Here is a 1,153,433-nt window from a genome sequence, read left to right as displayed (position 1 = left end):
CAAACAATAAGACTTCCAACTAGCAGACACTTAATAAATAGACTTTCATTTCTCATGGGCTCAAGATTCCCAACCAACAAGGCTATATAGGTCAGTACTTGATGTTAGTGCTGGCCACATCCAAATCACAGGTTAAGTCATTACAAACTCCATTAACATGAGAAAAACATTGTGTTTATCAATTACAGCAGAGAATATAGTTTTGTCTTACCCAAACAACATTTAAGAATTTGATTGAGCAGCAGGGATCTTACAGCTTGTCCCAACTGCCTTTTCCAGGCCCTTAAAATACCATTGTCTCTGATGTTTCTTAGTAGGGTCACTGCCACAGGTTTCTTCTATGCAGCCAGATTCATTGCCATCAGGCCGGACAGAAAGCCCTGAAGAACTGCAAAAGTCCATTGTTGACCTTTTTACACAGTTTTTGCACTTTTTATATTCATTCAGGCTTGTTTTACTTTTACAAAACACATTATCTCACTGAATACTACCACAATACTTTTACAACTTGCTATATGCATACTAGTTCTGTTCCGCACATCTCCATTTCTGATTTTATAAAACTAATCATTTTATTTTAGGACAAATATACCTTATTAAATTTCAGTTAGCATTCCCATAAACTTTTAAACTTTTTCAATATTCGCTTAACTTTTACATCTTTCATTTTATCCTATGAAGAAAAATAAATTATTCATTTCAACTTAAGCAAGAACTATTTTTATGAAGATACTTACAGTAATTCTATTAATCAAGATTAACAATTTTTATTATTATAGAGATCTCATTAACATTTTAAACTTAGATAATAATATAAGCACTTGTTTAATTTTTGGCCATTTGAATAGAGCTCTTTCAGAACTTTTTATTTATCAAATTATGTCACCATCCAGAGGTATCAAAACATACACTGACAATGAACAATCACAAAAACAATTACAACACACACTGAAACAATTACAACACACACACTGACATTGAACAAATGGACAAACACAAAAGCAGTTCCAAATCTGCTACCTAGAATTAATTTCTTCATTGGTTTTAATTTGACTTTTTATATGCTCTCAAGCTACCCTGTCTTCTGCCTTTTCTGTTTCTTTTCTCTAACATTCTTCTTGTTAATTCTTCTTCTTGCTTTCTTTTATAATCCCACATTTCTTTTCCAGTTTTCCTCCTCTCAACTTCCTTCTTAATCTTTTTCTATCCCCAAGCCATACTTGCTTTATGATGCCATGCTTGAGCAAATTCTGTAGCTTAGACACTTTGATGTAAAGCTATTCTAGTCTTCAGAATGAGACCCAGCCGTGCAGTTTCCAGTGTCCGTCTCTCCATCTGCACGACCGGAGGTTCTGAGTTCCACAGGAACTTTCGTCATCTCTTGGCATCCATGGTACGGCTCAATCCATTGAGGTGACACCCACACAGGACGTTCTCTGTCGCCTGGGGAAAAAATAAGCAAACCCTCGAGGACTTCGAGGGCTTTCCAAACCACTCAGGGCTCTGCGCCATTACACCCACTTCGGTTTTGCTCGAAGTGATCCTTCTTCCCTTCGGGTCCCTGTTTGGGCACCAGTTGCTGTGAGCCTTCTTCCCTTCAAGCTCTAAGTTGGGTGCCAGTTGCTGAGATCAGCACAGTGATAGGTTGGCTCGAAGGGAAGGCAATGCAGAACTTTATGAAATAAAAGGACAGAGAGAAAGACACAAGAGAGGAAATAAAGATGGGGCCAGGGGACTCACAGCTTCTGCAACTGAGAGCCTCGTCCCTAGTTTCCACATTGTGTTTATGGGAAACTACCAAGCACTTTGCAGTTTGCTGTCAGAACTGCAACATCATCTACAATAATAGGGAACAACTGCAACATCTACAATAAGGAACAGGTCATACAAAGTTCAAAAATAATCTAAACTTTTTCCCACATTCAGGAAGATGCCTGGAAGCATCACATCTGATTAGTATATGTTGGAGTATTTCTGTTAAGATTTATTCTGTTTGGAGTATGCTATGCTTCCTTGACATGCATATCCATGTCTGTCATAGAGTTGCAACATTTTGAGTAATTTTTGTCTCAAACACTCCTTCTGCCCTTTTCCCTTCTCTTCTTCTGGGACACCCATGACATATATGTTTGTGTGCTTCATATTGTCATTCAGTTCCCTGAGACCCTGCTCATTTTTTTTTTTTCAGTTTTTTTCTCTATCTGTTCTATTTGTGCAATTTCAGAGGTCTTATCTTCTAATTCATTGATCCTCTCTCCTTCCGGTTCAAATCTGCTGTCGTATGCCTCTAGTATATTTTTAATCTCTTCTACTATTTCATTACCATAAGTTCTGTTATTTTTCTTTTCATGGTTTCAAATTTTTCTTTATGCTCAACCAGTGTCGTCTTAATATACTTTATCTCTTCCTTCATCCCCTTGAATTAATTTAGGAGATCTATTTAAACATTTTTGATTAGTTGATCCAAATTCTTGTCTCCTCTGGCTTTTTAATTTGTTCCTTTGACTGAGCCATATATTCCTGTTTCTTGGTATGACTTGTAATTTTTTTTTTTTGAGGTACCAGTGCTGGGCATTGAACCCAGTACCTCATATATGGGAAGCTGGCACTCAACCACTGAGCTATATCAGCTCCCTGCTGATATTTAGGCATCTGATTATCTTTATTTTTTATTATTTCTTTTTTTCTTTGCATCTGATTATCTTGAGTTTATTCTGATGGTCAGTTTCTCTCTCTTGACTAGGGTTTTATTGTTGATTGGCTTTGCATTAAGTCTCTTCTCTGACACTTTTGGCTTAACTTTTTCTAAATCTTGACAGTTACCCATGCTTAACTAATCAAAAGCAGGCCAGGGGCCTATGAAGGGGGTGCAGGCCAGTTCCAAACGGCCTTGGGGAGATGGGAAAGACTCTAATTGCCTCCTGCCCCCTGCCTTTTTTTTTTGGTTTTGAGTGCTTTCCTGGACTGCCCAGGAGATGGTGCTCTTTGGCCAGTTTTTCACCTCAACTCTAGGGAGGGGAATGTTTTTCCCCCTCCACAGACTCTACCTCTATTGGGGGGTGGTGTCGAAACAATGGGCTGGAGCAGCTCTGAACCAGCATCTGGAAATTCAATTTGGCCAGGACCCAATGATCCAAATTCTCTGATCAGGAGGATTTCTTGGCCCTCAGCCCTGCCCCCACCACATCCCATTCTCTGGCAGGAAGGCTCCTCCACCCCTGTCCACCCAGGGCAACCAGCCAGCCACAATCTGTGTGCAAAGCTGTGTGGGTGCGGGCACTGCCACAGACTAATTGACTCACAATTCTTCTGCTGTAGCTCCTCAGTCTCCCTATTCTGCTCCTTCCTGGATGCTGTTCCCATGGTCTCCTGGCTTCCAGAGTCCAAGCACTGCCTTCTCAGACAGTTTCTGCCTGTCTTCTTTCCATTTCTGAAGGAGGCATGTGTCCTGCTGATCCCTATTCCACTATCATTGATCTCTCTTGTTCAGATTTTAGAAGGGGAAAGGACAAAAAAAAAAAAAAAAAGGATTTAAAAGTTTAGAACAACATATTTAACAGATTTGACCTAATTAACATTTATTATTATTTTTTAAAGATTTATTTTTATTTATTTAATTCCCCTCCTCTCTCCCAGTTGTCTGTTCTCTGTGTGTATTTGTTGCGTCTTGTTTCTTTGTCCGCTTCTGTTGTCGTCAGTGGCAGGGGAAGTGTGGGCGGCGCCATTCCTGGGCAGGCTGCACTTTTCTTCGCGCTGGGCGGCTCTCCTTATGGGTGCACTCCTTGCGCGTGGGGCTCCCTTACGCGGGGGACACCCCTGTGTGGCAGGGCACTCCTTGCACACATCAGCACTGTGCATGGGCCAGCTCCACACGGGTCAAGGGACTGCGGACCTCCCATGTGGTAGACGGACGCCCTAACCACTGGGCCAAAGTCCGTTTCCCTAATTAACATTTATAGAACACTGTACCTAACAACTGTAAAATTGTTTTCAGATGCACATGAAACATTACTAAAATAGACCATGTGCTAGGCCAGAAAATACATTTCAACAAATTTCAAAAGACTGAAATCATTCCAAGTATGTTGTCTGACCACCTTTGAATTAAGTTAGAAAGTTATAACAAAGATAACTAGCAAAATCCTAAGTTTTTGGAAATTATGTAATGCATTACTGAGTAACCCATGGGTAAAAGAAGAAATCACAATAGAAATCAGAAAATATTTTGAACTAAAGGATAAAGAAAATATGACATGTCACAATTTTGGGAGAAATTACTGCTTCCACAGAGATCACATTCATAAAAAAATTGGGGGCAGGGTGAGAGTTCTGAAAAAGTGTTCCTTGTGGTATAGGCTTTGGGGAGATGAGCAGCACACTTTCCTGGAACCTTCTTCTTTATCTCTCTTATTGAAAAAAAAAAAAAACACACCTTAAATTGCTGGGGGAAGGGCAGTAAACCCTCACTGCAACTCAGTGAAGGGAACAGAAAAAACCTCTGTTCCTGGAGAGAAGGCAGTAATACATCCTGTGCCCAGACCTATAGCTGAGATTATCACAGAGAAAGTTGAGACCGAGGGACCCAGTGTCTGCATAAGATTAACCAAAACAGAGAATGCTCCATTCTACCCCCATTACCACCCTCACCACCAGACTAATAAACATAGTGTAGCCAGATTTGTCTAGGTTCTTGGCTAAGCTACAAGAAATGAGTTTCAAGAGCCCGCCAGGTTAGTTAGGCCAGTAATTTATTAAGGTAGGGAGGGAAGAGAAATGGGAGAAAATAAAGGTCATGGGTCCCAGGCAGAGAGGAAAGGGCTGAAAAGTGATAAAGAGGGCTGATTTATAGAATACAGTTCCCCATTATAGATTATAAATGCCCAGGTTTTACTTGCATGTTGTTCATCATGGCAAGGTGAAAAACAGTGAGAGCAGGGTGCAGAAGGCAGGAACAGGCACATGGGCTGGCACCAGGACGGGCACCAAGACAGGGCAAAGGCCTTTGTGCTTGTTTTTTCAACCATTAATTATTCTGCCCCTTTGCCGATGGCATAGGAGGAGTCCCAGCTGTTTGCTGTTTTGATTGATTACCCCACTCATCAATTCCCCTGGAGGCCCAATGATAAGGTCCCTGGAGAATATCTGGGGCTTCTGGCTTCCAGGGGAAATCTCATTCCTAATGAGATTTCTTGTGGTGGTCTTCCAGCAGCCATCTTGGAGGTATTGATATCCACATGTTAATGGTGGTGATTTTTCTGCCAGGTTCCAGATCTGTCTACTGATTCCCTAAATTGGCTGCTTCAATAGTATGATAGATAACAGCACTGTGCTCTGGGTGAGGGGCAAGAACATGGGGAGAGACCACTGAGGTACAGTGCAAAACCTGAGGGTGGAGCAGACATGGAAAAACCCTCTGTGAAATCTGCTCGCACCATAGCACAAAGTAATGCTAGGGGAATTTGAAACCTGTGGTGCCATGATAATCATAGCTATGATAAAATTCAAACCCAGCTTAATTCCTGACTAGACAGACTGAATTCCTCACACTAAAGTCTAGCAGAAAGAAAAGCCTGCCCATTTCTAGGCACAAAAACATTTCACTCATTCTCTACTGTTCTACACAGTTGTTTGGCTTTCAACAAAAAACTTATGAGACATATAAAGAAGAAAATATAAAATGAATATCCTAAAAAATATTGAATTGGTGAATTAGATGGTATGTGAATTATATCTCATTAATGCTGTTTAAAAAGAAAATATAATACATTGTCAAGATACAAAGCAACCAACAGAACCAGATCTAGATATGATACTTGTTTTAGTCTGCTAGGCTGGAAATGCAATATACCAGAAATGGGTTGGCTTTTACAATGGGTATTTATTAACTTATAAACTTACAGTTCTGAGGCCTTGAAAGTGTCCAAATCAAGGCATCTTTGAGTAATACTTTCTCCCTGAAGACCAGCTGCTGGTGATCCTGGACTCCTCTATCATATGGTAAGGTCCATGGTAGTGTCTGGTGGTCTCTCCCTTCTATCTAGGTTTTGTTGCACACAGCTTCTTGGTTCTGGCTTTCTCTGTCTCTCTTTCCATATTCATCCCATTTAAACAGGACTCCAGTGAGAGAACTAAGACCCACCCTTACCGAAGTAACCTAATCAAAAGATCCTACCTACAATAGGTTTACACTCACAGGAATAGGTTAAGTCTATGAACATAATTTTCTGGGGTCCATCCAGCAGCAAACTGTCACAATACTAATGTTGGAACTATCAGATAGGGAATTTAATCTAAATATGATAAAAATGCTGAAGGCTCTAATAATAAGATTGAAAACGTGTGATTGGATAGGCAATTTCAGCAAAGAGATGGAAACTGCAGGAAAGAATCAAATGGATACAGGGTTTTTTTGGAGGGAAGTAATGGAAATTGATTGTATTATTGTTGCACATCTCTATGAATATACTAAAAATTACTGAAATATACACCTTAAATAGGCGAATAGTGTGGAAGTGAGTTATATCTCATTATAGCTGTTATAAAAAAGAGAATGATTAGCTTTGTGCAGTGGCAGTATTGAAGCCAATGAGGTTTATCTGAGGCGCAATTATTGCTAATTGAAAAAAGAGAATGAGGGAAGCAGACGTGGCTCAAGCAGTTGGGCACCTGCCTACCACACAGGAGGTCCTGGATTCGGTTCTCAGTGCCTCCTAAAGAAGATGAGCAAGACAGTGAGCTGATGTAATGGGCTGGTGTGGTGAACTGATGCAACAAGATAACACAATGAGGAAACACAATGAGAGACACAACAAGTGGAAAGTGGAGGTGGCACAAGCGATTGGGTGCCTCCCTCCCACATGGGAGGTCCTGGGTTCAGTTCCTGGTGTGTCCTAAAAAGAAGATGAGCACACAATGAACAGACACAGAGAGCAGACAACAAGCACAAATGAAGGAGGGATAAATAAATCTTTAAAAAAAGAGAGAATGAAATGGAAATTATAAAAATGAGAAACAGTAACAGACATAAACAGCCTTTGATGGGCTAATCAATAGACTTAACAGAAGACACAAATGATAAATAATAGGAATAAAAGACAGAACATGACTACATTCTCTATAGATATTTTTAAAACACCAAAGTAATACTAAAAACAACTGTATGTCCATTAATTTGGCAACCTAGATGGAATGGACAAATTCCTTGAAGGACAAAAACTGTCAAAGCTCATTCAAGAATAAATAGATAACCGAAATACTACTATATACAAACAAATTGAATTTGTAGGTAAAAACTTTCTAGGCTATTCAACTCAAGACCGAGATAATTTTCCTGGTGAATTCTTCCAAACATTTAAGTAAGCAATATTACCAATTCTACACAAAACCTTCCAAAATGTAGACTAGGAGGGAATAGTTCCTAATTCATTTTGTAAGATCAGAATTACCCTGATCTAAAAGCCAAATAACATTACAAGAAAATAAAACAACAAACCATTATTCCTTATGAACATAGAAACAAAAAGTCTCAACAAAATACTAGTAAATTAATAACATATAAAAACAAGTGCAGTTTATTCCAGCTGGTCAACATTAAAAAAAAAATCAAACAATTATTTACACATAATTTCTACAATTCAGATGAAAAGCTCCAATTCCTTGAAAACTCCAATCAAAATAACCCTAGGTAAAATTGGTAATCCCAATAGTTCTATCACTACTAAAGAAATTGAATGCATAATGAAAACTCTTTCAAAAGAATCTCCAGATATAGATGGTTTCACCAGAAACAAACTTTTAAAGAATAAGTAACACCAGTACTACAAAATACCTTCTAGAAAATAGAAGAGGAAGGAACACTTTCCAACTCATTTTATGAAGCTGGCATTACATTGATACAAAACCCAAAGACAGAAAGCAAAAAGAAAATGACACACAGTATCTCTTATGACCATAGATGCAAAATCCTCAAAAATAATTTTTAGCAAGTCAGATCCAATATGTAAGATTTTAGCAAGTTGAATCTAATGTATAAAAATAATTATAAGATGAAATTAGATTAGTAGTTATGTAGAACTGAGGAAGGAATGCTAAGGGGTGTGGAGTATTTCTTTTTGGGGTAATGAAATTGTTCTAAAATTTTTGAGATGATGAATGTACAACATTGTGATTATACAAAAAGCCATTGATTATGCACTTTGGATAGATTATACAGTATGTGAATATATCTCAATAAAACTGCTTAATTTAAAAAAAGCTTAACACCTCCCATCTCTATGGTGACTGCTCTGGCCCACCTAAACTGTTTGAGTCAAGTGAATTAATCCACATGCCCTTGACAATTTTGAATAGGTAAACTTGCCCCTATACATTTCTTTGTATTTCTGTTTGAAGTTTTTCATCATATGCTTTTTAATTATTCCTTTTATAATTACTAACTTGCATATTATTTTTGTAAATTAGGAAAGAAATAGTCATTGTAAAATATTTTAAAAAGTCCTGTATGATGATATAAATGTTTGTTTTGTAAGTTCACAACTTTTACTATAAACTTATTGTTTATGTATGTCCATGTATGAATGATAAACCTCAATAAAAAGTTAAATGTAAAAAAAAAAAAAATTATACACCACAACCAGGGCAGGATTTTTTCCAGGAATGCAGGCCTGGTTCAATATCTAAAAATCAACCATTGTAATCCACCATATTTAGAGGCCAAAGAAAATGAACCACATGATATATCAATTGATGCCTGAAGGATATTTTTGCTTGGTGTAGGATCATGAGTTCCCAGTTCTTTTCTTTTAGCACTTGAAAAATATTGTACTACTTCTTTCTGAACTCCATGGTTTCTGATGGGAAATCATTCTGATTTAAATTGTTTTTTCTCTCTAAGTAAAGCTTCATTTTTCTCTGGTTGCTTTCAAATTTTCTTTTGTTTTGTTTTGTTTTTCAGTTCTCCAATTATATGTTTTTATGTGGATTTCTTTGAGTTTATCCTGTTTCAGTTTTGCTAATATTTTTGGAACTGTAGGTTTATATCTCTTGCCAAATTTGGGAAGTTTTCAGTCAATATTTCCTCAAGTACTTTTCAGTCTTGCCCTCTTTCTGCTCACCTTCCAAGACTCTGAAGACGTGAATATTAGACCTTTTTTTTTTAAGTATATGTGCTGCCAAAGCAAGCACTTATTATAGTTCCATGGGTGAAGCTCTGTTCAGTTTTTAAGTCTACTTTCCCTCTGTTGTTTCAGATAGGGTAATTTATATTATCATTTGGTTCACTGATTCTTTCCTCTGTCCTTTCCATTCTGCTATTGAGCCCATCCACCGAACTTTTCATTTTGGTAATTATATTTTTCAGTTCTAAAATTTCCATTTTGTTCTACTTTATATCTTCTATTTCTTTGTGGAGACTTTTCTATTCTTTTCTGAGGCTTTCTATTTTTTCATTTGTTTCAAGCATGTTTGTAATAGCTCACTGAAACATTTTTTATCATGGCTGTTTAAAAATCTTTGACAGATATTCTAAACATATCTGAGATATTTTTTGAAAGCATTTAAAGGCAAGTGGATTAGCTGCTGCAACCTGGGGCAAAAGATAACAGTAGAGGTAGACAATATACTGAAAAACCTGGAAAGAAGAGGTTGCAGAAGACAATATTTGGGAAATGAGGGCTTTCAAAATTCCTGCATAGTCCAGGAATATGTGTCCTGGGTATGGACACATTCTCAGAAAAGATCTGAGAAGGCCATAGGTTCTCATCTCTGACTGACCTTCAGGCTCTACACAAGCAGAAAGGGAAGGTTAAGGCCAGTTGTAAACTACATGGCTAAGTACTGAAGGAGTGTCCCAATACAAAACCAATCTGAAACAATTGAGAGAGGGTTTGGGGTTTTTTTAAGTTCCAGAATGTATTAGTCAGCCAAAAGGGTGCTGATGCAAAATACCAGAAATTGGTTGGTTTTTATGAAGGGTATTTATTTGGGGTAGGAGCTTACAGATACCAGGCCATAAAGCATAAGTTACTTCCCTCACCAAAGTCTATTTTCATGTGTTGGAGCAAGATGGTTGCCAATGTCTGTGAGGGTTCAGGCTTCCTGGGTTCAGCTCCTCTGTTTTCTCCACAAGGTCAGCTGTGGACTATGAGGCTCTCTAGACTATGTCTCTCTCCACAAGGTCATCTGTAGACTATCAGGTGAACAGCTCTGTCTCTCTCCCTGGGGTTTCTGCCATGTCTAAGGAGCCATCCCTGTTCCTCTGTGTTCTTCTCCTGTCTCAGGTCCTCTCTTCCCAGGTCTTGCTTCTCTTTCCTCTGCATGCTGACTTCCTGGGGCTCCAGCTTAAGACTTCAGCATCCAACTCCAACACCAAAACTCCAACATCAGAAACCCTCACATCAAAAGCTCCAACTCTGTCCTTTACCATGCCTTTTATGGTATGGTACCCTAATGACGTGGCCCAATCAAAGCCCTAATAATAACTCAATCATGCCCAGGAACAGACCAGATTACAAACATAATCCAATATCTATTTTTGAAATTCATAATCATATCAAACTGCTGCACAGAAATTTAAGAAAATCTCTGTCAAACCACTAGCTGACCACTAAGCTAATATAACAGAGGCCTCAGTCACCATACATAACAAAGAATACTGACTTTACAAAACCAGTTCAGAAAAGTCATTAAGGAAATAAACAGCAATGACTATAACAGGCAGAAGCAACAAGCTCTGGGGAAGAGGAAGAATCTGACATCCAGAGTTGCCACGTTGCAATAGTCAAAACATTCCATTTTCAACAAAAATTCATGAGGCATGAAATGAAAGAAAAAGTATAACTCATTCACAGGAAATGAAATTAAAAGAAACTATCCCTGAGGAACCCCAGACATTGAATTTACTAGACAAAGATTTTAAATCAACTGTTTTAAAATTTTTCAAAGAGATAAAGGGAGCCATGGGGGAAAAACTAAAGAAAACCAGGAGAATGTCTTCTCATACATATAATATCAATAAAGTGAAAGAAATTATAAAATTGAATCAAGTAAAAATTCTGTTTTTGAAAAGTACAATAGCTGAAATTTAAAAGTTCACTAATGGGGTTCACCAGTACATTTGAGTAGGTGGAAGAAAAAATTCAGAGAACTTGAAGATAAGTCAACTAGGACTACCCAGTCTATGGTAAAGAAAGGGAAAAAATTAAGAAAAATAAACACAGCTCAAGAGCCCCATGGGATACCATCAAGTGTGTCAATACACACAAAATGGAAGACCCAGAAAGAGAGGAGAGAGGGAAAATGTCAGAAAGAATATTTGGAGAAATAATGGCCAAAAACTTCCCAAGTTTGATGAAAGATATAAATTTACACATCCAGGAATCTCAACGAACTCAACGAAGTAGGATAAGCTCAAATAAATCCATACCAAGACAGATTATAACTGAATTGTTGAAAGACAATAACAGAGAGAATCTTGAAAGCAGAAACTATCCCAATAGGATGTTTATAATAAAATAAATGGAAAATAAGTGTTGGGGAGATTATGGAGAAATTGGAACCCACATACATTGTGGTGGGAACATAAAATAGTGCAGCCACTGTGGAAAAACAGTTTGGTGGTTCCTTAAAAGTTAAACATAGAACTACCATATGACCAAGCAATTTCATTCTTAGGTATACCCTAAAGAAATGAAAACAGGCATTCAAACAAAAACGTTTATCTGAATGTTCATAGCTGCACTATCCTTAACAGCCTGACATACATAAGGTACTCAATAAATATTTGTTAAATGTCAGCTGAGAAGGCTCTTAAATATACTTTTTATGGTCCTTATTGCACTTAACCTTTTTCAGCATTTGTCACTATTAACCATTTCTTTTTTCAAAAATCCTTGTTCATTCATTCAGTGATATTCTTGGAGCTGAGCATGGAGATACACTGGTGAACAAAACAACTACAGTCTTTCCCTTCATATGTTCTAGGGAAGGAGATGGACATTAACCAAATAGCTGCACAAATAAGTAGCCACACAAAGCAGACATACATGGTGCTATGTTTTCCCTGAGCTACTAAAGCAAGCTCAGATCTCTACAGACCCAGACCAGGTCCTCAAGGGGTTTGGTTCTTCTAACACCACCACATCACCCCCTCTGAGAATTCATTTCCCATAAGAGCTCTTACCCTTCTTCATATTGGTCCTATGATTAGTGCTCCAGCAGTGTATTTTCCCCAAGACAGTCTCTTCACAATTATGTGCATCTGATGAAACAGCTCACATACTTTTTAATAACTCCCATTGCTCCTTTGATCTCAGCAGCCTGGGCCCAACTTCATTTCATGAATTAAGCCTAATTTTGTCCTCTCAGCAATGTCCCTTCCTTTAAGGCCAATCTAATATGTGCTGCTAGACTGAGAAAGGACAGGAGAAAGATGGAGCTGCAGGAGAAGGGAGGCCTTGAAGATGGGATATCCTAAGTCCCCTTGCTTCTTTAGCCTGGAGGTGGGTTATGGCTCCAGCAATCTCTCCCTGGACAGTTCAGCACTAAGAAGGTCCCTGCCAAAGCCTATTTTGGGGCAAGGATGGGGTGGGAGGAAGGTATGAAGAAGTCATTGGGCAAGAATGCCGGTGGGGGTGGGATTTCAGGACAGTTGATTTTATGTGAAATAAGACTTTTGTCTTTACTGGCATATGGGTTGGATGGAATGTACGAAAAGTGTTGGGTGGAAGGGAGAACAGAACATAGACACACATTGGACTTTCTCCCCCACTTCCTACACACTCACTACAGCTTCTTCCCATACCTGGGAGAAAACACAATCAGGTCTTTTACTCAAGTCTTCCATTCTCTAATGTTTCCTTTTTAATCCTTTTCTCTTCATCTTCTGACTCCTGCCTGCTGCCTCTTCCACTCACTTCAGGATTTCATTCTTTCTCTATTGCTTTTCCTCCATCTTTTCCTCCCTTCTATTAATTCTTGTGTTTAATAAAACTTGTTAATGTTCCCAGGATTACTACAGACTAGATCCACCCCTGTTTTTGGAATCTGCTTATACCTCCTCCCCTCCTCTTAGTTTTGTGTGGACTGATTTCCTTAGAACATGGGGGCCAAGATTGAGTAACAACAGACAAGGATCAAGAAAACTCCCCTTACCCCATATATCCTTCCTCCTCTGATATGTCTATTTTCTTTCCCATTTGGAAGTACCCTCCAATCTATTTTCTATGCATTTAGTTACAAGAAAATATTTCCAATGATGCCTAGGAGGTTGTGGAAAGATTGCTAATATGATGTTTCTAGGCTGGTAAATTTAGCAGTGCAGGGAATTAGGATTCTTAGGTCTCCTTCAAGGTCCCTTAAACTGCATTCCTTTATCCAGTGCTACTCTTTCTCTTCTGGCCCCTCAATGGTCTAGCCAGCCCCAGTCACCATCGGACAATCAAACATTATTTTGAGAACCATCTGTGAGAAGGATTCTGTATGCCCTAAGCACCATGTGATACGTTATGTATTAGGCTTCCATTGAAATTACAAAATCATGAGAGCAGGTAGAGCCATCCTTGTGGAAAATACCAAATACATGGCAACATTATGGAGGAGGTGATTATTTTGAACCTTGGGGGGGGGGGGGAGAATTCAGATAGGTGAACAGGGGTAGAAGGCAATATGGGGGGCAGGGTGGGGGGAGCACTGACTTGATGAAAGGCCCTGGGACCTGAGGATGCAATGAGAAGTTTAGTTTTGTTGAAGTCAAAGAATCTTATAGGGGAGCAAATAAGAGAATAGTAGTTTGGAGTAGGGATTGTAGTGTTAATGAGACCTGGTGCAGAATCCCATCCCTTTCATTCATTCTCTGTGTGACCTGGTGTAGCAGTCTGATATTACTGATGTAATAAAAAAAGAAATATTGGGTTATGTTTGTAAACTGGTCTTTTCCTCTGGGCATATTGGAGAGTATTGGATTCAGAGATTTTACTTTTACTTGATTAAATCATGATTAAGACTTTGATTGGGCCTCCTCAGTAGAAGGTTGAGTTCCGCCCACCAAGGGGCACCCCCATTTGGTGGGGACTCACAGAGAAACTGTGCCACAGAGAAGGGAGAATGGAGTCTTGACCTGGAGCCCCTGGAAGAAAGGACACAAAGGAGCTTGGTTGTGAGGAAAGAGGAGCAAGACCCAGGAAGAGAGGAACTCTGAGCCTGGAGAGAAATAAACTCCAGGAGAGAGGAACCCAGGAAGCCTGAATCCTGGCAGATGTTGGCAGCCATCTTGCTCCAACACGTGGCAAAAGACTTTGTGAGGGAAGTAACTTATGTTTTATGGCCTGGGAACTGTAAGCTTCTACCCCAAATAAATATCCTTTATAAAAAACAACCAATTTCTGGTATTTTACATCAGCACCACTTTGGCTGACTAATACACCTGGGGCAAATTATTGATCCTCTTTAAACCTCAATTTACCTGTCTGTAAAGTTAGGCTAGATAATAATATTATGGATATTTTATAAGCATTACAATAATATGTGAGAATTAAACAAGATAATGCTTATTATAAGCATAGTAAACATAGCTCCTAGCACATAGTAAACACTTAATAAATGTTTACTACTGCTGCTACTACTAGTATTATTGCAATGAAAGTTTACCACTACAATCATGATTACTATTGCTACTAGTAAGTGGCAGATGGTCCTGGAAGGGAAGATAGGGACCAGTTTGTATGGAAGACCCTGAAAACCCATCTAAGGATGAATTTTCTCCTGTAGAAAATGAAGAACCATGGAAAGAAAGAATTTGAAAATATTTTGAATTAGAGGGAGGAAATGACTTTTAGGAAACCGATACTTGTACTATGTTGCACAGTATGAATTAAAATGGGGCAGAGCCTGGAGGCAGGAGACCACTTGGAAGCTCAAAAATAAGTCAGGTAGGAGGAATGATTTGGTAGTAACTTTAAAAGAAGAACTCTGGTTCTTAGTGACAATAGATGTGAAGTACAAGGGAGAAAAATTCTAGCTGGGTGAGGGTATAATTAGACAGAAACTGGGGTTTTGAGAAAGGAATCTGGATTTGAAGAAAAGAAGGAATAAGAATGATTACAGAATAATAATGACAGGTGGTATGGTAGTTTGAGACTGTGTGCATCCCAGAAAATCATGTTCTTAAAGCTGGTCCATTCCTGTGGGTATGAACCTATCGTAGGTGGGATCTTTAGATTAGGTTACTTCAATTAAGGCATGACCCAGGGTGGGTCTTAATTATCTTACTGGAGACCTTTATAAATGGGATGAATATGGAGAAAGAGACAGAACCACAGGAGCAGGAAGCTGAAGGCAAGAAAGACTAGAGGAAAAGGGAGAGACCAGCAGACACCATCATGTGCCTTGGCATGTGACAGAGGAGTCCAGGATCACTGGCAGCTGATCTTCAGGGAGAAAGCATCACCTAATGATGCCTTTATTTGGACATTTTTCTCAGCCTTGGAACTGTAAGCTTGTAAGCTGATTAATCCCTGCTGTAAAAGCCAACCCATTTCTGGTATATTGCATTTTGGCAGCCTAATAGACTAAAACAGGTTTAACAGTGTCATTTGGAATAGGGTATGGAGGAGAAAGGACCATTTGGGATTTGGTCATTTCAGCAACTCGGTAAGTCATGGAAGAGAGAGTTTTTTCAGGAAGGGAGAAGCAGATAGCTTTTCCATGGTCCTGAGACCACCACCTACTAACCCCACCCTGGGTCATTCTGCTAGCAGAACAAGAAGTACGTGCAATAGAAAACACCTCTTGCTGCACTTGGGTAAATACGTCAAACTAGATTGAATTAGATATTCAAAAGCTCTATAATCAAACAACTTCATTATAAAATATTAATAATCCATCTCATAAACCTTATGGGAGTCCAGTAAAAACTACCTACCCAAGCTTTCTTGGCTTCTGCCATTTCTAAGTCCAATAATAACCATAATATTGATTTTTATATTCAGACCTCTAATATTCAACCTAATAGTTTCCTTTGTTTCCAAAAGATTACACACCAGTGAACTATTCTTCTCAGTAGCATCTATCAGAAGTCAAGAATATAATAATGTGGACTTATATTACAGCCAGATATCCTCCAACTTGGAACCAAAGAATATCTTCAGCTTCAAGCAAAACAGGTTTCATTTCTTAAACCCCAACCAAACCCCATGCCAACTGGAAAAAGCTAGAGTGGTCATTGCCCCTAGACCCTCAAAGATTGAGGAATGTTACCAAAGAGGGGGGAGGGGACTAAAACTGCCACTTAATAACCCACTTTCTATCAAAATAGCCTCTTCCTTACTAGCTTGCAGAAGTTTTCATTTCCCTTTCTTTCAGAGCTCCCCGTCTCCTAATGTTTATTCTAAGAGGTTTGCTTCACTGCAAGATAAGTTTCTATTTCCTGTCCCACTGCAGTATCTACTAAAGCTGGTTCTGACCAAGTCAAGCCACAAGGACATGCAGTCAGATGAAGCCCTGATCTAAAGTTACCTTTGCCTAATTTTAATAGTAAAAATCACACCCAACGATCTTGCTAAGATGCATTTTTTATCATGTGACATATGAAGCAGCATGATTTGAAACTGCTTGTGCTCCACCTAAACCTGCCTCTTAATCCATGTAATCTCACCCCATCCTGTGATACTCCCTTAAGCTCTCCTACCATTAAATGTACAAAATTCTCTAACTCCTTCAGCTTGGAGAGACAGATCTGAGGCTTGTCTCCTGTCTCCTTGCTGGGCTGCCTTGCAATAAACTCTTTCTTTTCTCAAAATCCCAGTGTCACAGTATTGACTTCTGCATACACTGGGCAATAAGTCTTGGGTGGTAACAGTCCTGGGAATCTCTGTTTTCTCTTCTCTTCTCTTGTTCATGGGAAATCTCCCTCTTTCCACCACTTGTGTCTCTCCTTTCCTCCTCTTCTCTCTCTCTCCCTTTCCCTAAATGTTCCCTGAATTCTTCCCCTTATATACCAGGACCATCTATAACTCATGGCAAGGCTGAAGCTGAGCCAACAACAAGAAGTTTGTCAGCTCTTGTCTTTTCTTATTTTTTGTTTTATTATAATACTTTTGTATTTTTATTAAAATTTGGTGTTTATAAAATTTAGGAAATTCAAAAATTTATAGAGAAGAAAAAATAATCCCAAAGATAACCATTGGTAATATTGTTGACATTTGGATATATAGAGCCATTTCATCTTGAATTGTATAACAAATTAACAAAATGTTTTGTAATTCCCTCTTTAAAATAACAACACTACATAGTAAAATAAAATATAATTAAACATTCTTTTAGGATATGAATCTTTATGAAATTTATTATGAAATTCATATCCTATAAGATATATGATAGGATATAGAATTTATCCATAAGATATATGAAGATATCATATAAGATATCATATCTTATAGGATATGAATTTATTGCTTTTAGGATATGAACATCATAAGCATCCATCTTTTAAAATAAGGCAAATTTCTAAAAGAATTATTAACATAAACAATTATGGATGTCATACATATTTTCAAATTATCTTCCACAAAGGTTATACCACAGAGGTGTATCTATTTCCCTGAACTCTCAATAGTGCTGAGTATTATAAGTTTTAATAGTCTGTGTTAATATGATAATTTTAAAAAGGAATTTCCCTTATTAATTTTAACTTTTTGGATGATTGGTGAATGCAGATAAGTTTGGATTATTTTTCCATAGGCAATAAGAAACCATGAATGTATTTTAAAGATAAATTTTGTATCAACCAACTTTTCAAATGTTTGGTGGCATCTTCCATCATTATTGCCTTTCCCTCCTCCTTCAGGGTTTGATACTTATCAAATCTCTCTTACTCATAACTGGCTTTCAGGTAAGGATGGAATTTCATTTGCACTAACAGGCAAATTGCTAATAGTAGTTAAGAGTGTTACTTGGTAGCTGGGATTGGGATGATGGCGATGATGGTATGCTTTTTCATTTGTGAATAATTTTCTTGTAAGATTTTATATTTGGGGGCAGTGGACTTGGCCCAGTGGTTAGGGCGTCTGTCTACCACATGGGAGGCCCGCGGTTCAAACCCTGGGCCTCCTTGACCAGTGTGCAGCTGGTCCATGCGCAGTGCTGATGCATGCAAGGAGTGCCCTGCCATGCAGAGGTGTCCCCCGCATAGGGGAGCCCCACGCGCAAGGAGTGTGCCCCGTAAGGAGAGGCGCCCAGCGCGAAAGAAAGTGCAGCCTGCCCAGGAATGGTGCTGCACACACGGAGAGCTGACACAAGATAACGCAACAAAAAGTAACAGATTCCCGTGCTGCTGACAACAACAGAAGCGAACAAAGAAAACGAAGCAGCAAATAGACACAGAGAACAGACAACTGGGGGGGAAGGGGAGAGAAAAACAAATAAATAAACCTTTTTTTAAAAAAGATTTAATATTTGGTATATTGTAAATATATTTTCTAATTAATATTTTATGTACAGTAGTAAGAACTACAAAATATCTGTTTCTAAATGATGGGATTTCCTAGCATGTTATTTTATTTTCAAATTCCTTCCTTCCATCATCATTTATGCAGAGTTCATTCAAGGTAAAAATACTAAACACAGAGATGTCAAGATCAAAACTAGGTTACTCTAGTGTAATACTATTACTATAATGAACCTTAACATATTCATCATCCTTCTTCAGCAATCACCAACAGTTTGTCAATCTTGCTTCATATATACCTCTCACCTTTAAGGCAAGTCCAAGACATCATATCCTCTCATCCTTGCAGCTATCAGTGTGTATCTCTAACTGATACAGGTATTTGAAAGCATGTGATGGCTGTAATCTCTTTTTTAAAAAGATTTATTATTTATTTATTTCTCTCCCCTTCCCCCCACCCCACTGTCTGCTCTGTGTTTTCTTCTGTGTCTGCTTGTATTCTTGTCGGTGGCACCAGGAATCTGTGTCTCTTTTTGTTGTGTCATCTTGCTGTGTCAGCTCTCCATGTGTGCCGTGCCACTCCTGGGCAGGCTGCACTTTTTTCACGCAGGGCGGCTCTCCTTGCAGGGCGCACTCCTTGTGCACGGGGCTTCCCTATGTGGGGGACACCCCTGCATGGCATGGTACTCCTTGTGCGCTTCAGCACTGCGCATGGGCCAGCTCACCACAAGGGTCAGGAGGCCCTGGGTTTGAGCCTTGGACCTCCCACGTGGTAGGTGAACACTCTATCAGTTGAGCCAAATCTGCTTCCCTGTAATCTGAATAGGGATAAAGGCCTTAAGATAAAAGAGTGAAGCTATGGTGTTGACATTTTAGGAATCAGAGATTAAATGGGAGGGTTGGGATTGGGAGTGAAGCATCAGGGGCCCTTTCTCAGAAGCCAAAACCATGCCATTTGGACTGTTGCCCACCCATTTTAACCTGGAAACCGTGTGATAGAGCAAGAACACAAAGCCAGAGGCGGTAGGCGGACGCTGTCTCAGTTGAGCCACATCTACTTCCCGCATCTCTTCCTCGAGCACACCCGCACTCATGTCCTTAAGTGTGTACTTTGTCCTCGTTAAATTCTTTTTTAGCTTTCTTATAACTGTGGTGAGTCTCTGAATTCTTTCTTATGATGTGACCAAGAACCTGGAAATCAGCTCCAACAACAGTAGCTAGATTAAACATGAACCAAAGCTCTAAATATGTCGAAAAATTCATGTTTTAAAAATCTCTTGTTTTTTTTAATGTAATTAAAAAATAATAATAATAAATAAATATTAAAAAAAAATCTCTTGTAAGTCTAAGATTGTGTTTTTATTTGCTTGAGACACTTTATTTTGCCAAGTATAAATATTTGCAATGAAAGAATTCAGATCAACCTGGAATCCCCATGTAGATTAATGAACTCTAAGAAACTACAGTTTTAATAGTACGTCAAAGTTTAACATCAGCTAATTCTAGTTTTGATCAGTTCCTCCTAATAAAAATATATGGGCTCCCTGTATCAATCATGTATTAAGGGGAGTTAATAACTCACATATAAAGAATGCTAGCACTTTACAGACAGTGTGAGTTAGAATTGGATATGGGTAGGAATCAACCTTGAGGTCTGTTGGCTTTTGCCAACACGGTTTACAAAGTATTCAGTTTGCAATGGAGTATACAAACATTTTCCCACCTATGACTTTGCCTGAGGAAAGATTATTTCAGTGAAGGAAGGAAGGGAGGAAGAGAGAGAAAGGGAGGGAGGAAGAGAGGAAGGTCGAAGCAGTTGTCTTGTTGACACTTAAAATCAGTGGTTCTCATGTGGTCCCTGCAGCATCAGCATCAGCATTTTCTGAGAACTTGTTAGAAATGCAAATTCTTGTTCTTACCCCTGACCTTCTGAATCAGAAAAGTCTGAGACTGGGTTCAGCAAGCTGCCTTTTAACAAGCCCTCTTGTGTGAGAAACACTTCTCTAAGACACATGTTCTTCTAAAACTCCCAGAGAGCCTCTTTCTTCTGAAGAGACTCTTGTCTATTTGGATCTTGGCCTGCTAATCCTACGTTCTATGAATTTCTAAAATTTCCAAAGTCCTTGGTGTTTTTGGCTCCCAAGGCAGACCTATCAAAGGTTATGTGTTTTTGAAACATTTAAGTACTTTTTAACAACTCCCATTGCTCCCTTGCCTCCAGCGGCAAAAGCCCAGCTCTGCTTCCTGAGCCCAGTCCAATAGTTGGTCCCAAAGGATGTTCCTTCTTTTCCAGGGCAGCACATGCTATGGCCTACGAGAGGTACAGGCAGGGGCTGGGACAAGGTGAAGCTGCACGGAAAGGAGCGCCAAGAAGATACAAGCCCAACCTGGGCTCAAGGAAGGTGATACTGAGGGTTTTCTCATCTGCAGGGAGGTGAGCATTAAGAAGGATCTTGCGAAACTTGGTGGAGCAGGGGTCAGAATAAACACATGACGTAGACTTGATGGTAGTAAGCCGAAAGTGTGAGGAGAGCATTGACGAGTGATGCAGAGAGAGAAATATGCTGTTGAAAACAGCTGCCTCAGGTTACATGTAGAAACGCAGGCTTTGAACAACCAAGCATGGAAATGGCCCTATGATTGAGAGCAAAGGATAAGGAGAATCACTTAAAAAGTCTCCACATGGTGAAGACTACATAATTGTCTACTTATGCATTAAACTGGTAAACATTTTTTAATACACTTTTAAATCAGAGTAGCTATCCTAGATGTTGGGGCTACTAAATTATTGAATTTACACTAAGGAGAGAGGTAACAGAAAAATACGAATGATAAATGCTATAGGAGAGGTATTTATAAGTGTTACAGAAACCCAGAGAAATGAGGAATTAATTCTTCATGGGAGAAATGGGCAAGGAGTCACAGAGGAGGCATCTAGGTGCTTCTCCAGGTGTGGAAGTGAAAGGTATTTCAAGAGAGAATTAATTACCAAAGATATGGAAATAACCGAATATACAGCATGTGTGAGAAGCTATAAATTCCTTGAACAGCAATTGGTTCTTGGGTGGCAGGAATACTGATAGCAAAGATAGATGGAGACAACATTTTATAGCCTTGTAAGACATGGGGGGGGGGGGCGGATTACATGCACATAGGTAAGTATGGTTTTTGTTTGTTTGTTTTTTACTTTTTTGGTTTTCTTTCACTCTGAATTGATCCATAAATTATTTCAGGTGACTTCTTAAGAATTTGAGTTTTATCTGTGGGCACTGGACAGTCACTAAAAGGTTGCAGGAGAGGGAGAAACATGATGACCTGAGTTCAGGAAGGTCACTTTGAGCGCTGAGGAGAACAGGGACTAGAGTGAAGCAAAGGGAAGCAGAAGAAGGATGTCAGAATGCTCTCTGGGAGATACAAGATGGGAATAGTCCATGGATGGGAAGATAGGAGCGTCAGTCAGGACAGGGGCAGTGGGGAGGCCACCTGACCCCTCACCCTGTCCCTCTCTCTCTTCCTCTCCATCTCTTTCTCCACCTTTGGTCCCATTCCCACCCACCCTCCACCTTCCCATTTCCCCTTCCTTCACTCATTCTATTCTTCCACCTCCCTTGCTTTTTTTTTTAAATTATATTACATATTTATTAAGGCAAGGAACCATATAGGAAAAGACATTTGTTCTGCTTAAGGCATACTTGGGAATAAATCATTGTACAAGTGATTGCCCACCTGAAACCAGAGTGCTTAAATAGACTGCATAGCAAGTGCTGAAGTAAACCACCACCTCCCTTCCTTTTAACCCCCTTTATTCCTTCATCTATTTCCAACTCTTTTCCTTCAACATCTTCCTTCCTTTTGCACCTTGGATTCAGTAATGCCTTTGAAAGTTGCCTGCCTGTTCAGAAAAGCCCTTGAGTCCCCTTCATACAATATTCATCATCTGTTTCTTAACCTAACCAATCTCCTCTGCTCTCCCTCTGTCTCCACACACATACCCCATAAGATCTGGCCTCATCCCCTGAGGGGCCAGTAACTGGGTGACCCAGTGTCCACCTGTGTCCAGAGGCTGCCTGGCATGGGTAGCACAGCCTCCAGCTAGTCACTGCCCACCAGTCAACACCAGACACCTCCTGATACCGACTATGGGCAAGGATGGCCACTGTGGGACACAGGTAAACAGGAAGATCCACACCTGTGCCTCTAGCAGCTGATGACAGGATCGTGGAGGAGAAAGGCACAGGCACATGCAAACTTCAGTAACATCGTGCTGGGTAAATGTTGTGTGAAAAATTGTTGGTACAAACAAGTTTTGGAGCCTGGAGGAAGGGAGGGTGGCTTTAGAGTAGAAGGCTCCAGAAAGGAGGGAGGGTGGTTGCCATTATGGATCCAGACACTGATTTAGAAACTTTGTGTGTCATTCTATTTAAGCCCAGGGACAATTCTATGAAGGAGGCATTTTTATTCCCACTTGACAGGCATAGAAACGGAGACCCAGAGAGATTAAGTAACATACCCAAGATGAAATTGCAGGGAATCAAGGACCTGAGATTTGAGCCGAGGTCTGCCTGCCTCCAAGCGTCTTTCCACGAGTATATTGCACTGAACCTCTGGAAAGCAGGCTGCAGCTACTTCTGGATGGCTCTAAATAGCTCATGAATTGTACTCCAGCACCCAACTTGTAAATTTCCCAAGGTCAGGGTCATGCATCAGCACGTAGTATTATGGTCTGCACATGAGATGTCCAGCCTCACCTGGACAAGTTGGCTGCACATCCCTGAGCACCAGAGGCACAGGTAGAGACTTCATGCCCCTGTGTCTGTGGTTTCTTCTCTTAAGGCATATGGAGAAGACACCATGCAGCCGGGGAACCTCACATGGGTATCAGAATTTGTCTTCCTGGGACTTTCACGGTCTCGGGAGCTCCAGCTCTTCCTGTTCCTGGTGTTCCTGTTTGTCTATGCCACCACTGTCGTGGGAAACCTCCTCATTGTGGTCACCGTGACTTCTGACTCACGGCTCCACACACCCATGTACTTTCTGCTACGAAACTTGGCTGTCTTAGACCTCTGCTTCTCCTCTGTCACTGCCCCAAGGATGCTGGTGGACTTCCTCTCTGAGAACAAGACCATCTCCTACCAGGGCTGCATGGCCCAGCTCTTCTTCTTCCACTTCCTTGGAGGCGCCATGATCTTCTTCCTCTCAGTGATGGCCTATGACCGCCTTGTTGCCATCTCCCGGCCCCTGCACTATGTCACCATCATGAATACTCAGCTCTGTGTGGGGCTGGTGGTGACTGCCTGGATAGTAGGTTTCACCCATTCCATTTCCCAGCTGGCTCTGATGCTCCCACTGCCTTTCTGTGGCCCCAACATTCTGGATAACTTCTACTGTGATATTCCACAAGTACTGAGTCTTGCCTGCACTGACACCTCCCTGCTGGAGCTCCTCATGATCTTCAACAGTGGGATGCTGGATGTCATCTGGTTCTTTCTTCTCTTGATCTCCTACCTGGTTATCCTGGTGATGCTGAGGACCCATCCGGGGGAGGCAAGGAGGAAGGCAGCATCCACCTGCACCACCCACATCATCGTGGTGTCTATGATCTTCATCCCAAGCATTTACCTCTATGCTCGGCCCTTCACCGCCTTCCCCATGGACAAGGCTGTGTCCATCAGTCACACAGTCATGACCCCCATGCTCAATCCCATGATCTACACCCTGAGGAACCAGGAAATGCAGGCAGCAGTGAAGAGATTAGGGAGGCGCTAGATGGTATGTAAAAAGGACTGACAGTGGGTGGGTAGGTACCTCTCTTTGTCTTTGTTTTCCCATTTGCAAAGTGTACAGGGACATGCAGCATCTGCTTTCTTCATAGCTTCTGGATGTATTGTGAGAGTGGCAGAGAAAGTGAATGAGTTTTGAAATTATGGAACAATAATTTTTTTAAAGGAAAAATGAAAACATTCTTTGTGTGTGTGTGTGTGATAGACAGGTCTAACACTCCTGCAGCAATGAGAAATGGTCCCATGTTCCCTGGAAAGCCATGCCCTACTCCCCCCCGCCCTTTCTGGTGGACTGTTTCCTCTGATGGTGAGGGCTTTTTCCTATAAGAGCATTTCTATCTTCTATAGTCTTACTTCTGTTTCCAATACCACCCCTCCTTTGGTGTAAATCTGGAGTATTGGAGAAAGCACAGGATTAGGCGTCTTAGCCCTAAAGGATCCTTGACCCTATAATAAGGGAGGTGCCTTATTATACAAGCCGCTTATTATTCTGGCCTCATAGCTTCTTCCTCACCAAAGTGATTTAAAATAATATCTGCCCCAACTTTCTCACAGGTTTGTTGCAAGATTCAAATTTTGAAAGTGTGAGAAGTCATTGAGTAAACTACATAATATAGAATTTCTTCCAGTGAATTTTCAATGTTTTTCTGTTAAAATTTGGAATTATTATAAATGTTCATCTTTCCTCTTTGCATTTTAAATATAATTGTTACAAGCAAAATAATATATGCAAAATCCATGTAAGTTATAAAATATTATATTATGTATGAAATTTCGTACATACCACCCAATTCAAGAACGATAAGTTACCAATAACTTACATTCACCTGTTTGATCCATCTCATCCACCGTGACTCCTCCCCAGAGGAAATAATTTTCTTAAACTTTACGTTTAGCATTCCATGGCTTATAAAAAATGGCTTTGTCGCATTTGTACATAAATAATATATTGTTTAGTTTTGCTTGTTTTAATCTTTATAAAAATAGCATACTGTATATAATATTCTGGGATTTTCTTTTTTCACTTAACATTAAATTTCTAATTTTCACATATCACTCTGTTTTGCTGTAGTTTGTTCATTTCACTGCTTTATAAGATTCCATTATATGAATAAATTTGCTTGGGTTGCTTCTAGTTTTTTGCCATTGCAAACAGTGTTTCTGTGAATATTCTTATGCTTATCTGCAGGTGTCATTTGCAAGAGCTCTGGTTCATGTACCTAGAAGTGGAATTGCTAAGTCATGAGTTCTCCAAAGATTGAACCTGATAAGACAGTGCCAAGTTGTTTTCCAAACGTTGTTGCTCAGTTACTCTTTCAACATCCGATACTTGATATTAGCAGACTTTAAAATTTTTCCAATCAAGTGGTTAAAAAATTTTTCATTGTAGTCTTAATTTATATTTCTCTGTTCCCTAATATTTCTTTCCAGATTTTTTTTATATCCAGGTTTACCATGAAATGCCTGTTCAAATCTTTTGCTCATTTTTCTATTGACTTTTTCTAATTGATCTAGAAGTTTTTCTATAATTTGATTAACTCATCTATTGTTAGTTATATGTGCTACAAGCATCTTTTCCCAGTTTCTGGTTTGCCTTCTCTCTCTTTAAAAAAAAAAAAAGATTTATTTATTTATTTCTCCCCACCCACTTGTTGTTTGCACTTGCTGTGTCTGTTCATTTTCCTTGTTTCCTTAGGAGGCACTGGGAACTGAACCTGGGACCTCTGATGTGGGAGGGAGGTGCCTAAACACTTGAGCCACCTCTGTTCCCTGCTTTGTTGCATTTCTCATTATGTTTTTCTTCTTGTGTCTCTTGTTGCATCATCTTGTTGCATCAGCTTGCCTCACCTGACTGTTGCACCAGCTCGCTGTCTTCTTTAGGAGGCACTGGGAACTGAACCAGGGACCTCCCATATGGTTTGTAGAAGCTGAATCCCTTGAGCCACATCTGCTTCCCTGCCTTCTCTTTATGGTGTTAATTTTGACATAGATACATCTCTCTTGTTTTATTATAAACTCTTTTTGGATTCTAATTTTTTTAAAAAAATTTCTTACCCAGAGGACAAAATAGTCTCTCCTGTGTAATTCTTTTTTCAACTTTTTTTTGGAAACAATTTCAGTTATAAAAAAGTGGCAAGTATAGTATAAGAACATTTTTCTTGAATTTAGAGGATATATTGCTGACCTGATGCATCACTACTCCTCAATACTTAAATATACATTTTCTACAAGGGTTTTTTCCTACATAACTGCAACATTAATGTGCATTTTTTACAAAGACATTTTCCTACATTATTGTAATACAGTTATCAAAATTGAGATATCAATATATTAATTGTTGCCATCCAATCCTCAGACCCTACTTAAGTTTTGTCAAATGTCCCAATAATGTATTTTATATAAAGAAAATCTCATTCAGAATTACACATTCATTTGGTTGTCATGTTTCTTTAGACTCCTTCAGTCATGAATACTTCTCCTGGATGACCTTGGCACATTCGAAGGTTCCAGGTCAATTATTTTGTAGAGTGTCTCCCAATTTGGGTTTGTCTGATGTTTCATGATTAGTTTTGAGGAAGAGAAAGCCATTACCACCTCAAGGGAGGAGTTCTACAGCATACAGGATAACAAAGAGATATCAGCCCACTCCGTATAGGTTTCAATGTCACCAAATTAAGCCACAACTCACACAGGTACTGGATGGAATATTTTACTCACATAGAGAAGAGACAGAGCAAGGTCAATTTCAATAGTGGGTATCAGGCCCTCATGGCCAATGAGTCTTGAGCACAGCCAACAGAGGGAGATGATCTATGCATATCCTTTTGTGCCACAGTTGAAGGACCTCTCCATTCCTCCCTCCCTACCAGCTACAGCTATAGCAGTGGGGTTGAGCTGCATGCCATAAAATATGCATACTTTAGCCTAGCATTCTCTTGTGAATGTTTATATATATACCCTGGACAAAAAAAGAAGGAATGTGCCAGCAGGCATTCAAGAAAGGAGTCAGTCTACATTCATCATCTGACCTAGGTACCAGGCCTACAGATCTGTCCTGAGCATGAGGTTTATTTGTGGGTCACAGAGAAAAGCAGCAGACCACACTTAGACTAGTCTCCTTCCACAGTTAGATTTCAGGTGATGCATCTTTGTCAGAGATAACACCAAAGTCATGCCTTGTTTTTCTCATTACATTGTCCCATTACTGATGGTGTTTACTTTCATTTCTTGACAAAGATGGTATTTGTCAGGCCCTCCCCTGTTAAGTTTTTCTTTTTCCTTTTAAAATTAGTAAATGTTTTGTGGGGGTGTACTTTGAAACTATGTCAGTATCTGTGTTCCTTATCAAACTTTCAATTTACTCATTTATTTATATCTGCTCACTCATATTTTCCTCTTCTATTCATTGAGTTACAATCCATTACCATCATTATTTACTTTGATGCTCAATTTGTCCCAGATTTGGCTAGTGAGAGTCTTTCAATCTAGCTTCTGTATTCTTTTCATTTCTTGAACCCTTCCTTACTTCCTGACATTCTAAGATGTTCTAGGCTTATCTTCTACTTTCCCTGCTCCAGCTCTGGAATTGACCAAAGAGCCCTGGTTCCTAGAGAAACAGGAACCTGGTTCCTGGAGAATGGTATTTAGAAGCCAATATCTGAGTACTAGGTGTGCTCATTGTTGTTAGGGGTTGCCACTCCCAGTATACATATGTGTGTGCATGAATAAATGTATATGTATATCTGTACATACATACACACAAATACTTGAAAACACATTAACACTTTAAATCCATATTTATTTCTCTGTCTATATATAATGAGTTCACACTGATGCCTTCAATTTCAGTCCAACACCACAGAGTTCATTCTAGTTTCCACTTTCCACACTTGTAACCCCTTCCTCTGACAGTGAGGAATCTGACTCCCACTATCCCCATATATTCACTTATTTAATTTGTCTCCCTCTATGCAACCAATCTTCCATAGCAACTCCATAGCTCTCTCCATTCCCTCCCCTGATGCCCTTCTCACATGCTCTGACTTTGATGTCCCACTCTGGGCCACACCACTGCTCAGCCACCTTTCTTACCCCACTCACATTTCAACACCCCCACATCAGCACATCCCCCCATGTGAATACCCTCCTTACCTTGCTTGCACTCCAACACCCCATGCCACCCTCTTGAATTCTGACCCTCATACTGAGTCACCCTCATATGCAGATACTCTCCTCACCTTGCTCTAATACCCACAATGGGCAGATTCCAGCAGGGGACACCCAGACTCCAATAACCCTTGCTGGGCCCCTATCCTGCAGACACCCTCCTTATACTATGTTTTCATTCGACATTCAGAGGAGATTTCCCCAACTCTATCTTTCAACTTCTCTACTAGTTTTTGTTTCTGTAAACATATTTTATTACCTAGAACTCTTTTTTTATTCTCTGCTTTTTTTTTTTATACCATCCTGTTCTTTATTATGGATATTATATTTTCTTGCTTCTTTCAAAGGATACTAATTATATGGACTAGGGATTTTTAAAAAGTTCTCTTCTGTTTCTTGTGTCTCATTCATTTTTTCTTTATTGTGGTAAGATTCATGTAAAAATTTACTATTTTAAAGTGTACAGTTCAGAGATATTTAAGTTATTCATAATGTTATACAGCCATCACCATTGCCTAATTCCAGAATTTATCACCCCAAGGAGAAACCCTGTACCCATTAATCAGTTGCTCCCCATTTCTCCCTCTCCCAAGATCCTGGCAACCATAAATATGCATTCTGTCTCCATGGATTTTTGTTTTCTGGAAAATTCATATAAAAAGAATCATACTATATGTGGCCTTTTGAGTCTGGCTTCTTTCACTTAGTATAAATGTTTTAAAAATTCATCCATGTTGTATCATATATTATTCCTTTTTATGGATGAATAGTATTCCATTGTATGGATATTACACAGTTTAGACATTCATCTGTTAATGGGTTGTTTCCATCTTTCAGCTACTGTGAATAATGCTGCTATAAATATTTGGTACCAGTTTTTGTTCAGACCCCTGCTGTATTAGTCAGCCAAAGGGATCCTAATGCAAAATACCAGAAATCAGTTGTTTTTTTTAAAAGGCATTTATTTGGGATAGAAGCTTACAGCTACCAGGCCATAAAGCATAAGTAACTTCCTGTAGCAGTTTGATATTATTGATAAGTTCCAAAAAGAAATATTGGATTGTTTGTAAACTTATCTTTTCCTCTGGGCATATGAGATTATATTGGATTCAGAGGTTTCCTTGATTACTTAACCAAGTAAACCTCTTGTGTCAGTAGTACCTGCCCCTTGGTGGGTGGGGACTCACAGATTAAAGGCATGGCAAAGGACAGAGTTGAGGGTTTTTGATGTTGGAGTTTTGATGTTGGAGTTTGATGCTGAGTCTTAAGCTGGAGTCCCAGGAAGTAATCTCACAGAGGAAAGAGAAGCAAGTCCCAGGAAGAAGGGAACACTGAGCCAGGAAGAAGCAAGCCCTGGGAAGAGAGGAACCCTGAACCCAGAGAGAAGCAAAATCCTGGAAGAGAGGAACCAAGGAAGCCTGATCCCTCGCAGACGTTGGCAGCTATCTTGCTCCAACATGTGAAAATAGACTTTGGTGAGGGAAGTAACTTATGCTTTATGGCCTGGTATCTGTAAGTTCCTACCCCTAATAAACACCCTTTATAAAAACCAACCAATTTCTGGTATTTTGCATTAGCACCCCTTTGGCTGACTAATATCCCTCACCAAAGTCTTTTGCCACGTGTTGGACAAAATGGCTGCTGAAGTCTGCCAGGGTTCAGGCTTCCTGGATTCCTCTCTTCCCAGGGTTTCCTTCTCTTTCCTCCAACCAAGCTCTTCTGTGTGCTTACTTCCCTGGACTCCAGCTCAAGACTCCAGTATCAAATCTCCAACGTCAAAAACTCCAGCATCAAAGCTCCAACTCTGTCCTTTACCATGTTTTTTTACTGACATGGCCCAATCAAAGCCCTAATCATAATTTTTATCATGTCCAGGTACAGACCAGTTTACAATCATAATCCAATATCTATTTTTGGAATTCATGAACTATAACAAACTGATATACCTGCTTTCAACTCTTTTGAGTATATATGCAGGGATGGAATTGCTCAGACACATGGCAATTCTATGCTTAACTTTTTGAGGAACTCAGAATTGTTTTTCCCAGTAGTTGCACCATTTTACATCCTCACTAGCAATACATGAGGGTTCCAATTTCTTCACATTCTTGCCAACTTGTTATTTTCCATTTTTTAAAATGGTGATCCTAGTGAATATAAAGTAGTATCATTCTTGTTTTGATTTGCATTTCTCTAATGATTAATGATGTTGAGCATCTTTTCATGTGCTTATTGGACATTTGCATATCTTCTTTGGATAAATGTCTATTCAAGTCTTTTGCCAATTTAAAAATTGCTTCTCTTTGCTGTTATGTTTTAAGAGTTCTTTATATATTCTGGATACTAGACTTTCATCAAATATGTGATTTGCAAATATTTTCTCCCATTCCATGGGTCATCTTTTCACTGTCTTGATAATGTCCTTTGATGCACAAAAATACAAAGTTTTAATTCTGATGCATCATAATTTACCTAGTTTTGCTTTTATTGCTTGTATTTTTGGTAGTATATTTAAGAAACCATTGCCAAATCAAGGCCATGAAGTTTTGCCCCTATGCTTTCTTTTAAGAGTTTTAAGAGTTTGGACTCTTTTATTTAGGTCTTTGATCCATTTTGAGTTATTTATACCATTCATTTTTCTATCAATTTTGTTTTTGCTCTTTCATGTTAGAGGCGTTGCTCAAATGCCTGGTGTTGTAAGAGTAAGAGGAATGCCCAAGAATGCTGACTGGAACCTATATATGTGGGTGTAAGGGTTAGGCTATTGTGTCAATTCAGCAAGGTAACTGTGCCCACTTGTTTGGTCAAGCAAGCACTGGGCTAACTGTAATACAAAGGCATTTATGGACTTTAGTCACCATTGACTTTACTGCAGTGGTAAATCATAGATAGCTGGTTATAATTAACATCAATCAGGGAGATTGCCATCAGCAGTGAGTGACACTTAACCCAATCAGCTGAATCCCTTAAAAGGGGAAGTGATTCCAGCATTGAGAGAGATTTTCCCAGCTCATCTTTGGATGGCCATCGTCTCCCAGAACTCGTCAAGAATCTTCACTGGACTGGACTTTCGTCGGAGCTCCTGATTGCAGCCTGCCTGCGGAACCTGGACTTGTGCATTCCCACGGCTGCATGAGAGACTCTGATAAATCTCTTACTCTCTAAAGCTATCCCTTGTTGATTCTGTTTCCCTAGAGAACCCTGACTAATACAGTGGGCAAAGCTTTTAGACTGCTGGGCTTCACGTTAGGGGATCATGTGCAAATGAGCTATTTACCAGAGGACCCACAAGTGCCAGTAAATGGAAGGCTATTTTTCTGGAGTTGCTGTTTCTTCAAAGAAAAATCTTGAGAGCCTGTGTTTGAGTTAGATGCTAGAGTCTTGTAATGGGGTGAGGAGAACAATGATACCCTGTCCCTCTCTAGATAGGGAAGTTCTTACCTGACCTCCCCACTTCTCTCATTGACACAACCCACATTTGAGTTCATGATCTTTGGTACTACAAGAGTTTTCCTGTACAAGAAAGACTTTGCATCTTTGACAAAATACTGTTGTCTGGTCCGTCATGTTCGTTCCTGTTGCCAGGTGCTTTACAAGAATATGGCAGGTACTGCTGGTTGCCTACTCACCAGCCATTCCTAGCCCCTTCTTCCTTGCTCTGCCATGTGTTCACTTTCCCAGAACACATAGAAGCTAGGAGCGGTCATGGGGACATAGGACCCAGCAATGACAAATACAACAAAAAGGGTGTTTTCTGGGGAAATTTGGGGAAAGATTTCTCTTCTATGGTCAAAGGAAAGAGATGCAGGAGGAGAAAGACACTGCCTCACACCCTGCTCCTCACTTCAAGCCTTTGAATAAAATTGTGTGAGGACAGGCACGGTGGTTGAAGCATGGAAGCCATTTTGGAAAGATAAGGGAAAGGCCAAGAGCATCACGGTATCATCGAGCCCCGGGGGCACAGCTGGCTCTCTGGCTTGGATCACCTGATCTTCCCTAAGTACTTTTTATCCTCATCCCACTTTCCTTATCTCCCTTTTCCTTTTCCCTTTCTCCTTTCTTCTCTTCTCCATCCTTCACATCTTTAAGGGAACTGAAGCTGGGACAGGATGAGGCAAAGTTATAAGCCCTAAACTGCCCTCAAGTCTTTTCTGAAACAAAATGAGGTACAAAGAAACAAACAAGCTGCTCCCCATGTCTCAGTTTCAACTCTCCTATCTCCCCTCCTTCCTGCTGCCAGTGTGACCTTGATCTGTCGGTCTTCCTTTTGCATAATGTCCTCCACTGCTTTTCCATGTTCTAAGGATAAAACCTAAATTCATTACCCTGATCCCTCAAAGCTACTCAGAGTCTGCTCCCTGCCTCCTCTCTACCCTCATCTCCTTCCACTTTCCTTGTGCTTGCATCTTGCTAGGGGACTCGGGGTTCCTGGAGGGTATGCTGTGCCACATCATCTCGACGAGACTCTGCTCTCCCAGCTAGAAGCACTTCTCCCTCCATTGTCTGCCTAACACACCTGAACTATCCTTTTGTTCAAGGGTCACCTCCTCTAGGAAGCCTCCCCTCCCAGGAATGCTAAGTTGCTCCGTCCTTTGACCTTTGAGCATTTCTCTGGTAGAGCTGTTTTCTCTCTGTGATGAATTTATTTGCTGTTTCCCCTGCCAGACTGTGAGAGCAGAATGTATGTCTTATTTTTGTTTCTCTAGCGTGAAGAATAGAGGTATACCCTGCCGTGCCTCTTGATGTTCTCTAACTCTTCAAGAAGGATAACTTTCATTTGCGTTAAATTTTATTTGTTATTTATTCATTCAAGCATTAATGAACATTAACTGAACTTCTGTAGTGGGCCAGGTAAGATACTTTGAGACAATTAACCACATTGTAATCAATTTGTAAAACAGATAAGTCATTCACAATCTCACATTTCTTAACACATTTATGGTTAAGATTGGAGAAATCAACCCTGGGGCTGAGATGAACTTTAGTAGACATTTAAAAGTCCCCATGTGCATTGATAGGGGAAATAACTAAACAGGAACATACAAGGTCTTTTTGAGTTATTTCAGAATCATAACGAAATCATCCAGGCAACTCAAAATCACCCATCTGATAATTAATGAGATTGATAAGGCCTGCTCTTTCCCAGAAGCAACCCAGACTACTTTTCCAAGTGGCCTGATTCTAAAATAGCCCTACATATTGAAATAAATTCATATTTTAAATCTATATCCTTTGAGTGGAGGAACCCTAGCTTCACATTGTGTTTTTGTCTGCCAGAGGCACTTTATTTCCCCAAGTACATATATTTGCAATGAAATAACGCAGACCAACCCAGGCCCTATTTATTTATTTATTTATTTTTTAAATGTTACATTAAAAAAATATGAGGTCCCTATATACCTCCTCCCCCCTCACCTCACTCCTCCCCCCATAACAACAGCCTACTCCATCATCAAGAGACATTCATTGCCTTTGGTGAATACATCTCTGAGCACCGCTGCACCTCATGGTCAATGGTCCGCACCATAGCCAACACTCTCCCACAGTCCACCCAGTGGGCCATGGGAGGACATACAATGTCCGGTAACTGTCCCTGCAGCACGACCCAGGACAACTCCAAGTCCCGAAAATGCCCCCACATCACATCTCTTTCAGGCCTTATTTAGATCAAAGAGCTCTAAGAAACCACACAGCTTTTTACAGCACAAGATCACAAAGCCAGTTTGTTTCCGTTTTGATCAGTTCCTCCTAATGTGAAAATATATAGGTTCCATGTACCAGGCCTTACACAATGGGAAACCTTACTGAGTAATAGTTCACCTCTAAAGAGTGCTAGCATTTTATAGATGGCACTGGATAGGGAATCAACTTTGGAGTCTGATTGGAAAAATAAAGAACAGGGTTTACAGGGTATTCGACTTCCAAAGTAACATACATTTTCCCACCTACAAGTTTGTACAAGTAGGTATCAATTCCGTTTACAAAAACAGAAATGAAACCAGTTACCTTGATGACCCCATGAGAAAAAACTGAGTGTGGTGTTGAGGAGCGAACGGAACAGTAAGTCAGGGCTTCTCCAACCGTGGGCCCAGCACGAGCAGCGGCAGCATGGCCTGGCAACTTTTTAGAACTGCAAATTCTCAGACTCCTTCCAAGACCTACTACCTCAGAAAGGATGGGCTGAATTTCTGACTTTAATAGAGCCTCCAGGTGATTCTGTGCACGATCAAGGGTGAGGACCCTGCTCAATTAAATGGGTCCTTCTGGAGCTTCTTTGAGGAGACTTGTTCTTTCTCAGCTGGGCTTGCTAATCCCATAGTCCATGAATCTCTACAATTTCCGATGTCCTTGTGCCTTTTGCCCCAAAGGCAGACCTCTCAGATAGTAAGTGTTTTAGAAACTTTTTAACAACCCCCATTGCTCCTTAGCTCCAGTGGGAATCAGCCTGGCTCTGCTTCCTGAGCCCAGTACAATAGTTTCCCCCGAGAATCTTCCCTCTTCCCCAGGGTCATGCTATGAATAGTATACGTGAGGTTTGGGCAGGGGCCAGGAGACTGTGAAGCTGCATGGAGAGGACCCTTGGAAAATGTACGGCCTCCAGGCTCCCTTCCCATTCTGGGCTGGCAGAGGCTGAGAGACAGGGCTTGCCCACCTGCAGACAGTTCAGCATTAAGAAGGACATTGCAGAGGTCTGCTGAGGGGCAGGAGCAGGAGCGCAACACAGACATAGCGGTAATAGGTCTAAAGCGTGAGGAGCTTCGGGAAGTCAGGCAGGGGGAATGTGATGTTGAAAACAACTGCCTCGAGTTGCTTGAGGAAAGCTAGGCTTTTAACAACCAAGCGTGGAGCTGTCGTTAAGATTTAGGGGGAATGGGATTAGTAAAGCCACTAAAAATATTCTCCGCCTGGTGAGGATCACATCATCAATTACCTACTTAATACATTGATTTGACAAACATTTATTGAGCATATGCTATGTCAAAGTTGCTGTTCTAGGTTCTGGGATTACAAAGAAATCAAAATGGTTGGGTAAGGGAAGAAGCTGGAATAAATAATTGATATTACATGATAGATCCTACAACAGATGTATAACAGAGAAATGGCAAATTCATTCTGTGTGGGAGAAATAGTGAAAGGAGTCACAGAGAGGGTGACATGCCAGTGGGTTGTTCTAGATGAATATCGTAAATAGAAATTTCAAGAGACAAACATGGAAATAAACCCATATATGGCATGTTAAGAAACTATAATTCATTAAAGAGCTGTGATTCCTAGAATGCATCTCCTAGGAAGGTGGATGAAGGCTACAGTTTATAGCCTTGTATGACATGCTAAGGGAGTTGCAGTCATATATGTAAGTATTTATTTCTACCCTGGCTTCATATGGAAAGAATTTAATGTGGCTCCTAAGGAACACCAGTGACAGTCACTGAAAGGTTGCAGGTGAGGGAGAAACATGATGATCTGAGTTCAGGAAGGTCACTTTGAGAGCTGAGGAGAACAGGGACTAGAGTGGAAGCAAAGGGAAGCAGAAGAAGGATGTCAGAATGCTCTCTGGGAGATACAGGATGGGAATAGTCCATGGATGCAAGATAGCAGCTTCAGTCAGGACAGGGGCAGTGGGGAGGCCACCTGACCCCTCACCCTGTCCCTCTCTCTCTTCCTCTCCATCTCTTTCTCCACCTTTGGTCCCATTCCCACCCACCCTCCACCTTCCCAATTCCCCTCCCTTCACTCATTCTATTCTTCCACCTCCCTTGCTTTTTTTTTTTAATTACATATTTACTAAGGCAAGGAACCATATAGGAAAAGACATTTGTTCTGCTTAAGGCATACTTGGGAATAAACCATTGTACAAGCGATTGCCCACCTGAAACCAGAGTGCTTAAATAGACTGTCTGCATAGCAAGTGCTGAAGTAAACCACCACCTCCCTTCCTTTTAACTCCCTTTATTCCTTCATCTATTTCCACCTCTTTTCCTTCAACATCTTCCTTCCTTTTGCACCTTGGATTCAGTAATGCCTTTGAAAGTTGCCTGCCTGTTCAGAAAAGCCCTTGAGTCCCCTTCATACAATATTCATCATCTGTTTCTTAACCTAACCAATCTCTGCTCTCCCTCTGTCTCCACACACATACCCCATAAGATCTGGCCTCATCCCCTGAGGGGCCAGTAACTGGGTGACCCAGTGTCCACCTGTGTCCAGAGGCTGCCTGGCATGGGTAGCACAGCCTCCAGCTAGTCACTGCCCACCAGTCAACACCAGACACCTCCTGATACCGACTATGGGCAAGGATGGCCACTGTGGGACACAGGTAAACAGGAAGATCCACACCTGTGCCTCTAGCAGCTGATGACAGGATCGTGGAGGAGAAAGGCACAGGCACATGCAAACTTCAGTAACATCGTGCTGGGTAAATGTTGTGTGAAAAACTGTTGGTACAAACAAGTTTTGGAGCCTGGAGGAAGGGAGGGTGGCTTTAGAGTAGAAGGCTCCAGAAAGGAGGGAGGGTGGTTGCCATTATAGATCCAGACACTGATTTAGAAACTTTGTGTGTCATTCTGTTTAAGCCCAGAGACAATTCTATAAAGGAGGCATTTTTATTCCCACTTGACAGGCATAGAAACGGAGACCCAGAGAGATTAAGTAACATACCCAAGATGAAATTGCAGGGAATCAAAGACCTGAGATTTGAGCCGAGGTCTGCCTGCCTCCAAGCGTCTTTCCACGAGTATATTGCACTGAACCTCTGGAAAGCAGGCTGCAGCTACTTCTGGATGGCTCTAAATAGCTCATGAATGTGTACTCCAGCACCCAACTTGTAAATTTCCCAAGGTCAGGGTCATGCATCAGCACCTAGTATTATGGTCTGCACATGAGATGTCCAGCCTCACCTGGACAAGTTGGCTACACACCCCTGAGCACCAGAGGCACAGGTAGAGACTTCATGTCCCTGTGTCTGTGGTTTCTTCTCTTAAGGCATATGGAGAAGACACCATGCAGCCAGGGAACCTCACATGGGTATCAGAATTTGTCTTCCTGGGACTTTCACGGTCTCGGGAGCTCCAGCTCTTCCTGTTCCTGGTGTTCCTGTTTGTCTATGCCACCACTGTCGTGGGAAACCTCCTCATTGTGGTCACCGTGACTTCTGACTCACGGCTCCACACACCCATGTACTTTCTGCTACGAAACTTGGCTGTCTTAGACCTCTGCTTCTCCTCTGTCACTGCCCCAAGGATGCTGGTGGACTTCCTCTCTGAGAACAAGACCATCTCCTACCAGGGCTGCATGGCCCAGCTCTTCTTCTTCCACTTCCTTGGAGGCGCCATGATCTTCTTCCTCTCAGTGATGGCCTATGACCGCCTTGTTGCCATCTCCCGGCCCCTGCACTATGTCACCATCATGAATACTCAGCTCTGTGTGGGGTTGGTGGTGACTGCCTGGGTGGGGGGCTTTGTTCATTCCATTTCCCAGCTGGCTCTGATGCTCCCACTGCCTTTCTGTGGCCCCAACATTCTGGATAACTTCTACTGTGATATTCCACAAGTACTGAGTCTTGCCTGCACTGACACCTCCCTGCTGGAGCTCCTCATGATCTTCAACAGTGGGATGCTGGATGTCATCTGGTTCTTTCTTCTTCTGATCTCCTACCTGGTTATCCTGGTGATGCTGAGGTCCCATCCGGGGGAGGCAAGGAGGAAGGCAGCATCCACCTGCACCACCCACATCATCGTGGTGTCTATGATCTTCATCCCAAGCATTTACCTCTATGCTCGGCCCTTCACCCCCTTCCCCGTGGACAAGGCTGTGTCCATCAGTCACACAGTCGTGACCCCCATGCTCAATCCCATGATCTACACCCTGAGGAACCAGGAAATGCAGGCAGCAGTGAAGAGATTAGGGAGGCGCTAGCTGGTATGTAAAAAGGACTGACAGTATGTGGGTAGGTCACCTCTCTTTGTCATTGCTTTCCCATTTGTAAAGTGGAGAGAGAGCTGCTATATCTGCTTTCTTCATAGCTTCTGGGTGTGTTGTGAGAGTGGCAGGGAAAGTGAATGAGTTTTGAGACTAAGCAATTTACTCAGTATTTTAGAAAAAGGAAGAAGTACTCATTAGTAGTAAGGTTTGTGATGAAGGGTTCTTACACTCCTGCAACAATGAGAAATGTTGATATGTTCCCTAGAAAGCCACACCCTCCTTTCTCTGTTTCTGGTGGACAGTTTCCCCTTATGATAAGAACATTTCCTCAGGGTTTTGCAGAAAGCATAGGATTTGGGGTTTTAAGCCTAAACTGGAGACCCTTGACCTATCACTGGTCGAATTGGTGATCCTGGATGAACCACCTAATTTCTCTTGGTCTTATGGCTTTTCCTGTCCAAAGTGGCATAAAATATTATCTGTCCCGAATATCTCACAGGTTTGTTACAAGATTCAAAGAAAAAACATGTGATAAAATATTTTGTAAACCATAGAATCTATGTAAGGGTTATGGCTAATGATATTTTTATTTTTATCCCTGACATTTATTCTCCCATCAGTTGCATAATATTTTGGAAGGAGGTCAGAAAGTTCTATGTGAAGAGAGGGAGGCATAGAAAGAGTGAGGCTGAAGTCCAGAGAGACCATTAACATGCCCAAGGGTGACAAAAATAACAGAGAGTGGGTAAATCCAGAGCTATGCCCCAGAGAGCCTGATTTTGGCTCTATCCCCAGCCCGCCCCTAATTTCAGACTCAGCTCTTCCTGCCAATGGGAAGCAGAAGAATCATTCACTCTCTCATTCATTCATTCTTTCATATTTGTTAATATGCATTATCCAGAGAAAGTACTCTAAAGATTTCTTGACTCTTTTTCTATACACCTTCCTCCTTCTCACTCTGCCTACATGGATTTCTTTACATCTATCTGAGCCTCTTTTTTTTCTTTTTTAGTTTTTATCTATAATCATTCTAGACCCACCAAGTGCAGGTGAAAACTCCTCCGCCATCACCTGGTAGTCTTAATCTACTCTAATCACCCTCTGTGTTTATGAATTAGCTACTTCTAGGTATCTCATGTACGTGACATCATACAATATTTGTCCTTTTGTGGCTGGCTTGTTTCACTGAGCATACTGTTTTCAAGTTTTATCTATGTTGCAACATGTCTTAGAACTTCATTCTTTCTAATGGCTGAATAATATTCCATTGTGTGTATGTCCCACATTTTGTTTATCTTCTTCATCTGTTGGTGGATGCTTGGGTTGTTTCCACCTTTTGGTTATTGTGAATAATGCTGTAATGAACACTGGTGTGCAAGCGTCTCTTTGAAACCCTGTTTACACTTTCTTTGGGTATATATCAAGAGTAGAATTGACATGTCATGTGATATTTCTATATTTAACTTTTTGTGGAACCACCATACTGTTTCCACAGTGGCTGCACCATTTTACATTCCTACTAACAATGTATTAGAGTTCCAATTTTCCTGCATCCTCTCCAAAACTTGTTATTTTCTGTTTTTTGGGTTTTTTTTTTTTTTAATAATAGCTATCTTTGTGATGTGGTATCTCATTGTGGTTTTAACTTACATTTCCCTAATGACTAATGATGTTGACATGCAGGGGCACACTAGGGCAGGGTGAGGGGTCCCTGTGCAGGCAATAAGGGTGCTCTTTTTCTGTGGAGAACTTAAAACCAATAATATGACTGACTAAGAGTTGACCTACTTTTTATTATCACCATGCCCAGTCAATGCTGAATAAAGTCAAAATGATGTTTTCCTCCCTGCTAGGTAGACTGCTCCAACTGCCCTGCTCTTCTCAAGCCTTCCTGTATGTGTGTGATACCAGTGGGCACCCTGAGCAATGGGGGAAAGAATCAGAACTGAAGAGGAGAGACTAGGGGGGTTATGGGAGAGAGAGGTGGGAGGGATGGGAGAGAGGGACCTCGTGCTTTCTCCAACCCTGCACAATGTCAGTCAAGCATCGAGGCTGTGGGGCTACCGCTAGGGTGGAGGCTGAGGTGGGAGGAGAGGGTTGAGCTAGAGCTGGGTCTCCTCTGACAGAGATTGTGCAGGTGGACGCCCCATACTGCTCTCCAAAGAACTTGGAATTGGAGCCCACAAGCTTTTGGGCCTGCTCTACAGTCAGTGAGAAATGACAGATGCCACAAAGACCAGGCAGCCTGCTACCTTGCAGATTCAAAGGAAAAAAACATGAAAAATATTTTGTAAACTGAAGATCTATGTAGGGATTATGGTTGATATTATTTTAATTTTTATCCTTGATATTAATTCTTCCTCCCAGCTTCACTGGGTAGGCTCCCCCTACCCTGATCTCATGCCTTGGCCCTCCCCTTTCACAGGTGTCCATCTTTCCCTACCTATTTCTGCTCACTGTCCTCTTTCTTCTTCACAGGCATTACCCTGTTCTCACTCTGTCTTGGCATCTGAATAGACACAATCCTGTTTTCTCCCAGGGCCACACCTCCTACTACAGAGTCTTACTTCACATTCTCATAAGTGAGCTCCATGGCCAACCCCTGGTGCTGACCCAGTCACAGCCATCACCACTGCCTCAGCTGCCACCCACCTGTATGTTAATTCTCTATACATTATTTGAGCTCTTACTACATGCCAGGCACTACACTAAATACTGGAGACACAGCATTAAACAAAGCAGACGAAGTCTCAACCTTCATAAAGCATATATTCTAATGCAGGATACAGACAAGTAACAAATGCATGCATGCATGAATGAATGAATGAATGAACAAACAAATGAATGAATGAAATAATTTCACATAGTAAGAACTATGAGGAAATGCACAGAGCAATGTGACTGGGAGAATGGTGATCAGGGAAGATCTCTCTGATGAGGGAATATCTGAGAAAATACTTGGATAATGAGAAACCAGTCATGCAAAGATCTGGGTGAAGAGTGAACATGCCAGATGAAGGAAAGAGCTGGGCAGAGGCCCTGAGGTAAGGATGAGCTTGGTGGCCAAAGGAAAGAGAAAGCAAGCCAGTGTGACATGATGATCAAAGAGGATCCTGGAAGGAGATGAGGTCTAGGACATTGCATTACGTATCGATTATTGCATAACAAATCACTCCAGAACTCAGAGACTTGAAATAACAATAATCATTTATTATCTCTCACAGATTCCATGGTCCAGGAATTCACACAAGATGCAGTGGAGACAGCTTGTCTCTGCTCCAGGAGGTCTTGGGCTTCAGCTGAAAGTCTTCAAGGCCAGGGGCTGGAATCACCTGCAGATCCGTTCATTCACCTGTCTGGCTGTTGACATTGGTGTCAGCTGGGGGCCAGCTGGTGCTGCTGGCTGGTCTCTCCATGTGGGCTGGGCTTCCTCACAACGCATTGTCTGGGTTGCAAGGACAAGCATCCTGAGAGAGGGAGCCTGGTGGAAGCTGTATCCTTCCTACGACCCAACCTCAGAAGCATTCTATTAGATAGAAACGAGTCACCAAGTACAACCTACCTTCAAGGGAGAGGAATTAGGCTCCACCTTTAGAAATGAGGAGTGTCAAAGAATTTGTGGATATATTGTCAAATTACCACTGATGAAGAGAAGAATCAAGTCAATAAAGAGTTTTAATTTTATTCTAAGTGTATGGAAAGTCATTGAAGAGTTTGGATAGGGGGTGAGTGTGATAACATGAACTAATATATGCTTTTAAAAGGTCACTTTGGCTGCTGGGAGAACAGTCATAGTGGTCAGTAGAGTGGGTTAAGAACCTGACTTGAAACAAGGAGACCAAATTCAAGTTCAAGTTCCTGCACTGAATAGCCAGGTTATCTTGGGCAAGTCCCGTAAGACTGGAGGGTATAGAAGTGCCCTCTTATATTCATACAAGGATTGATCTCCCTGGATCTTCAGGGGAGCATTTGTTTCAAGTTGCTCATTGAGTACATGCTTGCTTTTGTTCACCACCATATCCTGAGCTCCCAGCAGGGGCCCTGGCACGTGGATGGCTCTCCACATACATGTGTTGAAAGAATAAGCAGATAGTATTGTCCCCCCACCTTAGTCCATGAAGACAGCTACCTCTGACCTTTCAGGTCTGGAGTATGCCCATCAACCCAACAAGTCTGGTAACTGGGCAGAGTTGGGGAGGACCATTGTGGGGGCGCTTGGCTCCAACTCTTCAGAAATAATCTGTGCCCCACTTCAGGACTCAAGTCTGGAAGGCTGAGTCCATTCAGAACCTTCACCACTTGTGTCACTGGACACCAAGCCCTTTCTTGCCCAGAGCCCAGCAGGGGTGACAGACCCAGGGCAGCCTACACTGGCAGATATAGGTGGCATTGAGTGGGAGTGCATTTATTGCTGGTTAATGTGCCTTCCAGGAACAGTGGCAGGAGCAGAGAGGAGCCCTCGCCACCTAGCAGAAGACTACACTGTGGGAACAGGACAGGAAGAGTAGGGCCTGGGGCTTGTGGGCTTCCCCCACCTGACACTGGGCACTGGCTCCAGCCCCCTCAAATGCTGCCAAGTGGCTGAGACCACCACCATCACCACCCCCATGCTCACCAGAACCAACACAAAGATGCTGGAGAGGCTGGGTCTGGGGGGTGGGGGCCTGCACAATCTTTTAAATAGTTGTTCTACCTTTTTTAACCTTCTAGATTGTAGTGCCCCAGGCCAAGAGACTGTTTCATTCGATGGGATGTCTAAATCTCTACAACCTGCAGCATTCCTTCTTTCTGGGTGTACTGAGATGCCAGGATGCAAAAAATCAGCGTGGGCCCTTTCTTGTGGCTAGACTGTGTTGGGAGTGTGCAGCCTTCCCTTCTGAGCCCTTGGACCACCTTCACCTGCCAGGTCCGACCCCTGCCCCACTCCAGAGTGGCTTCCATCCCCCGGTGCTGTGGCAGCCCACCCACTGGAGACTCCCTCAGGACGGAGTCCTGGGGGCACCCAGCTCGGCCCGTCAGGCTCTCCCTCTGGAGCCCACCGGGGGGCACCAGGCCCGCCTTGCTGCCCAGGCCTGATGCGACTCCCCAGCCTGTGAGAGGAGCCTTCTTTCCCCTCGGCCACTTCGCAGCCTTGGAAGCCCGAGGGGGAAGGGACCGGCGTGAGAAATCAGAGCCCCTGCCTGCCTCTGAGGCCACCGCACGGTGTTTTCTCCGTATCTTGACAACGGAACAGGACACGGTCAGTAGCACCCGCCTCACAGGCTGTTGTGAGAATGCAGGCAAGTGAGTAAAGTGCACAGCATTGTCCCTGGCATTTGGCAAGGGTGAGAATCACCCCAAGTCACCACAGGCCCCCTAGTGCCAGCCAGGCAGCCTCTGCTCTGCAAATGGCAAGCGGCCTGGAGAGGCCTCGGCCTGCCGCCTGGGCTCCTCCCAGCCCTCAAGCTCTGCGTGCCCTCTCGCTCGGCATGCCTGCCTCGTCCGCAAGCCCTCAGTCCCTCCCTGCCCTGGGAGTTCCCAGTATGAAGGAGCAGGCATGGCACAAGTTCCCACGTTAAAGCCAAGGCCTCAGCTGGCCCCCCAGCCGGGACCTCTCAAGTGCTTTCAGATATCCCTCCTTCCTCCTGCCCTTTGCTGACTATCGCCAAATCAGAGAGGTCAAGCCTTTGCACCAGGCCACACAGTCATTTGGTGGTGATGTGGACTCCAAGCCTTTCCAAAGACAGAGGTGGCTGAGCTGCCGCCCTCAGGAGGAGAGTCCTCAGCTCGGCGCACTCCCGTGCACACATAGCCATACACACGCACACACATCCACATGCTTCTGGCCAGCCCCCAGCACAGCATGGGGCCACCCCAGCTTGAGCCAAGCCCCTTTTCCCTGCAGACCTCAGTGTTCTCATCCTCAGAACAGGACCAGAGACCCCATTCCCAGGCACCCCAAGGGCAGGAGCAGGGTCCCCAGGCCCTGGCCCTGCTCCACCCCAGCTGTCTCAATGGGGCCGTTGGAGCCGCGCAGATAAAGAGATCCAATCAGGGCTGTGGCCGGCAGCAACACCATGACTGGCAGACGGTTCTTGTGAAAGTGGTTGCAGAAGCTTGCGGCTTCCAGATGGCCAGAGGTGGCCAGGCGGGAAAGCTGTTGGGTATTGCAGCTGAAAGATGCCGGGGAGGGAAGCCACCTCGTGGTCCAGAGGCTATGTCCACCGTCCCAGGCCTGGCTGGCTCAGGAGAACAATGCCCACGACCAAGCGCGCCGGGCCTGACACATGGACAGGCACACACTGATGCGGATCCAGGGGACCAGCCAGGCCAGGCACGTGGGGCCATCCATTCCACTAAAACCTACGAAGTCCCTGCCAGGTCATGTGCTAGGCACCGAGGCTATAGTGGACAGCACAAGAGACACACACCTTCCCTGTCTGGTGCTCACAGACCTGCAGGGAGCAGGGGAAGCTCAATCACAGAAACATGTGTTTAATCACCCGCACATTAAGTCCTGGGAGCAGAGCTCTCAGAGCAAGGAACCCAAGACCCCATTGATGGGGTCCTGGCTGGTGGGGGTGGGCCAGGCAAGGATACTCTGTGATTGGGACCAGGAGGACTGGGGGCAGGCGGCCGGGATGGGGAAAGCCTTCTTTGGTTGAGACAGAGAGCAGGAAGGCGACAGGCCCGTTCCGGGAGGTGAAAGCCAGTGGTGCAGAGGGCAGAGGAGTGGGGGAAGCCACCCTGCAAGGCTCTGGGGCGTCCTCTCCTTAGCAGCTTATCAGAGCCTGCAAAGGGCACAGATGCCACTGGCCCCCAGCGAGGGAATAGAGCCCCTGAGAAGCTGACCTGGGGGCCCTGACCCCAAGGCACCCCCACCGTGCTCCCAGGCGCCTGATTCCCAGAACGCAGGCCCCCTCCCCCGCCTGTCCCCCAAGGCCGGCCTCATTACTAACCCTTTCCATCCCGGGAGGCTCAGTCTTGGACTTTTATCTAGGCCACGTCCCCTTTTGGAGTTTTAACTTGTGTTTAACATTTAAAACAGTGGAAACAGTGCCAACTGCAAGGTGTAATATTTTTGTTTGCTAAGAAAATCTTAGTTCATCCATAAAATATTTTACTGGATTTGAATAGCTCTGAAATTGAAATTTATTCTTTTAAAATTGCTATTTATTTTAAAGCTTAAGGGTGAATCAATAAAACAGAAACCATCATGATAAACGTAGTGTTCAACAACCAATAGGAAGGTAGTTTTTTCATTTAGATAAAATACAGTCATGTAATTAAAAATTATTAGTCCAGTACTCTTTTCCTTTTTATACCATAATATTAATTTTCTTTTTATTTCTTTCTGGCCTGATTATATAGACAAAGTTCAGTGAAAGAGAACCTTCTGGGGGCCTTATTATTACTCACTTCCTTCAGTGATTATTAGTGAAAACAATGTTGTATAGAGGAGGGGGTATCAAAAAATAAATATCGTAGGTTGCCGCTGGGCAACACTAAGGCCCAAGGAGAGCGTCTCCAGTGAGGTCACAGCGGGCGTCACGAAAAGCCATGGGGATACTCGAGGCCCTTGCCCCAACCCTCAGGTCACTTCTGGTCCCTGGGTGGGGGTGGCCCTGACTTCAGTCCTGGTGTGGTCCCTGCACGTCCGGGCCCCACCCTGGGGTGGAGGCACAGCTGGAGGGGAGGGCAGGTGCCCGGCTGAAGAGCTCCTGGGGGCGGCCCCCCTCATCTCGGCCACTTCACTCTGTTTCCGGTGGGCACGCTCACCATGGCCTGAGCAGGGGCTCAGGGAGCTGGGGTCTGAGCAGCCCGACTTAGGCGCCTTCTTCCTGGGCGCCTGCCCCGGATGGTCTGCAGGGCCCTTGTACTTGCCGCCCCACCACCCCGAGGCCTGATGGCCGTCATGCCGTGAGGGGCACTCCCGAGGGAGCCCAATCAATCGAGGAGGCAACAACACAGCAAACAACAAGGGTTATTTGAGAAACGTTGAGTGCGTGTCGTGCGCCAGGCACCGCGGCAGCATTTTATTAATACGTGTTCTGGTGACTCCACAAGATGGGCCCAGCAACAGCTTCCATCTGATGGTGAGGAGGGAAGCCCCGAGAGGCGCTTGCCCCAGTGGGTGGTGGTGCCCGGGACCAGAAGCCCGGGCAGCCTCCCCCACGGCCTCAGCTCTTGGGCCCCCATCTGTACTGCGCTGGGTGAGCGCCTGGGTGCTGAGGGCTGCGGCTGGGCTGCTTCGCCCAGAGCATGGGGTGGGTCTGGGATGGCTTCCCCAGAGGCATGCGGGAGGGGAAGGGAGCTCCCTGCAGAGGCCAGACAAGAGGGCAGGGCTTGGGTGGAGGGCGGCAGGGAGGTGGAGTACAGGGACAGCCGAGGCAGGCTCTGCACCACACTCCCATGCGGACAGCCAGCCCAGGTGGCCAGGGGCCCCGCTCCGTCATCTGGCTGGACAGGATCAGGGTGTCCAGCCGCCCCAGGCCCTCATGGCCCCCTTCCCACATGCTCACCCCCTCACCACCACCCCGAGTGGTCAGTAGGCCCAAATCCCCAAGACAGTGGCCCCCGTGGCAGGGCCACCCAGGGCTCAGGGTTCTCTGCCTTGGGCTTGTCTCAGCTGCGGGAAACCCTTGCCCCACTCACTTCCTGCTGAGGAATCAGTCCTTTGTGGAGAGAGCAGAGCTCGCTGCATATCAGGGGCTCTGGAAGGAGAGCAACCTCGGATGCCCCCTCCAGCCTACATGGCTTCCAACTCTGGGAGCATATTTGAAAAGCACTTCACCGTTTAAAAAAGCTCTCCCCTTTATTGGGGTCACCATCCCCATTCACAGGCTTGGAAACTGAGGTCCAGGGGGGTGGTGTGATTTACCCAAAGTCATACCGTGGGTCCCCAACAAGGAACCCGGGGCTCTTTCAGCGACTGCACAGCAACTCGCCATGCCAGGCCCCCCTTGCTCAGGAGCGGGGCCTCTGCTGAAGATGGGGAGATAAGAGCAAGGGGGGCCCAGGCCGTCAGCTGGAGCTTGTGAAAGGATTACCGAAGCCGCTATTTCGAGAGCAACTGTTGGGCTGGTGGTGGTGGTGTGGGAGGAGGGGGCTGGGAGGGCGTGGGGGCAGGGTTTAGGAGCAGGTGGGGCTGCAGGGCAGTGGACGAGGACACTTGGGGCATCTGGAGGAGGTCTAGGGTCTGCACTGAGGACAGAATGGACGGGTCCTCCAGAGGAAGGGTGAGGGCTGGTAGGCTGCAGGGTGGTGGTGAGTCTTGAGACACGTGTAGGTGTTTTCCAGGCAGACTGGGATGGGGTCAGGGGCCAAGGGACAGGAGTCATGCTCATCCAGTGGTGGAAACTGCAGGAACTTCAAGGAGGGGTGAGAGAGCATGGGCCCTGGGGAGGACCGACTAGGGCACGTTGTAGTCTTAGGAAGCAGGAATGGAGGCTCACCAAGGTCCCAGGGCAAATGATGGAACTGGATTCAATTCCAGGTCAGTCTGCCCCACTGCACCAAGCTACCCTAAGTGTAAGCTAAGCAAGCCCAGGAGGAACTGGGAGCTTAAGCCTCCCATGCATCGAGCAAACACATCAAAAAGAGGGGTGCTCTGATGGGGACTTCCCCAAGATCTCTCAGCATCCCCCAGATGGCCCTGGAAGGAAGCCCCTTCGTTTTCACTGCCAAGCCCTGCCTAAGCCATCGCCCACTCTCCCCCTGGCACATTGGAGAGCTCTGGTAGTGCTGGAGGATCTTTGCTCTTATGTCATCTGTTCGCTCAGCATACAGTTATTGAGTGCCTACTGAATGCCAGGCCTTGAGCTGGGCACGGGGGGCTACAACAGTAGGATGGACATGGTCTCTGCCCTGTTGGGGAGCAGAGGAGCCTTTCCAGTCACCTGGCCCAATTCCCCATTCTAGCAATGCAGAAACTGAGTCTCAGAGAGGGGAAGTCGTTGCCCCAGGCTGGGCAGCTAGCTAGTGGCAGGGCCACTCACCCTCCCCTGCACACACTGCTCCACAGCCATCCAGCCAATGTGCCCCTGAGCGGTGTCTGCCGCCCAGGCCCTGCTCCCCGCCCTGGGGAAAGACATCCGGGAACTTCATCGCAAGGGCCCCACCCTGGCCCCTAAGTTCTCTCATATTCTAGAAGGTGATGGTGCCAGAGGGGAAAAAAAGATAAAGGAGAGCAGGGTAAGGGGGTGAAGAGTGGGGGAGTTAGGGGCTAAGGGAGAAATGGAATAGGTTGGGGGGGCAGTGCTCCCAGGCGACAGTTACCAGCATTTGCACTTCCGTGAACAGTTTGCAAAGTTTTACACCCATTCCAGCCCTGGGCTTCTGCAGAGGGGCAGCCGCCCCAGTTCACTGATGAACAAACTGAGGGTCCTTCCACAGCCAGGTCCCAGGGACTCCGTCGTCCCCTAAATCCTCGTGCCTGTTACACAGCCTGAGGCTGGGGTGGAACAAAGGGGGTGGGAGGGAAGATGCCCACAGGCTGGCAAAGGGGTGGGCGTTCAGCCGCACAACTGCCCCGAAAACGAGAGGGAAGTGCCGGGGCCCCTCCTCAAGAGGCTGGGCTTCTGGGCCGCGAGCTGCCGCTGCCCCACTCAGGGTGGGATATAAAAGTCCCTCCCAGGCTTCTTCCAGAGAAGAGCAGGAGGTGGGAGGTCCTCTTGGGAGGCTCGGGAGGGAAAAGGGACGGCGCCCAGCTCCGGATGTGGGTGCCGCGTGCTTGCCCCGCTGGGGCGGGGGGTCTCACGGCAGAGATGAAGCTGCTCCTGGCCCTGGCAGGGGTCCTTGCCACGCTCGAGCTCCCCCAGCGCTGTGGGGGGCACTGCCCCCAGGTAACAGCCCCCTGGACAGGGCCGGCGGGTGGTCGGAGAGGGAGGGAGTGGAGGCGGAAGCGCCCGGGTCTGGGGAGTGCCGTGGCCCCCCTGGACCCGGAGCCCTCCTCCCTCCGCACAGCCTCCCCCCCGGGCAGTGGAGACCTCCGTCCTGCGGGGCTGCATAGCCGAGGCCAAGTTCCTGGTGGACGCCGCCTACAACCGGACCCGGAGGAGGTGGGCCTGGGTCTGGGGGGCCCCAGCCACGGTCCCCCGCAGCCACCGCCCGGGCCCTGGCACCTTCCGTAGAGAGCCTGCCCCTCCACCCCGCCCCCCCCCCCCCCCCCCCCGGCGTCCACTCTCCCGGTGGTCCCCCGCGCAGGGTGGGGACTGCTGGGTGGGGCTGCACCTTCTCCAGCCCCCGTTCCTCCCTCTTCTGGGCAGCTTCAAGCAGCGGCTTCGCAGCGGCTTGGCCAGCCCCACGGACCTCCTGTCCCTACTTCAAGCAACCGGTAGCGGCCACCAGGACACTCGTTCAGGCCGCAGATTATATGCACGTTGCCTTGGGGCTGCTGGAGGAGAAGTTACAACCCCATTCCAGGCCCTTCAATGTCACCGGTACTGTGCTCCCCACGAAGGCCCCAGAGCGTCGCCCCGGCCTGAAGGGAATCCGGGGGAGGGGGGCAGGGCGCTGAGTGTTGGGGTGTTGGGAGGAGAGAGGGGGAAGGGATAGCAGGTTAGGAAGGAGTCGGGGCTGCAGGCGCTCTGAGCCCAGGACGCTGCCCCCTGCCCACTCCCAGATGCGCTAACAGAACGCCAGCTGCGGCTGCTATCCCAGGCCAGTGGCTGTGCCCCCCCAGAAGCAGGAGGAGAAGTGCAGCAACAAGTACCGCACCATCACCGGGAGATGCAATAACAAGTGGGTGCCAGGGCCTGCCCGCCCCCACGACACCTCCCTTCCCTCCCCCACTGCCTCCTGCAGGCTGAGCCTGCCCCAGGCCCTGACCTGCTAACCCTGGCCCACCCTCTGCCACAGGAAGATACCCTGGCTGGGGGCGTCAAACCTGGCCCTGGCCCGCTGGCTGCCAGCCCAGTATGAGGACGGGCTGTCCCTCCCCTACGGCTGGACCCCCGGCAGGAGGATCAACGGCTTCCGCCTCCCTCTTGTGAGTGGGATGGAGGGCCTGGGGGATGCTGGGCTCTAACCCAGGGACAAAAGCACAGCCCGCTCGAGCAGACAGGGCTCGGCCGCTGACCGGCGGGGTGACTTTGGGGAGCTGGTACAGCTGTCTGAGCGTGGTTTCCTCACCTACCACATAGAGCTGGCGTGAGCATTAAATAAAACACCCGGTATAAGCAGCCACATGGGACGTGATTGGCTGATGCTAGCCATCACAGTATTATTATTTTTCTGGAAGAGTTCATGTCAAAGTGTCTTGCTAAATAGAGTTATACATCTTTTCTAGCTCCAGCTGTTGAACTATATGCTTTCACATTTCCCAATCTGATTTTCTATTGATATATCACTGTCACAATCTACCCGACTCTCAGCATCTGTATGTTACTTCTTCCATTGATCCGTCTATCCAGCCAAGTCTCTGGATATCTGTCATCCATCACCTAGCAATCATTGCATGCATTTATCAATTCGATCATCTAGTTACCTCTTAGTCTATAAATTGGCTTGTCAAGTTCATCTATTTTTCTCTCTGCTGGAGCCGGGGCCAGCCAACCGGGTCCCGCCCCATCTCTTTGCTCCTGGAGTCCTCAGGACCCAGCCCTGGCAGCCGCAGCTCCGCCTCCAAAGGAAGATGGGGTGGGGAAGGCAGGAGCCCCGGGTGCAAGCCCCAGCAGGGGAGCCGCGTCCCCGTCCAGATGGTCTCTGACACCTTCCCTCTGGTCCTTCTCTGTCCGGGACTCCTTGCCTCCAGGTGCGGGCCGTCTCCAACCAGATCGTGCGCTTCCCCAGCGAGAGGCTGGCCTCCGACCGGCAACGGGCCCTCATGTTCACGCAGTGGGGCCAGTTCATTGACCACGACCTGGACTTCTCCCCCGAGTCCCCAGCCAGAGTGACCTTCGCGGGGGGCGTCGACTGTGAGAAGACGTGTGCCCAGCTGCCCCCCTGCTTCCCCATCAAGGTACCCTCAGTCACTCTCCCAGGCCCCTGCGGTGGGCCCCACCCTGGGCAGAGGTGGGGGTGGGATCCCGGGAACCGAAGAGCCATCCTGGAGGAGCTCCCCGTGGAGCCGGGCTCTAGACCAGAGACGAGAAGCAAGGCGCCCCGTATCCCGAGGCTGCCCTGAATCCAGGCGGTGCCATGAGGGTCTGTCTGTGCGTGCTCGAGGGCAGGGGCTGGGGCAACCCCCAGGAGCTTCGGCGCAGGCTTCCCGGAGGGGCAAGCGATTGAGCCAGGCCTTGGCTCCCGGATCTGACCCCGGCAGGGGGAGCCTCTGGGTGCCCCCTTTGGAAGCCTTGACGGTCTCTTAGCTCCTGCCCTCCGCTCCTCTCCTTCCTGGGAGGGTCCGTGGGCCCCCACCACTCCCATCAGCTCCTGGGGGTGGGTGGGGAGCAGAGTCCTCTCCCTCTGGCTGGGGCTCGGGCGTGGCATGGAGCACTAGGGTGGAAAGAGCAGAGGCCAGGGCCCGAGGACGCAGGACACCGCGCCGCCGCCCCACGCCAACTTACAGGTGGGCAGCATGCAGGAGGAACGGCGTGTGCGGGCCCCTGGCCCTCCTCCCTGGGAAAAACTAGCCGTCCCTCAAGCCTTGGCTCGGGGGCACCCCCTCTAGTGCGCCTCCCAGATCTCCTCACTACCCCGTTGGCCGTTTGATATCAAGCACAGCAAATGCCATTTTTAAGTGAGAGCTATGTGGCTGTGCGTGTGTGTCTGTTTTCACTGAACTGCACTTCCTGCAACCTGGATTGGGTTTTGTTGACCTTCATAGTCTCCAGGGCACCTGCACAGGAAGGTACTTGGGACATTCTGTCGGGCTGATTTAAATTAAAGGAGCCCAGGCCTAAATGCCAGGAGAGCTGGGTTCTAGTCTCACCTCTCCCGCTTAACTGGTTGTCCCTTTTCCTCTCTGAGCCTCAGTTTCCCCCTCTGTAAAATGAGGCTCTAGTTCGACTCACAGGCCTCATCCAGCTCTAAATTGCCATGCTCTCCTGTACCAAGGGTTGGGGGCGCTCAGACAGAGAGAGTTTGGGCACCCATCAAGGAAGGCTTTCTGGAGGAGGGGAGTTTTGAGCAAGGCTTTGTGGCAGATGAAGGCGACTTGGAGGAGGAAGCCCGCTGTCCAGCCCCCGTGTCACCGGCTTCTTTCCCACTGCAGATCCCGCCCAATGACCCCCGCATCACAAACCAGCGGGACTGCATCCCCTTCTTCCGCTCGGCACCTGCATGCCCCCAAAACAGGCAAAAAGTCCGCAACCAGATCAACGCGCTCACCTCCTTCGTGGACGCCAGCATGGTGTACGGCAGCGAGGTCGCCCTTGCCCAGAGGCTGCGCAACCGCACCAACTACCTGGGGCTGCTGGCCGTCAACGATCGCTTCCGGGACAACGGCCGGGACCTGCTGCCCTTCGACAACCTGCACGAAGACCCCTGTCTCCTCACCAACCGCTCCGCGCGCATCCGCTGCTTCCTGGCAGGTCAGCCCGGGGGGAGCTGGTGCCTTCCCGGGAGGCAGCCAGTCCCAGGGCTCCAGGGCGGGAGGCCAAGGTGGGATGAGGTGGGGAAACAGGGCTTTGGACCTCAAGAAGAGGCAGACCTACCATGGGCAAAGATCTGGCAGGTGCTCATAGAATCAGTTAGTTGGAAGAAGTTCCTTTAGGAACCCCCCATGTGTGGCCAGCTATGCCTGCTTGCATACCTCACGTGTTGAGGGCTCACCACCTCTATGGCGTAGTACGCTAGTGCATCCCTATTAGAACGGTTTCCCTCCTTTGGACCCAGTGTCCCCCTAAACGTTGGTTTTGGTCATGCTTTGGGGACCTCAGGAAAGAACTGTCTCTTGTTTACACACCAACAGCCCCTTGAATTATCTGAAAGTAGCTCTTACTTCCACCTAAAATCGTCTTCTCCGGGCTAAACTTCCTCAGTTGTTTTCCCCCTGACTGCTGCCTGATACTATTTTACCTGGACACCTTCCTCTGGGTGCATAATTTGAACTCTCCTCAGGGTCCCCGCCCCCATGTGCATGGTTGTAATGATAATGGTAATAGTTTTTGGTTATTTAAGATATGTAAATATGCTACCTCTAATCCTTAACAACAGCTCATTCTATAGATGAGAAACTGAGGCTCAAGAAGAAGAGTGTGCTCGAGAGCACAGTTTTAAGTGGCAAAGCATGCATTTGGAGCTGAAGTCAGTGTAGTCCCCAAGTCTGTGCTCTTCCCACTCCACCCCACTGCTTTCCTCACCAGAAATCTGCCCAGGTATCCTGTTCTAAGGACTGTGTGTTTGCGCATGCGTGCTGGGAAGAGCAGCCTGCACCTTCGCCCGTCGTCTGCTTAAGAGTAGCTCACTGGTTAATGATAACAATGCATTGTAAAACCTTCAGAAGGAAAAGAATGTTTTGTGGACCGTTTGTTTTTGTGTGGCAGTTTTGAGTTATTAGTTTTTAAAATCAGTACTTTTTAAATGGAAACAACTTGACCAAAAATCTGTCACAGAATTTTGAGACCCATTAAAACAAAGTTTAATGAGAAAAAAACAAACAGTGACTTATATAAGACCTCTTGTGAAAGGGCTTGGCTAAAAGAAACCAAATGACTGTGTGTGAGGCCCACCTTCTGGAATTTACTCTTTCCTTTCCTGGTGTCAGGAGAGGGTCTGGATACAGCACAGGGCTCTGCCCAGCCCTCCCTCTCTGTCTCTTTCCCTCTGGCGCCCGTGGGAGAGCAGCATGAGACGGAGCACAAAGATGGGAAAAGGCATAGATAGTCACAGTTGAGAACACGTGCCCAGTTGCAGCTCATGGTCCCAAAAGTCAAGGTTTCCAGGGTCACCCAGGTTCCTCCTCCGCCACAGCTGCTCCTCTGGTCAGCCCGGACCTGCTCCAGCCTGTCAGGGAACCAAGACCCCCCTGACCTCCCGCTCCCAGCCCTCCTGTCGGCGGCAGGGCGGTGGAGGTCAGGAGGAGCCTGGTGGCACGGCGGAGGAGATGCAGGTCCAACGACGGCCAGGAGGCTGCCCCGGGCCATCAAGTCCCATGCAGCTCTGCGGTCCTTAGAGCTCTGTCTGCCCTAGCAGAAGGAAATTTCTCTGGGAAGGGCTGATTCTGAATCTGCGGTTTTCAAGGTGACTCCCGCTCCTCCGAAACCCCCCATGTTGGCGGCCATGCACACCCTCTTTATGCGCGAGCACAACCGGCTGGCCACCGAGCTGAGACGCCTGAATCCCCGGTGGACCGGAGACAAGCTGTACCAGGAGGCTCGGAAGATCGTGGGGGCCATGGTCCAGGTGGGGCGCCCTGGGTCCCAGCTTCCCCAGGGGACACCCCGGGATGAGAAGCAATCCAAGGGGGTGGTGACTGGGGGTGTACCTGAGCTCCGACCTGCATGCCCTGGTGCCAGGAACTCACTGTGTGGCCCTATCCATGTCACTCAGACTCTCTGGGCTTCAGTATCTCCATAAGCCAATGAGAAACTGACACAGGTGACATGATGACAGCAAAGAATTAATATGCCTGAGCTGCCCTTGAAAAGGTCACTCCAAAGGCAAGGGAGTGGGGAGGGCGGCCACTAAGGTACTTTTCCTCCTGTGCCTTCTTTTCCAGATCATCACCTACAGAGACTTTCTGCCCCTGGTGCTGGGCAAGGCCCGGGCCAGGAGAACCCTGGGGCCCTACCGGGGCTATTGCTCCAATGTGGATCCCCGTGTGTCCAACGTCTTCACCCTGGCCTTCCGCTTTGGCCACACCATGCTCCAGCCTTTCATGTTCCGCCTGGACAGCCGGTACCGTGCCGCAGCCCCCAACTCCCGCGTCCCGCTCAGTTCTGCCTTCTTTGCCAGCTGGCGAATCGTGTATGAAGGTGACCAATTTTCCCAGAGGCAGATGGGGGTGAGGGTGGGGAACACACCCAGTGAGCCAAGCTCACTGCCAGGAGGCTAGGCTGCTGCCTGGGTGCCTGCTAATCACCTTCCTGGGGTGGTGAAACAAGGCAGGCGCCACCAAGACCCTCAGTCATGAGCCTGCCAGCCCCTCAGGGATGAGAGGAGTTCCACAAGAGGGGGACGGATGTCATACAGAAGGCTGTGCATACAGAAGGAATTTTCCTTCTACTCTTACCCTAAGAAGCGGGGGTGACCCCTTTCCCTCCCAGCTCCAGCTCCCTTCATGCCCACCCAGGTTCTGGTCCTGACTCAACATAAAATATGAGCAACTGGCTTGTCCAGATGACCTAGCGTAGCACCATCTGATGGGGGCTGGCCCTGTCTGTGCTGCTCACGTGCCCTGCCTCCAGGTGGCATCGACCCCATCCTCCGAGGCCTCGTGGCCACCCCTGCCAAGCTGAACCACCAAGACTCCATGCTGGTGGACGAGCTCCGGGACCGGCTGTTTCAACAAGTGAGGAGGATTGGGCTGGACCTGGCGGCTCTCAACATGCAACGCAGCAGGGACCACGGCCTCCCAGGTGAGGGAGCTGCCCCCTCCTCCCAGGCTTAGCTGGGGCTGGGGCTGCTCTGGGCTCAAAGACCCTTGGGGCCTTCTGACTGGGACTGTCTACAGGATGTGCAGGAATTCCCGGGCAGGCAAGGCCAAGGCCAAGGCCGATGCAGAAAAGCCTCCCCAGGAACACCTGTTTGCTGTCCTGGCAAGGCTTCCTATTCCTGTAGGTTCTTCAGCTGCAGGCTTACCAAAGGACCAGGCTTTGGTCACAGGGGCTAAAAACAGGAGAGCAGGACTTTCCAAGTAGAAACCGTAGATTTAAACGGCAGGGAAGAACAGCTCCATTCCCTGTGCCTCCTGGCAAGTTCCAAGGAGGAACTCTAAAGAAACTGGCTCCTTGCTCTAAGGAGAAAGGGACAAAGCCTTAGAGGTAGGGAGCAGATAGGGCAAACATAAGGCTGCACCGTTGGTGAGGTTGCAAAAATCTTTATCCCAGAAAAGGAAAAGCAAGTGTATTTGTTAAGCATCTTCTATGCACTTTGCTAGACACTTCCATGAATAGTAACTCAACAGATCCTCCCAATGACCACGAGAAGCAGCTACTACACTCATTTTTATAGATGAAGAAATGAGATCAGAGACATCTAGCAACTTGCCCAAGGATCGCCTAACTAGGAAGTAGTAAAAAATTGACTTTAAATGCAAGATTTCTCCGTTCTTCTTACTGTTTAATACACTGTTAGAGGGAAAGCTTGGCCACTGCCTCGCTCTTCTCGTCCCCTCTGCTCCTCCTGCTTTCCTGGCTAGATAGAACCTGAAGCCCTGGCTGCTTCATCTGGTCTTGAGCCAGGTCTAAAGCAGTAGCAGCATTTTCTACTGCACCTAACAGCATCTGGCAGGCGCCCAGCGGGTACTCAGTAAACCAGCTTCCTTCCTTCCCTACACCTGGGTGCCCCCTGCTGGACAACTGAGATCACGAGTCACCCAAGTTGCAGCAGTTTGGGCACACACACTCCCAATACCTGTTCCCTCGAAGCGTCCCAGAAATATTTATCCTGATACCAGCTCTTGCAAATCTCTTCCAATCCATTCTCATTGGAACTCCACTTAGTGGAACGACCTTACAAAAGTCACGGTTGTTCAACCCCAGCAAATATCTATTCATAAAAAGAGGATAAAAAAGTGCATCTCAAAGGTATTGTGAAGATCCTGCAATACACAGGGAGCAGTGCTTAGTAATGGGGCAACGTTAGCTGGTGTTCCTTTGTTCGGCTGGGAAATGGTGTTTGTGAGTTGCAGTGCAAAGAATGATGTTAGGCTGGTGTTTCTTCAGGTCATGGCAAAGCTCTCTCCTACCTAGGATGTCCTCACCACATCACTTGGCTTGACCCGGGTGTGCCTGAAAGCTGAGAAATCAGTGTGGCTTGTCTTAAAAACAACTTTATTGACATATAATTACCATATCAAGAAAGTCACCTGCTTGATGTGTACAACTCAGTGGTTTTTAGTATATTTACAGTTGTACAACCATCACCATAATCTAATGTTAGATTTTCATTCACCCCCAAAATAAACCTCATAAATCACTCCCCATCCTCACCCTATCCTAGGAAACTACTAATCTATTTTATGTTTCTATAAATTTACCTACTCAGATCTTTCATGTAAGTGAAATATAATGTGGTCCTTTCTGAGCAGATGAACTTTATCCCATGCTCTTCATTTATTGGCTTGTTCACTCACTTTTTCATTTGTTTATTCATTCATTCTACCAACCTTGATTGAGATTCTTTTATGTTCCAGGTACTGTCATATTTGTGCCTACTTAATACACGTGAGCCCGATAGTTTCATTAAATGTCAGAATTGAGGTTGCAAGTTCTGGTTTACAACAACAGCTTTTTCACATTAGGGCCCACTCTTCAGTTTGATGCACACAAAGCATGGTTGTCCACTCACATTTGAAATTACTGGACTGTGGTTTGGTCTTTGAACAGTCAGGACCTTTTCTGCCCCCAGGATCTTCTTGCTCCTACCCAACATTGACTGACCACAGAACTTTCTCTCAGGGGAACTTTTGGAGTGAAGCGGAAGCTAAACTGGTTCTTTAACCTCTTCTCTTCAGGGTATAATGCTTGGAGGCGCTTCTGTGGGCTATCCCAGCCCCGGAATTTGGCACAACTTAGCAGGGTGCTGAAAAACCGGAACTTAGCAAGGAAGTTCCTGAATCTGTATGGAACACCTGACAACATTGACATCTGGATCGGGGCCATTGCAGAGCCTCTTTTGCCAGGGGCCCGAGTGGGGCCTCTTCTGGCTTGTCTTTTTGAGAACCAGTTTAGAAGAGCACGAGCTGGAGACAGGTAAGTGGCCCTATCTTAAAGGAGATTAGCACCAGAGGTATGGCTGAAAACCAATAGAATTCCAAGAGTTTTCCCACTGGGGAAAACTGCTCTTTTTAGTTTCACTTCATTCAAGTTCATACAATCTGAGACCAGGAGACTCTCTGCAAAGCTTGGTAACTGGGAAGGGTACGACTGACCGAGGCAGCCTGATATGGACAGAGTTGGAGCTACCTTTAACCCAGGAGAAAGACTTGTCACCCTAGCCATTCCAGGCTAGTGGATTCCAGAAAACATGGACAGAAAGGGTTTAAATCTGGGTTCCCTTCAATAAGCTTATGGTTTAAGACCATATTCCTTATGGATTTGGCATTAACCTGGGTTCAAATTCAGCCCTGGCCACTTAAATACTGTGCAGTATTTGAGCAACTTACTTAACCATTGAGGCTATTTTTTTCATTTATAAAATGAGAATAATACCTAGTTTGCAGGAATCTGGGGAGATTTGAGTGAAATAAAGCATGTAAAGTATCTGGCACTCTTTAGAAGTTAATGCTCCTTCCCCCCCCCCAACTTGTCTTGGTAGGTTCTGGTGGCAGAAACGGGGTGTTTTCACCAAGAGACAGCGCAAGGCTCTGCGCCGGATTTCCTTGTCTCGAATTATATGTGACAATACTGGTATCACCACCATTTCGAGGAACATCTTCAGGGCCAACACCTACCCGCGGGGCTTTGTGAGCTGCAGTCGCATCCGCAGATTGAACCTGTCAGCCTGGCGAGGCAGATGAGGGCCCTGCAGGTAAGGGGAGGCCTCCCCCTACAGCCCTGGCAGGTTCAGGCCCTACATCCTTGGGGATGGCCTCTGAGCAGAGACAAGAGAACCTGCCATTAGGGACGGCGTATGCTTTCCTAGTGGCTTCTCAGTGTGCTGATTCTGGGCTGACAGATACTTCATCCCAGACATAGGACTTTGGGAGATGATTTGGAAGTATCCAATAAGCCTCAGGTTGGTCACCAACACACTAAAACAGCTCCATTTCTGGGCTCCCTGCGAGTTCCTCACTTAACATCCAGTTCTGTTTCCACAGGAGTCCATCTCAAGCCTCCAACCCTTGGAGACAAGGGAGCTTGGGAAAGACCACAAGCTCTCTCCCTGGAGCAACCAAGTTCTGCTGATGCTTTTGCTGGCTATGGCTCAGAGTCGGGCTCTTTGGCTTCAAGTGACAGCTGGAGCTTCTAACACCAAAGGACACACCTTCCTTGGGAGCCTCTTAGGTGTTAGGTTATTAATCAGCTCCAGATGCAAGGGCTTGTAAGCCAAGCAAGGAAGCCCTGAGACTCGGGCAGTCAGTTGGAGATTTCTAGGCACTTTCCCACCCCCCGTGACTGAGAGACTACACAGCCCCAGCCTGCTGTCCTCCCCCCCACACCCCCGAGCCTACTGACTGGAAGTATGCTCTGCTTCTACCAATAAAGCACTGCTGCGATCAGGGGCTGCCTTGCTCTGTGTTGGGCTGGGCAGCATACGGCCCCGGCCTCATGCTCTGCTCCAGGTGTTTAAAAGGAGTGCTGCTAAGACACAGCTGGCACTCCCTCCAAACCTCTCCTTGGGACTGAGTTAAGAGCTGAAAGAAATACTCTGGAGAAGTAAAAGGCAGAGAAGGTGGAGGGCAGAGGCGTGCGGGGGCCCTATGATAAGAACACCTCAGCTGTGCCAGTGACCTGAGAACAAAAACAGCCAAAGAATGTCCAGCACCATAAAAACAATTTTTATGTACAAAAACAAACAAAAAAATGCCACCTGGAAAAGAGCAGGCATTGCCTTCAGCCTTCAGTTACTCCAGAAATAAGTTGTGTCTCAAACTCAGTAAGTCCCAACTATGCAAGGAGGCAATCCTGGAAAAAGCAGGCTGAGACTCACAGGCATGAACTTAAGATTTTCCTCACCTTCGTTCTTCTTTCTTGGGCCTCCTTTTTATTTTTTTATGTATTTTTATTTATTTCTCTCCCCTTCCCCCTGTCCCCCCATTTTATGTTCTCTGTGCCCATTCGCTGTGTTCTTCTGTGGCCACCTGCATTATCCAGTGGCACTGGGAAACTGCGTCTCTTTTTTGCTGCATCATCTTGCTATGTCAGCTCTCCGTGTGGGCAGCGCCACTCCTGGGCAGGCTGCACCATTTTCCCCTGGGGCAACTCTTCTTGTGGGGCACACTCCTTGCACGTGGGACACCCCTATGTGGGGGCGCCCCTTCACGGCATGGTACTCCCTGCACGCAGCAGCCCTGCGCGCGGGCGAGCTCACCACACGGGTCAGAAGGCCCTGGGGATAGAATCCTGAACCCTCCATATGGTAGGCGGATGCTCTATCAGTTGAACAATATCTGCTTCCCTCCATTTTTTAAAAAATAAAATATTATTGAAGTATATCATTCCTATATGAACATACATAAACAGTAAGTAGATAGGATAAGTTGCAAACTTACAAAACAAACATGCACATCATCATACAGGCTTCCACACATCACCCCACCACCACCACCTTGCACTGTTGCGAAACATTTGTTACGAACTGTGAAGGAACATCATCAAAATATTGCTAACTATAGCACATATCTTACGTTTAGTGTATTTTCCCCCAACCTACCTGATTACTAACATTATGATTAATGTTAATAGTATTAGATATATGTTACAGTTCATGAAAGTACTTTCTCATATTCTGTTAACCACAGATCATCTTCCCCCACTGGATTCCCTGTTATACAGCCCCATGCTTTGTACAATCCATTCAAAGTGTGTACTCAGTGGCTCTCATTTTCATCACAGAGTTGGGCTGTCATCACCTCAGCTAATTTTAGAATGTTTTCATTACTGTAAAGGAAAAATCCCATGCTCCCTTATATTCCCATTGTTGTCCCTTAGAAATAATACCTTTTTTGCCATTGCTGCAAAAATATTACAATATTACTGTTAACTATGGCTCTTGGGCCTCCATTTTTAAAGAAGGTTGTGGAGCAGGAAATACCTGTAGTACTCTGCTACTGGAACTGTGAGACAAACCAGAGAAGAGACTGTTTCAACAACAGAACTAAATATGGGGTCATCCCAAACTCGTGATTCCCATTTCACATCTGAACTATGAAGAGGAGGGGACCACATGGGGGCCACAGGGTGTCTGGCTTTGTTTCCACACGGCAGGGAGAAGACCCTGCTGAAGTCTAGGCCAGCACTGGGGTTTTTCCCAGCTCTTTTGGTTCTTGGCAGGTAAAGGTGATTTCTAAAGGGCAAGACAAAGAGGCTGGAGAGCACCAGCCTTAGCTATCACTAGTCTTCTCTAGCACGGAGGGCCAGGTTGCAGTGAGCTAGGAGACTGTGGTTCCAGAGGGGCTCACGAGGTCCTGGGGAAGGCTTTCTCGGGCCTCCTGCATGCGGCGCCGTGCTCGATGGAAGGCCTCTGCGAGGGAAGCAGATCCAGGAGTCAGCTGCCATGGTGAGGAAGGAACAGGGCCAAGGCTGACCCTGGGTGGTCAGCAGGTGGGAGAGGGGCACCTACCCAACACATTGTGAATGGAGCTCTGCTGGCTGAAGCCTTCCAGACGGTCCAGCACACTTTGCATCTTTTTCCGGAGGGAGCTCGATTCCAGGAAGGCCCTGCAGGGGAGCCCACCACTCGGTCACTGCTGTTGCCAGCCCTCAGGGATAAGGAGTGCTAAGGCAGTGGGCAGGGTCACTTGCCTGGACTGCTGCAGACAGTGGAAGCGGAAGGTGACACTGCCTGTGGTCTCTGTGCAGAATCCAAAGCGGCTCAGACGCTCCCCCTGGGGGATATAGATGAGATAGCAACAGGCTTCTACAGTCTAGACCCCAGGCGCCATGAGGGCTCACTCTCACTCTTACTCGTAGTCTTGGGGAGAAAAGCTCAGTTGGGGAAATCTCCTTCCATCACCCAGACCCCATCACCTCAAGGGTAAAACTGGGCTCCTGACTGTAAAGAGGGAACAACCCAGTCTCTTCTGGAATAAGCAGTCACACCTGTGTCCTGCCAAGCCTACCCACCCGATTACCAAGGCCTTCACTGATGAGGTGGAAGGAGTATGTGGCTCTGACCAGGCCAGAGGGAATTTCTGAGTAGACTATTGTCCAGGGACCCCCTAGGAGGGCAGTATAGATATCTGTGTCTAGGTCAAAAAGCCAGCCACAGGAAGGAAGGGGAGGAATAACCCTGAAAAATGAACAACTCAGAGGCCTTAGCCCACATCCCACCTTCTATGAACAGAACGATGGGAGCATACGTTCCGAGCATGAACTTTCCCCAGGGACAAAAGTCACCTTGAAGGTTCCTGGTATCCGCACGTAGGAAAGATCCTCCAGTTCCAAAGACCCGCCAATGAAGAACCTCCTCAGCTCAGCCACGGTGCCGAGTTCCATGGGTCTCCACGTGGAGACTGTCAGGGTGTGTGAGCCTACGCAAGGGAACACAATGGGACTCCTGGTCCCGAACCTACTCCCCAGCAACGCCACAGGCAGAGATGCCACTAAAATACCTGACGTCTGGTGAAGGTTAGCATGGAGGTAAAGAGCAGCCATCTCGAAATCAATCAGACATAAACTCACATCTCTGCTCTGCCAGTTACTATTTGTGTACCCAGAACAAGTTTCTTAACCTGACTGCATCTCATTTTCCTCATCCAGGAAAATGGAAATAACACCATCTACAACTTACAGAGTGGCTGGGAGCATTAAATAAGAAGCACTTAGCACCTGTTTGGCATCCAATAAAAGATAGTCACCATTATTTCAAAGTGAATGCTCACCATTCAGTATATATATATATATATGGCAAGAGCCTATTTTGTCAGGAAGCTTCTCCCTCAGGCCATAAATCAAATCAGAGGAACTTGGAGCAAACAAGAGAGACCCTCAGGTTCCTCACCCTCAGAAGTCACCTCCAATTTCCCTTAGTTGTCTCTAATGGCGGCAAAAAATTCCTCAAAGAAGTCATGAATCTTGCAAGTTAAACGTTTCTAACTTCTAATTATCCCTATTTCTCACCTGAAGCCATCGAATCTTGTTCCTAGGACTAGGGCATGGACCACAGGAAGGGCGGGGACAAGGGGTTACCTGGGGTGCCAGGCAGCACCACGGCCCCGTAGCCTTCCACACGATACCTCTGCCAGAAGTCCAGAGAGAGAACCTCAAAGTAGAGCACAGGCCACTCGGGGACAGCATCTGGAAACAAGTGCAAGAAACGGCCAGATCACGGAAGGCCCTCAGCAAGAGGGGTCACCAGCTGAGGGGACCCAAGGCCTAGGACCAACTGCTGACCTACTCACCAGCAGATTCGTCCTCATAGAGGAAGGAGGCCTCCAATGTGAATGGGTAGGAGAAGTAGGCCACCTTGTCCTTAAAAAAAAGGAGCATTATTTCATACTCAGCCTCACAGGATGCGCAAGGCCTCACTTAGAATGAGGTCTCCCTGCGGCCAGTTATAAGAGAAAAAGGAAAATGGGGCACTTCCTTCTCAGGTAAGGGATAAGAGGATAAGAGGGGAAGGAAGACCCAAGTACCGCTGCTGTCATTCTCAAAAAGACCTAGAGAAGACCGCTGGACCAGGCAGCACGGCTCTGCAGAGCCCATCCAGGAGGACCCAACTCTGCACTCCCCCCTAGAGTTCCTGGCTATTGGCCTAGCAAAGCTTCAGATGCCACCCAGAAGCAGATTTCTGTTCCCTTCCAGAGACCCCCCAATCCTCCATACCATTCCCAGATATTTGGTGGCACAGGTCTGTGTTACTCCTGAGAGCTGCTGGAATGCTGGACTTGACCAGTCTGAAAGCCAAAGTCATATATAATAAGTTCACATGGGAGGAGGGCAAGTAGTTGAGAAAAAAGCAAAATTCCTTTATTCATTCATTCAATCAACCCATCATTCTTTCACCTATTCAATCATTCATTCATTCATTGAGCATTTATTGAGTGTCTACTATGTGCAACATGCTGGCAATGGGGATACCTTAGTGACCACATAGAAAAGATTGCTCTCCCTCAAGGAGCTAATATGCTAATGTGGGGATCCAGACAGCAAACCACCCAACAAGACAATATCAGGTAGTGACAAACACTAGACTAAAAATAAAACAGGGTGAAGGGACTGGGGAACTTGGAGGCTCATTTACATTGGGTGGTTAGAGAGAGGTGACACTTACACTGAGACCTAAACATCAAGAAGAACCAGCCATGCAAATATATGACAGAAAAGGGTTTCAGGCAGGAAAGAGTCCTCCCCAGGCCCTAAGCTAGGAATGAACTTGGCAGGATGAAGAACAGAAAAGAAAGTATGACTGTTACATTGTAAGGGGGAGAGAGGCAGAAGCCAGCTCATCCAGAGTCAGGAGCTTAGATTTTACTCTAAGTGGAAGGAAAGCTGTTGGGGTTAGGTTTTAAGTCCAAGAGAGACACAACTGGTTTACTTTTTTAAAAGGTCAATTTGGCTACAGTGTGTGTTCCAGATGCATAGTAAAAGGAAGTAGAAAGGAAGCAAGACAATAAGTAAAAAATAGATTGCACTAGACAAGAGATGATGGTGGCTTGGTCTAGGGTTATAGAGAGAACAGACAAACTCAGGATATCTTTGGAAGATAAAGCTGACAGGAATTCTTGACGGACTGAATGGCTGTGGGGAGCTAAAGAAAGTGAGGAATCAAGGATGTTTCCTAGGTTTTTGGTATCAACAACTAAGTGGATATGACACTGCTGTTCTGCTAAGATGGGGAATATCGGAGAGGGCAGATTTAAGAGAGGAGAAGGAATCAAGAGTTCTTTTTGGTCATGGTTAAGCGGAAATGACAAAGCAGAAACTGGATTTGAGTATGGAGGTCAAGGAAGAGGTCACTGCTAAAGATAGACATCTGGGAGTCAGAGACATATAAGTGGTATTCAAAGCCATGGAACTGGATGAAATCACCTAGGAAGACTATAGATAGAGTAACAGAAAGCCATATGCTACTAATGAGATAAGAAGAAGAGTCAGAAGCCAAGAGAAAAGTTTCAAAGAAGAAAAGTCAACTTGTCAAATGCTTCTGAGAGATCAAGGAAAGTGAAATCAGAGAAATCACGACCTGATCTGGCAACATGAAAGTGATTTGTGACCTAGAAAAGAACAGTAAGAGTACCAATGAGGAATGGGGGCTGACTGAATGCCTTTAGAAAACTGTCAGAACGGGTACAAAAACTGAGGCTTAGGACTATTACTTACTGGTAGTCGGCAATTCCACAAAGAAGTGAACGTAGAGATTGTCATACTCATAGCCTTGAGCTGAAACTTAAAGAGAGAACAAGAAATGATTTCAGCTTGTTCTCCTACCACCTTAGCACCCAACCCAGCACCAATGGGCCTACACTTTTCTAGAATCAAGTCCCTCGAGGGTTCTGTGTTTCCAGGAGAGAATAATGCTGAGTTTCCCAAGTACTGCAGATAACCCAAGGCCTCCACCAGGGTGGGTAGATTCCTTCTCAGCTCCATTTGAGTACTTGCCCAACCATCAGGAGACCTGTCAAGCCACTTACCTACCTCTCCATTTACAAAGAGCCGGAGGGCACCCGGGACAGTCTAAGGTGGAGAGAAGTGGGAAAGGATCAGGAGGCCTGAAGGGAATCAGCTTTTCTCCTCCAGCCCTGTCCACAGAGCTGAAGACCTGACCTGATTTCAGACCCTGGCACATTACTACTGTACTTCCTTCCCCATTCTGCCACTTCTCCACAAATCTCTTTCCTTCATTTCTAAAATTCATAAAGTAGGGAAAAAAGCACATAAGTTCACTGGCAGGGAGGGCAATGTGGTATGGACAATTTATAAGAACAGCCAAGGGAAGTAACAACTGCCCTTTCAGTACAGCGGAAAGCTCAAGACCCCTGTTGCCTTTCGATGGCTGAGGTCAAGAAACGAGCGGGCTTTTCTTTTTAAATTATTTATGTGTTGTATCTACTTTTTAATATTGAACCCCTTGTTTATGCCATACAAAAATAACAAAAGTGTTGTTTTTTTTAAGAGAAAGGGAGACCCATGGGTGATTCTATCCTTGCTTCCAGATCTGTAAATGGAACCTCTGGAATGAGGGCAGACAAAGAACAGGATCACAGAATAACAGGCCTAAACTGTTGTTGCTGCTTTTTGGTTTTTTGTGCTTTTTTAAGAGCATAATTATTTGGCAAACAGAAATTACACTTCTTCCTTTTCTATAGGGTACCTAGGAAAAATATCCACATGTAGGGTGAAGAAGGTGTTTTTCTCTTTGTATTTTTTTTATTTTATTTTTTATTTTTTCTAAGATTTATTTATTTATTTATTTATTTCTCTCCCCTTCCCTGTCTGTTCTCTGTGTCTATTTGCTGCGTGTTTTTCTTTGTCCGCTTCTATCCTTATCAGTGGCACTGGGAATCTGTGTTTCTTTTTGTTGCATCATCTTGCTGTGTCAGCTCTCGGTGTCTGCGGCGCCATTCCTGGGCAAGCTACACTTCCTTTTGCGCTAAGTGGCTCTCCGTATGGGGTGCACTCCTTGCACATGGGGCTCCCCTCCACTGGGAACACCCCTGCGTGGCACGGCACTCCTTGCGTGCGTCAGCACTGCAGATGGGCCAGCTCCACACGGGTCAAGGAGGCCCGGGGTTTGAACCACGGACCTCCCATGTAGTAGATGGATGCCCTAACCACTGGGCCAAGTCAGCTTCCCTATATTTTTTATTAATTATAAAATAATACATGAATGTATTATCACTTCTGAAAAAATTCAAAACTATCTGGGTATAGCGAATTCAAAAATCCACTACAAATCCCTCTCACCACCTGGCACCCATTTCCGAATACCACCCCACCTCAGAGAAAGCCACCATTAGCATGTGTGTATCCTTTCATACTTTTTTCTATGCAATCACAGTTCTACATCAATATGTAATTTTTTAAACACATAAGGACTATCCTCTATACCTGATTCTTTGACTTCCCTTTTCCACTGATGAGTATGTCTTGGGGTCCTTTAAGAGAGGCACCATTACTCATGTGTGGTCAGAAGGCTCTGGCTAAACACAACTCCCAGTGCTGCAGGAAGTCGAGCTACTCACCATCTCGAAGTCAGTGCCCACAAGGCTGTTGAGATACTCCTTGTGCCGACCATAAAGCTGAAGAATCAAACCAAACCAAAACTCAGGATGCAAGCCAAAACATCCCAGGGTTCAGTTCTGAATGAGATGGCTAAAAGGAGCAATGGTGGGAAATGCCAAAGAGAGCTGGACAGCTAAGCATCCCAGCCACTGCCATTTTTAAAGTGAAGGACAGAGGCTCTGGAGTCAACTAACCTGGGACCAAATCCTGGCTCCAGCACTTACTTACAAGCTATGTGATCTTGGGCAGACTGCTTAGATTCTCAATCTCAGTATCCTCATTTATAAAATGGTAATAAATAATAGCATCTACCCCACAGGATTGTTGTAAGGTCTAAATGAAACAAGGTATGTGAAGTGCCTAGCACAGAGCATGGTAAGTGCTCAAATAAATGGCAACCATTATTATGTTACAAAACGAACAAAAGAGGCTATGATATGTCAGCAATGCTTTTGGGTCAGGAGAGGGCGCCTAAGAGCAAGGCTTTTCCCTAGCAACTGCTGACATCAACCTAAGACTCAGCTCCCAGGCACAGAGACTCATCCCCCAGTACTTGGAATGAATTAGCTCTTACATCCTTGAACACACGCTGTTCCCGCTCCTCCTCCTCTGGCTGTGCAAGGGAGGACACGTTGTCAATCGTATACTTCCACAGCTCCTGCTTCTCCCCCTCTGTCTCAATTCTGTAAGTTCAAAGCCACAAAAAGGACCAACTCAGGTAATAAGAAATAGCACTCTCCAGACCTAGTCCATGGATGCGCCATCACTCGTCACACACCTCATTAGAAATACGTGATGATGGAAATGGCCATGATGATGACCAGGAGAGGGAAACAAAATGGTAAAGCAGAGAGCAGATTCTGGACCCAGAATCTCTAAGCAACTCTAAGCAACATCTCTGGAGGCCCACTTCTCTCACCTGAAAAATGGACAGGTTGGTCTAGACGATTTCAAATGTACAATTCTGTTATTCTAACACAGGGACGAGGACCAGCCAGCATAAAGAAAAAGCCCTGGCTTGAGCTCAGCTCACACTGTCTGGTCAGTCCTTGTATTCAACAGCCCAAAGAACTATTTTCACTTAAATAGGACTACTGAAGTTACCACTTTCAAATTGGTACAATTGTTCACTTTCTAAGAAAGGGCCTGCAATTTCTTAAGGGCCTATGACCCAGAATAGAATATGGACCCTTGTCTGGGAATTTAAAAATTAAAACAGATAAAGGGCTTTCTGAGCATCTCATCAACTAGAGGCAAGAAATGATGCCAAGGGAAGGAATTTCAGCATCCACTACCCTTTTCTAGGGGCCCTTCCTCTTCTCCTCACCTGTAGGGTCCTTTGAGTCCAGTGAAGTCAGGTTTCACGGTGATGACACCATTGCTGTCCACCTTCAGAGCACAGAGGACCTGTTCATACTTCTTATAGCCAAGCCTAGGAACCAGGAAATCAACACCAAGGTTCAGGATCCCAGGACCCACCTCCAAGGAAAGAGGAAGAGGCAGTCAGCCCACTTCAAGGGAGAGGACCGAGGCTGGAGTGAGAATTACAGTGGGCAAAATGCTGTCTTCCAAGTACAAGTAAGGAGAAAAAGAAGAAAAAGTCCTCCATCCCAAGTACCCAGGGATGACTACAACAGGAAGGTGCTGGTTAGTCAGAGAAGAAAAGAACAAGGACCTGAGCTGGGCCAGGAGAAGCGTCACTCACTTTCCATAGGGCCCCAGGTCTGCCATGATGTACATCGTCTGAAGAGGCGTGTTGATGACATGGTTGTTCCTGACGAACTCTTCTGAGGGCTCCCAGGTGATGAGGCGTGACTTGAGGATGCCACCCTCCCTGAGAGGCACAAGAAGGGTCACTTCCCCAGAACCCTCTAAAGAGTCCGAGGGAGCAACACGGGAGCACACCCCAGTGGAGTCCTTTCCAGAAAGGGAAGCTCCAGCAGCAGACAGACTGGGAACTCTAGTGTGGAAGGACAACGCACTTGCACTTACATCCCTCGCCGGTCCTGCCGCCGCCGCCTGACATTGGCCATTCGCTCGACCAAGAATGATGGCACCTCACTGGCTGCGGTGGTCATTTTCTGACAGTGCTGGAAATAGAGAGTAGCCCTATGAAACCCACCTGATCAGGGCCACACAGGCCAAGTACCTGGGGCAGGCTTCCTTCTGAAACCTCCTCTGGGACCTCAGCCTAATGAGTATAGTCACCTCATTATTATACATGCTAATGGAGGAAAGCAGAGGCACCAATGACCCAAAGAAAATTCCTACCAGGCCACGGTTTGCCTAAGATTTTGGCAGTATTTTGTCCTTCAGAAATGAGTTTATTTATGCTAATATTAAAATCAGTCTACACTCTCTGAGCACATACCAACAAAAACTTGAGTGAATTTGCCTTATAGATGTGGTGGGAAGGTGCCAAATGGGGATAAAAGTATTTTATGGGAAAGCCTCACAGGGGCAAATGAGCACAAACTTCTTTTTTATTTGCTTTTCAAAAACAGACCAATCTTTATATGCTACCAGCCCACACTTCTTCTCCTAAAAGGAGGCCAATCTTTCAAAAACATTCATGTAACCCCTGCTCCTCACAGAGAACTACAAGGTCAGAGTGAAAAAGCGGAAAATACAGGCTCTAACCTCAGGGAGTTTACAATCTCACTGACAAGACAGAATAGTGACTGAAGAAAATGTTAAACAAATCCACAGGATATTCTGGCACAAACAAATCGAGGCCATTCCCCATGGCTGTCCAGAATTCCTCTTCAAACCCATGCACTCAGAGTCTTGGCTGAACTTTATCTAGATTATTCCAAACCCTACCTGTTCTGTCTCACCTCGGGATGCATGAAAGAAGTCAGATTCAGTGACTGTTTCTTCCCATTTGCAATGTGCAAGTCTATCACTAGAGAGGCTGGTTCCCACCAGCTCCCACAGACCCTCCAACAGGCAAGAAGGGAGCGGAAGTCATGCCACCAGTAGACTGTGCCCACTCTACTCCAGCTTGGCTGCCAGTAGCACACAGCAGTTTCTGGACAGGCTACCTATCTCCCCATAACAGCTTCTGATTTAATACTCAAACCCAGTGAGGCCAGGAACCTAGGGGCGGCAAAGGAGAAGGAAGCTATAAGACCTTGGAAAGAACAATACCTCCTCCAAGTTGGTGTACCTATCAGAATCAGTATAGGTAAAGATTCGTCGGTTTCTCCTGCCACCTGAGTTCTCCAGATGCAGGATTTCTTGGCGGTACTGATGATCCAAAGGGCTCTGACAGGCTGCTTCATTTTGGTACAGGTCTACCTCAAACTGAGGTCATCATAAGAAAACAGAGATTTACTGAGAACACTTCAAACTCTGGTTCCTATCACTTTCTAATTAAATCAGTTCTATAGAACAGATGCTACTTGACATGTTTTCATAATCTACTCTCATTTATCCAGGCTAAGAGAGAACAGGAGATCCAAAGAATGTTTGAGCTAAAAGGAACCAGAGTGATGGTCTAATCCAACTCTCCGGTTATAGAGTATATGTGGTCCAGACATGAAAAGTGCTTTATCCAAGAGCATAAAACTGGCAAGTTGCTGTCAGGATTTGACACCAAGTCTACCTGAACCCAAAAGCTGGGCTTGCTTTTCACTATGTTACACTGCCCCTGAAAATGTAACAAGGCAAAGTATAAATGGTTGCAACCTTTCTGGGAATCAGTTTGGCAATATGTACCAAGAATCTTGAAACTAATATTTTAATCTAGTATTCTACTTCTAAGACTCTAATTTGATAAAATAATCTGAGAGCAAAACAAGGTCTAATACAAAGATATTCACTGAAACTATTTAAAATTAGTGACATGGGTATGGGGCGCCTTGCCAGCAGCCCTCTCTTTCAAAGTGGGGAGTCCTTCCCTGCTGCTAGCCAGGTGGAGGTGGACTAAGTGGAGGTAAATGGAGTAGACAAGTCACACTGGCTCACCTGGCTAAAGAGCTTCTCCTGCCACCCAACCACAACCTCCTCCTCTTCATCTTCCTCTGGGCGGTGTCCACCTTCAAAGATGACAGAATGTGTCAATTGCTTGAGCTAAGCCAAGACCACTTCTTACTCCCTGCTTGGTTATAACTAAAGTTCCTGCCCTTTCATTTGCCACAAAACCAGTCGAAGTTCAAGAATTTATTACATACTCACTCTAGAAGAGTCTAGAGAGGCTGGGCATGTACTCTGGTTAGTAGGTACAAAACCTAAGATTAGAAACCCAAGAAATCTTAACCACTATTCTAATTTAAACTAAAGGTGGTCCTGCCTTCCAGGACTTATTTAATCTAACTCAGTATCAGGGGCTGAAATTTAGATATAGGTCGACAGCCCTTCCTTAATCCTAACTGTGTGCATTCACTAGAAATGAACCCTGAAGCTAAATATCTAGAAGCACAAAATTTTTAAAAGATTAAAATCTAATCGACTCCTGGCTAAGTATACCTTTTTCAGAGATACATGCTTCACAAACCACCAGCCCATACACTTCTTCAGGAAAATTTTTGAACAGACACAGAAACATGATAAAATCAGAGAGAATGGTGACCTAACACAAGCATACAGTGCTCTCTTCCTTACTCTTCTGGCTTCCCAGATAAGGAAAAGTGCAATGGCACTGCTGATACTAATATGTATATTTTTCAAGCAGTCCCCAACTTTAAAATGGTCTAGAAAGGCATTTACATTTTTATTTAGAGCTTGGAACATATTTTTTCTTAGGAAAGAAAAAAAAGGCCACAAATGGTATTTAAGTTGCCAGGCAACTCTAACATTTATAAAGTATGGCTTTGTTATTTTACTACATATAACCACAATTCAGATCAGTATCTTGATGGCAGGAATCACGTCTGATTCAATTTTCATACACAAAGTAGTGTAGTAGTTAAAAGTGTCTGGGTTTAAATCCTGGCTCCAAAATTTACCAGCTTTGTGATCTTGGGCAAGGAACCCAACATCTCTGTGCAGTAGTTGCCTAGTCTGTAAAAAAAAAAAAAAAAGTGCAGATTTCTCACAGACCACAGACCTGTGGGTCTACTCTGTCTTAAAAGGTAAGTCTACCACACCAGGCCCTTCGCGAGACCCCGGGGAGACCGCATGATCACCAAAACACTCACTGGCGCTGGGGTGGGGTCGAAAAGTGGCCAAATTTATGAGGTCCTTCCCGGGCTGGGCAGCAGGCTGGTACTGGAGAAAGGTGTTTGATGTGATTCTTTGCAGATGGACTCTGTCAAGAAAAGAAAAGCCCAAAATATGCGTTACAAGACACATAACCAGGAACTGAACACAGCAAGGATGGAAAAAACAAATCACAGGAAGGAAGGGCTGCCAAGGTGTGCTGGGTGCAGGAGACTGACAGGAATTGAGTAGGGAAAAGACTGCGAGGAAGCTGGGTGAGACAGGAGCCTGAAAGGAGGTAGGTGGGTCTGGAAGGTTTGCTGGGAGGCTCGAAGCAGAGAGGCGTCCGGGTAATGCAGAGATGTAAAGAGACCAAGGAGGACTTGGTCAGGACTGCAGACGGCAGTGGGGGGCCTCGGAACACCGAGAAGTTCACTTCAGGCTCGAATTCTCTAAGGAGATAAAAGCACGGAGTCCCCATGCTACAGCCGTGCGACTACCGGAGGCGCAAGTTGCGCACGGGGTCCCGGGAGCGATACACGGCCTCCGAGCTGTCAGTACTCCAGACGGTTTCCGCCATGACAGCAGCATCGCGCCGCGACTGCGCCGGAAAGCGCGCCGTCCGCGTTCCCCTAGCAACTGAGACGCCGTGTTCGGGCGGTGGGGGGGGGGGGGGGGGGCTGCGCGCGCAACTCGCGGTTCCCGCCGCGGCCGCGCTGCCTGCCAGCCCGCCTGTGCTCTCCAAGCCCCATTCCAGTGCCTAAGCGCGCTCAGGGCAGCGTTCCCCCGGGTCACCGGTACCACCTGTGTGAACGAAGCTAGCTCACATCCAAGGCCGAACTTGCTGTATTTACAAATGAGGAAACAGACTCAGCCATCAGCCCACTTCCTACAAGTGGAGAACCGTGATGGGTTCTGGACCCAGGTGGCCTGCGTCCTTGCCAGCTACTCTTCATCAGGCCACACCGCCTTCCACAGAACATGAAAACTTTGGTCTGAAAATTGATGAACGCTGGTAAAGAATGCACCCATTCTTTCCAAAGGAGTCAGGGAAGGTGATGGCACTTGCCCAGACACGAAACTATATTCTTGGAGAGGGAAATTCATTAGTCCTTGTGTTGGTATTCACCAAACGAGAGAAAGAAAAAACAAGGAAGTAAGCAAGGGGAAAATGTCATTACTAAACCGATTCTTCTGCCGTGTGTGTTAGTACTGGATTATTAAGCCACCTTAGAAACTGCACTGGCCTCCTGAAAGACTAACAAAGTGCCATTCAGAAGCCGTGCTTCGCTGAACTGTCATAGGCAGTACAAACCATAACTTTGAGCCGCTCCCTGGCACCCTGGGGATGTCAACATTTATCAGCCTTTGACATCTACTTTCCCAACAGAGTAAGCAATTGTCCCCCTGATCTCAGATCTCATGCCATTTGATTTATGGCATTGGGAACCCTGGGACACCATAACCCCTATTGTGTCACACCAAGGATTAACCATAATAACAGCACCATTTGTTTAGGTTCTAATACAGCCAGGGCACTTTGCATTTTCACTAATCCTCAAAGAAATTCTTCAAGTACATATTGTTATTCCCATTTAACAGGTGAAGTTAGTGAAGTCCAGGGGGTTCAAGGTCTTGGTACTACTAGAAAATGGTGAAGGAGCTGCAATTGCCGCCCAAGTTTATCTTTTTCTGAAGCCTGAACACCTTACACAGCCTCATACCTACCAGTTTATGGGAAACAGTTTTCAACCTGGTAAGTAACGATTTCAACAGATGAAACCATGGAGGAAGAATACTAGCTCTTATGTTGAGTTCACTCAAACTTTTCCTTTTACACTTGTGAATAGACAATTTAATGTTATAACCATATCAATCTGACATAGTTATATGCAAAGTAGTTACATACTACATGGTATGGAACTGTAAGCTATTTATAGTAGTCAGCAAAATCAGTATTTTCCTTATATAGATAACCTAGGTTTTTCAAGTTTTGTCTTTGTTCACTGGTATCTATAAATCTAGGATTCTTAAAATGAGTGGCCATAAGTGGAGTTCAAGGAGTCTATGGACCCCTTTCCTAGAACTGGGTGTGGGGGGGGCATTTTCTGGAAAGAGTTCATGACTTTTACCAGATTCTGGAAGGAGTTCATACCCTGATATTAAAAATGGTCCTACTACACTCATATTCTAACATCTTGTTCAATATCAAAGGTTTAGATTATATAGTTCAAAGGCCAAAATCCCATGTGCTATCACCAACAGCCCCCCACAACCCCATCATGGTCAAGTCTACTCTGTGTTGTCCCTAAAATAACACCAGCATTTGTATATTTTTTTAAGTTTAGAAAACACTTGCACATATCCTATTTCATTTGATCTTTACGGATCATATTTATAGGTATTATTGTCTTCCTTTTACATGTTTGTAAACCAAGTCATTAATTGAATTTCCCACAGCCACATGACTAGGGAGCATAGAGTCTGGACTTACCTCTAAGATGTTCTGACTCAAATCTATGGGCTCTCCTTTGAACAGTGCTGCCTCTTTAAATGCACTCCCATCCCCAACCCCTCCCCCAATTTTTCCTTTCCTGAGCCACATCAGAACCCCCACTATCTGATTTCTAGACTTAATATAAAAATATGGTAATCACTACCATGTGGTATTGGCATAAAGATAGACATAAAGACCGATGGAACAGAATAGAAGGTCCAAAATAAATCCATACATATAGGGTCAATTGATTTTTTTTTTTAAGGTGGTATCAGGGATTGAACCCGGGACCTCCTACATGGGAAACAGGTGCTCAACCAATGAGCTACATCCACTCCCTTCAATTGATTTTTTTTAAAAAAACCTTTTTTGGTATCACTTTATTTTCATTGTTGTTGTTTTCGTTTTTTTTTTTTAGGAGATACTAGGGATCAAACCCAGGACCACATACGTGGGAGGCAGGCGGCCAACCACTGAGCTACATCCACTCCCCCTCAACTGATTTTTGACAAAGATCGCAAAGTAATTCAATGAAGAAAGGACAGTCTTTTCAACAAATAATCCTGAGACAATTGGACATCCAGACAGTAGGGAAACACATATATACACACACACACAAACACAAAACACAGAAACCCTCAACCCCTTACCTTGAAAATTTAATAAATTAAAGCAAAATGGATCATAGACCTAAAAGTAAGAGCTAAAACTATGAAATGTCTAGGCAAAAACATCAGGGAAATCTTTGAGACTCTGGCTGGATAAATATTTCTTGCATAGAATTCAGAAAGAACAAACTATAGAAGAAAAGATTGATAAATTGGTTTTCATTAATATTAAAAATATCTGTTCTTTGAAATCACTGTTAAGAAAAGGAAAATACAAGAAACAGTCTGCGAAAAATATTTGCAAAACATATATTTGATAAAGGACTTATATCAGAATATATAAAGTACTCTTAAAACTCTGTAGTAATAAGACAGTCTTATTATTTCAATGGCCAAAAGATCTGTTTTTTGGGAGGTACTGTGGATTGAACCCAGGACCTCATATATGGGAAGCAGATGCTTAACCACTTGAGCCACATCTGCTCCCCGACCAAAAGATTTTAATACTTCATCAAAGAGACATATGAATAGCCAATAAGTCCATGAAAAAATGCTCTACATTATTAGTCATCAGGGAAATGCAAATGAAAACCACAATGGGATATCACTACACACCTATTGACTGGCTAAAATTAAAAAGATGGACAATACCTGTTCTTCATGACATTGCTATGATGGATACAGGCCATTATACATTTTGTCAAAACCTATAAGATTGTGCAGTGCAAAGTGTAAACCATAATGTAAGCTATCGACCATGGTTAGTAGCAATTTTCAGCATGTATTCATCAATTGTAATAAATGTACCATACTAAAAAAAAAAGGTCCACTATGAGGATAATTTATACATTTAAGCAAATCAACATGATTTACATATTTAGAGAAGTGAAATTGTTCTGTATGAAATTGCAAGGACAGACACATAATGTTATACATTTGTCAAAGCTTATAAAACTGTGCAGCACAAAGTGTAAACCATAATGTAAACTCTAGACTTTGGTTAGTAGCAATGCTTCAATATTGGTTCATCATTGTAACAAAAGGTACCACCCTAACATAAGATGTTAATAGTAGGGGAAACTATGTGTATGGACGTGGGAGGGTTGTATGGGAATTCCCTGTACTTTAGGTATAATTTTCTGTAAATCTAAAACTTCTCTAAAAATAAAGTTTATTATTACAAAAAAGAAAAAGACGGACAATACAGGGTTGGTGAGGATGTGGAGTAACTAGAACTTTCATACCTTGTTGATCAGAAGACAAAACAGTACAGCCATTTAGGAAAATGGATATTTCTTATAAAGTTAAACATTTATCCACCATCTGATCCAGCAGTCCCAATCCTAAGTATTTACTCAAGAGAAATGACAATAAATGTTCACGTAAAGCCCTGTATGTAAACTTTATTCATAATAGTAATAATGGGAAACAGCCCAAATGTACACCAATGTGTAAATGTCAAAACAAAGTATGTAATATCCACATAATGGACTATGCTCTGCAATAGAGACAAAAGAACTACTGAGAGCTACATAAAGCAACATGGATGAATCCCAGAATCATTATGCTAAGTGAAAGAAGATAGACTCAAAAAGGTAAATAGTATGATTTCTTTCATATGACATTCTAGAAAGGGAAAAACTATAGAGATGGAAAACAGATCAGTGGTTGCTAGGGTTTGGGTTTAGGGATAGGGGTTCACTGTAAAGGACCAGTAAGGGAATTGGGGGAGTGAGGGAACTGTTCTAAATGGAAATGTGGTGATGGATACGCAACTCATTGCATTTGTCAAAACCCACTGAACTGTGTATCACAATGAATGGATTTTACGCTGTGTCAATTTTTAAATGATTTTCCAAGTTGTGGGACCTACCCATAGTAGAATTGGAACTGTGGTAAATGAATCTATCTGTGTCACAAGTGAATCCCATAACCACGCTGAAGGGGATGGTGATGAAAGGAGCCTACCTAAGGAACTTTGGAAACATCGTTGTTTTGTTTTTTACTGGAAACTGAAGACCAAAGACAACAAGAACTGTCTACAAACACTGTTCTGCAGTTGGTAAATTTGCTTCTCATAGGGATATGGGTTAGTGATTCTGAAAATAGTTTATATGTATACTGGGGTTGAAAACCTAAGTGAATATGTTATATATAATGAGAGCCATATTTCTTGCTGTCAGAGAAAGAAGTTACAAAAAGAAAAGGGGAGAAACTTAGAATGAACCCTGTGGTGCTGGGCTGGAGGTGGAGTTAGCAGTATCATGGGTATTAAATATAGACAGAATCAGAAATAAATATAGATAGGTATAAAGGTATGCATAAGTTAGTCTCCACACATATTCCTAGCTCTGTCCACTGAGAGAGCCTAGAATGAGTGATTCCCCAGTAGAAATGAGCACACCTAGAAACCAATAAAAAGAAAACATCCACTTGAGGAAGTGGCTGATTCTTGGCGAAAGAGCAGAATGAAACCTCCTAGGCACCTCTGGGCAAGGTAACTCCCAAAGCCAAGGGCAGTCCTGAGAAGGGAGTAGGTATGAGCTGTTAGCAGTCAACACCCTCAGCAGCAGGTAAAGGAGACCTGGGTAGGACACCAAGAGCATCTGCGATAAGCACGCTTTGGGGAAGTGATCCCAGGAAATGCTGGCTTGGGAGTGGGGAAGTGAGAAGTTAAGGGAATGAAAACTAAAGCATGCATTATCAAACAAGTTCCACTGAGGGCACCTAGAGCTTAATCACTTTGAGGAACTCTGGCATGTGGTGTAGACTAGAGGTTCTCAGAGTGTACTCATGGGTGAGGAGCTATGGGCAGGGCACCGACATTATCTGCCACAAATATATCAACAGATTATTTTACCATAAGATGGATGCGTTCTGGGTCACTTGAGTCCATTCTCTAGACTCCCTGTTTTACTCCCACCTTTGGACTATGGTAAAGACAGAAAAACCCAGGCCAATTTAGGGCAGCAGGACAGTGAGTATCCCACATTTTCCCAGGCCCCTTCCAGGCGGTGTGCCAACAGGTAGAACAGGTGAGACACATGGGCATTACCACACAGACGTTACCTGAGTCAGTAGGGGAACAAAATAGGTCAACAGTCCCCAGAAGCTTAGCCTCTGAAGCAGTTTAGTCATATATCCCAGTAAGGTCTCAAATGCTTTTTCCCAGGATACATACTAAGCGTCTGATACTTAATTGCTTTTATCTTAGGCAGATCAATTTTTCTCTACAGTGTGTTCCAACAGGTTAGCCCAGGTCTCCAATGGCATGTCAAGACGTGGGACAGTAGGAGTGTTCTAGATAGCAGGACGCTGATGATATTAGTTCCTATGGGCTCTTCTCTCTCCAAAAAGAGGTTTCCATTTTTTAGAAATACGGGACCTTTAAAATTCACCATCCATCACCCTCCCTTTCTTGGTATTCTCCTGGGAATCACACAGAAATTTTTCTCTGAAAAGTCCCAAGAAGTCAGTAGTCTCTCCTGTTTCCAGGACTTCTTTTCAATTGTAGGATTTTTTTTTCAATTTCTCTTTACTATATAGTCCACTGACTTTCCCAAGGTAGCAGTGATCTTTTAAAGTTCAATAATTTTGAGTTAAGGTTTTGGCTATTGTCTCGAAAGAATCATTTGGCTCCAGCTATTGGAGATAAAAATCTGTGGTGATGCAAATTACTTTATGTAAAGGATTCTCAGCAATACTATATGAGCCCTTAAGTTGAGATGGTTATGAGTTAATTAATTCCATTCATTCAACAAATATTTGTTGATGGTTGTTTTTGTTTGCTCAATGCTGCCAAAGCAATATACCAGAAATGAGTTGGCTTCTAGGTGGAATTTATTAGATTGAAATCTTACAGTTCTGAGGCCGTGAAAGTGTCCAACTCAAGGCACCATCAGGGATGCTTTCTCTCCAAGCGCAGCTTTGGGTGATCAGTCACATGGCGGTGTCCATTCAACTCTCCCCTCTCCTCCCAGCCTCGCTCCTTTCAGCTTCTGGCTAAAGTGGTTTCCTCAGCTCCCAGGGGCCTTCCCTTTCAGCTTCTGAGTGCGTCTCTGTCCTGTAGCTTTTTTTAATTTTTTAAAATTTTTTTGCGTTTGTGGCATTTAATCCTCTGTTTATAAAGGACTCCGAGAGTAAGAGGATTAAGACTCACCCTTGGTCAGATGATCTAGTCAAAAGCCCTTAACAGAGGTAGTTTACTCAAAAGGTCCCACCTACAATAGGTTTTACATGCACAGGAATGGATTAGCTTTTAGAACAGAATTTTCTGGAGTCCACAAAAGATTCAAACCAGCACAATGGTCTTCTACATGCCAGGTACAGCAGTAAGCTCTGGGGATATGCAGTACACTAAACAATCCCTGAGCTCATGGAATTTACGTGAGACTGACAACAAACAGAAAAGTAAAATGTATAGTACAAGGCATGGTGGTAAGTTCCATGAAGAAAAATAAAGCAAAGAGGGATGATAAGAATTGTGAGTGGGGAGGGGAGCAGATGTGGATCAAGCAGTTGAGTGCCCGCCTCCCATATGGGAGGTCCTGGGTTCAGTTTCTTTAGTGCCTCCTAAAGAAAACAAATGAGCAAACAACGAGCAAACAATGAGCAGACAGACAAGGGAGCCAACTTGGGGGAGCCTATGTGGCTTAGTGGTGGAGTGCCAGCCTCCTACATATGAGGTCCTGGGTTCAATCCCTGGTCCTGGTACCTAAAAAAAAAGAAAGAAAGAAAAAAGAATTTGTGGGAGAAGCCTTTTTAAAAGGGAACTCAGGAAATGTTCACTAACACTGATGTTTAAGCCTATCCTTGAAGACGGGGGGAGTGAGCCATGTGGAAATTTGGGGAGAGAGCATCAGGCAGAGAAAACCGCAAAGGCAAAGCTGGGTGATGGGGACACGAGTGTACATTATATTACTTATCAAATATATTATAATCCTATGTAGACAATTATTATAATATATATTATTAATTTAAATCTGGTTATAAGCACCCACTCAGCAAAGCTGGTGAGATGTCCATTGTCAGTCATTACTGGCAGTGCTTCCCACTTCTTGGACTCATTGTAGAGTCCCTATGCCCTGGAAAAGGGCCTTCAACCCATTGTGGTCATGCTAGGATGGTCATGGCCCAAGTCCACAGCTGCTCTTTGCTCACTGCCACCATTTTCCACATGACTAACTTGGCCCCTGACACCACAGCCTTAGCAGCCAGGCATCAGCCTTAGCAGCCAGGCGTCAGTCCCACCAGAGGTCCACCCCCTGCACAGGAGCCCAGTGAAGGTCCCCACTTCTGGGTCATGCACCTCAAAGGTAACTAGCAACCCCTCCATCCCCACAGCTCGAGGAATCCATCTAGTCCTCTCTCCATTCTCCCTGCCTCCTCCCAGTACCTTCATGGAGCTCAGTAGGCAGGCCCTGGGAGCTAGATTTGCTTGTCAATTGTGTCTTTTTGTTCTTAGTTGGTTGCTTGGTTTATTGTTTTTTTGCTTGTTTGTTTAGAACAGAGTCTTGTGGGAGTGGATGTCTGCTTCCACGTGGGAGGTCCTGGGTTCCTGGGTGTGGTTCTTGGTGCCTCCTAAAACAAAAACAAAAACAAACACCAAGCAAAACAAATGAAAAAACCAACTCCAAGAGCCGGTGTGGCTCAGTGGTTGAGCGCCCAGCTTCCCACACAGGAGGTCACATAGAGGTCCCGTGTTCAATCTCTGCCCCTCCCCGACCTAAAAAATAAAAAATAAAAACAACGACTAAAAACTCAGGGCTTGTTAATCTTCTGTGAGGCAGGAAAAATTCACCCCTCCAGGACACAAAGGTTTGATTGCTTTCTTGAGGGAGGGGGTAGATGGAAAACTACTTTCATCCTTTCAACAGAAGAAAATAGATCTCAATCAGGTTAACTCCCACATAAACATCTCTAGAATACTTTCTTGGCTCTCTACCTCCAGTCCCTATCTCACTCTAGGTTACCAGTAGTTCTTGCCTAGATGATTGTAGCAAGTTCCCACTTGACCGCTCTGTCTCCAGTTTTGTCCTTTCCAATTCATCCCCATTTTGAAGCCAAAGGGACTTTTCTAAACCAATAATCTGATAAGACTTAATGTCTTGGCAATTAAGGAACTGCCATGTGACCTAGTTCAGGCCTGTGAGATGTGAGAAAAAGTTTGCCTAGGTGTCTGGGAAAGTTATTCCTTGTCTCTATGAGATCCCCTGCCTTCCTCTGGACATGGATGTGTGCCATCTTGCCTCCAAAGGAAAGATGGAGTCGAAGCTTGAGGAGGCAAAGCTAGGAGAACTCAGGGTAAAGGAAGTCAGGCTCAGGAATTAAGTAAGTCAACCTTGAAGTCTGCCCTATCTCTGGACTTTTTGTTAGAGGTGTTTTTATTATTGTTTGTTTTTTGCAGGGACAGGGGATATTAGAGATGAAAAAAAATATGAAACAAATAGTATAATGACCCTCGATGTGCCTGGCATCCAACTTGAAAATTTCCTCATTAGGAAAACCAATTAGTAAAGATTTTTGGTGATTTGTAGCCATAAACACTTGCTAAGTGATGCAGAATTTAGTGCCAGAAAGTAGGAATACTACAATGAACATTTCTTAAGCTTGATGAAAATGGCCGAATTGAAGAGAAAGGACTAGACCCTTGGCTGGGAAATTAGCAGTCCTATAAAGGTGCTTGTGAAATTGCTGGTTTTGCTGCAAGAAATCACCTGGGGGATCTTACTCAATGCCAGATTCTACTTCAGTAGGTCTAGGATGGCAACCGAGATTCCACATGCCTAACAAGTCCACGGGCGACGCCGAGGCTGCTGATCCCTCTGCGTAGCAAGGAGTTAAACTGCAGCAGCCTGGAGCAGAGACCACGTGACCCGCAGGCCGGACATTAGGAAGCTGGTGGAGAAAATTCACGACATTGGATTGTGTTCTCAACATCTTGTAGCCCTCGGTGAGGTTCTGTAAGAAAGAAATATGGTTAGCCTCACACTGGCCCAGGTGAAAACAGAAAGGAGAAAACACTTCTCTTTAAGAGAGCTTTTCTCTGCCTGTGGACTGCAACACAGTGGCTGAAATGTGATAATGTGCTTATGTCTATCTGGTCACTTTTTAATCCAGAGTCCACCCGTATACGCAGAATGAATGCGTGGATGAAAACGTGAACTCCGTATAAGAAAGAGCTGCTTGATAATTACAGCCACCCAGCAATGAAGCGGATTGCCTTGTAAAGTGATGAGCACCCCAATTCAGGAAGTGTCTAAGCAGCTATTGATGACCATCCATCAAGGATGAAGTAGAGTCGTGCTTCTCCAACTTTAATGTGCATAGGTATTACCTGGGGCTCTTGTGAAAATGCAGAGTCTGATTCAGTAGATCTAGGTTTGGGCATGAGATTCTGCATTTCTATAAAGCTCCCAGGAGCTTCTGATGCTGCGGGTCCTTGGACCACCCTTTGGGTGGCAAGGATGTAGTCGGAAGTTCTACAAGATGTAGACAGTTCAATTGGAGTAGTCGTTTCCAAATTTGCCTCCATGTTAGACTCACCCAGGAAATTTATCCAAAATAAAGATTTTTCAGCTCAATAACAGAGATTCTAATTCTGTAGATCTGGAGCAGGACCTGGGCATCTGCATTTTTAACAAGCTTTCCCATCGATTCAGACAATTTTTTGAGCATTGAACCAGAGGCTTCCTAAATTTATTTCAAATGCTAAGCTTCCTTTTCTCAAGAATCGGACAAATATAAATCAGGATGGGGGCAAGGCAATGCTAGGGCTAAGAGTTCCCCACCATATTTACATACTGAATAGCACTGGGGTGAAAATACTTCCTTGTTATTTATGAGTCCCAGATCCACGCTTGCTCCCTTTCATGGGAATTTAGCATTTCTGTCCTTTTGCAAAATAGATTTATCTTGTGCTCTCAAAATATCTCAGTTAATGATTTCTTCAGATCCACTGACCCATGGTGATACAACATAATTACATTAAATGGAGGTACTTCCAAATTGGGTTTCTTGGAGAATTTTTCAGAAGACAAGATAAAAATAGCAAGGAAATCTAGGGTTTTGTGACACATTGAAAATATGTCACAAATAAGAATTACCCTAAATGAGCTCATTTAAGCCATGGTCTTTTGCTCCAGATGCAGAGTTGAGTAGAAAATCACAATCCCTATCTGAGGCCATACATTTTTATTATTGTGGTAAGCTCCAGAAGGGCAGATGCTCATTGAGGTTTGAGCAATTCCAAAGAATGGGGCCATGCACTGTATTCTTATCTAGATGAAATGTCCTAACTACAGCATCACACTGGCTAGTCTTTCCTGATATCTTTCCTGTTTCTCTTACCCACTTATCATTATTCTCTCTTGTGACATAACCACATATGGAAGGTTCCTGGGAGCAGGCAGGGGCCTTGTTCTAGAACTCGGAGTCAGAGCTGGAGGCTGGGCTTCCAACCAACTGGAAGGTTCAGGAGAAAGGACAGTGGAGGAGAGAGGATGTGGAATCCAGGGGAGACCGTGCTGGGCTGCAGGTGGCAACCGGGAAAGACACGACTTAGGGAAGGCCTGGAAGATGTGCCCTGGCGGGTGTCCTGACAGGCAGGCCCAGGCCTGGGGCAAGAACATGGACAGGCACATAGGAGGTGCCTCTGGGTGATCTGATTGCCCCTCCAGTGTCCTCCCAACACACCAAGGGTACTCTCTATCCCAATGTGAGCACATCTGTCCCTTCAACCTGATAGTCTTCCTTCCCTCCTCTATTCTCTTAAACTCTACTCACCCTTCATTCTCAACTCAAACTACCCTTGTTCAAGGAAGCATCCTCCCACCCCCTACTGGGTTAGGTCCCCTGTTATATGCCCTCACATCAGTCTGTAACCTATTTCCTTGCATTACTGCCATTTGTAGTTGTACAACTAATTGTGTGAGTTTTATCATTATTATTATTATTATTGTTACTGTCAACTCTAAGCTCCATAAAGGCAGAAATGACATCTATCTTGATCCCCAGGACATCTCCAGAACCTAAGCGCCCGCGGGCTCTTGTTCAATAAATGGTTGTATTTTATATGTCTTTCTGCCCCACTAACAAGTGAGCTTCCTAAGAGGCTTAATTTACCTTTGTATCTTCAGGTAACCCAAACAATTGCACAATAAGTAATTATGCTAATTGTAATGGGAACTTAATTAAATAATCAGGAATACCAGTGCCCCATGCACTGGGCTAGAATTCAGGGCAAAATTCCAGACTTTGGAAAGAGGAAGCTAAGAGTGAGGCCAACTTAGTGGGTCCAGATACTAAGATTAAGATGAGCCTCCTAAAGTCTTCAGCAAGAAAGGAAAAAAGAGAAGGTGGCTAAGGCAAGACAGGGTGGTTTTAAGATGTAAGACTAGAAAGTTCTGCGAGGCACTTTTCAGGGAACCGGGCACCATCCCCAGGCAGTAGCCAGGCCCACGGGGACGTGTGAGAGGTGGGAGCAGCTAGCCTGGGTTACTAAATTCTAGAGCAGAAAATCTGCCTGGGCCAGCTGCTGCCCTTAGGCTGGAGATGATGTTTCACATCCAGGTCCCAGGAAAGAGAAAACCCTTGGGGAGCATGAGGCCCTTTCCTTTCTCTCCATCAGACAGCACCACCCCAGGGGGGAGCCACATGGCTACCAGGACAGACAGGAAGTCTTCATATGGGTCCAGCAGCAGAAGCCGAGACTCAAAACTTCAGTTCTCTCTCCCCTGTGAGAGACCCCTGTGACACACAGCCCAGAAATGAGAACTAGAGGTTTAAGAAGGCTCGTCTCCTGGTTTAGCTTCTGACCCTCCTTAGGACTATAGCTGGAAATTCAGATGAGGCTTGGAGAGCAGCAAAAACATGTGACATCGCCAGAACAAGCTCATGCTGAAGCAGCTGCTTACCTCCTATGACTAAGAAGAAATCTGGGTGGTGATGGTGTATGCGGGAATTGTACTTTACATATCTGCATATATTATCATAGTTGTGATGTGTTATTCCCATTTGCCAGAGGGGGAAGCTAAGGTTCAGGGACAGAGTGACTCTCCTGGGGTTACACAGCTACTAAGCAGGTTGTAGGGACCCGGTGGGATCTTCTGACCCCACCCCAAGCCCACTCTGAGAGACTCATGTTTCCCGTGCTGGTTGGACACTTCTCCAAAGGCACATGGTCCTGGCCGGGAGACCGTGGAGCCCAGGCTAGCCACGGCTCACATTCCCGGAGTGTCCCTTTTAGCTTGATGTTAAGCAAGCCAAATGTTTTTATATAAAAAAACGCAGGTATCTTCTGGAGTAGGACACAAAAACATGGCTTTTTTAGTTAAAATGTGAGATATCAAAAAATTTTAGACTTTCAGTTACCTCCAGGAGACCTGGCCACACTCCTCTTTTGTGAGAGGCACGTCAGAGGCAGTGTGTAAGAAGCAGTGCTTACAGAGTGGGACAACATTCAACACCCCAAGTGTGCAGTGTCTTGAAAAACCTGTGTTTGCTAAGAGAAGAACAAGCAAGCAGGGGGCTAAATACTCTCCCCTTCCCCTCCCCTGACCTCTGTCCCCTTCTTAGCACTGTGAGAAAAGTGAGAGGCAAATAACCACTTAGTGCCCTCCAGGCTCCCCCCAGAGTAGAAAGATTCTGCTACAGAGGGAGTCTGCTTGAGTACCTCACCCCACTCCAGCCTCCACCCCCAATCTCCCACAGCATCTGTTGCCCTCTCGCACCCAAAATCATCTGGGTGGAGCCCCCAAGAGGGGAGTAGTGGGAACTCACTCATTTCCAGAGAGCCCCAATGAGCACGCACCCTGGTGCCCAGCAGGCCCTCCAGCTCAGGGGTTAGCCAGAGGGGAAGGAGCTTCCCAGGATGTCTTCTCGGGGCTGCTGGCTCGTGACTCCAGCCTCCATCTGGGACAGCAACCCAAGGATGCAATTTCACAAGACTGGGGTACAATGGGCTCTGTTCCTTCTGAAAGAGTCTTCAGTCATCGGGGAAGCAGGTGCTGAAGGTCCACCTTAGTAGGCATAAAGGGGGCTCAAGCTGCTGTCTTCTCTCAACTGTAAATGGACTAAGGTTCCAATATCCCCCGTATCTCCTGTCTCTCTCTCTGTTTCTGTGTAGCTTCTGATGGGCAGTGGTACTCTAAGGGAAAATGAACAAGAGAAGAAAAATATCCCCTCTAGCTATACTTTAAATAGAGACAGTATTTCAATCAGCTAGAAAATGGTTTCCAGAAAACACTTTCGAATTGACAATCAAGAACTTGGCTTTGAATGATTAAATTAAGCCAAGGTAATTTTCACACTGGTGTCATTATCTTTATCATCAAACAAATCCTATTGGTTGGCCAATATAATTTAGAGCTCTTAAGTTTACCATCTAACTTGGACAACAGGAAATATGCATAAAGAGATGATAAACAGGAAGGCAGAAAGGAGAAAAAAAGAACTAATGTACAACATCTTTTGGAACTTGGCAGACAGTTCAGGCTTCGTGGAGAAGATGGGCTTGAGTGAGATGTTGGACAAGGAAGGAGAAGACTAGCTAGGCATGGAGGATGGCAGGCAGAAAGGCATAGAAACAGAAATGTGCACGGTATATTGGCGGGGGGAGATGAATAGGGCACTTTAGCTGGAATGAAGAGTTTGAGTAGAGAAGTGATGTACAAAAGAGAGAAAGGAGAGCAGGCAGTGTAGAACCTCGGCTAAAACTTGAAACTATGTCCTGTGGGTGGTGGGGAGTTCTATATTGAAAACTGCAGTGCAGAGGAGGGATGGGGTGGAACGAGGTGGTGACAGTGAAAAGAATATGGCATTAGAGAGGAGCTGAGATGCTTCAGGGCAGAACCAGAACACGGGAAGGGCAAGGAAGTGGCAGGCGCAAGAAATGTAGGAAGAACGGTGCTGGGACATGGTGACTGGCTGGAAGTGAGGCCAGAGGGAGAGAAAAGCACCCACGATGACTCCCCGGCCTCCAACTTAAGTTACTGAGCGAATCATCACCCCCCACCTCCAAGAGGATTTTTTCTCCCCTTTCTCAGCTAGCTTCCTTCCACTTTCTTGGTTCTGGTTGTCCCTCGGAACTAAGGAAAACAGCCTTTGGGGTAGCTCTCTAATAGCACAGGAGCCCAATCCCCGGGTTATATAAAAATAACCTGAGGATGTATGATCTGTGTAAGACTGTGTAATGGGACAGAATCACACCCGTACTACTTGATTTGATGAGTCAGCAGAATCCTAAACAAACAAAAAAAAGCATCCTAAACATCACAGCCCAAGGGGACTACTGCTATTATTTAGTGGACCCACCTCTCTTTACAGATAAAGAAACTGAGGCCTCCAGATGAACAGTGACTTGCCCAAGGTCATGTGGCCAGTGAGTAGCAGGCTAGGACTGGAACCCAGTTTGCTGAGTCTTAATCCAGTGCCCGGGAAGCGGATTTGACTCAACTGATAGAATGTCCACACTCTATCCCATGGGAAGTCCAGGGTTCAAACCCAGGGCCTCCTGACCCCTGTGACGAGCTGGCCCACGCACAGTGCTGACATACACAAGGAGTGTCGTGCCACACAGGGGTGTCCCCCATGTAGGGGAGCTCCACGCATAAGGTGTGCGCCCTGTAAGAAAAGCCGCTCCATGCAAAAAATGTGCAGCCTGCCCGGAGAGGTGCTGCACACCTGGAGAGCAGACACAGTAAGATGATGTGACAAAAAAGAGATGAAATTTCCCAGTGCCGGTGACAAAAATACAAGTGGACACAGAAGAACACAAAGTGAATGGACACAGAGAGCAGACAACTGGAGTGGGGGGGAGAGAGAAATAAAAATAAATAAACAAATAAACAAACAAATAAATAAATCTTTTTTAAAAAATGCCATTTAAAAAATCCAGTGCCCCTTGCATTTCTACTTGTTACTTAAAGTTATATCTGTGTGTATCCACATGCACATGCCTGCTTGCTTGAGAAACAGGAGGCTTTTATTGGAACAATATCTTTCCTATGGATTCACCACAACACAAACCTTATTGTTCGTTTTGTATAAAATCCTATGTTGGCTTGTGACTTATATGGATAATTGACATATCTCCCACTCCCATCTCTACCCCTGGTCATCTCTGGGTTTCTTTGGGGTCAAATTGTCTTGGTTGAGCTCTGAGACCTATCTCCTTTCCCAGCCCTATCCATACATTACTCTGCCAAGGCGGGGAACAGATATAAGTTTTTTTAAGCAAATTTATCAAAACTTATGCTGTGTAAGCTAATTAGGAAGAGAGAGGCTTGGGAGTAAGAAAGGGAAAAAATAGGAAGCACACAAGACTAGGTGCCCAGTGAATATTTGAGAGAGAGAAGGAAAGATGGAAGGAGATGAAAGGAAAGATGAACCTTGATGGGAAATGAGAGAATGACCTTGCCCAAAGAAAGGGCTTTCCATTTAATGAAGATAGGGGAGGGACAGCTTCCTCCCCACCCCACCAGGGTGGTGCCTGGGGAGGACCTGAACAAGACACAGCCCCTCTGATCCCAACATTCTGTGGCTAATTGGAGAAAACTCATCAACACTAGGTCTGCCATTCAGAACTCGTCATTACCACCTCAGAAGCTGCCAAACAACTGATGAATCCTCTCACTACGAAACTTAGAGGAGGGAAGTGGATGTGGCTCAACTGACAGAGCATCTGTCAACCATATTGAGGGTCTAGGGTTTGAACCCCAGGACCTCCTGACCTGTGTGGTGAGCTGGCCCACGGGCAGTGCTGCGCACACAAGGAGTGCTGCGCCACACAGGGGCACCCCCACGTACTGGTGCCCCACACTCAAGGAGTGCACCCTGCAAGGAGAGCCACCCCACTTGAAAAAAGCACAGCCCACCCAGGAGTGGTGCTACATGCACGGAGAGCTGACACAGCAAGATGACGCAACAAAAAAGAGACACAGTTTCCTGGGGCCTCTGGGTAATGCAAGAGGATGCAGAAGAACATACAGCAAAGGGACACAGAGAGCAGAAAACAGGGGGGAAAGGTAGAGAAATAAATAAAATAAATCTTAAAAAAAAAAAAACTTAGAGGAGACAGCTAAGCCTCTTCCCGTCTGCTGAAGGAGACACACAAACCACACCAGACATTTATTTAGCTCCTCCACAAATCCTCCCTCCCTCTGAAGGGCACTTCCTGGCATTGTTCCCATCCAACAAAGGGCCTGTGCCACTCAGGGAAGCCATTCGGAGAAGTGCTGTCATCATCACATCCCTCCAGAGGCCAGGGGTGGCTTTCACCCAAGCGTTCTATTCCTCCCTCCCTTCTCTGGGGTAGAACAAGTGGATCAGTCCCCAAGGGCATAAACATTGACATATGGAGCCATCCTTGGACAAGAAGACAAATCGTTTGGTGCTTTGGGCAAGTCACAAAATCATATTAATCATCCAAATCAACCATTGATTTTACCACTAGAAAATTTGAGAAACCCAAAGGTGGGGTGGTTTGCCCAAAGCCATAGCGTGGGTTAGCAACAAAGGCAGGGACTTTGTTGCTAGTCCAGGTCTCTTTTCACCTTTCTGGTGGCCAAAAAAAATACAGCACTTTGAAATTTTTAGGGGGAAAAATGAGCATTTTTAAGTCTTTTTAAAGACAAGGGAGGAATCAGAAGGCAGGGAATAAATGAATGGGGAAGAGAGGCCATTTAATTGTTCCTAATTTTAAGAGCCATTCAGATTCCATAAGGGGCTTGGGAGAACAAGTGTTCTCTGGACTTGGAATTTTGCCTCCCTTGACTAGAATAAGATGGCATATTTAACCTGAAAAATGGGAAGAAGGAGGGTTGTTCCACCCAGAGTCACTGATATTGCATCAACCGATCCCTGCCATTCTGCAGTTTCCTCGTGCGTCTGCCCAGAGTCACTGGGTGTTTCCTGCTTAACCTGAGTGTCTCCTCCAAGCTACCTCAGCCCCTCAAAGGCTTTACTTCTTGGCCTTTCCCAGAATTAATTATTGCCAGAAGGTATAAAAGACTTGCTCCTCCAAGCAGAACAACTCCTCTGGCTGCCACAGGAGGCCACAACACCTGGCAGGTAAGACACGTCGATGTTCGTCTTTCCTGGTTTCTGCGATGTTGATGATAAATTTCCTAAAAGCTTCTCAGAAATCCCAGTACTGGATCTGGACTTGTCTTCATCAGGCATGTTCTGGTGCCAGATTTGGCTGCCACCATAGCAGGTTCATCCCTGTTCTGTGTAAGAGAGAATATGATTAAAATCATCGCGAGGCAAGAAGGCTTTTCTGCACCTAAAAACTGAGTCATAGTATCATAGACTTTTGGGCTGCAAAGTACCACAGACATCTCTTATCCAACGTTTGGAAACTAAGGCCTAGGGCAGAGATACCACGTGGTCAGTGTCCCAAAGAAAGTCAGGGACGGTAGTAACTTTTGGGTCTCCGTGTGGTTTTGAGACTGCTGTGCTATCACATAATCTCTCCACGAGGGTGGAACTTCTATAGTGTTTAGGGGTTCCCTAAGCCAGGGCTCTCAGATCATCATCTCATTTCCAAAGTTTCCTCCTGCCTTCTATCTGCAGCAGATTTGAATATTTAGTTAGCCCTGAATGTGTCTCTCCTGTGTCTTAAAAGGACACCAGTTCCCAGACAGGTATATGAATTGCACAGTACTGTATGAGTTTCATTTGGGAAGAATGGAGTGGTTGAACCATATAGTTTTTGTTTGTTTGTTTGTTTTAATATAGAACGCTTCATGAATATTCGTGTCATCTTTGCACAGGGGCCATGCTAATCTATTCTGTATCATTCCTGTTTTAGCATATGTGGTGCCAAAGCAAGCACTCACATTGTTTTTTAAAATCCCAAACACTGTGTCTAAGATAGAAATTGGTTTCTGCAATAGAGACCTTAAAAAGAGCCATTTCATCTCCATTCTCCTCTTGATCCTGGAGCTGCTCAAGAGATCAAATAGATTGTTCTTGGTGGTGACAGGGTGTTTGTTGGCTCTGCTGTTTGCTCATCCCACCATTCTCAGCCAAGCTCTCTCCATTCATGGCAAAGAATCCTGCTGGCTCCTTCCCTTCCCCCGCCTTCCTCCAGCCTCCCTGGTGACTGCTCAGGCAAGACTGAGAGTCAAGCCCGGGAAGGCTTTAGGAGCCTGTGTGGTCTGCAGAGCAGGAGCAGGAGCAGCACCTGCGGGCTTGTTGGAAATGCAGAGTCTTAGGCGCTACTCTAGACCTACAGAGTCAGAATCTGCATTTAACAAGAGCCCCAGGTGGTTAGCAGGCACATTAAAGTGTGAGAAGCCTGCTAAAGGATCATCACTGACTTCTCCCTCTGCCGACTTCCAAATGCTGTATGTCTCTCTGCAAGGAGTCCTAGTCACTCAGCACCAACACCTGTTATAGACCAGCCTTATGCTTGGGTGCTGGGAAAATGGAAAAAAGTAAGACACAGTCCTTGAAGAGCTCAGGGTCTGAGAGGGAAAATGGACATGGAAACAGTAATATGAGATATGAACAAAGTACTGTGAGAGGACAGAAAAAAGGAGTGACCTAACTTCCTGGGAAAATCTGGTAAACGCCACAGAGGAGGTAGCATTTGGCCTGGGTTTTGAAGGATGAGTAGGAGTTTATCAAGCAGAGTCTTCTCAGGCATCAGGAAGAACCTGAGTTAGAGGCATGGGATTGTGGAACAGCCTGGCATTTGAGGAACAGTAGTTCTGTCTCTCGACAGTGCTTCATGTCCTAGGGAAAGCTCCAGGCTTGGGGAAATGGTTTCTGCACTGACCATGATGATAAGACTGTAGGTAATTATCTAAACATCACAGAGGCTTCTTGTCCTCCTACACTCTGAAGCCCCATGTCCTCTGCCCTTTTCCCTGCCTGGCTCTGGCTGCAGACAGTGTCCCTCCAGGATTTTTTGAACACCCTCTTCCAGTGGCATGACCCCGTGTTTGCCTGGCACTGCGTTCTGCTCACACCCTTCTTTCACGCGTGTCGGGAAGTCAGTCAAGACATAGTAAATAATTCGGCTTCAGCCTTGAGCTCTGCCCGCTCCTCCACCTCCCAGTGAGAAAAACATGAAGGTGCTCCCAAGGGAGAGGAGAAGATAAACAAGTAGCTAAGCACTGTTTCCTGTTTCCATTTTTTAACGTTCACGTCTTTGTGATTTGTTTTTTCCCTCAGTCTCAGATGATGCCTTTTTTTCACAGACCAACATTTCCCATTTTATTTTTAATTCATGAATACATTAGTCATTCAAAGAATAATATCACGAATATTGTGGGCCCACCACCCCTCTTTAAAAAAATCAGTGGTACATTTTACTCCAAAATCCTTGTTTGCCTGAAAGGGCAGGCTTCGGTGGCCTCAGTGGACCTGGTAACATGTCTCCTGGAGTCACAAAGAAAGGGGGGCGGGGTGGGGACAGGGGTGATCACATAATGATTTCTTCCTACGTGGGGTCATAGAGGTATAGGAACAGGCCCCCACAGAGCGGCCAAAACATTTTAGATTTCCTCTTGGAACAAAGAGTACCAGAGGGAATCCTGGCCAGAGAGGTTTTTATTTATACCAGACCTTTTTTTCTAGTCAGCTTACAAAAAGTATGTTGAGTAAGATAAAAATTATTGGTGAGATCATAAAAGGGCAGAGGAGAAACTGGGCTGTGCGGGGGAGCCCGATCCATACTTCATCCGTCTGACCGACACGCAAAGCCCTGAAGTCCTTCCTCAGAAAACAAAGCTGCTGAGCTTTAGTCTGGATAATTTAGGTGCAGAGTTAAAGCTCGTGATGAAGGGGTTGCTTGAACAGCTGGGATCTCTCCAGACAGCTGAGGGCGCAGGAGAGCTCTGGCGTCATGACCTCCAATCGCGCATTTCCGAGCAAACTGGGGAGGGGAAGCCCCTGCTGATTTCTGAAGGGAGGGGCTGAGTATCTGCCACTTCCCTGGGACTGGGCCTGAGGAGGCTGACTGGCAGGGAGCGACACACCCTGAGGGGAAGAGGGAGGGGTCCGCCAAAGACAAGTTCCAGGTTTGGTAACCCCATTTCTCAAACCTGTGACAAGGCAAGAATAGGAGCTCAAAATCACAGGAAGTCAGAATTGGACGGCAGGATCATTTGATCCAAGTCTCTAAGCAGGCAAGTGGCCCAGAGAGGTTAAGGAACCTGCCCAAGGTCACAAAGCTAGTTAGAGCAAACGCGGAACTAGACCCAGGGCCTCCTGATTTCAAAGTCTGCATTTCCTCCTTCCTCCACTGCCTCGTCACGTCTCTCCCAATACCTGGCACAGGCCTGGCACACAGCAGTTACTTGGTTTGTGTAGTTTCGCCTTCTCTGTTCCAACATTAGGGTGCTCCCTGGGCTTTCTCTACTTTACCATCCCCTTTCTGTGGTTCCGTCTTTCCGCTGGGGCTCAAGCAAGGCTGCCAAATATGATCCTGGGTCTCGTTTCAGCGATGAGGGTCCTTCTCCATCTCCCAGCCCTGCTGGCATCCCTGACCTTGCTCCGGTCTGCTGAGTCTGCCACATGCGGTGAGTGTCTCCCTGCCTTAGTTTCCTACGGCAGCTGTAACAGATTGGCAGAAGCTTAAAACAACAAAAAATATCTTCTCTCATGGTTCAGGGGCCAGAAGTCCAAAATCAAGGCGTCGGCAGGGCCATTCCCCCCCCGAAGGCTCTAGGGGAGACCTTCCCTGCCTGCTCCTCGGGGCCCCCTGGTGCTCCTCAGCTCCACCGCACCCTCCAGCTCCGCCTGTCTTCACCGCCCCCCCCTTGTGTCTGTGTCCTCTCCTCCTCCTGTCAGGACACCAGTCACTGGACTGAGGTCCACCCTAATCCAGTAGGACCTCGTCTGCAACCTCCTCATCAATAACATGAATGGCCATGAATTTGGGGGGCCACCGTCCCGCCCATTTCGCTCCCCGTGTCCAGAGCATGCACGCACCTACGCTCCAGACCGCGATGTGTGTGGAAACTGGAACCCCCCTCTCCTCGCGCCATCCCCTTCCCGACGTCAGGGCTCTGGGGCTCAGCTAAGTTCTTGAAGGCCTTGCTTACGGGGCTCGTGGGGCCATCTCGCCAGGAACGGCCTCAGCCCGGTAGCCGGGCCAGCCTGAAGGGGCGCACTCTTCCCTGACCCCGTCACTGGATATCCCAGTAGAACTGTGAAGAGCAACTTTGACATCTACGTGAGGATCAGACATTCTCCGTTCTGTGCTTTCTGCCTCTTGAACATTGGGACTCTTGTGAAAGTTTCCTAATCCTTCTCAGCCGTCAGGGGTGGGGGGCATGGAGACAGAGGCAGAGGGCATCTCGAAGGTGGCGTGTCTGATACCCTGCTCCCTGCTTCTCCCCCTCCAAGCACAGACCACCAGAGCTGCTGCCATCTCCGACACTGTGAGTCAAGTCAAGGTCCAAGTCAACAAGGCCTTCCTGGATTCCCGAACCAGGTGCGTGAGGCACACACACAAATTCTCTTCGCGGGGTTCCTGTTAACAACAAGCATGACTAGACCAGCCCTGACAAAACCAGTGAGCCAAAGCAGTGAGTTGCCCTTCCACCTCCAGAGAGGTGGCAAGCAGGAGCAGTAGCCCAAACTTCTAAAATCCTCCGCCCGTGAATTACCTTGAGAGGACATCTAATCTAACTGGGCAGGCAGGACTTCCTTCCTCAGGGCCAAATGCTCCCTTGGGTCATGAATCCTGGAATCTCAGAAAGCCTCTCCCGGGAAGCTCTTCATTCATTCACCTGCTACTGACTGACCACTGACATAGGTTCCTGAGTCCTGGATTCTTAGGTGGGTGAGTTTCTCAGGAAAGCTCGAATGGAGTGAGGCAAAAGGAGAGGTCAAAGGAAGAAGCAAGCAAGGATGTGGTGGGAGGAGAATTCTAGCCTCAGCCTGACCTCGCAGGGAGATCTGAGCATAAGTTACATCCCAGAGTCTGTCCTGCCTCGGGAGCAACGTCAGTCTGCCTCAGCTGCAGGGCTGGTGAGGGCGGGTGTCACGTGCCTGTGTCACTCCCAGGCACTTCCAGGCAAAGCAGCTCCAATTGCCTAAAATCAGTTACCCAAGAAGTTTGCAGGCGGGAGCGGTAGCATTCGCTCAGGCAGCAGCTGGCGGATGGGCACGCCAGCCCTATGAAAGGGACCCAAGAGGCCCCAGGACCCTGGCTGGGCCCCAGCAGAGTCAGCCATCCCCCAGCCAGGGCAGGTGCTGGGATTCCTGCAAAAAAACGAGACAGGCTGGGTCCCCGCCCTCGGGAAGCCCACAGCCTGGTGAGAGAGGCAGGCCGGGGACACGGGGGAACCCGCGTACTGAGCAGAAAGCCCCTCGTTCTTCCCTCTCACTATCTCTTTACACCAGACCTGCGGCGTCATTGCTCCTTGGCCCTTGAACCAACTCTAAGCGGTTCATTCAAGATCCTTTTAGAAGAAAAGATGAGCTCGGGCCCCTCCTGTCATTTGGGGACTCAGAGCGTCAGCGCCGGGACTCAGGACTCAAAGCGGCTCAGAACTTGAGGCCGGGAGCGGGAGCATCCCCTGCTTCTCTCCTTCCTGGGCCTCCTCCTGCTGCCCCAGCCCAAGTGGCTGACCCTTTGGGGTTCAGCTGGAGACAGGGGGAGAGCCAGGAGAGGGCAAGGTCTGGCCCACCTGGCAACCCAGTCCTGCAGGGCCCACACGTTGTCTCTCTCCTTGGAGGCTTTTCTGGCCTCTCAGAGATTCCGCTGCCAACCCCGTGCCAGTGGCTTATGGCTCCAACCCTCACCCCTCTCGACACCCTCTTGGGCCAAGTTCCTTTTAAGAGCTGCCCGTGGCGCTCCTCTGCTGCTAGGTACACAGCTGCGGCCACCACCTCGCTCCTTTAGGCTTCCAGGCAGGTACTGGACACCAGCCAAGCCTCCAGGACACAGCCGGGCCCGCCTCTGAAGGGATCTTCTCATGGCCTTTGTCCCCAGAATCAGTGCCAAGGGGAAGCCCCATGGTGAGGGGTGGGAAAATGCCCAGTATTTCAGCAACCACCTCTCCTCCTTAACGTCTCTCTCCCTAACTTCAGTCCTTTTAGACCTCCAAGGTGCGGGCAGAATAGAAGCCACAAAATCGGCATTCATTCGCCCTCTTTGCAAGTCCAGCCCAGCTGGCCAGCATCCTGCTTTAGAATGTGGGGGGTACTTGTCCCCACTCTTTAGTTCTTGAACTTAGAGGCCTCATCGAGACATAAAAGTCACATTTAAGCATCTTGTTACAAAAGTACACAAATGACTGGGGATAAGGACAGTGAAGAAAATAAACAGAGCAAGGGGTACCACTCCAGACACGGAGGCGGGACATGAGGAGAAGCCAGCCAAGCAATATGCAAAGAGCCAGGGGTCAGCATAGCTGGCTCCAGGAACAGCCAAGGCCCTGAGGCAAGAAAGAGCTGGGGGGCGGGGAGGGGGGGGCCCTCAGGAAAAGAGGAGGATGCCAAGGCTGTGGGGAGGGGACAGAGGAGGAGTGCCGGGAGCAGAGAGGTGGCCAGAGGGCCACAGTAAGCAGCTTTAACCAGGGGAACGGCATGGTCTGATTTTCATTCTAAAAAGGTCACCCCGGCAGCTGTGTGGAGAATGGATGGGAGGGGGCAGGCGAGCAGGCAGGGAGCCCACCTAGGAGGCTGCTGCTGTCATCCAGGTGGGGGAGGATGGCGGCTTGGACTTGGGTGGAGGCAATGGCGACAGAAAGACCTGTCGCTCCAGGAGTGCCCATCCCTGATGCAAAGCAGGCGAGTCAGCAGGCCACCTTCCTTAGTTCGGGTGGATGGGGGCAGCGCTCTAAAATACTTTGCGCCAGGCCCTTTGGGATGTGGTGGTTGATCAAGATGCTAACGTGTGTTTGCTCTATGCCAGATACAGCCTGGGTGCTGCTCATTCATTCCTCCCAACCTTCCTATGAAGTATTAGAGTGAACCCTATAAAATAGCACTTTTGAGGTAAAAAATGAACAAATATCACAGTTCAGTCTAAGTTACTATCATTACACTCATTTTAGGGATAAGGAAAGAGGGGGAAAAGAGCAGTCGAGTAACTTGCCCAAAGGCACGCAGTTAGTAAGTGGAGGGCAGGAGTCAAACCCAGCCGGTGTGTTCCAAGGTCCACACGCTGGGTCTCTGACTTAGTAATATTACGATTCCCAGTTCATAGATGAGGGCCAGGCCACTCCGAAGTCATAGAATTAAACCCATGCTGGTGGAACCAGGATGCAGACTGGGTCTGTGTGTCAGAACCATACCTAACAGAGCCTAAAGACACCGTAGCTTCTTCTTCACTGAAGAGATTTCCAGGGACCTTAAAACAGAAACGGGGGAAAGGTCCGGAGAGCACAGGAAGTGCTCGTCTCCTTCGTGTGGCCCACCCGCCCGGCTCCTACCTACAGGCACCACCTTGCTCCCCTCGGGGGGCCACACCCTCTTCTGGGGGGCTCGCATGACTTCCCCATTGCTCCTCTTTGTAGGCTGAAGATGGCCATGGGCCCCGAGGCGCCCTCCAGCCGGCAGCTGTCGGCATACCTCAAGCACGCCAAAGGCCGGGCCCGCGAGGCCATCCGTTCAGGGCAGGTGTGGGAGGAGGCCTTAAAGAGACTGAGGTGGAGCATGTCCTTGACCAATGTCACAGGTAGGGAAACCCACAATGTCACACTGCGAACTCCTCAGGAGGGGACATCAGTGCTCTTTGTATGTTACCAACAGTCAGGTCACTGCAAGGAGGAAGCGCTAAAGTCAATAAACATGGGCTCCCTGTCTCAAACCACGGTGCTGCCACTTCCGTCAGCAGAGGGGACAGCTAAGCCACCTGTGTCAGGGGGATTTACTGGGATTAGGTAACAGGAAATGAGGTTTCCATCCTGTTCTGAGTATCTCAGCTGAAACAATGAACTGATGGTTTGGCCGTGACCTCTTCCACCCTCTCCCACCCCAACCAAATGCCGTGGTTCCTGGAGCAGGGGGCCTCACGACGGAAGGCATTTGGTCCTGCCAGGAGGAAGAGGCTGTAGGTTCTCCCTGGAAACACATCAAGTGGGGAGAAGATACCTGGTCTCAGCTTGAGCAAATTCCTAACCTCGAAAAGAAGGAAGCTGGACGTGGTAGGGAGAAGGAGGGAGCACATTGGGCTCTGAGACTCAGGAGTCTCAGGGGGAGACATTCTGGGCCCTGCCAACTTTCACAGGGGGGTCCCCCCAAGAATCCCCCACTGAGCCAAATCCCCTCGCCCTCCCTCCACTGCAGGCCCCAGGCTGGAGCATGAGCTGCATGAAGGTTGGCCGTTCTCTCCGCTCTGTGCGCACATCACACCCTCCATGCCTAAAGCCCCCCACACACTGTTACTGCTCCCAAGACCACCCTGCCCCTCACCCATCACTTCCCAACAGCTTTCCCGTATGGATTCCTGCTTCCTCAGTACTTTAGATGTCAGTGAAGCCTAGGAAAAAGGCAATTTCATCAACTAACTCATACTAACTAAAAATGTGCTGAACCCCTCCCAAGGGTATTTTAATCCAAAAGAGAAAGTTGCTCAAATTAATCTTGACCCGTAGGCAAAGAATCACTGGCAATTCTGGGAACACTGCAGTTGCTGACTAGTTGTGTGGTCTTGGGGCAATTCTCTTGAGCACTGGAGTCTCAGTTTCTTCTCTGTAAAATGGGAATAAAAATGCTTAGCTTACTGAGTTGTCAGGATGCAATGAAAAACAGCTGAGACATGCTTACTTAGAACACAGAAAGTTTTCCAAAAAAACGTAAAGTAACCCCTGGGTTCAATTTCCTGCAGACCCCCAGAACTCAGCCCCTGTGGGGTCCGTTCTCTTTCAGACCCCAGCCTGGACCTGACTTCACTCTCTCGCGAGGCGGGCTGTGGCGTCACCCCTGCTGTGGTGAACTGCCACTGGAAGAGCCAGTACCGCACCATTACGGGGGACTGTAACAACAGGTGCGTGGGCAGGGGGGACCGGAGCAGCCCGCCCACGCAGCAGGCCCAGCCCACCTGCCCGGGCCAGCCGGCCACTTGGCCTCTTGGGCTTTCCAGGCAGAGCGCCCACCCCCTTCTCCTGGACTCGAGTCCCACCCCTCCCCATCTTCCCCACCAGCTTTCTAAAGATTACTGGCTCCAGCCTCCCGAGAGACCAGTGTCTCTCGCTGGAAGCAGCCCCGGGGGTAATTCAGAAACCCGCGCTCGAGCGGCACCTCGCCCGTCCCCTTTCCCTGGGCGGAGAAGCGCGGAGATCCCCCTTGGCGTGGGATCCTGCGCTCTGCAGCCCGGGGACCTGGCGGGCCCCGGCGGAGCAGCAGAGCCCGCGGCGGGCGCGCGCAGGCTGAGGGGTCTTGCTGGGTTTCAGGAGGATCCCCGCGCTGGGCGCCGCCAACAGGGCGCTGGCGCGCTGGCTGCCCGCCGAGTACGAGGACGGGCTCTCCCTCCCCTTCGGGTGGACGCCCGGGAAGACGCGCAACGGCTTCGCTCTCCCGCTGGTGAGCGCGCGACGGGGGCGAGCCCTCGAGCATGGGGGTGAAGGATGGGAGTCGGAGGGAAGGCAAGGCACTCCCCAGACACACCCGGAAAGGGAGAAGAAATAGGTGAGAGGACAGAGGGGTGGGCGAAGGAGCAGCTCCACGAGAGAGGGAGAGTCCAACTTGCTCCCGGGCCGTGGTCCCCCACGCGCCACCAGAGGGCAGCAGAGCTCTGAGCCTGGCGCCCAGCCACGTGGTGGTCGCGTCGCAGCTGCCGGCAGGCCAGATATCCTGGGGTCCCAGGCAGATGGCTTCCCTGCTCCATCCTGCTCTACTTACCCTGCCCCGGCCCCTGGAGTGTGTCAGCTGCTGTCTACCTGGAGGTCCTATGTGTTGGCCTCATCTGAGTTGGCAGCCCCTATCCAGAGCCCTGCTTTTCTTGGACCCCTGGCACCCCTTGGCACTCTTCAGGGGAAGCCTGTCTTTGTTTTCCCTCTCCATTGTGAAAAGGGCACTGGCCTTGGAAGTCATACAGAGCTGGGTTCAACCCCACCTCTGCCCCCTTGTGGCTGCCAGACCTTCCCCGCGCCAGGACCCAGACTCCTCATTTACAAAATGGGGGTCATGCCACCCGCTCCACCAGCTTGTCCTGGGGATTCAATGTACCTGCTACATCGTAGGTCCTCAGTAAACTAGCTGAATCTGAATCCGCAGAGCACCTTTCCCTCCAGTTAACCCCTGTCTCCACCTGTAGGCTCGAGAGGTATCCAACCAGGTTGTCGGCTATCTGAACGAGGAGGGTGTCCTGGACCAAAACACGTCCCTGCTCTTCATGCAATGGGGTCAAATTGTGGATCACGACATGGACTTTGCCCCCGACACTGAGCTGGGGAGTAGCGAGTACTCCAAAGCCCAGTGTGATGAGCACTGTATCCAAGGAGACAACTGTTTTCCCATCATGGTAGGCTTTGGCGGGATGTCCCTGGATGAGCCCCTTGCCCACCCTGATGTAGTGGACGTTCCAAGCTCCCCAGCCAGGGCCGCTTGGTAGATTTTGAATGCCCCCCAGGTCTAGGATGTCCGTCTAATCACTCATGCATTTATTCAGGGCCAGGCAGTACACTAAGCACTGGCCACCCAACGGTGAGTAAGACACTGTTCCTGGCGTCAAGGACGCAGGGCCCATGTGGGGAGGGACTAGTATATCACTAATGAGAAAATCGGGGGTGCTCTGGGAGGGGTGTGGAAGTCCCCAGCCATGGGCATCGGCATCTCTGGGAGCTTACTAGAAATGCCAAATCTCTAGCCCCACCCCAGACATTTGGAAACAGAATCTACAATTTACCAAGATCTCTGGGAGATTCATCTGACACAGTAAAGTTGGTGGAACTTTGATCTAAGTCATCCTGGGGTCTGAGAAGCTACTCCCAGGCCTATCTGAACCTGAATCCCACAACCTTGCTTCCTAGTTTCTAAGACCTTGGGCAAGTTACTCAACCTTTCTGGGCCTCAGTTTTCTCACCTGTAAAATGGGATCAAATTGTCTACCTTGCAGGGTTTTGAGAGGACCAAAGTGAGATAAAGTATGCATAATACCTGGCACCTAGTATATCCAAAATCAGTAAATGGTGGCTGGTAGTAATAGTGATGATTAGCAAATCCTTTCTCATCTCATCTCCTGCTTCCCTGACCAGGAATTTCAGGAGTTCCTCCCCACCAAAAATTCAGAGCCCTCACAATGATTGACTGAATGATTCTCCTCAGCCCTCGTGCAGAGCAGGATACAATGAACTTCAGGGTGCTGTGGGCATGGGCTATATGGCATCAGCAGCAGGCATCTGGGGCTGGTGCCAGGGCCCCCGGAGGGTTCCATCGGCATCTTTGCCCGCTGCAGCCAAAGTTGACCCAGGGATTGGTTTTCAGGGCACTGTTACCCAGCCCCACTCTCTCTGCAGCTCCCACCCACTGACCCCAAGGTGAAGACTCAAGGGAAATGCATGCCTTTCTTCCGAGCCGGGTTCGTCTGCCCCACTCCACCCTTCCAGTCCCTGGCCCGGGAGCAGATCAACGCTCTGACCTCCTTCCTGGACGCCAACTTCGTGTACGGCTCCGAGCCCAGCCTGGCCGCCCGCCTCCGCAACCTCAGCAGCCCCCTGGGCCTCTTGGCTGTCAACCAGGAGGTCTCGGACCACGGGCTGCCCCTCCTGCCCTTTGACAGCAAGAAGCCGAGTCCCTGCGAGTTCATCAACACCACTGCCCACGTGCCCTGCTTCCTGGCAGGTGAGTCTAGGCCCGGAATGGACGGTCCCTAGCACAGGGCGTTATCCTGGGCACTGAGAGCCAGGGCAGGCCAGGAGAAGCTTCACAAGGCAGCTTCCAGGGAGGCTTTACCGCTGCTCCTTTCTCAGCGTCTTTCTGTAAATATGCTCACCAAGCTACCACTGCCCCTGGCGCTGGCCCAGGGCTGGCAGAAGGGCCTGGATGAACCCAGAATCTATGAACATGTGTTCACTGCAGAAAAATTAGGGAAGTCCAGAAAGGCACAAAGAAAATGAAAATAAAAGCCACACACAATTCCACCACCCAGATAATCACTGTTAACATTTTAATATGTATCTTTTCAGTATTTTTCTATCCTCCAGTTCTAAGTTTTTTTTACATAATTGGAATCCTACTATAAATAACATTCTATAACTTGATGTTTTTATTTATATCCCATATCATTAAATATTCCTTCATAGTATTCCATGTTGTACTACCATAATTTATTTTATCAACCCTATTTGGAGACATTTAGGTTAATTGTAATTTTTCCGCTTTTTTTTTTTGAAGTGGTAAACATCCTTGTCTATAAATCTTTGTGCTCATTTTTAATGAACATATTAAGATAATTTCCTAAAGGAGGAATTTCTAGATTAAGAGGAATGTATATTGCTACAGCTTTTCATAAACTTGGCACAAAGCTCCAACTTCACACAGCCATGGATGACCAAAGGTACCCAGCTCTGTCCATTTCAGGGGTTCCCCCCCCAACCCTCTCTGACTTTGACTTCTGGACACCGTCCCTCCTCCCAAACCCCACTCACCCTGGACAAGCCCCCTGCATGCCCCGACACGGCAGAAGCCAGCGGTAGGCTGGGACCTCTTGGATTCCGTGTCCATGCATGTCTCCCATCAATCCAGACACCAGCCCTTCCCTGTTTTTCACAAAAATCTCCACTAAGGCCAAACATTTTGTGCATTTAGTAGACTTTCCTGAAAGTTAGTGGACACAGGGAGAAGTCGCCTTGTGAAATACCCAGTCTTCACCATCTCACTGGTTCCCCTCCCCCATCCTTGCTTCTCTCCCCCTCCCAGTCCGTCCCCCATTTCTGGATTCTTCTCCCTTTTTTACACAGAGCAATTCAGCCTTACCCAGGCTCCTACTCTCAAGCCTGCATTCCTAAAACCTTCAAATTTGCTTGATAAAATGAAGAGCCCCTCATTTATTTGTACTGCTCTCCTCAGAAGGCAGTTAGGGTTATAATTAGCAAACTTTTGTTTTTTAACATGTCACCGGTAACCCTTACCACGACGTGTGAGGTAGGCCTTCTTATCCCCATTTTCACAAATCAAGAGATGGGCTCAGAAAGGTTAAGGAGCATGCCCCAGGCCACAGAACTAAAAAGTGGTAGCGCTGGGATCCAACCCTACGATCCCCACCACCTCGCCCCACCGCCTCTCCAGGTCCACTCACTCCTTTTAAGTAACTGGAAGGCAGGGCTTAGAGAAGAGTCCCCTTGAGGCACCGTCATCCTTCTGCAGGCTGCTGCAAGGAGCATCCTCCTCTTGCCTCCTGGGCTTTCAGGTGATTCCCGAGCCTCCGAGCACCTCCTGCTGGCCACTTCCCACACCCTCTTTCTCCGAGAGCACAACCGACTGGCCAGAAAACTAAAGAAACTCAATCCTCAGTGGGATGGAGAAAAGCTCTACCAGGAAGCCCGAAAAATCCTGGGAGCCTTTGTGCAGGTACAGAGGGACAGGAGCCCTGTCTCACCTCCCCACCTGGCTCCTGCTCCCCGCTCAGCCCTCGCGGCCACAGCTCCAGCTGCCTCCTCTGTTTTCCATGCCTTCACCCCCTCTCCCTGCTGCTTCTCTCCCATCGTCTCGTTCTTTTGTGGGTGTGGTTTTTTTGTATGTTTGTTTTTAAGATTTATTTTATCTATTTATCTCTCCCCACCCTCTTGTGGTTTGCAGTTGCTGTATCTGTGTCTTCCTTGTTTCTTTAGGAGGTATCAGAAGCCGAACCCAGGACCTCTGATGTGGGAGGGAGGTGCCTAATCACTTGAGCCACCTCCGCTCCCTGCTTTATTGGAGGTTTTCCTCCCGCGTCTCTTGTTGCATCATCTTGTTGTGTCAGCTTGCCGCCCCTGCCCGTTGCATCAGCTCTCTGTCTTCTTTAGGAGGCACTGGGAACCTCCGCTTCCTGCTTTGTTGGGCCTCTCATTATGGTTTTTTTTCTTCTTCTTGTGTCTCTTGTTGTGTCAGCTTGCCACACCTGCCAGTCATGCCAGCTCAGTATCTTCTTTAGGAGGCACCAGGATCCAAACCAGCAACCTCCCAAATGGTAGGCGGGAACCCAGTCTCCTGAGCTGCATCCACTTCCTGGTGGTGGTGTTTTTTCCAGCTTTTCTGTCTCCAAACAAATCCCTGGATTCAAAGCCTTGGAGAGGCATTAATGTGTTGGTCACTTTATTGTGCCTGCTCTGGTCCTGGTCCCATCACTGCAACCCTAACCTTAGGCTCTGCCATTCCTGGGACAGTCACATAGCATTATTTTGATTATTTTTATTTGATTATCTTTCTCTGTAGTTCTCTACATCTAAGCCACATGTCATGGGCAGACTCAATTGATGTTGTTGGTTGACTAATTAACTAGATGAGAATTGGAAAGGTTTGATATGTTGATATTAACTATACACATATTTTTAAGCATTTTAAATGTACAGAGAGTCCCCTTGTGCCCTTCACCCAGTCCCCTCCAGTGCTAGTATCTTGCATGACTATAGTACAATAGCAAAACCAGGAAATTAACATTGATACAAGCTATAGAGCTTATCGCATTTCTCTAATAGCTAATGATGTCAAACATATTTCCATGAGCTTATTTGTCATCTGTATATTCTCTCAATGAAATATCTGTTCATATCTTTTGCTCATTTTCAAATCAGACTGATTTTTAATGTTGATTTTTGAGAACTCTTTATATATTGTATACACAAGACCTTTGTTGGATATGTGATTTGCAAATATTTTCTTCCAATCTGTAATTTGTCTCTTTGTACTCTTTACAGGGTCTTTCACAGAACAAGAGTTTTTAACTTTGATGAGGTCCTATTTATCAGTTTTTCCTTTCATGAACTATGCTTTTGGTGTCAAGTTGCAGAACTCTTTGCTAAGTCCTAGGTCCCAGTGATTTCCTGTTTTTCTTTTTCCTACGTTATCTAGATTTATGTTGTACACTTAAGTCCATGGTCCACTTTGAGTGAATTTCTGTATAAAGTGTGAGGTTCAAGTTGAGGTTCTTTGGTGTGTGTGTGCCTATGAAAATGCACTTGCTCTAGCACCCTTTGTTGAAAAGGCTATCCCTCCTTCATTGAATTGTTTTTGCTTCTTTGTCAAAAAAAATTAAAAATTGGGCATGTTTCTGGGTTATCTATTCTATTCCACTGGTGTCTGTGTCTCTTCTTCCACCAGTACCAGTGTTTGAGTACTGTAGCTATAAAGTACGCCTTAGTGTCAGGAAGTGTGATTCTTTCCACTTTGTCTTTTTCAAAATTGCTTTGGCCCTTGACCTTTCTATATTTTTTAGTAAGCTTGCCTATGTATACAAAAAACCTTGCTGAGATTTTGATAAGAATTGCTACCCATTTGCCATCCTGGATTTGTGACTGCTCATGCCTCTTGGCCGCAGCTCCTCCCTGGGCTCCTTCTGCAGAAGTTTAAGCCTTCTCATACCCTTTCCCCACCACTCGTGTCTCCCTCCAGATTATCACCTTTAGAGACTACCTGCCTATTGTGCTGGGTGATGAGCTGCAGAAGTGGATCCCTCCATACCAAGGCTACAGTGAATCTGTGGATCCCCGAATTTCCAACGTCTTTACCTTTGCCTTACGTTTCGGCCACTTAGAGGTCCCCTCCACCATGTTCCGCCTGGATAGGAACTACCAGCCGTGGGGTGCAGAACCAGAACTCCCCCTGCATACCCTCTTCTTCAACACCTGGAGGATGGTCAAAGATGGTATGTCCTTTCGGGGAAGCACCGTCACCTGGCTGTCCCACTCAGCAGCCTGCTTGTAGGAAAGCTGGTCTGACCCCACGCACTTCCTATGAGAACCTGAGCAAGTGAATTCACCTCCGTGAGCCTCCGCTTCCTCATCTGTAGACAGGGACAGTAATAGTACCTATCTCATTGGCTGTCCCCAAATTAAGGGAGATACACATGTGGAGCACCTGACAGTTCCTGACACAGGAAGTGGTCAATAAATATTAGTTATTTTATTTCTTTCCTCCTCATTTCTAAGGTGCCTGGGATTTCCCGACCTCTTTTCCATGCCCTAGGCTTCTCTGATGCTTATAGAAAGAGCTCATGGGTTTAGAAAATAAATTGCTCTTTTCTATTCTGCTCTAGGGCCTTCTGCCTCCATTAGGTGCCAGAGGGTGGACTCTATGCTGTGTTGTGTTATACTGCAACTGGCTTTTCGTAAGGTCTGACAAGTCAGGGCCATTTCCTAAAGATTGGTGCTACCTCTTCCTCATGCTGTGGTACTCCTCAGGGGAACATGTGGAAGGAGAAGGAACTGACTCCATGAACCAGAACTAGAAGCTTATATTCCCTGAAGCTTATATTCATACCATCATCCCATGAATGCTCCTTTCTGCCACCCACAAGGCAGGTGGCTGGCCTGCTCTCTCCCCCTGAGCACACTCTGCAGGCTACATTGTGCTTTTCCCTCCCTGCACCCACCCTGGGACGTTCACTTGGCTCCAGAAAACAGCAGAAGAGGTCCCCACCCTATCCCAGTCCCCAAGATGGCCTCTGGGTCTCCCTTGCAGGTGGAATTGATCCTCTGGTGCGAGGTCTGCTGGCCAAGAAGTCCAAGCTGATGAATCAGAATAAAATGATGACGGGAGAGCTGCGCAACAAGCTCTTCCAGCCAACTCACAAGATCCACGGCTTTGACCTGGCTGCCATCAACATACAGCGGAACAGGGACCACGGGCAGCCTGGTGAGTGGGCCTGAAGTCGGGCCTGGTCTGGCGTGGGGGACTTTTAGCTCCTTTCTGGGGGCTCCTGGAGACTCTGCTGTAACCCTGAGGATGTGATCAGTTCTCAAACAGAAGGCAGAGAGGCCGATTTGTAAAACTCACTTTGCTCATCTGTGAAGTGGAATCGTCCCTTCTCCTTGCAGGTCCCAGATGTGCCTTTTGCTAGTTAGCTAACCTCAGGCAACGTACTTAGCACCTCTGATGTGCAGTTTACAGTATTTGTACAGTACTTAGAATAGTGCCTGGACCCATAGTCAGCCCCACAATACTTAGCCCTCTTGAGACTGAAGTGCCAAAGCCATAGAACAGTGGGTCACTACCTCCCCTGCCCCAAAGGCCAGGAGCCCAGACTTTCTGGGGCTGACGGAGCAAGAGTGGGTATGTCCCCAGTGAGGATTGTGGGCAGGAAGCCCCTGGGATGAGACAGCCTCGGCCTTCTGACCCTAGGGTACAACTCCTGGAGAGGCTTCTGTGACCTCTCGCAGCCCCAGACAAAGGAGGAGCTGGAAGCTGTGCTGGGGAACACAAAGCTGGCCGAGAAGTTAATGGCGCTCTACGGGACCCCTGACAACATCGACATCTGGATGGGGGCCGTTGCTGAGCCCCTGGTAGCAGGGGGCCGGGTGGGCTCTCTCCTGGCCTGCCTCCTGGGGAAGCAGTTCCAGCAGACCCGTGATGGAGACAGGCAAGTATAACCTCAGCAGGGAGGGCAGGAGGGAGCCGTCCTCCAGAGGGGGGTTCCAAGGGCCTGCAGGAGGGCTAGCTCCAGACACCAGCAGGGCTGGGGCTTCTCCATGCTCCCAGTGGCCTCCTTCCTCACGGGCCTCAACCTGTCTTTAGTCTGCTAACCCCTCTGACCTGCCGAGACTGGGACCACAGCCATCCCCTGCCGGTTTGTCATCACCAGTCTCCCCAACAAGCAGCCACAGGGTGAAAGCCAGGCCACCTCCTTCAGTGCAACAAGAGGCCCTGGAAGGACATTTCCCTCCCCTTAGGCAGGCTGGAGAGAGGCCAGCAGCTGGGCTGTTTGGAGACACCCTGCTTCTGTCTCTACAGGTTCTGGTGGGAGAACCCTGGGGTCTTCACCGAGAAGCAGCGAGACTCTCTGAAGAAAATGTCCTTCTCACGCCTCGTCTGTGACAACACCCACATTACCAGGGTCCCCCGGAACCCATTCCAGGCCAACAGCTACCCCCAAGACTTTGTGGATTGCTCAGCCATTGATGAGCTGGACCTCTCACCCTGGGTCTCAGTGGAGAATTAGCCTGGGCCCCACAGCCTCCCCCACTGCCAAGTCCCTTTGGTCCATGATACCATTTCAAGCAAGTTCAATAACCCGGTCCCTTAGCGTACCCCACCCCAGTGCAGGCCCTTCTTTTCAGCAGGCTCTCTCTATCCTTGCCACATAACACCTCACGGAAGTGCAAGGCCAAGTGCAGCCACCTCAGCCTTTCCAGCTGTGCAACTCACTCCCACTGCCCCCAGCTCCATCTCCTCTGCCTGTGGAGTTCCCTCTCTTTGGCAAGACTCTGGCTCCCTGAGCTGCCTGCTTTACTTTGCTAAAGCCGCTGAGAACAAAATACCAGAAATGGTTGGCTTTTATAATAGGAATTTATTAGGGTAAAAGCTTACAGTTCCAAGGCTGTGAAAATGTCCAAATCAAGGCAATATTAGAGCTGCTGTCTCACCAAGGTCGGCTGCTAGTGATCCTGGAATCCTGCCACATGGCAAAGCACCATGGAGGCAGGTCCTGCCCACCTCCCTGCCTTCCTCTCCAGGCTCATTTTCTCCCTGAGCTGTGGGCGATAGGCACATGGCTCGGGTCTCCCTTCTGACGTGCAGCTGCTCCACTGATTGCAGCCTCTGACCTCTCTCTCAGCCTCTCTCTCAGCCTTTCAGGGTTTCTTTGTCTTCCTGCAGCTGTAAGGAATCCTGGACTCCTTTCTCACATGGAGGGTAAAAATAGCAGCTGCCTTTCTCTGTGTACCTCTGCTTTCAGGTCTCAGTTTATATAAGACTCCAGCACAAGCACAGAGACCTAACCTGGGCCGCACCTCACTTTCCAATCAAAGATCCTAAAGCAATCTAATAAAAAGCAATCTAATCAAAAGTTCCCTTAATTGAATCTAATGTAGTCAAAGGGTCCCACACTCACAGGGATGGATTAGTTCAAAGAGCACCATCTTTTCTGGGATTCACAAAACTTCAAACTGTCACACTGTGCTTCCAGTCTAGCTTGCTGGATGAAGCCCCTTCTGTCCCCTGTGCAAGCCTTGCCTGGGAAGGTCACCTTTGCACCCTTCTCTTCTCTTCTGTCCTTTCACACTAGATTGTGAGCTCCTTGAGCCAGGGACTTTTCAGCATGGTTATCCGCACATAGTAAGTGCTCAATAAACATTTGCTGCTTGACTGAAAGATGCTGGCAACAACACTGCTCCTTTTTGGAAGTCAGTAACCAGATGCTTATAGTCCAGAAGATGTCGTGTGCATGGGATCTATGGGGAACAGCGGGGGGAGGTCGTAGTTCATATATAATTTCAAAGAAAGGAAGAAGGCAAGGGGCTCCTGGGAAAAGAAGCAACGGCTTTGGAGAAACAAGAGGGGATTTCAGATGGGATTACAGATAGGGTTGCCCAAGGATAAGACAGGAAGGAAAATTTACCCTGGAATTCCTTATAGCTAAAATTAATCTCCCTTCTAGTCACCCTTCTGAGAAACTCCCTCTTCTTCTAGTGTGGTCCATAGAACCACCAAAGCCCCTGAAGCGGCAGCTCCAGAATATTCCTTCTGTTGATGTCCAATACATAGTCATGCATTTTTCTTTTAAAATGACTGGGTGAGCCGGGAGGGTTGGGGATCTCTGGATCCCTTGACTGTCAAGGTGGGGGTGGGAGCCATCCTGGGAAGAGCTTGTCTGCGCCCTGGCCCCGGCACCCACTTCTTCCTGGCCTCGCAGGAGCCCCTTACCCTCCTTGAGCACCCTCTCTTCATCAGTGCAGCGGGGTCAAGCTGCATCTACCCGGTGCTCACCATGGGGAGCCCCTGTGGCCCATCAGAACCATCATCCTGCACCCCTGCAGGCTGCCAGCCCTGGGTGCCCATCCCCACACATGCAAAGAAGGGAGGGGTGGAAGGAAGGAGCCCACCAGTCAGACACAGGGCAAGCTCCAGGCAAGACTGTTAGGGAAGTAACCGTCCCCTTCCTCCATGCCCTCGGGCCCTGCTGAACCGCTGCTCCAGGCTGCCTTGAGGCAGGGCCCAGGGGCCCCATTCTCTGGGAAGGGCTTGCCTTCCCACCACACCCCCGCTCTTTTTCTCCCCTGCACTGTGAGCCTCTCGAGGGCAGAGATGGTGTTTTGTCCCTGCTGGTTCCCGGCACATGGCCCCGGTCTGACATGCAGTGAGCATGTAGCAAATATGTGCTAGAGTAAGGAACGCATGCAGGGGCTTGGCGCTCACGATTCCTCTTCTCCTGGGCGGCGTGGGTGGAAGGGCAGGGAGAAGGGCCTGCTCAGCCTGGCCCCTAGGCTTCTAGGAACTGGCTGCCTGCTGCCTGTGGCTCCACCAAAGGAGAGGCCCATCTGAGGTAACTCACCCCCATCTGAGGAACTCACCCCCATCTGAGGTAACTCACCCCCATCTGAGGTAACTCACCCCCATCTGAGGTAACTCACCCCCATCTGAGGTAACCCCCATCTGAGGTAACTCAGAGCCCCTGAGGCAGGGACCACGCAGGCTCAAGGTGCAGAGCCCTGTGATGCTCAGCCCCACTGCAGACACAGAGCAGAGACCTCCAGCAGCGGTGCTTTATTATCATAAATACCAGTACAAACAAACGGGACAGAAGGGCTGGCGTCCCAGTTCCTCTTCAGGCCGGCTTCTGTGAGGAAGCGAGAGAACACGGTGAGGGAGAGGAAGCAGCAGCCGTGGACGCAGCCACACCTGCACCGCGCTCACAGACCACCAGCTCACCACTCGCGCCTCCTGGGCCCCCTTGGTCACCTCTCCTCAGCGGGACACGGCCAGGGCGTAAGCGCCGCGAGGCCACAGGCAGTGTCTGGCTGTCTCACCTCTGTGCCTAGCACAGTGCGCGGCGCATAGTAGGTGCTCAATAAATGAAGAAGTAAGGCTGCAAACAGGCCCTCTAAGAAGCCATAGCAGCTGCTTTTTTTTTTTTTTAAAGTACGGGGCTGGGCATCATCGAGCCCAGACCTCATATGTGGGAAGAAGGCGCTCAACAACTTGCGCTACATCTGCTCCCCAACAGCGCTTTTTACAAGGAAGAAAACCGGGGCTTAGCAAGCCTACGTCATTTGCCTAAGGCCACGCAGCTTGGCCCCAGAACCAGGATGGGAAGGCGGCAGTGGTCCCTGAGCCTCCTGCCTTCTGCGGACTCCGTGTTCACAGAAGCTGCACGGCACACTCCCTCCAGCTACACACGTACACGGCCCGCAGTTTACACACATCACGCACAGCACGCGCCTAGTCAGCTCCTCCTTCTCCGTCGGCCCCAGGCGGAGATGGGCTCTGCCTTGGAGAGGGGAGACCAGCCGGGCCAGGTCTGCCCACCCCTCCCTGCAGCCCCCTTACCCAGGCCCTAGGCCCTGTTCCTCCAGGGAGTCAGGTCCAAGGCGGGCAGCGTACTGCAGTTGACAAAGTCCCGGGGGAACGTATTGGACATGAAGATGTTGTTCTTGGACACGGTGGTGATGCCGGTGTTGTCGCAGATGATGCGGGGCAAGGAGATCCGGGCCAGGGCCTGCCGCTGCTGCGCGCTGAACACGCCGTTGTTCTCCCACCAAAACCTGCGTGGGACACACCGGCACCACCCCTGAGGCTACCTGGGCCAGGTGGGTGTCCACCACCCTGAGGCTACCTGGGCCAGGTGGGTGTCCACCACCCTGAGGCTACCTGGGCCGGGTGGGTGTCCACCACCCTGAGGCTACCTGGGCCAGGTGGGTGTCCACCACCCCTGAAGCTATCCTGGGCCGGGTGGGTGTCCATCACCCTGAGGCTATCCTGGGCCGGTGGGTGTCCACCACCCCTGAAGCTATCCTGGGCCGGGTGGGTGTCCACCACCCTGAGGCTATCCTGGGCCAGGTGGGTGTCCACCACCCTGAGGCTATCCTGGGCCGGTGGGTGTCCACCACCCTGAGGCTATCCTGGGCCAGGTGGGTGTCCACCACCCTGAGGCTACCTGGGCCAGGTGGGTGTCCACCACCCTGAGGCTATCCTGGGCCGGTGGGTGTCCACCACCCTGAGGCTACCTGGGCCGGGTGGGTGTCCACCACCCTGAGGCTATCCTGGGCCGGTGGGTGTCCACCACCCTGAGGCTACCTGGGCCGGGTGGGTGTCCATCACCCTGAGGCTACCTGGGCCGGGTGGGTGTCCACCACCCTGAGGCTATCCTGGGCCGGGTGGGTGTCCACCACCCTGAGGCTACCTGGGCCGGGTGGGTGTCCACCACCCTGAGGCTACCTGGGCCGGGTGGGTGTCCACCACCCTAAGGCTACCTGGGCCGGGTGGGTGTCCACCACCCTGAGGCTACCTGGGCCGGGTGGGTGTCCATCACCCTGAGGCTACCTGGGCCGGGTGGGTGTCCATCACCCTGAGGCTACCTGGGCCAGGTGGGTGTCCATCACCCTGAGGCTACCTGGGCCAGGTGGGTGTCCACCACCCCTGAAGCTATCCTGGGCCGGGTGGGTGTCCACCACCCTGAGGCTACCTGGGCCGGTGGGTGTCCACCACCCTGAGGCTACCTGGGCCGGTGGGTGTCCACCACCCCTGAAGCTATCCTGGGCCGGGTGGGTGTCCACCACCCTGAGGCTACCTGGGCCGGTGGGTGTCCACCACCCTGAGGCTACCTGGGCCGGTGGGTGTCCACCACCCCTGAAGCTATCCTGGGCCGGGTGGGTGTCCACCACCCTGAGGCTACCTGGGCCAGGTGGGTGTCCACCACCCTGAGGCTACCTGGGCCGGTGGGTGTCCACCACCCCTGAAGCTATCCTGGGCCGGGTGGGTGTCCACCACCCTGAGGCTATCCTGGGCCGGGTGGGTGTCCACCACCCCTGAAGCTATCCTGGGCCGGGTGGGTGTCCATCACTCTGAGGCTATCCTGGGCCGGGTGGGTGTCCACCACCCCTGAAACTATCCTGGGCCGGGTGGGTGTCCATCACCCTGAGGCTACCTGGGCCAGGTGGGTGTCCACCACCCCTGAAGCTATCCTGGGCCGGGTGGGTGTCCACCACCCTGAGGCTACCTGGGCCGGGTGGGTGTCCACCACCCTGAGGCTATCCTGGGCCGGGTGGGTGTCCACCACCCCTGAAGCTATCCTGGGCCGGGTGGGTGTCCATCACTCTGAGGCTATCCTGGGCCGGGTGGGTGTCCACCACCCCTGAAACTATCCTGGGCCGGGTGGGTGTCCATCACCCTGAGGCTACCTGGGCCAGGTGGGTGTCCACCACCCCTGAAGCTATCCTGGGCCGGGTGGGTGTCCACCACCCCTGAAGCTATCCTGGGCCAGGTGGGTGTCCACCACCCTGAGGCTATCCTGGGCCGGGTGGGTGTCAATTGGCCGGAGCTGCTCCCTAGATGCAGGAGGGTCATGGCCAGACCAGCACCACCCTGGGACCAGCAGCCTGGGAGGGCTCCAGGCAAACGGAGCCCACTCATAGCAGAATAAAGCACCAGCTGTCCAGCTGCCTCCCCTGGCCCCACCCCAGCGACCACAGGGCACCACTGAGAGAGAAGAGGAGCAGTGCCCACACTTGCTCCCCAAGACTGTGCCTGACCTGGGACTCCACGGTGGGGGTGGTGGGGGGTGGATCTTGGGGGTGTTTATAATTTGTCTGTCTAAAGAGGGACGCCTTTTCCCTGAAGGCACAATACCAGTGCTCTAGATGAGAACTAGGCATGATGAAATGACACCAAGGGAAGGCTGTTCAACAGCAACTGACACATCCACGGCTATACCATGAAACCTAGAGAAGAAGGCCGTTAGGAGAGGTGGTGTCTCCTCTGTCCTCCTCCTTCCAAGCATTGGTCTAGGTTGCTCACCCCCAAAAGGTTCAGAGCACATTAGGGATGACCTTAGAACACACTAGAAAATCACTGATTCCTCCCAGCCCGGTGGTCTCACCAGAGCTTTCGGGGCACGCCCACAGCCCCCCGGCCCGCCTCCTCACCGGTCACCGTCCCGGAGCTTCCTGAACTGGGTCCCGATGAGGCAGGCGAGGAGCCGGCCCACGCGGCCGCCGGGCTCCAGGGGCTCGGCCACGCCGCCCATCCAGATGTCGATGTTGTTGGGCGTCCCGTACTGCGCCATCAGCTTCTGCGCCAGGTCGCGGTTCTTCATCACCGTGCTCAGTTCGCCCAGCGAGCTGGGCTGCGGGAGCCCGCAGAAGCGCCTCCAGGCGTTGTACCCTGGGGTGGGAGAGGGACAGGGCAGGCTGCGGGGTGGGGAGGACACTGGGGCCACAGGAGGGGATTCACAGCTACTCCTTCAGCCCTGAGCGCCCACCTTCCCAACACTCCACAGCTGCGTACAGAGGCACATGGGGCCGCGGGACACAGAGGCGCATGGGGCCGCGGGACACAGAGGCGCATGGGGCCGCGGGACACAGAGGCGCATGGGGCCGCGGGACACAGAGGGGCATGGGGCCGCGGGACACAGAGGGGCATGGGGCCGCGGGACACAGAGGCGCATGGGGCCGCGCGACACAGAGGCGCATGGGGCCGAGCGACACAGGGGCGCATGGGGCCGCGGGACACAGGGGCGCATGGGGCCGCGGGACACAGGGGGGCAGAGTCCAGGCCATACAGCCCTAGAGAACCCTGGGAAATGGCCAGGCCAAGGGGGACAGGGGCCTCTCCCAGACCCTCTCTGTCTTCCCGCCCACCTTAAAGCAAACCCTAACTCCTGCCAAGTCCAAGGCAACAGTCTGTCTGTCTCAGACCCAGGAGGGTAAAGTGTGTCTAGAATCTCCGCATCGCTGGCCATCCCATAAGGTGGGTACAGGCTTCAGATTGGTTCACATCCCAGCTCTGCCACTGACTTGGGCAGGTTCTGAATCTCTCCGAGCCTCAGCAGTAAAATGGAGGTGATAGTAGTATCTTCCCTTGAGGGGTCAGGTACAACCAAGCAAAAGGAAAGGCTGGTGGCGACAGGGTTTGAGACTGGGGAAAGCACACTTGTTACGCTGCTGCTGCCGCTCCAAGTCGGGGGTGGTGACCACAATGCAAAGGAGCCCGGGAGCAGCTGAAACCGACCAGCCCTGACTCTGGGGACCTGACTCTGCCGGCTTCCTGCGAGCAAGGTGAGGGGTGGGGGAAAGCTAGGGCAGCCAGGGGCACGGAGCGGGGAGTGGTGGGAGCAGGAGCCCTAGGGTGGAGAGGCGGGTGGGGCCCTGGACTCCCGCAGCCCCCACCTGGGAGGCCGTGGTCCCGGCTGCGCTGCATGTTCAGAGCTGGCAAGTCCAGCCCGATCCTCATCACCTGCTCGAACAACCGCTCCCGGATCTCATCCACCGCTATTTGGTTCTGGCGATTCAGCTTGGCAGGAGTGGCCATGAGGCCCCGGAGGATGGGGTCAATGCCACCTGGGGGAAAGAGGGGTGAGCTGGGCGGAACAGTCTGGGTTCATTATCGGAGATGAGGGTGGAATCAGGGGCAAGACCAGGGTGGGGTGGGGGCACTGGGGAAGAGGGCTGGACTCCTGAAGCTGCTGGTGTCAAGGAGGTCCCAGTGGGTGGGTCCTTACGGGGGACCACTCAACCCCCGGGGTATGGGAGTCTCAGGGGATTTTGCCATTCAGACTTGAAAGGCTGGGATTCTCCAGTCCCTGCCAGACCTGCAGAGCCACCGAGAGTCACATCACATGGGAAGGAGATGGCTCCCTGCAACAGCCGTCTCCATCCCTGCCCTCAAAGAGGCTCCTTAGTAGGTAAGCGCAGAGTTTAGAGAACTAAGACAGAAAAGTCGGGTCAGATGGCTAAAGACAGGAGCAAAGAGGACTCCCTCCCCGCTCTCAGCTGCCGGCTCACTCGCTCCTGGCCCAGGCTGGCTCACCTTCCAGCACCACCCTCCAGGTGGCAAAAAAGACCCTGCTGAGTGGGACACGGGGGTTGGGCCCCGTGGGCCGGTACTGATTGTCCAGGCGGAACATGAATGGTTGGATGAGGGTGTGGCCATAGCGGAAGGCATTGGTGAAGACGTTGGCGATGCGCGGGTCCACCGAGTCATTGTAGCCTTTGTACCTGGGCAGGTACTTCTTCAGGGCCTCTGGCCCCAGCACCAGGGGCAGGTAGTCCCGGTACGTGATGATCTATAAAAGAGACCCTTAGAGTGGCCTCTCCACTCACTCCTCCCTGCAGAGTGTCCACCTGCTCCTGGCTTGGGGGTCAGAGAACTGCATCCCACAGCACTGAACCTGGGCCTAACAGGGGCATCGTGTGGCATAAACAGAGCTCTACTGCTCACTGGCTGTGTAGCCTTGAGCCAGTTATCAACCTTTCTGAGCCTCAGTTCCTCAAATGTAAGTGAAGGGTAAGTATACTGCCCTCTGCCTTCCAGAGTTCAATAACAAGGTGTTTTGCCAGTCATTGCAAGAGCTCCCTTGTCCTTGAGCCATTAATATCTCATTTTCTCCAAACTTCCTAGTTCCTTAGGGGATTCATCTTGAAGTTACTCACAGCGCCCAGCAAGTGCCTGGTTCCCAGTCAGGCTCAGGTTGTGGGAGGAGGGGAGGCAGGAAGGGCCGCCCTGGCAGGGATTTCCTCTGAAGGTGCTGAAGTTCTTAGCACAGACCAAAACCTCACCTTAGCACCCGCACCTCCCCTCCTCCACAGTCTAGGAGGGCATGTGTGTGTGCGTGCTGGCGTGGGCTTCTTGGAGAGAAGATGTGGGGAGAGCGAAGCAGGAGAACTGCCCGAGGATAAGTGAGCCTAAGGAGACTGGACAGGCTACAGCAGAGCCCAAAGCAAGAGGCGAGCAGGCAACGGAGCCAAGACTGACTCTGAGATGGAGAAAGGGAGAAACGTCAACTGAGCAGCTACTCTGCATCAGGCCCTTGTCACCCACCTCCGCCAACACTAATCTCAACCCACAGGAAAGCAGAAGAGGAGCAAGCCAGGGAAGGAGGACCGGCAGGGAGTGGAAGCCCTAAATGTCTGCCAAGGATTTTCTTCTATGTCCTTCAATCCTAACAGCTTCATGGATGAAGAAACAGGCTCAGGAGAGGTAATCACCTTGTCTGAGGTCACACTGTTGGGATGCAGGAGAGTCGGGTCTGGCTCCCAAGTCTGTGCAACCCCTGGCATCAGGGACCCTTGGGACCGCCTACCTGGACCATGGCTCCCACGATCTTCCGGGCTTCCTGATAGAGCCTCTCTCCATTCCAGCGGGGGTTCAGGCGCTTGAGTTGGGTGGCCAGCCGGTTGTGCTCCCGCAAAAAGAGGGTGTGCATGGAGGTGAGCTCCGGCATCTCACTTGCACGCGTGTCCCCTTGGGGAAGCAAAAGCCACCATCATTCCCAAGTCATCCCTCCCAGAAAGGACTTGCTCCAGTGAAACTCCCTCTGCCACCAGGACCCTAGCCAGCCCTCCTCCCCATCCACTTCCCCACACCAGGAGGAGTTTACGCCTCCTCTGGGAGGCCTCCCCTGATGGCCCCATCCGCCACAACAGCTTCTTCCTCTGCTGAGGGGCACTGCTGGTTGGAAGTGCTCATTTGATAAGCATGAGAGCTGGCACAGGACTTGCCATCTCCCCACACCTGAGCCTGGGAGCTCCTTCAAGGACCATGGCAGTGCCTTTTTGTATCTGATCCGCCCTCCCAGCACACAGCACCTGCTGCAAAGTAAGAGCTCTGTGAATACCGCCTGGGTGACTGATTCTCTTGCTTTGGGGAAGGACAAAAAGCAGCATGCATGTTGACACGCCCTACTTCCGTGCCTTGGTCAGACACGGTGATGGAGCTCAGCACTCTCTCCTGCTAAAATTGGATACAACTTCAGTAGGCTTCTCAGCACAGGACTCCAGAAAATCACTGGTCAGAGCTGCCATCCCTACCCTTACTTCGTGTTAAAGGTGCAGCCTGCTCTCAGGGAGGGGGCTAGGACACGGGACTTTTGGAGTCCACATCTGAAGCTCTGTGCAAAAAAAACTGAGATCCCCCCCCCCGTCTGTAGAGGGGTCAGAGGGCTGGGCCAGGCCCATTGCAGCAGGACACCAGGTTCAGTCCTCATCGCTCTAGAGGCTGGTGGGAAGGAATCCTCCAAAAGCATGTTTTCCACCCCATGAGCAGACGAGGTTCAATCCAGGCCTGGGGCATGTGGCTCATCCACATCAGGCTGGAGGCAGCTGTGACTGGCTGGGGGGTCTCCAGCCCAGGGGAGTTCGGGCCCCTTCCCCAAGAAGTGCATACTGGCGCTGACTTCAATTCTCCTCCCTGGGGAGAGGCCACTGGAAGAGGGGTGGGGGCCAGGGGGAAGGGATGGAGGCCCCTTCTTGGATTTACATTAAAAAACATTAGAAAATTTCAGGGCACAACCACCATCACCGTCCCAGTCACAGGCCGGGGGTACCAGCTGTTAAAGTCCCACCCTCTCATATTACAGGTAGCCAAGGTGGGCAGAAGGTGAAATTCTAGAACAGTGCTGTCTGAGAGATTGTTCTGTGCCAATGAAAATTCTAAACCTGCCCTGACCAGCATGGGTGCCACTAGCCACATGAGGCTACTGAGTACTTGAAATGTGGCTGGGGCAACTGAGGAATTGAATTTTTTTTTTCATTTCCTTTCATGTAAATTCATTAAAACTTAAAACTTTAATAACTGCATATGGCTATCGGCTACCATATCAGACCGCCCTGCTCTAGAGGTTGAGGGCGCTACCTTGCTCTCTGTCCCTTTGGCTCCCTGTTCCTGAGGGCTCCACTCTCTTCCAGAGATCAGGAAGGAGGAGAAAGGAAGAGAAAGGGATGGCCAGAGACTCCTCAGCCATCCCTTTCTCCATCTTGGGTTTTGGGTTTTGTTTGTTTGTTTTTGCCTCTCTGGTTCCAAGTCACCAAGGCAAACTGGGTTAATCCAGAGTCTCTCTAAACGCAAACCCACTGGCCTCTCACCAACTGGCCTGCTGTGCCTCCTACAAGGCCGACCCCAGGCGCCGCCCCAGGCCCCGCCCCGGGCTGACCTGCCAGGAAGCAGCGGATGCGCGCCGAGCGGTTGGTGAGGAGACAGGGGTCGTCGTGCAGGTTGTCGAAGGGCAACAGGTCCCGGCCGTTGTCCCGGAAGCGATCGTTGACGGCCAGCAGCCCCAGCTGGTTGGTGCGATTGCGCAGGTCCCTGGCCACAGGGTCCTCGCTGCCGTACACCATGCTGGCGTCCACGAAGGAGGTGAGCGCGTTGATCTGGTTGCGGATGGTGATGTTGTTCCCGGGGCAGGCCGGGCAGGAGCGGAAGAAGGGGATGCAGTCGCTCTGGTTCTTGATGCGGGGGTCGTTGGGAGGGATCTGCAGCCCAGAGAAAGGCTGGGGGGGCTCGCCAAGGGCAGGGGCGTGGGGGCTCTCCTGCCCCTCTCCCTGCAGGCCATGAGCCCACCTGGGAAACAGCCCTGGGGTCTAGAACCAGAGGAGACCCAGGCCCCACAATGGGGGCCCCTCAGGAGCACTGGGCCCCACATGATCACAGCCGGGGGCTTCAGCAGCGGAACCCCTCTGAGCTTCGGGGGAGAGCACTGAACTGGGGAGGGTGGGGAGCGGTGGCCCGGGCAGCCTCCTGACCCCTCCCCACTAAACCTTCCTCCTTCTCTCTCTCCTTCTCTCCTTTGTCTGATCCTCCCTACCCTTCTTTGGGTTTGGTCTCTTTGCCTTCTCACTCTGCCTCGTCCTTCTCTTTCCTTTTCTTCCCTGTTCTGTCCCTCTTCTCTGGGATGTCTCCCTCTTTTCACTCTGGCCCCGTCTCTTTCTCCCTCCAGCCCCCGCCCCCAGCATGTGCCTCAGGCCAACCAGTCCACTCGCAGCCCTGCTGCAACCCCACAACCCAGACATCTGGGCTCCCTCTCTGTGTAATGTGGGGCAGGGGGAAACACCCCACTGTGGGGAGGAGATGGGACCGGCACCCGAGGACCTACACCCAGAGGTGTGAGGGGCTCTGGGAAGCTCCCCCCACCAGGAGCTCTCTCGACTGCCTCACGAAGAGCCCACACCTCCAATAGGAAATCCCTTGGCGGGGCCTGGGGGACGTTGGTGGACAAATGGAATCTCCTGGCTGCCAGCGTCTACGAGGCTGCCTTTGAGGAGAGACACAGGCCAGAGCCGCCGCAGCGCACCGACTGGGCATGACCAGTGGGTGGGCAGGACCAGCCTTACCCAGGGGCTGGGGCGGGAACCGGGCACAGAGGGAGGTGGCCACTCCCAGGAACTGGCCCCACCCAGCAGGCAGTGGGTGGGAGGGAAGGACGCTGGCACCTTGAGAGGGAAGCAGGGCAGCTGCTGCAGGCAGCTGGTCTCGCAATTGAGGCCGGAGAGGAAGGCGACCCGGGCGGCTGGCTCGGGGGTGAAGTCGAGGTCATGGTCGATCAGCTGGCCCCACTGCATGAACAGGAGCGAGCGATCCTGGTCTCGGGTCAGCTGGTCGGTGGGGAAGCGCACGATCGCGTTGGAGACGGCGCGAGCCTGCGGGAGGCGGGGCGTCAGGAGGCGGCCCCCGGGCCGCGCGTTGGGGGCATCGGGACCGGCCTGGTCCCCTCTGCCCGCCCCTGCTCACCAGGGGCACCGCGAAGCCGCCGCGCTTGACCCCGGGCGTCCAGCCGTAGGGCAGCGAGAAGCCGTCCTCGTACTCCGCGGGCAGCCAGCGCGCGAAGGCGCGGTTGGAGGCCCCCAGCGTGGGGCTGCGCCTGCGGGGGCAGGGCGAGCGCTGGGCACAAGGGGGCGCCGCGGCTCGGACCCGGGGACCCGGGGACCCGGGGACCCGGGGACCCGGGGACCCGCGGCCCGGGACGCCTCCCCGAGCCGCCGCCCCTCGGCACCCAGCCGGCGCGCACTTGTTGTTGCACATCCCGGTGATGGTGCGGTACTTGTCTCCCTCCGGGCACGTTATTCCCAGGTCCTGGTAAGCGCAGCCGCTCGACTTGGACAGCAGGTTCAGCTGGGCGGGCGTCAGCACGTCTGCGGGGTCACCGTGGAGGGCAAGGGGGTGTGGAGGAGCCGAACCCCTTCCCCCACTGCCTATCCCCGGAGACCCTGGGTGGGCGCGCAGTCTGGGGACTTGGAGGAGCTGCTCGGAAGCCTCTGAGACTCCCGGAAGGAAGGAATGGGGGCATCACTGCCGGGGCTCTAGTGAAGCAGGGGGCTGGAGTGGAAGGGGCAAGGCTACCAGTGACGTTGAAGGGTCGGGACCACTGGGGTCTCAGCTTCCCCTCCAGCAGGCCTAGGGCCACGTGCAGGTAGTCAGCGGCCCTCACGGCTGTTCTGGTGGCTGCCACCGGCTGCTTGAAGTAGGACAGGAGTTCCATGGGGGTGGCCGAGCCACTGTGAAGCCGCTGCTTGATGCTGTTTGGAGAGGGGAGGGGTGAGGGCTGGAGAAGGGGTGCAGACACACTAGGCAGAGCCCCTGCCCAGGGGGCAAACACACAGCAGAGTGTAGGAGGCCCCCCGCACAGGAAGAGGGTTTCTCCTTATTAACAGGATATGGACTTGGGTGTCCAGAGAGAGGCATGGCCGTGGGAGGCGTGGCTCTGTCCTCACACCCAGAGACGCAAGGACTGACAGAGGGTCCCCTAAGCCAGCTCTGGCCCAGCCTCCCTTCATACACCCCCACTTCCACCTCCCAGACTCCCCACTGCCTGCTCCTTCTCTGGAAGAACAGAGCTGGCCGGTGCCCGGCGCCTCCACCTTTCCCGCCGCTCCTTGTAGGCCTTGTCCACCAGCTGCTTGGCCTCCTCCATGCAGTTCAGCACCACCGAGGTCTCCACCTCCATCAGGACAGCTGGCCAGAGCAGGGCTCATGAGATCAGGCTTGGGCCAGAGTCCCCCACCCAGACCCCAGAGCCAGAGAGGCCTGCATTGAGGAAGGAGCCCCTGGGGCTCCAACCCCCCCCCCCCCCCCCCGCATTACCCCACCTTCCCTCCCTTCTGAGCTGGTACCTGGAGCAGCGCCCTCAGAGGGCCGGGGCATGGCCAGAATGACCAGGAGCCCTGCTAGGGCCAGGAACAGCTTCATTTCTGCAATGAAACCCCCAAGCCAGTAAATGCCCCAAGCCCACCATCCCAACCCCTCCCAGGCCACTGACACCCAGTGCCCCCCTCGGTGGACCCTGACTATGGATGGCGTCCGGGCCTCCTGGAGGGAGCAGCCCACACCAGCTCCCAGCCTGCCCTCGCAGCTCACCTGGCATGGGTAATACCTCTCAACTGAGCCTGGGCTTTTATGTTCTCCAAGCTGGAGAGCAGGGGAGGGGCAGGGGGAGGCCCACCTCGGGAGATTGAACTCTTTCTCCACCCCTACTGGGGTTAGGGGTGCACAGAGAGGGGCCTCTGAGGTGGGAGGTGGGGCAAGAAAGGAGGGGCCAGAATTGTCCCCAGACTTTGAACTTAGCACCCTCACCCCAGAATTTCTCAACTCCCCATTGTGTGCTTAGATCAGTGCTGTCCCCAGGGGTATAAAGACAACTAATCCCGCCCTCAAATTCTGATTACCCAGGGTTCCTTTGAAGACAAGTCAGGAATTTACAGCCTAAGGAATTATGGGGAATAGAATGGCCCCAGGGGAGAAGGGAGGGTGAAGGGAGACTTGGGTGATGCTGAGCTAATGAGCCTCAGAAGACCACCCACTATCCCCCAACAGTAGCCTGGTCCCTTCGGCCACCCAGGCAAGTAGCCCTGGTTCTTGGCAAGGACCAAGGAGGCAGGAAATCTGGCTGGAGACGGTTGGGCTTCACAGGAAGGAGGACCTCAGGGCCTGGGAGCTCAGGACCAGGGTAACTTCCTCTCTCCCTCTCCACCCTCCCCTTCTCCTTGCCTTTGGTCGGGGGCCTTCTCTGACACTCCCTGCCATCTGCTCCTGGATTTCAGGAAACAAGAGATAACAGAGCTGGTTGTGGTTAGTGGTCAGTTGGGTGACGCAGCACCGGGCCTCCCTGGGACAAGATCAGGGCAGTTGGGAGGGTTTGGGCTAAGCTTTAGTATCATTCTGAAATAGAAGAGGGGGGAAGCTTCGCTCCTGAGGAAGACTGGCAAAGGGGTTGCCCTGCTCAGGCAGGAAAGGTACCTGATGACTTATGACTTGTCCACCTCCCTGGGCTCTTGACAAGCTGGGCACAGGCCAACTGCGCTCCCACATCCTGTCTAGCCACACCTCCTACCTCCAGCCACCGTCCTGCCACTCCCTCTCGCCTCTTATGCCCAGACCACAACTTGGCCAAGGAACCAGGGAGAGCAGCACACCTAGGATATCTTCCCAATGCACCCAGAGATCCTGTCACCTGCTGAGAAGTGGAGCCCAAGAGCCCATGAGAGAGGTGGCCCTTTTTCCGGCCTAGCTCCGCCAGCGACTTGCTGTGCGTGATCTTGGACAAGTGACCCTCTGTGAATTAGGTTCTAGACTTTCATAGTCCTTTGAAAATACTTTTTTAACCCTACAAGAAATATGTATTCATTGATGAAAAGTTAGAAAACACAAATAAACAAAAATAAAAGTAAGTGAAGTTGTGGACAATTTTTTTCTTTCAAGGTTTGTCCTTGTTTTTCACATAATAAATAAGCAGGAAGGAAAATAATTTCCTATGATCCCACCACTCACCAATAACCTCATTTAATAATTTGATATCCTATGTGTAAGTATAATATGTATTTTTAAACAGCTATAAGACCATACTTTAAATATTGTTTCACAATCTACTTTTAGTACCTAACAATTTATTCTGGACATCCTTCTCTGTCAATAAATATACATTTAGTCCATTTTGATATCTGCATCATATTTTGTATGAAGTACAATGATTTACTAATTAATCCCCTCATGAGATACTTGAGTTGTTTCCTATTTTCACTATTATATACAGTACTAGGACAAACATTTGTATAGTTAAATCTCTAGTCACATCTTCAATTAGTTCCTTAGATAGGAAGTCCTAGAAGTAATATTGCATGTTTGGGAATGCATATTTTTTAAACTTTATTGTATTTATCGTACCTTTTTTATTTTATTGTACCCTACCCTGCCATTAGCCATGTGTGAAAGCACCTGTCTTCCATCATCCTCTTAACTTTATTAGTGTCCTTTTACTCTTTTAAGGGAACTGTTAAGACTCAAGAGGGAAGGGGCATTTAATATGAGCTCTTCATAGGACAGATGAAAAAGAGGGAATCCAGGGAAGGAAATGACTTTGCCAAGGGCATACAGTGTGGCAGTATTCGGAATAATCTCGCAGTCATGTATCTTGAGTTCCGAACAAGTGCTCTTTACCCAGGGGCCTCTGCACACTTATTCCTGACTTTCATTCAATCATTGATTCAATTAGTATGTATCGAGCCCTTGCAGGTACCAGGTACTGTGCTGGGCATTGGGCCCTCTTGGCAAAGCACAGGCCTGTCCTCAAGGTACTCACAGGGGAAGCAGAAAGGCAGACCAAGGGCCCAGGCAGCCTTACCCCACATTCTTAGGAAGCATCAAAGAGCAGCACTTGGCTTATCCAGGGGAACAGCGTTTCTGAAGGGACTGATGCTTGACTGTCTTGGAGAATGTTTAGAAGTTGACCTCGTGGATGCAGGAAGGGAGAGCATTCTCGGCCCAGAGAAGGACATATGCAAAGGCCTTGACAAAAGTGGGCTGCATTCAGATCGTTCCAATGGCAGGGGCGGGGGTGGAAGGGGGACAGAATGAGGCTGGTGAGGCCGGAAGAGGCCCAGGATCCTCCGGTCTTGCTGACCCTACTGAGAAGCCATTGTCCTGCAGAGTGCCCTTACTTATCCACCCGAGAGGAAACGGGAGACTTCTCAAGGTGCGTAACACCCAGATCACCTGCCTTTGGCTCAGGCTAGGGGTGGTGACCTACATTTACGTGTAAGGGCTGACAGGCTCTGTGACTTCACAACGTTTCCGACCAATGATGCCCCATCTGGGGTAAGTGCAAGGCTACTGGACTCCCCATTATGTACCTCTGTGGATCTCTGCTCTAGGCTGGATTTGGCTGGTCTGGGGGTACTCAGTTTGCAGAGTACCCACAAGGGGAATATGACTCCGTGGGGAGAGGGTCCAAACAAAGCTTGTCCCATAAGTTACGCTCCGCTCCCCATCCTGGGAGGAGGCCTCTGGAGGGCCCTACTAGGACTGCTACGTCTTAAAACCATAGGCAGTTGAGAGACAGCACACACACACACACACACACACACACACACACACACACACTGCCCTCCCTTGTCCTCACTTACCCTTCCCAAATATCCCCAAATCTGGGTGAAGCCCAACTGCCTGTGGGATAACGGGCCCTGTCTGCTAGTGATTGCAAAACAGCTTGTTCTTTCTTAATGCTGTTTAGGAAACAATGCAGTTGGGATTACAGATTTCCTGTGTGTGGTTGGACAAAGGCGGCACCCCCAGAGGCTTTGAAAGCTGGGAAGGGGGTAGAGGCAATGGCTCCTCAGATGTGCCAACTGCATCCAGTTCTTTCTCTTTCAATGATGTTTGAATCATATAGGTAAATACCTAGATATATTCTGAATAAAACTGAAATATAACAGATTAGGTCATAGCTCACTTTAGATTAGGTTATAGCACCATCCCCAATCCCATTTCCTTCCTCCACTCTTTAGACATAGGCACTATTTTCATTTTTGTTTGTCCATCAACACCTTTTACTTTACATTCATTCACATATGTGGATCCATGGGAAACATGTCATTTTCTTTTTCCTTTTTCTTTTTCCTTACATAGGATCAGACGATCCATCTTCTTTTGCAATGTGCTTCTTTCAACGTGTCTTGGGGATGTACTCACGTCCTATTAGGAAAACTAGCTCACTCTTTTTAACTGTTACATCGTATTCCTTGTCTGGCTTTATGTTTGCAATGTTGTGCTACCATCCCCACCATCCATTACCAAAACACTGCAATCAACTCAAATAGAAACTCTGTACAATTTAAACATTAACTCCCCATTCCCTACTGCCACCGTGGCCCCTGGTAACCTGTGTTCCAGTTTCTGACTGTATGAATTTGCTTGTTCCAATTATTCCTACTGGTGAAATCATACAATATTTGTCCTTTTGTGTCTGGCTTATTTCACACAACATGATGTCTTCAAGGTTCACTCACATTGTCACATGGAACAGAACTTCATTTCTTTTAAAGGCTGAGTAATATTCCATTACCCTTGCTTTTTAAAAAAAATATTTTTTATTGAAGTATATCATTCATATATGAACATGCATAAACAATAAGTGTGTAGGGAAGCAGATGTGGCTCAACCGATAGAGCGTCTGCCTACCATATGGAGGGTCCAGGATTCAATCCCCAGGGCCTTCTGACCTGTGTGGTGAGTTGGCCCACGCGTAGTGCTGCTGCACACAAGGAGTGCCATGTCACGCACACAGGGTGCCCCCGTGTAGGGAAGCCCCACATGCAAGGAGTGTGCCTTGCAAGGAGAGCTGCCTCACTTGAAGAAAGTACAGCCTGCCCAGGAGTGGCATCACACACACAGAGAACTGATGCAGCAAGATGCTGCAACAAAAAAGAGACACAGATTCCCAGTGCCGCCTGATAATCAAGCAGATGCCGAACACACAGCAAATGGACACAGAGCAGACAATTGGGGGGGGGGGGGTGGCGGGATGGGGAGAGAAATAAAATTTAAAAATTTAAAAATTTAAAAACAATAATTGTATAATAAAGATTGTGAACTTTCAAAATAAACATGCATAAAATCATGCAGGAGTCTCATATATCATCCCTCCAACAAAACTTTGCATTGTTGTGAAACATTTGTTTACAAACTATGCAAGAGCATCCTGAAAATATTACTACTAACTGTAGTCCCTATCTTATATTTGGTGTATTTTTCCCCCAACCCACCCTATTTTTTAGATTTTTTCTTTTTTCTCTCCCCTTCCCCGCCCCACCTCCCCCCAGTTGTCTGCTCTCTGTGTCCATTTGCTGCGTGTTCTTCTGTGACTACTTTCATCCTTATCAGCAGCACGGGGAATCTACATTTCTTTTTGACACGTCATCTTGCTGTGTCAGTTCTCCGTGTGTGTGGTGCCGTTCTTGGGCAGGCTGCACTTTCTTTCGCACTGGATGGCTCTCCTTACAGGGTGCACTCCTTGTGTGTGTGGCTCCCCTACCCAGAGACACCACTGTGTGGCACAGCACTCCTTGCGCGCATCAGCACTGCACATGGGCCAGCTCCACATGGGTCAAGGAGACCCTGGGTTTGAACCTTGGACCTCCCATGTGGTAGGCAGACGCCCTATCCATTGTGCCAAGTCTGCATCCCCTATTTTTTAAAAACATATTTTTATTACAGAGGTTTGAACTTACAAAACAATCATACACATGTGTAGAATTCCCATAAATACCCCTTCACCAACACACCACCACACTAGGGTGAAACATTTGTTACAGATTATGAGATAATATTGTCAGACTATTACCACCAACCATGGTTCATAGTGTACATTTGGCACACTTTTTCCATACACCTCCATTGTCTACACAGTACATCTTTGACAATCGATGTAAGAATATTATAGTACTGCTGTTAACCACAGTCTATAGGTCACACCAATTCCCATGTTTCTCCACATTCCCACCACCCTGCAATAGTGATGCACACCTGCTCTAGCTCACAGAAGGACACACTTGCATTTGTACCCTCAACCACAATTCTCATCCACCTCTGGGTTCACTGTGTTATTCAGTCCCTAGATTATTCATTAGCTTTCTTTCAATTGACATTTACTTCCCCCGAGTGCCCTTTTCAGCCACAATCCCATTTATAAACCAGTTGCTACTGACTATAATGTGTTACATTATGTCTATCCATTTCCACACTTTTACAATCAAGTTAATTAAAACTTCTGCATACATTAAGCATCAATAGTTCTTCTCAACTCTCCTCTTACCTCCTAGTAATCTATACTCTAGGTTTTAACTCCATGCGTTTATTCTTCATATTTAGTTCATATTAATGAGACACTCTACTGAAATTGTTTATTAGCTCTATCAGCTTTGTTGGAGATTTTTGGGGACTTTCTAGATACAGGATCATATCATCTGTGAATAATGAAAGTTTTACTTCTTCCTTTCTGATTTGGATTCCTTTTATTTCTTTTTCTTGCCTGATTGCTCTAGCAAAAACATCTAGCACTATTTTGAACAACAGTGGTGACAATGGGCATCCTTGTCTTATCCTTGATCTTAACAGGAAAGCTTTCCCCATTAGTACAATGTTGGCTGTGGGTTTTTCATATATGGCCTTTATCATATTGAGAAAGTTTCCTTCAATTCCTGTCTTTTGTAGTATTTTTATCAAGAAAGGTGCTGTATTTTGTAAAATGCCTTTTCTGCGTCAATCAATAAGATGATGCGATTTTTCTTCTTTGATTTATTAATGTGGTGTATTATGCTGATTGATTTTCTTGTGTTGAACCACCCTTGCATGCCTGGTATAAAACCCACTTGGTCATGATGAATAATTCTTTTAATGTGTTGTTGGACCATTGCTTTTTATTATTATTATATTTTGATTTCTAATAAGATATTTCCTTCCTCATTCTTCTATTTCAAAAGAATCTTTCACATTCTAACATATTTTTTCTTATAAATTTTAGAAAGTCTGTCTAGGTCTGTGAGAAATCCTATTAAGATTTTTATTGATACTGCTTTCAATTTATACATACATCTGGTGGCAATTGCCATCTTTATGATATTAAGTCTTTGCATTTGCATTCATGTATATTCATTCATCCAACATACATTTACTAAGATCCTTCTATGTGTCAGCACTGCTCTGGGTACAGGGGATACGGCAGTTAACAAATTACTTGCTCAAATGGAGTTTATATTCTTGAATAAGAAGTTTTATCATTCCATTTACTTAAGCCTTCTTTTATATCCTTCGTTGAAATGTTACTGCTTTACCCATGAAGGACTTGCCCATTTCTTGTTATGTTTGTTCCAACTACACATATTTGTGTGTGTGTGTCACTAAGTTTCTCCACAGAACTTGTAAAATCTCATTAGAATTTTCTTTTCCTTAAAACCATTTGAAGTGTTTTTTAAGATAAAATTTTTTAGTATGCTTCTTTTTTTAATAATTCTCTTTAGAAGGTAGATTTGAAAAAGAGTGGACATTTTAATCTACCAATCTGCAAAAGTTGCACTCTCTATTTAATGAAGAAGATATAATTTTTTAAATGATTGAATAGTCAAGTTTTTGATAAATTCAAATAGTGGTTCCCAAATTTGTTTTAGGTAGTATTATAAAAGTTAAGTTAAATTCCATGATTATTCGATTACTTAATGGTTATTCAGTCAGGTCCTTTTACATTCGTGGTTATTGGGGTAAAAATAGTAAGCTTCCATGAATGAAAATTCTACAAAAGACACTAAATTAAGAAGCATTAAACTCACATTAAAAGAAATCAAGAGATTGTAACATGGTAGAACCTTGAAGGCATGATGTTATGTGAAATAAGTCATACACAGAAAGACAAATATCGTTTGATCTGGCTTACATGAAATACCTAGACAAACCTAACTTCATAGAGACAGGCGGTGGTTTATAGGTTACCAGGGCCAGCAAAGGGAGGATGGGAAGAGGGAGTTAGAGTTTAATGTGTGAGTAGTTTCTGTTTGAGGTGATGAAAAAGGAGGAATAATGGATGTAGATGATGTTAGGACAATATTGCGAATATAATTAATGCTACTGAATTGCACACATGAATGTGGTTAAAAAGGGAATTTTTGCTTTTTGTTTTTTTGGGTTTTTTACAGATTCACTCCACTTTATTCAGAGATGTATATTACAGAAAATACAACTCACAAATATACCAGAGGAAACTGAAAACTAAAGCTATTCTGTGAATTATTTTTAAAATTTGGTCTTTTAGACATAACGCTTTTTTTTTTTAAGATTTATTTATTTTATTTATTTCTCTCTCCTCCCCCTCCCCACCCCAGTTGTCTGTTCTCTTGTCTATTTGCAGCATCTTCTACTTTGTCTGCTTCTATTGTTGTGAGTGGCATGGGAATCTGTGTTTCTTTTTGTTGCGTCATCTTGCTGCATCAGCTCTCTGTGTGTGCGGCACCATTCCTGGGCAGGCTGCATTCTTTCGCGCTGGGCGGCTCTCCTTACGGGGTGCACTCCTTGCGCGTGGGGCTCCCCTATGCAGGGGACACCCCTGCGTGGCAGGGCACTCCTTGCGTGCATCAGCACTGCGCATGGGCCAGCACCACACAGTCAAGGAGGCCCGGGGTTTGAACCGCGGACCTCCCATGTGGTAGACGGATGCCCTAACCACTGGGCCAAGTCTGCCACCCTACACATAATGCTTTTTAAAAAGTGAATTACCAAAACCAAGATTCTCTTCTGAAATAAAAAATTTTTAAAAAAATCCTACCTAAATCAAAGCAACAAAGAAAAGTCAAACATAAAATCTGTTTTTTGTGGTTTTTTTAAAGGTGTAGTATTTCTTGCCCTTTTAGTACATCAACAAAATGCCCATTGTGCTTAACAGAATTCCCATGAGCAATTCAAAATACTCCAGGAATAATGGAGGAAAAAAAAAAGAGAATTCAACAGCATCTTTTACCAGTTGGGTTGGTTAAAATTAAAAGAACTAATAAAACCCAGTATGTGGAAAAAATAAGTGTAGATTGGCCCCATACCATGTGTGGTGGTTTGAAACTGTACTTACTGCAGAAAAATCATGTTCTTAAAGGTAATCCATTCCTGTGGGTGTAAACTTATTGTAAGGAGGACCTTTTGATGAGGTTACTTCTGTTAAGGTGTGACCCAGGGAGGGTCTTGACCTTCTTACTCTTGTCCTTTATAAGAGAATGAATTTCAGATGAAGAGAAAGCCCGCAGAAGAAGCCGAAAGCAACGAAACCTGGAAAAGAAGGGAAAGACCAGCAGATGCCACCATGTGCCTTGCTATGTGACAGAGGAGCCAAGGATCACCAGCAGCCTATCTTTCTTTGGGAAGAAAACATACTCTTCATGAAGCCTTGATTTGACATTCTCACAGCTTCAAACTGTAAGCTAATAAATTCCCATTGTTAAAGGTCAAGCCATTTCATGGTATCTTCCTTGAGCAGCCTTGCAAACTAAAACACCACAGGATGGCAATTTGGCAATGTTAGTAAAAATCTAAAAGGTACATTTTCTCTGACTCAACAGTTCTTCTTCCACTTAGAAATTTATCCTTTAGAAGCATTTTAGGAAAGCTAAAGTTACATGCACAAGAGTGTTCATTGTAACCTCATTTGCAACAACTACCGAGAGACTGGAAACCAACCAAATATCCATCAGAAAAAAGTCTTATCATATTGTGGTAGACTCACATAATGGTATTTTATCAACTTTTTTTTTTAATAATTATTTATTTCTCCCACTCCCCCCATTGTCTACTCTCTGTGTCCCTTTGCTGTGTGTTCTTCTGTGTCTGCTTGTATTCTCATTAGGCGGCTCTGAGAACCAATCCTGGGACCTTCCGGAGTAGGAGAGAGGCAATCATTCTCTTGCACCTCCTCAGTTCCCTGGTCTGCTGTGCCTCCCATTGTCTCGCCTCTCTGTCTCTTTTTGTTGCATCATCTTGCTGCATCAGCTGTCCGCGTGGGTCAGCATTCCTGCATGGGGCAGCACTCCTGCATGGCAGCACTCTGCATGGGCCAGCTCACCACATGGGCCAGCTCACCTTCACCAGGAGGCCCTGGGTATTAAACCCTGGACCTCCTATATGGTAGACAGAAGCCCAATTGCTTGAGCCACATCCACTGTCCTATTTTATCAATTTTTAAAACTAATAAGATACATTTATATGTACCAATATGGAAAGATATGTTGCCAAAAGAAAAAAGCTAGATCCAATTTATGCAAAACACACACACACACAATACATTTTATATGCATAGAAAATGCTGGAGAAGACACAAACAACAATTAACAGTGGTTATCTCTGGGGAATGGAACTGAAAAGGCTGAGGAGGAGGAGGATTTACTTTATACCAAGTTCCCTCTCTTTGAAAGTTTTACAATAGAAATATAATAATGTTATTATGAAAGAAGTGATAATCTCATCTTTCACCCTGACCCCCCAAATGAGCTACATTTGGTCCATTTTACTCATTCTGTGGTTTTGGAGTGCATTTGCATTGGTTTCTTAATATGAAGTCAGATGCTACCAAAGATTGAAATGATAGAATTGGCATATGTGACATTTTGGAATGTGTTTTGGCTGTTGGATGGTTAATACTGTGACCGATAATTTGGCTAAGTATAGAAAGCAAGTTTAAATTACTTTCCCTGCAGCACTTGGAAGATATTGCTCCACTGTCTTTGTGCATCTAGTATAGTTTTGCCAAGTTCTCTGCTACAGGGAGTGTTGCAGTTCCTGAAATAGAGATCTTCATCCCTATTTCAGGCAAACCAGAATTAACATGGATTGCAGGATCCATCTGCCAAACCTCACCCAGAAGTGAGAGTGAAATTATTAGATAATTAATTTATGATTTAATAATATAATTATTAACATAAGCATTTAATGCTATAATTTTCCTTCTAAGCATTTGTTGAGTTTTGTTTTATGGCCCAGAATAGGCTTTATTTTGATGAATGTTTCATGTTCAGTTGAAAACAATGTTTATTCTATTATTGGGTAAAATCTTATAAATATAAATAAAAGTATAAATATAAATATAAATAATTTTACAACCATGAATAGCTGTTTCAACTATCAAATGCTGTTTCTACATCTTTGGAAGCTTACATATGGGTTTTTTCCTAACTAGGTTTTCTAATGGAAAAATTTTTTTGTTTTAAAAAAACAAAACATCTTTTTTTTAATTGGGATTAAACCCTACTATAGTCAAAGATCCTGGATTCCTCTAGCTTCTTGGCTATGTTGCATAAAATAATTTAAGAACATGCCAATTTAGTTAGGCCAGTAAAAAGAGTTTATTGAGAAACGAGAGAAAAGAGAAAAGTACACACCCAAGCCCTAGATGAGGGCTACCTCCAGGCAAGATGAGCACCTGGGGTCGGGTTTGCCTTCGTTCAGGTAGTTCTTCACTCCTCCCCTTTCCTAATGTTGGGGGGGGGGGTGCCCAGCTGTTTGCTGTTCTGATTGGTTGCCTTTTGAGCCCCACCTGTTAACTCTCAGGGAACCAATGATGAGGCCATTTGTTTGGAGTTATATGGGACCAATGGGGAGGCTTGTTTGGGGTTATCTGGGGCTTCCTCTTGATCCCAGGGTCTCGTCAGGGTCTTTCTGGCTTTATTCTTAGTCGTGGCCTTCCCTCAGGGGGTTTCCAGGCAGTCTCTGGGCCATGTTCTCTGCCAGGTCCCAGCTGTGACTCATCGACCCTCTTTCCCTATACTAACCGGCCTCACTAGTAATCATGATATATATTTAATTTGCTAATGTTATATTTAGGATATTTACTCTGTATTAATACATGATGTAGGTCTTATAATTTTCTTGTTCTATTGCTTTCTTGCCCTGTCCATGTCCAGTTTTGGCAACAGGATTATATTAGCACAATAAAATGAACTGGGTTGCTTCTAGTATTTTCCATTTATAAAATGTATTTATCTAGTTTAACACTCAGTGAGCCCTTCGTATATACATGTACAAAGATATAATTTATAACAAGTACAAAAAAGGTGGTGTGACATAATGGTATAGGAACAGTGTATGCATATGGTTTTGAAGATAAGTTAGTATAAAACTAAATATGAAAAACAAAAATAAAAAAAAAATTAAATATGATTGTTTCATATTTAGGATAAGCCCCCTCTCAATTTAGAGGTGGAGTGGACATTGCCATCCCAGGGTCCTCAGGATGGAGGAATAAAATATGGGTTAGAATGGACTTACTGGTATTCTAATATAGAATTATTGTGACTCCAGCAATGGAAGAAAGTATATCATTGATGTGGAGACAGCAGCTGCAGGAGTTGCTAAAGGCAGGGAGAGGGAAAAAGAGGTGTGGTATTTGGGCATTTTTGGAACTTAGCATTTTCCTGAATGATATTGCAGGGACAGATGCAGGACATTATTTATCCTGCCATAACCCACTGAATGGACTGGGAGAGCACGTAAACTACAACATAAACTATAATCCCATGCTGCGTAGCAATGCTCCAAAATGTGTTCATCAAAAGCAATGAATATACCACACTAATGAAAGAAGCTGTCAGTGTGGGAGGAGTGGGGGGAGGGTAGAGAGTGGGGTATATGGGAACCTCTTATATTTTTTATTGTAACATTGTGTGTGATTTATGTATCTTTTTAAAAAAGATAATAAAAAAATTGTAACCCATGATAACTCCAATAAAATTCATGAAAACTATATTTAGAAAGATGTGAGAAGGGCCTCAAAATGATATAATACACAAAATGAATTTAAAAATATGGAGGTGGGTATTAATGAAAGAATTGAAGATCAAAAAGGTGGGAGACTTACAAAGACAAAATAGCAAAATGGCAGACGATAGTACTGTTACTTTAAATGTAAATGGGTTAAACTCACCAGTCCAAAGGCAGGGATTGGCAGAACGGATAAGAAAGCATGACCCAAAAATATGCTGTTTACAAGAGACTCACCTAAAATTCAAAAACAAAGTGAAAGGATGGAGAAAAATATATACCATGCAAGTTGTGACCAAAAGAGAGCTGAGTTAGCTCTACTAATATCAGATAACTTAGACTTTAAGTCAAAAACTGTTATGAGGGACAAAATAGTAGTGCTGATAAGGGGGGGGTCAATGCAATAAGAAGACATAATGATTATAAATATATATGCACCTAACGGCAGAGAAACAAAATGTATGAAGCAAATATTGACAGATTTGAAGGGAGAAATAGATGACTCTACATTAATAGTAGGAGATTTCAATACGCCACTTTCAATAATGGATAGATCATTTAGACAGACGATCAGTAAGGAAATAGAAGACTTGAGTGATAATCTAGACAAGCTGGACCTAACAGACATATATAGAACACTTCACCCAACAGCAGGCTAATACACATGCTTCACTAGTGCACAAGGATCATTCTCCAAGATGGACCATATGTTAGGTCACAAAATTAGTCTCAATAAAATAAAAAATATTGATATCATACAATGTATCTTCTCTGACCATCATGAATGAAGCCAGAAATTAATAACTGATGGAGAATGGAAAATTTCAAAAAAATATGTGGAAATGAAACAACATACTCTTAAATAACCCATGAGTCAAAGAATAAATCACAAGGCAAATTAGAACTATCTTTGAGGTGAATGAAAATGAAAATACAACATACCAAAACATATGGGATGTAGCAAAGGCAGTGCTGAGAGAGAAATTTATAGTTGTAAATGCTTACATTAAAAAAAGATAGTTGTCCTGAGTGGTGCTGCAGGGACAATTGCCGGACATTGTATGTCCTCCCATGGCCCACTGGATGGAACGTGGGAGAGTGTAGGCTATGGTGTGGACCACAGGCCATGGGGTGCAGCGATGCCCAGAGATGTACTTACCAGATGCAATGGATGTGTCATGATGATGGGGGAGAGTGTTACTGTGGGGGGAGTGGTGGGGTGGGGGTGGTGGGGGTGAATGGGGACCTCATATTTTTTGAATGTAATATTTTTAAAAAGATGAATAAATAAAATAAAATTTAAAAAAAAAGAACATAGGCGGTACCTGATAAAAAGAAAACAGACCAATATATCAAACCCTCAAAGTTATTGCAAGTAAATATGAATCTTATTCTTCAAAATTTGAAAGTTAATCCAAGGAAGGGGAGAGGGAAGTATAGAATAGATGGAACATAGGGTATTGTTAGGGCATTAGAATTGTTCTGAACGATGTTGCAATAATAGATAAAGGGCATTTTAAATTTCATCAAAACCTATAAAAAAAGTGTATGGTGCAAAATGTAAACCATAATGTAAAACATTGACCATGGTTAGTAGCAATTTGTACATTAATTGTAACAAATGTACCATCTTCTCATAAAATGTTATTAATAGGGGAGAGTGGAAAAGTGGGAGGACATGGGGTTAAGTGGGAATACCCTATAATTTCTATTGATTTTTCTGTAACATAATCCTTCTTTGAAAATAAAATGGAAAAAAATAAGACACTGGGGAAATATAAAAAAAAAAGAAGAAGAAGAAGAATGCTCTCAAATCATAGACCTCACCTCAAAACTGGAGGATTTAGAAAAAGAACAAACTGAAAACCAAAGAAAGCATAAGGAAGGAAATACAAAGATTAGAGTGAAGTTAAATGACATAGAGAATAAAAAGACAATAGAGAGAATCAATGAAAAACAAAAATTAGTTCTTTGAAAAGATCAACAAAATTGACAAACCTTTAGCTAGATAGACAAGGGAAAAAAAACAGAGAGAACACAAATAACCAAGATCAGAAATTTAAAAGGCGACTTTACTACCAACCCCACAGGAAAAAAAAAAAAAAAAGACTATAGGAGCATTCTATGAAAACTCTGTGCCAGCAAATTAGATAACATAGATGAAATGAACAAATTACTAGAAAGACACAAACTACCTACACTCAAATCAAGGAAAAATGAAGATCTCAATAGACCAACAACTGGTAAAGAGATTGAATTAGGAATCAAAAATCTCTCAACAAAGAAAAGGTCAGGACCAGATGGCTTCACAGGTGAATTTTGCCAAACATTCCAAAATTTAACACCAATCCTGTTCAAACTCTTCCTCCAAAAAATTGAAGAGTAAGAAATATTCCCTAACTAAGTCTATGAGGCCAACATCACACGTATACCAAAGCCAGGAAAAGATAACAAAAGTAAAGAAAACTACAGACCAATATCCCTTATATAGATGCAAAAGTTCTCAACTAGAAAACTAAATCCAACAGCACATGAAAAGAATTGTACACCCTAATCAATTGGGGTTTATCCTGGGTATACAAAGGTGGAACAACATAAGAAAATCAATAAATGTAATATACTACATTAACAGAACAGAAAAACAAAAATCACATAATCATCTCAACTGATGCAGAAAAAGTATTTGACAAAATCCAGCACTGCTTTTTAATAAAAATACTTTAATTAAAAATAGAAGGAAACTATTTATTAATGGACATATATGAATAACCCATAGCTAACATCATCATCAATGGTGAAACACTGAAATCTTTCCCTCTAAGATCAGGACCAAAACAAAGATACTGTCACCATTGTTATTCAACATTGTACTGGACGTTCTAGCCAGAGCAATTATACAGAGAAAGAAATAGCACCCAAATGCAAAGGGAAGAAGTGAAACTTTCCTATTGTAGATGACGTGCTCTTATATACAGAAAAATCCACAACAAAGCTACTTGAATTAATAAATACAGCAAAGTGGTAGGGTACAAGAGCAACATGAAAAAAATCAGCAGTGTTGCTATACACCATTAATGAACAATCTGAAGAAAAAATCAAGAAAAAAATTCCATTTATTTACAATAGCAACTAAAAGAATTAAATATCTAGGAAAAGATCTAACCAAAGATGTAAAATACTCGTACACAGAAAAATACAAAACATTGTTAAAAGAAATCAAAGTAGACTAAATAAATAGTAGAACATTCTGTGTTCATGGACTAGATGGAAAAAAATTATATTTTCAGATGTCAGTTCTACCCAAAGTGATTTAAGATGCCATGCAATCCCAATCAAAATTCCAATAGCTTTCTTTGCAGAAATGGAAAAGCCAATCATCTAATATATGAGGAAGGGTAAGTGATGCCAAATAGACAAAGCCATCTTGAAAAAGAACAAAGTTGGAGGACTCACACTTCCTGATTTTAAAATTTATTACAAAGCCACAGTAATCAAAACTGCATGGTACTGACACAAGGACAGATATAAAGACCAATGTAATCAAATTGAGAGTTCAGAAATCAACTCTCACATATATAGCTAATTGATTTTTGACAAAGTTTTCAAGTCTACTCAATTGGGAAAGAATAGTCTCTTCAACAGATGGTGCTGGGAAAACTGGATGTCTGTGTGCAAAAGAATGAAGGTGGACACTTACCTCACACCATATAGAACAATCAAATCAAAATGGATAAAAGAGCAATAAAACTCCTAGAAGAATGCATTGGGAAGCATCTTCAGGACCTTGTGTTAGGCAATGGTTTTTCAGATGTATACACAAAGCACAAGCAACAAAAGAGAAAATAGGTAAGTGGGTCCTCATAGAAATTTTAAAACTCTTGTGCATCAAAGAACTTTTTTCTGAAAGTAAAAAGACAATCTACAGAATAGAGAATACATTTCAAAACCACATATCCAGTAAGGGTTTATCATCCAGAATATATAAAGAAATCCTACAACTCAACAAAAAAAAGACAACACAATTAAAAGATGGCCAAAAGACTTGAAAGAAGAAATAAGAAGGCCAAATGCACATGAAATAAAAATGCTCAACGTTATTAGCTATTAGGAAAATGCATGTCAAAACAAAAATGAGATACCATTTCACACTCACTAGAATGGCTACTATTTTTTTTAAAATGAAAAGTTACAAGTGTTGGAGAGAATGTGGAAAATTAGGAACACTCATTCATTGTTGGTGGGAATGTAAAATGGTGCAGCTACTGTGGAAGACAGTTTGCCAGTTCCTTGGCAAGTGAAATACAGAATTACCATATGACCCAGCAATCCCATAGCTAGGTATATATGCAAAAGAATTGAAAGCAGGGACTGGAACAGTTATTTACATACAGATGATCATAATATCATTATTATTCAAAATTGCCAAAAGATGGAAGCAACCCAAGTGTCCGTCAACTGATGAATGATAAATAAAATGTGCTATATACACACAATGAAATATTAGCCATAAAAAGGAACAAAGTTCTCATACCTGCAACATGGATGAACCTTGAAGACATCACTTTGAGTGATATGAGTCAAACACAAAAGGACAGATATTGTATGATCTCACTGACATGAAATAATTAGAATTAGTAAATTCATAGAGTCAGAAACTAGAATATGGGTTACCAGGTGCTGGCATGTGGGCAGGGAATGAGGAGTTCATGCTTATAGTGCACAGAGTTTCTATTTGGGTTGATGGAAAAGTTTTGGTAATGGATGGTGGTGATGCTAGCACACTGTGGTTGTAATTAACAACATTGAATTACATATTTGAATGTGGTTAAAAGGGGGGAAATTTTAGGGTGAATATGTTTCTAGAATAAAAATTTAAAAGAAACAACACATAGGACTATACAATACAGTGAACCCAATGGACTAAAGTTTACAGTACAATGACTAAAATGTTCCTTCATGAATTATAACAAATTATCACACAAGGTCTTAATAAAGGGTGGTATTTGGGTACTCTGTATTTTATGTGCTATTTTTCTACAACTTCTCTAATAAAAAAAGAATGTAGCAGATTTCTTCCACCTGGACCCAGCTCTGAGATTTCTGAATATGATCTCCCATCTGTGTTGTCTTTTCCAGAGTCCTGTTGTTTCTAGCCTGTTGTGAGTCTCCCATCTTGTTCTCATGTGGAACTGTATGGTGTGTGTTTGCTTCTTTGTTCTTCTATTTCTTACGTCTGTTATTTCTATGGACTTGATATAGGAGGGAAAGATTGCAGTTTGTGTTCAAGCTTTCTCTCTTCATTTTTTCTTTCACCTTTCCCAGCGCTCTGTCTTTCTCCACTACCTTGCCCCAATTCCAAGCACCTTGCCCCAACTCCAAGCACATAGAACTCAGGAAGCTGCTTAACCTTCTTTGGAAAAGGAACTCAAGAGCTGCTTTGCCCTCTTGGTGTTGGTTAGTTTTGGCCCCAGTAGATTTTGGAAATAACCTTGGGGTCCCAGGGTCAAGTGCAAAGCCCAATTGACCCACCCCTCTGAGGAGCCCTGTGACCTCAGTAGACTCCAGCATAGATTTTGTGAAAATAGACTTTATTATAATAAAATGTCTTTTTAAACAAATGCCCCCACCATTCCACACCCCTGGAAAGACTTGAGACCAAAGTGAGGGTGGGGTGCAGTCAAACAGCCTCCCACCACAGCAAAGGAAACATGCAAAGAGACACTCATCCAGCCACGGCGTGGGGGATGGGGAATGTATGAAAATAGCTGCATAAGTCTGTCCTTTCCCACAGTCCCTGGACTCCGACAGAGGCCAGAGGAAAACAACGCAAAAGAGAAATTGAATCCGATGAGCAAAATAAGGCAAACCCAACTCTCCTGCGTTCTGCCCGCTGGCCCCCCGGCCTTTGGGGGTGGGACACACGGGAGGGGGCCTGGAGGCCAGGCTGGCAGGGCTGGGTGGAGCATGGTGGGGCGGGGTCAGGCCCGCTTTGGCATGGCCTTTCTCCTTCCTGGTTCTGTGCAGTGGAAGCGAGATGGAGGGAGCTGGACTGAGGCACTGAGTATGTACATATATACATAGCCCCAGGTTCCTGCCCCGGTGGGAAGGCGGGGCTCAGGGCAATCCAGTGTGAGCTGTCCTCCTGGGGAGGGAAGACTTGAGCCGGGCAGCCAGTGCGGCCCACGGAAACCACCTGTTTCTCCCGCCAGGGTTCTGGGAGTGGGGAGGTCCGAGGAAGGGGCCAGCATAGTACAGTGGGAAAAGCCCTAGACCAGGAGTCCAGGGCTCTGGGTCCAGTCCTGGCTCTGTGGTGGCGGTGCCAGGAGATCCTGGCCAGGGTTCTTCCTCTCGATGGGCCTCAGTTTCCCCTCCTGGAAGAGGAAGGTACCCATCTAGAGGATCCATCCTTAAGATTCATCTAGCTTTGATCGTAACCAAGTCTCTTGGATTTCCATCCAAGTGCCACAGTGTTAACTCAGCAGGGGAGGCCGGGACCCCAGTCTGGGGTCTCCCCTGCCCAGCCAGGGCGGTGACGTGGGGGCCTCGGGGGCTGCTTCCGCCTACTGCTGGGCCAAGCTTCACTCCTTCTTCGCAGAGCCCAGTTTCCTGAGGAGCTGCTTTCCCTTGGAGAGGAGACAACGCACCTTCTCACTTGTGCCCTGTGCGTCCCCCAGTTGCGCCCCGGAGGGGCTGCCAGGGCCGGGGGCACAGCGCCTGCCTTGGGGCGCCGGGGGCCCTTGTGCTCTGCTGGCCCCGTCCTGTAAGGAGAGGAAAGGGGCAAGGTCAGGGCCTGACTCCCCACCCCGCCCCACCCCCAGGACTTTCTCCACCACAGGGAGCCTGTAGCTCCTGGGACCGCGGTGGAGAACCAGGGCTCCAGGACGGCGCCACTGCCCGGGACACACAGAGCACAGGGGGTGTGGGGGGCTGATGCCGAGGGAGCACCGAGCGGGGAGTCTGACCAGGCATCCCCCGTGACCCTAAGCAAGCCCTTCCCTTCTCCGGGTCTCACTAGGGTGCTGGGCCCGCACAGCTCGGTTCTCAGCACCTGACGCTGGCAGGGGGTGCTTCCCACTGCCCACAGGCCACACCCTCCCAGCGAAGAGGGACAAGGACAAGGACAGCTTAGGGGCAGCCGTGCTCTCCAGGGAAGGCAGTTCAGTTCCTGTAGCACCTCAGACAGGCCAAAGAGCAGCCCCACCCACCCTCACCAGCACCCTCGGGCGGGGCCTTCAGAGAGCGGGGCCAGGGCCCCCACCCTGGGAAGGAGAGAGGATGCTGAGGCTCCTGGGAGCCCCCCGAGAGCGGGGCCAGCGGCTTCGCCCCCGCACCAGCTCTGGAGGCCGCCCCGCCGGCTCCTCCTGCTGCGTCTCCTCCTGGATCCTCTGGCAGCCCAGGGCCACTCCCTGTGCCTCCCAAACGCGCTGGGTGGGGGCCTGAGCACTGCCAGGGAGCCCCCCATCCCATTCGCACAGCCCAGCCAGGCTCTCTCCTGTCCTCTCCCCACTCCCCTCTTCACATGCCCGTTTGCTGCCCAGAGCCTGGCAGCCTCCTGGCTAGAGCCCACCGCAAGGCCGAGACCAGAGGCAGGGGAAAGGGTGCCGAGCCCGGGCGCCGCCCGCCCCCCAACACGGCCCGGTGATGTGGCCCGCTCAGACCCAGGGGCCGCAGTCTCCTGCCAGCCAGCCAGGCCCTTCGCACGCCTCTCAAGGGTCCTTCCACAGCTTCCCAGGAGGGAGCAGTTGTTGGAGAAACCAAAGGAAGGGATCTGAACTCCAGAGAAGAATGGTGTGAGTTTGTCTATGGATTCCAATTATTTGAGCTCCCTCTTTGATCCCCAGATGCAGAGGAAATTGAGAGTGGAAGTAAACACATGCATCTGATTGCCCTAACAGACAAGGGCAGGGAGATTATTACTGGTGACACTACAGTGTCATCCTTCTAATTGCCCCAATAATAATCACAGTATTATAAGACTGTAGTCAAATAATACCATAAGACCACTGATGAGCCAGAGGATGGGAGTCACGTGATACTCTGTAAGCCACATGTTACAGAACGTGAGGCATCAGCTAGGATGGGACCTCATATACTGAGATGACTTAAGCATTCCTGTGACAGCTGGGACTGCCCAGGGTAAAGGCAAGGCAGTGGGGGCAAAGCGGGAAGGGTGAGTACCCCCATATCTGGCTCATGGGTAGCTCTCCCTCCCCCATTCCCTGGTAGGAAGTGGAAAAGCCAGGTCAGCTCCTGTCCTGGAGACAAAGGAGCACCGTCCAGTTATGGTGAAGCGGGGAGTGGGGTGTCCCATGGGACTTGGGGGGCCGGCCCCCCACTTACATGTTGCTTTCTCTACAAATATCTATGTCCATCTAGCACTGGACTCTCCTCCTTCTCGTTCTCTGAAGAACAGGGAACAAAGAGAGGAGACCGGTTACTGACAGACCGACCTGCCCTCCAGCCCCGCCCCCAGGCCCTGGGGCCACAGGCTCCTGTCCTGCCTGACAGAGCCTTGGCACTCGGAACGATTACAGATGGCAGTTGGGACTCCCAGTGAGGGCCTGGCCTCCGCACCCTCTCCCTGCCCTCTGCTCCCCACTCGCCCCAAGGAGAGGCAAGCTCTATGGAGGAGAGCCCAGGTGGTGTTACATAGCCTTGCTGGGCCGCAGGCCTTCAAACGCAGGTGCGCAGTGGGGAGGGGCCCCCGGGAGGCGGGAGACATGCAGGGTGGTCAGTCCCTGAAACCGGAGCTGTGACAGGCTCGGGCTGTGGGGTCCGGGGGAGACTGTCCCACAGGGCCCCTTCTCTGCTTTGGCCCCAGGTACGGGCTGCTGGGTCAGATGGCCTGAGGGTCAGAGAGGGGCCCAGGGCCCACCTCTGGGCCGCGGGCTCCACTCTGTTGGTAACGAGCGACCTCCCCCGGAGGCAGTGCTAGGCCTGTGCGATGTCCCCAGCCGCTGCCCTTCCCCCACCGTCCTGGTGCCCCACGCACACCAGCAGGGTAGGGACCCAACGGCTGACCTGGATCCCAGCCCCGCACTGACCTGACTCCCAGCCTGGGGCGTCGCAGGCTCCCTCTCGGGGCTGCCTGCCTCGGGCCCAAGGCCCTCCAGGAAGTTGGACGGGACAAGACCCCTTTGTCCATTCAGTTCCCCCTGGGGAGGAGAGGCTGGTGAGACGGAGACCAGAAGAGAGGCTGGACTCTGTCCTCCTGAGCCGCCCCCTTAGTCAGGAGCCCTTGCCCATGTCCTCCCCAGCTCTGGAAGAGCCCCCTCTGGGGGGCTGGTGAGATGGGGCCTGCTGCACACCCTCCCCCCGCCGTGTTCTCACATAGTAGAAACCATCATCATCCATGCCCCCAAACACAGTGATGACGTCCCCTGCCCGGAAGGGCAGCTCCGCCTGCAGAGAGACAGAGGCTGGCGTCAGCCCCGGGAGGCCTGCCCGCCCCCCTTCCCGGGGGCTCTGCCTGAGGGTCCTCACCTCCACGTCCACGTTGGGCGAGTTCTCCCGGGGGTTGTAGTCGAACACGGCCACCATGGAATGGGGAGCCTTCAGGTCCACAGAAGAGCCTGGCTTGGAGGGGCCTGCGGGGAGAGGGAGAGAAGCCTCAGGCCTCTCTCTGGACCCCCCACCCCCGGCTATCCTCTGCCCTGGAGGCGTGCTGACCCCCATTCACCACCTCCCCACTAGCTGTATCCCTGGGGAGAAACCTCCTCTCCCCCCATCTCCCTTGACCAGGGATGGCCCCTCCCTGGACTGGGCGGGGCCTTCCTGCTCTGCTGTGGAAAGTGTGCCAGTGGCCCCGCCCCCCACTCCCCCCTCCCCGGCTGGGGGTGGCACAGGGCGGGCAGGATGCTTGCCCTCCCACAAAAGACACCAGGGGAAGGATGCTTAGGGACACCATTATCCCAGTCTTTTGGTTTAAGTAGTGAACTAAAGCCCAGAGAGGGTAAGTGACATGCTCCAGGTTGCACAGAATTCAGTCTGGAGTGCCTTGGAGCAGAGGTCCTGGCAAACCACCCCCATCCTCGCCAGAACAAAGCCCCCAGCTGCTGGGGGTGGATGTGTGTGAAGGTCTGCCCTGCTCAAAAGCCTGCAGGGTTCCACAGAGAGACAAGCAGCGCACCCCCATCACCATCACCCAGCACATGCAACCTCCTAGACTCCAAGGGGGCACAGATTGTCACTCACCTTTCTTGGAGCGGCGGGGCTTGGGGGGAGGACCCATCGTGTGGTTTGTGGGGTACACAAAGGGACCATTCCCTGATCCAGGAAGGCAAATAGATGTAAAAGAGAAACTGAGGCAGGGAAAGCAGGGAGGGGGCTCAGAATAGTGACTCTGGGAGGTCAGGACTGTGCCAGGATTCCTAAGATCAAGCTTTTAAAGAGCACTCATTTCCCATCCCTCACTTCGAGCCCCATCCCAACCTCCAAAATCCATGGCACATCAGAGTATTCCCCTAAACAGGGCCATGCCCCCTGCAACAGAGTCCCACTCCACGTGGCGACCCCAGCACCATGGCCACCCTTGCCTTAGTCTCCAAAGGCCCGAGTGGCTCTGCCAGGCTCTGGAGAGGAAGCCCCAGCCACTGCAGACATGCCAAGCCTTCAGCCTCAGGCCGGGCTGGCTCAGGACTGCAGTGCGGTGACGCGGGGAGGGACGGCATCAGGTCATACCTGGGCCCTCATGGAGCACATCCAGGGACAAGTAACCCCGCTGAAGCAGCTGCTGTCTCCCCACGGGGCTGTCCACGGCCACCTCGGCCACCATGTTGCAGGGGATGTAGCCTGTCCGGCCCCCACCTTCGCCCCGGTAGAAGCCGTCGGCATCTTTATCACCGAACACCTGAGGGCAAAGACCGGTTGTCTCAGGAAGCCAGTTTGGCGTCCTCCTGTGGCCCCTGGCCCCAGGTCCCAGCAGCACCACACCTGGGACTGCAGAAGGATGCTCCCCCTTTTGTGGGCCGTGGAACAGAAAGTGGAACTTCAAAGAAAAAGGATCAGAGGGGAAGGGGAAAAACAGCCTTTCCATATCATCATCTTCGTCATGTCCATTCTCTGAGCCCACCCCACACTGGATCTCTGCAACCCCAGAGCAATACCAAAAGCCTTCCAAAAATGCTTGGAGGAAGGCTAAGAAGAATAATGTGAACAGCAGCCAACGGTTATGTACTGTGCTCAGTGACAGGCTTTATGTATAACTGAATCATTTAATTCTCCAACAACCCTGTGAGGAAGGCACTAATATTACCCCCATTTTACCAATGAGGGAACTGAGGCACAGAGGGGTTAGGTAACCTACCCAAGGTTACACAGCCAGAAGCCAAACCCCCATCATTTGGCTCCAGTAGCTGCGCCCTCAACCTTGACTCCATGGTCCCTCCGTGGCAGGGAGGGAAGATGGAGGACCCCTGGCTGGAGGTTGGCGCTCTGAGCCCAGATGGTACATCGGTACCTTCAGAATCTGCCCCTCTCGGAAGGGGAGCTCCTCTTCGCCGGCGTCAGCGTTGGGGGACATTGTCACGGGGTCGTAATCAAACAGAGCCACAAAGACCCTGATGGGTCTGTCTTGGCACGCGGGAGCCTCTTCCAGGGGGCTCCTCAGAGGGGCTGTGGAGAGAGCTGGAGAGGGTGTGGGCTCAGCCAGCTGTGGCCATGGGGTCAGGAAAGGCCCCTAGGCCTGGCCCAGCCCCCACGGGGTGCTCACCCAGGTCGCAGGAGCCTGGTCTGGGGGGCCGGCCCCCTCTCCGCAGGGCACCCCTCCGCCCAGAACCGTCCTGCCCTCTGGGCTCCCCAGTTTCTGTGGCCTGCAAAGACAAGGCAAAGGAGGGCAAAAGTGAGGGGCTGTCCCTCTGGTGGGCACGTCAGCAGAGGCAGGACCCCGCAGGCGCGCCCCCAGCTCTGCCCCTCTGGCATAAGCAGCACAGCAGAGCCGGGACACAACATTCTTCTCCTGGGGCCAGCATCCCAGGAGACTTGAGACACCCCCAAGGGGGGTGGCCGGGCAGGAGGGGCGGCCCCCGCCCTGGCCCCTGTAGCAGTGAGTGCAGTCGAGGGGGCTGAGGTGAGGTTAGAGTTGGCCGAGGAGCACTTGAGGGGAGCAGGAGAGCCTCCTCTCTGCTCAGGCTGGGTGCCGTGGGAATCGGCCTCGCAGTCAGTGTCCTGAAGACATAGCTAGCTAAGCAGAGGCAAGGGCCACCCAGAGCAAAGGCAGGGGCTGGCTGGCGGCAAGTGGCACCTAGTGGTAACAATGTCGTGCATCCCAGTTCCGTTCGGCAGAAGCAGCGAAGCAGTGGGATGTGGGTGGGAGGAGGCAGGTGAAGGAGCCCAGAGGCCCAGCCCCACCTCTACGGATGGAGGCGGCAGCGTGGAATGGGAGCGGCTGGTGGGTAGCAAGCAGGGCCACCAGGTGGCAGCAGGCAGGGGGCTGCCCAGGGTTGGGAGGGGGCACGGACCCGGGAGGGCGGCTCCTTGGCTCGGCCAGTCGCACTGCGGCCTCTCCGCTCTGGCTCCCCTCTCTCCCAGGCCGGGGGGCGTGAGTAGGGGTTGGGGCCTGAATTGGCCTTCAGAGGTCCCCAGGGCCTTCCCAGGGGTGCCGCGCCCCGGGGCTCCCCGTCTTCGGGGTGGCAGGAGCTGGTGACGGCGCCACCCCCGCCGCCCGCCTCCTGCTCGTCCTCAGAATCGTATTCGATACTGATCTCCAAGCACTTGGGGGAGAGGCAGCTGGCTAGGCCAGGTTCCGGGGCCTGGCCGCGGGGGCCCCTCCGGGAAGCGGCTGGCCGCCCTCTCCCACCAGCCTCCGGTCCTGCCCGGGGCCCCTCGCCCGCAGCGGGGCCGCCCCTCTCCCGCGTGGCGCCTGCTCGCGCAGAGGCCTGGGGCCCGCCGGTGCCGAGGAGTCGGCTGCAGTGTTCACGGGGGTCGAGGGGCCGCCTGCGGTTTGGGGGCTTCTCGGGGGAGCCACCTCCTCTCCTCCGGCTGCTTCCACCAACTAGTGCAGGCACGTCCTCCGGGCGGTCCCCGGCCCTGCAGGGCTCGGGAGACAAGGGGCTCGGGCCGGGTCGTCGGGGCTGGCTGCTGTCACAGCCCGGGCCCAGCAACGCAGGCTCAGGCGGGCAAGGGTCTCGGGGGGAGAGGCCTGACCCTGGCTTCTCCTCCTCGGCCTCGTCCTGGTCGTCTTCGTCCTCCTCCTCCTCCTCCTCCTCCTCCTCCTCCTCAGGGATGCTAAAGAGCTTCTTGCTGCAGAACGGCTGGAGGGGCAGCTCCAGGAGCTGCTCCAAGATTTCCTCGTCGCTGTCAGTCTCACACCAGGAGTCGGGCTGGGGCTGGGGGTGGGAGTGGGGAGCAGCAGGGAAGAGAGGTCCGTGGGGGAGAGGAGAGAGGTGTGACCTTTGCTCTCGGACGAGGGTGGGGGTTGCGGGCAGCCCAGGGCCCTCCCCCAGCTTCCGCCAAGGTGACCTTCCCAGGTCCTCCTCTCTCCATGACTGGGAAAGAACCAGAGGGAGAATTAGGGATCACACCCAGGGAACAGGCTGCCCCGAGCCTCTGTGCCCCAAGGGGGGGACCCCTTGGGAGAAGGCCAAGCCTATAGCAGCAAAGAGGCCTCTCCAGCCCTTCCCGATGGCCCCAGGAGCTCCCACGCCAGGACCCGGGGAGCACTGGCTTTGCCTGGCCAGGATGCAGCCTCCGGGGCTGAACCAGGCGGGAGGAAAAGGGCTCCTCCTCCCCCGTCTTCCCAGGAGGCCAAAGATGGGGTCCTGGGCCACTTCCTAGCTGCCGCTCAGGACAGGGCCCGGGCCACACACCTAGAATGTCGCTGGAGCTCAGTGGCGGCGGGAGCAGCTGCTGACACACGCGGCGCAGAGCCGCTGAGGGCTGAGGCCTGGGGCTGGCCAGCGCCTCCCCGCCCGGTTACCTTGGCCCTGCTCTCCCTGATGCTGTTGCCAGCAACTTGCTTCTGGAAAGAGGCATGCCTGGTACCCAGCTCCTCCTCCTCCTCCTCCTCCTCCTCCTCTCCCTCCTCCTCCTCCTCCTGGATGTCTGACAGGTCTGAGTTGCGGCCGTGCTCCACAAGGGAGCTCGCCAGACGGGCCCCCAGCTCTGCCGTGTCCTCCCTCTGCAAGACGCAAGACAAGGGAGGAGAGAAGGAGGCCAGTGAGCGGCCGCCGGGGGGGGTCAGTGCCAGTTAGCAGGAAAGGGGTCACTTGGCAGGGGGAGAGAGGGCCGTGCCCAGAACAGGGGTTCCTGAATCTTGAGGCAGGAGAGAGAGACCAAGAGAAGGGGATGGGGACCGAAAGGGAGAGAAATGTGGGAAGAAAGCAGCGATGGAGAAGCAGACAGAAGTCTCTGAGGAGTCAGAGCCGGGCCAGGGTGGAGGGCAGTGAAAGGGGCAACCAGGGGAGCGGGCAGGAGGCAGGGAGGCAGGCCCTGATTCCCTGAGGCGGCACAGGGTGTTCCCAGCCCCGTACCTCAGCCTTGGCCCGCAGCCCCGATCCCTGGTCTCCGCTGAGGCAGGCTTCGGGACACGGCGTCCTCGGGGCCAGCGCCCCCTGGGCGGAGCCGGGCAACGGGCGGTCCTCTGCCAGGGCCCACGCGCCCCGCTCCTGGGCGACGGAGGGAGCCGCAGGGCCGGGGCCTCTCTCGCCCGGGCTTGGCTCGTTGGCGCTCCTCTCCACCGACGTGCCCAGCACAGCTGCCCCGGCCTCCTCCTGCAACGCGAGGCCCTGAGCAGGCGGCGCAGGCCCGGCCCCTCTCCCAGCCCCTCGTGCTCCTCTCTTGCCTCCGGCGGGCTACCTGCAAGCAAGGCGCTGGAGGCCCCTCTCGGGATCCTCGTGATGTCTCCCGTGGAGGGCTTGCTGGGGGGCCCCCTGGGGGCTCTCGAGTGCCACGGGGGGTGGGACGCCGGAGGGGAGAGCTGGGGTCTTCGGGTTCCGGGGAGGCTGGAGTAGCCGGTGGTCTGGCCTCCGGGCCCGATCGAGGGGAGGAGGAGACCCTGGCTGGCAGGAAGGCCTGGGCCAGGGCTGGGGCAACGGGGGCCGGGATGGAGTCGGCCGACTCGCCGTGGGGCGACATGGTGCGCACGGCCACGTGGCGGCACACCCGCAGCAGCTGCAGCTGGGACAGCTCCACCAGCACGCTGCCGGCGGTGGGCGAGGCCACCTCCATGATCTGTGGGGCGGAGGGAGCACAGGACTGAGAAGGCGGCCACGGTAGCCAAGCGGGAGGACGGCCTGGGCCACGGCAGCCACGGCCGCCAACCCTGTGCCAGGCACTGGGCTGAGCCTTTGGCTAGCCTCATCTCACTGAGCCCTCCTGACCCCTGCGCGACAGTGGTGGAGCGGTTTTCAAATGCCGGTCATCTGAGGCCAAAGCCCGTGCCCTTGGCTAATCTGCCGCCCACTGCCCAAACGCCAGGGCTGGGCATCTCTGTGCCAAGCCTCTGAGCATGGCAATGAGGGAGTCATATCCTGCTCCCAGGGTACAGGTGGGATGGAGTCCCCAGGCCCTACCTTCTGCCCGTCAGCGTAGATGGCGTAGCCTGTGACCCGGACGCCGTTGGAGGAGCCGGCAGCATCGATGGTGACCGGGAGCCAGCTGATGATCAAGATCCCAGGGGAGGGCCCCGGCTCAACCTGCACATCCAGCGGGGCATCAGGGGGGCCTGGGGGCGGAGGGAGTACAAGGCCCAGTGATCCAGGGGTTTACTGCTACGGGCGCCGGCCCAATTTGCTCTTTCCCTTCACAGTCTCCCCTTCTACCGCCACCCATGGCCTGGCACCCTCCGCCCCGCTCCTCGGGGCCCAAGCCTGCATACCTGCCGGCAGCGTGCTGAACTGCACCGTGGCAGTCCGCTGCTCCGGCCTCTCCCAGCCTGGTTCCCAGGTCCCTTGGGGTGGAAGCTGAGCCTCCACTCGGGCCTGGTAGAGTGTGTCGGGCCGCAGGTGGCAGAAGGTGGCCCAGTAGGTGCTGGGGCGGGCGGGTGGGCATTCTTCTCCATTGAGGTAGATGGCATGGGCCAAGTTGCTATTGCCGGGCACCCAGGTGATCTCGGCGGATGTGGCCGTCAGGCGACAGACCCGCAGCTGGCTCGGCACCGCCCCAGCCCGGGCGCCCACAGCCAGGCAACAGCGCAGGGGGTCGGAGCTGCCTTGGCCGGTCAGGGCCTGGACCGAAACATGGAGGGGCCTGGCCTGCAGGTCCAGGTTCTCGAGCACAGCCTTGGGGGGCGCCCCGGGCTCCAGGGCCTGACGCAGCTCCCCGTTCACGCAGATGTGGTAGCCATGTAGCTCCACGCGCTCAGGAGGCGGCTCCCAGGCCAGCACCACGCTGTGGGCCAGCTGCTTGAGGACCGCCAGGTGGCGGGGGTAAGGCACAGCGGGAGTCTCACCCAGGCCCTCCGGCGGGGGGCTCAGGCTGAGCTCGTCCACTGCATCCTCCTCCTCCTCGGGTCTGGGCTGGCTGCGTCCCCCGCAGCTCTGACCCCCAGTGCTGCTGCCACCCCCACCTCCGCTCAGGAAACTGAGGTCGGGGCCCGAGCTGTGGGACAAATCTGCCAGCTCTGGAGGGAGGGAGGTCAGGAGGTCTTCATCAGACACGCGCTCTACAAAATTGGAGGGGACCAGGCCCCTTCGGCCATCCATGAGCTCCCCTGGCAGAGGGAGGGCAGAGAAGGACAGGGAAGGGAGAGACAGAAAAGAAAGGAGGGGAGCAGATGTGGCTCAGGCAGTCGAGCTCCTGCTTCCCACATGGGAGGTCCCGGGGTCAGTCCCCCGTGCCTCCTAAAAAGAAAAACAACAAGCAAACGAGAAAACCAACTCAGGGAGCCTATCTGGCTAGGTGATTGAGCACCAGCTTCCCACATACAAGGTCCCAGGTTTGATGCTTGGCCCCGGCCCCTCAAAAAAAAAAAAAAAAAAAAAGTAGAGAGGCAGTAGGGAAAAACCAGTCCAAGAAATGAATTTTAGCAGGGGTTGATATTCAGTATGTGATTCAAATCAATGTTTACCTGTCAGCCTCTTTAAAAAACAAGAGCCATCAAGATCTCAAGTGGGAAGTCCTATTTTTGTTTTTGTTTTTGATTTTTAGTTTTCGTAGGTATGATAATGGAGTGTGAGAATAATTTTGTTAAATAAGACAGTGCTTCTTAAATTTTAATGTGCATATGAATCACCTAAAGGGTAGGTCTGGGTGGGGCTGAGATTCTGCATTTCTAACAGCCTTTCAGGTGGTGCTGCTGCTGCAAGGGAAGAGCAGAAAGTCCCTGTTCTAAGGAGACGCAAGTTGAAGTATTTCTAGGTTAAATGTCATGGTGTCTGCAACTTGGTTTCAAATCATTTATTAAGCCTACATGTGGATGAAGCAAGTGTGACAAAATGTTGACAACTGTTGTCTCTAGGTAATGATCTACAGTCCATAATGTATCCTTTAATTTTTCTGTATGTTGGAACACTTTCATATTGAAATGCTGGGGGGATGAGGAGGTCAAGATGAGAAAACAGATTCTACAGACTGGAAAGCTGCAATGTGGGCTTCACACAGGCCCGGGGAATGGAGGAGGGGGTGCCCCACAACTTCCTTTGTGGAAAGTAGACAACTGCTAAGGGTTAGGGTGGCAACTGCCTGGCTAGGGCGGGGAGAGAAAGCTTTAGATGCACGTGGCAGAGAAGAGTCCCGTGTGGGATCTAGAAGGACTCTAGAAGGAGTGAGAGACCTGGCAGCCAGCCCAGGTTGCAACCAATGGTAAGTTTTGTCACCACTGGTCAGTTTCCCTCAAGAGTTGGCAATGCAATATTCTAGAGCATTTGTTATTGTTGCTTATGTGACGGATGTCAAGGGGGGAGGAAGCAGAGCACACGTGGCATCACATCACAGCCAATTTGGGGGAAGGGAAAAAGTTCCCAGGGACCAGACAAGCTGGTGGCCGCTGTGGCCCATCGGGAGAAAGGGAGGAGGCGTGAGCTCAGGGCCGAAGTGAATCTGGGGAGCTCTTAGCTGCAAGGGTGTCTGGGAGATGCCCCAATAGTAATTTCGTTGGATTCCCCACCCCCCTCACTGTTACGCCAGGAGAAATAGAAGAAAGCTTTTGAAAGATAGGGACTTCCAAAAACTCAGATAACATAAGCACTGAAGAGCTTGAAATTAAAGGTAGGAGGAAGTGATGTGTAAAATCCTTGACACTCAGCTGATCTATAGCCCTGCCCAAGACTGAATTCTGGATCAGAACCAGGCCCGAGTTCCAGAAGCTGGTGCTGCTAAGAACAGGCCAGGTGGGGCCAGAGATGGAACAGTCACTTAAAGTGTGACAAGGAATATGGTTAACTATTAATACACTCAACTATCTATGTTTCCTTAACTCTAGCCCGGATTGAACAGTCCGTTCTAGCGATTTGGGGTTATTGTTTATGCTTTCGCTGCCTCCCTCGAAAGTGTTTTTTATTGTTTCATTTAAAACAACAAGGACAAAAACCATGGTTTTCCTGGGAGCTACCTAACGCCGCTCTCCATAACCACCACTACGGGGAGCTTGGCTGCTTAGGTCATAAAGCCAGGATGGCTACTCAAATAACAGGCAGAGGTTCCAGGTTCAGCGGAGAGGATGAGGAGGCTCTGAAGGCCTGGCCTTACCAACCCGCAGCTTCACAGACTCCGACCCAAGCCCTTCCCCGCATCCCTCCACACAGCTGCACCCTGTCAGCCTTTCTCCCCTCCAGCCCTCGTCCTGCCCCACCCACACCTCATCCCAATCTCTACACAGTGCCGGCCTCCCTGACCTTGGTGCCCAGGCCAGAGCGTCTGGCGGGGGAGGTCACTGCTCCCGCGGCCCTGCTCTGCTGCCCAGTCTCCCTAACGGGCTGCCTCTGCTGCCTGCTGAGGCTCTGGCCCCCATGGGAACTGGAGGAAGCCCTGAAGCTTACTCCCTGCCTGGGCCCTGGCAACTGCTAACCGCTCACTAACACCCTTTCCTGGGAGATGGATGCTGATTCCTCTTTCCCACCCCTGACCGGAATCAGCATCAAATCCATGCTACAAGCCTGACTTCTGGGTGTCACTAGTGCTATGCACTGCTGGGCCTGCCTGCCGGCACCAAAATGAATTCTGCCAAAATTCTCTGAGACCCTTTGTCCATCATCTGGTGAGTCTGCCCTGTTCTGCCCAGCCTGGGGCTAGAATACGGTCAGGCCCTATGGGCTGCCTTTTAGCTGAATCTGAAACCTTATGGTGGGCTGAGCATGCTGGGAGAGGGGGGTGGATGGATGGAGGGCTTTAGAAACAGGGGCTTAAAAGCAGGGGGATGTACAGAATGACCCCCATACCTCCCTACCTTCAAAAAAGCCATCCTCGTCCATGTTGCCATAGACGTAGATGTACTCGCCAGCGGTCAGCGGAAGCTCTGCCTCTGGGTTCTCATTGGGGCCCTCAAAGGGGTTGTAGCTGTTGGGGAGGTGCCAGGGAGGAAGACAGGGGCTGGCTTCCGCCTCCACGTCCTGCTTCCTCCCCCGAGTGCCTCGGGCCACCATGGAAGCTTGGCAGACCCCCTCCGCAAAGCAGGACGCTCACTGCACCCACCTTGACTTAGCCCACCGAGGATCCCCTTAGCCACCCCACCGTCTCCAGAGGCCTCCATCTTCACCCAGCCCCCTCCCCCAAGCACCCAGTTGCTAGGGGGACTGGTGGGAGGAAGGCGAGGGGCCCACCTATAGCGTGCTAGGAAGACCTGGATCCTGGCACCTCCCTGGGTGCCCTTGGGTGCTGCTGGCAGCAGGGAGACACTGTCCACCTCCAGCTCCTCCACCTCACTGGCTGTGTCCACCTAGGGCCAAGCAGAAAGGGCTGAGTCCGCTCCAGGGCGCAGGGCTAAGGGCAAAGCAGGCATGTTTCCAGGCTGAGCCAGAGGGGAGCCCCGAGGTTTTGGAGGAGGGAAGCAGCGAGGAGCATGGTATGTTTTCTAAACCAGCATCTGAGCCAGCAGGTCCCGGCAGAGCTCAGCTGTGTGCCGGAGGGAGGGAAAGTGGGATAACCTGTGGCCCCCCCTCCCACCCCCGCCAAGCCCTGGCCTCTACTGCCCCAGGCCAGCAAGTGAGGCCACTTGCCCCATCCGAAAGGGGCCAGGCCATGGCTGGTGTGGGGAGTGGGTGTCCAACGGGGGTTTGACTCCTTAAGGTGAAAATGCAGTAAAGCACCCAGTCATAAGGAGCTGGAGGAGAGGAAGCGAAGGGGGCTGCAGGAGGCAGAAGGGGGCAGCAGATGTCCCTGCTTCTAGCCCTGGGCAGTGCTTCTGTGGTTTAGGCCTGCAACTGAGAACTTCCTGCCCACTTGCCTGGTCCACTTGCAGGGGCACCTCTGCTTCTGTACCCTCAGACTGCTGGGGTCAGGCTGAGGAGCACTCTTCTCTGCTAAAGCTTGGGCAGAGGGTTACAGTGCAGCCAGAGCCTGCACCACCATTCTGTCCCACAGGGGGGCAGTAGAGGCCTGGGGCTGGCTTCTACCACCTTCTGAAGCCTGGGACAGAAGGGCTGCTCCTGGCTTGCTCGCCCCCACTCTCTGGGGTTTGAGAGGCAGAGAGAGGGACAAGGTGGTCAGAACAGTGAGTGATAGCCTCGAAGTTATTAACAGTAATAGCTGTCACATTTGCTGTATCAGGCACTTTCCTTCTTTTATTTTTTTTTTTCATGTTATCTTCACGACAGTCTTACAAAGCAGGTTCTATTAACCCCAATATTCAGATAAGGAAACTGAAGCCCAGAAAGGGGCACATAAAGCTGGGATTTGAATTCCAGAACCTGTGCTCCTTCTCGCACAACCACCTGCTTCTACCACGGCACTCTTATGAAGTCATTATGTGGCTCCTGGCGCCAAACTGTCTCCTTTCATCCAGCCCAGAACCCTAGGGTCTCCCTGGGCCCCAGAGGGGTGGGGCCGCATGGCCCCAAGGTGGGACTTGCAGGCAGGCCCTGGAGAGCAGGGACTTGCACCTTCTAAGCTTCTCTCCCACAAGGAGGAATCCACAGTCCTTCTTCCCCCAGGAATGCACTTTCCACCTCCCCACTGGAGATCCTGCAGGGGCCAGTGGCCACCCTGTTCCTAGGGACTCCAGAGGCCGTCAGGGCAGACCTCCCCTCTCCCTTCGTCCCTTCCCCAAAGCAGAGCCAGAGCCCCAGGCTCCCTCCCAGGACTGACCTCAGGGGTAGGGCATGACTTGGGGCTGTTGTGGATGGACTCAGAGCGAGAGGAGTTGGAGAGAGACTCTGCCTTCTTGGTTGTCCTTCGAGAGATCCCAGCAAGGGTAGCAGGGGCAGGTTCAGAAGACTTTGGGGTGCAGCGCCCTGGGGAGCCCGGCGGGAGGTCAAGGTCTAAAGAGAAGATGGCACGAGGGCTTGGGGTCCACAGCCAGAGAAGGGACCAGGGAGATAGGGAGCAGCTTCTTGGATATGGGAGCCAGGCCCTTCATAGTCAGGTTTCTTTGCAAGATGAGAAATAGTTGGAGGAAACTTACTAAGTGCTAGAGATAGGTGGTTTCCATACTGTATTTCCCATGACCCTTAGAGCAGCTTGGTGAGGTGCATTTCATTATTCCCGTCTTACAGCTTAGGCCAGCAACTCACCCAAAGTCACACAGCAAGTCAGAGCTGCACCTGACTAGAACCAGACTCTGAGGGGAGAAAACAGAGCCCATGGGAGCAGCTGCCCCAGAGTCATCTCAGGCCACTGTTCCTCTCCCTCCAATACAATCTCTAAAGTCACAGCGAGAGGTGGGTACTTGGAGACAGCAGCAGGCTTCTCTAAGCCAGAACACACAGCTCTATACAATGGGTGCCTACTTTCCCGAAAGTCCCAGGCCTGGGGATTCCCAGCCAATGTCACTGAGGTCCTCCTTACCTTTGGGGCCACGCCCCCGGCAGGGCTGGGAGGTGGAGCAGCAGCAAGGAGGTGGTGGGTGTTCCCCGAGAGCACTGCAGCCCAGGGCAGAGGTGAGCAGATCCAAGGGGCCTGGGTGCAGACGGAAGGCCTGGAGCTCCTGCGCCAGGAGGCTGAAGCGCTCAGTTTGGCTGCGGCATTGCTCCTCGAGTTCCCGAACCCGGGCCTGGGCCAAGACCCGCGGTGAGCCCCAGGTCCGGCCTGTGCCATCTCCACACAGGTGTCCACCCAGCTCCCAGACCTGGCACCAATCGTTGGCATGGCTGCCCACTGCCGTTAGTGGCATCTGAGCTGAGGGTCCATGGGGCCTCGTCACCCCAACCGTCCTTCAGAGTTAAGGTGGGGCCTGCTTGACGCTCACCACACACCACCCCCCTGCCCAGGCAGGGCGCACTTTCTGCTTCTGGTCATTTTCTAGGCCAAAAGGATGGCTCCCACCACCACTACCACCACCAAAACCAGTATCACTCTGGAGGTTTCTCAGCTCCATTGTTTGTCACATTCTCACTGTCAGGGACCCCAATCCCTGCCCGCAGAGAGGTGGGGCAAGAGACTCCACAGGTTGCTAGGGACATCTGTGAGACAGGAACAAGCCAGTTCTCAAGGATTTTTCTCAAGTATCAGGAGAACCCCAATACCCGGGGCTCTGCCTGGGCCATTATCAGGAGGATTACAGGTTACATCAGGATGAACTTGCCCAAGGTCTGAGTGGCCAGCTTTTAGAGAGAAAACCCAGCGGCAGATTTGGGGATGAGGGAATGGCCTACATGTGCTGTGGGAGTTCAAGCCCATCTAAAGACTCTCAGGTCTGCCATCAGCAGCACCCCTCTTTTGAACATGAGAGTTGGGGCTGCTTGGTTTCTGAGGGAGAAGGTGTGGCTCAGCCAGGCTGCAGAGGTGTGGAGGAAGGGATAACCCTGGGAAGAGGGGGGCAGAGCCTAAGGAGGCTGTACCTGCATGGAATCCAAGGTAGACTGAGGCAGGAGAGAAAGCACAGAGAAGAGGTTAGAGCCCTCAGCCCTGGAGGTTGTTCACTCAGAGGGAACGGGGAGGGGGGACGTAAGTGGACCCCCTCCCCACCCAGTGGGCTCTCTTGACTGACCAAGCAGTTTTAAATGGAAGGCTATTTCAGGGTGAAGGCAGCCTCCAGGGCATGGGTAGCAAGGGGAGACTGCCACCAGACTCAGGAAACCCCTGCCCCAGCCGTGCCCCAGCTGCGCCCCAGCCATGCCTTAACCTGAGAAACAGGTCAGTGGTGGAGGGTATTTGCCCAGGTCCTGGGGAGCCGAAAGGTCCCTCCTGCACCCCCCCCCCAGCCCATGCCCAGTCCCTCCCAGCTCTATCTGAAGCCCCCCCAGCCAATGGAGCTCATGGCCATCCCCAGGACCCTACCTCCAGCAGCTGCACGGCCCCTTCATGTTCCCTCGTGGCTTCTGCCTGGGCCTGTAGGCAGGAGGAGGCAGAATGCTGGGGAGAAGGACTGGGGACGGTGGTGGGTGAAGGAAGGTGCACGGGAGGAAGGGGAGGAAGGGCCCGTCTCAAGGCACTCCGCAAGCCACCCTGCACAGTGCCACCATGGGAGCCTCTAAAAGGACTAATCAGATCATGCTGCGTCCCTGCGTAGGACCTTTCCACAGCTTCTGACTGCTCATAAAACAAATCACCCCAGCTCTTCCTGTGGCAGTTAGGACCTGACATGATCGGGCTCCTGCCTCCTCCTGCTCTCCTGTCCATCCTTTCCCATATTCTAGCCACACTGGTTTCAGACACCACACGCTCTTTCCTGCCACAGGCCATGTGCACTTCTGTTCCGTCTCCTGGAGTGCTCTTCCTCTGGCTCTCCTTCTCACCCTTCAGGGATTAGCTCAACTGGCACCAGAGAGGGGCCTTCCCTGACCACCCCTCTCAAGTGGCACCCCGTCACCGTGCTCGCTTCCTCCACGGTACTCGCTAGTGTCGGAAATCATTGTTCAGGGATCTGTTCACTCGCTGACGGGTCAGGAACCCTGTCTTTGTTCACCACTGTCTTCCCAGAGCCTCGCAGAGTCTGGCACAGGGTGGCGCTCCGTAAATGCTGCTTTCCCTCGCTCCTGCCCTGGGAGAGCCTGCCCCCACCTGCTGCAGCCTGCGGACCTCCTCCTGCTTCTCCTTCAGACTGAGCCGAGCCTGCTCGTGCTCCACCTCCAACTGCTGCCGCCGCTGGGCCACCTCCCGCATGTGCTGAAATGCAAGACCCTGGGTCAAGGCCAGAGCCCTAGGCCGCCACGCCCATACTCCAAAATGAGGCGCCCCAGGCCTCGCTCCATTTCAGATTCCCTTCGTACAAAAAAGGAAACCGAGGCTTGAGAAGGAAAGAGACTCCCCAAGATCCCACAGCCAGTGAGTGGGGAGCCAGCACTGAGCCTCAGGCCTTGTAGCAGTTTGATATTGTTTATGAACTCCAAAAGTAGACACTGGATTATGTTTGTAAACTGATCTGTCTGAAGTTTCACTTGTACTTAATTAAATTATGAGTGGGGCTTTAATTGGGCCACATCAATAGGGTGTTTAGTCTCTGCCCCTTGGTGGGTGGGGGCTCACAAGAAAAGACATGGCAAAGGACAGAGTTGGGAGTTTTGAGCTGGAGCCTGGGAAGTAAGCACACAGAGGAGCAGAGCAGCTGAGCCTAGAGAGAATCGAGCACGGGGCAAAGAGGAACCCAGGAAGCCTGAACCCTGGCAGACGTCAGGAGCCATCTCGCTCCAACATGTGGTAACAGCCTTTGGTGAGGGAAGTAACATATGCTTTATGGCCTGGTGTCTATAAGCTCCTACCCCACATAAATACCCTTTATAAAAATCAACTGATTTCTGGCATTCTGCATCAGCACCCCTTTGGTTAATACATACCTCATGCCCATAAAGCATATATTCTGCTCTCCCACTTTCTCCCTGGCTCCAGACCAAGTGCACTCCACAACCCTGCCGCCCCCACACGCACACACGCACGCACAGCTCCTCACCTTCAGCACCTGCTCCAGGCTCTCCAGCTTGCTCTGCAGGCCCTGGCTCTGGCAAAGGGCTAAATCTCTCTCCTCTGTCACCCCCAGGAGCTGGCCCCTCAGCTCCGCATTCTCCCACTCCACCTGGAGACGGGAATGGCAGGGAGACAGGCGGGTGAGCCTTGTCCCACCAGCTCCCTCACTGGTGCCCTTCAGGGTCCTCCCTGCCCCAGTGCAGTGCAGGGTGTGGAGGAGAGAGCCTCTTGCCTGGGGTGGGGGTGGGGGCTGTCAGGAGCCGGGACCTCCACAGCACCTGGGGCCCCGCCGGTACCTGCTCCTTCTCAGTGGCTCTCCCACTGAGCCGAGAGTTCTCCTCCACCAGGCGGGCATTCTCACTCTGGGCCTCTCTCAGCTGCAGTTCCTGAGGGGGCAGAGGGTTCTGGGAGTGGGCCCAGAACACACGTTCCTCCTCTCCCCACCCAAAGAATCCTGCCTTCCCAGGCGAGGCCTGGCCTCCTGGCTCCCCTGGCCAGAACCCTCATCGGCCAGGTCAGGAGAGCCCTGCAGGAGAGGGCAAGTGTTTTCTTGAGGGCAGAGGCATGAGCGCAGAGTTGGGGGCGCCCAGCCCCTGACGGGCCCGGGGGAAGGGAGGCGCTCACCAGCTCCTCACAGCGCCTCTGCTTCTTCCGGCCTTCCTGCTCCAGGCTCTCGCATTTCTTCCGCTTCTTGCTGAGCTCCGACTCCTGGGGGGTGAGAACCCAGGGTTCCTCCCGTGGGAGGGCAGTTCTGCCCACACCGAGGCCCCTCCAGCCCTCGACCTGAGAATTTACCAGCTGCTGCACCCGCTGCTGTTTTTCTGGCTCCCCTACGACCACCTGTGGGTTGTCCACATCCTCCTGGGGAGAGACCTGGAAATGCGTGGGGCAGGGGGCTGGCGACGGATTACAGGGTCCCAGGGCAGCCTGCCCCAGCCCAGCCTGTTCCTGGGAGGTTCCCACCCCATCTTCCAGTTAGCCATGCCATGCCTGGCCAGGAGGGGTGGGGGCGGGGGAGCCGGCCCATCCCCTCCCACCATCCCCAGCTGACTTGAAGTGCAGAGGTTGGACCCGTGTCTCCAGGCAGTAAGTGCTTTGAGATCCTGGGGCCCACGTGTGCCCTGGGAGACAGGTCCTTTATCCAGGCCAAAGCTTTCCCTTTTTAGCTTCCAACGGGCAGCCCTGCTCTGTACTCAATAATTGTCCTGGTGTCCTTCAGTGACTGGCAGGGAATTAGGAGGCTGCCGGGACCGCAGGGATGTGAATGTGCTCCATGAGTCAGGGCTTCAGGATCACCCAAATCTGGGCCTGGCCTACAGCAGCACAGGCCCCTCCCGGCTGCCACCCACCTCCCATTTATCGGTGCAAACTTTGGGGAAAGGACAGGTCTTGACGCGAGGTGCAAGGCCGGGCAGAGGGACAGAATGGGCGCAAGGAGCAGCCCACGGCCCGAGGCCCTGGTCGCTAAGGAGTCCCTCCTCCCCTCCCCTTCTTCCCAGAAGGGGGCGGGCCTAGGAGCTGCCCAGCACCCAGGCCCGAGGGGAGCCAGACCCCGGGGGTCCGGAGTGGGGTCCCCGGACCTCGGGACAGGGGCTGCCTGAGCCCCACACTCAGTGAGGGTTGCTCATACCTGCAGCCAGGGCGCACTCACCGCCGCCCCGAGGTGGCGGGGGCTGGGCCTGGCCGGCCCGGCGGGCGCTGAAGGGGGCGTCCCCGCGCTCAGGCGGCGGCGGCGGGAGGAGGCGGTGCGGGCTGGGCCCCGGGCGGCTGCCAGGGCAACCGGGGATTTGCGGCCGGGCAGTACCACTGGCTGCGCGGTAGGGGCGGCGGGGCGGGCCCGGCGGGGCGCGGGCCCGCGGAGGGCGGAACGGGTAACCCCCAGGGCGGGAGCGGCGCAGGGACGGGCTGAGGAAGGGATGGAGGGGCCCCCGCCTCCGGGGTCGGGAAGGCTCCCCCAGTCCGCTGGGGTGTGCACGCCACCCCCACCCCCCCACCCCACCCCCGTGCTCAGGACTCTGAGTGCGGTGCAGGGGGATCCATCGACGCACACCCGCACACCTGCCGGCGCGCCGGCGCTCACCTCTCCTGGGGCCCCGGGGGCGGGAGCCCCTGCTCTGGCCCGGGCAGCGCGGCCGGGGGCCCGGGGCGGCGGGGACGGCTCCTGCTGGTTGCGCAGGGCGATCTGCCTCTGCAGCCGCAACACCTCCCGTTGGGACTCGCGCAGAAGCCGGTCGAAGTCCCGCACGTGGAGCCACTGGGGGCCCTCCTGGGGTGGGAGCGTGGGGAAGGGAGTGAGGCCTAACCCCTGCCCGCCCCTCGCCTTCCCCAGGAGAGCCGCGCGCCACCTTGCTGGAGGGGCTCGGGTGCGGGGAACGAGCGCATCCTCCCGGGCATCCAGGCCCGGTCATTTGTGCAGGCGTCTAGAGCCGCAGGCGTCCGCGGCCCGTGGGCAGACATCTACAGGGACAGTCACTCATTTCTGTGAGCGCTCCCAATGTGCCCGGCACTGAACATCCTTTCACACAAGAGTGTGGTGTGCGGCTTCACACACGCAGACCCACCGCACACAGTGCCTCCAGCCTGCAGCTCAGTGATTCCCAGTTCGGGCACTCATAGCTCCACCCCCTTCAGTTCTGGCTGCTTCTCCCCGGCTCCCACCTGGGTCATCGGCAGGGGAACCTACTCCCCAGCAGCCTCCACCTTCCCTCTTCATTTGCATCTCATTAACATCTCGTCCACGTCCCACTTGTCAGAGAGGAGTGGGATGGAGCTGGAAGGGGTGGCCAGGACCCCCGTACCTTGCCGACCAGGGTGAGCCTGGCCTGCAGCTCCCTGCACTCGTGCTGCAGAGCAGCGATCTGCTTGTCCTTGGCCAGCAGGACGCTGGCCGTCTCACTGAGGTCCCGGGCTCGCTGGCGGGCCAAGGCCTTCCGGCACAACTCCAAGCTGGCCCCTGGACGGGGCATGGGGGCGCTCACCTGGCCAGAGGAGGGATAAGACCAACGGTCATCCCGAGAGGCCTGGGGCCCTTCCACCACTCCTCAGCTTCTCCCAAAGGAAAGGATGGAATGGAAACCTGGAAGCATGGTCCCCTGCTCCTACATGTCTGGGGTGTCAGAGGACCCGTGGCCTCGGTCCCCCCCAGCCCAGCAGCCCCCAAGCAGGGTTGAAAGGGTTAACTCCACATCCCTGAGGATGCTGCTAATTCAGGGCTGCCGCTGTGATGGGTCTTCACCCCCACCCCCACTAGCTCTGCACCCTGAGATGAGCTCAGCGGGAGGCTGCAGCCAGCTCCAGCACGTGGTAATCCGGAATCCTGCTCCTGCCTGCTCCAAAGCCTCCCCACCCAGCCCTTCCCTCCCTCCTGTAGCCCTAGGAACCCTCTGCCTCCTGGCCTGGCCAGCGTTTGCCCTTCCTACACCTCAGCCCCTGGGTTCCTGATTTCCTGGGTCCTGAGGTTTCACCACCCTCAAACCCCAGCCCTTCAGGCAGCCCCTAGGTGCCCTCCTCCCTGGCCACCCAGCCTCCTCCGGCAGCCTCCAGCGGCCTCCTGTCCTCACCACCCTCAGGTTAGTCTCCTGCAGCTTCCGGGCCCTCTCCTCCAGGCGCTTGGCAATGACCGCCAGCTCGGCGTTCTTCCGCTTCAGCCGCCGCACCTTCTCCTCCGTCTCGGGGAAGCTGCTCTTTCTCTGCCGAGAGGTCAGCCAGAATGGGGGCATGTGAGGAGCATCCCACGGAGCTGATCCTGACTGCCCTGGCCTTGGGCTAGAGCAACTCTAGGCAGGGTCTTGGGATGATGCCACCCCCTCGTAGCACCCAGGTGGAGGGATGTTCATGGGGTAGGGAAGGCACTAAGGCAGAGGGCCAGGGAGGACTCAGGCGTCCCCTGCTGTCCAAGCCTCACCAGCATCTGGTTTTCCTCCTTAAGGACAGCACAGCGCAGCTGCAGCTCCCCCAGGGCCCTCAGCAGCTCCAGATTGGGCCTGTCCCCAAAGCCCATGTTCAGCTTGGCCTGGCGCAGGAGCAGAGGGGGCACATGGCTCAGGAACCAGCCTCACCCAGCCAGGGCCTCCCTCTGGCACGATCCTCCCTCCACGATCCAAGGAGACCCTGAGGTGAGAAGGTTCTCCCTCATGTCCCCACATTCCGGAGGGGGCCCAAAGAAGCTTGGAAGGGGCTGCTTGGTCTTTGCTGCCCACCCTGGCATACTCCCCCGACCCTGCCACCCCCACTCTTCTCTGATTTTTCCCATCCCTGACTGTCTTCTTCTGGGAAATACCAGCTCCAACTCCCACCCCTCCTTGTGGTCCCTGAGTCCTTTTCCTTCCCCCATCTCTCTTCCAAAGTCCTGGTCCTTCTGCCTTCTGCAGGAGACTGCCCACCTCTGCCCCCAAACCTTGCCATCCCTTGCTCAAACCTTGCTTAGCCTAGCCATGAGTCCTCTCCCCTAAATGTACTTCCTCTGGACTGTGGTTCCACCATACACCTCCACAGGACCCCAGTATCCTCCAGTCCCCAAGGACAGGCAGACAGAGACTTGCAGAGAAGACAGACAGACAGACAGTCAGAGAGAGACACACAGACGGAGGAGGCAGGGGCAGGGCCAGATGTAGACCGATAAGCAGAGCGTATCAGAAGGAGACACAGATGGCGAAAAATGGAGACAGTGAGACTCCTGCCCAAAGAAGAGGAAACAGACAGTCACAGAGACAGACCCACAGACAGAGGCAGAGGTGGTAGGAGAGGTGGGCAACAGGCTTGCGTATCCTATGGCTGTGTGCCCAGGCTGGAAGGCAGGGTGAGAGCCCCCCACCGGGCAGCCCCCAGCCCCCACGGCTCCCTTACCTGAGGGAAAGCCTCCACCTCCTCATCCCCCAGCCTGGGGCAGCCGGCTCCAGGGCTCTCTGCTTGCCACCCTGGCATGGGCAGTCCAGCCTCTGCCCCTTCGGAATCGATACCCCCCATAGGCCCTGGGCTCCGGGCTCCCTCAGGCTCTGAGCTCGCCTCTGAGCTCGCCTCTGGCCTTGATTCTCCAACCTGCAGAGCTGCCGGCGTCTCAGCAATGCTTGGGGCTGTGCCGCGGGGTTCACTCTCCTGGCCTGGAGTCCAGCTCTGCCAGGCGGGCCGTGCCCATGGCTCCATGGCTCCGGGGTCTCCAGGCCGTGGGAGGGGTGTCAGTTGCTCCATGGTACCGCCAAGGGGCCCCAGGACCCGGGCCAGAGGACATCACCCAGCCAAGAGGAGGGGCTGCCGAGGGTCATGCTAGGCCAGACTCTTTCCCCTCCGGGCTCTTGGCTTCACCGAGGCTCCATCCGAGGTTGGCTGAGCTCTTCCCCGCCCACGACGGAGGCTGCAGAAGGAGTCCAGGCTGCGGGAGCTGGAGCTGTGGGATGGGAGCTGTGCTTGCTCGTGGCTGTGTGTGTGCGTGCGTGAATGTGTGGCGAGACGAGGATGTCCCCGTGGCGGTGGGGAGGCTGTGCAGTGGCCCCCGCGGCAGTGCCTGGCTGAGGGTGTGTGGATGAGCCTCTAGATCTGGCTGGTGGGAGGCAGCGCTGTCAGTGTGCGCTGGCAGATGAGTGCCTGCCTTGTGTGTGTTGTGGGGGGTGTCTCCGTGTCACTGTCTGTGCCTATGTCAGAGTTACCAGTTGTTTCTGGGGGTGGGGTGTCGGCTGTATTGCAGGGCTGTAGTGGTGTGTGATGTTGTCACTGGTTGTAGAGCTGAGCGTGTCAGCGTTGTGCAGCTGTGTGCCTGGGTGTCATTGTGTGTCCGTCAGCATCTGTGGGTCGCGGCTCCTCAGCCTCCTGGGGGGGATGGCCAGTGGTCTGCCGTGGTCCTTCCTCTCCCGCTCCTCTCCCCGCTGCTGGCTGGCTGGGCAGCCGGGCGGTCTAAGGAGGCCTGGGTCGATGGGCCGCTTGCCTCATCGTCTCTGCCCTGGCTGGACTCGGCTCCGGAGACCGCAGGAGTCTCCTCCAGCCCCGGCACCCCGAGACGGTGGGGGCGGAGGAGGGCTGAGCCTCAGAATGGGGTGGGGGGTGAGCTGGGAAAAGCCAGCCCTCCCTTCCCCCTCCTCTCCTGCCCACCAATAGGAAGTCAGCTGCTGGTTTCCATGGCGATGGCGCGGGACTGGTGGGCTGGACCGGCTGGCAGAGTCGGGACAGAGGAAGAGCAGGTTCCTCGCAGGATCCCGGCCCAGCATCTCCCGCGTGTGGCCTCCCAGCCCTCACCCCCATGTGCCCAGCACCTGCTGGGGTCCAGAGGCCGGGCGGCTGCAGGCGGTCCTCCCTCATCTCAGGTACAGCCCGAGATCGGGAGCTATGGAGACGGGGATGGCGTGACTGACAGAGAGCTAGCTGTGGAGGACAGGAATGGGAAAAGTGGGATTCAAGATGAGACAAAGAGAGAGACGGAGACAGAGAAATTAAGATGAGAACAGGGAAATAGCAGCAAAGAGACAAAGAGGTAAAAATAGGCTGACCTGCTTCAGCCTGCTCTTGGCAGACCGCATTTTGGGGACAACCTGGCGGCCAACACCAGTCAGCAGGAGACTACATGGCCTGTTTGGGGGGGCCCTGCTCTGGTGGCAAGTTCATCTTCATTCTCCCCTTAGGCTTTCTTGCTGTAGGGAATGGCTGTGGGGGACAAGGACGTGAAGTCCCCTGCCCACAAGCCGGCCTGTTTGCGGTGAAAAGGGCCTGGGTGGATTCCCCGGGGGTGTTGGAAGAGGCTATGAGGAGGCAGCGCCTCTCCCCTGTGAATCTAGCACTGGGTCCCTGAGCAGACAAACCAGTCTCGGCCAAGGGCGGGGGCCCCCGTGTGGCCTCTCTGGGGAATAGCAGCCCTGACCCACGGGCCCCTGATTGGCTCCACCTGGGTAGGAGGGGACCGAACTCCCGATTTCTGATTTCATCAATATTGTGTGTGTTTTAAATAGAGAGTCTGGTTCTTTCCATGTTATATTTTTCTGTGTTGTACTGGCCCCAGGAAGGGGAATTACCGGGATTGGGAGGTGGCATCCTCACTTACCTAAAGGGATGTATAGATCAGTAGGCACACCATTACATGATACGTGTTGCTGTTTATGTCAGGACATAGGTGCATGACATATTATATATAAAGTATGCATATACATACATAGAATAGACATACTTTATATTTAATTTTGTATATGTAGGGGGCATTGTGCATACAGGTGCTATTATGGGTCTGCGGACCTCATCAAGTGTTATGTATGCAAGTTTCTGTGTGTGTCATCACATATGTGCCTACTTGCCATTTTCTGTGTGTATGCTGTATGTTTATAAATTGCGGCATGTCATGATATATGCATATGGAAGCCATTATATGTTTGTGTCTTTGTATATTACCTATTTACATGACTGCATGAGTGTATTGTTATGTATTGGGTATCCTTGTGTGGACATATATATATCACTACCTATTTTTATATATATATATATATATATATATATATATCATCTTTTGTGCCTGTGTCACTGTTTATTTGTTGTGTGACTGTCACTATGTACATATGTGGATGCTCCATTGTATGTGCCATCCTGTGTGTTAGATCATTGCATGTGTATGTCCCATGAGGGGGGATATACCCGAGTCATTGTGTATATGTCACTGGACATGTGTACTAATGGCGTGCATGCACGGGACCTGTACCTGCATACGTGCCGGTGTGTGTGTGTCCTTTGTGTATTAGTATCTGTGCCCTTGTCTATGTGTAAGGTGCTTCGTGTATGTGCTCTGGTGTGTTTGTGCCCAATTCTTATACCACCGATGACCCCTAGACTTTCTGTCTAAAATTGGAAGTAGGTGGCCTTTAGTTTGGGAGGGGTACACGGGGAGTGGAGAGCAGGGCAGGGCCAAAGCTGGGGGGAAGGCGGGAGGCCCCCTCCTGCCAATCCTGCCCCCTGTGCTCTTTGTCAGGATGAGGCGCCCCCTCTCCCCGCTCTGCGGCCTGGCCAGGCCCACAGCCCTCTTCTGGTCTCACAAGCAGGGCCAAACGCTTTGCTCTGGAAAGGGTAGACATGATTCTACCTCGTGGCCCCTCTGTGCCCCCCACCCTGTCCATGTGCCTGCTACCCCATCAGCCCCCTCCCCGCCCAGCCACAGAGTCTCAGACAAAGGAGAAGCAGAGTCCATTCTTTATTAGTGTGCACCCCCTGGCACCAACCCCCTTCCCCAGCTACCCTCCTGGCCAGGCTCGTCCTCGTCCTGGCCTCTGTCCACGCAGCTGGGCCCCCCTCCAGGGCCTCTCCACAGCTGCATCAGGGGTCCAAACGTCCAGCCCTCCCACCCCCTCCTGGAATTCAGGACCGCAGAGGAGCTGCCATGACATTTTCCTGGTGGCTGGGAACGGCGAGGACAGCAGCAGGGGGCCCAGTGGAGGCCATCGGGGGTCCGGGCGGGGTGGGGAGGAGCGCTGAGGTGCTCACCTGTCACACTCGGTCCTGAGCGTCGAGGAGCACGGCGGTGGGAGGCGGTGGCGGCGGCGTCTCCGAAGCCCACAGTACACTCATCCATAAAGTAGGAAACACTACACCCTCCAGTGCTGTTAGTAGTGCTTTCTACTTTATGGGTGACTGCACTGTCTGTCTGTCCGTATGCGGGTGCTCTTCAGGCGACGGCTCTTCCTCCTGACTCCAGCTCCGAGAGGCCCCCAAGCCCATCCCGCACCCACCTAAGAGCCTACCACCCAGTCCCGCGGCCCCCCAGAGCGCCCGCCGGGGCGGTGACTCAGCATGGCGCCAGACCTTGCCTCCTCTACCTCCCTTCCCCCACTTCCTCTTTGGTTCCCTCTTCCCTTCCCCTTAAGGTTCCACCCCACCCCCTACTTTCGGGGACACTCAGGTAGAGACCACGGCTCTCCTGGAGGCCTCACCCCAGTCCCCAGCTGGGCGACCCCCTGGATGACCCCTCCCCACCACATTGCCCACCCTCCAGAGTTCAGCTGAGGCCACCCCAGCCGCTCCACCAGTGCAAGGCTGCGACTCCCTCACTGCCCGGCTGCGCCCCGGGCAGGACCTCGAGGGCGACGGGAATGGTGGCCACGCTGGGCAGAGAGAGACTTTAGCTCCTCTCGCTGACCCCGGCTCCCACTCTTCAGCCTCTGCAAAGGGTGCCCTGGGTGCCCACCCACCGTGCTACTCACCAGCCCTGCTCCCATGGAGCCTTGGGCCCCACTTTCTTCACCTGGGGGCCAAAGCCTTTCACTTTGCTTGCTAAAGGGGAGTCAAGGCCCAGGATTTTGAAGAGCCATCCCACCACGACAGCAGGTAGGTCTGGGAGTTACTCCGCCTTCCTGCGTCGAGCTTTGTTAGTGAGCCTTGGCACCAGGCTCCTACCCCCTCTCCCCAAAGCCTCTCCACCCAGGACCTGCAACCCGAGCCCCTCATCTCCCCTTCAGGCCCATCTCCAAGGAGCCTGGTTGAGGCTGAAGTGAAGGTCCTGACCCTTACCTGATGCTGCAGGGCTGAGGGGAGCAAGCCCTGGGCTCCAGGCTCCGAAATGGGGTCCCCTCCAGGGCGGGCAGGGTTTATAACGCCGAGGCCACGTGGGCCAGATCTCAGGGCGCCCAACGGTCGTGGAGCCCGCCTCCACACCGCAGTGGAGATTAGTCGCCCCTCCCCTCCCTGGGGAGGAGGACAGACTGACAGGAAACCAGAGGCAGGGCTGGGTATTGGCGGGAGGGGGGCTGAAGAGACCACCTCACACCGCCTGGGCAGGTGGCTTCCTGCCCTTCCCCCAAAGGCACCAGCGCCAGGGGATGGTTGGGGAGTGTGGGAGCAAAACAGGGCACGGTGGGGGGTGGGGGGTAGGGGGTAGCGACCCCAGGAGACCAGGCCTCCTTGCAGGGCCTTCCGTGAGTGCTCGAAACATGGAGTCCTGAACTCCAGCCGCAGAAAAGTCCTTCTTTCTGAGCCTCACCTCCACTGACCCAGCCCGGAAAACACCCTTCCCTTCTGGACAGCAGGGGTATTCAGACCAGGCCATGGCTCCCCTCTCTGTGCTGCTGGGAGAGCCCACGGAGGGGCAGGTGCACGCAGGGGCCTCCTGGCCAGCACCCCACACCCTCCCCATAGTCACTGCCCTCAGCACCCCAGAAACCAGGACGCCTTGGCAAATGTGGGGTCATGCTCAGGCCGGGTAGGCCTGTAGGGACAGCAGGGAGGACACAGCAGTGGTGAGCACCGGGATCTAAGGCAGGTGACACGGGGCCGGGGGAACGGGGGCCTGGAGGAGTGGAGGGAAAGAAGCGCTGAGGGGAGGTTCTGGCGGCCGCAGGATGTGGGTTCGGGGCCCGCCCACCTGCATGCCACCTCCGCTTTCCCCATGGGGAAGGCAGGAAGCTGCCAGCCCAGGGCCCCCGGGCTGGGGGCAGGGGGCAGGGTGTGGGTCTGGGCAAGGGGGCTGGAGTGGGCTGGGCCGGAGCTGCAACTTTTCCCCAGGGTTCTCCAAGCCCTTCCGTGGGCTCGGATCCAGAGGAATGGGCTCCTGGAAGCCTGGGGAGGTCGGGCAGGTAGGAGTGGGTAAGAATCACCCAGGGGCTCCTTCCCAAAAAGCCATGGGCCCTCTCCTCAGGGACGGGCCCACACAGACTTCAGGGAGCTCTCAGATTCAGGACCCAGAAGAGGATTCATGGGGAGCAGCAGTGAGGGAGATTGCCCCCAAAACCGTCCCCTCCGAGAGGGCTGGCCCTCAACCTGTACAACTGTTATCCATCCTTGGCCTCTAAAAGGAGACAGAGACAGGGGAAACACGGCCCTCTACTCCTCAGGGTGTGGAGAGAGAGTGAAAAGTAGGGCTGCCTTGCAGGGCGAGTGGCCAGAAATGGGACAATGCTCCTTTAAGAGACCACCCCGCCTCAGACCCTGGGTGGAGGGGAAGTGGCTGCCCTGGGCGATAAGAGGATAAGAATATCAAAGTTGTGCAGTAACCTGGGTTCCTGGACCCCCACCCTGCAGGGCCCCTCCTCCCTCGAGGGCATCCTGACCTTCTACCCTCTGCTTGGGGCACCCCTACAGCCATTGCCGCAGAGGTGGTCTGCCCCAGTAAAGAGTCCCAGACGGGGCGGTCGTGGGCCTTCTGCACAGACGCTCTCAGCGTGGGACCCGGGGCAAGTCAGATCCGGGGTTTCGGAGGACACCCTCATATTCCAGCAGTCTCTCTCCCAGCCGCTCTCCTGTCCTGAGCTGGGCAGGAAGTGTCCCTGATGCCTCCCCCCACCCAAGGAGAAAGACTGAGGCCCAGCCTCTCCATCCATAGAGCTTCTGGAGTCAAGAGGGTTCTGGAGGGGCTGGTGCTTTGCTAAGGCCAATGTTAAGAGGGATGGAACTGAGGGCGTCCCTGCCCCCTGGACTTCGCCCCAGGGCAAGAGATGACTCCTGGCCTCAAAGCCAGAAAGATGGATGCAGGGACAAAATCAAGGACAGGAGAGGGGGGAGGTCTGAGACAAGGAGACAGCGACAGGGAGTCCATCCAGAGCCCAGCTTTGTAAGAATGGGTGTGTAAGGTGTGGGGTGGTGTGCACACCTGGGAGCTGGAACCAGGAAGCTGGACTCTAAGCCCTGCTCCAGCAGGCACGACCCACACTTGAGGCTGACCAGCAGGTGCCTGAGGGCTGAAGCAGTGGGTGTCCACGTTACGCGCACACAGGCACAACCTAAGGGCTTCCTTTCCAGAGAGGCCCCACAGGCCCAGAGCCACACAGACACCCTGTGGGTGACAAGCCCAGCTCAGGCCTGTGGATATACCTACAGGAAGACATACTGCACGCTCCTGGACAAAAGGCCTCCTCTCAGGAAAGACAGAGGGGGCCTCACTTGGAAATCTGGGGCTGGCGCTTGGGAGAGCAACTGAAAAGGAGTTGGGGTTGGGTTCGGAACAGGCTCCTCAGTGGGAGAGGCCTGGCTGCTACTTCTACCCCAAAATTTTGCCTGGGTTCCCTGGAGAGAGAACAACTAACCCTTGACAGTGGCTGAGAAAGGAGGTCTTGGTACCTCTCTCTGTGGAAGAGAGAAGAGTTCAAGTGGACATTTCAGACCCCATTCCTGTGGGCAATCTTGGCTCACTGGGACTCTGTACAATGTCCTCCAAGGTCCTCTTCAGCTCTGACATTCAGATCTGATTCCCGTTCAGAGATGCAAAAGGGTAATGGGGTAGGGACCAGAATAAGGAGTAGGGGTGGGGCAGCTGGCCATGGGAAGCAGGTGGAAGAGCCTTTTGCCAGGTAAGAGAGGCAAGGCCACTGGGTTTGGGCTAAGGACCACAGAGGGCTCCATTCCTCACTCCCACCCTCACCTCACTAATATCAGCGGCAGCCAACTTTGTGTGTCAGGTAAAGGTGAAGTAAGGAGAAAAGGACCCAGGGCCTGTCCTCCAGGCACTCCCAGGCTGATAGGCGAGAGGTAGATAGGCCATGTGGGAGAGGTTTGTGTGTCAGGGTGAGGGAGTGGTTTGTACCTAAAGCTGGGGCAGAGCTTCAGGTCTGATGGGAACATTTGGCTTCAATCTGGAGCAAGCTCTGAGCCTGAAGGGGCAAAGCAGAACACACATATATACCTACACGTGTACCTACGTCTCACAGAGTTGTAGTAACAAGCATAGACTAGTCCCCAGTGTGGGCTGACAGGGCCCATGGGACTGGACTGACGGATGCTACAGCGGCAACCACACAGGGGCCCATCAGAGAAGGCTTCCTGGAGGAAAGGAGTACAAGTGAAGAGGATTTGGAAGGACAGGGTCATAGCTAAGTGGACAAGGAGGAGAAACATGGAGAAAATGGTCTTTGAAGGCAAGGGAGAGCAGACGCAGAGGGTAGGAGAGGTGCCGTGGCTGTTGTCTGCGCATGAAGGCAGAGAAGAAAACCAAGGCTTCCCCTCCAGCTGCACGGGCCTGGGGCGGGGGGCAGGCAGAGATGGCAGCCCAGATAACCTGCTCAGTGAGGAGACAGCAAGAGAGCAGCCGCTCAGCCTAACCACTCACAAACAGGAAGGCGAGAAGGTGGAGCAGGCCAGCCCTCTAGGGAGCTGGGGCTGGGGGTTGGGGGTAAACCTGGCCACAAAGGAGGGAAACTGGGCCTTCAGCATTGCAAGATGGGCTGAAGCCAATGCGGGCCAACACTCCCAAATGTTGAGAACTTTCCCTCCCCTCCCCGAAGGGGCAGCAAAGGGAAGCAGGTACAGACAGGAAGAGGTACCTCAAGAGGCCTAAACAGCCCATGTCCCCTGCAGAGGTTATCTGAGTACCTAAGCAGATCCCCCTGACTCATCACGGGGTCTTGGGGAGTATGAGGAATTCCGAGAGGCCTCTGGGCAAGGAGAGTGGACGAGTGCTTGCCCCCTAGCCCCTGCTTGCTCTACCCAGAAGTCTTCCAGGTTTAAATCATATTCTTCTGCACTACTGTGGCAGGGGCTAACTCCAGTGTGCAGCAGCCCACCTTGGAGGCCAGCTCTGGTCTGGGACAGGTTCTAGCTCAGATCTGCAGAGATCATAATTATCCAAGAACTTTTAAGCAGCAAAGTCAGGCAACATTTTGTCAGGCCCTGAGTCAGGAAACTGAGTTGTAAGCCCAAAGATTGGCAGAAGGCAGCCTGAGGTCACGAAGCAATTCAGGGCCAAGTTCAGGGCTCTTTCCACAGCATTTGGGAAGAGGCAAGATAGGCTGGGCAGGTAGGGCATTGTGGGTGTGAGGAAGAAGGCCACCCTGACCACTGCTACGGGAGTGGCCAGTGGAGCCAGAAACATCCCAGGGGACCCTAGGATCTAGGAATAGGCACAAGGAAATGAGAGAAAGCCCTTCCCATCTCCCTCCACACAGGTGCCTGGTTTGACTCACATAGCTGCACCTGAACCACTTTAAACTGCTACAAATAGACTGTATGTGCATCCTGAGAGCTGGGGCCCAGTAGATTTCTCATCAGTCAACTCCCTACTTCCAGTATCAGGACCACCAAACAGAGGACAAAACTAAGAGACAAGAGATGAGGGTCTAGTCCCCACCATGTGGCTATTGCAGTCTCGCTCTGGACCAGGTTTTGTTTTTTCATCTATAAAATTGGGGGGTTGACCAAAGGGGCAGTTTGTGTTCCAGGAACAAGAATGGTGGGGCACCTGCCCAGGGACCTGGGAGGAGGAAGCAGCAGGGCCTGTGTTCCAAGGCCTGCCCAGCCCCTGGGCAGCCCATGAATTTTTCTAACTGGCTCAAAGGCAGACATCCCATAGTTCAGAGAAGGCAGGGTGGCTGGAAAGGGATCCTTTGCAGAATCTTCCCCCTTACATTGTCAGGGAACAAAGGGCAAGGGGCTAGTTGACACCTTTTCCATCTACTCCCTCCCAGGAGCAGCTGGAAAAACAGAGGGTGAGGGATGGAAAGAAAACAGAGGTCTGAACTCCTCCATGACCTGCTCTGGGCTCATTTCTTCATTCACCCCATCCACTTCCATGTTGTGTATACGGAGTGGCCGCAGGGAGGGTGGCAGCCAAAGCATCTAGAAAATGTTATAAAACGTTCACATCTGAATCTCATTCAATCATTTGCTGACCCAGTGAGGTAAACGGTGGTATGTCTATCTCAGAGATGAGGAACCGGAAACTCAGCGAGGTTAAGTTTCACCTTCCTGAAAATCGGACCAACAATCTGCATCCTGTTGCTGTATCCCCAAGGGAGCGCGATTCAAAGTACCCCAAAAAAGGACCTGCAGACCACAGAGGAGCTACTCCACAGATAGTGGAGATCTAGCCTGTCTCCTCACAAACCTAGTCAGAGGAGGGTTTGGAAAAAGTGAAAGGGACTCAGGGCAGACTTCTGCCTCCAGCCGGGTGGTAGGGCAAGTCGAGGGGGGTCGCAATGGGTGACCAAGTGGTCTGCAGAATCTCCCCAGCAGCTAATGGCCATCCCAGCCTTTCTGTGGAGCCTCTTATCAGTCAGATGGGGCAGGGTGGGCTACGAAGGCTGGGGCCCCCAGAAGCAGCAGCTCACAAAACTGGAGCCGTTAAAAAGTGACTCAACCAGAAAGTGCATTTGAAGTGATGCCTGCCCAGGCCCCAGAGCCAAACCTCAAAAAGATGAAGTGAGAGAGCCAGCCCTGTGGGGGCTGGGCCAGGGGCGGGAGGTCCGGCCTGGAGCTGGCCTGGCCAAATAAGGGCAAATGCTCCCAGGCTGGCCAATGGGGCGCCGTGTCCGCGTCATGGGGCTGTGGCTCCGGGGGAGGGAGGTGAGGGACCTGGAGCAAAATGGGGTGGGGTGGTGGAGGGGCAGACGGAGGCCTCCGCGGTGGGTGCGAAGCTGGGTGAGCACAAGAGGTGCTGAAAGAGACCGTCCTGAGGTCAGGGGACTTGCACGCCCAGGAGCCCCACCTGCAGGCTGGGGCCCAAAGGGGCCAGAAGGAAGACTCTCACCCCAGTCGGGTAGGTGGCCCCAGGTCCCCATCTGCCAGAGCAGAACAGAAGGACTGGAGTCCCAGGGCAGTCCCTGCCTGGCCACCGACCCTGGACGAGTTATGCAAATGGAACTCAGTTTTCTCATCTGTGGCAGGGGAACAGTAATGTCTCCCAGGGCTGACTCTGAAGATCAAATGCAATAATGAGGCAGCCAGTTTTGCACCCGGAAAAAGCCATCCTGATGTAAAGAGAGTATTACAGCAGAACAAGCTCGAGGATGGCTTCTCATATTCCTGCCTCCCAGTTGCTGTGAAAAACCCCAAATGGTTCCCAATTCTGGCCTCTGGTCTATAATGGGAGCAGGTGCAGTGTCAGAGGGATCTTCCCAATCCAACCTTAGTCCCTCCTGCTGCAGAAGCAGAACAGACTGATACCTGCCTTCTTCAAGCTCTTTACCCAGAGACGTGTCCCCCTCTTCTTTCCAGGGCTGGCTTTGCCCTTTGCTATGCTCCAGACCATGCCCCACCTCCCTGCCGGAGACTCCGCCCTCCATCTCCATGCTCCCCTGGGGTGCAGGGCTCAGGGCTGAGTCTAATCAGCTCCCCAGAGAAAATGCCTCAGCTGCCTGCCCTGGGTGGGGGTGGCTGCTGGCTTCTCCCAGGGCCTGTGGTAGCTCCCTTGCCTCTGGTGTGCCCACTTCATATCCGGACCACAGACCCGGGGGCGGAAGGCTGGGCCAGGGCTGCCACCCCTTCCTTTCTGCGGAGTTCTTCTCCCTCCCAAGTGTGGATTTGCATTTCCCCCTCTGCCTTCAGCTACTCAAGCCCCCAGGGATGAGGTGACAGTTAAAGCCTCACTTCTGCCTAGCGGCTCCAGAGTGCTCACTTCCTTCCACATATTTTCCGGGATGGGGGAGGGGTTAAAAGGGTGGCTGTTTCTGGGTTTGGGGAAAAAGGAATGAGGAATCCATTCTGGAGAGAAGCTGGAGTCCCCCTACCCTGGTGTCTGAATCTGTTCCTTACCTTTCCCTCAAGCTCTCTCTGTGGCACACGTACTCAGTTTGCAGGAAGGAGAGTGCACAGGCAGGAAGCAGCATATATGAGCTCTCAAAATGGGCCTGCCAGCTCCCTGACTTGGCCCAGGGAAGCCCATTGCTGGGGATGGATTTCCCAAGGAAGTTTCCTTGGGCTTCAAATCATGTCTGTGACACCACAGTGCCTGCCCTCTACCCCGAAGGGAAGTGTTGAGAATGGGGAGTGCTGAGGTCTTGAGGAGAGATATTTCCATCATCTGTCTCAGAGGATCTGACATCGTGGTGCCAACAGTGTGGGGCAGAGTTTTCTGTGTCCTTTGTTCCTGCTTCCTAGTATCTTAAGGCTAGTAGAAACACAAGCATCTTTGGGCAGCAGGTGCTAAGCACTGCGGAACACATGAAGTAGCAGTGACCCCCTGTTGAGATCAGGCTGACCCTGACACCAAACTCTCTGGGGCTTAGTCCTCTCACCCATGAAGGGAGGCGCTGGCCCGAGTCATGACTCTCCCGGCCCTGTGCTCTGTGGTCTGCCTTCGCCCTCTCTTCAGCCTCAGCGCTCTGGATCTCACCTCCCACTGGCAAAGTCCTCTAGCCCCGAGGTGCAGGCAGAGAGCCATGTGCTTTTCTCCTTAATGAGTATGGTTGTTTTCCTAGCTCAAAGGAGGCTGGAAGGGGGACAGCCACACATGAGGAGCAGAAGTGACAGCTGACAGGCTACCTAAAAGGTAGAAAAATAATTAGTCCCACAACCACTTCACCACAAGATACAAAAAATGGAGGTTTATAATGATGACTTAGCACCAACAAAAAATCAAATCAATTTCAGAATCCTGTGTCCAAATAGCAAAATATATAAAACATAAATTTTATCACACATAAACGGGAACAAAATAAAGCCTTGGTACTTGAAAGAAAATGTTTGCTTTGATGTATTTACATATTGGGAACATCTACTGGCTAACAATGCTAGAGAGATGATATTCTTCCCACACTCCTGGAACTTATCTAGAGCTGGACAACCATGGAAATATTAATGGCAATCCCTTACATATACTTAAGTAGCTTATAGCTCTCAAATTGCTTTTACCTAAATGTATTTGATTCTCATGCAAATCACATTTTAAAGCGTTTAATTTGAAGTATAACATGCAAACAGAAAAGAGAACAAAGCATGAGTGTATAATAATTAACTTTCAGAAAGTGAACTGGCTTGTGTAATTAGCATCCAGATGAAGAAACACTCTAACTAGCACCCTAGGGACCCCTCACACCCTCTTGCACCCCCTTCCAAGGGTAACCACTGTCCTGATGTCTAACCAAATTTTTGTCCACTGCATTTTAGAGAGGAAATTTAGAGAAATAAAGTGACTTGGAAAAGTCACAGGGCTAGTAGGTGATGGAGACAAGGCTGGGAGGCAAGGCCTCTGTCCCTAGAAGAACACGTGTCATCACACTACACATACACACATACATACATACACCCAAGTCTCAGTGTGTCCCCATCTAGTGGGGTGTGAAGGCCACCAACAGATTACAGGTGGAAGGGGGAAAGAGGAAAGGAATAAAAAAGGAGATGAAATACGAAAGATTGGGGGGTGTGGGGCACAGGTCAGTGGGTGGCAAAAAGCTGTTGGAATGGAACAGAAAATGCAGCCCAGTGAGAACTAGAAAGGGTCTGGACTGGTTTCCCAATTCTCTGCACCAGGACCCTTGAGTAAATCCCAAGCATCTTCTCCCTGGGCCATTTCCATATTCTATCTCCCTCTCTCAAGCTAATTTTAATTTTAGACTTGGGGGCTAAGATGTGGGTGGTAGGAGTAGGGACATGTAACTTTCACTTAACAATAAGCTAACGCCTTGCATTGTTCCTGTGGAACACCCACGAAGGGAGCAAACCTGCTACATTTGCGAATGACAATGTCAGAGAGTTCAGCAGCCCTAAGTAGGATGTGGGCACTATTTCTTGAGCTAGGGCTACTTGATTATGGCCAAATCACTTTAACTCTTTGTGCCTGTCTCCTAGTTGCTAAATAAGAATGTTAACTATGATAAAGGAGTTTTTTAAGGATCCAATGAGGTAATGGATGTGTAAGCCCTTTGTCAAGTGCAAAATGCTACCTACATGAAAGGCTTCACTGATACTAAACATTAACCTGACTTCCCAAGTAAGACATTTTTCATCTGTTCTTAAATATTACCCCTCTTTCACACACACACCACGAAATGTCAGGGAGGGGGCTTGAGAGGGAAGCAGATTATAGAAAGGCTCTAAAAAGGTAGTGGCCATGCCAAGAGCAAGGTCTCAGTCCCCAAACCGGGCAAGCTCCAAGTCCTGCCCAAGTTTGGGCCCTTATCAGCTCAACCCCATCATTCTTGGGAAGACTGCTCCCCACTAAGCCCAGAACACCCTGACCCTGGCTCTATCAGCTACCAATCCCTGCCTTGGGCTAGGGGCTGCTTTCATTCACTTAAGGCCCACTTACCTCCGCCTTCAGTTTCTGGGAAAGAGGCACTCGCCCCACAGAGTGTGGGTGGGGAGCGCAGAACTGAGAAATAGGAAGGCAAGGGGAAAGCAGCCAGGCTTCAGCTACACTGTTCCTAGTCTCCGCCTGACTTGAATCTGTCTGTTTTGAACTGGGGAGACTTGCTCTATCAAAGCCTAACTATTGAGCAAGAAAGGAAAAACCAGAAGATCTTGGGCAAATTCTGAACCCACGGCAGTCAGAATGGGGCCAAGCCTTTGACAGGCAGAGCTGGCAGGATAAAGTCCTTAGGGCAGCAGTACCAGCACCTGAAATCCCCTCACTACAGCATGACTCACTCCCAGGGATATCTTACCAATGGGCTCTGCCTCAGCTTCTTTGGGTTCTCAAATAGGGATTCTTGTACCTTATTAACATTGCCTCCGTCTGGGCTGCTGAGAGGCACCATGAGGAGGTTCAAGACAGGGGAGGCAAGAAAGCTAATTCAGGAGCAGCTCCCAGGCAGAGAGCCCTTTTGGCTCTGAGTCCGTGGAATCTAGAAGTCATTGCAACAGGCTGCCCCTCCCCCCACCCCACAAGTGCCTGTGTCTTTCGCTTCCTGTAAGGCTGACAGTTAGGGCCCCAGTTCAGTGTGAGGCTCTGAGACAGCCCCAGTGTGGTTATTTGTGCACGTCTCCTCTTGCCTCCCCTCCCCACAATTGTTTCCATTCTCACCAAGCAGCCGTGCCTGGGTAAAATACACAGGACAGCAGCTGGGGCTTTCCAAGGGACTTTCTGAGACAGCTAGTGAAAGTTGAGTGTTGCTGTACAGCCTAGGCGTTTTTGCTGAAACCCAATTCTTCCCTCCAGGATGTAGGTTCTGGCCTGTAGGGCTGCGTCCCAAGGCTCCCTACAGATTGAAATTTAAACCTGCCTGATTTTCAACAAGAATCACCACCTAGGAAGCTCTTTCAGTTAGCTATGGTTGGGAAATACTCAGAAAGCTCAACTTGAATGGGGGTTAACAGACCATTCCCTCAGAGTTTCAAGACACCAGAGAAAAATGGTGCTGGTTTGAGAACCCGAGTAGCAGCACAAGCAGCCTGGGACAACTCAGCTTCCATCCCATGAGTCTCTGAAAGAACTGGGGCGGGGGGAAGCACTAAAGAGTGCTTTTCTCTCTCCTTCCCACATTCCAGGACACAGGTAACAAGAGAAATTGACTCACTAGCAACACCAGGTGGCTAACAGAACACAACACCCTAGTGCAGGGACCTCTGCTAATGCGTCAGAGCTCACACCCTGCAGTTGTGGTTCTACCTTCCCAACCACCCCCATTTTGGTTCATTGTGCATACCCTGTATATATTGAAGAATGGTTAAGAAAAGCAGAACAAAAGAATTTTACCTTTTATAAGACTTAAATTATAGCATTTACACACTACTTCATTTTTATCACAACAATCCTGAGGTCAATAGGCAGGGTATATTCATCCCCATTTTACACACGGAAAAAAGAAACTGAAGAAAATCAAAATGGGGATATTAATAGGATTTTTGGTTTTAAATAAATGATTTTTTTAAGGTACCCAGGACCAGGGATTGAACCTAGGACTTCATATGTGGGAAGCCGGTGTTCAACCACCGAGCTACATTGGCTTCCCTCAGTTTTTTTTTTTTCCCATTTGTTTTTTCGCTTGTTGCCTGTTTTTATTTTTTCAGGAGGCATCAGGAACCAAATCTGGGACTTCCCACGTAGTAAGCGGGCACTCAACTGCTTGAGCCACATCCACTCCCTAAATAAATGAGAATTTATGTTGAAGTTTTTATTTGAAAACAAATAATTCACCTTGGCCAAAAACATCACATCACCCAAGGCCCCTACTAAGGCAGAGAAAGGAGAGACCTACCTCCTAGGGAGGCACAAACAAGTCAGGCCAAGACCCAGAAGTCAACTAAGACCTGAGACTGTCCAGTTAGGAGACATATAGGAAAAGTAAAAAGAAGAAAACAAGGAAAGAGAAAAAATTAAACATAGTTAAGGGGCAAAGGGCACTAAAAAGCCTCAGGGTTTCTTCAATGGACACCTGCTGTGCTACAAGTTCTGGAGGGCAAAACGATGCAAGGGCCAGACATCAGGATCACCAGGCTAGTGGAGTTACCTAAGGACAGCAGACCTTCCAATGAAGCACAATAGAGAGGTTGCAACCCTGGAGACTCAAAGATTGGCAACAGGGAGCCAAAGAGCCTCTGTTACTCTGGGAAGGTGCTTACAAGGCAAATGACCTCTGATTGTGCCCAGATAAGAGAAAGGGAAAGGGAAGCAAGACATGTATCACAGGCTTAAGAACTTTCCTAGGGGTTCATGTTTATTGGTATTCGGCCCAGAGTCCTGCCCATGGGCAAAGGAGTAGTCCTGCTGTGGGTAGGAAAACCAGCCTCCCACTCTCCCCTTAGTTCAGTCTGTGTTAGTCCACCAACACAAATTCCTTCCACCCCCACGAGTAGTCCAAAGAAGGTAAAATCACCCGGGGATGTCCCACTGTGCCGCTCTCTCAATAGCCTGCTGAGTCTCTGAGCTGGTGTGTGTGTGTGCATGTGTCAAGTTCTGCCTGTTTAGTTCCACAACCAAAAAAACAGGCAGAGGCAGGAGGTGGGGAGCAAAGATGCTGGCAGCCCTGTATCTTGCTAGGTCTTTATAGCTGTGTCTCTGGATTTGTAGGCCACTCCTCGACTCTTCAGCTCTCGTACAATTCCTGTGGCAGGAAAAGAAACATCTTCATGAGGGAAAAGGTTCAGCAGGATAAGAAGGGGCCCTCAGTTGCCACACTGGGGAGGGGGTAGGGAAGAAGAGGGGGGCTATAAGCAAACTGGAACTCCTAGACTACTCATCAACAGTCCTACTTGGTTGGCTTGATACCACTGAAGATCCAGGCAAGTGCTTAGTAAATAGGGACTTCATAAAAAATGAGAAGAAAAGGAGGAAACATTGTAGTCATCAAAACCAAGGGTTTCGAAGCCAGAATGCCCGAGTTCAAATTCTGGCCTCTTGCTTACTAGCTTGGAAACCTTGGGCACATTATTTAACCTCTCTGTACCTCGATTCCCTCCTTGAAGAACCCCATGAAGTCTGAGGAATAGCATCAATTCAGATAAAGGGCTTCCACAGCGCTTAGTACAATATGTGAACTTTGGCTGTTGTTATAATAATTATTATTACCTTGGGGCAGACGACCAGTGACTGACACAGCATACACACCTGGCTTAAAGTTACCTGAGAAAGAAAAAAAGGAGATTGCAGTGGGTATGGGTTAAGACTAAAGACCAAATAGAGGCTTAAGCTAAAACAAATGAAATGCTGCCTCAACAAGAGAATGAGTACCTCTTTTGTTTACATGGTTAAATGACAGGGCACAGAACATTACTTGTCTCTCATACATTCCCCTCTTTCCAACCTGAGGCCACTAATCCCACTGTATTAAAAGTCCCCCACTGGATCTGAGAAATGCCAAAAGTACAACTAGGTCAGGATAAGGAGAAATACTTACTGACTCGCTGCCATTTGGAGACCCAGCTGTCCTCTGGACTCATCATCGCAATGATTCTAGGAAGGGAAAAGAAACGAGAGTCAATTTGAGCCACTCCCAGCTAGAAAGGAGGCAGGCTGAAGGAGTTGCCCTCTTTACCCTCTTCCTAGTCAGTGAAACAATTCTGGGAAAGGAAACCTAGGAAAATGCCAAGTATCACAGAGTCTCTACTAGAAAGCAGGAGAAACTGAGTTTGAAAGTTGGGAAGGAGCTGACTCAAAGCTAGTACTGACAAAGGTCCTTTGTTCTGATGTCCCTGGCTCAACACCCCCAAAAGACTAACGCACCAGACTCAAAAATAACTTTAGTCCAGATTCCCTGGGAAACAGACAGCTTTAGAAATAGATGACCAGTGTTACTGATTACAACTATAGGACCAGAAGGGCTCTGGGGCCTAGTGCTAAGGGGAGGTTGAGTCAAGATGATGGGTCTTCCTATCAGAAATGAGTGAGACCTGGCCAAGCTCTGCCTCTAATAAGCTATGCAGTCTGAAGCACATATGGAGACCTCCTCTCAGAATTTAAACAGTAAGATGAGACTAAAAGACTATGATAATACATGAAAAACATCTAGTACAAAGCCTGGCACAGCGTATGTGCTAAATTAAGTGTTAGCTCTTCGTATAGCCCTAATAGTCCCTCCAAGGGTAGTGCTGATCCCAAACACTGGCAAGAGAAAGCCTCCTCAAGAGCTAGAAACCCACAACTTGCGCAAGACAGATAAACATCAAATGCTTTCAGAAGCTACAGAGGTCACTTTTGTCATTCATTCATGCAATCAAATACTTACTGACTGCTTACTGGCCATCAGATATGTTTCAGGCATGACATTTGTTAACTTTCTCCCTCCTTAATAACCTTTCCCTCTTCTCCTAGGAACAATCCTAGATTCTTATTTCGGGGGCCCCCACTCTATCCAAATTCTACATTGATGCCAACTCCAGGGGTGGCAAGGAAGGTAACACCAGCCCCCTAGCTCTGAAGACTGACCTGGCATAGGTATATATGGAGATTATCCTCCTGGGTACAAGTATATTCTCCTCTGTTCGTCACAATGTATCTTTCTAGACTTATGGCCCCTTTTACCCAATATTATGATTTAACTTAACCAGAATTTCTACTGTTCTCCAAACACACTCTAGTTTTTCCCACCACATACCTTTGCATGAGTCATTCCTTTTGTTTGGAATGCTCTTTCTACTACCTGCTCATCAGAACTTCCTCAAAAATCTTGTTTAAATGCTACCTCTTCCACTTCTGGCTGAGGTCATCTAACCCTCCTCTGATCTCCTATAGCACTTGATTTGTCCACTTCTAAAAACATAATCTGCAAAGCTTCACACTCTGTCTTGCTTACTAGTAAGAATCTCATTGTGTAAGAGGTCACATCTCTCACAGCACCTAACATAGCATTTTACCCACAGATGGGAGGCAGTATTATAGAGTGATTTAAAGTGGGGCCTCTAAAGTCAAGCCACTTGGGTATAAATCCCAGATGTACCAGATGTGACCTTGAGTAAATCATAATTTCCCTGGACCTCAGTTCTGTCACTAATTAAGTGTGGTTCTGTAAATAGTAAACTAGATAATACACATTAACCACTTAGCACAGTGCCTTCCAGAGTAAGTTCTATAAATATTAGCAACTGTTATTAACATCTGAGTTCTAACTTCTGCTGTCACTGCCTGACTCTGAAGAAGTCAGAACTGCTGTAGGACTTTATTGCCTAGTTGTTAAATAAAAAGGTTGGTCTGGCTCTCTAATTTTCTATGACAGTATGACTCTTAGTACTTCCTGTATAACCTAGCCATCCATTCACCCACCATTATTTATTAATTACTATTATGTGCCAGGTACCAGATATAATGATAAACAAGACAGAAACATTTCTAAACATCAAGAAGCTCAATTTAGACAGGTTCCCAAACCCATGTAGGTCAAGCAGAGGACAGATAATGGGAAACTGTTAAATAAATGACTTTCATGAAAAGGACAGTAAGAACACTACTACACCACTCAAAGCTAATAAACAAAGGGATTTGGAGTATCTGAGAGTATATATGCACGTGTAGTAAATAAAAGATTCCATGTTAACTCTTTTTTGCCCAATTAGTTATTCCTACCTAAAGGATATCAAAGAAGGAATGGAGTTGGCCCACCTTGAAAGAACTTTAGCAAGTACTGGGGTTAAATCCAGTTTGTATGTAATCCCCTAACTGACCTAGAAGCCAAAAGAAACTTTCTAGTATCTAACCCTTGTCACCCCCAGTCCCACTCCCACCCCCTCAATACTGCCTTCTGGTTCCTACTCTAGAGAAGGAGAAGTGAGACCTGGCCACTTACATCTCCCCTGTTTTCCCTCTCCCAACTGGGCAATCTCATCTAAGGAAAACTTTTTGTATAAGGTCTCTAGCAGATAACTAAAAACATCAGCTCTTTGGGACAATAATTTATCATAACTAGACCTTAGCTTTCCCTCATTTTCAAAAAGAATCTTTACACACTCATCAAAGATTTGCTAAGCATCTACCCCCTTCCAGACCATGTGCTAAGTAGTGGTGCACAAGATAAACACAGTTCCTATCAAGGAGCTGACAGTCTAGTGAAGCACTGTTCAACAGAAATGTAATGAAAGCCACACATCATTTTATATTTTCTAGTACCACATTCAAAAATGAAAAAAAAAGTGAGGTTAACTTTATTAAAATATTTCATTTAATCCCACAGGTCCAAACTATTATCATTTCAACATGTAATGTAATTAATATAAAAAATTAGGGAAGCAGATGTGGCTCAACTGATAGAGCGTCTGCCTACCATATGGAGGGGCCAGGGTTCGACACCCAGGGCCTCCTGACCCATGTGGTGAGTTAGCCTACACGCAGTCCTGCCACATGCAAGGAGTGCCGTGCCACGCAGGGTGTCCCCTGTATAGGGGTGCCCCACGCACAAAGAGTGCACCCCACAAGGAGAGCCCCCACGTGAAAAAAGCGCAGCCTGCCCAGGAGTGGCACCGCACACATGGAGAGCTGATGCAGCAAGATGATGCAACAACAACAAAAAAAAAATTAGCGAGATATTTTACGTTTTGTGTGTGTGTGCTAATCTTAGACATCCAGTTTATATTTTACACCTACAGCACTAGTGGGAAGTGTCAAATAAGTAACTAGAATTAGGTCTCATAAGCCTGCTCCACATTACTTGTGGGGTGGGGATGGGGGTACAATGTAGAAGCGAATGAAGGAATATGAGGAGGCTTACCCATCAAAGGAAGAGCTGGTGCAGTCATATACCATCTCTCGGTTACCTTTCATCTGCAGGTATGCATCACAATTGTCACAGCCATCATATTCAAACTGGTCTATGGTCTAGGAGGAGAAAAGAAAAGGAGAGGTAAGCATGAATGAGCGAGGCCAAAACGAAAGGTAGCTCTCTCAATACTTCTAGCTAGTCAACCTCTTAATTTTCTACTCTCTGTTCGATCTGGTCCCCCAAGCTCAATTCCTAAGTTCCACCCTCACACCCCTTCACTTCTCTTCTACCTATTCCCTTCCTTAATGTCCTCAGGGTCAGGCACCCTCTCAGACTACTCTCCCAGCTGCAGAGCCCCATCCTTCTCTGATCCTCACTGTCCTTCGGCTCCAACCCAGGTTCCCATATAATTTCACTGAACGTCTGTCAAGGGCCAGGCTTGTGCTAACAGCTGAGGATTTAAAAGGATGTAAGACGGCCCGTGCCCTCGGCTGCAGGATTTGTCCGCCTTCCCAGCGACATTAACCATGGCCTCCTTCGGTTTCCCACTCTCTCCGCTACCTCTGGGGATCCTGGACCTTAACATTAGTTCTCACCATCCCCCATCCCTGTTTGTCACCTTCTTTCTCCCAATCTGGTCCCCCAGAGCGCCCACTACCAGGTCCCGACAGATACCTTGACCAGGGAACACAGCAAACAAGCTCGCAGATGCCGGAGATCCTTCGGCACCGTCTCCAAGGCCATCTTATCCCACAGGAAGCAGAGAGGGATTCTGCCGCGGCCTCCTTACTCGCAGGAAGTTAACAGCGAACTACCCATAATGCCCACCACTTCTGGTGTCCCGGCTTCCTCTTCCGGTGTGGGAGGTCGCAGGCCCGCTCTCCCCCCGCTGTAGGAGATGGTCTCGCCCGCCTGGGAGGCGGGGCCGGCGGGGAGTCACCTGGGCCGGCGCTAGGGCGAGGCCCGGGCGGCCGCTGGGCGGATCGGCGGGATCCCGCGGGGGCGGGGCGGCGGGGCCGCGCGGGGGCGGGGGCGGGGGCGGGCTGGTCTGGAGCCGAGGCCGGAGTGCGCGGGCCATTTGATCTAGGGCGCTGGCACGGGTCCCCTTAGAAGGATCCCAGATGACAGCCTAGATTATTTTTTTGTCTTCTTGTTTAAAAAGCGCAGGGGCAGAAAGTCCACTGCCTCCCCTTGCATTATTTCTGTTGAGATCGAAAACAAATCCAGGGGCAGCCCCACCCCTGCTTGCTAGCTACGAGAGCACTATAGAGTTACCGTTTGCCCTCCACAGGAATGCTGGCCTGCGAGCCACAGCGGAAAAAATGCATACTTAATTATTTTTTAAAATTCTGTATGCATATACGCCTGTTCCCGTCGATAGTTTATACTCTGCAGCTTTCAGTGTTTAGACACAATTCCTTTTCTTCAGAACATCTGTAGGGGATTAGATACCCTTTAATCTTTTTTTTTTTTAAACCCTATAGGAGGCCTTGCTCCCTGGTTCAAAACTCAAAACTGGACACCAGACAACCACTTCCCCTACCAAACCTTTCCCGAAGAAGCAGAAGAGTAAAACGTGCTTGTGAGGAAGAGAGCAAAGGCCTCTCCTGGCCTGGTGGATTTCCTCATACTCACACGCACTGCTTAATCCTCACAACAGTCCTCTGTGTAGGCAAGACCAGAGTCGTTCCTGTTTATTGGAACTGGAGCCTTGGGACATAAATAGTTTCAGGTCCTGCTGTTCTGTCCTCACGACTAGGCCTCATAATTGAAACAGTCTTCCAGGTGAGGCCTGCTTGTTGCCTATTCCATGACGTGTTAAGATGGACTTTGTAACTGGGGTTTGAATGTTCCCTGTTATTGAATAATATCTTTCCACTTTGGAAGGTATTCTCACTCTGCTAGCTCACATGAGACCCGCAATACTCTGTGAAGTAGGCCCATTTTATAGATGTAAATCTGAGGCATAGAGTAAGTCACCAAAGCATGGTAAATAAAAGTGCAAAGTGCAATAGTAAAGATAACTACTCACTAGACAAGAATCCAGTCAAGCTTCTTCCATCATCTCACGAAGGCTTGCTTTTAGGAGCTTACAAACCAATTACTGTTGTCAAGCCCCCCACTCTTCCCTATCCTTTTATAAATCAGAACATAGGCCCTGATACCAGAAAGAATTTCTTTCTGTTGATATAGAAAGAGATGAAGTTGTTACCCTGAGTGACAGCAATTAAGAGAATAAAACCACAAGACCAGACCACATTTGTGGATAAATATATTAGCAAATAAATACATTTCCTGACATAGTGCCTGATTCAAGCATCTTTCTGTCTGGTTCAGATATAAATACCCATGTGGGTGCCTAGGTGCGAGTCCCCCCACTGACTTTGAGGGAAGATTTCCAGGTGGGGCCCTGTGCCCACTTTGCTCCCACATTCACATTCCAAATGGGATAATGCATGAGGGGCCAGCAATGGTCAGGCTACCTTGGGGGTGAATGCCATCCTAAGGTGCCCCTCAGCCCTTGCCCACTCAGGTACCAGCTGCCCAGGCCAGACTTCCTGCTCCAACTCTCCTCTTACATGCACACCTTCCTATGGGTCCCTTCCCTGATTAGCTTACACTGGGGCCCTCCAAACCCAGATCACACTTTGCTTTTCCTTTGTTCTCCCTTGTTCCCATCTCTGCTCTTGAGAGAAAACGTTCCTTGCTGACTTTCTTGCACAGCTGTAATTCTGCGTTGTCTATCTTCATTCCATTCTCCCTCTTCCCAGATGAAGTCCAGCAGAAACTCTCTCCCTTCTGCCTGCTTTGGGACTTTGAGCCAGGATATCTCCAAGGAAGAGTCATTCCCTCCCCACTCCATCTCCAGCCCTGCTGGGATGATGAGAGAGTTTGAAGTTCTTCCAGATGTTGAGCTCACCTCAGGGACAGACTCCACTCCTTAAATTGTCAATTTAAGGGCAAGAGGGGAAACATCCTCCCTTATGCCCCAAGGGAGGCACTGCCTGGAGCAGCTGAAGAGGCCCTCTTTTTAGGGCTCACGTATCACATGTACCAGGTCCTTTTGCAAAAAAGGAAAATGATAGAGCTGGGGTTGTCCCTGATGTAGCTCTCCCATCAGTGGCCTTACAGGGAGGGCCAGAGCTGTTGTACAGGGCTCAAAAAGGAAGGAGGTTAGAAAGGGTCATTCTTCAGCTGAACTGGTAGGAATGTTGGCCTGGTGGGGCTGGGAGAAGGAGCAGCATCTTAATAACACCATCACCCCATAGCTGGGAGCAGGAAGCAGCACTTCCCATCCTCACTGTCAGCACGCCTCTTCCAGTGTTTCCAAGAAGTATGGTGAAAAGAGGTGTTTGCTGAGTTCCTTTCTTCTCACAGGAGCAGAACTCTGTGCCAGGTAGAGCCCCAAGTTATCCGGAGTACACTTGGTTGGAGGGAGGCCTGAACATCTCACACGGCCTGTTCACATACCTCCTCGAGCTCCTCCTCCAACCCTGCATTCAGAGAGAGGGATGAAAGAGATCACTGAGGGTCAGGCGGGGCTCCCGCTTCTCCCACCTGTGGGAGGGTATGGCTGGGAGGGGGCCACAAAAAGTGAGGAACAAGGAATATGTTAGGAAAGGATGATTAGACTGAAAGCTGCAAGAGGCCCCAATAGGAAACAGGAGAGAAACAAATCTAGAGAAAGAGAAACATGTATAGCAAGTAGTGTGTTCCCAATACTCACCATTCATTCATTCATGTACCCAATAAATATTTAGTAAGCACCCCTGAATTTGGCCTGTTACCATATGCCAAATATTAGAGCAAAAAAGAATAAGTAGGGAGCTGACAACCTTGTAGGAGAAAAGGTGTGCATACAGATGGCTATTATACCAGTGGGACAGGACCAGGGTTATAAGAGATGTATCAAGGGAGGAGAGATCATGTCCAGAAGGAGTAATCAGGAAAGGCTTCCTGGAGTAGGGATAAATGAACTGGACCTGAGGGCTTACAGTTCATGCAGTTATAGGTACGAACTTAATTTAAGGAGGTAGGGGAAGGCAGCAAGACATTCTGGGCTGTAGGAACTGCAAAAAGTGTGCAAGTGGTCCAGTTTGGTTAAAGCATGGGTTCAGATAAGAGAAGGGAAATAGTGAGAAATATGGATGGGAAGGAAGATGAGGGCTAGCTGGTACTGAGGCCTTGAAGGCCAAACCAGGCCAGATTTTTCCTTACTGTGGAAAAAAGAGAACACTTGAAGATTTCTGGACTGCTCACTGTGAGGAATATGACCCTGGCAGCAATATGGGGAGTAGATGAGCAGGGTAGCTATGCTGTGCAGCTTTATAGGACATGACACTGCATGTCCAGTGCCCAGCTTTCATGGCCCTGTAGAGGGAGGAGAAGAGCTAGAAGGCTACTGCATTGGCTTTGGGGCTGTACTTAAGGTACTAGCAGAGGCCATGAATACTGGGCTAGTAGAGATGCAGTTAACAGAACTTGGCACTGACTGGGACATTGAAAGTATTAGGTTGGTGCAAAAGGAACTGCGGTTTGCATTGTTGAAATCTGCCATTTGATATTGGCATACATTCTTAAATAAATGTGGATATATTCTACATTATTTTAATGTGCATTACTTGCTTTGCGTTTTTTGCTAATGACATTACTTGCCATTTATTTTATATTTTATTTATTTATTTTTAAAGATTTATTTTATTTATTCCTCCCCCCGCCCCATTGTCAGCTCTCTGTGTCCATTTGCTGTGTTCTTCTGTGTCTGCTTGCATTATCCTGCAGCACTAGGAAACTGCATCTCTTTTTTGTTGTATCATCTTGCTGCATCAGCTCTCCATGTGTGTGGTGCCACTCCTGGGCAGGCTATGCTTTTTTCATACAGGGTAGCTGTCCTTGAGGGGCACACTCCTTGCACGTGGGGGACCCCTACATGGGGACGCCCCTGTGTGGCATGGTGCTCCTTGGTGCAGCAGTAGCACTGTGCGTGGGCCAGCTCACCACACAGGTCAGGAGGCCCTGGGGATCAAACCCTGGACCCTCCATATGGTGGGCTCTATCAGTTGAGCCATGTGCGCGTCCCAATTTTTATATTTATTTTAGACTATGGAAATAATGTTAGACAAAAAGCAAATTCTAGCAATTTTCTTATTTGAGTTCAAAATGGGTGGAAAAGCAGCGAGACAACTTGCAACATCAACAATACATTTGGCCCAGAAACTGCTAACGAATGTACAGTGCAGCGGTGGTTCAAGATATTTTGCAAAGGAGACGAGAGCCTTGAAGATGAGGAGCACAGTGGCCGGCCATTGGAAGTTGACAAGGACCAATTGAGAGCAATCATTGAAGCTGATCCTTTTAAAACTACATGAGAAGTTGCTGAAGAACTCAACATCGATCATTCTATGGTCATTTGGCATTTGAAGCAAATTGGAAAGGTGAAAAACCTCGATAAGTGGGTGCCTTATGAGCTGACCAGAAATCAAAATCATTGTTCTGAAGTGTCATCTTCTCTTATTCTACGCAACAACAATGAACCATTTCTTGATCAGATTATGATGTGTGACAATAAGTGGATTTTATACGACAACTGGCAACAACCAGCTCAACACTTGCACCCAAAAAAGGCCATGGTCACTGTTTGGTGGTCTGCTGCCAGTTTGATCCACTACAGCTTTCTGAATCCTGGCAAAACCATTACCTCTGAGAAGTATGCTCAGCAAATTGATGAGATGCACCGAAAACTGCAATGCCTGCAGCCAGCGTTGGTCAACAGAAAGGACCCAATTCTTCTCCATGACAACACCTGAATGCATATCCCACAACCAACACTTCAAATGTTGAATGAATTGGGCTATAAAGTTTTGCCTCATCACAATATTTACCTGACCTCTCACCAACTGACTATCACTTCTTCAAGCATCTCAATAACTTTTTGCAGGGAAAACACTTCCGCAACCAACAGGATGCTTTCCAAGAGTTCATTAAATTCTGAATCATGGATTTTTACACTATAGGAATAAAACTTATTTCTCATTGGCTAAAATGTGTTGATTATAATGGTTCCTATTTTGACTAATAAAGATGTATTTGAGCCTAGCTATAATGATTTGAGATTCACCGTCCGAAACTGCAATTCCTTTTGCACCAACCTAATAATTCTGAGTTTTAGAGAAAGGGGAGGTGGTAGTATGAAACTGGCAGCACTGAAAATACACACAACAGTGTCCAAATGGAATCATCACACACTCAGTCAAAGCTTGCACATACACAGCTCTATGAAACCAATTATCTTCTGCTCCCTATTTAGAAGTTTCTCTCCCCACTGGACCTGCATCACATGGTTGGCAAATTCCTTGTCTTTTCATCTCTGTGTGCTCAAAGCCTAGGCTGGAACCTAGCACATAGCAAGTGTATGATAAATGTTTGCAGGAGGGAGATAGGAAATAAATTAAGGCATCTCTCAGGTCCTGCCTGTAAGATTCCTAGACCATGAGGGCTTATATTTCAGGCACTTGGGGTTCCCCTTTAAGGTGGAGGGGTCCTCCTAATGATGGCTGTACGCAAAGATCTGGTTATCCACTCCATGGGAGAAGATGGGGAAGGAGGAGTAGGACGTGGAGGTCTCTGGAAAGGGGAGAGGAATATTTGGATGAGTAAGTATAAAGTTAAAGTTGAGAATTTGCATCATCACCACTGGTTGTAATTACAGTATCAGAGATGCACAGGGCTCCCAAGAAAATAAGATTGATCGCATTAATACGGGAGTTTGAAAGGGAAGCCCTAGTTGTTCCTTTACTCCAACAGGAGAAGGGAAAAACCTGAGGACCCACAGGGCTTCTGGGAAACTCCTGTGATCTCTAGTATTATTATTTTTTTAATATCATTCACATAGCTCTTTTTATATGGTCTAGTAATAGTTATCCATAATTATTTCTTCTAGAAAATCATGCTTTCCTCAAGGACAAGGAACACTTCTTGGCCTTCTTTGTATTTAGAGCTAATATTGAGCTGTACGCACCATACTGAGCTGAAACACGCCTACTTGATCTGCTGCCCCAAATACCCCAAGTGCCTCTCTAATGCCAGCCAGGCTAGTATCTCTCCCCTGGGATCTCCCTATGATTTGGCAACTAAAGAGGTAATATTTGGCAGTGCCAGAGTGCTCTGACACTCAGCTGGATCCTATGCTATGTCAGTTCAATATTTTAGGAGTCATCCCTATTGTTAATTTCTGTCAGCCCCTTGTAGGCTGGCTTCACCTGTCTGCAATATCCAGCTCCTCTTTGTCTCTTCCTCCTACCACACCTACTTCCCCTGAAAACTCACCAGGCTGGGCTGGCAGCACCTGGCAGTGTGGATAAGGGCATGGCCTGCCCTCTGGGGTCCCAGGACTCCATTCCAAAGGCCCCTCCTCAGGAGGGTGTGGTCCCAGGGGCCGGCGTGGAGTCAGACACAACCACACTGGCTGTGAACTTGAGTAACAGGGACCTGGGGTTTCTGGTAGCAGCCTCCTGTCCAGGCCCGGAGGTCCAAAGATCAATGGATGGCCCTCTGGGGACCAGGGGCATGCCAGGCTGTGGCCAGAGTGGGGAGAAACCTGGCAAGCAGGGTCCACAGTCAAGTCTTGGGGCCGAGAGGCTGCGGTGGGTTCTGAGGGACCCCCCCGCCGTTTCCTGTGGTGTCGGGCACGGAAGCTGGATTTCTGCGAGCTGAAAAGACTGTTGGGACTGGGGCGGGGGGCGGAGGCTTCAGTTGGGCTGGAGGCTGGCTCCAGGAGGACCCTGGACCACTGTGGTTTGGGGAGCTGCCCTGAAGGGGCTGGTGGGTTGGACCCGGGGGCTGGCTGTTCAGGAGAAGGCAGCTCTGGCTGGTGCTGCATCCGAGAAACACTGGGCCTGGCCTGTGGAGCCTCAGTTTCTAAGGCAGCCTTCCTGCCATGCCACTGGAACTGCTGTTTGTAGTGGTGGTGCTGGTGCTGGTGGTAGTGGACATGGCTGGAAACCTGGGTTTCCCCTTTGGGCACCACTGAGTCCAAGGAATGGGGCCGAAAGGTTACACTAGGCTGAGTTTCTTCCCCCTGAAGCCCCCCTTCAGGGCTGCAGTATACAAAGGGGTCAAAGTCACTGCTCAGGGAGCTGCGGAAGGTAGAACTGCTGCCGTGGATGCCTTGCAGGCTGACGTCTGTACAGTTGACCACGGAGTCACTGGAAGAGCCGTGACAGGGCCCGGAGCTAGAGTCACTAGCTGGCCCATCTGCCAGGTAGCCACTATGTTCCGTGCAGTAGCTTTCCCCGGACCCACTGCTGTCATGAGGCCTTGCCCGGCGTGGTGACACTGGGCAAGCAGCTGGGTGCTGCAAGGTGTATCTGAGGTGGCTCGGTCCCCGGCCCTGTGCAAGCGCTGCCAACCGCTGCTGCTCCTCCGCAGGCCGGGGATGTGCGGCTCTGGGGGGGCGGTGGTGCCGGGGTCCCACGTCTGGCTCCTGGGAGGGTAGGAAGGAACCAGGTCGAGGGGGACGAGCCACTGAACTCCGGGAAGAGCCCAGTAGGTAGGCAGCAGGGAGGTGGTAGTGGGCATGGCCGGGATGCTGGCGAATGAGGTGGAGTCTCCCGCCTGGTTCCTGGTAGGGCCGAGAGGGTCCCAGGGCCCGGGGAAATGAATCTCCCTCTGGAAAACAAAACAAAACAAAAAAACAAAACAAGAGCACAAATGTTTGACTCTGCAAACCCAGGGTGCATGCATTCAGTAAGGTGTGCCTGGAGCTAACCTACTGAGCCTGCACGGCCGGTGAGGTCATCCCTGACGCACATGCGTCCTGGGGCTCCCCCTGCTCCCACCAAGTCCTCTGCCCTGGGAGGTCCACTCTGTACATCAATTCCTGTTCCTCCTCCTGCCAGCCATCTGAGATGCTTCCACCCAGGGCCACTGCAAGGCCATGCTGTATGTACCTTTGAGTGAATTAGAAAAAAGGCTCTTGCTCCTCAAGATACTTCACTTGTATCTTTTAGAAAATTGTCATAATATACTGATTTTGTTAGATTAGGATACTTTACTGCCAGAAAATTAGAATAATAAATATACAAATCACCCAAATTTAGAACCAACAAAGTTGTCATAAGCATAGAGATAACTTTTAAACTAATAAAGGTGGTCACAATGTGAATGGCCCTCCCCTCGGGCGAGGTGCTCTTGAGCAGTGCACAACTTAGCTATCGTGGCAGTTCTGCTTTCTCCTCAACTTCAAGGTAGAAGCCTTTTCCCAGAGGGAAGCCCTGGTCTAGACCATCCTGCCCCCCACAGGGGAGTCCTTGGCCCGCCTCCTACCTACGATGTTGAACATGCAGAGGGGGCAAGTCCGATGCTGATGTAGCCAGGGGTCCACACAGGTGCGGTGGAATTCATGGAGGCAGGAAATGACCCGTAGTTCCTGGAGAAAATAAAGGGGTCCAAACCAAAAGTATGTGCAGCAACAGGTGTGGCCAGGAACCTGGACATCCCCCCGACAACCTTTGGCCTCTCCCTCTTGCTTTCGCCTACCAGCAAAAGAGGGGAAAAGGTATGGGCTTTGGTATCAAGTAGACATGGATTTTACCATTTAGTGGTATGACCTTGGGAAAATTTCTTAACAGTTTTCTCCCTGTAAAATGAGGGTGAAAAACGAGTCTCCTCCCACCCCTCCCTGTCACAAGGCTAATATGAAATAATGCTTCTAAAGCACAAACTGCAGAGCCAGTACATGGTATTCTCTCAATTCTTTCCCTGGAAGACCAGGAAAATGACTGTACTTCAGGGTGATCCCCTGCCTCTGCCCATGCAGGATACATTGGATGCAGATGCAGCCAGAGGACTCACCCCTGTCCCTCAAAGCTTCAGTCTCCCTTCCCACCCTGGTCATGAAGTCCTGCCTTACCTGCCCCTCAGAGAACTCCTCCAGGCAGACGGCACACACAGGCGCTGAGCTGCAGCTGCTCCCTGAGTCTGGCCACTCAGATGGGGCCTTCCTGCAGCTGGCCCGGTACCTCCTGGTGGCCAGCTGGCTGATGGCCCAGGCTGTTCGCTGCTGAAGGGGATCCTGGGAAGAGGAGTAGGCTCAGAGTGGGATAAAGCCTTCTCTTTCCTCACCCCCGAGCCCTGGCTTGTACTTGGTACCCAGTTCCCCAGTTAGGGCCAGGACGTTTGTCCCCTTCGAACACTTACATGACTCTGATGAGTAGGCCAAGCACTTCCACTCTAGTTCCCTGCTCATACTATTACGCTTTCCTTCCCTTGATGACTGGTAATGTCTAGAAGGCACATCAAACTTAAAATGTCCCAAACTGAACTGCCGATGACCACTAACCACCCCTAACCACAAATCTGTACTCTCCCAGTCTTCCTCATCTCTGTAAATGGTAATTCCATTCTTTCAGTTACGCAGGCCAAAAATCTTGGTGTCATACTTGACTCTTCTCTCTCGCACACTCCATGATCAATCTCGATCCACTAATGAACCTGTCGGCTTTACTTTCAAAATATACCTGGAACCTAGCAATTTCATACAACCTTTGCTACCACCCCAAACCAAGCTACCAGTACTGTCCCCCAGATTCCTGTAATAGCCTCTTCTCTGGTTTCTCTCTTTCACCCTTGCCTCCCTGTTATCTATTCTCATCACAGCAGAAGGATCATGTTAGAAGTTAATTCAGATCATATGATTCCTTTCGCTTAAAGCCCTTCAATGGCTCCCATTTCACTCAGAATTTAAAAAAAGACCTGACAGGGGCCTGAGCAGTCAGACACAACCTGGCCCCCATGAACTCTCTGTCCTCGCAACTCTGCCCTCTCGCATGCTTTACTGCAGCCACCCAGCTTTCTTGCTGCTTCTTAAATGTGCTGAGCACACTTCTGCCTCAAGGCCTTTGCATTTACTTTTCTCTCTGCCTCGACCACTTTTTCCCCAGATATCTGCACAGATCATTCCCTCACCTATTTAGGGGCTTTGCTCTACTGTCATCTTCTCATTGGAGACTTCCCTGGCCCTCTTTTAAAAAATAATCCTGGGAACAGGGGTGGCTCAAGCAGTTAAGCACCTGCTTCCCACATGGGAGGTCCCGGGTTTGATAAAACAGAAAAACAAAACAGGGAAGGGGACTTGGCTCAATGGATAGAGTGTCTGCCTACCACATGGGAGGTCCAGGGTTCAAACCCAAGGCCTCCTAACCCATGTGGTGAGCTGGCCCAAGCGCAGTGCTGATGTGCACAAGGAGTGCCATGCCACGCAGGGGTGTCCCCTGCTAGGGGAGCCCCACACGCAAGTAGTGTGCTCCATAAGGAGAGCTGCCCCACGTGAAAAAGTGTAGCCTGCCCAAGAGTGGCACTGCATACACAGAGAGCTGACACAGCAAGATGACGCAACAAAAGGAGATACAGATTCCCGGTGCCGCTGACAAGAATATAAGCAGACACAGAAGAACACACAGCAAATGGACACAGAGAGCAGACAACTGCAGGGGAGGGAATGGAAGGGGAGAGAAATAAAGAAAAAAAGAAGAAAAAACAACAAAAGCAAACAAACAAAAAAAACAACTTAGGGGAACCAATATGACTTGGTGGTTGAGCACCAGTTTCCCACATACAAGGTCCTGGGTTCAATCCCTGGCCCTGGGTGGTGCTGCAGGGACAGTTACTGGGCATTGTGTGTCCTCCCATGGCCCACGGGGTGGACTGGGGGAGAGTGTAAACTTAAATGTGGACCATTGACCATGTGGTGCAGCAAGTGCTCAGAGATGTGTTTACCGAGTGCAGTGAGTGTCTCATGATGTTGGAGGAGGTTGTTGTTGTGGGAGGAGTGGGGTGAGGGGGGTGGGGGGCTATATGGGGACCTCATATTTTTTTAATTTATCATTAAAAAATAAATAAATAAAGACAAAAAAAAAAATCCCTGGCCCTGGTACCTCAAAAAAAAAAAAAAAAAAAAAAAAAAAAGCCTGTCCGTCTTGCACTCCCTCTCTGCTTTCCTAATTATTTTTGTCCCTAGCACCTACTGTCATCTAGAGTAATATATGTTTTGCTTATTTGTTTTGTTTATTGTCTGTCTCTTCCCACTAGAATGAAAGCTCCTTGAGGGTAGGGATTTTTGTCTTCTTTTGTTCACTGCTCTTTCCCTAACACCAGGAGCAGTGCCTGGCACATACTGAGAGCTCTTTATATTTGTTGAATGAATGAACAAATGAGCAAGGTTATGGGGAGAGGCTGCTGGAAATCAGCAAAGACAGGTGCTGGGTTATTTAGATGCAAATTGTTTCATGGGCGTAAAGGTGCCTTCCTGCTCTCCACCCTCCAACATACACATACACGCCCACCTCCATCCACCAGGGATTGCACACTGCTCACCGGCCTGCGAGGGCGGGGGCGGCACCGGATGCGCAGCACTGATGCCAGGATGACCACGAAGATGGTGCCCACAACCGTCAGGAGGATCCACACATCATAATCTGGCTGAGGAGAACAAGCAGGGAGGGAAAGGGTCAGACCTCGGGAGCGAGCTGGCTAATTTGGGAGAAACAGAGGCACCCAGGAGACTCAGAGAGAGCTAGAGATTTCTTGAGTCTTCCAGCTGAGGGGATGAGCTGGGGATGAGCCTGGGGGTAGGGTTAGGCGGTCCCTCTCTGCCCAGGGGCACTTAGAGGTGGGAGGTCTCCAGGTGTCAGCTGTGAGAAGTATTATCTTCAACTCATGTGCTTGGAAAAAAGGGGAAAGGGACCACCCTGCAGGTGGGTAGTGAGTAGCTGGGTGAGGTTCCCAGCCAGCAGAGAAGCACCAGTCCAAGGCCAGGGGACCGTGGTGTCATTACGTCCCTGCTCTTCCGTGACATGAAACCAGAGTTGAAAATGACTTTAGAACTCATGAATCCAATCTGTTCATTCTGCAGATGTGGCCCAGAGATGGGAAGAAGCTTGACCAGAGGAACACAGCTATTGGAAGAGGTTGGACTTGAGGATTTCTAAGGTCTCTTTCAGATCCAAGAAATCCAAGGGCTTTTGATGGGAGTTGCCACAGGACAAAGATGAGGATGAGAGCAGATGCCGCAGCAAGGTCTGGGGATAGCTGGTATACTTACCCAAGCCGGGGGCTCCTTCAGCTCAATCCTCACGTGGGCCTTTCGATTCTTGTACACGAATTCCATCAGCTTTTCAGCATCGCTGCCCCAGATCAACACCACTGGCCAAGTCAGCCCCAGGGGCTGCTGCAGCTGCAGGAGGGAAAGGGCCCAGAAGGGCTGCTCTGTCCTGACTTCTCCTTCCCCTGGTGACTTCACTGTCCTCCATCTACCCCACTCCTCCAATACCCCAATGTCCCTGGGCACCTGCTCAGCAGCAGCTCGATCCTCGGTGATGTCAAAGAGGACAGCACTGGCTCCTCGCTCACCGGCCATCCGGGCCTGCAGAGACACACAGCAGAGGTTTGGCTAGGGTCAGGGCAGGAGACAGCCCGTTCACGCCCCAGACTCACCCCTCACGCATTAACCCTGTCCAGGATTTTGTCCATACCTTACCCTTGCACACTCACATGTACACATGCAAGGGGTCAGTGGAAGGATTCCCTGACCTTGGCCCCTGAGCTCACTTCAGGTCCCACTGCCGTGAAAGAGCAACATTCAGTCCTTCATTTAGTAATGGACAAATCTTATGGGGTGGACTAGGTTCAAAGACTAAAGACAAATAAGATACAGTCTCTTCCCTCAGGGTCTGACCGTGGGCCTTGGCCAGTGGGGAGTGATCAGTTCTGGGCACAAAGGGGGGACAAGCAGGGAGGTGGAGGGCTCCTACAGACTAGAGCTGGGCTTTCCAGGGGCCAGTCTTGCCTACCGAGAGGAGCCTGCAGGGCATCCCCTGAGCTCAGGCAGTCCAAGAGCCCGGGGCACTACCCTTAGCAAAGGCCTCCATGGCACAGCCCCAGCCTCAGCCCATCTTGTGGGCATTGTCTCCCTGCTACACTCTAGGGTGCCAACTCTTTCTCTGGCTCCAGTTCAAGATAATTTAAAGGAGTTCCTAACCAATGCTTTATGCCTCATCTTTTGCCTTAGGGTGGTACTGGAGACCCGGGTGGGGAGGGATGAGGGGTGCTGTTCCCACATGGACACAACCTTGCATATGTGCACACGCGTGATCACCAAGTAGAGAAGAGAGCAGGCTTGGGGAAACGGAATCGAGCCAAACAGGCGAGACAGATAGCAGAGTCAGAGAGAAAACAAAAAGCAAGAATCTATGGGTGTGTGGGGTGTGAGAAGGAGATAGGAGCTGAGGGTGGGATGGAAGCACAGTGTGCCTTGCCTTGGTGTCAGTTCTCTTGCCCTACAGTGCTGTTTTCAGCTTTCCTCCCTAGAGCCAAGACTTATCTTGTAATGGGATCAGGCAGGGACACCCCACCCCAGGGCCCCTGCTGAATCTTTGGGGCCTTCCTGTCGGTAGTGAAGGAGTTAATCCTGCTGCGTGAAGTGGTGGCCAGGAAGAGAAGCCAGGGCTGGGGCTTACTCACACTCCCACTTTGATCTCTGCGTCAGGGGAGAGCCTGTCCAGGCAGGTCCCCTGCCAGGCAGGCTGGGGAGCCACCCCGAGCTCCTGCTCCCTACTCCCCTGGGCAGGCAGCACCCAGGGGGGCCTCAGAATCCGTCGCCTGCTGGCCGTGGAGACACTCAAGTGGGCCCGCTTTGATCTGGAGGGTAACCTGGCTCTTCGTTCTTCCCTCTCTCCTCCCCAGGGCACTGGGCTGGGCCCTCTTCTCCCATCCAGGCCCAGCCGGGCCTAGGGCTGGCCAACTGACTGGAAATTCACACAAGTGCAGAATGCAATTACTGAAGGAACTGACAAGTCACAGCTTCTCTTTCTCCGTCACCCCCAATCCCTCCCAGGAAGTCTACCCCATCTGGCTACCCCAGGCTCACAGCTCTCCAATCTTCAGACCCTCCAAGCAGGGGTACGAGAGCAGTGGCAGGGGACAAGGAAAGGGGAATCCTTCTGGTAATCTCACAGTCCAGGAATTTGGCTGGAGAGGTGGGGCAGGTCAACCCTGTAGTCTCAGGATTGGGCCTCCAGGGCCTCCCTGTCCCCAGGGCCCCAGGTTTCCCATCCTTAGAACAAGATCCTGGGTCCAGCCTGGCCTGGAAGAGCATAGGGAGGGCAAAGACTTCCTTCTCTGGAGATTTCCTTACTTCCCCACCCCTCTGTCTTTGAAGGGGTAGGGTAGGAACAGTGGAAAGTAATTGCTGTGACATTCAAACACCCGGTCCCTTACAGCTCATAATTACAAAGTTGTAAAAGTGATCAAAGAGCCCAGAGCACTGGCCAACAGGGGAAAACAAACAGAACTTTGAAGCAATGGGTTCCTGAGGTCAGAATTCTAGGAATAAAAAACAAGATTTGGGGACTGGTGGCAGTCCAAATTGGGGCTACTGGAGCTTCCTGTCCACCCACACCCAAAGAAGTGGGAGGGAGAGAGGAAAAGCATTCTTCAGGGATGGAATCTAGGAGACCAGAAGGCAGGGAGAGAGTGGGCAAGCCCTCAGGACAGAAGCGGACCCAGAGACACTCCCCCTGGGGAGCTGCAGAGTCTGCCAGCACCCCAGGAGTAGCAGGCAAGCTGCACTCACCCCTAGCTATGGAAGCCTTTACAGACAGAGCCCTGAGATGGAGCTGATGTCCAGCGCAGGACCCCATGGGCTCACTGGTCAGCTGCTGCATTGCCCTCTCAGACCACAGGGATAGTCTCTGTATCTCTCACTCATCAAAGACTGACTTAGCCCCGACTGCCCAGGGACCAAGCCAGGGAAATCCAGGCCCCCCCCCCCCCCCCCAGAACAGCTGATAACCTGTCGTTTCCATACTTTTTTCAGTTCAGAAAGCCCTTCCCTCCACTCTCGCTGCCACCTCCCACTGAATCTGACACAAACCTTCAATGTACAAAACAGATAAAAGTGAAGCAACTCAGGTTGAAGTACAGGGGAGGCTGGGAAGGATCACGTGAGGCACTTTAATGAAACCTGGGTTCAGCAGAACAAAGTGTGGAAAGCTTTGGTGGGGAGACCTTAACTGCTGGGGCACACCTGGAGTTTGGTATTTCTGCTTGGAGTAGGCAGACTTGGCTGGACCAGTCAGGAAAGAATCAGTAGAAGAGGTGGGATTCATCTGTGTTTGAAAGCAAGGGGAGAAGGAAGGTGAAGGGATGTAGCCTCTGTTAAGATTGATTCTGCCCAGTCTAGTGGATTTGAATCCCGGCTCTGCTACCAACTATCAGCTGTGAGACTTTGGGTAAATCACTTACCTTCTCTGTGCCTCTGTGAATAAGAGGACCTCCTTCATAGGTTGTAATTGGACCACACAAAGTATTCCATGTAAAGCCCTTGTTAACAGTGCCTCACACAGGGTAAGTGACCCTTAAGTCACTATTGTGCCAGCTGTTACTATGTACTTAGCACATGTGTTTTCACTGACTCCTCACCAGAGCTCGACAAGATAATCACTAGCCCCAATTTTGAGCTGAGGGAACTGAAGCTCAGAGAGACTGAATACAATGCCCCAGGTCACACAGCTAAGTGGTGGAGGCAGGACTTCCGCCTTCAGGGTGCCTGTTCTTAACCACCGGGTGGTGGCCTCACTATTAAGAGAGGCAAGGCTAGTACCCATCTGCTTGGCTCTGGAGCCAGCTCCTTCCCCCCAACAAAAGGACACGGCACTAGTCTAGGCATAAGGTGGTAAGGGCCTAGCTTATCACAACAATGACTATGGAGCTGCTAATTATGAAATATAAAGCGATTTTGATTACTGTTTGGAGGTGGTGGTGACAAGAATGCAGGAGGGCAGAATAATGGTGAAGGTTGTAGAGAAAATCAAGTGAGATGGCAAATGAAAAAAGGAAAAAACCTCTAACTATAAAGCCATGGGATGAGGTTGCCAGTGCTAACGATAATGATAACTGCAACTATTGTTTGAGTGATTACTATGTGCTTGGTATAGGGCAAAGAGATTTCATTTGTATTGTCTTGTTAAATCCTCATAACCCACCTGATGATCTAAGTCCCATTTTACTCCCCTTTTACAAAAGAGGAAACAGAGGTTCAGAGCGGTTAGCTAAAATGTTCAGGTCACACTGAGTGGTAGGAGGAGTCAGGGTTCAAGCCCAGACTGGCTTGAGAGCCAGCTCTCTCTGTGGCGATGGCACCACTGATGCTAGCAGGAAAAGCCGGGGCAGATCCTGGTGAGGCTCAGGGTAGGACAGTGATTTTCAAATATTCCCCACCAAAGACCTCACCTTTGCCTTCTACCTTCCATGCACCCAATTTTAAAAAAATAAGTTCTACCGAACTAATTCATCTTCCTATGCAGTAACTTAATACATTGAACGGATAGAATTCCAACCAAAAACAAAGAAGATGGGTATTTTAGTGAGGCCTGTGGAACTTCTGAAATATGTTAGGAGCTCAGAGACTCACAGACCTCTCTCTGGGCCAGGGGACCCCAGGAAGGAGTTTCTTGGTTGAGACCTGAGAGAGGCCTTGGATCTGACCACTTGGAAGCCACTGGTAAGCTTGGGGCTAGAGCAATTCCCACGGAGTGACAGGGACAGAAGGTGCTGGGGAGAGAGTGGGTGGGAGGAAGCATGGGCAGAGAGGGAGGGCCCTCTTCTGAAGAGTTGATGGGAAAGAAAAGCGGGGCATGGGACGGTAGCACGGTATTTCTTCTAAACAGCTGCTGGGTTTTTGTTCTTGTGTTTTAGCTCAGGCACTATTTGGCACCTGATGTACATTATTTTCATCCTAACAATAAACACTGGGGTAGGAAATGAAAGTTGAGTTTTAGGGTGGTGGAAAGAAAGGCCCAACAAGGTTAAGTATCTCGAAGGGCACTGAGCATGTGCTCCTTGCTCCACGGCTCCATGGTGTCTCATCTTCTACAGGGATATGGTGCCCAGAGGTGAGAAGAGACCCCGCCATGTGACCCCTTCCTTTACAGTTTACCATGTGTCCACAGGCATGGGAAATCACGTACTACTGTGGACGAACAGCCGAGCTTCTCTGGAGCCTTCTTGCCCCATCGCTACCTACCCCCCCACACTCACTCACATCATTTACTAACTAGCACAGAGCAGGCACTGAGCACTTGTTTACCAAATGAATGACATTTATACATATTTTGTGAAGCAAGGGAAATGAAATATCCAGAAGCAGGGCTGGTCCAGCCTAACAAAATTCTGTCGCCATTAAGGACCCTCACAGCCTTATGGAGATGCCATGCTCTCCAGCTGGTCCAAGCACCTCCTCACCCCTGCTTCCTTCCTCCCTGGGAGCCCTCTTCTGCATAAGCATGCTCAGGTTGGGAGAATATCTTCACCCACCCGTGGGTATCACATTCAGACTCCTGCCCACATGCCAGCCCACCATGGGATCAGGACATCCCAAAAACTGAGTGGAAAGGTAAGAGCCCAGGCTGTTTCCTTGAGGCTTATTGCTCGATTCCTCAGCCCTTAGGAGAGTCAGGAAGTCCCCAAGAGATCTGGGTTTGCGGCCAGTGAGCAGGCATACAGGTTGGGAGTGCCACTCTCATCTTTCACTGCCCTTGGGAGCAGGGGGTCCCATGACCCAGTTCAAGGCCCACCACTCCTGGAGGGCACCAGCCACTGGAGGCCCTCACTGCCTGCCCTCCCTCTCTTATGACCCCCTTCCCAGGTACACCTGTCTATCCTACCCACCTTGAACCACATTCTGAAATGTATTGCCAGGAAAATCTTTACACATATGTTAAGTTTTCCCAGCTAGAATGGAGGCAACAGATCAGAGAGATTAAAAGCCCAGGTTTTAGCATTAGACAGTGCTGGGTTCAAATCTCAGCTCTACTCCTTACTAGCTGTGTCACCTGGCAGGTTACTTAATCTTTCTGATCCTCACTTGCCTCAAACATCAGGTAGAGGGAAACGGACTTTGGCCCAGTGGTTAGGGCATCCGTCTACCATATGGGAGGTCCGCGATTCAAACCCCGGGCCTCCTTGACCCGTGTGGAGCTGGCCATGCGCAGCGCTGATGCGCACAAGGAGTGTCGTGCCACGCAAGGGTGTCCCACGCGCAAGGAGTGCGCCCGTGAGGAAAGCCGCCCAGCGTGAAAAGAAAGAGCAGCCTGCCCAGGAATGGCGCCGCCCACACTTCCCGTGCCGCTGACGACAACAGAAGTGGACAAAGAAACAAGACGCAGCAAATAGACACCAAGAACAGACAACCAGGGGAGGGGGGGAAATTAAATAAATAAGTAAATCTTTAAAAAAAAAAAAAAAACATCAGGTAGAGAATAATAATGTCTAGCTTTCCTGATCATGGTGAAAAGTAAATGAGATAATATATGTAAAGAATTTGGCAAATGTTCCACTTGGCACATGATATACTCATGGAAAACAGTAACTGTTATTATTAGTTAAAGCATAGGTCACAAACCCAAATGTTTCCCGGACCTGAGAGGTCAGGTAAACAGGGCAAGTGGGCCGGGTGGGTAGCATGACAAATGAGAGTGCACAAGCTTGTGTAAAGATGGCAGCTGCTCCAGAGAACTGTGGGAATGTGGGGCAAGTGCCACCAAGAGCTTCTCATTTTTCTTTCAGAGAAGATGGAAATATGGATTTCTATATGAAACTTTCCAACTTTTAAGTGTCAAAATTAATTTAAAATTTGAAAAGTAACTGTGACGGTTAAACAAAAACCCATCTGCAGGCCAAACCCAGCTCATGGGCTGTCAGTTTGCAACCTTGGAAACCTTGGAAGAATATGAACTTTTTAAGGGCCAGGACAAAGGTTCTGTTCCTGCTGCCCTTGCAGAGTGCTCCGTAAATAGTTCGAAAAGATGGAAGAACCCTCCAATGGATGCCCTCTTTCCTTTAGTGCTAGTAGGGGGAAGGGACCTAAGGGGTTCTGAGTTATGGGGTTGGAGGTGGGATGGGGCTCACGCCTTGGCTGAAAGTTCAGGTTCTGCTGGTAGACCTCCAAAGGAGAATGGACAGAGGTATGAATTTCCACCTCTTGGAGGCCAGTCACTGGATAGGAAAACCTAAGTGAATCAGCCACATCACTCTTAGAAGACAAGGGAGCAGAGCACATAGGGGCCTCTCACAGCCCAGAGCTGGTTAAAGTTCAGAGTGTGTGTTGAGGGTCAAGTGGGAATCTACCTTGCTGGCCAGGGACAGACAGGGGCGGGGGGCCCGCCGGGGACTCTCCAGCTTGACGATGCTAATGAATCCGGGCTCCAGGTTGTCGTCATCACTGGCGTTGCACAGGTACAGGGGGTGGGACTGCAGGGAGAGAAAGAAGGAATTGGGTTAGGGAGGCCCTGAAGAGCAGAAGGAATGAACCATGAGTGCCAAGCACTCTGTTCAGTACTGGGCAGGTACCAGGCAGGCCTAATTATTGCATTGCCTTGTAAGCTAGTCATACTTAGCTGTTATTTCAGTGACGCTGGAGCCAAGGATACCAGGAGATGGGGGCAGATGACAGAGAGGGATATCCCGAAGGAGGAACTACATGAAGAGCCTGCTGCAAAGCAGCCCTAGCAACACTCAAGCCCTAATTTTCCAAAACGGCCAGCTATAGAAGTCTCATCTACTGGCTCCAGCCTTTCTCATTTCCCAATCCGTACCTGTGCCAAAACCTCCAGTCTAAGAGAATATCCATGTGTCCCTGTGTTAAGTGCCTTCAGAAGCTTTCCCTTCCTCTCCTTGCTCCCCAAGGGCAGTGCTGGGCGCTGCTGCTGCCTCCAGCCTCCTCACGATGCCCCTGCCCCCTGGAAGCTGTTGGCTATAGATTCCTGTCTCTCCTGTGACCTGGCCCTTCTTGCTCATTGCTGCCTTGCCCCTCTCAATATCCCCCTTTGCCTCTGCCCTATGCCCATCCTAGGATTAAGCTGGGTGGAGTCCCTAGGAATTCATCCTGTCCCCAGGAAGGATGCAGTAGAGATGGACCAACTCAACCCACTTTCTCTGGGCCTAGCAGAGGATTCTGATGATATAGTAGGTTCAGGCCAAACTCTCTGCCTCTAAGCACAATTTGCACTGAGCTATGACTAAAGGGGAAGTGGACTCAAAAGGTGCTGACATGACCTGAGGAGCCCATGGACCTCCCCCCATCATCCCCCATCATCAAAGGGATGGGACTTTCTATATAGCCTCTTCTCATTCGAGGTGATTCTAATACCCATTTGAATCTTCTTGTCTCCAAATAAAATGTAAGAGTGCCTGAAGTATAATTTATTTGGCCCTGGACAATCCTATGGAAATCCAGCGCATTCTGGAAAGTAGGACTTCCTACTTAGAGAGCAGCCCACAGTTCTCTCTCCACTGCTGTTGAAGTCTGAGGGACTTCCAGAAAGAACCAGCAGAAGAACCACAGAGAAATTTGAAATTATGAAGATGATACTGTTGATGATGACTTTAAAAGCACAACCCCTTTTTGAAAGGACTTTCAGGCTATTTCCTCTTACTCTATCACTGCGGTCCCTTGAAAATCATAGGTTCTCAATACACACTACCTTGCTTTGGGCAGGGTGCGTTGAGATGGGAAGGAGCTCTATTCTTATTCCAAGAATTTAAGGACTATTAGTCTTATGGTGATCGAGGTTTATTTTGGGGAAAATACTATGTATCCCCACCCCTAGAAAAAGGTTGGGGTGTAAGGTTGGGGGCTGGCCTCAGTTCAGTGAAGCTACAGCCCCTGTCTCAATAAGCTCCATTAGTCTGTCTTCCATCCAGCCATGCACCTATTCATTTATTCATTCTCCAATACTGAAAGCCTACTTGGTGCCAGACACTGTAAAATGCACTGAGGATTCAACAGGAATAAGATAGGCTCTTTGCCTTAAAGAAGCTCAGAAGACAAATATGTAAACACACTGTATTATGACAGTATGATGCAGGTTTATTCAAGGGGCTTTGGAGAGTACAAGGAGTGGAGATTAACACCCTATCTGGGAAGGCAGGTAAGTTTTCACAAGAATTGACTTGAGAGTTTCCTTCGATGCTGAATAGATATGTGCTCAAATAGTGGACCAAAAAGTAAGGGGAGGGGGCCCTTCCTGGCAGAAGAAGCAGCCAATGCCAAGTCATGGAGGCACGGGGCTAGAGAGCAACTGCAGTTTGGCCTGGCATGAAAGAGAAGAGAGAAGATGAGGCTGGAAAGACCAGCACAAGCAGGCCATGGGGGAGTGATGACAGATTTGCATTTGGGAAGGACACCCCTAGTGACTGCAAAGGACAGTCTGATGTGGGAAGGAGTTAGAAATCAGCTGTCCCGACAGAAGAAAAGCTGTGAGACTTTCCTTCAAGAACGACAAGTTGTTGCAGCTGTGGAATCCACTGCTTTGCATGCTCCTCCCACTCCCCCCCTGGGGTCTAGCTTTCTCAAGAGACACCTCTCACTGCCTAAAGGGTCAAATAGAGGACGAGGAAGGCACTTTGGCAAGAGGTGTGGTCCTTAGAGAAGGATTTGGCCTTAGCAGGCGGAACCAGTAACTAGAGATAGTTAGTGGTGCTATATTATAGGATGCCTCTGACAAGGTGGAAGGGAAAAAAATTTTTGGTATCAGAATCATCTGATATCCCTGGTCCTGAACAAATTACTATGGAAGGAAACTAACCATCAGTAAATGCCTGTTGTGTGCCAGACACTGTGCTAGGGGCCAATACATGTATTCTCACTATGAAGTAGGTGTCATCATCCTCATTTAAAGAGAGGCTTGGGGTTCTGAGACGTTAAGGTCACACATGATTAGAACCCAGCTCTGTCTGACTCCATCCTCTTAACTTTAAATCACGTAACTCCAAATAATTATTCCAAACACTTTTGTGCATTAACTTTTTTCATCCTCACATCAACCCTATGAAGTAGAAACTGTTATTGTCCCCATGTTAAAGATGAGGAAATTGAGGTACCAAGAGAACAAGTAACATACCCATGATTAAACAGCTAAGTGGTGGAGACCAGAAGAAATGGGAAAAAAAAAAGGAGTAGGATAAGGTAAAAAAAAGCAAATAACTTAAGAATGTCCATTTGACATTGAAAACATCCTAACCCAAGCCCAAGAAAATTTGCTTTCCTGAGTTTTGTTTCTGAAGCATAAGGGCCCTAATCCAAGTCCCTGATATGTAGGTGGTGACCCTTGGGATTCTCTCCTAGGTCTTTTTTGCTTCACCCTACATGCATTCTTGGGGACTCTGGCCAATCCCATGGCTTGGGTTTCCAAGTTGATTACATATATGTAGCCTAATCTCTTGAATTCCAAACCCTTATGCCCAAGAGTCTCCCTGGACATTTCTATATAAAATGACACACTTCAAACTCAGGATTCTCCAAACCGAGTTAACCGTTTTATCCCCCAAAACTGTTCCTCCAGAGTTCCCTAGGTATCAGAACCACTATCTACCTACTACCCAAGTCAGATGCCTCCATCTCCTTCACACTCTCCCCCACCAATATCCAATAAATTGCCAAATTCTAGCAATTCTATGTCCTAAATATTTCTCTTATTGGTCCTCTTTCCTCCATTCCCACTACCATTACTCTAATAGAGGCCACCATCATTGCCATTCTGATTTACTGAAATAACTTCCTAACTGGAGTCACCTCACCCCACTCAGTTCTCCATACTGCAGCCATTGTCATCTAAAATGCTAATTTGAACATGCCAGTTTTCTACTCAAAACCCTTAAAGGAACACAGCTGAACAAGCTCTGCAATGCTGTGGGCCTGCCTTAATGCCTTCCCTCACAGCTTGCCATTTCCTTCCCATACCTCTTCCCCCTTGCATGCCATGCTCCAGCAGTAATAACTTGTTTCATTTCCTCAGATACTTTCAGCACTTGTTGCTCTGCCAGGATAGGTTAGAGGCCTCTCAGTCTGGGCTCCCTCAGCACCCTGCATTACCCTCATCACACACTTATCCCACTGTATTGCAATTGTCTCACTTCTCTATCCCCAGGCTATGGCTGAGTCGGTCTTGCACCTTGTCTCTTCAGTACCAGCTACATAGTAAGCACTCATCAATGTATGTTGACAGAATGGTGATGGTCTACCACCAGATAACTGATTGCCAGCTATAAAGATAACACAGTGCACACCAAAATTCTTGATCATGGAGAGAAATTAGAGAGGGGTGGTGAAGAGGGACTTTGGTATTTTGCTTTGAATACTCCAGTCATAGGGTAATATATTGAGGTATTAATTTGAGTATATATATAGTTTGGTTTTTTTTTTTCCTGTTGTGGAAGAATAAAAAAGAATGAGAACTACTTATATTCTGTTCTACATCATTTCCCTCCTCCCATTCCAAGAAATTGCCTCATCTTCCATTTCGTTCCTCAGGGGTTTTTGCCAAGAGAGAATGTTACTTAAAGGCCTCCCTTTTGTGAGGCTTTTGAGAAAGACTGAACCCCTGAGGAAATGTGAGTGCCCTTAAGTGTCTGTGTGCCTATGCCTGCACACGAAATTCCCTGGAACCATGAGGAAGGGGGGAGTGGTATCTCTGGTATCTTTCAAGCAGTGGGAATGTGGGGCATGTGCCCAGAAGGATTGGCCCCCCAGAGGGGAATGACTGAGTGGTGAGCAGAAGACTGGCTGCTGGCAAAGGCAATGTCTAGATGGACTTCAAGGGAACCTTCTGCTTGGACAATCGGTGTATTTGCGGTGAACAGCATGGATAAATATCAGAGGTGTCCTCTAGTTATTTTGATCTTCATAAAATCCGTGGGACCTTTGTGCTACCCTGTGAGGGTATTTTCCACCCACTAGTGGGACAGAGCCTTGGAGCTTTTGATAAAAATAAAATAACTTAATATTTTTTGTACAGTCATATTCATGGTGTGAGAACCAAACACACTACAATTTTGTGTGGCTTCTTTCATAATGAGAGTTTTTAAAGTATTCTTGGATAAAAGGAAAAGGAACTGCCATTCAAACCAGGACTTTGTTCATTATTCAGCAAGGCAGTGTCTTGGGGTGTAACATAGAGGCTGTCTTTTCCCCCTCCTTTAGGAAATATCTAGCTGGGAAGAAGGCACCTGAGGATAAAACAGATCCAAATGCCTCTGCTTCCTTAGAATGCAAGGTATCCTAATACTGAAGATATAACTAATTGTCACTGGGCTGCCTGTCCATCGGTGACACCAGGAGAGGGCCAAGAAGAACTGAGATGGCAGTAGAGCAGGCAGAATGGGTTTGCAGGATTCAGGGAGGGTGAAAGCCCAATACCTGAGGCCGGGCAGAGCTCATAGAAATTTGGTGGGCTAAAGATTGGTGGTCTGTGTCTTCGTGAAAGGACAAGAGTTAGGAAGCCCCAAAAGGCAAATTAAGAGGAGCTTGTTCTTGGTTCTGACTCAAAATCCAGCTTTGTAGATGCATGTTTCATACCCCCAGGGAAAGACTTGTCAACTGTCCCTTGGTGTGCTGGATTTCATATTCTTGAGTCTGTATTTCTCTTTTTGTCCTCCTTCCTATAACTTAAATGTTCTGATTTTTGCCCCTCATTCTCAGGATAGACCTAGGTTCAAATTCGGACTCCGTCACTTGTTACTTGTGTGAACCTGGGCAAGTTACTTAATCTTTCTGAGCCTTACATTCCTCATCTTTAGAATGTGGACAAAATAGCCTCCTGATTATGGTGAAGATTGGAGATAATGGGTATAAGTGCCCAGAGCCCAATAAATGCTCATTAAATGGTAATTGTTTTTATTAGTGCATTTGTAATAATAAAATTCCTTCTTATTCCTGATAGGGACAAAGCTCTTTCTGACTCCTTCCTCCCCTGGTGATCATCATCTGTGCCTGTCGATGCCAGTGTTCCACAAGGCAGTCTGGGGCAGCTCATTATCCATGGTACCTTCCCTGGTGTGCTCAGAACTCCAAACCCCACTGAACAAGCTCTACCAGTTCTCAGCCCGCCTCCTTCCCGTGAAGGAAGCCATGTGATCTCATTACCTCCTCACAAAGGGCATTCCAGGGCTCAAGTGAGCCCCAAACTTAATGCTGGTCTTACTTTATCCACAGCATCTCCTCCTCTTTGGGCGTGTGCTTTTGCAAGCAATTCTTTACTGTCTCCTATTTCCAGCCACCCTCCTCCCCCCACCTCTGCTGCAATAACCTCTTGGTTCTCTGATTCCACATACAGACCTTCACCCAGGCCTTGGACAGGTAACTTTACTGCCTACTACAATTTTGCCTTTGTAATCAGGAACATTGGCCAGGCATCAAAGGCACCCTTTTCCCCATTTCCTCTTCTAAGATTTTATAATCATCCTTTCCTGTGCAACCTCCATTACTTGAACTTAGAACTACCTGACTTTTATCTCAGGTAGCAAGATACACCAGCATCATAAAGTAAATCTCCTGCAGTGAGGGGGTTGGGAAAAAACAGATTGGCCTTAAATTGCTGCTTCTGGCTCCAGACAGAATAAACTCCACTGAGGTCTCTTTTGATCACCTTACCCTTTATTTAAAGAGTCAATGCTCACATCTACAAGTTAGATCCTAATGGTCATTATGTTTAGGCTGTGATTGGGAAACTTTTTCACTCTGATCTTGACCTGTTATTTCTTTGGGATGGCTGAGTTTCCTAGTTGAGAAGTTGGGGAATTGTCAAAAGGATTATCTCATCTGTTTTATTAAGAATTTTTAAAAAAGGAAAACGTATTCCTGCTTAATTGTGTAATTTTTAAGTTGCAAAAACAAGAAAGAATTTGATGGGGAGAAAGAGGCATAACTTTAGGCCATCTGTTGGGAATGGACTTGGACTAGCAGAGAATGATAGAGGTCTCCGGTATTTCTTACTTGATCCAGAAAACCTTCCTGGGAGTGGGATGGGGAAAGTCTAGAGTGCTAGTGAGCAAGAGTGCTGACAAAAGTAAACCAAAATGATGTGCCAGAATCCAATAGGAATCAAAGTGACAAAGTCTGAGGAGAAAATTTAAGTTCATGAAAATTCCAACTTGAGGCTTTGCATAAAGTAGGTTCTTAGGATTTGATAAGAGAATGAGCAAAACTGGATTTGGATCCAGTTGCCATACAGTTTATAAAACAAGAGATGTGAATTGCTAACAGCTGCGTCTGGTTCATACCCGCAAGGTAACTTTGAAACTTGCTTTTTACAGATGAGGAAAGTAAGATTCTTGTCACAGACTGCCCATGGTTAAAGGCAGTTGAGAAGAAATCCAGGCTTCCTAAGTTTAATTCCAGTACTCTTTGTACTCCGTCACACTGCTTCCAGATATATACATTGCAGAGGCATTCTGGGTAGCACAACATAGTACATGGAATTGTGCTGGAAGGCTTCAGGACCCACATTTCTCTCTCCAAAGTTGATTTATCACTAGCAACAGGACAGAATCAGGATCTGTCTGCTCCTTCTCCCTCTGGGGTGCATGCTCTTTTTGCTCCCCAATCTCAACTTCCTTTTACTCCCAGACCAACTGCTTATCTCATCTCTTCTTCTAGCAACAACAAAAGCAGCCAGACCCAGACACTGCTCTGAGATGCTTTCCCAGGGAATAGTCCATGTTTGTTTAGGATGAGGAAGGTGTATCCTGAAATCAGAGTTCACAGAAGCTCAGGCTCAAATAATAGTCAGTCAGCCAGACTGTCATTTCCCCAACCCCACATTAAAAGTCTTCATTCTTCAATTTAGAAACTCACCTATCTTCATCTCAAGACTATGACAACCTCCATGATGTAACAGGACCTCTTTCCCCAAAAAGAGGACCCCTGGCAGGGTTTGCCTGATCCTACATTCTGCCTGAACATCTTTGTCTGGGAGGTTCACAGGATCACAAGTAGGAGGAAGAAAAGAAGGAGAGAGGAAGAGGAAAGAGCTGAGTTGGTTTTTTGAAATAAATTGATAACAGAGAATAAGGCTTATTTGGTAGTAACTAGACAGAAAGAAGGAGAAAAATCTAAGTCACCCAATAGAGCTTTTGTACCATTATATTCCCATATGAAACAGGTTTTGCCCTGACTCCACCCAGAATGACCTCTAGTTATAGGGGCCCTAGGAAGCTAGCTCTTCCTAAAGTTAGGAGTAAAGGAGAAGGAGTCCATTAAATATCATTTTAGTAATATCAGGGCTCTTTGCAAGGAAGGATATGAATAAGATACCAAGTTTTGGGGCCCATGAAGCTCATGAGCTGGTCATGTGGTTTGAACTCCATCCCTCTGTCAGGTGAGGAACTCAAGGCTCAACCCTTCAAGAATCCTACCAACAGGTCCTGAAAGGTCAGCTGAGTTCTTCCACTTAACTAGTGATCAGTGTCCCTGGGAGATTTTCCCACATTCATTCATCTCCACCCTATAGTAAGGCACCCTTGAGGCCCCTCATTTAGCAAGTTCTTGTTCAAAGAGCTCATCCACAGACAGGCCACAGTCTTGATGCAGGTGTCATACTGCTAGGGGTAATACTTACTCCCCATATTTCCAGGATAAGAGTCTAAGGAGGTTTTGACCAGGGCCCTTTTGAGGCATGACCTTTACTCTTACCTCATGAGATAGTTAACTGACCACTCACATTTGACCTATGTGCTGTTTGCAAACAGGCTTAACATAGTCTGTTTTATGATTTTACTATTTTATGATTTTGCTGTTCTTGTTCCAAACTCATGCCAGACATGATAGAATTTGCAAACCTGCTGGAAGCAGTATTTATTTTTAAGTTATTTTTTAGGTTAAAACTTTAATGCTTAAAGGACAAAAGACTAAAGCCAGACAGTCCCTGTGGAAAAAGACCAGAGAAATGAAACTTGAGGAAACCAGATTATTTATTTAAATACCCCAGAGGCCCACCCCTACTACCAGTTCAGCTACTCCAGTATTTCTAAATTTGGGGATTTCATTGCAAGAGCGTGAATGACTTAATTGGTCTGATTATTTTACATGCCATGCATGTCTTTCAGAGCTAGTCTCCTGCTCAGAGACTACAGAGATTTAAAGTTGCCTTGCTGGTCCGAGGTGACCCTTTTAGTCAAGGTGTTTTTCTAGTTACATCATCAGCTGGTGCTTGGTAGTATTCCCTCAGCACCAGAGAGGCTCATCCCCGGGAGTCATGTCCAATGCTGTGGGGAAGGCAATGCATTTACATGGTGAGTTTGGCTTAGAGAGTGACCACATTTGAGCAACATGAAGGCTCTCAGTAGGTAACTCTTAGGCACCCTGCAGCTCTAGGCCTAGTACATATTTCAGGCACACAGGCTCATAAGCGTAAGCATCAATATCAAGGGCTCATTGTTGGACCCTCCTTCTTTATTGGTCTTTGTAATATGAGGTGTTAAAAACTGTTTTTTGACCTTGAATAAAAGGGGGAAATGGAAAGGCCAAATGAGTTTATATGGCTATGAGTCTCCAAAAAATAGTCAGGAGGTCATCAGAGGGGTTGTGCTTATGCACGCCTCAGAAGGGTCCCAGAGACAGCCAAAGTAGATACAACCCCAGGTACTGGTTCTCCTGAGGGCTACAGAGACACATAGGTTCTATGGTCATGGCAGATGGCTCTGGAGTTCAATGCCATGTCAGTTGGCCCTCTTTGGAGTTTGTGTTCCTGAATGTGATAGAGTTGGACTCAGATGTGACCTTTCTATACATGTCTCTTCTTTCACTTTTACTGGACCCGTGGTTGGCACTGGGGTTGGTGTATACTCAGGAGACTGGAATCTCTGGACTGGCCATGTGACAGCCAGGCCCTGAGCCTCAGCATACTTGCAACTCCTACCCTCTGGTTTATTGGACTTACCCTGGCCAGTGAACAGGGAGGTGAATAAGGTCAATCACCACACCAGGGAACCAAGAGTGCCTACAACTGCAAGCAAGAGAATTGCATCCATCATCCATATGGAATCTAAGCCCCCTCTTGATATAGAGGTGGAGTGGACATAACCATGCCAGGGTCCACAGGATGGAGGAATAGAGTATGGATTAGAGTGGACTTACTGATATTCTAATACGGAACTATTGTGATCAGTAATGGAAGAAATTGTAGCAATGATGTGGAGAAAATGGCCACAGTAGCTGCTGAGAGTAGGGAGAGGGAAGAAGAGATATGATGTGGGAGCATTTTCAGGACTTGGAGTTGTCCTGGGTGATACTGCAGGGACAGATGCTGGACACTGTATGTTCTGCCTTGGCCCACTGGGTGGACTGGGGGAGAGCGTAAACTACAATGTAAACCATTATCCATGTGGTGCAGCAGTGCTCCAAAATGTATTCACCAAATGCAATGAATGTCCCATGATGATGAAAGAGGTTGTTGATTTGGGAGGAGTGGGGTGAGAGGGGTGGGGGGTGTGTGGGGACCCCTTATATTTTTTGAATGTAACATTTTAAAAAAATAGAGGGAAAAAAATTAAAAATAAAATAAATAAATAATAAAGTTGCCTTGCTAACTCTGCCCCATACTGCTGTCTTCCAGGGCAGGCTTGCCAGGTTCTGTAAGCCTTTTGAGGGGAGATATTGTATCCACACGGACCAGATCAACTAAGTCTTGCTTAGGTTCTATGCTTAGGTTCTATGCTTAGGTTCACTCTAAGTAGAGATGGGGTGAAGCTATTTTGCTTGGCTGATCCCACACCCCAGCTCTAGAGCAGAAATACACAATACCGTATTTTTATTAGAAAGTGGAAAAAATATGTAGGCTGGGTCTGTGCATCAATAAAAAAATGAAAACAACTGAGAGTACGTATGGGTAGTTGTACTTAGAAATTATATCAGGAGGAAAGGATGGAATTATTTAAGCCAATAGTCAACTCAGATGCCCAGAGTTTCTCCTCATAAGTCATTGGGGGATTGAGATTCCGCTTCTTTTCAGAAGAGGCAACAGCCAGGAGAGGTTTGTGTTGGAGATGGCCCAAGTGTTCCAACTTGACTACTGACAGCACTTTGACCACAGCTCTGAATCCCTGTCCATGGGGTGGCCCTGGGGAAGAGGCCTGCTTTGGGGGGACTGTTTAATGATTTGCCAGCAAAGAACAAGGCAAACAGACTGCTGGCAGCTGCTGGATGCAACAGGAGAGTAGATTTTTATTCCCACCCATGGTGTAGCTTTCCAGGCAAGGGATAAAAGAAAAAGTAAGAGATGGCGTTCTGAGACTAGGAGGATTATCGTTTTGGGCTCAGCATTTCACTGAGTCTCTGTGGATGGTGCCTGAATATTTTGGCCTTTGTGCCATTTGGTATTTCCATCCTCTAGATCAGAGGTTCTTAACTTTTTTAGTTCCACGGACCCCTCTGCTAGTCAGGTGAAAACCAGAGACCCCTTACTAAGTCCACACTATACTGTGTATTATTTAATAAATATAAAACATCCACACCAACATATCCCCACAAAAATGTTTTTTTGAACTTAAATTCAAGTTCATGGATCCCTTGTTAAGAACCCCTGCTCTAAATATTATAGTAATTTCTAAGAGCAGCATCTCTTGAGCTCCTAAGAATAAGAGAAAAATACGTAAGTGGCTCCTTATGGCAGAATTCTAGGCACTAAAGAGAATAAAACCAGAAAGGCTTTGGCAGTCCTTGGCTCTTAAGAAGTCTTTTACAGAAAATGTATGAAAGGGGAAAGAGTTTTGTTTCAGATAAATTACTTTTTCTCTTCCCATAGACCTTCCTTTTCTCCTTTGCTCTACAGCAAAAGTGGTACCACTCTTGTGTCAGTCAAAACTCAAAGATCTTCATTTCTACAGCTCTCTATCTCTTCTTGCCCTGTATTCCCAGCCCCGCCCAAATGGGGGCCTGCTTTAATCCTCTAACCAGCCCTCATTGCCCTAATTAAACCTTTGCCCCCACATATTCCCCTAAATCCTTCTATTCAAAATTCTTAAATGGCACTTACCTCTTAGTGTTAGTTGTATCAGTCAGTGTTCCACTATGACCTACCCCCTTACCCATTTCCTCCAGCAGAATGCCTGCTTCTTAGGAGATGTTCAATAAAATATTAGTCATTTCCTTCTTCTGCAAAGTAGATTCTGAGCTTCTTGAAATCAGGGACTAGGTCTTACTCATCATTTAACATAATGCCAGGCACATAGTGTATGTTAAGAAAAATGCACGTTGAATAATTTGTTTCAATGAACAGATGTGGGGAAAACGGACTTGGCCCAGTGGTTAGGGCGTCCGTCTACCACATGGGAGGTCCGCAGTTCAAACCCTGGGCCTCCTTGACCCGTGTGGAGCTGGCCCATGCGCAGTGCTGATGCACGCAAGGAGTGCCACCCCACGCAGGGGTGTCCCCCGCGTAGGGGAGCCCCACGCACAAGGAGTGCACCCGTAAGGAGAGCCGCCCAGCGTGAAAGAAAGTGCAGCCTGCCCAGGAATGGGGCCACCCACACTTCCCGTGCCGCTAAGGACAACAGAAGCGGACAAAGAAACAAGACAACAAGATGCAGCAAAAAGACACAGAGAACAGACAACCAGGGGAAGGGGGGGAATTAAATAAAAATATAAATAAATCTTAAAAAAAAAAAAAGAACAGATGTGAGAAAATAAATTTGGTGGCAGCTTTATCATTTGATAAAGATATAATTCTTTTCAGAGTCTTGCTTTCTCTTCAGAAATCTTCTGTTAAGTTAGCTCTAGAGTATTGTGACTTCTTAAAAAGGGAACATTCCCTTCCTTCCTTTTTAACTCTCATACCTAAATCTCCTCCAAAACTGATCAAAACTTGCCTCATCCAGAAAAACTTTCCTTCTTAATAACTCATGACCAGTCACTCTTTTACTTTCTCCCCTCAGTATCAATGTACTAAGTTAAACATAAATCCTAATGGAGAGAGAGGATGGGAAAAAAAAAAAAGTGCTCAAAGAGACTAAAATCTGATTGTAGTTCTGTAACTGTGCATACATGTACACACACACAAGGGTCTTAAGCACATTTGTCAAACAATGCACAGGGGAATACAGATTCACAGAGCAAGGTACACAAATACTGGGAGGATGAGGAATGAACGGGTAGACTAATTTGATTTTGTTACATTGCTCTGCAAATGTTCTGTTGTCATTTTGGGCCCTTCAGTCTCTCTCAGATTTAATTAGAAGCTCTTTCAGAGTAGGAGTCAGTTAGACTTTTTTAAAAAATTGTATTGACTCAAAGAAACTCTTGCTTCCCACTGGTTTTAGGCCATAGTGTTGGCTGAAAGTCTCTGGTGAGCTTTAGTCCCCACCAAGATTTTATGAAGATTTGGCCCAATGATCTGCATGAAAAAACTCTGGAAAAACTCAGAACTGATTCACTCCCAATAGTATTCCCATATTTTTTCCTGAGTGGATTTTTCTTCTTTCTTTTAACCTTTATACCTTTAGTGGAATGACAGATAAATTACATTTCTTTTCCCTATCCTTTACATCCTGAAAAGTTGGTATGTCTGAAGCCCAAGTTTTAAAGACTTCGGTTGAGGAGCTATGAGCCATTTGCTACCTTCACCCTTCCTTTGTTTCCTTTTCCCAGCAGCTTGAGCAGCTCTTCTTTCTAGTTCCTGCCCCTGAGGATGTAGGCCACCTCCTGGGTTGTACATTCAAATATTCCAAACATCCCCTGACTTGCTCTTTGTGAACTATGAGTTCTTTGTTACTTCCTAATTGCTCAAACTTCTTTAGTTTTTTTGCTAAGCACAGATGGTACAAGATACAAAAAGATAAATGGAAGAGGAATCTTCCCCGTTATCAAATTGGCTCTGCTCAACAGAAGTTCCTGTTTGCATTTGTCAGGAGATTCGGGGAGGTGTCATCACCAGACTGAGTGGGTAAGGCAAGTACTTAGAGAGTTAGGGAGGGGAGCCAAATTCCTGGGTTGAGAGTTCATAGGGCAATGAGGATCAATAGCAGCACTTTTGATTTGTACACTGTTATCAAGGTACAAAGCAACACTACCCTTTGTCCTTTTCATTTTTACTCTGCTAATGGAACCTTAAATTAAGACTATGATTCAGCTTTGATGTTGCCTTCTTTATTACCAAAGTGCTTTATAATCCTTCACTAGCTATTTCATTCTTCCTTTATAATTATAGCACCACCCATTTTACAAAGTAGGTAACTGAGGCTTGAAGAGGCAACACAATGAACACTGGGCCTGTGACCAGGAATCCTGAATTCTGGGCATGGATTTCATGTACTAAATCTAATGAAGGGAGACATGAAGGACCACAGAAAGAAGCACAGAGTGAAAGACCAGAAGTACCAAAATTACAAGAGTCTTCTTGGGAACTAAATCTAACATATTTAGAGCAAGACCTCAAAATTTTATTTTACTAGCAGTAAAACTGAGAGCTCTCATGAGCTTAAATTAAAATTGTGACTGCCAAACACATCTTTAACAGGCAAACACTTTTCTTGATTGTTTTATTTCCTGTCTAACAGAATGAAAGCAGAGAGAAAAACAAGGATGTGCCTGTACTTAATGGTGCCAGTTGTTTTCAGAGAAAAGGGACTGATGCTAAAGCAAAACAAATATCTCTAAATTATTTTTGACTAGTTGAATGCCCCCTCTTGACACTCTTTCACTTGCTATTCATGACGAAATGCTATTCTAGTTCTATTGTAGTTCTTCCATTTCTCTATTCCTTCTTCTTGTTTAAATATATATGTTTCCTAAGGATATGCTTCTGATCTCTATTCCTTCTCTTCTGGGGTTCTTATTTACTTCAAAATCTTCAATGAAATGGTTCCCAAATTTGTCTCCAAGGTCAAACTCTCCTGCACTTCAAATGCCTGTTAGACATTAGTCCTTAATAATCCTACCCGCACCTCAAACTCAAATAGACCAAACTTAAATTATCATCTCCTCCTTGCACCCCACCCTAGAGCAATAACCCTTCTTAATTTATCCATTTTTGTTAATGGCACCACCATTTGCCCAGAGACCCAGGCTGGGAATCTCAGAGTCATTATGATTCCTCCTCCCTGTATTCAATCATTGAAAGTAGTCTTTGGAAATATATCTCCTCTATATCTCTGGAGTCTGAACTATAAACATAGACTTCTAAATAGTCTCCAGTCTCTCCCCATTCCAAACTCTCTATATATCACTGCAAGATCTATCTTCCTAAACACAGCACTTATATCATTGTCCTGTTAAAATATCATCAATGGCTCTCTACTGCCTTCTGATCAAATTCATACTCCTTAGCCTATCAAATCAAGGCCTCAGTGCTCTGTGCTAGCTTTGGAATCAGACAACTTTGTTTCATATTTCACCTCTGCCACTTACAAGCTGTGTGGATGACCTAACATTTCTGAGTCTTGGTTACCTTATGGGTAAAAAAAGGTGGATACCACCACCCATCCAAGATCATTGTAGAGATTAAGTGGAATAACATAAAGTATCAATGGTTCCTACACAAAGTAGGCACTCAGTAAGTATTAGTTCCTTTCTCCCCTCCTTCTGCCTTTTCAGCTTTATCTCCTTCTCTCCTAAAAGTACTATACTGCTTGTCCAAACCAAACCATATTACTCATTATCCTCTCACAATCTCCTGAAATGCCTATTATTCCTATCCTGTGACTTATTAAATACTACATATCCTTCAAGGGCAAGTTTATATGCTACCTCTTTCATAAAGAATCTCTTCTTCAACTGAATGCCTCAAATACCTTATTTATATTTGGGGGGCACTTTTCACAGTCTTCCTTATATTCTTAAACTGAGGGCAGGAGTTTCTTTATATACCACATAACAAAATGCCCTAACATAACAGGAATCAATAAATGTATGCTGAATTAATAATGAAAGCTTGTGCTTTTGGTCTCCCAAGAGTCCATTTGTTTGTGATTCATACTTTACACTGAGTGCCCTTTAGAAACAATCTCTGGAAAGATATCAGAATTTCAAACAACATTAGCAGAGAAGCTGAATCAGTCTAGGATTAAGTTCAGTCCTAATTTGGCCAACAGGAATGATGTGGATCCTGCTCCTGCTTGAGATATCATAATATAGCAATTTGTGTGAGTCTTTTACTTATTTGAATACAGTTTAAAGATGAGAATATATTTGCCTCAGCAATGGGCAAATGAAAATGCATGATGCCTATAAAAATCAACCACTATTAGGTTGACAATGACAATGGATTTACTGATGTAGAAAAGGGATCCAAAACGCCATTTAGTTTCATAGATTCTGAATGTGGCTCAGTTAAAAGCTAACTATACTTTACTCTGGCATTCATCTAACACATTTCCTTTTGGCCCAGTTGACAAATAGGTAATTACATGACATCAGCTTCCATGGAGAGGTTGGAACATAAGGTGGCTTCATGGTGCCATATAATGTGGCACCAAGTTTCTGAATCACCAACCACAGATGCATCGACTCTTTCCCCCACCACACACTCCCCTCCATAAAAACCACTTTATCTGATATTGTTGTTTACACAGTGACTATGCTTAGGTCCTGGGCACTTTCCTTTGCTTCTTCTTAGTGTTTGTTCGGGTGGTTTCCTTCGTACACATGCCTGTAAATGAGTGCTTATGATCCAGAAGTAACCACCCAATCATCAGGCCTTCTTTTTGTCTTCAAGTATGCTTACCTCAGAAGTAGGAGCGTATCTTATTTCTAAACCAACACCGACCTGAAATGCTTCAGAGGGTGAACCCCCTTCCCAGCCAAATACCAAACCAGTAGAGTTGCTGTTAGGTTGCCTTAGCCTGGATATTATCAGTTCTGTTTCTGGAGCCATCTTTGTCCCTAGAATAACAGCTTCTACAGTTTTCCCCCAGATTCTTTGTAACATGGAAGATCAGTGGTTCCCAAGTGTTCCTTGTCAAAATATAGGGAGTCACTTGAAGTGAATACTGAGAAGGATGTTGGATGGGCACATATGGAGATTTTTCCATGGGTATATCAGAATGGGCCTGAAATATGGCCTCTTTAGTTGGCAAGTATTTAAAATGAGCACCTAACTTCTTCCCTAAATTGTGGTAAGTCCTGCTTAGGAGTTATGGTTTTATTGGGAAAACAACATATACACAAAATGGTATATTATCAGGTACCACATTGTTTGGTACAGCCAATTGTTCCTGTGGTATTTGTGGAGGAAATGGATCTTAATCTAGCGCTTAAAGAGGACAGGATTTGGAGAGGAGAAAAATAACCACATAAGAGAAGCAGGTTGGATCCAGCTCATCAGCATCTGTCAAATGGATTTTCAGAACTTCCTAGATACAGCCTTGAGAAAAAAGAAAGGGTAAGGTGAGAATAAAAGTAGGGTTTTTAACCAGTTCTGTCAAGTCTGCACGGTACAGAAAGGAGAAACAGATTATGGCACACGTGAGTCTGGACACAGTAAAATCTTTCTGACGGAAAAACAGATAGTTTAGATAGCTGAGGGAGGGTCAAATTATGAAGGTCACTGAATGTCAAGATAAGATTTAGAGCTTACTCTCATATGTAAAAAAGTTACGATTCTAAATTTTTGAACAAGGGGATTCTCATGATTAAAACAGTATTTTAAGCAGAACAATTCAGTAGCAGTGTAAATCTATAGTAGACTAAAGGAAAAACTGTTGGTAGGAAAACCAGTTAGAGGGCTAATCCAGTAACCTAGGACCGGCATGAGAGCTTGAACTCTGGTGGTTACAATTAAAGGGAGAACGCATGAATCACAGAAATTATGAAGGAAGTATTGAAAGTTCTTGCTGACAGACTGGATAATAGGAATGAAGGAAAGGGAGGAGTTAAAAGTTCCAAACTTAGAGAATTGGGGAAAAGATGTTGCATTAACCAAAAGGGGAAAATAGGGAAATGGACTTGGCCCAGTGGTTAGGGCGTCCGTCTACCACATGGGAGGTCCGCGGTTCAAGCCCCGGGCCTCCTTGACCCATGTGGAGCTGGCCCATGCGCAGTGCTGATGCGCGCAAGGAGTGCCCTGCCACACAGAGGTGTCCCCCGCGTAGGGGAGCCCCACGCGCAAGGAGTGCATCTGTAAAGAGAGCCGCCCAGCGCGAAGGAGGGAGCAGCCTGCCCAGGAATGGTGCCGCCCACACTTCCCGTGCCGCTGACGACAACAGAAGCGGACAAAGAAACAAAGACGCAGCAAAAAGACACAGACAATAGACTACCTGGGGAGGGGAGGGGAATTAAAGAAATAAAAATAAATCTTTAAAAAAAAAAAAAAAAAAGGGGGAAATAGGAAAAGAAGTTAGTTTTGAGTACAGAAAACTTAATTCCACTTTCATAATTCAGAAAATACTGAATTAGAGATGAATATTAAAATCCTACAATAAGGAAAAACAATCAAAACAAAATAACTAAAAAAAAAAAAAGGCAGATAAGAGTAAAAAGGGCCAGAGATACAAATTTGCCCAATGGTGTTTATATTTTCATATACTCATGTATTTTAAATGTTAAATATAATACATGAAAACACTTAGAAAAAATTTAAATTGCTGCATAAATCAAATCTATTAAAAATAGAGCTTGTGGTTCATAGTGCCCTTGACTTGTCCCACTACAATAAATCCAGAGGTATGATGCTATGTAGCCTGCCACACCAAAGTGAAACTCACATAACTTGGCTTCTAAAGTAATTCAATGTAGAACCCAAAAGAGTCTGTAGCTCAGGGAATTGGAATGAAGAAAATGGGGATCCCTGAAATCAAGGCAACCTTGAAATCTTCTCTTTGAGGGTGACATAGAAACTAATCAAGAGCATTAGTTTTATTCTCCCTATGTCATATTATTAATATTAGTTCTGCAGCCCAGCTAACAACTTTTCCAAAAGCAAGCTCCCACTTGGCTATCTGCTGTTTGAAAGAACCAATAAGCCATTTCCCTGGTGTCTGTATGCCAGATTTAACCTCCAGGCCACCAGCTAAATGGGCCTGACCTTTGGGTTGCACTGAATCTTCGCAAGCAGAACAAAATCTACCATAATCAAATGTTCAGTTTCAGACATTAAAGCCACAATTACTTCAACTTAGGTAGATCTACTGGCCATGTGAAGACAGCTGACATCTGCTAAAGTCACCCTGTTTATAAAACAGAACAGTGATTCTCAATATGTTGTTCCCATATTAGCAGCATCTATAGCAACTGGGAACTTGCTAGAAATGGAAACGTTCAGGCCACACCCCAGACAAACTGAATTAGAAATTCTGAGAGTAAGGCCCAGCAATTGATGTTTTAACAAGCGATCTGATTCTGATATATGCTAAAGTTTGAGAACCACTGATCAGAGAGACCAAAACAATTCTAGGCAAGGAAAACAACCAGATATGGGGATCAAAATTCAAGACTATTCATTTTCCATGGGAAGTGGATGTGGCTCAACAGATAGAGTGTCTGGCTACCATATAGGAGGTCCAAGGGTTTGCTATCCAGGGCTCCTGGCTCATGTGGTGACTTGCCCACATGCAGTGCTGCTGCGTGCAAGGAGTGCCGGCCCACACAGGGATGCCCCTGCATAAGGGTGCCCCCCTGCGCAAGGAGAGCTGCTCTGCACGAAACCGCAGCCTGCCCAGGAGTGGTGCCACACACACGGAGAGCTGACACAGCGAGATGACGCAACAAAAAGAGACACAGATCCCCAGGGCCGCCTGATGAGTGTACAAGTGGACACAGAAGAACACAGAGCAGACAACGGGGGTGGGGGGTGGGAGGTGGGGAAGAAATCTTAAGAAAAGCCTATTCATTTTCCAAAAGACAGACCCTATATTCAGGTAGGAGAGCAGTGGCTTCCTCCATTATGTTTCCATCATATTAAACCTATATGTGACCTCAAAATAAAGCAGGGCATTTTACTGGGTAGATCAGATAGCTTGCCTCAAAGCTTCCTTGTATCAGTACCTTATAAATTCTATATTTCTACAATTCTATTATATGACTATGATCTAACACATGCTTTCAAATAACCAATTTCCAGTTTATTATGAACAAATAATAATGCTGGACAACTGGTAAGAAACTAGATTTTGTTTGCTTTACTGCTTGTGTTCTTCTAAAGGATTGAGCTGCTTTTTCCAAGAACTAGGGGAAAGTATTAGGTGAAAGAAATAATATACTGAAGTGCAGTACTTTGGTAAATCAGAAGCAGAGCACATGATGAAAAGCATGTTTGCACATCCTCAAGCTATGTCTTCTATTTTATTCATGTTCTGCCAAAACTACACTCAGAATCAGCAAAGAAAATCCGGATTTATGAAATGCCTAGAATACTCAAAATGTGCTTAGAAAAATTAGCAAGTTAGTGGAAAGGGCAAGAGAAAACGGATGTCAAATATGAAAGAAGCTAATTTTTAAAAATTACTGAAAAACAATTTTTCATAGAATTGGAAAGAGCTTCCCTGATATCCCTGTTCACACTGCTGTTGTCTTCTGAACTCCTGTAGAAACTCATTGTATACCTTATTAGGCATTATTATAAACTCTTTTGGTGGGAGTTATCTCTAATATATACATATAATTATCTTAAGGTCTTTGTTAGTAAGCTTCTTGAGGGCAGAAATTTTTTTTAACACCCCCTTCCCAGAGATGGCTCCCTTGTCTGTCTGCTTGTTGTCTGATAGTCATCTTTAGGAGACACTGGGAACCGAACCTGGGACCTCCCATGTGGGAGATGAGTGCCCAGTTGCTTGAGCCACTTCCACTCCCTGCTGGCTGGTTGCAGCACCTGCTCATTGTAGTGTCTGCTTATCTTCTTTAGGAGACACCAGGAACTGAACCTGGTATCTCCCATGTGGGAGGCGGGTGCCCAGCTGCTTGAGATACAACTGCTGCTGGAGGAATATTTATCTTATGCTCCATTGGGTCATCTCCTGGGCCAGCATTGTGCCTTGCACTTAGGATCTAATATCATTGAGTATCTGTTAAGCTAATTGGAGACATGAAGAACACTGAGGAACAAATTTAGAAGGAAACCACTACGGGGTAAAGGGGCAAAATGAAAGGGTGTGGATGAGATTGTGAAGCTTTCAGAACATGGGTGTGGGTAGGAAAATTGTGCTGAAAAATGAAATGTTCAATTTCAGATGATAATTCCTTCCCCACTGCTTATTCCTGGATGGATCTTTTTTCTTTCTTTTTCTTTCTAGTGCAGAACAAAAGGAAATTAATGTAGTTATTGCTTCAATGGTGAAAGTCTGAAAGTTGGTCATTCAGGGCAGTTTCTATTGTATGGCCCTGCATGTCTTGGGCCTTGATAGCTCTACACAGACCTTGGTGGCTCCAGTTGCCACAGTGGGGGCCAATGCTGGACGCCTGGCTTCTCAGCAAGAGATGAAAGGCTTCTTCTAATGTAATAACTGACGGCCTCTCAGTGCCGTTTGAACTGTTTACAGACTGAGTTAACGATTACAGGCAATGTGTATCTTGGCTAGGTGCCTGAAATTCTTACCCACCCGTCAGATATTATCAAAGAACCCTTCCATGCCTGGCTGGAGTCCTTCCAAAGCACCTCACAGAGATGCCGCCACAAAAGGAGGAGTGTTCAGAATGTGCTCTCTCTCTCCTGAGGCCAGAGCAAGAAAGTCAGAGTGTCAGTCATGAATTAGGTGCTGAGGGGGTTGAGTTTCCAGGACTGCTCTAGACTAGGGAAAGAGTCAAGGTCAGCACTGGGGCCAGGAGAACCAGATTCCTTTCCAGGCAGTTTAGGAAGTGCAGGTAAGAGTCTTAGCAGCTGTCAGCTAGAGGATGATAGGGGTAGAGCCACAAGATTCTTGAGATGAAACAGAAATCACCACATGATACAGCAGCCCCTAAGACAGTAGATCTGGGAGAATGGACATTATTATTATTGGCCAGCAGATAAGAGTAGAAAGAGAAGTATATATTTTTCCCCCAGGGCAATGCACAAGTTCGAAAAGATCAACTCAGGACCAGGATAGAATAAGATACATCAAAAATCAAAGTTGTAAAAAAAAGTTATGTTAAGAGTTGTTAAGAAGACACATCTTTATTGGGATGAGTCCGAAGAGTCTGAAAGGTATTTGTCTGAGCATTACCAAAATGTTTTTCGCATAAACAATACTGAATATTAACCACGAGACATAATGGAAAACAGCTAATTTATAACAAAAAAGTAGAATAATCACCATTAACGCCAGAAAGGCTTTCTGGGGGCAGCCAATATTAAAGAGCATTCAAGCCAGGGAACACTTAGTCTAGTTATTATTTAATTAGATGCTAACTTATAGGTTCCAAAGGAAGATAGAAGTTTTTAGTATTTTTTTAATCAAATACCTACTGGCCTCTGAATGGATATGAAAGTAGAATAAATGGGAGACCCAACAATTAAGACCTATAAATCTAAAGTCAATCTGTAAGATAGTTGCACACTTACTTCAAAACTAAATTATATCTAATTCTAAACTAAATTATATCTAAATTATATCACAATTCTCTTAAAGTAATACCTGTCTTCAAAATCTAAGGAAGGGTTATATAGCTTCTTTATTTTCATACATGGCCTATATTGAGGGAACAGATATCATATAACCCATCATAAAATGCTGTCACAAGAAAATTTGGGGAAAGTGCCTGCAATTCATGCTGTTTTATCCATTTATGATATAATCATCATCACATTGTTTTCCTGAATTTCCTTTGCAGCTTTAATTGGATATGGTTTTATTATTCTACTGTCCTAACTTGCTGGGTAATGTAGCTATTGTGGAGGAGCTGGTGACCCACCCTAAGTAGTAGAGGAAGGGCCCTCATGTTAAAAGACTGTACGTCAGGTTATCTACCTTGAGGAGAAGATGAACTTGACAATACTATTTTGTTTACAGTGTAAATCAGGAAACGGACTCATTTGATTTTGAGAATCATTGTAATGCTTTACATTTTTCTGCAACAGACCACAACTCATGTGCATTTACTTGCACAATTCCCTAAATAGAAACATACTGAATATTGTAGGGTTGCTTCAGAAAAGTACTTCCAACATTCTCTAGGTGCCTACAGATTGGGATACTCTTCTCTCCCAGGGAATGATGAGAGTTCAGTTTGAATTTTAGAATATAAACAGGAAACTTGGTTGGGCTGAAACTGTAGAAAGGATAATGAAAGAGACAATGTTAAGCTTCAGAGGTAAAACTATAAAAGGAAACCTGATCAGCTAATGGTTAATTTTATGAAGAAATTCCAGATACTTCCATAGAATCTGGCCCTATGCTCTTCCAGAAAAATAACCTCAAAGAAGGAAGGGAACATATTTCCGACCTCTATTATGGGTGGCTATCAAATGACTTGATATCAGATAGAGTAAAAATAGTTACGCATTGGATAGTATACAGTGGAGAGAAATTATTTAGAAAGTTATCAGGGAAATGAGAAATTGCAGGAGCAGGAACTTGATGTGTGATATCACAGCAGCTTTGAAATACGCAGAAATAAGACAGTTCAACATAGTGTGGGTGAGAGGACACCTGGATCACTTACTATCCACTGCTCACAACCTTAACTTTATAAAAGAGATTAATACATGAGAAGTTCAAAGCAGGCCAACAAAAGGACCTGAGGAGATGATTCATAGGGCAGGGCAAGGGCCACCTAGATGAACAGTTGAGTGGCTAACAACAACAGAAGGGCGCAGTGCAATAGTTACCTCTCTAGTAACTGTGCTGCTCCAGATGCACCGGCTCCACTGAAACACCAGCTGTCTTTGAACTTTAAGACTCTTGGGGGGAAAAAACAGCCCTCTTTCATTCTCCCATCTCCTCTCACCTTCAGACTTGTGAAAACCTATGGAAGCATGATGGTTCAGGTATTTTACAGATATTCCACCTTACCTAGAGAGCCAAAACTCTACCACAGGGTTTCCAAAGTGGGCCATAGTGCTGTGCAGGCAAAGTATATCAAGAGGAAAGCAAAGGTCTTTATCGGTTTTCCAATAGGTTTGCTTGGACAGATTGACAGTATATGGAAAATAGATAAGAAACACTGTTTTCCTTCTTTATGAGATTACCATTACAACCTCTTTCCTGCCTTCAGTACCTAGCAAAACTAGCAAATATTAAACAGGACCTGAAATTCCTTTGGGGGAAAAAAAAGAAGACAATGGCTTTGAGACAGTCAAATGGTCTGTCACAGCATTCCCTACTTATCCAAACATTATGGGAAGAGTATTATCAATATGAGGCAATATGATATAAGTTCCCTAACTTTAAACATTCACACAACTAATTATTTCTGATCAGGGGTAAGATGCGTCCAAACACACTGCCATAGGAATTCTTCTCTTTCTTTTATTGTATTTTATAATTTTTTTTTCCCTCTAAAATCTAAGTTTTCATTAGATAAGGAGGAAAAAGGAATCTTTTTCTGATGGGAAGACAGTTGTCAGCATGTAACCTGGTATGCTGTTACCTGTTAATGCAATCTGCAGAAAACTGTCTCCATATGAACAATAGCAGCAACACCAACTTATTCAACAAACTGATGGCTATTTTATAACATTTAGTGATACAGACTGTGAACCTGATGCATTACATGGCATAGAAGGGAACAGCCCTGGTCATCAAAATCTCAACCTAAATAGGACCAACATAATACAGAGGATACAAAAATGATAACAAATTTTCCTGCCTAAATACATTATACTGAAGAGTGAGAAGAAACATTTGATTGGACAGTATGCACAGATTTTTTTTTTTAAGTTTATTGCCTCCAGCTCTTTTTTATTCTCCGCCCCCCCCCCACCCCCTGCTGTTTTTGCTGTGTCCATTCACTGTGTGATCTTCTGTGTCTATTTTTCTTTTTGTCTTCTCTTCTCATTTTCTCCTCTAGAATTCACAGGATTCAAAACTGGGGTCCTCCAATGTAGAGAGAGCTTCCCTGTCACTTGCGTCACCTCAGTTCCCGGTTTCTGTTGCATCTTGCCTTGACTCTTTCCTTCGTCTCTTTGTTGCATCATCATCTTGTCGCGTGGCTTGCTGTGTGGGCACTTGGCTCACTGTGCAGGCACTTGGCTCGCCACACAGGCCTGGCTCACCGCACGGGCACACCTTTACCAGGAGGCCCTGGGGATCAAACCTGGTCCTCCCATATGGTAGATGGAAGCCCAACCACTTGAGCCACATCTGCTTTCTTGCACAGATTTTTAAATGACCCAAAAATGAAAAAGAGAAACAAGAAATAGAAGAACCATTATGTAAGTTAAAATTCTTAAGGCAAGAGACAGTCAACACAAGTGAGGAGAGATGAGCATGCAGAATTTATCAGGAAAGGGAACTCAGATCCAACATGCTTAATTTGAGGCAAGGCCAATAATCAGAGGGAACAAGTCAGTTTGTGAAAAACTTCGATTCAATTGTTTTCTGCTACGTGAAATTAACTAAAATAATGAATGGAAGAGGGGGCTTGAGAGAAGGAAACAGTGGGGGAGCTGCCCTAAGGTGATCCATTTTGCATGTGATCATCCTCTCAATAGGCAAAATATCATATAATATTTTGGTTTTCCAATTTTCAAAGGCAGCTATTTTAGAGACTGGTCCAACGATTGCTTAGAGGAAGTAGCTTCCCTAAAAGACTGAAAATGAATGTGTGTATGTGTGTGTGTATATATATATGTTTTCTAATGTAAACACTCAGTTTCAATCCTTTATATACACACACACACACGCACACATATTACCACAGTAATTTTATGGTGATTGCTTTTGTATAAAATTAAGTATGATGTTAATTTCAAATAATTTTCTTTCAATGGTTAGCATCCTCATCTTCAATTTCCTATCGAACCTGTTGAATTCCTTGATTCTGATGGAAAAATTCAAGTTTTCCCCTACTTCGTCTTTATCTAATGAAAGTGAAGCTTAAAAATAAAAAAATATATATGTGTGTAGGGATACAGAAATTGGGGTGGGGATTGAAAAATGCAAACTCAACTGAAAAACTAGAGATAAAAATATATGTGTGTGTATAAGCAAACTCTAATGTAGGATAGCTATTTAAAACTAAAACGATCCATCAATTAGGAATATGAAGAATGTGTACTTATTTTTACAAAACAATACACCAGTCCCACAAACTCAAAAGGAAAGCCCAACAGCATTAAAAAAATTTTTTTGAGGGATAATTCTATCTAATTCTCAAATATAGCTGCCAATAAGGGTATAGGATATTCCGATTAGAACAGGTTCTTGAATGTAGAAAGCACATATTAAGAATTTCCGATTTATTTAGCTAAGTACCAGGAAGCCCTTTAATACAACCTATATTGTTAAAACCCTTTCTAAAATGCATTGGTACACTTTTCTGCCTAAATACATTATACCAAACATAATTAAGCCTTTATTTGTTATCTTATAAAACTACAAGGATATACTTACAGCCATTTTTATTTTTTATTTTTATATTTTTAGGAGATACTGGGGATTGAATCCAGGACCTCCTACTTGGGAAGCAGGCACTCAATCACTTGAGCTATAACCGCTCCCATTATTATGGCCATTTTTAGCCTGAAATAATTTATATGCTGAAGTATAGGAGAGTGGGCAGACCCTACAGTGTCCCTAGGAAATGCTTGGATTATTTCTGGAAGTTCCTGTATTGTTTTTTTAAACCCTTAATCTGCTTCTTTTTTCAAATTTGTATCTAGCTCAGAAGCACAGTACAGGAAAAAATTTCAGAATATTTGGTATTTATTCTATTTAATGAAAAATGTCCTGTAAAACTCTGGGTCTAAAGCAAGGGATATCATTGGGCATAAAGACTCAAGTGACCAGATACTACTTAGCCTCTTGCCACCGAGATTTGAATAAGAGGGTATCTAAAGACAGAAACCTGAACATTTACTTTAAGCACATTCTCATAGAAATAGAGGCTAGCAGTCATTCATTCTTAACACCCTATTGCTTAGGATCTCAAGACTTTGTCCAACAGCCTCAATAAACGTATAAAGATATCAAGATCTAAAGGTCAAAAAAGGAACTAGGAACATCAGACACCGCCGCTGGAAGTGACCCAAAACATCACATGCTGGGCTTTCCTTTTTAATGATAATAACAGTGATACTGCTTATCTGTGCCTTCATTTCAAAGAGCTTCAAATGTTTCACAGACATCTTTCAATAATCTTTATTAGGCCTTGGGAAGAAAATAGTTGTCCCCAAGAAGTCTCTTCAGAGAGAAAGGATACTTCCCAAAATCAAAAAAGGGAAAATATTTGTCCCTCACCCCCTCCTCTTGTCTCATGGATGCTACTGTATTGCACTGGTGACCACACAGGTGTTGAAAAGATAATAATGGTAATTGAGTTTGCTTCTAAAAGAGTTATGAGCTATATGTGTTTATCATAATAGGGAACAAGTAAGTAGAAAAGAAGACGAAACCCATAATTACTTTTATCCCATTATTTACTTATTTTGGGGAGAGATTTCAAACTGGTTAAATTACAAAACCTTGGATACAGATTTTTCCATATTGCAGAACACTTTAGTCTTTGAGATGGCTCGAAAGATGACCTTTACCTGGTAGGGCCTCAGAAATGTCATGGGTGCTATGACTAAACTCTGCTCTTTCTATAGTTTGCTTCATTCTCATTTTGGTCTAATACTTCTCAGATGGGGAAACTGGGAATCACTGAGGCAGGTGGGATAATTTCCAAGTAGGCTACAGAATCTTACCTGCTGGGTTTCAAAGAATTACATGTTGAGACCAGCACAGTACAGAGTAAAATAAAGTGGGTACCTAAGACTTCTTCACAGTCCTGAACTCCTTCCCTCTTCCAGCTCTCAGAAACACAGCTGCAACGCTGTACAGGGAAGCTGAAGCTTGAACATTCTGAGCAATAGTTTAAGGGTAACAGTACTTAAAAGGAATTCTACAAAATTTCAAGAAGCAATGATATAACAGTGAGATAGAATGTGCTTCTAGGATCTCTCAGACTTTGAGATATAAAAACTTAGCAAATGCTTTGTGTCAGTGACCATCACCTTGGGAAGAAGCTAAAGAGCTTACCAAAGTATAACAACCACGTATATCAAAGACCAGGGAGGTCAAGAGATTCATTACGGCATGAGCAAGGCAGTCAATAGAACTTGGGTTCCCACTCCAGAGCTCAAACACTGGTAGCCAATCTCCCAAGCCACCACTGTGGTAAGTTACTAGCCCTTCACCCACAAATATTGACGTTAAAGCATTGCCTCTTTAGCTGAATAAAAAACACAAATAACTTTGCTTAGTTATTTTAAGCTAAAGCCAAAGTGATTTCAAACAGGTTGACCAAGGAGCCCAAATCTATAACCCTCATACCTAATATTTCTTAGGTGAATAAGGAGGAGATCAAGTTAATTAGTATTAATAATAATGACAAGACATTACATTTGCATTTTTCAAAGATAATTCTCATACAGTATTTCATTCCAGGTAGGCAGGCTATTTATTGCTATTATCCCTATTTTACTCACAAAGACACAGGTTCAAAGAGGATAAGCAATTTTCCTTAAGGCCCTAAAACTAAGAAGAATTAGTTGAGATTAAAATACAAGTTTACTGACAGTTCATTTCATTGTAGGATGTTGCCACTTATTTTAGAAGGCCCTTCCTTTTTTATTTTCATATGATATCATTATATGTGGATACTGTACAAAAAGCCACATTTGATGGGCATATCGTGTTCATTTATTTGACTAGAGGTAGAAATTACATTCTTAGACTAGCAGGCCTGATATCTCAGGGCAGGTCATACTCATCTTCATGCTCATCTGGATGAGTACTTGTACAAGGGAACCATGAGAAATGTTTTTCAAATAATAAATTACCAAATGATTCATCATCATTAATGGGCCTTCACAAACATCTTGAAAACCAAGTGTACCAGAAAGCTACATTTCTTCTATTTGATAAACAGTAAAATAATCACTGAATGCCTTGCAGAAAGGTTACCCTGAAAATCAATTGGGAGAACTATTAGTAGTCCTTCTGAAGTTGGGATATACAAATTCTGGGGTGTATGGGTGCCAAGTACTATGGTTTCTGGGTAGAATTTTACTATAGGAGAAAACCAGATATTCTGGCAGCACTTACAAGGCAGGTGCAGTCATAAAGAATTTGACTTTTGATTCTATTGTCTCTGCCAGGGCAGGTGGTTTGGAAGAAGTATGGAATCCTGCCAGATAAGCTCGAACTCAAACTTGTTTTTAGAAAACAAAACAATAAAAATGGAAACAAAATGCCAAATCCTGTTTCATGTCCTGAAGATTGACGCTGCGTGAAAAACTAAGGCATTTTATATAATAATATTAATTTGGTTCAAGCATACATTAACTCAGGAGAAATAAGATTCTAAAAATGAAAGGTCAATTGCAGGTTGGGCACTTACTTCCCTTACAGTTCAATTCCCTATTTCCCTATATAAACTAAAGGGAGATTCTTTTTACATTTCAGTGAATTTTACCTTTATGTTCCTAGTGTAAAGCAAACAAACAAACTGCAATCTAATAGCTGCACAGAAGTAACATGGGCAAGTTAGCATTGCTGAGGAAACTAGAAATCTTTGGCAAATCCTGCCTACCTCATAGATCTTGCCTTACCTTTCTAGTACAAACCAATACATTTGCTGTGAGAATGGTCAGTCGGAAGATTTCAAGAAAGGGACTGACTTTCTCTTTTATAAATGACAGAATGTTAGTTCAGAGAAGAGTAAAAATATAAAGAATTCTTTTTGGTGGCAAAGACAATTGAAATTTTTACCAGGTTTCTCTTCATGCAAGCCTTTGTAAAAAATGACTAGGCTCCTGACCAACAAGGACACTTTAAGAAGGCTACGAAGAAGGGTGCTCCAAGAATCCTTGTGGGGGCACTGTAGCTGCCACTATTGAAAATTCTGAGCATTTTTGGTGTTGCAGGAATTCTACTTCTAACCACTACTTTGTGGTTGTAATGAAGGGATAGGAGTCTTCTAGAGCAATACTCTCTTCTGTTCATAACCACAGAGCCCAGATAAAAGTAACAAGAATGTACCTTATCCACGGCATAATTCTGCCTAAATCTGCCCTATCCATAATTTTATTTTTCCTAATTCTTATTTCTGTTTGTTAATCTGCTCTAGGAAGGAAAGCTAGATAGTCTGTAATTGGATTCCAGAAAAGCTTGGAAAACTTCACGGATTCAGAGAAGGATATTTAAGAGACAGTCATAATATCTGAGAACAATGCCCTATAAATATCAAGAAGTGCAAGAAACAGAATATTAAGTGAATCATTGTTCCTACCGAGAAAACAATTTCTTAAAGTCACAGTCTTAATTCTCCTTAAATTATAAATAGCCTATTCAAGACCCAGAGATGAGTCTGGGAAGCTAGTATTTAATGTGGTTGTGTCTCTTTATGCCTGAGACAATCAATTTAAATCCAAATGTAAGTTCCTCCTTCATTTACCTGCCAAGACCTGAGTTCTGGCCCTTAGGGTGCTGAGGTTTTCCTTTGTGGGGGAAAATTACATCATCTACACTCAGAGACAGAAGAGAATGCAGGGAATGTGGCTCCCAATTTTTGGTGATATCATCAACTACCCTGGGAGAAACTCCAAATTCCCAATAGTTGGAGCATTGAAGGTTAAAATTTTTGTTTGTTTCAAGTTTATCAATATATCTGATGAGTCTATAGATCCAGTTTTAAAAATATGGATGAGATGGGGTGACTTCTTCAAGTCTACAATTCAAGAACCAAACATACATGAGTTACCTCCAGATAGAGCTCCTAAATTCATTTCTATCTCACTGGGGCACATCCAACCAAGAAGAATAGAGGTTTAATATATTAGGCTCTATCCCAGTTCTGAGATGAGTATATTCTTTGGGGGACTTGCTAATGTTGCAAGTTTGCATTCAAAATAAATTCTAGGCACTCACATAATCCCTCAGTCTCATGCACACTTTCTTTGATGTCCAACAACTAAGGACAAGGATCTTTGATTATAAAACAATTTCTTTGGTTGGAAGAAAATTCTTTGCAGGGCGTGAACAGCAGGAGAAAGAAAAGGTTTTTCTGAAGTGCAAACTAGTTGGAAACCCCCTGGGGAAAGAATCTGATTCCCAGTCTTTGAGAGGAGCAGGCCTGCCTGTACAAGCGGCCTCTGCTGAAGGCCTCTAAGAAGGAGCTTTTGTGTCTACTGTATGGCCCTCAGCAACAGCACAGCGGCCTTTCTCTTTTTTTTTTGCCAGCGGAAGTTTTCCAACTCTGGGGATACACAATGCAGAAAGTCACGGTTTAATAAGGCATAGTTACTAATCAGATGGCCCTATTTCCACTCCTCCCAGATGCCTCCAGATGCTCACATACCACAGGACCAGAGTTCTGTACTCCCAGCCCCACTCATGAACACCTACCAGCTGCTCTGAAATCTTTTTTCTAGTGGAATTATTCAGCTTATCTCTAATATTTCAACTTCCCAAAGTATTTTAGGATCAGGTGTATTAATTATTCATGGTTCTTTAGAGATTTTATCACCCACCTTTTACTGCTATGGCCAAGACTGACTCTATGTTCTTGTTGGCTCTTCTTGGCCTTTCCAAAGTTTAGATTTATGCAGGTGTTAAGTTAGTGATTGAATTCAGTGTGTGTTGGTCACTGGGACAGGTTTTGATGAAGGATTTAGAATAAGGGTCCTCAATTCACTACAGATATTCTGAAATATAAAACTCCAAAGAAAGACTCTTCTGTGTGTGTGTTAACTGGAATGTAAAGAGTACAGGACCAGTAGACTGGGAGTGCAACTGAGACCGACACTTATTTCTGCTACCAATTTGTTGTATGGCTAAGTAATTTGGTCAGATTTTTTTAAATACCTACCAAATAAATTTCATCTCAGGGAAAAGAAATAAGCAGGCAAGTCCCATATCTCTTCAGTATAAATCTATTTCTAAAATAAGCACCATTCTAAAAGTTCAGAGCTGGAAAGGACCTTAAAGATTATTTAGTTGCCCCACCAACCTCACCCCAACAGATGAAAGGTTAAGTGACTTAATTATCTTTTAAGTGGTCATAAGGTATCTATGGACTTTTCATATATCCATAGGGGGTACCTCAATAATACCAAATAATCTCTAACAATGATCAAAAATGTATTATGGGGAAGCGGACTTGGCCCAATGGATAGGGTGTCCGCCGACCACATGGGAGGTCTGTGGTTCAAACCCCAGGCCTACTTGACCCGTGTGGAGCTGGCCCACGTGCAGTGCTGATGCACGCAAGGAGTGACGTGCCACGCAGGGGTGTCCCCCACATAGGGGAGCCCCACACACAAGGAGTGCGCCCCATAAGGAGAGTCGCCCAGCACGAAAGAAAGTGCAGCCTGCCCAAGAATGGTGCAGCACACATGGAGAGCTGACACAACAAGATGATGCAACAAAAAGAAACACAGATTCCTGGTGCCGCTGATAAGGATAGAAGCAGTCACAGAAGAACACACAGCAAATGAACACAGAGAGCAGACAACTGGAGGGGTGGAAGAGAAATAAATAAAAATTTTTTTTAATTAAAAATTTTTAAAAATCTAAAAAATAAAAAATAAACTGATTTTTTAAAAAAATTATTATTGGCATGCTTCCCACATACAAGGTCCTGGGTTCAATCCCTGGTACCTCCTAAAATATGTGTGTGTGTGTGTGTGTATACAAAATGTATATTATACAGTAACTATAGAGCAGGTAATAACCTAATGCTGTTGTCATAGCAGATATGTACATTTTTCTGGTACATAGAGTTGGTCTCTATATTCCTTCATATTATACTAAAATCAATACATTTTAGCAAAATATGTATTTAGTACTTATGAAAGTCAATAACACACAAAAAAAACAATTTGGTATTGGAAACAAATTTCCCTAAATAGACATGATATTTCAGTATTCTTCACCTGCTATATAAAGAGTCTTTGTATTTATTTCTTCCTTTATAGCATGCAGTTTATGAAGGACTAAAATTGAGCCAGTGAACATGGGCAACAAAAGAAAAAACAGACAAATCAAATTTCATCAAAATTAAAAACTTTTGGGCACCAAAGGACATTATCAAGAAAGTGAAAAGACAACCTACTGAATGGAGAAAATATCTGGAAATTATATATCTGATAAGGATTTAATACCCTCAGAATATATAAAGAACTCCTACAACTCAGCAACAACAAAAAAAGACAAAACAACCCAACTGAAAAACGGGCAAAGGACCTGAATAGACTCTTCTCCAGAGAAACTACACAAATGGCCAATGCGCGCACAAAAAGATGCTCAACATCATTAGCCATTAGGGCAATGCAAATCAAAACCTCAGTGAGGTCTGTTTGTTTGTCTGTTTTTTGTTTATTATTATTATTGGAATAAAGACAATGTTCTAATAATCGAAGTGATGAATGCACAACTATGTGATTATACCAAATACCACTGCTTGTACACTTTGGATAGATTTATGTTTTATTAATATGTATCAATAAAATTGATAAGATACCACCTCACACCCACTAGGATGGCTATTATTAAAAAATGGAAAATAAGTATTGGTGAGGATGTGAAGAAATTCAAGCTTGTGTGCATTTCTGATGGGAATGTAAAAAGTGCAGCCACTGTGGAAAACAGTTTTGTGGTTCCTCAGTAAGTTTAATATAGAATTACCATAAACCTGATAATCACACTCCAAGGTATATACCCAAAAGAATCAAAAGCATAATAATAGATTTGAATACATATTTGTACACTGATGTTCACAGGGGCACTCTTTACAAAATGTTGGCCAGTAGATATAGCTGCAAATAGGCAGCTTGTTGACTGGCAAGCCATCTAATCTCTCTGGGTCTACTTCTTGATCTGTAACATGAAAAATTTAGACTAGGGGTTTTTCCTAGTCTGAAATTTGATGATTAAATTTCATAAATGGAATAACCACCCCCACCCATCCCAAAGAAAGCTATATTTCATCTTCGAAATGGAAAACTGACGAGGATTTACTTCTAGGATAGTGCCAAAAATAAAGTCTTTCATGAAGTTAACAAAGATGGTCATGAGAATTTTAAAGTCAGATAATCAATATGATTCTAAGTAGAAGATATAGAAACAAGAGAACATGAAACCTGAGTCATGAAAAAGATGCGTTCTTTTTTTTTTAGAGTGGATAATCCACAAGACAGCAGAAAATGGTTTGGGAAAAAAAGAATGGGTACCTGTAATCATCCTTTAGGAAAGAGAAAGATTAGTAGGTATGAAATATAAGGCTTTCAGTCTCATTCAAATAATTCTATGGAAAAAACAATTTTAACTGTGTTTCTTAACTCTCATCTGTAAAATAGTATATATATGTATAACAGTATTCTTGATATATCAATGTACACAAAATTGATGTGATAACTGAATGTGCTATTTAAAATTACAATTGTTACAGTCAATTTTTATCATAAGAGAAGTATTCCAGTTCTTTAAAAAACAAAACAAACAATAGTGGTCTTGAACACAGTTATGTTGCCATCGTGAACAACTACACTGAGTTAGAATCAGGGATCAAAAATTTTAAATAATCTAATTTTCTGTCTCCAGAAAGAATGGTGGCCTTTGTGTTAACAATTTTAAAAAGTTCTAAATTTTAAATCATTTTGATTATTTTGGTGCTTCCAAATTTGCAAATTAAGCACAAACTCAAATATATTAAAAAGTATAGGACAAAATTTATACATGAACTGTATTTTAAAACCCAAATAAAAATAAGAGCATATAATGTAGTTTGTCTGTTATTTAAGAACAAGCAGCAACAAAACTTTGACATTAAAAATAAGACATAAAACAACAACAACAAAAAACAACAACAACAATAACACAAGATACAAAGGTTTCTATTACAGCAAATAGAAACTTAAAGGTCTAAGGAATCCTACCTTAGGGAAAGCATGGAGGTATAGGATGGAAATTAAAGGGATGGAAAGTAACCAAGGTTAAAGTTTATTTTATAGCCTCTCTCCTCTTAATTTAGTAACCAAATAGATATGGAGAATCACAATTGTTTTACTTGTATCAAATTGTTTTTTACTTACATCAAATCAAATTGTTTTACTTTTACATCAAAACATTAATAAAATATCCTTTATTCTTATAGGACTTCAATGAAACCACCATATTGAAGTGTTGTAAGCATATTTTGAATTGATACAATTTCACTTGGTGTTTAGAAAGCAAAAGTCCTTTCCTCCACATAAGCAGATCTTTAATACCAATTTTCTTTCTTTGGAATTCCTTCATCTTAGGTCAGGCCATCCTTCTCATAATTGCATCGAAATACTTTTGTCTGTTTGAATTCAAGTTACACATATAAATACTTTTAAAAAATTAAGTGAGCTGAGGGTTAATTTATTTTGATGATTTTGTTTCATTTCTTGAAATAATTGGAGTTATTTTAATCTAGATTCTTTAGACCCTAGATATGTCTCAGAGATGATCTCAACTCACTGCAGTTTTATGCAAAATTGTGTATATTAAGTATGTATGTGTATTTTATACATACGGTCGATAACTTTCATCACATTGTCAAGGAGGTCTGTGACATCAAAAAAGATAAAAACAAAAAAGAAAAAACATTGTTTTAGGATATATCAAAACCAGAGTTAGGAATTACAAGTTTAAAGATCAAGAAGGTAAGGTCCTTTCGATATATGCTAAGATCTTATAATCAAAGACTTAAAGTCAGTACCTCAATAACTTTTTCCTGGAAAACCAGAATTTCCTAAAAAGCAAGGGCTGAGTTATCAAACTAAAGAAATGCTGTGTAAAAATGGTGTGAATGCTGTGTAAAATGGTGTGTAAAGGAGTGCCTTCAACACATCGATTACAGCCATGTTGAAATAACAATCAAGGAGACCCTGTGCTGTTAGTATGTCAGAGGAGTAAAGGTATATGCTATATTAAACCTCAAAACACTAAAATAATTGTTCCCATAATATACTTAAACACCACCATGATGTCCCTTAATATTCACTCAACAAATATATACTGAGTACCTACTAGGTCTAAGACACTGTTCTATCCCCTGGAATATGTCTTTGAACTAAAGAGACAAAAATCCCTGCTTTCACAGAGTTCATATTCTACTGAGGGGAAGCAGACACCTACAAAAATAAAACATTACAGTATGTCCAATGATAATACGTTTATGAAGGAAAGCAACGTAGTGATGGGAAATATGAGTCCTGGACGGAATATGAGTCCTTTCCAGTAGCACAGTCATCAAGAAGGTATATATAACATTTGTGGGTAACATAATAAAAGAGAAGCACATATCTGGGGTACAAGTGTTGCAAGCTGTGGAACTATCAAGTGGAAAGGTGGAAAGAAGCCTAGTTTAATGAAAGGACAGAAGGAGGCCAGAGAAGCTAGAATGGAGTAAAGGGGAGAAGAGGGAAATGTGAGGATACCAGGTCAGATCATGAAGGACCTCACAGGTCATTATAAAGACCTGGTTTTTACTCTAGTAACAATTCTCAAAAGAACAATGAAAATGGACTGGAGTGGACTTACTAATATTCTGCTATAAAATTATTGTGACAAGTAATAGAAGAAATTTTAGCATCAAGGTGGAGAAAGTGGCCACACTAGTTGCTGAGGGCAGGAAGAGGGTAAAAGAGATGTGATGTGGGGGCATTTTTGGGATTTTGAGTTGTCCTTAATGATATTGCAGGGTCAGATGCTGGACTTTGTGTATCCTGCCATAACCCACTGAATGTACTGGGGCAGTATACGAACTACAGGGTAAACTACTATCTGTGTAGCGCGGCAGTGCCCCAAAATGTGTTCACTGAGTGCGATGAGTGTGCCACAATGATGGGGGAGGTTGTTGGTGTGGGAGGAGTGGGGTGGGGGGTGGGGAGTATACGGGAACCTCTTATATTTTTTAACGTAACATTTCTTTTGTGATGTATATATCTTCAAAAAATACAATTTACAAAAATGATGTGGTAGGGGTGGGGTGTGGGTTATGGGAAACTCTTAGGTTTTTTGTTTTTTTGTTTTTTAATGTAACATTCCTTGTGATCTATTAACTTTGAAAAAAGAAGGTAAAACATGGGAAAAAAAATAAAGTATATACATTAAAAGAAAACACAATGAATGCAGGTTAGAGCATTAGAACTGATAGGTGAAGCTGGCAAACCACTTCAAGTCTTTTGACTGAATGGCCCATTGAGCAACACAGATCCTAGTAAAGGATATCTACAATATTGTAACTTTTTAAGGATTTCCATTTAGTAGAATTCATCTCTGAGAAACCCACATCCTCAGATAACCTCATATATTGGATTGCTCTTCTATCTCCTACAAAACAGATTGGGTCTACCTCTGTACAACTTCATTTTCCCGTATGTTTCCTTTTCTGTAAAATGGAGTAAATATCCCCTGTTCTTACCTGGCTTATTTGTGAATCATTTTAACCTTCTTGGAAAAAAAGTACCGTATAAATTCAATGCAACATCATTATCATATTCATCTCTAAAAATATCCTACTACCAATTCTGGTTCCTGACAGAACATTGCTCATTTATAACATTTTTTTCTCTATTGCATTTAGCAATTTGAAGAGAATAAAAGAAAAAAAAAATCCACAAACATGTTCCAATAAATTCTTTCCAGTAACAACACATAAAGGCATTTTTTTAAAAAAGAAAAACAAATAACCAAACAAAATTATGAACATAGGAATATCTTGAATACTATATAAAAAGTATTGTTAATTATTATTCTTAGAAAAAGAAAATTACTACATATATACACACACTGTTAAAAAAACAAGGAAATGCTGACCCCCAGAATCAGCTGAAAGAACATTAAATACCCTGATAGGAGCATGCTATCCAGGGGCACAGTTCATTACCCCCAATTAACCACAGAGATTTATGAATTCAAACTTAGAAAATTGTTGCTGGATTTCCATGTGAAGTATGGAATTATTATACATATAAATCTATTTGATGGGTGCATATAAAAACAACTAATTAACCTGAAAAATTATCATTAAAAATATTCTGCAGTTTCCTTCTCTCCTCTGGGTTCCAAGCTGCCAACAACAAAGCCAAGTCAAGAGGGCTCTAAGCTAGGATCGGAGGAGGCAAGCACGTAAGAATGTTTGCACACAGAGGAGTGTGTCTGATGGTATACTTCTACCCACATTTACAAGTCTATGAAAAATTAGATTTTCTGAATCTCATGAACATAAATAACTGAAGAGTTGATTGTACCTTGAATATTTAGCCTGTACTTCTTTTAAAGGCTGGTCTCAGAGCAAAATCACAAAATATACTTTGAAATCTCTGCTTCCAAGGAACTCTAACTTGAGCAATGTCAGCAAAATGCATTCTGTTTCAAAGTTTATTATGCCAGGTTCCTATATTAAATAACCTACCATAAACTGTTTTAAAATGAAGAGCAAGGTAATGAAAAACATTACACTAAAGGAGATACTGAGTAAATAAATGTTCTGATTTACAAACATCTATGTAAATAAAACATGAAATGAGAGAAAGAGAATAAATACTGAGATTATTATAAATTAGCAGGATACTGTGTATTATGAATCAACCTCAGAAAATGTTATTCATCACTTTCATTTCTTTCTTCCCTGGAAATAAACTAACCATTTATACAAAGCTTACATTAGTATTAGTTCATCTGTGGCATTCTTAGATGAACAGAATATTAGTGCTAGAAAATCATGGGCTCTGGGGTTCATGTTCCAACTATGCCACCTAGTAGCTACATGACTTTGGCAGGTATTAACTGTTGGAGCCTCAGTTTCTTTAGCTGTAAAGTGAAAAAAATACTGAACTTCTCTCATAGAATTATAATGAGGATCCAATGAGTTAATACATGTAAAGTACATAAAACATGTTTGGTAACTATTATATTTCAAGCCTTCAATTTTACAAACAGGGAATCTAAAGCCTAGAAAGGTAAACTATTTGACCCAAATCATGCAACTACTTAGTGGCAAAGTCAAAAGGAAAAGTCAAATTCCTTGAGTCACAGTTCTAGTAACTTTGTCAACTATACTTTGCTATATAGCATTGCCTCTCTGGCTTTGACAGTTAATTAAAGTTTTCTTCTCTCCACCCCATTATTCCCAAATAAATAATTTCAGGCCCTGACTACAAATAAAGTAAAAATGCAAGGATGGGATAACTACATGTTGACTAATACGTAAAATTAAGGGGTACGCAGAGACATTATGCAAAGGGGAATCTGTCCAGGAGGTGTTTACTGCCACTGGCCAAATGTTACATTATCACCACTCCCATTAGAAGTGTGAAGCCTTAGGGCAGTACATTCTAATCTTGATCATAACTTTACCCTACAGTCTAAGAAAATCCAGGACAACCAGTGGAGCAGGAAGAGTGTGATAACTAAAGAATTGGTGATCTCTCTTATGCTACACTAAGATCCTTAGGCTCTTTCGTTGGAGAAGAAAAAAGATTAATTTTGAGTTGTCTCTTTAAGGCAACAATTATAAATAAGGACCAAGAATTGAGAAATAAAGTATGATTGTAATCATTTTTAGAAGTGGCAGCAATGATAATACTAGAAATAGAAATAAACATTGGTAAGTGGTAAACAAACTGGAAATTACTCAAAGTGTAAATTCCAGCATATTTCCCATCTACAAAGGTACAAAGTAGGAAAAGAATATACTCAAAATAAAAATAACAAGTTATAATCACTTTCATTTAGTCCCTCAGTCACTGCCAAATAATTATGAGACCTAGGAAGTTTCTTAACATGGTTTTCTGATGGCTCATAAGGAAAATCCTCATCAGAATAGCAGTGAAAGTTTATTCTAAATATATAAACTGAGTGGAAGACAAAGAAAAAAAAAGTTAAGAGGAAATCAGAGAAAAGAAAGAGACAAGAATTTTGGCAAATGTAGGGGAAACCTAAGAATTAGACACTTTAAAGACAGTGGTACACCTGCAAAGGGATCTTAGGAAAATGAGTAGGAAAGCAATAAAATTTGATCAGAATTAAAATGGGAGTTTTGAAATGGAAAAGAGAAAGCTTGAGAGATAGAAGATAATATAGTAAAAGCAACATTTCCTCTTCTATTCTGACTTGCTTCTAGTCCTTAAAAAAGAATTTAGCAATTTTTAAAACAATTTTTTAAAAAGAATTTAAGACTTTGAATATACCTTGTAAAACACATTATTACAGTTGGCAATGATAAACCTAAGCACAAAAAGTGAGGGATAAGAATTGGGATAAAAATTCAAGACTTAGCTTGCAATGCCCTTGTACAGCCATCAGATAAAGTTTAGACAAGCAAAATTACTGTAGAGACAATTCTATGGTCTATTTTATTATTAAACAAAATGGGTACACATTGTCAGGAGATGTCGCCTTTTGTCTAAGGAAATTCAAAATTGTAATACAAGTGAAAACTCAATTAATTTGATCCTTATTAATTTGTACACACCTGAATTAATTGAGCAATGTAAAGGAATATCTGATTTTCTGAAACTCTGGGAATTCTAGAAACCACAACAAGGTTATTTTTTTAAATCACTGTCCTCATACCTTTATATTTCCCAATGCACAGCACCCCCAATTTTATAAATCCTGGCTGTATCTTTGGATACAATCAATCTTAACAGGCAGCTAAAATAATTCATAGATAGAAGAATATATAGACTTTTCCAAAATTCCTTAAAGCCAACAGAGAAGACTGCCTTAGAATTGTGACACCAGGGTACAGCCATACACCAAGAAAACTAAAGCACAGCAAAGCACAACTCTAGAGATTAAACAGAACTTCAGTTTAATGGAAGGCTTGGTTAACCACAGTTGAGTAAATCTCAGTTGCGCTGTAATCTGATAAGGAGAAAAAGAGCATGGATTCTAGAAATGTAAACCATGTGCCCCTAGCTCTCTAGAGTTCTTTGAAAGATTTAAATTAATAATGGGTTCTTTGAAGGATTTAAATAAATAGAAGACCTGATTCACATTCATTCAAAAACTTGATTTAAAAAAATATATATCATAACAGGCTACTGAGAAAACTTAGTAGGTACTGTGGATTACAAATTGATTAATATACAATAAACTCAAGGGCAATACTGAAAATCTCCAGAGATTAACACTAGGTTCCTGAACAAATTTATTAATGAGCTAAAAGAAGCCTATGTAAACAGAATAGATAAAGAAAAACTGAAAATTGACAATGACACTAAACTTTCTACTGTTAAGCCTAAAATGCCTTGTTTAATAATTGCATACAATGAAATTCCTTCTTGACAAAGTAAAGAAACCATACTCTAAGTATAGTTTAACAATAAGACAAAGAAACACCAAGATTAACAAGATTTACTAGAGTGAGAAAAGTTGGAATTAGAGAAGATATGATAAAGGTTGATAAAATAATGGATAGCAAAGAGAATGCCAGCTGGTGCCTCTTACTTTTTCCTTCATGCAAACACAGAAACTTTATGTACAGCATCATGATAACAGAAGACAATCAATTTAAAATAAAAGAGGAAACCATTTTATGCAACATATAATTAATCCACTGCACATGCTGCCACAAGATATTAAGCCAAAAAGTTAAGCATGGCTCCCCAAAGAACTTAGAGATATAAAAATAAGGCTTTATAAGTAAAATTACTTAGGATAAAAATGAAAATGGAGTTCAAAGGCCATGCTTCAGGGAAGGTAGGAAGGAAAGCTTCCTTTCTAATTTCTATATTCAAAATGATCTATGACTTCAACTTTTTAAGTATTCCAAATTCCATCCTAGAGTCCAAATTAAAAGACAGACTCTCATCAAAAGCTCTTATACCATTTTTTCAAATACTCTCTTCTTTCTCATTTATTTTTCTAAATAGTGGAACATTTCATTTCACCCAATTCTTCTTTCACTTCATTTATGCCAACTTCAAAATGTTGCCTAAAAAGTGATTATGAAGACCCACTAAACTGTATTTTTTAAAATATATTTATTTTTTATTCTTTTCCTTGGAAAGGAGCGGTCTGCAATTTGTTTCATTTTCCCACCTTCTTTCTCTATGTAGACAAACTCTAAAATTCACACAATACTTTGATTCTGTTCATATCCTAAAATAAAAATCTGAGTTGAATGCTAAAATAGATCATATTTAACAACACTTTAACTTGTGTCCAGGAGCTATAATAAGTATCCTCTTATAAAATGAATTTTAATCAGTAAGTAACAATTTTATGGAGTAAGACACTAGAATGCCACCTTTAAAAGGTACAGCCCTCTGGGTTCTGTCTTCACTATAGGGAATGAGCAATTGGTCTACGAAATGCTGTCCCCAGTCAGTTCATAAAGTCAACACATAAAGAGTAGGCTATGAATGAGTTATAGGTAAAATTCATGGCCTGAAAGCCTAAGAAAATGTGTAAGAAGAACTTTGCAAGTCAATAAAAAAAGAGATGCTAAATTTTTTAAAAATTTAAATAATAAAATTGTGTGTGGACAAGAAAAAAGTTATCAGGAGGCAGGTTTACACTTTGTGTCCATTTTGTAATGCAGTCCTCTCCATTTTGGGTTTAGCAATAGGGTGCCATAGATGGTATAAGCTTTGACTGAATTTTAAAAGTGACAGTGATTAAATATGCTCCAAAGGCATTCTAGAACTTCAGGGTGCTGCTGACCATTAAAATCAATTTCCTTAATGCTCCCTTCAAATATAAACAGGATGTAAAGTACAATCCTCAGGTCAATTAAATGCAAGCCTATATATTTCATCTATCAAAAAATATATTATTTTCAAAGAAAGATCTTAATATGTGTGCCTAAAAAAGCAATATAATACAAGGGTTAGAAATAAGCACATGATCTTTTAAAATATAGATTTATATGTTTCTCTGTGAGTATAAAATCAGAATTTGCTTTAGAATTGCCAATAAGGCAATATTGTTAAAAGATGGAACAAACAAAAAGCTAAGCAGCCTAAGTCCTTGTATGGTATTTGATTTGAGAAACAAAAGAAGAAAGGCATATTTCAAACAGATGGAAAGTGAAAAAAGTTATCCTTACCTGCATTAACTTTCCTTCTGCTGGAGTTATTTCAGCAACACCAGCAAACACACCTTCCAAAGTGAGATTCAGTTTTCCTGTGGGGTCCATTTTCAAGGGGATCACTCTGATAATAGCTTTCTGCTCTGCTGATCTTTCAGACTCCACTGCTGCTGCCAGTGCCAGTCCTGAGCGTCCAAAGCCTGCCTGCAGGGTAGCCATCAGCAGCCAGGGCCAGAGGGCAGCCAGCTGCAGCTGGTGGCCACCACTCATGCTACCAGCTGCAGCAATGCACTTCCGTCATCATACTGCTTCCACTAGCTAATACCAAATGCAGGTTCCCAGATCCAGACAAATGGAGGAAAAGAGAATTTATGCTTCAGTTTCAGAAAGCCAAGTCGTGGTTTTGGCCTTTCCTTTCTCTGAAGTATATTCCCAGGAGCAGGTGGAATTCATTTAGGGACAGAGAAAAAAGGGTTTTTAGCCCACTTCTGCTGGAGGTATGCCATTTTCTCCCATCTTCATTCTGATTAGTAAATATATCACCACTTCTCTTTGGAATTTCCAACTTTGCTTGAGGCTGAATGTCACATTGTGAATTCTAATTATGTTAGGTCACTTGGTATTGGTCTTCCATATGCATCAAGTTGCTGAGACACTGAACCCAATGTTCATGAACAAAATAAGGCAAGGTAAACCACTAAGGCCATGCATCCAAGTTGGCAGTGAAGAACCCCAGCTCAGAAGTGGCCCTTTTTAAGCCAAAAAAATTGCCAACAGTAAATGACTAAAGATCTCAAGGAGAAAATTTTTTAATGGGGGGATGAGAGGAAACAATAATAAACAAAATTTAAGGCCACACCTTGAGGGATGTCCAAAGATGCTACCATAGGTATTCAAAAAAGTTTCTACATTAAACTGTATTTCAGTGTACCCGAAGCTCTAGGCCAATGGAACTTACATACTTTTCATGAACTTGGACATATAACATTTTTGTATGTTCAACCAAAATCTGCCTATAAATTAGGTGTCTAATTTATATGTCTTCACATTTTACAAGACAAGTCTCCTAAGCATTACAACTTTTTCCAACTTTAGTAATTAGAAGAACATTTGAGAAAGTTAGCTTTGCAATTATTTTCTCCAGTTAAAATTCATATCTCCATCTTTATTTTCCTTTTTCTCTTAGGGATTCCAGCTTTTATTCTCCAGTTTGAGAATGCCAAGCACTTTGATTTCCCATGTCATGCTTTTGGAAACTACTTTAATTTCCAGATTTTCTAATCTGTAATTTTCTAGATTCATAAGAAAAACAAAAGACTATTCCTAACATGTTTTCAAATTCCTTTAGGAGGTGGGGAATAAAAGATAGGGGAGTGATTAGTCACAGGCTCTAAGTATAACACCCTGAAAAAGTAAAAATAAGCCCGAGTAGAGTAGATCTGAGCTATTTGTAGGTACATTTGAGAATTTAGGTCTTTGTATAAACACAGAGTAAGATTTTAAAATGTGAACCCCAAAGTAAATATAAATGCACTTCCTCCACAAAGCTCGAAGTGTTCAGAGGTCAAGTTAAAAAATCTTACAAAGTCTTCAGAATAAGAGCTGAAAAGCCAAGCAACTGAACGTGAACCTGTTACATAGATTCTTTTCTTTTGCTGAGGCAAAGTGGGAAAAAAAGAATTTCAAAAGAAATCTGCAAACCTGTTGTGCTGTCGGGCCCACTGCAATCCACGGGGGGTGAAATAAATTCAATTATGCTTTTATAGATCCTGCTCAAAAAAGTTTTAACTGCTTAACCAAGTACAGCTCATTCTTCCACCTTCTTACTCTGCAACCAAACCAAGTGCCTCACACTGCAGGTAGGTGCTGAGAAATTCCGCAGCCTGAAAAAAATAATCCATGCAGGTCAAAGGCAGAAACTTATTCCAGGATGAGAGCTACTGTCCCCAAGAACTCTAAAAACATTTATAGAGGATCCAAAATCATTTCTGAAATCTCTCACAAAGGTTCTTTTTCTCCCCGAACAGCATATTAAAACCATCAAATCTTGAAAGAGAAAAGAAGCAAAGTAGCCAACACATCAGCAACAATTCACTATCAGGAGCACAGAAAATCCCAGAGGGAGAAGGCAATATCTCTGAATCATAGATGGACTTGGAAAGTTCGGAAGGATTCGAGTGCTTCCCTTCAAGAAAGACATTTCTGGATCCACTCCCTAGAGGAAGCCTGTGGTTTGTAACTGGTGTTCTAGCTCTGACTCCCTCCCCTGGGACGGCAATCACGCTCTCTACCTGCTGACACAAAGTGTGGGTGGAGCAGCTGGAGGCAACCACCCCCCATCCTGCCCCTCCTTCTGGCTGGCTAGGGCACATGCTTGGGTGTGCACTTACTTACATTCACTTTCTCTCCTCTCTCAGCTCCTCTACTCCCTCTACTGAGCCACAGCCAAACTGCATCCAATTCAATTCTCAATACCTTTCTCTGGGTAAGCAAGCTACCACATGTAAGTCAGGGTCAGTCAGATTTCTATGCAGATTCTGCACCCTGTAGAGCACAGACAGTGGTATGAGGAAATAAAGAGAGAAAATAAAAAGCAGAGAACTAAAAGAAAGGGACGCTAGGTTTTATAAAAGTTCAAAGGGATTTTTATTCTTTCTGGATTTTAGGGTCTATAAAGGGCACAAAGCCAGAATAGTGATCCTGTGCTTAGCACTTACTCATTTATGGCTCTCTTATATTAGCTACTTAGGAAGGACTCTGTCCATTTCATACATAGCTTTTCTTCAGCTCCAATTTTTTTTTTTTTTTTTTTTTTTTTTTGTGGTACCTGGGCTGGGGATTGAACCCCACCCCTAATGTATAGGAAGCCAGTGCTCAATCACTGGCCCCCCTAAGTTGGTTTTCTCATTTGTTTGCTTGTTGTTTGTGTTTTTAAGAGGCACCAGGTCCCAAACCCGGGACCCATGTGGGAAGCAGGCACTCAATTTCTTAAGCTACATCTTCTCCCAGCTCTTACTAATTTAAGTTCACTAGCCCCCATAGCCCTTTCAGATAAGGCTGATGTCAGAGGTCTAGAATCCAAATGTAATTTTCTTCTCACATCTTTGGGAGATGAAATAATATATATTATAGATGATAGACATATGCCTTCAACATAAGACTTCAAGTAAGTCTATGTTAGGAACCCAAGCAAATGGGTAAAATATGCTTAATGAGAAGAACATAAGCAAAAAGAAACCTAATATTTGGCTAATTACCACACTCATGAATATAACCCTTCTAGTTCTTCCTTGTCATTAGAAATAGTACAAAAGTTTCTAATATATGTTTCTAAAGATTGAATTTTCAAGTTTACCAAATTATATTTGACTGTGGACATTTTATTTTTGAACTGCTACTAAATCTTTCAAAGTTATACAAATGAGCCTCTGTTTGATCATCTGTAAAAGGTGGATAATAATTGCATTCTAGGTTTGTTGTAAAGATGAAATGACATTGTCTATGAAAGCAAAAAGTATGAGTGACCTATATATCTTGAACTTTTTTTTTCTATAGATGGCTTACGGGGATAATTTCCAAATTTTAGATCTAATAACTAACCTAGAACAGAAAGATACATTCTAAAGTAAATTCTTAATTTAGTATATCTCTCTTGGTTGGACTTTAAGAACATAATGCAAGTATAGACTTTTTTTAATTTTTAATTTTATTTTTTAAAAGATTTATTTATTTATTTATTTAATTTCCCCCCCCTCCCCTGGTTGTCTGTTCTTGGTGTCTATTTGCTGCGTCTTGTTTCTTTGTCCGCTTCTGTTGTCGTCAGCGGTACGGGAAGTGTGGGCGGCGCCATTCCTGGGCAGGCTGCTCTTTCTTTTCACGCTGGGCGGCTCTCCTCACGGGCGCACTCCTTGCACGTGGGGCTCCCCCACGCGGGGGACACCCTTGCGTGGCACGGCACTCCTTGCGCGCATCAGCGCTGTGCATGGCCAGCTCCACACGGGTCAAGGAGGCCCAGGGTTTGAACCGCGGACCTCCCATATGGTAGACGGACGCCCTAACCACTGGGCCAAAGTCCGTTTCCCTAGACTTTTTTTTAAATAGCTCCTTTCCTAAAGTATAAAATAGCTCTAATTTTTCCAGAGAGGTTTTTCAAAAATCTGTTATGGTTTTATATTTTATATATTTTATATATACTAGATAGTAGCATAGCATAAATTATGCAAAATATACATTACTCTATAGCTGACATATGCAAAAATATCTGCAAACTAAACAAAAAGTAACCTACAAATAGGCTTTGCCTCACCTATTCCTGCTTGAAACTTGCAAAGGAATTTTGTGACCCACTATACATACGTAGTTGAAAAAAGAAAGTCATAAATGTGGTAGCCGTCTCTTGAGGAAACTCCAAGAACTGGGGACACTGAGACAGTCAGGATTAAACCAAACTGTGCTATGTAGTTTAGCTCACTGATATACTGTTTACTTAGATCACTATAATTGATAAACAGTCATTCTCTATCTTCAGAGTTTTGGAGTTATCCTTCAGGATCCAATAAACTAAACCCCACACTTGCAGAGATGTCATAAAGATACCATCACTATGGTAATGAAATGCCTACCTCACTGACATCTACTTCCTAATCTTACACATCACATAGATCATCCCTTCAGGATCTAATTTCGTATCTGGGTTGACTAAAGTTACTGAAGATATTCATCCTTTTCCAAAAACATAGTTTCTGGAAAACATGTCCAGGAATTGTCCTTATCTTAATGGCATATGAAAGATTCAATCTCTGTTCAGTACAAATGAAAAAACAAAAACCAGTATACATTTTTTTAAAAGTCAGATTCTTTGAAAAACAGGGCACGTTCTCTTTTGAACTTTACCATTATGATTACTGGTCATAATTCCTTAGTTTTCTATTGATCACCAATCAAACAGTAAAAACAAGCAAGGCAAGTCTAGTTGGAACACTCACTTTATTGGTGACTGATTGAAATTTATTGGTGCTTAAAGTGCCAAAATACTGAGGTGCTACTCAGGAACCTTGTTAGTATGTGTCAGACCCTACTGGCTAATTCACACAAAGAGTTTATTTTATCTTTTGCCATTCTGCCCAAGTCAGCGATGACAGCTTTAGTTGATAGGTACCAGACATGTGAGTATAGCAGGAGATCCAGCTCCTCAGTCTGTTGTATTCATATATAAAAAAGTTTGGAAAGCTGATTAAGGCATTTTGCTAATTAAGCCTTAAAACCACTGAAACTAAATCTATGCCAAGGTTCCTGCTTGACACATGTTCCTAAAAAGATATTATCTCTTTCAACAATACAAAGCTAAGAAAGGCATATTTAAGGGAAGGAGCTTCACCTACACCAGTCTATCAGCTTTTCAACGTAACAGAGAAAAAGCAAAGTTCTTTCATTTGGAAATTGGGTCTCCTCTTCACACATTCTGCCAAAAGATATAGTATGGCCAAAAGATGTAGGAGTCTTTGATAATCTGTTCATCTTTTAAATCTTGTTAACAAATATGAATAAATGCCCATTACAGGGATATCAACTAGTCTAATCAGATGGACCGACAGGTTGCATTTCAGAACTTACTTTCACATCTAAATTGAGTCATTGTAGACCTTTTCCAAAAATCTAGATCTCTGTTAATACTTCTAGGGCTTGACACCATTGGGAAGGCACAATGAAATTTAAGAAATGAATTGTTATACCCACAATGGCTACCATAGTACATATGTCATATCACTAAGTGCCTTTTCTTTTTAGTTAGTTTATATTCCTAGGAAGTTCCTTTTGTTTTTGTAGGTGCTTACTAGGAATACTGAGGCAGGTCCAATAAGAAAGTTCTAGTCAATATAAAAAATTTTAAATCAGAAACTATTTTATGCTGTCATTGGATGAGCAAGTGAGGGATCAACCACAGAAACTGGACATCCAAGATACTTCTCCTAGTAAGCTGAACCTAAAAACCAGTCCCACAGTCCTACGACTCAAATTTAGAATCCTATGGAGGGGATAAAATAAAAATGGTATAGTCTATCCCACTACCGAAAATTTTCTCAGAAGCATAAACCAGATATAAACTATTAAAAAGATCAGTGGCACAGCTTCTGCTAAATGACTACCAATCAGTAAGATTTGTACACAATATCTTATATAGTTGAGGATTTATACTTACTGAATGTAAAAATCTAAAATAAGAAAACACTGTGTTAAATCCCTTAATGTTTTTTGTTCACACATTGTACATTTTCCCTTCAAAATAAAAATAATACACATGCATCCTTTATCCTTCTATATGGCAATATTAATATAAAGCTATTAAAACCTTTAAATCTACCAGCATTTATAAATACAATTATATTAAACAAGTTAAATAATTTTCTTTAGAAGACATTTAAATAAGTGATATATTAACAAAACACTTTTTTTCCATTTATGATAATGTATCATTAAAATTAAAGATAGGTAAAAAAATAGAAGAATGCTCCCATTAATATAAAAGAATCAGGGGCTGTTAAGTGTGATAGATGGTCCAAGTCTGGATGCCTTGCTCTTGAAACAGAATGCTGGGTTAGGAAGTAAGAACATTTCCTGGTTAATCACCTGGAAAATTAGCTCTTTCCCAGAGTTCTTCCCTGGAATCCCTGACCCATTTAGACCTGCGATCTTGGTGACCTCACATGCCTTTTTTCCTCACACAATCTTCTTTAAAAGGATCACACTGTGACTTGAAACAGAATAAACCCCCCACTGGAATTGTGCTGACTAGTTTCAGAGTGGCAAGAGGACATATCAGCATACGCACACAAATTGTTCTTCAGTACCATAGATGCAGCAGTTTTTAGATGTTTCTTGACTATAACATAAGGCAAGGACTTTTAATTTGAAAGGGATCTGGGCTGCAAAAACAAAAACAAAAACAAAAACATGCTGCTAGATGTTTAGTAGTTTGTCAAGGTAAATAATCTGAACCAAACAGCTGTAGTAAATACCAAATACTCAATTCTCAATTAACAAAATTCTCAACAAAACAAATAATACTTTTTTTTCCTTAACACAACTGAAAAAATCCCAACAGTGTGCCATGTGCAAGGCTAGTCTGCCTCCAGCTACAGCTAGTGCACAATGTCACAATTGTCATCCATTCCTCACTCTTTTAATTCTTCCTCCTTTGGAAAGTGCTCCTGCTTGCAGGCCACATCTACCAGCAGATGAAGATCTAGAAATAAAGAGGAATTGTTTACTCACTCTTAACCTCTGAGATGTAGAGTTCTATACACAAATTTTCAGACAAGAAGAGCAAGTTGTCTCTCAGTTGTAGAACGGGCTCTAAAATTACAGTGTCCCATCAGACTCTCAACCTTAGGACATTTTAATTTTTTTAAAAAGAAGCTTGAGATGACATAAATGTTACATAAAAAATACAGGGTATTCCCATATGCCCCACTCCTTCCCCCTCCAACACTCCCCATAATAACAACATCCTTCATTAGTGTGGTACATTTGCTACAATTGATGAACACATTGAAGTATTGCTACTAACCATGGACTATAGTTTACATTATAGTTTACACTCTGTCCTGCACAATTTTGTAGGTTTTGACAAAATATATAATAGCCTTTATCTATTATTGCAATGCCATGCAGGACAATTCCAATGTCCCAAAAATGCCCCCATATTACACCTATTCTTCCCTCTCCCTCCTCTCAGAAACTCTGGTGGCCGCTGCATTTATATCAATGATAAAAGTTCTTCCATTGCTAGAATAATAATAAGTATACTTTAGCCCATTGTTCATTACCCAGTCTTGAGGATTTGGGGATGGTAATGCCCACTCTGTTTCTAATTAAGAGGGGGCTTAGAATCCATGGGGCAGATGGATGGAATTACTTTGATTGCAGTTACAGACTCTCTCTGTTCCTTGGGATGGGAGTTGCCCATCATCACCTCTTAGAACATTTCTATAACTCTAAATAAAGCACACAGATGGAGTCCAGTTGCTAACCCAAAGGGACTAAGTTTAAGGTTTCTCTCATTTTAGTGGTGTGACCAAGCCTCTTTTCAATTCAATTGCCTTTTTCCTTTCTCATTTTTTCATTTTTAGTTTTTTATTCAATTGTCTTTTTTTATAAGTGAAAAAGAGGAAGGGAAAGTGTCTAAGGGAACAAAACGAAATATGCACTCACAAATGAAAATTCATTTCCTTTATGGTATAAGGAGAGGTGGGTGGGTTGTAGGAATATGAAAAGGTGATACCTTCAGAAAAACTATGTTAAAATGAATAATCACTACTTTTCCAAAGAAGATTGCCTCCATAAAATTTCCACTTATTGACTAACACAGCTGAACTCTTATGAAAGCACCCTATCTGAATTGTCTGTTAAAAAAAAAAGAGCATAACCTTTATAGAGGTCAAGAGATAAAGAGTGGTTCATTAAGAACAGAAAGACATAAAACAAAAATGAACTCTCAACTCAAGTACTAGTTCTATAATACACAAAAGGCTAAGACCATGTATAGAAGTAGAACTAAATGGACTGGACTTTCAATAAAATAAAATTCTATTACTACCTTGTAGAAACTCTAGAAAGCATCTGGAATGGTACCTAATTTTTGCCTTATTTCATAAAGGGTAGATGAGTCACTAGGGGCAAGTGCTCACCCATCTGATGAATTACAACCTATCCATAAGGAACAAGTAATTTATCCAGACGAGCATCTTGCAGGGAGAGAACATGCCATCAGTTTATCACTTAAATTGACTTCTTTAGAGTCTAAATAATAATAGTGACAATAATGATAACAATATCCTACTTACATAACATCTTTTACTCAACTAGCTAAAAGGAATTATTATAAGCACACCTAATTAATCCTGAGAACTATGTAGATATTTTAGAAGAACCTCTAAGTTATACACATAGTAAGTACAGCCTGTGGTTTCCAAAACTTATTGTACAATAGACTCACCTGGGGAGCTTTAAAAATTACTGATGCTTGACATTCAGATTTAATTGGTATGGAGTGAAACCTAAGCATCAGGATTTTTAAAAGCTGGCCAAAGATATAGGAGGAATAACAATTATGTTCATTCCCTAAACACCTCAGCTCCGTATCAGAGCAAGAAAGACAAGTCATATGGTAATAGAAAATACTAAAATAAATTTTTTAATATGAATAGACCCATTTATAATACTACTTTGAAAACAGAGTAGGAATTCTAAATAACGACAAAATGTTAAGACTATTAAAGCAACCACAAATCTTATATGGAGGTAGACTGAGGACCAGCAGTAACAAATTCTCTTACCCTTTATGACTGGGCTTTAAAATAGCATTTGGCACATTGTTTCTAGTAGCAAGTGTCTCACATAATGATTTTATTAAAATGAGCTTCCTTCATAATCAAAGCTGCCAACCAGAGGGTTAGAAAGCGCAGAGACCAATATCAATACAAAAAGATCTAGAGTAGTCCGGTGCTACTAGAGGTTTATATGACTTCATTCAGAAGCAAAACTTGCATACTCATCAGAAAAGACGAGTATTTAGGAATCACAGCATGGAGCCCGTTTGAGAGATAGAGGGTCTTGAGGGACAAGACACTGTATTTACTTGTTTGGGAATGTTAACTTCTACTGAGAGGACCCTCTAGGGTTTTAAGACGATTACCTTAATAAAATCTCACCTGTAATCCAATAGCCAAAATGAGCAGTCTTTCTTTAGTAATTAATTGAACTTTACTTTTTTTTTTTTATTTATAAAAAAGATTTATTTTTTATTTATTTCTCTCCCCTCCCTCTCCCCCCCCACCGATTGTCTGTTCTCTGTGTCCTTTCACTGTGTTCTTCTGTGACCGCGTGTATCCTTATCAGCGGCACCAGGAATCTGTGTCTTTTTGTTGCGTCATCTCGCTGTGTCAGTTCTCCGTGTGTGCGGTGCCATTCCTGGGCAGGCTGCACTTTCTTTCGCACTGGGCGGCTCTCCTTATGGGGCGCACTCCTTGCACATGGGGCTCCCCTACGCGGGGGACACCCCTGCGTGACAGGGCACTCCTTGCGCGCATCAGCACTGCGCACCGGCCAGCTCCACAAGGGTCAAGGAGGCCCGGGTTTCTAATCACGGACCTCCCATGTGGTAGGCGGATACCCTATTCATTGGGCCAAGTCCATTTCCCTGCTTTTTTTTCAGGTACTGGGACTGGGGATTGAACCCAGGACCTCATATGTGGGAAGCCAGTGCTCAACCAATGAGTCATATCAGGTCCCCTGAGTTGGATTTTTTGTTTGCTTATGGTTTGTTTTCTTGTTTGTTTGCTTTTTGGGAGGTATAAGAACTGAACCCCGGACTTCCCATGTGGGAAGGCACTCAACTGCTTGAGCCACATCCACTTCCCTGAACTTTGCTCTCAGACATTGTTTCCTTTCATTCTAATGTCCCATTAGAACACAATGAAATTAAAACAACAACAACAAAAACCCTCAAAATGACAGCAAGAACAACCCTCTTCTACCAAACACACAACTGTATTTGTATGTGCACACATTTTAATCCATAGAACAATACGATCTGGAAAAACATGCACCAAAATCTTAGTAGTGATTATGTTTTAGGAAAGCAGAGGATTGGGGGAAGGAGGAGGGTGGATTCAAATATTGCTTACAAATCTTCTTTCAAACGTAGTATAGGGGGTGGGAGGTGGGGTACGTAGGAACCTTTCATATTTTTTAATGTAACATTTTTCATGATCTATGTATCTTAAAAAAAAATACAGCAAAAAAAAAAATCATAAAATTGAAAAAAAAAAAACCAAAAACATAATATAGGAGGTAATATAAGAAGGCTCATGTACATGTTTTGTGGTATTTGCTTTATTTTTTTTTAATATTTATTTATTATTATTATTTTTTAATTACATTAAAAAATATATATGAGGTCCCATTCAACCCCACCGCCCCCGCCCCCCACTCCCCCCACAGCAACACTCTCTCCCATCATCGTGATACATCCATTGCACCTGGTAAGTTCATCTCTGAGCATCACTGCACCCCATAGTCAATGGTCCACATCATAGCCCAGACTCTCTCACGTTCCATCCAGTGGGCCCTGGGGGGATCTACAGTGTCCCGTAATTGTCCGTGAAGCACTATCCAGGACAACTCCACGTCCTGAAAACGCTTCCACATCTCATCTCTTCCTCCCGTTCCCCACACCCAGCAGCCCCCATGGCTACCGTTCCCACACCCATTTCACATTTCCTCTGTGGACATTGGATTGGTTGTGTCCATTGCACACCTATGTCAAGTGAGGGCTTAGATTCCACATGGGTACTGGATGCACTCTTCCCGCTTCTAGTTGTAGACACTCTAGGCTCCATGCTGTGGTGGTTGACCTTCTTCAACTCCATGTTAGCTGAGTGGAGTAAGTCCAATAAGTCAAAGCTGAAGTCTGTTGAGGCTCTGGGCCTGGGTGTCATATTATCAGTCCAGAGATTCAAATCCCCTACATATATCTTAAACTCAGCACCAACTACAATTCCAATAAAGTAGCATGCAAGTCTTGTGAAAAGAGATCCCCTCTGAGTCCATTTCCATCACGCAGAAACACCAGCTCCAAAGAAGGGCCATCTGTCATGGCAGTGAACCCCTTCTGCCATGACCATAGAACCCGTGGGTCTCTTTATCCCTCAAAAGAACCAATACCTGGGGTTGTATCTACCTTATCTGTCTCTTAGACTCTGTTCAGTTGTACATAGGGGTATTCCTTCTGACAACCTCCAGACTCTTTTTTAGAGACTCACAGCCTTATAATCTCATTTCTCCTTTCCATTTCCCCCTTACATTAGGTCAAACTGCTTCCCGAAGTCATGTTATTATATGTAGACAGGTATATTCTGCTGTTCCGCATTGAATCTTTAATTCAAGGTCATTTTCTAGTTGCTTCTTCAGCTGGTATGTGGTAGTGATCCCTCGGTGCCAGGGAGGCTCATCCCCGGGTGTCGTGTCCCACGCTGGGGGGAATGCATCACATCTACACGCTGAGTTTGGCTGTGAGAGTGGCCACATTTGAGTAACATGAAGGCTGTCAGGAGGAAACCCCCAGGCACAATGCTACTCTAGGCCTTGTTCTTATTGCAGGTGCATAGGCTCAAAAGTGCAGCCATTAATATCAAGGGCCCACTGTTGGGCCCTCCTTCCTTCCTGGTTCTTGCCGTTGCACCTGGAGGATTGCCGCTGCTCTCCCAGGGCCCACAACAGTGACCCCCCGGCCAGGAGCCCAGTACCCCCCCAGCTGTTGTTTTTAATTGTTTCCACTATGAGTATATATAGACATTACCATATACCCTGGGCATATGCCCTGTATAACTCCCTGTCAACCATATATATCCTGTCAATAACATCCCATATCAGTATTCCTCCGCTGCCATTGTTGAACCACTCTGTGATCCAAAACTTCCCGTAAAGTGAATCCCAACATAATGTCAGCTTCAGAAGAGTCTTAGATCACCAAAATTCATATATACAATATACAGTATTTCCCCAGATCCACCATAAAACCTTTTCCCTTCCACAGCAATAATCTTTTAACTTATTCATATCATATTTCCTGAAACTGATGTACAGATTCCAAAACTATAGTTTTCAAACAAGGTAACATTTGTGCTTACTATGTGGTCCATACTTTAGGTTGTACAGTTTTCTAAATTTTTTAGTTATCCTATGTTTTGTCTTATGGTTTTCATTATTAGTCTGTCGTCCCCTATATGTTTTTGGTGTAATATTAGCTGTTTTATATTCATCCTCGTGTACTCTCACATAACTCCTCTTTTGCCCCCTTATTTACCTTTGTTCTATCCATTGCACGTCCATTTTCCCCTCCCCTTAGGGCCCACAACGCCTGCCAATCTAATGCCCTGGGAGCCGTCCTTTCTCACGAGAGATACAGTTCTCTCTATTCGACGGCATTAGTCTTCCCCAGGATATGGGTCCACCCCACCCAATGGTAGAACCCACCTTGGCAAAATGAGCCTTCAGCTATTCCCTCCGGAGTCCGTCCCGCATCAGACCATACCCCCTGAGCGTCCTAACCAGGTGACCCTCCTACTTATACTTTGATACGTTTTACTCAACATTTAGTTCTCAACAAACTTCTGGCACTCTCCCATGTTTGTATGTTGCCCCTCCCTCCCACCTATTTCTTGGACCATATTACCCCTCTTCCCATCCCCAGCCCCCCTCAAACCCAGAAAACCCCACCCGAAGGTAACCCCTTGCCCCCATTTTGTCCCTTCTTTGTGCTCATACTTACCCCCAGCTCATCACAGATTCCACCCCTACAGACATTAACTCACATCCTTCCTCCACCCCCCGATTTCCAGTAAGCCACTTTTCCAGACTCTAGCTCTCTGAGGCAGTTAACTTATTTCATATCATTGAGGTCATATAGTATTTGTCCTTCAATGCCTGGGTTGCTTCACTCAACATAAGATTCTCAAGGTTCATCCATGTTATCACGTGCGATTGTAGTGTATTAGTTCTTACAGCTGAGTAGTATTCCATTGTGTGTATATACCACATTTTATTGACCCACTCATCTGTTGATGGACTTTTGGATTGACTCCAACTTTTGGCGATGGTGAACAATGCTGCTATGAACATTGGTGTACATATATCGGTTTGTGTCCTTGTTTTCAGATCTGATGGGTATATACCAAGCAGTGGTATTGCTGGGTCATATGGCAAATCTATGGATAATTTTTTGAGAAACTGCCAAACTGTCCTCCAGAATGGTTGGATCCTTCTGCATTCCCACCAGCAATGGATGAGTGTTCCCCTTTCTTCACATCCTCTCCAGCATTTGTATTCTACTGTTTTTTTCATGGCTGCCAATCTTATGGGACTAAGATGGTATCTCATTGTAGTTTTGATTTGCATTTCCCTGATAGCTAGGGATTTGGAGCATTTTTTCATGTGCTTTTTAGCCATTTGTATTTCTTCTTCGGAGAAGTGTCTGTTTAAATCTTTTTCCCATTTTTTAAATGGGTTTTTTATCTTTTTGTTTTCGAGATCTATGAGTTCTTTATATATGCAAGTTATAAGTCTCTTATCAGATATATGGTTGCCAAATATTTTCTCCCATTGTGTGGGTTCCCTTTTTACTTTCTTGACAAACTCCTTTGAGGTGCAGAAGGCTTTAATTTTGAGGTAGTCCCATTTATCTATTTGTTCTTTTGCTGCTCGTGCTTTTGGTGTGATATTCATGAAGCCATTTCCTATTACAAGGTCCTGTAGATGTTTCCCTACACTGCTTTCTAAGGTCTTTATGGTCTTGGCTCTTATATTTAGGTCTTTGATCCATCTAGAGTTGATCTTTGTATAAGGTGTGAGATGGTAATCCTCTTTCATTCTTCTACATATGGCTATCCAGTTCTCCAGGCACCATTTGTTGAATAGGCCATTCTCTCCCAGTTGAGAGGGTTTGGTGGCTTTATCGAATATTATATGGCTATATACATGAGGTTCTATATCTGAACTTTCAATTCGATTCCATTGGTCTGTGTGTCTCTCCTTATGCCAGTACCATGCTGTTTTCACTACTGTAGCTTTGTAGTATGTTTTGAAGTCAGGAAGTGTGATTCCTCCTATTTCGTTTTTCTTTTTCAATATGTCTTTGGCTATTCGGGGCCTCTTTTTATTCCAAATAAATTTCATAGTTAGTTTTTCTAGTTCCTTAAAGAAGGCTGTGTTGATTTTTATTGGGATTGCATTGAATGTGTAGATGAGTTTTGGTAGGATAGACATCTTAATAATATTCAGTCTTCCTATCCATGAACAGGGAATATTCTTCCATTTATTTAGGTCTTCTTTGATTTCCTTGAACAATCTTGTATAGTTCTCAATGTATAAGTTTTTTACCTCTTTAGTTAAATTTATTCCTAAGTATTTGATTTTTTTATTTACTATTGTGAATGGTATTTGTTTCTTGATTTCCTCCTGATCTTGCTCATTATTGGTGTATAGAAATGCTACTGATTTTTGCGCATTGATCTTATAACCTGCAACTTTGCTAAACTCATTTATGAGTTCTAGGAGCTTTGTTGAAGATCTCTCAGGGTTTTCTATATATAGGATCATGTCATCTGCAAATAATGAAATTTTGACTTCTTCCCTTCCAATTTGAATGCCTTTTATATCTGGTTCTTGTCTCAGTGCTCGAGCCAGTACTTCCAAGACAATGTTAAATAGGAGCGGAGACAATGGGCATCCTTGTCTTGTTCCTGATTTTAGAGGGAAGGATTTCAGGACTTCGCCATTGTAAACAATGTTGGCTTTAGGTTTTTCATATATACTCTTTATCATGTTCAAAAAGTTTCCTTGTATTCCGATCTTTTGCAGTGTTTTTATCAGGAAGGGGTGCTGTATTTTGTCAAATGCCTTTTCTGCATCTATAGATATAATCATGTGGTTTTTTTCTCTCAATCTGTTTATATGGTGTATTACATTGATTGATTTTCTTATGTTGAACCATCCTTGCATACCTGGGATAAATCCCACTTGGTCATGGTGTATAATTCGTTTAATGTGTTGTTGAATACGATTAGCAAGTATTTTGTTAAGTATTTTTGCGTCTAGGTTCATTAGAGAAATTGGTCTGTAATTTTCCTTTCTTGTGGTGTCTTTGTTTGGCTTTGGTACTAGGGTAATATTGGCATCATAGAAGGAATTAGGCAGTGTTCCTTCTGTTTCGATTTTTTGGAATAGTTTCAACAGGATTGGTGTTAGTTCTTTCCGGAATGTTTTGTAGAATTCACCTGTGAAGCCGTCTGGCCCTGGGCTCTTCTTAGTTGGGAGATTTTTAATGACTGATTCTATCTCTTTGCTTGTGATTGGTTTGTTAAGATCATCAATTTCTTCTTTCGTCAGTATGGGCTGCTTATGAGTTTCTAGGAATTTGTCCATTTCCTCTAAATTGTCATTTTTGTTGGAATATAGTTTTTCAAAGTATCCTCTTATGATAGTCTTTATTTCTGTGGGGTCAGTGGTGATATCACCTTTCTCATTTCTTATTTTGTGTATTTGCATCTTTTCTCTTTTTTTCTTTGTTAGTCTCGCTAAAGGTTTGTCAATTTTGTTGATCTTCTCAAAAAACCAGCTCTTGGTCTTGTTTATTTTTTCAAGTGCTTTCTTATTTTCTATTTCATTTAGTTCTGCTCTTATCTTTGTTATTTCCTTCCTTCTTCTTCCTGTTGGGTTACTTTGTTGTTGTTTTTCTAATTCCTTCAAATGTGCAGTTAATTCTTCAATTTCTGCTCTTTCTTCTTTTTTGATATATGAATTTATGGCTATAAATTTCCCTCTCAGTACCGCTTTTGCTGCATCCCATAAATTTTGGTATGTGGTGTTATCATTATCATTTGTTTCAAGGTAGTCATTGATTTCTTTTGAGATTTCCTCTTTGACCCACTGTTTTTCTAAGAGTGTGCTGTTTAATTTCCAAATTGTCGTGTGAAGTCTGGGTCTCTGTCCCTTGCAAATTTCCAGCTTGACTCCACTGTGGTCAGAGATATTGTTTTGTATGATTTCGATCTTTCTGAATTCATTAAGCCTTTCTTTGTGGCCTAGCATATGGTCAATCTTGGAGAATGTTCCATGTGCGCTTGAGAAAAATGTATATCCTGCTGTGTTTGGGTGTAATGATCTATATATGTCTATTAGATCCAGCTCTTCTAATATACTGTTCAAATGTTTTGTTTCTTTAGTGATTCTCTTTTGAGATATTCTGTCCAGAGTTGATAGTGGTGTATTAAAATCCCCCACTATAATAGTAGATGCATCTATTCTTTCACTTAGTTTTTCCAGCATTTGCCTCACATATTTAGAGGCGCCCTTGTTAGGAGCATAAATATTTATGATTGTTCGATCTTCTTGACAAATTGTCCCTTTCACTAAAATATAGTATCCTTCTTTGTCTCTCACAATTGTTTCGCATTTAAAGTCTATTTTGTCTGATATTAATATAGCTACTCCTGCCTCTTTTTGGTTGTTGTTTGCTTGTATGATTGTTTTCCAGCCATTCACTTTCAACCTCCATGAGTCTCTGGGTCTAAGATGTGTCTCTTGTAGGCAGCATATAGATGGGTCGTATTTCCTTATCCAGTGTCCCAGTCTGAATCTTTTGATAGGTGAGTTTAATCCGTTGACATTCAGTGTTATTACGTTTAGAGAGTTATTTATGGTAGCCATATTTTGGTTGGATTTGTGTTTGTTATATTTTGTTTGTATTATTTTATTTTCCCCTTCTATTTTTGTCTTTCTTGTTGCTTTTACACTCTCCTCCATCTCTGACTGTCCTGTTTTTTCCTTTCTTCCTGCAGAATTCCCTTAAGAATTTCTTGAAGGGGAGGTTTCTTGTTGATATACTCTTTCAGTTTCTGTTTATCTGTGAATATTTTGAACTCTCCATCATTTTTGAATGCTAGTTTAGCTGGATAGAGTATTCTTGGTTGGAGATTTTTTTCCTTTAGTACCTTGACTATATCATACCACTGCCTTCTTGCCTCCATCGTTTCAGATGAGAAATCAGCACTTAATCTTATGGAGTTTCCCTTGTATGTGATGGTTTTCTTTTCTCTTGCTGCTTTTAGAATTTTTTCTTTGTCTTGAGCATTGGATAATTTGACAAGTATATGTCTTGGGGTGGGCCTGTTGGGGTTTATGACCAGTGGAGTGCGCTGTGCTTCTTGGATATATACATCTGTCTCTTTCAGTAGATTTGGGAAGTTTTCATTCATTATTTCCTGCAACACTCCTTCTGACCCCTTTCCCTTCTCTTCTCCTTCTGGAATGCCTATAATACGTATGTTTGAGCGTTTTGCGTTATCATTCAGGTCCCTAAGTCCTATCTGGATTTTTTCTACCTTTTTATTGACCACTTCTACTATCTGTTTGATTTCCAATGCACTGTCTTCCACATCACTAATTCTCTGCTCTGCCTCTTCTAGTCTGCTGATATTTGCTGCAAGTGTATTTTTGATTTCTTGAATTGTGGTGTTCATTTCCATCATATCTGTTATTTTTTTGCGCATGTCTGCAATTTCCCCTCCAAGTGTTGTCTTCACGCTGTTAACCTCTTTCATTACTTCATCAAATTTGTCGGTGATAAATGTTCTGAGATCTTTCATTGCTTGTGCGAAGTCCTGCCCCCCTTCCTGATTTTCAGTTTGTTGATTGGATTCAGCCATGTTTTCCTGATTACTGGTTTGGTTTGTAGATTTTTGTTGCTGTCTTGTCAACATTTTTTCTTGACGGGTTTAATCAGTTCCTTAGCTTCTTTGTCTAGTCTTGGAGATTAATTAGCTGTTGTTTTTGCGTAAGTGTTATATCTTCTCTTTGTCACTTTGTTCTTCTTATTCCAATTTCTTATTGCTAGTTAAGCTCACTTTAAAGGAAAGTATTAGTGCTGGGGAAAGTCAATTGTGTAAGGAAGGAAAAAGTGTGAAGTAGTATTGGTGATATATGTTTACAAAGCAACAATATGAGTTCTGGGAGGATGGAGGTTAGATCATGTAAATTGTGTAGAGTTATAGTAGTAGGAAAGTACCTATAATGAGGTAGACGACTGAATATGGGAGGAATGTGGTACGTACTAAGAGGCTATTGTTTTCGTGAGAGAGGGAAAGAGAAAAGAAAGGTAATAGTTTCAGGGACGAATACCAGATGGAAAACTAAACAAAGGTATTAGAAATTAAGAGTTAGACACTTTGTGGATCAAAGAAAGGGAGATGGAATATAGGAGAGATAGCAGATGGTGGAGGATATCAAGTTGTAGGGGAAAGGGGATAGTGTAGATAGGCTAAATCTATTCACAGAGAAATGAGGCAGTGGAGGGTGAGGAAACCCAGCAAATGTGAGGTATTTCCTGTAGGACCTATTGTATTGTTAAGGTAAAATAGTATAAGAAGAATATTGGGGACAAGAAAGAGAGGATTGAAAAAAAAAAAAAAGAACAACAAGAACAACAAGAACAAAAATAAATAAATAAATAAAAATAAAAAAACAAAACAAAACAAAGAACAGAAACCCGCCGCCAGGCTCGGCTGGGCTCAGCTGGGCTCCGGTCCCCCGCCCGCCCCCCGCCGCTGCTCGGCTGGGCTCGGCTGAGCTCGGCTTTCCCGCCCGCCGTCCGGCGCGGCGTGGCTGGGCTTGGCCCCCCCGCCCGCTGCGTTTTAGCCAGGCTTGGCCGGACTCGGCTTCCCCGCCCACCGCCCGCCCCCGCGGCGCAGCGCGGCTCGGCTCTCCCACCCGCCGCCAGCCGCGGCACGGCTAGGCTCGGCTGGGCTGTCTCCTTCGCCCGCCGCCCGCGGCGGCACAGCGCGGCTCGGCTCTCCCGCCCGCCACCCGCCGCGGTGCTAGCTGCCTCGGCTCCGCCTACCCAAGGAGGGAGTCCTCCACACGTAGCTGGGATCTCCGTGTATATTTCACAGATGGATCCTCTCTGTTACCTTCCCTCCAAATCGATGTCCAGACACCTCCGGACCAGGAAAAATCCAGAGACAGCCGGTCCCAAAGAGTCTCCGACGCCTCCCAGCCGATTCCCCCCAGGAGCTAGTAACCGGGAAGTTCACTCAGCCGCCATCTTGCCTCCCCCTCCTTTTGGGAAAACCGCGCAGTTGCCTCAGGTAGTGCTGAAGCGGGTGAGTGCGGCTTTGAGGCCGGCTCTAGGGACTCAAGGAAGGCGGGAGTGACAGCGCAAAATTTCTCCACGCCTGGTCTAGTGCCCAAGGCAGTGTTCCATCTCCGGAGACCCTCAGCCTGGGACACGGTATTTGCTTTAGATCTTTTTTGAAAAGAACCAAAACATTACAAAAGTCTATGAGTAAGCTTTCTCCATCAGATGGAGAAAAAAACCATTCATTCATTTATTCAACAAATATTTAGTGCTATAAAAACTACAGCAGTGAATAAAACAAAGTCCTTGCCTTTATGAAAATAACCCTCCGGAAGGCAAGAGAAATATTAATAGTAAGTAGAAAATGTCATGTAGGAACAAGCACTGCAGAAGAAAAGCAGTGTGTTTCTGCTTTCATTCAAATTACAAAAGCTAACGTTTTAGCAAAGAAATTCTAGCTTAATCATAAGTCATTTTCTTCCTGCCTCTAATAAAAGGAAAATATGATTAGATCTCATAATAATACCAACATTTCACAACTCTTATGCTTCATACCAGGAAGCCAAGGTCAATTAAGATGCCTCTATCAATACTACTGACCAAAACATAAGACTTTACTTAGAAAAAAACAACAGGAAGAGTTCATAAAGATAATTAATGTGCTAATTATTTTATCAGTTCTATGTATAACAATAATATATAGTGAAAGAGAGGAAATTATTATTTTAACAGTAGGCAGCAGAGTACCTCTTAGGGAGGAGATTGTCTTTATTGAGGAATATACCTTGATAAATTGCTTTGGGTGGGGAAGAAGTCTCATGATCATTGGGAAACAAAGGATGTCTAGCCTTCTCTGCCTAAGTAAGACACGAGGCCTCGGGAAAGAGCAGAGAAAAAAGAAACCACAGAAGAGAAGGAATGGTATTAGTACAAGGAAAGAAGATGGGAAGCGGATGTGGCTCAGCTGATAGAGCATCCGGGCCTACCATATAGGAGGTCTAGGGTTCAAACCCAGGGCCTCCTGGCCCATGTGGTGAGCTGGCTCACATGCAGTGCTGCTGCATGCAAGGAGTACCATGCCATGCAGGGGTGTCCCCTTGTGTAGGGGAGCCCCACACGCAAGGAGCACACCCTGGAAGGAGAGCTGCCCTGTGTGAAAAAAGTGCAGCGCGCCTAGGAGTGGCGCCACTCACAAGAGCTGATGCAGCAAGATGATGCAAAAAAAAAAGAGAGACACAGATTCCCAGTGCTGCTGAGAATGCAAGCGGACACAGAAGAACACACAGCAAATGGACACAAATGAGCAGACAATGGGGGGAGGGGGAGGGGAGAGAAATAAATAAAATAAATCTTAAAAAAAAAAAAAGACAACATGGCAGGAGGCCATATTGACTAGTGCAAGAAAAGGTGAAAAAGTGGTCAAGTGATTGAAGGGTTTTTAAGAAGAGAGATGACCAACATTCCATTTAAAATTACTTGCAGTATTTTAAATGCAAACCTTTTATAAACCATCCCCATCTAGTGAAAATTTGCAGGGAGGGCAGAATCAAAGAAAGGGGGCTAACATCTGCATCTGGCTTGGCGTGGAATAGCAAGAAAACACTTTTAAGAGGTTAAATATGGACAAAATCTGAAACTAAGCAGAAACAGGAAATCAAAAATGAAAGCCACAGTGAGCCTCAGAAATTTTCAAAAATCTTGGAAAGGCATTTTTGATGTGGGAAAAGGTTAGCTTGATTGATTAATATCTAAACCTCAAAAATCAGGTTAATATCTGAGATACAAATATTTTTAAAACTACATTATATAAATTGCTCTTATTATTTTGAGGCTTTTATATTCACCTATAAGAACACTTTAAAAAACATTGTTTTAAACATTTATTTTTTATTTGTCCCGCCCCTTTCCCCCCATTGTCTGCTCTCTGTGTCCATTTGCTGTGTGTTCTGTGTCAGCTTGTATTCTCATTAGGCAGCTCTGGGAACAGATCCTGAGTTGGAGAAAGGCAATTACTCCCTTGTGCCACTTCACCTCTGCTGTTCTGCTATGTCTTATTTTTTCTCCTCTCTGTCTCTTGTTCTGTCATCTTGCTGTGCCAGCTCTCCACGTCAGCAGGCACTCCTGCATGGAGCAGCTTTCCCATGCAGGGCGACATTCCCATGCAGTGTGGCACTCCTGAGAGGGGCTTCATTCCACGTGGGCCAGCTTGCCCTCACCAGGAGGCCCTGGGGATCGAACCCTGGACCTCCTATATGGTAGACGGGAGCCCAGTTGGTTGAACCACATCTGTTTCTCCACTTTAAAATATTTAAGCTACTTTTAGTTTTTTTGGATATTTTTTCAATTTTAAAATATAGGAAAAAAAGATAATTCCCCCACTTTCTCTTTCTCTCCCTCACACACACAAATTAAGAAATAAAAAATACCTCTCCATCTTTCCAATCCTACCTTCCCAGACGTAAACACTATTACATGAACCAATTTTAACAAATTCTTCCAGATTTTTTCTATAATCATACAACATAATACTTCTCTTTCTTTCTAAAAAGGGAGGTGTGCTACACATATCATGCTGCAACTTGCTTTGTTCACTTAACATATTATGAACCCCTACCATCTTTCTAATTCAGAACTTATCAAGTTATTTTGATTTCTTAAATGTTTACATAGTATTTCATTACATGAATTTATCGCAATTTATCTAGATTCCTATCGTCAGGCATTTATGCTTTTTCCAAATTTTTGCTATTATAAATAATACTATAGTGAACTGACCTCTAAGTACCTTTGGGAATATACCAATTTCTATAGAGAGGGAGAGTCTTAGAAATGGAATTGAGTTGAAGGGCATGAGCATTTTAATTACTTATAAATAATGCCAAATTGCCCTCCAAAAGGCTATACACGTTTACATCCTAATAACAGTATATAAGAAGTTTCTTTTTCCCCACACCTTTGTCAAATCTAGATATTAGCAATGATTTAAGTTTTCCCAATCAGATTGGCAAAAAAACTGGTTGACTTAACTTGCATTTCTTTATGAGAAAGGTTGAACATTTTTAAACCTGTTGTTTATCACTTGTAATTCTTCTTCTTAACTATACATTCATATCATTTTATTTATTTTTATTGGGTTATTTTTTCTTACAGATAAGAGATTTTTATGTATTATGAATACAATGCTTTCTATTTTGTGTTTTAAATATATTAGCTTAGTTCATATGACAGAGACTCCTAAAATTTATTCTCTTTCTTTACGTCATGGTATTGTTATAAGTAGACAAATGACACCTAGCTAAAGACTTTATTTTCCATCTCCCCTTACCCATGCAACACCTGAGGGCTAACAGAGAGAACGGAAGCTGCCACGTCAGTTCTGGACAGCTTACACTCAGACTTACATGAAGAAAAAATAATCTTGTTTAAGCTACTATTTTTTGTTTTGTTTTGTTACAGTAGCTTAACCTATATCCTGACTAATACGGAATTTTGAATCTAAAAGTTAGGTACAGCTGTAGCTCAAACTAAAGTATGTGGTGTTGGCTTAACAGGCAGCAGGTGGCTAGGACACTGATACAGGTGAAATTGTTGTCAGTGATACCCTGGAAGGCAGACCACAAGCCACATGAGCATGTAATCATAGGGGAAAAGGCTGACAATTTCACAGTGTGTGTTGACTGTTTCTTGACACTTTCAGCAAAACCCTATGAGAAGAGATGAATCCAGGTTAGAAGTGGATGAAACAGACACAAAGGGAATATATTTCAAAGAGTTTTCTCTGTCTGTGATTGACAACCTAAATTGGCTAGGGTTCAGGAATTTAGGACATGTACCCAATTGCTTCAGTACCCCAACCTGAAGCAGTAATAAGAAGTACTTATAAATAGGGCCCCAAGGTTTTCTCAAGCACCTCTTTTAAGAATCTCTGATAGATGAGAGAGCACGCTCTAATGATAAAAATCACTGTTTCAGATTATCTCAATATAGATGCCATTAGATTGAGGGGAAGGGATAGACAGTAAATCAAATAGCAGACTTTTTAGGCTTAAAAACTAGGTAAATGAAGTCTTTTGCTTTTGCAACTCACATTTGGAATGACCAGACAAATCAAAAGCCTATCAAGTGTGTGTGGTGTTGTTTTTTTAAAAGAATTGAATTGCCAGAGAAATAACAAGCTTGGCCTGCTAAGGTGTGCGATTTTTCATCCCCTCAAGTCATCCCTAGGCCCTTAGATCCACTCTCACAGGAAGTGGGCAACAAAAACTGCACAGTGCCAAAGAAATGCATATTTGCCAAGGCCACTTCAGATAAGGCTAAGAAGGGTAATGGACAAGGAAGAATCTTCCAAAGGGGAAAGCCAGAGGTGATAGATGACAACAGACAAGAAAAATACTCCCTGAGAGCAAAAGCAGGGTTTCACAAATGTGATAACCAAGGAACTTCTCTTACTACCAAGGCAGAAAGTCTTTATACTTTCTGTCTAGCGGGATTTGATTTAAAAAAAACTATTAATCAGTGATTTCTATGTGTTTCCTAGTTTTTTCTGAATGAAAGTTCAGAATAGCATCCTAGGGAAGCAGATGTGACCCAGTGGATAGGACGTCCGTCTACTCCATGGGAGGTCTGTGGTTCAAACCCCTGGCCTCCTTGACCCGTGTGGAGCTGGCCCATGCACAGTGCTGATATGCACAAGGAATGCCGTGCCACGCAGGGGTGTCCCCCACATAGGGGAGCCCCACGCACAAGGAGTGCGCCCCCGTAAGGAGAGCCGCCCAGCGCGAAAGAAAGTGCAGCCTGCCCAGGAATGGCGCTGCACACATGGAGAGCTGACACAACAAGATGACGTAACAAAAAGAGATGCAGATTCCCGTGCCGCTGACAACAACTGAAGCGGACAAAGAACACGCAGCAAATTGACACAGAGAACAGACAACTGGGGCGGGGAAGGGGGAGAAATAAATAAAAATAAGCCTTAAAAAAAAAAAAGAATAGCATCCTATTCCTATCTTAATACTGGGTATGTGTGAGCAAGGGCGGAAGGATAGCTTGTTTTTATTTATTAACAAATCAACATGTTGATACATATTAATAAAGCATAAGTCCATCCAAAGTGTACAATCAATGGTATTCAGTGTAATCACATCTTGTGCTCTCATCACTTCAATCATTCTTACAGCACTTTAATTATTCTAATAATAATAATAATAATAAAACTCATCACCTCTCAATCTCTCTATGCTTCCCCTGCTGTACATAGCTGCTATTCTGGTTCCTTCTTCTAGTATATTGGTATTTATATTTTGTAAAAACAGTCTTATATATGCAATATCACCCATATCTGTACCTTCCATGAGGTTTTACTATCATATACAGTCCTATGTTAGATAGCTTGTTTTTTATTGTTTTTTTATCCGTCATCAAAGAGGAGCCACCTAATAGAATAGGATTTCATATTACTCAGAGATACTGGACTTTAAGCAGGATGCAGTAATTGGGGATTGTCCTTGGAACTGCCTCTCCTGGGGAGAAAGTGAGCATGTCTAGATATGATAAGAAGGGTGTACTCTGATATTTGGGTAGTCAAATAGTGGACTGTGACAGAGATTGTCCCCCAAAAGCCATTCACTTCTTCTTCCATGGTGGTAGAATTCTTAGCTGGGTACATGGTCACCCAGCTAAAGATTACTTTTCCCGGTACATTCTGCAACTACATTTTATCACTACATATGAAGGGATATGAGCATGTCATATGTGTATGCAACCTGAGGAGGTGCTCTTGAAAGGAAGAGAGCCCTCCCCTCAGTTCTCCCCAAAATAAGTTCACAGCCTTGAAATGCCACCTTTATTATATAGTAAAGTCCTATATACACTTGGATCTGTTTTATAGACCTAGTTTTTTTTTTTTCTTTTTTAGGAACTGGGGATGAACCCCAGGACCTCATATATGGGAAGCCAGAGCTCAACCACTAAGGCAACAACAAGCAAACAAATGAAAACACCAACTCAGGGGAGACGATGTGCCTCAGTGGTTGAGGGCTGGCTTCCCACATACGAGGTCTGGGGTTCAATCCCCAGCCCCAGTACCTAAAACAAAACAAAACAAAAAAAAAAAAAAACAGAAAAAAACACTTGGTCATTCGTATTTATTCTTTCATATAAACTTTAGAATCAAGTTGTTAATTTAAAGCATAGTTGGAAAAAAATAGTTGGGTGTGGGACTGGGATTGGAATTCGTAAAATGTATGCTAATATGTCAATGGTTGATATCTTCATGATATTAGGTTCCTATCAAAGCACATGGTTTATCCATTTATAAAGATCTTGTTTTCTATGTTTCAATAAAATTTTACTGTTTTCTTCACATGAATCTTGAATCATGTTGGTTAAATTTATTCTTAGGTATTTTACTGTTTTGTTAATATTGCAATAGGATTTTTTTCCATTTAATTTTTAACTAGTTATTTATGGTACAGAGAATTTATGAAACTGTTGGTATTTTACCTTGTATCTAGTCACCTTTCTCAACTCTATCATTAGTTCTAACAGTTTTTTGGATGACATTCTTGGATATTCTAGATATATAATCACATGGTGTGAAAATAATGATGATGTCTTTTTTAAAAATTTCTCTCCCCTTCCCCACCCAAACCCCCCCCCCCCCGCAGTTGTGCGCTCTCTGTGACCATTGGCTGTGTGTTCTTGTGTCCACTTGTATTCTTGTCAGTGGCACCTGGAATCTGTGTCTCATTTTGTTGAGTCATCTTGCTGCATTAGCTCTCCGTGTGTGCGGCGCCATTCCTGGGCAGGCTGTACTTTTTTCGCGCTGGGAGGCTCTCCTTATGGGCACACTCCTTGCGCGTGGGGCTCCCCTATGCAGGGACATCCCTGCGTGGCACGGCACTTCTTGTGCACATCAGCACTGCGCGTGGGCCAGCTCATCACACGGGTCAGGAAGCCCTGGGTTTGAACATTAGACCTCCCATGTGGTAGGTGGACACCCTATCCATTCAACCAATCCCGCTTCCCATCTTTTCTTTTTAAATATTTAGTCTGCCTGTTAACAGCAAAATCCTTCAAAATGGTACTGAAAAAAGCATTCCTGCTTTTAATGTCTTTAGTATTTCACCTTTAATATGATGCTTATTATTTGAATTCCAATAACTACTCTTTATAATGCATAGGAAGTTTCTTTCCATTTCTGATTTAATTAAGTTTTTATCAGAATTGGCCCCAAAAACTTGTCAAATGATTTTTAGAGTATATAATGACATAACCATGTTTTTTCTTCTCCAATTTATTAATACATTGACATAGTTCCTCATGTTGAATTATTCTTGAAATCCTAAATTAATCCTACTTAGTCATGGTAGATTAATCTTTTAATATACTTCCTGGATTGATCTGCCATTGTTTTGTTTAGGAATTGTACATCTGTATTTATAAGTGGCAAATTTGATAATGATAGTATCAAATTCAGTACTAGAAATGTGCTAGTTTCACAAAATGTTAATGGCAAGCTTTTTATCTTTCTTAAAAATATTGGAATAGTTGAAATAAATTATCTACTCCTTGAATATTAAATTTAGCTTATGTAACCATTGCACTTGATGCCTTTTTTTAATTAAAAACTTTTTTTTACAACTTTGAGGTATACAACTGAAGCACAATAAACTACACATAAAGTACACAATTTGATCAGTTTTGACATATGTATATATTTGTGGATGAATTGCTGCAATTAAGATAATAAACATTTCCATCACCCTCAAAAGTTTCCTCATACTTCTTTGTAATCCATCTCTCCCTCTACCAGTTTCCAGGCAACTTCTGATTGCACAATATGTACTTTTTCTTTTTGCCTCATTTCTTTCACTCAACAAAATTTGTACGTATCAATAGTGTCCCATTTTATTGCTAAGTAGTATTTTATTACATGGATATAGACTAATTATTTATACAGTCATCTGTTGACGGAATTTGAAAATGTCTCCAGGTTGTTTTTGTTTTGTTTTATTTGTTGCTTATTTGGATACTACAAATAAAGTTGCAGTGAGATTTGTGTATAAGTCTGCCTATGGATAGATAATTTTTCTCTTAAGTAACTAAAAATGGGATGGGTGGGTTGTATGATGAGTTTATGTGTATGTTTAGTATTTTAAGAAATTGCCAAATTGTTTCCAAAAATGGCCATACTATTTTTTATTCCCACTAGCAGTGTATGAGAGTTAAAGTTGCTCTATATTCTCACCAACACTTGATACGATTGTTTTGTCTTAAAAATAGTGGGAGCAGATGTGGCTCAAGCAGCTGGGTGCCCATCTCCCAGAAAGGAGGTCCAAGGTTCAGTTCTTGGAGCCTCCTGAAAAAACAAACAACAAGCAAAAAACAAAAACAGCTAAGGGAAGTCAATGTGGCTCAGTGGTTGAGCAGCAGCTTCCCACATGGAAGGTCTGGGGTTCAGTCCCCAGTGCCTCCTCAAAACAAAAACAAAAACAAAAAAATAACAAACAAGCAAACAAACAAAATCCCAACTCAGGGGAGCCAATGTGGCTCAGTGGTTGAGTGCAGGCTTCCCTCATATGAGGTCCCAACTTCAACCCCTAGTCCCAGTAACACACACACACACGCACACACAGCCATTGTAATGGATTTATAATGTATTTCATTAATTTATACTTCTCTGTTGATTAATGATGTCAAGTATATTTTCATGTGCTTATTGGCCATTTATCAATGTTAATTTTTTCCAGGTGGATATGAATTGATCCAGCATTATGTATTTATTGAAAAGATTTTCTTTTCCCTACTGAATTATCCTGTTAACCTTGTTAATCAATTGACCAAAAATAAATAAGAAAAATCAATTGACTATATATATGTGAATCTATTTCTAGTCTCTATTCTGTTTCATTGATTTATATGTATATCTTTTTGCCAAAAGCAAACTATATTGTTTATTGTAGTTTTATAGTAAATCTTGAAATCAATTAAAGCCTCTTCCAACTTTATCATTTTTAAAATTGCTTTTGTAGCTCTGTGTTCTGTGCAGTTCCTTTTAAATTTTAGAAGCAGTTTGCCCATTGGAAAAAAAAGCCTGCTGATGGATCAATGACCTAAATATAAGAGCTAGAATGATAAAATTCTTAGGAGAAAACAGGAGGAAATCTTCAAGACCTTGTAGTAAGTAATGTATTGTCTTTTTTTTTTTTCAAGAAAGTAAAAAGACAAACTACAGAATGGAGAAAATATTTGGAAATCATATATCCAATAAAGGTTTACTATCCAGAGTATATAAAGAACTCCTACAACTCAATAAAAAGACAACCCAATTTTAAAATGGGTAAAAGACTTGAATAGACATTTCTCCAAAGAAGAAATATAAATGGACAATGAACACATAAAAAGATGCTCACCATCATTAGCTATTAGGGAAATCCAAATCAAAACCACAATAAGATACCATTTCATACCCACTAGAATGGCTACTATTTTTAAAAAGAGCAGAAAATAACAATTGTTGGAGAGGATGTGGAGAAAAAGGAAAACTAGTACATTGGTGGAAATGTAAAAGGTGAAGTCTCTGTGGAAAACAGTTTAGTGATTCTTCAGAAAATTTAGTATAGAATTACCATAAAACCTGCTAATGCCACTCATAGGTATATACCCAAAAGAATTGAAAGCAGGGACTTGAACAGATATTTGCACATCAGTGTTCATAGAGGCATCATTCACAATTGCCCAAAGATGGAAGCAACCCAAAGTTCCATCAATAGAGGAATGGATAAACAAAATAATGGAATATTATTCAGACATAAAAAGGAAGAAGTTCCGGTGTGTGCCACAGCATGGATGAACCTTGAAGATATCATGTTGTGTGACATAAGCCAGACAGAAAAGGACAAATACTATATGATCTCACTTATATAAAATAAGCAGAATATGCAAATTCATAAGTCAGAAACTAGAATATAAGTTACCAGGGACTAGATGGAAGAAGGCAATGAGGAGTCACTGCTTAATTGATACAGACTTTTGTTTAGGGTGATGGCAAAGTTTTGGTAAAATGGTTGGTGGTAATCGGGGAACAATATTGTGAATGTAATTATCACCACTGAATTGTATATCTGAAAGTGGATAAAATGGGAAATTTAGGTTATATATGTTACTGGAATTTAAAACAAACAAACAAACAAACCCTAGAACTATACATCACTAAGGGTTTACCTTAATTTAAATTATGAACTAGGGAAACGGACTTTGGCCCAGTGGTTAGGGCATCCGTCTACCATATGGGAGGTCCGCGGTTCAAGCCCCGGGCCTCCTTGACCCGTGTGGAGCTGGCCATGCGCAGTGCTGATTCGCGCAAGGAGTGCCGTGCCACGCAAGGGTGTCCCCCGCGTAGGGGAGCCCCACGCGCAAGGAGTGCACCCGTGAGGAGAGCCGCCCAGCGTGAAAAGAAAGAGCAGCCTGCCCAGGAATGGCGCCGCCCACACTTCCCGTGCCGCTGACGACAACAGAAGCGGACAAAGAAACAAGACGCAGCAAACAGACACCAAGAACAGACAACCAGGGGAGGGGGGGAAATTAAATAAAATAAATAAATCTTTTAAAAAATAAATAAATAAATTATGAACTATAGTTAATAATATAATAATAATGTTTTATTCATTGGAACAAAGATACCACACCAATGCAAAATAATAAACTAATGTTAATAAAATAGAAAACTGTTTGTGTGAGCAGGGGACATAGGTGGGAACTCTGTACTTTCCACATGATTTTCCTGTAAACCTATGACTGCTCTAATTTTTAAGATTGCAGACAATGAGTGCAAAACAATGAGGGGGGAGGGGAGAAATAAATCTTAAAAAAAAGCAAACCATAATGTGATATCATTTCATACCCACTAGGATGGCTATTATTTTAAAAATGGAAAAATAACAGGAGTTGGCAAGGATGTAGAGAAATTGGAATTCTGGTGCATGACTGGTAGCAAAAAATTTGCAAAAAAATAAATAAAAACTACAATGTGGGAGTGGATGTGGCTCAAGCAGTTGGGCACCTGCCTCCCACATGGGAGATTCTGGGTTTGGTTTCCAGTGCCTCCTAAAAAAGATGAGGAGACAGAGAGAGCACACAGTAAAAAGACACAGAGAGCAGACAATGAGTGCAAAACAATGAGGGGGGAGGGGAGAAATAAATCTTAAAAAAAAGCAAACCATAATGTGATATCATTTCATACCCACTAGGATGGCTATTATTTTAAAAATGGAAAAATAACAGGAGTTGGCAAGGATGTAGAGAAATTGGAATTCTGGTGCATGACTGGTAGCAATGTAAAATGGTGCAGCTGCTGTGAAAATCAGTTTGGTGGTTTATTAAGAAGTTAAACATAGAATTATCATATCACCCAGCAATTTCACTCTTTTTTTTTTTAATTTTATTCATTTTGTAAAAATATTACATTCAAAAAATATGAGGTCCCATTCAACCCCACCACTCCCCCCGCAGCAACACTCACTCCCATCATCATGACACATCCATTAGATTTGGTAAGTACATCTCTGGGCATCTCTACACCTCATGGTCAATGGTCCACATCATAGCCCATACTCGCAATTTCACTCTTAGCTATACACACCAAAGAACTGAAAGCAGGGACTCAAACAGATACTTGCACACCAATATTCATAGTAGCATTATATACAATAGCCAATAGGTGGAAACAACCCAAATGTCTATCAACAGGTGAATGGATAAACAAAATGTGTTATTATCTATGTAATGGAATACTATTCAACCATAAGAAGGACTGAAGTGCTGATACATGCAACAACATGGAAGAACTTTGAAACCATTATGCTAAGTGAAATATGCCAGATACAAAAAGACAAATATTGCATGATTTCATTTATATGAAATATCTAGAATAAGCAAATTCAAAGAGACAGACAGATTAGAGGTTAAGAAGGTAGGCGGGGGAATGGAGAGATATCGCTTAATGGATGAACAGTTTCTTTTAGGCAATGAAAAGTTTTAGTAATGGAAGGTAGTGATGGTAGAACAACATGGTAAAAGTAATTAAACCCACTGAGCTGCACATTTAAAAATGGTTACAATGGCAATTTTATGTTTTTTTTGTTTTTTAAAGATTTATTTTTATTTATTTAATTTCCCCCCCCTCCCCTGGTTGTCTGTTCTTGGTGTCTATTTGCTGCGTCTTGTTTCTTTGTCCGCTTCTGTTGTCGTCAGCGGCACAGGAAGTGTGGGCGGCGCCATTCCTCGGCAGGCTGCTCCCTCCTTCACGCTGGGCGGCTCTCCTTATGGGTGCACTCCTTGCGCGTGGGGCTCCCCTACGCGGGGGACACCCCTGTGTGGCACAGCACTCCTTGCGCGCATCAGCACTGCGCATGGGCCAGCTCCACACCGGTCAAGGAGGCCCGGGCTTGAACCACGGACCTCCCATGTGGTAGACGGACGCCCTAACCACTGGGCCAAAGTCCGTTTCCCTTATGTTTTATAAATATGTTCTCACAATAAAAAAGCCTGGAATTTTGATTGGGCTTGCACTGAATTTAAAAATCAATTTAGGGAGAACTGTCATTTAACAATATTGAATCTTCCAATAATGAACATGGCCAGCCTACTGTTTCATTTATTTATGTTTCTTTTAACAACTCTGAGCAAAATTTTGTAGTTGTCAGCATTGATGTCTTAGACATCTTTTTGTTTCATTTAACCATTAAGTATTTTATGACTCTGATGCCACTGTAACTGAGGTTTTTCTTAGATTTATTTTCCAAGTGCCAGATTATAAGAATTTATTTTCCAATTGTGCCAAATTATAAAAATTCCAGATTATAAAAACAGATTGGTTTTTATATATTAACCTTGTATCTTGCAACCTTGCTAAATTCATTTATTAGTTCTAGTAGTTTTTTTTTGTAGATTCCCTAAAATTTTCTACACAATCATCTGATCTGCAAATACAGTTTTTTTGCTTCCTTTCCAGTCTTTACGTCTTTTATTTCTTATTTTGGCCTTCATGCAATGGCCAGTTCCTCCAGTACAGTGATGAATATGAAAGGTGAAAGTGGGCATCTTTGACATATTCCCCATCTGTGGGGAAGCAGTTTCACCTTCACCATTATATATTACCTTAGTTACACATTTTTCATAGATGTTCTTTAGCAGTTTGAGGAATTTCCTACTATTTCTAGTTTGTTCAGAGATTTTAACATGAATTTTTTTTCAACTAAGTTATTGAATTTATTGGTATATTTTAAATTTTATGTCCCTAATATACTTTTTATATTTTATTAAAGTTAATAGACCACAAAATTACATCAAAAAACATAAGAGGTTCCCATATAACCCACTCCCCACCCTTAACATGAATGACTGTTGCATTTCTCAAGTGCTTTTTCTTGACTGATTATAGTTTTTCTCCTTCAGTCTTCTAATATTGCAGATAACATGTTTAACATTAAAAAATCAACCAAATCTTCCACTCTTGAGACCAACTCTTCTTGGTTCTGAATACTATCTTTAAAAATATTTTTTGATTCAATTTATTAATATTTTATTAATGATTTTGTATCTAAATTCATGAGGGTTATTGGTATATAATTTCCTTCTTTTTAAAACTTTTTATGATGGGGTTATGCTGGCCTCATAAAATGAATTGGGCAGTGATCCCTCCTTAAGAAGTTTGTTTAAGATTGGTGTTATTTGTTCTTTGAATGTTTGACAGAATTCACAGTGAGACGATCTGGACCTGTAGTTTTTGTTTGCAGTAGGTTTTCTTAGGAAGTACTGGGGATTGAACCCGGGACCTCGGACATGTGAAGCAGGGGCTCTGCCACTGAGCTACACCTGCTCCTGATGTGTTTTTTTGTTGTTGTTGTTTACTGCAGTCATCTTTATTTCTTTGGCTCAATTCTTCCAAACAATATTTATAAGCATTTAATCGATATTTCTCTGATATATGGTTTTTCTTTTTTCAAAATTTATTGAAGTATATCACTTATACATAAACATACATAAATAATAAATATATAGTAATAGTTGTGAATTTATAAAACAAACATACATAACATCATACAGGGGTCCCATACATCAACCCACCACCAACACCTTGTATTGCTGTGAGATATTTGTTACAAATTATAAAAGAATATTATCAAAATTTTACTACTAACTAGAGTCCTTATTTTCTACTTGGTGTATTTTCCCCCAACCCACCCTATTATTTTTTAAATATATTTTTATGATGGGAGTTGTAAACTTACAAAATAATCATGCACATGTATAAAATTCCCATACAACACCCTTCTCAACACACCGCCCTGCACCATGGTAGAACATTTGTTACAGATTATGAAATAATATCATCAGACTATTACCAGGTCCATAGTGTACATTTGACACACTTTTTCCATACTCCCCCATTATAACACAGTACATCTTTGCCATAGATGCATGAATATTACATTATTACTGTTAATCACAGTCCATAGGTCACACCAATTGTATTTTTCCCATGCTTCTCCACATTCATACAACCCTGAAATAGTGATGTACATCTGCTCTAGCTCACAAAGGACACTCTTGCATCTGTATATCAACTACAATTCTCATCCACCTCTGGGTTTACTGTTAGTCAGTCCCTAGATTATTCTCTAGCTTTCTTTCAATTGGCATTTACATTCCTAGACTACCCTTTTCAGCCACATTCCCATTTATAAACCAGCTGTTACTCACTATAATGTGTTACCATCAACTCTACACATTTTCACACTTTTACAGTAAAGTTAATTAAAACTTCTACAAACATCAATAGTCCATCTCAGCCCTCCTCTTATCTCCTTTAAGAATCCACCAACTACCATCAGGTCTTGAAGATATTTTCCTACATTTTCTTCTAGAAGCTTTATGGTTCTTGCTTTTATATTTAGGTTTTTTATCCATTTTGAGTTGATTTTTGTATAAGGTGTGAGATAGGGGTCATTTTTCCTTCTCTTGGCTACGGCTATCCAGTTCTCTCAGCTCATTTGCTGAGTGGACTGTTCTCCCCAAGCTGGGTGGGTTTGACAGGCTTATGAAAAATCATTTGACCACTGTATTAGTCAGCCAAAGGGGTGCTGATGCAAAATACCAGAAATTGGTTGGTTTTTATAAAGGGTATTTATTTGGAGTAGGAGCTTACAGATACCAGGCCATAAAGCATAAGTTACTTCCCTCACCAAAGTCTATTTTCACATGTTGGAGCAAGATGGCTGCCAATGGCTGCGAGGGTTCAGGCTTCCTGGGTTCCTCCCTTCCAGGGTTTTGCTTCTCTCTGGGTTCAAGGTTCCTTTCTTCCCAGGGCTTGCTTCTTCCTGGGCTCAGGTTCATCTCTTTCTGGGGCTTGCTTCTGTTTCCTCTGTGAGCTTACTTTCAGGGCTCCAGCTTAAGGCTTCAGCCTTCAAACTCCAACATCGAAAACCCTCAGCTCTGTCCTTTACCATGCCTTTTACCTGTGAATCCCCACCTACCAAAGGGTGGGGACTCAAGACCCTAATGATGTGGCCTAATCAAAACCCTAATCACTCCTAGCGTGCATCAGCACTGCGCGTGGGCCAGCTCCACACGGGTCAAGGAGGCCCAGGGTTTGAACCGCGGACCTCCCATGTGGTAGACAGACACCCTAACTACTGGGCCAAGTCTGCTTCCCCAGAATTGGCATCTTAATATTTAGTCTTTCAGTCTGTGGGCATATAATGTTCTTCCAATTATTTAGGCCTTTCAAAATTTCTTTTAAATGAAGGAAATGAGCTGTAGTTTTTTGAATACAAGTGTTTTACACCACTGGTTGTTCATTCCAAAATATTTGGGTTTTATCTGTCATATTTTATGTTCACCACTCTTACTTTTACTGATGTAATCTTCATTTCTAGACTCTCTTCCAAGCCTCTTTCTCCTGTCTATTCTTTACTGACTGTAGCACACCCTTTAGAATTTCCTGCAAAGCTTGTCTCTTGGTTACAAACTCTCTCAGTTTTTGTTTATCTGTGACTATTCTAAACACACCCTTATATTTATTTTTTTTTTTAAAGATTTATTTTATTTATTTATTTATTTCCCCTCCCCTCCCCCGGTTGTCTGTTTTCTGTGTCTTTTTGCTGCGTCTTGTTTCTTGTTTCTTTGTCCGCTTCTGTTGTCGGCAGCGGCACGGGAAGTGTGGGCGGCGCCATTCCTGGGCAGGCTGCTCCCTCCTTCGTGCTGGGCGGCTCTCCTTATGGGTGCACTCCTTGCGCGTGGGCTCCCCTACGCGGGGGACACCCTGCGTGGCGCGGCACTCCTTGCGCGCATCAGCACTGCGCATGGGCCAGCTCCACACGGGTCAAGGAGGCCCGGGGCTTGAACCGCGGGCCTCCCATGTGGTAGACGGACGCCCTAACCACTGGGCCAAAGTCCGTTTCCCCACACCCTTATATTTAAAAGACAATCTTGCTGGATATAAGATTCTTGGTTGAAAATTTTTCTCTTGCAGTATCTTAAATACAACACACCACTGTCTTCTTGCCTCCATGGTTTCTGATGAGAAATCAACATTTAATCTTATTGGGTATCCCTTATATGTTATACATTGCTTTTCTCTTGCTGCTCTCAGAATTCTCTGTCTCTTGGCATTTGACATTCTGATTAGTATGTGTCTTGGAGTTGGTCTATGGATTTATTTGGATGGGAGTATGTTGTGCTTCTTAGACATGGATATCTATGGCCTTCAATAGGGTTGGTAAATTTTCTACCATTATTTCTTCAAATATTCCTTCTGCCCCTTTTCCCTTCTTTTCTCATTCTGGGATACCCATGACATGTATGTTTGCACAGCTCTTGCTGTTGTTTAGTTCCCTGAGAACTTGTTCTATTTTTTCCCATTCTTTTCTTCATCTGTTCTTGTGTATGTTCACTTTCATAGGCTATTTCTTCCAGCTCACCAATCCGTTCTTCTGCCTCCTCAAATCTATTATATGATTCCAGTGTATTTTTAATTTCATTTATTGCACCTTTCATTCCCATAATAGCTGCTATTTTTCTATGTATGCTTTCAAATTATTCTTTGTGCTCATCCAATGTCTTTTTTTAAAAAAAAGATTTATTTATTTAATTTCCCCCCCTCCCCTGGTTGTCTGTTCTTGGTGTCTATTTGCTGCGTCTTGTTTCTTTGTCCACTTCTGTTGTCGTCAGCGGCACGGGAAGTGTGGGCGGCGCCATTCCTGGGCAGGCTGCTCTTTCTTTTCATGCTGGGCGGCTTTCCTCACGGGCGCACTCCTTGCGCGTGGGGCTCCCCCACGCGGGGGACACCCTTGCGTGGCACGGCACTCCTTGTGCGCATCAGCGCTGCGCATGGCCAGCTCCACACGGGTCAAGGAGGCCTGGGGTTTGAACCGCGGACCTCCCATATGGTAGACGGACGCCCTAACCACTGGGCCAAAGTCCGTTTCCCCCCAGTGTCTTCTTAATATCCTTAATCTTTTTAGTCATCTCATTGAATTTATTAAGGAAATTTGTTCAAACATCAATGATTAGTTGGCTCAACTCCTTTCTGTCATCTGGAGGCTTATCTTGTTCCTTTAACTGGGCCATATCTTCCTGTCTCTTGGCGTGGAATTGTAATTTTTTTTTGTCTTGGCACCTGGCTTACTAGATGTATTTATTCTGGGTGCAGTTTCTCTCTTGAATTTAGGGCTTTCTTCCCTTTCTTTCCTGCTGGTTGTGTAGGAAGAGTCCAGGATGTAGCTGGTGCTGCAAGCTTTAAAGGCTCAAGCTGCCCACATTGCCTAAGAGACCAATGAAGCTTCTTCCAACTTTCTTCTTTGCCAGGTGTAGGGACAGAGCCACAGTTGTGTGTAACAGTCCAAGTTGTGCAAGCCTAGACTATGGTTGCCCAAAGAGACTTATGAAGCTTTCCACCCTTTTTTCCCGTTACCTGGGGCAGGGATGGGAGCTGCAGGTGTGGGCAGCAATCTATGCCATGTGGGTCCAAAATGACCACAGTTACCCCAGTAGATTTTCGGCTATTTGTTCTGTGCCAGCCAAATGTTCCTGCAGTTACCAGAGAGGTTGGTGCAGGGCTCACCAGCTTCCTCCCTCCTAGAGGTGGGACTGAAGCCTAGGCTTAGGATACAGACCCATCTGGGCCAAAGAAGCCGGTCCCTACTGTCACTGTGATTGTTAGTCTGCCCCACTTCCCCTTTTGCCAGGGGTGGAGTTAAAATTGCAGATACTGGCCTCTTTGCTACTTGGACAGCTTCAAACTTTAGCTATTCTTAGTATTACACTTTAGCCTGCCGAATTGACTAATCAGTAGCTTAAGATGGTGCCCGTCTCTTCCTCCCCCGTTTTAGGGAAGTGGAGTTTCCAATTCGAGCCACAGGCAGATTGTGCTGCCAGTGGAGGATTGGCACTGGCCTCCAGGGCATGGAGTGCTCTACTTATGAATCTTCTCTGCAGATGGACAGTCTCTTCTTTTGATTCCTTCAAGGATGTTGCGGGATGCTCTTCTGTTCTCCTGGAGCCCCCAAACAGGTGCTTTAGAGAGCTCTGGGTGATTATTAACTGCCCTGTGGCACAAATTGACTCTAGGAGCTCCTTACTTGCTGGTTGTCTCTTCCTTGTAGCTTTTTGATAAACTAATTTCTTTAGTAGTTGTAAGGCTATTCGTATTTTCTTTTCTTCTTGTATGAATTTTGTCAAGTTGTATTTTTTCAAGTAATTTGTCCATTCAAGTTGTGTTCATTGACATAAAATTGTCCAGAGTTATCTCCTGTTATCCTTTTATTATCCATAGATTGAGGCAACAACCCCTCTTTCATTCTAGATAGATAAGATGGGTGCTCTTTCAAATTCTTGATCAGTCTAGCTAGAAGCTTTCAATTTTGTCTTTCCAAAGAGATGGATTTTGCATTTTAAAATTTTCTCTGTTGTCTATTTTCTATCTCACTGATTTCTACTCTTAATATTTATTATTTCTTTCCTTATACTGTTTCTCTTTTACAAGTGTTTAAGATGTACCCTCAAGTCATTAACTTCATCTTACTTCTTTATTAACATTAGCATTTAAAGCTATATGTTTCTTCTTGCAAAGCTGCATCCCACCAATTTTTTTATTACTAATTTATTTTTAAAGAAGCTTTAGATTACACGTTACATAAAAAAATACAGGGTATTCCCATTTGCCCCACTTCCTCCCCCTCATTCACTTACCCATATTACAACATCCTTCATTAGTGTGGTATATTTGCTATAATTGATGAACACATCTTAAAGCATTGCTCCTAACTGTGGACTATAGTTTATAGTTTATACTCTGTCCTGCACAATTTTGTGGGCTATGACAAAATATATAATGACCTGTATCCATCATTCCAATGTCATGCAGGACAATTCTCATATCCCGAAAATGCCCCCATATTACACCTATTATTTCCTCTCCCTCCTCTAAGAACCTCTGGTGGCCACTACCTTTATATCACTGATAAAAGTTCTTCCATTGCTAGAATAATACTAAGTCTATAGTAAAATAAAAATAAGTCTACTTTAGTCCACTGTTCATTCCCCATCTTGAGGATCTGGGGATGGTAATAATGCCCACTCTTCTAATTGAGAGGGGGCTTAGATCCCATGGGGCAGATGAATGGAATTATCTTGCTTGCAGTTACAGACACACTCTGTTCCTTGGGGTGGGCGTTTTCCATCATCATCTCCTTTTTAGTGGTCCTGGGTGAGTCCAATGAACTGGAGAGTAGATGCTGCAACTCAGTGGAGATTCAGGGCTCAACTGGCACATGGACAGACCAAAGATTTAAGTCTCTGGGACATATATTTATGAAGTATAGTGTTAATTATCGGTTCAAATAAAAGGGGCAGAAGAGCCATGTGTAGGAAAACTATAAATGAATCTATCTCTGTTACACTAAGGAGCATAAATTCCAAAGTAAGGCCCACTGACAGGATACCAAATTCCTGAGCTGTCTGATGCTGTATTTTCATTGTCATTCAGTTCATGATATTTTCTAATTTTCCTTGTGATTTGTCTTTAATTCATGAAATATGTTGTTTAATTTTCAGGTATTTGGGGTTTTCCTCATTATTTTATTTTATTGATTTCCAATTTAATTCTGTTTTGGTCAGAGAACACACTTTGTATGATTTTGATCCTTTAAAATTCATTGAGACTTGTTTTAAGGCCCAGTGTATGTTCTATATTGGTGAATATACCATGCACACTTGAAAATAATATGTATTCTACAGTTGTAGTGTTCTTAAATGCCAGTTAGATTAAGGTGGTTGATTATATTGTTCAGATCTTCTGTCCTTCTGATTTTTTTAACTTTATCACTTGCTTAGAGAGGAATGTTAAAATATCCTACTATAATTGTGGAATTGTACGTTTCTCCTATAATTTTTGTCTGTTTTTGCTTCATGTGTTTTGGGGTTTTATTATATGCATACCCGTTTATAACTGGCATGCCTTCCTGATAAATTGTTCCTTTTATCATAATGAAATGGCCCTCTTTATCTCTGAGAATACTGTTTGCCTTAAAATTTATTTTATCTGATATTAAAATAGCTATGCCAGCCTTCTTATACTATCTACATAATATCTTTTCTATCCATTTACTTTCAATGTACATGTCACTTATAAACAGCAAATAGTAGGATCTTTTCTCTCCCCTCACCCCGTAGTCTGCTCTCTATGTCCATTCGTGATATGTTCTTCTGTGTCCGCTTGGATTCTTATCAGTGGCACCGGGAATCTGTGTCTCTTTTGGTTGTGTCATCTTGCTGCGTCAACTCTCTGTGTATGCAGTGCCACACCTGGGCAGACTGAGCTTTCTTCGCACAGGGTGACTCTCTTTATAGGGCACACTCCTTGCGCGTGGGACTCCCCTATGCGGGGGACACCCCTGTGTGGCAGGGCACTCCTTGCGTGCATCACCACTGCGAGTAAGCCAGTTCACCACACAGGTCAGAAGGTCCTGGGTTTGAACCCTGGACCTCCCATGTGGTAAGCTCTATATGTTGAGCCAAAACCACTTCCCAAATAGTAGGATCTTAATTTTTTATCCACTCTAGCAATCTCTGCCTTTTTACTGTAATTTTTAGATCATTAACACATAATAACTGAATTAGTTAAATTTAGGTCAACCACTTTGTTTTCTCTTAGTCATCTTTCTTTTCCATTCCTTTCTTCCCCCTTTCCTGCCTTCAATTATGGATTACTTGAATATTTTTAATATCTGATTTAAATTTATCTACTGTGTTTTGGCTATATATCTGCATTGGTTTTTTTTTTAAGTACCAGTGGCCAGGGATTGAACCCAGGACCTCATATGTGGAAAGATGGTGCGCAACCACTGAGCCACATCGATTTTCTTGAGTTTTTTTTTTTCTGTTTTCCTTGTTATTTGTCTTTGTTTTTTTCAGGACGCACTGAGAACTGAACCCAGGACCTCCCATGTGGGAGGCAGGCACTCAAATTATTGAACCACATCCACTCCCTGCATTGTTTTTTAAGTAGTTGCTCTAGAGTTACATATTCTACAGTCTATCTTAGAGTTAATATGGTACAACGTTGTGTAAAAATATAGAAACCTTGCACCCATATAGGGCCCTTTATCCCAGTACTCTCCTTGCCCTGACAATCTTTATGTTGAGTTGTCACAAGTATTATATTTATACACATTGAAAACCCCACCAGACAATGTTTAACTTTTGCTTTCAACAGTAACATATATTTTAAATATCTGAAGAGGAAAAAAATAGTGTTTTATATTTACCTGGATATTTATCATTTCTGTTGGTCTTCATTCCTTCCTTCCTGAAGATCCAAATTGCTCTTTGATATCATTTCTACTCAGCCTAAGAACTTCTTTTAGCAATTCTTGCAGAGCAGGTCTGCTAGCAACAAATTATCTTAGTTTCACTTTCTGAAGAATATTTTTGCTAGATAAACAATTCTGGGTTGATAGTTCCTTCCTTTGAGCACTTTGAAATATGCTGCTCTACTATCTTCTGGCCTCCATGGTTTCTATGAAAAATCCATGGTTATCTGAATTGTATGCCTGAATGCAATATGTCTTTTTTTTTCTCTAGATACTTTGAAGATTTTTTTTTTGTTTATTTTTGGATTTAGCAAATTGAGCATGATGTTTTAAGAGTTTGATCATAATGCTCTTTGTATTTATCCCTGTCTGGCATTCACTGCACTTCTTGGATCTATTTATACATTTCACAAAATTTGTGACATTTTTTAGCCATTATTTCTTCAAATATTTTTCTTGCACCAATATTTTTCTCCTTTCCTTCTGGGACTCCAATGACACATGTTAGTCTTTCGATACTGTCCCATATATCCCTGATGCTTTGTTTACTTTTTTCAAATCCTTTTTCTCTTTGTTCCTTAGATTAGATGATTTCTATTGATCTATGTTCATGTTCACTGACTCTTTCCTCTAGCAAATACATTCTGTTACTGAGTCCATCCAGTGAATCTATTTTTCATTCAGTTTTTTTAATAGTTTCTATTTTTTTCTGCTGAGAATTCCCACTTCATTCATTAAAAGTGTTTTCTTTCATCTCATGGAGCACAATTAAAATAGGTGTTTTCATGTTTTTATTTATAATTCTACTATCAGGATCATCTCAGGTTGGCATCTGTTGATCATTTTTGTCCTTGTGCATTGATCATTTCTTGGCTTTTGTAATTGAAGCAAAATTCCATTGTATCCTAGACATCATTGTGAATATTATTTTGTATAGATTCTGGGCCTTCTTATAATTGTCTGGAGAATGTTGATATTTTTCTTTTAGTTGAAAATCAATCTGGTTAGGTTTACCCTCAACTTCTATCTTGCCTTCTGTGGGCAGTAGTTCAAATCTCAGTTTAGTTCTCACAGCATTTGCTATACTAGTTTGGGTCTGTCCATGCATGTATAACTCAAGGATGGGCCTCAGACTAACGAGGGTTTCACAAACAGAATTAAAGTATCCTCTTCTTTGGTTCTCTTGCTCCAGAATTTTCCTTACATTCCCGAACACACAGAGGCCTCCTTTCTATTCTTTTGGTGGTTACTATGGAAATTACATCTTTGAGTCATCAAAGCTCATATCAATACCTTTATTCTCAGTTTCCTTCTCCCTGAAAAATACTCCTTAGAATTTCCTCTAGTGCTGATCTTTTGTGGCATGTGCTTTCTATTTTTATGTTTATTTTACTTTCATTCTTGAAGGATATTTTTGCTGGACAGAGACTTTTAAGATGGCAGTTATCTTTCAATACACTGAAAATATTATTCTAATTTTGTGGCTTTCATTGTTGTCGTTCAGAAATCAGCTGTGAGACTAACTCAGGAGTTGGCACGTGGGCCAAATCTAGCCCATACAAGTTTTTGTAAATAAAGTTTTACTGGAACAAAGCCACAATCATTCCCTTATATAATGTCTGTAGGTGCTTTAGTGCTGCAATAGTAGGGTTGAGTAATTACAATGGAGATGATAAAGCCCACAAAACCTAATATATTTACTATCTGGTCCTTTACAAAAGAGTTTGCTGGTATCTGGTCTGATGCTCCTTTGAAAGTAAGCTTACTTTTTCCTCTGCCTATGTTTAAATGTGTCTTTGGTTTTCTGCAGTTTCACTATGATGTGTCTCAGTGTGAATTTAGTTTTACCTGTTTATTTTTTGTGCATTAGTTCTGGAAAATTTCCAGCCATCTCTCTTCAAACACTGTCTCTGCTTTGCTCTTTCTCCTTTCTAAGAATTCCAATTACAGAACATCAGCTCTTACTCCCTGAATCCCCTATGTCTCTTACCTTCTCATACGGTTTATTCCCCATGCTTCCTTTTGAGTAGTTCTTTTTACCTTCCTGTTCACTTTTTCTCTTCAGCTAAGTCTAATCTGCTGTCAATTATCCATTGAGTTCATAATTTTGTTATTCATTTTTCAGTTCTACAATTTCTATTTGGGTCTTTACCAAATAGGCTAGTCACATTTTAAAATTTCCAGTCCAGTCCTCATCAAAATTTTCAAGCTTGGTTTGTTTGTTTTTTTAAATTTCTCTCCCCTCCATCCCCCCCCTCCCCCCCAGTTGTCTGTTCTCTGTATCTACTTGCTGCATGTTCTTCTTTGTTCACTTCTGTTGTTGTCAGCAGTACGGGAATCTGTGTTTCTTTTTTTGTTGCGTCATCTTGTGTCAGCTCTGTGTGTGCAGCGCCATTCCTGGGCAGGCTGAACTTTCTTTTGCGCTGGGCAGTTCTCCTTATGGGGTGCACTCCTTGCACGTGGGGCTCCTCTACGTGGGGTACACCCCTGCATGGCATGGCACTCCTTGCGCACATCAGCACTGTGCCTGGGCCAGCTCCACACGGGTCAAGGAGGCCCGGGGTTTGAACCGCAGACCTCCCATGTGGTAGAAGGATGCCCTAACCACTGGGCCAAGTCCACTTCCCATTAAGCTTGGCTTTTAATTCCTTGAAACAGTAAGCATGGTTATTTTATTATTTGAGCCTAGTAATTCCAGTATCTTGAATTTCCAGAAGTCTGTTTCAATTCACTTGTACTGGTTCTCAGTCATGGTGGCTTCTTCCATCATGTAACTGGTTATTTTAATTATGGGCTGGACATTGGTATATAAAAAATTACTTATAAAAATAATCTGAGGACTAGAATGGTGTTATCATCCTCAAAGAATATTTCTGTTTTTACCAGGAACCTGGGGACATTAGCAATTAGTGATTACTTTAATCTGATTCAGGGCTTGAGGTTATTCTGGCTGCATTCTGTACAAGAGTTGCTTTTCCTCAGTTCATCCTTATTCCTAGGGTATTTAGTCTTTTCAGGTCCAAGCCATAAAAAAGAGACCTGCTCATCAGAGCCCAACTTTGGGTAGGGGTACATCTGACTTTTGTCTCCCCAGCCCCAGATGGGAAGCACAGCTCAGCCACTCAGCCACCTCTTACTAACTGGCAAATACTACAAGGGCAAGAGCAGCCTGAATGCTGGGCTTACTCCCTACATTCTTATTCTCTCCTTGCACTCAGCCCAATAATTCTTCACTTTCTTATTGGCTCTTTTAAAATAGATTGTTTTTATATTTTGTCCAGTTTTTAAAACTCATCAGTGGGAGGGTTGGTCTGAATCACCAAGCCTGCAATCTCAGAATTAGATGTCCCCTTTTCTTTTCTTTTTTTAAAATTTCTTACCTATTCCCCCTCCATGTTCTTCACCAGATTATTGGTCGTGGATTCCTGATTGAACTTCTGTATTTTTTTTCTTACATACTTTCTGTTTCTTTGTCTCCCCCACCCCTCCGCATATTATAGGCTGTTCCTCAACTTTAACTTCATACTGTTTTTTTTCAACTTTTTAAAATTGAAATTTATCATTCATACGTGAACATTTTAAGTGTAGAGTAAAATTTGTGAATTTATAAAACAAACATGAATATCATCATACAGGGTTCCCATACATCTCCCTACCACCAACACCTTGCATTACTATGAAACATTTGTTACAAACTATGAAAGAGTGTCTCAAAATATTATTACTAACTATGGCCCATATCTTACATTTGGTGCATTTTCCCCCACCCCAACCCACCCAATTATTAACACCCTATATTAGTATTATATGTTTGTTATTGTTCATGAGAGAACATTATCATTTATATCCAGTTAACCACAGTTCATCATCCACCACTGGATTCCCTGTGTTATACAGTCCCATGCTTTGTACAATCCATTCAAAATGTATACTAACGGCTCTCATTTGCATCACTGAGTTGTGCTGTCATCCGCTTAGTCAATTTTAGAATGTTTTCATTACTCCACAAAAATCCCATACCCCATTTTAGTTTTCTAAAGGGGTGCCAATGAAAAGTAGCAGATATCTGTTGGCTTTTATAAAGGGGATTTATTTGGGGTAAAAGCTTACAGTTCCAAGGCCATGTAAAGTCCAAACTGAGGCACCATCAAAGATGCTTTCTCACCAAAGTAAGCTACTGTTGATCCTGTCTTGTTGCCATGTGGTGAAGCAAGATGGCTACCAATCTCTGCGGAGGTTTCAGCCTTCCCCTCCAAACGAGAGCTCAGCTTTGAGAAACCAGGGATAGGACTTGTCTCTTTCCTGGCCTCCTATATCAGTCTCAGCTGTTCTCCTCTCTACCCAAGTTCATCTGTAAGCTATCCGGCATATAGCACTGTTGGTCCCTTTTAAGATGCTCTACGACCTAGCCTCTTGGGACCTTCCTGCTTAAGCTATCTTCTCTCTACACAACAGGCTCAACCATGGTGGCTTTTTTCTTTTTTCCTCTGAGTTCCCATTTATATCAGATCCAGCAAAGGGAATAGACTCAAGCTCTGTCATGCCTCACTGACATAGTCCAAATGAAAGTCCTAAAGCAATCTCCTCAATGGCTCTTCAACTGAATTCAATGCAATCAAAAGGTAAAGCACCCAGAATAACAGATTAGTTTACAAACATAATCATTCTCTTTTTGGGATTCATAAAATAATCTCAAACTGCCATACCCCCTTATACCTCCCTACTGAAGTCCCTTAGGATTGAAATAATATCTTCTTGTCATTGCTGTAAAATATTACAATATTACTGTTAACTATCATCCATAATTTACAAAGCTGTAATTTTCCGGTGTATCACCATATTCTTAGCACTTTGTAGAAGAGCATTCTTATATTTATACTATTAATCACAATCTTCATCAACCACTGAAATCATTATGTTATACATTCCCTATATTATTCTCCAGTTTCCTTTCAATTGACATCTACATCCACAGACTACCCCTTTCAGCCACAATCACATTTATAAATCAGCAGTGTTAACTATATCCACTATAATTTAACTTTACGCCATTTTATGTAATTTTATTTTTGGTATCAAATTTTGTAACTTCTAAGAGCTTGTTCTTATTCTATAAATGTTCCCTTTTTTTGGAACTTCCTGTTTTTTTATATGGATATAATATCTTCTCACAGCTCTCTGAGACATAACTCTCTGAGATGAAAAGGCTGGTTTTGAATTTGTTTGTTTTCTCACAGCATGTCTCCATTTCCTCTAAGTTTCTTTCTTCTGTTTGTTCACTGGCTGTTGTTCCATGTTTGAGAATGGAGCATTAAAAGGCTGACTGGAAGCTCTATTACATGGAAAGACTTGTCAACTGAGCAGCTTAGCTTAATGTTCACCAATCAGTTGTGCACCACCCATTTTCTCTGGAAAAAAAAAACCCAAATGCTAATATGTGAAGATCTTCTCTGGTGCCCTCTAGTTCTCCAAAGGAGAAACCTTTGACCTTCTTTCTGAGGATAGTCACTTGGCTGCCAGTGTTCTATATATAAAACAGGAGAAAAGGGCTGGGCTTTCGTCAGACCTTCATTTTTAGCTCCTTATCTTGCCCAGTGCTTAATCAGGTTTTTCTATATCCCACATCTCTTCCTTTCAATTTCTATGAAGAAGAGACCTCCAATTTCTAGTTGCCAACATTTTGGGGAAGGGGTGTGTGGATGTTAACTGTTCTGTTTATGACCTGCTGATCAACATGTCACTTTCAGCCCTCTGCCTCACCTCCATCCCTTACCAAGCAGAAGCTAGAATCTCAACCCTCTCTCCCTTTGCATACACTTAAGAAATAATTGTATTTGTCTCTGTATCCTTGAATGTATTGTACATAAACTATAATCAGAGGTATCTATCCTTTAAATTTCTTCAGTTTTTCTTGTTGTATTAGTTCAATAGACCAGAATATCCAGTTTAGCCATATTAATGAGAATGATTTTTTAACAAACATACCCAAACTTATATAGGAGAAATTTTTCTCTCCAAAGTAGTTGTCTTAAAAGATGACATGCTTATTCCAATGTTCCGTCATTGCTAAAATTATGATGTAGGGAGAACACATGATTACCTTTGGGGAGGAAGTAAGAGGAATAGTATGGGGAGGCAGTCATAAAAGGAAATTCTGATCTTATTGGCTGTTCTTATAAGGAGAATATATTTGTATGTTATTTGTGAAATTAAAAGGAAAGAACATGTGCTGTACAATTAAACAACATAGAGACTCAGGGGGAAATGGCAGACTAGAAAGACTCGGGACTCTCTTCTCTCCCAGAAAAATAGCTGCTAGAAGACAGGCAGGAATGGCCTGGAAAAAAAAATCTTCTTGGGTTTAGGACATCAGGGGAAGGCTGGACACCATTCAGGAGAGAGGGACAAAGGAAAAGAATCATGATGCAAAACAGCAGCTGCCAGCAACATCACCCATACAATAGACACTTCTAAATTCTCAGGCCTAAGGACCAGTGGCTATAGTAAAAGGGGGCTCCAGGGATCCAACTCCCCAGGAAAAGGGAGAGAGAGGGACACAGCCCAAGGCTGACTCAGCTTTTGACCCACAATTTGGTCTTCGGTGTCCCATGAGCCCTTCCAGGCCAGTGGGGCTGCACCATTGTTTGCCTTGGGAGCCAGCTCAGGACTACAGAGATCTGACCCTCCAAATCTCCCCCTCTACTGACCGGGACAGATTGTTGAGGACAGAGAGGTGAGTGGAATTATTTCCTACCTGGGAAAAGAGAGGGGCTGTCTGCAAAAGTTGGAGAGCTGCCTCTGACAAGTTTTAAATACGAGGCTTTCTGCCTCTGGGCAGGAACCTCTATTACACTGATCCCATCTGTTTTTCAGTAAAGACATTCTGACCAGGTATTTAACTGAAAGGACTGTCAAAAGCACCATATCCTGTCAATCGAAGGAAGTGCATGTGAGAAAATTAAAAGTAAATAAGGGAAGCGGACTTGGCCCAATGGATAGGGCATCCGCCTACCAAATGGGAGGTCCAAGGTTCAAACCCCGGGCCTCCTTGACCCGTGTGGAGGTGGCCCATGTGCAGTGCTGATGCGTGCAAGGAGTGCTGTGCCATGCAGGGGTGTCCCCTGCGGAAGGGAGCCCCACGCACAAGGAGTGCGCCCATAAGGAGAGCCGTCCAGCGGGAAAGAATGTGCAGCCTGCCCAAGAATGGCACCATATACACAGAGAGCTGACACAACAAGATGATGCAACAAAATGAAACACAGATTCCCGGTGCTGCTAATAAGGATAGAAGTGGTCACAGAAGAACACACAATGAATGGACACAGAGAGCAGACAACTAGGGGGTGGGAGGGGAGAAAATAAATTTTTAAAAATAATAAATCATATTTTTTTAAAAAGTAAATAAGTTAGGCTTTTCCAGCCTCCATAGCCTCCCTTGCCAAGGCCCTAGGAAGTGAGTCTGCAGCCCTATACTGGGTGCAGACCTCAGTTTGGAGCAACTAACAGGGACAATTCTAAGACCCAGAACAAGGTGAATGAAGAATCAAAGAAGAGCAATAACACACAGTCTCCTACCACTAAACCCCTATGAAAGAGAGAGAAACTGTGCACTGGAGTAAACTAATCAAATGCTAGACATCAGCAAAAAATTATAACCCATACTAACGAAATGGAAGATATGGCCCAAGAAAAGAAATATAGAAGATACGCAGGATTTAAGACAACTAATCAATGAGACGCATACAAATTTCCAAAATCAATGAGTTGAAAGACAATATGGCTAAAGAGATAAACAACATCAAGAAGACATTGAGCAAGCACAAAGAAGAATTTGAAGACCTGAATAGAAAATTAACATAACTCATGGGAATCAAAGACATGATAGGTGAAATAAAAAACACAGTACAGGCATACAACAGCAGACTCGAAAGAATAGAAGAAAGAATAAGTTAGACAGAAGACAGAACAGCTAAAATTGAAGAGAAAAAAGAATTTAAAAAATCGAGCAGGGGTTCAGAGAGTTGAATGATAACATAAAACACAACAACATATGTACATGAGAAATTTAGAAGAAAAGGGAAATGGAGCAGAAAGAGAATCTGACAAAATAACAGCTGAAAATTTCCCAACTCTCACAAAAGAAATGAACTTACATGTTCAAGAAGAATAATGTACCCCGATCAGAATAAATCTGAATAGACCTACTCCAAGACACACATACACTCAGAATGTCAAACGTCAAGATAAAGAGAAAATTCTGAGAGCAGCAAGAGAAGCAAACCATCACATACAAGGGATGCTCAGTATGATGTAATGCAGATTTGTCATCAGAAACCATAGAGGTGAGAAGACAATGGTATGACACAATTAGGATACTGAAAGAGAAAAAAGATGCCAGTCAAAAATTCTTTATCCAGCAAAACTGTTCTTCAGATATGAAGGGGAGTTTAAAATATTCACAAAAAAGCGAAACTAACAGAGTTCATAAAAAAGAATCCACCTTTTCAGGAAATATTAAAGGAGACCTAACAGCCTGAAAGAAAAAGACAGGAGAGAGAGGCTTGAAAGACGGTATAGAAGAAAGAACAGCAGGAAGGATAACCAAAAGAGTAAAAAGATGAAAATAAGATATGACATATGAAAACCAAAGAACAAAATGGTGAAAGTAAATGAAGCATTTACAGTAATATTATTGAATGTGAATGGATTAAATTCCCCAATCAAAAGATATAAACTGACAGAAAGGATAAAAACCATGAGCTATCCATATGCTACCAACAAGAGAATCACCTTAGACCCAGGGATACAAACTGACTGAAAGTGAAAGGTTGAAAAAAGGTATTCCATGCAAACAGTAAAAAAAAAGAGCAAGAGCAGTATGCTAATATTGGACAAAACAGACTTTAATGCAAAAAAGTTATAAGAGATACAGAAGGCTGTTATATATTCATAAAAGGGACCATCCACCAGGAAGATATTATAGTCATAAATATCTATGCACCTAACCAGGGTGTCCCAAAATACATGAGACAAACTCTGGCAAAAGTGAAGGGAGAAATAAACATCTCTGCAAAAATAGTTGGAGACTTCAACACACCACTCACATCACTAGATAGAACTAACTAGACAGAGAAGCAAAAAAGGCAACAGAGAACTTGAGTAATATAATAAACAAGCTAGACCTAAGACATATATAGAACATTGCATCCACACTCAGCAGGTTATACAATCTTCTCAAGTGCTCATGGATCTTCTCGAAGATAGACCACATGTTAGGTAACAATGCAGATTTCAATAAATATAAAAAGATTGAAATTATACAAAGCACATTCTCAGATCACAATGCAATGAAAATGGAAATCAATAATAGGCAGAAAAGAGTTAAATTTGCAAATGTGTGGAAGCTGAACAACATACTCCTAAATAATCAGTAGGTAAAAGGAGAAATTGTAAGTGAAATTAGTAAATATATTGAAATGAACAAAAACGAGAACACAACTTATCAAAACCTATGGGATACAACAAAGAGAGTGCTAGAGGGAAATTTATAGCCCTGGACACCAGTATTAAAAAAGAAGAGCTACAATCAAAGATCTAACTTAACAACTAGAGAAACTAGAAAAAAGAAGAGCAAACCAATCCCAAAGCAAGCAGAAGCAAAGAAATAATAAAGATTAGGGCAAAAATAAATGAAATAGAGAACAAAAAAACAATAGAGAAAATCAACAAATCCAAAAGCTAATTCATTGAGAAGATCAATAAAATTGACAAACCCCTTGCTACAATAACAAAGAAAAAAAGAAGATGGAAATGAATAAAATCAGAAATGAAAGTGGGAAAGTTATGACTGCCCCACAGAAATAAAAAGGATCATAAGTGAATATTATCAGAAACTGTATGCCAACAAACTAGATAACCTAGATGAAATGGACACATTCCTAGAAATGCTCAAACAACTTACAGTGACACTACAAGAAATACAAGAACTTAACAAACCAATCACATTTAAAGAGACTGAATCAGTCATCAAAAATCTCCCCACAAGGAAAAATCCAGGAGCAGAAGGCTTCACCGGTGAATTCTACCAAGCATTTCAAAAAGAATGAACACAAATCCTATTTAAACTCTTTCAAATATTGAAGAGGAGGGAAAATTACCCAACACATTTTATGAAGCCAACATCACCCTAATACCAAAACCAGATAAAGACACTACAAGAAAAGAAAATTACAGACCAATCTCTCTAATGAACATAGATGCAAAGATTCTCAAAAAAATACTTGCAAATAGAATCCAAAAGCAAGCCCCGGGCCTCCTTGACCCGTGTGGAGCTGGCCCGTGCGCAGTGCTGATGCGCGCAAGGAGTGCCGTGCTACACAGGGGTGTCCCCCGCGTAGGGGAGCCCCACGCGCAAGGAGTGCACCCATAAGGAGAGCCGCCCAGCGCGAAGGAGGGAGCAGCCTGCAGAGGAATGGCGCCACCCACACTTCCCGTGCCGCTGACGACAACAGAAGCGGACAAAGAAACAGAAACGGACAAAGAAACAGAAACAAGACGCAGCAAAAAGACACAGAAAACAGACAACCGGGGGAGGGGAGGGGAATTAAATAAATAAAAATAAATCTTCAAAAGGCTTATACATCACAACCAAGCAGAATTTATTCCTGGTATGCAAGGCTGGTTCAACATAAGAAAATCAATTAATGTTATATACCACATTAACAAATTGAAAGGAAAAAAACCACATGCTCGTCTCTATGGATGCAGAAAAGGATTTGACAAAATCCAGCATCCTTTCTGGATAAAAACACTTAGAAAGATAGGAATAGAAGGAAAATTCCTCAATATGATAAAAGGCATATATGAAAAACCCACAGCCAACATCATACTCAATGGAGAAAGGTTGAAAGCTTTCCCTCAAAGATCGGGAACAAGACAAGGATGTTCACTGTCACCATTGTTATTCAACATTGTACTAGACGTTCTAGCTAGAACAATTAGACAAGGAAAAAAGGCATCCAAATAGGAAAAGAAGTAAAGCTCTATTTGCGGATGACATGATACTGTATTTCGAAAATTCTTAAATGTCCGCGATAAAGCTACTTGAGCTAATAAATGAGTTATTAATTCATTATAAATGTATTGGCAGGATACAAGATCAACAAGAAAAGATCAGTAATGTTTCTGTACACTAGTACTGAACAATCTGAGGAGGAAATCAGGGAGGAAATTCCATTTAAAATAGCAACAAAAAGACTCAACTATCTAGGAATCAATTTAACCAAAGAAGTATAGGATCTATATGCAGAAAACTACAAAACAATGCTAAAAAAGATATTCAGTGTTTATAGACTGGAAGATTAAATATCATTAAGATGTCAATCCTACCCAAACTGATTTATAGATTCAATGCAATACCAGTCAAAATTCCAAAAGCCTACTTTACAGAAATAGAAATAGTAAAGGCAATTACTAAATTCATTTGGAAGGGGATGGGCACCCAATAGTGAAAAGCGTTCTAAAAAAGAAGAGCAATAGGGAGGAATTTCACTGCCTGAACTTGAAACATTACAAAGCACAGTGGTCAAACAGCATAATATTAGCATAAAGATAGACACATTGATTAGTGGAATGGAACTGAGAATCCAGAAATAAGCCCTCACCTCTATGGTCAACTGGTTTTCAACAAACCTACCAAAGCCATATTAATGGGACAAAAGTCTCCCAACTAATGTTGCCGGAAGAACTGGATATCCATACCCAAAAGAATGAAAGAAGACCCCTATCTCACTCCCTATAAAAGAATCAACTCAAAATGCATCAAAGACTTAAATGTAAAAGCCAGAACCATAGAACTATTAGAAGAAAATGTAGGGAAACATCTTAAAGACCTTGTGGTAGGTGGTGGTTTCTTGGACTTAAACCCAAAGCACGAGCAACAAAAGAAAAAACAGATAAATGGGACCTCCTCACAATTAAACATTTTTGTACCTCAAAGGATTTTGTCAAGAGGGTGAAAAGGCAGCCAACTCAATGGAAGAAAATATTTGAAAATCAAATATCCAATAAGGGTCTAATATCCATGATATATAGGGAGAGGCTACAAGTCAACAATAAAAAGACAAATAACCTGATCAAAAAATCGGCCAAAGACTTGAATATACATTTATCCAAAGAAGAAATATAAATGGCAAAAAAGCACATGAAGAAATGCTCAAATTCACTAATGATTAGGGAAATGCAATTCAAAACTACAATGAGATATTATTTCACACCTATCAGAATGGCCACTATTAAAAAGATAGAGAACCCGGAACGTAGGAGAGGATGTAAAGAGATAGAAACACTTATTCACTGTTGGTGGGAATGTAGAATGGTACAGTCACTGTGGAGGACTGTCTGGCCGTTCCTAAGGAAGTTGAATATAGACTTGCCATGTGACCTGGCAATACCACTACTGGCTATATACCCAGCAATGACATGAAAAGACACCTGCACACTGATGTTCATAGTGGCATTATTCACAATTGCCAAAAGATGGAAACAACCCAGGTGTCCACCAACCGATGAATGGATAAACAAATTGTAGCATATACACACAATGGAATATTATGCAGCTATAAGAAGAAATGAAGTCGTAAAGCATAAGACAACACGGGAGGGGTGGCAGACTTGGCTCAGTGGTTAGGGCGTCTGTCTACCACATGGGAGGTCCGCAGTTCAAACCACAGGCCTCCTTGACCCGTGTGGAGCTGGCCTATGCGCAGTGCTGATGCATGCAAGGAGTACCCTGCCATGCAGGGGTGTCCCCTGCATAGGGAAGCCCCATGCGTAAGGAGTGCACCCCGTAAGGAGAGCCACCAAGCAGGAAAGAAAGTGCAGCCTGCCCAAGAATAGCGCCACACACATGGAGAGCTGACACAACAAGATGACGCAACAAAAAGAAACAGATTCCCGTGCCGCTGACAACAATAGAAGCGGACAAAGACGACAACGCAGCAAATAGACACAGAGAACAGACAACAGGGGTGGTAGGGAGGGGAGAAATAAATAAATAAATAAATCTTTAAAAAAAAAAAGACAACATGGATGAACCTGGAGGACATTATGTTGAGTGAAGGAAGCCAGACACAAAAGGACAAACACTGTATGATTGTGCTACTATGAACTAAATACACTGTGTAATCCCACAGAGTTAATAACTTGAATATGGGTCACTAGAAAATAGAATGAGGTTAGAGAATGGAAAGCAGAGGATTGTACAGAATTGGTAAAAAGGATGGTTGTTAATCTTTGGAAATGAATAGAAAAGGTGAAAGCCCAACATCATGTCTATAATTAGCAGTACTATTATATGGGTATGTGCTATTATGTGGTCATGTATATTACTAAAAGGAAAGATAAAAAAAGTAACATGGAACTGTATAGCATAGTAAAATTGCATGTGAACTATGACTATGGGTAAAACTGCATATATAACACTGTTTTGCTTTGAAATTGAACAAATGAATATTAACACTACAAGATGTTAATATCAGACAATAAAGAATACAGTATACTGGGAGCAGATTTGGCTCAACTGATAGAGCATCCGTCTACCACATGGGAGGTCCAGGGTTCAAACCCAGGGCCTCCTGACCCGTGTGGTGAGCTGGCCAACGCACTGTGCTGATGTGTGCAAGAAGTGCCATGCCACACAAGGGTGTACCCCCATGTAGGGGAGCCCCATGTGCAAGGAGTGCACCCTGTATAGAGAGCTGCCCCGCGCAAAAAAAAGTACAGCTTGCCCAGGAGTGGCGCTGCACACACAGAGAGTTGATGCAGCAAGATGATGCAACAAAAAGAGACACAGATTCCCGGTGCTGCTGACAAAAATGCAAGTGGACACAGAAGAACACACAGCAAATGGACAAAGAGAGCAGGGGGAGAGAAATAAATAAAAAATAAATATTTGAAAAAAAAAAAAACAAAATATACTAAGTGAAAGAAATCAGACACAAAATACTATCTATATATTGTATGATTCCATTTATATAAAATGATAATATAAATCCATTTATAAAGATAAAGTTAGATTAGTGTTATGTAGGGCTGGGGAAGGACTGCTAAGGGGTGTGGAGTTCTTTTTGAAGTAATGAAATTGTTCTAAAATTTTTTGTGGTGATAAATGCACAATGTTGTGATTATACTAAAAATCATTGATTATACACTTTGGATAGATCATATGGCATATGAATATATATCAATAAAACTGCTTACTAAATAAGTAACTGTGCAAGAATAGCCAGAAATAGTAGCTATGTACAGCAGGGGAAGCATAGCGAGATTAAGGGGTGAAGAATTTTCTTGTTAGTTTGTTTTTTTTATTATTATTGAAATAATGAAAATGCTCTAATGATGATTGAGGGGATGAAGACACAACTATGTGATTATACCAAATATCATTGGTTGCACACTTTGGATGAATTGTATGCTTTATTAAAATGAATCAATAAAATTGATTTGTAAACAAACAAAAAAACAACCTAAAGTAGAATACTAACTACATTAATGTATGACACTGACCAAGTTACTTATCATCTCCAATCCTGTTTCCTGATCTTTAAAATGATGACAATGGCACTTTCAAACATTTTTTGTATGGCATGAAAAAAGGCACACAGTAAATACAAGTCCTGTCTGTCTCTCTTCTGGAATTACCTTCAAAGCCTATGCCATTGTTTTAAACATATTCAGTGGTGAGAAATCATGTTTGGTTATTAGTTGGATCATATAATCAACTACCCCATGTTATTAGGAAAATCATTATAATCTACTTTACAAGGATAATTAAGAAAAAATATAGAGTTAAAATTACAGTTAGGTAAAATAGCAATGTGATAGGTATAACACAATTAAAATTATCGATGTAATCCATAAATTAACTCTATACCTTGCTTCTACTTCTAGTGTTCTAGAGTACAATAATCCTTACCAGGGGACTTTCCTTGCTGTGAGTTACTTCTTCGCTCTCTGTATCTGCCTGGAGTGGATAAACCTGTGTCTTTACTAGGCTTGCTAGCAGGTCCCATTTCTGAAATAAGGAATCCCATCTGTTCTGAAGGCAAGATATTCTCTGGTGGATTGGTCTGGCATTTTATACTGGTATCCACCTAAAATATTAAACTCACTCATTATTCTGATATTTCTCCAAAATATCTACTACAAACTAAGATATTCCATCAGAGGATTTCTATTATAGGAACATGATTCAGCAACATACCTGTAAGGCTTTTAATCCTTGTGAATGATCTCTACCTTTGATTTTGTTGAATTATCTGAATACTCAGTAAGATACACATTTCCCTATACACAACCCATTGAAATGTATATAGCACTAAAATACTTACGTTCAAAGGAATATTTACCATGAAACTAGTGGGGTTTTTGTTTTGGTAAAATTTACAAAAATAAGATATTTTACCCACAATAGGGTAACACCACTATCTCTTTCCACTCTACATCCCTTTCATCAGAAGAGGGTACTCTTCTTGGTGGAACAGGAATAAGCAAAGACATAATTCTGTGGGATAGAAACAGCATGGCCATAGACACTTTATTCTAATAATTTTGTATTCTCTGTCTTAAAGGTGCCCTCAAAATTGTATAAACTTCAGCCCCTAAAAAATCTAGATCTGCCCGCGAATGAGTTTCTTTCTTGAAGCTCCTAAGTTTTCTGTGGAAAGTCAAATCCCTATGTCAAAGTGACCAACTTTTAAATATTCTATTTCTTTATGAAAGTATTTAACAATAAAACTATATAATGAAATAAAGCTATAAGTTAAAAAAACAGCTTTCAAGAACCATGATGTTAAAAAGATACATTAAAGAAAAAGTAACTGTGTGTATGAATAAAATTTTAAGTTATGAAACCTAATATTCCTGGATGTGACTATAAAGGAAAAAAGACAAATTTGGGATTATTTCCACAGACATATTTGAAAAGATAATGGGTCTAAGTTTGGTCTACTGAATCTACAGTTTTATTTCAATACCTAATACACTGGGTCTCAACACTCAGGCTCACAAAGTAGTGAACTGATAGAAACCTTGAGACATTTGAATCTAAAATTACAGCTAAAAAATGCTGCCAAAAGTCATGTTAGGAATATCTAACACATGAGATTTTCAGTCCCATTAAACAACAACAACCAAAAAAATCCAAACAGTGGGGGGAGGGCGAGATAATCAGGCGAAGATCTTATTCTACTGATTTAAAACCAAAATTTTAAGTGGGAAAAAATATCTACTAAGTGAAGTCACAAAAAATTATTTTAATCTGGGAAGACTTTTGATTTGATGAATTATTCTTACTACTTAGACTGAAAATGGATTCATTTTCTGGTCATAAACTAGGAACAATAAAGGAACTAGCCTCTACGTTCAAAACAGATCCCTCTAACAACAGAGTTCCGTTTTAAGAATGCAGATATTAGTAAGGACATTTCACACACAGTGTGTTCACAAGTCAAATTAGAGTTCAATGATGCTGTAAGAAAGTATGTCTAGGAATCTCCAAATATTATCTGTCAAATAAATCACCCCTTCTGGGTAGTGAAATTATATCACACACACACCTAGTCCATCCAATTAAGATAAGAAGCAGAACTCAAGGGATGCTTTTAGCATGAAAATAAGATCTATACCACAATACTCAATCAGGCTGTCCCTTTAAAGGTTAACTTCAGACCATAACATAGTATAAGAATGCCTGGGGTTAAGCTAACTTCTTTCTGATCCTTTTGTGCAAAATTACTGGGACATGCTCCTCTGAAATGCATAATGAACTGCTAGTAAACCAAATCAAAATCTGGATGAACTCTCTGCAAGAACAGTCATTAGCAAGAAACACTAACTGCTTTTAGCTTTATTAGAAATTTTTTCTTTCTTCTTACCTGGTGTGTGCTGAACGGTAGCCCATCCTGCACAAATACCACTGAAGATGGAGATGGATTATGACTTAGCTGCTCTTTCAGTTTGACATGAGCTTGTTGGATGGCTGGAGATTCCTGCATTGTGGTATTTTCAACAGGTTGAGCTGTATGTATGGTATAGATGTACTCAGGTGACTGTGGTAGAGAGCAGGTAATTGCTTGTTCTGTTCCAACCACAAAAGACGTAATATCTGAGCCTACAGGAGTAAGTGGCTCCAGCTGGCTAGCCTGACTTGTGGAAGATGGATTGCTATTGTTTGAATTAGCTAGGATATGTTGGCCTCTGTTAGACTGAGATGTTGGGCACTGGTTCTCAACGGGCTCCACCTTTACCATCTCCAATTTTGGGGAGGAATGCAACTCATCTACTATCTGAAAGACAGCCTCTAGGTTTACTTCTGTCTTTTTACTTTCATCAGTAGCAGTGCAAGGCCAATTAGAAGGCAGAAATTCAACTGGATAGGAGGATTGCATTGGAGGATTCTGGGAAAAGAGAAAATAGGACTGTTTGGATAGAAAATCAAATATGAGATTAAGGGAGAAATTAACAACATTTAGGCTGATGAATGCTAAACATAAGTAGATTAAGCTTACACTAAAGTTCACTAAGAAAATATGACTGCCAAGCTATTTTTCAGTAGTAGTTTCAATTTTATTGTTAACATTTACTTAGTATCTTTTGTATGCTGAATTTAATACTAGAATGGACCAATAATTCTCAGGATTAAAGTATACAAAAACACAGAGCTATAGTACCCAAATACCTATTTGCTGATAAGAATGTCTATACACAAAATTCTTCCATAAAGGTTGACAGACAAAAAAATAACACTTCTATCTATCATATACTGTTTTAGGAATGCAGCCATTAGTAAGGAAATTTCAAACACAGATGCTCACAAGTCCACCAACGCTTCTATAGATTCAGGGGGAGATACAGATATTCTGTTCCAAATGATCTGGGAAAAAATGGATGGAATATCGAATGTCCTTTGGTTCCTGAGATTTTTTATTTTTAATAATAAAATGATAGATTAAAAATAGCTGTCACTTTTAGACTTTTATCTTTAAGATATATTCTCTAATATAAACATAGTACTTTGCACAGAGTAGACATTCAATAAATGTTGATGAATGATCTCAAGCTGTGAACATAAAATACAGAAAACCAATGACGAAATAAAATATGTAATGAGTTGATGTTGCCAAATGCAGAGCTTTGCACAGAGTAGGCATTCAATAAAATTTGTTGATTAAACACAAACTACAGAAGGGTTATAATTAAGTAAAACATGTAGAGAGTAGATGTTACCACAAAGATTGTGTCAATGATTTCCAGAAGAATACTAAGGCCAAATAATGCAAATTCAAAATGATATAAACATCAAGGTACCAGAGTCAATAGCTACCATTTATTGAGTCCTTACTATGTGCCAAGCACATGCAAAGTGCTTTAAGATATTATTTCATTTAATCCTCTCAAGAGTCCTCTGAAATGCAATAATCTCCATTTCCAAATGATGGAAATGAGTTTCAGAGAAGTTTCATAATTTACCCAAAGTCACAATGAAAGTAATTGACAGAGGCAGTTTTTAAATCCAGGTTTGCCTAAACAAGTGTTTTTGCTCTTAATCCTTACAGTATACTGTTCGTGTGTATTCTGACAAATATCTACAGTCCAACTAAACTGTTTGCCTCTATTTCCAGGATGACACCTGAAATATCTTTTTTTCCTATTTTTAAATTCTATGTTTTCTTATCTGTATTTTCGTATGATGAACATGTATTGTCTTTGTAGTAAGAAAAGGTCTTTAAACATGTTTTAAATGACTTATTTTAAAACATAAACAAAATCAAGATATAAACACTATCAGAGTATTTCCAGTATGATGCAGGAGAGAAAGGGGCTGGATCCACAAACAAGAGTATCTAATTTGTGGAATACATATGTCCCTACAACGAAGATGACTAGATTGGGCAATCATGCTTGATGACAGCTGCTATTAAAAACATCCAATTAAGTCCCCCTTGATCTGATTCAATGCTCTTTAAACAATAATCTGATTACAATTTGGTTTTCCTTGTAAATATTCTCAAAAGAAAGGAATGTTCCTTTGAATATTCTAATGCCTGCTAGCAAGATAATTCTCCTAAGAACTGAAGCTATTTTAGCTAGATGATATACAAAACAAACAAATAATTTCAATTTTTAAGCAATTAAGAGCATGAAAATACTAAGAATGGAATTAATCTTATCCTAGAAATAGTATAAAACATTTAAATCAAATCAATTATTTTCTAATAAATAATAAGGTATCTGGAATACAGGATTTACAACATGGGGATAAGGTTGACGGTACCACCATTTACATTTTCCATTTTCACATAATTTTTTTTACTTTTCGCCTTAAAAAAGGCAAGTCCAACTATCTATATCATCTTGGAAAGACCTTTCATTAGAGTTTATCTGGTATTTATTTTAGTATGGAAGAGCCTAAAACAACACAGTTCAAAATAACTTTCAGTAGTGATAGTAATGTTCTAAATCTGCACAGTACAATTTGGTAGCCCTTAGACATATGAGACATTAGTCATATGAGACTATTGTACAATTTGGTAGCCATTAGCCAGGAAACTATTGACTAGGAATGAACTTTTAATTTAATTTAATTAACTTAAATTTAAAGTCACATGGGTTTAGTGGTACTGTACCGGACAATGCAGGCCTAGAAGAACACTCAGAGATCATCTATATCACGCTCTTTTATTAGAAATGAGGAAACTGCGTTATAACCCACCACTTACCTCTGACTACTCATTAACATAATACTTCCACTTTGAAATTCTGCAAGCTCAATAACACTGTACATGAAGCACAGAGTATGTTCATTGTTTCAAGAATCTTACCTGGAAGTAGTTGCAGTGTGCATATGAAGAGGCAGTGGGAGTGACACAACTACTTAGAGCGTCCATGTGTGTAGAAGGAGAGCAGCACTGTAGCACAGCTGGAACAAATTCAAACATGGAAAAAGTCATCAACCAAACTAAACCTCTATTAGTGTTTAAGTGCTCCCCTCATTCAAACTGGAAAGAAAAATTCCAAAAGGTTGCTTTTGTGGATCTAACAAAACTATATTTAGCCCAATTAGGTGCTATTATTTGTTGAAAACAACAAGGTAATAAAGTAATTTTAAAAGTCATTTAAAGGAAACGGACTGGGCCCAATGGTTAGGGCATCCACCTACCACATGGGAGGTCCGCGGTTCAAACCCCAGGCCTCCTTGACCTACGTGGAGCTGGCCCACGCACAGTGCTGATGCATGCAATGAGTGCCCTGCCACGCAAGGGTGTCCCCTGCGTAGGGGAACCCCACGCACAAGGAGTGCGCCCCATAAGGAGAGCCACCCAGTGGGAAAGAAAGTGCTGCCTGCTCAAGAATGGTGCCGCACACACCGAGAGTTGACACAACAAGATTACGCAACAAAAAGAAACACAGATTCCTGGTGCCGCTGATAAGGGTAGAAGTGGTCACAGAGGAATGCACAGCGAATGACAGCAAATGGACACAGAGAACAGACACTGGTGGGGGGGGGGAAGGGGAGAGAAATAAATAAAAAATAAATCTTTTAAAAAAAAGTCATTTAAAAGGGTCAGGTCTACTTTTATAAATGATTTCCTCAACACCTAAACATTTTGTTACCTTTCTAACCAACACTCATTTTTATCGAAGATGTTTACTTTCTCATAAAATATTTGAAATTCCAAAATATTTGTTTCAATTATCTTAACAACCATTTCGGGGGGGATGAGTTTTTAAGGGTAAGGTAAATATAAAATACTCTCTAAATGTTCCCACCCATTAATTTTAGAAAACAATGCATCCCCTGGAAGTATATGCAAAAATGCTTTTACCATTTAGACAAGTAGAAAGGAATGTGGGATTCTAGAGCCAGACTGCCTGGCTTTGAAGCCTAGCTCCATTTAATATCTATGTAAACATGAGCACGTTTAATCTCTTTGTGCCTCAGTTTTAGCATCCTATTAAAATAGGAATAATAATAGTACCTACCTAATACAGTGGTTGTGAGGAATGAATGAAAGAAGATGCATAAAGTACTTAGAAGAGTTCTGGCATACAGTAAGCAACTAATAAATGTTAGAGGCTATTATTATAATTAAAAATACATTTTCCAAACATTCTTTTGAATGTTTGGAAAAGACTGAACTCTTTGTAATGGAATAGTTATACTTACAGCTGCAGTCTTAATAATAGGTCAAGTCTCCTCTTTTCCAGAGAGAGACTCTCCAGAACAACTGAGAATCAGTTATAACATCATACCTTTAGATTAAACAGAGGATAATATTTATTGATCACCTATCACATTGCAGGCATGGTACTAGATGCTTTACACGTATCACCTCATTTTACCCAAACAATTTTATGGGGCATTAACACTGCTTAACAAAATGAGGAAATTAAAGCTCAGAGATGTTAAGTAATTTGTCAAAGGTCAAAAAATTGGTAGTGATAGAGCTAATAATCAAAATCCAAAGCACATACTCTTTAATATATCACAATACTTTCCTAAACTTTTCCTTCTTTCTGAAATGTAGCATTTTTATTTTACTAGAATTCTATTTGCTGAATATCTTTAATGGTGTCTTTATTAGATGGTTACAACCTTCTCTTTTATGCCTACATTTTTCATGTTTTAAATATGCAAATAAAAACACTAAATCACTTTACAGTCTTTTAAAGTAAATTAGCCTAAGGCTTGAAAAAATTCACTGAAATACTTCCCTATTTTTCCATCATTCACTATTTTTAAAATGTCAGAGGTTCACAGAGATATACTAGAAAAAAAAAATTCTCATATCATGTGCAATGTAAGGCATTAAATTTAGCACACAGAACAATTTGAAATAATGGACAGAATTCTAGCTAATATATAAATATAAGGGTTAATGTTTTCTGAATGACATCATTCTAGACAACTCCAGTAATTTTTAAAAAGCCAGATATTACTAAGACTGCCACATAAAATTCAAGTTGTTATTTCCACTGTAGATATGGCAAAAAGGTTCTTATACTTTATCCTTTGGAGGTTATTCAAATATACAATTAAAATGTCTTGGATTTGAATTTGCTTTTTCAGGATATCTGAAAGCATAATAATTTGAACCAAAAAAAGCCAAAATAATTAGGAGGGCTGTGCAGGGTTTGTCAAAATTCTGGGGAAAAAAACAGAGACTTTTTTTCTAAAATTATATTAAGAGTTAAGGAAACCATAGACTTAGTTCAGTCAAACCTAGCCCCCTAGTGGCAGAAAAAGACTAAGTTAGTAACTAGGTTTTCATCCCATCAGAACACCATTCAAATAATAATAATAATTCACCTAATGCAAACTATGCCTCAGAATGTGGGTTGAGAAGGGGGAGCTGATGCTATATGTATGTAGAATGTTTAATATAGTTAAATGTAAATATGTGGTAATGGTTGAACTTGATGGTAACACATTACAAATGCAACAAACACGATTTATGGATGTGATTGTGGATGAAATGAATAGTACTCTAGGGAGGTTAATGTTAGTTGGAGGACAGCTGGAGGATAAGGTGCTTTCATATTACAATAACATGTTTCATATTATATATATAATAATAGATTTCACAATACTAATAAAATGAAGATACAAAGGGAAAGGCTAACAACGATTTTGGCAGCAGCTGAAGATTGTGTAATTAATAATATAAATACAGGAATGGTATACTACAATGTGTAAGAATGCAGTGATACATGGGAACAATATAACTAATGTAATTTATAGACTATAGTTAACAAAAAAATTGTAATGTTTTCTGGCAAAGCAAAGAAGGTACTATAGTAATGCTAAAGGTTAAAAAAGAGAATATGGGGCTTGGTTTTGTGAGAGATGAATATGATTAAGCATTTTTTCTCTTCCGCCTTTTTTTTTCATTAATAAGGAGACTTTGATAATGTCATTTAACTAACCTGTGTTCATCTGTGTATCTTTCTGAACACTAGAGGAGCAAATGAGTTAGTAGTTGGAATTAAATGATAAAAGTACCTGTACAGAACACTTTTTAGGAGTAATGTTTCCATAACTTGTTGAGCAGCTTTTTCCTATTAATTTATTTTTTGAATTTGAAATAAAGTTTTAATAAAAAATTCTCATTTAAGCTATATCCCAATAAAAAAGTAAATGCATAAAAAAGTATTTAATTATAAATAGATCAATAAAAAGTGTTAGCCTTATTTTTCTGCTATCACTATTTTTTACACCATTGGTTACAAGTTTTGAATAGTTTTAAAATTTACTTTAAAATAAATTTCTTGGAGAAATAATAAAACTAGAATATACAAGAGAGAATGTTAATATACAGTTGACAGCCATTTTGGTATCTACGGAAATGCAAAATAGTGCACACCTAATAAGAAGGGGAAAGTAGGAAGGTGCCTGTATGAAGAAAAGGAGGACCTGAATAGATTATAATCCAAAAAAAATTTCAATGGCTATTTCCTTACCAGTGCAGTCCTGCTATGTGTAGTCAGCAAAACAGAAAAAAGCTAATTATTAGTAAATTTACTGAATATGCATATCTAACTGAAGAAATTCAACTAGTGCTTGGTAGATGACAAAACAATCTAGTGTGTATTATGAAAGCATTGGGAAAGCATTAATATTTAAATAAACCTGAGTTTATTATTATATCCTAGGACTTTTATCTTTTGGTGTCCCTCTGAAAGCAATTTTCATTTAAGGCACTGAATTGCAAGTAGAAGGAAAAATTGGAAATAATGGACAGAATTCTATTTCAGATATAAATATAAGGCTGATGACTTAAAAACAAAAACAAAAACAAAAACAATTCTAGAAATAAAACAAAGTGAAGTATTGCTAAAAAATCAAGTTCAAAAGTAAAAATTTTTTCTCCCACTACAGGTTAGGCAAGCAGGTTCACATACTTTATCCTATGGAAGTAATTCAAATATATAATTAAAATGTTTTGGATTTGAGTGTATTCCAGAAGAGTGCAGAGCCAAGAGTGAGAAGATGCCCAGTAATATAAATGGCTCCCAAAGGGAACACATCATAATAGTAACTTTAATGTCAAAATAAGTCACCAAATAACTAGAAACCCTAACAACTCCTCATTTAGGATGAGGTAAAGAAAAGGTAAGTGTACTTGTTCTCTGCTTAGTTTCTTTTGGCAGGTAAAGAGAACTTCTTGATGTTTGTATGCCCAAGTCCCTAATAAAATTAGACCTTTTCAGAGAAAATGATAGTACAAGGTACCTGAGCACAAGAGTAACAGCATCAAAGAGCTCTCATAACCCAAAGGTACATTTGTTTATGTACATTACATAGAGACCAAAGCCTAAATATCAAGCCTTCAGATTTTAAATGTACTTTGAAATAGTAATAACAAAAAATACAAGGAAGTGGACGTGGCTCAACTGATAAAGCGTCGGCCTACCACATGGGAGGGTCCAGGGTTCGATACCCAGGGCCTCCTGACCCGTGTGGTGAGCTGGCCCACACGCAGAGCTGACGTGTGCAAGGAGTGCCCTGTTATGCAGGGGTGCACCTGCGTAGGGGTGTCCCACACACAAGGAGTACGCCCTGCAAGGAGAGCCATCCCACATGAAAAACATAAAAGTGCAGCCTGCCCAGGAGTGGCGCCGCATACACGGAGAGCTAACGCAGCAAGATGATGCAACAAAAAAGAGATGCAGTTTCCTGGTGCCACTAAGGGTGCAAATAGACACAGAGCAAGTGGACACAGAGAACAGACAACAAGGGAAGGGGGTATGGGGGGAAGGGGAGAGAAATAAATTTTTTAAAAAATTCTTAAAAAAAAAATACATACATACAATAAGCAATGCTTTTTGCCCGAAGGTCAATTCATAAAAATATAAATAACAATAGAATATCTATTTTTCAATAAAAAATAAATAAATCATGTATATCTTAGGGGAAGGTATATATTCTTAGAAATTACTTTTTAAAATTTAGCCATTAAAGGTTTAATATCTAGGCTCATTTGAAGGAAAGCTTTTAAGATATTTTATCCTTTACATGTAAATAGTGCTTTAAATTTTATTTTCTGTTCACATATTAATTCATTTAATCCCTAACTGAAATTATCATCCCCTATAGAGAAGGAAACTGAGGCTCAGTGATGTGAAATTATCCACTGAAGTTTACACCAGAAGTCTACCTATAAAGCTGGGACTAGAATTAGTTCATTCCATATGATAATTTACTAAGGGCTTATTATAGTCAAGTACTGTGCTAGGTGTTGGGAGATACAGAGATGAATTATAGGCAGTGAGTCATTAACCCAGGGCAGCCCCAATGACACCAGCAGCATTAGAATGGTAGATCCCTCCACCAATGTCTGTTGTCTACTATCTGGGAGTAAGTAACTATGAGGAGGAGATATACCAGAGGTTTTCTCAAAAAAAAAACAAAACAAAACAAACAAAAGATCTTTGTATGAGAGACAGGCAGGCAACAGAGCACAGTGGCCAAAAGAATGAACTCTTACATCAGGTTGCCTGGGTTTTGTTTCCCAGCTCTGCCTCTTACTAGTTGGGCCTCAGTTTCTTCATCTATAAAATGAAGACAATTATGCTTACCTTTGTTATAAGATTGTAAGGATTAAAAGAGTATTTGGATAGTATACATAACAATGGCTGGTCATAGTGATAGCTATGTATTTGTTAAATTAAATAAAATATGAGATGAAAAGCAGTTTAAAGTTGCTAATCATCATTTTGAACTTAAAACTTAACTTTGGAATTCTGGGTAAGTAAAACTCAAGAGTCAACTGATATTGGAGCTATAACGTTTGTCTTTAAAGGTGTGACAAGAATGGGGAAAAATGTTGAAGAGCTAGGCAAGAGGGAAGCAGATTTGGCTCAACTGATAGAGTATCCACCTACCACATGGGAGGTCCAGGGTTCATCTCCTGACCTGTATGGTGAGCTGGCCCACACGCAGTGCTGATGTGCACAAGGAATGCAGTGCCATGCAGGGGTGTTCCCTGCATAGGGGTGCCCCACACGCAAGGAGTGCGCCCCGCACGGAGAGCCACCCTGCGTAAAAAAAGCGGAGCCTGCCCAGGAGTGGTGCCATACACACAGAGAGCTGATGCAGCAAGATGATGCAACAAAAAGAGACAAAAATTCCTGGTGCCGCTGACAAGAATGCAAGCAGATGCAGAAGAACACACAGTGAATGGACACAGAAAGCAGACAATGGAATGGGGGAGGGAAGGGGAGAGAAATAAATAAAAAATAAACTAAAATTTAAAAAAAGAGCTAGGCAAGAGAAACACAATTCAAGAGAGGAAAAACAAATATAAAAAATAATTTCAGTACAGACACAGTTTATAACTCAATAAACCCTATATCTTAGCACACACAAAAAAGATTTCAGTGAGTCAGTTTATGAGTTGCTCTGATGGTAATTTTTTAGTCTCAGTGTTCGCTTCACTAGAGAAAGTATTAATTTATGAAATGTCACAAAATTCAAAATTTACTGGTTATATTATTTGAAGACCAGATCCAAGTTACTTAAAAATATTTTTCAGATCCAAATTATTTTTTATATTACTAATCTTTAAATGAAGTTGGGTGTTGTTTTATCAAAATTTTATCCAAATCTCAAGTCACATAGTTGATTTTGAAAGCACTCAAATATGACCATAATTCCAAAATTCCGCTGTTTTTGATTTAGAGAACTGCATTTGGGAGTGATTATTATCCTGCCTGAGAATATTATATTTAACCTAGAAAAAGTCATTTATAATGTTCTTTTAAAAAAAGGCACTCACTCAAATATTGGTTAAATTGCTTACTATTTTTTTGTTTCCCTCACCTATAATTTGGAAGTATTAAATACTTGTACAACATTTTTTATGGAACTTACTTTTCTATGGCAGGTCTTTTGTATTTAACAATATAAAGTTTCATTTATATTATGTAGTACTTTAGGACGTTCAGGGAAGCGAACTTGGCCCAGTGGTTAGGGCGTCCGTCTACCACATGGGAGGTCTGCGGTTCAAACCCCGGGCCTTCTTGACTCATGTGGAGCTGGCCCATGAGCAGTGCTGATGTGTGCAAGGACTGCCGTGCCACGCAGGGGTGTCCCTGTGTAGGGGAGCCCCACGCGCAAGGAGTGCACCCCGTAAGGAGAGCGGCCCAGTGCCAAAGAAAGTTCAGCCTACCCAGGAATGGCGCTGCCCACACAGAGAGTTGACAGAACAAAAAACGGAATACAGATTTCCATGCCGCTGACAACAACAGAAGCAGACAAAGAACACGCAACAAATAGACACAGAGAACAGACAACTGGGGTGCGGGGTGGGAAGAGGAGAGAAATAAAATAAATAAATAAATCTTTAAAAAAAAATAGAATATTCAAGCATTTTTGCCTATATTAAATCACAGAACTACCCTAGATATTAGCAGTCATCATAAGACCATGAGTTTTTTTTTTTAAGGATTATTTTTTTATTTATTTCTCTCCCCTTCATCTGCTCTCTGTGTCCATTCGCTGTGAGTTCTTCTGTGACCACCTCTATCCTTATCAGTGGCACCGGAAATCTGTGTTTCTTTTTGTTGTGTCATCTTGTGTCAGCTCTCCGTGTGTGCGGCGCTATTCTTGGGCAGGCTGCACTTTTTTCACACTGGGCAGCTCTCCTTAAAGGGTGCACTCCTTGCGCATGGGGCTCCCCTACGCGGAGGACACCCCTGCGTGGCAGGGCACTCCTTACGCTCATCAGCGCTGCGCATGGGCCAGCTCCATACAGGTCAAGGAGACCCAGGGTTTGAACCGTGGACCTCCCATGTGGTAGGCGGATGCCCTAACCATTGGACCAAGTCCGCTTCCTGAAATTTCCTGAAAATTTCTTATTCTCATAATCTCAGTAACTTTATACTCATTTCAATCATCTCTATTAAAGAAGACAGACAAGGCAAAAATTCAGATAACACAAGATTCTATTTTGTATATAAGGTACACTATCAAAATATCAGTAGCACTCACTTGTTCTTTTTTTTTTAGGTACTGGGACCTCATATGTGGGAAGCCGCCACTTAATCACTGAGCCACATCAGTTCCCCTGAGTTGGTTTTTTTGTCTGTTTGCTTGTTTGTTTTTTTGTTTTTAGGAGGCACTGGGAATTAAAGCCGGGATCTCCTATGTGGAAAGCAGGTGCTCAACTGCTTGAGCCACATCCATTCCCACTTGTTCTTTTTGATGTCTCCTTCCTAATCCTTACCTTGAACTCTTGGAGACAATTTCCAGTTTACAAGTTCACATCCAAGCTAACTTAAAATGTTTTTAAAGTAACATATCATAAATCAACAAACAGTGAATAATTCTACAATGAATAATGTTAATTATTTGTGGAACTTTTTGGATGAATAATATATAAGTGGTTTTCTTTTTTATTTATTTTATTTATTTCTCTCCCCTTCCCCCCTCCCCCAGTTGTCTGCTCTCTGTGTCCATTCGCTGTGTGTTCTTCTGTGTCCACTTGTATTCTTGTCAGCGGCACCCAGAATCCGTGTCTCTTTTTTGTTGTGTCATCTTGATGCATCAGCTCTCTGTGTGTGTGGCACCACTCCTGAGCAGGTTGCACTTTTTTTCACGCAGGGCAGCCTTCCATGCGGGGTGCACTACTTGTGCATGGGGCTCCCCTACGTGCAGGACACCCTTGCATAGCACGGCACTCCTTGCGTACATCAGCGTTGCACATGGGCCAGCTCCACACGGGTCAGGAGATCCTGGGTTTGAACCCTGGACCTCCCATGTGGTAGGCAGACGCTCTATCAGGTGAGCCAAATCCACTTCCCTAGTGATTTTCATAAAAATTTAGAACTAGATTTTCTAAAAGGACTGTTTGGAACTTGAAATATATTTTCCAATAGAAACATCATCATCCAGGCTGATCTGGCTCCTAGGCCAGATTATAAACATCTGAATTTTTAAATACAGGACTAATTGTAATTTAGAACTTAATCACCACATCTAATATCTCCATAGGAAAATGCCTCCAAAATGCCAAATTGGAAAGTCATAGCACATTTCTCCATTTCCCCGCTGCAATCCTCCCAAATTTTAACTTCCCAGAAGCTTTTGAGTTTTTTAGTATTTTGAGGAGGGAGACTACAAAGGGAGGTTAGAAAAGGAAAGGGAAACACTTATTAGTAAAAGGAGGAGAGGCAGGAGAATTATCCGTTCATGGGCTACAGAATATAAAGCAGGTGTAAGGAAGACCAAGACTGGCTCTCCGTATATTCTATACATAACATAGAATACAGCCAAAATCATAATTTAGATAGCAATGCCTAATTTGTTTATTAAAATATTGGGTTAAACTCCCCAGTAATAAAATTCTAACTTAAATTGTTGCTATTCATAAACGTGTAATTAATAAACATGATACTAGTCACCTTCTATTTTTAAAAACTGCACAGCTATTTTTGTTTTTCAAAGAAGTAGCTGCAAACCTTGAAAAATACTCAGTCTTTCTACATAAGAAAGTAAAAATTTAAAAAAATTTTTTTTCCTAATAGACAAATGATTATAAGTACTAAGTCATCCTTACTCCATATAATTCCCTTCCACTTTTCCCTCTCAAAACAAACACCAAAAAAGTAGCAAGCCCAAAAAACTATAAAGCCCAATCTAATTGAAATTTTTTTTCCTTAGTGTCATTAAAATTTGGAAAAACACAGTAATTACTTTTACTGCTATATGTAGGTAGAACGCAATGAGCCTTTAGTATAAGTATATAACTGGGACTTCCAATGGACAAAGACGGCATGTAAGACGCTCCAGGGTGCCATTCCCCTACATAATCAATGATGGGAATGTAAAACGGTAGGGTCGCTGTGGAAAACAGTTCGGTAGCTCCTCAGAAAGTTAAGTACAGAATTCCCATGTGATCTGACAATCCCACTTGTAGGTATATGTCTAAAAGATTTGAAAGCAGGAACTCAAACAGATATTTTCATACTGATATTCACAGAGGCATTATTCATGGTTACCAAAGATGGAAGTAACCCAAGTATTTGTTAACAGATGAATGAATAAATAAAATGTGGTAAAATACATACAATGGAATATTATTCAGTCATAAAAAGGAACAAAGTTCTGATACATCCAACAATATGGATGAACCTTGAAGACATCATGATGAGTGATAATTATACAAAAGTATAATTATTGTATGATGCTCTCACTGATATGAAATAATTAGAATAAGCAAATTCACAGAGTCAGAAAGTAGAATATAGGTTACCAGGGGCCAAGTAGGGACAGGGAATGGGGAGGTGATGCTTAAATTAGAGAGTTTCTATTTGAGGTGATAGATATGTTTTGGAAATGGATGGTGGTGATAGTAGAACAACAATGTGAATGAAATTAACAGCACTAAATTATATATTTGAACGTGGTTAAAAGGAGAAATTTTAGTCTCTATATTACGAGAATATAGAGACTAAAAATTAAACATACGATCAAACATAAGACTGCACAACCCAGTGAACTCTAATGTAAACTATGGATATAGTTGCTAGTATAATAATATTGTTTCATCAATTATAACAAAACAGCACACTAATAGGGAAAATGGTGGGGTGTTAGGGGGTATATGAGAACACTACTTTTTGTATGATTTTTCTGTAAACCTGCAACTTCCCAATTTTAAAAAATTAACTAAAAAACAAAAAGAATATATTTGGATGTTAAAGCTAGAAAATAGAGACTACTATGACAAAAATAACAGTTACCAGATTTATAGCTTTTAAAAGGCAACAATTAAAAATAAATAGGGACACAGATTTGGCCCAATGGATAAAGCATCCGCCTACCACATGGGAGGTCCAAGGTTCAAACACAGGGACCCGTGTGGTGAGCTGGCCATGCACGGTGCTGATGCGCACAAGGAGTGCCATACCACATAGGGGTGTCCCCCACATAGGGAAACCCCACGCACAAGGAGTGCGCCCTGTAAGGAGAGCCGCCCAGCACAAAAAAAGTGCAGACTGCCCAGGAATGGTGCCGCACACACAGAGAGCTGACACAGCAAGATGATACAACAAAATGAGACACAGATTCTGGGTGCCCCTGACTAGAATACAAGCGAACACAGAAAAACACACAGCGAATGGACAGAGAGAGCAGACAACTGGGGAGGGAGGGAGGGAGGAAGGCCAAAATAAAAATAAATAAAAGGGAAGCAGCTATGGCTCAATCAGGGCCTCCTTGTGAAGGCAAGCTGACCCGCACCTGCGCCGTGTTGAGCTGCTGGCACTTGCCCATGCTGCGGAGAGCTGCCGTAACAAGATGACGCAACAAAAGGGAGACAAGCAGACACAGAAAAAACACACAGTGAATGGACACAGAGAGCAGACAGCAAAACAAGCCACAAAGGGGGGGGGGGGAGGAATAAATAAATCTTTTTAAAAATAATAATAATAAATAATAAAACATTAAAAAAAAAAGACAGCAAATTATTTCATTCCCAATATCTAATTTACATTCCTCCCACTTATTTTAGCAATTGCTATGTATAGTCCTGCCTGGGGTAAATGGTCTAACAGAAAACCTCCAGAGATTGCTTTCAGACTTACACATAAGAGAAAATTAATGCTCCTAGATTCTTAATTCACAGGGCAAAGGAATGTCCCCTTTCTTGTCTCCCTGATCTTTTCTGAAAGCCTTAATAAGGATTTCTATTGCCCCATTTTGTCACTCTGTATAAAGCACTTTACATGATGAAACACATATAATCACTATGGTATTTTTGTAAAATATAAAATACATTTGAATGAAATGAACCATTAGTTTGCAAAAAGATACCAAAAACAAAAACAGAAATGGCCTCTTTTCCCACCCTGAGAAGCTAAACAGATGGTGACTATAAGAAGAATTCCCAATCAGTGACCTGGAATCTACCATTACATCCTCAATGCCCCTGGTTGACTTTCAGGTCAGTTGTCATTGTTGGGTTCTCCTTCTCTCTCCCAGTTCTAATTCCCAGTTCTTAGTCAGCTGGGATAAATACTGAGGGGACTTCACTATCAGCCCACACCACCATGTTTTTACTAAAGAATAAAATTTAGCATTGGGAGATGGGGAGTATGCTTTTTTTTTTTTTTAACTAAACTTCATTACTGAGATATCAAATTATTTCATCATGAGGTAATCTCACCTATAAAACAGTTCCCACTGCACCAAGGGCAGAGTTATAGAAAGGTTCCAATGTACTAAGTCTTAATTTCACTCCTGGGACACATTTTAATGATACTAAAGTTTCACTAAAAATGTACACCTTTTTGCATCAACAGAATTTTTAGTCCTTAAAAACAAAATGAAAATTTATGTTTAAAAATATGTCCTGAAGAGATTTTTGACATTTCATAGGTGTGTATTCATACTATTTGTGCTTAAGCATACCAAGATTAAAATGCATTTGAAAACATAAATCCTTATTATAAAATACCTTAATAGAAGCCACTGAACTTGAATCTCTCATACCTGTTGGATAGTAGGCTTGGGAGTACTGCGCTGAGGGTGTGTAGTTACTATATTTTTGGGAGGAGCTGACCATTGTTTGAGGACCTTGCTGAACGTGTACGGATGTGGCACTGGGCTGAAGCGTATAGGTAACCTCAGTTGGAAACCTCTGCAGTACAGGAAATGGAACCCCTTTATCTGAAAAAGTGGGAGACGTCTCCACTTGTCCTGGGTGCATTCCAAGGGAGTTCTGCCATGTTCTAGGAGGAATCGGGGTCCGATCTAAACCTTTCAGAGGGAAAGTACTGTGGTTGTGGGATGAAGTTGATACGTAGGAGTAAGGAGACAAACTATCTCGCCGGAATGACCGGTGAAATTGTCCTACAGCCACTGGTCCTGTAATAAAAGAGGAAGAGCACATTTACTAATTTTACATTATGCCACCGTCATAGTAGATCAAAGGTCAAGAAAATTACACCATTCTTCATCTATCCTTAAGTTGAATTCTGAGCCATTTTTAACACAACAGAAATTCAGTTTTGCTAAAGTAAGTTCAGAATTCAGAATGAGAGTTCACATTTAATGCTGAAAAAGTAACCAAACTTTTGATTCTTTGGTTCTCAATATGCCTACCATAAGAAACAAAGTGGCCAAACTCTAACATTCAGTCTTTTATAAAAAATTCAATGTTAAAAGTTGATTCAGCCATTCTACCTTTTACCATTTCAAATGATTGACCCAATTTCTACGCTACTGCGTAGAAATTCCACTCAGCCTTTCAAACCATTTAGGAACCTTAATAATAGGAATGAAAATAAGACATATATAAGGGTCATATAAATGAAGGAAATAAGTGAAACAAGAATTCTAACATAAACCAAAAAGAAATTTAATATTCTTTGTGCCCCAAATTTTAAAAAATTATATCTTCATAGAAAAGTCAGGCTTGAACTTAGTACTCTTCTTCAACCCTTAGCTTTCCACAGTCATTTGATTTTTTTCTTTAGAATTATCTAGTAATGTCCCTCCCCAGATAGCAATGGTTCTCAAACTTTGGATTACATCTGAATGACCTGGAGAATTTGTTAAAATCCACCTCCTCAGGGAAGCAAATGTAGCTTAGCAGTTGAGCATCTGCTTCCCATGTATGAGGTCCTGGGTTCAATCTCTGATACCCCTTAAAAAAAAAATCCACCTACTCAGACCTAGAGATTATGATATTTGTTTTCTCTTAACTAAAGAAAAGGAAAGAAGGAATAAAAAGGGGAGATGAGGAAAAGAGAGAAAGGGCAATACTATGTAATGAGAAAAGAGAAAAGATAAATGTAGCAGGCTGATCTTATTTTAGAATATGATTCTTTAACATAAACAAAGTTGACCTAATTTATTCACAGAGAAAGCTTTCCTAATACATAAATTATGTGATTCACATGTTCCTTTCAATTTGTTTTATTACACAAATCTGTAAAACAAGAGAAAAACTTATGTTACTCAAGTGTTAAACTACATGTTGAAAGATAACACTCAAATTATTTATCTATTTTTCCAAATATTTAGATTGTAAATCCATTCTACATGTTCCACATCTCTCATTCGGTTGCTATGATGTTTAATTTTCTTTTAAGAATAAAGCATAGGGAAATGGATTTGGCTCAATTGATAAGAGTTTCTGCCTACCATATGGGAGGTCCAGGGTTCAAATACAGGGCCTCCTGACCTGTGTGGTGAGCTGGCCCACACGCAGGGCTGCTGCAAGCAAGGAATGCTGTGCCACGCAGGGGTGTCCCCCACATAGGGGAGCCCCATGCACAAAGAGTGCGCCCTGTAAGGAGAGCTGCCCTGCACGAAAAAAGCGCAGCTCGCCCAGGAGTGGCGCCGCACACAGGGAGAGCTGATGCAGCAAGATAACGCAACAAAAAGAGACACAGATTCCCAGTGCTGCTGACAAGAATGCAAGCGGACACAGAAAAACAAACAGCATATGGACACAGAGAGCAGACAATTGGGGGCGGGGCATGCGGGAAGGGGAGAGAAATAAATTTAAAAAATAAATCTTTAAAAAAAAAAGAAAGAAAGCATAAATGCCAAAAAATAAACATACACACACATACATACATACTGCACAAATTTTGGAGCCCTGGAAATCAAAAGTCTAAATCTAATGGGGGAGGGAAGCGGACTTGGCCCAATGGTTAGGGCGTCTGCCTATCACATGGGAGGTCTGCGGTTCAAACCCCGGGACTCCTTGACCCGTGTGGAGCTGACCCATATGCAGTGCTGATGCGCTCAAGGAGTGCCGTGCCATGCAGGGGTGTCCCCCGCGTAGGGGAGCCCCACGCACAAGGAATGCAACCCCTAAGGAGAGCCGCCCAGCAGAAAAGAAAGTGCAGGCTGCCCAAGAATAGCGCCGCACACAGGGAGAGCTGACACAACAAGATGATGCAACAAAAGAAACACAGATTCCCGGTGCCGCTGGTAAGGATAGAAGCGGTCACAGAAGAACACACAGAGAGTGGACAGAGAGCAGAAAACAGGGGGAGGGGGGGAAGCGGGGGGAGGAAGGGGGGGAGAGAAATAAATTTAAAAAATAAATCTTTAAAAATAAATAAATAAATCTAATGGGGGAAAAATCTAATTCAGAAGATTGAATCTATTCAAACAATATTTCTCTTTAAAATTACTTTTCCTTTTTCGCTTTTAGGTGCAAAAAAATAGTTTTTATGCTACTTTACTAGAAGCAATACCATATGCATACACACTTCAAATTCACAACTTACAATCCTTTAAGACCTAAAAAAAAACTTTTTTTTTTGTTCTTCATGACATTTGTTGGTGAGTGTCTTTGATTCTTCCTTGGAAGCTTCATATACTAAAACTACATTTTGGCTGCAATGTGCAATAGCAAAATAATCTTTCTTCTATGCCCTTTAGGAATAAGCTGTTGATTGACAAATTTTCAGACTATCAATTACTTAAGCAGCTAATTAAAGAATTATCTACCTTGATCCTTCAAATTCTGCTTTAGATCTGAATTAAAATATAAATTTCCTTCTATCATGACAATTGAGCTCTGAGTGATAGCCAATTATCTACATAATTTTAGATGCTGCTAACATAAGAACACTGTCAGGACTAGAAGGATATTCCTTTGTTTTTCAAAATAAAGAATTCTTTAAAGTGTTCAACTCTTATTTATTCTTCTGTTCAGTGCTACCTCAAAGAGTTCTTTTCCAATCAACCTTACAGAACATCACCTATGTCTTCAGAACATCTTGAAAGCATATTTGGAAAAGTTTAAAACCAGAATTCTGGAAAGGCAGAATGGATTTCTGTTCTTAAGGATTCTATTCCTTCTATGTAAGTGAATCTGAGTTTATGAATCCCCAGAAAATAACCCCAAAACTTGCCTCTTGTGAGCCTGATATCCCCAGACAAAGGTAGATTATCTACTTTTCAGACTTAGTTTCTTAGTTTAGAAAGTTTTAACAAATATAACAAATTTCTACTAAAAACAAAATAGCAAAAGTGGACTCCCCCTCCCAAAAATAAAGGGAAAACATGATACCATCCTTATATTTCTTATCAAGTACATTCCTGTAAGGTGAACAGGACAATTGGCTCAGTGGATCAAAATAAGAAAATGAGGATATAAAAAAGGATTCCATTGCAAAAGAGATAAAAGTGTTCAACCATAAAGTGAAGTAGAATACAGAAAACAAAATGGAGACCGAGATGTAGCAATATAGCCGGGTATATAATCAAGGCAAGATTCCAGTAGAATAAAAATTAGGTGAGGGAAAAATAAAGCAGCCAAGGACTTAAAAGATGGAATGAGAGCAAAACAAAGTTGTGCCAGTATTCTTGAACTTATAACAGAATTACATTCCACCAGAACCATTAACACGATTCCCTAAGTAACCAAGCCTATAGCACAGACAATTCACACCTGACATACCTTCTGCATATACTAACAGGTAGAATAGTAAAAAAATAGGAAATGGATGCAAACTGTGTACATGGATTGGTGTATTATTCATGCTGAAGAAGCATGAATTATTTGTGTTTTTCAGAAAATAATGAGTAATCTTTAAAATGCTTACCAAATGAATTATAAATAAACCAGATCCTAGATAGGCCCTGTATTTCTTCCATTTAAACAGATTGTATCCTCAGAATACAACTGGGGAAGGAGGTAAAGGAGGGAAGGGAGGGACGGGAGGGGAGGGAGGGGAGGGAAGGGAAGAAAGGGTGAGAGGGGAGGAAGAGAGGGAGTGAGGAAGGTAGGCAGGCAGGCAGATGAAAAAAAATCAGAAAAGAGAAAAAAGAGAGCAAGAGTTGGGAGTAACGTATGTCTGTTGATTGCTTGATGTGGTTATCCCACTTCTCCCAGTGCCAGCTGAGAAGACATCTTTCAGTCGTTTATCTTTATGCCCACCAGATATACAACCTAAAAAAAATCCATGTCAAAGATTCTGCCAAATATATCATCTGTGGTAATGCGTCCATTGCTCTATTAGATTCCCCACCAAAATCAATGGCCATAACATGCAAGTGGTCTAATGTTCCTTTAGAATTCTTTCAGAACATTCTTATAACACTGCCATTTTCCCAACTTGTTACTAGAACTCTAACCTAATCCCTTATCTTCTAAACTCCACAGATACACTGCCTCATCCTTTATCTTCTAAATTCCAAATGAACAAAGTACTGTCACATTCGTAACCCTGGGTCTAGGTGAAGTTGAACATAGCGGTACTCTTAGTTGTATAATTTAAATTTTTCCATAACTCAAAAATAATTCAGACTTCCTTATTTTAAATCCATGTTAACATGCTGAAAATGTCTCTATACTCTCCCAGATGAAGGTAAAGAATGAATTCTCATTATTATACCCTGTTGCTTTTTTGGTATACTGCTTCATATCCTGAACTCTTTAAACAAAGAAAGGGAATACTGTCATCCTTACCTTCCAGGAAGGGTAGGAAGAGCATCAGAAACCAAGTTTATAAAATATATAATTTGCTATTATAGAGGGTTTTTGAAGTTTTAATTAATTCAGATTTACGCACACAAAAGTTTTTCAATACGAAAGATTGTAGTCCATAGTGAAAAAAACAAAGGCTGAGTGAGCTTTCTAAAATGCTTTTAACTAGAAACTTGACAGCTACAAAGAAAACCATTTTGTCTTATCTGATCTAATGACACCTTAAGCATCAAACCCTAATTAGCTACACTGAAAGAAACGTTCAGCCAATTCATTTCTACATGGGAACAACATCTTATAAACAGCAATATATATGAGTGTATTAACTGTAAGATAAATAAACCATGTCTAGTATTCAATACATTACTTGGAACCTTAAATATGATTATTGTCACAACACTTCTGCCAAGATTTCTTAGATGTGTCAATATGTGGAAGGTGGCATGTCTCTTCAAGAACAAACTTTGCTCACTTTCCCTTGGTTGGTATGAATGTTCTAACTCTTCCTGGCTGTGACTTGTTTCCTGCGCACCTGGGCCATCATATTCTTACCCCTGCAGCCTAATTCTGGTCTGCTTCCCACGGAAATAAAGGAGGCCCTTGGGTGTTTCTTTCAGACCCTGTGCTTCAGCGAAGGGTTACTTATTCTAGATGCTCCCAGTGAACAGACTACGTGTCCAGAAGGCAAGGGGTTGTAGAGGTTTGGAAGTGGGAAAATTCTTGGGAGTTCAAAAAGTCTAGGAAGAGTCGAAGAAAGGCCTAAAGCAGAGAGACCACTTGCCGCGAGGGGACATGGAAGGGTCTGAAGGCTTCCCGGCTCTTGCCCAATGGAGATAGTGGCGGAAAGGAGGTGCTGGTGCTGATGAGACCGAGGGAGGTGATCGTCCCAAGGCCTCCGAAAGCACAGCGTTAAGTGCACAGAGGACACTTTGCTCCTGGGAGCATACCTCGAAGGTGAGGATGTACGAAACCACCCTTTGGAGCGGTGGTTGCTCCCTGATGCCCCAAGTGCCCCGACGAGGTAAAAGGCACAACCTGCGCGCCGGCCCCGGGACGCGGGACGCAGGGCTGAGGGTCTGGACTCACCGTGCGGCTCGGGCCGGGGCCCCGCGGGCGGCGGCGGCTCCTGGTGCTGCAGCGGGGAGGTGGAGGCGGAGGCCGAGGCGGAGGCCGAGGCGGAGGCCGACGTGATCAGCAGCCTCTGGAAGCGGTTGGGTGGGCGGCAGGGCACCTCCAGGCCGGCCGCCAGCTTGGCCTTGTTGGCGCTGGTGAGCCTCTTGAGGTGCACGAGCAGCTGCGGCTGGTCGCGGCGGAAGTGCGGGCTGTGGAAGTGGTGGAGCGGCCCGTCGCCCGCCGGCCCGCCGCCCCCCGGCCCCGGCCCGGGCCCCGCGGCGCCCGGCCCGCCCAGCACCACCTTGCGGAAGCCGTAGAGGTTGAGCTGGCGGATGAAGCTGGTGAAGTTGGTCGTTTTGAAGAGCTCTGGCTCGGGCCCCGCGGGCCCGCCGCCGCCGCCCCCGGCGCCCCCGGCGCCGCCGCCCCCGGCCCCGGCCCCGGGTGGGCTGAGCAGCTCGGCCTCGAAGAGAGGCTGGTCAATGAGCAGCCCCTCGCCGCGGCCGTCCCAGCGGATCGAGCGGTAGCGGGGGCTGTTCACCAACCGCCACAGCTTGGCGGGGAAGTTGTTGGGGTTGATCGGGGTGGAGAGCAGCGCCTCCTCCATCGCCCCCGCCCGGCCCCGGGCCTCGCCCCGCCGAGCCTGGCTGTCCCACCCCGTTCTCGATCCTCCCGGCCTTCGCTTCGCCCTGCCCCCTCCTGCCAGCGCCCGGCCGCCCCGGACCCCGGACCGTTGGCGCACGAGCCCCCGCCGTGCCTTCCAGTGCGGCCAATGGGGCCTCGAGTTCCCGCCGCGCGGCCGGGACGCGCGCGAGCCGTCCCTCCCCCTCGGCGCCGCGCGGCTGGCGGGCACCCCGGAAGGCGGCGGCCCCTGGCCCGCGCTGCCCGCACTCGGCGCAGCGGGGAGAAAGCCGCACTCTCTAGGCCTCCTAAGAGCGCGGCCCCGGGGTTGCACGTTGCTGCCTACCGGGTAGTTTTAAGTCCTGCAAATAAGCCCAATTACCCATCGTGCAATGGTAAGATTCGAGGACTTCAGCATAACCAACCAGTAGGGATTTAGAATTCAGAAAGCATATATGCGTTAAGCAATACAAAGTAAATCATTATTGAGAACAAAGGGCCTACCTACCTCTATAACCTTTACTGACAGTTTGAACGAATTGTTCAAGTCTCTACAAATAAAAACAATGGCCGTGGTACCCTCTTTTGGGTAGTAGCATTTTATATATTTTTAAAAATATATTATTTTCGGCCAGGACAATTTTGCTCAGGACAATTAACTCGACCTTGGGCATTCAACAAGGAGAACTGACATACCTATGAGGAGGGAATCAGGAGAAAACAGGTACAATCCTATCTGCTTGCTCAACCAGCTGGTGATATTTCAGACATTAAAAAAGAAAACTCATAAGAGATAGAGTAGAATTTCACAGTATCCATAAGGACAGATGCCTAACCAGTCAGTAACTAAAAATAAAATAGGAATCCAGCTGAATGAAGGAGGAATCCATTAAAAATAATAATAACTAATTAAAAATAAAGGAGATTGTTGGGAGAAAGGGATATACTGTTTAAGTTCTTTCTCCTGGTCAAAGGAAAAATGAATATCAGGTTTTCTTAGAAAACGAATAAAAAAGACCCAACAAAGCAGCACTAATATAGAGATTTTATTTAAACTGTATTGAGTTTTTACAGCACATTGCATGTTTGTCACAACGCGACTGCACAGTTTGGATTTTTGGCCACATCATGTCACTTACACCCACGAGAGCTCTGAAAGGAGTATTTGATGCATACATCTGAGCAGAGAGCCCAGAGTCTCTCTCCAAGGCCATGCAGTTTGTTCACTCATGGGACAGTCCCTCAGAACAGCCACACAAAGTAGACAGATACAGTCTCCCCAAGTGTTACCAGTCTTACTCCCCCTGGAAACAGGCAGAGTGAAGTGCAATGAAAGTCAAGTTAATTAAAAAGCCACTCACAACTGGCAGTAAATTTTAATGATTGAGAGAATGCTTAGAAGAATTTTATGTATCAGAGACAAGGAATAGTTTGTTACTTTTTCAATGATCTCAGGAATTTCCCAAACACAGACTCTCCATTATTCAACTCCATCTAAACAAAAAAAGTTCTACTAGGCTGACCTAAATATGCCAAAACTTTTTAGGTTACATCCATGGCAAGTATAAAAGAAGCACAGATGCTTCTCTGCAGAACTGAAGAAAAGGTCAGGACAAATAACAATTCTTGTTCTAAATGCAGATCCTAGTTACTTTTGAATGGAAAAAAAAAAATTATTTTTCTGGAAAGCAACATGAAAGTAGCAGTTTGGCAGATGGCTGGCTGCCATAATCCTAAAACGGGATAAATCTAAAACAGTTTATCTTTTATACACCAACAAATTAAGGAAAATGTATAAAGGAAGTCCTAGTGGTTTCACTATAGGCCAAGGAGACTGTATCTGTCCCAACTACATAACATGGCAATATCACTGTATCTTTTGGTTAAGTGCCACTGGTACGTATTAAGATGAAAATAAAACAAAACAAAAAAAAAAACCCACAATGTTTGGTCCAAATGGACACATTTTCTCTTCCAATTTTGGTATTAACGCTTCATTCTCTTCTGTTTGGGTTCCATTGTTAAGTGCACAGAAATAGACAGCAGCATTTGTACTGAAACCCTCACATACCAAACAGCATCTTCTAAGAGGTAAAAACCAAATGCTAATTCTACCCTCAAGGTGTCAAGTGTTCAGGATAAGAAGCAGTGTGACCCAGAGGAGGCAGCAGCCAAGGGAAAGACTACATAAGGGAAGTGGGTGATGGAACAAAACTGAAAAAAAAAAAAAAAAAGCAAAAACCAAAACAAAATCCATTGTTTCATTTTCATGCCAGGAGAGGGTCAAGGTGTAGCTCCTGTGTTAGCACCAGGACAACTAGGAAAGTCAGGCGCAAGGGTAGGGCACAAATCAGCAGATATTTCACAAAGATAATTTTGCTATTCCCTTCTCATTCTTCACAGTGCATACCTCAAGAGCTGCCACCAAGTTAACAGAGACTACTGCCTTCACAGCTCAAAACTTGAGTTTTGCCAGGACTGGACATGAGCAGTTTTCCTCTGCTCCCCAAAACGTCTCACTCCCTAGAAGTGTCCCTTAAATATTAACTGGTGGTAGCCAATGAGCCAAGTGAAAAAGACATTGAAACCTCTTTTTGGAAACCTCAGACATTGCTGAGCCAGTCTTTAAACCAAACTCCACAGAAGGACAGAACTAATGCAACTAGAGGGAGTGCCTCTAAAGACTGAGCCTTCATGCACAGACACAGAGCACAGAGGTACGGGGTATATTTCATCTCAGATAGGATAGGAATTCCTATCTTATATACTATAGTCTGCTTTTTTCAAGGTGGGGGAAAGATGGGTCTGGTTATCACTTGGAGTTTGGTTATACATATGCCTTTCTATTGCTGTTTGGGGCACTTTGCACCAGGCAGTTATCTATGAAATCATCATCATGTGATCCCTAGGAGAAAGAAGCTGGAGTCACAACTCAACATTAAGCTTCCAGATGCCGGGTCTGGATCAGGACCATTCCCCCAAGGTGAGGGTCTCACTAGTAGAGGACTTCCTGCCCAAATGGAATTCCTCTGCTCCAGTCTCAAGGTACCAGGGAAGATTTCTCAAGACGGTAGCTTTGAGCTCTGTGATTTCATGAGTCACACCAAGGAACCTTCATAACTACACCTGAAGCAAATCCTCCCCTTCAAACCTGCTAAAACTAGACAGGTCATCTCCTCTGGCATTCAGCTGGAAGCTGTGGCGATGGGTTTCTTCAGATGTTGGCTCATGAGTTCCCTGGCACGAGATACTTGGATGTGTTCGTAACATGAGTTACAGACGAGAACTGGGTCATAGAGTTGTTGATCAGGAATGGGCAGCTTCAGGTAGCAGCATCCAGCACAAAATACATTCCCACAGTTTCTGCCAAAGAAGGGAGAGGTCATAAGAAATGCCAAAATACTGAGACTAAAAGATAGTCTGCAAGGCCTTACATGAGTCAATGAAGAAAAAAGGTGGAAAAAAAACAAAAATAGGGAAACGGACTTTGGCCCAGTGGTTAGGGCATCCGTCTACCACATGGGAGGTCTGCGGTTCAAACCCCGGGCCTCCTTGACCCGTGTGGAGCTGGCCATGCACAGCGCTGATGCGCGCAAGGAGTGCCGTGCCACGCAAGGGTGTCCCCCACGTGGGGGAGCCCCACGCGCAAGGAGTGCGCCCGTGAGGAAAGCCGCCCAGCCTGAAAAGAAAGAGCAGCCTGCCCAGGAATGGCACCGCCCACACTTCCCGTGCCGCTGATGACAACAGAAGTGGACAAAGAAACAAGACGCAGCAAATAGACACCAAGAACAGACAACCAGGGAAGAGGGGAAAATTAAATAAATAAATAAATCTTTAAAAAAAAAAAAAAATAGTTCCTATAAAGATGCCTCCATTTTCAAATTGATTCAATCAAGTTCCATACATATGTACTGCCCTGCTTTATGAGCCATACGGAATCATACAAAACATCTTCTTACCTGCAATGGTGTCTTCGCTTGGCCAACCAGAATTCACAGTCACAGTTATAGCAATGTGATGCCATATGGTCTGGAACCCAGCGAGTCACCTGACAGAAAGGACATGGAAAAATTCCAGGTCCTTGTCAACAGAGTGGAAGAACAATATTGCAACAAGGAAAGCAGCCCAGGAGAAAATGGCAAGGTCTGTCTGCATAGTTGACCACAACTTGCCTACAAGGAAGACACTCAGCTGGGGGGAGCTCGGTCTGCAACATGTCACTCACCTCAGAAATAAAACTCACTGGCTCACATAAATACTCCCCACATATTTGCTTGGACGTACCTCAGTCTCTTTTTTATCAACAGGTTCCCAGCTTGCTTCTGAAAGGCAATCTTCACTGTGATCAGAGCCAAAATCCTCTGTATCACTGCCATCTGACTCCTTCAAACATGTCTAAAAGAAAGGCAGTGACATCAACATCAACGTCATCATCGCAAATATGTATTGTTTACTATGTGTCAGGCATGTTCTAAGTGCACTACATACATAAACTTAGTTAATTCCTGGCAACAATCTTGTGATGTATGCTATTATTAGTCACAATTTATAAGTAAGGAAAGTAAGGCATAAAGAAGGTTAAGAGCTGGTAAGTAATGATGCTGGAATTTGAACCTAATTTTCTGGCTTCAAACCCATGCTCTTAACTGACATGTAGAAAGAACATCCTACTTGTGGCATCCAAAACCATGATTTGGCAAACTCTGACCCACGAGCCAAATCTGTCCCACTAACTGTTTTTGAAAATCAAGTTTTACTGAAGTGCAGCCATACTCATTCATTTACATATTATCTATAGATGTTTTCATGCTACAAAGGCAGAGTTAAGTAGTTGCATCAGAGACCGTATGATTCACAATTCCTAAAATATTTACAATCTGGTCCTTACAACAAAAGCTTGTCAACCCCTGTTCTACACTATCACCCTCAAGAGTAAAATAAATGGGTTAACCCTGTCTACCCCACCAGCAGAGAAGTGGGCAGCAGGCAATGGGAGGGACTTAGGACAAAGGGAAGTATCTGTGTAGACAGACATCACAGGAAAGAAGGTGACTTCCAGAAGCCCCCCTAGGACTGCTTTGCCAGAACTTGAGGTCTTCTGACATACTAGAGCCTCGATCCTCCTCCTCATCTCTCTCACCTGGATTATTCCAACTAGCCTCTTAACCTGGTTCTCAACTGCCTCATCCATTTGACACACTACTGCTACAGCAGCATTCTTAAAATACCAATCCAATCATGTTACTCTGCCCTAAAATGTTACTGACTTGAAGGTAAAATCCAAACAACAAGGGCATTTAAGACTCTCTATAGCCGATCCTTCCAATTCCTGTCTGCTACTCCAAAATCCTCTCACCACACTACCCAACCACCTCTCCCACAGTCCCAGCAGAAGTGTATGCATCTGTGCATGCATACACATACACACATACACACACACACACCCCACCCCTATGTTCCAGCCATACCACTATAGCACCTTTTGCCTCCATGCTTCTGCAAATGGTATTTCCTTTTCACTGTCCACCTAACTAAATACCACACATTCTTCCACACTCAGCAAGCATTATCTTCTCAGGAAAGCCTTCCCTGACCTTTTGCTCCAGCCCCATTCTGTCGCAGCCCCCTAATACCTGGTGCCTTCCTCAGTCACATCACTCTAATTGTTTACTTGTCTCTCCCCCTAGACCATGAGCTACTTGAGGGCAGGGATTATGTCTCTCATCTTATGGCAAGTACCTAACTTGGTGGTATAAAGTGGTATCCAATGAATGAATGTTGAATGAATGGAAGACAGGGTGGATAGAATACATGAATGAATGGCTGGCAGTAGGTGAACACTTACAAAATCATCCTCATAGTCCATGGGGGGCTCTGCTGGTGGGGCACAGCAGTGACGGATATCTAGCCTCATCTGAAGCTCATGTACTTGTCGACGTAGCTGCTCCACCTCTTGCTTGTAACTTGCTTCAATTTGCCGTAATCGGTGCTGGATCACATCCGTGGGAAAGGGGAGTCCATCATCATCCAGGTAGAGAGGAGGCACTGGAGAGGGGCAGCTCAGCGGAACAGGCTTTGTGAGGGAGACCTGCTTTGGGTGACCTGACAACCAGAGCTGGTTGTTCTTCCCTCCTGGACCAGTACAGTGTCCATTGGAATGACTAGAACACACAGGTGACTTCACACCTTCTCTCTGAACCCATTGGCTCCCAAAGCAGGGTCCTGTTGCCCGCATCTGCTTGCTACATGACCTTTTACTACAACAGCCATAGGAAAGCAGCCGCCGAGGAGTGGTCTCCCCACTTGGGAGTGATGTCACCATCCCTTGGAAGCTGTCCCAGTTGGACCCTAGAAAAGAAAATTCACTGATCTGGCTCTGAGAAATTGGTTTTCGGGCCAATTCCATTGGTATTTTCCCAAAGCGAGGATTTTCCAGTAACTGCCCATTCCTACTATTCCCTCTTTTGCCCGTGTCTTCCTCCTTGTGGATCAGATCCGACACAGAACTGGGGTGTTTCTGGTGAGACATACTTGCCCCAGAACCTGGGGGATCTTGGCTGAGGAAGTCAGGGCTTGAGTCTAGAGGAGTTTGGCAAGCAGCACTCAACGGGTTGCAAAGAGTGCCCAGACTGTGATCTGGAGCACAGCTGGAGGGCACATCTAACGTGGAGTCTAGTTGAACTTGTTGGGGGGCGCCTGTAAGGGAGTCCTGGGACGACTCAGGAAAATCACAAATTCCATCACATTTGGTGGAAAAGACGTTAGCAAGAGCACTGGCAGCACCTTTTTCAGGAAAATGTTCAAGTGGCTCTCCTGTGTCATCTAAAGTCCTCTCCAGTGCATCCTGGACAGGAAGGTCTAGAGCTGGTGCCTCGGTCTCTTCCAGGACCTTGATCTCAGGATCAGAGGTGTTGCTCTTCACTTCCTGGGGCACTGCAGTATTAGGCATTTTGTAACTTGGAGAACAGCTTTTGTGGCTCTTGAAAGATTTGTTGCTCAAGCAGTCTTTCTGGCCGCTGGGCAGAAAGAGAGAAAGACCTATTTCTCCTCCAGCCTGCTGAGGACCTCCTGCCCCAGAATCCATGAATGTTGTCTCTGATCCCTCAGGATTGCTGTGCCAGGGCTCCAGACCTCCCCTGACCTCTTGACAGTGGTTATTCAGGTTAGGGTCACTGGATGTGCGAGTCAGAGGGCTACTTGTGTCACAGGCAGCTAGAAGATCATCCATGGATCTGGTTTTAGGTAATCTGGAAAGACAAACACAATACTTCCAGATCAGGAAATGGGCTCCATCTCCAGTCTATGGAATCAGAGCACCAGAACAATATCAAAGTCAAAGTTCACAAAAAATACATTAAAATTGCAAATAACCCAGGTTCACTGAAAGTCAACTACGCCAAAAGTATAAGACATGATCCCTGTCCTTAAAAACCCAGAGTTAGTCCTCAGCTTGCCAGTCCTCACCCTACGCGATCTCCATGGTTTGGAAACCTCAACTAATTCTATGGTTTCAACTGCCTTCTATGCTGATGTCTTCTAACTCTATTCCAGCTAAGACTGGAATAGAGCTTCAAGATACTGGCTCTTGTACTGATTAGGTATGTGACTACAAGTATGTTAATTAACCTCACAGACATTTTTTTTCCCTCTGTAAAATAGTAACAATAAATTATACCTCCTTCAGGTACTACAAGAATTCAAAATACAGGAAAGCCTGGCTGAACTGTGCTCCACAGATACAGCTTTTTTTACAAATTGAAGGTTTGTGGCAACCCTGTCAAGCAAGTCTATCAGCGCCATTTTTCCAACAGCATGTGCTCACTTTGTGTCTGTCACATTTTATTTAAGATACATACATTGCTTTTTTTAGACATAATGCTATTGCATAGACTACAGCATAGTATAAACTTCACAGACCACAATATAGTACAAACATAGCTTTTATATGTACTGGAAAACCCAAAAATTTGTGTGACTCGCTTTGCTGTGGTGGCCTGGAACCAAAGTATGTCTGTACTGGCAATCAACCACAAACTAAGATGACACTTATGACCTCCCCATTTTGACAACTCACTTTATTATAACTTATCCCTCTGTGACAAAATAACCAGGACAGCTTTTTACAATCACTTAGCAGCAACAACATGCTCCTTCTAAGTCTCAAAGTCATCATGGAAACTTCCCCTAGTATACCACATCCAAAGGATTCTAGAGGCATTTGTATACCCAAACGGGCAAAGGACATTTTTAAGAATGACTACCATGATTTTTAACACAGTTCAAAAGTCCTTAAAGCAATGAAGATCATTTATACCTCCTTTAGAAAAATTGGTCTGTCAATTATTCAATATTTCTATCCCAACCTGCCTATGTCTCTACTTTTTTCCCAGACTGGCTCTTTCTCTCAGCTTTTCAATCTCTATCCATGGTACTAATATTTTCCAAGTTCTAAGCTCAGAGACTTGGGATTTGTCTTTGCTCTATCCCTCTCTTCACTACTCTCCCCACCCCAACATTCAATCAATTCCACAGTCTACTATTAACTTCTCTACACTGTCTCTGAATTTAATCCTACCCACTTTCCAGAGACTCTTCCCCTTAGATCTGAATTGATGAAACTGCTCTCTGAGCCTCCAACCACCCTGATCATTGATTAGTTATCCAAAAATTCCACTGTCATCAAGTCACAATGACTTCCTACAATGATTAGTATTGGCAAAATCAAAACAAACTCCTCAGTCTAATGTTTAAAGCCTGAGATAAATTGGTCTGTATTTATTTCTATCTCCCCAAATAATCCCTTTACAACCCTTGCCAGCTCTCAAGCATCTGATTCCTTAAGTTTGTTATCCAGCTCACACTCCCTTTCTTCCATCTATTCATTTGTTCACTCAGACATTTACTAAAGAACCTATTATGTGCCAGGCCCTGAGCCAGAAACTAGAGACTCAAAAAAGTCATGGTTCCTGCCTGGTCCTCCATGAAAATGTCTCAGAGTGAACGGCGACTAAAATTAGCCACCTTATTATTTCTCATTTCTCTAACCAACCTTGTACTATACACAGTCTTATCTGCTTAGATGTTGACTTAGAATTGTTCTCTAGTTGTTCTGGGCCTTATCTTCCAGCTTAAAAATATTTTGAAATAGGGCCAATATCTTCTACTTCTTTGATATAGCCCATGTAACCAAGTACAGGATTAGGCAATTTGTAAGTACTAAAGAAACATTCATTGAACCAAAAAATTAGATGGATTTTAGGTAATGACTAGTAAGTGGGTCACTGACCTCATTAAGAATTTGTTCAAAGTTATGGCCCCCTCTCCCTAGAAAAATAAGCATATGAACTTGTACCCAAATTCTGCATAATTTGGGGACAGGAAAAATTACAGAAGTACTGAAGCCCATCCACGTGCCCCTTTACAATGCACCCCGCTTAAAGAGCCTAACATCTATAATTTACGGTGTTGGGTAGTTTGTTTTCCTTTATAACATTCAACCAATATGGAAGTTAAATATTTTAATTAAAAAAAAAAAAAAACCCTCAGTCAATAAGCAAGTATCAAAATTTGAAGGGTACATATCCTTTGAATCAACATTTTCATTTCTAGGAATTTATCTGACATAAATACTAGCACAAATGTAAAGATGCACATATAAGGATGCTCACTAAAGCATCCCTTATGATGATGAAAATGACCAATAGGAAACTGGTTGTATAAGATGAGAGCTTGTTTGGAGGTTCTAGCAGGGGAGCACAGCTACCAACCCCACCCCCCACCCCCTTGTCTGCTCTCTGCATCCATTCGGTGTATTCTTCTGTGTCCATTTGTATTCTTGTCAGTGGTATCGGGAATCTGAGTCTCTTTTTTGTTGTGTCATCTTGCTGTGTCAGCTCTCTGTGTGTGGGCACCACTCCTGGGCAGGCTGCGTTTTTATCGTTTTTATCACATGGGGAGGCTCTCCTTGCAGGGTACACTCCTTGAACGTGGGGACACCCCTGCGTGACATGGCACTCCTTGCACACATCAGCAATGCACGTGGGCCAGCTCACCACACAGGTAAGGAGGCCCTGGGTTTGAACCCTGGACCTCCCATATGGTAGACAGATACTCTTATCAGTTGAGCCAAATCCGCTTCCCTCATATATCCCTGACCGAAGAATGGTCCTCTAGTGCGGAATGTCTTTGACCAAGCATGCAGCTTCGGAAGGGACGCACATGGAGTGCTGAGGGAGGATGAGGATGCCCACCTAGCCAGCCAGATCAGCCTGGTCAACCCTGGCGATCAATGGGGTGAAAGGTTTCACAGCCAGATCGCCCTCACAACCCAGTTATATAAATTAATACACTAATTTTGGAATATTGTGTCATCATTAAAACAATAAGATGACTTCATATGTGCTAACATGGGATGACAGACACTATACAAAGTGAGAAAAACAATTTGCAGGTTATATAAAATATGATGCTGTTTTTTGTTTTTAAGAAGTGTTTCTATATTTGAGAGAGTGGATATATTTATCTAGGAAGAGGTAAACATTCAGTAGGACATGCAACAAAGTGTTAAGAGTGGATACCTATGAGGATTAATGGAGGACTTCCATTTCCTACTTTTATGCTGTTTTCAATGTTTGGGTTTTTTTAATAAGGAGCCTGCCTCATTCTTATAATTTAATCAATCCCCATCCCATTCCCCAATATATATATTTTTTTTTACATACATTCAGCCAGGTGACAACTGTAATTTTTATGTCTCCCTTTAAATCCCGGCCTCTTTCTGGGGTAGGAATGTAAAGGCCATCCCCCTTGTGAGAGCCCACTTCCCTAAGAGTCTGATGCTTCTGGAAGCTAAGGCTAGACAGAGCAAAGCTTGCTACTAAGATAGTGAGCTTACCATGCCTTGTATCAGTGAACAAAAATTAAGACCACTCCCACAAACCTCACTGAAATAGTCCTTTCTGTTTCGTTATCCTCTCCCCTGCTTAGTATATCACACAGAGTGAGACTGGCCCCAGGAAAGAAAGTAACCAATCTTATCTAAAGAGAGGACCTTGAAAATACACAGCATGCACCCCAGGTTAGCTACAAGGCTGACTCAAGACGTTCCTTGTAAATATCTCATAAAAGAAAGAGAACAACATTCAGACAAGCATGATGCAGTACTGGCTTCCTAGTGGGGAAAGGAGAGAGCAAAGGGGCCTTTCTTACCTGTCCAGAGAGCGGCCAGAGAACTCCTGGCTCTGAGCCACTGGGGAAAGGTAAAGATCCATGCTCTCCTCCCCAAGTGTGCATGGAGATGAAGCCGGCAGATAAACAGCCGTCCAGAGGTGCAGGGCTCGCACGTGACACACAGGGTGCAGGACCTAGGGAAGCAGCATTGTGCTAGTGCTCAGGAGATATTTCCAGACCCTCTTGTCCCCTAAGCCTTTGGCTTTAAATTTCCCACCTCTGCCTCAGCCAGTCCTCCCTGTAGGCTTCCAGTCTGCACCTACAGGATAAGAACGTGGACTTACCATGTCTGAGCTGGGTGTGTAGAGAAAGTTATGGAAGTTCTTATTGCCAGCTCGCAGGAGAGCCCACACAGAGCAGGTTCGCTTGTAGATGTTGCGCTTCTCTCGCTCACAGGGGTTGTTGGCCAGGAACGTGCCGTAGAGGCAGGAGTATGTGTGCTGCACCAGTTTTACCTAGAGGGCAGAGACTGCTGGCACTGCAGGGACTTGGGTCAACATTGCATCCCCACCCCCACTCCTACCCCTGCACCTAGTCACAGGCTTTAAGCTTACCAGGAATGCTTCGTTAAACTCAAACAGGCAGGGGAACTGCTTGAGCAACTGATGAACAGAATCAAGCCACTGGAGAAACACGGGACATTGTTCATTTTGGTCCTCTGCATTCTCCTGGTGGCCACAGCGATCTCCAAACTTGTGCCCAAAATCCAACCAGTCAGACTCTACTAACACTTGGAAGCCCTGCAAAGAAGAGATGGTCCAAGTCTTGGGTCTGTCTGGAAAGGCTAGGTTGTGCTACTTCCCAGGGGACTGCCTGAAGCAGAGAGCTGGCAGCTTCAAAGAGAAACAGGATTGACCTTAACTAGAAGAGGACCCAACCACCACCAAAGTCCTCTACTGAAAAGATCTCCAGGACAGATCTGGAAGGTCCAAGATACCCCATCCTCCCATACCCTGGTTTTTCTCATCTAGGCCCTCTCCGTACCTCCAAGGTCCTGTAATAGGGGTCCAGCAGTATTTTGGCCAGGGCTACAATCTGTGGCGTCCGGTCCCAGCCATCCGAGCAGTGCACCAGCACTGGCCGGCCTTCCCGGTCTACTGTATTAGCCACCAGCACAGCTGCCTTTAGCATCATGGACAAGTGCTGTAGCCATTTGGTGCTCTCCAGCGCCGACAACCAGCTATACAGGTGCAGAAATCAAATCTGTCACTAAGGGCACCGAGGCTACAACAGTCTTTCCACCACCCACAGCCAGCTGTACCCATCAAAGCCCCAAGTGAGGGCTGAAACCAAGAGGCTGAACCCATGGCTCTTCTGCCAAGAGGTACCTAGTCAGAAGGAGGGAAGATAGAGCCTGAGGTGGAAAAGAGCCTCTTGAGATTGAGAGAGGAACTGGGAAGCATCACATACACATTTAGCCACTTTCTCTCCCTACGTCTATGTTCTTTGAGTAGGAAAACTGGCCAAACAAAAGGAATCCAATGGCCTGTGACCATTCTGAAGCGCTGCTAAGGACTGCCAAGCGTGTTCTTAGAACTGGCCCCCTGCACTTAATTCCACCCAGCCCTCAGATCTCCTGTACCTCCAAACTCCCCACCTTTCCCTCAAACCCTCTAAGAATATGAGGAATTGGGTAAGGGATGAGACTGGACAGAAGGTGGGATCAGAGCAGGGAACACCTACTTGCTGGGATCAGGCATCTGGCTACATACAGCCCGGAGGTACTGGAAGCTGTTCCGGATGGCATGGATGTTGGCCATTCCCATGAATACAACCTCGCAATTGGGATAATACTCTGCAAATGAAAGATAAGAGAGTGGTACATAGGAGCACGTTCTGGAAAGAGGTACTCAAGAAAAGAACAGTCCTAGTGGGCAGAGCTTCCCTGGCAGGACAGAATACTCCAGAATGGGACCTAAATATACTCTTAAAATTCAAATCACCCTTCTATCCCTGAATGTAACAGTGGTAGTAAAAGCAATATTAATAAAAGTGAATAGTTGTAGAATTAATAATGACAATCTACGGTAAATTCTCAAGAAATAGTAGCCATTCTGTGCCAACAATTATACGTATATAAAATCTCCAATTTTATACAAAATACCAACTTTGCAAGGTATTTAGCATCCCCATTTAACGACAAAATAGAGCTTAGACAGAATAAGCAAATTATACATGGTGCATAGATAGTAAGCGGCACAGTCCTGATTTCAAGCCAGATTTGCTTGACTCCTTCAACTACACAACCTCCTTCTGACATTCGCTTCTCACCAAAGCCATCCAGAGCACAGGCTGTGGAGGCTAAGCTACAGACACCGGGAAAGCAGTGCTACCTTCGCACTCACAACCTCCACCCTTGGCCCGGTTGGCCACTGCTGCTGTGTAGGAGCGAGCATCCAGGATCAGTAGCTTCTGAGGGGCCGTTGTGCTTTCCACTCCAGAGCATGCTGTCAGGGAGGAATCTAAATACACAGCAAGAAGAAGGCCTTGGGGTCAGCCAGCCACCCAACTTCACCTGGACCTGTAGCACTTCCTCTCCAGAAGTGGAGCCTGCACCTAGAGAGCCCTCCACCCGCCCAGCTTCCCACAGGTAGGGGGCCCTGGCATCCTTGTATCATTGTCTTCTTCCCATCTTCTCAATGGGGCCTCCCTGGGAGCCAATGAGGCCAAGGTGGGGGCCTGCTCCCGGGGCCAGCACCACCCACACCTTACCAAAGTCAGTGTCGCACGCCTCACTCGTGTCACTATTTCCAATGCTGGGGGAGCCCCCAGTGGCCCTTGTCCCGGGGTCTAGGGCACAGGCTTTGGCAATGGACGTGACCAGGTACTCATCATCAGCATTGCGCCAGCCCCACCAGCTGATCTCGGGCTGGCTGCAGCGGGCAATGGCGGCCCCGTTGCGCAGGTGTCTGTCAAAACAGGGGAAACCATCAAGCCCTTGCCATTGGCACCTGCAGAGGCCTACCACGGAGACCCTGGGGGGGCAGACTAATGTCTGCAGAGCCAGCAGGGCTGCCAGTTCATCTTGGCCTTGATAATGGCAACCAAAAGCCCTTAACATCTCTAGAGGGCTTTATCATTTATAAAGCACAGTCAGGGACATTTTCTCAAATGGGCTCTGTATTCCCGAAGTGACCTTGACTCATCAAATCTGCACAGCAGTCATTTCGGGTACAGACACACAGCAGGAGAACAAGGCCTGGGCCAAGAACATGAAAAACTCCACACCTCACAGTCACTACCTGTCTCACTCAATTTTAGTGGTAATATCTGGTACAGGGGCCAGCAAATTTTTTCAGTAAAGGACCAGGTAGTAAATTTTAGGCTTTGTGGATCCCATCCCAGGCTTTTTTACATCTTCTATTTTTTCATTTGTTTTGACAACCTTTTAAACATGTGAAGATCATTCACAGCTTACAGGCCATAAATCAACAGGCTGCAGGCCAGATGTGGTCCATGGGCCAGTTTACAGACCCCTATTCTATGCAGTTTCTCTCCCTCAGACACACACACACACACACACACACACACACACACACACACACACACACGTCCCCCCCCAAAAAAAGAGAGAAGTAAATAAACATCTCAAAAGCCTCATATGTAGGAAAAACAAAACTGAAGCAGGTTTTGTTTTAAAATTATTTTGTGGCCACTTCCCTGCAGGGTGTCCATTCCTAGTCAACCAGGCTGCCATAAACCTCTTCTGACTCTCCTTACTGCATAAACAGCAGCCTCCCTGCTTTATGTCCTCCACTGCCTCACCTATACACGACCACCGGGATCCGCTTCCAGGAGCGGAAGGAAGCCACGTTCTCCAGCTCTTTATCTGTGATCCACACGGGAACCAGCAACTTCTGGGGGTAACTGGAGCATAATCTGAGGAGAGACAGGATGGGTCGCCAAGCTCAGTCTAAGACATGTAAAAACACGACCATGTGGACGGCTCTGTGGGAAGAGGGACAGGGAGCCCTCCTTCCTCACAGACCTAGGTGCTTTGCCCACCATGCTTTATCCATACGTGCAGGAAGTTTGGGTTGGGTTTGGAGTTTGGCTCCCCACCCCTCTCACTTGTAGTTGCTGTTGATGTGTGAAACTCTCCAAACGTTCTGCAGATCAAAGCCCATCCTCGCGAGCTCTGCCTCCTGCCGACAGCGAATGTGCTCTCCTGCAACACAGCCCCTGTTCCTGTCAGCTTCCAAGAGAGCTCATGTCCTTGAGGCGGGTGGGGGGAACCAAGGGTTGAGGAACATTCCAAAGGAAACAGCTGGGCCTCACCTGGCTGACACAGGTGAGTATGCTGGTCCTCCTCAGTCAGCCCCAGGCACCAGGCATGGTAGGCAAATGCAAAGAGGTCCTCAGGTTTGGCAGGTCTCGCTGTGGCCCGACTTAGCCGTGACAGCCATTCTTGGCACTGCTTGAATGTGGAGAAGTGGCACCTGCCAGGCAAGAAGCCACAGGCCTGCGTGAGGCAAGGGGTGGGGCTGTGCTGTGGAGTCTTGAGGTCAAAACACGACCGCAGGAAGGCTGTGGGGAGAGGAGGCTGCAAAGCAGAGGAAAGGCTTGGGGACACCGAGAGGACCAGGGAGACTGGCCACATCCCTAGAGAAGGTGCCTCTGGTGACAACTCTCTTCCCAGGAACTCCTGTCTTTGAGACACACTTATCCCCTCTATGGGGCGCTACCGTTTCTCCCATCAAATCTGAACACAACCACATGGCCCTGAATGCCTTCATCCCTTGTCCTTACCCCACCAGACCAGTGTTATCTCCTGACTCCCCAGCACAAACCTGCTTCAGGCAGGAGGTCCCATGCACATCATCCCTGTCTCTTTGTTTTTTCACTTCTGCTTGGTAATGTTACCCTCTCTTCCTAGCCACATCCTACTGATACTTTGAAGACAGTTTCAGTCCCACCTCTTCCTTGAAGCCTTCCCAGCCTACTCCTTCCCACAGACTCCCTCCTCTCTTGACCCTTAATGTCCTTGGAGTATTAAACAGTAAGTTATTCCATAGCATATTGCTCACGTCTTCCTTCAGCAATTAATCTTTTTTTTTTAAGATTTAATTATTTCTCTCCCCTTCCCTGCCCTCTCCCCCTCCAGTTGTCTGCTCTCTGTGCCCATTCGCTGTGTGTTCTTCTGTGTCCGCTTGTATTCTTGTCAGTGGCACCAGGAATCTGTGTCTCTTTTTGTTGCATTATCTTGCTGCGTCAGCTCTCCGTATATACAGTGCCACTCCTGGGCAGGCTGCACTTTTCTCGCGCTGGGCAGCTCTCCTTACGGGGAGCACTCCTTGTGCGTGGGGCTCCCCTACACAGGGGACACGCCTGCGTGGCACGGCACTTCTTGCGTGCATCAGCACTGCACATGGGCCAGCTCATCACACAGGCCAGTTTGAACCCTGGACCTCCCATGTGGTAGGCAGATGCTCTATCCGTTGAGACAAATCCACCTCCCAAGCAATTAATCTTTAACCTCCTTGAGGGGAGGGACATTGTGGATTTTCCTTCTGCATCTCCCACCAACCTACTATGTGCTGAGCAAACAGTAGGCTCTAAACTGGGCATCCCTTTAATAATCCTTGGAGTCATCCCAGACTCCTCTTTCTCTCTCACATATCCAATCTATCAGCAAATCCTCTCAACTGTGTCTTCATACATTTAGAATCTGATGGCTTCTCACCATTTGACTGCTACCACCTGGGCAATCCATTTGCTGTCTCACTTGGGTAACTGCAACAGCCTCCTAACTAAGTCTCTTCTCCCTTTATTTTTGCTCCTGGTTCTTCTGGTCTATTCTCAAGAGAACAGCCAGCATGATTCTATTAAAACATGAATCAAATCATATCACTGTTTTCCTCAAAACCCTTCAAAGGCTCCCCATTTCCCTCTAAATAAGAGTCCGTCATTATGACAGTGTACAGCCCTATACAGTCCGGAACTCCCCTTACTTCTCAGACCTTATCTCCTACCCCATGTTCACCCTCGTGCCCCCACTCCAGCCATACGAGCCTTCCTGCCATCTTCCCCACATGCCAGGTGCAGGCATGCTCCCAGGTCAGGGCCTTTGCACTCACTCTTCCCTCTGTCTGGCACAGTCTGCCTTCAGATAACCATGTGGTCAATTGACTCAAGTCTTAATTCAAATGTCATCTTTTCAGTGAAGCTTTATCTGATTAAAGCTACAACCTACACCCCCGTAACACTACATATCCCTTTACCCTGCTTTATTTTCTCCCCTCATATTTACCATCATGTAACATATTTTACTTACTCATTCTTTACTGTTAATCTCTCCCCACTGGAACATAAGCTCTATGAGAGCAGAAATTTTGTGTCTATTTTCTGCTGTATCCCCAGTGCTTAGATCAGTGTCTAGCATAAAGTAGAATACTCAATAAATATACGTTAAATGACTACGTGAATGAATCAATAATAACCGAGTGCTCTGTGCCAAATATCATCCTCAGTGCTTTCATACATATTAACTCATTTAATCTTTATAATGACCCCATGAGCTAAGCACTCATGTCAGAAACACTGGTCAGGATACTGGGGCTCAATAACCTGACCTCAGCCCCAGAACAGGGTTTTCACCTCTTCCTCCAAATGGGCGAAAGCTTTTTTGCTTTCTTCCTCCAGAGAAACCCTGACAGCAGAGAGGTCTGAATAAGGCTGGGGCCTGAGGGCCTGAGTGAGGCCCCATTGTTCTCACCTCACCACTTTGGAGTCCTTGCAGGCAATGTGCAACTGGAACATATCACGGCTCTCCACACTGTCAATCATTCGGAGAGGGACCTTTAAAGGAAGGGAAAGCCAAAGGTCAGACCCCTACTCTCCATATGACCCCTATCCCCATCCCAACCCAGGTGCTGACATAGCAAGAGAAGGAAGGAAAGTGACATTTAGAGAGGGCCTGTTAACCTGGTAACTGTGCTGGGTCCCACCTGCATAACCCCATTTAATAATCACAACAACCCTTCCAGGCCAGTATTTTCAGCCCATGTTATTAAGGAGAAAACTGAGTCTCAGTTGGGTGACTTGACCAAGGTCACAGAGCTAGTAGGTGGCAGGGTCGAAAAAAGAGCCTATGGTCTTCCAATGATGCCAATGTGTTCCTTAGAAGGAACAGCAACAGAACAAGGGAAGGAGGGAAGAGAAAAAGGGAGAAGGAGCAAGAAAACAGATAGACAGACCTATAGCTATGTGAACAAGGCAAGAGGTCATGGAGAGAAAGAAAGGAACCCAAACTTCTTTGGAGACATGATCAGGTAGAACTCTGGAGCATTCCCACCCTGAACTTTACAGGCACTCTGCCTTGGGTATGTGGGAACATGGCAGGAACTCACGTTGATGATAGAGTCCTTGAACTTGATATGCAGCCGGTAGTTGGAGATGGCAATGAGGGCATCAGCCGCCCGGCCCAGGAACTCCACTCCCTCACCCTGAAGCACTGTGAAGGGCACCTGCCAAAGGGCAGAGGAACTCTCAGTCCAGAAATGAGTCATTCCCCAGGCCCCACTCTGTGGGATCCACTTTGGGCACAGGCTCTCCATGGTATCTCTCCACGGTAACGGCACCAGGCAACAGCTGTACAGGAAAGCTGCCTTTCCTTCCCTGGGGCCAAAGGCTCCATAATGCACAGGCAGACAGACTTCCCTCCCTCCAGGGACTAGGGAGCAGAAAGCCAGAGCAACTGGCACTAGATGCCCTGAGATTTTTTTGGGGGGAGATTACTTTTGAACTGGGCAGGAAGCCATACCCACCTGAAGCCTCCAGCTTCTCCTTACCTGCAGATTCTCCTCCTCCTTCACTAGTTCCTTGGGGGGAAACAGATCCTTGGCTTGGATGTACTCCAGGCTGGGGGGCCCCTCCTCACCCTGTGGGGAAGGCCAGAGCCCTAAGTCACTAGACTCACTTGGCCCATTAGTCCTTGTTCTGCTTCCCTCCCCAACCAGTAGGCCTCCACACCACACACACACACACCACATACTTCTAAATGTTCTAGTCTCTAGAGGAGGGAAGAGACACCCGGTTTGGCTGGAGAGGGGAAGGGATGGAATGGAGGGAGCACTCAAACCTTTTAAGCCAAAGGGAAAAATGAGGTACAAGGAGGAACTGGGATCCTCAAAGGGGGACTCTCCTGCAGGACCAAAATTTCCAAAATGGAGGAGTGATAACTAAGGAAAAGAGAAAACAATGTAAGGGTAAAACTGGAGTGGGAAGGGGAAAGTGCCTCTCTGAGAAAAGGGAGCCACTAGTTCTAGAGATGGAGGGAAATCAGGCCCCCAAGGCCCCGGAAGCTTCCATCTGATGGGTGCACGAGACAAAGACAGGGCTGGGGGGATTCAGCCTCACGCCTCTAGAGGGCCTGGAGGGATACTTTCAAGAGGTGTTTCAGAAGGAGGGTGTGTTTTGGAGCTGGGCTTATCTTCCTGAAAGACTAACTACTAACAAGTCCCTACCACTTGCCAAGCAACCTGCCTCGCTGCTCATCTGGCAGGAATTCCTGAGGAATACCCACAGCAAGCAGAAGTAACTCCCCTCCCAACCACCAGGGAGAGGAAAAGAGGGGATCCACATGCCTGAGAGGAACCAAGAGACCCAAGGACAGCCAGGGGAGAGAGGAGGCCTGGCAGACACCCACGGAGGACAGGAGGGGGGTTGGGGAGCATCTGAGAGGACAGATGGGGGAAGCTGGGAAGAAGCATTAGCGAGGGGGGGGCTTGGAATGAGGACTGAAATGATGCAGAGGAACGGAGCCCTGCAGAGGCAGGGAAGATGGAGAAGAGAGAGGCTGTGTGGGGTACAGTCAAGGAGAAAAGACTAGCTGTCAGGTGAGGGATGGAGTGGTGGAAGGGGGAGGGGACTGGAGCCCGGAAGATGGTTCACAGGTATCCTGTGGCCCCCCACCAGCCTTCTAGCCACATTCCATATACCCAAGCAAGCATGCAGCGGGTGGGACCAAGATGGAGAGGAGATGAAGGGATGTACCCCTGCAGGGCGGGGCCTGGAGATCTGCAGTGAAGGGCAGTGGCTGTAGGGCCCAAATGGGCCACAGAATTTCCAGCCTTGGCCTTGGACAATCTCCAGTATTCAAAGATGAAAGCAAACCCAAGGAAGAAAAGGGTTAATCCCCCTCCCCTGCCCCAAAACGTAAGGAACCCGACCTGGGGCCCTGGGAAGGGGGATGGGCTGAAATTAGGAAACGCAGGGGCAGACCCTGGGCGGGGCTGGGAGTGCAGCAAGCGCTGGGGCCCCTGGGCCCCCACAGGCGGCGCCCGCACTTACGAAGCAGCTGAGCATGGAGCAGGAGACGCGGGCGGTCAGGCTCATGGTCGCGGGCGGTCTGGGCTAGCGCACATGTCCCCAGAGCCGCTGTGCTGCCCGCCAACCCGGAGCGCCCGCCGCATCCCGGCTGCGGGGTTCACCAGGGGCAGCTGCGGCAGCCAGGAGGCGAGCGCGCTGGCGGCTGGGCCTCCGCACGGCTCCCGCGCGCCTGTCCCCTCCTCTCCACAATGGAGCGGACCCAGCTCCGCCCTCCCGCAAGAGCGCGAATGCGAGGGGAGGGCGGCGAGGGGAGGGCCACCGGAGCCGGGAGGGGAGGGCTGTGAGCCGAGCAGCCGGGGCGGGATGACCCGCGAGGGCGCCGCCCACAGCCCCAGGCGCCACTTTCTCTGCTACCCTCGGCGGCGTGGGAGGGGCTCCCCCGCAACTTCTGGGGGTTTTCAGGCGTCGGAACTGCTGAACTGCCCCCAGAACACAAGGGAGGGGAAAGCGAGATCGCCAACTTTTCATTTCCCATCTTCCCAGATGAGCCACCACAGGCCCCTCTTCTCAAAACACCCGTTCTATCTACTATTTCCTCTCGGCGTTGCCCCGAAGCCTGTTCTGGATCCCAAGATGGAGCTCGCCTACCTCCACTCCATACTCTTTCCACTTTCAACGCTTCCTCCAGTCCCTCCAAAACCTCCACCCATGATACCCCTATCTATTGGCATCCTCCAATCCCCTAGACTCTCTACATCGCACTCACCCTTTACCCTCTCTCCGTTTTTGCCCCAGAGAGTGGACACAAGGTCTGGTGCCAGGGCAGTCACTCCACATTCCTGAGAGCGAAATAAACTGATTTTTTTATTTCAAGGTCCCTGCCCAACCCTATTCCTTCAGCTACATCTCTCCCTTCTTTAATATCCTCTGACCTTTGGGTAAGTCCTTCCTGGAGGAGAAAGAATTTCTTAGACTAAGAGAAAAATCTGGTACAATGGATTACAGAAGCTATACAAAAACAAAACTGAAGTGAAACCTGGAGGTGGGGAGATAGGGGAACTTGGATAAAGGGCCAAAGGAAAAGGGGCTCAAAATAGTACTGGGAGTCCCAGAAGAAGCTGGCTAGAATCCAAACTCATTTCTGTGCCTGGTAACTTTCAGAAACCAGGACTTTTGTTTTGCTTTTGTTTTTGGAGGGGGGAAGGAATGGGAGAAAACCTGACATTTTATTAAGCACCTACTAAGCCCGGAGCTTTTGAGATATTACCTCCCAAAATCTTTCAACCTTTCAAGAAGCAAGCTTTATCAGCCTGTTTTGCTGGTGAGCCACTTCAGGTTCAGAAAGTATGTAATTTTCCTAAGAAAGTATGCAATTTTCCTAAGGTAATTAAGTGATGATGCTAGGATTTGAGATTAGACTGAGCTAAGTTTGAAACCCTTGGATCACAGAAGAGATAAAGGGAAGAAAAGAGAAGTCCTCACCAACCGAATTCCTTAACCTGTCCCTAAGCACAGGAGACACCTGACAAGAACTGAAGACATGCAGCCAGAGCTAGGGCCTGCTCTGGGCCAGAGCCTGCAGCTTTCCTTCTGGGCCAGAGCCTGCAGCCCTTCCTTCTCATCTAACTGCTTTCCCCTCCTAGCTCTCAAAGGTTAAGAGGTCCCCTGAACTTGGAGTAATGGGTGAGAAAAGAGCAGTTAGTTAACAGAAATATACAAGTGATATTTTGGGCAACGTGAGGGAAGATCTTGCTAGACAGCCAGTCACCTCTGGCCTGCACAGTGGCTTAATGGACACAGGACTTTGGAGGTGGAAAAGCCCCAAAGTTTCGGTGAAGTTACTCCTGAAATAGCACCATCACATTCCAGGAGCCCACTGGAAATACAAGGACTTTGACTAGAACACAGAGATTCTACCAAGGACCCAAGAAAAGCAAGAGGAGGACAGTTATGAAGGCCTATGAGAGTGTAAGTAGTGTGGGGAAGGCATGGCATAGCACACGCAGAGAAAGACTTCTAGAAGCTTCCTGCCCCACTGCAATATACTGGCAATATACTTGCAATCAGAGAAGCCCTTATTTCTCTCCAGGGCACCTGTTTAGAAACGAAACAGAGTAGTTTGGAGCTCAAGGCCCAAGAGGGATGGGATAGCTTCACTGGGGAAAGATCTAAGGATTAAGGAAAATAAAATAGTCTCAGAAAAGAGGGAGTACTCACCATTCTACCGTGGGGAGGGTTCTGGCTGCCTGCTTCTTACTGTAAGGAGACAGAAGAACATCAGAGTAAAGAGCACCATTAATTAGAGTAAAGAGCACCATTAATTAATACCATCATGGAATCAACAAATGCCACACATCTACCCTTGAGCTCCAACTTGTATTCTCCCTCACAGAGAATCCAGGCTCTCCACAAATCACCTTGCCAGGGAGAGGCAGTGAAAGAAGCTCCAGGAGAAAGCAACATGTGACCTTTGAGGGCACAAAGTTAGCCTTAAAGTACTGGAGCAGGAATGAGTGTTATCCAAGATCACTTAACAGAATTCAATAGTCCCAATTCCCAGGCCTTGCAGGGAAGTAGAATACTCCAAATGTTCTTTGTGAGAGAGCAAAACAAAACAAAAACCGCCCAACTCTGAGGAGAGAGAGGCTGCCTACCGGGACTCACTTTTGGCCCTGATGGGGAACTGAATCCACAAAAATACTCTGCAGGTCTCTGAGTCTGGGAGTAGCACCCACCTGACCTGTTTACTGGGCGGGCAGAGTCCAGAGCAGAGGACAAAAGGGAGGGGACCACAACCTGCGATCAGAGGGCAGAGGGCTGGACAGGCCCTGCTGAGTGTACTTCACACCAAGTAGAAGAGAAGTTATTGGGAGGAGGCCACATATTTCACCAACAGAGACAAAAATCAGACCAGCTTAGGTCTAGAAGTCAGCACCTGTCAAATGGGCCCTGACAACGGAGATCCCAGGATGGGGCCTCCTAGATCCACTTAGGGAATCAGCACTAGGTCTCACAGATAAATTTCCCCCATGCCTGCTATCCGAGCTCAGAGACACAGCAGAACTATGCGGGAAACTGCGGTGATAAAAGCCTCCAACTGTGGCCATGTCTGCATCCCTGATCACAGGACCCTCTTTCCCAGCCCACCTTCCCTCATGGGGAACCCGCAAGGGGCCAGCCACAGGTACTGCCTAACCGCCCACTGGCACCAGTCTCAGGGAGACGGGAGAGAAAGAATGTGGAACAAGGACCAGGCCTAGGACCCCAGGATCCTGGACCTAGGGGATCTGGCCCCGAGGGGCGGGCCGGCTGGCGGGGTAACCCAGGTGCCCAGGTTCTAGGGGCGGAGCCTAAAACCAAGGGGGCGGAGCCCCGAATGACAGAGGGCGGGGCTCAGGAAAGTCGCCGAGGCCGGGGCGTGGCTGGGCAAAACGCGGTCGTTGCGATTCCCAGGCTGGCAGTGCACGGGACGCGGCGACTCACCCAGGCGGGCGTCCGCCCGACCCTCCGAGGCCGCGCTCTCACCACTTCCGTCTTCCGCAGCTGCCGAGGCGCCAGCGCCGATCCCACCACGGTGCCCCTCTTTCCAACCAATCGTATCTCTGGCCTATGGCGGTCCTGGCCAATAGCCATACCAAGTCCCGCCCCGCCCCCACCGCGCAGCCGCCGCCCTCACTCTCCAAGCCACTCATTGGCCTAGTGAGGCAGACGCCCTCCCAGCTTTTAGCCTATCGGATGCCGGAAGACGAGCCTGTACCTGGAGGGAGGAGGTGCGGCGCGGAAAGGAGACGCGACCAATGGGAAATCACAGCGCGTCCCTACGGCAACCAATGGGAGAACAGTAAAGGGGGCTGCCGGGTAAGGCTCCTGGGGCCGGAAGTGGGGGTGGCCTGTCGCCTACTGGTAGAGCAATTGGAGGTGGGGTCTAGTAGAGGCGAAGGCCTTCGCAGCCACATCCTGGGATGGCAGTGTCCCAAGGGTACTTTTCAAAATGCGATTTCGGGCACCTATTAGTTTATCGATTCGCGTTTTGATTTCTCTGTGGTCAACCGGTCCCGAAGCCAGAACCGGAGATAAGACCCCGCAGGCTGAGAGCGGAGTACGAAGGGCCTGAGGCTCCGTGTCGCTCCCAGTCCTGTTGGCGGCGCTGAAATTTCCCTTCCCCTGCGTTCGGGGGAGTTCCTTCAACCCTCACCTTTTGTGAGCGAGGCGTCTCTGCTGTTCTTTATGACCTGCAGGGTACTCTCAGTACCAAGTAAATATATCTTGCCCCAGAGTTAGGAAACCTGGGCCTGCGATTGCCACTAGCTGGCTGCGGCCTCTTCATCAGTACCAGGGAAAAGGAGGATAGCATTCTCACTCCCTCTCTTCCTTCAGGAGCCAGAGCAGGCAGCACGGCGAAAGATAGCCGCTGGAGGTCGCCATTATCCTGCGATACCACCAACCCGACCGAGAAGAAGGTTCAGATTCTCAATATCTAGTCTCAGCCCTGGAGTGGGCCTGAGGGCTCTAATCCTTGACCCCAGGGCAAAAGTGCCCTCACGAGACTCTGTTTATAGAGCATTGCAGTTTTCACTATAGTTATTAAGTTCCACGAAGACAGGGAACTTATCTGTATTTACTGCTTTAACTCCAGGGTCTAGAAAAGCGTATGCAACCTAGTCAGAATGCCAGTATTTGTTAAATGAATACTGATCTTTAGGACAATTATTGTATCCTATTCATTCCCAGCCCTTACTATAATTCTTGATGCTTACTGGGGCTTCAGCGTTTGTTGAATATTCTATCTCAGACGTCCTACAGTGCAGAGCTTAATTCTGCATATCCTTTTACCCCAAGTCAGGGGAAACAGGAAGTCAGAAGGCTGCATGCAGCTAATACCCTGTGTTTTCCCAAGGGCAGGTATCAGGTCAAAAATCAACATGCTACTACTAAACTGAAAGTACTGTATGTGGGAAAGATGGAGAGAGGCTTAAGTCCCAGATGACAGAGAAAGGATAGATGGTCATTAAGGTGAACAAGAGAAAAGAAAAGAAAAGAAAAGAAAAAAGATGAACGAGAGGACAGACTGGATTCTAAGCAGAGACTTGAACCCTGTCATAGGAGGGGAATGTTTTCTCCATTCTCCATTCCCTATTAAAAGCCAGCACCCTCCTCCAGCAGCCTTTCAATACTGGGCCCTAGCTTTATTCCCAGTTGCCAAAAGGTGGGAGCAACCCAAGTGTCCACTAACATGAATGGATAAACAAAATGTGATATATACATACAGCAGAATATTATTTGGCTATAAAAAGGAATGGGGGAAACGGACTTGGCCCAGTGTTTAGGGCGTCCGTCTACCACATGGGAGGTCCGCGGTTCAAACCCCAGGCCTCCTTGTCCCTTGTGGAGCTGGCCCATGCGCAGTGCTGATGCGCGCAAGGAGTGCACCCCGTAGGGAGAGCCGCCCAGCACGAAAGAAAGTCTAGCCTGCCCAGGAATGGCGCCGCCCACACTTCCCATGCCGCTGACGACATCAGAAGCGGACAAAGAAACAAGACGCAGCAAAATAGACACAGAGAACAGACAACCGGGGTGGGGGGGAATTAAATAAATAAATAAATATTTAAAAAAAAAAAAAGGAATGGAGTGCTAATTCATGTTATGACATGAATCTTTTTTTTTATGAATCTTGAGAACATCATGTCAAGTAAAATAAGCCAGACACAAATGGACAAATATTATATGATGTCATTTATATGAAACAGAATATTCAAATTCATAAAGTCAGAAACTAGAATACAGGTTACCAGCGGCCACGTGGGAGTGGGGAAGGGGAAGTTAGTGCTTGATTGGTACAGAGTTTCTGTTTGGGGTGAGGAAAAATTTTGGTAATGAATGGTGGTGATGGTTGCACAACAATGTGAATGTAATTAACACCACTGAATTGTATAATTGAAAGTGGATAAAATGGGAAATTTTATGCTGCATATATGTTGCCAGAACAAATAAAAATAAAGAACAAACCCACAGAAATGTAAACTATGGGCTATAGTAAATAGTTTAATTATTAAAATATTGTTTCATCAGTTGTAACAAAGGCACCACTCCAATGCAAAATGTTAATAGGCAAGTTAGTATAGTGAAAGAGGGAAGGTGGGTCCTTCCACAGACCACATGGCCAGCAGACTGCATGGCCGTGAAACCCCACCCCTAAACCTACTGAGGGGAAGGCTGCTGGAAAGATCCCATGAGACCCTGGCTACAAGATCCCATTTGGAACTCTTTCCAAGGTCAAAAGAAGCCCCGAATAATACCTCCAAACAACAGGCCTCCCATTGGACCCCTGAGAGCTAACAGGTGGGGATCATAAGGCAACCAATCAGAACAGCAAACAGGTGGGGCCCCTCCCCAGCATTATGAAGAGGGTGGGGGAAGATTTTAAAAGGCCTGACCTGGTCCCCTTTAGCGAGTCTCACTCTACAGCATGCCCATAGTCCCTGTCTAGGACTGTGGACTCTTGTTTCTTAATAAACTCTTTACTCCCTTGCCTACCCTATGACTTGCCCTTAAATTCTTTTATGTGATGTAAGCCAAGAACCTAGAAGCCTAGGACCCTGAGCTTTCTGCTAGCAATAGGGGAAAATGTGTGTATGAGAAGAGTTGGAGTATATAGGAACTATACTTTTGGCATGATTTTTCTGTAAACCTACAATTGTAATTAAAAAACAACAACAAAAAACAGGGTCCTAGCATCTTTTTCATCTACAGTAGGTGGTAAAGACAGACTGGGACACCAGAAGTCACCAATAGCTTTGTTAAACTTTATTTTCCTCTGAGTCTCTGGGGAGGCAGCAGGGATGTAAGGCGAAGTGGCAGTAAACTGTAGGGGCCTGAGCAGAGCTGGTGCTGGGAGGGGCAGGCATGGACAGGAGGAAGAGGAGATTTAAATATCCAGGGCTAAAAGCCAGTTAATGGGTCTCCTTCATCTGTCTTTGGATTTTGTGTAACATCTCCTGCATCCGCCGCAACTGGAATAGGCACATGCATCAAAATGCCTTTTAAGGAGTTGAGCCAGGGCTTTGATAGCCCTGAGGTATGATGGAGACTCTGGGAAGAACCATCCACCAAATCCAGGACCCAAATATGCACCAGGGCCAGGGATCTTTCTATTCCCAAACCAAGAGAGGCTGAGGTTTACAATCAAGCTGGGGACCTCCCAGGTTGTCAACCCCTACCACCCCATCCTGCTCTCACCTCCTCATCTTTCTCTCGGATCAGCTTCTCGGTTTCGGGATCTGTCCCTGGTGGGACAGCAGGGATGGGGAAGTCGGTACCACTCTCTCGAGTCAGTTTGCTGAAGGGAAGGGGAAAGGTGGGGAGGAGGGGGTTGGTAAGGCTAGGGGTACCCCAGCACCAGACTGGATTGGGCCCAGGGTCTACACGATAACAAGGGAAGGGCTTGATCTCATCCAAGGCTGTGCCTGGGATCCCCCCTGCCAGCTTTGTCCTGGTTTCTGGCCATACTTGCGATTCCGTTCCTTTACCACCATGCGGGTCATGCTCTGGATACACTGTGCCCGATAGTTCTCATAGTGTGTCTCCCGCGTCACATCCTTCAGGTCCTGCATGTGGGTACGCACCAGCATTGTCCTCAGCTTCACAAAGTCGCAATGCCCTGGATTTTCCACTGCATAGCAAGGCTAGGGGTCAGCCAGGGGCATGGGTAGAGGAAAGCCACTAAGGGCAAGGAGATTCCCCCAGTCACAAGCTCAGTGCTTTACCTTCCACAATGCCCCAGGGGTAGAGCCGGCCCCGAACTCGCCGCCCTCTGGCCTCTACCACAGTGTTGCTGCCAATTACAGCAAATGGGATGCTTTCCTGGAAGAAAATATCCCTTCCATTATCACCTGTTCCTTTCCACCTGTATCTTCATGTTCTTTGCTCACTCTAGGAAGCCAGGGTCCTCTCCCACCCCAATTGCCCACCCTTATACAAAATTCCACTCCCCTCTTCTGCCTAGAAGAAATAAGCCGGGAAAGTAGTATCCTGGGTTGGCCCCACCTTTAGGGCTTGGTCCTGTAATTTGAAGTCCTCATCCTCATCAGAGTCACAGTCTGGGAACTGGTAGATCTTGATTCCAAAGTGCTCAATTTCCTCCCGGATCTAACAAACACACGAGGGTCCCACAGTTTTTAAGATCCCATCCTTTCTAGAGGGCCCATCTGATACCGCCGCCCCCCCCTCCCCCAACACACATACACACACCAGCTTCCCTTACTTTGCGTTTCTTGTAATCCACTTCAGGAGGTGTCAGTGTGTCTGCTTTAGCCAAGATAGGTACAATGTTGACCCGCTGATGCAGGGCCTTCATGAATTCAACATCCAGTGGCCGGAGCCTGGAGAACAGGAATCTGTGACTACCTGCTGGTGGCTGCCCTGCCCTGGTGCTTTCGTCCTGTTCCCTTGGCAGCTCCCGGTGGTGCTAGGAGCCTCAGGCTCAGATCATACCCATGACCGAAGGGTGAGATGAAGTACAGGCAGCAGTGCACCCTGTTGTCTTGGATGTTCTTGCGGTTCAGGCCACTCTCGTCTCGGAAATACTGCTCAAACTGCTGGTCGATGTATTCTGCCACTGGCTTCCAGCTGGGGCAGAGACAGACAAGCAGAGAAATGGGGAATGGGGGCAGCCTAATGAGCTCTAGGACTGTAGAGAAGTAGCCCACGCCCTGAGCAGTGCTTCCAAGAAATTGTTATTCCCTGGCTTTCTTGTACCAGATCTTCACAGAGTTATCTGGGTGGGACAGGATGCATTACCCATGCCCTGATAAAAACAAAACAAATGAAAAAAACCAACTCGGGGAAGCCATTGTAGCTCAGCGTTTGAGCGACAGCTTCTGACATATGAGGTCCCGGGTTGAGAGAGAGACCAGTTAGATGATAGGAAAAATACCAGCATCCCGCAAGGCCAAATCCAAGAACCATTTCTTCCAAGAAGCCTCCTTTGACTACATCAGAGCACACTGCTCCCTTCCTTTTCTTCACCACACAATATTTAAATAAAATCAGGAATCCTAATGCTAGAGTCCTTTGCTCTTCTGTTACCCAGTTTAATACTCATTACCCTGATAAGTGGATATTATGAGCATCACTTTATACATGAAGAAACTAAATCCAGAGTAGCTTACAGAGACTTGCCCCACATCATTTGGCTACTAAATTCAATACCCATTCAAGTCCCTGACCTTCTGACTCCTAGCTCAGTGTGTTTGCCACTATAATTCATGATCCACTTATGGACCTGAGTTGTCATCTGACTGACACACATTAGAGAATTGCACACACACACCCTCCATCACTGGACTCTGAATCTCTCAGGGACAGAGATCATCCAGACTTGTTCTTCATCCCTTAAAATGCTGGACACCTAGTATATCCTAGTATGGACACCTAATATGTGCTGAATGACTAAATGAATACATGTGGAATGCACTGCAAACTGTGAGATGCCAAATGAGTGAAATTATTGTGGAAAGTAAGAGGAGGTAAGTACATTGAAAGAGAGTAGGAACCAGGTACTGGTTCAGGCTAGAGTTTTAGGGCAAGCCGGGTTTGCTGGGACATACCCCTTGGCATCTTGCTTTTCTAGAACAGAGAGGTGATGATAACGTGGAGGTTAGCTCAGTCCATCAGGAATATCTCTGGAGACCAGGCACTACATACCAATACAGCACTGTGGCAAGAATATAAGAAATGGCCCTCCCTCAAAGCTCAGAATATGGAGTTGAGCATGAACCAGTTTGCTGAGACAAAAGTCATCTGTTGTACTAATAAAGCATGTGCTGGGGGTTCAGAGCACAGAAAGGTCTTGGAGGGGTCTGATTCATTTTTGAGACAGTTATCCAGGCTAGCTTCATGGGGGTGCCACTTGTGCAGTCACACCAAGCCTTGCACTTAGAAGGGCCCACACATGGTTTATGCGTTGCTGTCACTGTCTTGAAATTCTTCAAAATTTTTCAACAAGGGGTCCCACATATTCATTTCACACTGGGACCTGTAAATTAGATTGCATGAGTATGATATAAATAGTTCCCTACAGTTTTCAATGCACATTCCCATGCAGCACTCCTAATGATTTTCAGATCAACTGGGTGGAGTTTACCACCCAGTTGGTACCTCACCAACTTGAGATATGGAGTTTGGGGAGTTGACTTGTGTTGAGGGCAGGTATTTTTGAATTGAAGAAATAGGAATGCAGTCACTTTTCCAAGAACACATAGATAATAAATACGGAGTCAAAGTTTGAACTTTCAGTCGAAGGCTCTCAGCACCACCCTGCCTAACTTCTTCATCAAAGGCACCACTTTTTCATCTCTTCCCTTCATCTATTCACTTAGGTCTGACCATTACCCAAGCATCCCTCCAGTTCTTGAAAAAAAAGTTAGGGGTGATGGGAGGTATGGCAAAACTACCTTTGGGCAGGTAGCTTGAGGAGTACCTGCAGTTTAAGCAAAGTTCCATCCTTATTTTTTCCTCCTTTGCCTCTCCTTTCTCCCCTTCATCCTTCCCTCCATGTACCCCACCCATTCAACAAGACTTGTTTGTGGCACCTAAGAAATTGTTGTCAAAAGGAAAGAAAGGAGGGAGGGTGATGTTTATTGAGCACCTATTATATGCCAGGTCCTATGCTACCTGATTTCACATGTATCTGCTTACTTGAGGCTTTTTTTCCTCATCTTGTCTCCTCCTCCTCATTTCCAGAACTATGGAATTATAGGTCAGAGTTGAAAGGAGCATCAGTGATCATCTATTTCCAAACCTTTCCCTCTCCCTTTACAGAGGAGGAGACGGTGGTCCAGAAAGTGGGAGTGACATGCTCAAGGTCACAAACCTCTCCCCCCTGACAAGTATGGATATGCCTGTGCCTATGTGTACAACTGTGTGTGTCCAAGGCAGGGTGTGGGGGGAAAACTGTCATTGTGCTTGATCAGACATACCACTCTGTGTTGTTGACTGCATCCCCAAAACCTGGTGTGTCCACTATGGTTAGTCGCAGCCTCACACCCTTCTCTTCTATGTCCACTGCATGCTTGGTGATCTCCACGGTTTGCATGATCCGTTCTGGAGAAGGGGGAAACTGAGGCCAGGGCAAGGGCAGGGAACTGCCCAGTCAGGATAAACCACCCACCCCAGCCAGCTTCACCCTGACTCTCTCATCCACACTGCCCCCCTCCCCACCTCAAGTGGCCTGGGTCCTGTTCTCTGGGAACCAGCACAGAGCACATTTCCCAACACAGGAAATGCCGGTGGCTGCTGGCTCTGGCCCCAGCCTCTTCTCTGCTCCCGGCTTTTTTCTTGGATTCCTGGAATCGTTCAGGGGTCAGAGAATCATTGAGAGAGCAGGATTTTGGTCTCTGCCTCGCTTCAGCACCCAAATCTTGAGGGAGCTGGCTGGTGGGCTGCCAGGCTAGATGCTGCCAGTCTCTCTAGGAAGCCATGGTTTCCCTGCATACTGGGTAGGGCCCCATCCCCAAGCTCTGGAGTGAGTCTGAGTTCCCAAGGCATGTCTACCCTCCTGTGTTTACGCTCCTCTCCTTTCCTTACCTTCAGCACTGAGGAGTTTCCTGTCCCGATACAGATCAGTGAGGAAGAGGCTATTGACAAGGGTGGATTTACCAAGGCCAGACTCTCCTGGCAGGAGAGAGAGGACAGAGGAACCAAATTAGAAAGTAAGCTCTATGGCTAGAGGCTCCGCCTGGACCAGGGTGTCGGGGGAGCCACTTTCTTAGCTGACTGGGAAGATGGCAAGCAAACCATGCCATTTTAGAGCTGGGAGGAGGCAGAGAGATCAGCTTATCCAGGCTTCTCATTTGAATGAGGTCGGGAGGAGGCAAGAGGTTGCCCAAGGTCACACAGAAAAGCAAATGCTAGGAATCTGTTGATCAAGTGCTCTGTTCACCACCTCACCTCCTACTATGTATATACACTCTTTCAGCTGCCAATGGCTCCTGGCTAATATGCAAAAAGGCATAGCCACTTGCTGATTCCTTTCCCTACCCATCTCCCCACCCCACCCCTGCACCCATGCTCACCCTCTCCACCTGACACACCCCTGCCCAGCCCTGCCCCTGCTCTACCTGCCACCATGAGGGTAAAGTCAAAGCCTTTCTTCACAGACTTTCGGTGGACCTGGTTGGGGAGGGTCGCAAAGCCCACATATTCCTTGTCATCCTAGTGGACAAGAAGGTAGCCTGCATCAGTGGGGAGAGGCAGGAGGGGCCCCAGGTCTACTCCCTCCCCTCCAGGTCTTTGCCCCAGTCCAAAGGAGCAGTGCCAGACTCCTTTGAAGCTCTGCCTGGGGCCACCAGCTGGGCCTACTGCCCCTGCTGAGCCTATCAGTTCCCCGTTGCTTATGGGGGCAGACATCGCAGTGCTGAGGATGACACAGCCCAGCTCCACGTCCACACTCCCGCCCTCCCTGGCTCTTCCTGCACCCGCCCACTGAAAGGCAAAGGCAGGGCTGGAGGCTCTACCTCAGAGGAGTCATAGGGATCGAGCTTGCCCCACGGGCTGCGGGGCCTGGCTGAGGGGCTGAGGGGGCCTGGGGCAGAGAAGTACTGGTGGCTGTCAGAGGGCAGGGGCCACGAGGGGGGTCTGAACTCCAGGTCGTCACAGAGGTCCGGGGTTGGGGGCCTCGGCTCTGGGATTTGGGGCTTTGGCTCCAGGATTTGGGGCCTGGACACCCAGGTCTTGGCCTCTGGTTGGCGGCAGCTTTCGCTCCCCGGGAAATCCTTCACGAACTTGGTCAATTCTGCATCATCTGTGTCCTCCAGGAAGCGCTTAATCTGGGGATGGGGGGGAGGGTGCGTGGGAGGTGGCAGGCAGGGAAGAACAAAGGAGGAAGACAGGATAAGGTGAGAAGGAGAGAAAGGAAAGCGTTTGTGGTTAAAAGAGAAAGAAACTGCACCAGCAGCCAAGTCAGTAGTGATCACCGTCCCTCCCTTACCTCCTCAAGCACCTCCCCAATGCCAGACACCAGGGAGGGCACTGCAGTCTCAGAGGAGCCCTGGACAGCCCCCAAAGCCCAGGCACCGGCTCCTGAGAACTGTGTAGCTCCAAACCCGGAGCTTAGGTCCAGAAGGATGTTTGTTGAGGCTGCTCTTCCCGGGGACGTGGCCAAGCCAGAGGCCAGGGAATGCCCCAAAGCCAGGAAGTCAATTAAGGGGGAGCAGAGAGAGGCATTTAGAGCTGAGAGGACAGGTGGCCCAGGATCCAGGGAGGAGTGCGAAGAGAATGGCGCAGGGTCAGGAGGAAGGGGGAAAGGGAGGAGGAAGCAGCAGGCCCCTGGTAAGCCAAGAGCCAGTAGGGAGCTCTGCGCCTCCTGTACTGGGAGGTCAGGGAGCTCCAGACTGAGGTGCATATTCTACTGGGGGGTGCTCATTCCTCAGGGCTCACTGCTGAGAGCTCAGGACGCTTAGCCTTCCCCCTTCACCCCAGAGCTGACACCCTGGCCTCAGGATGGGCTGAGTTTGAGTAGTGGGCGGCAAGAAGGGGCCAGATGAGGGAGGATGGGAGAACACAGGCTATGGAAGGGTGTGGGGCTTCCAGAGCTGCTGACAGTCCCTGACTGTGAAGACCATACAGGGGGGCAGGGCCTTTGCCCAGAGCTAATCTCGAGCCAGCAGTGAGAAGGGGGCTGGCCTGAACTGTGAGCCACAGCGGGTGGTAGGCAGACAGTGGTCTGGCTCCTTTGTAGAAGCTGTTTCCCTCCACCCCCAGTTTGGAAGAGTGGCTGCCTTCCCCCACCTCTGCCCTCAGCCTGAGTCCCTAAAGCTTCCCCTCTCCTTGGGGACCAGCCCGCTTTGTGGGGTGCCTGGCAGTGCTGGGCTCAGCTCTGCCCCACAATACCCACGTGCCACCCCCAGACAATGGACAAGGGCTGGATGCAGAGACTGACTCACCCTCTAGGTGCTGGCCAAGCCAACAGGGGCTACCCCAGACTACTGTGGAGTCCCAGCCAGTGTGGGGGGAGATAAGGTGGCCCTGGTCTTCCGGTCATCCCAATTTTGCCAAGCAAAGGGAAGACTTGAGGGAGGAAGACTTGCACACTGCCAGGTTCATGCCAGTGAGATAGGAAGGCTGGAGGGAAAAGTCCCCTAAGAGTTACTTCTAGGCTGTCACCTCTCAAGTCCCCACATCTGCCTATGGCAATAATCTCCAGGGCTTACCTGGACAGAGGGGGACAGAAGGAGAGCCCATTAGCCTGAAACTGGAGCTAGCTTATCGGGGTGTAGGGGCTAAAGTATTCCAAGGCAAGCATGCCTGAATAGGCTTTCTCACAAACCTCCTATTTGTGGGGTCCAATGGGGTGAGCATACATACACATTCCAGTTTATGTGCCCCCTTGCACTAACAAAAGTACCCGAACTTGGACGATTAATTATACGGCAAAAGAAGGGATGGGACTTGGGGGCAGCTGGTCTGGTTGGCTGACAGTTAAAGAGTCTGGGGAATTCCAGGAAGTCCTGCCCCTCAGCACAACACCATAGTGCCCCAGCAGTTGGTTCCGAGGTCACGTTAGGGGTGCTAGAGAAAGGACTATGATCAGCCTGGTTTCCTCATGGACATTGGGGGTGGGTAGTGGTGGCAGGGAAAGGGGAAGTGCTGAAGGAAACCCCCAATCCCCCAGCAGAGCCACCAGGAACCCATGTTCATCAGCATAGGGTAGGCCAAAGGGGTTCGGCACAAGTAGTCAGGACACCAGAGTCCTCACCTCCTGTCTATCCATCCCAGCCCCCAGCTCTGCCAACAGCTGAATCATTTTCTGACTTTAAGCCTGAATCTTAGGCAGGGGAAAGACAGTCCCATCCACCCATCTCCCAAAGCAGCACCTTACCCCAGCTTCAGTCCTGTCCTCGGGGACAGAATTCTCTTGCCATCCCAGTGAATGGTCCATGCCCCACACTTCAGGATTCCTGTCAGCAAGCTCTAGGTCTAATTTTATCTCCCAGGCAAAGTTCCTCACACACAGAAACAGCCGTGTCTTGATGCTCTTGTTGTAATCTGGCTTCCTGGCTTACTCCTTTCCCTTTTTCTTTGACCCCCCTGTCTCTGGCAGGGGCCAAAAAAGCCTGTGGAATGTCCTTCCCCACCCTCTTCTCCTCCCCTTCTCTTGGCTCCCACCCTCCAAGGACAGCTCAGCTGCAGCAGGATCACTTGGTTTCTCTGCAGTCCCCTCCTCCTCTGATTGGCCGCCCCATGACGCCTGCCCACTGCCTACCCTGGTGGGCACAGCACCAACCTCCCAAGTCTGGCTGCAGCATAGGCTCTTGATCCACTTGGCCTTTCCTGCTAACCCCCAAGGACAATGAGGTCTGCCTGAAAGCTGTGAGCTACCCCGAAGTGACTCGGCCCATTACTGCATGGGGACAACTGCCCAGGAGACCTTACTCCCAAAGGATTCCAATCCCTCAGTCTCTCTCTTTTACCTTAACTTTCAGCAGTGCCGCAGTAGGGTGGGATGGTCTGCAATTCTCTAGGACCCCTAGGTATAGGTCTCATGGGAATGGCCCTATTTTCTTCCCATGTGTGTGTTTGTGGTCTCCCAGCAGAGAACTCCCTCCCCAACTGCCTTCAGAAATTTGCTCCTAGGTTTCCTTTCAGAGTCCCAGTCATGGAGGAGTCTTTGCTTCAGAGACTCCTTCCATCCTAGGTTACCTGACCTCTGAATCATGGAGACCTGTATCAATTCCATCTTTTCCATAGTCAGTTGGTCTCTGAAGGGCATGTGTTCATGCCAATGGGAGGCTGGCATCCCAGAGGCTTCAGAGCTGCAAGTTAGGTGGAGACAAATTGAGGGGCCTGGCTGGAAGTGTGTAGATGGAGCACTTGGCTAGGAATCAGAAGACAGTGTTTCTCATTTGGTTGGGAGCACCCTTTGTGAATTTGAATAGCATCTTATTTCAAGGCTTTAAGTCCAATTGTGAATGGCACTTTCTTGCCCCCAGAGAGGCTAGGGAGAGAAAGCACTCCCAGATGACAGGTACCTCAAGCTGCTCTGAACCTGAGGAGAGAAGGTGAATCTCAAGAAACAGGATGGTTATTAATGTTGGCCAGTCATTCTTTTCACTGCAAATGAAAACCTCCTGGAGCTCCTAGGCTAAGGAGCTCTCACCATCTAACTCCAAAGCAGCTGGAACACCTAATTCTTTGGACAAGGAGACCCTCATAGAGGAGTCTGACTTGACAGCAACTAGTCAGCCTAAGGACTAGGCTGGCTTGAGAGCAGGGCCTGAGGCTAGGAACTGTGGTGGTGGTGGGGTGCCTCTAATTAGAGAGGAGCAGGGTAGCCTCAGCCAAACTGGAAGCACCAAGACCTCAGCTGAACTGAGCTTGGTGTGTGGCAGAAAAGCTCCTCTGGCCCCTGCTAGGCCTGGCATTGGGGACAATCAGTGCTCCCCGAGGTTCCATCCCTGGAACAATCAATTTGTCCATCTCCCATATGGGGAAAAGGAAGGGGGTAGGGATAAAAAAGGCCACCACTTGGTCTCTCCCAGGAACCCCACCCCCCATACCCCATCCTTTGGAAAAGGTCACAGAGTCAACAAGGCTTCCTGCCCAAGACTTGGGCTTCAGCCTGGACACAGCTTGAGAGACAAGAGCCCAAAGGTTGTCCTTTGCAGAACTGGAAGCATCTGACTCTGTGGGACCCAGGGAGTTTCCTTCTGGAGGCTGCCCATAGCCCACATCCTGCCCCACAGGCTGGTCATAGATCCCCTCCTGCTATAAACAGCCTGTGCCTCCCAATGCAGAGGGCGAAGGCTGACGGGGAGTGGGGTGGTGATCCAGACTGGGAAGAGAGGCTGGCATGGGGCCTGGAGGCCCTGACACCCAGCACAATGTGTCTGTGGTAGGCTCTGGCAGCAATGACAGGAGGAAAGCTGGCATCCCACAGCAAAGCATCAAAACTTCCTACCTACAGCGAGACAGGCTGGGGTTACTGTTTCTCCTCCCACTACAGGCAGGTGGCAGGAAAGACACTACCCTCCCACCCCCACCCCCACGCTGCAGAGGTACCTGGTTGGAAGGGTTGTTGCAGCAGAAGGAAGCTTCCCCATGGTTCCTGACCCAGTGGCAGAGGGATATAGCTGATCCCATCGGGCAGGATGGTGGTCTGGGCTTTCCCCTCAGGGGTCCCCAGGCAGAGGGTGCTATGGGAAGGGTCCAGGGGCTGCCCCTTGAAAGGCTGTTGAAAGGAGGGCCCAAGCGTCTTATCATCTCTCCTGGGGAGGGCAGGGAGTATTTGTGGGCCTTCTCTGTGTGTTTTCCAAAGCAAGTTGGTGCTGATCCCCTAAGCCCTGGATAGATAGGTGAAGAGGGGTCAACCAGGTAACTGGTGACCAGGCAAGGGCGGAGACCCTCACCTCGGCGCATCACCAACGCGCCCTCCTCTACCTACAGGCGCGTCTTGGCCGGCGGGCACCTAGCTCCCTCAGCAGACCCACCCCCTTGTCCAAGAAACGCGGGCAGAACCCTGGGGGTCTGGGCCCGCTCCCTGGCTGCTCGGATCGAAGGGGAAAACTTGGGAGCAGCGACGCAGCGCCGGCCACCCGTCCGCAGCCGGCGTCAGCTTTCCCGGCCCCGCACCGCCGAGGCTGCGGCGCCGCAGGTCACCGCGGAGCCGCCCGGGAGCGGCGGGTCCTGCGCCCCAGCAATGCCCCGCGCCCGCCCGCCTTACCATGGCTGCAGCCCCGGCCGGGCCGGCCCCGCCTGGACAGCGCCGGAACGACCCTAAGCGCCGACCTCGCCTCAGCGCCGGCCCCCGCCCGCCGCCCGAGTGCGGACCGACTGGGGGCGGGGCCCGGCGGGCGGGGCGGGCCGGCCCCGGGGCGGGGCCTGCACTTCCGCGGCCCAGGATGCCTGCGCAAACTGCTCGCGGGTGGCCCGGGGGCTCGGCTTCTCGTCCCTGAGCTTCACACCGGGCACCTGGCTCTTCCTTGCTCTACCCATGAAGAGCGGCCTCTCCCAGCAGAGCAGCACCGCGGGGCCTTGAGCCAGTCCACATAGAAAGAGGAAAGACTCACCTGGCAGCCCCAAAGGAGATGCCTTTGGAAGAGGAAGGGGGTTGCTGCGTGAGTTGGAAAGAAATCATTAGTTACCCTAGGGAGTCAGCAAAGCCAGCTGAGACGACTACCCAAGTCCCAGTAATTGATTGTGCATACCCCCGGCACACCCACCAAAATGGAACGTCAGGCATTCCACTCAAACTGTGAAGGAGAGATTAGGTTAGTGGGAGGTTCCCTTCACACCCGACCCCAGATTAAAGATTAAAGAGGATTTGCTGCATAAATTATCCAGGGGATCATCTGCTGAAAGAGGCTGAGGGGCAGCCCCGGGGGAGGTAGATGTTTGGAGGAAGGGGCAGCGTTGACAAGGGATTTTCCTAAAAGCCCAAGGAAAATGGAGCTAAGTGGATCTGGGCTGGTCAGGTTCCTGTGGAGGTTTTCAGAAGTTACCCCCCACCCCCACCCTGGACTCCCAAGAGTCCTCCTGAGAGGCAGGCTGACTGGCCTCTGCCTGCAAACACCCTGGACAAATCCGAGGCCCACAGGCCTGGCCCTCTCTATCGGCAAAAGTGCCAGAGTCCTGTTTACCCTCAGTCTTATCAGTGAGGCAGTGGTCATGGTTGGGACCCGTCAGGACTCACTGGATGGAGAGAGGAAAGCCCAGGGATGGTAGGTGGGATCAGGCCCAGGAAAACAAAGGGCTGCTATTGGAGACATTATTGGATACTTGGCAATGATGGACTGGAGAATGGGAAGGGGAGTTGGTACATAGAGACATCTGGGGAATTCATGAGCCAGTAGGCTGAGGAGACACCGTCCTAGTTGCCTAGGGCTGGGGAACCTTGAGCAATTCACTTCAGTTTCCACATCTGGAAATGAGGGGGTTAGATCAGAGGACATCTAAGGTTCCTAGTAGCTCTGGCATTCTAAAAGTAGATGCCATGAGAGAAGGAAGGTATGCTTTATGTTGCTGTAGACCTTGGAAGAAAAGAGCAAGACAGCAGCAGGCTGAAGAAAAGTTGGCATGCAGAGACTCAGAGGACCCAGGATCTGGGAGAGGGGAGGAGGATGGGGACCAGCAGCTGGACTTCAATGGGAAGGAACCTCTGAAGGTATGAAGAGGACCCAGGAAATGGCATGGGGTAGAATGAGAGATCTGAAGCTATAGTCAGGAAAACAAAGACATAAAGGAGTTTCTTTAAAGAAGATAAAAGCAGAAGCAGAAGGAGCTGCTGCCATAAGGCCCAAATGTCAAGCCCAGGCTACATAAAGTCCTGTTGTTGGGAATTAGCTACAAGCCACTAATACTCATGCTTCCATCCAGCACTTTGATTTGGCCTGGAGTGGGGGTGCTGGGTCCAGCGAGAAATCTCCATCAAGGAAGGCAGGTTTCTATCATAACATTCCTTGGATCCTCTAGCTTTGGCTGTGGTCCAAGTATAAACAGAAACATCTCAGAAGGCAACTGAGCTCATTCTCAGCTGTGGCTGGAATCTACCTGCCTCCCAGGACCCTGTGTGTCCTCAGGCACATTGGTGCTGGCTTACCTTGAGGGAACCAAGACCCTAAGAGAGGCCTAGAGTCATAGAACTTTAGCTCCAAGCCAAGAATCTTGGGATCTTGGTGGTCATGGTCTCTCTCTAATCACTGCGTCACAGGCCCATGAGGCATACTGGGGAAAATGAAAACCAGAAATAAACTTCGAGCCATTCCATCTACACAGGCCCCACAGGCTAAACCTGCAACATTCAAGGGTCTTGGCCTGTACAAAAGTCCCCACGAAGCCTTGGCTGTAATCTCACTGTCTCCAATTCCCTTCCCCTCCCTGGGTCTCTGTTTCCCCCACTAAAAATAGAGAGGACTGTACTCCCCCAATTCTGGCTCTCATATTTTGTGTTGGTGGAGGTAGGTCCTGACCTGGTCAAAAGCAGTGCTGAGATACAGCCGCCCTATGTGAGCACTCACTGGCTACTGAGCACTCTTCCCCACCTCCAGCTGGCAGATGGCCTGGCCAGTGTCACTCAGCTCTTGCAGCTCTGGCTTTCCCTTGAAATTCAACATTCCCTTAAGCATTGAAGTCTTTGACTAGAGTACAGTTTCCTGGGCATTGCTGGGGTGGGGATTCAAGCTGAGTAGCTGAGCTGAGCACAGTGATAACTCCTCTGAGAAATTCAGATCAGCAACTATGGCTCCACCTTGCTTTCTATGGCTCGCTTGGTTAGGGTAAGTCAACATGGTCTGTATGGAAAACCTTTTGGCCTCCTACAATGGGCTTGTCCTGCCCACCCATTGATGAATGCTGTGTGGCACAAGAGCTAAACAAAGAAGCTACACTTGGGTAAAGTGCAGTCCAGGTTCAAAGTCAGGAATGAAAAGCAATTAACAGGGAAGCAGACTTGGCCCAGTGGATAGGGCATCCGTCTACCACATGGGAGGTCCGCGGTTCAAACCCTGGTTCTCCTTGACCCGTGTGGAGCTGGCCCATGCTCAGTGCTTATGCGCGCAAGGAGTGTCATGCCACGCAGGGGTACCCCCCGTGTAGGGGAGCCCATGTGCAAGGAGTGCGCCCCGTAAGGAGAGCGGCCCAGCGCAAAAGAAAGTGCAGCCTGCCCAGGAATGGCATTGCACACACAAAAAGTGGACACAGCGAGATGATGCAACAAAAAGAAACAGATTCCCATGCTGCTGACAATAACAGAAGTGGACAAAATGAAGAACATGCAGCAAACGGACACAGAGAACAGACAACTGGGGTTGGTGGGGGGGGAAGGGGAGAGAAATAAATTAAAATAAATCTTTAAAAAAGAAAAAAGAAAAAGCCATTAACAGGGGAAGCGGCTGTGTCTCAATCCGCTGGGCTCCCGTTGACCATATGGGAGGCCCTGGGTTCGTGACCCGGGGCCTCCTTGTGAAAGCAGGCTTGTCCGCAAGCACCACAGACAGCTGACTCAGCAAGGTGATCCAACAAAAAGGGAGACAAGTAAAAACACAGAAGAGCACACCACACAGTGAATGGACACTGAGAGCAGACAACAAGCAAGCCACAAAGGCGGGGGGGAATAATTAAAAATAAATACAGACACACAGAAGAACACACAGCGAATGGACACAGAGAGCAGACAGCAGCAAGCCGCAAATGGGGGGAATTTAAAAAATAGCAATTACTGGGAAAGGATGTGGCTCAAGTAAGCAGTTGAGTGCCCACCTCCCACATGGGAGGTCCTGGGTTTGGCTCCCAGTGCCCCCTAAAGGAAACAAACAACAAGCAGACAACCAGCAAAAAACAATGAGAAGACAATGAGCAAAAACAAAAGAGTGAGCAATGAGAGGAAAAAAAAAAGCAATTACCACAGGAAATCAGGATTTCAGGTCTGCATGACTAGCAAGGGTCATTTTTGTCTCTCAGTACTTGAGTTTCCTTTAGGTGGCAGAAAGACTAATTGAGCCCTCCCCTCCCCCATCAGAACTGGCTGAGTTTGATAAAAGTCAGAGAACTCTGGTGGGGCCAAAGTGCTATCACTGGGTTGAGTCTTTCAAGGGAAATTTCAGCCAGTTTCTCTAGCAAAGTCTGTGCAGAGCCAAGAAATCAAACTATTAATACCTTAAGCCCCACTCCCCCTTCCCCCCACACCCCAGTGTCCCATGATCCTAGAGCAGGCATGAGAAGTGAGTCGCAAATCCAGGGAACACTGTGTTTCCAAGGGTGCTTCCTTGCACCTGCTAAAGGGCTGCAGCAAGAGACCGTTCCAGAGCTGACAGGGTGCTAGAAGCCAGCTGCTCTGAGGCAGACTGGCCCTTCCATCATCTTCCCTACAGTATGGCAAGGCCACAGGAGGCCAGGGATAGAAGGAACTTGCATACCTACTAATATGACTACCTACCAGATATCTGAAACCACTCTCAAGTCCCCTTGCCTTCGCAGCCTCTGCTTGAATACTTCCCATGGCCAAAAGCTCAGTGACCCTAGCAACTGCCCTACAATTTGGGGGCAGGTGAGTTACCAAGTTCTTCATTATACTGAGCCAAAGTCTGTCTCTCTGCCTTTTACCGACCAAGGGCCTCCACGCTAAAAGCTTTGTTGACTCATTTCCTTGGACTTTCTTTTGTCCTTGGATGTCCACTCCCTTTCAAGTGACCCATTGGTATACTTTTCTCTTCCAAATTAAACACAAGCCCCTCAAAGGCGGGGAGTATGTCCTTTATTTTAATCTTTGCTCACGTCTATTCAGCGAACATGTAATATGTCCTGCCCCCAGGAGATGTCTGATCAATATAGATTGACTGAAAGGATTCATTGACTAGTTTTCCACTCTGATTTTACACAGCACAGACAAGCCTTGAGGCTCTGGGTTCACTGACCCACCACTTGCCCTTCATCCTGGCTGCTTTATCAGCTCACACCCACCTCCCACCCTCATAGTTCACCAACTGGTTTTAACCCCACTAAAACCTTTCCCTTTACAACTATTGATATCTAAAGGTGCTGCTAAAATATTGAGAAGTTATTTTCCAGGAAGATATGGTTGCAGAAGGATTTATACACCACGTAGTTGCATCCCTAGAGTAAAAAACTCGGTAAAGTGCTCCCAGCTTTGATGAGCAAGCTCTAGGCCTCAGTTTCTTTATCTGTGAAACAGGAAGACAAAAGTCTACCTTGTAGAGTTGTGAAGATTCATTAAGGAAATGCACTTAGCATGGTACAATCACTAAGATAAATAGTAGCTATTATCTCAGCTAATGGGAAAATTATCATCACCAAAACAGCAGCTGTCAACTGTGACTGTTTCAAATATCTCCCTTCAAAAGGATTAGCAGTATGAGTGTATAGTGGGTATAGAGGGATGGGAGAAGAGAGAATACCAGAAGAATGCCTTAGACTAATGTGACATTGGAATGACTGTGCTGCCACCACCATTGGAATCAGCTTCTCCAACTGGACACTGCTCCATCTCTAGAAAGCAGGTCATGCTTTCAGACCTACTGACTCAAATTCCTGGAAGCAGCTCTGTGGAGACCCCTGGAGCTAGATGACTTTGCCTCTGGTGGGTATGCCAAGGAAGCAACTAGCTGGCCTAGACCTCCCAACTACAGCATCAGAGCCCGAGCTGCTCTCAGGAACTGCCTCACATTCTGTCCCCCTTGCCCAGGCCTTCATTCAGCTCCCAAGGCGCAGCTGTCTCTTGCTGTTCTCCTCACGACAGCTGGGCCAAAGGCAGCTGAGCAGACTGGGTAAAAGGACATGGACATTTCTGCCACTCAGAATGGCCTTTCTCTGGCTAAGCAGCTGTCACAATGGCTTCAAGGTTACAGATTTGCTTCTTCACCCAAGTATGCACCCTGTCCTCTGACCTAAGCCCACTGTTTCTCCTCTTACTTAAAAATTCTAAATACCACCAAACTGCACTGACAGAAAGATATAATGTTGGAGATGGGTTCCAGACAGGGAACCCAGTAGCTTCTGAAAATACACAAGGATGTCCAAAATGAATGTGGCAGATTCTTTTCTTCTCTATTTGGGATCATTCTAGGCAGAACAAAAATCTAAGGGAATCTTGGCCTCCATTCTGCTATCAAGCCTGATTGCATTTATAAAATTCCATTTAATAGACAGAGGGGAGTAACGTGTCCAGGTCTTACAGCAAAGCCAGGACATCAGTCCCCTGCCCCCGTGCTTCCTGTGGCTCTTGCTGAGGCAGATTGTGCCACAGTCTGTCCTGGGGTGACCAACTGTCCCAGTTTGCCCTGGATGGAGGTGGTGATGGTAGTGGTGGTAGGGGTCCTTGGAAGCGGGACTTTCAGTGCTAAAAATGAAAAAGTCCCAGACAAGCCCAGAGGGGTTGGTTACCTTAGCTTGTCCCCAAAATAGCAATTCATGGCCAGGGATCACTAGCCTCCTTTACAAGATCTGCTCTTCCCATCATGCTCTGGAATTGGCTGCTCATGATAGCTGGAAATGCACAGGTACCATCTGACAGGGCAAGTTGCCTGCTTCCTGAGAAACTGTAGTGAGAGTCAAGCTACAAGGGCAGGTGTCCCAAGGTGCCCTGCCCCATTTCAGCAGCTCTCCTCCATTTTTTCAACAATGCCCTTCTATCTTCACTGTAAGCAAGAGAAAATGAGGAGAGCAAGAAAGGTGGTTTTTAGTGTTCCTTCCAGACAGCCCAAGTTCTAGGATTCTGTTAACACTACCATAAAAGTAGACATTCCTCCTAGTTCCTCCTAGGACCTTGGATTTTTCTTCTTAAGGGACGTCTACTTGAACAAAACTTCCCCATGGCTCAGGAGCGAAAGAGAGCTTGACCATTCCCTCCCCCAGGGGCTGAAAGACAGTGCCAGCCTAAAACATTGATGTCTGCCTTAGGTATCATTGACACGGCCTCCTCTGGTTCCTGACCTGTTTTCCAGAGTTGGTTTCTTGCATAATTGATAGGCATAGCAAGGAGTAAACCATCTTGTCTCCGGACAGCCTGAGAAGTCACATCCAAGGACAAGTAGGTCAGGTGCCTTGAGGACACAGGATCCTGGAGCCAGGGCAGCCTATCCATCAGAGGAGCTGAGCCCCTCTCCCATCAAGAGCTGCCTTCCCCCCAGGAACTCCCCAGGGCTTTGAGAGAAAAAAGCTCCCGGTGACCCAACAGGGCACCCTCAGGACCTTCCGAGTCTGTGTTCTGCTGGTTATAGAACAACAAAAAAATCCCTTAGTCCAGCACAAACTCCTCTGTAGATTCCAGCTCCTAATGTCCCAATCCAAGGAGGAGAAGCATCTATTCATCCTACTCCTTAGACAAAAGGGACTTGAAGGGCTGTTAGGGAGGAGAATGACAGAGACAGAGGTCGATATAGAGAGAGGCTGAATAAGGTACTCTCACAGCTGTGGATTCAGAGGGGTTTGTGAAGCTCGACAGTATGCTGCCTTCCTCAAGGCCGTCGCCGTGGCTGGGCCACCAGAGAATTCCTGCTGGGAATGTTAATCTTGAATAGACTCTCTGGTCCCCCATTCCCAGAGCAGAGGAACTGGAGGCATTGGACCCCAGGACCGTAGTCTCCATCCTGGGGCTGCCTGTGGGCCAGGCAGCCTTAAGACAGACTCAGGAAGGCCTAGCTCTCTCACACTTTGTAGGGAGAGTACCTGGCTCACCTACAGGCTACCCCATCTGCAGAGAGCCAGAGAAGACCAGTAGGCCCAGATGCCTGGGAATCTTCTCTTCCCAGCTTCTGGGGAGCAGCTCTGCTGCTGAACAGGGCTGGAGAGCTGTAATTATCCAGACAGGATAAGAGCTATTTTGGGAAGGCGCTGTCCTGCTGCCAAGGCTTTTTGACTTCCTAAACTAAAACAAAATGCACAGAGAAAGGGGGTAAGGAGTGGGGGAGAACAGGGAGGAGCCTGATCAGTCAAAACGTCATATCCTGAATAAAAGGAAATATTAACCCATTCCTTCATCCATCCCAAAGGTACAGATTTGCACCAACGGTGACCAAGAGTCTGGCTGCCAAAATTTCCCCTGACTTTGGGAAAGAGGGTATCGCCTGACACCCCACTGAGTCCCTGCCGCTATCTCCCCAACAAGATGATGGTAAGTTTCTCAAGGCCAACATGTATGTGTGCTGTGAGGTGTGCTTCCCTAATAACACCTCGTAGAATGCTAGGCATCTGAACAAAAATGCTTACGAAAGGGAGGGAGGGAGGATGGAGAGAGGGAAGGATTTAATGTCTTACATGGAGATAATCTCTAAAAGTAGCTGCACCCACCCACAGCTGAGTTCAGGGTACAGAGCTAGATAAGCCACGGCAGAGGAGGTGGCAGTGCCAATTCTGGACACTTCCCATTCAGCTGTTCTGTTAACTGAGCTCAGGCTGCCCCCACCATGCCCACATTTGTTTTGCATCTATAGTTAACTGTCCATCCTGGGCTAGTCCATGGATAGGACCCATTAGAGGTAGCTTCAAGTCTTTGGGCAAGGGACAAAAATGGCAAGAGAAAAAAAGAGAGGCAGAAAAGGTTTTGATTATCTCATCAAACAGGCCAAGAACAAGTGTACTTACTAGAACAATGTACTGTGAAATCAGGACACTCTTTACAAAATTTAGGACATGGGGCTGCAGGAAGCAGAGTCTACCTTGTGCCTTTTCAAGTTGAAGATCCAGATAATGTATAACCCAGAAAAGTGGCCCCTTTCTGGAATGCCCCAGGCTGGTGAGGGGAGAGCCAGATGCAGACTGATACAACAGATGGCTGTCCAGACAGCCTCCTCACAGAACACTTGGCAAGATTCATTATCTGCCAAAAGGTCTCTACTCTCTCCAGGATTATGACTAGTTCATATAGCACCTCTGTGAAAATCCCCGGGGAGATGCATCCCCACAGGTGCAGAGCTTGTCCAGTGGTACACAGGCTAGTTTTCAGTCCCCACTAACCCCTGGTGCCAGGTGTGCAGCACACAACCTGCCCAACCATAGGTATCAGCTCTGTCTGTCTACTTACACCCACTTCCATCGGAGGACAGGCGAGGGACTTGGGTAAGGGAGGGCACAGGAAGACTGGAAATAGCCTCCCAGGAGTGTTCTTACCTCCTCATCTGTCGTAATGGAGAAGTAGATGCCAGGCATTCCCAAGGGGCAGCAAATGGAATTCAAAGAGTGACAACAGGAGGGGAAAAAGGGAATTTTACTAAAGATGCTGAGTGGACTTGGACCTGACCCAAATCCTTTCCTAGAACCAGTGACCTAACTAACAACAGATAGCATTTACTGAGTGCCCACTGTTGTCAGGCACCATGTTAAGTGCTTTACATGTAATGGCTTAGTTAGTCCTCATAATATCCCAAGAGAAAACCATTATTCCCACTAACGGACGGGGAAACTGAGACTTGGATAGGTAAAATAACTTATCCAAGGACCTACAGTCAGAAAATAGTAGACCCAGCTAATATAACTCCAAACTGAGATAGTATAACTCCAAAGACCATACTCTATTAAAATTCCTTCCTATTTATACAGTTTTGTTCCCTCTGAAGGGCAGAGCTGCCTTTCTCTGCTGGGATTGGATTTCATTCCCAAGGCTCTCTCCTCCCCAGTAACCTACTCATTCAGAGCCCTTGCCTCCCACCTGCTCACAGGACTGTAGCATATTTTGGGCCACAAAGCTCAAAGCAGGAACTCCCTGCCTCTCACCAGAGAGGCCAAGAGTATAAAAGGTGTGAGGGGTTACAAGGCCCTGGGGACACTTCTCTTAAGGATTCTAGAGTTGGCAGCAGGACCCACTGATGGTCTCAAGGGGGAGGCTCAGCTATCCCTGGAGATCTTGCCTGGGCAGCAGCCATTAATTAACTCACAGCTCCTGGGTTGGGAGCTTGAGAAGGATTCTGAGGAACAAGACAAACACATGAGAAGAATCTCCCAACCTGGACCCCCAACCTGTGGGGTCTGCCTAAACAAGATTATGAAGCAGGCAGTGTGCTTTGGTGTTTTTCATCACGTGATAGTTAAGACCAGCTAAGCTGAAAGGCAATGGGCTTAAATTGTTCTCCATTCCTGAAGTGGCTTCTCATTAAAAGGAGACTCTTGAAAATGAAAAAGATTCCAAGTCCCCAAAGAATGGTGCTAGGGGTGGTGTTTTGGGGAAAGATGAGAAGTTCTTCTCCTCCTTCAGGTCAAATCCCCAGCTCGTATCTTCCTAATAGACCTAGCTTTGTAAATGCATAGGGAATACTTTCCTCCTGTCCTCCCATCCCCCAAACCCTCACAATAGGCCCACAAGAAGGAAAGCACAGACCTTTGAGCCACCAGATGACACGATTGTACATTTCCTCAGAGACATCTGAAAGTAACACAGAGATTGTGTGGTTTTTCAATCTCTCTGTGGGATGCACTCCCACTCTACCCCCTTTTGCTTACATCTCCCTTTCTGGCTCCATATTTCTCTACCCAAAGGTGCCCTCAGCCCTTGATCCTCCAGCTTAGGAGTAAATGTCACATTTCTACTCTTCCTCTGTCTTTTTTATGCCCTCTGCCTGCCTCTGTTAATGCTTTTGCCCTGCTAATAGTCTAAGTCCCAGCTCATCTATACCCCACCTTCTCTAGTTTGTCTCTAGATATCTACCTGAGGAATTTATTCTCTTTAATAACCCTTGCCAGCCCTCACCCCAGATCAGTTCTTCATCTCCACTCGGGAAGCAGCTTCCAACCCTGCAACCACTCTCTACTACCTTCCATTGAAAAGTTGAGCTTTTGTGCCTGGAAGAATCAGTGTTTGATGCCGGGCCCAAGCATTAACATCGATGTCAATAGCTTAGAGCTCAGAGAAACGGGAAGGGAAGAAATGCAGCAGTGTGGGCTCAAGGATGGGACTAGCTTTGTCACTGGCAGGAGGGGAGACCTGTTGCCCAGACTGAAGAGGGGGCCTATCCTGCCCATCCTACCCCACCTCACTAAATCGGGCTGCACCTGGGCAGTCTGCTTCTTCACATACCCAAGAAGAAAGCACTAAACCTTTGAATGGGTTGTTTGAAGGTGTGCTTGGGGGCCTGTGGCACTTCCCTCAATGGTGCCCAGCTTGGAGGCTCCTTTGGTGATGGCGGTGGCAGTGGTGGTGATAATGGTGCTGCTGGTGGTGGTGATGGACTTGCCCTCTGGAATATCAGATCCTCACAGAAAGTGCTTGAGTCCATTTCAAAAAGGGATGATAAAGGGTCTGGGGGAGGAGGGGATTTGGACTCAAAATCAGGTGTTGTTGGCCGGCTTTGGGGCATTTCAACTTCAGGATTGAGTAAGGCCCACCATGAAGAGTCAGGCCCATACCTAGGCAAGGACCGAGGCGGTAAGGGCCGAGGGGTTAACTCCAGTTCAGCACGGACGGGTTCTGGATACCTGACTGCAGGTATGGGGGATGAGCGGACAGTTTCTGGGGATCTAGAAGATTTGCGGGGGCTCTCAGACACTACTCGAGCTGTCATACGAGTTGATTGTACAGAAGGAACCCCCGGGGAGATGGTGACCCTGCGGCCAACATCACTGTCTCCACGGGTTGAAGACTTCACGTGGGACTCCACCTCTGATGACATGAAGACCTTTGGGGAGGTCTTGGGTTCAGTGTAGGTGGAATACTTGTGGATAGATTCAGGCTCTGGACGCAGAGAAACTCTCTGTGGACCATCCAAATCTCTAAGAACAGAGAATTTGAGGGACGATTCCAAGTTCATATTCCTATGCAAGGCTCTGGATTCTGGGTAATTTGAACTGGAAGGACCCATTTCAGAGTCTTGGCCAGGGATCCTTCTCTGGGCTGTCCGAGAGTCTGCAGGGACTCGGCTGCTGCCATGTTCTGGGCTAGCGAGAGTCCTTGGAGGTCTGATTTCAGCAGCAGTCAAAGTCCTTCGGATGGGTTCAGTTTGGACAGCTTCATCCTTTGGGTAAACTGAAATCTTACGAGGAACTCTGACCCCTTGTGGGTTCTGGACCTTGGATGGTGGGTCTTCCCCTGGTAAGCTTTGTAAGTTATCCTTCTGGTCTAGAAAACTCAACCGACGGGAAGATTTGGCATCTGTGGTTACTAAGGTGCGATGGCTGCTGTCACGCCCTGCAAGAGACATACTTTTCCGTGTTCCTTCATCTCTGGATGGACTAACATTCCGCTGTGTGTAGACAGCCTGAGGAGCCAGCATCTGAGTCTGCTGGTTCCTTCGCTGAGAATAGGATTGGCGGTTGACTTCTGATTTTGGCCGGGTCTCATTTCCCCGAGGGGAGGATGCTCTGGAGAGGCCAGGCCCTGATTGGGGGGAGAGAGATCGAGGATAGTCTGATGTCAAATTGTAAGTGGTGGAATGAGCAGCTTCTGATCTTCGATAGGGAGAAGGACTCAGGGAGCCTGCAGTACTTCGCTGGCTCGAGGCAACAACGTGCCCATATCCCCGCTGAGGGGTTGTGCTATTAATCTCAGCCCCTCTTTGTGCTGAAACCGCTGCTTTGGACCCAACTTTATTTGTGTTGACCATATGATAGACTGTACCTCTCTGGGTAGATCCCATATTTCACCAGCTGGCTTGTATTCAGGGTCCTAATGAAGCCTGAATATTTGCCCTCAGTTTTAAGAGCTGTTCTTGAGCCCCCACAAAAGTGTCTGTTATTCATTCTAAGAGTGTCTCACATAGTCCCCTTAGCTACCTCTCTGTCTGGTGATGTCATAAAGGAAGGTGCTTCCTATTAAACATCCTGGTTTCCAGCCACAATTCTTCAGAGAATCTCAGGCAATGCCTGAAAGGAAACTGTGGGCTTGTCTTTAGGGCTGATACCACTAAGCCTGTGGCCAAGTTCTTAGCAAAACTGTGATTTCCTGGTGTATAGGGAAGGGTCCAGACCCTATCTTACTCTACCCAAGTTCTAAGAATTCTCATGGACTCATCCAGAGAAGGAATCAGCCAGAAGATCCAGTTAAGGCAAGACAACCTAAACCCAATCAGGCTGTGTTAAGCTGTAGTCTTAATAAGGTACAAGGTACAAAGTTGTCCCAATTTTATTTGAAATCACACTGCATCCAAGTGAAAAAACAGAGTTCCAGCCATTTCCAGGTTTCACAAATGGTTTGGTTGAGCCTGGGTAAAAATCCAATTTGCTTCAATCACAAATTCTCATCCTCCTTGGCCCAGAAGAGAGTTTAGTATTGTAAAAGGGACTTAACGTTAGACGGTCATTGGCTTCAACTGTAAGTGACTAGTAATACACTTTGGACAAGTTATCTGAATTTTCTGAGCCTCAGTTTATCTGGAAATCACTGCCTGGTACTTGGGTGTCACTCAATAAATGTTAGTTTCCTTTCTCATGATCATTTCCTCTGTTATCCAATCAGCTGGATACTGATTCTCTCGATTTTGAATGACTTGAAGGGTCTTCATAGTTATAGGATGGTCAGATTCATTGATTGTGAATCATTAAATTCAACTTTGATTAGACATAAAGTTGAAACCAGAAACGTTTTTTAGCAGTAGGAAGCTTAAGAGATTGAAAAATTTTGAGCTACTAACACAAGTTCTTTAGCATATGAAACACTCAGCTAGTTATAATACCTTGTTTTATAGAAAAGGATAAAAATGGAAGAATATTTACAAGTCAGATATTTTGAAGACACTAAAGGGGAAACCAGGTTGAAGTGAAGATGGCTCTTTCTTGTTGATTTATACTTATGTGTTATCATAAAACTGGTGGACTTGCACAAAGCTTTCTTGTGAGATTCTACTTTAAATATGATGGTTACTGATATTTAACTCTTAGCTTCCCAGCTGCTAAAACAAATACCATACAATGGGTAGGCTTAAACAATGAGAATTTTTTGACTTAATAGTTTTGAAGCTAGAAGTCCAAAATTGAGAGGCCAGCAAGGTGATGCTTTCTCCCTAAAGACAGTGGCATGCCAGGGCTGGCTGCTGCTGACTCTTAGGTCCTTGGCTTTTCTGTCATAAAGCAATATACATGGCAGCGTCTTCTCCTTTCGCTTCCCACTTCTGTTGACTTCCAGCTTCTACAACTTCCTTGTGGCGTTGTCTTCATAAAGCCTCCAGTACAAGATTAAGGTCCAACGTCATTCATTTGGGTCACACCTTAACTAAAAATAACACCTTCCTAAGGTCCTATTTACAATGAGTTTCTAGATTCACAGGAATAGATTAAGGGTAAGACTATGTTTTCTTTCTGGGGCATGTAATTCAACTTACCACAATAACATTGAGCCGAAACACTATAATGCTTATTTATTTGTTTAGGAAGATTATATATCTCATTGTAAATTTGTTGATAGTTTGAATTTTCCCACAATATGTATCATTAAGTCTGCTGGTAACTTTCTGGTTTTGTTAGAATTAGCTTACCTTTCTGATCTTTTTAAAATTAGCTCAGTTTAAATGACTGATAGTCTCTTAATGCTGGGGGAAACATGCATTTTCCTTTTAGAATTCAATTTCAACATAAATTTAAATAGAAATGGTGATTTTAGCAGAAATGCTTCAAAACAGAACACAGAATATTCACATTTTCCTTATCCTGAATAGTTTAACTCAAATCAAGCTACATCTAAGGGATATATGGATCCTTTGAGGGTGACCCCATTTCTCTTGCTCTCCCTTTGGCAGGGTTGTGACAAGGATAAAATGTGAGGGCAGATGTAAAAGTTACAGTATACTGTTATATGTATAGTATACTTATTTTGAAAGAAAGGCATGCAGTGAGGTGCAGGTGTGCCAGAGAATGGCCACTTGGTTGGCTGCCAAGAAGTCTTAGATATTTTATTTCATCAGTATACTAAGATGGAATCTGTGATAGCCAGCCTCTGGGATGGCCCCCAGTGATCCTCATCTCCATGCCTTTGTGTAGTTGGAATCAGGGTTTGCCCTGTGTGACCAAAAGAATATAGCAGAAGTGATAGCGTGTGACTTCTGAGGCTAGATCATAATAGGCGTTGCAGCTTTTGCCTTGGTCTCTTGGCTTGCTTGCTCTGAGGGTAGCCAGATGCTATGTGGTGAGGATACTCAAGCATCCCTATGGAGAGAACCATGTGGAAAGGAACTGAGATCCCTAGCCAAGAGCCAAGACCAATTTGCCCACCACATGAGTGAGCCAACTTGGAAATCCACCAAACTGCAACCTCATGACAGACCCTGACACACAGAAACTGGTAGAGCTAATGAATGAGTACTGTTTAAAGTCCCTACGTTTGGGGAATGATCTGTTTACAGCAATAAATAACACAGGATTCTTTTCTCAAGTGTAGCTTTCATTAAGCAATCACAGAGTCCAACATATAAACCAGAACAACTTAATATACTTTGAGAAATATAGCTGTTGACCTAGGCCATTATCTGAGTATAAACCAACATCAAAAGGAATAAAAGTTGTTTGGTGGATACAGAATTAGATCAAGGAGTTAGTACAATGATCAAGAGGGCCACACCTGCCACAAAGCTCCCCTATGCACCTACCCACAATGCTTTAGTTGAGCACCCCCAGCGTCTGGCTCCTAAGGCTTCATTTTCCTATCCTCTACATTGACTATTCTCGTTACATATTTTTTTCTGAAAATGAGTTATACTAAAATTGACTGGGTTTATATAATTGTAACATTCTAGTTCTGCCTCCCATTGATTTGTTTTTAAAATTCCCAAACAATTTCTATCCCCCAAAATGAAAAATGCTTAACCAAGAATTATAAAAAGTTGAAACCACCTGAAATTCTACTTTCTTGAAAGGACCACTATACTATTTTGATAAACATCTTTCCAGATATCTTTCTATGCATTTACCACATGCAGATACTTATAGATTTTTTAAATATAGTTATATTTATAGATTTACATATATTTATAGATAAATATATAAGTATATATTTTTTAATATATTTTTTTTTAAGATTTATTTATTTATTTAATTCCCCCCTCTCCCCCGGTTGTCTGTTCTCTGTGTCTATTTGCTGCATCTTGTTTCTTTGTCTGCTTCTGTTGTCGTCAGCGGCATGGGAAGTGTGGGCGGCGTCATTCCTGGGCAGGCTGCACTTTCCTTCGCGCTGGGCGGCTCTCCTTACGGGTGCACTCCTTGCGCGTGGGGCTCCCCTACGCGGGGTACACTCCTGCCTGGCGCGGCACTCCTTGCGCTCATCAGCACTGCGCATGGGCCAGCTCCACATGGGTCGAGGCGGCCCTGGGGTTGAACGGCGGACCTCCCACGTGGTAGATGGATGCCCTAACCACTGGGCCAAGTCCGTTTCCCAGTATTTATAGATTTATAGATTTATATAGGTTGGTGCAAAAGAAACTGTGGTTTCAGACTGTGAATTTTATTTATTATTATTGTTTTTTAAAGATTTTATTTTATTTCTCTCCCCTTCCCCCACTTTGTCTGCTCTCTGTGTCCATTCACTGTGTGTTCTTCTGTGTCAGCTTGCATTATCAGGCAGCATCAGGAAACTAAGTCCCTTTTTTGTTGTGTTATCTTGCTGCATCAGCTCTCCATATGTGTGGTGCCACTCCTGGGTGAACTGCGCTTTTTTCACGTGGGGTGGCTCTCCTTGCATGTGGGGCACCCCTACACGGGGGAGCCACTGCATGGCACGGCACTCCTTGCGTGCAGCAGTACTTACCACATGGGTCAGGAAGCCTGGGGATTGAACCCCGGACCCTCCATATGGTAGGCAGATGCTCTATCAGTCTGTTTCCCTGGACTGTGAATTTTAAATCATTATAACTAGGCTCAAACACATCTTTATTAATCAAAATAGGAACCATTACAATCAACGCATTTTTGCTACTGAGAAATAAGTTTGTTTATTCCTGTAGTGTAAAAATCCGTGCTTTGGGATTCAATGAACACTTGTAAAGCATTTTCTGCATCTTGCTAGTTGTGGAAGCATTTTCTCACCAAAATGTTGTTGATATGCTTGAAGAAGTGGTAGTCAGTTGGCAAGAGGTCAGGTGAATATGGTGGATGAAGCAAAACTTTGTAGCCCAATTCGTTCAACTTTTGAAGCGTTGGTTGTGAGACATGCGCCAGGCATTGTCGTGGAGAATTGGGCCCTTTCTGATAACCAATGCCGGCTGCAGGCATTGCAGTTTTTGGTGCATCTCATGGATTTGCTGAGCACACTTCTCAGATGTGATGGTTTTGCCAGGATTCAAAAAGCTGTAGTGGATCAGACTGGCAGCAGACACCAAACAGTGACCATGACATTTTTTGGTGCAAGTTTGGCTTTGGGAAGTGCTTTGGAGCTTCTTCTTGGTCCAACCACTGAGCTGGTCATTGCCAGTTGTCATATAAAATCCACCCTTCATCCCCTGTCACAATCTGATTGAGAAATGGTTCATTGTTGCGTAGAATCAAAGATGACAACACTTCAAAATGACAATTTTTAAAATTTTTGGTCAGCTCATTAGACACCACTTTTTTTTTTTTTTAAAAGATTTATTTATTTATTTAATTTCCCTCCCTCCCCCGGTTGTCTGTTGGCTGCGTCTTGTTTCTTTGTCCGCTTCTGTTGTCAGCGGCACGGGAAGTGTTGGCGGCCCCATTCCTGGGCAGGCTGCACTTCCTTTCGCGCTGGGCGGCTCTCCTTAAGGGGTACACTCCTTGCGCGTGGGGCTCCCCTACGTGGGGGACACCCCTGCATGGCAGGGCACTCCTTGCGTGCATCAGCACTGCACATGGGCCGGGTCCACACGGGTCAAGGAGGCCGGGGTTTGAACCGTGGGCCTCCCATGTGGTAGACAGACGCCCTAACCACTGGGCCAAGTCCGTTTCCCACATTAGACACCACTTATCGAGCTTTTTCTCCTTTCCAATTTGTTTCAGATGCTGAACAACCATAGACTGGTTGATGTTGAGTTCAGCAATTTCTTGTGTAGTTTAAGAGGATCAGCTTCAATGACTGCTCTCAATTGGTCCTTGTCAACTTCCGATGGCTGGCCACTATGCTCATCTTCAAGGCTCTCGTCTCCTTTGCAAAACTTCTTGAACCACCACTGCACTCTACATTCATTAGCAGTTACTGGGCCAAATGAGTTGATGTTGCAAGTTGTCTCTGCTGCTTTACGACCCCTTTTGAACCCAAATAAGAAAAGTGCTAGAATTTGCTTTTTGTCTAACGTCATTTCCACAGCCTAAAATAAATATAAAATAAAAAGTAATAAATCATTAGCAAAAAAAACAAAGCAAGAAATGCACATTAAAATGATGTATAACATAACCACATTTATTTAAGAATGTATGCCAATATCAAATTGCAAATCTCAACAATGCAAAACTGCAATTACTTTTGCATCAACCTAATATAAATAGGGTCCTGCTATACCTCCGAGTAATTCTTATTCCCTACTATGTTATTGTCACCTTTCTTTGTCAACAAATCTATATCTATGGCATCATTTCTAATTAGCCCATTTACGGTTGTTTCATAATTCTTTTCACCAGTCCTTTATTGCTGGACATTTAGGTTTCCACTTTTCCAATATTATAAACACTGTTGCAGCAGACTTCCTTTTATGTAAACAGATCTTTGTGCACAGTCCAATTTTCTCTTAAGACAGTGGTTCTCAGTTCTAGCTGCATATTAGAATCACCTGAAAAGTTTTTTTAATGCTTTTATTTTAGGGATTTGTTTCACACTCCCAGCAGAATATTTTTCCCTCCCCACTCCCCCTCCCCCTCCCCTTGCTGTTTTTTGCTGTGTGATCTTCTGTATCTATTTCTCTTTTTGTTGTCTCTACTCATTTTTTCTCCTCTAGGATTCACTGGAATTCAATCCTGGGGACCTGTGATGTGGAGAGAGGTTCCCTGTCAGCTGTGCCACCTCAATTCCTGGTTTCTGCTGCATTTCACCTTTTTTTTTTTTAAGATTTATTTATTTATTTAGCCCCCCCCCCCCGCCAGTGTCTGTTCTGTGTCTCTTTGCTGCGTCTTGTTTCTTTGTCTGCTTCTGTTGTCGTAGGCGGCATGGGAAGTGTGGGCGGCACCATTTCTGGGAAGGCTTTACTTTCTTTCATGCTGGGCGGCTCTCCTTATGGGGTGCACTCTTGCGCGTGGGGCTCCCCTACACGGGAGACACCCCTGCGTGGCAGGGCACTCCTTGCATGCATCAGCACTGAGCATGGGCCAGCTCCACACGGGTCAAGGAGACCCGGGGTTTGAACCGCGGACCTCCCATGTGGTAGACGGACGCCCTAACCACTGGGCCAAGTCCGTTTCCCTGCACTTCACCTTGACTCTTTCCTTCCCCTCTCTTTTGTTGCATCATCATCTTGATGAATGACTCACTTGTGTGGGCACTGGCTCATTGCATGGGCACTCGGTTCACCACACAGGCACTCAGCTTGCTGCGTGGGCACTGGCTCGCCACACAGGCATGCTTTCTCCTCTTCTTTTTTACCAGGAGGTCCCAGGGATCGAACCTGGCTCCTCCCATATGGTAGGTGGAAGCCGTACACTTGAGCCACATCCACTTCCCCTGAGCTTTTTTTTTTATTTCTCTCCCCTTCCACTGCTCCGCCCTGCCCCCTCCCCCCCAGTTGTCTGCTCTCTGTGTCCACTTGCTATGTGTTCTTCTGTGGCCATGGCACCCAGAATCTGTGATTCTGTGTGTGTGATGCCATTCCTGGGCAGCCTGCACTTTTTTCCCACGGGGCAACTCTCCTTACGGGGTGTACTCCTTGCACATGGGGCTCCCTTATGTGGGGACACCCCTGCATGGCATGGCACTCCTTGCACACATCAGCACTGTGCATGGGCTAGCTCATCATCACATGGGTCAGAAGGCCCTGGGTTTGAACCTTGGACCTCCCATGTGGTATGCAGACACCCCATCCATTGGGCCAAATCCGCTTCCCAACCTGAGAAGCTTTTAATAAACACTGATACCCATACTCTACCACAGCCCAAATAAATCATAATTTGGGGCTGGCACCTGAACATCAATTTTTTTTTTTCCAACTCTTGAGGTGGCTCTACTGTGCAGCCAGGATCGAGAACCATTGCCTTAGGATGAACTCCTTTAAATCTTTGCTTCTCCAAGTGTGGTACATGGACCTGCAGCAGCAGCACCAGCTGGAAGATTAGAAATGCAGAAGCTTGGGCCCCATCCCAGAGCTACTCAATCAGAGACTGTAGTTTAACAAGAGCCACAGGTGATTCACATGTATAATAAAGTCAGTGAAGCACTGGTCTAAATGGAATTTCTGGGTCAAAAAAAATGCACGTATAATATATACACTAACAAAAATCCCTTCAAAAAATTGGTGCCAATTTACACTTCTACCTCAGTGAATGGACCTTGGCACTTATCAATATTTCTCCTCTTTGCAGTCAAGTGACAAATCAATATCCTGTTTTCATTTACATTTCTTTGATTACTAGTGAAACCGAACATCTTTTAAAATGCATTTGGCCATCTGTATTGCTTCTTCTGTCAATTGTTCTTTGCCCATTTTTCTATTAAGATGTTTGTCTTTTTATTTCAGGTTATTAGTGTTCTTTGTATATTAGGGATAAAAAGTTTTAGTTTATTCAATATACTGCACCTATTTCCACCAAGTTTGTTGAATTTATCCTTGATCAGTCATTATTTTCAGTAAAGAAGTTTTTCGTTTTCATGTACTAACGTATCAATCTCTTCTTGCTTGGAGGTCATGGTTAGAAAAGCTTTCCCCACTCCAAGATTATAGTCACCTATATTTTCTTGACTTTTACATATTTTTTTTTTTTAAAGATTTATTTTTATTTATTTAATTCCCCTCCCTTCCCCTGGTTGTCTGTTTTCTGTGTCTTTTTGCTGCGTCTTGTTTCTTTGTCCGCTTCTGTTGTCATCAGCGGCACGGGAAGTGTGGGCGGCGCCATTCCTCGGCAGGCTGCTCCCTCCTTCGCGCTGGGCGGCTCTCCTTACGGGTACACTCCTTGCCCGTGGGGCTCCCCTATGCGGGGGACACCCCTGTGTGGCAGGGCACTCCTTGCGCACATCAGCACTGCGCATGGGCCAGCTCCACACGGGTCAAGGAGGCCTGGGGCTTGAACCGGTTTCCCCCTACATATTTACTTTTATATTTAAACCTGTGATTTATCTGACATGTTTGGTATAAGGACTCAGTTTTTATATTTTTCCAAATGGCTGGCCAGTTATCCCAACATCATTTGTTAAATAATCTATCTGATACGTAATATCTCATGTCCCAAATTGCCAAACATATTCTTTTTAGACTCTTTATTCTTGTCTATAAATCTTCTTTCCATTCCTATACCAGTACCACACTCTTAATTATTGCAGCTTTACACTATATTTTAATATCTTGTAGGATAAGTTCCTCCTCCTTACTCTTCTTTATTCAGTATTGTTTCCAAATTAAGTCAAACATTTATTCAAAGTCCTTTTATTTTACTATACAATACAACTAATCTTTTTAAGTGAGAGAATGGACTTTACTTATTTAACTCCCAGAGGATCAACTTGTTTCTAAGCTCTTGGGGGGGCATCTCACTATGACTCACTTGTCATTACTTAGTAGTTGGTAAGGGGCCACAAGCAATGTATTTGGGGGAAAATATGGAATCTAATCTGGAAATTCCTAATAAACTGGTTTTCCAAAGGGTTCCCAGTAATTTCATTCAATAGTACAGACATTTATTAAGCATATACTATATGCCTGGAACTCTTTACATAATCTCTTTGCTTTCTCACCTTGAGGAAAAATGAAGGACTCAGTACATTCAAAAGACTTGGCAACTAATCCACAGAACAGATGTGGTTATGAGGATAGAGTTCATAAAGTACATGTCAACAGTTTTTTAAAAATATAATTTTTTAATTAGAGAAGTTGTATGTTTACAGAAAAATAATGCAGAAAGCAGAGTTCCCATATATCTCCCTCCCAATATTAACACCTTGCATTAGTGTGGATTGGTTACAGTTGATGAAAGAATACTATACTTTTAACTGTAGTGCATAGTTGACATTAGAATTCACTGTTTATGTTGTACAGTACTATGGTTTTTAATTTTCTGAGCAACTGCCAAACTGTTTTCCACTGCAGTTGTGCCATTTTACATTCCCACCAACAATAAACGAATGTTCCTTTTTCTCATCTCTCACACTTATTTTCCATTTTAAAAATACTAGTCATTCAGGTGGGTGTGAAATGGTTTCCCACAGTAGTTTTGATTTGCATTGCCCTAATGGCTAATGAAGTTGAACATATTTTTCATGTTTTTTGGCCACTTGAAGACATTTTTTTGGAGAAATGTCTACTCCAGTCTTTTGCCCATTTTTAAAATAGGTTGTCTTTTTTGCTGTTGAGTAGTAGGATTTCTTTATATAGTCTGGATATTAAACCCTCATTGGATATGTGGTTTCCAAATATTTTCTCCCATTCTGTAAGTTGCCTTTTTACTTTCATGATACACAAAAGGTTTTTAATTTTAATGAGGTCCCATTTATCTGTTTTTTCTTTTGTTGCACATGCTTTGGGTGTAAAGAAACTACTGCTTCACACAAAGTCCTAGAGATACTTCCCTATGTTTCCTTCTAGGAATTTTATAGTTCTGGTTCTTACATTTAGGTCTTTGATCCACTTTGAGTTGATTTTTTGTATATAGTGTGAAGTGGGGTCCACCTTTATTCTTTTGCACATGGGTGTATTAGTCAGTCAAAGGGGTGCTGATGCAAAGTACCAAAACTATGTTGGCTTTTATAAAGGGTATTTACTTGGGGTAGAAGCTTACAGTCATAAGGCCCTAAAGAGTCCAACTCAAGGATCCATAAGAGGTACTTTCTCATCCAAAGTCTGTTGCCACGTGTTGATGATGGGCGACGTCTGCGAGGGTTCAGCCTTCCTCTTTCCTCTTAAGGCTCCATAGTTCCAACTTCTTCAGATCTCAGCTGTAGGCTGATATAAGGCTCGTCTCTCTCCCCTGGGCTCATTTCTTTCTGCTTTCAGCTGCTCTGGTTTCTTCACAAGGTCAGCTGTAGACTATCAGGCTCATCTTTCTTCCCGGGGCTGTGTATACAGAGCACTTGCTCTTCCTGCATATCTGCTTCTGTGTGTCTACTTTCTGTGTGAGTCTGTTTTGTCAGCCCATGGGGCTGGGACTCAATGCACACTAATGATATGGTTGAATCAAACCCCTAATCTTAACATAATTTAATCAGGCCTCTTAGCTGAATCTAATACAATCAAAGGGTATCATGCCCAAAGAAACAGACCAGTTTACAAACATAGTTATCTCTTTTCAGAATTCATAAATAATATCCAACTGCCACAATAGGTATTAAGTTTTCCCAGGACAGTTTGTTGAATGGACTGTTATTTCCCAATTGAGTGGACTTTGCCCCCCACCCCCCCACCCCCGTCAAGAACCAGTTGTCCATAGATGTGAAGGTTTATTTCTGAACTCTCAATTCAATTTCATTGGTCTATATGTCTGTCCTTGTGCCAGTACCAAGCTGTTTTAATTACTGTGGCTTTGTAATGTTTTTAAAATTGAGAAGTCTGTCCTCAAACTTTATTCTTCTTTTTCAAGATAACATTGGCTATTTAGGACCCCTTACCTTTCCATATAAATGTGATGAGTCTTCTGCAAATAACGCTGTTGGAATTTTGATTGGGATTGCACTGAATCTGTAAATCACTTTGGATAGAATTGACATCCTAACACATTTAGTCTTTCAATCCATGAAGACAGAATGCCCTTCCATTAACTTTGGTCTTCTTTGATTTCTTTTAGCAATGTCTTATAGTTTTCTGTGTACAAGTCCTTTACATCCTTGGTTAGGTCTTTTTCCTACATATTTTATTCTTTTAGTTGCTATTGTAAATGAAGTTTTTCCCCTGATTTCCTCTTCAGATTGTTCGTTACTGCATGTTGATTTTATACCCACTGCTTTGCTGAATTATTTTATTAGCTCTAGAAGTTTTATTGTGGATTTTTCAGGATTTGTGTCATCTGAAAATAAAGTTTTATTTCTTCCTTTCTAATTTGGATGTTGTATTAGTCAGCCAAAAGGGTGCTGATGCAAAATACCAGAAATTGGTTGGTTTTTATAAGGGGAATTTATTTGGGTTGGAGCTTACAGATACCAGGCCATAAGCATAAGTTACTTCCCTCACTAATGTCTATTTTCATGTGTTGGAGCAAGATGGCTGCCGACATCTGCGAGGGTTCAGGCTTCCTGGGTTCCTTTCTTCGCAGGGCTTGCTTCTTTCCAGGCTTAGGGTTCCTCTCTTCTGGCGGTGCCAGCTTAAGGCTTCAGCATCAAACTCCAACGTCAAAAACCCTTAACTTTGTCCTTTGCCATGCCTTTTATCTATGAGGAGGATTGGTGCAATTCTTCTTGGAATGTTTAGTAAAATGAACCTATGAAACAATCTCATCTTGAATTTTTCTTTGTTGAGAGATTTTTGAGTACTGATTCAATCTTTTTACTAGCTATTGGTCTGATGAGATCTTCTATTTCTTCCTGAGTCAGTGCAGGTAGATTGTGTTTGTAGGAATCTGTACATTTCATCTAGGTATCTAATTTGTTGGAATATAGTTGTCCATAGTATCCTCTTATAATCATTTTCATTTTGTGGGGAATGTGCCCCTTCCATTTCTGATATTTGTTTCCTCTCTCATTTTTAGTTATATGTGTCCCCTCTACCCCCCTCCCCCTGATTTTATTGATCTTTACAAAGAACCAACTTTTACTTTTGTTGATTTTTTTTTTATGGGAAACCAGCTTACGTTTGTGATATTTTAGAAATGCTCAATTGTTTTGACATCCTGCCCACTCTCTCCTCTGCTTTAGTCTCTTAATATGACAGGAAAAACTATGGAATAAATTTGTGTGTCATCCTTGCACAGGGGCCATGCTAATCTTCTCTTGTATCATTCCAATTTTAGTATGTGTGCTGCTGAAGCCAGCACTCTCTATTGTGTTTTTGTTGTTTTGTTGTTTTTGTGGTATAGAACTCCCTCCAGGGGGATTTGATTTATTGAAAATGAAACTCCCTGGCCAAATAGGCATTCAATGGTTGGTTGTTTTTTTTAAATAATAAATCAATTTTATTTTATTTTATTTATTTATTTATTTTTTAAAAGATTTATTTATTTATTTAATTTCCCCCCCTCCCCTGGTTGTCTGTTCTTGGTGTCTATTCGCTGCGTCTTGTTTCTTTGTCCGCTTCTGTTGTCGTCAGCGGCACGGGAAGTGTGGGCGGCGCCATTCCTGGGCAGGCTGCACTTTCTTTTCACGCTGGGCGGCTTTCCTCATGGGCGCACTCCTTGCGCGTGGGGCTCCCCCACGCGGGGGACACCCTTGCGTGGCACGGCACTCCTTGCGCGCATCAGCACTGCGCATGGCCAGCTCCACACGGGTCAAGGAGGCCCGGGGTTTGAACCGCAGACCTCCCATATGGTAGACGGACGCCCTAACCACTGGGCCAAAGTCCGTTTCCCAATAAATCAATTTTATTGATACATATTGTTAAAGCATACAATTCATCCAGTGTACAATCAATGGTATTTGGTATAATCACATAGTTGTGCACTCATCACTTCAACAATTATTAGAGCATTTTCATTATTTCAATAATAATAACAAACAAAAAACAGATAAATAAAAAAAAAACAACAACAGAAAATTCTTTATCTCTCAATCTGTTTCCCTGCTGTACATAGCTGCTATTTCTGGCTAGTCTTGCACAATTACTTATTTATTAAGAAGTTTTACTGAGATATATTCACATACCATACAATCTATCTAAAGTGTATAATCAATGGCTTTTAGTACAATCACAATGTTATGTATTTATCACAAGGGATTTTAGAAAGATTTCATTACTGCAAAAAGAAAAACGCCACAACCCTTAGCATGCCTTCCCTACCCCTACGTAATCATTAGTCAAACTTCATCTTTATAAACTGATTTATATTTATACTTTATATGAACAGAATCATACAATATGTTATGTATTTGTTCATAGTACAACAATCATACAGTATCTGTCCTATTGTGTTTGGCTTGCTTCATTCAACATAATGTCCTCCAGGTTCATCCATGTTGTCATATGCTTTACGACTTCATTTCTTCTTACAGCTGCATAATATTCCATCATATGAATACACCATAGATTGTTTATCCATTCATTGGTTGATGGACTCCTGGGTTGTTTCAACTTTTGGCAATCATGATAACACTGCTATGGACGCTGGTGTGCAGATGTCTATTTGTGTCGCTGCTCTCAGTTTTTCTGGGTATATACCCAATATTGGTATTGCAAGGTCATGTTGCAAATCTGTATTCAAGTTCTTTAGGAACTACCAAACAGTCCTCTATGGTGGCTGTACCATTCTGCATTTCCATCAACAGTGAATAAGTGTTCCTATCTCCCCACATTGTCTCCAACATTTGTAGTTGTCTTCAATAGTGACCACTCTCCAGGTGTGAAGTGATATCTCACTGTAGTTTTTTTTTTTAAAGGTTTATTTATTTCTCTCCCCTTTCCCCATTGTCTCCTCTCTCTGTCCATTTGCTGTGTGTTCTTCTGTGTCTATGTGTATTATCAGGTGGCACTGAGAAACTGCATCTCTTTTTTGTTGCGTCATCTTGCTGCATCAGCTCTCTATGTGTGCGGTGCCACTCCTGGGCAGGCTGCAGTTTTTTCACGTGGGACAGCTCTCCTTGCAGGGCTCACTCCTTGCGTGTGGGGCTCCCCTACACAGGGGCACCCCCGCGTAGCATGGGACTCCTTGTGCACAACAGCACTGCACGTGGGCCAGCTTACCACACGGGTCAGGAGGCCCTGGGTATAGAATCCTGGACCCTCCATATGGTAGGTGGATGCTCTATCGGTTGAGCCACGTCTGCTTCCCTGTTTGTAGTTTTGATTTGCATTTCCCTAATCATTGTGATGTTGAGAATTTTTTCACGTTTTGTGTGTGTGTGTGTGTGTGTGTGTATTACTTCTTTGGACAAATATCTATTCAAATCTTTTGCCCATTTTTAAATCAGGTTGTCTTTTTATTGTTGAGTTGTAACATCTCTTTATATATCATGGATATTAAACCCTTATTTGATATGTGATTTCCAAATATTTTTTCCCATTGTGTCAGCTGCCTTTTCACCCTTTGGACAAAGTCTTTTGAGGGGCAAAAGTGTTTAATTTTGAGGAGGTCCTATATATCTATTTTTTCTTTGTTGTGTGTGCTTTGGGTATAAGGTTCAAGAAACTACCACTGACCACAAAACCTTTAAGAATGTTTCCCTACATTTTCTCTTAGTAGTTTCATGGTCCTGGCTTTTACATTTAAGTCTTTGATCCATTTTGAATTGATTTGTGTATAGAGTGTGAGCTAAGGGTCCTCTTTCATTCTTTTGGTTATAGATATCCACTTCTTCAAGTACCATTTATTGAAAAGACTCTTTTGTCCTGTTAACATCCACTTGGAAGGTTTGTCAAAAACCAGTTGACTGCAGAGGTGAGGGTTTATTTCTGGACTTTCAATTCTATTCCGTTGATCAATGTGTCTATCTTTATGCCAGTACCATGCTGTTTTGACTACTGTAGCTTTGTAATATGTTTCAAGGCCAGGCTGTGAAATTCCTCCCACATTGCTCTTCTTTTTTAGAATGCTTTTGGGTATTTGGGTGCAGTTTCCCTTCCAAATGAATATGGTAATTGCCTTTTTTTTCTGTAAAGTAGGCTGCTGGAATTTTGATTGATATTGCATTGACTCTATAAATCAGTTTGGGTAGGAGTATCATCTTCACAATATTTAGTCTTCTAATCCATGAACGTGGAATGTCTTTCCATTTGTTTAGATCTTCATTGATTTCTTTTAGCACTGTTCTGTAGTTTTCTGCATATAGGTCCTATATTTCTTTGGTTAAATTGATTCCTAGGTATTTGAGTCTTTTTATTGCTATTGTAAATGGAATTTTTCCCGATTTCCCCCTCAGATTGTTCAATACTAGTGTACAAAAACATTACTGATTTTTGCACTTTGATCTTGTATTATGCCACTTTACTGAACTCAATTATTAGCTTAAGTAGCTTTGTCATAAACATTTCAGATTTTTCTAAATATAAGATCATGTCATCTGCAAATAGTTTTAAAAAAATATATATATTTATTTATTTATTTATTTTCCCCCTTCTCTTCCTCCCACCTTGCTGTTTTTGCTGTCTGTGTTGTCTTCTCTTCTCATTTTCTCTCCTCTAGGATTCACCAGGATTCGATCCTGGAGACCTCTGATGGGGAGAGAGTTCCCTGTCAGTTGTGCTACCTCAGTTCCTGGTTTCTGCTGCACTTCACTTTGACTCTCCCCTTGTCTTTTTTTTTTTTTTTAAGATTTATTATTATTGGGAAACGGACTTTGGCCCAGTGGTTAGGGCGTCTGTCTACCACATGGGAGGCCCGCGGTTCAAGCCCCGGGCCTCCTTGACCCGTGTGGAGCTGGCCCATGCGCAGTGCTGATGCGCGCAAGGAGTGCCATGCCACACAGGGGTGTCCCCCGCGTAGGGGAGCCCCACGCGCAAGGAGTGCACCCATAAGGAGAGCCGCCCAGCGTGAAGGAGGGAGCAGCCTGCCGAGGAATGGCGCCGCCCACACTTCCCGTGCCGCTGACGACAACAGAAGCGGACAAAGAAACAAGACGCAGCGAATAGACACCAAGAACAGACAACCGGGGGAGGGGAGGGGAATTAAATAAATAAAAATAAATCTTTAAAAAAAAAAAAATTTAAAAAAAATTATTATTATTATTAATTTCTCTCCCGTTCCCACCTCCCCTCCCCCGGTTGTCTGCTCTCTGTGTCCATTCGCTGTGTGTTCTTCTGTGACAGCTTCTATCCTTATCAGCAGCACTGGGAATTTGTGTTTCTTTTTGTTGCATCATCTTTTTGTGTCAGCTCTTCATGTGTGTGGCGCCATTATTGGGCAGGCTGTACTTTCTTTGTGCTGGGCAGCTCTCCTTACAGGGTGCACTCCTTGCGTGTGGGGCTCCCCTATGCAGGGGACACCCCTGCATGGCATGACACTCCTTGTGCGTATCAGCACTGCACATGGGTCAGCTCCACATGGGTTAAGGAGGCCCAGGGTTTGAACTGCGGACCTCCCATGTGGTAGGCGGACGCCCTATCCATTGGGCCAAATCCGCTTCCCTCCCCTTGTCTTTTGATGTGTCATCATCTTGCTGTGTGACTCACTTGTGTGGGGCACTGGCTCACCACATGGGCAATTGCACGTGCACTCATACAGGCACTGGCTCACTATGTAGTCACTCACGCAGGCACTGGCTTGCTGCGTGGGCACGCTCTCTCTTCTTCTTTTTCACCAGTAGGTCCTGGGGATCAAACCCAGGTCCTCCTATATGGTAGGCGAAAGCTCTATCACTTGAGTCACATATGCTTTCCTGCAAACAGAGTTTTACTTCCTATTTTCCTACTTGGATGCCTTTAATTTTTTTCTTGTCTAATTGCTCTAGTTAAAACTTCTAGTACAATGTTGAATAACAATGGTGATAGTGGGCATCCTTATCTTGTTCCCAATTATAGAGGGAAAGCTGTCAACCTTTACCCATTGAATAAGATGTTGGGTGTAGGCTTTTCATATATGCCCTTTATCCTACTGAGGAATTTTCCTTCTATTTCTATCTTTTGAAGTGAATTTATCAAGAAAAGATGCTGGATTTTGGCGAATGCTTTTTCTGCATTGACTGAGATGATTATGTGGGTTTTGTCCTTCAATTTGTTACAATAGTGTATTATGTTGATTGATTTTATGCTGAACTGGCCTTGCATACCAGGAATAAATCCCAGTTGGTTGTGATGTATAAGTCGTTTGATATGCTGTTGGATTCAATTTGCAAGTATTTTGTTGAGAATTTCTGCATCTATGTTCATTAGAGAGATTGGTCTATAATTTTCTTTTCTTGAAATGTCTTTACCTGGCTTTGGATTAGGGTGATGTTGGCGTCATTAAACGTTTTGGGTAATTTTCCCTCTCTTCAATTTTTTGGTAGAGTTTAAACAGGATTTGTGTTAATTCTTTTCAAAATGCTTGGTAGAATGCACCTGTGAAGCCATTGGGTACTGGACTTTTATTTGTTGGGAGATTTCTAATGACTGATTCAATGTCTTTAAATATGATTGGTTTGTTAAGTTCTTGCATTTCGTGTAGCGTCAGTGGAACTTGTTTGTTCATTTCTAAGAATTTGTCCATTTCATCTAGTTTGTCTAGTTTGTTCACATACCATTTCTTGTAATATCCTCTTATGATCCTTTTTATTTCTGTGGGGTCAGTCATAACTTTCCCCCTTTCATTTCTGATTGCATTTATTTGCATCTTCTTATTTTCTTTGTTAGTCTAGCCAGGCATTTGTCAATTTTATTGATCTTCTCAAAGAACCAGCTTTTGGTTTTGTTGATTTTTTCTATTGCTTTTTTGTTCCCAATTTCATTTATTTCTGCTCTACTCTTTATTACTTCTTTTCCTCTGCTTGCTTTTGGGATTGGCGTGCTGTTCTTTTTCTAGTTTCTCCAGTTCAGTGAAATCTGAGTTTAGCTCGCTCTTCTTTTTTAATATAGACCTTTAAGGACTATAAATTTTCCACTCAATGCTGCCTTTGCTGTATCCTGTATGTTTTACTAAGTTGTGTTCTTTTTCATTAGTCTCAATATATCTGCTGATTTAACTTGCAATTTCCTCTTTGCACTGATTATTTTGTTTAGCCTCCACACATTTGTGGATTTACTTCTTTCCTATTATTTTAAGATTTATTTTTTAAAATATATTTCTCTCCCCTCCCCCACCCCGTTGTCTGCTCTGTGTGTCCATTTGCTGCGTGTGTTCTTCTGTGTCCACTTGGATTCTTGTCAGTGGCACTGGGAATCAGTGCCTCTTTTTGTTGCATCATCTTGCTGCATCAGCTCTTCGTGTATGCGGTGCCACTCTTGGGCAGGCTGCACATTTTCACGTGGGGCAGCTCTCCTTATGGGGCACACTCCTTGGTCATGGGGCTCCCTTATGCAGGGGACACCCCTGTGTGGCATGGCACTCATTGCACACATCAGCACTGTGCATGGGAAAGCTCACCACAAGGGTCAGGAGGCCCTGGATTTGAACCCTGGACATCCCATGTGGTAGGCAGATGCTCAATCAGTTGAGCCAAATCTACTTTCCTTTCCTGTCTATTACTGATTTCCAGTTCATTCCATTATGATCTGAGAAAGTGCTTTGTATAATTTCATTGTTTTTATTCATTTATTTTTCATTGTTTTCATATTTATTGAGAGCTGCATTTTGCCCTAGCATGTGGTCTATCCTGGAGAAAGATCTATGGGCACTTGAGAAGAATGTCTTTTTCTTGGGCCATGTCTTCCATTTTCTTAGTATGGCTCAAAATTTTTTGCTGATGTTTAGGTATCTGATTAGGATGGTAGATTACACAGATGCTCAATTTCTTTCCCGCCTGGATTTAGTGTGGGAGGTTGTGTGTTACTGATGCTCTTCAATTCTTGGGTCAACCTGGACCATTAATATTGTCCCTGATAGTGGCTCAAAACTGGGCTCTGGACCCGGTATAGAGTTGCAGACCTGCTTCCAGGGCCTTGGTAAGGGAGGCTATAAAGGCCAGAAAAAGCCTCTCTTACTTAACTTTTAATTTTCTCACATGCACTTCTTTGGTCTCCCAGCAGATGGTGCTCTTTGACTGCTCTCTCAGTTCAGCCTGATTGCAGTGCTTTTGCAGCAGCTAGAACTGGATCAATGTGATAGAGGTTCTTGCCTCCATTCAAACTCCAGACTTGGCTGGCAGCCCTCTTCCTTTTCCTGGGTAGGAAATAATTCCACTCCCTCTACGTGTCTTCAACAGTCAGTCCTGGTTAGTAGAGACAGAGATTTGGAACGTCAGATCTCTTTAGTACTGGATCTCTTTAGCCCCAAGCTGGTGGCCAAGGCAAACAATGACATGGCCCCTTCTGTCCTGTAAGGGCTTGTGGGACACAGCCAACCAAATCTGTGGGTCAAAAGCTTAGTCAGCCTTAGGCTGTGACCCTCTCTCTCCCCTTTCCTGGGGCAGAGTCCCTGGAGTCCCCTTTGCTTGTACCTGGCCCAAGAGTCCTAAAGTGTCCATAGAGTGGGGGAGGGTGCTGGCAGTAGGTGTGCTGGTTTTAAATCACACTTTTGCTGTTGAGATTCATTTCCTCTGTCCCTCTCTCTTCTGGGTGGTGTCCAGCCTTCGCTTATGTCTTAAACCCTAGATGACTTCTTTCCAGGCCATTTCAGCCTGTCCTTAGCTATTTTTCAGGAAGAGAAGAGTCCTGTGTTTTTCTAGTCTGCCATCTTCTCGGAAGTCTCTTTAAATCTCTATTTCATTTATCGCCATTCTAATCTTTGTTATTTCCTTCCTTCTGCTCACTTTGGGTTTAGTTTGCTCTTCTTTTCCCAGATCCTCCAGTTGTGAGGTTAGGTCTCTCATTTGAGATTGTTCTCTGCTTTTAATGTAAGCAATTGGAGCTATAAATTGCCCTTTCAGCATTGAGTTTGCTACATCTATTATGTTTTGGTATGTTATATTTTCATTTTCATTCATTGATATTTCCTAATTTCCCTTGATATTTCTTCTTTGAGCCCACTGGTTGTTTAATAGTACACTGTTTAATTTCCACATTTGTGAATTTTCCAGTTCTCCTTCTGTTATGGATTTCTAGCTTCATTCTATTGTGATTGGAGAAGATACAGTATGATTTCAATAACTTTGGATAAACTGAGGTTTGTTTTGTGGCTTAACATATGGTCTATCCTGGAGAATGATCCATGTGCACTAGAGAAAATTGGTATACTGCTGCTGTTGGGTGAAGTGTTCTATATATGTCTATTAGATCTAGTTGGTTTTTAGTGTCAAATTTCCTATTTCCTTATTGATCTTCTGCCTAGATGTTCTATCCTTTATTGAAAGTGGTATATTGAAGTCTTCTGCTATTAGTGTAGGTCTATTTCTCCCCTCAAATCTGTCAATATTTGCTTCTAATATTTTGGGGCTCTGCCATTAGGTGTATATATATTTATGTCTTCTTATTGAATTAATCCCTTTATTAGTATATAGTGACCTTCTTTGTCACTCATAACAATTTTTTGGTTAAAGTCAAATTTATCTGATATTGTATAGTTACCACAGCCCTCTTTTGAATACTATTTGCATGGTATATTTTTTTCCATCCTTTCACTTTCAACCTACTTGTGTCTTTGAATTTCAGGTGAGTCTCTTGTGAAGGGCACATAGGTGGGTCATGCTTTTGTTTAATCCATTCTGCCAATCTTTTTTTAAAAGATTTCTTTCTTTCTTTCTCTCCCCCCTCCTACCCCACCCCCCATTGTCTGCTCTCTGTGTCCATTTGCTGTGTTTTCTACTGTGTCCACTTGTATTCTCATCTGGCGGCACTGGGGATGTGTCTCTTTTTGTTGCGTCATCTTGCTGCATCAGCTCTCCGTGTATGTGGCACCACTCCTGGGTGGGATGTGGTTTCGCGCGGAGTGGCTCTCCTTGCTCGCAACAGCACTGTGCGTGGGCCAGCTCACCACACAAGCCAGGAAGCCCTGGGTATCGAATCCTTGGACCTCCTATATGGTAGTCGGATGCTTTATCTGTTGAGCCACATCTGCTTCCCCCAATCTGACTTTTGATTGGAAAATTTACTTTATTTAAAGTCATTACTGATAATACAGGACTTTCTTCTGCATTTTGCTATTTAGGCTCTATACAGAGCCTTATGCCTCAATTCTTCCATTAATTCCTACTTTCATTTTTTATTTTTTTGCATTGAACCATTTTGAGTCCCTTCTCATTTCTTTCTGTACGTATTTCTTACATATGTTCTCTGTGATTACCATGGGGTTAAAATCCTCAATCTTTAACAACCACATTTGATTTTTTTTTAAAGATTTATTTTATTTATTTATTTCCTCCCCCCCGCCCCTGTCCCAGTTGTCTGTTCTCTGTGTCTATTTGCTGCGTGTTTTCTTTGTCTGCTTCTGCTGTTGTCAGCAGCACTGGGAATCTGTTTTTCTTTTTGTTGCTTCATCTTGTTGTGTCAGCTCTCCATGTGGGCGGCGCCATTTCTGGGCAGGCTGCACTTTCTTTCGTGCTGGGCGGCTCTCCTTATGGGGCGCACTCCTTGCACGTGGGGCCCCCTACGTGGGGACACTCCTGCGTGGCAGGGCATTCCTTGCACACATCAGCACTGTGCATTGGCCAGTTCCACGTGGGTCAAGGAGGCCGGGGGTTTGAACCGTGGACCTCCCATGTGGTAGACGGACGCCCTAACCACTGGGCCAAGTCCGCTTCCTGCGTTTGATTTGATACTAACTTGAGTAGCACACACATACAAGGCTACTGTGTCTTATTTTACATATAAAAATGTTAGCTCCAGTGTGATCTTGGGCAGGTCATAGAACCCTCTTTGGGCCAGTTTTCTCTTTTGTAAGTAGGGATGACAATACTTAAACTTTCAGTGTTGTTGTGAGGATTTGAAATAGTCACTTAGCTAATAAGTGTTTGCTGAGCATCAAATATGTGCAGGTCCTATGTCAGGAGCTGGTGATACCTCAGCGAACAACCCAGACATGATCCCTGGCTTCATGGAACTTACAGTTGTATTGGGGGAGGAGGATATTCTGTTGGTAATTACAAGTGTGAAATAAAAACATGGTGCATGTATGACAGAGTAGGGATAACGGAAGTAACTATAAGAGAATCTTACAGAGGGTCCTAACAAAGTCTGAAGACTAGAGTCTTTAGGACCACTCCTCTGAGTAAGTAAAGAGTAAGATGAGAAGTGAACAGAGAGAGCTAGGTGAGCATTCTGGGCAGGGAGAACAGCATGTGCCAGGACACATTTGAAGGACTGAGAGAAGTCAAGTATCCCTAAGAGAAATGGGGAGAGATTTGCCCAACGATGAGGAATAATGATTTTTGCCTGTTAAGAAGATCACTGTTGAAAAAAAATTAGAGAGAAGCAAGAGTACCAAATTAATCTTTAAAAAATCTAAATGGGTTCATTTTGCCCTATTCTTTGCCCCTTGCTCAGAATCCTTGATTGGATTCCCACATCACTTAGAATGAAATGCAACAATTTCATCGTAACCCATAATCTCCCTGGCAATCGCCACAATTTACTGCACTCTACCATATGGGCCTTTTGCTGCTCCAGGTTGGTGTTTTCCATGGGACCTTTGTACATGCTGTTCTCCTTACTGGGATGCATGCACATCCCCCAAAGAGTCACAAGACTGACTCTTCCTCATCATTCCCAACAAAGCTCAAAGGTAGGGAAGCGGATGTGGCTCAAGTGATTGGGCTCCCATCTATCATATAGGAGGCCCTGGGTTTGATTCCTGGGGCCTCCTGGTAAAGCAAGCTGGCCCGCACTATGAAGAGCTGGTGCAGCAAGATGACGCAACAAAGGGAAATGCAGAGGAGAAACAGTGAGAGACGCAGCAGACCAGGGAGATGAGGTGGCTCAAGCAATTGAGTACCTCTCTCCCACACTGGAGGTCCTGGAATCGGTTCCCAGTGCCTCTGAAAGAGAAAGGCGAGGGAAGTGGATGTGGCTCAACTGATAGAGCGTCTGTCTACCATATGGAGGGTCCAGGGTTTGATCCCCAGGGCCTCTTGACCTGTGTGATATGCTGACCCACGCGCAGTGTGGCCACGCGCAAGGGTGCTGTGCCAAGCAGGGGCACCCCGGTGTAGGGATGCCCCACGTGCAAGGAGTGCGCCCCATAAGGAGAGCCACCTCATGTGAAAAAAGCACAGCCCGCCCAGGAATGGCATTGCACACATGGAGAGCTGATGCAGCAAGATGGTGCAACAAAAGAGACGCAGTTTCCCAGTGCTGCTGGATAATGCAAGCAGACGCAGAAGAACACACAGCAAAATGGACAGAGAGAGCAGACAACGGAGATGAAGGGGATAGAAATAAATATATCTTAAAAAAAAAAGAGAAAGGCGAGAAGAAAAAGAGCAAACAGGCAAAGAACACACAGCAAATGAACAGAGAGCAGACAGTGAGCATAAACAACAAGGGGGGAGATTTAAAAAAAAAACTCAAAGGTCACTTCTTTAGAGAAGCCCTCCCTTGGATACTTATATTAAGTACCTCCTCACACACACATTTTATCACTTTAACCTATTAATTTTCTTCACAGCACTTACCACTGCTAAAATTAATCATTTTTTCATTTAAGACTGTAAACTCTAGGAAAGTAGGGACTGTTTTGTTCTAGGTGTCCTGGCACCTAGAACAGTATCTAACATACAGGACTCATTCAAAAAGAGATGGAATGTGAGATCTGATGCAGGAAGGCACTTTAAAAAGGCTGTCACAATGATTTAGATAATGAAGGTAGTGGCAGAAGAAATGGAGAGAAGTGGGCATAGGGACATAGGTTTTGGAGGTTGAAACAATAGGTCTTAATGATGCTTTTTTTTTTTTCTAGGATATACCAGAGATTGAACCCAGGATCTTGTATGTGGGAAGGAGGCACTCAAAGCACTGAGCTATACCCACTTCCAGTGATCTTTTTTTTTTCAAGATTTATTCTATTTATTTATTGATTGATCTCCACCCCCTCATTGTTTGCACTTGCTATGTGCTGTGTCTTTAGGAAATACCAGGAACTGAAACTGGGACCTTTGATGCGGGACAGAGGCGCCTAATTGCTTGGGCCAACTTCCATTCCCTGCTTTCTTGTCTCTCATTATGCTTTTTATTCTTTTATCTCTTGTTGCATCATCTTGTTATGTCAGCTTGTCATGCCTGCCCATCGCATCAGCTTGCTGTCTTACTCGTTTTTCTTTAGGAGGCACCAGGAACCTCTTTGCTGTGTCTCTTATGTTTTTCTTGTGTTTCTTGTTGCGTCATCTTGTTGTGTCAGCTTGCCATGCCTACCTGTCATGCCAGCTCACTTTCTTCTTTAGGAGGCACCAGGAACCGAACCACAGATCTCCTATGTGGTAGGTGGGAGCTCAGTCACCTGAGCCACATCTACTTTCCCCAATGATTCATTTTTTATGTAAGGAGTAAAGGAATGGGAGGAGTCAAGGGTGGTTACTGGGTTTCTGGTTTGTGTGAGAGTAGAGTAATATCACTGATTGGATGGGGAAAGTTGGAAGTAGAAGGAGGTTTTGGATTAAGGCCATGAGTTTAGTTTTGGATATACTGAAAATAAGACCCCCTGGGAAAAATCCAAGTGGGTGTACATCAAGAATAGGGGTAGACATGACAGAGAAAAGGTCTGGGCCTAGACTTGCAATACAAATCTGAGCTGTGTCAACAGATAGATGCTAACTGAAGCCATAAGAATGAACAAGGTCCCTTAAGAGGGGAGCTTTGAGTGAGAAAGGATACAGGAAGCAGAGCCTCCAAAGGAGACTGAGGAAGGATAGCTAGAGAAGTAGAAGGAAAACCAGCATGTACCATCAAAGAAGCTAGGGAATGGACTGAGAGAGCAAATAAAACAAGGAGGCCAGCAGACTGTCCATGGGTGTTAGGAATATGGAAGTCACTGGTGACCTTAGTGACTGCTAGAGAATGGAAGGGGTAGAAGTCAGATTACAGCAGGCTGAGGAGTGAGTGAGAGGTGAGGCATTAAAGGCAGGGGTTCATTTGGTAAGAGTACAGACAAGTCTTTCAAGAACTCTTAACTGCAATGGGAGGAGAGAGACAGGGCAGTAGCTAGAAAGGGAGGTGTGATTCAGGGAATACTTTTTAAGGAGAGGGTAAACCTAAGTGTGCTAATGCTGATGAAGAGAAGCCCATAAAAAAGAATGGGTTAAAGCAACTGAAAATAGGAATGAAAACCCTGAGAAAGAACACCTGGAATGGACAGAAAGTGAGACTGGCCCTGAGTAGGAAGAAAAGCACTTCTTTCAGTGTAAGAGGAAGAAAAGTAGAAAGAACAAGTGCAGAATAGGTCCACCTCTAGTTTAGGGTACATCATTTTACCTACAATTCTTGTTCTATAGATAGGTGTGGTCATGTTAGTAGTTTCAGCGGTGAGAAGCTTAGTTCGTTCTACTTTCCCTGTAAAACTGGAGGTGAAGTCATCTTCTGAGTGTTGAGGGGAAGGGAGGGATGGGAGTTTACAACAATAGTTGGGGCGGTGGACTTGGCCCAGTGGTTAGGGCATCCGTCTACCACATGGGAGGTCCACGGTTCAAACCCCGGGCCTCCTTGACCTGTGTGGAGCTGGCCCATGTGCAGTGCTGATGCGCACAAGGAGTGCGCCCCGTAAGGAGAGCTGCCCAGTGCGAAAGAAAGTGCAGCCTGCCCAGGAATGGTGCCGCACTCACGGTGAGCTGACACAATAAGATGACGCAACAAAAAGAAACATGGATTCCCGTGCCGCTGACAACAATAGAAGTGGACAAAGACGACGCAGCAGATGGACACAGAGAACAGACAACCGGGGTGGGGGGGGGAGGAGAGAGAAATAAATAAATAAATCTTTTTTAAAAAAAAAAATAAATAAATAAAACTAGTTGGGGGACAGGATGTGGCTCAGGCCATTGGGCAATCACCTCCAATGTGGGAGGTACTGGGTTTGGTTCCCAGTTCCTCCTGGAGAAGGCGAGCAAACAATGAGCAGATAGACAAAAGAACCATCTGGAAGAGGGAGGATAAATTTAAAAAATTAAAAATAAAATGAAATAGTAGTTGCTGAGAGTTTGAGAAGCAGTAGACTAATGAAACACAGGAATGCCATGTGCAGGAAAACAACTAAGGTCTATAAAGTATCTGGCACATAATTACGTGCTCCATATATAAGTTCTACTAATATTGTTGTTATTGTTAACACTGGCCAATATTACACAGTCATTGGTCAGAGAAGGCTACTATGCTGACCTATAGACAGAAGGCTATGCTCCACTTTGGTGAGTGTTTGTATGGGACCTGTAGCCTTTATGAATACTAATATATAATGCTATAATAATAAACTTAGCATTTCTCATGATATACTTGTTAGTCCTTACATTTTTATGTATGTTGGTTTTGTCTCACTCATTAGAAAGTTAAGTATTTTGAGAGGAAGGACTGTGTATTATAAGTCTCTATCCCTCCAAGTTCCTCACACTTAGTTATTATTTGTAAACTAATACGCTAATTGTTTTGTTTTTTAAGATTTCTTTCTTTCTTTCTTTCTCTCCCCTCTCCGCAACTCCCCCGCCCCGCCCTGCCCCAGTTGTCTGTTCTCTGTGTTTATTTGCTGCTTGTTTTTCTTCCTCTGCTTCTGTTGTCAGTGGCACGGGAATCTGTGTTTTTTTTTTGTTGCGTCATCTTGCTGTGTCAGCTCTCCGTGTGGGCGACACCATTCCTGGGCAAACTGCACTTTCTTTCGCTCTGGGTGGTTCTCCTTATGGGGTGCACTCCTTGCACGTGGGGCTCCCCTATGTGGGGATACCCCTGCATGGCATGGCACTCCTTGCACACATCAGCACTGCACGTGGGCCAGCTCCACACGGGTCAAGGAGGCCCCGGGTTTGAACCGCAGACCTCCTATGTGGTAGATGGATGCCCTAACCACTGGGCCAAGTCCGCTTCCCAATTATTTGTAACTAATACAATTATATTCCCCCTTCCCCTTAGCCCCAATAACTCAAATACAGAAATCACATCTCACACAGCTGAACCCTAACTAGTATTAAAAGAAAACATTTTATTATATAACAGGAGCTAAAGTTTTCTAAAATCTCTAACAACAAAACCAAAAGTCATTCTGGGCACAGAGAGACATTTTTACAATCAAAACTAACTCTCACATTTCAGAAATATGACAAAGTAAATGGGTAAGTGTGCTGCAAATAAACAGGGTCAAACCTTTAGGTCTCCTGTGGCAGCTGAACAAAGGGTGAGTTACTGAGCTGTTGTCCTGATAGGGACTGTAGCAGATGAGAGAAAGAGGAAGCTCACAAACAGGATGGTCAAACTCAGGCCAGGAGTCCATCTGCCATCCAGTTCTTGTCAGTCTGACAAGTCACTCTGATCCAGCACGATTATCCTGTATGAGAGTTTTTATAAAGAACAAAAAAAAGTGAGTTTCTAATTGGTCTGTAAAATTTTTTTAAAGATTTATTTCTCTCCCCTTCCCCCCCCCCCGCCCCCGTTGTCTGTTTTCTGTGTCTATTTGCTGCGTATTCTTCTTTGTCCACTTCTGTTGTTGTCAGTGGCATGGGAATCTGTGTCTCTTTTTGTTGCGTCATCTTGTGTCAGCTCTCTGTGTGTGTGGCACCATTCTTGGGCAGGCTGCACTTTCCTTCGCATTGGGCGGCTCTCCTTACGGGGCGCACTCTTTGCACATGGGGCTCCCCTACGTGGGAGACACCCCTGCGTGGCAGGGCACTCCTTGCGCGCATCAGCACTACGCGTGGGCCAGCTCCACACGGGTCAAGGAGGCCCAGGGTTTGAATCGCGGACCTCCTATGTGGTAGGCAGATGCCCTAACCACTGGGCCAAGTCTGCTTCCCTGTAAAATTTTAATGACACAAACACCACCCTCTTTTTATTCAATTGAATTCAAAGGGGAAGGGATTTGGGACTTTATAATCAAGGGAGATTATGATCAACTAGTGAGTGTACCATGGAAATGCAAAACAACTGCAAAGCAACTGATAGTAGCATCTTCTGTACTCCCTGCACACTAAAACTGTTCTTGTGCTAACTCTTATCACTTATTTGACCAAAATTGGTATTAATTTCACCTTATATTTGAATTTACTATAAATATTAACATTTAAAACATTGAAGAACTTTGTCTGAATTCAAGTTTTTCCATTAATATTAATTTCGATGCTGGTAAATGTTTAAAGTCTGCTCATGCTGTCTAGAAACAGTAACCCTTGCCCTACAAACATCTGCTTTCTCATTACCTGGATGGTTCGGACCAACCCAGTCGCTTCCAAAAACAGGGTTTTAGCTCATCTTGTTGAAATATAGGAGGAAATAAAAACAATCTGGTTACTTTCTAGGTCAAAGGGTGACAGTATTCAGAAGTCACATTAGTGCTCTCTTTAGGGTAAACTTTTATCTGCAACTGCTGTTCTATTCTACAGAGATAAAATCTTTCTACAAACACAGCTAATGGGTTTCCCTTTCTAACATTCTATACTTTTAGTCCATAGTAATGGACGCTAATAACACTAATTCACAAAGCCCCTGCATTATCTTCACAGTGAATTCCATACTAGCTAAAATGCTCCTACACTCCTGGCCCTGAGTGAGTCAGGGTCCTGGAAGAAACAATGTATCCCAAAATGGTTCAAATAAAGACCTCTTAATGAAGTGACTACTTACAGAGGTGTAGTCAGGGTTAAGGGTGCAAGCAAGGAATGGCAAGGTACCCAGTGACTATCAGCAGTGGGAAACTGTTACCATTTGTACATCTGAGGGGACAAGGGGAGGAAACAGTTACTGAAACCAGTGAGAGGTGCAACTGGGAAGGATGGGTTGCCTTATAGAAGCTGTGCTTATTGGAGGGACATCACTTCTACCAGAGTCAAGGTACTGAAGTAGGGAGGAAGGGGAAGATATACCCCAACATCTCTCCTGCCCTCTGATCTTCTGCCAGGGCCTCCTATTGGTCAGCAGGAAGTCCCCTGGCCAGGAACACCCAGGAGATGCAGTCCACAAGGGTCAGCCCTCTGGAGTGCAAAGCTCAAGCACAAAAGGAAGGAAAATGAGAATGAACTGGGGAAGGGATGAAAAAGAATACCAGGTGATATGAAAGGGCTAATGTCTCTAATTTACTGAGTAGGAGAAACTTAAATATTGGAGGGAGTCATTTGTGAGTGGCTTATCAGAAGCTCTAAAGCTCTATCAAAATACTTTTGAAAGTAAGGTTAATTTATAATTTTCACATTACTTGTACACTCCATTTAAATTTCATAGTAATGATTTCTTATTGGATTCTCAGTCCCTCTGTGAGCTAAATTTAGAACTTATTTGAAAACTCTAGACAATTAAATGCAAAACATCACTCTAGACTACATGAAACATAATGATGATGAGATGGACTGAAGGCTTGATTAAAAACAGAATGGGATGTTGTTACTGTTTTGTGATGCAGATATGATTGGCAATTAACAGCAAACCTGGGCTGAATTACAGGAAAAAAGAAATTATTCATGGTAGCTGGGTTATGTGTAATATCTGGGAAACATTTTTAAACAACTTGGATGCTCGCCAAAGTCCATGGAGGCCATTATAACCCATTGTTCATTTGTACCTTCTTCAGGAGTCCCTAAAAAGCTCTCTGATTTCCTTTTCTCAGGCTTGATGCTTTCTTTTCCTTTTTCCTTCTTTTCACCATCTTCTTGATTCTTGGTGTTTGCCTCCCTTCAATGACAATGATTTTGGGTATTAAACTACATGCATAATGGCCAGGGGAACAGTACTATACCCCAAAGGAAGCACAGTAAGAGCCAGCACTAATGGAGTGTCCCCAACAAACCAGGCATAGATTCAAGTGCTTTTCTGTGTAACTCAATTATAACAATGGGATGAGGTAGTTACCATTACCATGCGCATTAAATAATGAGGAAGCTGAGGCACAGAGAAGTTATATTACACACCTAGCAAGTCCTGGGCCTGGGATCTGAACCCTGGCAGTCTGTCTCCACTCAAACTACTACGCTATTTTGCCACAAAGAAAAAACAAAGGCATTTCAGTTTTGTTGTAATCAGTATTTCTTTTCCCAGCCTTATCTTCATTTTCTGAAACTCTGTCTGAAGTGACATTTCTAGTAAGTTAGGATCACATATCTCAAATATGTAAGCAAAAACTGTCTCCTACAACCATCTGTAAGTTCGTGAAGGGCAGAGTAGTCTTGCTCCTCCTTGCATCTCCATCCCACAGCACAGTGTTTGGCTCATTGTCAGTATTCCATAGATATTAACTGAACCAAACTAACACTGTTGAATGATTTTTTCTTCTGTTTTCATTTGGTGGATATTCAAAACAAAATATGTAAAATGAGAGAGAAAATAAAGCCAGGTAGAGAGAAAAGGTTTTTTTTTTTTCCCTTATAACTTCCCATCACTATTAGAATCCTAAGCTAATGAGTTGGAGGAAGTCATCAGGTACTTCAAAGTCTATCCAAATGTTCAAGACAGAGAGTCACCCAGCCTCTGCTAGAGCAGAAACAGCTGCTGTCAAAAGTGTAAAGGCAGTTGGTTCCTTTGTCAGATAGTTATAGTTACTGAAAGTTTGTGCTTCTTCTGAATAAAAAGCTGTTACTCTGCAGTTTCTAGTCAGTAGCTCTGTCCTTTAGAGCAGGAGAGTAAGATGACTCTTTCTTCCCTTTACAATATTTCAGGTATGTGCAGGCAGCTATCAAATTCACCACTCCACCTGCTTTCCAGGCTGAGCTTCCCTGACTCCTTCAGCTGTTCTCATATGACATGGTTTCCAGAACTCTGACTATTCTGTGGCCACCCTCTTCTGTTTGCTGATGTCCCTTTTAAAGTAAGATGCTTAGAATGGAGCCCCACACTATGTCCTAGGAGTCCCCCAAACAGCCTAAGGTAATTAACTTGATCTGGACAGTGCATTTCTGTTTATTCAGTATTAATGCTGTGCTGACCTTTTTAGCAACTGCATCAAACTGAAGACTTAGAGTGGCTTGTAAGCCTTTTTTTTTTTAAAGATTTATTTTTTAAATTTATTTCTCTCCCCTTCCCTGCCCAGTTATCTGCTTTCTGTATCCATTTGCTGCGTGTTCTTCTGTGTCCACCTGTATTTTTGTCAGCGGCACCTGGAATCCGTGTCTCTTTTTGTTGTGTCATCTTGCGTCAGCTCTCCATGTGTGTGCAAAGCCATTCCTGGGCAGGCTGCACTTTTTTCACACTGGGCGGATCTCCTTACAGAGCACATTCCTTGCATGTGGGGCTCCCCTACGAGGGGGACACCCCTGCGTGGCAGGGCACTCCTTGTGCGCATCAGCGCTGTGTGTGGGCCAGCTCATCACATGGGTCAGGAGGCCCTGGGTTTGAACCCTGGACCTCCCATGTGGTAGGTGGACACCCCATCCAGTCGGCCAAATCCGCTTCCCTTGTAAGTCTCCTTCAAGAAACATTTCTTGAATTCCTACCATGTCTCAAGATGCATGCTAGGTGCTGGGCATATAAAAATAAGACATAATTCCTGCCCTCGGTGAACTTATAGTGAGCAGGAGCTTCTAATAAAAACTTTTCCAATCAAATTGTAACAAATGTACCACACTACTGAAAGATGTTATTAATTTTAAAAATTTCCCAATCAGTTCAGGCTCCTGTATTCTATGCTTTTTGCATTAAATGCTTACCTTCAGCTTTTGAGAGAAAGCTAACCTTTCCATCTATCAAAACCATTTTGAACCCTGAGTCTGTCATCCATCACATTAGCATTCATTCCCAGATGTGTTATCTAAAAATTTGATAAGCATGCCTTTTCTGATTTCATTTCAAATTACTGATGGAAATCTGCAAGGTGACAGGGCCAACATACAGCAATCTTAGAGCCCTATACTGATATCAATCTACTAATCAATATCTTGAGCACTGTAGGTAGCTGGAGGAAGACCGGAAGCACAAGTGTGCAGACAGATGGAGTCAGGGCTGGCTTATCTATAGCAATGTAATGCCTTCACTAATGTTCATTCTCCAGGAAGTCTAGATATGTGTTGTTACTGAAAAAGAAAATGATCCCTTAATGGGGAACAATGACCTTGCAGAGCCCTCTGGGAGATCCTGTGGTTGCATGCTCTCCTCAGGTGGCTGTAGCCATCTTTCCAGGTCCTCATCCAGGGTAGAGTGAGCTCTGTCCAAAGGCAAGTGAAGAGAAATGAGACAACAGGTATATCTCCTCTCCCTTGACAAAGATCATTGTGCACAGCAGTTTATCTTTGCAAAACCAAATACAACTGGGTCTTGAGCTACCCTTCTCTTGCCCTAAAGGTGTTTTGGGGAAAGGGAAGGAATGGATTATATTATACATCACAGACATAAGGTTCCTAAGGTTTCTCTTTTAAAAATGTCTTTCCCCTACTTCTTTGCTCTTTGTCTTCTGTCTTCCCCCACAAACTCTCTCCTCACTTTCTTCTCAGGTTACAGGGCTTCGGTCTGCTCTTCTACTTCCCAGACCTTCCTTTCCAGTTTTCTTTCTCTCTCCCTTCCTATTACAGAATAATTTAGCCCTTGAAGAGGGTAACGGACACTGGACAAAGTTTTTCACAGCACTCTTTTCCCTTGCCTTCCTCTTCTATAGCAGCTGGGAAACTAAAAACTGAATTTCCAGCTTCCTTGCAATGAAGAGTTGGCCATATGTCAGTCTGGCCAATGAGATATAAATGGGTGTCTGCTGAGAGAGGATTCTAGAAATGATCTTGCTTTCCAGAAAAAAAGCAAGATCAGCTAGCATATTCCTTTACCCCATCCCCTTATCTCTGCCTGGCATGTGGACAGCAGTCATCTTGCAAACAGAAAGTGACTACCCTGAAGACAAGAGCCTACATGCTACGGGCAGCAGAGCAGGAAGATCAAGAAGCCAAGTCCCTGTTGGCATCATCAAGTTTCTACACAAGTCATGCTCTGCCAGTGTGGACCTTTTGTTAAGTGAGAGATGTTCATTTGAGCAGGATGGTGGGGTTTTCTATCATTTGCAGCCAAAAGCTTTCTATATGGCTTCTCCAAGGAATCTACAGGGGCAGGATTAGGGTGGGGAAGTGGTGGAAGTGCAGGGTCAGATCCTGTCTTTCTTCAACAGTGAAATATTTTGTTCACCATGGATTTTTTGCATTAATTTTAATTTTTAAAACATATTATTTATCTTGACTACTGAGTTTTCTGGTATCCGCTTGAATTTTGTGTGTGAGGGGAGTATCTTACTTGCCTGGCCCTAGTCCTAGCCTGAATGACAGACAATTCAGGACAAGGCAAGAGAAGTCAAGAGGCAAAGGAGGTAAGGTCAAGTGGCTTACCTTATAACACAGGCAAAAGGAGACCTCCCAATCAGGAAAGGAATCGTGTTTCCTGAGGCAACTCTGCCTTTTTAGACCTTGAATTGCCTGCATGATTGCCCTTATTTTATCTTAATTTGGCAAGAAAGATTTAAAAATTCTCTTCCAAGGCCTCTGCCTAACTAAAAGGTTTTGAAAAAAGTTGAAGCCTGAGTTTGACCCACAAAATGAAGTAAAAACAAACAAACTTTAAAAATCCAACCTTTGAGACTAGGGGACGGTTAGATTAGGAAGGAAAAAAGACCAGTTTCTCCCCTTATTTATCTATCTTAGGTTAAAACTAATAAAAACTAATAAAGTTTTTAAAATCCTATCAAATCTCCAGCTTTTTTTTGTTACCTGTCTGTGTCCTCTCCAAGATCCTGAATTTCTTTGGTCCAAAGTATACTGCTATCTTCTCTTTTACTATCAATTTCTTGTTGTTCTAAGTGTCTTTGATCTAAAAGTTCAATTAGTTGAAAGAATTTTATTAGAACAAAAAATACTTGAGAAAGGCTGCCTTCAAGTGGAGTACAAAAAATTAAGGTCAGTTTTGGGGGAGGGGTGCGGGACAAACATGCCTGTATTCACAACAGCCGCTTCTGGGGTCTTGGGAGCTTGTTGGTGCCAGATGAAGCTACAGAAAACTTTGCCTGTGTCAAGGCTCGAAAAAGAGAAACCGAAAGAAAGGGTGCATACAAGAGGAGGCAAGGGACCCTGAAAACAAATTGCTGATTTGCTTTGGGGGGTGTGGTGGCATCCTGTTCTCACTTGTTAGATGCTTCCACAGTTGGGAGTCCCAGGGAAAGAATTTGGGTGGGGAAGGGAGATGCCCTTAAATGTATGCCAGGCATTTTACATACGCTGTCTCATTTAATCCTGCCAGCAGTCCTATGTAGGGAAGAGGATCTGCACAGTTAGCTTACCATTATTTGCAGTAAAGTCAGGTTCACTAGCTGTGATTTCATCCAACCTTGTGGATGAGGCCTGCTGCTGCTTCAGGAGTTCTGCCACAATATAAAAGCAGAAGGCAAATGATTTTCTCCTTTGCACGTCACACCATTCTCTAGGGCAGTGGTTTTCAAAGTATGGTGCAAGGACCAACATTAGCAAAAGATGGGAACTTGTTAGAAATGTAAATTCCCAAGCCCTGCCCTCAACCCTCTGAATCAGAAACTCTGGGGATGGGGCCCAGCAATCTGTGTTTTCATAAGCCCTCCAGGTGATTCTGATTCCTGATAAAGTTTGAGAACCACCGCTTTAGGGCACAGCTGGGTTTGAAAGGAAGTCTTCAAGTCTGGCAAAATCCCATACAACACTAAAAATAAAAATTTTAAAAAGCTGCTGCTGTTGATCATAAGTAACACAAAACCCTATGTGGCAGGTACTGTTTCCAAGGACTTACATACATTAATTCATTAATCTTCACCACAACCCTATGAAGTTGATCCCATTATTATTTCTATTTAACAGATGAGGAAATTAAAGAAAGGTGAAGGAACTTGCCTAAAATCAGATGGTAAGTGGTAGAGTTGGGCTTTAGATTTGCTATCTAGCTCTAAGGTTTATGTTCTCAATCTCTGTTATATATTCTCTCTAAAAGTTTCTAACATTAGAGCAATCTAAGTTTCCCCCCACGCCTACTAGCCTATATCATATAAAATATATTTAACCAAGTCTATGGAAAGACAGAAGAAAAAGAATATAATTTCAAGTTCCTAAAAAAATAATCACTAGACCAGTACAATCATCTACTTAAATCAATACACTCTTTGCATTTGATAGGCACGTTGTCTCCTCAAAGTGTTCCCCAGAGCAGACAGAGAGCCAGCTGAGGGGCAGCTCTGAGCTCACAGCATGGCCCTGTTCTGTGCAGGTGCAGATGGGTTCCCTTTTTGCAGGTCAGGAAGCAGCCCCTACCTCACAGCTCCTAGTCATCATGAAACCCATGAGATCATTTAATACAATTTGTAATTTTTAAAAAAAAATTCATTTTTATCCTTGTTAAAACTATTGATCTTAAACGATCACCTATATCCTAGAGTTCCAAAGGACCCTCCCCTTTAGGCTGTTGTCAAAAGCCTAGAGCTTTGGATGTGAACCATTTAGAGAGCAGTATTAGCCCCAGGTCGCTCCCCCAAAGCTCTCTTGAGGGTAAAGAACAATAGTAGGATGATATTCAGTAACTGAATGTGGAGGCTCTTTATCAGGAGAAACTACTCAAGTGCCCTCTGCCCTTTATCTAATTACTGATCCATCTGAAAGTATAGACATCACCTAGAAACCTGGCCCAGATAATTCTCATAAGGGGAAATGAGGGAGGGCTTCTGCAGAGAGTGCTGGGGTACAGCAGTGCTGTGAGGCTACAGGCCAGGAGGAAGCCTGGTAACTCAGCTGCTGAAAAGGGAGAGTTGGAGGGCGTAGTCATACGGCGAAAGGACGGGAGGATTCAGAGTAAAACTACCACCTACTGTCAAACTGCAAGGGGAGTTGACGAATACTGCCTTAAGCCATGACCAACATGACACTGAAAATCAACCTGAACAGGATACCTGTGGGGTGACCTCCATTCTCAAGCAGCAGTCCTACTATTTTACTAAGAAGAGCAACTGGAAGGGAGGAATTTGCAAGGATTGCCCAGGGAGTCCCAGAAAAGAAAAGCTGGTGGTAGGGGGTGACCCTAAGAGCCTGACCCAACAATCTGGTGACCTGCATGATCATGTGGCATTAAGAGAGGTGTGCAATGAGGCGAGAAAGGACCTATGATTACAGAAAAAGAAGCCACGTTCATCAGGGTAGGTAAGGGGTGTAATGAGGAGCCTAGAGAATAGATGTCCACTGAGTCAGACCAGAGTAGTTCTCATATACCCTCTCTCTTCCTTATCCTTCTGATATACAAAACCTCAGGAACCCTGAAACCAAGTGGTAACCCTCAGGAAATTCTCTATAGGCCCTATAACAAGAATTGGACAGGTCTGATGAGATGCATTCTCTGGGCATGAGGGGCTGGTTCAGCTGTCAAGAAGAGAACTGTCAGATCTTTCCTGGGGAAGCAGGCCAACTGCCCCCAAATGTCTCTATAACCATGCACCATTTACTTTCAGCATCAGCTGAACCTGGCAGGGCCAGCTAATTACCTGCAAATAAAATAGACCTTGCACTGATCTGCCTCTGCTTGAAATGGAAAATTCTTTTTCATTAGGTCTGGTGTTATTGACTTCCCTGCCCTCAGGAAAGGGATTTATACACAATGCCAATACCATTAATACCTCCTGCTAACTGGCAAAACCAATAGGCCTCCAAGGTATGGCTGGTTTGATTTGAAAAGGAGTTAAGAATTCCTTTAATAAAAGAAGTACATCATAATGAACCAGTTGAATGTTATTTTCCCTCAGACTCATTACCATAGACTCTTTCTGTACATTCAACCAGATCCTCACAGGGCCTTCTGTAGTAGCGCTCAAAGCAGAAACATTTTAGACAGTGATCATAACTAAGTGGGCCATGGAGTATTCTGATTGAAAATCCCTTACCAATTTCATCAAGTAATTCCTGAGATGGTGGTGGGAGCTCATCAATGTGATGCTGTGAGATGGCTTCTATAAGTTCTTAAAAAAGACAAAGGAGAAAATGACTTAACACTTTCCTGGACCTGAACTGGACATTCTAAGCTCCCACATAGACTTGAATTAAGATTTCTCAATGATGAAACATATAAAAGGTGGGGGTGGAGAGGGGGAGAAAACCTAACAGCCTTAAATAAGACTCCCTACTCTGTGCATGGCTTCACTCTCTTTTACCCTCAAACCTTTTTCTGTATCATTCCTTAACCCAGTCTGAGTTGATCCATGCCCCTCTCTCCTGAAGAGTATTTTGGGTAGGTGTGGTTTAAATTCATACTGAGAGGCTGGGCGTCCCATCTGAACCAGTGCTACTGGAGGGATAGACAAACTCTGGGCCAGTCAAAATGAACAAAACCACAAACTAGGTGGCCTGATTCTATAGATTTCAGGCCAAAGGATATAGGAGCAACCATACTCTGGGCTTACTCCAAGCACTCAATTGTAACATTAACCAAAACCTCTCAACATAATTCACAAAATTCTTATTCCTTGAGGAAAACTCCAACAGTTGTACCAAAGACATGACATTAAAATTAATGTAGCAAAGGTACTACACCTCAAGAGCTGTTAACTCTTATACTCTTTCACTTGGAAATTATCACCTAAGAATCTATCCCAAGGAAAGGATCAGAGGTGATAAAGATTTATATGCAAATAGAAAAAATTGGAAAAAAACAAATTTTCAATAAAAGGGAATGGTTAAGTGATATATGTAGAGAGGACTATAATATAACCATTACATATATTTATGAATGATTTTTAATGACAAAGGAAAATCCTCTATAATATTAAGGAAAAAAACATGCTAAAACGATATACAATATGATTTCAACTAAGTTAAAATATGTGTTTCATATTTCTAAAAACATGAAAAATAGCACATAAGGTTAAAAAATGGATAAGGTTAAATAGTTTTTATTTTCCTTTTTTTAAAAGATTTATTTATTTCTCTCCCCTGTCCCCCCCAGTTATTTGTTCTCTGTGTCCATTCACTGTGTGTTCTTCTGTGTCTGCTTGTACTCTTGTCAGCGGCACTGGGAATCTGTGTCTCTTTTTGTTGTGTCATCTTGCTGCATTAGTTCTGTATGTGTGTGGCACCACTCCTGGATAGGCTGCACTTTTTTCATGCGGGGCAGCTTTCCTTACGGGGTGTAGTCTTTGCATGTGGCATTCCCCTATGTGGGGGACACCCCTGCATGGCATGGCACTCCTTGCACGCATCAGCACTGCACATGGGCCAGCTCACCACATGGGTCAGGAAGCCCATGGGTTTGAACCCTGGACCTCCCATGTGGTAGTAGGTGGACACTCTTATCTGTTGAGCCAAATCTGCTTCCCTTATTTTCCTTTTATTTTTTTAATAAATTTTATCACTTTTATTTATTTTTTAATGATTTATTTATTTATTTCTCTCCCCTTCTCCACCCCCCGCGACCCCCGAGTTGTCTGTTCTCTGTGTCTATTTGCTGCATTGTCTTCTTTGTTGTCAGTGGCACGGGAATCTGTGTTTCTTTTTATTGCATCATCTTGCTGTGTCAGCTTTCCGTGTGGGCGGCGCCATTCTTAGGCGGCTGCACTTTCTTTTGCGCTGGGCGGCTCTCCTTACAGGGCACACTCCTTGCGCATGGGGCTCCCCTACGAGGGGGACACCCCTGAGTGGCACGGCACTCCTTGCACATGGGCCAGTTCCACACAGGTCAAGGAGGCCCGGGGTTTGAACTGCGGACCTCCCATGTGGTAGATGGACGCCCTAACCACTGGGCCAAGTCCGCTTCCCTTATTTTCCTTTTTAAGCTCTTCTTTATTCTCCAAGTTTTCTACAATGTTTTATTTTTATAATCAGGGGAAAATAACTTTTTAAAGGACGAACTGGGAATTGAACACAGGGTCTCTTATATGGGAAGCAGGCGCTCAACCACTGAGCTACACCCACTCCCCAGCAGTTCTTTTTAAATTTACTGAAATATATCACTCATACATAAGCATACATAAACAATAAGTGTATAATAGTTATGAACTTACAAACCAAACACATAACATCAAACATATATAACATCTCACCCTACCACCAATAACTTGCATTGTTTTTAAACTTTTTAAACTAATGATTAAAGAGCATTGTCAAAATATTACTACTAAACAAAGTAGTTTTCCCCTAACCAATCTGACTGTTATTATCTTTATATCATTTTCCCAAGCGTTTTTGTTTTAATCAGTGTAGCATCAAAGATGAGAGTAAGGCTCCTTTAATGTGGCTTACTCTTATGAACTTCTACTAGGATATTAAAGTTGGGTACCTTTAGGCAGGCTCCTTCTCTGGGTATCAGGGAGTGATGTGGTAGGTGCCTTAGCCATGCTGGAGGGACCACAGCCAGTCAATGCAGACAACCTTTTCTATAAGTAAGACATAAACACAGTAACTGACGCATGTATTGTTGAGCTAAAAAGGCATACACAGTTCTATCATTTCCAAGATTAAGCATGTGTATTATCAGTGAAAGAAGCCACTTATATTTACGCCTAAGCCAAACTTGGTCAAATGTCACCTGCTCTAGGAAGCCTTCATCCCCCTCTGCCTCCTCAGTCCTCACTTACACCTCTGTTTTATGTCATGCCTGCCTTTCTCATTAGATGGTGAGGTTCTTTGGGGCAGGGACAATGCCTTTCTTATTCACACTTGGATGCCTAGGACAGGGCCTGGTATGGTTCCTGACACTTAGAGAACCTGTCCAATGAATGTTGGGTGAAAGCAAAAACATTCCTTGTCATTTCTCTACTTCAGAGTAATACCTTTTCTGAGCCAAATGTCCAAGTAAGTTGACAAGTTTTCACTGAGGGCTGTTTTAGTTTCCCCAGCTGCTGAAACAATACCATACAATGGGATGCTTAACACAAGGCATTAACTGGCTCATGGTTTCAGAGGCTAGAAGGCTTGCTTCCTCCTAGGGTTTGTATCTTCTGGTTGGCTGGCAATCTTTGGGCTTCCTTGGCTTTTCCATCTCATGGCAATGATCATGGCAATGTCTTCTCTTCTGGGTTCTGATGACTTTCAGCTTCTGGCTGCTCCCCATGGCTTCTCTTTCTATGTCCGATTTCCTTTGCTTATATGGACTTCAGCCATATTGGATTAAAGCCTGCCCTCATAAGTTTGGGCACACCCTAACTAGTAACATCTTCAAAGGTCTTATTTACAAATGGGCTCACAACTACCAGACCAGGGGTTGGGACCACAACATATCTTTTATGGGGGACATTATTTCTCCCCATCCCCTTGTTGTTTTTCACTTGCTGCATCTGTTCATATTCCTTTTATCTTTAGGGTTCCTTGTATCTTTAGGACCCGAACTCATGACTTCTGATATGGGAGAGAGGTGCCTAATGGCTTGAGCCACCTCCACTCCCTGCTTTGTTGTATCTCTCATTCTGTTTTCCCTCCCCACATCTCTTGTAGCATCATCTTGTTGCATGAGCTTGTCATCCCTGCCTGTTGTGTCAGCTCGCTGTCTTCTTTAGGAGGCACCAGGAACCGCTGCTCCCTGCTTTGTTGGGTCTCTCATTATGTGTTTTCTTCTTGTGTCTCTGTGTTAGCTTGCCATGCCTGCCCGTCCTGCCAGCTCACTGTCTTCTGTAGGAGGCAATGGGATCAGAACCAGTGACCTCCCATGTGGTAGGCAGGAGCCTAGTCTTCTGAGCCACATCTGCTTCCCAGTCAACAGGTTTTAAATGAGTGGTACCAAGTAGGTTTCTTGAAGAGACTACAGATGTGAAATAAGAGGGAAAGAGAGAGATAGAGAAGAAAAAAGAGAAGGAGTCAGAGGGGTAGGGAAAGACATAAGGAGGAGACAGTATACAATCAAGTGCAGACTATTAGTTCAGGAGTTCAGAGAAGGTGGAAATCAATACAAACCGTCAGGAAACCAGGGGAAACTTCAAGAAGAAAGCAGAACTTGAGCCTCCTTAAGTGGGTAGAATATGGTTAGAAGGAAAGAACAATGCAGGTGAAGGCAGCATCATAATTTACGGCACAGAAGTTGACTCTAGAGAAATTGCCAAAAACTATCTCTGGGGGGTGGGGGAAGCATAAAAAAACAGGATCAATCCTACAATATAGACTCAGGAGAGAGGCCCCATATGGAAGTCTGGAAAGGACATAGTTTATTTCTTTGCATTCCTTATAAAAGATTCAGAGAGATCTTGTTACTTTAGATCACTGTGCCTTTGGGATTGACCCCATGAGTGTGTAATACAGAATGTGTATACTTACAAGGTCAGTTAGTCTTGAAGGAGAGGTTTCAGAGGGAGTTAGGAGGGAATCCAGGCTCCTCGCTTTCTCCCGGACACTTTTAAATTTATCAGACAAGGTTTGAATGGATTCTTGACTGTTCCAGCAAGAGGTAGACCCTGTTTTAACCTGAAATGTGATACTTTCAAGACAGTCTCTATACCGACTGGCAGGTGAAGAAATTGACCCTATTGTAGAAAAGAGGGCAGTTAGTTTTTGAATCCTGCACAGTATTAAAACAACAAACAAAACAAACACTTCAATATCTATATAAGGGATTTTCCAGATTGTTAATAAACTGAAATAAACACCAATCTGAGGCATAGCTCCTCAAGGGATGAAAAATGGCTACACTAGTATCTCAGCATCAGATATCCTTTTTTCAATGTCCTTATTACCAGTTTATTTGTGGCTCTAATAATCTCCCTTTTTTTTTGATGGTGATACTTAGAGACAGCATTCCTTTACCATTGTCCTCAAAAACCTAGCAGCGACCACACCACTCCTACATGGCCTCCCATATCCCCTTCTGCTTTGGCCCTAAACGAATACCACTGTACCATGAGAAAACATTCCCTGGGTCAGCCCTGAAGCCTGGCTTCCAGAAGCCAATGTCTTTTCCTCTCCCAAAACCTTTCTCTTTCCTGCGCGTGATTACCTGAGCTGAGCGGAGTGCTGACACTGGCAGGTGCATGGCTTATTCTAGGAGTTTTGCAAGAGGCTTCCTTCAAAGAGCTGTCTTGTTCATAGGAGATACTTGACAGATCTTGAATGTCTGTCAATGATCTACAGAATTAGATAAAAGTGCAAAATAATTGAGAGATGTTTAGAAAAATCAAACAATATTATTCCCAAGAGGTACTTTTCAAGTATGCCCTTGATAAAAGGTTTATTTGGCAATAGGCCAGAATTAGAGACTATCTAGACTATCTTATACATCTTAAAGAGAATAGTAGAGAATATCTTAAAAATAGATACTAACTTTAAAACATATTTCAGCTGCTAAAACAAAACTATTTCCATAGATGAAAGGATATTTATGTGGAAAATAGATTTAATCTACTGCAGGTATAAACTTCTGCTATTATAGTTATTTCCTTGGTTTTAAGATATTAATTATAAATCACATCATCAATTTAATAACAGCTTTTTGGTGAAAGAAGCAACACATTCAAATTAACTATACATAAAAATGGGAAGAATGTGGACTCTTAACAAACAAGAAAATACTGTTCCATTAAAACCCAGACTTTATACAGCATCCTTAGGCAACTCTGTGGTGGCCATACATGTCTTTCTCTTTCAGTTCCTTTGGTGACTCCTTTAATGTCTCTTCTTGTTCACTTTCAGTACTGAAAGAGAGAAAGTGGGAAAATCATATGAATCCCCTCTCTTAGCAAAGTGCTCTAACCTGGTACAAGTGCCCAGCACTAGAGGTAGCAGAAAGTGCACTAGCTTGGAAATGGGAGGCATGGGTTTGGATCCTGGTTCTGCCACTAACTAGCCACATGTTCTCAGGCAAATCTGGGCCTTGTTCTGGGTCTGTTTCCTCTCCAGAGATTAAATAAATGATCTCTAAGGGTCAACTCAGGTCTGACATTAGCCAATGACTCTACGTGACAATGAGTAAGGTCCTGAAGAAATCAGTGGAGCACAGGAACTTTGTTGGGAGATGGATGTTGGAGCAAAGAGCACAGCCATGGGGCCTTAGTAACTGTGAGACAGTTTCCTGACATAGTGTACCCAGTAAGGCCAAGAGAAGTTTATGCCAAAAAATGGCCAGAAAAGAAAACTGAAGGCAAACTTGACTTTTTTCTACATTAAACAATATTTAAGATTTCAACACACAATGAATACTATAAGCCAGGTCCCACAGTCAATTCTTCCATATATGTTTTCATATTTTTAACTCTTAAAGCAATCCTGTGACACCAATGGTATAAAGAGGGGAAGGGAATGGATATTGGTTTAGGTTGTGACTTTATTAGGGCTGTTCAAAATGTTTCCGGTTCTTCTTCTAGGCACATAGTCTGACAGTATTTTTTGGCCCTCCTAATTTATATAAATGGCCACATGACTGGTTTTAACCAATGAAATGTGAGTGAAAGTGATATGTGTCAATTCTGGGCAGATGCTTTAAGAGCCTGTGTACAACTGACTGCGTTCTCTTTTTCCTGCCTCAGCAATCAAGTAAGCACAAGGATGAAGCCTCCCTCAGCCTGGGTCTCTGGCAGAAGGTAATAGAGAACAGAACACCCCCAACCAACCATGATGGACATGGAAAGAGCAAGAAATAAACTTTTGTTGTTTTAAGTCACTAAAATTTGGTGGTTGTTTGTTATGTAGCATAATCTAGCCATTTACCAGCTGTTTGACCTTAGAAAATGCTTAAACTCTCTGAACTTCACTCTCCTCACTGGCAAAATGGTGATAACAGTATGGCCCTTAAAGGTTGTTGTGTGGATTAAATTAGACAATAAAACAGAGTGCTTAGCATGTGGTAGATGCCAAGGCAACAATAGCTATAATTATTACAGACAAGGAAATTAAGGTCGGTGGGGGGTAGAATTGAATGTTGTGCCAGGTACTTTACAACTATTATTACTTTTTTTGTTACATTTTTTATTCATTAGAGAATCTGTGGGTTTACAGAACTTCACATATTTGCATGCCATTCTTGCACAGGGGACATGCTAATCTTCCTTGTATTATTCCAATTTTAATATATGTGCTACTGAAATGAGCACTTACTAGTTCTTTTTAATTTAACTTTTTACTCTGAGGTAACTGTAGATTCACATGCAATTTTAAGAAGTAACAGAGAGATCTCATGTTTCCCTTTACCTAGTCTCTCCCAGATGTAACGTCTTGCAAAACTATAATACAATATCACAACCAGGATATTGACATTGATAGCATTGATATAGTCAAGATAGAGAACATTTCCATCACCCACAAGAATCCCTCACATTGCCCTTCTATTTTTGCTCCCACTCCCCCCCACCCCATTTCCTCCTGACCCCATCTCCTCCATATGCCTGGCAACCATTAATCTGTTCTTTGTTTCTATGATTTTGTCATTTCAAGAATATGATACAAATGGAATCACACAGTAAATAACTTTTTGGGATTGATTTTTTTTCACTTAGCATAATTCTCTGGAGATTTATCCAGGTTGCTATGGGTATCACTAGTTCATTCTTCTTGTTACTGAGTACTATCCCATGGAATAGATGTACCACAGTGTGTTTAACCATTCACCTTTTGAAGGACTTCTGGATTTTGGATTGTTTCCAGTTTAGGCTATTATGAATAAAGCTGCTATAAACATTCATAGATATGTTCTTATGTAAACCTAAGTCTTCCTTTCTCTAGAACAGATGCTGAGGAGTTACATTATTACTTTAAATCCCTGCATCAACATTCATAGTAAGGATTCGAATTCCTGTTTTACAGATGGGGAAACAGAATAGAGGGATTGAGACATTTGACCAAGGACACAGCAATAGAAAGGCTGTGTCGGGATCTGAATACAGATAATGACTCATTTTCACTGGCCCTCACAATTCTGCTAAACACGTCCCAACAAAGCTAAGCTTCCCAGAGCTAAATTTTACAACATGAAGACTAATACATTGAAAGATAATCAATATATAAATACGGGGTATTATCACCATTTAACACTGCTTCCATGAGTCTGAAAATGAATACAAAAGTAACAGCCCACACCTTAGTATAGGTCGGAACTGAGATTGGGTCAAAATCTCAGCATTCTTTCCAAGGACTTTTCTCATCATTTGGAACCTTTCCTCGCCTGAAAGAAGAAAGTAACTGTAAATTTTATACTGAATTTTTGCCAATCCTGATTATTTTCATTCCCTACAGTGTTTGTTGTATTATCCCAGAATGAGAAATAATCTGGATAAACAAAGTGCTTCCCCAGTGAGGTTTGGATTGAGTGCTATAGAAGAGATTTTTGCCTGAAAGTTTATTTTTCTTGCTCAGAAGGGAGAACTATATTCTGACACTCAGAATACAATCAAGCCATTTACTGGCCTTTCAGTTATAACTACACAGTTATTTCTGGAGACAATGTTGTTTTGTCTTTTCAGGAAGGCAAACTGAACTGTTTCCTGTCAACAGACACCAGGGGGCGTCAAAATCAAGGGCTGTTTATTCAATAAAGATTCCAAATAGAAAACACCATTAGCTGGGCACTCCCAGAGGACTAATTGTGCCTCCAGGCCATCAAACCCCACAAAGAGTTGCGGTGGGGGTGGGATCCTAAGTATTAAGGAGCTAATTCAACAGTCTTCCATTCTCCTTGGCATCAAGTGTCTGACAATACTCCCCAGTTCTCAGGGAGATGCTTTGCAGACCTCTATAGTCAGACAGGGCCAATTCCCATTTCCTTCCTACCTTTGTATTTTCCTGGTTTACAGAGAAGGGGACAGACAGAGGAACCTGTCCTGTTTCCAAATGTCCAAGACATCTCCCACACCCATCCTTAGGTCCGGGCAGTCCAGTGGGCACTCAACTGATGAAGCCCACCAGAACAGTGTCAGCTGTACCAAGGAGCTCTAAAACCCCATCAGTGGAGAGGCCATGTAGGTCCTCTTCCTGTGACCCTCTTTTAAGAAGCAAGATACTGAAGAAAGAATGAATTCTTAAGCAGTTTAGAGCTGGAAGGGAATTTAGGGATTTTAGATTTCAACCTCCTCCTTCCCATTAAAGGAGTGGAGAGTGGGGCCTAGGAATGATAGCCAAGGTCATGCAGAAAAAGTCAGTGGCAGAGCTGGGCCTGGAGCCCTTTATGTCTACCACGCATCCCTGTTCCGTTCCTCATGTGGAGGGGATATATATCAGAGCCTAGGTGGAAAGGAGGGCAGAGAAAGGCTAGAAGAAGGGAATGGCATGGAAACCAGAGCCCTTTTCATGTGCTTCAGATGCCATTCTCAATATCAAACTAGCCCTGGTTTTCTCACTTGCCTGCCCGCTAGCTTCTCCACCCCACCCAACCCTACTCCAAAGACAAGTGAGGAGATCTCATATAGGCCAGGCCCACAGAGAAAGTGACCATGGGCAGCTCTGCATTAAGAGGTGAGTGGACCAAACCCCAAGTCTGGGGACTTCTTTTTTTCCTGTTTGGTTGCATCATCGTCTTTTTTGGTGCATCATTTCTTCGTGCAGGGGCCTGCCGCCTCTCTGCTCCATGCAGGTCTGGGATGCCTTTTTTCTTTTTTCACCAGGAGGTCCTGGGGGGATTGAACCTGGGTCCTCCATATGGTAAACAGGAGCTCAATTGCTTGAGCCAGTTACTTCTCTCTAGGACTTTTAATACATATTACCCTGAGAATTTAAGTGTTCCTCTAAAAGCTTACAGTTTCCTAAAATGTTCCTAACTCGGGTAGAGGCCTGAATCAGGTCAGAGTTGGAAGCCAGAGTGTACAGTGGAAAGAAGAGTTCAGAACCCTACCCTTCCTGGGTTCTGAGTGTTGAGGCATGGTTGTGGACAGCCATGTGGCTTGCTAAGTGGACAACTCTGTTTTTTAAATAAATGGTTGCATACCATAAAAGGGCAAAAGTACACAATTATATGTCTATAACAGATTTAACAGTTCACTTATATCTTGTCTTGTGGCACACCCCTGGTTGTTGATCCAAGGTTAATGTCTCATGAAACTGAAAGCAGCTACTAAATTATATGGAACCCAAGGCCTCCCAAGGGATGGGTGTTATGTTGATGCTATACTCTTGGCTGCTAACTCTTTGCTAAGATGCTAAGCAAGCAAAGAAAAATGATGGTGAAACTCCACCTTCTGGGGTGGAGAAAGACATTGAAACCTAGTGTGACTTAGGTAAATCCTTCATGGCTCAGCAAAGCTAACTGTGCACCTGCTATTGCCACTATGGAGCCTGAAATCTAGTGGGAGAGGAGAGGGGGGAAAAAGCAATGACTACAACATATGCTATAAAAATAGTGAGGGAAGATATAAATGACATGATGTGCACGTGTCATAGGCTGGTGAGGAGCAGGAGGTTCACTTTAAAGAGGGAGATTCACTGAATTTCTGTTTTCTCATCTGTAAAATAAAAGGCCCAGATGAGGATATCCCTAAGCACCCTCCCGCTCTCAAGACATTGACATGTTCAATCCTTTCTTTCCCCCACCCCATCTTCATTTTGGTAATGACATCACAGAATGTGAAGGCAAGTGATTCACACAGGAATCTGCCCTAATGATTTATTACCAGAGCCTGGAAGTTGGGCAAACACACCTTGTTTTCCTTCTGAAACCTCTTCAATAGGACTTGAGGTCTACAAAAGAATGAAGAAACAATAAAGAAAGGAGGTTCACTGGAGACAGACATATCAAAAGGCAGAGAAAGAGTTCCTTGATGTTCTTAAACCTTGAAAACCTTCATCTGCTTATGTTATAGAAAAATACATGCTTCACAAACATTAAGGGTTTTTGTACTATACATTTCCCCCTCAATAAGTCTTTCCCCTCCCATTATAAGGAAGAATTACATGACTTTTCCTTTCTCCAATTCATTATCCCCACCTCACTCCCACCTTCCAAAGGTATTTTAAGAGCTTTATCAAGTAATCAAATATTGAAAGAAAGAAAGAAAAAAGGCCTCATCTGCAAAACTAATCTGTGGGATGAGAAGTCAGGATCGTGGTTCCTTCTGGGGAGGCAGTAGTTGGAAGGGAACATGGGGGAGAGGGTTGGGGATTGGTATCAGTTTGTTTCTTGACCTGAGTGTTGGTTACACAAGTGTGTTCAGTTTTTGGAAGGTCATAGAGTGTACACTTAAGATCTGTACACTTTCCCCTAAGTTCTACTTTTTTTTAAAGATTTAATTACTGCGCCTTTCCCTCACCCCCCGCCATTGTCTGCTCTTTGTGTCCATTTGCTATGTGTTCTTCTGGGTCTGCTTATATTCTCCTCAGGCGGCACTAGGGATCTGTCTTTTTGTTGTCATCTTGCTGTGTCAGCTCTCTGTGTGTATGGCACCACTCCTGGGCGGGCTTCGGTTTTACACGGGGTGGCTCTTCTTGCATAGGTACCGCTCCTAATGCAGGGGGCATCCTAATGCAGGGGCATCCCTGCATGGGCCAGCACTCCTTGAGTGCAGCAGCACTGTACGTGGGCCAGCTCACCACATGAACTCTTGGACCTCCTACATGGTAGGTGGATGCTCTATCTGTTGAGCCATATCTGCTTCCCCTTGTTTTCTGTTTCTTTTTGAAGATTTATTTATTTATTTTATTTCTCTCCCCTTTCCCCCCCCACTCTGGTTGTCTGTTCTCTGTGTCTATTTGCTGCGTCTTCTTTGTCCGCTTCTGTTGTTCTCAGCAGCACAGGAATCTGTGTCTCTTTTTGTTGTGTCATCTTGTTGTGTCAGCTCTCCATGTGTGCGGCACCATTACTGGGCAGGCTGCACTTTCTTTCGCACTGGGCGGCTCTCCTTCTGGGGCGCACTCCTTGCACGTGGGGCTCCCTAGCGCGGGGACACCCCTGTGTGGCAGGGCACTCCTTGTGTGCATCAGCACTGTGCATGGGCCAGCTCCACACGGGTCAAGGAGGCCCGGGGTTTGAACCGTGGACCTCCCATGTGGTAGGTGGATGCCCTAACCACTGGGCCAAGTCTGCTGCTCGCTTCCCCTTTAATAGTTTCTTAAGGCCATCCCTGCTTACAGTAAAATAAAGAATATTTAAAGGGCTGATAATAATGAAAAACTGCTCTGATGGAGTTTTCAGAACCACAGATGAGTGAAAATTGTACTTCTAGATGCATCACTGGTCATTATTCTTGTCAGCTAAACATTGAGATTGACATGTTCAATCCTCTCTTTCCCCCACCCCATCTTCATTTTGGTAAAAGACTCACAAAAGGTAGCCCATTGGGAAGGAGAGGCAGAATAGGAATGAAGTAAGTAAATAAGAGAATCCAATTAATTCCATTTTACAAATGAAAATTCTCTGTATAATTAGGTTCTTGTAGAAGCTAGGCCAGATTCCTGAAAAGCTAGGCTTAGATTCTAAGATGAACCCTTGGTTCTAATCCTGGCTCACCCACCCCTGGGTTGATGCCTATATCTGTGGACCTTCAGTTCTTCCCACACAGAGGCATAACTGCAGGTCTGCTCTTCCCCATAGGAAGGATAATGTGAATAAAAGTATTTTGGAAAAAACTACAAAGTGTTGCCACAAATGCAGGCTCCACCATTTTGGAAAACATTGCATGTGACCTTCCATTATCAAAGGTTTTTGTTTTTCAGATAGTTCTTTAAAATAAATACATTTGAAAGCACTGATAAGTCAACATTTGTTTTTATACTTTTTTTTTTCCAAAAAAAAAAATGAAAGATTTAAAAAGGAATAAGGGAATGGAGAAAGCTAAAAATGTGCTTTAACTTGAACTGTGATTTTACCTCTAGAGCTAAGTTTTCTTGAGCAGTCGAAGAGTAAAAATATTCGTAGTCTGGAGTTAAAAATTCGTCTGTTATGTCCTCAGAAGACTCTGGTGAACAAGTCGACTGCACGAACTCATCCTATTAACAATGCAGGAAATCACTTTTCAGTTGGCACTCATTGTAAACAAATCCCTTTATAGTTGGACACAGTGCTAGTAATGAGGTTAGCTACAATTATCCAGCTGTCAGGGAGGCACTCTTGGTGCTGCCTCTCCCTGCTTCTGCACCTCTGCCTCTGCCTTTTTCTGGAAGCACTGGGGGGAAAAGTGAACCAGTCCTAAGCCTCAGGATCTTCAGCTGCAGACTGGGTGGGAGGATTACGTGACCTTTCTGCTCAAGGATTCTAAGTTAGAAGAAAGGCCCCGAACAAGTCAAGCTGGGGTCTGAATTTAAACAGCCTGATCTCCCATGGCCATAGACATAGCCAGTGTGTTGGCAAACATCCTCTAGGTGAAGAGGCTGAGGCTACTCAGAATATGGGAGTCCCTCAGGTATTACAATTTAAAAGTAAAGGCTTAAGGAAAAAATAACACACAAAACAATCTCAGTAATGAAAATAAAATTTAAAAGTAATAGTTTTTTTCTTTAACATCCCTCTCCCATCTCTCTTCTGCTCATTGGGCTGCATCCAGGCCTTCATCACATCACCACACAGCAGATGACTGGCTCCTCATCCCACCTTCAATCATTCCTTCCTAGAAGTTTTGTGACTCATTTCCGTGGCCACTTTTTTTGTCACACACTTCCCTTGCCTTTGCACTTAGGAGCTGCTCTCTTTTACCTCTCATATCAAACTGAAATTTCTCAGACAAGCCTGGTCTCCCTACCTCTTCCCCTCTTTCTGATTAGACTACTCCCAGCCAAGCCACTGTGCTTACTGCAGCATATTCTTCCAGTCATCACATAAGAGAAATAATGGATTGTCCTTACAAGCATTTTGTGTGCTATGGTTAAATATGTTCTTTGAAAGACTTCAAATTATAACACAATTATATTTTTATATTGTTTCATTCTCAACTGCTGTTGCATTTTTTAAATGATTGGGTGGCCTCATATTGGTGGCAATAAAAAATTTCAGTTCCTTAGTCTGGCTAGTCTAGCCCAACTGCAAGCTTCAAAGCTGTATTAAACACCTGAAGCAAGGCTGTAATCTCAATGCAAAACTTGGAAATGACAGACCTTGCAGATCCTGCTGAGGGGCAGTTGTCAGACATGAACATATTCCTTCCACTGAGAGCTGAAAGTGGGTCTTAGAGAATATTCCAGGTGGAAGGACTCTGATCACTATCCTGACTTTGCTTTATATACTTCAATCCGACCTCAGTCACCTGCTGCGCCACAAGCTTGGTTTGGCCTCACACTGTGCTTTAAGGGTCGGTCTTATCTGCCAAACTAGACAGTAAGCTAAAGGGCCAGAGAGTTTGACATTTGATCTGTGTTCTCCACAAGCTCCAAGATACATAATAGGTTGAGCTGAACTGACTCAAAAGTTACTAGGCAAGGAGGAAAGTCTACTTTATTCATGTCAGAGGTATAAGGGCACATGCTTCAACCAAAAGAACTAATATACATATTTCAGTATCATAATACGTAACACTCAGTTCTACTTCATTAGGTCATTGGCTTCAAATTGACTCTCTAGGCCAGGGGTTCTTAACAAGGGGTCTGTGAGCTTGAATTTAAAATTAAAAAAAAGCCATTCTTGTGGGGACACGTTGGTACAGGTATGATATATTTATTAAGTAATACAAAGTATAGTGTGGACTTAGTAAGGGGTCCATGGTTTTCAACTGACTGGCAAAGGGGTCCGTAAACAAAAAAGGTTAAGAATCTCTGCTCTAGGACTTATTACTTACATTGTATGATTTCTCAGTGACTACAGATGTGGCAGAACTTGCTTGAAAGGCTGCATTATGCTCTGGTTGCTCATCCTTTCTGGGGGACAGATGCCTGGTACCTAATAATCCCAATACAACCAGGACCGAAGTCATTCATTGATATTCAAACATAGAAGGGGTGAAAAAAAAAATATAAAAGAAAAGGTGTGAATACTCTGCCAAGGCTGGCCAAGTTCTATACAACAGGATCAATCAAGAGTGGATTAGCCTGGCCCTAAAACTCAGCCCTGAATCATTCACCCTTTTGTCAGCCATTAAAGAGAAATGTTTGACAAGGAACAGATTCTAAACAAAAACCAACAACAAACCAATAGATTTTCTGCCTAAGACAATTGACAATTTTAGATGTGCCCTTCTTTGATTTGCAGACAACTGAGAAACACTATCTCATGCCCTGAATGCAGGCATACTAACTAATGGTAAGAAATACAAAGCCTTGAGTTTTAACCTCCAAGTCTATAAAGTGATGACAGTAAATACCATTTGACTCAAGGTCCCACTGGCATGGAGTCCCTGGAAGCCAGTGAACTTATTTCAGATTTAAAATGCAATGCAAAGTAACGGGCAGCAGGGAGGGGTTGTCTACCATCGCACTCAGGTAAGGAAGGTTCAATTCCTTGCCAGGTTAGACCCAGGACTGGGATCAGTACATGGAGATTATTTTATTTCTTTTGGATGGAGTGGTCTGCTCCAGTAATGGAAAGACTCATGCATCTCTGGATTTCTTTGCTCGTGGGAAGGACAGTGGGGAAAAGAGGGATAAGTTGCTTTCTCCTGGAATTCAATGCTCCAAACAAGTGGGAAAGGAGAGAGAACCAAGCAAATGAACTATGCCAGGGGTTTTACTTATTCTGAGAACTGATAATTGTGTAGAGCTCATTTATCCTGGTTCCCCTAATTAGACATACCAGTGAAGCTTCCAGGCCCAAGGTGCTCACTATGCTGGTCACAGTCACAGTCAGTATTGTTCATTTTGTCACATTTGCCGATCCTTCCTGGCTCATCATTTTCCCTGGGATACTCTACTGCTCGCTGCCAATCAACAATCTCAAGGTCCCTAACAGGTGGTTGTGGCAGGGGATCAGGATCGTTTTCGAGCTCATTTTCAGCCTCACTCTCTGAAGTCAAACTACTCTGAGGATGCCAAGGAGGTACCATGAGCTGCCCAGTAGCTGTTTTCTCTGCCATTTCTTTCACTTCCACTGGGCACAAGAAAAAACGGCATTTAAAACATCACTGTGAATATCAGAAACAAATGCTTTCAATTCTTAACAAGCAAGGTAATGCTATTGTAGCTCAAACTTTATATAATAATTGCTTTTTTATAGCTGCATTATTTTTAACTTGCCCCCTTGGGCTTGAAGGGGATGCAAGATCTGATGACAGAGTCAGGAAAGGACAAAATTTCAATCAGTTCTCCTTAAGAACAGTCCTTATTGCTGAATTCCAGAGTAGAAGACAGCAGAAAACTTGGACCCTGTGGCTGTGGAGATTTTACAAGAAAATGACATCTGAAGTCCCCAGTTGTAGTGCCTAATAGAAAGGATTCTATTTGAATTTGTTTATCCCTTCTAGATGACTCTGAGCTCATATTTTGGGGGTTTGTATATACATGTGTTTTCATTCCAAATGCTCTAAGTTTCTGCTAATATCACTTAGCATAAAAAATAGGCATTGCTTCCTTTTTTAGCTTATAAGATAAAACTGACACAAAAGGATAATGTCCACAGGATATGTGAAAGTAATAACCACATGTGCTCCACTTTAATAAGGTTATATAATGAATATCAGTAGAGTGTATTGTCTTAGTGTACTTGTTATATAATATATATTAAATATAATAGAGGGGAGCAGATGTAGCTCCAGTGGTTGAGCACCTGATTCCCATATTCAAGGTCCCAGGTTCAATCCCTAGTACATTCTAAAAACAAACAAATGAAAAAACCAACTATCATTGGGGAGCAGATGTAGCTCAGTGGTTAAGCACCCGCTTCCCGTGTATAAGGTTCTGGATTCAATCTCCAATGACTACTAAAAAAAAAAAGTAATAGAGATATTTCCTATAAGGTCAAAGAAATGAAAAAAAAGCATTTCTCGTCTGCAGTCTGTAGGTAGGAGGCCCTTACTTTTAAGATGGAATGATTTAACAGAAGAAAATAATGTGGAAGGACATTGTTATGGCTATATGGTTGTAAAACAGTGCAATCAATACAGGATATGCGCTTGGAGATAACTTTGTGGGGCAGTTTGATATTATTGATGAATTCCAAAAAGAAATACTTATTATGTTTGTAAACTGGTCTGTTCCTCTGGGCTAGTGATACCCTTAGATTGCATTGAATTCAGAGGTTTCACTCTTACTTGATTAAATTATGGCTAGGGCTTTGATTGGGCCACGTAAGTAGGATGTCAAGTCTCCACCCCCTCGGTGGGCAGGGACTCACAGATAAAACTACATGGCAGGGGAGTTAGTTGGAATTTTAGTGCTGGAGCCCCGACAAGTAAATACAGAGAAGCAGATATGTGAGGAAAGAGAGAAGGCACCATTAGACACAGCAGAGGCCCAGGGAAGAGAGATGAGCTGTCCACCTAATAGTTTATAGCTGGCCTTATGGAGCAAGCAGAACAACTGACCCCGGAGAGGAACAAGCCCTGGGAGAGAAATAAGACTTATCCCAGCTCTACTGATATCGGAAGAAGCTGGGACCACAGAGCCGTAAGAGGAAAAGGGAGGCTGAACCCTTGCAGAAGTTGGCAGGCAACTTGTTCAACATGTGACAACAGACATGGGTGAGGGAAGTAAGCTCATACTCCAAATAAATACCCTTTATAAAAGCCAACAGGGGAAGTGGATGTGGCTCAACTGACAGAGCATCTGCCTACAATATGGAGGGTCCAGGGTTCAATCCCCAGGGCCTCCTGACCCATGTGGTGAGCTGGCCCACGTGCAGTGCTGCCGTGTGCAAGGAGTGTCATGCCATGCAGGGGTGTCCCCCATGTAGGGGAACCCCATGTGCAAGGAGTGTGCCCCGCAAGGAGAGCCACCCCATGTGAAAAAAAGTGCACCCCACCCAGGAGTGGCACCACACACATGGAGAGCTGATGCAGCAGGATGATGCAACAAAAAAGAGACACAGTTTCCCAGTGCCACTTGATAATGCAAGAGGATGCAGAAGAATACACAGCAAATGGACACAGAGAGCAGACAATGGAGGGGGGAAGGGGAGAGAAACAAATAAAATAAATCTTAAAAAAAAAAAAGGAAACAGATTTCTGGTATTTTGAATCAATACCCCTTTAGCTGACTAATACACTTGGTTAGAAATATTCTTTAAATCTCATTTTGTCTAACAAAATCCATATCTTTATACTCACTTTCCCATTTTAAGTGTACATCTCCATCTTCATTATTTCTTGCTTTTGGGTTACAGATTTCTGAAGACACAGATTCCATATTGATCCTAAATTGCATAGGTATTTTGGGGAGTAGCAGGGTGAGGAGCAGAGTAGATACAAACACATTAATTTTGCTGAAGTTCCTGACACAGTGCTGAGCCCACCAGCCTGCCCAGAGGAAGTCTCTTCTCTGAGTCATTCTTGGGTTGCACTGACTTTTTCCCAGGCTCCCCGGTGTTCAGACCACAAGACAACTTACCTGGTAGAGTCCTGGCCAGGGCTGGGTGACCCAGGAGGTCCTTGGAGGTGGCTTGACACCTTGAAGAGCCCACTATTTAGCTGTGTGACCTTGGCCTGTGCACTGGACTCTCTAGACCTTCCCTGGCTAAGAAATTAAAGGACTGGCTAGGAGATTTCTAAGGATTTTTCTGTGTCTAATGTCCGATTTCATAATTCTAAAAATGCTTTTGGTGAATTTGGCCCAATGGATAGGGTGACTGCCTACCACATGGGAGGTCCGTGGTTCAAAGCCTGGGCCTCCTTGACCCGTGTGGAGCTGGCCCAAGTGCAGTGCTGATGTGCGCAAGGAGCACCCTGACATGCACGGGTGTCCCCCGCGTAGGGGAGCCCCACACACAAGGAATGCACCCCGTAAGGAGATCCGCCCAGTGCAAAAGAAAGTGGCAGGGCACTCCTTGCACGCATCAGCGCCGCACACATGGAGAGCTGACACAGCAAGATGACGCAACAAAAAGAAACACGGATTCCTGGTGCCGCTGATAAGGATAGAAGCAGTCACAGAAGAACACACAGCGAATGGACACAGAGAGCAGACAACTTGGGTGGGGGGGAGAGGAAAAAAAAAGCTCTTATGAAATTTTCAGAGGTAGAAGAAACCTACAATTGAAACACAGTTTCACCAAACAGAATCTAGTCCTTGGGCTGTCGCAAAGGCCCCAAATGCCATAGATAACCGGTTCAATAACGGTTCCTGCCTTTCAATCAGAAATTTCTCATAACAGGCCTGCCTGTGTATCAGTAACAGCACAATAACTAACATTTGAACAGGTGGCTTTAAGGCACCAGTGGTCCTGAAGAACATTCAGAGGTCTTCAGTCTAGTTTCACTGAGTTCTAGGTCCTGAACTACCACTAGCTAGCTGACATTGGCAAGCTTCAATCTCTCTGGGCCTTGGGTCTTCATCTGCAGAGGAGGTCTCTTTTCCTCTAAAAATTTCATGATTATATTCATTTTATCATCTATTAAACTAACTCTTCAAAAATGTGTGATCCATGGCAATATATATGAATTCTGTTAATCAGATAGCCCTACTTTCCAGCTGGGTAGGAAAGCAGAGACTGCTGAATCAGGGATTGGATTTAACAGGCTCTTTATTTAAAGATTTATTTATTATTTTATTTTATTTTATCCACCCCCCCCGCCCCAGTTGTCTGTTTTCTGTGTCTATTTGCTACGTGTTCTTCTTTGTCCGCTTCTGTTGTTGTCAGCGGCATGGGAATCTGTTGTTTCTTTTTGTTGTGTCAGCTCTCCATGTGTGCGGCGCCATTCTTGGGCAGGTTGCACTTTCTTTCATGCTGGGCGGCTCTCCTTACGGGGCACAGTCCTTGAGCGTGGGGCTCCCCTACGCGGGGACACCCCTGCGTGGCAGGGCACTCCTTGCGCACATCAGTACTGCACATGGGCCAGCTCCACACGGGTCAAGGAGGCCCGGGTTAAGGAGGCCCGGGTTTTGAACTGTGAACCTCCCACGTGATAGACAGATGCTCTAACCACTGGGCCAAGTCCACTTCCCTAATAAGCTCTTTAAAGAACAATTGGGCAGGGAAACGGACTTTGGCCCAGTGGTTAGGGCGTCCGTCTACCATATGGGAGGTCCGCGGTTCAAACCCCGGGCCTCCTTGACCCGTGTGGAGCTGGCCATGCGCAGCGCTGATGCGCGCAAGGAGTGCCGTGCCACGCAAGGGTGTCCCCCGCGTGGGGGAGCCCCACGCGAAAGGAGTGCGCCCGTGAGGAAAACCGCCCAGCGTGAAAAGAAAGAGCAGCCTGCCCAGGAATGGCGCCGCCCACACTTCCCGTGCCGCTGACGACAACAGAAGCGGACAAAGAAACAAGACGCAGCAAATAGACACCAAGAACAGACAACCAAGGGAGGGGGGGAATTAAATAAAGAAATAAATCTTTAAAAAAAAAAAAAAAAAAAAAAAAAAAAAAAAAAAAGAACAATTGGGCAATATCAAGAGAAGTGATCACAGAAGAACACAGTGAATGGACACAAAAGAGTGGACAACTGGGGTGGGGGAGAGGGGAAGAGAGATAAATAAAGAAATCTTTAAAAAAAAAAAAAAGAGTCTTTAAAAATGTTTATATCTTTTGACCTAGCAATTCTACTTCTGGGAATCCATCCTCAGAACATAATCTAAAATAGAAAAAGCTTTATTTACGGTCACTGCAGCCCTGTTTATAACAACAACAAAAAAGAATGAAACAACCCTGTATTCAACAATGGGGGAAATCTAACAATTTCAAATTAAGTTTACAAGTTATTTTTTAACAATGTAGAACAATGCTCATATTCTTATATAAAATGAAAACTCAGGATATAAAATTGTCTATATGTATGTAACTACAATTTTGTTGTTTGAATGCATACAAAAAGACTAGAAGGACTGAAAGCAAATGTTAAACTTTTCTTTGACTTGTTTTTTGTTCTTTTTCAGGATGATGGAGCTGAGCAGGGAGGTCACCACCATGGCTTTTTCTTTGCCAACAGTGGGGGGAGGGGAAGGGGAGAGAAATAAATAATACACAAAGCTAAAAAAAAAAAAGTTGTGGAAATTTCCTTTAAAAAAAAAAAACCAAGTATAGGGGAGCAGATGTGGTTCAAGTGGCTGAGTGCCCACCTCCCACACGGGCAGTCCCATGTTCAGTTCCTGGTGCCTCCTTAAAAAACAAAAACACACAATAAGCAAAACAAATGAAAAAAACAACTCAGGGAAGTTGATGTGGCTCAGTGGTTGAATGCTGGCTTCCTACATTTGAGATCCCAGGTTTAATCCCCAGCCCCTGGTACCTCAAAAAAAAAACAATCCAACAAACAAACAAACAAAAACCAAGTATACATATTTGCTCTCCTTCCAGTGATTCTTGCTGAAGCCATTTCACCTCATCAACCTGGCAGGAAATCAGAGACCACAAGGTGACAGTGATATTGTTCAACTTCCCATCCAGAGTCAGTGATATTTACTTTGAATAAACCTGGTTTCTGACAAATTTGGTTTCTGGAACACTGACAATGGAATTCATGGCATTTCTTTTTATAAGAAAAACAGTCTGGGCAGTTTTGGAAAGGCAATATTTGTTTTTGACAACTGATATATTCTGATTAAACACTTTACCTTTGATGTCTCCTACAAGTTTTCATTATACTGCTCTTTCTACTCATTTAATGGAAATAACCTGCCAAAATCTGTCCCTGCATTATTCTGCTTTTTCATTCACAGTTCCCTTGAACTAGACATATGAAGATCACTAAATGGCCTTGGGGTTCCGTGGGAGACTTAAAGTATGGTGATAAAAAGAATAATAAAACACGTGACCCACCTTTTAGTATTTTGGTTCCTGCTTCCTTCCAAACTGCCCTTGGCTCCTTGAGTAGGCTGAAATTGTTTGTCTGTGATCTGTTTTCCAGAACCACAAAGAGTTGGCAGCTTGAAATACAATAAACATGTTTCAGTGCTTTGAGGAGGGAATTCCTCTTTTCTTCACTCTTATACTCTACTGTCAAAGCCATTCTTACTAAATGCACAGAAGTAATCATACCTACCAAAATGATTTCCCTGTGCATGTTCCATATCTAGTAACTATCTCTTACCTAAAGCTCTTTACCAGAAATGATGGCTCCCAGGAACCCAGCCCAGACAGGGTGCAAATGAAGAATGGAAAGACAAAGTAAGACATAAAAAAATCCATACACTCCCTTGAACACTCACCCCCTACATTATTAAAGTAGCAGAGCTTTGTGGCAGGAGTGCTGGGCCCTGGAATCCAGTCTAAGCCTTACTCAGACTAACCTAAGAGAGGCTTGTGCTTCAGTTTTATCATACATAAAATGGGAACAATAATTCCTGCCTATACCAGGGGGGATAGTATAAACATAATACAAAAAAAGAAAGAGCATAAATTGTTTTTTTAAAAAAAGATAAAGCCTATTCCTCATTTTCAAAAGAGAGACTTTCAGATCTGCTTATTCCAATTTTAATATAATTTCAACAAGCTTAGTTATTTGTATTTTCTAGTCTGCAGTGAATTAAGGCAACAAACGTAGGATTTGGGGATGGCAGCAAGTTGCCTAAAACTGAGAGCATAAAAACGATCACAAGCTCCCCAAATTATGAGCTCCATATGAACATGGTGCAATTGTCCTCCCTGTGCATAATCTGCTCCTCCCTCCACTTCCTATTCATAAAACTGTGAGAAAAAATAAACCATTGTTATCTTAAGCCACTAAATTTTGGCATTTTTTGTTGTGCAGCAATAGATATCTAAAACAATATACAAGAAAATGTATTTCTAATAGTTTTATTTAGCAAATTCTCATTCTCAGTGGAAACAGAAACATTAGGATCTAAGAAAATTCTTTGTCTCTCCTATTTTAAAACAAAAGCCACTGAAGAACAAAGGGGAAAAAACGCTTCTCTAAGTTTTCTAAGTGAGAACTGAAGCCTCACTGAAGTTCAACACGGTACATTGAAAGAACTCCAGACCAGGAGAAAGGAGACCTGTTTCTATCCAGTGATGTACCTTGGTGGTGGCATAGAAAGTGATGGGGGGAGGGGACAATGAGAGCTATCTGCCCCATGCAGGCAGTAAGGGGATGCACTGTAGGTGGAGATTTTAAAACAATAATAAAACCCACCAAAAGTTGGTCTGCTTTTTATTACCATGGCCTGGCAATTCTAAACCATGTCAGTAATAAAATCCTACTTCCAACGGACCAGACCTCTCCTACTCCACCGCCACCTTGTTAATGTCACTGGACCTCGGGAAGTTTAAGTCACTGAGTTTGAACTTCACATTTTGTAACATCATTGAGGGGTTTCCCAGCTCTAAAATTCTGTGAATCTAAGAGGAAACCAGCCATCTGTTTGTGAACTTGTTAAAAATTCATTCACTCATTCACTCACTTATTCTCTTACTCCTTCAATGACCATTTATCAAGTAGCTACCATGTGCCAGGCACCATGCTGGTGCTAGCATACAGAATGAGTAAGACTGGGGCCCTGCCTTAAGGAGCTTACACATGTGCCACTTTGCAACATCACTAAGCCTCAAGCTCAACCTTCCAACTTACTCCTATTGTGTCTTCTCTCCTTCTCTGGGGCTTTTTCTTTAACCATCAGCTCCCTCTGTGTTCTGCTACTATGCCAGGGGACTATATAACCTCTGACTCTATAAATGTTTGTTGAATGAATGAATGACTAAAGGAATGAATAAGTAATTTAGAACAGGGATTAATGACAGCCCAATAGCTTACATAAGTTAAACCATATGAAATTGCCAATATCGAACTGTTTTGTTTTATAAAAACAGAAATTTCATACGATTTACACAGAAGGATATGGATTGTTACTGATTTCATAATGGGAGGTGGAGCATAATGACCTTGAAATTCCATCCTAGAGACCTTATTTCCTAGAAGAGGACCCTATTATGAGTTGCGTTTATATAGCCAGTCAAAGCACACAGGCTAGGGAAAATGTGAAAGCTACCTCTGGGGTCCTGTTTAGGCTGCCCCTGCCTCCCACTTCTTAGGTTTACCTGATTGCTCTTCTTGGATTGAGCCCCAGTGTTTTCTTCAGAGACCCGGGTGAAAGGGGTGAAAGGTTTCCAGCCACAGTCACTTCTTTTCCTGGCTCTTTTGCCAAAATGTCCCCCTTGAAAGTCTCTCACTGTTCTTAGAGCCCTTGCTGAAGTCTGGGAATTACCAATGGTATCTGGGTGCCCGTCCCCTGAGAGCTGCATGGCAGGAGGGACATAGCCTGAAGCTGGGGGGCCCAGGGCTGAAAGTGAATCATGTATGTTTGCAAACTCCCTTGAAGAAGCCCACAAAGACCTTTGCTGCTCCTGTTCCTTCTGTATCATCTCAAGCTTATCTATTTTTTGTTGGGTATTCCTCAGTAAATTGGCATTCTGGTGCATTAATGTCTGTGAAATCTTTAGATTCAACACACATTTACTGATGTACTCTTCAGTCATGGATCTGTTGCTCACATTGCCTTTTGCTTCTCTGGTTGACACACATAGGTTGGATGAACTAAGTGAACTGTTTTGCCAGTCGCAATCATCAAAGGAAAGCTCTGTTTCAGATTCCAAGGAGCTCTCATCTTCATTGCAAAAACAGCATGCTTCTCTCTCCATCTTGTCCAACTCTTCCTCCATGGACTTCAGTTCATCTAACTGGTTTGGTTTTTCTCCCTGAAGAGATAAACCAGGTCCTGGGGGCTCTATCTCTTTGTCATCTCCCATGTCCAAGCAGCCTGAGTAGATTTCATTGATTTCAAAGCTGCGGAGGCTTGCCTGACCTGTGCTGGTGCTTTCAGTCTCTTGCACCTCAGATAAGGCAAGAGAAGCAGTATCTTCGTCTTCAGTCTCCTTAGCTGTTAGATTTGGATCCGGGACCTGCACGTCTGGTTCTGCTTTTTTAGTGGTAGAATGACTCCTTGGTGCATGAAGCTGTCTGCCTACTGAAAAGAAGCAATAGTGGATTTCTTTAAGAGTAGGAACATGCAACTGATTAAGATGGGAGTATCTGGTAGCTAAGCAACCTAGGCTTTGTTGCTTGAGTGGCATGAGAATGCAGGATACAGCTTTTTATTTTCCCACTCCCACTCCAGGTATGGAATGCTGCTGGATACACTCACAAAGGATGAGAGGTGAGATGGTATCACTAACTCAGGCCAAAGTTTCTTTTTGACATAGTTAAGGGATAAATTTAGAACAGGGGAGGTAAGGATCAATTCTCCCCAAATTTTGGGGGAAATGTTTTAAGTTCCATTTGTAGTATGTTCAGAACATGCGTAACTGTCAGGGCATACAAATTACAGACTCCTGTATCTCAAAGACTACTTCATAGCTTTCTTTAAAATACAAAAGCTTGACTATTTATACCCATTAAAGCTATGCTCTTGGTGAGCATCTGATAAAAGCAGCCAAGACACTGCCCAGGAAGTCGTGACTCCATGACTGACCACCACACCTGGATATGACTGTATGACTTGCAGAGAATGGGATGGAAAAGCCAAAGTAGCAACAGCTTGGGCTCCAGCCCTGTCATAAGGAGAATCAGAGTGAATGGTCACTTGGCTGGAGTCAGAGGCCTGGGTTCCTGCTATCTATCAAAAGCCATAATCCTGAGCAGGTCACAGCTTTCCAGAACCTTAGTTTTCTCAAATGGAAGGCATTAAGCAGATGATTGCAAGGTCTTTCCAAGGTCTTTCCCAGTTCTAAATTCTAAGGTTTCCAAGTACACTAAAACCAGAAAAGCTATAGAAAAAAGATTGGAAGGAAATATCAAAATATTAGTGAATTATTTGTAAGTGGTAGAATTAAAGTGGTAATTTTCTTCTTTGTTCCAAATTTTCTATAAATGAGCAGATGAGTTTTAAATTTTAAAAATCACTTTTATTGACACAATAACAAATTCCTAGAAGTAACCATGCTAGAAATAAACTGGTTGTTACTGCTTAGCTCTGAACCCAAGTAGATGAGCCAAAAAATCTCTAGTTAATGATTTTAAGGATCTTGACTTTTCCCTGAGGCATCCATACTATGATTTTTCCCACCAGAAGTTATGTTTACAGTTTGGACAAGCTCATTAGTTGCAGCTCACCATCTCTCAGAACACATGCATGTCAAAGTGATGCTGAACCTGTGGGTTAGGACCATACCAGTTTCCTTCAGCTCTTTTATTTCCAAATCAGAGGGTTCTTTTGGCTGTTCTGAAGTCAATCCTAAATAGACATCAACATCAGGATGGAGTTCATATCTCTGGGCCCTAGGGCTCTCAGTTGGCTGAGTCCTCTGGGTTCCAATAAAATCCTGTAAGACAAGGACATATTTGCAGTCTTCTGAACATCACTGGTGTATTTAGAAGAGACAGAGGTATCACATAAATTCCCTCTTACTCCTAAGGGTAGCCTGACTGTAGTTCTAATAAGGTCATTGTTGGGGATTGAATCATGTCTTCCACAAAAGGCATAGTCAGGTCACAACTCCAGGTCCTGGGGGGTTTGAACCAATTTGTAAATAGGACCTTTAATGATATGATTAGTTAAAGTGTGCCCCAAGTCAATGAGGGAGGGCTTTAATCTAATATGGCTGAAGTCCTTATAAAGAGGAAATTAGAACAAAAAGAGAAGCTATAGGGAACAGTGACAAGCTGGAAGTCAAGAGAACCTGGAAGAGAGAGGAGATAGCGTCACTTACATTGCTATGTGGTGGAAAAGTCAAGGAACCTCAAAGATTGCTAGCCACCCAGAAATAATAATCCCAGAATGAAGTAAATCTTCTAGCCTCTGAAACCATTCCTGTTGTTAAGCCAACCCATTATACGGTATTTGCTTTTAGCAGCCAGGAAACTAATATAGTAATTCATTGTTATTACCAGTATTTCAAAAATAATAATAATAGCTACCATATACTAAATCTCTACTATTTGCCTACATTGTGCCCCTACTATATGTGAGCCTCCTCAATTCTCTACTGCCCTCACCAAGTTAAACAATTAGATCTTTTTTTCAGGAACACAGGAAGGATATAACAAAACAGAGATGTTCCTGAAACTTCTTACAGTGGTAGTTCCCAGTTCCCCTGAGATGGGTAAGAGGACATAAATTCTCAAACAACTTCAGGGCTTACCTTTAAGTCATTCTTCAGAATATACCGGATATCTTGAAGGTTCATAACTCGGTCCTTCTGCTTGACCTGGATGCCTGATTTAACAATATCATAGTAAGGTTTTGGCAGTCTGACATCAGCTTCTAAATAATTTCCCAAAACTACAGTTTCTTTAACAACTGAGCCATCTAAGCCATTCCAGGGTATGCTGTCTGTAAGAAAGAAAAAAAAGAAAAGTCATAGGAAGGAGAAACATTAAGAAATTAAATGAAGCTGGGTAAGTTTAGTTAAAAAGTCATTCAATCCTTTTAAATATTAGTTTCTCCCTGTAGAAGAACAATCTGGGAAGCCCAATTACAAATAAGAAGCCCCTTTACCTATCTACCAGGGAAATCCCTGCCACAGAGACAGGGAATAGGAGTATTATCGTCAAGTGTACATGAGATCCCTGCTGGCAGACCTGGGAACCAGAAGGGAGTCTGGAGAAATATATTTCCTGGCATTAGGCTGGGTAGCCCAATGCATTCATCTCATGGAAGGTGTGGTTTTGCCTCTGGGACTGTAAACATACTAGATGGTGGCTGATTCTTCCTCACCCTTCCGTGGTGAACGTGTGTGTGTATGTGTGTGCATGCTTCCGAGACTGACATCTCTCTCCCGAAGAACTCCTGGCCTCAGATATGTGACTACTTCCTTCAGATTAGAGTCCTGTAGGTTTGAGAGGGCTTCCATTCTTTCAACTGACTCTGCTTAGCCATAAACTGGTTCTTGGTTGTTTGATTTCATAGCATACTACTTAGAAGCCAGTCTTTGCCCCTCACTTATAAGTTCTTAAGGGACACTACACAGAGATCCCTAAGTACTAACAATGATATTCCGTTTAAAACCTTTTCCTGGATTCAATTCATTATCACTGACAAGCTGAAGGGTGGGATCTGCTGTCTTAAAAATAGGTTAAAAGAGAAAGATTTCCAATGGATTATCTTTCTTTCACATAAGCACAAAGAGGTATCCCTGAAGAAATCTCTTTTCTTTAATTCCTGCATTTTCATAAAACTAAGTAATTCCTGGGGGAAAAATATCCTACCTATAGGAACTCTGGTCAGCCATTAATGGCAGCTCGGCCTACCTGTTAAAATCTCCTGTATGATCATAGAAAAGCTGTAGATGTCTGACTTCACTGTGGCTGCCTTCTGTAAGATCACCTCCGGTGCAGCCCAGTTGTACAGTTGGGTTGGGAGGGGTACTCGAGTCAGATCCTTGTGTGCACCTCCATCCTGACTACGGAAGGAAACACACAAAGCAGGGCTCATGTCTTAAAAGACTGTGATCAGCACATAGTGCATTTGTGAAATATATGCCTCTGAAGACCAGCAACTTCCCTGAGCTTCTGGAAACCTAGACAGACCCCTAGTTAACCTAAAGCACTTGCAATTACTTATTGTTCCTACTCAACTGGGCCCTGTCTACCCTCCCACCTCATATAACCAACCTCTCCCATTCACCCACTCCACTTGAGCCATAGGGGCCTATTTTCACTTTCTCTAACATGCCATGCACATTACCACTTCAAGCCTTTGCATCGGTAGCTTCCTCTGTCTAGGATGCTCTGCCCACACATCCTAGAATGATTGGCTCCTTCTTATCACTGAGGTATTAGCTCAAAAGTAACCTCCTTAGAGAGGTGTTCCTTGACCACCTAATCTAAAGTAGTACTGTTTTATTGGCTCAGAGCACTTAACTGAATTTTTTGTTCATTTATGTATTGTTTAATATCTATCTCCCCTCCACTAGTGAGTCAGTTCCATGAGAGCAGGCACCTTATCTATCTTTTATACCACTGTATCCCTGAGCTTACAACAGATCCTCAAAACTTACTGTTGAATAAACGAATATAAGAATCTTTCCAGACCATGCTCAAGCCCCATCTGCTTTACCAAAGTATTGTACAACTCCTCCAATTCCTCTGGTTGCTTCTTTTTTGAAGTTCTATCACTTGGGATCATGTCCTCTCAGTTCAGCACTCAAAGGTTCACTGATTTGCTTAAATAACAACTTCCCAACTAGACTCCTTGAGAGTACAGTATGAGCACCCTGAATGTCTTCTGAGACAACAAGAGTCCTCAGAATGAGGACTGGCTGACTTCCAACAAAACTGGTCATGAAAGTGAGTTCATGGATGTGGAAATACTGTGAGTCACAAAGCACTAAGCCAAGTAAAGAATTAATATGAACATTATGGTAGATAGTCAGTAAAGACTTGATAACTGGCTGGCTGATAATTAAGAATTAAGGTTTTAAAAAGCAAGTGGCCAGAAATTCTTTGCTGATCTGCCTTAAGAATAGATTTTAATACATACAATGGAATATTATCCAGCCATAAAAAGGAATGACTTTCTGAAACATGCTATAGTATGGTTGAACCTTGAAGACATCATATTGAGTAAAATAAGCTGGATACAAAAGGCCAAATATTAAATGATCTCACTTACTTGAAATAACTAGAATATGGAAATTCATAGAGAAAGTAGAATACAGATTAGGAGGGGCAGGGGAAAGGGGGAATGGGGAGTGAATGCTTAATTGGTACAGAGTTTCTGTTTGGAGTGATGGATAAGTTTTGTTAATGGATAGTGGTGATACTAGCACAACACTGAATGTAACTAACCCTTGTATACTTGAGCTCAGGGATACTTGTATACTTGAAAGTGGTTAAGATGGGAAAGTTTATGTTGTATACCTGTTATCACAATAAAGAATTTTTAAAAATAGATTTTAGAGAATAGGATGGGCTTTTTAGCCTTTGAACAAATTTCCCTAAATAATGGTTCTTTCAGCTGAGCTTTTTGTAGCTAGTGAATTCAACAAGCCATGAAATTATAAAAGCTGGCACTGACTTTTTGTGCATATTGTTGAATCATTAGGTGTGGACTGGTGTAGTGTGAACACCATGTATTAGTATTTATGCAAGTATTAGTATTTATGGCAAAAGCAATGGAGGGTTTTATTATCAAATATATACTCCAAGAGCCTAGCATGCTTAGTTCTTCACACTGCGGGGTGACTCACCAAGGAAAACACCCACCTTCCCTCTCAGGCCTCTCAGGCTTGCCTAAGGTTCTGGTAAGGGACAGGTCACTGATAACCAGGATTTACAGCCTTTCTCTTTCACTTCCTCTCACCTTCATCCCTTATATTCCCTTCTTTCTTCTCTAATGAAGCTAGCTGGGGAAAGGGGAGGAGGTCCATCCTTTCTGTTTATCACTGTAGGATGGTTACTTTTCTGGGCTTCATTTTTGACATCATTAAAATTATATTTGGTAGGGAAAAATGTGAGGGGGGAGGGACGGGGTATATGGGAATCCCCTATATTTTTGATGTAACTTTTCTGTAATCTAAAACTTCTTTAAAAAGAAAATTTTTAAAAAATTACATTTGTCTGCAGCTATGTGAGACAACCTCCAAGCTCCAAGACCAATTCCAGCAGATTCCATTTAAGAAGGAATTGAAGAGTAGCAGAAACTGCTGTTACCACTTTTACACCAAGTGATGGAGCACTACCCTTGCCATCGACATTCAACAAACTGACCTGCCCAACTAAATGTTACCAAAAATAATTGTGGAATTAATGCTGTTTTGGATTTTTGGTTAATCAACTCACATGATCAGCTTTCAAGGATAATGTGCTTGCTGACTGACCTTTCCACCTGAGTTCAAAAAGCCCAATGAGGACTCACGCATTCCTACCATACTCAGTCCCTTTGGACTTACCATTGCTGCTCATGGTGTCTCTGGTCACCTCCTACCCCAGGCTTTCAGATCACCTCACATCCTTTCCTTTCACTTCAGTTGCTGGGCCACCACCAGGCCCTGCCCTTGTGGTCTCCTAGCTGTTTTTCACGCCCTCAACTGCCCCCATAGATAGGAGGTATCCTCCATGACCTGCTACGAGTCCCAGCTCTGCCTGTTACCCAACCAGCTAGGCTACCAGATCATCCCTTTACCTCTCTGGGCCTCAGTTTCCCCACTGATTAAAGGACAGGGTCAGGCTGGGCTATCTGAAAAGTGCCATTTCTTTTTAGGATTCATGTTTCTACTGGACAGCTAAAGCAGAAGAAACCATTATGTCTCCATTTCACCAACAGATGGCAGTCCACCACTACCAAACAGCTTAGATTCTGTCACAGCCTTCTGTAAAGGCCTCCAACGTCTCCAATAGCAAAAAAAGTCCAAACCCCTTAGCTGTCTGAACATATAACCTAAGTGGTCAATGCCGCTCTGAACCTTTTCAAGCTTTTCCTTTATCTACTTTCATCCATTCAAGGTTTCTTGAGCGGTTACTACGTGGCAGGCCCAGAGCTGGGCAGAATGATGATTCAGGCTGGTCCCTGCCCTCTGGGAGCACACTGACTGGTGGGGCAGACACTCATATATAAATGACTGCAGTACAATTCGATGTTAAGTGTGAGGGCAGGGATATGCAAGATACTACAGGAGAGGAGGGCATCTGTTTAGGTAGGCTTCATGGGGTGTGGTGGGAGGATGTGTCTAAATTGAGGCTGAAAGGTAAGTAGGAGTATGCTAGGTATTCCAGATACAGGAAGCAGCACTGGGAAATAGCATGGACTGAAAGTGGACTTCAGATGGCCAGGAAGGGAGTGGCAAGAGATGAGGCTGGCAATGAGGGTGAGTGGAACCCTACCTAGAAAGGTTTCCACATTCTGCAAAGATGCCAGGACTCAACCCTATAGGAAATGAGGAACTGCAGAAATGTTTTACTCAGAGCCAAGTCTTTTTTTTTTTTTTTGAGATTTATTTATTTATTTATTTATTTATTTCCCTATCTTCACTTCCTCCCACCCTGCTGTTTTTGCTATCTGTGTTGTCTTCTCTTCTCATTTTCTCTCCCCTAGGATTTCCTGGGATCTGATCCTGGAGACTTCTGATGGGGAGAGAGGTTCCCTGTCAATTGCACCACCTCAGTTCCTAGTTTCTGCTGCACTTCACCTTGACTCCCCTCGTCTCTCTTTCTGATGTGGCATCATCTTGCTGCGTGACTCACTTGTGTGGGCACTGGCTCACCACACAGGCACTCACGGGGGCACTTGTGTGGGCACTGGCTCACCATGCGGGCAGACTTTCTCTTCTTTTTCACCAGGAGGCCTCAGGGATTGAACCCAGGTCTTCCATATGGTAGGCGGAAGTTCTATCACTTGAGCCACATCTGCTTCCCACATCTGAGTCTTAGCAGCTTAGCTGGTGACAGATGTGGCCTCTACTGGCTCCCAAGTGAGTGACTGTCCCACTCCAGTTGCACCCTAACTGCTCCCCTGCCTCTCTCTTGTTTCTTACCACTCCTTTTCTACATATAGGAGTGAAAGGGCCCTTCTTCAACCATAACTCAGCCATAACTCCATCCTGCTCAAAACCTTCCAAAGCATCCCAGTGTACTTAGGATAAAATTCAAACTCTCCCTAAGACCCACATGCCTGGGTATAATCTGGCTCCTTCACTCCTCTCCAGATAGTGGGACAAGAAGAACTCTAGATCTGGGGACGCAAGAGCCTTTCATGCACCTACTGTGTGCCAGGCCTGTTCTAACATTTGAGATACCACAATGAACCAAGCAGAAATCCCTCGTGGAGTGTTTCATCTGGTGAGAGGAATAAATTATATGTGTGTGAGAAGCAAAGACCTACAGAGAGACTTAGACACAAAGCAATGCATAGGTGGGAGACATGGTAATGGGGGTTAGGCAGGTCTAAGCAAGGGGTCTGCCCAGTGGCCCAAACCCTCACAGTAGCAGAAACAACACTGGGCCAAAGACTCAGAGCTGTGGATGGAGCCTGGAAACACAGTGGAGATCCTCTGCCTCCAGAGCCTGGGAGTGAGACATGGTTAAGCCTCCAACTCTCAGGTAGACTTTGACCCCAGCCAAATAGGAAACTAACTCCATCCACCATACCCTGAATGAGGGCATTGATTCTGTAACTGCCTCCTTACTGTTCAGGGCTCATGGAGGGTAGGAAACACTCTCAGTGTCCAGCCTTGGTCCTGGCCTAGACTTAGGAGTTCATTAGCATCCATCCCCTTCTGTCTTCTTCCAGGACACACAGCTAAGGCACAATTCCCAGCCTCCTCTGCAGAGAGGATGTAATCAGGCTCTGGCCATCAGAAAGTGGGAAGCAATGACATACCCACTTTCGGGATGGTCCCTAAAGCCTATGCTCATCAGAGAATGCAGTGGGGAACTGAGGCCTGGGATAGCAGAATATAGTGCAAAATACAGCTTGGTTGTGTTAAGCCACAGAAGATAATAGGGTGGACTGTTAGAGGCATTACGTACCTCGGCTAACATGGGATCTTACTTGTTAGATGTTGATTAAAAAAAAATTATGTCCTGAGTAGAAGTAACTACCTCAAAGCCTCTTTAACTTTGGCAGATAGGGCAAGATATTTGGGAAACCTCTTCCCAGACTTATGGACAGCTCAGCCCACCAACAAGAAGGGGTCCTGCCTAATCAGATTTTCTTTCTCTATAGCAGGGCGTCCCCTGCCCCCAGACTCTATTATGGAAGGTTCCGTCTACCTTTCCATCACGTACTCCAGATTGGTCAGCCTCGCTTCCCCTGTGGAGACGATGTGGACAGCATAGGAGCTGAGGGAGCGGTGAATAAACCCCCGGGAATGAAGGTATCGCAGTGCATCAGAGATCTGGAGCAGTAGGTGCACAATCACCTCCATGTGCAGCACAGGGAACTGGGATCGCTACAAATGGGAGAAAAAATGACATGAACAAAAGGGACCAGGCCCCCTGGCACTGGAGAACACTTCGCAATTTCCAAAATAATTTCATTTGACCTAATGCCCTCATTTTGCAGAAGGGGAACCTAAAGCTCAGTGAGGGGAGTAGAGGTGGCTCAAGCAATTGGGTGCCTGCCTCCCACAAACAGGAGGTCCCAGGTTCGGTTTCCAGTGCCTCCTAAAGAAGAAGAGTAAACCCTGCTATAAGCAGATGCCACAACCAGGAGGGAGTGGAACTAGCTCAAGAAATTGGGTACTTGCCTCCCACATGGGAGGTTCTGAGTTCAGTTCCTATGCCTCTTAAAGAAGACGAGCAGAAAATGAGCAGATGAGGGAGCAATCTCTCTCGTGGGAAGGAGAATAAAAATAATTTAAAAATTAAAATAAAGAGCACCAGAAGCTCAACTTCTCCAAATTAAAAAAAAAATAATAATAAAAATAAAGCTCAATGAGGCTAACTTACTGGCCTGTGGTCCTATAGACCCAGGCCTCCTGGCTCCAAACTCAGGCTCCTTCTTCTTGGCTAAGCTGCTTCATGTCTCAAAAAATGAGGAGAAAGTTCTCAAAACCTGGGCATCCAGGGATGGCCTGGAGTAAACTGGCAGGGGAGTTTGTCCAGGGGGGGTACCTTTCCCACCCACCCCCACAAACCTACCCTGCTCCCTACCTATTCAAGACTGTGGTGCTGGGAGAACCTGGATACTCAAAGGACACTGGAGGACGCAGATAACCAATCCAGTTGCTACCCCACTCTAAGAACGTCTAAGAGGACAGAAATTCACTCCCATGGATATATAGCTGATTAAAGTCATAATTGGTTTCTCCCCAGAGAAATGGTATTTTCATGAAAAAGTAATGCTGTCACCCAAAGAAAGGAAAAATGGAACACTAATAGGAGACCCTCAGATGGCATGAATAGAAGGCCACTGGGGGAAAGGCCTTCTTGAAAGATCTCTCTTCACTCTTGCTAAAGCTTAGGGTCTTTAGAATGGTCATGAAGAAAAACAAATCCTCCAAGAGTTCTCTGCAGCCACATCTCACCCCGAAGCACACTTTCCAAGAAGTTGAGAGGTGAGAGGGAATTGATCAAACACCTCTATATAAATAAACCAGGAAAGAACACAAGTGAAAACATGTAGTAGGGAAATAAAGCTGGTGACTGCTCAACTGTAGTTAGTTAAAAATGTGTCTATGTGTTTTCTAGGTCTGCTGAGCTCCTGATGGCTGATAAAGAAGCAGGACTGAAAATAATGAAATCACACTAGTTCTGACTATGTGTTCATTGGGTTTAAATGGTGTATTACATAGTCCTACACAAGTAATGAATTAAGAGATTTCTCTTTCATGCACGCACAGATGGAAATTACAGTGGGAAGAGAAGACAGGGAGAAGTGGGCAGGGCAGCAGGGGAAATTCATGAAGGCAGCCACATACCCGTTCATGGAGGACACCAAACAGGGTGCCAACAGTGATACGCTCGTATACAAGCCGGGTCTTCTCCAGGTCTGGGGACAGGCACACGGCCATCAGCTGCAGCAGGTGGGGATGCCGCAGTTTGCTGCAAAAGGAAAGATACTTCAGATGGGGCAGGGGAAAGGAGGACAGGATGAAAAGATGGATGTTGTTCCTTCTTCTAGGCTCTCTGAACAAATTCTCAGCAAATACCACTTGTACATACTGCTTTTCAAGGAAATCAGGAGGGGGTGGGGTCTCTGCTGTTGGAGTCTGTGGCTTTTCCTGACCAGACCTTGAGGGTTCAGAGTCATCAATGATAAAGGACAATGTCCCTTGGAACTAATGAGGCATTAGGCATACTTTGCATGTGTCTTCCTGGATCCTGGCAACCATCTGCAAGAAATGTACCATTATACCCATTTTATCTTATTTTTTTTAAGATTTATTTTATTTCTTTCTCTCCCCTTCCCCCGCCCCATGTCTACTCGCTATGTGATCTTCTGCGTCTGCTTGCATTATCTGGCAGCACTGGTAAACTGCGTCTCTTTTTTGTTGCGTCATCTTGCTGCATCATCTCCTTGTGTGTGTGGTGCCACTCCTGGGTGGGCTGCGCTTTTCTCACACGGGGTGGCTCTCCTTGCGGGGCGCACTCCTTGTGTATGGGGCACCCCTATGTGGGGGCACCCCTGTGAGGCATGGCACTCCTTGCTCGCAGCAGCCCTGCACATGGGCCAGCTTACCACAAGGGTCAGGAGGCCCTGGGGATAGAACCCTAGACCCTCCATATGGTAGGTGGATGCTCTATCAGATGAGTCACATCTGCTTCCCAATTATACCCATTTTAGAGATGAAGAAACCAAGGACAGGAGACGTCAGGAACTTGTCCAAGATGACACACCCCATTCAGTTGCTCATCAAAGCCCATGCTGGGAAGTAGACTTGGCCCAATGGATGGGGCATCCACCTACCACATGGGAGGTCCATGGTTTAAACCCTGGGCCACCTTGACCCGCGTGGATCTGGCCCATGCGCAGTGTTGATGCGCGCAAGGAGTGCTGTGCCTCACAGGGGTGTCCCCCACGTAGGGGAGCCCCACGCACAAGGAGTGCACCCCGTAAGGAGAGCTGCCCAGCATGAAAGAAAATGCAGCCTGCCCAGGAATGGCGCCACACACACAGAGACCTGACACAGCAAGATGACGCAACAAAAAGAAACACAGATTCCTGGTGCTGCTGATAAAGATGGAAGCGGTCACAGAACACACAGAGAGCAGACAACTGGGTGGGGGGAAGGGGAGAGAAATAAATTTTTAAAAATCTTTAAAAATAATAATAATAATAATATACATGAGGAGTTTCACTACCTCTTTAAAAAAAAAAAAAGGGAAACGGGCTTGGCTCAGTGGTTAGGGCATCCGTCTACTACATGGGAGGTCCGCGGTTCAAACCCCGGGCCTCCTTGACCCGTGTGGAGCTGGCCCACGCGCAGTGCTGATGCGCGCAAGGAGTGTGCCCTGTAAGGAGAGCCGCCCAGCGTGAAAGAAAATGCAGCCTGCCCAGGAATGGCACCGCCCACACTTCCCTTGCCGCTGATGACAACAGGAGCGGACAAAGAAACAAGACGCAGCAAATAGACACAGAGAACAGACAACCGGGGGAGGGAGGGGAATTAAATAAATAAATAAATCTTTAAAAAAAAAAAAAAAGCCCATGCTGCATTTATGTCCATCCAACTTCCTTCCTCACCTCCTGTTAAGAGGTGAGCAGCTTTCTCAGAAGAGTTCCATGAACCTGTATCAACTCTGAGGCCTCGGAACCCTGGTGTAAAACCATGAATTGAGATCCTGGTTCACAAGAGCTGGAAGAGCAAACCCTGGAGCCACAAGAAAACCAAAGATACTGAGGCCCATGGATGTGTCCTCAAATGCAGAGACATCTGGATCTCACAAAGAGTCATGCTCTATGAAAACGGGGCAGCTGAGTGCTGTCCTGCATGGGCAGAGGCTGAGATGGGGCAGGCCTCGGAGCTGTAGTAGGATAGCCAGAATGGGCCTGGCTAGAGCACCCACAGACAGGGGTTATGGGAAGTCAGTCAGGTGACAGAATTGAGCCCCTTACCAGGCTGCCCCTGCCCCCCAAGCTATCCATTAATGCCTGTCTCTTTCTCCTATCATGAGCTTGGGTTTCCTGCCATCCCCTTCTCACCTGCTATGCTCCTGTTCAGCAATTAATAAGTCAGCCAGTCGCAGCCTGCTGCAGTGTGGGTGTGTAGGGAGATTCAGCTCCTTCACTGTGACCCTGCTCCCATTCCAAACCAGGCTACAAGGGTGGGAGAGAGTATGAGCAGGAAAGGGTTAAGTGGCCAGAGACCCAAACAATGGAATTTATATAGATTCTGTGAATCCCCTTGGGCACCACTGGGCCCTCCCTCCCACTACCTCCATTTACAAAAGCACCCCTGGGAAACTTAAGTACACATGACAAGAAGTCACTAAAGGATTTTAGGGAGGAAATGACCTGAGCAGGTTTGAAAGACAATGGCACCAGCAATGTGGAGAATAGATAAGACAAGGAGGTCAGTCTTGGTGAGGGATGGTGACAACAGGGCAAAAGCGATAGCAGGGGATTAGGGAAATGCAGATCCAAACTACAGGACATCATTCCATACCTTACAGAAATGGCCATTATTTAAAAAAGGAAACTACAAGTGCTAGAGAGAATGTGGAGAAATACGGAGACTCCTTGGTGCGAATGTAGCCTCTGTGGAAGACAGTTTGGCAGTACCTCAAGAAGCTGAATATAGAACTGCCATATGATCCAGCAATCCCGTTACTAGGAATATATTCAGAATTGAAAGGACATGAACTGCCATTTGCAAGCTGATGTCCATAGAGTTATTCACAATTGCTAAAATATGGAAGCCACCCAAGTGTCCATCAACCAATAAATGGATAAACAAAAATGTGGTATGTAAGTGCAATGGAATACTATTCAGCTGTAAGGAGAAATGAAAGCAGGATGCACATGAGAACATGGATGTACCTTGAGGACATTATGTTGAGTGAAATAAGCCAGACACAAAAGACAACTATATGGTCTTTCTTTTCCCTTCAGTCCTCAATTTGGGATTGGTAACTTATTCATCTGGCTTCTCAGAGGTGTCACTGTGTATTTGTTCTCAGGTGGTCTTGTGGCTATCTTTCAGAAAATGGTTATTTTGTGATTCGTCATGGAATTTGTTCTAATAAATCATTCTCTCTCTCTCTCACATGCATACACACACATATAAAGCAATAGCAGTGACACAGAGAGGAACAGACCTGATAACAATTCATGGCATGGGCAGAAAAACAGAGAGCCTATCTGTAGGAAATGGAGGGCTGTGTGAGTCTAGCAGGGACCTTTTATCAACCAGAACTTTAGAAGGGTGTTTCTTCTAAGCAGGAAAGAAGCTTCCAGGTTCGAGGAGGTCAAGGGACCTTGGCTAGAATGACTCCTGTCACCCTGCAGGGGTAGGGCCTCTGAGGACTGAGAACACCCAGGTACAGTCAAGTGTTGTTACTGCTGCCCTCACTGGACCTGACTGGTGAGAGCTTCAGCTGAGGGCTGTTTTGGCTGCCTACAGGGACCTCAGTATCCTTTGGTCTATATCAGAGGCAAGATAATCATCACTAAGCTAGCTCTAAGTCTTTAGAAAGCAAGGAGAGGAAAATACTAAAATAAATAATCTTTTAGATGAGTAGCTCTCAATTGGGGGTGATTTTGTCCCCCAGGGTACATGTGGTAGTGTCTGGAGATACTTTCCATTGTTACAACTAGGGGAGAGGGGTGCTATTGCCTTTTAGTGGGTGTAGGCCAGGGGTGCTGCTAAACATCCTGCAATGCACAGGACAGGCCCCTACAACAAAGCATTATCCAGCCCAAAATGTCAAGAGTATCATGTCGAGAAACCGTGATTTAGACAGATGTTTCCTTATGTTTAGGTAGAAACCCTCCATATCTAGGAAGTCCCATGCAGCCCCTTCTTCCCATGTGATTGATCAACTCTGGCCAGCCTCTGCTTACTTGGTCATGACCATATAGGGGCCACTGAAGAAAGAGAAGGTGGGTTCGTCGTCAGCTTGAATCACTTCCTTTTCTCCAATTACCGGGAGAGATCCCAGATAGGCAAGCTGTGTTCCCCCTGTGAGATAAAACTGAAACCAAAGTACAGCCTCAAATTATGGAGAGAAAAAAGAAAAGGCAAAATACCCCCAGGATTTTATCAGCCAGCTAAAAATAATGATAACTGCTATTTACCAATGTGCTAAATATCCCATGCTCTGGATGTTATTCTTTCATGTGTATTACCTACAATCTTCCTAGAAACACTGCAAGGTTATAATATTCTTTCCTTTTTACTAAGGAGGAAACTGAGGATCACAGAAAGAAGTCAGATGCCTGTCTGAGGCACCATGGCTGGGAATGAGGGGCCTGTGTAGGCAAAGCCCACATTCCTTCCATGTCCCTTCCCTCTGCTTCTTCTGCACAATTAACAGAGACTAAGAGTGGAGGCAAAGCTGTTGGCAAACATTACTCACTGACCCAGCACCATTCCTTGAAGGTCTCTTTCTTTGATGGGAAAAAACAAGGACCCCCAAGACACCATTTGCCCTCAAAACATTGCTCAGTTAAAAAATAATTTCTTGGGGAGTGGATGTAGCTCAAGTGGTTGAGCACCTGCTTCCCATGTACGAGGTCCTGGGTTCATTCCCCGATACCTCCTAAAAATAATAATAATAAAAATTTCTTAAAAGCATTCCAACAATGCTCATACACCTGTAGGAGATGAGCATGTTTAATCATGGAGCAGACCTTTGTAGTCAGTGCAGCTCTCCACCTCTATCAGGAGGGAATATGCCTGATGACTTCACCGGGGATTATTAATAAAAGAACATTTTCTAAATGACCCAAATCTACCATGTCTTCCAAGGAATTCCTCCAAGGTTTTTAGGTTTTTGCCATTTTTCACCAACAACAGAACATTAGGGAGAAATACATTTTCTGCTAAAGGGGCAAAAAAGAAAAGAAGCATTCAATGAAGGTAAGGAGGGAAGAGTTAAACAAAGGTGGGAGATGAGGCCAGGTTGGGTTGATCCAATTGGTCCTGTAGACACTTGCCAACGGTGGCAACCTCTTACCTTTCCAAAGCCAAAGCTGTAGATATTCTGTGCAGAAATGACTCCAGCTTTAAGTAGTTGGTTAGGAGAGCCATTAGGGTTTCTACAAACATTTAAATGCAAGAAATAAGGATTAACCACTCAAATCCAGAGGAACAACGATGAACCAAGTTTTCAGAATGTGTCGTTAAGTTTTGTCTTTACTACTTGGCTTTTTATCATGGAACTATACATGACCTAAAAGCCAGCCTGTGAGAGGTCCCCGGTAATTCCCCACCTCCTGGTATTAATACTCTTATACAGTCCCTCGCACACTGGACAGGCCTAATCTGTGAACCCAACAGGATTTTGCCAAAATGATGGCATGTGACTAACAAGGCTAGGTCTACAATGGCTTTTGCCCTGATGTCTCTTGGATCACTGGCTCCAGGGGAGCCAGCAGCCACATTGTGAAGACACTCAAGCAGCCTGGTGGGGAGGCCCAGTACCCAGCACCAACTTGCCAGCCATGTGAAGCGAGTCTGCTCCAACTGGACCCTTCTGCTTTGAGCCTTTAGAGGCTGCAGCTCCAATGACCTTTTTTTTAAGACAGTACCAGAAATTGAACCCAGGACCTCATACATGGGAAGCAGGTGCTCAATGACTTGAGCTACATCTGCTCCCTTCCAATGACCTCTTGGCTGCAGCTTCATGAGAAACTCTGAGCCACAACCATCCAGCTAAGCCACTCCAAGATTCCTGACTCATAGAAACTGTGTGAGATAAAAATGTTTACTGTTGTTTGAAGTTGCTAAGTTTGGGAGGTGATTTGTTGTGTAGCAATAGATACATAAATAATATAGATGATCAGAGTTTGAGAGAATCATAAAGCTTATCTTATCCAACTTTTTAATTTACAGAAGTTAAGAATGGATCCCAGAGAAGGATGGCATGAGGAACCAGAGCAGCAGGAACTAGCACCTGATGCTTCTCATTCCAGCCACTGCTATTTCCATGTACCATACCTAAACCATCGCCTGCATCCTAGTGCCCTATGACAGTTTGAACTTTTTGAATCCCAAAAAGCAAAAGATTATGTTTTAAACTACAAACACACCTAACTGGATTATATCAGTGGGGCTTGATTCATGTGGAGTCCCTGCCCTGTTGCTGGATCTGATATAAACATACTTAATCAGAGGAAAAAAGGGAGCCATCTTTTTTTTTTTAAACTTGGGACCTCATATGTGGGGAGCCGGTACTCAACCACTGAGCCATGCTGGCTTCCCTGAGTTGGTTTTATCATTTGTTTTGCTTGATGTTTGTTTTTGTTTTTTCAAGAGGCACCAGCAACTGAACTCAGGACCTCCCATGTGGAGGTGGACGTTTAACTGCTAAAGCCATATTCACTCCCAAGCCAGCATATTTTGATTCTGCAGTGAGAAAGGATTGCTTAAGCATAAAGCCCCCAAGAGACTAGGCCCATGAAGCAGCTCAAGAGAAGATGATACTTATGCTTGAGAGTTTGCAGATGAAATCAGGAAGAAAACAGAGCAGTTGAGCCCAAGGGAGGAAACCTGAAGGTGAAGGCACAGACCAGGCAGAGATCACCCTCCATCTTGCTTCAACATGTGGCAGCTGACTTTGGTGAGAAAGCACCTTTTATGGTGCCCTGAGTTGGACTTTTCATGGCTTTGGATCTGTAACCTTTTACTCCAAATAAATACCCTTTATAAAAGCCAACACATTTCTGGTACTTTGCATCAGCACCCCTTTGGCAAACTAAAACAAGCTCTACGAATCGAATATGTCTTAAAAGGAGTGGCTATATCTTATACTTCTTTACCTCCCAGAGCCTAACATAATGCTGTGCATGTAGTGGGTGCTCATAATTCTTGTTGATTGAATAGTTTCAGTTCAGATTGGAGGGATAAAAAACAAACAAATATTCTGCTGCTGCCAGACCAGTTTTCCTTGCTTGGCAAATAGCAAAGGAGCTATGGGTGGCAGTATGTGCCCAGACCCACCCTTCATCCCAGGCCAGTGAGGCCCCAAGTTTCCACTATTCATGAACAGATGTGAATGCCTTACTTATGCTTTTTAAAGTTCTTTTATGCTCTGTCTTCTTGGCAACCCATTGGTGTCAGGCTGTTACTGCTCTGCTTTAAACCTATGCTGTTATCTGAGTTTGAACTGTTTGGACTGAGGTAGGGTGACCATACTCACAGTTTACACCTGTAGTCCCAATGTCATTATGGATGGTGTCCCTGTCACTCTCAAAACTGCCCAGTGTAGAAAGTAAGTTTTATGTTCACCCTAATCTGAGCGGCCCCATTCTTACACCAAATCCACAATATCCTCTAAAAACCAGGCCTATATTCAAAGACCTCAAAGAGATAGTAGGAAAGCTCCTGCCCAGGGAAATAGAACTGGCAGTGGGGGTGAGGGCTCCCACCAGCAGAGGAACAGGAGGTACCTACTTCCCCTCTGGCGAAGCATGTGCATAGCTTTTAGAGGGTGGTTCTGCTTTAGTAAAGGCACTGGCTGGTGCCTAACAGTGACCAAACAACAACTGCAGTTCAGACCAACATTTCTTGCTCCATTCCTAATTTCTCGGTCCGTAACTATATAACCGAGTTTGTCTGGGTAGACAGTATGAAAAACTGACTCCAGTTATCTACAATCATACTACCTTCTGTTCTTCTGAATTCAGTGCTTTTATTTCTTTAGCCCAACCAGGCTCTATGTAAATATCAAAAGAGTCTTATTTACATACGCTTCAAAGTAACAACTTATTACATATAGTACCTTACTCCACAAGTAAGGAAGTATAATGTCTGATAAGTTTCTTTGGGTTCTGGAGGCTGCATATTTCACACATGGGAACACTGCTGTAACCCATATGAAAAAAACCCATATGAATCTCATCTGATATGACACCACTTATAGATATAGCTAGGAGACCAGTCCTTATTTCAAGAATGTGTGTGGTTCATGTTTTTTGTTTTTTTTTTTAAAAAAAGGGTGGGGGATGTGTTTTGAATGTTTTTTCTGTAAACCTCTAACTGCACTAATAAAAAACAATTTTTTTAAAGGCATCTTATTTTCCACTAAGCATGTGTGCTTCAACCCCATAGGAAGGATAATGTTTCACCTAATTATGAAATAGACACTGTGTCTAGACTAATAAGTAAAATTTTAAGTTAAGTCAATACTTAAACTTGGGTTCTCCTTTTGTGCCGGTTCATACACCTACTCCCTCTGTCTTTTATGTACTTTCCCTACCACATACCAGGCAGCTAAGGACTGGTTGCAACAAACAAGACAAATACAGTCCCTGCCTCTTAGAGAGTTCATAGTCTAGTTGGAGAAATAGGAAGAATGTACACAGGGAAGCAGATGTGGCTCAGGCAAATGAGCTCCCACCTACTACATAGGAAGTCTAGGGTTTGATTCCTGAGGCCTTTTAGAGAAGACAAGTAAGACAGCGAGCTGACACAGCAGGCTAGTGCGGCACAAGGAGGAAAACATAATGAAAGATGCAACAAAGAAGGGAGTGGAGGTGGCATGAGTGATTAGGCACCTCCTTCCCACATGGGAAGCCCTGGGTTCAGATCCTGGTGCCTTCTAAAAGAAGGAAGACAAACATACATCAAACAGACACAGCAAGTACAAACAACGAGGAAGTAGGGAAAAATAAATAAAACAAATAATAAAAAAAAAGAATGTATACAAAGCTGTGATGGGGGAGAGATGGAATTTGCCCAGTTAGCAGCAAGACTCTTACACCAGCTTAAAATAGCCCAAAGAACCATAACTTGAGTATTTGTGCCATTTTGCAACCTCAGTAATAAAGGAATACTCTTTCCATGGTTCATGAATTTTAATGTGGAACTGGTGTTTAGTCAAACAAAAACTGTCCCTGACACCCACCATGCCTATGGCTCTTTGCTGCCATTTACCTTTTCAGATGATGACTAGAAAGCCAATCAGACACTCTGCTGGGGAAGGGTTTCTGCCCAGCTCCCCAGATCTTCCTGGAGGGGACAGATAACCACACCTTTGGCCATTCTTTACCAGCAGCCATATCTTTTCCATTAAGTATACCCCTTTGGGAGGGCTGGATGCCAAGGGGACCGAGGCAGTCCACACTACAGGGCTCTTACAAGGAAGGCTAACAACTCTGCTCAAGGTAGCACTCACCCCTGCATGAGGCCCCCAAACCGGGGTGGGCTACAGATGAGCCGCTGAGGGGAGTCGACCTTCTTCAGGAGATCATAGGAAAAGCCCTGGATGATGGTCTGCATGTGAGTAGCACAGCGCTGCATGAACTCCACCATCTGTAACACAGAAGAGATGCTCACTGCTGGCCCAGCCTGCGGCCACCCAGCTTTCCATGGAATGGAGGCCTGAGGTATGAAGGTGAATGAATGGTCTGAGGAACCAGGAACCCTAACAGAGAAATCTCTAGAAAGGGAAGGCCCCGGGTGATTTTATAAAGGTATGGACTGATTTCAGCAAGAGGATTTGTTGATCATTTCCTCCAACTCCCTTTTCTAACAGAGGAGGAAACTGGGGCTGGAAGAAGTAAAGTGACTTCTCCAAGGCCCAACAACTAATAAGCAGGAGAACCAGAGGTAGGCAAGAATGAAGGGGGCTCTACTCGCCTCCCCCTTCCCCCAGTGTACCCAGCACTATGCAGGTCCTTTGTATTTCACATTTGTTATGGTCATTTACTCCCTGTGACAGCACATCATGCCTGTCAGTAAATGGCCTCAGGCAAGTTACTTAATATCTTTAGGCCTCAGTTTCCCCATCTGTAAAACAGGGCCTATGTGAGAGGGTGGTTGTGAGGATTAAATGAGTTAATATATAAAGAGCATTTAGAAAAACATCTGATGTATGGTGCTTGCTAAGGGTTGGTAAAAATTGTATTTTTTCTCCCTTCCTAGTGGACAGATGGCTTGAAAGGCTCATTGGATTTGCCTGAGGTTTTACAGCTGGTTAACTGGCTTCAGACCAAGCCTATGTGTCCAGCGCCAAAGCCAAGGCCACTGCCAGCCCTGTGCTCTCCATGGGACCACCCCTTCAGCCCAGTGCTCTTCCATTGGGTGTGGCTGCAGAGCCTGCCCAGCCTTACCGCCGTGCTGCGCTCCTTCCCTGCTGTCAACGCCCAGGTCTGCGGATTTCGACCCTTCTCATCATGGAGTCTCAGGTCACCCCCCGCATCTAGTAGTTTGCTGAGGATCCACTGATTGCCTGAGAATGCTGCTGCATGGACTGGGGTGCTCCCATCAAAGCAGCGGCTGGAGGGAAGTGGGGTGTTACACTGAATGTCCACAGCAATGCTCCTCCCTCCCAGGAGGGGGCTTTCGACATCGCTAACACAGGGCTCCCTTTTTACAAAAGGCAACCTTTTAGGGCAAGGATTGAAACAGTACCAAATGCGAGGCCCCTGGTTTGTGTCAAATGGACCTTTACACATGTCTCCTTTTTCCATCCCTAGCTCAACTCTGTAGGCATTTCCAGGTTACAGGTGAGGAAACAGAAGGGCAAAGCTGAGATTCATATCCAGGTATGGGTCCAGCTCCAAATACTGAGCTCTTTTCCCACCACCCCCTGACCTTGGCTGCATTGAAATTATTTTTCTTTCTTTTTTTTTTTATTGATTCTGTAAAAATATTACATTAAAAAAATATATATGAGGACCCATTCAACCCCACCACCCCTACCCCATCACTCTGCCCCCCCAGCAACACTCATTCCCATCGTCATGACACATCCATTGCATTTGGTAAGTACATCTCTGGGAACCTCTGCACCTCATGGTCAATGGTCCACATCATGGCCCATACTCTCCCCCATTCCATCCAGTGGGCCCTGTGAGGATTTACAATGTCCGGTGATTGCCCCTGAAGCACCATCCAGGGCAGCTCCAAGTCCCAAAGACGCCTCCACATCTCGTCTCTTCCTGCCATTCCCCATACCCATTAGCCACCATGTCTACTTTTCCCACTCCAATGCCACCTTTTCTCTGTGGACATTGGATTGGTTGTGTCCATGAAATGATTTCTTCATGTCTACAGTGTCCCAATGCCAGGTTTCTCAAGCACGGAGTAACCAGGGAATTCTCTCTCATGTGAGAAAGTCTTTGTCTCCCAAATCTGTGGTAGAGGACCCAAACCCTTGGCATCAGTGACCTGGTCAAGGATCTAGCACTCAGGAAATGTTAACCAGAGCCACTGAAATATCTCAAGAGTATGAAGGGGCAGCTTTCTTGTGTCCAGGAAACAGTCGGAACGATATATAGCCATGGTTTCCAATCCTAGTTACATAAATCAGAATTACCTGGGGAGTTTTCTCTCAAAACTAAACGACAAGCACTAATGGGAGGAACAGGAAGGGGGAAATGGAGGAGGAAGGGAAGAAGAGCAGCAGCCGTGGTGGAGGTAATATAATACCCACGACCCTGACACCTTCCTCCAAGAAATCTTGCTTCATCTTGAGAAGAATATAGTTTTAAAGTCATATGCAAATGTTCCTAACACAAAATGCAAAACCATGGGGTTTGCCTTCCTTCTCTTTATTTTGTCCCTTCCTTCCTCTGGTGTCAGGGCCAGTTCTAAAACAGAACGTCCTGAGTTCTTCAGTGTCTGAGGTGTCCAGCAGCAGGGTGGGTAGGAGAGGGAACCAGACTCCTGGTCTCAGCTCTGTTGTTAATGCAACGTCCCACTATGGGCCAGTCACTTGAACTTTCTGGGCTTCAGTTACTTAATCTGGGAAGTCAAGGTTTGAATAACTTGATCTTCAGAGAATCTAGCTCTAAGCTTCAACAAAACAGATGCAAACACAAGTGACTGGGAAAGGTTGCATTTTTTGCTGAAGAACTGCAGGGAGTTCCAATGTATGGCCTGTACAAAGCTGTCATCTACTAACATTAGATGAACTAGTTCTTTCTTTCTGAGCTTTGAAATTAAACATTAACAGAGTAGGGACAGTAGAGTGTATGTGAGCTTAGAAAAAAATCTGGAAGAAAACACAGCAAAAATGTTCATTGTGTTATCTCTGGGTTCTCATACTGATTGGTTTTTTCTTTATACTTTTCCAAGCTTCCAAGTTTTCTCCTGCTAAGCAAACAAACTTATAATTAAAAACAAGAACCCTGACATGAAGTGTTTTTTTGGTTTTGTTTTGTTTTTTAAAGTAAGCACAATAAAATTTAGGGCCTCCTTCTGTTAGATGAGAAAGTTACTTACGACTTCTATGATTTTTCACATTCTTACATTCCTGTGGAAATCTGCTGGAATCATGGTAAGCACTCAAAATCCCAGTTTCTCTGTGGCATTGGTGTGGAGAAAATGGCCATGGTGACTGCTGGGGGTAGGGAATGGGAGGAAGAGATGAGATGTGGGGGTGTTTCTGGGACTTGGAGTTGTCCTGGGTCATGCTGCAGGGACAGTTACCAGACATTGTATGTCCTCCCATGGCCCACTGGATGGAACGTGGGAGAGTGTGGGCTATGATGTGGACCATTGACCATGAGGTGCAGTGGTGCTCAGAGAAGTATTCACCAAATGCAATGAATGTCTCATGATGATGGAGGAAATTGTTGTCATAGGGGGAGGAGTGGGGTAAGGGGGGTGGGAATATATAGGGACCTCATATTTTTTTAATGTAATATTAAAAAAATAAAGACAAAAAAATCAACAAGTGGTTACTTACAAAGAATAATTGTAGCTTATAATCTGAAAATATGCAAAAACTTTCATATTATGTTAAATTTAAATTCATTGAATTAAAAACATTGAATATTTTCACAGCCGTGCAAGATTTTATAACACTATATATTGCTCATCTAGAAAATATTTACATATTTGGTAAACTTTCAAATATGAAATAATTCTTACACAATAAAAATATGAAACACACACACACACACACACACACAAATCCCAGTTTCTGGTTGTTAAATGGGAACCATAAAAGTACCAGCCCTCCCCTGCCTGTCAAGGAGGTGTTGTAAAGATCAGTGAGCTAGGAAGGCCCTATGGAAAGCAAAAGTGCTACATAAAGAGAAGGGATATTCATGGGTAGCTGATTTATTATAGTGTGTTGCTGTCCAATATTGGAATTTGGACCAACTATTAAACTCAGATTCTTTTAAACCACAACTATGAGAACCAGGCAAAAATCCTCCTTTCTGACAAAGTGATGCCAAGTATATTAGGTTGTAAGGCATGTTACCTGCTTAAAAGTAAAAGTATATTGCAAATTATAAACCAAGGATGGAAAGATGCAGGCAGGATTGTTAGTAACTAATTAATCTCACATAATCCATTTCCTAGGGCTCAAATAAAATTACTAAGAAAACTTCTTTTAGCAGTAAAAATTACATTTCAGAGACTAACATTCCATATAAATACTTTACTTAAAAAATCCAGACTGCATTTTGTTGATATAAACTAGCAGACTCTTTCTTTTAATATTTTTCAAATTCATTTCCAAATGCCCCAACTCAACTAAAGAGCACAGTCATTTTCTAGATATGGATGCTGTTATACTTACTGATTTGGGTCTGATCCATAATCCACCAGAACATCAACTAATTTCGTAAGACCTAATAACGCCGCAATGAAAAGTGCTGTCTGGCCCAGGGAGTTAACTTCATCAACATAAATTCCTGCAAAGCAAATGCCAGGGTCAACACATTTTTCTGAGGCGAAACTAGGGAAATTTATAACCTTAAATTTCTTCATACTGTACTTTCATGGCATTGATGCTAAGAACTTGTCTTTTAAAAAAGGAAAAAAAAATTCATTAGACACACGAGCCCACACAAAAGGCCAGAGATCAACTTGAAGGCACCCCTATATCTTACGATATAAAGTTTATGAAACCTTTCCTGAGAAAAACAAAAACGGGAGAATGGATGGAAAAAGCAACATCCTAAAGCCAAACACTACGGCATTTGTATAGCGCTTGGAGCTTCCTTGCAGGGGAACCCTTCCCCATTCTGAGCGATTATTTGATTAATATCTGACCCTTGCATTAGACTATAAATTCTAGAAGGGAGGTAAGAGTTTCAAAAAGGAGGATTAGTCAACAGCATCAAAGCCAGAGAGATCTAACAAGAAGGAGGCTGGTGGCGTTTACATTTCTTATCACTGAAAGCTTGCTATATTACAAGTACTTGCAGCAAGTCAATCTCCCCTGCCAGATTGTCTCCTCTATCCTGAAGGGTAGGAACTGTCAACTTTATCTCCCTGTTTCCAGTATCTAACACAGTGTCTGATATTCTTACCTATTATTATTAGGATTAGTAACAGCAGCAGTATATCTTATCCTACCTTATACCATAAAAGACAAAAGGAGCTTCCTGGCACATGATACGAACTCAATAAATAGTGAAGAAAAAAAAAAAAAAGAAGCATTACCATCATGACCCTGAAAAGCAAGGACTCAAACAGATATTTGCATGCCAATGTTCTTAGCAGCATTATTCACAACTGCCAAAAGATGGAAGCAACGCATGTGTCTATTAACTGATGAATGGATAAAATGCAGTATATACACACAGCCATAGAAAGGAAAGAAATTCTGATACATGCTATGACATGGATGAAACTTGAAGACATCATGTTGACTGAAATAAGCCAGACACAAAAGGACAGGTATTGTATGATGTCATTGATATGGAATAATTAGAATAAACACATAGAGCCAGGATCTAAAATATAGTTTACCAGGGGAAGAGGTGGGGATAGGGAATGAAATGTACAGAGTGTCTACTTGGCACAATGGAAATGTTTTGGTAATGGATGGTGGTGATGGTGGCACAACACTGTGGATGTAATTAACAACATATGTGAATGTGGTTAAAAGGGGAAATGCTAAGTTGTATATACGGTACTGAATAAAAGTTTTTAAAAATATCCTCAAGGAACTGCACAACACTGCGAATCCTAAGTTAAACCATGGACTATAGATAATTGTACAATTATAAAAATGTGCTTTTATCAGTATAACAAATGTACCACACCAATGCAAGATGTTAATAATAGGGTGGTATATGGGAATCCTGTATTTTATGCATGATTGTTCTGTAAACTTACAACTCCCTGCTTAGATAATAATGAGAAACCACCAAACCTTCTTAGAAGTCACCTAGAAACCTCTGGAAATGTAACTTCTTGGAGGCGGCCCAGCAGCCATATTCAGCGTGGAGGCAAACTCCAGTAGCGCCTACACCTCAAAGCATCACTCCCACTGCAATTAGACAGGATATACCTGGGTTTGTCCCCAGGAAAACACAAATTATCACCCTGTGAAATGGCATGCAGTGTTTGTTCTTGATTATTCTCAAACTATTTCCCTGAGAATCTCATATTTCTAAAGATAGCAAGTTCTCAAACACTGGTTCTCAAAAATGGCTACACATTGGAATCATATGGAGAGTTCAAAAAAAACCCCACAAAATTCCTAGGTCCAGGAAAGCGGCTATGGCTCAATCAGTTGGGCTCCTGTCTATCATATGAGAAGCCCTGGGTTCATGTCCTGGAACCTCCTTGTAAAGGTAGGCTCGCCCACACACTGCAGAGTGCCACCTGGCCTGCAAGTGCCATGGAGAGCCAACTCAGCAAGGTGACACAACAAAAAAACAGGAAGACCAGTAAAAAACACAGAAAAGTATGCAGAAGAAGAATGGACACAGAGAGCAGACAACAAGAAAGCTACAAGGGCGGGGGGAATAAAAAAAATATAGAGACACACAGAAGAACACACAACGAATGGACAAGAGAGCAGACAGCACACAAGCCGTAAGGGGTAGATCAAAAAAAAATCCTAGGTCCACTTGTAGGGATTCTAATTCTGGGGTAATGAAGGTTTGGGCTTAGGATTCTTTTGTTTGTTTTTTAAGCGTCCCAGGTGTTGTTTTTTTTAAATTATCTCCGCCCCCCCACCTTGATTTGGGCTGTCTGCTCTCTGCATCCATTTGCTATGTGCTCTCTGTGTCTGCTTGTCTTCTCTTTAGGAGATACCAGGAACTGAACCTGGGACCTGCCATGTGAAATAGTGGTACTTAATCGTTTGAGTCATCTCTGCTTCCTGCTTTATTGCATCTCTCATTGTGTTTCCTCTTTGTGTCTCCTTGTTGCATCATCTTGTTCCATCAGCTCACCATGCCAGCCCATTGTACTAGCTTGCTGTCTTGCTCATCTTCTCTAGAGAGCACTGGAAACCGAATCAGGGACCTCCCATGTGGTAGGTGGGAGCTCAATAGCTTGAGCCACATCTGCTTCCCCCCAGGTGCTTCTAATATGCATCAAAGTTTGATAAAAATTGCCTCACAGGTTTCCCTGTAAGAACATGAAATGAAAATCTTTAAAACACACCTTGAAGGTTAGAAGGTCAGAGGTCAAAGATCTGCAGGCTGAGACCTATCCAATAGAAGCAAGTGTAAAAGAAAGAGCAGCAAAGAACAGTATGGGAAGACAAATCTCCATGGAGATCTGCTTCTGACTATCATGGGAGTGAGGCATGTGTAGACTATCTTTTCAAGGATGTTTGTATAATGAACAATTTTGGAAGATAGACAGCAAAGTGCCAGCAACCTCCTGCCCAGTATAAGATAATGTCTCCCTCTGGAGCAAAAGTCAGGTATGTTAACTGCCCATTATGAAAGATTCATGTTGCCAAAGCTCAGGGTTCCTCTACTATGAAGCAACCCACTGCAAATGCAGGCATTATCTTGCTCTCTTTGTGCTGACTGCTCTGTGGGTACTGGGACTTAGGAACCTGCAACAAAAATGCTAATATTCTGACTACTGCTGATGCTACAACTATCTTTTATTTTTTACACAAGAATCTCATGTCTTCTACCAGCATCCATGAAATTGTGTCAGGCTAACTTGTAAAATCTCAGACCCTTCACAGTTCTTGACAGGAAGAGACTACCATCAAAGGACACAGGCTGCTTAATCCCTGGAGCTCATGAAGCTAAAAATAAAAACAACTAGGGCCTCCAAGGGCTTCTCTATGGACAAGAAAACACTTAGGAAGGCACTGAGCAACAGTTCTCAATGACAGGGAGGGGAATGAGTTATTGATACTGACGGGGGTGTCTTCACCTTCAGGTGACTGGAAAGAAAAAACAGGCTGAAGACCATTGTCCCTGCAACTTACACAAACAAGCCCTTTGGTGATTTACTAGTACAAAACAACATTCATTCATTTGGCAAATATTTATATTTCAGGCCAGCATTTTACCCATCTTGTGGCTAATACAAAGGTAACTAGAAACAATCCCCCAAGAAATGACCAGAGGCAGTTGTGACTTGGTACAACAAAAGACTGACCAGAACTCAGTCCAAAGATCTGGGTTCAAGCAATCAAGTACTACGATCACCCTTGTTAGCTTGCGGCCTCCAGATGAGTAGGTTACCTAACAACTGGGCCTCCTGGAAGCTGAGACCTCATATTAATAATGATGTCTGTCAGGTATTGTACTATCGACTCACTTAATCCTTACAACAACTTTATGAAGGTATTTTTGTTATCTCTCTTATGGGTAGAGAAACCGAGGTATAGAGAGTTAACCAATTTGCCAGAGGTTGCAAGCAGTCTGGCTCCAAAGTCCATGCTCCTGGTGATCGCACTACACCACTGTCTCCCACCCATCCTAATTCATCAGTCTGGTTGCTGGATGGAGGGAGAAGACAGACAACTGAAAACTATAAAGAGAAAATGGTGGCTTTCCTTGCTGGCATGAGAGTAAGTAAACTGAAAATATGCTACTTTCTCTCAGCTTAATAAAGGCAGTTTTCAAAGGCATTGTCCTCTCCAATTTGGGAAGTGAAGTCCACTTGTACCTTAAGTGAACTGTATCACTTAATGGTTCACAGAACTACATGTATTTTATAGATTGTTCTAGCACAGTGTAAGATTAAAAGATGTGACACATTAAGCCCTAGGTTAAAACTAGAGTATAGAGCAGCAGATGTCATAAAAAACATACCTGATTAAGTCTGGAGCAATGGGGATCCAGACTTGGCCCAGTGGTTAGGGCGTCCGTCTACCATATGGGAGGTCTGTGGTTCAAACCCCAGGCCTCCTTGACCCGTGTGGAGCTGGCCCATGCGCAGTGCTGATGCGCCCAAGGAGTGCCGTGCCTCACGGGGGTGTCCCTCGCACAGGGGAGCCCCACGTGCAAGGAGTGCACCCCGTAAGGAGAGCCGCCCAGCGCAAAAGAAAGTGCAGCCTGCCCAAGAATGGCGCCGCACACAAGGAGAGTTGACACAAGATGACGCAACAACAACAAAAAGAAACACAGATTCCTGGTGCCACTGATAAGGATAGAAGTGGTCACAGAAGAACACACAGCGAATGGACACAGAGAGCAGACAATGGCAGGGGGGGTAGGGGAAAGGGGAGAGAAATAAATAAAAAATAAATCTTAAAAAATCTTAACGTTAAAATCTTAAGAATGCTTGTGCAGAGGAGGCTAAATCACAGATATCCCACACAAGCAGGAGTGCTAAACAGGGTAACTGTCAGTGAAATCATGCCTGTAAGAAAATATTCCACTGGAGAGTTAACTGAGATAGGGAAAACATTCTAGCAGCAACTCTGCGAACCCCTTGCCACCTAGATGGTGTGACTGCAGGCTAATGGGGGCTGATGGAATTATTTTAACTGCTGGAAAAGCAGGAAAACTTAGCAACATGAATGTTTTCTGCTCTGTTTCTGTGTTAATTCTAATTGGGCCTGGATAACCACATTGATAAAATTAGTGCTGTTAAAGTTAACTAACTTGTGAGTTAGACAACTCTATGAAAGTAAAAGAGGGGGGAAAAATAGAAAAATGCTGGCTGCTTTGTAAGCTTGCAATTCAGTTATAACATAGCCCTGACAGCAGTTAGCCTCCCCTGCCAACTTGCCTTTAGAAAACTGTTTAGGAAATGTGTCCTGGTAAATATTTCATATTATATCTCATTGGAAAACTGATAAATAGTAAACTAAAGATCCCTATAAACTATCAGTGCTCTAGTATTGCATGTTACTAGGTATTTAAAATGAAGAAAATTTATGCTTGTATATACCAAATTGTCATTATTCTTACAAGCTTATTTAGTGTTTACAGTAATTGTATGTTGTAAAGTTTGCTCAGAGACAGTTTCCAAAACCATTTTGGTAACTTAAGTATATAAGGTATACAGAATGTGATTTTTATTAATAAGGAAAAGAAAGTAATTTTTTTTTGTCCCAAGATAAAATGACTTGTCATTAAAAGGAAAATGTGGGACAAAAACTGAATGGATACAGGAAGTGCAGAAGGTGCATGTAAAGGAAATTTTTGTGATCAAAGTTGGATAAGATTTGATGGGTCTATCTATAAAGTTTTTTGCTTAAGGAGGTACCAGGGATCAAATCACTCGAGCTACATCCACTCCCTTATAAAGTTTTAATAGTTTTGTTTGTTTGTTTGTTTTAGGAGGTACCAGGGATTGAATCCAGGACCTCCTACATGTGAAGCAGGAGCTCAACTACTGAGCTACATCTGCTCCCCAGTGAGAGTTGGTTTTTGTTTGTTTTTGTTATTAGGAGATACCAGGGATTGAACCTGGGACTTCATACATGGGAAGCAGGTCCCCAATCACTTGAGCTGTATCTGCTGTCCCCTATAAAGTTTTAAAACCTTAGTAGTAGAGTGGAGTATACTGATACAAAACTAAATTTGGTTCTTTATCTGTTAAAGTCACAAAGTTTATTAAATCATGAGTTTGTTTTGGTAGAAGGTTACAAAGAATTTCTCCTGAATAATCAGTATACAAAGCAGAAAATCTGTTTTATCAAAATAGCTTCTTGTATTTTAACCTTATTGTGGCCTCAGTTGTGTAAAAGAACAATTCTTGGGAAGCGACTGTGGCTCAATCAGTTGGGCTCCCATCTACCATATGGGAGGCCCTGGGTTCGCATCCCGGGGCCTTCTTGTGAAGGCAGGCTCACCCACATCCTGCAGAGAGCTGCCAGCCCACAAGTGCCATGGAGAGCTGACTCAGCAAGGTGATGCAACATAAAGGGAGACAAATAAAAACACAGAAGAGCACACAGCAAATGGACACAGAGAGCAAAACAACAAGCGAGCCGCAAGGGGGTGGGGGCGGAAAAAATAAAAAATACAGAAACACAGAAGAATGCACAGCAAATGGACACAGAGAGCAGACAGCAAGCAAGCTGCAAAGGGGGGGGAGGCAGGAATAAAAAAAAAAGAGCAAGTCATCACTTTTAAAAGAACATAATTTTTAAATCTAACAACTTTTAACACTGCTTTCTCAAAGTGCAAACACTAGAAAGTATCTTTTTTTAAATTTCAAACTATTGGAAAAGATTTGTTCTTTCACCTTGAAAAAAGTAAAGTAATAAAAATAGTTCATTTAATATGTTATAACTTAAATGGAAAGTGTTTAGATTTTATAACCTTCTATTTATAACCTGTTAAAAAAAAAAAGCTGTATGAGTAAAATGTTCATATAAATATTGCATAAAATTCCTAGAGATTTAATAATGTTTTCTGCATAATATTAGATAACAGCATAATGTTGTTAATCTTGGTTTTAATTATTTAAAGATGTTATATGTCACCGAAACAACCTCTCCACCTGGGAATCAAGAGGTGGATGCTTTGAATCGTATTCATCTGATTTCCCCACCTCTGCAGAAGAAGAAGTCTATGGCTACATAAAAAGAAAGGCCATGGGGCCTGGGCTGCTATGGGATGGTGCATGACTGTAAATTACCAAGAATTAAATAAAGTAACACCACCGCTGTATGCAGCAGTCCCAAACATTGCTGGTTTACTGTAAGAAATTAGTATCCAGTTGTGCCACTATCACTTTGTAATGCTTTCTTTTGTATCTCCTTAGACAAGTCAAGCCAGCCTGCAACTGCTATCACATGGGAAGGCCTAAAATGGACTTCTACAAAGCTTCTCCAAGGTGTATGCATAACCCAACCATCTGTCACAGCCTCCTGGCAAAATATCTGGCCAAGTGGAAGAAACCTGTGGCTATAACCCTATTTCATTATATTGATGATATTTTGTTAACCAGTAATTTTCATTCAGAATGAAAAGCACCACCACAAACAACAGTATCTCATCTTGAAAGCTGGGGATGGGCAATCAATCTGGACAAGGAAGGCACTGGCTGCTCTATCAAATTCTTGGGTGTAGTTTGGTCAAGTAAGACAAAAACTATACCCTCTGCTGTAATCGACAAAGTATGATGTTTTCCCATGCACCAAACTCAAAAACAGCTAATGGTTTTTCTGGGGTTGTTGGGGTACTGGAGACCATCCATCCCTCACTTAGCCTAATGTTAAAACCATTGTATATGCTAATTAGAAAAGGTCATACATAGGAATGGGAGGACCCCCAGGAGTCTGCTTTTAAAAAAGGAAAAAGGGCAATAAGCACAGGCTCACGCCCTAAGGGGGGTGGACCCTGACTTACTCTGTGAATTGGATGTGGCCAGCACTGATATTGGCTTTGGGTGGGGTTTATAGCAAAGGCAACATTCTAAGCAAGTACCCCTTGGGTTTTGGTCACAATTGTGGAAATAGGATGAATTATGATACAGCCCCTTATAAAAGCAACTATGTGCAGCATACCACAACTTGTTACAAGTGAAGAGCTTAACCCAAAAGTGTCCGGTCACTCTGTGGACTGCCATCCCTATCCAGGGGTGGACTGTGGAAACAGAGAATAAGCCTGGCTTTGATAGTGAGCATTTAAGTACTTTAACAAAGTGGAAAGCCTACCTATTATGGCACAGTGTCTTCAGTTCTAGCCCTTTAAGTACTAAGATGCATGAAACCCTAAGCCCAGTGTCTTATGTGGAAAATTCTTTGGCCCAAGTTACAATGCCCAAAGTGGTTGATAAAGTGCCCACTAAAAAAGGCATGATACATGGATGGTTCAGCTAATGGACAGCCTCCTGTGTAGACAGCTGTAGCTGTGCAGCCCAGCACTGGCACTATTTGTGAGAAACAGGCACCATGCAAAGCAGTCAGTGGGGTGAGTTAAGAGCTGTGTGGATGGTTATAATATAGGAGCCTGGAGATGCATTAACAATCTGTACTGATAGCTGGGCAGTGTACCTGCCCAGTGTACTACCTGGATAGCAACTTGGAAACAAGAACAATGGACTGTTGTGGGCTGCCCGCTGTGGGGAAAAGATCTATGGAAGGATATCTGGAATGCCTGCCAAGAGCAACAGGTAACTAGCTATCATGTTCCTACCTACTCATCTAACACCCCTCCTAGGAATGCTGAGGCAGATGCCCTCAGGAAGGTCTGGGGTCACACCACTGAGACCCGAGAAGCAGAAGTGGGTCCACAAGAAAAGTGAACATCGTGGCAACCAGACCTTGTGGTGCTTAGCCTAGCAGTTCCAGCTGCCTGTCACTTGCCAACAGCTCATGAACATCACCCGTAAGTGTCCATCTTGCTCCCTCCGATGACTGTGGCAATTACCTCACCAGATCGGACATATTGGCTGAGTGCAGACTCCAGTAGCATAATGGCAAATGGATTACATCAGTCCCCTCCCACTTCCAGAAGGGACTAAGTATGCCTTCACTGCTGCAGACACTGCCATGGACTCTTATTGGCCTTCCCAGTATCAAAGGCTAACTTGTGGGCTACTATTCACTGCCTAGAAAAAGTAAATGCACTAGAAGGGGTGCCAGCCCAAGCTGACAGGGATTGAGGAACTCCATTTACCAGTTATCTCACACAGTCTTGGGCTAAAAACCAGGATACTGTTTGGACTTCCCATCTACCTTAAAATCCCACTGGTGCAGGTCTTATATAAAGAATGAATAGCCTTGGGAAACGGACTTTGGCCCAGTGGTTAGGGCGTCCGTCTACCATATGGGAGGTCCGCGGTTCAAACCCCGGGCCTCCTTGACCCATGTGGAGCTGGCCATGCGCAGTGCTGATGCGCGCAAGGAGTGCCGTGCCACGCAGGGGTGTCCCCCGCGTGGGGGAGCCCCCACGCGCAAGGAGTGCGCCCGTGAGGAGAGCCACCCAGCGTGAAAAAGAAAGAGCAGCCTGCCCAGGAATGGCGCCGCCCACACTTCCTGTGCCACTGATGACAACAGAAGCGGACAAAGAAACAAAAAAAGCAAAGAAACAAGACGCAGCAAATAGACACCAAGAACAGACAACCACGGGAGGGGGGGAAACTAAATAAATAAATAAATCTTTTAAAAAAAAAAAAAAGAATGAATAGCCTTAAAGGAACAAATAAAAGGCAACAATGGATCTTTACAACAATGGAGCAAGAGGCTGTATCCAGCCTTGACCCATTTAAATTCAGCACCAAGGGCTCCGGCCCTTGCTCCAATCAAAATGCTAACAGCAGGACAGATGCAGGCATTGAGAATACAAGTTAAATGGCCAGCCACTCTACTACCCAAAAGGGGAAGTAATAATAATCTATTGTTGCCTATGCCTCAAACTATACAAACTGGGGAAAATATACAGTATGGGAAACCCTCTCATAAAACCCCCCTACCTGGTACTTGGTTATCTACTAATGAAAGGTTGTTTGTATACTATTAGACCAACATGATCTGTCCCTTATTGTTCCCCATAAACATCTTTCTTTTTGCCCACAGTACCTTAGCCAATACCTTCCTGCAGTGGGTTTCAGCAGTAACTCATGCTCACAATCAGACTCAATGTTGGGTTTGCACCGACCTGCCAACCTCGGGTGCTACTGGCCTTCCTTGGACTGTCACTCCTGAAAACCACATGGCGTGGAACATCTTGCTGGCATGGTATAATACAACCCATTACCAAATATGAAATAAGACCCTAGGACTGAAATTCAGCTACCGCCTTACCATAAGATTTATAAATATATTTCTTCCCTTGTAAAAGGGCAAGTAAATAAGTCTAAATCTTTATTAAAATATACTGTATATAATGGCTTAAAATGGCTTTAGATATTCTTACTGTGGCACAAGGTGGGACCTGTGCCCTCATTAATGTCCAATGCTGTGCATATATTCCTGATCACTCCCATATTTCATAAGCTCTAAATCATATATAAGAGCACATACAGCATATTAATAAATTAGCTACTGACTCCCTATCTGACTGGTTTAATTCCCTTTCCTGGCCCTGGTGATGTCTTCATAGGCCTATTAGCTTTTGGTGGAGGACTCTTATTATTCTATTGTTTGTTATACTGTTGCTGTAAAATATAGAAGCAATGTGTGTCCTCTGGTCAACACCGGCCGCTGTGTGGGGGTGGACTGTGGGAGCCCAGGGCCCGGACTTCCCCTCCTTAAATGAAACACAGCCCAAAGCACTAGCTGCCTGCATGACCTGGACATTCACTAGTTACAAAAGTAACAATCCTCTTCAGGGGAAAAGAAATGTGCAAATGGTACCTTAAACTCTAATCTTCTCAAGGCTGTATACTTCCTTCCTGGAATAATATCACCAGATACTCTTTGTGCGCTTCATGTAACCCTTGCAGAAACTCTGTTCTCTTACTCTACAGAATGCCTTTGTTCTGCGACCTCTTATATTGCCCCACCTTTTCTCGCCTCTGCAGAGCATTCTTTTCATTCTCTGAACCAGTGCCTTCAGAGATCCTCTTCTGTCTATAAGTCCCAATAAAGCTCATGTCTGACTCTGTACCAAGTGCGTTCTTTGGTCTTGCGTAGGCCCCAACCCATGCCCCTCTGGTGTTAGGTTGGAACAATCAGCCATTATTTACTGAAGGTCTACCATGTGCCTGGCACTGTTCTAAATGCTTTACGTATCTTGTCTCAATCCTGTGGGCAGTCTGGTGAGGCAAATGCAATTATCTTCCTAGTTTTACAGATGAAGAAACAGAGGCATGGAAAGAATAGGTAATTTGCCTAAGGTCACACAGCTATTATACAGTGGTAGGTGAGATGCCAGAGCTAAGTACCTTAACCATTATCCTACTTTCTAATCTGATAAACACTGTTCTAAGTACTGGGCCTTCAGAGGTGAAGAGGAGAGAAAAGGTCCCTACTCTTACATAGAACTTATAAGGTAGAGAGACAAGAACGAACACAAGAGGATATCAGGTAAGAAGGCAAGAGCATGTCAGAGACATGCAGAGTTGAAATAGAGAGGGATTTAGTGGCTACTTTAGATTTGGGTGGACACAGCAGGTCTCTCTTTGGAGATGATATTTAGGCTGAGACTTGAATGCTTAAAAAGTAGCCAACCATGTGATGACCAGTGATAAGTGCATTGTAATCAGAGAAAACTGGTGTAAAGGCCCAAACAAGGGAACGAGATAGTGTGTCAGGAACATAGAAACAGCTAAAGAGCTTAGGGCATACAATTCATCCAAAGTGTACAATCAACGGTATTTGGTAAAATCACATAGTTGTGTATTCATCACTTCAATCATTATTGGAACATTTTCATTATTTCAATAATAATAATAAAAAAAAACAGACAAGAAAATTCTTCAGCTCTTTATTAATACATATCAATAAAATTGATTTGTTAAAAAAAAAAAAAGGAGCATAGGGTATGAAGGGAGAAGGGAAGAGCAAGCAGGGGCCAGATCCCCAAGGGTTTTCTAGGCCAGGGCAAGGAGTCTGGATCTTACTTTAAGTGTGAAAGGAAGCCACTGAGAGATTTGTAGCTGAGGTGAGTATTCGGAGGCTACTGCAAGGAAGATGGAGAAACACACACAGAATGTTCTGTAAGTCAAATTGCTAGGCTTCACTGATGGATCTGCCAAGGGGAGAGGGGTGGAAAGAGAGGTTTTGAAGATGACACATTGGTTTATTCTAGGAACAACTGTATGGATGGTACTGATATACAGAAGACTGGAGAGGGTTTTCAACTACTACCCTTGCTTTATCTAATTTTACTCTTACAACACCCCATATGTCAATGCTATTATTACTACATGTTCTTATTTTACAGACGAATACACAAAGGTTAAGGAACTATGCAAGAACCCACAGCTAGAAAATAATAAACCAGGGAATCCACTTAGAAGCATATCACAGTCCCTGATCTTTGAAGAGGACTGAGAGCTAATTTATGGTTCACAATGAAAGCTTTGCCACTGGAAAGAGAAGGATAAAATCACAGAGGAACTCTGCAGTTCATTTCCAGAGAAGAAGAAAGAGCAAATAGCTGTAATCTGGGAAGGTGCTACCAAGACAAGGAAACAATCCCAAAGGGGAAGAGGAACATTGTCCTGTGTTGAATAGTGTCCCCCCAAGATTCATGTTCACCCAGAACCTGTGAATGTGAACTTACTTGGAAGGAGGGTGTTCGCAGATAAAATCAAGTTAACAGGAGGTCTTACTAGACTAGCATGGGCCCTAAATCCAATACAACTAGTTTCCCCATAAGAGGGAAATTTGGACATACATAGAGACAAAGATATACGGGGAGAATGCCATGTAAAGATGAAGACAGATTGGAATGATGTGTCTACAAACCAAGGATTGCCAAAGATTGCAGGCAACCAATAGAAGCCCCGAGAGAGGCATGGTATAGTATCTCCCTCAAAGTCCCAAGAAGGAGCCAACCCTACTAACAACTTGATTTTGGAACTACACCTTCCAGAACTATGATAGAATAGATTTCTGTTGTCTTAAGCCACCCACTTTGTGGTAATTTGTTATAGCAGCATAGGAAATGAACATAGGCCCACTCTCAGGAGGTCGCTTTCTGAAACTGCTATGATGATTATTCATTCCTTATTTACTCTCCTGAACCCCCCTACCCCTTCTCACCAATCTCACTCAGCAGTGATTCTGCCCAGTACATGGCAGAGAACTAGAAACCATCAGTTGAAAAAACACTCAATGTGGTGTCACTACATGGGCACATCCACTGGCACCTTCACTCCCCATCATCTCTGGCCTACTCAGAGGCCTGCTGTCTGCTGTAAACTGCTCTCTCCCATATCTCAACTTTTCCATCTGCATTCAGGCTTACCTTCCCATCTACTTAAATCCTATTTGAACTCCATCTTACTCTCCCTCTCCCCAGCTCTATGTACACCACTTCTAAACCCTCCTTCACAGTCTACTCTCAGGGAGTTCTTTCTACCCAGTATCCAAAACCTCACATCCCTTCACTGATCATTCCACTCCAAATCAATTTCTGTCCCCACCACAAGAAAAAAAAATGTACCCTCATAGGTACATTTCTATCTGCATCTTAAGTCTCTCAATTACTTTCTACATTCTTGACTGTCCCACAACTCTTCCTGGGCTTCCATCATGATGCCTACTCATCTGGTTTTCCTCTGCTACTTTGGGAGTTCCATCTCCTCCTTTTCCAAAATCCATCTATTAGAGTTCAGAAATCACTCCTAAAATATGCCCTGAACTGAATTCTACCTTCTCTTTCCATCTCTACCTAATTTAGTTCCTCCTTTATTTCCCCATCTCAACATATGGAACCACTGTCTACTCATTTGTTCAGTCCATAAAACCTGACAATTTCTTATCCTTGGCAGCCCAAGATAATCAATCCCAAAATACTGCCAATTTTTAAAAAACAAATCAAATTTTATTGATATTTTAATAAAGCATAAATCCATCCAAAGTGGACAATCGATGATGGTATTTGGTGTAATCACATAGTTGTGCATTCATCACTTCTATCATTTTTAGAGCACTTTCATTATTCCAATAATAATAATAATAATAATAAACAACAAACAAACTCATCACCTCTCAATCTCTCTATGCCAAAATCCTGTGAATTTTTACCACTTAAGCACCTTTCAAGTCAGGTCAATTTTTCTCTTTCGTCATCACCACAACCATTATCTCCTATGTGTATAAATGTAGTAGGTACCTAGCTGGTTGGTCCTTACTCCACCCCCCAAAATCTAATCTCCACATAGCAGTTAGTGGCCTTAAACTGCACAGCTGATCATGTCACTCCCCTTCAACAGCTGCCTACTACACCTTCAGAATTATGGGTCTAAGCTTGACTATCTCTGGCTCGCTCCAACTGTGGAATTCCTCTTCTGATTTATAAGACTTAGGGCTACATGTGTTTAGAAGAAAGTGACCTAGCAGGAACTAAAGAAGGAAAAGTAAGAAAGCAACCTCTGGGTTACCATGAGCTCTCTTGCGAAACTTTCACAGGAACTTTCATAGGAAAAATTCAAGGGATGTTACTTTACTACACTGAAGGAAACCGATTATAAACCATGGTCATGAACCCAAGCTGAAACTGATAAAAATATGGTTCACTCTCTCTTACCTGTGGTAAAAAAGGAGCAGCAGGCAGAGAAGTTAATATTTACCCAAACTATGACACAGTGTAGCTACTACTAATAGAAATTACATGAGGCAAGTAAAAAAGTATCTAACTTAGTAAAGCCTAGTAGAATATTCAATTCATAGGCCACCTACAGCTAAAGGTGGTGGCTTTCGTTAACAGTAGTCAATGGAGACCATGCAGACTGTGCCGTCTCCCTCTTGCTCTCCCAAAAGGAAAAGAAGAATGATCAACAATGCAAGTGGCAGTTGCAGCAAAGCAACTCCAAGAGCCAGCGTCACATTCAGGACTGTCCCTCCTGCTTGTGGCTTCCAGTGTGCTACACATTCAGAGAACCTTCTCTGTTAATGAACTGTGGAAATGATCCTTGTAAGTAGTCTTAGTCTTTGTTCAGCAGTCTCTGCTTGGTCGACGACAACCGCACACATTAAACTGATGGCTAAATTTTTCTCAAGACATATGCTTTTTTTCAGATAGGTTTTCTGTATCTTAATGACTCGTCAAAAGGCAAAGTTCAAAACCCCACTTTCCAGAAACTCCTCCAAACAGCGCTAGGCCTCACAAGCACATGGCTTCCCAAGAGCCAGTCACACTGTGTGTCCAGACTCCCCCAACAATGAGCCAGCCAGGACTCGGGCTGGTCCAAGTTGGTGGCACCGCCTGCTCTCTGCTGAGCACAGCCACAACTGGAACATAGGTTTGTCTGGCACTAAATCAAGTGCTTATAATTTCTGGTATGCCAAAGTAGTCTTCCTCTGGAGGTCTAGTCTCCATTCAAACCCAATTCTCCAAGAAAGCACTGAATATATCATCCCTCTAAGTGAAATCTGAATGAGTTTCTTCCCATTTTACAAATCCCAGAGGAAATCTATTCATTTTCCTGTGGCAAAACTTATTCTTAGTTTCTCCTTAATAAATACATCTCCTATATGATGGTGTGTAAATATTTGAGTCACTTAACTCCCTGCTGTAAAAATTCTCTGCCTTCACATGCACTAGAATAACTATTATTTAAAAGGGGGGGGGGGGGAAGGGATATGGCTGAATGGATAGAGCTTCCGCCTACCATACAGGAGGTCCAGGGTTTAATACCCAGAGCCTCCCAGCCTGTGTGGTGAGCTGGCCCACGTGGAGTGCTGCCGTGAGCAAGGAGTGTTGCCCTGCACAGGGGTGACCCCAGAGCAAGGAGTGCAGCCCTGCACAGGAGGGCAGACCACCCAGGAGTGGACCCGCCCACACAGACAGCTGACGCAGCAAGACAACCAACAAAAAAAAAGAGACACAGAGAACAGACAATATAAAATGCAGCAAACTAGGGAGCAAGAGAACGATCACCTCTCTCCCACTCTAGAAGGTCCCAGGATGGGTTCCCAGAGCCACCTAATGAGAATACAACAGACACAGAAGAACACACAGCAAACAGACACAGAGAGCAGACCATGGAGGGGGGAGGGGAGAGAAATAAGGAAAAATTTTAAAAAATTAAACTAAATCAAATATTTTAAAAAGGGGGAGGTGAGCTTGATGGTTGAGAGCCTGCCTCCCATGTATGAGATCCTGGGTTCATTCCTTGGTATCTCCTAAAAAAAAAAAAAAAGTGTGGGTGAGGATATGGAGAGATTAAAACCCTTGCTGATTGCTAGTAGGAATATAAAATGGTGCAGCAGCTGCAGAAAAAGGTTTGGCAGTATCTCAAAAAGTTAAACATGGGAAACGAATGTGAAACGGATGTGGCTCAACCAATTGGGCTCCTGTCTACCATATAGGAAGTCCAAGGTTCGATGCCCAGGGCCTCCTGGTGAGGGCAGGCTGGCCGACGTGGGGTGCTGGCCCACACAGGAATGTCGTCCCGCACAGGAGCACTGCCCTGCGTGGGAATGCTGCCCAGCATGGGAAAGCTGCCCATGCAGGAGTGCTGGCCGATATGGAGAGCTGTTGCAGCAAGGTAATGCAACAAGAGACACACAGGAGAGAAAATAAGAAGATGTAGCAGAACAGGGAGCTTAGGTGGCACAAGAGAGTAATCGCCTCTCTCCCACTCTGGAAGGCCCCAGGAGCGGTTCCCAGAGCCACTTAATGAGAATACAAGCAGACACAGAAGCACACACAGCAAATGGACACAGAGCGCAGACAATGGGGGGAATAGGGCTGGAAGAGCAGAAATAAATAAAATAAATCTTAAAAAAAAAAGTTAAATATAATGATTATGTTAAATTACTGTATGTAATTTAGTAAAAGGTTGAAAAAATACCCTAAAATCCAGCAAGTCCATTCCTGGATATATACCCAAAATAACTGAAAAGAGGGACTTGAACAGATACTTGTACATGAATGTTCATAGCAGCATTAGTAACAAGAGCCAAAAGGTGGAAACAATCCAAGTGTTCATCAACAGATAAACAAAATGTGATATAACCATACAATGGAATTTTATTCAACCATAAAAAGGAATGAAGTTCAGACACATCTAACAACATGGATGACCCTGGAAAACATGCTGAGTGAAATAAGCCAGGCACAAAAGAACACACATTGTTTGACTCCATTTATATGAAATGTCTAGAATAAGCTAATTCACAGACAGAAAGATCATTAGAGGTTACCAGGGCTGGGAGTGGGGAGGAGAGAGTGGAGATGTTACTTAATGGGTACAAAGTTTTGGGTTTTTTTTTGTGGAGGGGAAAAGAACTTTATTAACGATCTTGCAAGATGGGGCGCACGACCTGGATAAAATGGCCGGCGCGCCAAACAGCAAGACATGCTGCCATTTATACTCTCAACATAACACGCAGGTCCCTCCCTGTTCCCCATTGATTGGACACTTCAGGGGTTCCAGCCTCTCCGCATCGTCTAACTAAGCTCTGAGTTCCGCTCTCCGTCCCTACTGCCTCTCCACACCTCCGGGCTGGGCGGGCTCAGTGCCACCTTCACTCCTCTAGGGGTACAAAGTTTATGTTCTGGGTGATGAAAAAGCTTTAGTAATTGTGGCTATTTGGTATTATTTATGAATTCTAAAAATAAATATTGGATTGTGTTTATAAACTGGTTCCTCTGGGAGTATTAAATTGTATTAGATTCAGAAGTTTCCCTTTTACTTTATAAAATCAAGATTTGGGCTTTTATTTGACCACATCATTAAGGCTATTCAGTTTGAGTAAATATACTGAGAGGGGGAACACAAAGAGTTTAGTTTTGGACACTGGAGCCCTGGGGAGAGAGCCAAGTCATTTGCCTGATAGTTTGCAGCTCAAGAGACCAGAGCCCTGAACAGCTGAGAAAGCCTGGAATGAAATGAGCCCCGGGAAGAGAGCTTAACCAGCTTATAGCTGAGATTGGAAAAGGCTGGGACCACGGAGCCTTAGGAGGAAGAGGAAGAGGAGGCTGAACCCTTGAAGAGAGAGCAGCCATCTTGCTCCAGCATGTGCCAAGACTTTGGTGAGGGAAGTATCTTATGCTTTATGGCCTTTTGTCTGTAAGCTGCTACCCCAAATAAATGCCCTTTATAAAAGCCAACAGAGTTCTGGTACTTTGCATCAGCACCCCTTTAGCTAACATAGTAATATAAGGTGGTGATGGTAACACAGTATTGTAAATGTAATTAATGCCCTGAATTGTACACTTAAATATGGTTAAAATGGCAAATTTTTTATTATATATGTTACCATGATTTTTTTAAAAGTCTCAATTAAATGTTCTCCACAAAAAATATTATTTAACTATAGAGAGAGATATTCCATGCAAGAGCAAGTATAAGGAGGCTTAAATGACTATATTAATATCAGATAAAGTAGAATCTAAGACCATATTACCAGAGATAAAGAATGGACATCTAATAATGCTTATAGGATCAATTCATGAGGAAGATAAAACAATCTTAAATATGCATGCAAATAAGACCAAAATCCCTCCCATAGCCCATGAGGTTCTACCTAATCTAGCCCCAGCCTGCCTCACCAGCTTCACCCCAGGAACCTCTCTCCCTCCCTTTTGTTCTCTCCCACAACACAAGCTAGACTCTTGTTTCTAGTGCCTCTCCCTCCTCAAGCCTTTGCATCTCTTGAATCCTCTCTGGCCCCTGACTTTTGCATGGTCAACTTTTCTTCCATAAGGTCCTAGCCTAACCATCACTTTCTCTAAGAAGTTTCTTCCTGATTACTCCCAGACAAGGAGATTGAAGTGTACCCTTCTTGTGCTCCTATAGTCTCCTGGCCTCAGTACCTCAACTACTAATTTATGTCTGTTTCCTCTGCTGGATTATGCTGCTGGAGGGCAGGGCTCTCTCTCTCTCCTTAGCAACTCTAACCCCAGGGCAAGCACTCAATTAATATTCATGTAATAAAAAAGTGAATAATGTCTGGGTTAATATAATAGGTAGTAACCGGTTTTCTGAAAAGGCTGAACTGAGTAGAATACTATCAGAAACAGTTTCCTTTTTCTCCTTCCCTGTGGCAGTTTGTTATTGTCTGTGAAATCCAGGAAGAGATACTGATTATCATGTTTGTGAACTGGTCTGTTCCTCTGGGCTTGATACCCTTTGGTTGTATTAGATTCAGCTGAAACATCTGAGTAAATTATGTTAAGATTAGGGTTTTGATTCAACCATGTCATTAGAATGTGACTCTGTGTTGAGTCCCAGCCCCCTTGGTGGGCTGATAAAACAGACTCTAACATGGAAGTAGACACACAGAGAAGAACACAGGGAAGAGAGACAGCTCATTAGACACGGCAGAGGCCCTGGGAAGAGAGATGAACCTGAGAGTCTACAGCTGACCTTGTGAAGACAGCAGAGCAGCTAAGCCTGAAAAGAAATGAACTCTGGGGAGAGAGATGAGCTTATGCCAGCCTACAGCTGAGATCAGAAGAAGCTGGGTCCATGGAGCCTGAAGAGGAAGAAGGAAATATGAACCCTTGGAGACATTGCCCACCATCTTGCTGCAACATGTGGCCAATGACTTTGAGTGAGAAAGTACCTCTTACGGTACCTTGACTTGGACTCTTTAGGGCCTTGTGAATGTAAGTTTTTACTCCAAATAAATACCCTTTATAAAACCCAAAAGAGTTCTGGTACTTTGCATCAGCACTCCTTTGGTTGACTAATACATTCCACTACCCTCAAATGCTCTTGGGTTTTTTGGTTTGGCTCTCCCTTCCTCTCCTTGGGTAGCATTTCAGGCAGATTCCACAGCTTTTCAGTCACTTTGAGGCATTCCTGAAGAGTCTCCCTTCAGTTACTAAATCGTTCAGTTCTGATTATATCAAATCCTCAATCTTTAATTCAGTTCCAGCTTTTCCCCCTTCCCTGCAGGTCGGGACCTGGCAGTGCTCTGCTATTTTACTCTACTCCTTGCTCTTCCTACTCTTCTCTGATCTCAAGACTGTTTCTACCTCTCTAGAGCTGAGGTAGGGAGGAGGACCAATGAGAGGAAAAGAGGCAAAGGCCTTTGTCCTTAAATGATGCTCTTTGTAGCTCTTGGTTGCATCCTAATACCTGCTCTTTTGTGGGAAGTGTCAGTGGGTTCTTCAGGTGCCCCCACTGCACTGCACAGCACCCTTACGTGGGTCAATGTCCTCTCCCACTGACTTCTTGCCACCCTCAAACCCTGCTCCTCCAGGATTACACCTCCAGCCTCTCTGCTGGGATTCCTCCTTCCTTTATCGGTGGGGCCCCTTTAAGGTGGCTCAGCTACCCTCTATGGAGTCTACTTGCCCCAATTGGTGAAGTGTAGCCTATACAACTGTTGCTCTCCCATCCTCCCTTGGTCACCAAAGACTGCTCCAGGTAGCGGGCAGACAGCAGTTTCCTAACCCCGACCCCGAAAGAACATGACAGGCTCTCTAGGAACCTTTGTGGCAGCTGGGGTGAGCTGACAAGTTTCCACTGTCCAGGAGGCTGCAACACAGGTTCCTGTCTCCCCGTCTTGCAAGCATCAACAATTTTCTCAGCAAGTTTTACCTGAAAATGCTCTTACTTGGCTGGAGGCTGGAAAGAAAGGAAAATGTCACAGCACTCTAGTCCTGGCAATCTTATTAAAGAATCATCTTCACTGACATCCCCCCTCCAACACCCTACTCCACCCCACCCCTGCCTTCTCTTAGAGAGGCATGAGGTAGGTGATGCGGGTTAAAGCTCCAAGGTCCATTCTGGCCATCTCTTAAAGAGCCTTGTATTAGAATGTGGGGACTTTGCTGCTCCTTGTTCTCTACTGTGAGGCTTTAGACAAGTTTCAGACATAGAGGGAGTCCTGTTCCAGATCCAGTTACACCTGTCAACCCCATCCTTAGCTCTAGCTTACTGTCAAGAATTTGAAGATGCAGAATGTTCAGGAGATGTCTAGGAAGTAAAAATGTCCTGCTTCTTACACTGGAGGATATGAGTGGACACTAGAAGTCATAGCACACCTATTGTGAAAATAAATTTTGATGTTAAAGCACACACGGATATGTTAAGGAGTAAAACACAAAATTCTGAGGGAAAAAAACTCCTGTACCTTTTGAATGAATTACTGAGTTCACTGTGAGCTACTCTACCTACAGACTGCAGGAGTGGTACATGGAAAAATTTGAGAACTTTTTAAGGAAACTATTTTTATGGGATAGTCGGGTCATACAAAAATTGGGGGTACCCTTCTAGAAGTCCTCAGGAATGCAATTGAGACTAGTAGACAAACATTACAGAGAAACAAGGTCACCCTGACTCTTCCACAAATGAGCTCAGAGAAACTTAATAAGCCTGCCCTCAGTACTAAGAAGAGAGGTGGGTAGGCTCCTGTAAGACTTCTGGTTACTCTGAAAAAAAGCAGGTCTGAACCTGTAGATCAGAGGACCAATACAGGGAGAGGTTTTGTGGGGGTTGTTTCTTTGTTGTTTAGGGGAGGGGTTGTTTGTTCTTTTGAAGATTGTCTGAGCTATGGCTTCCTATTTCTGTCTGATTTGTAGGCTGAATTGCAAGTAGCTTCCAGCAAGAAAATCTTGGAAACAAAAACCAAGAGCCTATAAACAACAAGGAAGGAGAGAGCTCTGTATTCTAGTTTCCAACTTCAGCATAGGCAACAGAAGACTCAGTGGATGGAACAGATTTGAAGGAGAAAAGGGAATCAGGCAGAATCAAAGGTGGGTGGCCTGGGCCTGAGGAGGAACCTCAGAGGCCAAACAGTTAGAAGATTTTGTATTCCCAGTACAAATAAAACAGGTCAGTCTCAAAACAGCAACTTAAGACCTCGACTGAGGAATATGACTGCACTGGAAGAGAATGCATCTCGAAATGTACTTCTGGAGTACCCCAGACACTCGCTCATAGTTTTATGATATCCCTGGTTTTCTTCCCATTGCTATTAGAAATGTGGACCAAAGTGCATGTGCCATCTCAAAATGATGCTTACCTTTCTTAAGAATCTTCTTCACTTTCACATAGTTCCCTTGTTTGACATACTCGTGAAGCTGAGCTTCCAAGGTGTCATTTCTTAATGAACCGAGCTGAACAGGACAGGGGACTGGAAGACTGACAGCCCGAGACATCCTGTTTCCAAAAGAGAACAATACTTATTCTAACTGAATCAGAAAGGCAAGGAAGCAATTTAAATTCTTTCACATTTGAGAACACGTCCACATTCATTTATAATGAGGATCAGAGAATAATCACTGAAACTCTACAAGAATAATTTTTATCCTCAGTGTTACTGTTGAAATTGAAGAACTGAATGTATTTATGACCAATTCCTGGGACTGTAAAAGAGCTGACTACTAGAGGAAGTCAAATTAGAAACATACCCATTTGTTTTGTCATTAAGATAATTAGTAGAGCATTAACTTTGAAAAGTTAGTACACAAATGCAGTCGTTATGTGGGAGTGTAGATAATATAATGCAGGGGTTAGAGGCACAGGTCAAACTCTTAGGTTCCTGTCCTGAGTCTGTCACCTCCCCTAACTGTGTGGCCTTAGAGAAATTATTCAATCTCAATAGGTCTCAACTTCTTCACTGGGAAGAAAAAGGGGATAATAATAACCAAAGGATTGCTGAGAGGTTTAAATGAGCTACTCTCTATAAAGTACTTAGAAATTGCCTGGCAAGGAGGAATCTCTCTAGTTAGCTGTTACTATACACAGTAAGAACCAGGCAGAGAAGTTTTAACTTTCCACATGTGGCAGCCACACTGGACTACCATACAATTAAATGTACACGGTATATCCACCATGTGTTCCAAATATGAAGGTGCTGTGTAAGACACCTAAAATTGGATTTCTGCCATCACAGTGTTCATCATTTAGCAGGGTAGGCAAGTGGCACCATGTTGGTGCTCCAAAAACAGGAGGAAAGAGGCGGAAGCCCTAACCCCCTAAATCAGCTAGATGCATATTAGGGCATAGTTATGTAATGTTATGTGGACAAGTGGAGTATACCACAGGGACTGATGAAAAAAGAAAAGTCAAGAAGGCTGACACATTCAGTGGGTCTTTACCAGTCAACAGGCCTAAGGGATTATAGGTTACTGAAAAGTAACATCTTAATTTATTCATTGACAAAATGTGGAAAGTGCTGATAAACTGAGTGCTTTTACTTTATTTCCTTTGGTATCTGTTAGTATCTGTGTTAAGAACTACAAATGGAATCCTAGCAATCCAATAACATCATGTTCTTAAGCAAACAAGGGACTCAGAAAATACTGTTTAATTCCAAATAAATATTAATTGAAGTTTTTTAGCAAGGTGTCATTCCCTCCCCCATCTCCCAATTTGCCTTCCATCCATTTCCAGGTATAAAGAGAGTGGCAAATTTTCATTAATTTAAGTTCCTTGAACACTGTAGATTCCCTTAATGTGTATGAATGACAGGTTTTGTAAATTAAGGGACATCTGTGTGAATAAAGTTATTTGATGGGGAAAAAAATTTAAGCTAAGCACCAATTTTGGGGGCTTCAATATCACCATGAAACCAAGTTATAAATTAAATACAAACCCGGAAGCAGACTTGGCCCAATGGACAGGGTGTCCACCTACCACATGGGAGGTCCACAGGTCAAACCCCGGGCCTCCTTGACCCATGTGGAGCTGGCCCATGGGCAGAACTGATGCGTGCAGGGAGTGCCATGCCATGCAAGGGGTGTCCCCTGCATAGGGGAGCCCCATGTGCAAGGAGTACGCCTCTAAGGAGAGCCACCCAGCGTGAAAGAAAGTGTGGCCTACCCAAGAATGGCGCCGCACACACGGAGAGCTGACACAACAAGATGACACACACATGGAGAGCTGATACAACAAGATGATGCAACAAAAAGAAACACAGATTCCTGGTGCTGCTGATAAGGATAGAAGCAGTCACAGAAGAACACACAGTGAATGGACACAGAGAGCAAACACAGCGGGGAGGGGAAGGGGAGAGAAAACAAAAAAAAAGGAAGACATACAGGAAGAGAAAGAGCTCCATAGACATAGAATAGGAAAGAACTTGATCATTTCGGTCCTGCCGTGTGACAGAAAGGAGATGGCTCAAACAGCTGAAGCCCTGGGAAGACAGATGAATCATTTGCCTGATAGCTTGCAGCTGAGCAACCGAGTAAGCCTGGCAAGAAATGAGCTAGACTGATACTGGAGCCCTGAGAGACAAGCCCTATGCCAATCTACAGCTGAGATCAGAAGAAGCTGAGCCCAAGAAGCCTTAAGAAGAAAAAGGAAGGAGAGACCAGGCAGAGATCACCTGCCATCTTGCTTCAACACATGGCAGCTGACTTGGGTGAGCAAACAGCCTTCAGCCTTGAGAAGGACTCTTTAGGGCCTTGTAACTGTACACTTTTACCCCAAATAAATACCCTTTATAAAAGTCTACAGATTTCTGACTAATACAACACCCCTCCACCAACACCTTGTATTACTGTGGAATATTTGTTACAGATTATAAAAGAACATCATCAGACTATTACTACTGTGGTCCACAGCATACACTTGGTATATTTTCTCCATAGACCCCTGTATTAGTCAGCCAAAGGGGTGCTGATGCAAAATACCAGAAATTGGTTGGTTTTTATAAAGGGTATTTATTTGGGGTAGGAGCTTACAGATACCAGGCCATAAGCATAAGTTACTTCCCTCACCAAAGTCTATTTTCACATATTGGAGCAAGATGGCTGCTGACATTTGTGAGGGTTCAGGCTTCCTGGGTTCCTCTGGGCTCAACTCCTCTCTTTTCTCCATAAGGTCAGCATAGATTATGAGCCTCTCTGTGTTCTTCTCCTGCCTCAGGTCCTCTCTTCCCAGAGTTTGCTTCTCTATCCTCTGTGTGCTTACTTCCTGGGGCTCCAGCTTAATACTACAGCATCAAACTCCAACATCAAAACCCATCAACTTTGTCCTTTGCCATGCCTTTTATCTGTGAGTCCCTAATGACGCAGCCCAATCAAAACGTTAATCATAACTTAATCACACCCAGGTACAGACCAGATTACAAACATAATCTGATATCTATTTTTGGAACTCATAAACATATTAAACTGCTACAACCCCCTACTGTTAACACCATGTATTAGTATTGTACACTTGTTATATAGTTCATCAGAGAACACTCTCCTATTTGTATTGTTAACCATAGCCCACCTTCTACCACATTTTCATGGTGTTATACAGTCCTATGCCTTGTACAGTCTATCCAGAATGTACACTCACTGGCTCTTGCTTTCATCACAGTTGTGCAGTCATCACCTTAATAAATTTTTAAATATTTTCCTTAGTCCAAAATAAAAAAAATCCTATACTCCCTTATTTTGATCCTTAGCTTGAAACAGTACCTTATTTGACATTGATGCAAGAGTATTATAATATTGCTAATTAAATATAGTCCCTAAGTTACATTAACTGTATTTTTCCAATGCATCACCATATTCTTACCACCTTGTAATAGTGGCATACATTTGTTCTAGTTCATAGAAGAACATTCTTGTATTTGTACTATTAACCACAATCCTCATCTACCTCTGGGATCACTATATTATTCAGCCCCTAGATCATTCTCTAATTTCCTTCAATTGACATTTACATCTGTAGACTACCCCCTTCAGCCACAATCCCATTTATAAACCAGCCTTCTTAGTTATACTCACTATAATGTGCTACCATACTTTTTTAACAGCAATTTTATCAATAGAATTGATAAAAGCTTATTAAAATAGTACTATTAACTATTGTCCATAGTTTTCAATAGGTGTTGTTTTTCTCCATATACCATCCTATTATGAATACCTTGTATTAGTGTCATACATTTGTTATAATTCATGAAAGAACATTTTTATACTATTAGCTATAGTCTATCGTCTACAATAGGATTCACTGTTATACAGTGTTTTTCTCTTCCTCCCTTCCTCCCTTTCTCTCATTCTCTCTCTTTACATTTCATTTTTAATTTAGATGTTTAAGCTTCTGCACTAGGTTTTTACACACTGGTTGTGACAGTTTTTTTTTGTCGTTGTTGTTGTTTTTGAGATACCAGGACTGGGGATTAAGCCTGGGATCTCATTATGTGGGAAGCCGGCACTCAACCACTGAGCTACATCAGCAACCCTGAGTTGGTTTTTTTGTTTGTTTGCTTTTTGGTTTTTTTTGTTTCTTTGTTTTAGGAGGCACTGGGGATTAAGCCACATCCACTCTGCTGGTTGTGCCAGTTTGAGATTACTTTTGGGAATCCCAAAAAGAGAAAGATTATGTTTATAAACTATTCTTCTGGGTGTGATACCCTTTGATTATATTGGATTCAGTTGAAGGGCTACTGATTAAATTACCTGTTAAGATTAGGGCTTTGATTCAACCACCTCAGTAAGGCATGACTCAGATTGAGTTCTGCTCCCTCGGTGGGCTGACACAAACAGGCACTGACTCAAGAAGGCACATGGGAAGAGGAGGGAGCTTTGTCCTTTCGATCTTGCCAAGTGACAGAAAGGAGAAGGCTCAAACAACAAAAGCCCCAGGGAGATGAGCCATTCTCTTGATAGTTTGCAGCTGACCTTGGGAGGAGAGCCAAGACTGCTAGAGAAGGCCTGGAAAGAAATGAGCCCTATGCCAGGAGAGAGAGGAAGCCCTGAGAGACAAGCCCTGTGCCAGCCTGCAGCTGAGAGAGAGAAGCCCCAGAGGGGAAGGCTGAACCCTCGCAGAGATCAGCGACCATCTTACTTCAACACATGGCAACTGACTTTAATACAAAAGCAACCTTGAGGTGAACTCTAAAGAGCTTACAAAGCCCTAAAGGGCCTTGTAAGTGTAAGCCTTTACCCCAAATAAGTACCCTTTATAAAAGCCAACAGATTTCTGGTACTTTGCATTAGCACCCCTTTGGCAGACTAATACACTGGTGAATAATGACAAATTATTTTCTCCCACAGAACTATAACCATACATTCCAAGACAGTATAAATATATGGTTCAACTAACATTAATACACAGCACCATTTTATGAATTACATAATAACAAATTATCAACTATCCAAATATTAAGTTAAACAGTTCAAAAGGCATATAAAATATTAGATATCTGCAGAATTCTTTAGCAGAAATCTACCTTTTTTCTCCAAGAGCTTGGGAAGAGAAGGAAAATATCACACTTCAAAAAAAAATAACAGTTGTTAAACAACTTTCAACAGATGCGGGGAAAAAATTATAAGAATTTCAGAAATTTTATGATTAAGAATTATTGTAGGCGGTGGACTTGGCCCAGTGGTTGGGGCATCCGTCTACCACATGGGAGGTCCCCGGTTCAAACCCCGGGCCTCCCTGACCCGTATGGAGCTGGCCCATGCGCAGTGCTGACGTGCACAAGGAGTGCTCTGCCATGCAGGGGTGTCCCCCGCATAGGGGAGCCCCAAGCGCAAGGAGTGCACCCCGTAAGGAGAGCCGCCCAGCACAAAAGAAAGTGCAGCCTGCCCAGGAATGGTGCCGCACACATGGAGAGCTGACACAACAAGATGATGCAACAAAAAAAGAAACAGAGATTCTCACGCCGCTGACAAGAGAAGTGGACAAAGAAGAAGATGCGGCAAATAGACACAGAGAACAGACAACCGGGGCGGGGGGGGGGGGGAGATAAATAAATAAATCTTAAAAAAAAAATTATTGTAGTTACTGTAACAAAGCATCTCTACCTTTAAAATTTTTTTTACTAAATTAAAGAGCATGTTCTATATGTTCTGCACAAGACAAAAGCAACATTTTACTAAAAATATTTAATAATCCTTCCCATTCATTTGTCAGGACTTCCTGTTAAGCTGCACCCCAAAATGCAAATATTAAATTAACTGTAAGGCTTTTTTTGCCGGGAGACATTAAAGACATGTACTTCCGTACAATGTAGATTTTCAAAATGGAAGTTTTCTCTAATGTCACAAAAGAAGATTTATAGATAGGCATGAATAATCACTATCAGACGCAGTAGAAACCCAATAAAATACAAAGATTATACAAACCTGATATATACTGGTAAAAACGTGGGAGATATAAACATAAACTGATCGGGTAAATAACCACATAGGCTGTACTTTCAATGTCTGAAATGACCAAAAGGATAAAAAACCACCTAAGGTCTAGAGTGCTCACAGTTCCTGGGGTTTTAAAAAGTTCTGTATGAAACTAAAAATATACAAGTATTGTGCTGGGTATTCTGGCATGTAATCTCTATAAATTTTTTATATATTGATAAGATTCAGGCACAGGAATAGATTTAAAGAAGACTTATAACTCAATATGATGTTTAGGCTAATGCATCAACTCGGCCAGGTAATGGTGCCCAGCTGTTTGGTCAAGCAAGCACTGGGCTAAATGTAATACAAGGACATTTCATGGACTTTAATCATCAGTGAATTGGCAGCATTGATGGCCGATTACATCTACAGTCAACTGAGGAGACTGCAGTCAGCAATGAGTGATGTCTCATCCAATCGGTTGAAGGGCTTGAAAGGGGAAGTGATTTCAGCATTCAGAGAGAGAATTCCCATCTCTACTTCAGATAGCCTGTGTCTCCTAAAGAATTCAATGAGGATCTTCATCTGAGTCCCTGGTTTATAGCCTGCCCAATGGAATTTGGACTTGTGCATCCCCAAGGTCACGTGAGACAATTTTATAAAATCTCATACTATTTACAGATATCTCCTGTCAATTCTGTTTCCCTAGAGAGCCCTGGCTAATACACTCAACACTGTATCATTTCAGGAAAGGTCAAGTGTTACAAATGATAAGCCCATTTTAAGTGCGGACCACTTAAAATGACTTTTGCTAAGTGTCCAAATAGGCTGACTGTAACCCAGAGAGGTTGCAAATTCTGTCAAACTTGTTGCATGGTAAAACTGCTTTTAAATATTCCTATAGAAGCTTTATTAGATTTATTCACCAACATGTTGGCTAATAAGTACGAATTGGTCCTCTCTCAAGTTCCACTTCCAAGGCATCCCCAATTTTATTGAATGCAACAGCTGTTTCTGTGACCACTGGAGTTTCTGAAGCATAGCTGCACTTTAGGATGATATTTCTCAAAATACAAACGTTCCTTGCTGTTAAAATCTCCATGGCTGTTTTTGTCTTATTAACCGTATTACATCTTCATATTTCATTCCACTTTTCAGTCAATGCTAGGGCAACAAGCTGGAGCTCTTCCAAGACTTGCAGCACAATAAACAGCAATGCAGCAACCAGGTTCTTCACAAAACTTTATTTTTACAAGACTCAACTAATCATCAACTATCTGGTTGGATGGTGGTGCACCATCATCAAAAGGCCAGTCAAGAATATGGATGCCTTCTTTCCCCACAAGAGTTGTGTCATAAGTTGCTTCGCATACTCTTACTTCCGTGTTAACTCCATACTTCTTAAGTTCCTCTATAAATTTGCTTAAGGTTACATTGGTTGGACTGTGTGTGATAATAAATCTCATGTTCTTGTATGTGACTTCCGAGGACCTGGGTGGTTCATTTGAGCCACATTAGTTTAAAAAAAAAACATTCAAGAGGATTATAAAAGAATTTTTAAAACTGAATACAGAAATGATGTAAAAAACTGAAGTCTACTTCAATATACACCACTAAATTCTCAGTGTTTTGAGTACGAAGTTGGGAGTAATAGGAAATGAACCTCCTAACAAGAAGCAGCAATTATTTAACCCAGTAATACTGAGGTAATATAAAGACATGCAGTCAGGTTTACCCCATTCAGGTCACAACTCTTACAAAATGCTCTGCAGATTTCAATCCAACACTTCTGTATCCAGGTGAACCACTCTCATGGAAGTTTCTTGGTGAGTAGTAATGAGTTTCTACAGTTCACTTGTCTGCACAGACTGCAGTGCCTGGCAGTCTTCTCCACTGCCCTTCAGAAACTCCATATATGTATCACCACGAACACCACAGAACTGATGAATATGTTTACTCACTGAAGATTGTGGCCTAATCATACAGCTGGTCCCAAGGCAGCAGCGAAATGGACAGCGACGCTGTAGGCACCAAGCACTCTCTTTTAATTTTTTAAAATAGCAGTTTTACTCACACACCCTACAATCCAAGTGTTCAATTAGTGGCTCTCAGTATAATCACAGAGTTGTGCTTTCAAGATCACAATCAATTTTAGGGCAAGTTTTTTATCTTACTTTTTTAAAAGAGCAAGTTTTAATAATTATGAAAAATGTGGAAAATATTCTTGAAAGGAGAGTCTACAGTTCCTACCTCAATTTCACTTATCCATTCAGTGTCCTGCACTGAGAGCTTGCTGTTCCAACTCCCAAATCTCTTGACCCTGGGCTGCTAGCAAAGGTTCTCAATATCTTCTACCTGACACATCCAATGTGTACTTTCAGAAACTGTCATATTGGATGCTAGGCTGCTTGTGATATCACTGTTCCCTCAATCTTTTTACTGATATTTAATTACACAAATAATACTAATCAAATAAAAAGACCCAGGGAAGTGGACTTGGCCCAGTGATTAGGGCATCCGTATACCACATGGGAGGTCCACGGTTCAAACCCCGGGCCTCCTTGACCTGTGTAGAGAAGGCCCAAGCGCATCAGCACTGGAAGGCCCAAGCGCATCAGCACTGGAGTGCTGTGCCACGCAGGGGTGTCTCCCACGTAGGGTAGCCCCACACCCATAAAGTGCTATGCCACACACGCCCACCGAGCAGCCCAGGATGGGAGAGAAATAAATATCAGCACCATTGAAATCATCACAAATTTCCTTTGACATACCAGAGTACCTGCATCTTACAAGACTTAAAAATACACTAGGCTTATCACATACAATATTAATCAACCTACATTACAGCTTACTTCCTTTCTAGACCCCATCCTCAAATTACCCAATACTAAATAAACCAAAGGAACAATATTGATGAACTTACTCCTTTCCTAGACCCCATTTTCTGAATACCTGAAACTGAAAACCAGCAATTTTCTTTGTCACTTCTTTACCTTCTATACTTACAACACCACTAAAACTTAAAACAGTTAACAGTATTTATGAGCACCATGCTTTTTATATCATATACCTACAGAACAAGTATCTCGCTTGGTATCTCACCCTCGTCCTCAACATACTATATAGTCATAGTGAATTATATTGAGTTTATTCTGGACCATAAATTCGAGATTACAAGAGTCTTATATGCCGCAGAATAGCCTATATCCTTTTGAGTATTCGCTGGAAACATGTCTATTTCTGTCCGACCACGACGGCACCCAAACAAGCAGCCACCGCATGGTTCGTTTCCATAACTCCGCCCCTTGTGGAGGGCCGCCCTCCTCACCGCCTGCCTTCCTCCTTACCCGGGTTTCTCATGACTGAATTCGCTCTAGGTATGCCACGTGACAATCCAGAAAGTTAGTCGTCGACAGGTGTGGCTGAAGAGATTTAAAAAGTCTTTGCCATTTCGGGCAACGGAGAATTCTAGCGTGGCTCTTTCACGACCGAATCTGACTGCCCCACTGCAGGGCAGGACAGTTCGGTGGTGGCGGGGGACAGAGACGAAGGCAGCGAGTTGGTTACGCCGGGACTGAATCTGCTCCACTCCAGGACCTGATGAAATTGTCTCCCTCGGGCTCCAGTTACTAAAGTGTAAAGTGGGAATAATACAGGCTTCCTACCTCATATAGTTTTTTTGAGGACAGAATAAGAGAATGCATGTAAAATGCGTCCGCGAGCATCCCCACCCCAGCCATTCCGCTCCTGGTCGGGTTTCCCGGGACAGGTGACTCGTCTGGTTGGGGGCGCAAGCACAGGCGCTTGGCCAAAATTCAAGTCTGCGTTACTCCCGGTGAAGGGAAGAAGCATGCCGCCTGGATATGGTTACAAGCCAAGTGCCCATTTCTTCTATTAACAGATGATACACGACACAATTTGTTTTCCTTTCTGCCTTTGCTAGCTAGGCCCCTTAGGCAAAGCAATTGTTTACAGCAATTAATAGTATTAAAAGCTTTGGAAAGAAAACAATATATACATATATTTTTTAAAAATAAAAATAAAAAATAAAAAACTAATAACAAAAACAAAAAATAAACAAAAAATAAAAGCTTTGGTGGGATCTCTTAGTCCCCGTGATTTTAGAAGGTTTACTTTGTTTTATATTTTGGAGGTTACTTTTGATTATTACAATAGTAATTAATGTGCCTTGTAGATAACTTGAAAGAGACAGAAAAGTACAAAAGAAATTTTTTTAAAAAAATCAACCACAGTCTCACGCTGGAATTACCACTGTTAACATGCTGATGGTTCTACATGGTACTTCCTATTCTTTATGCATATATACTTTTAATAGGATTATACGTCACATGCTGTTTTATAATGTTTGCATTACTTTTGCTATCTAACTGGGCCACAGATAATAAAATTTAATCAATGATTTGCTCTTTGTTTCCAACTATGAGGAATAGCCTTGTAACTATATTTTTATGAGTAACTGATGATTTCTTAGGGTAAATTAGTAGTAGTTTTCTCCTATTTTAATATTTTAGTCATCTTATGAGGTGCCTTAAATTTTTTCAGGGAATAGAAATGACATAAGAAATATTTTTTAATTCTTTAGAAATTACTTTTCCTTGATTCCTATCATCTTCCATTTTCCCAACATCTAGATCTCTTTCTAATGCCAGGGTTCACATTAATTATAAAAAGAACTTCAACTTGGTTAAGAATGAGAGAGGAGCCTAAACTGTATACTGTTTCACGGAAAGAAAAAAAAAGCAGTATATTAAACTGAATGTATTCTATGATTAAAACTATTTTTAAAAGGCAAAGTTTAAGAAATCTAAAGGAAATATGCTAAAACACCAACTAATCATAATTATGTTAATTTCAATAACTTGAACAAGAACTTAAATGTTTTTTCCCTTAAATATTCTGTAACATGGCTATATTACTAATGAGAAACTTTTGAACCCTAATTGCATCTAGTGACAAAAAAATGTTCATACCTTTTGACCTAGCAATTTTTTAAACAAATCAATTTTAATGATACATGTTAATAAAGCATAAATCCACCCAAAGTGTACAATCAGTGGTATTTGGTATAAACACAGTTGTGCACTCATCACTTAAGTTATTATTACAGCATTTTCATTATTCCAATAATAATAAAAAAACAAAAAAATAGACAAAATCTCATCACTGTTCAATCTTTCTATGCTTCCCCCTAGCAATTTCTTTTAATTTACCTAAAGGAAGTAGTCCTAGAGAAAAACAATGCCATATGCTCAAGGGTATTCATCATAAATTTACTCTAAATGCCAAAACCCCAAAACTCCTAAAAGTCCTAAATATCAAATCAAGGGAAATGGAATATTAAGCAAACACAATAGAAATATAGTGATTAACAACATGAAAAAAAATTTATTATCTAAGGTTAAGTGAAAAAGAGAAGGACATGAAATGGTATGTATACACCAAGACTGCGATTTTGTAAAAATCTGTATCTTTAAGGAAAATGACCAGGACGCAAATGCATTGAAAGGAAAAATGTTACTGGTTATGAGATAAAAGTTACAGACTTTCAATAATACTGTTTTTCTTCATAATAAAGGCATCAAATCTAGGTCGTACCCCACAGGAAGTATTTAAAGAGTTTTGAGCACTGGGTTTGGCATCAGGCAGATTTAAGTTCGAATCTTAATATTACCATATTTTAGCTGTCTATGCTCAAACTTAGCCTCTGGAATGATGATATTTATTAGTAATAATTATGGTAAATATAATGTATGCATACATCAGATACAACCCCAGATATTGGTTCCTTTGAGGGCTAAAGAGACCCATGGGAGTTATGGTCATGGCCGATGGGGTTAACTACCAGGGCAGATGGCCCCTCTTTGGAAATGGTGTTTATGTGTGATGAATCTGGACTCAGATGGGATCTCCCTTCATAAGACTTTCATGCTAATGTGCTGGAGGTGCAGTTAATGTTGGGGTTTAAGATATATTTAGGGGATTTGAATCTCTGGACTGACAATGTGATAGCCAGATCCTGAGCCTCAACAGACTCCAGCACCTACAATCTGATTTATTGGACTTACCACACTCAGCTAAGATGGAGGTGAAGAAGGACAACCACCACACCATGAAGCCTAGAGTGATTACAACTGAAAATGGGAGGATTGCATCCAGCATCCAGGTGGAATCTGAGCCTCCTCTTGACATAAAGGTGCAATGGACACAACCAATCCAGTGTCCACATAGAAGAGGTGGCATTGGATTGGGAAAAGTGGACATAATGGACAAAGGGTATGGGGAAAGGCAGGAAGAGATGAGAGGTGGAGGCGTCTTCGGGACATGGAGCTGCCCTGGATGGTGCTTCAGAGGTAATCACCGGACATTGTAAATCCTCACAGGGCCTACATGATGGAATAGAGGAGAGTATGGGCCATGATGTGAACCAATGTATATGAGGTGCAGAGGTGCCCAAAGATGTACTTACCAAATCCAATGGATGTGTCATGATGATGGGAACGAGTGTTGGTGGGGGGGGGGGAGAGGGGGGGTGGGGGGGTGGGGTTGAATGGGACCTCACATATGTATTTTTAATGTAATATTATTACAAAGTCAATAAAAAATAAAAAAATTAAAAAAAAAAAAAAAAACAAAACAAAAAAAATAATTTAAAATCTGGAAGGAAAATAGTGATATTACTACTAACCTAACAGAAATTAAAAAGGATTACAAGAAATTATTACAAACGAGTGTATGCCAACAAACTAATCTAAGACAAATGGAAAACTTCCCAGAAATACATCAATTACCTGAATTGATTCAAGAAGAAATAAAAATTTACAAAAAAAAAAACAAAAAACAAAAAAACAAACCTATAACAAGTACAGAAATTGAATCAATAAGCAAAAACTCTCACCAAATAAATTTCTAGGACCAGATGGCTTCAATGGTGAATTCTACCAAATATTTAAAGGAGAATTGGTATCAATCCTTTTCAAACTCTTCCAAAGAATTCAAGAAGAGAGAACATTTCCTAATTCATTCTATGAAGCAAGCATATTATTCTGATACTAGAGCCTGATAAAGGCATCACAAGAAAAGAAAATTACAGACCAATTTCCCTTACAGATACAGATGTAAAAATACTTAACAAAATACTAACAAACTGAATCCAAAGGCATGTTAAAAAGATTTACACCATGACCAAGTGGGATTCATCCACTTAACAAAATACTAACAAAAGGAATCCAAAAGCATGTTAAAAAGATTTACACCATGACCAAGTGGGATTCATCTCAGGAATGCAAGGGTGGTTCAACATATGAAAATCAATGTAATACACCACACTTAAATAGAATGAAAAAAAAATCACACAATTATCTCAGTAGATGCAGTAAAGGCATTCAACAAAATCCAGCATCCTTTCTTGAGAAGAACATTCAGAAAAGTAGGAATTGAAGGGAACTTTTGAACATGATAAAAGACATTTATGCAAAACCCATGGCTAATATTATACTCAATAGTGAAAGACTTAAAGCTCTCCTCCTAAGATCAGGAATGAGATAAGGATGCCCACTTCAGCTACTCACTGTTATTCAACATTGAACTAAAAGTTCTTGCCAGAACAATCAGATAAAGAGAACAAATAAAAGTTACCCAAATTGGAAAGGAAGAACTAAAATTTTCTCTATTTGCAGATGACATGATACTATATATAGAAAATCCAAAGGAATCCACAAGAAAACTATTAGAGCTAAAAATGAATTCAGCCAAGTGGAAGCACATAAGATCAACAGATAGAAAACAATTGTTTTCCCATACATTAGCAATGAACAAAATGAAAGGGAAACGAAGAAAACAGCTATACTTATAATAATAGCATCTAAAAGAATAAAATACCTAGGAATATATTTAGCTAAGAATACAAAAGACTTGTAGGGAAGTGGACTTGGCCCAGTGGTTAGGGCATCCGTCTACCACATGGGAAGTCCACGGTTCAAACCCCAGGCCTCCTTGACCTGTGTGGAGCTGGCCCATGTGCAGTGCTGATGCACGCAAGGAGTGCTGTGCCACACAGGGGTGTCCCCTGCATAGGGGAGCCCCACGCACAAGGAGTGTGCCCCATAAGGAGAGCTGCCCAGCGCAAAAGGAAGTGCCGCCTGCCTAAGAATGGTGCTGCCCATAAGGAGAGCTGACACAACAAGATGACGCAACAAAAAGAAACAGATCCCCGTGCCATTGACAACAACAGAAGTGGACAAAGAAGACGACGCAGCAAATAGACACAGAGAACAGACAACTGGGGCGGGGGGGTGTGGGGGAAGGGGAGAGAAATAAATAAGTCTTTAAAAAAAAAGACTTGTAAACTGAAAACTATAAAACAATGCTGAAAGAAATTTAAAAATAACCAAATAAATAGCAAGACGTCCCATGTTCGTGGATTGGAAGAATTAACTTTGTAAATATATCAATATTATCCAAAGCAATATATAAATTCAATATTATCCCTAAATTTCAGCAGCAACCCCCTCCCTTTTTTTTTTTTTTCAAAATGGAAAAACCAATCTGCAAATGTGTAAGGAATGGCAAGAGGCCCCAAATTACCAAAACAATCTTGAAATAGATGAACAAGGTTGAAGAACTCATACTTCCTAACTTCAAATTGTATTACAAAGTAACACTAATCAAAACTGCAGTACTGGCACAAAGATAGAAAGCATATCAGTGGAACACAACTGAAGGTCCAGAAATAGACCCATATGTCTATGGCCAACTGATTTTTTTTTTTTTTTTTTTTTTTGAGATACCAAGGCTGGGGAATGGGCCTAGAATTCCATATGAGGAAAGCTGGTGCTCAACCACCGAGCCATATCAGCTCCCCTGAACTGTTTTTTTCATTTGTTTTGCTTGTTTGTTTTTAGGAGACACCAGGGACCAAACCCAGGACCTCCTGTGTGTGAAGCAGATGTTCAACTGCTTGAGCCACATCAGCTCCCGCAAATGATTTCTGACAAGAGTGTTAAGCACTTGCAGTGGGGGAAAAAATAGTCTCTTCAACAAATGGTGTTGGGAAACCCAGATGTCAAGATTCAAAAGAATGAACTTAAACCTCTAACTCATACCACATATGAAAATCAACTCAAAATGGATCAAGAACATAAATATAAGAGCCAAAACTATAAAACTCTTTAAAGATAACATATTGGCAAAATTTCATAACCTGGGATTCAGCAATGGATTCTTAGATATGATACCAAAAGCATAAGTGACAAAAGAAACAATAGGTAAATTTGATTTCATCAAAATTAAAAACTTTTGTGTATCAAAGGAAATTTCAAAGAAGTGAAAAAATAATCTACAAAATAGAAGAAAATAGTTTTAAATCATTTCTCATATATAGGTTTAATAAATAAGAATATAAAAAGAATTTTACAATATAACAGCAAAAAGATGAACCCAATTAAAAAATAGGCAAAGGACTCGAACAGAAATTTCTCCAAAGACTATAAACAAATGGCCAATAAACACATGAAAAGATGCTCATACAGAATTAAAATTTGGTCCAGGTTCCCATTTCTAGATATATAACCAAAGACAGTTAAAAACAGTGTCACAAACAGATACAGGCATATCTTGTTTTATTGTGCTTTGCAGATACTGTATTTTTTACAAAATGAAGGTCTGTGGGAATCATGTGTTGAACAAATCTATTGGTACCATTTTTCCAACAGCATGTGCTCAACTTGGTATTTCTGTGTCACATTCTGGTAATTCTCTCAATATTTCACATTTTCTCATTATTATTATATCTGTTATGGTGATCTGTGATCAATGATCACTGAAGTTATATCGTAATTATATTGCCACCAGCTGCACCCATATATGATGGCAAACTTTATAAATAAATGTTGTGCGTCTGAATGCTCCACCAACTAGCCATTCCCGTGTCTCTTTCCCATGCATATTCCCTGAGACACAACAATATTGAAATTAGGCCAACTAATAACCTTACAGTGGTCTGTAAGTGTTCAAGTGAAAGGAAGAGTTGCACCTCTCTCACTTTAAATCAAAAGCAAGAAATGATTAAACTTAGTGAACAAGGAATGTCAAAAGTTGAGACAGGCCAAAACTAGGCTCCTTGTACCAAATGGTTAGCCAAGCTGTGAATGCAAAGGAAAACTTGAAGGAAATTAAAAGTGCTACTCCAATGAACACATGAAAAATAAGAAAGTGACACAGCCTTATTGGTGATATAGAGAAAGTTCTAGTGGTCTGGATACAGGATCAAACCAGCCACAAATTACTTTAAGCCAAAACTTAATCCAGAGCAAGGCCCCAACTCTGTCTTTTTTTCTTTTTTTAAGATTTATTTTATTTATTTCTCCCCCACCTCGTTGTTTGTGCTCATTGTGTTTGCTCGTCTTCTTTTTAGGAGGTACTGGGTACTGAAACTGGGACCTCCCATGTGGGAGGGAGTTGCCCAACCACTTGAGCCACATCCACTCCCTGCTTGTTTTGGTCTCATTGTGCCTCCTCGTTTTGTCTCCTTGTCACATTATCTTGTCGCACCGGCTTGCCATGCCAGCCATCTTGCTTGTCTTCTTTAGGAGGCACTGGGAACCAAACCTGGGACCTCCTATCGAGTAGTGGGTACCCAAATGCTTGAGCCACATTGGCTTCCCAGCCCTAATTCTCTTTAATTGTATGAAGGCTGGGAGAGATGAGGAAACTGCAGAAGAAAAGTCTGAAGCTAGTAGAGGTTGGTTTATGAGGTTTAAGGGAAGAAGCCATCTCTATAACATCAAGTGCAAGGTAAAGCAGCAAGTATTGATGTAGAAGCTACAGCGCGTTATCCAGAAAAATCTTGCTGAGATAGTTGATGAAGGTGGCTGCACCAAACAATTTTTCAATTTAGATGAAACAGCCTTATATTGGAAGAAGATGACATTGAGTACTTGCATAACTAGAGAGAAGTCAGTGCCTGTGTATTAGTAGGGTTCTCTAAGGAAACTGTCCTGCATACAAACGGAAATACAATAATTTCCTCCAGAATATGGTACAAGTCCTTAGGTAATATTCACCCTTAAACTTGACATTCTTAAATACTATGATATCAAACTAACATTAATACAACTTATGTCATGATAAAGGAACAGGTTAGGGAAGAAAACAAAGATATTCATTTTATGTACATATCCAAACATAATCATAAAACAAGGAAGAAATATTCATGACCATTATGGTGGTCCTCATTTCTCTAACTGATCACATGGTCAAAATTTGTATTTATCACTACCTTATTCCACTACCCATTCCATGTTCCCTTTACCCTCAGCAAGCACCTCAGATGACCATGGTTCTCTGCCAACTGGGGTGACCTAACCTTTCATTCCTGAAGTTTCTGACCAATTGTTAGTCCTGATTTGATTGAGTTGTTGCAATTTTCCATTGACTTGAATCACAGGGCATGGTAGTACTGAGAAACACTCTAGGTGATCTCCTGTATTCTAGGCAAACTCTTCTTTATCTCCATCGTGTAGGTGTAGTCCTATTTTCCCTTGATAGTAAGGATCAGTCACCCCAGACTTTTAAAAAATTATTTTATTATTTTATTTCTTTTTTATTTCTTTTTTTTAAAGATTACTTATTTATTTCTCTCCGCTCTCCTCCCTCTGTGTCCATTCACTGTGTGTTCTTTTGTGGCCGCTTTTATTCTTGTCAGCGGCACTGGGAATCTGTCTCTTTTTTATTGTTGTTATATCATCTTGCTGCATCAGCTCTCCGTGTGTGCGACACCACACCTGGGCAGGCTGAACTTTTCTTGCATGGGGTGACTCTCCTTACGGGGCGCACTCCTTATGCGTGGGGCTCCCATACACAAGGGACACCACTGCGTGGCACAGCACTCCTTGCATGCATCAGCACTGCTCATGGGTCAGCTCACAACATGGGTCAGGAGGCCCTGGGTTTGAACCCTTGAACTCCCATGTGTAGGTGGATGCTCTATCTGCTGAGCTAAATCCGCTTCCCAGTAATTCCCTTCTTTGCCAGTTGATTCATAGCCATGCAGAGCCCAAAGGTGGCCAGGTAGCAGTCTTAACTTCCAGTTCAATAGAATTGTTGTGTTCCCTGATAGAAGCACTCCTCCTCTTGGAACTAAGACCTGTAGACCAGCAGAGCTTAAAGTTACAGGGACATGAAGCAAAACTTTTCCCAGCAGATAACTAGGGGTAATAGTGGGTGGTGCCATCCCCATTTCCACCCCTTGATTCCTGGACCCATGAATCCTGGCTATGGGAGCAACCATACCATAGAGTGAATGAGATTTAGAGCATGCACAGCCTCCTGGAGAACAACGCCCCTGCCTTGCAAGGTATTGTCATTAGTTGGCGCCATAAGTCTTCAAAAAGGCTATTCCACTGTTCTACCAATCCAGCTGCTTCAGGATGATGGGGGACAAGGTAAGACCGGTGAATTACATGAGCATGTGCCCATTCCGGCACATCACTTGCTGTGATGTGTGTTCCTTGATCAGAAGCAATGCTATGTGGAATGCCATGGTGGTATATAAGACATTCAGTAAGTTTACACATGGTAGTTTTGGAAGAAGCACTGCATGCAGGGAAGGCAAACTCATATCCAGAGTATGTCTATTCCAGTTAGAACAAATTGCTGCCCCTTCCATGATGGAAGTGGTCCAATGTAACCAACCTGCCACCAGGTGGCAGGCTGATCACCTCAGGAAATGGTGTTTTATCAGGGGCTAAGAGTAGGTCTCTGCTGTTGTCAAATTGGGCACCCAGTAGTGACTGTAACCAAGTAAGCCTTGGTGAGAAGAAGTCCATGTTGCTGAGCCCATGCATAACCCCCATCCCTACCACCATGGCCACTTTCTTCATAACCCACTGGGCAATGACAAGAATGGTTGGAGAAAGAGGCTGAGTGCTAGTCACAGAGTGGGTCATCTTATCCATTTGATTAAAATCTCCCTCTACTGAAGTTACCCTCTGGTGAGCATTCACGTGGGGCATAAATAATTTCATGTTTTTTGCCCACTCAGAAAGTTCTAGCCACACACCTCTTCCTCAGACCTCTTTGCCATCAATTTTCCGATTATGCTCCTCACAAGTCCATGACCATCCAGCCAAACCCATGAATCCGTGTATAAATGCACCTCTGGCCATTACTCCTTCTGAACAAAATGAACAACCAGGTACACTGTTCGAAGTTCTGCCCACTGGGAGATTTTTCCTCACCAATGTCCTTCAGGGAAGTCCCACAAAGGGGCTGCAGTGCAGCAGTTGCACACTTTTGGGTGGTATGTGCATATTGTGCAGAACCGTCTATAAACCAGGCCTGAATTTTCTTTCCTTCAGTCAACTGATTGTAAGGAATTCCCTAAGAGGCCATAGCTGTGGGCTGGGAAAGAGAAGGAAACGTGGTAGGAGTGGTAACCATGGGCATTTAGGCCACTTCCTCATGCAAATTACTTGTGCCTTCAGGACGTGCTCAAGCCCTATCTTATATATACCACCCACTTCCACTTTATGATGGAGTGCTGCTGTGCATGCCCAACTTTATGGTTTGGTGGGTCAGACAATACCCAGCTCATAATGGGCAAATCAGGTCTCATGGTTACTTGATGGCCCATGGTTAAGTGTGCAATTTCTAGTAAGGCCAAATAGAAGGCCAAAAGCTGTTTCTCAAAAGGAGAGCAGTTATCTGCAGAGGATGGCAGGGCTTTGCTCCCAAATCCTAAGGGTCTGCATTGTGATTCTCTTATAGGAGCCTGCTAAACCCTCTATATGGCATCTCTATTTGCCACTGACACTTCCAGCACCATTGGATCTGTGGGATCATATGGCCCAAGTGGCAGTGTAGCTTGCACAGCAGCCTGGACCTGTTGTGGAGCCTACTCTTGTTCTGGTCTCTACTTAAAACTAGCAGGTTTTCTGGTCACCCAGTAAATGGATCAGAGTAGCACACCCAAAAAAGGAATGCATTGTCTCCAAAATTCAAAAAGACCAAGTGTTGTGCCTCTTTTTTTCCATGGGGGGTGGGGGGTGGGGCGAGCAGATGCAACAGCTTATCCTTGACTTTAGAAAGGATATCCTGATACCCCACAGCACTGAACACTTAGAAATTTCACCAAGGTGGACAGCCACTGTATTTTCGTTGGATTTATCTCCCATCCTCTCTCACCATTAGATCTAGAGTCATTTCTACTTCTTGTTCATTAGGTCCAATCAGCATGGTATCATCAATATAATGGGATGTCTTGTGGGAGGGAGAGATGATCAAGGTCCCTGCAGACAATATTATGACAAAGAGCTGCAAAGATGATACACTCCTGAGGCAGGACAGCGAAGGTATACTGCTGGCCTTGCCAACTGAAAGCAAACTGTTTCTGGTAGTCCTTACTAATGGCAATTGAGAAAAAAGCATATGCCAGGTCAACAGCTGCTCAAGCAATGATACCATATCTGGACAATAGCTGCAACTGGGGTCACCACCTGGTAAAAGGTCATAGGTCTCTTTGGAAAAGATGGGAGTAAGATTAACAGTATACATGTTTGGCAATGTAACAGGATCCTTCCCCTCATTCAAGGGGCTCTGGGTCTGTAAACAGTCTCAAGTCTGGGAATTGATTAAGGAGCTGTGATTCTCTGTTTCTGTAATTCAAGTTAAGTTTTGTTGACTCAACCTAGAACTCTTCTGCTTACACAGATCAAGTAGGAATTTAGCAGACTGCTTATCTATTTTACTTCTAGATTACCCATGATCTATTAGCCAACGTCATAGCTCTAAGCAACTCAGACTCTTTTGATTGCTGCTTTGAGTCTGTCTTTCATTTGTGGTAGCCATGCTCACCTTGTCTTTGGCAATTAAGTGCCATTATTTGTCTTCTGCTAGCCTGGATCCCATCATTCCCATGGCGTTTAAGGATTCTAGTTCCATGACAGCAGTTCCCACAGTAATATCTGGCCTATAGAGGAGAGCAACCACAGAGCTCATCAAGGAAGATGGAGTTAGTCTCACAAGACACAAATTTATTCCTCACAGTCTTGGTTAAAGGTGTGTCCTCTGGACATTCCTGTGATGGGTCTTAAATGATGAATCCATTCTAGCATTCTAATTTCTCTAAGCTTTTGGATTCCCTTATCTACAGTATACCAGGGTAAATCTGGCATCATTTTTTTTTTTTAATTTTTGAGGTACCAGGGCTGAGGATTGAACCAAGGACCTTGTATGTGGGAAGCCAGTGCTCAACCACTGAGCCACATTGGCTCCCCTGAGTTCCTTTTGTGATTTGTTTTGCTTGTTGTCTGTTTTGTTTGTTTTTTTATATGATTTTTCTTCAATTTATTAATGTGTTGTATTTTATTTTTTTATTTTTATTTATTTCTCTCCCCTTCATCTTCCCCCCAGTTGTCTGTTCTCTGTGTCTATTTGCTGTGTGTTCTCCTTTGTCTGCTTCTGTTGTTGTCAGCAGCTCGGGAATCTGTGTTTCTTTTTGTTGTGTCATCTTGTTGTGTCAACTCTCCGTGTGTGCGGTGCCATTCTTGGGCAGGCTGCACTTTCTTTTGTGCTGGGCAGCTCTCCTTACAGGGCGCACTCCTTGCGCGTGCAGCTCCTTTACGCGGGGACACCCCTGCGTGGCAGGGCACTCCTTGGACGCATCAGCACTGCGTGTGGGCCAGCTCCACACGGGTCAAGGAGGGCCAGGGTTTGAACTGTGGACCTCCCGTGTGGTAGACAGACGCCCTAACCACTGGGCCAAGTCCGCTTCCCTGATTAAATTATGATTAGGGCTTTGATTGGGCCACGTCAGCAAGGTGTTAATAAAAGACATGGCAAAGGATGGATGCTGGAGATTTTCATGTTGGAGTCTTGAGCTGGAGCCCTGGGAAGTAAGCACACAGGGGAAGAGAAGCAAGCCCCAAGAAGAAAGGAATCCTGAGCTTGGAGAGAAGCAAGACACAGGAAGAGAGGAACCCAGGAAGCCTGAACCGTGGCAGATGTCAGCAGTCATCTTACTCCAATGCGTGGAAATAGATTTTGGTGAGGGAAGTAACATGCTTTATGGCCCGGTAACGGCATGCTCCTATCCCAAATAAATACCCTTTTTAAAAGTCAACAGACTTCTGGTATTTTACATTAGCGCACCTTTGGCTGACTAGTATATCACTTCATTTCTCTTGCCTTCTAGATAAAAATTAAGATAATCATAGAATCGCTCCTGCTCTCTGACAGCACCCAATCAAGAGTCAAACCATACTTCCCTGAACCTTACCCCAGTTTATCTACACAACTCCTAGAACAAGCCCTTCATAATACACTCCTACTCGGATATCCCACTGTTGTCCTCTTCAAATTTCTCTCTCTCTTGAATTTCCATATTCCTTCTCGACTATATGAAACAGTTTTAATTGCAGATAGTTAGCAGGAAATTATGCCTCTCCTCATACCAAATCCTCTGTTGCTGATGTGCCCTGAGGAGCTGTGGTGACTATGAATCCCTGCAAATGTGGAGGAGGTACTGGAACCTGAGTCCAGCCATGTCTGTTTACCTGATCATCTCAGCTAAGGCCCACTGAAAGTTCACTGTGCACCACACACAGGGCTGAGCATTTTACAGATGTATAATCTCTTGATCCCTGTAGCAGTTTGATATTATTTACGAATTCCAAAAAGAGATATTAACTGGTCTGTTCCTCTGGGAGTGATACCATCTCAGCTGAAATGCTTTTGATTAAATTATGTTAAGATTAGGAATGCGACCATGTCATTAAGGCATGCAGGGTTGAGTCCCCGCCCCCTTGGTGGGCTATATAAACTGATGCTCAACAAGAACACAGAAGTAGATATACAGAGAAGATTCAGAGGAAGGGAGCTCCATAGACACAGAAGAGGATCCTGTGGTCCCTGGAAGAGATACGAGCCATTTGCCCGATAGTTTACAGCCAACCTTGCGAAGAGACTAGAGCAGCTGAGCTGGAAAGAAACAAGCCCTCCAGCCTAAAGCTGAGATTGGAAGGAGCTGGGACCTTGGAGCCTTACGAGGAAAGATGAAGGCTGAACCCTCGCAGATATTGCCTGTCATCTTGTGTCAACATGTGGCAACAGACTTTGGGTAAGAAAATACCTTTTATGGAACCTTGAGTTTAGGGCCTTATAACTGTAAGCTTTTACCCCAAATAAATACCCTTTCTAAAAACCAACAGATTTCTGGTACTTTACATCAGAACCTCTTTGGCTGACTAATATAATCCTTCCACCACCCTATTAAGTATGTGATATTATTTCCATTATGCAGTTGAGAAAACTGAGGTTGAGAGAGGCCAAATAATGTACCCAAGTGGTAGAAAAGGGATTCAAATCCATGCAATCATGTCCTAAGAGGGCCTCCTTTGTGATAAACATTGACAAGGCTGTCATGTGTAGGACACTCTGGATTACCCAGAAGGCATTTGGCACCCCACATAAAATGCTCTCTGTGTGGGGCAATTACCATTCCAGTCACTGCTCCACATTCCATCCTGGGTCCCTTAGGGCTAGAGGGTCAATATTTGGCACCATACAACGTGAGAAGCACTGCAGGGTAGAAACTTTCTGACGAGTATCATTTCTTCTGGATATATATCAAGGTAGAAAACAAATGGCTGAGGACTACTGTTTTACATAAGCATGAAAAATAGAACCTGGCAATTATCACATTGTAAGAATGGCGGATTATGAATGTGTCTATATTACAGAGGGAGAGAATGCATGCAAGAGAGGTGTTGGTCATGTTTGCTCAAAATTACCTGAAGGATGGCCAAAGAATGTAACTAGCCAACAACAACTTTAGACTTGACTGAGGTTTATCAAGAAGCATCCCTATGTAAATGCTTATTAACAAGATACTAAGAAAGGATATCAGAGTTCTTCAAATCTAATCATGTCACCCCCTGCCCAAAGCCCTTCAATGACCCCCCACTACCCTGAGGATAAAACTTCAAACTCCTTTCCAGGCTCTTTCAGGCCCTGCATGGGCTGGCCTTGTGGCCTCTACACCCTCTCCATAGTGTCCACCATACCCACAGCCATGCAGGTTTCCTTCCAGCCTTGGAGTTTTTGTCCATGGAGATTCCTCTGCCTAAAATGCTCTTCTCCTACCTCTTTTCCTGCCAAATATGATTACTTCTTTGAGTTGACCCCACTCTTCCATATTGAGCTCCCTGTGATACCATATTAAGAGCCATCTCATTTCTGGTGTAGTCCTTATCAAAACTGCAATCCATTCATTCTTCCACTATCAGTCAGTTTCCTGGGCTAGATTGTAGACTGCCCAAGAACTTCAGAGTATCTACCTCAATCACTGTTAAAGCCTCGGCCTAGCAAAGTGCCTCAATAGATTCAACATTCTATACATATTGAATGCTTAGAAAGTTGTCTGAAGGAATATAATAGAAAAAGAATGTGGGAAACCTGAATAAATTCTGGGACAAGAGAGTATGATCAGGGGAGCAGATATAGCTCATGTGGTTGAAGTCCTGGGTTTTATCTCCAATAACTCCTAAAAACAAACAAACAAACAAACAAAAAACAACTCTCATTGGAGAATGGCTGTAGCTCAGTAGTTGAGCACCTACTTCCCATATATAAGGCCCTAGGTTCAATCCCCAGTACCTCAAAAAAAAAAAAAAAAAAAAGTATGCTCACATCTTGAGGATCAAACTTCAGTTGAGACAAAAGGCAAAGGATTTTAAGAAGTTTTCCAAGGATTAACACTCCAGAGGAAATGAAATTGCTGACTGAGACTTCTTTCATCATTCACAAAAGGTTGACTAGCCTTACTTGTAGACTGGAATGGTAATGTCTGGGAGAAAGCATTTGCGTGCCTGGGCCTAGCCATGTCAGGTGTGATTTATATATTTGTTCTTCTTCAAGTTCTAGGCGCGTAGCTCCAACAGAGCCTGTATTTAGAAATTTCCTTTATCTCTTGTAATTATTTCCTTTTGTTTTCCCTTGGCTTTTAGTAGCATGACTTCTTTCAAATGCCAGCCTAGAAGTTGCGGGAAAGGGTTTTTAGGCTTGGGTTGCAGCAGGAACAAAGGATGGAGGAGAGAGATGTGGCATGTCCTTGGGATGGAATAAACCAATCAAGTTGGAGATGTATTGACCAAAGTATTTCTAGAGCTGAGATTTGTCAGCAGTTGAAGACTGAGATACAGAAGAGTTTTCAGCTGAGAAATGACAAGATCTTTTCTTTCTTTCTTTCTTTTTAGGTACTGGGACTGGGGACTGAATCTGGTACCTCATGTGTGGGAGGCCAGCACTCAATCACTGAGCCACACTGGCTGCCCTGAGTTGGCTCCCTCGCCTCTTTGATTGTTTGCTCATTTATGTTCGCTGTTGGCTTGTTGTTTTTGTTCATTGTCTGTCTGTTTTTGTTTTCCTTTAGGAGGCACTGGGACCTGAACCTGCGACCTCCCATGTGGGAGGCAGGCACTCAGCTGCTCTAGCCATTCCCTGACATGATCTTTTTTAGAAAGATCACTCTGATTTTCTGAGAGAGAAAGAAATTAGCCTTTGAATATCTCTATCAGTAGAATCCTCTCCAATTTTAAGCTTTGAGCACTTTGAAGGTATTGTTCCACAGTCATCTTGCTTCCATTGTCACTACTGAAAAATCTGCTGCATTCCAGTCTTTATAAGAAACCTATCTTTTTTCCCTCTGGCTGTCTTTAAGACTTTCTCTTTGGCTTTGTTTTTCTGCAGTTTCACTATGACATGTCTAGGAATGGATTTGTCTTTGTCTTGCTTGAGACTACTAGGCTTTCTGATTTGAAGATTCATATCTTTCATCAGTTTGGAAAAGTTATTACCTATTAACTTTTTTTTTAAAGATTTGTTTTATTTATTTTCTCAGCTCTTGCCACTTGCTTGCTGTCTGCTCTCTGTGTCCATTTGCTGCACATTCTTCTGTGTCTGCTTGTCTCCCTTTGATGCGTCATCTTGCAGCGCCAGTTCTCCACAGGCACAGGCTGACAGCTCTCCATGGGCACAGGCCAGCTTGCCTTCACAAGGAGACCCTAGGTTCACTTCCCAGGGCCTCCCATATGGTAGATAGGAGCCCAATCAGTTAAGCCACATCTGCTTCCCTAACTATTAACTTCTTAAATATTACTCCACCTTCTAGAGCTCCCTTTAGATTTATTTTGAACCTTCTTGCTCTAATATCTATCTCTATTAACCTATTTTGCATATTTTCTATCTGCTACTCTGTGCAATAAACGTTTTGCCATACCCCAACACAAACACACAGCAGTGTGATTTCTGGCCCAACTCAAGTAATTGTGAGTGTGAGGCAGTGGTCAGAATCCTCTGCTCCATTCTCTCACAGGCTGAGACCAAGACAGGCACATATCCCCAACATCTTTCTCTTGAGAGGACATTACTTGGAATTGAGAATGTTGTTCTAGGGTCCCAGCTTTACAGAACAGAAATCAGCTCTCAAATCAGCTCTTCCACCCAGCTCAGACCCAAAGTTTTGCCTCCTGCCCCTACACATGGTCTGCTAAAACTCAGTCCCCAGGGTTTTGAGATGTCCTCAGGGAATACACAGGAGCCATTCCTACCTTTCCCCTCTGGATTCTTTCTACTGATCTCTGTGGGTTTCTTTTTTTATGCTAAATCAATAATGTATTTGAAAAACTTTTTTGTTGCCATTCTATTTCCCATGACTTTGGGGGTTTTGAACTAGCAGAGGCTTCTCTGGACCTCCAATCTACTTATCACCAGAAAGGGGAGTCTGACCCCTTTCAGTTCATTTGATTCTTCAGCCTGTAGATATCAATTGACTCACTAAGCCCCTTAACCCCTTATCTTTCCTCCTCTATGCTGGCGCATAACACATTTCCTGTCTTTCTGGTCCTAGGGCCAAAAGTCATTTCCTTTACTCCCATTTCCTCCAGCATCACTGGAGAAAGTTGCAGAGCCTTACAGACCTCCCTACTCCAAATTCATGCAAAGTGTAACTACATCCTCATTGTTACTTGGCATTCCTTTTATATACTATCATTTTAATTCTCTCATCCCAGCTGTTGCAAACGTTCTCCACTCACCTGAACCAGTGATTCTCAATGAGAGTGGTGCCACCCCCAAGGAGGAGTTTTGAAAATTTATGGAATGTTTTTGTTTCCTTGAGTAGTCATGACAAGCATTTACAAATTAAAATATCTTATTATAGGAAAGGAGTGGGGTAAATGGGAATCCCCTATTTTTTTTATGTAACATTTATGTAATCTAAAGCTTCATTAAAAATAAAAACTAAAAAAAAAAAAAGTTTAGGGCAATCAGTTAAGGTTCAGACATTTATAAATTTGTGAAAGCCCTAAGAAACCACAAAAGTATAAACAGTGTCTATACACTCCAGAAATCATTTTCAAAAAGTACAGAAGGCAGACCAGGAATTATTACAATACAGCAAATTTGGCATGGGAGCTCATTTCTGTTTTCTCACATCTGTAACCTCAGCAATGAGTACAGGGGCCAGTATATTATAGGTACGCTCTAAATATTGGCTGCATCAATAAATGAATGGAGCTCAATGTATATCTTACTATAACTTATTTTTCTTTTTTATTATTATAAATTTTTATCTCCTTTATATTATAGTTAGAAAATTGTATTATTTGGAAGAGAGGGACTATATGTCATTTATATTTTCTATGAACATCTTCAGAGTAGTAAAGGAAAAGTTACAAACTATTTCTTCTAAAAGGGAATCCTGAGATTGACAGAATTGAGAAGGACCCTGTGACAGTCTGAATTTTGTGAATCCCAGAATAATAAGATTACATACTTTTAAAAAATTATTTTTTACTTTTATTTTTTAAAATTTATCCCCCCCTTTCCCCCAGATGTTTCACTTGTTTGTCTGCTCACTGTTTGCTTGCCTTCTCCAAGAGGCACCAGGAACTGAACCTGGGACCTCCCACATGATAGGAAAGCCCAGTGGACTGAGCCACATCTGTTCCGGGTGGGCTGTGGTGTCTGCTGGCTTGTGGCTTTTGCTTGTTGTGGCAGGGGCAGAGTCTAGCTCTGTTGCAGTGGGAGGTGGCATCTGCTTGTCTTCTTTTAGGAGGCACAGGGACCCGAACCCAGGACCTCCCATGTGGCAGGGGGATGCCCAAGTGGTTAAGCCATATCTGCTTCCCTGATGTTCTTAAACTAATCCATTCCTATGGGTGTGTGGCCTTTTGGTTGCATTAAATTCAGCTGTTTAAGGGACTGCACTTAGATTACTTGATAAGATTGCTGGTGCTAAGGCTTGAACCCAGAACCTCGTATGTGGGCACTGACACTCAATCACTGAGTCTTCTTGGCTCTCCTGAGTTGGCTTTTTCATTTATTTGCTTGTTTTTTTGTTCTTAGGAGGCACCGAAGACCGAACCCAGGACCTTCCATATGGGAAGCAGGCTTGCAACTGCTTGAGTCACATCTGCTCCCTGAGGCCTTTTTCAAAAATTTCTCTCCCCTTCCCCCGCACCCCTTCCCCCCCCCCCCCCCCCCCCCGGCCACCAGTTGTCTGCGCTGCTCTCTTGTGTCCATTCACTGTGTGTTCTTCTGTGTTCGCTTGTATTCTTGTCAGCAGCACCGGGAATCTGTGTCTCTCTTCGTTGCGTCATCTTGCTGCATCAGTGTTCCGTGTGTGCGGCGCCACTCCTGGGTGGGCTGCACTTTTTTCAGGCTGGGTGGCTCTCCTTATGGGGCGCACTCCTTGCACATGGGGCTCCCCTATGTGGGGGACACCCCTGCGTGGCACGGCACTCCTTGTGTGCATCAGCACTGAGCGTGGGCCAGCTCATTACATGGGTCAGGAAGCCCTGGGTTTGAACCCTGGGAGTCCCATGTGGTAGGCGGATGCTCTATCCGCTGAGCAAAATCCGCTTTCCTCACTGAGCGCTTTTGATTGGACTATCGCAATGAAGCATGAGACAGCTTGGGTCTTTGCTCTCTTGCTGGGTCTGATATAAATGGAAACACAAGAGAAACATGACATACAGAAAAAGGAAACCGCCATCTTTGATAAGGCCATATAAAAGAAAGGACTCCAGGTTCACCCACAGTTGAGCTCAGGGTAGCTGCATCAAGAGGCTAAGGAGCTGAGACCCAGAAAGAGATAACTGGCCATAGCTGAATTCAAGGAGAAAGTAGAGAGAAAACTGGCAGACCCACCATCTTGCCTGATTGCCACATAGCAGGACACTAGGATCACCAGTAGCTGACCCTGATAAGAAGCATCTCTGATGATGCCTTGATTTGGACAGCTCACAGCCTCAGAACCGTAAGCTTTTACCTTAATAAATTTTACGTTATAAAAGCCAACCCATTTCTGGTACTTTGCATCGGCAGCCCTGTGGCAAACTCAGACCCTAATTCTATTGCACTCATCCCATTTTTTCACAAGAGTGAAAGTAATTTAACTTTTTTATAGTGAAAGTACAAAGAACTCTCTTTCCCATGGTGTTTTTCAAAGTACAGACCATCACCATTTGAATCAGTATCACTTACTGAATCAGAATCTGTGGGGGTGAAACCAGGTTATGTGCATTTTTAACATGTTCTCCAAGCAATTCTTATACTCTTAAGTTTCAGACCTTTGTGCTCTGATTCTCTGTTGTGTCAGAGGAAGAGGTATTTGCCCTTCTTTGTTAAACCACTCATTCCATATATGCTCCCAATTTCACTGTGTCTGGCCTTGGTTCCTTCCTCTCCCCTGGATTCAGCATCTCTCTTTTGAAACACACACAGATATTCCTGATCCAGAAAAGGAAACTTTCTGAATTCCTTACATTACTATTTTCTTGCTTTCCTTTCACTTACTTGGATCTTAAAGGTTAATTATTGGTTTAAAACTTAACATCAGGAAGATGGCTATGGACTAACAGGCAGAACTGAAAGCTCTCAGAAAAACAACAGACAAAAGAGCCAAAAGCTGTCCAAGGGACCACATTTGGAGGTCAGCAGACCAGGTCAGTGCTACACAACTCCCAGGAGGGTGAGGGACAGAGAGACGAGGAAGCCGAAACGACAAACATGAGTTAATAAGCCTCTGTGGCAGCCAAGAAGGGCTCCCCTCCCTCACCCCCAAGATATTAAATGGGTAAAACCCATGGCTCACTGTAGCCACCTGAGAGGGGAAGAGACATCTCCCTCCCTGTCAGCTATTTCAAGGGAAAAGGGAGGGGAGGTCGGGGTGCTTTTCTTCATTGAATTCAGCCAGCAGAGCCCACTGTAAATCTCCACTCTACAGATTCAACACAGGAACACAGGAAAGCCAAAATGAAAACACCTCCACAGAATGGTGTGCTGACTAGTGCCATCTGCTGGCCAGTCTGGAAACTGCAAGGATAAAAACTGTTGGCCCTCTCTGATCCAACCCCTGGGAGAAAATCTGTGCCCCACTTCTGAGTCCCTGGCCCAATTTTGAAAACTTAAGCTGGGCAACTTTAAAGACTAAGAATAAGTTGAACCAAATAACAAAGAAGACCTGTGTATTTGTGTGTGTGGGGGAAACAATAAGCAAGAGAGAGAAATTAGTCATCAGAGTAAATACACCAAAATATTCAGATCCCTAGACATCAGCAAAAGATTACAAGCCATACTAGAAAACAGGAAGAGAGGACCCAGCCAAACAGAACAAACCAAATATCCTGAAGAGATACTGGATTTAATACAATTAATCATTGATAATCACATAAGAAGAAATGACTAAAGAAATAAAGGATATTAAGAAGACACTGGGGGAAGCAGACTTGGCCCAATGGATAGGGTGTCCATCTACCACATGGGAGGTCCGTGGTTCAAACTCCGGGCCTCCTTGACCCTTGTGGATCTGGCCCACATGCAGTGCTGATGCGTGCAAGGAGTGCCATGCCACACATGGGTGCCCCCTGCATAGGTGAGTCCCATGCACAAGGACTGCGCCCCGTAAGGAGAGCCGCCCAGTGCGAAAGAAAGTTCAGCCTGCTCAAGAATGGCGCCGCACACATGGAGAGTTGACGCAGCAAGATGACACAACAAAAATAAACACAGATTCCTGTGCCACTGACAACAACAGAAGCAGACAAAGAACATGCAGCAAAATGGACACAGAGAACAGACAACTGGGGTGGGGTGGGGGGGGAAGGGGAGAGAAACAAAAAATAAATCTTTAAAAAAAATAATACATTAGAAGCACATAAGAGCAGAGGTGAATTACTTAAGACAGAATTATTGATTTCGAAGACAGAACATCTGAACTAGAAAAGCACTAGAAAAGACAGAAAGAGAATGGAAATAATGGAACAGAGTCTCAGGGAATTGAATGACAAATGCAAAATGCATAAATATTCACGTTATTGGTCCCAGAAGGAGAAAAGAATGGAAAAAGGGCAGAAAGAATATTTGAGGAAATAATGACTGAAAACTTACCAACCCTTATGAAGGACATAAATATCAATATCCAAGAAGGACAATACACCCCAAACAGAACAAATGTGAAAAGATCTATCCCGAGACACCTATTCTTTGGAATGACAAATATCAGAGATAAAAAAAGGATTTTGAGAGCAGCAAGAGAAAAGCAAAGCATCACATACAAGGGAAACTGATAGCAGATTAAGTGCTGGCCTCTTATCAGAAACCATGGAAGAGAGGAATGATGTATTTAAGAGTGGTATGATGTATTTAAGGTACTGAAAGAGAAAAACTGCCAGCCAAGAATTTTGTATCCAGCAAAGCTATCCTTCAAAAATGAGGGTGAGTTCAAAGTCTTCACAGACAAACAAAATCTGAGAGACTATGTTACCAAAAGACCAGATTTGCAAGAGATACTAAAGAAGGTACTGCAGCCCAAAAGGAAAAAATATGGGCAAGAGATATGGAGAAGAGTGTAGAAAAGAAGATTATTAGGTAGGGTAAACTAAAGGATAAGAAGACAAACAATAGAACAATATGACAACAGAAAGCCAAAGGACAAAATGGATGAAGCAATTTCAAGTTTTCAAGAAGCCCTTCACATCTATCCAATGAGCCCAGAAATACGGAACGAAGACCATTCTTGGGCAAGACCACCCCAGGAGCAGCAGGAAGTGGGATAAAAAGAGGGAATCACTAGCAGAAGTAACAGATTTCTCAGCAAAGTTCATTCCTGACTCTGACTTTGAAAGTGATGAGATTGTTGCTGTTTGTGCAGTATTTCTGAGAAACAGGAGACAGCGTCAACGAATAAAACAATGGTTATTGTGTTGGCTTCTGGGACTGTAGGGACTATAACTAAGAAGGAAGATGGTGCTCCAACACTGGATGGCTCTGTTTTTATCAAAGCTCAATGAAGGAAAATGCATAGCATGAATTATTTGAATCTGTCTTTTTTGATTACCATTTAAAGTTTTAGACATAGAGATATTTATTCTGGAGAAACAGGGCAAAACTCCTGTTTGTAAGACAAGTTTTTCAGATGAAGCATATGAATCTAAATGGCAGCATTATTGTATAGTGTTTGGACTATGCTTGGCTAAGTTATGGTTTATACTTAAGATTAAAATTCTGAGCAAATAAATGGTTTCTGATGTATAAATTTAATTTAATCCAAATATATGGATGAATACCTATTAAAGACAGTGAAGAGCAAATTTTTGGACAGTAAATAACTTGGTCAGTGTTATTAAAATGTTGACTCATTTGACTTTTATGATAAAGGAAATACGTGATTGTTTTCTTTCCTAGAAATATATTGCTGTTAATATTCACTCTGTTTTCCTTGCTTCTGCAGAATAAGTTTGTCACAAGGCTTAGAGGTTTTTAATATTCATTTTTACTCAAAGTTGTGGTTTTGTTTATGTGGAATCCTTGGAATTCTCTTAATTCTGATTTGTGGTTACATTTTTGGCTTTAAAGAAGTTATAACAATGGCAGTTGCCTCCTTCAGTAATTATTAGATGTATAAAGTACTGATAAATGTCATAATGGTGGTTTTATTTTTTAGATTATTACTGTAGGTAGATTAGTTCTTACTACAAGGGAGTCATTTTTTAAATGTGCACTTTTTAATGAGTGGCTTTTACAGGTACAGCATAATAAATTGTACTGCTACATTTAAAATAAATAGGGGCAGATGTGGGAGCGGGAGGGGGATACATGGGAATCCCTCATATTTCCAATGTAACTCTTCTGTAGTCTAAAACCCCTTTATAAATAAGTAAGTAAATAAATAAATAAAACTTTAATAGCACGTTTATGGACTTTCTTCTATACTGTTCTTATGGCTTTGCAGACATTATCTCATTTAATTCTCAATATCTTCTGGGGTAAGAACTATTACTATTATTTCTCATTTGAAAGATGAAGAAAATGAGGCACAAAACAGTTATCTAATTTAAAATCACCCACTTAGACAGAGGCAGACCTAGTGAGTCTACACTCTTAACCCCTACATACAGTGGCTTACAGACTGATATATAATCAAGCCTCATTATAGTCAGTGTCTATTAACCTATAGAGAAAATGGCAGGTTACACAAATTGGCAGTATTTATCTCCTCAGAGTTAGCCTGGAGAATCTTCCAGCACATCAGTTCTTGTTTGCCTAAAATCCAGAGAGTAAAGGGGAAAGTGCAATAAAATTTCTCTGGCATTAGGGAACCTATTGAGAACAAAGGCTTAGGAATTTTTCAATATGATGTGATCAATGAAATAAATGATGGCATTTGTAAACCCAGGGACTATGGAGATGGGTTATATTTTGCTTCCAAGATGTATTGATTATTTGTAGAAGAGATCATAAGAACAGCAGATTAAACCTGTTTCATCTTCAGTCCCAAACTGATCACCTTGGGTTTCACCATCCGTAATAAAAGCACCATCAATGCCTTTTTCTTCATGCTTACAACTCTGTCCCTTGGTAAACCTGATTTGACTGCTCACTTCTCTTTCCTCAGCTTCTTTCAGGAGTGTCTTTTCTCCTTTTGTGATGACTAATTGCATGTGTCAACTTGGTTAGGCTATGGTACCCGTTTGTTTGGTCAAACTCCAGTCTAGATGTTGCTGTGTAGGTATTTTGTAGATATGATTAACATCTATAATCCCATGACTTTAAGTTGACAATGTGGGTAGGCTTCATGTAATCAGTTGAAGCAAAAAAGATTTCCCAGAGAAGCTCTTCCTCAAGACTACATCAACTCCCGGGGAAGCGGATGTGGCTCAGTCTTTTGGGCGCCAACCTCCCACATGGGAGGTCCCAGGTTTGGTTCCCAGTGCCTCCTAAGGAAGATGAACAAGAAAATAAGCAAGACATCAAGCTGATGCAATAGGCTGGAGCGGCAAGAAGACATGACAAAGAGGGAGTGGATGTGGCTCAAGTGATTGGGCTCCTCACTCCGACATGAAAGGTCCTGGGTTCGGTTCAAAGTGCCTCCTAAAAAAGACGAGCAGACACAGAAAGCAAACAACAAGCAGAAAGTGAGCACAAACAACAAGGGAGGAGGAGAAATAAATAAATAAATCTTAAAAAAAAAAAAGACTACATCAAGTCCTATCCGAGTTTCCAGCCTGTTTTACAAATTTCAGACTCAAGCCCGCAATACACATCCTCAGTCTCTAGCCTGCCCTACAGATTTCAGTCTGCCAGACCCCCAATTGTGTGGGTCAATTGCTTAAAATAAATCTCTTAATAAGTATATTCATATCTCCTTTTGTTTCTGTTTCTCTGGAGAAACCTCAATGATACACCTCTCATCCTCTAACTGAGGTCCCTCTTCAAAGCCCCGTCCTTGTCAGTTTTTATCAGCTTTCAAGCTCTTCCCTCAGATAATTCATCCACCTTCCTGATGCCGACCATGGAGTGAATCCAATTATTCAAGTAGGCCCTCCCTAAAAGTGTGGACTGACTAGCTCACTAGCTTGTTTTCAAATCTTCATCTCTCACTCTTATGTTTCTCCTTATCTCCAGCAGAGATCTACGAATAATACTCAAACAGCATGCTCGCTAATCCTGTGCTGCTATTAAAATGGCCAGCCACACCTCCAATACAAAGAGCCAACACTAGATTCTAAAATGAATTTAGAAGTTACTGGAAACTAAACACTACTAGGGGGAGGAATGACAAAATACCTCCCAGACTAGACTTTCAACAAACCAGAACCAAAAGAAAAGCCAAATATAAGCCTTTGAACTATAATTTGGAAGTGTCAATGAATGAGCCTCAAACTGGCAAAGAAATTTTGTGATCTCTGCAGTCACACCTGCATGATCTGGAATTTCATGATGTAAATGTCACAGTAATAACCACGGCTTGCCTGTACTTTTCCCTCTCTCCCCACTTATCCCCACTTCTCAAAACACCTGCTTCTAAAAGCAGCACAACCCCCTTTAAAATGGTAGCACATTTGAGTTTTAAAGCAAGATAGCTCCCTAAGTGAGGGCCTTTTAGCTCATACAGCCTTTCATTTATGTACCCACATCAAAAGCTCCCAGACAGCTGACATCATGGTTCCTCACAACCTAGAATTAAAAAAAAAGAGACAGACTTTTAAGTTCTGATTTAAAAGATAACTATTCTATTCCCTTTGAGAAAAAATGAAGAGAACAAAAAAAAAACCACAAATACCTTAAACCTCACCGTTTTCTGTTACTTTGTGCAGACTTAAGTGAATACTCATGATGTCTGAATATGGGCATTGAAGATATATTCAATTTCAAACAAAAAAATGAGACGAGGCTGTACATTCGGCACTATAATCACAATGTTCATTTATATACTCAACAACCTCATACTGAACTTTTACTAGGTACAGGGCACTTTTCAGGTGCTTGGGGAAATCCAACAATGAATAAAACAGACAAGACAAAATTCCTGCCTTAATGGAGCTTATATTCTAGGGAGAGAAAAAATAGTGAAGACATAGCTAGAGGTTATACGTATTTATCTAAGAAAACTAGCCTCAACAATGAGAAAGCAATGGTTGTATAGAAATCTGAATACCGATGAGCAGAATAAGCAACAATTTGAGAGCAAAACACTGAGCGAGATAAAAAGAAATAAGATAAAATAAAGTGCAATAACCATACGCAGTTATAGGACAGCTTTCAAATATAAAACTACAATAAGCCTTATGTGAAAAGGAAAGCTCAATGTAGAGAATGCAGATCAAATAGCAATTTTCTGAATACAAAGCGCCAGAATAAAAAGAAAAGTACAATCCCAAAAGAATTCATTCTCTCATACTTCAGATCTAAAGTACAGTAGAAAGTCCCAAGATGTGGCTATCTAGTCTAGCAACATCAGCATTGTCAGACCCAGTAAAGGACTTCCCTGGCCTTCAGACCCTTTTTAGGGCAACACAATTTTTGTTTTACAGAACACTTTTAATACATGGTCACTACAAAATAAGAAACAAAAACAAAAAACCTGCACTTTGCAACACCCACTTCTAAATCATTAGTTATTCTACGAAGAAGACTCCCTATTGCCTCTGATTTTTTTTCCTCCTAAAACTCCAGCATGCAGTTATCCTTGTAGATTTGAGCATGTACTGTGTTCATTTACACACTTACACCCTCTGCCCTGTGACATCACTTCCCATTTTCTTTTTTCCCCTCTCCCCTAGCCAGGTATATTGCTTTTGGAAGTCTAACATGTTTATGATGAATATCATTAACCTTGTCTGTCTGGGAAATATCAGGTCACAGCAGTGGTCAAGAAAAACACTTCAGAGACTTTCACAGTTGTTAAGGAAGTTGAAGAATTTTAGGTTCTTGAACAATCAAAGACTCTTCTAGCTTGCCATGCTTATGTGTTCTATATCCATTTTACCCGCCCCTCTCCATGCCAAACAATAGGGCGTAGGCTAAAGGCCACTTCTAAAAGCAGCTAACACCAAAACAGCAAAAACAATCTTGAAAAAGAACAAAGTTAGAGAACTCATGCTTCCAACTTTCAAAACTTAATACAATCAAAACTGTGTGCTACTGGCATAAGGATAGACATCGAGATCAATGGTATAGAATTTTTCAAATGAGTTGAAAGAATATTTACCCAACCTGTGTTTACTGCCTGCTGTGGGTCTGGAAGGGACTGAAATGATTCCATACAGAAGAAGGGCAAAGATTTGTTCTAGGAAGTAACAGCAGGAACTAACTCTACAAAACAGATAAACACAATGTGTATGTCACTGAAAACCCACAGAATAGCTTGATCTGGAAACCAGGAAGAACTAGAACAAACCATACACTGAAACTGAAACACAATCAGCAGCACAAAAAGACCACCACCTAGAGGTGGGGCAAGATGGTGGTAGAGTAAGGAGCTCCAAGAGTCAGGTCATCATACAGGACAGTTAGTAATCACCTGGAGTTATCTAAACAACCTGTTTGGGGACCCCAGGAGACTAGAAGAGTATCCTATGACATCCCTGAAAATATGGAAGGAGGAGACTGCACATCTGCAGAGAAGATTTATGAGTAGGGCACTCCACATCACATTGGCGGGTGCCTGTGGTGCAAGCCGCCTAGCAAGCTATTCCATGACTGGAATTGGAAGCTCCGTTTCTCAAAATGGGGGAGAAAGACAAGGTTGGGCACTAACTTCAGCTACTGATTAGTAAATTAGGCTGGCTAATAGTATAATCCTAAGATCAGCTAATGTTTGAACCTGTCCAAGTCAGAAAGAGGCTGGCGGCTGCCATTTTAACTCCATTCCCAGCATGAGGGGAAGCGGAGCTGACTTAAAATCACAGTGAAGTTAGGGACCGGCTTCTTTTCACCAAGATCAGATTGCAGCCCTAGCCTAGGCTCCAGCCCCACCTCTGGCAGGGAAGAAACTGGGAGGACCTGCACCAGCCTCTCCAGGCAGCTTCAGGTGCTTTCAGCCAACACAGACTGAATAGTCAGACACCTGGGGCTCCATCCCTGCACCCCAATAGGATAGGAGATGAGCTGGGTTTCCTAGGCCTCTCAGGGCAACTATAGGTATTTTCAGCAAATACAAACTAGTTTGTTGAGTGCCTGCGATTCCATCTCCACCTCTGCCCACTGCCCCTATAGGATAGGATGGTGCTGGTGATTCCTCAGTCTCTCCGAGCAACAGGAGGTACTTTTGGTCTACACAGACTGAAATGTTGGGTGTTAGTGGTTCCATTCCCACCCCCTAAGTGGCAGAAGGGACAATATTCCAAAAGGCAAGAAAGCCCTAAGCTAAAGAGAGAAATTGCACCCAGAATAAATACATCTAGTAAGCCAGATGCCAAGACACCAATAAAAAATTACAATCCACACCAAGAAACAAGAAGACTTGACACAGTTAAAGGAACAACATAAGCCTCCAGATGACATAAAGGAGTTGAGACAACTAATCATTGATGTTCAAACAAATCTCCTTATTATTCAATGAGATGGCTAAAGAGATTAAGGCTACTAAGAAGACACTGAATGAACACAAAGAAGAATCTGAAAGCATACATAGAAAAATAGTAGATCTTATGGGAATGAAAGGCACAGTAAATGAACTTAAAAATACAGTGGTTAACCAAGTACAGTGAATGTCCCATGATGATGGAGGAGGTTGTTGTTATGGGAGGAGTGAGGTGGGGGGTTGGGGGGTATATGGGGATCTCATATTTTTGAATGTAACATTAAAAATAAATAAAGACAACAACAAAAAAATTTTTAAAACTACACTAGAAGCATTTAACAGCAAATGTGAGGAGACAAAAGAATCAGTGAGCTTGAAGACATGGCCTCTGAAAGCTAACATACAAAAGAAGAGAAGAAGAGAATAAAAAAAATTAAACACTTGCTAAAAAATAGCAAAAGGCATGCAAATATATGTATCACGGGTATCCCAAAAGGAGAAGAGAAGGGAAAAGGGGCAGAAGGAATATTTGAAGAAATAATGGTAGAAAATTTCCCAACTCTATTGAGGGACACAGATATGCATGTCCAAGAAACACAATGTACTCCCATCCAAATTAATCCAAATAGACCAACTCTGAGACACATACTAATCAGAATGTCAAATGCCAAAGACAAAAAGAGAATTCTGAGAGCACAAGAGAAAAGCAAGGCATAACATATAAAGGATACCTAACAAGATTAAGTGCCGATTTCTTATCAGAAACCATGGAAACAAGAAGACACTGGTATGATATATTTAAGATACTGCAAGAGAAAAATTGCCAGCCAAGAATCTTATATCTGGCAAGACTGTCTTTCAAAAATAAGGGTGAGTTTAGAATATCCACAGATAAACAGAAACTGAGGGAGTTTGTAACCAAGAGACCAGCTTTGCAGGAAATACTAAAGGGAGTATTACAGCCTGAAAAGAAAAGACAGGAGAGAGAAGCATGGAAGAGAGACTAGAAATTATTATATCAGTAATTTTTGAATTCCAAAAAAAGATATTTGATTATGTTTGTAAGCTGGTCTGCTCCTCTGGTGTGACACCCTTTCATATTATTAGATTCAGCTGAGATATCTTTGATTAAATTATGTTAAGTTTAGGGCATTCATTCGATCACATCATTAGGGTGACTCAATTTGAGTCCCCACCCCCCTGTGGACTATATAAATGGACACTCAATCAAGGAGATACACAGTTGTAGATATACAGTAGATACACAAAGGAAGAGAGACAGTTTCACTGGCATAGCAGAGGCCCCAGGGAATAGATATGTCATTCCCCTGATAGTTTACAGCTGACCTTGTGAGGAAAAAGCAGCAGTTAAGCCAGGAAAGAAATAAACCCTGGGAAGAGAGACTAGTCTTATGCCAACCTACAGCTGAGATCAGAAGAAGCTGGATCCACAGAGCCTTAAGAAGGAAGAGGAAGGCTGAACCTTCACAGACATTGCCTGCCATCTTGCTTCAAAATATGGCAACAGAGTTTGAGTGAGTTATGGTACCCTGAGTTAGACTCCTTAGGGCCTTGTAACTCTAAGCTTTTACCCTAAATAAATAACCTTTGTGAAAGCCAACAGATTTCTGGTACTTTTCATCATCGCCCTGTTGTCTGATTAATACAGTAACAGTAACTAAAAGGGTCGAAAGAGTGATGAAAATAAAACGAAAGGTAAAACCCAAAGGTCAAAATGGGTAGAATAAGAACTGCCTTTACAGTAATAATAATGAAAGTTAATGGATTAAACTCTCCAATTGAAAGATGCAGACTGGCGGAATGGATAAGAAAATATGAGCCATCTATATGCTGTCTGCAGAAGACTCACTTTAGTTCCAAGGATACCAATAGACTGACAGTGAAAGGCTGAAAAAGATAGTCCACGCCTGTAGAAACCAAAAGCTGGGGTAGCTATATGTATATAGGATGAAAGAGACTTTAAAAGCAAACCTGTTATTAGAGACAAGGAAGGACATTACATATTAATAAAAGGGGCGAATCACCCCAAAGAAATAACAATCATAAATGCATATGCGCCTAATCGGGATACCCCAAGGTACATGAGACAAGCACTGGCAAAACTTAAAGGAGAAATAGATATCTCTACAATAATAGTTGGAGACTTTAATACACCACTCTCAACACTGGACAGAACATCTGGGCAGAAGATCAATAAAGAAACAGAGAGCTTCAATAATATGATAAATGGTTGAAACCTAATAGACATATACAGAGAACTACACTCCAAAACAGCAAGATATGCATTATTTTCAAGTGCTCATGGCTATTTCTCCAGGACAGACCATATGTTGGGTCACAAAGCAGATCTCAATAAATTAAAAAACATTGAAATTATACAATGATCATAATGGAATAAAGTTGGAAATCAACAAAAGGCAGAAAAATGGAAAATTCACATATATATGGAGATTAAACAACACACTCTTAAATAATCAGTGGGTCAAAGAAGAAATTTTGAGCACAATCAATAAGTATCTTAAGAAAAATGAAAACAAGAACATAACATATCAGAACCTATGGGATGCAGCAAAGGCAGTGCTTAGACGGAAATTTATAGCCCTCAATGCTTACATTAAAAAAGAAGAAAGAGTAAACGGACTTGGCCCAGTGGTTAGGGAGTCTGTCTACCACATGGGAGTTCTGCGGTTCAAACCCCGGGCCTCCTTTACACGTGTGGAGCTGGCCCATGTGCAGTGCTGATGCACACAAGGAGTGCCATGCCACACAGGGGTGTTCCCCGCATAGGGGAACCCCACGCGCAAGGAGTACGCCCCATAAGGAGAGCCGCCCAGCGCAAAAGAAAGTGCAGCCTGACCAAGAATGGCACCGCATACACGGAGAGCTGACACACAAGATGATACAACAAAAAGAAACATAGATTCTCATGCCACTGACAACAACAGAAGTGGACAAAGAAGACGACGCAGCAAATAGACACAGAGAACAGACAACCGGGGCAGAGGGGAAGGGGAGAGAAATAAATAAATAAATCTTGAAAAAAAGAAGAAGAAAGAGCTAAAATCTATGACCTAACTAAACAGCTGGAGGAACTAGAAAAAGAACAGCAAACTAATCCCAAAACAAGTAGAAGGACTGAAATAACAAAGATCAGAGCAGAAATAAATGAAATTGAGAGCAAAAAACAATAGAGAGAATTAACAAACGAAAAGTTGGTTCTTCGAGAAGATTAACAAAATCAACAAACCTTTAGTCTATGAAGCTAATATCACCCTAATACCAAAGACAGATAAAGATATTATGAAAAAAGAAAACTACAGACCCATTTCTCTAATGAATACAGATGCAAACATCCTCAACAAAATACTTGCTAACTGAACCCAACAACATATTAAAAAAATTATTCATCATGATCAAGTAGATTTTATACCAGGCATACAAGGGTGGTTCAACACAAGAAAATCAATCAGCATAATACATCACATTAATAAATCAAAGAAAAAAATCACATGATCTTATCGATTGATGCAGAAAAGGCATTTGACAAAATACAGCATCCTTTCTTGATAAAAATACTACAAAAGACAGGAATTGAAGGAAACTTTCTCAACACAATAAAGGCCGTATGAAAAACCCACAGCCAACATTGTACTCAATGGGGAAAGACTGAAAGCTTTCCTGTTGATATCAGACAAGACAAGGATGCTCACTGTCACCACTGTTGTTTAATATAGTGCTGAAGGTTCTAGCTAGAGCAATCAGGCAAGAAAAAGAAATAAAAGGACATCCAAATCAGAAAGAAAGAAGTAAAATTTTCACTATTTGCAGAAGATATGATCCTATATATCTAATCTACAATAAAGCTGTTAGAGATAATAAATTATTTCAGTAGAGTGTCAAGATACAAGATCAATACACAAAATTCAGTGGTGTTTCTATACAACTGTAATGTGCAATCTGAGGAAGAAGTCGGGAAAAAATTCAATTTACGATAGCAACTAAAATAATCAAATATTTAGGAATAAACTTATCCAAGAGTATAAAATATTTGTATTCAGAAAACTACAACGCATTGCTAAAAGAAATTTTTAAAAAGACCTAAATAATTACAAGAACATTCCATGCTCATGGACTGGAAGACTAAATACCATTTAGATGTCAATGCTACCCAAATTGATATACAGATTCAATCCAATCCTGATAAAAATTCCACCAGTGTTTTTTAAACAAATGGAAAACACAATTATCAAATTTATTTGGAAAGGTTAGAGGCTCCTAATAGCTATAAACATCTTAAAAAGGAAAAGTGAAGTTGGAGAACTTGCACTTCTGGACTTTAAATCATATTATCTAGCTACAATGGGAACAACAGCATGGTATTGACATAAAGATAGACACACACACACAGGCGGCGGTCTTGGCCCAGTGGTTAGGGCGTCTGTCTACCACATGGGAGGTCCGCGGTTCAAACCCCAGGCCTCCTTGACCCGTGTGGAGCTGGCCCATGCGCAGTGCTGATGCGCGCAAGGAGTGCCCTGCCACACAGGGATGACCCCCGCGTAGGGGAGCCCCACGCGCAAGGAGTGTGCCCCAGAAGGAGAGCCGCCCAGCGCGAAAGAAAGTGCAGCCTGCCCAGGAATGGTGCCGCACACACAGAGAACTGACACAAGATGACACAACAAAAAGAAACAGATCCCCGTGCTGCTGACAACAACAGAAGCGGACAAAGAAGATGCAGCAAATAGACACAGAGAACAGACAACCGGGTTGGGGGGAAGGGGAGAGAAATAAATAAATAAATAAATCTTTTTTTAAAAAAAAGACACACAGACCAATGGAACCAAATTGATGACTCAGAAACAGACTCTTAAATCTATGGTCAAGTGATTTTTCAAAGCCTGTCAAACCCACCCAGCTGGGGCAGAACAGTCTATTCAACAAATGGTGCTGGGAGAACTATATATACATAGCCAAAAGAAAGAAAGAGAACCCCTATCTCACACTTAGTACAAGAATTAACTCAAAATGGATCAAAGACCAGTGTAAAAGCAAGAACTGTAAAGCTCCTAGAAGAAAATATAGGGAAGCATTTTCAAAACCTGGTGGTACGTGGTGGATTCTTAAATCTTATACCGAAAGCAAGAGCAAAGAAAGAAAACATGAATAAATGGGACCTCCTCAAACTAAAAACACTTCTGTGATTCAAAGGACTTCATCAAGAAGGTGAAAAGGCAGCCCACATAATGGGAGAATATATTTGGAAACTACATATTTGATAAGGGTTTGATTTTCATTCTATATAGACAGATCATACAACTCAACAATAAAAGAGCAAGCAATCTAATTAAAAAATGGGCAAAAGATTTAAATAGGTATTTATCCAAAGGAAAAATACAAATGGCAAAAAAGCACATGAAAAAATTTTTCATACCACTAGCTATTAGGGAAATGCAAATCAAAACAATGAGATGTCATCTAACACCACACAAAATGGCCATTATTTTTTAAAAAAACAGTGCTTAAGAGGATGTGGAGAAATAGGAACACTCACTGTTGGTGGGATTGGAAAATGGTGCAGTCTCTGTTGAAGATAGTTTGGCAGTTCCTCAGGAAGCTAAATATAGAACTGCCATATGCTCCAGCAATTAATTCCTCTACTAGGAATATATCCAGAAGAACTAAAAACTATGACACGAACAGACATCTGCACACTGATGTTCACAGCGGTGTTATTCACAATTGCCAAAAGATGGAAACAACCAAAGTAAGTGTCCATCAATCAATGAATGGATGAACAAAATGTAGTTTATACATACAATGGAATACTATACTGCAGTAAAAAGAAATGAAATTGGGACACATGATAACATGGATGAATCCTGAAGACATTATGCTAAGTGAAGTAACTGGACATAAAAGGACAAATATTGCATGGTCTCATTAATAAGAATTAAATATGAAGAACAATTGCATCAAGTTAAAACATAGTATAGGTTATTAGGAGAAGAGGAGGGCTGAGAAGAATTACTGATGCTTAATGTATGTAAAAGTTTTAATTAACTTGACTGTAAAAGTGTGGAAAAGGATAGAGATGATAACACATTCTAGCAAGTAGCAGCTGGTTTATAAATGGGATTGTGGCTGAAAAGGGTAGTCTAGGGATGCAAATGTCAAGTGAAAGAAAGCTAGAGAATAATCTAGGGACTGAGTAACAAAGCGAACCCAGAGGTGGATGAGAATGGTAGTTGATGGTTCAGATCCAAGAGTGCCCTTCTGTGAGCTAATGTGGATGTATGTCATATTGCAGGGTGGGAGTGTGGAGAAGTATAGGAAAAATACAACTGGTGTGACCTATGAACTGTGGTTAACAGTAATACTGTAATATTCTTGCATCAAAGGAAAAGATATTGAATACTGAGATTTGAAGGACAAATAGTAGTTAGTTGGGTAAGGAGCGAGAGGTTAGTTTATAGGGCACATGCAAAGCCTGGTATACAGAGGAATGAAGAAAAGGCCAGAGTGGCTAAAGTGTAGGGAGCAAGGAGAGAGAGAAGAAAGAATGAGACCAGAGAGATAAGCAGGGGCAGAACATGCAAGGCTTCTTGTAAGCTTTATTAAGAAATCTGATCTTTATCCTAAGAGCACAACAGTGAGTGACTGAACTTTTTTTAAGAATCATCACTCTGGCTGCAGGATGGGAGAACAGACTGGAATGAGGGGAAGATAAGATAGAGAGAGACCTGCTAAAAGGCTTTTAAAGTACCAATCAGAGTAATAGTGGGAACTTAAGAGACAAGAATAAAAAATATAATCAAGATATTTCAGAGATAAAATTGTCAGGATTTGTGGATACAGTGATCATGGAGAGTGAATGGGAAGGAGGTATCAATGATGATTCTTAGGTTTCTGGTCTGTGCAGATGGAAAGATACATATGCCTTTCATAGAGGGAGAGAATGCAGATTCGAAAGTGGGGTGAAACAATGAGTTAGGTTTAAAACAGGCTGAATTTGAGGGCACTTTGAATTTTCCAGTGGGCAATTAGATATTTGCATCTGGAAGTCAAAGAAAAGATCAGGGTTAGAAATATAAATTTGATTACGGTTATTAACGGCTTCGGAGTGGCCCTCTCCATGGCTGTGTGAGCAGAGCTCAGCGTCTTAAGCACCTCAGCCTGGAAACAGCCGGGACAGGATGGATGGCCGGTTTATACAAAACCACCCTACTTCCTGGATGACACTTATACTACAGATTCTGACTTCCTGCCCAGAATATCCTTCTTGTGGGACCTGGCTTCAGTTGCTCCTCAGAGAATCAACTCACCAGTCTTGGAGCATCAGATTGCAATAACTTAAGGCTTCTGACTAGTCCTTGGTTTAGGAATGAGCACAGATGAAAAATTCTATGTTACATTTGATATCACCGGGGCTTCTCTCCAGTGCGGATCCGCTGGTGTACAATGAGGTGTGAGCTCTGCCGGAAAGCTTTTCCACACACCTCACATCCATAGGGCTTCTCTCCAGTGTGGATTCTTCGGTGTCCCAGAAGATGTGAGCTGTAACTGAAAGCTTTCCCACACACATCACACTCATACGGCTTCTCTCCACTCTGGATTCGCTGGTGTCCAATAAGAGCTGAACTATGACTGAAGGCTTTTCCACACTCATCACATTCATATGGCTTCTCCCCACTGTGTATTCTATGATGATGGCAGAGGCCTGAGCTTTGGCTGAAGCTTTTCCCACACTCACTACACTGGTATGGCTTCTCTCCGGTATGAACTATTTGATGTATCAGATGTGAGCTCAAGCAAAAGGCTTTCCCACAGTCATTACACTGGTACGGTTTCTCTCCTGTGTGGGTCCTCTGGTGACGAATAAGGCCTGAGTTGTAATGAAAAGCTTTCCCACACTCATTACATTGGAAAGGTTTCTCTCCAGTGTGGGTCCTTTGATGCTGAACAAGGTGTGAACTGTAATAAAAGGCTTTTCCACACTCAAAAAAAAAAAAATATATATATATATATATAAATTTGAGAGTCACTGGTATATAAGTAATATCCAAAGCTGTAGATGTGAATCAGATAGAAGAGAAAGAATGCATGAGTGAGCAAAGGGCCCAGTATAGGGCCTCAAAAGAACTCTTAACAGTTCATGTTTGGGCTGTGAGGAATGAGTTTGCAAAGGAGAAAGACAAGCCATATGAGGTCCTGGTACCTTAAAAAAAAAAAATTCCAACTTTTTAGACTATAAGACAGAAAATAAACTTCTCCCCAGCTGTAACAGAAATATTTATATTTCTCCTCTCCTCCATCTCAAGAAAATGGTCCAGGCAGCATGAAAATGGCTCATGATTTGAATACTTACATTAACTCTAGACTTTGACAGCAATAGCTCCTTTCTACCCTCAGTATTATATCTATATAGGCAGTGCAGGTCAGAAATGTTTGATAATGATCCAGACATGACTATAGGCTCCATGAGGGCAGAAACTCCGTCTTGTTCCCCCTGTCTTCTGGCACATAACTGGCACTTAAATATTTATTCCTGCTTCAGTGACCCAATCTTCAATATATTCTATGTGTTAATCTTAATTTTTTTTTTGAGGTACTGAGGGCCAGGGAATGAACTTGTGACATTGTATGTGGGAAGCCAGCACTCAATCGCAGGGCCACATTGCCTTCCCTGAGTTGGGTTTGTTGTTTTTTTTAAAGATTTATTTTATTTATTTCTCTCCCCCCAACACTGCACCCCAGCTGTCTGTTCTCTGTGTCCATTTGCAGTGTGTTCTTCTTTTTGTACGCTTCTGTTGTTGTCAGAGGCACGGGAATCTGTTTCTTTTTGTTGCGTCATCTTGCTGCGTCAAATCTCTGTGTGTGCAGCGCCATTTCTGGGCAGGCTGCACTTTCTTTCTTCCTGGGCAGCTCTCCTTACGGGGCGCACTCCTTGCGCATGGGGCTTCCCTATGTGGGGGGCACCCCTGCATGGCACAGCACTCCTTGCGCGCATCGCGCTGCACGTGGGCCAGCTCCACACAGGTCAAGGAGGCCCGGGGTTTGAACTGCAGACCTCCCATGTGGTAGACAGACGCCCTATCCACTGGGCCAAGTCTGCTTCCCTGAGTTGGGTTTTTTTGTTTGTTTGTTTTAAAATATTTTATTTATTTATTTCTCCCCACCCCTTTGCTGTTTGCACTTGCTGTGTCTCTGTTCATCTTTCTTGTTTCTTTAGGAGGCACTGGGCATGGAACCCGGGATCTCTGATGTGGGAGGGAGGCACCTAATTCCTTGAGCCACCTCCATTCCCTGTTTTGTTGTGTCTTTCATTAAGTTTTTTCTTATGTCTCTTGTTGCATCACCCTGCTGCCTTAGCTCACCACACCTGCCTGCTGCACTGTCTTGCTTGTCTTCTCTAGGAGGCACTGGGAACATCTGCTCCTTACTTTATTGTATCTCTCATTATATTTTTCTTCTTGCGTCCCTTGTTGCATCATCCTGTTGTGTCAGCTTGCTGGACCTGCCCATTGTGCCACCTTGCGGTCCTTATTAGTCACTTGGAACCAAATCATGGACCTCCCCTGTGGCAGGTGGGAGCTCAATCGCTTGAGCCACATCCACCTCCCTGTTTGTTCTGCTTGTTGTTTGTTTTTGTTTTTCCAGGAGGCACCCATGAACAGAACCTAGGACCTCCCATGTGGGAGGCAGGTGCTCAACTGCTTGAGCCACATCCATACTCAATGTGTTGATCTTAAATGGATACCACTGTACCTGTTCACAGGATATTATAAGGATAAAGTAAAATAAAATAAAAATTATTAAAAAAACCCGCTGTACATTGGTTCTTTACAATTGTAAACTACCTCATAGAATTACTACTCTGGTGAGCTACGTGTTCATTAAAGATTTAGCCAACTGAGTACATATTTGAATATATTAAAATAGAGAAAAAGACCAAGATTTTTTTACGTACCTTTTTTGTGCCAAGTACTTTACATTTATTATTTTAATTTTTTCTAACAACCCCATTAAGTATTATTACCTACTACTTGCAGTTGAGGAAACTGAGTAACTTACCAAAAGTCACACAGTTGGTAACTTCCAGAGATGGGATAAAAATCCACGTCTGAATGCCACCAAGGTCCAGGCTCATTTGCCCACAGCAGTGCTGCTCTAACTTTTTCATCACATAATCCCAAACTGCATAGGAAAACAAAAACATATTGGGGGAAGCGGATGTGGCTCAACAAATAGATGTCCGCCAACCATATAGGAGGTCCAAGGGCTCGACACCCAGGGCCTCCTGGCTCATGTGGTGAGCTGGCTAACGCGCAGTGCTGCTGAGCGCAAGAAGTGCTGGCCCACGCAGGGATGCCCTGGAGTAAGGATGTCCCCCGTGCAAGGAGTGGCCCCTGAGCAAGGAGAGCCGCTCCATGTGAAACTGCAGCCCGCCAAGGAGTGGTGCCACACACATGGAGAGATGACGCAGCAAGATAACGCGACAAAAAGACACACAGATCCCTAGTGCTGCCTGATGAGAATACAAGCGGACACAGAACACACAGCGAATAGACACAGAGAGCAGACAATGGGGGAGTGGGGGATAATAAATAAATAAATCTTAAAAAAAAAATTGGGATGGGGGAGGTAACTTGAAATATCTAATTTAAGCCTGACCTGTCCTTAAAGTCTTATGTTTATCTTAACATTAATTTTCATATTTGCATTTTATTCTACCATATATTGTTTAATATAAAACATTTTAAATGACTTACAACTTAAACTACTCAACTTTTCACTCCCTAAAAAATATGAGTAAAACCGACACTATAAGAAAATGCATCTTCTATATTAATCCCTTATCTTTGCTTAGTTCCTGTTGCTTCACCTCATAAATCTTAGTTCCTGGATTCCTGTTTGAAAAGCATGACTATACAGCAAATTGCATTGGATAAATTTAAGAATGATGGTGAAAACATCAGAATAAAATATTAATGTATATTAAATGTACAGCTGCAGAGAGAGTTGGCTAGGTTCTTAACTCTTCATTGCCAATAAAAGAAAATTCTAAACACCACCCGGTCAACGGAGTTTGACCAGACTAATTGAAGAGCTATTCCTGAATGTGGTATCATCTTTTCTTTACCCAAGGACCCGGTGAGTTTATAAGCATAAGCATGGTCTGCAGACCATGCTCATAGTGTACTGCGCGGCAAACAAGCCATGCTTTGACCACTACTACCAGACTTTCCCTTCCCTTTCGGATGGGATACAAACAGTTCTCGCATTCTCGCCCCAGTAGGGGCTCACAATTTGAAGTGGTAATTGGGATAGTTAAAAAGGGCACTAGATTTGCCTTTTGGCTTCATGAAAACTGTGCTCTGAATTTTCATGTCATTAACTTCCTTCTGGCAAGGATGTCATCATTTAAAATGTGTGGGACTTGTCAAAGTGTTCCTTAAACCCTAAGAACCCAAAGGTACCTGGTTTGCACTATTTGGGGAATTCTATAACCTGAAAAGAAAAGTCAAGGCTAAGAATAATGGCAAATATACAGGGAATGAGTAATCCCCCTCACCCCCCAATAAATCATACTCACCTAATTTACGCAGGGAAAGACCTCGTAAGTCACCTTCTAAACCGCCTCTCAATTCCCCTCGAAGTTCTCTACTTTAGAAGTCATCACCCTCTACGCTTGAACACGCCCCTTCCCAACTCTATACCAGAATAAGACTTTCGCGTACCCCATCTCCTCCCTTCAGCATGTGTGGCGCTCAGGCCCAGCCCACAATAAGGACAATACTTTCTTACTTTTCCAGCTACTTCGTAAGCTAGTCAGGCCGTGAAGAACTAACGGTCCACGAAACAACCATCTTCAGGCTCGAATCGCGGGGAAGCGTGGATAAGCGCAGGGATTGGGCTCAGAGCGCTACTGGCAGCGGTGAGGAGCTGGCCCACAATCCCTCGCGAGGGCGGGAAAGGTGGAAGGGGAGAGGGGGGGGGACGGCGGGCGAAAAGAGCGCAAAGCCAGGAACTCTATAGTGGGGATGCTGATCCAGCTTTATATAATTGTTTCCTGGCCTTTTTACACCAGAAAAACTGGTAACAGGCCTGCGTACGCGCGTTATAATTACTCGGGGAGATCATTTCTATGAACAACCTAGAATCTTCCACCCTACGGGCCAGGCGGAGGCGAGGAAATGTGGTGTGCAGGCTCCACAGAACCTAGCTCTCCATTGTATAACCTCCATTCATCTTCTTACTGTCAGAATATACGTCCGACGGGATACCCTAAATATTAGTAAAAGGAATCACGATGACGATGGTGCTTAACTGGGAAAACTTCGCTAACAGCAGAGCAACAAAGGCAAGGCCGCATGCAGCCAGTCCCCGCCCCTTCCGGCTCACGTCTGACGTCACATTGCGCGGGCCGGGTGGTGATGCGCAGTTTAGCCGCAAGGGAAATGTAATCGAGTATCCTGCGTTGAAATGCAGCGGGATTTAGGGAGTTTCCCGCTGTCCACTGCGGTGCGGGTAAAATTAGTCTCTGCGGGTTTCCAGACTGCTGAGGAACTCCTGGAAGTGAAACCCTCAGAGCTCAGCAAAGGTAACGACTTACGGCAGCTAGGCATACTGGCCGCGGGTCGGCGCCGCCTTCTCCCGCCTCCAGGCTTCCGCCAGCCTCTTCAAGATTATGCTGCTTTTGCAACGTGAAATAACTCTTTGACTCTGTTTCAGAATTATCTGAATGGTTACAAGGGCTGTGGTTATGAAAAGATTTTAACTTGCTTTCTCTGTGGACAGTGCCTGTTACCTGCTCTACGGATTAGCTCATTTCTACTCATACTCTTTAGTGGATTGTTATACTAAACATATAAATGAGGGAGCTGATATTTGGGGAGGTTAAGTAACATGTTCTTAATAACTGGACTATGGAATAGTGGAGCCAGGATCGGAACCCAGGCAAACTATGCAATTTTCTAGTTCTCAAGACCCCAGGGGCGGGGATTCCTTAAGAAATGCTGGATTCGTGATAGGGCTAGAGATTTACAGTGAGATAAGGGACGCTGTTTTTAACCTGGTGAACGCTGTAGAAAGAAGACACAGCTCATCCATAATTCACACACACAGAGAAACTTCATATTAGTTCCAAAACGCTGTACATTATATGTTGGTGGAACCCACTACTTATACTGAGATAAACAAAAATGAATTGGCAGCGAACAGTTTCGCTGTGCATTTACGGAAGGTAGAAAAAAAATTTTGTCCTTGCCCTTAATAATGGAAAAGAAGCAGGTTCCAACTCGCCAGTCAAGAATCTTAATTGCTAACTCTTTTTTAAGTCTTGTTCCGGCAGACTGTGTCCCTCCAAAGTATGATGGATTCTTTCTTTCAACAGATTGGTTTTCCAAAGAAGAAATGAGAGACACTGGATAGTTAACAATAATTAATAGTTATTGACCATTTTGGATGTCGTGGACATTCTATCAAGCTTCTTATTCCTGTTTTATAGGAGAAAAAAATCTTAGGCTCAGAGGTTAACTAACTTGTTCAGACTCACACAATAAGTGGTGCAGCCAGAATTTACAAACCCAAGCAATCTGACTCCAGTGCCCAGGAATTTCATGCTGATTGCCACAATTGTCTTTTGTTAGCACCGAACTTCATAGTCCATATCCTTAGCAAATTAAGCACTTACTTATTAAACTATTAAGTGATATCACCCTCAGCATTATTTCTTTCACCAGTAGTTTGTTTTTTGTTATTGCCATTTTATTCTTCTCAGGGACTTAATGTCAGATAAGAATGAAATTGTGTATTTGAGGGAACATAAGTGCATTGAGAATATTTGAACATTGAATAATTGTTCTCATTAAGTAACTTGGAGTGATACATAAATTTTCATTCCAGTGTTTCCATGAAGTTTTTGTTGTGAATAATACATGCACATATACTTCTTAAACTGTACCGTGTTTTAGACAGTTAAAGGAGCTATTATCATTCTTTCCTGACAAATAATTTTTATACCATGTGAGAGTAAGGTAATTAGGGCTTCATAGGACCAACAGGAAGAGTATAAGTATTGCTATTATATTTTTATTTCTACTTGAGATACTCGAATAAGTACTCAGAACTACTTTGGTGAATTCTTAATCTGAGGTACTAGATAAATCCTTTAAATAAGTAAGCAAACAAATGCCTTTATTAACTTTAAAAATAGTTAATAGAATGTTACATTTTTATGTTTCTCTTGGTATCATTCTTGTTACTTAAACATTAAAATTGGTGAAAACAGCCCATCAGAGTGCTAGACTTTTAAATCTCTAACGTCATTTTTTTTTTCTTCTTTTACTTTCAGAAGTTGGGATATCTAAAGAGGAAGCCTTAGAAACTCTACATATTATAAGAAGAGAATGTCTCTTAAATATACCAAGGCATGCTAATACATCTGAGACAGGCAAAAAATGTACAGCACTGGAACTTCTGGAGCAGGAGCATACCCAGGGCTTCATAATTACCTTTTGTTCAGCACTAGATAATATTCTTGGGGGTGGAGTACCCTTAACCAAAACAACAGAAATCTGTGGTGCACCTGGTGTTGGAAAAACACAATTATGGTAAAATAAAATGTTCTTCTCTAAAGGGTGGGCCTAATATTTTATGTAAGTAATAGAGTATTGTCCTGTGAGTCTTGAGTCAGGAGGCCAAAAAAGACATACACATACTCTTTTAGGTGTATGTATATCAAACAAAACTCATTTAAACATTTGCCCATTATTTCAGTAACCCCATCTTAATAAATAGGTCTATATTTTTAGCATTTTAAAAACAAAAGGGAAAATACCCCTTGCTACTATGGCTCATAAAATCTAAAAGCAATTAATAAAGGGAATGGGTGGAGCTCAGTAGTTGAGCACCTGCTTCCCATGTTCGAGGTCCCATGATCAATCCCTGTTACCTCCTAAAAAAAATAAATAATTCAAATCTACATTTTTTACCATTTTGGTAAATAGATAAAATTTTTTATATCAATTTTATTGAAACATAAATGATACAATCCATCTAAAGTGTACAATCAATGGCATTTGGTATAATTACCAAGTTGTGCATTCATCACTTTAATCACTAGATAAAATTTTTAAAAAATATTTATTTTTAGATAAAATTATTTTGATATCAAAAAAGCTTGTAATCTTTTTGTGTGGTCATTAGGGTAAACAGTCTTCTGCTTTTTTATGCGTTATTATGTATTAAATAATTCATTCCTGAAAATATATTTGAAAGTCAGATGTCTGAAAATAGATTTACATATTAAAGGAGAGTTCCATTCCCAGAGTCCTAAAAACCATTAAAAATTCCTCAATCATGGTCTGATAGGCATGACCTCGCCTTGATGCAGGCAACAATTGAATTGCATAATATCTGGTGCCCTAGAGAGTCAGCCGTCTTCCTGTTGCCTTGGGAAGTAGGGAAGTCAAGTAAGATCACCTCTTTTTCTGCAGACTGTAGCACATTTCATTTTTCTAGCAGTAATGACTGGCTGGCAGCCAGCCCCACTATATAATAACGTGAAAATATTTTTAGCTGTATTTGAAAACTAAATTTTAATTTCGTCTTGGAAAAGTTGGTTTAGGGTTGTCAGGGTAAACTGTGGGAAAGTATTAATTAACTGAAAGATGAAGACCACCTGAAATGCTATGCTTGCTTTGCTATGAATGAACTTTTATCAACATTCTATCAGAATGGCATTTTGTCACTAACCCTTTATTTTTTTAAGTTTGATTTGGTTGTCATGATTTCTTCAGAAGTTAGCAAGATATTTCAGACCACCTTAATTTTTCTTACTACTCCCTATATTCTAATATTTTTTCTTGTGATATATATATATATAATAGAAAATACATTAAACTGGACAGTATAGTGAAGAATTATAAAGTAAAAGCCTCTGTAACACGGTCCACTTCATGAAAGACTTTACCAATAGCCTCAAAAGTCCTTCATGAACCCTGCCCAATCATAACCCTCTGGCCCACCCCCCACTAGTTAACAACTATTTCTGGCTTTTTTGAAAACCATTTTCTTATTTTTCCTTATAAAGCAAACTTAGAGTTTTTTTGTTTTGTTTTGGCGTTTTTAAATCCTGAATTCATATAAAATTATTCTTTTTTCTCAGCATTATAGAATGGTATCAGTTTTTTAGAAATGAATTATAACCAGGAGTTCCTTTTTTTAAAATATGTTAAGGTATATTTGCATTTATGAAACATTTGGTGGTACCTAACTGGTCATGATCTGGAGTTTGAAAAATACTGCCTTAGGTGATTGTAGTGGTTTATTTGACTTCTTTCTCTTGACAGTATGCAATTGGCAGTAGATGTGCAGATACCAGAATGTTTTGGAGGAGTGGCAGGTGAAGCAGTTTTTATTGATACAGAGGGAAGTTTTATGGTGGACAGAGTAGTAGACCTTGCCACTGCCTGTATTCAGCATCTTCATCTTATAGCAGGAACACACATGGGAGAGGGTGAGTTAGTGAATGATCTAATTTTTTCTGTATAATAAAATTAATTTCTGTTCAAATTCTTGTCCTTTTAATTACATATAAAGTTAAGTGGTTTTTGGTTTAAATGTTTCATTTACTGTACATGCACTCCTTATTTTTTTCTTTAGAGGTTTTTAAAAACGTGAGTACTTTTCATAAGATAAGTATAGTTCTTTTAAAGAGGTGTAATCAATTGGATATTTTAATTTTCATCAGGTGTACTAGGTGTCCCATTTGAGACTATATATGCTAAAAGCTGATTTCAAGAGTTGTTTCCTTCTAAAGCTACCCATGTTACAATATGTATTTCTAATAGTGACTTAAAGACTTAATGTAAATAGGGTGAGTAAAGCACTGAGAGATAGAGTTTTTAATGATTTAGTAATTAAGCTGTTATTTTTCTGGTATAAAATTTACTTTTTTCTATATATATGAAAAAGGCTGTTATCGTCTATTCTGAAATTTATTTTTTTGTTTTTTTAAATACTAAAATTTAAGCACATTTAAAAATACAGTAATTTTTAATTGGTTTCTCCGAAATCTATAAAAAGTAGGCTGGTTAATTTTTTAATTTATTGAGGTTGTTTTTTTTTTTAAAGATTGTTTCTATTTATTTATTTTATTTGTTTAGGATACATCGGGGTTGAACCCAGGGCTTCGTGTATGGGAAGCAGGCACTTAACCACTAAGCTCTCCCCCATTGTTTCTATTTGCATACCAAATGATACTACAGAATTTAAAGGAAAAATGTTTCCTTTGAACATTTTTCCTTCTAACTCTTAATTTGTAGTCCTATAAAAAAATAAAAGAAAATCTTCTATTATGCTGTGTTTGTTCAGTGGAAGTCATCAACTGGAAATATAAAAAGGCAGGCATTGTGAGTGGATGTAGCTCAAGTCTGAGCACCTGCTTCCCATGTACGAAGTCCTGGGTTCAATCCCTGGTAACCTCCTAAAAAAAAAAGGCATTAAAACTGTACTATATGTGTATATAAGAAATTCCTAGATAGCCCAAGATGCAAGGAAACTGTGCAAAAGACAAAATTAAGAGGTTGGGGTTTATGAAAAGATGGTTTGTTACAATTTTATTATCTTTCAATTAGAGAGCCTTCTGTAGAATTTTGTTAATCAAGATATTTTCCTACAATTGCCAACATAGCAAAATAGTTGAAACTATTTATTTTAAGTTTGTTTTGTTATTTATTTCAGAGCACCAAAAAGCTTTGGAAGATTTCACTCTTGAAAATATTCTTTCCCATATTTATTATTTTCGTTGTCATGATTACACAGAACTCTTGGCACAAATTTATCTCCTTCCAGACTTCCTTTCAGAGCACTCAAAGGTATGGGTCAAACTACTGAAAGGTATGGGTGAAACTACAGTTAACTATGTTTGGAGGTGTTTGTAAATATTCATGTAAATAAATAATAGGCATTTTTGTACACTGCAAGTAGGACTGAAATAAGTAAATTATACAGTAGCATAAAGTGATTCAGAAAATTTCTTCCTTCCCTGCCTCACAACTTAGCTATATTGATAATTATTTTACATATACATACAGATTTAAATATATATATATATATATTTTTAAAGGTTTATTTATTTATTTAGTTCTCTCCCCCTTCCCCCCTCACCCCAGTTGTCTGTTCTCTGTGTCTATTTACTGCGTCGTCTTTGTCCTCTTCTGTTGTTGTCAGTGTCACTGGAATCTGTGTTTCTTTTTGTTGCATCATCTTGTTGTGTCAGGTCTCCATGTGTGCGGTGCCATTTGTGGGCAGGATGCACTTTCATTTGCCCTGGGTGGCTCTCCTTACAGGGTGCTCTCCTTGCGCGTGGGGTTCCCCTACGTGGGGGACACCCCTGCGTGGCAGGGCACTCCTTGCGCGCATCAGCACTGCGCATGGGCCAGCTGCACACGGGTCACGAAGGCCCGGGGTTTGAACTGCGGACCTCCCATATGTTAGACAGACACCCTAACCACTGGGCCAAGTCCACCGCCAGATTTAAATGTATTTAAGTAGTTTATGCATAGAATAAGAAATTCAATCTAAAAAGAGACTCCACCTCAAGTAATGACAGAATAGCTCAAACTGCCAAACAAACTGTATAGAAAGGTATTAAATGTAAAATAAAATCTTCATTTCTGCTACTGCTTTCTACTGTTGCTCCCCAGAGTTGACCACTATTAATAGTTTCACATGCGTTTTTCTAGAAAAATATTTGTATATATTGTAGCATCTCTTCATTTTTAATGTTTCTTAATTGGATTGTGCTGTAATATTGTTCTGTACCTTTCATTTTGGCTTAAAATATTTTGCCTATTTTTCTGTATCAGCGCATCCAGATAGATATTTTTTTCAGTTCCATGTTTCATTTTAAGAAGGTACCTTAGTTTAACCAATTCCTTGTGGGTGAACTTAGATACTATAATTGACAGTGTTTTAGTCATAATCTTTACACATATATCTTGGGGTGCATTTCTGAGTAGAGGATAAATTCTGAGTACTGAAATTGTAATAATAAAGGATCTTTGCATCTTTTATTTTGATAGATATTACGAATTGTCCTCTAAAAGGTTTGTACCAATTTCCATTCATACTAGCAGTTTGAGAACACCTTTTAACTTACATCTTGACAAGATAGACATATTTGGCAGGGTTTTATATAGAAAATGCTATCTCTCATTTTTGGTTTATGTTTTTTTGGTTATGAATGAAATTGGGCATCCTTTCATATTGAGTATTTGACCACTATAGAGTTAAAAACACTTGATCATTTGATATTATTCAAGATGTTATTCTTCTGTTATTCTTCTCTATCACTATACTAGTACCCTTCTCCTCTTTTAATATATTTATCATGTTTGATCTCTGAGGCATCAAATGCTAAAGATAAGTTTTGGATATTGACTAAATATAGCTGATTTATGCAAGCAATTGCTGTTTCTTAGGAAGTAACAGGGAGTCTTTTCTGTTCTGTACCTATTGAAAGCCCTTTCTTTCCTCTCAGTTTTTTTGAGAAAAAGAGTATTGGGAAAGTATTTTCTGTTTCGTTTCTTTACTTTCTTTTTTTAAACTAGTATGCTTTTTACTAGAGTTACTTGAAAAACTTTTTTTTATTTTTAAAAAAACTTTAGATTATATAAATATTACATAAAAAATATAGGGGAGGGAAGCAGGAATGGTGCCGCACACACAGAGAGCTGACACAGCAAGATGACGAAACGAAAAGAAACAGAGATTCCCAGTGCCACTGATAAGGATAGATGCAGTCACAGAAGAACACAAAGAGGAGACAATGGGGGAGGGGTTGGGGGGGTGAAGGGGAGAGAAATAAAATATATATATATAACTTGCTTTTGATAGCAGAACTAGCTAATTTGACCTATAAGAATTTCCACCTGTTTTTGGTCTTTCCATGTTTTTATTCATTTTCTTACTATTCATTGGTATTTCCTCTTTCCACACTTTCAGTGTTAGTGTCCCTAGAGGGTTATCCTTCGCTCATTTCTCATTTTAAGCATTTTCTCAAGGTGATCTCAACTATTATGTGTTGATAATGCCCCATCTTCTTTATCTCTAACCCCGACCTCTCCTTTGAGCAGCAGCCTACGTGATATTTCCGTTTGGATGTTCCATGAGCATCTCAGATTTAGCACTTTACTAAGTAATGTCCATATTGAATTTAACCTCCTCAATATTCCCTTCTTACCCCTGGGAAAATAGGAATGTTCTCATGTTCCCTGCCTTAGGGAATGTTAACACCATTCATCCAGTTGTCCAAGCTAGAAATCTGTAAGTTACCAATTCTTATCTCTTCTTCCTTTTCACTGTTTCCTAACATGCAGTCTGTAGCTAGTCCTGTTGATTGATTCTGATTCCTTCACCTGCATTGAAGATTTCCATTTCTTTGCATCCCTAAATATACTACATTAGTTCAAGCTTGTCTTTAGTGTTGTCCTATTCAAATCCAGTCTTTTAACTAAAACTTTTATTAGTTTTATTGAAATATAATTTTTATACCATAACAATTTGCCCATTTAGGGTATTCAGTTAGGTGGTTTTTAGTATATTCATAGATGTCCAACCATCACCACAGTCAATTTTAGAACATCTTTATCATCTCAAGAAGAAAACCCTTATCCTATAGCTATAATCCCCTTAATGTCCCCTGTCCCCACTGCCTGCTTTCTACTATAAATAATCCACTAATCTTCTTTCTATCTCTATAGATTCACCTATTCTGGATATTTCATATAGAGTCATGTATGTCATTTTTTGGGACTGGCTGTTTTCACTTAGAATAGTATTTTCGAGGTTCTTCCATGTCATAGCATGTATTAGCCCTTCATTCCTTTTTATGGCTGAATGGGTATACCACATTTTTTTAAACCATTCATCAGTTAATGGACATTTGGATTATTTACACTTTTAGCTATTATGCATAAAACTATGAACGTTTGTGTACAAGATTTTGTATAGATATATTTCATTTTTCTTGAATATATACCTAGGGGTGGAAATGCTGGGTCATATGATAATTCCGTGTTTAATAGTTTGAGGAACTGCCAGTCTCTTTTCCCCAGCTGCTACACCATTTTATATTCCCACCAGCAGTGTATGATGATTCTGATTTCTTTATGTCATCAACACTTGTTATCTGACTTTTTTGTTTCTATCTCACCTAGTAGGGTATGAAGTGTGAAGTGGTATCTCATTATGATTTTGATTTGCATTTCCCTGATTAATGATGTCAAGTATCTTTTCGTGTGTTTATTGGCTATTTGTATATATTCCTTTTTTTTTTTTTTTTAAGACACTGCTAGAGCCTGAAGCCAGGACCTTGTACATGAGAAGCAGATGCCCAACCATTGAGCTACATCTGCTCCCCAGTGAGAGTTGTTTTTTTCATTTGTTTGTCTGTTTTGTTTTTAGGAGGTACCAGGGATCAAACTTGGGACCTTGCACATGGGAAGCAGGCACTCAACCACTTGAACTATATCCACTCCCCTGTATATATTCTTTGGAAAAAGGTTAATTCAATTTCCATGCCCATTTTTTAAAAATGGATTATTTGTCCTTTTATTATTGAATTGTAAGGGTTCTTTATACATTCTTTTTTTAAAAAATTTTTGTTTCTTTATTAGAGAAGTTGGTTTACTGAAAAATCTTGCATAAAATACAGGATTTCATATACCACCCCACCTCAAACACCTTGCATTGGTGTGGAACATTTGTTACAATCGATGATGGCACATTTTTGTAATTGTATTATTAATTAAAGTCCATGGTTTAACTTAGGGTTCACTTTGTGGAGTGTAGTTCCATAGATTTTAAAATTTTTATTCTGTTACTATATATGCAGTCTAACATTTCTTTATACATTCTTTTTTTTGGTCTTTATTTTTTTAATATTCCATTAAAAAAATATGAGGTCCCCATATACCCCCCACCCCCCTCACTGCACTCCTCCCCCCATAACAACAATCTCCACCATCATCATGAGACATTCATTGCATTTGGTCTTTATACATTCTTGATAACTCCTTTATCAGAGATATGATTTACAGATTTTTTTCCCCACTCTATGGATTGGCTTTTCATTTTCTTGGTGGTACCCTTTCAAACACAAAAGTTTTTTATTATGATGAAGTTAAATTCATCTATTTTTTTATTTTGTTGCTTATGCTTCTGGTTTCATATGTAAGAATTCTTGGCCAAATCCACAATCATGAAGATTTACCCCTATGTTTTCTTCTTAGAGTTTTATAGTTTTGGCACTTATATTTAGGTCTTTGATCATTTTGAGTTCATTTTTTTTCTCAAAGATTTATTTTATTTATTCCCACCCCCCAGCTGCCTGCGTTCACTGTCTGCTCTTTGTCCATTCTGTACTTCTCCTTCTGTGTTTGCTTGTCTTCTCTTCTCATTTTCTCTTTAGGAGGCAATGGGAACCGATCCTGGGATCTCTGACATGGGAGAGAGGCACTCTATTGCTTGAGCCACCTCGGCTCCCTGGTTTGTTGTATCTCTCATTGTCTCTCCTCTGTGTCTCTTTTTTTGTTGCATCATCTTGTTGTGTCAGCTTGCGGCACTGGCCAGCTCACCTTCACAGGAGGTCACAGGAATCGAACCCAGGAACCCCCATATGGTAGATGGGAGCACAGTTGTTTGAGCCACATCCTCTTCCCTTGAGTAAATTTTTATATGTAGTATGAGATAAGTGCTCTACTTATTCTTTTGCAAGTAGAGATCCAGTTGTTCCAGCATATGTTGAAAAGACTTTTCTTTTCCCATTGGCACCATTGTCAAAAATCAATTGATCCTAGATACCTAGGTTTATTTTTGGACTCGTAATTTGATTCCATTGATCTATATGTCTCTTCTTGTGCTAGTAGCACACTGCCTTGATTACCATTATTTTGTACGTTGGTGTGGTGGTTTTTTTCAAGGAAGTACCAGGGACTAAACCTGGAATCTCATATGGGAAGCAGATACTTAACCACTAAAGTACACATGCTTTCCTACTTTGTAAGTTTTGAAATCAGAAAGTTTGAGTCCTCCTATTCTTCTTTTTAAAGATTGTTTTCAATATCCTGGGTCCCTTGCAATAACATATGAATTTTAGAATCTGCTGTCAATTTGTACAAAGAAGTCACCTGGGATTCTCTTAGGTATTGTGTTGAATCTGTACATCATTTGGGGGAGTATTGCCATCCTAACAATGTTAAGTCTTCCAATCCATGAATGGAATATTTTTCAGATCGTTTTTACTTTCTTTCAATATTGTTTCATAGTTTTCATAGTATAAGTTTTTACTACTTTTGTTAAATTTATTTCTATTTTATTTTTTATACTATTATGAATGACATCATTTTCTTAATTTCATTTTTGGATTGGTCATTGTATGTACAGAAAAAGTTGATTTTTGTATATTAATCTTTGTATCCAGTAACCTTGCTGAACTTGTTTATTCTAATAGTTTTTTAGTGGACTTTTTAGGATTTTCTGTATAAGATTGTGGTGGTTTGGAGCTGTGTACCCCAGAAAAACATGTTCTTTTAGTTTATCCATTCCTGTGGGTGTGAACTCTTTGAAAAAGGACCTCTGATAAGGTTACTTTAGTTAAATAGTGGCCCACTGAATCAGGATGGGTCTTAATCCTATTCTTGAAGGCCTTATAGGAGAAGGTTGAAGAGAGAAAGGGAGCAGCCAGGAGCTGAGAGTCAGTGGAACCTGGAGGAGAAGGGAGAAGCCAGGAGAGGCCAACATGTGCATTGCCATGTGACAGAAAAGCAGGGACCAGTGGTTGCTATCAGCCAGCCCCAGAAGGCCACAGTTTTCTGGGATAAAGCATCACCTTGACACCACTTTGAATTTGGACTTCTCCTAGCCTTAAAACTGTGAACTAATAAATTCCCATTGTTTAAGCCAACCGTTGTATGATATTTGCTTTAGCAATAAGGAAACTAAAACAAAGATCATGACATCTACGATCTGGATGCCGTTTATTTCTTTTTCTTGCCTAATTGGCCTGGCAAGAGCCCCCTGTACAATGTTGTATAGAAGCAGTGAGGGCAGATAACCTTGTTTTGTTCCTGACAAAGTGGGGAAGATTCTGTCTTTCACCATTAAGTGTGATGTTAGCCTGGGTTTTTCCTATGTTCTTTCTTTATCAGGTTGAGGAAATTTATTTCAATATCTAATTTGTTGAGTGTTTATCATGAAGGATGATAGATTTTGTCAGATTTTTTTCCTACATCTATTGAGATGATTATGTGGTTTTGTTTTGTTTTTTCTTTTTTCTAAGGTAATGAGGTCAGGCATTGAATCCGGGACCTCTTATGTGGGAAGCCAGCGCTCAACCACTGAGCCATATCCACTCCCCTGAGTAGGTCTTTTTGTTTGTTTGTTTTTCTTGTGTGGGGTTTTTTTGTGTGTGTGTTTTTGTGGCTTTTTTTAGGAGGCACCAGGGAACAAACTTGGGACTTCGCATGTGGAAAGCAGGTGCACAAGCACTTGAGCCACATCCACTCCCGTATGTGCTTTTTTTTGTTTTTTTATTAATATATTTTTTTTGTTAGAGAAACTGTCGGTTTACAGAAATATCATGCAAAAATATATAAAATATAGAGTTCCCATATACCACCCTATTATTGATACCTTGCATTCATGTGGTATTTGTTATAATTCATGAAAGAACATTTTTAATAATTGTACTATTAACTAATCCATCATTGACAGTAGGGTTCACTGTGTTATACAGTCCTGTTTTTTCTTTTAATTTTTATCCTAGTAATATATATATAACCTAGAATTTCACCTTTTAGCCACATTTACCTATGTAATTCGGTGTTGTTTATTACATTCACAGTGTTGTGCTACCACCCATTCGCTACCAAAACTTTACAATCAACCCAAAAAGAAATTCTGTATAATTTAAGCATTAGTTCCCCATTCTCTACCCCCAGTGTATTCTCTGTTAACCTATATTCTAGATTTTCAAACTCTATTTGCTTATTCTAGTTATTTCATATCAGTGAAATCATAAAGTATTTGTCATTTTGTATCTGGCTTCACTGAACATGTCTTCAGGGTTCAGCTCTGTTGAACCTGTGAATCAGAACTTCATTCCTTGTTAATGCTGAATAGTATTCCACTGTATGTATTTATCACATTCTGTTGATCAGACCTCAGTTAATGGGCACTTGGGTTGTTTCTGTCTTTTGGCAATTGTGAATAATGCTGCTGTGAACATCAGTGTGCAAGTATCTGTTCAAGTTCTTGCTTTTAATTCTTTTAACTGTATACCTAGTTGTAGACTTCCTGGTGTCATATGGTAATTCTGTAGTAGCTTTCTGAGGAAATGCCAAACTCTTCCACAGCAGTTTTACTTTATACCCTCACCAACAATGAATAAGTATTTGTATTTTCCCACATCCTCTCCAACACTTGTAATTTTCTGTTTTTTTAATAGCCATTATAATGCGTGTGAAATGGTATCTCATTGTGGTTTTAATTTGCATTTCCCTAATAGCTAACAACATTGATCATCTTTTCATGTGCTTTTTAGCCATTTGTATATCTTCTTTGGAAAAATGTATTTGATTTCTTTTACTCTTTTTTTTTTTTTTAAGATTTTATTTATTTCTCCCACCCCCTCATTGTTTGCATTTGCTGTGTCCGTTTGTTGTGTGCTGGTCTTCTCTTTCTAGGAGGCACCAGGACCTGAACCCAGGGACCTTTCATGTGGGAGGGAGGCACTATTTGCCTAAGCCACTGCCGCTCCCTGCTTTGTTGAATCTCTCATTGTGTTTTCTCGCTGTCTCTTGGTTGTGTCATCTCACTGTGTCATCTTGTTGCTTCAACTAGCTGCACCAATCCATCATATCAGCTCGCTATCTTGTACATCTTCTCCAGGAGGTATTGGGAACTGAACCTGGACCTCCAATGTGGTAGACACATTTTTTTAATATGTATATTTTTATTAGAGAAGTTGTGAGCTTATAAAACAGTCATGCAAATGTATAGAATTCCCATACAGTGCCCCTCCACCAACACCTTACATTGTTGTGGAACATTTGCTACAGATTATGATATTGCCCATTTTTTAAATTGGGTTGTTTATCTTTTTATTGTTGGGTTATAGGATTTCTTTATATATTGTATATTAACCCTTACTGGATTTGTGGTTTCCAAGTGGACAGTGGGCTCCCTTGTCATATTCTGGATCTTAGAGGGAAAACTTTGTCTTTCACCATTGAGTTAGATGTTGGCTATGGGTTTTTCATGTATGCCTTTATCATGTTGAGGACATTTCCTACTATTCATATTTTCCTAAGTGTTTTTTATCAAGAAAGGATGACTTTTTGTCAAATGCCTTTTCTACGTTAATTTAGTTGAAATAATCATGTGGTTTTTCCCCTTTGTTTTGTTACTGTGGTGTATTACATTAATTGATTTTCTTTTCTTGAACCCCCTTGGATATCTGGCATAAATCTGTCTTGATCATAGTATGTAATTCTTATAATGTGCTGTTGAATTTGATTCGGTAGTATCTTGTTGTGTTTTTTTACATCAGTAGTCAAAAGAAAAATTGGTCTGTAATTGTCTTTTCCTGGAATATCTTTATCTGGCCTTGTTATAAGGGTGATGCTGGCCTCATAGAATGAGTTAGTGTTCCCTCCTCTTCAGTTTTTTGGAGGCATTTGAGCAGAACTGGTATTTATTCTTCTTGGCATGTTTGGTACAATTCACCTGTGAAACTTTCTGGTCTTGTACTTTTTTCTTTGTTGGAAGGTTTCTGATGACTGATTCAATCTTTTTACTTGTAGTTGGTCTCTTAAAGTCTTCTATTTCTTCTAAAGTCAGTGTTGGTTTTTCCTGTGTTTCTAGGAATTTGTCCATTTCATCTAAATTTTCTAATACATTGGCATACAGTTGTTCATAGTATCCTGTTATAATCCATTTTATTTTTGTGCAGTCAGTAGTAATGTCCCCCTTTGATTTCTGATTTTATTTATTTATATATTGTTTCTTTTTTCCTTTTGTCAGTTTAGCTAAAGGTTTGTTCATTTTATTGATCCTTTCAAAGAATGAACTTTTTTTTGTTAATGCTCTCATGTTTTATTTTTTAATTCTCAATTTCATTTGTTTTATTTTAAAAACTTTATCCCCCCCCCCCCCCCCCCATTGCTTGCAGTCACTGTCTACTCTCTGTGTCCATTTGCTGTGTGCTCTCTGTGTCTGCTTGTCTTCTGTTTAGGAGGCACGGGAACTGAACCCAGGACCTTCCATTTGGAAGAGAGGTGCCCAATCACCTGAGCCACCTCAGATCCCTGGTTTGCTGTATCTCTCATTGTCTTTCCTCTGTGTGTCTTTTGTTGTGTCATCTTGTTGCATCAGCTCGTCATGCTTGCTGCCGTGCCAGTTCGCCTTCTCCAGGAGGCACCAGAAACTGAACCTGGGACCTCCCATATGGTAGGCAGAAGCCCAATTGCTTGAGCTACATCTGCTTCCCTCAGTTTCATTTATTTCTCTAATCTGTTTTACTTCTTTCATTCTGCTTGCTTTGGGTTTAATTTGCTGATCTTTTTCTAGTTCCTCCAGGTGTACAGTTGGGTCTTTTGATTTTAGCTCTTGTTTTTAATGTAACCATTTAGACCTGTAAATTTCCCTCTCATCACTGCCTTTGCTGCATCCCATAAGCTTTGTTATTTCATATTCTTGTTTTTATTCATCTCAAGATATTTGCTAATCTCTTTTGTACTTTCTTCTTTGATCCACTGATAGTTTAGACTATTTTACTTAACTTCTATATATTTCTTGATTTTTAAGTTCTCTGCCTGTTATTGATTCCCAGCTTCATCCCACTGTGGTCAGAAAAGATGCTTTGTATAATACTAATCTTTTTTTTTGTTAAAGATTTATTTTATTTATTCCACTCCCCTTTCCCCCCGTTGTCTACTCTCTCTGTCCATTTGCTGTGTGTTTTTCTGTGTCTGCTTGCATTATCCGATGGCACTAAGAAACTGCGTCTCTTTTTATTGTGTCTTCTTGCTGCATCAGCTCTCCATGTGTGCGGCACCACTCCTGGGCAGGCTGCGCTTTTTTCATGCGGGGTGGCTCTCCTTATGAGGCGCACTCCTTGGGTGTGGGGCACCCCTACGCAGGGGCACTCCTGCGTGCCACGGCACTCCTTGCACACGGCAGCACTGCGCATGGGCCAGCTTACCACACGGGTAAGGAGGCCCTGGATCGAACCCTGGGCCCTCCATATGGTAGGCGGACGCTTTATCAGTTGAGCCATGTCCACTTCCCAGTATAATACTAATCTTTTAAAATTTATTGAGAATTGTTTTGTGACTCAACATGTAGTCTCTCCTGGAGAATGATCCATGAGCACTTGAGAAGAATGTGTAACCTGCTGAGTTTAGATGCAACTTTTTGTATATGTCTGTTAGGTCTAGTTCATTTATCATATTTTTCAGATTCTCTGTTTCCTTGTTGATCTTCTGTTTAGATGTTCTATCTGTTGATTAGAGAGTGGTGTATTGAAGTCTCCAAATATTATTGTAGAGGTGTCTTTCTCCCTTTAGTTTTGCCAGTGTTTGCTTCATGTATTTTGGGACACCATGGTTAGGTGTATAAATATTTATGGTTGCTCTTTCTTCTTAATCACTTGTGTTCCTCCCTGGGTCTCTGAGGACTTGGATCCCTTTTACTAGATATGTGTGGTGTCTAACTTGCTGCTGTGTGTGGCGCTGTTTTGTGCATCCACACCAGAAGGGACCCAGGCTGTGCTGTCTCTGTGTGAGACTGAGTGAGGGGCAGGGTTCCAGATTGACAGGCCCAGGATGTAAAATTCTTTCCTGATTTTGGTGCTTTCTTTTCTTTTTCTTTGATTCAGCATTTTGGAATCCTTCAGGCTCTTTCATACTTCAGAGTTCCAAGCAGGTGGGATTTGCCCTTTTATTAGTTGAATCTGAAAGAAGACTTTTCTAGGGGTTGTCCTATGTTGCCATATTGATGATGTCACCCTGTGGTTTTTTGTTTGTTTGTTTTAAGATTTATTTATTTCTCTTCCTCCCCTCCCCCCCCATTGTCTGCTCTCTGTGTCCATTCCCTGTGTCTTCTTCTTTGTCTGCTTGCATTCTTGTTAGCAGAACCAGAAATCTGTGTCTCTTTTTTGTTTTGTCATCTTGCTGCATCGGCTTTCCATGTGTGTGGCACCACTCCTGGGTAGGCTGTGCTTTTTTTGCATGGGGCGGCTCTCCTTGAGAGGTGCACTTCTTGCACATGGAGCTCCCCTATGCAGGGGATACCCCTGTGTGGCACAGCACTCATTGCATATCAGCACTGTGCGTGGACCAGCTCACCACACAGGTCTGGAAGCCCTGGCTTTGAACCCTGGACCTCCCATATGGTAGACAGACCCTCTATCAATTGAGCCAAATCCACTTCCCCTGAGTTTCATTTTTTATTCTATTGATATGATGTCTTACATTAATTGAGTTTTGAATGTTATCCCTGGAATAAACCCTACTTGCTCATGGTATATAATTCTTTTTATATGTTGCTGGATTGAACAACATAGTATATAGTTAATTGATACAACTGCTTTTTCATTGGGGATTTTGTATCTATAGTTGTAAGAAATACTAGTCTGTAGTTTTCTTGTGACATCTTTGTCTGGTTTTGAAAACAGGATAATATTGGCCTCATAGAATGAGTTTGCAAGTGTTCCCTCTTCTATCTTTTGGAAAAGTTTGAAGAATTGTTAATTCTTCTTTAAATATCTGGTAGAATTCAGTGGTAAAACTCTATGGACCTGGACTTTTCTTTGTGGGTAGTTTTTTGGTGAGTGACTCAATTTCTTCACTTGTTATAGGTCTATCCAGATTGTCTATTTCTTTTTGTGTCAGTTTTGGTAGTTTTTGTTTCTAGGATTTTGCCCATTTCATCTAAGTTATATAATTAGTTGACATACGGTTCTTCATAGTACTCCTTTAAAACTCTTTTTACTTCCATAATGTTGGTGTACTGTCCCCTTCTTATTTATTTTTGATTCTAATAAATTGAGTCTTCTCTCTTCTCTTCTTGGTCAAAGTAGTTAAAAGTTTGTCAGTTTTGTTGATCTTTTTAAAAGAACCAGCGTTTGGTTTTATTGATTTTCTCTTAATTTTTTTTGGTTTCTATTTCATTAATTTCTGGTTTAATCTTTTTCATATTTTTCTTTCTCTGCTGCTTAGGCTTAGTTTGCTTTTCATTTTTGCATGTCTTATTGTGGAAGTTTAGATTATTGACTTGAGATCTTTCCTCTTAATGTAGGCGTATATAACTATATATTTCCCTCAAAGCACGGCTTTAGGTGCATCCCATAAGTTTTGGTATATTGCATATTGATTTTCAGTTTTCTCAAAGTATCCTGTCACTTCTTTTATTTTTTTTTTAATAAGTCAGTTTTATTGCTACATATTAATAAAGCATACAGAAACTTCTGGGAAGATGACGGACTAGAAAGACATGGAACTCTCTTCTCCTCCAGAAAAATAGCTAGAGGACAGGCTGAAACAGTCTGGAAAAAGATCTTCTAGGGTTTAGATCACCAGGTGAAGGCTGGACACCTCCCAGAAGAGAGAGGGACAAAGGAGGGGCATCACGATTGCAGAATTATGAGTTGAAAACAGTGGCTGCTGCTGCTAGCACCCTACGCCATACTAAGGACACTTTAGAATACTTAGGCCTTCGGGCCAGTGACTCCAGACAGAGGGGACTTTGGGGATCCACCACCCCAGAAAAAACAGAGATAAAAACACAGCCTAAGACTTACTTAGATTCTGAGTCACAAATTCGGTCTGCTACATCCCATCAGTCCTTCCAGGCCAGGTGAGACTGTGCCATTGTTTGCCCTGGGAGCCAGCACAGCACTGGAGAAATCCTACTCTCTCAATCTCCCTCTCTTCTAGATGGAACTGATTGTTGAGGACACACTTCCCCAAGATAAGGGGGGGGGGAGGGGCACAGCCTAAGGCTGTCTCAGCTTCTGACCCACAAATTTGGTCTGCTGTGTCCTACAAGCCCTTCCAGGCCTGGAGGGGCTGCACCATTATTTGCCTTGGGAACCTACAAGGGGCTAGAGATAGGATCCTCCCCATCTCCTTCTCTACTAACTGGGACTGATTTTGAGGATTCAGAGAGGAGTGAAAATATTTCCTACCTTGGAAAAGAAAGGTGGCTGTCAAAGAAGGCTAAAGAACAGTCTCTGAGAAAGTTTGAATTACAAGGCTCTTAGCCTTCAGGCAGGAAACTCTATCACTTTGATCCAGTGTGTGTTGCAACAAACATTCCAACCAGGCATTGAACTGAGAGCACCATCTGCTGCCAGACCAAGGAAGTGCACATGAGAAAATGAAAAATAAGTAAGAGAGATTTTTTCTAGCCTTTATATCCTCCTTCCCCAAGGCCTAAGGAAGCAGATCTGCACCTGATTACTGGACTCAGAGAGCTCAGTTTTGAGCAACTAGCAGAAACAAGGAAAGGAATATACTAAAGCCCCAGAAGAGAAACAGGATTTAAGGCACTTAATCAATAAGATGCACAGAAATTTCCAAAATCAAACTAATGAACTGAAGGACAATATGGGGAGAGCATATAGACGCATACAATAGCAGACTTGAAATGATAGAAAAAAGAATAAGTGATACTGAAGAGACAGCACAGCTGAAATTGAAGAGAGAAAAGAATGGAAAATATTGATCAGGGGCTCACAGAGTTGAATGACAAAATAGAATGCAGCTACATAGGTGTCATGAGAGTTCCAGAAAAAGAGATAGGAAAAGGGGCAGTTAGAGTATTTCAGGAAATAATAGCAGAAAGTTCCCAACTATCTTGAAAGAAATTAACTTACATGTCCAAGAAACGCACCATACCCCAACTAGAATAAATCTGAATGGACCTACTCTGAGAGACATACTACTTAGAAAGTCAAATGTCACAGATAAAGAAAAAAATTGTGAGAGCAGCAAACCATCACATCCAAGAAACTCCGAGTAAGACTTAGTGCAAATTTCTCATCAGGAACTGTGGAGGTGAGAAGACAGTGGTATGATACAGTTAGGACACTGAAAGAAAAAAACTGCCAACTGAAAATTCTTTATCTGGCAAAACTGTCCTTCAGATATGAAGATGAGTATAAAATAGTCATAAGCAAACAGAAACTAAGAGAGTTGGTAAAAAGAGAATCCTCCTTTGTAGGAAATATTAAAAGATGCATTAGAACCTGAAAGAAAAAGACAGGAGAAACAGTATAGAAGAAAGAATAGCAGAAAGGATAACCAAAAGGGTAAAAAAGACAGATAAATATATGAGATGACATGTGAAAACCCAAGAATAAAATTGTGGAAGTAAATAGTGCATTTACAGTAATATCATTGAATACAAATGGATTAAACTGTCCAAAAGATATAGGTTGACAGAATGGATAAAAAACATGAGCCATCCAGATGCTATTTACAGTAGACTCACATTAGACCCAGGCATACTAACAGTCTGAAAGTGAAGGTTGGAAAAAGATTCTCCACACAACTAGTAAAAAAAAAAAAAAAAGCAGAGGGAGGGTAGTAGATTTGGCTCAACTGATAGAGCGTCTGCCTACCACATGGGAGGCCCAGGGTTCAAACCCAGGGCCTCCTGACCCATGTGATGAGCTGGCCTACATGCAGTGCTGATATGCACAAAGAGTGCCATGCCACACGGGTATCCCCCATGTAGGGGGGCCCCATGTGCAAAGAGTGTACCCCTGCAAGAAGAGCCTGCCCAAGAGTGGTGCCATACAAACGGGGAGCTGACGCAGCAAGATGACACAACAAAAAGGGACACAGATTCCTGGTGCTGCTGACAAGAATGCAAAGCAGACACAAGAAGAACATGCAGTGAATGGACACAGAGAGCAGACAACGGGGGGTGGGTTGGGGGTTAGGAAGGGGAGAGAAATAAATTAAAAATAAAAATCTTTAAAAAAACAAAAAAAACCCTGTGCATCAAAGGACATTATGAAGAAAGTGAAAGACAACTTATAGAATGGGAGAAAATAGTTGGATATTTGATAAGGCTTTAATATCCAGGATATGTAAATAACTCCTACAATATAACAGCAAAAGAACAACCAACCCAATTTAAAAATGGGCAAAGGATTTGCTTGGACATTTCCCCAAAGAAGATACACAAATGGCCAATAAGCTCATGAAAAGATACTCAACATCATTAATTATAAGGGAAATGCAAATCAAAACCACAATGAAATAACCACTTCACATCCATGAGGATGACTATTATTTATGAAATGGAAAATAACAAGTGTTGGCAATGAAGCAGAAAAACTGAAACCTTCCTATACTGTTAGTGGGAATATAAAACAGCACAGCTGTTGTGGAAGTTTGGCAGTTCTTCAAAAAGCTAAACATAATTACTACATGATCCAGTAATTCCACCTCTATGTACCTACTGAAAAGAATTCAAAACAGGAACTCAGATACTTGTATACCAGTGTTCATAGCATTATTCACTATAGCCAGAAGATGGAAGCAACCCAAGTGTCCATCAACAGACGAATAGATAAACAAAAATATACATACAGAAGAATATTTTTCAGCCACAAAAAGGAATAAAGTGCTAATAACATGCCATGATGACATGGATGAACCTTGAAAACATTATACTGAGTGTAATAAACCAGGTTCATTCATGTTGTCATATGCTTATGACTTCATTTCTTCTTACAGTAGTGTAATATTCCATCATGAGAATACACCACAGTTTATCTGTTCATCAGTTGATAGACAGCTGGGTTGTTTCCAGCTTCTGGCAATGGTGAATAACGCTGCTATGAGCGTCGGTGAACAGATGTCTGTTCATGTCATTGGCTGTCAGTTCTTTCGGATATATACCCAGTAGAGGTATTACAGGGACTCATGGCAAGTCTATATCCAACTTCTTAAGGAACTGCCAAACATTCCTCCACGTGGCTGTACCCTTCTGCATTCTCACCAACAGTGAATTAGTGATTCTGTCACATCCTTTCCAATAGCTGTAGTTCTATTTTTAATAGTGGCCATTGTGATAAGTGTGAAATGATACCTCATTGTAATTTCGATTTGCATTTCCCTAATCATTAGTGACATTGAACATTTTTTCATGTGTTTTCTGTTTTTTTTTGTCTTTTCTATTTCTTCTTTGGATAAATGCCAATTCAAGTCTTTTGCCCATTCTTTAATTGGGTTGTTTGTTTTTTTATTGTTGAGTTATAACATCTCTTTATATGTCCTGCATATATGTCTTGGATTTCTTTGGTTAAATTAATTCCTAGATAATTTGAGTCTTTTTGTTGCTATTGAAAATGGAATTTCCCCTGATTTCCTCTTCAGGTTGTTCAGTACTAGTGTACAAAAACATTACTGATTTTTATGTGTTAATCTTGTATCCTGCTACTTTGCTGAACTCATTAACTCAAGAAGCTTTGTCATAGACATTTCAGAATTTTAAAAATAAATGATCATGTCATCAGCAAACAGTGGGCGTTTCCCTTCATTTTTTTTCTTGTCAAATTGCCCTAGCTAGAATTTTTAGTATGATGTTGAATAACAGTGGTGACAGTGGGCATCCTTGTCTTGTTTCCGATCTTGAAAGGGAAAGCTTTTATCAGATTGAGGAATTTTTCTTCTATTTCTATCTTTTGAAGTGTTTTTATCAAAAATAAGGATACTGGATTTTGTCGAATGCCTTTTCTATGTCGATTGAGATGATCACGTGTCTTTTGACCTTCAATTTGTTCGTATGGTGTATTACGTTAATTGAACCAGTCTTGCATACCAGGAATAAATCCCACTTGATTGTGATGTATAAGTCTTTTGATATGCTGTTGGATTAGATTTTCAAATATTTTGTTGAGAATTTTTCATCTATGTTCATTAGAGAGATTAGTTTTTAATTTTCTTTTCTTGTAGTATCATTGTCTGGCTTTGGTATTAGGGTGATGTTGGCTTCAAAAAATGTGTTGGGTAATTTTCCCTTGTCTTCAATTTTTGAAAGAGTTTAAACAAGATTGGTGTTAATTCTTTTTGAAATACTTGGTAGAATTCATTTGTGAAAACATCTGGTCCTGGACTTTTTTGGGAGATTTTTATAATGGATTCAATTTCTTTAAATGTGATTGGTTTGTTAAGTTTTTATGTTTCTTGTAGCATCAGTTGTAGGTAGTTTGTGCATATTTAGGAATTTGCACATTTCATCTAGGTTGTCTAGTTTGTTGGCACACAGTGTCTCAAAATATCCTCTTATGATCCTTTTTATTTTTCTGGGATCAGTCTTAACTTCCAACCTTTCATTTCTGATTGTAATTATTTGTATCATCTCTCTTTTTTTCTTTGTTAGTCTAACTAGGGGTTTGTCATTTTTTTAATCTACTCAAAGAAACAGCTTTTGGTTTTGTTTTTTTGTTTTTTAAGATTTATTTATTTATTTCTCTTCCCCCTCCCCCCCACCCTGGTTGTCTGGTCTCTGTGTCTATTTCCTGCGTCTTGTTGCTTTGTCCGCTTCTGTTGTTGTCAGAGGCACGGGAATCTGTACTTCTTTTTGTTGGGTCATCTTGTGTCAGCTCTCCATGTGTGCGGCACCGTTCCTAGGCAGGCTGCACTTTCTTTCTTGCTGGGTGGCTCTCCTTATGGGGTGCACTCCTTGCGCGTGGAGCTCCCCTACGCGGTGGACACCCCTGCATGGCAGGGCACTCCTTGTGCGCATCAGCTCTGCGCGTGGGCCAGCTCCACACGGGTCAAGGAGGCCCAGGGTTTGAACCACGGACCTCCCATGTGGTAGACGGACGCCCTAACCACTGGGCCAAGTCTGCCGCCCCCTTTTGGTTTTGTTGATTCTTTTTTTACTCCATTTGTTTCTGCTCTCATCTTTATTATTTCTTTCCTTCTGCATGCTTTAGGATTGCTTTGCCGTTCTTTTTCTAGTTTCTCTAGTTCAGTTAAATCTTTGATTTTAGTTCATTCCTCTTTAATATAGGCTTTAGAACTATAAATTTCCCTCTGAAGACTGCCTTTGCTGTATCCCATAAGTTTTGATAAATTGTGTTCTCGTTTTTGTCCAATATATGTACTGATTTCACTTGCAATTTCTTCTTTGACCCAGATTATTTAGGAGTGTGTTGTTTAGCATCCACACATTTGCAAGTTTACCTTTTTCTTGTCTGTTATTGTTTTCCAGTTTCTTTCCATTATGATCTGAAACTTTGTATAATTTCAGTCTTTTTATATTTATTGAGAACTGCCTTGTGCCCTAATATGTGGTCTACCCTGGAGAAAGATCCATGGGCTCTTGAGAATGTATAACCTGCTGAGATTAGATAAAACTTTCTGTATATGTCAGTTAGGTCTAACTTGTTTATCGTATTTAACTTCTCTTTTTTTTTTTTTTTAGTAAAAAGACTATTTTCTGCTTTTAAGTTTATTTCTGAGTTGCAAAGACTATTTCCGCTTCCCCGTTTTAAGAATTTCCTGTATTCCACCATTCAGTCTTGGCAGCCACAGCCAGACAGAAAGCACGAGAACCTTCTTTTTCTTGTATCTGTAAGTGAAACCTTAGCAGCAGGCATTAACTGCTCCAGGTCTGTCAGAGAGGCATTTCTGTTTCCTTGTTGATCTTCTGTCTGGTTAGTTGTTCTGTCTAACAATGTGAGTAGTGTGTTGAAGTCTCCAACAATTACTGTAGATATGTCTGTTTCTCCCTTCAATTTTGCCAGAGTTTGCCTCGTGTATTTTGGGGCACCCTGATTAGGTGCATAGGTATTTATGACTGTTATATCTTCCTGGGTAAACTGTTCCTTTTATTAATACATAATGGCCCTCTGTATCGCTTATAATTTTTTTGCACTTAAGTCAGTTTTGTCTGATATTAGTATAGCTCCCCCTGCTCTTTTTTTTTAATTTATTTTTTATTTATTTCTCTCCCCTTCTCTTCCCCCCACCCCATTGTCTGCTCTCTGTGTCCATTTGCTGTGTTTTCTTCTATGTCCACTCGCATTCTTGTCAGTGGCACTGGGAATCTGTCTCTTTTTGTTGCATGATTTTGCTGCATCAGCTCTCTGTGTGTGCAGCACCACTCCTGGGCGGGCTGTGCTTTTTTCGTGCGGGGCAGCTCTCCTTGTGGGGAGGAGCACTCCTTGCACATGGAGGTTCCCTAAGTGGGGACACTCCTGCGTGGCACGGCACTCCTTGTGCACATCAGCACTACGCTTGGACCAACTCATCACGAGTCAGAAGGCCCTGGGTTTGAAACTTAGACCTCTCATGTGGTAGGCAGATGCCCTATCCATTGGGCCAAATCCATTGCCTGTTGATGAATTTTGACTTAATTTTGATATATGGTATGAGGTAGAGCGTCATCTTTTTTTTTTTTTTTTGGCCTGCAGACAGCCTGCTTTCCCAGAACCGTTTGTTGAACAGACTATTCTTTCCCCATTTTATGTACTTGGCCTCCTTGTAAAAATCAGTTGGCCATAAATCATAAATGTGTGAGTTTATTTCTGGGTCTTCATTTCTGTTTCACAAATTTGTCTGTCTTTATGCCTGTACCATACTGTTTTGATTACCTTTGTAATAAGTTTTGAAATCAGGAACTGTAAGACCTCCAACTTTATTCTTTTTCAAGATTGTTTTGGCTATTTGGGGCATTTTGTGATTCCACACGAATTTGAGGATCAACTCAAACAATTTTTATCAGTGTAATACCTCTGTAAATACTGATACTGAGTTTATTGGTAAGTTATAAGAAAATTGTAATTGTTCTTTTTTTCTTTTGGCTGAATTTTCTCAAGTATGATAAATTACCAAAGAAGAGTAAAATTTAATTTTGATGATTAGTGCAGAAAACATTGAATGAATAGAATTATAAGTTCCCAAAACAATGCCTTTGGAGAGTAAGAAATATATTCCTGGATTTTAAGATTTTTCTGTAATTGTTTATGCTTTTTGTATACCATTCTTATTGCTTTATTTTTAATAGCAAACCTAATATCATTATCTCTTGTGTATTTAGGTTCGATTAGTGATAGTGGATGGTATTGCTTTTCCTTTTCGTCATGACCTAGATGACCTATCACTTCGTACTCGGTTACTAAATGGCCTAGCTCAGCAAATGATAAGTCTTGCAAATAACCACAGATTAGCTGTAAGTATTACCAGTCAGGAGAATTTTATAGTCAAATCAAGAATTTACAAAATGTCTCTGTATAAATTTAGCTAAGTAGAATTTGCCTAATAGCAAATAATACAGACATTCATTCTAGTTAAAAAATAAATGAAATTTGGTTTGAGTTCTTTAAAAAATTAATTCCAATCAATGTCGTATGTCAGTTTTCCTATATAATTAATTTCCAGCATAATTAATATATCATTTTTAAAGAATGGACTTCACTTGATAAAGAAATGCCACCCTTCATAATTGCAGGGTTTTCTTTGTCTAAATATACTAGATGTTTTTCAGGTGAGCTTTCTTCCAACATTCCCATTTTTTCTTTTCCTCTAAGTTTTTTATTATTACATAGTATGTAATACAGACTCCAATAGAAAAATTGCATCTTGTAAGGAACTTAAATATTTGAGCTTTTCAAGATTTGAAATATGAGAGGGATGACAACAAGCTCAGAAATGAAGAGGTAAAAAGGAGTGAAGTAAACTTTTTTTTTTAACCTCCTGTTTGCCATTATTTCCCATTCTGCAACCCGTTTCACCACTGACAAACACACTGCTTAACTTGATTTCCTTGGCTTTATTCTGTTAGGAGAATGAATAGCTGTAATACATCATAAGTAAATAAAGAACTCCTTCCATTAAATCATTTAAAATACATATTTTCTTTGAGTTTTTTTGAATTTATGCTACTTACAGAAAAGCATAGTGCTCTTATCTTTTAATTATTTTTTTCCATGAATTGTAATTTACCAGCCTGTTAATAATGATGAAGAGCCCCCAGTAGGGGGCACTGAAGACAAATGGGTTGCATAGGTCCATAGGGATTTTGTTTTTGTTTTTGTTTTAACAGAAATAGCTTTGTTTTCTCTGATTAAAACAGTAGTCCAAGTAAAAATAAAAGTCCAAGCAATAACATGCAATACTATGTAATGGTTAAGAAATGCTGTAAATATACATGCACCAACATGGAACAAGATACATCCAAATGTGATTAAGTGAAAAATAAAATAACTATTTTATTTAGTACAATCTCACTTTTGAGAAAAATTAAATTGTATTTGTGCATTTTTATTTATATACACAAAGAAAAAGATCTGAAAGGACCAAAAATGTTAACAGTGGCTACCTCTGAAGATAAGATTTTGTGGGTCTAGGTGCATACTTGTCCTTCTTACTTTATAAATTCTTTGATTTTATCCCCACAGTTAGCATGTTTAAAAGTATGTATGACTTTTGATAATAAATATATTTAAGTCTTTAAGTTATGCATGCTTCTTGTAAAATATAAATAATTTTAAAATCTAGAAAGTAAAGAGCTTCATTGACCTATAACCAAAGATGATGATTATTGATCTTAGTGTATTTTTGCATTCATTCTATGCATATACAAATATACTTTTTAAAAAAAGATCATATTGTTCATACTGTTATGCAAAGCATTTTTTGGTTTTCATTTAATGTGAATATTTTCCCATGAACAGTACCACTTATCTTTTTTAACAGCTATGTAACATTCCATTGTATGAATCTAGCATCGTTTTTTTAACCAATTTCCCCATTTAAAACATTGAAATCAACAACTTTATATAGACATCTTGTCCATTTTCCAGTTACTTCTTTGGAATAACTTTTTAAAATTTAAGTATTAAGCCAAACAGATCTCTTTGTTTTTACACATTTTGTTATTGATTTTCAAATTACCCTCAGAAGGCTGTGTGTTCTCTGCAGGAATGAATAGGAATTTTATTTTCCTACATCAGTCTTTTAATATTTCTCAAACTGTTAAGCAGAAAGTCCTTTAAAAATCAATTTGATTAGTAACAGAAATCTTTTTTAAACAGTTTTATTGGCATGTAATTCACATACCATAAAACTCACCCTTGAAAGTGTACAACTCAGTGGTTTTTATTGTATTTACAGAGTTGTTCAAGTATTACCACTCTAATTTTAGAGCATTTTTGTCATCTCAGAAAGAAATCCTGTACCCATTAGCACTCATTCCCCTACTTTCCCCTCCTCACAGCCCCTGGCAACCACTAATCTATTTTTTTTTTCAGTATGGATTTGCCCATTCTGGACATTTCATATAAATGAAGTAGTACAATATGTGTCCTTTTGTATCTGACTCCTTTCACTTAACACAGTGTTTTCAAGGTTCATCCATGTGTTAGTGTGTATCAGCACTTCCTAACTTTTTATGGCTGAATAATTTTCCATTTTATGTATATACCACATTTTATTTATCTATTCATCAGTTGAGCATTTGGGTCTCAGAAATATTTTTAAAGCACTGGAGTTCATAATTTTGAAGTGATTAAATTTTAAATCTTTTTATTCTTTAGGAATTTGGAGTAATCACACATTAATTTACATTTGTTTCATGGTAAACTGAACATTTTTGTAGAAGTAATACAAATTACTTTATAAATATTTGCCAGTAATGCAAAATATAATTTTGGGATGTTAAACAGCTGGTAAGCCAATAGTTCTATTTACATTTTCTTCAAGATATTTAATGAGTAAACTAAATACTCCCTGTAAACTAGTGCTGTCAAATAAAACTTTCTATAGTAATGGAAATTAGTGATCCAGTACTGTAGCTGCAAGGTTATTGAATGCTAGTGCTACTGAGGAACTGAACTTTCTAGTTTTAATTAATTAAACTTTAAAAAGCCACACATGACTGGTGACCATGGAATTGGACAGTGCAGTTCTACACAAAAAGTGTGGGCTGTAAATAAATATCTCAGTTGCTAGAGCTCCATACTACACTTGGTAGTATGTACAGTAAAGGGTACTATTCAATATATTGGAGATCCAGTTAGTCATATATTTCAGTTAATTACCAGTTTAAATTCCTGTTTAGCTTGTTCTAAGATGCCTGATATGAGGCAACACATGGAGAAGGCTCTCTGGCACCTAAGGGAAGAGGAATTAGAAGAAAGTCATGTCATCCATTTGGTGCCTAGTGGAGATTCAGGCGGATCTAAAATTTCTCTTTTCTGGCCAAACAAAAATTTGGAGGTGTTATCACTGCAGTGAGAAGAGCCAAACAACCTTTTCTCTAATTTTTTTTTCTTTTTAAATAGAGCTGAAGACCTTGTCCAAGTAGGCACCTTTTCTCATTACTTTTCACAGAAGTTCTTTTATCAGTTTCAGTAGTGTCTGTTTTCGTTTCTAGAGAAAAGATCTCTTTTGGAGAAATATCTAAAGTATTTCTAGAGTATTTGGACAGGAAGGTACCAGATAGTCTGAATTTTACTATATTAATTCAGCCTTAAACATCTGTTTTCCCTACTTAAAATTATAGTCTTTCAAAACATGGATTCTATTCTGTAGACCACTCTTTAATCCAGGATAATAAGCAGGATTTTTAGCCTTGAAGATCATCTGTGAGTAGAACTCTGCCTGTGATTACCAGCCACATCAGCATAGCCCTAATTTGGGATTGTTTAACCTGATTACTGGTTCTTCCCTCCCCCTAGTTCTTCTACTTATCCTGTATTTTCCCTTCGATTTTAGCTCTCTTTTCATAATTCTTTGTCTTGATTTCTTACTTTTTTTCTGTAAAATTATAAGTACTAATACTTAGTCTCTTCCCTAAAAATATAAACATTTAGGTATTGATTAAGGATTTCATATTGGCTTTGAATGAAGGCATTCTAGAAAGGCATTCTAGTTGTAAAGAACTCAGACTTAATCTTTTAAGCGTCTGGTTTCTCATCTGTAAAACTGGGATAATAACAGTACCTCATTCATAAGTAGTTTTTTTCCATAAGTAGTTTAGAAGGTTAGATAAGATGAAGATTAATCACAGCATAGTTTCTAGGATACATTAAATACTCAGTAAATGTTCATTACCACTACTGATGTCCCTGCTATTGGTTTTTTTGTTTGTTTCTATTGGCTTGTATAAAACTTGAATCTTAAAAGCAAAGGTTTTTGGGGTTTTTGTTTTGTTTTGTTTTTTAGGAGGTACCGGGGATTGAACCCGGGACTTCGTACATGGGAAGCAGGTACTCAACCACTGAGCTACACCTCCTCCCTGCAAAGTTTTTCTGATACTCCTAGTTATGACATTTTTACACATCGTCTCTTTAGACCTTTATGTATTATTTGGTATATTATTTTTCCATTTTCACAATAAGAACTTTTTCGTTCTTACCTATTAAAAATGTTTTCTGATTAATAAAATGTTTTCAGATAACTACTTATTTCCAAGGGTAAATTGTTTTTTAAATTTTATCAGAAAAATTTTCATCATTTAAAATTATTTTTCTTTGACATTATATTCATAGTACTAAAATCACAATATTATTTTTACTTGATAATTTTAGGGAGAGATTCACATAATTTTCTCACCTTTTGTCTTTGTAGGTAATTTTAACCAATCAGATGACAACTAAGTTTGATAAAAATCAGACCTCACTGGTTCCTGCTTTAGGTGGGTAATTAATTATGTAAATATATTTAGTTACACCCCCTCCCTTTTTTTTAACCTGTTTCACTTGGTACTTGTTGAATACTGTCATCTCAGAGGTAGGAGGGACTGTATCTGTCTTATTCACTGATAAATCTCAGCACCGAGCACACTGCCCTTAGATACTGATTGGTCCTCTCAGTCATTTAACAAACCATTTATTGAATATCTACGTTTTGGCAACTATTATGTCAAGTACTGGAAACATAAATATTCATAAGATACAACCCTTGTCCTTAAAATGCTCATAATTTTAGGCAGGAGGAGGAGCCAGCATATTTAAATACAAATCACAATACAGTGGATAGAATTATGAACTCTGTTCCTCACCTGTCAAGGTTTTCTTGGAACACAATGGTTCGTAATTTTATTTCCACTAAAATCTTAACATTATGTCAGAGTTTTTACTTTTCTTTTGGAGGTCAGAAATATATTAGTAGGCTTGATGTGTGGAAGATTGATAAATACACTGACTCAGACAATAAAATTTTTTAAAAGCAAATAGAAGATAATCATTTGTGTTATTTCTCTAGACAGGTAAACACTGTTAATCTTGGGATATTACTCATATCCCAGGTTTTTTGAAATCAAGTATCTTAAGTAAAGTATAAGATCATGTTTGGTCAGAGGTATTCTGGTAGACTTCTTAGAACTTAGTTAGAAGGCAATGTACAGTTTTTATTTTCTTTTTCCTCAGGGGAAAGTTGGGGACATGCTGCTACAATACGGTTAATCTTTCACTGGGACCGAAAGCAGAGGTCAGTTTAGAAACAGTTAATAATTCTGACTATTGGGTTAATTACACAGAGCAATTAATAGTTTCTTAACACAAGTCTGGTGGGTCAAGCCCTGTGAACCAGTGTTGTTGTTTTTTTATCTTGCCTGACATCACCTAGAACAACCATAGAAACAGGCTGTTAAACTGCACACTTAATAAAATTGTTTGAAGTATATCATTCATATGTGAACATACATAAACAATAAACGTATAGTAAAAGTTGTGAATTCACAAAACAAATGTGCATACAATGCCCTCATATGTATGTCTGCCCACTACCAACACCTTACAATTGTTGTGAAACATTTGTTAGAAGCTATGAAAGAGCATCTCAAAATATTACAACTAACTATAGTCCATATCTTACTTTGGGTGTATTTTCCCCCAACCTACCCAATTATTAACACCCTATATTAGTATTATGTATTTGTTATTATTGTTCAGGAGAAAACAGCCTTGTATTTGTCTTGTTAACCACAGTCCATCATCCACCACTGGATTCTACAGGGGAATTTCTTTGGAATAGTTAAATGATGCACCTGAAATGAGTTGGTGGCCAAGGAATGCTATCTTCTAAAGCTCTTTAAAATCAAGTAACATTATTAGCCATGTAAAAGTGTGTGGGTACTCTTTGTTCCTAGAAAGGATTTTTTTTTTAAAAAAAGATTTATTTATTTATTTAATATCCCCCCCTCCCCTGGTTGTCTGTTCTTGGTGTCTATTTGCTGCGTCTTGTTTCTTTGTCCGCTTCTGTTGTCGTGAGCGGCACGGGAAGTGTGGGCGGCGCCATTCCTCAGCAGGCTGCACTTTCTTTCACGCTGGGCGGCTTTCCTCACGGGCGCACTCCTTGCGCGTGGGGCTACCCCACGCGGGGGACACCCTTGCGTGGCACGGCACTCCTTGCACGCATCAGCACTGCGCATGGCCAGCTCCACACTGGTCAGGGAGGCCCGGGGTTTGAACCGCGGGCCTCCCATGTGGTAGACGGACGCCCTAACCACTGGGCTAAAGTCCGTTTCCCTCCTAGAAGGGATTGAATGAAGAATAAAATCAGGACAAAAGGAAGACTGTTGAGGTTACATTTAGGACTAATCTATATGGAAAATAGAGTAGTTTTCTTAGTTACTAATACATATTTCTTGTATGAAATTGTGTCATTTTTGTTTCCTTTTGTATTTTCCTATTCTGCTTTAATTATCCAGTTATTTAACCATCTTTCACAAGTGCTATTCTTTAAAATAATACTATGGCAGCATTAAAACATTATATTTGTTTTTAAAGGTGCTAAGCAAATGAACAAACCAGCTTTTGTATTCTCTAAAATAGGCAAGGGAAAGCTGTAGGGTCTTTTATTCTACACTTTTAGAAATGTCAGATTCATACTAGCCTTTCTGCTCTGAGACTAATTGACACAGCCTAGAAAACTTGGTTTGAAGATGCTCTTAAATAGGGGGAAATTGAAACCATATGATAGTATGGATGGAATGAAGGATTACTCAAGTACATCCTGTTCAGGAATATTGTCTGTTTCCTTAAGAGCATTTCTTTGTTCTTAAAAAACTTTTATATATCATGCCTAACCTAATCTACTCCAAATCTAAGTTAGATTTGACTCTTAAGATATAAAGCAGAATTAATTAAACTTTTGCACATCTTTTGCGACTAATTCACGTAGTTTGCATCTCCTTTAAAGATGCTATTTTCAAAGTGCTCTGGTAACTTTTTTTCCTTTTTTTCCCATAACAGATCACTGCTTCACAATTGACTCCTTCCCCCCAGTTCCTAGTTCTTTAAATAAGCATTGTATACTAGATTCACAAAAGGAATTCTTTTCTCAGCAGCAAACTCCATTGTAAAGACTTAGCAACATTTTTCCAGTTGAGAGTTTTTGAAAATATTGCTTATACTTTCCCAGACCTAGGTTATTCTGTAATGTGCAGCCCAGCATTTAAGTGTTCTTAGGAATTTCCCTTGAGCTACTATACAATGGTAGTCTTCTTCAAGCTGTTATTAAATCCTCACTAATAGAATACATATAAGAAATAGGAAAAATAATAAAAGCACTGCAAGATGTTTCTTCTTTTTATGCACTCATCAGAATGAGAAGTTTGGCACCTTTGTCAAATTCTGGAAGTCAGCATTGGTTAGATATCCATGGGGGTCGGAAAATCATGCTTTTCAGAGTTAACCATTTTATGACCCCAGCTTCTTACAAATCCTTCCCAAGAAATTAGAGACTACTATAGAATACTAATTGGAATTAGATAGATTGGAGGGTGAGGAGAATCTTGTGTATTTTATGGAAAATTTTATAATTGTTTTTCAGTTTCCTATACTGTCATTTTAGTGGGTGCATACTTATGCAAGATATTTTACTAAGCATTTTTTTATACATTTAATCTCTTTAATAACTCTGAAGAATCTAAACTATTACCATTAAAGTGAGAAAACTGAGGCCCAGAAGGTTAACTTGCTAAATAAGTTATAAATAATAGCTATTGTTTATTGTATATTTATTAACTGTCTTTTAGTGTGCTAAATAAGCAATGTATATATATTTCATTTTATTTTCTAAATAACTTAGAAATAGCATCCATATTTTATAGCTGACTCTATATAGTAGAGTTCATTCTCTTTCTCCTGTAATTACTGTTTCTGGAAAGTAATTATAGTATTACAATGATTGCCAGCAAATCTGAAGTATAGCTCTTATGCTCTCTTTTTAGTTAAAATCCTTTTTCTCCATTTGTATGCCTTTTAAAATTTAGTTTATCTTGAAAGGATGGAAATAAAAATTCACACTGGGGGAAGCAAATGTGGCTCAACTGATAGAGCGTCCACTGTATAGGAGGTCCAGGGTTCAGTACCCAGGGCCTCCTGGCCCATGTGGTGAGCTGGCTCACACGCAGTGCACCGCGTGCAAGGAGTGTCGTGCCATGCAGGAATGTCCCCCGTGTATGGGTGCCCCACGCACCAGGAGTGTGCCCCGCAAGGAGAGCAACCCCATGTGAAAAAAGCACAGCCTGCCCAGGAGTGGCGCTGCACATACGGAGAGCTGACGCAGCAAGGTGACGTAACAGAAAAGAGACAAAGATTCCCAGTGCTGCCTGACAAGAATGCAAGCAGAAACAGAAGAACACACAGCAAATGGACAAAGAGAGTAGACAATGGGGAGTGGGGGGAAGGGGAGAGAAATAAATAAATCTTTAAAAATATATGTATATATATATAATTCACACTAGGGAAAAATAGTTATAAAAATGGGCAGTTTTAGTTTGAGCGGTAAAATTAAAAGCTTTGAATAGCCAGTTTTATATTGAGATTTGACCTTAGGTATCCCATTTCATGCCCTGGTCCCCATCCTTTTGCAGTAACACTCATTTACTTTGACTAATACTGGAATAACATTCCAACAGTTATTAAAAGAAATGCTTTTGTCTGTGCTTGGTATATTGTATGGGTTTTCCTCCAGTTTGCATATTCATGATAATATGAGACTGTGATGTACTGCTCTTTACCAAGAGGATCAGATTGCAGACTGAAGTAATTTATCTACACCCCCACACAGTGTTTTATATGTGTGCTTTGCCTTGGAGCACAAGTTGTGCTTCTGCCATGTTTCTTCCTGACCCAAACTATGTAGTTCAGCCATATGTTAAACTTCATCTCATCCAAGTGATTTCTTCACTCTGTTGTTTAGAAAGATCTTTTGACATGCAGACAAGAAATATGAAAAATGTTTTATACCTGGGAATTTGAGGAAGATTTTCAACTTGAATATTTAATGCCCATTTGACTTTAGATTATTGATAAACATAAAAATATTCTTCTAAAAGCTTTGTTTTCAGTAATTTCCTCAGAAAAAGTCTGAGAAAATGACTATCTTTTTGGACATACTGGTAATACAAGGTAATTAGATCATTTTTCACAAGGTTAGCTAATTTCTGTTTCATTGAATAAAGAGAGAGTGGTTCTTTTTTTTTTTTTTTAAAGATTTGTTTTTTATTTTTCTCCCCCTCCCTATTCCCCTCCCCCAGTTGTCTGCTTTCTCTGTCCATTTGCTGTGTGTTCTTCTGTGTCTGCTTGTATTCTTGTCAGTGGCATCTGCAATCTGTCTCTTTTTGTTGTGTCATCTTGCTGCATCAGCTCTCCATGTGTGTGGCGCCACTCCTGGGCAGGCTGCACTTTTTTTGCTCTGGGCGGCTCTCCTTGCAGGGCGTACTCCTTGTGCATGGGGTTCCCCTATGCAGGGGATACCCACTGTGTGGCAGGGCACTCCTTGTACGCATCAGCACTGCACGTGAGCCAGTTCATCACACGGGTGTGGAGGCCCTGGGTTTGAACTTGGACCTCCCATGTGGTAGGCAGACTTATCCATTGAGCCAAATCTGCTTCCCTTATTTTTTTTTTTTAGGAGGTACCAGCGATCGTTCCCAGGACCTTGTACATGGGAAGCAGGTGCTAAACCACTCACCTACATCTACTCCCTTAACTATTTTTTTTAGTTAGAGCACTTACAAGTTTAGGGAAAAATCATGAAGAAAGTTGAATTCCTATATACCCTTTCCTCACATGAAGTTTTCCCTATTATTAACATTTTGCATTAGTGTGGTACTTTTATTACAATCACTGACAATATTATTTTAATTATGCTTTTAACTTTAGCCTACTGTTTACATTAGGGTTTCTGTGCTGTACAATTTTTTTTGTTTGTTTTGTTTTGGTGTGGTAACTTACTTAGAAAATAAATTTTCCCTTTTTATCCCTTTTCAAATATACAATTAATTGGTGTTAATTACATTCACAAAGTGTGCCTCCATCTCCATCATCTATTGCCAAAATTTTTCCATCACCCCAAACAGACTCCCTACTGATTAAGCATTAGCTCCCTTATCCTTACCCCACCTGGCCCTTGGTAACTCTATTCTGGTTTCTGACTTTATGAAATTGCATATTCTTGTTATTTCATATAAGTGAGAGCATAACATTTGTCTTTTTGTGTCTGGCTTAATTTGCTCAACATTATGTCTTTGAAGTTCGCTCATGCTGTAGCATGAATTAGAACTTCATTCTTTTATGGCCAAATAATTTTCCATTGAATGTATAAACCACATTTTATTTATACATTCATTTGTTAATGGACATTTGGGTTGCTTCCACCTTTTGGCAATTGTGAATAATGCTGGTATGAACATTGGTGTGCAAACTTATGTTCACATTCCTGCTTTCAGTTCTTTTGGGTATATACCTAGTAATGTGATTGCCAGGTCATGTGCTAATTCTGTACTTTCTAAGGAACTGCCAACTGTTTTCCACATTTTACTTTCCCACCAACAATGAATGGGTGTTCCTATTTTTCCACAGGCTTATCAGCATTTATTTTCCATTTTTTTAATAGCCATTCTAGTGTTTGTAAAATGATATGTCTTTTTACTGTTCATTTGCATTTCCCTACTGGCTAATGATGTTGAGCATCTTTTCATGTCTTATTGGCCATTTATGTTTCTCCTTTGGAGAAATGTCTTTTCAAGTCTCCTGCCAATTTTTTAAAAAAATTTTCTTAAGTACCAGGCTGGGGATTGATCCCAGGACCTCATATCTGGGAAGCTACCACTTAACCACTGAGCCACATCAGTTCCCTTGAGTTGAATTTTTTTTCGGTTTTGCTTGTTGTTTGGTTGTTTTTTTTTTTTTCAGAGGCTCCAGGAACAAAACCCAGGACCTCCCATGTGGGAAGCAGGTGCTCAACTGCTAGAACCACATCCACTCTCCCCAATTCTTTTTTAACAAATCACTTTTATTGATACATATTAAGAAAGCATACGGTTCATCCAAAGTGTGCAAGCAGAGGTATTTGGTATAATCACATAGTTGTGCATTCATCACTTCAATCATTATTAGAGCATTTTCATTGTTTTGGTAATAATAGTAAACAAAAACCAGACAAACATGAAAATTCTTCACCTTTCAATCTCTCTGTGCTTCCCCTGCCATATGTAGCTGCTATTTCTGGCTGTTCTTGCATATTTATTTATTTTTTAAAGCAGTTTATTGAGATATATTTGCATACTATAATATGTATCCAAAGTGTATAATCCATAACTTTCAGTATAATCACAATGTTGTGCATTGTATTAGTCAGCCAAAGGGGTGTTGATGCAAGTCCCAGAACTCTCTTGGCTTTTATAAAGGATATTTATTTGGGGTAGAAGCTTAGAGTTACAAGGTCATAAAGCATAATACCTCCCTCACCAAAGTCTGTTGCTACATGTTGGAGCAAGGTGGCTGCTGATTTCTGTGCGGTTTCAGCCTTCCTCTTCTTCCTCTGTGGTCCCAGCTCCTTCCGATCTTAGTTGTAGGCTGGCATAAGTCTTTGTCTCTCTCTCCAGGGCTCAATTCTTTCTAGGCTCAGCTGCTCTGGTCTCTTCAAAAGGTCAGCTGTAGACTATCAGGCTTTCTCTCTTCCTGGGGCCTCTGCCGTGTCTATGGAGCCATCTTACTGTGTTCTCCTGTGTGTGTACTTACTGGGGCTCCAGCATCAAAACTCCAAACTCCCTCCTCTGCCAGGATGTCTGTGAGTCCCCACCCCCTTCTTATCTGAATACTGATGCCCAATTATAATTTAATCAAGTAAAGTGAAATCTCTGAATTTAATACAAGCAAAGGGGAACACACCCAGAGGAACAGACTAGTTTACAAACATAATCCAATATCTATTTTTGGAATTTGTAAACAATGTTACATGCATATATCACCACAAAAAATTTTAGAACAATTTCATTACTCCAAAAAAAAAGCTCCACACCCTTAGCAGTTACCTCTCAAACCCACTGTCCTTCCGCAGCCCTATATAACCATTAATCTAATTACGTATTTATAGATTGGTTTTCATTTACGTTTTATGTAAATGCTGTCATAAAATATGTAGTACTTTGTGTCTGGTTTCTTTGACTTATCAGAAGTTTTTTCCCCTGTTATTAATATCTTGTAGTATTAACATATATTCATTTTCAAAGAAAAATGGTCTTATATATGCAAGTTTACCCATATTCATATGCAGTTTTACTGTACTGTTCAGTCCCATGTTACATGTTTTCACTTTCCTTTTAATAATATACGTGATCTTTGACTTTCCCATTCAACTACTGTCATACTCACATAATAGTACTGCTAGTTACAAACATTATGTTGTGCTTTCAGCCTTTCTATTCATTTTCAAAATATAACACACATCCTTTTTTCCAATTCTGCACAAGTTAACCCTCAGCTTATCATTCTCTAATGTCATTTTATTTTCTGGTGACCCATGTTCAAGGTATTAACTTTATGAGATTACACAATATATTTAGTTCAAAATAGCTCAGGCGTACAATATTTGTCCTTTTGTGTCTGGCTTATTTCTCTCAACATAGTGTCCTCCAGGTTCATCCATGTTGTCATAAGTTTTAAAACTTCATTTCTTCTTTCAGCTGCATGATAATTCCGTTGTGTGTTTACACCACAGTTTAGATATTCATCAGTCAGTAAACACCTGTTTTTGTTCCAGCTTAGAGCAATCGTGAATAATGCTTCTATGAACATCAGTGTGCAGGTATCTATTCCTGTCACTTCTTTCATTTCTTCTAGGTATGTACCCAGGAGTGGTATTGCTAGGCCACGTGGCAAATTTCTATTCAACTTCTTTCGAAACTGCCATAAACTCCTCCACAGTGGCTGTACCATTCTGCATTCCCACCAACAGTGATTAAGTGTTCCTATCTCCACACCCTCTCCAAAACTTGTAATTCTGTTTTGTTGTTGTTGTTGTTGTTGTTGTTGTTTTAAATTTCTCTCCCCTTCCCCCAACCCCAGTTGTGTGCTGTCTGTGTCCCTTCACTGTGTGTTCTTTTGTGTCCACTTGTATTCTATCAGTGACACTGGGAATCTGTGTCTCTTTTTATTGCATCATCTTGCTTCTTCTGCTCTCCACGTGTGTGGTTCCACTCCTGGGCAGGAGTGTGGGGTGGCTCTCCTTATGGGGCACACTCCTTGTGCGTGGGCCTCCCCTACGTGGGGGACACCCCTGCATGGCATGGCACTCCTTGCACACATCAGCACCGCACATGGGCCAGCTCACCACACTAGTCAGGAGGCACTGGGGATCGAACCCTGGACTCCTATGTGGTAGGTGGATGCTCTATCATTTGAGCCAAATCCGCTTCCCTCTGTCTTTTTAAAAGTGGTCATTCTAATAGATGTGAAATGATATATCGTTGTAGCTTTGATTTGAATTTCCCTAAACACTAGTGACAGTGGACATTTTTTTCTTGTGTTTTTTGTGTGTGGGTTTTTTTTTTTTTTTTTTTTGCCATTTGTATTTCTTCTTTATACAAATGTCTTTTTAAGTTTTTTGCTCATTTTTAAATTGGGTTGTTTGTCTTTTTATTGTTGAGTTGTAGCATCCCTTTATATATAATGGATATTAAACCCTTATCGGATATGTGATTTCCAAATATTTTCTCCCATCAAGTCAGCTGCATTTTCACCCTTTTGATAAAGTCTGTTAAGGTGTAAAAGTGTTTAATTTTAAGGAGATCCCATTTATCTTTTTTTTTTCTTTTGCTTGTGCTTTGGATGTAAGGTCCAAGAACACCACCGACCACAAGGTCTTTAAGATGTTTCCCTACATTTTCTTCTAGTAGTTTTATGGTCCTGACTTGTATATTTAGGTCCTTGATCCATTTTGAGTTGATTGTTGTATAGGGAGTGGATATCCAGTTCCCCCAGCACCATTTGTTGAGACTGTTTTTTCTCATTAACATGGCTTTGGTAAGTTAATAAAAGAAGTTTGCTATAGAGGTGAGGGTTTATTTCTGGACTCTCAGTTTTATTCCACTGATCAACATGTCTGCTTCATGCCAATCCCATGCTGTTTTATATATATAAATATATTTTTTTAAGATTTTATTTACTTATTTATTTCTCTCCCCTCCCTACCCCACCCCAGTTGTCTGTTCTCTGTGTCTATTTGCTTTGTCTTCTTTGTTCGCTTCTGTTGTCAGCGGCACGGGAATCTGTTTTCTTTTTGTTATCATCTTGCTGCATCATCTCTCCATGTGTGCGGCACCATTCCTGGGCAGGCTGCACTTTCTTTCATGTTGGGCGGTTCTCCTTATGGGGTGCACTCCTTGCATGTGGGGCTTCCCTATGCGGGGGACACCCCTGCATGGCACAGCACTCCTTGCGCGCGTTAGCACTGCACATGGGCCAGCTGACCACATAGGTCAGGAGGCCCTGCGTATAGAACCCTGGACCCTCCATATGGTAGGCAGATGCTCTGTCAGTGGAGCCACATCCGCTTCCCAATTTTTGCGTGTTGAACTTGTATCCTGCCGCTTTGGTGGACTTGTTTTACCTCAAGTAGCTTTCTCATAGACATTTCAGAATTTTCTAAATATACATCATGATATCCATGAACAGTGAATTTATTTCCTCTCTTCCTATTTGGATGCATTTTACTTTATTTATTTTTTGTCTAATTACTCTAGCTAGCACTTCTAGCCCAATGTTGACTAACATTGGTGACAGTTGGCATCATTGTCTTGTCCCTGATCTTAGAGGGAAAGCTTTCAGCATTTTTTTCTTTGAATATAATGTTGGCTGTGGGTTTTTCATATATGCCCTCTATCATGAGGAATTTTCCTTCTCATCTTTTGAAGGGTTTTTATCAAGAAAGGATGCTGGATTTTGTTGAATGCTTTTTCCATGTCAATCGAGATGAACATGTGGTTTTTCCCCTTCAGTATGTTAATGTGGTGCATTATGTTCATTGATTTTCTTATGTTGAACCACCCTTGCATACTAGGGATAAATCCCATTTGGTTATGGTGTATCAGTCTTTGGATGTGCTGTTGGATTCTGTTTGCAAGTATTGTTGAAAATTTTTACATCTGTATTCATTAGAGAGATTGCTCTGTAATTCTCTTTCTTGTAGATTCTTTTTTCTTTTTCTCTTTTTGAGGTACCAGCGTTGGGAACCCAGGACCTCGTGTGTGAGAGGCCAGTGTTCAACCACTGAGCAACATCGGCTCCTTTGCAGTTTTTTTGTTTTTTGTTTTTCTTTGGGGGCGGTTTATTTGCTTGTTGTTTCTTTTTTTGTTTCTCTCTAGAAGGCACTAGGAACTGAACCTGTTACCTCCCATGTGGGAGGTGGGCAATCAACTGCTTGAGCGACATCTTTTCCTCTTAATAGGGGTTTTATTTGACTTTGGTATTAGGGTGATGTTGGCTTCATAAAATGTATTGAGTTATTTTCACTTCTCTTGAATTTTTTGGAAGAGTTTAAGCAGGATTGGTGTTAATTCTTCTCTAAATAAATGATAGAATTCAACTGTAAAGCCATCTGGTCCTGGACTTCTCTGTTTTGGGAGAGTTCTGATGACTGAATCAATCTTTTTAAATGTGATTGCTTTGTTAAGTTCTTGTATTTTTTCTAGCATCAGTGTAGGTTGTCTAGGAATTTGTCCATTTCATCTAGGTTGTCTAGTTTGTTGGCACAGTTTCTCAGAATATCCTCTTATGATCCTTTATTTTTGTGGAATCAATCATAATCTCCCCCCTTACATTTCTGACTTTATTTATTTGTGTCTTCTTTTTTTCTTTGTTAGCCAAGCTAAGAGTTTGTTAATTTTATTGATCTTCTCAAAGAACCAGCTTTCGGTTTTGTTGATTTTCTCTCTTTTTTGTTTGTTTGTTTTGTTCTCAATTTCATTAATTTCTTTTGTAATCTTTATTATTTCTTTCCTTCTGCTTGCTTTGGGAATAGTTTGCTGTTCTTTTTCTCGTTTCTCCAGTTGTTCAGTTAGATCTTTGATTTTAGCCCATTCTTTTTTAATATAGGAGTTTAGGGCTTTAAATTTCCCTCTCAGTATTGCCTTTGCTGTATCTCATAGGCTTGGATAAATTGTGTTCTAGATTTCATTCCTATCAATATATTTACTAATTTCACTTACAGTTTCTTCTTTGACCCCCTGATTATCTAGAAGTGTATTGTTCAGCCTCCATACATTTGCAGTTTTACCTCTGTTCATCTGCTATTGATTTCCAGTTTCATTACATTATGATCTGAGAATGTGTTTTGTATATTTTCAACTTTTTATATTTATTGAGACCTGTCTTGTGACCTAAAATGTGGTCCTGGAGAAAGATCCATGAGTCCTTGAGAAGAATGTAATACCCACTAAGTTTGGATGCAATGTTCTGTATATATCTGTTAGGTCTAGCCCATTTATCATATTGTTTAAGTTCTCTGTTTCCTTGTTGATCTTCTGTCTAGTTCTATTTAGTGATATGAGTGGTGTGTTGAAATCTCCAACTATTATTGTAGAGATGTCTATTTCTTCAGCTTTGCCAGTTTGCGTCATGTATTTTGGGGCTCCCTGGTTAGGTACGTAGATATTTGTGACTGTTATTTCTTCTTGGTGGATTGTCCCTTTTGTTAATATAATGGCTTCCGTATCTCAACTTTTTTTGCATATAAAGTCTGTTTTTTCCTGATGTTAGTATAGCTACCCCTGTTTTTTTTTTGGTTTCTGTTTGCATGGAGTGCTGTTTTCCAGCCTTTCACTTTAGCTGGTTTGTATACCTGGGTCTAAGGTGAGTCTCTTATAAGCAATATATGAATGATTCATGCTTTTTTTATCTATCCTTTCAGCCAGTATCTTTTGACTGGGGAATTTAATCCATTCACATTAATGATATCACTGTAAATGCAATATTTACTTGTACCATTTTATTCTTTGGTTTTCATGTCATATCATATTTTTGTTGTCTTTTTACTCTTTTGGTAATCCTTTCTGCTATTCTTGTCTTTTGTACTCTCCTCTAAGCCTCTGTGTCCTGTCTTTTTCTTTCAAGTTGTAAGGCTCCCTTTAATATTTTCTGCAAAAGTAGATTGTTTTTTATGAACTTTCTTAGTTTCTGTTTGTTTATGAACATTTTAAATTCACCTTCATATTTGAGGGACAGTGTTGCTGGATAAAGAATTCTCGGCTGGCAGTTTTTCTTTTTCAGTATCCTAATTGAATCATACCACTGTCTTCTGACCTCCAAAGTTTCTCATGAGAAATCCACACTAGGTCCTGCTGGGCACCCCTTGTATGTGGTGGTTCGTTTCTCCCTTGCTGCTCTCAGAACTTTCTCTTTGCCTTTGTCATTTGGCATTTTGGATAATATGTGTCTTGGAGTAGGCCTGTTCACATTTATTCTGATTGGGGTATGCTCTGCTTCTTGGTCATGTAAATTAATTTCTTTTGTAAGAGGTAGGAAATTTCAACCGTTATTTCCTCAAACATCTTTCTGCCCCTTTTCCCCTCCCTTCTTCTGGAACTCCCATGACACGTATGTGGTTGCGTTTCGTGTTATCATTTAACTCCCTGAGCCCCTGTTCATTTTTTTTTCATGCTTTTCTTCTCCTCAATTTCAGCTCTTCTTTTTTTTTTTTTTTAAGTTTGTTTTGTTTATTTCTCCCCACCCTCTTGTTGTTTGCATGTGCTGTTGTTTGTTGTGTGCTGGTCTTCTTTTTCTAAGAGGCACCAGGAGCTGAACTTGGGACCTCCCATATGGGAAGGAGGCGCCTAATCATCTGAGCAACCTCTGCTCCCTGATTTGTTATGTCTCTCATTGTGTTTCCTTGCTGTGTCTCTTGGTTGTGTCATCTTGTTGCATCGCTACACCAGCCTGTTGCACCAGCTCACCCTCTTGCCCGTCTTCTCTAGGAGGCACCGAGTATTGAACCCAGACCTCCCATGTGGTAGGCGGGAGCTCTTTAGACATAGTGTCTTTCAACTCATTGATTTGATTTTGGAAGTTAATGTGGCTCTCATTGATTACTTTTCTCAAATCCTGCATTTCTTCTGGGGCTTTGATTTATTCTCTCATTTTCTTAGTATTGCTTATAATTTTTTGCTGATATCTAGGCATCTAATTAGGATAGTGAGTTTACTCAGATGCTCAATTTCTCTGTTTCATAGGGATTTAGTTGTGGAAGGTTGTGTGTTACTCCTGTTCTTTGAACCTTGTTTCAGCCTGTTCTGGGTCTTTAGGATTGTTCCTGTTAGTTGACCTGGACCCAGTAATGGGTTGCAGATCTGTTTCCAGTGACTTTAGGGAGGGAGCCTGTAAACACCAAGAAAAGCCTCTCATTTACTTTCCTCACATGCACTGCCTTGTTCCAAAAGCAGATGGTGCTCTTTGGCAGCCCTCTCAGTTCAAAGCCTGGTTGGCCGGTATTCACTGCAACACAGAACCCTGCCTGGAGGCTAAGAGCCTCATAGTTCAAACTTTCAAGGAGGCCGTTCTCCAACCTTTGCAGGCACCTCCCTCCCTTTTAATTCCACTCCCCTCTGCTCCCTTAACAACCAGTCCTGGTCAGTAGGGAGATTGAGAGGGTCGGATCTCTTTATTCCCTTGCTGGTTCCCTTAAATGAATTGGATAATTGGCTTTTCCATTTCTGTAAATTCTTGGAGTTTTGACTGGGATTGCGTTGAATTTGTGAATAGCTTTGGGCAGAATTTAATGATAGTTAGCCTTCCAGTTCATAAACAGAGAATGTACTTCCATTTATTTAGGTCTTCTTTCATTTCTTTCAGCAAAGTTTTATAGTTTTCTGTGTATAAGTCCTTTACATCCTTGGTTAAATTTACTATTTATTTGATTCTTTTAGTTGCTGTTATAAATGGGTTTTTCCCCCTTGATTTCTTCCTTTGTTCATTACTGGCATATAGAAAAACTACTGATTTTTGTGTGTTGATCATGTGCCCTGTCACTTTGCTGAATTTATTAGCTCTAGTAGCTTGTTCGGATTTTTCAGAATTTTCTATGTAGAGGATCATATCAGCTGCAAATATTGAAAGTTTTACTTCTTTTCCAATTTAGATGCCCTTTATTTCTTTATCTTACCTAGAACTTCTACTACATAACTATTAACTTTTTTATTTGTACCCATCTAATAATTTTTCTATACATGTGTATATACATACTTATTAATATGGGCTCATGCAGTATAACTTTTACTGGATATATTAATAGTATTTTTCTATCTCATTAAATATTTTCTTCCAACTTATTTTTTAGCATAGATAGTATCTCATGTATAAAATAGTTTATTTGAATCATTTATTGGACTTTAGGTTGTTTTAAAATTTCATTTGTGTAAACAAGTCTTAATTATATGCACACTATATGCATACATATAGTTTTTAAAAGGGAATTTTTTTTTCTATTTCTTTGCCTTCTGTGTGTTTAGAGAACAAAATAATAGAGTTATAGCAAAAAGCTATAAATTTAAATTATGAAATCTGTCATCTGGGTTAATTAATTAAGGTCGTGTGTTGTGTATATTTATTCTTTTTTTCTAAGCAGGTTGGCAACATTGTGTAAATCACCAAACCAGAAGGAATCCACAGTTCTGTTTCAAATCACAGTCAGTATTATTTAATTAGAATGGGATTTTGGTGTTAGTGGGCAATAATTATCTGAAATAAGCATTTACAAATTGCTTGTTAACTTCTGTAGGCAGCAGGCATATTTGAGGACAGCCTTTGATGCTTAGAACATTAGCCCCAAAATAGTACTTTATATATAAAATACTCTAGTCACAGTTAGACTAAAGTTTATTCTTAAGAACAGAGGAAATACTTATTTGTAGTATTTGTTCCATGCCATATGTAATGTCAAGTTATTAAAGTTTTTTAAAGTAAAAATTGCTTAAGATTTTCAGAAAAGAAAAAATACCAACATTAATCATTTTGGTGTATAAATATTATAGGTCTATCATAGCCACTAAATATAGCCCACTTAAAAATGTTAATTTTTCTGTGACTTTATATTACAGAATATACATTTTAACTGAAATATGTATATTTATCAAATGCTTTGAGCCAAGTATATTCTTTCCATCTCATTTTTATAAGGACATTGATCCTTAATACTGAATTATCCATTTAGTCTTTGCACTGCCCAGGTGCATTTGCAGCACCCTCATTGGAAAACTGTATTTTAGCATATTTGTGAAAATAAATGAATAACATTCTTAAGTAACTAGTACATGTTACTTCTTTTCATCTCTTTCAACAGAGCCATCATAAAGTTTGTTAGGATTGTTCTTCAAATAAAATATTTTATTACAGCCCCTGGTTTGGACACCTATCCATGAAGTCTGTCCTTTCCTTCACTCATGGTGATTGATAACTTCTATCCCCAAAAGAAAGTAGATCAATTACTTACTTAAACAATCTTTTGAGTAAACTAATCTTTATTTTTAAATGTTCTTAAAAGTGTACTTACTTGTATATTTTTTCATCTTGCAGTCTCAGGGATTTAGAGATGCTATTGTTGATACTGCATGCTCACTGCCAATAGAAGTTTCGTTGAATTCCCGGAAACGGTCACGAGAATCAGAAGAAGAGGAGCAGAAATCCAAAGATTAATCTCAAAGTATGCAAATGTATTGATGCCTTAACATTCAATGTGTACAATAGTAGACTCATTATTTTAAAATATAAACACATACTATGGCATGAATGAATCAGAAATATACTGAAGTGAATGGGAAAAATAATTAAGGAGTCTGATTCTCTGAAAAAGTTCTTTTGAAGCACTGTTCTATTATTTTGTTGTTTCGTTTTCTGTAATGTTCAGTAGAGATGATATAGGTATTGTGTTTCATAAAGGTGGAAAGCTAATTTCATGTGGCCAATCTGAATTCAGAATGGCCCCCCCTTCTTTGACAATTGCCTAGAAAATCTTTCTGTTTTAAATGTAACTTTGCTAACTCTTAAAAATGACAGACTTTCTTAGTTTCAAGAACAGGTAGCACCAGGAGTCAGTATATCATTATATTCATTTATATGGCTAAAATAAAATATTAACTGACCAAACTGATTTTAGTAACCTCTGTCCTTTAAATCTAAGACATTTGTTTAATTTTCTGTGTGGTTTTTATAATGTTAAAGGAATGTATTTGGAGCTATTATCTAAAAATTGTCTAGCACATATTATTCTGCAATAAGTTGATAAACTCACATTATTTCTATATTTTTGATACCTGGAGTGATCCATTCTAGAATTCTAAGTGTATTATCATTTTCCTTTGAATAACCTTAACATTTGAAAAAACTAAAAATTTTCATTCTTGTGTGTTTTCAAAAGCATCTGAAGATGTTTTAGGACCTTGTTTTTCTTAGTACTCTCAATTCATTAGCAAAATTTATTTTGATTCCCAGTGGAAGAACATGATTTAAATAATTTAAAATTATGTACTGTGATTACCACATTTTACAGATTTTAGTGACAGGTTGTATTTCCTGTACTAGACTGTACATCAAATTTATAACATTTTTTCAACAAACCTGTTCTGCAATTAATTATATGGAATAACCATAGTTAACCAGGACTTTGAGAATAAAAGGTGGCATGCTAACAATTATGCCAGGACAATGTGCATAACCCGGAACTCCAAGGCAAATTGTATAAGACTTAAATTCGAATGACTACCATAATGTAGGACAACTGATTTTAAGTATCTTCTTTATTTTTATTTAAAATTTTTTTTTTATTTTTAGGTGGTACCAGGGATCTAACCCAGGACCTTTATACATATGAAGCAGACACTCAACCACTGAGCTACACCCACCCCACTATCTTACTTTTGAAGGTTTTAATGCATATATTACATTGATGCAGTCATTTAAAAATTCCCTATCATTTTATATTCTCTCTGCTCCAATCATAAAATCAAGAGTTGTATGGGAAACGGACTTTGGCCCAGTGGTTAGGGCGTCCGTCTACCATATGGGAGGTCCGCGGTTCAAACCCCGGGCCTCCTTGACCCGTGTGGAGCTGGCCATGCGCAGTGCTGATGCGCGCAAGGAGTGCCGTGCCACGCAAGGGTGTCCCCCGCGTGGGGGAGCCCCACGCGCAAGGAGTGCGCCCGTGAGGAGAGCCGCCCAGCCGAAAAGAAAGAGCAGCCTGCCCAGGAATGGCGCCGCCCACACTTCCCGTGCTGCTGAGGACAAAAGAATTGGACAAAGCAACAAGACGCAGCAAATAGACACCAAGAACAGACAACCAGGGGAGGGGAGGGAATTAAATAAATAAATCTTGAAAAAAAAAAAAAACAACCAAAAGTGAATAATATAGCTTTAAAAAAAAAAAAAAAAAGAGTTGTAAGTAATAAATATTGGTGCTACCAGACACCAGATAATGTAGGATCTCTTTTTAAAGCATCTTAATACTATACTTTAAAAGAACTGTAGGGAGAAGCAGACTTGGCCCAGTGAATAGGGCGTCCGTCTACCACATGGGAGGTCCATGGTTTAAACCCCGGGCCTCCTTGACCTATGTGGAGCTGGCCCATGCGCAGTGCTGATGGGCTTAAGGAGTGCCGTGCTACACAGGGGTCCCCCCCGCGTAGGGGAGCCCCATGCGCAAGAAGTGCACCCCACAAGGAGACCAGCCCAGCATGAAAGGAAGTACAGCCTGCCCAGGAATGGCACCACACACACGGAATGTTGATGCAACAAGATGACGCAACAAAAAGAAAGATTCCCGTGCCGTGGACAACAGAAGCAGACAAAAAGAACACGCAGCAAATGGTTGCAGAGAACAGACAACTGGGGTGGGGCGGGGAGAGGAGAGAAATAAATAAAATAAATCTTTAAAAAAAAATAAAAGAACTATAGGTCCCTGATTATAGCCAAAGCCATATTTTATAAAAATAAAATTTCATATAGCCTTTTCAAATTGCTGCTATTGCTCAAAGGTATTTATTTTTCACTTACAAAAATAACATGCATTTATTATAGGAAATGTAAAAATGTTTATATATGGGCATATACATTTTTAAACACAAAATGATATTTCATTACCACCTGTTTAAAAATATTAATACATCTTATGTTTTCCACATCATTAAATTTTTCTATGACAGTTTTTAATGACTGTGCCTAACTTGAAATTTTCTGTTTAGAGCTTTAGTTGTTACTGTATTTTTAGTATTATAAACTATGTTTCTAATTGTATTAAAGAAAAATTATTTTTTTTTTTTGAGGTACCAGGGGCAGGGATTAAACCTAGGACCACCTCGTATGTAGGAAGCTGGTGCTCAACCACTGAGCTGCTTTGGCTCCCCTGTATTGATTTTTTCATTTATTTTGCTTGTTGTTTGCTTTTTATTTTTTCTAGGAGGTGCTGGGAACCAAACCCAGGACCTCCCATGTGGGAAGCAGGTACTCAACTGCTTGAACCACATCTGCTCCCCAGTATTCAGTTTTAAAGTGAAATTAAATTTTGCATTAGTTACATTTTAAAGATATTGAAATTATGTTTATATTAGTTTCACTGGGCTAAAATCTAGATGTCAGCTGGTCTTCATTCCTTCTGGGGGCTCTGGGGGAGAATCCGCTTCCTTGACATTCTTGGCTTCTAGAGGCCACCTGTATTCCTTGGCTTTTCACCCCATTCTCCATTTGCAAAGCTGTAGCATCTTTCTTTCTGCTTTCACTGTCACATCACCTTTTTCTCACTCTGAACTCTTGCCTTCCTCCTATAAGGACACTTGTGATTACATTTAGGGCCCATCTGGATAATACAGGATAATCTCTCCATTTTAAGATCCATAAATTTAATCATGGCAAAAGTCCCTTTTGTCATGTAAGGTAATATATTCACAGGTTTAGGGGACTAGATGTGTACATCTAGGCATTATTCTGCATACAAAATGAGAAAATACAGTCATTGGGTGCGTCATCCATATGTTAAAGTTTGAAAAGTGCTATGACTGACATGCATTACCACTTTTTACCCACATTCATAGATGTTCTTTCTCATATATGAAACCAAAGAAAGTTTATTCTCAGTTCTTTGACAGATTTATTTTTCAAGGAACCCCCTCTCTTTTCCTGGGTAGGAAATAATTCCATTCATCTCTGTGTCCTCAGCAGTCAGTCCTGGTTAATAGAGAGGGAGATTGAGAGGGTTGGATCTCTTCCGTCCTGTGCTGGCTCCCAAGCCAAATTGTGGTGCGGCCCCACCCAGCCTAGAACTGCTTATGGGATGCAGCAGACTAAATCTGTGGGTCAACAGCTGAGTCAGCCTTTTGCAACATCTCTCTCCCATTTCCTGGAGAGGTAGATCCCTGGGGCCACCTTGGTCTGTAGCCACTGGCTACAAGGCCTGGGAATTCAAAAGTTTCTGTAGGGTGGGGAGGGTGCTGGCAGTTGGAGCTACAGGTTTTAACTCACAGTTTTGCTGTTGCAATTCTTGTCCTTTTCCCCTATCTCTTCTGGGCCAGGTCCAGCCTTCCCCTAGAGTCCTAAACCCTAGAAGATTATTTCCCAAGCCATTTCTGTCTTGGGAGAGGAGAGAGTCCTGTGTCTTTCTAGTCTGCCATCTTCCCAGAAGTCTTACAATTTAATAATGTTTTAATGGTTTATAAATTTATATGAGTAACACCTTTTGTTTCTTGAACCTTTATGGACTTTTATTGTTTGAGGCAGGTGTGCCTTTTGGAGATTTTCAAACTAGGAGTTCCCATTAGCTTAAATTTTAACCCTAAGAGATTTATTTTCATTTCTTAGATTAGCTATTTTTATTACCTAATTATTTAATTTTTCTTGTTAATGATGTTCTTACTAAAATGTTTGCATCTAGTTACTGGTGATAAAATTACAAAATAATGTGGTAGAAAGAGCACAGAACTAGTGTCAGAAGACTAGGTTCTAATTCCAGCTGAGACACTAACAAGCCATGTCAGTTTTGGCACCTTTATTTTTTTCATGCCTTTCCCTTATTTATAAAACAAGATAGAACTAAATGACTGCTAAATTTAGACCAGTGGACCTAAATTTTGTGGTTTGTACAGGCATTAAATATTCACTTAAATGATCAATACTGGAAATAGGAAAAGGGTGACCTTTATGTGTTTTTATTTTCAAAATCAATAATAGTAGGTTTTCCATTACAATACATTGCTTTTCAGTTTTGAGAAATAATGTTGAAATGTTTTTTTTAAAAAAAAGCATTGAGTTGCAGAACAGAGGCTAGCTATTCATAATATGTATTTTTAGTTAACGTCAGTGCCTAAATTTACTGTTAGTGTTAAAATTTACAGAACATTTTGCTCCCTCAGAACTGATTTTGGCATAAAATATGTTGACAAGATTTCATGTATTTTTGACCGCAGTATATTTCTTTGCCTGTTTTCAATTTTTGTTCACCATTAACATAGGTCTTTTGATGTTTCAGCTATCCATTTGACTCCCAGTACATTGTAGTGAGACGTGCATTTCTAAACAAGCCATTACTCTCATAATGATTTTATGTGTAGCTTAATTTATGAGGATATGAAAGTTGGGCTACTTATCTTCAGTTGAGAACTTAGGGAAATTATGTCCTACCTACTTTCAAAATATAAATTTAACATAAAAAACAAAAGCCAGTTAGCAAAGAAAATATAATTTATATCAAGAAGTCATACAAACCAAAGAGAAAACATTATTGGTTATATAACTTTCTCTGTAATGAAGGGAAGTATATCAGTTCATCAAGAGAAAAACTTTTGGCAGTGGACTTGGCCCAGTGGTGAGGGTGTCCGTCTACCACATGGGAGGTCCACGGTTCAAACCCCGGGCTGCCTCGACCCGTGTGCAGCTGGCCCTTGTGCAGTGCTGATGCACGCAAGGAGTGCTGTGCCATGCAGGGGTGTCCCCCGCGTAGGGGAGCCCCACGCGCAAGGAGTGCTCCCCTTAAGGAGAGCTGCCCAGCGCGAAAGAAAGTGCAGCCTGCCCAGGAATGGCACCACACACACGGAGAGCTGACATAACAAGATGACGCAACAAAAAGAAACACAAATTCTTGTGCCATTGACAACAACAGAAGTGGACAAAGAAGACACACCAAAGAGACACAGAGAACAGACAACCGGAGTAGGGGGGAGAAATAAATAAAATAAATAAATCCAAAAAAAAGAGAAAAATGTTTTTTAACTAATACTTGCATAAAGTTTGAAATTTAAAAAGTATGAAATTTAGTAAGAGTAAGTCTTTAAGTCTTTTCTCTCCTGTCCCTTAGTTACTAGGTTACTTTCTAGGAGACAACTGTCATTACCAATTTCTTTCTTTTCTTTTTTTTTCTTTCCTTTTCTTTCTTTTCTGTCTTTCCTTTCTTTTTTGTATCAGTGATTGAACCTGGGACCTCATCCATATGAAGCAGCACTCAACCACTGAGCTTTGCCCACTCCACTATTTTCCCTATTTCCCCTATGATCCATTTTTACCACAGCAGCCAGAGTGATCTTTTAAAAAGGTGCATAAGTTTCTCTTTTCTCTATTTAATAATCATCAAATAATTTCCTGTTGCACTTATAATAAAAACCAAATTCCTTATTGAAGCCTTACACTGACTTCTGCCTTCCTTTCCATGCTTGTATGTTGCCATTCACATTGATCTTTGTTCTTCAAATATATACAACTTCATTCTTGCCTTAAGACATTGATACAGCCTATTGGAGACCTATGTAAGACACATTCGAGTGGTCTTTTTCTGACAGCAGACACTCCTAATCTCCATTTTCCTTTTGTACAGTTGTGTGTCTCTCCATTGTATGCAGTCTTAGTAGGACAATAAATTCAGGTACCTTGTCCTTCTGTAGTGAAAAGTAGACAGGTGACTCAAGCCAAGTTAATTGAACTCTCTACTTCTAGACTTTGAAACTTGAGTAGAAAATCCAGGATTGAGAAAAGTAGTTCAAGTGCATTTATTCTATTTATAGCAGCAATGATTGGACAAGATAGTTGAATAGTTTCTGCTGACTAAATAGCTGAAGTGATCATAGTTCTAGTGAGCTACTTCATCAGTCCTCTCATAAATTATCTCTTTGTTTAAATCAGCTAGAATATTTTTGGTTCTCCACTTTTTTTTTTGTACCCCAAGCTCAAAAGTATTTATCCTAGTTAATTATCATTAATCCTATTTTTGTCCAAAAACAATATATTAAACAATTATCGTCCATACTCCAAACCTACTGTGATGCAGGGTTTTTGGGTTTTTTTCTTAAGATTTATATTATTTATTTCTCCCCATCCCCTTGTTTTTCACTTGCTATGTCTGTTCGTCTTCCTTGTTTCTTTAGGAGGCACCAGGAGCCAAACCCAGGACCTCTGATGTGGGAGGGAGGTACCTAATCGCTTGAGCTACCTCCGCTCCCTGCTTTTGTTGTATCTCTCATGGTTTTTCTCCATGTGTCTCTTGTTGCATCATCTTGTTGCATCAGATCACCATGCCTGCACAGTACATCAGCTCGCTGTTTGTAGGAGGCACGGGGAACCTCTGAGAGCTCCCTACTTTGTTGTGTCTTTCATTATGTTTTCTCTCCTTGTCTCTTGTGCCAACTTGCTGTCTTCTTTAGGAGGCACCAGGATCCGAACCAGTGACCTCCCATGTGGTAGGAGCCTAGTCACCTGAGCCAAATCTGCTTCCCTGTAATGTAGTTTTAATTAGCAATCTCCTAGTTCTGTCAAACATTTTGACATATATAAAACCGTATTTTCCCAAATAGGTTTTCCTTTCAACTTCCTTTCTCTTAAATGTCAGATCTTTTCTCAAAGGCTCACTCTCAAAATGACTACATATCTAATCAGCACCAAATTATTCTATTTGAGGCACAATCAGGTGTCAGCAAATTGTTATCTGAGAACTTGAATATTAGAGAAATGTTTTCTCCCAAACTGTGAAATCTTCAGGACAACTTACTAATAGTAGCTAACATCACATGCTAACCACATGCCAGGGATTATGCTAAAGCCTTTACATGTATTATCATAAAGAGTCCATTCTATAACTTTAAATAGGTTCATGTTTTTAATCCTTAGGGAAGTTACGTCTATTAGTTAGGGCTCTTCAATTGTAAATAATGGAAACTGGCTGACAATTTAAACCAAAAAGAATTTAATGGAAGGCTATGAGGAACTTAAACATTAGGAAAGCAGAAGAAGCCAATTTGGAAATGCATGACTGGCTGCAGTTTCAGAGGGCTAGACAGAATCTCATGGTGGAATTCCACTGGGATGAATGAACTAGCACCCTTCATCAATCCTGATTTCTTTATCAAGATTCAAAATCTAGAGAGAAAGTATTCTATTGACCTAACTTATGTCAGTGCCTGACTCCAAGATAGAGAATCTGGGGGAAGAAATCACTAAGGATATCTGTGGCTATGTAAGAGGAGGGCAGGAATCTGGTTTTAATACCCTTTCAGAACTACATACAATAAAAGGTAATTCTCCAAAGGAATTGAGATGTTGTGAGGAAAAGGATATAGTCCTGTGCAACCAAAACTAAAAAATGTACCTCATATTTTCTGACTTGCTCAAAATTATCCCCCTAGGAATTCAAACTCCAGAACCAATGCTTTTTAATTACGTTAATGAAATGGTTCTCAACTGGGGGTGATGTTGTCCCATATGCCATTGGAACATTTGGCATATTTGGACAGGATAAGCCTAATTGTGCAGGATAGCCCTCCTTAACAAAGAATTATTTAGTCCAAAATGAAAATAGTGCTGAACTTAGAAACTCTGCTTTAATGACAGAATATGGCATGAGGTCACATACACAAAGAAAATATGTCAATGAAAAGGAGTATTGGGGGAAACGGACTTGGCCCAGTGGTTAGGGCGCCCGTCTACCACATGGGAGGTCCGCGGTTCAAACCCCGGGCCTCCTTGACCCATGTGGAGCTGGCCCATGCGCAGTGCTGATGCGCGCAAGGAGTGCCCTGCCACGCAGGGGTGTCCCCATGTAGGGGAGCCCCACGCACAAGGAGTGCGCCCCTAAGGAGAACCGCCCAGCGCGAAAGAAAGTGCAGCCTGCCCAGGAATGGCGCCGCCCACACTTCCAGTGCCGCTGACGACAACAGAAGCGGACAAAGAAACAAGACGCAGCAAATAGACACAGAGAACAGACAACCGGGGTAGCGGGGGGGGGGGGGGGGGATTAAATAAATAAATAGATCTTTAAAAAAGAAAAGGATATTGGTAAGCATTAGCAGTATTGGTAGGAAAGATAAAATGGGCAAAGTTTATGGTATAACTATTTAAACCCTGTTCAAAGGGATGAGAGTTTTTCTTAGATTGTTCCTAATATCTGTTCTTATTGTGGAAATGCTTGCGTCAGACTATTGCAGTTTGATGACATTAAATACTTGAATCATAATTAACTCTTATCTGTTTGCTTGCTTACCAATTAATCTGTATATATTGGATTTCCAAGCTATTTTGATTACAGCCAGATCAATACAAATAATTGATATTCTTCCAAGTATTAGTTGTCATTTAAGTTCCTATGTTGTCATTGTGATTTTTTCACATCAGTCAGTTTCTGTGAGATTTGTTAGCGTTAATTGATATCCTCAGTGTAACTAAACTTGGGATACCTAAATTACTGAGCCTCCATGTTCAAGTTGCTGAACTTTGTCATAAATTCATGGAGGTAAATGACACTATGGTGAATTAAACATGGCCACAAATTCTTTGACACTCCTCCCATCAGGAAGGCTTATCCTTTTCTTGAATCTGGGTGGGCCTATTACTGCTTTGACCAATAGAGTACCGTGGAAGTATACTACTGACTAGGTTGTAAAAGGCTGTGTGCACTTTCTGCTGTATTCACTGGAATACTCACTATTGGAGCCCGAAGCCACCATGTAAGCATTCTGACTACTTTAAGGCCATAATGCCAGCCATGTCATATGTAGGCATCCCAGTTGACAGCTCCAGTCAACAGCCAGCATTAACTGCCAGTTTACCAACACAGTCAAATTAGTATCTTAAAAATGATTTATATATTAGTCATTTTTCCACTCAGTTTTTCTCAGTATGAATAATAAAAGTATAATATAAGTAAGCCATCTTGTATGTCTGGTTCAGCTGAGCCTTCAGATAATTCTGTCCCCAACTGCTATCTTACTGCAACCTCGTGAGACCTGCAAATGAGAACTATCTTGCTGAGCCCAGCAATGTAAAAAGCTGTGAAATATAATAAATGGTATTTGTTTTAAGCCACAGAGTTTTATGGGAGTTTGTTATGTAGCAATAGATACCCTCAGCATGGAAGTGGATGTGGCTCAAGTGATTGAGCTCCCACCTACCACATGGGAGGCTCCAGGTTTGGTGCCTGGTGCCTCCTAAAGATGAGCAAGACAGCGAGCTGATGCAACAAGAAACATGAGGAAAACATAATGAGAGAGACAACAAAGCAGCAAAGGTGGCTCAGGCGATTAGGTGCCTCCCTCCCATATCAGAGGTCCTGGGTTTCTGGTGCCTCCTGAAAAGAAGAACAGCATACAACAAGCAGACACGGCAAATGCAAACAAATGCAAACAATTTATTTATTAACAACAATTTATTTTAAAAAATAAATAAAGTAAATCTTTTTTTAAAAAAGATAACCACAGCAGCCTTCTAGACCCTCTCTGGATTGCTGGCCCTTCCCAAGTGCCACCTTAGAATTTTTGACCTTCCTATCTGAACATTCTTCTGTTCATTTTCATCCCCACTAATACCAGAAAGTACTTTTCTGTACTTTCAGTCTCTTCCTTTGCCCAACTGGTCTTCCAGTCTCCAGTCTCTTCTTCAGTTCATCCTGTACTCTTCTGAAAATAATGTTTGCATATTAAATTTTCTTAAAACACAGTTTTCATCATGTTACTTTCCAATTTAATATTTTTACCAACACTTGGAGCAAATAATTTTAATTCCTTCTCCCAATCTAATCTAATATTGAGCTTCTGTCCAAGGGCCTAAATATCTTAAATTTATCATGAAATTATTGGTGTACATTTCCAGAGATAGAAAATTCCAAATCTCTTGTGACAATTTAAAAAGAGATTTAAAAATTTAATAATTTTATATGTTAAGAACCCAAGTTTACTCTACATAGATATTTTGATTTGCTGCCGCTGTGTAAATAGCTGCAGAGTGTTATATTGTTATTTAGGAAGTTTCAGCAAATAAGAACTTGCAGAATTACTGGAAACCATGTGTGTTGTGTTGGTGCCAGGTATGTCATTTATAGACTTCTCTTTCATAAGGCAGCAGAGTACTTCATATGCCCAAATTATCTCCTTTCTGGAGAAGATGCATTGTGTCAGCATGTCTAGTAATTGATAATGTCTGTACCACATGGTTTAAATCTACCCTTGTCCGACACAGCTTTTCTACCACCTATGATTACCATATGTTGCAGTACTCTAGGTTAATGGAATCATTTCCATCTTCCCTTCTAGTCACAAATGTCACTGTGGCTCAATTCCATCACCTCTACACATGAGAATAAAATGTTCAGTAATATCTGAGCATAAGAATACATCTTTGTGAGGAGTTTTCATATTTAGTTGCCTGTTTCATTTTCTTTTCTTTTCATTTTTTAAAGATTTATTTATTTATTTAATCCCCCCCCCCCCCCCTCCCCTGGTTGTCTGTTCTTGGTGTCTATTTGCTGCGTCTTGTTTCTTTGTCCGCTTCTGTTTTCGTCAGTGGCACGGGAAGTGTGGGCGGCGCCATTCCTGGGCAGGCTGCTCTTTCTTTTCACGCTGGGCAGCTTTCCTCACGGGCGCACTCCTTGCGCGTGGGGCTCTCACGCGGGGGACACCCCTGCGTGGCAGGGCACTCCTTGCGCGCATCAGCACTGTGCATGGCCAGCTCCACATGGGTCAAGGAGGCCCGGGGTTTGAACCGTGGACCTCCCATGTGGTAGACGGACGCCCTAACCACTGGGCCAAAGTCCGTTTTCTTTTTAAAAAGCAGCTGGGTATTTTGATGAATGCTCCAGAATAGGGTATGGGCATCTGCTCACTAGACTGGGACATGATCAGTATCACTGTGAACTCTTGAAAGTATTAAAAGTAAATATATGAAAGGATTTAAAAATTAAGGAATAAAAAGTTTTTACCACCATGAGGCACTTTTGATTCTTGTAAAGTGAAAACTAGTAGCAAAATGTCAAAGTGAATTCTTGTTAATAAAGTCAATTCATTTTACAATAACCATTCATTATAGAAGAAACATACCATGTTAGCCATTTTTAGTATCATCATCAGAAATTGCCATCAACTCCTGCAATTTTTTTCTTTCATAACTTTGTTGTAATATATTCAAAAAATATTTTAATTCCTAAAAAACTGTGGTAGATAAAAACAAAGATTGTTATAAATCAATTGTTCATTAAGGGAAAAAGATTAGAACCTGTTTTGGGGACTCACTTTGTTTTTGTTTTTTTTTAGGTTTTATTTATTAATTTCTCCCCACCCCTTCATTGTTTGTATTTGTTGTGACTGTTAATCTTCCTTGTTTCTTTTTTTTTTTAAAAAGATTTATTTATTTATTTAATTCCTCCCCTCCCCCAGTTGTCTGTTCTCTGTGTCTGTTTGCTGCATCTTGTTTCTTTGTCCTCAGCGGCACGGGAAGTGTGGGCGGCGCCATTCCTGGGCAGGCTGCACTTTCTCTCGTGCCCAGGCTCTCCTTACGGGCACACTCCTTGCACGTGAGGCTCCCCTATGCGGGGGGACACCCCTGCGTGGCAGGGCACTCCTTGCGCGCATCAGCACTGTGCATGGGCCAGCTCCACATGAGTCAAGGAGGCCCAGGGTTTGAACCGCGGACCTCCCATGTGGTAGACGGGCGCCCTAACCACTGGGCCAAGTCCATTTCCCTTCCTTGTTTCTTTAGGAGGCACCAGGACCTCTGATGTGGAAGGGAGGGTCCTAATTATTTGAGCCACCTCTGTTCCCTGCTTTTTTGTTGTTGTTTGTCTTTCATTATGCTTTTTTTCTTCTTGAGTCTCTTGTTGCGTCTGCTTGCTGTGCCTGCCCATTGTGTTAGCTGGCTGTCTTGCTCATCTTCCTTAGGAGGCACTGGGAACTGAACCACTGACTTCCCCTCTGGTAGGCAGGAGCTCAATCACTCGAGCCATGTCTGCTTCCCATTTTTCTTTATTTTATCCCCACATTCCCAGATGGCTTGCTTATCAGTCTGCTCATTGTTTGCTTGCCTTCTCCAAGAGGTACCAGGAACTGAACCTGGGAACTCCCACATGAGAAGTGAGTGCCCAACAACTTGAGGCACATCTGCTCCCCCACTTTGCTTTTCAGAACTGGTGAAATGCATGTGGACCTGTTATTGATGTGTATTTTAATTTTGACAGTGTTGGATTATTGCTAGCAATAGAAAAAATATATAGCAGCTCCATTTGGGGCAGCAAGTGGAGATGATTTTAAAATGATACATGATTTTAAAATATCATTGAAGTGGACAAGATACAGCTAGAGTATATCAAGGAGAAAGGAAGAAGTCCTTATTTGGAAACATTTCTGTATTCAACTTTTTTTAGTTGTCAGGTATTCTGTTGCTTCTTCCTGGCAATATGTCAACACAAATTGATATCTTAAGTACTATTTATATATTATTTAGCCTTCCATTCATTTCATTTTTAAAATATCAGTGAAGAAAGTACAAATTTTTATACTTGCAACTTAACATGTCATTAGGTCTAGCTTAGGCAATTGTTCATAGGTCACTGGATCTGTGATGTATATTCAGTTAATCCTCATTTTCACAGATTCCTTATTTGCTAAATTTTATTTGTAACCCCAAAATCAATATTTGCAACTTTCACACTCATTTCTGGACATTCAGAGTGATGAAAATTTTGAGTCACTCAGTGTGTATATTCCCAGCAGAGGTCATACAAAGAGACACTCTTTCCTTCTTATTTCAGTTCCCTTACTATAAACAAGGGTCCTTTGCATGGCATATTTAGTGCCACATTTTTGCATTTTTGTGGATTTTTTTTTTTTTTTGGTGATTTCATTATTTGAAATGGCCTTGAAACATAGTGCTGATGTACTTTAGATAGAAAATATGGGGTGGCGGACTTGGCCAAGTGGTTAGGGCATCCGTCTACCACATCGGAGGTCCGCGGTTCAAACCCCGGGCCTCCTTGACCCGTGTGGAGCTGGCCCATGCGCAGTGCTGATGCACACAAGGAGTGCCCTGCCAGGCAGGGGTGTCCCCCGCATAGGGGAGCAGAACTCGCAACAAGTGTGCCCCAGAGGGAGAGCCGCCCAGCATGAAAGAAAGTGCAGCCTGCCTCAAAATGGCGCTGCCCACAGGGAGATGTGACACAAGATGACACAACCAAAAGAAACACAGATTCCTGTGTCGCTGACAACAGAAGCAGACAAAGAAGACGCAGCAAATAGACACAGAACAGACAACCGGGGTGGGGGGGAAGGGGAGAGAAATAAATATATAAATTTTTCAAAGAAAAAAGAAAATACATGTGTTATATAAGCTTTGTTCATGCATGACATAGTGCTATTGGCTGTGAATTCAATGTTAATGAATAAACCCTTATTTAATGACCTGCCTCCCATGTAATTTATGATTAAACTTGCTGAAATTTATATTCAGTGGTGTTTTACTTTTGCCGAAGGCTCCTGGAAGCAAGTACCAGAAATATGTTAGCTTTTATAATGGGAATTTATTAGGTTAAAAGCTTATACAGTTCTGAGAATGTGAAAATATCCAAATCAAGGCATCATCAGAAATGCTGTCTCACCAAAGGTGAGGTTGCTGGAGATCCAGGACTCCTTCCACATGTGAAGGCACATGGAGGCTTCTCTTCCGGGTTTGCTTCAACTTCTGGATGCTTCATCTTTGGCTTCCTCTCTCCTGGGTTCCTCTCTGAGTTCCTAGATTTTTTCTCTCCATCTCTGCAGCTTTTTTCCCTTTGTGTCTCTGCTTTCAGTCTTACATTTATAAATGGCCCCAGCAAGAGGACCAAGACCCACCCTGGGTCACACCTCACTGAACTAATCCAATCAAAGGACCCCACATCCACAGGAATGGATTAGCTTTAAGAGCATGATTTATTTTTGGAATCCACAAAAAGCTTCAAACTGTCACAAGAGGATTTGTTTAATGTGGCTCTAAAATGTTCTGAAAGTAATGATACTGTTTTTAGATGGGATTACATGGGGGCAATCTCTAAAAGGCAGGTGAAACAAGAGCTTCTTGGAGAATCATTGAATGCACATTTGAGGAAGCAAAATATATAAGATGTCTTTAAATAGAAACACAGAAAAAAAAATAAATAGAAACACACATAAAAAAGGTTTTGAATTGATCAGTTGATAAAATGTTTTAACTGAAGATTCACAGGAACCTAACGCTATATTTTTCCTAGGGGCTATGGTTCAGTATTCACTAATTCAGTGTCACTATACTGTAATTTTATAGAACATAACTACTGCAAATAATGAGAACCAACTGTACTAATTTATTATTATACTCAATAAAAAGTCAATATTTCATATAAATATTTGAAATAATTTTAAAAATTAGTTATAATACTGTTCTAGTTATGGTGTCAATTTCAATCAATTTTTTACAATTAGCTATCAAAATTGAGACTTTTAAAATTTATTTATTTTTAATTAATTTTTATTTATTTCTCTCTCCTTCCCCATCACCCCTCCCCAGTTGTCTGCTCTCTGTGTCCATTTGCTGTGTGTTCTTCTATGTCCACTTGTATTCTTGGTAGCAGCACCTGGAATCTGGGTCTCTTTTTGTTGTGTCATCTTGCTGTGTCAGCTCTCCGTGTGTGCGGCCCCACTCCTGAGCAGGCTGCACTTTTTTTGCACTGGATGGCTCTCCTTACAGGGCGCACTCCTTGCGTGTGGGGCTCCCCTATGCAGGGGGACAACCCTGTGTGACAAGGCACTCCTTGCACGCATCAGCACTGCGCGTGGGCCAGCTCACCACATGGGTCAGGAAGCCTTGGGTTTGAACCCTGGACCTCCCATGTGTTAGGCAGACACTCTATCCATTGAGCCAAATCTGCTTCCCTTAAAATTTATTTATTTATTTTTTAAAGATTTATTTATTTTGTATTTATTTCTCTCCCTTCCCCCATCCCCACCCAGTTGTCTGCTCTCTGTGCCCATTTGCTGTGTGTTCTTTTTCATCTGCCTCTATTCTGTTAGCGGCATGGGAATCTGTGTCTCTTTTTGTTGCCTTATCTTGCTGTGTCAGCTCTCCATGTGTGCAGCGCCACTCCTGGGCAGGCTGGACTTTTTTTTGCGCTGGGTGGCCCTCTCCATGGGGCGCACTGCTTATACGCAGGGCTCCCCCATGTTGGGGACACCCCTGCATGGCATGGCACTCCTTGCAGACATCAGCACTGCTCGTGGGCCAGCTCCACACAGGTCAAGGAGGTCCTGGGCTTGAACCGCGGATCTCCCATGTGGTAGGCAGACTCCCTATCCACTGAGCCAAGTCCGCTTCCCCAAATTTATTTTTAAAGAAGCTTTAGATTACATACATGTTACATAAAAAATATAGGGATTCCCATATACCCCCTCCCTCCCCTTTGTACACTTTTCCCCCATTAACAACATCTTTCATTAGTACGGCACAGTTGTTAAAATTGATGAGTGCATATTGAAACATTGCTACTAACCATGGTCTATAGTTTACCTTATGGTTTATACTTTGCACTGCACAAAAATTTAGACTTTTTTATTGACCTTTTGATTATGATTCTTCCCTGTCAAGCACTAAAATGTTGAACCTTTATACTTTATATCTGTAGTGATATAGATTATGAAATTTTCCCTCAACTCATTGCAGCAAATAACTTTTTTGAATCATTGAGCTCATTTTATAGTTTAAAATTATGAAATATTTTAATATATTCTAATTTAAATTGTGCATAATGCTTTGAGAAAAAGGGTCTGTTATAGGATAATGGGTCTTTTATAGGATAAGTGATTTCTACAGCTTTCAAAGCTAAAATAGATAACATACTAAACCAACTCTAGGGTGGAGGACTTGGCCCAGTGGTTAGGGCGTCCGTCTACCACATGGGAGGTCTGCGGTTCAAACCCTGGGCCTCCTTGACCCATGTGGAACTGGCCCATGTGCAGTGCTGATGCGCGCAAGGAGTGCCCTGCCACGCAGGCACACGCAGGGGTGTCCCTGCGTAGGGGAGCCGCCCAGTGTGAAAGAAAGTGCAGCCTGCCCAGGAATAGCGCTGCACACACGGAGAGTTGACACAGCAAGATGACGCAACAAAAAGAAACACAGATTCCCGTGCCGCTCACAACAACAGAAGCAGACAAAGAACACGCAGCAAATAGACACAGAGAAAAGACAACCGGGGTGGGGGGAGAGGGGAGAGACATAAGTAAATAAATCTTTAAAAAAACAAACAAACCAACTCTAATACTGCTTCTTGTGTTTTACTGTCAGATTAAATTACAGCTTTTATGGATGATTATAATTTATTATATTTTCCAAAAAATAAGACATTCTTTGAAATATAATTTTGATGTAAAGAGAGAAAACACGCCTACTTTAGTCAATATTCTATACATGCATAACCAGCTAATATTAACTGCAGATTAAGATTTTTTTTTTTTAGTTATAAGCATCAGTTCTTCACCATATATCAAATATTTTACTCTTAACTTTTAATTCAAGGAAATAATCTGCTAACTTCAAAGAAGATTGTTCCAAAAGCACCTTCAGAGAACTAAGGTTGCTTTAACTTCAGATTAATAAATTTATAGTTCCTTTAATGTGTTATTTTTTCTAGCTCTCAGATCACAAAGAACTTTTTTCTTCTTGTATCAGGATGCAGTTTAGAAAACAGAGGCAATATAATACAGGGAATTGGTTACACAAGTGATGAAAGCCTAAAAAGTGATGAAAGCCAAAAGGGAAGGTGAGGCAAGATTAGAGAGCAAGAAGCTGGAAGTTAGAAGTCACTACCATCTCTAGGCTTCAGGACATGAAATAAGATGTTTTTGGAGCTCAAGGGCTGGGATCACTGGCAAAAGCTGGAATCATAGTGGGCACATTCAGGGAGAGCAAAGCTACAAAGGGGATGCAGCAGTTATCAAGACTGAGGTAGAGGATGGGGATGAGATGCCCTGCTTTTTCTTTTTTTCCTCCTTCCTGTTTCCTATCAAAGATACCCACTGAGCAGATCCTCGCTGGAAATCAGCTGTGACAGGAGCCTGGTGAATGCAGCTTGAAAGGACCAGCTTCCCTACAATTCAGAGCAGAGCAAGGGAGGGAAAGGGATGGATATGAGAACAGACCACAGACTGACAGAGTAATCCTTGTGTTTTTTTTTTTAACTTTTAAAATAAATTTTATTGAGGTTTAATTTACATACAGTAAAATGCACTTACTTTCAGTGTACACTGGATAATTTTTGACAAATGAATATGTCCATGGAACCATTCAGTCAATATGTGGAGCATTTTCATCACTCCACAAATTTTCCTCTGACCCCTTTGTCATGAATCCCTCATCCCCAACCTCAGTGCCAGGTAATCACTAATATGTTCTGTGTCTCTATAGATCAGGGTTTCTTAACCTTTCTTTCATTCCACAGATCCCTTTGCCTGTCAAGTGGAAACCACAGACTACTACTGTAATTTGTTGCATACATTTGTGAGTGAAGGAAATGCTAGATTTCAGTTAGAGGTCAGAGAAAATAAAGATAATATGTTGATTTTTTTCAGTTCAAGCTTACCCCTTGAAAGGGTCTGTGAACCTCTGTTTTAAGAACCTTTGCTGTAGATTATTCTGTCTGTTATAGGAATTCAGGTAATTGAAACCATACAGTATGTACTTTCTGTGCCTGGCTTTTTTTTCATTCAGAATGTTTTTGAGATTCATGCATATTATTGTGTTTATCACTTCATCATTTTATACCTGCACAGTATTTCATTGGATGAATACACTACAATTTGTTTATCCATTCACCTGTTGATAGACATCTGAGTTTTTTCCAGGTTTGGGCTATTATGAATAAAACTTCTGTAAATAGTCATGTACAAGGGGCTCAAACAGTTCTTTTTAACCTGAAAAATATTATTATCATGAATGTTTCTGGAAGGATATTGTGCCTTTCCTTCAAGGAACTAAGGGATAGGGGGAAAATAACTCTTAAGCAATTTTATTTATTTAAATACCTTTGATACATATTATGCTTTTCATAGCTCAGTGTTTTTGTTTTTTTCTCAGGGTTTTTCATAGATGGAAAGAGGAGTAGGGAAGTTGTAAAAGGGAAACTGAAAACAGGACAATGCAAAATAATGACTAAAAAAACCTTGACAATGGCAAAACCATCTTACACAGCTGCTCTGAGATCCCAGCACTGCTGCCAGCAGCCTTCTGGCAAAGCTACTTTGTATCAAATGTATGCAATAGGATCCATATTGATCTTTTATGAAGGAATATCTTTATTAATACAAGCAGCTACACCTCTCATTTTTGTAATATGAAGATGTGGGCTTTTTCTTTTTAATCTTAGAAGTAATGTTTCCCCAACATGTATCACTTCCTTTTAAATGTGTGAGCTGAGTCATAAATTAATGTCACAAATAAATGTCACTGAGATGAGGGAAGCAACTGTATTACAAAGTGGGAAGGTGTAGCTTGATGTGAATTGTTACAGTTGACAGCTATGTATTCTTGAACTAAATGTCATCATTTTATATTCTGAGATATTAAATAATTGGAATGTAAAATTATGGACATTTAGGTTTGCAGCCTAAAAAGCACTGTCAGTCTTTTCTAGATGTTCCGAAATGGAAATGAACAGGTGGATTGAAAACAAAGACAAATGAGGAGTTTTAAAGACTTTCTTGGCAAGTCACAGAGAAGTTGCTTTACACTGGTGATGTTTTAAATGAAACATGAATAAACACATTTAGCTTGTCTGGAAACAGATTTATTTATTGGGTCTTCCTTTTACCTTTGAGACAAAAATAGTTATGGAGGACTCATAGGCATTACTCACTGTATACTTTGTAGCACATACTATTTAATCTCAAGCTAGGTGAGAGAACGCAACTCTATTTTACAGGATGTCATGATGTACATTAGTGAATTCAACTTTTTAAATATTAACAGTGTCAGGGCAGGGATTTAGAATACAGTATTGTATGAAAACAGTTTGCAGGAACAGTTCCTCCTCTGCCATTTAAAACTAACTAGAAATGGTATCTCAGACACCAAATCCAACTGAAAGCCAGAAACAAGAGGATGGGGTGGAGAATTTGAGAGAACATGTTTTTCAAAGAAGAGAAAGAATTGGTATGTTTTTTGCTGAATTATATGTTGCCCTGTACGTGGCAGTATGCAGTAATGATGTTATCTTCTATACAGCTGTATAACACCACAGCTTCTCCCTCTCCCTCCCCACTCAGTAAGGCTTGAAAATAATAGGTTTGTGTGTAGTTTGGTAAGAAAATTAGAATCATTTAAAGTCACTTCAGTTTCGATCTAAGAAAGAAAAGAGGCTTGGATAGGGAGGAAAAGCAAACAAAATCTAGAAAAAATACATATTATGTAATAAACTATAATATGCCTTAGGCAGACACTCAAGGTGGGGAGGTCTTTTGCTGGAAAACTAATGGTTTTTCTATGAAAAGACCCATGGTGAGTCCTTGTTGCATCACTTGTGTGTTACCTTTAACAAAGCCATAGTGTCTTTGAGGCTCGGTTTCCTCATCTACAAAATGGAATCATAATGGTAATGTCCTCTACTTTAAGGGTCTATAATAAGGATTAAAGGGGTGAAAGCCCTATACAAGTAAGGCGTTATATAGGCACACTGCACTGTTGAATCTTCAAAGGCAGAGAAGAGTAATGGAAAAAGGGTCTAGAAATCTTTGGAGGCTGAGAACCTGTGTGCAGATTCCAGTGCCAGAGCTAGTAGATTTGAGACCTCGAAGCAAGTAATAGCTTACTTGCTTAGCTGCCTCCTGAAAATGAAGGTATCACCCCTTTCTCCACAGACTCAAATGACATTTGCAAAGGAAACCTACTACTTGGTAGGTTCCTGATGGCTCCCTCTACCCTAGCTTTTTAGACGTTCTGAAATGGAAAATAAGCAGGTGGATTGAAAACACTTTAGTCGATGTTCACATCTGGTATCTTTCAATAGATAAGGGCGCTAAGGCAAGGGAGGAGCAGACAGGAAAATTGAGGTAAATCCAATCCAAGTAGGAGCCGACGTGGGATGTCTTAGTTCACTCCTACCACTTGACTAGGATGTCCATCCAGTAATGATATTCAGAGATGGAGAGACTGCTACACTCGCTTTCGACTCTGCGGACTCGACGGGAGGGACCCAGAGATTCTTAATTAGAGTGGGTTGCTATGGCGACCGTCTCCAGGCAGCGAGCGCCGAGCTCTCGGTAGGGCTCGAGGGTGGGCCGCCGCTGGACCCCGTGCGCGCGCCCGCCACCAACTTTCCCTCCAGACTCCCGCGAAGGGGCGGCGCGCTCCGCCCCCGCCCTGGGCCGCGCACGTCCGCGCTCGGCGGCGCGCACGCCTGCGGGAGCCCTCTCCAGGCAACCTAGTGCTGATCGCCGGTGCCGGCGCGGCTGCTCCCCGCCCTCGCGCGAGCCGAGGCTCGAGAGCAGCCCCCTCCCCGGCCCGGGAGCCCCCCGCCCCCTCCCCGGCCGGCCCCGGGGCATGAGCAGCGATGGCCGGCTGCAGCCCTGAGGAGAAAACTTACCGGCGCTTCCTGGAGCTCTTCCTGGGCGAGTTTCGCGGACCGTGTGGCGGCGGCGAGCCCGAGCCGGAACCCGAACCCGAGTTGGAGCCGGAGCCGGAGCTGCTCGCGGCGGGAGCGGCGGAGGCTGCGGGCGAGGACCGCGGCGAGGAGGCGGCGGCGCCGGCCGCGCCGGAGGAGGGCGAGCGGGAGCAGGACCTGGAGCCCGAGGCGGCGGCGGCGGCGGCGGCGGCGGGCGCGGAGGAGGCGGCGGCCCCGGGCCGGGCGCCCGCGTCGCCGCCGCCGCAGTCCCCGCTGCCGCCGCTGCCCCCGCTGCCGCGGCCGCTGTCGGAGCGCATCACCCGCGAGGAGGCGGAGGGCGAGAGCCTGGACCTGTGCCTGCAGCAGCTCTACAAATAGTTAAGTAGCGGGGCCCGCGGGGAGGGCCCGGCCGCGCCCGCCGCCCGCCGCCCGCCGCCCGCCGCCGCGCCCCGGGTCTGCGGCGCCCTCTCCCCCGGCCCGTCCTTCCTCCCGCCCGCGTCCGCCTCTCCCCGCGCGGGTCCCGCGTCGCCGGGCGGCGGCGAGGCGCCCTCCCGCCCGGCGCTGAGCGGAGCCTGCTCGGGCCGCGCGGCCCGGGGCGTCGGTGCCGCGGGGTCGAGGCCGGCGGAGGCGGGCAGGCTCCCCGTCCTGCGCCCGGCGCGGAACGCGCGCCGGAGCCCAGGGCCTTGGTTTAAGGGAATTCGGCGATGGAGGGAGTGGGGAAGGAACTCGGAGGGAAGGGCTGGCAAAATTTACAAGCCAGCCTTCAAAGGACAAGCACGGAGTCATAACTCGTTAAAGTGGAAGAGTCAGACCGGTTTGATAAAATTCCCATTAGGTGCGGTATTTTCAGTCTATTGTGTAGATGAGGTCAAGGGGGGAGAGAAAGCAGATGGCTCAGTTATACGGATGAAAGCCTAAAATAGAAAGGTCAAGGCTTTGCCTTTCATCCCGGTTCTCGTTTTCATGGGATTGAAATAGAAAGTTTACCATTGCGTTTCTTTTGGAATTGTTCTGAAATAATGACAGAGGCGACGGCTAAGAAATCTGTGGAAACATTGGTAAGCCTGAGAGTCTTTGGCCACTCACCTGAGAGTTGTGATGAAAGGCGTTAGTTACTCTGGTCCCCCAAAAAGTTTACTGTTGCAAGATTCATTCCACTTAAATTCAAACTCATTCCTTGGATTTTTCCAAAAGGACCTCGAAAATAAAGCTGTTTTGTCATCATACAACAATCTAATAGACACCTGATCAAGTTATTTTTACCTGTTAAAGCATCATCTTATCTGTAGAGAAAAATCACTCAAGATACCTGCTGTAGAAGTGAACTGTATTGATGTCTTACATTTTATAAGCCATTTAAAATTTAATTTTAAAATATTTTTGTTTTATGGTTTTGATTCAGTTCCCAAGGTAATACATGCTTTTTTTGAAAATGTAAAAAGTAAAATGGAATGCAATATTACCACTCAGAGATAGACAGTATTAATATTTTAGAACATTTCTTTTTAGTGTTTGTTAAAGTATCTTTAAGATCCCTAATAGGTTAAAAAAAAACCCTCATAGTTTTAAAAGTATACTTTAACCCTTTTAATTTATTTTATTTCTAAAAGAAAATCATGTGACATATTCAAGAATCAATACTGGAAGACAGGGTAGGGATAGTTCATTTTTCGGTTCAAGCATTTCATTTTACAGATGAGAAAACTATAGAACCAGATTCAGAAATGACAGAAATATATCGAAATTCTTCTAACACATTTTAATGTAATGACTGAACCTCTAAATTCTCCCTGACGTATTCGTAATGTTGATTTCTTAAATTTCCTAGGAAATACTTTTAAATAATTCTGATTAGGGATATGTTGGCATTGCTTATTTGAAGAAGGTTAGGGTTTTTTTTTCAAAATATTTTCTCAAATATCAGCCCACCTGGTTTATTTTGGAAATACTTAACAATCTTTAAAACCTGTCATGTCAGAAAAAAACAGAAAACCTGTCATGTCAGTCAAATGGTGCTAAAATTCATAAATGAAGAAATGAAGTTACCTGAATTATATATTAACTAATTTGATAGTCGGTAGGAACAAATATCAGAAGAAAATAGCATGCCTTTATACCAGTTTCCTAAGTGTCAAGTGTCTTTTTCAAGTATCAGTATTTTAACAAGACACAGTATAAAGTTGCTAAACAGACCAAGGTTCTCTGAAGAAAAAGAACACTGTTTTCAATACTATTTTATGTATTCGCTGGCTGAAATTTTACTCTTTCAAAAAAAGTATTGTAATGACATTTTTCTCAGTATTTTGCTTCTCTCAAAACAGTTTTAGAATAGGAACAGCAGTTTTAGAATAGGAAGAAAGAATGTATCATTCTTCATTTTGGTAAACTCAAGGCTCGGGACTAGCTTGACAATAAGAAGTTAGTTAGATTAAAAAGCAACAAGGTTTAAATGGACAAAATACAGAGTTATAATTAGCAACTTAAGTTTTTCAGAGCATATTTAGGATAAACTTTTTGCCTTTGGGCTTCAAACTGAGGAATATGTACTTATTAGATATTCCTTTGTGAGACTAGATAAAAACAACATGTAACATTTCAAAAGAAAAATAATAATTCAAAACTGTCAAAAAATTCCCTCGGATGAAGAAGACCTCTGTTGTGGATTATAATTACCTTTTTAATAGAACCATTTAAACAGTTTTGCTTCAATTTATTAAACCTCAAGAATCAACAGTAAATTCATGCTACACTTTAGAACTATTTTACTAAATGCACAATTATTAGTCTACTACTTCTCAATAAAAAATTCTAGTGATTTGGAACCTTCAACAGCTAGTATAAAAATGACCTATGTTTTATTACATTCTCTAAACATAAATGCCTTCCTCCCCCCCCAAGAGATTAAAATACATTTTTTCTAAGGACTTGTTAGGATTTCTGAGGTTAATGGGAAAACCTCTGAAAGGGGGAGGGCGAGATATTTTATAGCTTTGAAATTATTTGCAAATTTAAAAAATTATAACTTACAGCAGATGTGAATATGAGGCTACTTATGGAGGTTGCATGAGTCAATCATGAGGTTTTTAAAATTTCTCTATACTGGGGATAAATCTTACTTGTTTTAATTCCAAAGAAACAAATACTCTGAAGTCTTCATTAGAGCTGTATGTCATCACATTTTCAGAGCAGTTCTTTCCTTGGTTATTCAGTGAGTCTGGGTTCAACTTCCCCAGGGGAATACAGAAATCCCAGCAGCCTGGTAGTGTTAAGTAGTTCCAGTGATTTTCAGTAGTGATGAGGGTGGGCATTTTAAAAATGGCTTGGGAAAAAAAATCTTTAGTTATAGACACTAATACTTCAGATAGATTCACGTCATTGGAATGATTCAGAAAAATCATTGAACTTTGTTTCACACATATAATGGAAAAATATGTAGTTGCAAATTATTTAAAGCCACTCATTAAAAATTATACCTTTTTTCTTATTAAAAAATAATAAGTGTTCACTATAATGAGGGCAGAAAATTTACAGAAGGAAAAAGAAGAAAATCAACATCTACACTTCAGTGTTAACTATACTTCCCAGGCTTTTCTCCTATCTTTTATACTGCTTCTGCTACTCTGTGAGCTTGTAATATTCTGCCCATCCCTTTTGTCCTAGGCCATCTTCTTAGTCTGGTTGACTTACTTGTCCCTAGTCAATATCAATCTCTCCCAAGACTTTAGTTATTGTAGTTATGCTAATGATGCTAATGATTCCCAGCTCTAGCTCCATTCCTGCTAATTGAACAGCTCCACCTGGATGTCTAATGGGCTCCTCAAATTAAATTTTTCCAAAACTGGATTCAATTTTCCAACCTCCTCTACCTCCCTAAAACAAATAAAAAACACAAAACCTGAATCTCTTACTAGTGAATCCATCCCTGATTCCTCCTCCTTTCATCCCTCACATTGAGTCGACAAGTTCAGTTCATTCTTCCTAGTAAATATCTCATAAATATGTCTTTCCCTCTATTCCCACTGTCACTACAATCTCTTGTTAGTCTTTCTCTTTTCCTGTATATTTTTCATAGTTTAGCCAAAGTGATTCCTCTAGAATCTAGATTATCTAGTTTGTTTTGTTGTTATCCCTTGCTTAAACATTTTTATCTCATTGCCTGTTCCTCCCTTGCTACCACATAAAGTCCAAACAAGGCTTTATTATCTTACCTTGTCAGTGTTATCTCTCAGTCAGTGACTGGTCTCAGTCACCCCAACCCACCTCTTTACCTCTAGAAACTATACCAGAGCTATACTAGACTAGTAATATCTTAGTTTGAGTACGCTGTGCTCTCTTTCATCTCTATACCTTTACTCATAATGTACTATTTTTTTTCTTTTTTTTTTATTTTATTTTATTTTATTTTTTATTCATTTTTTTTAAAATTTTTTTATTTTTTATTGACTTTGTAATAATATTACATTAAAAATATATATGTGAGGTCCCATTCAACCCCATCCCCCACCCCCCCCTCTCCCCCCCCAACAACACTCGTTCCCATCATCATGACACATCCATTGGATTTGGTAAGTACATCTTTGGGCACCTCTGCACCTCATATACATTGGTTCACATCATAGCCCATACTCTCCCCCATTCCATCCAGTGGGCCCTGTGAGGATTTACAATGTCCGGTGATTCCCTCTGAAGTACCATCCAGGGCAGCTCCATGTCCCAAAGACGCCTCCACCTCTCATCTCTTCCTGCCTTTCCCCATACCCTTCGTCCACCATGTCCACTTTTCCCATTCCAATGCCACCTCTTCTATGTGGACATTGGATTGGTTGTGTCCATTGCACCTCTATGTCAAGAGGAGGGTCAGATTCCACCTGGATGCTGGATGCAATCCTCCCATTTTCAGTTGTAATCACTCTAGGCTCCATGGTGTGGTGGTTGTCCTTCTTCAACTCCATCTTAGCTGAGTGTGGTAAGTCCAATAAATCAGATTGTAGGTGCTGGAGTCTGTTGAGGCTCAGGATCTGGCTATCACATTGTCAGTCCAGAGATTCACATCCCCTAAATATATCTTAAACCCCAACATTAACTGCACCTCCAGCACATTGGCATGAAAGTCTTATGAAGGGAGATCCCATCTGAGTCCAGATTCATCACACATAAACACCATTTCCAAAGAGGGGCCATCTGCCCTGGTAGTTAACCCCATCGGCCATGACCATAACTCCCGTGGGTCTCTTTAGCCCTCAAAGGAACCAATATCTGGGGGTTGTATCTGCTTTATCTGTCTCTCTGACTCTGCTCAGTTGTGCATGAGGGCAAACCTTCCGCCAGCCTCCAGACTCTTTTTTAGAAACTCGTAGCCATATAAACTCATTTCTCCTTTCCATTTCCCCCTTACTTTAGGTCAAACAGCATTTTAAAGTCATGGTATTTTATGTAGACATGGATATTCTGCTGATCCGCATTGAACCTTCCGTATAAGGTCATTTTCCAGTTGCATCATCAGTTGGTAGTTGATAGTGGTCCCTCGTTGCCAGGGAGGCTCATCCCCGGGTGTCATGTCCCACGCTGGGGGGAAGGCATTGCATTTACATGCTGAGTTTGGCTTCGAGACTGGCCACATTTGAGTAACATGAAGGCTGACAGGAGGAAATTCCCAGGCACAAAGTTGTTCTAGGCCTTGTTCTTATTTTGGGTTTATCAGCTCACAAGCATAGTCATTAGCATCAGGGGCTCACTGTTGAACCCTCACTCCCTCCCGGTCCCCGCCACTGTACCTGGGAGACTGTCGCTGCTCCCCTAGGGACCACGACAGAGCACCACTGGCCAGGAACCCAGTACCCCCCCTACTGTGGTTTTTAATTGTTGCCACTATGAGTATATCCAAACATTACCATGCACCCTGGACATATGTTCTGTACAGCTCCCTGTCAGCCATATATCACCTGTCATTGGTACCCCATACCAGTATCCCTCCATTGCCATTCATAATGTACTATTATTTCTACATGGGCCCTCACCTCCCTGCCCTCCTCAGTCTAAACACTTACTCAATTTTTAGGTCTCCATTTAAAATACTTCCCTTGGGTAGCCTTTGCTCACAATCCCATACTCACAATGAGTTAGGTACCCTTTCCATATGCCCCCCCAGAATGTCCTATGCTCATTGCTCTTTTTTTTTTTTAAGATTTATTTCTCACCCCCCCCCCCCGCCCCCCGGTTGTCTGTTCTCTGTGTCTATTTGCTGCATCTTCTTTGTCCACTTCTGTTGTTGTCAGCTGCGCGAGAATCTGTGTTTCTTTTTGTTGCGTCATCTTGTTGTGTCAGCTCTCCGTGTGTGTGGTGCCGTTCCTGGGCAGGTTGCACTTTCATGCTGGGCGGCTCTCCTTACCGGGCACACTCCTTGTGCGTGGGGCTCCCCTACCCGGGAGACACCCCTGTGTGGCACGGCACTCCTTGTGTGCATCAGCACTGTGCATGGGCCAGCTCCACACGGGTCAAGGAGGCCCAGGGTTTGAACTGCAGACCTTCCATGTGTTAGACGGATGCCCTAACCATTGGGCCAAGTCCGCCGCCCTGCTCATTGCTTTTGTAGCACTTATTTCACTAATTTATTTTTTGTCACCAAATATTTACATTTTTTCATTTTCCTTCAAAGTGAAGGAAGAAAATACTAAGTTATTTGTATATAAAATATGAAAATAAGTGCTGTTAATATTTGATATAGTGATTGAGATTGGCAAATTGCTCTGTAAGCCAACTGGGTATATGTAAAATATGGTAAATGAGGTATCCCAAGGGAATACAAGCTCCAAAGCTCAGAGGCGTTGACAATGGCACCTTCCTTCCAACTTTCAGAACACTGCAAATTTGCCTGATTAAATGAGTTTGTGGATTATGTTACCTGGTTTTAACAAAGTTGTCCCTCACAAAATGGATAACTGGCTTTAAAAATTCTTATAAAGAAGTCATGGGCTAAACATAATGTTAATGATACAAGTGAAAACAAACAAAACTTAAGAGCATATACTTCTCCCATCCTTAGTTACATTAGAAAGTTAAAAAATAAAGATTGTGTAATCATATCTGATGAGAAATCACCAAAAATTGAGTTAACTAGATGATCCAAAATATGGATATGTATACCTTACTCAAAGAAAGACTGAAATATTACTCGAGAGCAGTCTGTGTATGTATGTATATATATCTTAGAAAGAAATAATACATACATTGGGAAAGTATATGCTCAAATTTCATAGGGTGCTTTGTAGGGGTTTAGAGGCAATTGCATTTGATTATTGGCTACTTGTTTGCCATCATATCCCTAGACCCTATAATACCAGGCACATATACAACACAATAAATCAAATATTTGTTGCTCAAATAAATGGGCTAAGAGATTTTTAAAAGATTTTGTTCTTAGTATTTTAACCTGCTTTTTAAATTTTTTTTCTATTACAACAGTTTTAAGTTTACAGGGAAGTCAAGCAGAAACTGCAGAGTCCTCCCCTCCCCGCAACATACACACAGTATTCTCCATTATTAACACTTCGCATTAGTATGGTACATTTGTTACAATTGATGAAACAATAGTATTGTAATTATTAACTATAGACAGTAGTTTACATTAGGGTTCACAGTTTCTAAGGTTTTTTTAAAAATTTTGTTCCAGTAACATGTATTTAACCTATAGTTTCCCCTTTTAACCACATTCAAATATACAATTTAGTGGTATTAATTAAAATCACAATATTGTGCTGCCATCACCACCACCCATTACCAAAACTTTTTCATCATTCCAACAGAAAATCTTTACCAGTTAAGCGTTAACTTTGCATTCCTTACTCCTACCCCTGGCTCTAGTAAATTTTATTCTAGTTTCTGACTCTATGAAATTTGCATATTCTAATTATTCCATATTCAGTTGATCATACAACATTTGTCCTTTTGTGTTTGGCACATATACAATATGTGATAAGTATTTGTTGATCAAATGAATGATCTAAGATTTTTTTTTTTTAGATTTATTTTTTTATTTTATTTAATTCCCCTCCCCTCCCCCGGTTGTCTGTTTTCTGTGTCTTTTTGCTGCGTCTTGTTTCTTTGTCCGCTTCTGTTGTCGTCAGCGGCACGGGAAGTGTGGGCGGCGCCATTCCTCGGCAGGCTGCTCCCTCCTTCACGCTGGGCGGCTCTCCTTATGGGTGCACTCCTTGCGCGTGGGGCTCCCCTACGCGAGGGACACCCCTGTGTAGCAGGGCACTCCTTGCGCGCATCAGCACTGCGCATGGGCCAGCTCCACACGGGTCAAGGAGGCCCGGGGCTTGAACCGCGGGCCTCCCATGTGGTAGACGGACGCCCTAACCACTGGGCCAAAGTCCGTTTCCCTGATCTAAGATTTTTTAAAGATATTGTTCCTACTTTTTTTATTAGAGAAATTGTAGGTTTACAGGAAAAGTATGCATAAAATACAGATTTCTCATGTACCACCCTAATATTAACACCTTGCATTAGTGTGGTGCATTTGTTGCAATTCATGGAAGGACATTTTAAAAATTGTACTATGAATTATAGCCCATCATTTACAATAGGGTTTATTGGGTTAAAGCTTATATTCCAATTTTTTTCATATATTCCAGTAATGTCACTTTGAGCCTTTTCTTCTTCCTTGCTAGATTCCATCCAGGATCATGTATTGCATTTACTATCATTGTATCTTTTGCTACTGCTCCTTTCTTCTTTTTAATTGTGGGAACATATAAACAACATACATTTTCCCATCTAAAACACTTCTAGGCATACCATTCAGTAGGATTAATCATATCAACAGTATTGTGGTACCGTCACCACCTTCCATTACTAAAATTTTCTCATCTTCCCAAACAGACACCCTATGCCCATTGTACATTAACCCCCCATTTCCCCTTCCCCTGGCAATTTGTATTCTATTCTTTATGAGCTTACATATTCTTGGATATTTTCTTTGTAGTTAACATGGGCCTTGACTTTAACATCCTAAATATACAATAGTCTAGTTTGCTTTAATACCAACTTAACTTCAGTAGTATATACAAACTATATTCCTCTACCCTGCTGTCCCGCCCACCTTTATGTAGTTCTTGTCATAGATTGCATGCTTTTACATTTTGAGTCTAAAACCACTGATTTGTCATTGCATTTTATGCTCTTGTCTTTAAGATCCTTTAGGAAGTGAAAAGTGAAGTTACAAACCAAAATACTGGCATTTATATTTACTAATGTCATTACCCTTACTGGAGATATTTATTTGTTCATGTGGCTTTGACCTATTGTCTATTGTTTTTTTCCTTTCAACCTGTGGATTCTGTTTAAAATCTCTTATAGGCCAGCTAGGTGTGATGAACTCCCTCAGCTTTTGTTTATCTGGGAATGTCTTAACAGTTTTATTGAATATGGAATTCTTTAGTGGCAATTTTTTTTTGCTTTCAGAATTTTAAATATATCATCCCACTGCCTTCTTGCCTTCATGGTTTCTGATGAGAAATCATCACTTTTTCTTCTCAAGGCTTTCTTGTACATTACATGTTGCTTCTCTCTTGAGGCTTTCAGAATTCTCTTTACCTTTGGCATTTGAGAGTTTCATTATAACATGGCATAGTGTGGTTCTGTTTGGGTTTATCCTCTTCGGAGTTTCTTGAGCATCTTGAATGTGTATATTCATGCCTTTTACTAAATTTGGGAAGTTTTCTGTCATTATTTCTTTGAATATTTTCTCTGCCCCTTTCTCTCTTTTTTTTTTTTTCCAGTATTCCCACAATGTATATATTGGTATGCCATAGACTGTGTCTTCTTTTCTTCATTCTTTCTTGTTTCCATTCTTAAGACTGAATTATTTCAATTATATTGTCATCGTGTTCTCTGTTTCTTCTGCCAGCTCCAACCTGCTCTTGAACCCCTCTAGGGAATTTTAAATTTCTGTTACTGAGGTCTTTAGCTCTGGTGCCTTTTCATAATATCCATCTCTCTATTGATAGTCTCTTGGTGTTCATCTTTCATTTTCCTGATTTCCTTTAGCTCTTTGAGCATATTTATGACCATTCCTCCCCGCAAATGGCTCCCTCAACTGTTTGCTCATTATCTGCTCATCATTTTGTTTTGTTTTTTGCACATTGTCTGCTTGTTGTTTGTTTGTCATCTTTAGGAGGCACCAGGAACAGAACCTTCGACCTCCTGTGTGGAAGGCGGATGCTTATCTGCTTGAGCCACAACTACTTTAAAACTTGTTGTCCTGGTATGTTCCAGGTCTGGTCCTCCTCACTGATGGCTTCTAAAGCTTTAATCTTCTCCTTTGCCTGGACCATCTCTTCCTGTTTCTTTGTATTTTTGTGATATTTTGTTGAAATATTTCAATATTTTACTGGAATTTAGACTCTGAGACATCTATTCCTTAAGCCTAAATCAGCTAATATTATGATATAGCTTTCCTTGAATGCCAGGAACTAACCAAAAAAAAAAAAAAAAGCAGAAGAAGAAGAAGGAAAAAAGAAAACCTTAACTAGTCTTTGCTTCCTGACCTGTGCTCTCCTTCAGGGTTTATCCATACAGTGAACACAGAGACTAGCTCCAGGCCAAAGCACAGGAGCCTCCTTAATCCTTTCAGTGCCTGTGTCTTTTCTTGGACATATGTCAGTGACCCTAGGAATTTCCCTGTTTACACTGGTATAAATGTCTCTCTTCCCTAGGAAACAGTTTACTCATGGTCCTGAGGACTTCATGTATAGCCTACAGCCAGCAATCCCTTTCCAGGCAGCACAATCTGACTGCTCTCTCACAGTGTTCTGTAGGAGAATACTGTGAGCTGCCTTCTACTTGCATAGCAAGTTCTGGGATGGCGAGTCCCTCAAGCCACAACTGGACAGATTGGGCCAGACATATATGCTCCCATTATATGCTCAAGGATTACTCTGCTTTCTCTGGAACTGGAACCAGGGATCTGCTCTCTGCTGGCCAACTCCTTACCTAGCCTAGGTGGGGGAAGGTCCAGCCAGTGCACCACAAGATCTCACCACTTTTAAGTAGCTTTTTTCTTGATTTGTCACTTGTTCTGTTACTGTAGTCCTTTGACTGTTTCTGGAGCTTTGAGAAAGATGTTTCTACCAGTTCTTGCTGGTTGTTAAAAGCTTTTGTGGATGTTCAAAGCCCTGAAGTGTCTCACTCTGCCATCTTAGGTTTCTTGAGTATATATCTACAAGCGGAATTGTCAGCTTGTAATTCTGTACATTTTAAATATACTAGATACTGTAGATTGCTCTGTCCACCAGTACTGTATGAGAGGTTTGGTTTTTCCACATTCTTACCTGTATGTCTCAGGTTGTGCTTTTATACAGCTGTATGCCATCAGTGCCACTAAACTGTGTTGAAAAGAAGAGAATACTTATAGCTGACTGTGATCTTGATTTTAGGGTATTTTAGAAGAGGTTGTATCTAAAAGTCTAGATCAGCACTATCCAATAGAAATACAAGTCCCATATACAATTTAAAAGTTTTACTAGCCACAAAAAATGAAAAGAATCAGGTGAATTTAGTCTTAATATTCTTATTTAACCCAATATATTAAAGATATTATCATTTCAGCATATAATCAATATTTATAAATCATTGAGATATTTTCCATTTTTTTATACGTTTTCATAATCCTGTGCATATTTTATACTTAAAGCACATCTTAATTTAGATTATCAATTTAAAATATTTAATAGGCACATAGGACTATTAGCTACCATATTAAACAGTACAGATTTAGACTTTACATTAAATAATACAACAAAAAAATTATAACACAAATATGACATTTAATTTCAAAGTCATATTTGAAAGGGTTCTCTAATCTCCAAATGCATCTTTATTTAGGCTTTCTTCTTTCAAAGAATAGTAAGGTGAATTTATTTTTCCTAGATTTCTTTCTGTATTAGGGAATAATTTGATTTAGATTTATATTACTGAATTGCTGATTTTTCCTCCCAGCAATCCTGGTTGTCAGGTGAGGTAGAGGCATTATTAGCTTTCTATTCCTGCATTACAAATGACACAAAGTTAGGTGCCCCCCCCCCAAAAAAAATAATAACCACTCATCCATTATTTCGTAGTTCTATAGGTCTTGTCCAGGCAGGCTCATCTGGGTTTTCGGCTCAAGTCTCACAAGGCTGAAGTCAGTATGTCTGCCAGGGATATACTCTTATCTGGAAGCTCTGGAAATCTGCTTTCAAGCTCATTCTAGGTCCTTGTGGTTGTGGGTCTGAGGTCCCCATTTCCTTTCAGGCTATCAAATTTTGGGACTGCTTGTTGCAACTAGAGACACCCACATTCCTTCTGAATGGTCCCCTCCATCTTCAAATCAGCAACAGTACTTTGAATCTCTCTAGGTTCTCTTTCTTCTGTCGACAAAGAAAGCTCTCTATTTTTAAAAGCACACACAATTATATTAAATCAAGATCTACTAGATTTCAGATATTCTCCCTATCTTAAGGTCAACTGTGCTACATAACACAGTCATAGGAGTTCTATCTCATTAGTATTGATAGGTTCTGGAGATTTGAGTGGAGTATCTTTGGAGGCCAGTTTTAGACATTCTGCCTACCATAGGAGAGAAACAAGATGGAAGAAAATTTTAATTATTTTCTTTAGAGGTCTTTTAATTTCACATCTGAATGAATGAAAAATAAGCTGCCCATTTCATATTATCCCTGTTCCCATCATCTTGGTACAAGCTACCATCAGCTCTTACCTCAGCTACCTCTGAGCCCTTTTAACTGGTATTTCTGGTTCCATATTTCTCTCTCTTCAACAGTTTTCTATTCAGCAATAAGAGTGCTCTTTTAAAACTGGAAATAGCTCATGTTGCTTTTCTGCTTAAAACCCATCAAAGGCTTCAAATTATAATTGGGAGTTGTATTAGTCAGCCAAAGGTGTGCTAATACAAAGTACCAGAAATCTGTTGGCTTTTATAAAGGATATTTATTTGGGGTAGAAGCTTACAATCACAAGACCATAGAGTGAATTATTTCCCTCACCAAAGTCTGTTGCCAGACTTGTTGGAGCAAGATGGCTGCTGGTCTCTGCAAGGGTTCAGCCTTCCTTTTCCTTTTAAGGCGCCATAGTCCTAGCTTCTTCCGATCTCAGCTGTTGGCTGGCATAAGACACTTCCTGGGCTCGTCTCTTTCCAGGTTCAACTGTTCTGCTCTTTCCACAAGGCCAGCTGTAAACTCTCAGTCTCTCTCCCTGGGGCTCCAGCATCAAAAAACTAAGCTCTCCCCTCTGTAGTGTTGTTTTCTTTGTATCTCCACCCACCAAGGGGGCAGGGACTCAATGTCCTACTAATATGGCCAAATCAAAGCCCTATTCTTAATTTATTCAAGTAACAGTGAAAACTCTGAATTTAATACAATCAAAGGGTATCACACCCAGAGGAACAGACTAGTATACAAATAATCAACATTTCTTTTTGGAATTGATTAATAATATCAAAATGTCACAGGAGTTGATGAAGCCTCAGGGCCCTACCTAATGGCTCCAGGCTCCCTCATCTGGTCTCACCTTGATCAACCTCTGTTCTCACTCAGTTACTATGCTCAATCACTAGTGGTTTTGATTTAGTTTCCAGAACTTGCCATGTTCTTTACTGGTTTAGGGCTTGTGCATGTTTGTTTTCTTTGCCTAAGCAACTTAATCCCCTTCTCTCTACCTGCCCAACTTGACCCTTAGGTCTCATCTTAAATATCTCTTCCTCTTAGGGGTTGTCTTAGTTTGCCAGGTCTACTGTAACAAATACCACAGAATGGTTGGCTTAAACAACAGAAATTTGTTGTCTCACAAGTTTGAAGACCAGAAGTCCTAAATCAAGGTATTGACAATATCAAGCTTTTTTTCAAAGTCTGCAGAATTTTAATGGTTTGTTTGTTGGCAGTTCATAACTCAGTTTCTACCTCTATCACATGGCCATCTGCTCCTCTCTCTCCTACTTCTGTGTCCAAATTTCCCTGCTTATAAGAAGAATCCAGTCATATTGGACTAAGTCCGCCCTAATATAATTTGGCTTCTCCATAATTAATAACATCTTCAAAGATCCTGTTTACAAATGAGTTCACACCCATAGGACTGGGGGTTCGGACTTTAACATGTCTTTGTTGTGGACATCATTCAATATATAACAAAGGTCTTATCTTACATTTGGTCTAGATTAGGTTCTGCTTTTCTGCTTTCATAGCATCCTTTATTGTCTTTATATCCACTTACCATAATTTATACTTATCTATATGTTGTTTAATGTTTCTCCCCCAGACTGAGAGCAACAGATAATGTTTTGTTCACCTTCATGTACTCAAATCCTAGTACAGGTCATGGCCCATAGTAGGCAGTCAATAAATGTTTGTTGAATAAATGAATGAGTCTTCAACTTTTTTCCCTACTTCGTCTTATCTTGCTTCCTTTTTAGATTTCTATAGATCTATTCTAATCCCCTTCTCTCTCTCTTTATTATTTTCCTCCTCCACTCTCTTCTGAAGAAATAGGGAGAGAGAAAGAAAGAAAAGAAAACTATTCCTTTTTTCTCCACTTCAAGCTTGGCTTCCTATTTTATGTTTTGTTGGTGTGCTTATTTTGTTAATATTTTCAACTAGCTGCAGAAATACACACTTCTGCAATTAATACTCCATAGTTTTGCAAATGAAAATTTTCATGGATTTAAAAGACTGTTCTCTTGTAAATTCTTTGAGAATATTGTGAATAATTACATTTGAAGAAAAATACTGTAAAGAGAAGGATGAGGTAGATAAAAGATTAGTGTATTCTTAATTCATTGCATGTGTTTACCCTTCAGACTTTACATTCTAGTATGTAACTCTGAGGCAGACCAATCCATCACTTCATTAAAGAAAAAGAACCAAAAGACCAATCTACTGGTTAGAAATTGTTATCAAAGATAATTTTTTTCTGGTGACTTGATTCCATAATGACATACCAGATTATTACAGAAACATCTTCTAAAACAGGGGTTCTTAATAAGCTGGAATTTAAATTTTAAACAAACAAACATTCTTGTGGGGGATGTGTTGGTGCAGGTGTGATATATTTATTAAATAATTTACAGTATAGTTTGGACTTAGTAAGGGGTCTGTGGAACAAAAAAGGTTAAGAATCTCTGTTCCAAAGTTATTGTTTTTATGGATTAATGAACATGACCTGCTTCTAAAACAAGGCACAAGCTCTCTGACCTTTAACCCCTATTTAGTAATTTCTTATCTAATTTTTTTCTATTTTGTAAATCTAAATGTAAAAGCTAAAACAAAATTGCTGATTAATAAGGCTGTTTTGAGATGAATATTATGTTTTTGAGACGAATATCCACTTTTGCAAAAGAAGAACAAAGCTACAAAAAAATAAATTAAAATGCTCTAAGGTGATATATATATATATATAGTATTTATAAAATCATGTTGAGGTATGTGACTATTTATTCTTAGACAAACTAGAGAGCAAGAATGTTGTGAACATGTTCTTTATTAAACCTATACTTATGATAAATGGCTGTCATTAAATCAAACTGTCACTGGTTTTGTAGTAATAAGAATGACTTCTGAAGTTCTAGAATATGATTTCTGGTAACTATGGGTATTTGTTAGCTCATGAAGTCTTGGTTTAAGGCAGCTTATAAATACAGTCTAATCTATTACTTGGGAAGGGACGTGTCTTATTCACAATCTACTTACATGCAATCAGAGGAACAAAATATTTTTTGACTTCTCAAGCACATATGGAAAGTTTTTTTGTTTTTTGTTTTTAAGATTTATTTTGTTTCTCTCCCCTTCCCCCCATTGTCTGCTCTCTGTGTCCATTTGCTGTGTATTTTTCCATGTCCACTTACATTCTTGTCAGGCAGCACCGGGAATCTGTGTCTCTTTTTGTTGCGTCATCTTGGTGCATCAGCTCTCCATGTATGTGGCACCACTCTTGGGCGGGCTGTGCTTTTTTTTTCATGTGGGTGGCTCTCCTTGCAGGGTGCACTCCATGTGGGGCACCCCTACACAGGGGGCACCTCTGCTTGGCATGGCACTCCATGCACATGGCAGCACTGTGTGTGGGTCAGCTTACCACCCAGGCCAGGACGCTCTGAGTATCGAATCCAGGACCTCCTATATGGTAAGCAAACGCTCTATCAGTTGAGCCACATGCACTTCCCCACATATGGAAAGTTAACTGTGTATCTAGGAATAATTTTCAGTCTTTTAAACCAGATAAATACAATTTTGCGTTTTAAAAAGTGCCCTTTGCCAGGTATTCTCTAATCTTGATCGACAAATACAAATATCTTTCTATAAGACTTAGTTACAACAACATAAACCTATAGAAGGTCATAATTGTAAGTTGCGCATTTCTGTTGTTGCAACCACATTTATTGAGAGCTTGTTCAGGCATTGTTTTATGTTTTATTACTTCATTTAATCCTCACAAAAAACATGTGATATAAGTTCTCTTATTAGGCCATTTTGCACATGAGAAAGCTGAGTCTCAGAGAGTTTGAAGAACTTAGTCAAGTTTTTTTCACTGTCAGTGGCATCACTAGGACTTAAACCTAGGCATTCTGGCTTATGAGGTTATAGCTGAGAACGTCATTTTATGATTTTCATGCCACATATTGCAAACATATTCCTTACAGAGATGAATTTCAGTGAAGATCCATATGTAGAAATTATGGTTGACTTTTGACCACTGCCATTGCTTAGTTCAGGCTTTTATCACTTCTTACCTTGATTATTTTAGTAACCTCCCAACTAATTCCTTGTTACCATCTCATTTCCTCTAATCTAGTGTCAATGGATTTTCCATAAATATTGAACTTTAAAGATATCACATTATTTATTACTGCTGTGCCTTTGTAAATGCTGATTCTTCTGCATGGAATATCTATTTTCCTAGCTATAACTAACATCCTTTTATTTTGGCAGTGGAATGAGGGTGGGGCTTGATTTTTAGTTTATCTTCCACCAAAAAAGTTCCTCTCACTGATGTATTACCTATAAATAAAGAGTAATCTAAGGGCTTTGCACCAAATATTTCTCTCAACTCTTATCTCTAGTGAAAGAAAAGAAAACATAACAATAAGTAATGCTTATTAAAAATACAATATAAAACCCAGAAATTCTTTAACCATAGACTGAAAAAAACAGTTCAGGGAAGCGGACTTGGCCCAATGGATAGGGCATCCCCTGACCGCATGGGAGGTCATGGTTCAAACCACGGGCCTCCTTGACCCGTGTGGAGCTGGCCCATGAGGAGTGCTGATGGGCACAAGGAGTGCCCTGCCACGCAGGGGTGTCCCCCATGTAGGGGAGCCCAACGCACAAGGAGTGCACCCCGTAAGGAGAGCCACCCAGCGTGAAAGAAAGTGGAGCCTGCCCAAGAATGGTGCCGCACGCACGGAGAGCTGACACAACAAGATGACGCAACAAAAAGAAACACAGGGGAAGCAGACTTGGCCTAGTGGTTAGGGAGTCTGTCTACCACATGGGAGGTCCATGGTTCAAACCCCGGGACTCCTTGACCCATGTGGAGCTGGCCCATGCGCAGTGCTGATATGTGCAAGGAGTGCCATGCCACGTAGGGGTGTCCCCCGCCAAGGGAAGCCCCATGCGCAAGGAGTGCGCCCTGTAAGGAGAGCTGCCCAGTGTGAAAGAAAGTGCAGCCTGCCTAGGACTGGCGCTGCACACACGAAGAGCTGACACAACAAGATGATGCAACAAAGAGAAACACAGATTCCCATGCCGCTGACAACAACAAAAGCAGACAAAGAACACGCAGCAAATAGACACAGAGAACAGACAACTGTGGTGGGTGGGGGCAGGGGGGAAAAGAGAGAAATAAATAAAAATAAATCTTAAAAAAAAAAAAGAAACACAGATTCCTAGTGCCACTGATAAGGATAGAAATGGTCATAGAAGAACACACAATGAATGGAGAGCAGACAACTGGGGGGGGCGGGGAGAAGGGGAGAGAAATAAATAAAAAACTAAATATATCTTTAGAAAAACATAATAAAACAAAAAAACAGTTCATAACTTGGCATAGAGTTCACAGCAATGGCATATAACGATATTCATTTATTAAGATACCATTTAGTACTTGACTAATCCTGCAACCTATTTAAATTTTCAATTTCAGTATTAATTATTGAAGTAGCCAGAGTCACCTATTTTATATACATTTTTTATCCCTAATGTAGTAGACATCTACTCAACAAAATGTCTTTTTTGAAAAGAACAAACCCCTATCATTGGATCCATATGCTATGGCACAGTTTTGGAATCATTATCCTTGTAAAATCATTATTCTTTTATATAATGCATTGAAAAATGGCTTAAAGTAAAGCTTGTCCTTCAGAGCCAGAATTTCATTTTATTTATTAAACCTTCCAGTTTATGCTCAACAAATAATACTAAAATAAAATTATCTTTGACTATCAAGGAAGTGAGGAGGAAATAGGAAGAGTCATAACTTCTTCTAGTATAGGTCTATAAAAATATATTGAGGATTAAAGTATATTGAAGATGAAATTTAAAATAAAAGTATTCTCTCAGAATGAGGCCTCACAAATGACTAGGAAAAGTACCTAAAGGTTATATTCATACTCACACAAGCTAATTAAACACTCCAATGAAAGAGGCCATTAAGGGAAACAGACTTGGCCCAGTGGTTAGGGCGTCTGTCTACCACATGGGAGGCCCATGGTTCAAACCCCGGGCCTCCTTGACCCGTGTGGAGCTGGCCCATGCGCAGCGCTGATGCGCGCAAGGAGTGCCCTGCCACGCAGGGGTGTCCCCCGTAGGGGAGCCCCACGCGCAAGGAGTGCGCCCCGTAAGGAGAGCCGCCCAGTGTGAAAGAAAGTGCAGCCATTCCCAGGAATGGCGCCGCCCACACTTCCCATGCCACTGACGACAACAGAAGCGGACAAAGAAACAAGACGCAGCAATAGACACAGAGAACAAACAACGGGGGAAGGGGGGAAATTAAATACATGAATAAATAAAAAATATATATATAAAAAAAAGAGGCCATTAAATATTATATTTAGTAATTAGTATATTTTTATATAGGTTACCAAAACAAGAAACTGAATTTCTTCTCATTTCCCCAAGAACTACAAAAGGAGATTTTAATTAATTAAGCCTTGCTATGTTGGGAACTTTTTTGGTTTTAAAAAACTTACTTTTTTTTTGTAGTTAAGCATATATTTATACATACTGTTATATGCATAACACTTTTTTTTTAAAAAGAAACTTTAGAGTACCAAAATGTTACATCAAAAATATAGGGGGAAAAGCAGATGTGGCTTAAACGATTGGGCTCTGTCTGTCATATGGGAGATCCAGGGCTCGATTCCCAGGGCCTCCTGGCCAAGGCAAGCTGGTCCGTGCAGCAACCTTACCTGCACAGGCGTGCTGGCCCATACAGAAGTGCTGGCCTGTGCAGAGAGCTGGTGCAGCAAGATGACCCAACAAAAAGAGGCACAGAGGAGAGACAGTAAGAAAGGCAGCAGACCAGGTAGCTGAGGTGGCCCAAGAGATTGTGCACCTCTCTCCCACTCTGGAAGGTCCCAGGTTCAGTCCTGGTGCCGCCTAAAGAGAAGATAAGCAGACACAGAAGAACACACAGTGAATGGACACAGAGAGTAGACAGCGAGTGCAAAACAATAGGGGGTCGGGGTGGGAGAAATATATAAATAAATCTTTAAAAAAATATATGTATAAGGGATTCCCATATAATCCACCCCCTCTCCCTCCCACTCTTCACCACATTAACAACATCTTTCATTAATATGGTACATTTGTTACAACTGAGGAACACATATTGAAGCATTGCTACTAACCATGGACTACAGTTTACATTATAGTTTACACTGCCCCACACGATTGTATAGGTTTTGACAAAATGTATAACAGCCTGTATCCGTCATTGCAATGGCATGCAGGACAATTCCAGTGTCCCCTAAATTCCAAGTTTCACCTATTTTTCCTTCTTCCTCCCCTCAGAACCTCTGGTTACCACTGCCTTTATATCAATGATACAAGTTCTTTCATTGCTAGAATAGTAAGTCTACTTTAGTCCATAGTTGCATTTACCCCTTATGTTTGTTCATTCCTCAGTCTTGAGGATTTGGGGATGGTGATGCTTACTCTGTTTCTGATTGAACAGGGACTTAGATCCCCTGGGGCAGATGGATGGAACTGCCTTGCTTGCAGTTGTAGATAATCTCTGTTTTTTGGGATGGGTTTTATTCATGATCATTCTGTTAGTTGTCCTGGGTGAGTGCTGATTATAGGTTCAAATAAAAGGGGCAGAAAAGTCATGTGTAGGGAAATTATAAATGAGTCTAACTGTGTTATATAGGGGAGCATATATTCCAAAATATGTCCCACTGACCGGGTGCCGAATTCCTGAGATTGTCTGCCTTGCGTTGTATCTCAAGCCTTTAGGAGCCCTGCTGTTTGAGGCACTGTTTACCCTAATAGTCAATGAGGTCCAGTTGAAACGTGCATAAGCGTAACCTCTGAAATGACCTCCTGATTCACTTTGAAATCTCTTAGCCATAAAAACTCATTTGTATTTAATATTTCCCCCTTTTGATCAAGGACTTTTTTCAGATGCATCACTATTCTGTGCTTGGTAATGATCTTTCAGTGCCAGGGAGGCTCATCCCTGGGCTTTTTACTTTAACATTTGTAACATTATGTGTGGCTTGGTAATTTTTGTGGTTAATACATACCATAAAAAGTTATCATAGTTATTTATTTCCTTAGGCATATATGCTCAACTATGTTCAAGCAAGGGATAGATTCATTTTGTATTTAGTAATATGTATAATTAAGAGTAAATACTAAAGAAATAGAACTAGAGTTAAAGATAGTATCCTTTTTTGAAACTGACATTAACAGAATTTATTTTCTTCACTTGTTTTTCATCTCATTACAGAAAGGCTTTCAAGTGGCAGATTAATTTTACTATAATGGGAGTAATATTTATTCACCCTCCCAAAAAAAACATTAAGTATCTACCATATGCCAAGCACTGTACTAAATGGTACTTATACAGGAATTTTTTGAAAATATGGTCCTTTCCTCAAGAAGTATGAACTTTAGAGGAAAAGTCAGACAAGTTAACCAGCAAGTAAAATAAAGTGTGAGTATAATAATAATTATGATTAACTTTAGGTATGAAGTGATATGCTAAGCACACTGCATGCTGCTATTCTCTATTTTTCAGATAAGGAAATTAATGCTTTGTGACATTAGGTAACTTGTCCAGGGTTACACACAGTAAGTAGTAGAATTAGGATTTGAATTCAGATGTTTTACTCCAAATCTTTTTACTGTGTTGCTTCTGTATACTAAGTGGTAAGGCACAGCAACACAGAGGATTTTATGGAGACCCTGACAAGGGTGTGCCAATCTAAGCTGGAGGTTATGCCAACCTAGGTGGATTCTGGAAGGGGATGCTTGAGTTGAATTTAGAAAGATAAAAGGAATTAGGAGGTGATGGGAACTGAAAAGCATTCCAAGCAGAGACTGCCATGTGCAAAGGCATGGAAATGAGAAAGTGTAGTTTATTTGGGACTTGCTAGCTCAAACTTCTTTCTCTGAATTAAGGAGAGTAAACCTAGGAGTACCTGAGAGGCATTTATTAATTTGTTCCTTCAGTCAATACTGGGTGCTATAGACTCTGTTTACTGCAGTTTCCGGGAAGATAATGGAATTTTTTTTTTTTTTTTTTTGATAATGGAATTTTTAAAACTGCAAATCATGTAAAGCAAAATGCCACATCAGCAGGAAGCAGGAAAGCCTTATGTTCTTATTTCTGCCCTCTAATTTGTTTTGTTTGGCTTTTATTTATTTATTTATTTAATCCCCCCAGCCCCGGCTGTCTGTTCTCTGTGTCTATTTGCTGCATCATCTTTGTCCGCTTCTGTTGTTGTCAGCGGCACGGGAATCTGTGTTTCTTTTTGTTGCGTCATCTTGCTGTGTCAGCTCTTCGTGTGTGCAGCGTCATTCCTAGGCAGGCTGCACTTTCCTGGGCAGGCTGCACTTTCTTTCGCGCTGGGCGGCTCTCCTTATGGGGCACACTCCTTGCGTGTGGGGCTCCCCTACACTGGGGACACTCCTGCATGGCGCGGCACTCCTTGAGTGCATCAGCACTGCTTGTGGACCAGCTCCACATGGGTCAAGGAGGCCCGGGGTTTGAACCGCGGACCTCCCATGTGGTAGACAGACGCCCTAACCACTGGGCCAAGTCCGCTTTCCTTGTTTGGCTTTTAGAACAGTGGTTTCTAAATTGTAAAATCTCTCTCTCTCTTTTTTCTGATCATTTCCCTCATCATGCTTCCTGATGCCAAGCTGTGTGGAGATTTTAGAACTGAAGACTTCAAAAGTGTTCCCATTTCAACTATGCTTAAATCCTATTTACTTCCTAAAGAATTATGAAAGGATAAATATTTTACTCTCTATCAGTATCCACAGTGTGACCTTATCTTTCAGAGGATAAAAGCACTAAAATAGATTCTTTCAAGGACAAGTCTGGAGAGGTAGAAGCACATCAAACTGCTGGATGAATATACAGGACAACATAAGACTATGTCCCAGATTATGAATCAGCATATAAAATCTAGAAGGTAGAGAGTAGTTTTTTTGAGTTTGAAGTAACAATGTTAATGGTATCATTCAGTAAGAGAATTATCAGTTTATTTTCTTCACCTTTGCAGTCTAAAGAGATAGCCTTCAAACATTATTTCAAATACTGTCTCCTCCCAGAAGAACTTCCTGAGGTCAACTGGATGTACTCATTCCCTCCCTTAAACTACCCTAGTATATTATTAGTATCTTTTAAAAAGACATTCAAGAAGTCTTTTCTTTGTCGTATATATGCATATCTTATCTCCTCTATTAAATTGTACCTTCCAGGAAGCAGAATTCATGTTTGATCCACAGCACTAAGTTGAGTACCTTGTATATAAGTTAATATTTAATGAACTAAAACATAGCATATATATCATAAACTAAATCATTAGAGCAGTATTTCTCGCTAATGTTACATCAGAATCATCTGAAATAGTTAAAAATGCAGATATCTATGCTGCTACCTACTGAATGAGAATTCTTGGGATTCCAGGAATATGTTTTAGGGAAGAAAAAAAAAAAACTCTAGTTAATTCTGATGCACAGTAAAGTTTGAAAAACACTTCATTAGGGAGAATGCATTTACATGAAACTATAGATACATATAATGTTAAAAATAATAAACTAACAATTAGTACCGCAGAGTAAAGTGTGAAATATAAGAAGAAAGAAATTAATAAGTTATTTTCAATGCAAATTTTTTCCTTCTTTCATTAAAGCTCAGTATTCAATCTTGGAATTTTCAGTATTAAAAAGAATATTTAGGGGAAGCGGAGTTCGACCAGTGGATAGGACGTTCACTTACCACGTGGGAGGTCCACGGTTCAAACCCCGGGCCTCCTTGACCTGTGTGGAGCTGGCCACGCACAGTGCTGATGTGCATGAGGAGTGCCGTGCCACGCAAGGGTGTCCCCCACATAGGGGAGCCCCACGCACAAGGAGTGTGCCCCATAAGGAGAGCCGCCTAGTGCGAAAGAAAGTGCAGCCTGCTCAAGAATGGCACTGCACACACAGAGAGCTGACTCAACAAGATGATGCAACAAAAGGAAACAAAGATTCCTGGTGCTGCGTTAAGGATAGAAGCAGTCACAGAAAAACATGCAGCGAGTGGACACAGAAAGCAGACAACTGGGGTGGGTGGCGGGCAAGGGGAGAGAAATAAAAATAAATCTTTTTAAAAAATATTTAAGTGTAAATAATTTAGAATATTGTTGACCATTTTCTGTGAATGCATTTGAAATGAAGTGCCATTGGTTTTATAATTAAAGACTAAGAAAAGATGCATTGAACTGAGCATCGACACTTTCTTATATTACTGTTTGGATACATTGCCATTAGGGCACAATACCCTATAAGATAGTTTTTGACTAATAGTTTTATTGTTGGAGACAGTGAGATTTAGACAGATAACACTGAACAATATATATTTCTCCTTATCTTTTTTTAACAACAAATTATATTCTAGATATACTTGTCTGGACGTTTTATCTAGTTTTTAAAAAAAATATGAAATTGTTGATATATCAAATGTCTTAGCTAATGCATTATTGGAATTTTGATAAAGGCTAGGTTTAACTGTAGCAAACAAGTCCAATATAGATCTTCATCCAGGTAGTTCTTTTATTTCTAATGTGATGGAATAGTTGTATAAACTTAAGCTGTCTTTATAATAGTAATAAAGCTAAGTGACATTTAAATAATGTTTGTGGAGTAGTGTACTAGGTACTTTGCATATATTAATTCATTTAAACCTTACAACAACCAAATGAATGAGGTAGGTATTGTTATCATCGACATATTACAGATGAGGAAACGGAGTTAACAGAAATAAGAGATTTGTCTAGGATCATATAGCTGATAAGTGGTTAGGATGTGAACTAATACAGTCTAGCTTCAGAGTTGGCAATTTATTTGACTTTGTCGTATTCATTATTAGGAGCCATTTCTAGCAATTAGATGACAAATGTTTCCAAGTAAAAATCTGAAACAAATTCAGTCTGCATTTAAAAAATTATTTTAATGCATTCCTGCTTTGACTGATGATATGCAGTGACATCAAGGTTCTTTATTTTAAATTAATTGGATTTTAAAGGATTGTTTTACCATGCTTTTATGCTTTTCTTGATGTTTGTGATTGCAGTAGATGATCATTTATAGTAAAAAAATAAATAAAAATAAAATATTCCCATCTTCAGTACTCTGACCCAAGTAAAAGTCCAATCATTTTCCTTTTCAGAAGCTGTTGAAACAGACAAACTTGTGGGCTGATGATTTTTAAAATTATTCATTAAAAATTTGTAGTTATCGATACTTTCTGAGAAAAAAAAAGTTACTACTGTGTTTCTCTACAAAAAGTTGCATTTTTAAGGAATGTTTAAGTGGTACATGAATAAAATATTTGTCCTTGATCCGTAATCTCATTTTTTAATCCTCCAAATTGGTCATTTTAGATGTCAGTTATTGCTTTGTTGTAATAAATATTGAACATGATCTAACCACTTTATAGAAATATGAAACTTATGATTGTTATACATTGGGCTGTGTTTTAATTAGTTAAATATATTTAAAAATAAATCTGTCCCTTCAAAACACTAACTTGCTCAACAGGTTTAATTAAATACCACCAGCTTCTGTTATTATCAGTGCAGGTCAGAAGAAGAGACTTAAATTAGAGAGAAGTCCAGAACAGAAAATAGATTTTTTTTAAAAGATTTATTTTTCATTTATTTCTCTCCCCTTCCCTCCCAACCCCCGCCCCCCGTTGTCTGCTCTCTGTGTCCATTTTGCTGCATGTTCTTCTTTGTCCGCTTCTGTTGTTGTCAGCGGCACAGGAATCTGTGTTTCTTTTTGTTGCGTCAACTTGTTGTGTCAGCTCTCTGTGTGTGCGGTGCCATTCCTGGGCAGGCTGCACTTTCTTTCACGCTGGGCAACTCTCCTTACGGGGCGCACTCCTTGCGCGTGGGGCTCCCCTAGGCGGGGGATACCCCTGCATGGCATGGCACTCCTTGCGTGCATCAGCACTGCACGTGGGTCAGCTCCACACGGGTCAAGGAGGCCCAAGGTTTGAACTGTGGACCTCCCATGTGGTAGACGGTCGCGCTATCCATTGGGCCAAGTCCGCTTCCTGAAAATAGATTTTTTATCTTCAGAATAAAGGATTCCAAAATAGGGAGATGGGCTATAGAATTTTGAATATGAAGATCATAGGTATGTCCAATTATATGGCTCTTAACACAATTAATATACATGCAAATTTATAATCTAGGGATTTGAAAATCAGTATGAATATGGGCTTATGTATGGAATTGTTAAAGGAAAAGGATCACTGTAATTATAGATTTTATGTGAGAAAAGATATTTCTTGAAATTTTTTCAATGTATCTTTATTTTATCATTTTATTAATAATGAAATAAGAATGAACAACATTGCTTTTTTATGAACAAAGCATTGCCCTATTTCTCAAATAAATATAATTTCACTCTATTATACAATTATTTATTTTATGTTATTTATTTCATAGAGTTTACTACTAGAATATAAGCTCCACCAAGGCAAGGACTTTGTTTTGTTCACCACTGAATCCTTAATACCTAGAATAGTGAATGCCTAGTACATTGTAGGTTTTCAAAAAGTATTTGATGCATAAGTGAATATATCTTATACATGTTTTAAGTAGCATTTTTTTCCTACTTAGATAAAAGATACATATTCATTGTAGGAATTTTTGAAAGAAGAGTGAAGAAGAAAATTACTTGTATTTTTTCCACTCCAAATCAATATCCTTTAGAAATATTTTTTCTAGTCCTTTTTTTCTATGCAAATATATTTGTAACTAAATTGAGATCATACTTACATATATGTATATATAGAGTTTTATGCCCTTTTAAATTTAAAAAATTTTAGTGTGTTAACATTTACTCACTGTATATTTTCCCATTTTAACCATTTTTAAGTGTACAATTCTGTGGTATTAATTACATTCACAATGTTGTGCTACCATCACCACTATCCATTACCAAAAGTTTTTTATCACCCCAAACAAAATCTATACACCAGTAAGCAATAAGTCCCCATTCTCCCCCTCTTTTTAGCCCCTGGTAACCTTTTTTTTTTTTTTTTAAGATTTATTTTATTTATTTCTCTCCCCTTCCCCCTGTCCCCCGCCCCAGTTGTCTGTTCTCTGTGTCCATTTGCTGCGTGTTCTTCTTTTTTGTCTGCTTCTGTTGTTGTCAGTGGCATAGGAATCTGTGTTTCTTTTTGTTGCATCATCTTGGTGCATCAACTCTCTGTGTGTGCGGCGCCATTCCTGGGCAGGCTGTACTTTCTTTCACGCTGGGCGGCTCTCCTTACGGGACAGGCTCCTTGCGCATGGGGCTCCCCTACGCGGGGGGGGGGGGGGGGGGGGGAGGTGCCCCTTCGTGGCACAGCACTCCTTGCGCGCATCAGCACTGCACATTGGCCAGCTCCACACGGGGTCAAGGAGGCCCGGGGTTTGAACCGTGGACTTCCCATGTGGTAGATGGACACCATATCCACTGGGCCAAGTCTGCTTCCCCTTGGTAACCTTTTTTGTGGCTGAATCGTACTCCATTGTATGTATATACTACATTTTGTTTATCCATTCATCTCTTGATAGACTCTTGGGTTGTTTTCCACCAAATGGATGTTGTATATAATGCTTCTATGAACACTGGTGTACAAGTGTCTGTTTGAGCCCTTGTTTTCAGTTCTTTTGGATATATAACTAAAAGTGGAATAGTCAGGTCTCCTGCTAATTATATGTTTAACTTTTTGAGGAACTGCCAAACTGTTTTTGCACAGTAGCTACATCATTTGACTTTCCCACCAATAATGTATAAGGATTCCAGTTTTTCTTCCTCATGGCCAACACTTATTATTTTCCATGTATTTAAGTACTAGCCATCCTAGTGGTGTGAAGTGGTATCTTGTGGTTTTGATTTTCATTTTCCTAATGACTAATGATGTGTGCTTTTCCCTTTTACGACTTTCAAATGAACATTTTCCCAAATCATTAAATATTACTTGAAAACATAATGTTAAAAGTTCACAAGTTCATAGTGCAGTTTTCCCAAATCCACAGTAATATATTTATTTTGTGACCAAAACAACACATAAATATTTCATTGTATCAAAATTTTTATAAAACAAACTCCCTCTTAGTAAATGTGATGTACTATGGCATTTCCTCTTCTATATTATTTTTAAAAATATTTTTGTCACTTCTGTCCAAATTGATTTTACATCTTGCTAATCAGTTGCAGCCCACAGATAGAAAAACATTATACTCTTGTACAAATATACTGTAAGGGAAGCAGACTTGACCCAGTGGTTAGGGCGTCTGTCTACCACATGGGAGGTCCACGGTTCAAACCCTGGGCCTCCTTGACCCATGTGGAGCTGGCCCATGCGCAGTGCTGATGCGCATAAGGAGTGCGGTGCCACGCAAGGGTGTCCCCCGCCTAGGGGAGCCCCACGCACAAGGAGGTCACTCCGTAAGGAGAGCTACCCAGCGCCAAAGAAAGTGCAGCCTGCCTAAGAATGGCACCGCCCACACAGAGAGCTGACACAACAAGATGACACAACAAAAAGAAATAGATTCCTGTGCCATAATGATGCAACAAAAAGAAACAGATTCCTGTGCTGCTGACAACAACAGGAGCGGACAAAGAAGAACACACAGCAAATAGACACAGAGAACCAACAATGGGGGCAGGGGCGGGGGCGGGGGAAAGGGGAAGGAAATAAATAAAGAAATAAATCTTAAAAAAACACACAAAAAACCCCACAAATATACTGTAATTTAATTTTGTCCTTTTTATTGGATAACTTTGATTCTTTCGATTTTTTTGCCACTAGATATAAATAATTAAAAGTATGTATGAGTGTATTTACCAAAATAATTTATGTTGGTTGTAAGAAATCATCGTTGAATGGTTAAAATATAAAAGTCTTAATTAGTTTGGTAAGTATCCTTTCAAATTTTTCTATGCATTCATTCATTCTCTATGTGCACACAGGTGGTTTTTTTTCCCTAAACAAAAATGAGCTTATCCTATACTTTTAAAACTTTAAAGTTAGTGTATAATGGATATCTTTTCTTACTGATATGTAGAGATTTACCTCTTTCTTCTAGCCACTGGATAGAACTCCATTATAGGTGGTACATAGTTTAACTTTTCCATTGTTGATGAACATTTTTGTTTCCAATTTTTTTGTTATAAGGAATGCTGCAGTGACCATACTTATTACATAAATCTGAGCACTTCTGCCTATTTTCTTGTACAATAAATTTTTGTGGGATTGCTGGAATGTAGGGTATACTCATTAATTTCTTTTTTTAGTTTACTGCAAAATTCCTTTAAAAAGTTTCTCTCAGTTTCTATTACCTCTCATGGTATACGAGAGACAAATGTTTCCCCATGCTGTCAACATTGGATATCTTCAAATTTAACTTTTGCTGAACTGATGAGCAAAATATGTGTTTAATTTGAATATGTTTGTTTAGCATCTTTTCATATGCTTATTGGTAATTGTATTTCTTCTATGAGTTGTTTGTTTATGTCCTTGCTGATTTTTGTATTTTTTTTTTTAACACTTTTTTCTCCCCTCTCCCCCAATCCCCCATCCTGCTGTTTTTGCTGTCTGTGTCCATTCACTGTGTGATCTTCTGTGTCTGTTTCTCTTTTTGTCTTCTCTTCTCGTTTTCTCCTCTAGGATTAACTGGGATTTGATCCTTGGGACGTCTGATGTGGAGAGAGGTTCTCTGTCACTTGTGCCACCTTAGTTCCTGGTTTCCGTTGGGTGTTGCCTTGACTCTCCCCTTCGTCTCTCTTTTTGTTGCATCATCTTGCTGCATGGCTTGCTGTGAGAGCACTTGACTCACCGTGTGGGCACTTGCTGTGCTGGCCTACCTTTACCAGGAGGCTCCAGGAATTGAACTTGGGTCCTCCCATATGGTAGATGGAAGCCCATTCACTTGAGCCATATCCACTTCCCAGCTACATCTGCTTCCCTGTTTTTGATATATATTTTTTATTGGAGTGTATCATTTATACATGACCATACATAAACAATAAGTATATAATAAAAGTTGTGAACTTACAAAATAAACATGCATAACATTATATATCACCCCTCCACCCCTCCCATACACATAACCTCTCCACCAACACCTTGCATTGCTGTGATACATTTGTTACAAGCTATGCAAGGGTATCGTCAAAATATTACTATAGTCCATTTCTTACATTTGGTGTATTTTTTCCCATACCTACCCTATTATTTTTTTTAATATATTTTCATTACAGAGGCTGATTTGCATTATCATTTTAATTTGCATTTCTCTAATAGCTAGTGATATGGAACATTTTTTCATGTGCTTTTTTGGCCATTTGTATTTCGTCTTTGGAGATATGTCTGTTTAAATCTTTTGCCCACTTTTTAATTGATTGCTTGCTCTTATTGTTGAGTTGTATGATCTCTTGATATAGAATGGAAGTCAACCCTTATTGGATATGTGGTTTCCAAATATTTTTGAACATTGAGTGGGCTGCCTTTTCACTTTCTTGACAAAGTCCTTTGAATCGCAGAAGTGATTGAAGAGGTCCCACTTATCCATATTTTCTTTCATTGCTTGTGCTTTTGGTGTAAGGTTTAAAAATGCACCACCTACTACCAGGTTTTTTATTTTTATTAAAAAAAATTTGTTTTTCTCTCCCCAACTCCTTGTTGTTTTGCACTTGCTGTTTCTATTCATCTTCTTTGTTTCTTTAGGAGGCACCAGGAACCGAACCCAGGATCTCTGATGTGGGAGAGAGGCATCTAATTGCTTAAGCTACCTCAGTTCCCTGCTTTGTTGTGTCTCTCATTATGTTTTCCCTTTTGTGTCTCTTGTTGCATCATCTTGTTGCATCAGCTTGCCAGCCTGCCTGTCCTCTTTAGAAGGCACTGGGAACCTCTGCACCCTGCTTTGTTGTGTCTCTCATGTTTTCCTTCTTGTATCTCTTGTTGCATTATCTTGTTATATCAGCTTGCCACACCTGCCTGTCATGCCAGGTCACTGTCTTCTTTAGGAGGCACCAGGAACTGAACCACACCTCGCATGTGGTAGGCAGGAACCCAATCGCTCGAGCCACATCCACTTCCCTACACCAGATCTTGAAGATGTTTTTCTACATTTTCTTCTGGGAACTTTATGGTTCTTTTTATATTCAGGTCTTTGATCCATTTTGAGTTAATTTTTGTATATGGTGTGAAATAGGAGTCCTTTTTCTTTCTTTTGGCAGTGGATATCCAGTTTTCTCAGCACCATTTATTGAATAGACTGTTCTACCTGGGCTGACTGGGTTTGTCCATTCTCTGTGTCCATTCGCTGTGTGATATTCTGTATCTGTTTCTCTTTTTTGTCTTCTCATCTTTCTCCTCTAGGATTCACTGGGATTCAATCCTAGGGACCTCCGATATGGAGGGAAGTTCCCTGTCAATTGCGCCACTTCAATTCCTGATCTCTGATGCACTTCACCTTGACTCTCCCCTTGATTATCTCTCTTTTGTTGTGTCATCATCTTCTGTGTGACTCTCTTGTGCAGGCACTGGCTCATTGCGTGGGTACTCAGCTTGCTACACAGGCACTTGGCTCGCCACATGGGCAGTGGCTTGCTGTGTGGGCACTCACGTGGGCACTTGGCTTGCCACACAGCTCGCCACATGGGCACTCACACAGATACTAGGCTCGCTGCATAGGCACTCGTCTAGCACTGTATTTGACAACAGTGGCCACACTGGCCATCCTTGTCTTGTTCCTGATCTCAGTGGGGAAGCTTTCAGTCTTTCACCATTGAGTACAATGTTAGCTGTGGGATTTTCATATATGGCCTTTTTCAAGTTGAGAAAGTTTCCCTCAATTCCTGTCTTTTGTAGTATTTTTATCAACAAAGAATGCTGCATTTTATCAAATGCCTTTTCTAGTCCATCGATAGGGCCATATGATTTTTCTTCTTTGATTTATTAATGTGGTGTATTACACTGATTGATTTTCTTGTGTTGAACCCCCCTTGCATACGTGGCATAAAACTCACTTGATCATGATGAATAATTCTTTTAATGTGTTGTTGGAGTTGATAAACAAGTTTTTATTGGTGATTTTTGCATCTGTATTCCTTAGAGAAATGGATCTGTAGTTTTCTTTTTTTTTTCATAATATCTTTACCTGTCTTTGGCATTAGAGTGATATTGGCTTCATAGAATGAGTTTGGTTGCATTTCTTGTTCAATTTTTTTGAAGAGCTTGAATAAGATTGGTATTGTCGATTTTGTTAATATTCTCAAAGAACCAACTTTTGGATTTTGTTAATTCTCTATTGTTTTTTTAAAATTTTGTTCTCAATTTCATTTATTTCTGCTCTGATCTTTGTTATTTCATTCCTTCTACTTGCTTTGGGATTAGTTTGCTGTTCTTTTCCTAGTTCCTCTAGCTATGTCGTTAGGTCATGGATTTTGGCTCTTCTTTTTTAATGTAAGCATTGAGGGCTATAAATTTCCCTCTCAGCACTGCCTTTGCTGCATCCCATACGTATGTTATGTTCTTGTTTTCATTTTTCTCAAGACATTTATTGATTGTGCTCAAAATTTCTTCTTTTACCCACTGATTATTTAAGAGTGTATTGTTTAATCTCCATGTATATGTGAATTTTCCTTTTTTCTGCCTCTTGATTTCCAACTTTATTCCATTATGATCAGAAAAAGTGCTTTGTAAAATTCAATAAAACGAATTTATTGAGATCTGCTTTGTGACCCAACATATAGTCTATCCTGGAGAAAGAGCCATGAGCTCTTGAAAAAAAAAAAATATCCTACTGTTTGGGGGTATAGTGTTCTATATATGTCTATTAAGTTTAGTCCATTTATCGTATTATTTTTTTTAAAGATTTATTTTTATTTATTTAATTCCCCTCCCCTCCCCTGGTTGTCTGTTTTCTGTGTCTTTTTGCTGCGTCTTGTTTCTTTGTCCGCTTCTGTTGTCGTCAGTGGCACAGGAAGTGTGGGCGGCGCCATTCCTGGGCAGGCTGCTCCCTCCTTCGCACTGGGCAGCTCTCCTTATGGGTGCACTCCTTGCGCGTGGAGCTCCCCTACGCGGGGACACCCCTGTGTAGCACGGCACTCCTTGCGCGCATCAGCACTGCGCACGGGCCAGCTCCACATGGGTCAAGGAGGCCTGGGGCTTGAACCGCGGACCTCCCATGTGCTAGACGGACACCCTAACCACTGGGCCAAAGTCCGTTTCCCCATTTATCATATTATTCAAGCTCTCTGTTTCTGCATTGATCCTCTGCCCAGGTGTTCTATCCAATTCTGAGAGTGGTGAATTGAAGTCTTTAACTATTATTGTACAAATATCTATTTCTCCCTTCAGTTTTGTCAGTGTTTGCCTCATGTATCTTGGGGCATCCTGGTTAGATATATATACCTTTATGCTTGTTATTTCTTCCTGGTGTATTGCCCCTTTTAGTAATATATAATGTCCTTTCTTGTCTCTAATAACATTTTTGCTTTTTAAAAAATATGTATTTATTTTATTTATTTTCCCACCTGCCTGTTGTTTGCACATGCTGTCTGCTCTCTGTGTCTATTCATTGCATGCTTTCTGTGTCTGCTCATCGTTTTAGGAGGCACAGTATCCTAACCCAGGACCTTCCTTGTGGGAGGTAGGTGACCAGTCACTTGAGCCACATCTTCTCCCTGCTTGTTGCATTTTCTAAGGGTGTCTCCTAGATATGTCAACTTGCCACACTAGCCTGTCACATCAGCTCACTGTCTTGCTTGTCTTCTTCAGGAGGCACTGGAAACTGAACCCAGGATCTCCCACGTGGTAGGCAGGTGCCCAACTGCTTGAGCCATATCCACTTCCCATAACAGTTTTGCTTTTAAAGTCTATTTCATCCAATGTAAGTATAGCTACTCCAGCTACTTTTTAGATACTCTATGCATGGGATATCTTTTTCTAACCTTTCACTTTCAATCTACTGATATCCTTGGGTCTAAGGTGAAGCTGCCTGTGTTGCCCCAGGAATTGATGAAGCTTTTCCCACCTTTCTTCTCTGCCAGGGTTAGGGAGGGAGCCATAGCTGTGTCTAATAATGCAAGTTGTGCAGGACAAGACTGTCTGTAGTTGCCCAGAGAGACTAATGAAGCTTCACGCCCCTTCCTTCCCTGCCTGGAGTGGGGATGGAGCTGCAGGTGTGGGCAGCAATCAATGCTATGCGGGTACAAAGTGATCGCATTTGCCCAAGTCTGCTGATGTAGCACTGCTGCCCACCCCTCCACACTGCCAAGGGTGGAGATAGACCCTCTGGAGTGCCCAACAATGTAATCCATGTGGGCCAAATACGCCTGCAGTTGCCCTGAGATCCTGAGGGAGTACTGTCCCTTCTGCCCTTTAGGGGAGTGGGAACCAAACTATCAACACCCAGCAATTCAGTGTAGGCTGGGATGAATTCTCCTAGTTTATTATTTTTAAAATTTTATTATGGTATCTTTTTCTATATAGAAGTTGCAATTTTTGACTTGGTCAAATCACCTAATTTTTATCTTTATGAATTCTGAGATTTGTGTCATGTCTAAAAAGGTCTTCCTGACCTACCTACTTCTTCTCTTATATATTCTTCTTTTTATGTTATGCAAGAAGTGATATATATTGCTTTTTAGCCATCTAGAATTTTATGGCCACCTAGAATTTTATATCTAGTTTTGTTACCATTACATCTCATTAATTAAAATTGATTAATCATTACTTCTGATTACTCTTTTAAATAGAAAGATATGAGAGTTTGTGAAGGGAAGTTATAATTTTGTTAAAATGCTTGAATTGAAAGCTAGAATTCTATCATGGTATATAGTTGGCTGAAGCATGAATATAAGATTTAGAAGCTTTTGGAATAAGGGTAGTTTTTTGGTTTTTTACTTTTTTTAAAGAAGAGGCATAAAAGTACTTTTGTTATTGAATAAGCATTAAACCAGAATGTGCTGCACCACAGACAGTCCACTAAAGAGATTACAAATAAAAAAATTTCATCTTTTTATATAGCCAAGCAGATACAACCCCTTGCATACATGTTTTCAAGATAAACAATAACTAGTCCTCCAGTAAGAGCACTTGACAGCAGAATTTGTCAAATACAGTTTATTTTAAATTCTCCTGGCAATTATGGTGGCCTATTTATTTGCTAATTGCCTCTATCCAAAGGAATAATAAAATTTTGTTTATCTCTATGACAGATAGATAGTTCAAACTTCGAGCCAGACACCTTAGCTAAACTCCCATTGTTATGGGGAAATAGGATGCTAACTTAATTGATGTTTTCATTTCAGAGAGATGTCTCCTAGGTGTTTGAGAAAGACAATGAAAATAATTTGGAAGTCTGTGTAGCAAAATGGACTGAAAAGTTGGGTTTGAATAAATTTAATATGACTAAATATATAGTCCTGCTCTTGGGTTGAAAAAATCATACAATTTAAAAAAGAATGGATGAAGGATAAATAACTTAATGGCATAATTTATGACAAAAGGAATTTTACTATTGGTAAACTTAATATAAATCAACAAGATGATTTGCTTACCAAAATTTGATGATTACAATTTTCTGAACAAGGGAGGTTGGTTAAGCCATGTATCCAAATTTAGGTACCACATTTGAGGAAATTGGCGTATGTCCAATGACAACAGTATCTGCCCTTTGCCACGTGGAAATCGGGTTAGACTTAATCTGAGCCATAAAGCAGCTCTGGGATGAAAGATTATTGACGGATTTGAGTCAAAAGCATAATTTTCAATGATTAGAACTGTCTAGAAAATAGGCTGCTTTGAAAGGTAGTAGTCTGTGTGTAGTATTTGAGGGATGCTAGTTTACTAACTTCCTGTGGATGTTACAGAGAAGGAATTCAAGTTCACATGACTTGAATGCCTTGATTTTACATCTTTTCATTTGCTTATTGGCCATTTGTTTATCTTCTTTGGAGAAATGCAAGTACTTTACAAATTTTTAAGTTGGATTATCTCCTTTTTGTTAAGTTATAAGAGTTCTTTATATATAATTTTAGATATAAGTCCCTTATCAGATATATGATTTGCAAATATTTTTTCCCCTTCTTTAGCTTTAGGTTGTTTTTTTCACCTCCTTGATAGTGTCCATTGAAGCACAAATATTTTTAAATTATTAAAACATTATTAAATTTTATTGTGGTAAAAAACAGACATATAATAAAATTTAACATTTCAACAATTTTAAATGTTATTTTTAATTGTGGTTAAATATGTATAACAAAAATCATTTTAACCAGTTTTAGGTGAACAATTCTGTTAATTATTTGACAATATTGTGTAATATTTGCCATTGTCTAGTTCCAGAATATTTCATCATCCCAAACAGAAACTCATACCCATTAAGGAATAGCTCCCCATTTTCTCCTTCCCTTAACCATGCTTTCCGTCTCTATGAATTTACTTATTCCAAGTATTTCCTGTCAAAGAAATCATACAATATTTGTCCTTTTGTGGCTGGTTTATTTCACTTAGCATGTTCTCAGTATTCATACATATTACAACAGGGTATGTACTTCAGAACTTTTTGACTTTTTGTGACTAAATAATATTCCAATTATGTATGTAATACATTTTGTTTATCCATTCATCTCCTGATGTAAATGTGGGTTGTTTCCACCTTTTGACTATTTTGAATAATGCTGCTATGAACATTGTTGTATAGATATCTGTTTTTTAAGTCCCTGCTTTCACTTCTTTGGGGTATATATCTAAGAATGTAATTGCTGGGTCATATGATAATGTATGTTTAACTTAACTGAGGATCTGCTAAACTGTTTTCCACAACGACTGTACTATTTTACATTCCCACCAACAATGACAAGGATTCCTATTTCTCCACATCCTGGCCAAAACTTTTATTTTCTGTTTTGTTTTGTTTTGTTTTGTTTTATTGATTATAGCCACCCTAGTGGGTATGAAGTGGCATCTCATTGTGATTTTGATTTGCAATTCCCTAATGGTTAATAATGTTGATGACATCTTTTCATGTACCTATTGGTAATTGTTTATATATTTTTTCTTGCTTATGCTTTTGGTGTCATATCTAAGGAATTATTATCTAATCTCACATTACAAAGATTTCTGCCTATGTTTTCTCCTAAGAGAGTTATAATTTTAGCTCTTTTATTTATATGTATGATCCAATTTGAATTTTGTGTAAGGTATGTCTTAGGGGTCCAATTTCATTCTCTTGCATGCAGCTATCCAGTTGTTCCACCACTATTCATTAAAAATACTGTTCTTTCCCCCATAGAATTGTTTTGGCACTAAATTTTTAAAGGAAAAATGCAACTTTATTTTTATTAAAAATATAATGGAATCTGGAATATGGAAGAGGGAAAATAATGCATAATTCTCCCACCCTTATACAACATTGCCATTTTTTTTACTTATAATCCTGTTTAGCCATATAAATTTTAAAATCATAATCCTAATGTACTAATTATGTATTGTGCCTTTTTTGTTTAATATGATAGACATTTTCCATTGCTATATAGATTTTCAAAATTTTTTAATAATTCAAGCATTTATTAAGTCATACATGCAAAACATACTGCTAAGTACATTAACAAAATATCAGTGTAAAAACATTCCCCAGTTCTGCAATTGTGAATTCAAAAATTTTTGTTCTAGTGGTTCAAAGATCCAATGTTGTATTCCTGCCAGTGTGTAAGATGTACTGAACATTGTTAGCACTAGGTGCTGAATTTACAGAAACTAACAGACCCCAAGGAACATACTTAAGAAAAGCAACAGAACACTCATGCCTGTGAAGTTGAGGGAAAGGGAAGGGTCAGTGTTAGGTTACAGTGCTGGTCAGCTAGTTAGACAGTGATGTTAAGAAGGGTCAGAGTTTAAGACTATCTAAAAACATTTAAAAAGCTGTAAAGCTGCAACACATGATTTTTATACTGCTTTACGAAGGAAAGCACATATTAGCTCTGAATAAAGGAACATGAAAATAAGAATGTACTTTTACTAATCTAGAAAACAACAAAATTTTAATGGATTATCAGAAATATTATTTCCAAATTCTTTTGTTGTTGTTGTTGCATAATGGCCTGTTTACAGGCTCTACATAATTAATAAACCTGTCTCTTGAATATTTCCTCCAACTTTAAAATATTTAAATAACATTGCATTTATAGTCTTTGTGCATAAGTTTTTTTAAAAAAGATTTATTTATTTATTTCTCTCCCCTTCCCCTCCACCCCAGCTGTCTGTTCTTGTGTCTATTTGCTGTGTCTTCTTTGTCTGCTTCTGTCATTGTCAGTGGCACGGGAATCTGTGTTTCTTTTTGTTGCGTCATCTTGTTGTGTCAGCTCTTCGTGTGGGTGGTGCCATTCTTAGTCTGCACTTTCTTTCGCGCTGGGCGCCTCTCCTTACGGGCGCACTCCTTGTGTGTGGGGCTCCCCTACGCGGGGGACACCCCTGCGTGGCACGGCACTCCTTGCGTGCATGAGCACTGCGCATGGGCCAGCTCCACACGGGTCAAGGAGCCCCGGGGTTTGAACCACGGACCTCCCGTGTGGTAGATGGACGCCCGAACCACTGGGCCAAGTCCGCTTCCCTGTGCATAAGTTTTTAACCTTCTGATAATTTCTAAATTTTAGGAAGGATTTCTTCTCCTCTTATGATGAAAATCAGCTAGAGACTTCCTATATAATTTTGATTCTGGGAATTCTGTGGCGTGTGTATCTGTGTGTGTGTGTTGTTTATTCATTTGTCCCATTTAATATAACAATAGCAGCTAATACTGACCTCTGACTATAGGTCAGACAATGTGCCTGATGGTTTATGTATATAATCATATTTAATTCTTGCATTAATCCTATTAGATAAGGAATTCAAGGCTCAGAGAAGGTTGATAACTTGTCCAAGGTCATATAAATAGTAAAGGACAAAGATGGCGCTTGAACCCAGGACTGTATGACTCCAAAGTCCCATTGACTCCAGAAAGAGCAGAAAGAGCTTTGAGGGCAAGCTTCCCACAGCGATAGCTTAGTTTAGATATTTCGTGCGGAAGTTGTCTGAGTATTAATGGCATTATTGACTAAAAAATTTTGTTTTTATAGTAATCAGCCAAAGGGTTGCTGATGCAAAATACTAGAAATCTGTTGACTTTATATAGGGTACTTATTTAGGGTGGAAGCTTACAGTTATAAGGCCCTAAAGAGTCCAAATTAAGGATACTTCCTTACCAAACTCTGTTGCCAGAAGCAAGATGGTAGGCCTCCTTTGCGAGAGTTCAGCCTTCCTCTTCTCTCTTAAAGCTCCATGGGTCTAGCTTCTTGTGATCTCAGCTGTAGGCTGGCATAGGCCTTGTCTCTGTTCCAGAGTGTGTTTCTTTCCAGCCTCAGCTGCTCTGGTCTCTTCACAATGTCAGCTATAAACTACCAGGCAAAAGGCTCATCTCTCTTCTCGGGGCTCTGTGTTGTCTATGGAACTGTCTCTCTTTCTTTGTGTATCTTCTCTGTGTATCTACTTCTATGTTCTTGACTGAGCATCTATTTATATAGACCACCAAGGGGGCAGGGACTCAACCCTGCACACCCTAATGATGTGGTCCAATCAAAGCCCTAATCTTGATTTAATCAAGTAGATATAAAGCCTTTAAATTTAAATCAATCAAAGGGTATCATGTCCAGAGGAACAGACCAGCTTACAAACATAATCTGTATCTCTTTTGGGAATTCATAAATAATATCAAACTGCCACAGAAGTCTCTTAAGACATACTCTCCTCTATAGATTTAATTAGTCATTATTCTTAGAGCCCACAAATTGTTTTATATCATTACCATTTATGTAGTATTTGCCATTCCAAATGATCTAGAGAGCATGCGTAACGAATACAGAAATTGCTTTACTCAGTGAGTAAATGCTGCAATTAAAAGAACATGGAGGGAAACGGACTTTGGCCCAGTGGTTAGGGCGTCCGTCTACCATATGGGAGGTCCGCAGTTCAAACCCCGGGCCTCCTTGACCCGTGTGGAGCTGGCCATGCGCAGCGCTGATGTGCGCAAGGAGTGCCGTGCCACGCAAGGGTGTCCCCCGCGTGAGGGAGCCCCACGCACAAGGAGTGCATCCGTGAGGAAAGCCGCCCAGCATGAAAAGAAAGAGCAGCCTGCCCAGGAATGGCACCGCCTACACTTCCCGTGCTGCTGATAACAACAGAAGCGGACAAAGAAACAAGATGCAGCAAATAGACACCAAGAACAGACAACCAGGAGGGGGGGGTAATTAAATAAATAAATAAATCTTTTAAAAAAAAAAAAAAAAGAACATGGAAAAAAAAAGAAATAAAAAAAAAAAAAACATGGCAGGGCTGCAGATGTGGCTCAAGCAGTTGAGCGCCCACCTTCCATATAGGAGGACCCAAATTGGGTTCCCAGTGCCTCCTAAAGAAAAAACAGACAATGAGCAAAACAATGAGCAAACAGACAAGGGAGCCAAAAAAGAAAAAGGAAAAAAAACACTTGGAGGGGGGAAGAAAACAAATTAAAAAAATAACATGGAAAATGAACTAGAAATTCTTAATGTCTAAATGTAAATTAAATTTCTTGATACTTTAAAGATACAGATTTTTATTTTAATTTTGGTGAGTTGGAGAATATAGGCAATATTTCTGACCCAGATATCTAAGTGTTTATATGATATATATTCAGTTAATAGTGTTCAGCTGATAGTAGCTATTTCAGTTATAGAATTATTAAATATATTTAGTATTTCAAATAATCATCTACAATTCATACCTACTTGTATTGCCTGAAATGAAGAGGAAAGGCACAGTTATAATGATTAACCCCTAAAAAGAAAGTCATTTTGAATTGCTTAAAGTGTGGGGGGAAATGGTTTCTGCCACTTTCACAGATAACAGTTCTCTTTGAAGCATGAAAATGCCAGTTCTATACACAAATTTGTTCCAGGTTTCTATTTCTGCAGTCTTTCAGCACATACTGTATAAACTCTTTCTTTCCTTGACTTTCATCCAAAGGGTTAGACTATTTCCTCAATATTAACAAGGTAACTGGAGTTATTTGTATGCATTAGAAGAATAACCCTTCAGCCTGGTAGAATAGTACTCTTTCATCAAGAGTGTAGCTTCAAGAGGGATTCACATTAATTGTGAGGAAAGAAGGGAATATTTATTAGTAGAAACAGGGCATTTTACCAAATGCCAATTCCCAGAATTTACTTCTTTTTACTAGTTCTAGTTGATTAGTTTTTATTTTGTCTTCTTAGTAACATTTAAAAGAATGCTCAATTTGTTTCTGCTCCAGTTCCCTGCGCTGCTGTTGAGGAGGTGGACAGAGAAGAATTTCATGTTCATGAATATAAGTACAGTGGATATGTTCTTTAACAGTGGAGAATATGAAAACTTTAGGTCTAATTCCTTTTCTCTGCCCCTCAGTCTCTAGCGACAGTATCAGGGAGTTAAAAAACGGACAAATTGAAATTCCCTTAAGTGCTATGATGAAGATAAAAACTGATTAACGAAAGAGTTAAAGAAATAAAACTCAGTGAATTTGGCCTTTATACAAAATGATTTTAGGTAAATTTATTTTGGTCAGACCAACCAGATCAACTGTGCTAATCCTAATGAGGTGGCAGGTGCTTCAGCTATATATAGAAAGCCCTGGGGTCCCCTCAGACCTCCCCCCCAAACAAACAAACAACAACATGCCTTCTTTTTTTTTTTTTTTTTTTTTTTTTTTAAAGATTTATTTATTTAATTAATATCCCCCCTCCCCTGGTTGTCTGTTCTTGGTGTCTATTTGCTGCGTCTTGTTTCTTTGTCCGCTTCTGTTGTCGTCAGCGGCACGGGAAGTGTGGGCGGCGCCATTCCTGGGCAGGCTGCTCTTTCTTTTCACGCTGGGCGGCTTTTCCTCACGGGCGCACTCCTTGCGCGTGGGGCTCCCCCACGCGGGGGACACCCTTGTGTGGCACGGCACTCCTTGCGCGCATCAGCACTGCGCATGGCCAGCTCCACACGGGTCAAGGAGGCCCGGGGTTTGAACCGCGGACCTCCCATATGGTAGACGGACGCCCTAACCACTGGGCCAAAGTCCGTTTCCCCAACATGCCTTCTTAAGTTTCCTCTTTATCTTTTGAAATTTGAAATCCCTACCAAGGCAGTTGACCCAGTAGCCAACCAAACCTTGAGTTCATTACCTTTGACCCACTACTAAATAAAGCCACCAGCCCTTCAAGATAGACAAACCCTGGTCCAATCAGTAAGAATCAAGCTAATTTCCTTTTTATGTCTATAAAAATCCTTTGCCATCCCTAGGAACCCAAAGCTACTTTTATTTTTGCTTCCTTTGCTACAGCAAAACTTTGGTGTCCTGAATAAAATGCTATAGTCTGCATACTGGACTCCAATTTGTCTTTCACAGCTACATTGCTTTCATAGCCTCAAAATTGAGAATTTTCAAAACAGCAGACCATAAAATGGACTATCAAACTTAATGTATAAAATGTACATCTGTTTTAGACTACAAGATTGACTAGTAAAAGCAGTTAAATGACCTTTTCTCTTTAAGTCTGTTTATTCTGATAGACTTCTACACCTCTAGCTTAATACTCTCACTGAAACTCAAGCACATATTTCCAAAACATAGGACATACACTCTTGGAAACTTGTCTGTTCCTTGTTCATTCAGTATATCCAAATCATGATTCTGCCTCTTTCCTCATCAAATAGCACCTCTTTGGAATTTCTTCAGGCTCACACTTAGTCATCTCTTTTTTTTTTTTTTTAATTCCCACACCCATCCAGTTTGCAACTTTTTAATTTTGAAATGTCTCTCAGAGTCTTTCCTTCTCCATTCTTATTGCAGCTACGAAAGTTCAGGTCTTTATTACTCATTGGTTCTAGCTTGTTTTCTAGCTTACATTCTTCTCTCTACTAGTAGTTTAAATTTATACTGCTTTCATCACGTGTACTATGAGATAAACCCAGCAATTCTTTGCAAAAATTCACCAGCTAATCTCTCTGGTTCATCCTAGGGTGTTGATTCAGAAAAAACTCAGCTATGATCCACTAATACTTTTCATGCTACCTGCTATTTTTTCCCTCATTTCTTCTGCTTAGTTGACCTCTTAGATGTGAACTTTTATATGGTTCTTGTGGTCCTAGCCTATTGCTTTGTCTTGATGTAATACACAAAGAACCCTACTGCCTATTTTAGATATTCATTATGTATTTATTATTTAAACTAGTATTTGTTTAAATATATTTATTTAAATAAATATTAATTATTTAAAAAAAGAAATATATATTTATATTTATACTATTATAGTTTACCTAATTCCAAACTCTAATTTCATCAAATAATCTAGTTTCTCAGCCTTCAGGTTAGATATCTCTTTAGGGTATGTTTTTTAAAAAAATTTTTTATTATTATTTTTTAAGATATGTAGATCACAAAAAATGTTACATTAAAAAATATAAGAGGTTCCCATATACCCCCCCCTCCACCCCACTCCTCCCACATCAACAACCTCTTTCTTCATTGTGGCACATTCATTGCAGTTGGTGAATACATTTCGAAGCACTGCTGGACTGCATGAATTATAGTTTACGGTGTAGTTTACACTCTCCCCCTAGGGTTCTTTTTAATTACTACCACTACCACTATCACATGCCACCCAAGATTGGGTTTGACATTGCTCCCATGTTCTCCTATACAGCATGTATTATACTGTTTTGAAATAGCCAGGGTTCCTTTCTCTTTACTACCAGAGAGTACATTTTTTGAAGGTAGGCCCTAATAGAATCTTTATTCTAGCATGATGTGTGGCAGTACTTGTGTACCTTTTGAAATATTTTTTGAATGAATGAATGAATAAGCAAACATTCATTGAAGGCTTCGTACGTGCCAATCACTGGATTGTACATAGCATTAAAAAAGGTAGATATGATTCCTGACTTAATAGAGTTTATGATCTGGTAGGGAAGTCAGATACTAAGCAAATAAATGGCCAATTGTGGCATATAGTCTAAGATGGCACAATCGATTCCTCATATCAAAAGGTGGTGCCTAATTCTCCTCTCCTTGAGTTTGGGCTGGCCTTAGCACCTTGACCAATAGAATGCAGCAGAAGAAACATTTTGGGACTTCTGACATAAAGTTTTAAGAAAACTGCAACTTTTGCCTGGGTCTCTTGAATGTTTTCTTTTGGGGTAATCCCTCTCAGGACCCAGCTACTATATTGTGAACTCAAACCACAAGGAAGGACCATGCGTAATTTCAATTAAAATATTTTCTATTTATCCTTTTTGTTATTAATTTTTAACAGCTGAATTGTGATCAGAAAATCTCTCTCTATGACATGAATTTTTTTTTTTAAATTGGTTGAATCTTGTTTATGTAACTATTTTTTTCTACCACAATGGGCCATCATTTAACAGTATTATTTATCTTTGTTTATCCATCAGAGTATGCAATGTCAAATGACAATCATGTTTCTTTGGATAATTGATGATGTTTATACTTTTATCCATTCATTTACTATTTAATAACAGAATTTTTTTCTTTGGAAGAGATATTCTATTGGAAGATTTCCTTTCCTTAGAAGAGAATTTAAATATTTTATCTTTAACCATTTTATTGAGTGGGGAAAAAAAGGCAAGTCAAGGGATTTGGTGAAGTCCTATTGTAGACCTTAAAGTAAATAGGAATTTTCTATCGTTATTGCCTAATACAGCTCTATTCTCTACATTGAGTCAGGAGTTTTATCTGTCTGTCTTGTCTATCTTTCTATCTACATATATATTATTTGTTTTTGGATAACATTTATTATGTTAGATACTGTGCTACATTTGTTATTCCTTACAGCATCTCTGCTTTATAGATGAAAATATTGAGCGTTAAGGGGCTTTACTCACTTGCTCATGAACAATTAGTAACCAATGGGCAGGATTTGAATCTAGACAGATTCCTAATTTTATGGGATTCTCACTTTCAAAAGATGCCATCCAGAAATTTAAAAAATTGTAACAAGTTGGAAGAATTAGTAGACGCTCTCAATAATGAGGGGTTAAAAAAAAACTTAAAATATCTGAGCATGCCAGACACTAATGGCTCTTTGCTTTATCTTAGAACAGAACGGTGTCTGGAGAGAATGACATTTGATAAAATATTGACAAAACTATTAAAATTATTAAAAGACTATCATGATAGTATTAATAATATAATCATCTAGGGATTTAAGATATTTATATGTATAATGAAAATGACACAAGTTTTTAGAAAACTTCATTAGAGAATTACCAGAGAAAGATTTTTAGCTTAAGTGATTTCCTGTATTTTTCAGGACTGAAATTTGTTCAAATGTTTGTTTTAAAGAAACAAAGAGAATAGACAGGTTTGAAGTATATCTGAGAGCATTGTTGTGGTCCCTCACCAACTTCCATTACTAAAACTTGCCCATGTCCCCAAACAGAACCCTATACCCATTATGTTCCCCCATTTCCCCTGTTCCCTGCCCCTGGCAATCTGTATTCTAATTTCTTTCCCTGTGAGCTTGCATGTTCTGTAATATTTTCTTTGTAGTTACTATGGGATTACATTTAACGTCCTAAATCTCTAACGATGCTGTTTCCTTAGATAGCAACTAAACTCCAGTGGTATACACAAACTATCAACATCTCTATTGTTGATAATCCCTTTGTATTCATCTAACTGTCCTGATTTCCTTTAGTTCTTTCTCCATGTTTTCATTTAAATGGTATATGCAAACTATGTTCCTATACCATTCTGTCCCCCTGCCTTTATACAGATCTTGTCATAAGTGCATGCTTATACATTATGAGTCTGAAACCACTGATTTTCATTACATTTTCATTATATTTTATGCATTTGCCTTTTAGATACTGTAGGAAGTGAAAAGTGGAATTATAAGCCCAAAGTACTGGAATTTATATTTATCCATGAAAGTACCTGTGTTAGTCAGCCAAAGGACTGCTGTTGCAAAGTGCTAGAACTTTGTTGGCTTTTATAAAGGGTATTTATTTGGGGTAGAACCTTACAGTCACAAGGCCCTAAAGAGTCCAACTCAAGGTACAGTAAGAGATACTTTCTCACCTAAAGTCTGTTGCCATGTGCTGACGCAAGAAGGCTGGATTCAACCTTCCTCTTTCCTCTTAAGGCTCTGTAGGCCCAGCTTCTTCCCGTCTCAGCTATAAGCTGGCATAAGGCTTATCTTTCTCACCAGGGCTGATTTCTTTCCCGGCTCAGCTCTGGTCTCTTCATAAGGTGAGCTGTAGGCTATTAGGTTCATCTCTCTTCCTGGGGCCTCTGCTATGTCTAATGAGGTGTCTCTAATCTTCTGTGTTTTTCTCCTATGTATCTACTTCCCTGTCTTTGACTGAGCATCCGTTCATATAACCCACAAAGTGGGGGGTGGGAACTCAAACCAAATTGCCCTAATGATATGGTCAAATAAAAGCCCTAATCTTGATTTCATAATCAAATAAAAGTGAAACCTCGAATCTAATACAATCTAATATGCCCAGAGGAACAGACCAATATACAAACACAATCCAATATCTATTTTTGGAATTCATAAAACTATACCACACTGCCACAGTACCCTTATCAGAGATCTTTATTTCTTCATGCAACTTTGATCTATTGCCTACTGTCCTTTCCTTTCAATGTGCAAAACCCTTTAGCATATCATGCTAAAGTAGTAAGCAGTATAGTGATGAAGAACTCCCACTGCTTTTGTTTATCTGAGAATGTCTTAACCTGTCCCTCATTTTTCAAAGGACAGTTCTGCCAGATACAAAATTATTTGTTGGGAATTTTTTGCTTTCAGCACTTTAAAAATGTCATCCCATTGCCTTCTTGCATTTATGGTTTCCAATGAGAAACTACACTTAATCTTTTTTTTTTTAAGATTTATTTTTTTATTTCTCTACCCCCTGTCATTGTCTGCCAGCTTTCTGCTTGGACCAGCATGCCACGTGGGCCAGCTTGCCTTCACCAGGAGGCCCTGGAAATTGAACCCTGGACCTCCCATGTGGTAGATGGGAGCCCAATTTCTTGAGCCACATCCGCTTCCCAACACTTAATCTTATTGAAGCTCCCTTGTTTGTGACTTGCTGCTTATCTCTTGAAGCTTTCACAATTCTCTTTATCTTTTACCTTTGACAATTTGATTAGGATGTGTTTCAGTATGTTTCTGTATGGGTTTATCCCGTCTGGAGTTCATTAAGCAACTTGGATGTATATATTCATGTATTTTGTTAAATTTAGGAAGTTTTCAGCCATTTTTTTCTTTCAGTATTTTGTCTGCCCCTTTCTTTTCCTTCTGGGATTCTCATAATGTGTATATTGGTACGCCTGATGGTATCCCACAAGTTCCTCAGGTTGCATTCACTTTTATTCATTTAACCTTGCTGCTCCTCAGACTGGATGATTTAAATTTGTATTTTCAAGTTCACGGATTCTTTTTCTGCCAACTCTAATCCGCGACTGAACGCCTCAAAGGAATTTTTTATTTCTATTACTGTGGTCTTTAACTCTGTTTGGTTCCTTTTCATAATTTCCACATCTCTATTGCCGATAATCTCTTTGTGTGTTCATCTAACAGTCCTGATTTCCTTTAGTTCTTTTTCCATATTTTCCTTTAGCTTTTTAAAAAATTAATTAATTAATTAAAAAATTTTAAAGATACTTAGATTATACAAATGTCACATAAAAAATATAGGGGATTCTCATTCACTTTTGAATATATTTAGGACCATTTAATTAGCTTTTGAGCATATTTAGGACCACTTAAAAATTATTTGATATGTCTCAGATCTGGTTTTCCTCATTGAAGGTTTCTAATGCTTTAATGTTCTCCTTTGCCTAGTCCATCATTTCCTGTTTCTTTGTATGTTTTGTAATCTTTTGATGAATCTGAGACATTCTGATATTTTAATGTATTATCACTTGAATTTCTACTCTGTGGCATATGTTCCTTAACTTTTATCCTGCTAGTGTTATAACAGAGTTTTCCTTGAGTGCTAGTAGTTTATTTTAAAAATGAAAGAAAAAAAGAAATAGTCTTTCCCAATCTTTGCAGAGTGACCCGTTTGAGTGCTCTCCTTCAGGGCTTATCCATACAGTGAGTTTAGAGAACAGTTCCAGGTGAAAGTATAGGAACCTCACTTTCTGTACCTGCATATTGTCTTGGGCATGTTCATACATGGATATGAAAGTCCTCTCTTCCCTCGGAAACAGATTCCTCATGGTACTGGACACTGCACTGTATTTCCTACAGCCTGCAGTCCCTTTCTCTAGGCAGCCACTTGACTCCTGTCCTACAGTGTTCTGTAGGAAAGCCCTATAAGCTGCCTTCCACACACAGGGCAAGTTCTAGGATGACAAGTCCCTCAGGTCACCACCAGACAGACTGAACCAGGCATATATGCATGGGGGTTATTCTGCTCACTCCAGAACCAGGACCAGGGATCCACACTTGGCGCATAGGCTGACTCCACACAGCCAAGCGGGGGTGGGAGTGGGGCAGCCAGGGTGCCACAGGAGCCTACCAATTTTAAGTTGTCTTTTTCTTGACTAGGCACTTGGCCTGTTACTACAGTCCTTTATTTTCTGGAGCTCTAAGAAAGATGTTTCTGCCAGTTCTCGCTGGTTGTTCAAAGCTTCTGAGGGTGAGGGGAGGTGGACTCCTGAAGTGTCTCACTCAGCCAATCTTGATCACAGCAGGGCCCATTGTGATATTTTTAAATTTTAATTATTATATATTCAGGTTCTAGAAATTTTGTTTTATACCTTTTCAAATCTGCCTGCTCATTCAATAGGGTTTTCTTTCTTAGTCATATTTTTTATATTCTTTTTTTTTGTTTCTTTAAACATTATTCTGTGACCAATAATTCTAGTGTCTTTGTTAGTTGGGTTTCATGTTTATTATATCTGCTTTCCCTAAGTCACAGTGGCTTGCTTCATGTGTTTTGTGATTTTTATTGTGAGTTTATGTTCATTGGTACTTTTTTTCAATTTGTTTTTTATATTTTAGTCAGAATTTTTAGGTTAGTTAATTGAGAGTTTCCCCCACTGCCCACCAGGGTAATTTAGGTTCTATTTGCCTGAAATGGAAGGTATGAAATTTTTCTAGTCAATTCATTAGGAAAAAAATAGGAGAAACAATATATCTTTACCAACATAAAATGAAACTCTGCCTTTTAAAAGGGAAATTTTATAGAGTTTATCCTTACACTGTTGCATCCAAAAGGCCAATCATTTTGACAACCAAATTCTTTTATGTATTTAAAGTCTATTAATTCCTGGGTTCAGTTCCCAGTGCCTCCTAAAGAAACAAGGAAGACAAAAGACACAAGTGCAGAAAAAGAGGGGGTGGGAGAAATAAAGTCTGTTATTACTTTTTTATGCATTGTGAAAATATAATACATGGCTGTGAAGTATCATTTCAATGTATAAAATGTTACTAATTATTGATTTGCAGTGTCAAAGTGAATGATTTGTGCTGTTCCTTTGATAGTATAATTTTGTATTTCCATTTGACATCCATACATGAGGAAGGAAAATATAAATAAGATTTTTTTTTTAAAGATTTGTTTTTTGTTTATTTCTCTCCCCTCCTCCCCCTATCCCCCCGTTGTCTGCTCTCTGTGTCCATTTGCTGCGTGTTCTTCTTCGTCCGCTTCTGCTGTTGTCAGTGGCACGGGAATCTGTGTTTCTTTTTGTTGCGTCATCTTGTGTGTCAGCTCTCCGTGTGTGCGGTGCCATTCCTGGGCAGGCTGAACTTCCTTTCATGCTGGGCAGCTCTCCTTACGGGGCGCACTCCTTGCGCGTGGAGCTCCCCTACGCCGGGACACCCCTGTGAGGCACGGCACTCCTTGCACACATCAGCACTGAACGTGGTCCAGCTCCACACGGGTCAAGGAGACCTGGGGTTTGAACCATGGACCTCCCATGTGGTAGAAGGACGCCCTATCCACTGGGCCAAGTCCGCTTCCCTAAATAAGATTTTATTTATTAAACATTGCCACCCTTTGTCATTAAAAGATGGACTATTAATAAAGGCAAGTGATATTTCTCAAAATTCCCTCTTATTTTTTTACTCTCTAAATTCCCTAATTACTTCTAATTATATAGAAGAGGAATTCTAATATTGTCTGTTTAGCATCTTTAAGATAAAATTCATAGCAAAAGAGATATTCAATATTAGTTTCACATTCTATTGTAAGAATATAGTCGAAGATTGAAGTTTTTTTCACATATTTTTGTCCAAATGAACTCTACTCACCTCGGGTGCCTGGATTCATTTACTTTCCTACTTTGGGGGATATATATTTGGCTTTAACCAGAAATAGCTTGCATTATTTTAATCTATCTGTAGTTTACTTCAGGTCCTTTCAGAAACAAGTGGGATACAAATGAAAAATGAAAAAGAATCTCCTTGTCTTCAATTCCTGTGGCTCAATCTTAAAGTCCAAATAATCTTGCATGGATTTTTTTTTTTTAATATAACACTAGTCATACTAGTTTTGATAGAGATATGAGAAAAATATTTTTGGATCATGCTTATAAGATACAATGTTAATTATTGTTCTTAAGTCATTTCATATGTTAATTTCCCCCCCAAAGAAAACTCAAGATCTTTTATGTCAGGGACTGTCTTCTACTTTTTTATATGCCTATATCCTCTTTTTGTTAATCTTTAGACCTGTATAAATCTCCAGCTCATCCAAAGTATTTTTTATCTTGGCTAGCTTGAGCAATAGAACCTCCTTTGCCTCTTTGTCATGAATAACTTATACCTTTACATTTCTCTTACTTTCAGAGAATAATTGTGTGCATGATGGAAATTAAGTTGACTTAGTTGATCTTCCATATTGATGGAAAGATCCTAAAATGTGTTTCTGTATCATTTGTTTTTTTAATATATCCAGATTATTTCTTATCCCAATGAAATAGATATAGGAGACTGTACTGTAATTAGCTAATTCTATAATTCTTGCCAGGATAGTCAGAGTTGTTCATTGTGAACACGTTCTGCTGCCAAAGCTGAGTTGGAACATTGTGTTTATTTGTGAGAAGATCTGAGTATGAACAATTTGGTTTGAGGATTAAATGGAGGAATAGTGTCCATTGATAAATGTGAAGAAATCATTAATCTTTTCAAGAAATTTTTTTATAGAGAGAAGTTCACATTGAATACTGAATATCATACTGACATTGTAGAAATTGAAAAGCCTGTCTATATTTCATTTAGAAGAGTTTCTAGCTTCCCTCTTGCCTTTTTGAGCAGAAGGCAGATGTACTGAGGCAATTTAGCTTGGTGTGATAATCATCATTTTGGAACACAGAGCAGAACTGGATGTACGATGTCAGGGAGTACAATTCTGTGTATACAGGCACACAGAAGAGGGGGAGGAAGGTCTAAGTCGGTACAATAAGGATGAATAACAAATATTTTTTTCAAATAATACAAAATCCAATAGGATAAGTATATGAGTAAATAATTAATAGAAAAATAGAGTGAAACAAATGTTAAATAGAGTTTCCAGTAACATACTGCTGGGTAACATAGGAAAGAACAATAAATATTGAATAGAGAATTGGTAGAATATGGCATTTAATTTGATTCTAGAAAAGAAGTAATATTTTGATAGTTGGAAGATGGTGGGGATAGGAGGGTAAGGATCTCACTTTGAGGGACTGGTAATACAGAGGCATGCATGCCTAAATCCCCAATCTCATGGACTGGTAAAGGAGAATATGAGGTTAAGCTATATGGGTAGTGAACTTTTATTCTGTAATAATAGCAATAACAACTAATATTTCCATGTACAAATTTGAGACTTACACAGGTTAGTGGGAGGTATTATTACTCTCCAAATATATGCATGTTCTGGTGTGATTTAATGGAAAGATCTGTATTTGAAAGTTAACTTTGTCATTTAAAAACTACGTAACCTTAGACAAGTTACTTCATATTACTGAGTCTCATCTGTAAAATACAAATAATACTTTCTTCAGTAGGTTGTTTCAGGGCTGCTGCATAGCCTATGCACTGCACTATTCCAAGGATGCTATTCATATAAACCAGGAGTTGATAAACTTTTTCCGTGAAAAGCCAGGTAGTAAATATTTTAGGCTTTGAGGGTCACGAGGTCTCTGTAGCAACTTCCAACCCAGCTGTTGTAGCATGAAAGCTGCCATAGACAGTATGTAAAGTGGCTGTCTTCCAATAAAACTTCATTTGAAACAAGGGAAGCAGATGTGGCTCAAGTGATTGAGCTCCCACCTACGACATGCAAAGTCCCAGGTTCGACTCCTGGTACCTCCTAAAGAAGATGAGCAACACAGCAAGCTGACGGGACAGACAGGTGCAGCAAACTGACACAACAAGCTGACACAACAAGAAACACGAGGAAAACATAATGAGAGAACAGCAAAGCAGGAAGCAGAGGTGGCTCAAGCAATTAGGCGCCTCCCTCCCACATCAGAGGTCCTGGGTTCGGTTCCCAGTGCCTCCTAAAAGAAAGCCAGCACACAAAAAACAGACACAGCAAATGCAAACAATGAGGGAATGGGGAAAAATAAATAAATAAATAAATGTTTTTAAAATATAAAAAACAGGCATTAGGTCAGATTTGGCCCATAGCCCAAAGTTTTCTGACTGCTAACGTAAACTATAATGTGAACAGTGCTTCCTGAAATTGTGCCATTCATAGTATAGGAATAAATTACTTGTGCTATAAGAAATATTTTTATCTAATATGTATAGCACAGAAATATTTTTATCTTAGGACATGTGGATGCTCAGTGATAAAAGTCTGTCTACTCTTCTCTCTTCACTTTTAATGTTATTGCCATTGTATTCTTGAGTAAATTTCTCATCAGCTAAATTCAGAATCCTCAGTAGGAAAATAAAAACTATGTTCTCATCAGCTAAATTCAGAATTCTCAGTAGGAAAATAAAAACTATGTTCTACCAGATTAACTATTGTTAGATGTGTTAATTGGAGTGGTAATATACAAATGTTTTGAATTCCTTAAAGACAGTTGTTTTAGTTTGCCAAAGGGCTGCCGATGCAAAGTACCAGAAATCTGTTGGCTTTTATAAAGGAGATTTATTTGGGATAAAAGCTTACAGTTCCAAGGCCATGAAATGTCTAAATCAAGGCATCAGCAGCAATGCTTTCTCACCAAAGTCAGCTACTGCTGACCCTGGTGTGTTGCTACGTGGTGCAACAAGATGGCTGATTTCTGTGAGGGTTCAGCCTTTCCCTCTGGGCTCACTGTCTCCTTTGAGTTGTTCCATGGGCGCAGCCTCTTGGGTCTTCATGCTTAAATGATCCTGTAGTCCCCTCTCTCCTGTCGTAGGGCTCATCTCTTAGGGCTTCTATCCTTGTAGCTCAGCTGTGGGCAAAACTGGACTCTTTTCTCTCACATGGCAGTCCCCTTTTTCCCTCTCTCTCTCTTATGAGTTCATTTATATCAGACCCAGAAAGGGAGCAGGTATTCAACCCGAGATGCCTTAACTAATATAGTTCAATAAAAAGCCCTACAGCAGTCTTTTTTTTTTTTTTAAGATTTATTTTTATGTATTTCTCCCTACCCCCTTGTGACTGATTGTCTTCCTTTTCTTTGGGAGGTATAGGAACTGAACCTGGGGCCTCCAATGTGGGAGGGAGGTGCCTAATCGCTTGAGCCACCACTGCTCCCTGCTTTGTTGTGGCTTTCATTTATGTTTTTCCTCTATGTATCTCTTCTTGCATCATCCTGTTGCATCAGCTGGCCATGCTCACCATCTAGCTCGTCCTCTTCAGGAGGCACCAGGAACCTCTGCTCCCTGCTTTGTTCTATCTCTTATGTTTTTCTTCTTGTGTCTCTTGTTTCATCATCTTGTGTCAGCTTGCTGCACCTGCCTGTTGTACCAACTCGCTGTCTTCTTTAGGAGGCACCAGGAAACCAACCAGGGACCTGCCATGTGGTAGGCGAGAGCCAATCACTTGGGCCACATCTGCTACCCCTACAGCAGTCTTAATAGGTAATCTAGTCAAAGGCCCCTCAGCTGAATTTAATGCAATCAAAGGCTATCACACTCAGAGGATTAGATTAGTTTACAAACAATCTTTCTCTTTTGGGGATTCACAAAATAATCTCAAACTACTACAACAATGTGAACTGGAAACTATGACTGAGACATTGTTATAACTGAGTGCCACTGTATCTGGAAGTCTTAAATACAGCACAAGAGGGAGCCTGAAGCCTGCCCTGATGGCACTATTCAGGGTCTTGTAATTTAATATTTTGTGTACACTATCAGATTATGCAAATCAAATGTTGATTATATACTAGGGATCATTTTCAGTCTTGGTTTAGGAATAACAAATTAATTGCTCTTTTTAGAATATTAAATGCTAATCATTTTTGTTAGAAGATATAACAAACATAATAATTCTGTCTTCCCGTTCTTGATGAGAAATCTTTTATAGGTTTATTTTAACTGAAATAATGGATTTCTTATTTCTACATTTGAGAATATAGTCTTCTCTTTACACTCTATAGAAATATTATATACATTTTGCCTGTATTATAAATATTTTAGCTGACTTTTAAAAAAATTTATTGAAGTATATCACTCATACATAAACATACATAAATAATAAGTGTATAGTAATAATGGTGAATTTACAAAACAAACATACATAACATCGTACAGGACTCTCATACCTCACCCTGCCATCAATACTTTGCATTGTTATGAAATATTTTTAACTAATGATTAAAAAGCATCCTCAAAATATTACTACTAACTAAAGAATTCTTCCCCCAATGCACCAATATTATTATTATTTATTATGTCATTATATATGAACATACATAAACAATAAGTGTATAGTAAAAGTTGTGAACTTACAAAGGAAACATGCATATCATACAGGGGTCCCATATGTCAACCCACCACCAATACCTTGCATTGTGAGACATTTGTTACAAATTATGAAAGATTATTGTCAAAATCTTGCTACTAATTATAGTCCTTAAATTACATTTGGTGTATTTCCCCCTAACCCACCCTATTATTTTTAAAATATGTTCTTATGACAGATGTTGTAAACTTACAGAACAATCGTGCACATGTGCAGAATTCCCAGACAACACCCCTCCATCAACACACCACACCATGGTGAAGCATTTGTTACAGATTATGAGATAACGTATTACCAGATCCACAGTGTACATTTGGCACACTTTTTCCATACTACCCCATTATTATTATTTTTTAAAAGATTTATTTATTTATTTAATTCCCTCCCCTCCTCCGGTTGTCTGTTCTCTGAGTCTATTTTGCTGCGTCTTGTTGTCTTGTTTCTTTGTCCGCTTCTTTTGTCGTCAGCGGCAGGTCAAGTATGGGCGGCACCATTCCTGGGCAGGCTGCACTTCCTTTTCGCGCTGGGGGCTCTCCTTAGGCGCGGCACTCCTTGCGCGCATCAGCACTGTGCATGGGTCAGCTCCACACGGGTCAAGGAGGCCCGGGGTTTGAACCGCGGACCTCCCATGTGGTAGACGGACGCCCTAACCACTGGGCCAAGTCCGTTTCCCCTACTCCCCCATTATTAACACAGTACATCTTTGGCATAGATGCATGAATATTACATTATTACTGTTAACCACAGTCCATGGATCACTCCAGTTGTATTTTTCCCATGTTTCTCCACATTCCCACCACCCTGCAATATTTCTTTTTTTTTTTTTTTTAATTTTTTTATTTTTTATTGACTTTGTAATAATATTACATTAAAAATATATATGTGAGGTCCCATTCAACCCCACCCCCCCACCCCCCCTCTCCCCCCCCCCCCAACAACACTCGTTCCCATCATCATGACACATCCATTGGATTTGGTAAGTACATCTTTGGGCACCTCTGCACCTCATATACATTGGTTCACATCATGGCCCATACTCTCCTCTATTCCATCAAGTGGGCCCTGTGAGGATTTACAATGTCCGGTGATTACCTCTGAAGCACCATCCAGGGCAGCTCCATGTCCCGAAGACGCCTCCACCTCTCATCTCTTCCTGCCTTTCCCCATACCCTTTGTCCATTATGTCCACTTTTCCCAATCCAATGCCACCTCTTCTATGTGGACATTGGATTGGTTGTGTCCATGCAATATTTCTTTTAAAGATTTATTTTTCATTTATTTCTCTCCCCTTCCCCCCCCCTCCCGCCAGTTGTCTGCTCTCTGTGTCCATTCGCTGTGTGTTCTTCTGTGACCGCTTCTATCCTTAGCAGCAGCACAGGAAATCCGTGTTTCTTTTGTTGGGTCATCTCGTTGTGTCAGCTCTCCATGTGTGTGGTGCCATTCTGGGGCAGGTTGCACTTTCTTTTGCACTGGGCGGCTCTCCTTACGGGGTGCACTCCTTGTGCATGGGGCTCCCCTACGCAGGGGGCACCCATGCGTGGCAGGGCACTCCTTGCATGCATCAGCACTGCGCACAGGCCAGCTCCACATGGGTCAAGGAGGCCTGGGGTTAGAACTGCAGACCTCCCATGTGGTAGGTGGACACCCTATCCATTGGGCCAAGTCCACTTCCCTCACCCTGCAATATTGATGTACATCTGCTCTAGCTCACAAAGGACACTCTTATAACTGTACCATCAAGCAAAATTCTCATCCTTCTCTGGGTTTACTGTACTATTCAGTCCCTAGCTTATTCTCTAGCTTTCTGTCAATTGGTATTTACATCTCTAGACTACTGTTTTCAGCCATATCCATATTCCCTTTTATAAACCATCTGTTATTCACTATAATGTGTTACCATCAGCTCTGTACATTTTCATACTTTTACAGTAAAGTTATTTAAAACTTCTACGTAAATTACACACCAGTAGTCCATCTCAGTCCTTCTCTTCTTTAAGAATCCACCACCTGCCACCAGGTCTTGAAGATATTTTCCTACATTTTCTTCTAGAAGCATTATAGTTCCTGCTTTTATATTTAGGTTTTTGATCCGTTTTGAGTTAATTTTTTTATAAGGTGTGAGATAGGGATCCTCTTTCCTTCTTTTGGCTATGGATATCCAGTTTTCTCAGCACCATTTGTTGAATGGACTGTTCTGCCAGAGCTGGCTGCATTTGACAGGCTAGTCAAAAATCACTTCATCATACATGTGAGGGTCTGATTCTGAACCAACAATTCAGTTCCATTGGTCTATGTGTCTGAATGTATGCCAGTACCTAGCTGTATTTACTACTGTAACTAGGTAATATGATTTAAAGTCCAGAAATGAGAGTCCTCCAACTTTGCTTTTCCTCTTTAAGATGATTCTGACTGTTTAGGACCCCTTACCCTGCCAAATAAGTTTGATAATAATGCATTTTTAAAATGCTGGTGGAAATTTTTATCAGGATCACATTGAATCTGTATATCAGTTTGAGTAGAATTGACGTTTTAATATTTAGTCTTCCAATCCCTAAGCATGGAATGTTCTTCCAAATATTTAGGTCTTTTTCGATTTCTTTTAACAATGCACTGTAGTTTTCTGAATGTAGGTGCTTTACATTGTTGGTTAAGTTTATTCCTGAATATTTGGATTCCATCTGTCATACTTTATTTTCACCACTCTTTTGACACCTTTGTTTACTTTTATTGATATAATTTTCATTTCTAGACTCTTTCAGGCCTCTCTCTTCTTTTTAGGCTGTAGCACAGTCTTTAGTATTTCCTGCAAAGCTGGTCTCTTGGTTACAGACTTTCTCAGTTTCTGTTTATCTGTGAATATTCTAAACTCACATTCATTTCTGAAAGACAATCTTGTGGGGTATAAGATTTGACTGGAAGGTTTTCTCTTGTGGTGTCTTAAATATATTATACCACTGTCTTCTTGTCTCTGTGGTTTCTGATGAGAAATTGGCATTTAATCTTTTTGGGTATCCCTTATATGTTCTGCAGTGCTTTTCTCTTGTTCTCAGAATCCTCTCTTTGTCTTTAGCATTTAGTTCTGATTAGTATGTGTCTTGGAGTTGGTCTATTCAGTTTTATTCAGATGGGAGTACGTTGTGCTCCTGGATATGGATATCTATGTCCTTCAATAGGTTTGGGAAATTTTCTACCATGATTTCTTCAAATATTCTTTCTGCCTCTTTTCCCTTCTCTTCTATTTCTGGGACACCCATGACATGTATGTTTGCATGTCTTTTGCTGTTGTTTAGTTCCCTGAGACCCTATTCAATTTTTTGCATTCTTTATCTGTTCTTTTGTTTGTTCACTTTCAGAGGCAATTTCTTCAAGCTCACTAATCCTTTCTTCTGCCTCCTCAAATCTGCTATTATATGATTCCAAGGTATTTTTAATTTCATTTATTGAACCTTTCATTCCCGTAAAATCTGCTGTTTTTCTATGTATGCTTTCAAATTCTTCTTTGTGCTTATCCAATATCTTCTTAATATTCTTAACTCTTTAGCCATCTCATTGAATTTATTAAGGAGATTTGTTTGAACATCTATGGTTAATTGTCTCAACCCCTTTATATCATCTGGAGATATGTAATCTTGTTCCTTTAATTGGGCCATATCTTCCTATTTCTTGGTGTGGATTATAATTTTTTTATTGATGTCATGGCATCTGCCTTACTAGAGTATTTATTCTAGGTGCAGTTTCTCTCTTTAGTATAGGGCTTTCTTGCCCTTTCTTCCTTGCTGCCAAGGATGTAGTTGGTGCTGTAAGCTGTGAAGGCTCAAGCTGCCCTCATTGCCCCAAGGACTGATGAAGCTTCTCCCCACTTTCTCCTTTGCCAGCGGTTGGGACAGAGCGACAGCTGTGTGTAATAATCCCAAGTCATGCAGGGCTACACTGTAGTTGCCCAGAGAGACTGATGAAGCTTTACACCCTTTTCTCCCCTGCCTGGGGTGGGAATGGAGCTGCAGGTATGTGGAGTAATCTATGCTGTGTGGGTCCAATATGACCACAGTTGCCCCAGTAGACTTCCAACTCTTCAGTCTGTGCCAGCTGAATGTACCTGCAGTTATCTGGAGAAGCTGATGCAGGGCCTGCCATCTTCCTCCCTGCTAGAGGTGGGGCTGAAGGCTAGGCTAGGGCTGCAGGCCAGACTGGGTGAAAGAAACCAGTCTTCACCATCACTGTGATTTTCAGTCAGCCCGACTTCCCCTCATGCTGGGAGTGGGGTCAAAATGGCAGTGACCTCTCTCCTACTTTGACAGTTTCAAACTTTAGTTGTTCTTAGGGTTATACTTTAGTCAGCCGAATTTACTAATGAGTAGCTTAAATCAGTGCCAACCATCTCCTCCACCCCTTGGTGGAAATGGGAATTGGGAAATGGAGCTTCCAACTCCAGCCACAGAATAGCTCCTGAGGTGGCTTGCACTGCCAGAGTTGGATGATCACCGGCCTATGTGTGGCCTGTATTTTCCTGGAGAGGCTGGTGCAGGTCCCCCCAGTTTCCTCCCTGCCAGATGTGAGCCTGGGGTTTATACTAGAGCTACAATCTGACTTGAATGGAAAGAAGCCGATCCCAACCAGCACTGTGATTTTCAGTCAGTCCTGCTTCCCTTTGTGCTAGGGATGAAGTTAAAATGGCAGCTACTGGTTTCTTTTTTACTTGGACAGGTTCATACTTGAGCTGTTCTTAGGATCATGCTTTTGCCCACCAAATTTACTAATCAGTAGCTGAAGTTGGTGACCAACCGTCTCTTCCTCCCCCATTTTTGGGAAATGGAGCTTCCAATTCCAGCCGCAGAATAGCTCCTGAGGAGTGGAGTATTCTACTTACGCATCTTCTCTGCAGATGGGCATTCTCCACCTTCCATTATTTCAAGGATGTTGCAGGATGCTCTTCTGGTCTCCTGGAGCCCCCAAACAGGTGCTTTAGATTGCTCTGGGAGATTACTAACTGCCCTGTAGCATGAGCTGACTTTAGGAGCTCCTTGCCGCCATCTTATTGGTTGTCCTCTGCCTGTATTATAACAGATGTATATGAAAGGCTTTTTAAAATTTTGTTAAATATATTTGCTATTTACATTAAAAAATTATCCTGGTAAAATATATACAACATAGCATTTCCCATTTTGCTGTTTTCGTTTTAATATAAGAAAATGTCTTGGAATTTCACAAATTTTTTTAACATTTTGGTGTACTAACATTTCTAAATTTGTCTTTTTAATATTTTCTCTCTTTCATTTCTCAAAAATGAAAGTATTATATAATGATTTCTGGGGAGCAGTTGTGGCTCAAGCAGTTGAATGCCTGCTTCCCACATGGGAGGTTCCAGGTTACATTCCCTGTGCCTCCTAAAAACAAAAAAGCCGGGAAGCGGACTTGGCCCAGTGCTTAGGGTGTCCATCTACCACTTTGGAGGTCTGCGGTTCAAACCCCGGGCCTCCTTGACCCATGTGGAGCTGGCCCATGTGCAGTGCTGATGCGCACAAGGAGTGCCCTGCCACGTAGGGGAGCCCCACGTGCAAGGAGTGCACCCCGTAAGGAGAGCCGCCCACACGTGAAAGAAAGTGCATCCTGCCCAGGAATGGCGCCACACACACAGAGAGCTGACACAACAAGATGACGCAACAAAAAGAAACACAGATTCCCAGTGCCGTTATAAGGATAGAAGCGAACACAGAAGACACACAGTGAATGGGCACAGAGAGCAGACAACGGGGGGGGGGGGGGGGGGGGGGGACGGGGGGAAGAGGAGAGAAATAAATAAAAAATAAATCTTTAAAACAAAACCAGCTTACAGTCCTGAGGCTATGGAAGTGTTCAATCAAGACATCATCAAGAGGGAAAACGGTCTTTGGCCCAGTGGTTAGGGCGTCCGTCTACCACATGGGAGGTCCGCGGTTCAAGCCCCGGGCCTCCTTGACCCGTGTGGAGCTGGCCCATGCGCAGTGCTGATGCGCGCAAGGAGTGGTGTGCCACACAGGGGTGTCCCCCGCGTAGGGGAGCCCCACGCGTAAGGAGTGCGCCCCTGAGGAAAGCCGCCCAGCGCGAAGGAGGGAGCAGCCTGCCGAGGAATGGCGCCGCCCACACTTCCCGTGCCGCTGACAACAACAGAAGCGGACAAAGAAACAAGACGCAGCAAAAAGACACAGAAAACAGACAACCGGGGGAGGGGAGGGGAATTAAATAAATAAAAAAATAAATCTTTAAAAAAAAAAAAAAGACATCATCAAGAGATGCTATCTCACCAAGTTGCAGCTATGGGAAATCAGGTACATGGCAGGGCCAAATGCTCATCACTTCTCTCTCTACCAGGCCTCTTCTCTGCAGCTTCAAGCTGCTCCATGGACCTAGCCCCTCTGGGATCTCTTCCATACTTCTGGGCTCCACAGATTCTAGCCTCCAGCTTCTAGGGCCTCTCCTGTTTCTGAGGCTTTTTTTCTGTGTGTCTCTGCTTTAAAAAGGACTCCAGCAAGAGGGCCAAGACTCACCCACCGAAGCAATCCAATCAAAGGTCCAACAACTGAATCCAGGCTAATCAAAGGATTCCACACCCACAGGAATGGGTTAGCTTCAAGAACACGAATCCACAGAAAGCTTCAAACTATTTTGTGGTCCAAGAAGATTCTTTGTATACTTTAAATATTTTTTGGTTTATTAAGATTTGATTTTTGTCCTAATAAATGTTCTGTTCTTGAAAATGTTCCCTGTGCTCTTGAGAAGAATATGTATTGTGTTATTTTTGGGTAGAGTGTTCTATGTATGTCCATTAGTTCTGTTCAGTGTTAAGTCCTCTTATTTTTTTATGGATCTTATTTTTAGATACTGCATTATTTCTTAAAAATGGTGTATTAAAGTCTCTAACTATTATTGTAGAACTATCTATTTTTTCCTTCAATCCCACCCATTTTTATTTCATATGTTTTGGGGCTCAGTTGTGAGGTGATATATATTCATAATCACTGTATCTTCTTGCCAGATTGAACCTTTTATCAATATATATTACGTTCGTTTCTCTTATAATCTATATTGACTTAAAGTCTATTTTTTTCTCACAAAAATATAGTCACTCTGGTTTTGTTTTGATTACTGTTTTCATGGAATATCTTTCCTCCATTCTAATTTCAACCTCTTGTTTTTGTACCTTAAGTGAGTCTCTTGTAGACAGCAAATAAATGAATCAAGATTTTTCATCCAGTCTACCAATCTCTGCCTTTTAATAGAGGAGTTTAATTCATTGACTTATAAGGTAAAAACTGAGAAGGAAGGATTTACTTCTGCCATTTAGCTATTTGTTTTATGTCTGGTATATTTTTGTTCCTCAGTTACTCCAATACTGTCTTTTTTTTTTTTGTATTTAGTTGCTTTTTGTAGTGTACCATTTTAATTCCCTTCTCTTTTGCTTTTCTCTGTATTTTTAAGTTATTTTTTAATGGTTATCTTTGTAATTACCATTATCTTTAATAACATAGTTTGACTAAAACCAGTCTAGTTTCAGTACACACATTCTCTATTCCTATATGTATTATGTCTCTCCCCCTTTATATTGTTTTATCTCAGATTGTCTGTGTGCATTATATGCCCATTAACATAGATTTTATATGTTATTTTACACAGTTGCCTTTTAAGTCATATATGGAAAAAAGCATTTACAAATTAAAAGTACAATAATACAGGATTTTAAATTTACCTATATAATTACTTTTACTAATGCTCATTATTTCTTTTTATGGTTTCAAGATACAGACTAGTGTCCTTTTATTTCAGCTTGAAGGACTCCCTTTAGCATTGCTTGTAGGGCAGGTCTTCTGGTAATGAACACGTTCAGCTTTTACTAATAAATGTGTTGATTTCACCTTCAATTTTAAAAGATAATTTGGCGTATACAGAATTATTGGTTAACAATTTTTTCTTCAAGCACTTTAAATATGCTATCCCACTGTCTGCTGGCCCCATGTTTTCTGATGATAAATCTGCTGTTAATCTTGTTGAGGACCCTGTGTATAAGACAAGTTGCTTTGCTCTTGTTTCTTTCAAAATCTTCTGTGTTTGAATTTTGACAGTTTCGATATAATGTCTCTTATAGTGGATCTCTTCAAGCCTATATTGCTTGAAGTTCTTTGAGTTTTCTAGATGTTTTTATTCATGTCTTTCATCAGATTTGGGAAGCTTTTGGCCATTTTTTTTCCTTCAGTTTATAAAAATTTAATGTGCCTGAGAATATTTATGCAAATATGTCATTTTTTGTTAAAAATATGCATGGTACACTTTGGAAAAAGTTTAGTTGCAGCAATTTTTCCTTAAAAATTTTTTTTACATATATAAATACATAACATTTCCTGATTCCTATTGATTGCACTTCTGGTTTAATACCTTCCAACCTCCAAGGGATTTTGAAACATACAATCATGTTCATATTCCTTGGCCACTGTACTTTTCCAGAAAAAAATATTCTGGAAACAAATTTCCTTGACTCCAAATTACCAATATCTTGTTTCTTAAAGTAAATCCCTCTACCTCTTATCTCCCCCCATGTTGTTGTTTTTTTGGTATGGTACAAACAATACAAAAAAAAAACAAAAACAACAACAACAGATAGAGGCATTTATTATTGCTACCACAACAGAAATTTGGGTGGTGTTTGTGTTCCCAGTGGCTCCAAGCCTGAAAAAAGAAAGGAAAAAGGGAATCTCTACTTCTGATCTTATGAAAAAGGTAAAATTCCTTGTTTTGCCAATGCTATGAACATACTATTTGATAGATGGTAGCTTAACCAGACATTAACAGGTGAAACATAGAAGCCATCTCACTATTTTCTTAGTTAACAGACTGAGCTCACCATACCAATCATTCAGAATGGCTTTCTTTAAGCAACAGTAACAGCTGCTCCTTTTCTCTTCCCATCTTGCTAACCTAGGTTCTCCCTAGGTTATGTTTCCCAGAAGTAAATGTGTTAGCAAGTTCAGCATTTCTGGTACGTTTCAATATTATTGAATTTCTTTTCTTTTTTTTAACTTCTCTCCCCTTCCCCCCGTTGTCTGCTCTTTGTGTCCATTCACTGTGTGTTCTTCTGTGTCTGCCTGCATTCTTGTCAGCGGCACTAGGAATCTGTGTCTCTTTTTGTTGTGTCATCTTGCTTCAACAGCTCTCCATGTGTGGTGCTTTTTTCGCATGGGTGGCTCTCCTTACGGGGCACACTCCTTGCATGGGGGGCTCCCCTATGTGGGAGACACCCCTGTGTGGCACGGCACTCCTTGTGCACATCAGCACTGCGTGTGGGCCAGCTCATCACATGGGTCAGGAGGTCCTGGGTCTGAATCCTGGACCTCCCATGTGGTAGGTGGATGCCAGATCTTCTTCCCATTGAATTTATTTTCTATTCACTTATTTTCAAAACAAGAAAACTCAACTCAAGGAGTGTATTAAATTTTTCTTTCTTTTCTGTCTCCAAACACTCATAACCTTTCACGTACACTTTCATTTATCAGACCTTATCCAATGGGGGCATCCTCCCAATTCAATTTCTTCAAATACTTGTTCTGCTTCTTTCTCTTTTTCTTCTGAAACTCCAAAGCTGCATATGTTTGCATGCTTGATGGTATCCCACAGGTCTGTCAGGCTCTGTTCATTTTTTTTCATTGTTTTTTCTTTCTGTTCTTCAATCTGGATAATTTTAATTGTCTTGTTTTCAGGTTAGCTAATCCATTCATTCTCTTGTCTGTTCAAATTTGCAATTGTATTGTCTAAAGAGTTTATGTTTTTTTAAGATTTATTTTATTATTTATCTCCACCTGTCTGCTCGTTTCCTCTTCAGGAGGCACTGGGAACCGATCCTGGGACCTCTGACATGGGAGAGAGGCACCCAATCACTTGAGCCACCCAAACTCCCTGATTTGTTGTTTCTCTCATTGTCTTTCCTCTGTGTCTCTTTTTTGTTGTGTTGTATCATCTTGTGTAAGCTCGCTGTGTGGGGCAGCTCTCCACAGCATAGGCCAGCTTTGCCTTTACCAGGAGGATCCAGGAACCTAATCTGGGACCCCTCATATTGTAGACGGGAGCCCAATCACTTGAGCCACATCTGCTTACCCTAATGAGTATTTCATTTCAATTACTGTACTTTGCAGCTCCAAAATTTTCTTGTTTCTTTATAATTTTTATCTCTTTCTTTTGTTCAGGTAACATTTTCCTAATTACATTTAGTTCTTTACATATGGATTTTTTAGCTCATTGAACATATTTAAGACAGTTGATTTAAAGTCTTTGACTAGTAGTTTCAATGTATGAGATTCCTCAGGGATGTTTTTTGGAAAATTCTTTATTTTCCCCCCGTGAATGGGCCATACTTTCCTGTTTCTTTATGTGTTTTGCAAATTTTTGTTGAGAACTGGACCTTCTGAGTATGTTATAACTCTAGAAATCAAATTCTCCCACTTTACTGATATCATTGGGTTTTGTTGTTATTGTTTAAGGGTGAAGCTGTCAATTTGTGACGTGTCTAAACTATTTTTGCTCCCAAATGGAGAATGAAAAGAGAAAGGAGAGGGAGAAAGAGGTATTGCCTTTTTAAGACTCCTTTGACACTTTTGCCTGAGAGGTTTATAACAATGAATCAAAAGCAATGATCAGCAGCCAGACCACACACCCCTGGATTTTGGATTGGTAGGTCATTATAGCCCAGTCATGCACCCGCAAACTATACCAGGAACCCAGGCTACAGTCCGCACAGCTCCCTCCTATGGGATTGGGGGGTGAGGGATGAGGCTGCTGCACAGAGGGTAAAAATCCCTGGTATTTATTGCAGTTTCCCAGCTTCTTTCTCTGGCTCTTCCCTGGTTATTGCACAGTGTCCTACTAGACTCCATATTTTCAAAATAGTTGATTCAGACAGTTCCTGCCAGTTCAATAGTTAATACCTGGATCTTCCTACTCTCCCATCTTTCCATAATCCTCTCTCTGCAGGATTACCATCTCCTTTTTATACTTTATATTATTGTAGTGCTTCTCTCCTTCCTTGAATCTCTCTTGCTTCCTGGAACAACCTCTTTATGTAATCCCATAAGGACAGGGATTTTTAAATACTGCCTGATGCATAGTAGGTGTTCCATTAATATTAGGTGAATAAATTTGTAAAATTTTTTTTTCTCTTTATAAAACCTTACCAAATAAGATGAATAAATCTTATAACTATAACTCTGTATGGTTGCTGATCTATGACCCCTAAGTTTTCATGGTTATGCTTCCAATATATATTTTTCTCAGACATATGAAAGGCATTATAATATAGTGATTAGGGGCCCAGATTTTGGTGCTAGACACACGTAGAACTGACCCTGGTCTATTTATCATTTATGTGACCTTGGGAAAAGTACTTACCTTCTCAAACTTAAAGTTTCTTATTAGGAAAATATGCTGATAGTACCTGACTTGTAGGATTATTGAAGATAGTACATATGATGTGCTAAACTCATTACAGGACCCATATTAAATGTTCAGTGAATGCTCTTTTTCTGTTTAAAATTACTTGGGATTCAACTGAAAAAGACATGATCGATGTTATAAAGGAGTATACCTATAATTTAGGCTACATATAGGAAATATGTACATAAAATTACTTTAAAACACTGACAGCATTATAATTTATATGTTGATTGTGATTGTGGCCAAAATGGATAGTCTGTGGATGTAAATGTGAACCAAAAGGAAGCTAGAGAACAATCTAGGGATTGTATAACATAGTGGTTTTAGTGGTGGATGAAGATTGTGGTTAATAGTATCAATATAAGAATGTTGTTCTTTTACAAAATGTTAAGAATATGGTGATATATGGGAAAATTACAACTAACTTATGAACGATAGTTAACAGTAATATTGTAATTTTTTACAGCAATGGCAAAGAAGATATTAATTCTAAGAGACAACAATGGGAGGGGTATAAGGGGGTGTGGAATTTTTCCTTTTGGAGTAATGAGAATGTTATAAAATTAACTGAGGTGATGAGAGCACAACTCTGTGATGAAAATGAGAACCACTGGGTGTAGACTTTCAATGGATTGTAGAAGATGGACTTTGGTTAACAGAACAAATATGAAAATGTTCTCTCATGAACTTTAACAAATATATACTACGAATATAGAGTATTAATGATTAGGTGGTTTGGGAAGCGGATTTGGCTCAACTGATAGAGCGACTGCCTGCCACAGGGAGGTCCAGGGTTCAAACCCAGGGCCTCCTGACCCATGTGGTGAGCTGGCCCACGCACAGTGCTGATGGGTGCAAGGAATGCCATGCTGCGCAGGAGTGTCCCCCACATAGGGGAGCCCCACGCGCAAGGAGTGCACCCCAGATAGAGAGCTGCCCCTCATGAAAAACATGCAGCCTGCCCAGGAGTGGTGCAACACACAGAGAGAGCTGACGCAGCAAGATGACGCAACAAAAAACACAGATTCCCGGTGCCACTGACAAAGAATACAAGTGGACACAGAAGAACACACAGTGAATGGACACAGAGAGCAGACAACTGGGGGGGGGGCGGGGAGAGAAATAAATTAAAAATAAATCCTTTAATAATAATAATAATAATTGGGTGGTGTATTAGCCAAACGGGTGCTGATGCAAAATATCAGAAATTGGTTAGTTTTTATAAAGTGTATTTATTTGGGGTAGGAGCTTGCAGATACCAGGCCATAAAGCATAAGTTACTTCCCTCACCACAGTCTATTTTCATGTGTTGGAGCAAAACAGCTGCCAACGTCTGCAAGGGTTCAGGCTTCCTGGGTTCCCTCCTTCCAGAGTCTTGCTCCTCTCTGGGTTCAGGGTTCCTCTTTTCTTGGGGCTCCAGCTTAAGGCTTCAGCATGAAACTCCAGCATCAAAACTCCAACATCAAAAAACCCTTGCATCAAAAGCTCCAACTCTGTCCTTGCCATGCCTTTTATCTGTAAGTCTCCACCCACCAAGGGATGAGGACTCAATGCCCTAATGACATGGCCTAATCAAAGCCCTAATCATAACCCAATCATGCCCAGTAATAGACCAGATTATAAACATAATCCAATATCTATTTTTGGAATTCATAACTATATCAAACTGCTACAGGTAGGTTGGGGGAAAAATAAACCAAATGTAAGATATGGGCTATAATTAGTAGTAATATTTTGACAATGCTCATTTATAGTTTGTAACAAATGTTTGACAGCAATATAAGGTGTTAGTGGTGGGATGATGTATGGGAGCCCTGTATGATGATGTGCATGTTTGTTTTATAAGTTCACAACTTTTGCTATACACCTACTGTTTATTTCTGTTCATATAGTCAATAAAATTTTTTTAAGTTAAAAAAAAACACTGATCACATATATGAATAAGTAAATAGTAAAAAAGAGTCTGAATATACATCAGTGACTATTGTTTCATTGTAGTGTACAAATAATGCTAGGATAGCAACAGAATTTTTGTCTGTGTGCTATATTATCTTATTTAGGTATACAAACAAATACTTTAAAAGTAAAGTATATAATGAATAAAGGAAATTAATTATTTATGGGAGTCATAATTAAGAGTAGCAATGGTCCTATTGATTTTAGAAAAGCACATAACATACTATATGAATAATAAACTATGAAGATTGAATATATATTGAATTGTTATAATCAAGTAAAACAACTTATTCTGAAATATTTAATGGTCACTTAATTATAATTGTACTGTATGATATTTAAAGTATAAATGGTAAATTCATATTATTGATTCTAGTATATGTAATTAATATTATGGACCTACAGCTAAATTTTGCAATTTCTTAAGTCACCTTTAAAGGTGGGGGAGGGGGCCCTGCCCCTGTCCAGATGGCATATTGAGACATTTCAGGGCTCTGTTCCCCAATGGAAGCTTTGATAAACTATCAAGAACAGGCAGAAACATCCTTCTCAAAGCTTCAGAAAACAAGGGACCCAAGTAACAGTGTAAACACTGAAACAAGAGAAAGGGTACTTAAAAGCAGTAGGAGGGAGCCATGTGGCTCAAGCAGTTGTGTACCTGTTTCCCATGTGGGAGGTCCCAGGTTTGGTTCCCAGTGCCTCCTAAATGAAAACAAACAATAAGCAAACCAAATGAAAAAACCAACTCAGGACACCCAATGTGGCTGTGGTTGAGTGCCACCTTCCCACATTTGAGGTCCCAGGTTCAATCCTCAGCCCCCAGTACCTTAAAAAAAAAAAAGCAGTAGGAATCTCCTTGCACTCTGGTTGGTTGCTTCCCCACCCATTATGACCTAGATGAGAAGCTGGCCCATGCTTTCATGTGGATACCTGGTCCCAGTTCTGGAGGGAGCAGAGTAACCCTTGTGAACATACTGGCAGCAAGTATATATTGCCCAATCTGTGTAGTGGTGGCATGAGAGACTTGCCATCCCAGAACTATGTATAGAATGCAGCTCATGGAGCTCTCCTACAGCACTCTATGGGAGAGCAGTCAAGTGGCTGTCTGGGGCAAATGATTGCTGGCTGTAGGACATATAGTGCAATTCTTGGGACCACAAGGAAACTGTTTCTTAGAGGAGATATTCAGATCCATGGAAATGGGGAAAATCTTAGGGCAACATATGCATGCCCAAGACAAGACGCATGTGCAGACAGGATTAGGGGGCCCCTATGCTTTGGCCTGGAGCTATTCTCTAAATTCATTGAATGGATAAACTCTGAAGGATAGTGCTCACACAGGTAAATGCATAAAAACTGGAAAACATTTCCGTTTTTTGCTCCTTTTCTTTTGTTAGTCTCTGTTATTCAAAGAATAATCTGTTATAACACTGGATGGATAAAAACTTAAGGGACAGATGCCTGAGAGTTTAAATTCCATCAATAACACGTTAAAATTTCAAAATTTCCCTGGTTCAGCAAAGGGTTATAAGTCATATAAAGAAATAGGAAGCAATGGCTTAAGCAAAGGAAAAGATTTTTCCTTTTCTGGTAAATCCTGGGACTTACCAGACAAAGGTTTTTAAAGAATGGTTCTAAATATGCTGAAATAGCTGAAGGAAAACCTGGAGAAACAGCTCTAAGAAATCAGGAAAAACATAAATGAACACAAACTATCAGAACTGAGAAGGAAATTATGAAAAGGAAACAAACAGAGCTGAAGACCACAATAAGAGAAATAAAAACATTCCCTAAAAGGATTTAATAGCAGATTGATGCTGGGAGAAGAATCGGTGACCTTGAAGATAAGATCTTTGTCATCATCCAGTCTGAAGAATAGAAAGAAGAAAGAGGGAAACGGACTTGGCCCAGTGGTTAGGGCGTCCGTCTACCACATGGGAGGTCCACGGTTCAAACCCCGGGCCTCCTTGACCCTTGTGGAGCTGGCCCATGCGCAGTGCTGATGCGCGTAAGGAGTGCTGTGCCACGCAGGGGTGTCCCTCGCGTGGGGGGGTGTCCCTCGCGTGGGGGAGCCCCACGCGCAAGGAGTGCGCCCGTAAGGAGAGCCGCCCAGCACAAAAGAAAGTGCAGCCTGCCCAGGAATGGCGCCGCCCACACTTCCCGTGCCGCTGACGACAACAGAAGCGGACAAAGAAACAAGATGCAGCAAATAGACACAGAGGACAGACAACCGGGGGAGGGGGGAGGAATTAAAAATAAATAAATAAATCTCTAAAAAACAAAAACGAAAGAAGAAAGATTTAAGAAAAATGAACAGAGCCTGAGGAAGCTTTGGGACACCATCAAGTGTCCCAATTTGTAGGTGTCCCTGAAGAAAAAGAAAGTAGCTGAGAGAATATTCAAAGAAATAATGACTGAAGACTTCCCAAATTTAATGAAAGACATGAATATACACATCTAAGTCACTCAGTGAATTCCAAACAGGATGAGCCTATTTAGAATCATACATGACATGGTATAGTCAAGCTTCTTTTTCCCCCCACTTGCCCCCCCACCTCCCCATCCCCCATTGTCTGCTCTCTGTGACCATTCACTGTCTATTACAGTATTCTCATTCGGTGCCTCCAGGAACCCATCCTGAGACCTTCCAGAGTGGGAGAGAGGGGATCATTCTCTTGTGTCACCTCAGCTTCCTAGTTCTCTGTGTCTCATATTGTCTCTTCTCTGTGTCTCTTTTTGTTGCATCATCTTGCTGCATCAACTCTCTGTGTGGGTGGCACCACTCCTGGGTGGGCTACATTCCGGCATGGGCGGTGCTCCTTGCGCACGGCAGCACTCTGCGTGGGCCAGCTTGCCACATGGGCCAGAAGGACCTGGGTATCGAAGCCTGGACCTCCTATATGGTAGGTGGAAGCTCTATCCATTGAGCCATATCCGCTTCCCTAATCAAGCTTTCAAATGCCAAAGATCAAAAGAGAATTCTGAAACTCCAAGAAAGAAGAAACATGTATAATAGAACTTTGATAATCAAGATTAAGTACCAATTTCTCATCAGAAACTATGGGGTCAAGAAGGTAATAGAATGACATATTTAAAGTGTCTAAAGCAAAAAAAAAAATTGCTAACCAAGCATTCTATATTTAACAAAACTGTCTTCTAAACATGAAGGATAGATTAAGACATTCCCAGATAACAAAAGCTGAGAGAGTTCATCACTACTACACCTTAAGCACAATTCTGCATGTTGAAAGGAGATGACAATAGGCAATAGACCAAAGCTGCATGAAAAAATAAAGATCTCTGGTGAGGTTAACAATATGGGTCAATATAAATTCCAGTACTATTTTACTTTTGGCTTATAACTCCACTTTTTATTTCCTATAGAACTAAAAGGCAAATGCATAAAATATAATGATAAATCAGTGGGCTTGGTTCATAATGTACAAGCATGCAATTTATGACAAAACTTAACTAAAGGTGGGGATAAAGGGATAGAAACGTAGTGTATATTATGGAAGTTAAGTTGGTATTAAAACAGGCAAGACTGTTGTAGATTTATGATGTTAAATTTAAGCTTGTGGTACTACAAAGAAAATATTGGAGAAAATGCAAGCTCCATAGAGACAGAAATTAATGCACAGGTTGCCAGGGGCAAGGGGAATGAAAAGTTAATGCTAATGCTAATAGGTGTAGGATTTCTGTTTGAGGAGGTGGGAAAATTTTAGTAATGGAACTTGGTGAGGGTACTCCCAACAGTGTAAATATGACTAATCCCACTGAGTGATATGCCTGGGAGTGGTTGAAATGGAAAAGTTATGTTGCGTATATGTTTTCACAGTTAAAAAAAAAAAAAGGCAAAGAAAGAGACCATGACAATTAAACACGATACATGATCTTGGATGGCATCTAGTAAAAGAGGAGAAAAAACACAAAGGGGCATTATTGGATCATATGAAAAATTTACAATATATAATGTAAGATGTATATCAATTTTAAATTTCTTGGACTTGATAACTTCACTTAAGGTAGTTACATAAGTGAATATCCTTGTTCTTAGGAAATGTACATGGCAGTGATAAATGTCCAAAGAGCATGATGTATACAACCTATACTCAAGTGTTGAGAAAATGAATAGATATATATTTTATCTATGTATCTTGGATAAATAGATACAGCATGTGTGACAAAATGTTAAAAGCTGGTGGAGGGAACAGATGTGGCTTAACCAGTTGAATGCCCGCTTCCCACATTGGAGGTCCCAGGTTTGGTTTCCAGTGTCTCCTAAAAAAACAAAAACAAACAACAAACAAAACAAACCAAAAAACCCAGGGAAGCCAATGTAACTCAGTGGTTGAATGCCAGCTTCCCACATATGAGGTTCCAGGTTCAATCCCCAGGTCCGGTACCTAAAAAAAAAAAAGGTTGGTAGATCTGGGTATCTGGGGGATGGGATATTTTGGAATTCTCTGTATGGGGTTTGTATTATTTTTGTTCTGTAATGTTGAATGTGTTTCCAAATAAAGAGTTTTAAAAAGTAAATAATACTAAAAAAAAAAATCTAGAGGAGGAAGTTTACTAGAAAAAGAAGAATGTTGATTTCAACATGAAGATTCCTACATCCAAGGCCTTTTTCAAATGGATGCCACTCATGGACCAGAATAACAACATGTCCTTCGGTATAGATGCACACACCTTAGGTGTTTGATTTAATTACCTTAGGGCCAGGTAGGTACCTTTCTACTGTAAAAGAACTGACTCACCTTCTTAAGGAGCCAGTACTGAAATGCAAGGGCCTCAGGCTCTACAAAAGAAACTGGTAGATGAAATAGATATAGAATAATAACTGAATCTTCTTCAATCAAGGGACCTTTTTTTTAGAGAGTCAATGGGGTTTGGCAAAAGGGTTTTCCTGGGGCTTACTAACTCCATTACTATTTGCTAGAGGTAGGAATGTGGGCTGTGTGTAAAGATTGTCCATTCCCAAATTTCTCCCCCATCTTGCTTATCTGAAACAACACCAATTATTCAATAGTTAAGCACCTTTTAGTATGAACTAGTTTTTAGTATGAACTAATTTTTTTTTTTTTTTTACAGATTTATTTATTTATTTATTTAATTTCCCCCCCTCCCCTGGTTGTCTGTTCTTGGTGTCTATTTGCTGCGTCTTGTTTCTTTGTCTGCTTCTGTTGTCCTCAGCGGCACGGGAAGTGTGGGCGGCGCCATTCCTGGGCAGGCTGCTCTTTCTTTTCACGCTGGGCGGCTTTCCTCACGGGCGCACTCCTTGTGCGTGGGGCTCCCTCACGCGGGGGACACCCTTGCGTGGCACGGCACTCCTTGTGCGCATCAGCGCTGCGCATGGCCAGCTCCACACGGGTCAAGGAGGCTGGGGTTTGAACCGCGGACCTCCCATATGGTAGACGGACGCCCTAACCACTGGGCCAAAGTCCGTTTCCCTTTTTCTAGGTTCTTGACTATGCTACAGAAATGAACCTCAAGAGCACATCGAGGAAGCGGACTTGGCCCAGTGGTTAGGGCGTCCGTCTACCACACGGGAGGTCCACGGTTCAAACCCCGGGCCTCCTTGACCCGTGTGGAGCTGGCCCATGTGCAGTGCTGATGTGCGCAAGGAGTGCTGTGCCAGGGAGGGGTGTTCCCGCGTAGGGGAGCCCCACGTGCAAGGAGTGCGCCCCGTAAGGAGAGCCGCCCAGCATGAAAGAAAGTGCAGCCTGCCCAAGAATGGCGCTGAGCACACAGAGAACTGACACAAGATGACGCAACAAAAAGAGACAAAGATTCCCGTGCCGCTGACAACAAAGAAGACGATACAGCAAATAGACAAAGAGAACAGACAACTGGGGTGGATGGGGGGTGGGGAGAGAAATAAATAAATAAATCTTTAAAAAAAGAAAAAAAAAAAGAGCACATCGGGTTAGTTAGGCCAGTAATTTATTAAGGTAGAGAGGGAAGAGAAATGGGAGAAAATAACAGATCATGGGTCTCAGAGAGGAAGGGGCTGAAAAGTGATAAAGCAGGCTGATTATAGACTACAATTTCCCATTATAGATTATAAATACCCAGGTTTTACTTGCGTGGTAATCATGGTAGGGGAAAAACAGCAAGAGCAGGGTGCAGAAGTAGGAACAGGCTCCGGGACAGGCACTGGGACAGAGCGAAGGCAAGAGGAAGCAAGAGAGAGCTTCGGCCTTTGTGCTTGCTTTTTAAACCACTAATTATTCCACCCCCTTGCTAATGGCATGGAAGGGGTACTAGCTGTTCGCTGTTTTGATTGATTACCCCCACCAATCAATCCTCCAGAATAGCACAGTGATAAAGTCCTTGAGGAATATCCAGGGCTTCTCCTGGCTTCCAGAGGAAATCTCATTCCAAATTGGCAGAATCTCATGAGGGTCTTCCAGCAGCCATCTTGGGGGGGTAGGGGGGGGAAGGTTACTGACACATGGACTTCTTGCATGTTCCAGATTGTTCTAATTCCCTATCTTACTAGCCTGCTTCAATATTACACATTAGGAGGGAAAACAAGCCTGCTTCTGAGTCAGTTATGGCTTAGTGTGGAGGATTATGTTTAGAACAACTTCTTGGTGTATGCTTTATTGTTATCTGGGAGGAAGAATGTCATGGAGCCAGCTTCTAGCACTGTCTGTCCTTTTACTAGGATTAAATGTTTCCTAAAAATAGAGTGAATTCACATTCCTCATGGTATAGCCAATAGACATTTGTAAGCTTGCTCTTTGATTTTGATAATTCTTGTTTTAAACATTGATTCGCCATGAACAGAAAATGTGAAAATTTGGATCTAATAGATGGTTCTTTTCTGGAATATAATGTGCTATTTTTCTTTGGAAAATTCTAACTAGCATAAGTTAAACTTCTGGTTGATAATCAAAGCAATGACATCACACTGGTCTGTCGCACTGCCAGGACTTGCTTTTGGGAAGCATAGCTTGTAATTGATGCTGTTGTTCAGGGTTTATGACAACTGCTAAAGTCAGCTGTCCCACTCTCTGTTCTTGTCCCTTTGTTTTTTTTAACAAATCAATTTTATTGATGCATATTAATAAAGCATAAATCCATCCAAAGAGTACAATCAGTGGTATTCGGTGTAATCACATATTTGTGCATTCATCACCTCAATCATTCCCAGAGCACTTTGATTATTCTAATAATAATAATAATAATAATAATAAACAAAACCCAAGCAAAACTTATCATCTCTCAATCTCTGTGCCTTACTTGCGATACAAAGCTGCTATTCTTTTTTCTATCTAGTATATTTATATTTTGTAAAAAACAGTCTTATATATGCGGTATCACCCATATTTGTGTTTTACATGAGGTTTTACTATCTTATACAGTCTCATGTTACAGTTTTAAGCTTTCCTTCTAGTAATCTATATGACCTTAGACTTTACCTTTCAACCACTTTCATTCCTATACAATAGCACTGCTAGTTACAAACACCGTGATATGCTTTACCGTTTCTATTAATTTCTGAAGATTTACAAACAACTTTTTATCAGTACTGCACAGATTAACCCTCAGCTTTCTGTTCTCTATCCTCTTTCTATTTCCTGGTGACCTATATTCTAATTACTAACTCCATGAGTTTACAAAATTTATTTAGTCCATAATAGCGCAATCATACAGTATTTGTCCTTTTGTGTCTGACTTGGCCTACTCAGTGTCCTCCAGTTTCATCCATGTTGTCATATGCTTCACAACTTAATTTCTTCTTACAGCGGCATAATATTCCATCATTTGTGTACACCACAATTTGTTTGTCTATTCATCAGTTGATCCTTGTCACTTTTAACATAGTGCAGCAACACCGTGTTGTATAAAAAGTATACCAGGAGAGCTGTCTTCTGATTATTAGTACACTTTGTTCAGCTACAGCAAATCATTGAAACTTTGGAGCCTTTTTTTTTTACAGATGAAAAAAACTTGTCTTATTCATGTCAAAGTATTATAATATAATGTATTTGAGTGCTTCTTCAACTCTAAAGGCAAAATAAAAAAAAAAGATCTAATTTCTGTCACCTAAGGGCAATTTGTCTCTAAGAAAAGCTGAAATAAGCATATTCTTGTCGTGTAATTCCTTCTGATAAATTATTCAAGAAATGGAATGGGCAGGGAAGGAACTGTAAAGTAATAGGAAAATAATCATGTTGGTATTTGCATGAAAGACATACTTACTTGCAAATCCAGGCACAGGAATTGTTTCTCAGAATTGTAATTATGTTATTCTCTGTAAAACTGAAATGTAAGGGAAAAGACCTCATTTAGGAATTGGAGTTTTTTTTACATCAAAATGCTGAGTATTCACAGACATAGATAGTAGATTACAGGTTATCATGGCTGGGGGAGGTAAGAGTAAGGGGAAAGTTCATTGCTTAATGGGTGCAAAGTTTCTTTTTGAGGTGATGAAAAAGTTGGGGTAATGGATGTTGGTAATGGTAGCATAACATTGTGAATGTAATTGATACAAATGAATTGTACACTTGAAAGTTGTTAAAATGGCAAACTTTGAGTTGTTATATATGTTACTGTAATAAAAAGATTTTTAAAAATATCGAACTAAAAAAAATTGTAATAGTAATGAGAAGAGGAGAATGGTTCTTATGCATCTATACTTACCTGAAATTTGAAAATAACGTTCCTGCTGATGTCTGGATTGCCTGTTGTTGAGTTCTTAATTTTTTTCCTTAGGAATTTGTCTTTTGCAAATTCTTTAATTATTATAAAATATCTGTAAAATTAGGCATAGATTAAACATATAACAGGTATAAATTTAATTTTCATACAAGTAAATAAATTATCCCCAAGTACATCAATATGTAAAATACTATATATGCTTCTAAAAGTTAGTATTTGTAATTAGGAAAGGTGTTTGAAAGGAGATGGGCAGATAGATGAAAATCTCAATTCAGTGTAGAAAGTGCATATAACAATTATCAGCCAATATATTTATTTATACATCATTTAAAACTTTTTTCCTGTGGGGAAAAAACTGTAGGTTGTCCTAAATATAGTATTTTTTTTTACAAATCAATTTTATTGATACATATTAATAAAGTATAAATCCATCCTAAGTGTACAATCAGTGGTATCTGGCATAATCACATAGTTGTGCATTCATTACTTAACTCATTTTTAGAACATTTTCATTATTACAGTAATAATAATACTAAAAGCCAAAAACCAACTAAACAAAACTCATCACCTCTCAGTCACTCTATGCTTCTTCCCCTGCTGTACATAGCTGCCATTCTCTTTCTTCTCACTAGTTTATTTGTATTTATATTTTGTAAAAACAGTCTAATATATATAATATCCATATTCATATTTTACATAGGGTTTCAGTATGTTATACAGTCCCATGTTACACTCCCCAGGCTTCCCTCTAGGAATACAAAGATCCTTAGGCTTTCCCTTTCAACCATTGTCATACCCCCATAATAGCTCTGCTGGTCACAAGCACCATGATGTGCTCTCACCATTTCCATTCATTTCCAAAGATTTATAAACAGCCTTTTCACCAATTCTGCACAGATAAACCATTAGCTTTTCATTCTCCTCCCTCATTCTATTTTCTGGTGACCTATATTCTAATTATTAATTTCATGAGTTTACATAATGTATTAGTTCATAATAGTGCAATCATATACTGTTTGTCCTTTTGTGTCTGGCTTGCTTCACTCAATATAATGTCCTCCAGATTCATTCATGTTGTCATATTCTTCACGACTTCATTTCTTCTTAGAGCTACATAATGTTCCATCATGTGTATACACCACAGTTTGTTTATCCATTCATCAGTTGATGGACACCTGAGTTGTTTCCAGCTTTTGGCTATTGTGAATAGTGCTATGAACATCAATATGCAGATGTCTATACATGTCACTGCTCTCAGTTCTTCTGCGTATATACCTAGTAGTGGTATTGCTGGGTCACATGACAAATCTTTTTTCAACTTGTTTAGAAACTGCCTAACAGTCCTCTATAGTGTCTGTACCATTCTACATTCCCACCAGCAGTAAATAACACATTCCTATTTCTCCACATCCTCTCCAACATTTACAATTTTTCAACTTTAAAAAAATATATTTATTTATTTGAGATGTTGTGAGCTTAAGAAACAATCACACATAATGTGCAGGATTCCCATACATCACCAATTTTCTGACTTTTTAATAGTGGCCAGTCTAATAGGTATGAAATGATATCTCATAATTTTGATATGCATTTCCCTAATTGCTAGTGATATTGAACATTTTTTCATGTGTTTCTTCACCATTTGTATTTCTTCTTTGGACAGTTGTCTTTTCAAGTCTTTTGCTCATTTTTTAATCAGGTAGTTTGTCTTTTTATTGTTGAGTTGTATGATCTCTTTATGTACAATGGATATTAAACCCTTACCGGTTATGTGATTGCCAAATATTTTCTGCCACTGACTTGGCTTTCTTTTCACCCTTTAGACTAAGTCATTTGAAGTGCAAAAGTGTTTAATTTTGAGGAGGTTCCATTAATCTATTTTTTCTTTTGTTGCTCATGCTTTGGGTGTAAGGTTTAAGAAACTACCACCTACCACAAGATCTTGAAGATGTTTTCCTACATTTTCTTCTAGGAGTTTTATGGTTGTCACTTTTATATTTAGGTCTTTGATCCATTTTGAGTTAATTTTTGTATAAAGTGTGAGATAGGGTTTCTTTTTCTTTTTTTTGATAAAGCAGTCCAGTTCTAGAGCATCATTTGTTGAATAGACTATTCTGGCCCAGCTGGGTGGGCTTAGCAGCCATGTCAAAAATCACTTGACTGTAGATGTGAGGGTCTATTTCTGAGTTCTTGATTCAGTTCCATTGGTCAATATATCTGTCTTTATACCAGTACCATGCTTTTTTTAATCACTGTAGCTAAATAATATGCTTTAAAGTCAGAAAGTAAGAGTCCTCCAACTTCGTTCTTCTTTTTAAAGATATTTTTAGCTATTCAGTGTCCCTAATTCCTCCAAACAAATTTGATTATTTGCTTTTCCATTTCTGCAAAAAGGCTGTTGGAATTTTTATTGGGATTGTGTTGAATCTGTAAATCAGTTTGGGTAGAATTGACAAATAACGATATTTAGTCTTTTAATTCATAAACACGGAATGTCCTTCCAATTATTTAAGTCTTCTTCAGTTTCTTTTAGTAATGTTTTATATTTTTCTAAATACAGGTCCTTTATGTCCTTGGCTAAATTTATTCCTAAATATTTGATTGTTTTAGTTGCTATTATAAATGGAATTTTTTTTCCTGATTCCCTCAGATTGCACATCAGTAGCATATAGAAATGCTATTGATTTACTCTCAGAGACCTTTTGAGTCAACACTTTCTGAAATTTTGTAGCATGGGGCAAAGAAGCCATCTGAGAATCTGTCAGTTGCAGGTGATACAGAATAAACCTTTTGCTTTTTATAATCATGTGTACTAAAAGACTCATGTCAGTGAGGATAGACATCCCTCCAATGTAATCAATTATTTTAAAGGGGCCAATAAAATGATTTTGAAATGGAGAGTTTCAGTTGTAAAATATTTATTTTGTGTTTCTTAATGAATTTATATAAATGCCAGTGTTTGCTTCTTGGCATATTGTCCTGTGTTGTAAAACTATGGAGGAAAGAAAACCATTTAATAGAGTTAAGCATGTTTCAAATCAGAAAGAGGTTGACAGTTTATAAAGCTTTCTATTGATATTGCTATTTCTTCAGGAAACAGAAAGGAAAAACGTAGTATTTCTCTATTTTCTGCATTATCCTGTATAGTTTATAGTATATTCAATATTTAAGATATAGAAATGTGGGAGGTTTTTTGTTGTTTTAATGCTTTCTGATATGTATTTTTCTCAAGCTTATTCAAAGCAAATGAAAACTGCTTTGGTATCTTGTAAAAGAAATTTAGCTGGACAAATCCAGCTGTTGCATTTATAAATAGCTACAGATGTCTGCAGCAATAACGGGTTTACTCAGGTTGTTATGGCAACTAAAATTCTACAGAACCTTAAGGATAAATTATATTGAGGGAGGAGAGAACATTAAATGTTCATTTGATCCAGTTATGTGATAAAAATTATTGCTTATTATCATTTTTGATTGCGAGAGAGAAATTAGTTTCAACTTGTCAATGTAACTTAACCTTAATGAACAAAGATTCTGTTATTAACTTATTGTCTGTAGGGATTTTATATACTTTGAAGGAGATTTTCTTGTGGCGATGGATTCTCTTAACCCCTGTAAGTTCTCTTTCTTGGTCCTCTTTGTAATAAGTTGCATGCTTATTGAAATTTGCTGGCTAGAGTTGAGGGTGCATTTTTGGGTCCACCATTGAGTCTGACAAAGCCTCCACTGGGTTTCAAGTCCATGATCTCACACTAATATTTTATCCAATTGAATTAACTTGTTAAAATCTCTTATGGTCATATAAATAATTAGATCAATTTAGAGATTCTGTTGCACAGCGGGTCTAGGGTTGGAGCATTAGAATCTATAGATTTCTAAAATAATTTTTCAAGTTTTTTTCAACATAATATATTTACAATAATTTTTAAATAGTCAAATAATATGTCCTAAAGTGTATAATAAAAAAAGAACAGTCTGTGTCTTACTCTATTCTTCTCCACCCCCCAAGGTCCCTTCAGAGGCAGCTATTTTTAATTCTGTACTTTTTTTTTCTGGAATTTACCTCTATGTCTCTAAAGAATATTTTTCTTTTTTCAATTTTAGGCATTAAGTCTTTGTTTCTTACTCTGAAAGATAATGATTTAATATCCTTATACAACTCCTACTTTCATTTCCCCTCCTCCCAATTTTTGGCAAAATAATGTCTACATATTTGAATTATATAAATATTTTTCACTGCTCATCCACTACGTACCATGCTTATATTTTCTTCCTTGTACAAATTTTTGTTTTCCTTGAGTTAATAATTATCTGTTTTTTCATTTGCTTACTTTTCTCTGTACCTATCATCATTTCTTCTCTATACTACTCAATGGAATTGTAAACCATTCTTAGTATAGTTAAATGTATCTGATAACTTCTTTTTTTAATTAAAGATTTCCCTCCTGAAACCTTTCATCCTCCTATTCCAGTCTGGACCATATGCTGTCTAGACCTTCGGCACAGCTGCCATTCTGAAGCTCTAGTGTCATCCTGGAAGTATACATTGTGTCTTTTTTTTGGAAGCCTCATATTATCCCTTTTCTGGGTTTCTCCCTCATTTGCTGCATCATATCCTCAAGTAGCCTTCTTAGAAGGATTCATTGAAACTAATTTTTTTTTTGAGACTTTACAAACCTGGAAATGTTCCACAGAATTTTGAAAACACTGCTTTGTTATCTTTTATTTATTATTATTATTGAGAAAGATGATGGCATTCTGATTCCTGATCCTTTTTGTATGTGGCTTTTAAAAAAAAAGTTTTTAGATTCATCTTTTCAGCCAGCATTTTGGAAACTAAGTAGGGGAAGACAGATTTTAAAAAAAAATTCTCCCCACTCCTTGTTGTTTGCATTTGCTGTGTCTGTTTGCTGTGTACTGGTCTTCTTTTTTTAGGATGCCCTGGGAACCAAACCCAGGACCTCCAATGTGGGAGGGAAGGTGCCTAATCGTTTAAGCCACTTCTGCTCCCTGCTTTGTTGTGCCTCTCATTACGTTTTCTCGTGTCTCTTGTTGCGTCAGCTTGCTGTGCCTGCCTATCGTGTCAGCTGGTTGTCTTGCTCGTCTTCTTTAGTAGGCACCAGGAACTGAACCTGGGACCTTGCAGGCAGGAGCTCAGTCACTTGAGCCACATCTGCTCCCCAAAGATAGATTTTTGATATCTAATCTTTTACATAAAGTCTTTATTTTCAGTAAGATGAAATTTACTACCTCCCCCTCTATTGTACCTTGTATCTTTGAATCTTTTGCTATTCTTGCTCAATTTAATCAGGATACAATCCTTTCCTGTGCTCCCTGTGTAAGGAAGAAACAGTTGGTTGGCTGAATGGGGATTGGGAGAAGGGTATCTGAGTATCCGTTATATATATAATTTCAGTGTATGATAGTGTATCCAGTATTTCTCTTTACCACTGCTACCTGAGATAATTGATTTCTTTAATTCCTTAGATATTTGTTGTTGTTTGATGAGAACCAGCTAGATTCTTGGTGTCATCCCCCTTGTATACAGTTTGGCTTCAGCTTTCTCTATTCTGCCAAGTGAAGGGTACTACTCTTTCATCCTCTTTCTGGCTTCCAAAAATTTGTTAACCTCTTGTCCACTATCATCTCTTCCATGTGTTTTGTTATTTTTAATATCACAGTTTAGTAGGGAGCTGAGATAAATGTATGTGTTCAGTCTGTCATTCTAGTCTTGAAATCCTGAAAGGACAACTAATTGCTAATACTCGCAATATTCTCCCAAAGATAGATAACTCAATATGTTCCAAGGAAGCCTCTTTGGACAGTATTGTCTGTTAGTTTCTGCTTATTTTGAACTTAAAAGTCTTTGTCCCTATTGGTCTATTGATCAAGTATTCCAAATAAGTGTATCTTCCACATGATAAACTTTCATGCATTTGAAAACAGGTATTAGGACTATTTTGTCTTTTATTTTCCAGGCTAAATATAACCTAGCTCCTCCATTTGCTTCTCAGAGGATATTTCTTCATATATCTTCATTATGCTGGTCACTCATCTCTGAACTAACTATTCTTAAAGAATCATGGCCAGAGATGAAAGCAGTATTCCTAGAACAGATTATTGAGATCCTTTTTTGAGATATTGTTGTTCTGTTTGTAATAGGATTAAAAAAAAAAAAGCATAGAATCCCTGGTTTGCTCTGTTAAGGGAGGAGTCCCTACCTCAGAATTTCATCTGGTTGAAATTAAAGAAAAAGTATAAAATTTCTACTAGTTCTTTCTTTTCTTTTTTTCTTTTTTTAGTAGTCACAGAAGTTATATAGTAGAATATCAGGAAGTCCACTCTAATCCATATTTTTTTTTCCTCCATTCTGTGGGCCCTTGGATAGTGATGTCCACTCCACCTCTATATCGAGAGGGGGCTTAGATTCCACATGGATGATGGATGCAATTCTCCTGCTTGCAGATGTAGGCAGTCTCAGTTCCCTAGTGTGGTATATTGACCATCTTGACCTCCCTGTTAGCTGACCTGCATAAGTCCAACCAACCAGAGAGTAGGAGTTGCAAGTCTGCTGAGGCTCAGGACCCAGCTGGCACATGGACAGTCCACAAATTCAAGTCTCCTGAGTATACACCAATGCTAGCACCAACCAAAGGTTCAGTAAAAGTGACAGAAGAGGCATGTGTAAAAAGGTCACATCTGAGTCCAACTCCATCACACTCAGGGACACAAATTCCAAAGTAGGGCCCACTGACCTGATACTGAGCTCCATGGCTATCTGCCATAACCATATCCCTGTGGGCCTCCGTAGCCCTCAGGAGAACCAGTACTTGGAGTTGTGTCCACTTTGGCTGTTTCTGGGGTGCTCCTGAGGAGTGCATAAGCTTAACCCTTCTGATGACCTCCTAACTCTTTTTTGAAGACTCTTAGCCATATAAACTACTCATTTGTCTTTGCCATTTCCCCCTTTTATTCAAGGTCAAAAAGCAGTTTTTAACACATGATCCTACCTGTGGGCTGAGATATTCTGCTGGTCTGAATTGACCCTTTTATTTAAGGTCTTTTTTTATTTCCATCATCAGCTGGTGCTTGGTAGTAATCCCTCAGCACCAGAGAGGCTCATCCCTGGGAGTCATGTCCCACGCAGTGGTGGTGGTGGTGGTGGGGGGATATAATGCATTTACATGCTGAGCTTGGCTTAGAGAGTGGCCACATTTGAGCAACATGGAGGCTCTCATCTACTAGTTCTTTCTGTGTTAATGTATAGACTAAAGCATACAGTGATTTTGTTTTGTTCTGTTTTGTTTTAATTAGAAAAACCCATTAGTGTTCCTTTTTGAATAATTTAGTATGTAGTTTGGGAGCTAAACTGCAGTAAAATAAGTAAAAGGAATTTGTTTATTTTATACTTTTATTTTGAAATAATTTTAGAGTAACATTGAAGTTGCCAAAAAGGTATGGAGAGTTTACATGTACTCTTGACTCAGATTCCCTCAGTAACAACATCTTATGTAATAACCATAGTACGATGATCAAAACAGTTAAATTGACATTGGCACAAATTCTAATTATTAACTAATGTAGAGAAACTTGTTTGGGTTTCACCAGTGTGACGGTTTGCTCGGTCAGTAGAGGTGGGGTCTGGCTGCGGACGAGGGGTCAGTCCAGCTTTGGATGAGGGGTCAGTCCCACTTGGGATGAGGGGTCGGTCCGGCAGCAGACGAGGGGTCGGTCTCACAGGGGTTGCGCGGTTCGGCTGACGGGGTCGCCCGGCGAAGCCGGCGACGAAGGGGTCGCCCGAAGAAGCAGGCGACGAACTGGGGACAAGGGAGGCCAGGCCCTTGTCGGGGGCTCTCAGGACTGGAGGGCGCACGGCAGAAGAACTACCGCGGAGACGAGGTAAACACGCAAGTCCACTTTATTGAGGGAGAGGCAACAGTTTTATAGGGGCTGGGGAAGGCTGATTGGTCGAAGCCACGCCCTGTTCTGATTGGTTGCTGGAGAAAGGTCAGTGGGCGGTGCTGGACGGGGGAGGGGTGGTGGTTAGGGATTGGCTGTTGCTGTTGCTGGGGGAAGTGGCAGGGTTTAGTGATTGGTGGCTGCTGTTGCTGGGGTAGAGGGCAGACTTGAGTTTCCCGCCCACGCCTGGCTGTTGCTGCTGTCGGGGGGAGGGAAAAGGGCAGACTGGATTTTTCCACCCACGCCTGGCTTTTGCTGCTGTTGGGGGGAGGGAAAAGGGCAGACTGGATTTTTCCGCCCACGCCTGGCTGTTGCTGCTGTCGGGGGAGGGGAAAAGGGCAGACTGGAATTTTCCGCCCTGCGCCTGCTCAGGGAGAAAGAAGAAGAAGGGTGCCGCCCCACAAGGCATCGTGTGGCGCCATCCGGGAGGAGGGGCGGCCGCGGAAGCATGGCTGCCGAGAAGGGGAGACCCAAGGGCATTCTGCGCCCATGCCGAGCTTCCTTCAGGGGTGGCGGTGGGCCCGACCAACCACCCTATTACGGGGACAGCGGAATTAGGCCTACCGCGGCCGCTCCCCCGCCAGGCCAGCAAACCACACTTCAGCCTGAGAGGTGACCGCATTGCCAGCTGCGACGGTTTGCTCGGTCGGTAGAGGTGGGGTCTGGCTGCGGACGAGGGGTCGGTCCAGCTTAGGACGAGGGGTCGGTCCCACTTGGGACGAGGGGTCGGTCCCACTTGGGACGAGCGGTCGGTCCGGCAGCAGACGAGGGGTCGGTCTCACAGGGGTTGCGCGGTTCGACTGACGGGGTCGCCCGGAGAAGCAGGCGACGAACTGGGGACAAGGGAGGCCAGGCCCTTGTTGGGGGCTCTCAGGACTGGAGGGCGCACGGCAGAAGAACTACCGCGGAGACAAGGTAAACACGCAAGTCCACTTTATTGAGGGAGAGGCAACAGTTTTATAGGGGCTGGGGAAGGCTGATTGGTCGAAGCCACACCCTGCTCTGATTGGTTGCCGGAGAAAGGTCAGTGGGCGGTGCTGGACGGGGGAGGGGTGGTGGTTAGGGATTGGCTGTTGCTGTTGCTGGGGGAAGTGGCAGGGTTTAGTGATTGGTGGCTGCTGTTGCTGGGGTAGAGGGCAGACTTGAGTTTCCCGCCCATGCCTGGCTATTGCTGCTGTCGGGGGAGGGAAAAGGGCAGACTGGATTTTTCCGCCCACGCCTGGCTGTTGCTGCTGTCGGGGGAGGGGAAAAGGGCAGACTGGAATTTTCCGCCCTGCGCCTGCGCAGGGAGAAAGAAGAAGAAGGGTGCCGCCCCACAGGGCATCGTGTGGCGCCATCCGGGAGGAGGGGCGGCCGCGGAAGCATGGCTGCCGAGAAGGGGAGACCCGAGGGCATTCTGCGCCCATGCCGAGCTTCCTTCAGGGGTGGCGGTGGGCCCGACCAACCACCCTATTATGGGGGCAGCAGTTTGGAATAGGCCTATCGTGGCCGCCGCCCCTCGCCAGGCCAGCAAACCACACTTCAGCCTGAGGGGTGACCGCACACCAGTTTTTACATGTACTCCTTTTCAAAAACTTCTGCATGTGTATGTATAGTTCAGTGAAATTGTATCACATGTATAGCTTCATGTAACCAACACTATAATTGGGATACAGAACTCCCAAAGAAACTCCCATGTATGTGTGTGCCTTTAAAGTCGCATTCTCCCTTTAACCCTAATCCCTTGGAACCACTGATGTCTTCCTCATCACTATAGTTTTGTCGTTTTTAGAACGTTATATAAATGGAAAAATATAGTATATAATCATTTGAAACTGACTTTTTTTCACTCAGCATAGTGCCCTTGAGATCCACCCAAGCTCTTATGTATATGACTAGTTCCTTTTTATTGCTGAATAACATTCCATTGTATGGAGGTACCACTACCTATTCATCCATTCATCCATTGAAGAACTTTTGGGTTATTTCAAGTTTTTACTATTACCAATAAAGCTTCAGTGCATATTCATAAGTTTTCATTTCTCTAAGGTAAATATGCAGGAGTGTAATTGTTGAGTCATATGGTAAGTTTATGTTTCACTTTATCAGAAACTGCCAAACATTTTCCAGAATGACAGTACCATTTTACATTCTCACCAATTGTTCCATGTCCTTACTAGCACTTGATATTGTCAGTATTTTTTATTTTAGCCATACTAAAAGAAGTGGTATCTAAGTGGTATCTTATGGTAGCTTTAATTTGCATTTCCATAATGGCTATTGATGTTGAACGTCTTTTCATGTGCCTTTTTGCCATCTGTTTATCTTCTTTGGTGAAGTGTCTTTTACAGGTTCACAATCCCTTATCCATGAATAAAATTCTTACTTCCAAAACATGTAGCCACAAGATCTTTGGATAATGGATGGCGGATCCTGTGCTGTGACTATCATTCATTTTCTGGAATGGTGTTTGCTTTTAAGGCTATGGCATCAAACAAACAAACAAACAAACAAGCAAAAGCTTGGAAAAGATTTGCATTAAAAATGATGAGGGCGGTGGACTTGGCCCAGTGGTTAGGGCATCCGTCTACCATGTGGGAGGTCCACAGTTCAAACCCCGGGCCTCCTTGACTTGCGTGCAGGTGGCCCAAGCGCAGTGCTGATGCGCACAAGGAGTGCCATGCCACGCAGGGGTGTCCTCCGTGTAGAGGAGCCCCACGCACAAGGAGTGTGCCCCGGAAGGAGAGCTGCCCAGTGCAAAAGAAAATGTAGCCTGCCCAGGAATGGTGCTGCACACACGGAGAGCTGACACAACAAGATGACGGAATAAAAAGAAACACAGATTCCTGTGCCGCTGACTACAACAGAAGCGGACAAAGAAGACGCAGCAAATAGACACAGAGAACAGACAACCAGGGTGGGGGTGGGAAGGGGAGAGAAATAAATAAATAAATAAATAAATAAGTCTTTTTAAAAAATGATGAGGATAAAAAGACCAAAAAAAAAAAAAAGATAGAGGAAACCAACCCTGTGAACAGATGGAAGTAAGTCATGATTTGGACATGTATTTAAAAAGATTTAGTCACTGTTGAGTTCATTCTGTTTCTTGTTAGATATGTAGGAAACTTTAATCATGGGTATTTTTTGGTTAATAGCATATCTAAGCTTACTACCAGCAAAGTATTAATTTATGACATCCTTCCTTGACCATACCTTTCATGGCCTTTATATAATGAGCAATGGTAATAATAACCTAGAAGAGTTAGAGAATATCATTTAATAAAAAATTTTCTACTGTGCCATCATTTATATTATTTTAAAATAAATAACTGCATACTTTCTTTGGTAATTTTTATTTGGAAATAGCTTCACATTTACAGGAAAGTTGCAAAACTAATACAAAAAAAACCACATACAACTCCAATATACATCTTCATCCAGATACCCAGATAACTGCAAACATTTTTTTCATAATCAGTTTTGACATCTAAAGTTAAACATTAGACAATCCAATAATGAAACTCTTAAGCATGGTGTGATGATTAGGCTATTGTGTCAACTCAGCCAGATAATTGTGCACAGTTGTTTGGCCAAGCAAGCACTGGGCTAACTATAATACAAGGGCATTTATGGACTTTAGTAATCATCGACTTTACTGCAGTGGTAAATCATAGATAGCTGGTTATAATTACATCAGTAAGGGAGATTGCCATCAGCAATGAGGGACGCTTAATGCAATCAGTTGAATGCCTTAAAAAGGGAAGTGATTCGAGCATTGAGAGAGAATTTCCCAGCTCATCTTTGGCCAGCCAACATCTCCCAGAACTCGTCAAGAACCTTCATTGGACTTTCATTGCAGCCCCTGGTTGCAGCCTGCCTGTGGAACCTGGACTTGTGCATCCCCACAGCTGTGTGAGAGACTCTTATAGAATTGCATACTATTGAAAGATATCTCTTGTTGATTCTGTTTCCCTAGAGAACCCTGACTAATATAGAATTTGGTACTGAGGAGTGGGGAAGTGCTTCTGCAATTACTGAAATGCTGTAATGGTTTTATAAATGGGTAAGGGGTATTTTGGGGAAGAATTGTGAGGTGCTTGATGGAAAGGGCCTAGATCACTTTGAAGAGACTTTTTGTGATGCCTTAGAAGTAAATGATGAAACTATTATTGGAATCTGGAGGAAAGCCGATCCATGTTTTAAATTTGCGGAGAACTTAGCAAGATTAACTCCTGGTGTTTTATGGAAGGCAGAATTTGAAAATGGTGAACCTGGGCATTTAGCTGAAGAACATTCCAAAGTAAACCCAGAGAATGTGGCTTAGCTTCTGCTTGCAGCTTATAGCAAAATGCTAGATGAGGGAGATATGCTGAGGACTGAACTGTCAGGTACAAAGAAAACAGAAACTGATTCTGGAAATTCCAAGCTTCTGGAAATCAAGATCCCAGATGAAAGTGCCCCAAAGGAGGACTTAACTAAACTTGGAACTGGTAAATCGAGATTGAAGATGCAGCTATCTAGGAAAGACTTATGGAAAGTCTTACTGTCTAATGGCTTAGATCCCTGCTTCCTGCATGCTAAACCAACAAGGTTTTTGAGAGAGCTGTGTGAACAAAACCACTGCTAGCCTGGAATAAAAAGGACATGGAGTAGAGAACCAGCAAGATGGTGGCAGATTAAGGAGCTCCTAGAGTCAGCTCCTGCTACAGGGCAGTTAGCAAACACCCAGAGCTCTCTGGAGCTAGCTGATGTACCTGTTTGGGGGCTTCAGGAGACCAGAAGAGCATCCTGCAACAACCTTGAAGGAGTGGAAGGAGGAGACTGCCCATCTGTAGAGAAGACTCATATGTAGAGCACTCCATGCCCTGGAGGCCAGTGCCCATCCTCCATTGGAGGCACAAGATGCCTCGGGAGCTGTTCCATAGCTGGGATTGAAAGCGCCACTCCCCCAAAACAGGGGAGGAAGACAGGGTTGGGCACCAATTTCAGCTACTGATGAGTAAATTCAGCGGGCTATAGTATAATCCTGAGAACAGCTGAAGTTTGAGCCTGCCCAAGTTGAAAGAGGCAGGAAGCCACCATCTTAACTCCATGCCCGGCTCAGGGGGAAGCAGGGTGAACTGAAAATCACCGTGCTGGTGGAGATTGGCTTCTCTCCACCCAGATCATATTGCAGCTCTACCCTAGGCCCCAGTGCCACCTCCAGCAGGGAGGAGGCTGCAGAGACCTGTGCCAGCCTCTCCGGGAAATTACTGGCCAAGCTGTGGAGGCCAGTGATTATCCTACTTTGGCTGCATGAGTCACCCCAGGAGCTATTCTGTGACTGGAATTGGAAGTTCCATATCCCAGAAGCAGGGGAGGAGGATACGGTTGGCTGCCAATTTCGGCTACTGATTGGTAGACTTGGCTGGCTAAGATATAACCCTGAGAACAGCTGGGGTGTGAACCAGCCCAAGTCACAAAGAGGCCAGTAGCCACCATTTTGACTCTGCGCTGAGCCTGAGGGGAAGCCGGGCTGACTAAAACTCTCAGTGTCAACAAGAACCAGTTTCTTTCACACAGATCAGCCTGCAGCCCTAGCCTAGGCTTCAGCCCCACCTGTGGTGGGGAAGAGGCTGAGGAGCCCTGCACCAGCCTATATGGGTAACTACAGGTAACTTTGGCTGGCATAGACGGAAAATCAGAAGTCTACTTGGACCTGCACTGCATAGATTGCTGCCCACACCTGTAGTCATCTTGGACCCACACTGCATAGATTGCTGCCCATACCTGCAACTCCATCCCGGCCCCAGGCCAGAGAGAAAGGGATGTGAATCTTCATCAGTCTGTCTGGGCAACTACAGTCTAGGCCTGCACTTGGATTATTCCACACAGCTGTGACTCTGTCCCTACCCCTGGCAAAGGAGAAAGTTGGGAGAAGCTTCATTGGTTCCTGGCACAATGAGGGCAGCTTGAGCCTCCACAGCTTACAGTCCCAACTACATGCTTGGCTCCTACTGCACTACCAGCAAAGAAGAAAGAATAGGGAGCTCTAAACTAAAGAGAAAAACTGCACCCAGAAAAAATACTCTAGTAAGCCAGATGCGAAGACACCAACAAAAAATTACAGTCCACACCAAGAAACAGGAAGCTATGGCCCTGTTAAAGGAAAAAGATAAGCCTCTGGATGACATAAAGGAGTTGAGACAACTAATCACAGATGTTCAAACAAATCTCCTTAATAAATTCAATGAGATGGCTAAAAAGATTAAGGATATTAAGGAGACACTGGATGAGCACAAAGAAGAATTTGAAAGCATACATGGAAAAATAGCAAATCTTACAGGAATGAAAGGCACAATAAATGAAAATTTTAAAACACTGAAATCATATAATAGCAGATTTGAGGAGCATGAGAAAGGATTGGTGAGCTTGAAAAAATGGCCTCTGAAAGTGATCATATAAAAGAACAGATGAAGGAAAGAATGGAAAAAATCGAACAAGTTTTCAGGGAACTAAATGACAGTAAAAGGCATGCAAACATACATGTCATGGGTATCCCAGAAGGAGAAGGGAAATGGGGCAGAAGGAATATTTGAAGAAATAATGGTCGAAAATTTCCCAACCCTACTGAAGGACATCTATCCATGTCCAAGAAGGACAGCATACTCCCCTCAGAAAAAATCCAAATAGACCAATTCCAAGACGCATATTAATCAGAATGTCAAATGCCAAAGACAAAGAGAAAATTCTGAGAGCAGCAAGAGAAAAGCAATGCATAACATATAAGGGATATCCTATAAGAAGAAGTGCTGATTTCTTACCAGAAACCATGGAGGCAAGAAGACAGTAGTCTGATATAGCAAAATTAGAATATTCACAGATAAACAGAAACTGAGAGAATTTCTCTTTTTTTGTCTTTATTTTTTAATATTACATTCAAAAAATATGAGTTCCACATATACCCCTCACCCCCTCACCCTACTCCTACCCCCATAACAACAACCTCCTCCATCACCATGAGACATTCATTGCACTTGGTGAATACATCTCTGAGCACCACTGCACTTCATGGTCAGTGGTCCACACCATAGCCCACACTTTCCCACAGTCCACCCAGTGGGCCATGGGAGGACATACAATGTCTGGTAACTGTCCCTGAAGCACCACCCAGCACAACTCCAACCCCCGAAAATGCCCCCACATCACATCTGTTCCTCCCACTCCCTACCCCCAGCAGCCACCATGGCCAATTTCTCCACACCAATGCCACATTTTCTTCAATTACTAATCACAATAGTTAATGTATAGAATATCAGTAAGTCCACTCTAATCCATACTCTATTCCTCCATCCTGTGGACCTTAGAATGGTTGTGTTCACTCCACATCTATGTCAAGAGGGGGCTTAGATTCCACATAGATGCTGGATGCAATTCTTTTGCTTTCAGTTTTAGGCACTCTTGGCTCCCCGGTGTGGTGGTTGACCTTCTTCACCTCCATGTTAGCGAAGTGGGGTAAGTCCAATAAACCAGAGTGTAGGAGTTGCAAGTCTGTTGAGGCTCAGGGCCTGGCTATCACAATCCAGAGATTCAGGCCCCCTGGGTATACACCAACTACAGATCTGTTAAAAGTAACAGGAGAGGCTTATGGACAAAGATCACATCTGAGTCCAGCTCCATCACACAGATACACAAACTCCAAAGTAGGGCCAGCTGACATGGCACTGAACTCCATCTGCCATGCCCATAGAACCTGTGGGTCTCTGTAACCCTCAGAAGAACCAGTACCTGGGGTTGTATCTACTTTATCTGTCTCTGGGACTCTGCTGAGGTGTGTATAAGGGCAACCCCTCTGATAACCTCCTGGCTCTTTTTGGAGACTCATAGCCATATAAACTCATTTGTCCTTTCCATTTTCCCCTTTCATTCAGGTCAAAAAGCATTTTTAGCTCCTGGTATTATATGTAGACTGAGATATTCTGCTGGTCTGCATTGACCCTTTTATTCAAGGTAATTTTCTAGTTACATCATCAGCTGGTACTTGGTAGTAATCCCTTGGCACCAGGGAGGCTCATCCCCAGAAGTCATGTCCTACACTGGGGGGAAGGCAATACATTTACATGCTGAGTTTGGCTTCAAGACTGGCCACATTTGAGCAACACGGAGGCTAGAAACTGAGAGAATTTCTAAGCAAGAGACCAGATTTTCAGGAAATACTAAAGAGTGTGCTAGAGCCTGCAAAGAAAAGACAGGAGAGAGGGACCTGGAAGAGAGTCTAGAAATGAAGATTATATCAATAAAAGTAACTAAAAGTGTCAAAAGAGTGGTGAAAATAAAATATGACAGATAAAACTGAAATAGGAATAAGATTAACTAATGATGTAAAGCACTTGTAATCAGAAAACTGCAACTCAATGTTAAAACAAATCAAAAAAGCCCTAAATTACTGAAAGAACATTCCATGCTCATGGACTGGAGAACTAAATATCATTAAGATGTCAATTCTACTCAAACTGATATGCAAATTTAATGCAATCCTGATAAAAATTCCACCAGCATTAAAGAAAAAATTGAAAACATGATCATTAAATTTATTTGGAAGGGTAAGGAGTCTTGAATAGCCAGCAACATCATAAAAAGTAAAAGTGAACCCTTATCTCCAGACTTTAAATCATAATACCTACCTATAGTGGTAAATACAGCATGGTACTGGCTTAAAGTCAGATACAATAGACCAATGGAACCAAATTTATGGTTCAGAAACAGACCCTTACAGACATGGCCAAGTTGTTTTTGACTAGTCTGTCAAATTCACACAGCTCGGGCCCTTATCCAAAAATTAACTCAAAATGGATCAAAAAACTGAAAGTAAAAGCAAGAACCATAAAACTTATAGAAGAAATTATTGGAAAATGTCTTCAAGACCTGGTTGTAGGTAGTGGATTCTTAAAGGAGACAAGAGGAGGACTGAGTGGACTACCGATGTTTAATATATGTAGAAGTTTTAATTAACTTTCCTGTAAAAGTGTGGAAATGTATAGTGTGGATGGTAACACACAGTGAGTTTATAATGGGAATTATAAATGGGGATGTGGGGAAACGGACTTGGCCCAATGGTTAGGGCGTCCGTCTACCACATGGGAGGTCCGCGGTTCAAATCCCAGGCCTCCTTGACCCGTGTGGAGCTGGCCCATGCGCAGTGCTGATGCGCGCAAGGAGTGCCGCGCCATGCAGGGGTGTCCCCTGCGTAGGGGAGCCCCATGCGTAAGGAGTGTACCCCGTAAGGAGAGCCGCCCAGCACGAAAGAAAGTGCAGCCTGCCCAGGAATGGCGCTGCCCACAGTTCCCGTGCTGCTGACGACAACAGAAGCGGACAAGAAACAAGACGCAGCAAATAGACACAGAGAACAGAAAACTGGGGGAGGGGGGGAATTAAATAAATAAATAAGTCTTTAAGAAAAATAAATAAATAAATGGGGATGTGACTGAAAATGGTAGTCTAGTTATATAAATGCCAATTGACAGAATGCTAAGACAATAATCTAGGAACTGGATAGCACAGTAAATCAAGAGGTGGATGAGCATTGTGGTTGATGGTACACATGCAAGAGTGTCCTTTGTTAGCTAGAGCAAATGTATATCACTACTGCAGGGTGTTGGGAATGTGGAGAAGCATGGGAAGAATACAGCTGGAGTGACCTATGGATTGTGGTTGGTATTAATAATATAATATTCTTGCATCTATGTAAAAGATGTACTATGTTGATAATGAGGCAGTATGAAAAATGTGAGCTAGATGTACACTATGGACATGGTAATAATCAGATGGTATTATTTTATCTGTAGCAAATGACACACCACATTGTGGTGTGTTGATGGAGAGGCGTTGTTTGGGAATTCTGCATATGTGCATGATTATTTTATAAGTTTACAACTTCTGTCATAAAAAATATATTTAAAATAATAATAATAGGAGGGATTGGGGGAAAAACACACCAAATGTAAGATAAGGACTATGATTAGTAGTAAAATTTTGACAATATTCTTTCATAATTTGTAACAAACATCTCATGACAATGGAAGGTGTTGGTGGAGGGTTGCTGTTTGGGACTCCTGTATGAGGTTTTGCATGTTTGCTTTGTAAGTTCACAACTTTTACTATACACTTGATTGTTCATATATAAATGATATAAAGACAATAATAGGATTGGTTGGGGGGAAAATACTTTGGTAGTAATATTTTGACAATGCTTTTTAATCATTAGTTAAAAAGGTATAGCAACAATGCAAGTTATTGGTGGTAGGGTGAGTTATAGTCCTGTATGATGTTATATATGTTTGTTTTATAAATTCACAACTATTACTGTACACATGTTTATATGTGTTTATGTATGAGTGATATATTTCAATAAATTAAAAAAAAAAAAAAGGACATGGAAAGGAGAGAATGAAGAAAAAACAGCTTTAAGAGGAAAACCATGGAAGCTGACATCTTGAATTAAGACATCACCTTGGGCCAAGAGAGAAACCCCACCCATGTGTACAGAGAGGGTGAGTTTGCCCCAGCAATTCAAAGAGGGTGGATGTTCCCACCTGGTGTTCTGGGAAAGTTTTGCCACCCCAGGGTGCAGAGAGGGTAGAGTGCATTCCCCAAGGATTATGGCAGTTAAGGTCAGCCCACACTCCTGGTACCAAATTCTGTATTAGTCAGCCAAAGGGGTGCTGATGCAAAATACCAGAAATTTGTTGGTTTTTATAAAGGGTATTTATTTGGGGTAGGAGCTTACAGATACCAGGCCATAAAGCATAAGTTACTTCCCTCACCAAAGTCTATTTTCACATGTTGGAGCAAGATGGCTGCTGACGTCTGCGAGGGTTCAGGCTTCCTGGGTTCCTCTGGGTTCAGCTCCTCTGTTTTCTCCACAAGGTCAGCTGTAGACTGTCAGGCAAATGGTTCTGTGTCTTTCCCCAGGGCTCCAGCTTAAGGCTGCAGCATCAAACTCCAACATCCAAGCTCCAACATTAAGAACTCTCGCAGATGTCAGCAGCCATCTTGTTCCAACACGTGAAAACAGACTGTGGTGAGGGAAGTAACTTATGTTTTATGGCCTTGTATCTGCAAGCTCCTACCCCAAATAAACACTCTTTATATAAACCAACCAATTTCTGGTATTTTGCATCAGCACCCTTTTGGCTGACTAATACACATGGAAGCATAGACTTCTTCCTCTACTTTGGTTTTGTTGCATTTGTGTTATGTTTTTCCAAGTTTAATACTTTCCAATTTGTGATGAAAATGACCAAACATATAGCCCTAATTTTTTTTTTTTTTTTTAAGATTTATTTATTTATTTAATTTCCCCCCCTCCCCTGGTTGTCTGTTCTTGGTGTCTATTTGCTGCGTCTTGTTTCTTTGTCCGCTTCTGTTGTCGTCAGCGGCACGGGAAGTGTGGGCGGCGCCATTCCTGAGCAGGCTGCACTTTCTTTTCACGCTGGGCGGCTTTCCTCACGGGCGCACTCCTTGCGCGTGGGGCTCCCCCATGCGGGGGACACCCTTGCGTGGCACGGCACTCCTTGCGTGCATCAGCACTGCGCATGGCCAGCTCCACACGGGTCAAGGAGGCCCGGGGTTTGAACCGCGGACCTCCCATATGGTAGACGGACGCCCTAACCACTGGGCCAAAGTCCGTTTCCCTAGCCCTAATTTTGAACAAATATTTTATTCTGAATAAAACATATACCAATCAATAAATTTTTCAATACATAGTAATTTTAGGTATTAATAATATAAATATTTTAGTATATATTTTAACAAATATTTAACTCTTTAGGACTACATGTATGCACAAATAGCTACAATATGCTTTTATGCATCCATTTAATTTAAAAGTTAGAAGTGTCAGAGGCAGCTTCCTAAGCATTGCAAAGTTGTAAGAAACTCCTGACCTTATTATCTAAACTCTTATTTGGACTAAAATATACAATCTCATTCCTTACTATGAAGACAATAAGAAGATCCTCTCTCAAGGAACACAAGATTCCCTCACAGCCACTTGCTCTCAGTTTACCTTTCAGTCTGTACTTTACACCCAAGATGGCCGTATATTCTGACCTTACCTAGTCTTGAAAAGAATGGAAAAAATCTTAGTGATGTATTGCTAACTCTTAATGTAAGCAGCTCCAATGTATTAAAATTACTCTTAATATCCTGATGATGACCCTAGTGTACTTAACTCCTAGTAAAAAAAAGTAGTTTGAAGATGATTTACCATACACCACAATTCAGAAATTCTGAAATTTACAATATTAATATAGTAAGATATAAAAACATTGTAGATGTTGGGTGAGGCAGATCAGTGTAGTGTTCTTTCCTTTTCATAAGCTTTCTCAAATTACCTAAGAATAGGGCCATTTGAATATTTGGGAGAAGAGCATTCTACACTGAAGAAAGAGAAAGTGCAAAGGAAATAAACTAGGTATGTTCTAGAGTCAGAAATGTGACTAGTATAAATATGACTTGAGCTTAGCAAATGAAGAGTAGAGTGGTAGGAGATGAGATGAGGTGAACAGAAGCCAGACCTGTGCCCATGGGCAAGTGCCTTAATCTTTCTGAGTCTCAGTTTCTTCCTTTCTTATTCTGACATACCCAGGGAACTGTTCACACCCACTGAACTAGCTCTTTATTGGCACTAATTTTTCTTAAGTCCAGCTAAGTTTGATTTCTTCTAAGAATCAAACTATTATAGATAAGAGACACTTCAATATTTTCCTTGCTGATTTTCTGGATTTGTTCACTTTCTTGACTCATTTATAGAGCTGATCCTCAAAAAGTTAAATTTTTTGGTACCTGGCCCACTATACACACATTTATATACTAACTCCAACCAGCATATATATAGCTAAAAAATTCTTTTAAAAAAAATCATACTAGTACTATAGAATTCTTCCCATAAAAATGTTTCCAAAAGTTTCCAAAACTCCCAAAATATGTTTCCAGTTGTCCATGATTTTTCACATACATTCTTTTACCTCACTGTGTCCTTCCCTATACCTCAATGACTAGCCTCTCTCCAACCTTTTAGGCACCCAGACCCAAATTCTAGCATCAAATTTGACCTCTTTCTTCTCTAATAATTGATTTACCTTGTCCTATAGTTTTTCCTTGCATGTTTCTCACATTCGTATCCTGCTACTTCAACATGGTATAATAAAAATCACATGAACTCTGTTGTCAGACACACCAGGATTTTTGCCTCAAAGATATTCAATGATTTCCCATTGCTAATTTTAGCAAATATTTATAGCTCCATTTACTCTAAATACAAAAAAAGATCATATTTCTTTATTTTCTAGACTACATTAAATATGATTGAACCTTCTCACCACAGTTTCAGGAAGACCAGTATTACAAATTTTCTGGAAGCCTTTCTCCTTTTCTAGGGACCTACAAGTGTTCTAAGTGTCCTGAGGTATCTCAGACATGGGTCACTGTCCCACTATTTCTCTTTGTGGTTATCCATTTTAGCTGTTAAGCATTGGTCTTCCCCCACCTATCTAGCATTGTGGTTCCAACTGAAGCAAGATTCCTTTAGGTTTCTGCCATAAACAGTGTGACCATGCAGTGGCAGAGCAAGGAGTAATAAGATCCCTGCCTTATGCCACATTTGGCTACTGGAGATCCTTGCCTAGTCCTATATTAGTACACATGCAACCTTTTCCATGTAAAGTCCTTGTATCTTGGAGGTTCTTATTTCCATGCTCACTAATGAGCCAAGAATCATTTATCTTTTCCTCTGGGGATCCAACAACTTCCTAGGGTTGGGCCCTCCAATTGTTTTATTCTTGAAGTTTAAAAGATGCCTTCCTTTTCCGTTCTTGAATAATTAGCTTTATTTATAGTAATCAATTTAGAACATTTCTTATTGGTTCCTGATGACATTTAAGTAAGTAGGTCTGATGTATAGATCTGTTGTTCACTGTACTTGGAATTAACTTCTTAGCTCCCCCATGAATTTACAATCTAGTAGGGGGAAAGATAGGGATAGGTATTAAACCGATTATTCTACCCACCAGAATCTGCCTTCAAGCTGCATGCACTCTGAAGGCAAGATGAGTTGAACTTCATGAATTCTTAGAGATACAGTATTGCCAAAGACTATTGCTAATAATAATAGCTAGCTAGTATTTACTGAGTGCTTATTAATGTGCACTTTGAAAGTGTTTACTATAATCACATAAGGTAGATATTATCAATATCTGACTTTCAGATCAGAAAATTGAGACTTAGATTAAATAACTTGTCCAAAGTCAGATTACTTGGACAGAAGAGGGACTGGAATGCAGGTCTACTGCTGCTCAGGAGGAAATTATATACCTAGCACATTTAAAGTATATTTTATTATTTATATAATATTGCTTAAAATACTAACATTTGTCAACAGATTTGTGTAATTTTTATATAAGGAATAATGGTTTGTCAACTTGGAGAATTTTTACTAAAGTTATTTTATTGACATTCTTCAACCCAAAATAATCTTGAAGAACAGTATGTTATAAGGAAGCAGATTTGGCCCAATGGATAGGGTGTCTGCCTACCACATCGGAGGTCCAAGGTTCAAACCCAGGGGCTCCTAACCCATGTGAGCTGGCCCATGTGCAGTGCTGATGCACGCAAGGAGTGCTGTGCCACGCAGTGGTGTCCCCTGCAGAGGGGAGCCCCACGTGCAAGAAGTGTGCCCCGTAAGGAGAGCCGCCCAGCACGAAAAAAGTGCAGCCTGCCCAGGAATGGCACGGCACACACAGAGCTGACACAGCAAGATGACACAACAAAACGAGACCAGATTCCAGGTGCTGCTGACAAGAATACAAGTGGACAAGGGAAGCAGACTTGGCCCAAAGGATAGGGCGTCTGCCTACCACATAGGAGGTCCACGGTTCAAACCCCAGGCCTCCTTGACCCTCGTGGAGCTGGCCCATGTGCAGTGCTGATGCGCGCAAGGAGTGCCCTGCCACGCAGGGGTGTCTCCCACATAGGGGAGCCCCACGTGCAAGGAGTGCGCCCTGTAAGGAAAGCCACCCAGCATGAAAGAAAGTGCAGCCTGCCCAAGAATGGTGCCGCACACACGGAGAGCTGACACAGCAAGATGACAACAAAAAACGAGACACAGATTCCGGGTGCTGCTGACAAGAATACAAGCGGACACAGCAGCACACACAGCAATGGACACAGAGAGCAGACAACTGGGGGGGCGCAGCAGGGAAGGGGAGAGAAATTTTATAAAAAAATTGGTGACCTGATAGCCCTAAGAGTCGATGAGAGCATGGTATTTCCCTGACCATAAGTATTAAGTTCAGAAATGATCACATAACCTAGTTGGTAAATTCAGAATGAAGTCTACAAGTTCTTTTTGATAGATGGCAGAAGAGAAAAAGCTCTTTTCTTTTGCATGATATGCTTTTGAAGTCTGGAGATGAGTCTAAATCAAACAATGCCAAAAGTCCACACTACTTTCAGACATTTTGTTTACTTATATGAGGAGCCAATAAATACTTTTTATTGTTTAAGCCATTTTGAGTTGTTTAACAAACATATCTATACTGGTCATTATATAATGTTTCACATATGTTCCGAACACTTATATATATAAACTCATTTATTTCTCACAACATTTCTACAAGGTAGATATTATCCCTATTTTTATGAATGAGGAGACTAGACACAGAAAAGCCAGGTAACTTGCCTAAGGTTACAAAACTAGTAAATGCGAGAGCTGGGGTTCAAGTCTAGGTGTGGCTCCATAAGCTTTTTTTTAAAAATAAAGATTTATTTATTTATTTATTTCTATTCCCTCCCCCCCGGTTGTCTGTTCTGCTGCATCTTCTTCTTTGTCCGCTTCTGTTGTTGTCAGCAGCATGGGAATCTGTGTTTCTTTTTGTTGCGTCATCTTGCTGTGTCAGCTCTCCATGTGTGCGGTGTCATTTCTGGGCAGGCTGCACTTTCTTTCGCGCTGGGCGGCTCTCCTTACGGGGCGCACTCCTTGCACATGGGGCTCCCCTATGCAGGGGACACCCCTGCATGGCAGGGCACTCCTTGCGCGCATTAGTACTGCACATGGGCCAGCTCCACACGGGTCTAGGAGGCCTGGGGTTTGAACCGTGGACCTCCCATGTGGTAGATGGACGCCCTAACCACTGGGCCAAGTCTGCCGCCTACATAAGCTTTTAACCCCTTTTAACTGATATGCTATGCTGTGTAAACCAAAACAATCCTAATAGTCTCTAGCTGCTCCTAGTTTAATGGTTTTACATGTATATTGTAGCTCAAAATTAAATTAATTGGGCTGGAAGTATTGACTTATATTTTATGTTTTGTTTTTTTTTTTAAGATTTTATTTATTTCTCCCCTGCCCCCCACCCCCACCCCCACATTGTCTGCTCTGTGTCCACTGGCTGTGTATTCTTCTGCATCTGCTTGCATTATCTGGTGGCACTGGGAAACTCCATCATTTTTTTGTTGCATCATCTTGCTGCATCAGCTCTCCATGTGCGCAGCACCAGTCCTGGGTGGGCTGCGCTTTTTTCAAGGAGGGCGGCTCTCCTTGCGGGGCGTACTCCTTGCACATGGAGTACCCCTACACGGGGGTACCCCTTCATGGCACAGCACTCCTTGTGTGTGGCAGCACTGCGCGTGGGCGAGCTTACCACACGGGTCAGGAGGCCCTGGGGATCAAACCCTGGACCCTCCATATGGTAGAGAGACGCTCTATCAGTTTAACCACGTCTGTGTCCCTATTTTATGTTTCTAAGATGAAAATTCTGTCAAAAAAAATTAAATATTTGTAGTATTAATATTAATGTATTCTATCATCTGCCTTTAAAAAATTTTAAATTAGAGAAATTGTCAGTTTACAGAAAAATCATGTAAAAAACACAGCATCCCAGTGCAGATATAGCTCAGTGGTTGAGCACTTGCCTCCCATACACAAGGTCCTGGGTTCAATCCCTGGTACCTCCTAAAAAGTGAAAATACAGCATTTCCATATACCCCCCTACTGTTGACACTTTGTATTAGTGTGGTACCTTTGTTACAACTGATGAAAGAATATTAAAATTGAAATAATAACTACAGTCCATAGTTATCATTAGGTATATTTTTCCCCCATACACCACCCTATTTATTAACGCTTTGTATTAGTGTGGTACATTTGTTTTATTCATGAAAAAACATTTTTATAGTTGTGCTATTAACCATAGTCCATCATTTACAGTAGGGTTCACTGGGTTATACAGTCTTGTGTTTTATCTTTTAATTTTTATCCTAGTAACATATACAACCTAAAATTTCCCCTTGTAACCACATTTACCTATATAATTCATTGCTTTTGGACTACCAATATTGTACTGTCATCACCACTATTCATTTCCAAAACTTTACAATCAACCTAAACAGAAATTCTGTACAAATTAAACATTAACTCCCCATTTTCTACCCCCAACCCAGCCTCTTGTAACCAATGTTCTAACAGTATGAGTTTGCTTATTCTAATTATTTCATATCATTGAAATCGATACAGTATTTGCACCTTTTTGCGTATCTGATTTATTTCACTGAGCACATTGTTGTCTATATCTGGACTGCATTCCTTTTTACAGCTGAATAATATTCCGTTGTATGTATATATCACATTTTGTTTCTTCATTCATTGGTTGATGGATACTTGGGATTGCTTCCATCTTTCGGCAATTGTGAATAACGCTGCTATGAACATTGGTGTGCAAATATCTGTTCAGGTCCCCTCTTTCATTTCTTGTGGGTATATACTTAGCAGGGGGATTGCCAGGTCATATAGTAATTAACTTTCTGAGGAACTGTCAAACTGTCTTCCATTGCAGCTGCACCATTTTACAATCCTACCAACATTGAATGCCTTTTCCTATTTCTTCAGATCCTCTCCCACATTTGTAATTTTCTGTTTTATTAATTGTAGCCATTCTAGTAGGTGTGAAATGGTGTCTTATATGTTTTTTTTGTTTTTGCTTTTGTTTTTGGAGGTACCGGGTATTGAACCTGGGACTGCATACATGCAAAGCTCAAGCTCTACCACTGAGCTACAACTGCTCCATTCATTGTGGTTTTGATTTGCTTTTCCCTAATAGCTAGTGATGCTGTGCATCTTTTCATATGCTCTTTAGCCATTTGTATATTCTCTTTGGAGAAATGTGTATTCAAGACTTTTGCTCATTTTTAAATTGGATTATTTGTATTTTTATTGTTGAGTTGTAAGATTTCTTTATATATTCAATATATTAAACCATTATTGGATATGTGGCTTCCAAATATTTTCTCCCATTGAGTAGGTTGTCCTTTTGTTTTCATGATAAAGTCCTTTGAGTCAGAAAAATTTTTTATTTTGGTGAGGTCTTATTTATCTTTTGTTGTTTGTGCACTGGATATAAAGTCTAAGAAATCATTGCCTAACACACGCAAGATGTTTCTCTACATTTTATTCTAGGAGTTTTATAGCCCTGTTTCTTATATTTAGGACTTTGATCCATTTTGAGCTAATTTTTATATGTAGTGTGAGATAGGAGTCCTCCTTCATTCTTTTGTATATGGATATCCAGTTCTATCAGCATCATTTGTTGAAAAAACTATTCTTTCCCAATTGAGTGGACTTGGCAGCCATGTCTAAAATCAATTGAGTATAGATATGATGGTCTATTTTTGAACTCTCAATTCAATTCCTTTGGTCTATATAGCTAATCATGTGCTAGTACCATGCTTTTGTGTTGCTGTTGTTGTTGATTATCTTAATGGTTTCACAGGGTATGCATATGTCAAAACTCATCAGATGGTACTCCTTAAATAAATACAGTCAATTATACCTCAATAAAGCTGAACTGAAAGGGATGGGGAAGATTAACTGCAGATAAACAGAGACTTAAGTGACATAATAGCCAGATGTTTGGCTATATGTGGGATCTTGGCTCAAACAAACTTTTTTTTTTACTGTAAAGTCAATGACTTTTAGTAAAATCAGTGTTGTGCATTCGTCACCACAAAAATTTTTAGAACAATTTCATTACTCCAAAAAGAAAAATTCCACATCCCTTATAGTCACCTCTCAATCCCTCTATTCTTCCCCAGCCCTACTTCACCATTAATCTAATTCCATCTTTATGAATTGATTTATATTTTATGGAAATGCAATCATACAATATGTACTACTTTTCTCTGATTTCTTTCACTTAGCATAATGATTTTTTTTTTTTTTTGCCTGGTATTTACCCTGCTGCTTTGACTACTGTAGCTTTGGTGGGGTGTTGTTGAGGTACAGGGGCTGGGGACTGAACCCAGACCTCTTGTATGTGGGAAGCCAGCACTCAATCACTGAGCCACACCGGCTTCCCTAAGATCCTTTTTATTTCTGTTCCCCCTTCCATTTTATTTATATCCTTCTCTTTTTTTTTCTTTGTCAATCTAGCTAAGGGTTTGTCAATTTTGTTGATATTTTCAAAGAACGACCTTTTTGTTTCGTTAATGTTCTCTGCTTTTAAATTCCCAATTTCATTTATTTCCACTCTAATCTTTGCTATTTCTTTCTTTCTGCTTGCTTTGGGATCAGTTTGCTGTTCTTATTGTAGTTCCTTCAGGTGTGCAGTTGGGTCTTTGATTTTAGCTCTTCCTTCTTTTTTAGTATAACAATGTAGTGCTATAAATTTCCCTCTCCCACTGCCTTTGCTACATCCCATAAATTTTCATATGCCGTGTTCTCATTTTCATTAGTCTCAAGATATTTACTGATTTTCTTTCAATTTCTTCTTTGACCCACTGATTCTTTAAGGGTGTGTTATTTGTTGATTTTTCAGTTCTCTGCCTGTTATTGATTTCCAGCTTCATTCCATTATGGTCAGAGAAGAGGCTTTGTATAATTTCAATCTTTTAAAATTATTGCGACTTGTTTTGTGACCCATCATGTGATCTATCCTAAAGAACTGTTCAAGTGCACTTGAGAAGAAAGTAAATCCTGCTCTATTGGGGTGCAATATTCTGTATGTGTCTGATAGGTCTAGTTCGTTTATCCTATTATTCAAATTCTCTGTTTCCTTACTGATCTTCTGCGTAGATGTTCTATCTATTAATGAGAGTGGTATGTTGAAGTCTCCAAATATTATTGTAGTGGTGTTTATCTTTCCCTTCAGTTAGCCAGTGTTTGCTTCGTATATTTTAGGGCACCTTGGTTAGGTGCATAAATATTTATGATTATTATTTCTTCTTGGTGGAATGCCCCCTTTATTAATGTATAGTGTCCTTATTTGTCTCTTTTAACAGCTTTTGGCTTAAAGTCTAATTTATCCAACTCTTTTTTTTCTTTTTAACTTTAAAAACATGCATTTAGATGCTAAATTAAGAGGAGAAAAAAATATACACTAGGGGTTTAAAAAGCATGCTGAACAGATTGTATATAACTCTGCTTATCATATTTACACCAAGAATTCTATGCAGATCACTGTGTACAGCTCTTCAGAAAGATGCTCCCCAAAGTGCTTGTGGTAGAGCATGGCAGTGGGGGCTAGGGCTGAGCTTCCCCTGCCTACTTGCACTGAGCCAGTGGCTCTCACCAGCCTCAGCCTCTGAGTGGCAACTGGAAGGAATGGTGTTTCTCCGTGCCCTTCGGTCATTTTCCTTTCTTCTTGCCCTTCAGTCATTTTCCTTTCTTCTTCCCGGGACCCAGTTTTTTTTTGTTTTTTTTTTTTTAAAGATTTATTTATTTTATTTAATTCCCCCTGCCCCCAGGTGTCTGTTCTCTGTGTCTATTTGCTGCGTCTTGTTTCTTTGTCCGCTTCTGTTGTCAGCAGCACGGGAAGTGTGGGCGGCGCCATTCCTTGGCAGGCTGCACTTTCTTCCGCGCTGGGCGGTTCCCCCCACGGGGCACACTCCTTGCACGTGGGGCTCCCCTACGCGGGGGACACCCCTGCATGGCAGGGCACTCCTTGCGCACATCAGCACTGCGCATGGGCCAGCTCCACACGGGTCAAGGAGGCCTGGGGTCTGAACCGCGGACCTCCCATGTGGTAGACGGACACCCTAACCACTGGGCCAAGTCCGTTTCCCTTGGGACCCAGTTTTGTTACTGGAAAAATGAGACCTGGGCGAGGTGGCACCTAGCAAGCACCATGGGTGGGTCAGCTGGGGAGATACCCTCCCTGAGGGAAAGCTGGCTCATGTAGATGGATGGCGAGACTGCCAAGGCTCCCAAAGAGAGGCCTGGCCCTACCTCCTCTGTGGGTTGCATCCTGTGGGCTTCCCATGGTTATCTCATTCTCCTTTCCAATTTTCCTGGGTGGCTGTGGAGGTGAGGAATGGGCTGCGGGAAGTAGTTCTGCTTTTATCTTCAAGCAATTGAGACCCTGCTGATTAAGGCCATTCATTTTGTGCCTCCCAGGAACAAGATCACAAAGGACTGTGTTCAACCTGGGGATGGACACAAGGAAATGTGAGACCCCACCTTTATCTTCAGGGAGATGACCGTTTGAGGGGGGTTAGGACAAGTGAATGTTGTGGGTTGGTGGCAGAACTGTCAAGGACCAGACAGTCCTGTCTGCCCAGGGCCACTGCTCCCAAGGAGGGGGCCGTGAGGCCAGGGGAACAACCTGCTCTGCCTTTCCAGGGGGTAGAAGGGATGGTAAGGCAAAGTCACTCCTTCAGGAAGAACTTGGGAACAGGGAGGGGTGGGTCCCAGAAGAGACTTGAAAGCCCCTTTCATGGTGACGGTAAAAGATGTGCTGGCATCCCCTGCACCTGGGCATTGGGTAGAGGTACGCCTTCCCACGAGCCTACGCATCTACTAGACAGGCTGGGGCTGGATACTGTCACCTACAGACCTACAGATCTCCCAAAGCCAGCTTGGCTGACCTTTCACCTCTTGCTGTGTGGGTTTCATTCCAAGAGCCTTTGCTCCACCAGGATGGTCAAGGCAAGACCCAATGAGAACCTGCCACTGCCAGGTGTCACCTACAGAAATCTAACTTTTTAAGGAAGGGAGTAATGACTGCCTCCTGCCCTCCTTCTATCCCCTCTTCTTTCTCCCTGCCTCCTCTACCCCAGCTCTTTTTTTATTACTATTTGCCTGAAATATCTTTTTCCATCCTTTTCATTTTCAACTTATTTGGGTCCAAGGTGTATCTCTTATAAACAACATATATTTGTATCATGCTTTTTTTATCCATTCTACCAATTGATGTCTTTAGGATGGGGTGTTTTAGTCCACTAACATTCAGGATTATTACTGTAAAGGCAGTATTTACTTCATTTTGTGGTTTTTTTTTTTTTAAGGAGGTAATGGGGATTGAACCCCAGGACCTTGTACAGGACAACCAGGCTCTCAACCACTTGAGCTACATCCGCTCCCCTTTCCTTTGGTTTTTATATGTTTTATCTTTTTTTCTCTCTTTTCCTTTATTGCAGCCTTCTGTTCTGTGTAATTGTTGACCTTTTGTGATTCATCTGACTGATCCTTTTCTTATTTCTGTTTCTGTACATTTTTAAAATACTTTTTGTGGTTACTCTAGTGTTAATACTACACAGCCAACATCTATAACTTACTAATTTGAAAAGATACCAAGCATAGCATACACATTCTCTGCTCCTATATCCCTATTTTCTGCTCTTTATATTAGTTTTTTCTCACCTTTTTTAATATTTTGCATGTCCATTTTCAGGAATTATGCCTTTTTATGTTCAATTTTATTCTGACTCTCATGAATTAGAGTTGTATATTGAGAATACAGTACTATTTGGTTTTGCATTTACCTTTTAGTTACCTTTTAGTTACCTTTAGTTACCTTTACCGTCACCATACTCCAAGTCTCTCTCTCCCTTCTTTTCCTTTCAACCTGCAGAACTCCCTTTAGTAATTCTTGTAAATCTGGTCTTTCACTGATGGACTCTCTATGTTTCTATTTATCTGTGAATATTTTCAAATTTCCCTCATTTTTTAAAAAGATTTATTTTATTTTACCTATTCCCACCCACACACCTGTGCTCGCTGTCTGCTCTCTGTTTCTATTCGCTGTGCATTCTTCTGTGTCTGCTTATCTTCTCTTCTCATCTTTCTCTTTAGGAGGCCCCAGGAACTGACCCTGGGACCCCCGACTTGGGAGAGGCATTCAATCTCTTGAGCCACCTCAGCTCCCTGGTTTACTGCATCTCTCATTGTCTTTCTCTGTGTCTTTTTTTTTGTTTGTTTTTGCATCAGCTCATGTCACAGGCCAGCTCACCAAGCATGGGCCAGCTTGCCTTCACTAGGAGGCCTGGCAAATTGAACCCAGGAACCCCCATATAGTAGTCAGGAGCCCAATAGCTTGAGCCACATCCACTTCCCCCATCATTTTTGAAGAACTGTTTTACTGGATAAAAAATTTTTGACTGGCAGCTTTTCTCTTTTAGTACCTTAAATATATTATACCACTGCTTTCTCACTTCCATGGTTTCTGATGAGAAATGTACACTTATTTTGATGTCTTTTTGTATGTGACAAGTTGCTTTTCTTTTGCTGCTTTCAGAATTCCTTCTTATCTTTGGTATTTAACATTCTGGTTAGTATGTGTCTCAGAGTAGTTCTTTAGGGTTTATTCTGTTTGGAATACATTGTGCTTTTTAGCTATGTGTCTTTATGTCTTTCATAAGAGTTGGGAAACTTGGGGCCATTATATTCTCAAATATTCTTTCTTCCCCTTTTTCCTTCTCCTCTCTTTCTGGGACATCCATGATATGCAAGTTTGTGTGCTTTGTGCTGTCACTGAAATCCCTGAGACACTGATCAATTTTTTCTGTTCTTTTCTCTATCCTTCTGACTTTAAGAGTTTGATTGTCCTATCTTCTAGTTCACTGATTCGTTCTTCTGCCTTTAGTGTATTTTTAATCTCTAATATTGTGCCTTTCATTCCCATAATTTGTTATTTTTCTTTTTAGACTTTCAAGTTCTTCTTTATGTTTTCACATACTGTCTTCTTCTTTTTTTTGTCTTTATTTATTTTTTAATATTACATTAAAAAATATGAGGTCCCCATATACCCCCACCCCCATCACCCCATTCCTCCCACAACAACAACCTCCTCCAACATCATGGGATACTCACTGCACTCGGTGAACACATCTCTGAGCACTGCTGCACCACATGGTCAATGGTCCACATTTAAGTTTACACTCTCCCCCAGTCCACCCAGTGGGCCATGGGAAGACACACAATGTCCAGTAACTGTCCCCACAGTACCACTGAGGACAACTCCCAAGTCCTGAAAATGCCCCCACATCACATCTCTTCATACTGTCTTCTTAATATCCTTTAACTCTATACCTGTATTTTCCTTCATCTCCTTAAATTTATTTAGGAGATTTCTTTCATAGGTTATTCTAAATTCCATGTCTCCTGTGAAGTTTTTTTTTAATTTTTAAACAAATCTATTTTATTGATAAATATTAATAAAGCATAAATTCATCCAAAGTGTATAATCAGTGGTATTTGGTATAATAACATGGTTGTGCTATCATCACATCAAACATTATTAGAGCATTTTCATTATTTCAATAACAATAAAAAACAAAAAACAGGTAAATAAACAAAAACAAACAAAAAAACTCATCACCTCTCAATCTCTCTATGCTTCACCTGCCATATTGTTTCCATCCCTCTAGTTTGTTTTGTAAAAACAATCATATATGCAATATTACCCATGTTCATATTTTGGATGAGGTTTCACTATGTCATACACCCCCTTTTACATTGTTTAGCTTTCCTTCTGGTAATATACATGTCCTTAGACTTTCCCTCTCAACCACGTCATACCCATATAATAGCTCTGCTAGTTACAAACTCTGTAATTTTTCTATTCATTTCCAAATATTTATAAACAACCTTTTACCAATTCTGCACAGATTAACCCTCAGCTTTCCATTCTCTACCCTCATTTTATTTTTCTGGTGACCTGTATTCTAGTTATTATCTCTGTAGCAGTTTGGTATTGTTTATGAATCCTAAAAAATAGATACCAGATTATGTTTGTAAATTGGTCTCTTCCTCTGGGCATATTAGATTGTGTTAACTTCATACGTTTCACTTTTACTTGATTAAATTATGATTATGGCTTTGATTGAGCCATATCAGTAGGATGTTGACTCCCCACCCACCAGAGAAAATGACATGGCAGAGGAGAAAGTTGGAGTTTTGATGCCGGAGCCCTGGTATGTAAATACACAGAGAAGAACACAGAGTGAGAGAGATGGCTCCATAGACACAACAGAGGCCCCAGGAAGAGAGAGCCTGATAGTCTACAGCTGAACTAGTGGAGATAACAGAACAAGTGAGCCCAGAGAGAAACTAGTCCCAGCCTACAGCTAAGATTGGAAGAAGTTGGGACTATGGAGCCTCAAGAGGAAGAAGAAGGTTGACCCCTTGCAGATGTCAGCAGCCATCATGAGTTTACATAATATATTTAGTTCATAATAGTGCAGTCATTCAGTATTTGTTCTTTTATGTCTGGCTTCTCCATTCAATATAATGTCCTCCAGGTTCATCCATGTTGTCATAAGCTTCATGACTTCATTTCTTCTTACAGTTGTATAATATTCCATCATGTGTATACACCAAGTTTATTTATCTACTCATTGATTGATGGACACCTGGGTTTGTTTCAATCTTTTGGCAATTATGAATAATGCCACTATGAACAGCAGTGTACATGTCTGTTCATCTCACTGCTCTCAGTTCTTCTGGGTATATACCTAGTAATGGTTTTGTCAGGTCACATGGCAAGTCTGTATTCACCTTCCATAAGAACTGCCAATCAATCCTCCACAGTGGCTGTACCATTCTACATTCCCACCAATAGTGAATAAGTGTTACTATCTCTCCACTTCTCTTTTAAATAATGACCATTCAACTAGGTGTGAAATAACTCATTGTACTTTGATTTGCATTGCCTTAGTCACTAGTGACATTGAACACTTTTTCATGTATTTTTTGCTGTTTGTGCTTCTTTTAACAAATGTTTATTCAAGTCTTTTTTTCATTTTTAAATCAGGTAGTTTGTCTTTTTTTTTTTGAGGTACCAGAGCAGGAAATTGAATATGGGACCTCACATACAGGAAATTGGCAGTCAACCAATGAGCCACATTAGCATCCCTGAGTTGGTTTTTCTGTTTGTTTGCTTGTTCCTTTGTTTTTAGGAGGCACCAGGGGACTGAACCTGGGATCTCCCAGGTGGGAAGCAGGCACTCAACTGCTTTAGCCACATCTGCTCCCTAGTTTGTCTTATTATTGTTGAATTATAGTATCTTTTATTTATTTATTTACCTCCACCACCACCCCAGTTGTTTGTGCTCTCTGTGTGCTCTCTGTGTCTGCTCGTCTTAAGGAGGCACCGGGAACCAAATCTGGGATCTCCCATGTGGGAGAGAGGCATTCAATAGCTTGAGCCACCTCAGCTCCCTGCTTTTGTTATGTCTCTTATTGTCTTTCCTCTTTGTGTTTCCTTGTTGCATCAGCTTGTTATGCCTGCCTGTCATGCCATCTTGTTGTCTTGCCTTGTCTTCTCCAGGAGGTACCAAGAACCGAACTTGGGACCTCCCGTGTGGTAGGTGGGAGTTCAATCACTTGAGCCACATCTGCTTCCCTGTATTATCTTCTTTATGTATCATGGATATTAGACCCTTGTCAGATATGTGATTGCCAAATATTTTCTCCCATTGAGTTGGCTGCCTTTTCACTCTTTTGGCAAAGTCCTTTGAAGTGTAAAAAGTGTTTAATTTTGAGGTGGTCTCATTTATCTATTTCTCCTTTTGCTGCTCATACTTAGGGTGTAAGATTTAAGAAACTACTGCCTACCACAAGACCTTGAAGATGTTTTCCTACATTTTCTTCTAGGAGTTTTATGGTTGTCACTTTTATATCTAGGTCATTGATCCATTTTGAATTAATTTTTGTATAAGATATGAGATAGGGTCCTTTTTCTTTCTTTTGGATATTGTTCTCCCAGCACCATTTGTTGAATAAACTGTTCTGACCCAGCTATGTGGGCTTAACAGCCTTGTCAAAAATCACTTGACTCCAGATGTGAGGATCTAGTTCTTAGTCCTCAATTCATTTCCATTGGTCTGTCTATCTTTATGCCAGAAACATGCTGTGTTTTTTTTTGTTGTTGTTGTTGTTGTTTGTTTACCACTGTAGCTAAGTAGTATGCTTTAAAATCAAGAGTGAGAGTCCTCCAACTTCATTCTTTTTTAAGATATTTTTGCCTATTCAGAGCCCCTTACCCCTCCAAATAAATTTGTTTACTTACTTTTCTATTTCTGCAAAAAGGCCATTGGGATTTTTATTAGGATTGTGTTGAATCTGTAAATCAGTTTGGGTAGAATTGACATCTTAACAAATATTTAGTCTTCCAGTCCATAAACATGGATTGTCTTTCCATTTATTTAAGTCTTCTTTGGTATCTTTTACCAATGTTTTGTAATTTTCTGAATACATTTTCTTTGTATCTTGGGTTAAATTTATTCCTAAATATTTGGTTCTTTTAGTCACTATTATAAATAGATTTTTTGTGTGTGATTTCCTCCTCAGATTGCTCATCAGTAGTTTATAGAAATGCTACTCATTTTTGTATATTAATCTTGTATCCCACCACTTTACTGAACTTGTCTATTAGTTCTAGTAACTTTGTTGTGGATTTTTTAGGATTTTCTAGATGTAGGATCATATCATCAGTGAATGGCAAAAATTGTACTTCTCCCTTTCCTGTTTGGGTGATTTTTATTTCTTTATCTAGCCTAATTGCTCTAGCTAGAATGGCTAGTACAATAGTGAATAACAGTGTTGACAGTGGGTATCCTTGTCTTGACTCTAATCTCAGTGGGAAAGCTTCATTCTTTCACGTTGAGTACAATGCTAGCTGTAGGTTTTTTATGTATGTACATTACCATATTGAGAAAGCTTACCTTTATTCCTATCTTTTGAAATTTTTTTTTTAATTAAGAAAGGATGCTCTATTTTGTCAAATGCCTTTTCTGCATCAATCAGGAGGATCATGTGGTTTCTCTTCTTCAATTTATTATTGTAGTTTATTACACCAATTGATTTTCTTGTGTTGAACTACTCTTGCATACCTGGGATAAAACCCGGTTGATTATAGTATATAATTCTTTTATTGTGCTTTTGGATTTGGTTTGCAAGTATTTTGTTGAGGATTTTTGCATCTATATTCATTAGAGATATTGGTCTATAGTTTTCTTTTTTTATAGTATCTTTATCTGGTTTTGGTATTAGGGTGATGTTGGCTTCATAGAATAAGTTTGGTAGTATGTTTTCCTGTTCAATTTTTTTTTAAGCGCTTGAGCAAGATTGATGTGAAGCCATCCAGTCCTATGCTTTTCATCTCTGGGATGTTTCTGATGACTGTTTCAATCTTTTTATTTGTGATTGGGTTGTTGTGGTCTTCTGTTTCTTCTAGCGTGAGTGTAGGTTATTCATGTGTTTCTAGGAATTTTCCTATCTCATGTACATTGCCTAGTTTATTGGTACACATTTGTTCATAGTATCCTCTTATGGTCTCTCTTATTTCTGTGGGATGAGTGGTAATGTCCCCCCTCTATTATGTTTATTTCTATCTTCTCTCTTGTTTTCTTTGTCAGTTTAGCTAAGGGTTTGTCAATTTTGTTGATCTTCTTAAAGAATCAGCTTTTGGTTTTGTTGATTCTATTTTTTCATTGTTTTTCTTGATTTCATTTATTTCTGCTCTGATCTTTACAACTTCTTTCCTTTGACTTGGTTTGAGATTAGTTTGCTATTCTTTTTCTAGTTCCTCCTTGTGTACAGTTAGATCTTCAATTTTAGCTCTTCTTTTTTAATGTAAGTATTGAGGGCTATAAATTTCCTCAGCAGCACTGCCTTTGCAGTGTCGCATAGTTTTTTGTTTTATTTTGTTCTGTTTCTTGAGGTACCGGAAGCTGAGGATTGAACCTGGGACCTCATATATGGGAAGCTTGCACTCAACCACTGAGCCACATCAGCTTCTCTGAGTTGGTTTTATTGTTTTGCTTGTTGTTGTTGTTGTTTTTCAGGAGGCACTGGTACCTCCCAGGTGGGAGAGGGGTGCTCAAGTGCTTGAGCCACATCTGCTCCCTCTCATAGGTTTTGTTTTTTATTTAAGACTTATTTTATTTATTTCTTCCTATCCCCTCATTGTTTACACTTGCTGTGTCTGTTTATCTTCCTTGTTTCTTTAGGAGGCACTGGGAACCAAACCTGGGACATGCAATATAAGAGAGAGCCACCTAATCACTTGAGCCACCTCCGTTCCCTGCTTTGTTGAGTCTCTCATTATGTTTTTTTCTTCTTGTACCTCTTATTGTGTTATCATGTTACATCAGCTTGCCACACCTGTCCATTGTGTCAGCTCACTGTCTTGCTCATCTTCTTTGAGGAGGCACTCAGAACTTCTGCTCCCTCCTTTGCTGTGTCTTTTGTTATGTTTTCTCTTCTTATGTCTCTTGTTGCATCAGCTAGCCATGCCTGCCCATCGCGCCAGCTTGCTGTCTTCTTTAGGAGGCACCAGGAATTGAACCAGGGAACATCCATATGGTAGGCAGGAGCTCAATCACTTGAGCCACAGCTGCTTCCCCTTCCATAGGTTTATTTATTTATTTATTTTCCTTTTGTTTTCCCCCCATAGGTTTTGATATGTTGTCTTCTTGTTTTATTTGTCTCAAGATATTTACTGAATTCTCTTACAGTTTCTTCTTAGACCCACTGATTATTTGAGTGTATTGTTTAATCCCCATATATTTATGAATTTTCCTTTTTTCGGTTCAGTATTGATTTCCAGCTTCATTCCATTATGATCAGAGAAAATGTTTTATATAATTTTATTCTTTTTAAATTTATTGAGACCTGTCTTGTGATCCAACATGTGGTCTATCCTGGAGGAGGATCCATGAGCACTTGAAAATAATGTATATCCTGATGTTTTGGGGTGTAATGTCTATGAATATCTGTTAGCTCACGTTCCCTTATATTATTCAAGCTCTCTGTTTTTTTACTTCCTCTGTTCAGATGTTCTATTCAATGCTGAGAGTGGTGTATTGAAGTCTCCAACTATCATGTAGAGACATGTATTTCTCCCTTCATTTTTCACAGTGTGTGCCTTATGTATCTTGGGGCACCCAGATTAGATGCATAAATATTTATTATAGTTATTTCTTCTTATTGAATTGCCCCTTTTATTAATATATGATGACCTTTTCATCCCTTATAACAGTTTTGCATTTAAAATCTATTTTGTCTGATATTAATATTGCTACTCCAGATTTATTTATTTTTTTTGGTTACTATTTACATGGAATATCTTTTTCCAGCCTTTCATTTCAACCTGGTTGTGTCCTTATGTCTGAGGTGAATCTCTTATAGGCAGCATATAGAGGTCTCATTTTGTTTAATCCATTCTATCATTCTGTGTCTTTTGATTGGGGGATTCATCCCATAACATTCAATGTTATTACTGTAAAGACATGACTTTTTCACATTATCCTTTAACTTTCCATTGTCATATCTTACTATTGTCTGTATTTTGCCCTTTAATTTACCCTTCCTAATAATCTTCTTTCTCTACTCTTCTCCAAGTGTCTCACCTTTGTATTTTCCTTTCAGGCTGTAGCACTACCTTTAGTATATTGTAATTCTGGTCATTTGGTAACATACTTCCTCAGTTTTGTTTGACTATGAAGATTTTAAGCTCATCTTCATTTTTGAAGGACAGTTTAGTTTTGATGGATATAGAAATCTTAGCTGACATTTTTCTTTTTCAGTACCTTAAGCACATCATATCACTTCTCACCTCCATGGTTTCTGGTGATAGGTTGGCACTAAATCTTAGTGAGGTTCCCTTGTATGTGAGATGTTTTGCTTTTCTCTTACTGCTTTCAGAATCCTCTATTTATCTCCGATATTTGTCATTCTAAATATTAGGTGCCTCAGAGTAGGTCAATTTGGATTTATTCTGTTTGGGGTGCTTTGTCCTTCTTGGATATTGATATTTATGTCTTCCATAAGGGTTGGGAAGGTTTTGTTCATTATTTTCTTAAATATTCTTTACCATTCTTTTCTCCCTTTGGGGCACCAATAACATGTACATTTGTTCATTTCAAGTGGCATTTAATTCCCTGAGACCCTGTTCTATTTTTTCCATTCCTTTCTCATTCTATTCTTTCTATTACAGTTCAGATGTTCTGTCCTCGAAATCACTAATTCTGTCTTCAAGCAATTCAAATCTGCTGTTGTGTGCCTCTAATATATTTTTAATCTCAACCATCCTATCTTTTATTCCCATAAGCTCTGTTACTTTTCTTTGCAGGCTTAAAAATTGTTCTGTATGCTCACTGCAGTGTCATCTTAATATCCTTTATCTCTTTATTCCTTCAATTCTTGGAATTGATTTAGGAGATTTGTGTAATTATCATTGATTAGTTGTTTTAAGTACTGTTTCTTGTCAGAATATTTAGTTTGTTCCTTTGACTTGGCCATCTCTTACTGTTTCCTAGTATGGCTTGTAATTTTTGGCTGATATCTAGGCACCAGAATACATTGGTGAATTTAATTTGATCATCAATTTCTCTCTCTTGCCTAGTGGGTATTTCTTTTAAGACTCTTCTTTGATTTCTGGTCTAGCTTATTCTGAGTCTCTAAAATTGCCCAGCTTAAGTTATCAAAATCAAGCCAGGGACTCACTAATGGGGTGCAGATTTTCTCCCAGGAGTTCAGGTTAAGAGACACCTAAAACCAGTTATTTTCCTTGCAGTTTTCTGACTAGCTAACAGATGACACTCATCACCAAACTTTTCCTTGGAGGTGTTTCTTTCAACCTCCACTTGCCAGTGTTCTGGTCTGGCCAGAGCTGAGATTTAAGTGGGCTGTGCTGGTCACATTCCATGAAGAGAAACCACTCTCTGTCTTCTGACACATCCTCCCACTTCCTTTATAACAGCTGACAGGGAAAATGTCTTTACCCCTCTAAGTCAGCTGCAGTTAACCAGGGGTTTTACCAGGCTTAATGTCTTGAGGGTGTGGGATAGGTGCTCTTCCCAGCCACTGCAGATGTTTAGTAACTCAGGTTTTTTGTTTTGGCTTCTTTGTCTCTCTGTCCCTCTCCCTTCTGGGGGTTGTGCAGTGTCCTGCTATGCTGGTCCCCAAAGCACATCCCTTGGACAGCTTTTGGCCCTTTCTCTGTTATTTTTGTGGGAGAGTTGAGCTCTGCCTGCCTTCTCCAGTGCTATGCTCCTGGACCTCTACTTCCTGTGAAATTTTAATTTGTTCCCTTGGGTAAGCCATATTTTCCTATTTCTTATTATGGCTTGTAATTTTTTGCTGATGTCTGGGTATCTGATTAACTTGATGAGTTAACTCTGGAAGGTCAGGTTCTCCCTTTTGTCTAGAGTTTTATTGTTGGCTGGCTTTGTGCTAAGTTACCTCTTTGATGCTTGGTCCAACTCTTTCTGAATTTTTAGACTAGTTTGTGTTCAAATGTTCAGATTTTCTCAGCTCTCCTTCATCTGATTCTTGCCCTGTATAGATGGATTTGTTTTAAGATTGCCGTTCTTCATGCATTTGTTTTTAACTCCAAAAGAAAGCTTGCTTTCTTATATTTCTTCCCTCAGAATCTTGATTTGTTATGTTAGTTTTTGTGCAGAACTTTCTCCCCAGCCCCCATGATTTGTTTAAATTATCTTCCTCACTCTGTTTCCCATTTTCCTTACACTTTTTAGTTCTGGAACCCATCTTGTCTTTCAGCAGTTCAGTCCCTCCTCCTCTTTTTTCTTCCTGTGAGGCTTTTCTGCATCTGATTTCTTCCCCATTAGGGTATGCTGCTTCATGGAGCCAGATGGGGGCAATCGAGAACTGTGCATCAATCCAGAAAAGCCTGTCTTGCATTTAGTGGTCAAGTCAACTGATGCTGGATTGAATGCATGCACCTTGTGCCAGCAATTCTGGCGTCGTCTCTCTCTGTCTCTTTTTATTACTCTTTTTTTTTTTTTTAAGATTTATTTATTCATTTATTTCTCTCCCCTTCCCCCCAACCCCAGTTGTCTGTTCTCTGTGTCTATTTGCTGTGTGTTCTTCTTTGTCCACTTCTGTTGTTGACAGCGGCACGGGAATCTGTGTTTTTTTTTGTTGCGTCATCTTGTTATGTCAGCTCTCCACGTGTGCGGCACCATTCCTGGTTAGGCTGCACTTTCTTTTGCACTGGGCGGCTCTCCTTACGGGGCGCACTCCTTGTGCGCATCAGCACTGCACATGGGCCAGCTCCACACAGGTCAAGGAGGCCCGGGGTTTGAACCTGGGCAGGCTGCACTTCCTTTTCGTGCTGGGGGCTCTCCTTAGGGGCGCACTCCTTGCATGTGGGGCTCCCCTACACAGGGGACACCCCTGCGTGGCCCGACACTCCTTGCGCGCATCAGCACTGCGCATGGGCCAGCTCCACACGGATCAAGGAGGCCCGGGGTTTGAACTGCAGACCTCCCATGTGGTAGACAGACGCTCTAACCACTGGGCCAAGTCCGCTTCCCTCTTTTTATAAAACTCTTGAGTCACTTTTGTATGCAGTACCACTGAGCAGTTTGTGTTCTACCCTGGGTCCCTGCGGACTTGTTTCCCTGTGCCTGGATATGTTCGGGGTTCTAACTCACTGCTGTGAGTGGCTCTATAGTCTGCATCTGCAGCAGGAAGGGCCCAGGTCATGCTTCCTCTGTGCAACTTTTAACCTATGTAGAATGAAATGAGCCAGGAAGGGTCCAGGCTTGTAGCTCCAGGATGGAAATTTCCTACTGATCTTGAGATTATTTTTCGTTTTCTTTGATTCAGCATGTTTGGGTTGCTTCTCCAGACTCTATCATCCTTCAGAGTTCTAAGTTGGTGGAATTTGCCCTTTTATCAGCTGTTCTGTGGGGAGATTTTTCCAGGGGATGTCTAATGTTCCTTCTGACTTCTTTTTACCTAAATCAAGAAATTCTCAGGATATACTACTATAAAAGAATAAGAATAAACATAATTTTAAGAAAAACTTTTAAAACTCTATTCCTAACAGTTACAAACTGATTTTGTTCTATTTGTTATTACTCAGAAGAAAAATACAACAGCCATTCTCTTTTTTTCCCTAAGTAATTGATTAAAAAACCTTTCAGAAGTTCTATTAAAATTATGAGGATTTTATAAATTATATCAAATATTCTGTACATTTAAACATTTAGACAATGTAGTATGCTATTTATAAAAGATAGCAGCATTTAAGAAGTGAGCTTTTATTCTGCCTCATCTCCAGCCAGGAGGAGATGATCATTGATAAATCTTTGAACCTTCCAATTTAAGATAGACCTGTGAAATGTAGCCACAGACTTTATGCCTTGCACAAAAATTAACTTAAAATAGATGATGAATATAAATGTAAAATGCAAAACTATTACACCCAAGAAGATAACATAGGAGAAAGTCTATGTGGTTTTGGCCATGAGATTTTTAGATACAACACTAAATGTATGATCCATAAAAGAAAAGCATTGATAAGTAGGTCTTCATTAAAATTACAAACTTTTCTACAAAAAACAGTGTTAAGAGAATGAAAAGTCAAGAGAGAGACTGGGAGAAAATATTTGCAAAGCGATATCTGATAAAGGACTTGTATCCAAAATATACACAGAATACTTCAAATTCAACAATAAGACAGCAAACAACCCAATTGAAAAATGGGTCAAAGTCAGGGGAGTGCAAAATAAAACAATGAGGTACTACTACGTACATATCAGAATAGCTAAAATCTAAAAAGACATACACTACCAAATGCTGACAAGGACATAGAACAATAAGAACTCTCACTCATTGCTGTTGGGAATGCAAAATGGTAAAGCCAGTTTGGGAAAAAATTTGACCATTTCTTACACACCTAAACATATCCTTTCTGTATAATTCAGCAGTCACAGTCCTAGATAGTTCCCCAATTGAGTTATAAATTTATGTCCACAGAAAAACCTGCACATAAATGTTCATAGACACTTTATTCATAAATGCAAAAAACCGGAAGCAACTAAGAAGTCCATCAGTAAGTCAATGAATAAACAAACTCTGGTACATTCATACAAAGGATTATTCAGCAATCAAAAGAAATGAACTATCAAGCCACAAAAAGACATGCAGGATCTTTAAATACATTTTGGTAAGAAAAAGCCAATCTGAAAAAGCTACATACTGTATGATTCCAATTATAGGACATTTGGAAATCAAAAACTATAGAGACAGTAAAAAGATCAATGATTGCAACCTAGCTTGGGGTGGGGAATGGGGAAGGATGAATAGGTGAAGTACAGGATTTTTGTTTGTTTTTGTTTTTAATTTTTTTTATTTAATTGCCTTTTTAAAAAAGATACAAAGATCACAAAAAATGTTACATTAAAAAATATGAGGTTCCCATATATCCCACACCCCACCCCATCCACTCCTCCCACATCAACCTCTTTCATCATTGTGGCACATTCATTGCATTTGGTGAATACATTTTGTAGCACTGCTGCACCACATAGATTATAGTTTACATTGTAGTTTACACTCTCCCCCAGTCCATTCAGTGGGTTATGGCAGGATATATAATGTCCAGCATCTGTCCCTGCAATGTCAGTTAGGATTACTCCAAGTCCCAAAAATGCCCCCACATCACATCTCTTCTTCCCTCTCCCTGCCCTCAGCAACCACAGTAGCCACCCTCTCCACACTAATGACACAATATCTTCAACAGTCAGAGTCACAGCAGCTCTACAGTAGAATACCAGCAAGTCCACTCCAATCCACATTCCATTCTTCCATCCTATGGACCCCGGGATGGTGACATCCACTCCACCTCCAAATCGAGAGGGGCCTAGATCCTACATGGCTGATGGATGCGACTCTCCTGCTTGTAGTTGTAGGCACGCTTGGTTCCCTGATGTGGTGGTCAACTATCTTCAACTCCCTGATAGCTGACCTGGGTAAGTCAATGAACTGGAGAGTACAAGTTGCAACTCTGCTGAGGCTTAGGGCCCAACTGGCACATGGCCAGTCCAGACACTCAAGTCTCCTCAGTATACATCAACCACAGCATCAACCATAGGTTCAGTAAAAGTGAGAGAAGAGGCATGTGTAGAAAGGTCACATCTGAGTCTAATTCCATCCAGGAAGTACAGGATTTTTAAGACTGCAAAAAAACTGCTCTGTGTATACTGTAATGGTGGGTACATGACATTGTACATTTGTCAAAACCTTCAAAACTGTACAACAGAAAGAATGAAGCTTAATGTAGGCAAATAAAAAAATATATAGGAGGTTAGGAGATCCCAGGAACACAGACTGACAAGAGAATAAAACTGTATTGCAAATGTTTGAAACAACCTCACTGAAAAGGTGCTTACCGAAGTAACTGTGAAAATGAATGGAGTCTCTATGACTAAAGGGAAAAGGAACTACACAAAGTACTGTACTCAGGTTGATAAAACTGTTTCACGCAGGGTAATTGGTTTACAATTCTGATATTGCTATACATGTGTACTAGAATTGAACAATCAAGTATATGCACGGAAGATAACGGGAACCAGGTTTCTTACTGTCAGAGCGGAAATGTACAGATCAGCAAGAAGAGTCTAGAATGATCTAAATGGTATTCTTTAGAGTTAGAAACATCAGTAACAACTCATGTTTACCTCGGTATAGTTACAGATAGTTACATACAGAGATACTCTAGAAGTGTATTATGCACTGGTTAGTATATTTCTTTGCTTTTCAGCTGAGAGTGTCTATAAGAAATGATACCCCAGTAGCTATGAGTGCACATTAGTGCCCATATCTTGCTTTCTAATATCATTTTGCATTAAAAGGAACCAGTTATTCCTTGGAGAAATAGCTGATTCTAGGACTGGGGCACAAAATATACAAGATGAGTCTGGATCAGCTGGTAGTGACAGAAAGTAAGGAATGTTTAAAGAAAAGAAAGAGAGAGAAGGAAGAGGAATAGAGGGAGGGAAGGAGGAAGGAAGGGAGGGAGGAGGGAAAGGAAAGGAAGGTGGGAGGGAGGGAGGAAAGGTAACATTCTGATAGCTTTCCATATGCCATTACAATTAAATATGGAGATGCATTGTTTGGTGAACTCAGTTGAAAAGGGATGGAGGGAGGGAAGGAGGGAAGAAGGATTCAAGGAGATATATCAAAGTTGCACAGGAGCCACTGAAAGAGCTCCCAATGGGCAAACTTGCAAAATATAAGCAAAAAAAAAAAAAAAAAAACACAACAAAACAACAAAACAAAACAATAAAATAATTATCCATGAGTCCATACTGATATAAATAAGTGATTGCATGAACTAACAATAATTAATGGGTAGGGAAAGACACAAATCTTGTACAGAATAATGGTAAATAAGTTAAGTAGATACTCTACCCTAAAGGTATGGGAACATTACTCCCCACTTATGTGTGGCTTGGACATAGTGGCTTCTTTCCAAAGAGCACAGTAAAGAAAGAGGAAAAGAGAGCAGCTTTACAGTGGAGAAACATGACAAGCACTACTTCAGTCAGGTGATCAAAGTCAACATTAACAGTCAAAAATCATTTTGATGGTGTGTATCCTTCATACAATCTGATGAAAATGGCAATTTCTATTGGTGATCTTCCTTTCTAAAACCTAAAATTCCAGTGTGATCATGAGCAAAACATCAAAAAATTCCAGTAGATGGGCATCTTACAATATATCTGACCAGTACTTCTCAAAACCAGGAAATCTGAGAAACCATCATAGCTACGAGGAGCCTAAGGAAACATGGAAACTAAATATAATATAGTATCCTAGATGGGATCCTGGACAGAAAGAGGGCATTAAGTAAAAACAAAGGAAATCTGAATAAACTGTGCATTGTAGAATTAACTTTTCAAATTAGTTCATTAATTGTAAAAATATACCAAACCAAGGTAAGATGTTAATAATAGGGGAACCTATCAGGGGTGGAGAATATGGGAACTCTCTGTATTATCTGCTTAATTATCTGTAAATCAAACTTAAAAATAAATTAGAAAACATGAAACAATAAAGATAATAGGGGAAATGGTATATGGAAAGATGATTAATCATAACTAAGAGCCCAAGGCATACAATTTAAACACATTTCTGACCTTTAAAGGAAGGGGCAGAGTTTGCTTTTCAAGTACTTATTTTAGGCAAATAATAATAGTTTGTCACAACATTCTGATACCTTTCTGCATGCCATATACAATTAAATATGGAGATGCATTGTTTGGGGGATTCGGTTGATAAGAATGAAACTATTTTTGGAGAAATGTGTTCCAACTGCCATTTTATTTTACATAGTTCCTGAGATTTAAGAGTATTTCTTTCATTGCAGAGATTACAAACTAACAAGTGGCGGCGGACTTGGCCCAGTAGTTAGGGCATCCATCTACCACATGGGAGGTCTGCGGTTCAAACCCTGGGCCTGCTTGACCCTGTGGAGCTGGCCCATGCGCAGTGCTGATGAGCTCAAGGAGTGCCATGCCACGCAGGGGTGTCCCCCGTGTAGGGGAGCCCCACGCGCAAGGAGTGCGCCCCGTAAGGAGAGCCACCCAGCGCGAAAGAAAGTGCAGCCTGCCCAGGAATGGCACCGCACACACGGAGAGCTGACACAACAAGATGACACAACAACCACAGATTCCCGTGCCGCTGACAACAACAGAAGTGGACAAAGAAGACGCAGCAAATAGACACAGAGAACAGACAACCAGGGTGGGGGGGGAGGGGAGAGAAATAAATAAATAAATAGATCTTTAGGAAAAAATAACAAGCCTGGTCTATGTTTACAAATGTAATTTATTTAATTATTACATGAATTTATTGTGTAGAGTTTCAAATATGATGAAGTGATTTTTCAAAATAAACCAAAATTTCTGCTTTATCAAGAATTATAGCTAATTATAATTTATATTTCAAATTGATATAGCCGTGAATGATAAGAATAACACTAAAAGGAAGAAAATAAAATGTTATAATAGGGAAGCAAATGTGGCTCAAGCGATTGAACTCCCATCTACCACATGAGAGGTCCCTGGTTCAGTTCCCAGTGCCTCCTAAAGAAGACAGTGAGCAGGCATGGCAGGGTGATGCAACAAGATGACCAATAAGAGACACAAGAAGAAAAATAATGAAAGACACAATATAGAAGGGAATGGAGGTGGCTCAAGTGATTAGGTACCTCCCTCCCATATTGCAGGTCCCAGGTTCAGTTCCCAGTGCCTCCTAAAGAAACAAGGAAGACAAGCATATGCAGCAAGTGCAAAAAACAAGGGGGTGGGAGAAATAAATAAATAAAATAAATCTTTAAAAAAATGTTATAATAAACTCAGGAACATAATGTTCATGGATATAATAGTGATAATCAAGGTTTCACTTTCCAAATGGGATTAAAAACTGCCAAGAACAATGTAAATATATATTATATTGTTGCAGACTTTATAGTAATCTTCCAGCATCTTAATTAGTTTAAAAAGAAATTTGTTTCCCTTATTAATGCTAATTGTGAACTCCTGACATGGGCTTTAAAAGACAGTTTACCATCCCTTCACATGCAGCTTTCGAAAGTTATCTCTAAACATTATTTCCATGAAAATATGTTAATTGAATTGATTTCACTATTGAGTCTTATTCTACTTAGAATCTTTTAGAGAGGCAGTATATTTTACAGGGATTGAATGAAAAGGACATTAGCAATGAATCGATAAAATATTGGACTTCTGCAAAAATGTAATTTCTATTATACTTACACCTAAATAAGGGAAACATATTCAGTATTCTAATTAGCACATCACAGACTCTTACTGACAATTTGATTTAAACTAAGAGAGCCTGAAGAGGTATAAAGGCCAAGTTTTTTTTTGTTTTTGTTTTTTATTTTTTTAAAAAGATAAATAGATCACACAAAACGTTACATTAAAAAATACTCGAGGTTTCCATATATACCACTCCTCATCCTCCTTTGCTCCTCCCACATCAACATCCCCTTTCATAAGTAAGGCACTATTCATTGCATTTGGTGAATACACCCTGGAGCACTGCCACACCACATGGACCATAGTTTACATTGTAGTTCACACTCTCCCCCAGTTCATCCAGTGGATTAAGGCAGGATATACGATGCCCTGCGTCTGTCCCGGCAATATCATTCAGGACAACTCCAAGTCCCGAAAATGCCTCATATTACACCTCTTCCTCCCTCTCCCTGCCCTCAGCAACTCCCATGGCCACTGTCTCCACATCAATGAAACAATTACTTCCATTAGTACAGTCACAGCAGTTCTATAGTAGAATACCAGCATGTCCACTCCAATCCATATTATATTCCTCCATCTGGTGGGCCCTGGGATGGTGATGTCCACTCTACCTCTAAATGAGATGGGACTTAGATCCCACAGAGCTGATGGATGTGATTCTCCTGCTTGCAGCTGTAGACTCTCAGTGCCCTGGTGTGGTGGTTGACCATCCTCACCTCCCTGTCAGCTGACCTGGGTATGTCTAACAGTCCGGAGAGTAGGTGTTGCAACTCTGCTGAGGCGTAGGACCCAGCTGGCATATGGCCAGTCCAGAGATTCAAGTCTCCTGAGCATACACAGACCCCAGTGCCAATCAGTTTCAGTAAAAATGACAGAAGAGGCATGTGTAGAGAGGTCACATCTGAGTCCAACTCCATCACAATCAGGAGCACAAATTCCAAAGTAGGGCCCACTGGCAAGGCACTGAATTCCAGAGCATCTGTCATGACTGTAGAACCTGTATGTCTCCATAGCCCTTAGGAGCACCAGTACCTGGGGTTGTATCTTCTTTGACTGTCTCTGTGGTCCTGCTGAAACATGCATAAGCACAACCCCTCTGATGACCTGCTGACTCATTTTGAAGTCTCTTAGCCATATAAACTCATTTGTCTTTACCATTTCCCCCTTTAATTAAGGGTAAAGACCAAATTTTAAAGTTAAATATTACTGCTTTATTTTTATTATTTTTATATCAATACTACTCCATTAACACAAGATAATAACTACAATAGCAATAAATGTGCTTTAGCCCATGGTTATACTCTCTCATTTTCTTCATTCTTCAGTCTTGAGGGATTTGGGATGATGTTGACTTACTACTTCAGGCTCAGAATGAATGTAGATATTATGGGCCAGAGGAAAGGAATTGTTTTGCTTGCAGTTAAAGATGCTCCTTGTTTTGGGGGTGGGACTGGTCCATCCCTTGTCCAGGGCAAGCCTGAAGAACTGGAGAGTAGGAGTTGGCCACAAGTCTGCTGAGCTTCAGAATTCAATGGGCATAGGAACAATCCATAGATTTAAGTCTCTGAGATATATACTTAGCAGGTACATTGAAAATTATACATTCAAATAAAAAGAGTAGAAGAATCATGATTAGGGGAATTATAAATGAGTATAATTATGTTTTTTGGGGGAAATAGACTTTCATATATCCCCAAATAGAGCCTGCTGCAGGAGTATTGATTTTATGTAGCCTTGTGGCATGCCTATGGTGTCTGGACATCCCTAGGCCCTCAGGAGCACCTTTGTTTGAGGCTTTGTTTACTGTGGCAGTTTGTGAAATCAGCCTAAGACCTGCATAAGCATAATCTCCAGAATGACTACCTGACTCACTTTAAAATTTCATAGCAATAAAAACTATTTTATATTGCCCCCTTTTCGGTCCAAGTCTTTTTCCAAATACATCACTGATTAATGCTTGGTAATAATCCCTCAGTGTGAGGGAGGATTATCCCTGGGAGTCAGGTCCCATGCTGGGGTGGGAGGTAGTGAGTTTATTTGCAGACTCTGGCTTAGAGAACCCACACATGAGCAACAAGGAGGTTTTTAGGAGGTAACTCTTAGGCTTTAATTATAATTGGGCTTAGTTTCATTATTACAGGAATAAGGTTCAAAAGTATAAGCATTAAGATCAAGGGCTTGATTTATTGGCCTGTTTTCTTTTATTAGGCAAAGCTTATATATTCCAGAGTTTTTTGCCATGTTATTTGGGAATAAGCAGGACTTCTCTGGGAGAAACTTATTTTTCAAAATGGGAAAAATGATAAGGCTTTATTGAAAGACATTTAAAAGGCCTAAATAAATAGCTGTACCATTTCACAGATTGGAAGAGTCAATATTGCAAATATGATATAGTTCCCAAAATTGATGTATAAATCTGATCAAAATCTCAACCAGATTTGTTTATTTGTTTTTGTTTGTTTAATATAGAACTTGACAGTCTAATTCTAGAAGCTGCATGAAAGAGAAAATGGCTTAGAGTCAAGATACTCCCAAGGAAGAAAAATTTGGTGGTAATGTTGAAGGTGGAGATGGCATTTGCTCTCTGAGATATAAATACCTTTCTCCAAACTTGTAGCAATCCTGAGAGTTTAATGCTGGCACAAGGTTAGTCAGATTGGTCAGTGTATCAGCACAGAACCTAACTATAGACCTACTCATCTTCCCTACCTCCTCTCACAGAAACTTGGTTTATGAAAGAGCCGGCATTATAGATCATGAGGGAAAGGAGTAACTTTTCAGTAAATGGTTCTGAGACAACCACTTTACGTATTGTAAAAATATTAAATAAGAGTTTGACCTCACACTTTACACAAAAATCAGTTGAGAGCAGACTAAGAACAAATGTGAAAAATAAAAACTTACAACATTTACGAGGCAGTGTTGGAGACTATGACTTCCCATGGGATATGATTCCATTCCCCCTGTCCTAGCCAATTTGTATCCAGTTTTATAAGATACTCATCAAAAACAGTAACCTTACTTCCAGCAGGGCATAGGCAACAATTGATAATATTTTAACAACTTTCAAAACCCACCCCCCAAAAAAAAGTCAGTGTAAAATTTAACAAAGCCTTCTTTTGCTGTTTTGAACAGTTAAACTTTTCAACGGGGATGGACATTTCACATGCTGCAGTGTAATAGCTTTTTGTTTTGTTTTGTTTTGAGAAATTGGTATTTTTATAAAAAGGTATTTTTTTCTCTGTAATAGCTTTTTACATGTGAATTCTGACATGGAGGAAATGAACTAAAAAGCAAGATTTTCAGCAGGGCAAGCCACAAACTAAAAACAGGAATTTTGGCTCTTTTGAATGATACTGTCTTGATGTCATCTCCAAAAAGTCTGTATTACTTGCTTATAGGGGTGCCAGGGCCACATCAACACTCTTGTTTCAAGTCTGTGCTGATAGTATTAGGGAAAGAAAAGAGGACATGAAGTTTTGCTTCCTCACATGACAGGTTTCAGTGCCAAAATAGCAGATAATTCCTCCTAGGAACCAAGAACAATCTTCAAGATCCAGGATAGAAAATCCTATTTTCCCCCATTTCAGTCTGTCTTCTGATTCACATTCTATTAGTGTTATTTGACCTTTCTAAAAAAGACAACAATGAAGCATTCTGTGTGCTAACAACATAACAACAAAAAGATAAGCCAAATTTTACATTTTTATAAAATTTGATTAAAAATAGTATTTCAAACAGTAGTGTCACTAGAAGTACAAAGCTATAAAAAACGAACACGAAGCATCTCCAGTGCCTTCTGCTTTCTTTGCCTAGACTGTGGAAGAATCTCTGTTTTTTGTATGGTTGTTACTGTCCTTGCTAGCATCTGCTCTTTCCCTTTCTTCCTCTGGCCAGCAGAAGGGAGACTTCTTTGCCAGGGCCTTTTTAGGCTTTTTAGGGGTGGGCTCTGTTTTTGGAGGGGGCAGATTTAGCAACCCGCTGATCTCTTGTGTGGCTTGTCCTTCCCCTTTGTCACCTTTAGTATGTCCTTTTGCCTTTCTCTTGGGCATGGTGGAAATAGTGCTTGATAGATGGCTTTGTTAGTCCAAGGGATGCTTTTTTCTTATTTACACAGCTCAACACTGTGGTTTTGGACTTTTAGCGTCTAAACTGTGAACTGAGAAATTCCTATTGCTTAAGCCAACTAGCCTGTGGTATGTGTCATAGCAGCCCTTTAATAAGCTGATCAGAAGACCAGGTAGCTGACTCTCCATGGACCTGAGGCTTTTAGGTAGAATAACAAGATGTCTTTCCCATAAAACCTTCCGATCAATCCAGATAACATGGTAGCAGGCCACGTGCCAGACAGCAGTTAGTGGCACAGGTCCTGGTTTTTAATAAATGGGTTCTGCGGTGACTTGTCAAGCTGAGGCTTGTGCTGTCCAAGGTCCATGGGGCAACCAGCTGCAGCCCTCCCTGGTTGTGCGGGTGTCCTTGGCCCCAGAAAGGTAGGGAACAGCTGCTGATAACCTTTTATTCAAGTATTGAGTATTACTTTTTCATTAGGTAATTGACTTGGCTTCTTATAAATATCTGCATAGAGTAGTGCAGTTAGGCAATGGCATGATCACTTTGCTCCACTAAAAAAGGCTTTACCTATGTATGAAATCCTTTGAAGTCTCTTGCCCAATCTTAATAGCGTAACCACTTATTTAGGAGAATTGTGTGATGATGTTTAAATATGCTAGAAATTTCTGACTTTATTTGCGTATATAGCTGTAATTGTTAAAAATTAGTATTTTTAGAAGGAACCTGTGGTAGCATATAGCAACCTTGCAAGTGAATTCACCTTCATAGATTTATTGCTATACAATTATTAGTTCATACTTAACGGTATCCATCCAAACGAGATAAGACATTTAAAATGGTATACTACAGCATATAATACAGAGTCAGGTTTTTCTGGAATAACTTAACACTCCTTTCAAACGTAAACATGAAATATTCTTTTATCTACCAAGGGGAGACCACTAACCCAAAATTGTGACTATGACCCTTGGTTAAACTGTTGAATGATGTTATCAAGATGATGAATACAATTGAGAAACCTATTTGCCATGTTTAGTAGAAATGCTTGTTGAGATTAGTTTGCTCTTAAATTTAGCATCTTTGAATTTCATATTAGCCCATTTCCAAATGGGCTACTTATTTTTCAGTACATTAATGTGTTCATAAAATAATATGCTACTTTCCCTTATGCCATTCCATAAACAGTGCCAAAATTACAAATATAAGCCTAGCCACAAGTCTTAGGACCTACCTATAAGTGCAGACCTTTCAAATGTAAATTAGGTGAATTTAAATTGTAGGTCAATTTCAATTAATAATCATAAAGCATCCTATGTTTCTCAGATTATATAGCAAATTTACCCATAGTAATATTGACTTCTTCAGACTTCATCCTTCTGGTTACAATTTTTGCTTGATAGACATAAGAGCCAGATCATTGAGTCTCTTTTCTCCTATAATGTGGCATAATTTTTTAAAAGACTACACAGAGTATATTGTTATAGTGTTATTGATTGACCAAGCCAAAACAATAATTAGGAGCTCTGTAAGGAAAATTACTATGAATAGCCTGTTAAATAAACAAATACCCTAGATCAGTTTACTTGTTATAATCATAGAGGAAATTGACCTTTGTTACGTCCAGTGAAATCAAACTGAGATTATGTTTATATTTGGTCTATAAAAGTTATTTGTATTTGGTATTGCATCATTTAATGGCTTATTCCATTTAAATGGTAGTCCTGAGATTTGTTTCACTTTGCTAGTCATTCTCTGAAAAATGTTCACTTACCTTGAGTATTATCATCTAATGTTTGGTATTATATATTCATTTTATAGTGTTCTTTCAACAGTTGGGAGAAAATACATATCTGGATTGTAATGGTAGATTTTTGCCCCCCTCTTCCCAGGAAATTTTCTTCTCTATACAGAAAATTAAAATTTTTTTATTATTTGGAAATAAAAGCAGAGTTGTAATGATGTAGACAATGGGTGGGGAGCTGTTCATCCCTTCGTAGATAACCTGAACTGTATGTGTCCTGAGTTGTGTGTGTGGGACAGTGAGAACTGCAGCCCTGCCCTTGGTAACCATAACAATAACTTTAGTTCCAGAAAAACAGTTTAGCAATGCAAACTTTATAAACATTTTAAATATTCAGGAAAAATGCAAACTAAATGTGCTAAAAGCTTACCTAGAATGTGGAAAATACATGTTAATTCAAGCTTATTGAGCACTGAAATTAAGAACCATTTAGCCCTTCTTCCATGGAAAAAGAACTTGAAAATCTTGTTTGAGGCTCAGACTTTAAATGAGAAGCTCCAAGCCAGGCTGTTCGTAAATAAATCCTTTTTCCCTTCCCAAAAATTATTTCTCAGTCCTGGTCTTTCTATATGCAAATAATTAAACCTCTCTCAACTTCTACAACATTTCTGGAGACTCATCCAGGACTTGCAAAATGAAGGCCAGAGAAGGTAGCATTTCGCTACCCCTTCTAGAGCCCCAGGGAAGCTGGGAGGACTCAGGTGAACACCAATCTGGGCGCCGCTGGATTACATTTAATCCAGAAAAGATGTGGGCTCCACCGGAATCTTTCTGACAAAAATTGAGTGCAATGGAAGGTCTGGAAAAGATTCTGGGAACAAAAAAAACTCCAAATACAAAAAAAGGCAGGACTCCCCTGGGGAGCATAGTCAGGAAAATCTGACTTTAAATGTTAGAAAAGGAAGTCTGATCCACTTCTGAGGGAGCCCCAGTACCTCTAGAAATTTGGGGGAAGCCATTCTCTCAAGGTTTGAAAGAATAAAAAAGGAAAAAAAACCTAGTGTTGGGTTTAGTGCACTTCATTGTTAGCATCTAGTTCTGGTTTTGTCTCCACTGAGGTAGTGAAGGTTTGATTATAATAGGAAAGGATGTTTATAGGTTAGAGTCCTAATGTCCTGAAAATTGGTCTGGATTTTGAGAAACTTGGTTATAGGAAAACGAATCGGCATTCTAGTTAAGCTTGGTCTGGGTGTAAAGTTGAACAGTGAAAATGTCTAGCCAGAATCTTTCGTTATGGTGCTGAATTGCAGATGAATTCGCTTTATAAACAGCAAGCGTAAGCAGGAAATCCTGTTCAGATGTTAATGTTAAGTGTTCTCTCTTTCTAAAGTTTGTAATGGTTGCAGGGGCAGCCCTGTCAGGAAAATAAAAATTGTAAATCAGATTAATAAGTTTTGTGCTTCTGTCTGTGCTCAAATGCTGGTGTTGAATTGTGTAATTATGTAAGGTGGTAAATTTGGTCAAGCTGGAGCCCTCCCTTGCCACTGGCAAAGGAGTGAAATGCTTATAGTTATAAGGCAAAACAGTGGAGTGTAAATGTTTTGCACAGGTTCTGCTGTCTCCTCTCTGAGTCCATCCCATTTGACAGAACTTGGGGTGGTCCCCAGGAAAGGTGCCAAATTTAAAAAGTTCTTTCAAGCCATTTAGTAGCCTGAAACTTGCTACCATCACCTTATCTTCCCTCCTTCCTTTAGGAGAACACATAACAAAAGCAGAGAGCGGGAAAGAAGAGAGGGACTTGTCGCCTTCCAGTGAGTCCACGCCTTCTATTCATAAACCACATTCCTATTTAATTGCTATGCACCCAACTGCCTGGAAGGGGGAAAGGAAAGGGGGTGGTTTTAAGCAATACCAAAATAAATGCTTCTGCTTTTCTGAATCTCTCCCTTTGTAAGTCTATGTAGAAAAGCTTTGAAAATGTTTTAAAGCTGTAAACTGGTAAGATACCTTGGTCTAAAGGAAAGAGGCTATTGCCTAAAAATAATAAACTTCAAACTTCTCATTTTAAATTCAGTTTTGCCTATAAAAGGTGTAAATAGTAATCAAAATGTGTTTGGCTTTTGTCAGTTTGTTTGTGCCTAAAAAAATCACAGTAAAAGGTAACTTAAATTAAATCTTTAAATGCCAATACTGTCTTACTGGTGAATTAAATGCATAACTAGCAGATAAAATTTGTTCAGTTACTAGAAAAAAAACAGAAAAGCTTTGCAGGGTTATTACTAATAAGGTTCTTGTAACTTAATAAATAAAGATATCCAATTCATCTTAAGGAAAAAACATAACTAAGAACTGTAACTAAGAATTGAAATCATTGTATATGTACCCTTATGTGTGTATATATATATATATATAAGTTTATAGCTAAGGCTATTACAATGGAGTAAATGTAGCCTAGATTTCAGCTATTGTAATGGTAATATTAAATTGTTTTGCCTCTGTTGTAGCTACTTCGGGTTTATCTAGTGCTTATTGTAATAGTGGTGATTATTACTCAAACCTACCCTTAGTTATTTCATAACTAATTTCACCCCTGGTCTTCAACTATTGTGATAGTAATTATAAACTGCATTTACTTACAATTCCTGGAAATCTGGCCCACCCTTTAACAATTCAGTTTAATAATTGAACTTTAAAAACTTATAGTTAAATTAAAAAAAGGGGGGGTATGCATATCACTTTTGTGCCATTCTAAATATTTGTGGTCTTCTCATTTCCTCTTTATACTTTTAAAGGAAAAACTGTCTTTTTTCCTTAACCTTTAAAATAATATAAATTAATTCTGATTAACCATTTCCACTAGAAATCAGAAATAACTGTTGCCAGGTTTTCCAAAATAAGCAATACTCTTCTCAGTGTACCAGGCCTTACTAAGCAACACCCATTGTTCAGGCCAGGATGTCTCAAAAAAAAAAAAAAGAAAAATGAGTAAAAGCTACCCATTTTCTTCCTAGTCTAAACAGAAGCCCAAATGCTTGCTAGGTTCCCTCCAAACAACAATTTTGTCAGGCATTGCCACCACCTCTACCCCACTCCCAAACCCACTGCCTGCATTAATTCTTGGTACATAATAAGCACTCAGTAAATAAATTAATGTGTTTAAAATCTCACAGGAAAATTACTATAAAGCATTTCCTCTAATTGTTGTCTTAACTCATTCATATGTGTGTATGTGTGTATAAGTGTACTATCTATACTAATGTAATGTTACCTGTCAGAGGGTTTATGGCTGTGTGCGCCGGTGGTCAAACTGTGGATATAAAATTGTTATAGCCCTTGATCATATATATATAAATATATATATATATATTTACTCCATGTTTGTAACTTTAATTATAAACAGAAAAGTAAAAAAAAAAGAGAGGTTTTAAATAACAAAATGGTGTTTCTGTGTCGAACTATTCATGTCTGCCTATTTGCTCAATTTATTAAAATTAAATATGCAGTTATATAAGTAATATATATATATATATTTCTAAAACCCAAATTAAACTAGACAGTATAAAAGGTCATGTAAAATCTAAATATACAGAACTGTTAAAAAGCTATAAAATCCTCATTAACTTATCATTAAAACAGGTTAAATAATTGCTTTATATTCTAGATCCTAAAAGTTAGTCTGCTTTTAAAATCATTCAGTTTTAAAATTATCAAAAATAAAAGGTTTTACACCCCTGTAAAAAGGAAAACAACATTCTTTGTTTAATCAATAACAATTTCAACTTGTTTGGCTTACGTACTATCTCTTAGGTCTATAAAATACCAAGTTAATAAGTTAGCATTGTATGTGTTAAATCTTTAAAATAATAGGAACTGTAAGCTCGTGTTTCATAGAATTAAATTAAGTGTAAAACTGCTCTCGCTCTCTTAAATGCAGAGGGTAGATTCCATTGGTTACTAATTGTAATCTAAAATAAATTAGTCTATAATTGTGGTCAATTGTAAAAAGTTTGTAAAAAACATCTTCCAAACTGAAGCATTTAAATGGTTCTAGTTCTAGAAGCTACTGTTAACTAAAACCTGGTTTGGTATTGATGGCAAAAGGTAACTTCATGGTAATAAAACCTGTCTGAAAATCACCACAAAGTACATATTTAAGTAATAGTAACAAAAGGTTACCTTAATTCCATTAAAAATCTTCCATTTCATTTTAACAATGAAAAGTTTTTTCTTCTACTACTAAAGTAAAATACCTACCAATATTTTCATGGTAAAATTATAAAAGTAAGCAAAGTCATTAAAAATATTTAAAAAAATATTTAAAAATTGAGAAATAAACTTCAACATTGTCAGACTCTCTTGTGCATTCAAACCAGGCCTTAAATACATTACAAGTTTCCTCTCCATAGGAGTTATTGGCTAGGCTGGTCACTAACCCACCAAATAATAAAAGTATTTACTACATAGGCCTCTGGTTGTGCTCCTAAAGTCAATGGAAACTACGTTGCAGTTTCAAACTCCTGCAACAGCCAATGATAGCTCCGTACAGCCAAATGTACAATGGATATCACCTCCAGACTGGCACTGTTCCATATTGCCAGAGAACTCTGTGCACCAGACTAATAAAATACTGGAAACCACCCCCTTTAGCGTCTCTCTAGGATCAATGATGCTGCAACTTGCTCACTGTGTGAAAAACATACTAAGTGGAGCCATAATTACCAAAATACTGTAAGTATAACTACAGTATTGGCATTTGGCCTGCTCCCATTTAGAAATAACATGTAAAGTACTGCAAACCTAAACCTAAAACTATTAATTGCAGCTCAAAATCCTTATGCATTAAGTAATACATTAACTAATATTAAGTGTTGTACCTTTATCCTGTTCTAAATATGCCTAATAATTATAATGTTATCTTTTCTGTTCTAAATCATATACAAAAGTACATTAGGCATGTTAAATTACTGGTAAACTTCATTTTCTAAATAGTTAATAAACATGTCTATAAAATAAAATAGCCATCTTAGCTAAAACAATGGGGCCACCTATTGAACAGTCAAAATGACCAGAAATTGTACAATTAAAACCAAAATATAAAAACTATTCTGTATTTCTGACCACTTCCACAGCTAAAAACTAAAAAAATTTCCAACTTGGTGCACTAATCCTAACAAAGCACATAAGCGCCAGTCATTAAACAGCCTGAAATGCGTCTTCAAAACAAAGCTAAGTACCTATAACTGCTATCTATTACAATTTCTCTCTGAAAATAAATAAAACTTAAAATATATGTGTGTGTGTGTGTGTATATACTGTTCCCCACCAACTTTTAAAAAGGGTGCCATCTTTATAAGCACCTTTGTCTACCTCTGTAATCCAATGTCCTCTTTTTAAAAAGAGGTATTCCAAAATTCTAATTAAGTTTGTTTCTTTCAAAATGAGCATGTTATTAACCATATGAAACTTCATCCAGCTTCATACAGAATGCCAGATCCATCTTCCCCCAATCAAAATAAACAAAGTTTTTACACCTTGTTAGGTAAGAACTACAACTCAAGGTCAGCAGAAAGTAGTTACAGAAAAGAGACCATCTCCTTTCAGCACCCCTTTAAAATTAAAGGTGTGGGAAGCAGACTTGGCTCAATAGATAGAGCGTCCACCTACCACATGGGAGGTCCACGGTTCAAACCCAGGGCCTCCTTGACCCATGTAGAGCTGGCCCACGCGCAGTGCTGATGTGCACAAGGAGTGCTGTGCCACTCAGGGATGTCCCCCGCATAGGGGAGCCCCATGCTCAAGGAGTGTGCCCCATAAGGAGAGCTGCCCAGTGCAAAAGAAAGTTCAGCCTGCCCAGGAGTGCTGCCACACACACACACAGCTGATGCAGCAAGATGGCGCAACAAAAAGAGACACAGATTCCCTGTGCTGCTGACAAGAACAGAAGTGGACACAGAAGAACACACAGCGAAAGGACACAGAGAACAGACAACTAGAGATGGGGGGGGGGCGGTGAGGGGAGAGAAATAAATAAAGATAAATCTAAAAAAAAATTAAAGGTGTAAATTCTCTAAGGGTAAAATAAAATTAATAGATGGATCTGGAGCCTGACAAAAAATCCACGTAAGCACCAATAACCCCCAGGATAACTGCTGGGGGCCCCCACATCCAAGATTCTACTGTCCAGGATGAGAACTTCTTCTGAAAACAGGATAAACCCCAAATATTACCCAGGAACTTTGTCTTTGAGCCCTCACTAGGAAATTGATAAGTGGAATAATCAATCAAAACAACAAACAGCCACTCACCTCATAACTCCAACAATAATTATGCCAAAGCTTAGCAAGTTAAGCTGGCATAAAGGGGGGAAATGATGTAGGCTATGGGTGGGGGGCTGTTCATCTCTTCGTAGATAACCTGAACCGTATGTGTCCTGAGTTGTGTGTGTGGGACAGTGAGAACTGCAGCCCTTCCCTTGGTAACCATAACAACAACTCCAGTCCTGGAAAAACAGTTTAGCAATGCAAACTCTATAAACTTTATATATATATATATTCAGGAAAAAGGCAAACTAAATGTGCTAAAAGCTTACCTAGGATGTGGAAGATATATGTTAATTCAATCATATCGAGCTCTGAAACAAAGAACCATTTAGCCCCTCCTCTGTATAAAAAGAACTTGAAATTCTTGTTCAAGGCTTGTATTTTAAATGAGAAGCTCCAAGCCTGGCTGGTTGTAAATAAATCATTTTTTCCTTCCCAAAAATTATTTCTGAGTCCTGGCCTTTCTATACACAAATAATTAAACCTCTCTTGACTTCTATAATAGTAACAGTAGTACAAAGAGTACTTTTACACTCTAAACTCAAATTTACCTGTTGTTTTGCCCCATTTACTTTATCTTTGTGCTCTCTCACTCTCTTTCTGTGAACCATTGAGAATATTACATATTTTGTGCCCCTTTACCCCTAAATATTTCAGTGTATACTTCCTAAGAATAGGGATATTCTCCTATATAGCCACAGTACTGTCATTAATATCAGGAAATTTAACATTGATACAGTACTTTATTGTCCATGTTGAATAGATTTTTTTTTTAATTTGAATCACTAAGGTAGTTTTTGTTTGCATTTTGTTTTTGCTACAGTTTCATAGTGGTTTTTGGTTTTGTTCTGTTGGGGGCATAATAGCTCAGTGGCAGTCCTATGTAGAGGCAGTGATTTTAATAGTTCGAGTTTAAATTCTTGCTCTACTACTTGCTAGCAGATTGATCTTGGGTAAATTGTTTAACTTTTCTGTGCCTCAGTTTCTTCACCTATAAGGCTAGTAGTTCTTATTGGATTATTGATAGAATTAAATGAGAAAATGTTTAATAGCCCTTAATAAAGTACATGGCATGGAGTAAGTACTCAATAAACACCATTTTTATTCTCTATTCAAAAATTCTGAAATAGTCATCATTTTTCTCAGAGGTTTAACAATGATGTGTTGCTTCTTTATTTTGAGGTCAGAAAACAATGCCTAGAGTTCTACTCTGAAGCTTTTTAGTGAAACTTCTTGCAGCAGAACATAATAAATGGTTTTTTAAAGGAAAAAATGGAAATAATGCCACCAAATCACTCAATTCTCTGGCCACATGTGGTTTAAAAACTATCAGTTGATAAAACTTCCATTGTTTTAATAATTCTGGAAGTTCTTCTATCATAACAAGTAATTTATGGTAAAATCCCATTCAGTGTGTTTATTATAAACTGCTATTTGCTACATATTACACTTTGTTCCTCTAACAAATATTTTGAATTATTCATTTTTTCTCAGGAAAATAAATAATGTCATACAGAGAATGAAAAACACATAGGAGTTTTTTGGTTCCTTAAAAAACTTAATAGTTAACCAATTTCAAGAGATGTGATAGAGAATGTGTTTAATTTGATTACACATTTTTAACCTTTCTATAAAGCCATAAAAATTTCCTCTTATATTAGTTATGCCATCATAGGCCCAAACATATTTTATTCAAAACAACTTTCAGTTTAACTGCAGACAAATTTTCATAACTCTTGGTAAGTTGGTATGATTTATCTCTTCAGTATCACAAGATTTAGGAATTTCCTTTACAGCCTATATAGAGAAGATTGGATGGCTGTGAGATAAAGTATATGTGAGTTCCTACGAGGATCTTTTTATTAAATTTTATTTGGAGAAAATTTTAAATTTAAACAATTTGATATAAAAGTAATAAAGCATTCATAGATAATGTTGAAGTTCTCATAAGAGGCAACCTCTCTTATGAATCTGGTGTGTTTTAATTCATAAGATGGTTATATCTGAAAACAATAGCAATGACCTCTAGTTGGCTAATTATAAATATAAAAATAGAAGCTTTGAAAGTCTACTCTATGGACTTCTAATAGATTAGTACATTAGCATTGCTTGATGAACTTGAGAAACAGAACATTATTTACCAAGTACCTCAATAATCAAGTAGTGTAAATTCTGTGTAAAGTAGCATATGCTTTTTGAGTCAGTATTAATTTGTCCAATAAGCATCAGGTACTTAGGATACTGGGAGAAAGGAAAAATGGGCTTTGGAAGAAAGAAGCTAAGAAAGAAAATAGAAATCAAGTTGACACAATGAGGAATATATAAAAAGGTGAGTCAGGCTCTTGATATTGACTGAAACTGTAGCTAGGTCTCACAAGTTTGCTTTGATCTTTTACTTGGCACTTACAGAAGAAATGCGTTTTCTTTGTGTCAAAATGAATAGCACAATATATACTATATTTGTAAATCCCAGTGTTTTGGGTATGTCATTTAAAGACCCAAATATACAGAAGTTCAGCTTGCTGGAATTATAATCAATTCTTCAAATGTAAATTGCCTCAGTGATATTGTAGCAGGTTGGTATTGATGAATTCCAAAAGAAATATTGGGTTATGTTTATAAACTGGTCTTTTCCTCTGGGCATATGAGATTATATTGGATTCAGAGGTTTACTTGATTAAGTAATCTTAATAAATAACCTCTTGTGTCAGTAGGGCATTGAGTACCTGCCCTTTGGTGGGTGGGGACTCGCAGATAAAAAACACAACAAAAGACAGAGTTGAGGGTTTCTAATGTTAGAGTTTTGATGTTGGAGTTTGATGCTGAAGTCTTAAGTTAGAGTCCTGGGAAGTAAACACACAGAGGAAAGAGAAGCAAGCCCTGGGAAGAGAGGAACCCTAAGCCTGGAAAGAAGCAAGCCCTGGTAAGAGAGGAAACCGGGAAGCCTGAACCCTGGCAGACGTTGGCAGCCATCTTGTTCCAACACGTGGAAATAGACTTTGGTAAGGGTAGTAACTTATGCTTTATGGCCTGGTATCTGTAAGCTCCTACCCCAAATAAATACTGTATTTGTTGGTTGTAAAAACCAACTAGTTTCTGGTATTTTGCATCAGCAACCCTTTGGCTAACTAATACAGTTATAAACACCTATATAAAAAAGCTTAGGGCCCAGAACATAATTAAAATAGAATTCTATGCATCCTGTTTTAAACACTCCTGTGATTCACTGATAATCATAATGAACTGAACAACTATATTTAGTACCTTATTTGAAAGGTACTATAATTAAATCTGTTTTAGTTCTAATCAATATTAGCACTAATCATTACTAGCACTGTGGATAATACTGAAAAGAAGCAAAATACAGTTGGTGGCAGTTTGAGGTTATTTATGAATTCCAAAAAAAGAAAGATTATGCTTATAAACTAATCTATTCTTTTGTATTGATACCCTTGATTAGATTCAGTTGAGGGGCCTCTGATTAAATTACCTATTAAGATTAGGACTTTCATTTGACCACATAAGAAAGGCATGATTCAGGTTAAGTCCTTGCCCCTTGGTGAGCTGATATAAGTGGACATTCAAGAAGACACATGGGAAGAGAGAGAGTTCTGTCATTTTTGATCCTGGGGCACCAGAGAGAGATGAGCCATTCACCTGATAGTTTGCAGCTGATATAGACAGCCTGGAAAGACACAAACCCTATACTGAGAGAGAGGAAGCAATGAGAGACAAGCCTTAATGCCACCCTACATCTCAGATTGGGAAGAAGCTGGGCCCACGGAGCCTTTTTTTTTTTTTTAAGATATATTTATTTATCACCACCCCCTTGCGCTTGTTTTTTGCTATCTGCTCTGTATCCATTTGCTGCACGTTTTTTTTTCCTTTCTGTGTCTGCTTTTCTCCCTTTTTTTGCGTCATCTTGCTGTGTCAACTCTCTGTGGTGCACAGGCTGTCAGCTCTCCGTGGCGTGTGGGCCAGCTTGCCTTCACAAGGAGGCCCTGGGAAACTAACCCAGGGCCTCCCACATGGTAGATGGGAGCCCCACTGATTAAGCCACAGCTGCTTCCAGCCACACAGCCTTAAGAGAAAGAGGAAGCCTAGAAAGGAGAGCAGGCAGAGATAGCAACCATTTTACTTCAACACATGGCAGCTGACTTTGGTGAGAAAGCAACCTTGAGTTGGACTCTTTAGGGCCTTGTACCTGTAAGGTTTTACCCCAAATAAATACCCTTTATTAAAAACCGACAGATTTCTGATACTTTGCATCAGCACCCTTTTGTCAGACTAATACACATCAGAGACCCATGAGGTGGCATGCAGCTAATTTGAATTGTAGTGAAAAATACCAAGGATGTTATCAACATTTGCACTGTAATTAATGAGAAATAAGGGACAAAGCCCTCATCTGAAGAGAATGATTTCATGGAGTATCAATGGCTTTATATTTCTTTAAGGATAAAAGTGTTTTTTTTTTTTCTGTTGGATGTTACATCTTGTTACATTGACTCATGATGAGCACTATGGTTTGTGATTTACATGTATTGTGAACATGAGTTTTTATTTTGCTTCAAAAATTTTGGCTTTTGCTTTAAGGAAGCACTCAAAATATTATTCATTCAGTAATGAGTATGTTTATTGTTGTAGCATGTTCTACAAGTTTTCACTTCCAAGGATCAAAGATTTATTTTATGTGAATTAAGATAAATTTGTATATACATACAACTTCTTTGATCTCTTAAATAGACATTTTTTCAAAAAGGAAATATAAATGGCCAAAAGGCACATGAAAAGATGTTCAGCATCACTAGCTATTAGGGAAATGAAGATCAAAACTACAGTGAGATATCATTTCACACCATACAGAATAGCCATTATTAAAAAAACAACAACAGAAAACTACAAGTGCTGGAGAAGATGTAGAGAAATAGGAACACTCCTTCACTGCTAGGGGTATAAAAAATGGTACAGTCTTTTGAAATCATTTACTTAAAATAAAGTAAAAAAAATATGAATTTGATTAGTTTATGAAGGGTTTTTTTTTTCCTTTTTGATAGAAGACACTATAGTTTTCATTTTATCATTAGATTAGGACATATTTTCCAATATTTAATTTTTATGTTGCTTTCAGTTTTTGGTTTCCTGCAGGTAACCAAAATGTCAATCCATAGAAAATTCTATAACTTGAAAGTGATATTTTGAAATCTGCTATAATGACGACTTAGTGATGTATTTTTTTGATATTTTTACAGAAAAATGAAATGCTGATAAACTAAAAATATTTTTTATTTTTTGAGGTACCGGGGGCCAGGGATTGAGCCCAGGTTCGTATGTGGGAAGCCACTGAGACACATCAGCTCCCTTGAGTTGTTATTTTTTGTTTGTTTTTCTCCTTGTTTGTTTGTTTTTTAGGAGTCACTGGAACTGAACCCTGGACCTCCCATGTGGGAAGATGGTGTTCCCCTAAAAATATTTATTCATAATCAGGCTAATTGCTCTTTTTAGTTCTCTGCCCAAAATGTAGAGAATTAAAATATAAACTGTATTCGTAGACTGATAAATAAGAAATTGATAGTAAATCAGAAGACTAAAGATAAAGATAAAATGATTAGGAAAGTAGTTGAAGAAGAGCTTGTACATTATTAAATGTTTTCAGGAAGTAATTGGTTAAAATATACTTCCCAAATGAAAAAATATGCATCTTAAATTAAATGGCTAGTTATTTCCAAAATCTATGGTATTTGATTTGCAAACAACCTTTTTACTAATTCTGTACAGATTAAACCTCAGCTTTCCATTCTCTACTCTCATTCTATTTTCTGTGGTGGCCCATATTCTAGTAATTATCACCATGAGTTTGTATAGTATATTTAGTTCATTATAGCACAATCATAATATCCTTTTCTGTCTGGTTTGCTTCACTCAATATAATATCCAGGTTCATCCATGTTGTCATATGCTTCACGATTTCATTTCTTCTTGCAGCTGTATAATATTCCCATTGTGTATATACACTACAGCTTGTTTATCCATTCATCAGTTGTTGGACTCCTAGATTGTTTCTGTTTTGGTATCTGTGAAAAACACTGCTATGAACATGGATATGCAGATATCTGTTCCTGGCTAGGCTCTCAGTTTTTCTGGGGATATACCTAGTAGTGATATTGCTGGATTACATGACAAATCTATATTCAACTTGTTTTGAAACTGCCAAATAGTCCTCCACAGTGACATGCATTCCCACCCACAGTGAATAAGTGTTCCTATCTCTCCACACCCTCTCCAACACTTGTAGTTTTCTGTATTTTTAATAGTGGCCATTCTAATAGGTATGAAATGATATCTCATTGTAGCTCTGATTTGAATTTCCCTAACTGCTAGTGATGTTGAACATTTTTTTCATGTGTTTTTTTTTGCCATTTATATTTCTTCTTTGGGCAAATGTCTTTTGCCCATTTTTTAATCAGGACATTTGTCTTTTTATTGTTGAGTTGTAGCATCTCTTTATATATCATGGATCTTAAACCCTTATTGGTATGTGATTTCAAAATACTTTCTCCTGGCTGCCTTTTCACCCAGTTGAGAAAGTCCTTTGAGGTACAAAAGTGTTTAATTTTGAGGAGGTCCCATTTGTCTATATATCTTTTGTTTTTTTGTTCTTTTGGTGTAAATTCCAAGAAGCTACCACCTACCACAAGATCTTGAGGATGTTTTCTTACATTTTCTTCTAGTAATTTTCACTACTAGCTTTTATATTTAGCTCTTTAATCCTCTTTGAGTTGATTCTTGTAGAGGGAGTGAGATAGGGGTCCTCTTCGTTCTTTGGTTATCAATATCCAGTTATCATAGCACTGTTTGTTGAAGAGATTGCTTTGTTCCATTAGCATGGACTTGGTAGGCAGATACTCTATCTGTTGAGCCAAATCTGCTTCCCTGTATTGCTTATTCTTTCTTGTATCATTTTGAGACTGCTGTTGTATGTCTCTTATGTGTTTTTTTAAAGATTTATGTATTTATTTATCCCCCCCTTGTTGTTTGCACTCGCTGTTTCTGTTCATTGTTTGTTCATCTTCTCTTTAGGAGGCACTGGAACCACACCCGGAACCTTCCAAATGGGAGGGAAGCATCTAATTGCTTGAGCCACCTCCACTTCCTGCTTTGTTGCATCTCTCCCTGTGTTTTCTTTCTTCCTTCCTCCCTCCCTCCCTCCCTCCCTCCCTCCCTCCCTTCCTTCCTTCCCGCCCCCACCCAGTTGTCTGTTCTCTGTGTCTATTTTGCTGCGTGTTCTTCTTTGTCTGTTTCTGTTGTTGTCAGCAGCACAGGAATTTATGTTTCTTTTTGTTGTGTCTTCTTGTTGGGTCAGCTCTGCTTGTGTGCTATGCCATTCCTGGGCAGGCTGCACTTTCTTTTGTGCTGGGCGGCTTTCCTTACAGGGCATACTCCTTGAGCGTGGGGCTCCCCTACGCAGGGACACCCCTGTGTGGCATGGCACTCCTTGCGCACATCAGCACTGCGCATGGGCCAGCTCCACACGGGTCAAGGAGGCCCAGGGTTTGAACTGTGGACCTCCCATGTGGTAGACAGATGCCCTAACCACTGGGCCAAGTCTGCTTCCCTAGCTTACTCTTTTTTTTTTTTAAAGATTTATTTTATTTATTTCTCTCCCCTCCCCCCCCCCCCCGCCCCAGTTGTCTGCTCTCTGTGTCCATTTGCTGTGTGTTGTTCTTTTTTTGTCAGCTTCTCTTGTTGTTGGCGGCATGGGAAGCTGTGTTTCTTTTCATTGCATCGTCTTGCTGCATCAGCTCTCTGTGTATGTGGCGCCAGTCTTGGGCAGGCTGCACTTTCTTTTGGACAGGGCGTCTCTCCTTACGGGGCGTACTCCTTGTGTGTGGGGCTCCCCTACACAGGGGCATCCCTGCATGGCATGGCACTCCTTGCGCATCAGCACTGTGCATGGGCTGGCTCCACACGGGTCAAGGAGGCCCGGGGTTTGAACCATGGACCTCCCTTGTGGTAGACGGATGCCCTATCCACTGGGCCAAGTCCACTTCCCTAGCTTACTCTCTTGTTTGTCTTCTTTAGGAGGCACTGAACCTGGGACCTCCCATGTGGTAGGTAGGAGCTCAACTGCTTGAGCCACATCTGCTCCCCTCTAATGTGTGTTTTTTTAAGATTTTTAATTTATTTCTAACCCCTCCCCCTTCAGTTGTCTGCTCTCTGTGTCCTTTCGCTGTGTTTCTTCTGTGACTGCTTCTATCTTCATGAGTGGCACCAGGAATCTGTGTTTTTTTTGTTGCGTCATCTTTTTGTGTCAGCTATCTGTGTGTGCAGCACCATTCTTAGACAGGCTGCACTTCTTTTCCCGCTGGGCGGCTCTCCTTATAGGGCACACTCCTTGTGTGTGGGGCTCCCCTACGCGGGGGACACTGCTGCATGGCAGGGCACTCCTTGTGCGCATCAGCACTGCGTATGGGCCAGCTCCACACGGGTCAAGGAGGCCTGGGGTTTGAATTGCAGATCTTCCATGTGGTAGACAGACACCCTATCCATTGGACCAAGTGCGCTTCCCTCTAATGTGTTTTTTATCTCACCTATTGTGTCTTTCATTTCCATGACCTCTGTTATTTTTCTATTCAGGTTTTCAGATTCTTCTTCGTGCTCACTTGGTGTCTTCTTGATATCCTTTATCTCATTAGCCATAGTGTATCTTTCAAGTCATTAATTTGATTTTGGAAATTTGTATGAATCTCATTGATTTGTTGTCTGAAATCCTGCATCTCATCTGGGGGTTTGATATATTCATTCGCTTGGGCTAGTTCTTCGATTTTCTTAGTATGGCTTGTGATGTTTTGCTGATGTCTAGGCAACTGATCATGATGGTGAGTTTACTCTGATGCTCAGTTTCTCTCTTTCTTAGGGATTCAGTGATGGAAGACTGAGTGTTAATGCTTTTCTTTGATTCTTGGTTCAACATGTTCTAGGTGTTTAGGATTGTTCCTATTAGTTGCTCATATCTGGGCCATGGACTCACTAATGGGTTGCAGACCCACTCCAAGGGCCTTGGGGAAGGAGGCTGTAAAGGCCAGAAAAATCCTCTCATTCTCTCCTCTGGGAGGTATACTGCCTTCTCTGGTGTCCTAAACCTGAGAACTTTTTTTTCTCTTTCTGCCTATTCTGTAGCTATTTTTCAGGGAGGGGAGAGAGTCCCATGTCTTTCTAGTCCACCACCTTCCTGGAAGTCAAAGGCTCAGTTGAATATTCTTAGTAGACAAAGAAATGGTAATATGAAATGAGGTATCCAAATGTAAACTATAATCCATGCGGTGCAGCAGTACTCCAAAATGTATTCACCAAATGCAATGAATGTGCCACAATGAAGAAGGAGGTTGTTGATATAGGGGGAGTGGGGGGGTATGTGGGAACCTCTTTATATATTTAATGTAACATTTTTTTGTGATTTTTGTATCTTTTTAAAAAAAGACAATTTAATAAAAAAAATTAAAAAAAGAAAGCTATTAAAAAACAACAAAAGAATTATCAAACCTTAATGATTTTATTTCCCCTATCTCACCAAATATTTTCCTATTTCTTCTTCAGGACTCTTGTTAGAGATGAGAGATGGATGTTCCTGCAATAATCCAGACATCATTAACATTGCTGGAATTTCATCTAGGGACTAAAATGCCTTCAGACTACTCGGATTGCACTGAATAGAAATTTTAGTTGGGAATTTTAATTGCATATCTGATTATGTTGCAAAATGTACATCAGATCTTTTCCTCATAGAAATAGAAACACAGTTAAGTAATTTAAAATATACATATTATTTTTAATTTCTTTGAAAGGAAAGCCTATTTATAATGCTTTCCTCTTATCTCCATATTTGTTTGCATGTGGTTAAAATCCAAAATTAGAATAATTTAGGGGAAAAATGGTTAGGGCTTTAAGTAAATCAACTGTTTTAAAGATTTGGATTTAAACTTTATACCTATTCCTAAGCAAGGGCTTATAGCCCAATGCACAAAGAAGTCAGTGTAGTGACACCAGGATTTCGAGAAAAGGAAGTTTTATTACAAGGTGGCTGAGTAAGGAGAGAGGAGGAAAAAGCTCAAATCTGTCTCCCTGAGTCTAAAGAGCTTAAGCTTTTTATAGGATTAAGCAAATGGAGGTAGAGATAGTGACATGGGAAGATATTGAATGGTTATGTTTCTGTTATGGTTAATAGGGAGTATGCAAGCTTGGTCCCTTGAAAACTGACAAAAGCCAGCTGGGGCAAGCATATAGTAGCAGTAAAAGAGAGCAGAAATGAGAATAAGCATTTGCTTACAGGTTACAACAGTGTTGTAAATCCCACCCCTTGTGATGCCTAGATTTTCGCCTTATGTGCTTTGGTGTTGTGTCTTTTTTTTTGGAGGTAACTTTAATTTATTCTTCCATCTTATTTCCCTCTCTAGAAATCACCTCTTTAATATGTTTCATTTCAAATCTTTTTCTATATATTTCTATATATATAGAAATATGTGATCTGTGGGGTCTTTTCCCTTTCATTTAAATGGGGTCATACTGTCTGGGTTTTTAGCAACCAAAGTTTTTTCCAATTTTGATTCATTTTGGAGATCTTTCCCATGGCTGTACTACTATATATTTTTTTTATTTACTAAGTTTTACTTTTCAAATGTACAGTTGACTGGACTTATTATGCAGCTTCACCAGCAGCTGGGGCATCTCCACCTTTGGTGCTCTGGTGTAAATTAACTTCAGCTCTGTGTTTTGAAACCAGCTTAATAAGTCCCTTACTAAGCAGCTCCTGAAGGGCTGCCCTGGCTAGGGGATTGTGAATCTTCAGTCTCTCAGAGATGACACCAGGAGATAAAAGTTTATAGTTAGGAACTTCACAGAGTTTGCTATATGCAGCTTTGTCAAACAAAACTAAGTTATTGAGCTTGTCCTGAACTTTGCCTTTGAACCACTTCTTTTTGGCCTTGCCTCAGGATTTGTTCACTGGGTCTTTTCTTTCTTGGCTGACTTTCTGGCATCTTTCTTCTTTCTTCTTCTTGTCCTTGGGTAGAATTATGAAACTCTAAGAGCAGTTGATGACACTGCAGCCTCTTTAACCACTTGATAGTATTCCACAGAGGTTTATTAACCATACTATATTAATAGACATTCAAGGTTTTTTCCCAAAAAACCTTTCCCCCAAAAAAGTTCTATTTTTTTCTCTCATATTTTTTCCTTTTCACTCACTTTTCTGTGATATTTCCCCAATTTTATCCTTCTAGATTTTCATTTTTGCTATCATGTTTTTAATTTATAAAGGTTATTTTTTGTGTAATAAATGTTTCTTTAAATAGAATTTCATTTTATTTGTTTCAAGTATTTCTTCAAAAATTTTTTAAAGTTTTCTTTTCCTTGCATGGTTCCTTCCTTCTAGATTAAAAACTATGATAGAATTGTACATTTCCCCACCTGCCATTTCACCTGCATAGACTTGAAACTTTTTTTTAAAGATTTATTATTTATTTCTCTCCCCTCCCGCCCCCCAGTTGTCTGCTCTCTGTGTCCATTCGCTGTGTGTTCTTCTGTGATCGCTTCTATCCTTAGCAGCAGCACCAGGAATCTGTGTTTCTTTTTGTTGCATCATCTTGTTGTGTCACCTCTCCATATGTGCGGCACCATTCTTGGGCAGGCTGCACTTTCCTTCGCGCTGGGCGGCTCTCCTTATGGGGCACACTCCTTGCACGTGGGGCTCCCTTACGCGGGGGACACCCCTGAGTGGCAGGGCACTCCTTGCGCACATCAGCACTGCGCATGAGCCAGCTCCACACGGGTCAAGGAGGCCTGGAGCTTGAACAGCGGACCTCCCTTGTGGTAGGCGGATGCCCTACTCATTGGGCCAAATCTGCTTCCCTGAAACTTTTAATTTTCAGTTGTAGGACTCTATCTAATTAATAAACAATGATTAAAATACCTCCCTGGACAACCTTTTCTAGTCTGCTGTTTTCTAGAATGACCTCATCCATCTTCAGATTCATGATTTATGTTAACGGTATTTTAAAAGACTAAATAGTATGACAAAATAAGCTACCATAGGAACCATTATTACAAAAAATACAGATTACTTCAAACTTTATCAGAAATATGAAAGGAAGTATTTAAATCTTTCTCTCAATTTAATGAGAAACTTCTTTTGTATTCATTGTAAGGTAGAGAATACATTTGAAAAGTATTAATGATTCTATTAACTATCCCAAAATTAATATATCCTTTGGTTCTAGCTCTAAGGTTTTACCCAGGGTCTGTGCCATATAAATCCATACTTTATGTATGACAGTGAACTCCTTTTAGTAATTTAGAAACTAAAACTTTACAGGAATGCAAAAATCACTGTCATTTGGCAAGCTCTCAGCATGTTATTTTAATCTTTAATTCTGATTTGTTCATTTTAAATGTCTTCAGAATTTTCTGTCACATTAGGATCTTTAAGTACTGGGATTTAACTTCATTTTCAATACTAGCAGATATGAAAGGCTATCATAAACCTATGAGATGATAAGACTAATATGGTACTCCTTTACATAAGATTTTTTTAAAATTTCTTTTCATCGACCCAGTATTATTATAGCCAGTTTGCTGATTATTAAACAGTACTCTTTGCAGTTGAATAGTATTCATATACAGGCATACCTCATTTTTATTGCACTTCACAGATATTGCAATTTTTACAATGTGAAGGTTTTTGGCAACCCTGCATCAAGCATGTCTACTGGTGCCATTTTTCCAACAGCATGTGCTTACTTCATTCTCTGTGTCACGTTTTGGTAATTCTCGCAATATTTCCAACTTTTTCATTATTATTATTATATCTGTTATGGTGATCTGTGATCTTTGATGTTACTATTGTAGTTGTGTGGGGGCATCATGAACCACTGCCATGTAAGACATTGAACTCAATCCCACAGGAATGGATTAAACTTAAGAACATGTTTTTCTGGAGTACATCCAACTTCAAACCATTGTCTTATTTTAAGAAATTTCTATAGCCCCCACCCCCAACCTTTTCATTACCACCACCCTGATCAGTCAGTAGCTATCAACATCGAGACAAAGGCTTCCACCGGTAAAAAGATTATGATTCCCTGAAGGCTCAGATAATGGCTAGTATTTTTTTTAGAAACAAAGTATTTTTATTTAAGGTATATACATTTTTGTTTTAGACATAATGCTATTGTACATCGAATAGACTATAGAAGAGTATAAACATAACTTTTATATGCACTGGGGAAACCAAAAATTTGTGTTACTCATTTTATTGTGTATTTACTTTATTGCAGTTGTCTAGAGCCAAACTTGCAGTATCTCTAAGGTATGCCAATATAGTGGTTTGTCATATGAGAAATTAACATGTTAGCTTTGCCTTTGTGTCTGTAATACTTCCTGTTCTATGATGCTATAACATTTTTTTTTTCTGCCTAAATTATTCTTGGAGAAAGTGAGAGTTTTGGCCTTGTACTCAAATTTTCATGATTCAGAAGTAGCTTTTCTGTCTTAGTCATCGAAAGTTTTAGCTAATAAATTAAAAATGTTATAGTGGCATTATGAAATACAATGCCCTAAAATAAGAATTATACTTTAAATTATAGAAATGTAACTATTGTGTATGTGTGTGTGTGTGTGTATGTGTGTGTGTGTATATATATATATATATATATATATATATATATAAAAAACTCTTTGTATTCTAGTTTGCGAATTTAAACAAAATATTTATAGTATTTAATCATCTGTTTTTAGATTTATGTATAGGGACTTAAGTTTATTGGCCTTATAAGTGAGGCCTTCTTTTAAAATAATTATTTGGATTCATTAATCCATTAATTCACCAAATGTTTACTGAATGCCTTTTATGTGCCAGGCACTGTTCTAGAACCTAAGGATATAGCAGTTTACAAAACAAAGAAGGCCTTTCTTTTCAAGAAACTTATGTTCATTCTAGTGGGGTGAAGACAGAAAATAAACACTAGATTTGTTGACTCACATAGTGATAAATCTGAAATATAGTGGTGATAGGTATGAATGAATTAAAGTAGGACAAGGAGCTCAGAGACTGATGAGGTGGAGGCATGCTTGGAATTTGCTTTTTTTTATAAGGTGGTCAAGCAAGCCATATCTAAGAAGGCAATAGGTTAAGTAGAGATCTGAAACAAAGGAGTGAATAAGATAGGTATTTGGATAAAGAACATTCTAGGCAGAGGAATAAAAAACTACAGAGTTCCTGAAGTAAGAGAATGTTTGCCCTGTTTGAGGAACAGCAGAGATTTATGTGACTGCTGTGGAGGGAGAAAAGTCAAGTATCAGGAAACAGAGTCAGAGAGGTAGTAGGGCATTAGTTAGATCATGTAGGGCCTTGTAGAACATGGTCAGGATTTTTAATTTTTCCATGAATAAGATGGAAAGTCAATTTACATTTTTAAAGGTTCACTCTAGGCGTGGTGTGGAGAGTAGAGTATGAGGGGAAAAAGGGATAGAAAAAGGGAGAACAGGTAAACTTTTGCAGTTGTCCAGGTAAGAAAGGATGGTGGACTATACCAGAGTAATAGTCTTGAAAGCAGTAAGACGTGGTCAGGTTCTGGATATATTTTGAAGGAAGAAAGAGTAAGATTTGTTTGTGTGGTAGATGAGGTTAAATCCAAATATTCTGGCTTGAGCGACTAGAAGAATGGAATTGGCATTTTCTAAAGTGGAAAAGGCTTGGAGAAGATCAGGCTTAGAGGGAAAATCAAGAAGTTGGTTTTGAATACATTAAAATTGTGGTACTTATCCAAATGGAAACATTGAGAATGTGTGGTTAAATATAAGAACCTAAAGTTCAGGACAGAGGTATGACTGGAGACAAAAATTTAAGCACTGTCAATGATTAAAAAATGTATATTAAACTGGATTTACAATTACATACCTAAAATGAAACCTTCTGTGTTTTTAATTGCATTATGTAATATTGGTCTCTCATCTGCCAGCCTCTGACTCTTTAGTTATTTTATTTTAATTTTTTTCTTTTCTTCTCTGCTATTTAATATTTTTTCATCCTCATTTCTTTCCTATTTTTTAAAAAAGAAACAAATTAATCAGTATACTTTTCTTTATTGGCAGTGTAAATGTTGTTAGCTTCTGAAAATTGTCTTCCCAAACTACAAATAGATATTTGTTTTAAAACTTTATTTTGTACATTTAATAATTGAAAATACAAACAATTAAAAACTAAAAAGAAAACACAGTTGAATAAAAATATCCATTTTAAATGCACTGGATACATATAAATTATTTTTTTTAGTCATACAATATGCTATACAATATATTTGGTTCCTAGTAACAGAATCACACATATTTGTCCTTTTGTGTCTGGCTTGCTTCGCTCAACATAATGTCCTCCAGGTTCATCCATGTTGTCATATGCTTTATGACTTCATTTCTTCTTATAGCTATATAGTATTCCATCGTGTGAACACACCACAGTTTGTTTACCATTCATCTGTTGATGGACACCTGGGTTGTTTCCACTTTTGGCAATCGTGAATAATGCCGCCGTGAACATCAGTGTTTAGATGTCTATTCACGTCACTGCTCTCAGTTCTTCTGGGTATATACTCAGGAGTGGTATTGCAGGGTCATGTGGTAAATACTCAGGAGTGGTATTGCAGGGTCATGTGGTAAGTCTATATTCAACTTCTTTTTTTTTTTTTTTTTTTTTTACTTGACTCTTCAGTTTCCAGTATGTATGTATGTATGTATGTATGTATGTATTTATTTCTCTCCCCTCCCCCGCACCCTGGTTGTTTCTTCTCTGTGTCTATTTACTGCGTCTTCTTTGTCCGCTTCTGTTGTTGTCAGCGGCACGGGAACCTGTGTTTCTTTTTGTTGCGTCATCTTTTTGCTGTGTCAGCTCTCTGTGTGGGCGGCGCCATTCCTGGGCAGGCTGCACTTTCTTTCGCACTGGGCGGCTCTCCTTACGGGGTGCACTCCTTGTGCGTGGGGCTCCCCTATGCAGGGGACACCCCTGCATGGCACGGCACTCCTTGCACGCATCAGCACTGCACGTGGGCCAGCTCCACACGGATCAAGGAGGCCCAGGGTTTGAACCGCGGACCTCCCATGTGGTAGGCGGACGCCCTAACCACTGGACCAAGTCCGCTTCCCATATATTCAACTTCTTTAGGAACTGCCAAACAGTCCTCCACAATGGCTGTACCATTCTGCATTCCCACCAACAGTGGATAAGTGTTCCTATCTCTCCATATCAAACACTTGTAGTTCTCTGTCTTTTTAATAGTGGTCATTCTGATAGGTGTGAAATGATTTCTCATTGTTTTTTTTTTTTTTCTTTTAAGATTTCTTTTATTTATTTATTTCTCCCCAACCTCTCATTGTTTATATTTGCTGTGTCTGTTTGTTGTGTGTGGGTGTTCTCTTTTTTAGGCGGTACCAGGAATGGAACCTAGGGCCTCCCATGTAGGAGGGAGATGCCTAATTGCTTGAGCCACCTCCACTCCCTGCTTTGTTGTGTCTCTCATTGTGTTTCCTCACTGTGTCTCTTGGTTGTGTCATCTCACTGCGTGAGCTTGCCATGCCAGCCGTTGCATCAGCTTGCTTTTTTGTGTGTCTTCTCTAGGAGACACCAGGAACCGAACCCAGACCTCCCATGTGGTAAGTGGGAGCTCATCACCTGAGCCACATCCACTTCCTTCATTGTAGTTTTCATTTGCATTTCCCTAATCATTAGTGATGTTGAGCATTTCTTCAGGTGTTTTTTGCGATTTGTATTTTTTCTTTGGACAAATGTCTATTACAGTCTTTTGCCCATTTTTAAATTGGGTCATGTCTTTTTATTATTGAGTTGTAACATCTCTTTATATATCCTAGATATTAAACCCTTATTGGATATGTGATTTACAAATATTTTCTCCCATTGAGTGGGCTGCCTTTTTACCCTTTTGACAAAATCCTGTGAGGTACAATTTTAATTTTGAGGAGGTTCCATTTATCTATTTTTTCTTTTGTTATGAGTGTTTTGGGTGTAAGTTCCAAGAAACAACCACCTATTACAGGGTTTTGAAGATGTTTCCCTACATTTTCTTGTAGTAGTTTTACATTCCTGGCTTTTACATTTGGGTCTTTGATCTATTTTGAATTGATTGTTGTATAGGGAATGAGATAGGGGTCCTCTTTCATTCTTTTGGTTATAGATATCCAGTTCTCCCAACACCATTTGTTGAAAAGACTGTTTTGCCCTATTAACATTAACTTGGTAGGTTTTGTCAAAAATCAGTTGGTTGTAGAGGTGAGGGTTTGTTTCTGGATTCTCAGTTCTTTCCACTGACTGATATATCTATCTTTATGCCAGTATCATGCTGTTTTGACCACTGTAGATTTGTAATATGTTTCAAGGACAGGCAGTGAGATTCTGCCCATGTCGCTCTACTTTTTTTGAATGCTTTTGGCTATTCAGGTGCACTTTACCTCCCAAATAAATTTGCTAATTGCCTTTTCTAATTCTGTAAAGTAAACTGTTGGGATTTTGATTGGTATTGCATTGAATCTATAATCAGTTTGGGTAAGATTTGACACCGTCACAATATTTATTCCAATTCAATCCATGAACACAGAATGTTCATTTGTTTAGGGTCTTTTAAATTTTCTTTTAGCATTATTTTGTAGTTTTCTGCATATAGTTCCTGTACTTCTTTGGTTAAATTAATTCCTAGGTATTTGAGTCTTTTCATTGCTATTGTAAATGGAATCTCCCCCCTGATATCCTCCTCAGATTGTTCAGTCAGTACTATTGTACAAAAACATTACTGATTTTTGTGTGTTGATTTTGTATCCTGCCACTTTGCTGAACTCATTTATTAGCTCATGTAGTTTTGTTGTAGATGCATCAGAATTTTCTAAGTACAGGATCATGTTATGTGCAAATGGTGAGAGTTTTACTTCCTCTTTTCCTATTTGGATGCCTTTAATTTTTTTTTTTTTTCATTTCTAATCTTTTATTCTTTAAATTTATATAGTGGTAGATGTTTATATGATGAAAATAGATAATACATGGACTATTATTGTGCCAAAAAAAGTTGGCTTAAAATCATTCATAATATCTTCTTACTAATTTTTAATGTATATAATATCTGTAGTGATGTCTCATTTTACTTTTCTTATATATATATATTTGTCTTTATTTTTTTTTAATGTTACATTCAAAAAATATGAGGTCCCCATATACCCCCCACCCTCCTCACCCCACTCCTCCCCCATAACAACAACCTCCTCCATCATCATGAGACATTCATTGCATTTGGTGAATACATCTCTTAGCACTGCTGCACCTCATGGTCAGTGGTCCACATCATAGCCCACACTCTACCACGTTCCACCCAGTGGGCCATGGGAGGACATACAGTGTCTGGTAACTGTCCTTTTTTTTTTTTTTTTTTCTTGTATAATTGCACTAGCTAGAACTTTTAGTACTATACCGAATGACAGTGGTGACAGTGGGCATCTTTGTCTTGTTCCCGATCTTAGAGGGCAAGCTTTCAACCTTTTTCAGTGAGTACGATGTTGGTGTGGGTTTTTCATACGTGCCTTTTATTATTTTGAAGAATTTTCCTTCTATTCCTATCTTTTGAAGTATTTTTATCAAAAAAGGATGCTAGATTTTGTTGAATACCTTTTCTGCATTGATCAAGATGATGTGTTTTTTTTCCCTTCAATATATTAATATGGTGTATTATGTTGATTGATTTTCTTATGTTGAACCAGCTTTGCATACCAGAAATAAATCCCACTGCTGTGATGCATAAGTCTTTTGATATGCTGTTGGATTCAATTTGCAAGTATTTTGTTGAAAATTTTTACATCTATATTCATTAGAGAGATTGGTCTGTAATTTTCTTTTCTTATAGTATCTTTATCTGGCTTTGGTATTAGGGTGATGTTGGCTTCATAAAATGTGTTGGGTAATTTTCCCTCTTCAATTTTTTGGAAGAGTTTAAATGGGATTGGTGTTAATTCTTTTTGAAATGCTTGGTAGAATTCATCTGTGAAGCCATCTGGTCCTGGACTTTTCTTTGCTGGAAGAGTTTTGATGGTGGATTCAATCTCTTTAAATATGATTGTTTTATTAAGGTCTTATATTTCTTTTAGCATCAGTGTAGGTTGTTTGTGCATTTCTAGAATTTGTCCATTTCATCTAGGTTGTCTAGTTTGTTGGCATACATTTTGTTATAATATCCTCTTATGAGTCTTTTTTTCTGTGGGGTCAGTTGTAACTTCCCCTCCTTCATATCTGATAGCATTTATTTACATCATCTCTCTTTTTTTCTTTGTTATTCTACCTAGGGGTTTGTCAATTTTATTGATAGTCACTAAGAACCAGTTCTTGGTTTTGTTGATTTTCTCCATTTTTTTTTCTCTTCTTCTTGTTCTCAATTTCATTTATTTCTGCTTTAATCTTTATTATTTCTTTCCTCCTGCTTGTTTTGGGATTGGTTTGCTGTTTTTTTCTAGTTGCTCTAGTTGTTCAGTTAAATCTTTGAGTTTAGCTCTTTCTTCTTTTTTAGAGCTATAAATTTCCCTCTCAAGACTGCCTTTACTATATCCCATTAGTTTTGATAAATTATGTTCTCATTTTCATTTGTCTCAATATATTTTCTGATTTCATTTGCAATTTCTTCTTTGGCCCACTGATTATTTAGGAGTGTGTTGCTCAACCTCCACACATTTGCGTATTTTCTTTTTTCCTTTCTATTATTGATTTCCAGTTTTATTCCATTATGATCTGAGAAGGTACTTTGTATAATTTCAGACTTTTTATATTTATTGAGAGCTGCACTGTGCCTTAACATGCGGTCTATTCTGGAGAAAGATCCATGGGCACTTGAGAAGAATGTATAACCTGCTGAGTTTGGATGCAGTGTTCTGTATGTCTGTTAAGTCTAACTCGTTTATCATATTGTTCAAATTCTCTGTTTCCTTGTTGAACTTCTGTCTAGTTGTTCTATCTAATGATGTTAGTGGGCTGTTGAAGTCTCCAACAATTATTGTAGTGAGGTCTATCTCTCCCTTCAGTTTTGCCAGAGTTTGTCTCGTGTATTTTGGGGCACCCTGGTTAGGTGCACAGATATTTATGACTGTTATATCTTACTGGTGGATTGTCCATTTTATTAATATATAATGGCCTTCAGTATTGCATAACTTTTTTGCATTTAAAGTCTGTTTTTGTCTGATATTAGTATAGCTACCCCTACTCTTTTTTAGTTACTATTTGCATGGAGTATCTTTTTCCAACCTTTCACTTTCAGCCAGTTTGTATCCCTATGTCTACGGTGAGTTTTGTGTAAGCAGCATATGGATGGCTCATGTTTTTTTATCCATCTTGTCAGCCTGTATCTTTGATTGAGGAGTTTAATCCACTCATATTCAGTGATATTACTGTAAATGCACTATTCTACCATTTTGTTCTTTGGTTTTCATGTCATATCATATTTTTGTTGTCTTTTTACTCTTTCAGTTATCCTTCCTGCTATTCTTTCTTCTGTACTCTACTCCAAGCCTCTCTCTCCTGTCTTTTAATTTCAGGTGCTAAGACTTCCTTTAATATTTCCTCCAAATGTGAATTCTTTTTTGTAAACTCTCTTAGTTTCTGTTTGTTTGTGAATATTTTATACTTACCTTCATATTTGATGGAGAGCTCTGCCAGATAAAGAATTTTTAGCTGGCAGTTTTTCTCTTTCAAGTATCCTAATTTTATCATGCCACTGTCTTCTTGCTCCATGGTTTCTGTAGAGAAATCCACACTAAGTCTTACTGGATGTCCCTTGTATGTGATGGTTTGCTTCTCCCTTGTTGCTCTGAGAATTTTCTCGTTATCTTTGACATTTGACATTCTGAGTTTATGTGTCCTGGAGTAGGTCTATTCAGATTTATTCTGATTAGGGTACAGTACACTTCTTGGACATGTAAATTCATTTCATTTGTGAGAGTTGGAAAATTTTCAGCTATTATTTTCTTAGTACTTTTTCTGCCCCTTTTCCCTTCTATTCTCCTTCTGGAACTCCCATGACACATATGTTGTTGCATTTCACGTTGTCATTCAACTCTCTGGGCCCCTTCTCTCTTTTTTTTTTTTTTCCCTTTCTTTTCTCTCTCTGTTCTTTTCTCTCTTCAGTTCAGCTGTTCTGTCTTCTGTATCACTTATTCTTTCTTCTGCTGTCAATTCGTAACCACTATTATATGCTTTTCATGTATATATATATATATTTTTTCAATTTGCCTTTATTTAAACCATGAACTCTGGAAGTACTGCGGGCTAAGGTGCAACCCTATGTATTGACAATGGTCTAAGCACTCTTTAATTGTATACGAAGAATTTAATAAAAATTGAGACCAGTTTCTAACCCTGTGTACAAATGACAACTTGCTTAAGTTGTTAGAACTTTTTAATGCTAAATAGTCCCACACGTTAACGTTTTTAACCCCTCTCCCCCCGAAGGAACTCTGGAAACATCAGGGAAATCCTGGTTGGGAAACCCTTAATTGATCATATATTGACAATGTGATTTTAAAAAGTGGACTTCTATTTGTTCATGCATGCAGTAATAAAATACCTAATGGTAATTTTGCATCAATTCTGCCCTGAAATTTGTCATTTAAAATGCCTGGAATACAGGATACCAAAGTACTGCTGGAACAGAGTGCTTCACGGAATACTGCAGATTTTGCTCAAAACATGAGACTCTAGGAAGCACTTACCAGTTAAGGAAACTAGCAAGTTGCCCCATTGAGGCTCCGCCTTTGAGCTCTATAGCAGAGTGGTTAAAATAGCTGATCACCTTCAAGACAATGAGCAAAATAAAAGTTTTGGTTGCTTGAAGTAGTGCCCACTTGGTGCTAATATGTTTTTGATCTTATCATGTCTTTTATTCCCATGAGCTCTGTTACTTTTCTGTTCAGGATTTCAAATTCTTCTTTGCATACATTCAATGTCTTCTCAGTGTCATTTATCTCTTTAAACATATTGTTTTTCAAGTCATTAATTTGATTTTGGAAATTTGTGCGCATCTTGCTGATTAGTTCTCTCAAATCCTGCATTTCTTCTGGGGCTTTGATATATTTCTTTTCTTGGGCCATGTCTTCTATTTTCTTAACATGGCTTGTAATTTTTTGCTGATGTCTAGGCATCTGATTAGGATGTAGTTTACTCAAATGCTCAATTTCTTTCTCTTTTTTAGGGATTTAGTGGCAGGAGGCTGAGTGTTACTGTTGCTCTTTGATTCTTGGCTTGATCTGGATTGTTAGGATTGGTCCTGCTAGTTGCTCAAAACTGGGCACTGGGCCTGGTAAATGGTTGTAGGCTGGCTTCCTAGGGCCTTGGGGAGGGAGGTCATAGAGGCCAGAAAAAGGTTCTACTTATTGTTAATTTTCTTGCATGCACTTCCTTGGTCTGCCAGTAGATGGCATCTTTGGCAGCTTTCAGTTCAGTGCCTGGTCGAAGTGTATTTTTTGCAACACCAACCGGATCAATGTGATACAGCTTCCTGTCTGGAGGCTAAGAGCACTGTAATTCAAATTTTCTCTGAGACAGTTCTCCAGCCTTCTCTGACAGCCCCCTCACTTTTCCTGACTAGGAAATATTTCCACTTCCTTCGGAGTTCTCACTAATCAGTCCCATTTAGTAGAGTAGGAGATTAGGATGGTGGTATATCTTTATCCCCTTGCTGGCTCCCAAGGTAAACAATGGCTCGGTCCCAACCAGCCTGGAAGGGCTCCTGGGACACAGCAGACCAAATTTGTGAGTCAAAAACAGTCAGCTTAGGCTGTGTCCCTCTTTGTCCCCTTTCCTGGGGAGGTAAATCCTCAACAATCAGTCCCCACTAGAGGAGAGGAGAGGGAGATTGTGAAGTTCAGATTTCTCCAGCCATGTGCTGGCTCCCAGGGTAAACCATGGTGTGGTCCCACCCGACTTGGAAGGGCTGGAAGGGCACAGTAAACCAAATTTGTTGGTCAGAAGCTGAGTCACCCTTAGGCTGTGTCCTTCTCTCTCCATTTTCCTGGGGTGGTAGATCACTGGAGCCCCATTTGTCTGTAGCTGCAGGCCCAGAGGCCTGAGAATTCTAAAGTGTCTTTAGTGAGGGGAGAGTGCCAGCAGCAGCTGCTGCTGGTTTCAACTCACAGTTCTGTAGTCACGAGCCCTCCTTTGTCCCTCTCTCCTCTGGGCATTGTCCAGCCTTCCTCTGGTGTCCTAAACCCTAAAAGATCTTTTTCTAGGCTGTTTCAGCCTGTCCTCTAGCCATTTTTCTGGAGAAAAGAGTCCGTGTCTTTCTAGTCTGCCTGCCATCTTCCCAGAAGCTATCCCAAATAGATATCTTAAATGCTTGATATGGGGAAGCAGATGTAGCTTAAATGGTTGAGTGCCTGCTTCCCATGTACAAGGTCCTAGGTTGGATCCTTGGTACCTCCTAAGAGACAAACAAAACAAACAAATAAAAAAAAAGCAACCCTCATTGGAGAGCAGGTGTAGCTCCGTGTTTGAGCGTCTGCTTCACATGTATGAGACACTGGGTTCTATCCCCTGTTTTTTTTAAAAAAGCTTAATATGTAGCTCTTGGTTAAATAACATTTAAGAGGTGCAGGTCCTTCAGCAAAGATGGAAAAGGTGTCATTATGAATTTAAAAGGTAATATTTTAGATAGGTATAGTGCATCATTATTATGACTTAAGTGTTTCTGTGTTCTCGTAATTTCATTTCAGCTTTTCCTTTTCTCAGCTCAAATGTAAATGAAGTGGGAATTTTTGAATTACGTAGTTCAAAGTTATTGGAACCATTATTACAGAAAATATTAATGTAAAAGAAACCTTCATAAAATGTTAAATAATATAACCTGGTTATACTACTTTTCTATAAAGGTTATCCTTATAGCAGCATGAATACTTAAGGACATTAGCTGCTTCTTTTTCATTCTAATAAGCAGCTCTATGTGTGGGAGTTTATATTTTTTGTTCATTGGAATCACTTTGGGAAAGTGACTGTTCAATTCTTTTAACTAATTAAGGAAATCTTTAAAAATCATCTTGAAATTTTTCCTACTACATAGTCCTTACCATACTGCTTTTGCAACTATCCACAACTATTCCTTGTAAAAATAAATAAGTAAAATTTCACCACATCTGTTTCTCTAAATGTCTACTACATCTCATAAAGTGGTTGAAACAAGTATATTAGCTATCTTTATGTGAGGCCTTACTGCCCCTACTAGAAATTCAAAATACTTAATAATACTATGCTTACTTAAAGTAACGGTTTGTTGTAAAGAGTATAAATATGCATGATAAGATTTTAGGTATCTTTATTATAGTTGGTTACTCATCAACAGATATTTGGGGCAAGTTGTTATGCTATATATATCCAATCAAAGTAGTCAATGTTTCCTGTAAATAAATTTTATTCAAAGAAACAAATTATTTTGTTAGCTATTTGATTCTATTATACATATGTGTGTTTAGAATGCATTTTCCTCTCTTTTCAAGTTAAACTTGTACTCATTATTCAAGTGCTAGCTTAGATGTTATGCTATATTTTAGTTTTCTGGGCTGCTCAATCAAGTACCATGAAATGGGTCAGGTTAAACAATAGGAATTTATTTGCTTATGGTTTTAAGGCTAAAAGAAAGCCCAAATCCAGTCCTTATCAAGGCAATGCTTTCTCCCTAAAGACTATGGTCTGTAACTGGCTGGGATCCTTGGTTCTTTGTTTGTCACATCACAAGGCACACAGTGGCATGGCCTAGCCTCTCCATTCTCTTCTGCCTTCCCTTGAATTTCAGCTTCTGGCTGCTCCCTGTGGCAGTCTCTCTTTCTCTGTCTGGATTTCACTCCTCTTATAAAGGACTCCAGTTAACAGTGTTAAGATCCATCCTGATTGAGGTGAGCCACACTTTTTAACTGAAGTATCCTCATCAAAAGGTCCTACTTAAAGTGGGTTCACACCTACAGAAATGGATTGAATTTAAGAACATGTTTTTCTGGGGTATATATGGTTTTAAACCACCAGATCCTATTTCAGAAAACTTCCTCATGTCTTTTAGACTGGATTAGCATTCTCTTCAATATTGATTGAGTGAGTTCATATAACATTGTACATACCTTGTAATAACATTTGTCATATTTAATTAAAATTTGTTGTCAGGCTTCCTAGACTGTGAACTTCCAGAGAGGTGACTTTTCTCATACATCTTTGCATCCTTAGTATTTAACAGAGGGCCTGAATTCAGTAAATTTTAGAATTCAGTGAAGCTGGAATTCAGTAAATTTTAAATGAATGACTCATTTAAGCCTCTCAGCAAATGAATATATGTATTCTCTTCATAAGTCTGTCTTAATTAAAAATTGCAGACTATATGAAATAGAAATAGTTACACATTTATACCAGTGAATATTTCTTGTGATCTCTTGTTTCACTGGTTCCTTTCTCATTTGGATAAAGCTACTCTATTTGGAAAGGAATGAATAAGGACCCATAGGGGTCTCTGGATGATACTTTGAGAACCCTTCTGATCTTTCCCATGCACGTTTTAATATTTTTTTCTGTGTATATATACATATACATACATAAGCATAATACATAAAAACATACTTATATATTACTGTTTTATGTGTCCTTAAAAGTTATCATGAAAGTCTAAGTTCATGTATATTACTAAAAGGAAAGCTAAAAATGTAACATAGAACTGTATGGCATAGTAAAACCTTATGTGAAATATGAATATGGGTAATATTGCATATATAAGACTATTTTTCTTTGAAACTGAACAAGTGTGTGTTGTTACAAGATGTTAACATCAGGCAAAAAGAAAAAAAAATAGAAACATTATGCTAAGTGAAAGAAACCAGACACAGAGAACTACATATTGTATGATTCCATTTATATAAAATGTAAATATAAATCAATTTATAGAGATGAAATTAGATTAGTGGTTATGCATGGCTGGGGAAGGATAGTGGGATTGAGAGATGACCACTAAGGGGTGTAGAGTTTTTCTTTTTGGAGTAATGAAGTTGATCTAAAAATTTTTGTGGTGATGAATGTGATACATTGTGATATACTAAAAGCCATTGATGATACACTTTGGATAGATTGTATGGTATGTGAATATAGCTCAATAAAACTGCTTTAAATAAATAAATAAATAAGCAAAAATAGCCAGAAATAGAAGCTATGTAGAGAAGGGGAGGCGTAGAGAGACTGAAGGTGGTAAATCTTTTGTTCCTTTGTCTGTTTTTGTTTATTATTATTATTGAAATAATGAAAAAGCTCTAATAGTTATTGAAGTGATAAATGTATAACTATGTGATTATACCAAATACCATTGTTTGTACACTTGGGATGGATTGTATGCTTTATTAATATGTATCAATAAAAGTGATTTGTTCAAAAAAAAAAGGGGGGAAGCCAAGGTGGGGGGAAAGGTATCATGCTATGCATTCCCTTTACAACTTATGTTTTTTGTGTCTGAGATTTATTCAAAGTGATATATTTAGCTCTAGATAATTTAACTACTGCAGAACATTCTATTATATGTTCATATTTAAATATACTATGATTTCTTTAATCCATTCTCTTATTCATATCAGTTGGTTGTTCCAGTTTAAGTCTATCACAAATATTGTTGCAGTGAATATTCTTGTAAATATTATGTACGTATGTAAAAGTTTCTCTAACTATGCTTAGAAGTGGAATGCTGGGTCTAAGTTATGCTCATTCTTAACTTTATTGTATAGGTCTTACTATTTGCTAGATACTATCCTATGCACTAAATAAATATATATATATAAATATATAAATGTGTACCTCGCAACTACTCTAAGAGGTAAATAATGTTTTTCTTATTTTACTAAGGCACCAAGAGGTTAATTGATCCAGTCAATATGATTCCAGAGTTCAGGCTTTTAACCATCACATCATGCACACTTTTTTTTGTTATTTTTTAAAAAATATCTATCTATCTATCTATCTATCTATCTATCTATCTATCTATCTATCTATCTATTTATTTCTACCCCCTGTGTCCATCCGCTGTGTGATCTTCTGTGTCTGCTTGTATTCTCATTAGGTGACTCCAGGAACCAATCCTGGGACCTTCCAGAGTGGGAGAGAGGTGATCATTCTCTTATGCCACTTCAGCTCCCTGGTCTGCTGCCTCTCTTATTGTCTCTCCTCTGTGTCTCTTTTTGTTGCATCATCTTGCTGCACCAGCTCTCCACGTGGCCCAGCACTCCACACAAGCCAACACTCCATGTGGGCCAGCTTGTCACACAGGCCGGCTTGCCTTCATCAGGAGGCCTGGGCATCAAACCCTGGACCTCCTATATGGTAGCCTGGAGCCCAATTGCTTGAGCCACATCCACTTCCCCATGCTACCTTTTTATATCTTTAGCATCATTGCACATGTTTCTCTGCCATATTCTTATCTTATTTCTTCAACTCTCAGTTCTTTCTCCAACTTAGGTATGATTTAATCAAGGAGAGGGAGAAAATATTCCCTAGAAATATCATCATCATCAAAAGGATAAATATGATCAACGTGAGTCACCATCTTGGTTTTGGTAAACATTTTGAAAACTAATATATCAATACTCACCTTCCTTTTGAATAGGTTAATTGTGTTTCTTAATCAATTATAGCTATTAATGGTTTTCAATTAAAAGTAAATCTAATTTAATTTTCTTCATCAGCAAAATAAAATTCCTTTCTTGTATGTAGCTTAATATTCTAGGCAACTGCTTGTAGTATAGTAATACAGATTAAAAGAATATCCCAAAATGGTGGAGGGTGAGGGAAGGGAAGAGAAAAAATGAGAAAGGAATATATTTCTATATGGAGCTATGGAAGTAGCTCCTCATTTATATATATAGTTTAACACTGGGCAGAAATTTCAGAATTTGCTATAAAAGTAAGATTTTTTTCCTCCCTTCTCACCATTTAGAGCTGCAATTAAATTAATTTGAAATTTGATGTAGATCTTTGTAGGAGAAAAGAAAATGAAGGAAGATAAATGTTTTGAGTTTTTTCCTTACATAAGTTTTTCAGCTAAGCCAGCTACACTATTCTTGTATAGGTAGGTGTAAGGATACTAGGGATCTTTCAGTTATTATTTTTTAAATAAAAGATACCAATTAAGAATCATTCATTTAGAAATTGTTCTAAAAATTTTTTGTGGTGATTAATGCATAGCATTGTGATTATACTAAATGCTATTGATTATACAATTTGGAAAGATTGCATGGTATATGAATATATCTCAATAAAACTGCTTAATAAATAAATAATTGTGCAAGAATAGACAGAAATAGCACCTGTGTACAGCAGGGGAAGGAAAGAGAGATCAAGAGGCAAATAATTTTCTTGTTTGTTTTTTGTTTATTATTATTGAAATAATGAAAATGCTCTAATGATGATTGAGGGGATAAATCACTACTATGTGATTATACCAAATATCATTGATTGTAGCCTTTGGATGAATTATATGCTTTATTAATATCTATCAATAAAATTGATTTGTTTAAAAAATCATTCATTTAGTCTAGCATGTGGGATGTTAAGCATTTCCCAAAGGAGTTATCAGTTAGAGGCTTACATCAGTCATTAAGGGAGCAGGTGGGAAGAATAAGGTTCCCTTTCATTCCTTTTTTTCTCTTCCCCAACCTAAGTGTAACATAAGAAGATAAGCGTCTTAAAAAATATACAGAGGGAAGTGGCCTTGGCCCAATGGATAGGGCATTCACCTACCACATGGGAGGTCTGCGGTTCAAAACCCTGGGCCTCCTTATGCTGTATGGAGCTGGCCCATGCGCAGCGCTGATGCACACAAGGAGTGCTGTGCCACACAGGGGTGTCCCCCGCATAGGGGAGCCCCATGCGCTCTCCCGTAAGGAGAGCCACCCAGTGCGAAAGAAAGTGCAGCCTGCTCAAGAATGGCGCTGCACACTCAGAGAGCTGACACAAGATGATGCAACAAAAAGAAACAAAAGAATCACAGATTCCCTGTGCTGCTGATAAGGATAGAAGCAGTCACAGAGGAACACACAGCGAATGGACACAGAAAGCAGACAACTTGGTGGGGGGGGGGGGGCGGCGGGAAGGGGAGAGAAATAAATAAATCTTTAAAAATACACAGAAAACAAACAAAGGAGGAGGTCCATTTGTTTGCCATTTGTTGTGATCACCATTAATACCCTTATTGTGGAAGCCCATATAGTTCCTTAAATTCAGGTGATATTACTGCTTTTTGGTAGGGATGGGAGTCTCTGCTGACTTTCAGCCCCCAGTTCCTAGGGTCCACCTCCCAAGTTGTTCCATGTAGCTATTCTCCTCTGAAATCTTCCCATTACTCAGGCAGCAAGATCTAGGTCTCTACTACCCCTGCTACTGCTGATCTCTTTCCCAGTCTAGGAAAGAATGGATTAAAGGATTCTTTCCCAGTCTCCCTTACAGCCTTCAAAGGACTTGCCTAAAACTCAAGCTTCCAGAAACCAAGAGCTAGAAGGCAGATTATGTGTAAGTAACTTCTGGTTCCTTCTGAGTAATTCAGATCTTCTATAAGTAAAGGAGCCCGAAGATCTGGTTACTCCTTTAGAATAGGGGAACAAAAAAATAAATGGAGGACAAAATGCTAATTAAAATCTTGATAGGGAAAAGGATATGGTTCAAGCAGTTGGGCACCCACTTACCACATGGGAGGTCCCAAGTTTGATTCCTGGTGCTTCCTAAAGATGAGAGGGACAGCGAGCTGCTACAACAGGCTGGCGCAGTGAGCTGACACAACAAGATTACACAATGAGAGACACAATAAGCAGGGAGTGGAGGTGGCTCAAGCCATTGGGTGCCTCCCTCCCACATGGGAGGTCCTGAATTTGGTTCCTGGGGCCTCCTAAAAAAAGGGAAGATGATCAGACAGAGAGAGCACACAATGAACAGACACAGAGAACAGACAGCGCAAACAATGAGAGGGGTAAAGAAATAAATCTTTTTAAAATATCTTAATTATTATGCCACACGTGTGCACCCACAGACATAAACCTACCACCCCTTCTTTCTGCCCAGCCCTAGCTTCTGATAGTTCAGTTTTGTTGGATATTCACAGGAAGAGGCCCTGGATCATTATAGATTAATTTACTTGTGAATAATTAAGGCATGACTTATAAAACAAACAACTTGGATATTATGCAAATCTCATATTTGCTATAAAAATCCAAGTAAAGCATCCTGTTGCCTAGAATTTTTTCCCAATGATTAGAAAAGTAATATTTCCCTAGTATAATAAATCATTGAGTGCTTTCAGTAGATGTTAAGGAAAAGGAAAGTACCACAAATCTATAATGAATCACAAAATCCAGATCTGATAGTATTATTATGACTTTGACTTGAATTTGAAGTAATTTTAAGAATACTGAGCAATCATTATTGAAGCCTAGACTATTCTGAGAGCCGAGATAGAGAAACAAAGTTGAATATGATGTATTTTTGCCCTCAAGGATCTTGCAGACTAGTAAAAAATATATATGGGTAAATCAGTAAATATGGTGTAATAAATGAAGTAGATGCTTCATTTACTTAGGAAAACAGCACAGAGAATAGGAGAGTCAAAGAAAACTTCCCAAAGAAGCTAATGCTTTAACTGAGTTGTTTAGGGCCCAGTAAAAGTTTGTTGACTAAATGAAGAAGGGGGAAACGACTTTGGCCCAGTGGTTAGGGCGGCCGTCTACCACATGGGAGGTCCGCGGTTCAAGCCCCGGGCCTCCTTGACCCGTGTGGAGCTGGCCCATGCGCAGTGCTGATGCGCGCAAGGAGTACCTTGCTACACAGGGGTGTCCCCCGCGGAGGGGAGCTCCACGCGCAAGGAGTGCACCCATAAGGAGAGCCACCCAGCGCAAAGGAGGGAGCAGCCTGCCAAGGAATAGCGCCGCCCACACTTCCCGTGCCACTGACGACAACAGAAGCGGACAAAGAAACAAGGCGCAGCAAAAAGACACAGAAAACAGACAACCGGGGGAGGGGAGGGGAATTAAATAAATAAATAATAAGAATCTTTAAAAAAAAAATAAATAAATGAAGAAGGGTGTTAAGCTAAGGACATGGCATCAGTGAAGTTAATGTAGAACAGAAACACATAAACCATGGCTTCTATTACGTGAAGTATTTCCATAAAGGCTGGAACAAAGGATGCAAGGGAGGAATGGGATGAAGGCAGAGCTACAACATGGGCATATGTGCTAAGTTAAGTCTATTGGGGGCCTTTGCCTTCTGCTTTACTAATCTTGCCATCTTTAAAGAAATAAAAGCTAGAAGAAATTTATTATAATGTCTCTTTTTACGCTTTAGTTAATTTTCCTAATAATGTCTCTTTTTACGCTTTAATTTTCCTAAACTTTCATATAGTGAACTGTAATTCCTATAGTGCTATCCCATGAAGAAAATATCTCTTAGCACCCAAATAACAGCAACCTTGAGATTCTCATTTTGTTGCTAATTATTTATTCCTTTTTAGTGTATATAATTCAGTTCTATTGAACTACTACTGGCAAATGTTCTATTAAGTGATTGAGGTAATGGTATTATTGCTTAACAAAATGAGGTTCATTGAGAGAAAAAAGTAAAGAAAAGCAGTTAAAAATAATGATTTTTATTGAAATAAACAAGATAAATGACACCTAGGCAATGAGAATGATAATTTATCTGTGAATACTTGAGAATTATTTTAAATATGTAATCATTCTGCCCTGATCATGTTAAAACTTTTCTCCAATTAGTTTATATAGTTTACCTATTGTACATCAGATAATGTACATCAGCTAAACAAATACCAATATATCTTGGGTGCTGCAGAATATTTTGAAACAACATATAAATACATATAAAAATATGGTTTCTTGATAGGAGCAATTTTTTAAAACAAAACTTAGCATAGTAGAAATAATTTTATATTAGATTTCTCAATAAGTGTCAATGAAAACTGAAAAATTGATTTCTTTCATCTTAATGAGTGTTATTGGGAAGGTATGAATCATTTTGACTTTCCAGATTAACTGAATACCAAGCAAAGAAAAATCAACAATATCCTCTTTACCTTCCTGGAGTGCCTTTCAGTAGTTGTTAATAAACAGATAAACCTATAAGAATAACCATAAAAAGAGGAAAATGGGGAATCCTGCACCATTTAACTTAGTGGGTTAGGGGAAATTGTATAGATAAACATTTCAAATGTTTTGAAACTGGATCTGCTTTTGTGCCAACTCTCACTGGTCTCCAGACACTCCATGCTCACTGCTTCACTCTCCTATTCTCTGTGCTGTTTTTTTCTAAGTACTGTACATATTTTACTTAACCTGGTTGATTATTCATAGGATAGCTTTTAGCAACCATGTACAGTCAAATATCATTTAATAAAAATCAGTTACAACTAGGAAATATTTTAAAACTTCAGAAACTGTAAAAGCTAATATAATTTTAACAATTTATCTACTAGGAAGGTTACTAATTAACCTGGCCCTGTCCAAAGCAATCAGGATTAATATATTTGGTTTCATTAATCAGTGCTTATATATGATATATACTTTTCTGATGACAGCTGGTGGGAAGGTAAGAGAGACAATAGCCATGATGCTGCTTTTATTAGATAAGGTGGTGAACAACTTAAAGTGAGAAACAATATTAAAATCTGTAGAGAGCAGGATAAAGGTTAATGGCTAATCTAAAAGGATTACCTAACTAAAGTTAATGAAAGGGAAGTCGACTTGGGGCAATGGATAGGGCGTCCGCCTACCACATGGGAGGTCCATGGTTCAAACCCCGGGCCTCCTTGACCCGTGTGCAGCTGGCCCACGCACAGTGCTGATGCGCGCAACGAGTGCCATCCCATGCAGGGGTGTCCCCCGTGTAGGGGAGCCCCACGCACAAGGAGTGCACCCCGTAAGGAGAGCCGCCCAACGTGAAAGAAAGTCCAGCCTGCCCAAGAATGGCACTGCACACTTGGAGAGCTGACACAACAAGATGATGCAACAAAAAGAAACACAGATTCCTGGTGCCCCTAATAGGGGTGGAGGCGGTCACAGAGGAACACGCAGTGAATGGACACAGAGAGCAGACAACTGGGGGAGGGGGGAAGGAGAGAGAAAAAAATATATTTTAAAATTAATTAATTAATTAAACTTAATGAAAGTTTTTTTTTTTTTTTTTTAGTTAGGCCAGTAATTTATTCAGGCAGGTAGGGAGGAGAAATGGGAGAAAATAACAGAGCAGGGGTCCCAGGTAGAGAGGAAGGGGGGTGAAAAGGATGAAGAGGGCTGATTTATAAGCTACAATTTCCTGTTATAGATTATAAATCTCCAGGGTAATTTATGTGGCCACATGACAGAGGAAAAATGGCAAAAGCGGCACAAAGAGGGCAGGGATCAGGTCCAGAGGCAGGAGAGCATTTTGAAAAAGAAAGCAGATTTTTTAAAATGGTTTTAAAATGTCTATATCTATATCATTCATTGCACATTTTGCATGTATAATTTTATATTGAACATTAACAGCTAGAGTTTTTCTTATATTTACTATAATTTTTAAATGAGCATATTAATACTTTTATATGCATAAACAAGAAATATATTCAAAAGCAAGAAATATATTTCCATTTCGAAGAAAAAGATGACTTTAAGCTGACATGAAAATTTTCTCTCCTTTTCAATTTCATATATAAATCAAAACTTTAAATGATAATTTGAAGTATAAGAAAATAATTTTGAGACTGAGATATTTCTCACTTGTTCACAACAATAGATATAAAATTTGCATTGCCAAATCCTATTGCCTCCTCATTTTAAATGGAAGTTGTTGCAATGATTTGCTAGCCAGAAAATGGCCTTTGCAATATGGTAAGGAGCAAATAGTAATAATTACTTAAATGTACAGTGCTTGAAAAATGTCAAATATAACCTAGTTCATTGTATTATTACATATTCAAATTGGAAGAATATAAATATTTTTAGTAAACAAAGGGCTGATTATGATATTTGTGAGAAAGATGCATAAAGGTGAATTGAATTCCTATATGACTAGCAGTACTCGTTCCCCTTTTTCTTTTTTTTTTTGATTTATTTATTTATTTAATTCCCCCCCCCCCGGCCCCCCCCCCCGTTTGTCTGTTCTTGGTGTCTGTTTGCTGCGTCTTGTTTCTTTGTCCGCTTCTGTTGTCGTCAGCGGCACGGGAAGTGTGGGCGGCGCCATTCCTGGGCAGGCTGCTCTTTCTTTTCGCGCTGGGCGGCTTTCCTCACGGGCGCACTCCTTGCGCGTGGGGCTCCCCCACGCGGGGGACACCCTGTGCGCGCATCAGCACTGCGCATGGCCAGCTCCACACGGGTCAAGGAGGCCGGGGTTTGAACCGCCAACCTCCCATATGGTAGACGGACGCCCTAACCACTGGGCCAAAGTCCGTTTCCTCTTTCCCCTTTTTCTATCATCCTACTATTATATATCATGTTTTTAACTGGCCTTGTTACAGTACAGTACTGGTACAGATCAACTTGAATTTGTCCCTGTAGGACTGTAATTGCTTAACTGTGTTTTACATATGTATTTATCTCCTGGCACTCACGTGAGAAGGAACAATTTAGTAACTAATGAGATGGTATCTTAGCCTCAGTCCTTACCATTTTCTACCTTGTAGCTGCCAAGTGTTATTTCTATCTCCAAGTCTTGTCATTACCAGAAATTGCCCCACTTCTCAAATTACTACTTCATACATTTCACTCATCAACCACATCCTCCTATCCTCTGAGCTTATTTGTTCATGTACTCGACTGTAGAAATTCTTTGATTTCATTAACACTTTCATTTCGTTGGCTCCCTTTTATTTTTACTTCCAAATTTATCCAACTTCTATTTCACCGTTAAGTCACACTCTTGTAAATACCATCAGGTCCCTTGCCCCTCTTTCTTTTTTTTTTTTTTAAGATTTATTTTTATTTATTTAATTCCCCTCCCCTCCCCCGGTTGTCTGTTTTCTGTGTCTTTTTGCTGCGTCTTGTTTCTTTGTCCGCTTCTGTTGTCGTCAGCGGCGCGGGAAGTGTGGGATGGCAGGCTGCTCCCTCCTTCGCACTGGGCGGCTCTCCTTATGGGTGCACTCCTTGCGCGTGGGGCTCCCCTACGTGGGGGACACCCGAGTGGCACGGCACTCCTTGCTCGCATCAGCACTGCGCATGGGCCAGCTCCCCACGGGTCAAGGAGGCCCGGGGTTTGAACCGCGGACCTCCCATGTGGTAGAAAGACGCCCTAACCACTGGGCCAAAGTCCATTTCCCCCCTCTTTCTTTTTATACCATCTGCCCAGCAAAACTCCAGTCCCCTACTTTCTTTTTGACTACATGAAGCAACTGAGCATGGATGGAGAAAAATCCTGTAACAGGGTATAAAGAGTCACTCTAAAATCATCACAAACAACTTGAATTAAGTCATTAACTCAGTTTCTCTAGTAAGTTCCCTTTCCTGCTCTTCATACTTTTTATTTCATACTTTTATTTTTCTGCTCAAACTTCCTTTTGCCCTCTCCTTCCTTACTGCATGCAGCTTGCCTCACACTTTAGGGAGAAAACAGAACTATCAAATGAAAATTTCCTCTTAAAGTCACCAGTTCTACAGACCCACCTGTATCTATATCTTCTCCTGTCCTCCTATCAAAGACTGACCTCTCCACATGTGACCTAAATTCCATCCCTTCCTTCCCCCTTAAGGATCGAACTCCATTGGTTATCACTTCTTCTGCAACTTGAACTTTTTTCTTACTAGATTTTTTCTATCAGCATTTAAAAATATACCTCTAGTCTCTCCCATCTTAAAAAATCACTCTTTCAATAACTATCCATTGTACTCTGTTTTCCTCTTTAAAAAGCCAAACTTCTAAAAAGATTTATATCCACATCCTCACTTTTCAGTATCTTTTTATTTTAATTTAATTTTTTTTTGAGGTACCAGGGCTGGGGATTGAATGCAGGCCCTCATCTAAATGGGAAGCCACTTAGCCACATCAGCTCCCCTGAGTTGGTTTTTTTGTTTGTTTGCTTCTTGTTTGTTTTTGTTTTTAGGAGGCACTGGGAACTGAACCAGGACCTCCCATGTGGAAAGTGGGCACTCAATCACTTGAGCCATACCCGCTCCCCAGTATCTTTAAAAATTTTTTTTTAAATACTGAAGGGGAGGGAAGCAGATGTGGCTCAACTGATAGAGCATCTGCCTACCGTACAGAAGGTCCAGGGTTCAAACCCAGAGCCTCCTGGCCTGTGTGGTGAGCTGGCCCATGCGCAGTCCTGCTGCATGCAAGGAGTGCCATGCCACGCAAGGGTGTCCCCGGCATAGGGAGCCCCACGTGCAAGGAGTGCGCCCCACAAGGAGAGCTACCCCGCGTGAAAAAAGCGCAGCCCACCCAGGAGTGGCATCACACACATGGAGAGCTGATGCAGAAAGATGATGCAACAAAAAGAGACACAGAGTCTCAGTGCCACCGAGAATGCAAGCGGACACAGAAGAACACACAGCAAATGGACACAAGAGAGCAGACAACTGGGCAGGAGGGAAGGGAAGAGAAATAAAATAAAATAAATCTTAAAAAAAAATATTGAAGGGTAGCAGATGTGGCTCAAGCAGTTGAGCACCTGCCTCCCACATGGGAGGTCCTGGGTTTGGTTCCTGGTGCCTCCTAAAGAAGACAAACAAACAACGAGTAGACAACATGCAAAAACAATGAAGAAACAAGTGCAAACAATGAGCAAATGGATGAGGAAGCCATTTCAGGGTGAAGGGGCGGGGAATAATGAAATATCTGAAAGTGGAAAAGAATAGGAAATATATAAATAATTTAAAAGCATGTGCCCATGAGTAGACTTAAGCACAAGTAGAACATTACCAACACAGTTCTGTGCCCCTTGTCCTTATCATTCCATCATGCCTATCTTCCATAGACAACCACCAAAGAAAGATCAGCTTCATTTAGGGCCTTGAAAGGCCTATGCATTTCACTTGCACAGGTCCTTTCCAAGGCCTTGCACCTAAATTTTACTTTTGTAATTTTGCGTTCTTTTTCTTAAAGAGGGCCCCCCAAACTATTAAACTTCTCTCCTTTAACCACTATCCTTAATTCATATTTATATTTCCTTGTATAATTTTAAAATTTTTAATTGAAGTATAACATACACACAGAAAAATGCACCATCATAACTGTACATCTTGTTGAATTATCATAAAGTTAGCATACCTATATAACTACCACTGAAGTCAGGGAATAGAGCATTACCAATACCCTGTATGCCACTTCCCAATCACAGTCTCTTCACTTCTCCCCATCTTAACCATTTATCCTGTCCACTAACACTACAGCTTAGTTTCATTCCTTTTTAAACTTTTTTCCAAATGTGATCACACAGTATCTTTTGTGTGGCTGGATTTGTTTGGTCATCACTACGTTTGTGCATTTCATTCATATATCTACATATCGCAGGAGTTCATTTTCATTGCCATATAGAATTCTATTGCATGCCTCGCCCTCTCTCTATTCTACTGTTGAACATTTGAGCTTGTTTCCAGTTCAGGTTATATAAATAATAATCCTATGATCATTCCAAATTAAGTCTTTAGATAGCGCACATTTCTTTTGGGCATATACGTAGGCATGAAATAGCCAGTCAAAGAGTATCTATATGTTTACCTCTACCAAGTATAAGAGAAAATTCTAGTTAGAATTTTCCAGTTTCATATCTTTGTGAACACTTGATATTATTTCCCTGGTGGGTATGAAATAATGTTTCATTGTGGCTTTAATTCATATTACCATAATAATAAGTAATGATGAGCATCTCTTCATATATTTATTGTCCATTTGGATATCCTGTTTTATAAAGTGTATTGGCTATTTTTCTATTGGGTTGTATGCCTTTTTCTTATAGGTTTGTATTTCTTTATATTTCTAGATGGGAGGCCTTTGTGGTTACAAGTGTTCTCCCTTTCTGTGGCTTGTATTTTCACTCTCTTATAGGTTTGTTTTGATGTTTTCCATTTTTTTATTAGAGAAGTTGTAGGTTTCAGAAAATACAGTGTTCCCATATACCCCCTATTATTAACACTTTGCATTAGTGTTATACCTTTTTTACAATTGAAGAAAGAATATTATAATTGTACTATTAACTATACTTCATGGTATACATAAGGATTTATTTTTCCCATATACCACCCTATTAACACCTTGCATTAGTGTGGTACATTTGTTATAATTCATGAAAGAACATTTTTATAATTGTACTATTAGTTTTAGTCTATCATTTACACTAGGGTTCACTGTACTATACTAGTCCTATGTTTTATCCTTTAATTTTTATTCTAATATACTTATTACTCAAAACTTCCCATTTTAACACACTCACATATATAATTCGGTGCTGTTGATTACACTAACAATATTGTGCTACTCTGACCATCATCCATTTCCAAAACTTTAAAATCAGTCTAAATAGACTTACTTCTTCATTCCCTACCCCCAGCCCAACCCCTGGTAATCTATAAATTCTATGAGTTTATTTATTTTAATTATTACTTATCAGTGAGATCATACAATATTTGTGCTTTGGTGTTTGGTGTATTTCACTCAACATTATATCTTCAAGGTTCAACCATGTTGTCATATGAATCAGGACTTCATTCCCTACTAATGCTAATATTCCACTGTATGTATATACCACATTTTGTTTACCTATTCATCAGTTGACAGACACATGGGTTCTTCCATCTTTCGGCAATTGTGAATAAGGCCATCATGAACATGGGTGTGCAAATGTCTGTTTGACTTCCTGCTTTCAGTTCTTTAGGGTACATACCTAGAAGTCAGATTGCCAGATCATATGGTAATTCTATACCGAACTTTGTGAGGAACTGCCAAATTGTCTTCCATGGGGGCTATACCATTTTACATTCCCATCAACAATAAATGAGTGTTCCTGTTTCTCCATATGTTTCCAATACTATAATTTTCTGTTTTTATTAATAGTAGCCATTCTAGTGGGTGTGAAATGGTATTTGACTGTGGTTTTGATTTTCATTTCCCTACTAGCTAATGATATGGAGCATTTTTCATGTGCTTTTTAGCAATTTGTATAACCTCTTTGGAGAAATGTCTATTCATAAAGTCTTTTGCCCATTTTTAAATTGGATTGTTCTTTTTATTGTTGAATTTTAGGATTTCCTTATGTATTCTGGATATTAAAACCTTATCATAGGGAAGTGGCTGTGGCTCAGGCAATTGAGCTTCTGTTTACCATATGGAGGATCTGGGTTTGATCCCTGGGACCTCCTGGTAAAAAAAAAAGAGGTGTCCCAGACCTGCACAGGGAGAAGCACAGGGCCCTGCGCAGCAAAGAGATACACCAAAAAGATGATGATGCAACCAGACAGAAAAAACAAAAAACAAAAAACCTTATCATATGTGGTTTCCAAATATTTTTTCACATTCAATAGTTATCTCCCATGTCTTTTCACTTTCATGATAAAGTCCTTTGAGGTACAAAAGTTTTTAATTTTGATGAGGTCTCAATTATCTGTTTTTTCTTTTGTTGCTTGTGCTTCCGGTATAATGTGTAGGAAGTCACTACCTAATAAAAGATCTTGAAGATGCTTCGCTACATTTTCTTCTAGGAATTTTATAGTTTTAATTATTATATTGAGGTCTTTGATCAATTTTGAGTTAATTTTTATATATGCTAGGGATCCAGTAGGGGTCCTCCTTCATTCTTTTGCATATGTATATCCACTTCTCCCAGCACCATTTGTTGAAGAGACTATTCTTTCCCAATTGACTGGACTTAGACTTGTCAAAAATCAATTGGCCATAAATGTGAAGGTCTATTTCTGAACTCTAAATTCCATTCCACTGGTCAATAAACTATACTTGTGCCAGTAACATACTATTTTGACTACTGAAGCTTTGTAATACACTTTTTTTCTTTAAGTAGATTTATTGAGATATATTCACATATCATACAGTCCATCCAAAGTGTAAGAGCAAAGGCTTTTAGTATAGTCACAGTGTTATGCATTCATTACCATAAAAAATTTTAGAAAAATTTCATTATTCCAAAAAGAAAAACTCCACACCCCTTCACAGTCACCTCTCATCCCTCTATCCTTCCCCAGCCCTACATAATCACTAATCTAATTCCATCTTTATAATTGATTTATAGTTAAATTTTATATAAATATGATCATCCAGTATGTAGTACTTTGTGTCTGGTTTCTTTCACTTAGCATGTTTTTTTAATTTTTGCCAAATATTAACATTTTGTAATATTAACATACATTTATTGAGTTTCAAAGAAAAACACTCTTATATATTCAGTATTACCCAAATTCACATTTCACATGAGATTTCACTATACTATACAGTCCCATGTTACATTTTTTAGCTTCCCTTCTAATAATATACCTGATCTTTGACCTTCCCTTTTAATCACTGTCAATACCCAATAATTGCACTGCTACTTGCAAACACTATGATGTACTTTCACCTTTTCTATTAGTTTCTAAAGACAACAAACAACTTTTTACCAATTCTGTACAGGTAAACCCTCAGCTTTCCATGTTGTCCTATGCTTCATGACTTCATTTCTTCTTACAGCTGCATAAAATTCCATTGTGTGATACACCATACTTTGTTTATCCATTCTTCAGTTGATGGTCACCTGGGTTGTTTCCATCTTTTAGCAGTCATGAATAATGCCTCTATGAACATCGTTGTGCAGATGTCTGTTCGTGTCATCTCTCAGTTCTTCTGGTTATATATACGCAGTAGTGGTATTGCCAGGTCACATGACAAATCTATATTCAGTTTCTTTAGGAACTGCCAAACAGTCCTCCACAGTGGCTGTACCATTCTATATTCCCACCAACACTGAATAAGTGTTCCTATTACTCCACATCACTCCAACACTTGTAATTTTCTGTCTTTTTAATAGTGGCCATTTTAATAGGCATGGAATGATATCTCAGTGAAGCTTTGATTTGCATTTCCCTAATTGCTTGTGACGTTGAACATTTTTTCATGTGATTTGTTTTTCCATTTGCATTTCTTCTTTGGACAAATGTCTATTCAAGTCTTTTACCCATTTTTTAATTGGGTCGTTTGTCTTTTTATTGCTAAGTTGTAGCATCTCTTTATATATCATGGATATTAAGCCTTTATAGGATATGTGATTTCCAAATATTTTCTCCCAGTGAATTGGCTGCCCTTTTACCTTTCTGACAAAGTCCTTTAAGGGGCAAAAGTGTTTAATTTTCATAAGGTCCCTTTTAGATACTTTTTCTTTTGTTGCCTGTGCTTTGGGTGTAAGAGCAAAGAAACACCACTGACCACAAGATTTTTTCTCATTTTAAAAACAATTTTTTGAAGTAATCATTCATACATGAACATATTTAAGCAACAGTGTATTGTAAAAGTTATGAACTTACAAAACAAACATGCATAACATCATACAGGGCTCCCATACATCACCCTGCCACAAACACCTTGCATTGTTTTGAAAAATTTGTAATAAATTATGAGAGAATCATCGAAGTATTACTATTTAAGTAGTCCATATTTTACCCCACCCCACACTATTTTTTTTTTTTCATAAACCATATAATTTATCTAAAGTATACAATCAATGGCAATTATCACGAGATCTTGAAGCTATTTCCCTACATTTCCCTCTGGTAGTTTTATGGTCCTGGCTTTTATTTTTAGGTCATTGATCCATTTTGAGTTGATTCTCATACAGGGAGTAAGATCGGGGTCCTTTTTCTTTCTTTTGGTTATGGCTATCCAGTTCTCCCAGCATCATTTGTTGAAGACACTGTTTTGTCCTGTTAACATGGACTTGGTAGGTTTGTCAAAAACCAGTTGGCCGTAGAGGTGAGGGTTTATTTCTGGACTCTTAATTCTATTCCACTGATCTATGTGTCTTTATGCCAGTCTACACTGTTTAAACCACTGTAGCTTTGCAGTATGTTTCAAGGTCTGGCAGTGAAATTCCTCCCACATTGCTCTCCTTTTTAGGATGTTTTTGACTATTCCATTGCACTTTCCCTTCCAAATAAATTTGGAATTTCCTTTTTTACTTCTGCAAAGTAGGCTGTTGGAATTTTGATTGGTATTTCATTAAATCCATAAATCAGTTTGGGTAGAACTGACATCTTCACAATATTTAGTCTTCGAATTCATGAACATGAAATGTCTTTACAACTTTTAGTTCTTTGATTTATTTTAGCTTTTTTTTTTTTTTGGTAGTTTTCTGCATAGGAATTCTGTACTTCTTTGGTTAATTGATTCCTAGATATAAGGGTCTTTTTGTTGCTATTGTAAATGGCATCTCTTTCCTGATCTTCTCCTCAGATTGTTGAGTATTTTTTTAAATTTCTCTCCCCTTCCTTCCCCCCCTCCCCCCAGTTGTTTGCTCTCTGTGTCCATTCGCTGTGTGTTCTTTTGTGTCCACTTCAATTCTTGTCATCGGCACCGGGAATCTGTGTCTCTTTTTGTTGCGTCATCTTGCTGCGTCAGTTCTCCGTGTGTGCAGCGCCACTCATGGGCAGGCTGGACTTTTTTCACACTGGGTGACTCTCCTTATGGGGTACACTCCTTGTGTGTGGGGCTCTCCTATGTGGGGGATACTCCTGCGTGGCACAGCACCCCTTACGTGCATCTGCACTGCGTGTGGTCCAGCTTATCACACGGATCAGGAGGCCCTGGGTTTGAACCTTGGACCTCCCATGTGGTAGGCGGGTGCTCTATCCATTGAGCCAAGTCTGCTTCCCTGTTCAGTATTAATGTAACAGAAACATGACTGATTTTTTATGTTGATCTTGTATCCTACCACTTTGCTGAACTCATTTATTAGCTCAAGAAGCTTTGTTGTAGACATTTCAGAATTTTCCAAATATAAGATCATGTCATCCACAAATAGTGAGAGTTTTACTTCCTTTTCCTATACAGGTTTTTTTTTTCTTGTCTCATTGCTCTAGCTAGAACATATAGCACAAAATTGAATAGCAGTGGTGACAGGGGGCATCCTTTTTTTTCTTCCCAATCTTAGAGGAAAAGCTTTAGTCTTTCCCCATTGAGTTCAATGTTGCCTATGGGTTTTTCATATGTGGCCCTTATCATATTGAGGATTTGTCCTCCTATTCCTATCTTTCAATATATTTTTTTAAACAAATCTATTTTATTGATGTAGCAGTTTGATGTTATTGATGAATTCCAAAAATAAATATTGGATTATATTTGTAAACTGGTCTTTTCCTCTGGGCATATGAGATTATATTGGATTCAAAGGTTTACTTAATTAAGTAAAGCATCTTTACTTGATTAAGTAATCAAGTAAACCTATTGTGTCAGTAAGGTGTTGCATATCCGCCCCTTAGTGGGTGGGGACTCTCAGATAAAAGGCATGGCAAAGGACAGAGTTGAGGGTTTTTGATGTTGAAGTTTTGATGTTGGAGTTTGATAATGAAGCCCTAAGCTGGAGCCTCAAGAAGTAAGCTTGCAGAGGAAAGAAGCAAGCCTCAGAAAGAGAGGAGCACTGAGCCCAGGAAGAAGCAAACCTGGGAAGAGAGGAACCCCAAACCCAGAAAGAAGCAAGACGCTGGCAAGGAGCAACCCAGGAAGCCTGAACCCTCCCAGACATTGGCAGCCATTTTGCTCCAACACGTGAAAATAGACTTTGGTGAGGGAAGTAATTTATGCTTTATGATCTGGTATCTGTAAGCTCTACCCCAAATAAATACCCTTTATAAAACCAACCAATTTCTGGTATTTTGTATCAGCACTTCTTTGGCTGACTAATACAACTGATAAATGTTAATGAAGCATAAATCCATCCAAAGTGTACAATCAGTGGTATTCAGTATAATCACATAGTTGTGCATTTATCACTTCAGTCATTTTTAGAACATTTTCATTATTCCAGTGTGAATAATAATAATAAACTAAAACCAAACAAAATTCATCCCCTCTCAATCTCCCTATGCTCCCCCTGCCATACATAGCTGCTATTGTTTCCTTCTCTCTAGTTTATTTGTATTTATATTTTGTAAAAACAATCTTATTTATGCAATATCACCCATATTCATATTTTAATGAGGTTTCACTGTTATACAGTCCAATGTTACATTTTTAAGCTTTCTTTCTAGTATTAGACATATGCTTAGACTTTGCATTTCAACTACTGCCATACCCATAAAGCTCTGCTAGTCACAAACACCATGATGTGCTCTCACAATTTCCATTCATTTTTTCATTCATTCCAAAGATTTACAAACAACCTTTTAACCAATTCTGCACAGATTATCCCTTAGCTTTCCATTCTCTATTCTCATTCTATTTCCTGGTGACTTATATTCTAATTATTATTTCCATGAGTTTACATAATATATTCAGTTCATAATAGTGCAATTATATCGTATTTGTTCTTTTGTGTCTGGCATGCTTCACTCAACTTAATATCCTTCAGGTTCATCTTTGTTATCATTTGCTTCACGGCTTCATTTTTATCAATAAAGGATCCTGTATTTTGTTGAATGCCTTTTCTGCATCAATTGAGATGATCATATGGTTTTATTTCCTTGAATTTCTTTTTTTTAAAAAAGATTTATTTATTTATTTCTCTCCCCCCTCACCCCGGCTGTCTGTTCTCTGTGTCTTTTGTCTGCTTCTATTGTTTTAGTGGCACAGGAATCTGTGTTTCTTTTTGTTGTGTCATCTTGTGTCAGCTCTCCATGTTTTTTTTTTTTAAAGATTTATTTTATTTCTCTCTTCGTCCTCCCCATTGTCTGCTCTCTGTGTCCATTTGCTGTGTGTTCTTCTGTGTCCATTTGCATTCTTGTTATGCGGCACCAGAAAACTGTGTCACTTTTTTTGTTGCATCATCTTGCTGTGTTAGCTCTCTGTGTGTGCGGCACCACTCCTGGGTGGGTTGTGCTTTTTTTGTGTGGGGCAGCTCTCCTTGCAGGGCGCACTCCTTGCGCATGGGGCACCCCTACGCGGGGGCCACCACTGTGTGGCACTGCACTCCTTGCTCACAGCAGCACTGCGCATGGGCCAGCTCACCACACAGGTCAGGAGGCCCTGGGTACCAAACCCTGGACTTCCTATATGGTAGGCGGATGCTCAGTTGAGCCACAACCACTTCCCTTCAATTTCTTAATATGGTATATTATGTTAATTTATTTTCTTATGTTGAACCACCCTTGCATACCAGGAATAAATCCCACTCAGTTGTGGTATATAATTCTTTTTATATGTCGTTGGATTCTATTTGCAAGTATTTTTTTGAGAATTTTTATATCTACATTCATTACAGAGATTGGTCTATAATTTTTTCTTGTAGTATCTTTACATGGCTTTGGTATTAGGGTAATGCTGGCTTCATTAAATGTGTCCATTTTTTGGAAGTATGTAAACAGGATTGGTGTTGATTCTTCTCGAAATGCTTGGTGGAATGCACCTGTGAAGCCATCTGGTCCTGGACTTTCTTTTTTTGGGGGAGATTTTTAATGACTGTTTCAATCTTTTTAAATGTGAATGGTTTGTTGAGTTCTTTTATTTCTTGTAGAGTCAATGTACGTTGTTTGTGTATTTCTAGGAATTTGCCCATTTCATCTAGGTTGTCTAGTTTGTGGCATATAGTTTCTCATATGCTCCTATTTCTGTGAGGTTGGTCATAACTTCCCCCCTTTCATTTCTGGTCTTATTTGTTGGCATCTTCTCTTTTTTTCTTTGTTAGGCTAGCTAAGAGTTTGTCAATTTTATTGATCTTCTTAAGGAACCAGCTACTGTTTTTTTTGCTATTGTTGTTCTCGATTTCATTTATTTCAGCTCTAATCTTTATTATTTCTTTCCTACTGCTTGCTTTGAGTTTGGTTTTCTTTATCTATTTCCTCCAAGTATTCAGTTAGTTCATTGAGTGTTGGTCTTTCTTCTTTAATATAGGCATCTAAGGCTATAAATTTATCTCTCATAATTGCGTTTGCTGAATCCCATAATTAAAAAAATTTTTTTTACCACCCCCCCACCGCGGCTTGCTTGCTGTCTGCTCTCTGTGTCTGTTTGCTGCACGCTCTTCTGTGTTTTTACTTGTCTCCCTTTTTTCTGTTGTTGTGTCACCTTGCTGAGTCAGCTCTCTGTGGTGCTTGTGGGCTGGGTAGCACTCCGCTGTGCCGCTCTCTGTAGCGTGTGGGCAAGCCTGCCTTCACAAGGAGGCCCTGGGATGCAAATCCAGGGCCTCCCATATGGTAGATGGGAGCCCAACTGATTGAGCCACAGCCACTTCCCTGAATCCCATAATTTTTTTATTTTTTTATTTTTCTCCCCTTCCCGACCTCCCCTGTTGTCTGCTCTTCGTGTCCATTCACTGTGTGTTCTTCTTTGTCTGCTTGTATTCTTGTCAGAGGCATCAGGAATCTGTGTCTTTTTGTTGCATCATCTTGCTGCGTCAGCACCCATGTGTGTGGCGCCACTCCTGGGCAGGCTGCGCTTTTTTTTTTTTTTTTCACGTGGGGCGGCTCTCCTGGAGGGGTATACTCCTTGCACGCGGGGCTCCCCTACACGGGGGACACTCCTGCATGACATGGCACTCCTTGCGAGCATTAGTGCTGTGTGTGGACCAGCTCACCACACAGGTCAGGAAGCCCTGGGTCTGAACCCTGGACCTCCCATGTGGTAGGTGGAGGCTCTATCAGTTGAACCAAATCCGCTTCCCTGAAGCCCATAATTTTTGATAAGTTGTGTTCTTGTTTTCATTCATCTCAATATATGTACTAATTTTCCTTATAACTTCTTTGACTCACTGGTTGTTTAAGAGCCTCCACACATTTGCAATTTTTCCACCTTCCCATCTATTATTGATTTCTAGTTCCATTCCATTATGAACTGGAAGGTGATTTGTATAATTTCAATCCCTTTTATATTTATTGAGACCTCCTTGTGACTCAACATGTGATCTATCCTAGAGAAAGATCCATGACCACTTGAGAAGAATGTATAACCTACTGATTTAGGATGCAAATTTCTGTATATGTCTGTTAGGCCTAACTTATTTATCATATTGTTCAATTTGTTTGTTTCCATTTTGAACTTCTTCTAGTTGTTCTATCTAATGATGTGAGATGTGTGTTAAAGTCTCCAACTATTATTGTACAGATGTCTATTTCTTCCTTCATTTTTGTCAGAATTTGCCTCTTGTATTCTGGGGCACCCTGGTTAGGTTCATAGACATTTATGACTGTTATTTCTTTCTGTTGGAGTGTCCCTTTTATTAATATATAATGGTCTTCTATATCTCTTATAACTTTTTTGCATTTACAGTCTGTTTTGTCTGACATTAGTATAGCCACCCCTGCTCTTTTTTGGTTACTGTTTGTGTGAAGTACCTTTTCTGAGCTTTTCACATTTAGCTGGTTTGTATTCCTGGGTCTAAGTAAAGAAAAAAAAAAATCTCTCTTACTTTATTCTGATGCTCTTGTAGGCAGCACATAGATGGCACATGTTTTTATCCATTCTGTCAAACTATATCTTTTGATTGCGGAGTTTAATCCATTCATGTTCAGTGATATTACTGTACATGCATTGTTTACTTTTACCATTTTATTATTTGTTTTCATATGTCATATCTTATTTTTGTCTGTCTTTTTACTCTTGTTTATCCTTTCTGCTATTCTTGCCTTCTACACTCTCCTCCAAGTCTATCTCTGCTGTCTTTTTCTTTTGGGCTGTAAGTCTCCCTTTAATACTTACTGCAAAGGCAGATTTAAAAAAATAAACTCACCTTCACATTTGAAGGACAATTTTGCCAGATAAGGAATTCTCTGCTGGCAGTTTTTCTCTTTCAGTATCCTAATTATATCATACCCCTGTCTTCTCACCTTCATGGTTTTTTTTTTTAAGATTTATTTTTTATTTCTTCCCCCCACCTAGTTTTTTGTGCTTGCTGTCTGCTCTCTTTGTCTGTTCATTGTGTGTTCCTGTGTCTGCTCATTTTCTTTTTATTAGATACCAGGAACTGAACCCAGGACCTCCCATGTGGGAGGGAGGCACCCAATCACTTGAGCTACCTCCACTCCCTGCTTTTTGTGTCTCTCATTGTGTTTCCTCATTGTGTCTCTTCATTGCATCATCTCATTCTGTCCTCTTGTTGCATCATCTTGTTGCATCAGCTCACCACACCAGCCTGTTGTGCCAGCTTGCTTGTCTTCTTAGGAGACACTGGAAACTGAACTTAGGGCTTCCCATGTGGTAGGCAGGTGCCCAACTGCTTGAGCCACATCCGCTTACCCTCCATGGTTTCTGATGAGAAATCCGCATTAAGTCTTACTGGGTGCCCCTTATATGTGATGGTTTGCTTCTCCCTTTCTGCTCTCAGAATGTTCCTTGTATTATTGATGTTTGACCTTTTGAGTAGTTTGTGTCTTGGAATACGTCTTTCAGACTTATTCTGATTGAGGTGTGCTGCGCTTCTTGAACATGTAAATCCATTCATTTCTTTCATGGAAGTTGGGAAATTTTCAGCCATTCTTTCCTCATATATTCTTTCTGCCCCTTTTCCCATCTCTTCTCCTTCTGGAACTCCCATGACACCTATGTTTTTGCACTTTGTGTTATCATTCAACTCCCTGAGCCCCTGATGTCCTTTATATCTTTAGCCATATTGTTTATTATCTCATTAATTTGATTTTGGAGATTTGTATGAACCTCAAATCCTTTATGTCATCTGGGGCTTTGATATATTCTTTTGCTGGGACCATTTCTTCCATTTTATTAGTATGGTTTGTAATTTTTTGCTGATGTCTAGGCATCTGATTATGATGGTGAGTTTACTCTGATGCTCAATTTCTCTTAGGAATTTAGTGGAGGGTGGTTGTGTGTTATTATTCTTTGATTCTTGGTTCAGCCTGTTCTAGGTTTTTACAATTATCCTTATTAGTTGCTCTAATCTGGGCCATGGACCTAAGTAATGGGTTGCAAACCTGCTTCCAAGGTTCTTGGGGAGGGAGTCTGCAAAGACAAGAAAAAGCCCCTCTTAGTTATTTACTTTTTTGTTTGTTTATTTTTGCTTCTTTAGTATTTGCTTTTCATTTCCTCCCATGCATTTCCTTGGCCCACCATCAGATGGCGCTTCCTGGAAACCCTCTCAGTTCCAAGACTGGTTGGAGTGTGTTTGCTGCAACACCAACAGCAACTGTGGCAGAGGATCCTGCCTCGATGCTATTCAGATCCTTGCAATTCAAACTTTCTCAGAGGTTGCTCTCTAAATTTTGCTGGCAGCCTCTTCCCTTTTCCTGTATAGAAAATAATTCCGCTCCCCTCCGAGTCCTCAATGGCCAGTCCCAGTCAGTAGGGGGTGTGAATGAGAGGGTTGGATCTCTTTAGTTCTGTGCAGGCTCCCCAGGCAAACAATGCACGGCCCCAGCTGGCCTGGAAGAGCTCATGGGACACATTTGACCAAAAATGTTAGCCAAAAGCTGAATAAGCCTGAGGCTGCATCCCGCTCTCTCAAATTTCCCCTGGAGGTGGATCCCTGCAGCCCCCTCTGTCAGTAGCCACTGGCCCAAGGCCAGAGAATTCAGGGTGTTTGGGAAGGCCACCAGCAGCTGCAACTGCAGCCTCTACTCCTGGTCTTTCCATCGAGGTTCTTTTCTCTTACCCCTCTCTCCTCTAGGTGATTCCAGCCTCCCCCTGATGTCCTAAGCCCTAGAACATTTTTTTTACAGGCCATTTATGACTGTCTAGCTATTTTCCTGGGAGAGAAGCGAGTCCCGTGTTTCTCTCTGTAATAAGTTTTAACATCAGGAAGTGTGAGTCCTCCAACTTCATTTTCCTTTTTTAAGATGGTTTGAAGTATGCCTTTTCCATTTCTGCAAAGTAGGCTGTTGGAATTTTGTTTGGGATTGAATTGAATCTGTAAATCATTTTGGGTACAATTGACGTCTTAACAATATTTAGTCTTCTACTCGAACATAGAATGTTCTTTCATCAATTTAGATCTTTATTTCTTTTAGCAATGTTTTGTAGTTTTCTGTATACAAGTCTTTGACATCCTTGGTAAAATTCATTCCTAGATATTTGATTCTTTTAGTTGCTATTGTAAATGGCATTTTTTCCCTTGATTTCTTCCTCAGATTGCTTATTGCTAGTGTATAGAAACAGTGCTGATTTTTTGCAAGTTAATCTTGTAACCCCCCACTTTGCTGAATTCATGTATTAGCTCTAGGAGTTTGTTGTATACTTTTTTGGGACTTTCTATATATAAGATTATTATCTGCAAATAGGGAAAGTTTTACTTCTTGCTTTCCAGCTTGGATGTCTTTTATTTATTTATTTTGCCTTTGCTCTGGTTAGAGCCTCCAGTTGTATCTTAAATAACAGTGGTAACAGTAGTCAACTTTGTTTTATTCCAGATCTTAGAGGCATTCAGTCTTTTACCATTCAGAATGATGTTATTAATAGAAGTGTTTGATTTTTTTTAAGGAGGTATCAGGGATTGAACCTAGGACCTTATACATGGGAAGCAGGCATTCCACCACTGAGCTACATCCCCTCCCTTCTAAGTGTTTTTATCAAGAAAGAATGCTGGATTTTGTCAAATTCCTATTCTGTTTCATTGAGATGATCATGTGGTTTTTCCCTTAGTTTTGTTAACATGATATATATTAACTTCTTTCTTTATGTTGAAGTATCCTTGCATAATTGGGATAAATCCCACTTAATCACGGTGTATAGTTTTGTTTCTTTTTAAAGATTTATTTTTTATTTATTCTCCCCCCCTTGTCTGTTCTCTGTGTCCATTTGCTGTGTGTTCTTCTGTGTCCGCTTGTATTCTTGTCAGTGGCACTTGGAATCTGTGTCTCTTTTTGTTGCGTCATCTTGCTGCGTCAACTCTCTGTGTGTGCAGGGTCACTCCTGGGCAGGATGCACTTTTTTCACGCTGGGTGGTTCTCCTTAACGGGGTGCACTCCTTGCATGTGGAGCTCCCCTATACAGGGGACACCTCTGCATGGAACAGCACTCCTTGCGTGCATCAGCACTGTGTGTGGGCCAGCTCATCACACGGGTCAGGAGGCCCTGGGTTTGAACCTTGGACCTCCCATGCGGTAAGTGGATGCCCTATCTGTTGAGCCAAATCCACTTCCCTAGTTATTTTTTTAATGTGCTGTTGGATATGATTTACTAGCACTTTGTTGAGGGTTTTTGAATATCTGTAAGAGAAATTTGTCTGTAATTGTCTTTTCTTGTAGGATCTTTATTTACTTTTGCTAGGAAGATGATGTTGACTTCATACAATGAATTAGGGAGTGCTCCCTCTGCTTAAGTTATTTGGAAGACTTTGGGCAGAATTGCAATTAATTAAATGCTCTGAGAATGTTTGATAGAATTTCCCCTGTGAAGCCATTTGGTCCTGGGGTTTTCTTTATTATGACAGTTTTTTTGACACTGATTTCATCTCTTTACAAGTAAATTCATTTGTTGAGCTCTTTTATTTCCTCTTGAGTTAATGAAGGTAGTTTATGTGTTTTTAAGAATTCATCCCTTTCATATAGGTTACCTAATAAATTGGTATCCTCTAATAAAATCCTTTTTATTTCAGTGGGGTCAGTGTAGCAGTTTGATATAATTATGAATTCCAAAAATAGATATTGGATTATGTTTTTAATCTGGTCTCTTACTGGGCATGATTGAATTATGATTAGGGCTTTGATTGGGCCACTTCATTAGGGCATGAGTCCCGGCCCCTTGGTGGGTGGGGACTCACAGATAAAAGGCATGGCAAAGGAAAGAGTTGGAGCTTTTAATGCGAGGGTTCTTAATGTTGGAGTTTTGATGTTGGAGTTTGATGCTGAAGTCTTAAGCTGGCACCCTGGGAAGTAAGCACACAGAGGAAAGAGAAGCAACCCCCAGGAAGAAAGGAACCTTGAACCCAGAGAGAAGCAAGACCCTGGAAGGGAGGAACCCAGGAAGCCTGAACCCTCACAGACATCGGCAGCCATTTTGCTCCAACACGTGAAAATAGACTTTGGTGAGGGAAGCAATTTATGCTTTATGGCCTGGAATCTGTAAGCTCTTACCCCAAATAAATACTCTGTATAAAAACCAACCAATTTCTGGTATTTTCCATCAGCACCCTTTTGGCTGACTAATATACCTGTCCTGGTTTGGATCTTTTGTGGACCCCAGAAAATTATGTTCTTAAAGCAAACCCATTCCTGTGCCTGTAAACCTATTTTATGGAACTTTTTGGTTAGATTCATTTAAGGGAATTTTTGGTTAGATGATTGCTTCAGTTTAAGGGCCTTTGATTAGACTGTGGGACCCTTTACTGGATTGAATTCAGTTGGGGACTTTTGATTGGAGTGCTTCAGTGAGCTATGACCCAGGGAATGTCTCAGCCCTCTTGCTTGAGGCCTTCATAAATGAGAGAAGCTGCAGAAACACAGAGAGAGCTGTCATTTTACCTTGACATCAGAGGACTCCAGGATTGCCTACAGCCACAGAAAAACAGACAAACTCTGAGAGGCTGAGAGAAGGGTCAGAAGCTAGAATCAACAGAGCAGTCCAAAGCTGAAGCAAGAGGCCAAGGAGAGAGCAGAGATGATCAGTATGCCTGATGGTCCACAGCTGAGCTCAGAAAAAAAGTGTGCTTGGAGAAGAAGACACAGAGTGAGCTGTCATTTTGACTTACCAGGAGTCCAGGTTCACTGGCAGCCAATCTTTGGTGAGAGAGCATCAATGATAATGCCTTGATTTGGACATTTTCACAGCCTCAGAACTTTAAGATTTTATCCTAATTCTCATTTTAAAAGCCAACTGAGTTAGACTGTCAAAGGGGTGTGATGTAAAGTTCCAGAAATCTGTTGCCTTTAAAAAGGGTATTTATTTGGGGTAAAAGTTTCCAGTTGCAACTGGAGTCCAACTCAAGGTTGCTTTCTCACCAAAGTTAGTTTCCACTTGTTGAAACAAGATGGCAACTGATAACTGCAAGGGTTCAACCTTCCCCTCTGGGTTTCCTTCTTCTCAGCTGTAGGGCTTGTCTCTTAGGGCTTCCTCCCTGTCCTGGCATAGGGCTTGTTTTCCTTCCCAGCATTCTGTATCAGTCTTGGCTCTCTTCTCAAGGTCAGCTGCAAACTATTAAGCAAATGGATCATCTCTCGCTGAGGCTTTAGCTGTTCGAGCCTTCTCTTATCTGCTACTTGGCAGGATTAAAATGACAAAGTTCTCTCCTCTGGCATATCTTCTTATGTGTCTTGAGTGAATGTCTATTTATATAGGTCCACCAAGGGGGCAGGGACTCAACCTAAGTCACACCTTACTAACTCAGTGGTTGAATCAAAGCCCTAATTCAATTAAGGTAATTCCATCAACATCTCCTCAACTGAATCCAATATTATCAAAAGGTATCACACCCAGAGGAATAGATTAATTTACAAACATAATTTTTCTCTTTTGGTGATTAACAAAAATCTCAAACTGTCACACCAACCCATTTCTGGTATTTTTGCATTGGCAGCATTTAGCAAACTAAAACACTAGCTTATTCTATTGTGGTTATAGAATATAAACTGTATGAATTCAATATTTTTGAATTTATTAAGACTTGTTTTGTGTTCTAACATATGATCTATACTGGAGAATGATCCATGTGTACTAGAGAAGAATGTTTATTCTGTTTTTGTTGGATGAAGTGTTCCTATATATGTCTGTTGGGTCTAGTTAGGTTAGAGTATCACTCAAGTTTTATATTTCCTTATTGATCTTCTGACTAGATGTTCTGTCCATTATTAAGAGTGGTGTATTAAATTCTCCTACTATTAATGTAGAACTCTCAACTTTTCCCTTCAAGTCTGTCAATATTTACATCATATATTTTGGGGATCTGCTATTAGGTATATATACATTTATAGTTGTTACATCTTTTTGTTGAACTGTCACCTTTATTAGTATATAATGACCATATTTGTCCCTTGCAATTGTTTTTGACTTAAAGTCGATTTAATATTTATCAGAATAGCTACTCAAGCTCTATTTTGGTTCATACTTGCATGGTATACTTTTTTGTCCAGCCTTTCAACTTACTTCTATCTTTTAATTTAAGGTGACTCTCTTGCAGACAGCATATAGTTGCGCCATGCTTTAAAAAAAAATCCATTCTGACAATCTCTGCTTCTTGACTGGAGAGTTTTATCTATTTTTGTTTAAAGTCACTACTGATAATACAGGACTTAATTCTGACATTTTGCTGTTTAGTATTCATATTTTGTATACCTTTTTTGTCCCTTCTGTTAATGCTTACATTTATATTTATTTTATTTTTTTTCATTGTGACATATTGAGTGCCTTGTCATTTTTATCTGGATCTATTTTTCATCTATTTTCCTTGTGGTTACAATAGGGTTAAAATTTAACATCCTAAATATTTAAATACCATATTTGGTTTAATACCAACTTAACTTCAACAGTGTATTAGTAAGTGTTCTCTAGGAAAACAGAACCAATGGGAAATACCTGTAAATAGTACGGGATTTTATAAAATTGTTTCATACAACCATGGGGGTCCACAGGTCCAAATTCTGTAGGGCAGTCTGCAAGCCAGGGTCTCAGATGAAGGTCCTCATTGAATTCCTCAGGAGATGCTGGCTATCTGAAATTGAAATGGGGATTCTCTCCCTGAATGCTGAAATCACTTCTCTTTTTAAGGCAGTTAACTGATTGGATGACATGCCAGTCATTGCTGATGACAGTCTCCTCAGTTGATTGTACATGTAACCAGCCATCTATGCAATCAATTCACTGATGATTAAAGTCTATGACTTGCCCTTGTATTGCAGTTAGCCCAGTGCTTGCTTGATAACTGGGCACCATTATCTGGCCCAGTCGACACAGTAGCCTAACCATCACAGTCCACCCGTTGTCAACTTTACAGCCTTACACATCACCTTAAATCTTACTTAGTTTCTGAATAAAAACAATAACAGACTATATATATATATACACACACACATACGTATATATATATATTTTTCCACCTAACAATACTCCATTGTCCTGCATGCAATCATAAATGCACTAAATCCCTCCAGAGTCCTTGCGTATTTTATAATATTCACTCTTAAACACTATAACATCAAACTAATACAACTCATATAGGATAAGGGGAAAGGATAGGGAAGAAAACAAAGATATTCATTTTATGTGCATATATATACATAGTCATAACAAAACAAGGAAGACATATTCATGACCATTACAGTCCTCGTTTCTATAGCTGGTCACATGGTTGAAATTCATATTTATCTCTGCCTTCTGCCATTACCCATTCCATGTTCCCTTTACCCTCAGCAAGCACCTCCACTGACCATGGTTTTTTTGCAAGTGGGGTGACCCAAATTTTCATTCTTGAAGATTCTGGGCTATTGTTAGTCCTGCTTGGCTTGGGTTGTTGCAATTTTCCCTTGGCTTTAATCACAGGGTATGGCAGTACTAAGAGATACCCTAGGGAATCTCCTGTATTCCAGGCAAACTCTTCTTTACCTCCACTGTGTAGGTGCAGTCCTATTTCCCCGTAATAGTCAGAATCAATCATCCCACCCAGTACTGTATTTCCCTTCTTTTCCTGTTGATTCAGACGCATGATGGCAGTCTTAACTTCTAGTTCAATGGAATCTTTGTTCTGTTCTCTGGTGGAAGCATGCCTCCTTTTGGAACTAAGACCTGTAGATCAGCAGAGCTTAAGCTTGCCAAGACAGGAAGTAGATCTTTCCTAGTGGATCACTATGGGTAATACCGAGTGGTGCCTTTCCCATTTCCACCCCTTGATTCCTGGACCTATGAATCCTGGCTATGGAAGAAAGAACACCATAGAACGGATGATGATTTAGAGCATACACACCCTCTTGAAGAACATTGCCCCAGCTTTTCAAGGTATTGCCATCTAGTTGGTACTATAATTGAGTCTTCAAAAAGACCATTTCACCATTTTATCAATCCAGCTGCTTCAGGATGATGGGGAACATGGTGAGGCCAGTGAATTCCATGAGCATGTGTCGATTCCTGCACATCATTTGCTGTGAAGTTTCCTTGATCAGATGCAATGCTTTGTGGAATTCCATGATGTGGATAAGACATTTGGTAAGCCCAGGGTTGGTAATTTTAGGAAAAGGATTGAGTGCGAGAAGGTGTAGCAGTTTGGCATTGTTTATGAATTCCAAAAATAGTTATTGGATCATATTTGTAAACTGGTCAGGGGTATCACTTATAATTAATTAAATTATGATTAGGACTTTGATAGAGCCACGTCAATAGGACTCTGAGTCCCTGCCTCTTGGTGGGAGTGGATTCACAAAGAAAAGACATGGCAAAGGACAGAGTTGGGAGTTTTGGGCTGGAGCCCAGGAAGTGAACACACAGAAGAAGAGAGGAAGAGAGACTGCTCCTTAGATACAGCAGTATTCCCAGGGAGAGACAGAGCCATTCACCTGATAGTCTAGAGCTGGTCTTGTGGAGAGAGCACAGTAGCTGAGCCCAGAGAGAAATGGAGCCCTGGGAAGAGAGGAACCCAAGAAGACTGAACTCTTGGCAGACATTGGCAGACATCTTGCCCCAACACATGGCAATAGTTTTGGTTAGGGAAGTAACTTATGCTTTATGACCTGGTAACTGTAAGCTTCTACCTAAATAAATAACCTTAATAAAAGCCAACAGATTTCTGGTATTTTGCATTAGCACCCCTTTGGCTCACTAATACAGAAGGCAAACCCATATCTGGAATATGTGTCTATTCCAGTTAGAACAAATTGCTGCCCCTTCCATGATGGAAGTGGTCGAATATAATCAACCTGCCACAAGGTAGCAAGCTGATCACTTCAGGGAATGGTGCCTTATCAGGGGCTGAGTGTGGGTTTCTGCTGCTGGCAGATTGGGCACTCAGCAGCGACTGTAGCCAAGATGGTCTTGGTGAGGGGAAGTCGATATTGCCAAGCTCAGGCATAACCTCCATCCCTACCACCATGGCCACATTCTTCATGAGTCCATTGGGCAATGACTAGATTGGCTGGGGAAAAAGGGTGAGTGCTAGCCACAGTGTGCCAGCCAATTGATTATTAAAATTTTCCTCTGCTGAAGTCACTTTCTAGTGAGCATTCATGATGGGACACAAATATTTTCATGTTTTTTGCTCACTAAGAAAGGTCTACATATTGCTTCTCCAGCCCCTTTGTCACCAGTTTTCCAATCATGATTCTTCCAAGTCCATGACCATCCCGCCAGACATTGGCAACAGCCCATGAATCAGTGTAGAAACACACCTCTGGCCATTTCTCCTTCCAAGCAAAATGAACAACCAGGTTCACTGTTCAAAGTTCTGTCCACTGGGAGGATTTGCCCTCACCACTTTAGGGAAATCCCAGAAAGGGGCAGGAGTGCTGCAGCTGTTCACTTTTGGGTGATACCTGCATATCATGCAGAACCATCTGTAAACCAGACTCAAGTTCTCTCTTCCTCAGTCAGCTGATTGTAAGGAATCTCTAACAGGCCATAGTTGTGGGCTGGGAAAGAGAAGATATTATGGCAGGAGTGGTGACCATGGGCAATTCAGCCACTTCTTCATGTAACTTACTTGTGCCTTTAGGACCTGCTCAAGTCCTATCTCATATATAACACTTCCACTGTATGGTGGAGTGCTGCTGTGCATGCCAAACTTTATGGTTTGGTGGGTCAGACAATACTCAGCTCATGATAGGCAACTCAGGTCTCATGATAACTTGATGACCCATGGTTAACTGTGCAGTCTCTACTAAGTCCAAGTAGTAGGCCAAAAAGTTGTTTTTCAAAAGGAGAATAGTTATCTGCAGAGAATGGAAGAGCATTGCTCCAAAATCCTAAGGGTCTGAATTGTGTTTCTCAATAGAGGCCTGCCAAAGGCTCCAGATGGCATCTCTATTTACCACTGACACTTCTAGCACCATTGGATCTATGCAGTCATATGGCCTAAGTGGCAATGTAACTTGCTCAGCAGCCTGGACCTGATGCAGAGCCTCTTCTTGTTCCAGTCACCAATTAAAACTAGCAGCTTTTCTGGTCACCCAGTAAATGGGCTGGAGTAGCACACCCAAATGAGGAATGTGTTGTCTCCAAAATCCAAAGAGACCAACTAAGGGAAGCAGAAGTGGCTCAACTGATAGTGCATCTGCCTACCATATAGGAGATCCAGGGTTCAAATCCAGGGCCTCCTGGCCTGTGTGGTGAGCTGGCCCATGTGCAGTGCTGCCTTGTGCAAGGAGTGCCATGCCACTCAGGGGTCTCCTCTGCGTAGGGGAGCCCCATGCGCATGGAGTGGGGCAAGGAGAGCTGCTCCGTGTGAAAAAAGTGCAGCCTGCCCAGGAGTGGTGCTGCTGCACACACGGGGAGCTGACACAGCAAGATGATGCAACAAAAAGAGATAGGTTGCCGGTGCCACTGAGAATGCAAGTGGACACAGAAGCACACATTAAGTAAAGGGACACAAGGTAGCAGACAACAGTGGTGGTGGTGGGGGGGGGGGGGGTGACAAGAGGAGAGAAATATGTAAAATAAATCTTTAAAACAAAAAACCAAAAAAACCCAAAGAGACCAACTATGCATTGTGCTTCTTTTTTAGTCGTAGAAGGGGCCAGATGCAACAGATTATCCTTCACTTTGGAAGGGATATCTCGACATGCTTCACACCACTGGACACCTAGAAATTTCACTGAGGTAGAAGAACCTTGCATTTCAGTTGGATTTATCTCCCAGACTCGCTCATGCAAATGCCTTACTAATAAATCTAGACTCTTTGCTACTTCTTGCTCACTAGGTCCTATCAATATGATATCATCAATATAATGGACCAGTATGAGGTCTTGTGGGAGGGACAATCAAAATCCCTTCAGACATTATTATGACATAGGACTGGAGAGTTGATATAGCCCCTGAGGCTAGACAGTGTGCCAGCTGAAAGCAAACTGTGGTCCTTACTAATAGCAATTGAGAAGAGAGCATTCGCCAAATCAACAGCTGCATACCAGGTACCAGGGGACATGCTGATATGCTCAAGCAATGATACCACATCTGGGACAGCAACTGCAATTGGAGTCACCACCAGGTTAAGTTTATGATAATCTACTGTCATCCTCCAAGATCCATCTGTTTTCTGTACAGGCCAAATAGGAGAGTTAAATGGGGATGTGGTGGGAATCATTATCCCTGCATCCTTCAAATCCTTGATGGTGGAACCAATTTCTGCAATCCCTCCAGGAATCCGGTATTGCTTTTGGTTTACTATTTTGCTAGGTAGTGGCAGTTCTAGTGGCTTCCATTTGGCCTTTCCTACCATAATAGCACTCACTCCACAAGTCAGGGATCCAGTGTGGGCATTCTGCTAATTACTGAGTGTGTGTATTCTAATTATGCATACTGGAACTGGGGAAATAACCAGAGAATGGGTCTGGGGGCCCATTGGACCCACTGTGAGCTGGATCTTAGCTAAAATTCAATCAATCTCCAGACCTCCATAAGCCCCTACTCTGACTGGTGGACCACAGTGACATTTTGGGTCTCCTGGAATTAATGCCACTTCTGAGCCAATAGTTAATAATCCCCAAAATATCTGATCATTTCCTTTTCCTCATTGCACAGTTGCCTTGGTAAAAGGCTATAGGTATCTTTGGGGAAAGCTGGGAGGAAGATCAACAGTATAAAGTTTTGGCAGTCTAACAGGATCCTTCCCCAAGGGGACCTGGCCTTCCCCTCATTCAAGGGGCTCTGGGTCTGTACACCCTCAAGTCTGAGAATTGATTAAGGGGCTGTGATTCTCTTTTCTGTAATTTATTAGGGTTTTTTTTTGTGTGTGTATTTTTCCTTTTTTAAAGGAAAGCTTTAAGTTATTTATTTATCCCCTCCCTCCTCATTGTTTGCACTCACTGTCTCCTCTCTATTCGTTGTCTTTTTAGGAGGCACTGGGAACTGAACCCGGATCTCCCATGTGGGAGGGAGGCACCCAATCACTTGAGCCACTTCTCCTCCCCACTTGTTGCATCTCTCATTGTGTTTCCTTGCTGTGTCTCCTCATTGTGTCATCTTGCTGCATCATCAGTGAGACTCTGAGTCTGGTTTTCAGAGATCTCAAGTCTATGGCTGCATTAAACAAGTTTTTTTTCAGGACAAATAGAAACTTTCACATTCATGCAGCACTTGTTGCAAGTTCGAAGACTTAAACTCATCCCTTTCTTTTTAAACTATATCCAGCTTATTTAGGAACAGCCAGTCAACATCATTTTACTTTTTAACCCCACAAAACTCTGTTAAGGTGTTAAATATACTCTTACCCAGATCCCTGCCTCTTAAAAGGATAGAAGTAGTTGTATTCAGTGGTGATATTTTGCATATCCCATTGCCAACTCATGGCATGGGCTGTCAGTGGCCTCTTAATTATTGGAGAGAGAGTCATTAGTGCCCTTGAATCTAATCAGAGTAGAAAGTGAATTGCAAAAATCTGAGAACCAATTCAGAAATCCCATTTTTAAGATTCAGTTTCTCAAGAACCACTCCCAGAATGATGCTGTATTACGCTTCTCTAGGAGAAAAGAACTGACAGGCGATATCTGTAAATAGTATGAGATTTTATAAAATGCTCTCATACAACCATGGGGATCCACAAATCCAAGTTCTGTAGGGTAGGGCTGCAACCCAGGGGCTCTGATGAAGGTCCTTGAAGAGTTTTGCTAGTGTCTGAAGTAGAGATGGGAATTTTCTCTCTGAATGCTGAAATCACTTCCCATTTTAAGGCCTTCTTCAACTGATTGGATGACATGTCACTCATTGCTGACAGCAGTCTCCTTAGTTGATTGTAGATAAAGTCAGCCATTTATACAATCAACTCATGGAAGATTAAAGTCCATGAAATGCCCTTGTATTACAATTAGCCCAGTACTTGCTTGACCAAACGCTAAGCACCATTATTTGTAAGTTGACACATTAGCCTAACCATCACAGAGTTCTGAGCAAAGGGAGACATAATTTGATTTATATATTTCTTCCCATCTTTTGTTAGGAAAATTCCAAATATTCAAAAAAATTGAAAGACTAGTATGAATATTCATTTGCCCACCTCCTGTTTTAACCATTCTTTTTTTTTTTAAAGATTTATTTTTAAAAAGATTTATTTTTTCCCCTCCCTTGCCCCTGCCCTGCTGTTTTTGCTGTCTGTGTCCATTTGCTGTGTGAGCATTTGTATCTATTTCTCTTTTTGTCTTCTCTTCTATCTCTTTCCTTTAGGATTCAGAAGGATTCAATCCTGGGAACCTCTGATATGGAAAGAGGTTCCCTGTCAACTGTGCCACCTCAGTTCCTAGTCTTTGCTGCACTTCACTTGGACTCTCCCCTTCATCTCTCTTTTGTTGCATTATCATCTTGCTGCATGACTCATTTCTGTGAGCACTGGCTCACCATGCAGGCACTCAGGTGGGCACTTGGCTTACCACATGGGCACTTGCACGGGCACTTGGCTCATCATGTGGGCACTGGCTAACCACACAGGCACACTTTCTCTTCTTTATCACCAGAAGGTCCCAGGGAGTGAAACTGGGTCCTCCCATGTGGTAGGTGGAGGCCTTATCACTTGAGCCACATCCGCTTCCCTCAACCATTCTTAACATTTGCCTTATTTGCTTTGCTTCCTATCTATCAATTTTTTAAAAATTAAAGCAGTTGTACATTTACAGAAAAATCATTTAGAAAGTGTAGGGTTTCCATATATTCCTCCATATGCACATTTTTCCTGATTGTTAACATTTTGCATTGGTGTGGAACCTTTATTACAACTGATGAAACAATATTATATTATTAACTGTGATTATATTAGGTTTTTGTGTTGTATAGTTCTAGGGCTTTAAAAAAATTATTCTGATAACTTACAAACTAAAATTTCTCATTTTATCCACTTTCAGTTATACAATTCAGCTGGTGTTAAATACATTCACAGTGTTGTGCCACCATCACCAATCTCTCTTACCAAAACTTTTCCATCACTTCAAACAGAAACTCTATACCAATTAAGACTTATCTCCCCATTCCCCCAACCCCACCAGACCCCTGGTAACCCTTATTCTAGTTTCTGACTTTATGAATTTGCATGTTCTATTTATTTCATATAAGTGAGATCATACAATATTTGTTCTTTTCTGTATGGCTTATTTCACTCAACTTGATATCTTCAAGGTTCATCCATGTTGTCACATGCATGAGAACTTAATTCCTTTTCTATACTTGAATAATATTCCGTATGTGTATACCACATTTTGTTTATTCATTCATCATTGGTTTATGGACACTTGGGTTGTTTCCACCTTTTGGCAACTGTGATTAAATGCTGCTGTAAACATCAGTTTGCAAATATCTGTTCAAGTCCCTGCTTTCATTTCTTTTGGGTGTTTACCTAGTTGGGATTGCTGGGTCAACTATTTGAGAAACTGCCAAATTGTTTTCCACAGTGGCAGCACCATTTTACATTCCCATCAACAATGTATAAGCATTCCTGTTCCTCTGCATTTTTATTAATTTCCTTTTTTAAAATTCTAGCAGGTGTGAAATGGGTATCTCATTGTGGTTTTGATTTGCATTTCCCTAATGACTAATGTTTTGAGAATCTTTTCATGTGCTTATTGAATATTTTGTGTATCTTCCTTGAAGATATGTCTATTTAAGTCTTCTCCTCATTTCTTAATTGGGTTATTTGTTTTGTTAGTGTTGAGTTGTAGGTGTTCTTTATATATTCTGCATATTAAGCCCTTATCAGATATATAGTTTCCAAATATTTTTTCCCACTCTGTCAGTTGTCTTTTTACTTTCTTAATAAAGTCCTTTGATGCACTTTTTAAAAAATGTTGACTTTTTAAAAAAAGATTCTTATTTTTTATTTATGCCCCCTCCCCTATTGTGTTTGCTGTCTGCTCTCTGTGTCTGTTTGTCTCTTCTTTAGGAGGCACCAGGAACCAAACCTGGGTCCTACTATGTGGGAGAGAGGCACTCAATCACTTGAGCCACCTCCACTCCCTGCTTTGTTGTGTCTCTAATTGTGTTTCCTCTTTGTATCATCTTCTCGGTAATCTCACTGTTACAGCCCATCGCGCCAGCTTACTGTCTTGCTCATCTTCTCCAGGAGGCACTGGGAACCGAACCCAGGACCTCTCATGTGGTAGGTGGGAGCTCAATCACTTAAGCCACATCCGTTTAAGTTTTTATTTTTGATGAGGTCCTATATATCTATTTTTCCTTTTGTTGCTCATGCTTTTGAAAAGCACCACCTAACACAATGCCCTGAAGATGCTGCCCTGTGTTTTCCTCTAGGAGTTTCATAGTTTTGGTTCTTATATTTAGGTCCTTGATCCATTTCAAGTTAAATTTTTTTATATGGTATAAGACAGGGGTCCACATTCTATGGATATCCAGTTTTCCCAGTACCATTTGTTGAAGAGGCTATTCTTTCTCTATTGAGTGGATTTGGCACTTTTGTCAAAAATCAATTGGCCATAAATGTGAGGGTTGATTTCTGAACTCCCAATTTGATTCCATTGGTTTATATATCTGTCCTGGTGCCTGTACCATACTATTTTCTTTATAAAAACAGTTTTGATTACTGTAGCTTTGTAATAAGTTTTAAAATTGCAAAGTATGAGTCCTCCAACTATGTTTTCCTTTTTCAAGATGATTTTGGCTATTTGGGGCCCCTTACTTTTTTTAAAAAAACTTATTTTTTATTTATTTCTCCCCCCTTCCCCCCCCATTGTCTGCTCTGTGTATCCATTCACTGTGTGTTCTTCTGTGTGCACTTGCATTCTTGTCAGTGGCACCAGTAATCTGTGTCTCTTTTTTGTTGCATCATCTTACTGTGTCAGCTCTCCGTGTGTGTGGCATCACTCCTGGGCAGGCTGTGCTTTTTTTGCACAGGGTGGCTTTCCTTATGGGGTGTACTCCTTGCACGTGGGTCTCCCCTATGCAGGGAACACCTCTGCGTGGCACAACACTCCTTGTATGCATCAGCACTGCACGTGGGTCAGCTCATCACATGGGTCAGGAGGCACTGGGTATGAACCCTGGACCTCCCATGTGGTAGGCAGACGCTCTTATCAGTTGAGCCAAATCTGCTTCCCTCGTCTTCTTTTTAGAAGGCACTGGGAACTGAACCCAGGACCTTCCATGAGCGACCTCTGCTCTCACTCTGTGTTTCTCACTGTGTTTCCTTATTGTGCCTCTTCATTGCATCATCTCCTTGCATCAGCTCACCATGCCAGCCTGTTGTACCAGCCCATCATGTCAGATCACTGTCTTGCTTGTCTTCTTCAGGAGGCACACGGGAACCAAACCCAGGACCTCCCATGTGGCAGGCAGGCACCCAATGGCTTGAGCCACATATGCTTCTCTCTAAGTCAATGCTTTTAAACCATGATGTAAAGGAAGGTAAAATCTTAGACAAGCAGCTAGTTTTGGAGAAAATGCCTGTGTGAAAGACCTTTTAGAGCTTTTTCAGAATGCATTCTGTTGAAGAAGTCTATAAATTAGATTCAAAGTGTAAAAATTTCAGCTAGTAGGATAAATTATCCTTACTAGAAGTAATTTCTCTCCCCTCTGATCTCCTATAGTACATGATTCTAAAGCTATACCACTTAGTCTGTGTAATTGGGCAAGACAGTTAACCTCTTTCAACTCGAATTTCTTCATTTGGCACATTAAGGTAATAACTGTCATGCTTGATCAAGTGAAGTATTCTATAAGAAAAACTTGTAAATTGGCTGATGTTTTAATCCTCTTAATGGATTATAAACTATTTGAGGGTGGTCACTGGATTATATATTGCTCTGTGTTCCACAGTATTAAAAGATATAATCATACCATGTATATTTACAGGCACTCAGTAAATATTATCTGAATGATGAATGAATGATTTATCATACCTTTCACCTATTATCATAACCTGCAGCAGGAATTTCTAGGCTGGAATAACTTTCTTAATTCCAGTTAACTTGATATTTTTTAGTTCACTTGAGCTATCCATTGGATTTTTTGATTCTGAGAACCATTTTAGTTCATTTTTAGCAACCTTGCCTGATGCGTAAACAGTTTGGCAGAGAGTGGGAATGTGATATAGTGGGAGCAGCTGGCTTGCTGACGCAAGAAACTTTGAGTTTTTGATGCTTAGCTGTAGGTACAGCTGAGATATCTTACCAGATGCTGCAAAGTATTCATTAGAAATAGGTGCATTTTATTGTGGCCATCAGAACTAAATCTACCTCTTAGGCGCTGGTCTACCAAGTTAAAATGTGAAATTAAAGAATATAATATGACTTGGCACCGTTATTGTTTGAATAACATATGTTCCTATCAAATCTGAGTAATTGGCTTATAGCTTAACATATAGAGCCTTTCATATTTAGAAACGACACTATTCCAAAGTTGTGTATTTGAGGATGTCCTCTCCAATACATTACTAAAATGTGGCTTTTTAGTTTCCAGCTCTGATCTTATTTACTGAAATAATTCCTTCCACATTCTTCCCTCTATTTTCATTGTAAAAAAAGGCATAGGGACAACATTTAATCACTTCCTGTGTACTAAAGAATAGTTATTCATGGAGTGGGACTTTGGACCAGATGGAATAAGAAAGGATCTACCGCTGATTTCAAGGAGTAGTTTGAAGGCTGTTCTATTGTTTTTTAAATACCTCTCCTGGTTAATAATGACAGCTGAAATTGCAGCTTTGGTTTTTAAGATTTGGTTCTTATTAAAATGCAGATGTGGGTGAAGGGTACAGGGTAGAGGAACCTGTGGCTCTAAGGAATCCAAAAATGTGACCCAAGAGAGCCATCAACCAGACACCTGCCAGAACACAGTACTTAGTGGCAAAAAATAAAAAACAAAAAAACATATATCTGTGAAAGATTTTTTTGTCTGTTTTTAATATGAAGTCATCCATTCATTCAATAAATAGTAAATTTACTGGGTGGTACTATGTATTAGGTGCTGTTCTAGGTGTTGGAGATAAAGCAGTGAACAAAATTGATTGGATGGATCCAGCGGAGGGGAGATAGACAATATATTCACAAATAAAAATGTCAGGTGGGATAAGGGGAACAGATAAAGGTAATATGGAACTGCATATATATATATGCACACACACATGTAAAAAATATATATGTATATATACACACACACATATAAATATATATATGTATATATATTGTGGTGAAGAAAATCCTCTTGATAATATTACATTTGAGTGAAGGTATGAATCATATGAAAATATAAAGAAAGATCATACCAGGCAGAGAAATTAAACAATTGCAAAGGGCTTGAGGTAAGTGTATGCGTGGTATATTTGAGTACTATCAAGGAGACCAGTATGGCTGCAGTCAATTGAGGAAAGAGTAGAATTTTATAAGATGGTCAGAAAATTAATAAGTAGGTTTATAAGCATCTAGCCTCAAGCAGATTTTTAAAATAATCTTTTTGGGTTTGAATAATTTTAGATTTACAGGAAAGTTGCAAAGATCATATTCCCACATACTCCATATACAGTTTACTCTAATGCTAACATCTTCCATTATCATGGTACATTGGACAAAACTAAGAAATCAACATGGATGCATACTATTAATGAAACTCCAAAATTTAAATCATTTTTCCACTAATGTCTTTTTTTCTATTTGAGGGTCCAGTCCAAGATCCCATCATGTCTGTTTCTTCTTGTCTATGATGTTCCTCAGTACTTCCTTGTTTCCCATGATCTTAACGACCTTAAGGAGCTCTGGCTGGGTATTTTGCACAATGTTTTTCAATTTGTGTTTGTCTGATGATGTTTTCCAAATGACTAGATTTGAGTTATAGGCTTTTGGGAAGAATACCAGAGGTGATGTGCCTTCACTAAGAGGTGGAGTTCCCTCTTCCTGCCACTCCCCTTCCATTGTTCTTGAGGTGTTCCATTTAAATAGATTTTAAAGGCCATTAAATAATTTGGAAAAATTAGTTCTGAGCAAATAATTCCAATTATGCAGCTATTGGCTGCTCCTCACAGGTTTTAGAAGAGGATTAAAAGAGGTCATGTACATTAAACACAGTGCCTGGCACATAATAAATTCTCAATAAACAGAAAATAATAGCTGGTAGAGATAGAATTTTCTATTGGCCAGTTTCCCTGATTGTATTTGAGTAAATACTCAGGTAAGCCTTGATAATTCTCCATAGGCCTTTGCTTATCACTCCGTCACTACAGAAATTATTACAGAAGCCAATTAATCAGATATTAGAAATGCTATAGAGAGAATTCCTACATGCACGTTGAAGCTTAAATTAGATGACTTCTATGGTTCTTTCCAATTCTATAACTTTAATGTTTTAATATATATTGTACTGATAAAAGAAAAGCTTTTCATACAATTTTGGATCTCACAGCTTTATCAGGAGATTCATGAATTTGGCAGCATCCCATTCAGAGAGTAGAAAGATCTCCACAGAGGGGGTAAAAAGGGGAAGTTCATATAGGGCCAACAAAGGAAGCAAGGAAATGTTCTGATTGGTTGATACTAAGTTTCCATTCTACAAAGGGGGGGGTCTTATAAAATGGGGAGCAGATATACATTGATTAGTATGGTATACTTGTCCATTCTGATAAGCTATCTTAACTGACCAAAATTAGTTTTAGCACCAGGTGTTCCGTATCAGCAATTCTGTAGGCTGTGTGTATGGGTTTTCTCTGAAAACCCTGCAGGTCTATCATTTTTGTCTTCTGGGCAAGCCCTTCTGGGAAAGGGGTCTTCCCCTGGCAATGCCTAGCAGGTGACCATTTTATTTTACTTAACAGTACTTACCTCACAAATTTCTGATAAGGACTAATTTTGAGATAATACATGTGAAAATCCTTTGTAAATCTATAAGTACCACTCAAATATATGTACTAGTAAGCTATTTAACAGAAATTCTCTGCGTAACTATAAGAACTGCCTTTATACAATTAAAAAATACCCCTATCATGTTGAGAATTTTTTTTCCCGATGAAGCCTAAACTTTTTTATTGTTGTAGTTTGTTTGTTTTCTTAACTAGAGGATTATAGCACATTTTATAAAGCATGCATTCTCCTACTTCTTCCACTCCATTTACTTCCATGACAGTTTTTCCTAAAGTAATGCCCAAAGGAACTGCTATAGTTAGGGTTATAACTCAGCATTTCCATTAAGGAGACATCTTTTCAAAAAATGTTTAAAAATAGACAAAAGCTCTCCATACTCAGATTTGCTTGATGCCAATAATCTTGTTTTAACATAAGCAGCACAGAAACAGTTTTATAGTGAATTCAGAAGGGAAGCTATAGCTGGAAAGTAAAATGATTTTGAACTCTTCTATAGTCTCTGTCAACTATTTCTTCTCATTTGTACTTTTATGGCTCTTCTGCATGAAGAAAAATGTTCTAGGAACTATCAGTTTTTTCCTAGTCTTTAATTTTTCATTTGCTCACCCTACCAGACCTTTTTAAAACCAAATTTACTCTGGTTCCCCAAGAAGTAGTAGCATTTAAAGAAAATAGTAGTAAATTCTTCTAAGTTTGAATTTTACTTTACCACTGTGAATTTGAAGGCATTTTCCTAGATATTTTCCATAAAATTCCTGAAAATAGTTTCTCACATCTTTCTCAGTATCCAAAGCCAGACTGAGATTCTCATTTTGTTCCTGGCTGCTGTATTTTGTTTCTTCCCTTGTCATCATTCCTGTTTTCCTTTTCCTTTTTTTTTTCTTTTTCTTTTCTCTAGTTTATTTTCTGAATTTAACAGCAGGGAATCCATTTGACTTCTCTCAGCAGGTAATAAGTACTATGGTAGTCACTGTATTGGTTTCTCTGGATGGTTAAAAGAAAAAGAGGGTAATTAAGCCTTTCTGAAGCTGCCAACTGTGTTGGGGGTGGGGTGTATATTTTAAGGCTTATTTAAAAATAGTTCCATCAGAAATTAACTATTTAACCAGTAGAATTCCTTGGGGCATACTTCTTTATCAGTAGAGAAGATTACTTAGATTACTTGAATTTGTGGACAGTAGAAGAAAATCCTTTCTTTTATAAGGGTAGGTCTAATCCTATACTATTTCATTCTAATTTGTAATGTTTAATTTACTGATCTTTGTTGGAGTGCCTACCATACATTTCCTAAAATAGCTTTTAACAAACAATATACACTTTTAAAATGCAGGCTTTTAAAAAAATTATTAAGAAACATTTATTCAGGTACTTTAAAATGTGCTAATTCAGCTATGTCTTTGCTTTTTCTTGAACTCAAAATAAAAATGTAGATTAAGTACAGAAAGGTGATTGTTTTCATGAGTTACAGTTATAAGGTCTAAAATCTCACCTTTTTTTTTTTTTTTTTAAGATTTATTATTTATTTAATCTCCCCCCCAGGTGTCTGCTCTCTGTGTCCATTCGCTATATGTTCTTCTGTGTCCTCTTGGATTCTTGTCAGCGGCACCAGGAATCTGTGTTTCTTTTTGTTGTGTCATCTTGCTGCGTCAACTCTCTGTGTGTGTGGCACCATCCCTGGGCAGGCTATACTTTCTTCACACTGGGCGGCTCTCCTTATAGGGTGCACTCCTTGTGCATGGGGCTCCCCTATGTGGGGGATACCCCTGCGTGGCATAGCACTCCTTGCGCACATCAGCACTGTGCGTGGGCCAGCTCATCACACAGGTCAGGAGACCCTGGGTTTGAACCCTGGACCTCCCATGTGGTAGGTGGACGCTCTATCCATTGAGCCAAATCTGCTTCCCTAAAATCTCATCTTAATAAACAGGAATGCTGATATCTTTAAAACCCCAAGCATTCTACACAGAACCATAAATGGGAGCAGAGCTGTAGCCTCCAGATTCATCATTTTCACAGTAGTATGATTCAGAGTGCTATGAAAGTAATTTAATTTTAAATTTAAAAGGGAAGAAATGTCTTAAGGTTTATGATTATCGGAAGGTAATAGGTAGGAATAGTCAGATTCCTGTGTGAGAGAAGAAAGAAAATCATGCGAGGAATGTGGCATTTAGGAACATATAAGAGATTTTGGGGGAAGAAAACAAATAGTTGAAAGAGGCTGTGTAAGAATATACAGTCATTGGATTTGAAAAGATCTTGAATAGTCAACATTTAGCTTTCATCCATTCATTCAATAAATATTTATTGAGTGCCTTCTATGTGCTAGTTTTCTTGGCACTAAGGATCTAGCAAGGTTTTAAGCAAATAAATGACAATGACCTGACAAATTTTTTAAACATTGAATTTTGAAATAATTTTAGGTTTATAGAAGAGTTGTAAAGATAGTACATAATTTCCATATGTTCTCACAGTTTCTCCTAAAGTTACCATCTTACATAATCATGGTGCCTTTATCAAAACTAAGAAATTAATATTATATTGGCACTGGCTTAACATTTTTAAAGGACGTATCTGGCTCTTGTGGGCAAAACAGTGTGCAGAATGCAGGGAAGGCAACATGGAAATAGAAACCTATTTGTAGGTTAATCCATGTGAGTCATAATGATGGCTTAGACTAGAGTGGTAGCTATGTAAGTAGTAAGAAGTATCAGATTTGAAGATAGAACCATGAAGTTTGCTGAATGATTGCATTTAGTGTGTGAGATAAAGAGAGGAATCAAAAAATGCTCTAAGGTTTTTAACCAGAGCAACTGGAAAAACAGAGTTGCTATTTATTGAAATGAGAAAGTTTACTGTAGGAACAGGTTTTGTTTTATTTTTTATTTTTTTGTTCTTTTTAAAGGAGGTTGGGAATTAAGAATTTGTTTGTGAGCATTTAAAATATTTGATAACATATTAGTTATCGAAGAGTAGGTAGGCACTTGAGTATAAAAGGCTGGAGTTCAAGCAAAAGGCTTGGACCAGAGATAATATGTAAAGTCATGAGTTATGTTGAAGTCTATAAGACAGTGAAGCCAGCTAGTAAGATAGGGAATCAAGAGATGGATCTGGCACCTGGCAGAGAGTCCACGTGGACATCAATAACCCCCAAGGTGGCTGCTGGAAGACCCTCCCCAAGGTTCTGCCATTCACAACAAAGACTTCTTCTGGAAGCCAGGAGAAGCCCTAGATATTCCCCAAGGACTTTATCACTGGGGCCTCGTGGGGGATTGATGGGTAGGGTAGTCAATCAAAACAGCAAACAGCTATAACTCCTCCTATGCCATTAGCAAAAGGGTGGAATAATTAATGGTTCAAAAAGCAGGCAGGAGGCCTGAATGTACTCTCTCGCCTGTGGACCTATCCTGCCCTCTGCGCACTGCTCTAACCATTTTCCCCCTGCCATGTTCACCATGGAAGTAAAACCTGGGCATTTATAATCTGTAATGGGGAACTGTAGCCTGTAAATCAGCCCACTTGACTGTTTTTTCAGCCCCTTCCTCTCTACCTGGGACCCCTGATCTGTTATTTTCTCCCATGTCTCGTCCCTCCTGCCTGAATAAATCACTGGCCTGATTCACCCTATAGGCTCTTGAAATTCATTTCTGCAGCATAGTCAAGAACCTAGTCAAAATCTGGTAACAATAGGTATAAATAAAAAAGAGGTCAAGGACTGAGGCTTGGGCATTCCCAGTTTTAGAGATCAGAAAGCAAAAGAGACTGAAAGGAGCACCCAGTAAATTAGGGGCAGAACCAAAAGGAATGGTGACCTGAAAGTGAATAGAGAAAAAGCAAAAAAGAGTTTCAAGATGGAGAGAAAGGGGTAGGGAGTGGGGGGTATATGGGAACCTCTTATATTTTTTAATATAACATTTTGTGTGATTTATGTATCTTAAAAAAAAAGAATAAAAAAAGATGGAGAGAAATTATAACCTCTTATACTGCTGATAGGGCCAATAAAATGATGAGGACAGTTGAATTTGGCAACATGGAAGCTACTGTGATCTTAATAAGAGCAGTTTCAGAGAAAGAGTAGACACAAGATTCTTTATAGAATGAATTTAAGAGAATGGGAATAGAGAAAGTAGAACAGCAAGCATAGATTGCACTTTCAAATTTAATTGTAAAGGGCGGCAGAGAAATGGGAAGTTGGGGAAGTGGAATGTGGGCCAAGAAACCTGTATTTTAATACTGGAGATACTGTATACTGGTGGGAATGGCTAGTAGAGAGGGAAATTTGAGAAATAGGAGACAATTGCGGGAGTGATATTCTTGGGTGGTGAGGGAATGGAATCTAATGGCTAAGTAGAAAGAGCGGCTTTAGATAGGAGCATGGACAATATTTACATTTTAATAGGAAGAAAGAATTTATGGATATAGATGCATGTAGTTTCGTAGATTTGGTGGTAGGTGGGAGCTTATGTGAGTTGTCTTCTAATCATTTGTATTTTCTTTCTTATTTATTTATTTATGGAATGCTTTACGAATTTGCATGTCATCCTTGCGCAGGGGTCATGCTAATCTTCTCTGTATTGTTCCAATTTTTTTTTAGTATATGTGCTGCTGAAGGGAGCGCAATTTGTATTTTCTCAATAGAAAAGAATCAAGATTATCAGCTGAAAATGAGAGAGAAGGGAGAATAAATTAAGAAAACATAGTAGGCTTTTAAGCAGAACTGAGGGTCCACTTAAAGTCAGTAGTCATGAATTTAAAAGAAAACATGCCTGTAGGTTTCAGTTTTATTCTGGCCACATTTACTCTGGCTCTTTGAGTGCTAAGCAGAGCAAGGAGAGAGTTGGACTGAAGGATTTTACCAAGTGAGTTGGACAGAGGGATAGAGGGATAAGAGATTTGAGAGTTTATGCAAGAGTGTGGTTATAATAATGGACCAGGAAGAAGGGAAGTGAAAATTGTAGGAAAAATGGATTGAAGGTAGAATTAAAATTGCTGAAGTCCATATTCTACAGGGAGTGAGCTGAAAAGATAGGTGCTGGTGGGTGGAGATGCTTGAAACAAAGACTGTGAAGGGGTTTAGTGATTAGTAATGATGTGGTCTAGGGAATGATTATAGTTGTGGGTGGCTGAATTGAGATGGAAGCCAAGATCACTGGTCTAAGGAGGAAAAGGAGATGCCAGGTTTTTAGAAAGACTATCTATGTAGATATTAAAATGATTTAAAAAATTACAAGGGAAGTTGTGGTGCAGTGACAGAAAGGTAGGCACTAAAATATTCAAGTAATAAAGTGGCATAAAATATTCAAGTTCTGCTGAAGACTGATGGTAATGATTAATATACAATATAGCCTCGGGAAGCGGACTTGGCTCAATGGATATAGCATCTGCCTACCACAAGGGCGGTCCACAGTTCAAACCCAGGACCTCCTTGACCCGTGTGAAGGTGGGAAGGGGAGAGAAATAAATTAAAAAGAAAAAAGCTCTAGGAGAAAAAAAAAAAAAAAGTATATATATATATATATATATATATATATATATATATATATATATATACAATATAGCCTGATAACATAAGTTTCAAAGGGTTTTTAGGTAGAAAGAGGGACATTTGTGTGTAAGTGGCAATCAAGAGCAAGGAGGACCTCTACCTACCTTGAGTCCAGGTGATCTGAGGGATGAAAGAGAAAACCAAGGAAAACACTATCTTCAGGGGATTCAAATATCAGTTAGTTTAAGAAGGTGAAAGGAATGGGATGCTCAGAGAAGAGGCAGAAGATAGGGCTTTTACTGAATTCCAGAAACCACAGTGGAAGGGTTACCATATCACCATTACCTAGTAATGTTACTTATTTATTTAATAGTTTCATGATTAAAAATTCAAGTAATACTAAAAAAAAAAAAAAGCAAAAGGAAGTAAAAGTTCCCCAACTCTTCATTCTTTATAAAATGAATTTATTCTATTCCTACCCCTAAATAACTGCTGTCAACTTATTTGCAAATATGTGTACATGTCTACATCTCAACCTTTTTAAAAAATGATAATGCTGTTCTCTTACTTGCTTCATTCACTTAATGTATCTTGGATTTCTTTCTTCAGGATATGTAGATTTACCTCATTCTTTTTAATTCCTGCATTGAATTCCATTGTATATAGCCTGTGTCCTATTGATTGACATTGAATTTTTCTAAGTTTTTGCTATAGTGAAACATCTTTGAATATATATATATGTATCTTGGAGTACTTTTACAGCTATATCAAAAGGATAAATTTCTAATGCTGAATTAAAAGTTATATGTATTTTTAAAATATTAGATAGAGCCCAAATTGCTCTTCAAAATGTTTTTATCAATGTACACTCTCATCAACAGTATATGAAAGTATCAATTTCTCTATACTCTTCCTCCTCCAATGTTTTTTTTTTAAATGGTAGTGTTATTTAAGTGGTTTGTGTTAATCCAAGTTCAAAGTATTCTAACTGCCTTCTTAAAATTGTCTCTGGTAAATAGAACTGAAAGGATGAAAGTGATATATATATATATATAAATAACTTATATATACGTTTTTATATACAATATACATACACTTATCTAAAAAGCTGAATAAAAAAATAGCCAAATACTAATAAACCCTTAGAGACCACCACCAATTATTTGTGCTGCCAACTTAATTTTTGTGTGTACATTCACCTCCTGATAAGCTTCTTACCATTTCTATTTAGTTGAAGAATACCTTAAGATTTTAAGAGAAGCTGATTAAAATTTAAAAGTTACCATTTACAGGAAGCAGATGTGGCTCAACAGGTAGAGTGTCTGCCTACCATATAGGAAGTCCAAGGGTTTGATACCCAGGGCCTCCTGGCTCGTGTGCTGACCTGGCCCATGTGCAGTGCTGCTGCATGCAAGGAGTACCAGCCCACACAGGCCTCTGTGTAAGGGTGCCCCCTGAGCAAGGAGTGGCCCCTGTGCAAGGAGAGCTACCCCGTGCAAAACTGCAGCCTGCCCAGGAGTGGTGCCGCACACATGGAGAGCTGACACAGCAGGATGATGCAACAAAAAAAGACAAAGATTCCCAGTGCTGCCTGATGAGAATACAAGTGGACACAGAACACATAGCGAATGGACACAGAGAGCAGACAATGGTGGGGTGTGTGTGTGTGTGTGTATGTGAAATAAATAAATAAATCTTAAAAAAAAATAAGTTACCATTTACATGGAATTTGTGGAAATTGGATTGTTTTCAACACAGCATACCAAAAACGAAAAAAAATTATACGTTGGGGAGTAACTGTAGCTCAGTGGTTGAGTGTCTGCCTCCCTAGTACCTAAAAACCAGATGTTAAGGCTAATATAAGAATGCAACAATATCTACAACTTCAGATTTAAAATGTTTGTATTAATTAAAGCAACCTCATTTTAACTTAATTAACATAATATGTAAAAGTTAATACAAATGCATAAATGTGCACTTAAAATAAATATTTGGGGAGCAGATGTGGCTCAAGCTATTGAGTGCCTGCTTCCCACATGGAAGGCCCCAGGTTTGATTCCCGGTGCCTCCTAAAAACAAAGGAACAAACAACAAGCGAACAAACAAAAAAAACAACTCAGGGGAGCCAGTGTGGCTCAGTGTTTGAATATCACCTTCCCATATATGAGGTCCGGTATTTAATCCTTGGCCCTGGTACCTCAAATAAATAAATATATACACATATATATATATTTAAATTATAACATGAAAAATAAAATACATGATTTTAAAAATATTGACTACCATTGCAATCAGAGACATTGTGTTTTCTTTTTAAATCTTAAGTCATAACTTAGTTTTTTCAACCTGATCTAGATTTGTCAAAACATATGCATTTGTAATAAATAGCTTTGCTTTCAAATATATTCATTTTTATACTACAAAATGTTACTGACTTATTAACTAGCTATAGAGCATTTTCAATTTTTTGGCTTTCTAAGTTACCTTTACAAAAACAATTAAATAATGGGGTCTTTTCGTGAGGTATTTGGAATGCAATTTCATCACTGTTTTCAGCTCCCTAAAATAGATACATCAGGTGCCTTTGTTACTATAACAGTGTCACCTAAAATAAATCCATTTACTTCTTGGTTTAACATTGAATAATACTTTCCTATCTTTAGAAGTCTCTCACATATCTCATTTTTCAAGGTTATACTTTGAAGGATCATTTTATAGTTTGGTGGTGAACAGCTGAAGTTAAAAACGTGAAACACTTATATAGGTACTGGACAGAAATGGTAATGGTAGAATAACTCCATACTTCCTGGTTGGATGAAATGAAGTACAGTGATTATGACTAAAAGACTTGTTCTCTTGAGTCTTAGGTCAGTACTCTTCCTAGTTTTTGCTTTCATATTTCTTTCATATTGCTTTCCTGCTAAGGCTACCATTTAAATTAGCAAAAGCCTAGCTAGGCCCTACTCAAATTAATCTAGAACTTAAAAAAGGTTTGCTAAAAATCAGATATTAATACAAAAGTACACTTAGAGCATTAGTATTGTACGAAAACTGATACTGATTCTTTTGGCAGGCAAAAGTATTTGTGGGTCAAGATTTCCTTTGTTTTATTTTTATACTATCAATACAGTGCTTGCTGTGCTAAGGGAACTAAAAGTTGAAATTCTTAAAGGTGTATACAGGCCTCTTCCATTGCTTATAGTTTGTGTTTGTTTAAAAGAAAAAGGCTGAAAGATCTTATAAAGTCTGTGAGTCTATGATGATGAAATTAGTACATCTTTTGCCATGATACCAATTCTGAGTATACATTTAATTTTATTTTCACTTACCTTCAGTGACTTTCCCTTTCCTATACCCACAACCCCTCTGATAATGGATCTAGTAGTTTAATAGCTTTACATAAAGATTTGTAATTCTGTGACATTTCTTGACACATTGCTGTTGCTAAATACCATGAACTAATATTTTGCTTATTTAGGTTATATTTTCCAATAATATGACCATTTGAAACAATTTGTTTTCATGAAACAATACCCTCTTTTCTGTTTTCGATCCCTTTACAATACATTCATGACATAAATGGCTCTTTTTGTTTTAAACCCTAGATTAGGATATTGATTATCAAGGTGTTATCAGGGTTAGCAGATATAAATTAGTCAATGTGTAACATCTGTATTTCTGCCAACTTGGAACTATTTAATTTATATTGACATGTCTATTAAATATAGGTATAAAAAAGTGTCAATTAACAATGTGTTTGCTTTTTAAAGTAGTATTACTTTGGCAAATAAAAACAAACAAAAAAGACCTCTTACTATGGAAAATTTACTATGCAGATTAGATGTATTTAGAAAAAATTATCAGGGCTATTTGATATTTGAAAGAAATTTTATTATCTCAACTCTTTGGTTGCAAATTAAAATCACAATGAGATAATACCACGCATCCATCAAAATTGCTACATTTAAAAAGACTGACCAAACCAAATGCTGGTGAATATATGGAATAGCTGGAACTCTGTAAGTTGTCAGTGGGAATTTAAAAATGGTAGGGGAGGGAAGCGGATGTGGCTCAATCTATTGGGCCCCTGTCTACCATATGGGAGGCCTTGGGTGGCCTTGTGAAGGCAGGCTGGTCCATGCACTCAGAGAGCTGATAGCCCATGCCCATGGAAAGCTGACAGCCTGCACCTGCAGAGAGCTGGCACAGCAAGATGACACAACAAAGGGAGACAAGCAGACACAGAAGATCATGCAGTGCATAGACACAGAGAGCAGACAGCAAGCAAGCGGTGGGGGTGGTGGTGTAAATAGTTAGCTAGCTAGCTAGATAGATAAAAGAAAATGGTAGGGAAGAGAAGAGGATGTGGCTCAAGTGATTGAGTTCCTGCCTACCACATAGGAGGTCCCAAGTTTGATTCCCAGTGCCTCCTAGAGAAGACAAGCAAGACAGCAATATGACCCAGTGAGATGACACAGGGAGATGATGCAGCAAGAGACACGAGGAAAACATAATGAGAGACTCAACAAAGCAGGAAGTACAGGTGGCTTAAGTATTTAGGTGCCTCCCTCCCACATTGGAGGTCTTGGGTTCAGTTCCTGGTGCCTCCTAAAAATAATAAAAATAAAAAAAGACCAGCACACAACAAACAGATATAGCAAATGCAAACAATGATGGGATAAGGACAAATAAATAAAATAAAACTTAAAAAAAAAAATAGGGGAGCAGGTATGGCTCAGGCAGTTGGGTGTCTGCCTCCCACATGCGAGGTACTGGGTTCAGTTCTTGGTGCCTGCTAAAAAAGACAAACAATGAGGATACAACAAGCAAGACAATGAGCAGACAGCAAAAATGAACAAACAGAGAGCAGATGTGGCTCAAGTAGTTAGGTGCCCACCTCCCATTTGGGAGGTCCCAGGTTCAGTTCCAGTGCCTCCTAAAGGAAAAAAAAAACAAACCAGACAATGGGCAGACAGTGAGCAAACAGATGAGGGAGCCATCTCAGGGAGGGGGGGAGAAAGTAATTAAAGCCATTAAAAAAAAAGGTAAAATCACTTTGGGAAATGGTCTGGCAGTATCACCTATCCTGTGACCCAGAAATTCTACTCCTAAGTGTTTTACCCAAGAATTGAAAATATATGTCTACAAAATGACTCCCATAAGACTGTGGATGGCATGTTTATTCATCATAGCCTGAAAATGGATATAGCCCACATGTCCGTCAACTGAAGAATACATAGTATATTCATACAATGGGAAAGCATTAAAAAAGAATGGACTATTGCTATACAATAATATGGATGAATCTAAAAAATATTTTGCTAAATAAAATCAGCTTTACATAAAAGATTCCATTTATATGAAGTTGAGGAACAGGCACAACTATCTATGGTAGAAAAAAGTGAGAACAGTGGTTGCCTCTGGGAAAGGAGCATGAGGGAACTTTCTGGAGTAATGATGATGTACTATATCTTCATAGAGATTTGAGTTACACAGGCATTTTGATTTGTCAAAACTCAGTGAATATGTATTTAAGATTTTTCCATTTTGCAAAAAACATTTAATTAAAACCTAAAAAAATATTGAATTCTATAATATTTAATGATGTGCATAGTAAAGTAGGGGAAAGTACAGTGATATTTGTAGGCTACTTTATCAAACTCAGATGGATAGACTGGTTGTAAAACACTAATGGCAAAATCTAAGTGATAGGAATATGAATATTCATTGTAAAATTCTTTCAGCTTTTTTGGATGTTTGAAAATTTTCATAATAGAATATCAGAGAAGGTAAAGAGCATCTGATTCTGTGAAAAGCAACTGCAATTCTTTTATTTACTCCAATAAGAGAAGCAAAGTAAGTAATAATGTCTGACAGTTAAGCCACTGCTTATTATATTTTGGCCTGCTTTAAGGTGTTCACAGAATCAATATGAAATGTGACTGGATTTCTTTATTATCGTGTTATTTCGGTTTATATACATCAATGGGAAATTAGCTTGTTTAATCTCAGCTCATAATTTCAAACTCTGGTAGGTTTAGAAAGTCTTTAAAATGGTATACTTTGTCATTATTTTCAGTACCAGAAATTCTTATCTTTATCCTGAGAATTTACTTGAGGTTCTATTACAATTTATATAACAATCAGTATGTGAAAGGCCATTTTGGGAAGTGGATGTGCCTCAAGTGATTGGGCTCCCATCTAGCATATGGGAGGTCCAGGGTTCGATTCCTGGGGCCTCCTGGTGAAGACAAGCTGGCTGGAGCAGAGAGCTGGCCCATGTGGAGGATAAGTGGAAAAATATATCACAGCTTTCCCTCCTCTATTTAATTTCTGATAAATGCAGTCACTTCTGCCCATATGTTAACTGTGCAGCGTAGAAAGAAGGAATCTACAATCTGCCACAGAATTTTGCCTGGCTGCAGTTTTCCTTAGGCTTATTGGAATAATTTAGAGGGCAAGAAGGAGATTGGAAGGTAATTATAAACACTTCATAAATTTTGGTTGATTTGTAAATGTTTCTTGATATTAATTCAGCTGTTAAAAATTTGCACTTAAGCAGGATCTCAAAATTCCATCCAAAATGTATACTAAAACACTTAAAAGATTTCAGGTTAACAAGAATCTGAGGGAACTTCTGAAACCAGTCTGAATCTTTCTCCCCTCTGTATGTTTGTTCTTTTTTTTTTTATTCATTTTAAAATTTTTGCAGTCCAATAACATTGCTAGGGAATGTCTTGGTATTAATTATTCTGTATAAATTTTTCCCAGCTCACAACATATCCTCTCAATTTATAGATTTTAAGAGGTTCACATGAAAAAGGAACAAGGTCTGTGTTCCAAGCTAGCAAGGATTCTCCCTAGTTCACAATGAAGTTCCTAAGGACCCAAGATTGTATACCCAAGCTATACCATTATGATGTTGCAGCATTTGGGAAAAAATGACAGCTGTGTAGGAAACCAAGCAAATGATGCTCTTACCAACTCTAGGTAAAACAAAATGGTCGGGCATTGCCATGTAACAGAAGAGGCACGGAACCCCAAAGGTCCCTGGCCAACCAGAAGATAACAATCCTGGGAGGAAGGAAGTCTTCTGGCTTCTGAAACCTGTAATATTACTACCCAGCAATGAAATTTAATGAACTGCAACAACTTACATGACACGGCTGAATCTCATAAACACACCAGTTGAGTGAAAGAAGCTAAGCACAATTATTGTGCAGGTTCTGCAGAGATCTGGCCTGCACTGTTTGTGGTTGTAGCCATCAGCTTGCAACCAGTTTTGGTACCCACAGAGGCCCTTTGTGCCTTGATGCTCACACGTTGTCAATTCAGCACCCACATCACTTATGATGCTGGTCCATTGCATTCTACCCAGAATCTTAAATACTTCCGCACTGCTCTTCTCTCAGATTATTGCCATGATGACACACACAAAAAGGTCAAGAAAATCTTGTAGTACAGTTAACTCTGAGGATAACTAACCAATCTTTGAGTGGTGAAGATTTGAATCGCAAGCCCCCAATGTATTGGTTAATCTCTCATAAGTGAGAGAAAGACCCAAAGGATGGCCTGAGAGACTAAATATACAAACAAGACAAAGGCTAAATCTGTAAGAATAGAACTCAGACTCACTATCTACAACAACCTGCCCAGGAAGCTAAACTACAGTCCTTATAATTATCAGCTCCAAATGTCCAGGACTTGATAAATAACTGACAGCTTCTCTAATTTTTGCCCGTACTTCCAACTTAAGACCATCCAGAGAAAGCCAAATAACCTTCCCTAACTAATCATATAGGCTGCCTTGCTTCTAGTTGGGTCACTTCCAACATCCCATGGCTACAGTCTCCAATCAGGGCATACCTGTAATCTTCCCTTTGTTCCATTATAAAGCTTTCCCACTCCTCTGCCTGCCTTTGATTCTCTGCCACGCATAATTGTAAGAGTAATGTTGTATAAGAAAGGAATGTGGTCACAGTATACTGTTCAGTTTTGGACAGTATATAAACTTTCACTATGTGTATAGCTATAATATTTTAAAACTTACTGATTTAACCAACTATTTGGAGAATGGGGGTGAGTATAAGAAGAAGCACTAAAAACTTCATCATGGTGAAAAGATATATCAGGAAATAAAGAACTAAGGCCTCATCTATCATGATTAAGAAATTAAGAAATATCAATGTAAACATTTTATTAAGAAAGATGAAACAGTAGGAGATTGACTGGAAGAGTTAAGGCTGGTAGCTGCTGGAGTATAGAAATGGATGGGGAAGAGGTTTGCTGTTATGAGTTTTTAATAAAATTTGACTTTTTTAAAGCTATATGATTACAATATTTTGATAAAAACAGAACAAAAACATTAAAAATAGATTACATCTCTGATCACAGTGTGCACAAAAAGGCATGTAAGGATGCTTGCTGCAGCAGTGTTATAAATTGTCTAAATGTCCATTGATAGGGAAACTAAGTAGCAGTTTAAAATAACAAGTTATATATTGGCATGCTAAGTGCACAGGTTTAGAACAATACAGATGCCATTTCATTTATGGTAAAAGAAATCCAAAACAAAACTATATTTTTCTCTTTGTAAATACATAGAAAAAAAAAAAAGACTGGAAGGATATAACGAAGTAATAGATGATACCTTTTACATTTTACTTACATACTTCTGTATTATCTGATTTTTTGTTTTTAAAGGAGGTACCAGGGATTGAACAAGAATGCTGTCATGTATTACTTGTTTAATGAAAATAAATGAATAAAAACTTTAGGTATGTTCTTGGAAAAACTTAAAGGACCAGAATCTAGGGACATGTTTCTCCTAGCCACCATGCTGTTGATTAGCTATATAACTTTTAATAGATTATCTTATAATTTCAGTTTTCTCCATCAGTAGAATTGGAATAATCATTACCACATATGTCCTTGGATAATAGATTATACTGTTGGAGGTCTACAACATAGCTTTTAATACTTACAAATCTGGGTTTAAAATGTGGCTTCTCTAATCCTCAGGTTCTTTATCTAAGAATTTCAGATACATCCTATTTCGTAGAGTTGTTGTGAGAAATAAAAGAGATAAAGAATTGTAAAGAATTTAATACATTAGAAGGCACTTAAATAAGAGCTCAAATAATTGTTTCTATTATCATTTTTCCTGAAAACAAGATACTATATAATTTTAGGTATATCAATATAATATTCAGATTGTTACATATGTTACCTCTTATGGCCTAAATTAATGTCCAGAAATAATAATATGCATTACTAGAATTACTAAATAGAACTCTATTTCTAGTTGTGTTTCAAAGGAAAATTTTTTACTATATTTAGTAAGGCCCTTGCTTTCTTAAGAATTGTCAGTAGTATCAAAAATGTTGGCTGAGGGAAGGGGCTGTGGCTCCATCAGTTGGGCTCCTATCTACCACATGGGAGGCCCTGAGTTCGCATCCTGGGGCCTCCTTGTGAAGCAGCAGGATGACACAACAAAGGCAGACAAGCAGACAGAAAAAAATGTGCAGTGAATGGACTCAGAGAACAGAGAGCAAAAACAAAAAACAAAAACAAAACAAAAACGAGCCACAAGGGGCGGGGGGGGGATAAATAAATAATCTTTTAAAAAAATGTTGGTTGAAAATTGAGTTCCTATTAAAAAGTCAGGGAGCGATGTGGCTCAAGCAGTTGAGTGCTTGCTTCCCACATGGAAGGTCCTGGGTTCGGTTCCAAGTGCCTCCTGAAAAAACAAAAACAAATAACAAGCAAAACAAATGAAAAACCAACTCAGGAAAGCCGATGTGGCTCAGTGGTTGAACGCCAGCTTCCCACATATGAGGTCCCAGGGTCAATCCCCGGCCCCCAGTAACTAAAAAAAAGAAAGTCATACATACTTTTGAAATTTATTTCTTACTGAGAAGCAATAAAAAGTCTAATATAAAGGGTTCTGCTTAACCGATTACTTGAGTTGACCACAAAAGTGTAAATATAACCATAATTCCTGTTTGCTAATGGTTATCACCTGTTTAATGATACTAGCCCAAGTCTGGTAGCCTAGATGAAGAACTCAACATGTGATGTAGGATACTCTTTTGTAAAATATATTGATTTTATATTCCTTTTTTTCCCCTTGTACATGGGAAGCAGGCGCTCAACTACTTGAGCTACATCCACTCCCCTGATTTTCTATTCTTAAGGAACATTCATTTTAAGGAATTAGGGAATAGCTTAAACATGTATAAATCAGAAAGATGGTAGTTTATTCATTCAGCAAATATTTATTGAACACTATCTGCCAGGTGCTGATCTAGGCAGATCAGGTCCATCAATGAACAAAAAAGACAAAAACTTCAGCATTCATAGAGTGCATAGTCTAGTAGGGGGAGCAGTGGAGACATACAGGAAACAGTAAACATAAGAAATAAATGTAATCGTATATTAGAAAATGATAAAGACTATGCAAAAAGCAAAAGCAAAGACATAGAGCATAATGAGAAGAATTGAAGTACAGGGAGAAGAGGAAGAATCATCAAAGGAGACTAAGACAAAGAACCAGTGAGTAATACCAGAGAGTGATGGTCTCTGGAAGCCGAGGGAAGTGTATCAAAAAAGAGAGAAATCAGATCTTCCTGAGTGAGGCAAACCTTAGAGGAGACTGTAGAATTTAGCTACGACAAAAGCTAAACACTGACATAGAGTTGTTTCCATAAAAATTGTGCTTAATTAATTCCTTATGGTCGTGGAGGAAAGATGACAAGAAGATAATGACTGCAAAGCTCTCTTCCTTATGTGGTAGTTCGATCTTTGGTAAATGAGTAACATCTAGATTGCTATTCAGACACCTTAGAGTACTGTTTGGATTTGCTTTAAAGCCAACCTGGGCAGTGTGAGCAAATGATTAAGATTACACTTCTAGCAGCAGTAGGGAGATTTCTGCTATGAGAACCCAAAATCCAGAACTGCAGTAACTAATCATGTGGTAGGTAATATTACTTAGATGTAAAAAGCTAACTAAGAGACTCTGTGATATGTGGGCATCACAATCAGTTGACTCCAGGTGGCATTCCTAGAGGTTGTGATAGAAAGAAAAGAACTTAAAGAGAAAAAAAATCAGCTTTGATTTTAACTCCATTTAGTCCACTAAGAAAAAAAATCCTAAGTCAGGTGGTGAATTTGCCTTCTTTATTTTTAGTTTAATGTGTTATTCTAGATTTAGAATACATATGATTAACTGAGAGGAATGATCAGAAATGCAGCATTCAAGTGCTGTCATTCTGGCAAGGGCATACTGAGTAGATAGCATCATCATAATATGTGGGCTGAGATGAGGCTGCTCCAGACGAGTCTCTCTCAAAGTTAATTGATGGAAACTTCCCACCTTCAGGAATTTTTATTACCTTAGCAATGCTGTGCCAAGACTGCTGAAACACAGCTGTGGGTGCTGTGCAGACGCCCACATTGCCAGTGTCAGGAAGGATGTACTTTTAAACCTCTAATTTATCTAATAATGTCTTTAGTGATTTGTGTAGGTTTGGCATTGTGATGAAAATGCTTCCTGGCATGGGTTATAACAAGAATTCAGTTTGCAGTCTTAAGCTGTATATTGTCTTAATATGCATGTGGAAGGTACTAACAGGCCAACTTAGAAAAAGATCTGACTAAAATATTATCTACCCTATGGTATTTGAAAATGAATGCAAATTAAATGTTTATAAGCTAGAATAAATGATCTATTGTGGTTTCTGCTTTGTAAAAAGATGGCAATATACAGTGCTGAAAGAAAGCCAGATCTCATATTCAATTATGACTCCTTTCTTTTTCTCTAATGGAAATGTGAATAGATTGGACTGATATCAGCCTATATAGTAGAGATGGAATAATAAGCTTTTGTAAATAAATATTTTTAAAGAGGTAAGAAATTATACTCTCTTGTTTGAGAGATCAAGCTCTGTCAGTTAGTAAAAATATTATTTTGTGTGTTTCTTTAAGAAAACAAGCTATACAAAATCTGAAGAATTCTATTCTAAGTAATGGATTCACTGAAAGAATTGATTATCAAAATAAATATACACTCAGATTTTCAGAATATACCTATTGCATAAATCAGAGAATTCCTATATTATTTACATAAGGAATATATATAGTTGTTTCCATTCTAATGAACTATGTAAAGATATTTGTTTGGATCTGAAGTGTGTTAATTTATACCTTTAAACTGCCTTTGTCTCATCTTTGAAATATAAATCCATTCTATTTGGAATGATGAATAGAATTATAGAATTAGAATTTTAGAGCTGAAAGAGACTTTAGAGTTCTTTTATTCTAGTTTCTTAATTTTTCAGAAACCCAGAAAGTTCAAAATTGATAGTGTGGGAAGCGGCATGGCTCAGCTGATAAGAGTGTCCACCTACCATATGGAGGGTCCAGGGTTCGATACCCAGGGCTTCCTGACCCGTGTGGTAAGCTTGCCCATGTGCAGTGCTGCCGCACGCAAGGAGCGCCGTGCTATGAAGGGGTGCCACACACGCAAGGAGTGTGTCCCACAAGGAGAGCTGCCCTGCGTGAAAAATAAGTGCAGCCCGCCCCCCCCAGGAGTGGTAGCACACACATGGAGAGCTGATACAGCAAGATGACACAACAAAAGAGATGCAGTTTCCCAGTGCTGCCTGACAATGCATGTGGACGCAGATGAACACACAGCGAATGGACACAAAAAAGCAGACGGGGTGGGGGGGGTGGGGAAGGGAGAGAAATAAATCTTAAAAAAAAAAAGTTCATTCCTTTAAAAAAATAGTTGATAGTGATTCCTCATTATTATTATTATTTTTTAGATTTATTTTTATTTATTTAATTCCCCTCCCCTCCCCCGGTTGTCTGTTTTCTGCGTCCTTCTGCTGCGTCTTGTTTCTTTGTCCGCTTCTGCTGTTGGCAAGTGGGCGGCGCCATTCCTCGGCAGGCTGCTCCCCCCCTCGCGCTGGGCGGCTCTCCTTACGGGTGCACTCCTTGCGCGTGGGGCTCCCCCACGCGGGGGACACCCCTGTGTGGCACGGGACTTCTTGCGCGCATCAGCACTGCACATGGGCCAGCTCCACACGGGTCAAGGAGGCCCGGGGCCGAACCGCGGGCCTCCCATGTGGTAGACGGACGCCCCAACCACTGGGCCAAAGTCCGTCTCCCCTCATTATTATTATTATTTTTAAAGGGCAATATACTTTTTTTTTTTAAGATTTATTTATTTATTTAATTCCCACCCCCCCCCCCCCCCCCGGTTGTCTGTTCTCTGTGTCTGTTTGCTGTTTCTTTGTTTCTTGTTTCTTTGTCTGCTTCTGTTGTCCTCAGCAGGCTGCACTTTCTTTCGCGCTGGGTGGCTCTCCTTATGGGGCACACTCCTTGCGCGTGGGGCTCCCCCTACACCGGGGACACCCCTGCGTGGCAGGGCACTCCTTGCGCGCATCAGCACTGCGCATGGGCCAGCTCCACACGGGTCAAGGAGGCCCGGGGTTTGAACCACAGACCTCCCATGTGGTAGACGGACGCCCTAACCACTGGGCCAAGTCCGTTTCGCGTGATTCCTCATTATTAATCAATTTTTAATTCCCATTGCAACATGGAGAAATCAGAGTATGTAAATTATAAGCTAAAGTGATTTCTACATGTCTGAGAGATCTATATATATAAACAACAAGTTTAAGATCTGTATATAACAAGGGACCCATATATAATAGCTAACTCCTGCAAGTACTATAGGTGAAGGAAATGCTAGGAATTCTCCCATGATTTTGCTCCATTATGAAATCTAAAGAGATCAGTGCTCATCTAGAGCATGAGAAATGAACATGCTCCGTAATGGGGTGTTGCTTCTCTTTGGTTATCCACTGATTCTGATGCATTGTGTAGCTGTCATGATGACTTAACATGTTTCCTTAAATACTGACCCCAAAATTCTACTTTTTAAGTGTCTCAATTGGGAAAAGACTAATTTAAAATAAAATAAACTATAATAATTTGTATAAACATTGACAAGTACTGAACTATTAGAATACAGATGTATTTTTAGAACTCAGATCTTCCACCAAGCATGTTTTGGGTTGTGGTTATTTCTGAAATAGAATTGAAGCAGCAAGATTGGCCTACCTAGATGACACTAGCCAATGTAAGCAATAGGGAAGAATAATCAGAACATTCACGAATCTGAGTTTTGTGTAATTTTTCAGGTGTCTAAAGGCCATTTATTGTTAGCTTAGAGCAAGACCTTTGTTTTATTTTGCTTTGTTTACAGAGCTTAGTGTATGAAGGTTTACTAGAGCCTGGATTTCTGCTTTATAAAATATAACATTGAGAAACTCAATACAAACAAAAATTCAAATATTCATGTATCATTAACATAAATAGCTTTAATGAAGTCTTGTTTCACTTATGTGACTAAACTTAAAAAAATTAATACTAAAGAGAACGCTAATTAATGATTTTTTAAGATTGTCCAAAAGATATTTATGCATATAATGTAATTTATATATGACTTGGACACAAAATATATGAGGATTTTATTTTTTACCTGTAAGTAAAGACTGTACTTTGATGCCTAAAGCAAACAAAGTAACAAATTAGTATGTACAAAAACACATTTCCTTTGTTTTCAGGCTATGAATTACTTGAAGGCAAGAAGGGTACGTACTTCAAAAATATCTGTGTTCCCGTAGCAAAGGATCATTGTAGGACTATATCTGAGGGGCCTAACAAGATTCATTTGACTTTAAAAGAGCCGGTCCCCAAAATGATATCCACTGCAAAAGTTAAAAATTCTCAAATCATACTGTATTTCAGCAATATTCTCAATACAGTAATATCTGTGACCCTGAATCTTCAAATGGTCATGAGCATTGTCCCTCCTCAATATTTGCTATACTTATTATATTTGCCACACTTAAAAACCTTCAGAATCAGGATCTTTCATGTATTGTATGAGAAATGGTGAAAGAAAGCAGTTTGCTATGTTATTATCATGTTAGTCACGCCTAGTAATTTGCTTTAAAATGACAAGCTTTTATTTGAGTTGTATCAAATATTCTCTAATGTAACTGTTTTAAAATAGATTTCCAATTCTGACTTTTCAGAAATGATCACTTTCAATTCAAAGTCAAAACTATAAGAAGTTACTCATGCTAAGTGTTACAGCTTTCTGACATGTAGGAAGAGCTGATGTGGGTTGAAGTGTCTATCTTGATGTTTTACATCTAGCTATTAGTCAGCTATTCCTCTTCCCTACCTCACTGAAAATATTTTCATTCTGTCTGACAAAGATAAAAAAAATTACATTAACTGTGACTAAAAATGTATTGCAGGTGACATATTAATCAGACTAATGGTTCTTGCCTTATTCTTAAAATTTTCATATCCTTACCTTTGGTGAACCTAGATCCAGACAGTTTAATAATTATATAAATGATATCCTTTTCTTTTGGAACTCTGGGGAATGAAATTACAATGAAGGGTTTCAGATAATCTTTTTAATGTAAATTTAAAAACAAACAAAAGGACCAAGTAAATGTCATAACTGTATACAAAAATTCACTTAGGCAAAATATTTGGAAGGTGTACAATTAATCAGAGTAAGGCATGTTAGAAAGGTAATGATGAGCAATGCTCACAGAGTTTAGGTTTGGTTAAGGAAAATTTTGAGTTATCAAGAAAAATTCAGTTAGTCCAAATAGCATGTAAGGAGAAATACTAATGTTTATATAGCATTTGGATTTTAAAGGGATCCCATAAGTTTATTCTATAATTGTTAAAGGGCAGTGGCTTTCAAAATTTTTTTCCACTATAATCAGGATTCAGTATATATTTACTTACATATAGGCACACATATATCTGGAAAAATATTTTACCCTCACCTCATGGGACGCATCCTATTCTATTTCCTAAAATCCTGGTCATAATTCATAAGTTGATTTTATTCCCCCTAATAGATCACAACCTGCAATTTGAAAAATACCAAAAAATGATAAGGAGAATTCTCTAAATATTTTTCTTGGGGACTTAGAATTTAAATATTACCATTTTATCGGTTTCTGAACCATTCACTTCTTTGGTCTCACTCAGGCCTTGTCATCACTAAAGATTGCACCAGCTCCAAAGTCTTGTACACAAGCATCCCACTTTCAGACTACAATATTCTTTTTTTCTAGGTTATGTGCTCAAATACGCCCACTACAATTCTTTAATTAGTTAGACCACACTGATTTGCTCTTGTGTCTGTTCTTTCTTTCTTAGCCAACTTAGAGCCCATGGTCCAACACTACAATCACATCCTTAAAATATACTCAATTCCCAGTCTGTTCCTCATTTTATAGTACTCATCTTGCAAAACCTCAATCCATGATGTACAAGACAATTCTTACCTACATGTCTGCCAGCACATGAAGACAGATGGAGAAAATCATACAACCAGGGGGATTGATTTCATTTAAAAATTGTCTCAAACTTCCAGGAATCTTAGTATTGCCTTACGGTCTCTGATATGAGTATTTCATATCTACTTTCTCTACATCCTTCTTCCCCACCATGCATTCTACCTTCATCACCCAGTTGATGATCTAGCTCATTGGTTAGTGGTTCTCAAAGTGAGGTCCCTAGATCAACAGCATAAGCATCACTTGGGAACTTGTGAGGAATGCAAATTCTCAGGCCCCATTCCATACCTATTGAGTAAGAAAATTTGGGGATGGGGCCCAGCAACCGTGTTTTTTGTTTTTGTTTTTAATTTATTAAGCAGTTTTACTGAGATATATTCACATATTTATGATTTATCCAAAGTATATGATCAGTGGCTTTTAGCATAATCACAATGTTGTGCATTCATCACTACAAAAAATTTTAGAACAATTTCATTACTCAAAAAAGAAAACTCTATACCCCTTAGCATTCCTTCCCCAGCCCTACATAACCAGTAACCTAATTTCGTCTTTTTTTTTTTAGATTTTATTTATTTCTCTTCTCTTCCCCTCCTCCCACCAGTTGTCTGCTCTTTGTGTTCATTTGCCTTGTGTTCTTCTATGACCGCTTCCATCCTTATCAGTAGCACCGGGAATCTGTGTTTCTTTTTGTTGCGTCATCTTGCTCCATTCTTGGGCAGGCTGCACTTTCGTGCTGGGCAGCTCTCCTTACAGGGTGCACTCCTTGTGCATGGGGCTCCCCTATGCGGGGGACACCCTGTGTGGCATGGCACTCCTTGCGCGCATCAGCACTGCGCATGGGCCAGCTCCACATGGGTCAAGGAGGCCCAGGGTTTGAACCGTGGCCCTCCCGTGTGGTAGGCAGACGCCCTATCCATTGGGTCAAGTCTGCTTCCCTAATTTCATCTTTATAAATTGATTTATATTTACATTTTATATAAATGGAATCATACAATATGTAGTACTTTGTGTGTAGTGTTTTCACTGGATATAATTTTTGTCTGATTAACATTTTGTAGTATAAACATACATTTGTTCAGCTTCAAAGAAAAATAGTCTTATATGTGCAATTTTACCCATATTCATATTTCACGTTATACGTAGCAACTGTGTTTTAACAGGCCGTATAGGTGACTCTGATGCTAGAACTACTGACCTAGCCTCATGTTTTCTTTTTCTTCCCTAAAGATTTATTTATTTCTCTCCCCTTCCTTCCCTGCCGCCCCCCCATTGTCTGCTCTCTGTGTCCATTTGCTGTGTGTTCTTCTGTGTCCGCTTGCATTATCAGGTGGCACTGGGAAACTGTGTCTCTTTTTTTTTTGCGTCATCTTGCGGCATCAGCTCTCTGTGTTGTGGTACCACTCCCAGGCAGGCTGCACTTTTTTCACGCGGGGCAGCTCCCCTTCCCTTGCACGTGGGGTACCCCTATGCAGCATGGCACTCCTTGTGCATGGCAGCACTGCGCGTGGGCCAGCTTACCACATGGGTCAGGAGGCCCTGGGGGATCAAACCCTGGACCCTCCATGTGATAGATGGATGCTCTATCAGTTGAGCCACGTCTGCTTCCCCTCATGTTTTCTTAAGAAACTATCCTCTAGAATGTAAACTCCAAGAAGGCAGGCATTTTTGTCGTCTTTGTTCATATGTAATCCAAGTATCTAGAACAGTGCTTTACATATAGTAGGCCTCAATATGTATTTGTTGATTCAAATCATTAGGTGGGAACTCCCTTAAATTTATTTATTTATCTATTTTTAAAGATTTATTTTTTTTAAATTTATTTCTCTCCCCTTCCCGCCCCCCTGCACCCCCAGTTGTTTGCTCTCTGTGTCCATTCGCTGTGTGTTCTGTGACCGCTTCTATCCTTACCAGCGGCACCGGGAATCTGTGTTTTTCTTTTTGTTACGTTATCTTGTTGTGTCAGCTCTCCGTGTATGCTGTGCCATTTTTGGGCAGGCTGCACTTTCTTTTGCGCTGGGCAGCTCTTCTTATGGGGCGCACTCCTTGCACGTGGGACTCCCCTATGCAGGGGACACCCCTGCGTGGCGTGCGCACTCCTTGCGCACATCAGCACTGTGCATGAGCCAGCTCCACATGGGTCAAGGAGGCCCGGGGTTTGAACCTCGGACCTCCTATGTGGTAGGCGGATGCCCTATCCATTGGGCCAAGTCCACTTCCCTCCTTTAAATTTAGAAAACTACCTGCATCTTACCCATTCTCTTCCTTTCTTTTCCAACTGTGGAAATGTGCGTCATTCTCTCAAAGGTCAGTACTTCTATGTGAGGAACAGATCTCATCCCTTCTTGCCTTCTCAAAAACTTTTCTGCATTACCTCCCCTCTTTCCTCCACTGGTTTCTCTACTAGGTCATTTTATTTAGGTATACAGTCTACATCATCTTATAATAACAACAAACTTCTTATCCCTATATCCCCTTTAAGTTACTGCCTCATTACTGTTTTCCCTTGTTGCAAAACCTCCTTGCCTCACACTCACTAATCAACACATACTAGTCTTTTCTTTTTCATTTTTGTAAATTGTATTTTTTTAAAAATATTCATAGGAATTTAATACATAATAAAGGTAGCATCACAAAGCCGACAGAAACATGACTGGCCATAAATGGTGCTGGAAAAACTGCTTGGGGTAAAAACTGAGTTGTCCTCTGCAAGAAGTGGGGCTGTCAAAGCATTTTAAAAACAATAGAAATCACATAAAAGCCTCTGGACATCAAAAAAAAAAAAAAAACCACAAAAAAGAGCTGGAGGTAAATTTTTTACAATAAATGAAAGATGAACAAAAGATTAATATTCTTAATATATAAAGAACTAGAAATTAGTAAGAAAAAACAGTTCAAAAAATGGTGAAAGAGCAAAAAAAAAGACCAAAACATGGAAGGAAAATGAATGTTAACTTCACTAATATCAAAGAAATATACATTAAAACAATGACATATCACTTTTCACCTATTAAAAGTGGTAAAAAATTAAAAAAAAAAAATACCCAGTACAGGTAAAGATGTTGGCACTCTCATACACTGCTTGAGTGAAGGAACAAATTGGTAATACAAAGCAATGTTCTTTAAAATTGTTACATCCTTTGATCTAGTAATTCCACTGGAATTGGATATTAATCTCCTAAGGAAATAACCAGGCATATAAACAAAGATTTACAAGAATCTTCATCACAAAAAAATGTTACATTAAAAATATGAGGTTCCTGTATACCATCCACCCCCATGCACACCCCTCTCCTCCCACACCATCATCCTCCCTCATCATTGTGGCACACTCACTGCACTCGGTGAATACATTTTGGGGCACTGCTGCACTACTCAGATAATCGTTTACCCTAAAATTCGCACTCTCCCCCATCTAGTCTGCTTTTCACATTCACTATCTGGTGGTTCTTGACAAAGTTACTAATTATTGAAATATATCTTTATTGCTATATAATCCACATATCATAAAAGTTATCCATTCAAAGTGTACAATTCAATGATGTAAGTATATTTGGAATTATTCAACCATCACCACTTCTTTAGAACATTTTTATCACCCCAAAAAGAAATCTTTTTACCATTAGCAGTCACTCCCCTTTCCCTCTGTGGCAGTTTGAGATTATTTTATGAGTTCGAAAGAGAAAGATTATGTTTGTAAACTAATCTATTCCTCTGGGTGTGATACCCTTTGATATATGAAATTCATTTGGGGGTACTTTGTTTAGATTACTTGATAAGATTACGTTGTAGGGCTTTTTATTGGACTACATCAGTGAGGCATTACTCAGGTAGAGTCCCCGTCCCCTTGCTGGGTCTGATATAAAAGGGCACTCACTCAGACAGACACAAAAAGAGAGAGCTCTGCCATTTTTTATCCTGCCATGTTACAAGGCTCAAACAGCTGAGGCCCTGGGGAGACATGAGCCATTTGCCAGGTAGCTTCTAGCTGAAATTTGGAAGCAATCAAAACAGCTGAGCCTGATACAGGAGGCCCTGGAAAGAAACAAGCCCTAGGCCAGGAGAGAAGGGACTACAGGATCACTTAAGCATGAAGGGCCAAGAAGCTGGGCCCACAGAGCTCAAGAGGAAAGGGTGAGCCTGGAGGAGAAGGCGAAACCTGGGCAGAGATCAGTGGCCATCTTTCTTCATCACATGGCAACACGCCACACTCAATAGTAGCTGACTTGGTGAGAAAGCATCTCTTATGGTGCCTCAGTTTGGACTTTCCACGGCCTTCGAACTGTAAGCTTTCAGCTCAAATAAATCCCGTTTATAAAAGTCAAAGGATTTCTTGTACTTTGCGTCAGCAGACTAAGACACCCTCCTAACCTCAGTCCTAGACTACCACTAATATATTTAGTTTCTATAGCTTTGACTTTTCTGCACTTTTCATATAAATCGAACCATATAGTAAGTGGTCTTTTATAACTGGCTTCTTTCAATTTGCATTATGTTTTCAAGGTTCATCTATACACTGTAGCATGTATCAGAACTTCATTCTTTTTTTATAGCTGAATAAAATCCCATTGTATGAATATACCACATTTTATTTATCCATTCATCAGTTGATAAACATTTGATCTATTTTTTTACTATTAAGAATAATGCTGCTATGAACATTCATATACAAGTTTTAGTATAGACAAATGTTTTCATTTGTCTTGAATATGTACCTAGGAGTTGAACTGCTGGGCCATATGATAACTTTGTTTCACATTTTGAGGACCTGCCAAACAGCGGCACCATTTTATATTCCCACCATAATATAAGAGGGTTCCAATTTCTCCACATCCTCACCAACACTTATAGCCATTTCAGTGAAATGGTATCTCATTGTGTTGGTTGATTTGCATTTCCTTAATAGCTAATAATGCTGAGCATCTTTCATGTGCTTACTAGCCATTTGTACATCTTTAGAGAAATGTCTATTTTTAATGCTTTATTTTTAAATTGGGTTCTTTTTTTATTGATTTGTAAGAGTTCTTTATATATTCTAGATATCAGCCCCTTATCAAATGTGATTTGCAAATATTTTCTCCCATTCTGTGGGTTGTCTTTTCACTTTGATGGTATCATTTGCAACACAAAAGCTTTTAATTCTGTTGTAAAGTCACCTATTTTTTGTTGTTGTTGTTGCTTCTTTTAGTGTCATAGCTAAGAAGCCATTTCCTAATCTAAGGCATCAAGATTTACTAACATGTCTTCTTCTAAGAATTTTATAGTTTTACCTCCTGCATTTAGGATTTCAATCCATTTTGAGTTGTTTTGTGTGTAGTGTAAGGAAGGGATCTCACTTGATTCTTTTACGTGTAGGTATACAATTGTCCTAGCACCATTTGTTGAAAGGACTGTTCTTTCCATTTGAGTTGTCTTGGCATCTAATCAATGATGATTTACATATTATCAAATTCAATATTCATTTATCCTTATCTTATTGAACTCTCAGCAGTATTTGACAGAGTTGACCATTCTCTCCTTCAAATACTCTACTCTCTTGGTTCTCATTTTCTTTTCCTTTTTTTTTTTAAGATTTATTTATTTATTTATCCCCACCCCCCCCCCGCCCCGTGCGCCCCATTTGTCTGTTCTCTGTGTCTATCTGCTGTGTGTTCTTCTTTGTCTGCTTCCATTGTTGTCAGCGGCATGGGAATCTGTGTTTCTTTTTGTTGCGTCATCTTGTTGTGTCAGCTCTTTATGTGTGCGACGCCATTCCTGGGTAGGCTGAATTTCTTTCATGCTGGGCAGCTCTCCTTATGGGGTGCACTCCTTGCGCATGGGACTCCCCTGCGTGGGGACACCCCTGTGTGGCAGGGCACTCCTTGCACGCATCAGCACTGCACATGGACCATCTCCACATGGGTCAAGGAAGCCCGGGGTTTGAACTGCAGACCTCCTGTGTGGTAGACAGATGCCCTAACTACTGGGCCAAGTCCGTTTCCCTGGTTCTCATTTTCTTATCTTGCAATTTCTTTTCAGTCTATATGGGTTCCTTATTTTCTACTAAGCTTCTAAATGCTGGGTTTCTAGTTACTATGGCTGCATAACAAATTGCCCCAAAACTTAGAGGCATAAAACAATAATTCATTATGCTCACAGTTTCTTTGGGTCAGAAAAGGCAAAGCAGGGACCACTTATCTCTGTTCCATGATTTCTGTGGTCTCACCTGGAAAATTCAAGCTGAGGACTGGAATTGCCGGAAGATATATCTACTGACATGTTGGGCAGTTGATGGCTATCGGCTGAAGCCTCAGTTCCTATCCTCATGAGCCTGTCTATGTGGTTTCTCCACACAGACTAGTGTGGGCTTCCTCAAAGTATGGTGTCTGAGTTCCAAGAGCAGACACTCTGAAAGAGAAAGCCCGAGGGAAGCACGTAGCCTTTTGCAACCAAACTTCATAAGTCACAGAGCATCACTTTTGCTTTTTGGGGGCTGGGGGAAGGGGTCAAAGTAGTCATTAAATCTCACCCAAGTTCAAGAGTGGGGAAACAGACTCCCCCGCATGATGAAAGGTTCTGTAAGAGCTTATTGGACTGTAAATATTGGTGTGGTCTTTTTAAGAAAACAACTCTGTTCTGATCAGTCTTCTCTGGCCACCAATCCACATCATTCCCACATGCAAAATATACTAACCTCCTCAACCTCCCTTGAGGCCTCCCAAAGTCTCATCCTATTATGGTAGCTGGCACAGGCTTGAGGTCTAGGATCTTACTGGGATCAGGACTAGATGTGGATGAGAGTCTTTGGTTGTAGTTTCTTGAGGATAGCTCCTCAAATATAGTTCCCCTTGATGTGAAAACCTGTCAACTAAAGTGACAAATTATCTGCCTCCCTCTCAGCACTATCCAACATAAAATGGTAATGCATAGGATAACCCTACCATTCCAAAAGGGGAAAAATGGGAGGCAGATAGATGTCACTGATCCATAGCCATTCTTTTTTCTTTATAATTCTCCCTAACTCATCTCTCCAGATCCCATAGCTTTAAATACCATCTACAAAGTTGGTTTGTTTTTTTTTAAGGAGGTACCAGGGATGGAGCCCTGGACATTGTACATGCAAAGCATGCACTCTACCACTGACCTACACCCACCCCATCATCTACAAAGTTGTTTTAAAGTTATATGACTTTTTTTTTTTTTTGAGGTACTGGGATCAGGATTGAACCTAGGACCTCATATGTGGGAGGCCAATGCTCAATCACTGAGTCCCATCAGCTCCCCTGAGTTGGCTCCCTTGTCTGTTTGCTTGTTTGTGTTTTTGCTCATTGTCTGTTTTCTTTAGGAGGCACTGGGAACTGAACCCGAGACCTCCCATGTAGGAGGTGGGCACTCAACTGCTTGAGCCACAACTGCTCCCCATCTATAAAGTTTTGACTTCCAAAATTCCTGACCTCTCTGAGCTCCAGACTAAAATACCTAGTTAATTACCTGACACGTTCACTAGGATATCTCAGAGATATTTCCAATTTAACATGTTAAAATGAATTCTTGTTTTCTACTTTATCTTATTTCCTCGGCAAACCTGTTCTAGTTTCCCCAGCTAGTTGAATGGTTTTACTCTTTAACTGGTTGCTCACACTAAAACTCAGGACTCCGCTTTAATTCTGTTCTCTTCCTCAGCTTTATATCTAATTAGCAGCAAATTCTACACTTTTCTGCCCTTCAAAATATACTCAAAATTTTTTTTCATCTCACATGGATTACAACAACCTCTTTATTGGTCACCCTGCTTCAGTGCTCTTTTATAGTTTCTTTGGTGCACCAGTCAACATAATATTGTAAGCCATATGACTGGTTGTGGCATTTCTTGCTTACAACCTTCAGTGACTTCCCACTGCACTTTGAGAAATATCCACATTCCTTACCATAGTCTAAAGGCCCTTATGACTGGCCTTTGCCTCTCCCTCTGACCTTTTCCCTTGCCACCTTCCCCCTCACCTTCTATGCTTCATCTCCTCTAGGCTTCTTTAAGTTCCTTGAGCACACCAAGCTCTCAAAAAGGGCCTGTACACATGCTATTCCCTCTGCCTGGAATATTCTCTCCCAACTTCCCACCTCCACATGACTGAGTCTTTCTCATCCTTCAAGGTATGGCATTCTTGACCATCCTATCTAAGTAGCCCCTCTATATTATTCTCTATAATTGTACTCTGTTTGTTTCCTTTTCAGAACATCTCAAATTTAACTTATATCCTTATTTATCATCAGTCTCTCTAATTAGACTGTAAGCCCCACTAGATCAGGGGCTGGTCTATTATTCACCCAGTGCCTAGCAGATAATATGCACTCAATAAATATTTGTTCAATATTGTTTAAAGGTATAATTTTGTTTTGACATAATATATTAAGAAGCAATTATTGTTAAAGGAAGTACTTCTAATTCTTGCTGAATATAGTATATTATTTTTCTTCCAGTAATTGCCCTTCCTTTTTGGCTGCTGCTTTAGCCAGAGCCACATCAGATGAAGTCCTCCAGAGTGATCTTTCTGCACATTATATACCAAAGGAAATGGATGGCACAGAAGGGACTGTGGGTGAGTGCCTCCGTACATAATTTGTTTAAAAATATTAAAATCTTCTCTTGTTTTATGATGCACAGAAAATGTCTGGAAATACTACATCCGATATCATTTACCCACTGGTTGATTATATACTGATAGAAAGAAAAAACCAGTAAAACTAATATTTAAATATCAGTAAAAGGAAGGAAGAGGAGAAAAAAAATATAGGTTTGTTATGAAAAATGTAGAGTGGTATATGAAAGGTAATTGGAGCAAAAGGAGATTGTTATAAATAATATCTGGATGCAAAGAATGAAGTGGGGAAAGTGAAGACACAACAGAAACAAGAATATATGTGAGAAAAATCCATTTAAAAATTTTAGAATACCTTTAAGAATCCAAGTAAAAAATCAGATATAAAAATTTAAGAAATCTCTTGTAACAAAACTTCTCATTAATGATATTAAATTTTATATCTAATAATAAATAGAGCTCTTTAAGACAGATATGTCATCTATGATTTAATTGGATGGATCACTGTACATTTTTTCCCAGTACATTTTATGTACTGTACATTCACTGTACATTTTATGAAGCTCTACGTATTAATGAAAGTATACTTATTAGTATATTAGGCTTATTGATATTTGATAGGGTCTCAAGAAATACTGCTTTTCTTAAAAATAGGGAATTGCTATTCAAAATTAAGAAATTTTAATATTTCTTGCTATTCATTCTATTTTTAGTATTTGCCTTTATACTTGGTTGTATGAGGAACATAGCATATATTAATGAATCAGAGTAGCTAGATTCTAGACAATGTGAGGTAGATATACAAGTAAACATTCCTGTTCTTTCTTTATCTCTAAATTGCTTTTATTTTTTTGGCAGAAAATGGGCAAGGCATGAATCTCTCGCTTGTTTTTACTGATAGTAATTGATTCACCTGGGACCAAAATTGTTTCAGAGTCAAGTTGGATGGAATTCCTGCTACAGTGCATAAGCATTGGTCTTTCCTTTGGCACTGATGCATAGACTAAAAGCACTGTAATGAAATAAGGAGGGAGATTAAACTCTGGTTCACTGCAGTCAATGATGGCTGACTCAGCTCCAGCTCTGTACAATGACATTAACGACTGATGAGTAATGTACAGCTGTGAGGGGGTGGATTGCTACTTTGGACAGTTTTCTCTTTTTTTGTACCTCTTTATAATTTTGTATTATTTTTCCATTTCAAGCAGTAATTATTTACATATTGATGCTCTACATTGCTTCCTGCAGTAGGAAAATATTTAATGAAGCAAAATTGAATTGTTGTTGTCCATCATATTTTGAAAGAATTTTTTTATCTCCCCCCATATAATAGCAAAAATGAAATAAGGATTTTTCTTTTGGTGTAGGTATCATTAGTCATTCTGATTATATATTTTTCCAAGAGATTACCCAATAATGTCTCTATACCATTATTGTGAATCAGACTGATCTATAATTCTAACCATTTGCAAACCATTAATCTATTTAACCCAAATCACTCAGTGTAACTTTTACTGAGGAGAATCTTTACAGGGCATATTGTGTTTGTCCATACATCTGATTGGCAAAATGAGCATACTGCATAAAGCCTGTTGTGATCGGCTTAAACGCTATGAAGTACCCACTTATTGCCTTTTGTCTCTCTTCTCGGTTGTTTCTGGAAACAGACATTTTATTTTAAAATCCTTAACTTAAAAGTTATTTTCATTAGTTTACCTCATCCCTAATAGAATGTTTTAGAAGTCACCTTGTGTATCATTTTCAAGTTTGGCAGATACAACTACAGTCCAGACAACCTAAAACCAATTTGAAATATCCCTTCATAAAAATTAGAAACAGGAAGGGAGAAATGGCCACTTACACTGTGTAAATTAAAATAATTATGGAAAGTTTGTTTAAATAGATTTGAAAACCTGGATATTTTCTAGAAAAATATAAATTAGCAAAGTTTACCTAAGAAGAAAAAGACTGAGAAAATTGTCAAGGAGCTATCTCCCCTAAAAGGAAAAGAGCCAAGTGACTCCTCTCATAGATGAACATTTTCCAAGAAACAAATAATTCCAATGCTTTTTCAAATGAATGCCCCAACATATACAGAGAAAGAGGAAACATTTGCATACTATAACGCTGATACCAAAATCTGCCTAAGACCCAGGCCAGATGGCAGAATGAAAAGCTTCAAGGTTCCATCACCTCACAGAAGCTTTGAACAACCAGCAGGAATTGGCAAAAACATCTAATAGTTACAGAAGCAGATATAGGATTGCAATAACAAGGCGAGTGCTGAATCAAGAAAAAGTCCACTTAAAAGCAGTAGGATTTTGTGGCACCCTGCATGGTCTCTCTTCCACCTCTTGACTGCCCATGCTTCTACTGTGCATCCCTGGTCCAAGTTCTAGAGGGAGCAGAGTAACCCTTGCACACATACTGGGAGCGATGTGTCCAGCTGAATCTATATGGTGGTAGCCTGAGGGTCTTTACGTACTAGAACTTGTCCTTCACGTAGAGGTGGCTCACCAAGCTCTCATACAGGATGTTATGGGAAAGCAGTCAAGTTGTGCTGCCTGGAGCAAGGACTTGCTGGTTGCAGGAATTAAGTACAGTGTCTGGAACCGTGAGGAAACTGTTTCCTAGGGAAGAGAGCACACTTGTATCCATGTAAATGGGGGAATTCCTAGGACCACACATGCATGCCCAGGACAAGAAGCATGTACAAAGAATTGGGGAGACTCCTAAACTTTGGCCTATTGCTATTCTCCAGACTTTATTGTAAGGATAAGTTCTGAAGAACATTCACACAGGTCAATCAGCAAAGACTGGGAGAGATCATTCCCCTTCCCTTTTGGTTAGGTTTTAGAATTCAAGGAAAACTTTTCTTAAAAAATTAATTAATTAATTTTCTCTTTCCATTTTAAAAAAAATTAAAGTTAATAGATCACAAAGAATGTTACATTAAAAAACATAAAAAAACAAAAAACTTTAGAGGTTTCCATATAACCCACTCCCCACCCCATCATTTTTGTAAATTGTATTTTTTTGAAGATATATACATCACACACAAAAAAGTTACATTAAAAAATAAAAGGGAAGCGGACTTGGCCCAGTGGTTAGGGCATCCGTCTACCACATGGAGGTCTGTGGTTCAAATCCCAGGCCTCCGTGACCCATGTGGAGCTGGCCCATGCGCAGTGCTGATGCGCGCAAGGAGTGCACCCCGTAAGGAGAGCCGCTCAGCGCGAAAGAAAGTGCAGCCTGCCCAAGAATGGCGCTGCACACACAGAGAGCTGACACACCAAGATGACGCAACAAAAAGAAACACAGATTCCTTGCCGCTGACAAGAACAGAAGCAGACAAAGAAAAACACGCAGCAAATAGACAGAGAGAGCAGACAACTGGGGCAGGGGTGGTTGGGGGGGAAGGGGAGAGAAATAAATAAATGTTAAAAAATATAAATAAATAAAAGAGGTTCCTAAATACCCCCCAACCCCCCCACCCCACTCCTCCCTCACCAACAACCTCCCTCATCATTGTGGCACACTCATCGCACTCAGTGAACACATTTTGGGGCACTGCGGCACCACACAGATAATAGTTTACCCTGTAATCTGCACTCTTGCCCAGTACATTCAGTGGGTTATGGCAGGATATATAAAGTCCAGCATCTGACCCTGCAATCTCATTAAGGACAACTCAAAATTCCAAAAATGCTCCCACATCACATCTTTTACCCTCTCCCTTAACACCAGCTGGGTATAAACTTAAGGTAGAGATGCTGGAGAGCCAAATTACAGTGATAACACATGAAAATATCAAAATGTCCAAGTTTCAACAAAATTCTAAATATTAGAAGAAACAGGTAGTGAAAGATGAAAGCATTAGAAATCATCAATGAGGAGGATCAGACCTAGGACAATTCAGACAAAGACTTTAAAAAACTGGTCCTTGGGAAACGGATGTGGCTCAAGCAACTGGGCTCCTGTCTACCATATGGGAGGTCAAGGGTTTGATTTCTGGGGCCACCTGGTGAAGGCAGACTGGCCCGCTTGATGAGTTGGCCCATGTGGAGTGCGGGCCTGAGTGGAGTGCTGTCCCATGTGGCAAGCTGGCCTGAGCAGAAAGCTGGCACAGCAAGATAACACAACAAAAAGAGACACAGAGGAGAGACAATAAGAGACACAGCAGACCAGGGAGCAAGAGATTGAGCACCTCTTTGCCTCTCCAGGAGTTCCTGGGATTGGTTCCCAGTGCCACCTAAAGAGAAGACAAGCAGACCCAGAATGCACAATGAATGGACAGAGAGCAGACAATTGGGGGCGGGGGGAGATAAATAAAGCTTAAAAAAAAAAAACTGGTCCTAAATATGCTCAAAGAGCTGAAGGAAAACATGGACAGAGAATTTTTAAAAATCAGGAAAATGGTATATGAACACAAAAAGAATATCAATAGAGAGATGAACATTATGAAAAGGAACCAAACATAGCTGAAGATCACAATAAAAGAAATTAAAAATTCCTTAGAGGGGTTCAAAAACAGAAATGTCAGAAGAATAAATGAACTTGAAAGTAAGAAAATTTAAACCATCCAGTCTAAGGAACAAAAAGAATGAAAAAAAGTGAACTGAGGGAAGCGGATTTGGCTCAACTGATAGAGCGTCTGCCTACCACATGGTAGGTCCAGGGTTCAAACCCCGGGCCTCCTGATCCATGTGGTGAGCTGGCCCACGTGCAGTGCTAACACATGCAAGAAGTGCCGTGCCACACAGGGGTGTCCCCTGCATAGGGGAGCCCCACGCACAAGGAGTGCGCCCTGTAAGGAGAGCCACCCTGTGCGAAAAAGTGCATCCTCCCTAGAAGTGGCGCCACATAGAGAGCTGATGCACCAAGATGACACAACAAAAGAGACAAAGATTCCTGGTGCCACTGACAAGAATACAAGCGGACACAGAAGAACACACAGTGAATGGACACAGAGAGCAGACAACTGGGGGGGTGGGGGGGAGGAAGAAATAAATTTTTAAAAAGTGAACAGAGCCTGAGGAGACTGTGGGATACCACCAAGTACACCAAAATACACATAGAAGAAAGAGAGAAAAGAGCAGAGCGAATTTTCAAAGAAATGGCTGAAAACTTCCAAAATGTAATGAAAGACATCAATATACACATCCCTCCCTCAAGATACTCAACAAAAGCCAAATATGATAAATCCAAATAAACCTGTATCGTGCTGTGCTATAAGCAAACAGTTGAATGTCAAAGATAGAGAATTCTGAAAGCCATAAGAGAGAAGTAACATGCCATATATAAGGAACCCTCAATAACATTAAGTTAATGTTATTAAGTGTTGATGTCTCACAGGAAACGGAGGAGGCAAAGGCAGTGGGAAGGCATATTTAAATACTGATGACAAAATCTACCAGGCAAAACTCATTCAAAAATGAGGGAAGACATTCCCAGATAAACAAAAGCTGAGGGACTTTGTCACCACTAGACCAACCCTACAAGAGATGCTAAAGGGAATTCTGTAAGATTGAAAGTCAGACAACTGACCGAAGTCACATAAAGAAATAAAGATCTCAGATAAAGATAATGACATGGGGAAATATAAATACTAGTACTAATATATTTTTGTACCTCCACTTTTACTCCCTAAAGAGTCTAAGATGCAAATACATAAGATGTAATGAATCTACAGTTTTGGAAACATAATGCATAAATATATAATTTGTGATAAAAACTACACAAATCTTGGTATAGGAACATAGTTTATATGGCCATGTTTTCTTTCCCTTCCAAGTTCACTGACTTTGGGCCTCTGCTGCTTCCTATGTCTTCTTTTTCCACCTGACTTTAACTCAGTTTATAAAGGACTCCAGTAATCTGGATTAAAGCCCAACCTAATTTAGCTTGGCCACACCCTAAATGAAATAATATCTTTAAGAGATCTTATTTACAATGGGTTCATTCTAACCATAATGCAGACCAAGACATGTCCAAACTGGGGTACACAATTCAATCCACATCTACGGTGGTGAGAGTACAGCAACAATGTGAATGTTACTAATCCCATTGAATGGTAAATTTGGGAGGGGTTGGAATGGAAAGAATAATGTTGTATGTATTTCTACAATTTAAAAAAAAGAGAAGGTAAAGAGAGAATGACAATTAAATGCATGGTACCGGATGGAGTCTTCAAATGGAGTAGAAAGGGTCAAAGGATATTATTAGGACATTAAAAATTGGAATACAGGATGGAAGTTTTATATTAATGTTAAATTTATTGCCCTTGATAACTTCACTTCAGGTGAGTACATAAGTGAACAATCTTCTCACTAGGACATATACATAGAAGTATTATGTGCCCAAGGAGTATGTCTGCAACCTGCTCTCAAATGTTGAAAGAGAAAGGTAGGAAGGAAAGTTGGGGGTGGGGAGAGGAGAGGAAGAAAGGAGAGAAAAGAAAGATGGAATGATATGGCAAAGGTGGCAAAATATTAAAATTGGTGGATCTGGGTATCATGGTTAGGGTGAGTGTATGATGAGGTTTGTAATTTTGCAATTGTCCCATAAGTTTGAAATTCTTCAAAAATAAGTTAAAAAAAAAAAAACCTACCCAAGACAAAACTTTTGGGAAATGAGAGACTAGTTTTAGTAATCCATGTGAAAAACCTTAAGTAATAAATTTGTATATAGAATACAATAGTTATAACAGTTTATTCAATGAGTATTTTATTGAGGGTCTACCATATATCAGCATTGTGCTGGTGAAACAGCAATGAATAAAACAAAAATTCTGGGAACTCTATTAACATATATTAATGAGCAAAGGGGAAAAAAATCACAATATCTACAGATACCAAAAGCAGCATTTGCTAAAATGAAATATCCACTACTAATTAAAAAAAATTATTTTTTAATTAAAAAAAAAAAATCAGAGCTTATCAACTCTCAACAGGACCACCTCTCCCCTCCCCCAGATGGCTCCCTTGTCTTTTGCTTGTTGTTTTTGTTCGTTGTCTGCTTGTTGTTTTTGTTATCTGTTTGTTTCTTCATTAGGAGGCACCAGGGACCAAACCCAGGACCTCCCATGTGGGAGGTGGGCACCCAACTGCTTGAGCCACATCCACTCCCTGCTTGTTTGTTTTTTTGTTTTTTTTTTCTTGCTATCTGCTCTTTGTTTGCTCATTATTTTTGCTGGTTGTCTGTTCATTGCTTGTCTTCTTTAGGAAGCACTGGGACCAAACCTGGGACCTCCCATGTGAGAGGTGGGTGCCCAACTGTCTGAGCTACATCTGCTCCCAAGATTCTTAATAAAAGAGAACAGATGGAGTCATCTTGGACATGGTAGGACAAAATCTGGCTTAAATTAAAATTTAGCATTTAAGCTTAATGGTGATGAGGAATTCCCATCGTATCACTCAATAATTTTTTGGCTGCAAGTGACCACACACAACTCAAATTGGCTTCAGCAAAAGAGAACTTATTGGCTACCCTACAGGTTTAGGGCTGACTTCAAGGACAGCTAGATTCAGTGAATCATAGGATGTCATCCAAACCTGGCTTCTCTCTAACTCTCAGCTCATTTCTCCCCTATTTTAATTGTATATTCAGGCTCTATGTAATGAAAAGATGGTTGCTAAGAATACCAGGTTGCCATTTGCCCAGGGATCATTTTAAACAGGGAAAAGAGTAGCTTTTCTCAGCTGTTCTTACATAAGTCCCAGGATTTACTTCAATTGGCCATCTTGGATCATTTCCCATTCCTGAACCAGTCACTATGGTCAGAGTTTAATCTGTACCAATACTGTCCAAGTCAGGGCAATGATGGAAAGTTTGTCTGCATTGTCCAATATGGTAGCCACTAGTCACACATGGTTATTTAGCACTTGAAATACAACTAATGCAGCCAAGGACCTGAATTTTTATTTTATTTTAACTAACTTAAATTTAAATAGCTACATGTGCCTAGTTAGCTGCCTTACTGGACAGTGCATGTATATAGAATAAAAATAACATATCAAAGAATGATATAAAGGTTTATATTATTATCTGGGAATTCAGCTATCCTGTTAGCTAATATCAGTTATTTGTTTCACCCCATTCCAACTTCCCTCAATGTTTGTAAAATGACTTGATTGTTCGACAATTCTCTGTTGTGACTGAGTCAAATGATGACACATCCATCTCTGGGTCTACATTTGGGAGCCCATGCTGCTGCTGAGACCACTGCTTGCAGTGATTAAGTCAGGCATTGTTAGCAGAAAGAGACAGTTGATCGCAGGTGATGCTTTAAAAATAAATAAATTGCAGTTGCTCAAAACCATCACAACTGGGTTATTTATTGGTCTCAGTCTCCCTCTTGTATACACCTCCTCTGGCTGTATTTGCTCTTAGAATTTCGTTTCTTTCAGCTATACCCTTGATTTTCAGTTACACAAAAATGTTAAGAGGACAAAGCTGCAAAACATGATTTACCACCTTGTACTATGTTAATGAGGGAAAAAGCCACAAAGACCTTGAGGTCAGCTTTCTGAAAAGTCATTTTTAAAAATAATTTTGAATGGGAAAACAGGTAAAATATAGTCACAGATCAAGGTAAAGGCAAGGCTAGGAATAGAAAATGGGAATCCAAGTTGCCAGGCTGTTCTAGAACATAAAATCTCTCTTCTTTGGGATTTGTGTTCTAGATTGGAAGAGATGTGCAGTCAAGCCCATCTGGAAGACATTTCTCAGGCTGTCAGGCTATGTCTAAATTAATAAAGCAAAGAAAAAATTAGGAGAATTCTAAAATTTTTTTAACCTGGGAGAGAGGAGGAACCTCTAAAATACTGTCCTGAGAAACCCTAACCTCCCTTTGTTATTTCAATACCTGCAATCTGCCTGGAGGCCGATTTGAGTGGCACACTAAATGATGTGAGATATAATCTCTTCAATTCCATTTAAGTCCCCTGCTTAAAAGGAATACACATCAGTCCATCCAATTCACAAACGGAGGCAAGTCTACTGTGCTTAATAGGTCAAGTAGCAGACTCCATACTCTAGAGCAGGGGTTCTTAACCAGGGGTCTGTGAGCTTGAACTGAAATTCAAAACAACGTTATTCTTATGGGGATATGTTGGTGTGGATGTGACATATTTATTGAATAATACACAGTATAGTATGGACTTAGTAAGGAGTCCGTGGTTTTCACCTGACTGGCAAAGGGGTTGGTGGAACAAAAAGATTAAGAACCCCTGCTCTAGAGTGAAATATCCTATTTGTGTTGCTTCTTTGCTTGCTATCTCCTTTTTCCTATGCAGAGTCACACACAGACAGAAATATAAGTAATTTTTTTCCTTACAAAAATGTAAGACTTCTAACTCACTTGCTGACCAATACCACAAAACCTTATTTCTATAGACTGTAAACTATGTTTTCATACGTCATTCATATTCCAATTAGTTGGATAGTCACTGTTCATATTTCAGTCATTATTCCAAACATAGGAGGCTTGGCTCTCCAGTTGATAACCATGGCAGCCAACTAAAATGGCACTGGTGCTCTGAACTGGAGAGCAGTGGCCAGAACAGTAAGCTCCCAGGCTGGAGGGAATCAAGCCTAGAAGTAGATCCATCCAGGCCAGAGGTCTTCTCCTCATGATATATGGATAGCTTGTGGCAGCTGCTGGCTGATACTTTTCTACTAGATTAGCTGTCATTTTCTCTCTTTAGAAGAAGCATTTCATTTCTCTTGAGAAGGATTAATTTTTCCTACTAAGGAAAAGCTTGACTAAGGTGACCTACTATCTTTACCAAGCAAGCAAGTGAAAAGCAGTTTACAAGGCTCTTGATTGGGGATTTCTGTGTTTCTTTCACAGAGATTGAGACAGTGAAATTGGCCCGTTCTGTCTTCAGCAAACTACACGAGATTTGCTGCAGCTGGGTGAAAGACTTCCCTCTCCGCAGGAGACCCCAGCTCTATTATGAGACATCAATCCATGCCATCAAAAACATGCGCAGGAAAATGGAGGACAAACATGTCTGCATTCCTGACTTTAATATGCTCTTCAACCTAGAGGTAAAGGGCACTTTCAGAGAGCCAATAAGATTTAAAACACAAAACAAAAACCTTCATGGCCCTGTTAGAAAAAGAGAACTTCTAATATATTTCTAATAGTATCTCTGATAGATTAGATTTGGGACAAAAAGTTAAACGGAACAAATTTATTTTAGACAACAGAAAGAACTATTTATTTTATATATTATTTTGATAGGTATTGTTTCAGATGTTCAAAATTAGGGGGGAAGATCTCTTACGTTGTCTCTGGGACACTCAGTTCTTCTCCATGGAGGCAATGGAAGTTACTACTTTCTTGTATAATCCCTCCAGAGCTATTCTAAAAACATACAAGCAAAAAGGGAAAGTATTATAACTCAATAAAAGCCATTTCTTAAGTAAACTATTTCTATAGTATAATTAAATGGGGTTTATTAAATTCTCACATTACTGTGTTGCTGAAATAACACAAAACAAACATAAAAGAACGAAATTGAGGCAGAAACTTTTCTGATTTCATGTGATTTTCTTTTTAAAATTTTGGTCTTTGAGCTAGGAAAGTAGCTGGAATTACATTTCATGAATCTCTGTGACTGACAAATTGGATCCAAATGAGCCTTGTCAGCTTAATAACCATTTTCTTGTCATCTTCTTTTACTTTTTCTATTAAATGTAGTATGTTAATGCAAACAGAGGTAGGTTTGTTTCCTTTGCCTGTCACTTGCCTCTTTTCTTCATTCAAATCCATAACTTAAAAATTACAATGTAGTAATTTTTACAAAGCAAAATATTTCCTTCTTTTAGCAGTTAAATTTAGATTTGAGCCGTCAAGGTCTAATCAGCAGTGATGGTGGGTTGATAATTGGTGTTTATATTATAAAGATAGATCAGCTGTTATCTTTGTTTCCAAACATTACCATGCCCTTGCAAACGTAACCCAAACGACTGTCAGGTGATAAACAGACCCTATCTCACTAGCCACCTGGAAATTATGAAGATTATACTCAGGTTTAAGGGCATTATTACTGTTTGTTGACCTAATTTTTATTTTGCCTCTAATTTCAAAATCAGTTCAAAGGCCTGAGTCTGAAAGGAGCACTTTGCTATCATGAAACGAAGCTTTGAGGGCAATTTGGCAACATATGATTAGAACCTTATAAATTTTCACACCCTTTGATCTGGTAATTTCACTTTTAATTCTTTATCATATGGAAACAGAAGTGCAGAAAAAGTCTTGCACATATATTTTGACATAAATTGATATGTTTTGTTTTTCACAGCATTGTAATAATAAAATATGGAGATGCCCCAAAATATTAAATAACAGGAACGATAACTGATATGCTAATAAGATACATATCATATTCATTTAAAGAAGATCTTTGAATAAAAAGGACATGGGGAAATACTAATGATATGGTAAATGAAAAAAATAGGACATAAAATTCTATGTACATTGTGATCCTAATTTTATATACACATACGTACAGAATAGAGACTGGTTATTTATGGAAGGATTTTAGTGGTATTCATTTCCTTCTTCACACTTATTAGTCCAAATAAACACATGGTTTTATAATGGGAAAAATCAGGAAATGTTACTTTTCAAAAAGAAGCGACAGAATTTTTTTAAGCAATCCCCTTGGCTCCTTTCTGCTTTGTCTGATGATATACTGTTTAAGAATCTTCCCACCAGTTCTTACATTGCTTAAAGTTATACTCTCATCTCCCTCATAAAACTATTATAGCTACCACCCCCCATTTGTAATAATCCCACATCAGCTCACTCATTATTTTAAAACTACTAGGATATGACAATATTTTTCAATTTTGACCACTATACTTCCCAAATGAGTTGTCTAAAAATGAGGACTGCTTCAGTACATGTAAAATTTCTATATATCAGGACTTCTAGACAATTGTTTAATCAGTTAAATCTCCAGTAACATACAGGTGGTGTTGACTAAATTACTAAATTAACAAATTTTAAAGTCTGTATTAAATATAGATTTCATAATATCTGGGTGCTATCATTACTGTATGGCCATTAACTTTGGTACTTTTATAAATGTAGTATGTCTTTTGTTACAAAGCAGATATATCTGTTGTTTTAACAATTCTTCCAAATTTTGTAAGATAGCACCTCATCCCTACCTAACAGATGAAAAAACAAACACAATAAATGATTTAAGAATCAATGACACAGCCAAACAAAAAACAATAAACAAACAAAAAGAATCAATGACAGGGTCTAGACTCCTTCTAAAGGCCAAGGAAATAGAATTAAAGTGAAAATAATTACATCCTTTTGCCTAAAAGTATGTAAGGGTCATAGATTGTCTAAAGGAGATAGACCTGAGATTTAAAAATTAGAATTGAAGATGAAGAAGCAAGTTACCTGAAGGTTTAAATGTATTCTTGGAAACAGGCCTCCTTTGTCAAGACAAAGCACAGACTAAGAAAACCCCTCCTCTGGGAGTTGCCTTTGAGCATAATTTAGCCAGAGGGTGGGCAAGGACATGAAACTAAATCTTGGATCATGGGGTGAAACAAAGTGGCAACATGTGAGGCCCTTTAAGTTTGGTTAACTAGTTTAAAGATTCTATGCTATTTATGGTGCAAATACCATGAATAGTTAGTGAAGGAGGCATTAGAGTTTAGAGCTATGTATATGCTTTCATATCTCTATGTATTTTAAACAACCTGAACATAATTGGTTGCGTGCTGCTTGGCCAATTATTTCCCATTGTTCCCAGGTTCTCATTTTATTATTAAAGTACCTGCATTTTGAAAAAAGTACTCAATCTAGAACAGCTTTTGCTGATTTACTCCTCAGACCTTCTTTTTCCTCCCAACTTCCCCACTTGTAACAAATTTTGAAGCAAGTGTACGTGGGTGGTTTCCATGGTACAAGACAACTTTCACAAAGAGAAGGCACTTCAGCCTGAGCTAATTGGGCATGATGTGTTCTAGTGTTCTGGTGTGTAAACACAGATGCCCTAATATTGCAGGTATTTCAGCAACTGATCAGGCATGTCAGAAAAGAGAAAAAATTAGTCTTATTTATTGGATGGTAAAAACAGTGGAGGAAGAGGATGGGCAACAGTGTTTCCAGGGGATTGGTGCATTTGGATCATGCTATACCTACCTGCCATTAACCATTTGTTGTGTTTCTATTGACAGGACCAGGAAGAACAAGCTTACTTTGCAGTGTTTGATGGCCATGGGGGAGTGGATGCTGCCATTTATGCCTCCATTCACCTCCATGTTAACTTAGTACGCCAGGAGATGTTCCCCCATGATCCAGCTGAAGCCCTGTGTCGGGCCTTCCGGGTCACTGATGAGCGGTTTGTGCAGAAAGCAGCCAGAGAGGTATGCCATCTCATAAATTCCAGTCCACGAAAGTACTAGCCTAAGTCAACTTTGTCTGTGATTAAGACTCTTTTGGATTTTTCCTTTCTGAGCAGGCATTATTTAAAATTCCCCTCCAAACTGTATTCTTAACCCTCAACAGTGGATTTTATCATAGTTCCAGGCCCTTTTTTAGGTACAACAGTATTGGTGGGGTACTGTGATGTACTGGATAGAAACTCTCATGCAGTAATTTTCTAGAAAGTCTCCATTGCTGCATTTGGTAGGTGAGTTTTAACTTTCTTATTCACCATTGCCTGTCAGGTTTACACTAGGACCACCATCTTCCTGAGCAGACTCTTGCAGATAAGACCTGTGTATGGTGATTAAAACAATGGTCTAAAGAGGGAAGAGAAGCTGGGCTAACTTCCATACATTTGGTTCTAAATGGGTAGGCAGTGTTTTGCTGTGAATTTCTTCAGGGAAAATTTCCTTGGAGAAGAATGAATCCTTAGATGATCCTTGAACTGATTTCTCTTAAAGCGAAGAAAAGTCAGAGCTCATGTCCTATATTGCTAAGCTTAATTAAACCTGCATTTTTCATTCTGAATGAATGACAGGGGCTCTATATTAAGATCTAAAAGTAAGAAATTTATTCTAATTAATCATTCTGGGCATGAGTACATAATTAACTACAATATGTTATTTTGGCTATTTAACTGTGGGCTAATTTAAAGAAACTATTTTTTTTTAATTTTTAGGTAATCACAGAATTACATATACAGAGAATGTAAGACTCCTGACCTACAAATAAACATGAACTGTTTTTGAAATGGACTTGGGAGAGAATACGATAATCATTTAATCTATTTCTTTGATCACAAAACAATAGGGAAGTATGGAATTACTGAAACAGTAATTCAAAACTATTTGGCATAAAGCAAGAGAAATATTCTATACCTGGTTTTTTATTTTGTTTTTGTCTTAAGTTTGAATTAATATGCAACTCCAATAACAAGAACTACTAGGATCCATATATAGAAATGGGCCTGGAAAAAGAAATAAAAAATATTTCCCCTAGTTTTAAAAAAATCAGTTTTATTGATACATATTAATTAAGCTTACAATCCATCTAAAGTGTACATTCAATAGTATTTGGTATAATCACATAGTGCTGCATTTATTACTTCAATTATTATTACAGCATTTTCACTATTCCAATAATAAAAAAAGACCCACAGAAAAAGCTTACTAATCACCTCTCAATTTATCTATGCCTCCTCTGCCATACATAGCTGCTATTCTGTTTCCATCTTTCTAATCTATTTGTATTTATATTTTGTATAGATGGAGTAGATCAGTATATAGTACATTGTGTCTAGTTTCTTTTGCTTAGTATATTTCCTTTTTTTTTTCTTTATCCTTGCTGGAGATTATTAATATATTACTATATACCACTGTCCACATTTAGCTTTGGTTCCCTTTTTGCTTGATATTAACATCTTGTAACATTAACATACATTTGTTCAGTTTAAAAGAAAAAGTCTTATAAATACAATATTACCCATATTCTTATTTTGAGGTTTCACTAAACTATACAATCCCATTTACATTTTTTAGGCTTCCTTCTAGTAATATACATGACCTTAGACTTTCCCTTTCAACCACTTTTATGCCCATATATTAGCACTGCTAGTTACAAACACTATGATGTTCTTTAACCACTTCTATTCATTTCCAAGGATGTACATACAACCTTTTTACCAGTTCTGCGCAGTTTAAAACCCTCAGCTTTCCATTCTCTATACTCATTCTATTTTCTGGTGAACTATATTCTAGTTATTAACTTCATGAGTTTACATAGTATATTTAGTTTATAATAGCTCAGTCATACAGCATTTGCCCTTTTGTGTGTGGCTTGCTTCACCAAACTTCCTCCAGGTTCATCCATGTTGTCATATGCTTCATGACTTCATTTCTTCTTATAGATGCATAATATTCCATTATATGTATATAACACATTTAACCATCCATCAGTTGCTGGACACCAGGGTTGTTTCCATCTTTTGGCTACTGTGAATAATAATGCTATGAACATTGATGTGCAGATGTCTGTTCATGTCCCTGCTCTCAATTCTTCTGGGTATGCGGGGCACACGGTCGGGCCCCAGGAGGGTCGGCCGCAGTGCGGCCGGGCGAGCTCTTTGGGGGGGGGGGCGGCCTCGCGGCGTGTGGGTTCGGTAGGTGGCGGCTGGCAGGCACGAAGCCGCTACGCCATCCGCCGGCGGCTCGAGGTTTGGCGGGGACGCGCGGTGCGATGACAGACACCACGGAGACGAGGGCTAGGCGCAGGTCTATTTTATTAAGGAAGTGCACACTGTTATATAGCCGCGCAGAGGGCGGGAGGATGAGGGAGGGGCAAGCTTGCGGGGCGATTGTGGATAGGCTGCAGCGGGGGGGAAGACGGACCTGCGGTTCATGCCGTAAGCAGTTTCCAGGAGAGGGGGCGGGTTGCAGGATAGCTCTGGGGCGGAGTTGGAGAGCGGTCGGCGGGAACCGCAAGGGGAGGAAGGCGGGGACATGGGTATATACCTAGCAATGATATTGTTGGGTTACATGGCAAGTCTACATTCAACTTCCTCAGGAACTGTCAAACATCCTTCACAGCAGCTGTACAATTCTACATTCCCACCAACGGAATAAGTGTTCCTATTTCTCCACATCCCCTCCAACACTTGTAGTTTTCCATCTTTTTTTTTTTTAAGAAGGTACCAGGGATTGAATCCAGGATCTCATACATGGGAAGCAGATGCTCACTGAGCTACATCTGCTTCCCAATGAGAGTTGGTTTCTTTGTTTTGTTTTTAGTAGGTACCAGGGATTGAATCCAGTACCTCATACATGGGAAGCAGGCACATCTGCTTCCCAGTTTTCCATCTTTTTAATAGTGGCCACTCTAATAGGTGTGAAATGATATCTCAATGCAGCTTTGTTTTGCATTTCCCTGATAGTGATGAACATTTTTTCGTGTGTGTGCGTGTGTTTTTTAAAGATTTATTTACTCACCCCTCCCACCCCACCCCCCGCCATGTCCATTTGCTGTGTGTTCTGTGTCTGTTTGCATTCTTGGCGGCACCAGGAATCTGTATCTCTTTTTGTTGCATCATCTTGCTGCATCAGCTCTTTGTGTGTGCAGTGCCACTCCTGGGTAGGCCGCACTTTTTTTTTCATGCAGGGCAGCTCAATGTGGGGCACACACCTTGTATGTGGGGCTCCCCTACGCGGAGCACGGCACTCCTTGCACGCAGCAGCGCTGCGTGTGGGCCAGCTCACCACACGGGTCAGGAGGCCCTAGGTTTGAACTCTGGACCTACAATATGGTAGGCGGATGCTCTATCAGTTGAGCCACGTCTGCTTCCCTCATGTGTTTTTTTTACCAGTTGTTATTTCTTTGGACAAATGTCTATTCAAGTCTTTTGTCCATTTTTTAATCTGTATCTTTTTATTGTTGAGTTGTAGCACCTCTTTATATATCACGGATATTTAACCCTTATTTGGATATGTGATTTCCAAATATTTTCTCCCATTGAGTTGGCTGCCTTTTTACTCTCTTCACAAATACCTTTGAGAGGTGCAAAGCTGTTTAATTTCGCTGAGGTACCATTTATCTAATTTTTCTTTTGTTGCTTGTGCTTTTGGTGTAAGGTCCAAGAAACCACCAGGTACCACAAGATTTTTAAGATGTTTCCCTACATTTTGTTCTAGTAGTTTTATGGTCCTGGCTTCTATATTTAGGTCTTTGATGCATTTTGAGTAGGTTCTTGTAGAGGGAGTGAGATAGGGTCCTCTTTCATTCTTTTGGTTATGGATATCCAGTTCTCCCAGCGGCATCTATTGAAGAGACTGTCTTGTCCTGGTAATGTGGACTTGGTAGGTTTCTGAAAAACTACTTGGCGATAGAAGTGAGGGTGTATTTCTGACTCTCAGTTGTACCCTATTGATCAATGTATCTATCTTTATGTCAATACCATGCTGTTTTGACCACTGTAACTTTGTAATACGTTTCAAGGTCAGGCAGTGGGAGTCTTCCCACATTGCTCTTCTTTTTTAGAATGTTTTTGGCTATTCAGGTACACTTACCCTTGTAAACGAATTTGGTATTTGTCTTTTCTATTTCTGTAAAGTAGGCCGTTGGAATTTTTATTGTATTGCATTGAATCTATAAATCAGTTTGGGTAGGATTGACATCTTCATGATATTTAGTCTTCCAAACCACAAATACAGACTATCTTTCCATTTGTTTAGGACTTCTTTGATTTATTTTAGCAGTGTTTTGTAGTTTTCTGAATATAGGTCCTGTATATCTTTGGTTAAAATGATTCCTAGGTATTTGAGTCTTTTCGTTGCTATTGTAAATGCAATTTTCCCCAATTTCCTCCTCAGATTGCTCGTACTAGTATACAGAAGAATTTCATATTTTAAATGTCGATCTTATATCCTGCCACTTTGCTGAACTCACTTATTATCTCAGATAGCTTTGTTGTGGACATTTTGGAAATTTATAAATACAGGCTCATCTAATCTGTGAAAAGTGAGTTTTACTTCCTCTTTTCCTATTTGGATAACTTTTTTTTTTCTTGTCTAATTGCTCTAACTAGAACTTCTAATATAATGTTGAGTAACAGTGGTAGCAGTCAGCATACCATCCTTGCCTTATTCCTGATCTTATAGGGAAAGCTTTCAACCTTTCTCTCTTGAGTATGATGTTGGTTGTGGTTTTTTATATATGCCCTTTATCATATTGAGGAACTTCTCTTCTAAAAACTACCTTTCAAAATGTTTTTCACTCTGATAAAATCCAGAAAGTTTGCTAGATTTTGTCAAATGCCTTTTCTGCATCGATTGAGATGGCCGTGCATTTTTTTTTTCAATTTGTTAATGTGGTGTGTTATGTTGACTGATTTTCTTATGTTGAACCACCCTTGCATACCAGAAATAAATCCTGCTTCTTTTAATATGCTGTTAGGGGAAGTGGACATGGCTGAACTGATAGAGCGTTCAATCCCATGACCTCCTGACCCGTGTGGAGCTGGCCCATGTGCAGTGCTGCCGTGCGCAAGGAGTGCCGTGCCACACAGGGGCGCCCCCGCGTAGGGGTGCCCGACATGCAAGATGTGCGCCCTGCAAGGAGAGCTGCCCTGTGTGAAAAAAGCACAGCCCTCCCAGGAATGGTGCCACACACACAGAGAGCTGACACAGCAAGATGACACAACAAAAGAGAGATGCAGATTCCTAGTGCCGTGGGATAATACAAGCAGATGCAGAAGAACACACAGCGAATGGACACAGAGAGCAGACGATGGAGGGGGGGAGAGAAATAAATAATATAAATCTTAAAAAATATATACATATATATATATGTATGCTGTTGGATTCTATTTGCAAGTATTTTGTTGTGAATTTTTGCCTCAATGTTCATTACAGATATAGGTCAAATTTTCTTTTCTTATAGTATCCTTATCTGATTTTGGTATTAGGGTAATGTTGACTTCATAAAAATTGTTGGGTTATTTTCCCTCTTCTTCAGTTTCTGGAAGAGTTTAAACAGGATTAATGTTCATTCTTAGAGTGCTTGGTAGAATTCACCTGTGAAGACATCTGGTCCTGGATTTTTCTTTGTTGGCAGATTTTTGATGACAGATTCAATCTCTTTAAATTGGACTGTTTTTGTTGAGTTCTTGTATTTCTTGCAGAGTCAATGGAAGTTGTCTGCTTTCTAGGAATTTGTCCATTTCATCTAGGTTGTGTAGTTTGTTGGCATACAGTTTCTCATAATATCCCCTTTTTAAAAAAATATTTATTTCTCCCCCCTGTGTTGTCTGCTCTCTGTGTCCATTTTGCTGTGTGTTCTTCTGTGTCTGCTTCTATTCTCATTAGGTGGCTCCAGGAATGGATACAGGTATATTCCAGAGTGGGAGAGAGGCAATCATTCTCTTGCACCACCTCAGCTCCCTGGTCTGCTGTGTCTCTTATTGCTTCTCCTCTGTGTGTCTCTCTCTTTTTTTAAAAATTTCTCTCCTCTTCCCTCCCAACCCCTCCCCCCCCGCCCATTGTCTGCTGTGTCCCTTTGCTATGTGTTCTTCTGTGACTCCTTCTATCCTTATCAGCGGCACCAGGAATCTGTGTTTCGTTTTGTTGCATTATCTTGTTGTGTCAGCTCTCCGTGTGTGCAGCACCATTCTTGGGCAGGCTGCACTTTCTTTCTCACTAGGCAGCTCTCCTTATGGGGTGCACTCCTTGCACATGGGGTTCCCTAACACAGGGGACACCCCTGTGTGGCACAGCACTCCTTGTGCGCATCAGCACTGTGTGTGGGCCAGCTCCACACGGGTCAAGGAGGCCCGGGGTTTGAACCGCAGACCTCCCATGTGGTAGACGGATGCCCTATCCACTGGGCCAAGTTTTCTTCCCTTCTCCTTGTCTTTGACATCTAACATTCTGAGTAGTATGTGTCTTGGAGTAGGTCTATTTGGATTTGTTTTATTGGGGTAGCTGTGCTTCTTAGACATGTAAATTCATTTCTTTCATGAGAGTTGGGAAATTTTCAGCCATTATTTCCTCAAATACTATTTCTACCCCTTTTCCCTCTTTTCCTTCTGTTAACTCCCATGACACATATGTTGTGCTTTGTGTTATCATTTAACTCCCTGAGCCACTGCTCAATTTTTTGTTCTTTTCTGTGTTCTTTTTTCTCTCCAATTTCAGCTCTTCTGCCTTCTGAATCATTTATTCTCTCTTCATTTCATGTCTGCTGTTGTATGCTTCCAATGTTTTTCATCTCACCTATTATGCCTTTCATTCCCATAAATGCTGTTATTTTTCTGCTAAGGTTTTCAGATTCTTCTTTGTGCTCGCTCGATGTCCTCTTAATGAACTTTATGTCTTTAACCATATTGTCTTTTAATTCAGTTTGATTGAGATTTGTATGAACCTCAATGATTGTCTCCAATTCTGTGCCTCATCTGAGGGTTTGATATTCCTTTGCTTGGGCCACATCTTCCATTTTCTTAGTATGACTTGTAATTCTTTGTTGATGTCTAGGCATTTCATTATGACGGTGAGTTTACTCTGATGCTCAATTTCTCTTTTGCATAGGGATTTAGTGGTGGGGGACTGTGTGTTACTGCCATTCTTTGATTCTTGGTTCAACCTCTTCTAGCTCTTTAGGATTATCCCTGTTTAGTTGCTCAAATCTGGACTATGGACCCAGTAATGTGTTGCAGAGCCACTTTTAAGGGCCTTGGGCTGGGAGACTGTAAAGGCCTGAAAAAGTCTCTCTTATTTACTTTGAATTTCCTTGCTTTCATTTCCTTAGTCCACTAACTGTTGGTAGTCTTCAGTAGCCCTTTCAGTGTATCGTGTTTGCTGAAACACCAACTACAACAGAGTGACAGAGAATTCTACCTTAAAGCTGTTCAGAGTCTTGCAAATAAACTTTCTCACAGGCTGTTCAACCTTTGCCAGCAGCCTCCTCCCTTTTCTCAGGTAGGAAATAATTCTACTTCCCACTGCATCCTCAACAAACAGTCTTGGTTGTAGGAAGGCTGTTGTGAGAATTTATCTCTTTTGTCTTCTGCTGGCTCCCAAGGCAAACAATGGCATGGCCTTGCCCAGCATTGAAGGGCTCCTGGGAGATAGCCAACCAGATATTTTGGTTAAAAGTTTAATCAGCTTTAGGCTGCATCCCTCTTTCTCCCCTTTCCTGGGGAGGTGAACCCCTGTGGCCCGCTGATTGGCGCTGCCAGTCAGAGGCAGAATTCAAAGCTGTTTGCTCAAGGGTGAGGGAATGGGAGCCAGCAGCTGCAGCCTTTACTCAGTTTTCCCCACTGAGACTCTCCACTGCCCTTCTCTCTTTTAGGTCCTAAACCCTAAAAGATTTTTTTCAGGTCATTTCTGCCTGTCCTCTAGCTATTTTTCTGGGAGAGAAGGGAGTCCTATATCTCCCTAATCCCTCATGTTGCCAGAAGTCCCCAAGAAATAAAATTCTTGACCTTAAACCTTCCCAGTGTCTCTTGAAGGTGAACACTCAGCTTGGCTTTGCCTGTGCTGCAGTGGCTGGCTGTCATCATTATGGCTCAGGACAAGACCTGGCCCTAATATGTGATCTGTAGTCACCACTGTAAAACTAAGAGAATTATTTTTCTTCATTCCCTATTCTCTTTCCTCTGCATCCTCAAAATTATGGCTCTTTTCTGACCATGTTTAACCTCATTTGCTTTGTCTATGACCCTAGTCCTGCCAATACTTCTCTACAATCTTGAATAATTTAGGTTTATCTCAGCAGTTACTTTTCTTCTTGCTGTGCTTCCATGTGCTGCTAACTGCTAGGAAGAAAGTAGCTATTCCTGTTGTGAAACAGCCTTGCCTCCTGTTCTCTCTAGGGCATATGCACTGAAATGTCTTTATCATGTGTTCCAGGGGGCTGAGTTTTTGAACATTCTGTGTGGGAAGACATTTTATTGGTGGGTGAGGATTTGTAACAGACTTTCCCTACATAGGGAAAATGAGAAGTTGTGTTTCTCATTGGTATACAAGAGGCCTTTTACCACCCTTGATGCATTGGTTCTAATTTAGACCAGGTCCTTAGTAACAGAAAGTCATGCTCATTTGGTAGTGACTCATATCAAATGGAGTTGTCATTTTAGTACAGTAGTATCAAGATCTTTAAGTACAGTGGTACTGAGCTATTGCAGTGAAACTCAAGGCTATTAGTTACTTATCCAATGTTCCAAAAGCAAAGGCCCTTAAAAATATTCTAAAGAGAATTTGTTCAAAAAAGGTAAAAGCAGCGTAACATTCTAGGCAGTGTTTGTTATCTCTTGGTTTCTATCTTAATATCCAAACTATCAGAGCATTTCTTCTGTACCAATCAGATGCTTCATCTATTATTTTATTCTGTAAAGCAAGGATTTTCTTCCTAAGTACACAATAAGTAGTAATAAAATAGAGACAAACACAGAAGTTTTTACTTTATGATTGATATAGAGGATTTAGTATTGAACTAGGAGAAAAAAGAACTTTACTTCTGTTGTGTGTACTGATCAGTTAACTTCTACTTGTGGGGCAAGCCATATAACCTGCCATAGTTTTCACATCTGTATATAAAATGGAGTTAATCATTCCTGCCTTGCATACTTCACAGATGAGGTAGATTTAAGTTGTGTACACACAAATCTATCCATGCACATAAAAATGCACTGAGGATATAAATTGCTATTTATGAAATTTCATTATTAATAGACCAGCTTCCAACTGAACAGTTCTATTAACTATAAATTGCTTCTGAATGATAATTTGGTGTCTTTTTATCCTCACTGACTCTAGTTTTGTCTAACCTATTTTCAGAGCTTGAGATGTGGGACCACAGGAGTGGTGACTTTCATCAGAGGCAACATGCTTCACGTGGCCTGGGTAGGTGATTCCCAGGTTATGCTTGTGAGAAAGGGCCAAGCTGTTGAACTAATGAAGCCACATAAACCAGACAGAGAGGTAAGTGTGGCCTGTTCCTTAGAGGCACAGGCCATAAAGGCAGTTTTCTATTTATTAATTCACTTAATTATTATAACTTAATTATTCACTTAATTATTATAACTACTGCCATTATCTAGTAGTTTCCTTTCCAAAGGGAAAATAAAGGGAACCTTTTCAGGAAACTGCTGATTTGTATCTATTGTTTCCTGGTAAAGTAGATGAATAAATCCTGATTCTAGTTATTTGCTTCTTTTTATTGCGTCGCTGTTCAGGATGAAAAGCAACGAATTGAAGCCCTTGGAGGTTGTGTAGTCTGGTTCGGTGCATGGAGGGTGAATGGAAGTTTATCGGTCTCCAGAGCTATTGGTAGGAAAAACAAATTAATTTTTATTTCTCCCTAAACTGTACTCTTCTAGCACATTGTCTTATATTAACTCTGATACAAGGAAATCTGAGATGATTTAATTGTCAGAGTGCTTTATTATTAAAATAACAATTCGATAATTCCTCTTAATTATTTAATCTACCCATTTCTTCTTAAATTGCATTATTAAAATGGAACTGTATCAAGAAAAATAGAACTTACTGGTTTCTATCTTCTTTTTGAAAAATGGACAGCTTTCATCTTTTGTAACAAAAGTCTGGTTAAAACTAGTGATTCTCATTGTATTCCATTTTAGGTCATATGTAGCTTAAATCAACATTTTCCAGAGAATGGAACGCAGCACCCCCACCCCCATATTTTGCTTTGTATCTTTAGATTTTTTTCAATTAATTTAAAAATGATATGAAAGAGAATAAATTCATAGGAAACATTTTGTGCTTTTTAGATGAAAACTATTTTCTATCTGTGGAATACAGAAATCTGTTAGGCAGTCCTGGGGTTTCAAATAACTGTTTCCAAGGAACCTAAATGCTTCAAAAGGGGAATTCAATGAATCTCTAAAAATATATAAACAGTTGACTAAACAAAATGTAAAGGTTATAATTCAGAGAACTAGGCTACAGTACTTTTCTGTCTTGGTCCCACTTTAGGTCCTACATTTATTTTTTCAGGCTTCATGGCTTAGTTTCACTTCCTGGATTTTTAAAAAGAATAAATAAAATATATGTGTATATATGGGTGATAGGTATATATGCATGTATTAGTCAGCCAAAGGGGCGCTGATGCAAAATACCAGAAATTGGTTGGTTTTTATAAAGGGTATTTATTTGGGGTAGGAGCTTACAGATACCAGGGCATAAAGCATAAATTACTTCCCTCACCAAAGTCTATTTTCATATTTTGGAGCAAGATGGCTGCCAATATCTGCGAGGGTTCAGGCTTCCTGGGTTCTCAGGGCTCAGCGACTCTGTTTTCCCCACAAGGTCAGCTGTAGACTATCAGGCAAACAGCGCTCTCTCTCTCCCTGGGGCTCCAGCTTCAGCATCAAACTCCAACATCAAAAAACCCTCAACTTTGGGAAGCGGATTTGGCTCAACTGATAAGAGCATCTGCCTACCATATAGGAGGTCCAGGGTTCAAATCCAGGGCCTCCTGACCCCTGTGGCGAGCTGGCCCATGCGCAGTGCTGCTGTGTGCAAGGAGTGCTATGCCACGCAGGAGTGTCCCCGCGTAGGGGAGCCCCACATGCATGGAGTGCACCCCGCAAGGAGAGCTGCCCCACGTGAAAAAAGTGCAGCCTGCCCAGGAGTGGTGCTGCACACATGGAGAGGTAGCTGACGCAGCAAGATGACGCAATAAAAAAGAGACACAGATTCCTAGTGCCACTGACAGAAATGCGAGCGAACACAGAAGAACACACAGAGGATGGACACAGAGAGCACATGGGGGGAGTGGGCAAGAAGGGGAGAGAAATAAAAAATAATAAAACAAAAACAAACAAAAACCCTCAACTGTCCTTTGCCATGCCTTTTATGAGAGTCCCCACCCACCAAGGGGTGTGTACTCAAAGCCCTAATAACACAAGAGGATGAATCCAATATAATCTCATATGCCCAGAGGAAAAGACCAGTTTACAAACATAATCCAATATTTCTTTTTGGAATTCATCAATAATATCAAATTGCCACAATGCATATATATGTAATACTTGTTTATACCTCCCTAAAGAAATGAGGTAATCAGATATAGGGATAATATGGATCGATATAATTCACATCTATATTAGTCAGCCAAAGGGGTGCTGATGCAAAATATCAGAATCAGTTGGTTTTTATGAAGGGTATTTGTTTGGGGTAGGAGCTTAGTTACCAGGTCATAAAGCATAAGTTATTTTCCTTACCAAAGTCTTTTGCCACTTGTTGGAGCAGGATGGCTGCCAATGTCTGCTAGGGTTCAGGCTTCCTCTCTTCCTGGGGCTTGCTTCTCTTTCTTTCTTTTTTTTTTTTTTTAGAGATTTATTTTTTATTTCTCTCCCCTTCCCACCCCAGTTGTCTGCTCTCTGTGTCCATTTGCTGTGTGTTCTTCTGTGACCACTTCTATCCTTATCAGCGGCACCAGGAATCTGTTTCTTTTTGTTGCGTCATCCTGTTGTGTCAGCCCTCTGTGCGTGCCTGGCGCCATTCCTGGGCAGGCTGCACTTTCTTTCATGCTGGGCGGCTCTCCTTACAGGGCGCACTCCTTGCGTGTGGGGCTCCCCTACATGGGGAACACCCCTGTGTGGCACGGCACTCCTTGCGCGCATCAGCACTGCGCATGGGCCAGCTCCACACGGGTCAAGGAGGCCCAGGGTTTGAACCGCGGACCTCCCATGTGGTAGACGGATGCCCTATCCATTGGGCCAAGTACGCTTCCCTGCTTCTCTTTCCTCACAACCAAGTTCCTCTGTGTGCTTACTTCCTGGGGCTCCAGCTCAAGACCCCAGCATCAAAAATTCCAACTCAAAAACCCCAACTCAGTTCTTTGCCATGTCTGTTATCTATGAGTCCCCATCCCTACTGACATGACCCAATCAAAAGCCCTAATCATAATTTAATCACGCCCAGGTACAGACCAGTTTACAAACACAATCCAGTATCTAATTTTGGAATTCACAAATAATGCCAAACTGCTACAACATCTAATATCCAAATTTAGTTTTATTATTACAAAAAAATCCAGAACATTAACAAGATCTTAAAGTATTAGCTTAGTTTTACCGCAGATTTGCGTTCCTCCCACTCTTTAATAAGGTGCTGGCAAGCTGCGAAGTGGCCCAAATATTAGCAGCAGAGAAAGGGAAAGCTAAACAAAAATTCTACAAATATCTCTTGAAAAATCAACAGTTACCTTTACCTTAGATTGAGTGAGTTATTAGGAACTCTGGAATAAGGCTAAAAAGGGGAGAGTTCTCATTTCTAAAATGTACCCTTTGTAAAATGTACCCCTTGAACTATTTCTGAACTATTTACCAAAACCTTATTCTTTATGATCTTATCTGTAAGTTCTTTGTCAGAGTATTGAGGGGTACCTTTATTACTTGTTATAGAACCGGCTTACTAAGGATACTTGCTTTTTATTCTAAAAATATGGCACACACAAAGGGAAAACTAAAGCAGGGGAACAATGTCCTTGAATAATTGGGAATAAGGGCAACTTCATAAAGGAAGTGACTTTTGAGTTGGATATGAAAGACAGCGTTTGGGAAAAGAAACTCCAGGTAGAGGGGAGTGCAAATACACGGGGGTTTGAAAGGGAATGGTGTGTTTTAGGAATGACAATGAATACAGGAGGCTACAGCAGGGGGTGGGAGTGGGAAGAGATTAGAAGTATTGGTACCAGACTGTAAAGGGTCCTTGATGCTAAGCTGTCATCTGAACTTTAACAGCTGAATAAGCAGAGGCCACAAAATCAAGTCTGTGTTTATAAAGCTATCTGCCTTGTCAGTATGGAAGACAGACTACAGTAGAAAGAACTTGGAAGGGGGATCATTTAGGAGACTGTTGATAGTTTGTCACAGAGATGAGAACAACTAAGAAGGGATACAGATACAGATGAGATAGAAATGACAATTCGTGGAAGAAGAGGAAAGCCTAACTTCCAAGTTTCTGAGTTCTATGGCTGGGATAAAGGCATTTGTAATAAAGCAGCAGCAGTTTGGGGAGTGTAGAGAACAGCAGATAATGAGTTCCGTTTGGACATATTGAATATTTTAGGTACCTGTGGAGATGTCTTGGAAGAGATCATTTATATACCGCTGGAGATACAGATCTAAAAGTTAGCAAAGAGCTCTGGGTTGGAAAGAGAGATCTGGCAATATTAGCAAGGTGTGAAGTGATATATATATATAGTATGAGAAACTATAGCATAGGCAATACTGCCCAGGGAGAATATGTAGTGTTAGGAGAGACCAAGGAGTAGACTTTTTAAGGTAGAACAATGTAGTGGAGTCACTCCCTAGCTTTGTGTTCTGGCACTTAATAAGCTGTGGGTTTGGGAAATTTACTTAACCTCTCTATGTCTATTTGCTCTTTCGTAAAGTGGGACTAATAGTACCTAACTCACACAATTCTGTTGAGTATTAAATCGGAATAATACACACAGTTCACTTGGAACCCAGGCCTAGCAGTTTCAACACACAATGTGCTCAATTGTTAGGTAGAGGAACCAGTGAAGAAAACAAGAAGTTATCAGATAGAAGTTGGGGATCACAGATGATAAGGAAAGAGGGTTTTCAAGAGTGAGTAGTCAGAAAGTGTTAGTGCTACAGAGGCCAAATGGGGTGTGGGTTAAAAAATGATATGGGCTTTCGAAATTAGGAAATAACTGGTGACATTTGAGAAATGTTTTAGATTAGTAGGTGGAAAACCAGACGTGATGAGTGAGAATGGACAAAAACATATAGGAGCAAGAAGAGATTTAGCTTTTGGGCAGTTTATGGTAAAGGGAGAGATATAGTGTGGTGGCTTAAGGGACAAATTGATTTGGGAAAGGGTTTTTGTTTTTAGGGTAAGGAAATTTTTAAAATCTAAGCATGTTTATGGGACAAAAGAAGGGAGGCAAGTAGAGAAGAAATTGGAGAGAATATAGAGAAGCCAGAGTATTAGGGAGATAGGACAAGCACAAATTAGCTTTGGGAAGTAAAAGGGACACCACTTCCTCTGAGAAAATGGTAGATGATACAGGTGAATCTCTACTGATTTGGAAGGAAAAGAAGTGAAGGAGATCTATAAAGCTTTCTTTTGTTTTTAAGTAGGATAGTAGTCCATCTCCCAAAATCCAAGGAATTGAGGAATGTGAGATAGGGAAAACTCATGGAATAACATAGGGGGCTAAACAGGGACGAGAAAAAGGCTTTCTGAGCAGAATTCACCTCTACTTAGGAAAGAAATATTTAAAACTTTAAAATGAAAAGCTTTTCAATTTCTTCTCCCCGTAAGTCCTTCAGATTTATGATCTGAACCTGACAGAGGGAGGATATGTTTCCTAGCATATGGAGAGAGGAGGTTGAAGACAAAAGGATGTTGCCATTTCTACCATGAAATGGATATTCATGCCCTCCTACCAAATTTGGGGGCGAAATGTCATGAATTTGACACCCGACAGTACAGCAGGTGAAAAGCCAGAATTTTGGCAGCATTTCTCCATGCACATCTTTGTATGTTCTGTTCCAAACTAACAGTTGCAGTAGCCTTTTAATTGAAGCACTAAAACAAGACTTTTGGGAACAGTATGACTCAAATAACATTTATTTTTAGAGTTGGAATTCAGAAAATAATAGTGATGATGATAATATAGTCAGGTAGAGTAGGGGATAGGGAAATTTAGTAAAATGGATTGGTGGAGGACACTGGATCCCCTGACGAAAACTCTTAATTAACTCTAACAGGCTCTTGGGAGGCATTGGAGTCTATAATTTCATGGATCGAAACCATGCTTTGGGGGAGTGGATGTGGCTCAAATGGTTGAATGCCTTCTTCCCACACGGGAGGTCCTGGGTTCCATTCCCAGTGCCTTTTAAAAACAAAAAAATGCTAAACAACAAGCAAACAAATGAAAAAACCAACTCAAGGGAGTTGATGTGGCTCAGTGGTTGAGTGCCAGCTTCCCACATACGAGATCCCAGGTTCAATCCCCAGCCCCAGTACCTCAAAACAAAACAACTCCACACTTTGGAAGATTGTTCTGGCTGTTCTAGGAAATAGAAGAGCCTATATATGAGATCAGAGGGTTATAGGTTTGAAAATGGAGGAGTAAAGCTGAGAATTTAAGAGAGTCAAGACTAGTTTCTTACCTGATATATTAACCCAAGTAATTATATTAAGTAAATATATGCCATTCTGGGTATCACATCATACAACCTGCTGCATAGGCATGTGGCCCAGTTCTGTAAGAACTCTGCCCAGTGTTTGCAGAGTTACCCAGAAGGTTCCTATCAAACTTTCTGGACGTGAGGATTAAATAGGGATGTAAAATGTTGGTGATAACCGGTATCAGATACCAGAAACACTTAAATATATTTATCTTTATCACTTAAGTATATTTTTCTTCATTTTATCTTCCCCTAGTCAGAAAGTTTCGTTCTAGTACAAAAGTAAAGGACAGTAACTGATGGAATTTATGTAGGTAACAAGTGGAAGAGCTGGGATTTGGACCCAGGTAGCTGGACTCCAGTGCTTTAGTAGTTCTCTTCTTTTACTGGTGGTTAGGTTTGATTTAACTGAGATTTAAGGACAGCTGACATAATAAACAAACAAAAGATCTGATGACAGTGAAGGTGCCCTTCACTGGTGGGCTGTATGCAAGTACTTTACAAATGATAAAGCTCTTGGTAAATGCTGTTGTTGTTTTAACTACTGGTTACCAGTCAATTATGATATTCTACTCTAGGAATTACTGCTCAGTACTCTGTGTTATACTGTAAAGAGGAAGTCAATGAGTGTGTCCCTATGCTGTGGTCACAAGCTATTTGGTAAACCAATAGGTTAAGAACCCTTTTGCTAGGCTCTCTCCAAGTACCTAAGGGGGAATAATGGATCTGGAAATGCTCTGGATCTGAATGTTTCAAATCACACTGTAGATGGTCAATAATCTCAGTAGGCTGGTGATAGAAACTTGGCTTAGTGTGGGCCCAAGGTCTCAAATATTAGTCCACTCCAAGTGTGCTACCTGTAAACACATAATTCCCTAACTTGCTACACTGACCTCTGCATCTTTGCTTTGCTGTACCCTTACCTGAGTCCTCTTCTCTGCCTAGTGATAAGTGATTTAGTCAACGACAAGCCCCAGCTTAAATGTGATTCTGTGAGTGGATGAACTAAGCAAGGAAAGGCAGAAATAAAGGCCCATAGGCCCTTGAGGAGTCTGTTAATGAGTGGGGAGTAAACAATAACAATAAAGATAGAAAAGAAGGTGGTGGTCAGAGACATAAGAAGGGAGAACCAACTGGGAAGCAAGAGCCCTGTGTTCAAGTTCCCTTGTACGAGACCTTGGATCAGCCACATAACTTTTCCTAGCTTAACGAGAGTTACACTTGATGACTTTTTAAGTCCACTGTAAATCAAACCTTCTTCAGTGCTTGCCACATGAAGCTATTATTTCTAAACAAAGACAGAACAAAAACTGTTTAATAAAAACAACGATCAGAGCTTTGGTTTGTTTATTCAATGTCAGCTGCCCTTAAATCTCAATTAAATCAAACCTAACGGCCAGTAAAAGAAGAGAACTATTAAATCAACAAAATTTTCCTAAGTAGGCCTGAATTTTTCAGCAGACCAACAAATTTAGCTTTGACATTATATTTGTTACCGTGTTTGACTACATTTAAATCATAGCCAGAGGCACAAGATTCACCCTCTTCTTTAAGCCAGATAAGGAATTAAACCCAGTGACTGGCAATTATATAACTAAGGAATGAGCAGCAACTGACTGAAGGGAATGCAACTAGTTTACAAATTCTTTCAAGTAAATTCAGAAAACTTACCAGAATCATGGCATTGGCCATAAACATTCTTAGCAACAAGTTAAACAAAATTTAACCTCTGATGTCCCTACTTTCTAATTCCCACAGGAGATGCTGAACATAAGCCATATATCTGTGGGGATGCAGATTCTGCCTCTACTGTTTTGGATGGGACTGAAGACTACCTCATTCTGGCCTGTGATGGCTTCTATGACACCGTGAACCCTGATGAGGCAGTGAAAGTTGTGTCTGACCACTTGAAGGAGAATAACGGCGACAGCAGCATGGTTGCCCATAAATTAGTGGCATCAGCTCGTGATGCTGGGTCCAGTGATAACATCACTGTCATTGTGGTATTCCTAAGGGACATGAACAAAGCTGTAAATGTTAGTGAGGACTCAGATTGGACAGAAAATTCTTTTAAAGGAGGGCAAGAAGATGGTGGGGATGATAAGGAGAATCATGGAGAGTGCAAACGCCCTTGGCCTCAGCACCAGTGCTCAGCACCAGCCGATCTAGGCTATGATGGGCGCGTGGATTCATTCACTGATAGAACTAGCCTAAGCCCAGGGTCCCAAATCAGTGTGCTGGAAGACCCAGGCTATCTAGATCTCACACAAATAGAAGCAAGCAAACCTTACAGTGCCCAATTTTTGCCACCAGTTGAGATGTTTGGTCCTGGTGCACCAAAGAAAGCAAACCTTAGTTACGGGCTAATAATGGAGAAAAGATCAGTTCAGTCAACATTGCCTGAATGGAGAGGTGCTGGAGGGCTTCCTGCTTCTCTTAATTTGGGTTTAATAGGGCAGCAGATATACAGAATGGAGAGCTTGCTTCCTGTCTATACTAAACTGGAAAATGAACAGTTCAAATCCCTGAAAAATAGAGTTTCTAGGTTATCTCATTTATACCACCACTTCTCAAAGAGGCGGCATGGATTCAGGTTTAATCCAAAGTTTTATCCATTTTTCTCTGCTAGAGAGCCCTCCCACAAAATAGGCACTAGCCTGTCCTCACTTATTCGAAGTGGGAAAAGAAATAGAATGTTAAGAAGTTCTATGCCATGGAGGCGAAACAGCTGGAAAGGGTACAATGAGAATATGATGAGGAAGCTCAGAAAGAGTAATGATATTCCATACACAGATCTCCTCTGGAGCTATAAAATATAATACTTTTTCTTTAAAGTAGGATAGCTAGCTCTCCCTGATAAAAACACCACTATCAGAGTAGAAAAAACAAGGTAGACATTCTGAAACATACGTGCTTGGACTCCATGGATAGCTCAATCCTTAAATGTAAATAGATTTCTAGGAAACTTAAAACACAGTGTTTTCAATCTTAAAAAAAAAAAAAAAGTATTGGCGACTTCACTACCAAAATTATACAACTGGTCCCTGTGATGTGTCTCCACACTTACATAACCCACTCCCCCACCCCTTCATGTCACTAGTGGAACTTTGCAAGTTAGCTTATTTCAGTCAGGGTGTAACAGTGTTGAAATCTCAACGCAGTTAAAGTCTGGTTTGATGTGCCTAATATATGTCTATAGAAAACAATGCAGAGTTAAATTTAGTTGAGAAATGTTCCTTAAAAGCCTGGGGACTATGAAGGACCGCCCCCCCCCCCTTGCCCTGTAGATAAAAGACTAAAAGCCATATGGGTTTTAACCATAACAATGAAAGTAGACAACTAGTATAAAATGGTCATATTCTGACACTTGTGAGATTTACTCACAAATCAGATTTACTTTTTTTTTTCTCTGTAACATAAAATGACTAATTAGAAATATTTCCCAGGGCTGTAATTATTTGGGAGTTTCATAACCTGTTTTGGTGCTTTGGCAGAATTTTTATTATTTGTCATTTTAGGAAACTGCTGTCAACTGGTTTCAATCTATGATGCTAATGTGTTTTTCGCTGTACCTTCATCTCAGGAAAAAGCAAACTGGTTTAATGGAGATGATGTCAGGTACAAACATTCTAGAATCAAACTGCTATTTAAAAAGAAAATCAAATAACATTTCAATTTCTCCCCTCCCCCGCTTATAACTTCACAGACAGCAAAAGCATATACTACCAGTTTTAGAAAATGAAAAAATGTTACTAAACTTCTCTAAAATTGTTTCCTCCAGGGGAATGAAGTAATAGGTGTGAGAGAGGCTGAAAGTACTACCTAAAGTGAGCCCAGAGGCTAAGTGCAAAGGAGAATGGCAGAATTACTGAGACTGAGGTTCTGTTTAGTTATAAACTGAGAACATGCTAGAGCCCTGTTACATGCAACTTTATGCAGAGATAAGACATGTATTTCTCATTTAAATACTTATAGTTCATATTTAAAAATTCTCTGCTTTTTGCTATTTCTACAGTTTCAAGTCAGAGGCATACCTTCCACTAAAGACAGCAAATAAACTTTATTTAGTGAAGCAGCTTTATTCAGTGAAGCAGCCTCTGATTCTCTGAGAATCATGAACTTTTCCATGTGACACGTTACTTTCCCCCAATCAACCATGGACTAGCCATGCCAAAGGAAAGGAGCAGTCCCACTGAACCAATGGAAGTCCCTGACACCATCAGGATGCACTAAATGCTCCAGCTGGAAAACACACACTGCCTAATCATGTTTTTACATAATAAAACAATTAGTTTATGTTCCCCAAACTCACAATAGAAGACTCAAATTCTTGGATTTAAAAAATGTAGATGACTACAGCATATTTTGGGAACCAGTATAGCTATAATAATGAAATAAATAAAAACAGCAACGATCTTATTGGCAATGATCAGATTGTTATTCTACAGAGATTTTTTTTAAAATTTGGATTTAAGTAGAGATCTGCAGTATTTTCTCTTGATTTTGAAGCCATTTCTTCTTACTCAAATCTTCTGACATGGTTGAAAAGGAGTAAATATGGCTCCAATGAGAGTACTAGAATCTTTTCATCATGTGATGCTTTACCCCATACATGGACCTCATTCACATCTGTCATTTTCTGAAGCCTAGATCTTGTTAACAACCCATCAGATGCAGGTCAGTTTTGAATTACATTTTCTAAGGAAACAAGAAAACAGAGACAGCAGGCTATTGGTACACATTATAATTCAAAGTGCTTAGCTAAATTAAACATTTTTTTAAAAAATTACTATAGTTGTCTATTGATAATGTTTTTGATTAGAATAAACATGATGAAAGTATAAGCAATAGACTCTTTCCGTGGGGGGAAAAATAGTTGAATGAAACTGGGATGAACCCAGATCAATTCTTTAAGGGTCTGATTTTTGTAGGCCTGACTACATAAGCAGTGTTACCTCCATTTCTCATTCCATTAGCCCTGTAGGAAATAAAGCAAAGTAGCTCCAGTGTGGTCGAGTTATAAAATAATATTGTAAAAATTAGCAACTATTCATTTGTTTACAACATGCATACTAATAGAGTAGTTAGGTACCATTTGTAAGGTAAGTCCTTTAAAATTCTATAATCCATATTAAAGTAGTGGTTATTGGTCTGATATATGCTGCTTTTGATTCTATAAACTAGATACAAAAGCAGTGCTTTGTGAAATGCAGTGTTATATCTTAATGCCACTGGTTCTAGGAAGTAGTTCCCTTCAGTTCAAACTTCTGTGCCCTTATTTGCTGCTTGCTGTCGTAAGCAATAAGTACCCCTCTAACTAATGGTATCTACACATTTCTGTAACTTGTAATTAATGATGGTGTATCTGGTGATTGTAAAAATATTAGACAGATATAAAAGTATCTATATAATATATATTAACTGTTAATGCTGAGGTATTAGTCTGCAAATTATGTGTTTTGTACTTTTATTCATTGTGTAATTTAGTGGTGGTGAACGTTCTACACTCAATCCTTAAAAAGCTGCAGTATCCCTTTTTCAATTTAACATGATCTGTATCAATTTGTTTGCCTGCTAAACAAGTTTTGCTAGAATAGGAAATGGTAAAAACAAATATAAACAAGAAAGTAGTATAGTACTGGTAGGTAAACAGGTTTCAAGTAACCAACTGAAGTCATTACAAACTCCATGTACAATCACTGTGAGTTTCAAAGGGAGTCAGTCTCTAATGTAAAGGTTTCCTTTGTTCACTTTCTAGATACGCACTTTTTGAGGGATAGATGCGGTTAGGCAACATTACAGCACCAAACAGTGGAGGTGTTAATCCCATTTAGGTTTCTATTAAAAGGATGGGTGGAAACATCTATACCTTTTCTTTACCTAAAAGTGCCATCCATTGTCCTTAAATTAATAAGACTATATACAGTTACTGTTGCATTTAATTGGGAGGATCATTGAAAGTAACATCTTCTCCAAGGACCATGTCAACAATGTCAATGTCAACACTGAGTCTAATTCTGACCACATTTATAGTGGTATAGTGTCAACACTGCATTTTCATGACAACCACACTCCATTGTTGGAACACTGTGCCAATGAGAAGTGTGCAACATCCAATGGATGGATGAAATGATGGATAAAGAAATTCAGTGTTTACAGATAAAACTGCTTGTGGTTCAAGTACTTCCTTCCCCATCAAAGGCTTGCTTAGGCTTTATGAGAAAATTATCTAAATTATTTTAAAATTTTAAACCTAGTTTGTTCACTCAATGGGCATTTTAATCTAAGCAAGGTCATAAAATGAGATCCATTGTTCTATTCACACGATAATTTGGGACAATTTTTCTTTAGATCATAAATTATCAAGAGGAAGAACAGAGATTATTTACCTTTTAAAATCATGTGATGTAAAGGATAAACACCCACTTATTTCAAAACAAAATAAGATGGAGCCAGTATTGCAATGCAAACTATTTTCCACACAAATGGTAGCTGTGTTGAAAGTAATTATCTTGTTACTTCCTCTGCAGCATTTTATCTTCTATTTCTAAGACTTATTTACTGCACTAGTTAGAAAGTAGGAAATAAGATAGGGAACTTGAGAATGACACAGCAGTTGCTCTTGAGAAAGAAATACTCAAACTTTTGATGTTTTAGATAATCCGCAGATACATCACTGTTAACTCTTATTCTAGGTGCTCTCTGGTGACAGGCAAAGAATTGTCTATGGGGGGAAGCGGATGAAGTGAATCATTTCTTACCAAGTGAATTATCAATTTATAAACCCACTCTATAAACTCACTTTTGAGTTCAGTTGTAATCTCGAGTGGTCATTCATATTTTATTTATTAAAACTGTTCATTCAGGTAAGGAGTATGTTGAAATTTTGCCAATATCTTAATAAAGCCCAGTAATTTAAAACCACTAGTCATATGTCTTTTTTTATTCAAAGAAAGATACGTTACTTAGTGTTGGTCAGATTGCCTCAGAACTAAAAATAAAATCCTGAGATGGTAGTTTTCTTTCTTAGAAAGAAAATTTGCTGAGCGCTGCTACAACTGTTACTTTCCCCAGGAAATTCAGAAGAAATAAATATATTTAATCTTATATCTTGTCTCCCCATTAGCTTAACTGGGTGGGAGGAGAGATAGAGGAGTGAGTATGGCAGAACAGAAGATTAGGACCTGCCACCGGCTAAATTCTTCATATCTTCCAACGCTTTATTCTTAAAACTCTGCACCCCACCACTCAAGGTTTCCTTTTCTCCTTTTCACATAGCCTTTCAAACTGGAAGGAAGACAAGGAAACAATCAGGTGAGCTGTGGATCAAAGTCTGTCTAGACAGGGGTTCTTAACCTTTTCTGTTCCACAGACCCCTTTGCCAGTCAGATGAAATGAATACTATTATAACTTATCTATGCCATACATTCGTAACTGAAGAAAATGCTAGATTTCAATTAGAGGTCAGAGAAAATATAGTTTTTTTTTCAATTCAAGCTCAAGGGCCCCAAGAAGTATGGGGGGGGGAAGCAGAAGTGAGGGTGATAAAGCAAGGTACCTGCATCTAAGGGGAGACTGTATATAAGGTAGTAAAATTGAAACAGAAAAAGAAAATAAACCCAGTTAATACACTGCATCATTATACTCCTCTCCACACTGTTACATACTTTTAGATTAACTTCAGTTAACAACAATCTTGTAACAATTCTAAACTCCCAATTCCCTGGATTAATTCATCATTTAGCATAAAGCCAGTCCATATAACTGACTTTACATGGAACCCAAAGAAGCCAGAATTGAAAAAAGTGAAGTTTTGAAGGAATGATATATTTGAAGGGGCTTGCTAAAACAAAGAGAATGGTAGAAAAGGAACATTTTGAAACTAAGTATTATACACGTGGGAAAAAATTCCCTAAAATATAGTATTATTTACTTAGTTCAAAAGGAACGTCTCTTCCTGAAATAGGACACACAGAAGAAATAAGTAAACCACTAGGTTTGGTGAAATCATTTGATTTTTCATACAAAGTTACCCAAGTTGCCAAATGATCAGAAATGATGGCCTAGATTAAGTGTTTAACTGCTATAATTATTCATTTCCTTTTGGATCACAAGTTTTACATCTGTCATCTAAACAGCAATTAGTAAAGAACACACATTTCTATTTCACTTTGAGGAAAACGTACTTGTTCTTGGCCTAGGAATAACCTTAAGGAAGAGCCTTTCTTACTTAAATTTCAAACAAATCAGTTTCTTTTCAGAGTCCTGAAACTGTTAAGTGACTGCTCAGTAAGAAAGCTCTAGCCCTGGGAGTTAAAAGTTTAGCATTCCTCCTAGGATTTCATATAGAGTGTTGACTTATTGCTTCCAGTAGAGGAAGCTCCAGCGAAGATATGCCTTGCCTCAGGGCACAGGAAGGGGTCCTCACACACAGGTACTATCCTGATCTTTCTACTGCTTTAGGATCAGGGAAACATTAATTTGAGAAACTGACAGGAATAATATATATTTGGGGAAACCATCTCCCAAGTGAGTAACTGTAGTTTAGCCAAACATGAAAAATTATCTCTGCCAGTTTTTACACTGGGTGATCCTATAACTGAAACATCAGGGGTGGGCAATTAAACCAGGTAGAATAAAACTGAGTGGGAGGTGAGCTATGGAACAAGAGTTTCCACGTACACATAAAGGAGACACACTTAGACTCAAGCTGTGCAGAGCAGGAATAGAAAGGAAGACACCCTGTAACTGAAAGAAACTGATTAATGTGCCAGCCAGAGGAAAGGGTTTTAGAAACAGCATCCTGCCTGTTTTGTATCCCAAACCATAAAGAGCAGTTCATATTACCATTTGCTCTTAAGACTCCCTAAGCAGAATTTTAAAAGTGCTAAAACTCTACATAGACCATGAATCTATGCATTGGTTGATGTAAAGAACTAGAGGTAGAAAGAGGGGAAAGTTAATAAATGGCTTCCTTTGCAGCGAGAAATGAAAATATTTTAAAAAATGAAAATAGCTCTTGGGTTTTCTCTTTATTTTCCAAACATTCTATAATTGTACCACCTTCATAATTTAAAAAATAAATTATTTTGGATTAAAAACAAACTAAAACAGTGTTATACGTTTGCAATAATTAACAAGCTGTAGCTCAGTCTCCCCACCCCCCCCATAAGTATTGGAGAAAGGCTACCCTCCCCCCCAAGCCCAAGTGTCTAAGGGCAAGGCAATTTCCCACAGGCTAAGCTAAGAAACCACAGATGGAGTAAAGGGAGATGAAGACCTTCACTATCTGCATATCAGAGGGAGAAGAAAACTTCACTACTGCATATCAAAGGGAGATAAAGAAACCCTTTATTCCCTACAGATCAAAGAAACACCCACTCCTTCAGCATTCCAAAAAAACCTAACTCCATAACCCACTATCCTCTAGCCATACAAGGCAAAATATTCACCTCCAGTGCTTCCTCTTGATCCCTGCACTTCACTCGGACCCTCAAACCTCTCCCACCGTGCTGGTGGGGGGACTGAGGTCTGTTCTTCAGACCCCCTCCGTTGGCAGAGCTTCTCAATAAATTTCTGCCTGTGGTCATCAGTCTCCATGTCCCAATGAGCACCATTTTTCTCCAACAAATAGGTCATTAGATTTCCAAATTGTGGTTTTAAAATTAATTACACTAGTATGTTTTTCATTCAACAATGTGTACTTTATATATTTTAAGAAAAACAGGGATACTTCTAGCTTTTATGAGGTAGAGATAGAAGGAATGTCACTTGTTACATTTTTTTTCCAACCAAACTGAGGTCACAGAGCAACCAATAGAGCAAAACCACCAATCTGAAGAGGGAGGGCCAGGAGCCTACAGGGAAAAAAGACTCAAGTGCTCACTTACCTAGGGTAGCTGGTAACCCTTGGAAACAGTTCAGCTATTTAGAATATATGATAATTGGTGAAGGCAGGGTATGGATAGCAGGACATAATGATGGAATAATTTGACAGCAATATGCAAAAAACACAATGTCAATGCAAACTTCACAAAATATACAAAAATTAACTCCAACTGGATGATCTAAATGTAAAGTAAAAAACTATAAAACGTTTAGAGAAAAACAGCAGAAAATCTTCATTACTTGGGATTAGGCAAATAGTTCTAATATGACAACAAAAGCACAATCCAAGACGAGAACTGATAAATCAGACTTTTCAAATTAAGAGCTTAAACACTCTGTGAAAGTTTTTTTCCCCCCAAATTGGAACATATATGATTTGACATACTTTGTTTTTAGTTACAGTCTATTCCAAATAAACAGTAGTTTGGGGATTCTGTATTTAGTTATTATTATTATTTTTTTTTAAAAGAAGTTTTAGCTTCCGTAGATGTTACATCAGAAATATAGGGGAGGGAAGCAAACTTGGCCCAGTGGTTAGGGCGTCCGTCTACCACATGGGAGGTCCGCGGTTCAAACCCCGGGCGTCCTTGACCCGTGTGGAGCTGGCCCATGCGCAGTGCTGATGCGCGCAAGGAGTGCGCCCCATAAGGAGAGCCGCCCAGCACGAAAGTGCAGCCTGCCCAGGAATGGCGCCGCACACATGGAGAGCTGACGCAGCAAGATGATGCAACAAAAAGAAACACAGATTCCCAGTGCTGCTGATAAGGATGGAAAGCAGTCATAGAAGAGTACTCAGCGAATGGACACAGAGAACAGACAACTGGGGGGGGGAGGGGAGAGAAATACATAAAAAATAAAATCTTTTAAAAAAAAATATAGGGGATTCCCATGTCCCGCCCCCACCTCCTCCCACAATTTCCCACATTAACATGGTGTAGTACATTTATTACAATTGATGGACACATATTGAAGCACTGCTACTAACCATGAAATATACTTTACAGTTTACACTCTGCCCCACACAATCGTATAGGTTTTGACAAAATATATAATAGCCTGTATCCATCATTGCATTGTCATGTACAATTCCAATGTCCCAAAAATGCCCCATGTTATACCTACTCTTCCCTCTCCCTCCTCTCAGAACCTCTGGTGGCCACTGTCTTTCATATCAGTGTTACAAGTTCTTCCATTGCTAGAATAACAGTAAGTCTAATTTAGTCCATAGTTGTATTTCCCCCATTTACGTTCGTTCATTCCTCAATCTTGAGGATTTTGGGATGGTGATGCCCTTTAAAATTGAGAGGGGGCTTCGACCCCCTGGAGCAGATGGATAGAATTGTCTTGCTTGCAGTTGTGGATACTCCCTGTATTTTGGGAAAGGTGTTGTCAATTATCCATTTGTTAGTTGTCCAGGCAAGTCCAATGAACTGGACTCTGGGGGCCACTGCCTTTACATCAACGATAATAGTTTTACATTGGTAGAAAACTAAGTCTATAATCGAACAGTAATAGGTCTACTTTAGTCTAAAGTTAATTCCCCAATCCTGAGGATTTGGGGATGGTGTTGCCCACTCTATTGACAGGGAGCTTAGATCCCATGGGGCAAATGGAGGGAACCGAAAGACACTGTTAAAAGAATGGAAAGAGAAGCAACAGACTTCCGGGAAGATGGCAGATTAGAAAAGACATAGGAATCTCTTCTTGCCTAGAAAAATAACTAAAAAAAAAAACAGGCAGAAATGACTGCAAAAAAAGGTTCCAGGATTCAGAACATCAAGGGAAGCCTGGACATTACTCAGAAGAGAGGGGAACAGGGAAAAAATCTCGATGGAAATACTCTGAGTACAAAGGTGCAGCTTCAGCCACCTGCACAGTTCCCCAATCCTATGAGCAAACAAGTTTAAATTTCCGGGTCTCAGGCAGCTATTGACAGAGAGGAAAACAAGGATGCACCTTCCCAGAAAAGGACAGACAGGTATGCAACCTAAGCTGATTACATTTTTGGCCAACAAAGTTGGTCTCCTGTGTTACACCAGCCCTTCCAGGCCAGATGGGACCACACCATTGTTTGCCTTGGGAGCACACACAGGACTAAAGAGATCTCACCGTCTCAATCACCCTCCCTACTGACTGGGACTGGTTGTTGAGGATGCAGACAGAAGTGGAATTATTTATGACCCAGGAACGGGAGGTGTATTATGGTTGTGGTTAGATAAATGTTAGACAACGGCCTCTGAGAAAGTTTGAATCAGAAGGCTCTGAACAGCTTCCAGGCAGGATCCTGTCATACTGCTGCCATCTGTGTTGCAGGGAACACACTCTGACCAGGTTTTGAACTGAGATGGCTGCCTAAGAGCTCCATCTTCAGACAAATCAAGGAAATGCATGTGAAGAAATTAAAAGCATAATAAATAAACACGGGAAAAAATAAAAATAAAAAAATAACAAAGTAACTATGAGAGGCTTTTCTGGTCTTTACAGCTTCCCTCCCCAAGGCCCTTAAAGCAGGTCTGCAACCCATTATGGGCCCAGAGTTGAGTAACTAATAGGGATAACCCTAAAGACCTAGAAGAGATTGAACCAAGAATCAAAGAAAGGCAGTAACAGAGCCTCCTGCAACTAAATCCCTATGAAAGAGAGATAACTGAGCATCAGAATAAACTCACCATCATAAAGAGATGCCTAGACATCAGCAAAACATTAAAAACTATATTAAAAAAATGGAAGAAATGGTACAAGAAAAAGAATCTATCAAAGCCCCAGATAAGACACATAATTTGAGATAACTAATCAATGAGGTTCATACAAATTTGCAAAATCAAATTAATGAGTTGAAAGACAATATGGCTAATGTGATAAAGGACATAGAGAAGACACTAAGCTAGCACAAAGAAGAAGTGAAAACCTGAAAAGTAACAGAGCTCACTGGAATGAAAGACACAGCAGAGATGATCAAAAACACCTTACAGGCATTTAAAAGCAGACTCAATATGACAGCAGAAAGAATAAATGATGAAGAAGACAGAAGAGCTGATATTGAAGAGAGGGAAGGAGAGAGATAAGAATGGAAAAAATTAAGCAGGGACTCAGGGAGTTGAATGATAACACAAATGGCAGCAACATACAAATCATGGGAATTCCAGAAGGAGAAGAGAAGGGAAAAGAGTAGAAAGAGTATTTGAGGAAATAATGGCTGAAAATTTCTACACTCTCATGAAAGAAATGAAGTTACATGACTAAGAAGCACAATGTAGCCCTATCAGAGTAAATGTGAACAGATCTATTCATTTCATATACTACTTAGAATGTCAATGTCAAAAATATGGAGAAAATTCTGAGAGCAGCTAGGGAGAAGCAAACCATCACATACAAGAGATGCCCAATAAGACAATGTGGATTTCTCATCAGAAGCCTTGGAGGCGAGAAGATAATGGTATGATACAATCAGGATACAGAAAGAGAAACACTGCCAGCTGAGAATTCTTTATTCTGGAAGATTTATCCCTCAAATATGAAATTGAGTTTAAAATAGTCACAAATAAACTGAAATTAAGAGAGTCCACAAAAAAAGAATCCTCCATGCAGGTAGTATTAAAAGAAGCCTTATACCCTGAATGAAAAAGAAAATAAGATACGACATATGAAAACCAAAGAATATAATGGTATAAGTAAATAATGCATTTCTAGTAATATTGAAAGTAAATGGATTAAACTTCCCAATCAAAAAACTTAGACCCAGGGATAGAAATCAGCTAAAAGTGAAAGATAAGAAGAACATACTCCACGCAAATAGGAACCAAAAAAGAGCAAGGTAGCAATACAAATATCATACAAAACAGACTTTAAATGCAAAAAATTATAAGAGAAACAGAAAGCCATTATATATTAATAGAAGGGACAATCCACCAGGAAGAAATAACAGTCATAAATGTCTATGCACCTAACCAGGGTGCCCCAAAATACATGAGGCAAATTCCGGCAAAACTGAAGGGAGAAATAGACATCTCTACAATAACAGTTGGAGATTTCAACATGTCACTCACATCATTAGATAAAACTAGACAGAAGATCAAACAAGGAAACAGAGAACTTGAATAGTATGAAAAACAAGCTAGACCTAACATATATAGAATGTTGCATCCCAAATCGGTGGGTTATACATTCTCCTCAAGTTCTCATGGATTTTTCTCCAGGATAGACAACATTAGGTCACAAGGCAGTTCTCAATAAATATAAAAAGACTAAACTTATATAAAACACCTTCTCAGAACATAATGGAATGAAACTGGAAATCAATAATAAACAGGAAAGGGGAAATTTTGCAAATGTATACACGCTAAGCAATACATTCCTAAAAAATCACTGGATCAAAGAAAAAAGAGCTAAAATCAAAGATCTAACTGAAGAACTAGAGAAACCAGATGCAAGGGGGAAAGTTAACACTGACCCCACGGAAATAAAAAGCACCATTAAAGGATATTATGAGAAACTGTATGCTAACAAACTAGACAACCTACATAAAATGGACACATTTCTAGAAACACAACCTAATTCGACTCTATAAGAATACATGAACTTAACAAACCAATCACATTTAAAAAGACTGAATCAGTCATCAAAAATCTAACAAAAGGAAAGCGACTGTGGCCCAATCAGCTGGGCTCCTGACTACCATACGGGAGGCCCTGGGTTCGTGTCCTGGGGTCTCCTTGTGAAGGCAGCCTCGCCCGCACACCACGGAGAGCTGCTGGCCTGCAAGCACCATGGAGAGCCGCCCCTGACTCCAAAAACTGCGGAGTGCCCTCTGGCCCCCAAGTGCTGTGGAGAGCTGACTCAGCAAGATGATGCAACAAAAAAAAAAAAGGAGACAAGTAAAAACACATAAGAGCGCTCAGCAAATGGACACAGAGCAGACAACAAGCAAGCCGCAAGGGGGGGAGGGAAATAAATAATAAATACAGACACACAGAAGCACACACAATGAATGGACAGAGAGAGCAGACAGCAAGCAAGATGCAAGGGGGGAGATTAAAAAAAAATTTAAGAACAGGGAAACAGATGTGGTTCAAGTAATTGAGCTACCGCCTAGCACACGAGAGGTCCCAGGTTCACTCCCCAGTGCCTCCTTGAGAATATGAGCAAGACAATGAGTTGGAATGATGGGCAGGTGCATCAAGCTGATGCAACAAGGAAATACAAAGAGGAATGACAATGACAGACAAAACAAAGCAGGAAGCTGAGATGGCTCACGTGATTGAGTGTCTCTCTTCCACACTGCAAGTTCCAGGTTCAGTTCTGGATGCCTCCTAAAGAGAAGATGAGCAGATGCAGAGAGAACACAGTGAATGGACATAAGAGAGCAGACAGCGAGTGCAACCAATGGGGGTGGGGAGAATAAATAAAAAGAACAAATCTTAAAATAAATAAATAACAACAAAGAACACTCCAGGACCACACAGCCTCTCAAGTGAATTTCTACCAAGCATTTCAAGAAGAATTAACACCAATCCTGTTTACACTTTTCCAAAAAATTGAAGAGGAGGGAAAATTACCCAACACATTTTATGAAGCCAACATCATCCTAATACCAAAGTCAGATAAAGATACAAGAAAAGAAAATTACAAACCAATCTAATGAACACTGATGCAAAAATCCTCAACAGAATACTTGCAAATAGAATCCAAGAGCATATTTAAAGAATTAATACACCATGAGCAAGTGGGAGTTACTCCTGGTAGGCAAGGATGGTTCAACATAAGAAAATCAATTACCGTAATACACCACAGTAACAAATTAAAGGGAAAAAAACATGATTAACTTGATCAGTACAGAAAGGGCATTAGATAAAATCCAGCATCCTTTCTTAATAAAAACACTTCAAAAGACAGGAATAGAGGGAAATTCCTCAATATGATAAATGGCATAATTGAAAAACCCATAGCCAACAACATATTCAATGGGGAATGGTTGAAAGCTTTCCCTCTAAGATTAGGAACAAGACAATGATGCCCATTGTCACCACTATTAGTCAATAATCTGCTAGAAGTTCTAGCCTGAGCAAAGAACAAGAAAAATAAATAAAAGGCATCCATGTAGAAAAAGAGGAAGTAAAATTCTCACTATTCAAAGATGACATGATCCTATATTTAGAAATTTCTAAAATGTCTACAAAAAAGCTACTTGAGCTAATAAATGAATCCAGCAAAGTGGTAGATACAAGATGATCACACAAAAATCAATAATGTTTCTGTGCAGTTTATTGAACAATTTGAGCAGGAAATCAGGGGGAAAATTCCATTTACAATAGCAACAAAAGATTCAAATATATAGGAACTAATTTAACCAAAGATGTACCGGACCTATATTCAGAAAACTTAAAAAACATCAGTAAAATAAATCAAAGAAGACCTAAACAAATGGAAAGGCATTCTGCGTTCATGGATTGAAAGACTAAACATTGTGACATTATCAGTCCTACCAAAACTGACTTATGGATTCAATGTAATACCAATCAAAATTCCAAAAACCTACTTTACAGAAACAGAAAAGACAATTACAAAATTTACTTAGAATGGAAAGGGGACCCAAACAGTCAAAAGCAATCTGAAAATGAAAAGCAATGTGGGAAGACTTCCACTGTATGACCCTGAAACATACTACAAAGGTACAGTGTTCAAAACAGCATGATATCATGCGAGGTCCCACGTTTGATCCCTGGTATCTCCTGTAAAAAAACAAACAAACAAAAAACAGTCTGGTATTGGCATAAAGATAGACATTATTTTCAGTGGAAAAGAATTGAGAGCCAGAAATAACTCCTCTTCTCCATGGCCAACTGTTTTGTTTTTTTAAAAGATTTATTTTATTTTTATTTATTTTTCCCCAGCCCCTCGTTGTTTGCATTCACTGTGTCTGTTTGTTGTGTGCTGGTCTTCCTTTTTTAGGAGGCACCAGAACTGAACCCAGGACCTCTTATGCAGAGAGAGATGCCCAACCGCCTGAGCCGCACCTGCTTCCCACTTTATTGCGTCTCTCACTGTGTTTCCTTGCTGTTTCTCTTGGTTGTATCATGTCACTGCAGTCACCTTGTTGCATGAGCTCACCGTGTCAGTCCCAACTGGTTTTTTATAAGCCTACCAAGTTCATGTTTACAGGCAAAGCAGTCTCTTCAACAAATGGTACTAGGAGTACTGGATATCTATAACAAAAAGAATGAAAGAGGACCCCCATCTCACCCCCTATATAAGAATCAACTCAAAATGGATTAAAGACCGAAATATAAAAGCCAGGATCATAAAGCTACTAGGAAATGTAGGAAAACATCTTCAACATCTTGTAGTAGATGGTGGTTTCTTGGACTTTATACCGAAAAGCACAAAAAAACAAAAGAAAAAAAGATGAATGGGACCTCCTCAAAATTAAATACTTTTGCATCTCAAGAACTTGCCAAAAGGTGAAATGGCAGCTGACTCAGTGGGAGAAAATATTTGGAAATCACATACCCATAAGGGATTAATATCCATATTAAATATCCATGATATATAGAGATGCTACAATTCGACTATAAAAAAATGGGCAAAAGATTACAACAGACACTTGTCCAAAGAAGAAATACAAGTGGCAAAAAAACAAAAACCCCACACACATGAAAAAATGTCCAATATCACTAATGATTAGGGCAGTGCAAATCAAAGTTAAAATGAGATATCATTTCACAGCTCTTTGAATGGCCAATATTAAAAAGACATAAAACTACAAGCGTTGGAGAGGATTCAGAGAGATGAGGGATATTTATTCGCTGTTGGTGGTAATGGAAAATGTTTCATTTACTGTGTGGTACTGTTTGGCAGTTCCTAAAGAAACTGAACACATGTGCCGGTTGAGCCCCAAATCTTAGCTGAGTTACAACTCCTACTCTCCAGTTCATTGGATTCACCCAGGACAACCAACAAGGAGATGATGATGGACAACACCTCTCCAAAGGAACAGAGTATCTGCAACTCCAACCAAGACAGTGCCATCCATCTGACCCATGGAATCTACGCTCCCTGCCAATTAGAAACAGAGTGGGCATCACCATCCCAAAATCCGCAAGACTGAAGAATGAACAACAGACTAAAGTAGACTTATTATTATTATTCTGCTATAGACTTATTCTTATTCTAGCAATGGAAGAACTGATATCATTGATATAAAGGCACTGGCCATCAGAGGTTCTGAGGGGACGGAAGAGGAGGAATAGGTGTAACATAGGGGCATTTTTGGGACATTGGAATTGTCGTGCATGACACTGCAATGACGGATATAGGCCATTACACATTTTGTCAAAACCTATAAAATTGTGTGGGGCAGAGTATAAACTATAATGTAAAGTATATTCCATGCTTCAGTATGTGTTCATCAATTGTAACAAATGTACCACACTAATGAAAGATGCTGTTAATGTGGGAAGTGTGGGAAGGGGATGGGGTGGAATATATGGAAATCTCCCATATTTTTTATGTAACATTTATGTAATCTAAAGCTTCTTTTAAAAAAATAAAAAATTAATAAAAATTAAAAAGAAAAAAAGGCAAGTTGAATATATATTTGCCATCTGAGCCGGCAATACCACTATTAGGTATATACCCAGAAGAACTGTGGGCAGTGACACCAACAGACATCTGTACACTAATGTTCCTAACAGCATGATTCACAATTGCCAAAAGATGGAAACAACCCAGGTGTCCATCAATCGATGAATGGATAAAAAAGTATGTTGTATCACATGATGGAATATTATGTACCTGTAAGAAGAAATGAAATCATGAAGCATATGACCACATGGATGAACCTGGACGCATTATATTGAGTGAAGCAAGTCAGACACAAAAGGACAAATACTGTATGACTGTGTTACTATGAACTAAATATACTGTATAAACTCATGAAGTTAAAAAACTAGAATATGTTACCAGAAAATAGAATGAGGTTAGAGAATGGACAGCTGAGGTTAATCTGTGCAGAATTGGTAAAAGGTTGTTTGTTAATCTTTGGAAATTAACAGGAAAGGTGAAAGCACAACATAATGTTTGTAACTAGCAGTGCTATTATATGGGTATGACAGTGGTTGAAAGGGAAAAGTCTAAGGTCATGTATATTACTAGAAGGAAAGCTATAAAATGTGACATACTTTGTTCATCAATTTTAACAAATGTACCACCTTAATTAAAGATGTTATAAATCGGGGAAAATATGAAAGGCAGAGGGGTGGGGTATATGTGAATCCCACTTATTTTCTATGGAACTTTTGTATAATCTAAAACGTCTTTAAAAGTAAAGAAAAAAATGTAACATGGATCTCTACAGCACAGGGAAACCTCAAGTGAAATGTGAATATGTGTAATGTTGCATCTATATGACGTTTTTCTTTGAAATTAAAAAATCTGTGTTAATGTTACAAGATGTTCACATCCAACAAAAGGAAAAAAACACTATGCTAAGTGAAAGAAACCAGACGGAAAGTACTATAGATTGTATGATTCCATTTACATAAAATGTAAATATAAATCAATTTATAAAGATGGAATTAGATTAGTGGCTATGTAGGGCTGCAAAAGGATAGAAGGATTTGAGAGGTGACTGCTAAGGGGAACAGTTTTTCTTCTGAGTAAATAGTTCTAAAATTTCTGTGGTGATGAATGCACAACTCTGTGATTATACTAAAAGCGACTGATTGTATAATTTGGATAGATTGTATGGAATGTGAATATATCTCAAAACTGCTTTTAAAAAGGAAGAAAAGTAAAAAGAAAAGTGACTGGGGAAAAGTATTTGCAAGTCCAATAAAGGACTTTGTAGCAGCCTGGCATTGTTCATGAATTCCAAAAATAGTTACTGGACTACACACGTAAACTGGTCTGTCAGAGGCATCACTTTAAATTGATTAAATTATGACTGGCCCCATCAGTAGGGCATTGAGTCCCTGCCCCTTGGTGGGTGGGGACTCACAGAGAAAAGACATGGCAAAGGACAGAGCTGGAGTTTTGATGCTGGAGTTCTGATGTGGATTTTGGGGAAGTAAAGACACATAGGAGGAGGACACAAGGGAGTTTTGAGCTGGAGCCCAGGAAGTATGCACACAGAAGAGCAGCGCAGCTAAGACCAGAGAGAATCAAGTCCCGGAGAGAGAGCCAAAGCCTAGAGAGCCTGATGGCCTACAGCTGCTACTGGAAGAAGCTGGGACCATGGAGCCTAAGAGGAAGAGGAAGGTTGAACACTGGCAGTCATCTTGCTCCAACACATGGCGAGAGACTTTAGTGAGGGAAATAACTTATGCTTTATGGCCCGGTAACTGTAAGCTTCTACCCCAAATAAATACCCTTTATAAGAGCCAACAGATTGCTGGTATTTTGCATCAGTGCCCCTTGGGCTGACTAATACAGAATTATATCCAGATGATTTAAAAAACCTAACAGTGAGAAAACAAGCCAGCCAATTGAAAAACAGACAAAACACTTAAGACACTTCACCAAAGTGGTAAATAAGCATATGGAAGTATGTTCAAAATATTTGTCATAAGGAAAATGCAACTTAAAAGTGCTTTGTGATACTACTACACAGCTATCAGAGGGGCTAAAATTAAAAATACTGATAGTACCAGGTGCTGGTGAATAAGCAAAATGATAGTGTAACTGCTGGAACAGTTTGGCATTTTCTTTTAACAATAGGTAAATGAATCAATGATGATATATCCATAAAGAAAGAACTACTGATTCACACAAAGCAGATGACACTTAATTGCACTTTGCTAATGCAATTAAATGAAAGACTACATATTGTATGATTCCATTTATGACACTCTGAAAAGGGAAAACTAAAACAACAGAATATAGATCAATGGTTGCTAAGGGCTAAAGGATGGGAAGTTACCTATAAAGGGCCAGTACAAGGAAATTTTGGGGGAGAATGAACTGTTTTGTATGGTGCTGTGGTGGCAGATACATGACTATGCATCTGTCAATATCCAAAGAATGGCACCCTACAATGACTGAATTTTAATATATGTAAATTTAAGAAAATCAGTCAGGATGTATGTGGGAGGACAAAATGCAGACTTTAACAGATGAATTGAACTGTATTACAAATGAATCACATAATCACACTGAAAGGGCGAGGGAAGAAAGGAACTAATGTAACTTTGAACCTAAGGACCTACATAACTTTGTAAAATAGTGTTTCAACATGATACTGAAAGACTAAAGACAAACAGAACTATACCAAAACACTGTATGCTAGTTATTAAATTTGTTTCTCAAGGGGTATAGGTTAAAAATTCCAAAACCATTTGGTTGTGTAAATAGGGTTGAACAAGTCAGTAAATATATTTTAGATAATGACAGCCAGAGAAATACATGTAAGTAAGGAAATGTGGAACTCCAGAATGAACCCTGTGATGCTGGGTAGGAGTCACAGGTATCCACACAGACTCATGCCTTCAAAACAGAAACACACAAAAATAAATACAGATGTGTCTGTATAAATAAGTACATATATGTTTCCTACTCTACCCACTGAGAGAAACTAGAAGCAGTGACATTCTAGTAACAATAAGCATGTTAGCACTCAAATCTTTGTTTCTAAAATTCATTCTCCATTAAAAAAATCATAGTTCCTCAAAGAAGTGGTTGATTCCAGGATTGAGACAGGGAAAAAAACAAAATAAGCAAGGAGCATCTTGTAGTTCCAGGAAATAATGATTTTTTTTTTTTTTAAAGTATGATGGGGGCATATTTCTTTGGACACAGGAGCCAATCTGAAAGAGCTTCCATTGGCCGAAACTAGAATAAGTTCAATTACAAAACAAATAATGACAGTACTGGAACATAACTTAAGAGAATAAAATAAATATTCATGAATCATACAGTTATAAATAAATAGTTAAACAAAGAAATGGGGAAAGGACTTCTTATAGAATTCTAATTAATAAATGTACAGAAAATGAGAGGAATAGAAAATCCACCATTAGAACACTGTACCGGAAGCAGACTTGGCCTAATGGATAGGGCGTCTGCCGACCAGATGGGAGGTACGTGGTTCAAACCCCGGGCCTCCCTGACCTGTGTGGAGCTGACCCATGCATAGTGCTGATGCGCGCAAGGAGCACTGTGCCACGCAGGGGGTCTGCAGTGTAGGGGAGCCATACGTGCAAGGAGTGCACCCTGTAAGGAAAGCCGCCCAGTGCGCCTGCCCAGGAGAGCTGGCACAGCAAGATGATGCAACAAAAAGAAACACAGATTCCCAGTGCTGCTGCTAAGGATAGAAGCAGTCACAGAAGAACACACAGCAAATGGACACAGACAGCAGACAACTGGGGGAGGGGGGAAGGGAAGAGAAATAAAAAATAAATCTTAAAAAAAAACAAAAAAAAAAACCACTGTAGTAATAACCGTTACAGGCAAGATCCACTGGTGGATGAGAAAATTAGTGGGCAAAAGTTATAAGCAGAAATGGGATATTTGTATAGTCCCCAAGTATCCGCCCTCAAATATTTAGTAATTTCTAAGGGGAAAATAGTAAATATAGAGTGGAAAATCCTAGCAGATACCACCTTAACCAAGTAATCAACCTTTACCCTGATAAGAATGCACTGAGGAGGGCCTATCACATCTGTGGTATAATTCCCAATAATGCATAACCTCAATAATGCATAACCTGAGTATAAGAAAACAACAGGCAAATTGGAGGAGAGAGTGTATAAAATAATTGTTCCTTTTCAAAATTGTCAAAGCCAAGAAAGACAAGGAAAGACTAAGGAACTGTCACAGATCAGAGAAGAATACAGAGATGACAACTAAATATAAAGTAGGATCCTGAACTGGATCCTAGAAGACAAAGAGGACATTAGTGAAATAACTGGTGAACAAATTCTATAAGATCAGTTAATAGTATTGTAACCAAGCTTAATTTCTTAGCTTTGATCATTGCTCTATGGTTATATAACATGTTAATAAAAAGAAGAGCTGGGCAAAGGTTAACAGAAAATTCCAGATGATATTTCAGTTCTTTTGTAAATCTAAAATTATCTCAAAATAGAACAATCTTTAGGTTTTAATTATTAGGTGCTAGAATGTTGGGTTTGGTGCAAGTGTGAGGAGATAGAAAAACCAGCAACTCATTCTATCCCATCCAGTGGTGTCAAACCTTAAAATAATCACACAACCTCACTGAATCTCAGAGATCTCTGCCAAGTGGATATGATACACAACTCATCCACTTCAAAGGTTACTTTAGAAATCAAAGACACAAGGTGGTCAAAGTAGTCCACAAACAATATGTACATGCACAATCTCAGCACTAGTCTGACATCTTTAGACTGAAAGAAAACCCTATTAAGAAGAAATTTCCTAGGAAGGAACTTGAGACAAAAACACTAAATATCAAAGCAAGGTAATGGAGGAAGGAAAGACTAAGAGAAACTATGACCTTCAGCAAAAGGGGAAGTACATTGAAGACTTCATTGAAAAAAAAAATGGTGGGGATTCTAGCAGGGCACACAAAGTTGAAAAAGGTAGGATTAACAGGGTCAGAAGCAAATGACTGGGGATCTGGTCCCCTACTCAGGACTTAACATAGATCGTTGGTTATGACAGCTAGAAGGAGGAGTAAGGGGGAAGAGATCCCCTTTGTGCTACATCTCTTATCGATCGGATCATGAATAACCAGGTGGTGGTGGTGGTGGGCAGGTGGGCGGGGAAAAGCCCAGGTATCTTCTACCATGTCTCTTTCCTCTCTTCCTCACTGCTACCTGAAATCTAGCACAGCCAAGGCAGGCAAGGCAGAGTGAAAATATGGCTGCCTTGCCTATTTGAGGAACTGGGCAAAAACTGTATGTATGTAAGACAGCTATGGGTGGAGGAACGACATTTTCCAAAGAAGTCACTACTAAAAGGTAACAAGTCCTTTCATCTTTGGAAAAACTGTTTGGTCTTCTTCCAGGTTAATTAAGATTCTAGAATGACTTGGATGAACGATGCTCTCACCCTTCAGCATATTTTAAAAACTAAGCACAAAATAACTCATCGAATGTTTGATATTTTTAACTTAAAAATATGCTTTCTAAAACCTAAATTTTCTATTCTCAAAGAACGTGAGCACAACCTATTAACATCATTGTTGGGGCAGGAGTCAGCAAACTTTTTCTGTAAAGGACCAGACAGTAAATATTTTAGGATTTGCTAGCCATACTTTCTCTGTTTCAGCTACTTAATTCTGTCTGCTTTGTAGTATAAAAGCAGCCATAAATGATCTGTAAATGAATATTTAGTTTTATTTATAAATAAAACTTCATTTATAAAAACAGGCAGTGGTAGGAATTTGGCCTACTGCTTGACTAAACAGTGCCAGATACCTTGTAGACAGATGCTTGGCTCTTAGAGGCTCTCCTCAATGGATTGTGACTTTATATACCCTGGATATTTCTTACTATTGTTATTCCAAAACAACATTACTTGAGGTGAGCTGGGGAGCCCCCCAAAACATGATTTTCTTCACCATAGCAACACTGCTTTTGAGCAATTCAATCCATTAGCTAAGGTGGTTGTTTTTTTTCTCAAGCAGTTTTATTCACACACTATATAATCCATCCAAAGTATACAATCAAAGGCTTTCAGTGTATTCAGAGCATTGTGCATTCAAGAGCAGTCAATTTTAGAATATTTTCATTGCTCCAAAAAGGAAAACCCTATAACCCTTATACCGCCCCCTCCATTACTGAAACAACAATGACGTGGTACCTCTGTTACAACTGATGAAAAAAAAAATCACTATATTACTGTTAACAATAGTACATAGACTACATTACGTGTTTTTTCCCCATATACCACCCTATTATTAATACCTATACGAGTGACGTACATTTGTTCTAGTTCATGGAAGAACATTCTTGTATTTGTACCGTTAATCACATCCATCACCGATAACAGGGGTTCACTACGCTATACAGTCCCATGTTTCAACCTCTAGCTTTCCTTCTGGTGACATACAGAACCCTAAACTTCCCCTTTCAACCACAACCACAATCGCACTCAAAATTCAGTGCTATTAAGTACATTCATAAAAACGTGCTACCAATAACTCTATCCATTTACAATCAACTTTATTAAAAGGAAGCGGATGTGGCTCAAGTTAGTGGTCTCCCATCTACCATATGGGAGGTCCAGGATTTGATTCTCGGGGCCTCCTAGTGAAGGCAAGCGGGCCCGTGCAGCTAGCTGGCCCACACGGTGAGCTGGTCCGAGCAGAGTGCTGGCCATGCAAGTGTGTTGGCCCAATTGGAAAGCTGATGCAGCAAGATGACGCAATAAAAAGAGACATGGAGAAGAGACAAGAGACACAGCAAACCAGGGAGCTGAGGTGGCGCAAGAGATTGAGCACCTCTCTCCCATTCCAGAAAGTCCCAGGATCAATTCCCGGTGCCACCTAAAGAGAAGACAAAAGACATAGAAGAATGCACAGCAAATGGAAACAGAGAGAAGAGAAAGCAGAGGAGGGGAGACTAGATAAATAAATCTTAAAAAAAAAAAAAATTCTGCACAAATTAAGCATCAGCTCCCTATTTTCTATTCTGGTTTGCAAGTTTTGTTTTGTGAAGACTCTTGTCTCCTTTAGTTATAAATATGGAGAAACTTATACTAGGAGGATGGTTACAGTATCATTTCTGTGGCAGCTTACTTTTTTTCTTCTTTTCAAGATGTGGGCTTCCCTCTTAAATATGGAACAAATGGGCTGGCTCCCTAAAATACATGAGATGATAATATAGTAATTAAGTTGAAACAATTTTTCCCTATAAAATTTTTGCACAAGCCGAAAAGAAGTATTTTTGAATTTTCATCAACCGAAAGCAGTCTTGCTAACATAGTGAACTCCGATTTCTACCAATTTTAATAAAAGATAACAAAAAAAAAAAAAAGGAAAAGAAAAAAAGAACAACGAACAAAACAAATTTCTACCAATTTAAAATGGTCTCAACCAAATCTCAATTCATCTAAAATAAGGGCAACACTCTTGGCTGTTTTATATACATCTGCAAAGAGGATAAGAAAAGCCAGAATAATACTCAAAACCCAAATAACCAAAGTATCACTAGCCATTCTGAGGAATGCATGGACTGAAAAAAAACCTCAAGGGGCCATGAAAAAAATAAGCAAAGATGAGAACACCTATGACTAAAAACAAAAAAAAAGACCAAAAGATATGTGAAAAAGACAGAGGGAGACAAAGTGTTGATAAACACACAAATGACACAAGAAAATGTCATGATTAAAGCATTGTGCTGAAAGTTTTCACAGAAAATTTCCCCAAGTTAATAGTCTAGTCTCAGTTTTCTCTACTGTAGTTCCTAACCACACATGGTTTTCTTTTCAAAAATAAAAGAAACTGTAAAGGTATACAAAAAAGCACTCAGTTATATATCAAATACAGGCCAAATAAACTATTTAGTGTAGGGAAAAATTAATACTAGCATTTAGTTGCATTTCGTGATTCATATGAGCCTCTATTATTTTTTAAATCTTCAAACCAATTCTTAACTATGGTTTGTTCTCAAGGCAGAAAGTCCAAAATTCTTTCATCTAATACAAGAGACATGCAGAGATAAATGAAAGCTGGATTAAAAATATGATTTCAGAGCAGACAATGGGGGGGGGGCAGTGGTTGGGGGGAAGGGGAGAGAAATAAAAAATAAATCTTAAAAAATAAAAAATAAAAAAATATGATTTCATCAAAATGTAATGAATGTGACTATATTTCCATCTAACAAAAGGGGAAATGTGTTAAAGACCTTAGAAATGTTTCAGAGCATTGCATGAAAAACTAGTTACTCTACAATAGCATGCTTATGCTATCTCCTATTCAGTTAGCAAATACTAAATTTCTAGTTCTCCTATGATTATAGTTCTCAAATATTTCCAACTGCCTGAAGGAGGGTAAGTAACCATATAAATTATGGAGACTATGTATAAATCTGTTAACTTCCTCATGCATTTACAGTGTACAGAGCTAAACAGCCTCTATTAAACAACAGGCAATATGACTAGTAAACAAGGGCTTCTGGTCCTAATTTTAATAAATTACAGAGGCATAATATTTTCCAAAGTTCATTTTATTAACAAAAAGTGTACACTGTTTTGAACAAAGTAAACCATTAATCACAGTATGCCGCAAGATGTTAGACACAGGAAAGGACAATTCTCATTAAGAAAAATGTACGCAGAAGAGATGTCTCTTACATGAGCATATATTCATGCTTTTTCAACAGTCTCTCAGGCAACTTTCAGTGTAATTTTCACAAATAGGTATAGCAGCTTAAACACAAATGCAGGAGCACAATCGCAAAATTTGGCAATTATTTTGGGCAAGTTGTGAGTATGAAAGACAAACTTATACCACAGTTTTACCTTCATGCATGACTCCTGAAATCAATAAAGGAAACTAAAGAAAACAAAGGAGAAAAGAGGATTTTAAAATAGGTGTTTCACTACAGATGTGTAGTAAAAGGCAGAAGAAATGAAATAAACTTAATGATCTTACATGTGTCCACATGACCAGGAACATAACCAATCTGCATTAACTCAATTCATTTAAAATAACATTTGCAAAAGTTACACAACAGAAGCAACAGGTGCCTTTAAACAGTGTGCCTGCACTTGAAGAAGCAAGAAAAGATAAATATATTAACTGTAACCTGTCAATATACCCCACAGAGGAGATTCAGTCTAGTGTTACTTCACTTATTCACATAAAGCGTCTATCGTCTACAGGGCAGAATCTATTCACAAGTAATTTTTCTGTTTACTAATCCATAGGCACTAATGAAATGACAAACTGTTAATTAAAACTCAAAACCTAAAGGTGGTTATTTAAATTCAACTGAAATACTAGCCAAAGAGGAGTGATGCTGAGCAGGTTATTGGGTGCATGCACTGCCTCTAGGAACATTTTCTGGCAATTAATTGCTCTTCTGTTTAAAAGACAAACTGCTTTATCTGAGTATAATTTACTGAAATAATTACACTCACTGTTGTTACATTATACTATAAGAATTTTTCCTGTATTATTAGTTTTCCTCATGTACAACTGTCATACCAGAACGCTGCCACTTTCTAACAGTTTCAGAATTACTTATTTCAAGTAGAGTTGATGGAAAATAACACCAAATCTGATTATCCGACTGATGAAAAATTTGAGCACCAACTACAGCAAATTTCAAGATAAAGGGAGCTTGAGAGTCAGTTCTCTTGGTTTGACAATTACCTTCCACTGTTTTCACCAGTATTGAAGCTGAGATCTTGAGGGCCTATTTGTTCACCGTCAGGAAAACTGGAACATGTGTCTAAGATTAGAAAATTAAAGGGAGTTAACATATTTTAATGAGCAGTACTTTCTAATCCAAGTCTTTAAATGACCTTATCAAATGTGTTATTTATGCAATAAAGATGTTCTGGGTTGTAGACAAAGCTTTGTCTTCAGAGAATTTGTATTGTGAGTCAGGGATAAGTTAACACAAAGGGACAATAAAGGAGGAAAAATAAAATAAAATGTGTAATAGACACCCACAATTTAAAAAAGAGAGGCACTGTCTCACTCACTAGTCCTCCTGGGGACACTGTGGGGACAGCTGGAGAAGAGAATAGGATACCATGATGATTACATTCTAAAGACTCAGACTCTGTAAACATAAAATGCATTTGAAAGCTAACAAAGTTGCACAGGCAAAAAATGACTACAAAATCCCACCCGCACTCAAAATAACTTGCTGCAAATCTGGCTGCTTCTTTTAGAAGCACAGAATGCTACCTAAAGGTTCTTTAATAATTTTTTTAAAAATCATCAAATGCTTGACTTTGTATTGAGAAAAACACTAGAACACTAGACAAATGAGTAAAATATAAAACTAACAAGCAGCAAGAATCTGCCATCATCATAATTCCTGGGTATCCTGGAGAGAAAATACTCTGGTTAATCACTATGTTCTCTGAGTGACTATAAATGAATATTAGGTATTTCTCTAAAATTTTAGTATATCTTTTTAATGTTTAATCTCTATTAGATCATCTCACAGCAGGATGGTTATGGTACATCCATTTGATAGACTATTAATTAAGCTACAACAAAATGAGGTTCAAATTTAAAGTGAAAAACAGAATACAAAACTATAAATTACTATTTTAATTAGGGGAAAAGTGCAAATAAAAGGAAAAGGGAAGCGGACTTGGGCCAGTGGTTAGGGCATCCATCTACACATGGGAGGTCTGTGGTTCAAACCCCAGTTCTCCCTGACCTGTGTGGAGCTGGCCCATGAGCAGTGCTGATGCGCGCAAGGAGTGCCCCCACGTAGGGGAGCCCCATGCGCAAGGAGTGTGCCCCATAAGGACAGCTGCCCAGCGCGAAAGAAAATTCAGCCTGCCCAAGAATGGTGCCGCACACACAGAGAGCTGACACAACAAGGTGACACAACAAAAAGAAACACAGATTCCCATGCCTCTGACAACAAAAGAAGCAGACAAAGAAGAACATGCATGCAGCAAATGGACACAGAGAGCAGACAATGGGGGGTTGGCGGGAGGAAGGAGAGAGAAATAAAAAAAAAAAAAAAAAGGAAAAGAAAACTAGACAAAATGTTAGCACTGGATTTCTCAAAGAGTGGGTTTTTTCCCCCAAGACTTTTTTTGGGAGGAAAGGGAATTAAAAACGATGAATCTGGGAAGTGGCTGTGGTTCCATCAGTTGGGCTCCCATCTACCATATGGGAGGCCCTGGGTTTCTGTCCCAGGGCCTCCTTGTGAAGGCAGGCTCGCCCAGCCCACAAGCACCAAGGAGAGCTGACTCAGCAAGGTGAGACAAGTAAACAAAAAGGGAGACAAGGAAAAAAAACCACAAAAGAGCATGTGGCAAAAGGACACAGAGAACTGACAACAAGCAAGCCTCAGGGGGGAAGAAATAAAAAATAAATAAACAAATGGATGAATCTGTAATCTGTATGCATTTCTAAGAAATCAGAAAGAGTTATCTTTTTAAAAGTTACCTTATATATAGAAAAGTTAAAAACATCTCTGGATTAAAAAAATAAAATCACATATCTCAAAACTCCCCAAGGGATGGCAAGTGTTTTTTAGAAAGGGGGATGTGGTAAGTATCATAGGCCTGCAGTCCAAACATGGTCTCTTGCATATTTTAATATGTATTTTGTTTGAGTTTTTTGACAACTCTTTATAATGTAAAAACCATTTTTAGGTCACAGGCTAAACAAAAACAGGTTGCCACTCTCTCTTCTACCCAGTAAGTAGCACTCATAATTACCTAAAAATGCCAAACAACATCTGCAGTTTTGTCAGTTTTCACCATAAAGTTTACTCATAGAATGCTGTCTCGCAAAAGACAATTTAAAAAAGAAGTACCAATAGCACTAGCAGAGGGGAAGGTTTATTAGTCATATACTGCACCTTCATCTGGGGGCTGTGCCATGAAGGAGCTGTGAAATCCATCCATGCTGTCATGCTCTTCCTGCTCCTCTGTCTCAGTATCACATTCAATATCACTGTCACTACTCATTTCTGGCATGAAAGAAGGGAATAAAGTGTTTGAGACAAGAATATTGTAAGCAAAAGGAAAAGGAAATCTCCATATCTACTATCTTATCTAATACGATTTTATATCGAATGTCAAGACAATATCATACCAAACAAAACAAAGAGAAAGTGACCACACAAACCACAGTGTTTTTTTTTTAGTTATTTAGAGGAATTGTCAGCAAACTACCTATTTTTGTACATTAAGTTTTACTGGAGTATACGTATTCATTTTTGTATTGTCTATGGCTCTTTTCATACTCTGAGAGCAGAACAGAGAAGTTGTGACCAAACTGTATGACCTACAAAGTGTAAAATACTTACTACCTGGCCCAAAGAAAGTTGACTGACCTCTGATTTAGAACATTTTAAATGTGAAAGGCCCTGAGGGGGCTTACACATGGGTAGGAATGCTTGTTGCCCTCAAAATGGATGTTTTTGGATCAAGATGGCACAGTGAAAAATTTCAGAGTTCTGTCACCCAACAAAAGCTTTGAACAATCATCAAAAAGTGGCAGAAACATCGTTCTCAGGGCTCCAGAATATAGCTAAAGGACTGCAGTAACAGAATGAGAATTGAATCACAAAAAAGGCTACTAAAAAGCAGAGCTGATTTCCCCATTTCCTGACCCTCAATGGCTCATGCAGAGCCAGTCCATGCTCACAGAGCAGATTTTCCCGGTCCTGGTTCCAGAGACAGCAGCGTATCCCTTAAGTGTACTCTGAGAACATATATATCTGGCCCAATCTATCTGGTGGTAGCCAGAGGGACTTCAGGGCCCTTTCCCCCTCCCCCTCCTTTTTCATTAGCCCCTGGCAATCCAGGAAAATTCTGTCTTGACACTAGCTGGATACAATTTCAAGGAACAGATGTTGCAGAGTCTGAATTCCAGCAATAACACATTAAGCTAGCAAAATGTCCAAGTTTCAACAAAAGATTATAAAACATATAAAGAAACAGGAATTGATGGCCAAGTCAAAGGAAATGATTAAAGCATCAGAAACCATCAGCGAGGAGAACCAGGCCTGGGGCATTCCAGACAAAGACTTAAAAAAAAAAACAACTGGTCCTAAATATGCTCAAAGAGCTGAAGGAAAACATGGATAGAGAACTAAAGGACACTGGAAAATGATGAACACAAAGAGAATAGTGCTAGAGATGGAAATTATGAAAAGGAAGTAAATAGAGCTGAAGATCATAATAAAAAAACCTAATTCCCTAGACGCATTCAGCAGCAGATTAGAAATGGCAGGAAAAATAATCAGTGCACTTGAAAATTTAAACCATCCAGTCTGAGGAGCAGAAAGAAGAAAAAATGAAGAAAAGTGAACAGAACCTGAGATTATGGGACACCACCAAGCACACCAATACATACAAAAGAAAAGGAAAAAGAGACAGAGAGAATATTCAAAGAAATAATGGCTGAAAATTTCCCAATTCAATGAAAGATATCAATATACACATCCCTCTCTCAAGACACTCAACAAAAGTCAAACACGAGAAACCCAAATAGACCTACACCGTGCCGTGTTATAAGCAAACTGTTGAATGTCAAAAATAAAGAATTCTGGTGAAACGGACTTGGCCTAGTGGTTAGGGCATCCGTCTACCACATGGGAGGTCCACGGTTCAAACCCCAGGCCTCCTTGACCCATGTGGAGCTGGCCCATGCGCAATGCTGATGCACGCAAGGAGTGCGCCCCATAAGGAGAGCCGCCCAGCGCGAAAGAAAGTGTAGCCTGCCCAGGAATGGCACTGTCCACAGGGAGAGCTGACACAAGATGGCGCAGCAAAAAGAGACACAGATTCCTGTGCCGCTGACAACAACAGAAGCGGACAAAGAAACAAGACGCAGCAAAGAGACACAGAGAGCAACCAGGGGGAGGGGGGAGGGGAGAGAAATAAGTCTTAAAAAAAAAAAAAAAGAATTCTGAAAGCCACAAGAGAGGAGCAACATGTCACATACAAGGGAGCCTCAATAACAGTAAGTGCCAATGTCTCAGAGGAAACCACAGAGGCAAGAAGGCAGTGGGAAGGAATATTTAAATACTAACAAAATCTACCAACCAAGAATTGTTTATCCGACAAAACTGTCATTCAAAAATGAAAGAGGAAGACATTCCCAGATGAACAAAAGCTGAGGGACTTCATCATCTCTAGACCAACCCTACAAGAGATGCTAAAGAAAGTTCTGTAAGGTTGAAAGAAAAGGACACAAGACAACTGATTGAAGTAACATGAAAAAATAAAGATCTCTGGTAAAGATAATGACATGGGTAAGTATAAATACCAGGACCAATATATCTGTGTACCTCCACTTTTTACTCTCTAAAGGATGTAAAAGGCAAATGCATAAGATGTAATTACAAATCAGTGGTTTTGTACTCATATAAATATGAAATTTATGACAAGAACTATCCAAAGGTAGGGGGTTGGAAAGATAATTAATAGGAACTTGGTTTATGTATGCCATTGAAGTTAAGTTGGTATTCAAAGCAAATAAGATGGTTACGGAGTTAGGATGTTAAATTTAAGCCCCACGGTAACGACAAAGAAAATATCACAGAACATCCAAAGTCATAGACAGAAAGTAGAATACAGGTTATCAGGAGTGGTGGTGAAGAGGGAGTTAATGCAAAATAAGTGTAGGGTTTCTCTCTGAGGTGAAGGGAATAAGCTCATAATGAATAGTGGTAAAGGAACATTATGAATGTGATTAATGCCAACGAATGGTACAACTTTGGAGGGGCTGGAATGGGAAAATTCATGAAAGGAGTAAGGGAAGAAGGAAGGAAGGAAAATTAAAGAGATAATAACAAATGCAGTACCTGATACTGAATGGGATTTAAGGATGGAGGAGAAAAGGCTCAAAAGGACGTTATTGGGACATATGAAAAAACTGGAATGTAGAATGTAAGCTTTATATCAATGTTAAATTTCCTAAACTTGATAAATGCACTCAAGGTGACTGACTACATAAGTGAATATCCTTGTTCATAGGAAATGTACATGGAAATACGTGTTTCAGGAGTATGATGTGTAATCTGCCCTCAAATGTTCAAAAAATACAAAGAAAGAAAAAAAGAGAGGGAGAATGGGAGGTAAGAGGGGAGGGAGGAAGGAAGGACCAATAGGGAAGGTGGCTTAAATACTAAAACCGGGGGATCTGAGTATCCTGGGATAGCGTGCGTATATTGGAGTTCTGTTCGTCGTTAGTTTTATTTTTGCAGTTGCCTTGTATATTTGAAATTATATCAAAATGAAATGTTAAAAGGGAAAAGGATGTTTCTGATCCCACACAAAGGAACTGAAAGCACAGCATCAGTGAAGCTTTAGTCAGAGAATCCATTTCTTCCTTTTCTCTATTAAAAATCCGTGAGATTGAATAATTTTAAAAGAAATACTGGAAAGTGGATGTAGCAAGCAATTGGGCTCCCATCTATCATATGGAGTGTCCCGGGTTCAATTTCCGAGGCCTCCTGCTGAAAAGCTGGCTGGCCCACACGGTACAGAGAGCTAGCGGAACAAGATAACACCAACAGAGAGACACAGAGGAGAGACAGTGAGAGACACAACAAACCAGGGAGCTGAGCTGGCTCGGGTGATTAAATGCCTCTCTCCCACATCGGAAGGTCCTGGGATTGGTACCCGGTGCCTCCTAAAGAGAAGATGAGAAGAGAAGACAAGCAAACACAGAATGCGCAGTGAAAGGACACAGAGAGCAGATAGCAAGTGGAAGGCCGTGGGGAGGGGGAATAAATAAATAAATGAATCGCAAAAAAAAGAAAAAAGAAATATCAAACATTGCACTCCTATGATTTTACAATATAGAAGCATTTTCTGAAGTATGATAAAAACTATTTCAAAATTTAAGTCTTTTTAAAATACAGATTTCGTTTTACCCTATACCTATAACTTCATACATATACAAAAAGATGACAAACTTTAATAGGTTGTAGATAACCTATTAACAGCCTAGGCTAGAAAGTTCCTTTGGAATAGTTTTACTGGTTTTATTTTTCTTCTCATTAAGATATTAATTATCTGGGTTGAGAGAGGGCATCCTTGTTTTGTTCTGAACTTAGGGATAAAGCATCTAGTTGCTTACCATGAAGAATGCTGCTAGCTGGAGGTATTTTGTAGATGACCATGGTGAATAGCAATGCTTCACATATTTGTACATCAATTTTAACAAATGTACTATCCACATGTAAAATGTTAATAGGAGAGAGGGGAAAAGGGGAGGGAATTGGGTATATGCAAATCCCCTATATTCTCTCTTTGATTTTTCTGTGTCTTATAGCTTCTTTGAAGAGAAAATGGCAAAAATAAGACACTGGGGTAATATATGGAAGAAAATGCCACTGTACCTACAGGACAAAAGATCTTACAGTGATGAAAGACACAACGTCTAAAAAATTTTATTATTATTTCAAATTTTAAAAACTTTTGTATTTTATTGTTTTTAAAAAAACTATTATTTCATTTTCTTATTAATTTTACTTGGTTATTGTGTTGGCTTCATTTTTGGAGAGGCTTTGGATCACAGAAGGGTCATAAACAGTGGCAAGAGAGGATCACTGGTATGGGAGTGTCAGTGATGGGGGATGTGTGAGGAGGGGTGCACCTGGGGATTGCCTCTAAGACATGAATATGTTCAAGTGTTAGTGGGGCATTGTCTTGGTGGCTGGAGAGTCACACAATAACTGAAAGAATATTGAATTCCCATCCTGGGGAGTTCTGCTACATTCTCTAATAGGACAGCAAGAATACCCCGAGCGGAAAGGCAGTGCCTAGTGAAGGAAGACAGACTATTACACTAGGCCCTTGATATTGATGACTATAATTATGAACCTTTTCTTGTGAAATTAAAACTTAGCCTAGTAGTATATACTGTCTTAGAGTTACCTCCTGAAAACCTCCTTGTTGCTCAAATGTGGCTTCTCAGCCAAACTCAGCATATAAACACGTTACCTTCCCCTGGCGTGGGACATGTATCCTGGGGATGTGCTCCCTAGCAGCAAGGGATTATTACCAAGTGCTGACTAGAAATGCATCTGGAAAAAGACCTTGATCAAAAGGGGAACACGGTAAATACAAATGAGTTTTTATGGCCAAGAGACTTTAAAGTGAGTTAGGAGGTCCTTCCAGAGATTCACTATGCTCATGCAAGTATCAGTAGGATCTCACTGACCATCACAGTAAACAGTGCCTCAAACAGCATGGTTCCTGTGGGATTTAGAGACATCCAGAAACTATAAGCAGGGCAGATAGCTCAGGAATTCAGGACCCTGTCAGTGGGCCTTACTTTGGAATTTATGCACCCCAGTGTAACAGAGTTAAACTCGTTTCCAGGTTCTCTACACCTGGCTCTTCTGTCCCTTTCACTTGAACCTATAATTAGCACTAAACTTGTTCAATGCATGTCCTAGAGACTTGGTCTGTCCATGTGCCAGTTGAGCCCTGAATTTCTGTAGAGTTGCAACACCTACTCTCCAGTTCACTGGACTCACCCAGGACAACTAATAAGGAGATAATGATGGACAATGCCTATCCCAAGGAACAGAGAGTGTCTGCAACTGTAAACAAGGTAGTTCCATCTATCTGCCCCATGGGAGCTAAGCTCAGTTAGAAGTAGGGTGGGCATCACTACCCGAGAATCCTCACGATTAGATTAGAGAATGAACAATAGACTAAAGTACACTTAATATTATTCTACTATAGACATTGTTATTATAGCAATGGAAGAACTTTTATCATTGATATAAGGGCAGTGGCCACCAGAGGTTCTGAGGGATGTGAGAGGGAAGAATAGGTGTAATATGGGGGCATTTTCAGGACACTGGAGTTGTCCTGCATGACAATGCAGTGATGGATACAGACCATTGTATATTTTGTCATAACCTATAAAATTGGGCAGGACAGAACATAAACTATAATGCAAACTGTAACCCACAGTTAGCAGTAATACTTCAATATGTATTCATCAATTGTAACAAACACACCACACTAATGAGAGATATTGTTGATGGGGAAAAGTGTGGGAGTGGGAGGGAGTGGGGTATATGGAAATCATTATATTTTTTATGCAACATTTACGTAATCCAAAGCTTCTTTAAAAATAAAGAAAAAAAAAAAACCTAGGTCAGGGTTAAAATTTTGGAGGAAAGCAGAAATATCCATTAACTTTTTGACTTCATAAATTAAGAAATGAAAAGTTAATGAGTAATTTCTAAATCACGAAAAGAAAAATGTGCGCACGCGTATGTTTCAACCAAATAAAAACCAAGGGAAAAAAAACAGAAGCAAAAACAAAAACAAAAAACTCAACAAACTCTTTGTAAACAGAAAGCAGAAAATAATCTGGTAAAAGTCACATGTATTCTTCAACACAATAAATTTATGTGGTCGCTACCCTCTGATTAAAGAGAAACTTAGACTGGATTAAAAAGAAATCTGACAATTACACTTCAACCTGAGATGCACATGGTTGGAAAGAGAGTTGTTTCCATCCCCAAAATAAGAAAAACTTCAATCAACTACCATGTCGCAATGTTTCATTAACCCATCAGAGAGCTGAGGTCTCAGGGCAACCAAATAGCCTAACACCAAGGAAAGACAAGTCACAAGCACTGGTTCACCTGTGACAGATCACAGAAGAGATGCAAGTTGCCATACAAATGGCACCCAGTGGAAAAGTGAAACAAAATGCATGAATATATGGAAAATTTCACTTGTGAACTGGAGATGGGAACTGTAAGAACGAATCAAAAGGAAACACTACAAATCAAAAAACAACAGAGATGAAGAACCTCTCAGGCTCAGAAGACTCAATGCAGCCAAGCAGAGAATCACCGAAATGAAAATTGATACCAAGGCAAGGTTGGTTTGGTATCCAAAATCCAATTACTGCAATCCATCACATCAACAGGTTAAAGTAGAAGAATCATGGGATCACATCAATAAATGCATGAAAAGTATCTGACAAAAACCATTACTCATTCATGATAAAAATTCTCAGCAAACTAGGAATAGAGGGGATCATCTACAAAACACCTACAGCTAACAGCGTTCTTAATGGTGAGAAACTAGATGCTTTATCTCTAAGATCAGAACAAAACAAGGATGTCCTCTCTCACCCCAGATATTTAATATCTTAGTTGAAGTCCCAGCTAATACGAAAAAACAAGACAAAGAAATAAGAGGTATACAGAATGGGAAGGAGGAAATAACAGTGTCTTCATTTGCAGATGGCATGACTGTCTATGTAGAAAAGCCCAAAGAATTGACAAAAAACCCTCTGAACTAATCAAGCAATTATAGCAAGAATGCAGGATACAAGGTAAATATGCAAAAGTCAATTGCTTTCCTGTATACCAGTAACAAACAACTGGAACTTGAAATAAGAAATAACACGTTACATTAACTCCAAGAAAAAGCAAATTTGTAGATATACATTTAACAAAATATGCACAGGATCTTTATATGAAAAATGAAGAAGAAATCAAAGAATATCTAAATAAATGGAGAATTTCATGCTCACAGAAAGTAAGACTCAACATTTTTAAGATATTAGTTCTTCCCAACTATAGATTCGATGCAATTCCAATAAAAATTCTAACAAGTTACTTTGTGGATATCAACATACTGACTCTTAAGTTTATATGAAAAGGTAAAAGACCCAGAATAGCTAACATATACTGAAGAAGAACAAAGTCAGAGGACTGGCACTATATGACTTCAGGACTTACCATCAAGCTACAGTGATCAAGACAGTATGGTACTGGTGAAGGAATAGACAGATCAATGGAAAAGAACAGAGAGCCCAGAAGTAAAGCCACACAAATAGTTAATTCATCGTTGACAAGGGAGTAAAAGCAATTTAATGGAGAAAGGACAGTCTTTTCAACAAATGGTGCTGGAACAACTCTTATTCAGAACAAGACTTCCTCTGGAAGCCAGGAGAAGCCCCAGATATTCTCCAGGGACCTTATCATTAGGCTCTCAGGGGGTGGGGGGTAATCATTCAAAACAGCAAACAGCTGGAACTCCTTCTATGCCATCAGCAAAGGGGCAGAATAATTAATGGTTTAAAAGGCAAGCAGGAAAGTGAATTGGCCCTGTCCATGTACCCATTTTTGCCCTATTCTGGCCTTTGCCTCCAGCCGATCAATATGCGAGTAAAACCTGAGCATTTATAATCTGTAAAGGGGAATTATATAAATTATATAAATCAGCCTTCTTTATCATTCTTAAGTCCCTTCCTCTCTAGCTGGGACCCATGATCTGTTATTTCCTTCCATTTTTCTCCCCTCCCTACCTTAATAAATTACTGGCCTAATCAACATGGCTTGCTCTTGAAATTCATTCCTTGCAGTTTAGTCAAGAACCTAGACGAAATTCAGCAACAACAGTTTTCAGACAGTAGTAACCCCAAGATTTTTCAAGTTAAAGAAATGTCTTTGATGTCTCCCTGGTAACACAAAGCACAAAATGGAAGCCATGGAAAAGGGGACCAGAGGTGTCTTACAACTCTATGCTCTAATTTCATTAAAGGAGAATATCTTGAAACAAAATACATAAATTACAATGAGACTCCTGGGAAGTGGCAGACTAGAAAAACACACGACTCAGTTCTCTCCCAGAAAAATAGCTAAAGGCCAGGCTGAAACAGCCTGGAAAAAGATCTTTTAGAGTTTAGGATACCAGGCAAAGGCTAGACATGACCCAGAAGAGAGAGGGACAAAGGATGGAAATCGTACTGGCAAAACTGTGAGTTGAAACTAGCAGCTGCTACTGCCTGCACCCTCCACCACAATAAAGACACTTTAGAATTCTCAGGTCTCTGAGCAGCTACAGACAAAGAAGGTTCCAGGGATACACTGCCCCAGGAAAGGGGAAGGAGATGGACACAGCCTAAGGCTGATTCAGCTTTTGACCCACAAATTTGGTCTGCTGTGTCCATGAGACCTTCTAGATTGGAAGGCCATGCATTGTTTACCTTGGGAGCTGGCAAGGTAAAAGATCCAGGACTAACAAGACACAACTCACCTAACTTCTCTACTAACCAGGATTGATTGTTGAGGAACCAGAGGTGAGTGGAATTATTTCCTGACTGGGAAAGGGAGGGGGCTACCAGAGAAGGCTGGAGAACTGTCTCTGGGAAAGTTTGAATTACAAGGCCTTGAATTACAAAGCTCCAGGCAGGAGCCTCTATCACATTGATTCAGTTGATGTTGCAGGAAACACACTCTGGCCAGGTATTGAACAGAGAAGGCTGCCAGAAAGCACCATCTGCTAAAAGACAAAGGAAGTGTATGTGAGAAAACTGAAAGTAAATAAATAAAAGAGGCTTTTTCTGTCCCTTAAGCCTCGCTCCCCAAGGCCTTAGGAAGCAGATCTATAACACATTACTGGGTCCAAAGCCCAGTTTCAAGCAAGTAACAGGGACAATATTAACAATCCAGGCTGAACCAAGAATCAAAGAGAAGCAGTAACACACAGCTTCCTGCCACTAAATCCACATAAAAGAGAGATTAATTGAGCATTTTCATAAACTACGATCATAAACAGATGTCTAGAAATCAGCAAAAAAAAAAACAAGCCAGACTCTTAAGAAAATGGAAGACAATGCCCAAGAAAAGAAATATATCAAAGCCCCAAAAGAGGTGCAAGCTTTGAGACAACTAATTAACAGAATGCATACAAATTTCCAAAATCAAATTAAGAAGTTGAAAGACAATATGGCTAAAGAAATAAATGACATCAAGAAGACACTGAGAAACTACAAAGGAGAATTTGAAGTCCTGAATAGAAAAGTAAGAGAGCTCATGGGAATGAAAGATACAACAGGTGAGATCAAAAATACATAAGAGACATACAACAGCAAACTTGAAATGATAAAAGAAAGAATAAGTGATAAGTAAGACAGAACAGCTGAAATTGAAGAAAGGAAAGAACATGGGATGTGGATGTGGCTCAAGTGACAGGGTTTCCGCTTACCATATGGGAGGACCTGGGTTCAATCCCTGGGGCCTCCTGGTGAAGATTAAGAAAAAGCGTTCCCACGTGGCAAGCTAGTGCCTATGTGAGTGCCCATGTGCTGAGCCAGTGCCGGCACAAGAGAGTCACACAGCAAGATGATGACACATCAAAAGAGAGACAAGGGGAGCATCAAGGTGAAGCACAGCAGAAACCAGGAACTGAGGTTGCACAATTGACAGGGAACCTCTCTCCACATCAGGAGTCTCTAGGATCAAATACTGGTGAATCCTAGAGGAGAAAAAAATGAAAGGAGAAGACAACACAGACAGCAAAAGTAGCAGGGTGGGAGAAAGGGAAGGGAGAAAAATAACTAACTAAATAAATCTTAAAAAAAAAGAAAAAAGAAGAAAGAAAAGAAGAGAGGGAAAAAATGGAAAAAAAACTGAGCAGGGGTGCAGGAAGTTAGATGACAAGACAAGACAAAACAACATATGTGTCATGGGAGTTCCGGAAGGAGAAGGGAAAAGGGGCAGAAAGTATTTGAAGAAATAATAGCTAAAAACTTCCCAACCCTCATGAAAGAAATGAACTTACATGTCCAAGAAGCGTATTGTACCCCAATGAAAATAAATCCAAATAGACCTACTCCAAGACACATACTACACAGGATGTCAAATGTCAATGAAGAGAAAATTCTAAGAGCGGCAAGGGAAAAGCAAACTATCACATACAAGGGACACCCAGTAAGACGAGCATGGATTTCTCATTAGAAACTATGTAGGAGTGAGAAGTGGATGTGGCTCAAGTGATAGAGCTTCCACCTACCATATAGGAGGACCTGGGTTTGATCCCTTGGGCCTCCTGGTGAAAAAGAAGAGAAAGAGTGCCTGTGTGGCAAGCCAGTGCCCACGTTGAATGCCTGCATGGTGATCCAGTGCCCCCATGAGTGCCTGCATGATGAACCAGTGCCCCGTGCAAGTGAGTCACACACCAAGATGACAATGCATCAAAAGAGAGACAAGGGGAGACTCAAGGTGAATTGCAGCAGAAACCAGAAACTGTGGTGGCACAATTGACCAGGAACCTCTCTCCCCATCAGAGGTCTCCAGGATCGAATCCCAGTGAATCCTAGAGGAGAGAAAATGAGAAGACAACACAGATAGCAAAAACAGCAGTGCGAGAGGAGGGGAAGGGGGGAAAATAAATAAATAAATAAATAAGTAAATCTTAAAAAAAAAAAAAAAAAAAAAAAACATGGAGGAGAGACAGCAGTGGTATGATACAATTAGGATATTGAAAAATTGCCAAGTGAAAAACCCTTATCCAAGAAAGCTGTCCTTCAAATATGAAGGTGAGCACAAAATATTCAAAAACAAACAGAAATTAAGGTAGTTAATAAAAAATCATCCAATTTTGCAGGAAATATTAAAAGAAGCCTTAGAGACTGAAAGAAAAAGACAGGAGAGAAAGGATTGGATGAGAGTATACAAGAAAGAATAACAGAAAGGATAACCAAGAAAGTAAAAAGATGGAAATATGATATATCATAGGAAAACCAAAGAATAAAATGGTGTAAGTAAATAATGCATTTACAGTAATATCATTGAATGTGAATGGATTAAACTCCCCAATCAAAAGTCAAAAGATACAGGCTGGCAAATGGATAAAAAAAACATGAGCCATCCATATGCTGCTTACAAGAGAATCACCTTAGAAAAAAGGGATACAAACTGGGTGAAAGCAAAAGATTGGAAAAAAATACTCCATGCAGATAGTAACCAAAAAAGAGCAGAGGTAGCTATACTAATATCGGACAAAACAGACTTTCAACGCAAAAAAAAGTTACAAGAGATACAGAATGTCATTATACGTTAATGAAAGGGACAATACACCAGGAAGACATAACAGTCATAAGTAATTATGCACCTAACCAGGGTGCCCCAAAATATATGCAACAACTCTGGGAGAAATAGACATCTCTACAGAAATCATTGCAGACTTCAACAGACTGCACACATCATTGACTAGAAAATTAGACAGAAGATCAACAAGGAAACAGAGAACTTGAGCAATATGATAAATGCGTTAGACCTAACAGACATATACAACACTTGTATCCAAACTCAGCAGGTTATACGTTCTTCTCAAGTGGCCATGGGTCTTTCTCCAGGACAGACCATATGCTAGAGCAAAATGCAGCTCTCAATAAATATAAAAAGATTGAAATTATATAAAGCACCTTTTGAGATAATAATGGAACTGACTGGAAATCAGTAATAGACAGGAAAGAGGTAAATTCCCATATGTATGGAGGCTAAACAATACACTCCTCAATAAGCAGTGGGTCAAAGAAGAAATTGCAGTATAGTATATCAGTATAGATATTGAGACAAATGAAAATGAAAACACAACTATTAAAACTTATGGGATACAAACTAAGGCAGTCTTGAGAGGGAAATTTATAGCTCTAAATTCCTATATCAAAAAAGAAAAAAGAGCTAAACTCAAAGATCTAACTGAACAACTAAAGAACCTGGAAAAAGAATAGCAAACCAATTCCAAAGCAAGCAGAAGGAAAGAAATAATAAAGATTAGAGCAGAAATAAATGAAATTAAGAACAACAACAACAAAAGGATAAAATCAACAAAATCAAAAGCTGGTTTTTTGATAAGATCAAAACTGACAAACCCTTAGGTAGACTAACAAAGAAAAAAGGAATAGGAGTGAAGATGCAAATAAATACAACAAGAAATGAAAAGAGGGAGAGTTATGACTGACCCCACAGAAATAGAAAGGATCATAAGAGGACATTATAAGAAACTGTGCCAACAAACTAGACAACCTAGATGAAATGGACCAATTTCCTAGAAATGCACAATCTACACTGTCACTACAAAAACTTAACAAAGCAATCAAATTTAAAGAGATTGAATCCATCATCAAAAATCTCCGAACAAAGAAGGTCTAGGACCAGATGGCTTTATAGGTCAATTCTACCAAGCATTTTGAAAAGAATGAACACCAATCCTGTTTAAACTCTTGGAAAAAATTGAAGAGGGGAAAAATTACCCAACACATTTTATTAAACCAACATTACCCTAATACCAAAGGCAGATAAAGACACTAGAAGAAAAGATCCAATTTCTATAATGAAAATAAATGCAAAAATTCTCAACAAAACACTTGCAAACTGAATCCAACAGCATATCAAAAGACTTGTATATCACAACCAAGTGGGATTTATTCCTGGTATGCAAGACTGGTTCAACATAAGAAAAGCAATCAATGTGTTAATAATATGTTTTCAACATAAGAAAAGCAATCAATGTGTTAATAATATGTGTTAATAATACACATTAACAAATTGAAGGAAAAAATTGCCATGATCATCTAAATTGATGCAGAAAAGGCATTTGACAAAATCCAGCATCCTTTCTTGATAAAAACACTTCAAAAGGTAAGAATAGAAGGGAAATTCCTCAATACGAGAAAAGGCATGTATGAAAAACCCACAGCCAACATCATACTCAATGGGGAAAGGTTAAAAACTTTCTCTCTAAGACTGGGAAAAAGACCGTCACCACTGTTATACAACACTATACTAGAAGTTCTAGCTAGATCAATTAGACAAGAAAAAAAATTACAGGCTTCCAAATAAGGAAAGAGGAATTAAAACCCTCACTTTTTGTGGATGACATGATCCTAAAATTTGAAAATTCTGAAATATCTATAGCAAAGCTACTTAAGCTAATAAATGAGTTCAGCAAAGTGGCAGGATACAAGATCAACATGCAAACATTGGTAATGTTTTTGTACGCTAGTATTAAACAACTTGAGGAGGAAATCAGGGAAAAAATTCCATTTACCATAGCAATAAACAGACTCAAATACCTAGGAATCAATTTAACCAAAAAAGTACAGGAACTATATGCAGAAAACTACAAAACAATGCTAAAAGAAAGCAATGAAGATCTAAACAAATGGAAAGACATTCTGTTTTCTTGGATTGGAAGAATAAACATTGTGAAGATGTCAATCCTAACCAAACTGATTTATACATTCAATGCAATACCAATCAATATTCTAACAGCCTACTTTACAGAATAGAAAAGGCAAGTACCAAATTCATTTGGAAGGAGAGTGCGCCTGAATAGCAAAAGCATTCTAAGAAAGTGACACGGGAGGAATTTCACTACCTGACATTGAAACATATTACAAAGCTACAGTGGTCAAAACCGCATGGTACTGGCATAAAGATAGACACATCAATCAGTGGAACAGAATTAAGGATTCAGAAGTGAATCCTCACCTCTACAGTCAACTGATTTTATTATTTTTTTAATAATGTATTTTCTTTTTTTTTTAAAGATTCATTTTATTTCTCTCCCCTTCCCCCCTCCCCCCGTTGTCTGTTTTCTGTGTCCATTTGCTGCGTGTTCTTGTTTTAGTCAACTGATTTTAGACAAACTTATGAAGTCCATGTTAAGAGGACAAAACAGTCTCTTGAACAAGTTATGCTGAGAGAACTAAATATCTATAACCAAAAGAATGGAAGAAGACCCCTATCTAAATTCTGATATAAGATCAACTCAAAATGGAACAAAGACCTAAATATAAAAGCCAGGACCATAAAAGTACTGGAAGAAAATGTAGGGAAACATCTTACCTTGTGGTAGACAGTGATTTCTTGGACTTTATACCCAAAGTATGTGAAACAAAAGAAAAAATAAATAAATGGGACCTCCTGAAAATTAAATTTTTGCAACTCATGGGACTTTATCAAAAAGGTAAAAAGGCAGCTGACTCAATGGGAGAAAATATTTGGAAATCACATGTCTGATACGAGCTTAATATCCATGATCTATAAAGAGACGCTACAACTCAACAATAAAAAGAAAAAGGACCCAATTAAAAAATGGGCAAAAGACTTGAATAGACATTTTTCCAAAGAAGAAACAGAAATGGTGAAAAAATGTTCAATATCACTAATGATTAGGGAAATGGAAATCAAAACTACAATGAGATACCATTTCACAACAATCAGAATGGCCACCATTAAAAAGACAGAAAACTACAGAAGTGTTAAAGAGGATGTGGAGAGATAGGAACACTTATTCACTGTTGGTGGGAATGCAGAATTGTACACCCCATTGTGGAGGACTGTCTGGAAGTTCCTAAATAAACTGAATACATGTTTGCCATGAGACTCTGCAATATCACTACTGGGTATATCCCCAGAAGAACGGACAACAGTGACATGACCAGACATCTGCACATCTGTGTTCACAGTAGCATTATTCACAAGTGCAAAAAGTTGGAAACAACCCAGGTATCCATCAACTGATGAATGGATAAACAAAATGTGGTATATTCACATGATGGAATATTATACAGCTATCAAAGAAATCAAGTTGTAAAGCATATGACAACATGGATCAACCTGGAGGGCATTATATTGAGTGAAGCAAGCCAGATACAAAAGGATAAATAATATATGACTGCATTCCTATGAACTAAATATATTGTGTAGCTTATTATATAATTCCATTTATATAAAATGCAAATATAAATCAATTAAAAAAGACGAAATTTGATTAGTGGTTATATAGGACTAGGGAAGGCATGCTAAGGGGTGTGGTGTTTTTCTGTTTGGAATAATGATATATTTTTAAAATTATGTGTGATGATGAATGCCCAACACTGTGATTATACTAAAAGCCATTGATTATATACTTTAGATGGATCATGTTGTTTGTAACTATATCTAAATAAAACTGCTTAATAAAGAATTGTGCAAAAATAGCAAGAAATAGCAGCTATGCACAGCAGGGAAAACAGACTGACAGAATAAAAATATTGTTTGTTTTTTGTTTACTATTATTGAGATAATGAAAATGCTCTAATAATGACTGAAGCAATGAATGTACAACTATAAGATTATGTCAATACCAATGACTGTACACTTTGAATGAATTGCATGCTTTATTAATATGTATCAATAAAATTGATCTGTTAAAAAATACACTGAAACATATAGAATATTTACCCTTATGCAAATAAAATAATCCCAAAAAAAAGTATCAAATACAGTGACCCTACACCTGTTCGCAGAAACTCAAAACTGATGATTTAACTTGTGCATTAGTCTCATTCTTGTTTTAAGGCAATATGTATACATGCTAATTTAAAGTAAATTACTTATTTACAAAAGTTTTTATTCTACTACCGGCTGGATGTACGGACATTTATGAAGTCATTTTCATCTTCGGTAAAGTAAAAAAAAACCTTCCATACTCTAAAAAAAATACCATCCTTCTCATTTACAGAGAACAAAACTGGCTACTTGTATGAAGCCTTACCCCCACCTTGTGGCTTTCCATGGGATTGCTGGTGAAAACACAAATTACATTGAGTTCTTGAAATTCTGTGAATTCCTAACAGTTATTAATCATTGGGATTTAGGAACAAGGAACTGGAATTCTCTGAAATTCTGAGAATTCCCCAAAATCATAAGCTATGCATTAATTACGTCCAACATCTTTCAAACTCTTTATGCATTATATGAATACCTTTTTAAAAAAACTGTTTAACTGGCAGTATTTTCAAAGAACCATAATTTAGAGTAAATATGCAAATGCTGAAAACACCTGTGAACATTATTGGGTTGGTTAATACTCAAATAATACAACACAACTCAGGAAACTTTACAACACTGCATAGAATCACCTGTCAAAAATACAAACTTAAGTGGAGCCGATGCTGCTCAGTGCTTGGGTGCGAATTTCCCACATATGAGAAGCCCTGGGTTCAATCCCCAGTGCCTCCTTGAAAAAAAAAAAGCACATGTAAATACTTACATTTTCCTTACAACACTTATTTCCTGGAACACCACTCATAGGATTAGTATAAAATATACTATGTATAAATTCATCAATATTTACTTCACAGCAGACAGGATGTATAAAATGAAACCACTACAAGCAGAACTAACTGGTTTCATTGTGAACATTCCTCTCCACTACAATTCTATTAACTTTAACTTGTAATTCCCAGGTATTAGCATTCAGTCTTTTGCTTTTTTAAAAATTTTCCCTCCCCACTTGAGATTTGCTTATTCTGTGTCCACTTGCTGTGCACTCTTCTGTGGTTTTTTTTGCTTGTCTCCCTTTTTTATTGCGTCACCTTGCTGAGTTGGCTCTCCATGGCATCTGCGGGCCAGGCAGCTCCTGGAGCATATGGATGAGCCTGCCTTCACAAGGAGGCCCTGGGACATGAATCCAGGGCCTTCCATATGGTAGATGGGAGCCCAACTAATTGAGCCACAGCCGCTTCCCTCAGCATTCAGTTTTGATTTTCTGCTTGATGTAGGTAGATTCCTACAAACCAGTAATGTTTCCATGCTGATTAAGATTAATTATTATATTTGATATCTCGGTAGATGGCAGATTAGAAAAGGCTCTAGACTCTCTTCGCTTCCATAAAAATAAGCTACAGGACAGGCAAAATGGCCTGGAAAAAATGTTCTAGGGTTTAGGACACCAGGGGAAGGTTGGACACCACCCAGGAGAGAAAGGGGAACAAGAAAAAAATCTTGATGGAAAGCCTGTGAAAAGAAGCTGCAGCTACAGCCATTGGCCATCCTTTCCCACCCCACGAGCAGACAGATTTGAATTCTTTGGTCTCAGGCTGGAAGATGTGGGGAGGGGGGGCAGGAAAAGAGATCCACCTCCCCAGGAAATGGTAGAGCCAGGGACACAGCCTAGGCCTGATTCAGCTTTTTGCCAACAAATTTGGTTGACTGTGTTCCACAAGGACTTCCAGACCGCGAGGGGTAGTGCCACTGCTTGTCCTGGGAGCTGGCATGGGACTAAAAGGATTTGACCCTCTCAATCATGCTCTCTACTGACCAGGACTGGTTGTTGAAGACACAGAGGAGAGTGGAATTACTTCCTACCCAGGAAAAGGGAGGAAGCTGCCAGCAAAGGTTGAAGAAGAGCCTTGTAGAAATTTTGAATTACAAGGCATGAAAAGCCTCTGAGGTAGGATCCTCTGATACTGTTGTGGTTGACGTTACAGCTAACACACTCCAATAGGTTTACTGAGAAGTGTGCCAAAGGACACCATCTGCTGGCAGACAAAGGAACTGTATATAAGGAAATAAAATTAGATCACATGGGCCAGTTGGACGGAACTATCTTGTTTGCAGTTGCGGAAACTGTTCCTTGGGATGGGCACTGTCCATAATCATTTCCTTGTTAGTTGTCCTGGGTGAGTCCACGGAACTGGAGAGTAGGAATTGCAACTCTGCTGAGATTCAGGGTTCAACCAGCGCATGAACAGACCAAAGATAAGTCTCTGAGACATTTATTGAACACGAATAGTGCTGTATTAGTCAAAGGGGTGCTGATGCAAAATACCAGAAATTGGTTGGCTTCTTTTTTTTTAAAGATGTATTTTTATATATTTTTCTACCTTCCCCCTCTTCCCCAGTTGCCTGCTCTCTGTGTCCATTCGCTGTGTGTTCTTCTGTGACCGTTTCTATCCTTATCAGCGGCACCGGGAATCTGTGTTTCTTTTTGTTGCGTCATCTTGCTATGTCAGCTCTACGCGTGTGTGGCGCCATTCTTGGGCAGGCTGCACTTTCTTTCGTGCTGGGCAGTTCTTCTTACCGGGCGCACTCCTTGTGCTTGGGGCATCCCACACTCCTGAGTGGCGTGGCACTCCTTGCACGCATCAGCACTGCACATGGACCAGCTCCACAAGGGTCAAGGAAGCCCCGGGTTTGAACTGCGGACATCCCATGTGGTAGGCAGACACCCTATCCATTGGGCCAAGTACACTTTCCTTTCATCAACTCTTAAGAAGGTTGAAAAGTAGAGCTTTCTTGATCTCACCAGAAGATGTCAAAAGAAGGTTTTCACACACCTGTCATTGACAGCAATTGTAACAATCTGTTTTACATAAGATTCTTCAAGCAATGTTAATATGAAAAAACCTGCACCTTAATAGGTTATGTCTGTATCAATCACCTATCACACATTTCGAGCATCCATTATATGCTCAGTACTGTGCAAAGTAATTCATGAGTTATAACTCCTTTATGAAAGGATGCTAAAATTTCAGAGGCTTGAAAAATAAATTAACTGCTAATTATTTTGGTGTAGGAGACACTTTGTATTTTATCTATCAGCCCATCCATCTGCCTCCCTTCAATCAAAACCACCTTGGGAAACGGACTTGGCCCAGTGGTTAGGGCGTCCGTCTACCACATGGGAGGTCCGCGGTTCAAACCCCGGGCCTCCTTGAACTGTGTGGAGCTGGCCCATGTGCAGAGCTGATGCACGCAAGAAGTGCCCTGCCACGCAGGGGTGTCCCCCGCATCGGGGAGCCCCACGCGCAAGGAGTGCGCCCCTTAAGGAGAGCTGCCCAGCGCGAAGGAAAGTGCAGCCTGCCCAGGAATGGCGCCACCCACACTTCCTGTGCCGCTGACAACAGAAGCGGACAAAGAAACAAGATGCAGCAAACAGACACAGAGAACAGACAACCGGGGGAGGGGGGGAGGAATTAAATAAATAAATAAATCTTTTAAAAAAAAAACACCTCGGGAAGCGGACTTGGCCCAGTGGATGGGGCGTCCGTCTACCACATGGGAGGTCCACGGTTCAAATCCTGGACATCCTTTTAAAAGAAAAACAAACAAACAAAACACCTCAATATTGTTCAGGTATCGTCCCTCTTCCACATGGCCATGTGGAATGGATGGTGGCAGGGAGTATCAAATGTTTGGACTAGGCCAAGTATGATAGATTCTGATCAATGAGAAATAAGGCAAAGTTAGAAAGTTGTTGAGGTGCTTCTGGGAAAGGTTTTTCTTATTGATAAATATAAATATATAGGATGAAATAATCCTTCCCCATTCTAAGGATGGTGTTCTGATTCCACATTTAATTTGGAATTGCAGCAACCATTTTGCAACCATGGAGGGAGCTAAGCCATTTCATGAATACTGGCAGAGCATAAGATGGAAAAAACCTTGATGGCATTAACAGCTAAATTTTCCAACCCTGAAACTGCTCTATTAGGTGAGACTTCTTGTTAAAGAGAGACTTCATGGAAGAGGGCAAACTTTCCTTATTGTATAAACCAGTTCTTTGAGTTTTTGTAACTTATAGTAGAAGTATCATATAGATAGAGAAAATAAAGGTTCCCTGAGAATTAGCTCAAGCTGATGAGAACAAGATCCCATTGGTCTCTCACAAACACAGCATATTCCAAGAGGCCCAGAGATTCATTTGTCTACCGTATTCCCTACTTGCAGCCTCAAAAGCTGGGCACCTTTCTCATTGTTTATCCTGAGTCTCTAGCTGTAAACAGAGGTGTTTTAGATAACAATAAAGTGCAAGAATGTACTCCTTGGCACTGATGATTTTTACAACAACTTTTCCTATTGAGTTCTACGTGCTTTGTATCACAATAATCCTTACATAAAATGTGTTATTGAATAACACTAACTTCTTGGCTCTAAACCCTACCTGAATAATCCCATACCTTCAAAGACTTGAAAGTATACAACAGAACCTAAATGTAGCCAAGCAAATTCCTCTCTCCAATTTAGGATAAGTTGTCAATAATTAGCTTTAATAAGAAATGAATCTGATGTCAAAAATTTCAGTGCTTTTTTTTTTTTCATTTGACCCAGCTTTTTACATATAAAAACTGCTAATATATTAGAATCTAGAAGTTCCAGACTTCTTCCAGAAAGAAGTCCATGTCATCTCTCACTTAGATTAATTTAACATGCTTCTTACCAGTCTCCTGCTTCCAGTTCTATACCTCATCCTCACCTCCCAAAGTACATTCTCCAAAATGCAGCTAGAGTAAGAATTTTAAAACACAATCTCATTATCTCACTGCTAGCTTAGACCACCTCAAAGTGAAAGCCCAAATTCTATCTAGGATATATATAATATAATTCCTCGTGATGTGACCTCTGCTTCTCCTCTGGCCTCCTCATTTACTATCGTTCATCTGCTTATTCCTACTCATCCCTTATGTTCTTTCCTTCTTACAGTTTTAACAATCAATTCTTCTCTTTAAAAATCCTTTCCATTTAAAGTCTTCTACTGTGCACCACAGGAGCACCAACTGAGAGGAAAGAAGAAAATGTTTACTATTTAAGTGAAAAAGCTGAAAATGCTGCCACCCATGCACCCTTACATAGGACAGTCAGAGGTAGGTGCTGGCACTGTATGTATATTTTGACAACAATTCATCAATCACTGAAATTCAAATGAGGGCAGAGATGAAAGGGGGCAAAGTTTCACTGAGAAATGAAAACAAATTTCAATGTAAAAATAGCAGCAGGAAAATTAACATTCTTTTCTTCTTTTCTTCTAACATACAAAGGCCACAGAAAGGAAGGGCAATACACACAGCCTGTTTCAAGGACCTTCTGTTATCCAAAATTACAACGTATCTTCTATGCTTTAAGATTTTAAAAAACGAACATGGAAGAACTAGTAGAAGAAATAGTAGGAAGTGTAATTAACAGTGAACTGGCAGAGAGATTTTAAAAGCATTTAGAGCTTGGAATGTTTCTACAAGAAAAGCAAAGCAATCTACAGATGTTAATTAAGACTGACTTTAAGAGACAACATAATTTTAACACTTGGTATTCTAATTAGTTGTTTGGGGCCTATGAGCATACATAATTCATCTCTGCCTATCCAGCAAAAAATTTAATGCCTGGTATTATAGAAGTGGCACCATACCAATAATAAATGAGAAGATAAATTATCAGCAGATATTTTTCTCCTACAAATACCTCTTCTAGTAAGACATGACTTTTATGTAGAAAATTATCCATTTTACCTTCCTCTGTGCTTAACATCCTAGTCAATCAAATTCAGTGGCATGACTGCTCTGTTCAGATAGTGATGAGTCGCAGAGCAGATGATGGCTCAAAAATATTTTTACTAAAATATATTTTTACTAATATATTTATTCACTCCCTACCACCACCACCAAAAAAAAAAAAGGTAATTACCCTACCCTTTCCCTACCCAATTTAAAATTCACCTTCCTCAATGGCAGCTGAAGCTCCTTCAGGTGGTATAGATTGTAATTCCCCAGTTGCAGAATTATTTTCCAAATCAGTCATTTGAATTCCTTCCAGACGACCTCCTTTAGCATTAGTTCTACAAGAGAAACAAAACAATTTGGTGCTTTTGTATAACAAGTCAGAGATTTATTTTCCTCTTGTCTTAAAACTGAACATGAAACTAAGTAGGACATTTGTAACTGGGGTTTTTATATTAATTTTCAAAAATTAAAAAAATATCACTAGAAGATTCACAAGGAAGGTTATGAAATGATGGCTTGTATCAACATCAATACCCTGGTTGTGATACTGTATCGGAGTTTTACAAAATGTTGCCCCAGAGAAAAATGAATGAGGTATACATGAGCTATTATTTTATTTTATTTTTTTTTAAGATTTATTTTTATTTATTTAATTCCCCTCCCCTCCCTTCCCCCAGTTGTCTGTTTTCTGTGTCTTTTTGCTGCGTCTTGTTTCTTTGTCCTCTTCTTGTTTCTTTGTCCGCTTCTGTTGTTGTCAGCAGCACGGGAAGTGTGGGTGGCGCCATTCCTCGGCAGGCTGCACTTTCTTTCGCGCTGGGCAGCTCTCCTTACGGGTGCACTCCTTGCACGTGGGGCTCCCCTACGCGGGGGACACCCCTGTGTGGCAGGGCACTCCTTGCATGCATCAGCACTGCGCATGGGCCAGCTCCACACGGGTCAAGGAGGCCCAGGGTTTGAACTGCGGACCTCCCGTGTGGTAGACGGACGCCCTAACCGCTGGGCCAAAGTCCGTTTCCCGAGCTATTATTTTTTTAAATATATTTTTAAATTTTCTTTTAAAAAAGATATTTAGATTACATAAACATTATGTAAAAATATAGGGGATTCCCCTACACCTCCCACATTTTTCCACATTAACAACATTCTTCATTAGTATGGTACATTCATTACAATTATAGTTTATACTGTAGTTTACACTATTTCCCACACAATTTTGTGGGTTATGGCAAGATATGTAATGGCCTGTATCTGTCATTGTAATGCCATTCAGAACAATTCCCAAATCCCCAAAATGCCCCCATATTTCACCTGCTTCTCCCTCTCCCTGCCCTCAGAACCTCCAGTGGCAACTGCCTCCACGTCAACGAAATAATTTCTTCCATTACTAGAATCACAATAAGTCTACAACAGAATACCAGTAAGTCACTTTAGTCCACAGTTTATTCCCCAATCCTGAGGATTCTGGGATGGTGATGTCCACTCCACCTCTAATTGAGAGGGGGCTTCAATCTCATGGGGCAGATGGATGGAACTCTCTTGCAGTTGTAGATGCTCTCGGTCCCTTGGAATGGTCATTGTCCATCATCATCTCCTTGTTAGTTGTCCTAGATGAGCCAATGAACTGGAGAGTAGGTGTTGCCACTCCATTGAGATTCACGGTCAAGCTGGCATATGGACAGCCCAAAGATTTTCGTCTCTTGGACGTACACCTATCAGGACGTACAACTATCAGTGCTAGTACTAATTATAGGTTCAAATAGAAGGGTCAGAAGAGCCATGTTCAGGGAAATCAAAACTGAGTCCAATGGGGGAGCCTAAATTCCAAGGTAGGGCCCACAGGCAAGAATAAAACTCCTGAGCTATCTGCCCTGGCCATAGTGTCGGGATGTTTCCAGAGCCCTCATGAGCCCCACAGTTTGAGGTAGTATTTGCTTTGGCAGTCAATGAGATCCTGCTGAAACATGCATAAGCATAACTTCTAGAATGATTGTCCCACTCACTTTGAACTGTCTTAGCTATGTAAACTCATTTGTCTTTACTTTTTGACCCTTTTGGTCAAGGTCTTTTTCCAGTTGCACTGTTAGTTGGTGCCTGGTAGTAATTCCTTGGTGTGAAGGAGGTTCATCCCCAGGACTCATGTCCCATGCTGGGGGAAAGGTATGCATTTATACGCTGAGTTAGGCTTAGAGAAAGGCCACATTTAAGCAACAAGGAGGCTCTCAGGAGTGAACTCTTAGGCACCCTATAATACTAGGCTACGTTTTGATTTCAAGTGTAAAAGTTCATAAATACAGTTATCAATATTAAGGGCTTATCAATGGATGATCCTCCTTCACTAGTCATTGCCCCTCAATAACTCAGGGGCCTGTATTATTTCCTACAACACATGTGAGCCTAAGATTATCTCAATAAAAATAAGTTTAAGCTCTAATAATATGTTCTCATTAATGAAGACTTTTTTTTATTGAAGTATTTGTCTCTTGAGTTCCTCACAGCTTTTAAATATACATTTAAAAATTTTAAAACAAAGAGCTTGGCTAAAATTACACACACATTAAAAATCAGGAAGCAGTTATTTTAATACTGAGGAAAATATTTATTCAACCAGTGTTACCAAACTTGCCCAATGATAGGAATCACCCAGGGCTCTTGTTAAAAATACAGAATACATGGGGTTCTAATTAATTACCTACAGAATGAGAATATTCAGAGGATGTGGCTGAGAATCGGTATTTTTAATAAAGATCCCAGCTGATTTTTAAAGTTTGGGAACACTGTACTTACCTCTGTGTATTTGCTGTATTCTATTCTAAGATAACTCTGTAGTAGAAAATTAAAATCCAAGGTTCTTTAATAATTTTTTTATACCACTGGGTGGTATGTCAGTTGCCAACTGCCTCTCAGTTCCAAATCTACCCTTCTTTGCCCTGCTCTGTGATACTGTAAACATTTCTCCCTTTGCAAGCTGGCATAAATTTAAGCTTTGTCAGTTAACTGCATTTGTTCTCTTCAATTACTCTATTTTTTTAAAATCAAAGTTTCAAGTTTATAGAAAAATCATGCAAAAAATACAGAATTCCCACATACTGCCTATTAGTCAGCCAAAGGGGTGCTGATGCAAAATACCAGAAATTTGGATGGTTTTCATAAAGGATATTTTTTTGGGGTAGGAGCTTACAGATACCAGGCCATAAAGCATAAGTTACTTCCCTCACCAAAGTCTATTTTCACGTTTTGGAGCAAGATGGCTGCCAACGTCTGCGAAGGTTCAGGTTTCCTGGGTTTCTCCCTTTCCGGGGCTTGCTTCTTTTTCCTCTGCGTGCTTACTTCCTGGGGCTCCAGCTTAAGGCTTCAGAATCAAACTTCAACATCAAAAACCCTTAACTCTGTCCTTTGCCACGGCTTTTATCTGCAAGTCCCCACCCACCACCCCATCAATGCCCTACTGACACATAATCTGGGCAAATAATCTCATATGCCCAGAGGAAAAACTGGTTTACAAACATAATCCAATATTTCTTTGTGGAATTCATCAATAATATCAAATTGCTATACCACCCTATAATTAACACCTTGCATTGGTATGTTCCATTTATTACAACTGAAGAAAGAACACTTTTATGATTGTACTATTAACTATAGTCCATAGATAACATTAGGGTTCCTATTTGTGTTGTGTACTTCTGAAGTTTTTTAAAAATTTCAATTCCAGTAACATATATACGACCTACAATGTAACCTTTTTGAGCCGATTAAAATGTATAATTGAGCACTGTTATTACATTCACAATGCTGTACTACCATCACCACCATCAATTACCAAAACTTCTCCGGGAAGTGGATGTGGCTCAAGCAATTGGGCTCCCGTCTACCATATGGGAGGCCCAGGGTTCAATTCCTGGGGCCTCTTAGTGAAGGCAAGCTGGCCCACATGGCAAGCGGGCCAGAGCAGAGAGCTGGCATAAGCAGAGTGCTGGCCCACGCGGCAAGCTGACGCAAGCAGAGAGCTGGCACAGCAAGATGACACAACAAAAAAGAGACACAGAGGAGAAACAGTAAGAGATGTAGCAGACCAGGGAGCTGAGGTGGTGTAAGAGATTAAGCACCACTCTACCACTCCAGAAGGTCCCAAGATTGGTTCCCCATTGCTTGCTAAAGAGAAGACAAGCAAACACAGAAGAATGTACAGCAAAGGGACAGAGAGAGCAGAAAAAGGGGGGTAGAAGATGGGGTAGGGGTAGGGATAAATAAATCTTAAAAAAAACAAAACAAAACAAAACTTTTCCATCAACCCAAAGAGAAACTCTATACAATTTAAGCATTAACTCCCTATTTCTTATCCTGAGCCCAGCCTCTCATAACCTAGGTTCTAGTTTCTGACTATGAATTTGCTTAATAAAGGAAGACTTTTGAGATATATTATTGAGTGGGAAAATATGGTACCCCATTTGTATTAAAGAATTACAGGGTCACAGTTGCATAAAAATTAAGAAGATATACCACACTGCAGGAATATGTGTAGATGAGGGTGGGGGAGGTGTAAAACTAGGCAAATGGGAGACAGGTATGGGGAAATTTTCACTTAACATTCTTTTCCCCTTCCATTTCTGAACCACTTATTTACATTCAAAACCATTTTTAAAAAATCATGCAATGGAAAAAGAAGTAAGCTGGATAACAATACATGCACCAGGCTGAGAAATACAATTAATTGTAAAATGAGCATTATAGGGAAGAGCTGGAAACATTTGTACAGAATCTTACCATCTAGAAAAGACCCTATGTTCAACATGTTCAATCTACATGACCAAGAGTAGATGTAAATACGTATGTAACAAAAGAAAATACAAAAGCTAGTTTCAACTTTAGCTTGAAAGGAACATGTATAAATTAAGACTATGGAACAGGGGGGGAAAGACTATCACACCTTTTCACTGTTTAAAATTTCAGCTAAACCACAAAACTAAACCACCAGCTATCCCTTTAGACACAATGATTATTCAGACATTTAAACTGCATTAAATTAAATGAATGTAAGGGATTTTAATCTTTCTCTAAATTTAATTCAAGTTGCTTTTAAAAGTCTCCAAGGTAGAATCATTCCATTGTTTAAATTTGGAAATATATTTAAATCCATGAAATAGAACAGCAGATGGATTTTAATGGCTCGGCTCATGTAGCACATGCATAAACAATATACTCTGTAATTATTCGAGCTTTAAAATGGATGGAAGTTTAATTAATCTGGATAGGATTTGAGTTTATGTTTCAGGGTGGTGTATGTGGCAATTTCTTAAAATAAGACAGCAATAAAGTTTGCTGCACCAACTGATTCTTCCTTTTATGAAAGATTTCCCTACAGCATGTGATTCTATTTGGTGGCCTTTACTCATATAAAACTTATTTCAACTTAGGAGTTAATCCTCTCAAACTCTGCCACTGTATTACCAAGTTTCTGTAATATTCCAAATCCTTTACTGTCATTTCAACAATGTTCACATCTTCACCAGAAGTAGATCCCATTTCAAGAAACTACGCTGTTTGCTCATGCATTAAGAAGCAACTCTCATTCACTCACGTTGTATCATGAGATTGCAGCAATTCAGTCACATCTTTAGGCTCCGCTTCCAATTCTAGGTCTCTTGCTGTTTCCACCACATTTGCATGAAAACAATCTTACTGCACATCTTCATCAGAGCTCTTCAGTGACCAGGTACATTCTCAGTGAACAGTAATATTTTGAAAGGAATCTTTTTTTTGAGCAGTAGATCTTAACAGTGGGCTTAAAATACTCAGTAACCATGTTGTAAACAGATGTGCTGTCATCCAGGCTTTGTTGGTTCACGTGTAGAGCACAGGCAGAGTAGATGTGCCATCATTCTGTAGGGACCTAGGATTTTCTGAATGGTAGATGTGCATCAGCTTCAACTTAAAGTCACCAGCTGCATTAGCTATTAACAAGAGAGGCAGTCTTTCCTTTGAAGTTTTTAGCCAGGCATTGACTTCTCACTAACTGTGACATCCTAGGTGGCATCTTTTTCCAAATAAAGGTTGTTCTGTCTATATTGAAAATCCGTTGTTTGGCGTAGCCACCTTCATCAATGATCTTAGCTAGATTTTCTGGTGAACTTGATGCAGCTTTCCCATCCACCTTGCACTTTGATGTTATGGAGGCAGCATGTTTCCTTAAACCTCATGAACCAGCACGTGCTAGCTTCTAACTTTACTTCTGCAGCCTCCTCACCTCTCTCAGCCTTCACAGAACTGAAGTGGTAGAGCCTTACTCTGCATTAGGCTTTGGCCTAAGGGAATGCTGTGGCTGGTTTGATCTGTCCAGATCACTAAAACTTTCTCCATATCAGCAATAAGACTGTTTTGCTTTTTTATCATTCAGGTGTTCACTGGAGTAGTACTTTTTATTTCCTTCAAGAACTTTTCCTTTCCATTCACAACTTGGCTAAGTTTGGTGCAAAAGGTCTGGCTTTTGGCTTGTCTAGGCTCTCGACATGCTTTACCCACTTAAACATTTCAAGCTTTTGATTTAAACTCAGAGACAGATGACTCTTCCTTTCACTTGGACTTTTAGAAGCCACTATGGGATTATTAATTTGCCCAATTTCAATATTGTTGTGGCTTAGGGAATAGGGGAAACCCGAGGAAAGGGAGAGAGACAGGGGAATGGATGGCAGGTTGGTAGAGCACTCAGAACACACATAATATTAAGTTCACCATCTGATTGGGCATGGTCTGTGATGTCCCCAAAACAATTACAGCAGTAACATCAAAGACCACTGATCATAAGTCAACAATGACATAATAACAATTTGAAATATTGCAAGAATTACCAAAATGTGACAAAGAGACTTTCCCAACATGCTGTTGGAAAAATGGTATCAATAGCCTTTGCTCAACACTGGGTTGCAATAAAACTGCAATTTGTAAAAAAATACTGAGTCTGCAGAGTGCAATAAGCACAGTAAAATGATGTATGCGTGTATGTTGTTGTTGTTGTTCTTACTGTTGTTTAAGGAGGCACCGGGGAATGGACCTGGAACCTCATATACATGGGAAGCAGGCACTACATCACTGAGCTACATCCACTCCCCATGCCTATATGTTTTGCGGACATTTTCATGAGAAGAGAGATAAACAGTGAGATAAATCAGAAAAGTAGCATTAAAATAAAATTACTAGAACTGGGAAGCATGTGTAGCTCAGGAGTTGAGTGCCTGCTTTGCATATATGAGGTACCAGGTTCAATTCCTATTAAAACAAAATAGAAAAATAAAATGAAATAATAAAATTACTAGAACGGCTTTGTTCCAAAACAAAACAAAACAAAACAAAACAAAAAGACATAATACAGCACAGCACAAATGTCTTTGAAAATATGGGATGGGGAAAAACCTGAGGAAAAAAAACCTCAAAAGGTAAAGCTCACACTTTTTTTTATGCCATTATTATTAGAACTTCTAAGTGAAAATGAGCTACAACATATTTAAACTAATCATCTAGTACTATCTCAGCCTATTTGTTTTTTTTAAAAAAGGACTGTGATACTTTTATGGTTCCATTTTAATAATAAAACAAATGAACTTTCTGTCCACTAAAAGCTTAACAAAATTTATTTTGTTCATGGTTATATAGACTTAAGAGGCCCAAATGAAGTTATTAGTCTATTACATAAACAAAATAACTTAATTTACCCCAAAGTGACCATTTTCCTCCTTTTTTCAACAGTATGTAAGCCACTGAAAACTGCAACCACAACAGCATCCGAATCCAAAGCTTTACATTGCTGGTCTTCAGTTTTGGGGAGCGTGTCACTGATACTGCCATGTGTTAAGGCTTGCGGAGAACTGTACCTGCTCCCAGTCTGAGAGCTTCCTGGGGAGCCTGTGGAAAAAGGAAGGGGATATTCAGAAAGGAGGCAAATAATGCAAAAGTTCTTTCTCAAGTTTCCATTTTAGAAAAAAGGGTATCACCACATATACATTTTTAACTGCAGAAAACATCAATATATCCCAATGTTTCTGATGTAAGTGACTTAAAACTATTAAGTCCAATCTAACTGGAGGACTGATTCTGTCTTTGTGAGATCAAAGATATTTCAAATTAATTTCAGTATTCTTGGTGCTCAAGATTTAAAGTTACACCATAATATCAATTCACAACAGACAACTACCTGCCATAATTCCATTCTAACTCCCCAAATTTACCTTCAGTTACAGTTTGACTGTCTCCTTTGGAATGACTATTTTCTCCAGAATCCACTGCTCTTCGAAGTGACAAGCTACCCACAATACTGGACCGAGACGGCTTGGGTGAATTACTCTTCTTATTTGTTGCTGCAAAGACATGTTAAAACATTTCTAAATGTGACCAAAGAACATGAAACTCACTACCTGGGCAGTAAAAGATTTACTCTTACCAACCATGGAAGGTGCTCTGTCCACTATGTCTAAAATAAATAGAATAATATACATGTAATCTAAAGCTTAAAAAATATTTTAATTTGGGAAGCGGACTTGGCCCAATGGATAGGGCGTCCGCCTACCACATGGGAGGTCCGCAGTTCAAATCCCGGGCCTCCTTGACCTGTGTGGAGCTGGACCATGAACAGTGCTGATGCGTGCTAGGAGTGCCCCGCCACGCAGGGGTGTCCTCCACATAGGGGAGCCCACACGCAAGGAGTGCACCCCATAAGGAGAGCCAGCCAGCGCGAAAGAAAGTGCAGCCTGCCCAGAAATGGTGCCACACACACGGAGACCTGACTCAACAAAAAGAAACACAGATTTCAGGTGCCGATGATAAGGATAGGAGCAGTCACAGAAGAACACACAGCAAATGGACACAGAAAGCAGACAACTGGGACAGGGGAAGGGGAGAGAAATAAATAAAAATAAATAAATCTTCAAAAAATATATTTTAAGTAAATAAGTAAATACAAAAATGAAAAAAATAATAAAAAAGCCCCCCTCAATCAGAGTAGGCATCACTATCCCAAAATCTTCAAAACTGGCTGGAGAATGAACGAAGTACTAAAGTAGACTCATTATTATTCTATTGTTCACTTATTATTCTAGCAATGGAAGAACTTGTATCATTGATATAAAGACAGTGACCACCAAAGGTTCTGAGTGAAGGGAGGAAGAGGAATAGGTGTAACATGGGGACATTTGTGGGATTTGCCTGACATTGCAATGATGGATATAGACCATTATATATTTTGTCAAAACCTATATAATTATGCAGGACACACTGTAAACTCTAAGGTAAAACTATAGTCCATGGTTGGTACCAATGCTTCAGTATGTATACATCAACTGTAACAAATATACCACACTAATGAAAGATGTTTTTAATGTGGTAAAGCATGGGAGGGTGAGAGTATGGGTTATATGGGACTCCCCCATATTTTTGATGTAATATATATTGTAATTTAAAGCTTTCTAAAAATAAATATTTTAAAAATTAAACTAAATTAATAAAATAAAATAAAATAGGATACTGTGACCCAAATGGTTTATTTGGGGTTATATGCCAAAAGCATTCCTGTTTTGCTGCTTATGGTGCAGAATCTTAACTTTAAAAATGGCAGAAGAAAACTCATACCAGATCTGTTCTCTAATCTCAATGCAAATAAATAAAAAATTAACAACAGAAGTATAACCGGCTTCTGGAAAGATGGAGGACTAGAAAGACTCAGGACTCTCTTCTCCTCCAGAAAAAACAGCTAGAGGATAGGCTGAAACAACCTAGGAAAAGATTTTCTAGAGTTCTAGGACACCAGGTGAAGGCTGGATGCTGCCCAGAGGAGGAACAAAGGAAGGAAATCAGGACAACAGAACTCTGAGTTGAAAGCAACAGCTGCTCTATTGGTACCATCACTGAGACTAAAGACACTTCAGAACTCTCAGGCCTCTGGACCTGCCACTACAGACAAAGGGGGTTCCAGGGATCTACCAACCCAAGAAAGGGGAGAGAGAGGGACACAGCCTAAGGCTGACTCAGCTTTTGACTCACAAATTTGGTCTGCCTTGTCCCAGAAACCCTTCCAGGCTGGGTGGGGCTGCACCACTGTTTGCCTAGGGAGCCAGCAGAGACTAAACATACAAGGCCCTCCCAATCTTCTTCTCTACTAACCCCGACATCTGATTGCTGAGGACTCCGAAGGGAGTAGAAATATTTCCTAGGCAGGAAAAGGGAGGGGGCTGCCAGAGAAGGATGGAGAACTGTCTCAGAGAAAGTTTAAATTACAAGGCTCGCAGTCTCCATACAGTAAACTCTATCACATTGATCCCGTCTATGTTGCAACAAATACACTGGGACCAGGTATTGAACTGAGAGCTGTCAAAGAGTGCTGTCTGCTGGCAGACCAAGGCAGTGTACATGAGAAAAGAAAAATAAGTGGGAAAGGCTTTTTCTGGCCTCTGTAGCCTGCCTCCCCAAGGCCCCAGGAAGCAAGTCTATAACCAATTACTGGGTTCAGTGCCCAGTTTTGAGAAACCAGCAGGGACAATCCTAACAATCGAAAGTCAAGCCAAGAATCAAATTTGCCACTAATTCCCTACAAATAGAAATAAATTGAGCATCTGAGTAAACTACATCCTAATCAGATGCCTAAACACCAGCAAACTATACTTCTAATTTTTTTAAAAAGATTTATTTATTTACCACCTCACTCCCCCAGTTGTTTGCTCTGTGTCCATTTGCTGTATGTTCTTTTGTGACTGCTTCTATCCTTATCAGAGGCACCAGGAATCTGTGTTTCTTTTTGTTGCATCATCTTGTTGTGTCAGCTCTCCATGTGTGCAGTGTCATTCTTGGGCAGGCTACACTTTCTTTCGTGCTGGGGCGGCTCTCTTTACGGGGCGTATTCCTTGTGCATGGGGCTCCCCTACGGGGGGGACACCCCTGCGTGGCAGAACACTCCTTGCGTGCATCAGCACTGCACATGGGCCAGCTCTACATGGGTCAAGGAGGCCCGGGGTTTGAACTGCAGACCTCCCATGTGGTAGGCGGATGCCCTATCCATTGGGCCAAGTCCGCTTCCCATTACTTCTAATTTTAACTTCAAAACAAGATAACATGAACCAGGCTGCTGTTGAAGTACATGTATATTATACATTATCTTATTTGTGTTATAATCCTACATGCTATTATCTTGACTGAGAATACGAAGCTCCTATTATTCCTACCATAAAGCACAGAGGAATTAAGAAAGTATAGTAATTTTTTTTTAAATCTGGTAAATATGAAAAAAAAAGTATAACTGCCAAAACACTTGGAAATTCTAAAATATTATTAAAAGAAAATCTATGATGAATTAGAAATGAGTCATAATTACAGTACTTTATTTCAAAATGGTAGGAGCCAAAAAGTATTCAGAGGAAAATGTATAGCCATGAAATTGAATTGATTTTTTAAAATGGAAACTGACCTAATATGGATAAATTCTAAGTTTAAGAAGTTAGATAAAGAATTTTTAAAAATAAAAAGAAAGCAGAAGAAATTCATCAAATGCTAATAAACAGGTTCAGCAAGATTATAGGCTGAAAGATCAATATATAATAATAGTCTTTCTATGCACCAAATTAAGACAACAATTCCATTACAAAAGCATCAAAAAGAATAAAATATTTAGGGACAAATTTAACAAAAGAAGTGCAAAACTTCTACACTGAAAACTATTACACACTGCTGAAGAAAAATAAAGATCTGAATAAATGCAATGGAAAGCCATTCTGCATTCGTTGTCTAGAACACTTAAGTGTTTCTCCACAAAAAGATCTACAATTCAAAGCAATCAAAATTCCAGCTGTCTTTTTTTGGTGGAAATTTGACAAGCTGATCCTAAAATTCAGATGAAGATGTAGGAGACCCAGAATAGCAAATCTTGAAAAAGAAGAAAGTTGAAGGACTCACACTTCTGTTTCAAAACTCACTATATAAAGCTACAGTAATCAAGTAATCAAAACTGTCTGGTACTGGCTTAAGAACAGACATACAGATCAATGAAAAAGAAAAGTCCAGAAATAAACCTATATATCTATGGTTAAATCTTTGTCAACAGATATCTATATATCTTTTTCCATAAATATCTGTCTGTCTGTCTGTCTACCTACCTATTTATCTATCTATCTGGACAAAGGTGCCATGACAATCAATGGTGAAGGAAGAGTTTTTATAACAAAGGGTTCTGAAACAACTGGACAGGCAAATGCAAAATAATGAAATTATATGCAAACATTATATATATAAGCTTAATCAAAATTATAAAGGACTTAAATATTAAGAGTCAAAACTAGAGAAGAGAATGTGGCTCAAGCGATTGGGGTCCCATCTACCAAATGAGGGGTCCCAGGTGTGATTCCTGGGGCCTCCTGGCAAAGGTAAGCTGGCTCGTGCTGCGGAGAGCTGGCCTGTGCTGCAAGCTAACACAATAACAAAAAAAGTGACACAGAGGAAAGACAATGAGAGATACAGCAGACCAGGGAGCTGAGGTGGCTCAAGCAACTGAAAGCCTATCTCCAACATCAGAGGTTCTGGGATCGGTTCCCAGTGCCTCCTAAAGAGAAGACAAGAAGATAAGACAAGCAGACACAGAACACACAGTGAATGGACAGAGAGCAGATGGCGAGTGTAGGCAACAAGGTGGTGGTGGGGAATAAACAAAATAAAATAAAAACCCTTAAAAAAAATAGTCAAAACTATAAAACTTGGAGAAGAAAACATAGGTGTAAATTGCTATGTCTTTAGATTAGGCAAAGGTTTCTTAGATTTGACATCTATAGCAGAGGCAACAAAAAAAGCAAAGAACGCAAACAGGACTCAATCAAAATTTAAAACTTTTCCATGTCAGAGGCCACTATCAAGAAAGTGAAAAGAAAGCCCGTAGAATGGGAGAGAATATTTGCAATCATATATCTAATATAAGTCTAGGATTCAGAATATATAAGGTAGTCTTACAAATTAAGAATAAAAGCAAAACCCAATTTTAAAATGGGCAAAAGATTAAAACAGACATTTCACCAAATGCTAATAAGGCATGAAAAGATGCCCAACATCAAGAGCCATCAAGGAAATGCAAATCATAATCAGTCTGAGATACTACTTTACACACACTAGAATGGCTATTTTTAAAAATATGACAGAAAAAAACAAGTGTTGGCAAGAATATGGAGAAAAGGTCAACCTCATATACTGTCAGTGAGAATGTAAAATGCCAAAGCAACTTTATTTAGAGAATGGTGGAGACTATCTGGAGTGCTACTCTAGGGCTCAGGACACCAGGTGAAGGCAGGACACCACCCAGAAGAGAGAAGGGCAAAGGACAGGAGTCCCAGCTGGCTGAAAAATCCCAAGAACAGACCTGCAAAAGCAGCAAGTGCCCTTCCCCCTACCTACAGAGTAAATAGTCTGTGGGCTGCAGTGGCTGGGGGCTGCAGTGGTCGTCAACTGAGAGGTTGCAGGGGTCCTTTTCCCCAAGAAAGGGAGAGATAGGGACACAGCCTACAGCAAATTCAGATTTTGGCCAGCAAACTTGGTCTACTGCATTGGAGGGGTTGCACACTGCCCTGAGAGCCAGCAGGGAGCTAAAAATAAATTTCCTTCTCAAAAACCTACCCTAAGGCCATTAGCTGGTTGCTGAAGAGGCAGAGAGAGGGAGGATGTGGCTGGCCAAAGGTATAGAACATCTTCTGAGAAAGTTTGGTTGTGAGGCTTGGCCAGTCCCTGAGGGCGTTACTTCTGTAGCACCCACCCACCTGAGGAGTTACATTCCCCCTTAGCATCTGGGGTCTAAGCTGAGAGGTCTGACAAAGACCACCACCAGCTGGCAGACCAGAAAGTTGTACAAAAAGAAGGGGAAAATAATAAAAGAAAGAGGCAATCAGGTGCCTTTATTGCCTCCTCTTCAAAGGCCCTTCGAAACTGGCCTGCATACCATTACTAGGTCCTTACTCCTCACCTGAGCAGTTAAACAGGGGAAATCCTAAATATAAAGAACAAGTTGAACCAAGAGTCAAAAACAGTGGTAGCACACAACTACTTAACAGTAAAACCCTAGACAAGAGAAAGAAGCTGGACATCAGAGAAAACTCAGCATCAGAATCAGATGCCTAGTGAAAAATTACAAGCCATACAAAGAAAACAGAAGATATGACTTGAGCTAAGAAATAGATCAAAGCGCCAAATGAGACATGGGAATTGAAAAAGCAATCAGTGAGGTTCATACAAAGCTTAAAAATCAAATTATGGAGTTGAAAGACAATATGGCTAAAGAAATGAAAAGATCTGAAAGAAGACACTGAGTGAGCATAAAGAAAAATTTGAAATCTTGGATAGAAAAATAACAGCTTATGTCAATGAAAGACACAATAAGTGAGATTAAAAATACAACAGAGGCACACAATAGAAGATTTGAAATCCTGGAAGAAAGAATTAGTGACATAAAGAAAAGAACAACTGAAATTGAAGAGAAAAAAGAAAAGAGAGAAAAGAATGGAAAAAATTGAGCAGGGGCTCAGAGAGTTGCACAGTAACACAAAGTGCACCAACACATGTTTTATGAGAGTTCTAGAAGGAGACGAGAACAGAAAAGGGGCAAAAAGAGTATCTGAGGAAATAACAGCTGAAAATTTCCCAACTCTCATGAAATACATGAATATACACATCAGGGAAGCAGAGTGCTCTCCAATTAGAATAAATCAAAATACAGCTACCCAAAGACACATAATATGCAGAATAACAAATGCCAAAGATTAAGAGAAAATTCTGAAATCAGCAAGGGAAAAGCAAAACATCACATATAAAGGAATGTCTAGTAAGTCTTAGTAGGAATTTCTCTTCTGAAACCATGGAGGGGAGAAGGTAGTGGTATGATACAACATGATACAGAAAGAGAAAAAGTGCCAGTCAAGAATTCTTTATCTGGCAAAACTGTCCTTCACTACTACAGTGAGCTTAAAATAGCCACAGATAAACAAAAACTAAGAGAGTTTGTAAACAAGAATTCAGCTCTGGGGGAAACTCTAAAGGGAGTTCTACAGCCAGAAAAGACAAGAGACAGAAGCTTGGAAGAGTGCAGAAGTGAAGACTATCAGAAAGGGTAAGCAAAAGGGTAAAAAGATGGACAAATATAAGATATGACATATGAAAGCCAAAGGATAAAATGGTTGAAGTAATGCCTCTACAATGGTAACACTGAAAGTTAATAGATTAAACATCCCAATCAAGGACGTTAGCTGAGAGAATGGATAAGAAAACATGAACCATCCATATGCTGTCTGCAGGATATTTACCTTATCTCCAAGAATACAAATAGACTGAAAGTGAAAGATTAGAAAAAGATGTTTCACGTAAATAGCAATCAAAAGAGACAAGAGGTAGCTATACTACGGTGAGACAAACCAGATTTTAAACGCAAAGAAGTAAAAAGAGATGCAGAAGGTCATTATATATTAATAAAAGGGGCAAACCACCAAAAAGGAATAAAAGTCATAGTATCTATATGCACCTAACCAGAGTGCCCCAAAATACATGAGGCAAACTCTGGCAAAACTTAAACAGATTTCTCTATAATAACAGATGGAGACTTCAACACGCCACTCACATCAATAGATAGAATATGGGAAGCAGACTTGGCCCAGTTGTTAGGGCATCCGCCTACCACATGGGAGGTCTGCGGTTCAAACCCCGGGCCTCCTTGACCCGTGTGGAGCTGGCCCATACTCAACGCTGATGTGTGCAAGGAGTGCCATGCCACGCAGGGGTGTCCCTACGTAGGGGAGCCCCACACACAAGGAGTGCGCCTCATAAGGAGAGCCACCCAGCGTGAAAGAAAGTGCAGCCTGCCCAGGAACGGCGCTGCACACACGGAGAGCTGACACAACAAAAAGAAACACACGTTCCTGTGCCACTAACAACAACAAAAGCAGATAAAGGAGAACACACAGCAAACAGACACAGAGAACAGACAACTGGGGTGGGGGGAGGGAGGGGGAGAGAAATAAATAAATAAATCTCTTTAAAAAAAAAAATAGAACAACTAGACCGATCAACAAGGAAACAGAGAAACTGAAAAATATGATAAATGAGCTGGACCCGACAGGCATACACAGAACACTGTACCCTGTATCAGCAGGTTATATATTATTTTCAAGTGCTCATGGACCTTTCTCCAGGATAGACCACATGCTGGGCCACAACTCAGCTCTCAATAAATTCAAGAAAACTGGAATTATACAAAGAGCCTTCCCTGATTATAATGGAATGAAGCTGGAAATGAATAATGGGCAGGAAAAGGGGAAATCTGTAAACATATGAGGCTAAACCAAACACTCAAATAATCAGTGGGTCAAAGAAGAAATTGCGAGAAAAATTAGTAGAGATCTCAAGACAAATGGAAACCAGATTACAACATAATCAACAAAACCAAAAGTTGGTTCTTTGAGAAAACCAATAAAATCAACAAACCTTTAGGAAGACTAACAAAGAAAAAAAAAAGACACAAATAAAATCAGGAACAAAAGGGGGGTAGTTACAACTGACCCTACAGAAATAAATAGCTCCATAAGAGAATATTATGAGAAATTGTATGCCAACAAATTAGACACCTAGATGAAACAAATTCCTAAAAATGCACAAACACCCTACACGGACATTAAAAGAAAGGAAGGGAAACAGATGTGGCTCAAGTGATTGGGCTCCCATCTACCATGTAGGAGGTCCAGGGTTTGATTTCCAGGACCCCCTGGTGAATGGCAATCTGGCGCACACGGTGAGCTGGCCTGAGAAGCATGTGGCCCATGCAGAGTGCTGGCCTGTGCAGGAGAGCTGACCCACACAGGAGAGCTGGCCTGGGCAGACAGGCAGCACAGCAAGATGATGCAACAAAAAGAGACATAGATTGGGAAGTGGATGTGGCTCAACTGATAGAGCATTGCAAGGAGAGCCTCTCTGCTTAAAAAAAGCACAGCCCACCCAGGAGTGGCGCCACACACACGCAGAGCTGACGCAGCAAGATGACACAACAAAAAGAGACACAGATCACGGTGCCACCGAGAATGCAAGTGGACACAGAAGAACACACAGAGAATGAACACAAAAGAGCAGACAATGGGGAGGGGGGGGTGAGAAATAAATAAAACAAATCTTAAAAAATAAAAAAAAAAGAGACAATAAGAGACGCAGCAGACCAGGGAGCTGAGGTGGTGCAAAAGATAGAGCACTTCTCTCCCACTCTGGAAGGTCCCAGGATTGGTCCCTAGTGCTACCTAAAAAGAAGACAAGCAGACACAGAAGAACACACAGAGAGTAGAGAGCGAGTGCAAAAACAATGGGGGGGGGGGGGGGGGAAGGAGATAAAGAAATAAAATCTTAAAAAAAAGGAGGGAAAATTGCCCAAAACATTCCTTTTATGCAGCCAACATCACCCTAAAACCACAGCCAGATAAAAATACTACAAGAAAATTACTGACCAATATCTCTAATGAACATAGATGCAAAAATTCTCAACAAAATATTTGCAAATGAAATCCAAAGCATATAACAACAATTACAGGGAAGTAGATGTGGCTCCATTGATTGGGCTTCTGTCTACCATATGGAAGGACCCAGGTTTGATCCCTGGGGCCTCCTGGTAAAAGGAATGCCCACACAGTGAGCCAGAACCCATGTGGTGAGCCAGGCAGCAAGATGATGAGACAACAAAAAGACAGACGAAGGGAGAGTCAAGGCGAGATGCAACAGAAACCAGGAATTGAGGTGGCGCAAGTGATAGAGAACAGCTGTCCACATTGGATCCCGGTGAATCCTAGAGGAGAAAACAAGAAGAGAAGATAAAAAGAGAAATAGATAAAGAAGATTACACAGCAAATGGACACAGACAGCAAAAGTAGCAGGGTGGGGGGGGCGGGGGAGGAGAAACAATTATACTTTATGATCAAGTGGATTTTACTCTGGTATGCAAGGATGGTGCAAACATAAGAAAATCAATTAACGTAATACACCACATTAGCAGTTAAAGAGAAAAACCCACATGATCATCTCAATTGGTACACAAAAGGCACTTGACAAAATCCAGCATACTTTCTTAATAAAAACACTTGAATAAGAATACTCAACATTGTGAAGATATCAGTTCTACCCTAATTGATTTATAGAGTAAATGCAATACCAGTCAAAACTGCAATAGTTTAATTTACTGAAATAAGAAAGGCAATTACCAAATTTATTTGGAAGGGAAAAAGCAGCCAAATAGCCAAAAACATCCTAAAAAAGAAGTGTGCAGTCAGATGACTCATGCTCCCTGAACCTGAAGTGTTCTATAAAGCTACTGTAGTCAAAATAACATGGTATTGGCATAAAGATAGACACAAGGATCAACGGAATCAAACTGAGAGTTCAGAAATAGACCCTCACCTCTATCGTCAACTGATTTTGGTACACCTATTGAGTCCACTTTTCTGGGACAGAACAGTCTCTTCAATAAATGGTGTTTGGAGAACTAGATATCCATAACCAAAAGAATGAAAGAGGACCCCTATCTCACTCCCTAAACAAGATTCAATTCAAAATGGATCAAAGACCGAAATATAAAAGTCAGGACCCTAAAACTCATAGAAGATAAAGTAGGGAAGCATAAACAAGACTTTCTAGTAGTAAGTAGCCTTACGCCAAAAGCACATGCAACAAAAGAATAGATAAATGGGACCTCCTCAATATTAAGCACTTCTGTACCTCAATGGACTTTGTGAAGAGGGTAAAAAGGCAGCCTACTCAACAAGAGGAAATATTTGGAAACTGCACATTTGACAAGGGCCTAACAGCCATGATATATAACAAGATCCTACAACTCAACAATAAAAAGAGAATTTACCCAATTAAAAAGTGGGCAAAAGACTTGAATAGACATTTTTCTAAAGAAGAAATACAAATGGAAAAAAACAAACATGAAAAAATGCTCAGCATCACTGGCTATTAGGAAAATGCAAATCAAAGCTACAATGAGATATTGTTTCATACCTACACAAATGGCCACTATTAACAAAACAGAAAACTACAAGTGTTAGAGAGGATATGGAGAGAAAGGAATGCTTACTCACTGTTACTGGGAATGTACAATGATACAGCCACTGTGGAAGTTTGTTTGGTGGTTCCTAAGGAAGGTAGATACAGACCTGACCCGTCAATATTGCTACTAGGTATATATATACACAGAAGAACTGAAAGCAGTGACACGATAAGACACCTAACACAGATGTTCACAGCAACATTACTCACAATTGCCAAAAGATGGAAACAATCCAGATGTCCATCAACTGACAAATGAATAAACAAACCATGGTATATATACATGACAGAATATTATTCAGCTATAAGAAGAAATGAAGTCATGAAGCATATGACAAAGTGGATGAACTTGGAGGGCATAATGTTGAGTGAAGCAAGCCAGGCACACATTTTGTATGACTTCGCTATTATGAACAGAATATAACGAACAAACTCATGGAGTTAACTGCTAGAATATAAGTCACCAGAGAAAAGAGTGTGGTTAGAGAAAGGAAAATTGAGGTTTAATCTGTGGAGAATTGGTAAAGTTGTTTGGAAATGAACAGAACTGGTGAAAGCACATTTTAGGATTTGTAATTAATAGCACTAAAACATGGGTATCATAGTGGTTTTTTGTTAGTTTTTTTCCTTTTAACATAAATGCTCTAATAATGATTGAAGTGATGAACGCGCAACTCTGTGATTATACCAAAAGCCACTGATTGTACAGTTTAGATAAACTGTACGGCTTATGAAAGAAAAAATAATAAGGAGGGTTGGGTGAAAAATACATCAATGTAAGATACAGACTATAGTTAGTAGTAATACTTGGACGATGTTCTTTCATAATTTATTACAAATATTTCACAACAACGCAAGGTGCTTGTGGTAGGGGAGGCCTGTATGTTGTTATTCATGTTTTTTATAAGTTTACAAGTTTTAATATACACCTATTGTTTATGTATGTTCATTTAAAGTTTTCAATAAATTGTTTTTAAAATTAAAAAAGAGAGAATGTCAATGAGAGGGAGAAATCATGAAAAAGTAGACCACAGTAACTGAAATTAAGTGCCCTAGAGGCATTCAACAGCAGACTGTAGCTGGCACTAGTAAGATTCAGTATCAACCAGGGTTGTAGAACAGAATTGAGCCTTAGGGGTCTAAAGCATGTAATAGATTAACTTTTTCCTTTGCATCTAGAATAGTACCTAGTTATGTACCATCCTTGGGAGAACTGTCACACAGTGATCCCCTGAGTTCTATGGTTCAGATGGGAACTTCGGCAGAGAAACACAACTAGAGTATGAGCAAGTCCATCTACCCACTGTTTTAACTCACACTTCACATGACCTACTGTAAATAGGCTCCTTACTGGGTCTCACAATTCCTACTCTCACTCCTTTTCAGATCCTTCTCCATACAACCACCATAATCTTTGCAAAGGGCAAATCAGATCATAAACATGCCCCCAATTCTTATACTCTAGGCACTTCCTCCTAAAATCAGAATAAAATTCAAATTCCTTATCATGGTCTTACAAGGCCCTACCTGATCTAGACCTTGTCTACCTCTCTGACTTCATTTCCTACCATTCCTCTTTCTCTGCTTTGTCCATCATATTCAGTCATACCAAACTTCCTTCAATTCTTCAAAAACATGGAGCTAATCTCATGTCAGTGACTGCATTTTTGGTCCTGTTTACAACGAACTCTGCTCCCTCATAGCCTCCCTCCCCCCATCTTTATATGGATGCCACCTTCTTGTCCATCTGGTCTCAGTTCACATGCTGACTACTCAAGAAGAATTTTTCTGACTAACGCAGATAAAACAGCAACATGCTCCTCCAATCCTATTACTCTGTTGTTTCCCTCTCAGCACTTATTTCCAATGGATGCCATCTTTACTCATTTTTTTTAATACACTCGATGTCTGGGTTCCATCACTAAAACGTAAGACACATGAACTTAAGGATTTTCTTTATCTTGTTTACTGCCTACAGAGTAAATATCAAGAAATGTTAGCTCTTTCTATTATATACAGAATATACAGAATCAGTTTTGGGTGACAAAAAAAGGCTTCATGCATTTGTAACCGTAATTCATTGAAGGACAGTTTTTTAAATAATATTATTCTGAAAACATCAAATTTCCCAAATGACAGCTGGAGAGATGGCACTAATAGGAACTTTTTCACTTACATTTTCTTATGTAACAACTGGCAACCGATGACTTTGCCAGGAGCTCCATTCCCAAATCCTGTAATCTGCCTGAGTTTTCTGTTCCACATGCAGCCAGAGCTGTCTGGTCAGCAGAAAAAAGGTTTGTCTGCATGTCTCCAGAAGCAGCGTTGCCACTTTTTATTTCTGAAAGTGTATTCTTTATATCAGTTTTCATACATCGAACTTCAGTCATTTGAGTTTTGAGTCTTTTTAGCATCTTTAAATCAGAGGGAACTCGCCACATCGCCTGCTGCTTCCTTTGGTCTTTATCTTTTCGAGAATATGATGCTTCAGAGAGAAAGTGACAAGTCATGTTAATACAGGCTCTGTCAATCAGGAAATTGTTTTGCACCATGAATATATGCAAATTTGATATTTAAATAAAGTGCTTGAGATGGTATCAAGAGTAAAAGCATTCCATAAAAAATAGACACAAATGTCCTAACTTTACTTTTACTTTCAAAACCAGAATCTATATTATATCATAATGAATCACTCATATGTGAATTATGTATTTAATTTTGAAAGTTTAAACGGTACCCTACTGCCTTGTAAAGGTTTTTTTCTTTATACTTCTCCACTTTTCTCTCATTTTCTACATTGACCCTGCCCTAAGATGGCAAAGCGAACCTCCAGGACCCTGTCCCCCGATAGAAGCCTTAAATTACAAGCAAGAAGTGGCAAAACATCTTTCTAAAAGCCCCAGAAAACAGTTAAAGGATTGCAGTTAACAGGAGAAGGACCACTCTAGAAAAAAGCTGCTGTTTAAAAAGCAGTAGGAACTCATGGTGCTCTGCTTGGCCCCCTTTCCCCTGGTGACCCCTCACCTGCTCAGCATAGAGTTAAGCCCAGGCTCCCAGTATGCCCCTGGTCCAGGTTCCAGAGGGCGCAGAGTAGGCTATATGTACATACTGGGAACATGTATGCCTAGGCCAATATGTCTGGCTACAGCCTGAAGGACTGAACCAACATGCTTGCCACATGCTTCATGCCAAAACATGGCCAGCATGTAGAAAAGTCAGCTCACAGAGCTCTCCTAAAAAGGTTGTAGGAAAACAGTCAAATTGCAGCTATCTGGGGAAAAGATATGGGACATACCCACTGTACTGGGTCATAGAGTACAATGCCCAAGATCATGAAGAAATGCTGTTTCCTAGGAAAGAGGGGACAATGGAACTCATGTAAACAGGGGAATTCCTAGAGCTACGTGTGCATGCCCAGGACAAGATGCACGCATAGAAATGACAGGTAAGGAAACTATACATATGCCTCAAGCTAATCTCAAAACTCAACTAAGGGGAAAGGGACTTGGCCCAGTGGTTAGGGCGCCCGTCTATCAAATGGGAGGTCTACGGTTCAAACCCCGGGCCTCCTTGACCCATGTGGAGCTGGCCCATGCGCAGTGCTGATGCGCGCCAAGAAGTGCCATCCCATGCAGGGGTGTCCCCCGTGTAGGGGAGTCCCACGCGCAAGGAGTGCGCCCTGTAAGGAGAGCCGCCCATCGCAAAAGAATGTTCAGCCTGCCCAGGAATGGCGCTGCACACACAGAAAACTGACACGACAAGATGACGCAACAAAAAGAGACACAGATTCTTGAGTGGCTGACAACAACAGACGCGGACAAACAAGAACACGCAGCGAATAGACACAGAGAACAGACAACTGGGGCAGGAGGGAAGGGGAGAGAAATAAATAAATATATCTTTAAAAAAAAAAAACCTCAACTAAGCTCCGAAGGGGAGAACTCACTGAAGCTAATCTGCAAAAGACTAGGAAAGGTACTTTTCTGTTGTCATTCTATTTGTATTGTTGTTAACTCTTGGCATTCAAGAAAATTTCTGCCATAACATTGGATGGATAAAAGTTTACAGAACAGACACCTCAGGATATAAGTTCCAGCAATAACACATTAAAATATCAAAATATTCAGGTTTCAACAAAAAATTACAAAATATAAAGGAAGCAATGGCGGATGCAGAGGAGAAGATTAAATCATTAGAAACCATCAATGAGGACCAGCCCTGGGATATATCAGAAAAGATTAAAAATAAATAAATAAAGGTTCTAAATATACCTAAATATACTCAAAGAGTTAAAGGAAAACATAGGCAAAGAATTAAAGGGCATTAGGAAAACAATAAACACAAAAAGAATATCAATAAAGAACTATAAATTATGAAAAATAACCAAACAGAGCTGAAGACCACAGTAATAGAAACGAAAAATTTCCTAGGAGTTTAACAACAGACTATAGTTGGCAGAAATAAGAATTGGTGAATTTGAAGATCAGATCATTGAAGCCATTCAGTTTAAGGAGAATAAAGGAAAAAAGAATGAAGAAAGTGAACAGAGACTGAGAGACCTGTGGAACATCAAACATACCAATATATGCATTGTGGAAGCACCAGAAGAAAAGAAAAAGGGGTTGACAGAACATCAGATTAAAAAAAAAGGTTGAAAACTTTCTGGTTTTACAAAAGACATGAAAATACACATCTAAGACACTAAATGAAATCCATCAGGATAAACATGAAAGACCCACACAGATATATGAAATAATGAAATTGTCAAATGCTAATGATAGAGAGAATTCTGAAAGCCACAAGAGAAGCAACTTGCCACAAAGAAGCCTTAAAAATATTAAGTGCCATTTTCTCATGGAAAACCATGGAGGAAAGAAGGCAATAGGATGACATTTAAAGGGCTGAAAGCAAAAAAACTGCCAACCAAGAATTCTATATCCAGCAAAACTGTCTTTCAAAAATGAAGAAGAGATTAAGACATTCACAGATAAACAAAAGTTGAGGGACTTTGTCACCACTAGATGGACCCTAAAGAAATGCTAAAGGGTGAAAGTAAAAAAGACACGAGAAAATAGATCAAAGCTGCGTGAAGGGAAGTGGATTTGGCCCAGTGGATAGGGTGTCTGCCTACAACATGGGAGGTCCAACGTTCAAACCCAGGGACTTCTGACCCATGTGATGAGCTGGCCCATGTGCACTGCTGATATGCACAAGGAGTGCCATGTCACGAAGGGGTGTCCCCCGTGTAGGGGAGCCCCACGCGCAAGGAGTACACCCTGTAAGGAGAGTCGCCCAGAGCAAAAAAACTGCAGCCTGCCCAGGAATGGTGCTGTAGAGCTGACGCAACAAGATGACATTAACAGAAATAAGACACAGATTCCGGGTGCCACTGACAAGAATACAAGCAGACACAGAGGAATACACAGCAAATGGACACAGAGAGCAGACAATTTGGGGCGGGGGGAGGGGGTGGGGAAGGAAAGAGAAATAAAAAAAAAAAAAAAAGAGGCTACATGAAGAAATAAAGATCTCTAGGAAGGTTAGTAACATGGGTAAATATAAATGCCAGTACTATGATATTTTGGGATTGTAATCCCATTTTTTTACTTCCTACAGTATCTAAAAAGACAAATGCATGAAAAGTAATGATAGGGAAACGGACTTTGGCCCAGTGGTTAGGGTGTCTGTCTACCACATGGGAGGCCCACGGTTCAAGCCCCGGGCTTCCTTGACCCTTGTGTAGCTGGCCCATGCGCAGTGCTGATGCGCGCAAGGAGTGCCGTGCCACACAGGGGTGTCCCCCGCGTAGGGGAGCCCCACCTGCAAAGAGTGCACCCATAAGGAGAGCCGCCCAGCGCGAAGGAGGGAGCAGCCTGCCGAGGAATGGCGCCGCCCACACTTCCCGTGCCGCTGACGACAACAGAAGCAGACAAAAGAAACAAGACGCAGCAAAAAGACACAGAAAACAGACAACCGGGGGAGGGGAGGGGAATTAAATAAAATAAAAATAAATCTTTAAAAAAAAAAAAAAGTAATGATAAATCTATGGTTTTGGATTTATAATGTATAAATTTGTTATTTGTGACACAAACAACACACAGGTGGGGGGATGAAAGGGTATAAGAACATAGCTTGTGTATACTACTAATGTTAAATTGGTATCGAACCATAAAAGACTATTATAGATTCAGGATGGTAAAGTTAAACCGCATGGTAACTGCAAAAAAAAAATTGGAAATATGCAAACTCACAGAGACAGAAAGTAGAACACAAGTAACCAGGGATGAGGGATGGGGAAAATGGAGTATTAATGCATAATGAATGTAGGGTTTCTGTTTGGGCTGATGGGAAAATTCTAGTAATGGATGGTGATAAGGGCACTGCAACATTGTGAATGTGATTAATCCCATTGAATGATATGCTGTGATGGTGGAAAAGAGGGAAAAGGTTATATTGTACACATTTACAGAAATAAAGAAAGTAAAGAGACCATAACAATTAAGTGTAATGCAGGATCCTGGATGGGCTCTAATAATGGAGAAGGGTCAAAAGGACATTAATGAAACATGAAAAAAATGGGAAACTAATACACTACAAACTTTAAATCAGGGAAGCGGACTTGGCCCAGTGGTTAGGGCGTCCGTCTACCACATGGGAGGCCCACGGTTCAAACCCCAGGCCTCCCTGACCCGTGTGCAGCTGGCCCATGCGCAGTGCGGATGCGCGCAAGGAGTGCCCTGCCACACAGGGGTGTCCCCCGTGTAGGGAAGCCCCACCTGAAAGGAGTGTACCCCGGAAGGAGAGCCGCCCAGCATGAAAGAAAGTGCAGCCTGCCCAGGAATAACACTGCACACATGGAGAGCTGACACAACGAAAAGAAACACAGGTTCCTGTGCCGCTGACAACAACAAAAGCAGACAAAGGAGAACACATGCAGCAAATAGACACAGAGAACAGACAACTGGGGTGGGAGAAATAAATAAATAAATCTTGTTGTGTCAGCTCTCCGTGTGTGTGGCGCCATTCCTGGGCAGGCTGAACAGGCTGAACTTTCTTTCGCACTGGGCGGCTCTCTTTACAGGGAGCACTCCTTGCGCATGGAGCTCCCTATGGGGGGGGCACCCCTGCGTGGCATGGCACTCCTTGCACTCATCAGCACTGCGCGTAGGCCAGCTGCAAACGGGTCAAGGAGGCCTGGGGTTTGAACCATGGACCTCCCATGTGGTAGATGGATGGCCTAACCACCCGCTACGCGGGGACACCCCTGCATGGCATGGCACTCCTTGAGCACATCAGCACTGCGCGTGGGCCAGCAGCATGCGGGTCAAGGAGGCCCGGGGTTTGAACCGCAGACCTCCTGTGTGGTAGACAGACGCCCTAACCACTGGGCCAAGTCCACTTCCCCAAATTGCTTATTAAGAGTATAGAGAACTGAACCTGCTTAGACACTGCAACAACCACCTGCCATAAAAATGGTTACAGTAAAAGGTAGACAATGAAGTATGCCCAATAGCAATTCCTTTATTTCTAACTTGTCAAAAGAATCCAGATTGTATTCAAACATCAGGTAGGCGGCAATGTGCTCAGGGAGGTTAGGTTCCTCCTTCGGCCCCATGGGATTATGGTCCATGGCTGGTCTAATTCCACTCCTCTTTGGGGATAGGCACCAATGTGAACCAGTTCTAGTCAAAAGTATGCTGGTGCACTGTTGGGAAAGATTTTGTACTCTGATAGGGAGATTTTACTGTGTTGGTTTATTTTTAAAACACCTACAAAGAGCTTACTATGTCATTTAAAAAATATTAAACCATTTCATCATCTCACGTCAATCTTATGAGGTAAGTACTATTAAATCACCTTCATTTTATAAACAAGGAAAGGTTAACACACAGAAGGATACATAACATATACAAGGTAAAAGCTAATAAATAGAGGTACCTGAATTCACACCTAGGAGTCTGCCTGCAGAGTCAGTGATATTAATACTAGTAAATTTGTTCTCCATGGCAACAGGAAGGTCTGTTTTCTGCCCAGTCTTTTCTCCCTACTAATGGCACATTACTGTGAATTCATGATGTCTGGATCTGTGGCAGCTATCTTATTGCCAAGAAAGAAAAGGTAAGAAAATCACAGGGAGACCCACCCAGTGCTATGCCTTCAAGACCATAAAGAACCTGGAATCACCTAACCCAAGACTTCTTAGTATGTATGATAATTAAGTGCCTTTATTATTTAAGTCACTATTATTTCCTCCTTTAAAATGTTTTTATTGATGAACAACTGACATACAATAAATTTCACATAGATTGCACCCAATGACAAGTATGCATACACCCTTGAAAACACCACCAAAACCAAGATAAATGACCATATTTACCTCCCAAAAAGATTCCAATTAGTTCCCTTCGGCCTTTCCTGTTCTTCCCCATCCCCAGGCATACTGATCTATTTTTTATTGACATTATAGATTAGTTTGCATTTTCTAGGATTTAATAAAAACTGAATTGTAAGATGTGTACTTCTTTTGCTTGGTTTTTTAAAATCTCAGTCTAATTATTTTGATATTTATCCATGTTGCTGTGTGCATCATAGTTGGCTGTTGTGGGTTTGTTTATTTTTAGTGTGGTACATTTGTTACAATTTATGAACACATACTGAAGCACTGCTACTATGGTCTACAGTTTATATCAGGGTTTACACTTGGCACTGCACAATTTCACAGGTTTTAACAATATGTACAATGGCCTGTAGCTGTCACTGCAACGTCATGCAGAATAATTCCAATGTCCCAAAAACGCCCCATGTTAAGCCACTAGTAGCAGCATATTTTTACTTCAAGTGGAAAGCATTCCTAAAAAAAGATAACCAAATATTTCAGTAATGCGGGGATTTGTCTCAGATCTACCATTTAATTGCTGTGACTTTCTGTAAGTACCTTACCTTCACTTAGTCTATTTACTTATTTATAAAATAAAGATAATACACACATAACAGAGTTGTTGCTGAGGCTCAGGAGACTCAATGTTTGTGAAAACACTGCAGAATTTCAGGCACCATACAAATAAAAGATATTGCTATTATTCCTAATTAGTGTGGTTCCACCAAGATACCAGAGCGATGTTCTAAAACCCAAATCATACCATATTACTTCTCTGCTAAGAATCCTCACATGGCATTCAGAGCATTTAGGAAAGGACGTGGCATGGCACACAGGATTATATGTTCCCTGATTCTGTCTTATCCCTGAGGCTTTACCTTCTACCAAATGTACCCCAAATTTTGGATTACTTACAGTTCTTTCATACATCACTCGTACTCTGTCACACTTCCACACATTTCACATACCCTGTTCCCTTTTCTCTCTGCCAACTCAAACTCGTATAGAACCTGAAATGTCCCTTCCTCTTTGGCACCTGCTACTGATGGATGTAGTATGACTGAATGAATACCTGAAAGTAACTTCTCTCCCTGTTGCTAGGCTAGAAAGAAAAAAATTACATATAAATCAAAAGGTAATGAGATGCAACCCTCTCTAAGTGCCAAATTCCATTTCAAGAAAATCCACAATTAAAGCAATGAACTATGAAAACCAGACCTGTATATAAGTAGCCCCTCGTTATCGTCACTTCAAAGTGCTTGATTAACATAGTAAAATTCCCACCTTGGGATGGAGTTATCTGCCCCTTTTTCAATCATGCAATGTATGTGCAGTGTATGTGATTTCATGAACATACTAATCATCACATAATAAATTTACTTCTTTTTTATCAAAAAATTTCTGAAGACCCTATTCCAGTTCCACATGAGTTTTATTTTTAAGTATATGATGAGTGAGAAAATACACAGAAATATATTAATTTGCTCTTATACTTAGAATCATTGAAATCAACTCCTACATTAGTGCTCTGATTAAACTTCCATTTTCTGGTATTTTTCTCAAAAATACAGTTTGAATCATCTACTCCTGAAATGAAACAATGGCTCCCTCCTGCCTACTATGGAATAATTCCATGGGCTAAAATAGAAAGCAAGGCCCTCCAGGGAATGACCCCACTTCACTTTCTTGTTCTACTTACCACTAAATGTACCTTACAATCTGGTTCAACTAGATAACTATTTATACCCTGATGTCTTTTATGATGATTCTTCTATGGCATAGTGGTTAAGAACATGGACTTGCAATGAATCTGATACATAGTAGGTGTTCACTAAATATGTGCTGAAGGAAAGATTACATGAAAAATAAAATAAATATCAAAATCCAAACAAGCATGTTACAAAAAAACAAAAAAAGAAAGCTGGATCTTTCTGCAACAGTTGCTTTTGTTAGCACTCCTCATACTCCACCTGCACAGACAGAAAGATATATTATTTTCTTTTGGGTTCTAGGACTCTGTTTTCTTCATATTCTCCTTTCTGAAGGCTCTTCATCAGACTCATCTCCATCATATCCAGTGAAAACAGATACCACCACCAGGATTATGTTCCTGAAACTCCACTCCTTCATTAAAAAAGTAAATGTTCAAAATCCTCTTTTTGTGATTTCACTCCCTTAATTTTTTCTTTTAAATTTATTGAAGTATATCACTCATACATAAAAAATAAATGCATAGTAATACAAAACAAACACACACATCATACAGGACTCTCATACCTCATCCTACCACCAATATGATGCAATGTTGTGAAACATTTTTAACTAATGATGAAAGAGCATCTTTAAAAAATCTTATATTTGCTGTATTTTCCCATACCCCTTAACTTTTTTTTCTTTTACTTTCCCTTAATTTTTTTTTTTAAGATTTATTTTATTTATTTCTCTCCCCTTTGCATTCCTTCTAGGTAAATAACTGCTGAATCCCAGTTCTGAACTTTTAGCTGTTTATCAGGTATCTCTACTTTGACAACGTACTGGTATGTTAAGCTCAGGGTGTTTCAAACTAAGACATGGAAAGCAGATGTGGCTCAACCAGTTGGGTGACCGTCTACCACATGGGAGGTCCTGGTTCCTTCTAAAAGACAACGAGCAGACACCACCCGTGCTGCAAGGAGTAGATGCCACAAGCCAGGAGACATTGCAGGCTGTGGAGAGCAGATATGGCTCAGGACATACAGTGCTAGCCTCCCATGTGGGAGGTCGCAGGTTTGGTTCTCAGTGCCTCCTAAAGAAGGCGAGAAAACAATGAGCAGACAGATGAGTGAACCATGAGGGAGAAGGGGGGGATAAAGAAAATAAATAAGTAAATCTTTAAAAAAAGATAAAGTAAATAAAATTAAGACTTTTTCTTCCTCTTTCCTATATGCCCTCATCCCAAGTATTCATCAGCACTAGATTTGAAACTGAGGTCACCTCATTAATATTCCTAATTTTACATAGAAAAGTAAATTTTTCAGGTAACTGAGATTTTACTCTGTATATATACCTTGCCTTCTTTATTCACAGTGATATATAATATTTTTCAAAAAATATGATTTTAATTGTTTATAAAATAAGGTATTTCATTGCCAAACTATTTAACCCTAACCATATTGGTAGATGCTTTCAATTATCTCTGAATATTTTCTCTTTGGGGATACAGTCCTATAAGAGGAACTTACTGGTTTGAAGGATAGGATATTTTGAAGCTACTACAAAATTGTCCTTCCCAAATGAACACATCTATCTACAGAACCAGAACTTATCTCTTTCTCCAGATCTCTGGTAACAACAATGGTTATTAAAATTTAAGTAAAACCTTTGCCAATGTGAGAAGTATTTAAAAGGAAAAAATGGGGGGTGGGTATTTCATTGTTTATCACAAGAACTATGTATGATATTTATTTCCTTCTCTATAATTTTATTTTCTAAGTTTTCAACTATAAAAAATGCCTCAGATGGGAGCTGATGTGACCCAAGCGGATGAGCGCCCACCTCCCACAATGGAGGTCCTGGGTTTAGTTCTTGGAGCCTCCTCAAAAAAAAACAACAACAACAAACAACAAGCAAAACGAAAAACTAACTCAGGGAAGCCGATGTGGCTCAGTGGTTGAGCAGGCTTCCAACATATGAGGTCCCAAGTTCAGTCCCTGGTAACTCAAAAAAAAAAAAAAAAAAAAGGCCTCAGAAAAAGATGAAATTATATTAATGTGGTAAGTATGACAAAAATCTAAGTACATAAAATGTATTTGGGCCAGAAATAAAATGCCCACTGAATCATAACCTAGTTGGAGAAGGTCTTTCAAACTTAAAAGAGTCCCAAATGAACCACCTCTGAGTCATAGCCCAGTAGAGCAGGTCTATTTCAGTTATATAATGGGGCTCTGCTTTAGACTGTTTAAAACTTGAGTCCTGCTGCTTTAAAGAAGCTTCAAAATCACTATTCTAAATCACAGATTTGGTTTGTATAGTACTATTATTTAAGAAGGCAGGGAAGTGCTCAGGGTAGTTCAGAAAACGTTACCAGACAGAAACAGAACAGCAGCTATGTGCAGCAGGGGAAGCAGAGAGAGACTAAGAGGTGACTGTTGAGAGATGATTGTTAAGAAGTAGAGGTTTATTTTTTTGTCTGTTTATTATTATTATTATTAATATTAGAAAACTGAAAATGCTCTAGTAATGACTGAAGTGATAAATGTATAATCATGTGATCATACCAAATTCTACTGATTGTACACTTGGGATGGATTGAATGCTTTAATATATAACAACAACACTGATTTTAAAAAAAGGAAAAATCCCCCAAAATTAGTTTTTAAAACATACCTTTTAAAGGTAAATTCTTAGCTATAAAAAATGACTATATTGCTGAGAGTTCCAAAAAGCCCAGGTTTGACTATACAAACCTTCATCTCATTGCAGTAACACAAACAGCCCTTTAATATCCTTTCCATATAAAACATGTTGCCACTTGGTACACAATTTTTAGATATTGAATATCAAAGCGTTAGTATTCATTTTTCTTTGTTAAATTTAGACACAGATCTACTTGGAAGTTTGGGAACTCATGAAGCCTGAAAACTATTCTAGATGACCCAGAAGATGATGGCAGGGTAAAGAGCTCCTAGAGTCAGCTCCTGCTATAAGGCAGTTAGTAATCACCCACAGCTATCTAAAGCACGTATTTGGGGGCTCCACGAGACCACAAGAGCATCCTGCAACATCCTGAAAGAACGGAATTAGACTGCTCACCTGCAGAGAAGAGTCCTAAAGAGTGCTTCACGCCACGGCGGCCGCTACCTATCCTCCACTGGAGGCACAAGCAGCGATGGCAGTTATTCCAGGGCTGGAATTGGAAGCTCCACTTCCCAAAAATAGGGGAGGAGTGAAGCAAACTTGGCCCAATGGATAGAGCGTCCGCCTACCACTTAGGAGGTCCGTGGTTCAAATCCCAGGCCTCCTTGACCCGTGTGGAGCTGGCCCATGCGCAGTGCTGATGAGCACAAGGAGTGCCCTGCCATGCAGGGGTGTCCCCCGCATAGGAGAGCCCCACGAGCAAGGAATGCACCCCATAAGGAGAGCCATCCAGCATGAAAGAAAGTGCAGCCTGCCCAGGAATGGCACCACACACACGGAGAGCTGACAAAGCAAGATGATGCAACAAAAAAAGGAAACAGATTCCCAGTGCTGCTGATAAGGATAGAAGCAATCCTAGAAGAACACACAGCAAATGCACAAGAGAGCAGACAACTGGGGGGGGGGGGAGGGGGGGAAGAGGAGAGAAATAAATAAAAAATAAATCTTAAAAAAAAAAAAATAGGGGAGGAAGAGACAGTTGGACACCAATTTCAACTACTGATTATTAACATTAGGCAGGCTAAAGTATAATCCTAAGAACAGCTAAAGTTTGAACCTCTCCAAGTTGGAAAGAGGCTGGTAGCTGCCATTTTGACTCTGCCCCTAGCATGAGGGGAAGCTGGGCTGACTGAAAATCACAATAACAGTAGAGATAGTTTTCTTTCATCCAGATTGGCCTGCAGCCCTAGCCTAGGCTTTAGCCCCCACCTCTAGCAGGGAGGAAACTGGACGGCCCTCCACCAGCCTATCCAGGTAACTGCAATTATGTATGGCTGGCACAGGCTGAATAATCAGAAGTTCATTGCTGCAACTGCAGTCATCTTTGACCTGCATTGCATAGACTGCTGCCCACACCTGCAGCTCCATCCCTGCCCCAGGCAGGGGAAAAAGGGGCAAGAAGCTTCATCAGTCTCTCTGGGCAACTACACCTAGACCTGCACAACATGGATTATTCCATGCAGCTGTGGCTCTTTCCCTATGCCTGGCAAAGGAAAAAGTTGGGAGAAGCTTCATCTATCCCTGGAGCAATGAGGGCATCTTGAGCCGCCACAGCTTATACCAACAACTACATCCTTGGCTCCTACTACACAACCAGCAAGGGAGAAAGGGGAGGAAGTCGTAAATTAAAGAGAAAAACTGCACCCAGAATAAATATTCTAGTAAGCCAGATGGCAATATACTAACAAAAAATTACAACACGCACCAACAAACAGGAAGATATGGCCCGTTAAAGGAACAAGATAAGCACCCAGATGACATAAAGGAGTTGAGACAACTAATCATAGATATTCAAACAAATCTTAATAAATTCAATGAGACAGCTAAAGAGATTATAGATATTAAGAAGACACTGGGGGAGCACAAAGAAGAATTTGAAAGCATACGTAGAAAAATAGCTGATCTTATGGGAATGAAAGGTGTAATAAAGGAAATTAAAAACACACTGGAATCATATAATAGCAGACTTGAGGAGACAGAAGGAAGGACTGGTGAGCTTGAAGAAATAGCCTGTGAATGTGAATGTACGAAAAAACAGATGAAGAATGGAAAAAAGTGAATAAGGTCTCATGGAACTAAATGACAGCAAGAGATGTGCAAACATATGTGTCATGGGTGCCCCAAACTGAGAAGAGAAAGGAAAAGGGGCAGAAGGAATATTTGCTGAAATAGGGTAGAAAATTTCCCAACCCTATTGAAAGACATAGATATCCATGTCCAAGAAGCAAAACATACTCCCATCTGAATAAATCCGAATAGACCAACTCCAAGACACATATTCATCAGAATGTCAAATGTACATCACTACTGATGTAGAGCAAACGTACATCACTACTGCAAGGTGGTGGGAATGTGGATAAGCATGGGAAAAATATAACTGGAGTGACCTATGGACTGTGGTTAACAGTAATAATGTAATATTCTTGGACCTATGCCAAAGTTGTACTGTGTTGATAATAGGGGAGTATGGAAAATGTGTGCCAAATGTACACTATGGATCTGGTAATGATCAGATGATATTAACTCAATCTGTAACAAATATTCCACCAGGGTGTGGTGTGTTAATAGAAGGATATTGTTTAGAAATTCTTCACACATGCATGATTGTTTTATAAGTTTATAACTTCTGTTATAAAAATATATTTAAAAAATAATAATAGGAAAATAACACCAAATGTAAGATAAGGACTACAGATAGTAGTAAGATTTTGACAATATTCTTTCATAATTTGTAACAAACATCTCATGACAATGAAAGGTCACATATGGGGACCTTGTATGATGTTATGCATGTCTGCTTTGTAAGTTCACAACTTTTATTATATACTTATTGTTTATGTATATTTATATATAAATGATATAAAAATAATAAAAGGGTACGTTGGGGGAAAAATACCATGATTAGTAATATTTTGAGGATGCTCTTTAATCACTAAGTTGAAAACGTTTCACAACAATCCAAGATATTGGTGGAAAGGTGAGGTATGAGAGCCCTATATAATATATGTTTGTTTTCTAAGTTCACAACTAGTACTATACACTTACTGTTTATGTATGTTCATGTATGACTGATACGCTTCAGTAAATTTTTTTTAAAAACCTCTATTCTACGTCCATTCACAAAGAGGAACAACTACAGCAAACTGTCAGTTAGGCTTGACCTACACTGCAAATCAAAATTCAATTGACATTTATATTTTATTCTTGGGAAAAATAGAAAAATTTTTTTAAAAAGACCATTGAACAATAAAATTTTACTTCGATTAGAAAAAACATAATTTCCATAGCATAAAGATGAATAGCAAATGAAAATCAAATTGCTCGAGAAATATACCTGAATCCAGTATTTAGATGAAATATTAAAATTCATGAGCTCTTTCAGAGAATCACAGAAAAAAGTGAAATTATTATTACTTTACCTGTAGGCTGTAAAAGTGAAGCAGGTGGGCGAGGCTGTAAGCCCCACAAATTTTCCATACTGCTCCGGTCCTTCAGGTCCAACAAATGTATTAAAATTAAGGGATCAATGTCTAGTAAACTACTGGTAGCAGCAGAGCATAAATGTGTTCTTCTTGACATTCTATTACTAGCACCCGTATAGCCATGGCTACTACCTGCAAAAGAAATAAGAAATTTAGAAAACGTGTGCTACATAGTTTCACAAGGTTTAAATATATGTAAAAAAGCAATTTGCTTAATTTTGAATACTTGGTTTAAGAGATAGCGCTCAGAGTTCAGATTCATAGCAACAAACATAAGGAAGCTGAGGGTAAGGATGAGGAAAATGAGACCATCTTTCATGACTCAATGCTTTTGGATGAAAGATGACACATTCTCATGGTATAACAGATCCCAAAGATTTAGACACTAAAACAAGTCCCTGCAGAGCAATATGGACAGTTCGTTATATTTTTGAAGACTTTTTTTTCTAGCTTCATTAAATACTGATTTTGAAGTTTTCAGAATGAACTTATTAATAACTGACACACATGACAGACAACTGTGAGCCTCTGTCCCATTTATATCAATCACCCCTTGGACTGTGCTCCTCAAGCTAAAAACAGCATGTTAGCTTTCTCCAGTGCCTGGTACAATGTCTAGCAAATATTAAATATGGAAATACTGGCTAAAACTGATCTTCTCTAAAGCTATTTAAATATATTCTAAAGAAATATTTCTAAATGCTATGAAACGTGAAGTCTTCAAGTAGTTAAAATAAAAGTGATAAAAAAATAATCAAGTTCTGACTATACTTCAGTGTTTCAAAAGGGAACAGCAGGAAATAACTTAGGAGAAAAAAGTCCCATTATTCAAAACCTTGAAGCCAATTAAATACTTATACGTTTTTCATCCATGTTTATATTCTCACATCTTCACCTTCACCTACTTGTACTTCCTCATCTATGGATTATTGTCCCACTACAAAGTTTTCTTATCACCCTCTGTATCACTGCATTTCCTACAAATATCAAAAACTGTATGCCAACAAACTAAATAACCTAGATAAAAATGGACAAATTCTTAGAAACACAAAAATAATTGCAACAGACTCAAGGAGAAATAAGACACTCTGCCTTATCTACCCAAAGAATAAAGACTGGAAGGGGACTTGGCCCAGTGGATAGGGCATCTGTCTACCATATGGGAGGTCCGCGGTTCAAACCCCGGGCCTCCTTGACCCGTGTGGAGCTGGCCCACGCACAGTGCTGATGAGCGCAAGGAATGCTGCGCCATGCAAAAGTGTCCCTTGCATAGGGGAGCCCCACGCACAAGGAGTGTGCCCTGTAAGGAGAGCCGCCCAGTGCAAAAGAAATTTCAGCCTGCCCAGCAATGGTGCCGCACACGTGGAGAGCTGACGCAGCAAGATGACGTAACAAAAAGAGACACAGATTCCCGTGCCCCTGACAACAGCAGAAGCAGACAAAAAGAAGCACACGCAGCAAATGGACACAGAGAAGGGACAACCGGCGGGGGGGGGGGAGGGGGAGAGGGGAGAGAAATAAAAAATTTTTAAAAAACCAAAACGAATAAAGACCGTTCTCAGCATCCAGACCGTTGACATTCCAGAAAATGTCAACATCATGCTCAAGGAATGCACAGTTCATGTGGATGGCCCCAGTGGAACCCAGCAGAGGGACTTCAATCATATCAATGTAGAACTCAATCTTTTTGGGAAGAAAAAAGAAGATGCTTCAGGCTGACAAACAGTGGGGAAATAGGAACAGGCTACAGTCTGCATTATCTATAGTCAAGTACAAAACACAATCAAGGGTGTTACACTAGGCTTCCATTACAAGATGTCTGTGTATGCTCACTTTCCCATCAATGCTGTTATTCAAGAGTCTCAAAGAAATCCAAAATTTCTTGGGTGAAAAATAAAGCCACAGGGAAGCAGCTGTGGCTCAATCAGTTGGGCTCCCATCTACCTAATGGGAGGCCCTAGGTTTGCATCCTGGGGCCTCCTTGTGAAGGCAGGCTTGCCTGCACGCTGCAGAGCACCACCCGGCCTGCAAGTGCTGTGGAGAGCTGATCCAGCATAGGTGACGCAACAAAAGAAGGCAAACAAGCAAGAACACAGAAGAGCCAGCAGCAAATGAACACAGAGGGCAGACAGTAAGCAAGCAACAAGGGGGGAGGGGAAAAATAAATAAATGCAGACACAGAAGAACGTACAGTGAAATGGACACAGAGGAGATAGCATGGGGAAAAAAAAGTCACAAGGGGGGATTAAAAAACACAACTAGCAAAAAAACAATGAGCAAACAACGAGGAAAAACAACAAGTAAACAGACAAGGGAGCCATGGGGGGGAGGATGGGGACACCAAAGATAACCTAAATAAATAGAAGGACATTCCATGTTCATGGATTGGAAGACTATCATTAAGATGTCATTTCTACCCAAATTGATTTACAGATTCACTGCAATCCCAATAAAAATCCCAAGCCCTTCTTGAGAAATGGAAAAGCCATTCCCCTGACTCTCTGTCTTTCTTCAGGCTCCTCTACTTCCTGATACAACAATATTGAAATTAGGCAAATTAATAATCCTACAGTGGCTTCTAAATGTCCAAGTGAAAGAAAGAGTCATCCATCCCTGACTTTAAATCAAAAGCTTAAAATGCTTAAGTTGAGTGAGTAAGGTATGTCAAAAGCTGAGACAGGCCAAAAGCTAGACCTTTTGTACCAAACTGTTAGCCAAGTTATGAATGGAAAGGAATAGTTCTTAAAGGAAATAAAAAGCGCTACTCAAGTGAACACCTGAATGATAAAAAAGCAAAAACAGCCTTATTGCTGTTTTGGAAAAAGTTTTAGTCATCTGGATAAGATCAAACCAGATACAGGATTCCCTTAGGCCAAAGCCTAATCCAGAGTAAGGCCCTACCGCTTCAATTCTGTGAAGGCTGAGAGAGGTGAGGAGGCTGCAGAAATAAAGTCAGAAGCTAGCACAGGCTGGTTCATGAGGTTTACATGCTGCCTCCATAACCTCAAAGTGTAAGGTGGATGGAGAAGCTGCAGCAAGGTCACCAGAAGATCTAGCTAAGATGATTGATGAAGTGTCTATGCCAAACAATGGATTTTCAGTGTAGACAAAACAGCAAGTTAACGAGAAGATCTAGCTAAGATAATTGATGAAGGTGGCTACACCAAACAACAGATTTTGAATGTTGACGTAACAGCCTTCTATTTGGAAGAAGATGCCGTCTAGGATGTCATAGTTAGAGAGAAGTCAACACCTGGCTCAAAAGCTTCAAAGGGCAGGCTGCCTCTCTTGTTAGGAGCTAATGCAGCTGGTGACTTTAAGTTGAAGCTGATGCACATCTACCATTCAGAAAATCCTAGGTCCCTACAGAATGATGGCACATCTACTCTGCCTGTGCTCTACACGTGAAACAACGAAGCCTAGATGACAGCACATCTGTTTACAACATGGTTAGTGAGTATTTTAAGCCCACTGTTGAGACCTACTGCTCAGAAAAAAAGATTCCTTTCAAAATATTACTCTTCACTGAGAATGCACCTGGTCACCCAAGAGCGCTGACAGAAACATACAATGAGATTAATGTTGTTTTCATGCATGCTAACGTAAATTCCATTCCGGAGCCCATGGATCACAATCATTTCCACTATCAAGTCTTGCTACCATAGACAGTGATTCTTCTGACAGATTTGGGCAAAGTTAACTGAAAACCTTTTAGAAAGGATTCACCATTTTAAATGTCATTAACGTTTGTGATTCATGGGAAGAGGTCAAAATATGAACCTTAATAGGAATTTGGAAGTTGTTTCCAACTCTCATAGATGACTTGAGGAGTTTTAAGACTTCAGGGGTAGAAGTAATAGCAGATTTGGTATAAATACCAAGAGAACTAGAATTAGAAGTAGAGCCCAAAGAAGAGAATAAATAGCTAAAATCTTATGATATAACTGAGTGGATGAGCAGTTGCTCTTATGGATGAGCAAAGATAGTTGCCTGAGATATAGTCTATTGGTGAAGATGTTGTGAACACTGTTAAAATGACAACAAAGGATTTAGAATATTATAGAAACTTAGTTGATAAAGCAGTAGAAGGGTTTGAAGGGACTGACTCCAACTGAAATAAGTTTTACTGTGATTAAAAGTTAACAAACAGGGAGACGGACTTTGGCCCAGTGGTTGGGGCGTCCGTCTACCACATGGGAGGCCCGCGGTTCGGGCCCCGGGCCTCCTTGACCCGTGTGGAGCTGGCCCATGCGCAGTGCTGATGCGCGCAAGGAGTGCCGCGCCACGCAGGGTGTCCCCCGCGTAGGGGAGCCCCACGCGCAAGGAGTGCACCCATAAGGAGAGCCACCCAGCGCGAAGGAGGGAGCAGCCTGCCCAGGAATGGCGCCGCCCACACTTCCCGTGCCGCTGACGACAACAGAAGCGGACAAAGAAACAAGAAACAAGACGCAGCAAAAAGACACAGAAAACAGACAACCGGGGGAGGGGAGGGGAATTAAATAAATAAAAAAAAAAATAAATCTTAAAAAAAAAAAAAAAAAAAAAAGTTAACAAACAGTACTACACGGTACAGAGAAATCTTTCATAAAAGTTAGAGTTAATTGATGCAGCAAACTTCACTGATGTCTTATTTTAAGAAATTGCCACAGACATCACACCCATTAGTCATGAGCCATCAACACTGAGGCAAGACCCTCTGCCAGCAAGATTACTAAGACTCCTTGACGGTTCATGACGGGTAGCATTTTTTTGCAAAAGTATTTTTTAAAATTAAGATCTATACATTAAAAATATATTTATCTATATAAAATGCTATTGCACATTTAACAGAATACACTATAGGGTAAACATAACTTTTATATGCACTGGAAAACCAAAAACTTCATGATTCACTTTATTGCAAGATTCGCTCTGTTGCAGTGGTCTAGAACCGAATCTGCAATATCTCCAAGGTATGCCTGTAGTACTACATAGTAGATAAAACCATCAGTTTTGGATCTGGACAAATCTGGGGTACTCATTCCTCTCTCATTTACTTAGTTGTAAAACATGACAAGTTGCTTAATTTCTCTCTATATCAGTTTCTATAGCTACTAAATGCAGACAATGTTAAAACCTATCTCACAGAATTTTTTTTTTTTAAGATTTATTTCTCTCTCCTTGGCCCACCCCCAGTTGTCTGCTCTCCACGTCCATTCGCTGTGTTCTTCTGTGACTGCTTCTATCCTTATCAGTGGCACTGGGAATCTGTGTTTCTTTGTGTTGCATCATCTTGTTGTGTCAGCTCTCCCTGTGTGCGGCACCATTCTCGGGCAGGCTGCACTTTCTTTCACACTGGGCGGCTCTCCTTACGGGGCTCACTCCTTGCGTGTGGGGCTCCCCTACATGAGGGACACCCCTGCGAGGCACAGCACTCCTTGCACACATCAGCACTGCAAATGGGCCAGCTCCACACGGGTCAAGGAGGCCCAGGATTTGAACCGTGGACTTCCCATGTGGTAGGCAGATGCCCTACCCATTGGGCCAAGTCTGCTTCCCATCACAGAATTTTAATAAGTAAATGAGATGGAATACATGCAAAGTGCTTGTACAGCACCTGGTACATAGGAACATTTTGCAAATGTTGGTTATCATCTTAGTTTTAAATATCATTACTCTAAAATCCAGTACTTCCAACACAGGCGACACAGCAATAAACTGTTAAAATTAGAACATGATAGGTCAGAGATGACAAAGAAAGACAACAGTGGGCTTGGCTACTGTACCTGGAGGCCCTGCAGCAGCAGAATCTTCCATGAGTTCTCCCTCTTCCAATTCCATGTTGTTGTATTCTACATCATTTTCCCCAGACCTAAGAACACATACAAAATTGATCGTTCCCATATAGTAAATACAATTAATATTAGTCAAAACTTAAGAAATTTTATAGCAAAAATTTATAGCTTTCTACTGTCAAATAAGACAGGATATTGTTAAATACAAAAATGAAGAGAAAGACTTTTTCATTATCACATATATGGGCAACATTAGTGTTCAAACAACCTTCTAACAATACTAAGATAGGCTATCAAGGGATGCGGATATGGCTCAAGTGATAAGGCCTATGCCTACTGTATGGGAGAACCTGGGTTTGATCCCTGGGGCCTACTGGTGTAAAAGAAGAAGAGAAAGCATGCCTGCACTGTAAGCCAGTGTCTGCAAGGTGAGCAGACTGCCCAAATGGTGAGCCAAATGCCCATATGGCGAACCAAGTGCCCATGTGGGTGCCCACACAGCAAGCCAAATGCCCACATGGTGAACCAAGTGCCCACGCGAGTGCCCATACGGTAAGCCAGTGCCTGCATGGCAAGCCAGTGCCCGTGTGGTGAACCAAGTGCCCACACGGTAAGTCGAGTACCCACGTAGGAAGCTGAGTACCCACGCAGTGAGCCAGTGCCCATGCAACTGAGTCACGCAGCAAGAGGATGATGCAAAGAGAGACGACTGGGAGAGTCAAGGTGAAACACAGCAGAGACCAGGAACCAAGGTGGTGCAATTGACAAGGAACCTCTCTCCTTATCAGAGGTCCCCAGGATCAAATCCCAGTCAATTCTAGAGGAGAAATCCGAGAAAATATGACAAAAAGAGAAATAGATACAAAAGAGCACACAGGAATGGACACAGCAAAAACAGGAGGGGGTGGGAGAAGGGAGAAAAAAGAAAGCAAAATTCACAACATGTAAAAAAAAGAATATGTATTTTTAAAAAGGCTGTCAAAAGTTAATTTTTAAAACAGAAAATCTGAAAATGATTTTATGTAAGAGATCATGGCATCAAGGAATTTATAACCCTAATGGCAGTAAATTAGGATTAAAACACTACACTTTAAAACAAAATGAAAAGAAGGGTAAATTCCTATATAGGACCAAGTACTATTTTCCTAAAATTAATACATCAAAAAGAGGGTGTTGCTCCCTGATAGAGTCCTCACAAAGTCTCACATTACAAAATACTTGGTAATACTTTACTCTAAGCAATAAAGGGCTATTTGAAATCAATGCTAGTTTTAGATTTGTAAAGAAGTCTCCCCCCCCCCATCTAGGTGTGACATCTTTTTTTTCTTTTCTTTTTGTGCATACTTTGCCATGAGGGAGCCTGCACAGGTCTGGGGGATTGAGCCCAGGTCCTTCATATGGAAGTCTTAATATCAAATTTCAGTATGATAGGGTGAGGAACTCTGGGGACCTGCTCCTTTGTGTGTGAAACCCCTGTATCTCTCCTGTCTTCCAGCTTGGCTAAATGGAAATTCAATTCCAGATTGGCAAGGCCCAGACCACAGAGCTCCCTTTGTCCAGTTCTCAGGGCAGATAGGTCTGCTGGAGATAACTGATTAGATAAGCATTTCTAATCCTTGCACCCAACCCACACATAGATAGGAGGCCCTACCTTAGGTGTGAGATATGCTAAAAATACTTGAGGCTAGATAACCCTTACCTCAGCTTATTCATAAGGTAGAGACCATTCCAGGCCAAAGAAGACAAGCCAAGAAAACTTGAGGTTGATGCTCTACTACTCCACCAAACTACTGAGCTTCTAAAGTTAGCATGTCACTCTGAAAGAAGCAGCCACCATACCCTTGCTCCTAGGTCCTGGCTCAGAGATTCTGCTTGGGGAGGAAGCAGGTCATAAAAGAGAGAGTTCAAATCTTCTCCCAAGAAAACTAACTTCATTTGCAAAGGTACCTTTAGAATTTAAGTCTGAGGGCATTCTCAAAAACAGCAGAGAATATGATAAAAGGCATTTGGGAGAAGATGAGTAGATTCATTGAAGATTTAGATAAAATCGGAGGCTGGCTATTTTGCAAAAACAAAGGAAAAAAAAAGGGATAGAAAAAGCTGGGAGAACTCTTCTAAGAGTCAGAACAAATATCAAACACTGATCTCAGGAACTATTCCTTCAAAGGATCCCAAATTTGACTGGATTAGTCTGTTGAGCACTTTATGTCCACAAGGCACCAGTGAAAACAATAAAGCAATCAGTTGGCAATCAGTGGCACTTAAGAGTTGGGTAAGGTCAGAAAAAAGAGATAAAGTGCCCTGTCAAAATCACAGTCACCCTAGGGTGACTAAGGGTTGTGAGCACAAGAGGTGCAACATCGGGGCCTTAACAATGGGAGGGGAAAAAAGACATATATTTTAAAATCTAGCCATCACAAAACAATCAAATAACAATAACAAGCAATTGGGGGGTAAAGAGAATCAATACTCAAGAGTTGTTACATTTTATTAATTTCAAATGTCCAGTTTCCAACAACAAATATATGACACACACCCAAGGAAACCGGAAAGTATTGAGGAAGGCTAGTTTAGGGAATGAGAAGACAAATCTGGGACCTAGCAGAAAAACACCACACTGAAACATACCATGGAATTCCACCTGGAACCTGCCTGAGGGAAAGATCTCCCCACTGTCAACAACAAAAGACTGCCAGAAGAACTTCAGGAGAATTCTCCATTTAGAGATTGCAAAGGGGATCAAAAAAAGCCCCAGATATTCTAAAGAGGTCGGGGAATTGATGGGTAGGGTAACCAATCTAAACAGCAAACAGCTGGGACTCCTCCCCAAACATGAACAAGGGGAGGAATAACTAATGGTTTAAAAAGCAATTGCATGGGAAACGGACTTGGTCCAGTGGTTAGGGCGTCCGTCTACCACATGGGAGGTCCACGGTTCAAATCCCAGGCCTCCATGACCCATGTGGAGCTGGCCCACGCGCAGTGCTGATGCGCGCAAGGAGTGCCATGCCACGCAGGGGTGTCCCCCACGTAGGGAAGCCCCACGGGCAAGGAGTGTGCCCCATAAGGAGAGCCGCCCAGTGTGAAAGAAAGTGCAGCCTGCCTAAGAATGGCCCCGCACACATGGGAGAGCTGACACAACAAGATGATGCAACAAAAAGAAACACAGATTCCTGGCCGCTGACAACAGAAGCAGACAAAGAAGAACACTCAGCAAACAGACACAGAGAACAGACAACTGGGGCAGGGGGGAAGGGGAGAGAAATAATTAATAAAATAAATAAATCTTTAAAAAAAAAAAAAAAGAGCAACTGCATAAGCTCGCTCACTCTCTATGCCTGGACTGGCCCACAGGTAAACCTGTGACCCATAATCTGTTATTTTCTATTTTTCTCTCATTTCCTTAATAAACTACTGGCCTAGCTAGACCAGCATGATCTTAAATTTTTATATGTAACAAAGCCAAGAATCTAAAGGAATTCAGTTACAGTATGACCCACACACTAGAGAAAAAGCAGATAACAGAAACTGACCAGATGTTGGGTGTGACAAAGACTAAAAAGCAGATATTGTAACTATGTTCAAAGAACTATAAGAAAACATGATTTAATAAGTAAAGGAGGGAGCAGATGTGGCTCAAACAGTTGAGCGCCTGCTTCCCACATGGGCGATTCCAGGTTCAGGCCCCAGTTTGTCCTAAAAACAAAACAACAAGCAAACAGACAAAGAAACCACCTGGAGGGGGGGATGTGATGAGTGCCGGCTTCCCACATAAGAGGTCCTAGGTTCAAGCCCTGGCCCACTATCTAAAAAAAAAAAAAAAAAGGTAAAGGAAGGTAGGATAGAGAATATCAGTAAAGATACAGAAATTATAGAAAAGATGCAAATGGAAATTTGGAGTGGAAAAGCAGAATAAAAAATGAAAAATTAACTAGAGGAGGCTCAACAATAGATGTGAACTAGAAGAATGATTTAGCAAACTTGAAGATAGATGGATAGATTATGCAATCAGAAGAAACAGAAGAGTGAAGAAAACTGAACCAGCCTCAAAAAAATAGAGGATTTCCTTAAACTCAACTACATATAGCCAGAGTAGAAGAAGAGGAGGTGAGAGAAAGGAGCACAATAAATATTTAGAGAATAATGGTGGAAAATATCTTAAATTTATTACAAAGCAATACACTCTACATATCTAGAAAACTCAACAAATTCCAAACAGGAATTTGCAATTGCAAAGAGATATACAAAAATGCTGAAAGCCAAAAACAAGGTGAAAATCTTGAAAGTTTCAAGAGAAAAAAGGATTCATGACTTATTTATTAACAAGTGGACCCCAGTAAGATTAACAATCTTACTAGCAATAAACTTTCTCTCTTTGAGATACCCAGATGTCTCAGAAATTGGTTAGTTTGAAGCACATTGGGCAGAATAACCCGCATTTGCTTGATAAAAGTACCAACATACATTAAGCAAAAACTGACAGAAATGAACAGAGAAATAAGCAATAAACAATAATAATTGGAGACTTAATATATCCCACTTTCAGTAAGAGAACAAGTAGGCAGATGATCAAGAAGTAAATGGAAGAAAGATTTCAAATTAATAACACCTAACCTTCCATCTTAAAATACTGGAAAACAAGCAGAAGGAAATAGTAATGACTGAAGTAGAAATTAATAAAATACAGAATAGAAAAGAAGAGAGAAAAGCAAAGAAAAGATCAACAAAACTGGGAAACATTTAGCTAGATTGACCAAGAAAAAGATATGTCAAATTACTAGATTCAGAAAGTGGAAGGGGGAAACAGACTTGGCCCAGTGGTTAGGGCGTCCGTCTACCACATGGGAGGTCCGCGGTTCAAACCCCGGGCCTCCTTGACCCATGTGGAGCTGGCCCATGCGCGGTGCTGATGTGCGCGAGGAGTGCCCTGCCATGCAGGGGTGTCCCCCGCGTAGGGGAGCCCCACGCGCAAGGAGTGCACCCGGAAGGAGAGCCGCCCAGCGCGAAAGGAAAGTGCAGCCTGCCCAGGAATGGCGCCGCCCACACTTCCTGTGCCGCTGACAACAGAAGCGGACAAGGAAACAAGACACAGCAAATAGACACAGAGAAAAGACAACTGGGAGAGGGGAGGGGAATTAAATAAATAAATCTTAAAAAAAAAAAAAAAAAAGTGGAAGGATAGCCCTTCTGACCATACTGAAATAAAAAGGATTGATAAGAAATATGAACTAAAAAACTGTAAGCCAATAAAGTAGATAACATAGTTGAAATGGACAAATTCCTAGAAACACACAAACTACCAATACTAACTCAAGAAGAAACAGACAATCCAAACAGACATATACCAAGTAAAGAGACTAAACTGCTAATCAAAAAAGTACCCACAAAGAAAACCCGAAGCCCAGGTAGCTTCACTGATGAAGTCTACCAACCATGTAAAGAAGAATTAATACCAACTCTTCACAAACTTCCAGAAAACTACAGAGTAGAAAACACTTCCTTACTCATTCTATGAGGCAACTATTACCCTAATAACAAAACCAGACAAAGTCATTAAAAGATAACTATAGACTAGTTAACTCTTATGGATATGGACAAAATATCCTCAACAAAATACAAGCAAAATAAATCCAGCAACATATAAAAAGAATGATACACCATGAGCAAGTGGGATTTAACCTGGGAATATAAGGTTGGTTATCATCTGCAAAGCAATTAATACCCCATTAACAATAAAATAAAAAAATGAAAACTACACCATCTCAATAGATAGATAAAAGCATTTGACAAAATCCATACCCTTACACAATAAAAGTCACTTAAAAAAACAGAATAAAAGGGTACTTCCAAAACTGGATAAAAGGCATGAATGAAAACCGCAGTTATATTAATGGTCAAAGATCAGATGCTTTCCACTTAAGGTCAGGAACAAGACAAGGGTGTCCACTCTCACTGCTTCTAGTCATCATCATACTAGAGGTTCTAACCTGGGCAATTATGCAAGAACAAGAAATAAAAGGCATCCAAATTGGAAAGGAAGATGTAAAGTAACTACTATTGGCAGATGATATGATCCTATATTTAAGAAATGGTAAAGAAGCCACTAAAAACCTATCAGTACAAACAAACAAGTTCGGCAAGGTTGTAAAATATGAGATCAACATACAAAGATCAATTGTATGTCTATACACTTGCAATAAACAATCTAGAAAGGAAATTAAGAAAATTCCATTTACAACAGCATCAAATAAAATACTTAGAAATAAATTTAACAAAAGCCCAAAACATACTCTGAAAACTACTAAATATGGCTAACAATAAATTAAAGACTACTTAAATAAATGGAAAGACATCTTGTTCTAATGGATTTAAAGACTTAAAATGATCAAGATAGTAATATACTACCCCAAAACATATACAGATTCAATGCAGTTCATATCAGGATCTCAGCTGACTTCTAATTGACAAACTGATTATCTACTTATATTTGCAAATGACCCAGAATAGCAAAAACAATCTTAAAAATGGACAAAGTTGGAGGACCCATATACTGCTATTTCAAAACTTACTTAAAAAGAAAGTAATCGAAACAGCATGGAATGGCTTAAGGACAGACATAGCAACCAATATGACAGAACTGAATGTGGCAAAACTTGTTTTATTGTGCTTCCCCTTATTGCACATCACAGATACTGCATTTTTCACAAATTGAAAGTTTTTAAAACCCTGTCAAGCGTGCCTATTAGTGTCATTTTTCCAACAGCATGTGCTCACTCATTACCCCTAGCACATGGTATCCACTAAACATTAATTCCCCATATCCCGTTCTCCCTAGTACCTATAACCTCTAATCTCTTTTCTTTCTCTGAATTTGCCTATTACAGATATTTCACATAAATGGATCATACAGTATTTGTCCATTTGAGTCTGATTCATTTCACTTAGTATGTTTTCAAGATTCACCCATGTTGCATAGTATAGCATGTAAAAGAACTTCATTTCTTTTCATGGCCAAATACTTCTCCTTTGTATGTTTTTAACACATTTTGTTTCTCCATTTATCTGTTGAGGGACATATGGGTTGTTTTCACCTTTTGGCTATTGTGAGTAATGTTGTTATGTGCATTGTCAGTTCCTGTTTTGAGATCTTTTGGTGTTCTAAGGTAATTTTTTTTTTTAATATTTATTTTATTTATTTCTCTCCCCTTCGCCCCCACCCCAGTTGTCTGTTCTGTGTCCATTTTGCTGTGTGTTCTTTTTGTCCGCTTCTGTTGTTGTCAGCGGCATGGGAATCTGTGTTTCTTTCTGTTGCGTCATCTTGTTGTGTCAGCTCTCCGTGTATGCGGCACCATTCCTGGGCAGGCTGCACTTTCTTTTTTGCTGGGTGGCTCTCCTTACGGAGGTGCACTCCTTGTGCGTGAGGCTCCCCTACACAGGGACACTCCTGTGTTGCATGGCACTCCTTGCGCACATCAGCACTGCGCATGGGTCAGCTCCACACGGGTCAAGGAGGCCTGGGGTTTGAACCACAGACCTCCCATGTGGTAGACAGACGCCCTATCCACTGGGCCAAGTCTGCTTCCCCTAAGGTAATTTTAACTTCTGAGAACCACTAAACTTTTCCACAGTGGCTGCAGCACTTTACCTATATCTCCCACATGCAGTCTACAAGCGTTCCAATTTCTCTATATTCTTGCCAAAATTTATTTTCTGTTTCTCCCTCCCTCCCTACTATTGGATATGAAGTAGTATCTCATTATTGCTTTGGTTTGCATTTCCCTAAAGGCTTCTGATGTTGAGCATCATCTGTGCGCTTATTGGCCATTTGTATATCTTCTCTGGAGAAATGCCTATTCAAGTCCTTTGTCCATTTCAAAAACAGATTGTTTTCTCGTTTTCCTGTTTGGTTGTAGCAGTTTTTAAAAACATATATGGGGGGAAGCAGCTGTGGCTCAATCAGATGAGCTCCTGTCTACTATATGGGAGGTCCTTGGTTTGCATCCTAGGGCCTTCTTGTGAAGGCAGGCTTGCCTGCACTCTGCAGAGCGCCGCCCAACCCGCAGGCACCGTGGAACACTGCCCACCACCCAACCTGCAGGCGTTGCAGAACACCGCCTCAGCAAGGTGACGCAGGGAGACAAGCAAGAACACAGAAGAGCCCACAGCAAATGGACACAGAGCAGAGAGCACGCAAAAGCCACAAGGGGGGGACAATAATATATATATATATGGGAGTGGATACAGCTCAAGCAGTTGAGCTCCTATTTCCTACATGGGAGGTCCTGGGTTTGGTTCCTGGTGCCTCCTAAAAATAAAAAGAACAAACAACAAGCAAACAAACAAAAAAATCAATTCAAGGAAGCTGATGTGGCTTAGTGGCTGAACACCGGCTTCCCATATACGAGGTCCCGGATTCAATCCCTGGCCCCAGTACCTAGAAATATATAAATATGCGATTTGCAAGTATTTTCCCCCATTTTGTGTGATGTCTTTCCATCTCTTGATAGTATCCTTTGCACAAAAAATTTTAATTTTGATGCAGCTCGATTTTTCTTTTTTTGCCTTTGCTTTTGGTGTCATACTTTAAAGAAAACATTGCCACATACAAGGTCATGAAAATTTACCCCTATGTTGTCCTCTTAAGAGTTTGATGTTTTTAGCTGTTAAATTTAGGACTCATCTTTTCAATATTCAGATGTACATTTTTAAAAATTTATTCCCGCCCCCTCGTTGTCTGTGCTCTGTGTTGCTTGCTTTCTCTTTAGGAGGCACTGGGAACCAAACCCAGGACCTCCCATGTGGGAGAGAGGGGCTCAATCGCTTGAGCCACCTCAGCTCCCTGCTTCGTTGTATCTCTCACTGTCTTTCTTTCTTGTGTCTCTTTGTTGCGTCAGCTTGCTGCACCTATCCATCGCACCAGCCTGCTGTCTTGCTAGTCCTCTCCTCAAGGCACTGGGAACTGAAATCTGGGACCTCCCATGTGGTAGATGGGAGCTCAATCTCCTCAGCCACATCTGCTTCCCAGGACTCATCTACTTTTGAGTTAATTTTTGTACATGATGTAAGATAAGGGTGCAACTTCACTGTTTAGCATGTGTCCCTGGCATCATTTGTTGAAAAGACCATTCTTTTCCCATTGAACAGTCTTAGTATCCTTGTTGAAACTGACCACAAGCACATTGGTTTATTTCTTTACTCCTGGTTTTAATAATTATACTGTAGTTATATAAGAAACATCAATGTTTTTAGGAAATACATAGTGAAATATAATCACTTAATCAAAAATGTCTCAGAAAAAAATTATATGGAGTGAGGGAGATAATGTTTAACAAATCAAGTGTGGTAAAATGCTAACATCTGGGGAATACGGGAATTCTTTGTATTAATTTTGCAGCTTTTGTTAGGTCTGTAATAATTTAAAAATTAAAATCTCTTGGCTTAGAACTCAAGAGATGAAAATGAGGAGTAGAAATGCGTCTTGGAAATTTTGATGGAATTGTCATTTTCTTACCAATTTTAAGATTCTGGCTTTTCTTCAAGTTCTTTTATTTATATAAGAAACAAATGCTGAATATCCCCTACTTTTAGGCCTGAAATAATTAGTATGCACCTAATAAATACCACTTAGGAGATTTATAGTGGAAGTTAATGAGTGAATCACTCACATAGTTTCTTCATCAATGTCATTTTCTTCTGTGTTACTTGTTGCCGTTGAACTGGCAGAAGAACTACTGCCATCAAGTTGATTTACCTCATCTTCACCAACAAGATCCAGATCCAGATCTCCATCTGAAAGCTCATGCTATATTAAGGCAAGAAAAAACAAGGTTTCTATCTCAAATGTTTCTATTCAATTAATCATCTTATCCAGCCCATGCACTAAGCACTAAGCACCAAGGAATGATACAGTCTTCAGAATACTCTTTTCCTATCCTTAGGCTACTGGGACCTGAAAAGAAAATCACACACAACCTTGTTGATTGGTACCACTACTAATTTATGATTGCCAATTTCAGATAGGCCCTCAGTTTGACTAGAAATGCTTCACATATCCCATTTCAGCTTCCAATACTATTCCTCAGATTTAACATTTCAAACCATCATTCCTCAAGTCCTACTTATAAGGATTTCTATAAATTACCTATCTGCACATGAGAAAATACAAATCATTAAGTATAAACTCACCCAACTTTCAGTTGCCCTACCTACAAACTCAAACTTTTTGTCAACTCATTCTATCAAAGGTTAAATGAGTACTGCCCTAAATGCTCCATTTCAACTTATAATCTCTTTAAATATTTTGTTTTCTTCATTTCCTAAACCTTATCTTTAGCCTCCTTCCTCAATGGCTCCTTCATTTCAATATATAACACAAATCTCACCTTGAAAGTAACCTCTACAAAAAAAACCCTTCACTTATCCCTGTATCCCTGTGTTGCTTTAAAAAATAACAACCACTACCTATTCCACTTCTTGAATTCTTATTCTGATTTTTGTTCAGCTAGGACAAAATCTTGCAGTATTTCAAATCCTAAATGATACTACCTAAGTATGCAATGATATGGTAGTTAATAGCTTCAGAGAATGGAAATAGGACAATTTTTTAAAAATCCACAATATATAATAAAATTTCTAGAATGTACATCACAGGTATTACTACACCTTTCTACAATAAATTTCTGAAACTTGAAAAGCTTTGATTAAACAACTTCTGACTTGTAAACATTAACATTTACAGAGGGCCATACACTAAATTATTACAGACAAGAGTTTTAGTAGACTGATTCCCTTATATTACATTGGAAACCATGATCCTAAAATCATTTCTCTTTGCAAACAAAAAAATTAATTTAAAGCAAGTCTAATTATTACATGATAATCATCATTCTGAATCTTCTCCTCATCTTCTTCATCCTCTTTGGCTTCTCTTACAGAAGCTGTAGTATTACCACTCTCGAGAAGCATGTCAGAACTTGAACCAGACTTCTTAGCTCGTGGCTCAGGACCATCATCATTTTGGGGGCTAAGATGATTATCTGGTGGGGACAAATCTCTTGATTTCTGAGTTCGAGACAGCTCAATGGTAAGTCTCTTTTAAAACAAGAACACCATAAATAAGCATTAATCATAAGCAGTATTTAACTGGTATAGTAAAAAATGTCTCAAGTAAAAAAGTTTACCCATATGTTCCTAAAACCATTTCTTAAACCATCTCTCTCATACCCCTACTGCCATTTGCTTATGGAAAAATCTGTGACAAATATACACTGCCCCATTTATTCACACTTTTCCTTTCATTTCTAGCCCAAGCTGCACATACAACTGTCAAACTGTATAGTGCTCACAGTCAGGTGGTTATATAGTTCACTTAACATAAAAATCTTTTAAAGTATATATTGATTAATATTTTCATCCTTCATCTTTTAACCACTTCAAACTTCCCATCTCATCCCAATTTCCATTGTGGGAAAAGAAACATTCCTTATATAATTCAAATACCATTGTAAAATAAAAATCCATTAAGTGATCCTCCCCAGTGCTCAAATTTAACAACAGTGAGACTTCATAATGGACCAACTTTCAAATGAGCTATCGCTTAGGATCCTCTAAATTCAAGACAGCTTGGGGAAAAAAAATATCTAAGTAATTGAGAGAAAACACAGAGTTCACCTCAAATTAGAATAGTACTGCCCAATACAACTTTATGCAACAATAGAAATGTTCATCTGTGATGCCTAATATAATAGTCAATAAATGTGGCTACTGAGCAATTAAAACATGGCTAGCGCAACTAGGGAAATAAAATTTTTAAATTTGAATTAATTTAAAATTAAACAGCCACATGTGGCTACTGGCTATGAAATGGACAGTGCAGCAGTGAAGAATTAAAGGCTCAAAACTGGCAACGATGGAGAACAGTATAAATGAATGTTTTATACAAGAGTGTAGACAACAAAAAAATATCCAAAATTCAATTACAAATGTATTAAGTGAAAAAAATCAAAATGAAACACTAAACCAAAATATATATTATTTGTTTACCTCTTTAAGGTTGTTTATTTGTTGGATATAACTAGTCTGTGCAGCTTCCAACTGAGTGATATACCAGTGCTGGTCTCGGCATTTTTGAAAGAATGTTGGTGATCGCACCTGAAATCTTAATAGAATAACTCCACATGAAAAATAAATCCAATCAGTAAAATGTTATCAAACTAGCCTGGGGGAACGGGACAGGATAGAGGGAATAAATAAAATAAATCTTAAAAAAAAAAAGCTAGTCTTAAATCTCCAACTATAAATTCTACTCCAATTTTGGTTATTTAATTATGGTATAAGGCTAAACTAAAAATGAACTCAAAGCTCCTGATATTCACCATTTAAACATGTAATACACAAATTATAATGACACAAAGTTCTGAAAAGTCATATATAAATGAGATGTGTTAATGCAAATTGTATTTTTCTAAAGAAACAGCATTATAGAGATTAAGCTCCCAAACTACAAAATGTAGTTAAAATACAATGTTGATAATGAGTTAAAGATGACCATATCATGTAGGCAGAAGGAGAAAAATGACTCTTTCCCACTCCTTCTTGGCTAAGTCAGGCCATAAGATAACAAAGTCTGTATTAAGAACTGCTTTTTTTTATTTCCTTCTTCCATCTAATGGTTCCCATATTAACTGCCCCATAGGATCAACCACCCAGGACTGCTTTACCCAAAGTTTCAAGCTCTAAATAACCAGTATCACCTACCCTTCCAGATAGCTGACTAAAATTCAAAGCCCCATATATGGCTTATTTCAGCTAGGGTTAGGAAAAAAATCAAGTATCTATATTAAATTATATTAATGGATAAATGATAAATCTTAATCTATCCAGAGTTATCTGTATTTTTAGCTATTAAAAAGCAAATAAAAATAAAAAATTTTCAAAAAAGCAAATCAACCTCTACCTTTATTATATAGCCTAAAATGATTCCATTTATAATGGGAAAAAAATTGCAGTACATGTGTAAAGATGATTTTGAAGAAAAGAAGAGCCACAAGGAAAGACTAATTTGGAAGTCTGCCCTGCCACCCATAAATTATCTGCAAGTCAATTTTTTATAGGATTTAGAGGTACTGCAAGAACCTACTGACCACCTAAATCTAACAGTTATCTGCAGCAGATAATCATTTTTATAAGGACACTCATACAACAAAGGGTAGAGATGATTCATTTAACTACCATTCTAAGTGGAGACCAGGCAATGGTAAAACATTAGTGAGACTTTTATTTAAGAGTATTATTTTCTTCAAATTATTAAATAAACTGCCAAACCTGACATATTTTTAGCATATGTGTCCTTATGGGAGCCAATGTAGTTCAGTGGTTTGAGCGCCGGGCTTCCCACATACAAGGTCCCGGGTACAATCTCTGGCCTCTGGTACCTCAAAAAAAAAAAAAACTAAAGCAAGGGAGTAGATGTAAGTCAAGTGGTTGAGCTCCTGCTTCCCATGTACAGGGTCCCAGGTTTGATCCTTAGTACCTCCTTAAAAAAAATTGTTTTAATTAAAAAAAAAAAAAAAAATGGAAGCAAGCAGCAGGTAAACTTTCTTAACTCTCTCTTTGAATTAAAGGAAGAACAAATCAAGTATATATAATTAATACATTTTCTAAGTACATATAAAATTCCATCTGAATCTTGAATTAATTGAGGTTTGAATTTTGAGCAATCACTCATGAAAAAAATATTCTGAGTAATAGGATAAATAAAAGCCCCCTCTCCATGAACCCCACAGCAATTTATTTGTACCACTACTATAGCACTATCTGACAGAAGAGTAAACTGTATATTCATTTGCCTGTTTCATCTTGAGTTTCAGGAGGACATAGAAAAAACGTTATTCCTTTCTTATTTTCAGCCCAGGCACACGGTACAGACTCAATAAAGACTGCTGGATAAATGATAAACCCTACAACAGAAATCCATTCTTGTACAGCAACTGCCTAAATAAAGAAGTAGTGGTCAGGCTAAATTTCATTAAAATAAAAACCACTCGCATAGATTACAGCTAGAAAGATTCAACACTGTTATATGACTCTAATAAGGGGACAACAAGGCTATTAAAAAACGGTTTTTAGGTTGGTAAAATTGATATTTGAATAATTTTTTATTCAGTCTCTATAGATGAAGTGTGAAAGGGCAACAAAGAATTTCTCTTGGTAAAAAATTTAAAAAAAAAAAGAAACCAACAGCAAAAAACAAAGTTTATAATATGAAACTAAATTAAACCACCTTTCCCCAAAGAAAAGATGGTAAAAACATGAATGCTCTTTCCTACACTCAAAATGTATAACTCCACTTTGTATTTCTTTATTCTCCAAGAAGAGCTTTGAGGAGCACAAACTACGAAAGGTTAGTAAAATGAATGCCTCACTTATCTAGCCTCCTCAGGAACAAAGAGCTCAGAACAAGTGAACTTCACAGGTGCACTGAACTACCCCTAAGGAAGAAAGATTTAAATTGTTTTTGATGGAAATGTTCTAAACTTAAATACTCCAACAAATTTGAGTTCAGAACAAATTTAAATATTTTGTTTTGGGGCACTAAAGTTCACTTTTTGATTATCAAATTTTATTACCTTATAATAAAGTGTATGCCCAAAAACATCTGACCATCTATAAAGATTAAAATGGGGCTGTTGTGGTTTTGTACTTAGTCAGTGTAAATATGCTGTATACCTAACTATTAGTTCTTAAGTTTATTTTTTTTATCCACATTCATCTAACCCCCTACTTTTAATTTGCTGTTATCTAGAAAGAAATGGAAGTGTTTTCTGAAACTAAACTTGTAAATTCAATCACCCAAATATAATACACAATGTTCAGTGAAAAAAACAAACACTTGTTCCCTCAATATTCTTAGGGTCCCAAATGGTTGAGGTTACTAGAAGTTCAATAGATAAACTGCCATTCCTACATTAACTGGGGCAGTACTTCCCTTTTTATGGAATTATGAACTACATGTCAATCACATTTCTGATTAGGTTTTCTACAACTCCTGTAATGAAAGGGGGTAAAAGGAAAAAAAAGGTAACATAAGTGAGTATGAATTTCAATATTCATTTTTGTAAAGTTATGATGATATTATTTCCTCTACAACAAAAGCACAATATTGAATTTTTCTTAATACCTTAAAATTACTGTATCATTTTGTCGGTTTAAGTAGCCTTCATTTGCAAGTAAGTCCAAACGGAAAAATCTATTATAACCCCAGCATTCTCCAACTTCAAAATCAGATGCAAATTCTCGAATGATATTTTTAGTAGGATCATTGCAAGACTGATGAACCATTTCCACACGATACTCATATCTAAAATTGAAAAAACAAGCTATTAATATGGAGTTAGTAAAGCAATAAAAGACAGGCTCAACTAAAAACTAAGGTCATTAAATTATTACCTGAAAAGAAAGTTATTGATATATACAGCTATACTATTTTCAGAAAGGATTTTATCATTCACAAAAACAGCAGTATTATGAATGGAAGATGATCAGCAGTAGATGCTTTCTTCTTAAAATATCTGACACTTTAGTAGATATAAAATGGTACATCTCAAAAAATAAATAAATTTCATATAAAATAGTACTTGAAAGTTGCTCTTGTTTGTTATATCAGAAATGCTAAATATTTTTACGTATATTCATAACCTTTATTTTCTCACATATGAATATTATTGTCTATTATCCTTTGAGGTTTATCACCCAGGAATTTTAAAAATACATAATAAATTTGAAATACTCTATATTTTCCTAATACACTTTTTATAATAAGGAAATTTACTATGTATTCATTAATACAGACATAAAATTTTCTAACTGAAAGTAAGTATACATTGAAAAAACCAATATATTCAGATTTCTATAACCTTACTGTATAAAATTTTCAATTCTCCAAAAAGATGAAGTATATAAATTCATTTTACATAATATGGTAGGAATTAAAAGGGGAGGTAGAAAGAATACTGGTAAAAGCTATCAAAATTCAAAACATTCCATTACTCCTACCAATTCAACTTATAAGAATTTATTCCAAAGATAAATTCACATGAGCAAAATGTAAACAGATATTCATGATAGTACTATTTGTAACATTAAAAACCCAGAAGCAACCTCGATGTTCTCACTAGGGCACTGGTTAAATAAATGGTGAAAAAATAATATAAAGGAATACTACATAAAACAACTGTCAAAAAGAATGCCATTGATTTCTATACTACTGAAAGGAAAAGATCTCTAAACATATTACTGGAAAAGGGTAAGCTGTAGAATAGTTTATATGGTATAATTTCATTTGAATAAATTTTTTTAAATGTAACATACATTTATGTGACATCTTTATCAACACGTACTTCTAGCAGGACATGTAACTGTTCAGTGGTCAGGTTTGGAGAGAGGAAAAGATGAGGAAAAAGTGGGAGATTTTGAGTATGTTTATGTGTGTACAACAGAGAAGTTTTATTTATTTATGTTTACATATTTCTAATAGGTAGGCAGAATAATAGTCTCCCAAAGATGTCAATATCTTAATCCCTAGAACCTATGACCACGTTAAGTTCCATGGCAAAAGGGACTCTGCAGTCTTAATTAAGGTTATATAGACCTTAAGACAGAGAAATTAAACCTGTAAGAGGGAAATTATGACCTTAAAAGCAGAGAACTGGGAGTGGATGTGGCTCAAGTGGTTGAGCACCTGCTTCCCACATGGGAAGTCCCAAGTTTGGTTCCCAGGGCCTCCTAAAATAAAAAACAAACAACAAGCAAATAAATGTAAAAACCAACTCAAGGGAGCCAATGTGGTTTAGTGACTGGGCACTGGCTACCCACATACAAGGTTCCAGGTCCAATCCCTGGCCCAGTACCTACCCCGCACCCCCACCAAAAAAAGCAGAGAACTTTTTTCTAGCTAGGAGAAGAAAGCTGCAGCAGCAGGGGAAGTCAGAGAGATTCCAAGTATGTGAAGGATTCAAAATGCAATTGCTGGCTCTGAGATGGAAGGCCAACAAGCAAGACTGGAGAGAGCATCTAAGAATATGTTCAGTCTCCAATGACAGCCAATAAGGAAACAGAGACTATAATCACAACTACAAGGAAGTGGACTCTACCAACAATGTGAATGAGCTTGGAAGCAGAGTCTTTCCAGAAGCTCAAAGCTTGATTTCAGTTTTATAAAGCCCAGAGCACAAAGACAAGCTAACTCAGACTTCTCTCCTATAGAAATGTGAGATGATAAATTTGTATTATTTTAAGTCATTAAGTTTGTGAAAATTTATTATGGCAACTAGAGAAAATTAATACAGATGATATCACTAAATTTTGTCTCTTCTGGGGAATTTTAACCTCTGATCTTTAAGATTTTATAATGGCCCATTAAGTTAGGACTTCAACAATTTATACCCCTTACATTTAAATGTTCAGTGAAACAGTACACAGCATGCCTCTGAAAGTTCTTTTTTATGGAAATACCATGAGCAGGATAGGGAAATGGCAATTTAGCTCTATTTAAGAATATTAACTTCATCCTAAAAGGCCTGGGTTTGAATCCCAATTCTACCACCAGCTTTAGTTGGGTGAGTTACTTATAGGGTTTTGTGCATTTTACCTATTCATTACATATCTATGTAAGGTTTTTGCTCAACTAAAAAATTTTCTTTAATGTTAACCTTGATGAACAAGTAGGCTTTAAAGCGACATTTAAACATAATGATTAAATGAAGTCTAAATAAGTTAAGCCAATGAAGACATTACAATTAGTTTCAGTGTTGGCTTCAAGTAAATTTTCTTGTCAAAATTCCATGCATTTTTCACCTTTGTTTTGAAATAATTTTTGACCTACAGAAGAAATGCAAAGATAATACAGTGTTGCCATATTCCTTTCACCCAGCTTCCCCTAATATTAGCTTAAAACATAAACATAATACAATTGTTAAAACCAAGAAATTGACACTGGTATAATACAATAAACTATAGACTTCATAGACTATTGAGATTCCTTCAATTTTTCCCCTAACATCCTTTTTCTGTCCCAGGATCCGATCCAGTATCCTACTATGCATTTAATGGTCCTTCTTCTTCTTCAATCTGTGACAGGTCCTCCATTTCTAGTTGTCTTTCATGACTTTGACCTTCTGAAGAATACCAGTCAGGTGTGCTGCAGAATGTTCCTCATTTTAGGTTTGTTTGCTAATTTCTCATAATTAGATTAAGACCATGAATTTTGAGGAATATCCCAGAGGTGTGTGCTTCTTAGCACACTGTATCATAACAAGATATCAATGTCTTGTTAATGATTTAAAACTTGATCACTCAATTACGGTGGTGCCTGTCAAGTTTTTTCATTCAACATTACTATTTCACTATTTATAATTTTAAAAGTCTTGGGGAGATAATTTAACACAATGCAAATATACTGTTTCTTATTAAACATTTGTTCTCTAACTGCATTCATTAGTGGATCTTCCCTGCAGTAATTACTATGGCAGTATTATGATTCTATATTTCCCTCATTCTTTTATATTTATTGAAATTCTTGTTCAGTTTCGTTTTTTCTTTTGAGCACTTTCCTACTTTCTGGCACCACTAAATGCTCCAGGTTCTTTTTGTATTCTCGTGGCACCAGCCCAAGATTCAATGACTTTTCCTAAAGTCTTGGTTCTTTTTATTGGAGAATGGTGTTTAAAAGCCAAATATGGACACTTTTATGCCCCTTATTATTGGGGCATAACTAATTCTAGGTGTGAGATGGAGATATTTTTTTAAATTTTATATATTTCTGAACATTTTTTTTTAACATGTGCATATATCACTTTTGATATTTAAAAGAAATCTTAAAACAAACTAGATACACAAAGTTCAAAATATTTTTTTAAACCAAACCTACAAACTTGGGGAAATTTCTTTAAACAACTAATATTTCACTTTCTCTGAAAAATAATAAATTGTGAAAAAATGAGATTATGGACAAACTGAAAATACTATTCTCATTTAAAGACAGATAAGTAAATAGTAAAAACCTCAAAACTTAAAGAAACAATAAAAAATACTGAAAATCAGGAGAAAAAAAGGATATTAATGCAGTCAACTATGACCAGCATCAAGTACAGGTAAAAGATCAAAATATATATAAAACACACTATTTGAAAAGTCAGCTGACTTTTATTTATATGAAAATGCATATAAATGTTTTAGAAAAAATACCATTCACTTTCATTAGTTCTTTAAAATATGCCAAAAGAGGTACCCGTTAAACTAATAAATACAGCAATTGAATAAAGCATCTCAACACCAATCACAGATAAAACTTAAAAGCTTAAATTCGAATGTCCCAACTAAAATTTTTTCATTTCATTAAAATGAGAGCATGGATAAACTAAACTCAACCATCGACTTAAATCTAATATTCATACTGAGACAAGTTCTATTCTTTTCTTAAACAACTCAAGGAAATTACCTTCTCTAAAATAAGAAAATCATGCAATTATTGTTAAAAGTCAATTCCAAGGTGGCATTAATAACCAAGAGTTCCCTAAAACCCTAAACACATGTGCACACATATACACACCTCTATAAAGATATTTTAGCACGATCAAATTATACAAGTACTTCTACAGGGTCCCAGTGGATATTAAAATCTATTCTATTAATAAAATGATTTAAGGTTTTGTTCCATATTTTAGGAGCTAAACTACCACATACTGAACTCCGAATTTCCGAAGTGAATACCTTTCAGTATTTATGAATAAGTATTCAGAATTTGGGTACGGATGTAACTCAGGGGTTGAGTGCTTGCCTCTGATGTATGAGGTCCTGGGTTTAACCCCTGGTGCCTCCTAAAATAAATAAATAAATAAATAAATAATGGCCTTGACTCTCAAAAAAAAATTATATAAAAAAAGTATTCAGAAATCTTCTTTAGGTTAATGACATTTTAAGAGAATCAACAAATGTTAAAATATGTAAAAATTCATCCATATTAGAAGTGTCATTAAAGTATTTAGAAAACATCTAATAAATGCACAAATTCCAATCTTTTACAACCCATAATACCTTAAATGATGTGACAGTTTGAGATTATTTTATGAATCCCAAAAAAAGAAAGATTATGTTTATAAACTAATCTATGCGGGATGTGATACCCTTTTGATTATATTAGATTGAGTTGAGTGGCCCTTGATTAAATTATCTGTAAAAATTAGGAATTTGATTCCACAATGTCAGTAAGGTGTGACTCAGGTTAAGCCCCACCCTTCTTAATAGACAGATATAAAAGGACACTCAAAGACACCAGAAGAGGAAGGAACTCTTGTCATTTTGATCCTGCCAAGCAGCAGATAGGAGAGGGCTCAAACAGCTAAAGTTCCAGGAAGAGAAAAGCCATTCACCGGATAGTTTGCAGGCAACTTTGGGAAGAGAGCCAAGACTGATATAGAAGACACAGAAAGAAACAAGCCCTATGCCAGGAGAGAGAGGAAACCTGAGAGACAAGCCCTAATGCCAGCCTGCACCTGAGAGAAAGGAAGCCCAGAGGGGAAGGTTGAACCCTCGCAGAGATCAACTGTCATCTTGCTTCAGCACTTGGAAACTGACTTTGGTGAGAAAGCAACCATAAATTAGACTCTTTAGGACTTTGTAACCGTAAGCTTTTTTTAAAAATTTAATAAATCCTTTATTATAGTATAAAACATATACAAAGATTAATTCAACAAAATATGTGCAAAACCTTTATCAAAAACTATAAAACACTGTTGCAAGAATAAGGTCATAAAATAAATGGAGAAATATACAATCTTCCTAAATTGGAAAACAATTTTTTTAAGTTCTTAAATTTCCCTAAAATACTGTATAAATTTAAAGCAACCCAGTCAAACCCTCAATAGGATTGTTTTAGAAATTGCCTAGCAGATTCTGAAATTTACATTGGAACACAAAATACCTAGGATAGCCAAACAAGAAAAAGGAATTAGGATACAGGAATTTTGGAAAAGATGAGGTAATGCCATCACTAGCTCAAGGATGACTATTTACCTGGAAAACCTAATTAAATAATAACAGTACTATAAAGTATATTTTAAAAGATTAATATGAGATAGTAATAATCTCCCAAACAAAAGTTGATTAGAAGCTGTAATCAAAAAGACCTATTTTCAAAAATAGCAACAAAAAGAAAAATATTAAAAACAAAATGCACAAGGAATTTGATAATCTGTAAAGATCATTCATTAACTATATCAAAGTATAAGTAACTAAATCAAGATACTTGTATTCTTGCAAGGGAAGTCATCATAACACTAATTTCTCCTCAAATAATTCTGGTAAGTCAATGAAAAAAAGACTGGATCTATACATCATACTATATACCAGGATAAACTTCAAAGGGATCAAATATTTGAATATGAACAGTGTAATGATATTAAGCTACAATAAAACAAAGCTGAATATGTCTGACTTCCTTCAAAATACTGGAATGGAAATGGCTATTTTAACTATTACTCAAAGTACAAAAGCTATAGTAAAAAAAAATACTTAACTATTAAAAATCAAACAAACAAAAATGACTGCCTAGTACAAATCACCATCGAAGACAAATGACAAACATGGTGAGGAAAGCACAAGCAATCTTAAAGATAAGTAACAATTACTGTAAAATGTCTAGATCACAGACAATGGACTATTCTCTCACACATGCAATGAAGGATAATTGAAAAAGAAAATGTCCCCAAACCCAATTTTTTAAAAATGGGCAAAGAACATGAAAACACAGTTCACAGAAAAATATACAAATGTTTCTTAAACATATGAAGTTATTCCAGCTCATTCATAACAAAGGACTGTACATAAAAACTACAAGCAAGGGAAGCAGATGTGCCTCAAGCAATTGAGCTACCACCTACCACATGGTTGTCCAGGTTCGGTTCCTGGAGCTTCCTGGAGAATGCAAGTTGGCATTGGGCAGGTGCAGCAAGCTGACACAACAAGATGACTCAACAAGGAGATGCAAAGAGGAGAGACAATGAGAGACATAACAAACCACAGAGATGAGGCGGCTCAAGCAAATGAGCCCCTCTCCCACATGGGAGGTCCTAAGTTTGGGTCCCAGGGCCTCCTAAAGAGAAGACAAGCAGACAGCGAATGCAATGAGGGGAGGGGGAATAAATACATACAATTAAAAAACAATAAAAACAAAAAACTACAAACAAGATGCCATTTTGCATCTTTCAGATTGGCAAAGATCCCAAAGAGGTGGCAAATACAGGCTCTTTAGCATAGGTTGTTTATTCCTATGAAGCCATGAAGACCCTATACCATGCTTACCAGCCAACCATAAATGTAACAGGTGGCTCTAGTAGTACAATTTACTGAAGACACTCAAGAAGGCAGTGTATCCCCCTTTTAACTTTATCAAAAATACATAGAACAAATTCAATGTGAAACATCATCAAAAATACAATGTAGCAGCCAACATTTGTACCCAAATAAATACCCTTTGTAAAAGCCAAGAGATTTCTGATACTTTGCATCAGCACCCATTTGGCAGACTAATACAAATGATAAATGTTATTTAATTAAGGTTTATAAGACAATATGAACTTTAAGTTACTGAAGTATATTTATCAATAATAAAAATATTAAGATGAAGCCTGTAACAAAGGCAATAGAAATGCCCCCCAAAACAACAAATCAGTAATAGAGGTAAAATCTTCCCAAGGCAAGAAAAATAGGTATAGCAAGAAGTACATTAATCAGATGACATCAGCAACATGGTGGGTAAGACATTCATGGTGAACATCCCACCACCGAAACACTGAAAATACAAGTAGAATCTGTCAGAACCAACTTTCCCAGAACTCTGGAAAACAATCAAGGGTAAACAGCTAAGCAAGTGATGACTCAGAAAAAGGAAAACCTAAAATTGGTAGGAAAGCTGCAGGACTCTTACTGGCCTTAGTCTCTCCCCCAGTTTGGCATGGCAGTCTGTGGAACTGACAGTGGCCTGGTGTCCCACATTGCCAGTGCAGTGATTCACATCCCAATGAGGGTCCCTGTTGTCTGATTACTGGCACACCTAATGTACAAATTCAGCATATTTGTATCTCCATTCCAGCCTGCTCCTTGAAAAAAATGACACATTTTGCTCAATTAAGCCCAGAAATCTAACCCAGAAATCACCTGGGGTGCAAAAGTGGTATAAACAGTGGCATGCAGTTGAGCAAACCACAGCTGTCTTCAGCAAAAAAAAAAAACAACTGTAGTTGAGACTACTTCCCTTGGGCCTGGGAAGAAAAGCTGGGAAAGAAATTGCTCTTTTTTCAGAGGGGAATGTGGGACACCCAAGATTTACTGATGCATCCCGGGGAATTTTTGAAAGCTACCATGCATGCCCAAGGCGAGATGAAGGCTTCAAAATCGTGAGAAGAACCTAACTGTTCATTGAAGGCTAACCCAGAATAAACTGGGATAAGCACTGAAGGAGAACCCAACACAAGTCTACAATATAGCCTCAGACAATGAAAAATAAATAACCCCAGGAATCCTTAAGTGGGAGAATCTGACTTCCAGAGTTAACACATCAAAAGGCTCAAATGTCCAATTATAAAAAAAATATTAACAAGACACACAAAGAAATAGAAGAAATGGCTCATTCAAAGGAACAAAATAAAGTAATAGAAACCATCCCTGAGGGAGCCTGACATGGGAAATACTAATCAAAGACTAAGTCACTCTCCTAAGTTCAATGCACAAAAGGAAAACATGGACCAAAAAACTAAAGGAAACCAGGAAAATCATGCATGAACTTAAGGAGGAACTAGAAATTCTGAAAAGGAACCAAACAGAAATTCTGGAGATTAAAAACACAATACTGGGAAGCGGACTTGGTCCAATGGATAGGGCGTCTGCCTAACACCTGGGAGGTCCGCGGTTCAAACCCCGGGCCTCCTTGACCCATGTGGAGCTGGCCCATGCGCAGTGCTGATGTGCACAAGGAGTGCCGTGCCACACTGGGGTGTCTCCCGCGTAGGGGAGTCCCACGTGCAAGAAGTGCACCCTGTAAGGAGAGCCGCCCAGTGCGAAAAAAAGTGCATCCAGCCCAAAAATGGCACTGCACACGTGGAGAGCTGGCACAACAAGATGATGCAACAAGAAGAAACACAGATTTCCAGTGCCGCTGATAAGGATAGAAGCGGTCACAGAAGAACACACACCAAATAGACACAGACAGCAAACAAACTGGGGGGGCGGGGCAGGGAGGTGAGAGAAATCAATCTGGAAAAAAAAAAACAAACAACCAAAAACCACAATACCAAGGGAAGCAGATGTGGCTCAAGTGACAGGCCTTCTCCCTACCATATGGGAGGACCTGGGTTTGATCTCTGGGGCCTCCTGGTAAAAAAGCAAAAAAGAAAGCATGCCTGCACAGTGAGCCAAGTGCCCACATGGTGAGCCAGTGCCCACACAGTGAGTCACGCAGCAAAATGATGACACAACAAAAGAGAGACAAAGGGGAGTGTCAAGGTGAAATGCAGCAGAAACCAGGAAATGAGGTGGTGTAGGTGACAGAGAACTTCTCTCCACAGCAGAGGTCTCCAGGATCAAATCCCAGTGAATCCTAGAGGAGAAAAGATGGGAAGACAAAAAGAGAGATACAGAAGATCAAACAGCAAATGGACACAGACAGCAAAAACAGCAGGGCGGGGTGGAGGGGGAGGGGAAAACAAACAAACACAATAACAAAATAAAAAATTCACCTGAGGAATTAAACAGATTTGAACAGGCAGAAGAAAAAACTGGTAAACTTGAAGACAGGATAGGGAAACGGACTTTGGCCCAGTGGTTAGGGCGTCCGTCTACCACATGGGAGGTCCGCAGTTCAAGCCCCGGGCCTCCTTGACCCGTGTGGAGCTGGCCCATGCGCAGTGCTGATGCGCGCAAGGAGTGCCCTGCTACGCAGGGGTGTCCCCAGCGTAGAGGAGCCCCACGCGCAAGGAGTGCACCCATAAGGAGAGCCGCCCAGCGCGAAGGAGGGAGCAGCCTGCCCAGGAATGGCGCCGCCCACACTTCCCGTGCCGCTGATGACAACAGAAGCGGACAAAGAAACAAGACGCAGCAAAAAGACACAGAAAACAGACAACCGGGGGAGGGGAGGGGAATTAAATAAATAAAAATAAATCTTAAAAAACAAAACAAACAAAAAAAAAACTTGAAGACAGGATAATAGAAATTATTCAAAGAAAAAGAAAAAGAATGAAAAAAAGTTAACAGCCTAAAGGATCTAGGAGTCAACACAAAGCATATTAACATAGGCATTATGAGAGTCACAGGAGGAGAAAAATGCAGATAGAAAAATTATAGAAATAATGGCCAAAAACTTCCCAAATTTGACAAAAGATATGAATGAAAATATCAAAGAAGTTCAACACTTCCAAATAAAATAAATTCAAAGAGACACATCAGAGTCAAACTTTTGAACCAAAAACAACAGACTCCTAAAAGCAGGAGAGAAGTAACACATCACATATAAGAGATCCTCAATAAGATCAAATGTCAATTTCTCATCAGAAACGATACAGGCCAGAAAGCGGTTGAGATGATATATTTAAAGTGCTCAAAGAAAAAAAATTGAAAAGCTAGAATTCTATGTCCAGAAAATTCTCCTTCAAAAATGTGGGAGAAATCAAAATATCCTCTTAGAAACAAAAGCTGAGTAACTTGAACCCATATGAACAAAGAATCATGATAAAGTTAACAAAGTCAGGAAATAGAAATATCAGTGTTGTTATATTCTTGATATGTAAGTCCACATTTTATTTCCTGTATGATCTAAATACAAATGCAGTAAAAATAATATTTCTGTCATTTGGCACACAAAGTCTAAAAATGTCATGTGATGGGAAGCAAATATGGCTCAAGTAATTGGGCTCCCATCAACAAATTAGAGGAGGTCCAGGGTTCAATTCCCAGGGCCTCCTGGTGAAGGCAAGTGGGCCCATGCAGAGAGCTGGCACAGCAAGATGACACAACAAAAAAACACAGAGAAGAAAAACAGTAAGAGATGCAGCAGACATGGGAGCTGAGATGGTACAAGAGACTGAGTGCTTCTCTCCCACTCCAGAAAGTCCCAGCAGAAATTAAAAGCATTATAAGAGAATACTATGAACAATTTCTACTTCAACAAATCAGATCATCTAGGGGAAATACACAAATTTCTTAAAACACACACAATTTCTACCTAAACTGACTCAAGTAATAAAAGATCTCACCAGACCTGTATGAAGAGATTCAATCAGTAATTGAAAATCTCCAAACAAAAAAAACTCCAGGACCAGCTATCTTCACCAATGATTTATTCCTACCACTCATTCCTAAACTCAAACTTCCTTACTCGTCTTATCAGTCTAAAATTACCCTGACACCAAACCAGATAAAGACATCAAAAGAAAAGAAAATTACAGACCAACTGTCCTAATGAATGCAGCCACAAAAATCCTTGATAATGCTAGCAAATAAAATCCAATAGTGCATTAAAAGGAGTATGCACATTGATTGATCAAGTGGGATTTATCCCAGGATTGCAGGAGGGATTCAAAAGAACATCAATCAATATAATATACCACATTAATAGAAGAAAGGAAAAAAAACCACATAATCATCTCAATTGACACAGAAAAAGCATTGGACAAAATCCAACATCTTTCATCATAAACTCGAAACCTTATAGACAGTTCTTTCCCCAAACTCAGGTAGTTTCTTCACACACATCCCCTAATCAGTACTCTGCTGAATAGCTGGGGCGGAACCCTCTACAGATCTCCAGGGTTTGCTATGTAGCTCTCTCCTTTCTGATATCCTGTCCAATGAAGTCTAGCTGCCTAGCCCTTCCCAGACTCAGCACCATCTCCTCAACTCAGTGAACCTGACAGGATTTGCCTCAGTTCTTCCTTCTGTATTGGAGCCTGGAAACTCTCTCAAGGTGGTAAGTTGGGGCAATTGTAGAGCTCACTTGTTTGCTTCCCTTTCTTGGAATTGCTTTTTATATGTTGTCTGATGTCCAATGTCTAGAAAGTTTTGTCTGATGGTGCTTTTGTGTGTTTTTATTGTTGCTGTTGTTTAAAAAGAAAGGGTAAAACCTGTCTCTGTTAACTCCATTTTGGCTGGCAGAACACATCCCATATCAACAGATTTTAATGCACTAGAGTGACAAAAGGTCTGATACTATTCCAGATTCCACATTCCAACTAACATTTAACAAACAACCACTTACTTTCTGTAGAATAATACAAAATAAGATAGACAATTATTTGAATAATTTTTAAAAATATTCCTCCTTGACAAAAAGCAGATTATTGATTGCCAGGGGATAAGGGTAGGGGTGAGGAGTGACTGCTAATGATGTAATAAAATGTTCTGAAATAAGATGTTGGTGATGGTTGCACAATTCTATGATTATGCTAAACACCACTGAATTGTATGCTTTTACATATACTTCAATCAAAAAGAAGATTGAATGCTGAAGCAGATACGAGAATCAGATGTCTTCTTTTAAGTCAGACACTGAAGAGATACGCAAAAATGCAAAGCAGTAATAGTCCTTCTGTTGTGGTGATGAGTGCAGAAAGTTGCGATTACACTAAAAGTCACTGATTATACACTTTGGATAGATTGTATGATATGTGAATGTATCTCAATAAAACTGCTTTAAAAAATTATCTAACAATATTTTATTTTGGAAAAAGTTATTTTTCATTAAAAAGTTACATTAATATGTTTACTGTTATTGTTAAGTAAATTAAAATAAATATCTTTTAATTTTCTCAGTTTTCTAATTCAGAAAATATCAATAAATATAACACACATTTTAAAAAACTCATTGGGATCCTGAGGCCAAAGAGTTTCAGAACTGATGTTTTATGCTATCATATTATTCCAGGGATTCCATGCAAGTGTACATCAAAATAGATAAAAATACAGCAATTGAAAGTAACAAATCTATAAAAATTGCCAAGAGAGAATATATGCTAATTATACACTAAAGTTTGTTATTTAATTATGTGTCTTACTTGGAAGTTTCAGGTAAGCCAGCTGAGAGTTCCAGAAACACAGATAAGTAGTAACCCCTCACAACTCCATTTCCATCCTAAAAAAGAATAAACAAATATAAATTCCAGATCAATAGAAAGCTAAAATGTCAAAAATTAAGCCACAATAAAACAAAAAAGATACAGATTAATATCTGATCTATTGGCTTCCAAGCTTAAAAGCAAAAAAAGAAATAATAAAAAGACCAATAATAAAACAAACTAAACTTTTGTACCAAATACCCATGAAAACATTATGACCTACAATCAAAGAAAAATAAAACAACTACAAAAAGGATTAATAGTTTTAACATATAGAGAACCCTTACTCGTTCCTCATAAGGAAAAAGGTAAATACCAAAGGAAAAATACAAATAAATATTCATTTTCATTAGAAATCAGTGAAACGGGGGCAGGTGTAGTTCAGTGGTTGAATGCCTGCTTTGCATATACAAGGTCCCAGGTTCAATCCCCAGGACCATATTAAAAAAAAAAAAAAGTTCAGTGAAACAAAACACAGAATCAATTTTAAGATCAAAAGAGGGGTGAGAATAAAAGAAACACTTGAGGTTAAGAGTAATGAAATATAATTTCTAATATGATTGTATGATGGGATTTCACATAAGATTCTTTCTGAGAGGTAAGAAATACTTTAAATCTGCAATCCAGAGATTTCTACAAAGATGATTTCTCTACTCTGTATTTCCTCAGTCATTTGTTCATGCCTTTCTTTCTAAAAAGGATCACATTTATTATAACCTACATATTTACATATGTTTCCCCTACTGGAAAATAAGCGCTAAGGGCAGGGACCCTATTACTCATCTCCACTGTCTACTGTCATAGGACTATAAAGAGGTACAAGTACTTATTAACCCCTTCAATCTTGAATTTCTAGTACACATTGCTCCTAAAGGATCTGAGTTAACTTTCAGAGCCTGACATATGGTAAGCACTCAATAAACACTAATGAATATCTCATTCAACAAATGCAAAAAATCGAGACACAAAGAGTGTATATGATATAATTCTGTTTATAAGAAATTCTAGAAAAGGCAAGCCTATACTGACAAAAACAGCTAAGGAGTTGCAGGGGGACAGGAGGTGAGAGAAACGGGACTGATTGTAAAGGGGATGGGAAAACTTTACAGGGTAAGGAAAATCATGATCGTGGTGATTATAGGACTGCACACATTTGTCAAAGCTAACCAAAATTAGTGAATTTTATTGACTATAAATCATATCAGAACTGATTCAAAAAAATGAATCAACATTCTTGCACAAATACTTGCTTTTTATTCCTCCCTCTTTTTTACTGTTTTCCTAGAACGATTTCCCTAGAGTGAAATCAATTAATAAAAGACAATGAAATTTTTTGGATCCTCAGCTTTATCAGTTAACAATACTAGAAATTTCCTTTGGCAATAATTTTATCACAAATTGAAGGGGAAAATGTTACAATAGTCTTATTTGCATGACAGGTGCACCTAATAACAAAATCCAACTTTTAAAGAGAGAGTAGATAGAGGTTAACAAGGAATGTGAAGAGGGGGAGTTGGTATGAGAGTAAAGAAATACTTTTGGTAATGGATAGTTGGTGACAGTATACAACATTGTGAATGTAATTAATACCATTGAATTGTACACACTTAAAATGCTTAAAATGGGAAACTTCAAAGTATATATATGTTACCACAAAAAAATTTTTTTAAAATGGCTTTAAGACTTTTAGGGACACGAACTTGGCCCAGTGGTTAGGGCGTCCGTCTACCAAGGTGGGGCCGCGGTTCAATACCCCGGACCTACCTCTCCCGTGTGGAGCTGGCCTACACGCAGTGCTGATGCGCCCAAGGAGTGCCATGCCACAGTGGGGTGTCCCCGGCGTAGTGGAGCCCCACGCGCAAGGAGTGTGCCCTGTAAGGAGAGCCGCCCAGTGCGAAAGAAAGTGCAGCCTGCCCAGGAATGGTGCCGCACACACAAAGAGACACACAGAGAGCTGACACAACAAGATGACGCAACAAAAAGAAACATAGATTCCTGTGCCGCTGACAACAACAGAAGCGGACAAAGAAGAACACGCAGAAAGTAGACACAGGAAGGGGAGAAAAATAAATAAATCTTTAAAAAAAAAAGACTTTTAAAAAGGCAGACCACACTGATTGCAACAATGACAGCATAACTTTCGTACCTCTCTAAATGCAAACATTAATTAAAAAAAAAAGCCCCCAAACAACATAACAAGAAAAACACACAATTTATGTCCACAATCCTTAAAATATAAGCACAAAGACTTACATAATATCTACCACAGAGTGTGAGAGATGAATGGGAAGCAAGAGGACATCTAGTGTTCCAGAGAACAGAACAGGAGAAACTTAAAGAACCAAGATATTCCCTGAAAAACATCATGAGGCAAATGTGAGGGAAAAAAGCTAAAACTGGGAAAAGCAATTCAACTTAATACAAGTTGACTATAAGGGGGCCTAATAAAAGAAGGTCTGAGAATCTAAGGCAATCTAGACACTATGAACTCTTGAAAAAAAAATTGCCAAGGGCTTCCAGGACAGGCACTCACACTGCAAGGAAAGTGGTAGGCACAAAATAAAAGATGAACAGCACAGAAACAATAGAGAGGAAGGAAAGAGAAGGTCTAGATCAAAATGGAGGATAATACTGAATCTAGGATATCTTACAGAAAGCAAGTAATCACATTTTTGGTTGCCATATACACTGAAGTTTTAAAAACAAAGATATTCTGAATACACCTCCTCATAAAGGTTTGAGAAAACTAATTTCATAGAAAATGAGCATCAAAAAAAGTATGAGTCATATGCAAACTACTCCAAATATCTGACTTTTTAAAAAAGCACAAATTTTACAAAAAGTTATTCTGAGAGAATAAAAAGCAAGATAACGTCCTAGCAAACAATGAAAATAGTCCAGAAAAGCATACCCACAGAATTAGATAAAATTTATTAACTTTTTATTTCGAAAACAACCTAAAAGATGCTATGCAAATATTATAAGACATGAAATAACACAAATCAGAATTAGAAAAGCTCAGAAAGCACATGATAGAACTAGAAAAGAATTAGGAAAAGATAAAGAAATATTGAACTAGAAAGAGAAGAACAAATAACGTAACAGACTATACCTTAAGAAGAGCAAACAAAGAAAAACTTTGAAAATCAAAAAGAAATACAGAGCTAAAATGATTGAGAGAAAATAGTAAATACTGAAGGTAAAGAAGATTCAAAATACAGATACACCAAGTCCCTCAGAAAGAAAATCAAAGAAGGGAACAAAACAAATACTAAAAATTATAATTCAGGAAAACTTCCAAATAAAAGTATCTGAAACTACATACTGACCCAGAATGACCAAAATATACTGTAAATTACAGTTATCAATTCCATATCGCAACTTTCCCCATCATGGTTTTACTAAATCAGGGATGAGCATAAGAAAGTAAATGGGAATTTGAGGGAAGTTTTGTGGAAGCTGCCAATAACAAACAAAGGCCAGCAGACAACACAGAGGTTTAGAAACTCAGAAATGTTAAAATACATATATAGTATTGTATAATACTTAACCCAAATTTTACAATAAGGTACTATAAACACCCCATAAAAGAAAAAGAAAAAATTCAGACTTCTTTGGTACAAAGGGAGGGTCAAAAAAATTTACGCAGATTTTTCAGATCGTGGGGGTGCCGTTATCTCTAATCCCCGTGATGTGGAAGAGATGACTGTATCAGACTTTACGAGAAAAAGATTATTTAGGCATCTAGACAAAATCAGCAATGACTTTTAAGGAAATAAAATTAATTTATCATCAGATTAAAGAAGATGGAGCAACATATTTAAGATACTAAACGAAAAAAAACATGAGCAAAATTGGCTTTTGAATATAAAGAGCATAAACTGCTTTCAACATGCAAGACTCAGTTTCCAGGAGTCCTTCTAGCAGAATCTACCAGAGAAAAAGCTTTGGATAACTAACTATGTAGAGACACAGACATACAGAGAGAGTGTTACAACCATAAAACAAATGGGGGGTGGCCAGTAGAGAGAGCATACGCAAAAAATGTTTAAACTGCTCTCAGTAATCATACTAATGGTAGAATTAGTGTTCCTATTCTAAGGTTGTTGTATATGTAAGGTGAAATGAAATAAATGAGTAATTATGAGGTATTCCAAATCTATAATTTCCTATGACTTTAAGACGTAGGATTCCTGGAGTGGATGAAGAGATACAGATGTAACATAGAAGACATTAAGAAGTAAACCCTATAGTCCTAAATTTAAATGAAAGAATGTCAGCACTAACTCATGCATTATTAAATACATACATACATATATACAGAGAGGTGCCCATCCTCTCTATATGTGCTGATCTCCTAGCTCTGTTTGCTGAAGAAACCTAGAAACAGTCACCAACCTGGTACCAATAAGCATTCCCAGTGCCCAGTGTAGTCTTACAATTTCCTACTAAAGGGAATAAGGACTCCTTGGACAAAATTGCTGATTCCATGTCTAGGGTAGGGAACGTATAAGATGAACCTGGAAAATCATGTCATAAAAGAGGGCAAGGAGGCTGACAAAAACTACTAAAATGACAGCAAAAGGACTCAGGAGCCAACTTGAAGAGATTCCTAGAGGCCATTAAAATACCGATAAATTCATGAGTTCTTAATGAAATATATATTTAGAACAAGTCATCTTCAGAGGACAAGAAGAAAAACTGGTGAATATATAGGAAAAATTTAAAAACCGTGCCTTTAGCTTCCCACTATTATGAACTGTAACCTTAGCTATCAAATAGTAGATGAAGAAAAGCATCTCTTTATAAAAGTATTTCAACTAATAATGGGAGGGAATGATAAAATGAGAATACCACAATTCTGCAACTCCCAATGAATTAAAGGATCTAGGCATTGAACAACAACAGCCACCAATATCACAATAAAGGATGCTAGATATCATGTGACAAAACTATCACGTGAACATAACTACAGCTTATATTCTTGCCACAGGAATTTTTTTTTTTTAATAATTTTTCTCTAGCAGGTACCAGAGATTGAACCCAAGACCTTATGCATGGGAAGCAGGTGCTCAACCACCTAGATACATCTGTTCCCCTTGCCATAGGAACTGAGTATGAGTTTCATCATGCCACCGGACCCAATTGCCAATATGAAACATATAGGATAAAGATTATACAGAAATATACCAGGAGGATGTAGTCAGCATTATTTGTTTTGGAAGACTTTCTGTATCCTTTTTTTTTTTTTTTTTAAAGATATTTTTAAAGTAATTTCAAATATTTCTTATAAGGGTATCTTTCCAGAACCCAAAAATAAAACACAGTGAAATGTCAGGTTCATATTGTTCTTATTTAACTCATTTTTCAGTAGATTTTATCAGAATGATGTAACACTTACTGGGTAAACTTTCAACCTCCAGCAAAGTCCTGAAACTTGAAGAGGCGGACTATAAACAGGATCCGCTCTCTGGCGCAACGTGCTAAAGAAAAAGAAACCAAACAAATCCCAAGATCAAAACTCCTGTGAAATGGACAAAGGAAAAAGCAAACTCCAACCACTTTACTTATGTTACGCAGTTGAAGCCTGGACAAGTAAATAAAGGTGACCGAACAAATCAAGATTCTACTGCGTAAGTTTAGATACACTTACATTGTGAAAGAAAAGTGAATTTAATACTAAGATATTGAGGAATACCTTTTAAGTTTCAGGAAACTGGGACATTAAAAGGAGATGGAAACTATAAATAAGTATCCTGAATTTAACTACTGCTTCAAAAAGCAGTCTCTCACTATTAAAAAAAAAAAGAATGTGCTTCTTCCTCACATCCTTGTACTAAAACCATCCTTTTTTAATATGGAAAAACAGGAGAACATGTGATAAACCTTAATACAGGTAGGGACAAATGCTCTAGAGAATAACTGTTAGAGTCACAAAATTATCCCATAAGAAAAACCAAATTAAATGGAGAATGGTATAAATTCTTGCATTTTGGCCTTATTTTGATAATTGTTATCACCTACTTAGAGTTTTTCTCCTCAAAGCAAGACCTTATAATCTTAGCTCCTGACTTTGAGCTGAGATCAATGGATCAAAGGGACGTCTTCCTTCACATTTTTTTCTGAGGTTGGAGTAGGAGAGCTCATCAAATTTCTGTCATGCCATCCCTCCCTAACCCCACCCTCACCTTAACAAAAGCCAACTGCTTCCTTTTTCCAAACAAGAGAAGCAATCAGTGCTAAAATTAAAATAAAATCCAAACAAATGACTTTTCTGTTTCTAGTAGGAAACTTATTTCTTCTAAAACTACTGAATTCAGGGACACTGCTCACTGGATCTCTACCACTACCCATGAATAATACACCTTCTTTGCTCTTCCTTATATATACATACAAAAACCAGTAGTTGTTAAAAACTCTTACCTGAAATTCTCTAATACAAAAGTAGCAGAATCATAAGATGGTACTAATTCACTAGAAAGAAGTAAAAAGTAAAATATTATTTAGCTTATTTAATTTAAAATTGTATTTAGTTAAAAAACAAATTTTTCAGTAATATCTTTAAAGCTTCTTAAATTTGGGAAACGGATGTGACACAACCAACTGGGCTCCCGTCTTCCATATAGGAGGTCTGGGTTTGATCTCCAGGGCCCCCTGGCGTGGGCAAGCTGGTCCACGCAGAGTGCCGGCCCACACAAGAATGCAAGCCGTGTGGGAACACCACCCCACACGGGAAAACTGCCCCACGCAGAGCGCCAGCCTATGCAGAGAGCTGGCGCAGCAAGATGACACAACAAGAGACAAACAGGAGAGAAAATAAGAAGACATAGCAGAAAGGTAGCTGAGGTGGTAGAAGAGAGCAATTGACTCTCTTCCACTACAGAAGGTCCCAGGATCCATTCCCGGAGCTGCCTAATGAGAATACAAGCAGACACAAAAGAACACACAGCGAATGGACACAGAGAGCAGACAATGGGGAACTGCGGGGGGATAAATAAAATAAAACTTTAAAAAAAAAAAAGCTTCTCAAATTAAGTCTCTAGGAAATGTTTTTAAATTCCCATTAAATGTAACATTAAAATCAAACAAATTCAACAAATATTTTATAACAGTTATTTAAAAAAAAAAAGGGAATATACTTTTAGCTATTAAGTTAGTACAAAGGTTTAAAAACTATTCACAGAAATAGGGAAAAGGGAGAAATTGGTTGTTAGGCTGGGAACCTGAAATATGAAACAGATATAAACAGGACTTAAAAAATGAAAGCAGCAAAGACAAAGCCATCACAATAAATACCAAAACTTCCTCCTTCAGACCAGATTATGGAGAATAGTGACAGACCCTAGACACTTTTGAAACGATTTACTGGCAAATAAGCCTAAACATTTCTATAGAATTAGAATCATTACATGAGGGGCAATCAGGATGGACAAGAACATAAATATTTTCTAGGCAAGGCATGATTACCACAAGCAACATTAGTTCCATCCAATCTTTTCACACAGGAGACTTGAATCACAGTAAATGGAGTAAGGGATAATCCATTTTATTAGTAAATATCCTTAGACCATGTGGACAGATAGTGGTACTGGCATTAGAACACTTCAAAAGTATTTTATTCCACTTAATGCAGGGAAAAAGACACTATCATGCAGTGTTTTAACAGCATTACAAATTTACCAAACTAAAAACTGCAAGCCATTTCACTATATTTTCAGAAATATTTGCTAAAATTCCATTCACAGAAAATGTATTATTACCAAAATAAGAAATAAAATACATCAATAGCATCTACTGACATCATCATATTACCTAAAGAAATTAGTGATTTACCATGGGAAAATATGGTATTGATATAAAATATATTATTCTTTATATTATGGTAAGTGGGGGTAACTAAATAGGTCTTATCTTTTTCACAAAAAGTAGGTATAGTTTGCCCTGTAATTAGCAACCGTGTAGCAACAATCTAAATTAACTATGCTAAACTTCCTACTATATTCTTAGTTAGTTGTTACCTTTTCTTAGAAGACTCACATACCTAATCCACTGACCCTTTTGCCTGATTACTCCTTACTGTTTCTTCTTCAGATGCGAGATTAGAAGTCACATCCCCTTAAAGGTCTGCCCTTACTACGCACTCTCCCGCAGTCAATATGCACAAACCCCAATTAGCAACACCAAAAACAATTAGTATCTGGGAAACCATCCTGGAACCATTAACTTAAATCAAAACTGTAAGTCTCTCCAGTAAAGTGTTCAAATTTGATCAAGTCATGGCATATTTCTGGCTATGACTTCATACAAGTATATCATACAAGTATAGATTGGTCTTTCCACCATGTTCCTAATACTCTTTTCTAATGTCTAAAAACCAATCAATCCACAGTTGCATGTTGACTTTTATTCTCTGTTTATCCCATTTATATCCTTAACATTTCCCTTATTGTTTTGTTTTAAGCCCGAAATTATCACTATCAGATTTCATCAGCCATTAAGAGTCAAAACAGTTCAACACAACACACACAAAAAAGCTAGAGAGGCTGCACTTGACTCAGAATGAGTATAAATCTAATGGGTTGAAGAGTATAGGTTAAAAGGCTTATGCAACAAGAGAAAACATTAGGTCTGTTCTAGCTTTCATATACTGAGAAACATGATCATATTTAGAGCAAAAAAAAACCAGAGCTATTGATTCTAGAGTACTATGACCTAATCCTACAAATGTATATTTCTTTAGGGATAATTTTTCAGACACAAATAACATCGTAACAAATTAATGCTATGGGAGGCATTCAACAAGATGCAAGTATTTCTCCTAGCACAGGTCATGAGCTACACATGTGTAGACAAGATAATGATGCCCCCAAGCCAAGAGGCCTAGACTACAGAGTGATGGTGGTAGAGGCAGTGATCCTGGAGAGGCCCCCTCCAAGTGCCACCCCTGGGGAACCTCTCTCTAGACAGAGCCCACTCAAATTGTACACAAGGACTTGAAAATGGGTCTGATGAGGAGAGTGACCAAGTTTCAGTCACATCCTCATGCAGCCACAAGTGTGTGCATGCATAAACATCTGCTCCACAAGTTCTCCACAGAGGACATAACAAGTACCTATTGCCACCAGCTAACATCCAGCTGCATGAGGACAATCTCAAGAAACTGATCCTCAATAGCACTCCTCTTTGACAAGTCTCTCAGCCTCCCCCTTCCCTGTGTTAGCCTGTTCAAGACTGGCTTTGGGAAACTGGACACCTATGTCAAGCTGGATAAGCTGCAGGGAGGACATCTATGCCACAGTCTACAAAGGCAAAATCAAGCTAACAGACAACCTTGAGGCACTTAAGGAGATCAAACTGGCACACAAAGTGGGGGCCCTATGAACAGACATCCAGGAAGTGTCCCTGCTCAAGGACATCAAAATCATCACCCTACACATTATCCACACAGAGATGTCCCTCACCTTTGTCTTTGAGTCCCTGGACAAGGACTGAAGCAGTACTAGATGACTGGGAACATCAGTATGTATAATGTTAAACTGTTCCTGTTCTAGCAGCTCCACGGCCTGTCCTACCAATGGAAGGAGCTACACTGAAACCTCAAGCTGGCTGACTTTGCCCTTGCCCAGACCAAGTCAATCCCAGCAAAGGCATACTCCAACGAGGTGGTGACACTGAGGAATCCCCACCCCCATCCCTACCCTCCACCCCCAACATTCTGATGGGATAACAGACTATATGACACAGATTGACATGTGGGACATGGGCTGCATCTTCTATGAGATGGCCAATGGCCCACCCCTCTTCTCAAGCTGCCCAATGCAGGAACAGCTACACTTCACCTCTATATCTTGGGGACCCCAACTAAGGAGAGATGGCCAGGTATCCTGTCCAGGAAAGAGTTCAAGACGTACAACTACCTGAAGAACCAAGTCAGGGGAAGCGGACGTGGCTCAATTGACGGAGCATCTGCCTACCATATGGAGGGTCCAGGGTTCGATACCCAGGGCCTCCTGATCCATGTGGTGAGCTGGCCTATGCACAGTGCTGCCGTGCGCAAGGAGTACTGTGCCACGTAGGGGTGCCCTACACAGGTGTGTCCCATATGCAAGGAATGCGCCCTGCAAGGAGAGCCACCCTGCATGAAAAAAGCGCAGCCTGCCCAGGAGTGGCACCACACACACGGAGAGCTGACACGGCAAGATGACGCAACAAAAGAGACACAGTTTCCCCAGTGCCACGTGGCAATGCAAGCAGATGCAGAAGAACACACAGCAAATGCACACAGAGTAGACAACGGGGCGGGGGGGAGAGAAAGAAAAATAAAAATAAATCTTAAAAAAAAAAAAAAGAACCAAGCAAAGACTCCTTTGAGCCATGTACCCTGATTTGACAGTGACAGAACTGACCTCCTCATGAACCTGCTGTATTCTGAGGACCACAGTTTTCTGCAGAGGGCGCACACCATGAAACATCTGTTCCTCAGTCTGAGTGAATAGATCCACGAACTTCCTGACACTACTTCCATATTTGTTCTAAAGAAGATCCAACTAAAAAAGGAGGCCAGCCTTTGATCTTTGTTGATGCTTTACTCAGAGAGGCCAGCTTTTCACATTGTAGACAAAGAGCTCTAGGCTGAGTTTAAAGGCACAGTTTAGGGGCTACCAAGCAGCAGATGGAGGGATGCCAGAGCTTTCACAGGGCAGCCCCTGACTATATCTGCCCATTTGCTGCCTGCCTACCTGCCTGACATGCTCTCCTGTCCACATGTTCCCTGCTGCCATACTGAACATCCAAGCATTGGCCTGTCTGCCGGGTGCTAATAAACTCTTATCATCGCTCCTTAAAAAGAAAAAGGTCTCATAGAAACATTAGTCATTACAGTCAAAATGTAGAAACAACCCAAGTGTCCATCAACAGATGAAAAAATAAACAAAATGTGGTATACACATACAATGCAGAATTACTCAGCTGGAAAAAGGAATGAAGTCGGTATTATATATGCTACATCTATGAACCTTGAAAACATGCTAAAAGAAATAAGACAGGCACATAAGGACAAATACTATATTGCATTCGATAAGATTAAATATCTAGAATACATAAATTTATAGAGACAGAAAGTAAACTGGGGATTAAAAGGGGCTGGGGTAAGGAAGAATGGGTAGTTAATACTTAATGAGGGAAGTGGACATGGCTCAACTGACAGAGCGTCCGCCTACCACATGGGAGGTCCAGGGTTCAAACCCAGGGCCTCCTGACCCATGTGGTGAGGTGGCCCATGCGCAGTGCTGATACATGCAAGGAGCGCCGTGCCATGCAGGGGTATTCCCCACATGCAAGGAGTGCATCCCGCAGGGAGAGCGCCCCGTGAGAGAAAAGCGCAGCCCACCCAGGAGTGATGCAGCAAGATGCAGTAAGATGATGCAATAAAAAAGACGCAGTTTCCCCGTGCCACTGGATAATGCAAGCAGATGCAGAAGAACACAAAGTGAATGGACACAGAGCAGACAACTGGAGGGGAGGGAGGGAGAGAAATAAAATAAATCTTAAAAAAAAAAAAAATTAAATGAGTCAGAGTTTCTGTTTTGGGTGATGAAAAAGTTTTGGTAATGGATGATGGTCATGGTAGCACAACACTGTAAATGTAATTAATGCCACTGAATGGTATACGTAAAAATTGTTAAAATGGCAAATTTTAAGTTATATGCCTGTATTAAACCACAAGTTAAAAAAAAAACACAAAGAAATGGAGTACAAACCCAAAAGATTTAAAAACAGGTAAGCAAACAAATACACGTACATGCATGTTCATAGCAACACTATTCACAATAGCAAAAAATGTAGAAATAGCCCAAATAGAATATTCGGCCATAAAAAGGAATGAAGTATTGATACACGCTACAATGTAGATGAAACTCAAAAACATTATGTTATGTGAAAGAAACCACACAGGGAAGGTCTCATATTATATGACTGCATTTAGCTGAAATACCCAGATCCAGAATAGGTAAATTCAGGGAGAGAACACAGACTGGTGGTAGCTAGGGGATAGGAGGAGAAGGGAATGGGTTATTTATGGGTTAAGGCATTCTTTTGGGGGTGATGAAAAATTTCTAAAACGAGAGGTGGTAGGTGCACAATATTGTGAATATACTAAATGTCACTGAATTTTCACTTTAAAATGGTTAATTTTATGTTATCTGAATCTGGGCTCAATAAATTTTTTAAAAAGAGGAATTAAAATAGTGTATTCTTTTGAAACAAGTATATACATAAAATAAAATAAATATATACATAAAATAAAATAAAACATAAAATTCAAATGTAAATGAAGTTTAAAAAACTGTCATACCTGGTAAAGTCTGGTGGTACAGGAGTGGTAACAAAGGATGCCATGGGCTTTCGATGAACTTGCTGAAACATCATAAGTATCTCTGAGCTCTTAGATATCAATTCACTCTTACTACAAGACCGCAACTGTGTGAGGAGAAACATTATCTGAATAAACAAAATTACTATACATTTTAACGCTAATTCTTTCTTATAAAAAGGAAAACAAGAATTATTCTGCTTATGTAACTGGAAAAATGAGAAAGAAAAATAAAATAACTCAAAGTGAGTTTAAGAGTTAAGACTATAAAAATTCTGTATTTAATTCTAATTTGAATGAAATTAAAATTCATTCCATTTCATTAAATTCACTAAATAAGTGTACTTGGTTTTACTGCATTCTTCTCTTCCTCACATAGGATGTCGATTTTAAGCAGTTACAAATACACATTCAAACAGAGTGGAGTTATTATGTATATTAATGAATAAAGCTGTACAGGTTGAAGGTGACCATTTCTCAAATTGCATTCCAAGGAAATGAGAAATGTCAAGATTTGATGGGGAAAAAAAAGCAAAAAACATCAATTGAGAACATTACTTTAAAATTTACGTCAAAGGTGGGAAGCCGACTTGGCCCAGTGGTTAGGGCGTCCGTCTACCACATGGGAGGTCCGCGATTCAAACCCCGGGCCTCCCTGACCCGTGTGCAGCTGGCCCATGTGCAGTGCTGACGTGCGCAAGGAGTGCTCTGCCACAGAGGGGTGTCCCCTGTGTAGGGGAGCCCCACACGCGCGGAGTGCGCCCCATAAGGAGAGCTGCCCAGCGCAAAAGAAAGTGCAGCCTCCCCAGGAATGGTGCCGCAGACACGGGGAGCTGACACAACAAGATGACTCAACAAAAAGAGACACAGATTCCCAAGCTGCTGACAACAACAGAAGCGGACAAAGAAACAAGACACAGCAAACAGACACACAGAACAGACAACCGGGGTGGGAGGGAGGAGAAATAAATAAATCTTTAAAAAAAGTTACGTCAAAGGTAAAAAGCAAGAAATCCAACTTTAGTAAAATAAAATGGGAGTTAAAAGACTACTGATTTTGTGTTCAAGAGAACTGGTTTGAATTCCTAATTCTGCTATTCACTAATTACATGACTGAGTGAAAATCTGTGTGGTCTGTTTATGTGGAAAACTAGAATAATATCTACCACCACTTGTTCCACTGGGTTTGTTGTAAGAATCATGAGTTAATACAGAAAAAAGAACTTTGTAAACTCTAAAATGTCAAATGGATGAGTGGAAATAAATAAATCTAGAGTCTTTACTGATTTTTAACTCTCAAATCCACTATAACTGGGTTTATATTGTTACCATCACAGTTGCTTACCTTACCAAAAATAATGATATATGATCAGTATCATATGAATATACCACTTATCAAAGTTTATAGCTTTCGTTTCCTAAGAATAAACACATACTGGGATTGGGCTACCAGATCAAACAATATATTGGCAATAAATAATATGGAGGGAAAAACAAGTAGCTGAATATTATGTCATTCATATTACTGTTAGACCTTCCCCAGAACATTAATGTTTTTTGAATAACTGACTTAAAATGATCTAACATTTTTTTAGTATCATCTTTTAATATATGTTACAGTTAAAAACCACAGGATAAATGTATCAAGTTTATTTTTCATTAAAACTGTATTGAATATTTAACTATGGAATACATTTCTGAACAATTCCTCCCTCTTTCCTAAAAAGTTAACTCATTGAATTTCAGTTTATCATCACCGTATTTCAAATCTACAAAATATCTTATCAATTTCTAAGATCACAGCTGATTCTAATCTCACATGATCCCTCTGAATAACCCTTCCTATTAAAATATATTCTGAAGTAACCAACAACTTGCAGTCTTTAAATGTCTGAAAATGTACTTTGGGTACAATCTTACATGATTTCACTGAACATAAAATTCTACATTGACTATTTTTATTTATCTTTCTTAAGATATTTTTCTATGATCTTCTGGCCTCCATTATTGATGATGAGAAGAATTTTATCACTCCTGTACTGTTTTCCTATAGGTAATCTGCTTTACCTGCTGGAAAGATATAAGGTTTTTCTCTATTCTAATGGTCTGCAGTTTTCCTACAATGTGCCAATTGTAGATTTATCTTTGGAGCCTACATTCAATGTGAATGATGTATCATACATCAATTGTTTAAATCCCTGAGATTGCTGCTTTAAATAATACTCCTTTATCATACCTTCCATTCTCTTCTGAAATACATATATACATATATATATCCTCATCTATCTTCAACATCACTAAAGTGCTCTCTCATATTATTTCTCTCTATGTTGAGCTGGGTTTTTTTTCCTTTAGACTTCAAGTGTTTTAAAATTTGGTTTTTGACCTACGTTAAGAGTTTTTTGGTTAATAATTGCCTTCCCCACCCCCCACCCCCTTTTCTCTTTGGTTACTATCCCTGCTCCTAAAACCATTAATGTTGCTTGAACATGCCCCTACCCCCATCCCTGCCAGGGACCACTACAGAACCAGGCAAGATGAAAGTGTTAATGGCTCTTGCTTTACAATATCTGAAATAAAGCAGATACAATCAACAAACTAAAAAAGCAAATTAATTCCATTCCTTTGCGTTTGTCATTCTATTTCCAGAGAGATACATATTCCTAGCAAAAATAAAGGCCCAAGAGAGCAGATGGGGCTCAAGAAGTTGGGCACCCACCTCCCAAAAGGGAAATCCAAGTTCAGTTCCTGGTGCCTCCTAAAGAAGACAAGCAGATGCAACAAGCTAACGCAGCAGGGAAGTGGACTTAGTCCATTGGATAGGGTGTCCACCTACCACATGGGAGGTCCGTGGTTCAAACCCCGGGCCTCCTTCACCCGTGTGGAGCTGGCCCATGAGAGGTGCTGATGGCACAAGGAGGGCCCTGCTATGCAGGGGTGTCCCCCGCGTAGGGGACCTCACGCACAAGGAGTGCGCCCTGTAAGGAGAGCCGCCCAGCACGAAAGAAAGTGCAGCCTGCCCAAGAATGGCACCGCACACACAAAGAGCTGACACAACAAGATGACGCAACAAGAAAGAAACAAAAGATTCCCAGTGCTGCTGATAAGGATAGAAGCGGTCACAGAAGAACACAGTGAATGGACACAGACAGCAGACAATGGGGGATTGGGGGGGAGGGGGAGAGAAATAAATAAAAAATAAATCTTTAAAAAAAAAATCTAACGCAGCAAACAGCAAGATGTGGCTCAAGCAGTTGGGCACCCACCTCCCACATGGGAAGTCCTAGATTCAATTCCTGGTACCTCCTGAAAAAGACAAACAGACACAGCAAGCAGACACACTGAGAAGACAAGGAGCAGATAACAAGCAGACAGAAGAGGGATCTCTTATCTGGGAGGAGGGATGGATGGATAAATAAATAAATATTCAAGTTTGTTTTTTCTTTAGATAATGTGAAACAAAGAATTAATAATCTATTTGTGAGATGTGTTTTTGGTTTTGCCTTTTTACACTTTCTGTTGTTGCTATGTGTCTGGAATACAGGGTTTGGTGAAGTGTCAACCCACTGTACCATCTTGACTTTGTCAAGGTAATAAAAATAAGCAGATAAATAGAACCAACAACTATAGGAAAAAAACTTGCACAAATTTCTAGTAAAAAACTTTTCCAAAGGCATGTAGAAAATAATGTAAGAAAAACTGTTTTGGTTCTGAAACTCTTAATGTTTGAATTGACCTAAGTACTTTCCATATGTGGGGGATGAGGGAAATCGTGCGTACAATTTAAAATAGAGAGAAACTTCCAGATAAAGACAGAAATTTATATTTCCTTCTGTGTGAAACTGCACCAAACTAAAAGAATTTTTTAACAAGGAATTTAGGAAAGCAGATGTGACTCAAGCAATAGAGCTTCCGTCTACCATATGGGAGGACCTGGGTTCAATCCCTGGGGCCTCCTGGTGAAAAAGAGAAAGCGTGCCTACACAGCAAGCCAGTGCCCACGTGAGTACCCACACAGTGAGCCAGTGCCCACACAAGTACCGATGCAAGTGCCCATGTGGTGAGCCTGTGCCCCATGCAAGTGAGTCATACCACAAGATCATGACACATCAAAAGAGAAACAAGGGAGATGGACTTGGCCCGGTGGTTAGGGCGTCCGTCTACCACATGGGAGGTCTGTGGTTCAAACCCCGGGCCTCCTTGGCCCGTGTGGAGCTAGGCCATGTGCAGTGCTGATGCGCGCAAGGAGTGCCCTGCCACGCAGGGGCGTCCCCCGCATAGGGGAGCCCCACGCGCAGGGAATGCGCCTGTAGGGAGAGCCGCCCAGCGCGAAGGACAGTTGCAGCCTGTCCAGGAATGGTGCCACCCACACTTCCCGCGCCTCTGACGACAACAGAAGCAGACAAAGAAACAAGATGCAGCAAACAGACACAGAGAACAGACAACAGGGGAAGGGGGTGGATTAAATAAATAAATAAATCTTTAAAAAAAAAAAGAGAGAAACAAGGGGAGAGTCAAGGTGAAATGCAGCAGAAACCAGGAACTGAGGTGACACAGTTAACAAGGAACCTCTCTCCCCATCAGAGGTTTCCGGGATCAAATCCTGGTGAATCCTAGAGGAGAGAAAATGGTAAGAGAAGGCAACACAAACAGCAAAAAGAGCAGGGCGGAAAGAGGGGAAAGGGGGGAATAAATAATCTATTAAAAAAATAAGGAATTTAATCCCACAAGGATTAAAACAAATAGGAAAGGGATAATCACGAAATTTTGAAAACTAAAAAACCAATGAACAAATGGGATTGCTGAATTCTTATTTCAGAAAAGGATTAACACAGACAAGTAACCCAATTTACAATGCAGAAAACTCAAAAGGGTTAGGAACAGGCAGTCCTGGATACTTCTGGAAATGAGAACAAAGATGAGATAAAACAAACAAACAAAAGCAGGAGGACTGATAGACTATTTAAAAGCAGATAGAGGGGAGCATTTGTGGCTCAAGCAGTTGAGCGTCTGCTTCCCACATGGGAGGTCATGGATTCTATCTCCAACCGGTGCCTCTTAAAAACAAAAAAAATAAACAAACAAATGAGAAAACCAACTTAGGGGAGCTGATGTGGCTCAGTGGTTAAGCGTTGGTTTTCTACATATGAGGTCCTGGACTCAATACCTAGCCCTGGTACCTCAAAGCAAATTTTAAAAAAGCACATAGATATATTTCCACCATCACCCAATAAAAGAAGAGGGAGTGGATTTACCTTCTGACCTGAAATACCCAAAAAACAAAACCAGACAAAATATATGAAACAATGGTTTTCTAGACAATGGAAAGAAGGGCAGTGATGCCTGAAAAGAGAAAACAAAGATAGCCTGAGATTACTACCTTGAGAGTTCTCAGGCTACCATACAGGAAGGGGAAATCAAGATGGAATCCAGCAGATTCCTTAAGTATGATGATATGGAGCTGAGAGTCCATGGAGGCCAAGGCAGTTAAGAGTTTGCAGAAGAGAGTACCAACATAAGAAGGCTGCAAAGTGGAAACAGTTTTGGATCTGCAGAGGGTCCCCCATCAAGTATCCAGCAGAGTATTAATCAGCACTTGTGTGTGAACAAACTACCCAAGGCTGGGGGCAAAAAAAAACACCGGAAGTGATCTATCCCCAATACTCATAGAAGGCAAGAAGTAGTGCCAATTTCCCTCCTCCAGAATGTATAACCTCATAATCATGGGGGATTGGGTACAATATGCAGAAGAATCTTGCCTCAACAGTACGGAAAATAACCACTAGACAGAGCACTGCTCTGGACCTACCTAACAAATCACAAAAGCAAGACCTAAAATCATCAAACTGTTTCCAAGTAACTTAACTGCATCACAGAGGAATGATATAGAATATTTAAAATGCAAAAATATCCAGCACCAAACAAGGTAAAATTTACAATGTCTAATACTTAATATAAAATTACTAGGCATGCAGGTGGCAGACTTGGCCCAGTGGTTAGGGCATCCATCTACCACATGGGAGGCCCACGGTTCAAACCCCGGGCCTCCTTCACCTGTGAGGAGCTGGCCCATGCGCGGTGCTGATGCACGCAAGGAGTGTCCTGCCACGCAGGGGTAGGGGAGCCCCATGCGCAACGAGTGCGCTCGTAAGGAGAGCCGCCCAGAGCGAAAGAAAGTGCAGCCTGCCCAAGAATGGTGGAGGGCTGACACAACAAGATGACGCAACAAAAAGAAACCAGATTCCCGTGCCACTGACAACAACAGAAGCGGACAAAGAAGACGCAGCAAATAGACACAGAGAACAGACAACTGGGATGGGGGTGGGGGGAGAAGAAAAAATAAATAAATCTTTTAAAAAAAAATTATTAGACATGCAAAGACACATTAAAACACAACATATAATGAACATATTAATCAAGTCATCAAAACTGACCCAGAACAAACATAGATAATGGAATTAACAGAGAAAATCATTAGCACTTATAGTAACTATATTCCATATGTTCAAAACGTTAAGTAGTTAAAGACATGGACAATATTAAAAAAAAAATCAAATATATACTGAACATAATGTCTAAGAGGAAAATTTCACTCACTGGATAGGTTGAAGAAATTATTAATGGCAGAAAATTTTTGAAATTTGAAATAAACATCAAACCTCAAAAACCAATAAGATGATTAATGAAAAAAGTAAAAATAAATGAATTTTTTGAAAACTAGTAACATGAAGAAGACAATAGTATCAAACTACATAAATAAATGGAAATCCAATAGCAGTCAAAGTGGGTATCATTATTTTCCTGATCTTTAAGGAAGAAGTTTTCAATCTTTTCAACACTGAGCATGATGTTCATTCCAAGTTTGCTGAGTTTTTCAGTAACGAAAGTACTGGATATTTTCAAATCCTTCTTCTGCATCACTTAAGATCATCATGTCAATATGTCATCATATGATTCCATTTATATGAAATATTCTTAATAGATAAGTCTATAGACACAGAAAGCACGTTGGTGGTACCCACAGGTTGGGAGTGGAGGTAGGGGTGGGGGTGGAATCTTTTTTTAAAAGATTTATTTATTCTCCAACACCTGCCCACCTCCCACTCCCCCATTGTCTGATCTCTGTGTTCATTTGCTGTGTGTTCTTCTGTGGCTGCTTGTATTCTCATTAGTTGGCTCCAGAAACCAATTCTGGGACCATCCAGAGTAGGAGAGAGGCAATCATTCTCTTGTGCCACTTCAGCTCCCATTCTCCTGTGTCTTATTGCCTCTCCTGTGTGTCTCTTTTTGTTACGTCATTTTGCTGCACCAGCTCTCCGTGTTGGCCAGCACTCCTATGCGGGGTGGTACTCCCAAACAGGCCGGCATTCCACGTAGGCCAGCTTGCCTTCACCAGGAGGCCTGGGCATCAAACCCTGGACCTCCTATATGGTAGATGGGAGCCCACTGCTTGAGACACATCCATTTCCCAAGAGTAAGTTCTTAATGGGTAAAATTTCATTTTGAAGTGATGAAAATGTTTTGGAACTAGACAGTGGTACTCCTTCCACAAAGCTGTGAATATACTAAATGTCACTGGATTGTTTGTTTTAAAATAATTAGTTTTATGCGAATTTTACCTTAATTAAAAAATAAGTAAAATAATTTCACAGACGTCATTAAAGCAGTATATGGGGAGATATTTACAGCACCAAAAAGAAAGGTCTCAAAACAGTATAGCCTTAGCCTATACCTTAAGAAATTATAAAAAGAGCAAATTAAACTAAAAGCAAACAAAAGGCAAGAAATAATAAAGATGAGGACAGAAATTAATAAAATACAGAGCAGGGGAACAATGTATCTCAATCAGTTGGCTACCCACTCCCCATATGGGAGGTTCCAGGTTAGGTTCCTGGTACCTCCTAAAGATGAGCAGATGCTACAATCAGCAGGGAGGGAAAGGCTCAAGCGGTTGTCACTTGCCTCCCACATGGGAAGTCCAGGGTTCAGTTCCCCATACCTCTTAGAGAAGATGAGCACATAACAAGCAGACAGATAAGGGAGCCATCTCAGGGGGAAGGTGGGTTAAAAAGAAAACAGAAAAATTAGAAAAAATAACAAGACCATTTCTTTGAGAAGGTAAATAATAGATAAACCTCTAGCCTAACAGATAAAAATTAAAAGACATAAATTACTAGTATCAGGAAAGGGAGAAGTGACATTATAGATTCAATAAATATTAAAATAATAAGAGAATATCATGAACAACTTTATGCCAATAAATTCAAGAATCCAAAGAAAATGGACCAATTCCTTGAAAGATTCAAACTATGAAAGCTCACTCAAGAAGAACTAGTTAACATGAATTGCCCTAAATCTACTAAAGAAATTGAAATGGCATTTGAAAATTGTCCCACAGAAAAAAGAACATGCAAAGGACTTCCCTGCTAAATTCTATCCAACATTTAAGGAAGAAACAGTATCAACTCTATACAACTTTTTCCAGAAAACTGAAAAGGGCATAGTAAACAAAGATATTTTAAGGGAAGTGGATGTGGCTCAAGTGACAGATCTTCCACCTACCATGAGAGGACCTGGGATCGATCCCTGGGGCCTCCTGGTGAAAAAGAAGAGAAAGTGTGCCCATGCAAGTGCCCGCATGGTGAGCCAGTGCCCATGCCCACATGGTGAGCCAGTGCCCAAGAAAATGCCAGCTTGGTAAAGCAGGTGCCCCATTCAAGTGAGTCACGCAGCAAGATGACAATGCCTAAAAAGAGAGCCAAGGGGAGAGTCAACGTGAAACACAGCAGAAACCAGGAAATGAGGTGGTGCAATTGACAGGGAACTCTCCCAATCAGATGTCTCCAAGATTGAATCCCAGTGAATCCTAGAAGAGAGAAAATGAGAAGACAACACAGACAGTGAAAAAGAGCAGGGCGGGGAAGCGGATTTGGTTCAACGGATAGAGCGTCTGCCTACCACATAGGAGGTCCAGGGTTCAAACCCAGGGCCTCTTGACCCATATGATAAGCTGGGCCATGCACAATGCTAATCCACACTAAGAGTGCCGTGCCATGCAGGCGTGTTCCCCGCGTAGGGGAGCCCCACGTGCAAGGAGTGCGCCCCGTAAGGAGAGCCGCCCAGCACGAACAAAGTGCAGCCTGCCCAGGAGTGGCGCCACACACGGAGAGCTGACACAGCAAGATGACACAACAAAAAGAGACACAGATTCCCGGTGCCACTGACAAGAATAAAAGCAGACACAGAAGAACACACAGCGAATGGACACACAGAGCAGACAACTGCGGGGGGGTGGGGGGGTGGGAATAAATAAATAAATCTTTGAAAAAGAAAAACAGCAGGCCAGGAGGAAGGGAAAGGGGGGAAATAAATAAATAAAATTTTTTTTAAAAAGATATTTTGAGAAAACAGTGTTCAACATCCTCATGGACAGTGATATAAAAATTTTAAACAAAATTTCCACTAATCACATCCACCAATATATTAAAAGGATGCAGAGAAGGAACTGTGGCTCAAGCAACTGAGCTCCCATTTGCCATATGGAGGGCCAGTTAGATTCAGGGATCTCCTGGTCAAAAAGAGAAAAAAGGCATCCCAGACCTGTGCAGAGGCCCAGCCCCCATGTGGCGAAGCAATGCACCAAAGAAAAAAAAAAGACTATGACACAAAAAGATAGGGGAAAAAAAAGGATAATATGTAGACCAAAGTAAGGACTACCCAGGAGTTCCAGGTAAACTAAATATTTTTTATTAATAACTTATCATATTAATAAACTGAAAAAGAAAAAATGTACGATCATGTCAATACATACATAAGAAACATTTGACAGTACCCAACATTGATTCATAATAAAAATTCTCATGAAATAGCTATAGAAAGGAATTTTTCAACCTAATAAAGGATAGTTACAATAAACCACAGCCAAATGTACAGCAACACTGTACTGGAGGTTCTACCAAGTACAATGCAATAAGATTGGAGAGGGAAAACTATTAACAGAAGACATGATTATAGAAAATCCAAGAATTTACAAATCAGCTACTAAAACTAATAGGCTTAGCAAAGTTGCAGAATATAAGATCAAAAAACCAAAAATCAATTGTATATGCACCAGTGTAACCAGATTTTGTCTAGGGTTTTGACTATGCTGCAGGAAATGAATTTCAAAAGCAGGTCAGATTAGGCAGGCTAGTAATTTATTAAGGTAGGGAGGGTAGAGAAATGAGAGAAAATAACAGGTCATGGGTACCAAGTAGAGAGGAAGGGGCTAAAGACTGATAAAGTAGGCTGGTTTAAAGACTACAATTTCCCATTATAGATTATAAATGCTCAGGTTTTACTTGAGTGTTCATCCATGTGGGGAGACACAGCAAGAGCAGGGAACAGAAGGCAGGAACAGGGCAAAACTGATACCGGGCCTGGCACCAGGACAGGGTGAAAGCAAGAGAGCAAGACAGCTTGGCACTTGTTTTGGTTTTTTGGGTTTTTTTAAGAGTTATTTTTTATTCATTGCTCTCCCCTTGCCCCTCCATCCGCACCCCTGTCCCCCTCCCCCCACTGTCTGTTCTCTGTGTCCATTCACTGTGTATTCGTCTGTGTCCACTTGCATTCTTGTCAGCGGCACCTGGAATCTGTGTCTTTTTGTTGTATCATCTTGCTGCACTAGCTTTCCGTGTGTGGCGCCACTCCTGGGCAGGCTGCAGTTTTTTTTCGCGTGGGGCAACTCTTCATATGGGGTGCACTCCTTGCACATGAGGCTCCCCTACACAGGGGACACCTCTGCATGGCACAGCACTCCTGGCGCACATTAGAACTCTGTGTGGGCCAACTCACCACAGGGGTCAGGAGGCCCTGGGTTTGAACCCTGGACCTCCCATGTGGTAGGCAGACACTCTATCAGTTGGGCCAAATTCACTTCCCAGCATTTGCTTTTTAAACCATTAATTATTCTGCCCCTTTGCTAACAGCAAGGGAGGAATTCCAGCTGCTTGCGGTTTTGACTGATTACCCCACCCATAAATTCCTCAAGAGGGCCCAATTATAAAGTCCTTGGAGAATATCTGAGGCTTTTCGTGTCTTCCAGAGGAAATCTTTTTGGGAAAGGCAAAATCCTGTGTGTGGGGGGTTCTTCCAGCAGCCATCCTGGGGATATTGATGTTCACATGGACTCTTCGCCAGGTTCCAGATCCATCTATTGATTCCCTATTGTACTAGCCAACTTCACAAGCAATCAGAAATTCAAATTTTAAAACATACCATTTACAATAGAATCAAAAAATCTAAAATAGCAAATAAATCTAACAAGATGTAAAAGACCTACACCCTGAAATTACAAAAGAGAGAAAGCATAAAAAATGAAAAGATATAGAGATCTTGATATTAAGATGTTACTTTTCCCCAATTCACATATAGATGCAATGCAATACCAATCAAAACCCAAGAAAACATTTTTGTAGAAATTGACCAGCTGAATTTAAAATTCATATGGAAATTCAAGGGACACAGAATGGCTAAAGCAACTCTAAAGAAAGAAAAAGTTGGAGAGTTAACACTATGTGATTTCAAGAATTATTATAAAGCTACAGTATTGAGGAACAGATGTAGCTCAAGTGACTGAGTGCCTGCTTCCCATGTATGAGGTCCTGGGTTCAATCCCAGGAACCACCTTAAAAACAAAAGAACAAAAAACCAACACTGCAGTACTGGCATAAAAACAGACACATAAATGAAAAAAATCCCAAAACATGAATCCACACGTAAATAGTGGAACATAGACCTAAATATGAAACCTAAAACTATAAAACCTTGAGGAAGGAAACAGTAGAAAATCTTTGTGACCTTGGGTTAAGCAAAGACTTCTTACACAACACCAAAAGCATAAGCTATGAAAGAACAAGTTGATAAAATGGACTTCATCAAAATTTTAACTTTCTGATCTTCAAAACACACTCCTAAGACAGTGAAAATACAAACCACAGGCTTTGAGAAAATCTCTGCAAAGCATATACCAGGATAAAGGACTTATATGTAGAATATATCAAGAGCTCTCAAAACTCAACAAAATTGAGAGCCCAATAAACCACTGAACAAAAGATTTGAAGAGATACTTAACTAAAGATGATATATGGATTGCAAATAAGCCTAAAAACATCATTGATTACCAAGGAAATCAAGATTGAAACCACAAAAAAAATGCTACTAAACAAAAAAGGATAGGTGGAGCCAAGGGCTACAGGATGACCTTAGCCCCAGAGAAAAGAATTAGAGGACAGCTTTAGGCAAAGGAGTTCCTTCAGAAGTCCCAAAACAACAGGAAGCAGTAAATGGAATTTTCTGGATTTACATGTGAAAAGCCACATTTCACAGCATTTTTTTTTGCTAACGTTTTAATTAATAAATAGGTACTATACATTCATACAACACAAACAAGAAAATATAGATCAGCAGAAATGTGAAAAACAAGCTGCCTATAAATTACCATCAGGGAAGAGGATTTGGCCAAACGGATAGGGTGTCCACCTACCACATGTGAGGTCCAAGGTTCAAACCCCAGGCCTTCTTGACCTGTGTGGAACTGGCCCATGCGCAGTGCTGATGCACGCAAAGAGTGCCCTACCATGCAGGGGTGTCCCCCACGTAGGGGAGCCCCACGCGCAAGGAGTGCACCCCGTAAGTGAAAAAGTGCAGTCCGCCCAGGAATGGTGCCGCACACACAGAGAGCTGACACAACAAGATGATGCAACAAAAAGAAACACAGATTCCCAGTGCCGCTGATAAGGATAAAAGCAGTCAGAGAACACAAAGCAAATGGACACAGAGAGCAGACAACTTGGGGGGGGTGGGAGGGGGATAAATTTAAAAATGAAATAAATCTTTAGAAAAATAAATAAATAAATTACCATCAACTCGAGAAAACCAATGTTGATATTTGGTTATATATCTTTCCATATTTTAAAAAATGTACTTTCCACATTCCCTGGCAAATAATTGTTAGTAACTAAAGTTATTCCTTTGTTTTTTGGGTTTGTTTTTTTTTACTAAAATCAGGTCATACTGTAAATATTCTTCTTTGGTATGGGTTTGTGGGAGTTTTTGTTTTTTGTTTTTCATTTTTAAAAAGTCTGAAGTATATCATTCATACATGAACACACATAAACATTAACTGTACAGTACAAAGTGTAAACTTACAAAATAAACATGTATAACATCATATAGGGCTCTCATACATCATCCTACCACTAATACCTTGCATTGTTGTGAAACATTTGTTACGTATTACAGAAGGGCACTGTCAAAGTATTACTACTAACCATAGTCCATATCTTACATTTGGTGTATTTTTCCCCAATCCTTTTTATTAATTTTTTTGTTGTTCATAACCCATACAATTTATCTAAAGTGTACAATCCATGGCATGTGATTTAATCAGTTGTTCATCCATGACTTCAAACAATAATAAAGCATTTTCATTACTCAAAAGAGAAAAAAACAAACCACTACCATACCAATATGTTAGCGTTACTAATTACAAATCCTATGATGTGCTTTCACCATTTCTGTTCATTTCCAAACATTCATAAACATTTTTTTACCAATTCTGCACAGATAAACTCAGCTTTCCATTCTCTAACCCATTTCATTTTCTGGAACTTCTGTTCTAGCTATTAACTCCATGGGTTTCCTCATTATAATTAGTTCATAACAGCAAAATCATTTTGTTTTTGTCCCTTTGTGTCTGGGTTGCTTCACTCAACATATTTGTCTTCCAGGATCATCCATGTTATCATATGCTTCACGACTTCATTTCTTCTTAAAGCTGAATAATATTCCATCTTGTATAAATACCACAGGTTATTTACCCATTCATCAAATGATGGACACCTGGGTTGTTTCCATCTTTTGGCAGCTGCAAATAATGCTGCTATAAATATTTGTGCGCAGATGTCTATTCACGTCACTGCTCTCAGTTCTTCTGGGCACATACCTCATACTGGTATTGCTGGGTCACATGGCAAACCTATATCTACCTTCCTTAGGAATCACCAGACTTCCACAGCGGTTGTACCATTTTACATTCCCACCAACAGTGAATAAGCATTCCTCTCTTTCCATAGCCTCCTCAACACTTGTACATTTCCCTAATTAGTTGGTGATGTTGAAATTTTTTTCATGTGTTTTTTCACCATTTGTATTTCTTCTTTGGACAAATGTCTATTCAAGTCTTTTGCCTGTTTTTTAATTCGGTGATTTGTCTTTTAATTGTTGAGATGTAGGATCACTTTAGATATCATGGATATAAAACCCTTGTCAGATGTCATTTCACAGCATTTTTGCTAAAGGTTATGATGCTAATGGTGATGCTACCAAGTAATTTGCTTAAATATTCTCTTATTTAATTCTGATTCCTGATAATTTAAAGCAGCATTAAGTGACCTTTATTCTAAGCAATAAAATAAACTACTACACACCTATGAGAATGGCCAAATACACTGTGTTGGAAAGGATGTGAAAGAACTAGAATCTTACATACTACTGGTGGGAATACCACTGGTGGTACAATCACATCAGAAAACAGTTGGCAGTTATTACAGAAAAAGGTAATCACACATCTACTATTTGACTCAGCCTTTGCACCTTAGGTACCCAAGAGAAAAGGAAATACATGTCCATGTAAAGTATTACATACAAATGTTCACAGAAACTTTATTTATAAAGGCCCTAAACTGGTAACAACCAAATGACCATTGGAGGGTTCTGATGTTGGAATTTTGATGTTGGAGTCTGATGCTCAAGACTTAAGATGGAGCCCCAGGAAGTCAGCACGCATAGGAAATAGAAGCCAATCCCAGGAAGAAAAGAACCCTGAACCCAGAGAAAAGCAAGCCCCAGGAACGTAGGATCCCAGGAAGCCTGAACCCTTGCAGGTGTTGGCAGCCATCTTGCTCCAAATAGACTTTGGTGAGGGAAGTAACTTATGCTTTATGGCCTGGTATCTGTAAGCTACTACCCCAAATAAATACCCTTTATTAAAAAAAAAAAAAGACCATTAACAGATGAATGGATAAACAAACTGTGGTATATATACAATGGAGTCTATTCAGCAATAAAAATGAATAAACTACTGCTATATACAACAAAATGGATAAATCTCAAAATAATTCTGCTCTAAGAAGTAAAAAAAAAAGTACATAATGTATAATTCCATTTATATTAAAATCTATAAAATCAGATGAGTGGTTGTCCGGAAAAGAGAGTGTGGGAAGGGAAGGAGAGGCTATAAGCAGCACAAGGAAATTTTAGGGGGAAGTGGTTATGTTCACCATCTTGACTGTGGTTATGGTTTCACAGGTGTATACATTTGTCAAAACTTATCAAATCATACACTTTAAATACATGCAGCTTATTTTATGTCAATAAAGCTGTTAAACACACATACACAAAAAACTTCAGATCCCAAACTCTGCTCCACTGCAGCCAATCTTAAACTGCCTTATCACTACAGTAAAAGGCTGCTAGTTTATTCTCTGGAGGGGATTAAAAAAAAAGTGTCTAGCCTAGAGGAACAACATGCACTACTGAAAATGAGAGTACTGAAGAGTAAACAACAGTATTTACAGTAAGTACTTATGTACTGGATCTTACTAGCCAAACTGTCAATCACTTGTAAAGGTAGCATTTTCAGACATAATCTCAAAAATTTTTTTCTAATTACCCTTCCTGGAAAAGTACTTGAGGTACAATATCAAAACAAGGAGTAAACCAAGAGAGGAAGTCATGGGAATCAGGAAATATGGGATTGAACAAAAGAAAGAAGTGAAAGCAATCCCCAAGATGATGATTAAGGGGAGAGAGCTGTGTATTAGGTATAGCAAGAAATATCCCAGATATCTAAAACGATGCATGTTATTTATATGGTACTTAATAAAAATTTGGTTAATAAATAAAAATGCTGAATTTTAGCCTAAGAACTAAAGTAATTGACAATAGCATTCTATCTCAAAACTACTATACTCAAGTATTTCAATATTTTATAGATTAATATTTTATAGATTAACAGATTTCTATGGGTTATTCTCAGTAAAATAATTCTATTCTTACAAAACAGTTTAAATCTTAAGAGAAGCTTGAGAAGAATCAGCATTCCTTTTTCATAAAAACCCCATAGAAGCTCAAAGAAATTATCTCTGCCAGAACGATTTAAGAAATATAGATAAAAGTAGAGAAAAACTTTATTTAATTTTACATTTAATATTTTATCACCTGATGCTCCACTTCCTGAAGTAAAGATTCCAACAGTTCTGTTTCTTGTGTTAGAGATGTCTTCTGACCTGTTTAAAGACAGTAAAGCACCAAAACTCAACGCTCATTACTGGTTTAATAATGAAATTAACTTTCACTGATCATACCTAGCAATGAGAATTCCATTTCAAGTAAGAGAAAATTCTAAATTACAGCCAACATAAAGATTTTCCCAAAGAGGCTGAATCTGATATCACAGTTACATTGAAAAGTAACAATGAAAATTCTTCCCCCAAATTCAGCTGAGGCTTAAAGAGGAATTCATTAAGGCGTCCAGAAGTTTATGTTAAATGTCGGCAAGAATTCTGAGCTTTGAAAAGACAAGGATTTGCCAAAAAGAATACCCATAGAGGAAAACAGCCTCAAGAAGTTGGAGACAGAAAGGGATAAAGGAATTATTACTACAGAAAAGGAAGAAACTGCTTTACATGTTTACATGTTATATAAAAAAAAAGACGAGTAAAGTGTGCTTGCCATAATCAGACCGTTTTTTTTGTAAATCCCAAAACCTAAAGGTCTAAAAGCATATTCAATTAGGTTAAGATAAATTATATAGATTTGGAGTACTAGAATTTGATAGAGAGATAGCTAATTAGCAGAATTTTTATTTTGTTAAACAAACCAATTTTATTGATACATATTAATAAAGCATACAATTCAAAAAACACATACAATTTTCAAAACCAAAATCAGAAGTTCTTAATTGCAAAAAGATACACAGGAGTCAAAGTAAATTAGTACCTGGAATCTAGTATTACAGAAGTGATTTCTACCACTACCCCATTCTACAGTACTAGGGGAAGAAAGACATCAGCTCGTGGGGAAACATCCCTATACATAATTAACTTAAAAATTAGTGTTATGAATAAAAGTCTAAAGTTCCTCACAATACAGGGCGGGCTCATAGTAAGACTATTCTAGAGAACACCCTGAAAGCATCCTACTGAATTAAAACTATCTAGAAAAATCACAAACTATAATAACTTTTCAGAATAGAAAATAATTTGAAAACCACATAAGTAGGAAGAAGTTAAAGGAAAGTGAAATTGTTTCAACTCAGTGAGTTATATAATAAAATTAACAGAACTGTGTTGTCCTGACTTTGAGCTGATCAAATTAAGTATAAAAACATAAATGAAACAAATTCACCCTACAAAAAAAGCAATGCTACAAGTATAAGTTGTCTTTGGCAACTATTTAAGACCATACCAACTGTAGCAGTTGGATATGGTTATGAATTCCAAAAATAGATCTTGGATTATGTTTGTGATCTGGTCTGTACCTGGGCATGACTGAGTTATGCTTGGGGCTTCGATTGGGTCACATCACAGGGCGTGGGGACTCACAGATAAAAGGCATGGCAAAGGACAGAGTTGGGGGGTTCTTAATGTTGGAGTTTTGATGTTGGAGTTCTATGCCGAAGTCTTAGCTGGAGCCCTGAGGAAAGAGACAGCGCTGTTCTCCTGATAGTCTATAGCTGACCTTGTGAAGAGAGGCAAAGCCTATAGAGAGCCTCATAGTTTACAGCTGTCCTTATGGAGAAAACAGGAGCTGAGCCCAGGGGAACCCAAAAAGCCTGAACCCTCACAGTTGTCGGCAGCCATAGTGCTCTGACACATAAAAATAGACTTTGGTGAGGGAAGTAACTTATGCTTTATGGCCTGGTATCTGTAAGCTCCTACCCTAAATAAATACCCTTTATAAAAACCAACCAATTTCTGGTATTTTGCATCAGCACCCGTTTGGCTGCCTAATATACCAACAGTGGAGAAGTCCTTAATTTTAAAAATTCTAGTACATACCTACATTTCAGAGCTCTGGATGTCTGTTAATTTTAAAAATTCTAGTACATACCTACATTTCAGAGCTCTGGATGTCTTAATGATCTTAAGAAATCTCAAATGCATTTAAAGTCCTAAAAAAATAAGATCTTACATGCATGACTGACTAAAACTGATGACTAAAGAATTATGATTTCATTTATATCAAGTCTTCATCTACATGGACATGTAAGGGGCATAATCAAAGCCTACATGTTTCTTCTAACTGCTCAACTGTGTAAATGAACTATGCTGTTCAATCTTACAAAAAGAATGATTTCCAAGACCATCTGCCATGAACAAAACCAAAAATTCAAATAGTACAGATTTATAATATCAAAACAATTTTTAAATAATATTCAAATATCCCACTTCAAAAATATAAGCATCTTACTGAAAGAAAATAAAAATGAAATTGATAAAACAGTTATTTTGGAAGACACCAAGGTACAATCAAAACCTTAAAGAATCAAGACAGCAAGCAAAATATTATTTGTTCACACCTGATTAAATTACATATATTTCCTTTTTTACTACAAAGAAAATTGACACACTGGTTTTAAGCCAACAAAACAGTGGATGGACTTATAGTACAAGTTAAGCTCAAAGATCACTGAAAAACCCAAAAAACTTTCCATTACATTTAGCACCAATCAGATCCTTATTACTTTGCTTAATCCCTGGCTCCACAATCAAAGAAAAATGAGCAATCTTTTGAACCAAAAAAGTAAGCAATGAATACAATTAATAGTAAAAATGAGAGCTACCAGAAATCAAACTAAATATAGAAGGAAAAGCTAGGGGAATTACTCTAATATTTTCAAATGCTAATTCTTCAGCTTCAATGCTAGGAAATGGGAAATGGGGCATTAGTAATAGGAATTTTGAATAGGAATTAAAAGAAAAAAAAAGGTACCTAACAATGAGGTCGTTGGCTATTAGAATTACTTCCCCAAATGGCTATGAAATCTCTTCTCTTCAATTATTTCTAAATGAGTCAGATATCCATTTAGTATATAAAAAAATGGAGATGTCAAAAATCTCAAGATTCCCTCCAAGCCTATACCAATGCACCAATCTTTGCTCTTCAAAGATTCAACCTCAAGGAGACTTAAAACAATGCCCAGCAGCACACAAAAACACTCACCCATCAGTGTAATAAGCTTGTTCTTCAGCTGCGTGTCTAACCGTGCAATCATCATCTCAACTGCATTCCTAATTTCCCGAACACGCTCATCTTTTGCATTTCTTACAGCCTCTACATTTCTTTCCTAGAAAATAAACAGGTAAAAAGAATTTTAATTAAAAATTTTTTTAAAGTTTTAAGCCATAATAAAATTTTTTAAATTATTGATATAAGTAATACATTGCTTTAAAAAATTCAGTGCACTGAACTGATTCTTAAAAACAAAGCATAATAAAGACTATATTTTAACAGTTAAATAGAAACATCTGTAATTACAAAAACTTGGTTTAGAAAACATATATACAACCCAAACTCAAAGCCCCAATCAGATCCCTGATTGAAAACCACCATTTAAAAACAAAAAAGTATATTAAAGCCAGTTCACACTAAAAAAAAAAACCACCAAAACAAATGAAGTTTTTGGTTTTTTGTTTTGCAGGTACTGGGACATGTGGGAAGCCAGCGAGCAATCACTAAGCTACACCAGATCTCCAAATGAAATTATTTTTAAAAATTATCTACTCTAGTTTACAAAGATTTCTTTATGTTTCTTCCAAAACTAAATACAGGAATGCATGGCAGAAGCATACAGAGACTGAGCTGTGATAAGTTTTACTGTTGTTTATTATTTTTATTATTACTGGAATAACAAAAATGCTCTAACGATTCAAGTGATGAGTACACAACTATGTGAATATACCAAATACCACTGACTGTACATTTTGGGTGGCTCTATGTTTTACTAATATGTATCAATGAAATTGATTTCTAAGTAAGTAAATAAATAAATAGGAAAATTGTTTTTCTAAGACTGCAGAATATGTATAGATTTCTCACAAAAATAAAAAGTAATCGTTCCTAAACTTAATATTTTAATAGAAATATAAGCAGTAAAAATTTCAACCATAGAAGACCCTTCCTAACAGGCAAATGTTGCCAGAGAAGTAACAGAAAAAAACAGATAGCTTAACGAAGGTGAAATAGACGCCATCCAATTTTCAGATGGCTTCTATTACAAAATAACTTTGTAGGTAGCACACATGGAACTCTTAAAGTAATTGCAGAAATGGTGTAATAAGGGATAATTTGGATCTTGATGCCAAATGGGTAAAACCAAGATGATTTCTGTCCTGAAATTTGAGACTGTTCTCCAAACTGCATTTATAAAACAGTCATTCCAACAACTTTAAAAAGAATGTATCCCAACAGTACACTAGTTATTTGAAACTTATGACATGTTACCAAAGAAATATTATAAATGATAGTTTCCTACAACGGATTACCAAAGTCGGGAAGCGGACGTGGCCCAATGGATTGGCATCCGCCTACCACGTGGGAGGTCCACGGCGCAAACCCTGGGCCTCCTTGACCTGTGTGGAATTGGCCCACGCACAGTGCTGATGCGTGCAAGGGGTGTCCTGCCACGCAGGGGTGTCCCCCGCTTAGGGGAGCCCACACGCAAGGAGTGCGCCCCTCAAGGAGAGCAGCGTGCCCCTCAAGGAGAGCAGCGCAGCACAAAGAAAGTGCAGCCTGCCCAAGAATGGTGCAACACACACAGAAAGCTGACACCACAAGATGACGCAACAAAAAGAAACACAGATTCCCAGTGCCACTGATGAGGATGGAAGCAGTCACAGAAGAACACACAGCAAATGGACAGAGAGAGCAGACAACTGGGGGGGGGAGGGGAGAAAAATTAATTTAAAAAATAAATCTTTAAAAAAAAAAACAGTTTACCAAAGCTGTTTGACCAAACAATAACTGAGGAATAGAGTCAAATATTATTAACTCTTCTGCAGAGAAATGTATTTTAAGTTTCAATCCAGGACATTAAAAATAGCTCATTCCTTGGTAATAGAAACTCACCCAATAGCTGGGGGCTCAAAGAATGGATAACTTATTGACTATAGAAGTCAATATTCACTCTGTTTGTCAAGTATGGGCTTTGCAAGAAACAGACTTTAGCTTGCAAATTGAATCTCTAATTCTGCCTAAGAGGAGGCAATTCTCTGGCTCCAACTGCTTCCCTAAATGCCAGGGCTTTGGATGCAAATTCCTCAGCTACTTTGAAATCGAAGAGAAATGAACTGACTATAAGTGCATACTATCAAATTTTTAAACTTCTGAAAATCATCATTGCAACATTTGATTGATTTATATTATAGAATACATTAACTATTACTATATATAGTATGTAAAGGGGATAATGGTCTTTTAATAGCAGTCTTACCACTTCTTGAACTAAGCTGATCAGTTCCATGAGACGCCGACGAAGTTTGGCTACCTCTTCATTCACTTTAGTGACATGCTGCTCATAAATTTCTGCCAAAGGTTTAAAGGTATGTCCACCATGCTATTTAAATTAATAAAAGTAGCTTTAGAACATTTCACATATTTATACTTACATTCCATAGTAACAACACTCCATGGTTACTAATAAATTGGTAAATATTTTTAAACAAATTTTACGTTTTTTGGCTGCCTTTATTTTGGTAAAGCCAGAACTAGCTTAAAATCAATTAGCTCATATAGGAATGCCTTCAAGATTTTAGATAAAGGCCTTTAGCAAAATGTTAACACCCACCTAAAAACCTTCCATCATTAGGAAGAACCAAAATCCTTAATCACAGCCAAAATCATGTACTACCACGTCATCTGTCACACTCCTCTTAGCCAACACTAGTCTTCATGTTCTCAAATGTTTTCCCCCAACAAAACTTCACTAAAGTTATTCCCCCATTCAAAAGTGATACCCTTTCATCCTCCTTCTCCCCACTCTCAACCTTTTACTCCTACTCATCCTTTGGAGCTTAGCTCAGGGTTATGATGTCAGGTTCCATAGTTACTCACTCTCAGCACTGTGAACTTATTCCTCAAATTTATTACATCAACAATTAAATGGAGAATTAGTGGTTTGATATATGTCATGTTCATCACTGAATGCCCAGTCTCTAGCACAGCTGAACATATATGAAAAACACTTGAAGACCCAGAGTGCCTAAACAGCAAAAGCAACAAACTCCATTTTTCATGCCTCAAAGTTACAGTAGGGAGGGAAGCCTCATACAAATTAGCCTCACAATCCTACCTGCAGTAACAGAAAAATTTTGTGGAAGTAACAAAAAGAATTTTCTATCCAATTTTAGTAATATAACTCCTAATTCTCCTCACTGGTAGATAAACGATCAAATTCAAGTTATAAAAGACTTCCTTTAACAGATGTGCTCTTATTAAAAGAGTCTAGTTCAGTCAAAGCACCCAGCCATTGTCTTTAAGAGTACTGATGAAATAAGATTTTTATGTCACTGACTACTTTAAGTATGGTAAATAAGGTTTTCACTGCCTCTTACAAAACATATTCAAATCTATTTAACCTATTTAAACCTATTTAAGCACTCAATTATGGGAATTTTTTTTTTGTACTAAGCATCTTAGAGCATTCAAGTTCTTTCAGAAAGCTCTCTAACAGAATTCTACTCAACCAACTTACTAGTCATTCTCTTTGTAAAACAAACAGATTGCCAAAGAACGATCATTCCCATGGGTAACAGGCAACTCTAAATGCCTATCTACTTCCACCTCTACATGGCTCACTTTTTCACCAAGCATGTATTTATTCTCAAACCTATTTATGTCACTTGTACTTATTACAATAAGACTATAATTTAATTAAATATTAAGTAAACAATGGAACATGACTATAAAATAAAAAAGGTTCCGGTTTGATTATAGGAAAACTTATTATGCCTTAGATTTTTAGGTTACCTAAAAAATGCTGCTGTAGAAGTCAATTAGGAAAAAGAATGAAAAGATGAAAAAAGCAAAAACTGTAAGACGTAGTGCTATGTAACTCATATTATTTAACAAGTATCTAAGTTCAAGCTCCATGTTAAAGAAACCAAAACTGGAAATCATAGCCAATACACTAGATAAACTAACACTTGCTGAAAGACTTTGATTCTACAAGAAAGGATGTGCAAATAAATCAATGCTTTATACATTTCAGGTTAAAATAAAGCATTTAAATAAGGAATGCTACATAAAACAACATGACTTTAAAATGCTGTTTGACCTAAAGTAAGGGGGAAATGGAAAGGAGAAATGAGTTTATATGGCTACGAGTTTCTAAAAAAGAGTCTGGAGGCTGGCAGAAGGATTGCCCTCATGCACAACTGAGCAGAGTCAGAGAGACAGATAAAGCAGATACAACCCCCAGATATTGGTTCCTATGAAGGCTAAAGAGACCCATGAGAGTTATGGTCATGGCCGATGGGCTTTACTACCAGGGCAGATGGCCCCTCTCTGGAAATGGTGTTTATGTGTGATGAATCTGGACTCAGATGGGATCTCCCTTCATAAGACTTTCATACTAATCTGCTGGAGGTGCAGTTAACGTTGGGGTTTAAGATATAGTTAGGGGATTTGAATCTCTGAACTGATAATGTGATAGCCAGGTCCTGAGCCTCAACAGACTCCAGCACCTACAATCTGATTTATTGGACTTACCACACTCAGCTAAGATGGAGTTGAAGAAGGACAATCACCACACCATGGAGCCTAGAGTGATTACAACTGAAAATGGGAGGATGGCAGCCAGCATCCATGTGGAATCTGAGCCTCCTCTCGACATAGAGGTGCAATGGACACAACCAATCCAATGTCCACATAGAAGAGGTGGCATTGGATTGGGAAAAGTGGACATGGTGGACGATGGGTATGGGGAAGGGCAGGAAGAGATGAGAGGTGGGAGCGTATTTGGGACGTGGAGCTGCCCTGGATGGCGCCTCGGGGGTGATCACCGGACATCGTGGATCCTCACAGGGCCCACTGGATGGAATGGAGGAGAGTATGGGCCATGATGTGGACCATTGTCTATGAGGTGCAGAGGTGCCCAAAGATGTACTTACCAAATCCAATGGATGTGTCATGATGATGGGAACGAGTGTTGTTGGGGGGGGAGAGGGGGGGTGGGGGGGGTGGGGTTGAATGGGACCTCACATATATATTTTTAATGTAATATTATTACAAAGTCAATAAAAAAAATAAATAAATAAATAAATAAATAAGGAATGCACATCATACATCAAATCCTCCCCAAAGATGTTCTTCTCAAATAACAGAAGGTGTAATACTTTTAATAAGCTTCTGTAAAGTAAATGCATTTAATTTTCATTATACAGAGTAAAATACATATTATTTTCTACCTAAAGCAAGCATCTTCTATTATCTAACCAAACATAATATGCAAAATTAGTTCTCCTCACCATTCCTCCCCAAAGGGCACACTGATGGCAGATACACTTCTTACAAGTCCAGCAAAACACACTAAGTTTTTCATGGTGATTTTCACATCTAAATATCATGGAAAAGGAAAAAGAGTTAAGAATTGAATAAATTAAAATTGGAACATAATTATCACACCAAATTTCTAAGTTTGGGCCAACAGGTCAGAAAATGTTTAAAAGACTATGCCTCAGAAAGGACATAAATGTAAGATGCATTCTATGGCTTCAGTGAATTAAGCTAAAAAAATTACGCGTACACAAATGTTCTGGTGTTTTGAAAATTGGACTGATGTATACAATTCATACTGGAACATAAACAATAAGTGTATAGTACAAGTTGTGAACTTATAAAACAAACATGCATTATCACCATACGGGGGGAGGGGCCATACATCACCCCACCAACACCTTGCATTGCTGTAAAACATTTGTTACAAACTATGAAAGAACATCGCTAAAATGTTACTAACTATAGCCATTCTCTTACTATTGATATATTTTTTCCCAACCCACCTGATTAACACCCTGCATTAGTATTATATATTTGATAGAGTTCATGAGAGAATATTTTCATATTTGTTCTGTTAACCACAGTCCATCTTCTACTATAGGATTCACTGTGTTACAGAGTCCCATGGTTTATACAATCCATTCATTTTCAGAGTTTTGCTGCTATTTACCTCAATTTTAGAACACTTTCATTAGTCCAAAAGGAAAAATCCCATATTCCTTTATATGCCCTATAGTTGTCCCTCAGAACTGATATAACATCTGCTTTGCCATTGCTGCAAAAACATAACAGTATTACTGTAAACTACTGTCCATAAGTTACCTTAGTTGTAACTTTCCCATGTTTCACCACATTCTTGACACTTTGTAAAAGAACATTCTTATATTTATACTATTGACCACACTCTTCATCCACCACCAAAATTACTGTTATATGCTCCCTAGATTATTCTCTAGCTCCCTTTCAATTGACATTTGTATCTAGACTACCCCCTTTCAGCCACAATCTCATTTCTAAATCAGTAGAGTTATATTCACTATAATGTATTACTATCAACTCTATTCATTTCCATATTTTTACAATAAACCTTATTAAAAATTCTACGTATATTAAGCATTAGCTCTCATTCTTTTTTTTTTTAAGAACTTTTTTTTCCTCCCCTCTTGCCTCCTTGTCTGCTCTGTGTCCATTCGCTGCATGTTCTTCTGTGACTACTTCTATCCTCATCAGCGGCACCAGGAATCTGTGTTTCTTTTTGTTGCATCATCTTGTTGTGTCAGCTCTCCGTGTGTGCAGTGCCATTCCTGGGCAGGCTGCACTTACTTTCGCACTGGGCGGCTCTCCTTATGGGGTGCACTCCTTGCGCGTGGGTCTCCTGTATGTAGGGGATACCCCTGCGTGGCACGGCACTCCTTGCATGCATCAGCACTGCACATGGGCCACCTCCACATGGGTCAAGGAGGCCTGGGGTTTGAACCGCAGACCTCCCATGTGTTGGGCGGGCACCCTATCCATTGGGCCAAGTCTGCTTCCCCAGCTCCCATTCTTAACCTACAGTCTATCTCCTAGTAACCTATACAATAGAGTTTACCTCTATGAATTTAGTATTGTATTTAGTTCTTATTAGTGAGACTATACAATATTTGTCCTTTTATGTCTGGCTTATTTCACTCAATATAATATCCTCAAGTATCATCCATGTTGTCGTATGCATCCCAATTTCGCTTCTTCTTATAGCTGAATAGTATTCCACTCTATGCATATACCACAATTTGTTTATCCATTCAACAGTTGATGGACTTTGGCTGTTTCCATATTTTCGTAATTGTGAAAATGCTGCTACAAACATGCTTTCAGTTCTTTTGTGTATATACCTAGAAGTGGGATTGCCCAGGTATATGGTAATTCTATACTTAACTTTCTGAGGGACTGTCAAATTGTCTTTCACAACAGCTTCATCATTTTACATTGCCAGAAGCTATGAATAGGAGTTTTGTGAAGAACATTTGCATTGGTCTGCCAAAGGGGTGCCAATACAAAGTACCAGAAATACGTTGGTTTTTATAAAGCATTATTTATTTGGGGTAAAAGCTTATAGTCCCAAGCCTTTGGAAAGTCCGACTCAAGGTACAAGAGGTACTTTGACACCAAAGTCTGCTGCCACATGTTGAAGCAAGCTGGCGGGCGATCTTTGTCAGGTTTCAGCTTTCGCCTCTGGGCTTTCTCTTCCTTTGAGGCTTCAGGAGACCAGCCTCCCCCAGATTTCAGCTGTAGGCTGGCACAGGGTTTGTCTCTCAGGGCTTCCTTCATCAGTCTCAGCTCTCTTCCCAAGGTCAGCTGTAAGCTATCAGGAAAATGGTCCATCTCTCCCCCAGGCTTTAGCTATTTGCACCTTCTCCTTTATGTCACATGGCAGGGTAAAAAATGACAAAGTACTCTGTGTCTTTTGTGTCTGTGTTAGTTTATATCAGACCCCAGCAAGGGGGTGGGGACTTAACCTGTGGCATACCCTCTGACGTAGTCAAAACAAATTGAACAGATCATTGCACACCAATGTTCACGGCAGCATCATTCACAACGGCCAAAAAGTAGAAGAAACCCAAGTGAACATCAACTGATGAATGGGTAAACAAAATGTGGTATATACATACAACGGAATATTATTCAGTTGTAAAAGGGAATGAAATTCTGATACATGCAACAATATGAATGAACCTTAAAGACATCCTGTTGAGTGAAATAAGCCAGGCACAAAAGGACAAACATTGTATGAACTCACAATATGATATGAAATACTTAGAATAAGCTAACTCAGTCAGAATATGGAATATAGATCACCAAGGGGCTGGGTGTGGATACGGAACAGGTAGTTAAGGCATTAAATGTACAGAGTTGCTATTTGGCATGAGAGAAAACTTTTGGTAATGGATAGTGATAATGATAACACAAGATTCTGAGTATAAATTTACAGCACCGAAATACATATTTGAATGGGGCTTAAAGGGGCAAATTTTAGGTTGTATATATATTACTAGAATAAAAATCTTTTTAAAAATCCAAGGAACTGTACAACACAATGAAGTTAAATCATGGACTAAAGTTAATAGTACAATTAGAAAAATATGCTCTCATCACTTGTAACAAATGATCCACACCAATGCAAGGTGATGGTGATAGGATGGTGTTTAGTGTATTTTATGCATGATTGTTTTGTAAAGTCACAACTTTTCTGATAAAAGTTAAAATTAGTAAAAAATAAAAATTAAAAAACTATGCTACAATTTAAAAAATTACTGCCACTAACTAAATCTTTTTTCTTTCCTTATCTGCTCCCACATACCAACCCTCCAGATTCTCTACCAATAGAACAGAATGCCATTCATTGTTCTTATTCCTCCAAGATTCTGCCCCCAAGGCAGTCTCTACCAAAGCCCTATTACTCTTTCTTATCATTGTATTCCCAGCAAACTGTTAAGCAGAAATTGCACCTCATTTGCTTTTGTATTCCCAACAATCTAGCATGGTACTTAAGTGTATATGTGTCACTAAATAAATGTTTGTTAAATAAACACAAAACAAATTAACCATCTTAAATATTACCCAATGGAAATATCAGATATATGAAATGAAAAACTGAAGGAATACTATTACTTATATTTATAATTAACTACAAGCAAAATGCCAATATATTGTTATTAAAATATGGCAGCAACTTAGTGGTAAAATCTATGAAAAACTTTAACAAAGAAACTGAGAACCTACTTGTCCTTTTCGTTTTCTTCATGTTTGGTGAGACTGCAGAGCTGGAGAGTGTCAAGCTGTTGGGTTACTTCCTCTGCCCAACGACAGTTAACTAGTTCTCGAAGCTGGAGTGGAGCACTGAGAAGAAAATATATACACAGTCTTCTAATTCAGAATTTAAGATTATTTTCTAAAACACATTCTTCAAAATAGAGCTATCATACTCAAGCCACATTACTATTAAAATAATTACAAAGACAATGACAAGTATGCTTTGCAACCCATTGTCATCACATTAATATATTATTTACCTTAAAACAAAAAAGCACTGAAAAAAAAAATGCTGGCAATCCAGATTACAAACTGAATTCTCAAATCCTTAGTCTAAAGCTGTATATTGTCCAATACGGTATCCAGTAGCCACATATGAATTAAAATTCAAATGAATTAAAATTAAATAAAACTTATTCCTCAGTCACACTAGACACACAGGTAGAGTGCTCAAAAGCCACCAATAGGTAATGACTACTGCAATGTACATTACAGATACAGAACACTTTCATCATTACACATAGTTCTATTTTAAAGAACTGGTCTTCTTACAAGTTAATATGAAAATAGTGAACAATACATAGAGTGGGCAAAAGAACTAAAAGGAAGTTTAAGAGAAAAAGAAATATAAATGGCTAAAGACGTTTGAAGAGATACTCAGTTTCAAAGTTTTCAAAATGTATATTAAAATCAAAATACCATTATTCACTTAGCAAAATGACAAAAAATGAAACAGATTGATAATATCTAGCATTGGCAAAAATAAAAGGAAAAAGAGCTTTCAGAGCTGTTGTCAGGCGTGTAAAATGTTAAAACCCTTTCTTCAAGGCAGTCTGTCATCAGTATTTGAAATAACCAAAACAGCAGACAATCTAAATGTACCTTAATATGATTGATATAAAAAATGATAATATATTCATAAAGTGGATAAGTACTCCATTTTTAAAAATGATGTATGTGTATAAACTATTAAGATACACTATCCACCATATTTTACATGAAAAAAGCAAGTTGCAAAACAGTATTATATCTTTCCGTGTTTTAAGAAAGTGTATATATGTATAAAGATATTTACCAGTATATGCACAGAAAACTGTCTAGAAGAATACATAACAAACCTAACAATTTCTTCTGAAAGTGGTCTTTCATGAAAGATATAGTAGAGAGTATCATAAACAAAAACCTTTTTAGTTTATCTTTATCTGAATTCTCTGGATTTCTTTTTAAATCAGAAAATACAGTTTTAAATTAAAAAATAACTTTTGTTTTTATTATTTAATTATAAAGGTTAAGTTACACAATGATTTTATGAAGGAAGGCAGGGTATAATATATTAACATGGATTCTACCTAATTCTAAGGCAGATAAATTAGTCTACACTTCATCAAGGCAGGCTGCTTATTTTCTTCCCACTATATTCACAAAGAGGAAAATTGTGGCAGATTGCAAAAAGAACGTGTCTTTATGAATCCGAGGGCACATTATGACCCCATTATTTTATTACTTTCCAAACTTACAAATAATTGTAAGAAAATATTTACCGGCAATGAGGACATTGTGCTCTTTGTTCCGTCAGCCAGCGCTAGGGAGGCAAAAAAATAAAAAAATAAAAACTTTCTTTTCATTTTAAAAACACCATTATTTTAATATCTAAATACTGAATTCTTATACATCAAAGGTAATTATTCTAATTACCTTCCAAGTTTCAGAACTCAATTAACTTATTGAACATTCACTATACCAATTCAACAGCCCACTGATATTCCCTGTCAAAAAGATTTCTAGAAGTAAAAATTCAAAGATCCTTTACCTTTAATCTTTCTAAAAAAAGGTTTCATAATGAGTTTAACTCTCTAGTGCCTGCATTAATTATAGAGGTACTAACAAAAATAGCAGCTAATCTACTGTCTCACACTAACTATTATCACAGGGACAAAGTTTCAAAGGAACAGAACTCATCCCAAAATAGATGCTAAGAAGCTTCTCTCTCACAGAAAGTAGATTACAGGTTACCAGGAGTAGGGGCGGGGGGAGAGACTCAGTGCTTAATGGGTGCAAAGTTTCTGTTTGTGTCTACGGGAAGGTTTTAGTGAATGTAATCAAAGTCACTGAGTTGCATGCTTGAAAGCAGTTAAAAATGGGAAATTTTATGTTGTGTATATATATTACCACAAGAAAAAATTAAGATTAATAAAATTAAATTTAAAAGAAAAAAAAGAAGATAGGGGAGCAGATGTGGCTCAGTGGTTGAGCACCTGCTTCCCATGTGCAAGATACTAAGTTCAAATTCCAGTTGTTTTTTTAAAAAGAAGATGGTGGGAAGGGGACTTGGCTTTTTAACGGACAGAGCGTCTGCCTACCACATGGGAGGGCCACGATTCAAACCCATGACTTCCTTGAGCCGTGTGGAGTTGGCACATGCGCAGTGCTGATGCGCACAAGGAGTGCCGTGCCATGCAGGGGTGTCGCCCGCGTAGGGGAGCCCCACGCGAAAGGAGTGCGCTCCATAAGGAGAGCCGCCCAGTGCGAAGTAAAGTCCAGCTTGCCCGGGAGTGGCACTGCACACATGGAGGGCTGATACAGCAAGATGACAAAACAAAAAGAGACACAGATTCCCCAGGCAGTGACAAGAATGGAAGCGGACATGGAGGAACATGCAACAAATGGACAAGGAGGTCAGACAAATGGGGGGCGGGGGGAGGGAAGGGGAGAGAAATAAACAAACAAATAAATCTTAAAAAAAAAAAAAAGGAAGAAGATGCTGTCTCATGGGAAAGGAAACAATCCTAGGACTAACTGGATATAATAAGGAAAATGTGGCTAATTCTCACAAAGATAATAAGACTGTCACTCCCACCTCCAAAAATAATCGATAGTGATGATTTACTACAAACTTTCCTACCTTAAATCCGGACGAGGTTTAAGGTACTACTAAATTCCTTTCTAAATAAGCAATTTAATTTTGAGAGATATACATTATGGACATATAAATTAGATAAAATACAAAAAAAAATAGAGTAACTTTTTTTTAACTCTTAAAGATTTTATACTACAGTAAGTAATCTTAACAACCTATGTAAACTGGCTTCCTCATCTACTTGAAAAGGTTTTAAGAAGATAGCAATACCTACTACCCTACAAATTCTATTAACTTAATGTTTTAAATTATTATTGGTTAGGGAGCAGTTCTATACCATTTATAAAGGAGATGCTAAGACTTTCTGAATATTCTTCCAAAAAACAACAGCTCAGGAAGAGGACTTGGCCCAATGGTTAGGGCGTCCACCTACCACATGGGATGGCTGCAGTTCAAACCCTGGGCCTCCTTGACCCGTGTGGAGCTGGCCCATGCGCAGTGTTGATGAACGCAAGGAGTGCCCTGCCACACAGGGGTGTCCTCTGCGTAGGGGAGCCCCACACACAAGGAGTGCATCCTGTGAGGAGAGCCACCCAGCGCAAAAGAAAGTGCAGCCTGCCTAAGAATGGTGCCGCACATAAGGAGAGCTGACACAACAAGATGACCCAACAAAAAGAAACACAGACTCCTGGTGCTGCTGATAAGGATAGAAGCGGTCACGGAAGAACACACAGCAAAAGGACAAAGAGAGCAGACAACTGGGGGGTAGGGGAGAGTAAGTAATAAATCTAAAAAAAAATGAACAACAACAACAAAAAAAACACAACAACAGCTCTATGGTTCAACAAGTTTATGTGTTAACTGTTTTGCAAACAGGCTCAGATGCAAATAACTAATTATAATCCAATGAACTCTCAACAATGTACTCCCAATATCTGTTGTTTATTCCTTCCTACTTCTTTAAAAGAACATGAGAAATAAAATTCCTAAGGAATATTTCAATCAAATCAAAGACTGAAGATGACTGAAAAAGGTGGTATTTCGCAGCAAAGAAAACAAAGCTGGAGAAGGAAAACAGCAGATGGAAAGGATTTCTCTGTTCTTAATATCCTTGGAATATTACTTCTTTGATTCTTAAGCAAAACAAGATTTGGGTCAGGTTTCTTTCCCTGAAAGATTGCTCAGACCAGGCCCTCTTCTGCTATTCTTAGCTCCCCTCCAGAACAAGCCTCAGCCGACATGTCTCGTCTCCTCATTTTCTGTCTCATCCTATGACCCAGCAAAGTTAAATCTTTAATTATGTTTTCCTCTTCTACCCATATATTCTCCATCACCTCTCCTAGTTTGGTTACTTCTACTCATTGAGATTTCAGTGCATATGTCACCTCCTCCAGGAAATTTTCCCTGATTCTCTGCAGACTATTTTAGATACCACTTCCAGGGCAACCTATACTTGCCTCTTCATGCTTATAACATTTTATTATCATGACGTATTTTTTCACCTCCCCTGCTCTGCAAGATTTTAAGTTCTATAGAAGATGGAACCACATTAGAAAGTGGCCATACCATGTTTTCAATACGCCCCCCTCTATCCAGCCAAACCAGGTTTATGGCTGCATTTTACAACTCTCAGCGTATTTATGCATTTGTTCATATACTCCCTTTCTCCTTGTCCTGTCCCATGGAAATGTCCACTGATTATGTCCCTAAATTTTTCGTGCCTATTCCTAGCTAGAGTGATGCTTAACTTCTTTGAATATTTGTGACATTTTAACACTGTAGTCCATAATCTAACTTAATCACAAAATAAACCTAACAATTTCAATACTTGGGGTGGGGGGGCGGGGAAGTGACTCAAATTAAAAGGTAGGAGAAGCAGATTTGGCTCAATGGATAGAGTGCCTGTCTACCACATGGGAGATGCAAGGTTCAAACCCAGGGCCTCCTGACCCATGTGATGAGCTGATGCACACAAGGAGTGCCGTGCCACGCAGGGGTATCACCCGCGTAGAGGAGCCCCACATGCAAGGAGTGCACCCCGTAAGGAGAGCCGCCCACCGTAAAAAAAGTGCAGCCTGCCCAGGGTGGTGAAGTACACACGGACAGCTGATGCAGCAAGATGATGCAACAAAGAGACACAGATTGCCGGTGCCGCTGACAAGACTACAAGCGGACACAAAGGAACACACAGTGAATAGACACAGAGAGCAGACAACCGTGGGGGGGGAGGGGGGGATGGTGGAGAAGGGGAGAGAAATAAATTTAAAAAATAAGTCTTAAAAAAAAAAAAAAAAACCAAAGGTAGGAGGCAATGATACAACAAATACTACATAAGTTAAATTAATGGAACATCATTAGAAAAATGTCCCCCATATTCAACTTAAGAATTAATTCCTCTTCCTCATTAAAATGGAAAAAGCATAAGCTTTTAACAACATTCTTATCTGAGACTGATTCTTAGCTTTGGCACTCTGTGACCACATGACATCAGAAAGATGACTGAGACGGAGGACTTGGCCCAGTGGTTAGGGCATCCGTCCACCACATGGGAGGTCAGTGGTTCAAACCCCGGGCCTCCTTGACCCGTGTGGAGCTGGCCCATGTGCAGTGCTGATGTGCACAAGGAGTACCGTGCCACGCTGGGGTGTCCCCCACGTAGGGGAGCCCCACGCGCAAGAAGTGCACCCCGTAAGGAGAGCCGCCCAGTACGAAAGAAAGTGCAGCCTGCCCAGGAATGGCACCGCACACATGGAGAACTGATACAACAAGATGAAGCAAGGAAAAGAAACAGATTCCCGTGCCACTGACGACAAGAGAAGCAGACAAAAACAACGCAGCAAATAGACAAAGATAACAGACAATGGGGGGGGAGGAAAAGGGAGAGAAATAAATAAACCTTTAAAAAAAGAAAGGTGACTGAGTTCAAGTTTCCTTATATGAAACATGGGAATCAGCATACCTATATTGTAAGATTTTAAGGGTTAAAAAGAGGCAGTTAGCATAAACTGCAAAAGTAGGGGGTTCTCTGCCCAAAGCACTCCAAAGACCCAATTCTTGAGACACCCAGGTTTCAAAGCAAGAGTTTTAATGCTAAGCAGAAAAGCAAGGAGATCAGATGGCCTATCAGTCTAATATGTGTCTCCCCAACCTGCAGTAATTCTGAGAATTTTATGGTATCCAGAGACAGACAGGTTTATGCTAATGACTATAATGCCTTGAGATGAGAAAGTTAGAGATAATCCAATTACTCAGATTGATTACACGCCTAGTCACAAAAGCTACTGTGCCTGCCAGGTAAGCCAATTTTGGTTAGATCTAGCGTCATCTAGTTTAGGAATGGAGTGGGTTAGTTCAGAGCTCTCTCAAGTTCCTTCATGAAAAACAATAGGGATGGTTCAACAATGAACCCTTGATGCTAATGACTATGCTTGTGGGCCTGTGGGCCTGAAATAAGAACTAGGCCTAGAGCTGCAGGATGCCTAAGAGTTATCTCCTGAGAGCCTCCGTGTTGCTCAAATGTGGCCAGTCTTGAAGCCAAACTCAGCCATGTAAATGACTTGCCTTCCCCCCAGTGTGGGACATGACTCCCTGAGATGAGCCTCCCTAGCACCGAGGGATTACTATCAAGTAGCAGCTGATGATGTGGCTGGAGAACGACCTTGAATAAAAGGATCAACTCAGGCCAGCAGAATATCTCAGCCTACATGTAATATCAGGACTTAAAAATGCTTTTTGACCCTGAATAAAAGGGGGAAATGGAAAGGACAAATGAGTTTATATGGCTAAGAGTCTCCAAAAAAGAGCCGGGAGGTCATCAGAGGGGTCGCCCTTATGCACACCTCAGCAGAGTCCCAGAGACAGCTAAAGTAGATACAACCCCAGGTATTGGTTCTTCTTAGGGCTACAGAGACCCACAGGTTCTATGGTCATGGCAGATGGAGTTCAGTGCCATGTCAGTTGGCCCTACTTTGGAGTTTGTGATCCTGAGTGTGATGGAGTTGGACTCAGGTGTGATCTTTGTTCACAAGCCTCTCCTGTCACTTTTACTGGACCTGTGGTTGGCGCTGGGGTTTAGTGTATACTCAGGGGGCTTGAATCTCTGGACTGTCCATGTGACACCCAGGCCCTGAGCCTCAACAGATTTGCAACTCCTACCCTCTGGTTTATTGGACTTACCCCAGCCAGCTAACAGGGAGGTGATGAAGGTCAACCAGCACACCAGGGGGCCAAGAGTGCCTACAACTGCAAACAGAAGAATTGCATCCATCATCCAACTGGAGTCGAGGCACCCTTCGATAGAGGGGTGGAGTGGACACAGCCATCCCAGGGTCCACAGAATGGAGGAATAGAGTATGGATTAGAGTGGACTTACTGATACTCTATTCTGGAACTAATGTGATTAATAGTGGAAGTAAATGTAACACTGAGATGGAGAAAGTGGACATGGTAGCTGCTGAGAGTGGGAATGGGAAGAAGAGATGTGATGTGGGGGTATTTTCAGGACTTGGAGGTGTCCTGGGTGGTACTGCAGGGACAATTACTGGACATTGTATGTCCTCCCATGGCCCACTGGGTAGACTGGGGGAAAGTGTAAACTGTAATGTGGACCACTGACCATGTGGTGCAGCAGTGCTCAGAGATGGATTCACCAAGTGCAATGAATGTCCCATGATGATGGAGGAGGCTGTAGTTATGGGGGGAGTGGGTTGAGGGGGTGGGGGATATATGGGGACCTCATATTTCTTTAAGGTAACATTAAAAATAAATTAATTAATTAAAAAAAAAAAATAGGGGGAGAACAGCAAGATGGCCACAGAGTAAGGAGCTGCTAGAGTCAGCTCCTGCTACAGGGCAGTTAGCAAACACCCAGAGCTCCTGGAGCTAGCTGAAGCACCTGTTTGGGGGCTCCAGGAAACCAGAAGAGCATCCTGCAACATCACTGAAGTAGTGGAAGGAGGAGACAAAGACTTGGAAGTAGAGGCTCGACACCCCAGAGGCCAGTGCCCATCCTCCACCGGAGGCACAAGTCGCCTCCAGAGCTGTTCCGTCATGGCTGGAATTGAAAGCCCCACTTCCCCAAAATGGGAGAGGAAGAGGCAGTTGGGTACCAATTTCAGCTACTGAGGAGTAAATTCAGCAGGCTAAAAGTATAATCCTGAGAACAACTAAGTATGAGCCTGTCCAAATCAGAAAGAGGGTGAGAGCCGTGATCTTAACTCCGTGACTGGCATGAGGGGAAGCGGGTCGGACTGAAAATCCCAGTGCTGGTGGGGACCGGCTTCTTTCCATCCAGGTCAGATTGCAGCTCTAGCCTAGGCCCCAGTGCCACCTCCAGCAGGAAGGAAGGTGCGGGAACCTGCGCCAGCCTCTCCGGGAAATTACCAGGCAAGCCTCGGAGGCCGGTGATTATCCTACTCTGGTGGCATGAGCCGCCCCAGGAGCTATTCTAGGGCTGGAATTGGAAGCTTCATTTCCCAGAAACAGGGGAGGAGAAGACAGTTGGCTGCCGATTTCGTCTACTGATGGGTAGACTTGGCTGGCTAAGATATAACACTGGGAACAGCTGGGGTGTGAACCAGCCCAAGTCAGAAAGAGGCCAGTAGCCACCATTTGTACTCCAGCCCCAGCCTAAGGGAAGCCAGGCTGACTACATCTCTCAGTGTCCACAGGAACCAGATTCTTCCATGCAGATCAGTCTGCAGCCCTCGACTAGGCTGAACCCCGCTGTGGCAGGGAGGAGGCTGAGGAGTCTTGCACCAGACTGCACAGGTAACTTTGGTTGGCATACACTGAAAATGAGAAGTCTACCAAGGTAACTGCGGTCATCTTGGACCTACACTGCATAGATTGATGCCCACACCTGTAGGTGCATCCCCATCCCAGGAAAGGGAGAAAGGGTATGAAGCTTCATCAGTCTCTCTGGACAACTACAGTCTAGGCCTGCACTTGGATTATTCCACACAGCTGTGACTCTGTCCCTACCACTGGCAAAGGAGAAAGTTGGAAGAAGCTTCATTGGTCCCTGGTGCAATGAGGGCAGCTTGAGCCTCCACAGTTTAGAGCACCAACTACATGCTTGGCTCCTACTGCACTACCAGCAAGGGAGAAAGGATAGGAAGGTCTAAACGAAAGAGAAAAACTACACCCAGACAAAAATACTCTAAGTAAACCTGATGCGAAGAAGACACCAACAAAAAATTACAATCCACACCAAGAAATAGGAAGCTATGGCCCAGTTAAAGGAACAAAATAAGCCTTCACATGACATAAAGGAGTTGAGACAACTAAGCGTAGATGTTCAAACATATCTCCTTAATAAGTTCAATGAGATGGCTAAAGAGATTAAGGATATTAAGAAGATGGATGAGCACAAAGAATTTGAAAGCATACACAGAAAAATAGCAGATCTTTTGGAAATGAGAGGTGCAATAAACGAAATTTTAAAAACATTGGAATCATATAATAGCAGATTTGAGGAGGCAGAAGAAAGGATTGGTGAGCTTGAAGAAATGGCCTCTGAAAGTGAACATACGGAAGAACAGATGAAGAATGGAAAAAATTGAACAAGGTCTCAGGGAACTAAATGACAGCAAAAGGCATGCAAACATATGGGTCTTGGGTGTCCCAGAAGGAGAAGAGAAGGGAAAAGGAGCAGAAGGAATATTTGAAGAAATAATGGTAGAAAACTTCCCAACCCTACTGAAGGACATAGATATCCATGTCCAAGTAGGACAACATACTCCCCTCAGAAAAAATCTGAATAGACCAACTCCAAGACACATACTCATCCCAGAATGTCAAATGCCAAAGACAGGGAGAATTCTGAGAGCAGCAAAAGAAAAGCAATGCATAACATATAAGGGATATCCAATAAGATGAAGTGCTGATTTCTCACCAGAAACCATGGAGGCAAGAAGACAGCAGTCTGATATATTTAAGATACTACAAGAGAAAAACTTCCAGTCAAAAATCTTATATCCAGCAAGGCTGTATTTCAAAAATAAGGGCGAGATTAGAATATTCCCAGATAAATAAAAACTGAGAGAATTCCTAAGCAAGAGACCAGATTTTCAGGAAATACTAAAGGGTGTGCTAGAACCTGCAAAGAAAAAAAGGAGAGAGGGACCTGGAAGAGAGTCTAGAAATGAAGATTATATCAATAAAAGTAACTAGAAGTGTCAAAAGAGTGGTGAAAATAAAATATGACAGATAAAACTCAAATAGTCAGGAATAAACTTAACCAATGATGTAAAGCACTTGTATTCAGAAAACTGCAACTCAGTGTTAAAACAAATCAAAAAAGCCCTTAATAGCTGGAAGAACATTCCATGCTCATGGATTAGAAGACTAAATATCATTAAGATGTCAATTCTACTGAAATTGATATGCAGATTTAATGCAATTCTGATAAAAATTCCACTAGCATTAAAGAAAAAATTGAAAACATGATCATTAAATTTATTTGGAAGGGTAAGGAATCCTGAATAGCTAGAAACATCATAAAAAGGAAAAGTGAACCCTCATCTCCAGACTTTAAATCATAATACCTACCTATAGTGGTAAAAACACCATGGTACTGGCCTAAAGACAGACACAACAGACCAATGGAACCAAATTTATGGTCCAGAAACAGACTCTCACAGGTATGGTCAAACTCACACAGCTCGGGCAGAAAAATCCATTCAACAAATGGTGCTGAAAGAATTGGATATCCATAGCTGAAAGAAGGAAAGAGGACCCCAATCTCACACCTTATCCAAAAACTAACTCAAAATGGATCAAAAAACTAAAAATAAAAGCAAGAACCATAAAACTTCTAGAAGAAATTATTGGAAAATATCTTGAAAATATTGGAATATTAGAAAATATCTCCTTCTGGGTCTTGAAGACCTGGTGGTAGGTGGTATATTCTTAAAAGGAGATAAGAGGAGGACTGAGTGGACTACTGATGTTTAATGTATGTAGAAGTTTTAATTAGCTTTCCTGTAAAAGTGTGGAAATATATAGAGTGGATGGTAACACACAGTGAGTAACAGCTAGTTTATAATGGGAATGTGACTAAAAATGATAGTCTAGTTACGTAAATGCCAATAGACAGAATGCTAGACAATAATCTAGGAACTGGATAGCACAGTAAACCAATAGGTGGATGAGAATTGTGGTTGATGGTACAGATGCAAGAGTGTCCTTTGTTAGCTACAGCAAATGTATATCACTACTGCAGGATGTTGGGAATGTAGAGAAGCATGGGAAAAATACAGCTGGAGTGACCTATGGATTGTGGTTAGTAGTAATAATATACTACTCTTGTATCTATGTGAAAGATGTACTGTGTTGACACTGAGGCAGAATGGAAAATATGAACCAAATGTACATTATGGATATGGTAATAATCAGATGATATTATTTTATCTGCAGCAAATAACACACCACGTTATGGTGTGCTAATGTAGGGGTGTTGTTTGGGAATTCTGCACATGTGCATGATTGTTTTATAAGTTTACAAATTATGTCATAAAAAATACATTTAAAAAATAATAATAGGGTGGATTGGGGAAAAACACACCAAATGTAAGATAAGGTCTAAGATTTTGACAATATTTTTTCATAATTTGGAACAAACATCTCATGACAATGCAAGGTGTTGGTGGAAGAATGATGTATGGGACCCCTGTGTGAGGTTATGTATGTTTGCTTTGTAAGTTTAATTGTTTATGTGTGTTCATATATAAGTGATATAAAGATAATCATAGGATTGGTTGGAGGAAAATACTTCGTTCAGTAGTAATATTTTGACAATGCTCTTTAATCAGTTAAAAAGGTTAACAATGCAAGTTATTGGTGGTAAGGTGAGTGATAAGAGTTTGTATGATGTTATATATGTTTGTTTTGTAAGTTCACAACTATTACATATTTATGTGTGTGTGTGTGAGTGATATACTTCAATAAATTTTTTTAAGAATAAAAAAATAAAATAGGGAGAAAAATAAATAAGAATTTAAAAAATAATGGGCAGCTATCATAAGACTTCAAAGTTATAAAAAAGTATGGGGTGAGGTTATAAGTAGGGGCCAGTGACAAGGGTTTTTTGAGGTTTTTTTTTCATTATTTTTATCTATATTTTTCTCTATGATGAGAGACAACACTCCAGTTAGGAAAGCTTTCGCTACCGATTGTAAACTATTCCATAACAAAACGGTGTGCCTTGTGCCTGATTTGACATGTCTGCCGTCAGCAGCACACTGGAGTCTCTGGCTTTCTCTGCACTCACACGCACTTGCGGTCACCCCTCACAAGCATCAGAACACATGGTTCAAATAACACACGAGTCAGGATCACAAGAATGAGGACGCAAGGGTCCATGTCTCCTATTTCCTGTCAGCTCAATGTGTAGACCCCAAAAGAAAGCAGGTTCTTACTGGGGAGGGACATGTGCTTTTTCCTCTGTCCTCAGGCAATGCCAGGGCACTCTACAGGCAAAAAAGCCCCTGGAGTAAGGCAGAGGACACAAGGTTTTTATAATCACAAGAAAAAGGTTATATAGTTTTACAATCAATATCAAAGATCAAGGAGTCTGGGTTCTAGTTTAGTGAGTTTCAGTAATTTCAGGTATTTACTTTTGGCTACTTTACAATATATTAGAATGTAAAAAGCATCCATATAGTAATTCAATAAACATAATCATTTAACTCTTAAATATCAGTTACAAAATGGAGTGGAGACAACTCTTTCAAATAGTTTCAGCTATGTCAGGAAACAGAGAAACCAGGCAGTAATTAGAAAAGAATTCATGAAGGAAGGAATTTTTTTTCCCTAATAGCTCAAAATGACAGGGCCGCTAGGAGGCAGATCATGAAGAACCATATATGTCATGAAATAGCAGGCAAAATTTATTATTTTGAAGGATGCTATATATTATAATAAAAATATAAGTTAAATGGAGTCTTAAGGGAAACTACAACAAAACTACAAGAGAAGTTCAAACATTCCCTCCCCTTAGCATGGTTGTCAATAAGGGAGAGGGACTATAAAAATGAACATATATCATCCATTCCTTTCCTTCCAAAAATTAATAAGAATACTTATAAGAACTGTATATTTACTTTCTCCAGAAAGCTGAGCTAAAAGAATACAATGATATATAAAGTTACTATGTTAGTGCAACAAAACACCAAAGAAAAGTGGTTTTTCTAAATAACAATATTAGCTTCGCAACAGAATATAATTGCATTAAAAAATATACACCAGGAAGCAAATGTGGCTCAACCGATTGGGTTCCCATCTACCATACATCCTTGTGAAGGCAAGCTGGCCCGTGCCTGCAGAGAGCTGACAGCCCAAGCCTACAGAGAGCTGGGGCAGCATGACGATGCAACAAAAGGAGACAAGCAGACACAGAAGAACTCACAGCAAATGGACACAGAGAGCAGACAGCTAGCAAAGCGGCAAGGGGGGGGATAAATAAAAAATAAATCTTAAAATACACACACACACACACACACACACCCCATAACTCAAAATCTTAGTCTCATATGTTCAATATTCATTTCATACTGTTTCCAATGTCTATCTCCTGGTTTTGAAACTATGTAAGTATTTATTATACCCCTTCTATTTCTTTAGCAACATACTTAAGCAAAAGGATATCACAACTAGAAGACATGTTCAGTATACTCATTCACAATGGTATTTAAAAATATTCGGGAAACGAACTTGGCCAAGTGGTTAGGGCTTCCGTCTACCACATGGGAGGTCCACAGTTCAAACCTCAGGCCTCCTTGACCCGTGTAGAGCTGGCCCATGCGCAGTGCTGATGCATGCAAGGAATGCCATGCCACACAGGGGTGTCCCCCGTGTAAGGGAGCCCCACGCTCAAGGAGTGTGCCCCGTAAGGAGAGCCGCCCAGCACGAAAGAAAGTGCAGCCTGCCCAAGAATGGCGCCGCACACACGGAGAGCTGACACAACAAGATGACGCAACAAAAAGAGACACAGATTCCCATGCCGCTGACAACAGAGGCGGACAAAGAAACAGGACGCAGCAAATGGACACAGAGAACAGAAAACCGGGGTGGGGGGGAAGGGAGAGAAATAAATAAATCTTCAAAAAAATATATTCAAAATATTGTTTTAAGACATCTGCTAGCTGCCCTGGATGGTGCTTCAGAGGTAATCACCGGACATTGTAAATCCTCACAGGGCCCACTGGATGGAATGGAGGAGAGTATGGGCCATGATGTGGACCATTGTCTATGAGGTGCAGAGGTGCCCAAAGATGTACTTACCAAATCCAATGGATGTGTCATGATGATGGGAACGAGTGTTGTTGGGGGGGGGAGAAGGGGGGTGGGGGGGTGGGGTTGAATGGTACCTCACATATATTTTTTTAATGTAATATTATTACAAAGTCAATAAAATAAATAAATAAATAAATAAATAAATAAAAATTAAAAAAAATGGAAAACAAGAAGTGTTGGAAAGGAAGTGAAGAAAAAAAAAAGACATCTGCTAGAGAAAATGTATATGCTTTTTGGTTACTGCTAAAAAAAAACAGTTTATTTTGAAAGAGAGAAATTCAATCTGTATTTCATTTTTTTAATAAGCTTTTATTTATTTCACCCCCTCCCCATTGTCTGCTCTCTCTATCCATTCACTGTATGTTCTTCTGTGTCCACCTGCATTCTTGTCAGGCGGCACCAGGAATCTGTGTCTCTTTTTCTTGTTGCATGATCTAGCTACATCAGCTCTCCACGTATGCAACACCACTCCCGGGTGGGCTGCATTTTTCACACAGTGTGACTCTCCTTGCGGGGCGCGCTCCTTGAGCATGGGGCACCTCTACGCGGAGGACACCACTGCATGGCATGGCACTCCTTGTGTACAGCAGCACTGCACATGGGCCAGCTTGCCACATGGGCCAGGAGGCCCTAGGTATCGAACCCTGAACCTCCTACATGGTATGCAGACACTTCATCAGTTGAGCCATGTCCGCTTCCCTGTATTTAATTTTATTTTGTTTTCAGAAGACAGAAACATCTAAAATTTAGATAAGGACAAACACAGCAATTTAAAACCAGTATAGTGTCCAGGATCAGCAACTCCAGGCTGAGAACTCAGCTTTTCTGAGCTATTTTAAGCATGTGATGTAAGCTATTCCACTTCCTATTGTGACTAGGGTCAAATTAATTGACTTCTCTGGGGCACAATCTTCTCATAAATCTATACAGGGGATAATAATAGTGCTACTACAAGGATTCAATAATATACTCTAAACTCTAACAAACTGTAATTGATATATCTATGCCCAGAAAAGTTGCCCTGTAGCAACAAACCAATTGTGTACAGCTATCTCATAAGGAAAACTACAGTATGTCCATATATGATAAAAAGCTAACAGCCACAATAGATAACTGTACATTCATTTTTTAAGGAATTAGGATGCTACAAATGTTGATATGGAAAAAAGTAGCCAAAATTTTTAAAATAATAACTAAAACAAATTCTAAGAAATATCCCCTTCATCAGAAGGATAAAAGACTTGGAGTGTTTAAAACAAAACACCCCTACCTGACACCATGCAAAAATTAACTCAAAGTAGATCAAAGACCTAAATTAAAGAGCTAAGGCAATAAAACCCTTAGAAGAAAATATGTAAATCTTCATGACCTTATATTTGGCAATGGTTTCTTAGACCTGACACCGAAAACACAAGCAAGCAAGAAAGAAATACAAATACTGACCTCACCAAAATTACAAAACTTTTATGCATCAAAGGACTCTCAAAAAAGTGAAAAACAACTTTGTTTAGTTGTCTTAACAAAGAACTGATAAGGAACTTAAAAAAAATCTAGAATATACAAGGAACACTTAAAACTCAATACTACAAAGACAACCAAATTTCAAAATGAGCAAAGGATCTAAATAGACATTTCACAAAGAACATATACAAATGGCATACTGTGTGACTGCACTATTGTGAACTAAATATATTGTGTAAACACAAGGAGTTAACTACAATATAGGTCACCAGAAAATAGAATGAGGTTTAAGAAGGTAAAGTTGACCGTTAATCTGTGCAGAACTCATAAATAAATCTTTGTAAATGAATAGAAATGGGGAAAGGACATCAATGTGTTTGTAACTAGCAGTGCTAATATATGGGTAGGAAGTGGTTGAGAAGGAAAGTATAAAGTCACATATATTACTAGAAGGAAAGCTAAAAAATGTAACATGGGATTGTGTAGCATAGCAAAACCTCATGTGAAATATTAGTACAGGTAATACTGAATATATAATATTGCATACATAACACGGTTTTTCTTTGAAACTGAACAAATGTGTGTTAATGTTACAAGATGTTAATATCAGGCAAAAATACAACAAAAGTAGAAAAAAAAATTTTTTTTAATGGAGAGTGGATGTAACTCAGTGATTTAGCTTCACATATACCAGGTCCTGGGTTTGATCCCCAGTACCTCCTAAAAACAAACAAATGAAAAAAACAACTTTCATTGGGAAGCAGATGCAGCTCAGTGGTTGAGAGCCTGCTTCCCATGTATGAGGTCCCAAGTTCAAGCCCTGGTCCTCCTTAAAAAATAAAAAAAAAATTAAAACTATGACCAAAGCAAAATATGGACAGTAGTATATAGGAATATAATAAAAATCTTCCATTAAGGGCAAAAAAAAAAAAAAAGGAAATATACTAAGTGAAAGAAATTAGACAAAGGTACTATATATTGTTTGACACTATCTAAGCAAAATATAAATACAAAAAAAATAGGACAGAAACAATAGCAACTATGTAAGGCAGGGGAAGCACAGAGATTGAGAGTTGATTATTAAGGGATAGAATTTTCCTGGTTTGTCTTTTTTTTATTATTATTATTGGAATAATGAAAATGCTCTAATAATGACTGAACTGGTGAATATACAACTTTGTGATTAAACCAAATACAATTGACCAGACACTTTGGACGGACTGCATGCCTTATTAACATGCATCAATAAAACTGATTTTAAAAAAGTAGTACATGAAAAGATACAAATTCAAATCAAAACCACAATGAGATACTGTTTCACAGCCACGAGGATGGCAAGCTCAAAAAAAAAAAAAACAGAAAATAGTAAGTGGTAATAAAGATACAGGGAAATCAGAACTCTCATACATTATTGGGAATATAAAATGGTGCAGCCACTTTGGAAAATACTCTGCAATTCCTTAAATAATAAAAGTTATAAACTAACCCATATACCCAAAATAAACTAAAACATGGCTACATGCAATTTTGGACATGAATGTTTACAGGAACATTAGTCATAAAAACCAAAAAGTAGAAACAACCCAATGTCCATCAACTGATGAATGGTTAAACACACTAATATAGCCCTACAATGGAGTATTATTCAGCCATAAAAATGAATAAAGTACTGATAAAGGCCAATACAAAGATGGACCTTAAAAATATTCTACTAAAATAGATAAATACTTTTGTACCTCACAGGACTTTGTCAAAAGGGTGAAAAGGCAGCTGATGCAATGGGAGAAAAATACTTGGAAATAACATGTCTGATAAGAGTTTAATAGCCATGAAATATAAAGGGATGTTACAAATCAACAATAAAGAGAAAGAGCCCAACTAAAAAATGGGCATAAGACTTGAATAGCCATTTGTACAAAGAAGAAATAGAAATGAAAACAAAAAAACATAAATGCTCAACATCACTAATGATTAGGAAATGCAAATCAAAACTACAGTAAGATATCATTTCACATTTGTCAGAATGGCCACTATTAAAAAGACAGAGAACTACAAGTGCTGGAGAGGATGAGGAGAGATAGAACACTTATCTACTGTTGGTGGGAATGCAGAATGGTACAGCCACGGCGGAGGACTGTTTGGCAGTTCCTAAAGAAGTTGAATATAAACGTGCCACATGGCCCTGCAATACCACAACTGGGTATATACCCAGAAGAACAGAGAGCAGTGACACAAATTGACATCTGCACACCTATGTTCATAGCAGCCTTATTCACAATTGCCAAAAGCTGTAAACAACCCGAGTGTCCATCCATCAATGAATGGATAAACAAATTATAGTGTATTTACACAATGGAATATTATGTAGCTGTAAGAAGAAATTAAGTCATAAAGCATAGGACAACATGGATGAACCTGGAGAACATGTTGAGTGAAACAAGCCAGACACAAAAGGACAAATACTGTAAGACTGCATTAATATGAGCTAAATAATGAGCTAAATATATTATGTAACATATTGTATGATTCCATTTATACAAAATGTAAATATAAATCAATTTATAAAGATAAAATTTGATTAGTGATTATGTAAGGCTAGGGAAGGCATGCTAAGGGGTGTGGAGTTTTTCCTCTTTAGTGTAAAAAAATACTTTTAGCATAAAAGTACTTATGCTAAAAGCCATTGACTATACTCTTTAGATAGATCGCGTGATATGTGAATTTATCTCAATAAAACTGCTTAATAAACATATAAATAATTGTGCAAGAATAGCCAGAAATAGCAACAGTGTATAACAGGGGAAACACATTTTGAGGGGTGAAGAATTTTCTTGTTTGTATGTTTTTTATATGTTATTAGTATTATTGAAATAATGAAAATGCTCTAATTATGACTGAAGTGATAAATACACAACTATGTGATTATACCAAATGCCACCAACTGTACACTTTGGATGAATTATATGTTTTATTAATATGGAACAATAAAATCGATTTGTTAAAAAAATTCTACTAATTCAAATAACCCAGTCACAAAATACTGTATATTATAGTATTCCATTTATATGAAAAATAAGTAAACAAATAGAAACTAGATTAGTAGTTGTCTAAGATTAGGGAAAATAGGGAGACTGGGAGATTACAGCTAAAGGAAATGGGGTACCTTTCTGAGGAATTTTCTAAAACTGCAGTACAATTGCACAATTGTGGGAATATACTAAAATCCATTAAATTGTGCACCTTAAATAGGAGAATGGTGTATGATGTGACTTACATCTCGATAAAACTGCTACCAAAACAAAAACCAGCAACCATGAACCAATTCTTCCACTTTCAACCAAGATCCATTATCAGATACAGATTTAACCTCAGCCTAAAATAATCCCTCCCTCCTCAAAGGAACACAACAAAATACATGAAACAAAGGTTTTGAAAACAAGTGACATCAAGCAATGAAGGACAAGGATCCCTGAGAGGCGGGAAAAAACAGAGGTGACCTCAGTAAGTGCCCAGCTTACTGCCTTGAGAGTATCCAGGCCAAAGCACAGGGTGGGTAAATTGCGATGGAGCCTGGGGGACTCCAGATTAGAGGAGATGGAACTGAGATTCCAGGGAGTCTACAGCAGCCACATTTCAGGGAGGGAGTATTAAAGAAAAGAGAGGTACAGACAGAATGAACCCCACAGATGAGACTGTTCCAGTCAGGTATAAAGCAGAGTACTGACCATAGCTTGAAACGAGAGGAATTGAGAGGAAATGAGTTATTCAAGGATAAGGTTGGAAGGGAAAGGGGGCAGGAAAAAAATTAGAAATCAGTGCCCAACTCATACAGGGCAGGAAACAGTGCCTGTTTCTTCCAGCCAGAATGAAAAACCCAATTTACAGGGCATATGGTAGAATACTTAAAAGGATCTTGCCTCGGTAGTAGTGAATAATCAGATCAGCCCTACAGTGAATACTACTTCAGACCAAATAACAAATCAAAAAGCAAGACCTGCAAGAATCCATCTCTTTCCAAGTAACTTAACTGCCTCTCAGAGCAAAGTTCAAAGTATTTATAGGAATACAAAATTATTTAGCACTCAACTAGGTAAAATGTAGAATGTCTGGCATCAAATCAAAGAATACAAGGTATGCACGGGAAGGAAAATATAACCCATAATGAAGAGACTACTCAGTTAACCATAACCAACCCATAATTGACATAAACTTTAGAATTAGGAGAGAAGAACACTAAAAGATTTTGTAATTGTAGGAAGTAAATGCAAATTGAAAGCAAGCTAGAGAATAATCTAGGAACTGAATAACATAGTGAACCCAGAGGTGGATGAAGATTGTGGTTAATAGTACAAATGCAAGAATGTCCTTCTGTGAATTAGAACAGATGTATTAATATGTCACTATTGCAGGGTGGTGGGAATATGGAGAAGAAGGGGGAAAATACAATTAATACAATCTATGAACTATAGTCAACAGAAGTACAGTGATAATCTTTCATCAGTGACAAAGATGTACTGTGTTAATAGAGGGTATGGAAAAAATATGCCAAATGTACACTATAGACCATACTTAGTGGTAATATTCTGATAATATTATCTCATAATCTATAATCAATGTTCCACAACGGTATGGTGTGCTGGTGAAGGGTTGGTCTATAGGAATTCAACACATATGCATGATTGTTTTTTAAGTTCACAACTTCAGTAATAAAAAAATTTTTTTTAAATAGTTATTGTAACTGTACTCTATATATTCAGATAATTAAGTAGATAGAGGGAAGGTTAAAAAAGACCCAACCTCAACTCCTAAAGAAGAAAATTATAATGCATGAAATACAGTATACATTCAGTATAAACTCACTGTGACAGGTTATTTTTATTAATGCCAAAAAGAGGAGGATTATTTCTGTAAACTAATCTATTCCTCTGGGTATAATACCCTTTAATTGTATGAAATTCAATGAGGGGCCTCTGATTAAGTTTACTTGATAAAGTAAATTTAGGGCTTCTGATTGGGCTATGTCAGTAATGCATAACTCAGGTCAAGTCCCCACGCCCTTCGTGGGCGAATATAAATGGGCACTCACTTAAGAAAACACATGGGAAGAAAGACAGCTCTGTCATTTTTTATCCTGGGGCCCCAGGAGGAGATGAGACATTCAACTGACAGTATGCAGCTGACCTTGGAAGGAGAGTCAAAACTGACAAAAGACCCAGAAAGAAGAAAGATTTATGCCAGGAGAGAGAGGAAGCCCAGAGGGGAAGGCAGAACCCTTGCAGAGATCAGAAACCATCTTGCTTCAACACGCAGCAAATGACTTTGTTGAGAAAGGAACCTTGAGTTGGACTCTTTAAGGTCTTGTAACTGTAAGCTTTTACCCCAAATAAATACCCTTTATAAAAGCCAATAGATTTGCATTGGTATCCCATTGGCAGAATAATATAGAATTTGGTACCAGGAGTGGGATACAGTATGTTACAATTACCAAAAGTGCTAGAACAGTTTTATAAATGGGTAAGAGTTTTTTTTTTTTGGAGGAATGATGAGTTGCTTGATGGAAAAGGCCTAGATAGTTTTGAAGAGACTGTTGATAGGAAAATGGAGACTAAAATTATTTCCAATACAACCTTAGAAGGTAATGATGAAACTATTATTGAAAATTGGAGGAAAGGTGATCCATGTTTCAAAGAAAACTAACTAGCAGCTTGATAAGGTTATGAATTCCAAAAATAGATATTGGATTAGTTTGTAATCTGGTCTGTACCCGGGCATGCTTAAGTTATGATTAGGGCTTTGACTGGGCCATGTCATTAGAGCATTGAGTCCCCAACCCTTGGTGGGTGGAGACTCACAGATAAAAGGCATGGCAAAGGAAAGAGTTGGGGGTTTTTGATGTTGGAGTTTGATGCTGAAGGCTCAAGCTGGAGCCCCGGGAAGTAAGCACACAGAGGAAAAAGATGCAAGCCCCAGGAAAGGAAGAACCCAGGAAGCCTGAACTCTCGCAGACGTCGGCAGCCATCTTGTTCCAACATGTGAAAATAGACTTTGGTGAGGGAAGTAACTTATGCTTTATGGCCTGATACCTGTAAGCTCCTACCCCAAATAATTACCCTTTATAAATACTAATCAATTTCAGATATTTTACATCAGCACCCCTTTGGCTTACCAACACAGAAACCATCACCTAAAGAATTACTCTCACACTTTGACATCTAAAGGAGTTTGCTATGCAGGTTTTCGGAATTGTGGAGACCTGTGATGGAGGTTTCCCTCTCAAACTCTCCTTGTGGAGTAATACAAATGTTTATCCTATATTTGTACCTCATTGCTATATTGGAAGCAGATAACTTGTTTTTTAAGTTTCACAGGTCAACTGCCAGACGGGTCTTTGCCCCAAGACAAAGTGTATTTCTGTAATTGATTGTGATGTGCTTTCATACTTAGCATTGCTACTAAAATGATTTCAGCTTTTATGGAATATTGGAATATCTTTTTGGGATTGAGAGGGTAGAGTGTGACAGTTTGAGTTATTTTTGTGAATCCCAAGTGAAAGATTATGTCTGTAAACTAATCTATTTTTCTGGGTGTGATAACCTTTGATTGTATTAAATTCAGTGAGGGGTCTGTGATTAAATTTACTTGATAAAATCAATTTAGGGGGAACAGATGTGGCTCAAGCAGCTGGGCACCCGCCTCCCACATGGGAGGTCCTAGATTCGGTTCCCAGTGACTCCTAAGGAAGATGAGCAGAAAACAAGCAGATATGATGAGCAGACAGACAAGGAAGCCATCTGGGGGAGAGGGAATCAATTTATGGCTTCTGACTGGGATACATCAGTAAGGCATATCTCATTTTTGATCCTGGGGCCATAGGGAGAGACAAGCCATTTGCCTGATACTTTGCAGTTAACCTTGGGAAAAGAGCCAAGACTGATATGGAAGACCCAGAAATAAAGGAGCCCTATGCCGAGAGAGAGAGGAAGCCCTGAGAAGCAAGCCCTATGCCAGTCTGCAGCCAAGAGAGAAAACCCAGAGGGGAAGGCTTACCCCTCCAAAGAGATCAGCAGTCATCTTATTTCAACACGAGGCGAGTGACTTTGGTGAGAAAGTAACCTTGAGCTGGACTCTTTAGGGCCTTGTAACTCTTAAGTTTTTACCCCAAATAAACACCCTTTATAAAAGCCAACAGATTTCTGATGCTTTTCATCAGCTCCCCTTTGACTAACTAATGTACCCACAACTTCTTTAACAAAAAATTAATTCTTTAAAATAGCAATTAATGGCAGATTAAACAAGAAAAGATTTATGAACTTGAAGACACAGCAATAGAAACTATCCAAAATCAGAAGTAAGTAAAATTTAAAAAGCTAACTGAGAAGCCTGAATCGTATGTCAACCGCATATCAATTTGCTACATGAACCATTTTAGGAAATAGTTTGAAAGTTTGTTAAAGTCAAACACATACTGTGGCACTTTGGTATTAAGTATGAATTCCAAAAGAGATATTTGATTATGTTTGTAAACTGGTCTGTCCCTCTGGGTGTGATACCCTTTGACTGTATTAGAGTCAGCTGAGATGCCTTTGTTTATATTATGTTAAGTTTAGGGCTTTGATTCAACCACATCAGTACAGTGTAACAGTCCCCACGCCCTTTGTGGGCTATATAAATGGACACTCAATCGAAGATACACACAGAAGCAGATACAGAAGAAGAAGCACAAGAAAAGAAAGAGAGCTCCACAGACATGGAAGAGGATCCTGTGGCCCTGGAGAGAGATGAGCCATTTGCATGATAGTTTACAGTTGACCTTGTGAAGAGAACAGAGGTGTTGAGCTCAGAAAGAAACAAGCCCTGGGAAGAGAGACAAGCCCTCTGCCAGCCTACAGCTGAGATCAGAAGAAGCTGGACCCATGGAGCCTTAAGAGGGAAGAGGGAACCAGACTTGGCCCAGTGGTTACAGTGTCCGTCTACCACATGGGAGGTCCAAGGTTCAAACCCCGGGCCTCCTTGACCCATGTGGAGCTGGCCCATGTGCAGTGCTGATGCACACAAGGATTGCCCTGCCATGCAGGGGTGTCCCCGTGTAGGGGAGTCCCACGTGCAAGGAGTGTGCCCCGTAAGGAGAGCCGCCCAGCGCGAAAGAAAAGTGCAGCCTGCCTAAGAATGGCGCCGCCCACACGGAGAGCTGACACAACAAGATGACGCAACAAAAAGAAACACAGATTCCTGTGCCACTGACAACAGAAGTGAACAAAGAAGAAGACGAAACTAATAGACACAGAACAGACATCCAGGGCAGGGGGGAAGGGGAGAGAAATAAATAAATAAATCTTTAAAAAAAAAAAGAGGGAAGAAGAAGGCTGAAGCCTTGCAGATGTCATCCACCACCTTGCTTCAACACATGGCAACAGAGTTTGGTAAGGAAGTAACCTTGAGTTAGACTCTTTAGGGCCTTGTAGCTGTAAGCTTTTACCCCAAATGAACACCCTTTATAAAAGCCAACAGATTTCTTGTACTCTACATCAGTATCCCTTTGGCTAACTAATACACATACCTAGTCACATAACCCAGTATTTCTACTCCTAACTATTTACCCAAGAGAAAAGAAAGCATATGTCTACTCGAAGACTTATATACTAGTATTCATAGCAGTTTTATCTGTAACAGCCAAAACCTGAATGTAATCCAAATGTCCATTAACAGATGAATAGCTAGACAAATTGTGGTATATACAGAAAATGTAATAATACTCAACAATAAAAAAGAATCAACTATTGCACATTCAATAACATGGATAAACCACAAAATAATTTTGCTTAAAGATATTAGACACAGAGATATAAGATTACATTTATTTAAAATTCCAGAAAATGCAAACTTACCTATAGTGACAAAAAGCAGATCCAAGTTTGCCTGGGAACAGGATGAAGCGAAAGGATTATCAAGGGTCACAAGGAAACTTTAGGGGGTGATAGATATGTTCACCACTGTGGTGATGGTTTCACAAGTGTATACATATGTCAACACTCATATAATAATGCCCTTTAAATATATAGTTTAGGGTATGTCAACTGTACCTAATTTTTTTTTAAATAGCTGGAATTTTTTTTTTTAATGGAGTCAGTCATTATGGGCAAATAGAGAAAGTGCTACTAAAGCTCAAAATCAAGAAGGGGTCAAAAAGAATTGGATGAGAAAGAAGGTAAGAAAAATAGAAGAAAACACAAAATTAGGAAGAGGTAATGAGGCAGAATCAACTGAGTGGAACTGGATGAATGAGGGAGATTGAGCCTGAAAACAAAGTCAATATGCTAGGCTTTTGTTGTGTTCAGAAGCACCAGAGAGCAATGGGTAGAACAAGAGCCTGGGAGTGAGTCCAGTCCTGGTCTGTTACCAGCTACTACTTTAGACAAGTATATTCATGGGTCTGCATTTAGTTTGATTTATGCAATGACACAAGTATCTGGACCATTAGGAACAGTAAAATTTCACTAGTCATATATGAACAAAAATGGGGGTGGGAGATAGGGCAGTATATTAAGTCAGCCAAAGGGGTGCTGATGTAAAATACCAGAAATCTGTTGGCTTTTATAAAGGACATTTATTTGGGACAGAACCTTACAGCCACAAGGCCATAAACAGTAAGTTACTTTCTTCACCAAAGTCTGTTGCCACGTGTTAGAGGAAGACAGCTGCTGGTCTCTGCGAGGGTTCAGCCTTCCTCTTCCTCCTAAGGCTCCAACTTCTTCAGATCTCAGCTGTAGGCTGGCATAAGGCTTGCCTCTCTCCCCAGGGCTCATTTCTTTCCAGCTGCAAACTATCAGGGGAACAGCTTGGCTCTCTCGCTGGGGCTCCTGCATCCAGAGCTAAACCCTGTGTTCTCTTTCTCTGTGGATTTACTTCCCAGTCTTTGATTATCCATTTCTATAGCCCACAGGTCAGGGGAGTGGGGGTAGGACAGACTCAAACCAAGTCGCCCTAATGATGTGGTCAAATAAAAGTCCTAATCTTGATTTAACAAAGTAAAAGTGAAACCTCGGAATCTAATACAATCTAATAAGCCCAGAGGAACAGACAAGTTTACAAACACAATCCAATTATTTTTGGAATTAATAAACAATATCAAACTGCCACAGGCAGGTACTCAATTCCTTCAAGAGTCAGTGCCTAACTCCTAGTAGGCACGCAATAAATACTTAAGCGTATGAATGAATGAACAAACAATACAAAATCTGAGGACAATAATTACATGTAAATAAAGACAGCCCCAGTAAAAAGGGTTAGAAGTAGATTATGGATGGTCTGAATACAAAGCTTCATTCTGAGAATTTGTCTTTTAGATAATAATCTGTGAAGCTTATGTGAAGAGGAAAAAATGGCATGGCTGAAAATAATATGGTAGTAGGATACCAGAAGGATGGAAAGTTAAGAAAAGACCCAAAGAAGAGACCAATGAGGAGGTAATTTTAATAATTTAAGAATAAAGTCATAAATATCCATATTTCTCTACTATGATATAAATAACAGAAATGGAAAGGTAGTGGTCAGATAAAAGTGACACTACAAGATAGATAAAAGTAACAGAACTTAGCAAACCACTAGTGTAAGAATTTTCAAGGCTGAGTGATTGCGAGAACAAAACAAAAAAGAAGTCAGTCAGTCATTTTTCAAACATAAGATGGGGAATTTGATCTGCAACACAGTTAAAGATTCCAGAGGGACAAACAGATAAGACATCCGAAAGTCAGAGTTGAGGAATAATTTTGGGAGCGGTTTCAGTTTGCTAAATGCTGCCAAACAATATACCAGAAATCAACTGGCTTTCACAATGACAATTTGCTAATTTAAAAGCATTTCTGAGGCCATGAAAATATACAAATGAATGCATTATCAAAACAAAACTACAATGAGATACCATCTTATACCCATTAGACTTGGCAGCCATTAAAAAAACAGGACTACAAGTGTTGGAGAGGATGTGGAGGAATGGGAACCTTCATCCATTGCTGGTGGGTCCAACCATTATGGAAGACAGTTTGGCGGTTCCTCAAAAAACTAAGTATAGATCTGCCATATGACCCAGCAATTCCACTGCTGGGTATATATCCAGAAGAACTGAAAGCAAAGACACGAACAGATATATGCAAACCAATGATTGCAGCATTATTCACTATTGTCAAAAGTTGGAATCAACCCAAATACCCATTAACTGATGAATGGATAAACAAAATGTAGTATATACATACAACAGAATACTACTCAGCTGCCAGAAGGAATACAGTACTAACACACAGGATAACATGGATTAATCTTGAGGCCCTTATGTTGAGTGAGTCAAGCCAGGTATTTCAATACAAGCCAGGTATTTCAGGACAAATATTACATGACCTCTCTGATATGAATTAAGCAAATCCAAACAACGCAGACAGCTAGAGTCTGGAAGATAGGTTTACAGGAAATACAAAGGGAGAAGGTTGTGAGCGAATGCCCATATGGGCAAAATCTATGATAAGGTGGAAGTGAGTAGTTGTGCAGTGAAGGGATGTGACAGGAGTGTGGTGATACATTGGGTTGGGCAGTGCAAGCTTGACAGGGGGACAGGGAGGGTGGGGAAGATAGGTTGGACAGTCCATGGAACTGGGAGGAGGGAATAGGGAATGTTGAGAAAGCTCTACTGGCAATATGACAAGAAAGGGTTACTGGTTTAGGGTGTTGGACTGGAGGGCATTTGGGACAGGGTGTCCCTGGGGCAGTCTTCTAGAGAATGTGCAAGTGATTATTATGTCATAGTGTGTTGTATCTGTGGGTGGAGACCCACATAATGAGCATGAAGGAATTGGAATCTCATCCTGGGGAGGTCTGATATGTTCTCAAACATATCAGAGGGGAGGGTGTCTCTTGAAAATATGGGCAGTTCCTAATAGGGAAGGACAGACTAGTGTGTCAAGCCCTCAGCATTGTTGCAAGTATCTATCAATCTTTTCCTTCAAGGAGTGAAGCCTGGTGGTCGCCATGGACCCCAAAGGGAGGGGGAGGGAGGAACAGAATAGATGGAGGAGGTGGTATTTAGAGGGCAATGGACGTGTTCTGCATGATCTTGCAATGATGGATACAGGACATGTTAAATTTCATCAAAAATTTTATAAAAGTGTATGGTCTAATGTATAAATCATAATGTGAACCACTGACCATGGTTGGTAGCTATGTATCAATACTTACACTCCAGTTGTAGCAAAAGTACCATCTACATATAAAAAGGTTATTGATACAAGAGGAGGGAGAGGAGGGAAGCGGACTTGGCCCAGTGGTTACGGTGTCTGTCTACCACATGGGAGGCCCACGGTTGAAACCCCGGGCCTCCTTGACCCGTGTGCAGCTGGCCCATGCACAATGCTGATGCGCACAAGGAGTGCTGTGCCACGCAGGGGTGTCCCCCGCATAGGGGAGCCCCATGCGCAAGGAGTGCACCCCGTAAGGAGAGCCACCCAGCGCGAAAGAAAGTGCAGCCTGCCCAGGAATGGCGCTGCACACACGGAGAGCTGACACAGCAAGACGACGCAACAAAAAGAAACACAGATTCCCACGCCGCTGACAACAGAAGCGGACAAAGAAGAACACACAGCCAATAGACAGAGAGAACAGACAACTGGGGGGGGGTAATAAATAAATAAAGAAATCTTAAAAAAAAAAAAGGGCTTCCAGAAAACACAGAAGAGTTTAAAAAAAAAAAAAAAAAAGAGGAGGGAAAGGGGAGAGGATGTTGGGTTGTGGGAGTCCCCTATATCCTGTATGTGAATTTACTGTGACCTAAAACTTCCTTGAAGACAAAAAAAAAAAAAAACGTGAAGACACTGGAGAAGAAATGGAAGAAAATCCCAATGTACATACAGGACAACAAATATTACAGTGATGAAATGCAAAAAGTCAAAAAAAATTTTTTTTAATATTTTTCATCATTTTTTTAATATCCCAATTTTTTTTCACTTTATTTTAGTTTCAGTTTTTCTAAATTATTATTTTATTTCTTATGTTTAAACCTATCATTATTACTTCATTTTCCTAATAATTGTATTTGGCGATATTCTGGGCTTCATTTTTTTAAGAAGTTTTGGCGCACAGAAGGGTTACAACTATGGCAGGGGAGGATCACTGGTGTGCAGTGTCTGTAATGGAGGATATATGGGAGGAAGTTCTCCTGGGCATACATATAAGGTACATAAATGTGTTCAAGTGTTCATGGGGTATTGCCACAGTAGGTAGAGATTCACACAACAACTGAAAGAATATTAAATTCCCATCCTAGGGAGCTCTTCCACATTCTAATGGAACAACAATAATCACCCAAGTACAGGGGCAATGACTAGTGTTCATTGATGGGCCCTTGATATTTATGACTATCTTTAGAACCTTTGTTCTTGAAGGTGCAACGTAGTCTAGTGTTGTAAGGTGCCTAAGAGTTACCTCCTGAGAGCCTCCCTGTTGCTCAAATGTGGCCTCTCTCAGCCAAACTCAGGAAATAAATGCATTACCTTGACCGCAGCATGGGACATGACTCCTGGGGCTGAGTCTCCCTAGCACCAAGGGATTACTACCGAACACCAGTGAGCAATGCAACTGAAAAAAAAACCTTGAATAAAAGGGGGAAAAGGTAAAGGCAAAAGAATTTATATGGCTAAGTGACTTTAAAATGAGCTGGGAGGTCTTCCCAGAGTTAATACTTATGCACGTCTCAGCAGGATCTCATAGATAGTCAAAGTACATACTACTCCAAACAGTGGGGCTCCTGAGGACTCTGCAGACACCCAGGTCCTATGGTCACGGCAGATAACTCCAGAGGGTGGTGCTTCGCCAGTCGGCCCTACTTTGGAGTTTGTGCTCCCTAGTGTGACAGAGTTGGACTCAGATATGACTTCTCTATACATGCCTCTTCTGTCCCCTTTATTTGAACCTAGAGTTGGTGCTGGAGTTGGTAGGTGTACATCCAAGAGATTTGACTCTCTAGGTTGCTCATATGCCAGTTGGGCCCTGAGACCCAGCAGAGTTGCAACACCTACTCTCCAATACGTTGGACTTACACAGGACAACTAACAAGGAAGTGAGGATGTACAACCACCACAGCAAGGAACTGAGAGCGTCTACAATTGCAAACAAAAGAGGCTCATCCATCAGCCATCTGGGACTGAATCCCCCTCTCAATGAGAGGTGGAGTGGACAGCACCATCCCAGAATCCTAAGGATTGGGGAATAAAATATGGACTAGAGTGGACTTGCACTTACTGGTATTCTACTATCGACTTATTGTGATTCTAGCAATGGAAGAAATCATATCACTGATGTGGAGACAGTGGCCACTGGAGGTGCTGAAGTCAGGGAGAGGGACAAAGAGGTGTAATACATGGGCAATTTCAGGACTTGAAATTGTCCTGAGTGACACTGCAACAGCAGATATAGATCATTACATATATGACCATAGCCTACAGAATTAAGTGGGAGAGAGCGTAAACTACAATGTAAACTATAATCCATGATTAGTGGCAATGTTCCAAAATGTGTTCATCAAATGCAATGAATGTACCACACTAATGAAAGAAGTTGTTAATGTGGGGAAAAATGGGAGGTGTAGGGAGTGGAGCATATGGGAATCCCTTATATTGTTTTATGTAACATTTTATGTAATCTAATTATCTTTTAAAAATAAATCAAATATATATTTAAAAAAACAAGGGAAGCAGATGTGGCTCAACTGATAGAGCATCCGCCTACCATATAGGTCCAGAGTTTGAACCCAGGGCCTCTTGGCCCATGTGGTGAGCTGGCCCACACACAGTGCTGCCATGCACAAGGAGTGCCATGCCACGCAGGGTGTCCCCTGCATAGGAGAGTCCCATGCACAAGGGTGCGCCCCGCAAGGAGAGCCGCCCCGCATGAAAAATAATAACAACAATAATCATAATTCATGAGCACAGCAGACCTTCATCAAAAGAGCTGAACGAAAAAAAATTCCAGTCAACCAAGACGGCAGCATAAGGCACTCCACGGTGCCATTCACCAACAATCTCAGAACAACAATCAAAAACTGACAGTGGGGAACAGATATAGCTAAAGTGGCTGAGCACCTGGTTTCCCACATACGAGGTTCTGGGTTCGATCCCCAGTACCTCCTAAAAACAAAACAAAGAAATGAAAAGACCAACGCTTATTGGGGAGCAGATATAGCTCAGTGGTTGAGCACCTACTTCCCATATAGGAGGTCCTGGGTTCAATTCCTGGTTCCTCCTAAAGGTAGGAGGGAAAAAAACAAAAACTAGCATACTATCTTCCCCAAAATGCCAAAAAATGGTTCAAGGGTTGCAATAATTGGCAAGTGCCAAATCAAGAAAATAGAGTTTTAAGGATGATAGGAGGACATGGCTGATTCCACTCTGAACCTCTCTCCAGCATGTATACAACCAACATGCATACCAATTGTGAGTCTCTGATCCTGTTCCAGAGAGAACAGAATAATGTCTATACGCAAACTGGGGTGCTTACATCAGTGTCAATCAATTGAATGGCAAACTAAAAGACTGAACCAGGACAATTATCTCTGGCTTGTCCTCCCAGAACATGCCCAGTGGGCAAAAGCAGCTTACAGGTAGGTAAGCAGTGTAAGAAACAAGCCAAAGGATTATTGGGACAAAGGATTATTGGCTTTAAGACATACGAGAGAGCACCCAGTATTGGAGGGAACCCTACTTCACATGGAATGGTGTAAGCATATGAATTCCCATTAAAAAAGTTGATTTCAAATCCAAGACCTAACTGAACACCTGGAGTAACTAGGAACAAAATCCAAAAAAGAACAAAATGAAGGAAATAAAGATTAAAGCAACAGTAAAAGAATAAAGAATAAAAAAAAACAGATTCAAGAAAACCAAAGGTTGGTTCTTTGAAAGACCAAGAGAAAAAGAAATGGGATGCAAATAGCTAAAATCAGGAAATGAAATAGGGGACATTACTACTGGCTCCACAGAAATAAAAAGAATTATAAGAAGATACTATAAATAACTGTATGCCAACAAATTAGATAGCCTAGATGAAAGGGACAAATTCCTAGAACCACAGAAACTACCTAAGACTCTAAAGAAATAGATCTAAATAGGCAAGAAATTGAATCAGTAAGCAAAAACCTCCCAAGATCTTGGGAAGTAGATGTGGCTCAAGTCACTGAGTTCCTGCCTACCACATGGGAGGTCCCAGGTTCAGTTCCCAGTGCCTTCTAGAGAAGACAAGCAGGATAACAAGCTGCCAAAGCAAGCTGGTGTGGCAAGCTGACACAACATGATGATGCAACAAGAGATGCAGGGAGGAAAACATAACAAGAGACATAACAAAGTAGGAAGCAGAGACAGCTCAAACAATTAGGCACCTCCCTCTCACATGGGAGGCCCCTGGGTTTGGTTCCTGGTGTCTCGTGAAAGGAAGACAGACAGCGAGCCCAAACAATGGGGGAGTGGGGAGAAATAAATAAATCTTTTAAAAAAATTTTTAAAAAACAAGAAAGAAAAGACAAGGACCAAACATCTTCACTGACCAATTTTATGAAACATTAACACCAAACCTGCTCAAACTCCTCCAAAAAGTTGGACACAAGGGAGTACTTCCTACCTCATTCTATGAGACCAACATCACCATAATACCAAAACCAGATAAACATAGTACAAGAAAAGAAAATTACAGACCAATACCTCTCTTAAATATAGATGTAAAAATCCTCAACAAAATACTAGCAAACTGAATCATCAATATATTAAAAGAATGCTACATCATGATTAGGTGGGATATATCCAATGTATGCAAGGGTGGCTCAACAAAAGGAAATCAATTTATATAATATACCACATTAATAGAATGAGGGGAAAAAATTACAAGGTCTTCTCAACTGACAGCACCCCTTCTTGATAAAAACATTTAGAAAACTAGGAATGGAAGGAAACTTTCTAAACACAAAAAAATACAAAAAATGTATATATGAAAAACCTACTGCTAACATCATACTTAATTGTGAAAGACTGAAAACTTTTCTCTGAAGATCAGGAACAAGACAAGGATGCCCTGCCTAATGTCACTACAATTACTCAACATCATACTGGGAGTTCTAGCCAGAGCAATTAGGCAAAAATAAATAAATAAAAAGGGAAACGGACTTTGGCCCAGTGGTTAGGGCGTCCGTCTACCACATGGGAGGTCCGTGGTTCAAGCCCCGGGCCTCCTTGACCCGTGTGGAGCTGGCCCATGCGCAGTGCTGATGCGCGCAGGGAGTGCCCTGCCACGCAGGGGTGTCCCCCGCGTGGGGGAGCCCCACGCGCAAGGAGTGCACCCATAAGGAGAGCCGCCCAGCGCGAAGGAGGGAGCAGCCTGCCGGGGAATGGCGCCGCCCACACTTCCCGTGCCGCTGACGACAACAGAAGCGGACAAAAGAAAACAAGACGCAGCAAAAAGACACAGAAAACAGACAACCGGGGGAGGGAAGGGGAATTAAATAAATAAATAAATCTTTTTAAAAAAAAAAAAATAAATAAATAAATAAATAAAAGGCATACATTTAGAAATGAAAAAGTATTATGTCTGTACTTTCAAATGGCATGACCCTATATAGAGAAAATCCTGAAAAACCTACAGCAAAGTTACTAGAGCTAACAGTCAAATTCAGCAAAGTAGCAGGCTACAAGATCAATATGCAAAAATGAGTCGTTTTTCTAAATACTAGTAATGATCAATCTGAAAAGGAAATAAAGAAAAAGTTCCATTTACAATAGCAAATAAAACCGTCAAATATCTGGAATAAATTTAACCACGGCTGTGAAAGAGTGGTATATGGAAAATAAAATTTTGCGAAGAGAAATCAAAGACCTAAATAAACACAAGGACATTCAAAGGACATTCAGGGTATTCATGGGAAACTAAATATCATTAAGATGTAAATCCTACCCAAAGCTATTCACAGATTCAATGCAATCCCAATTAAAATATCAGCAGCTTTAGGACCTTCTGTTAGGCAAGGTCTTAGACTTACAACAAAAGTATAAGCAACAAAAGATAAAACAGGTAAATGGGACCTCATTAAAATTAAAAACTTTTTCTGTCCCAAAGGACTTTACCATGAAAGTGAAAAGTTGACAGAAAAAACTACTCCATGGGAAAAAATATTTGATAAGGTCTTAGTATCCAGAATAATAAGGAAATCCCACAACTCAACAAAAAGACAACCCAATTTAAAAAATGGGCAAAAGACTTGATTAGACATTTCTCCAAAGAAGATATTCACATGGCCAATACAAGAAAGCAAACCAAATCAACCATCACAAGATACCATTTCACATACACCTAGCATGGCTACTATTAATAAACAGAAAATAATTATTGGAGAGGATGTGGAGAAATAGGAACACTCAGTCATTGCTGCTGGAAATGTAAAATGGTGCAGCTGCTCTGTAACACAGTTTGGCAGTTCTTCAGAAAGTTAAGTATAGAATTACCATATGACCCAGCAATCCCTCTTCTAGGTATATACCCAAAAGAATTCAAAATGGGGACTTGAAGAGATAGTTCCACACTATTATTCATAGCAGTATTACTCATATTTGCCAAAAAATGAATGTAACCCTAGTATCCATCAACCAATGAATGTTTAAACAAAATGTGATTATATACATACAATGGAATATTAATCAACAGTAAAAAAGGTTGAGTTTCTGACATAAGACAACTTGGATGAATCTCATTGAGTGAAATAAGCCAGACCAAAAAGTACAACTATTCTATGATCTCACCGATATGAAATAATTAGAATAAGCAAATTCAGAGTCAGAAACTAGAATACAGGTTACCAGGGCCCAGGGTAAAGATAGGGAACTGGGAATTAAGCTTATTTGGTAAAGAGTTTCTATTTGGGGTGACGGAAAAGTTATGGTAATAGATGATAATGATGATAGTGTAACATTAAATGTAATTAACGTCACAGAATTATATAACTGAATGTGATTTAAAAGGGTAAATTTCGGGTTGTATATATCTTACTAGAATACAATTTTAAAAAACACAGTACTGTACAACAATGTATCCTATTGTAAACAATGAACTACAGTTAAAGAACAATTATAAAAATGTTATTTCATGAATTATAACAAATGAACAACTCTAATCACTAAAGCAAGGTGTTAATAATAAAATGTTATATGGGAACTCTATATTTTATGCATGGTGATTTTTCTGTAAAACTTCTCTTTTGAAAAAAGCTATAGGATGAATTAAATATAGTGTGTAAACTCATGAAGTTAATAATTAGCATACTGGTTACCAGAAAAATAGAAAGACGGTAGATAATGAAAAGCTAAGGGTTAATCTGTAAAGAATTGATAAAAAGTTTGTTAATCTTTGGAAATTAATAGAAAAGTTAACAGCCCAACATAATGTTTGTAACTAGCAGTGCTATTGTATGGGTATGGCAGTGGTTGGAAGGAAAGTCTAAGGTCATGTATTTTACTAGAAGGAAAGCTAAAAACTGTCACTATGGAACTCTATATAAGATAGTAAAACCTCACGTAAAACATGAATACGGGTGATATTACAAATATAGGACTGTTTTTACAAAATATAAATACAAAAATACTAGAGAAAAGGAAAACGAATAGCACCTATATACAGAAGGGGAAGCATAAAAAGATTGAGAGGTGATGAGTTTTTGGTTAGTTAGTTGTTTTTTGTTTATTATTGGAATAATGAAAGTACTCAAAAATGACTGAAGTGATGAATGAACAAATACGTGTTTACGCCAAATACCACTCACTGATGGTATACTTTGGATGGATTAATGCTTTATTAATATGTATCCCAAAAATTGATTTGTTAAGGAGAAAAAAAGCCACAGAAATGTACAACACAAACAGTAAACCCTAATGTAAACTATGGACAGACTACAGTTAACAGTATAATCATAAAAAATACTGTTTCATGACTGTGTCAAAATTATAACAAAGGTACCACACTAATGCAAACTGTTAATAAAAGGGAAAACTGTGTGCGTAGAATAGAGTATGGGAACTTTGTACTTTCTACACAATTTTCTGTAAACCTAATTCTCCAGTAACAAAAATAATAATAATAAAAGAGCTGACTGAAGAATTATTGTTAAATGAGTTTGAATTTTGGTTCAGGATGATGAAATAGTGGTCAAATTCATTACGGAGTATTGTCAATGTACTTAAAAAATGTAAACGAATTGTCCACTTAGAATGGTTAAAATGATTTTTATGTTATGTACATTTTATCATGATTAAAAAGATAGTTTTTTAAAAATAAAGAGCTGAGTCCAGATCCCACTACTTAATTAACTATATCAGTGGAGGCTAATAAATTAATGTCTCTGAGCTTCAGTTTCACCATCTATAACATGTATATAATAATGCTATATGTACTTGTTGCTATTTTAACAACTAGAATAACAACTTATATGTGGATAGTACTTCATAATTTCTCAATTACTTTTTAGCTTATTTAATGCCGCAACTACTCTGTGAGGTAGGTCTTGTTATGTACATTCTATTAGCTGAAGAAAAAGCCCAAGGGAAGATTAAGTGTCTCAGTTTATGAGTAGGAAAAGTATCAGAAAACTAGAAAGGAACCAATTTCTTCTGCAGTTAGTATAGCAGTAAAGAGCACTGGCTCTTGAGCCATACAGCCTCAGTTCAAATCCATTACATCAATAGTTAGCTGTGCAATGGGTAGCAAATTATTTAACCTAAGTGTTACAGATATTACTTTTGACAAAAGGATATTTATCTTTTTTAGGCAGGAATATGGAAACAGAAATTTTGAGTTGAAGAGTCCTATTAAATGGCTCTGATTTTTAGTAAAGAAAGTAATCTAAGAATTATGGGATACAGCAGTTTTCTACTGTGCTCTGTTTTTTTTTTTTTTTTTTTTTTATTAAATTTTTTTATTTTTTATTGACTTTGTAATAATATTACATTAAAAATATATATGTGAGGTCCCATTCAACCCCACCCCCCCACCCCCCCTACTGTGCTCTGTTGATGTGCTGTTGGATACCCACTCAACTACCCTCCACCAAAGTAAGGTTCTTCTGCTTTGCACTTGGGGTTTCCTCATCATTTTGTCTGAAGGGCTCACCTATCTTTAGGCTTTAAAACCACTGGATTATCTTCACCTCTAAGGTCTCTTCTAACTATTAAGATTATATGATTTTATTCTTTGCCTTTTAAGCTATTAGCTGCTTTACTCCCTTTTCCCCAAACACCCATAAACTCTCTTTATTTCCACTGCAACTACACATCCTTCAATATACAAAATACATTCCCTCAATTAGACTTATGAACCTTCAGGGTAAGTAATTTATCAATTATCTTAATATTCCTCAAATAACTGGAAACACAATGCAGGCACGTTATACGTATCCATTAAATGTGCTAAGAATTTAATAATGTAAAAAGAGTAATAACACAATAAGCTTTGATTTCTAGATATCTTCTAGCTATCTTCAGACATTTGATGCCTATGTTATCACATGGTGTTTATTCATATTGAGGGTCATACTGAGGGTCTTCCTATTAAGGAACATTCATTTAAAGAGACTTTTTTTAAAATAACTCAAATGTTAAATAATTAAAAGATAATAAGGGAAACGGTTAATCTTTACAATATATTTTATCTCTATTAAATACACGTAAAAACGAAATACAACTTACCCTAATACAGCTGAAACAGCAAAGCTTGGAGCAATGAGGACAAAGGCGAGCATCCCGCAACTTCTCCATACAAATAAAACATCGGAAAACTTCAGCAATACTCTAAAAGTAATAAAAGATGTAAGGTCAACCAGATTAGACTACTGAATCAAAAGTAAAAAGCATGCTTATTATAATTCATCAGACACATTTATTATGTGTTAATAACATCCCAATCTTAACTATATTCTCTATCACGACATGGTTAGTAAAACTTCAAGACACCTCAGAACTCCCCCTGGAAAATGTGTTTCCTTTAGTCTAAGCTTCGCAATGGTTATATCCTTAAGGATATGAAATCCAAACACAGCTTTATACACAAATATTTCATTGAAGCACTTTGAATTATAATGGTAAAAATCTGGCTACAACCCAAATGTCCAAACATGATTAAGTTAATTTAGGGCCGTTACACATGTATTACAATAAAGTCACTAGAAATATTTATCAATTTAATGATATAGGAAAATGCTTGTGATGTATAACAGTTGCAAAAAAGGCAGACTATATGACTGAATGAACAATACGAACTCTCTTTACTTTTCTGGCAATTTCCTCATAGAAGATGATTCTTTCATAATTTAAAAAAAAAAAAAAACTTTTCAAAGGTATTTATCCCAATGGCAGTGTACTTTGTTTCAGAGAGAAACAAATTCAGGAGAAATCTGATGCTGCAATCAACTACTTATTTCAACCTGAGATTCTGTCCCTATTGAGAATTTTGGCGGTGCCTCTATGATGCTGTAGGAAGAAAAAAATTTAAATAGGAGAAATAGTATTATTTTTGCCAACCTCAGATGAATCAATTTAGGAGGTATCTAACAAACTATAACAAGAAAATGATATAATTAAACGTACTATAATTGTGTTGTAAGTTTTTTACATTACTGACATTTATTTTTACTCCATTCCAGAATTAAACCATCCTACAACCTAAGATTATGAACCTTTCACATGAAGAATTAAAGAGAAAATTACTCGAGTCTAACTCTGCAGGGTCTGCAGACTCTGTTACTGACTGCAAGGTGGACACGACCATTGGATGAACTAGCTTCAAGTGAGTGGCATACTGGCTTCAGAGTGTCTAGGCAGAGTTGCCAAGAATGGATTCAGCATTTTAATATGGGATGTTTCAAAAATTGACAATGACTAAATAATTACATCCAATAAGGGGAACCTTTTTTTGTTCCTGACTTTTACCTAAATATCAGACGCATTTGAAATCACAGCTTATTTTGAAAGTCAGGTATTTTAAAAATAGTTTATTCTGGAAAATCAGTCAAATGGTATGGTATGAATATGTCCTCCTCCAATCAAGGAAGAGCAAGAGTCTGCAAAATGCACCACTAAGGAAAGACAATTCCAAGGGTAATTTGGGTACGCACATGAACGTATTCGCAAGAACTGGTGGCAAGTCGCAAGGTACATTCATGTGATCCGCAAGTTTGCCCGGCACAAGGTGCAGCTGACATTCCTGTGGGGATGAGAACCGGTGCCAAGGCATACTTGAAACGCTAGGATACGCACCACCTGACTTCAGAAAGGTCTGGGCACAAGGCATCCAAATGGCTAAGGAACTAGCGTAGCTATATCCGCAACGGGTCGGCCCTTTCCACAACCTTAAAGAGAAGATGGGGGTGCCCCACCGGAGGGAGGTCTTCAAGGCAGCCCGAATCAAGAACACTCACTGGGTGACGGGGGAAAATTAACCACCACCCTCCTCAAAACCCTCACCTCCACGCTCTGTTCATCCATTGCCTCGGGCTCTCGGCGGGGCCTTCGGCAACCCGCAGAGTCCGTGGCCTGACCTATTAGGCGCCGGCCCAAGGTTTCCAGGTCAGATCCACCGCCGACAATACTCCGGCGCCCGTCAGGGAGCCCCACCTGTGCGTCCCATCGCTTTGGCTACGTCGCCGGCTACCCCCACTTCGCCATTTTTACCCGCGCGCCCGCCCAGGGGAACAGAGGGAGGGTGAGCTACGGCCGCAGCTCCTTCCTCTGCCTCAATCCCCCGCCAGCCACCAGGAGGAAGCCGCGGCCCACGTGACGTGGGCGCGCGCTTATCCGAACCGCTGCTGGAGCCTGGGGATGCTAATCTCTAGCAAAGAAGGTGCTGCAGGGAATTCGCAAACACCAACGGTAACCAGGGTAGCTGGCGGCGAGCCGTAGCTTGGAGGAGTGGCGCGCATGCGCTCATATGGCTGCGGGAAGGGAGCAAAGGAGAGTCAAGCGCGTAGTTCCCGCGCCGCGGGGACGCACACGAGATTTGGAAACTAGCTGCCGCAGGATTGCGTGCCTTTGGCCCGAACCTGGCGCGGGCTCTGGAGTCAAGGCGGTTCGCAGCGCGCTGCGCTCCGCCCCACCTTTAGGGAGGGCGGTCCTGGGTCTCAAACTTTTGCCCGCTAGAGACTGAAGGTATCTTGAGTGCTGGACGGAAAACGCGGACGCTGGAGCCACACCCCTAGGTATCTGAACTCCTTGATTCCAGGGTGGGGCCCAGAAAATCAGCATTTGAAACTAACACTCCCGGGGATTTGGATGTAAATTTTCCCCCGGCCCGCATTTTGAGAAATCCTAGTACAGAGGACTCAAAGCTAATGCTTCTTTCTTTCAGATAAAGCGTTACTGTATTGTAACATTTGGACGATTCCCGCTCCACCTACCTAAGAGAAAGAAGTTGGAAAGCTCGGGATACTGAGGCGTGAAGAGAAATTTCGCGTTCTCAAATCGGGAGGGTGGGGGGAGAACCACGACTGAAAAACTATCAGGCCCACACCCAACTCCACCCTCATTCTGGCGGTGGAGACAGTGTAAAGTGATAATGCGTTTCTACACTAGTCACCATTTCTACCACAGGCATCTGGTTTCTACAAATTTCTGGGAGAAGAGTGCAGGAACTGAGGGTGTGAGACAAAGGGTGTAAATAAAATTCTTAATCCGAAGTAATTTTTCCTTGCCTGGTTTATTGCAGGAATATATTTATTATGCTTAACCCAAACGATAAAGTACAAAGCCCTAGTATTTCGACTTTCCAGTCCAAGTATTGGGACAAGTAGTGTGCAACAATTTTATTCTAAGTAGGTAAGTGCCATGAACAAAGATTTAATTTAAGACGATTAATTTGGGACAGAATTAATTTATTTCACTAAAAATTACTTAGGAAACACAGTACTGTACTTGGGATTCAAAGAGTCATGAGAATGGTAAGAGACTAGACAAAATGAAATATATTAAAATGGAGTCCTGTGCAAATTCTTTGGCCATATAAATGTTTCCTCAAGGATCCAACAGTATTTAAGGATTTATTGCAATAGTTCAGAAAAATTAGAAAACCTGTACTACTAATTAGAGGCCATTCCTTGCAAGCACAAAATCAGATTTTGGCTAACTTAATTAAGTTGGCAAGATGCCAAGTTGAGGTTCTGTGCCAGGTGCTGGTGTTAGAAAGCCCATGATCAATTACTCCACCAGCATCCTTAAGGAGGAAAGGTTGAACAGACCTCACACCCTTACCCACGTCCCATCCTAATTTGTCTATTATACAATGTAAATGGCTGTCAATAAGGAACTGATAAAAATTATAGTACAACTATAAAATAGATTACTAGGCAGCTTTTAAGAATAGTGGTATTGAATTGTTCACTATAGAATAATTATGTGACTTTCACCTCAACTGAAAGAATGAAGGATGTGTGACATGAAAATTTTCACTATTTAAAATGGAAAAAAAATTTAAGTTGCAGTTGCAGTATACAGTGTATGGTATCAACCTTATTTTTGTGAAATATGCAAAATAGTATTAGGGACTTCCTTGCTTGAAATCACAAAATTAAGTGGAAATATATTTATTTTAAAAAAACTTTATTCCTGTTCCATCATTATTTCTGAACTTTATTCATATAATGCCTGTCCATCTTTCATTCTCCTCTTTTGTGAAAGGCATTGTTATCCAGTAACCCAAGACAAACCTTCTCCCTCACCAGCACCCACTGACCTCAGTCAGCAAGTGCTAACAAGACACCTTCCTAAGTCTCTCTGGAATTAATCTCATCCCCATTAGAGTTCCCTTTTGCAAGTCCATTTCTTCACAAGTCTGGTATAGGAGATTTTAATTGCTCTGCTGCACTTCTCTCTTCTTCAGTCGGTGGTGACAGCTAGAAAAGCAAATAAAAAAATCTTTATTTCAAAGTCCATTAAATACTTATAAATTAACTTAGCTAACTTCTGTTTTGTCATACAAATAAACATTCCTGTAAGCTCATAATATGTATTTAATCACAAATTTAGGAAGGCAGGGAAAAAATTAGATATTGGGCCAGCTATGTAAAAGTGGATTCGAAGACTTAAGATGTCAATACTACCCAAAGCGGACTGCAGATTCAGTGGAATCCCTATCAAAATTCAAGAGCCTTTTTTTGCAGAAAGGGAAAACTAATGCTAAAATTCATATGGAACTGCAAGGGCCCTCAAGTAGCCAAAACAACCTGGAGAAAGAATAAAGTTGTAAGACTCATATTTCCTGATTTCAAAACTTAGTACAAAGCTACAGTAATTAAAACAGTATAGGGGGAAGCAGATTTGGTTCAACAGATAGAGAGCATCCACCTACCACATGGGAGGTCAGGATTCAAAACCAGGGCCTCCTGACCCATGTGATGAGCTGGCCCATGTGCAGTGCTGATGCATGCAAGGACTGCCATGTGACACAGGGGTGTACCCCACATAGGGGAGCCACACACACAAGGAGTGCGCCTCGTAAGGAGAGCTGCCCAGCGCGAAAAAAGTGCAGTCTGCCCAGGAGTGGCGCCACACACACACAGAGCTGACGCAGCAAGATAACGCAACAAAAAAAAGAGATTCCCGGTGCCGCTGACAAGAATAATATAAGTGGACACAGAAGAACACACAGCAAATGGACACAGACAGCAGACAACTGGAGGTGGAGGGGGGGAGCGTGGAAGGGGAGAGAAATTAAAAAAACAAACAGTATGGGGGAGTGGATGTAGCTCAACTGGTTGCCTGCCTGCTTCCCATGTGTAAGGTCCTGGGTTCAATCTCAGGTACCTCAAAAAAAAAAAAAGGATGACACTGGCATAAGGATAGATACATACGAACTAAGAATCCAGATATAAATCCACACATCTATGACCAGTTGATTTTCTATAAGGTGCCAAGTCCATTGAATGGGAAAATGAGAGTCTTTTCAACAAATGGTGCTGGAACAAGTGGAAATCTTCATGCAACAGAATGCATGAAGACCACTACTTCTCACCATTTACAAAAAATAATTCAAAATGGCTCAACAATTGAAAAATAAGATGGGAAGCGGACTTAGCCCAGTGGTTAGGGTGTCCGTCTACCACATGGGAGGTCTGCAGTTCAAATCCCGGGCCTCCTTGACCCATGTGGAGCTGGCCCATGCACAGCGCTGATGTGCGCAAGGAGTGCCGTGCCACTCAGGGGTGTCCCCCGCGCAGGGGAGCCCCACGCGCAAGGAGTGCACCCCGTAAGGAAAGCCGCCCAGTGCGAAAGAAAGTGCAGCCTGCCTAAGAATGACACTGCCTACACAAAGAGCTGACGTAACAAGATGACGCAACAAAAAGAAACACAGATTCCTGAGCCACTGACAACAACAGAAGTGGACAAAGAAGAAGATGCAGCAAATAGACACAGAGAACAGACAACCGGGATGGAGGGGTGAGGGGAAGGGGAGAGAAATAAATAAATAAATCTTTAAAAAAAAAAAAAAGAAACATAAGAGCTAAAACTATTAAACTCTTACCAAAAAAAAGGCATAGAAAAATATCTCCAGGACTTTGTAGAAACCAACAGATTTTTGTATTTTTAAAGTATTTATTTATCCCCCCCTTCTTTTCCCCCTCCCCCCACCCTTCTGTTTTTGCTGTCTGTATCCATTCGCTGTGTGATCTTCTGTATCTATTTCTCTTTCGGTCTTCTCATTTTTTTCTCCTCTAGGATTTACCGGGATTCAATCCTGAGGACCTCTAATGTGGAGAAAGTTTCCCTATTAACTGTGCCACGTCAGTTCCAGTTTCTGCTGCACTTCACCTTGACTCTCCCCTTTGTCTCTCTTTTGTTGCGTCATCATCTTGCTGCATGACTCACTTGCGCAGGCACTGGTTCACTGCATGGGCACTCGGATCGCCATGCAGGCACTCAGCTCATTATGTGGGCACTGGTTCACCACGCGGGCACTCGTTCACATGCTTTCTCTTCTTCTTTTTCACCAGGAGGCCCCAGGGATCAAACACGGATCCTCCCATATGGTAGGTGGAAGCCCTATCACTTGAGCCACATCTGCTTCTCAGATTTTTATATTTTACACCAAAAGCACGAGGAACAAAAGAAAAAAGATATAATGGACTTCATCAAAACTAAAAACTTTGATGTTTCAAAGAACACTATCAAAAAAGTGAAAAAGACAACCTAAAGAATGGTAGAAAATATTTGGAAGCCATATATCTGATAAGGGTTTAATATCCAGAATATACAAAGAACTACAACTCAACAACAAAAAGACAATCCAATTAAAAAATGCCTAAAGATTTGAATAGATATTACTCCAAAGATATTCAAATGGCCAAGAAATATATGAAAAGATAATATCATTAGCCATTAGAGAAATGCAAATTAAAACTACAATGAGACAGTGGACTTGGCCCAGTGGTTAGGGCATCCATCTACCAAATGGGAGGTCCGCGGTTCAAACCCCAGGCCTCCTTGACCCGTGTGGAGCTGGCCCATGCACAGTGCTGATGCACTCAAGGAGTGCCATGCCATGCAAATGTCCCCCGCGTTGGGGGGAGAGCCACCCAGCGCAAAAGAAAGTGCAGCCTGCCCAGGAATGGCACCGCACACATGGAGAGCTGACACAACAAGATGACGCAACAAAAAGAAACACAGATTCCCATGCCGCTGAAAACAACAGAAGTGGACAAAGAACACGCAGCAAATAGACACAGAGAACAGACAACTGGGGTGGGGGGGAGGGGAGAGAAATAAATAAATAAATAAATAAACTACAATGAGATATCACTTCACTTACACTAGGATGAGTATTATTAAAAATTCTTGGGAAGTGATGTGGCTCAAATGATAGGGTTTTTGCCTACCATATGGGAGGACCCAGGTTCAATCCTTGGGGCCTCCTGGTAAAAAAGAAAAAGAAAAAGTGTGCCTGCGTGGCAAGCCAGTGCCCGTACGGTGAGCCAGTGCCTGCGCAAGTGAGTCACGCAGCAAGATGATGACACAACAAAACAGAGATGAAGTGATGTTTTCATCAGTCAAAAGGGAAAATTTCCAACTCTTTCCGCCAGCCAGCTTCTCCTAGAGAATTCATCAAAAACCTCCCCTGGGAAAAAAAAAAAAACTTCATTGGCATCCACAGCTTGCAGCCTGCCTTACAGAATTTGGACTTGCTATAACCACAGTTGTATTAGTCAATTCCTATAACAATATCTCATAATAATTACTATACATATATATGTGTGTGTATATGTGTGTGTTTGTGTGTGTGTGTATATATATATTCCCTGTTCTGTTTCCCCTTGAGAATCCTAACTAAAACACTCAAGTATCCCCCAAAAGATGACTGGATAAATAAAATGTCACACAATGGAAAAAGAAATGAAAAGAACTGAATTGCTGGTACATGCTATAATGTGGTAGAACCTTTAAGACATCATGTTGAGTGAAACAGAAAAAGGATAGTGTATGATTGCTCTTATAGGAAATACTTAGAATAAGCAAATTCATAGACAGAAAGGAGAATAGTGATTAACATGTATGACAGTTTAAAGTTTTTTGTGAATCCCAGAAAAGATCATGTTCCTTGAACTAATCCATTCCTGTGGGTGTGGGGCCCTTTGACCGCACTAGATTCTGTTAAGGGAACTTTTGATTAGATTGCTTTAGTGCCTTTGATTGGAGGATGTCAGTGAGGCATGACCCAGGTTGGATCTCCACCGTCTTGCTGGGGTCTTATAAATTGAGAACTGAAAGCAGAAACACACAGACAAAGAGAACTGCTGTTTTTACCCTGCCATGAGAGAAAGGACCCAGGATTGCCTGCATGGCAGAAAAGACAAACACCAAGAGGCTGAGAGAGAGGCCCGAGACTGGAGGCTGAAATAAGCAGAGCACACTGGCATGGAAAGAGGCTCCCAAGAGGTTAGGCCCACGAAGCATCTCAAAGCTGAAGAGACGAGCACTGCAATGTGCTTAATCACCCACAACTGAGCTCAGGGAAAAAGGGGCCTGGTGGAGAAGGCAGAGACCCAGACCAAGAGTCATTTTGCCATGCCACATGGCAGAAGTCCAGGATCCAGCAGCCAACCTTTGGTGAGAAAGCATTTCTGATGATGCCTTGATTTAGACATTTTCACAGCTTCAGAACTAGAAGTTTTTATCTTAATCAATTAAAAATAACTAAAAAATAATAATACTATGCTTGAGCTTCCAAGGTACTGGCAATTAAGCTGAAGAATCAAGACCAAGAAATCAAACAGCACAAGGACTATAATTTAATAGAATCAAAGAAGTCACTTTTGAATGCCATATTCTAAAAGTAATTTGAAAAAGAAGATATTGTGAACAAAAATAGTCAACGTTTTCCCAGAGAAGAGAAACTTGGCTAAATTTTGAAGGATAATTAAAATGCTTTCATCTGAAACAAATAGAAACACATTTCAAAGGGGCTTAAAAAGAGAATTTATCATTGCACAACAAATTCAAAAGGGCATATTTAGCAGCTCAATAATGTAAGGACTCTATTTTCTACCCTACAGGTCTGATATCCTTGATGATGATTTTATCCTCAGGCTGACAGCAAAATGGCTCTAGCAGTCCTAAGCATCATATCTCTACACACCATCCAGAAAAAAAAGCAGCTTTCTCTTCCCAGGGCTCACTCAGTAATGAGGAGAAACTATTCATACTTACCTACTTTCAGACTTCCCTTCCTCATATGTGTTTTTTGGATTACAAGCTCATTCCTGACCTAAACCAATGTTTTAGCCTTGGCCAATCAGGTAACCCTGGATCTGAAGGGGCCCGCTTCAGCTTAGACTCACGGCTGTGAGGGAATGAACACATATGAAGTCAGTGCTCGGATAAAAAGCAAAGGAGAACAGCAGCTGAGAAACCAGTCAACAGCACCCACCCAAAGCAGGTAGAAGCAAAAGTTCAGAGAAAGAAGCAAAGTTGTGACGGACTTTCAGAGAGCACCAACAAAAAGGCTGGTTGAAATAAAGGGTTCTATGGGTAAATAAACCCATGGAGATTAAGACCTAAAGAGTCACTCAAGAAGCTGCAAATCTGCCTAACTATATGGATCATGTGGAGAGACTGCCAAATCTGGAATGCCTCAGACCTAAAGAATCAGAATATCTAGGACTATATTATCCACTAGAACTTTCTGCAATGCTGAAAATGTTCTATATCTGCACTGCTCAATCAATAGCTGAAGAACTGAATTTTTTATTTAACTACTTTAAATGTTTAATTTTAAGTTATATAGCTTCATGTGGCTATTTAACAGCCTGGCTCTAAGAGAAGAGTTTCAAGAACCTACATGGATTCTTTTTTTTTTTTTAAGATTTATTTTTTTATTTCTCCCAGCCCCCCCAGTTGTCTGCTCTCTATGTCCATTTGCTGTATGTTCTTCCGTGACCTCTTCTATCCTCATCAGCAGCACCAGGAATCTGTTTCTTTTTTTTGTTGTTGCATCATCTTTTGTGTCAGCTCTCCATGTTTGCAGAGCCATTCTTGGGCAGGCTGCACTTTCTTTCGCGCTGGGCAGCTCTCTTTACAGGGTGCACTCCTTGCACATGGGGCTCCCCTATGCAGGGGACACCCCTGCATGGCATGGCACTCCTTGTGCCCATCAGCACTGCGCATGGGCCAGCTTCACACGTGGGTCAAGGGGGCGGGGATTTGAACCGCGGACTTCCCATGTGGTAGGCGGACGCCCTATCCATTGGGCCAAGTCTGCTTCCCCTATATGATTCTGATATGCAGCAGTTTGGGCAACTGATGATAAAGCCCACATTTGCCCAACATGTTGCACATGGAAAAATTGAAAGAATCATACGCCTTACAGCAAACCAAATATTTACAGATTTTCCCCCTTCTACCTCAAATAAAGGCTATAGGGTTATTCTGGCAAGACTTATTCTACCTGAATCCATGTTGCTCCTTATGATCACTGTTTAAGTTTTCAGACCTGTTTAATAAACCTTTGAAGAATTTTTCCAGGCATGAAGGTCACATTTGTTAAGGCCTAAAGTTTGTAGATTTTTTTTTCTTTTACTTTAGTGTTTTGGAGCATCAATGGAATAGCACACACACTCTATTTTTAATGCTTATTTTATTTTCTATTTTTGTTATCAGGCCTAAGTTCTTGTTTTGGCACAAGTTTGGTACAAATTTAGTAATTTGGGGGGGAGTGTCATTTGATGGTCATCTTTATAATATAAATATTTTAACCTCAATATTCTAATATCAACTAATATGAGGAAATGAATACATATTGTCTTCCAACTCTTTTTCTGTTCTCATCTCCATAATTATTTAATAATATCAATTCAAGTGCATCTCAAAATACATTTTCTACTCTTCCTAATGAAAAATCAATCTCCTCAACAAAGATCATAGCAAGATTAAGCAGTCTGGCATTATTTATGAATTCTAAAAATAGATATTGGATTCTGTTTGCAAACTGGTTTGTTCCTCTGGGCATATTAGATTGTATTGGACTCAGAGGTTTCACTTTTACTTGATTATTTTATGCTTAAGGCTTTGTTCGGGCCATGTCAGTATGATGTGAAAACTATGCGGAGAAAACCATATGACACAGCAGACAGTGGTGTCGTGATGCTGGAGTTTTTGATGCTGAAGCCCCAGGAAGTAAATACACAGAGAGGCAGATAGATGAGGGAGGAGAGAGGGTTCCACTGGACATGCAGAGGCCACAGAAGACGAGCCATTTGCCTGATCGTTTACAGCTAGCCTTGTGGAGCAAGCGGAGCATCTGAGCCTGGAGAGAAACAAGCTCCAGGAGAGAGATGAGACCTATCCCATCCTACAGATGATATTGGAAGAAGCTGGGACTACAGAGAGAGAGAGAGAGGCTAAACCCTCGCAGAGACCAGCAACCATCTTGCTCCAACACGCAGCAACAGACTTTGGTGAGGGAAGTAGCTTACACTTTACGGCCTTGTAACTGTAAGTTTCTATCCCACATAAATCCCCTTTATAAATGCCAGCAGATTTCTGGTACTTTGTATCAGCATCCTTTTGGCTGACTAATACAAAAGATAATACCTGAACAGTTTTACTTTCTGTTTTCTTTCTGTAAATGAAGCACCATTTGCCCTAAGCAAACACCACTTTCTTGTTCTTTTTACTCCCAAGACAATTTTAAAGGTTCTTTTAGTTAAATCAGAAAATTTCAGAGACCTCAGCTTAACCCAGCCTTTGGTTTTCCTGCCCTGTAACTGATATAGCCTTTTTATACTTGAAATTCCTTTATAAAGTCTATCTTGAATGTTACACACTTAGGGTAACACAGTTTTTGGTTACACAATTCTCTACCAATGCTGTTCCCTTTTCTTCCATGTTTGGATTATAAAATTTCTAACAACATAATGGTTTCCTTTTGAAGTCTTCCATTCAATCATAAGCACTTTCAAACTCTCAGAAGATAGAACATCACATCTATATTTTCTCTTAACTTTTTACTATCATTTTTAAAGTATATATACAAAATCCACTATCTCTAACATTTCCCAACTTGGTCATGGTGATAGTTAGGCAAATGTGTCAACTCGGCCAGGTAATTGTACCCAGCTGTTTGGTCAGGAAAGCACTGGGCTAACTGTAATACAAGGGCATTTATGGACTTTAGTCACCATTGTCTTTACTGCAGTGGTAAATCATAGATAGCTGATTACATCAATCAAGGGAACTGTCATCAGCAATGAGTGATGTATTATCCAATCAGTTGAATGTCTTAAAAAGGGAAGTGATTCCAGCATTGAGTGAGAATTTCCCAGCTCGTCTTTGGACAGCCAGTGTCTCCCAGACTCATCAAGAACCTTCACTGGACTTTCACTGGAGCCCCTGGTTGCAGCCTGCCTGCAGAACCTGGACTTGTGCATCCCCACAGTCACGTGAGAGACTCTGATAAAATCTCTTACTATTGACAGATATCTCTTGTTGAGTCTGTTTCTCTAGAGAACCCTGACTAATACAGTTATCAATTATTCTAAAAAATGACCCCCCTTTTCAAATTTTATAGCCTATCTTTCAATTGTTTCTCCTAGTTTGTCATCATCTAATCCAAAGTGAGAGCTTCCTTAGCTTTTTGTTTTTTAACATGACTAACACTCACTTCAGATATTTCTTAGATATTTCTTTTAACTGAATGAAGATCTTTACAGACATTCTGGGAAGTGGATTTGGTTGAACTGATAGAGCATCCATCTACCATATAAGAAGTCTAGGGTTCAAATCCAGGGCCTCCTGACCACTATGATGAGCTGGCCCTCACGCAGTGCTGATGCACGCAAGGAGCATGCGAGCATGCACGCAAGGGTGCCATGCCACCCAGGTGTGTCCCTCGTGTAGGGGAGCCCCACACATAAGGAGTATGCCCTGCAAGGAGAGCCGCCCACACAAAAAAAGTGCAGCCTGCCCAGGAGTGGCGCCACCCACTCACGGAGAGCTGACAGCAAGATGACACAACAAAAAGAGACACAATTTCCGGTGCTGCTGACAAGAATGCAAGTGGACACAGAAGAACACACAGTGAATAGACACAGACAGCAGACAATGGGGGGGAAAGGGAGAGAAATAAATAAAAATTAAATCTTAAAAAAAAAACAAGATCTTTACAGACATTCAGATGACTGAAATCCCTTATCACTATTGTTTTTTTCTACCAATTTGTGATCTCTTATCAGAAATAAATCATATACTTATTATATCCAGTCAGAAGCAATTTTTAGTAAATATTCAAAATATCTTTTTTTGTTCACTCACCCACATGTGTTCTGTGCTCAAAAAGTTTATGGATTTCTATACACATATATTTGATATGTGCATCTGGAACTACACTTAATCCTTCCAGACTTGTTTTCCTATTGTCAGGCTCTGATCAGATACAATGAAGAATATGTGATCTGAGTTGTACTTATAAAAGGTTATCATACATTTATTTGCATTTTGTTTAACATATAACACCACCCTACCTTACTCTTTTAAATTCCACCTTCCCATTCTCTCTTTTCAGCCTTTCTAATTGTTCTTCCCTCCTCCACTACTCTTCTCCCTGCGATATAATAGATTATTTCTAAGGTATCATTTACAGCTTTAACCAAGTATTGTTCTCTTTTCGTCCATTTGAAATATAAAGAGTTATTTTTTTTAAGGAGTTACCAAGGATTGAACCTGGGACGTGAAGCACATGCTCAACCACTGAGCTTCACCCACTCCACAAAATATAGAGAATTCTTGATCAAATTAATCAGTCTTTGAGATATACTCTTACTCTAGCTACAAGCCCATAATTCTAGTATCTTAAGTCAGAATTTGGTTCAGAATTGGCAAGTAAACAGCATGTATACTGCCCCTCCTCCTTCCCATGCTGACAGCAGATAACACTATTTTCTGCAATGCCCAGGCATAGCTTCTTAATACAGCACTCCAAGCAGCCATTACCAGTTAACTAGTAATCTCTAGTTTGCACCAGAGATAAAGCCTATAGGACGTACATCATCCATATAATTTAAGTTCAATTCTCTGATGCCATCTACATATAACCTTTTTCTTCTAAAGTGCCAACTTTTCCTTAATAGTAATTTAAAATGCCACTAAATCCTTCAATTTTCTGTTCAATATCTTAGTGCCTAAGTCAGTGGTTAATAACCTTTTTCCTATTCCAACCTACCTGAAGAATATAACACATCAATGATAGATACACACAGTTATAGGAATTCTACAGTAAATAAGATGCAGATGATGAGGAAGTAGGGAAAGGCTCTAACCAAAATGAAGCAAAGGAGAAGAAAAAAATCACTGCGATCAATCTTTCCAGATTTCTCAGTCTCACTAGTACCCATAGGAACCAGGAGAGCTGGGAGATTAAGTATTAACAAATTTTCTCTTCTGCCATGGTTATATAATCCAAGATAACAAACCTCCTTATTAACCATGACAAATCCACATACTTACATTAAAATAAAAGCAGACAGGAATGCCAGCTATTACTACATTTTAAGAAAACAAGAATATCTCATTTCCATCAACAGGTCAGACTGATGACTTTCAAAATGCTAGTTACTAGGGGTTATGAGAATTAAAACTTTGCAAATCCAACTTGTCAATTGAAAATATTACCTCCAGGTCTGTTTGCTTTTGTAGTTCTTGTATCATGGTCATAGTCTTATTCAAAAGAGCATAAATGCGGCTCTTAGTCTCCTTCTGCTCAGCAGCAACTGGTTTAAAGCGTGCATGCAAAGTCTGATATCGAAACTTTATCGCTGACAATTCCTTTAATAGAGTAATCGGATTTTTCTACATTAAGAAAAAAGATATGTTAAATCATGGAAAGGAAAAATTAAGCTCCTTTTAAGAATTAAAATATAGACGGCATATTCTGTCATACATTTAATCAAACGATATTGAGTATTTAATTATAAGAAAGTTAGTCTGTGTAACTATGTGACCAGGATGGGAGGTGGGAAAGAAAGAGAATAAGACCTAGGTCCTATTCTTGAAATAGGAATTTATAGCGTAGGTAACTCACAGAAAAAAAAAATAGCACTGTTGAACAACAAATAAAATCATTCTAGACATACAATATCTGATGCATGGTTCACAATAGTTAATTACACAGTATTTCTAAAATACACTTCTAAATGCTATTCAGAAGATAATAAAAGGTTTTATGTTGATTTGTTCATAAGGTATAAAAAAACAACTTGAAATCACTTATAAAATTCTTAAACACACTTTCATAGGGACAAAGTATGTATACATTCCAATCCATTGACCTCATTATACAAAATTCATGTTGACACAACTATATTTATAACCTACATTGGTTTTTCAAATTCAGTTTACAAAATAAATAACTACTATTCTATAAAAGACATTTTCCCTGGGCTCTTTCTGCCACTTGATGATTCTTTCCATTCCCTGGTAGTTCCTTAGCAAACTTTCCAAAACTAGCTACTCCAAACTTTCTCCACTCCCTCCAATACCCATCCACTCCTTCTTGACACATGACTTCATTAAATGCTTCACTTAGAAGACAGAAACCATCTGGCAGAACTTCAATCTTCCTGGTTTTTCATCACAAAATTAAAATATCTATGGATATTCTCATCCTTCCTCAGCTCCTAATACCACTATTATTTTTTCCCTATACCCTTGAGAACCTTGAATTTCCTATATTTCAACAATCTCTTCAATACCTCCCTTTGTACAGACATCAACTATTTGTAGATCTAGGAGGAAAACTGATCTGAGGGAAGAAGACATCAAGTATGAGATGATAGCAAATCATAAATGGCCTTTAGGGTAATTGGGATGGAGTTCAGAAGTGAAATGTCCAGAGAACCTGTACACAGAAGTCAGACGAATGATGAATTCCCCAAATACAAATTTAAATAGAAAAAAAAAGAAATAAGGCAAGAACTTGCCCTTGATAATCTGCCAAAGTTGGGAAAAGAAAGAGTTTAAGAATCAAGCATAAGTAACAAACAGCTACAGAGCTAAAAGAGTTAGGATAGGGTAATATAAACAATTACCCAAACTACATGTTTTTCAGACAATTGCAACTAATAAAATTGATGTCGGAATGATTAATTCAGGATAACATGATTGGTATTATATGGCCTGCTTATGACTAGACTGTGGCCAGGATTTAGCTCACCACAGAGGAAAAACTGTTGTTCAGATAGCCTAGAAAAATACAGCTATTTGTTTGAGTTACTGGCTTCCTGGGGGCTATTGTGTTTTATTGATGTTTGTAAACTATGTTGCATTTTATTTAATTGTGTGCCTATAACACCTTAATCCTTTTTATGTGGAGATTTTTAAACTATAAAATATACTGCTAGCTGCTAGAAAGTACAATTAAAAAAACATTAAGCAAAAATTAATGTTAAGAGACAATGCTTGAAAATAGTTTGCTTTTATCCCCATGGGCATGTGTATTTGCAGGTATGGTTTTATGGCATATAAACAATATTTCTACTCAAACTAAATTTAGAATAACTAAATATACAATTTTATGCAAAAATCAAATTTCTTATATGATTAAACAAATTAGTAGTACATCATCATCATCTATAGAGGAGAATACCATGACTGCCAGGACATCTCCCCCAAAGTTATTTTAAAAGCACAGGAAATAGATGTGGCTCAAGTGGTTGAGCACCTGTTTCTCACATACAAGGTCCTGGGTTCAATCTCTGGTACCTCCTGAAAAAGAAAAAAAGAACCACTACTCTACTCTAGAGGTACCTATATTCTCTCTATTCTCCCTCAGAAATTCAAAAGCTTCCAGTGATTTGTACATATGGACTCAATGATACTTATTTTAAGTTTTAAAAAAATAGCCACAAATTGCCCTGACTTACAGGTATAACCTCTCGCGCATGCTACAATCAAGCTTCCACCACAAGATTTTAAAATTCTATGAACCTAGTACTTAAAAATAAAATAATTATTTGTTGTATATCTAATACTACTAGAAATGCTATTAGAAAATATTATAAAATATTCAATTAAAAAGACATTCATTTTGTAGATTACCTCGCCTACTGAATCAGGATGGTTAGTCTTGATTTCGTATTCCAGCCTGTATTGAATGTAATCCAGATCAGAATCAGCTTTCTGGAACTAAAGATCAGCACAAATCATTAGTTTTTGTGAGCCAAAAGAAATATTAATAAACATGATACTTTGGCTATTCTTTTTTTTCCCTTTATATTTATATATACCCCCCCTTGTTGTTTGCACTTGCTGTCTGCTCTCTTGTGTCCATTTGCTGTGTGTTCTTTTGTGTCTGCTTCTCTTTTCTTTTTGTCTTTCTCTTTAGGAGACACCAGGAACTGATTCTGGGACCGATGGTATGGGAGAGAGACACTCAATTGCTTGAACCACCTCATCTCCCTGGTCTGTTGCATCTCTCACTGTCTCTCCTCTGTGTCTCCCTTTTTTGCATCATCTTGCTGCACCAGCTCTCAGCAGCACAAGCCAGCTTGCCTTCACCAGGAGGTCCCGGGAAATGAACCTAGGGCCTCCCATATGGTAGACAGGAACGCAATTGCCTAAGCCACATCTACTTCCCTCCCTTTATATATTTTAAGACTTCAATGAATACGTGATAGACACTCATTTTGAAAATAGAAAAATAGAAAAACATAATAAAAAACATGTCATAATCTCTATTAAAATTTTTTAAAGCAATGCTTCACAAAATTCTTAAGATTATGGCATTTGTGACTCCAGTTACCTTAAAACAGAAAGTTTTAGTCACACTATAACTATTTATGAGACAAAAATTCTTAAGCCTGTGTTTTTTAAACTTCATATTTAGTTCTCCTTAAAGTTTGAGTATAATCCCAGAGTCCATTTAACAAGGTCTTTTTAAGAAAATGGTTTCAACTACAGCTTCCTATAATATCTGGTGCATACAATGTATTAATTATCAAAGGATACTAAAAAATGGCTCCTGCTTTTAAATAACATATTTTAATAAGATACCAGAGAGTTCCCTTTCAATCACTGACTTAATGGATTTTTTTGCATTCCAATTGTTAAATATAGCCATCATTAAAATTAAATTAAATTTAGAATTAAATAAATTAAAATAAAGATAAATTCTAGGGGAAGTGGATTTGGCTCAACTGATAGAGCGTCTGCCTACCACATGGGAAGTCCAGGATTCAAACCCAGGACCTCCTGACCTGTGGGGTGAGCTGGCCCACTTGTAGTGCTGATGCGTGAAAGGAGTGCTGTACCACGCAGTGGTGTCCCCACGTAGGGGTACCCTACGCACAAGTAGTGTGCCTCGTAAGGAGAACCACCCCACGTGGAAAAAAGTGCAGCCTGCTCAGGAGTGGCGCCACACACATGAAGAGCTGACGCAGCAAGATGATGCAACAAAAAGAGACACAGATTCCCAGTGCCCCTGACAAGAATACAAGCAGACACAAAAGAACACACAGTGAATGGACACAGAGAGCAGACAACTGGCAGGGAAAGGGGAGAGAAATAAAAAACAAATCTTAAAAAAAAAAAAAGATAATAAATTCTCAAAAGCCACCACTTCTTAATTATTCCACTGTATTTTACATTATCTATGCTCTTGAGGCTTCCTTCTATGTATCTGCATAGTGAAAATATAATATAATAATGTGCTACTATGCATCTCTTCCCAACTCCACCTTCAATGCTAACATGTTGGTAGTTTGAAATAAGCCATTTATACCATGGAAATTGGCAAGTGCTTTTAAATTCAGAGCTTCCCACCCATTTTCCATTTAGGGACTCTATTCACACTTCCATTCAGAAAATATTTCAGAGGATAAATAGAATTGTATTTATTTTATTTGAGGCAGTAGGAGGGATTGAACACATTCATGAGAAGCAGGCGCTCAAACCACTGAGCTACATCTGCTTCCCTATAAATAGAATTTTGGGGATTTTTTTTCCCCCCACCCTGTTGTTTTCCACTTGCTGTGTCTGTTCGTCTTCCTTGCTTCTTTTGTAGGCACTGGGAGCCAAACCCAGGACCTCTGATGTGGGAGGGAGGTGCCTTATCACTGCACCTCTGCTCCCTGTTTTTTTTGTCTCTCACCATGGTTTTTTCTTCATGTCTCTTGTGTCAGCCTCCCATGCCTCCCCGTCATACCAGCTTGCTGTCTTCTTTAGGAACCACAAGGATCCGAACCAACGACCTCCCGTGTGGTAGGCAGGAGCCCAGTCACCTGAGCCACTTACCGGTTGTTTTTATCAATTTTATTGATACATATTAATAAAGCATACAATTCATCCAAAGTGTACAATCAATAGTATTTGATATAATCACTATAAATAGCATTTTAAACTGACTTTAAAAGAAGGAAAAACAGCAATAAGTGTCATGTTATCCTCTGTGGAGAACTGTACAGAACATTTTACGAGAATATACAAGGAGCATAGTAGGTATAGCTCAGTGGTTGAGCGCCTGCTTCTCATGTACCAGGTCCAAGTTCAATTCTGGTACCGCCTAAAAAAAACAGAGGGGAACTATTTGCTTATAAGCAAAGTCAGTGGGGTAGGGAAAAGCAGGTGACAAAAATGGAAAATGGATGCCAATGCAATGTTAAGAAATAGAAAAACAATCTTAATATGCTCTGATCTGAACTCTTCATTTTACAAATGAGGAAAAAGCGTAAGTGACTTGCCTCTAGCTCTATTTTCATTACACCAAGTTTGTTACAGGTTAGACAAAAGTTATACACGACATTAAAGCCAATAAATCACATTGATGGGAAGAAATATAAGTTCTTCACCAAAAATTAAATTTAAACAATTAAAATAAAATATTTTAAATCTAATATCACTTAAGTATAAAGCTGTTCAACTAAAAATTCCCTCTGAATTCAACCTGATACGATGGTACAGAAAAAAATATGAGGAATTGTGATTCTTGGGTTCTAGCCTTGCTATCACAAACCAGCTGTGTGGCTTTTAGATAAGGCCTCATCTCTCTGAGTCTCTCCTAGTAAATAAGAGTTGGAGTGGAAAGTCTCTTTTCAACACTAAAATTCTATTATTTCATTGTACTACAAATAAACTCAAACATGAATTTATCAAAATGTTAAAACTTAGAAAAGATCATTGTTGCCTTCTTCTAATAAATTAAAACTTAACATTTAAGCCTCAAATGTTAATATTTATAGTGAAAACTAGCTTCAACTATTCATTTTCTTCCTAAACAAAGATAACTGTTGATTCAGTTACAGTTACATGGTTTCTGCAACCTGCCCATTGTTCTTCCCAAACACTAAAACCCTATAAGCAATATTGCACTACTCAGAGCTATTTACACAGCAGAGACAATATCGATAGGGTTCTAGGATCTGGTAATAAACAGGATATTTTTTAGTTACATGGTAAGAAATTTACCAACCAATTATAACTGACTCAATAGCATCTGATTAACAGAGTAAATTGATACTGATATACTCCATTCATACCTCTCTTCAGGTACAAATTAGCCTCCTAGAAGTCTTCTAAAACAAATGAGGTCATTGTTTAATTAACTTTAGTTACTTATATCACTTTTAGGGTTATTAGAATACTTAAAATAAAATTAGGGAAGCGGACTTGGCCCAATGGATAGGGCATCCGTCTACCACATGGGAGGTCCGCGGTTCAAGCCCCGGGCCTCCTTGACCCGTGTGGAGCTGGCCCATGCGCAGTGCTGATGCGCGCAAGGAGTGCCCTGCTACACAGGGGTGTCCCCCGCGTAGGGGAGCCCCACGCACAAGGAGTGCACCCATAAGGAGAGCCGCCCAGCGCGAAGGAGGGAGCAGCCTGCCGAGGAATGGCGCGCCCACACTTCCCATGCCGCTGACGACAACAGAAGCGGACAAAGAAACAAGACGCAGCAAAAAGACACAGAAAACAGACAACTGGGGGAGGGGAGGGGAATTAAATAAAAATAAATCTTTAAAAAAAAAAAAAGATACCTTAAAAATGAAAAAGGAATAGTTTAAGAAATAACTGAGTTTTTAAGACCATGCTACATATTTTATAAGCATTTAATATTGTTATGCTAGTTTTTAAGATGACCACTTTAATGCTTTAAGTACATGGCAGTTTCTATTACATATTATAAATATCTGGCAGCAAGAAAAGAATGCAGTTGCAGTCCCAGTTTAAAAACACTTGCTTTACAAAAAAATCCATAGATTCTCACTGTCCCAGAGGGCCAGTGCTTTTAAAGCTCTAAACACATCGTCTTGTGAGAGATCCTGTTTCAACTCATTAACCCACAGGAACTGAAGGCAAAAAATATAGCCGCCCTGCCTATGGTAAGCTAGGCAAGAAGAGTTGGTACAGGTGTGCTCTGGAGTAACTAGCTCGCTGTAAAAAAAAAATTGTATTAACCATAGAAATGTTGTTTTAAGGGAGACTTAGATATCTAAATACTCCTATAACTTTAGTTCACCTACATTATTAGCCAAAGAATCTATTTAAAGTACCCTGTCCTTACATTCCCTTCTCTTATAAGCATAGCCCCGTTAGCCATTTCTTGCATTGTATAATTATTTGTTTACATGGTAGTGTCACCAATTGATTTCAAAAATCTTGTTGGCAAGAACCATGACTTTTCATTTTGTGTCCCTACTTTTTAATATACAGCCTAATGCTCAATGACAGAAGTGAATAGATGAAATAGCATTCATTATTTTGAAAGAACGAACAGGGCTAAGACAAGGGGTCTGTGAGCTTGAAGTGAAATTCAAAAAACCGTTATTCTTGTGGGGACCTGCTGGCACAGGTGTGATATATTTATTAAATAGTACACAGTATAGTGTGGGCTTAGTAGGGTCCATGGTTTTCACCTGACTGGCAAAGGGGTTTGTGGGAAAAAAAAGGTTAAGAATCCCTGCTTTAGAGCCTGTGTTAAGAGGAAATATTTCAAGTTCCCAAATTGAGGGTTACCTATGCCTACACATCAAAACTGGTTTTTGCATATTCCTGCTGATAGTTTTGACTATTATCTACCCTTTCTTCCAGACTGAGCAAATAGATGGGTATGCTTGTCTGAAACAGATAAGCAGTAATTTGCACAAACACCAGGTTTACAGGCATGAGATTTCAGGCAAATAGCCAACAACAAATCAGTAAAGAAGTGGGCAGAAGCTGCGGGTTCATCAATTCCCAAATTGTTATTTATTAGGGTAGTACATGAGTCCCTGCCTCTAAACAATTGGTTTTATCAGTTGAAGTAGTCTAGTCAGCTTTTTAAATGCTTTCAGGTAATAAATGTCATTGTGCTATTAACTATAGTACATGGTTTTCATTCAGGTTCAGTCCTATTATTTTTTCATTTTTGTACTAATTACATATAAAACCTAAAATCGCCCCTTTTAACCACCTTCAAATATATAATTCAGTGCTGTTAATTATGTTCTCAATGTTATGCTACCACCACTATTTTTACCAAAACTTTTCCATTATCCATTATCCCAAATAGAAACTGTACAATTAACATTAACTCCCTATTCCTTATCCCCACCCCAGCCTCTGGTAACCTATATTCTAGTTTCTGTGACTCTGAATTTCCTTATTCTAATTATTTTATATCAGTGAGATCATACGATATTTGTCTTCCACAATTTTTTCACTAGGTTCAGCTACTCTAGGATACTCTGAGTTTGGTAGTTTTGCTTCTCAGAACAGCGCTGTGGTTGGGCTAGAAAGGCCTTCTCTATGTCTTTTTTACATTAATATTATAATTTTGTCTTTATTATTATAGCCTAAAATGCTTTAACGTTGGATCAAAATTATTTTTTATTTTATTTAAGTGTATATGTGAACATACATAAGCAGTAAGTGTATAGTCACATTTGTGAACTTCTTCTAGGTGTCTCTCTTCCTTGAACCAGCCAGCAGATTACCAATGAGATACTCTTCTCATGGAGATTGTAGAAGCACAAGACAATAAGCAGAAACATGCAAAGCTCCTTAAAGCCTCAGTTCAGAACTGGCACACAATTCTACACTCAAGTCATTGGCCAAAGCACAACAAGAAAAAGGAAAATACCAATCACCAAATTCATATAGAAGGTTAAACAACACCAAAGGCAAAACCATATTGAAAAGAACAAAGTTAGAGGGCTCACGCTGCCAAATTTTAAAACTTATTACAAAGCTACAGTAATTAAACTAGGTGGTACTGGGAGTGGATGTGGCTCAAGAGGTTGAGCACCTGCTTCCCACATGGGAAGGTCCTGAGTTTGATTTCTAGTGCCTCCTAAAACCAACAAGCAACAAACGAAAAAAACCAACTCATGGGAGCTGACATGGCTCAGTGGCTGAGTACTGGCTTCCCACCTATGAGGTCCCGGGTTCAATCTCCAGCCCCAGTACCTAAAAAAAAAAAAAAGGAAAAAGCGGGTACTTGCACAAGTATGTAAGACATACAGACCAATGGAATCAAACTGTGAGTTCAGAAATAAATCCTGAGAAGAAGATATGGATCAACAGATAGAGCATCCACCTACCACATGGGAGGTCCACAGTTCAAACTCAGGGCCTCCTGACCTATGTGGTGAGCTGGCCCACACGCAGTGCTGATGTGTGCAAGGAGTGCCGTGCCACGCAGGGGTGTCCCCCACGTACAGAAGGCCCATGCATAAGGAGTGCGCCCCGTAAGGAGAGCCACCCCGTGCAAAAAAAAGTGCAGCCTGCCCAGGGGTGGCGTCACACACACGAAGAGCTGACACATCTAGATGACACAACAAAAAGAGACGCAGATTCCCAGTGCCACTGACAAGAATACAAGCAGACACAGAAGAATACACAGTGAATGGACACAGAGAGCAGACAACAAGGGGCGAGGAAGGGGAGAGAAATAAATAAAAAATAAATCTTTAAAAAAAAAAAAAGAAAGAAATCCTTGCACCTTTTGCCAACTGATCCTTGACACAGGTGCCAAGTCTACTCAGTGGGGAAAGAATGGTCTCTTCAGAAAATGATGCTGGGAGAAGTGGATAGCTGTACACAAAAGAATGGAGGTAGGGGGAGCAGATGTAGCTCCGTGGTTGAGTACCTGCTTCCCATGTACGAAGTCCTGGGTTCAATCCCTGGTGGCTCCTAAAAAAGAATGAAGGTAGACCCCTACCTTATACCATACACAAAAATTAACTCAAAATGGATCAAAGACCTAAATATAAGAATTAAAGCTGTAAGACTCCTAGAGGAAAACATAGGGAAACATCTTAAGGACCTTGTGTTAGGTATTGGTTTCTTAGACTTTACACAAAAAGCATAACAAAAGAAACTCTAGATAAATGAAATTTCATCAAAATTTAAAAGGCCTGTGCACCAAAGAACTTCATCAAGAAATGTAAAAAAAGGGAAGCGGACTTGGCCCAGTGGATAGGGCATCCGTCTACCACATGGGAGGTCCACAGTTCAAAGCCCCAGCCTCCTTGCCCGGTGTGGAGCTGGCCCACGCACAGTGCTGATGCACGCAAGGAGCGCCCTGCCACACAGGGGTGCCCTCCGTGTAGGGGAGCCCCACGCGCAAGGAGTGCGCCCCATAAGGAGAGCTGCCCAGCACAAAAGAAAGTGCAGCCTGCCCAGGAAAGGCGCCACACACATGGAGAGCTGATGCAGCAAGATGATGCAACAAAAAGAAACACAGATTCCCGTGCCGCTGACAACAACAGAAGCGGACAAAAAGAAGAACACGCAGCAAATGGACACAGAGAACAGACAACTGGGGCAGGCAAAGGGGAGAGAAATAAATAAAAAATAAATCTTAAAAAAAAAAAAAAGAATGTAAAAAAACAATCTATAGAATGGAAGAAAATATTTGGAAACCATCTAGCTGATAAGGGTTTCACATCCAGAATATATAAATATATAAATTCCTTTAGATTATTTTTTAAAGACTTCTTATTGATGCCATCTGTCACAAAATAAAATGTTTAGGAATATAACAAAGAAAAATGATATTGATCTTACTCTGAACATTCATGGCTCCCACTCTTAACAATGTACTAAAGCACTTGTGGTTTTCCTCAGTTGTGCAGCAACGTCTTATCAAGTTTTCCCCATGTACTTTTTGCCTCAAACACCTGACTTATCCTTTACTTGCTAGGCCCTACATATCCTTCAAGTCTCAGTTTATTATCTCACATCTAACAAAAAGCCTGCTCCAAGTTATCATACCTCTCTCCAATGTGCCTCAAAATACCTGATAATTTACTTTTCCCATCACTGCATCTGTCTCAATGTATTTAATTTATCTGTTTCCCAGATAAGTTCCTTAATATCTTTAGCCCCTAGAATAATGCCTGCCCTAGCAATACTGAAATAAAGTATAAGGTATTTTCTTTTATTATTAGTCAAATTAAGTGATGAGAGAAGGAATTTGTAAAAGCTATTACAAGTCTTGCAGTCCCTATCAAAAATAAGTTGTCCTAACAAGCTAAATGTATTTTAGAGTCACCAAATACTACATGAAAACCTCAGCAAGGCCCCTACCCCAATCAAGTGATAGAATTTTAAATTCTTACAAAGCAGGTGTAGCACAATGGTTCAGCATGTGTCTCGCATATACAAGGTCCCGGGTTCAATCACCAGTACCTCCTAAGAAAAAAAATATTCTAGATCCAGCAAAGCTGTCATTCATAAATGAGGGAGACACTAAGACATTCCCAGATAAAAAAAAGTTAAGGGAGTTCGTCACCACTATACCAGCTGTAAGAGAAATACTAAAGATAATTCTGCAGGTTGAAAGTAAAGGACAAGAGAAAACAGATTGAAGCTATGTGAAGAAATACAGAATTCCAGTGAGGGTAACAACTAAAGTAAATATAAATACCAGTACTATTGTATATTTGATTTGTAACTCCATTTTTTCCCCTCCCCTTCCCCCGCCTTGCTGTTTCTGCTGTGTCCATTTGCTGTGTGATCTTCTGTATCTGTTTCTCTTTTTGTGTTCTCTTCTTGTCTTTCGATCCTGGGACCTCTGATGTGGAGAGAGGTTCCCTGTCAATTGCGCCACCTGGTTTCTGCTGCACTTCACCTTGACTCTCCCCTTCATCTCTCTCGTTGCATCATCATCTTGCTGTGTGACTCACTTGCGCAGGCACTGGCTCACCACGTGGGCACTCAGCTTGCTACACAGGCACTCAGTTCACTGTATGGGAACTGGCTCACAATGTGGGCACTCACGCGGGCACTGGGCTCACCACACAGGCACTCACATGGGTACTTAGCTCACCATGTGGCCACGGGCTCCCCGCACAGGCACTGGCTCACCACGCAGGCACTCATGTGTGCACCCGCGTGGGTACTTGGCTTGCTGTGTAGACACCCATATGGACACTCAGCTCGCTGCATGTAACCACTTTTTATTTCCTAGAGGATCTAAAAGGTAAATGCATAAAAAGTAATGATAAATCAGTAGGACTCATAATGTATAAACAAAATTTGTAACAAAAACTACATAAAGGTGGGGGGATGGAGAGGTATAGAAATATAGTTTGTATATTCTATTGAAGTTAAGTTGGTATCAAAACAAATGAGATTGTTATAGATTCAGGATGCTAAATTTAAGCTCCATGTTAACTACAAAGATTATATGGAAGAATATGCAAACTCAAAGAGACAGAAATTAGAGTAGTTTGCCAGGTGGTAGGGGTGTGTGAACACAGTTAATGCAAAATGGGTATAGAGTTTCTGTTTAGGAATACAGGAAGTTTTAGTAATGAAAGGTGGTGAGGGTAGCACAACATTGTAAATGTTATTAATCCCACTCAGTCGTATACTGGAAGGAGTTGAAATGGGAAAGTCTATGATATATTAATATATATGTTCCCACAGTAAAAAAATTTTAAAAAGCACAACTCTAGAGAAAATGGCAATTAAAGACAATACATAATCCTGGATGAGATTTAACAAGTGTGGGCAAAAGGCTCAAAAGGACATTATTGTGACATATAAAAAATAAATGTAATATAGAGTGTAAGGCTTATATCAATGTTAAATTTCTTAAACTGATAACCGAACATAAGGTAGATACGTTAAGGGAATAGCCTTGTTCTTAGGAAATGTACATGGCAGAACTAAGTACTTAGTACTAAGTACTAAGAGCACTATATATACAACCTACAATCAAGTATTCAGAAAATGAATATGACAGATAGTTTGAAAGATATGGCAAATGTGACAAAATGTTAAAATTGGTGGATCTGGATATCTGGGGGAAAAGGGTATGTTGGAGTTTCCTGTATAGGGTTTGTATTATTTTTGTAACTGTCCTGTAAATTTGAAAGTATTTCAAAATAAAAAATTTAAATAAATTTAAAAAAAAAACGTAGCAAAATTCAGTGAATATTCAAAGAATCAAGGACTTGTTTATCCAAATGTCTAAAATGTTATGCATTGAAATAAATTATAATACGATATTTCTAAGTCTAATTAAGAATAAATTTTATTTGTCTGGATAGTCTTTTTTTTTTCCCCCTTAAGGTTTATTTATTTATTTATTTCCCCCCTTCCCCTCCTCCCACCCTGCTGTTTTTGCTGTCTGTGTTGTCTTCTCATTTTCTCTCCTCTAGGATTCAATCCTGGAGACTTCTGATAGGGAGAGAGGTTCCCTGTCAATTGCGCCACCAGTTTCTGGTTTCTGCTACACTTCACCTTGACTCTACTACCCTTGTCTCTCTTTTGATGCATCATCATCTTGCTGCATGACTCACTTGTGCAGGGCACTGTCTCACCATGCAGGCACTTCTGCAGGCACCCATGTGGGCACAGGCTCACTATGTGGGCACTCACATGGGCACTGACTTGCCATGCAGGCACACTTTCTCTTCTTTTTTTACCAGGAGGCCCTAGGGATTGAACCCAGGCCTCCCATATGGTAGTCAGAAGCTCTATCACTTGAGCCACATCCGCTTCCCTGTCTGGATAGTCTTAATATTGAAGCTGTATATTATATTTGGCTAGCAACAGTGAAGTGTTTGTTTTACAGCTTTCATTTTTGCTCCAAGGAACAAGAATATTTCCTATTTGATTTTTTTGTTTGCTTTGTTTTTTTGAGATAGGGCTGGGGATTGAACTCCAGCCTCCTATGTGGGAAGCTGGCAATCAACCACTGAGCCACATCAGTCCCCCTTACTACTTTTATTTTTAATATATCTTATTAGAGAAGTTGTGAACTTACAAAACAATCATGCACATTTATGGAATTCCCATATAACACCCCTCCACCAATACATTGTTGTAGAACATTTGTTACAAATTACAAGATAATATTATAAGACTACTACCTCTAACTTTAGTCTAGAGCATACATTTGGTATATTTTTTTCATACCTCCTATTATTAACACAGTATATCTTTGACATTGATGCAAGAATATTACAGTATGGCTGCTAACTATAGTCCATAGGTTACATTAATTGTATTTTTCCAGGCTTCTCCACATTGTTGGCACCTTGCAATAGTAATATACATTTATTTTCTAGTTCGTCTAAGGAAAATTTTGTATTTATACTATTAACCACAATTCTCATCCATCTCTGTGTTCACTGTGTTATTCAGTCCCTAGATTATCTCTAGCTTTCTCTCAACTGACATTTACAGTCCTTATTTGATTTTTTTTTAAAGATTTTTTTTTTTTATTTCCCCTCCCCACCCCCCGGGTTGTTTGCTCTCTGGTGTCCATTCACTGTGTATTCTGTGTCCACTTGCATTCTTGGTGGCACTGGGAATCTGTGTCTCTCTTTTTATTGTGTATCACCTCTCCATGTATGCAGCGCCACTCCTGGGCGAGCTGCACTTTTTCAGTGAAGGGTGGCTCTCCTTGTGGGGCGCACTCCTTGCACATCGGACACCCCTATGCAGGGGCATCCCTGTGTGGCACGGGCACTCCTTATGCGCAGCAGCACTGCACATGGGCCAGCTCACCACATGGGCCAGGAGGCCCTGGGTTCAAATTCTGGACCTCCTATATGGTAGGCAGACACTCTATCAGTTGAGCCACATCCACTTTCCCCCTATTTGATTTTAAATGAGCTGATATGGGAGGCCTTTTCCATCCTTTTCCCCAAAATTGAAAATGCATTCACACCAAGGTATACTTTAAGGCAGAAGAAACCTTCCCTCTCCTTACTGTAAGGAAAGGGTTAAGTTTAGTTTTCACATAAAGGTGAAGCCACAGCTGGCTCTGCAGTTGGAGGAGGGAGGGAAAGGGGTTCTACCAGCTTTGGCACCAAGAATTTGAAAAGTGGCGCCAAGGTAAGGGCGGGGCCAATTGTGGAAAGAGGCGCAGAATTTGAAAAGCAGCACCAGAAGTGAAAGTGGCACCCGCCCAGGGGAATGTAGGGAAAAAGGAGGACAGAATGTAGGGAATGGGGAGCCACGACTGAGAGCAGGAAGTAGCGTAAATTAATTAGACCTCTCAGATAGGCTTTAATCCTGAAGTACCCAATCAATGGGGAACGGGGAGGGACCTGTGTGTTAGGTTCAGGGTATAAATATTGTTTCTTGCTGTCTAGCACGTCAGCCATTTTATCCAGGTCACGCACCCATTTTTAGTAAGATCATTAATAAAATTCTTTTCTCCTCCATAATCTGGTGAGCTTTTGTTCTCTTACAAGTGCAGCTTTCTTTCTAACATTACCAATTGATACATTATCCATTCTTATTTCACAAGTGCATAAACCAAAGAATCTTTATACTTTCACAAGCTCTGATAGAAAGAAAACATGAGGTCCCCAAATAAAGAGCTTTCTCTTCTCCAACCTCTTCCCAGGTAATGTCTTAAGTGATTAAAAGACACAAAATACCACCCGCTGCTCTAAGAGCCCATTAATAGCAAGAAATTAAAAGCCAAAGAGGAAAGCAGCTACACTTGGGGCCATGGAAGATAACTCAGAAAGATTTTATATATAAAATCTGGAATAAAACGGTTTATGATGAGCATTCATGCACATCATTCCCTATAAATGATGTCCCTGAGTCCATGCCTAACAGCTCAAGTATCTATCCTCCCAGTCGTTTTTAAGGACACTTGCTTAAGCAAATAGCTTAACTTTTTTCTGAAATCCAATGCAGTTAAAACACAAGTTGCAACTGTTCCTGCTCTATTTTTTAAGATAAAGAACATCAGTTGAAATCACCCTAAGCAGACAAAAAAAAAATGTATAAACAAGATCTATATGCAAAAAACTGCAAAACACTGTTGAAAAATTAAAGACCTAATAAGTGGAGATGTATATGATGTTCATGGAGTAGAAGACTCAATATGGTTAAAACATAAATTCTCTCCAAATTGTTCTTTAGAGTCCACAGTTCCAAACCAAAATCCCAGGAGACTTTTCTATATTAGTTGTCCGAAAAATTTGTAAACGCAATATAATCAAAACTGTTTAATAAACAAGAACAAAATCTGAGACTTTACAAGATGATTTCAAGACTTACTATAGTTTCCTTTCTAGCATCTTGCAGTAATTCACCAAAATGATGAACACAAAGGGAAAGAGGAGAGGAACCCGCAATATGTTTTCTAGGCCTTTTAGAAAACATGGAATTGTTCCTTTCGCCACATACATACAAATCTACAAGAAAGGTAAGATTGTAGACATAAAGGGAATGGGCACTGTTCAGAAAGAAATGTCCCACAAATGTTAGAATGGCAAAACTGGAAGAGTCTACAATGTTACCCAGCATGCTGTTGGTATAGTGGTAAACAAACAGGTTGAGGGCAAAATTCTTGCCAAGAGAATTAATGTACCAATTAAGCATATTAAGCACTCTAAGAGCCTGAGATAGCGTCCTAAAACTTGTGAAGGAAAATGATCTGAAAAGAAGGAAGCCAAAAAGAAAGGTAGCTAGGTCCACTAAAGCGCCAGCCTGCTCCACCCAGAGAAGCACGCTTTGTGAGAACCAATGGAAAAGAGCCTGAGCTACTGGAACCTACACCCTATGAGTTCATGGCATAAGAGGTGTAAAAAAATTTAAAAAGACTTGTGGATTGTAAAAATGTTAGGTTTCTGACTTTCTCTTGAGTAGAAGTGTTGTATCCCCTCCCCCAAAGAATATATTTAAAGCAAATCATGTCCTAATTAATTGGATAATAAATGTCTTTACTATTAAAAAAAAAAAATTACTATAAAGCTACAGTAATTGTGACAATGTGGTATTGGCATAAGAGAACAAAATATAGTTCAAACCAGACCCACACATGTTAACTAAGTGATCATGCTTATTCTTAGGAAATGTACATGGAAGTATTATGTGTAAAAGGAGCATGATATATATACATACTCTCAGATGTTTATAAAATCAATAAATACACAGATAGCTGGATTACAGAATGAAGGATAGTTAACAAGGGAAAGTCAAATGTTGCAAAATGTTAAAATTAGTCAATCTGGGTACCTGGGACAGGGGAATGCTGGCGTTCTCTGCCTGAGTTTTATATTATTTTCCAACTGTCCTGTAGATTTGAAATTATTTCAAAATAAAAAGTGTAAGAGAAAAAAAAAGAAGACCCACACATGCATGCTCAATTGATCTGTTACAAAAGAGTAAAGGTAACTCAATGGAGAAATGATACTCTCTTCAACAAATGGTGCAGTTTGCTATCCATATTAAAAAAAGACCTTATTCAAAAATTAATTTGAAATGGACAGAATCCTAAATGTACAAACTCAAAATAAAATCTTCTAGGAAAAAAACAATTGAAAAGCTTTGTGACTTTGGCTCAGACAAAGATTGCTTATATAGATTTTAACACTTTACCAAATAAGATATACCAATGGTAAAAATGCACATGAAAAGATGCTCAGTATCATTAGCCCTAAAGGAAAGGCAAATTAAAACTATAATGAAATACCATTACACACCTATTAGAATAGCTAAGATTTAAAATACGGACAATACCAAGTATTGGTGAGAATGTGGAGAAATTGGAACCCTAATACATAGCTTTGGGAATGTGAAATAGTATAACTACTTGGGAAAGATTTTAGCAGTTTCTTACAAGGTCAATCATACATTCATCATGCTACCCAGCTATCTCACTCCTCAGTATCTACCCAAAAGAAATTAAAACATTATGGCCACATAAAGACTTATACCCCAATGTTTACAGCAACTTTATTTTAATAGGCAAAAACTGAGAACAACTGAAATTCAAAATCTAGTGAATAGGTAAACAATTTGTGATATTCCATACAATTGAATACTACTACTCAGCAATAAAACGATCAACTACTGATACACAAAACATGGATGAATCTCAAAAGCATTATGCTAAGTGAAAGAAACTACACACAAAAGGCTGCATACTGTATGAATCCATTAATATAAAATTTCAGAAAAGGAAAAACTAGCCATCAATGGCTGTCAGGGGATTTGGGAGGAGGTTAACTACAGGGCACTAGGGAGCTTCAGGAGTGATAGAAATGTTCTATATCTTGGTTGCGGTGGTGGTTGTGCCACTGTACACATTTGTCAAAATTCACTGAATTACACATTTTAATAATTTTATTGTACGTAAATTATCTCAATTAAAACGATCACACAAAAATATAAGTGATAGATTCACATATCTCATAATTACAACAAAAGAGCTTTAAGATAAGCATTCTTAAGTTTAAATTCAAGCATTTACTACACAATACACACAATTAATACAAATTAAAATTTGGAGCAAGTTATCCCAGGAAAGAGATAGCAGGGATTGTTTCCATCACTTAACAATTCATAACTAAACTCAAGGTTTGCAAGAACCTATCCAAATCTGTTACAGAAAGAAGCAAAAAAGTACTACTCATTTAGACAAGCTTTAACAAGTTTAGACATAAAAAGTTTTCTCACAATTTGTTTCATAATCCATTACAGTTGTGAGATTTTAATTAGCTAAGAATTGGTTTTCTTCAAACTAGACTTTTTAAAAGATACTTTTGGAAGCAAAATTATACAGTTTTCAACAGTTTGTGGTAAATTACTCATACTGAAGAAAGATGTAAGGAAGAATCAAAACTGGCGTGTATCCTGCTTTCAGATGCTTTGACAATACTATTGCACTGCTAGCTGTAAAGTACAGTAGTGCAATAAAGTCAGAGCATTCGTTAGCAGTAATAGGTAGGAAAAGTACACAAAAGCATCTTGCATCAGTTGAAGCTTCAGTGGAAAAAGAATTTAAAGTAGGGTTGCCATTTTGGACAGAAGACATCCAAAATCTAAAAACTATTATATCACTGTTTAAAATATATATATATATAAATATTCAAACAGAAACTTGTATAGATATATAGATATAGAAAGGGATTTTGTAAATATATCATAAGCCTTAGTAATAACACAGGTTATTATTAATACCCTAAGTTTACTATTAACAAAACCTGTTATAACACTAAGGCAAAGTTGTGAAAAATATACCTGCACTGTTGTTTTGTTTATTAGCTCCTTCTTGGCAGCAATTGATTGATTGATTGCCATATAAAACAGGAATTGGGGATCAGAATATCAAAAAAAAAGTAAAGTAAAATAATAAGTTTCTCAATTTCTATATACCCAACTCTTCTCTCTGGAATCTAAACTAAAAAGTTTAGTTTAATAAAAAGTTTACCCTTTTATGGCTTTCTAACTCAAGAGTTTACTGAGGGCTATTATAACAAGGGAAGGGATTTCCAGTGAATCAGTGTGTCCTATAGGACATTAGCCCTCTCTAACTGAATACTGTAGAGTTTAACCCCTAAATATCTTTAATAGAGGAAGAAAGCAATTCCCATTTCTTCAAACTTAGAAAAATAAAGGACCCTTATACTTTTCATACAACTTTTCTATAATCTAAAACCTCTTTTAAAATAAAGTTTACTATATATATATAGACATAAAAAGAGAAAATAATAATCAGGGAGAGCAACTGAGATTTAAGCTAATTAACATCTTAACCTTTTAACTGATAAGAATTCATTCAAGTCAGCTGTAAACCCAAAAATGGAAATAGTATCAACGGTATCACTTGCTCTACCTTTTGTGCACAATCACTGGTGGTCCCACATTATAAGAACACAAGACAAATACTACTCAGTCAACAAGTGAAGGAAAAAGAAAAGCCAAAAAATAAAGATTACCCTACAACAGGGTTCTTAACCTTTCTTGTTCCACTGACAACTTTGCCATAAACCCCTTACTAAGTCCACACTATACTGAATTTAGTAAATACACCCACACCAACACATCCCCAGAGAATTTTTTTTTAATTTAAATTCAAGCTCAAGGACTCCTGCCCTACAATAAACTTATTTTCCCATTAATAATGTTTGCATTATTTTCATCAACCTCCGTTTAAATGGTCTAGGGCAGCTACTTAGTTGGATTGTGAGTCTCCTAAGAAATCAGCCAAATTCAGGACAGCTTGAACACTGAATGTTTAAAAGACAAATGTTAAAAAATAAATAGAGACAAACGTTTAAATTTCTGGACTGGAAGTTCATACAAGTACTCTTTAAAGTACTTGACAAACCTTCTGAAAAGTGAGATGTATCATCTTTTACTATTCAGTCAATACAAAGTAGTAATATTAAAAACCAAAGAAGGGAAACAGACTTTGGCCCAGTGGTTAGGGCGTCCGTCTACCATATGGGAGGTCCGTGGTTCAAACCCCGGGCCTCCTTGACCCGTGTGGAGCTGGCCATGCGCAGTGCTGATGCGTGCAAGGAGTGCCGTGCCACGCAAGGGTGTCCCCCGCGTGAGGGAGCCCCACGCGCAAGGAGTGCGCCCGTGAGGAAAGCCTCCCAGCGTGAAAAGAAGAGCAGCCTGCCCAGGAATGGCGCAGCCCACACTTCCCGTGCTGCTGACGACAACAGAAGCGGACAAATAGACACCAAGAACAGACAACCAGGGGAGGGGGGGAATTTAAATAAATAAATAAATCTTAAAAAAAAAAAAACCAAAGTAAAAGTCCAAATACATTTTTAAACCCTGATAATTAATGATTAAAGACTTGAATGGGGCAAAAAAAAGATACCACTAGTTTATTTGCCAAATTTTTGAGTAAAGGAAAATACCCGCTCTCTTTTTCTTCCTTTCTTCCCAAAGTATTAAAAACATTATCATTCAAACATCTAAAAGTTTTTGTCTGACTACCTCATAATTTTCTAAAACCAAGGTGTCTGCTTAATCATTTTCCCCTGAAAATAAAATTTATTTCACCTAAAGAAGTCCTGTAAGAACAGTGACTCTAAAGGCCAGAAAACTTAAATGTTGCCTCAAAATTAAATAGCCAACTTGAGGGGGAAAAGAAAACTTAAAAGCTCTCAAGCCTTATTGCATAGAGTAAGTATATAAAAAACAAACAAACAAAAAACATTGTATTATGTTTTTCCATCTCCCATTGACCCAGAAAAAGGGGGCGGAAATCAAATAAGGCCACATAAGTAAAAATGAATTTGATTTAGTGATTTTTGTCAGAGAAAGATTCAAGTAAAAAAATTCTATTCAGGAAATGTTGAAATAGTAAGAGTAAATATGGAGAGTAAATGAACAAAGATGATAGTACAGATTGAAGGTTTTAAAGATGTAGGAAAAGGAGAGTACAATGTAGAGGGGTTTGAAATGGGGAGACAGTGATAAAGCTGACAGAGAAAAAGAGAGCTGCATAAAAAATAAATACATATAGATTCAAAAAGATATACTTGAATTTTTAAAAAGTCTTCCATGACTAAAATAACTAAATATTTTTAAATCTGTGTAAATCTGTGTTGCATTTTCACAAAAGAAACGAAACAGCATTACATAGTTTCTTAGTTTCTAGGCAATATTTGAAAAACTTAAAAAAAATCATGTAAAAGATCAGTTGAGATATCAAGTCAATTTCCACTTTTCAGAGGTCTATTTCCAGCTTATTATAATTTTCCCTTAAATTCAGACGCAAAGATGGAGAAAAATGCTTGAACAGAGAATATGGTTTCCCACAACCAGCCCCCTATAGTAACAAGAAAAGGAAAAGCCTCAGCTCCCTTTCAGGTTGCTGCACTTACCTGCTGGCCTCCCACCCCCCACCCTCTTTCACACAGTGCTGGTCTCTGGAAGCCAAATGCAGCCTGCTCTTCCCTTAAACCCTTGCCTTTACACACAAAACCACGCTGGAAATGTCTGTCCTTTTCTACCTTCTAACTAGAATCTTCCTTCAAGACCCTTAAATTTGGCCTTCCTCCAACAACCTTCACCCATGTTCCCAGAGCCCCTCACACCCTCCTCCTTTGCAGCCTGTGAGCGATGCAAAGCCACCAGTCCCCTCCAAGGGAATCTTGGTATGCTCATCCATCCTTGAGTATCCAATTCCCAACACAGAGACTGGCATGGAGCAAGCTCTTTTAAAAAAAGTTTGCTTGAAATAAAATTAATTAAACTCAAGCTTCTGTATCATTTTCAAAAAAATGAAACAAGATGACAAGCATTGCTTCTACACTAAGGGAAAAAACGGTAATTTTTTCTTTCTCTATAGTCTGAAAATTCATCATGCTTAGAAATAAATAATTTTTTAAAACTGTTAAAAGCACCACCAGCATTTGAAATTATTTCAAAATAAAGTTTTAAGCATTACTAGTATATTTAGCAACTTTAAATTAAGCAGAAATATCTATTTGAAGGGAGAATTCAGATGGGGGAAGAGCAAGATAGTCTTAACATTTACGCCTGTTAATGGAATCAAACTACAATACTTAACATGTTTTTTGTTTGTTCATTTGTTTTTGTTTTTAAAAAAGCAGTTAATGTTAAAAATAAAACTTTTAGACTAAAATTTCGCTATTACAGGTTTGGAAAGTACAGAAAATTCTTCCTTCTTCCCTATCATTTCTCTTCCCCCTCTTCCCCACTCCCATGGTAAGTTAAAGTACAAAATACGAGGGAGCGGCTGTAGCTCGGTGGTTGAGCACCTGCTTCCCATGTTCAAGGTCCTAGGTTCAATCCCTGGTACCTCCTTAAAAAAAACTACAAAATATGTTAGGAGAAAGGGAAAGCTTTCAAGTCAAATTTTTATACGAAAGGCAGTCCAATTCATCAATACACTGGAAGAAAATAAGGTATATTAAGGTCTCACATTTTCTGGGGAGGAAAAGGTAAAGGTGGTACTCAAGTTTCTTCCAGGATCACCCCACGTCTTTTCCAAGGCAGAGGTCGAAAAAGCCGAGGCACAAATGATACCTAATGAATAATACCAGGCAACTAGGAGAGAAAGGGTGGCTCTGGATGGACCCCGAATGCGGATGGAGAAGAAATTAATTTCTTTTTTACTTAATATTATTTTTTTAACATAAACAACAGGAGCTCAAAGACAGGTGCTTTCCTCCAATTTCCATGTTTTTTCTCCTAATCCAGGAGAAAAAGGAGGACTTAAGACCGAACAAGGCAACTAGGATGAGAAGAGAAAAGCGCGGGCGATCAAACTGTTAGTCTAGGGATGAGAGGGAGGGGATAAAGAGGACAAGTGAAAGAAGAATCCACACGAGAGAACTAGAAGGACAGCCCCTCCAGCTTGGAGGCCAAACTCGCCAGTTGCAGAACCTTTCCCAATTCGCTCCGGTCACCTACATTCACAGATGAACGAAACTAGGCAACTCTAAAGCTGTGCACCTCCTTGGTCCCAATCCGGACCGCGCTCCAGGGAAGCTCATGGTCCAGATCCCCACCGTTCATACTCCGCCCTCATCCAAGGCTTGCCCACCTCCCGGATAAAGAAAAACGGGTCCGGGGGCTTCCTTTACTGTTCGCAAGTTGTGCCCGCAAGTCCAGCATCCTTTCTCATACTTTCTCAGCCCGCCTTCGAGAGCGTGAATAGCTCAGCCCTGAAGAGATACTCCCCCCTTGATCCATTCCCGCCGCGCCCTCCATTCCCCGATTTTGGAGGGTGAATGACCTCTCCCCTTCTTGGGCGCGTTTAGGGACCGTTCCAGTTGACATCTTTCGGTGGAACTACACAGAAATATGTCTGCACCAGCGATAGTTCCTAGAGGGGCAGAAAGAGAAGAGCAGGGAACAAGGAATTCCAAAGGCCGGGCACCCTCACCATCTCCCGCCATTTCCCTCACGAGTTTCCCGGATGTAACCCCTTCCCCCGCGGCTGTAAAAAGAGACCAGGCGGTGGTGCAGGAGGAGGGAACTCAAATCTGGTCCAGCCTCCACCGTCCAGAGCTTCCGGCGACTCCAAGCTGCGTCCCACCTGCGAGGCAACAGGGGAAAAATAATCTACCCAGAAGATCTCCTTCTCTTTGCACTCACCATCAATTCCAGCTTATCGACCTCCGCCTCCATGTTGAATAGTTGACATTCTTCAGACCGCGGCGGCGCTTAAGCCGCAAACCGTACCAGCACTGAGGGTTCCTATTGGACAGCTGTCACTCAATGTCTTGCACTCATTGGCTTTCCGGTTTCACCGTCGCCCGCCCATTGGCGAATGGGTAATGTCCTCCGCTTGAAACACATTTTCCTGTTGGGCAAAGACACAAAACGCCGCAGGAGGATTGGCTGGCATACACATTTTTTTCTTCATTGGCTGTTCCTCATCTCCACTTTCAATTTCATAGTCGGGGCTCCGCAGAGAAGAGTTTATGACTGGCGCAATCAGAAGCAGCAACAACCAATTACACAAAAGCTTCCACAGGCGACTTAAGGGACATGGACACACCTCCTTTCCTCTGCAGCTTTCCCCTTCCTTCCCTCCGGTTTTTTCCTTGTTCATACCAGAAGCGCTTCAGTTGTGATTGGCTGGAGCGTCTTTCTCTCTTAGCCAATCACAAGCCAAGTTTTACCTCTCTTCTACCAGGAATGGAAACCGTAGGGAGACCATGACTACGATTGGTCCCTCCATGACAAGGACTTAATTTTGAATTTTTCTTTGTGGCGTGCGGGAAACCACTGCCCGGACTCCATCTAATCCCCAGGCTCTTAGAACAGTAAGTGCGCGGAGATTCTTCCCTTGTTACTTGGATTCCCGTCTTCCTCAGCTGCACGCTTGTTCCTGCTTGTGTTCTTGTGGCTTAAGGAGGTGGGGAATTTGGCTGAACTCGGAGGGGAGATGAAGCAGGGAAGGGGAGGTTTGAGGATGAGGAAGAAGTGCTCAGCCTAGCTCTATCCTAACCATATTTCTGCTATTTAGTTAACACTTAGAAAAACAGCTTTTGGAGCAAAGCATCTGCCTTCCTTTTGCACATTCCTTTACATCATTGCCACTCAAAGTGTGGTACACTGACCAGCAACATCAGCATTACTGGGGCGCTTGTTAAAATGCAAATTATCGGGCCCCACCCGTGCCTACTAAATCCGAATATGCATCTTTAATAAGATCCCTCCAGTGCTTCTTCTGCATATTAAAATTTGACAAGCTACATTTCTCGGACAGGGAGTATTACCGTTTTACTACTTACTGTCTTTCACTGTTCTGTGAGAGTGTCAATCTTAAAACTGTGCCGTCTACTCTGTGCCTAATACTGTGCTGGTTGAGGCTTTCGGGGGCTGAAATCTCCTTAGAGAAACGACGATCTAGGAAAAATAGTTCTACACAGCATAAAATATACAAATAAATGTAAGTAAAGGGAAAATATTAGGTTGTATATATGGTACTAGAGCAGCACAACACCAACAGTGAACCCTAAGTTAAACCATGGACTATAATTAATAGTACAATTATAAAAAGGTCCTTTCATCAGTTGTAACAAATATGCCAATGGAAGGTGTTAATAATTGGGTGGTATATAAATAAACAAACCAAAAGTAATGTTATGGGTATTCAAGTAGGAATTAATTGAACTAGCAATGAAAATTGATGAATTGATTGAAGGCTGTTAGTGGGAGGAGGATGTAAGAGGCCATAAAAATATATTTTAGGAAGATAGCACTGAAATGTAACTGTCACTTCCATTGCTGTCTCAACTTTGGAAGTACCCCTGACCAAAGCACATTTCATATAACTAGGTGGGTTGTGGCTTTTTTGGTTGTTTTTTAATGAGAAGTGTTGTATATTTACATGGGTGGCATTTTAATAGTAGGAGCAGTGCCAACTCCTGCTAACTGATGTTAATTCTTACTCTATTGTTTATTGCATCTTCCTACGGAAAACAGTTTTGCATCATCCTTTGATGGTGGGAGGTGTAGTATAGTTAGAACTAAAAACCTCCTTGATGGGTCATATGGGAACCCCCTATATTTTTTATGTAACATTTACGTAATCTAAAGCTTCTTTAAAAATAAAAAAATGTAAAAAAATTTTTAAAACTTCCCTGACCAAGAGGTTTCCCAGAATTTAATTGGAGTAAAAGAGAGAACACTTTCTAGCTAACACTTAGCAAGAATTAGAATTATTTTTTTCATTCATTGATTGAAGGAAACATTGTTTAGTGCCTGCTATGCTCTAAGTCAGAGTTTCTTAACCAAGGGTCGGTGAGCTTGAAATGAAATCCAAAAAAAAAACATTATTCTTGTGGGAACTTGTTGGTGCAGGTGTGATATATTTATTAAATAATACACAGTATAGTGTGGACTTAGTAAGGGATCCATGGTTTTCACCAACTGGCAAAGGGGTCTGTTCAACAAAAAAGTTTAAGAACCCCTGCACTAAGTGCCACTAGGGAAGAAGAGATGAATAAAGTTTATTCTACTTTTGAAAAGCTTATAGTCCATCAGGGTGAATAACACATAAACATTTACAGTGTAATAATGTTTGTATTAAGTGTCATAGAAGCACCCAAGAATTATTTCAGTCAGTATAAATTCCAAAGGCCAAAAACTGTTGTTCAGGATTGTATTCCAGCACCCTAGATTATAAGTACTCAACAAAAATCTGGGGGATAAAGTCATAGAATCTTGAAGGCTAGGTATAAATTGACCTGGAGGAGGATACTTAGAAGAGGGCGGGGCACAGGGCTGGTAACACTGCAGATACTATGAAAAGTATTCGGTGTTTTGTACATATATACATAAACTGCTAGTCACTAGGAGATATGAGTCTGCAAAGGACCAATTTGGGCTAAGTGGTAAAAATCTTTTAACAGCATACTAACTATTTGGGGTTTTGTCCAGTGAATGATAAGGAATACTTTTAAACAAGAGACCAGTGAGATCATGTTTTTGTTTTAATAAACTATTTCTGATAATAGTGTAGAAAGTGAGCTAGCAAGAGGAATGACTGAAGGTAAGAGGATCATGAAGGAACATTCAGACAAACCCAAACTGAAAAATATTCTCTAAAACAACTGGCCTGGGATCTTTAAAATGTAAATGTGAAGAAAGGCAAGTAAATATATGAAAGGGTAATGGATGATGGTGATGGTAGCACTACATTGTGAATGTAATTTACATCACTGAATATTTGAATATGGTTAAAAGGGGAAATTTTAGGCTATATGTATGTAATGAGAATAAAAAATTTTTAAAATAATGGGGGAGGGGGTGAGGTATATGGGAATCCCTTATATTTTCAATATAACATTTATGTAATCTAAAGCTTCTTTAAAAATAATAATAATAAAACAATGGAAGTTGTATTACATGGTAGCAGAAGTAGGCATTTTTATGTGTTGCATTTATATCTTACCTCAAATTAAGTTGTAGATATAGGTTAATAAATAAAATCCATTCCTGCCTTTCTCACACTAAAAAAAAAAAAAAAAAAAAATGGAAGGGCACAACACAGTGAACCCTAAGTTAAACCAGGGACTATAGTTAATAATACAATTATACAATATGCTTTCATCAATTCTAACAAGTTTGATGTTTATAATAGGGTGGTATATGAGGGGAAGGAAGGGAGACTGGGGAATTGTTCTGAATTAAAGAAGACTAGAGACATGACAGCTAAATGCAACGTGGAGCAGGAAAGGTGGGGCAGGAGGGAGCCACAGTAAAGAATATTATTGAAACAATTGGAAAATTTGAATATGAACAGTATATTAGATCATATATCAAGGACAAATTTTCTGACAGTGATTGTGGTTTTGAAGGAGAATGTCCATGTTCTTAGGGAAACACAAGCTAAAGTATCTAGGAATGAAGAGTCATGATATCTGCAACTAACTGCTCAGCCAAAAATGTTAAAATTTTATACACACACACACACATGCACACACATGATGTCCCTCCAGCTGATAAAGTTTGGTGATCAGCTCACAAATCTTTTACATGTTTCTCTGGGTGATTTCATCCATTCTAGCGGGTTTTGTCTATAGGTATACACTTACAATTCCAGTATTTCTCTGGTATCATTCCTCTGAATTTCTGACTTTAAACATAAGACAGACATAAGCAATTAGATAATTTCAGATACCCTACTATCAACTCCTATCAGCACACCCTCATCATTTGTCCCCTAGACAGTTCACCGCCAATCCTAGCTCCATAAATCCAACTTCCACAGTGCTGCCAGAGTGCTCTTCCTAAAATGCAGATCTGAGCATGACACTTCCCCACTTAAAACCCATTATTATTTCTCCATTTCCTACAAGACAACCTGGTACTTACCCACCCTCCAGCTTCATTTCTTATTGCTCCCTACCCAAACTTAATGCTGCAAATGCTTTAGTAACACTAAACACTGGATCCTCTCACATACCTTCCATGATGTTTCTAAGACTTTGCTCATGCTATTCCCTCCGATGCAATGAATTCTCTCCAACCCTTTCCTTTTTCATCTGCCTAGCTCCTCATTTAAAACTCAGCTTAAACAAAATATTTTACAAAAAGCTTCTCCAACTATTATGGGAAAATTATGTACACTTTCTCTATTCCGCATTAATAACCCATGCATATTCCATAACACACACCATATTTTATAGAAGCCACCTCTTTACTTTCTGTTTACCCACCACCCTTTACTATAAACTCTTGGAGGGCAAATATGTGTCTTACTCATTTCCAGAGCAAGTTGCATGTTATCAGTACTTATTGAACTGAACTGGAACCTGTGGATTGAAAAGAATTAGAGAATAATGATAATACATTTAATTCGTATTGCATGCTAGTATTGTTTTAAGAGATTTACATGTATTAACTCATTCTTCCAAACAGCTCTATGAGGGAAAATTCTTTTATTACCCTTATTTTACAGGGGAGGAAACTAAAGTAAAGAATTTGCCAGAGGTCCTTACTGAATTTATTATTTTTTAAAATTTCTCTAGCCTTCCTTGTCCCCCTCCCCCACAGTTGTTTTGCTTTCTGTATCCATTCACTGTGTGTTCTTCTCTGTCCGCTTGTATTCTTGTCAGCGGCATCCAGAATCTGTGTCTCTTTTTGTTGCGTCATCTTGCTGCGTCAGCTCTCTGTGTTTTGGGGGAGGGGATCAACATTACTGGGCAGGCTGTACTTTTTTCACTCGGGTGGCTTTCCTTACGGGGCGCACTCCTTGCGCATGGGGCTTCCCTACACAGGGGACACCCCTGCATGGCACGGCACTCCTTGCACGCATCAGCACTGCACGTGGACCAGCTCATCACACGGGTCAGGAGGCCCTGGGTTTGGACCTTGGACCTCCCATGTGGTAGGCAGATGCCCTATTCGTTGGGACAAATCTGCTTGCTTCCCCCAGGATTGAATTTAGATTGTATGGCTCCTAATCCTCACTCTAAACCCTAACATTTTAACCTCCGCTTATTAGTAAATACTATTAATGTGCATATTTAGGTCCGTAGCCAATCTTATCTTATATGTATCATCAAAGTCCATTATTTAAAATAGAGGTGTTTCTGGATGATCTTAAAAATATAATATGATTACATTCCTTTTTAAAAGTTACAAAATGAATGGCTGATGGATGTCTAAGTTTCATTATAATATTCTAGTGACCAAGAGCTCAACATACTGCAATAAAAATTGTCATGAGGCCAGCCTGTTTTCATTTGAATATTCTTAAATTATAGTTGACTAAAGAATACTCAAATATCATTGTCTTAAAATTGACTGGCTGGATTTAACAAATCATTGAGTTGGTAGAGGTCAAAACTCTATGACCAAACAAAATTTAAAAATAACAAAATAATTTGTTTAATTCCATGACCTGTAGATATATTTAGTTTCCTCTACACAGTATTTTAAAGACATTTTGGTAACTGTTCAAAAAGCACATGATTTCACATGAAAATCAGAACTCCCACAGAACAATGGTCATCTGGAGCTTGGAAAGATACGTTCTCTTCAGGTTTCACACGCCCTTGCCCTTTTCTCATTTATGCTTCCTCTGAGGCACCTATCAGGTTGCCTCTGCAGCCCCAGAATTGGACCTATTTAGAGCAGGATATTCAATGCTGATGTGAATCTTTTCTACAATTAAAGCACATGAAATCAGGGAAGACAATTAACCTAGTTTATAATCAGTAGTATAAAAACTTAGATGCTTGGAAAAGAACAAGTCACCTCTCTGGTGAAGAGCATACTTCACAATTCATAATGGCTACGGGAACCTTGACTCTTTTGTTTAAAGATCAGTTATTTAAATTGATGCTACTACATCTATGTAATATGGTCTTTCCTTTCTTATTGTTTGATGTGTTATCAGCAGTTCCAGAGGTTGCAATGATTCCTCAGCCTGGGAATATTTTCTTGATGGAAAGAAGGTATAGGTGAAAATCAGAGTAATTTCTAGAGATCACAGAATTAATTGGGAATTTTCACATGTCTAATGATTTTTCAAATTGTTTGAGGAAACCAAGCATAAGAAAAAATTAATTAAAAGAAATAAGTATTGAATTAAATTTATCCTTAATTATGAAATGCACTGAAAAGGCATTTCAGCAAGAGTGGCAAGAGAGAGTCACATCGCTTAATTTTTGGTTCAAATAAAAACCAGCACAGGTGGCATCACAAGTAGTTTAAACAAACAATAAAATACAGAATGTCTACTGTATCCTAATTTCCTCAGTTGCCTATTTTTTTTTTCAAATCATGTTGTGGTATAAATTTTTATATTCTGTCTTAAATTCTTGTAAAAAGAAGACAAGTCAAAATGAAGAAAAGGTAGTTTTCAATAAATCTATAGGAAAAATGCTTTGAGGAATCATGAAAGAATGAGCTTCTATCCTATGTTAGCAATTAGAATCCCACTTAATCCAGCAGTAAGAATTTGTATGTCTCTTTGCCCTCTTGAAAAAGAGACAAATATATTGTTTTAAATTAGAGGAAGAATGCTGTGTACTCTTATAATTGGGACAGTTCTCCCTTGCAGAGTACCTAATATTTTTAATAAAGCAGTGATAATAAAACAAACTTTAGTTTGTTGAGTCCATCTATTCTGTTTGAAGAAGAAATTCTTTCTTTTTTTTTGGAAGCACTGTCATTATTTTCAGATGAAATAGCAATCTAGGAATTATCTCAGACTGTACCTTTCTACCCCAACAGATCTAAAGTATTCTCTTAATTTTCTGCCTGTGTCAATTACTACATTTTACTAGAAGGATATTAGATACAGCAACAGTTACACACACACACAGGAAATAGGATTTCATTCCTAGATTATTTTCATTGAAAAATAATGTCCAAAATAACATACGCTGAATTGCATAAGACTCTTCAGAGATTTGAATGCATAGGCACTGGAATATTCACCAGGGAAAGACTAGAAAGAGATGACCCAGTTTCAGAATGGTGGTACTCTTTTTCCAGCTAATTATACATATGAAAGTTTAAAGTCAAATAATACTACAAGTCTTATTATAATATATTTTAAATAATGGTAGTTCTCTGTCTCATCTCTATAATCCTGACTCCCACTTGCCAGAGGCAGTATTATCAACTCTTATAATTGTTTTTTTCTGATTTTTACCTCCATGTTTCTAAATAACATGCATATACTAGTACTACTATTTTGTGATTTCCCCCTCAATTTTAGATACTATATAAATTTAGACAAATACTGACTTTTTTTCTCTTTTGGAAGAGAAAAAATATCAATATTTTTGGTTAAATCAACATTCAATGTTTTTATTATTAAATACTGTTTACAAGCTGACAGCTGAGCCATACAGTATTACTATGATTACATTTCTTTTTTTGTGTAACATTTTTCCTGGCCATTTTTTATATGCTTATTTTCCTAAGCACTCATCACTAATTTTGTCCCAACTTTACAGAGCAGTAAAACTCTGCTAAGAATAGTCCAACACACTAAGTAATTTATCTGTCTTTTTTTCCTTTCGAGGCTTTGTTACTGAAGTCCACTGTCCTGCTGCAGTTTTTACTGGTTGTGCCTTAAGGCCACCAAACTACTCTAGGATTCAGGAACTCAGAATGGCTTTTCCTTTTTCTTTTTTTTTTTTAAGGGTGAGCCTTGTGCAAAGGCGCACCTTGCTTTTATTTAATTTTATTATTTTTAAAAGATTTATTTATTTCTCCCACTCCCCCCATTGTCTACTCTCTGTGTCCCTTTGCTGTGTGTTCTTCTGTGTCTGCTTGTATTGTCATTAGGCGGCTCCAAGAACCGATCCTGGGACATTCCAGAGTGGGAAAGAGGCAATCATTCTCTTGTGCCACCTAAGCTCCCGGGTCTGCTGTGTCTCTTATTATCTCTTCTCTGTGTCTCTTTTTGTTGCATCATTTTGCTGCACCAGCTCTCCGCATGGGCCAGCACTCCTGTGCAGGCCAGCACTCCTGCACGGGCCAGCACTCCACATGGGCCAGCTGGCCACATGGCCCAGCTTGTCTTCACCAGGAGGCCCTGGGTATCAAACCCTGGACCTCCTATATAGTAGACAGGAGCCCAGTTGCTTCAGCCACATCTGCTTCCAGCTTTTAAATTTTTAAATAGCTGAAAATAAAAGAAAAATAGTACTTTGTGACAAATGAAACACATGAAATTCAAATTTCAGTGCTCTAGCCATATGATCTGCAAAGCCTAAAACATTGACAGGAAAAGTTTGCCGACCCCTGCTCTAGGTTTGCTGCAAAGCTGTCTTCCTGGGACTTCTCACCATTGTTCTATAAATTCCCATCGTTCCTCTTTATTCTGTCCTCACACTTGACAGAAATCTTGGCCAGGTAGAAAATTCTGAGATGGAAAACATTTTCCTTCAGAATTCTAAAGTTGCTGTTGAAGTTTGATGCCATTCTATTTTTAGCACTTTGTATGTAGACTTTTTTCTCTCTGGAGAAGCCTTTTTATTCTTGGTGTTCTAAATGGTGGTGTGACTCAATGTGGATCTTCTTTTACTCATTATATTGAGTATTCAGTGGGTAATTTCAGTGAGGCAGTTCAGGTCCTTCAGTTCTGGGAAATAGTTTTGTATTGTTAATTTGATGAAATCCTCTCCTCTTTTCTATTTTATCTGTACCCTCCTAAAATTTTATCTTCCAACTGTTCTATTGCATATTTTATTTCTGCTATTTTTAATTTCTAAAAGCTTCTTATCCTTCTTGTTTTAGAAATGCCATGTCATTTTATTTCTTGAAGATACTAATTTTTTTCTGAGAAATTTTCTTCCACTTCTTGAATTTTTTCCATTTCCTTTGAGCTTCTTTTTTTTCCCCCCGTTTATTTTGGGTTTTGTCTTTCGTGTTAGAGATTTTCCTGAAATCTGTACCTTGGTGGTACAGATGTCAGAAGAAGTGCAGAAGACATGATTGGAAAGTCTGCAGAGGGGAGGTAGATATTGTCAGCCTGTCAGCACCATTTGCCATTTTTGGAAAAGGACTCTAAATGTCAATATCTGTAGGTCTTTCTTCTTGGGCCAATTTCCCTGGAAAGGAATCTTCTATTCCCTGCAGCAGAGGGTGTGGGGATTTGAGGCAAGGTACTAAACTTAGTTACTTGTGTTCTGGGAGCTGAGTGGAGGAAGGGGCCAGAAAGTCTTACTTTTGGTTCAAGATCATCCTTCATCTTTCGTATGGTGGCACACACATTGACCCTGTTGTACTTGGTGCCCCAGAATCCAGTGCCTCCCAGGTTCAACTTCTCCAGAGAATAAATCTGTCAGTCTTTACCAGTAAGGACCAAATCCAGAGGCCTAGCCAATCTATCCAATCCTTATAAAGCCTCAGTCAATCCAATTTTTAGCCCTAATCCACGTCTTTTGAGGGACTAGGTACCTTAAATTTTCCCAGGATTCTGGGAATTGGCTTGTTTCTTTTTGGCTTCCTTGCCTTGGGCAGTTAAGCCTCAGCATTCCTCTGCCCTACCAAATCATTTACTACCTTTCCATTTCCCATAATTTAGTTGATATCTATTATCTGCTGTAGTCACCACTCTCGTTCTTATGTCTTTATGGGTTTATCCTTTCTTATTCCTTTGCTGCCTTTTTCATAGTGTTTCAGAAGGGACTAGAGCAGTATTATGCAAATAAATGTTTAATTACTATATATGCATACATATATGTAAGCATACATATACATACATACATAAGTTTATAACTTTTACTGATGTAAAGTGATAATAAGTAATTATAAAAAATATATAGTACTCTTTATTTTAAATTCCTTTTAACCAATTGATTGTCACAGAATGCTATTGTTGATTTTTACAAAATTCTTGTATCTGTAACCAACCTATGGTTGCCATTTGTGAATAAGTATAATTCCTAATATGAATGTTGGTTGATGTTTTTGTTTACTCTGTGGAGTAAGATGACATTGAAACAACAAAGACCTGTTGGAACTTCACTTCAGTGATATAAGCAGTACTTTACTGAATCTGATGATAGTTTTTGAATACTAAAAGACTATTTCCTAAATTTTTTGTGCTACGCACAATGTAAAGGCTACAGACAAAACACACTTTTATGGTTAATCTGCATTATTAACAAATCCCTCATCACTTTCTTAACTTTCAACAAAATCATAAATTGAACACTAACTTGTAGTTTTACAATTTCCAAAATATAAATACTTCTACTCTGGCCAATTTCAAGCTTCCAGTGTAGAGCTGGGAAGAGATGAGCAGTAATATACCATCTATAGTATTTCCACAATACAGATACAATAATATAAACAACCATTATAAACTACCATAAACAGTAAAATGATGTACAATAATTAGAAAGTGATTAATTTTGAAAATTTTTAATGTAATTTATTTAACTTTAAGTTTATATAATTTAATTTTACTAGTGTTTATCTGGCTTGCACAAGCTTCTTGAAAATGTGACTCTTGTTGCCAACTCTGGCACAATACTGGAGTGGAAATAAAAGTATATAGTCAATCTGCCAAATTTAACCAGAAAGTCCAGTTACTTTTTAAGATTTATTTTCATAACTTAAGGATTGGGGAAGCAGACTTGGGCCAATGGATAGGGCGTCTGCCTACCACATGGGAGGTCCGTGGTTCAAACCCCGGGCCTCCTTGCCCCATGTGGAGCTGGCCCACACGCAGTGCTGATGTGCGCAAGGAGTGCCATGCCACACAGGGGTGTCCCGTGCCACACAGGGTTGTCCCGTGCCACACAGGGGTGTCCCCCACATAGGGAGCCCCATGCACAAGGAGTGCGCCCCGTAAAGAGAGCTGCCCAGTGCGAAAGACATTGCAGCCTGCCCAAAAATGGCACTGCACACACAGAGAGCTGACACAGCAAGATAACACAACAAAAGGAAACAGATTCCCGGTGCCACTGATAAGGATATAAGTGGTCACAGAAGAACACACAGCAAATAGACACAGAGAACAGACAACTGGGGGGGGGGGGGGCGGGGGAAGGAGAGAGAAATAAATAAATAATAAATCTTTAAAAATAAAAAGATGTTTATTAAAAAAATAATAATAACTTAAGGATTGGTGAGTACAGGAAAAACAGAGGCAGGAGGCTGGTTCTCAAAGTCAGTTTTATCCCTGACAAAAGACATCAGGAGAGGAGGGGGCCCATAAGGGAAGAAAAGAAGGCTATTAATGGCAGATGGAAGACAAGGAAGGGGAGGTTGCCATGAAGTCTCAGATTCCAGGGATCCCAATCAGTTAACTGGGTCCTGAGTAGAGACTTCCAGTGATTTGAAGAGCTTGGATTTGAAGAGCTTTTACCTCCCACCTCCCAACCCCCACCCCAAGGCAATAACCAGGTTGCTGTTTCCTGGGAACCTCTCCTAAATAGCATCATTCAGAATATTTTTGCTTTAAGTTAAAAAAAAATTCATTCAATCAATCAACCCCTTAGACATTACTTGTGTAAAACAAAAAGAAAAAGTGTTGTACTAAAGGTGAAGTCAGCCATATTTTTGGGTATATCTCTCACGTCTCTAAGAACAATTAAGGAGAACACTATGAACTTGGGATCTGGCAATTAGTGCAATAAAATGCTATGGATAGCCTTAACTCCTTTAAGACCTGTTGATACATGCACTGTCCCCACTCTGCCATTAGAGGTGCCCTCAACAAGTCTACCATTTTTGGAACCAAACCCCTTTACAGTTTTTATAACCCACAGCCCTGTGTGGGGAGGTTCTTCAACCAGCCTAATCTGAGAGCTGAACAAGTGTAGAGCAGCATACTAAATGCTGGAAGGTTACTGAGGGAACAAAAGCAGAATGAATGTGTATTTTGAAGGCAGATTGTCCCTATTCAAAAGTAAGGGAACATTGAATGGGAAGGAGGCCCAGGAGAAGCCCAGGCCTTGAAACATTTTTTGTTCTGCTACTGGCCTAACAACAGCTTTGTTCCTCAGGTAGCAAAACTTGCAAAGCCCTTCTGGAGCTTCAGATCAAACCAGCTCTGTTTTAATTTTCTCCAGAAAAGGATCTGGTTTAAAATAAAAAGATACAAGGTATTGTTTTAAAATGTTAAAACCATAAGTGTTTTGAAACACCCATGTCTAAGATTTGGGGTAATTGCTATTTCATTTGATATTACTTATTTACTAGTGCACCACAGTGTATTACTGTTAGAGGGTTGCAATAATTAACAAGCTATAGCTCAGTTTCCCCTGATAAGCATTGGGGAAAGGCTAACCCCTCTCCCATAAGCCTACATGTCTAAGGGCATGGGCATTTCCCCACAGGTTAAACAAAGAAACCACATAGAGACGGGAGTAAAGGGAAACAGAAACCTTCCCTACCTGCATATCAGAGGGAGACAAAATCCCTACCGATCAAAGAAACATCTGCTCCTACAGCGTTCCAAGAAACCAGAACTCCCTAACCCACTATCTTCTAGTCACTATCAGGGAAAGTTTTCACCTCTAGGGCTTCCTATTGGTCCCTGCACTTCATTTGGACCCTCAACCCCCTCCCACCAACTATCATTTCCTGCCTTGGAAAGTTCTGTATAAATTCAAATCCCCCCCTTCCAGGAGTGGGCTGAAGTCTCTCTTCAGACCCCCACCATGCTGGTGGGGGGGCTGAAGTCTGTTCTTCAGACCCCCTCCATTGGGAGAGCTTCTCAATAAACTCTCTTCTTTGTCTATAGTCATATCAGTCTCCATGTTCCAGCAAGCATGGTCTTTGGAGATTTACAAATCTGGATTTAATACCTTGTTGCATTACTTTGGGTAAATCATCTAATCTTTCTAAGCCTCCGTTTATTATGTAAATAAGTGCAAATAAAAATCCTCCTTGTCAGGGATAATACCTTGCAAGGTGTTAAGGGTTAACTGAGAAAAAGGTATGTGAAGGTGTCTAAAAGCAAACAGGCATCCAATAAATGGTCAATTTTGTTTCCTCCTCCCACGGCCAACTTCCTTTATCACAGAGGATGCTCAGTAAATTTTACTGCCAGAGAAATTTATTTCCTTTTAATAAATGATCATAGCCCAACTCTAGCATGTTCTCTGATATAAAAAAAGGGAAATTAATTTGACTCAGTGAAGAAAAGCAACACAAGCAAAACAAAATTAGAGAGTGATGTAATGCTAAGGCCAAAGTCTTTCTAAAGATATTTAAATCTGGTTTAAATTTTTCTCCACATCAGGGAACTTGTAGTGTGCTTGTATTGACCTATTTCTTAACAGTGGTGGTAGTTACAAGGGTGTGTTCACTTTGTGATAATTCATTTAACTATATACTTATTATTTGTGTACATTTCTGTATGTACATATTATTCTTCCATAAAAAATGTTTTAAAAAATTTTCTTTCTACAGAAATCATGCCCAAATTCAAACAACAAAGAAGAAAGCAAAAAGCTAAAGCCAAAAGATTATTCAATCAAAAAGTAACCTCTCACTTACAGTCCAAGTTAATTATACCTCCTCCTCCACCACCCTCACCAGAAAGGTAAGGCATCATGAAGAAAAGAGAAAATATTAAAGAGATCTGACCAATTTAGGATAGAGTTACCAGATTTAGCAAATAAATATACAGAAGGCCTAGTTAAATTAGAAATTCAGATAAACAACAAATATTTTCTTTAGTGTAAATATGTCCCATATATTTGGAATATACTTATTCAAAACAAAAATTATTTATCTGAAATTCAGGTTTAACTGGGCATCTTGGATTTTATGTAGCAACCCTGGTTTAAGAGTACAAATGAAGATGACTTCCAGCAAGATGGTGGCTGAGTGAGCTTGCCTTGCCGTCCCTCCTGGGAAGAGGCAGCTGGGCACCGCTGGAGGTTCTCCGGGACCAGGCTTTTTCAGGATTTTTTCAGGGCAGGAAGTGTCTGGACATCGATTTGGTGGGAAGGTAACGGAAAGGACTGCTCTATAAGATATAATTTGGGACTTTTCAGGAGGGGGAGGCAAGATGGCGGCTGAGTGAACTTCCCGGTTACTAGCTCCTGGGGGGAATCGGCTGGGAGGCGTCGGAGACTCTTTGGGACCGGCTGTTTCGGGATTTTTCCTGGTCCGGAGGTGTCTGGACATCGATTTGGAGGGAAGGTAACAGAGAGGATCCATCTGTGAAATATACACGGAGATCCCAGCTACATGTGGAGGACTCCCTCCTTGGGTAGGCGGAGCCGAGGCAGCTAGAACCGCGCGGAGCCCCGGCGGGCGGCGGCCAGGGTAGCCTAGCTGGGCCGCGGTGGGCAGCGGGCGGGGGATACGAGCCACGCCGCGGCGGGCAGCGGGCGGAAGAGCCGAGCCGAGCAGCGTTGCGCCGCGGCGGGAGGCGGGCGGGGGAACCGAGCCCAGCCGAGCCCAGTAGAACCCAGCCGAGCCGCGGCGGGCCGGGAAGCCGAGCCCAGCCGAGCCCAGCCGAGCCCAGCCGCGCCGCGGCGGGCGGCGGGCGGGAGAGCCGAGCCACGCTGCACCGCAGCGGCGGGCGGTGGGCGGGGAAGCCGAGTCCGGCCGAGCCCGGCTGAGCCACGGCGGGCAGGGTGGCCGAGCCCGGCTGAGCTCGGCCGAGCCCAGCCGCGCCGCGCTGGGTGGCGAGCGGGAGAGCCGAGCCGCGCTGCGCCGCGCCGGGCGGGAAAGCCAAGCCCAGCCGAGCCCAGCCAAGCCGCAGCGGGAGGGGAAGCCGAGCCCGGCCGAGCCACGGCTGGCGGCAGGTGGGGGACCCGAGCCCAGCCGAGCCCAGCCGGGCCCAGCCGAGCCCAGCCGAGCCGTGGCAGGCGGCGGGCGGGGGACCGGAGCCCAGCTGAGCCCAGCCGAGCCTGGCGGCGGGGTTTCTGTTCTTTGGTTTTTTTAATTTTTTTTATTTTTTGTTGTTGTTGTTGTTGTTGTTGTTCTTTTTTTTTTTTTTTTAATCCTCTCTTTCTTGTCCCCAATATTCTTCTTATACTATTTTACCTTAACAATACAATAGGTCCTACAGGAAATACCTCACATTTGCTGGGTTTCCTCACCCTCCACTGCATCATTTCTCTGTGAATAGATTTAGCCTATGTACACTATCCCCTTTCCCCTACAACTTGATATCCTCCACCATCTGCTATCCCTCCTATATTCCATCACCCTTTCTTTGATCCACAAAGTGTCTAACTCTTAATTTCTAATACCTTTGTTTAGTTTTCCATCTGGTATTCGTCCCTGAAACTATTACCTTTCTTTTCTCTTTCCCTCTCTCACGAAAACAATAGCCTCTTAGTACGTACCACATTCCTCCCATATTCAGTCGTCTACCTCATTATAGGTACTTTCCTACTACTATAACTCTACACAATTTACATGATCTAACCTCCATCCTCCCAGAACTCATATTGTTGCTTTGTAAACATATATCACCAATACTACTTCACACTTTTTCCTTCCTTACACAATTGACTTTCCCCAGCACTAATACTTTCCTTTAAAGTGAGCTTAACTAGCAATAAGAAATTGGAATAAGAAGAACAAAGTGACAAAGAGAAGATATAACACTTACGCAAAAACAACAGCTAATTAATCTCCAAGACTAGACAAAGAAGCTAAGGAACTGATTAAACCCGTCAAGAAAAAATGTTGACAAGACAGCAACAAAAATCTACAAACCAAACCAGTAATCAGGAAAACATGGCTGAATCCAATCAACAAACTGAAAATCAGGAAGGGGGGCAGGACTTCGCACAAGCAATGAAAGATCTCAGAACATTTATCACCGACAAATTTGATGAAGTAATGAAAGAGGTTAACAGCGTAAAGACAACACTTGGAGGGGAAATTGCAGACATGCGCAAAAAAATAACAGATATGATGGAAATGAACACCACAATTCAAGAAATCAAAAATACACTTGCAGCAAATATCAGCAGACTAGAAGAGGCAGAACAGAGAATTAGTGATGTGGAAGACAGTGCATTGGAAATCAAACAGATAGTAGAAGTGGTCAATAAAAAGGTAGAAAAAATCCAGATAGGACTTAGGGACCTGAATGATAACGCAAAACGCTCAAACATACGTATTATAGGCATTCCAGAAGGAGAAGAGAAGGGAAAGGGGTCAGAAGGAGTGTTGCAGGAAATAATGAATGAAAACTTCCCAAATCTACTGAAAGAGACAGATGTACATATCCAAGAAGCACAGCGCACGCCACTGGTCATAAACCCCAACAGGCCCACCCCAAGACATATACTTGTCAAATTATCCAATGCTCAAGACAAAGAAAAAATTCTAAAAGCAGCAAGAGAAAAGAAAACCATCACATACAAGGGAAACTCCATAAGATTAAGTGCTGATTTCTCATCTGAAACGATGGAGGCAAGAAGGCAGTGGTATGATATAGTCAAGGTACTAAAGGAAAAAAATTTCCAACCAAGAATACTCTATCCAGCTAAACTAGCATTCAAAAATGATGGAGAGTTCAAAATATTCACAGATAAACAGAAACTGAAAGAGTATATCAACAAGAAACCTCCCCTTCAAGAAATTCTTAAGGGAATTCTGCAGGAAGAAAGGAAAAAACAGGACAGTCAGAGATGGAGGAGAGTGTAAAAGCAACAAGAAAGACAAAAATAGAAGGGGAAAATAAAATAATACAAACAAAATATAACAAACACAAATCCAACCAAAATATGGCTACCATAAATAACTCTCTAAACGTAATAACACTGAATGTCAACGGATTAAACTCACCTATCAAAAGATTCAGACTGGGACACTGGATAAGGAAATACGACCCATCTATATGCTGCCTACAAGAGACACATCTTAGACCCAGAGACTAATGGAGGTTGAAAGTGAATGACTGGAAAACAATCATACAAGCAAACAACAACCAAAAAAAGGCAGGAGTAGCTATATTAATATCAGACAAAATAGACTTTAAATGCGAAACAATTGTGAGAGACAAAGAAGGATACTATATTTTAGTGAAAGGGACAATTTGTCAAGAAGATCGAACAATCATAAATATTTATGCTCCTAACAAGGGCGCCTCTAAATATGTGAGGCAAACGCTGGAAAAACTAAGTGAAAGAATAGATGCATCTACAATTATAGTGGGGGATTTTAATACACCACTATCAACTCTGGACAGAACATCTCAAAAGAGAATCACTAAAGAAACAAAACATTTGAACAGTATATTAGAAGAGCTGGATCTAATAGACATATATAGATCATTACACCCAAACACAGCAGGATATACATTTTTCTCAAGCGCACATGGAACATTCTCCAAGATTGACCATATGCTAGGCCACAAAGAAAGGCTTAATGAATTCAGAAAGATCGAAATCATACAAAACAATATCTCTGACCACAGTGGAGTCAAGCTGGAAATTTGCAAGGGACAGAGACCCAGACTTCACATGACGATTTGGAAATTAAACAGCACACTCTTAGAAAAACAGTGGGTCAAAGAGGAAATCTCAAAAGAAATCAATGACTACCTTGAAACAAATGATAATGATAACACAAGATACCAAAATTTATGGGATGCAGCAAAAGTGGTACTGAGAGGGAAATTTATAGCCATAAATTCATATATCAAAAAAGAAGAAAGAGCAGAAATTGAAGAATTAACTGCACATTTGAAGGAATTAGAAAAACAACAACAAAGTAACCCAACAGGAAGAAGAAGGAAGGAAATAACAAAGATAAGAGCAGAACTAAATGAAATAGAAAATAAGAAGGCACTTGAAAAAATAAGCAAGACCAAGAGCTGGTTTTTTGAGAAGATCAACAAAATTGACAAACCTTTAGCGAGACTAACAAAGAAAAAAAGAGAAAAGATGCAAATACACAAAATAAGAAATGAGAAAGGTGATATCACCACTGACCCCACAGAAATAAAGACTATCATAAGAGGATACTTTGAAAAACTATATTCCAACAAAAATGACAATTTAGAGGAAATGGACAAATTCCTAGAAATACATAAGCAGCCCATACTGACGAAAGAAGAAATTGATGATCTTAACAAACCAATCACAAGCAAAGAGATAGAATCAGTCATTAAAAATCTCCCAACTAAGAAGAGCCCAGGGCCAGACGGCTTCACAGGTGAATTCTACAAAACGTTCCGGAAAGAACTAACACCAATCCTGTTGAAACTATTCCAAAAAATCGAAACAGAAGGAACACTGCCTAATTCCTTCTATGATGCCAACATTACCCTAGTACCAAAGCCAAACAAAGACACCACAAGAAAGGAAAATTACAGACCAATTTCTCTAATGAACCTAGACGCAAAAATACTTAACAAAATACTTGCTAATCGTATTCAACAACACATTAAACGAATTATACACCATGACCAAGTGGGATTTATTCCAGGTATGCAAGGATGGTTCAACATAAGAAAATCAATCAATGTAATACACCATATAAACAGATTGAGAGAAAAAAAACACATGATTATATCTATAGATGCAGAAAAGGCATTTGACCAAATACAGCACCCCTTCCTGATAAAAACACTCCAAAAGATCGGAATACAAGGAAACTTTTTGAACATGATAAAGAGTATATATGAAAAACCTAAAGCCAACATTGTTTACAATGGCGAAATCCTGAAATCCTTCCCTCTAAAATCAGGAACAAGACAAGGATGCCCATTGTCTCCGCTCCTATTTAACATTGTCTTGGAAGTACTGGCTCGAGCACTGAGACAAGAACCAGATATAAAAGGCATTCAAATTGGAAGGGAAGAAGTCAAAATTTCATTATTTGCAGATGACATGATCCTATATATAGAAAACCCTGAGAGATCTACAACAAAGCTCCTAGAACTCATAAATGAGTTTAGCAAAGTCGCAGGTTATAAGATCAATGCGCAAAAATCAGTAGCATTTCTATACACCAATAATGAGCAAGATCAGGAGGAAATCAAGAAACAAATACCATTCACAATAGTAAATAAAAAAATCAAATACTTAGGAATAAATTTAACTAAAGAGGTAAAAAACTTATACATCGAGAACTATACAAGATTGTTCAAGGAAATCAAAGAAGACCTAAATAAATGGAAGAATATTCCCTGTTCATGGATAGGAAGACTGAATATTATTAAGATGTCTATCCTACCAAAACTGATCTACACATTCAATGCAATCCCAATAAAAATCAACACAGCCTTCTTTAAGGAACTAGAAAAACTAACTATGAAATTTATTTGGAATAAAAAGAGGCCCCGAATAGCCAAAGACATATTGAAAAAGAAAAACGAAATAGGAGGAATCACACTTCCTGACTTCAAAACATACTACAAAGCTACAGTAGTGAAAACAGCATGGTACTGGCATAAGGAGAGACACACAGACCAATGGAATCGAATTGAAAGTTCAGATATAGAACCTCATGTATATAGCCATATAATATTCGATAAAGCCACCAAACCCTCTCAACTGGGAGAGAATGGCCTATTCAACAAATGGTGCCTGGAGAACTGGATAGCCATATGTAGAAGAATGAAAGAGGATTACCATCTCACACCTTATACAAAGATCAACTCAAGATGGATCAAAGACCTAAATATAAGAGCCAAGACCATAAAGACCTTAGAAAGCAGTGTAGGGAAACATCTACAGGACCTTGTAATAGGAAATGGCTTCATGAATATCACACCAAAAGCACGAGCAGCAAAAGAACAAATAGATAAATGGGACTACCTCAAAATTAAAGCCTTCTGCACCTCAAAGGAGTTTGTCAAGAAAGTAAAAAGGGAACCCACACAATGGGAGAAAATATTTGGCAACCATATACCTGATAAGAGACTTATAACTTGCATATATAAAGAACTCATAGATCTCGAAAACAAAAAGATAAACAACCCATTTAAAAAATGGGAAAAAGATTTAAACAGACACTTCTCCAAAGAAGAAATACAAATGGCTAAAAAGCACATGAAAAAATTCTCCAAATCCCTAGCTATCAGGGAAATGCAAATCAAAACTACAATGAGATACCATCTTACTCCCATAAGATTAGCAGCCATGAAAAAAACAGTAGAATACAAATGCTGGAGAGGATGTGAAGAAAGGGGAACACTCATCCATTGCTGGTGGGAATGCAGAAGGATCCAACCATTCTGGAGGACAGTTTGGCAGTTTCTCAAAAAATTATCCATAGATTTGCCATATGACTCAGCAATACCACTGCTGGGTATATACCCATCAGATCTGAAAACAAGGACACAAACCGATATATGTACACCAATGTTCATAGCAGCATTGTTCCCCATCGCCAAAAGTTGGAATCAATCCAAAAGTCCATCAACAGATGAGTGGATCAATAAAATGTGGTATATACACACAATGGAATACTACTCAGCTGTAAGAACCAATACACTACAATCGCACGTGATAACATGGATGAACCTTGAGAATCTTATGTTGAGTGAAGCAACCCAGGCATTGAAGGACAAATACTATATGACCTCAATGATATGAAATAAGTTAACTGCCTCAGAGAGCTAGAGTCTGGAAAAGTGGCTTACTGGAAATCGGGGAGTGGAGGAAGGATGTGAGTTAATGTCTGTAGGGGTGGAATCTGTGATGAGCTGGGGGTAAGTATGAGCACAAAGAAGGGACAAAATGGGGGCAAGGGGTTACCTTCGGGTGGGGTTTTCTGGGTTTGAGGGGGGCTGGGGATGGGAAGAGAGGTAATATGGTCCAAGAAATAGGTGGGAGGGAGGGGCAACATACAAACATGGGAGAGTGCCAGAAGTTCGTAGAGAACTAAATGTTGAGTAAAACGTATCAAAGTATAAGTAGGAGGGTTACCTGGTTAGGACGCTCAGGGGGTATGGTCTGATGCGGCACGGACTCCGGAGGGAATAGCTGAAGGCTCATTTTGCCAAGGTGGGTTCTACCATTGGGTGGGGTGGACCCATATCCTGGGGAAGACTAATGCCGTCGAATAGAGAGAACTGTATCTCTCGTGAGAAAGGACGGCTCCCAGGGCATTAGATTGGCAGGCATTGTGGGCCCTAAGGGGAGGGGAAAATGGACGTGCAATGGATGGAACAAAGGTAAATAAGGGGGCAAAAGAGGAGTTATGTATAAGAGAGTTATGTATAAGAGAGTACACGAGGATGAATATAAAACAGCTAATATTACACCAAAAACATATAGGGGACGACAGACTAATAATGAAAACCATAAGACAAAACATAGGATAACTAAAAAATTTAGAAAACTGTACAACCTAAAGTATGGACCACATAGTAAGCACAAATGTTACCTTGTTTGAAAACTATAGTTTCGGAGTCTGTACATCAGTTTCAGGAAATATGATATGAATAAGTTAAAAGATTATTGCTGTGGAAGGGAAAAGGTTTTATGGTGGATCTGGGGAAATACTGTATATTGTATATATGAATTTTGGTGATCTAAGACTCTTCTGAAGCTGACATTATGTTGGGATTCACTTTACGGGAAGTTTTGGATCACAGAGTGGTTCAACAATGGCAGCGGAGGAATACTGATATGGGATGTTATTGACAGGATATATATGGTTGACAGGGAGTTATACAGGGCATATGCCCAGGGTATATGGTAATGTCTATATATACTCATAGTGGAAACAATTAAAAACAACAGCTTGGGGGGTACTGGGCTCCTGGCCGGGGGGTCACTGTTGTGGGCCCTGGGAGAGCAGCGGCAATCCTCCAGGTGCAACGGCAAGAACCAGGAAGGAAGGAGGGCCCAACAGTGGGCTCTTGATACTAATGGCTACACTTTTGAGCCTATGCACCTGCAATAAGAACAAGGCCTAGAGTAGCATTGTGCCTGGGGGTTTCCTCCTGACAGCCTTCATGTTACTCAAATGTGGCCACTCTCACAGCCAAACTCAGCATGTAGATGCGATGCATTCCCCCCAGCGTGGGATACGACACCCGGGGATGAGCCTCCCTGGCACCGAGGGATCACTACCACATACCAGCTGAAGAAGCAACTAGAAAATGACCTTGAATTAAAGATTCAATGCGGAACAGCAGAATATACCTGTCTACATATAATAACATGACTTCGGGAAGCGGTTTGACCTAATGTAAGGGGGAAATGGAAAGGAGAAATGAGATTATAAGGCTGTGAGTCTCTAAAAAAGAGTCTGGAGGTTGTCAGAAGGAATACCCCTATGTACAACTGAACAGAGTCTAAGAGACAGATAAGGTAGATACAACCCCAGGTATTGGTTCTTTTGAGGGATAAAGAGACCCACGGGTTCTATGGTCATGGCAGAAGGGGTTCACTGCCATGACAGATGGCCCTTCTTTGGAGCTGGTGTTTCTGCGTGATGGAAATGGACTCAGAGGGGATCTCTTTTCACAAGACTTGCATGCTACTTTACTGGAATTGTAGTTGGTGCTGGGTTTAAGATATATGTAGGGGATTTGAATCTCTGGACTGATAATATGACACCCAGGCCCAGAGCCTCAACAGACTTCAGCTCCTACACTTTGACTTATTGGACTTACTCCACTCAGCTAACATGGAGTTGAAGAAGGTCAACCACCACAACATGGAGCCTAGAGTGTCTACAACTAGAAGTGGGAAGAGTGCATCCAGTACCCATGTGGAATCTAAGCCCTCACTTGACATAGGTGTGCAATGGACACAACCAATCCAATGTCCACAGAGAAAATGTGGAATGGGTGTGGGAACGGTAGCCATGGGGGCTGCTGGGTGTGGGGAACGGGAGGAAGAGATGAGATGTGGAGGCGTTTTCGGGACGTGGAGTTGTCCTGGATAGTGCTTCACGGACAATTACGGGACACTGTAGATCCCCCCAGGGCCCACTGGATGGAACGTGAGAGAGTCTGGGCTATGATGTGGACCATTGACTATGGGGTGCAGTGATGCTCAGAGATGAACTTACCAGGTGCAATGGATGTATCACGATGATGGGAGAGAGTGTTGCTGTGGGGGGAGTGGGGGGCGGGGGCGGTGGGGTTGAATGGGACCTCATATATATTTTTTTAGTGTAATTAAAAAATAATAATAAATAAATATTAAAAAAAAGAGTACAAATGAAGTGGGAATCACAAGGAATTATGATTGAGCTGCACAGTAACTATTTTCTCTTATCATGATCAATTTAAATTCTATAAATCTGATAACAACAACGTGAAAGAAGGGGCATAATATAAGCTGAGGGTTAAGAATTAACAAATAATTATGATTACTAATCATTATGCAGATCATTATGCAGATTACTAATGGCCTAAATTAATACCTGAAATTACTGAAGCTACCTAGAGTAGTCTCACTCCTGTTTATGTTTTCTCTATTCTTAGCCTCACCCTTGTATATACTCGCTATTATGATGGTCATTCTTAACTGATCTCATCCCTGGTTATAGTTACTCTAGATTTAGCCTCACCCTTGTATATACTTGCTATTGTGATGGTAACCCCTCCACCCTTCCCTGTTAGAATCCTTAAAAACTTAAAATCTAAAATTCTAAAAATCAGGAAGGCAATTTTCAGCCATTAGGCCACTGACCTCCTTTGCTTGGGCATGCAAATTCTTTCTCTCTTTGAAACCCCAGTGTCTCAGGAATTGGTCTTTATAATGCATGGAGAAGAAAAGAACCCACTTTTTGTTGATTTCATTATAGCAGTCTTTTTTAAACTTTTAAAAAAACACATTCTCAAAAAAGTAGAAACCATGATGCCAACCTTGACTCTTTTTGTAGCTCTCTTGAATTATTGTAAAAACTCCTAACTCATCTTCCTACTTCTGCCCTTGTCTTCTCTACAGTGTATTCTCAATGCAGCAACCAAAGTCAGCCTTTTAAAATCATATCATGTCATTCCTCTGGGTTAAAAGAAAACTTTTTACACAATTTAGGATCTCATAGCCTTATCAAGCAGTTCATGAATTGGGCCCGCATCCCATTCTGAAAGTAGAAAGGAGCTCTACCAAGGGAGTGGAAAGGGATGGCTTATATAGGGCAAAGAAGGAAGCAAGCAAGGTAATGTTCTGATTAGCCAATGTTAAGTTGCCATTTTACATAGGGGGTCTTACAGTGTAGGTAGCAAATATACATTGGTTGGTATGATAAATCCAATCTGTTGAGCTTGCTCTCCTGGCCCAAAACTGGTTTATCACCAGGTGTTACTTACCTGTAGTTCTGTAGTGTAGGTTCCATTGTTCCATTCTCTTGGAAAACCCTTGCAGTTCAATTGTTTTTGTCTTCTGGAAAATCCTTTCTCAGAAAGTTGTCCCTCAAGCCAACACCCAATCAGGTATTTTTTACTCAACATCTGCTTCAGACTTTACAATGTCTTCCAATCTCATTTGGAGTAATAATTAAATTCTTTAGTATGATCCACAGAACCCTTCATGGTCACTCCTTCTCCTCAGTCTTTCTACTGTAGCCTCACAGTAGTCTTGCTATTCCTCAAATGCTCAAGGCACTCTTGTACCTCAGGGTCTTTGTACTTGCTATTCCTCTGTCTAAAATGCTCTTCACACAGATACTTGCATTGCAAGCTTCCTTACTTCCTTTATGTTTTTCCTCAAAAGTCACCTTTTCAGGGAGCATTTCCATGGCTAACCTATGTAAAATTTCACCCCCTCCCAAAATTTCACATTTCCCTTTCCTTGTGTGTTTTTTTTTTCGCTAACATACTATAATGTTATTTATTTATTGGTTTGTTTATTTTTGCCTTTTGTCCCATGAGACTATAAAGTCCATGAAGGCAGGATTTTTGTCTATTTTGTTCATCACTGATTCCCTGGTTCCTAGAACATAGTAGGTACTCAATAAATATTTGTTGAATCAATTAATCCCTGAATCTAGAATTCAATGAAGAATTTGGCTTTAGGAAGTCTCTACTCCTGACTAATACTATATAAAACCAGCTTCTTGTTTATTTTAGAGTATATTATTTCAACTAAAGGGGTTTTGATTTGCTTGGTTTTGTTTTTTCTACAGAGCGGTTATTCCTGCAACAGATATACCCTATACCAGAAGCTGGCTAAGATCAACCTGGAGCTTCAAATTTCCCATTATCAAAGATGCAGTGAAGCTTTGGACAAATACAGCATGGTCTATATATAGCTGGTGCCAGAACTGCATAACCCGGGTATTTTTTTTTTAATTAGAGAAGTTGTAGGTTTACAGAAAAATCATGCAGAAAATACAGATTTCCCATATACCACCCCTATTATTAACATCTTGCACTAGTGTGGTAGTGTGGTACATTTGTTAAAATTGATGAAAGAATAGTGTAATTGTACTATTAACTTTAGTCCATGGTTTATTTTAGGATTCCCTATTTGCGTTATATAGTTCTATGTTTTTGTTTTTGTTTTTGTTTTTTTATTCTAGGACCATATATACAATCTAAAATTTTCCCTTTAAATCATATTCAAATACATAATTCAGTTATATATTTGTTAATTACATTCACAATGTTGTACTACCATCACTACCATCCATTTCAAACTTTTTCATCGCCTAAATTGAAACTTTATACCATTGCTTTTGGTAGAATTAGAATTAGCATCTTAGTAATATTCAGTCTTCTAATCTATGAATGTGGAATGTCCTTCCATTTATTTAGGTCTTCTTTGATTTCTTTTAGCAATGATTTGTAGTTTTCTGTGTTTAAGTTAGTCCTTTACATCCTTGGTTAGATTTATTCCCAGCTATTTGGTTCTTTTAGTAGCTATTGTAAATGGAATTTTTTCTTGATTTCCTCTTCAGAGTGTCACAGCATGATTTTGATGTACTTATTTTCAGCAATATGTTGCTTCTACACAGTTCATATGTGTGTTCACATGTGTGTATACTTACGTTAGCACAATACTGAGGCTAAGCTCAGATAAGATGAAACAATGGGTCCATTTCTTTTTTTTTTTTCTTATCCCTCTCCTCCCCGCCCCCCGCATTGTCTGCTCTCTGGGTCCATTCGCTGTGTGTTCTTTGTCTGTTGTATTCTCATTAGATGGCTCAAGGAACCCATTCTGGGACCTTCCGGAGTGGGAGAGAGGTGATCATTCTCTTGCGTCACCTCAGCTCCCTAGTTTGTTGGGTCTCATATTGTCTCTTCTGTGTGTCTCTTTTTTGTTGCGTCATCTTGCTGTGTCAGCTCTCCATGTGGGCTGCACTACTCCTGGGCAGGCTGCACTCCTGTTCGGGGCTGTACTCCTTGTGCAGGGGGCACTCCTTGCAGGGTGACACTCCTTGCACATGGAGCCCTCCAAGTGGGCCAGCTCACCACACAGGCCAGGAGACCCTGGGTTTGTACCCTTGACTTCCCATATGGTAGGCAGAAACTCTATCAGTTGAGCCACATCCCCTTCCCTGGGTCCATTTCTATTTCTGTTCTATAAACGTACATCTCAAACATATGTTTTATTTACATTTTTCTTGTCTTTATTACTCATAGGATTAAAACTTGTTTATTTTTTTTATTTCAGAGTTTAAAAGTATTGAAAGACTCCATCTTTCCATCCTGTATCTGCCACCAAGAACTTCACAGTTTAAAACAACAGTTTTATGTTTTGGAAAGTGAATTCAGCAAGCTCCAGGAAGCACTGAAGGTTGGTATTGTCAAATAAAAAACAAATCTGGACTTTAGTAAGGAGAGACTTTATTGCAAAAGACTATTGCAGAGGAAGGGACTTTGGTAAGGAGAGACTTTATTCCAAAAGACTATTGCATAGGAAGGAGGACTTCTGCAATAGGGAGAATACTCCAGCCATAAGATATATAAGCATCTCAAAAACCAGGCAGACACCTTTTATTTTATAGGGAGGAGTAAACAAAGCTAAAAGGAACCAGTTGTGGGGAAGTGGGATGAGCAGGTGACATCATCAGATAGATGGTCAGGGAAATTTTTTCCTGTGATCAGCCAATTCTCAAGAAGGTCCTATAAGATAGGGTTGTTAAACATTCCAATGCTTGCCAAGCTCCAGGGTAAATCAAGGTCCAGGGACCTGCAGGGAGGGAAGAAAACTGACTAAAGTTTGGTCAAATTTAATTAGTGGATATTTTGTCCAGATTGGTCAATGGGGACAAACAGTTCACCTAATCATTTATGAAACAAAGAATAGGAATTTAAAGGTTTTTTTCTCTGGCCTTGTCATGAGTAAACAAGGGGCCATCTGCAACTCTTATTTAAGTCTGTGATTGCAGGATTCTTTGCAGTAAGTCCTTTCCTGGAACACAAAAGGGTAGAAGAATTTCTTAACCAGCTCTTTTTTCCAGAAGCACAGAGCTCAGATAAAGTTCAACATTGTTAGTATCAAGGCAGAAGATCTGGAAACATATCTGCCTGCTGCTTTTGTATTTTAAAATATCTGATCAGACATAAAAATCCAACATCTATGCTTGTCAAAAAATATTATAAATCAAATCAAATAAATGGAAAATATTTGCTCAAAAATCATGGGAAAAGGATTAATTTCTTGAATATACAAAATAATTAGGGGTCAAAAACTCAAATAAAATGGGGAAGCGGATTTGGCTCAACTGAACCCTGGACCATGTAGGTCCAGGGTTCAGACACTGGGCCTCCTGACCTGTGTGGTGATCTGGCCCATGTGCAGTGCTTATGCGCGCAAGGAGTGCTGTGCCACCCAAGGGTGTCCCCTTGGGTGTCCCATACACAAGGAGTGCCCCCCTCAAGGAGAGCTGCCCCGCGCGCAAAAAGCGCAGGCTGCCCAGGAGTGGCACCATGCACACAGAGAGCTGACACAGCAAGATGACACAATGCAAAGAGACACAGATTGCCAGTGCCACTGATAAGAATGCAAGCGGACACAGAAGAACGCACAGCAAATGAACACAGCAGACAACAGGGGGGAAGGGGAAATAAATAAATAAATAAATAAATAAGTAAATCTTTTTAAATAATAATAATAAAATGGGAAAATAGTATGGACATAGTGTTCACCAAAAAAGGAAAACAAGTGGATCTTAAATATGCAAATATATGCTCAACTTCTTTCAAGATTGAATCAAGATTAGATGTGGTAGCAGTGACCAAACTTCAAAAATTAGTAGCTTAAACAAAATAAAAGTTCATTTCTCTGTCACCTAAATTGTTTGGAAGAAGACAATCCAGAGCTACCAAAGGGACTCCATAGTCACCAATCTCCTATTTTGCTGTTCCTCTATCCTTAGCACATTGCCTATGGTCCAAAGTGGTTGCTTGAGCTCCAGCAATCATGTCTTCATTTTAGACAGCAGGAAGAAAGAACAAAGGTACCTCTCCTCACTTTTTAAGGAGATTTTCCTACTTATAGAACTTCTGCTTACATGTCATTTAGTCAAAACATATTCATATAACTATACCTAGCCACAAGGGAAACTGAGGAATGTAGTCTTTTATCTGGATTGCAATGTGTCCAGATGAAAACCAGGTTTCCTATCACTAAAGAAAAAGGCAGGGAAGCAGATGTGGCTCAAGCAATTGGGCTCCCATCTACCATATGGGAGGCTCTGGGTTCGATTCCTGGGGCCTCCTGGTGAAGGCAAGAGCTGGCGGCCCGTGCCACAGAGAGCTGGTACAGCAAGGTGATGCAATAAAGGGAGACACAGAGGAGAGACAGTGAGATAAGCAGCAGACCAGGGAGATGAGGTGGCCAAAGCAACTGGGTGCTTCTCTCCCACACCAGAGGTTCCGGGATTGGTCCCCGGTTCCTCCTAAGTAGAAAGACGAGACGAAAAGAATGCTGACACGGAAAAAACACACAGCTAATGGACACAGAGCAGACAGCAATTGCAAACAACAGCAAGGGGGATGGGAAAAAGGCAAAAATATATATTGGGAGGCAATTTAGTAGTCACACGTGTGCACACTGCAAAATAAACTTCAGTGAATACTGTTTTTTATCAGATTGGCAAGAAAAAAGTTTTAAGAAGATGTGGAAAAACAGGTACTTTCTTAGATTGTTGAGAAGAGTCTAAATTGATAAAACTTATATGCATTACAATTGGGCAGTATCTATCAAAATTAAAATTCATATAGCCATTGAGCTAGCCAAATTTTAGACATATACACAAAGTTTTTTATTGCTGTGGAATTTGAAATAGCAAAAAATTAAAGACAAGCTAAATGTAAAACAATATGGGATGAATTAAATTAAATATGTTCATCCAATGGAATACAATGTAGCTGTTAAAAAGAATAAAGTGGTCCCATATGTGGATAAGTTATGAGCTCAAGAATACAGCATTTTTTTTAAAAAAAGAATACAGCATTAAATGAAGAAAATAGGGAAACGGACTTTGGCCCAGTGGTTAGGGCGTCCGTCTACCATATGGGAGGTCCGCGGTTCAAACCCCGGGCCTCCTTGACCTGTGTGGAGCTGGCCATGCGCAGCGCTAATGCGCGCAAGGAGTGCCGTGCCACACAAGGGTGTCCCCCGCATGGGGGAGCCCCACGCACAAGGAGTGCGCCCGTGAGGAAAGCCGCCCAGCGTGAAAAGAAAGAGCAGCCTGCCTAGGAATGGCGCCACCCACACTTCCCGTGCCGCTGACGACAACAGAAGCGGACAAAGAAACAAGACGCAGCAAGCAGACACCAAGAACAGACAACCAGGGGACGGGGGGAAATTAAATAAAATAAATAAATCTTTAAAAAAAAAAAAAAAAGAAGAAATAATATTTAGAACAGTGTTTATAAGATGCTCCCTTGTATGATTTGTGTGTGTGTGTACCTATATGCCTGCACATGGCAAAGAATGCCCTTGGAAAGACACTCTGTCAATCAGAAACCCTGTGGGAAACAAAGGATACCCACGAATTAAGATGATTTAATGAAAATTTAATAAAGGAACTTTTTTATATGAAAGGTGTGGATAGGATTTAGAAAGACACAGAGGAACCTGTCATTTCCTGGGGCTTATAACAACCAAGCACTCCTGTCACCCCTGGAGAGGCCTGGGAAGGGAGAGGTTATTTGAACCTAGAAATCCTAGAGGGCTCTCTGTCAAGAGTTGATTACCCTGTCTTGGGAGTTCCACCAGGCCTGCAGGCCAGGGAACCCTGAGATGTGTGGTTTATACAGAAAGCATCTGAGGTCCTAGGAAGGCTTTTGCCATTTTGAGGGTCTTGGGGTGAGAAGGTACTTGTTTACATCTTTTGAATTTTTGTGGCCTGAGCATTCAATATGATTTATTCAATAGCAAATATGGAAAATATAATACCTTTTAAAACATTAGAAAATTAAGTTAATTGGCCAGTCTAGATTTGGGTTCTAGAAGTGAAATAATCAATACATAGACAAATTCATTATTATTTGAATTCTTATAATTTTATAACTTCTTTGTCAGGGCAGTTTGCTTCTGGTCATTAGGTGGTAATTCAAAGAGATTTTAAGAGCTTTTTTTTTTTTTTGCAAACAAGAGTTTCTATGTGTGTAATAATTCTGTAAACTTTCCCTTTTCTCCCACAATTTCTCTCCCTCACCTCTAGCATACACACTCTTTACTTTCATGACTTTTCTCCCATTTCAGACATTGCCAATTCAAACATATGGGGAGCATGGTGGAGTTGAGACTACAGAATGAAGCTTATCTTATTTCATTCCTGAAGAATGCCTAGAACTCTCTATCAGTCAAAACTTTTTAGCTGCAAGTAACAGAAACACAATTCAACCTGCCTTTAGCCCACATAACCAATAATTATAGCTAGATCCAGAGACTTAAATTATATTGCCATGTTCCTGACCCTGTTCTCATCTTTGAGTTCTTCCTTCTTCTAAGTTTCCTTCTCAGACAGACTGTCCCTTTGTTGTGTAGCAACAGTCCCGGATTCTTATTCTCACACCAGAATAACTTCATCAAAGTGAATGTAACCTGGATTATGTACCCAATCCTTTAGGGGATGTCCTAACCCCATCATGTGTACTGGGGAGGGGGCGTTTGTCCCCCATAGAAAACCCAGATTGCTTTCACCAGAAGATGGAGGAATGGCTATAGGTGTGGGCTTATCTTGGGCCTGTTTGCCCTCAGGTCTATACCTTACCCTTCAGAGACTCTGCTCTGCATTGCAGGAAGGCTGACTCGTGCAGGCTGCATTTTCCAGGCTCAGGGTCACCTAGTTCCCATGTAGGCTAGGTTAATGGAAGACCCTAATGAGAGGTTACCCGTTCTTTCTCCCCTTCTCTCCTTTGGGCAATATCTCCAGCACTGGTTGTTGTAGCTGTCTATAGTTCTCACTAGACAGAGCCTCCTTGCTTCTTGATTCTGAGTAAATCCAGCTTCAGAGCTCTGGTTACAGTGGCCTCTTCCCTTTGCCTCTCCAGCCTCAGGCATTAGTAGTTTCCAACTGTTGCTAATCTCTGGACTGCCTCACTATATCCTTCCAGTTCTCCCATCACCAGCGTACTCAGTTTCCTACATTACATTCCCCCTGGTTTAAATACTCAAAGTGACTTCTATTTTCCTGACCTATACGGGCAAGAAAAACTACTCTATCCACTCTTTCCCCCAAATTCCCCTAGGCAAGGTCCCTATTCTCTGTCTAAAACCCAAAGAATCAATTTTGTATTCATTGTCTTGGAGAGAAGCTTCTGGGATTCCAGCCATGCTCCCGGAAGGTATACTTCAAGCTGTAATAGCCAAAGGAAGAAAAGGCAAATCATCTCATTTCTCTGGGCCTCAGTTTCTTCACCTGTAAAATGAGGATGATACTATCTTAGTTCACAATGTCATGTTCTGGCCCCTTGGCTTTTTTATGAGTCCCTTGACTGTATTAGGTTCTTGGATACGTTAAGTATTTTTCCCTGCCAGGAACTCTCTTCGAGTCCTCATCTCCATTGACGTGGTAAGTCCCAAATCATCCTTGAGATCATGGCTAAATATCACTCCCCATGCCAGGCTAGAACCTCTAGCTGTTCACACTCAAAACACACTTCATTGCTCTTTTTGTGGTATTCCTTTGTTTTGTTTTGAGTGTTTGTGTGTGTGTTTAATATCTGTCTTCTCTTGCCAGACCGTGAGCTCCATGACATGACAAGCGGGGCTCATATTGTACCCACAGTGCTTGGCACATAGCACGCACCTAACAAATATTTGAATAAATGAATGTGAGTGAGTGAATGGATTTGTAATAGTGAAATGAGAAAATATTATGAAGAACATGGTATAGTAAGAGAACATTCAATACATGATAGCTATATTTTGATTACTCTCAGCTGTAAAAGTCAAAGTACCCCGTTATTTATTTGCCAAATGTAATGTTTTCTTCCAGAACTTCTCAGAAAATTCTTGCCCAAGGTGTGGTCAAACGTGTCAACTGAGTGGTAAATTTACAAATATGTCTGCTTGTGTTCTAACCACCCCTGGAGAATCCCAAGCTGCACTTCTTCCTACACTGCTACAGCCTGCTAGCCATCTTCCTGCTCCTCCACCTCCACCGCCACCACCTCCACCTCCTTCTCTACCTCCTCCTGCACCACCAATAGCACCTTTGCTGCTCAGAAAAGCAGATCGCACCAAAGCACTTCAGGTAGGATACAATCTAGTAATGGTATGTTTTGGTAGCATGCAATAAAGGAGTAAACTCAGGTGGCCTTTTAAGACTGGGCGAAGATATATATATATATATATATATATATATATATATATATATATATATATATATATTTTTTTTTTTTTTTTAAGTCCATATCTTAATTATTTATAAAGACTCTTTCTCCTGGGAACTCACAAAAGCCAGACTTAGAAATGAAAATGATGGGGGAAAAAATTAGAGTAGAGTGAAAGATTCCTCTTGGCTTCTCAGCCAATAGGAAAACCTCCCTGGGAAGCCAAACTAGAACAGAAGTTTGCTTACTGCATGAAGTCAGAATAAAAGGAATTGGCAGATTCTAAATTTTAATGTCATTAGACTGAAGAACTAATCTCTATTACAGTTGTCTGCCAAAGGGACCAGAATAATTGTGACTCACTAAGATAGATATGACCTTGTTTAAAAATCTCCTTGATTGTCATCATAGATACATTTGGTTTAAATTTGCTGAGTTAAATACAGAGCCTATTGTTATAATTGAACTAATGCAAACCATTCTAACTATACATTCTTGCTCTATTGGAGCTGGAGTCATTCTGCTAGGTAATTGAGGCAAAACCTCACTTTGATCTCAGTAACTCCTTCAACTCCTGCCTTATAATGACACCTGGGGAAGAAGACACATAGTTGCAAGGAATTAGTCCATCTATCATTTTCTATCAAAGCCTTATATTTTGATGAATACCTTTCAATAGCTTCAGCCTTCCTGGGCAATGAAGATAGGTTTATTCTCAGTTGTGTGAAAAGAATTTGCTAGGCTCCTAGGGTAAATAAGAGTATTCACTGTTAACTCTAAGTCTTTAAAAACTAAATAGGGCTTTGCATTTGATTATTAGATGCCTGGGTTCCAATTTGAATTCTAACTTTTCTGTGTATTTTAAGGCCGAACCTTTAAAAAAAGACATACCCATGCAGATAACAGTTAAAGATCTACTGACTGTGAAACTGAAGAAGACACAGAGTTTTGATGAAAAGAGCAAGGTAAGATGGCATTGACCATCTACATGGTCTTTCAGCTTTTAGCCTGGTTGTACCTTCATGACAAATAAGCAAAAACTTTATGTGTAGAACTCATTCCAAGAAAAGTATTTGATGTTTTATTTTAGTAGTTTTGGATCTCTTTGACAAAATGTGTAGATCCCAGAATTAACAGGACAGTTTTATCTACCAACGTTTAGTCTGAAGAGATACAGATATACTTTGCAGCTCAGGAATAAAATCTGAGTAGAGTAGTAAATACGTCTCACACATACTCAGCACTCAAATATTTGTTGCTTCAGGATGCTTTTTTTTTTTTTTTTTTACTTTTTATTTTGAAATAATTTCAAACTCATAGGACAGGTGCAAAAATAATACAAAACCAATGTAGAGAATTCCTATATAGCCCCTACCCAGATACCCAAATTGACCAACCTTTAACATTTTGCCACATTTGTTACAACATTCTTTCTATTTCCTAAACATTTGAGAGTAAGTTGAATATATCATGCACCTTGAATACTTAATGCTTCCATGTATATTTCCTAAGAACAAGGATATTCACTTATGTAACTTCAGTAAGTATAGTTATCAAGTTGAAGAAATTTAACGTTGATGTAAAGCATATGGCCTCTATTCCTTTTTTTTTTTTTCTCTCTTTCAATTGTCCTAACTATATCCTTTTTGGGCATTTTCTCCTCCATTATTAGATCTTTTCCAAGATCATGTATTGCATTTAATCATCTCTTTAATTTTTAATTTGTCTCTTCTTTCTCTTTTGTTTTCAGCATCCTTAAACTTTGAATGCTGGTTTTAAATATGTTTTTAATAATGTTTTATTTTTCAATTAAAGCTTGTACCATCACTGAAGACACCAAATCCTCTAGTTACCATCTCTGATCTGCAACGTGTTACCCTGAAACCTAACTCCAAAGTGTTGTCAACTCGAGTCACAAATGTCTTAATGTAAGGCACTGTACAGTGTTTTGCTCTACCACTACTTAAAAGAATAAAGTTTTGCTTAATTCTGACTTTAAAAGTTACGTATTATATATTGTAGAAAATTTGCAATCTACAGAAAAGTTAAAGAAGAAAATACAATCATCTAAGTAATCCTATCATTGGAAATAACTACTATTAACAAATGGCCATTTTTCATTCTAGTCTTTTTCTAGGCATATACTCTATTGCCTCTATTTCAAGTTGCTATCTATTAAAAGATACACGATTGACTTAATAACAGATCTTGGGGAAGAAAGAAATACTATCAAGAATTTTGAAACAGCCTGATTTCAGAAGTAATAAAATATGAAACTAGCATGCCTTGGAATAAAAAAAATATGAGGAGTGATATATATGTGTGTATGTGTGCAATCATAATGTAGATACTGTTACAGATTTGCTCACTTGATATATCATGCACTTTTCCCCATGATATTAAATATTATTTTAAAACATCACATTGTCTTCTTCAATATACGTAGTCCATTGTATGTAAATGTAATACATAAAATCATGTTTGCAAAGTTTAGGGTTTTTTTAAATGATTTTTTTATTTCTATAACTCTTTAATGAACATCCTTGTCAGTCATTTGTGTACATAGCTAAGTTTTTCCCTAAGATGGATTCTTACACATGTAGTTTACTGGGTCAAGAAGTATTAATTAATATAAATTTTATATCACTTTATATTCCCATCAGCATCTTCTGCTATATTTTAATTTAATAAATAGAACTACTTTCTAGGAACTTAACCTATAGAAGACACTGCTTTCTTTGGTAAAAGTGACAAAGTTTGACAAGCTTTACCTTTTATATCTTTGCTTTATCAGTACTCCTGGTAAAAGCCAGCTAGATCTGCGGAGACTACTTAGAAAAGTCAATGTAGAGAGGTAATGTACTCTGTTAACTGTATGCTTTCTAAATACATTTTTTTTTTTTTAAAGATTTATTTATTTATTTAATTTCCCCCCCTCCCCTGGTTGTCTGTTCTTGGTGTCTGTTTGCTGCGTCTTGTTTCTTTGTCTGCTTATGTTGTCGTCAGCGGCACGGGAAGTGTGGGCGGCGCCATTCCTGGGCAGGCTGCTCTTTCTTTTCACGCTGGGCGGCTTTCCTCAGGGGCGCACTCCTTGCGCGTGGGGCTCCCCCACGCGGGGGACACCCTTGCGTGGCACGGCACTCTTTGCGCGCATCAGCGCTGCGCATGGCCAGCTCCACACGGGTCAAGGAGGCCCGGGACCCCGGACCTCCCATATGGTAGACGGACGCCCTAACCACTGGGCCAAAGTCCGTTTCCCTCTAAATACATTTAGAAGATTGGCATAAAACATAGTTCCTAATGTTTCCAATACTTTTGCAGGAGCCCAGGTGGAACCCCTCTTTCCAATAAAGAAAATATAGAAACAGGAACTGGACTGACCCCAGTGATGACCCAAGCTTTGAAGAGAAAATTTCAGGTAAGCCTTTAGAAATAAATATTTTGTTTCCTTTACTTCAAAATAATTTATTTGGAATCATAATCTAAAGCAGATTTCTTAATAATATTAATACTTTTTTAATGGGCCCTTATGTTTTGTAAAACACTTTCAGATTTAGAGTACATAAATTTCTGTTAGATAGCTTGGATTATCATCTCCACTTTAGCAAAGAATGTCTGGTTTTATTAATTCCTTTAATGAGTATTTATTAATCACGTGCCAGATACTGTGGTAGAGAACTAGAGATACAGTGGTAAGGAAAAGTGGACATAGCTCTCCTGCCTTAGAACTTCCAGTCTAGTGAAGAAGATATATCATATATATTTGTATAAGCTTGCACTGAGGTAAGTGCTGAGAAGGAAAAGAGCAAGGTTCTGTGGGAACCCATACAGGAACTTTACCTAGCCTGGATGGTCTAAGAAGGATTCCCTTAGGAAGTCATAAGCTTGAGATGAGAGTTGAAGGATGAATAGGCATTAACTGGCAAGTGGGGGGTGGGGGTAGGCCCACCATGGATGTCAGGGAGTAGAAAGATCTAGGCAAAAAGAACATGAGCAAGGGCCCCATGGTGGGAGGGATCATGGTCTATCCTAGCAACTGAAAAGCAGCCAGTGTAGCTATAATGTAGAGAGCGAGCCTCATAGTGGTGAAAGACAGGATGGAGATGGAGATAGGAGTTAGACCATGCAGAGCTTATAGGAAAAGGTCTTGGCAGCTTTCTTCTTTGTTGCCTGCATGGATGACCCACACACGAAAATCTGGCACATCAACTGGCTTTGGTGTGATTTCTTCCAAATGCTGTTTGTCTCGGTCATCTTCCTGATTGCCTCTAGCATCAGACCTGCAGCCCTGTTGAAATACTGGGACAGAAGGTTGCTTGCTTCTTTGGCGATGAAGCTTACCTTTCCTTCTCCCTCTGGTAGCAGAGAAACACCCTGGCTTCACCACTTATGTCACAGTTCCCATGACAGTTCTCCTACGCCAACATTGTCCTCCTCATCTTTCCTACTAAAGAAATCGGTGCTTTTCTGCAAGACAGCATGGTTTCCCTCCTGCCAATCAATTTGGTCCTTCTGGGCACCGCACGATCTTCTTTGGAGGTGTGGCCAGGTTCCTCCTTTCACCATCCAATTGTAGCTGTAGATCCACTCTCAGATCACATTCCTTGGTGATCCATAAATTGTGAAGATAGGCCTAGACAGTAGAGTCCTCAGTGAGGTACTAAGCTCCTTTCTGTGTTCAGCTCCAGGATCCTTGCTGTTTCTATCCCACTCCAAATTGGTGTACTGGGTTGGGTACTGTGGAAATGATGAAAATAAAATAACTAACAAACTGACATATTGAACAACAAAAAGTCACAGAAAAGACTTAGGCCATACATTGTGCTCCCCAAAAATTCACTTACAAGGAGGCTGTCTAGTAAAAACTGTTGTTAGATACAGAATAACTTTTCTTTTTTCAAAGATTTATTTTATTGATTTCTCTTCCCTTCCCCTGCTGTTATCTGCTCTCTTGGGTCCGTTCGCTGTGTGTTCTTCTGTGTCTGCTTGCATTCTCAGCGGCTCTGGGAATCCATGTCTCTTTTTTGTTGTTACGTCATCCTGCTGCATTACCTCTCCATGTGTGTGGCACCACTCCTGGGCGGGCTGTGTGTTTTTTGCACAAGGCAGCTCTCCTTGTGGAGTGCACTCCTTGCACGAGGGGCTCCCCTACACAGGGAACACCCCTGCGTGGCATGGCACTCCTTGCTCATGGCAGCCCTGCACATGGGCCAGCTCACCACATGGGCCAGGAGGCCCTGGGTTTGAACCCTGGACCTCCTATATGGTAGGCAGAAGCTCTATCAGTTGAGCCACATCTTCTTCCTCAGAATGACTTTTCTGACCCAGCTTTTAGACTTCCTTTCTCCTTAAACTCTTGAGCAACTGTTAGTTTTGTGTGTTTTTTTAAGATTTATTTTCTTTCTTTTTCTCTTCTTCCCCACCTCATTGTTTTCACTCACTGTCTGCTGTTTGTCTTCTTTTTTTTAGGAGGCACTGGGAACCGAACCCCAGACCTTACATGTGGGAGAAAAGCACCCAATCACTCGAGCCATCTCCGCTCCCTGCTTGTTGTGTCTCTCATTGTGTTTCCTTGCTGTGTCTTTTTGGTGCATCTTCTTACTGCATCATCTTGTTGCACCAGCCCATCACATCAGCTCACTGTCTTGCTCATCTTCTTTAGGAGGCACTGGTAACCAAACACAGGACCTCCCATGTGGTAGAAGGATACCCAGATGTTTGAGCCACATCCACTTCCCTGTTAGTTAAGTTTTGCATTTGGCTACAGGTAATAGAACCTGTCCATAGCAGTTTAGCCAAATAGGGTTTATTTTTCTTACCTAAATAGTCCCTTGGGAAGTAAGCACCCCATGACTGGTGCACCAGCTTCACTATATTATCAGCATCCATCACTGCTCTTCCATCCTTACTGAGTGGCTTTATCCTCACAGTCCAGATGGCTATATTTTATGAAGCCTCATATCCATTTTCCAGGCAAGAATAGGGGAAGGGCAAAGGGCAAAAGATTATGCTAGCTAAGTTACTCCCCCACCCCACCCCTTTTAGAAGCCCTACCCAGGAATTCTGCTAACATCACAGAAGCTAAGAAACGCGAATTTTAGAATCTGGGCAGACTTACCCTGAACAAAATCTGAGTTCTGTTAGTGAGAAAGGAGAGCTATATTTCCCACAAGAACATAATCACCTTCTAATTGGGACTTTTTTTTCCCATAGCTGGCTCATCCAAGAAGCCCAACACAAACTCTGCCACTTTCTACCAGCAGCTTTGATGAGCAAAACTGATGTCACCTCTGCCTAACACCATGTGATGATTCATAAAATATACAGATAAAAATACCCTAAATCCATTTTTTCATGTTTAGTATGTATAAATAATTATACTAATATATAATTCCATTTTAAGAGTGAGAAGTATACGGAGTTCACGAATAATGTTGTATAAAAAAATGTTTGTATATTTTCTAGTTTGCATGATTGATAAGAGAACCAAATGGAAAAATGCAATCTCCAAAGAGATTGGAATTACCCAATTTCAACTGGAGAGGTTATTCAGATTTAACTAGTTAACTAGTCTGAACTAGATAGGTGAAGCTTTGACAGGAAGAAAACAGCCTGGTTCCTGTTTATCTTGGTTACTGCCCTGTCTGATGTAACCTTCCATTGTAATGGTTCTTCTTGGGTAACTGAAAGGGAAAGTATTAACTTATAGGGCTCATTCATTCATTAAGCCCTACATACTTGATTAAGGCCCTCTAGATTTTATTTCTTTTCACTACAAACTATTAAGAGATAATACCATCCCCCATCCAAACACAACTATTTTCCAAAAGGATTTGAAGCAAAAGGACCGATATAACCTAGCACCTTAGGTTATATCTGGCTCATTGAGATCTGAAATATTCCTTATTTTTTATCTGCCTTCCATATTCATGTACCTAAATATAAATTTCATGAAGAGTTCAACATAAGCCTCATATTTTCCACCATGCCCCAGCAAGGATCCCCTAAGGTCCGGAGCAGGTTCTCTGTGAGGTCTGTTTCCCTGTCCTAGCTACCCTGTGGATTCGATAACAGTAGTAATGCACACCTCCCTAGATTTTGTTCTTTCCTGCCTGTCTAGGGATTCCAGTTTAGCAAACAAAATGCATGATGCCCAGTTAAATTTGAAGTTCAGATAAACAATGCATAATTTTTTTAGTGTAAGTATGTCCCAAATATTGCCAGGGACAAATTTTTACTACAAAATTATTCACTGTTTATCTGAAATTCATATCTAACTGGGCATCATCTATTTTATCTGGCAATTCTATCAGTCAAGTCTCTACAAAGTTGCCAGGCATTTCTGGGAGCCCCCAGTTTGCCAGTCATGTCTGTTCAGCCTGGACACGACTCTAGCTTTAGCCAGGACCTCTTTCATATGTATGCTCAAGTATCGTGGAGAAAAGGGAATTCTTACATATGTGTGACTGAAGATGCAGGGTTAGCTTTGAGCTAGAAACCTCTGCAATTCCAAGAATAAGAATAGCAGCTCCTCACTGATACTAAACAACGGGTTTCAGAGCTTCACTGAACTTTCTAGTCTGACAAGAAGTTAACTACATAGATGATATCCTTGAAATATCCCCAGGTTAGTTTAGACTGAAAAGATATTTTAGCAATTTCCCAGAAATGCTTACATTTCCACAGGTAACTATTGCTCTGAGATGTCAAATAAAGTGTTGTTGGAAAGTTGCAAGGCTGTAAAGCAGACCTGGGGACAATGTTTAGCACCCAAACCTGTTTAAGAGACCTACATTTATATTTAAAACACACAAACAAAACTAAACAAATGGTAAAGTTGAGACATCTAATGCTAATGAAAGTTTTTTTTTAACTGTTAGCTATATTTATATTATGTAAGAATAAAGGGAATGATCATTGAGACTAAAGCCGTTGAGTTATTGTAACAGAAAAATATTTTGTGGGGGTACTTATAATATTCCTAAAGCATCATGCACTGTATTAGTTTAATTTAAGTGATTTGATCCTTCTCATGGGATAAAGGTTCATAGGAAAAATGCTACAGAAGTGTTAAAGAGAAACATTTGCAAGGCTGCCACTTTGCCAGTATTAAAATGTATTCTACCTTGCTTCTTGTACTAATATTTATGACAGATTTTATATTGTACACATTTGAGGATTCTGTTTAAGTGCTATGGCTTCATTAAACTATTGCTTAAGATATGCTTCCAGAGATGTGATGTGGGGGCGTTTTCGGGACTTGGAGTTGTCCTGGGTGGTGCTGCAGGGACAGTTACCGGATATTGTATGTCCTCCCATGGCCCATTGAGTGGACCATGGGAGAGTGTGGGCTATGGTGTGGACCATTGACCATGAGGTGCAGCAGTGCTCAGAGATGTATTCACCAAGTGCAATGAATGTCTCATGATGATGGAGGAGGTTGTTGTTATGGGGGAAGGAGTGGGGTGAGGGGGTGGGGAGGTATATGGGGACCTCATATTTTTTAATGTAACATTAAAAAAATAAATAAAGAAAAAAAAAAAAAAAAGATATGCTTCCAGTGCTATTTTGGGACTGAAAGATAAACAGAAAATAAACAACCAAGATATACCTAATTATGTTTTAAAATAAAGCTTAATAAAAAAATATTTTTGAAAACCTTTAGTTTTTTTCTTTTTTACTGGAAATATAACACATATAGAAAAATACATAAAAGCAGATATATAAATTAACAATAAAGCAAATGCTCATGTTACCAAGAAAGAGCCATTATGAGTGTCCTAGAAGCCCTGTCTGCTTCCCCCTCCTAACACCTTTTCCCCTAAGAATTAACCACTGACCTGCTTGTTAAAATAAATATTCCCTTGCTTTTACTCTCTCAGGATACATCTCCATATGCTATGGTTTATTTTTCCTTGTTTTTTATATATATATTATATATATATGTATACACACATATATATGTATGTATAATTTTTGTCTGCTATTAACATCTTGTAACAACATATATTTGTTCAGTTTCAAAGACTTACATATGCAATATTACCCATATTCATATTTCACATGAGATTTTACTATGCTATATAACTGTTATATTTTTTAGCTTTCCTTATAGTAATATAAATGACCTTAGACTTTCCCTTTCAACCACTGTCATACTCATATAATAATACTGAGTTATAAACATTATGTTGTGCTTTCACTTTTTCTATTCATTTCCAGAAGTTAACAACCTTTTTATCAATTCTGCATAGATTAAACCTCAGCTTTGTATTATCTAACCTCATTCTATTTCTGGTGACCCATATTCAATATTTTTCCTTATTTTTGAACTCTACACAAATGGAACCATATAGTATATATTCTTTTGTATCTGGTATTTTTTAGTCAACACTGGTTTTTAGATTTGACCATATTATTGTGTAAAACTGTAGATCATTTACCTTTGATTTGTGAGTTTATCATTTCATTCTTTCTATTGCTAATGGACCTTAGGGTTGTTTCCAGTTTGGGGCTTATTATGATCCATGAAGGCAATTATGAACATTCTTGAACATGTGCATATGTGCACAAGTAATTTAGTGTGTTATCTAGGAGTGGACATTCTAGGTTATAGAATGTGCCTATTTTCAGCTTCTCTATCACAATTTTTCTTTTTTTGTAGAATTCTTTTAATTTATTTATGTTTAAAGATTTAATTTTTATTTATTTCTCTCCCCTTCCCTGCCCCCCCCCCATTGTCTGCTCTTTGTGTCCATTCCCTGTGTGTTCTTCTGTGTCCGCTTGTATTCTAGTCAGTGGCATCGGAATCTGTGTCTCGTTTTGTTATGTCATCTTGCTGCATCAGCTCTCCGTGTGTGCGGCACCATTCCTGGGCAGGCTGCACTTTCTTCGCGCTAGGCGGCTCTCCTTACAGGGTGCACTCCTTGCACATGGGGCTCCCCTACGCAGTGGACACCCCTGCGTGGCACGGCACTCCTTGTGCGCATCAGGACTGTGCATGGGCCAGCTCATCACACGGTTCAGGAGGCCCTGCGTTTGAACCTTAGACCTCCCATGTGGTAGGCGGACACTCTATCCGTTGGGCCAAATCCGCTTCCCTAGAATTCTTTTTTTGGTACCAAGATCAGGAATTGAACCCAGGACCTCATATGTGGTATGCCGGCTCTCAACTACTTGAGCTACAACAGCTCCCTCAGCTTTTTAAGATATTACCAAACTGATTTTCCAAGTAGTTGTATTAATTTACAGCCCTGTCAGCAGGTTATAAGGGTTCCTTTCTTATGTTTTCTTCAAGAGTCTTATCTACTTGGTGGGTTTTTTAAATTTCAAACTTACAGGGCAATTGCAGGAATAATACAAAACCAATACAGAGAACTCCAATATACCTCCTACCCATATAACCAGATTTGCCTATTTTTAAACATATTTCCACATTTGTTATATCATTCTGTCTACTTACCTATCTATCCTATTTGCTTATTTCCTAAACATTTAAGAGTAAGCTGCATACAACATGCTCCTTGAACACTTAATACTTCCATGTATATTTCCCAAGAACAAGGATATCTTAGATAACTTCATTAAATACGGTTATTAAGTTCAAGAAATTTAATATTGATATAAAGCATATCAATTTTTTTTCAATTCCACTTTTTTCAATTGTCCCAATAATATCCTTTTGGGCATTTTCTCTCTATCATTAGATCCAGTCCAGGCCCATGTATGCATTTAATTGTCATTGTCTCTTCAGTCTGTTTTTTATTAATTGTGGAAACATATATACAACATAAAATTTCCCATCTCAACCACTCCCAGGCATACAACTCAGTGGGATGAATCACATTCACCCTGTTATACTACCCTCACCACCATCTATTACCAAAAGTTTTCATCTCCACAAATACCCATTATGCATTAACTCCACATTCCCTCTACCTTCCCCCATAACCAGTATTTTATGAATTCCTGTCTCTGAATTTGCATATTCTCATTCTATATCAGTGGAGTCATACAATAGCTGTCCTTTTGTGTCTGACATTTCATTCATTATGTAGTCTTCAAGGTTCATCCATATTGTTGCATGTGTCAGAACTTCACTCCTTTTTTCAGCTGATCTATTTGTTTTTTTCATGCTTTGTTTACTTGAGAAATCCACATGATGTATGGTTAACATACACCGTTATCTTGAATTTATAAGTTGAAGAATTGTTAAAATGGTCTTAAATCAGCAAAGTCAAATACTGAACATAGCAAATAATCTACATGGGGAGGACCACAAAATAATTTATGTGGATAAACAGATTTTCTCATTTTTGTAGACTCTTCAAAGACAGGATCTAGATGTACAGAAGTAGAGACAGGATAAGTAAAGATAAAACAGACAAGCACAATTTTTAGAAATACATTTAAAAACTCACCCCTACTCCTTTCAAAGTTCTTGTTAGCAAATACAGAAGAATTTGTGGAAGCCCAATATAGTTCAATATGTCAAAAACACCACTATCATAGACTTAGTTCCCCACCGTTCTTTTGAGGATTAAATGTGATAATTCCTGATAAAGGTTTAGCACAAACCCAGGC

General features: G+C 41.4%; 18 protein-coding genes, 2 long non-coding RNA genes, 6 other non-coding genes and 4 pseudogenes across 49 annotated transcripts; 10 read left to right on the top strand and 20 right to left on the bottom strand.

The window, feature by feature from the left end:
- Nucleotides 1-6,556: 6,556 nt before the first annotated feature.
- On the top strand, nt 6,557-6,626 carry LOC111764819 (U4 spliceosomal RNA; annotated as a pseudogene).
- A 16,664-nt stretch (nt 6,627-23,290) lies between these two features.
- On the top strand, nt 23,291-24,205 carry LOC101412211 (olfactory receptor 4D2-like). The gene has a single exon (XM_058283231.1). It carries the CDS (start codon nt 23,291-23,293, stop codon nt 24,203-24,205), a length of 915 nt encoding a protein of 304 aa, XP_058139214.1.
- Nucleotides 24,206-37,383: 13,178 nt separating this feature from the next.
- Nucleotides 37,384-38,298, top strand: LOC101412643 (olfactory receptor 4D2). Its single transcript, XM_012526264.1, has one exon. The coding sequence runs from the start codon at nt 37,384-37,386 to the stop codon at nt 38,296-38,298; it is 915 nt and encodes a 304-aa protein (XP_012381718.1).
- A 10,751-nt stretch (nt 38,299-49,049) lies between these two features.
- Nucleotides 49,050-59,544, top strand: EPX (eosinophil peroxidase). The gene is given in 16 exon segments (XM_004461299.4): nt 49,050-49,127; nt 49,249-49,343; nt 49,551-49,602; nt 49,604-49,724; nt 49,907-49,959; nt 49,961-50,025; nt 50,143-50,272; nt 51,038-51,244; nt 52,439-52,757; nt 54,409-54,431; nt 54,433-54,570; nt 54,887-55,142; nt 55,575-55,745; nt 57,845-58,082; nt 58,648-58,860; nt 59,150-59,544. Coding segments are annotated over 15 exon segments (2,148 nt in total). The 3' UTR covers nt 58,850-58,860; nt 59,150-59,544.
- Nucleotides 59,545-59,809: 265 nt separating this feature from the next.
- On the bottom strand, nt 59,810-73,008 carry MKS1 (MKS transition zone complex subunit 1). Its single transcript, XM_004461300.5, has 18 exons — nt 72,860-73,008; nt 72,359-72,468; nt 71,187-71,257; nt 70,368-70,523; nt 69,210-69,307; nt 68,923-69,051; nt 68,545-68,649; nt 67,792-67,900; nt 67,178-67,234; nt 65,627-65,669; nt 65,316-65,381; nt 63,819-63,889; nt 63,395-63,464; nt 63,183-63,290; nt 62,391-62,524; nt 61,797-61,879; nt 61,615-61,712; nt 59,810-61,515 (listed from the first exon to the last, which is right to left on the bottom strand). The coding sequence occupies exons 1-18, from the start codon at nt 72,937-72,939 to the stop codon at nt 61,424-61,426; spliced, it is 1,680 nt and encodes a 559-aa protein (XP_004461357.1). The 5' UTR covers nt 72,940-73,008; the 3' UTR covers nt 59,810-61,423.
- On the top strand, nt 72,610-76,820 carry LOC139437149 (uncharacterized). Its single transcript, XR_011646847.1, has 3 exons — nt 72,610-72,657; nt 73,962-74,115; nt 75,275-76,820. It is a non-coding gene; the product is annotated as an uncharacterized lncRNA (long non-coding RNA).
- A 13,519-nt stretch (nt 76,821-90,339) lies between these two features.
- Nucleotides 90,340-109,655, top strand: LPO (lactoperoxidase). 4 transcript variants are annotated; one of them, XM_071210541.1, is made up of 13 exons: nt 90,340-90,533; nt 93,917-93,994; nt 94,824-94,911; nt 97,946-98,106; nt 99,300-99,417; nt 99,824-99,953; nt 100,687-100,893; nt 101,888-102,212; nt 103,780-103,940; nt 105,960-106,212; nt 107,028-107,201; nt 107,688-107,925; nt 108,297-109,655. In XM_071210541.1, the coding sequence occupies exons 2-13, from the start codon at nt 93,919-93,921 to the stop codon at nt 108,502-108,504; spliced, it is 2,139 nt and encodes a 712-aa protein (XP_071066642.1). In that variant the 5' UTR covers nt 90,340-90,533; nt 93,917-93,918; the 3' UTR covers nt 108,505-109,655. The 4 variants fall into 4 exon arrangements, with proteins under 4 accessions (XP_071066642.1, XP_071066644.1, XP_071066643.1 ...); XM_071210543.1 differs by lacking the exon at nt 90,340-90,533 and adding an exon at nt 93,482-93,601; XM_071210542.1 differs by lacking the exon at nt 90,340-90,533 and adding an exon at nt 93,670-93,775.
- LOC111764820 (U6 spliceosomal RNA) lies at nt 91,193-91,299 on the bottom strand. Its single transcript, XR_002797332.2, has one exon. It is a non-coding gene; the product is annotated as a U6 spliceosomal RNA (small nuclear RNA).
- On the bottom strand, nt 98,956-100,426 carry LOC139437148 (uncharacterized). Its single transcript, XR_011646846.1, has 2 exons — nt 100,272-100,426; nt 98,956-99,122 (listed from the first exon to the last, which is right to left on the bottom strand). It is a non-coding gene; the product is annotated as an uncharacterized lncRNA (long non-coding RNA).
- Nucleotides 109,656-111,032: 1,377 nt separating the features above from the next.
- On the bottom strand, nt 111,033-122,456 carry MPO (myeloperoxidase). The gene is made up of 13 exons (XM_004461303.4): nt 122,381-122,456; nt 122,129-122,222; nt 121,611-121,786; nt 121,279-121,402; nt 121,002-121,131; nt 120,704-120,910; nt 119,428-119,746; nt 117,580-117,740; nt 116,307-116,562; nt 115,667-115,837; nt 114,425-114,662; nt 111,831-112,045; nt 111,033-111,120 (listed from the first exon to the last, which is right to left on the bottom strand). The coding sequence occupies exons 1-12, from the start codon at nt 122,454-122,456 to the stop codon at nt 111,838-111,840; spliced, it is 2,160 nt and encodes a 719-aa protein (XP_004461360.2). The 3' UTR covers nt 111,033-111,120; nt 111,831-111,837.
- A 17,933-nt stretch (nt 122,457-140,389) lies between these two features.
- TSPOAP1 (TSPO associated protein 1) lies at nt 140,390-165,173 on the bottom strand. 2 transcript variants are annotated; one of them, XM_058283908.2, is made up of 31 exons: nt 164,598-165,173; nt 163,657-163,764; nt 163,313-163,441; nt 162,551-162,730; nt 161,833-162,018; nt 160,548-160,625; nt 160,377-160,460; nt 160,049-160,138; nt 159,739-159,861; nt 158,853-158,957; nt 158,130-158,180; nt 157,691-157,711; nt 156,699-156,903; nt 156,000-156,172; nt 154,517-154,632; nt 154,144-154,253; nt 150,637-151,470; nt 150,332-150,483; nt 149,616-149,990; nt 149,291-149,530; nt 148,738-148,938; nt 147,281-148,147; nt 146,533-146,632; nt 146,281-146,447; nt 145,503-145,671; nt 145,017-145,088; nt 144,306-144,409; nt 144,153-144,224; nt 143,867-143,977; nt 143,163-143,224; nt 140,390-141,580 (listed from the first exon to the last, which is right to left on the bottom strand). In XM_058283908.2, the coding sequence occupies exons 1-30, from the start codon at nt 164,937-164,939 to the stop codon at nt 143,195-143,197; spliced, it is 5,595 nt and encodes a 1,864-aa protein (XP_058139891.1). In that variant the 5' UTR covers nt 164,940-165,173; the 3' UTR covers nt 140,390-141,580; nt 143,163-143,194. The 2 variants fall into 2 exon arrangements, with proteins under 2 accessions (XP_058139891.1, XP_058139892.1); XM_058283909.2 differs by lacking the exon at nt 157,691-157,711 and having other exon boundaries at nt 164,598-165,022.
- A 15,275-nt stretch (nt 165,174-180,448) lies between these two features.
- On the bottom strand, nt 180,449-186,314 carry SUPT4H1 (SPT4 homolog, DSIF elongation factor subunit). Its single transcript, XM_004461305.5, has 5 exons — nt 186,152-186,314; nt 185,486-185,592; nt 182,186-182,241; nt 181,858-181,911; nt 180,449-181,393 (listed from the first exon to the last, which is right to left on the bottom strand). Exons 1-5 carry the CDS (start codon nt 186,218-186,220, stop codon nt 181,326-181,328), a joined length of 354 nt encoding a protein of 117 aa, XP_004461362.1. The 5' UTR covers nt 186,221-186,314; the 3' UTR covers nt 180,449-181,325.
- Nucleotides 186,315-187,735: 1,421 nt separating this feature from the next.
- RNF43 (ring finger protein 43) lies at nt 187,736-250,696 on the bottom strand. 2 transcript variants are annotated; one of them, XM_004461310.5, is made up of 9 exons: nt 248,442-250,696; nt 205,658-205,780; nt 198,822-198,896; nt 198,576-198,707; nt 197,849-197,953; nt 195,387-195,548; nt 194,801-194,903; nt 192,803-194,143; nt 187,736-188,970 (listed from the first exon to the last, which is right to left on the bottom strand). In XM_004461310.5, the coding sequence occupies exons 1-9, from the start codon at nt 248,691-248,693 to the stop codon at nt 188,927-188,929; spliced, it is 2,337 nt and encodes a 778-aa protein (XP_004461367.1). In that variant the 5' UTR covers nt 248,694-250,696; the 3' UTR covers nt 187,736-188,926. The 2 variants fall into 2 exon arrangements, with proteins under 2 accessions (XP_004461367.1, XP_058139890.1); XM_058283907.2 differs by having other exon boundaries at nt 188,804-188,970; nt 250,125-250,172.
- Nucleotides 250,697-253,390: 2,694 nt separating this feature from the next.
- HSF5 (heat shock transcription factor 5) lies at nt 253,391-329,219 on the bottom strand. The gene is made up of 6 exons (XM_058283905.1): nt 328,589-329,219; nt 322,540-322,914; nt 309,866-309,963; nt 306,920-307,441; nt 304,960-305,137; nt 253,391-255,666 (listed from the first exon to the last, which is right to left on the bottom strand). The coding sequence occupies exons 1-6, from the start codon at nt 329,217-329,219 to the stop codon at nt 255,596-255,598; spliced, it is 1,875 nt and encodes a 624-aa protein (XP_058139888.1). The 3' UTR covers nt 253,391-255,595.
- Nucleotides 329,220-330,264: 1,045 nt separating this feature from the next.
- On the bottom strand, nt 330,265-353,487 carry MTMR4 (myotubularin related protein 4). 3 transcript variants are annotated; one of them, XM_004468202.4, is made up of 19 exons: nt 353,216-353,487; nt 351,950-351,988; nt 348,253-348,342; nt 347,812-347,928; nt 347,178-347,260; nt 344,741-344,901; nt 344,534-344,630; nt 344,228-344,341; nt 343,175-343,371; nt 342,796-342,924; nt 342,146-342,257; nt 341,447-341,642; nt 341,017-341,202; nt 340,747-340,917; nt 340,442-340,596; nt 335,079-336,480; nt 333,518-333,628; nt 333,193-333,281; nt 330,265-332,596 (listed from the first exon to the last, which is right to left on the bottom strand). In XM_004468202.4, the coding sequence occupies exons 2-19, from the start codon at nt 351,950-351,952 to the stop codon at nt 332,419-332,421; spliced, it is 3,591 nt and encodes a 1,196-aa protein (XP_004468259.1). In that variant the 5' UTR covers nt 351,953-351,988; nt 353,216-353,487; the 3' UTR covers nt 330,265-332,418. The 3 variants fall into 3 exon arrangements, with proteins under 3 accessions (XP_004468259.1, XP_004468260.1, XP_004468258.1); XM_004468203.5 differs by lacking the exon at nt 353,216-353,487 and adding an exon at nt 352,397-353,080; XM_004468201.5 differs by lacking the exons at nt 351,950-351,988; nt 353,216-353,487 and adding an exon at nt 349,754-350,110.
- Nucleotides 353,488-356,521: 3,034 nt separating this feature from the next.
- Nucleotides 356,522-379,854, bottom strand: SEPTIN4 (septin 4). Its single transcript, XM_058283904.2, has 14 exons — nt 378,246-379,854; nt 377,550-377,594; nt 376,346-376,353; nt 362,245-362,556; nt 361,849-361,942; nt 361,316-361,402; nt 360,709-360,832; nt 358,223-358,357; nt 357,993-358,110; nt 357,776-357,877; nt 357,496-357,592; nt 357,239-357,401; nt 356,969-357,068; nt 356,522-356,742 (listed from the first exon to the last, which is right to left on the bottom strand). The coding sequence occupies exons 1-14, from the start codon at nt 379,798-379,800 to the stop codon at nt 356,683-356,685; spliced, it is 3,000 nt and encodes a 999-aa protein (XP_058139887.1). The 5' UTR covers nt 379,801-379,854; the 3' UTR covers nt 356,522-356,682.
- A 12,239-nt stretch (nt 379,855-392,093) lies between these two features.
- On the bottom strand, nt 392,094-392,194 carry LOC111766498 (U6 spliceosomal RNA; annotated as a pseudogene).
- Nucleotides 392,195-406,967: 14,773 nt separating this feature from the next.
- On the bottom strand, nt 406,968-606,854 carry TEX14 (testis expressed 14, intercellular bridge forming factor). Of its 3 annotated transcripts, XM_058283898.2 has the most exons (33): nt 606,631-606,854; nt 585,319-585,383; nt 487,998-488,134; nt 465,861-465,975; nt 462,436-462,601; nt 461,499-461,635; nt 457,338-457,419; nt 456,223-456,353; nt 454,363-454,476; nt 452,138-452,261; nt 450,489-450,667; nt 445,029-445,180; nt 443,921-444,111; nt 442,951-443,101; nt 440,822-441,747; nt 438,605-438,711; nt 434,963-435,048; nt 432,496-432,789; nt 431,546-431,646; nt 429,648-429,767; nt 427,484-427,523; nt 424,935-425,019; nt 422,495-422,557; nt 421,864-421,991; nt 421,188-421,393; nt 419,221-419,317; nt 416,834-416,908; nt 414,227-414,307; nt 413,661-413,760; nt 412,031-412,123; nt 409,553-409,662; nt 408,198-408,249; nt 406,968-407,329 (listed from the first exon to the last, which is right to left on the bottom strand). In XM_058283898.2, exons 3-33 carry the CDS (start codon nt 488,131-488,133, stop codon nt 407,293-407,295), a joined length of 4,479 nt encoding a protein of 1,492 aa, XP_058139881.1. In that variant the 5' UTR covers nt 488,134; nt 585,319-585,383; nt 606,631-606,854; the 3' UTR covers nt 406,968-407,292. The 3 variants fall into 3 exon arrangements, with proteins under 3 accessions (XP_058139881.1, XP_058139880.1, XP_058139882.1); XM_058283897.2 differs by lacking the exons at nt 585,319-585,383; nt 606,631-606,854 and adding an exon at nt 538,253-538,915; XM_058283899.2 differs by lacking the exons at nt 585,319-585,383; nt 606,631-606,854 and adding an exon at nt 538,253-538,915 and having other exon boundaries at nt 440,822-441,744.
- On the bottom strand, nt 423,846-423,952 carry LOC111766493 (U6 spliceosomal RNA). Its single transcript, XR_002798528.1, has one exon. It is a non-coding gene; the product is annotated as a U6 spliceosomal RNA (small nuclear RNA).
- LOC111766492 (small nucleolar RNA U3) lies at nt 480,793-481,001 on the bottom strand. The gene has a single exon (XR_002798527.1). It is a non-coding gene; the product is annotated as a small nucleolar RNA U3 (small nucleolar RNA).
- Nucleotides 494,984-495,553, bottom strand: LOC131275132 (protein tyrosine phosphatase type IVA 1 pseudogene; annotated as a pseudogene).
- Nucleotides 538,925-587,625, top strand: RAD51C (RAD51 paralog C). 7 transcript variants are annotated; one of them, XM_004468205.4, is made up of 10 exons: nt 538,925-539,048; nt 540,801-541,059; nt 542,800-542,966; nt 544,193-544,326; nt 564,581-564,712; nt 569,113-569,179; nt 569,913-569,973; nt 584,395-584,455; nt 585,342-585,468; nt 586,596-587,625. In XM_004468205.4, the coding sequence occupies exons 1-9, from the start codon at nt 538,931-538,933 to the stop codon at nt 585,459-585,461; spliced, it is 1,119 nt and encodes a 372-aa protein (XP_004468262.1). In that variant the 5' UTR covers nt 538,925-538,930; the 3' UTR covers nt 585,462-585,468; nt 586,596-587,625. The 7 variants fall into 7 exon arrangements, 6 of the variants coding, with proteins under 6 accessions (XP_004468262.1, XP_058139885.1, XP_012384356.1 ...); XM_058283902.2 differs by having other exon boundaries at nt 584,392-584,455; nt 586,596-586,740; XR_002798526.3 differs by lacking the exon at nt 584,395-584,455 and having other exon boundaries at nt 586,596-586,740.
- On the bottom strand, nt 568,706-568,777 carry TRNAG-CCC (transfer RNA glycine (anticodon CCC)). Its single transcript has one exon. It is a non-coding gene; the product is annotated as a tRNA-Gly (tRNA).
- Nucleotides 606,517-877,966, top strand: PPM1E (protein phosphatase, Mg2+/Mn2+ dependent 1E). The gene is made up of 7 exons (XM_004485133.4): nt 606,517-607,025; nt 841,780-841,898; nt 851,752-851,951; nt 855,114-855,302; nt 864,687-864,830; nt 865,085-865,178; nt 872,804-877,966. Exons 1-7 carry the CDS (start codon nt 606,598-606,600, stop codon nt 873,862-873,864), a joined length of 2,235 nt encoding a protein of 744 aa, XP_004485190.2. The 5' UTR covers nt 606,517-606,597; the 3' UTR covers nt 873,865-877,966.
- Nucleotides 815,935-816,038, bottom strand: LOC111766499 (U6 spliceosomal RNA). The gene has a single exon (XR_002798533.1). It is a non-coding gene; the product is annotated as a U6 spliceosomal RNA (small nuclear RNA).
- Nucleotides 849,033-1,072,998, bottom strand: TRIM37 (tripartite motif containing 37). Of its 7 annotated transcripts, XM_071210892.1 has the most exons (27): nt 1,072,550-1,072,778; nt 1,070,777-1,070,878; nt 1,057,913-1,057,943; nt 1,034,956-1,034,996; nt 1,033,385-1,033,501; nt 1,029,592-1,029,679; nt 1,026,558-1,026,680; nt 1,024,289-1,024,412; nt 1,021,283-1,021,350; nt 1,005,005-1,005,129; nt 999,076-999,126; nt 998,054-998,135; nt 992,593-992,669; nt 979,674-979,853; nt 976,538-976,652; nt 975,368-975,586; nt 974,161-974,297; nt 964,487-964,572; nt 958,659-958,853; nt 944,644-944,952; nt 931,610-931,738; nt 931,097-931,286; nt 923,607-923,725; nt 901,417-901,527; nt 899,229-899,307; nt 852,191-852,270; nt 849,033-850,643 (listed from the first exon to the last, which is right to left on the bottom strand). In XM_071210892.1, exons 6-26 carry the CDS (start codon nt 1,029,592-1,029,594, stop codon nt 852,207-852,209), a joined length of 2,586 nt encoding a protein of 861 aa, XP_071066993.1. In that variant the 5' UTR covers nt 1,029,595-1,029,679; nt 1,033,385-1,033,501; nt 1,034,956-1,034,996; nt 1,057,913-1,057,943; nt 1,070,777-1,070,878; nt 1,072,550-1,072,778; the 3' UTR covers nt 849,033-850,643; nt 852,191-852,206. The 7 variants fall into 7 exon arrangements, with proteins under 7 accessions (XP_071066993.1, XP_071066992.1, XP_058139874.1 ...); XM_071210891.1 differs by lacking the exon at nt 1,057,913-1,057,943 and having other exon boundaries at nt 1,072,550-1,072,998; XM_058283893.2 differs by lacking the exons at nt 849,033-850,643; nt 852,191-852,270; nt 1,057,913-1,057,943 and adding exons at nt 875,091-875,743; nt 896,649-896,710 and having other exon boundaries at nt 1,072,550-1,072,998.
- LOC139437219 (cyclin-dependent kinase 16 pseudogene) lies at nt 1,000,487-1,003,223 on the top strand (annotated as a pseudogene).
- Nucleotides 1,045,646-1,045,779, bottom strand: LOC111766495 (small nucleolar RNA SNORA49). The gene has a single exon (XR_002798530.1). It is a non-coding gene; the product is annotated as a small nucleolar RNA SNORA49 (small nucleolar RNA).
- A 1,770-nt stretch (nt 1,072,999-1,074,768) lies between the features above and the next one.
- SKA2 (spindle and kinetochore associated complex subunit 2) lies at nt 1,074,769-1,109,005 on the bottom strand. Of its 3 annotated transcripts, XM_071210895.1 has the most exons (5): nt 1,108,886-1,108,989; nt 1,096,863-1,097,008; nt 1,087,658-1,087,744; nt 1,085,234-1,085,410; nt 1,074,769-1,074,969 (listed from the first exon to the last, which is right to left on the bottom strand). In XM_071210895.1, the coding sequence occupies exons 2-5, from the start codon at nt 1,096,863-1,096,865 to the stop codon at nt 1,074,901-1,074,903; spliced, it is 336 nt and encodes a 111-aa protein (XP_071066996.1). In that variant the 5' UTR covers nt 1,096,866-1,097,008; nt 1,108,886-1,108,989; the 3' UTR covers nt 1,074,769-1,074,900. The 3 variants fall into 3 exon arrangements, with proteins under 3 accessions (XP_071066996.1, XP_004468264.1, XP_071066997.1); XM_004468207.5 differs by lacking the exon at nt 1,096,863-1,097,008 and having other exon boundaries at nt 1,108,886-1,109,005; XM_071210896.1 differs by lacking the exons at nt 1,096,863-1,097,008; nt 1,108,886-1,108,989 and adding an exon at nt 1,108,674-1,108,692.
- Nucleotides 1,109,006-1,109,468: 463 nt separating this feature from the next.
- Nucleotides 1,109,469-1,148,256, top strand: PRR11 (proline rich 11). Its single transcript, XM_004468210.5, has 10 exons — nt 1,109,469-1,109,559; nt 1,122,638-1,122,770; nt 1,134,242-1,134,392; nt 1,135,732-1,135,854; nt 1,141,514-1,141,771; nt 1,142,717-1,142,815; nt 1,143,666-1,143,778; nt 1,144,645-1,144,704; nt 1,145,172-1,145,268; nt 1,148,064-1,148,256. Exons 2-10 carry the CDS (start codon nt 1,122,643-1,122,645, stop codon nt 1,148,130-1,148,132), a joined length of 1,098 nt encoding a protein of 365 aa, XP_004468267.1. The 5' UTR covers nt 1,109,469-1,109,559; nt 1,122,638-1,122,642; the 3' UTR covers nt 1,148,133-1,148,256.
- Nucleotides 1,148,257-1,153,433: the final 5,177 nt, after the last annotated feature.

The sequence above is a fragment of the Dasypus novemcinctus genome, chromosome 21, assembly GCF_030445035.2.
Source record: "Dasypus novemcinctus isolate mDasNov1 chromosome 21, mDasNov1.1.hap2, whole genome shotgun sequence".
Lineage (NCBI taxonomy): Eukaryota > Metazoa > Chordata > Mammalia > Cingulata > Dasypodidae > Dasypus > Dasypus novemcinctus.
The sequence above is the reverse complement of the archived record's forward strand: the minus strand, read 5'-3'. Positions and strand labels throughout refer to the sequence as shown.

Coding starts and splice junctions, on each gene's coding strand:
- RNF43 (XM_004461310.5), bottom strand. CDS start 248,693: ATGAGTGGTGGCCACCAGCTGCAGCTGGCTGCCCTCTGGCCCTGGCTG. Junction 205,781..248,441: donor CAGAAGGAAAGTTAATGCAG/GTAAGGATAACT, acceptor CTCTCCCTGCAG/TCCCACCCCCTGTACCTGTG. Junction 194,904..195,386: donor AGGAGTTCTCTGAGGGGCAG/GTAAGGCAGGAC, acceptor TATTTTCTCCAG/GAACTACGGGTCATTTCCTG.
- LOC101412643 (XM_012526264.1), top strand. CDS start 37,384: ATGCAGCCAGGGAACCTCACATGGGTATCAGAATTTGTCTTCCTGGGA.
- TEX14 (XM_058283898.2), bottom strand. CDS start 488,133: ATGTCTCGGGCTGTCAGTCTTCCAGTCCCCTGTCCTGTTCAGCTCGGT. Junction 462,602..465,860: donor TATGGATCAGACCCAAATCA/GTAAGTATAACA, acceptor ACTTCCCTCCAG/CCGCTGCTTTGATGGGAGCA. Junction 445,181..450,488: donor CTGGAGTACGTGATGGAAAG/GTAGACGGAACC, acceptor TTCCTTCCGTAG/TCAGGATGGAGGTGCACACA.
- RAD51C (XM_058283902.2), top strand. CDS start 538,931: ATGCAGCGGGATTTAGGGAGTTTCCCGCTGTCCACTGCGGTGCGGGTA. Junction 539,049..540,800: donor ACCCTCAGAGCTCAGCAAAG/GTAACGACTTAC, acceptor TTTTACTTTCAG/AAGTTGGGATATCTAAAGAG. Junction 569,974..584,391: donor CACTGGGACCGAAAGCAGAG/GTCAGTTTAGAA, acceptor TTTTTTTCTAAG/CAGGTTGGCAACATTGTGTA.
- TSPOAP1 (XM_058283908.2), bottom strand. CDS start 164,939: ATGGAGCAACTGACACCCCTCCCACGGCCTGGAGACCCCGGAGCCATG. Junction 163,765..164,597: donor AGGTGGAGGCTTTCCCTCAG/GTAAGGGAGCCG, acceptor CTCCTGCGCCAG/GCCAAGCTGAACATGGGCTT. Junction 154,633..155,999: donor AGTCATGCCCTACCCCTGAG/GTCAGTCCTGGG, acceptor GCTTGGCCCTAG/GTGGACACAGCCAGTGAGGT.
- LPO (XM_023589618.3), top strand. CDS start 93,895: ATGATCCTGGGTCTCGTTTCAGCGATGAGGGTCCTTCTCCATCTCCCA. Junction 93,995..94,823: donor TGCTGAGTCTGCCACATGCG/GTGAGTGTCTCC, acceptor TCCCCCTCCAAG/CACAGACCACCAGAGCTGCT. Junction 94,912..97,945: donor TTCCTGGATTCCCGAACCAG/GTGCGTGAGGCA, acceptor TCCTCTTTGTAG/GCTGAAGATGGCCATGGGCC.
- TRIM37 (XM_071210891.1), bottom strand. CDS start 1,072,570: ATGGATGAACAGAGCGTGGAG. Junction 1,005,130..1,021,282: donor TTCAGGAAGTGGAGCATCAG/GTGATAAAATAT, acceptor CTCCTCACACAG/TTGCGGTCTTGTAGTAAGAG. Junction 998,136..999,075: donor TTTGTATTAGAGAATTTCAG/GTAAGAGTTTTT, acceptor CTTTTTCTTTAG/CACGTTGCGCCAGAGAGCGG.
- LOC101412211 (XM_058283231.1), top strand. CDS start 23,291: ATGCAGCCGGGGAACCTCACATGGGTATCAGAATTTGTCTTCCTGGGA.
- PRR11 (XM_004468210.5), top strand. CDS start 1,122,643: ATGCCCAAATTCAAACAACAAAGAAGAAAGCAAAAAGCTAAAGCCAAA. Junction 1,134,393..1,135,731: donor GCCAGAACTGCATAACCCGG/GTATTTTTTTTT, acceptor TTTTTATTTCAG/AGTTTAAAAGTATTGAAAGA. Junction 1,135,855..1,141,513: donor AGCTCCAGGAAGCACTGAAG/GTTGGTATTGTC, acceptor GTTTTCTTCCAG/AACTTCTCAGAAAATTCTTG.
- MTMR4 (XM_004468201.5), bottom strand. CDS start 349,798: ATGAGCCTGACCGCCCGCGTCTCCTGCTCCATGCTCAGCTGCTTC. Junction 333,282..333,517: donor TTGATAAAAAAGAGACTGAG/GTACGTCCAAGC, acceptor CCTTTCTGTCAG/GTGACTCGCTGGGTTCCAGA. Junction 332,597..333,192: donor AAGCGAAGACACCATTGCAG/GTAAGAAGATGT, acceptor CTTCTTTGGCAG/AAACTGTGGGAATGTATTTT.
- MKS1 (XM_004461300.5), bottom strand. CDS start 72,939: ATGGCGGAAACCGTCTGGAGTACTGACAGCTCGGAGGCCGTGTATCGC. Junction 71,258..72,358: donor TCGACCCCACCCCAGCGCCA/GTGAGTGTTTTG, acceptor TCATCTTTGAAG/GTGGACACCGCCCAGAGGAA. Junction 61,713..61,796: donor CACTGTCTGCAGCAGTCCAG/GCAAGTGACCCT, acceptor GCTCCCCTGCAG/GGCCTTCCTGGAATCGAGCT.
- PPM1E (XM_004485133.4), top strand. CDS start 606,598: ATGGCCGGCTGCAGCCCTGAGGAGAAAACTTACCGGCGCTTCCTGGAG. Junction 607,026..841,779: donor CTGCAGCAGCTCTACAAATA/GTTAAGTAGCGG, acceptor TTTTTCTTCCAG/TAATTGCCCTTCCTTTTTGG. Junction 865,179..872,803: donor ATCGGTCTCCAGAGCTATTG/GTAGGAAAAACA, acceptor TAATTCCCACAG/GAGATGCTGAACATAAGCCA.
- SEPTIN4 (XM_058283904.2), bottom strand. CDS start 379,800: ATGGGATCTACCCAGAGAGGTACAGTCTATCATATGGTCAACACAAAT. Junction 358,111..358,222: donor ATCTCACCCTTCGGTCATGG/GTATGATCTGAG, acceptor CCTGTTCTCCAG/GCTCCGGCCACTGGATGTTG. Junction 357,402..357,495: donor CCCCTGGGGCATTGTGGAAG/GTAAAGCACTGA, acceptor CTTGCTATGCAG/TGGAAAATCCAGGGCATTGC.
- HSF5 (XM_058283905.1), bottom strand. CDS start 329,219: ATGGAGGAGGCGCTGCTCTCCACCCCGATCAACCCCAACAACTTCCCC. Junction 307,442..309,865: donor CACACTGCAACTACTTCCAG/GTAAGATTCTTG, acceptor CTCTTTTCCCAG/AATCCTCCAATGCAATCCTC. Junction 305,138..306,919: donor TACCGTTCAGCACACACCAG/GTAAGAAGAAAG, acceptor TTAATATTTTAG/GTGGATACCAGTATAAAATG.
- SUPT4H1 (XM_004461305.5), bottom strand. CDS start 186,220: ATGGCCTTGGAGACGGTGCCGAAGGATCTCCGGCATCTGCGAGCTTGT. Junction 182,242..185,485: donor ACCAGCTCTTCCTTTGATGG/GTAAGCCTCCTC, acceptor TTCCCTTCCTAG/AATCATTGCGATGATGAGTC. Junction 181,912..182,185: donor CTCCAAATGGCAGCGAGTCA/GTAAGTATTTCT, acceptor TTTCTTTCTCAG/GTAACTTTAAGCCAGGTGTG.
- SKA2 (XM_004468207.5), bottom strand. CDS start 1,108,918: ATGGAGGCGGAGGTCGATAAGCTGGAATTGATG. Junction 1,087,745..1,108,885: donor TCGATAAGCTGGAATTGATG/GTGAGTGCAAAG, acceptor GCTGATCTTTAG/TTCCAGAAAGCTGATTCTGA. Junction 1,085,411..1,087,657: donor ATCCTGATTCAGTAGGCGAG/GTAATCTACAAA, acceptor TTCTTAATGTAG/AAAAATCCGATTACTCTATT.
- MPO (XM_004461303.4), bottom strand. CDS start 122,456: ATGAAGCTGTTCCTGGCCCTAGCAGGGCTCCTGGTCATTCTGGCCATG. Junction 114,663..115,666: donor CCGGGACCACGGCCTCCCAG/GTGGGGGCTGCG, acceptor CTCCCACCCCAG/GGTACAACGCCTGGAGGCGC. Junction 112,046..114,424: donor AAGCTCCGGGACGGTGACCG/GTGAGGAGGCGG, acceptor TGTCCCACGCAG/GTTTTGGTGGGAGAACAACG.